This window comes from Macrotis lagotis, chromosome 4 (genome assembly GCF_037893015.1).
Source record: "Macrotis lagotis isolate mMagLag1 chromosome 4, bilby.v1.9.chrom.fasta, whole genome shotgun sequence".
Taxonomy (NCBI): Eukaryota; Metazoa; Chordata; class Mammalia; order Peramelemorphia; family Peramelidae; genus Macrotis; species Macrotis lagotis.
This window is the reverse complement of record NC_133661.1, coordinates 106278930-107374359: the sequence shown is the minus strand read 5'-3', so window position 1 is coordinate 107374359 and position 1095430 is coordinate 106278930. Positions and strand designations below refer to the sequence as shown.

The 1095430-nt window shown below is 35.3% G+C and overlaps 1 protein-coding gene and 1 long non-coding RNA gene across 5 annotated transcripts; one reads left to right on the top strand and one right to left on the bottom strand.

Annotated features, from left to right (window-relative positions):
• Positions 1-121057: 121057 nt before the first annotated feature.
• On the bottom strand, positions 121058-862691 carry SORCS1 (sortilin related VPS10 domain containing receptor 1). 4 transcript variants are annotated; one of them, XM_074233753.1, is made up of 27 exons: positions 861887-862691; positions 584332-584399; positions 460184-460283; positions 376714-376872; positions 332309-332382; positions 303055-303119; positions 280664-280782; positions 277724-277813; positions 270928-271107; positions 255831-255977; positions 249440-249542; positions 249125-249201; positions 245857-245948; positions 243757-243864; positions 242054-242171; positions 240487-240617; positions 228884-228997; positions 212154-212325; positions 174931-175117; positions 165457-165590; positions 162031-162154; positions 158558-158670; positions 155001-155132; positions 142635-142734; positions 127017-127122; positions 126721-126881; positions 121058-121500 (listed from the first exon to the last, which is right to left on the bottom strand). In XM_074233753.1, the coding sequence occupies exons 1-27, from the start codon at positions 862469-862471 to the stop codon at positions 121421-121423; spliced, it is 3639 nt and encodes a 1212-aa protein (XP_074089854.1). In that variant the 5' UTR covers positions 862472-862691; the 3' UTR covers positions 121058-121420. The 4 variants fall into 4 exon arrangements, with proteins under 4 accessions (XP_074089854.1, XP_074089852.1, XP_074089855.1 ...); XM_074233751.1 differs by lacking the exon at positions 121058-121500 and adding an exon at positions 121533-124798 and having other exon boundaries at positions 861887-862690; XM_074233752.1 differs by lacking the exon at positions 121058-121500 and adding an exon at positions 124979-125062 and having other exon boundaries at positions 861887-862690.
• Positions 776156-787180, top strand: LOC141521306 (uncharacterized). The gene is made up of 3 exons (XR_012477890.1): positions 776156-776275; positions 778625-778737; positions 787126-787180. It is a non-coding gene; the product is annotated as an uncharacterized LOC141521306 (long non-coding RNA).
• Positions 862692-1095430: the final 232739 nt, after the last annotated feature.

Below are 1095430 nucleotides of genomic sequence, written 5' to 3'. Positions count from 1 at the left end.
TGACAAACCCAAAGACATTAACTCCTGGGAGAAGAATTTACTATTTGACAAAATTTGTTGGGAAAACTGGAGTAGTAGGCAAAAAGTAGGCATAGACCCACACCTCCTACCATATAGCAAAATAATGTCAAACTGGGTACAGGATTTAGGCATAAAGGATTACACCATAGAGAAATTAATGGACCAAGAAATATTTCATCAAATCTATGGAAAGGGGATAAATATATTATCAAAGAAATAGTGTGTACTACAAACTGCAAAATGAATGATTTTGACTATATTAAATTAAAATGTTTTTGCACTAATAAAATCAATGTTGCCAAAATTAGAGGGAAAGCAGAAAACTGGGAAACAATCTTCATAACTAGGAGTTCTGATAAAGGTCTCATTTCTAAAATATGTACCATATTTATAAGGTTGAAAGTCATTCCCCAATTGATAAATGGTTAAAGAATATGAATAGACAGTTTTCAAATGAAGAAATGAAAGCTACATATAATCATATTAAAATGCTCCAAATCTTTATTGATTAGGCAGATGTAAATTAAAACACTGAGGTATCACCTCATACTTATCAGATTGACTACAATGAAAAAAAAGGGAAAATGATCAATGTTGGAGAGGTTGTGGGAGAATTGAGATATTGATGCCGTGCTGGTGGAATTGTGAATGGAAACAGACATTCTGGAGAGCAATTTGGAGAGCAACAAAACTGTTCATTCTTTGACCCAGCAATTCCAATTCAAGATCTATATCCCAAAGAAATTATAAAAAAGGGGAAAATACTACATGTTCCAACATATTCATAAAAGCTCTTTTGGTAGTAGCAAAGAATTGGAAATTGAGGGGATGCCCATGAATTGGGGAATGGCTTAACAAGTTATGGTACATGAATACTATGGGATACTATTCTTCTATAAGAAATCATAAATGGTTTCACTCTAGAGAAGCATGGAATGTCTTACAAGAACTGATGCTGAACAAAGTGAGCAGAACCAAGTACACATTAACAACAACACTGTGAGGTGATCAACCTTAATGGAAGCAGCTCCTCTCAGCAGTTCAGACAACTAGAACAATCTTATTAGATCAGCTATGGATAATGTTATCCCCATCCAGAGGAAGAAAAATAAAATAAGCCAAAAAAAGAAAGAAAAACCAACCTTTCAGAATCTGATGAACACTTTATAAAAATTATCTCTTTTGTATCTCATTCCCTTTATCCTAATTCCTCATATCAAAAAATGACTAATATGTAAACATGTTTATCAAAAATATGAACATATAATGCTAACCTGACTGTTTGTTGCTGAGGGGAGGTGGGTGGGAAGGAAGGGTGGAAGAAAATTTTGCAACTTAAAAGTATATATGTGGGGGCAGCTAGGGGGCACAATGGATAGAGCACTGACCCTGGAGTCAGGAGGACCTGAGTTCAAATCCAGCCTCAGATACTTAATAATTACTTAGCTGTGTGACCTTTGGCAAATCACTTAATCCCATTGCCTTGATATATATATATATATATATATATATATATATATATATATATATATATATATATATATATATACATATACATATACATATATATGCATATATATGAGTGCATATATATGAAAAGAAAATATATATATATACATGCATACATAAACAAAAAAACAACATTGTGACATGATCAACCCTGATGGATGCAGCTGCTCTCAGAAATTCAAAGAGTTAGGACAACCCTATTAGGCTGTGGACAATGCTCTCCCCATCCAGAGGAAGAAAAACAATAAATAAAATCCTTCAGAATCTGATGAACACTATATTTACTTAAAAAAATCTGTTATGTATTTCTTTCCCCTAATCCTAATTTCTCATACCGAAAATATCTAATTTGTAAACATGCTTAACACAAATATGTGTGAACAATATTGACCTGATTGTTTGTTGCTGAGGTGGGGGGGGGGATGGGAAGGGAGGGTGGAAGGAAATTTTGTAACTTAAAAATATACATAGGCATAAGGATGAATGTTAACAACTTTCATAACATGTATTTGGAAAAATAAAACCAATCAAATAATCAACCAAAAAGCACTTAATAAGAATCTATATTGGGGGTGTCTAGGTGGTGCAGTGGATAGAGCACTGGCCCTAGGTCAAGAGTACCTGAGTTCAAATCCGGCCTCAGACACTTAATAATTACCTAGCTGTGTGGCCTTGGGCAAGCCACTTAACCCCATTGCCTTGAAAATACTAAAAAAAAACATAAAAAAATAACAATCTATATTGTACAAAGTAAAATACTTTCCAGGTGCTTTGTTTTTCAATGACATTTCACTTATTCTTCTATCTTTTCACATTGCTTTATTTTTTCTTTGATGGTTCATGAAGTCAATACTATAAATTTACCTAATTCTAATCTTTAAGGACTGATTTTCTTCAGGGAGATTTTGTACCTCCTTTACCATTTACAAATAAAGATTTTTAAGCAGTTAAAAAAAAGAAAATGAAATGAATAAAATAAAAATAAATAAATGGAGATCATTGACTGGTTCAGTGGAAATTGTTCAGACTAAAGAATGGAGAGAACTACAACCTGCTCTATTTGCATGTATATTTATTTACTGAATGTAACAAAAAAGTAGTGACCACTGACACAAGAAATCTAAAAATAATTATACTTAATTATTGTGGAGCTCCAGAAAATCTATTATGGCCTTTTCGAAATATATGGTCCTTAGGGTCTAGATAGATTGATGTCCACGTGCATGGCAGAAAAGAATGTAAACTCTAATCAAATACTAAGAAATGGAATTAGTTTGTGTGTATTACGCTACCTTCTCCCATAATTGTATCAAAAAATGAGAATAAAATTCTTAGATTCATCTTTGATACAAGTACAGGGTATATGATGCTTTGGGCTTAGCAGTAGGGCAAGAAATTCACACCAGCTTACCCTTTGCCTTCCTTAAATTTACAGACTAAGTTTTACTTTCTTAACTCACCACTCAGGGCCATCAGGGTGAGATATACTCAATCCACCAGTCAAATGATTTTGTCATACACATACACACACACACACACACACACACACACACACACACACATATATACACATACACATACACATACACATACACATACACATACACATACAAGGGATACTTTTCTCCACTGTCATACCATCCCAAATAGCTCAGGATGTTTTAAGGAGGTTGCAGAAGGGGAAATATATGGCTGCAAATGTATTCCTGGGGTCTCTGTCATCCAAGCAAGTAAACAGTGATGAAATTCAGAACTGATCTATGGTATTATATATAGTAAGTGAATCTAAAATTATCAAAAATCCCTTCTTTATCTCAAATGCATTTACCATGCTCATAGAATACAATTGATATTATATGGTCACATAGATACAGAAGGAAAATGAAAGGATAATGTCTCCAATTATTTCTGAAGACCAAAACCATCTCATACTGGTTTGCCCAGTTTTACAGGGATATGGAAGAATTGGAAGAAAGAATTTTCTCCACAAAACCCCTCACAGTCAGGGACTTTTAGAAAATGAATAAAGGAAACATGGTAGGAGATAATTGTTCTGTCTTTGTCTCACCAGCTAATAAGCTTTTCCAAAACTGCTAGTTCCCAGTGCTACAAAACTTCACATGACTTGGCTATGCCTATACAGGTCAGTAGCTTGTATCACTACTACAAGTCTTGATTTCACATTGCAATTCATTTCTTGTGTATAACTTAGAGTATCAATGGTCACTACCTACAATGTGAGTGCTCCCTATAACCAGAATGCCAAATGTAGCTGTAGGATCCCTCCTGTTCCCGCACTCTACTGTCTTCCAAGTCCCTTTATCCATTCTTATCCCTGCCCTATGAAATTTAGAATCTCTATTATATAAAGTACTTTCCATCAAATACAAAACTAGACAGAATACAAAAGCATAATGATAGTGTTATGGTTCACTGAATCAGTCAATAAACATTAAGTATTCATTATGAATAATGTATGGTTCTAGGTGGTAGGAAAATACATAACTTTCAAAGTTTGTCCTTTGTTGTTGAAGAAGACCATGACATTAGGGAGATGATGACATGATATGGGAGCCAATCAAGTTTAAATGAGTTGCCCAAGCTAGCAAGTGTCAAGTACCTAAAGTCAAATTTGAACTCAGGTTTCTTATCTCCAAAGTAGGTCCTCTATTCACTATACCATCTTAGGGCCTAATACAAAGGTATAACTTGAACCCACTTTAAATGAGACCTTTGAATCTACAAATCTACCATTAGCTCTAGGATGATCAAACAGTTGGAAATGATATGTTAATCAGTTGTCCTATGATTCTACTTCTCAGTAGTTTCATACCAAAATAAATCACACACCACCCCTTCTCACCCAGATTTATCACTATTTCATGTTGCTTTCTCTTCTCAGAATATAAGCTTCTTAAGGGCAAAAACTATCTTTTGTTTTGATTATACACATCAAACTGGCACAAAATATTCAATAATTGCTTTCTCATATAATGCTCTAGGAAATTCTCTGACTCTTCAATATACAGATATCCCTCACACCATGACTTTGTCCCATTGCTATTTCAATGTATTGCAGTTTGGCATAATAAATTAAATGAGTATTGGGGGTGTGGCATTGCAGGAGTTGCAGACATTTAAAGGTTAGCAGATGACATAGAAAAAGATTAGAAATTCAGGAATGCATAAAATACATGTTTAGTATTGGATATCTACATATTTTCTCATTTAATACCATAATATTTCAGAATTCTTCTCTGGTATGAAGGCACTGTCAAAAAATTTTATGTGGATTTTCCATATCATAGAGGTGCCATTCCCCTAACCCCACAATGGAGAATTGATAACTGTTTGTAGGGATGTAGGGGAAGCATGCTCACATCAGTGAAATCATAGACTTAAGGGAAAATGAATAAAGGACTGTGCAAGGCACTGACGATATAAAAACAAAAATGAAGTAGTCTATTGGGTGGGGGATGGGGACAGAGAATAGAACATAAGTACAGCTTTGCACTTACAGAATTGTACAAAGTAATTTCAAGAGAGAGAAAGCAATAACAACTAGAAAGGATCTGGAAAGACTTTGAATAGGAGGTAGCACCTAATCTTTACTTTGAAGGAAGAAGGGAATTTCAAATAGTGTACGTGAGTGGAGAATGACATCTAATGATGCAGTATAGCCCAAGAAAAGGCATAGAAGCAAGAGATGGCAAGAGATGGAAAGACATATATATGTCTAGCAAGTCATTTTGACTAAAATAGAGAATACCTGAAGGATAGTAATATGAACTAAAACTGAAAAGATAAGTAGTAACCAACATATGGAGGGATTTAAAAGCCAGTCTGAGGATTTTGTTCTGTTCTTAGATGCAATAGAGAGGCAGTAAAGATTTTAGAATAGTGAAATGATGGGATCAGATCTTGGTTTAAGGAATATCCTTGGAGAGAGGATATGTTCAAGAGATGAGTCAGTGATTTAATGAATATACTTGGATGAGGGACTGGAAATAAGGAGACCAATTAGAAACTCATTGTTGTATTTCAGAAAAGAAGAGATGAGGACCAAAACCAGAAAGGTAATTGCATAAGAAGAGAAGCTAGAGGTAGAATTGATAAGAGTTGGCAGTGATTTAATAGTGGGAGTTAGCATAAAAGAAGGAAGAAGAAACAGACAAGAATGTTGCAAACTTAGATAATAGAAGCTGATGCTCTCAATATGAAAGGGGAAGTTAGGAGGAATTGACTTGGAAATTTTCAGGTAAATGGGGGTATATGAAATGTACATAAAGTATTCATTAGAACATGACAAGGGTCAAATTCAGACAAATCTTATGGGAAATTTGGAAAGAAAAGATTTCTGTCATAGGGATAAGAACAGGTTCAAGCAGAGGAAGAAGTTTATTTAAGACACAGAAAATGATCTACATTAATTCATAGAGCCAAGAGAGATAGGTCAGGAAACTTATTAGTCCATTTCTTTTTGATTGAAGAATTCATTATAGGTAAAAAAAAACTGTAATGGTATTTTGAAGTCAAGTTGCAAAAGGCTTAAAAGGTTAAGGATTTTGTATATCACCCACAACATACCCAAACCAAATCAAAATGAATTTTGGGAATATTTAATACAATAAATAAATAAAACATATTTCAAATATGTTGTTTCCTAAGTCAATATGTAGTCCAGAGATCCCTACATATGATTTGACCCTCAGTTCTATTTCAGTTTTGCACGATGGATGGCTCTTGATAGTTCTTGAGCAGAAGAAGAGATATGAACAATGGAAACATTTTAAAGGTACGTAAAGGATTAGAAAGAAAAGAACCTCAAAATAATGAGTCTTCCTAGGAAGTTATTGCAATTTTCCATTTGGAAAAAATCATTTGGAGATACCATATAAGAGTTTTGTGTTGAGGTGTCAGTTGAGATTAATGGATTCTGAGATATTCAGCTCAAAGCGATTGTAGATTCTGGAGTCAGGGATAGGGCTGATCTAAGAGATGTTTAGGTAGAACTGAGAATTCAAGAGCTGAATGGATAGAGGTAATTAGTAATAAGAAACAATCAAGAGTGAGGTTTCAATATAAGTAATTAGGAGGATGGAAGTGCTGTTAATTAAAAAAATAACAAAATTGAGAAGGTCAGATTTAATGTGGGAAGGAAAAATAGTATAGTTCTGGAAAATTAGATGAAGTACCAGGTGGAAATAAGCTGAAAGTAGATGGAGGTTCAGTGTTGAGTTTAAAGAATGGAACTGGAAATAGGTTCCCAGGTTATGTCCACTGAAATTTGTTATCAATATCATTTCTCATTAGAACCTGAAATTGCAACTATCTTTATTTAAGAATATAAACAAGAGAAGGGATATTGGGAATATAGTCACAAATGACCTTGAGCTGGCTTCCACAGCTATAGATCAACTTACACATTCTTGAAGGTGCTGAAATAATTTACATTATTGCCAGCATGATAAATGGAACCATTAAGGTGAAAGTTGCCAAAACATTTTAGATATTGGTGTTTTATGGGAGGGGCATTTTCTCCTGCTCTTGCCCCATACCAGCATTATGGTATTAACAAATCATCTAGTCTAGTTCTCAGTTTAGATACAGGCTACTGTCAACAAGAGATTTCATATGTGATCAGGTTAAGTGAATTAGGATCTGTAACATCACTTCTGGCTCAGTAGCCAAAGTAAAATGAGTTATCTATATGAACTGAAGAGACCCTTAAAAATAAATATAACACAGATGAAAGATTGAAGACTATTGAAAGGACACATTTGCTATAAACCCAAAGACATTACAAGTACTCCACGAACTATAAGAAATCCCAAATAAAGGACATCTGCACTTGTTTCTCATGTTATGAGCATAATCTCTTTATATCTGCACAAACTGCAGACTCACATAGAGTTCTCCATGCTGGATCTTTGGATTCTTTATACTTGGAAACCCTGATGAAATTTCATTCTTCAGAATATAAACTATATAAATATTCCCAAAGACTTCAATATAAATTTGGAAAAAGACATGGAATTGTGAGACCACAGAATGAGAGCTCAAATAACAGTCTTGCCAACAGAGAAACTGACAGATACAACTCAAACACAATGTTTCATTCATTCAAATGTATTTATTGTGGTCATGAAAATCATTGCAGTAGGCCCAGTGTTTTCTCAGTGGTGGGAGTAAGGAGAGTTTCATGATAAATAAAAACATGCCCCCTACCCTGATGGAGTTTATATTATAGTCTAGGAAAGACTGACTGAGGTGAGATCAAACTGAATAATTACAATGCTCACTATCAGTTGTGGAAAAAGCTAATGATGAAGTAAACCAAAATTCTTAGGAGAAAGGTGGGTGATAAAGAATGTGGGATTTTCTATATACAGTCAAATGTTTCCAATCAATCAACAAGAACATAATAAATATAGGTGATCATGGGGTGAGTCTGTTGGTTTGGTTTGGGGTGTGTGTTTGTGTGTGTGTGTGTGTGTGTGTGTGTGTGTGTAGATATATTTATTTATAGATATAGATAGATAGATAGATAGATAGATAGATAGATAGATAGATATAGATAGATAGATAGATATAAATAGGGTTCAAGGTGAGGGAGGAGGACTAAGAAGACATGCCATAAATCTCACATTCTACTATATGAATTACAATTATATAGGATTCAAAGCAGGTGAATTTAGAAACTCATGAGTTTATTTTGATCACTGAAATCACTTTCATTCTGTTATTTTCTCTTCCCTCCCCTTCCTAATCCTACTTCCCGCCCCTACCCGCATTTCCCACCCACCTTCAAAGCAGTATTTGCAGTTCTGGATTTTGACAGGGACCAAATGTGCCAGAATTCTGTTAGAGCAGCTGTTCTTGTGGTATTTCTGGCTTGACTGGAAGCATGGAAATACTGAAAATGCCATGTTCATAAGCAGCCGGGAGGGATGCTGTTTGTTGATTAAAATCCCCAGTGATGGTCTGTCAAAACGTGCCAGTTTGATACACATGGATAGTATATCTCTAGGATCTTCAAATGAGCATACACAAATTATGATTCACCCAGAGGCCACTGCAAATGTAAAAAATGACCATCACACTTCTCAAATGTCAGAAGAAAGAAAAGAGAAGAAAAACAAACTTTTCCCACCATAACCATGCATAACAGGAACTACTGAAAGTCTGCTATTTCAAATATTAACCTCGATCTTCTCCACCTAGGGATCATCTGGAATCTTTAAAGTCACAGAATTGGATAGTAATCCTGGTCATTCATTTGTTTTCAGATCTATATATGTTCCAAACATGACCCAAATATGAAAAGTTAGATCAGTTTTTTTAATACCATTCCTAGTTATTTTAAATATTAGATAAATGTTATACATTAATACTTTTTCAGTAAAGTGTGAATAAGGTAGAACTGCTCTTGAAAAAATTTCTGTTCATTCATATTGAATCTGTAAAGTTGTGTTTTCCTGATTGGAAATCTGGGAACCTCAAAGAATGCAAAGTCATAGCAATGGTTTTCAGGTATAATGAGTCATTCAACAAACCTTTATTGAATATTCACGATGTATTATAAACCATTCTAAGTCCTGGGAATAGGAATTTTTAAAAATAAGATATGATCACTAATCCTCAAGGAGCCAAATACAGAAAGGCAAAAGGAACTAACTTTAAGAAAGTCGACATTTGAACCTATTTGAATCTTCCTTCATTATTCTATCATCTATCTTCTACAGTCTCTTCTGTTCCTGTGGTTACAATTGAAATTCATTTCCTAATGACCTCATTCTTGGAATATTTCAGTAATCTCTTGTTCATGTCCTACCCGCTCTTAGTCTCTCCCTGCTCTACTCTACCCAGCATATCACCACAGGATTGTTTTTTCTAAAACTCATTTCTGATTGTATCAGTCCTCTGATCAAAAATCTTCAATGTTTGATCATTGCCTATAGGACAAACTTCAAACTCATTATGCTCAAATTAATCTGAACTCAGTCTAAACTTTGAAGCCTAATCTTCCTTTTTCATTCTGTGGGTCCTATATTCCACTCAAGATTATTTGCTTACTCTTCTCAAAATATGCCTGTGCTTCATTGCTTCATCCTTCATTTTTTTCCATTCTTCTAAATTCTATTTCTGCTTGAAAATTCAGATGAAATCTCATCTCTCATAACTTTAGCCTCAAATAATCAATCCTCTTCTTAATTCTTATAACACTTCCACTATTTAGCAATTAATTGTTTCAAGCCTATTTTTTTGTCCTTTGCTATATTTTCAAAACCCCTTGCCCCCCAATGATATATTTTTGGCATCTATAGGGATTTTCTTCCCAAATACAGTTAAACCTCCTTGATGACCAGGACAAAAATAATATTTTCTTGTATCCCTAATAGTTCCTGGAACAGGATTTGGCCCATGGCAAATGCTTCAATAATATCAGCCCTTTTGTTGACTTGAAACATCTACAGGACATCAGGACCTTTGTTTTCACCTGGCTCAAAATTGTCTGAGAGTATTGATGTATCTTGCTTTCTTGTTGCAAATTGTAACTTTGTTAAGGAATAGCTTGTTCCTTCATGCCCCAGTAGGCATGATCTGCCACAAACTTAAGGAAGTTCTGTTTCTTGGAGAATTTCAACTAGGATTAAACCCACTCTTCAAGTACCTTGCCTCAAGAATCCTCATTATTTCCCTCAGTGGGTTATAGCTTTTACAAATGGGAGAAAACTGAGCCCCATACTTTCACCATATTTTTCCCATGATTACACTGGTCAACATAATTTATTCCTGTCCTTTAGCCACATCTCTACTACCAATATATCACTATCACATAATTTACATTGCATTTATAGAGATCATCTTATAAGAAGAATTACTCATTCTATTTCTTGATCAAATGACTGAATGACCAAGGTATCTGATACTTTATAAGCTATTACAGACACTTTATAAAACATATATATGGCACTTGTCTTACCTCTGTTTACTGACCATGACTCTTTATGATTCCCATCAAATCACTCTACTCACCTACTACACTGAAAAATTCAGCTCTGCTTTCTACCGTTTTTTCCTGGATCAGATCTCTCTTCTGCTTCCTCTTGACTTGGAACTCTCTTGCCCCCTTTATCTATCGGACCCAGAACCTCCAATTATCATAAATTACTACAGCTCTCACACTTATCAGATTAGCCAAGATGAGGAAAAGGGAAAAACGATCAATGTTGGGGAGGTTGTAGGAGGATTGGGACATTGACGCATTGATGGTGGAATTGTGAACCGATCCAACCATTCTGGAGAGCAATATGTAACTATGCCCAAAGAGCGAGAAAACTGTTCATATCCTTTGGCCCAGCAATTCCAATTCTAGGTCTATATCCAGAAGAAATAACAAAAAAGGGAAAAGTCCCACATGTTCCATAATATTCATAGCAGTCCTTTTCATAGTGGCAAAGAATTGGGAATTGAAGGGATGCCTATCAAATGGGAAATGGATAAACAAGTTATGGTACATGAATACTATGGACTATTATTGTTCTATTAGAAACTATAAATGGTCGGACTCCAGAGAAGAATGGAATGACTTACAAGATCTGATGCTAAGTGAAGAGAGCAAAACCAAAAGAACAATGTACACATCAACAACAACATTGTGAGAGGATCAACCTCAATGGAAGCAACTCCTCTCAGCAGTTCAGGAAGCTAGGACAACTGTATTAGATTGGCTATGAACTATGTTATCCCTATGCAGAGAAATAAAAATAAAACACACACACACACACACACACACACACACACACACACACACACACACATACAAACAACCCTACAAAATCTGATGAACACTTTATAAAAATTATCTCTTATATATCTCTTTCCCTTAATCCTAATTCCTCATACCACAAATAACTAATCTGTAAACACTTATACCAATATATATATATATATATATATATATGTATATATATTATGTACATATATATATATATATATATATATATATATATATATACACAATGCTAACGACTGTTCACTGCTGAGGGGAATGGGGTGGGAAGAAAGGGTGGAAGGAAATTTTGTAAAATAAAAATATGTTCCTATGGATGAAAAGAAATAAAAAATAGATTAAATAAATAAGCCGATTAAAAAATAAGTTATTACAGCTGTACCTTATACACCTAGCCCTAATAGTGGTCCTAAATAGCAATCATATCAAGATATTGATATCAATAGATCTCAGATACATTGCTTTTGATAATCATTATCTAGTGTTATCTAGTATTATAGATTTAGCTTCCACTTGCTATAAAAGATAATACAAGACAATGCATCATGTTATCAGGGTAAAAGATGAATAATAATAATAATATCATCAATAATAATAATGACATTTGTATAACACTTTAAATGTTCAATCAATCAACAAATGTGGTTGTGTCTACTCCATGCTAAGTACTAGAATACAAAGAATCAAAAATCCCTACCTTCAAACAACTTTCAATCCAATGAAGGAAATTATATGCACAATATACAAAATATATACAAGATAATATGAGGGTAGGAGGAAGGTACTGGTATCTTGGGAAATCAGGAAAGGTTCCATGGGGAAGGTGGAGGTTGACCTGAGTCTTCAAAATAAATTCTCATTCTAAGAGGTAAAGATTAGAAGGAAATATATTCTGGGCATGGGAGCCAGTACAAAGGCACAGAAATGGAAGATGGAATGTGATGAAGCTCATTTAATTCTCACAATAACTCCATGAGGTAAATAACAAAGAGCTATGACTTCAGAGTTGTGGGAAGTCTCCTCCCCACAAATAAATTGAGAACTCAACTGCTCTAGAAAGTTTTTTTTTTCTTCCTTGGGTGGAAGGGTCAAATCTGTACCTTCATGGATATAGAGAACTCCCTATATGAAATTTCCTTCCTCCAAAGTGAATATTGGCTCGTAGATTCCCAGATTTGGTGCTACTATCATGCAGTCTATCCCCCCTCCATTTTATAGATGAATAAATTGAGACTTAGTTAAGTGACTTGACTAAGGACACATAGATAACAATTTTTACTTTTATTTTTCTTGGGCAACGGGAAATAATAAATGTAAACCCTGTCTATGACATGAGATGAACTATTTGTTGTGAAAGTTCTTCCATCAAAGTGACAAATGGAAGCTTTCTCAAGGAATGAAGAAAATCACTGAGATTCCTAGCTTTACCATATCTACCTGTGATGAACTAGTGCTATGGTAGATATATAAGGCAGTATCACCTCAGCTTCCCACTTAAATCATGGCAAAGATGGGACAGTAGGAAATAGTAGATGCTTGTTTCATGCTCATGTACCTTACTGATCATCAACTGATCTTCAATTTGATTTTCAAGTATCTGTAATTTACTCACTCTAGGTATTCCTTTGACCAACACCTGAAAAATCTGGAATGGCTTGGGAAATGGTCTTTAAGTATTTCAGTACCTGAAAATTCATCCTGTGGAGCCAAGTCTATTAATGAATCTCTCAGTTAGATTTAGACAGCAGACTTATAATCTATCCCTCTGTACTTCAAAGTCTTTTCCATATGATAGGACCCAAAAGAGTTTGCATAGTTTCCGGGAGACCACAGTCACTACCACTCTAAGTTCAGACACCACCATAAGACTTTAGTCTATACCAGTGTTCTATAATTTTACCATGTGGTAAAATTTCAAATATTAGCTAGAAGCAGTCAGTCTTGACCTTTTCCACTAAAATGAATTTCATGTCTCATGGACTCATAGATTTAAATCTGGAGGCACCTCAGAGGTCATAGGACCTCTTTAAAAGGACCTTGGGGGTCTAATCCAACCCCCTTTCTTTTATGGGTAAGATTCACAGAATGTAAATGATAGATCTAAGGTCACATGGGCAATAAGTAACTGAGGTTTGCTTTGAATTCAAGACTTCTGACTAAATATTCATTCTATTGTACCTTGCTAGGCTATTGAGGATTTAGTTTCTTTGGAATTCTATTTCACAACTTAACTAACATCAAATTCATCTTGTTCAACTACATATTAATGTTCTATTCTTTTATAAAAAGCAGCCATCCAGGTCTAAGCTCCCTTCAGAAAGATTAATAATGCCATGTGCACACTGGAATAGCAACATGCCTCAATTAAATAGTTGATGTCAAAATCCCTTCTTTCTGGGCACTTTGAGTGAAACCAGCCTAAGGCACCAGCAGGCAGCATCACCTTGGCATTAATGAGCTTTTCATATTTGTTAGTGAAAAAGGAAGAATCTATAGGAATCAAATTCACACATCTTTATTCATCTATCCATCTGTCCTTTCAGTCTCTTCTGTCCTTACTCCTCAGATGCCTACTCTAAATATTACTAGTTTCTGCCTCAAAAATTAACCATATGCAATACACTACCTGATTTAATTCCTATGATGAGACAAACAATAATAATTCTCTGTGCACATATCCTATTTGACAATCATCAAAAATTTGTGGGCATTAACCTATTGAATGGGTTGAATGATCAGTTTGCAAAAGTTCTGACCTTTTCCCTGTTGCCAAAACAGATAAATATTTTCCCCAAGGTCATTACTATTTTGTTCCTATCCCACTAAAAATGCAGTATTACCCACAGTCCACCAGTCATTATCACACTCTGGGGAATTACCAATGACTGAATAGCCTATAATCTAAATTTATAAATTGGTGACTGCCTTGTACATTCAAATATAAACCTAGACAAATATATCACTTTCCCAAAATATATGACCTTATCAATAGAGAAGTCAGGAGATTAAAACCTAAGTGAATTAGAAAGGTGAATAAGGAAGGATAAACACCTTCCACAGAGATATCTCAGAAATCCAATATTTGTTTAGAAACTACTGAACTACTGAACTGAAACTGTGAACATTAAGCACAGAGTTTGGTGCTGGGGGTGCCATATTGGCCATAACCCTGCTATTTTTAAGGATAAAAAAGAGCCCTAGCCCATGTTATTACTTCTACTCAACCCTGGCAGTTTCTGATAAACTGTTTCAATAGCCCCTTTAACAACACAAATCTATGGTCTGATATGTCGTATCATAAATCAATTATTTCACTTTATTCCCCACACTTTCAACATTCCAAACTAATCTATTTATTCTTCATGTACATAATCTTCCTGTCTTGATGCTTCAGCCCAAGGGTGTATTCCATATCTGTGATGTTGCCCTCCTCATCTGTGCTTCAACCATTAGTTATTAGAGGTCTCTCCTAATACAACCCCCCCTTTAGCTGTTAATGCTCATCTGTTGCTCAAATTACTTCACAGACAATTAAAATTTCCTCCTTTATAAATATTCTCCATAGTAGAAAGACAGTTCCTTAAAGACAAGAACCCTAGACCTAGAAGAAAGGAGTTCGAATCTTAACTGAAACTTAGAAGCTGTTTGACCCTGGAGACCTAATTTTATCTCTCCCCTTAGTCCTCTCATCCATGAAATGTAATGGCAACCCTATCTTACAGGGTTGTTGTGAGGATAAAAGAAATAAAATTTGTAAAGCTTTTCAACCTTAAGATCTACAGAAATGCTGCCATTCTCATCATCATCATCATCATCATCATCATTATCATTATTATTGGTCTTGTTATTATTATTATTAGTGCTACTAATTATTATGGCAAAGCCCATGTTTTGTGAGAGGGTCAGCACCCTGACATATAGCATGGGTATGTTATTGTGTGACTGAAAGAGACACAGTATAGATTTATCTCATTTCTTCTCCCCCCCATCCTTCCACAAGGAAGATGGTAATTCCTGGGGGTGGGGGAGATTTGGGTTAAGGGAAGGAAGAGAGGAGGGGTCCCATGGCACAACTTTCCCCTTCTCAGGGAGAATGGTGCCAAGAAAGTATCATGTTTATTTTCTCCCTTAAATACTAGTTTAGCAATATCTGGTTCTATGTAACTTTTGATTGCTATTCATTTTGAGAAATAGGGTCCTAAGTTCTATATTCAAGGTTTTACCCCCTTTCCCACCAGATACAAGTTCCATGATGAACCCACATAGAATTTAGCCAAAAATCCAAACCACTAGCAAAACAGAAATCAGAGAAGCTATACATATGAGGGAAGAATATACCAGTCATTACAAAATAAAGGGGTCTCTTTTTGCAGGCAATGTAACAGTTCAAGTAAAAGTCCTTATCTTACCCAAGAAAAAACTTCCCAATATCTCTAGTGTAGCAAACTGAGGATGGGGACAAGATGGAGCCTGCCATTTCCTCTCCTGTCTTCCCAGAATCTTCTTTCTCTTTTAATACCCTGATATTAGATTGGCACCTTCATCTTCTCTATGAAAGACCAAAAAAAATCTAGATTCCAAAGAGATTCAAAGTGATTTGGAAAACAACTCCAAGAAACCTGAAGATTACTCTTTCTATTCTGATGTCTGAATGCCTCAATGTTGCCTCATCTCTGCTAAGGGGGAAAGAGTCTCATGTCAATGGTCTTTGATACTGAGGCAATAATAACAATAATAATAATAATAATAATAATAATAATAATAATAATAGTTGTTGTCATTGTCTTTAGAGAGTCTAGTACCAGGTCTTACGAATAGCAAGCATTTGATAAAATCTTTGTTACATTTAATTGAAACAGGTCTTGGAGTGACACCATCTAATTGACTTTCAACTCTGGGAACCTTGGTTTCAGTGAGTCTATCACATTAACTAATTTAGAGAACAACCCTAGCTAATTGATAATAAGTTTCTGAAGGAATGAATACCAGATAGGGAAGTTTTTAATGGGATTAAGAAGGGGCTTCTCCTGCTTTGTCACTGGCCCTAGATCAGTACCCTGAAGAGGAAGGATGGTAATGATTCCTTACACTTGTATAACACTTCCCCCTTAACATCACAGGACTTAAAGTTAGACTATCTACTCCACCAAAGTCAGTTTTCAGGGGAAGGAACTAAGTGTCAAAAAGGGGAAATAAATATAAACCAATTTCACGCAGAGAGGAAAGAGCAAAATAAGATTTAACAAAATTTAACAGACTCTTTTCACCCAGAGCAATGCTGCCCTTCCACTCCACAAGCCTGTTCAATGTTGGCATTTTTACAATTCCTGTCTTTGAGCAGTTCATAATCTCCCAAATGAATAAAGAAGAACTATATTGTCATTTGCTCCAAACTGCCCATTCTACAGAGGAAGAAACTGAGGTATATAAAGTAGCAATAAATTGCTCAAGATCACACAGTTGGTCAGAAGCAGAACTAGATCTAGAACTCAAATCTTCTAATTAATTTCCTTGGATGTCCTACGTTCATTAGGTTCTGTTATGTAATTTTCTTTTAAGAATTGTAGTCTTAGGGTGGCTAGGTGGAGCAGTGTATAGAGTACTGGCCCTGGAGTTAGGAGCACCTGAGTTCAAATCTGACCTCAGCACTTAATAACTACCTAGCTGTGTGGCCTTGGGCAAGCCACTTAACCCCATCTGCCTTGCAAAAATCTAAAAAAAAAAATTGCAGTCTCATGATAAACCATGCTGCCTGAGTGCTAAGAGAGCAATAATGAGCAGTAAAGTTCAGATTGAGACATACACATTTTGAGGGGTGGCTAGGTGGTGTAGTGGATAAAGCACTGGCCCTGGAGTCAGGAGTACCTGGGTTCAAATCCAGTCTCAGACACTTGATAATTCCTTAGCTGTGTGGCCTTGGGCAAGTCACTTAACCCCATTTGCCTTGAAAAAAAAAAGCCTAAAAAAAAGAAGTAATAAAATCATATTCTTGGGCAGCTAGGTGGCGTAGTGGATAAAGCACTGGCCCTGAAGTCAGTAGTACCTGGGTTCAAATCCGGTCTCAGACACTTAATAATTACCTAGCTGTGTGGCCTTGAGCAAGCCACTTAACCCCATTTGCCTTGCAAAAACCTAAAAAAAGAAAAAAAGAGAGACATACACATTTTGGACATGGTCAGTATGGAAATGTATTTTGTTAGACTACACATATTTGCTAAGAGGCTTTTTGTTTTGTTTTGTTTTCAATGGGGAAAGATGGATAGATAGGAGAAAAATATCGATCATTAAAAAATTAAACTACAAAGAGAATTGGAAGGAAAGAGTGAAAATAATAGAAAGAACACTTTGGATATAGCTATAGAATAACTAGGAACTAACACAAATTCAAATCCTACTTTCAGCCCCAGACACAGTCACACATGGACACACACACACACACACACACACACACACACACACACATAGAATTTATATTTTATTATACTATATTTCAATTTGGGGTTTATGAGACCTCTCCTGGAAGTCAGATGGAAGCTTGCTGACCCCTAACAGGATGTATAGTAGAGAAGGGATATCTGCCCATACCCAAATCAATATAGATGGTGTCTGAGTTCTCTTCTTAGGCTAACTCTAGAATGTTCATGTTGAGTGGCTGAAGTTGTAGTGCCCTCTAGAGCTAACTCTAACTAAAGCTTATTTTATTCTATTAAAAGTCACATCCAGAGTGGAAAAGCAGGAACCAATTGAGAATTTCAAAATTGCCTCTATTCAAAAGACTTAACTGTTCTACAAATGACCAAAAAAACTCAACAAGTTAAAAACTATGATGCAATATGAAAATCCCAGAATTTGAATATAAGAGGAGACTTCAGTAGTCATCTAGTCTAATCTTATCTCTTTATAATAGAAGAAACTGAGGTACAGAGGAGGAAATTGATGAGTCCTTTGTTGTATGGGCAGACAGTAGAAGGTGAGGATTCAGATGCCATTGGGATGCCATCCCCATCCATCTAGATAAAATCATATTTATATGTCACTTTAGAGTTAACAATATGTTTCACTCACAATTTCCTGAGTTGGTTGGTAAAGTTATCATCTTCATTTAACCAATAAGAAAATGGAGGCTCATAAAAGTTTAGGAACTTGCCTATAATCAGTAAGTCTAGGAATCAGAATTCAAGCATAGATTCTCTGATTTCAAATTCAAGGTTTTTCAGGATTCCTTGCCCTCTCTAATCTCAGTTTCCTCATTTCTAAAATGGGGAAAATAAACCTTATGACTACCCCAAGGGTTGTTTTGGGGAAAGGGCTTTGCAAGCTTAAAAGAGACAAAATAATCATAGTCTTCTGGTTAAACCAGTGGTCATAGGCTCAAATAGAAACAGGTCATACTAACTTGTACATTAGGATCCTTCAAGGTCATATAATGATTTGATTTTGAAATATAATGTCATTTATGTTATATTTTTATTTATTTTTTAAATGAATTTTGTTAAATTCCTGAATACATTTTAATTTGATTTCAGGTTATAACTGAGACTGTTGCAGGCTACATGATAAACCAACTGCATGTTTTTGACTTCTCTGTGCTAAACTGCCTCTTAGTCTTCTTTTGTACAATTGAATCCCTACAGGTTTAAGAAATCATTCACTGCCAACAGTTGTGAAATTATATCTCTTCACTTTCTTGGTCTTCATTCTAAAACCTGTAAAATGGGAATTATGATACTTGCTCTTAGCAGGTATCATTGTCTATCTTGCAAGACTGTTGTGAGGATCTAGTGAGGTAAGGGATGTGAAAAGGCTTTCTGTAAACTGTACTTTACTATCTAGGAATGAGACCTGATTCATTATCTTAGTGCTTATATTTTAGTGTGAATTCTTCACCTGAGTTCCATGAATTTTTTTGTTTTCTAATACTTCAACAACTATATTTGACGTAATTGTTACCTTTGTAATTCTGTTTCTTTTAATTTTATGAATTTAAAAGCATTAATCTAAGAAGCAGTCTCCCTTAGGTTTCACCCTACCAATCTACATTATAAGCAGAATAATAACCATTGCTTTAGGATATAGAAGACACAAACCATACAGATTCTACATCTAATCAGACCTGGCCCTGTGTGATCAAGAAATTGAATCATTTGGTAGTTGGTGTCCTTGTCTCTCCTTTCTCAATCCCCTAGATCCCCCTTTTACAGACCTCTCAAAAGTATTTAGTTAACCACAAACAACATATTGGAATTTTGGCATCAATGAAATGGAGCTTTTGGGAATTTTTCAAGTTCCTTTTAAGTCAGAAACTAGGTACCTATAACATTTGTTTCTGTAGTATTTGATAATTCTGTTTAAATCAGTAAGTGTCTATCTTGTCTCTTGTACATAGAAGGCCTCAAAAATGAATGTTTGTATTTTAAGCCTTTAAGAATAAGGAGTTGGTTAACTTCCAATTTCTTTTCCCTACTCCTCCCTTCAAAAATAGGGACTTATTTTTCTATATTCAGGTTTTTAAGGATGATTTCTTTGAAGTGATAGCCACATGAATGTCCCCATTCTTTACAGAAATGCTTCTCTCAAAGAAAAAACCCTTCTAGATTGGGGACAGGGGCCTTGAGAAACAGCTGTCATTGTTAACTATCCTGGAGGAGAAGCTAAAGATGCCCAGGTCAAATCCACTCAGGACCCATTAGGATGAGACCCTGACCCAAGCAAAGAAGCAGGTAAATAACTGTCTAGCCTTCAGAGATTCACTTTGGAGAGGAATTATCACCCTGTCAGCTCCTTTGAACTCCCCTACACATTAGAAATAAGATGTGCTCAAACTGGACACAGATTACAGTCTGGCTTTTAATCTTCCTTGCTATGTCCCCCACTCTCTCAGTCTTTTCAACTGGATTCAACCTGTCAGCTGCATACCTTATTGGGAAAAAAGTCACAGCACTATATTGTTCAGGTGGGTATAGGCTATACTCTTTCATTAGGCAGAGGAAACGAAATTAAAAGTCACTTGGATATTTTTTACAGTCACAACATTTGATAAAACTCTCACCAGGGATGTTTTTAGGAAAGGCATGCCACTAAATTTTGAAAGTGCATTCATATCCATGCCAGAGAGACTGCTGCAGACCGTCTCTGAGGGCTCAGTTCATGCTTTGCAGAAAACTTACAGGAATCAAACCTGTCGCATTTAACCTGGAAAGCAGTCCTGGGTGGTGTTGCTGGAAGGGGACTTGGGTGACCTTCTGCAGGAGTCAGCCTCAAGGAAAGAGAGGAGAGAAAGGAAAGTCTGGAAGCCAATCCCCCAAAAGTAAAAAATAAAATAAAATAAAAACAGTGCATAGACACCTCACTAAAAAAAAAATACAGGGCTTAGAAACCATGTCTTTGGGGTCATAAATTCTAACAGTAGATGCACAAAGTCAGAAGAACTTTGGCTAAATTAGGATCAAGCAGAAGTAACTGTTTATCAGAATATGGAGTACAAGAATGTCAGGGGCAATTGGATTCTCCCAGAATGATGTCCTTTGCCCCGGTCCTTTGGAACTTAAGAACACAAGGCTAGCCATATATTACTAATCTCCTTAGTGGTATACAGCTTTTATAAGTGGGGATAGATCCAATCTACCAGTTCCCCATGCTTTACCCTTGTCTTTTAGATTCCATGTCATCTAATGGGTCATCTAATACTCCCAATAAAGAAGATCTATTTTTCCTGCTTCAAAGTCACTTTCCTGAATGATTAATGTATATGATAATGGTGGCGATGATGATGATGATGATGATGATGTGCTTTAAGGTTTGCAATGCACTCTATATCTATCTATATCACTAGCTATCTCTATCTTTTTTTAAATCTCATTTAATCCTCCAAACTGCCTTTTTAAGTAGGTCATATTATTATTATCCTCATTTCACAGATAACAAAGATTGAGGAAAAGTAGTGACTTTTCCAGGATCATGAAATTATTATGTGTCTTAGGTCTTCATACTTAGGTCTTCCTGATGACCCAGTTCAAGGAGCATTTTACTCATCTGACTTGTGCACTTTGGTGGGTCTTTACTCTGTATTAATAACACAGGAACTGAAATAAATACCTCCCACAAATGGCAGAAATGTTTTGGATGTCATCTCTGATGTGGGCACCAAAGTAAAATATGTAGGACAACATGGTATTTTTCCTTCATAAAACTGAGATCAAAGTTTTTCTTTTTTGGAGTGCTCTCTCTCTATTTGAGAAATGAAACTGGATTATACTCCTTCAAATGCAACATCAGAAACATATTTATACAGATCTTTGAGATTACAAAGAACTTCCAAATATTCACCCTTTATTTTATATTTGCTATCATCTTGTGAGGTAGTCAAGGCAAGGATTACTAATTCTATTTTTCAGGTGAAAAAAATGAGGTTCAGTGAAGTACAATGATTTGTCCAATGAGTAAGTGATGGAGGCTAAATATGTCATAGTCTCTGGACCCAAAATCCATTTCTCTTATTTCATAGTGTTTCTTACATGATTATATGTTCTTAGAATTTTGGTGAGTGGATACTTATTTGTTATGCATTAAAACAGGGCTAAGAGCATAGAAAGTACTCATGAAATACTTGTTGGGAGGATAGATAGATGATAATATTATTTTGATTGAAAACAATACATATTCTTTCATGGGTCCATTTAGGCTGCTTTCCCCATACAGAATCTGGAAAACATAAATGATGCTCATTTTTCTACAATCTTAATGATAATTTTGCCTGTATCTCTTTTCTAAGAAGTGAATAATATATGATACCTGAGATTTTTGGGGAAGCCTATATAAACTCAGGGTGCTGAAATCTCTTTTCAGTCCAGGCTTGTACTATCACGTTAGCTGACACGGCTCCTGAAATCCCTACTGACAGAGAGAGCGCCAGGAAGCCGACAGTGATGCCTGACTATTAAAGGAATCATTTCCTGCCAGGGCTTGTAATATGTTAGTGGTGATAATCTAATATTTCCATTGTTTTGTTATTTGTAGCCAGATTTGGATAAGCACTTCAGCAGAATGGTGGGGTAGGGGAGGGTAGCTCTTGCTGACTGAGGATGTGATGTGAAAACAAAACAAAGCAAAACCTTTGAATTTATATACAGTAGACCCAAGTGGGAGTCCAGTTCTCTTGCCTCCAAGGATTGTGACTTTGGCTAAGTCTCATCTCCTTCTTGAGTTTCTGTTTGCTCATCTGTAAAATAAGGGTAATATATCTGTTTGGCCTAACTCAGAAGTTCATGACCAGGTTCAAATGAAACAAGAGCTGTAACCAAGCTTTATAAACTGTAAAGCACCATACAAGGTCATCATCATTAGCACTTCTGCATGATTTTTATGGCACTCTGCAGGGTAATATTGAGGGGAAGGGAGAAAGAAGTAGGACAGAAACTACATTTCAGATAAAACAATTATACCTCTCTTCTCTACTTCATTACCATTTCTATTCTGTAATCATAAAGGACAACTAAAATTCAATTCACATTTTCATGCTAACAGACCTAAGATTTTGAAGACTGGAGTAGACACAATTCACAAAGCTATCAGCAATATATCTAGGATCAGCATTGTAAAGCACTTAAAACCTTCTGCTCTCCACCCCCACTTATCTTTCCAGTCTTATTACAAATTACTCCCTTTTAAGCACCATATTCCAGTCAAATTGAACTATTAAATTTTCCCGACATGCAAAATTCCATTTCCAACCACTGTATCTTTTCACACATGAGCTCTTATGTCTAGAACAAGCATATCTTCTTGGTTTCTGTCTATTAGAACCCTTAGATGCCCACTTCAGAGGTCATGACCTACACAAGGCCTACCTTATCGCTAGAAAGCTAGCTTCCTTAACTCTTGGACTTGAAGTTATCCTTAAGATAAAGTTTAAGGTTAGACCTTCTCAGGACTTTCCCTACTTAATTTAATTAGAAATCATATGTCTTCCTAAATATATATCTGAAGTTTCCCTTTTATAATTTCTTCAGAGGCATTAGAATTCCTTCATGTCCATAAAGCCCATGATTTTTTTCATCCTTTCCCTAAAGATAGTCATCTACTTTATTCCCAATTCTTTACTATTACAACAAGAACAACAAAAACTGCCTTGAATATTTGTATGCATAGAGACATTTTTCCATTTGATTTTGACACCTTTTACACATTTTAGGAACTTGTATAGAGTAGTTCTAAATTACTTTATAGAATGGTTAGATCAATTCAAAGCCTCCAGCAATGCTGCATTGCTATGCCTGTTCTCTCACAGTCCCTATATTAGTTATCATTTTCAATTTAGATAATATGATGGGTATGAGGAGGAATCAAAGTGTTTCAATTTACATTTCTTTTATTAGTAGTAAACTTTGAGGATTTTCAATATGGTTGTTGATAACCTGACATTTTCAATGAAAACTACATATTCATATCATTTGACTACTTATTTACTGGGAGAGGTCTCATTCTTTTTCTTAAATATGTATATCAATCCTTCATATATCTTACATATATCTTTTATCTATCAGTTAAAATTTTTGTGATTTATTTTTAATTTATTTAAGGCAATGGGGTTAAGTGACTTGCCCAAGGTCACACAGCTAGGCAATTATTTAAGTGTCTGAGGTCAGATTTGAACTCAGGTCCTCCTGACTCCAGGGCTGGTGCTCTATCCACTGTGCCACCTAGCTTCCCCTTATCAGTTAGAATTTTCAAAAACATTGATAACCAAGTTAATCTCCCAGCCCATGAGACATGGGTAGCCATAGAGAAAATGAAGAACCACATTGGCTAGCAGCTTGCTAAAACCAAATGTTCATGAACATACATAAATTCTAAATCTGGTATCCTTGAGGGAAAATTATTCCTGATATTTTGGGGTTCACAAAGAAGCAAGTCAGATAAAAGATGTTTTGAATTGTAGCTGAAAGCTTCCACTAAACACTGAAAAGAAGAAAGCCTTTTCACCCCATTCCTATAAAATCTCCTTCTTAATACCATGGTCCTCTTCGAAGACAAAGAATAAACAACAACTTTGACAAAATCAATTAAAGATAAAGAAATAGAAATAAAATATTTTTTCAGGAAATTAGGTAGAAATACAAGTGAGATTGAGATGAGATCAGACAAGTGCAATAGAAGACTGGAGTCGTCTGGAAAGGTAGAGAAAATTTGCAGCTAAAACAATCTTTACATTTAGTGAGAATTAAAAAAGGTCTACAGTTTCTTTCTCTTTCCTACATCCCCAGACCTCTATTCTGGGGAAAATTCCCTTTATCCTTCTGAACACTTCTCTTAATGTTCCCCATCTAACTCACAGTACCCCTCCTGGGAGGAGATTGGAAAAAAATGAAAGAATTCAGTTCAGATTTTTTTTTATTGCAGCCTAGTAGGCAAGGTTTTAAAGTCTATCTCTAATGAAGCATACAGCCATTACCATTGATTTGTATAATTCTATGAGTTTAGGAGGAAAGCAATCCATGAAGTAAAATGATAAAAAAAATACATCTTCAGTTATAAAAATTAAATTGGAGAGAGGGAGGAAGGGAGGAAAGACAAAGAAAGAGAATGAGAGAAAGGGAAAAGAGAGAAGAGAGAAGGACAGAGGGAGACAAAGAGGGAGGAAGAGTGATAATTTTTAGTATTTATAGATAGTCTTTAAACCTGGAGAGAAAACTAAGGAGGAAGTTAGTCTAAAAGATATGAGAGTGGTGGTCCCAAAGTATACTATTTTATTTATCCTATCATCAAAGGACCTCATGCTTTCATGCCTATTATCTTGTTTACCTGGACTTCTTACACAGGGAGACATGGGACATAATATTACAGTTCCCTAAAATAGACATAAGTTGTTTTCCACTGTAGAATTATAAATTTAGAATTGCAATGGACTCTAAAGATAATCTTATCAGATAGCTATCTTTTATAGATGAGAAAACTACGTCCCAGAGAAGGATGAAGTAAGTTGCCCTAAATCAGACAGGTTATTCATTCAGAAAGTATGGACAATACTAAACCTCATGTTACAAATCCATTTTCCATTTTATAGCCATAAGCAGGATACTTGCATGACTGTCCTACAACACTAGGTCCTTCCTGGAAGGAAAGCCCTCTCCTTTCCCTGGAAGCTATGCTATCTAGAGACTGGTGGACCTCATGTAGATTCCTGCTCCATGAACCAGTCTTTTCCCTAGCTACAGATTGAAATGACCACCAGTGAGAAAGCTTCTGAGGATTTCCATATGTCATGGCTTTTGGAGTGTGGAAGGAAATTCATTTCTTCCTTTCCCATCTACTTCTGCCTTTTGTTCTGCTCTTGGGGCTCCCCTCAGTTGGAGCTCAAATTTTTCTCTCAGAGTCCATTACTAGCAATTCAAATGATTTCCAGGAGAGACCAAGTGACAACCTGACACTGTTGAAACCTTTTTTTAAAAGTACTTTTCAATGAAAAATAACAAGAGAAAAAGATAATGAAATGTCTTGCATCTTGACTAAAAATATCAAACCCAAGACTGCAGAACAGAAAATCATGCACCAGCAGAACTCTATTCTAACTAATTAAAAGATTAAAATAGAACCTTCTCGCTGGGGGAGAAAGAAAAAAGAGCTCCTGCAATTAGCCCATGTGTATAAGCTTCCTAAATGGAGGAAAGAACATATATCAAGTCAGAAATTGTTCAGCAAAGCTGTGATACAATTAAAGTTGAATAATGTCATATAAACATCTAATGACAACAAATTGTTGATTATTTTCATTGGAGAACTCTAAGTTCCTTCGTGGTAGATTCCAAATTATAAGTTCCTCCATAACTGGTTTATACACTTAACCCAGTTAATTTTCCTCTATAGCTGCTATCTCTCCCAGATATTATCTAGGTTCTTGGACACAGCTAAAATTCCCCAGAATCCGGTTCCAGTTACCTAATTCTGGATTCCCTTTGATGTTCTCAAGTCAGATCTGAATAACCTTTTGAAACACAATGAAAGCAAAAATAAAACAAGTGTATCTTTTGTAATTAAAGGGTGATGATAGTGTACAAAAAATATCACATATGAAACTGGAATTTCAAAATTATTCAAGAGATGTCAAAGGCAGAATACAAATAGCTAATGGGGGGTTAGAAGAAAGAGGATAGGAATACCACATCTGACTGCCGTTGATGAGGGCAAGTCATTTGAGCAAGATAAAATATAATCTATGGTATTGGAAAATCAGAGAAATGTGTCTGAAAGGCTACCGAAGAATTAATGATTGACAAATATCCCATTTTTTAAAGGTGAGGGTTGCAACATATCTTTGGTTCCTAGTAAGATTGTAGAATACATGATTAAAAAGAAGTATAGAGAATATTTTAAAGGAAATAGTGATCAGAAAGTATCATCATACATTCATTAAGTATAATTTATGCCAGATTTTTTTGTTAAGGTTATCAGACTAATACATCAAAGGAATGATATGAATTAGGTTATGGGATAGATTTAGAAGGGTTTGAATGGTCAAACTAACAGAATTGTGATTGAGGTTTAATGACATCAAAGGAGTAATCTATGGGTATCCCAAACATGATCCTGGACTATTTAACATGCTTTTAACAATGACTTATGTAAACCTTTAATTAGTATGCTTATAAAGGTTGACAATGTCCCAATACTGAGAGGAAGGATTAACAAAATGGATGACATGCAAAAGCCAATATGCAAATAGATCTTGGCAGGTTAGACTAGTGCATTAAATCCATTAAGATGAAACCTAATAGGGATAAATGTAAAATTTTACTCTAAGATTCAAAAAATCAACTTAGCAGGGGGCAGCTAGGTGGTGCAGTGGAGAGAGCACCAGCTCCGGAGTCAGGAGTACTTGAGTTCAAATCTAGCCTCAGACACTTAATAATTACCTATCTGTATGGCCTGGGGCAAGTCACTTAACCCCATTGCCTGCCTTGCAAAAACCTAAAAAAATCAATTTAGCACTTAAAAAAATAAGGTATAGCTAGATTAAGTATCATTTTTAAAAATGCATTTTAACATTGTACAAGAACAAATCACAATGGACTATGGCAGTAAAGAATGCTAATGTGAACTTGGGCTACATTAATAAAGGAATGCAATGATAAATCTCAAACTCAATACTAGACAAATCATATCTCTATTAATGTATATAATTTTAGCATTCATGTTATTTTTAAAGTTATTGATAGGGAGCATGCAAAACATAGCAAAAAATTGAGCAAAGAGCTTCAATAGAATCTAATTCAAGGAATAATTTAGAAAAAGAATGTTTGGACTCCCCAAGTAAACACTTGAGTGATGCATAAGAGTTTTCTTTAAAGTTTTGAAGAATAAAGAATTAAAATTACTTTATTTGATTGGGGTGTATGTAATATCAAAGTAGTTGGAAAAGTTGGTGAGGCGAATTTAGGCTTTACGTGTGTGTATAACTTTTTCCTCATCTACTCCAGATGTTTTCAAGAGGAGAATCAGATGCTCTTTTCCAGCAGAATTCCTTCTTTCTTCCCTTTTCCTATCCCACAGGGAATTTTGTCCTGATTTTTAGGACTTGTGGGATAGCTGGTATGATTCAGCTCTAAATCCTTCCATCTTAAGGGATTTTGGGAAGTGAAGTCAAGAAACTTGGGTCAAATGGATCAAGTAAATCAAAGAGATGACTGAGAGAAGCTGATGTGAAAGATTTCTTACCATGTTGCCATTATGCATCTTTCATTTTTGAAGAGGACCTATGATATCTCAATGTCATGACTTGCATATGAATTGAAAGTGAGAAAGAATTGCATGAAGTCATCAGCCTCACCTACTCATCAAAGTCCAGTAGCAAGACAAAAATGAAGACAATTGGTGATGGCCCAAATCAATAAATGATCTTGGTGTTTTTGATGTCTAAGCTCGAATTGCTTCAAAGAGCCTATTTCAGTCACCTTCATGGTTATTGGAGGAAAAAATGTTCTCATCCACAGTTTCCACTGGGAGAAGACTTCCCCTGCTTGGGGTAGATATCTTTCTAACTCACTCATGGGTTTGAGACCTGTCAGTTACCCTCAATCTGGTTTAGCCTATCTGATGAAATAATTTTACTGGATTGTGGCCATTGTGCATGTTATAGCTTCTTTTCATAGAGGAACTTAGGAAAGTTTGTCAGTGTTTGCAAAGTAAATACGACAGATTTAGAATTCTGATATATGTTTCAAATATTGGTAATGGAAGCAAAAGAAGTGTGATGGTTGTTCATTTTTTTTTCCTACCACCCTTCCCCTTTCCTTTTCTTATTGAGGAAGGTAAGTCATTGCCACTGACAGGAGAAGGAATATTATCCTGACTAATATGCTTGCTCTCTTGTTTAAATGTTTGTTTTGCCTCTTAAGTTAGTAAAACATGTTATCAAAGCACCTGAATTACTCAATTCTATATTATTGTTCAAATGAACTGAAGAGGGACAGTTTCAGAGTCAGGGAGAAGAGATTTAAAATTGAGATATTTTGCCAGAACTAACTCTCTTGATGTTGGAAAAACATTTAATGATTAATTTTGTTTTAATTTGCCAGGGCAGAGAAAATATGTCACTAGGGTTCATCTAGTATATCATGACTAAAACAGCAACTGAGGCTGATACTGACCCAGATATCTGCTATATTTCCCTCCTCTTCCAACTCTTCAAATGGGTATTGAAGTATTTTTTCTTTTGCAAGGCAATGGGGTCAAGTCATTTGCCCAAGGTCACATAGATTTTTAATTATTAAGTTTTTGAGGCCGCATTTGAACTCAGGTCCTCCTGACACCAAGGCTGGTACTATATTCCCTGCACCACCTAACTGCCCCTTATATTCAAGTATAGTATTTGGAGAGAAATGAAAGCCTCCAAAAGATAGAACAATCCTTTAGATATCATCCTTTAGAAGGTGGAGTCTAATCATTGACAAGTTTAGTATTGTAACACTCTGCCATCATATAAAGGAAAAGTTGTCCTAACAATTAGAGGTGTCCAAAATCAAATTGGACTACCTTAGGTAATTTATTCTCCCTGTTTAGAAGTCTTCAAGTAAAAGTTCAGTATCTGCACTTTAAGATATAGTAGAGGTGATTCTTGCTCATCCTGAACAATTGATTATTGGGGTCCTTTGAAGTCTGAGATTCTATGATTCTATAACTCTCATGTCCTAAGAAAGCATCAAAATCAGCTTAAGCTGTGTAGCTGGTCAATTAAACTAATGGAGCCTTTTCCTCTTTGTTGGACCTCAGAACTAGCAGCAATAAAACTAGAATGTATCTGTTGCAATGTAGAGCAAAGATGTAGGGCAAATGTAAGGCATTTAGTTTTACTAATGCAGGATATATAGTATACAAAACAAATGTGAATATTTTTCGGGGGTAGAAAAATCAGGAGATCAGATTAGATGACTTCTATGGTTCCTTCACTAATAACATTACAGAAATCTACAGTTAATAAAATGATTACTTTTACCCCTCCTTGATAAAATTACAGTGGCTAAACGTTCTTAAAAAAGAATCAGGAGAGAAGTTCTGTTTTTATTGAAATAGTAGGTAATAATAATGCTTATCATCTAAAATTCAACATATTTCCTATTGATCTAATTCTGGCTTATCCTACAATGACCTTTATAATGTACAATTAACCAAGGCATACATTAGCAAACAGGAAACTTAATATAGGCTGCTCAAAGAGAGTTGATAAAGAGTAGCATCTTAAATATACATAATTAGAAAATAAGACATATAATTTCAACATTAACTTCTCAAAAGCTACTTTATGAAATCTCATTCTCCTCTCAGGACAGCCCCATTGTTTTTCAGTTGATCAATTTTGTCTTTATGACTTTTTTATGGAGTCTCTATATGAACACCAATCTGCTTCTCATATTAAAGCCTTAAATATAGATCACAGCATTTACATTTACCCCTCTTGGCCTGCAAGAAAAATCTAACTAAATCAATTTTAACAAGCCCCTTCTTCAGTTGTAAAGTGGCAATTAGTTCCCAGTGTTGTCACACACATTCCCGTAAGTAAAGCAAATTTCTTCCACCTAGCCTCATAGGTTTTTAATTCTGCCACCTTTATATTGTTACTCACTGATTCAGTTAAAATTTGTCTCTCCCTTTCCCCCACCCAAAGATTGTTGAATCATGCCCTGGTTAGTATTTGTATTATCTTTGCAAAGAAATGGCATGACATCTCTGGAAATATCTAGAACCAAGTTATCCTAATTACTGACATTTCTTTCTTCAATATAGACCCAGATTCTGCTGAGTCTTCTATCTTCCTTGATAATAAGGGCTAATTTCACAGAAAACCTAGTAAATATTTGTATGTTCAAGAAGCATTTCATCCACTCCCTCCCCCCACCATTTGATCCTGGCCTCTCTGCCTACTGTGATGTCTCCTCGGTAAGTTCTGTTTCAGTCTTCCGGTTCCCTAATTCCAGTCTCATTATATTATGCTAATCCCCATCTTACTGAATTTGTTGCCTATTAGACCACATGCTGAAATAATCAAAACCCCTCTGAGTCTGTGTCATTTTTTTCATCTCTTTACTGAATTTCTGTTCTTTATCTTCTCAGGCAACAGAATTTTAAAACAATTGGAAAGCTCTATTCTTATTCTATTTTTTCTAACTTGATTACTATAAAAATGGCAATAGCCATTGAAAACATTAGGTTCTCATTTGACAATTATGAGATATCAAAGATCCAGCCCTGCTTTGAAAGAAATCAGAGCAAAAGGAGTTGGTATCCAATGAAGTAGCTTTTAAAGTTGCCACAATTACTCAGTGAAATTATTTCCTTTTATTAAAGCAGATCTATTCCATTCATATTTTCACAAGAAAGCTTCTCTTTTTCACTAAAGACAAATGACATTAGAAACTTTGTTTATGTTTTAGGGAAAAGAAAGCAATAAATGGGAATAGCACTATTGTAAAGCAGATGGTGAAGTGGTCTTAGAGTTGGAAAGACCCAGGTAAAAATTCTACCTCTCAAACAGATAAGTTATATCATTATAATAATGATGATGTCATTTGACTTCTTAGAGTCCCCAAGGAACACTCTTTTCTGTTTGTTTTTGTACTTTTGTAAGGCAAGGAGGATAAATGACTTACCCAAGGTCACACAGTTAGTAATTATCAAGTGACTGAGTCCCAATTGCAACTCAGGTCCTACTGACTTCAGGGCTGTTATTCTATCCACTGAGTCACGTAGCTGGTCTGGAACACACTCCACTCTATAAGATATAGGTAAGTTGTTGATTAGCATATTTAAAAGAGTTTCCAAAGGGAGAGTTGTCAGTAATGAAGACATCTGGAATTTAAAATTACTATTTTTATTACTGTTATTGCTACTGCTACTGTTATTGACTAATTTAGATTCACAATACAGAAACTGCAATTTTCCACAATAATCTAAATTATTAAGGCATATACAAGAATATCAAATAGTATCCATTGATAGTTAACTATGTACAATTGATGATTCCACATCAAAGAGAATGAAAACTTTCCTTCAAAGCCTTAAATCAAAGTATTCATAGGTATTCCCAATCTAACTAACTTTTCAGCTTCTCCTTGCTTCTTAATTTTTTTAAGGTTGAATCAGACTGAATTTTTCTTTCCCACTACTTCCCTAAAGAAGAGTTAATATGCTAAACTAAAGGCCAGAAGCCAAGTGTCCATAGCATGGAGATGCCAGTGAAATGTCATTAAGCAAGGCTTGCTGGAGAAAAACATGAAGAAAAGGGTTACTCAGGTAATTGATGAAGTGCAACATAGAGCTACCTTGTACTTGAAGAAAGTCCATTTTAAGATCCTTTCTCCTTTTTAGGAGTCTATCTACTTAGAGGTGGCTGGGGGCACAGTAGATAGAGCATCAGCCCTGGAGTTAGGCGTATCTGAGTTCAAATCCTGCCTCAGACACTTAATAATTACCTAGTTGTGTGACCTTGGGCAAGCCACTTAACCCCATTTGCCTTGCCAAAAACCTAACAAAAAAAAAAAAGAAAAAAGAAATCTATCTACACCACAACAATATAGAATTGTATATTATTCATCAATCCTTGGGTCAGTCCTAGACCCCTGGGCTTCTGACTGAGTGTCACTAACCAGGCTCAGGTCTGCCATGGCCACCACTGCTGCTCCTTGGACATCTTTTTACCATATTAACATAAGCAAGGGCTCTCCCCACTCCAATAAACAACCCAAGCAGTGTTTATTAAGGACTGTGCAAACCACTAAGGACACAATTCATAAAAAGAAGATAGTCCTTTAGGGGAGCTTACCCTCTAATGGAGGGGAGAAGACAAAGCACAAAAGGAAGAAGGAAAGTGTTGGGGGTGGGAGGGGGAGTAGCCTTGTGGAAGACCAGGGGGTAAGTCTTATGTTTAGAACTGCGCTAAGATTTTGGGGACACTAACAAAATCTAGGGGAAGTTATCAGTGATGGAATGTGTGAATGAATGAAAATAAAAATATTTAGTGTTTGCTATACATGCAACAAGAACTGGGTATACAAATAAAGGATATCCTTGGGATACCCTGTATTTATATCCCCAGTTCTTAACACAGTGCCTACCAAAAATCAAGCATTTAATATTTTTATTTGTCCATTCATGCCTTCCATTAACAATAACTTTCTCCATATCTTTGTTCCATAGTTGCTTAATCTCAAAATTCCAGAAAAGTATTCTGTGAAATACAAGTGATTAACTTAATCACAAACTGGATGCTACTAAATATGTGAATTAGCACATTATGAAGAACTTAACAGTGGTTGAATTTTTTGTGATACAAATGGCTCATTTACAGAAATGTCAATGCTTTCCCCAGAACCCCTGCTATAAGAGTTATTCCTAAGGAAAAAAATACCCATGGTGAATCATTCTAGAACTCTGAGAAACTATAGACATAGCAGACTAATAAGGTAAGAAATTATGCAAACAAACTTTGGAAACTACACCATGAGTAGATTTTCAGAAAGAATAATAGAAAATTACTAGCCAATATATACTAAACAATCTTATATTTTCATTATAGTATATTATGGGCATGTTATTAAGCATGAATATACATATTCATTCAAAAATTAATCAATCAAAAATACTTCTTAAACATCTACTATCCTTTAGGCTACTACTACTGCTGCTGCTGTTTTTGTCTTAACCTAGGGTCTGGATCTCCAAATGGGCACATAAATTTCAAGGGAGTTGAAAAATGAAATAGGGAAAAAACATGTATTTTCTTTAACCTCTAATTGAAATTTAGCACTTCCACGAATTATGCATTATATATATATATATATATGTATATATATATATATATATATTCTGAAGTAGGGCTTCTCCAGACTGCCATATGGGTTCTTGATAATAAATAAATAAATAAATAAAGTTTAAGAACCCTGATTCGTTGATGTGCCAGGAACCATGCTGTTGAGAATAAAAATACTTTTGTAAAGTGAAAAAATAAGTGTTGAGAATAATTATTCAATGAATAAATCAATTCCTTCTTACAAGGATGTTCATTTTAATATTTATTGAGATCTGCCACATAGGCACAGGCATTGTGAAGAATACAAGGTTATCCAAGACACAATCACTGACCTCAAAGAGCTTCTAGCAAACTAAATGGATAAGACAAAATCACAAATAATTATGGATTGAATAATACACGATGCATGAACATAAGAGGTACAAACGAAGACCTATGGGTATTTAAAGAGAGTGGGATCCTTTCTGACTAGAAGGTGTAAAAAAAAAGAAAAATGAAAATAGTTATTTGAGTTAGATCTTGAAGGGTAGGTAAGTTTTTGATAGAGATATGGAAGCTATGGATTAGAGACATAAGATAAACTATGGACAAAGGCATTGAAAAAGAAAAGTACAGAATACATTGAAAAAAGAAAAGGTAGTCTAATTTGATTGGAACATAGGGGAGTGAAGTGAAATACTGGGGATGAGGGTTGGAAATATAGTTTGGGGCCAAGATTTGTAGAGCCTCGAACACTATCTTAAGTGGATTGAACTTTTTCTGTAAGCAATTGAGATTCATTGAGGGTTCTTAATCAGAGGAATGAAATGCTCTCTGATGTGCTATAGAAAGATTAATGCAGCAGTGGTATGTAGAATTGGAGGAGTGATACCAAGTGGAAATGGAAAGTAAAGATGTAAAGAAAGAATCAACTCAAAATAAATATGGGGGTTGAGGGAGATGATCGAATAAAAGATTACTCTGAAGCTTTATGCCCCATGTCCTTCAATAATTGTTTTAACTTCAATTTTAAAGCCTATTGAAGATGGGGGAGCATTTAATTTTGGATCTGGGAAAAGTAGATTTAAGGCACTAATAAGATATATAATTGGATATAGTAAGGAGAAAGGTGGAGCTTCATCTATATCCCTTTAAAACTTATTTATATTTATGAAAGCCATAAGTTAAAAAGACCAGAAATTTGAAGATGTCAAAGCAACCAGGCATGAAATATTAAAATGAGAATGTTCTAAAGACCCAAATCGATTATATGTTGAGCAGGCAATGGCCTCCACTTCTTCCCAAAGAAGATATAGTCTTATATATTGATCAGATACTAAACATAAGTGCTACAAGGCATGGTTTATAGGGTTCCATTAGTAATTAAAGAAAGAGAATGATGGCATGAAGCAAGGACTATTTTTCTTTGGGATTATATGTGACACATCATGTCATCATTGCATAATATGACACATGGACTCCATCTGTGGAACAGAAACAGAAATCTCATCTTTGTAGAATGAAATAAATTATGGACCATTTCTTTGTGGGATAGAATGAGGCAAGAGCCTGATCTTGGCTATATTTCAATTTCAGAAACACTCATTTATTTATTTATTCTTTTCCATTTATCTGTCATATAAGTGGGTTGAACTGGATTATGCCTAAGATTTCTTCTAGCTCTAAATTCTGTGATCTCTCATTGTGACTTTATACCCTCAGAGAAGTTGCAGAAAAATACAATTTATTGAATTGTCAGTAGCTGGTAATTGATTTGGGGCTAAATTTAATGACTTTTTTTAATAGTCTATCATTTCATTGAATTAACTTTTTTGCTTCAAATCAAGTAATTTATGTTGACAAAGATTCCCTAAAGTTATCATGAATCCTAAATAAAAACTAGGTCTACTTTGTGTAAGGATTTTGTTGAAAATATATATGTAAAGCAATGTAAGGCACTATTATAATGCCATTATCATCAGAGCACATTTCTATATAGCTTTAAGTTCTGCAAAGCACTTTTCTCACAATAATTTTGTTAAATAGATATTATTCCCCCATTTTACAGATGAGGAAAATGACTCATAAATGTTTAAATAATTTTCCATTAGTCACATAGTAGCATCAGAGCTGTACTTCAACATTAAGTATCCTTAGTCTTTGAACAGAATTCATTTCCCCACAATAATGTTAAAAAGAGTTGTGACCTGAGATATAAAAAGAGATATTCATAAATGACTTACAAAGAGAAAGAAAGTAAATAGATCTTTTAGATATTGTGTTTCTTTTTATAGGTGAACAGGGGTGGTCCAGAGTGGGAACATGATCTTTTCCTCCACAGAAAAATGTAAACTAACTTGACAAAAGGTAAACAGCCAAAGAAGCTCCAACTATCCCAACTTGCATGTGATCCCAAGTTATCCTGGTACTATGTGTTCTTTGTTCTGTTTCTATATAAGTGACTTGGCTTAGGGTTAGTGCAGATATCCATGATGTTACTCTGTCCTGCTGCCACCAGGACGAATGGCCTCTTGTGAGCAAACTTATCTAATTATCCCAATTAACCTATTAATTATTAAACCCTATTCTTAAAACCTATTAATAAACAATTTGATATGATCCTCCCTTTCTTTGGTTTCTTGCTATTTTCTCAGAGGAGTTTCCACCCTACAATTGGCATAACTAGGGCAGAACAAATCTGCCCCCTTGATCTATTTGGTGAAATAACCTACTCCCTTACAATAGGCTGTATTACTTTTGCTTGTGTGTGGTCCTTGGCTTCTCTCAAGACAAAACTACATAGATCAATGAATAGAATTCTAGTCGTTTTAGTCATCAAGACAAATTCAAATCCGGTTTCAGACACTTATGAATTTGGTTATCCTGGTACAGTCACTTGACTCAGCTTTAGTTACCTCATCTGTTAAATAATTATAGTACCTATCTCAATAACATTATTTAAGGATCAAAAGACATATCATATAAAGTGATGATATAAAGAGTCTGCTATTATTGTTATTTGTGTTAGCTATAGCAAGCTAGTGTTCTGTGCTTCAGGCTGCTAGATCAGTTAGTCTTAATCCATCTCCACTGTGTGATCTCTTAGAACAAAAGAGAGGACAGACAGCATGGTGGCAAAGGAATTAGAGAAAGCTTTATACAGATTAGCACCAAGAAGAAGCAAGGTAGGGAGATACAAATAGATGATCAGATTTATGTGGATAGATCAGTATTTATTTGCTTTTACCTGTGGGTTGAGTCATGCCAAGAATGTAACAACTCTAAGTAAAAGGCAAATGAACAAATTATGTAGTTCTATCGCTGAAAACCAACTCAAAACAAAAGCTAGTACAGGAGTTCCTATTTACTAAGCCTCCACCAAGCAAATAGCCATGGCAAATGAGCAGTTTGAAATGTGTTAGCCCAGCAAGAATCAGTCAAAAGTGCAATCAAAAAGAAGATAAATTGAGGATAGACTCATATTAAGTAAGGATGGAGAGTAAGAAGTTTGTGATGATCTGATATCAATATCAAATAACACTACATAAGCAAAAATTGCATCTCTGTCCTAAGATATCATCTTACTGGAAAAGTCACTTCAATACTCTTAAGTTAGAAGAGGGAATAAAATGTTTCTTGAAAAAAATATAAATGAGTGCATAAAAGAGGAAATGAAGAAAAAGAATGTCCACAGGCAATGGAAAATTATAACCTCTATCAGAAGGTTACATATCAGAAACAATATCATTATGTGAGAGGGAATCATCTCAGGAGGAAACACTTTCTTTTGTTGAGGGAAAGGTGATGTGAATACATAGATTCCATCAGATGAGAGCTCAACCAATCAGAGAAAGAAGACAATTAAAAGTGGTGGCTGAGGTTCACTAAGGCAGTCACATTATTGGCTTGACTTCAACAATTAAAAAGGGTGGCAGAAGGCGGTGGGGGGGTGGTAATGGGGAGGGTAAGGGAACTACTACTTTTCCTTAGCATGTATTTGGGAAGTAATGAAGAGTCTTCTGAGATGCATCAAACTGAATTACCATTACTCATTTCTGCTGATTTCACTTGGTGGGGAGGGAGGGAGGGAAGGGCAAACAATATCATCAGAGAGAATTTAGAAAGGTGTACTAAGCTTATGATGTCTTGCACTGAGAAAAGGAAGGAAGGAAGGAAGGAAGGAAGGAAGGAAGGAAGGAAGGAAGGAAGGAAGGAAGGAAGGAAGGAAGGAAGGAAGGAAGGAGGGAAGGAGCGTGGGAGGGAGGAAGGGAGGGAAGATAGGAGAGAAGAAGGGAGGGAGAGAGAGGGAAGAAGGAAGGGAGAGAAGGAAGAAGGGAGAGGGAGAGAGGGAGGAAGAAAGAAAATAACTTTGAATCCTTTCCCCTAGAAAGAAAAAATAAGTGATATAGTCAGAAATAACTGTAATGATTAATAATTAAATGAATGCATCCTCTAACAACAAAGCTTTTTGTTGATCCCTATCTGACCTCTTCCTTGTTAGTGTATTAAAAGATGCTTATATTCTAATCACCCTACTCTACTTGTTTCTAAGCATCTGTGACTCTCTTTGTGTTTGTAAGTATAAAATGTAGATGTAGATAGGTTATACTATCTCTTTTAATGAAGTCTGGGAGATCCTGAATTTTTCAAATTGCCAGATCACAATATTGATGTAATTTATGTATCCCCAAGACTCTAACCCCTATTTTGGGGAAGAGAATTTACATACCAATAGAGTGAATCCTGGCACAAACTGACCTTTGCAACCCTTTTAGGTCAACACAAATCATTCTAGAGTTCAGATACATGAACCTAAGTTACTATTATATGTTTGCCATCTTTTCCCAAGACCAAAATCCTGTGATCCAAGGGTCATGGAAAGTAAACACTATATGTCACTTGGATCTTTTTTACTGGAAGGGGTGGTTTGTAAAAAATCTCTTATAATTTTAGAAATGAATGTGACTGTGTTCTTTGAAATCTAGAATCAGATGAATAGATGCAATAGTTTCATTAAGATTGCTGATTGAAAGTAGAGGAATAAGAAAATAAGTCCAAATGGCAATTTGATTAAGAAGAACTAAAAAAGAGATTTAGATTTAGATTTCTGGATGTGGTTTAAGATATAATTATAATGGGCTCTTGGCAAAGGAAAAAATGTACCTAAATAAAGTTGATGAGATATCTATAATTTGTCTGGAGTCTTGAAAATTTGATCACAGGGATTCTAAGACAAGCAATGCAGGATGAAATTATTATGCGCTTCATAATGACAAAGGAAAAAAGTGAAATGACTGTATTTAGGATGAATGAATTCATGAATATCAACAGGGCAAATGCCTAGTCTTTTCGTCCAGTTCAGGGAAGGTATCAGAAGAATTCTGGGGCCAGGTTAATTATATAAGAGTGAGGCATGCTTGAAATACTCAACATTGACCCAGTCAGTTGCCTGCCAAGATTCATTCTACTGGTGTGTAAATTCTCTTCCCCAACATAGGGGTAAGAGTCTTAGAGACACATAAACTACAACAAAATTTTTACCTGGAAGCTTAAAAAGTTCAGGATCTCCTGGCCTGCATTAAAAGAGATAGTATAATCTATCTATATACACCCTTTTATAGTCAGACACATTTGTCCATTTCTGGGTGCTCCCCTTTAGGAAGAACATGTTAAAAACTGATATACTTCCATAACTAAATGACTCAGTTGACAAAAATACTAGAAAACATGTCATATGAAGAGAATTGACTCAGCCTGGAGAAGAAAAAATTTAAATGAATAGGAGAGCTATCTTCAAGTATAATAATAATAATAATAATAATAATAATAATAATAATAAACAAAAGCTGTTATATAAAAGCTGTTAATAACAGTTGGCATTTATATAATGTTTTAATGTTTGTGAAACACTTTCAATCTTTATCTCATTTTGTTCCTTGCAACATCCTGGAGGTAGATGCTTTTGTTCTCAATCAGTTGTTTAGTCATGACCTCATTTGGGGTTTTCCTGGTCACAATACTAGGGTAGTGTGCCATTTCCTTCTCCAACTCACTGCACAATAATTTATAATATATGCTTTTCTTGCCTCCCCAGGCATGGACTCTATTACGTGCCACTGTAGAAAGTATACTGAGGTAAACAGGATGAAGTGACTTACCCAAGGTCATACAGTTAGTGTCTGAGTTTAATTTTAACTGAGGTCTTCTTGTCTCCAGGTCCAGTGTTCTATCCACTGATAGATACCATTATCATCCTCATTATATAGCTAAGGAAACTAAGGAAGGCAAAGGTTAAGTGACTTGTCAAAGATAACAAAATTAGAAAGTATTTGAGGCCAAATTTAAAGTTAGGTCTTCTTGATTTCAGGTCTAATATTCTATCCACCATACAATATACTGACAGTTATGTAGTGAGATTAGAGTTATGCCTAGTGTCAGGAAAACAGAAATGGTGGCAATTGATAGAAGTTACAAAAACACATTTGGGACTGATTTAAAGGAAAACTTCCAAATTATTAAAACTATCAAAAAGAAGAGGGCATCTCCTGAAGTAGTGAACACCTCTTAAATGGATTCTTCTGAGAAGAAACTGGATGACCATTTATTTCTCTATGATATGGTTGAGGGGATACTGGAAATCCCCCTCAACACTTAAGTTTTTGATCCAATGAATAAAGTTTGATAAGCAGTAGGATCTATCAGATTAAAAAAAAATACAGATTTATTCATAACAAATACCTCCTATATTATCTATCTCCATTTTTTAAATTTCTCTTGCTCTCTAGAATCTTTTCAGGTCCATAGGCTCCATAGATCCTACAGTTAACCATTTAAAACATGTGATCTCATGTAGCATCATTTTACTTTTTTTATTTTTTTATTTCTATCAGTAATAATACAAATAAGTTCCTGCCTAGATACTATTATAAGACAATCTGTTGAAGAGGAAGATTAAATAAAGTCCATTTCTATATTGGTGTGACTCGCACCTCAATGAACAGGAGCTGTCACACCTCTAATTATGATGTGGCAGCTTACATTTTAGAAATAGGTGGTGGGCATGCAGAAAGAAGCAAACCAATCTAAACCTGATACCACCTGAATGTCAATGGGAAGAGGAAAAACAGCAAAGACACATGCATAGGAGCAGAGAAAAGAGAGAGGATTCTTGGGAGAATTTGAGCAACAACCACAGCAGGAAGTTAGAGGCAATAACATGAGCTTTAGTTCAGTGTGTTTTATGAAAACTTAATTCAATGTCATGAACTCAGTAGATATTAATTGAGAGTGATGATGAAAAGAATCCTGTAAGAAAGCAAAAATTAGTAGTTAAGAATACATATCCTGGGTTTCCATTATCATCTGAGTCTAGTACTCTGACCAACCTGCCCTGATAAACCAGTTGGCAAAATTAGTGATAATAATGAAATTAAAGCTCTAAGGGACATGGAACTTCATCCAAAAATAAAAGGGTGATGAATGGAAAATGATTTTTCAATACACCATCTGATCAATATGAATGCCAGTTTATAGATTTAGACTGTTCAGTGTCACCAGGAGTTTCTCAGAAGTTCATGAATTTGGTGTTTTAAGACTTGCTAAATTAAGTGAGTAATAAATTTTCCTTATTTCTTTCTTGACTCCTGTTTGGCAAACCAAATTGTTCTGAGACATGCTCAATTTTCTATGCCAAGACTTGCTATTACCTAAAGGAGAGAGAAGTTGGAGAAGGACATGACTTTCCAGGGGCTCATAGCACACTAACAGAAACTTTATATGGTGTCAGACAAGGCTGCTCATCAGCAGGTACCCATACCAAAGATCTTTAGTAGTTCTCTGGTATTTCAGGGTATTACTGCTAATTCAAATCTAAGTCCTTCCTCTTAGTGGCACCATTCACTGATCTGCTGAAATACATAAAAAGGTTTCTATTGAACACTGAATGTATGGGGGCACATTTAACATCCTGAAGGAACTATCTTGTTAAACCTTTATTACATGTAAAACTTACGATTTTTGAATGAATGAATGAACCATAGAACCTGAAAGCTGGAATCAAAGATGTCTCTATTTCCTCCCATCTTTGTTAGGACAAAAATTTACCACTAAGACCATTAGAGAAACCAGACTGTCTTCTATTTAAACCTGTCCATCTGTATCATGATGAGCCCCTAGGCATTAGAAAATCAAAAGGAAGGTCCTTCCCTTCAGTGAGGGAATAGTGTTTGCAGGGCTTGAAAAGCAGTTTCTTGTTCCCAGTTACAAGGTCTCCAAGAAAGGGATAGGAAGCTTCTACAAAAGACTAGGACAAGCCTGGGGCCTTCTGCATTTCATTAAACAAAACTGTCTTTTAGTCCAGGGAATCAGACAAAGGCAGTTAATTAGAAAATCATTTATGCCTTGATTAGGAGCCTCCCTTGCCTAAAAACATAACATTCCACTTGTATTAAACATGGCTAAAACAAGTAGAATGTAACTTTAGTACCCTTGTGTTGTCAATTATCCACCTAATCGGCTTATAATTGTAGTCATTGTACTGTAGTTTTCATAATAAGGAATGAGCCCTACACAGGCACTTCCCCCCACCATCCCCCAATGATTTTTGAAAGAGAGGGCTTTGTAAAGCATCTAATCAAATATAATTTTCTCTTTTCTCCTTATATGTGTAGACTAAATTCTATTAAAATCAAGTTTCAGTCTTTCCATAAATAGGAACTTGAGGACTCCCGATGAAACTTAGTGTTGTATGGCAAGCAGAGGGAAGGAGGTGGAGAAGCATTTTGTGGACTTATATAGACAGTCAACTGCCTGTATAGCTTTGACCTATCCAGGTTCTTTTCTATAAGTTTCCTTACGAACTGGTTACAGAATTATAGAATACAAATAAAAAGAGACTTCAGGAGCCATTCTAACCTACTTCATATATGAATGGAATTTTCACTAGTGGAAAAGTGGTCATCCAGGCTACAGACTTTCAAGGTACAGGAACTTGGTACCTACCTAAACAGCCCATTGACTTTTGGGGTATTTCTAATTGTTAGGAAGTTGTTTGTTGTCACTGTTTAATTTCCTGATGTCTAGTCTAAATTTTCCTTTTTTGAAACCTTTATCCATTGTTCATGTTGCCCTCTGGGGCCAAAAAGAACAAATATTATACTTCTTTATTCTTTGCATATTATCTATGCCTTCAACTGATTCCACTCTTAAGAGAAATGAAAAAGAAATCACACAAAAAATAATGATCCAACAAAACTAATTCCCTCAATGGTCATGTCCAAATATACATATTTCATTTTGAACATTGTCTCCACCTACCTCTCTGGTAGGAGACAGGAGATTTTGTCTTATCTTCAATTCTCTGTACTTATGTTTCATCATTATATTAATTAGTATTCTTAAGTTTTTCCAAAGTTCTTTTTTCTTTGTAATGTCTTTGAATTTGTTTAAATTATTCTTCTAGTTCTGCCCATTTCATTCTGTATCAGATCACAAAGGTTTTCCCAATTTCCTTTAAAAATGCCTCTTTAGTCACTTGCAATGACACATTAATATCTATTCCATTTACATATCACAATTTATTTAGTTCTCCAAAGGGTAGGAAGCCCTTTAGTTTCCAATTTATTGCTATTATGAAACAGTTTACTATAACTATATTTGTAAATATGGAGCCTTTTTCTCTTTCACTGATCTTTTTGTAGTATAGACCTAATAGTAGTTTAGCTGGTTCAGAGGTTATGGACAACTTAGTAACTTTTGGAACATAGTTTCAAATTGTCCTCCAGAATCACTAAGATTATTTCACAATTCCACCAACAATACATTATTGCCTAGTCCTTTTTCTACATTTCAGTCCTTCATATCTCATCATGTTCCCCTGAATCTTCTTTGGTTGAGGCTAAACATGTCCAGTTTCTTCAACCAAACTTTGAATGAAACTCAAGGTTCTTCAACATACTAGATGCCTTCCCCAACACTCTCCAACTTATTAATCCCTTTCTTACATTGTAACCAGAATCAAACAATATTTCCAACAAACTTTGAAAAGAGAAGAGTGACAGATCCCCTTGTAGATTTTTCTGAGTCTTATCTCTATTCAGGAAGAGTAAGACCAACCCCATGATGGGACTTTTCACATGTTGTCTTCCTCCATTACATTGTAAGCTCCTTGAGACCGAGGGCTATCTTTATTTCCTATTTATATCTCCATCTTTTAGGACAGTGGCTGGCACATGGTAGTCTTTTGAAAAGTGTTTAGGGAAGAAGAATCCAGGTGCTGATCAACTTTGCTCTCTGCTTCATCTTATGGGATATCAAAGGATAGTCAGCAAAAACACCCAGTGAGTCTTTCTAGGTGGCAAGACTCCATCTACCATTATGTAGATGATGGGTACAGATAGTACAAGTAGTTTGCATTTGTATAACACAATTTTCAAAAATGTTTTCTCGCAACAGTCATATGAAGTAAGAAATGGAAGCATTCTTAATTTCATTTTAGTGGCATGGGCCCTGATATATAATGAATCAAATCTAGTACATGTTTAAGTCAAGAAATAAGTCTAAATCTTTTAACTTCCTAATTCAGGGCTCTTTTCACTGTACATATATATAAATATATATATATATATATATATATATATATATTACAAAAATGTTTAATATATTTGCAATAGTCTATAAATTTCTTTATTATTTCATGACCATAAAACCTTTATAAGATAGCTAAAAGGAGCAAATACTGGATCAGAAGATCATAGATTTAAAGAGAGAAGACGTTTTAGAGAAACCTTTGAACCCACTCCATTTTACAGAATAAAAAACAACAACAACTGAGGCACAGAGAAGTTTAAGTGTCAGGAACTTTCAGCTCCTAAATTACTGAGATAAAAAGTCTTTCTGAATCCAAATCCATTATCTACATGCTGTGCAAAGTTGTTCAAAGTATGTCTACAAAATTATCTGCAATATCAAAAAGGTCTCAGCTCAATTCAATTTAATAAACATTTGTTAAGCACCTACTTTGAGTCAGACCTTTTACTAATACTGAGACAAAATTCAATTCAATGATAACTTAAATACCTACTATATGGCAAACACTGTATTTTTTTTAGTTTTGGGGTTTTTTTTACAAGGCTATGGGGTTAAGTGGCTTGCCCAAGGCCACATAACTAGGTAATTATTAAGTGTCTGAGGCCAGATTCGAACTTAGGTACTCCTGACTCCAGGGCTGGTGCTCTATCCATTGTGCCACCTAGCCACCTCTGCAAACACTGTAAGCACTAAGTTCATTCAACTATTTTATTTTTTTCTTCATGTATAGCTATTGGGTCATGTATGTAATCCCAGTGAATTAACTCCAAGGAATATCCAATGTCTATGCCTTTTGTGAGGAAAGCATACAGTACTGAAGTCAGAGAGAATTGATAACTTCAGGTGAGGGGGAAGCAGTAGGAACAGATGAACTCTTATAAATAAAAATTATGTTTCTGTTCAACTGTCTTAGGGAAGGATTTAAAAAACAGATGGAGAATATAAACAAGATTGTAAGTAATAAATAGATGAAATTGTCTCAAAATATTATGCAACATTTTTTCAGAGATGGCCCTGAAGCATCAAAGATACTTTAAGTTGCAGTAATCAAATCAATGCAATTTGCACAGTACTCCACATTATTATTATTTCAGTAATGAGGAATACTTTACAGAGATTGGCTCTGCAATTCAAAAACTGCAAGGCAGATGGTCATCATAATTCTAAGAACATCATCAGTTAATTTTTGCCTCAGCATCTTTCAGATGTAACAGATTAGACATCTTTTCATCATGTAAGTTTGAATGGAAGAGGTGTTTGCTGGAGGGATTTCATTGTTGTTATTTTAATTCATCAGAAGTTTCTTTTCTTAGAAGAATTCAGTGATCTCTTAGAAATGGAAGGAGGGAAAGGATTGTGGTTATTGTTTGCCTAGATTGTTTGGAGAAAATTATAGTGCCTCATTTGCATTTTTGCTGCCTTATTAGTGATTGTTTGGCTGGTGATTTTAGACATAAATAAGAGTTCAATGGGCATTGATTTGAAATTACCAAAATACAGAAGCCTACAGGGATTAGACAAAGAGCTTGATCCAATGTATTTCCTGGCACATGATTCATCCCTTGGCCATTCCCTCTTATCTTCCCATAGTTTCTGAGAACCAGAGTCCATTATCACTGCCAATATTTTTTTTGAGTATAATTTATCTCTATCTCTAGATACCATTATGATCTTTTCCCCTCCTTTAATATGCACATTAGACTTTGCAGAAGAAATGAACTCATTTAGGTCATATTACTTGCTAGCTGTTCCCTATATTTGACAATCCCTTCCCTCTCTGTTCTGTCTTCCTCTGCTGGCTTTCAAAGCAATTCTTTCCTCTCCTGATTCTAAAATCCAATGAATTCAATTTGACTAACACTTAGTAAGAATTTGTTACGTGCAAGGAGCCAGTATCAGTTTTGGGGATAGAAATGAAAAATTAGACAGTCTCTGTCCTTAAGCAGCTTACATTTTGGAGGGGGGGCATTAAACAAGTTAAGTTGATATTCCCAAATATTCTTCTACCACTCTCCTACTGAAAAAAATCTTTCAGTGATGTCCTTGTATAAAATACAAAATTCTTAGTCTTGCAATTAAAGCCTTAGTGAAAATAATTTCACTATATATTTCCACTCTTATGTCATGTCATTCTCCTTCAGGGCAAAGGCAGAAATACTGTAATTAGAGTCAAGAGCCCTCAGTAATATGAGGGAGCCGGACTGGATTTCTAAATTCAATTTTCAAATTTCTTAATTTCAGTTCTAGATGTTTTCATTCACTCCTGCCCTACCTAATGAGAAAGCAAGAAAAGCAAATCCCACTATAAACAGTTACAGACAAAAAAAAATCAGATTTCTTCATTAGTCATGTTCCAAGTAAAAAAATAAAAACAAGAAAAAGAATGAAATGGAACAAAATATGTTTCAATATGCATTCAGCATCAGTCAGTTCTCTTTCTGGAGATGGACAGTATTTGTTATCAAGAGGTTTTTTTTTAATTTTGGTTGATCATTGGGTTAATCAGAATTATTAAGTTGGACTACATTTCTAATGCCTTTTTTTTACCTAATGTTGTTAAATTAGAAAAACATTTCATTTGACTCAGACTTGCCCCATTTAAGTTTGGTATTTCATTTCCTATTCTGTCTTACCAATCAAGTTTTTGATACAATCCTTCCTCATCTTCACCCTATAGGATCCCTAGCTTCCTTCAAAGCATGTTTCAGCTTCCCCTTCTACACCAGAGTTTTCCAGGCTTCCTTAATTGTCAGTACAGTACTCCATCCAAGGAACTGCCAGAGTTAGCTCCTGCAGGCTCTGGAAAGTTAATTATTAAATTTTCAGTGTAAGCATTTACATTTTGGGAATTTGGCAATTGTTATAAATTAGGGCTTGATTTATTTAGTTTTTGTTGATTGTCAAGACTTATGAAAGTGTTGAGAAAATGTTAATAATGCAGATGAAATTTGAAAGTATGTCCTGATTTTCAGAGAGCTATTTGTTAAATATTTAGTAGCACACAAATTATTTTGCATTATTTTCTGTAATTTTCATATTTGCCAATATGCGTACATGATATATGTTCCCCAGGAGAATGGAAGCTCCCCAAGGGCAAGGACTGTTTCATCTTTCTTTAGAAGCTCTAGCACCTATCCCACCCAGTACCTTCTATAGGTTAACTGAATAGCATTTCATGAAATTTCACTCAGAAAGAAGAAGTGCTTTGAGAGCTTGAAGGAATGCCAGAAACCAAATTATTCATGCTTTTTCTTTTCAGTTCAGGATAGTGGCTAGAGATGTGAACTTTGACTCTCTAAGTGGAGATGGCAAATGAGTGTCGGGCATTGCTGTAGCTCTTAGAATAATATATCACTATTTGCACAATAAGAATTTTCTTTTCAATGCTTTGTACTGTAAAACAATATTACCTGAACCTCTCCAATATCATAAAATCATTCTTCAATAATATGTTCTGGGAGGGAAGATATTTCAGTGAGACATCTTTGGTATATTAATAAAGAATCCTGGGCCTGAAGATTTAGGAAAGTCAAGCAATCAATGGGTTTTATAGCTCATAATAGATGAGTTCATTCTTCATTTCAGCAACCTGAGTAGCTAAAAGCTTTTGATAATTTTCTCATTATAAACTACAGTTGTTTAAAGACAAACTGTTTTCAAAAATAAACCAAGCAAGGTCTTAAATTATAGTACTATTGGTTCCCTCTTATAACTTCATTTCAGTGCCTCTCTCTCCAATGCAGTCTTTGGCTTCATAGAATATTCATTTTATATGCCTGGACACTCAATCCAACAATAAAAAATCTGCATGATTAAACAGAATATATTATTCTGCCTTTCTCTTATTTGCATACTAAATCAAAACTACACTCTGGGTTCTTGAGTGTGAATTGAAGTATCCTAAAAGATGTTCTTTTCCTTCCCCTTTTTCTTCCTTTCTTAGAATAATTAAAAATGGGATCAAAGATAGTAGATTTTAATTCATGGAGAGCAAAGATGGCAAGCCAAATGGATCTTTAGAGAAAACATGACTGCCCTGCATAAAATAAATTTGTCACATAGACTCCCAAAGTATGTCAAACAATTGATTCAGTTATTTGGCCTATAGGGCAGATTAGGTTCTATTTGTTTGGCTGATTTACTGATTGATCACTGCATCAACTGTTATTTTTAGATTCAGGTCTATAGGGCCAACTCATACCATGTTGATCTTCTCTTGGATCAGTGCTTCTTCTAATACTGGTATAAGTGGGATTCTAATGCAATGTAGTTTAGAGTAGGACTACTTCAAGTATAATGGGTCAAAAAGCACATTTAAGTCATGAAAACACTGATCAATTATTTCTACTTGTGGGCAATTTGATCTGAATAGGTGTTCTATTTCAAGGTAGTATATGTGAAGATAGCTTTGAAATTATTTAAAATAAGGTAAAATCATAAGCAACAATGCATTGCTATTAACATCAAAAATAACTGCATTTCTTTATGGACTTCAGGGGTGTTTTTCAATAAAATCTGTACAGGGTGCAGGATAGAGTATAAAGGAATCTAGTGATTTGCAATTTGTTTTTTCTTAAATAATATTCCATTTCTAGACCCCTTCCTACCTTTCCCTTGTTACTTGGAAAATAATTCTTTGGCACCTCAGACATCTTTCAAGCAAGCAAAGATATACCTTGATGTATGATAAAATGAACCTTGATAAATAGCCAAAAAGTCTCAAGATGGGTCAGTTCTTTTCTGGGTTGAATGACAATAGCTTTTGGTTTACTTTCTCTTTTCTTTATATTCTTTTAACACTCTCACTAGCAGCTTGCACTCACCAGAAGAAATCAACACAATGATTAATGCTGACCTTTTGGAATATGATTTTCTGTCATTAACATGATGAAACCAGCAGCAGCAAAATGATAACTGTTATAAAAATTCTCTGCTCAGCTCCATTTCTGTAGTTTTTAATATACTATTACAACTGGAATTTGGTCATTTCCTCAGAAAATTGACTCTTCTGCGATACTGCTTTCTTGTATTGTTGCTCTAACTAATATTCAGTCCAACAGTGTCGCCAGGCAGGCCCCAAAGATTGTCTCACAAAAGCTCAACATGAATAAGAAAAGCTCTGCTCCAAGACATTAAAGATAATATTGATTTAAGGTATTTCAGCAATACAAACACTTTGTTCATAATTTTTGCCTCAAAAAACAAGATAAAATAATTAACCTGAACAATGTAAATAAGATGTTTTCATCCCTTTCCCTCTCTACCATTTAGTAGTATTCAGTCTGTGTAGCAAAAAGTAATCCATGAATATTCATTTCTATGGGAGTATATTCAGGAACCAATTTAAGAGAATCCATATTCAGTACTATAAGAATAGTCTTCTATAAGTTGATCTAAAATCTATCATTGGATACTCTGCCAACAGGCTAACCCTTTCCTGTATCATTTCACACTTAGATGCTTATGGTGGCTTTGTGGCTAGGTTCCTGTTTTTACCTGTTTCCCCAAAACCTACAAGTTTCCCTTAATGAATTTCCTTTCTATTGCTTTCACCCATGTATGTCCAATTGCTCCCTGTTCTCTTCTTTATCTATCTTTCTTATAAGGAAGGTTTTGCCTCTTTTGTCTCCAGTAGTCACAGGAAGACCACAGTGAATTCTTATTCAAATTGTGGTAACTTGCCTTCATGCAAGTGGCACAATGAATACAATGCCAGGTCTGGATTTAGAAAGGCTCACCTTCCTAAATTCCAATCTGACCTCAGACACTTACTAGCTATGTGACCCTGAGAAAGTCACTTAACCCAGCTTGTTTCAACTTCCTCATCTGTAAATGAACTGGAGAAAGAAATAGAAAATCAATCCTATCTTTGCCAAAGAAAACCCCAAATGGGAGCATGGAGAATCAGACACAACTGAATTGAAACAGCAACAACTCTTTCTCCAAGAAAGACTGCTCTGTTTAGTAAAGTTCCTCCAGTCTTCCACTACAAGGACAACCTTAGCCTTATCTACTTAAAAAGTACTTAGAAATAACAAAATTATGAAAATCATAAACATGTAAATAGAATGACAAAATTAATGCAACACATGAAAATGTGCGAGATATAACTAAAACACTCCTGTGAGGCAAACTTAAATTCTTGAAAATGTATTAACGAAGGGGAAATTACAGGATTAATAAGTTTCATTTATAGTTTAAATATTTGAAATTTAGTAAATTCGTATGTAAAAAACAAGTCCACAACCAGAGCTCATGAAAATTAAAGGACAAATGAACAAAATAAAAAGGTTTTTTTAAAGGGAAAGAATAAGAAAATATAAGATCTTGTTTGCTGCTGCTGCTATGGTGATTTTGTAAATACCAGTAAATGGATAAATCAATAGCAAATTTAGTCAAAAAAGAGGCAAGAAATCCAAATTTCAAGAATCAAAAAGAAATAAAAGATGAGGAAGAGAGAAGAAATAACAAGATAACAGTGATTATTACCCAGATGAATATTTTTTTAATTTATTAAGATGGGTGAATATCAGAAAATGTAAACTGCATCAAATAAAAAGGAGGAAAAAATAGCATCAAAAAACTGATAGCAGAAAGATAAGTTAAACAGGTCATTAATGTGCTTCCTCTTGTTAAACATAATGGGACCAGATGGATTTATAAGTGAATTTCATGACACATATAAGAACAAATAATTCATATGATATGTTAACTATTTTTAGAAAATGAGAAAATAGGATAGTGTCCTTGATTCTTTTCTACATGAAAAATATGGTTCTGAACCCCAAGCCATGGGAGGATAAAGTAGAAAAAGAAAGCTGTAAGCCAATATAATTAATTTCAATGTATGGCTATTAAATGAAATATTGGCAAATGGCATGGTAATATTTATTCAAGCAATTGACATAGTACAGCTATCATAAAATATAATTAAATAAATCAGAACTGAAGGCTTAGATAAAATATAATTTTAACTTACTAATGTTTGTAAACCAATAAAATTATAGCAATGAAAATTATTGAACATGATAAAAATCATAAATCCATATTAAAGTTAGCATTATGTATAATAAATATAAATAAGCATAGGCCTACTGATAGGCTCAAAGTATTTCTACCTATTCTTTTCATTAGTATTAAACAGCTATAGAAATGCTATCTAAATCCATGTGTGAAATTTTTTTAGAGAAATAAGTATTGATAGATATTTTTGATTTCAAAATGGTTTACATAGAATACCTGAGTTTTCACAAATGAATAGTAATTATGATATAATATAGTTATTATATAATTATATTCATATTATTTTATTATATAATTATTATGCTATATAATAATCATAACTAACAAATAGCTATAACAAATTATATCATTATTGAGATGAGTTAGAATTATAAACCACTTAGGCACTTGACACATATTAAGTACTATTTAAATGTTAGCTATAACTATCAATTATTATCATTATTGCTAGATAAAATATCTTATTCTTGATATTGTTTTTGGTCATGTCTGACTCAAAATAATACCATTGGGATTTTTCTTGGCAAAGATACTAGAGTGGTTTGCTATTTGCTTCTTCAGCTTATTTTACAGCTGAAGAACTGAGGCAAACAGGTTAAGTGGTTTACCCAAGGTGACACAGCTAGTAATTGTCTGAGGTCATATTTGAACTTAGGTCTTCCTGAGTCCAAGTCAAGCACTCTATCCACAGTGCCACCTAGCTGCTTATTACTTAAAACCAAAAATTCATACAAAGAGGAAAACTTATAAAAATATGAAGCACCAATGAATTAATAGTCTAAATGAAAACAGATATATATGTATATATATATATATATATATATATATATATATATACAAGTGTTTATAAATGTAAATATAGGAGTAACTAGAGAGTCAGCATTTTATAGCAAGTTGAAAACTGATTTCATTTTCAGGTAAAGTTTTTTTCAAATTATCTCTAACAAATCCAAGTTGTATACAAGTAACTTGAAGTTAGTTAAAAAAGAGAAGGCACTAGATTTAAGGTGAGTTGCAAAAGGTTTCTTTATAAAATGGGGTGGGAGGTAGGGAGACAGAGTGGAAGAAGAGGAAGAGGAAGGGGAGGGAAAAGCAAAGGGACCAGGAGAGGATAATGGGAGAAAGAGAAAGAGGAGAAGGAGAAGGAGAAGGGAGGGAAGGAGGAGGCAGCCTAGGCTGTGGCAGGAGTGCCAGCAGCAGCTGGGGTGCCCGGGGTTCTTGGCCCACAGCCTTGCAGTGGGCAGAACTACCTACTGCCCCAAAGGGAGGGGAAAGTCCGGGGAAAGATACACTTGAAATTAAGAGAGAATTGGTTGTATTTAGTACTTAAGCTTAGAATGTAAAGTCAATGAGGGTAGATAACATATATAAACTAAACTTTTAATTTTTCTCACTAGGATTCTACAGAATATTGGCACTCAGTAAATTTTTATTGAATAAATGAGTGAATATTGAATAAAAGGAAATGTCCCCACAAACCCAAATTACATTTTTAACTGTTCTTAATAAATGTGACTTTACTCTCATCCCTTAAATTCAATTCAGCAATTATTTGTTAAGTGTATTATGCTCATGACATCAAGTAAAAGGTGTGGGTGATCATTTCTCTGTCTTGTATGACTATGATAACCCATCTTACATTTCAAGTGCCTGTTTTTAAAGAAGTGAGATTAAGCAACCAAGCAAACCCCTTTTTGATTTTGAATTTAATTATTCCTTGTATACTGAAACTCCAATATTGAACTAATTAGAGCTTGCCTGAAAAAAGTTTAATAAATACAATAAATAAATCTATAAATACAATAAAAGAATTTTCCCTCTTAGATACTTTTCTATTTTATATTATTACAATAATCTTGTTATAAGAGCAAATATAAACCCCCCTTCCCCCCCCAGAAGATGAGAAACTTCAAAAATAGTGAGAGAGAAAAAAAATTGTACTTCAGTCTGTGTTCAGATTTCAATGTCTCTGTCTCTAGGGTGAGTTTCCTTCTTTATCATGAGTCCACCAGAGAAGTTGCTTCAATATTTCTCCCATTGCTATTATAAGCTATATTTACCTTCACTCTATTCCTCTCCACTCTCATTTATTCTATTCTCTCTCTCCTTTCATCCTGTCCCTATCCAAAAGTGTGTTGTATCTAAGTACCTTCTCCCACAATCTTCCCTCTCTTCTATCACCTATTACCCTGTACTTCCCCCCATTCTCCATTATCCCATCCCTTTCTTCTCATTTTTCTCTAGGGTAAGATAGGTTTCTATACCCTATTATGTGTGCATATTATTTCTTCTCTGAGCTATTTCTGATGAGAACGACGGCTGACTCATTCCCCCTCTCTTCCCCCATTCTACTCCATTGAATAATGTTTTCCTTGATTTTTTTTAGGTTTTTGCAAGGTAAATGGGGTTAAGTGGCTTGACCAAGGCTACATGGCTAGGTAATTATTAAGTGTCTGAGACTGGATTTGAACCCAGGTATTCCTGACTCCAGAGTCAGTGCTTTATCCACTGGGCCACCTAGCTGCCCCCTTTTGTCTTGATTCTTATGTGAAATATCTTAGCCCCTTTTTCCTCTCCTTTCTCTTCCTCCTAGTACTTTCCTTTATCACCCATTGGCTCCATCTTTTTTACTATATTATACCATTATACCTTCCTGTGCCCTGTCTATATATGCTTCTTCTAACAGCTCTTGTAAATGAGAAAGTTCATATGAGTTATCAATATTTTCTTTCCATGCATGAATACAAACAGTTCAATATCATTAAGTTCCTCATAGGTAGTCCTTCCCATCCACCCCCTCTATGGTTCACCAGAGTCCTGTACTTGAAAATCAAACTTTCTATTCAGCTCTGGTTGTTTCAATAGGAAAGTTTGAAAGTCCCCTGTTTCATTTAAAGTTCATCTTTTCCCCTGAAAAAGGATGTTCAGTTTTGCTGGGTGGTTGATTTTTGGTTGTAAACCAATCTCTTTTGCCTTCCAGAATATCATATTACAGTCCCTACAAGCCCTTGATGTACATGCTGCCAGATCCTGTGTAATCCTGACTATAGAGCCACAGTAGTTAATTTTTTTGTTTCTGGCAGCTTTTAGTATTTTCTCTTTGATTTGGGAGATTTGGAAATTGGCTATAATATTCCTGGAAGTTTTTCTTTTGGGATCTCTTTCAGGAGGTAATCAGTGAATTCCCTCAATTTCTATTTTACCCTCTGCTTCTAGGATCCCAGGACAATTTGCTGTATTATTTCTTGAAAAATGAAGTCTAGACTCTTTTCCTGGTTATGACTTTCAGGAAGCCCAATATTTTTTTTAATTATTTCTTCTGTTTGCAAGGTCAGTTTTTTTTTCAATGAGATATTTCATATTTTCTTCTAATTTTTGAATCTTTTGGAAGAGTTTTATTTCTTCCTGATTTCTCACAAAGTCATCCGCTTCCTTGAGTTCCATTCTGCATTTGAAGGAGGTATTTTCTTCAGAGAGCTTTTATATCTCCTTTTCCAGGTGACCAGTTCTGCCTTTTAAGGCATTCTTCTCATTTGCCTTTTATTTTGCCTTTTCCATTTGACCTAAACTGGTTTTTAACATTTTCTACAGTATTTTTTGTATTTCTTTCATCAAACTGCTGATGTGGTTTTCATGATTTATCTACATCTCTCTCATTTTTCCACCCAATTTTTCCTCCACCTCCTTTAACTGCTTTTCAAAGTCTTTTTTGAACTCATTCATAGCCTGAGCCCATTTTCTATTTCTCTTAGAGGCTTTGGATACAGAACCTTTGAGGTTTTGTCTTCTGAATCTTCCATGGGACCAAAGTAATTTTCTATGGTCATATTCATCTTTTTCTTTTGTTTGCTCCTTTCCTCAGTCTATGACTAATTTACTGCACTTCCAAGGCTTTGGGGGTTTTGGGGACACCCCACTGGGACCTTTATTCCTTCAAGGTCTTATGCTCTCTTGCCTGTGCTTTGATATGTAGATGACCACCTCTTCTGCCCTGGAGCTGTGAGGAAGATCCCTGCTTGGCTCCCTTAGTATGGAAGCCCAAACAGCAACCTGGATCTGAGTGTGGGGAAACAATGTAGTCCTGCTCCAAGGAGAGCAGAGAGATTTCTTCAATCTCCCCCTATCCCCTTATCATCTGTGGGCTGCACTCTGGAGGTGCAGGCTGGTTTCCCTGATTCTCTCTGCAGGTTCTCACCACAGGACTGTTCTGAGGCCAGGGCTCCTGCACTCTGGTGCAGTAGAGTTCTCTTACCACCCCTTCAAGCTGTTCCTGGTGATCCCTGGGCTGCCCTGAAGCTGGCATTTTTCCAGCCCCCCATTCCAGTGAAACACACCTTTCCCACAGAACTTCAAAGTTGCCTTGGACTGGGAAAATGTATCGCTCAGTCTTTCTGTGCATTCTGCCCCCTCTAAATTTTTGGATAGAATCATAATTTGTCAGCTTTTGAAGTTTTGGGGGGAATGAGTTTCAGGGAAATCCTGCCTTCACACTGCCATCTTGGCTCTGTCCCCCCTTTAGTTAATTTTTTGAAAAGTCTCACTGTGCCATCTTCAAGACTACTACAATCCTCTAATACAATTTTTTCAAGATCCTTCTAAGGATATGATGAAACTTCAAAAGAGACAAACCTTAGGGTAGGAGGCTATCCACAAGCTCAGCCAAAGGAATTTGAACTAAAATTTTCATGATCAGAGGTAAGAATTTACTTATAAAGTTGTTCCTCTGCAAAGATTTTTCCCTATTTATATTAGCAAAAATAATCAAACCTCAAATGGAATAGTATGCCTGACCTCTGCAGACATGATAGAAAACTAAAAGACTCGAAATTGGTCACTTGCATTTCATCCCATAATAAATATAAATTTATGTGTTAGACTTGACTTTCACTTTTAAAGAGCACAAGAGTTCTGCTTATTACATAAGCACCTATATAGATAGAGAAAGAAGTGGAAAAAACTAATCATTGAAATTAGCTCCTTGGACTTAGAAGGTTTAGGCATTAGAGTTTTAAAGAAATATAAAAGGAAATAGTCCCTTCCCTAAAGTAACATATATGCTAACAGTCTTTCATTTCATCAAAATAAATATGATATACACATATAAGTAAACATAAAACTGACTAAAAATAAGATAAATTAAGGAAGGGATATTAGCAACTTAGGTGATCAGGAGCAACTATATGGATGACAATTGAACTGATGGAGCATTGACAATTGAATTGATCCTTGAGCTAAGTCAGAGACTACAAGAAGAAGAGGTACAGAAAAAGTACATTTTGCATTGAGGAACTACCTGGATAAAGGTATGGAGATAGGAAATGAAATGTTGGATGTGAGGAATAACATGTTTGACTATACTGAAAACTGTATGAAAAGTATTAATGTATAACAAATAGGCTAAAGTCAGAGTGTAAAGTCTTTTAAAAGACAAAATAAAGGAGTTTATTTGATCAAAGAGGGACCAACATGGTTTTATCTCTCTTGGAAGAATAATACTTTGGCAGTTTTGAAGGGGACCGGTTTCAGAGAGGAGAGTCCTTTGAAAAGGGGTTTTACAGCAGTAAAAGAAAGCAGGATTGAGAAACTAAGAAGGAGTGGTGGCGATGAAAGTGGAACGAAAAGGACATATACAAGAGATAGTAGGGAAGAAGATTCAACAAACTTTGGCACTTGATTGGATATGGAGCTATATGGAAAAACAAGGAGTTGAATTAGATTCAGAGTGAATCATGGTGCTTGAACAGAGAGTGACATTCTCAACAGATACATGGAATCCAGGGAAAAGTTGGGAAATCAGAAATAATAGAGTTCTTAAAAAAGAATTCCCTGTTTTATAGGGCAGCTAGATGTTGTAGTGGATAGAGCACCAGCCCTAGAGTCAGGAGGTCCTGAGTTCAAATGCAGCCTCAGATACTTAATAATTACCTAGCTGTGTGGCCTTGTGCTAGTTACTTAAATCCTTTGCCTTGCAAAAAAAAATTCACTATTTTGCTTGAACTGCAAAGAAAGCTAGAAATCAGTCTGGCAGAAACCAGGCTTTGACTGTCATCTTACACTATATTCTACAATAAATTCAAAATAGATGTGAGCTGAATATTAAATATCATTCAATTAAAAATGGAAGAGAAACAAATCATGTACTTATCATTCACAGTATTAATCAAATTAATCAAGTATTAATCAAACAAGCTAAGTACAAATGATAAAATATATCATTATAATTAAATGAAATTAAAATGCTTTTATATAAACAAAATTAATGTATATAGGACAAGAAGGGAACCAGTCATCAAATTTCTGAGATAAAACTATAGTGTCCAAGTTATATAGATAACTAACAGAAAAGTATAAGATCAGAAATCACTTTTTGCCAGATCAGTGGACAAAAGATATGAGCTAATTATCTCAAAAGAAAAATTGCCAGTTATAAAAGTCAGGCGTGTGTGAATCCTGAGGTTTTACTTCATTATCAAGTTCGTGGAATATTGGAGGATAGACCACATTAATGGCACTGTTTGTGAAGCTGAGAATTAGTATAAGCATTTTAGAGTACAATTTGGAGTAAAATAAAAAAGTGACTAAAATGCCAAAATCCTTTTACTCAGGGATTCCACTGGTAGAAATATAACACAAAGAGTTCATTAAAAAAAATACCTCCATATATACATACATATATATATATATATATATATATGAAATATGTTTATAACAGTATTTTCTGTTTCTGTGGAAGTAGAGAATTGGAAATGATACACAAAGATTTTACCACAATAAGGTATATTAACATAATGGAACCATGGAGTTAGAAATAATGAATGTGATGAATTCATATAAACATGGAAAGACTTACATGAATTATTGCAATATTAAATGAGTAGAACTAGGAAAGTAATATATACAATGTTTACAATAATATAAAAACATAAATACAAAAATAAATACAAAAATGAAAAATATTAAAAAACAAATAAAAAACATTGAAAATGAATTTGAAATGTTAAAAAACAAGCTTATATGCAAAAATGAGATAAGGAAACACATTAAACACCCATCCCAACTTTTGAAGAGGTGAGGGGTCCATGAGTAAAAATCATTGCATAATGTACATTTATTCACAGAATTTATTCCAAAAACAAAAAGAAATGTTGTAAGAGAAGTCTCTCTGGAGGGAATAGTATACAGGAAGAAATCCAAGCAATACAAAAGTAAAATATATGAATAAAATTTAATTTTTTAAAAGCCCCCCAAACAAGGAAGTTTAGAAAGAAGGTGAATTTTAGAGGAAAGATGATGAGTTCTGGTTTGGCAATGTTTTATTTGAAAAGCTTATGACACATTTACTATGAAATGTCTAATTGGTGATCTGGCACTGGAACTTAATAGAGTCTAGGTTTAGATATATAGATTAGGGAGTCAAATGAATAGAGTTGATGGCTAATGCGATCACCAAAAGAGAAAATATATTGTATACCCCACTCAGGTCTCTAAAATCCTCATTCATTTCCACATCCAGCTTTTCCTCCTGATGGAATCACCAAAGGGAAATTAAAGGACTGACTTCTCAAGGGTTTTCAGCTACAATCTCTTGACTGATTTCTTCCTCAGTGGTCCATTCATTACATTTGCCATTCACCTTGGGCATTATTTACAAATAAGAAAGAGAAGTCTTTGATAGTGATATTCTTTACAGTATTATGAGTTCGAAATGCCTTTATTTAGGAGTTTTTTGCATTAGTATAGACATAATAAGTCTTTGAGAGAGAGAGAGAGAGAGAGAGAGAGAGAGAGAGAGAGAGAGAGTGAAGGGACTTTTACAAGGGTAGTTAGATGAGGGTGAGAGAAATGAAGTACTTTGCACTGGGACATATAGTTTCTAAGATTCTGATACAGGATAAAAACTCACATATTCCTGATTCTAAGTCTAGTGCTCTACCTACCACCAACTAGCTGACATATAACTGATGATATTTATTGAGCTTACAATCCACATAAACCTTCAAATATATTTTGGACAAATATCTGTCTAATCTTGACTCTCTCAAGTATATTTTTGAAGTTATTTTGAATTCAATTATAAGATTATTTTATTTATTGCTATTAATCTCTATTTATCCCTACCCATATTCATCCCTAACCCATATCAGCTTCTGGAATTCAGTCCAGCTTTTGCTACTGTCATGTTCTTTAGAATCCTAGCGCTGAGTGGATCAAGGGGGCAAGCTCTACAAAGAACTTTGCATTGTCTCCAAATCCTCCAACATCCTCTATGCTTCCATATCATTGATTTAAAAAAATGTTAAGCAGGGTCAAGGACAAATTACTGGGGAATAACACTGAAAGCATTCTTCAAAACTGACATTAAACCATCAATTATTTTTTTGAGTTTGGCGATTCAACCAGTTCCAAATTCTTCTAATCATACTTTCATCTAAACCACATCTGTCCACCTTCTCAACTAGAATAGAAGGGATTTTGTTTAATGATTTCTTGAAATCTAGCTAAACTCCATGGCATTTCTCTGATCCACATCCTTATCCAAAAACTAGATAATGTTAATCTGACATGACTGCTTTTAGCAATGCTGTGCTGGCTTTTTTATGAATATTATTTATTTGTCCCTTGCTGATCTGCAGTATATTTAATAATAGGTTCTAGAATTTTGCCAGGAATTTAGTTTACATTCTCTTTTTTATTTTGTGAAAAATTTAATTTTTACACTTCTTGTCCAAAGTTCTTTATGCTTATCCATTATCTTTAAATATTACTTATGGTATCAATAATTATATTTTTCAATTTTTGAGTATTGACAATATAATTCTTCTAGGTTAGGTTGCTTGAGTTCATCAAGGGTATATAAATACTTTTCTTCTTAGCTTCTTACTTATCCTTATGCTAAGGAGCATTTCAATGTTTTATTCTTTTCAGTTCAAGAGCCATTGTTCTTGGCAAAGAAAAGTAAGAATTATGCTTCTCTGAATTGCCTGTTTTCAGTTGTTATAGATAATTTTTCTTGTTATAGATAATTTTTGTTATAGATAATCTTTCTTTGAGCCTTCCCTATTCCAATGATAAATACATGCAAATCTATGTATATGCATAGAGATAGAGATAGAGATAGAGATAGAGATAGATATATGTATATGCCTGTCTGTATGTATATTCTTACTCTTAACTCAACCTGGCAGGTGCAGTTCATTTAACTTTAGATACAGGCTGTACTAAATAGTTTCTGTAGTCTGCTCCAAGTCTTGACAGTCTGTGATTCTGAGACTTTAATATTTACTTTAAAAATATATACATCTCATAAACAGCAGTAATAAAGTTTATTAAATAAGTCTTAGTAGAGAATTGTATAGATAATCCCTACTCTTTGGGAACTTGCAAACTAATTATAGACAGAGATAAGGAGGAAATGTTGAAGAGAAATGATAAACATAGGAATTTATATGTATATGAAAATGTATATTCAGAAAGATTCTCACTTGTTTCTTAGAACTGCAAACATGAGGTAGGTTAGTGCAAATATTATTACCACTACATACATCATTTTATACATAAATAGAAATATGTCTCCATTTATATAAATATATATATATACACATATGTGTATATATGCATAGGTATATGTGTACACACATACACATACAAACTTTGACTAAGGATGTGTTGTACCGGAAGGAAGGAACCTTGGGTACTAACTAAACTATCTATTTGAGCTAACACTAATCATTGACAAATTAGCTATGTGAACTTAGATAAGTCATTTCTTGCTTCTTACCATCAGATTCCTCATCTATAATTGTAATATTGTGCTAGATCAATTAATCAATTAATCAACAATCACCTTTTAATCATCTGTTGTGAACCAAACTCAGTGCTGGTGTGCATATGTATGGTGAATCAAAGTAAATATGAAATTATCTGATCTAAAGGAGCTTACATTCCAAGGAATTTATATATGATTTTCATAGTGTCACACAACATGTATGTTGACAAACTAAACTCAAATCCATATTTTCTTTTTCAAGTATGAGGTAACATGATAACTTTTTCCCCTCTGATAGTCCAGTAGAAGAGATATACTGATTGATAAGCAAAGATATTATCGACCTAGTAGAGATTACTTACCTCCCAGAAATTTATCTTGAATAACCTAATTGTATAAAATATGTTGCTTAATCTATCATTGTGACCCTTAAAACCAAGACATAGTTGTTATTTTCTGAAACACCTTATATTCTTTGAGAATTTTTGTAATGTTTATACTAGATTGTAAATTCTTTCAATGTAATTTCCACTTGGTCAACTTTTATACCCAGCATATTTCATAATCTTGAAATCTCCTAAATCAACAGTTCTTAATCCTTCTGTGTGTCTTGGAATCTTTTGGTGGATTGATGAAGCCTATGGGCACCTTCAGAGATAATGCTTTTAAATATATATAAAACATATTACAAAATTATCAAATAAGGTTACAATGAAAGCTAATTATATTAAAATTCAATTAGGAAAATAATTATGTCCATGGATATCAGTTAATATTAGGATACCTCTTTAAAACCCAAAGAAGATAAAATGCTGTTTGATTTCTAAAATTATTGGTATCTCTGAGGCACATTGTTTATCAGGGTAAATTTCTAGCCTGACACAAAGGTAGAAATCTACAAAAAACATGACTCTTTTATAATGAAAAAAAGAGATTTTAACAACAATGCTTGGGGGCAGAGTCAAGATGGCAGTGTGAAGGCAGCATTTCCCAGGAACTCATTCCCCCTAAACTCCAAAAACACAAACAAATAATGACTCTAGTCAAAATTTAGAGGGGCAGAACCCACAGAAAGACTGCGTGATACTTTTTCCGAGTCCAAGATAACTTAGAAGTTCTGTGGGAAAAGTGTGTTTCACCAGGACTGGGGGTTGGAGAAAAGCTGCAGCCACAGTGCAGCCCCCACAGCACAGGCCAGCCCATAGCTCACCAGCAACAGCTTGAAGGGGGCGGGGAGAGAACTCTGCCACAGCGGAATAAGTGCGAAGTGAGGAGCACCGGCTTGCAGAATTTGCAGTGAGAATCTGGAGAAAGCAGCCTGCACCCCCAGAGACAGGGAAGGGAAGTCTACAGATATTTCTCTGCTGGCCCTGGGGTAGGACTCTGCTGTTTGCCTACACTTAGCTCCAGGTTGCAGTTTGGGCTTCCATACTAAAATAACAGAATCCCTCCTTATAGCCCCAGGGCAGAGGAAGTAGGGGGGAATCTACATATCAAAAAGCACAGGCAAGAGAGCACAAGACCTTGGAGGAATAAAGGTCTTAGTGGGGTGTCCCTACCCCCCCCAAAAACCCAAAGCTTGGGCTGAGGAAATGAGTAAACAATAGAAAAAGAATCTGACCATAGAGAATTTCTTTAGTCCTATGGAAGATCAAAAGACATACTCAATTGAGACAAATCGAAGCTTCCATATCCAAACCTCCAAGAGAAATAGAAAATGGGCTCAGTCTATGGATGAGTTCAAAAAAGAGTTTGAAAAGCAATAAATGGAGGTGGAGGAAAAATTGGGAGGAGAAATGAAAGCAATGCAGAAAAATCATGAAAACCAAATCAGCAGCTTGGTGAAGGAAATACAGAAAAAAATACTGAAGAAAATAATATGTTAAAAAACAGTTTAGGCCTAATGGAAAAAGCAAAACAAAAGAAAAATGAGAAGAATGCCTTAAAAATCAGAACTGGCCAGCTGGAAAAGGAGATAAAAAAGCTCTGTGAAGAAAATAACTCCTTCAAATGCAGAATGGAACTAAAGGAAGCATATGACTGCAAGAAATCAGGAAGAAATAAAACTCTTCCAAAAAAGCCAAAAATTAGAAGAAAATGTGGAATATCTCATTGGAAAAACAACTGGCCTCGAAAACAGATCCAGAAGAAATAATTTTATATTAGGCTATCTGAAAGCCATGATCAGGAAAAGAGCCTAGACTTTATTTTTCAAGAAATAATACAGCAAAATTGCCCTGAGATCCTAGAAGCAGAGGTTAAAATAGAAATCAAGAGGATTCACCAATTCACCAGTCACCTCCTGAAAGATCCGAAAAGAAAAACTTCCAGGAATATTATAGCCAAATTCCCAAATTCCCAAACTCTCAAATCAAAGAGAAAATTCTAAAAGCTGCCAGAAACAAACAATTCAACAACCAAGGCTGCATAGTCAGAATTATACAGGATCTACATTAAGGGCTCTTAGGGATTGGAATATGATATTCTGGAAGGCAAAATATCTTGGTTTATAATTGAGAACCAATTACCCAGCAAACCTGAACATCTTCTTTCAGGGGAAAAGATGAACTTTAAATGAAACAGGGGACTTTCAAACTTTCCTATTGAAACAACCAGATCTGAACAGAAAGTTTGATCTCCAAGTACAGGACTCTGGTGAACCACAGAGGGAGTGGAAGAGAAAGACTAACTATGATATTGAATGATTTTGAAATGTTTGTATTCCTGCATGTGATGAAGATATTGATAACTCATATGAACTTTCTCATTTATAAGAGCCATTAGAAGGAGCATATATATAGACAGGGCACAGGAAGGAGCAGGATATAATGGCATAATATATAGTAAAAGGAGTCAATGGGTGATACAGGAATGTACTGGGAGGAAGGAAAAGGAGATGAAGAAGAAGCTAAGAAATTTCACATAAGAGTCAAGAAAAAGCTTTTGCAATGGAGTGGAAAGGGGGAAGGCAAGGGGAAATGAGTGAGCCTTCATTCTTATCAGAAATGGCTCAGAAAGGAAGTAACATACACACTTAATAGGGTGAGGAAATCTATCTTACCCTAGAGAAAAATCAGAAGAAAGGGATGGGATAAGGGGTACTGGGGGAAGTAAAGGGGGGAATAGGTGATAGAAGACAGGGAAGATCGAGGGAGAGAGAGCACTCAGATTCAACACACTTTTGGACAGGGCCAGATTGAAAGAAGAGAGAGAGAGAGAGAGAGAGAGAGAGAGAGAGAGAGAGAGAGAGAGAGAGAGAGAGAGAGAGAAATAGAATACGTGGGGAGAAATAGAGTGGAGATACAGCTAGTAATAGCAACTTTGGGGAGAATATTGAAGCAACTTCTCTGGTGGACTTATGATAAAGAAAGCAACTCACTCCAATATAGAGACATTGAAATCTGAACTCAGACTGAAGTACAATTTTTTTCTCTCTCTCTATTCTTGAGGTTTCTCATCTTCTTGGGGGGTGGGGGGAATGGGTTTTATGTTTACTCTTACAACACATTCAATTTACATCAATGTATGGCATGGAAATAATGTAGAGATTATCAGACAGCTTTCTGTGTGGGGGAGGGAAGGGAGGGTGGGGGGGGGAAATTGTAGAATTCAGAGCCTTGCAAAAAAATGATGGGTATATATTAGTATTGTATGTAATTGGAAAACAATAAAATGAAAAAAATAGTGCTTAAAATGTAAGACACAACTACTTTTCACTAGAGCATGGAGATGTATACTTTTCTCAAGTTTAGTTGGGTCTACTTTGACATCAAGTCATACATTCTTCCCAAATTTTCTAAAAGAAAGAGAAAGGGACAGAACCAGTGTTATTTGATTCTTTGTTCAGTAAAAGTCTGCTCTCTACAGGAGCCTATAATAGAGAAGCCTTAGTGGCTCCTACTCTTTAGTCCTTCAGAAGAGACAGGTCAGAAGGATAACAGAGTTAAGAGATTGTTTTCTTAGTCACCAGAAAAAAAATTGCAGGGAAAAGTAACTCTAGAAGGCATTTGTCTTTTCATTCTACTTATTATCAGAAGGCAAATCATATTCTAGTGAAATCTTTCAATACCCCTGACCATACCTTCTATGAATCTATAGGACAAATGCACGCAAAGCTTACATACAGGCACATATATCTATATCGATGTAGATGTAGATGCAGATAGAGATAGAGATAGAGATAGAGATAGAGATAGAGATAGAGTTAGAGAGAGAGAGAGAGAGAGAGAGAGATAGAGATAGAGATAGATAGCTAAATAGCTAGAAAGCTATATAGTTAGATAGATGAGAGAGAGAGAGAGAGAGAGAGAGAGAGAGAGAGAGAGAGAGAGATTACATAGGTAAGATTTAATTTTCCAACCCAAAGGTTTTATAGAACAAAGGAGTTAATGCCATATTCAAAGGTTTTGAAGATATGTTTCAACAAAGGAGAGGTTCTGTTTTCTTGATTAGTCAGTTTGGAAACACACAGTACCCAAGATAAATATATCCAGAAAAGAGTCAACTAACAGCAAATTGGCAAAGGAATTGAAACATTGCTTTCCATTTTTCTCTCTTGATCTAATGATTCAATTTCCATTTTTTCCTCCAATTTCCATTGCTCCAATCTGAGACCAATGCATTCAAGTCAAAACCTCAGATAAACATTTTAGACCCAGATCCAGTCACAAGTGGTCCATTTCCTTGATGTCTTTGGTACATATTCTTCCATCCATTATCCCATCTAGGTTCTTTCTATTCTTATTTCCATTGGAAAAGAAACTCTCTTTTTCAACTTCTCTGTCCTTTGAATTTTTGTTTTAGGATTTTGCAAGGCAAATGGGGTTAAGTGGCTCTCCCAAGGCCACACAGCTAGGTAATTATTAAGTGTCTGAGACAGGATTTGAACCCAGGTACTCTTGACTCCAGGGCCAGTGCTTTATCCACTGTACCACCTAGCTGCCCCTTTCTTTGAGTTTTTAAGGGTTACTAACCACTCAAAACCAATAGAATTTAAATAAATATTTAAAATCAGAAAGATGTGGTGGGGAGAGAATATTGATTTACAATGATCTCTTTAAAAAAAGAAGAAACTTTCTGGTCTTTAAAGAAATATTTAGGGAGTTAAGACAAGACTTTTTGAGCTCCTTTTCTGTTTCATTGAAACTATTCATTTTTGACCCTGAGATCAAAGGTAATGAAAGTGACTGAACCTTTGAATTCACCAAGTTACTGGCTGTGAATTGACCTTCTTTTGATAAAAAATTAAAGGAAATCAACTTCAAGAAAATCAACTCCTCCCACACATTACACATTCTGAACTATTGAGTGTTACTTTTATTTTATATATATATATATATATATATATATATATATATATATATATATATATTTCATATTCCTGAAATAAGAATTATTGTGGTCTCATGGCTAGAAACCTAGTCTTGAAGACAGAAAGAGATGGGTTTATATCCCACTTTTGACACAAGCTGACTATATAACCTTGAACAAGTCACTTAACTTCTTGTTATAGGCAATTTTATATGACTGTAAATCATTGAAAAGGAACTGACCAGTATGAGAAGAAGTTTTCTCACTTAGAAATTCCCTATGCCAATGAAATCTCAGTACAGTTTCTCTATTAATTGTCCCTGTTCTAAGAAGATTATGAGTTCCTTGTTTCCCTTCTATAAGAGAAAAATCAAGAATAACAAATAAAATACTATGACTAAAAAACTTAGCTCAAATGGCCTTTTTCTACTCTATTAGATTGTAGGCTCCTTGAGGGCAGGAACTGTATTGCTTTTCAGATTTGTTTCCCCAGAATTTAACAGTGTCTGGAACATAGTAGGTTCTTTAATAAATGTTTATTGACTATTGGCTATTGAGATATTAAGTGATACCAGAATATATCAGGTAAGGATATAAACCCCACCCCCACCCCCTGCAAATACTTAGAAACAATTCCCTAGACACACTAAAAGCAACTTAGGTGATGGCTTTACTGAAGGCAGGGGGATGACTTTTATAACCTGGCAAGATCTCTTCTGAATTTAAGAGAACAGGACAACAGAAATTATTGCCAACAATCCTGACAATAGTAGTAATAATGAATCTGATAAGCCCACAATGAATTGATGGGGCTTTGTTCATTGATTTTGAAAGTTTTGGTATCAGTTCTGTGTTCATGTACAATATAAAGGAAGGGAAGACAGGACATTTACTTGCAGAATTATTTCTGTATTTTTCATTCACTATATTTTCATATCAGGAAATTACAATTTAAATCATGACTTTTTATGGTAAATAAGATGTTGATTGTGTGTGTGTGTGTGTGTGTGTGTGTGTGTGTGTGTTTGCTTTACCTTAGCTTAGTTAAAGCTAAAATAGATAAGGCAGAAAATTTAAATTTAGATAAATGATGAGTTCCATTGATAGTTCATATTTCTATAGTGGTTTCTCAGGCTAACAAAGCTTTTTTTTCTTCTCAAGACCCCTGTATGGTAGGTTATGCAATCATTTTACAGATGAGGAAACTGATGCAAACAAGAGAAAATGACTTATCCAGGTCATATAGCTAGTGTATGAGGCTAAATTTGAACTCAGGAAGATGAGTCTTCCTGATTCCAAGTCCAATACTCCATTTACTGTTCCACTTATGGGGTAGGTAGGAGAAGTATTATTATCCCCATTTTTGTACTGATATTAGCTCTAGGTTACACAATTGATAAGTATTAGTCCTGGAATTAGAAATCAGGCATATCCTGATTTCAACTCTAGTGATCTTTCCACTCTATAACATTTTTTTTTTCATTAACAAGATAAATAAATAAAAGAAAAGCACTTTAAAAATAGGGAAACTTGCAGAGATACCAATGCTTCAGCACACCTTAGAATGATCAGAGACTGATCTTTCATACCTTTCTTGCCCAATCTTTTCAGATCTCAGTGCTAAATAATGAATCTGAAGCTTCCTGCTGCCTTCCTGCAGTGTGGTTTAAATTAGATATAGTCTCTCTGGGGGACTATTTAAACAAGTCTTAATGGCTGTGTAAAAAATATTGAAATAAGTCTAAATGAGTTTTTTTATTTAAATATACATAACTGTATATGTTCTAGTTTCGTTTCATATGAATAGAAAAGGAAGGTACCAACATCAATGCTAATGCCTCTCTCTTGCTACTTGCTGTTCTATCTGAATGCCAATATTTCTGGTATGTTGCAAGATGGATATTTATAATTACTGCAGATTTCATTAGCTAAAAGGCCTGCATTAGAAGGTAAAAATTAGATTTTAATGAACAATTCTTTGGAAGGATGTTATGAATTGGTATCTGGAGGATATCACCATGAGTTAGAAATGAGGCAGATTGGATGAGTCCAGGAAAAGATGGCAATACAGAATAAGATTAAATAACTTCAAACACAGCAAATAAAAATTAAACAAAATAAAAAATAAGAACATGAATAAAAAAACAGAAAGAACTAGGAATGTGTTTAAAAATGTAATCTGGTTTTTCATATTTCACAACAGATGAGGAAAAACTCTGATTGACAATTTTTGTACTTGTGGTGCAATACATCAAATTAAATGTTCTGGAAACAAATAAATAGATGCCCAGAGCTTGGGACTTAAATTGGCTGGTCACCCACCAAGCAATGTCCCAGAACTCTCTCCTGTCAGACTCTAGCAGTCCTAGAGGATCAGGGACCAGAGCTAATGATCAAGACAAACCTTAGCATGAATTTTCTGATGTGACCAAGCAAGGACCTCAATGAAAATACCATGGAGCCTAGAATAGGGTATGCAATTGGAAGACTCCAAAGATATGTGGGGAGGGTAACAATTCATTCCTCCTACACTCCACCCAGGTGATCTCTACTGAAGTGAACTGTTTTTCTGACTCAGTCTTTTTTTGTTTTTATAGAGACAGTAGTGTATAGCATGCAGATGATGGCTCAGGCTATTTCAACTCTTAAATGAACTTAGAAATCACACTAGCATTCAAAACACCTCTAGCTTCTTTATTCTGATCATTAACCAGGCATATTTCATTCCAGAGGCCTAAATTACTAAGGAGCCTTAAAATTACTGAGATCAATTAAGTTCATTCTACTTTGTATAAATTATAGAACTGCTTTTGTTATTCCTGTGGGGAAATATAAATAATAACAAAGCAACACTCACCAAACCCTCAGTTTTCTATTGGCTGCTTTGTTTCCAACTGTAAATGCCAGTGTCTTCCTTTACTGGCAACTGCAAATAAGATATACTTTTAGATAAGTCTATGACTATAAAATTCATCTAATATATTTAGGATCCTCTCATGCTGTCAAGTTACAGGTTCATAATATGTAAAAATGGTGAGGTTAAAAAGTAAGAATTATAGTATTGCTTACTTACTATCTGTGGAAAGCTATAGTTGACTTTTTCCTTCTCCCACTCTAGACCTCAGTTTCCCTGTTTATAAAATGAATGGATTGGACAAAGTAATCTATACAACCCCTTACAGTTTTAAATCCTGTGACCTAGACCAGTTAGTGGTGCAGCAGAGACTAATTATGAACTACCTTCAAGGTGTTTCTTTTGGAAAGAGTTTTCACTTTTGTAGATACCTGATTTTAATGAAATTTGTGACAAAAGAGGATGGGCTCATGATTGGTTATATCAGAGTCTTAATAGTACAGAAAATCTTTCAGAGCCTAGCATGCTAGATACTCTACAATCTGGCTCCTTATCAGAATATGCACTATATCTCATCATGAATCAAACTGTAACCAAAGTGGACTATTTGTCCACTATATATATGTGTGTAACTCAGGTCACTCACTGAATCCTAGGTCCCTCATTTGAAAAATAGATGGGGATAGAGCCAAGAGATAGCTCTAATTATATTTCCTATTTTATAGACTTTTGTCACGGAAAGTATTTAGATTGCCTAAAATTGCTACATCAATCCCTTTCACTACCTAATGAGTTTTACTCCTCTTATAACATACACTCTTGTCCACCATTTCTGCTTAATGAAAACCTATGCATCTTTCAAGACTCATATCAAATGTTAGCCTTCTCAATCTGCTTTGGGAGACTATTTGGTACAATGGATAGAATATTGGATATAGCGTTTGAGGATTTGAGTGCAAATCCTAATTTTAACACTCATTACCTTGGGAAATTTTTTTTTTTTACCTCCTTAAGCCTCTGATTCCTTATCTATACAATGTGGATGTTTATATACTCACTGACCTCTGAGGTCACATGTCATTCCAAATATGTCATTTTCCCAAGAGAAAAGCAACTTTTGTAGCACTTTCAATTAATCAAAAAAAAAAAAACATTAAGCACGAATTGAATGATGAGAAATATTCTCTAGGGAATACCAAAGAAGGAAGGAAGGAAGGAAGGAAGGAAGGAAGGAAGGAAGGAAGGAAGGAAGGAAGGAAAGGGAAGGGAAGGGAGGGAGGGAGGGAGGGAGGGAGGAAGGAAGGAAGGAAGGAAGAGAAAGGAAGGAAGGAAGGAAGGAAGGAAGGAAGGAAGGAAGGAAGGAAGGAAGGAAGGAAGGAAGGAAGGAAGGAAGGAAGGAAGGAAAGGGAAGGGAAGGGAGGGAGGGAGGAAGGAAGGAAGGAAGGAAGGAAGGAAGGAAGGAAGGAAGGAAGGAAGGAAGGAAAAAGAAAGGAAGGAAGGAAAAAGAAAGGAAGGAAGAAAAAAGAGAAAGAAAGAAAGAAAGAAAGAAAGAAAGAAAGAAAGAAAGAAAGAAAGAAAGAAAGAAAGAAAGAAAGAAAGAAAGAAAAAAAGAAAGAAAGAAAGAAAGAAAACAATCCCTGCACTCAAAGGGTTTACATTTTATCAGGGAAGCCATCATAAATATAAATAAGCTAATATACAACAAACAACAAGGTCATTCAGAACAGAATGTACTAGCAAACTGGGAGTATTATAAAGAAGGTGGCACTTAACTTTCCAGGAAACTACGAGATGGAAGTGAGGATGTAGTGTCTTTCACAAATCCCACTTCCACCCCTTTTCCAAGTTTTCCTATTTCTGGCAAAACACCTTTGTTCTCCATTCTAGTCACTGATCTCTGTAACTTCACATCACCCTTGATTTTCATACTCGATCACCCCATATATACAATCATTTGCCAAATTTGCTGTTTCTGTCTCCTCAATAATTTTTTATTTATCCCTCTCTCTCTCTCTGTTTAAAGGAGAGCACTTTTTAGGCCCTCATCATCTCTTACCTAAATAATTTTGATGGTCTCTTAATTGGTCTTTCTACCTCAAATCTCTCTCCACTAGAGTTTATCCTCTATGCCAGCAGCAGGAACTGTATGGCCTGCCAGCCATATAAGACCTAAAATATTATTTGTTCTGACATTGCCATGGCAATAGTAGGCAGGACTTGACATTCACTCAATCTAGGAGTTTTTTAAGGGGTGTATTAATTAAATGTTTGACCAAATATAGCAGTCTAATTTTTAAATTGATAATTTTGTATAATCCTCAAATGATGTAACCAAATGGTTCTTGACAGGAAAAGGTTCCTCACCCTTGCTCTATACTGTTTATAAAGTGAATTTTCTTAAATGATAATATGACCATATCACTTCTCTATTTAATGAAATTCAGTGATTCCATATTATTTTAGGAAAAGATACAATAAGCATTATTTAGGGTTTTTTTAACCCTTCAAAACCTGGCCCCAACATAACTTTCCAGATTGACTGTATATTACTGTCATGCCTACTTTATCCAATAATCAAGTTGATTTTTTTTCTCTTACAACATTCCATATCTTATTTTATGCCTCATATACATATCCTTCTCAATTTTGCCTTACAAAATACCTCTTTCTTAAATATGCAGTCAGCACTATTTTCTAAATTTCCAAATGTAGCTGATTCTCCAAAATGTTAGTATCCTCCTTTCAAAACTATCATGTATTCAATCTCTTTGTGCACATTTTAATGTTTGCACCAACTTTTCTGTACATATATGTATATATATATATATATATATATATATATGTACTTGTTTTTCTCCAAAAAAGAGAGTTGTTTGAGAATAAGATTTTTTATGTTTAAAAGGTGCAAACTTTTTAAATCTTGCTTCACAAAAACTTATTGATTGAGTCATATGACATCCTTATCCCTTAGAATTTCATTTTAAAATAACCTTATGTCTATGTAAAACATAGGAGATGGATTTGGAAACCTATCTTTTTCTCTGATCACAGGAGATTTGATGAACCTAGGTCAGAAAATGGGATAATGACAAGGAATGCCAAGGAGAGGCTCTTGAGCAGGTCCAGACAGCTGGAGGGAAGGAAGTGGTTACCCAAGGAGGAAGCCTGGGATCAGAAAGAAGTCTACCCTTCCATGAGATGAGACTACAGTTCTTTATGGTTTCAAAGGGAGCTTTTAAAATATATTATTATTCCCCATTATATCTAATCAAACTGAGATTTAGGAATGTTGTTACTTCTTCAATGTCATAAGTCCAGTTCTTTTGAGATTTAGGAATGCTGTTACTTCTCCAAGATCATATATCCAGTTCTTTTTCAGTGATCTGTTTACACTGTATATTATGTGCCCCTTCCCCCCACCCCCACTCCTAGTAATATATTGTAAATTCCAAGGGCAAACTCATAGCCTCTTTGTTCAATTCAGCAAAAAAGATTTCTAAGAGTCCAATGATGAGGGATGCAAATATAAATAAAATAGGGTCCTTTTTTGTATTGGTTACAGTCAAGTAACCAAATTATTCAAGATTTCCAAAGCAGAGAGCACATTGATTCTTAACTAGTAGGTTCTCCATAAGTGTAATTGAGTCTTGAAATTTTAAAAAATAAAGAATTCATCCAATTCCCATAATTTTTCTTCTATGACACTAATATATATGTGTCTTTATTAATTCACACCAATTATCCACCTATTGTGTGTGGTGGGGGGGGGTTGGGGAAGGGATATATTTTTAATCTTGAAGTTGTTGGTGATGAGCATCATAGTCAAATGATTACCAACATTTGGGATATTTATTGCCTCCTTATTTCAATTCCATTAAAAAATCTCATTTATTAAGTACCTATCATGTACCAGACAGTGAATGAGGCACTGGAAACACAATGACAAAAGGAAAACAATCCCTGATCTCAAAAGGTTTACATTCTACTGAGAGCAAACAAGTACAGAGATGAACAATTATTATATCTAACTAGCTATTATCTAGATATCTACACACACACATATATATATATATATACATATAGAAAATTTCATATGCATAGGAAAGGAAACAAGCATGAATAAAGCATCTATTATGTCCTTTCATTTTATGTGATTAACAAATATTAAATCATTTGATCATCACAACAACTCAGGGAGATATGTGCTATCATTATTCTGATTTTACAGATGAGAAAAGTGAAGCAAATAGTGGTTAGGTGACTTGTCTAGGGTCACACAAATAATAAATATCGGAGGCTGCATTCGAACTCAAGTCTGTGATCTGTCCATCTACTTGCCACTAGATAACCATATAGGTACATGTAAAATGGGCAAGGAAAGAAATTAAGTAAATGCTTACTATGTGATAGGCATTTTAATAAGAAACTTAGAATAGAAACTAAACCATAATTTCTTTTCTATGAGGGAATTCCTGAGGAGGAAATTCCTTTTATCAATAAAGATATTCACTTTCTCTGCAATTTAGAGTGTTCAAGATTTGTCTAAAGCAATTATACAATCAGTATTTGTCAAATGGGAGACCCAAGTCTAGTTTTTTCTGCCTCCACTCTTTCTCTCCACATGAAATAATTCCAGGGAAAGATGGGGTGTTTTTAGTTTGTTGGTTTTGTTTTTTTGTAAAGTCCTGTTTCAGAAAAGACTGTGAGATGTGAGTCAAATAATTCAGGCAGTTGGGTAGATTTGGATTGGGTTTAATGCTTGGACTTAGAAAGAAAGTGATCAGTCATACACTGATCTGAAGTGGAAGTAAAAGTCTCCGAGGGATGCCCTAGAATTCTAACTTAGAATTTTTGATGTTCAATGTGTCTATCAAAATTTTGTATAAAGACATAAATGTCATCCTTTTAAGAGCTCCAAGTGACACAGTGGTGAGAGGAATAGCTAGCACATTTTTGACAGAATCAGTTTCCAAAATGTTAGCAACAGGTTCTAGCAATAATTTGTTTATCTGATGCTTCTCTGGTTCAGTTTACAAGTCTTTATCCAACACCTACTATGTGCAATGACCTGTGTCAGCTAGTCTTTGAGAAGGAAAGAAGCATATAGTCTCAGTTCCATTTTAAAGACAGACATAAAAACAAATAGGTATACTTAGAAATAAATTTTAATTTTCAACCTGAATCAGACTTCAACTAGTTTCAACTATCTCCACTTGATCATTTTAAGAGTTACTAAAGTGAATATTTAGGAGAAGGGACACCATGGCACAACAATAATTCAGACTGTGTTTTTTCATTCTAAATGTTACCTAGGAACCCTCAGAGGAGAAGACATCAATGATTAATCACATAACAATCATCCAACATCCTACCTTCTTTCTCACTGAGAAGAGAAAATGAGTCTTTAAAGAAGTGATTTTCCATTTGATGGTGCTCAGCCCTTGTGTAGAAAATTGAAAAGTATAAATTTTGAAAACACAGCAATCCCTCTCTAATGAGGCAGAGAAACTATGCATTTGGATGAAATACTTATTTTGAAGAGGAAATTTTAGAGAGAGAAAAAGGAGAAAACAATGGTATGCAAAGCTAAACATTTCTACTTCTTCATTGTAATTAGTCTAATATTATATGCATGGGATGATGCCCATGTGTATAATCATGCTCACCATCACCATTTCATTATATTGGACTAGCTCCTGAAATTAGATTCTCAGAAAAAAGACAACTGGTTTAGTGGACTGTTTGAGACAAGCTGGCATGTCGGGGCATTTCTGGTCATTCAGCTCCACTATGCTAGGTTTCCTAACAGACAGAAGAAAATTCAAGGATTGTTAAAAGGACAAAAAACAAATAATTAAGAAAAATGATCCTAATTCAGTCTCCAGTCTAAGAAGAAGGACATAGTCTGTAATGCTTTGCAAAGCCATGATTTGCACAGTCTATCTCCTGTAAGGTAAGAAGGCCAACCAGAAATTAGAGCAATGTATTAACTTCCTGTTGCCATGTTAATTATCATGCTGTTCTGATACCCAGTTACCAAATTATATTTATGCAGGATTAATTAGCAACATTCTTCCAGAAAGCAAATAGTCAGTGTAAATGAGGTGGATTAATACAGAGCTATGAAGGCTTAGAAGAAGAAAAAGACCATTTGAGAAATCAGTTAGAAACTTTAATTTAGCAAGTCCTTTGTGGCCTTTTTATAAATCCTGAGGGGAGGGGATTTAGGGAGAGGAGTAAACTATTCCTAATGCATCCTATGTGTTTAGGAGTAATCATCAAGTTGACTTATGAAAAAATACAATTCTGCCTTCCTGAAAGAAAAAATGCAACCACTGCCATCACCACCAAACCAAACAAAAACCTCAAGTGTTAAACAAATAAAAGTTCAGTATTTATTCTCTGATCAATGGACTCTCAGGAAGAAGATTCTATATTCTCTGGAGAAATAGAATGGAAAGAAAAAATGAGGGAACCTTACTGGTCAATTTTAATCTCTATGGCTGAAAATCATTTTTGAAATTTACATTTTTATTTATTTACACATTACTCTAAAATAGTCCTATTGTAAGGGTAAATATAATCCCCCCCACAAAAAAAAAAACTTCATGAGAAATAAGGTGGAAGAAAGAGAAAAAAAATTGTGCTTCAATCTGTGTTCAGATACCATTCGTTCAGTCTCTGGGGATGGATTGCATTCTTTATCATAAGTTCATCAGAGAAGTTACTTCCATATTTTTCCACAATTGCTGTTGTTGATTGCAATTCCCTCCATCCATTCCTCACCACTACCATTTATTTTATTTTCTCTCTCCTTTCACTCTGTCACTCTTCAGAAGTGTTCTGTGGGGCAGCCAAGTGGCACAGCAGACAGAGTACTGGCCCTGGGGCCAGGAGGACCCAAACCTACATCTTACCCCAGAGACCCAGCAACCACCCAGCCTCATGGTCCTGGACAGGCCACCCAATTCCACCATCTTGCAAAAAGTAAAAAAAAAAATGGGTTGCATCTGACTACTCTCTCCCATGATCTACCATTTCCTCTATCACCTACATCTCCCCTCCCCTCCCCCATCCCCTTTCTCTGTTTTCCTTTAGATTAGATAGATTTATATATCCCATTGAGTCTGTATATTATTTCCTCTTTGAGCCATTTCCCATGAAAAAAATGGCTCCTCATTCCCCATCACTTTCCCCTTTCCACTCCTTTGCAAAAGATTTTTCTTGACTCTCTTATATGAAATATCTTAGCCCATTCTACCTCTCCTTTCCTTTTCTCCTAGTACATTCCCTTTTCACTCATTGACTCCATTTTTACAATATATTATACCTTCAAATTCAGCTCCCTCCTGTGCCTTGTCTATATATGCTCCTTCTAATTTCTCTAATAAATGAGAAGGTTCATATGAGTATTATCAGTATCATCTTCCCATGCAGGATTACACGCAGTTCATTATTAAATCCTTCATAATTTACCCTTCTCATCCATTCTCTCTATGCTTCACCTGAGTCCTGTACTTGAAGATCAAACTTTCTGTTCAGCTCTGGCCATTTCAACGAGAACATTTGAAATTCCCCTGTTTCATTGAATGTCCAACTTTTCCCCTGGAGGAAGATGTTCAGTTTTCTGAGTAGCTGATTCTTGGTTGCATTCCAAGTTCTTTTGCCTTCCAGAATATCATGTTCCAAGTCCTATGAGCCCTTAATGTGGATGCTGCTAAGTCCTATGTAGTCTGGACTGTAGTTCCATGATATTTGAATTGTTTCATATTGACTTGGGAGTTCTGGAATTTGGCTATAATATTCTTGAGGGTTATTTTTCTGGATCTCTTTCCGGAAGAGATTGGTGAATTCTCTCAATTTCTATTTTACCTCTGCTTCTAGGATATGGGGGTAACTTTTGAGTAGAAATTCTTTAAAAATGAAATTAAGGCTCATTTACTGATCTTTTATTTTATCTTTTTCAGGTAGCCCAACAATTTTTAAATTGCCTCTTCTGAATGTGTTTTCCAGGTCAGTTGTTTTTTTTTTTATTTATTTATTTTTTATTTATGTAAGGCAATGGGGTTAAGTGGCTTACCCAAGGCCACACAGCTGGATAATTATTAAGTGTCTGAGGCCAGAGTTGAACTCAGGTACTCCTGACTCCAGGGCCGGTGCTTTATCCATTGTGCCACCTAGCTGCCCCTCAGTTGTTTTTTAAATGAGATATTTTATATTTTCTTCCAGTTTTCCATTCTTTGGTATTGCTGTATTGTTTCTTGATTCTTCACAAAGTCATCAGTTTCCTTCCCTCCATTCTACATATCAAGGAATTGTTTTCTTCAGAGAGCTTTCTTATCTCCTTTTCCATTTCCAGGTCTGCTTTTTAAGGTATTCTTCTCTTTATTAACTTTTTGGATTGTTTTTTCCATTTGACCTAAACTGATTTTTAGCATGTTGTTTTCTTCAGCTTTTTTGAATCTCCTTGACTAAGCTGCTGACTTGGTTTTCATGTTGTTCCTACATCTCTCTCATTCCTCTTCCAAATTTTTCCTCTACATCCTTTTCTTGATTTTCAAAATCTTTTTTGAATTTTACCATAGCCTGAGCCCATTTTCTATTTTCTTGGAGTCTTTGGATACAGAAGCTGGGACTTTTTCATCTTCTGAATGTGTGTTTTGATCCTCCATGGGACCAAAGTAATTGTTTATGGTCAGGTTCCTTTTTTTCTGTTTACTCATTTCGCCAGTCTGTGACCTGGTTTGGGGGGGGGTACTTTCTGAGCTTTTGAGTGTTATTTGTACACCTCCATAAGGACTTCATTTTTTTCAAGGTCTTATGAGAGGCTCTGATTGCTTTCCTGCTTTGTACTTTGGTCTGTGGATGACCACAGGTACTCCCCTCTGCCCTGGAGCTGTATGGAGGGATCCTGCTCTGCTATGGTAGTATGGGGGCCCAGACTATGACTAGGGCCTGAATGTGGACAAAGTACCAGAGTCCTGTCCCAGGGACAGAGGAGAGACTTTGACAAGTCTCCCCACTCCTTTAACTTCCATGACTGAGGGCTCTGAGAGCAGCTGTGGGCAGCTCCCTGCTGGTGGCTCTGTGGGCCTGCTTCTGTTTCCTGGGATCTGGGCTGCATTGATGCCTGCGACTGTGTTGAAGGCCTTGGCTATGCTGAGGGCCACTCTGGCTCCCACTTACTCTGGCAGAGATTTCCTTGCTGATCTTCCAAGTTGTGCTTGGTGTTCCCTGAGTTAGCAGGTCAGGAAACTGCTTCTGCTGCCAGGAGCCACTGCTCCCAGGGACACAGGTGCCCCACAGGTTGTTCCTTGGTGACTGGAGCTCCTGGCTATGTTGCCAACCCCTCCAACCCTGTGGGACAGAGCCTTCCCATGATCTTGGGCTAGAGAATTGCCTCATTGGATTTTTCTGTGGGTTCTGTCTCTCAAAAATTTAGAGTCAAAATTTTAAGGTTTTTGAAATATTTTGGAAGAGAGCTCCTGGGAAAGTCTGTCCTTATCCTGCCATCTTGGCTCTACCCCCTCCCCAGCTGAAAATCATAAAGGGGAGTTATCAAAATATTCAGGTTGCCTGTTTCCAACCTGATCCCCCAGATTCATATATATACCCTATAGTCCACTCAAACTGACCTAATGGTTTCCTTTGTATGCTACATACTATCTCCACCTCCATGACTTTCCACCAACTCCTAGAATGCCTGGAATTCCCTACCTTCAATCTGACTTCTCCTTAAGCACTTTCTAAAATCCCCTTAAAGTGCCTAGCACCAAAATTAGTTACTATTTATTTTGTATATATTTTCTATTCACTTAACTTTTCCCTCCTCCAGTGAAAATCATGCTTGTTAAGAGCAGAACATCTTTTTTTTCCCTCATCTTCATACTCATATCTAGCATAGAGCTTGGTATTTAGCAATTATTTAATACTTACTGAAATGAATTAAAAATCATGGTTATCTATATTTTATTCAGAGTATCTCAGTTTAGTTTATAGTGATAGAAGTCAACTCTCCACATTGTAAAATTCACAATTTATTGTAAATAAGAAATAAAAGGTTCCAACTTATTTTTTTGAAAAATAAAGCTTAAACTCTGCTGTTTTGTTATTTGTATGTGCAAATTAATCTGTCATTAACATAACACCCTCCCCTTTGAACATGTCAACACATCAATCTGGCTTTCTGTCTAATGCAAGTTATCAATCATCTTTTCATGAGCAAACAGTTGCATACTGAGGGAAGGCACCATCCTAATGTATTCATGCTATTATTGTTCCTTGGAATAGATCCAGGGCCTCAATAAGCCAGTGATTGGAAATGCACAAAGTATTTTAATATCCTAATTATTTTGATTTAACTTCCTCTAATAGTTTAAATTGATACTGAATTTATTTAGAAGCCATTAAAGGATCCTCCCCCCAAAAAACTGATCATAAACACAGACTGAACTTAATCTCAAGACAGAATTAATTATTCATGCCTTAAATTGCCAGTACAGGTTTCAAAAAAAGAAAAAAAAACTGCCGCCCCCTTTTACGTTCAGACTTTTATTTTAATTCTCATTCCATTTTGGGAAAGTAATTACTATGGCAATGTATATGTCATTCTGAAGATCAGGAAGGCCTTTTACTTACTGGTCTAAACATAAAGCAAGCACTCAGAGAGAGGGGAGCTAGAAGGGATAGTGCTATCAAACAATTATTGGTGGTTCTGCCAGAGAAGCATAGAGGAAAGAAAGCTGAATTGAAGTCAGGGAAAACAGATTCAAGTCCTGGCACTGGCATTTACAACCTATGTAATATACTAAGGACCCTTAAAGTCTATAAGCTCAACTTCCTCATCTGTAAAATGAGGGGGTTGGATCAAATGATCTCAAAGATATCTTTTATCTCTAAATCTATGATCTTATACTCCCTGCCTAAGTAAAGCTTAGACTCCCACATAATTAAATTCAAGAATACTTGTTAAGTATCTACTATTTGCAAAAGTCTTGTGCTAGGCTCTAGAAGTGCAAAGACAGTCTTCATCCTCCAAGCACTTACATTCTGTTTAGGAGTCGATTTGGTTAAGATATACATACATATACATATATATTTATATATATATATATATATATATATATATATATATAAATATATGTGTATATATATATATATATGCAATTATAGGAAAGATTCAAGAAGAGAGTTCTGAAAAATTGAAGAAGAAAAGTACAATTTTAGGTCATAAAATCAGGAAAGGCTGCATGGAGAAGGTGGCATATGAAATGACACTTGAAGGAATAAGAATTCTGAAAATTCTGAGGAAATGAAGAGCAAGTGCATTCCAAGTATGGTGGATAGTCATCCAAAAAGCATGGAGTTGTGAGATGCTACACTTAACTCATGGGTAATCTTGTTATTCAATTTGACTAAAAAAGGGTAGCTAATGAGGACTAAGGAGAAATATGTAGAAAACCCAAGTAAACTTAGAAATGCTTCAGAACAAAAGACACAATCATGAATGGCTTTCAGATCGTGAGACTCCCACTTCTACTTTAGAAGCAAAGACTCACAGAAAGAAATGTAACTGTAATCAACATGTTATTTATAAGACAATTCAGTTTGACTAAATGTTACCTTTTAAACTATAAAACATTTGAAATTTAAGCAGTTCATCCTGAAGTGATCTGCCCATAGAAAATACTTCAATCACATCTTAATTAATTCATTGGATCATAGTATGATAAAATCCAAATGGCCCTTAGAGATCAAGTCTATTCTAATCTTTTAGACCTATTGTTTCCCCCATAGATGAAGAAAACTTATTTAATACCTTAAGCAAGTTCAGGGTAGACACAGTATTAGAAACCAAGTTTCTGATTTGCTACCACTTATCTTCATTCCTTCATTCATTTTTCATTCATTTATTCATTCATTCATTTAACAAACACTTTCTGATTATCCTTTATCTGTAAGACTGTCTTTGAAACATTTTAGAAGATGCAAGGATAAATAAAATATTTCTTTTGTACATCTGCTTCTAAGAGAAGAAAAAGAAATCTACAAATAACTATAAGACAGAATGGAGAGAGTGGCTTGGTTAAGAGAAGTATTTTCTTTTAATTTTTGTTGATGTTTTGTGGTTTTGTTTTGTTTTTTTTTTTAGTGTGGGGAGAATTGAAAGTATCTAATGGAAGCAAAATCATAGGTTAGGCACAGATAGCATAGTATTATAGAAATAACAATTGGCTTAAAGGAAGAAAATGGGTTTCACTCCCCCTCCTTTCTCTCTATGTGTGACCTCAGATAAGTCCTTTCCTCCTCTATATCTCGGTTCTCTCATCATAAAATGGGGATAATTATACCTGTCATAACAACATAAAGAGATAGTCACAGAAAAAGGGCATTCTACAGTTACATTTTGAATTCTTTGTAAAGCTATTTCCTACCTATAGTCTCAATTAAGCAACCTTCTCCATTTATTCATTATAAATGTTCCTTTTTGTAAAAGCTGCCAAACAATTATCTTTGAGTCGTCCTTTCTCTACTTCCATCTCTTTTGCAAAGATCCCCCTGCTTCTCCTAAGAAGGTGAACAAGGGAAGCAGCCTGAAGTTTGGGGTAAGAGAAGTTTCAAGGAGCAGTAGGTAAATATAAAGTGATGAAAACTGTCTGAAAAGTCTTCAGTTCTATGTGGCGAAAAAAGTAGAATGGAATTGGAGAGGTCATTATCACTTGACCTTTGCCAGAAGGCTGAGACATTATTTAATCCATTTCCTGTCCATAGCCAAGATGGAATCTAAGCATTCTAGACAGTTAAAAAAGAACTAGATATTCTTTCTAGCAAATCACCTTAAATAATTCTTTCAAAAACAGTAAAACTACATCAAAGGCATGTATAGGTCTACTTTCATACCTTTCTTCCTCTTCTCTGTCAAAACATACCCATCTTTTACCTCAAAGACCACTTCTTTTGTACAAACTTCCCTGGTCACCCAAATAATAGTGTCTGAACCCTTCATTTGTCATTTAGTATTCATTTCCTCATGAAACTCTTATACTGACGTCACTTATTTTTCAAAACTTTCATTCCTTGTCACCTCCCCCCTATTTAACATTTTTAAGTTAGCTAAGTGCGTGCTACTTGCCAGACATTGAGAGAGATACATAGATAAAAATAAAAATAACTAGCATTTATAAAGAACTTTAAGGTTTTCAAGGTGTTTATAACATTTTATCTAAGAAATTGTTGGTTACTTTTATTATACTTATTTTACAGATGAAGAAACTGAGGAAGACAGAGAAGAAGCAATATCTCATAGTGTCTGAAGTTATTTGACTCTTCCTTACTCCAAGTCCAGTGCTCTATTTATGAGGTCACTTCCTTGTCTCTAATAAAATAATATTTGATCCCTGACCTACAGGATTTTTTTCTGATCCATAAAGTCATTTATTAAGAACCTGATATATTTAAGGACATATTCAATGTTAACAATACAAAGACAATTATTAAAATTCTCTACCTTGAAGAACTCACATACCAAAGAGACATGAAAAAGGTAAACAACAGCACAAGTCTAAATTAAAGTGTCAAATAATAGAAACTATAAAAAGCAACCTTTTATCATTTGCAGAAAAATGAGAGATTGATGCCAGTTATAATCAAGAAGAAAATTCAATGAAAAACATCCTGAAGGATGGAAGAAGTGAAGATTGGATAGGGATACAAAGAGAAGAAAACTCCAGTTTATGTTCAACAAGGACAAAGGCTTTGAATGCAGAATGAACTTGATAATTTCAGGTTACAGTAAAACTGAGTCATTTTGCCTGGGTCTGGGAAGGGGATTAGCTGTCTTTTCTTAATTATACTCCCTCCCTCCAAATTTTATCTTTGAAACTTATGCAATTACTATTGGATTCTCTTCCTGTTTTTCTGTATTTCCCTTGCCCATTTCCTTGCTCCTCTTCCTTCTACTCCATGATAAATATTGATTCTATTTCCAAGGTACTGATTTCCACTTTCTTCTCTTTTTATGCTATATTTCTTAGAATTTCATCTATTGACCTGAAGGATTTTGAAGTCTCTTAGGATATGTCATAACCAGGGAAAAATTAAAATGCAAATCAACATATGCTAACCACAATAGAGCAAATGCAAGTGTTACAGTAGGAGATAAAAGAGTGATCACTGATGCCAGAGGGAATCAAAATAAGCTTCATGGTAAAAAAAAAAAAAAGCTTTGCTTATAAGCTCATTTTACTAAGATTCCATTCTTTGTATACTTTCTCCCACCTCATGGCATTTAACATAGGATTTAATGTTACTATTGAGGGTCTGAATGTATGAGTAGCCAGAGCATTGTCCCTCAGATAAACTTGAATACTATATGGACCTTGTTGGCAATACTTTTTCAAGACATTTTAATGATTTGCATCAATTTTAATCCTGTGTGAATTTTTTTGCTTTCCATAGTCTATGTTGGCTTGTTAGTCTAGTAATGTACTAGGAATCAGAAAACTTGAGTTTTAGACCCATTTCAGTTCAAGCTTTGTAGAATTCAAACTGTGTAACCTTGGACCAGATCCATTATCTCTCTGAGTCTAAATTTCCTCAACTGTAGGACCAGAAGATGCAACAGGACCAATATGATATGTGAAATGATTATAATAAATATTTAAATTTGTTGGATAAATTGCCATACCAAACTACCAAAAATTATTTTATTGAGCTAGAAAAAATAGTAACAAAATTCATGTGGAGGAACAAAAGATCAAGAATATCAAAGGAATTAATGAAAAAAAAATTCAAAGGATGGTGACCTAGATCTAAAATTATATTATAAAGTAGCAGTCATCAAAACTGTTTGATATTGGGGGCAGCTAGGTGGCACAGTGCATTGAGCACCAGCCCTGGAGTCAGGAGTACCTGAGTTCAAATCCGAACTCAGACACTTAATAATTACCTAGTTGTGTGGCCTTGGGTAAGCCACTTAACCCCATTGCCTTGCAAAAAAAAACTAAAAAATTTTGTTTAATATTGACTAAGAAATAGAGTGGTAGAATAGATTAGGTGCAAAAATATAGTAAATAACTATTTACTACTCTTGTTTGATAAACCCAGACACCAGTTTCTGGCTAAGTATCTGCTTTTAACAAAAACTGCTGGGAAAACTGGAAAATATTATCACAGAAACTAGGCATGGACCATCATTTCACACTCCATACAAAGATAAGGTTGAAAAGTATACTGGATTTAGACATAAAGAGTGATACCATAATTCAAAAAAGGAGAACAAGCAATATTTTATCTCTCATATCTATGAAGGCAGAAGAATTTTACGACCAAACCAGTTAGAGAACATTACAAAATACAAAATGGATGATTTTGATTACATTAAATTAAAACTTTTGCACAAATAAAGCAATGCGACCAAGAATAAAATGAATGCAGTAAATTGGGAAGCAATTTTTACAGTTAGTGTTTTTGATAAAGGACTCATTTCCAAAATTTACAGAAAACTGAGTCAAATGTATAAGAAAACTGATATTCCCCAACTGATAAATGGTCAAAGGATGTGAACAAGTAGTTCTCAAATGAAAAAATTATATCTATCTCTAGTCAAATAAAAACGTTTTAAATCATTAATGATTAAAGAAATGCAACTTAAAACAACTCTGAGCTACCACATCACAACCATCAGATTCATCATTGTTACTGAAAAAGAAAATGATCAGTGCTGGAGGAGATGTGGGAAAACTGGAACACTAATGCACTGTTGGTGGAGTTGTGAATTGAGTCAACCTTTCAGGAGAGCAATTTGGAATTATGCCCAAAGGACTATAAAACTATATTCCCTCTGATCCAATGATACCACTACTAGATATGTTTCCCAATATCATAAGAAATGGAACAAAACTCACATGTACAAAAATATTTATAGCAGCTCTTTCCATAGAGACAAAGAAATTGAGGGTATCCATATTAATAAAAGAATTGCTGAACAAATTATGTTATCTGAATGTGATGGAGTACTATTCTTCTATTAAAAATCATGAGTGCTCGAACTTCAGAAAAGTCTGGAAAGACTTGGATGTTCTACCCAATTTAAATTACTTATTCAATGCCATACAAATCAAACTACCAAATAACTATTTTATTGAGCTAGAAAAAATAGTAACAAAATTCATCTGGAGCAGTAAAAGGTCAAGAATAGCGAGGGAACTGGTGGGGGAAAAAACTGCCTGGTACTGGTTAATAAATAGAGTAATGGATCACTGGATTAGGATGGGTTCAAAAGAAATAGTAGAAAATGACTACAGCAATTTACTGTTTGACAAATGCAAAAATAACGGCTTCTGACATAAGAACTCACTATTTCACAAAAATTGTTGGGAAAAATGGAAACTAGTATGGCAAAAAGTAGACATAGGTACAGGATTTAGACTTAAAGGGTAACACCATAGATAAATTAATAGACCAAGAAATACTCTATCAGATCTATGGAAAGCAAATAAATTTATGACCAAACAAGAATTAGAGTACATTATAAAATGCAAAATGAATGATTTTGACTACAATACATTAAAAAGTTTTTGTACTAATAAAATCAAGGTTACAAGTTATAAGGTTACAAGTCATTCCCTAATTGAAAAAATGGTTAAAGGATATGAATAGACACTTTTAAAATGAAGAAATTAAAACCTATAAATAATCATATGAAAAATGCTCCAAATCATTATTGATTAGAAAAATGCAAATGAAAATAGCCATGAGGTATCACTTCACACCTATCAGATTGGTCAACATGAGAAAAAGGAAAAATTCTCACTGTTAGAGAGGATGTGGGAAGATTGGGACATTGATGCACTGCAGGCAGAGTTATGAATGGATCCAACTATTCTGGAGAACAATATGGAAATATGCCAAAAAACAATAAACATGTTCATCCCTTTGACCCAGCAATTGCAATTCTAGGCTTCTATCCAGAAGAAATCATAAAAAATGGTAAAAGTTTCACATGTTCCAAAATATTCATAGCAGATCATTTTGTAGTAGCAAAGAATTGAAAATTGAAGGGATGCCCATCAATTGGGGAATGGCTAAACTAGTTATGGTACATTAATAACATGGAATATTATTGTTCTATAAGAAACCATAAATGGTAGGACTCTAGAGGTGCATGGAATGATTTGTGGGATCCGATGCTGAGCAAAGGGAGCAGAACCAAGAGAACAATGTGCACATTAACACCAACTTTGTGAGATGATCAATTTAGATGAAAGTAGCTCCTCTCAGCATTTCAGAGAGCTAGGACAACTGTTTTAGACTGATTATGGACAATGTTATCCTAATCCAAAGGATGAAAAACAAAATAAAACAAAAAAATCTGATGAACACTTTATAAAAATGATCTTTTATGTATCTCTTTCCCTTAATCTTAATTCCTTATACCAAAAATGACTATTTTATAAACATGATTATCAAAAACATGTATGAATAATGCTAACCTAACTGCTGCTGTGGGGCAGGGGGTGGGAAGGGAGGGTGGAAAGAAATTTTGGAACCTAAATATATATATATATATATATATATATATATGTGTGTGTGTGTGTGTGTGTGTGTGTGTGTGTGTGTGTGTGTGCACGCACGCATATGATGAAAAAATAAATAAAATTTAAAAATGATCTGTCAGATCCATGAAAAAGGGAGGAATTTATGACCAAACAAGAACTAAGGCACATTATAAATTACAGGACGAAAAATAAAAGACTTGCATGAACTGATGCTGAGTGAAGTGAGCAGAACCAGAAGAACGCAGCACATATTAATGGTAACACTGTATGATGATCAACTAGGATGGACTTGTTCTTCTAAGCAGCACAGTCAGAGACAATTATTAAAGAAATTGAGATGGAAAATATCATCCATAACCAAGGAAGGAACTATGAAATCTGATTGCAGTTCACTATTTTCAGTTCTTAATATTTGTTTGTTTTATATTTCTCCTCTCTCATGGCTTTTTCTTTTTGTTCTGATTCTTTCATAACATGATTAATATGGAAATACATTTCACTTAGCTATGTATGTATAACCCATATTAGATTACTCTCTGTCAAGGGGAGGGAGCAGGGAAGGAGGGAGAAAGATATGGAATTAAATTTGCTGGATTTTCCCTACTTTCCAGGGAATTCTGACTTGAAGATGAGATTGTCACTGCCATGCTGCAGCCAAAGTGATCAATCAGCTACCCTGACATGCTAACAATCCCCAGGATTGTAACTGCCAAGAGAACCAAACCAGGTGCTTCACTTCTGCTTCTGGCCATGCTAACTCTGGTTCTGTGCCCTGCTGATCATAAAATTCAATGCCCCTAATGACTTGGAGACTGTTAACACAAGTCCCAAGAATTCCTGTGTTATGATCCAAGTGTTGGTGATTTTCATGCTTAAAATCCTGCCCCTGCCATAACCAGGTGAGCCCCACTTCTTAGAAAGGTGGACTTTGCTTGCAAGCAGTTTCCTTCACTTCAAAATTAAACTTCTGTTCAATTCCTGACACTCCTGTCTCTAGTCTGCTCTTTCGAGTGCCAGTCATTCACAGAAGCCTGTTCAGTCTGGTTGATAATATAATGATACTTGTAATATTTACACTTGCCATGATTATTTTTTAAAAAATAAAATGAGTGAGTGCTTTCATTCAGTTACATGTCATTCAGTTTAACTGCTAAAAACTGAAACAAAATATCAGGGTTCTGATCAATGATCAGTCTTTATTTTTATTCATTTTGTGATGTAAGAATATTTTTCTTCATAATTTATATTGATTTTTCCTATTTCCTTTTCAAAGAAAGAAAAGAGAAACATTTGAGAAAGTCAAAGTTCTGAGGGGATGAATATTCTTCCTCTTCTAGGAAAACAGACAGAGTTCTTCTCTTCAATGCAAAAAAACCCTATACTCAAGTTCAGGTTCAGAACTAACCAACTGGGGTGATCTGGGGTGATCTTTGTAGGGATCTGTCATTGTTGTCTAGCACCCACTCTAAACTGCCCAGTGTAAGCATTCCATTTTGATTATTAAACTACTTAAATAATCAGTCTGGAGCTCCTGACTCATTTCTTTGATATATAGATATCAAAGTGAATTCTTTATTTGATAAAGCTTTGAATATTCCACCACAGGGTATTTCTAGGCAAAATTGATGTAAAAATGTGAAATTTTAAATTTGACAATAGCATTAATAGCTAATGTTTATATAACACTTAATAATTTGCAGAGCACTTTGCTCATAATAACCCTGAGAAGGATAGGTAGTTATTATTCCTAGTTAGCCAATGAAGTATCAGAGGCTAAATGATTTGTTTGAGATCATATAGCTAAACAATTGTAAAACAGAATTTGAAGTCAGGTCCTCAGACTCCAAGGGAAGGACTTCATCAATTCCATTGCCTTACAATCTCCCATTTCAGATTAGCATGGATCATATTATACTTTCATACTTCATCAGTTCTGATTTGATTAGTATATCAGTTCATATATTCATGAAGCTCACTAACTTCTCTCCAACTTAAGGAATGATTTGTTTGGCTCACTTTAACTTAAAAAATTCATTACCAAATGGCCAAACAATTGATAATGAGTCTCTTCAAATTTAGTGTGGTTCTCCACACACCAAAAGACTTTGAATGAGTCCATCATTGGGTACACAAATGAAACCTTTCCACCTTGAAACTTTGCAGTCCACTGGCAAAGCACTCAGGAATCACATCTGAACCATAATGAGGCATCAGAGTAGGACTTTAGTGGAGGGTTAGACCATATCAACAAAAAACAATTTGAAAAAGTTTATGATATTTGGGGGTATGTAAAACCCTAAATAAATTGGTATACTTAATATATATTATATAATATGTAATAATATGCAATATAATAATATATTATCTCATTTGATTCTCAATACCTTTAATATTATCCCCCCTTTTAAAATAAAATATTTTCTTTACTCTCCTTTTTTAAAAAAAATATCATTGCAAATGGTATTCTGTATGGTTTTTCCTTCTCTCTCTCTCTTTCTTTCTCTCTCTCTCTCTCAAACAAGGTTGTGTGTGATATCAGAGTGGAAAATATTTTGAAGGTTATGACTCTTCTAGATTTTAGCAGAAAGACAACTGGGAGTTTTCCTTTGTTTTGTTTTGTTTTCTTTCTATCAAAAAAAGATAGTTTTTTAGCATGATGATACCAAGTTCTAGGAAACAGCTCATTATCTCTGATACTATGTTGAAGAACAGGTCTAGGTCGGTAACTTAAGTAGGAAAGATTGCCCAAAGAACATCCAGGAATAACCTTGGACCTTTCCCTAAATTTCATTTCTTCTCCAGTCAAAAACCAATCTTTCTCTGTAGAAGACTCAGGGTGGTGCATGGGAGGGGGAAATACTCCATGTCTTTCATAACTGTTTCTCAACTACCTGCAATCTTTCCAAGTTGCTTGGCAGCACGCTGCATATAAAATTAAATCTGAAGTGCTAATTTGGCACAATTTTTTATGCATAACATTAATTCTCAACATTAATTTTGACATGTTCATTTTTTTAAGATTTCCAACTGGCAGTGTAAAATAACTCAGAGAAAGTAATTTATGGGAAGGAACAGGATGGAGTTGGTATTTCTGGCCCTAGGAGACAAGAGTTTCCTGATACTCTTTGGGTCAAGTAATGTCATTTTCCTTCCCCTTCACACCTGATATTCCAGCTCTGCTGCCACCTCAGATAGTTCCAGGCAGCAGGGCTGATGAATGACACTGCTTTCCTCCATTCATCTCTGATAAAAGGATTCATCAGCATTAGGAAGATCATCATCACCACAAACGTCCAGAAAGTCAAACTCTAGTCTCTAAGGACCAGATGAAATCACAATGGAAAAATGTGTTGGGAGATAGAGACACATCTGGGTCGATTTATTCATTTCCTTGGACAAATTATAATTTGTTCTCTTTATCATAATTCATTAAATATTCAAATCAGGATTTTAGGACAATGCCATTTTGTCAAAGGCTAGCACTCAAGAACAACCAAACTTATTCACTTATGCTTCCTCTACTATGCTTTCAAAAGACTCATGCTCTAAAAGGAATGTTAAGCTTTCTACAAAGAACACTGGGATTTGTAAATCTCCAAATCAGGAAAAAGCCTTAAATTAAAGGTCATATAAAATAAACCTCAATAATGAGTTGAGATTGCCATTATTGACATTTATATAGCTCTATCTTCTGTAGAATTCCCTAATTGGTGATTACCTGGAATTTTTTTTAAGTATAGTGAAGACGAACTCTTCTTCATCATAAGTAATAACAAAAGTAATAATAGCATTTATAACATGCTTTATAGTTTGCTAAGTGCTTTACAAATATCTCATTTTATACACAAAATAACTGGGGACAAGTGGGAGAAGGTACTATTTTTATCTCAGTTTTTACTTTTACCTGGGACATAGGCATGAGAGGCTTTAAGTGATTTACTCCTACAACTAATAAGTATCTGAGGCTGGATTCAAATTCAGGTCTTACAAATTCCATGCTCTCTTTTCATTACACCTAGGTGCCACTTTAGAAATATGTTAATTGTTAGGACATTGTTACCTAAATTAAATCTCATTTCTTGTAATAGTCACCAAGAATATGTGTACATAAATCAAATGACAAATACTTACTGAGTCCCTACTGTGTGACTAGTACCATGATAAATATTATGAGAGATTCAAAGAAGTGGAAGACCCTCACTGGGAAGAGGGAAAATATTTAGCATATCTAGGGATATAAAATTAGCAATTGTGAAATAGTGTTCTTAGAAGAAACAAGTCAAATTTTGTGCTCTTAGGATAAAAAGTCTATAGCAGTCCTACAAGTCAAAAATAGAAGAGAATGGGAATAATATTACCTCTTTCTTGGTCTTTATCATCCATTTATACTATCTCAAACTCACTTGTCAATAATATATTTTGTTTAAGCTGTACTTAGCTGACTCACTCTAGATGAATAAATCTCAAAATCATCAGGTAAATATAATGTCCAGAAAACTCTATCCTTAGCCTGTTATATCAGTGACAAAGTCAAGTTGCCTTAGATGTTCTTCCCTAACTGGCTCCAACAAGAGTTGGGACTTGCCAACTGGGGAATTCTCACTGCTTTCTATGGAAGGTCTGCTTTGCTGAGCATATAGACAGTTCCAGAGAAGCAGAAGAGAAAAGCCTTATCACAGATCCATGGAATAAAATAGGTTCCTGACTGAATAAGGCAATAGAGATACTGATTTGGAGGCAACCAACAACCCTCTGAAAAACAAAACAAAACAACTAGAACAAAAAAAGAACCCTTTTCAGATGAAGAAATTGAGACCCAAGAAATCAAGTAACTAACCCAAAATTATACAAAAAGTAGAGTAGAGATAAGATTCAAACATATTCAATGACTCTCATTTCAGAGCTTTTTTCATTTTTTTTATTCATAAAACTGAAATTCAGATCTTGAAACTATTCCCTGCATGACTTTGTGTCTTAGTTCCTTTTTTTAGGAGCCTTGGTTTTCTCATGAACTTGGATTATCTCAAAATCTTACTATCAATCCTATTATGTTATCTGAAAGCCCAGGTTTTAAGTCTTTTAGGGTTTTTTTTAAATGAACAAGGTATTTTTATTTTCTTAGGTCAATTAATTGTGTAATAATACTGACATGAAAATAAACTACAAGATTTTCCCTGTATTTGTTAGCATGATCCAAATGTACCAGTTGATTCAATTTTTTCACTTTTACAAAACTATAGAAAAGAAGACATCCTCTAGCTCAAATTCCTCATTTTACAAAGTAGAAAATTTAGAGAGATAAAATCACTTCCTCCAAGTCACATAGTCATTGGCAGAATCTGACCTGGATGTTCAGGGACCTAAATCCCAGAAGTTTCTTTGCACTGTATCAAAGTAGATTTAGAAAAGACCTTAAAAATTATTCAGCCATCTATGTGGAAAACTGAAGAGCAAAGTAGGCAGTTTGGCTTCCACAGAACTGTCCCAGTAAAACCTTAAAAATAGCATGAGATTGAATAATACAATGAGAGATTATAATAAGTGACTTCATCTACTTGTACAAAAAGTTGACTACATGGCCACAGGCAACAGGAAAAGATATCCACCAGCACAGGAAAATAAAACCAAAACACCAATACTCTACAAAATCCCTTTATCTGGAGACAACAAGAATCATGTAAAGGACAATAGAAAAGGAGAAGAAAGATAATATCAGAAAAGTGATAGACACAAACAAAATAAATTTCAACTTTAGAGAGTGACTTTAATAAGGAGAATTGATTATTAAAAACAAAACAAAGGAGCAGGGAAAAAAACACCTGAAAATCATGAGAGAGACCGACAACTGGGGAATAACTGATTTGGGGCATAATGTTGTAATGTAATAGTGTTTACTGTCTTACAAGAAATGACAGAAACATTTTTAGAGAATTCTGGGAGGACTTGAATAAACTGATGCAACGTGAAGTAAATCCCAAACAATGATTTATATAATAAAAGTATTGCAAAGAAAAACCATTCTGAAAGATCTAATTTCATCACAACAATCACCAACCATGACTTTAGAGGATCTATGGAGAAACATTCACTTTCTGACAGATATAATCAACTCAAAATACAGAAAAAGACATATGTTTCACCCGTGAAATGAAAGCACTATGCAGTTTGTTGGCTTGACTATACTTATTTGTTTTTTTCAAACCGAGAACAGGATTTAAAAGGGTGAGAATGCTAGCAATATGGATGTGACAAAAAAGAAGAAAAAGAAGAAAAGAGAGTTATTGAAAAAAATAAAATGCACAAGAAGAGAACAGGATAATATTCATGTGGAAACAAAGTCAAGTAGGTCAACTTTGAAAGATACACATTGAATTTATTATGCATTACCTTAAATATGAGCAATATGAAATGCAGATTCATAGTTTATATACAATCTTTTTTTTATATGGTACTCTTTATATGGAAATAGTAATGTGTTTAGTGTTATACTCATGATATTAAAAATAAAATCAGACAAACAGAAAAGCTTAGCCAGTACAACCTCTTAATTTAATAGGTGAAGAGGCTGAGTCATAAAGCAGTGAACTGACATTATATATATATATATATATATATATATATATAGTAAAAGAAATAATAAGCAGCAGAATCTGATTGATACACAAGAACTCTGAATGCCAATCTAATGATAATTCAACTACATTTTTTTGTTTCCATCTTGCTATTCTGCTTCCCTGATGAAGTTTCTCAAATAAAACACTCCAAAAAGGCACATGAACTAAATAAAGAATGAGGAAGGTATGGGAGCAAAGTACCATAGCCAAAATGGTTTCCTTTCTAGAACACTAGACATACAAAGGAATATTTCCATTCAGTCTTCCATCCAAGGTGATTGTTAGTATTACAAACCAAAGGTTTTGCTGAGTTAAGCTCTGATGAAGGTCTTCATTAACAGGAAGACAGAGTTGGCATGAAGTGGGTAGTCAACCCTTGAGAAGACAAAAATCAGTTCCATTCTGCCTCCAATCTGGGGTAGCCATGACCAATTCCATTACCTCTGAAGTGAGATTCAACTTCTCCAAATGCAAATGGGGTTTCCATTTGCTCAAAATCCCACTGGGCTCAAAATTTAGAGGTTTAGATAGAAGATTATAAATAGTCCTTTATTTGAATTCAGAAACAGACTGAAAGCTAGTGTAAATTACTGAATGTAGGTAGTAGGAACGTGATTCAGCAGCAGGACTGAAAAGGAAAGAAAAATATTTTGGGACAGGGACTGTGCTAGTACCTTCAAGGAGACTTCCAGATAGGGACAATTAGTTCAGCCTAATCTGGCCAAGAAAAATCTGATTTAGATTTATATCACAAAACTAATAATCCAGGCTACCTCATAAGTCAGATGACTTAAGTCTGACTCTGACACATTTTAGCCATGACAATCAACAAGCATTTTTTTTTCAAGGCAATGGGGTTAAGTGGCTTGCCCAAGGCCACACAGCTAGGTAATTATTAAGTATCTGAGGGCGGATTTGAACTCAGGTGCTACTGACTCCAGGGCCAATGCTCTATCCACTGCACCACCTAGCCACCCCAACAAGCATTTACTATGTAACAAGAAACTGTACTAGGCCCCAGAGGGAGAAATCAAGAGTTCAAGTACTTGCTCAGACATGTATTGGTTATGTAGCTTTTGGCAGGCCATTGCATTGAAAGATCCTTAGATCTTTCAAAGTTGTTTGTCTTTACAATGTTGTTATATAAAATGCTCTCCTGGTTCTGCTCATTTCATTCTGCATTAGTTCAGGCAAATCTTTCCAGATTCCTTTGAAACTGTTTCTTTTATCATTTGTTATAGTCCCCTCCTAATTTTCCAGTTTTATATCATACTTTCTACTCCCCAACATTTCACTTATACTATTACTTGATATTCCACAAGTATCCACATGCCTGAAATTCTCTCCATCTTCACCTCCATCTCATGGTTTCTCTGGTTCCTTTCAAGTATCAGTTAAAATTACATCTTTCATAAGAAATCTTTCCTAATCTCCCTTGATGTTAGGGCTGTCCCTTAGTGATTTTTTCCAGTTTATGTTGTATACATCATATTTCTATATAGTTATTTTCAAATGGTCTCCTCCATTGGACTTTGAACTTCTTGAAAACAAGGACTTATGTGTGTGATATACTATACATGTGATATATTATATACATACATGTACACATGTGCATATATATCTATAAATATAGATGCAAATATACAATATTCACAAACATACAAACACAAACATACACACATAAATAAATATATACCTTTTCTCTTCCTTCAAAGAGGACATTGATTCACATACCAGAAGCTAAATTTTCATTTCTCAGTGCTCAGTTGACTGATAATTTTCATTCCCCCACTGAATAGAAAGTTTTCTATATGTGCCTTGGGGTTGTTTCTTCCTCCTTGGAGAAAAAGATTAAAAATTATTCATTTCTTTTGTCCAGCTAAGAAACCAAAACTTCCAAGAATGAACAACCATACCCAAGGCAAGGTTTTATCTTTAAAGAACCCCAGCTCTTAAATATATTCTTTCTCACTGATCTTTGAGGATCACTCAGGAAATTAAGGACAAATCTAATCTTATCACACTTAATCTTAACAAACCTACAGTAACTTTCCATTTTCTACCTAATATAGTTTAACTCCTTTCTAGCCTTATCTATCAAGGCATCTCTGTGTAATTCACAGAGTCTGAGATGAGAGGAATCCTGGTAAGGAACTAGCCCAATCCAAAATTCAAGGGAATAATCACCATAATATAAGATATGATCTAATAAAGTTGAACTCTTTTGCTGGACATGTATTAAGCCCCCTTACATTGGTCCATACCATTCTCTATGCTTGGAATGTCATTTTTACTTTTCTACTCTTTGAAATCTTATTTCCTCTTAAAGGCCCCAAACAAAAGTTGTGTCTCTTCCAAGAAGCTTTCTCTGATTAGCCCAGTTTGCAACACCTGTTTTGGAATTCTCCTAGCATTCTGTCCCTTTCTGTTGGCATTTATCTTATTCTATTTCATGCCATGATTATTTGTGAAGTCATGTATCCTCTGAAAGATTAGGAGCTGTTAAAGATATCTTCTATGTTTTATTTTTTTTCCTGGAACTTCCTCTGCTACCTAGCAGGGCTTAAAGCTTAGTAGTACATGCTTGGTGAATTATATTACCCCTCTCACCATTCCCATCCCTGTGTCCTTCCTGCCCTTTTGCCTCCCATAACCTCTCCTTCCTTTTTTTTTCTTCTCTCTCATTTTTCCTTAATAAGTGGAGAACAATTGATTGGATTTTGAAACAATACTGGTAAGAATATAGGATTTATCAGAGAGGCTAATCAGGACAAAGGACAGTGACTAGGTTATTACCAGTGTGTTAGGTTGCTCTCCATTAGGTTGTTTTCCCACAGAGTGAGGTACTTAGAAGACAACTTCACACAATACAATTTTCTTAGTCAATGGAATGATTAAGACAATATCTCCCTGTGGGCTTGCTGTTTGCTTGCATATATCTCAATTACTGGAATGAATGTCCTTTAATCTCCTGCTTCTGCTATGAAGAATTCATGGCTTTCTGGAGGTAATGAGTAAGTTATGTGGCTCATCTCTCCCTCTTTAAATATGTTTCAGTGCTGTCCATATAGTGGTTCATTCTACCCAGTCTGAAGAAAATCAAGACTGATCTAAAACTAAACAGATTAACCATGTTGCCTGTGGAATAGACAGGACCCATCCCTTGTATCCAGCAGACCTTCTGCCAAAAACCCCAACTCAAATGCCAAAAGAAGCATGGTCAACCTACTTAAGGATGAGATCTATTTGTTTTCTCTGTAAATGACTTGAAAGGTTTGAGGGGATTATTGGCAACACCCAGTGGGATTTTTCCTTTGACTCAGAAAAGGGACCTATCTTTGCAGGATAAAAGGTGACAGATTTTCCTCTTTTCCTCAGAATTTCATTCCACTGTGTTTAAAGATAGAGGGCAGACTATTTTGTAGTTGAAGCTTTCATGGTTAGTTCCCTGGAATCAATCAGGGTCAACTCCATGGGAATTACTAAGAAACTGGAGACAATTGTGGCTGAGTTTTATTGTTCATATCATTCAACATAGGAATTAGCCAGTATAAAAGCACAAAAATGGGAAGTGAAATATTGTGAAAGAAGGACAGAAAGCAGGTCATGGTGACTATAGAGTGTATGTAGATGGCAATAATAAATGAGAAGACTGGAAAGATAGGTAAGGAGAAAGAGTAAAGTGCTCTGAGTTGTAAATAACTAATATTGTCAAAAATTATATCTACTTCTGGAGGTAATAGAGAACTATTGGAGTTCAATAAATAGGGTAATAGTAGCATAGTCAGATCTGTGCTTTAGGGAAGTCATTTTAAAGGATGGAATGAAGTTGAGAGAGAATGAAAAGAAGAGTAAAGAGGAGGTGATGAGTTAAGGAAAGGGCACTTATATGAGACATAATACAAAAATAGGTAAACGAATCAGACATGGGAAATGAGGAAAAGGGAAGAATCAAGGATATTCCAGAGGTCGTGAATGTCAGTAACTAAAGGATGAGGGCATACTTAAAAATAATATAGAAGTTTGGCAAAGCAGTGGGTCTTAAGGAAGGAAATTGAGTTTGAGAAGCCTATGGTTTGCTGTGTCCAATAAGCAGTTTGTGATTTATCTGATAAGGGGAGACATTACGATTGTTTCTCTTGATTGTCAAAATCCTGATCATTTTTCAAGGTCAAGTTGAGCTACCAACTCATCACAAAACTCTCCTAACTAGCCAGGCATCAGTGATCTTTCCTCTCTTTTCTTGAAATATTACCACATTTATTGTCTATGAGCATGCATCCTAGCACTTCATTGCATGACATCTTATAATGTTCTGCAGTTATAAAGTCATAGCATATGGGAGATAGAAGAATCTTCAAAATCAATACCCCAACTCCTCTTTCTACTAATGACAATGAATTTCTTTGTAGTTACTATTCCAGTTCAATGCATTGCCAAAGAACTGACTCTCTCACCTAGTAGTTTCCCATTCTTGATGTTGCTGACTCATTTCAGTCCTGTCCAATTCTTTGTGTCCCCATTTGGGGTTTTCTTGGCAAAGATACTGGAGTAGTCTGTCATTTGCTTCTCATTTTACAGATGAGGAAACTGAGATCAATAGGGTTAAGTGATTGTCAGGTAGTAAGTGTCTGAAGTAAGATTTTAATTCAGGAAGATGATCCTTCCTAACTTCAAGGATAGTATTTCATCCCACTGTGCCACCTGGCTGTCCATTTCTAGTTCTAAATAAGAGCTATTATTTGTTAGACCGAGATCTTAAAGGGAAAGAGTCATTGTGATCATTAACTATGAGTGTCATGAAGAAATTCAGAGTCAGATTAGTCTGGAAAGAATGTTAATACTTCTCTGTATCTGTTAGAATGCCATTGTGGATAAATAGTGTTGGAACTTGGAACTAGGATGACCTGGGTTCTAATTTTAGCTCAGGTATTTATTATTCCTTTAAGCCTGGGCAAGTCATTTTACTTCCCTAAAATTCTGCATCCTTATCATAAAGGGTAGTCATGTGGACTTCTCAGGAAGGATCAGATGAAAAGTAGAACTTCTGTAAAATACTTGCAAATATTCAAATAATTTATCAAATATTATAACGATCATCATCATTACCAATATTAGATGGTATTTAGGACTAGGATTTAGAGCTGGAGAGGACCTTTGAGATCCAACCCCATTAATTTATAGATGAAAAATCTGTAGCCAAAAGAAATTAAATGACTTGACCAGGGTTGGACAGATGGGGTAACTGAATCTAGAACCCAGGTGTATTGAATCCTGGCCCAAGATTCTGCTCTTTATAATATGGAAATTTAATGGAGATTGCTTCTAACAGGCTATTTTTTTAGGGCTAGAGTTTTTTTCAGCAGACTGTGTTAAATCCAAAACAGTCTGACTCTTATGAATTGGTCAGCAATAGGTCACTGCCCAGGCCTTCTTTGGTCATTTTTGGACCCAAATGGTGCAGATTGAGTATAAATAGGAGTAGTTTCTGTTTTGGCCAGAAACCCTGAGGGTTTTCTCTTCCCAGATAGATTTTTTTTGAGAACTAAAAAAAAGGCCATTCTTTGCCTCATTTCTTCTCTAACCTTAAATCTTGAATGTGCATTATCTCAGTCAAACTGAGACCTGGAAAACACCTTAGCTTAAAAATTCCAAAATTTTCCTTTTCATGCCAGGTTAATCTCCAGTTGTCCTAATCCATATATGGCCACTGGGCCCAAATGGCTCAGGAGGAGAGAGTGAGGCACATGACTTTTCACAGCCTGTCCTCACTTAATTCACCTGCAAGTCATGACATCATCTTTCTAATGTCATGATCCTCTTTGAGAAGGAAGGACAAACAACAAAACAGTTCCTATGCTATTTTCAAATACCAATCTGTTCATTCTCCCAGATTCCAATCTACGTTGATCTATAAAGCAATCTGACATTTAAGATTCCCTCCCTCCCTCTTCCCCTCAGCATGGCAAGAAATATTTTTCCAATGACATTGTTACAATATTAAGCAGCAGCTCCCTGGGGAGAAAGAATAATTCAAAATCTTGAATAAGATATTCAATTTGAGATTAGTTAAGTGGTTATTTGGCTGAAAGGGATTTGACAACAAGAACTCCTTCTATGTCTTCAGGTGAAGGAAATGTTCGGCTGAATTTAATTATCAATGCGATTCTCTGGCACCCCTCCATTACTAACCTTCAAGGCATTCTGATGGTAATTAAAGTGTCTGCAGGTTCATAGGAACAATAAAGTTTTGTAAGTATTGAGGATTCTAAGCACAAGCTTCCAAAGCTGCCCTGGAATTTCTGGGCATGTTCCCTCAAAGTCTTTGGTTAATACCCCATATGTAGTGGTGCATTCCATTAATATTGGTGGTCTTGGTCCATTTGATTTAAAAGTACCAGTGTTCAAGTCTGGTGATTTTCAGCTTGGGAGAACATATATCACAAATAAATGTTGGTATTGAGTTGCTTCAAATCTCTCCAGGAAACATATTATCCTTTGGCATTGAGAAGTAATTCTAATACTTATAGGTCAGAAGGAATCCTGACCAGGGTTGTTCTCACTCTCCTGAAAATTTTGCTTGTCCCCTGAGGGTGGAACTAAGAGTCATGGATAGACATTGCAGAAAGGCAATTTTAAGCTGGGTGCAATGAAAACATTTCTATCAGAGCTATTGAAAAAGTGGAAATGGCTAAGAGATACTAGGGTCTTCCTCAGTTTGAGTCCTTGAGCAAAACTGGGTGACCACTATCATATATATTATAAGGTGTATATGTTGGAATAAGAAGCATATGGGTTTTATGAAAACCTTTTAAGAAAACCCAATTTTGGAAAATCCAAATGAGAGAGAGAGAAAGAAAAAAGATAGAGACAGAGACAAGAGACAGACACAAATAGAAGGGGAGAGAGAGAGGGAGGGGGAGAGAGAGAGAGAGAGAGAGAGAGAGAGAGAGAGAGAGAGAGAGAAAACAACAGAGACTGAGAAGAGAAACACAGAAAATGATAGAGAAGGAAAAAAAGAAACAGAGAGAAGAAACACACACAGAAAGGGAGAAGTAAAAAGGACAGAAAAGCAGAGATAGAGAGAAGAGAGATGTAAGCACACACACACACACACACACACACACACACACACACACAAACACACGCACAAACACACAGGAGGAGAAAAAGAAAGCCAGACAAAGAGATGAAGAGAAATAGCTTAATTGGTTATTATACATGCCACAAAACAGTCCATTTGGGATTTTTTCAAATATAACCTTTCCTATTAAACGGGAATGTCAATTTTATAGTTCTATAACTAGCTAAAAAGATGGGAATTAAATTTAACTAACAGCTCTCCTACTAAGTAACTTTATGATTTTGGGCAAGAAAATAAACCTTTGACTCTCAGGCTTCTCATCTGCAAAATAAAGGGGTTAGATTAGTTGATCTCTAAGGTCCCTACTATCATTTTTTCCTGTCATTTTATAGTTCTAAGTTATCTATCCTGAGTCACTTGTGGATAATCTCTCCTTTGTCATTTTCAAGAAGACAAGAAGTTCTCTTCCTGGGAAAGGTACTGATCTGATCTGATAATGCCAATCTTATTTGGGTACAAACTCTCCATCCCCTCCTGTTCTGTCTGATTTGTGAACCTATACAGACTCCAAAAAGAAGCAGTAGAATTTAGGGAACTGTTGCATGTGAAAGTGTTGTGAACCTTCATCACCTGGTGCCCTTAAGTACTAGAATGTTGTTTTACTAAGTACCACAGGAGTGGGAATGGATTAGAGACTGGGAAGGACATTTAAGCACTTGTATTCTGGTGAATGAATGAGACCTTGGAGACCTTGGTGTACAAAGGGAGAACTTGTCTTCCTGGTCTCCTGCCCCTTCAATGCTCACCTGGGGAAAGATAACAGAGTTCAGAAAGGGATTCAACATGTGCCATCCAAACAGGGACTCAGTAGTAGAAATGGTAAACAGGGGAAGTTTAGATCAAATTTGACAATGCCTGAGGGGGTACATAAATGTGAACTATTTTTTATTTCATTTGAAATGGGGAAAGAAATCGACATTTAGACTGGGATTTATGTGATCCCTGCAAAAGAAATATCCATAATGAAGAGATCCCAGAACCATTTAAGCATCTTAGTAATGATATAAAATGATATGACTTTTTTTAAAATGTATTCAACCCAGGCCTTTTAGGAACACTATTGTTATATAAAATATTTCACATTTTATGTAAAATAATTTGTTATAAGAAAGAATGTGAAATCTGGTTACTTGGTTCATATTATGACCTCCAAGATGTCTTCAAATTATTTTCATTAAATAAATATTGTTTATCAACTTGCAAGCAGTTCATGGGATACCATTATAGCCAAGTTAGTATAGCACTTAACTCATTTTGGGGCACTCAAATTCCTCATTTGAGTAGCTCCCACCTCTGAAGGCCAGGGTAATAATAGCTAGCATCAATCAATGAGTAGATCAGATTAAGTATTATAATTTATGGTTTTCTGATTGTTTTTAATCTCCAGAACCCCACTTCTCTCTGATATAAGAAAGTATTCCTTCTGTTTCCTGTTTCTCCACAAAATGTGCACTCGTGGATTGCTTCACAGAAAGAAAATGGCCATTTTTCCTGGTCCTTTATGGACTATCTATCTGTGCTGGGTATTGCCCAACAGCCATCTTCTTAAAGTGAGCAAGATGCACAGCTTTTGCCTCTCATAGAATCCTGTTATGCTTAGAGGCTTTTGCAATCCTGGTACATTGGCCCATCAAACCCTCAAAACACAATATTTTACAAATCAATCTTCAAGACAGCAGAAATCTAAAACTGGAAAAACCCTACTTAATCTCTCTATCTTGTCCCCTCCCCACCCTCAGCAAGTTTCTGAAGGTAGAGTAGCTCCTTTGTTAAGTTCATGACAATGTTATTTCATGCATCACCTGCTCAGAAAAGCTGTTCTTTTTTTCCTCTTTTTGAGTTCTCTCTCTCTCTCTCTCTCTCTCTCTCTATATATATATATATATATATATATATATATATATATATATACATATATATATGTATATATATATGTATATATATGTATATATATATATATCCATGTATCCATGTATCCATGTAAGTAAATATAATATTTATATCTATATATTTCCTATGTTCAAGTGGTACTAACCTAAGGAAATTTTATTTGTGCAAAATGAACTTAGATGTATAAAATTACAGCTCATTTCTCAATGAGAAATACAATCCTCTTGTTTATCATTTCTTAGCAGACAACATAGCAAAGAGGCCCTTGAAGAAACCTGCCTGGTAAACTGCCATTGGTATTTTGTTGTAGCTTGAATTCATAGTCAAGTTGATCATCTATGTAGATTAAACTATTCAGTTGTGCAACCTTCCAACTATGGGTCATTTGGTAATACTATACCATCAGGAAGAAATTTCTTAAAAGAGGAACTTAAATCTTATAAGGGTTAAACCATAAGGGTTTAAGTCCCATGATAAACTAGTCCCAACTTGCTCTTAGTTTGGGAGTTTGGGAAAAAGGGATCTTTTGTACTTTCAGACATGAATTTACCCAGGATTGTGAAGATGAGACTTTTACTAATACTTATTCACTATCTTCTTTATGCAAGTGAGAGACTATTGTTGCACCAAAGGACACATAATTTAGAGCTGGATTCTTAATCTGAAATTCCCCACATCCTCAAGAGGTCCATGGATATGTTTCTGGAGATTCATAAATTGCACAGTAAAGCATTACATCTTTATTTTCTCTAACGGAAATTTAGTATTTCCTTCAAATTATGAATGAATATGATGCAGAGAACCATGGGCATAGGGAATATCTAAAGTAACTGAAAACAAAATTTTGTAAATCTTCATTCTTCCTCTACTACTCTGTTAAAACTCTCTGTCGACCTCCAGTCTGACAATGGGCAAGTTCTCATTGGTAAGACAAGCTAGGTTAGCAGGCACTGAAACAACATCCAAGACCACTCAGATCTGAGACCCTTACCCCTCCCCCAAAGGCAAACTCTTCAATGCAGGCCTTAGGTAACTCCCAAGTCACCTCCTCTTCCCATGGACCATGAAGGGGGATTTAAGGACATTTGAGGGGAGACTCAGGCTCTTTCTTTTGCTTTTGGGCTTCTGCTTTTACTTCTGGATTTCAACTGGCCTGCCAAAATTAATTAGCAATCTGTGTGGGTTTTCTTTAATCTCTTCTTAACTTCTTTATCACTTTCCTTTCTGTTGTATCTTCTTTTTAATAAATCTCTTTTTTCTTTTTGCACCTATATTCCTGGGTCAAGTAATGATTCTTCACTGGAAGCACTGAACCCATCAGCTACCACCATTTTTCTGGGAAGGGCTCCATTAGCTTTTTCAGACCATCTATGATATACTCAGATAAGATTTAAGAATCTCTGGGTTAGTCTTTGTAGATGTAAAAGATACACACACACACACACCACACACACACATTTTCCCCTGGGTCCTTTTTCTTACTTATTAAATATATCAAGGTTAGGGGTACTATGTACAACCAGATGAGAAAGGGAATATGGCATTCATACCTAACCCTGTTTCATCACCTGAGTTAATGGACCACAAACTAAATGGGGACAAAGCTGGAATAAAAAGGAAAAATCCTCTTCTCCCAATCTATGAAGTATCCTTTGAAAATATGCAAGCAGTAAAAACTTGTCTGCTTGTAATACCTCTAAAAGTACTTTCATAACAATTATCTGAAACAGTTGGCTATTGAACTCATCACTATTGTACGATGAAGAGAAACTAAGATCCAGGGAATCACTTAAAACGTTGTTGGTGGAAGATCTAGTTTTCTAATGAAGCAATTGAACTATCACTTTCAACTCCCTCCCTGCCCCCCCCTTCACCATGGTGGTTCCAAAAATTCTATGGCATTAAGGAAGAATTGGTGAAAATCAAATTCAAACTAAAGGACAGAGATAAATGCAGAAATTTGTTTTCCAAATATTTGGGAATAGATATGATTTTAGGAGGTAATGGATTCAAACACTAAAAATATTTAAGATATCCAAAAGAAGATTGTGAATCTTTTTCTCAGTTCAATTCATATAAAATATTATGGAAACAGATTTAGTATTTTTTCAAATTTCTCTCCCATAGTCTTTTCCTGACTAGTCATGAGCTTAGAACCGGTAGGTCCTATTATAGTTTGCTCATGTTTTTCTTGAGTAAATTGTCTACAAGGATTGTTCCTTCTCTCCAAATCCATTGACTGTAGGGGAGGACTGTAATTGCCTCAGGTTATTTGAATAATCCCTGCCTAATTCTCTCAAAGAATTTTGTTGGATTGAAGAAAGATAATGTGGGAGAAATGGAGATGCTTTTTAATCTATTGAATATATTAGCTGCACTAACTCAAAAGGCAGGGTATTTGAGGGAGAAAGAACACTACAATTTGTAGTTATCATAGATGAACCTGGTTGTGAGGCTGAGAATTCTCTTGGACAAAGAGCTAATGAGTTGGAGAGATTGCATTCTGGAATCATTAAAGTTTAGATATGTCTTCTAATAAATAGGAAACATCCTAGTGACATTTACCTTGATGGGATCAATTGAAAATGGTTTGCATTGGAAGAGGGCTTGGTTGTAGCTGAAGGTATCAACTTGCAGTGCCACCTGGGAGCTTAAAAACCACAAGAAAAGTCATGTTGGTGAGCTAATGGACAGCTGGGAGACAGAGTGGTTAGAGGACTTGACCTGGAGTCAAGAAAGCTTAAGTTCAAATCTATCTCAAATAATTAGCAGCTAGTTGAACCTGAAAATCATTTAATTTCTGATTGCCTCAATTTCCATATCTGCAAAATGAGGGTGATTATAACATCAACTTCTCAGAGTTGCTATAAAGTAAAAAATGAGATAATGTTGTAAAGTGCTTTGCAAATATTAAAGTGCTATATAAATGAATGATAACTTTTATCATTACACCCAAACCTCACTGAGGACCTCCAGGAAGCATGCTGAATTTCTTGCCTCATTTCTATTGTAAATATAGATCTATATTCAGATTTCTAGGAAAAGGTTGCTTATTAAAAGGTACCTTTACTTTAAAAAAAGTAAATTCCAAATTGTTTGATTTGACCTTTCAATAAACTTTTCCCATTTGAATCTTGTAGATCACAAAAACTCTGTGATTAGGCAGTCTGTATACTATGGAATATCATTTATTTGTTTTCTCAGCCTTCCCAAATGATAGTTAGGAGCCACAATAATGACAGAAAAAAAGAATCTTTCAAAGTATGTGCCTTGGGGCAGCTAAGTGGTGCAGTGGATAGAGCACAGCCCTGGAGTCAGGAGTACCTGAGTTCAAATTTGACCTCAGACACTTAATAATTACCTAGCTGTGTGACCTTTGATAGGTCATTTAACCCCATTGCCTTGCAAAATCAAAAACAAAGTATACACCTTGTTTCAAGAAAACTCTCTAATATATGAGTTTCATTATTTCTCTCCTCAATCTATAGCACAAAAAAATCTAGAGTTCAATTCAAAGAGGGAACATACCATGAGGGGAGAGCCCACACTATGGAGTCAGGAAGACCCGAGTTCTAATCCTGACTCTGAAATTTGTTGTTCATGTAACCACGGGCAAGTAGTTGTTTAGTTAAATGTTGGTTGCCAAATGAAAATTGACTTTGGTATGCACTATTGTGTACCCATGGGCTTCTTCCATACTTCTTTTGAGACTCAGGAAACTCCTTAGAATTGATTTACTAAGTTATAACTGAGTGAAAATGGTATGAGCTTTGCTCAGAAGCAGAGATGCATGTGAAAGACACTGAAGAAACCATTCTGATTGAAGTAGATAGTTTATCCTGGGGAACTGCTCCTTATACTCGACTGGCTAGTTGTGAGCTCATTTTCTACTGATTAGTTCACATGAAACGCCTTCCACTTTCACTGTGCCAACTAAAGTCTGCACAATTCCCAAATCAATGCAAATCCTTCAAGAAGACTTATCCACATCGATCTCTTTCCTTGTCACTCTTACATTTATTAAACACTCTTCAGTCTAATGATTATTTGAATGTAAATTTTGTTTTCCCAATTAAACTATTACTTTCTTGAGGATAGAGATCATGTAATAATAGCAAGTATCTTTATGGTGCTTTAAGATTGCAAAGCACTTAGTAAATATATCATTTGATCCTCACAACAATCCCCACAACTTTACAGAGTTGACTCTGATATTGGTAATAATGATATGTGTGTGGATTCTCTGCTTCATAAGTACCTTTGAGGAATATGTAAAGGATTTATTATTTCATCAGTCTATGGGAACTCCCTCCACCAACACAAATTGAAGTCTATGTGAAATAGGTGGTAGGCAGAATGAGAGGGACCTGTCTTTCACCTCTGACCACCTGTTATTCCTTTTCAGCACTTTGTCCCATTCCATTCCAAAGTATTCCCATTATACCTCATCTTTGAGGCAATGGAGCTAAGGTTGGAGCCCAGAGACAAATAGTGATGTCAGCATATCCACTTGAAAGGAAAATGGAATTTTGCTCAGATCCCTGCATCTCTCTTCCATATTGCTCACTGAGCTACCTCTATCTCAGTTGAAGTCTGTGAGGCACAGGGACAGGTGATACAGAGCAAGTCACTGATGTGAGTTGCTTTGAGACACTAACTTGAAAAACATTATTTGGCTTATAGGGATTCTCAGGTTCTCTGTTCCTGGTCTTGGAAAGAAGATATGAGTTAAAAAACTATGACAATATTTTAAGAATGACTTTGAGTGAATACGTTATTTTGTCTATAATAAATACTCAAATCAAAATAATTAAATAAATGAATAATTAAATGCCCAAATTAAACTATGAAGGACATATGCAAGAATATGTTATCTGCATCAGATTAAAAAACTGATAAATAAAAGCATATATATATATATATATATATATATATATATATATATATATATGTAGCCATCTCTAGGCCAAGGGAGAAGGGGCAGAGGTAAAAAAAAAATTTTTTAAAAGAATTTGTAGGATAATTTTGTTGCTTATTTGAAAGGAATAGCAAGTTGTACACAGTAGATTTGCAGTTTTTTGTACAATCATGTTTTTATTACACTATGCTATGGAAATGTTTGTTCTATTCCACAAATTAAAAATAAAATAAAAAATAAAAGAATATAGCTAAACCACATTAAAATCTAATTGGAAAATATTTAACAAATAAAAATATAATACAACCTAAATTTAAAAAAACAGCTATACATGTATAGGAATTTGTCAAATAAGAAAGAGAATTCCTGTCACTAAATACTCTGAGGAAACTGTGGCATAGGGAAGGTTAAGTCAATTGCCTTTGATCATACAGGTTTTCCTGAGGTCAGATAGCTAAGAAGCCTCAGGGATAGTCTTTTAACCTAAATCTTCCTGATATGAAGCCCAGCACTCAATTCAATATAACAGACTTCCTCTCATGAGGGAAATAGTTTATAGATGATGAAGGGCTATACCAATGAGAACTATTATGTTTAATCACATTCATAATAAATCATAGGTATATGAGTTACAGACTACTTTAAAGTTTGCAAAGCACTTACCTCACAACCTTATGAAGTAGGGAATGCAAACATTAACCCCATTTTGCAAATTGAAACTCTGACAAATTAAATGACCCACAATCAACTAACTACTGTTTCTTGTGGGATTTGAATTTAAAAGTTCCTAATGTTAAGCTCAGGATGTTTTCACTATACCATGGTGAGTGGCCAGTGGGAAAGAATTTGGGTTTAGAGTCAAGAGAATTAGGATTGAATCCTGGTTCTGTTTCTTATATATAGGAACTCAGCCAAGTCCTTTGATTTTTCATTGACTCAATTTGTGTATTAGTAAAAGGGAGAATTTATTTGATTTCCAAAGTCTCTTCCAATTCTAAATTCTGTGGTCCTATGATCATTGATAAACCTTTTGTTCCATAATTGTCTACCAACATCCCTCCATATGAATGAATGATCCTTCAAACTTTACCAAAACAACATTACCAGTCATGTCCCTTCTGGGCCATAGCACTGACTTTTTTTCCCACTGGAAAGCACAAACAAAAGAAAGCAAAACAAACAAAAAAAACTACTCAACATTTCTATTTGTAGTTAACACAGCCAAGGGTAAAAGGGCTTCACTAGAGCAGGATTATGGGACAGAACTCCTGACATGCAGCTTTAATCATCTAGCAGCTAAAATTTGGCATTCACAGTGGCATGGTGTCTCTTTGGTATACATGTATCATGCGGATAGGGTTCTAGCAACACACATGCACTAGTTGTGTGACCCACATTTCAGGCTCTGTTCCTTCAACTATAAAAGGAAGAGGCTGGACTTGAATAGCTCTAGGAACCCATCTAGTTCGAAATCTAGAATCCTCTCATATATGTCCCAATGGCAAAAAAGGAGTGAAAGGAAATTTAGATTGGTACAATTATAATCCCCATTCCCTCCCTTCATTCCATCAGGAACATGGATTAGGCTGAAGGTCAATGGTATGGAGAGAAGTTTGTATTATTGAAGTCCACTGGTTTAGTGTCACTATATCCCCTTTAAAAATTTACACTGATTCTTTCAAGTATGGCTCATTGTTGAACACCAAATGAAACTTGACATTGACATTTGCTACTGTAGAACTCTAAGTTTCCATCTCTGAAGGATATAGACTTGTCTGAATGCAGAGGGTCCTTTGGACAGTAAGAGATGCAGGATTTAGGTTACTTAGTGCCAGTATTTGGAAAAGATTCCTTGAATAACCACTTGTTCACTGTAGTTAGTTATAAATATCTATTATCTCCACTGAGAGAGCTTAGATGATCCATCTTTCTTGTGTACTATGTCAGGTCAAGTCAAAAAGAATGAGTATTTATTTTCTATCTCTCCATCAGAATAGTTTAGGATTAGGAATAGCTAGAATAGTAGGATTTGGTTTGTGCCTCAAGAGTAGCAATGCATTTTTCCCCAATTGAGCATCATCTTCATTATTGAACTATAGAACTGACTCTTCCCTCCTCTAGCACTTTGTATGAAACTTGCCTCAAGTGATAGCTACCTCAGATGCCAACATTCCAATGATTCAGAGTCCTTCCTTATATTTTTGAATTTGAATGGTGTTTTATAGTTCCTCCAAGGACCCGATCTCATTTGATCTTCCCAGCAACCCATTTCTAATGAGGAAAACCAGGAAGGAATTATTATTCTTATTTTACTGAGGCAGAACTTAACTCTCACCAAGACCAATGACTTGACCAAAGTCTCTAAAAAGGGGAAGTGACATAGTCAGGCTAGTCTTTGTTTCTACCATCCATCAACATCTATCTAATTAACAAGAATATAAGAAACCAAGGAAGAGAATTGATATTTTACAACTTGCCCAGGAAAGCACATCAACCAGTGGAGTGTAACAGACCAGTAAGATCAAATACAAATCTGCCTCATCTGTCTTGTGTTTTTAAAAAAATGTACATCAATAATTACCTGCCCTTTCAGATTCGCTGGCACGTTACCAGCTCTTTTCTATGAGCAACTCCAAAATCAGGTTAATGATTTCCTTAGAGATTCCCAAGTTAGGCAATCATTAAAAACAGAAAACCCAGAAACATTATTCACAATTGTTTCATCAATTAATCTCCATCCTCTCCCATTCTTCATGTGCCCCCCAAAAGTTTTCTCCCATACATATAAACAGTTCCTATTCAGCTACATAGGCAGCTCTATGGTATTAGAAGGAAGAATTGTGTCTTTTCTGGGCATTCTTCCAGACAGAAATTTGGCCAAGGCAAGAAGTGTGGACAATTGTCTCTGCCTTCGTTCCATGCCTTATAAAATGCTGTGCAATGAGCTGTGTAGAGAGAGCATCATTGGCCTGACTGCTATCAGGTGGTTCTGTGTTATTAAACTCAGGTTGTAAATGCAAGCTCAGAAATGACAGCCAGAGGAGTTGTTTTGAAAATCTGGGTGATCAGACAGTTTCAACTCCCTCTCCCTATTCTCTATCCCACTGATCCAGGAAAAGTGTGCATTTCTATAGTTGCACAGAAGTACAGGCCCATCTCTTCCAACTATTGATGTCCTTTAGGGACATTGTTTAGGAAGATTGTTGGTATACAGAGATGGCAGGATGGATGAGGAAGTGGACACAAAGCTGGGAGGAGTTATTCTGGTAAGTCTAATGCTACCCAGGCTATAACGTAAGTCCTCTTTTCTAAAAAAAAGAGGGGCCATCTTTCCCAAGCTGAATACTTTACCATGCTTATCTAATTACTATCATTATTACTATTACTACTACTGCTGCTAGTGCTGCTGCTACCACTACCACTAGCATTACCATTACTACTACCATTAGCATCACCACTGTATGACTAACTACTACGACTACTATTTCTGGTGCTGCTGCTATTGCTACTACTACAAATACATCTTCTACTACTACTACTACCACCACCATTACTACTATTCTTACTGCTGTTATTGCAGCTACTGCTGGTATTGCTCCTACTACTGTTGTTACTGCTGCTATTGCCACTGCTACCCCTACCACCACTATGATTATTACCACTACTACTACAACTACTTCTATTGAGTAAGCATTATGGACACTATAGTATCACTTAACAAATTCTCAAATATAGATTCCCAGGCTCACATTGGATGAGTAGAATTTCTTAATTGGATCCATTCATCCTCACAGAATCAAGGATAGATTTCAAGGGCCCCATGAATTTGGATGGGGAAAAAATACATTTTTATTTTCACTAACTTCTCATTTCCTTTGTAATCCTATGTATTTTTCCTTATAAATTTAAACCATGATTCTGAGAAGAGGTTCATAGGTTTTACCAGACTCTCAGAGGGGTCCATGTCAAGAAAAAGGCTAAGATCCCCTGCATAAGAACTTAAATCTGTCACCTCACACAAGGGTGAGTCAGTAACTAAGGTGAAATGAAGCATTTCTCAAAGCTATTTTATTTCTGCAACAAGAAAAAAAAAAGATGTTGCATGTTTTTATGATATGGAAACTAGGAGTGCACCACTTTCAGACCTGGTAATGAGGCTCTGAAGTAATGCACACATTCAAAGTAAATAACAATGCTGGGAAACGAAAATTCATTTTTGTTATTGATTCTCATTCATGTGTAAATAATAGATCTAGATATAAAGACCTATCACATACAGGGTCATCCTAATTTTCCTACATGTTCGTGTGTGTGTGGTGTGTGTGTGTGTGTGTGTGTGTGTGTGTTTAGACTTTATTAACTTAGCAAAAGAGCCATGATAGAAACAAAATGCAGAATTTCTTTCCCTTTGCTGATATGGACTTCACTCCTGCCCTCCAGAGGACACTGTTAGTCTTGTCCTCTATGCTGGTCATTTTTAGTACATTGTAAGAGATGGGAGCCAGATATTGGGAGAGGATAGACTGTGTATGCTTGTATTAAGAAGCTCTGCTAAGCTTTAACATGATTTTTTAAATATTCTTTTTTAAAGCCATTTCCCTCTTACCTATGACCTGAATTATTCAAGTTATAGTCAACCAGGAATTATATAAAACTCTGCATGAGCCCAGAATGCAAGACCTCAGTTTAACATCATGGGGAAGGAAGTAGTCCAGATAATTTAATTTTTTTAATATAGTTAAAGTAACCCTAATAACCTTTTAATAGCTTTTATTGCTATAACCATATGGCTTTTATTGTTTTGGTTAATATGGTCTATAATAGTGATAGTTTCCCTAATATTGAAAGAATATTGAACTCCTGGTATAAATTTAACCTGGTTGTAATGTATCATTTATTTGATATGATGGTGTAATCTGCTTGATAATGTTTTATTTAAAATGTATTCTTGAAGATTAAATGAGCTATAAATGAGCTCCCAGAGGGGCAGAAAAACAACTGGGATCAGACAGATTTTCAAGTGAATTCAAATCAAATTTAAAAAGAAAAACAGTTCATTCCAATATTACACAAACTTTTAGCAGAAATACTAAAAGAAGGGATCCTGTCAAATACTTTCCATATTTCAAATATTGCTTTAATATCTAACCAGTGAGTCAAAACAAAGACAGAATGCCATTTAGACCAATATATTAATGAACATTAATGCAAAAAATAACTAGCATATATATAGTGCTGTAAAGTTTGCAAAGATCTTTATAAATATTAGATCATTTGATCTTCAGAACACCTCTGGGAATTAGTAGGTATTCTTGCTATCTTTATCTTATAGATGAGGAAACTGGAACAGATAGTGAAGTGATTTTTCCAGGGTCAAACAGCTAGTCACTTTCTGAGACTGATATGAACCCCTGATTTTCTTATAACTTCAGGTCTTTAGCCAGCTAACTACCTCAGACAAATAAATAAAATTTAATTTTTTTATTTTTCATTTACTTAAACCATCCTGGAGCAGATCTCTTCCCAAGTTTACTAAATACAATTTAAGTTAAACTTCATCTTCTCCTTCTTCTTCTTCTTCTTTTTCTTCTTCTTCTTCTTCTTCTTCTTCTTCTTCTTCTTCTTCTTCTGCTTCTGCTTCTGCTTCTGCTTCTGCTTCTGCTTCTGCTTCTGCTTCTGCTTCTTTCTTCTTTTTTGGTGAGTCTATGTCATGATTCAGGGGACTATTTACTGCTTTGTGGTGTAAAATGCTCCCCTGAGAGTCAAACATGAGATTTAAGATTATTTGTTCCAATTTTACATAACAATAACAGCAGCTGACCTTATTATTGTGCTTTAAGTTTTACTGAGCAGAGCTTTTCCCAATCTTGTTGGATAAATGGGAAAAACAATAATCTTCATTCTAAAGATGAGGAAACCTGGGGATTAGCATCAATGACTTGCCATGGATCATGAAGACTTTAAATAGCAGTCAGAATTTGAACCTAGGTCCCCCTCATTTAAAATCCAGCACATTTTCAAAATGGTCTAAGATGGTCACACTTCTTAGGTTATTTTTACCAAATATTTATGTATATTGCCAACTCGTACTACTCACAATCACCAGTTTTCTGCTTGTTTTTAATTGATTGCCTTATCGCCTATTTCTAGATGCAGACATCGCCATGCTACTCTTAATCCTGTGTATGAGATTTGTAATAGTCATTTTCTTTGAAGTTCTAACTTATTTACATGTCTGAGGCTATATTACAGGTATTTGAAGATGATGGAAGTTTAAGCACCAAGGCATCATTAACCACTTTAAAAAAGCAGTCGCCTCCAAGTATAACGTCATTGGCAACATCAGGAAAAGGTCAGTCTAAAAACTCATTCTGGAATGTAGGAATGCATGAATGCTCCATTAGCACAGGCATACAAAACAGAAACATGTAGGTCTCTGTACATGTGCACATACACAATGATTAAATGAAAAAGATTTGACCAATAATAAATAATAATAATAATAATAACTAGCCTTTATAATGGTATTCTAAAGTTCACAGATCACTTTAAAAATATCACTTCATTTGATTCCCACAAAATACTAAGACATAGATACATTTATTATTGCCATTTTAAAGATGAGAAAAATGAGGTTGACAGAGATCAAGTCTCATGCCCAAGGTCACAGAGCTAAGTAAGTGTCTGTATTTAAACTCAATTCATATTGAGTCCAGAAATCTGTCCTATAATAAAGGAAATTACATTCTACTAGGGGAAGCTAGCACAAAAAGAGGTATGAGGATGAGGGAAGTGTTTTGGTCTCTGATGTCACAGATATGGCAAGTGGAGACATAGAATAGTAATGACATTGTTCATTCATTTTTCAGCCATGTCTGACTTTTCCTGATCCCATTTGAGTTTTCTTGACAAAGATACTGAAATAGTTCACCATTTCCTTTGCTGGTTTATTTTACAGATAAGGAAAGTGAGGCAAACAGGGCTAAATGATTTATTTGCCCAGAATCAACAGCTAGTAAGTGTCTGAGATTAGATTTGAACTCAGGAAATGAGCCTTCCTGATTCCAAGTCCAATGCCCTATTCACTGCACCACTTAGCTAGCCCAATAATAACAATGATAAATAATGATAATAATAGCATTATTTAGCATTCTGAGATTCACAAAGTGCTTTACAAATATTATTTCATTGATTTTGTCAACAGTCTTGTGAGGTAAGAGGTATTATCCCCAGTTTACTATGTATTAAAGAGGATACAAGGGAGTCATATGCTAATAGATGAGAATAGATATAGAGAAGCAATGCTCATTGAGAGGTGGGATGGTGGGTAGAGTCACTTTCCAGAAATGGCAATGTGTGGCTTTGATTTCTGTATGCTGAGCCAGACATGAGATAAAGGAGCCAGAAGTTAGACACCTGATGGAATTCAGATTCCTGAGTTTGAGTCCAGATACATTTGGAGACCTCTCATCAATCAGGAGCTCAGGTCACTAGGATGGGAGCTGGCGTCAGAAGGGTAGAGGGTAGAATGAGGTAGATTACAGGAAAATGACTTCCAACTATCAGACAATTGAACATGGTACATTCTTATAGACTGTATGCTACCGGCTTTAATTTTCCTTGTAGCAAAACTTCCCTGACAAAGATTTTATCTTTTCATTTGTTTCTTTAACACTGGTGTCCCTGGTAATAACTTCCTTTTTGAAATCAACACTAACCACCCACCTCTTACGCCTGCATCTGTTTCTAAGCACTCTAGTAATGAACCATTGGTTTTCCACAAATAATTTAATGCTCCTGGCTCCTTCCTGAGTCAGAACATTCCAGCTGTGGCCCATTCTGGCTTCCTAGCTTGGGAAACATCAGTCAAAACCATGTGAGACCCTTACCAAAAGCCCCTGACATATGAAACTCCTGGCCTTGCCTAGACATAGCTCTCAGAGGCCCAATAGATGAATGGATATATTACTCTGTGTATATTTCTACACATGCATATGTATATAATGAAAATAATAAGCTACTGAAGATCTAGAAAAGAAATTTAATTCCACCAAAACCCATGGTATTGTCAAATGGTTCAGCATCAGAAACTGATATTTTATTGGTAGAAATAACAATTAAAGAGAATGCATTAGCATCTGCTTTGCTGTGGTATCCTTAAAGAACATGCAGAATTTTCCATCTTACTTGACTGAAACTTTATGTATATATATATATATATATATATATATATATATATATATATATATATATATATATATATATATATACATATGCATTGTCTTCCCCTTTAGGATATGAGCTCCTTGAGAGCAGGGACTGTCTTGGCTTCTATTTCTTTCCCCAGTGTATGCACATAGTAAGTAAACATTTGCAAAAGCATTTTTGTTCTTTCATAATTCTGGTTGAGATTTAGGAAGGGCTTTATTGTCTACAAATCATTTATAACCTCACTTCATCTTCACTATAATCCTGTATGATAAGCATTAAAGACATTATTATCCTTATTTTCACAGGTACCAACCTCTCTGAGTCTCAGATTATTTAGGTGACTGACTCATGATCATATAAGCTTCAAGCTGTAAAGCATGGGGCTTGAATTCAAATTCCTTCTGATTTTTCAGTGACACCACACAGTCCCTTGGGGAAATTGTATGGATCATTGTGTGTGTGTGTGTGTGTGTGTGTGTGTGTGTGTGTGTGTGTGTGTGTGTGTATGCAAGAAAAATAGCCCCTCTTCAACAGGCAAAATAATACTGCAGAAAAAGCAATAGGTGTGGAGTCCAAGGACTTGTATTAATAATATCCATGTTCATATCTCACCTCTGAAATGCACTATCCCTTTGACCCCTTGCAAATTGTATAACCTTCCTAGGATTCTGTTTCTCAGCCCCTTTAAAATGAGGGAGGGGCACTAGATGATTTCTGGGGTCACTTAAAACTCTAAAATTATGATCTTAGGCTTATCAAAGTCCTAGAGATATTATCACCCTAACTCAAAGAACTTTTAACTATGTGTATGCATGTATATGTGTGTATGTGTGATATAAACATATTGTACATATATATATATTCATAAAATGTATTATGTGTGTAAATGTGCATATATTATACATAATAGTAGTTATCATTTATATAATACCTGCTATAAGCCTAATTTTAAGTTTAGCTCTTCACAAATAGCATCTTACATTAAATTCAAAATCACAACACCTGGAATGTAGGTGCTATTTTGATTTCCATATAATGGCAGAAGAAACTGAGGCAAGCAGAGATGAAGTGACTTTCCCAGGCCAAGGGCCACACAGCTAGTAAACATCTGAGACCATATTTGAACTCAGGTCTTCCTGACTCTAGGTATGTATGTATGTATGTCTTGGTATGTATACATTTGTGTGTATATGAATAGAAACAAAGGTGAAATTTGTGATTTAATTGATGCAGGGGACTCTCAATTGGGAAAGCTCTCTCTCTCCCAGTGTAGGCTAGCATTTCATCTGCAAATTATAATCTTGTTGCCTCAGAGAGCTGACCAAAGCCCTGAGAGGATAAACTACTTGCCCAGGATCACACAATCAGAATGTGTCAGAGAAGGAACTTTTACCTAGGGTTTTCTGTATCTTAAGTCAATTCTCCATCCACTAGATTCTGCTACAATAGATAGGGTCATACATCTTGAGTTGGGGGGAACATAATAGGTCATCTAGTCTACTTTCCTCAGTTTACACACACATGTCCAATTGTATAAACACATGTGTGTAAACATATCTACATGTATGTATTAATGCATATATGTTTTGGTTATTTTTAGTCATGTCTGATTCTTCATAACCCCATTGGGATTTTCTTGACAAAAATACTGGAATGGTTGACCATTTATTTCTCATTTTACAGATGAGAAAAATGAGGCAAACAGGATTAAGTGACTCGCCCAGGCTGAATTTGACCTCACAAAAATGAAACTTTCTGATTTAAAGTCCTGCCACTCTATACACCATGTTGCTTCCTAACTGCTCATCTGAATATGTATTATGTATTTATACATGCACATAATTTTTTATCAGACTTGTGATTTCATTGGTATAGTGAATAGTGATATAAACTTTCTCTACCAATAGAGACTGGAATCTTCTGTTCAACTTATAGTCTAAGAAAGTTGTCTGGGGCACTAAGAAATTAAATGCTACATCTAGCATCAAAGTTTGTGGCAGAACCCAGACTTGAAATCATTATATTCAGGTCTTCCCTGCTCTGAGCCTTGCATATAAAAGCATATTATAATAATAGCAAAAAAAAAACCCTAGGATTTTTATAGCACTTTAAGGTTTGAAAAGCACTTTACATAGTTATTACAATTGATCCCCACAACATTCTGTGATGTAGTTGCCACAATTATCCCCATTTTACTGATAGGGAAAGTGAAATGGTCAAGTGATTTTCCCACTATCACACAGAAAATAATGCCTGAAGCTGAATTCAAACTCAAATATTTCTGACTTCAAGTATGCTCCAAGTATGCAGCCTCTAAAATCAATGTATTTTTGTGCATATTGTGTGTATGTGTATGTTGTTCCAGATAGTAAAAATAATCAGAGAAATGGTTGGTCTAGTCCTACTTGACTTTAGAAAGCAAACTTGAAAATATAAAAGACAAAACCTCCATTTCTGCTATCATCTTTTTAATCTATAATTATCTTGAATCAAATTAGTGCCTAAAAAGTTCTGAAAATACTGCCACTTAAATTGAAGCTTAAAAAAATGAGACAAAGCTATAGCATTCTAATGACTATATATAATAAGTATCATTAAAGGGGTAAGCAAGGTGAAAGAAGATTTAGATTAAAAAATCTTTGGCAAAATTTTAATCAACCTCTGGCCCCAAAGTCATCCTGCCCTCCACCTTTTTTTGAAATAATAATAATAATTGTGATAGTAATAATACTAGCAGTAGTCATAATAATATAATAATAATTTAGGATGAATAATAGAGTGTTAGAGTTTAAAGGGGAGCTTTGAAGTTCATTAAACCCAACCCCCTAATTTTACTGATGAAGCTATAGTTAAAAAAAAAAGAATAGAAGTGACATGCCCAAGGTCACACAGGAAATGTGGGAGAATTTAAGACAGGGCTAATCTTAGGACTCTTCCCAGTCCTAGGAAAGGGAGACAAAGATGATATCTATAAAATAAAGACTACTGGATGTATTATACTATTCTCCTCATGCAGATGTTAGAGATGGTGGAACTATTTTAAATGGCATATCGGGAGACAGAACTCCTAGGTTTCAAGTCCAGTTCTGCCTCTTAGTTGTTATCTATCCTTTGGTAAATCACCACACCCAGTGGCCTCATTTTCTACATCTATTAAATAAGTTCATTAGATGACTTCTAAAGCCTCTTCCTGCAATGGTTCCTGTCCAGGTCTTCTAACTCCAATGCTTTTTATTCCATTAAGTCAATCTGTTCCCTACATTAGAATTGTGGAGAGAAGTCTGGAAAACATGATACAGGGAAGAAATAGCAGGGTACATTCTATTCCTGTGGTGGTGAAATTATTATTTTGCTATTAATAATCAACAAGCAATTGTTATATGAGGATCAAAAGTTTTTCTCTTATTTCCTCATGTAGGAATGTAGGTCAATCACTCAGCCCCCAGAGATATGGTTTATTGATGAGATTACCCCCAGTTCTTAGGGAATATGCTCTGCAATCTTGGGCCAGACCTAATTCAGCCAGAATAGGGGGAAGTATAAACAGAATCTAGTCCAGGTTAGTTCTTATCCCAAGGAGAACAGCACCATCTTTGTAGCCTTCCATTAGAAGTTAGGGTGATCCTCATGAAGCAAAACAAAGGAAAAAACAAACCAAAAAAAACTCAACAGAGGGGTCTGGGTACATATAGATTCCCCTGTACAGATTTCTGTTTGCAGCTGAGTTTCATGATCAAATCAGATTCTTAGCAAGAGGAGATGAAGATTCCTAGTTCACCTCTTCATTAAATGTCTACCAATCAGGGTTGATTTACACTTGTCCCACATAATTCTTATTTGAAAATGTATTGAGGTTGTCAGTCTCTCCAAAATTTTGTCTTTGGTTACCATGAAAATGACTATCAATTTATTGGTTATTAGTTAGGCTAAAATTGATTATTCATTACCCAGAAACTCTCTTGAATTTTTCATTTCTCATAATGGGAAAGAATATAGCAGCCATTATCAATAGCACATATTTGAAATTTCTTTTTATTTTAGGTTTTTGCAAGGTAAATAAGGTTAAGTGGCTTGCCCAAGGCCACACAGCTAGGTAATTATTAAGTGTCTGAGACTGGATTTGAACCCAGGTACTCCTGACTCCAGGGCTGGTGCTTTATCGACTGCGCCACCTAGCCGCCTCTCCTATTTGAAATTTCAAAGAAAGATATCCTCAAAAGAATGCAGTCTGAAGCAAAAGATAGAACCCTAGATCTGGGTGAGAAAGATCCAGGTTCAAATACTATCTCAGAATCTAGCCATATGATTCTGGACAAGTCACTTTACTTCCAATTGCCTCAGTTTCCTTATCTGTAAAATGAGGATAATAATTACACCTACTTCCCTGGACTAGTGTGAAAATAAAATGAAAAGTACTTTGAAAAGCTCAAGTTATATAAATTCTATTATTGTAATTATTATTATTATTATTATTATTATTAGTTGAAGAAAAAGATAATCTGTAACCTTGTAATATTTTAGTACAGAGAGGCACTTTTCAGTTGAGACAATGTCATTTTAACTTAGGCTTACAGAGAGTAATGGGCCATATATTTAGGACCTAGCTATACATTTTCCCTGTTAAACCTCAAAACAAAATATTCTACCTCTCTCAGTCATTGATATGTTATTCTGTTACAATTATCTAAGTCCCCTGTCATATACCCTTACTTGATTATAAATTCCATGAAATCAAAGACATAATATAAGTTACTGTGCATTGACCAAGTAGGTGCTCAGAGTTTTCTGAATTATATTAATATCTGGAAGACCTGATGAGTTCAGCTGTCATTACCAAAGATGGGGATCCCAAAGCCAAAGGGATATGTGGTCAACTTACCTCATTTTCTCCCCATTTGAATCCAGCCTTTGCAAAGAAACTTCTTGACACATCATGTTATCCAAGCAAATTTCTTCAATAATAAACTGGGAAGGATTCTGGATACATTTCCTGAGGACAAACTATGATTCTGTCCTCTCTCCCCTGCCCCACTGGGAATAATTCTTAATATCTAGAGTCATAGCTGAACCTACAGCAATTTTGAGAGTAGGCTTTCCTAGCTGGAAGGAATAGAAGATGAAGAAACATCCTAGGTAACTGTTGCTATTAGAGTGAGTTTAGAAGTAGTTGCCCCTAGAATAGTGCTTTCCCCACTCTTTTAATTATTCACCCTGAGGCAAAAGCTCTATCATCCCACCATAGGTACAACTCTGTCAACATAGATGGAAATGGTATTTTCCCCAATCCCATTGATTATATCTACTTCCTAACACCAACTATAAAATCATTATTTCTCTAATACAGCATATATTTATGATTTAAATGGAATAATTTAGAAAAACAAAGGATACCTATCATACCCAATTGAAAGTAAAGGTTGAATTTTAATTTTTAAATTTTTTTTTTTTGCAAAGCAATGTGGTTAAGTGGCTTGCCCAAGGCCATACAACTAGGTAATTATTAAGTGTCTGAGGTTGGATTTGAACTCAGGTACTCCTGACTCCAGGGCAGGTGCTCTATCCACTGCGCCACCTAGCCACCCCTAGGTTGAATTTTGATATGCAGAATGTGATTTGACTTTATAGTAAAAATGCCTGTGTTATCCCCTGCAGATAGCTCCAGAATCAATCCAGTACTATCCCCACATGTAAAGGGAAAAGGAACAGCAAGGGTTTTGAATAAAGGGACAGATACACAGAGACAGCAATGTTAGAGACATATCTGTTTAATAAATATGATTGTAAAAGCAATAAACAATAGCAATTATACATTACACTACATCTTATTTAACCAAAAAATACATCAAAAAAGTCATTTTAAAATTAGAAGTAGTTCCAATACGATAAGAAAACTTTCATTTTTTAATTGGCTTCCTATAAAAATAAGTTGGCTAATGAGGGATTTCAATGCTCAGTTGGAATTCTGGAAAACACAGAACAGCTGTCAAGTGTCCCATTGCTCTGGAAGTTGCTGTTTGGAACTTCTGAAAAAAGCAAAGCCAACCTCTGCATTTTGGAGGGGTTGAGTCTAATTATCAAGAAGGCAAGGAAGCTGCTGGCCCTTTGCACAATTTTCCTCCAGGGCTCCAGAAAGGTCTGAAATCAGACCTGGCTCTAGGCTTATCTTGCATCTTGCCTGTTTCTTATAATGGCTTCTCCAGCATTTTGATCAACGAATCCTTAAACCTACTGTGATTCTGCTGCAGTTCCCTCTCTGTTACTGGCAAATAGGGGTAGGCACTTGGTTACCACTTAATCCCTGTGCTTTCTAGTTGCCTCTTCTGGAAGGTATACCTGGGCCCATAGGGGAAAAAAGAACTAATTCTCATTACTCTTTGGCCTAGTTCCTGGATCTTAGGGCTAATCTTCAAGAGATTTGGAGGTTCTTCAGGATGGTGGAGGTGGTAATGAGCAGTGGATCCTCTCTGAATAGAATATCAGAGCAATATGGGATTTTAGAGATCATTGAGTACAGTTTCCTTATTTTAAAAATGAGAAAAATGAAGGCCAGAGAGGGACAATGATTTCCCCAAGATTATATATTAGTTACTGTCAAAACCAGGACTAGGGCCCAGATCTCAATTGCAAAAATGGAATGCTATTTCCATCCCTCCCCTGTTGCCTCATTCTCAGATAACATGAGCTGCTATTTTCCAAAGTGGTCATCAGTGACCAGTCTCCATAATAACTAACACTTAATTCCCACCCCTGATTTTCATACTAGGTCAAGAAGAAATTCTTTTTCTCCATTTAATAACATTGGAACTATATATCTAAGGCTGTACTATGCTGTTACTATCTAAAATTACTCTGCTGCTTTCTAATTACTCCATCTTCCAGATTCAAACCAAAACCTTTAATGGAATAGATCAACAAGTGTGCCTCTTAGTGGGACAGGAGCACCATAGTGGTAACTACTAAAGGCATCCAACTTCTAAGTTTAAACCTAGATTCCCAAACATAAAATAAACTGTTGACAAAGCTTTGGAAAGTTCCCAAACAAGCCTTCTTCTAGAGCTGAGGCAAAAGGGGATTTACACAGTCCTTCCTCAGGTTAGCCCAATGACTATATTGAACTCACTAAGCCATGAGTATTACCCAGCAACCATTGCATCCTGTATCAAAACCCCAGGTGAGTGATGAGGTTAATTGAGCTCTAGAGTGGAAAGATGGACTGCTCTTTCCTACTATTGAGGCTGGATTCTCTCCTTACTCCCAAGTCCTTAGGGCTTTCTCCTAAGCCTCCTCTATTATACAATCTATTCGTTCCTTCTTCTGTAGATTTCCAAGTCCACACCAAGGAAGATCCTGAAAAAAATCTGAGTTCCATTGAGCTTTTTTACTGACTTGCTTTACTATGTTCTTCCTACTTTATCCTTTCCCCCCCACTTAAATTGAAAACAGAATATTCATGGATATGTATGTATATGTTTGTGTCACTACCAGGACCATCAAAATAGTCAAAAATATCATCTTCACTATCTAACAAACCTTGCTTTATTTTTCTTAGAACTTTGTAATTTCTAAAATGGGTTTCCATTAAGTAAGGTGCTAACAACCCTTTTAGAGTTTAAGTCAGCTTAAAGTCACATGCACATTGCCACTTTACAATGAAAAGAGATTGGGTAATGTTTTCTCTCTTCAAAGCAATAACCATCAAGGTAAAGTAATATGTGTTTGGGAGGGTGGCAGAGCAGGGGATGAAGAGGAGATGAATTAAACCTATTGTAACAGAAATATAACATTTCCAAATCAATTGCCACTATAAATGGTACTGGTTTGACCACAGGAGTTCTAGTTAGGTATAAACAATTCTTTTGAATCTCTTCTACAAAGTATATGCCCCAATCTCAAGCATGCTTGAATAGCACCCTGTCACATATGAAATATTTTGGGAGATTAATGATAATTTTAAAAGTGACTTGAGGTTGGGAGTTCTAGATCAGAAGGTACACTATAGAACTAGATCCCTCTTCTTGTATAGGAGCCAGGTTAATTTTAGACTGTTCAGTGAGGATTTAGAGTCCATTGAACCCAAACCTATAACTATACAAAGGAAACTAGGACCCACACATAAAGGAAATAATCATTCAAGGTCATAGTAAGTGGCAAAGACAAGGGTGGAATCAAGATCTTTTGATTCCCAACTCAATGTTCTTTCCACTAATCTAGGATACCTCCCAATTCATTGGCAACTCCAACACAGAGAGCAATGTATAAGAGGCTTTAGTGAAAATGGAAATTCAGTGGGACAAATCTAAAGGTTGAATTTATATTCAGAAATGGGGGAGGTGGGAAAAGCTAATAGCAGGGTTGGAAAAAAAACAGAAACCGAGAGGCATTTAGATGTATTGGTCCACCAGAGTGGGGGGAGGGGCTAAATAAAGACAATGGTGGGGACATAGGAAAAATGGATTGGTTCAGGCGTGAAAAAATAATGGATGAAAAGTCAAATTAATGGTAAAATGAGATACCATCCCAAGAAGGGTAAAAAGAAGAGGGAAGTGGGTCCCTTCTACATGGATCTTGGAACCACTAAAAATACATCTATGAGAAAGAAGCGCCCATTTTCAATTTATCTCCCTGCCTCACTCTTCCCAGACAGATACTTCCCAGTATCTGCACCAATTGCCCCTTTCCTCCCTGGAGCCACAGAGCAAGAAGAGCCACTGCTATCCATTGGAGGGGCAGAAGGGCAATCGAACAGGAAAACAGAAATAAGGGGATTTAACAGAGAAAGAGCCCAGGGTTTCAAAACACCTACATGGCATCTCTTTCGTGTCATATGAAATTGTCTTGGGTGGCTAACCCAACCTAGTAGTAGGCTTTAGTGCTAAAATTGCTGTTAAATCTAGAGCCAAGAATACTTCCCCCCCAAAAAAAGTACATGCAGATTTCCTTGGTCTCTATTTGTTATGAATCTCCTACAAATACGACGGATCAGAAAAAAATAAAAGAGAGAAGAAGGAAGGGAAGAGGGGAGCGTTTTCCATTAAAAGAGAGCACCTGTACACCGCCCCTCCGAACGTGTTCTCAGGATCATGTCCACATGCACAGGTTTAAAGCTAAAAACCCTTGTTGTCTGTGTCTGAAGAATTAAAAAGTCCCGATGCAGTGAGTGTTTTAATGTGTTTTTGTTTGTTTTTGTTTTTTTGTTTGTTTGTTTTTTGTTTTTTTTTTGTTTTTGCTTTTTTTTTTTTTTACTGGCGTCCTCCATTCAAACATTTACATAGGTAGGGATTTCTTTTGTGCTTTGATTCTCAGCAACTATGGAAATACTTCCTGGCAAAATAGGAAACAGAACAACAAAGGGGAAAAAAATAGAGTTAGTGGACAGGAAACGATGATGCACTCGACAAGAGCGAAATTCTTTCCCGATCAGCAGGTCTCCGCCTTTGGGGTTTTTTTCTTTAAATTGTAAAGTGTGCCCCGGAAGGTCCCCGCTTTGGCGTAGAAGGTGGAGTGGCATGTCTTGCTCTTTTCAATCGGAGAGATGATTCACCAGGTTGAGCAGAAGGGGAGGGAGGGGAGGGTAAAGCTACTCTCCTAAGAGAAAATGTGTAACACTTACTCATTTAATGACATTTGAAATGAAAAGGTGTCAAAGACTTTGCAATCTGCTGAGTGATGTTCCAGGAGGAGGGATGGCTGCTCTAATAAAGTAAACAGTAACTGGGCTTCCCACCCCTGAAAATAGGATTGAGAATCAAATGACCCAAGAAAAATTCACTTAGAAGCTTTAAAAGAGACTAGACAGGGCGAATTCTGCTCTGGACTTGAGGACAGAAAAGCTTTTTTTCCCCGTTTTAACCAAAGCAATTACACATTTATCACCCTGTCTCCCCAAATAGAAGAAAATGCATTGAGAAAATTGGACACCAGATGTGACTGCAGTTGTTATTATTACCTACAATGCCGGCAGAGTTATTATGTTGAAATTTTCCCTTAATACATCTACAGACCTCTCCCATATCCATTTAAAGACAGGGTTATGTTTTCATTTAGCTACTCATTTTTTCCAGTAACATATTGAAAGTCATATGTAAGAGGTTTCCAGGCGACTTGGAATTATCAAGTTAAAGTGAAGCATGGATAGTGATGTATAAAATGCATCAGCCAGAGTCTGCAGCGCAGGGCTCAGATGAAACCATTTACAGCTCCAACTCTCCATGCTAACAAACTGGAGGAACCACAGGGAGAAAGTTACTATCCAAAATGTGGCTCCATTTATTGTTTAGCTTCCTAAGGGGAAAGGGGGAGGAGTGGGGTTCCATATCAAGAACGTTTAGCAATTTGGACATGAGCAGCACATCTCTGTCTAGATCTCTGATTCTCAAGAACAACTTAGCTGAAATCAGCAACTCTGCAGGTAAAGGGGAAGCCCTCTTTAAATATATTTGAAGTGTACCTTAGATTCTTTCTGCAGGGTGCAAAGTAAATAAAGCAGGCACTTGGCATTCCCCTCGGCATCCCCCTCGGCATCCCCCTCCACCACCCAATTCTTTTCCTTTAAGTGAAATTGCTCCCTGGGGATATAGTATAGATATAGTTTGATTGCTCCTTTCCCATAACAAATTGCCAAGATGCTTTTCATCCCCCCCCCCCTTGCTTCTTCTACACCCTACCTAGGAATCCTTTCTAGATTACTTCTAAGTTTCTGTAGTATCTAATTGGAAAAAAAACAACAACCTGAAAGTCTACTTTATCCCCCCCCCATCCCAGTCACCCCACTTTTAGGAAGCAATGATCCCCCTTTGACATTGGTAAGAGGATACTCCTCTCTCCCCTCTTGGGTATTGATTCATACTTACCACTCCTTGAAGTATCCCACTCCAACCCTTCCCCACCATGCCACCCATCACCCCTAAGATTATGTTTTCTCAGAGCAGATGCGTTGCTTTCATTCACATAAATGTCAGAAACCACATGGGTTAGTGAGGGTCCTAGGGCAGTTTTATGAAAGACAGGAAACAACTAAGGAGAAAACTATTGGAAAGAGACAAGAAGGCCCCACGTTATTATTTTACTTTCTGTCAATGTAAAAGCAAAGTAAGGAAAAAGTAAATTGACAGTTTAGCTTAGTTCCTACCAAGGATGTTAATTAACAGAGCAGAAGAGAGGTCTTAAGCTGGGAAAGGGGACAGAAGAAATTTAGCCAATTACTATTCAGACTGACCAGCTATTGGCTGCTGGAAATTATTTACCTACGGGCTGTGGGTCCAACTTCTCATCTATAAATTGGCCAGGGCTCCTCAGATCAGCCTGAGTGATATTGGGCCTGTTTTCACTGTGACTGACTGGGCTGATCAGCTCTTGCTCTTTCTCATTCTGCATCTGAGCATAAACATTAAGGCCCGGGATCTTCCTAAAATATTAACAAAAACTGTCAATTGCTATGTACATAGGACAGGTGTCAATGCTATATCACATTTTTTTAACCTGGGACAAGGATGGAGTGGATAGCTGGGGGGATTTAAAGGGCCGAGGGGGAGCCACGTACCTTTTGAACTTGTAGATAACAAATACGGCCAGCCCTACGAACACCACAGAGAGTAGCATCAGCATTGCTGACCCACTGTGACTTGGGGTGAGGTCTACGAGGGGGGCTGGAAGAAAAAAAAAGAAGCAATAAGGAGCAATGCTGCTGGTGAAAAGTGCTAGGCAGAAACACCCATGAAGATGTCAACAATATCAAACAGGAATGAAAAGGAGTATAATGCTGCCTCTATCAAAGTCATTTCATAATGATTTTTTTAATAACTTAGATTCCTTTAATGTTCAAAGTGGAACTAATTATACTACCTTAAATGCATCCTTCTTCCAAATTATCTCAATACAAATAATTTCCAGTTCTATACATCATCTTAATCTCTCTCCTGAACTCATTTCCCTTTATAAATGCCAGTTAGACATCTCTCTGTGTCTCTTCAAAATCTTAAAATCAAACTGGGACTAAAGTAAACCTCCCTATCTTCTCCCATAAACCCAACCTCCTCCAATCTTTTCTATTTCTCTTAAGGGTACAACAAAGCTTCCAGCCACCCAAATTCAGAGCTTCATAGTCATTCGTGACTTTTCCTCCTCCCTCAACCCTATGTCCAAGCAGTTGCTAAAACCTGAGTCAGCTCCTAATACATATTTCACATTCATCCCTTTCTCCTTGGTTCACATTGGCATAACCCTAATTCAAGATATCGTTATGTTTAAATTGGATTATCACAACAGACCCTAAAATTGATTTCCCTGCTTTCTGCCTTTCTTCTTTTTAATCTCTCCTCCCTTAATCTTAAGTATACATAAATCTGACTAGGTCACCCTTCTTCTCAAACATTGAACTCATATTGACTTTAGGCTAAAATAGTAGCTTCTGAGTTGAGATTTGAAAGCCCTAGCTTCCACTTGCTGAAATTTCCAGATTCATTCATATTGCATACTCACTATTCTAGGCCCACTGATTGGTCCTTAAACTCAATATTTTAGCTCCCACCTTCATGTCTTTGTACAATTTTTCTTCCATGTCTAAGATTCATTCCTTCACTTTCACTTAGTAGAATATGAATTCCTTGAGATCAGGGAATTGTTACTTCATTTTTGTCAATTTATCTTAGTGTTTCACTCAGTTTTTTGTAAGCAGTGGGTGCTAGATAAATGCTTGCTATATTGAATTAGCATCTCTAGAATCATGCAACACTTTGCTCACATAGCACTTCCTTCACAGTTCTTCCTTATCTCCCTATCACTTCTTTTTTGTCTTCAAATTATCTAGTAAATATTTCATTATGTACATATTTTTTTTCTCCTCCTTCCCTCCCTCAACCATCCAATTAACTAAAAAAAACCAAGCAAACAAACAAACAAACCAAAACTATTGACATATTCCCCTGGTATGCCTAGAATCTATCTAAGTATCTTGGGCATTGACATCTAATAAATGCTTTCTGAATTATATAATCCAATTCATTATAATCAAACCATAATGGCAAACCTCCTCTGAAATTACATATGTTCAATCACCTATTTATAACATGTTCCTATGGCAATAACTGTTCCCTATAACATTATTTTCTTTTATGTATTGGTTTCCTGGAAATAATTAATTGCATCAATTCTACACAATGAAATTCAATAATAATGTATTATATATTATGTGTATTATATTCTAGATACTGGGGATGCACTGTTAAAAATAAAATTCAGTGCCCTCAAGAAACTTAAATTCTGTTGGGGAAAGGGGCACTGATTTAGGGAACAATATGTATGCTGATAAGTAAAGTATGTGAATGGGTTACATAAATCTCCCTTTGTCAAAACATAAAATGGTAGAATTTCATAATTGGAGGGAATCTCAGAAATCATTGAGTCCAACCAATCTCTGAAAAATAATCTTTACCTTACATGGTCATCCAGTTTTCATTTGAAGATTTACATGTGTGTGTGTCTGTGTTTTATTATTTATCACTTTTCCAAGAAAGGAATCTAAATAACTAGTATGAAAGTTAAAAAACATTTATTAGTGCATTATTTCTCTCCTTTTCCTGGAAAACACATCCACTCACATATATACATATATACATATATATATATATGTATATATGTATATATATATATGTATATATGGATGGAAATGTCAACATAATGAATAATTGTCTAAAAAAAGTCAACCCTAGGCTTATCCACCATAGTCTTCAAAAGCATTTGTATAGCTTTCTACTAAATAAACCCTTGGAATTCTGCAATTCCCTGCCATCAGATCTTCTCAAAATCAAGACTCCAGAACAAAATTTTCAAGGATACATACCTTCCCCCAGGTACTTTCCAGGTTATGGATTACTGCTCCAAAGAATTTTTCTTGTTTTTCCCCCTCTAACCATGTTCATCTCAATTGCATGTGAAGATAGTTTTCAACATTCTGAGTTCCAAATCACTCCCTCCCTTCCCTTCCTTCTTCCTTCTCCAAGTCTGAAAGCTATCTCCTTTTTTTTTAAATATTTTATTTATTTAAGGCAATGGGGTTAATTGACCTGTCCAAGGTCACACAACTAAGTAATTAAGTATCTGAGGTTAGATTTGAACTCAGGTCCTCCTGACTCCAGGGTCGGTCCTCTATCCACTGTATCATTTAGCTGCCCCAAATAACCTCCTTTTTAATCTTTCAATCATCTATCTCCCTAACTTGATATACTTTTTTATTTTTTTTTAGATTTTTGAAGGCAATGGGGTTAAGTGACTTGCCCAAGGCCACATGGCTAGGTAATTATTAAGTGTCTGAGGTCGGATTTGAACCCAGGTACTCCTGACTCCAAGGCCGGTGTTCTGTCAACTGCACCACCTAGCTGCCCCATTGATATACTTTTTTAAAGAAAGATTATTTATTATTATTATTTATTTTGAATTTTACAATTTCTCCCCAATCTTGCTCCCCGCCCCCCACAGAAGGCAGTCTGTTAGTTTTTACATTGTTTCCATGGTATACATTGATCTAAGTTGAATGTGATGACAGAGAAATCATATTCTTAAGGAAGAAAAATAAAGCATAAGAGATAGCAAAATTAAATAAGATCAGGTTTTTTTCCTAAGTTAAAGGTTATAGTCTTTGGCTTTGTTTAAATTCCACAATTCTTTCTCTGGATACAGATGGTATTCTCCATCGCAGATAGCCCAAAATTGTACCTGATTGTTGCACTGCTGGAATGAGCAAGTCCATCAAGGTTGATCATCACCCCCATGTTGCTGTTAGGGTGTACAATGTTTTTCTGGTTCTGCTCATCTCACTCAGCATCAGTTCATGCTTCCCTGAATTCCCATCCCTCCTGGTTTCTAATAGAACAACAGTGTTCCGTGACATACATATATCACAGTTTGTTAAGCAATTCGCCAATTGAAGGACATTTACTTAATTTCCAATTCTTTTTCACCACAAACAGGGCTGCTATGAATACTTTTGTACAAGTGATGTTTTTAGCCTTTTTCATCATGTCTTCAGGGTAAAGACACAGTAGTGGTATTGCTGGATCAAAGGGTATGCACATTTTTGTTGCCCTTTGGGCATAGTTCCAAATTGCTTTCCAGAAAGGTTGGATAAGTTCATAGCTCCACCAACAATGTAGTAGTGCTCCAGATTTACCATATCCCTTCCAACATTGATCATTGTCCTTTCTGGTCATATTGGTCAGTCTGAGAAGTGTGAGGTGGTACCTCAGAGATGTTTTAATTTGAATTTCTTTAATAAATAATGATTTAGAGCAATTTTTCATATGACTATGGATTGCTTTGATTTTCTCATCTGTAAATTGCCTTTGCATATCTTTTGAGCATTTGTCAATTGGGGAATGGCTTTTTTTTTGAAAATTTGACTCAGTTCTCTTTTTATTTTAGAAATGAGTCCTTTGTCAGAAATACTTCTTTTGATCTTGGTTACAGTGGTTTTGTCTCTGCAAAAACTTTTTATTTTAATGTAATCGAAATTATCTAGTTTGTTTTTAATGCTGTTCTCCATCTCTTCCTTGGTCATAATTTGCTTCCCTTTCCATAGATCTGACAGGTAAACTACTCCTTGATCTTCTAGTTTGCTTATAATATTGTTTTATATATAGATTCTATATCCATTTTGATCTTATCTTGATATAGGGTATGAGGTGTTGATCTAATCTACAACTTGGTATACTTTTAATGATTCTATTTGCTAGAAAATTTCTGAATCTTGGAACATGGTATTTTTCAAATAATACATACCTTAACCAGGAAAAAAAAAAGTCAAAAATATCCTCTCCAACTATAGGTCAATGACCTTTATGTTCTACCCATTTAGGAAAAGTCTGTTATTCAAAGGTGTGAATGACCTTTAAAGCATCATTTTCTATAGCTCATCTTTGTCTGAAGTCAAGAGGGAGATGCTCTTTTCTAGTTGCCCAAGTACAAAGTTGACAGTAGAGGTGACTACTGAACCATTGAAAGTAAATGATAATCAATCCTGAAAACAGGTTCTGACTCAAATTTGTTTTTTTTCAGGTTACAACCCAGCTAGTTTGCTGGATATTCTCTAAGACTGGTTCCCATTAAATAGCCCTTAGAGGGGATACTGAGAAACAAAAGTCATGTCTTCTTCCTAAGAGAACAGGCTTGCATACTTTAGTCTGTTCAGTTTTCCAAAGTCTTTGAAATCAAGGCACATTTTATTGCTTTGGGGATTAAGGGACAAGTTAGCTGTGAAGTAAAGAAGGGAAATGTGTGCATGTGAGAGGTCAGGCCAGTGACCATGAGACTAGAAAGGCCTTGCGGTATTAGGATGCCCAAAGCAAAAATGATCTCATATTGATGTAAAACAAGGTACTTCCTAACCTAAGCAAAGGAAGTGTCAGTACTAGAGGGGTTGAGAGATGCTTCAGGCAGATCTGAGATTAGAAACAAAGCAGACAGCCCTCAAAGACACATGAGGTACAAGCTTTCAAATAACTATTTTTCATATATGCATTCATTTCTGATTCCAGATAGCCTTGTTCTGGTATACAAGGATTTGCTTTGTGACAAATCAAATCCTAAATTATTCCAGTGAAAGTTCAAAGCTTCCTATGGCTTGTGAAACTCCAGGGAACAGAATTTACAAATCTTGCCTAGAGCAAATAAATACCTAATCTTAGTTCTGGCTTCAGGGGTCCTCATCAGAGGAAACTAAGGGCGTTTTATTCTGGGGAAGAAGGACATGATCAATTTACACTCATCAAATGAGGAATGTCTGAACAAATTATATTACAGGCTAGAGGTGAGGATCAAATGGAATAATAAGTGTAGAGCTCTTTAAACAGTTTCTGGAACATAGTAGGTACAGAATAAATGCTTATTCTCTTCTTTCGGATACCTGTCATCCTTTGATCCTAAGTAAATTGCCCAAGGTCACCTATAGCAAACCAGTGGCATACACAGAGCATGGAGTCGGGTTTTCTGTTGTGCTCTTTCAAATTCTCTATGCTTACAACCCTGTCAGTACTATGAGGAATAACCCCAGAGACAAAATAGCACAAGTATTCAATAGAGAATGGACACTTGCCTCTCTCTCTCTCAGCTTCCTTCCCCACATCGATATGCTCCCACAGGGTTAAACCTGCAATTCAGTTCCCAATCATTCGGAGTTCAATCCTATGAGCATCTGCCTTAGTCATTCTGACTCTAAGCATCCAAACTGGAAAGCAATTGGGGGAACCTAGTAGAAAAATTGTGCCAGTATCTTGCATGCTTAATTCCCATTATCTTTTGAGACCCTCTACATGAGTGGTCCCAGGCAGGCAGCTTTAGCAGAGCTTAATCCTTGAGAACCACTGCCCTCTATGTTCAGTGGCTTTTGGATGCAGATCCTGTCCTTCCTAGAAACAATCCTATTATTGCTCCAGCCAGTAGCAGCTGCATAGCTGTTTTCCTAACACTTAGGTATGTTTGTGTGGGTTTTGCTGAGGAATGGAAACTCTTATGATAAATGGGCTGCAGCTTGTTCCTTAGAATTAGCATAAATTAGTCCCTCTCCAGTTGCAACTAAACAAGGTAGAGGCTGGGGAAAAAAGTGCTGAGTGCTTGACTTGCCATTATTCACAAAGAGAAACATGACTGTGAGGTGGTAGCAATGTTTCTCCTACCTCCTTGTTCATGAACAGAGGCACAAGGGCAAGCATACATGAACACACAAATACACACACACACACACACACAAAATTTTAACATTTGGTTTAATTCAATTATAATGGGTATGATTATTTAAAGTCCCAAATAGGTTAACAGATTGAGTGGGTGTTACTTCTGGATGTGCTTTCCCTCACTTTGGTAAATGATACCCATTTCCTCATCCCCATTTCCCTCCCAGCCATAATGCAAACAGAAAAAAATTCTCCAAATGCCTACTATGAACATCACACCATGTCAGACATTGAGCAGGCAAAAGAAAATGGCACCTTTACTGTTCAAAAATATAAAAAAAAAAATAAGGGGAAGGGCAGAATGTACTGATGATTTCGTAATTATAGGGAATTTTCTAGAGTGAAAAGTGCCTCCACCAAAGGTTTCTTGTAAGCACATCTGTATGTGGAGTATTTTAAATATAGGAAATGCATCCACAAATGCAGATTGACAACTCATCTATAATCTACAGTCTCAGAGAGCAGTCTAGGGGCATTGGGAAGTTAAGTGACTCATTTATGGTCAAATAGTTAGCATGTATTACAGTCAAGACTTGAAATCAATTCTTCCTTATTTCAAGGGAGTAGAAACAATAGATATAGATTCATTGTCTTTGGTATTTGAATTAAGCCTAACGAAAATCTGTTTTAATCGATGCTTTTCGAAAATGAAGAGAGAAAGATATGTTACCCCCCAAAAAAAGTTTTCGATGTCAAAACAGGGCGATAGCTCTTAAACCATATACAACTGAAGCAGATGCCAGATATACTATATTGTCTTTTTCAAAAGGTTCCCAACAGGCAGTAATTCAATCTTGAAATGAAAAATTTTTTTCTTAATGTTGAATTGAGGGTCCATCTGAAAATGACCAGTAAATAACCCAGATACCCTTGTGACTATCTCTTTATCCCCACTGTCTCCATTCCATCATACTTGCTTCATAAACGAATAGAAAAAAGAATACTGGTAAGGGATCATTCTTCAGTAATTCTGTCATTTCATTAAAATTTCATTTTGCTGTTATTCAGTCATTTTCAATCATGTTGATTCTTTGTGACCCCCACGTAGGGTTTTCTTGACAAAGATACTGAAATGGTTTGCCATTTCCTTCCCAGTTCATTTTACAGATGAGGAAACTGAGGCAAACAGGGTTAAGTGATTTGCCCAGGGACATACAGCTAGTATCTGAAACTATATTTGAATTCAGAAAAAATAATCTTCTTGATTAGAGGCATTCTATCCACTGTACCACCTAGCTGTTCTGCTGAAGTTTCATAGCTAGCGGTTACATAAGGTTTCACAATTTGCAAAGCACTTTCTTTATGTTAACTCATGAAAACAGTGCTAGACAGAAAAAAAAAACAGCAGGGTGATATAATGGGCAGGATATTGGGAATCAGGAAGACTTTAATAACTGTGAACCTGGGCAAATAACTTCACCTCTATGTCCTTCAATCAAATCTCTATGGTACAGTGGTTAGAGCAGGAGAATGGGAGTTTGAATCTAGCCTCAGACATTTACTAGCTGTGTGACCTGGGTAAGTCTCTTAACCCAGACTGCTTCACATCAAGGACTATCTCCAGTTATCCTGATTCATATCTGGCCACTGGATCTATTTGGCTGCAAAGGAAAAGGTTGAGGCTCGTGATTTAGCTCAAATTCAATTCATTTGCTTGTCATGGCCTTCTTCAAGAATGAAGGACAAAACTTTAAGACTCAACAGTTTTAGTCAAGCTCTAGTCTGGTTGCTATGTACATTGGCAGAAGAAGCCTTATTGGAGGATTCTTATGACAAACTTCTAAGCAGTTTTTCATATTTGCTACTATACTTTTTGTGCACTCTAGAAGATATAATTTGCTTAACCTTTATAAAATTCATAGACATTCAATTACATTTGTTGCTAAGATACTGGTCCATGCTTTAATCATTTAACTGGTTCAGGCATCAACTTCTTAGCTGGTCTTGCCCATTCATCTAAATCATGGACATAATAGTCTTGACTCAGTGGCACATTCATTTTGTCCCCACTAACTCCCACAGTCATTTTTTCATTCAGACAATTAAGTTAACTCCCAGGACATGGGAGAATTAGGGTTTAATGGTTAGTGCTAATTTCCTCCCATACTTCACATCATACTTCTTCTCATTTAATTCATGTTTCTGTTCCAACTGATACCTTGGATTCTAAATCAGATTTATTGTCAGGAAAAAAAAAAGATGTATCTCTTGCCATGCCATTTGGATGGACTTGAACCTGATTAGTCTGGCATTGGAAGAAACCTTAGATTCCATGATGGAAACAAAGATCAGCCCTGGAAAGAATAAAGAATTCTAATCCCAGAAAGAAATGAATTCAAATCCTGTTCCTGAAACCTACTAGCTATAAGACTAATAGAAAGTCACTCAGCCTCTCTCAAACCATTTTCTGCTCTGCAACAAGGGAGAGAATAACTGGTGGAACATGCCTTACAAAGCTGCAGTGAGGATCAAAAGTGATCCTGTTTATAAAACACTTTGCAAAGTTGAAAAGGCCATATCAGTTTCAACTATTTTTCCTTCCATCCTTAGCTCCAAACTGCAGAGTATGTAGTTGTTATATTAGGTTATTTGTTATATTAGGTAGACAAAGAAGTCAAAACAAGAAACTTCTTCATCCAAATTTATTTCTGTATATACAAAGACCTAAGCATATGTACATACACATACACATATACATACACATATACATATACATACACATATACATATACATATATATACATATACATATATATACATATACATATATATACATATACATATAAAATATATCATCATCATCACAGTTACTATATATCTAGAGCTTTAAGGTATAAAAAGCACTTTACATACCATCTAATTAATCCTCACAACCACCCTGAGAAATAGGTACTATATTACAGATCAGAAAACTGAGCAAAGCACCAGTTCAATGACTTGCCTTAAGTCACAGAATTAAAATAAATGTTTAATTCCGGATTTGAACTCAGTTCTTTCTGACTCCTTGTCTGATGTTCTATCCTTTGCACTAATCCATCTGCCTCAACATTTGTGAAGGCCCCCCCCAATATCTGGACTAGGGACAATTTAAAGGAGTTGCCTCAAGTACAAAAAGGTTAGGTGACTTTCCCAGGGTCGAAGAGTTTATAAAACCAAGGCTAGGGTTTGAAACCAGGTCTTTCTTACTCCTAGTCCATGGCTTCAAACACTATACCATGCTATACTATACCATATACCATAAATATAAGATATGAATATGACTTGTTACTGTGCATTGAAAGCAGATATCTGCTAAATTGGCTTGGTGATTTTTATAAACAAAATCCTGTTTTAAAATACATTGCCTCTTAGAGATATTCCCATTCCCTGTTCCCAGAAATTTTACCTTTCCTTCTCTCCCCCTGTTCTATTTACTTAAAAATAGTGAAGGAGAAAAAACAGTAGCTCTAATTCCTTGTGTTAACTCAGGGTAAAGGAAGGGAAGAAGAGACCCCTTCAATCTAAAATATTCTTATGACCCTTGTCCCTAAATATCTGTGTTGTCAATTGGACTGGCTAGTCAGCCTGATATAATAACCAATTAAAATGATCACTAACTTGGTTGATGTTGATTGGCAGATCAGACAACCAGTGGTACCAGGCTGCAAAGTTGTTTGGAGCAGAGATGGGGGTCTATTAGATCAATACTCCCACATACAACACTGTCAAAAACTTGGTCTTTGCTTGTCCTTCTGCTCTTAAGTTCCCCCAGGAACTTCTCTCTTATTGTCATTTTCAGCCTTCACTTCAGCATCAATGATGTCCCCCAAATCTCATTAGAACTATCCTCTTGACTGAGCTTCGGTCTTATCTATCCAACTGCCAATGTCTAAAGTGGGCATTTCCACTTTATTGTCTTATTGTCACTTCAAACTCAACATCCTTCACATTTTCGTCTTGCCCCCTCAACTGACTCCTCTTTGGATTTCTTAGGCTTTACTCAGCAGCAAGCACCATTTTTTCAAGAATCAGGATTCAAAACTTTGGAATCATCTTTGAATTCTTCATTACTTATAAACCAACATTTGCTACATTTTTGTATAATCTTCTATGTCCTTGACCTTTTTTTCTTAGGTTTTTGCAAGGCAAATGGGGTTAAGTGGCTTGCTAGGTAATTATTAAGTGTCTGAGGTCGGATTTGAACTCAAGTACTCCTGACTCCAGGGACAGTGCTCTATCCACTGCACCACCTAGTTACCCTGACCCTTTCTTTCAATTGTCATTACCCTAGGTCAACTAGGTGTCATAGTAGAGTATTGAGTTTAGAATCAGGAAGACTCATCTAAATGAGTTCAAATCTGACCTCAGTTGTGCCTCAGGGCAAGTCACTTAATCCTCCCCCCACCCCCTCCAGTTTTTTAACTGCTTTTCCTCATTATGGCTTCTAAGAGAATAATGTGGTGTCAGATTTAGGAGTCAATACAAGTACACTCCCAGGATTAGGAAGAATCAAATTCTAAGATTCAAACAATGTTCAGTTTTCAAAAGTTTACAGGAAATTTAGTGATTCCCACAAATCAGATATGAGATGGAAAGCAACAGCAACCTAAATTCAATGTTTAATGGCATCCAAATATCTAAAAAGTTTCAAAAAAGGAACAAAATTTGAAACTAAAAAGAAGGCTAGTAAATTCCTAGAAGGAGACAGCTCCTTTTCCCTTAGAGAGAATCAAATTATGCTCTGCCTCTCTCTCCAGTCACATACTCTGGGTCTAACATTTTTAAAAGAAGGCTGTTGAACATCTGTTGTGTAATTAATGGAATGCAACAGCATGCTGTAATATTCCCTGGGAAGTTATTAACTACATTGCTTATGAGAAATGAAATGCTGCATGTAAACAACGGACCTTTTTCTTGGGGGGAGTGGGGAGGAAAACAAGGGAGATTTAGAGATTTAGAGTTGTTGCAACTTCTATTTTAACTTGACAGCCCACCTGCTTTCTTCTTATTCTTAATATCTATTTTATTATAGGTATTTGTGTCATTACTTTGTTAGGGTTAATCATCCTCACCAAAACCTGACACCAATACTTGAAAATCTCCTTTGAAATAAACCTCCCAGATGCATAAAGACAGAGATCAAATCTGGTTACAACAAATCGGATTATAGCAAATCTGAGACAATGTTTTAAGAGATATTTGATAACACAATTCTGATTCAATAACAATATAGACAGGCTCCAGGAGTTTGTTGCAAAAGACAATTGAAGTAGGGGCGGCTAGGTGGTACACTGGCCCTGGAGTCAGGAGGACCTGAGTTCAAATTTGACCTTAGACTTTTAATAATTGCCTAGCTGTGTGACCTTGGGTAAGCCACTTAACCCCATTGCCTTGCAAAAACTAAATAAAAAAATAAGACAATTGAAGTGGTCAATGAAATAACTGATGAAATGAACCAGAAACATGTGGAGGTAGTGCAAGATGAAAGAGAAAGAGAAAAAAAATCTCCAATATATCAATAAATACACATTTATTGAATTTCCTCCTACATGCACCATACTTAACTTGAACTCTAAGATCCAGAGACACTACCCAGAGAATTTCAAGTAAGCTGTCCCCTCATACTCAGAAGAAATTTATATAAAAGAGCTCTTGTAAGGATATTTGGTTTGATGCTACTCAAGAGATGAAAACAGGCCCCTGTTTCTTTCCCTGATTTTGTAACCACTGGTTCCTGACTTTGGTTCCTGGTTCATCTCTTCACCTACCTCGTCCAGGTTATTAGATGTTAGATCTCTTACTGCTAATGTTTCTCCAGATTATTCTCTAGTCCTTTCTCCTTGTCTACAGGGACTATTGATACTTCCTCTTAAATCTTTAATTTAAGCTTTCTCTGACATTAACCCTACAATGTTAGGTGTATTCATAGAATATGACAGTGTTCTCTAATTTGGGTTCATCTCCCCTAAGACAAAAAGTCACTTCTTCCTTAAATAACTTAAAGCAATCTTGTAAAACTTTTTTCTTTTTTTGTTTCAATTTTTACTTTTTTCACTAACTTGTTCAAATCAATTTGCTATCTTGACATTCTTCAAAAAAGACTGTCTTTTCTACAGGAATATTCCATTACCATTCAATCATGTCTGCATCTAAGACATAGATTATCATAGATTCAATACTGAAAGAGACTTTGAAGGCCACCGAGTCCATCCCCTTTCATTTTATACAGGAGGAAACTGAGATATGTATAGCCTCACTCAGCTAGTAAGCATTTATATAGCTGGATTTGAACCCAAACTTTCCTGACTCTAGTTCCAGTCCTCTACCCATTGCTCTGTCTAGATGCCTTCATATTCCTTCTCTTTTCAAAATGCCATAATTCTGCAAGTTGTATATAATAGATTTGCAGTTTCAAGTATAACCATCTTTTTAAAAAATTTATACTATGTTGTAAAAATGCTTGCTTTATACCATAAATTAAAGCAAAATAAAATAAAATTCCTTAAGATGATGTTAGCATTCATCAAGTCATGCAGCCCCTGTTGTTTATCATCTTTCTTCTTTTCCCTTCCTTTCTCTCTTTATCTCATTCTTCCTTTGCTCCTGCCCAGATCTTTGACCTCATTTCCTCCCATAGTAACTGATAACTTAGAACTTGTGAAGTCAGAGTTGGAACAATTTGCTGCTTAGAATCATAGAACTAGTGTTAGAAGGGAAGTCTTGGTCTTATAGTCCAAATCCCTTTACTTTCAAGAAGAAACAAAGGTCTTGGGAGGTTAAGTGCTTCCTCTAAGTTCATTGAGTCTGTAAACATCAGAGGAAGTCTTTGAATACAGTTATCACAACTCTAGAGTAACTTCTCTTCCCATTGTGTCACACTGTCCCTTTTGCCTTAGGCATACTCAGAACAATAAGGGATAATCTCCTTGGAATTTCCTGAACCTTCTGGACTCCAGGCAAGAAGGGACCTTTAGCAATATGAAGAGTATTAAAAGTGAGTCATGACAACCTTTACAAAAGAAAAGAATGTAAACATGGTATCTAATTTTTGGAGCAATACCTATCTCTCTGCAAGCCAATTGTTTGCTATTCATAATTAGAGTTTTTAAAGACACTCTTTTAACTGAATCAGAAACCCTAATTTATTAGGCCCAGTGGTCATTATATCATATATAATATGATATAATGACAGCATAAACTTCTGTTTAAACAAATATATAGTGCTGATAACAGAAATTGTTACTAATAATCAACATCCTATGACAGTCCATGGAAAAGCAGGGGGAAAAATTGGGAAGTCCTCTAAAACATTGTTGTGATTTCTAATCATTAGTGAGCAATATTGAGGAACAGGTACTCTGGATGACTTTGTATGACAAAGAATATTTACTCATCCTACGACCTGCTCAAATTTATATATGATTTATCATTTGCATAGGACTTTTTATATCTATGATATCAATTGGATCAATGGGTACTTCAAATATTACATGCACATTACAGATTCAGTTCTTAAGGCAAAGAAAAGTTAAAAGATTTTTCCTAAGTCAAAAAGATTTCTTTTATGAATCTCTTCTTCAACCTCTCCTTAGTTGAACACACATTCACACAATGGGCCATAAGAGGGTGACCTGAATGCTTCCTCAGGGTTCTAAGAGTAAGTGAGGGGTTGAGTTTCTTGGACTGAATCTCATGAGCTTCCTATTAATTATCAAACAACAATTTAAATTAGATTTTGCCAAAAGTGTTTAAGAAATGGTATAGAGAGCAGAACCAAGAGAATATACACATTAAAAATAACATTGTGAGATGATCAGCCCTGATGGATACAGCTGCTCTCAGCAGTTCAAGGAGCTAGGACACCCTATTGAACTGACTATAGACAATGCTATCCCCATCCAGAAGAATGAGGAACATTACAGAATCTGATAACATTACATTCACTTTTTTTTTAAATCTCTTATGTATTTCTTTCCCTTAATCCTAGCTCCTCATACCAAAAATGCTTAATACAAATGTGCATGTAAAATATTAACCTGATTGGTTACCACTGAGGGAAGGGGAATGGGAAAGTAGGGTGGAAGGAGATTTTGTAACATAAAAATATTTATCTACATATGAATGGATGTTGAAAAACTTTTTATAACATGTATTTGGAAAAATAAAATATCAATTAAAAAAAAGAAATAGTATAGAATCAAAATATTCTCCCCCCCCCCCAAAAAGCCTCAGGAAATATTCTTCCATAAGTACTCACAGAATTCAAGGGGAAAGGGAACTTAAATTTAGATGATATTGATGATATTGACATAGATGATATTGATGATGACCAAAACATCAACTCATAAGTCCAAATTACTGGAAGCCCAGCATTCTCCTCTGGGACAGAGGAATCTCACTACTTGAAAATACTTACTTCTTTGGGAGCAAACCATCTTTCTGTAGCCATCTGTGCCCCTGTTAATCTTCTGAATGATTTATCTGTCACTTGTTTTGTCTATTTTTTTTTAGGTTTTTGTAAGGCAAATGGGGTTAAGGGGCTTGCCCAAGGCCACACAGCTAGGTAATTATTAAGTGTCTGAGACCGGATTTGAACCCAGGTACTCCTGACTCCAAGGCCGGTGCTTTATCCTCTACGCCACCTAGCCACCCTTATTTTGTCTCTCTCTTAACATGATCAACTGGGTTGGGAAGGGAGACAGAGAAAGAGAGATTCATAGAGAGAAAGAGATGTATATACACAGATTTAGAGAGAAGGGAGAAATAGAAGGAAGAGAGAAAAAGAGAAAGGGAGAGAAGAAAAGGAAAGGGACAGAGGTAGGAAGACAGAGAGAGAAGAGAGAGAAAGAAGAGAAAGAGGGAGGAAGGGGAAGAGGGAGAGAGAGATAGACGACAGAGACAGAGACAGAGACAGAGACGGAGACGGAGACAGGAGACAGGAGACAGAGAGACAGAGAAAGACTCCTTGCAAGTTTTTCCTTTTCATGGGATTGGCTCTTCAGCTTTCAAACACGGATTCTTCCATCTCTTGACTCCTTCACTGTTAGATTGCTTGACCAACTTATTATTTTTTTTCATATGTAGTTCAATAGGTATGGCCTGATCTTCTCATTCCATCATTAAGATGTTTGTTCTGCCTTTCAATCAATTGCCAAGAGTCTGTGATCCTTTCAGAATGTTTAAGGACTTATTCACAAACCTTTAACATGATGGAGTTTATAGGAAAATTCTTTCATACCTAGTTATACTCAGTTTTCAGACTGGTCAATGGAGTTGGGGCAGACTGCTCCTACCTTTACACTCAGATATGGAGCATCCAAAGATAAAGCCCAGATTTCTTAACTCCAAATCCAGTTTTTTAATCTGCCTACATTTTTTTTTTGTCTTGTGATATAGAAATGTAATCAGGAACCAAAATTCAAACAATACAACCAGAATATGGGGACAAAGAAACTGACCTGCTGTTAAGTGGGCAGCATGGACAAGAACACGGATTCCAGGTTTTAGCTCAAAGTGGATGGAGTTTTGGTTCAGTTTGTGGATCATCAGTTCTGATATCTGGGGGAAGGCATCAAAATTAATATTATTGAAGCATGTTTTACTGTCATAGAAATGAATGTACTGAATTAATATTCTTAGAATTTATAATGGAATTACAGATAAGGTGTGTACCTATGTTTGAAAAGAAATACATCTTAGCTAATTAATTCAGTTGATCAAAGTTGAATTGAAGGAAAGTCACTTAATTAACCTTGAAATGACTTTAGACATTGGAAATATCCATCAATTGCAAATGTTTTTGGAATTTAAGTATATTTCTTTTTATTGACAAATGCCAGTGATATTAAAATACAGACTAAAAATTATTATAGATGATAACAGAGAATATAAACACAAGGCTATAAACATTAGCCCTATTAACACAGGTCTAATTAATCAATTTATAAATACTCACCTTTATTTACGAGTTTTAGCCACACTTTGTTTTTTCTCCCAACACATAAAGCTATTACATCAAATATAATATTCATGGTCACAAAACATTCACTAGCAAGACTGAGATGATACAATAAGTTTAATACAGAATTGTTTATGTCGTATTTTCAAAAGAAAGATTAAAACATGTGCATTGGGTTTTAAGTACAAAACATGATCTAATTTGATTCAGATATGTTTTTGCTTCTCAGGGACTTCTCAAAAGCTGTCAGGGAAAACACTTTCCCATCAATTTCAGACTGTCTTTCCCATGTTATTCATTTCAGTCAAGTCAGTTTAATTTGTAAATGCTAATTAAATCTGATTAGATACTTTCTGGCCATCATTCACCTTGGGATGATGTTTATGTCTTGCTGAATTCTTAATGTTTTCTTGGTTAAGCATGGGTGTCAGTCTGTCCTTAGATCTCTTGAAATGATGCCCTAAAATCAATCAAGATTCAAATGTCTAGATCCAGGACCTTGTGAAAGTACATGATCATCACAGGGTATATAATAATGATATATGGGTGAAAGAAGTAAGAATTAACATTTCTATTAATTCAACTATGTTCCAGACACAATGTTAAACACTTTAAATATATTTTCTCATTTGATCCTTACAACAATCCTGGGAAGTATGTACTACTGTTACTTCAATTTTACAGATGAGGAAACCAAGGCAGAGTTATATGGCTTATCCAGAGCTATCCCACTAAGTGTTTGAATCTAAATTTGAACTCAGGTCTTCTAGACTCCAAGTTCACAGTGTCATTTAAGTTATTTTTTTATTGTTTATCTTATTTTATTGTTATTTATTATCTTATTTATTATTATTAGGTTAAAAAGATAGTCGTGAGACTTTTTTTGCCTTCTACCCATATCTTGTGACTAGGAGACTAAGAAACACTTTGCAGGTTTCATGACAACAATAAGAGAAAGAGTAAGAGAAAAGGAGGGAAAACTCAGACTAACAAAAGCAGCTGTGGTTTACTCACTCATGCAGCTAGCACTTTTAGTACTGGTTCTGGTATTTTTTTATTTCATTCAGCAAATGCACTCTAATCTATAGTTGAGTAAGTGATCTTTGTGGGTCTTATCAAGTTGGAAAAGAAATTAAGGTAATGTGGAAATGAGGGCAAAAAAACATATAATGTATTTTGATGGAATTAAATGCTATCATAGATAATAGTCTGAGGAGGTGCTAAATGCAAAAAAAAAAAAAAAATCAGAGTGAAAATGGACCCAAGACTGAAGAGGTGCCAAGTCAGGTCTGTGCCAGTCCAGTTACTCCAGGGCAGCTCAGGGTTTGTGGCACCATCTGGTGGTTTACCCAGATACAGCACCCTTCAGCCAGCTTCCCCAGTGCCAGGCAAGGGCCCTTGTTGTTTGTCTGTCATTCTCAAATAATATCAGTGACAGGAGGAATGTGATGTCTTGCTATGCAAGAGAATTGAATTTAAGTGAGCCAGGGCTGTGCAAACTGACCAACCTAACTCTCTCCTCCAGAGATCAGGACAACTGCAGATTGCCCTGGATGAAGTGGGGGACCTTTTTAAACAAAAACCTTTCCCGGGTCTTAGTCTGTCTATTGCAACACTCATTCAGTGATTAAGGCTAAGTAAAAAATGAGGCCAAAAAAGTAGCCTGTTTAAACTACTTAAAAAAAAATCAATCTGGGAGGGAACTACCCTCAGAGTCCAGAATAGGAACAGTTGCTATTTATACTCACTCAGAGTCAACAAAACCCAAATAAGGACCCAACTGAGGCTTGGGTTGGGCTTCATTATTAGCCAATTAGTGAGAGTCAGTATGCTTTGCATTTAAATAGTTCCACATGAATCCCAATTGCTTTATCAATGCCTGGTTTTCCTGAGCCCAGTTTCAAGAAATTTATATTACTTTTTAACATCATTTCCAGTATTCAGCTAAGGCTCTGTAAAGAGGAGCACTTTCTCCTTCATAATTATAGGTCATTTTCTTAATCTTCCCCCCCCCCCCCCCCCCCCCCATTAGCATGCAGGAGCTCTAGGATAGTAAAGCTCTAATCTTCTTGTTGATTAGTCATTACAGTTTTAGTGGGCAGGGTTTCTTGGGAAGGACACTAGCATGATTTGCCACCACCTTCTCCAATTCAATTTATAGATGAGGAAACTGAGGCCAACAGGATTAAGTGACTTTCCTAGAATCACACAGCTAATAAGTGTTTGAGTCCATATTTGAACTTAATATTCCTGACTCTAGGCACTGGCACCTAACTAGAATAGACAGGATTGCTGAATTTTAAATTTGAAGAAATTGAAGTGAAGAAAGATTGAAATACTTGTCGAAGATTTTCCTGGCTTATATTATATTATATTATATTATATTATATTATATTATATATTATATTATATTATATTAACTGTCAGAGTTAGAACCTGGGTTAATATAATATTATATTATAGAGTTAATATATTATATTAACTGTCAGAGTTAGAACCTGGGTCTCTTGCATGCCTGTGAGAAGTTAGGTTTCCCACATGGTGCTGCATTTAAAAAGCATGATTAGGTTTGAGAACAACATCTCAGCTCTTCCTCACAAAGGAGCCAGAGGAGGGCCTCTAATCCCTCCCACATCACAATTTGCAAGAGTTTTGCTTATGATTTGGTTTTCTAATGGTTTCAACTTTTGTTTTTCTGAGGCCATTTTCGCAACCATTTCTTCTTTCTTTTGTGGGATTTTCTCTTTGTTTTCAGTTGACCCTTTTGGTCAAGTGAGCTCCTGTTCAGTTTCTACTTTTCCCTGATCCCTTGAGTAAAACCTCCATTAGTCAGGGCTACTGGATTTTCAACTTTGACCTCCTCCATTAGCCCTCTTCAGAGTATTTAAACTAAACCACTCCCTCGAAGTGCTTGAACTAGAGGATTATCGTCAAATAAGGGAGGGGGGTGTGTGAGCTGAATAGCAAAATACTAAGAAAAATGGCTTTTGCTCAGGTATCTGTCTTCTGCATGACCATACTGCTTGCCCCAGTCATCCCCATCTCAACTGAGATCTGTGAAGCATAGGGATGGGTGATGCATAGCAATTCCACAATTCTATTTGTGAGCTGTTTTGAGAGACTCACTTATAAGTCCATTATTTGGTTCAAAGTTATTCTCTGGGTCCCTGTAAGGAGTCATGGGGGAAAAAAGGTGAGATTAAAAACCCATGGATAGAAATATTTAGCAATGTGTCAGACAGAAAAGGAAGGAGGCATGGTCACCAGAGACTCTGGGGAAAGAAGCTAAGACTTGACTTGAATCAGCAGAAGGGGACAGAGCTCTGCTTCTTCCTCCCCCACCCCCACCCCAACCTCTCTGTCATATACTTAACAGAATTTGTTGTCTTGACAGACCTCATTAATCCTTCCTATTGATCATTGCTTCTCTGTCACACTACCTACCTTCCCTCCCCTTGTGGTTAAATAATCTTCAGGAAGAAGCATGTTAATATTGGTCCAATACCTATTTCATAAATTTTTTGCAGACATTCAGAGCTGCCTATACTTTCAGTTACTTCTTGCTTGAAAAAGGATGAATGGAAATATAGGTATTCTACATATACATATTTTAAAAGGTAGATCTCCTCTGTATGGAGAGGAAAGGAATAACATCAATAGGCATGAAACAGAAAACATGTAGAGTTAAGAGGAAGTTTGGAGTAGTGGATAGAGACTTTACTTCATAACCATGAAGACTTGGGTTCAAGTTCTGAAACTTATTGGAAGAATGACCTTGGGCAAATCATTTAACCTCAGGATTTTAGGAAAAGTCTCTAACATTAGAAATTGTAGAGAAAATGATGATCTGATAGGGCAGAAGGCATTTTCTTATATAGGAATTAAATGTATGAATGAAATCAGATATCTAGATATTAGAATGAGGGGCAGTTATTCTACCAATAAATTCCATCATGGGTTACTGAGAGAAAGTAAGATGGTCAAACTATCTCATTTAAACATTGGTTTTTAGCTTTTAAAACATATTCCTTACAACAATTCTGAAAAGCCAATATTGTGAATAATACTATCATCATTTTATATTTGAGGGAAATGAGGTTCAAACACCTTAGCTAGTAAGGACCAGTGACAGGATCATGACAACAAAGCCAGCATTCCTTGTACTTTGGCAGAATGGCATCCTCTCTCTGTTGTTCAGAATACAATCATCAACTCCTTAGAGGCAATGGTCACTAATTTAGGAATTTTGGGAGGGCTATTACAAGAGAAGAGAAATTTGACTTGTTCATTTTTGGATTGTGAGGACAGGATTAGGATGAATATATGGAAGATGTGATGATTCCAGTTGGGGCTACATGTAAGGAAAATTTTCCTAGCAACTGGTGATGTCAAAGGATCTACAATGTTCTTTTCTCATTAAAGGAAGAGGTAAAAGAAAAGAAGGAAACAAAGAAAGGGAGGAAAGGGGGGAAGAGGGAAGGAAGGAAAAAAAGTAGAGAAGGAAGAAAAAGGGAAGGAAGGAGGATGGAAAAAAAAGAAGAAAGGAAGAAAGGATGGAAAGAAGAACAGAAGGAAGGACTTATTTCATATCTACTGTATGCCAGAGACTGTACTATGTGTACTATCTCATTTGACCCTCACAACAATTATTATCTCTATTATGATATTATTATCCTCATTTTACAGATGAGGGAACTGACCCAGGCAGAGTTTAAGAGATTTGTTTAGGCCACACATCCAGTAAATGTCTGAGACTAGATTTGAACTCAAGTTTTTCACTCTGAGGCAGTTTGATTGCACAGTAGATAGAGCACTAGGCCTGGAGTCAGGGAGATCTGAAATCATATTCAGCCCCAGAAATGTATTAACTGTGTGATCCTGGACAAGTCACTTACCCCAATTTGCCTTGGTTTCCTCATCTGCAAAATAAGTTGATGAAAGAAATGGAAAACCACGTCAATATTTTTGCCACTGAAGTAACTGAACAACTTATCCCTCTAGACCCTACCCACTGTACTACCTAGTTGCCTTGGGAAGGTCTTAAAGCAAAGGTTAGATGACTATCACCTACAGTACATATAGCAAGAAAACTTGCAAATCAGGTAAGATTTAGATTAAGTGACTTCTGAGGTCCCTTTCTACTCTGAGATTCTGTGGTCCTGAATTTTTCAGTGGATAATAAAGAGAATAGCTCTTTATTGCTCCATTTGCAAAAGAATCATTACTTCAATTGAACTTGATGTGGCTGATGTGATAATTCTCATGACTCATTCAAAAGGAAGAAGTGGACCATGTTTCTGTTCCACAAAACATATTTTCCCATCTGATCCAAGGCATATAAAAGGAAACCTGGTTTCCAGTTTGTTGGCTTCTCCAACTTTAGTCATTTCTTTTAGGACAAAGGAATCAAGTTTGTTAGCATACCTCAAAAAAAGATTCCAAGATGGCATATAAATGAAGCTGAATTGATTAAGAAAAATGAATCTATCTTCCCTATCTTTAGCTGTTTAGAAAAGCTTACAGAGTTCATCTCCTTCCTAGCTACATTTCCTCTTTAACCATAGGTTGCATTCTGATGCACTCCAATGAAACACTAGGTTCTCATCCCAGTGCCCAGAAGCACCAAGAGCAACTTTTCTATGAACTTTTTATAGTCCAGTGTTTCTACTTTGCTTTTCGACTATTCCATCATCCTCCCCCACTCAGGATTTTCAGTTGTCATCAATGAAAGTGGAAGGAAGAAGGTAAGCCTGTCTATGGGGGAGAGATGGGGGGAGGGTGGGAGGGAGGGGGGGGGAGGACACCTCTATCCCTGAGCAACTGCCTTTAGAGGAATATACTCTGTATACCCTCCTGACCTGAGGAAGAGAGTCCTTTCTGGCTGGCCCAGCATCTACAAAATGAAGACTAGTGGAACCATTCAAGACAGCAGGTCGTTTGATTAACCCAGCCTGCCTCAGCTTAGTAACAGGGTCAAGTGCTTCTTGCTGTGAGGAATTTTCAATTTATTTCACAGATAAGATAGCTCTGATTCAAGTCAATTCCCCTGCTTCCATGGGAACAGTGACGGGAGCTCATATAGCCATGGTTTGCAAGTTCAGACCTCACTTTCAGAGGGGGCTGTTTGGGTGAGAGTCCATCACTTTCCTCAACTAAAGGATGGGCAGATCTAAATTCTGAACAGATTAGAACTGTTCATAAGCAAGAGACCAGATTCATGAAAGATGAATAAAGGTGAGCCTTCCCTGTCTCAAAGTCCTGTCCCCAAACTAGAGAAGGTTATTAGTGATATGGTAGTGTTTTTCTCCTATTGTTTACATCTCTATGTGTGTGTGTGTGAAAATCCACTTGACTTTTCCTTGCTGTTTGTTCTCTTCTTTATCCCTTCTTGATTCACATAAGATATTTTTTAAAAAGTTGTCAAAGAAAGTTTTTCCTTCTGTTTAAGGAATGTTATAGAAGGAAGGCATCTCTCACTTAGAGATAAGAGATCTGAACTCTGATCAGGGTTCAGCTGTTGAATCATAATAGCTACATTACATTGAACTTGATGATTTGCAAAGTGTTTGACATTGTCTCATTAAAGTTTAGATTAAACTTGAGAGATAGGCATTAAGCTATATTATTCCCATTTAATAAATGAAGAAGCTAAAGAACAGAGAAGTTAAGAATAATAATAACCAATTTTAATAATAAGCACTATAGGTTTGTAAAGAATTTTCCAATAAAAGCACAACTCAGGAAGGTAGAGGCTATTATTTTTATTCCTTTACAGTTGTGTCAGATAGAGGTTAAGTGATTTGCCCAGGGTCACATAGGTTTTCCTAATTCTAGGTCAAGTGTTCTATCTGTTGCATAGCCTACTTGCTCACCTTCACATAGGGAGAAAGGGGTAGGATCTGAAAACAGGTTTTCCTGATTCCAAGCTATCATTTTCTTTCCTAGGGCACATAACCTCTATTAAACCTTTATTTGACCTTGGACAAGTTGTTTTTTATGCATAAAATGAAATGAGTCAGTCAACAAGTTCTTATTAAGAGAGAAAGCAATCTCAAAAAAGAAGGCACTGATAGCTGGGAGGACTGGCAAAGCCTCTTGCAAAAGGAATTTCCTAGGTGATTCCCTCAGGTCCCGACAGTTGTAACCTTCCACCAGGGAGCTCTTAGAACAAGGCAGTTCAAATGTGACTCATTCTATCAGGTTGGATCCATTGGCTCGTATACACAGGAATGGGTATCCCTTTAGTATGGATAATACAAGACATTGCTGTTTCTAGTGTTCATTATCTACCATTTTAGTTTTAGTATTTGATTATGATGCTTACTCTTATTAGACCCAAGATCCAAAGAAATAATGTTAGACTTGTTTCTATCTAAATGCCATATTGTTTCTCAAATATACTCATCCTCCCCCTTCCCACACATACATACATACATACACACACATAAAATATATTTTATAGGGTATGTAAGAGATGCAATATGGAATAGTGAATAAAGAGTTAGCTAGCCTCCGTCAAGAAAACCTGGGTTCTGGTTGTGTCTCTGATAGATAAAACTAGGATCAATGGGGTAAATTATAAAGAAGCCTAATATACTATGAGCTGGCACAAAATAATGAGTTCCCCACCATTAAATGTATTCAAGCAGCAGTTAGATGTTCACCTGTCATGGACACTGCATTGGATAATGAGTGATTAGATTAGATCTAAGATGTTTCCAAGGTGGTATAATGCAAATAATGACTGATATAATGATGATGATGATGATGATAATAATAATAATAATAATCTTTTCCCTTCATTCTCAAGGAGGACCATGACATCAGGGAAGTAATGTCATGACAAGAATGTGAATTGTATTTGAGTGAGGGAGTGCTATGCTACAACACCAGCCTCACTTTCTCCTTCAGAACCACTGGATCCAGTGGTCAGATAAGGACCCGAGATGGTCCTGGATGAGGGGCAATCAGGGTTAAGTGACTTGCCTAAGGTCACACAACTAGTTGTCAAGTGTCTGAGACTGCATTTGAACTCTTGTCCCCCTGACTCTAAAGCCAATGCACTATCCCCTGCACCTCCTACCTGCCCCAGGGGCAATTATAGTTATAACTAATATAGAAATGTTAACATGATTATATATGTACAATATGTATCATTTTCTGTTATACGTAGGGGGGAAGGAAGGGAGAGAGGAAAGTGTGGAATTCAAAATCTTACAAAATGAATGTTGAAAACTATTTTTATGTGCAATTGGAAAACAATGAAATAATTTTTAAAAGAAAAAAAGATTTAGTCATAGAACTTCTGTGCAAAGTCCAGTAATGTCATTCTCTCCCATGTGACCTTGGGCAAATAATTTCTTCATCTATAAAATAAGGGGGTAAAACTGCAAGACCTGCAGTATACCTTTTAGTCCTAAATGTAGATGTCTACAATAGGGTTCTTAATCATTCTTTGTATCATGAACCCCTTTGCAAGTCTGGTGAAGCTTATGGACCCATTCTCAAATATTATTTTAGATAAATAAAATAAATTCAAAAGAATACAAAGGAAAATAATAATATTGAAATAAAAATGTAATTTTCTCATTCATGTTTATTGACTCCCCCCAACATCTATTCACAAGGGTTAAACCATTCCTTTAGAGTTTAAGAACTTTTGCTCTAAATGTCAAGAGGAGGAGAGTTTGAATCCAGCCCTCAGACATTTGTCACTTACTAGTTGTGTGACCCTGGGTAAGTCATTTAATACTGACTGCTTCACATCCAGGGCCATCTCTGGCCACTGCTCCCAGATGGCTCTGGAGGAGAAAGTGAGGTTGGTGACTTAGCAAAGTACCTCCTCACTCAAATCCAATTCATGTGCTTGTTCTGGTCTCCAAGAATGAAGGACAAACAGCAACAAATACATATTCACCTATGAGAACTGAAATCTCTTCTATTTCTTCAATCAATAACCACTTAGTAAATACTTACTAAATGGTAAATACTGTGCTGGAAAAATGTAAGACAAGGCTTGAAAAAACAAGAGAAATTTTTTTTTTGAATCACATAGAGAACAGAAGGTTATTTTGGAAACTTGAGTCAGCAGGTTGAACTAAAGTTTCCAAATAAAATGGTTGTTTTATATTGTTGCTTTTTGTTTATTGTTTCCCCTTCATTTTCAAAGAGGACTATGACATCGAGAAGGTGATTTCATAACTTGCAAGTGAATCACATTTAAGTGAGTCAGAGATGTGCAAAGTTACCAGCCTTACTGTTCCAGGTACATCTGGATCCAATGGCAAGATACAGATCAACATGACTAGATATGGTCTAGGATGTAGTGGGAGACCTTGGTCTTTTTTTCAGATGTTTTATAAGATTTAACTCAAATGATGCAAAGATGCTTTATGACACCACCACCACTAGAGGGCAAATAGCTGCCACCCATATAATTGAGAGGTGACACAGATTAAGTTGGAGCAGGATGAGGGCAGAAATAGGAGAGAGGTAGAACGCCAGAGACAGAGATACTATTGAAGACACAATAAACTATCCAATGACAAATGGATATCTGTGTTTTTTCCTTCTCTGGAAATTTTAATCAAACTTTGTCAAATCAGAAGAAGGTGAAGAGAGAAAAAAAGGAAAAGAAAGTATTCAGGTGAAGGAAATAGCTAGGTATAAACCTTGATTTTTTTCCTATATTTTAAAAGATTAAAATTTAATCTAATTAGATCTATAATAAAATGGCCAGAGGCAGAACAGTTGGAATCTTACAGGTCAAAAGGCCTATATCCCCTTCAATTATACAGCCTAAGCAGTAGCCTTCCCCATGGCCCACTAAATTATACGTATACATAATCATTTATAAAACCTAACCAAAGCTGAGGATCAGAGGTGAGCACAGACAGTTGGAAATCTGCAGGGTTACAGAATGTCTTCACCTCAAAAGAAGCAGGTTTCAACATTAATTAGGTAAAAAAATATTCAGACAAGAAATTTAAAATGAATGGCAATAAGGTATATAGTGAGTAAATCAAGTGCTGACCTTGGGGTAGGGAAGACCTGAGTACCAGTCTTTCCTTTGACATGTGATTAGTCAAGCCCTGACTTCTCAGTGCCTTCAGGAACTTCTTTAAAACTATGCTATGTAGAATAAGCTGCTCTGCTTTGACAGAGGGGATTCTCTTACCAGGAATGACCAATACCAATGCAATCACCAGCAGAATCAGAAAAAAAATGTTTATCAAGTTGACTGAGGGAGTTCAAGAAAAAAAATCATCACATAATTTTTTGGGTTTGAGGAGGAAGATATTTTTATTTTATTGTTGCTGAGAAGTCTGTTAAAAGATGGTTTCAAACCATTCTTATAACACTAAAGATCGCAGGGATAGATGCTAGGTTTAGTCAAAGATAAGCCCTGAGCATCCTCTTAAGTCTATGGGGTGCATTGGAGTGGAGGGGGAAGACAATATATATAGTTAAGTAGGAATTTTTTTTTTATTCCATTGCCTTCTTAAACTTCAACAATCTTTTTTTTAGGTTTTTGCAAGGCAAATGGGATCAAGTGGCTTGCCCAAGGCCACACAGCTAGGTAATTATTAAGTGTCTGAGGCCAAACTTGAACTCAGGTACTCCTGACTCCAAGGCTGGTGCTTTATCCACTATGCCACCTAGCCTCCCCCGACTTCAATAATCTTGATTTAAGGTTTTTTTTTGGTTGTTTTCTCCCATGGGGACATGAGATTAACTAGTCTGTCTAGTAACAAAGTACAGTCCCTTATCATGGGGATAGTAAGAGTTTTTTGATTTTGAGAGGGAATGAGGTGATAGTTAGTACCTAAAGTGATACTCCAGGAGGTAGCAGAGCCAATTTCATTTTCATGATAATAAATACACTTTTGAAATACTCTCAGAACCCTTTGCTTAGCAATCTAGGCACTAGTAGCCCTTCAACCAATATCAGCTACCAGTTTCTGCAAATAATAGGTTTTTAGTCTACTGAGCTGAATTGAAAAACACATTTCCATGCATTTTCAAAGAGTTTTCATGTCCTTTCAAAAAGTCTGTAAAGCATTTCAATCTTGTTTATTTCACAGGATTAGAACACAGGAAGGACTTACTACTGGCAATCCTGGAAGGTATTGCCACATTAATGAAGTTAAAATGATATCACAGAGAGTTGGATGGGACAATGATCTAGTCAATCCATACACAAAAGGAATGCACAGTATGGCATAAGCAAACAAAGGGTTGTTCAGCCTCTGCCTGAAGACCACTAAGGATAGGGAACCACTCACTACCCTACCCTACCACTCTAGATAAGTCATTTCACTTTGAACAGTTCTAACCAAATAATTCTAATTGTTAGGAAGTTCCCCCCATCCCTACAGTTTCATATTAAGCTTAACATTGTCTCTGCAATTTGTACTCATCTTTCCTGATTTTGTCTTTTTGGGGACAAATAGGACAAACTGAATCCTTCCCACAAAGGACAGCTCTTCAAATACAAGAAGATAGTTGTCATGCCTGTACTGGATTTTCTTTTCTCCAGGTTAAACTCTCCAGTTCTTGCAACTGGTCTTTCATCTTCCTGCCTGCGAAAGCACATGTTCTATTTTTCATTAATAAATACTTTGAGAAATTCAAGATAGATACAATCATTCCCATTTTAAATTCAGAAATTGAGGACCAAAGGACTTGAGTGCTTTTGCCTTTATCTATGCAGTATCTGAGCTGAGATCCTGGTTTCTACTTTTAGTCTTCACTTGTTCCTATATTTCTGCATCTGGTCAGATGACTGATGGGAAGATTGGATGTTGCCAGAAGTTGCACTTCAGATCAAAGGGAGAAGCTCCATTTTTTCCCCAGGGGGACTTACCTGTTCTAGGTCCTCTGATGACCTTTTATTTTCTCCTGTAGCATCCTGATAGGGCAAAATAAAGAGTTCAGCAGCTGTGGGTAAACCTGGAAGCACTGCCACCAAAATGTGTTGGCTTGAAACACCCGTGGCCTGATGGGGAAAGACACAGAAACTTCCATCAAAGTCACAGAAAATAAATGTAAGCAATGATATCTGGATAAACAAACAAATAAATGAGTCCTACTGAAAAAGGGTTTGAAGTTGTAGGAAAAGAAGAAAGGGGTACTAATGGTGGGAATGTATTTCTCCCCAAAGCTCTGAAAGCTTTACTTGAAGTCTGTTCTCAGGACTTATGTTATAAAATATTCACGGAAGTAGAAATGCCTTTTAAGAAATTTTATTTAGCATGTCCTTTGGACAAGAAAAGCTTTTGACAGTTTCTGCTTCATAATAAATCGAATTCTAATAGTAGATTCAAAGCTCCATCTGAGCAGGAATGATTTATTTTTCTTTATCTCCATATCTAGAATCATTCCCCATGTTTTCTAGTTGTTTAAAACATATTTATGGAATGTCATTGAACTATGGTCGACTCTATTCAGGATTCAAATGAAGAAAGGAATTCCAAAATTTACTTCTATTCTCCAGGAATTTAAAGTTACAGTGAAATATTGAAGACCTTGCAGTTCACAGAAGGTGGAGTTGCACCTGAGATGGATATCCCACTGAAAAGTAGCCTGCTGGATAGGAGAAATTATTTGAATGAAATAATTCAGGATGACTTTCAAAATGATTATAAGTAGTCATCCTCAATTCTTTGTTCCTGAGGAGAATAAAACCTACCTATCACTTCACTCAGCAGAATGTGGAACTTCACATCACAGGAATAGTAATTAGGAGCCTTTTCTAGTTTTACAGACATCTGGCACAAAAGCTGAGACCCAGAGCACCTGAGAGAATAAGTGTGGAAGACAATAGGCAGAAGGTGCTGGCTACTGCTGAGCTAAGGTAGGTTGGCTTGATCATTCCCTAGAGTGGCAGGAGCACTGGGCTACAGTTAAGAAGATCAAAAGAGTCTGTTGAGAGCCAAGGTCTATCATCAAAGTTGTATCAAACACAAAGCTAGATGTGAATAGGTAATGAGGTCAAGGAAAGCTAAATATCATCACCTATCCTGGGATAAGATGTGATAGACAAGGAGGGACCCTTGGTAGAGTGCTACCAATGGAGGGTGTGGGACAGCAGACATTCCAGACATCAAGGACCACATAGATTTAGGAGTGCATAATGTAGTGAAAGTCAGAGTTAGGATTGGACATTCCCAGAATTGGGATGGCCATTTCCCCAATATGCAAAGGCATTCTTGATGCTGTCTCTTATGTCACTTTTGGACCCATGATGGCAGAGCTATAGATTACACTACCTATAGGCATGAGAAATGATCCCTTTATTCTACTCTCCGCCGCACTTACACACACATACACCCATCCTGTTCCAGTGCTTTTCTTAGTTTTAGGATAGGGTCTGGTACAATACATGTTTGCTAAATGCAGTTTAATTAGATAGAGAATTAGGAGTTGACTATGAGATGGGAGGGTTTAAAGCTGGTACCAAGATCTGAATGATAACTTTTCTGCCAAATGTTATCAAGGGTCAATGTTCCTTCATCTTTCTTGGGGTATGTATGTCAAGCATACAGAATTTCTAATTGTGTGAGATGAAGATTACATCATCGGGGGCAACTAGGTGGCGCAGTGGATAGAGCATCGGCCCTGGAGTCAGGAGTACCTGAGTTCAAATCCAGCCTCAGACACTTAAAAATTACCTAGCTGTGTGGCCTTGGGAAAACCATTTAACCCCATTGCCTTGTAAAAATCTAAAATTTAAAAAAATAAAAAAATTTTTTAAAAAGATTACATCATCATAGTCTTAAAGGTGAAAGGGACCTTGTTGGTTACTTGGTCCAACCTCCTCATTTAACAGAAAAGGAAACTGAGGCCCAGAGAGGCTTTCCCAGGGTCACTATTAGGTATCTGAGGAAGAACTAGTTCTTAATACCCTCTCCTTCCAGATATCAATTTACTGAATTGAGAGATAACTAAGTTTAAATTATCCAATGGTTAACCATCCATCACAAAGAAGTAGCTGTGGTGGTAATATTATGACATAAAACAGGATTGATATAGGACCCAAGGTCCAACTCAGAGAATTTCTACAAACATCTCTTAAGGCTATTCTTCACTCATTCCCAAGAAAATAGATTGTACGAAGGAGAGCAATGATAGGGATAATAGGGAGAAATGATAGTCCCTATCCTTTCAAGCTACCTATTAGAGATACTTCAAGGTAAAGAAAAATAGGCTTACTATTAAGATAGTTGGGCTTTGTCAGGAAGATATGAATTCAAATTTAGCCTCAACCATTTACTAGCTGTGTGACACTGAGCAAGTCATTTACTTCTGTTTGCTTCAAGCTTCCTCATATATAAAATGAGCAGGAGCAGGAAATAGCAAACCGCTCTAGAATCTTTATCAAAAAGTCCCCAAATGGAGTCATGGAGAGTCAAACACAACTGAAAAAAAATGGGAGAACAATTGTTCTATACCCTGGCATTTGATTTTTTTTAATGGAAGAATTAGAAGTTATGATTAAGATCTGAAAGGGACTTTTGAAATTATATGGTCAAACCATTTTGTTTTACAGATAAGGAAATTAGGCCAAGCAAAGAGAAGAACTTGTCCTTCTACTACCTTATGTTAGAAAATTGTTGTAATAGAGCTTTAAAAGTCTCTCTACCTCTAAATATCATATCTCCCATGATCCAACCTTGGTCCTGATGTTTTCTGTGTGCTTCCAGCACAGCAGAGTTAGTTTTTCTGTAGGATTTTGATTTGGTTATTATTTTATATTCCTTTGCTAAGTATTCCAAGTCCTCTTCTTAGGGGTGTGCATGTGTGTGTCTGTGTGTCTCTGAGTCTGTATGTTTATGTCTATGTTTTGATTTGCCAAATAGAATGAATTCATTTTCCTCATCTGTATATGAAGGTTATAGACCATGTCTTATCATAGATCTCTCTCATAATGGACATCCTATGATTCTCTTAATTCTAATTCCATTTCTAACCCTAACCACAATTCCATAAGATATGGACAAGAATCCTTTATTTTGTTTCTTTAATTCCCCTGTTCACATCAGACCTAGCACAGAGCTCTATCTAGAAGTCAGTAGTATTGCTGTTGATTGGGATCCCCCAGCTTCCAGCTTCTTAGTCCTTCACCAGATATCTTTCTAAGGCTACAGACCAGGGGAAGGAATCCTTTTTTCTGCCAAGGTCCATTCAGATATTTATAACATCATTCACCTGCTTTATTGGTTGAACATTTAATTAATTCACCCCTAAAAAGCTCCTGGATTTATTGAATTTCAAGTTCCTGCCTGTGGTTTCCATGGTAGCACCAGACCAAATGACCCGAGGGTCAGAAGCTTTGTGGGAGGAACAAAAAGGGAAAACACCTGACCGTGTTATAGGCAGATCATCCCTATATCAGGAGAAGCAATCATCTTCTTCACTCACTTCAACTAGAGCTCTTTTGATGACTCGGCTGATGTCCCGTCTCCACTCTGGGATGTCTGGGTTATAGTCATCCAGGTTTGGAGAAAAGGACAGGCGGAGAGACTGGAATTCCTCTGGGAACATAATAGCAAGATAAACTCAGTGAATCACATTTTTCTATGTCCCTTATCAACCACAACACTTAGCAAGAATAGAGTGTACACTATACATTTACCCAGAGACTGAAGTGTTGGTAATTCAAGGATGTATTTTTTTTTACCCCTGTTTAACTTTGAGGTTGTAGAGCTTACTTAAATGAGCAGGGGGAGAAGTCTGATGTAAAATCCATGAGTGGAAAATAATGTATTTGAATTTCAGAAGAACTAACAGACACACAGACTCCCTATTAGTCACATAGGAAGCATAAAACATACTTAAGCATTTCTAAACAATCCTAAAGGCTTATCAGACACATGCTTTGGAGACTCACATTACCATGCTTGCCTTTGTGGTTAGTACCCTATTCCACAGATGTATTTTTCAAAGCCTATTTTATGAGCCACTGGTCACCTACATGAACATCAGTGCCTCAGCCCTGATGAAGAATAATGAGATGCATATTAATTAAGTTGCTTTTTAAATGTCAGCAGTGAGAAGCCACCCACTGTGACTCCCTGTTTTTCTTTCAGAACCTCAGTTTACTCTCTTCCCCTCATTATCCTAACCACCTTCCCAACTTTATTTTACTGAATCGAAGAGTAAAGGTGCCTCACAAAATATAAAGATGATAAGAAAACGGATTGGGGGTGGAGGTGGGGGGGAGGACTTTAGTTGAAAAAGAGACCCTCATTTCTGTATTAAACAGCAGGGTGCAAGAATGGGGAATTAAAAACATTACACTGAAGTCTGTTCTGAAAATAGGAAAGCTTTGTGGGAGGAACAAAAAGGGCAAACACCAATTACTTTTTTTTTTTTACAGCTGCTCACAGAGATGGATTCTGCACATTTGCATTTTTAATTTAAAAGAAAACCTGTGCCCTGAAGCAAATTTAGGAGAAACAAATCAACATAGCTTTTCCTTAAGAGTCCAGTGTGTGGCTTCATTTCTTCCTTCAGATAACAAGTATGACTTTAGAAAGATGTTTTCTCTTTGCTACTCTCCCTGTGTCTGACATGAGACTGTAAGGTTATTATGTGTAGGATTGTTTAACTGTTGGTATTTGTATCTTGGTATTTGACTGACATAGTAAGCAATTAATCAATGTTTATTGACTGGCCGATTACTGCACACTGAAGAGGTAGTAAATGGTAGAACCAAGATTTGAACTTTATCTGATTCAAAATCCAGCTCTTTTCACACTACCTCCCTTCATGCTATCTCCCTTAAAGTTATGAGAACATAAAGTACTGAGAAGCAGAGGTGGTGGGAAAAGTTCTGAGTTCAGAAGCATGAGATTTGGTTCTTATTTTGACTTTGTGGCTAACACATATTCTTTTCTTGTTTCTGAGACTCAGTTTCCTCTTGCAAAACAATCTCTAAGTTTCCATTTAGCTCATGTATTCAGAGATTCTAAATAAATGACCAACAAATAGTTTAGTAACATGAGTAATCAAAGAAACTAAGATATACCCTATGTGCCACTGGAATAATTATGGAAGAAAAAGATGGGGAACATAATAGGAGATAATGGGAAGAGAGAGTAAAACTGAGTTTACTGTATGGAAGACTAGAGAGAAGGTGACTGAAAAAAAGACTTCAGCTATCACTGAAAGAAAGCCTCTAGGACAAAAGTGTCAAATACAGGACCCACTGAATATAGCCCACAATACTCCCCAGAGTGACCCTAACCCAATTAACCTGTACTTGGGAAATATTTAACAAAATAAACAAAAATATAATAAAAATATATAATATGAATATGTAATTTTCTAAATCAATATGCAACACAGGCTATATATTATATACAATTATGTACAGTTTGGTGATCTCATTTCTATTTGCATTTGAGAGCACTGTCCTCAACTCTAAACTTAAGATAACTTTAGCAAACTATAGAAAAGATGAAGTCTACAGAGCCTCTCCAAGACTCTCTGTTATACTCCTTGAAATCTGTCTGGAGACCTATCTACTGAATCTTAAAAAAAATACAAAGAGAATAGATTGAGGAACTATCATAAAATAAAGAGGGAGCCAGCTTTGGAAAGAGAAAGACCTGGGTGGGTTCAAATCCCACTTTAAACAAATAGTGGCTATATGATCCTGTATAAGGCAACTCTTGAAGACTATAAAGCCTTTGGGGGAGACAATAGGGTAGAACAGTCTATAGAATTTTAGACATGGAATTTGAAGACCTGGGTTTGAAAGGAACCTCAGACTTATTAGGTGCACAATCAAAAGCATATTAAATAACCATTCTCAGACTTAGAATAAAAATTTTCATCTACCTTACAAAGGAGTTGGGAGTATTAAATGAAATAATGAAGGCAAAATGCTTTGTTCCTATGCTACACATTCAAAGGGGACCAGGAAAGAGAGAGAGAAACAAAGGAAGGAGGGAAGGAAGAAAGTGAGAAAGAGAAAAAGAAAGGAATAAAAGAAGGCAGTAAAGGAGGAAGAGAGGAAGAGAAAGAGAAAGAAAGGAAAGAAGGAAAAGAGAGAGGAAATAAAGAGACAGAAAGAAACAGGAAGGAAGGAAGGAAGGAAGGAAGGAAGGAAGGAAGGAAGGAAGGAAGGAAGGAAGGAAATTAGGAAGGAAGGAAACATAGTATTGACTAGACGAAAGTCCATTCTCTCTCAGTCAACTCCTTTGAAGAGAAATGTGTGCTAAGCATGTAGCCACTCCAGATCCCCTGTTCCTGAAGCTGCTTTGTTTGGCCTTCAGACCATATTCAATTTTATTTCTAAATGAATTTCTGAACTTTATCTTGCTGTCAAGTTGGTGAGATAAGAATAAAGAAGCAGACCACATAAAAAAATGAAGTTTCTCCAGAGCACCAAGAAATTTCTCTTTGATAAAATGATTTAATTTCTAAATACTTTTCATCATTTATACAGTAGATATATCAACATTAGTGTGCTATTGTCCTCATTGCAAATTATCAAAATATCTTAGGCCAGAGATTCTAATCTTGAAATCTATAGGCTACATGGATTAATTTCAGGGGGGTTCATGAACTTGGATAGAAAAACAAAATTACATCTTTATTTCTAGGAACTTCTAAATAAAACTTGGCATTTCCAGCTATTATAAATATATGCAACAAATATTATTATAAAAGGCATCAATTTTCTCCTCTTTAAAATGAAGTTGTTGGAAGAAATGATTTCTAAGATCTTGTCCATCTATCTTTATGTTGTGATGTCAATTTGTTTCCCAATCTTCCCTAAGCAACACCTAATAGTCACATCCCTATTCCTTTCCAGTTTCACATCAGTGCTACTCAACTTTGACCTTAAAACAACAGTCACATCTCAGAAAGAAAGAGGCACTCACCATACACTGCAATGGTTTTTGTGTCCTGAAGAATTGCACTCCCGGCTGAGACCTGTACTGTTATGGTATTCATTCCTTCTGAAGTAAATTTAAATGATTTGCTTCCCTCCAGGGTGATCAGTGGCTATAATCACATAAACAGAAGCCCAAATTGAAAAACAAGGCTGCCTCTTTCCCTCTGTCTTATCGATTTGCTTACTTGGTCAATTAATAAGTCAATTATTAAACATCTAAAATGTGCCAGGCTCTGGGTTAGGAACTAGAGTTATAATTAGCAGAAATGCCTAATATAATAAGGAGAAGTATTTTTCAATGTTTGACCAATATTTTAATTCCAGGCCTATAATTGGAGTCTCTGTAAACTTATCACTGAGCTAATATCATGCCTCATTCAATATTCTCATTTTTCAGATGATAAAACTGAGGAAAAGAAAAGTTATTTTACTTAACCAAGGTCATATACACACTAAGTGATAGATCTGAAATTCAGTATCTCTGAATCCAGTATTGAGCTAGTTCTCCTTGTGAGAACGAATTTTTAGGAAGTACAATTTGAGATCATTAAAATGGGTTATAGTTGTTGGACATGCAGGATGTCTCTATCTATCAATATCTTATTGTCAAGTAATTTTCTTGGATTGAAGAGAGATTCTGACTAGTTCAGAGGCTCTGTGATTCATACAAGATTTTCTGACCATCCAAGGGAACTAGATAGGCAGGAAACTTGACTGTCCTGGATTCCTCTTAGTAACCCTGTAGGGACTTTTTGCATAAAGTAGCTGCTAGGAAATCTGCCCTTCTTTCTGATTAAGGAAGTAAGTACTAATTGGATGGTGGATTGGGGAAACTAAATGGAAAAACAGGAGAATCAAAGTCACTTGGTATGGTGCCTTGCAAGAGAATTGGCCAGGGGAGTAGAGAAGAGAAAGATTATTAGCCTACTGACCTCCCTTGACTCACTCCAAATAAACATTGCTTTTCAGTCCTTCCTTAAGTTCTCTTAATTAATTTTAAAATCAAAATTCTTTTAAGTCTATGTAAAGGAGTATCAGGCATAGAACTAAGAACTGATAATATTAATGCTCATTAGGAGAGAGATTTTGAAGAAAGAGGGAGACAGAGAGAGAGAGAGGGAGGGAAGGTGGAAGGGAGAGAGAGAGAGAGAGAGAGAGAGAGAGAGAGAGAGAGAGAGAGAGAGAGAGAGAGAGAGAGAATGACCGACCAAGAAGGGAAAAACCTACTACCAAATTCTCTTCAATGACACAGTAGAAAGATTTCAGATTTTTCATTCCCTTTCTTCTCCTCCATCAAACTAGTTTGTCCACCAGTGAGAGGTAATGGGTCACATTTGCCCATGTAATTTGACTGGGAGAAGTAGGTCTTAGTGCTTTTCTCACTGGAGAGGTAGGAAGGAAGCCAGTATTGGACTTTCCTCCACAGTCCAGAAAAAAACAAGTCTTTCTGCTCTCTGGGGTTATGCAAAGACACCTCCAGTGAAAGCAGAAATTCAGTTCTAGTGAAGAGGCTTCCTGATTAATATAAGATGCACTCAGCCTAAGGGGTAATGTCTCCAAATTAAAAGTGACATTGTTCAAAAATCAAAATGTCTAACACAAAGTCATTTTATTCCCAGAGGTAGTGAGAGGGAACATGCTGCACTCTGGAAGTCCAGAGATGATTTTTCTAAGACCAATATAGGCTATATAGCCAAGAACCTGATTGTCTTCTAATTCCATAATATCATTTTTGGCATTGGGTAGAGTAGTACATAGAGCACTGGACTTAAAATCTGCCTTTGAATAGCATTTCAAAAACTTACAGTGTGACCTTGAGTGAGTTATTTAGACTCTTTGGACCTAAGATTCCTCATTTAGAAATAGCATATCTCCATTTATTGAACAGGAATGTGACGAGGATCAAGTTGTTCAACTGTTTCAGGTGTGTCTGACTCTTAGCGACCATATTTGGGATTTTCTTGGCAAAGATACTGAAATAATTTACCATTTTCTTCTCCAGTTCTTTTGACAGATAAGGGAATAGAGACAAATAGGGTAATGGGACTTGCCCAGGGTTATAGAGGTAGTGTTCTGACTCCAGGTACAGTGCTCTATATCCACTTTGCCACCTAGCTGCCTCATGAGGATTAAGTAAGATGATACTTGTAAAGGGCTTTGTAAACCTTAAATCACTGTACAAATATTAGGTGTTATTACTTTATTGCCCTTGCCCTCACCCTTTCTGACCCGTCACCTCCTGCCTTAGGAATCTTGCTAGTACTAGTCTGTCTCTGTACTTCTGGGCATGGTACACCTGACTGAAATAGTTATGATCACCTGTCTAGGGGATTAACTAATTGATGTGATCTAGTAGGAAAAGCATCCGGCTAGAGGGCAAAAGACCTGAGCTTTAGCCCTGATTCTATATTTAACTAGCAGCTCAGCTTCACTTCAAACCCCTGGGCTTCAGTGTCCTTGTCTGTAACAATGAGCATATTAATACTTATCTAAGCTATCTCTCAGAATTGTTGAGAGAGAATCAAAGGGCATAAGACAGAGGGAAGAACTCTGAAAAGTGAAAATGAAAGCACTATATACACAAACACTGTGAACAATATGAAAACCTGAGAAGTCAGTTGGTGTCATTGAACGACCACTGGTTTAAGAGTCAGGACACCACCAATCTCGTATTGGTTCAGTCACAGATCTATTTTGGCTGTAACTGTTTGCAAGTCACTTCCCTCTTTCTAGACTAATATTTAATTTCTTCATCTTAGAAAAGGGGAAATTGAATTAGAGATTCTGCAAAATCTATTCAGTTTTAACATTCTATAACAATATGATTCTGTTTTAGAGAAAGTGAGTAGGTCATGAGTTGAGGAAGGGAAAAGGCCTACTCCCTGGTTAGCATTTCAAAATCAGACCTTTGGGATAAAATGCTCTATATACTTCTAGTCTAGTCTCTGACTCTAACTTGTTTGGCTGAATTTGGATGAGACACTGTCCCTTTCCAGGCTACTGTTTACCATCTTTGAAAGGAGAGGGTTAGACTAGGTGGTCTTCAAAATTCTCTTAGAGCGCAGCTAGGTGGTGCAGTGGATAGAGTACCAGCTCTGGAATCAGGAGGACCCGAGTTCAAATGGCTTCAGACACTTAATAATTAGCTAGCTGTGTGGCCTTGGGCAAGCCACTTAACCCCATTGCCTTACAAAAAAAAAAAAACACACCTAAAAAAATTCTCTTAGGGCACTCACATTCTATAAGCTAGTGTTCTTGTTTTTAGACTCTACATAGATTTTTCCCCATTTATTTGATCTGAGAATGAGTAATGCATAACAGGGCTGAAGAAATGTTTTACTCTGAAGAGATAGAAAGACTTGGTTTCAGAAAAAAGTCTACTTCTTAGTGTGGGGAGCCAGAGGTGACCTACCTCTGTGTTGTTCCCATGCCACCATACATAAGTCAGTGTCCCCACTTGGCTGGGCCACAGCACAGCTGTTGCATTGACCTCTTTGTTCTTGGTGGTGACAAAGGGAAGTGACAAGTGCACATGCTCCAAGGGACCTATGGAGACAAAAGGAGAAAAGAAACCACAAACGAGGAGATCTGGTAGACAGATCTTCAAGTTTCATTACCCAGTTTAGGGGATTGCGCCACCCTCCCCCCAGCAAAATACAACTGGTCTTTGAGGTGAAACAAGACACAGCACGCCAACACTCACATCATGATCACCACTATTCACAAGAGTGAGAGGGGAAGATCATTTCTCCATGTGAAAACAGAATGTTGGGAAGGAGGCCAAGAAAGCCTGGACCTGCTTGGCTGCTGAGCCTTTGTCTGCTTCCTTGTGGTTTATTTGCCTAATTTCTTAACTACCAATCCTGACCACGGAGGTTAATTTAGCTCTAAAAGCAGAACAGAAACTTTATCGGGGGCCTTGGCACTGCCAGAGAGCTATGATCAAAGACTTGATTGGACAAGTAAAGAAACTGAGTAACAAAAATGACTAGCCATGTCCCTTAGGGAGTAACAAAGACAAGGTTAGAACTCAGTTCCTCTAATTTCAAATATATTTCACCTTCAAAATGGGGGTCATTTTAGAGATTTTTTTAAGGTTTTTTTTCGTATTTTAGAGATTTTTGTGATAGATTCTAGGTCATAGAAAAGAAAACTACTAAGGGAACAACCCTGAGGGTTAAGTAGTCAATAGTAGATCTGGAAACAAAGCATCTGAACATTGTCAAATTAATACTTGTCGGAATCCTGGGCAACCAATCAATCAACAAGCATTTATTAGATATCTATTCTGTACTGTGCATTAGTTGTAACTTAACTGCTTTGTATCCCTATTTCTTCAGTCAAAGGGTTGTCTAAAGTTTCTTCTGCCTCTAAATTTACAATAGATCTCAGTAGCAAATATCATGCTCTCCTTCTCTGGTGCTCTTTCCTTTTCATCTCCCTGTCTCATGTCATGCTATGGTGACAGGACAAGAGGAACAGAGGCAGAAGTTACAGAATGTTTATAAAGATCATTTGCTGGACCCAAGTGTCACACTGTCCTAGCTATGATGAGCCTATATATCATATCACTCCTGTTCATTGATGATCTCCCCATTAGAAGATTTTATTTACATGGTAATAGTGATATTTCTTTCAAGTATAAGTTTTCTTAAAAAATAAAACTCTTATGTTGATGCTCAGAAAGATAATAATAGTAATGTTTGTCCATTCTCAAAGAAGACCATGCCAAAATACCATGACAAACACATGACTTGAATTTGAGTGATTTGCCAGCCTCACTTTTTCCTCCAGAGCTATCTGGGTCCAGTGGCCAGATATAGATCGGTACAACTGGAGATAGCCCTGATTGCCAGGCAGTCTGACTTGTCCAAGTGACTATTTAGTGTCAATTGTCTGAGGTGGGATTTGAACTCCAAGGTCAGTGCTCTATCCAATGCACCACCTATCTGCTCTGCTTGGAAAGAAGTTATTCAAGGTCTGTTGAAAAGCAAGAGTTAACCTTGGGATCAAAGAGGAAATAAAACTACAGTAGATCACTGATTTGTACTTTTTTCAATCAAAATCTCTTAATGAGTATAATAAACAAGTCATTATTTAGAACATAGAAATGTAGACATGGTGATAGTCTGTAGATAGAAGCCAAATACTGGAGCATCTTTGCCTTCTAAATGCCCTGAGGAGTGGGTAAAGTTATTTCTCTTTGTGCAAATATCTTGACCAGTTAAGTACTCTCAGAAGTCAGCCCTTTGGTTCAATACAGCACGGAGCCCACTAGACATAGAAGGAAAAGTGGGCACTACTGGATATGTGAAATAAAGTAAACCAATTGAGCTATATATTATATATAATATATATTTATATTTTATATATATATATTTATATGCATATGCTCTGGTTTAACTTGAAAGCTACCTATCTGCAGTGCATAGATAGAACAGAAGGTGGCACTGTATCCCCCTAAATTCAGCAGGAAAACCCAATTCCAGGGAAGCAGAAAAGGGCAGAATTTAGGTGTTCCTCATCTGATGTCAGTTCGGAATCAGTGCAATATTAGAGTATGAAGGGTGTGTCTTTACAATTCTGATTTAATTTAATCTCCCCCCATTTAACATATGAGGAAACTGAGGTTTAGAGGTAGGAATCATATTCTAAGAACTCAGCTTCTAGGATTCTAGTCCAATATCCCTGCTTGCCCATGGGAAAGGAAATGCTATGTCAGTATTATGCAGCCTGCAGAATTTCATTTGAGAACACTCTGGATGCAAACTCTGATAGCAACAGAGAGAGAGAGAGAGAGAGAGAGAGAGAGAGAGAGAGAGAGAGAGAGAGAGAGAAAGAAACAGCTATAGCATGAAAATAGCATCCAAAGAGATATTCTCTTGGTGAATCTTTTTGGAGAGAAGCATCCTTTTTCTCCTAATTCACTGCATTTACATTTTTTTCTTAAATAGGAAACACATTAAAATGGGCCTCATATCCTCTTGCAAATATTTGACAATGACTGCTTTGCCATTCTCAGGGGTAGAAGCCCAAAAGCTTCTATTTCCTTTCATCAATTCAAAGTGGACTGATTTCTTCACACACATTAGTAGGGAATGGTCACATTCCTACTCCTAGGCTTCTCCACTTCTCCCCTTCCAGTTCCTGTATCTATTCATCTAGTACTATAGCAACAAGTCCTCCTATCCCCATCCTTCCCTGCTTCTCTCCTGATTTAATTTTTATATGTTTCAAATGGGTCAACAACATGAATTGCAGATCAAATACCATTAATGACCCTTTGTGATAGACAAGTTCCCATTTTTTTTTTGGCTTTTCTTAGGATCTCAAAGCACCCTTCAAGATAAAACTTGTTGCTATTAAGGGTTGAGGAAGAACTAGAGTCTTTTCTTAAATGTATTATTGAGTTATTGAATGATAGGAAGACCTTGTGGCTTTAAGTCCTCAAAATTACTATTGCTACAATTTAACATTTTTAGTCAAGCTTCCTGATGACATCCTCAAATATTTTTGTCCTGAGTGTCTCACCTGAATCTGGAGGTTGTGTGTCCAATAGAGGCTTTCATAAAAAATTAAAAAAGGAAGAAGATACCTCCCCTAGAAAATGACAGCCTAGATATCCCTTCTACTGTTGTTGTTTTTAGGAGGCTGGGTTGGAGGACACAGAGTATATGGAATTGGTTTAAAAAAACTGGCAGATCAGGAGACGATACCCTAATTCATTTGCTGACCATTCAAAATTATTTGAATACTTATAAAAGCTACTTCCTCTTTATCTGAATTATTCATAAATTAATAGTATTCCCCTAGCCCTATTGAGAAAGAAAGACATTTACAAATGGCCTATCTTTCAGAAGGTAGCTAGGGGAGGGGGAAAGCTATTTCCTATTCATCTTTTTTTCCCCCCAACTCATTCTGCAACTCTGCACAGTCCCTGATGAGCTAACTACAGGACTGGCTGAGCTAGGCAGCTTTGCTTTCCTGAAATCTGCATTCCTATCCAAGGAATGAAACAGTCACTGCATCTTGTGCTTTCATTAGTTTGCAAACTCACAGAGCACAGTGGACACTCTCCCCAAGGAATTCCCTCCTGTCAAGAAGCAGCTGATTACCCAGCCGTTCCAGTGAGGAGCTGTCAGCCCAGGACTGGAAATAGCACCCCTGAAACATTTTCTCCATTTGTTTCTGATGACCTTTGCAAACCTTTATTAATAACCTCTGATTCTGGCTCAACTCACCTTTCTGTATTGGAGAGCATAGATTGGAAGGGATTGACACAGGGTAGACTGTGTGGGAGTATCTACCTGAGGCTGAGATTCTGTAAAAGAGCCATTCTGTTAGCAGTGAGCTGCTCATCTAGAGTAATTATTGCCTAATTTCAGGACTGGGCAAATCCAAAGCCAGTTGTCATTTTGAAATGAACCAAAGCTCACATTCCATCAACTTGGCTAATAGAGTTAACCATCTGTAGCCACATACCTAGATACCAACAGAAAATGTAAAACAAGGTGAGGGAGTCAAAAGATTTGGGGAGATAATGAGACTGAGATACACCTCATGGTACTGAATAAGTTACTGACCCTCTTTGTACCACATAAGTTTCTACTGGGAAAAGTACCTCCCATGGATACTACCTATGGAATAGTGTACATGAGGGTATAAATAAGGTAATAGAAAAAGAAAGTGAATTAAGAACTTTGGGGAAAAAAGGTAATTTATATTATGGTAGCCTTGATAAACACTACTCCTTGTTTCATGAACTTTTATGTTTTGGTGACAAATAATCATTGTTTGCTTATAGTAAAACTCTCATATGATACAGTTAAATTGATAAGAATTGTGTTAGTCCTGCCCCTCAAAGTCAGTGCTTTAAAGGAAGACTTGAACTTGAGGAGGTGTGATCAATTAATCATATTACTCAACCAGAACTATGTCCTATGATGGCCACATTGAAATTTTATTATCAGAACCCACTGCACCTCTGTGTCACCTCAATCTCCTCTATTTCCATCCCCCCCACTCCCCAATTCTTACTATTCCTGTTCTTCACCCTAATTACAACTTTCAGGTTTCTTGTTTTCCTTCTATTCTAATGATTCTGGCCACAATTCCCTCTCTATTAGGTTTGAGTGATGGTTAGCCATGACAATAATTCTGTTTTCTCTAGCCTCAAATGAAAGTTATGTCTCTTAATTTTCTGCTGTATCATGATGCTATCCTCCAATAATGCTAATAATTCCTCTCATTCAAGTATTCTGCGCAAGAGGAGCTGCTGAATCTACCAAAAATAATCTCAGATGAAATCTAAGGTGTGTGAAAATCCTTTTATTCATATTTATTTGATTTTTAAAAAATCATACTTCTCATAGTCTCTTATCTCCTCAAGCTCCTTCCCACTTAGTCTAAGCAAGTGACATTATCTCCTACTCTGAAAAAAAGAGACTATCTTCCTAATTTCTCCATTCTGCCTAACATTCCCATTACTATCAATAATAGGAATCACCATCCTTCCAGTTAGTTGCTCAGTGGCAATAATATCCTAGGAGTCATTTTCGACTTCTCATTTTCTCTCACATCCATTTCTAATCAGCTGCTAAGTTCTGTAAATTCTATAGTATCAATAATATATTGTTTCTTTGAGATTTCTACTATTCTATGTGTGACTCTCATCTCTTCACATCTCTGGGTCTTTCCTTTTTTCAGTCCAACCTCCTCTTAACTGTCAAACTGATCTTCCTAAAGTACAGGTATGATTGTATCACCTGTCTCCACTCCTATCATCACCAAAATCAAATTCAAAATGCTCTGCATGGCATTCAAAGTTGTTTATAAACAAGTTCTCTCTTACCATTCCAGTTTTCCTATATTCTCCCCTTATCATTTATTCTTTGAAGCAGAGGCATTGTCCTCTTTGCTGTCCTGCAACAAAGACACTCTATCTCTTAGTTCCAAGGCAATTTGATCTGTTCTCCATTCCTACTTGCCACCCAACCTTTTCTATATCTTCCTCATGTATTTGTTCTAATTTCTGTAATAGGTATACACTTGGTTTATTAATTTTCTTTTCCCATTCAAGGCTCCATTCAGATTAGACTTTTCATGTACAATTTCCTCCATGAATTGAAAACACTGTTTCCACTTCCAAAGTGTCACAATATATCTTTTGGATATTTCCTTTGAAGTTATCATTTTCCCTCTTGCACCTCAGTCACAGGGACATGGGTTCTTCCTTCATTATATTATCTCTTTCAATAAAAAGTGCCAGCTCCATCGCTCTCTTCATTACCTTGCACTTCTCACATGGTAACCACCTATTATTATTATGATTATTGAACTTAAATGTTATTGAAACATGGAACCCATGACAGGTTTAGGATGCAAAATTAGAATATAAAGATCCCTTCCTTTAAAGTCCAAGTTCAAGTCAGTTAACAACACATGAAATGCAATTGAATATTATTACTGTTCCCAAAAGAAAGCATGAATAAGAAGAATTCATAGAAAGAAGAGACAATTTATAGGAATGAAAATGAAATTATATAAGCAGAATTAGGAAATCAATGTATACAATGGCTGTAATAATAGAAATGAAAAGAACAATAAAATGAAATTGAATGTTGGTTAATTCTAATAACCAAGATTGATTCTGGGAGAAGAGTTAGTTTAGGGAAATGGACCCCTTCCCTTCATTGCAAATGTGGGGAAAAAAACTGAAGAATATTCTCTAATTTTGCTGAACTTTAAAAAAAATCTTTAATCTTTGCTATAAGGGAAGGCTCCCTGACTTGGGCAAAGAAGAAGACAGGGATATGTGTAGAAATAAAAAAAAATATGAATGTGTGTGTAGAATGGTAGAATTACATATAAATGAGTACATTTCTATATAAATAATGAAAAACATATAATGTTAACCATGCAAATTATATTTATAGGTCAACATTGCAAGACAAGAATAATTTAAGAAAATAACTAACCAGCTCACTTCCCTTGGAGATAGTGACTTTAATATTAAGGAAACGAGGTCCTATGTTGTAGAAAATGGTTTCCTCCCATAAGATACCATAACTAGAATAAAAAAAAAGCTTAGAGTCTCTTGCAGACTTTGCAAAGAGTGTAATAGAAAGTAATAAAATATAGGTTCAAGCCCTAGCTCTCTTACTTCTTAGCTTTGTGACCTCCAGAGGGTCACTTAGTTTTTTTCCCCTTCTATAAAATAAGGAAGTTGCATTAGAAAATGTTTAAGGTCTTTTCACTTTTAACTCCACAGGTAGTTGAATCATTAGATTCTGGTAGAATTAATTCTTTGGAAATGCAGGAAATACATAAGCAATGTACATGAGAACTTTTTAAAGGAGAATATTCTTTTTTTTAAGGTTTTTTTGCAAGGCAAATTGGGTTGGCTTGCCCAAGGCCACACAGCTAGGTAATTATTAAGTGTCTGAGACCAGATTTGAACCCAGGTACTCCTGACTCCAGGGCCAGTGCTTTATCCACTATGCCACTTAGCCACCCCTAAAGGAGAATATTCTTAAGAAAGAAATTCCCTTTCCTGTACTAGGGAGAGAACAAATGATAAGGAAAAGCAACATGCTGTGCATGGATAATATAGTCAGAATTCAAGACATCTTTGGAAACCTCATAAGTCTATTAATCATTTACAAATTTTACTGATGCTAACAGTACTACTACTACTACTACTGATGATAACACCCTAGATATATCTGGAAAATTCTAGACCTGGAAATGACTCTTTTGGTAGGCATGCTGCTAGTTATTTAAGTTTTACTCAGTTTTTCAGGATAATACATAGATCTGCAATAACAAAACAAACAAAACATACAACAACAACAACAAATATCCCAATCATCTTTTCTATTCAAGAACAAACTCTCATCAAGTAAATCTTAAAATAAATTTTTGTCTACAATATATGGAAGTTCGATAAACATAAGTATGCCAAAAATTTCATAGCATTTAATAATCACTTCATGAAATCACTTTGTATGTAGGTATCAGTCTGGGCATAGCTACAGGAATAAAAGACAAATGACACCAATTCTACTTTAGCATTCTAATGCTATCATGTGAAGTTCTAGGAAAATTTAATTGACCTTGGCACTAGCTTCCAAGAGTATGATAAGACTTGAAAGAACTATACTCACTCTCAACCCAAATACCAAGCAGACTTGTAGAGGTCATTTTCAAAAAAAGGAATCAATCAGTCTTGACTGGAGGAATTCTGTTAAATAATAGAGTAGTACTCTATAGTTTCTTGACAAAAGAATAAAAATAACTCTAAGGATATGAGATGCTCATAACAGAAGTATGTTTTTCTATAAGAAGAAGTCCCCTAACAGTTGTGGTTGTTCCATCCTTTTTTTAGTAAAGGATCAAGGACATCTTGGTGTTGGGGACAGTATGTTTGATTGTGGATAAATGGATCAGTATGAGTTCTGAATGCTCTACCACAGGTGGTCACAAGTAATCAGTTGGAATATTTGGGATGGAAATGTCTCTGGATTTTCACAGTTCATTCTTCCTTTGTGCTAATCTTATTCTGGTTTGCTTATGGAGTATATCATCTTCTCTGATTTGTGCACACCTAAGAAAGTCCTTTGATTTTCCAAGAACGTCCTAAAAATTGTAACTGAGTAAAGAAGAAGCATCATTGAATGGAGGAATCTCTCAATGGAGAAGCAGTAGATGACAATTTAGTGGAAAAGGTTACCTAGTAGATGAGATTTCATACATTCCCATAGCTAAATTCAAAAAAATATTTTTACCTCCTCAGGCATGATCTTCTGCATGAAACCATTCTTGATTCTTCCAACTACTCCAATTTGGTCACTTCTAAATGACCACAACTGTATTTAGCTGCTTTGTGGGTGAATTTTAATGCATTTATTAACTTTATATTTATGTGGTATGCATTCTATATAAACTTAGACTATAAGCTTCCTATCAGTAGAGACTGAGTTATCTATTTACTTATATCCCCAGTATCTAGTACAGTGGTTAGTGCATGGTACAGACTTAATAAACACCTGTTTGATTGATTGAAAATTGGACAACTGGATGGAAAAGTATCTCAACTTCTGGAAAAATTCTTTGTCAGCTTTTGTTGCCTGACAATGGAAAGAGAATTAACAATTTCATTTCTAGTTTTTGTTTAGTATCCAACAATTATATCACCTTGGAAGGTCACTTCCCCTCTTTGTTTTCTTTTCCACTTGACTAAGGATTTATTCAAAGGATCTCTTAGTTTCCTTTCAGATACAAATTGCTATAACTAATCATCTTATGATATATAATATTTCTTCCATTACACAAGAGCCAATCATATGCCAGACCATTAAGAAAACAGGATTGTTAGATCACAAAATGTTTGAACCATATTGAATCAAGAGTCTAAAGCATCCAAGAAGCAGACGAAAGAGGGCAAGAAATCACCAAAGTAGTGAGAAATTCCATTTCTGATATTATTTCTAGCTTTAGAATTTAGATTGATAATATTATTAGAATCTGGAATGTCTACCATGTACCTTCAAAAAGTGTTCACAAATTAAGAAAGTCTAAGGGATCTACAGCAGTATGAAATAAAAATTGACCCTGATAATCCATCCAGAAAGGAAACAGAGGCAGAAATTCTCTGTAATATATCATTTCCTTTTCCTTCTCTCTCTTTCCATCTTTCTTCCCACTCTTTTCTCCCTTAAGCTTCCCACCTCTCTCTGACTCCCTTCCCATCTCATATTCTCTTTGTGTCTCTGTCTCTTTCTGAAAAGAAAAATCAAGTTCCTTCTAGGCAGGATATTTGAGGTTTACATTCTTTAAAGGTGTGTTATTCAAGGTATTTCATAAACCAACAACAGTAATAACATACAAGTTACATGTAAGTACAGGACGGCGCTGTCAGACCCCAGACTGTTGTCCACCTGCACAGTCACTCGGAAAATGCCCACATTCTGGTAGACATGTTTGATCCCATCCTCGGTAGAGCTGAGGTTGACATAAGACACTGCAATACCATCGCCAAAGTCCACCTGGATGAGTGTCCTTTGCAGGTCACCCTAAGGAAAACAAAAATAGAAAAATGAGGATACATGGGTTTTCCTTGAATGAAGAATAATAGAAACTGACCTTGTTTTCTCCTAAGCCCATTGCTAATGGGACTGCAACTGAAACGCAGAATGACTGAAAGTTTTTATGATGGCACAAAAATGATTTGATAATATTAGCAACATTTATACAACAAATTATATGTTCATAGGACTTTATATATGTGTATATACATATATATACATATATATATATATATATATATATATATATATATATATAGAGAGAGAGAGAGAGAGAGAGAGAGAGAGAGAGAGAGAGAGAGAGAGAGAGAGAGAGAGAAAGCGCTCTTCAGATTTTGATAGTGAAAGGGTAGCAATGTTGATCCTTATTTACAGATTAGGAAATTAAAGTTTACACAGAGAGAAAGTAATGTGATTGACCAGAGGTTATATTAGTAATAAATAGCACACCCAAAATACAAATTCAGATCTTCCTTTTACTTCTTTTTTTGCAAGACAATGGCTTTAAATGACTTACCCAAGGTCACTCAGTTAAGTAAGTATTAAGTATCTTAATCTGGATTTGAATTCAGGACCTCCAGGGTCAGGATCTTGTTCCACTGGGCAATTTATCTGCCCGTAAATTTCTGTCTTAATACAAATCTAGTACTTTTCCCACTACATCACCACTGATTCAATGGAATGTTTAAAAACGATTCCCATTCATTGATTTGATGAATTAAAAAAATGTACCACAAAATGGCAAAGGATTTCTTGGGGTTGAAAGAGTAACGAAAGGCTTCAGCAGTTCATGCCTATGTTAATGACCCAGGGGACATCTGTAGTTCATTTAGATGGCTATTAAAATTACATTTACCTTTCAATTTAAGTGTACTTTAATGTGTTCTGAAGAATGGTTGAAAGGATCCATGAGTATGGCAATAAATTATTTGTATTTGTATTAAAGTTTATTGTATTTAAGCATTTTCACTATTCACAACTACAGGAAAGATTGATCCAAGTAATTTTTAAGGAAAAAAAATGAAGCTGAAAACAACTTTGAGGTTTCATATCACACTCAGCATGTTGACAAAAGTACAGTCAATCTTGGAGGAATTATGGGGAAAAAGTAAGCTACAATATCATTAAAAGATTTGTAGATTCAGCATGGCTAGGTGGCACAGTGGATAAAGCACTGGCCCTGGAGTCACGAGTTACCTGGGTTCAAATCCGGTTTCAGACACTTAATAAGTACCTAGCTGTGTGGCCTTGGGCAAACCATTTAACCAACCCCATTTGCCTTGCAAAAACCTAAAAAGATTTGTAGATTCAACCAACCATTCTGTATAGCTGTTTTGAATTATGCTAAAATAGGAAATGAAATAATCTACTTTTTCCCATAGCTAGCACATCTGCCACAAAGATGCTCCCATATATATTCACAAACTATTTATAGCAACAATTTTGTGGTATATTTATAAAGTGCTAAAGTTTATGTTTGTATAAATATGTAATTCATAATACTATATAATTTATAATATATATATATATATATATATATATATAAAATGGAAAATTATTGTGCCTATAAGAAACTAAAAAAAAAATCAGGGAAGCATTAGAAGACTGATATGAAGTGATGGAAAGTGAAGTAAGCAGAAGCAAGAAAGCAATATGAATAATGACCACAACAAAATAAATGGAAAGAACAAAATTGTTCTTGAGGTACCTTCCAATTCTTGATTTCTGTGCTTCTGAATTAAGTAATGCTCCACAATGGGGGAAATGTATTTTCTTCTTTTCTTTGTAAAGGGGGGAGAGTATGGATGTAGTATACTGTGTAATGTTAGGAAGAACTGATGTGCTGGTGGATTTTTATTATCTGTCTGTCTTTATATATATATATATATATGTATATATATATATATATGTTATAGAAGGTAGTTTGATTGAGGGGAGGAGGAACTGGGGAGGTGATATATTTAGAAATGGTGATTTGAAAACATAAAATTTTACAAAAATAAAGTTTAAAAAGCTTCTTAAAAGTGTTTGACTATTTCAGGAAAAACAAACAAATAAAACTTCCCCAATAGAATGAAAAAACTTTAGAGTGCATCATTTACTAAGACATCAAATTGTAAAAATTGATCTCCATTATACAAAATCAGCTTCATAACAAGATATATGTTAGCCTTTCTTATTTGTAAGGGAGAAAAAGAAAAAAAAACACCTTTGAACTATAAGTATATTTTTCCATTAAGTAAGGTTCACATAGTATCACATTTTTGAAAAGGCCAAGCTTAAAATGCTGACATTTAAAAAGATCTAGTACAGAGGGGAAGAGAAAGCAGAGTAAGCCCTGTAAAGATATGTGACCCTGTGCTCCATTTGTACCTGGGAAACGTGGGTGGGAAATAAGAGTTTCAAAAATAGGACAGCCCCCAAACTGAACCCTCTTGTGGAAAAGGAAAATCTTGACAGGATCCAGAAATGAAAATGGTTTTGAGACCCCCCCTCCCCCAAGGAAGACACAATGTCAGTAAGAAACAGGTTACAACTACAGGAATTCCCCCCAGTATCAAAAAATAATAGCTGTTCTTGTCATTGGACCCTGTATGCTGATTCAGTGTGGCAGGTTAGGGAAACTACTCAGTTTCTCTATTTTTCTTTCTGTTAGCTTCACTATGATGATGATGATGATGATGATGATGATGTTTGTCCTTCCTTTTCACAGATCATGGCATCAGAGAGATGATGTCATGACATGCATATAAAGAGGATTTGATGCTATGCTAAGTCACCAGCCGTCTTTATCTTCTAGACCCATCTTGTGGTCTAGTGGTCAAATATGAGTTAGGACAACTGAACATACCTCTGGATGCAAGGGTTAAATGATTTTTCCAAGGTCATACAACTAGTAAGTGTCTGAGACTGAATTTGGACTTAGTTCTAAGACCTGGTTCTAGTCCTGACAATGGACAATTAATGTCTTCCCTTCCCCAATATCCCAAATAATTCTATAAATCTATAAGATATCCACAAGATGATTCTGTTTCCTAGCTTTAACTGATCTCCTTGCAATCATTTTTTCTCCTTTTGAGTCTATCCTCCACATAGTTGCCAAAATTCTTTAAAGCACAAGTCTAATAATGGCATCTCTTCACTTAAATATTTCCAATGGCCATCTATTGTTCCCAGAATAAGTTGCAATCTCCACTATTTGGTGTTTAAAACCATTCAATATATGGCTTCAGTCTAACTCTCCAGGTTGATCATATATTATTTTCTCTCAACTATTGTCCAAAGAATTCACTAAGTGAATGGTATCAAACTCAAACAGAAAATTGGGAGGTGCTATTCCATACATAAGAATTTTTATGGGTCACACATTAATAGTTTAAAATGTAATATTATCTACATTTTATTGTATTTGTTTTGTAAAATATTTCCCAATTATATTTTTAATCTAGGCTCAGGTTCATTTGGAACAGCTAGGTGGTTCACTGGATAGAGTGCCAGATCCAAAATAAAAAAGATCTGAGTTCAAATATGCCCAAAGACATTTACTAGCTATAAGACCCTGGGCATGTCATTTAAACTCTATTTGCCTCATCTTCTCATCTGTAAAATGGGAACAACAATAGTTCCTAGCTCCCAGGGTAGATGTGAAGATCAAATAAGATAGCAATCCTAGATTCATTAGTGCAGCATTTTTCGTATAAAAAGCACAACATAAATATTATGTTACTATAGATATTATTACATGGGACAATTGTGGGCCACATATGACTTTATTTAGATCTCAGATCTAAATAATCTTTCTCCATGCCTTTGCAGGAAAAACTCTTCCTTTCATTTAAGCTCATAAGGACCACGATCTCATTAATCCTTTCTGGAGTCCATTTCCACCTTGTTAAATCAGTCTACCACTGCCTAAATAACTTTTCATGTGTTTTCTATATCTCTTGATAATGCAAACATACATTTCTCTCAGCAGGACAGTAAGCTCATAGACTATACCACTGCTTTTTCTTTTTTTCAGTTTTTTGTTTATTTATTTTTATCCATATGCACATGTATATTTTTAAGTTACAAAATTTCCTTCTTTGCCCCCTTCCCACCCCCCCTCCCCTCAGTGGCAAATGGGTTAGCATTGTACATATAAATAAATATATTTATAGATTAATTATGTTTGGTATGAGAAATTAGGAATAAGGAAAAGAGATATATAAGAGATAATTTTTATAAAGTGTTCATCAGATTCTGAAGGGCTGGTTGTGTATGCGTGTGTATGTGTGTGTGTGTGTATGTGTGTGTGTATGTGTTTTATTTTGTTTTTCTTCCTCTGTATGGGGATAATATTGTCCATAGCCGGTCTAATGCAGTTGTCCTAGCTCTCTGAACTGCCAAGAGGAGCTGCTTCCATCAAGGTTGTTCATCTCACAATGATGTTGTTCATGTGTACGTGTTTCTCTTGGTTCTACTCCCTTCACTCAGCATCAGATCCTATAAGTCATCCTATGCTTCTCTAAAGTCTGATCATTTATGGTTTCTTATAGAACAATAATATTCCATAGTATTTATTTACCATAACTTGTTTAGCCATTCCCCAATTGATGGGCCCCATTGTTTTTTTTTTCTTTAGGGACTAGGACAGTATTTGGGATATATACAGTACATGTTTAGGGATGGATTACTGATTATCTGCATTGCTGGGGGTACTTTCAACAATGGAGATTCTGTATTAATGAATCACAGTTCTGGACTCCTGACTCCTCTAGTCCTGTTACACTGAACTGGAGTCTGACCTTAATGTCAAAATAAATAATATAAGTAGGTTAGCATATAGGGTGACAGCAACAGTGGCCAAGACACATGTTACAGATTACAGGAAAAGAAGTAAGGATCATAAACAGGGGCAAATTCCCTTTGTCAAAATATGCCGTTTGCTTCTGCTCATCCTCCAAGAATGTCATTTTTACTGAACATAAATATTTTAAAGATACATAGTTTCATCTCTATGGTTTGCTCTTCCTACCAATATAGCTCCCAAACTCTTAATACTTACAAGATGGTTTTTGTGAGTTATTGTATATCCCACCAAAAAGTCCATTACAAAGATATCTTGATTAACTTTTGAGTATTTCTCAGAAAATATATACATGTATGTGTATGACTATTATTTTATATGCACACATATATGTGTATATATGCAAGCATATACACACAACCATATAGACTCATGTACACATGTCTCTTATTGCATATGCATGCAGATATACATATTCAGGCATAATCATACTCTCTCTCTCTCTCTCTCTCTATATATATATATATATATATATATATATATATATATATGTCACAGTTCAGAAGTATAATCTATTAAAATTCAATTGAACCCACTATATATTCACTTCATTTTGATACTCATCAGATTTTACAAGGCAACTACTCTAATATTCAACCACAGTCATGCCTTCCATGATATTCTCTTATTAACTTACTAACTTAAGGAAAAATTCCAAATCAAATTAAATATTATTTATAAAATGCTTAGTCTGGCACATAGTTGGCACTTAATAAATCTGCATACTACTCTAGGTCATAGGATCTTTGATTAGAGTCATAGAACATGAGATGAGAGATTAGAGCTTAGATGGCATCTAATCTAACCTCTTCATATTATAGATGAGGAAACTGAGGTTAACACTGCCAAGAATTTCTGCTATGATTTAGCTCTCTATACATGATAGACACTTTTGTCTTTGCCTACCCTTATTTCCATCATCATTCATTCACTAATTCAAACAACAGTGATTTGAAATTTACTATGTATAATATACTACACAAAACACTGGAAGACTAAGATTTAGTCCCCTGTCCTTTATGAACAATCTAATGGCAATAATTAGATATATTTGGACAAGTGTAATTCAAATAAGAATATAAGAGGAACGAGCTGGAAATATAGTTCTTCCTTGTCTACACAGACTGCTTTTATTCGCATCCTGAAGTAGTACCATCTAAAGTAGGAGTTCCATATTTTGCCTCTTGAAATCTTGTTGCCAAACACTTTCTAGAAAGTAGACTAGTGTTTATATGAAGTATTCAAGAGGAAAATCTTTATATCCCTTGATCTCTTCTATTACTTGAAAAGGTATCTTGAGGTCATTCTCCTAATAATAGCAAGCAATTTAGAAATGGAGACATTACCATTATTTATTTATTATTCTGTATTACTTTTTGTTTTGTCTCCCATATCCTTTTGAGTGTATATAAGCCTTTAATCCAGATGAAAACAGTTCTGTATAAAAATTAGGATTTTACACTATCTGAGCACAAATGATCCCAAAGCACCTGAGATAACATATTCCACATCTCCATGTCAAGGACCTTGACAATCAATAAGTTCATGATTATCCACTAATTTCTGTCCTAAAAACTTGGAGAATCAAGAAGCTAAAAGAATATATTTTAATACATGATCAGAAAATGGTAATGGCTTTTTGTATAAAAGGGAATATTGCGAAGCCAGCCACTCTTCCAGCTGCTAGACTCTATCCTCATTCACATGAATTTTTTTTCTCAGATTCTCTAGGTATACCATCATAATTATCTGCAAAGAGTGCCAATTCTGATTACTTCAATTTCTTTTTCTTCTGTTATTGCTACTGTTAATATTTCTAATACTATATTTAATGGAATGGTGATAACAGGCATTCTTGTTTCACCCCTGATTTTATTGGAAATACTCCACGTTTATTTCCATTAAATGTAATATTTGTTGATGGTTTTAATAAATAATATTTATTATTTTAAGGAAAATTCTATTCATTCCTAAATTTTCTAGTGTTTTTAAAAGCAATGTATTTTATCAAAGGCTTTTTCAGCAATCCATTGAGATAATATGATTTCTGTTGGTTTTGCTATTGATATGTTTAATTATGTTGAGTGTTTTCCTAACGTAGAACCATCCCTGCCTGCCTGGTATAAATCCAGTCTGATCATGGTATAACTTGCTGTCGTCTCATTGCTAAAATTTTATTTAAGAGTTTTGCATCAATATTCATTAGGGAGATTGGTCTATAATTTTCTTTGTCTGTTTTGGTTCTTCCTGGTATAGGTATCAGCATCATGTTGGTGTCATAAAAGGAGTTTGGCAGTACTCATTCCTCTCTTATTTTTTTAATAGTTTATGTAGAGCAGGAATTAGTTGTTCCTTAAATGTTTGGTAGAATTCACTTGTAAATCCACCTAGACCTGGAGATTTTTTCTTAGGGAGTTTATTGATGGTCCTTCAATTACTTTTTCTGAAATAGGGTTATTTAAGTAATTTTTTTCCTCTTTTGTTAATCTGGGCAATTTGTATTTTTGTAAATATTCATTCTTTTCATTCAACTTATCCAATTTATTAGCATTTACTTTGGGCAAAGTAGCTCTAAATTATCTCTTTAATTTCCTCTTCATTGATGAGTACATTTCCATGAATTGATCTGACACTGATTTGAAAATTTATAGCATCCCTCATTTCCAGACTTTTGTTGTTGTCATGGCCTACTCATCATGGCCCTGTGAACCATAGCACACTGATATTTTATAGTCCTTGCTTCTTACAAATATTGAAGTTATTTAACATTTCCTTCTCTAGTATATTGAGACAAACAAAGGTTAAGTGACTTGCCCAGGGTCACAAGGCTAGTTAAGGGTCTAAGGCTGAGTTTGAATTCATTTCTTTCTGGCCCAGGACCATAGCTCTATCCACTGAGTCATCTAGCTATATCCTTCAGTCTTATTTAGTTAGACATTTTGTCCAAAGGACATTTTTCCCCCCTTACTTCAGCCATATGCTGATTTTGACTAAATCAATCTTTTATAGAGGTATTTACTTCACTGTATAAATTAAATGAATGAGAGAACCTGATGTATTATTCTTTTCTTTTTAAGGAAAATTCTAGACTCAGTAATTCAATGATGAAAGGGGTTATTTCAAAGAAATTCCAAAGGACATGGATGAATTGATATAGAGTGAAGTAGGCAAAAATAGGAAAACAATTTACTTTTTAACAAAAGCATTGTATAGAGAAAGATTTTATAAAGATTTGAGAATTCTGATTATTATGGAAATATGTTAAACATGATTATACATATATAACCTATATCAGATTTGTCACAGCCATAGGGAGGGGGAAGGAAAGGGAATTTGTTAGAAAAATGTGCAATTCAAAAGCTGGCAAAAGGATGAATGTTGAAAACTACCTTTTCATGTAAGTGGGGAAAAAAATAATAGCTTTGTTGAAAAAGAAAAAATTTTGATTATTACAATGAAAAACTATGACACCAGAGGATTATTGATGAAGTATGCTACACACCCCCTTGAAATTATGAATAATGATATGAATGCTCTAAATTTCCAAAAATAAAAATGAATATAAATCAAATATAAATCAAAATGAAATTTAACCTCACTTACCTAGCAAATTGGTAAAAATGACTATTTTTTATAGTAACTTCAGTGAATTGTTGATAGAGCTGTCAATCATTACTATTATACTATAAAGCAGTTTGGAATTATACAAATAAAATGAACTGAAGGTCCCTTTTGAACCAGAGATTCGACTACTAATCATATTTGGCAAAAAAGTTATCAACAAGAAGGAAGTTGCCTTAATATATCAAAATATTTATAGTAGTACTTTTGAAAGATAGTAAATAATTAAAAACAAAATGAATATCCATTGATTGCAGAATGACAACAATGGTGGGACATAAATCTAATGAAATAATACTGTGCAGTATCTATTAGTGAATGTAGACAAACATGGAAAGACTTAGTGGGAAGTGGAATACACTTTTATGTAACACCTACCATGAACCAGTTACTGTGTTTTTTGCATGTCTCATTTGATCCTTACAACAGCTTTATTAGGTAGGCTTATTATTATTCCCATTTTACAGCTGAGGAAAGCTGAAGTCAATTGAAGTTAAATGACTTGCTCAGGGTAACACTAGTTACTAATAAGTATGTGAGACTGGATTGAAATTCAGGGCTTTCTGACTTCAGGCTCTATCCATTGTATTACTTACCTATCACTGCTTTCATAAAATGATGCATAACAAAGACAAGAAAGCAAAATTCAAAATTACTAAAATAATGTAACTGGAAAGAATAACCATCAAAATGTAAATATTTAATCCTGTAGAATTACAAAGAATGATTCCAAGGAAGACATTGATCCATTCTTTTGCAAAAGTTAGAGGTAAAGACAAGTGTCAACTGTGTTTTTTACATATCTGCATTTTATCTTTGTATACATTTTAGACCATTTCAATTTATTGATTCATTTTAATTTTTCTCTTTTCTTTTTTTCCTCTAATATAGTCTTCAGTATATGGGTTGATTTTTTGGAAGGAGAAAAAGGGATAAAGATAAGGTTAGTGGAAGAAATTTAGGCAATATAAATATATATATAAATATATATATGTATATATCTTTACAATTTTACATGTACAGAAGGAAACAAAAGAATTTTAGAAAGAATCACAAATTAGACAACTTTGAAGATAAAATGTTGAATTTATTATTACATTTTAAAAAGCAAGCAGGGGCAGCTAAGTGGCACAGAGGATAGAGCACTGTCCCTGGGGTCAGGAAGACCTGATCTCAAATCCGGCCACAGACACTTAATAATTACTTAGCTGTGTGAAGTAGGTAAGTCACTTAACCCCATTGCCTTGCAAAACTAAAAAAAATAATAATAAAATAAAACTAAAAACTAAAAAAAAGCAAACTGTTTACAACTGTTTCACATGAAATTCTCTTTTCTGCTGAGCTCTCTCTCGCCCCTTTAAGAACAAATTTTTAAAAAGCACCAATTTCCATAAGCCAGATCAAGCATCACTCCTTCCATGAAGCCCTTATGGATATACCCTCCTCTTAGTAATGTAGAGAGATACTTTAAAAAAAAGTAGCAGAGTATTTATCTGCTCTATAATTTAAAATCTTAGAGTTGCCTGAGACTACTGAGAGTTTAAGTGATTTGGTCAGATTCCCAATAGACAGTAAATGTTTGGAGGAAAATTTGAAACAAGGCCTTCTTGATGCCCAGTTCAGTTATCTATATATTAAAACACACAGAAATGTACTTCTATTATATTATATTATATTTACTATCTTTTAATCAACAAGTATCTTACTCTAGCATCTCCTTTGGGTAGAGAAGAAATCAGGGATTCTCGAGGGTTTGACAAGGGGTTCCAAGGCTCTGTCAGAGGAACACATAATATTAAGCATAAGCCAGAAACAGATGACGTATCAGTAGCATAAGGATCAATTGACCTAAATATGGAGTTTCATCTCATCACCAGAAGGATGACTACTAAATAGTGTCTTGCTTTTTGCTATTATTATTTGCTTGTTTTGACCATGGTTAACACATGAGGAGGGATGAATGAAAAAGCATCCATTAAGCCTCAGTGCAATGCTCCATGTCAGCAAATGCAGACATACAAACAGAAAAGAAAGAACATATCTGTTTTTAAGGAACTCATATTCTATGGGGGAGACAATAAAGGTTTAAGCAGTAGCTCAGATGGAAAATTACAAATTATTCTTTATTTTTTATTTATGTTTATTTTTTTAGTTTTTTTGCAAGGCAATAGGGTTAAGTGGCATGCCCAAGGCCACACAGCTAGGTAATTATTAAGTATTTGAGGCCAGATTTGAATTCAGGTACTCCTGACTCCAGGGCCAGTGCTCTTGTCCACTGTACTACCTAGCTGCCCCAACTGTGCCACCTAGCCTCCCCTACCAATTATTCTTAAGGTAAAGTGGCAAAGAAAATGATAATATATATTCTTTGATGTCATTTTTCCAGATAATCATGTGTCTCTTATGTTGAAGCATTTGTCAATGCCATGGACTTTTATAGATAGAATTTTCTTTTCTGAATTTTCAGGAACTGAAGAGGCAGTGGTTTCAGCATCATTATTGCTTATCCATAAGGGTTACTCCTCAAGAAGATAACTGAGGGAGGCAGTGCTAGAAATGAGATTGGTTTTCTGGAGGCAGGGAGAAGGAAATTCTGCTATTCCCAGAGCTCTTGGGTTTATCTTCTCATTGATAGCAATTAGTAATTGTAGTTGATGGTGGGAAGGAAAGTGGGCACTTTTTTCATAGCAGTTTTATCTCAATATTGGCTGTCTCTAGAAAACAGGGCTTGACATCTTGGAAGTTCTGCTATTTTTAGCTATCTTGAGTTCAAAGCCTTGGGTTATATCCATCAAAATCTGAGGGTTGTTGTGATTGTGGTACAGAAAGACTCCTGTCTTTTCCTCTAGCTTTCTTTGATTTTTTAATTAGGTTGACTTGACAGATCTACAGTTCCCCCCCCCAAAAAAAATATCAAGATTTAAAAATACTAGAAACATGGTTTCAAAACTGAAGGGAGTCTTAAAAATAACTTAATGCTTTCATTTTACAGATGATGACACTCAGGACCAAAACAATAAAGTGACCTCTTTTCAGTTCAGAGGTTCTATTCTTACTCTTCCTCATCCAATAGAATCTGTTTCCGTATTTCAGTCATTTCCTTTTTTATTTCTTTTTCTTTTGTGTACATAATAGTCATGTTGTGAAAGTAAACATAGGTCACCCTCCCCCTCTCAAAATATATCAAGAAAAATAAATTTTAAAGAAGTTTCTATCTGTATTCAGATATCATCAGCTCTATCTTTGGGGATAGATAGTATTCTTTATCATAAATCCTGCAGAATTGTCTTGGATTTCATCATTACAGAGAAAAGGTAAGTCATTTACAGCTGATCATCCTACAGTATTGCTGTTACTTTGCATTTAGTACATTTTTTCATTGCATCTGTTCATCTGAGTTTTTGCAGGTTTTACTGAGAGCATCCTGCTCATCATTTCTTATAGCAGAAAAGCATTCCATCTTAATCACATATCACAATTGGCTCACTCATTTCCCAACTGATGGGCATCCCCCCTCAATTTCCAGTTCCTTGCCATCAGAAAAGAACTCCTATAAGCATCCTTATACATAAAATTCCTTTTGCTTCTTGCTTCATCTCTTCCACAATGTAGACTTGGTAGTGGCATTACTAGAACAAAGGGTAGGCATGATTTTATAGAATTTTGGGCATGGTTCCAAATTGCTCTTCAAAACTATTGAATCATTTCACAGCTCTCCCAACTGTCTTCAAGTATTTGAAGGCCCAACCCATTAAAGATTCTCCTGAATTAATGTTTCTTTTTCCCTACATGCCCTCCAATATTTGTCATTTTCTCTTTCTATCTTATTAGTCAATCCAATAGGTATAATGTATTACCTCAAAATTATTCTAATTTACATGTCTCCAGTAAGTTAGAAATTTTTTTTATATGGTCATAGATAGCATTGATAATTTCATCTGAAAACTGTTCATATCTGTTCTCTATATTTGAGAAATTAAGTCTTTATCAGAGAAACTTGTTTCAATATTTTTTTCTCGCATTTACTATTGCTGACTGTATTTCCTCCTTTCTTTTCCCTCTAACCCATCTATTCTATTCTCTTTTCACTCTGTCTCTCCTCAAAAGATTTTTGCATCTGATTACTTCCTCCCACAAGCATTCTTCTCTTCTATCACTCCCCACCCCCACACACACACTTTCTCTCATTCACTTCCCCTCCTACTTTCCTCTTGGTTAAGATAGGTTTCCATAGCAATTGATTGTTATAACTTCTCTGAGCCAATTTCAATGAGAGTAAGGCTCACTCACTCCCCCTCAATTCCACCCCCCTTTCACTCTACAGCAAAAGCTTTTTCTTACCTTTTTATATAAAATAACTTATTGTATTCTACTTCCCCCTTCCCCTTTTTCCCAGTGCATTCCTCTCTCACTGTTTAACTCCATCTTTTTTATTATATTATTCCTTCATATGCAGAGGCAATTTACAAATAAGGAAATCAAAGTTATCATAGACATATTAAAAATTGCTCTAAATCAATACTGATCAGAGAAATGCAAATTAAAGTACCTCTGAGGTACCACCTCACACCTCTCAGATTGACCAATATAACCAGAAAGGACAATGATCAATATTGGAAGGGATGGGGGAAATCTGGGACACTAATACATTGTTGGTGGAGCTGTGAACTCATCCAAACTTTCTGGGGAGCAGTTTGGAATTATGCCCAAAGGGCAATAAAAATGTGCACACCCTTTGATACAACAATACCACTACAGGGTCAATACCCTGAAGAGATTATGAAAAAGGGTACAAACATCACTCATACAAAAATATTCATAACAGCTCTATTTGTGGTGGCAAAGATTGGAAATTGAGTGAACATCCATCAATTGGGGAATGGCTGAACAAATTGTAGCATATGTACGTTATGGAAAACTATTGTTCTATTAGTAACCTGGAGTGATGGGAATTCAGAGAAGCCTGGAAAGACTTGCATGAACTGATGCTGAGCAAGATGAGAAGAACCAGAACACTGTATACCATAACAGCAGCATGGGGGTGATGATCAATCTTAATGTACTTACTCATTTCATCAGGGCAATAATGAGTCACAATTTTAGGGCATCTGTAATTGAGAATACCATCTGCATCCAAAGAAAGAATTGTGGAGTTCAAACAAACACCAAAGGCTGTCACCTTTAATTTAAAAACATGTTATTTTATGTATTATGCAAGTTTTCTATCTCTTATATTTTATTTTTTCCTTAAGGATATGATTTTTCTCTTAACACATTCAGTTTTGGTGGGGGTGGGGGTGGGGGAGGGAAGCAAGATGGGGGGGGGAATTGTAAAATTCAGAAAAATATTATCCCTTCATCTTAAGTTCCCACCTGTAACTTATCTATATGTGTTCCTTCTATCTACCCTAGTAAATGAGAAAGTTCATGAGTTATCAGTATCATCTTCTTGTGCAGGATTATAAATAGTTCAGTATCATTAAGTCCCTTATGATTTGCCTTTTCTGTTTACCTTGCTTCACTTGATTCTCTTGTTTGAAGATTAAATTTTTCTATTTAATTCTGAGCTTTCCAACAGGAAAGTCTGAAAATCCTCTATTTCATTGAAAGTCCATCCTTTCCCCTGAAAGAGTATGTTCAATTTTCCTGAGTGGTTTATTCTTGGTTGTAATTTTTGAAATATCATATTCTTAATCCTATGATTTCTTTTTTTTGCAATGCAATATTGTTAAGTGACTTGCCCAAGGTCACACAGCTGGGTAATTATTAAACGTCTGAGGCTGGATTTGAACTCAGGTCCTCCGGACTCCAGGGCCAGTGCCCTGTCCACTGTACCACTTAGCTGCCCCCAGTAGAAGCTGCTAAATTTTGTTTTATACTTACTGTGACTTCTTGTGAATGGAATTGTTTCTTTCTGACTATTTGCAAGATTTTCTCTTTGACCTAGGTGTTCTAAAGTTTGGCTATAATATTCCTGACAGGTTTCATTTTGTGACCTCTTTCAGGAATTGATCAGTGGATTCTTTCCATTTCTATTTTACCCTCTGCTTCTAGAATATCAGGGCAAATTCTCTTGATAATTTCTTTTTTTTTTAGGTTTTTTTTTTGCAAGGCAAACTGGGTTAAGTGACTTGCCCAAGGCCACACAGCTAGGTAATTATTAAGTGTCTGAGATTGGATTTGAACCCAGGTACTCCTGACTCCAAGGCCGGTGCTTTATCCACTATGCCACCTAGCCGCCCCATCCTCGATAATTTCTTGAAAAAATGATATCTAGGCTCTTTTTGATCATGGCTTTCAATTAGTCCAATAATTTTAAAAATATCTCCCTTGGATTTGTTTTCTTAGATCAGTTATTTTTACAATGAGGTATTTTGCACTTTCTCCCAGTCTTTCATTCTTTTAATTTCATTTTATTGTTTCAAATTCTCACAAAGCACCAGCTTCCCTTTGTTCAATTCTACATTTTAACATATTATTTTCTTCAGTGAACTACTGGATCTCCTTATTCATTTGGCCAATTCTACTTTTTAAGGCATTCTTCTCCACAATGGTTTTTGGACCTCTCTTTTCCATTTGATCCAGTTGGTCTTTAAAATATTATTTTCTTCAGTACTTTTGTGTCTCTCTCATTAAACTACTGACTCTGTTTTCAAATTTTTCCTACATCCCTCTCATTTTACTTCCCAATTTTCCCTCTACATCCCTTACTTTATTTTCAAAAATCTGTTTTGAGCTCTTTCATGGCCTGAGACCAATTCATATTTTCATTGGATACCTTTGACTTTGTTATTTCCTTCTGAGTATGTATTTTGATCCTTCTTATCTTTGAAATAACTATGATCAGATACTTTTTCTTTTCTTTCTTGCTCACTTCCCCAGCCTAACACCTGATTTTAACTCTTTCTTAGAATTCTGCTTCCAGGGTAAAGGATGTATTCTCCCAAGAACTTGTTTGTTTGCTTGTTTTTATACTGTTTTCAGAGATATTTCTAGGGACCTGGAAGTTTTCAATTCTTCCAAGGTAGTGTGATCTAAAGAGAGGTTTTGACTACTCTCCTGGCCTATTCTCTGATCTATGGGCGACTACAAGCACTCCTTTCTGCGTGTGAACTATAATGAAGAACCTCTGTTCTCCTGCAGCACCAGGTTCTATTGAGCCACTGCTCCTCCTCTTCATGGTACCACAACCTAGATCTGAGTATGGACAAAGCAACAGAGTTCTGTCTCAGTGATAACAAAGAGAGCACTGTAATCTGGCCCCCTTATTGTCTTCAGGCACTGAGTCTGCACTGCTGTCTCTGCGGAGAAATATGCTTCACTTTCACCCCAGTGGGGCAGACTTTCCCTGCTGACCTTCCAAGTTGTCCTTGGCAATCTCTGGGCTAAAAAGTATGGAAGCTGCCATAACAGTCCCTGACCCAGTTACCCTGCTGTCTTCTGGGAATGGTTCACTTCGGCATAGATCACGCAGCTTTGAGCTCCTCTCTCACCCTTCTAACTGGTCATCCAATGGTCTTGAGCTGGAAAATTGTTTCCTTCAGTCTTCGGTGGACTTTGGCTCTCTAGAAGTTTTAGAGTCATTATTTAAAGGCATTTGGAGTAGTTTTGGGGAGAACTTGGGAGAATCCCTGCCTTTACTGCATTATCTTGCTTCTATTCCTTCACTCCTCTAGGCATTTTCATTGGCTATCCTCTATACCTGGTATTCTCTTCTTGCTCATCTGCATCTTCTAGTTTCTCTGTCATCTGTCAAGCCCTAGCTAAAAAGTTACCTTCCACAAGAAGTCTTCCATGGCCCCCTTTAATGCTAACATTTTTTCCTCTTTTGAGTATGGGACTTGCTTTTTTCTCCTTCAATGTATCCCAATGCTCAATTCACATAGTGGGTACTCCTTACCTTGCCTAAGGTTACACAGGTAATAAAATAGGGATTCCAATGCAGTTCCCCCTCACTTAATACCAAAAATTCTTCTAATATATTGTTTTTTAAATTGAGTCAACACATACTTTAATATTTGATTACTCTAGTGAGAACCTGATAATAGGGGAAAACCAAATTTTAAAAATAGTATGAGATCCATAAATGAAAGAGACCAAAGACTTTAAAAATACTTACTAGTCTATTAAATGTATAAAATGGAATTTTTTCTTCAAGAAATAAGCTGGAAAATTATCTTGCAATAAAGATGTGAAAATATTATTAGAAAGTAAAGAAGGAAGGCAGAAAAGAAGGGAGGGGGAAGAAAGGAAGAAAAAGAAAAAAGAGGAAAAAGAAAGAGAGAGAGACAGAGAGAGAAAGCTAGAAAGGAAAGGAGGGAGGGAGGAAGAAAGAAAGGGAGGGAGGGGGAAAAGGTAGAGAGAGTGGGAAGGAAGGCAAGAAAGAAGTCAGGAAAGAAGGAGGAAAGAAGGAAGGGAAGGAGGGAGGCAGGAAGGAAAGAATGCAGGCAGGAAGGAAGGAAGGAGGAAGGCAGGCAGGAAGGGAGGCAGGAAGGAAGAAGAGGAAGGGAGGAAGGAAGGAAGACAGGAGAGGGAGGGAGGGAGGAAGGAAAGAAGAAAAGGGTCTTTATATTAACATATTTTGCAGTAAAGATCAACCATTACTAACATAGCAGTTATTTCAGAATTAGTTGTCTATATGTAGTCTGATAGCAGGGTAGTTAGGGAAAAGTTCAAAGTATTCAACAAATGAGAAGAAAAGTAAAAGTCATCATGAAATCATTCTATGAAGCTAAGTGGCTCCAAACTTAACTTCTTGGATCACTTGTTTACTATGAAAAAAATGGGAAAAAGAAAAAATAACTCATTATCGTCATTTCTTAGAGAAGTTTAACCATAGATCATCTTAAGGATGAGACTGAAAGAGCCAGAAATCAACTTGGCCTGTCAACTCTTAAGTCTTTTTTGGCAAGAAGAGAGCTATAACAGCCAAGGATCACACTTGTTTAGAAAAAGCAGGGTAATTTGCCAAATTTTGTGAAGGAGGATAAATAAAGAATATAGGGAGTACTAAATTACAAACAGCAAAATCCAGTTGAAAGTCTAAAAATTAGGCTAGAAAGAAGTTTTACATGGGATCCAGTAAATAAATTCTTCCTGAGAACATTCAATTAAACTAAAAGAAGGGGCACAGTAAATAGAGCAACAATCCTAGAGTCAGGAGGACCTGTGTTCAAATCAGATTTCAAACTTAATTCTCACTATTTATGTGAACTTGGGCAAATCACTAAACCCAAAGCCCCACAAAAACAAAAGCAACACAAAATTAAACTAGAAGAAAGAGAATAGATATGAATTCAAGTGGATCTTTTTAAGGTTTTAAGAGAGATCTATTTTCATTTACTACAATATTGAAAACACCAAATTTGAACTGTAATAGCTCAGCACCTGATGAATGTTGAGAAGAAATGACAATTGAACTTAAGAAGATGAAGTTGGGAAGAGGATCTGGATCCATTCAGGCCTGAGTCTAGGAAACAGGGCTTTTCTGGGCTCTGGCACAAAAATGGGATTAAAGCACACAAATCCCTAGAATAAAAAGAATTAAGCTTCCAGGAAGCAACTTGAATTTTTGGCTTTCTAATCATTGGCATATTCCTTCAGCATCTGAATTCTCTGATTGGCAACCAATCCACACATTCATCTTAGCCCTTTAAATATCTGTGCTCTGACCTTTGGATTTCATTTATTCTCCTCTCCTTGAGTTTTACCTACTCCATTCCCATGCAAAGTTTACTTCATTCCCAACCTCTGCTCCCAATAACATGGAGATTTCCCTTGGTGCTGCCATTGGTGGCCTATTTCAGACAGGCATGGAGTTTTATTTCCCAATCTTTACAAAGAGACAGTTTGTTATTGCAGTAGAAGAGAAGAGTGACCATTTTCCTGACAAATGACGCTAGAGACTACATAGATTAAAACAGCAACTGGTTCATATAATGAGAAAACATTTGGCACCCAGAAAATTCTTGCAGTCAATGTTTGGGATCACAAATATCATCTGGAGTCTAGACTTTGCCTCTTGGGTAGAAGACCATACAATCTTGGTTCAATAAAAATCGTTTATGAATATCTATCCACTTATAAGAATTCAATATCACCTGAGCAAACATTGCCTTCATGGCACTCTGTAGAGCAGGGTAGATTATCTTCTCTTTCCTGCCTACTACCTCACAAATAATAGTATTGTAGTGGACAAGGTAGAGATATATCTTTGCCAGAGGCTCTGAGGGATGTTTTGACAGTGGTTAGATATAGGGAAAAGTAGGCCAAAATATAAAATGATAGTTTTATCATGAAATGCCAGCACAATGATGAATTGGTTTCTGAAAGGGGCTTGGCTTGACCCATTATGGTCAGTAAGCCCTGGCTTGTACCTGTCCACATTTACTCATCACTATTTGTACAATAAGGCAACTGGGGTATAGTAGAAGGAATAAAGGATGTGGATTCATACAGGTTCAGATCCTTGTTCTGATTGTTAACATATGCTTTTGAGCAAGTTACTTTATTTCACTGGGCTTCAATTTCTTTACTTGGTAATTGAAGGTTTTGGATGATATATCAAATTCTTTCTAGTTCAATTTGAGCCTTAAGATAATGAGTTCTTCCAGTTACAAGTAGCCTTGTGATGCTATCATTCTCCTAGTTCCATTGTTGGGAATCAGTTACCCAAAACATAGGATTTAATATATATATATATATATATATATATATATATATATATATATATATATATATATATATATTTCAAGGAAAATGATAATAACCCTATCCTTTTGACTTTTTCCATGAAATTTCACCCAGGGGAGTAGGATAACCACAAAACTATCTGATTTCCTTAAGTAAGGTGGTGATAAGACTGCCCAGATTCCCTCCATTCTCCTGCAACCAAAACAGGACCTTGAATATCAACATCATCAGAGACTGACAATCTCTATTTTTGACACTAAATCTAATGGATCAGTTGGCAAAGAGTAACCTGGGTTTCTGTGGGGCTAAGGCCATAGTCTGGATCCAAATAGGGGTTTAATTGAAGATAATTTTTCCAGACCTGGTACTGATAGTGTGAAAATAAAATCATACAATTTGGGTCCAATAATAACTTTCTAGTTTTTCAGAGATTCATGGACTTAGTATTTCAGTATCGAAAGGACAAAGGGGGAATGTTTAAGTTCAATGATATTTTCATTTGCTAGTGGGTTTCTCACCAACATAATGATTTTATTTTGTCAAACATCAGTCACATCAATTCATTTAAGACAGAGATTGTTTTACAGTGGCATAATAAAAGACTTACAGTTTTGTTTCTCATCTTTGTAAGTTATTATAATTGCTGATTCCTTGATGCTTTGTTCTGAGAGGACTCATTTCCAATTTGGTTGCTACAAGAAATTTGATCACTCAAGATTGCTGAAGCACTTTATGACCTGGAGAGCTATTTCACCTTAATATTTATTCTAATTAATATACTTGCATGTACCCTCCAAACAATTGATTAGGGAAGTAAATGCCTTCACTATTTTTGTGAGGGTTGCCTCTTCATTTTACCTACTATTCTCATTCTTGTCCCTATCATGAATAGATTTCTACTGAAAGTAAGCCAATGAAGAAATAGAATTATAGAATCTACACTAAGCTTCTCTCTGTCAAAACTTTATTTCACAAATGGAGATATCATTTTATGGGGCCTTATATCATTGTCCAAACTAATGGCAAATTCTCAGAGTACCTTCAAACTACCCAGCAGCTTAATCAATACCTTTAGATATCTTTACAAGGAGTTTGTCTACATACCAAAGGAGCAAAGATCAATCTACCTTATTTTCCAGACATGCTTCTTTCTAATGCAATTCTTTACACTGCTCCTAAATTTTTCTTTAATGGTAATATGTTGCTGCTTATTCACATCCATCATCCACCATTCCATTGCCTTTTGGGAGGCTAATAACTTTAATTCTTCAGAGATTGCTTTATTCTGTGACAGCTATATAGCACCACTGGAAGAATATCAATATAAAAATATGAAAAAAAATTGTTTTGGGTTAAGGTTTTGTTTTCCAAAGGCAAACAAGCCCACGTTCTTTTTCCTGTGTAGTTATTATTTTGTTCAGTCCATTTTGTACAGTGCCTTTTCCAGTTATATACAATGATGGAGGAGGTCTATTGCTTGTTCATCCATTTGCATACCATAGTATGGGTAATAGATATTCTGTAGTAACTTTATTTTTCCTTTGTGAATAGTTAGGCCATCTGTGGAGGATGTAGACATGTAACACTATCAAACAGAGTCAATGAGTTGTCATTTGCAACATTGCAGAAAATACTCCCACAAAATAAATAATCATTATATTGCAATAAAATTGTGGACAGTTATATATGTGTGTTTGCACTATATATGTATATATATATATATATATATATATATATATATATATATATATATATATATATATAGTCTATAGATTGTAATGTGGTAGGTTCTGAATTGAATTGGAGGAGACAAATGAATTAGCCTGAATTTACAAAATTATACAGCATTTTCACCAGTTCCAAAATATTCACTGCTACAAAAAACAATTTCTTTAACACCAAATTCCTTCCAAGAATGTTGTCAATTAATTGTGAAATAAAACATTCTAAGGAGAATTCAAGTTTAAGTTTACCTCAAATGCAATGTTCAGACTTAAAGTTTATCAGTAAACAAAATGTAGCATGCAATCAGTGATAACTTTAATGAAGGATGGGGCATGAATGAAATCAAAGTCTTATAAAAGAAAGGTGGTAGGGAAAATTGAAATAAGTGGAATGTGGAAGGAATCAGATAGGATTATTGATTAGAACCATCAAAATAATAATAAGTAATGGAAGATTGCCAATGGCTTTGATGGACCTGGACCTTGATGAAATATTTTAAAAGAAGAAAAAATATCAATGGGCTGTGACATATACTACTGTAGGAAAAGCCCATATCAATAATTCTATCAAAGTATTAGAGAAAATGGTACATGAAATAATGCAAGCCAGACTTATTGACATAGTATTTAGAATCAATTTAAGTATCACCTTGTAGTGCTATAGACTGATTCATGAGTAATTAAATTACATCTAATTATAATTAGTTGTTTATAAATATAGATAAAAGCTGCATATTCATTGATTTGGTGTAAATTCAATCATCTTTTTGAAATACACTAAAGCAACTCATGCTTTAAAGGAACTCTGATATGAATCTGTTGTAAAATCTTATCACTTAACACTTAATGGTTTGCAAAACACTTTACATATATATCTCATTTGACTTTTAAAATACTAAAGAACATCTACTTTAATCCCCTTTTTTAATAAAGGAAGAACATAAAGTCCAGGAATGTTAAATATCTACCTCAAGATGACAAAGCTACTTTGGCGTAGAACAGAAACTGACTCAGTTTCTTTATTCCCAAATTAGTGAGTATTTTGGTTCTTCATGATACTGAGAAATTATACAATATGTGATAATGGTATTCTTATAAATGTTGGCTATAACATAAGGTTTCACTCAAGTTTAAGGCTGTAAGGTATAATGATTACAATAATCACAAATGGTGGGAGTGAAAGTAGGTCTATTTTAAACATATGGGAGAGAATGGTAGAGGAAATGACAGAAGATAAGCTCCTAGAAAGAGAGTAATTAGCTTAAATATTATATGTAATTATGAGATTAAAGGTAGAGATGACTTTAGAAGATATCTTTCATTTTCTTTATTGTACAGATATAGAACCTGAAGTTCAGAGAAATTAAAGAGACATACCCAACATGATATAGCTAGTAAAGTGGAAGAACCAGAACTCACAACTAGACTATCTGATTATCCCAGTGTTCTTTTCATTATATCATATAGGTTTTCAGATTGATATTAATTAATATGTTACTTCAATGAAAATTATATGATTGTAATGCTAACAACTTGTGTTTCTATCACTTGGCAAATCCTTAATAGAAAGAAAGAAAGAAAGAAAGAAAGAAAGAAAGAAAGAAAGAAAGAAAGAAAGATTGATTTTATATATATATGTATATACATACATATATATATATATATAACTTTCTTTGGATTCTGGTTACAATATCTCAGTAAGCTAGGAAAGACAGCATAATCTTTTATATCTTTATTTAACAAATAATAAACTTGAGGCAGAGAGAAATGCTCATTCCCACTAAAATCATAGCTACTTGGAGATAAGCGAGTACAATCAGCATTACACTGGTGATATTGTGCTCTATCCATGGTAGCAGAACAATATGTTACAGAATCTTTGGCAACTCTTATTGAGTTACAATGATGAAAATCACCATAAACAGAATATTGAAATTAATCAGAGTTTCATCCACTAACTTTAACCTTATCTATCAGATTTTTGCCATTACTCAAGTTTAAACCATTTTGTTTCTTTTTTTTCTAATTTGTGAATCCTTCATTAAACTACATAAGGATAAGTAAGTAGCCATATTGGCTATGTATCTCTCACATATAGCTATGTGTCTCTTTCAGTCCCTAGGTTTGCACTTTTAGCCCAACAGGTCTTTGAACAAATGGAAAAGGAAGTAGTGAGCAGTGATAACTTTTAAGGGAGGTAAAAAGACAAAAAGAAGGTAGCCAAAAAATAAGAATAATCGGTAAACAGAGCAAACTGTGCTTAAAAAACCAAGACTTGATTAAATTTAATAAGTGAATAAAAGCCCACTCTCTTCCAAGTTATTAAATTATGAATTGTTTCCAAATACTGGTTTGCCAACAACCATGACCTCGAATTTTATATCTCTAGTTCCAACATTGGTTTTTAAAGGAATTAGAGACAAGGATGAAATATGTTCCCTTTATTGGTGATTGAAAGAGGTAAAAAAAGAGAATGAGATATCAGTGTTTTTTCAGTTTCTTTTCTCCCTAGATTTCTGTCATATATTCTAATAGCATAGAACTGGGAACCCTCGTTGTGGAGAAGGCCTCAGTGATAGCAGAGAAAAGGGAAGTAAAGTCAAGAAATGAACCCCTAAGGACATCACTGACTTTTCTAAAAGAAAAAACAAATATATCAAAAACCAGCAATGAAACTAAGATTAATCTCAGAAATGAAAGGTTTGTGAACCTATCAACTCCTGAGGCAAAACTTCAGCAAGAAATGGGAAAACAGATTCTATGGCAACTCAACAATGACAACTCTGGCATAAGAAAAATAGACTCTATGACATTGCATAATGAACAGAGAATATCTCAGAGACTTCTTCATGGTTTACTCTATGGTCAAAGTACAATGGCATATTTTCCATATCTATTCTGCTACATGCAAAAGAGAATATTGGAACACATTAGAAATTATCACAACTTATCTGTCCAAAATCTAGCAGTTTACATTATATCAAGATACTTCCACATGCCATGATCAGTATTCTAAAACTTGCCTTGCATTAATGATGTTGCCTTTAGGAAGACATTTCTCATGCATACCTAATAAAAAGATAAATTTCTCAAGATGTGTGAAATCCATAGACACATGCTTTACATGTTTATATTTAAAAGTTGAAAAGAGGGCCACATCTTTTTCTCACTCTTGCACTAACATCATAAGAAGGGCATCATCTCAACAAAAAAGGTGACTAAAAGGATATTTTAAGGGCTAGATCTCCAAGTCTCACTATGTTCTCAATTTCTATTTCTCCATTAGTTTTATAGACTGGAAAGAAGAGCAAGAGTATGGCATCAAAGAACAAGTAAAGTTGTGTGATAAGCTCCCAAGATTTTCATACAAGTGAACTCTAGGGGAAGTAAATATCAGGTTAAGTGGTCATTAATATTGCCAAGTGACATTCACTTGGAAAAAATGAGCTTGGTTCTCATTTTATTGCTATAAAATATACATAAGGAGACTCATTGGGAGCAATTATGCTAGTAATATTGGCCCTAGTATAGCAAATCCAAATACTTTATCTAAAGCAATCTCTTTTTTCCTTCATGGGATCCTATATAAATCCCCTTCACAAATGGATTTATACATTGAGCATACATGAGCCTCTTAAAACTCTTTGAATAGATCAAAATATGGACATTCAGAGAAGCATCATGACCTAGGGGAGTCTGGGTTACTCTGGGAATCAGAAAGAACTGTGTTCCAACTACTATTTTTGACAAGTAACACAGGCAAGCCAACTTTTTGGTGTCATAAGAAACTTTCTAAGATAAACTCAAGATGAGTTTACAGAGGTAACTGGTGGTTGGGCAGCTTTCACACCAATGAAAATAAAGATATAGCTAAAAAATGAAAGCAAAGTGATATTTAATTTTTTAAAGGAAAATAATTTGACTTTTTTAAACAAAATCATGGCATCATATTTGTCATTTACAAAGTAATTCAATGCTCCCAAAGAGGAGGAACTATTATGTTTTTTATAATATACACTCAAGTTTTCCTCTAATGGTTCATATTGAGGAATAGTCTCTTCTCAGAGCACTGTTTGATAAGGCTCAAAATAGAGTGCACTTTATACTCAATTCCATTTATCAACAAATAATTTAATAACTGATGCCCTGTGCAATATCCATGGCTGATAGGTCTATGTCAAAATAACCCAAGAAACCAAGGATCCCCAGGAGCACACAACCTTGGCATACAACTCTTTACTCAAAAAACACACATGTCCGAATGACCTTTTTTAGACACTACTTCAGGAGTTGATAGATTGATCCACCCTGTAGGGGGTCTTTCAGTGACAAATGTTATAGATTCAACTTGACATTCTATTCAGAAAGTTTTTTTTCATCTCTCTAGCAATCCTTTCTAGAAGGACTTCCATTGTGGAAAGTTAACAAAAGTTCCTCACTTTGTCAGCTGCAACAGCTTACAGTTACCCAGATGATCAGATATTTAGTCTTAAATCATCCACCATGGCCTTGTTGAGTTTATTTTACATTCCAAAGCTGACTGTTGTGATCTTGGCAATTTTCCCAGGGGACCCAGATGACTACATAATGCTGACAGCAGAAATATAAAACTTATTCTCCTCTCTCCTATCTGCAACAAGATGGTTCTCTTAAGCACTGACTCCATCTAATAATACAGACTTTCTGGGAGAGGTGCTGATAGATGCAATCCAATGGATGTCAATAGTGGATCATACACAGCTAGTCAAAAAAGGTGGCAGAGGAAAATTATCATTATATTTTGCAACTGAAGTCAAATCTGAAAGCCCCAATAACTTAAAAAAGTCAAGGTTATGAATGCACCACAAAATGGAACACTCTTTGAGACATTATATCTACCCTCTTAGAGATGGCAAATGGTAGAGGGACTTTGTAGGTCTTATTTTTTAAACACTCCAGGACTTGATGAACTTTTTTATTATTCTGAATATCTTCTCATGATCCAAAACATTTGCAACAGTCATGGAAAGAAATGGCTTAGCCACCTACATATATGGCATGGCTGCTTCCTTTCTACTTCACTACAGCTATGACCTCACATTTTACTACAAAGGGAATATAATAAGGCTGGCTTCTTATTTTATATTGTTGATTCCTGACCATAGGAAAGCTGCTAACACCTTTTTACATGTAAATATAAGTTTGGCAATCTTTAAAAACTGTCCCTTAGGATGAAATAGCACTATGTCAGTTTTATTTCTGGATCTGAAGTAAGAGAAAACTGGATTCATATCCCACCTTTGATATTTCTTATATCCTGGATATAGGTAAATTATGTAACTATTATGGGCCCTATTTGTAAAATAAGAGGGTTAGATTAGATGGCTTCTGAGCTTCCAGCTTTAGATTGTGAGTTATGCTATAATAGACCCCGATTTTATTCCAATCAGTATTGATCAATTTGATGTGACTCCATAAGTTCTGATATGATTATAAGTTCTGATATTAGGCCCTAGAGCTATAAAATACCGATTGTAGGTTCACTTGTTTAATCATAGATAGCTAACTAGAGGACATCCAATTTTGTTTTTCTTTGTTAAGGTGACCAAACCCAGTCTAGAAGAGGTGTCTCAATTGCATGGAGAATTCTCTAGCTATTTCTATTGCTCCTCCATTCCTTGTTTTTCCTCTATTGACCATCACTTGCTCAGCAAGTGGTCCTGGATACCTGTCTATGTTCTGTCTTTGTTTCAGCCCTTGGCTATGTTCATCAGGACCTTCTGAAAGATCAAGATAAGTCTTATAAAGTATTCTCATTAGTCCATTTGTTTTGCATTTTGTGAAACTCTTCCCAGAGTGTCAAAGATAACTGATAAAATTCTGCATTTGTAATTTGTTTCATCTTTGTTATGAGGTGATCAAGCACTGTAAAACTACAACCTTGGAGAAAAGAGAAATCTCAGATTGTGAGGAAAATATGAGACCCACTTCATTAGAGGGGACCAGGAATTTGAATAAAAGGTCATTGGCTAAGAGTTCTGCCTCAGGTTCTTTCAGCTGAGGTTGGGCAATTTTGGAACTCCACAAGATCTTTGGCCTTGTGATACTATATGGAGGAGTCAGGTAATGCAGTGAGTAGATGCCAAGCTTGTATTCAGAAAGATATGAATTCAAATCCATCCCTAGATACTTACTACTATGTGACCTTGGGAAAGTCATTTAATTTCTGTTTGCCACAGTTTCCTCAGCTGTAAAATGAGATAAATTTGTAAAGTATATTTAATAGAAAGCCTCCAGATAGTAGCAATTGCATAAATGCTTATTCCCTACCTCACTTCTTCCCTACCCTTTATCTCCAGAGCACACTATATTTCAAAGTAATGCAAGTGTTATCCTCGTAGTTTTATACATCTCCATTTCTCAGCATGAAGTTAACACTCATTACATGCCAGGCATTCTGAAATATGTACTTCAGTGGAAAGAAGGCAGGATAAAAAGATGATCCATGGTCTATTTTTACCTTTATTATTGACTATTTATTCATTCTTTATCCATTCAGTATTTCCCATGAGAAATGTATGATGTTTTATATACTGGGGAAGTCGCAACAAGAATTAAGACATACTCCTGTATTTCAAGAAGATCATATTTCAGTATCTAGAATTTCTGATCTTGCCACAAGTTATATAATCTTTGGAGATTAGTTTCCCTTTTATAAAGTGGGAATATGATTGTCATTATTAAAATTCTACTTTTATGACATATTTACACCACAAGATGATGAAAGGACCAAATGGGAGTATAGATTAAATATGAAACAAATGGAGTGCTGGAAAAGTATAAAGAGCTAAATGAAAATAGGACTATTATCATGATTCAGTCCCTCATACATTTAGGAAATATCTGTTGAATTAAATTGCATTACGATTTTTACCTTATTATTGACAATTTCCTGCAAACTATTGGAAAAGCACAGTTGCATGCTACTTTGACTGATTGCCTTCTTGTAGCTGTCAAGTCCCACAGTATATTGATGCTATGCTCCACAAAACTGAGGGGTTAAAGGTTCTGAGGTGAAAAGCTGTGCATGCTTGGGAGTGTAGTAAAGTGTAAATCCAAAAGACTGGGGACTCATGCACTCATAAGAAAAGACCAAGGTGGACCTCCTGCCTCATTCAAGTCATACACTTATGTTGATAGGGTTGATCATAGATCTAGGCTCCTGGGACAATGATTCTAAGAATATACTTGAATCATATATGTGACCTAAAACCTAGGAAAATTTCCCATGATCTCTAAGGCCACATCTCCTGAGCTGAATGGCCATAGTTGGGGGCTTCCTTTTTAACACCAAGTGGAAAGAAAAGTCATCTTCTGCTAAATTTAAAAAATAGGTAAACCTGGGAAGAAATGTAAATAATTAATGTAGAAGCCTCTCCCATGTCTAACCCCTTCCAATTTGTGAAAGAATATGCAGCTGACCCCTAGGCATGGTTGCCTAACAGAGATCAGGAAGCATTGATAATGGATTGCTTACTGATTAGCATGATGAAAAACAATTCCACCAATTTCTATCCTCAAGACTAAGCACATGGATCCCTTAGAGGAATGAAAAGAAATGGAGGCCTCAGAAAGGATCAATCCAAGAGCCACCTCCTTTCTCCCTTGGCACAAGTAGCAGCCTCACACAATTTCACCAAGTATTATTGCATTGTGATTACTTTATGCTGCTGTTAGTATGTCAGTGTGCTTGAAATTAGGGTTCATTCAAATCCATCTAATGAGGACACAGCCCTGCATTTTGGATTTAAATTTCACATAGAAGTTATAATCATGAATTTTCCTTATTAAGTGCCAGTCTTTGTATGTAAATTGAAGTGTTAAAACAATGAGATACAGATCAAAGTTTTAATTTTAGTCCCTTGCCTCAGATTTAATTTAAAAGTCTTAAATTATGCATTGAATTGCATCTCTTTATTCTTACAGCTGTTTAAAGCAGATTTAATTATCTTCTGCAACATGCAGACACTACTGCCTAGTAGTCCTCTTAAATGAATGTCTTCAGAATCCGCCCTGCTGAGTCCTTAAGACTGATTAGTCTTCTCTCCATCCACAACATGCCTTAAGGCCTTTCCATTGGATTTCTCCTAGTGACTTGAGTTCCTGTAAAAGTCCATAGGCTCATTAGATGCTCGTTAGTTGGCTGAATTGCGGATATTCATCTTATGCCTTCCCTGAGATGAAGAGGGATATTGCCTCTCATTGGATACTACATTCCCTCAGCAAACATCTTCGATCCACCCCCTAGAGTACAGGCAGAGTTAAAGAAGGTCTGCCTCAGAAAATGAAGTTCCCTAATTCTTCCTCTCCTCTCTCCTGGAGCTCCTGGATCAATTTTTTTCTTTATTCTTGAGAAATAGATAGAAAGACAGATAGATAAATAGATGAAAAGACAGATAAATAAATATATAGATAGATAATAATAAATGAATGAATCTAAAGATGAGTAAATGAATAAATGAACAAGCATATAAATAATTAGCAAGCATATTTTCAAGCTGGAAATGCCCCTGTATGTATGAGATGGAAACAAAGCTGCTTTTCCTCTTGCCCCTTGCCTGTTATGGTATATACCATAGGGAACTGCAATATTCAGAGCAGTTTTTCAACAATGGCATTTTTCAGGAGTTCTGACTGTGCTTTAGTATTTTTAAGGAGCACCTCCAATTGGGTCTGGGAATATTGGAGATAGAAGAAGGAAAGGTCCAGGGTATCCATTGAGTTTTGGTTTCAATAACACATACCAGACCAGGTTTCCAATTCCTACACATGCTTCATTTGTTCTCAATTGCCTCAGGCTACAAAATATTCTATATGCTGAAGCAAAGTCTTATCTAGAGGCTATTTCTGAGGATCATGTTGCTGAGAAACCCTGCCCTTTGTTCCGTCCTATAATGGATCCCTATTTGAGATTGTTGGGATGGACTATATTAATCATAGTAGAATAAAGGGGAATATGTGGGGAAGAGATTTTTAATTTCACATAAATAAGATTTTTATTGAATATTAGATTAAAAACTATTAAGATAAAGATTTTTAAGCTACTTCCAAGCAAACTTTGTTTAACATCCTAATATAAAGCAAGCTATTTTCATCAGTTACTTCTTTTTTTTTAGGTTTTTGTAGGGCAAACGGGGTTAAGTGGCTTGCCCAAGGCCACACAGCTAGGTAATTAGTAAGTGTCTGAGAGCAGATTTGAAGCCAGGTACTCCTGACTCCAGGGCTGGTGCTTTATCCACTATGCCACCTCATCAGTTACTTCTATTAATTATCAAATAGTTCATTCAAATGACATGTATCACATGCTGTCTTGAATCAACGGTTAAATATTCTTTTGTAGAATTAATCCTCATGGAGAAGAGTTTCATCTGTCTTGGACAACTGCTTCATTGTTCTCTTCATAACCTTAGAATCTGCTATAGTATGTCTTGCACATTTGTTATTGTTCATATGTTTCAATTATATCTGACATTTTATGACTCCATTTGCCATTTTCATGGCTAAGAAAATGGAATAGTTTGCCATTTCCCTCTACAGCTTATTTTGCAGATAAGGAAACTGAGGCAGAAAGGGTGAAGTGACTTGCCCAGGGTCACCTAACTGGTAAGGGTTTGAAGCCAGATTTAAACTCAGGAAGATGAGTCTTCCTGACTTCAGACTTAGCATGCTTTCCACTGATCCATCTATTTGTCTTCCTTGCACATAGCAGGAACCTAATAAAGGCACATCATATTTTATTGCATTGTATTGTACTATATTATATAATGTATTTATGTTAACTTCACAGCAAATTATCTCTTTGAAGGCAAAGATCAGTCCTTATCCATCTTTGTTTCCCTAGAAAGATAGCAAGAATGGTGTTGGGTAAAGAATAGGTGTTGAGGAAGTATCTACCTGTCTTTTACTAGAAGAAAGGTATCCTGAGGAGGTCTGTGATGACCCTGTCTTTACAAGACAATTTCTAAAGATAGTTTTCTAGTCTTCACAATTTTATAAATCTGTGACTTTAATGGGCTGGAATGGTGGCACTTTCTGTGCTGCTTTAAAGACATGAACACAGAGGTCTTCACCCCTTCTTGGAGAGGTACATTCTATCTAAGGATAACATATCTGTTGCATATATTGGCTGCCTTTTGAAGAGCACAGTAACAGGGGTTATAGAAAGTATGAAGGGTGAGGTCCTTCTAATCCCAGGAAAATCTAGGCTCCTAAAAAACAAACAATAAAGCCAAAACCTTTCTCTGCTTATTTCTGGTTTCCTAGGACCCTCATAAACAAAAAAGGTCCTTCTTTCTATATCATTAAATCTTATACAATACTGCTCTGTCAAATTCTTCAGCATCAACGAACTGAGACAGGCAATTCCTTCTCATGGGGAAATAGAGAGTTCTTCAGTCGTTTAGACTCAATTCTACCTTTGAATGTGACTTCCATAGTTTGATCTCCCTTCCATCCTGATTTGGTGGAGTACTCTAAGCTGACAGATCTATAGCATTGAGAAGATGGGTAGGGTTGTCAGGAGAAGGCAAGACATTTCACTTCTGTGGTTTTGAGATGGGTTCCCAAACTTGAAAGAAATGACTTTTTTATTTTTTCTCCTCTTACTCCCAAGAGCACAATTTGAAACTGAACTGTCATTACTATGCCTACAATATTCAGTCTTATTTGAGATATCTGATGTGCTTTTCATTACAAGGAAAGTAGAACAGATAAGTTCTGGTTGCCATAACTGGAGTATTTTCCTTATCATTTTTATCCAGATCAAAGCAGTTCCCAAGTGAGAGTAGTGTTCCAGATCTCTACAACTTGTATTTTTCCAGAGAAGGAAAAACAACATTGCCTGACCATGAACGCCTACAACTCAAATAATTTTTACTCTTTAAGTCATAATTGAGCAAAAAAATTTGGTATCATCTTGGAAGGAAACTGTTGTTTCTAGAGATGAGAGACAACTGGATGATTTTTTGCCCTAAAGATCCCAATAGCTTTTTTTTAAAAAATTCTTTCTTATTCATTAAGTTCACTTGAATAACTGGCAGGAATCCACTCATTGGCCTATGCCTTCTTAAAACCAAAGGATGAAATACTTCTAGAATTTTCTAAGTTTTTGAAAAATATTTTATTTTATAAACATGTAAAAATTCAACATTTTAAAAAAATTTAGCTCAAATCTTTTTCTTCCCCCTTGCCTCCCCATTAAAAAAGCAATTAATTTAATATAGATTATACATGAATAGTCATCAAAACTTATTTCCTACAGGTCATGCATGTTATAAAAAAATACAGCTCCCCCCACAAAAAAACAAGAGAAAAATCATGTTAAAAAGTATTCTTCAATTTATATGCAGGCTTCATAACACTTTCTCTGGCGGTGAATAACATTTTTTATCATGAGTCCTCCAGAATTTTTTTATAAACATATTTTTTAATTTTGTATTTATTTAAGGCAATGGGGTTAAGTGACTTGCCCAAGGTCTCACAGCTAGGCAATTATTAAGTGTCTGAGGTCAGATTTAAAGTCTTTCCAAGTTATTTATGAAAGCATCCTGCTTATCATTTCTTTTAGCAAAATAATATTCCATTATAATCATATACCACAACTTTTTCAGACAATTCCCATTTGATGTTATTCTCTCAATTTCTAATTTTTTACTCCTATAAAAAGTTAGTACAAATATTTTTTTATTTAGAAAAAATTCTGTTTTTCTTGTTTATACCTTTGAGAAACAAAATTAGAAGTGTTATTGCTAGGTCAAAAAGTGTGCAATTTTATAGCCTTTGAGGCAAATTGCTTTTCAGAATGGTTTGAACTGCTCACAACCCTACTAAGAATAATTAGTAGCCCAACTTTCCCACATTCCCTCCAACATTTGGCATTTCACTTTTCTGTTATAGTAGCCGATATGATAAGTGTGAAGTATTACCTCAAAGTTGCTTTAATTTGCTTTTCTGCAATCAGTATTTATTTAGAATATTTTTCATAAGGAAAGTTTTTATTTTTTTTCATCTGAAAACTGCTTGCTTATATGTTTGGACTATTTTGCAATTGGAGAATGACTTCAATTTTTATAAGTGTGACTCAGTCCTCTATATATTTGAGAAATAAGACCTTTATCATAGAAACTTTCAGTAAAACATTTTTATCCAGTTTTTTTACTTTCCATATGATCTTTTTTTTTTTAGGTTTTTGCAAGGCAAATGGAGTTAAGTGGCTTGCTCATGGCCACACAGCTAAGTAATTATTAAGTGTCTGAGTCCAGATTTGAACCCAGGTACTCCTGACTCCAGGGCCGATGCTTTATCCACTGCGCCACCTAGCCGCCCCCTTTCCATATGATCTTGAGTAAATCAGTTTTATTTGTGCAAAATCTTTTTAATTTAATGTATCCCAAATTATCCATTTTATATCCCATAATGTTCTCTATATCTTGTTTGGTCATAAATTCTTTCCTTATCTATAGATCCAACAGGTTAATGATACAGTGCTACCCTAGAGCTTTAATGTCTAAATCACATACCCATTTTGATCTTAATTTGGTTTTTGGTATGAAATAGTCATCTATATGTAGTTAGAATTTCCTAAGTTTCAAAGAAGTATATGAAGGATAGAATATGAAAAATGTCTTTGCAGTCTTTTCCCTCATCTTTGGGAGAAAGACACCCTCCCTTCTGCCCCGTCCCCCCACACATAGCAAACTTCTACTTTTCTATACTCTAAATTATTACTCCTCCTCTTCTTCCTACTTATTCTATTAAAAGTAATAAACAACCCATAATTAACAGATATATTAAGAGTTTCAAAGGAATTTCCTCAGGTTAAAAGAGGTAGTTTCAATATTATCTCCATTTTACATATGATAAAAATTAGGTTTAGAGAAGTAAAGGTTCTTTTCACATAGCTATGTCAGAGTCAGAATTGAAGTTTAGAGATTCTATCATTAATATACACTTTATCCTATCATGCTGCCAATCTAATAACAGCATATATATTTAATGAATAGGAATATGATAGTTATAGGATAAGGAGCAGTGATGTCACTGGTATAGGATTTCCAAGAGGAGGAAACACTTAGTAATGTGAATTGATATCTTTTTTGCATCTTAAAGTCTTTGTGATCTTAACTATTTAAAATGCTGTTGTCTAAAGTATCCATATTCTTTGACCCAGAGATCTCACTGCTAGGAAAATACTACAAAGACATAAAACAATCAGAAATGGTTCCATATACAATGACATTTTCATAATGGTACTTTTTTGTAGCACTAAGGAACTGGAAAACAGCAGCTATTCATTGGATGGGAATGGCTAAACAATAGAATGGAATATCATTGTATTGTAGGAATGTGATAAACATGGAGACACATGGGAAGACATATAACCTGATTAAAAAAGTAGGCAGAAACAGGAAAGATAGATCAATAGAGATATAAACACAATGATACATATGTACATAGAATATGTATATGTGTATATATTAAAAAGCATGGGGGAAATATATATACATAAATACATATATATATATATATGAATTTGTATATATTAAAAAGCATGGGTGAAACATATATATATATATATATATACATAAATACAGAGAAAGTAGCATGGGAAATATAGAAGTAAATGTATATGTGTGTTTGTACACACATATATACATTTATACATATGTATATGTATATTTTCTACAAGGAGTAATACTCCAATGGGGGGGTCACATTGTGAAAAATATCAAATGTATGCTTTGCCTAAAAAACTATTTTATGGCAAACTCACACAGGGCACATGCTCAGCTCACATGATGGTCAAAAGCAGTGATATATGAACACTCTCAAGTTCTCTCTTAAGAACTTTGTAATTGACTGCCTGACATGGGAGACTCTGGCACAAGACTCTCCAGCATGGCATACTCTCATCAGAGAAGATACTGTGTTCTTTGAGCAAAGTAGAATTGCAAAACTCAAAAGAAACAAAAAAGTAGATAAATTTAGAAAATTTACCCCAAATATTCACATGGACTATTTGTGCCCTATGGTTGAGTAATCTAAGCTTGGATTAGTCTGATCAATCAAAGTTGAACATTCAGTAATGATTCTAATATAGTGATGTCATTTTGGTCCTCTTGGAGAATGAAGGACAACAACCAACTATATTCATCCATAACAACATATTCACAAAAATAGAAGCAATGTAGATGGAAAAACAATAAAAAAATCAAAAGTGACTATTGAGTATTTAAGCTTGACACTAAAAAGAACAAGGAAAAAGCTTATACTCCCTTCTTTTCAGAGTCAAAGAACTATTGTGGGCAAAATGGAAAAAACCTGATTTTAAGTTAGCAGAATTGGATTCAAATCCCCCTTCCACTCTAGACATTTGATACCTCTTAAGTTCTCTGGGACTCAGTTTCTATATCTTTATAATATAGGGATTGTACTAAATAACTTTTGAAGTTCCTTGTAACTACAGATCTATGGCCATAATTGATATGTTGTTTAGTCTGTCTGTTGGCCAGTCAATCATGCTCTCTCCCTCTCTGCCCCAACAATCCCAAGGAACTCTCTGAATAAAAAAAGATATATATATATATATATATATATATATATATATATATATATATATATATATATATATATGTAAAGGCAATGGGGAAACAATAATTAATAAATATTTTGAATGCTTTCCTCACAACAACTCTATGAAGCAGTAGTAAAAGTATAGTTATTCCATTTTTACAGAAGAGGAAATTGAGGTTCAAAGAAGTTAAATGTCAAACAAATTTAGCTTGTGTGTGTGTGTGTGTGTGTGTGTGTGAGAGAGAGAGAGAGAGAGAGAGAGAGAGAGAGAGAGAGAGAGAGAGAGAGAGAGAGAGAGAGAGACTGTGTAGAAGGGATCCTTATTAACAAACAGTATTATAAAAAAGTGAAATGGGATGTAGAACTCACTAGAGCTCTATAAGAACTGTCTGGATTTGTGAGATAAGATTTTCAGGAGTTCATATTAAATAAATGTTGGAATACATGGTTCATGAAGTCCTTTTGAGTTCTAAGCTATTGAAATCAGAATATGAAGTTATATCTATGTTCTTTTTATTTATTAAATCATTATTAAATCATATTGGCTTAAATTGCATGGCTCATGTAATCTGATTTTTAATGACTCGTATGTAAAAAGGCAAAATCATAATGTTGATTCTAGTCAATGCAAGATACTAACCTAAGTAGAGTGTTTGACCTGCAGTCAATAAGCATTGAGTTCAAATCTAGCAAAACATTTACAAACCATGTGACTCTAGTCAAGTCACTTGACCTTAGTATGCCTCAGTTTCCTCAACTGTAGAGTGGCAAAAATAATATCACCTGCCCCACTACGTTGTTTTGAGGATCAAATGAGATATTTGTAAAGGGTGGGGCATAGTTTCTGGCACATTAAAAGGCTTATTCCCTTCCTGTCTCCTCTGACTATTCTGTGTCACCAAAGGAAAATTCTTCTAAATAATCTTCATGCTAAAATGTTATTGCATTCTAATTGTTTGGAAAATAGAACAGATTTCATCTTTTAGTTAACTATCTTCAGCTAGCAGGAACACCTCATTTCCCATTACCTCTAAGACAAGAGGTAATAAACATTTAGTATTTGTAAAAAAGAGACTTGCTTAGAAAGGATGGAATGTAAATACATTTTTGGTTGTTACTCTGTGTGTGAGTGTATGTGTGTATGTGTGTGTGTGTGTGTGTGTACACGCTTGGGGAAAACACATTGCTGAGGTGCTAATGAAGAACTGTGAAATCAAAACAGTGCCTCTGAAAGTGAAGAATGAGTGATAATGAGGAGCACAATAATGAAGCTCCTCAAAATTGTCCTTTCTGAAGTATCCTTGGATGACTGGAGAAGAGGGAAAATGACTTTGAGGCATTCTTAAAAAAAGGGATGAGAGGAGACACTCCTTCCACATCAATGTCACTGTGAGAAGATTGCATGTCTCATGACTGGTCTTTTAATATCACTTGCCAAGGTGATTCCAGAAAGTCTAAGGTCATTGGGGCAGAACAGCCCCAATTCCAGTTAGCCCAGTGGAAAACAGGGATGAATTTCTTGTCCTACCTCTTCCAGTTGTACCATGAGGGTGACATTGTGCCCTTGCTCTGCAGTCAATTTCCCATCAGAGGTGACGATACGAAGACCCCGGGGAGCCTTGCCTGGACACTGTTGGGGCTTGGCAGTATACTGCTCCCTCACTCCATCCGTGCAGTTATTGGAAACAACTTTTCGGTACCTGAGTATAGAAAGAATTCTGTCACAAACAAATTCCAAGATAGCAGAACTAGTCTAAACCTAATTTCTTCAGTATGACCTGAATTTCTTTCCTAACTTCCTTTTTTCTTTTCTTCCCTCCTTCCTTTTCCTTCCTTCCTTCCTTCCTTCCTTCCTTCCTTCCTCCCTCCCTCCCTCCCTCCCTCCTTTTCTTCTTTCCTTCTTCCTCTCTCCATTTCTTCCTTCTTTCCTCTCTTTCTTCCTCCCTTCCTTCATTTCTTCCTCCCTTCCTTCATTTCTTCCTTCCTTCCTTCCTTCCTTCCTTCTTCCCTTCCACATTCATTATGTCCTTACTATTGTCATGCACTTTATGTTGCTCTGTGGGAAATAGAGAATATATAGCAGATGTTATCTCTAGAATCATTGATTTGGAACTGGAAGAGACCTTAAAATTAATCATATTCAACCTCCTCATTTCATTGATGAGCAGACAGGCTCTGAGAGGTGACAAGGCTTTCTTTTGCTTCAGGTTCCCTATAGCAGCAATGCACATAGTGGATAGAGAGCCAGCTTCAGAGCCAGAAAGAAGTGTATTCTACTCTTGTCTCTGGTTCTGTCACTCCAGACAATTTACTAAACCTCCCGGTTCTTGAGAAAACTTGATAAAATGGTATGCAACTTGCAAACTAGTTCTGGGAGAGGGAATTTCCTCATCTTTTTCTATACTAATGAAATCTCTCTCTCTCTCTCTCTCTCTCTCTCTCTCTCTCTCTCTCTCTCTCGGTTTTTGCAAGGCAAACAGGGTTAAGTGGCTTGCTCAAGGCCACACAACTAGGTAATTATTAAGTGTCTGAGAGTGGATTTGAACCCAGGTACTCCTGACTCCAGGGCTGGTGCTTTATCTACTACACTACCTAGCTGCCCCCCCTTTTCTAGTGAAACTGACTTGGATTTCTTCTTTATTACTGCTGCCTATTACTTAATATTATATTTATTGATTCCATAATCCTCTAGTAAAATGGAAGGTCCTTGAGGGGTGGTGGACCTTGGTTTGCATTTTTGTAATCCAAACACAATAAGCATGCAAAAAATATTTGTTAAAACATTTAACTGAAATAAAGCCATCTCATTGCATAATATTCTCTTCTTTTGAAATTATTATTTGATCTATATTCTAATCTCTGATCATGTCAAATATTTACTCTTAGGTCTTAAGCTCCTTAAAGAAAGTGACTACATCTTATTTCAGTTTTATATTCCTAGCAGCACAATGTGTTGCAAATGACTGGTGCTTAAGAAATGTGTCAAATGAATGGATGGATTGGTGAATGGATGAATGACTGGATGAATGAATAAATGAACTATAGCAAAATGTAAAGGCTAAAGATGAGTACTAGAATAAGTTTTTTAGATTATGTGTCCTATGGGCAGTCAGAGCAGTAAAGAGATGAAGTCAGTTAGGAAAAGCTTTATGGTAGAGTGGAAATGGTGGGACTTGAGGCAGACCGTATTGGTTAGAAGACATTAATTTGGGTGAAGGGAAGAGAAGGGAACTGCATAAGTAAAAAACTGAAAGTTAAAGTAATCATGGTATATCTGGCAGGTTTCAATCTACAAAACCTTTTTGATTTAAGTAATTGAAATAAGTAAGTTGACGAATATGATGCACAAAATCCTACCTTCCCTTAGATTTTCTATTTTTTCTATATGAACAATGCCCTGCGACTTTGGGCAGGTCTATGAGTAATATCAAAGCAGATAAATGCTGAGAGGGAGCAAACTCTTTGCACTTAAGTAACAGGGTAACAAGTAACAAGTAACAAAGTAGAAAGGATTAATATATTCCTATGAAGGATATTGGCAAAAAGAAATAAAAAAGAAACAAAAATAATTTACTTCCTTCTTAAATTCTACAAACAAGGCTTCTCTTTCTTTCCTTTCCATTAAAAACAAAACAATGACCTCCAAATCTTCAAATCCAACAGAACTGACTTAGTTTACTGGCATTCCTTATGGTGTCCATAGTGTCTAAAGTGTCTACAATGTATCTAGTGTCCACAGTAAGGTGTCTGTTGAAAAGGAGATAATGAGAAAGATAAAGACATTGAGAATGAAAAGTAATGAAAATGAGAAACATTGATAAGGATTTTATGACTGATTATGCATGAAGAAATGGGACATGGAAGAAGAAAGAAAGAAAATATTTAGTAGAGATACCAATGTGGGAATTATTCATTTGCAGGAAACAATCACCCTCTGAGAGAATGTATGATGTTTCAGAGGGAGGAAATACAGTAAGAGAAACTAAAGGGTTGAGTGTTCAATGTTGGGTGATGCTCACAATTAGATAGAAGGAAAGAAAAGAGTAGACGGTGAACTAAGGGAAGGAAATGATAATATAATACTGTCATTTTATAGAAATGGCAACACATTACACAGTGATGCCACAGTAATTCTTAAACAGCTCTACTTTTACTCTGACATTTCCCTCCTCACAATCAAGCAATGGTTCTCTATTACCTTTTAATAAAGTCCAATTTCCTTATTTTTGGCTCAAGGATTACTACAATAAGATCCAAACCTAGCTCTTCATCATATAATACTGTTCTCACAGATATAACTTCTCTGCTATAGTTATCATCATCATAATCATTATTAATTTTGTTTTGGTACATGTCATACATTTCTAACTTATAAATTCACAGAGTACAAGGACCTAAGACTTTTTCATGTGTGTTTTCCTGTGGTAACTAGCATAGGGTTTATAACAGGGTAAATACTAAATAAATATTTGCTCAATTGAATTGGATTATCAATATAAACATATGGTTCTTTGTCATCTACCATGAAATATATTTTGTTCTTTACAATTCCAATAAAATTTCTCCTTGATCCCTCTGGTTCATTCAGGTATTCTTCCATATCTCTTCTAATCCTGTTTCTTCTTGAAATGCCTTGACTAAATTAATCCTAAAATTTTCCTTAGCACCTGGGGATTCCTTACAGAATAGCCTACAACTCTTTCAGTCTCTTCACCCTAGAATATCCTCCACAAGGCCTGACTTTCTTCTCTCACTGTTGCATTTTGTCAAGAGTTTCATCGCCTCCTTTTATTTTGAGAAGGGAGGATACCTTGTTCTGTCCTCATTCCCTTCTTGGATCTGTTCCTTATTTTCTGAACTTCTAAACCATCTCTGATCTATTTTGCTTTCATTTTGTGTGATGTCTTCCATCATTAGAATATAAACTCTTTTAGGGAAAGAACTATCTTTCTTTTTGCTTGTGCTTATATCTATTACACTTGGCAGTTTCTAGGACATAGCACTTAACAAATATGAATTCCCTTCCTTCCTTCCTTTTTGAAAGCTACTGCTATTCAGGAGCAATGGATAGACGGCTAAAATGAGAATCAGGAAGATCAACTGTATTTTCCACAGTGTACATATAAATACTCATTGACTGTACAATAAATACTCATTGACTGATTTCCTCATAGATAATGTGAAATGGTTGGATCTCAAGGTCTATCATTCTGTGTGCAGAAGAATTCATTCTTGTTCTTCCCACATTTACTCCTTCTCCTATCATTACTACTGTTCACTATTCACCTGATCTCTCATATTCACTGTCATGTTTCCCTTTTCTTTCCCCTCTCATTTCTATTTCACTGCCAGGTTACTATCAACTCCATGTTTGTAATTTCTTTCACATTTATCACCTTCTCTGACTTGTCCATAACTACACATCTAGACATCATCTAGTGGTCTTCCCACCAACAATCTTTTCTTCATTCATTTGTCCAAATAATTTTCATTACTGATTGATCTGGAAATCTTCCTCTGTTCAAAAATTTTGAAAGTTTCTTAAGGGAGTTCCCTTTGCTTGGTACTCTACAATTTATCACCATCCTAATTTATTAGCCATATCTTATTTATTCATTTATTCATTTGGTTATCTTTAGTGTCTTCTGCAATAGGTACCTGCAAACAAGGAACTGATCAAACCAATGTAAAATGGTGAATTACCTGTAATTTCTCTTTAACTGAGACATTGATGGATTACATGATTTATCCAGAACCACAAAACCACCAATATGTCAATATTATCACAGACTCAAAGTAGTCTTTTGTCTTATAATTTTTAACTCAATATTCCAGTACATTAAGATCTCTTGGTATGACTTGTCCTATGTCTTTGAAATGTCTACTTCTTTCTTTGGCTTTACCAATTATTCAATATTCCATTTATAAATAGTCTCACAAATGAAAGTCAAAATTACTATACTATAATTTACAGACTGTTCTCTTCTGAAAATCAGTGCATTATTTGCTTATCTCTTATTTTATGGCATCTCTCCCATGTTCTATGACCTTTCAAATTTTCCCTGACAATGGTTCAGTGATGCTATCTATTGGTTCTTTCAGAATCTGAGGTTGTACTAGATCTGAGCCATATTTCAATTAATAAAGGGGACTTAGGTACTCTCTTATTTTTATTACTTATCTTGAATATCAATTCCCATTTGGTCATGCTTGTTCTATCATTGCTATCCCATTCTCTTTGGCAAAGAAAGTAGGCATAAAATAGCAGTCAAAAGCTATGCTTTCTCTCAATTGTAAATTATCTCTGCCACATCTACTCCAAATAAAGTTTCTATCTCTGTTCTGATTCTCCCTTTTTCTAAATAAAACTAAAAATATCCTTCTTCATTATATTTAATTTTACTTGCCAAACTTAGCTTATGCTGAATATTAGCCTTTCTAATATATTTTCCTAGGACTGTAACACATATGTATATGTATGTACACATACAAACTTGCTCATTTTAATCTTTCACTTTTTTTTGTCTTCAAGTTTCATTCTTAAGCATCTTCTATCCCTCTTGGGCTAACTTTCCCAATATCTTTTAATCCATGAAACCTTATCTATCTTTCTTCTGAACCCTTTGAAATCTACTGTCTCAAAACCTTGGATACAAATCAGATTATGAATAGCCCTTTCCTCTATCAGTTATCCTCTTTCAATGACTAGTGATCACTTTCTACCAGGCTTACAATGATTTTTATCCTAGGAACATCATGTTCCTCCCCATTAGTGAGCATCAGTTCCTGATGTGTCAGTTATAGGATTTGAACATAGGTCTTCCTGGGTCACAGGTCAACTTTCTCCCTTACTCATGTTGCTTCTTACCATTCACCCTGTCTTTTGGACATATCTCTGCACCAACTATATACTACATTTTCCCTGCCCCAAATGCTGTCAATCTGAAGAATTTTTTAACTATTCAGTAAAGTTCAATTCAGGCTTCATCTCTTCCTGAGAAATTTCCCCAATTCTTCAGCTAATTATATCCTTATAACTTTACATCTTTTATAGTAGCATTGTGCTACATAACCAGTAGAATATAAGCTCTCCTTAAAGGCCAGAACTTCTGTTCATGGTTATTGTATCCACTGCAGGCAGCACTATGACTTGCACAGAGCATATAATAAATGTTTGTTGAATTGAATTTAACTTTATAATGTATTGCACTTCTCATGAAATATAGTTTTCTTCTTTTCCTGTGGGACCACAAACTTCTTTAAGGCAAAGACTATGATTTATCTAAATACTACCATTTGGTACCTAGGTTAGCATTCTGTATGTAGTATGTTATTGGTAAATATTTACTTATTGATTGGTTATTTTGAACCTGCTACATCTCAGTCAATTCATGATTAGGATTCTTTACATGATATGAAAGGGGCTGGGCTTAAAAGGAAAACAATTACCATCCCTACCTCCATGTTGTTATGTATCTCTGAGAAGTATGACAATTTTATAAAGAAAAAGAAAAAAGAAACAAAAAGACCAGTTAAAAACTACTCTGAAATAGTTGTGTTTCCTGCCTGAAAACAACAACACATTGGCCTGAATAGACCTAGCCCTGAAATTTAGAAGAAAATTGTTCAAAAATAGAGAGTTCATTTACACTAGTCAGCATATACCAGTTTCTGTGTTATAGAATGATTCTATTTTTGTCTCACCAGCCACCTCCTGTTGAAGAATTACATAAATGAATAATGCATTTAATATATCATTAAATGGGGCTTCTACCTTAGTAATAACAAGGGAACTTATGATCATGTTGGACCTAAGCACTGATTATTACTGGGAGGCGTTTGGTTGGTAAAGCATTCTTCAATCTGCTGGGGGAAGGGAGAGAGGGTGGAAAATGCTTTGTAATGGCAAGAAAGTCTTTGTATTATAACGAAAAAGGAAACATTCTGCAAATGTGTCTTTGATATTAAAGTAAACAAGGCTCAACTGTAAGGAGCTTCTATTACTTCAAATGTCTGAGTTTCACTGTTATCTGAATCTCTCTCTCTCAGGATGATATTCCTCTGATACCTCCTTAGTTTTATGTTTACCTCTGATTTGCATTCTGTGACCTGCCTCCTTTTTGATTTTCCTTCCTTTCATTTTTTGGAGATTTTTTGGAGATTAAAAATAAATCTGGTATGGCATCTATAATCTATATACATAACTTTAGATTTTCATCCTTTTTCCTCTTTTGTTTCTCTGGAGAAAAATGGAGAAGTTCAGTATATCCATTGTATTAACTTGTGAATCTAAGCACCTTGAGGACAAGATTTACATACACTCTTTGCTTGAATTTGGTTTAAAATATAATATAATTTTATAAACATATCCTTAAAAGCATTTAAACATTATACAACATCTATTTTAACCACAAACTTTTACTATAATATTTACAACAAAGAAAGCTCTGTGAAAGGTACTATGAAAACTAAAAAGATGAAAAGTGGCACAAGAAGAACCACACATGACCACAAAGATTTGTAATACCCAGTACACAAGAGAGATCATTAACTTGAGGTATGGAAACATTTTTAAAAATATTTTTTTAGGGGTGGCTAGGTGGCATAGTAGATAAAGCACTGGTCTTGGAGTCAGGAGTACCTGGGTTCAAATCCAGCCTCAAGACACTTAATAATTACCTAGCTGTGTGGCCTTGGGCAAGCCACTTAATCCAATTTGCCTTGCAAAAAAAACATATATATATACACAACTGTACTTCAATTAAATGGGTTTCCTTTGTAATCATATTTTTTCTTTCATGTAATTAAAAACAATTCTGAGAAAAGGTTTTTAGGTTTCAGCAGACTACCAAAGGCATCACACACACACACACACACACACACACAAAATTAAGAGTCTTTTATACTAGTGAAGATACACAAGAGAAATAAGATATGCCAAGAGAGTTCAAAAGAAAGGAAAATCTCATTTTCATTTAGGGGTGGTATAGGGAAATTACAAACATGTTTATGGTTAGATGGCTTTGGTCCTGAATGTTGAAGACTGGTTGGGATTTCATATGCAGAAATGATTTCCAGATACAGGGAAAGGCAGTGGAGGATGCACTTTAACCATTTTTTCCATGTCTTTTTGTGAGTTGTTTGATTAAATGCTGTAAGGCTGACTGTCCTCCGTGGGATTTCTCTTGAGATGTCTGGTCGTGATGGAAACCAGGGGAAATTGCTACCTGCAAACAGATTAGCCTTTAGGAGATTACCCTGTCTTGATATCACAAATAGGAATAATATCCTGCATCTGTGATTGCTAATTATCTTGACTGTGCCTTGGCAACTTGTAGTGTTGATTAGTTGGGCCACTCTGATATAGGTATTATATAGATGACCTGAATAGAGATCAACACATCTGAGAAGTTGGGGACAGACTGGTCACTAATGATAATTGGTCAGCTGCAGAAATATTATAAAGAGAGCAGCCTATGGAGCCAGGATATTGCAGAAACATTTAAGGGAGTTTTATCTTGTTCTATTTTACAATTTAAAGAGAGACATTAACCATATAGACTAGTTTCAGTTTAATATTATTTTTTAAGTAAGAAAGAACTTTTTTAAGTATAGAAGATCCTTTTTTTTCAATGAAGAATATAAGGCTTTACTGTGTTTTGTCCATGGTGCTTCTAAATTCAGAAATGGATGCAAATTAACTTAGTCTTTATGTGATATTAAAAGATGGTGAAAGAATCATATATTTAGACCTGAAAGGACAATTAACAACTCTACTTTTCAGATGAAGAAACTGAGAGCCAAGAAAGTTCAATGATTTCCCAGACTCACAAATGTACAATGCAATAGAACTAGAATTTAAACTCAGGTTCTCACCCTCCAAATTCAGTATTCTCCACATTATTGTGCAGCTGGTTATGTCTGTCATATTAACATTAAGATAAATAAGAGACAACATAGTAGAGCAAACAGAAGACTGGTCTCAGAACCAGGATAACTTAGGTTGAAGTCTTGTGATTGACACATACTGAATAGTACTTTGTCACCCTGAGGAAAATCCCTGTGTCCTGGACCATTCTTTTTGTTTTGGGTTTTTTTTTTTTTTGCAAAGCAATGGGGTTAAGTGACTTGCCCAAGGTCACAGAGCTAAGGTGAGTGTTATTGTCTGAGGCTGGATTTTAATTCAGGTCTTCCTGACTCCAGGGCCATTGCTCTACACACTGTGCCAACTAGCTGTCCCCTTGGGCCATTCTTAAAAATAATAAATTACAAAGTAGATGCCAACTTGTCTTGGTAGATGTTTTACTTATCTGTGAGTTCTCTATCACTATGAAATCTCAGGTCTTACTTCTCTCCCTTGTCCTTTGAATAAGCAGGAAGCTAGTTCTGTACCCATAAAACTTTGAATAAGATCCTCCAAACTCTAGATCTAATAGCCATAGATACTGTTCCTGTCCTCTTAGATTTAATAATAGATTATAAGAATGCCAGAAACACAAAACTGAGTCATTTCTCAGGCTATGCATTCCAGGATTCTGTTACTGACTTTGACATCCAGGTGCCTTCCTTGATACAAATCTTGAAGTTAAGCCATTTTCTCTCATTCTTATAGCAGCTTCCTTAATGAATCATTATGAATATATTACCCAGTTATTTATGTAAGATTTTAAATTATATTTATAGATTTAGATAGATGACATCCAACAGGTATCATAAATTATAAAAGTAAATTTTTTATAAGTTCCGTGGGTTCCTCCAGTACCCCTTAGTACAGAGACATAAGAATATTTACAAGGCAAAGTTTGAGAATCATCTGTCATGGAAAGTTCCCCGGATAAGTTCTAAGGAAGTTGCAGGCTAGTCCTGACTTAGCAACTGTTGGCCCTTGAACAATCATTTCTGCTTCCTAGGTCTTTAATTCCCTCCCCACCCCCATGCATGGAATCTCTCTTTTCACCTTTACCTTTAATATACTTAGATGCCTGAAAGATTCAGTTCAAATGCTACCTTCTACAGGAGCTCTTGATTCCTCTATTCACCCTAAGAATGCCTTTTTTGCCCCTTCTGTATGTCATATGTGCACATTTATTTAATATGTTGTCTACCCTCTTAGGATATAGGTTCCCTGAAAGAAGTGATTATTTTTATTTTTGACATTCTTTGTATCCTAGAATTTAGCACCATGTACCACAAAGTATATGTTTGATGATAGAAATAAATTCATTATTCCTATTATCTATATTCATTCTATTAAATTACTAAATAAAGGAAGATGATGAATTCATGGGATCTAAATTATATTGTGGTTCAGATTAAGATAAGTGAGTATGAATGGCCTAGACACTATATGGGAGAGTGATGCTTAGAAGGAACTTACTAATTAGAAGAGAGTCTGTAGGAGCAGAAACATCTGCATGGTGAGAAGGCTATTGGCATAGTGGTAGAACTATCTACTAAATTGTAGATTGTCCATATGATTTAATGCCTCTCTTTAAGTTGTAGAGACTCAGGAGACTAGAAGAAATTTCCCCTCTAGCCTTCCATCCTTGTCTATTGTTTCATGAAACCATATTACTATGAGATCCATGACAGATAAAAGGTATTCTCTCCCAAGTTGATCCTATTTTAGCACTCTTTAGGCCTATTGGTTCTCAGTCTGATCTTTACTAAACTTAATTAATCAGTGTACAAATGACTGTGAACTATAGGTCATGTAATTAATGAAACTTACATGGCGCAGCTTATTCTGTAATCTTTATTGGGGAGACTCAGAGTATTTCTCTTTCTGAAAAAAAATTTATTTGCAGGATATTAACTCAGAGAAGTTACAATTTCCCTTAAATATTGCTCTCTTACCTTTTTTTTTCCTATAGTTGGTTCAACTTGCCTAGAGCCTACTGGTAGTCACAGTGAAAGATGTTTTGCTCACAATCCTCAATTATCTTAATCTGAACCACAATATAATTTAGATCCCATGAATTCATAGAATCATATTCTTCTACTTTCTCTCCATGGCTATATAACAGCCTCCTTTGTTTGTATCTCTAACAACTTCCCCCTTTTCTCTCAATCTCTTTATCCCTTCTATTAGAATATAAACTTGAGGATGGGTATTATCATAATTCAGGGTTAATTGGACCACAGTAAATACTTAATAAAAAGCTATCTGTCAATCTATCTTTCTACCTATCTAATCTTACAAAGTGAGTATAGTGAAGAAAAAAATTTTAAATATTGTACTTGAAGATAGACATATACATGTATATGTATGTGTGTTTGTGTCCAAGCCCTCCTTAGGCAATTCACATGCAAAAATTCTTATTCTGAAATGTCAGCATAGCATAATTATGAGTTCTTAAAGACTATGTTAAAAAATACAAACTCTGACATTCTATTAAGATGAAAAGGTTCAGAATACAATCACAGAGATGACCTGGATTTTCTTTTCAAGAGCCAGTTAAATAAATCCAAAGAGATTCATTACCAATATGATGTCCACTAGGTGATGAGTTGACTGACTATAGGAATCCTTCATATAAAAAAAAAAAATTAATGTCTCTAGGTACTGTATGTTTCCCTTCTGCTTCTACAGTGATCATGGCAATTCCAACTTGATATTTTTGAGCAATCTATTAATATAGAAAATATAGAAAGAGAAAAAGGGACAAATTCTACATAGACTCATTATTTTCCAAAAAATATCCCATCTTAAAATAGCCACCAAACTCAGGAGACCAAATGAGTCTACTAACCATGTCAACTAGGATGAGTTTGACCTTCTTGCCAAGCAGAGAGATGGCAAATGAGAGAAACATTACTTTGTAATATAAAATCATGTGAAAAGTTGCAATTAGAAACCATGAACAATAATGCTTTAAACAACAAAAAGCAGTAAGGGGTAAAAAGGTTGTATAAAGTTTGGTATAAGACCTTATTAAGTCAGATTTTCTTTACAGAAATGGAAAAACAAAAAAAGATGTTGAAATTTCTATAAAATTATTTTTCTCCATTGAAACTGACAGCAAAACAACCAAATGTGGGCTTCAATATTATGGTTCCAATGTATTGTATAAGAAAATAGAAATGACATTTTAAAAAAGACAAAAAGTTGTTGGATATGATCATATATCTCCTGAGAAGGTACATAGTGGTGGTGCCACTATTTTAAGCATATTAAAGGATCAGTTCTCTGATATCTGAAAGCTGTTAAAATGCCGAACAACTAGGAAAAAACACAAATGCTAATACTACTCAAACAAGGAGATCTAGAGGATATCAATAAATAGTGATCTATATGACTACATTTCCATTGCTACAAAATCTTTATAAAAATAATTTACACAGACATCAGGAATATCCTTGGAACTGAAAGGCTTCTGTAAATGATATTTTATAGAAGACCATATCTTTATAGTAATATTATGAGCTAAAAGATGCAAAGAATACAAAATTCTACTGTTTATTTCTTGATTTTTTAAAAAATCATTTGATTTAGTAAAACAAAAATGAGACCTGAAAGACCCACTTCCAACAAAGTGCCTCCTATGCATATGGCAAACTTATGTAAGATTCTCTGATAACTGCTATTACTGTTTTCCTTGATAGTCCTTTAGATTTGAATGCATAATTTTATATAAGAATATTATATATAAGATTGAGTTGTTATATTATTATGTAATATGTTATTATATATTATATCATTATATAGTGATTTCATAATTGTATTAATATCAAGACAGGATATAAAATTCCTAAACATGTTTATCACTTTAGGAAGATCATCTTTTGTGCTGTTTAAAAGGAAGTAGTATGTTGATAGCTGGAGGAGATCTAAAGATGCTCCTGTTTGTGAATAAAGTTGTCAGAACTGTATCAAATTTCAAAATATTATAGCCCAGTGAAATGGGATCTGTACTGACTTGAAAGAATTTAGCCAAACTATTATGTATTAAGTCATAAAGGAGAGAATTCTAGATTTGGATTTAGGAAGATCTAATTTTAGCCATAGGTTTTTTTAGAACTGTATGACCTTATACAATTGCTTAACCTTTCTCAATCTGTTTCCTCTTTTGTATGTATTAAGGGACTTCAGTACCTTTTAGTATATTTGTCACTCTCAAATAGGATATACATTCAAAATGCTTTGTTGGTTTTAAGCACTATAATCATCTCAGCTATCATCATCATCATCATCATCATAATTGCTAATATAATCATCTATATAGGAAAACCCAAATAGATAAAGAATTCCTATTTCCAAACTCTGAAATAAAAGTCAATGAGCATTGATATAATTCATTAGAACATATACAATGTCTCCAAAATCATAGTGTAGTTTTAAGCTTTCATAACTTCAGTAGAGTATTTACAACAAACTTACATTAGAATTCAAGCATTTTAAAGGTTAGGGTTTGTTTCAATTTTTTTATTAAAATTGAACATATGCATCTTGTGCTCTGGAACATTTTGAAACTTTGTAAAACTTTGATCATCTGCTGTTCAGTGACTAAAAAAAACTAAGTTATAATTCCAGCCTTCACATCATCCAAATAATAGGTTTTGATGCATACACAAAAGTTTTGAAGCCCTGCCCAAGAAAAAAATAGTATAATGAAGATAGATCAGATGATCAAGATGACCAAGCAAGAATGCCTCCTCTTCCAACTGGTCAAAATGAGAACATAATCAAAAAACTAACACATATGCAAGGCATCTTATCTTGTTAAAATCGAAAACTATTCAAAATTCACAAAAATAAATTAAAGAAATTTAAATAATTAAACTTTGAAATTCTGAAAGTTTACATAGTATTTATACTTCTGAAGTCTTTAAAGAATTAAAACTACACTAAGACTTTGCAGACATGCTATATCTTGGATTGACGTTATAGGAAATAAATGGATTAAGCTCAGAAAAGATGAAACTGACTTTGAGAAATTATGGGATTTTCAACATCTCTAAGAATCTCCATTCAAATAACACCAACATATCTTTTTATATTCATGATTCCCATAGTGTCACTTAACCTGTGATTGCTCTAGGCAATTTTCCAAGAGTGAAATACTGTTGCAAAAAAAAGGTATCAACCTACATTTATAAATTTTTTCTGCACTGGAACTGTCCAAATCCAAGAAAATCCAAAATTTTCTCCATTTTCCCATTTTTTAGAATCATAGATTATCACTATTCTAAAGAATGAAAATTAAGAATCAATGAAAGAAAATATGCTAGGTAATAGGCTAAATATATGAAGAGCTTTGTATATCCAGTGCCATAAACTATATTATCAAAAAATATGCATGAATAGCAAAAGGGAATGAGACATAAGATACTGTCTATGCATGTCACTGGTGAAAGAAACATCAAATAACATCTTTAATAAAAATAAATTTTAAAAAAAGAAACATCAAGAAATCTGCATCAAAATTCCTAATATATTTAGTGGAAACAGTGGAGAATGTATGGATCACTACAGATAAGCATTGCTTAAGATGAGAAAGTATGAATAGGTTTCTATCTTCATCAATTTATAGAGATTTATTGACCTACTGAAGTTCATTTTGCACCATTTCCCTCCAGATCTGTATGTGGATATGGATGATATTCTGAATTTCAACAATTTATATCCATTTCTCAGAAGCCCTCAATAAATATTTCCACTATTTATGAAACCAGAGTATTGAAGAGCAGTCAGTGTGTTTTCTGTAGAGAGATGCATGTTACCTCCATGGAAATATCTATCTTAGGAAAAGTATATATGTATATATGTATTTACATGTATATATGTATAGGTATATATTTATAGGAATATATATATATATATACCATATGTGTTTTATATATATATATATATATATATATATGTATGTATATGTTCTATATAGCATCCTTAGTTCATTTTCAGATGGCTCCTAGGAAGACTACAAAGTTAATATTAGGAAAAGAATTGTTCCCTGGAGACAGACAGCTCTATTGAGTTTCTTGAAACAAAGAAACTCTACATTATTCAGCACTTAAATTGTACTTTAGTTCTTAATTTAAACTTTTCTAAATGTGAAATGTTTTTTTCTCTGGTTCAGAAACAGTAGGAAAGAAATATTTTACTGGATACAAGTATGTATAAATGTGTCTGTGGGTTTATATGTATAGACTGACATAATTTTAGTCATTGAGAAGATTCAGCAGGGTACAAAGGAAAGTTTGTTGGATATGGAGTCAGATGACCTTGGTTTCAATCTTGTTTGTTGTATAAGCTTAGGCAAGTCACCTAACCTACTTGGGCCTCAGTTTCCTTATTAATAAAATGAGGACTTAGGGCTAGATGTCTTCATTCTAAAGTCATGATCCTACAATCAATGGAGATAAAGAGCAGAATATCCCACAAGTCCATAATATCCTTGGCACAGCATGGTCACAACTGACACAACTGGAGTCCAGGAATGTATTGGCATTAGAAAAGGCAGAGTCTTCTTCTGCTACTCCTTTTTTAAACAGATTTTGAAGGAGTGTATTAGTACATAGAAATGGAGCAATGAGGTCCTTGCTAGAAGAAAATAATTTTAGTCTCTGTCCTAATTAATGTTCATTTGATTTGAAGTGTCTAGTACTTAGTGAGGAAGAAATCAATCACTGATCAATAGGGCATTTTAGCTCTTGCTTCAATCTGCCAGCCCTTGTGTGTTAAAATGATGACTCTGGGGTCGATGGCAGGTGTTTTATCAAGGGCTGAGCTCAATCATAAATCCTCACTCCCTAGTGTACTCTATACTGTCAACTCTATCAGTGAAAATCTTGGAAAAGGTGCATTTAAAAAAAATAGCTTCCCGTAAACAATTGGGCTAATTCCTCCTGGGTCAGCCCTTGCCATGGGCTATCCTATGTTACTGAGCATAAGGGCAAGTATTACAGTCTGATGAGAGATTAGGTTTAAATTTAGGACCCCATGGCATACTAGCTTATGGGTGTGCCTTGCTTTCAGCAATAGAATGCTGTTGAAAAGTCATGTTTATTTGCGATAAATTGAATCTACAAGTATTTTTGTAGAAAAAAAAATTTAAACATTTTGGTATATTTATTTTTTAAGTATTTGTAGAACATTTGGTATTTAAAGAATCTATTGACTGATATTTTAAGTAAAATAAAGAATCATTTTATGAAGATTAACCACCTTCTAATTTTTCTTTAGGGTAATGTATATCTGAACTAGTTTCTTTAACATGGGTCACTTCTGAGCAGTTAATGTGGGAACCAACAATCTAGGCTTTCACTGAACATCACATCTCAGATTTGGAAAGGAATACAAGAGTCTAATTTGTTCAGCCTGAACTTGAACAAGATTTTTTTCTCTTTAACATCTCCAACAATTAATCTTTACTCTTATCTTTCCAGCATATGTTTGAAGATCAATAGTAAGGAGAAACCCATTGTCTTTGGAATCAGTCTTTCTCCCAGTGAATTCTTTTTTCTGAAGACCAAACTGGTATCAAACTTTGAAACTTAAATAGACATGAAAACATGTCTATAATATGCAGTATTGTGGTTTAGATCATGCACATTGTAAAACTCAAATGCTATTTCACCCACCATTTATTCATTTATTTTTGACTGGCCCAAATCATGTTATTTGCATGTCCATTGAAAGCTGTGATTATCTAATACATCAGGCTTTCGCTTGACACATTAGTCCTACACTCATAATTCAGGTAACTGATCTCTAGTTCTATATGATGAGCTTAAAACATCTAGCTTGCTCCTGACTAAGTGCATTCTTTTCCTCTTCACTGAAGAAGCCTTAGCCTATGCCATAGGAAACCTCCAGGCTGACTCATGGAAATACATTTATCTAATTAACTATGTGACCCTGAGGAAATCGCCAATGCTTTCTGTTACTTCTTTGTTAATGGGACAAATAGGGATAAACTCACCTCTTCTATCTACTTCATAGGACTGAGAGAAGGATAAAATGTGATAGAAGAGATAAAGAGATAGTCTCACATCTATGCAAAGAATTATTTATTACTGTGATTGCCCAAAGTTCACATCACACTTCTTTATATGCAGCTGGGATCTGACAATTGTCAGATGAAAGTTGCACTATAAATGCAAAGCATTGCTGCATTATTAAAAGGGACAAAGTCAGAGAAATTAGGTTACGCTGAAACGTCTTCAAACACCCTTTGATCAGAAGCCAAGGCTTCCAGGCGCCAGCTGAATGAAGCAAAGGTCAGCTGTTCAAGGGCATTCTATTAGCCCACTTACCCAGTACTGTTGAGGTAACTCTGTCCCAGGCTGCAATCCTTTGAAAGGGAGGATGGATTGAACCAAAATGCTGGCAGGCACTGGCCATTGCTGTGCCTCTCATAGCCGTAGTCACTGTGAAGGAAAGAGTACGTGGAAATCCTTTCAGAAACACAGTCAAAGATCTTATATATAAATATATATATATATATATGTATATATATATATATATACAGATAGATAGATAGATAGATGGATAGCTAGATAGATATAGATATAGATATATTGAAATATATTGATATATATTGATAAATATAATTGATAAAATTAATTATTCACTGATAACCTTCCAGCTGCTCATTCAACAGTTCATTCAACAAACAAGTAACAATCATGTGAAAAGTGGTTCTACATGCAAAAATAGCTTTTATATCAATTTATCTCTAATTCTATCTCAAAGGAAATGTGAGATGTGTAAGTTTAGTTTACCAAATGTAGGTGTCCAAATGAACTATTTCTGCTAGGCCTGTGGTAGAACATTCCGAGTTTATAATGGTCTAATCAGTCACAGTTAGACATACTGTAACTTGTCTCAACATAGTGATGTCATTTTGTACTTTTTCAACAGTGAAGGACAAGAACCAACCAACCAATCTGTCTTTCTATCTGTCAATCATTTGGTCCTTGCTTTTAAGAACTAGGAGACCACAGTTAATCCAATTTAAGACATAATAGAAATATGAACCACTTCAACAGCACTTCCACTTAAAAAAGGATCATTCAGTTTGTTTCAAAAACCTTCTATAATAGAGAGGCTCAAGTGTCTTACAATTCCACTTTGTAAAAGCTCTAATTGTAAGAACAAAAACAAAAAAAACCAAAAAAATTAAATAAATAAAAAACAAAACCATAAAAACCCACCAAACTTTCCCCCCTTTATACTGAAATAAAATGTTTCTCCATAATTTTTACCTATTAGAACTAATTTTTGATTCTCTTGGTCTCAAGAAAATAAATCTAATCCCTTTTCTACAAAATAGAAATGCTTAAAGGTAAAACTATTTCTGGATTTAATATCCCACATGCTTTTTTCTAATTCTTTTACAGCATGGCTTTGACCTATCTCTAGCATTCCTATCACTGTCTTTAAAACACTTTCTAGTTTGTCTTTCAGAGCATATGAGATGTATATACCAACATAATATTAAGTGTAGGATGGATTAAACTCCAGAAGAGAGATGCACACTGCTCTGGGAGTTCAGGTAAGGAAGGGAATGTTCCTGATGTGGGTCATAGTAGAGTAGAAAAGAAGATTTTGTGGTTTAAATGGCGACTTTTGGGCCCATCAGAGTCAGCATTGAGATATGGGTAAAATATAAACATATTTATTCTGAATTTATTTTTTATAATTTTTATTCACATTTTGTCTTTTATAATGGAATCTAAGTTCTTTATGGACGAATATTACATTTCTCTTGTTGCATGTCTTTCGCCTTTCACAATTAGAATGCTTAGTAAATGCTTATTGATTTAGAAATTTATTGATTAGATAAGAAAAGTGGGAATGAAAACTAAGGGTACTTTTTAATCATGGAGTATATTTTGATAAAAGGCAAGGAACTCTGTGGCTTATTTTTTAGAGCACTTAAAAGATGATCTTAAAGAATCATATTTGATTATTATTAATTGAATCATTATTGGATTCAATTACCCAGTGGTTTAATTGAAGAAATAAAAATCATTGTTTCTAAGCTCCAGGAGTTTATAACCCAATGCAATGACTAGTAATATATATATATATAACACTTATTTATCTAGCTTCTACCATTCTTCCGTGGGTAGCACAGATGATAATGGAATAATTAGAAGAGAATTTAGAAGTCATGTACTTCAATCCATACTTGAGGCATAATCATCTCATTTGAAAAAAAAAAGATAATCATGTCATTGTTTGGAGATATGCAGCATAAGGAAACTCATTTTCTCCCAAGGTACTTTATTCCATTTTAGGATAGTTCTAATTGTTAGAAAACATTTTCTTAAAGTGAAATCAGTGGTACACTCTCCATTCTAAACTTTAGAATTGCAGAATATTCCAGACTTGGAAGGAAGACTCAGAAGTCACCTAATTCAACCCAAAAACTGAACAAAGAATCATCCAAGAAAGTATTATTCATCCTTAACTTTAATATGTGTAATGATCCAGTGCTTAGCATAGTGACTGTCACATATTAAATCCATAATAAATGTTTATTGATTAATTATTGAGGGAAAATATAGTACCTTTGGGGGACAAACCATTCCTCTTTTAGATAGCTCTAATTGGTAAGAAATTTTCCCTTATACTCCCTTGTACTTCATCTTGCCTTCTAGTAACATGAAAAACAAATCCAATTCTTCTTGTACAAGACAAAACTAAAAATATCTGGAGATCATAATGATCACTTCTCTAGGCTAACTAATCCCAGTTCATTCAACCGATTCTCATATGCCATTGGTGTTCATGACACTCTTATTCTTGGATATCTTCATGTTGGAATAATATTAAGCTTGTAAGTCATCTTCCTATAATATGGCCACCATTAATTAAAATGTCTCTCCAGATGTATTCAATATAGTTGTACTTAAGGCCAATTTTTAAAAATAGCCGTATTGTACTATTGCTTCTTATTGATCTTTAATAGAATTCTTTATATATTATGTATTACTGTGGTCTATGGTTTACTCAGTGTTATTTGTTCTTTTGGTGTCTCCTAAAAGGAAATGTGAATGATCAGATGTCCAAATGGAAATGAGCAAAACTAGGACATAGACATTAAATTTCCAAGTAGGTGATATTAAGGACAAGGAAAATAAACTCCTACTTTAGGAAACTTGATGAGTATAACAATATAAATCATTGAACCTACAATGAACTAAAAATTCAAATAGGCTGAAGGACTTTAATATATCAAAGACAATGACAATAATTCATTGTGTTAACACAGCAAGAAAGGTAACAAGGCTGAATGAGATAGGAATGGAACATTTCCAGTCCTGGGCTATTCATTCATTAATTCACTTATTCAACAATCATTTCTTAAGCACTTTATTTTTGCCAGGCTTTATGTTAGGTATGCCAAAAAAAATCAATAGTTCTAACCCTCAGGAAATTTACAGTTTATTGTATAGTGGAGGTAGGTGGGAATTTATACAGGTAGAACAGTTATAGATAGAGATAGACATATTATTTACATATATATTTTTATTAATTTCAGTGTTTACCAGTAATCTGAGGATCTGATGGTTTTTGTGCAGATTCAAAGTATGCTTTGGATTCTAAGAGACCAAATGGAGGAAAAGTAGTTCATCCTATTCATGGGAGGGAAGGTCAGATTATGCAAAGGCATATATTTGGGAAATGGAATGCTTAAAAGAGGTAAGAGCAAATATGCCATGGTCAAAGGACATGATAAGACAGTTTTCAAATGAAGAAATTAAAGCTGTATACATTCATATGAAAAAATGCTCCAAATCATTATTGGAGAAATTCAAATTAAAACATCTCTGAGGTTTCACCTCATATCTATCAGATTGACTAAGATGACTAGAAGGGAAAATGATCAATGTTGGAGAGGTTATAGGAGGCCTGAGACATTAATGCATTGCTGGAAGAGTTGAAAACTGATCCACCCATTCTGGAGAGGAATATGGAACCATTTCCAAAAAGCAATACAACCTCTGACCCAGCAATTCCAATTTAGGCCTATATCCAGAAGAAATCATAAAAAAATTGGAAAAGTCCCCCCATGTTCCTAAATATTCATAGCAGGTTTTTTGGTAGTGGCAAAGAATTGGAAATTGAGGGAATGTCCATCAATTGGGGAATGGTTAAACAAGTTATGGTGTATGAATAATATGGAATACTATTGTTCTATAAGAAACCATAAACGATCAGACTCTAGAGAAGCATGGAATGAGTTACAGGATCTGATGTTGAGTGAAGGGAGTAGAACCAAGAAAACAATGTACATATCAACAACAACACTGTGAGATGATCAGCTTTGATGGAAGAAGCTCTTCTCAGAAGTTCAGAGAGCTAGGACAACCCTATTAGAGTGGCTATGGACAATGTTATCCCCATCCCGAGGAAGAAAAACAAAACAAAACAAAACACAATCCTTCAAAATCTGATGAACACTACATTCACTTTAATTTCTTTCTCTTCATCGTAATTCCTCATAGTGAAAATGATTAATCTGTAAACATGCTTAACACAAATGTGTTTGTATAATGTTAACCTGACTATTAACCTCTGAGGGGAAGGGGGTGGGAAGGGAAAGTGGAAGGAAATTTTGTAACTTAAAAAATATATGTAGGCATATAGATGAATATTGAAAAACTAACATAACATGCATTTGAAAAAAATAAAATATCAATAAAAAGAACAAATATGCTGGTTTAGAATATAGAGCATGAAGGGCAATCATGTGGAATGATCTTTGAAAAGCAGGATGTAGCCAAACTTTGAAGGGTTATTAATGCCAAACAGTGAAGGCTGAATTTTTTCCCCTAGAAGCCATAGTCAGCTAAGAAACATTTATTAACCATCTACTAAGTGCCAGACCATGGGAATTAAAAAAGAGTTAAAAGACAGTCTCTGTCTTCAATGATCTAACAAGTCAAATGGGGGGAGACAACAAGCAAACACACTTGTACAAATAAGTCACTGGCAGACTACCAGAATATTACTGCAATAATGTGGGAATAAAGTGATGAAAGCCTGAACTAGAGTGGTGGCAGTCTCAGAAAAGAGAAGGGGATATTTTTTGAGAGATGTTATAATAGTGAAATAAATAGGCCTTGGCCACACATTGGATATGAGCTGGAGAGACAGTAAAGAGTTGAGGATAACATCTTGAATGCGAACTCAGGGGACTGGAGGGTGGAATTGCCCTTGACAGTAATAGAAAAATGTGTTTGTGTGTGTGTGTGTGTGTGTGTGTGTGTGTGTGTGTGTGTGTGTGTGTGTGTTGCTGGGGGGGAGGAATTAGGACATAGTATTTCCAGATATGTTGAGTTTAAGCTGTCTGCTGGACATCCAATTTGAGGTGTCTGAAAGAATTGGAGATATGAGATTAGAAGTTAGAAGAGAGGTTAAGAGCAAGATCAGTAATTTTGTCATTAATTATCATAAATGATTAGATTAGTAAATGAAGTAGTATAGCTGGAGAAGAGAAGGCAGCCAAGGTCAGAATCCTGTGGGACAACTATGACTAGAGGGTGGGATCTACCTGAGGATCTGGCAAAAGAAACAGGAAAAGAGTGATTTAATGGATAAGAGGAGAACCAGAAAAAATTAGTGTCCTGAAATCCCACAGAGAAGAGAGGACCAGAAAGAACCAGGTGATCAACAGTGTCAGTAAAGAGATATAAGAAAATGAGAACTGAAAAAAGATCAATGGATTTGGAAATTGAGAAATCACTAGTAACTGGAGAGAGTTCCATAGGAAGCCACTGTAGGTCTGAGGAGAGTGATAGGGTTAGACGTATGCTCTAGAAACATAATTGTGGCAGATGTAAGGAGAACACATTTGAGAAATGAAACATGGAAAAATATGTGGTTTTCTGTACTGGACGCAAAAACTCTGTATAATTATCAAGGAAAAATTGCGTGTAGTCAGTGTTTTTCTTAAAACAAGTCATCACAATTTTGTTGAAGGAATGCAGAATAGACAATGTTATCCCAATCCAGAGGAAGCAAAACAAAGCAAAACAAAACAAAACAAAAATCTTTCAGAATCTGATGAACACTTACTTCATAAAAATCATCTATGTATCTTCCTTAATCTTAATTCCTTATACTGAAAATGAATAATCAAAATATGTATGTACAATGCCAACCTGACTGTTTGCCACTGAGGAGGGGGTGGGAAGGTATGGTAGAAGGAAATTTTGTAACTGAAAAATATACAAGTGCATATGAATGAAAAAAATAAAAAATAAATTAAAAGAAAGAATGTGGAAATATTAGGAAGGAGAGAAGAATAAAAGGGGGACTATATTTCAGTTAAGTAGGCTTCAATGAATTTCATTTTCTTCACTTCCATATGTAAGTGTGTGTATATTTAGTTTCTGATGCTCTATTGTTATGCCTCTAATACTGGGAAAATAAATTGGAAGATATTTATCATACTCGTCCCAACTAACTATGCGATTTCCATCCCTGCTTTGAAAAAATTCTAGAGGTCTCACAACAAAATTTAATGGATATAGGCTTTCTGGAAAAATTTCCTCGTTTTCTTGATGTTCAGAGAAGCTAAGTAATTTGCTTATCACTGTAAGGTAGTAAATAAAAGAGCTGGGATCACCCAGAAGGCAACTGAATCTCTGCCATGGAAAGTGTGGTTCAGTCCAATAACCTCAGTGTGGGGTTGGCAACAGAAACATTATTATTAACACCTTCTGGTTGCTCTTCCAAGACATCTGGATCAATATAGTTAAGTTGATTCAGTACTATCCATATTCATATCATTTGCTTCAAAGTCCTAGCCAAAAACTGGAAGGACTTCAAGAGGGTCCAGAGTCCTTCCCTGAGGAAAAATCCTAAATCAGAAACCAATCTCTACCCATCCAAGTTTCCTGATATTAGCCCTCCATTGATGGAGATGATTATACTTTTCTCTTTGAGAATCCTCTGCAAGGAGCTTCCAGAATCCATTTTGTCTCTAAAAACCTGAGAAGAGATGACCAGAAATCAAATATGCTTCTTGGCTATGGAAGGATGACCCCAGGGCACAAATGATGATAACAAATTGCTGCCTGCAATTTGGCCTTGCAGCAGAGGCACAATCATTATGCATTAACATAATTTGGCTCATTGATGTGGCAGAGAATCTGGTCAACTGGAATACTATGAAGAATGGTACATGGGGGTTGGGAGAGAGGGAGCTACAAATTCAACTAAGAAGAAAATGCCAGGTCCTCACATTTGGAATTCTGCAGGAACTAGCTGAATCAAGTACCAGATTCCAAACAGCATGGGCAAGAAGACTTAAAAATAGACTCACTGGTTCCAAGAACTCTAGAATTGGTGTGACCACCTTTCAAAGGTTTATTTTACAAATGTTAGCAAATGGGAGGAAAGGTCATGCCAAGTAAAATCAAGGAGAGATGATCTTTCATTTAGAGATGGTAGAACACAAAACCACAAAAATTCAGAAGACTGGAAGGTGCCCAAGGAAGACATTCAGTCCAGTCTTCCAAAATGTGCTTTTCAATCATCCAGTTAGAAAAACCCTCTCAGTCAAGAAAATTACTATACATTTTCTTTACCTATTTATACATTTATTCTTATGTCACTAAACAAGAACACAAAAGGAAGAGTGACTGAAGATGAATTCAGAAGTTGATATACAAATCATCATTCTAAAGAGAGACTAATGGAGTGAGGGAGAAAAGAAAAGGATAGAAAGATGGGAGGGAGGACAAGAAAAAAAAGGAGAAAGCAACATGAAGAGAAAAAGTTGAAGATGACTATTATAAATTTTTAGAGCCTGCTGAAAACTTTGACTTTGTCTCTGAAAGGAAAAAAAAATCCCCTCAGAAGTTGAAAAGGATAAAAGGTAACCAGAATTAAATGATCATCAGTTTAATCATGCAGAGTAAAAATGTTCTTAATGAAGAATCAGAAGTTTTTCTGGTTTGGTTGGGGATGGCGCTAATGGATAAATTAAACTTTTTATTCCCTTGAATCCTTCTTGCATGAGCATAAGATGGGTAGGTTTACACATAAATATGAAGAAATGTTGGGTATTAACCTTGATGGACATGCTTATTTCATCAGTGCAACAATCAGGGACAATTTGGGAGTCTGTGATGGAGAATACCATCTGTATCCAGAGAAAGAACCATGGAGTTTGAACAAAGTTCAACGACTAGTCCCTTTAATTTAGAAAAAAATCTGATATCTTATTGTCTGATCTTGTTATCTCTTATACACTATGTTTCTTCTTTAAGGATATGATTTCTCTCTTATCAACACTCAATTTGGATAAATGTACAACATGGAAACAATGTAAAGACTGACAAATTGCTTTCTATGGGGGGTGGGGGAGGGAAGTAAGATTGAGGGAAAATTGTAAAACTCAAAATAAATAAAATCTTTAATGTCAAAAAAAAAGAAATGTTAGGTATAAACATGAGTAGACTAATTTAAAGAAGTGATCTAAGCCATTGTTCCTATGGATGCATGAACCTTTCCCTCATGATATTTACATGAATATACTTGACTGGAAAAAACAAACAAAAATATAAGCTGGTCATGTCAAAAACCTCAGATGACCCAATGGAAACCTTCCTATGTGTTATACTCTTTGAGAATTTCCTGAGATTCAAAAAGGGGAAAAATGAGTTCACTGTGATCTCATATTTTTAGGAAGAACTTTGACTAACCATGCTGGACTCTGTGAACTCTTCCCCCATTCTGAAGCTGCTTTCTCCCTCTGTTCCTTCTCAAATTGGTGAGTTTTCCCCTTATTTAAAGAAAGGACCCAGATTACTCATGATTTATTCTCCAGACATCACCACTATGCCTTTAAGCCCACATGGTGGAATTATAGGCTCTAAGAAAGTACAATCAAGTGTAGAGAAGCATACTTTGTTGTTCCTGCAGGGGTAGAAAAAGTTTCTCCATCAATTTGATGGATTTTTAGGGATGCTAACCATTTTCTGGTTAATGGATCAACAGCATTAATCATGCACTTTAAAAAGCCTACCCGATACCTCAAACATGATAAAAATCATCTCCATAATTTCATAGAGAATCATCTCTGCATTTCAAAGGAGAATTACCCTTAGCAGGTAAAAGATGAGTTGCAGAGAAAAGAATGTTTACAGAGAAAAGTCAAGTTATTTTTTTAAGTAGTGGTTGAGCATCCAGGAGTCTGATGATACATCTAGAAGAGAAAGTACTTCAGGGTTATGCAGCACTAGAGATGTGAAAGGTTTTCACCACATGTTCCCCTAGTGTGTGCCTTTCCATCACTGTATGCTTGGTATGTTCTGTCTACTTTTCTCACTGAAATTTCATTTATATTTAGGAGAATAGGTAAAAAGTTTATGGGAATTATTTTGTTTCTATTGGTCATGCTATTGGTTACTATTCCAGGAAATTTCTTTGCTTTGGGCTAATTACATCAAGTGACTGTTTAGTAAATTTAAACTCATTGTTAGGAAGAGCACAGTTCTTGAGGAAGGGGACCCTTAGAATATTATTATTCTTCTGGTCATGGACCCCAATCCCAACCTGGGAGTGTTAATAGAGGATGTAACTCAGAGGAGGTACTACACACACACACACACACACACACACACACACACACACACACAAATTATATACAAAAGTCATAAACATGTACACATACATTATAAAAATACTACACACATATGTACCCACAATGAACATATACACATAAATTATATATCCTCATATTCATTAATTCAACAAGTATCTGAATATCTTCCATCTCTTAAGCACTTAGTTCATCCATGTGAAAGCTCTAAAAATAAGGCAAGGACCTTAAAGAACTTACTTTCTGGTACTAGAGAAAAGACATAGACCCAAAAGTATATCAAAGATATCAATATGTGAAAGTTTAAAATGCTAACAGAGTAAAATGAGAAAAACACACTTTCAGTCAAGGAGACCAATTAAGCTATGACTTAAAGGATGAGAAAGAATTAGACAGGTATATTTGGAAGGATTAGTATGAAAAAAGGTATGGAGGCAGGAAAATATTGTAGGTGGTGATATGAAGAAACTGAGCAGTCCATTTTCCTTGAAATGGACAGATAACACATAGAGAAGCACTGGAAGTCAAAGCTAGAAAATTCTTCAGAGCATTAAAAGAGGATGGAGACTTAGAAGACATTTAATTGGGTAATTAAGAGGTAAATGAATGATTGCATGATATCATGTAGAATTGGAAGTAATCTTGGAGAGGACCTATCTTGTAATTTTTACAGATTAGAAAAATAAGGCAAGGAAAGAGAGAATGATTTATCCCAAATCATGAAGATAAATGGCAGAACTAGATCTAAGTTATCTAATCCCAAACCACATGTTAAGTATGGTCTACCACTGTTGCTAAATAGTTGTGCTTTGAATATATTGAGTTTGAGATGTCTCCAAGGAAGCTAGTCTATATTGACCAATAGGCATTTAATGATATGAGACTGGAACTCAAGAGAAAATAGGGGAATAAAAGAGTATAAAACTCTGAATCATTTGAAAAGAAATGATAAATGAACTCATGGGAGCTGATGCACAGAGACAAAGGTAGAAAGAATTACAGCCACAAACACAGAGACAAAGACAGACAGATACAAAAAGAGAAAGAGACAAAGACAGAGAGAGAGAGAGAGACAGTGAAAGAGAGAGAATGTTAAAGAATATAATGGATGGTAAAACAGTAAAAAAGCAGTCATAAATGTAGGAGGACAACCAGGAGGGAGAAGAATTACAAAAGTCTATAGAGGAGAGAGTATCCAAGGGACAAGAGAGTAATGGCCAACAATATCAGGTATTAAAGAGGAAAAAGAAAGATGAAGACAAGATCATCATATCTGTCAATTAAGAGATCATTAGGAGAATAGTGTCTATTGAATTATGAGGAGAGTAGTCAGGCTTCAAGGGGATGAGAAATGAGAGGAAAGGAAGCAGAGATGTTATGTTTTATCAGCATTATCTAGGTGTCTGTCTAAGAAAGAGAGGTGATGGGAAGGGAGGGTGGAAGGATATTTTGTAACTTAAATATACATGTGCATATGGCTGAAAAAATAATAAATAAATAAATAAATAAATAAATATATAAATAAATGAAAATGCTAAAAAAAGAGAGAGGAGAGGGCAGCTAGGTTGAGTAGTAGATAGAACACTGGTCTGGGAATCAGGAGGATCTGAGTTCAAATACAGCCTCTGACACTTAAAAATTATCCATCTCTGTGACCTTGGGCAAGTCACTTAACTCCATTGCCTTACAGAGAGAGAGAGAGAGAGAGAGAGAAGAGTGATATGACCTTTTAGGTGATGAAATTACCAGCTTCTCCTTCAAGAGCAATAAAACCAGGAAAATTCTTTCTTAAGGAGAAAGGGATAAAGAGAACCTAGCTCCTTTGAATATGAACATTAAACCCCTTCTCTCTTCTTTCCTGTTAGTGATTCCAAGAGTGAAATTAATCCTTATATCAAGTGTCCTTATACACAGGGCACTGCCTTATTCTATACTACAAGATTTATCTCAACAAGCTTTATTCTGAGGAATCAAGTTCATTCCTTGGGCCCTCAAGCATTTTGATAATGCTAGTGAAGGAGCAGCTAGGTACCTCAATGGATAGAGTGCTGGCTCTGGAGTCAGGAGGACCTGAGCTCAAATTTAACCTCAGACACTTAAAATTATCTACTTTTGTGACCTTAGGCAAGTCACTTAACCCTATTACATTGCAAAAAAATAAAAAATAATGTTAGTGAAACTAACAGAAATACAAATATGTCATATTGACAATATTACTTTGTGTCTATACTTCACTCATGCAAAAGGTAAAATGAACACTCAAAGAAGCTGAAAAGGAGAGGAAAAACTCACCAATCAAAATCAGCCTCTGTACAGACACATGGCTCAGAAGCCATGGCTCCTGCATATTTTCCCTGCATGCATTTCTTCTCTGATTTACGCTTTTTGTATATCCTCTTGGCTCCCATAATGCAGGCTTCTCCCTAAAAAGGCAAACAGAGATCCTAAATAAGCATGCTACTCACTTCTGATAACAGTACAGTTGAGCTCAGTAAAAAGATTTACAGACTTTGCAGTACTAATTTTTAATTAAGAATTTTTAATTGGAATAGATAGGTTCTAATTATTACAAGTAATAATAATAACTCTGAAGTGAATCCACATTGTATATTTCCAGTGGCTGGAGCCAATTATCATATTGTATATAAGCAGAACTTTGAACAATGGAATTTAAATACATGCAGTCACTTCAGGGGATTCATTATTTATACTGATAATGATCTTCCTATATTTCCAAAAGGAATCCAATATCTAAGGAAATTTCCAATAATCTGACATCATAGAACAAGAAAAATATTCCAAAGTATCCCTTAAAAGTAATAAGAGCAAAAATATTAACTATATCATGATGTAAAAACTAAATGAACTGGGATTATACAGATATGTTATACAGATACATCATCCCAATCACAGTAAAAATAGTCACATAAAAAGTTAAAACAACTCAATGACAATAAAGAGAGATATACCACCAAATTGAATCTAACATGATTTCATCTTTTAGCCTCTGAATACAACTGTGAGTCAATTATCACTGAAACTCAATATAGCCATGCTATCAGACCCTGCTTCTTAGTGTCTGGAAAGTAAACACAAAGTTTGACTTTCTCTCTGCCTTCACTGGGTTAAGTCACTTTATCAGAATCTATAATACATTTATATATTACATCATTTATATTGTACCTTGTATGTATTACATATTGATTCCTAAAGACAATAATGATTTTATAATAAGATTCTTTTTAGTCTGCTATGGAACCCATAGAATCTTGTTCTTCCTATAGAGATCAGAGGAGTAAGGAATCATGTATAAGATAATTAAAGCTTGGACAAGGGCCAGTTCCTGATTAATAAATCTGTACTACTTGCCCCTAAATGATCTTGGAGGGAACAGAAAGATATTGCATAATACAAGGATAATAAAAAAATACTTCTTTGACTGCATTTATCTAGCTTAATTTTATTGTTTATGACTGTTTTTGCATTGTTGAATAAAACTGAAGCTCCCTTCTCCAGTCTCCCTCCCAAGTCAGATGTCATGCCCAGATGAATTATGCTCAGTTTTTGGTGCTGAGTTGGTATTTCATTTTGAATTGTAAGTCTAAGCCAAGCATATTTGAATTTTATCTCATTATATCTCAGCATAATAAAAACATAAATGACTTCACAACAAGCTATAAAGGCTTAGTTTGTTCACTCCTGTGGAACATGAAACACATATGGAATCACCAGACAGGAAATATGGCCTAGATAACCCCAACTGCGCCCCACCATGAGCTGTCAAGAAAAATATACAACTCTGATAACATCTTCCCTCAATTTTAGGAAAAACTTCAACTTGAACCCTCTTTCTACTTACCTGGCTGTGAAGTTGCCATGGTCTGTAATCTTCCTCAGCACACCGCCTATCAAATATAGACTTGTAGTCCACTTTGACCAGCTGCCATTCAGAACGATGACTGAAGTGTCCAAACACTCTACAGAGCACAGTAATGGGGAGTGTAGGGGTGTTAGAAAACCATTAAGTATAGTTTCCCAATGGGTCATTAACTTCAACTTGAACATCCTTGTTTCTTCTATAATGTAATCTCTGTACTAACCTCTCTTGGGTCAACCCTTTGTTCTGCCTGTCACTATCTAAAACTAGCTCCTTTCCCCCCAGAGCCATAATACACTTCCATACTTGGAGGGCCTCAGAGAAAAAGCTACAATTTAGGTTGAGCATTGCTAATTATATGTCAGCAAAAAAAGTGAATAATTTGATTTTTCAGTTGGAATGTTCTGTAGATTTTATAAAAACAAAAAAAATGGAAAAAAATTTAAAACAAAGAAAAAACTCTATCTAAACTTACCCATGGTCAAAACAAAGTTATTTGTATAATAAGTAATTCTGATTTGGGTTAAAAAAATGAAAATGTGCATTTCAAATTCAAACTAATAGAACTTCACTATTAAAACTTTTTGACATATAAAGGCCAACATATTTGTAATTATTTAATGTTTATTTTGCCAGTTTTCTGTTAATATGTACAATTTGTATTTTTATATTTTGAAAGGTTGAATATGGGCTTTTAAAGTTCAGATTCACCCAAACCATTAATGATATATTTCTCAAAACAGTAATTATGGGTTATTGGGTAAAGAAAAACCAGAGCAATGCTTCAAATGTGCCTCCTTGTTTGTATTAGGTATATGTGTGGTTTGTGACCAGGATCACAAAAAGATAAGGAAAATATTGCACCATTTTAATAAAAGAACTTATTTTCTCATACTCAAAATGGGGCAAATTCACATATGTGACTACAGGCTTCTTATGATTCAAACCTGCAAACTACTAAAATGGTTTGAATTAAAAAACATAAGTATCTATATTGAAAGAATTGAAAAGATTTTTGATGATATGCTTCTTCAGTTTGTGGTATGAGATATGATGGAGCTGAATGTGGGATTTCCTAAATGTAAGGACTCATACTATATAATAATAGTTAGCATTTATATAGCTCTTTAAGGTTTACAAAATGCTTTAAAATATTATTTCGTTTTATCCTTTCATTCTTAAGTAGGTATTATTATTATCCTATTCTACACAAGTAAATTGAGGTAGACTGAGGTTAAGTGACTCAGGCCTTCTGTCCACTGTAAATTACCTGTAAATCAAATTTTTAGTTGCCTGGAACCTAGAGAAGTTAAGAGATTTATCGGAACCTAGAGAAGTTAAGAGATTTATCTGTGATAACACTTCTCACTTATATATCAAGAGGCAAAGCTTGTTCCTAGGACTTTCTGGCTCAAGATTGGTCCTCTCTCATTCTTAATATTAAACTTTTAAATTATGGGAATGGGAAATGATTATGTTCTATCTGGACACATTTGTTTTCTTCACTACATAGTGTATAATAAATTCCACTGACTGCAAAAAATACCAAATTTCTTTTCAGTGATGGAGGAGTCTTAGCAAGCATTATTAAAAGCTTTACCCCTAACTACTTAGCAAAAACTATCTTAGCAACGATCTTGGGTGAGATTGAAAAATATAGTAACTCCTCATGGAATCATTCTTACGTCATGATCAAGGTCTCCTCCCCAGGTTCACCCAGGACTCCATCCACAAAAAGAGGGATGGAAGTGAAACTGTATTTGCTCCATGATCTTCCTTCATCAAAACTTAACCTAGTGGCAAAAAAATACAGAAATTGATAATTAAGCTATTTAAAGACTTCACCCTCCCCCTCTCCCTTTAAAAAAAAGAGGAATAAATTAGGTAATTTTGGAAGTCAAAGGAACATGGACGAATTGATATTTTGAGATTACAAATTGTGCTTAACTTCATCTATAGATACAGATATAATAGGGCTGTCTATGAAGACCCACACATGTTAGACAGTCTTTATCAGAAAAATTATTCTGAAAATGAATGACAAATTAAAGAAGAAATAATCTGGAAGATATAGTCTCATCAAATTTTAGACTTTAGCGAGATGTTCTCCACAATCCGATTACAACTCAAAGGCATGGTAGGTAATTGTGAAAATTTAGAGCAAAGTTTTCCAAAGAGGAAGTGATATGTAGCTACTTATAATGATGACTTTTGAGCAAAAGCAAATCTCTTAAATATTATGACTACATTTATTCTTCCATTTCATACTTATTGAGTGCATATGATATACAAGGTTCGGATTTCCAAATGATCTTCCCCAATCCATCCCTAAGTCAGATGGATACTCTCCTTCTTTTGAATCATCACAATATGTTGTATTTTTCATTCTATTATTATTTTGTATTTTATATCCCATACCATATGTGTTTATGCCTTGAAACCTCTGCTAAACTCTGGGAGGGTAACTCTTTAGTCTTAATTACCTTTGAATCTGCATCAATACATAAAATTATGTCTTTTACATGTAGGTGCTTAATACATATTCTTGAATGACTGCCCTACCCTTACCAGCTTCATGTTAATGGTATTGAAGGTCTTATCTTATCTGTTGAGTTTTGTATTTGTTATATGACTATATCCAAAGGCTAGAATCTCAGGGATATCCTGGGAGAAGGGAGAGAGAATAATGGCTTGTTAACATCCTTTACCCATAACCTATGGTTCACCAACCACCAGACTATATTTCCTGTAGTCTTCCTTCCTCTTGTTGTATGTGCCTGAGACATATAAGCCTTTGCTTAGCAGAGTGGGTCTCCTATTTCTGTATTCTGTTCCCCAACTGAAATCATGATGCTCCATTTGCCGCATTTAAATAATTCATTGCCACAGCAACTCATAGTAGTATTGCAAACAGGATTATGGCTTGAACAGAGGCAGAGCAGCTGAGATTCTCTTTTGTGAAAGCAGGTAGAAAACTATGGGGAAACCCGGGGGTTTTAAACCTGTTATACATATGCACAATTCAAAGGCATTGCATTAGTCCTTGGGTATAATCCAGAGCCTAGGGGGTTCAGAAACACTGACCAGGCAAGAGGGATAGAGACATTGAGAATTTAGGATTGGGTATTACATGTACAGAAGAGATAATACAACTTGTATAGACAAGTGACTAAGAATTGTTGCAATTCTAGCAAGTTCCATTTGGGAAAACTGACTCTTAGAAGTTAAATAAAAGGAGTTAAAACTGTTCAAAAATATCTTGGATATGATTTTTCTCTCAACACATTCAATTTTGATTAATGTATAGCATGGAAACAATGTGAAGATTATCAGTCTGCCTTTTGGGGGAAAGGGGAGGGAGGAGGGAAATATAAAGCTCAAAACCTTATGGAAAAAATGATAGGTAGAAATTACTATTGTATATAATTGGAAAACAAAAAAAATATTTATTAAAAATATCTTGGGATCTTCACTGATATATTCTTTCATCCATAATTCTGTGGGGGTTGGGAAAGTAATTGTCATATATGAAAACCATAATTCATTTTTTTCTTTTACCCCAAGGGAAGACTTTTTTCCCTTTTCTTTCTTTCTTTTTTTTTTTTTTGGTAAAACTGCATTCAACAGACTCACTTTAACAGAGAGAGGGTGCAAATTATGATCTGATGGATTCTGGCATTTTACTACAAACACTTGCACAATCTATCTGCTGATAGCAAGACTCTAAGATGGGTTTTTGCATCTCAGAAGGATCAGTACTGTGTCACAGCAGGCAGCACCATTACCAGAGATGTCGGATCGGCAGAGATGTGTGTTTCATAGCAACTAAGACCCCACCTTGATCCAGGTATAGAACACTATGCTCTTCTTCAAAGATCTAGAAAAAAAGAATACAGAAAAACTGATAAAATATTCATTTTTTATCCAGCTATCAAAGATTAAATGTAGAAAAATATTTCTATCAAAGAATCAACAAGATTCTATAGAGATAATTCTCAATTAACTCACCACTTCCTAAATCTCAAGAAGTACATAAAGTAAGAGAATGAACTTTTTTTTTCAGTTGGAAAGGATTAGAAGGATTATGTGTTATCTAAGTTCTCCAATTTCCAGGATACCAATTGGATCACAGTATAGGGAGAAGAAATTAAACTAGGAGTTAGACAAAAAAATTAAAATCCTGTCTCTGCCACTTACGACCTCTGTGATCTTGGAAAATAAATAAAAAAGAAGAACCTTTATTCAGTTCTTGCTATGTTCTAGGTATTGTGTTAATAACACAATTATTAACACAATATAGCTAACAGGGTTCAAAATATGAGCAAATAAGAGAATCCCTGTTCTCATGGAGTTTACATTCTAAAGGGGGAAGACAACACATATCAGAAAATTAAAGTTGGAAAGTAGAAAAGGATTGGATGATGGTACATGCATAGAGTTTAGAGGGAAGCTGGCTGGAAAAGGGAGTAATAACTTGATTCTGGGCAAGGTAAAGTAAAAGTCACCAAGATCACTTCATATCTCTGGACCACCATTCCTCATCTATAAAATGAAGAGATTAGCTTCTCTGGTCTCTAAGATCCCTTCCATCTCTAAACCTACAATTCTGAGAAGTTTAATTATCACATAGTTACATGACTTGCTTATGGCCACACAACTTAGTGGTGAAGCTAGAATTAGAACTATAGTCTCCTGATCTGGAATCTAGTGCTTTCCCCTTCATCCCCATTTTTGCTATGGAAAAGAGTTATTAAGAGAAAGAATCCTTGAGAAGTATGCTATTTTTCTGTGAAATCACAGGTTGTTCAATGTGAAATGGGAGAGCTGGGTCCATTACTCCATTCCTAACATGAGGAATAACTACTTCTATGCCTTAAATGATATTTAAGGAATGAGGAACACCTAGCAATCCTCACTTCAGTTGATGGCCATTCTAGTCTCACAAAAATATTGCTCATTTATCCCCAAATCAAGGACACTCCTCAGACAGGAGTGCATGTAGATTCAGTAGATCTTCCTGGTGAGGCCTGGTAAACAATCTGGATTTTACTTGGATAGCATTTTTCTTTGAGAGAAAGCAACTCAGGGAGAGGGTGGGGTAAGGAACCACCATGTTCTCAATCTCTTCTCAAATTTCACTTCCAGAGACCACTTCATTAATCTCACTCTCATTTTCCTAAACACATCTATATATCAGTCTCTAAATTAAACCATTTTCTTAGTTTTTTTAAGTGCTTTCCTTTCCTCTGAGTCCCAAATTGTAGAGTTTGTACCTATAAATGGTCTGGATCCAAGAACTGGCAGAAGTCTAAAACAGGTCACCCTCAGCAGGAAATGCAATGCAGAGTATTCTCACTGTTGAGTGCACTCACCTGCATGTTAGATTTCAATTTATGATGCTAGTTATTGTATGATAATTAAACGTCAGTGGGTTATTAAAACATATTTATTGAAGTGTAACAACCACACATTAGACACATATCTTGTTATGATTGCTAAACCTCATTAAGTGCCTGTTTTATAAGCAATGGATACCTAATTTACATGCAGAAGACAAGACAGGAGGCATTTGAGCTAAACACATTGGTTTAAAGCGATTCCATTTCTACTTTCCCTGACATATGCACTCTGATGGTTATTACTCTGTCTTGTGCACATGAGATTTAAACATCTCAGAACACCACCTGTGTAATGGCTATTTCTTTATGCTGCAATTCTTACAATGTTCTGTCTTCAAGGCAAAAGGAATTTATGGAGGCAACTCAGAATGAGGCTTATAATCAGACCCTTCAGGCTTCAGGTTCCATGAACAACAAAGCCATTGGGTTTCTGACTTTGTTTTATGAGAAATTTTCATTCTGATTTAATTTGGTTTCATTGTCACTTACAGATTTTCCTCTTAATAAGAGCAAACCTAAGTTAACAAATGAATACTAAATAAAACTGACTGGGATTATTAAAGTTATTATTGGTTTTTTAAGCCTCTACTCAAATCCCATGCTTCATTTCAGATTGGAAGCAAGTCTAGACTCTCAAAGATTATTATTCTAAAAGTAGACCAAACTGGAAAGTTTCAGATACAGGCTGGATAATGAACTGCATGTATGCCTGTTGTTCATGGATGAAGTTCAGACATATACATCATTATGAATCCATCAACAAGCATTTATTTTACCTACTATATGACAGGCACTATGCTATGCTTAGGGAATACAAATACAAAACTAAGACATTCCCTGGTCTCAAGAACTTCAAATATCATCCTTGAATATCACTTGACAGATTTTTATGTATTTATTTTAATTTTGGGTGAAAATTTTTTAAATGATTTTTTTAACTGGTTCTCCTAGATCTTACTCAGGCTAGAAGGGCAATAGCTATTCATGGTCCTGATCTCAAGAGGTACAGAATCTATAAACTGACCTGGGCCAGTTCAGTCATCTTTAGGTAGTCTTTTTACCCTCTACTCCTAGTGGTTTTCCATATTGATACCATATTTATTTAAGATACCTGATTAACTTTATCCTTACTGTAGCTCTGAATTTACAAATGCAAATGATCTATGTGCAACAGCAGGCACAACAGTAGGCCTGTACCACCATGCCTGGTTGGTGAAAGTTATTGTTTTTTTAGTTTTTGCAAGGCAAAGGGGGTTAAGTGGCTTGCCCAAGGCCACACAGCTAGGTAATTATTAAGTGTCTGAGACCGGATTTGAACCCAGGTACTCCTGACTCCAGGGCTGGTGTTCTATCCACTGTGCCACCTAGCCACCCTGTGAAAGTTATTTATGAAAAAAAATCACATACTAAGAGGTTGAGTGGTGAATACAATCAAAATAGGTGTAACTCATACTTCCAATGATGAATTCACATCATCTTTAAAGCCCTGATGTAATATTTTGAGATCCTAGGTCCTCTTTCACAAAAGAAATGCAAAAATGAAAACATTCAACAGGCCTATGTGGGTGCTGCAGAATAATTTTTGTAAAAGTGGGATTGTTAGTGGAAGATACATGGCTCTTTGAATCACAAGACCATGACATGAGTCATTTACCTGCCTCCAGGTGTTCCCAGCATCTGAAGACACAAACATACTGATATCATTATCAGATAGTTCAGATCCAATGTTACCTGAAAAGAGAATGCTACCTTTAGAGAATGGGACTTTTTCTAAAAGTGTTGTATGAACTTCATTTATTAGCATATTAGAACCTCTCACACTATTTCAAAGTGAAAATTCAGCCTTATATGTTCAGTTGTAATGAAGCAATCCGATTTTCCCCCTTTCTTGTTTGCTAATCAAAAGCTAAACAGATACATTCTTTCTGGAACAGTCTTTTTCACAAAATTAGAGGAAAAACCCTCTTACCAGAAGCCACTATGATGCTGGGAGCTGTGTCACGGCTGGCAATGTTTCCAGAGGTGTATGGGTTGTCAGAGACCTTTAAGTGAAGATGCAAGGAACAATATGGCTGTAGAGAAAAGAACAAAGGTCCCACAGATGCAAGAGGATTTAAAGAGTCCACTGGAAGTCTGGATTTATAGCAGTGGTCAGGTCCTGTATTAAGTTCCAACTTAAAGACAATATTCTTATCAATGTCATTAGGCTGATAATTCAGCTTTTCTGATGGGCATAAAAATGACTCTGAAAAGGATAAAATTTAATTCAAACAAGTTTTTAAAAATTCAGTCAATATATTTCAGGAATAGTATTATAGCTAGAATTATTCAAGATAGAATCTATCCTAACAAGCAGTTGGCAGTTGCAGTAGCAATTTCAATGAAATTTTAAGCAACTTCTATCAATGTCTCTCTAAGAGGTTTAATCATGTCCCTTGATTAAAATATCAGCAGTTTTCAAAAAGGCACAATAAATCTTATAAGGATTTCCTTAAGAAGTATTTTGCCTCTAAGTTGTCAAAAATAAAAGTTTGTATTTGAAACCCCCACTCCTTTTATTCCATCAGGATGATTACTTTCTAATCTTATCATCCTGGGTTTTTGGAATCACTGCTGTAGCTCCATTATTACTTTTATTCTGCTCTGTTGGAGTTACAGCCAGGAAAAATTCAGAGTGCAGCAGAGATACAATGATTAAATTTATATGGCATAGGATAAATGACAAACTAAAAATGAATGTGAGAAAGCGAAAAACAAAAAAGCCAGGGGAGGTGGAATGAAGCACTGAATCAGAGTAATGGTCTTTGCCCACCACCAGCATAGAGCCCCAGATGTCAGCTCTCTTCTGTCTAAAAGTTTCATATTCCACTTAAAAAAGAATTTTCATGTCATAATGTTCTACCAAAATTATAAAAGCCAGAATGTTAAGTAAGATGGAAAAATGAAGCTTTCCACAGGTCCCCAACATATCAGGGAGGAAGTAGAACATTTTTAGGTAGAGGTGCTTTCTCTACAGAAGGTAATGTTTTTCCCCACAGTGATTATTTTCTTAAGCCTTGCCTCAAATTTTATTTTCCTGATCAAAGATGCCACATGACATCCCACTCAAGATTCTGATGCCTCCCCAATACACACAAATGTGGAAATTGGGCACTCTGAGGGACAGATGTCCCACCTCCCAATATGGATGAACCTGTGGTCAAATTTTCCTTTCTGTCACTCTCATGGTATTCTTGCAAATGTGTCATCCCATATTTAACTACTTTTGTTGTTTTGTTTTCATTTAATTTTTAATTTTAATTATTATGAAATTTGAAATAGAAACAGACATGAATGTTTATATGTACAAAAATGAGAAAACCAGGATTTTGTGTGTGTGTGTATATATATATATATATATATATATATATATATATATATATATGTATATGATTTATAAATGGAAAATTCATCCCTTTAATTTTCTTTTCTTTTTTTTTCCAGGCAGTGGGGTTAAGTGACTTACCCAAGGTCACAAACTTGCCCTAGGTAAATATTAAGTGTCTGAGGCTGGATTTTAACTCAAATCCTCCTGACTCTATCCACTGCACAACCTAGCTTCCCCCCTCCTTTAACTTTCAACTATAGGAAATTTTGAATTTAAATGCTAATCAGAGTTGAGGATTTTGAACTCTTCCTAAAAAGTATGAGGCATAGCATAATAGGATGATGTTGCATGAGGGTTAGGACATATATATATAATGTCCTATATAGGAATGCAACTGTATGTAATGACTAGCACCCCCCCACCTTTACTGTAATTTTCTGACCACTCCTGCTCTGTGAAACCAATATGAAGCCCAATCTCAAAAGATCCCCATAGGTCTGCAGACATCTGATACAGGACATTGTATTGATATGCCAACTAGGAATGCCATTAAAGGGAAGCTGACTTTTCTCATTCCTGACTGCTGTGTAGTGTGGTTGCCATGGCTTTTGGCGTCTGGATCTGCTATTACAAGAGGCATTGATGCCAGCTCGAGTAGAAACATTATATATAATCTTTGCAGTGCTCTTTCCACTGTACTCTCATTTGTGGTCCTGGATTGCCCCCAACTGGTACAAAGAGAATGTTCTGTGACTTTTCTTTTCTTCTCCTTGGAATCAAAGGACAGTCTGTATAAATACTTGGGAAATCATCTTCCAGCCTCTGAATGATGATCTGAAAAGTAAGGCGGACTAAAACCCAAATAATTCATCTATTCTTTTAAGATGAGTATGTGTATTTGCCAAGGGTAGGACCTCAATGCAATAGACATTCCCAGTGACAACTGCCTCCAACAATATGTATTACAATACAACAATTAAAAATCTAAGTTATCTCAGACTCAGACTACTAAAGTAATAAGAACCAAAGGAAGGATTTGAACCCAGTTCTTCCAGAATCCAAGTTCAATATTCTACTGTATCACACATCATGGAATCCTTGTCCAGGGTAACAGCTTTTATTTTTGTCTTTTGAGAAACACTCCCAGAAGAAGTGCTATTCTCTCTCCTCCCCATCAAGAAAAACTAGAGAGATGACATTGAAAATATTAATCATATAATAGTTCCAGAAACTGATTTAGTATATAAGACACATTAGCATCTTTTGGGATGCTGTAGAAAAAAGACAGAGTAGCTCTACCTAGAGTGGTTCTCCTTCACTACCCCCACTGTAATCAGTGAAGGCTATCTAAGCAGTATTTCTACATTACCAAGCAGCTAATAAATCAAATACTAAACATCTATTGCATGTCTAGTCCTTTGTTAGTTGGAGATATAAAGTCTGTTGGATCTGGAAGGGGTCTTAAACATGATGTATTCTTACTTTTCAGATCAGGAAATAGGGACTTACACAGATTCATCTGATTATATAAGTTGCCAATGTTGATACAGGATGAAATTCAAGTCTTTGAACTTCCTTCCACCTCAAACATCTTTCTTTAAATTGGCTTTATTTTTCTTAATGCAGAGATCCAAAGAGATTGAAGAACTGCATCCTGTCCACTAAAGAGACAGAAGCCTCCAACCTACAACTACAATCTTGGTGCATTCCCATCTGAGTGCCAATTTGCCCATTATAGTCAGGAGGAACTAGGGCCAGTGTTCCATTTGTTAACAATATGTTTGAGGTAAGGAATGTATTTATCATTACCATACTTGTGAAGCATTTCATCTCAGGACAGCAGGTATTGAATGAAACAGAATGTGCTCCTAAAATGGAGCAAATAAGACTCTATTCAAGATTTAAAAATCAGTAACATAGCAGAGAGGGTGGTCTATATTTAATGGGGAATAAACAATAATTTGTACTTCATGGGGGGAAAGGAAGAGAGAATGAGACACATAACTGAAGTTTGTTCCAGGGCATTCAACTTCCTAGGACCAGCCCTTTCAGAGAACTAGTGACTATTTATTGAACAAAAGGGGAGGATTTCCTTTTATTAAGTACCATATTTTCCCTAGGGACCAAGAATTTGGAATAAGTTCAGCTGGTCTCACATGTTGCATGAGCCCATTTGCAAGACTTTGGAAAGTAGTGAACCTTGTCCTGGTAATACCTCTGTCTAATTGCACAAAGTAGTCTGTAGAAGAAAGAATCCTGCAGAGCCCTGCAGGTAATCAGTCTAAAAGGCCTTAAAATACGGTCCCAAATTATCCTGGATGTCTTATTTCTATAGAATGCATTTTACAAGGAACTTTCCATTTGGGGCTGTAATACTGAACTTGTTCCACATTTGAGGCAGCCCTGCTGGAAAATCTCTTTTCTAATCACTCGGCTGGGCTGGCAGTGACACTGTCACTCTCCAAGTACTCACAATCTCAAATCGCTTTTTATCTGCTCTCTGCCAGCCACCAGCTCCTGGGCCCAAAGTAGGTTGTTAACACTCTGAATCTCCTGGAGCTCAAAGATTTTCAATCCTATTTCTGTCTTTGGCAGATTTTTGCAAAGTGATTTTTTAGTCTCTGGCCCAGCTCATTGCCCCCTCCTTCCTTGGATATTCCAACGCCTGTGGAGGAACAAAGCTAAGGTAGGCAAGGGGCTGGGCTAATGGGAGGAAGGAGGAATAAGTCTCCTGGGAGCTATTTATCTTAGTTTAATTAATCTTTTCTCCAGATTTAATGACCCTAACAATTATTTTTGAACTTCAAGGTCAGTTTAAGATCAAGAGCTTAGATTCAGCACACCCTGGAAAGATTCTGAGTTCTCTCCAATAACAATCAGTCATCAAATAAGTATTGATCTGGCAGCTAGGTGGCACAGGAGAACCTGAGTTCAAATCTGCCAACAGACACTGAATAATTAACTAGCTGTGTGATCTCGGGCAGATACTTAACCCCATTGCCTTGCAAAAAAAAAATAACTAAGTATTGATCCCCCATTATGTTTAACTGTACTATGTGCTAATATAAAATACAATCATGATTTCCAAGACTTCACCTCTGGTCTTATGTCTTATGCCAGAATGGCTAATCTGATAATTACCCCACTGTGGTCAATTATCTCTTTGGCAATTGATTTCTATAATATCTCTTGGAAATGAAGGACCATTATTGATGATCAAGAATTTAGTACCAGTGCAACATTTGTTGCCTTTAATATAGGCTGGTACAGATTAGCTATAAGGGAAGTAGTTAGGTGATTGTATTGCCAAAAAATTATATGCTTTCCCTAGGACAACATACTCACAGAAATGTGTGAGTAGGGTTCACCACCACCATCACTGTCTCAGTAATTTTGGCATAGGCTGAGTGAGAAATCTTCCTATGAGATACAATGACATTAAAAATATTCACTGCAAAAATTAAAGTCAATTCATTGTTTTTAGCGTCTCATGACAAGCAAACATGACTCAATGAGAGTAGCATAGGATTGTTTTTCAAAAAGAATCCTTTCTTTGGAAACAATTGAAGTTGAGAGTGATATAATCAGTCTAGATCATATCCTCAATCTTTCTCTGTGTCATGGATGCCACTGTCATGAATCCTATGAACTAATCAAAATGATACTTTTAAATTTATAAAATAAAATGCATAAAATTATAAAGGAAACATAATACTAATATCTAGGCACCAAAATATCTAGTTATCAAAATATTTTTAAAACACTTAAATTATCTTTTTTAAAGAAGATCATGAATAAAAAGTGAGTTTATAAATCAAATCTCAGAATACTAAGAGTCAGATCTATTTTTTAGACATTGAATGATATCACTCTTCTGAAATTCTACATTGATTTTAGTATGTCCCACATAATTTAGTTCTTAATGGTGCATTGGCTTATATTGTTCTCTGGTTAGGATATCTTGGTCTCATTTCCTCAACCAGATTAGAAGCTCCTAAAGGAGTTTAAAATTGTTATTCTATCTTAAAGTTGTTTTGCTGCAGTTATGTATATGTTCTCTTTTCTTTTCTTCTCTTTCTTTTCTTCTCTCCCCTCTCCTCTTTGTCTTTGTCTGTCTGTCTGTCTGTCTGTCTGTCTGTCTGTCTCTCTCTCTCTCTCTCTCTCTCTCTCTCTCTCTTTTCTCTACACACCACTCCCCACAGCATAGCATATAATAATTGATCACTCAACTTTTATTAATTGTTGGAGTTCAACTTTATACATTCAGGACCTAAAATTTCCTCAGTGTAGAATTTTCCTCTACCTCTGCACACTCAGAAACATCTATAAACTTAAATAGATTTAAGAGATCTGTCTGAATCTCAGAAATGCTGAATGGCTTATCTGTTGTCACCAGAAAAATAATTATCAGAGGGAAAAAACTAAACTCAGGACTTCTTGAATGTAAATCCAACCCTCTTTTCACTAACATGAGGAATAAACCCATGTTATTCACTTAAATTTTATTAGGAAAGATAAAAAAACATAAATGTTGCTTTTTTCCCCTCAGAGGCAGTATAGACTAGATGGAGAAGTAAGTTCAAGAATGTTTAGGCAAAATTAATGGATGATCAGTCATAAAAGGGCACCAATGGTAAAGTAGGGATATTGACAGAATATCTCCATCATGTTGGATAACTACTAAATTCTTCCATAAACCTTAATTCAATGGCTCAGGAAAAGAGAGAATCTCGAATCAGACAATTCAAGAGACTGGATCAATGTGATACTGTTAATATTTTCCTATCATTTTGGTCATATATCCCTCTGAAAGGTTCTTCCACAAGTGGGGATACTTATATCTATTGTGCCATTGTTCCCTTCTACCCTCTTGTTCTGAACAAGTTAGCTAGCTCTTCCTCAAAAGATGAAGTAGGTTGGCCTATTTTTCTATGATACCCAGTATATTAACCCTGTTACCTGGGGAAAAGTTTGTTTAAATGTGGCAACTTACCAGTAGGCAGTGTACAGGGTCCCCTCTCAGATCGGTGTCAGGTGCCTGAAGCAACCGCCAGTCTCTGCCTTTGTTGTATGTGATGAAAGTCTTCACTTGGTTGTCAATCTTCTTGTTAGCCAAGAACATTCCCTTTATCCCTGCTACCTGGGAGAAATTGACATGGCTGAAAAATTCATCAATTTGAAAAAGAGATTTTTCTCCAAGAAACAAAACAAAACAACACACTCTCAGATCTAGTCTAAAGAGCAGGACTACATAAGGAGTTTGCAAAATTTGAGGGGGACTAGGCAGTGGATTCCATTGGGCAGGAAGCCTGAGATTCATACCAACATGTACATCAGGTTGGTTTTTGCCCTGCAAGCCCTGTGGAGTCTTTTGGGTTTTCTAGGAAGTGTACACTATGATTTCAAGAATAGGTGAACTTGATTTTCATATTGTTTATGGTTTTGTCAACTAAGATTTTTTTATAGATATGACTAAAAGAGATGAGATAAAAACTCACCATTGCTTCAATATGTTGTTTCTATTTAAAGTACAACTCTAGATTGATATTATAAAATATAAAATATAAAAAAACACTTAACATAGTCAACTAAAAATGTTTAAAAAAGTGGTTTTGCCACAAGCATCTGTCTTGTTCTTCTCATCCCTCCAATTATCTCTTATCCTCAAGCCCTTGGAAATAATAAACATCTGGCTGTCAAAGAATGAATGAATATTTATTATAATACAAATACTGTCCCTGCAAATGGCACAGTCCTGGCCTTCAAGGTGCATACATTCTAATAAGAAAGGACAACACATAAAAAGGAGTGATAGTGATAGTAATAGTGAAGAATGGATATTTTGGTCTGGAGAATAATTAATTCAACAATAGGGTACTTAATTTACAGATCAGTTACAAAGTAATCACATCCCTTCCCATAAGCTGCATCAGGTCACTGCTGAAGCAAATGAAGAAATATGAATTCAATAATGCTTTTTTCCCAAAAACCTTCAGAATTAGGATATAACAACTAAAGAAAGAAACATCTCAGAGATGCAATAGGCTCATAATTTGGCCATAAAGACCCTTTGAGGAGAAAGACAAACATCATTTTGTATCCACCCTTCTTCTTCTAGGTCATTGAGTTGTTAGAGAAGCCACACTGGTAAATGCTTACTCTTATTCCTTCCATTTAAGTAGTTCTTGTTTCCAGGGTTGCTAGGCCTACTTTCTCTGGTAGTCAAGCCTCTCTTCTTTATTTTTTTATCTTGTTCTTTATATAAGTCCTGTTTTGTGTGTCTTTTGGGAAAATAAACTTCTCTGGTAGATGAGTTTATCTGTAGGTCACAGTAGAGACTTGGAGGGGGTGGGAATAGGAAGGATAACAGACTATAGCAGAAGTCAATTCTGAAAAGTCAATTTTCCAAAGACAAAACTGTAACTAGAGTGGGATTATCTAGCATTTTCTCTGGGTGCCAAAATGAGCTAACATATGCAAAACTCTTTGCAAAACTTGAAGTGCCATATAAATGTTAGATATTTTTATTGTTTCTATTATTGTTAAAATTAGGGAAGAGGCACATCTCAGCAGTCAATGTGTCACCAATATTGAGGTCCTATCAACATGGCACCTCTCTTCTAAGGAGCATGAATCCTAACATCCCATTATCTGCTGTATCAATCCCCCACTGTACTTCTTCTTGGGCTTTGGGGAGTAACACTTTTGCATTGGGAACACACAAATCACTATCTTTGAGTGAACTTTAGGACATACTACAAATAGACTTTTCATAAATATTTATTAAAAGAAGGAATAAACAAAGTAAATTAATATATATAATATACCTATAGTCACTGTATTTACTTAAAAGTTATAATTCCACAAGTTATAATTCCAGCTAGTAAGTATCTGAGGCCACACACTAGTTCCTACAACTGATCCTTCTGTGGCATACATTTCACCATCCTGGTTTCTCTCTTTTCAGGAAGTTCTCCAGCCTATCAAGGTCTCAAGTTACTGGAACACAAAAATGAATAGAAAGTTGTATGATCAAGGCAGTATACAATGAGAGACTATACTGCACAATGCTCCCTCTCCATCATCATCTTATTTTTTGATGCTTGATCTCTATGAATTCAATTTTATGGTCCCTCAGCAGAAGCAGATAGGCTTGCTTAGAGGACTATTATGTTAAATACAGGATTAAAAGCTTTAAGCCACACATGTGGCCCCTTCCTCTCCTGGGAAAGGTGTCAGGTCAGGGCCATGTGATTTAGAAGCTGCTCATTCCGTTTGCAGTCATTTCTCTTTTATTGGATCTCAAATGCTGCTTGAGAATAAAGTCTCACTTTGTAATTCAGCTCTGGAAGTTTAGCCTTCAAATTTATCTCACATCATTAAGAGAGAAAAAACCATCCCGGTGAAACTGAGGGCATATGGGACAAACAATACAGGGCAGAACTAGAAGGGAGCTGTTCATTTTCTTTAGAATTATCAAAACAGTGTCTCTCCAACATGAACTATTCCTACAAGATGGGAGCTTGTTTAATAGAAGATTAAAATACCTAAGCTGGAAGTAATATTAGAGTTCTTCAAGTACAGATTCCTTACATTAAATATTGGAAAACTGATAAAAAGGGAGAAAAGTTTGCAATCCTGCAACACATACTCCTTTTCTTTTTCTATTTAATTTTTTTATTTTTTCATCCATATGCACATGTATATTTTTAAGTTATAAAATTTCCATATACTCTCCCTTCCCACCCCACTCCTGTCAGTGGCAAACAGTTTAGCATTGTACATACATATTTGTGATAAACATATTTACAGATTAGTCATTTTTGGTATGAGGAATTAGGATTTGAGGGAAAGAAATACACAAGAGATAATTTTTATAGTGTTCAACAGATTCTGATGGGTTGTTTTTGTTTTGTTTTGTTTTGTTTTTCTTCCTCTGGATGGGGATAACATTGTCCATAGCAGATCTAAAACAGTTGTCCTAGCTTTCTGAACTGCTGAGAAGAGTTGTTTCTATCAAGGTTGATCTTCTCACAATGTTGTTAATGTGTACATTGTTCTCTTGGTTTTGGTCCCTTCACTCAGCATCAGATCCTGTAAGCCATTCCATGCTTTTCTAGACTCCAACCATTTATGTTTCTTATGGAACAATAATATGCCATAGTATTCATGTACCATAATTTGTTCAGCCATTCCCCAATTGATGAGTATCCCCTCAATTTCCAGTTCTTTATCACTACAAAAAAAAACTGCTATGAATATTTAGGAAAATGTGAGACTTTTCTCATTTTTTATGATTTCTTCTGGATATAGGCCTAGAATTAGAATTGCTAGATATAAGGAATTTACATTTTTATTGATTTGGGGGCATAGTTCCATATTGGTTGAATCCATTCACAACTCCACCAGTGATGCATCAATGTCTCAATACTCTCACAACCTTTCCAACATTGTTTTCCCTTTTTCTCATCTTGACCAATCTAATAGGTGTGAGGTGATGCCTCATTGTTGTTTTTATTTGCATTTCTCTAATCAATGATTATTTGGAGCACTTTTTCATATGCTTATAAAACTTTAATTTCTTCTTATATTCCTTTTCTTTCACCTGCTCTGAAAATCCTTTCATTAGGGAATTTATTCTGTTAGAAGTTCTTTGTTTTTTCCTGTTTATTTGTTTGCTTGTTTTTTTTGGCGGGGGGGAAGATAATCTTTCCCTATGTAGTCACTGGAAATAATCAAACTAAATAATTTTAGAATCCAACCTACTTAGCAAATCCTTCTTCATGTTTCTCCTTTTCTTCAGATTGTCTTTCTCATGTAGACTACTATCCTTGGAGGCTTATTTGAAATTCTAGAGGCAGCTGAAGCATAGTGGATAAGGCATTAAACATGGTTTCAGGAAGATCTGAGTTCAAAATCTATCTCTATCACTTACTAGTTGTGTGACACTGAGTAAGTCAAGTAGCCTATTTGCCTCTGGTTCCTCATAAATAAAATGGTGATAATAACAGTAATTAATTTCAAGAGTTGTTGTGAAGATAAAAGAATTGTAAAGTGCTTTGTAAAATATAAACCTTTATATAAATGCTTCTTTCTTTCCTCCTTCTTTCCTTCCTTTTTCCTTCCTTCTTTCTTTCCTTCATTTCTATCTTCTTTCTTTCCTTTACTTTTTCATCCTCCTTTCTTCTTCTTCCTCCTTCCCCTTTGCTTTTCTTCTTCTTCTTCTTCATCTTTATTTTTGTCTTTGTCTTCTTCTTCCTTTCTTTCTCTTCTTCCTTCTCCTCCTCATTCTTTCTTCTCCTCCTTTGCTATATAATCTGTTGTTGATGTGATTGCTTTAATGTAAGAACAACTTTTCTTCCTCACTGGATTCCTCCATACTTCCTCACTACAAGCACCCTAAGGGGAAAGACTGAAATCTATACTTACTTTGGAGAAGTATTATAAAAGACATGATTGTTGCCCTCAAATATTTTATGCTTAGGAATATAGAAATGTCATGAAACTTATTCTGTGGGATTTCCATGAACAGAACCAGGAATGACAGAATTTTTCAATGAGGGGCTTGAAGTAAGAACTCCTTAAAAAGCAGAGTTGCCCATAAATGGAATGGGTTTCTTTGAGGGATAACTAAAGTATCAGTCTCCCTCACTGAAAATCTTCATATTCTAGATAATATCTGGGAATACCATAGAAAACATTTTTTTAATGGAATGGATTATACTAGATGGCCTTGGAGAACTTTTTCAACTTTGCTTGTCACCCATTTAAAATATGAGCTCCCTGAGGGTTTTCCAGTCTTCTCTAACTGCCTTACTTTTCTACTTACTTGCATCCCTAGTGCTTAGTACAGTGTTTTGAATATAATAAATACTTAAATAACTTATTGATTCATATGTAAGTTCTGGGATTCTCTCATACTGAAAATATAGCTTTTTGGCTATTCATTGTTTATACTGCTCATTGACATTTTATCTTGTCCTGTCTTTTTCTATTTCCTCTATTTTTTCTTCTGGTGTTATTTAATTCTTATTGTTGTTTAAATTTTTATACATTTACTTCTTTCCAACGAAATTGTAATATCTCTAAAGATAGAGAGTGGACCTCCCATTGGGAGCACTCACATAATGAGCACATTACTTGTTGAACTGAATATTGCTATTGTTCAGTTGTTTTCAGTAATATCTAGCTTTTGTGATCCTCTTTGGGATTTTTTTAATGGCAAAAATACTGGAATGGTTTGCCATTTCCTTCTTTAGCTCATTTGAGAGATAAGGAAATATTTGACAACCAAGGTGAAGTGAGATGTCCATGGCCACCCAGCTAGCAATTGTCTGAAGTCAGAGTTGAACTCAGGAGATTGAGTCCCCCTGTTTCCTAGTCAAGCTCTATCCACTGCATCACCTAGCTACCCTGAATTCTGTATTGTTTAATTAGGAAATGTTCCTTTTCCAATAGCAATAGCAATCTGTTTGGAGTTTTTGAAAAAAATGAGCAGCACAATATTTCTTTTACCATGCTACCCTTGAAGGTAGTTTCCAAGATACTAAGCCTCTTAACCTCATAGAAAATGGGGTCAGCTTTTCATGGGGAAATACTTCCCAGGTTTCTCTAACCTGACTTTCTGATTCCAGTAAGTTTTTGGACTTGCATAGTCAGAGAATTTTGCCAATTTCTGCCTCTACTAAGTGAAAGAAACCACTATTTTCAATGAATTTTGCTAGGAACTCTATTAAAAGAATACAGGAGTCAACATTTGAAATGACCCAGGAAATAGCAGAAAGAGAGTATCCCATTATTAATGTCAAATAAGACACTACTTCAATTGGTGTGATTTATTTGAGGATTTGGACACGGACTATTTTCATTGAGAAAGTAAAAGAATAACTAGGGAGAGGCTTAGTATCAGACTATAAATAGACAAACTTAAGACAATGGATCTCCAATGCTGCTCTTGCATTCAAAGAATCCCTGAGCTTATAATTTCACCTAAATCTCCTCTGCTACATCTTAAAATGATATTGACAGTGCAACCAGAAGGCAGTCTTAAATGATGAGGTCAAACATAGCTATCTGAGGATAAATGTCTTTTAGCTTTTTTTATTCTGCATCTTGAACAATGACACACAGCTTTCCTTTAAAACAATCTACACTTAAACAAATTTGACCTCTTTGGTTTCCTCCTAGTTCACTCCAATAAATTCAATAAAAGTTTATATAGTATTTACTATTATAACACACTGCGCTGGGCACTGGGGATAAGAAGAAAAAAACAAAAATAAAACATTTCCTTCCCTTTAGGATATTGCAGTCTCTGCATTCTAACTATCTTATAAAAACTACTTACACAGATAATTAATAATTATAACTCAAGGAGGAAGAGAGTACTAATAGATGGGGATACGCAAAAGACTTCCTAGGACATAATTGTTCTCTCTGTTTGTAAATCTTCTGAATACTTCCTCATGCTTTAATTTGTTATAGTTAATGTTGCTGAATATATATATATATATATATATATACATATATAAACATACATATATCTACAAACATACATATATGTCTGGGTTGTGGGCGTAAGTATATGTATATGAATATATATATATATATGCATACATAGAAAATGCTATATTTCCTCCCACCAGACTTAAAGAACCTAGATGACAGTTACTATGATATGTTCTCTTGGAATTCTCTAGTTCTTACCTAGGAGATTTCATGGGGGGGGAGTAATTATTCATAAATGACTGTTTAACTAAATTAAATTAATAGAAATTACCATATCACATATGTATGATTTCATTTTGCAAAATATAGTTTGCATTTTCTTTGACAATGCATAAAGCTTGCTTCATGAACATATATGCAGATGTACCATTCACTGGTTACATATGTTTATTCTTCCCCTAGCCTTGTCTTGTATGTCCTGAATTCAACAAACAGGTGGCTTCAGCATGAACACAACCATTTTATTCTTTGCTAGGCCAACTGTCACTGTCTATTAAGCCATAGTGTACTTCATCATCATTAATTAATCTTCTTTTCCCAAAGGAGGGTGGATCGTCTCCAGTCCTGTCACATCACCACTCATCATCCTCAACAATACAAACATACCAGGCAGCATGCGTCATGGGCAGACACATCACAGTCCTATCTATACTGGCTCCACTGGAAAGGCTCCTCTGTTATCTCTTTTTTTTCAGTGGTTGCAGAAACTTATCACTTAGCATTTCTGCTCTAGGGGACAGAAGACAAGGGGCATCTATTCTCAAAGATATCTTAGTCCAGTGGATAAAAATCACAAATCTATGTGCTGTCTCTTCCCTATATCCTTCACAGTTTAGAATATTAAAATGATATAACCAAATGAAAGCACACAGAGATTGATAGTTTCTAACTGCATATGCATTCGCATTTATATGCATTCATGAAACACTCTATAGATTCTGAAGAATCTCTCCATCGGCTCATCTCTAAACACTTAATACTCTTCTTATGCACCTAGTATATTCTGATTTGTAGACTTATCTGCTATTTCACAAACTCCATAAGAGAAGTAGCTATGTCTGATTTAATCTTTGCATGTTGCCCAATGTTGAGGATAAGTGCTACATACAGAATCAGCAATTAATAAAGACTTACTGCATGAATGATTCCCAAGATTATTTCCTTCATTCTATATGATACATTTTCAGATAATTTCCTTTTCTTTCATATAAAATCTAAGCTATACTGTATATCTCCTTAATTCATCACTAACCTGGCTGAATCAATTCAACAAACAATTCTCAAGCATTTAGTATTAAATATTTATTAGGCATCAACTATGTATTACAAACTATACTAGGTGATAGAGATATAAAAAGTGTCTACTATGTGTAATGTAAATAAATATAGACCATATTCTAATGAAGCTCTAAGTCAAGTCTGGGTGCTATTCATTAATAGTCTTGGATTGTTTGTATTTAAAACCATCTATACTAATGGTAGCATGAATAGTGGATTATAGACCAAAAAATGATAAAAATGACTTTAACCAAATTACTACGTCCCAGTGTTTTCTCACTCTAATTTTGACTTTTGAAGTTGCCTGATTGCTGTCTCCTAATTAATTCTGTTTGTAATCCCAGTAACTAATACTAAAAGGATAGTATCTCATATTAGCTGGAACCCATATGAAATTCTAGTATATCACTGTAAGTAAAATTGGAAATATCTGAGGATGCTGGTTGAGAAGGAAAAAAAATACAGTAATGGGTAACAAGATACTCTTCACAAATCACAAAAAAACAGTTCCAAGTATAATATTGTCCTTTGCCAAATATCATAAAAATTGGTTTGGACTTGTAATATCATTGCTATAGGAAACACCCAATGAAGAAATTCATTCTACTTTTATAGATTAGCATCTGTTAGTTAAATTAATTATTCAGGGTCATTTTAGCCATTATGTCTCAACATCATGACATAGGCCCAGGTCTTTGAGAATCTGAGTCTTTTGTTCTTTTTATTTCACAATGCTGACTCTGTATTTCTGTCTCTGTTCTCTCTGAATCTGTCTGTTTCTTTGCATATCTCTGTCTCTCTATTATTCTCTTTCTCTGTATGTCTGTGTTTGTTTGTCTCTACACAGACTGCTGAATAAATGATTCCCAACACACACACACACACACACACACACACACACACACACACACACACACACGCCCCTCTCACAAAAATTCCCTTCTAAAGAAATAGTTCAGTAACTCAGTAAAATATAACCAAACCAATATTCTGCAATCTCCCAAACCCAGATTGCCTCTTTTATTTATGTCTCCTAGGTTTGACTAGTATATCCTATATGCTCTTACTCCTTAACCCACACAACGGATGCTTCATTCTCCCTGCCCCTTATTAATTCATCTATGGATTGCCTTACTTTCCATTTATCACTAAGCACTCATCATTCATTGCAATTCAGCTGGGAGATTCTCTCTGAATGGCTTTCAGCTCCCTTCTAGCCAGAACAATCAGATTTAAGGGAACATTTGTGCCAGTTTCAGTGTCAGCCAATATTCTTTCCATCTAGGTAATCAGCAGATACGGCACCACTAGTCTGATCACATCAATTTCAATCCAGGTTTCTGTGAACAGTCAGTAAAATAAAACAAAGTCTTTTTTCTCCACCCCCAAACCCCCATGTCCTAGGATATGTAATAACTTTGCATAATGCAGTCAAACTGCTGGTCAGGCTACTGATAATAGGAAGCAGTGGTCTATCTATAGCCAGTCAATGGCCAGACAGAGGCATGTGAGAATCCTGAGAGGAACAGGAAAAGTTTCAACTGTGTTTGAAATGTTCCCTGCATTTCCTCATTTTGTATCCAGGACAAACATTTGGATTTTACATTGATCATCTTGAATAGCTTTCTAACAACAGGACAATTCAAAGTCAATCTTGGCTAAACCTGTCAAACTTCACATCAGCTTGGGACCAATTAAAATGGGTTCTGGGTCTTTCAGAAAATAAGCAAAACCCCAGAAAAATGTTTCCATGCTGACCTAAGGAACTAGAGTAAGGGGGAAGAGAGGAAGAAAAAAGTAACCTAGAAATCATGGAGAAAAGGATGATGGGTGACTGAATATATGAAAATATAGCCTAGGATTTCTGTATGCCAGAAATTCTAGGGGCAAGATATTAACATCTCAAATATTTTATCAATGGTTGAAAAAATAGAAGGTAATTATTATCAATATGAAAGACAATACATATATATATAGGTATTTATACACATATATATGGATGCATGTATATGTATGTGTATATGTGTGTGTGTGTGTGTGTGTGTGTGTGTGTGATAGCATATATAAATTAGAAATTCAGAATAAGGCCATCTTTACTCAGAGTCAAACCATATAAATGGATTATAGGTGTTATTAACAATTAGAAAATGTTCTTGAGACAAGACACTGAAAACATGAGTTTATAGCTATAGTCTTCCAGAATTCTTGATATGGTCTTTTAGATACTAGATTACCTGGAAAATGAGAAGGGAAAAAAATGGTAGGTCTAGAATTATGTCTAGTGTGTTAATGTTCTTAAAGCAGTATATAAAAGTTGATGGTGGACAATATACTTTCTTCTATTATGTGATTCTAATATAATTTTCAGCAAAATTGATCATGTTGGTTATTGAAATATCTTTATTTACCAAAATGCATAGCAAAGGATCCCCAGAGAGGTAACTACTACCCTTAGAGTTCATGGAGAAAAGTGCTTAGTCTATGAGCCCCAGTAGTATGCTCTCCATCATCAGCCAGCCAGTAGACTCAATTGACTTTTTAGTAATAGTATTCACTGAGATGACTTGATATAAACAGAAGCTCTAAAACACAGATCTGGGGCAAATTTTCCCATATAGAGAGAGAGAGAGCAACCATGAGAACAGTTGGTATTACATTAATGAAATTTATGCATATGAAATATAATTGACAACTCACAACTCCTTGGACCTGGAAGATTCCTACCCTTTTTGTAGAATCTCACACAGCTTCTCTTGGGCACATTATATCTGCTTCTTAAATTGAGCTAAGTTAGTGAATCTACTTTTTCCATAACTAATTCTCTTCTCTTCTCTGTGGTCAGGGAATTTCATTCCTCAAAACTGTTTTTTCCCCTTGCATGATTCTGGGGGTCATTCTAATTCAGTGATTACATGAAATATGACTCTGCTCCCTCATTTGTGCATTGAATTAGAAAATACCTGAACTTTTGAATAGTGTGTCTCTCTTTTGGGCAAGTTGTATCTAGATGTCTATTCAAAAGGGAAGAGAAAAAAAATTTCCTTCTGCTTCCCCCCCCAACAATAGTTCCTTCATAAAGTCCTCCTAAACCTGTACTTCCTCAAGTTCTCCAGGACTGCTAGAAGAAAATTCTCATGAACTTCTAATAGAGGTGAGAGAGATGGGAAAATGTATAGGGCATTTTAAGGATTTGAAATAACAGGTCAAATTGCAACAATAAAATTTGCAACTTTATGGGACCTCTTCCTTTATGTTAGTCCTGGTACTATTTTCCAACATGATCCTTGTACATATCAAGGCAAACAAAACACAAATCTTATGCCTTTTACTTTGCTGATCACATATGTTCCTCTCTGATCAATGAGTTACTTTTATGAGATGAATTAGATTGAGGGATGTAGGAACTAGATGGAAGATAAAGCTTCACCAAATGATGAGTGAAGTTTTAAATTCTTCATTACAGAATACTGCAATCCCTTCCTCACAAAGGACAGATCAAAAAATTGCCTAAATCTTAAGCCATAATGAATAATTTTCCTTCCAATGATTGTGCCTAAAATTAATAAAAGCAATAGTAAAAGGTAAGATCTTTGATGGACTTTCATTGGTCCTGATAGCACATACATCTTTTCATTTTGAATCTTGACCAATTTGGTCCTCTGTTTTAGAGAGTGATAAATTGGAGGCAAAGTTATCGACTAAGTCATCTAAATTCCTATCCACCAGAGAGAGTTACAGTTATTCAGGGAAGTTATTTAATCAAGAAGTTCTTTTTTTCCTTTTCTTTCTTTAGTTTTTGCAAGGCAATGGGGTTAAGTGGCTTACCCAAGGCCACACAGCTAGGTAATTATTAAGTGTTTGAGGCCGGATTTGAACTCAGGTACTCCTGACTCCAGGGCCCATGCTCTATCACTGCACCACCTAGCTGCCCCAGTTCTTTTATTTTCTAACTTTAGTCTCTTTTACTGCAATTTAAATATTTTCTTCTTTATATTATTGTCTGGGAAAATAGAGTCCAACTGTCAACTCTATCAACTTTCATACATCATTGCAAATATTTAGAATAATAGAAACAGAGTTTGGAAAGAAAATTTAGGGCTAGATAATCCAGCCTCCTACTTAATGCAGGAATTGATAAACCAAGGAATATTTATCAGGTCTCTATATGTCAGGGATTATACAAGACAATATTAACACAATGAAAAAAATTGAATAGTCTCTGCCCTCCAGGAGTTTAAATTATATTAGAAGAAACAATATGGACACATATAAGTGTATTTCCATGTATATATTTTTATACATGTGCATATATATGTATATATATGACATTTATACAAAACAAATTCAAGATATTTTACAGAGGGAGGGGATTAACAGTTGGGGATAGGTCATCTGAGATGACCTCATGTAGAGAGTGACAACTAGGTGATACATTAGCTAAAAGTGTTGGGCCCGGAATCGGGAATACTCATCTTCCTGAGATAAAATCTGTTTTCAGTCTAGCTGGGTGAACTATACAAGTTACTTTACCTGTTAATCTCAGTTTCCTCATGTGTAAAATAAGCTAGAGAAGGAAATGACACCAGAAACTTTGCCAAAAAATATTACCAAAAACACAAATAGGGTCATAAAGAGTTGAATATGACTGAAAAAATACCTGAAAAAAACAGAACATGTTATATGACTTAAGTTTTAAAGAAAACAAGAGATTTCAAGAGGCAGTGGAAGGAGTACATTCATGTCTATGAGAAAGAATTATAAAAGTATAGAGTGATGGAAGGCATAACTTTACAAAGGAAAAGTAAGACCTATTTGGTTAGATCACAGAATGTGGGAAAGGGAGCAACATACAGGGATGGAAAGGTAGGCTAGGACCAGGTTTAAAGAACCAAACAGAGGTATTAGTATTTTATCCTGGAGGAAATATAGCACTACTGGAGTTTATTGAGGGGTGTGATGTGATTAGGTTTTTGGCTTTAGAAACATCACTTTGGTTGCTATACAGAAGAGGGAATAGAAAGGAGAAAGAATTGAGACAAGGCAATTAGTATTGAATTAGTCCAGATGAGAAGTGACAGAGGCTTGAATGATGGTGGTAGTATAGGAATAATGACACAGATGTGAGAGATATAGAAAAGGTAGCAACTATATTAACAGCCATTTGGATATGTGAAATGAAGAAGAAAAAGCCAAGGAAAATGGAAAGCTGGATGACTGGAAGGATGATAGTGCCTGTGACAGTAATAAGGAAGTTCAGGGGCAGCTAGGTGGCATAGTGGACAAAGCCCCGGCCTTGGAGTCAGGAGTATCTGGGTTCAAATCCAGTCTCAGACACTTAATAATTACCTAGCTGTGTAGCCTTGGGCAAGTCACTTAACCCCATTTGCCTTGCAAAAGAAAACAACAAACAAACAAAAAAATAAGGAAGTTCAGAGGAGGGGGTAAATTAGGAGAAGAAATAGTGGGTTCTATTTCTGATGTATTGAGTTTTGGTACATTGAAATGCCCAGTTGGCATTTGGAAAAGCATGACTAGAGGCCAGGAGAGTAATTAGAGTGCATGAATAAATAGATTTTAGAGTAATATGCATCAAAATAATCTACCATATAAAGACTATTATACTTTCAATAGACAGAAATTCTGCTTTAATATTTAATAGTGATGGGATATGATGACAAGCTATATACAAGGAAGGAAGTAGGCACCAGAGAGAAGACAGAGTTCCAAACAGTAAATCCCTGTACTATAGGAAAAATAATAGTATAGACCAATTAGAATATTGGATAGTAGTTTTGAAACATAATGTTTCTAGAGCTTAAAACTTTCTTTATTTCATGTATAACAGATATAATTTACATAATAGGTGATCTTTTAACATCTTGCTTGGCTAATTAGACTATAAGCACTGAAGATCTGGGTCTCTGATGTATCCCACCAATCTCATAAAAATGTCCCCATTCAAGGCAACTTCCCATTTTGACAGACTTAATGGATTCTCCACTCTATGAAGGCTACATAGGCTACTACTTGAGTATGGAATTTATGGTAGAAAGAAGAGAAAAGGGAAGTTCTTGGTGCTCAACTCATGAACTTAACTGATCCAAATCCAAAATCAAAACTAAAAATGGTGCCATAACTATGAACATGTATTTTTTCCTTGTGTTTGACAGCTGCATTTTTACAGGATAAGTAAACTTTCTTTCATAGTCCTTGCCTATGCTGGGTGGTTTATGATAGTACAGGTATCCCACCTCACTGAGATCATTACTGCTTTACAGTTGTAATTTTTAAAAGTTCTTTCTTAATAGGAATCAGTCTGCCTCCCTTCAATTTCCACTCAATTAATCTTAGCCCTTCATTGTTATAGAGAACCATTGCACTTCTTCTGCCAAATAAGTTGTCTTCAAGTAACTAAAAATAAAAATAGGACTAGACAATAAATTTAATTTTTAAGGAATTCTTGAGTATGAAAAAAATCTCTTTACTAAATGACTGAATCTAAAATTTCTTGTCTTAGAAGCTGCATTGGGCACTGGTAGATAAAATTACTTGCCTACAGTCACATGGTAGATGTGGGTGAATCCATGTCTTCCTGGCTTCAATGTTAATATTCTGTTTTCCATGCTACATTACTTCTCCAAAAACGTGCCCTATAAACATCTTCTTTTATAAGATAAATATCTCCAGTTCTTTCAATTGCCTTTATATGTGGTTTTAAGATCATTTTCTCACGTCTTTTTTTTTCTTTCCAAGCTAAGTAATCCTAATTCTCCTTTCTTTTGAGAGTCTCATTATTGTGAATGTCAGATAAACTCATTTTTTAATTTTCTCCCTTGAACCCTCTTAAAATCCTCTGCATAATCCTTATGTTTTTAATGAATAATTAATGTATATGCACAAATATTTTTGGTAGCTAGTGGCTCAGTGGAGAGGGCATGGGGCCTGGAGACAGAAAGATCTGAGTTTAAATCTGACCTCAGACACTAGTTATATGAATCCAGGCAAGTCACTTAACTTCTATTTGCCTTAACTCACTAGTGAAGAAAATGACAAACCACTCCAATATCTTTGCAAAATAAAACAAAACCAAACAAATCATGGACAGTATTGGTATTATGTAGTACACAGGTTCATGAAGGGATAGGCACACCTAACCAACTGGACAACAATGTAATTTTCCAGTACTGCTTTCAAGTAAAAGGGCTATGTTATTAACTGGTATTAGGGAAAAGGTTAAAAATTGATATTTCCAATAGGCATATAAAGCCTTACCTTAAGAGATCAGCCTACCAGACGTGACATACCTCATAGAGGTCAATCATGATGTTACCCTCAGGCCCTCGGCTACTCTGGACATTTTCCAGAGCTAGTGTAAAGTAGACACCACGTGTGTCTGAGATGTAGAGGTTGTATGTGTCATTTTGGTTCCACTCTTGGACTGCTGCAAACACTTGATTCTCATCTGTGCTGATGACATGCATATCCTAGAAAGAAGACAAAGAGAGATGAGAGTACAGGAGCTCCACTGCCTCTGTCAATCCTCCTTCAAGTTATTCTGTAGGTCTGGAAAATGAAATGAATCTTCAGGCTAATAAGAAATCCTTTAATAGGCATCATGATTGCAAATAGTCTCTCTTTTGCATATATGCAAGATATTAATTAATTGAAGGAGTGTTAATCAAACATTTTTTTGATGTGGTTGTGAGGATGAGCATTAAAGTATTGGGGGAAGGGAGCTTAGGTATAATTTGGATATCTTATTAAACAACTTGAAAAATGCTTTCTCAAATGAGTAGGACTTGGGAGAATCAATCACCATGATTTATTTGCAAAGCACAAATATGGAGCTTGCTCAAAAGGCTTATGCAGAGTAAACTTGAGAGGAAAAGGGCTGAGAGGAAGGGAAAAGGAAAAGATAAAATGAAAGAGAGTTGACCTATCCTAAGCCCAGTCAGATCACAACTTTTCCCCTGAGGTGGTTCATTGTAGTATCTCATGAAGATGTTCAATATGAGAGGAAAAGATAGACCAAGTTATCTGGTCACTTTTAATATTCATAGTTAACCCATATCTTTGTTCTCTAAGGTACAAGAAAACTTAAATGTAACAAATCTATTTAACACTTTACTTAGCTACTTGCATATATTATGTATAGACATAATTTGCATAATAGGCAACCTTTTCAAATCTTTCTAGGTCAATTAGACTGTGAGGACCTTGTACCCTGAATACTTGCTTTTTTAAATTCTTACTACTTAACCCAAGGCCAAGAACATAGTAGGAAAATAAATCTCTTTCTGAACTTCATATCACTTTCATATCATATGCATTCATTCAAAAAAGTTATTAAGTACCTTCTAGGTACTGTGAGGCTCTATTATGAAAGTTTTATGATGTTGCTTATATTATTTCTTCTCGTCTTATCCTCTTCATTTTCCTCTCTCTTTCCCTTAGAATGTAAACTACTGGAGGGCAGGCACTGGTTTTCACTTAACATGTGTCCTTGACTAAAGTGGGGACCTAACCAATATATGCTGAATTCAGTTATGATGAATTCAGACAGAGACTGAGTTTGAATCTTGTTTTTGATTATGTGCCCATGTGACAATCACCTCATTTCTCAGTATCAGTTTCTTCATTTGTAAAATAAATAAAATTACACATGAATTAACTACATCAGAGGGTTACTTTGAGGAAAGCACTTTGTAAAATTCAAAACATTAATAGAAATTTAAATTTGAATAATAGGTATTACTGGGTATAAACTCCAAAAAGGCAGAGCTTCTATTTTTTTTTTTATTTCTGTCTCACTCAGGATATTTGACATAGTATCATCCATTAGGATAATGAATATTGCGATAAGACTTCCCAAACAAGAGTGACTGTTCAAACTCTTTTTCATCTAGAATAGTGTTCTGGAAAGTGTGAGCCAGGAGAAGAGATCTCACATACCTGAGGAAAATCTCAAGTTTTACTGATTTCCTGGGGTATATTTTCTTATTACTTCTATAGTTCTTAGCCTATAAAAGCAAATGTTTTCTAATAATCCATTGGATCAGGAGAGATTAGACAAGAAGACTTTATTCACATTATCCCCTTCTTTCTCTTTGGGATTATTATCATCAAATAAAACCATAAAGATAATTTGCCAGACTTGCCTTAAAAACTAAAAAAGAAATAAATAAAACTTCAGGAAATGAAATGCTACAATGTGTCTCAATCACAAATTTCAATGTGTACTTCATGATCTTGGGAATGTTTGGAAGTCCTCTCTTACTTCTAACTTAAATATATCTTTATACCAAAATATCTTTCCTCTCAATCAGACAACTAGCAAGTATTTGTTACTCCTTCTTTGGACAAAGTACCATTCTATGCACTCTGGAGATCACAAAGATACATAGTACATGATTTTTATCTGTAATGTAAACATATAGTTTCAATAAAAAAATTCTCCAACTTTTTTTTCAACTCCCTTGCATCCCTCATTTGCAAAGTTGACGGAAAGCAGTTTAAATTTTCTCAAGTTAAATTTAGGGAGGGAATGCTCTCAAAAAAAAAGCCAAATAATGAGAAATCCATATATTTTATGCTGAAAGCAAAGGTTTAGTTGGGGCATAGAGTGGGGGGAATGTTGTTCTTCAATGTATGGGACTTCAATGGGGCTCAGACAATAGGCGAAGCTCAAAAAAGCTCAAAACCTCCATTGATTCTTGATTCATTGACCATAAAGTCTAAACTCCTCAAATTGTCATTTTAATATCATCTAACTCCAACCAGTTTTTTAGTCTTTTTTGCACATTACTCCCAGTCCTACATATTATATCCCAGTCAAACTGGCCAACTTGCTTTTCCTCCAATTTGGCATTAATCTCTCTATATCTTCTTGTCTCTGCATATATGTATATATATATATATATACATATATATATATATGCATATATATATATATATGTATAGACATTCTCCAAACCCAAAATTCATTCCTCCATTTAGTTTTTTTTTTTTAAAACTCAAATCAGGTGCATCTCTTCCTAGAAGCTTCCTTAACTCCTCTGCTTATTAGTGTTCTTCATTTCTTCACTTTATCTGCTTTCTACATCTCTGTTTACCTGTTATTCAGTCCAGGGAGAATGGAAGCCTCTCCAGGCTAGAGACTTAGCCTTCTTTTTATCTATTTTCCTCTATTATTTCACTCAATTCTTTGAAGAGCCTCAAGCTAACATTAAAGTTCTCTTTCCCCTCTGTCCTCATTCCTCTTCATCTAAATCTCTTTGCTACCCATCAGGTTAGCCTTGGTCTTTCATGGATTCTTCTAATGGCTTGATAAGATTAAACCAAAACAAAGCAAGCAAAGTTAAGCATAAAAGTTGGGTTTTATTCTGTTCCAAACAGACCAGTTCCTGGCTTTGATAGAAACCTCTAAATATCTGCACAAATGGTCCTTCCAACCCAAGCTTGGGTTGCTTCCACTTTGAAAGTGTAATGAGGTTGTAATGAAATAGCTCATCTCCTTAAATAATATACTCTCGGTCAAAATAATACATTTGCTAGCTTTCCTGACTTCTATTTCTCTGAGAATGACTTAAATTAATCATAATGTCCTCTTTCCAAACCTCAGAAGAGGAACTGCCAGAATGCTTCCAGAGCAGGAAATGAGGAAAGGAGAGAAACAAGTTCCAGGGGTTCAAAGGCAGTTCTTTCAGTCTAGATTATCCAATTGCCACCCACTGGGAGCCACAGGACTTTGGTGTTCAGGGTGATAACTGAACCTAGGCAACTGATAAGTACCCATTCTAAAGTCACCTAGCAACAGGGTGAGAGGTTTCTTTAGATTTCAAAAATGCATTTCAAATCACACTTCTTAGGCTACTCAGATCGGATGAGATATTTCCTATGACACCATTGCAATATATGCCTGACTTTGTCTGTTTGTGCATTTCTTACAAAAGAATTCCTAAATGTTCACAAGGTCAGGTTAGCATATTGGAAATGGCTCTGGAATGGCTGTTAGGACATATCTGATATTTTGCAGTGCTTTTTACATTCCTCAAAGCTTCTACACATTCTTACCTCACTCTTTAATCACAGGAATTGGGTAAGATAAATGCTATTGTGGTTTTATGATTTAGAATTACAAAGGGACTTCAAAGATCATTTAGAGTAATCCCATCATTTTACAGATAAGGAAACTGAAATAATAAATGTCAGAACTGAGATTGGAATCTAGTTCTTCTAACTCTAAACAAGTACTCTTTTCCATTGTATCAAAGGTGAGGTATTAAAAAGGTGATAAGAAAGATGAAATTGCATCCTTAGTTAATAAAGATTCAAGTCTCTTAACTTCTGTTTGGTTCTCTTCCTATTAGATATTCCTGTTTCCATAAGTGGATGAGATGAATGTATTGATGGGTAACATGGAGGAGCAAGATAAGGAAAGGGAGGATTTCAAATGAGTCAGAAGTCCTTGGTTGGCACAGTCATTCTTCAAATCTTCCACCTAGCAAAGTTTGGGGCTATAGTTTGCAGTTTTCTATCTTTTGCTTCACTGACTAGAAGGAAAAAAGAAGAATTTTATTCAAGAATTTCTTGTTTTCCTAGATCATATTGCTCTTTTTAAGGATCCCCTACATGCTAAATTCTTAGCATGACTGTTGGAATGTGACCATTGAAAGGACAGGGATAATAAATACCATCACAACCTCAACTGACATATATTTATATAGCACTTTAAGGTTTACAAAGTTATCTTTTATGCACAAACTCATCTAATCTTCTCAATAAACTCAGGATATATTGTTATTATCCTTGTTTTACATGTAAGGAAATTGAGGATTGGATAATTTAAGTTACTTTTCCAAAGTCATACATTGAATAACTGAGGGAGAATTAAATCCTATTTACTGACTCCAAATCTTGCTTTCAATCCAATAGTTCATATTGCCTCAAAAAGACTAATCCAGTAATGAGAGATAAGATCTTGAACTTTTCCTCCAAAGATTTCAAATATGTCATTTGCCCTTAAGAATTTATGTTCTTTCCCTATGGTCCATGTTCATCCCAATCCAGATTAGGCCATCTCCAAGGGAATAATCAAATCAAAAGAGAGGCAACATGTTATTATTGTTACAATAGTCAGATTATTAGATTTTGAATCATAGCATATAGGTTCATGCCATGACTCTGTGTTATATTTTAGAAATTTCCTAATCTCTCTCTGGGCTTAAATTTTCTCCTCTGTAAAAATAAGAGATTGGAAAATATTACATCAAAAGTTTCTTTTAACTTAAAACTCTATTCTCTCATGAAAAGGAAAATTTATTTCAGATCTCTAATGTCCTACAATAGAATTGGGATTTTTAAATCCAGGGCTTTGATCTCTTAGGTTAGTATACCCTCCACTAGGTGGTGCTAATACCTTAACAGAGTTAAGCTGATTTTTGAAGCATTAGTAATGGATGGCTAGTATTTGACCACTATTGTAATAAGGCTTATTGGATGGATTCAGGAAACATTATCTAGCCAAAGTATCATGAAGGCTAGTGTAGGAGTCAGAAAACCTGATTTCTGATCTTGACTCTGCTATTTTCTTACTGTATAACTTTGAACAAGTCATTTCCACTCTCTTGGCTTCTGTTCTCTCAAGTAGAGGGACAATGGTATATTACTCTGATCAAAAATGAATTGACAAAACTAGGGGATTTTTGCTGCTGACAAGTGTACAAAATAAAGGCAGAAGTGTAAACCAGGTGAATTCACTTACATTTTATTCTTGGACTTTGGATATTTCTTGTTCTTAATCAAATTATTGTCTGAGAAAATGGTAGTTTAATATTCAATCCTAGTCACATTCTAGAAGAAAGACCTTCATTCTAACCTGAATACTCTTCACTTTTGTTAGATTAAATGATAAAGTATAATCTCTTAGAAAAATTCAAGATCTGTCAGACTACTCTTAATAAAGAGAGGCTTTCTAGTCACTACACACTAACAGAATGGAAAGTGGTTCTTAGATAGCTAGCAGGTAGTCCTGAAGAGAATTTGCATCAAAATTGGAAAATAGGAGTAATACCCAAGAGATCAACTGAGCAGCATTTTCTGGAAGAAAAGATGAGAAAGACAGGGAGAAAGGAAAATGAAGGGAGACAGAAAAAAGAAAACAATAGAAGAAAAGAAAAAAGAGAGGGGGGAACAAATAGGAGAGAAGGGCAGAAATCAAGAGTGAAGGGGAGATATAGAAAGAGAGAAGGAGAACATGTACATGGAAAATTGGTAATTTCTGTATGAAGTAAAGTATTTATGTTATACTCGGGTACAGTTCCAGGAGTAATGAATAGTAGTATGGAGTCTACAATGGCATCCTCAGTAAACAATGATGATGATTGCAATTGCTGTAGCATGGGGTCACATAGGCTTCCTATGTATGTGCCTTTATATATGATCTCCACATCTATTTGTCTTCTCAATGATAGTGTGCACATTTGTGGGAAAATATTATCTATGTTCTGGGGGATAATATCTCATTGCTATTTTTACTATGCTATTTCATTTAATAACTGCTTTGAACTTCTTTCTGGATGACTATTAAATCTAATTATATTAATGAAGGCTCATGAACTGAAATTTTTGTGAAAATATATAATCACAAATTACTTTGCACCTGAGGTAGCTTTTCTGAGGACCCAAAATGTGAGGTAGACAAGGTATACTAGGAGCTACATATGTGACTTGAAGGAATTAACAAAATAATTTCTAAAGCTTAGCAATGCAATGTGGTTTAGTGGAAACAAAAGTTTCTGGAAAAAAGAGCCCCTGATTCTAGTTCCACTTCTGCCACTAGTTTATTATATGGACCTAGATAAGTTACTTAACTTTCTATGGCTCAATTTATTCACATGCAAAATTTTAAAATGTTGTACTAGTCAACATATGAGTTACATCCCTGTATTATTTATTTTGCTAAACTACGATTCTTCTGTCCCTTCCAGTTTGAATACTTAGTCAATTTTATAAGATTAAAAGACAATAAGACAGAGACAAGGGGGATTTAAGAAGCTGAAAGCAAACAGAGAAAAAAAGGTAAAGATGATCCAACTGTACCTTAGGCAGGGCATACTTAGGTAGTTTCATCTGTGCAAATGCATTCCTACGATAAGATACATAGTAATGTGGACGTCCTCCTGAGGTCAACTGAGGCAAAATAGAAAAATTATAACAATAGATTTTACTAATATTTCTTGTGATCAGTGAGCAAGTAGAGGCAAGAAAGCAATCACCAATACAGTAATGTGAAGATCTATTATTTATAATGTGAAGGGGAGCTAGGGCATAGTAATTGTGAGTCTATTAGAGTCAAGAATGTATCTCTGGCTAAAAGTCAGATTCTTCAACTTTCAATGTGTCTTTCATGTGCGAAACCTCAATAAATTTTCTCATTTGGTAGAAGATATGGGTTTATGATATAGACTGACTCAAAATCAACCAGATTCAAATGTGTCTGACTCCAAGAAGTACAAACATAAGGCCAAATTTTCATTGCTACTTAAGAAGACAATGGCTCAAACCTAGCATTGATCTAACATGGACCCAAAGCATTCAGGTCCTCTTGCTTCTTTTCTGGTCATCATAAGTTTATAAAGGAAGTTATCCAGAAGAAAAAAAGGAAAACCAAGAAATGGCCTTCCTTCAAGGGTCAGAACAGGTGCCACCTCCTACAGGAAGTCTTCCCTGATTCTGCATGTAGTTAATACTTTCACTCTCCTTAAATTATCTTGCATAAGCATATCAATTTGCAAATTTTGTTTCGCCAATAGAATACAAAATCTCTGAAGAGATGGGATATTTTTTTTTTAATTTGTATCCCCTGTCTATCAATTGGGGAATGGCTGAACAAATTGTGGCATAAGTATGTAATGGAACACTATTGTTCTATTAGAAATGATGAGGGATGGGATTTCTGGAAAGACTTGCATGAACTGATGCTAAGTGAGATGAGCAGAACCAGAAGAACATTACACATTAACAATATGCGATGATGATCAATCTTGATGGACTTGTTTATTCCATCAGTGCAATAATCAGGGACAATTTTAGGGGATTCATGAAGGAGAATACCATCTGTATATAGAGAAGGCAATGTGGAGTTTAAACGAAGATCAAAGATTGTTATCTTCAATTTTTAAAAGCTTTCTTATGTAATATATACTATTGCTATCTCTGATGCTCTCTTTCTTCCTTTTGGATCTGATTCTTCCTCACAACACATTCTATTTTGATCTAAGTTTGATCTAAGATGCAAATTTAAAGCCTACAGATTGTCTTCTGTTGGGGGGGGGGTAGGGAAGGGAAGGAAGAGGGGGAGTAAAATTGTAAAACTCAAAGGCTTGCAAAAATGATTGGTGGAAACTATCATTGCATATAATTGGAAAACAAATAAAATATTTATATAACACAAAAGGGAAAAATAAAATTTGTATTCCTAATATAACCCTTAATAAATATTGGCCTAGTACCTTACATTTAGTGATTAAGTATTTTTGCTAATCTATTGGATTATAGGCCATGTTAGTTAAAGATCTCTCCAAAATAGAAATATTGAAAGTAACCCTAGAAGATAAGAGATCATGCTATTAATTTAAAGAATGCAAGGGAGAGGAATATATATCTATTTTATGTGAGCACCTACTGACTCACAGCAAACTGCACAGTCATCAATGTCATACCTTTCCAAACACTTTTTTTCTTTCCTCTCTTTCCATTAAATATCAGTGGTTCTAAAGCACTATATTTTTACAGCATGTTGGTGATAAGACAGAGGGTAATTTACAATTATAATGACATGACAAGTTGGTGGTACCTATTACACTGATTCCAAGTTGAGTGAAAAGTTAGAAATTCAAAATGGCAGAATGGATTTTAAAGAGCAAATAATGTAAAGAGATTTGAAGGAGTTACTAGAAAATTCAAAAATGTCAAGGTTTTGGGGAAATTAACTTTGAAACTTATAATAAACTATAATATATTTCAAAGACACTAATGAACATTCCTTATGTCTTCTTTCTTAACTCATACATTTTGAAATGTGAACTTCATAAATTTTGGTACAAAGATGACATTACCACTAGAATGTAAACATTAGGAAAAGTTTTTTTTTTTAATAAAAAAATCAGGTTTGCTTTTCCTCATATTTAGCATAGTGCCTTACTCATGTTACTCACTTAAATGCATGTTGGATATGTAAGTAAGATTGAAATTCCTTTATTATTTTTTCAGTTAAAGGTTCTCTTTGTCATTAAAGCACAGGAAACATTGCTGGCTTATTTTTAATCTACACTCCAAACATATCTAATAATTACCCTTACAATAAATGCTTCACATGGCAATAAGTAAAAATATGCTAAGTGGTCTTCCATGCCCTTTGATTCAGGTGGCCTTTCAAATGAAACCCTAATTTCAAAAACTGTCCTCCAATGTGACAATACATCTCATCTAAATTCTTCTTATCCTCATAATAGTCAGTGCATAACAATAATGGTTGATTACATTCTCTCTCTGTGTGAGTCTATCTCTCCTTCTACCACATCTAGCTGTTTCACGGCCTCTCCTTTAGTCTGTTTTTTTTTTTAGAAAATACTTTTTTTGAAAGAAAAAAGCCTGATTGGTCTGCTGCTGTCCTGATAGCAAGAGATTGACATATCTGCCCAGCTCAATGATAATAGGGAGCTGGAAATGGAATACAGGATGAGGAGGTTGATTGGAGATTCAGATCATTCTGATGTCTATTCCTGATTCTGTGAACAGCACCCCTATGACCTCATAGTGATAAGGTCCTCCAGGCAGAGTCAGAAGAAGCTAATTAGTATTCTGATGATTTGGAAATTGACATACTAAACTCTGTCTCTTTTATTGAAAATCACACATCCTTTTTTTCTAGAAAGGATCCTTTAGTTTGTTGAAAGTAGAAAGGGGCACATGAGAAAGGGGATATGTGGGGAAATTTTTTTTCTTGGAAACCAATCAATAGAAGTGGATGCCACACACCTGAACAAAAACGTAATCATCCTGAACAATCAGAGAGTCAGGGTCGATGTAGCCAGGAAAAGGTTTATTTCTATTGCCTTCTGTGCAGTTCTGCATCCGGCAGGTTAAGTATTGTGAATCTGGAAGGGAAAAAAAAGAACAAAAAGAAAAAAATATTATACCAAGGACCAATAGTTACTCATTTCTTGAGTTCTTTTCTTATCATATAGCTTTTCCTTCTTTTCCTTCAACAATTCTACTCACAGCTCATTACTTCTATTCTTTTTGCCCTAGCATATTGTCATAGTTCTTGGGTCAGAGTAGTTATTCCTTTGGTGAGGAAAGGTTAGGGTGGGGAGAAGTAGAGAGATCGAGATTAAAAAGAAGTTAAAGAAAAAGAAATATAATGGTACACAGAAATGGCAAATTTTGGTGATTTGGGGTTTTCTTCCATTGGTTGAACATGGAAGAAAATGGGGGGGGGGGCGGAAATCTCTATATGATTGTTAGATTACTATCACACTTTCTATAGTGACAGTTTGTTGACATCATTTTTATTCTCCAATACAAAAAAAGGAAGAAGGGAGGAAAGGGGACCTCCAAGAATACTGCTCACATTTTGAAAATGAGCATCCTGAGTCTGAGAGTCAGAATTCTGTCTTCAGTGTTAAGTACAACTAAAATGAGGATATTTAGACTTTGACAGTTCCATTAAATAAGACATCAGGAAACTCACCACTGGCAGTACTACAACCCCTCCCCTCACTCAATCCCTCCCCTTGCTTTATGAAGTACTTTTAACCAAGATTATCCAGTAATGATGTACTCTACTTCCAACTAAATGAAATTCCATACTTTTCAAAACAGAAGGCTTGGGTAGAAATTCATATTACCATGGGAGTCTTTAATTTTACAAAAGAATTTACTGTAGACTGTCTTTCCAAATTCTACTTATTTAAAACTTTCCAAAAAACATTTACAGTGAAAGGATCCCTTGCACTCTAGAAGGCAGCCACTAGGGGGAAATATGCCCATATATTCTACCCAACCAATTAGAAGCTTCTGAAAGACATTTCTGTAGTTTCTTCTCCACAAAATGCTTATGTGCTCATCCATTCTTTTTCTCCTCACTCACTCACAAGCCCAAGGTTGGGGTAGGGGTGTTAAATTATATTCTAATTTAACCAGTTAGTCCTAGTGTACCATTTCTTTTGTACTTCTGTTTCTAAATGAGGGTCCAGAATTTCTCCTTTATTTACCAAAAGCTTCATTTTTTTATCAGATCTAATTTAAGACTCAACACCCAGTGATCTTCCTTTGCCCAAATTCCTACAATACTTATGAAATGTATCACACTTTTATCCAATTTTCTAAGTACCCCCTGGTCTGGGGAGACTCTTCCTATTCTCTCAAGGCCCCCAATTTCAGATTTCAAGGCTCTGTGAAGTAGATCTTATCTCCATGACTTCTTTCCTAATCTCCCCAGTGGCAAATGATTTCTCCCTGTTCTCCATTTTTATAGCACTGACTGTCCTTGTATCTCTCCTTTATACTTATCAGAATCTAATGTGTAATACAGGCTAGAAATTCTCTTCCAAACTACAAACCCCCATAAGGTTGCACAAGTTCTTTCTCATTTGTCTTTTATTTACAATTACCAAGAGAAGACTATAGACACATAGGATAACTAAAAAATTAGTTGAATTTATACAAGATTAATTTAATTAAATCATAATAATCAACTTTTCATTTGAGAAATGTATGGGTCCTTTGAAAAAGCTGCCCAAAATTTGGTTTAATGGTTACCTGTGCTAACTGATTTTTGCCCAGTTATCTTTATCATTTTTTCTTTTGCAACTCTTAGTTCCACCTTCTCAAAGACATGTAAATAATCTATAATGTATATAGCAACATCTCACCTATAAGGATCTCAGCTGAAAATCAAGAACAAGGCAAAAAATTAGACATTTCAGCAGCAGAAATAGGTATTCACAAAGCTCATGTACCTTTATCACAAGTGAGCATTTCAAGTGCCAGTTCAGACCATAATCCCTCTTAAATTAGATTAGTTCTTGCTAAATTGCTTATCTGTTGGTAACTAAATCCACTACAGATTAAAGAAGCAAATCTGAAGGGAGTAAGGGGCAAACTAAATGAGACAAAATGAAAACAGAAGTGATCATTGACAGACTTATTTGAGAAAAAGATTAAGAACAACTATAGGGGCTGCTAGGTGGTACAATGGATAGAGCACCGGCCCGGAGTCAGGAGTACCTGAGTTCAAATCTGACCTCAGATGCTTAGTAATTACCTAGCTATGTGACCGTAGGCAAGCCACTTAACCCCACTGCCTTGCAAAAACTAAAAAAGAAAAAACTACTATACAAGTTCAATCTAGCAACTCAAAAAGTACCACATTTCATATTTTAAAAAGGGGAAATAGGCTTATATATCTCAGCAGACCTAGAGGACACTACAGTAAGCAACAGCTCTTCCATGATAATGGTTAGATAACAGTAATTATCCCTCATTTACAGATGAAGAAGCTGAGGCACAAGGAAGTTAAGTGATTTGTCTGGGATCACACACGTACTAAGTTTGAAACTGAGCCAACATTCTATTTACTTCAATTCTCTTCCCACTGTAACATGTTGCTTTCTTATTATATTATAATACAACAATTAACTATAAATTCACAAATGCAAAGCTAAAAGGGACCTCAGAGTTCTTCCATATAATTCAATCCTTTCATTTTAGAAATGAGAAAACTGAGACCCAGAGAAGTTAAGTGACTTGCTCAGCCAGTATCTGAGTTAGGTTTTTGAATACTCAAGGTGATCCTGAAAAGTCAAGAAATATATACTAAACTCTCCACTGAAGGTAAGAAAAAGTAGAACATATTTGATAGATTTTCACTCTAAATGGTTAACTTTACTTGTCCTGGGATGTACCCCCTCTTTATCTATGCTTTAGAACATAGAATAGTATTTTACCAGGTCAGGAAGGGAGGATGGCAAGGAGGGAGAAAAGAATAAAATTGGAAACTGAAAATCTTAAAAAAATACAAATGTTTAAAAGTTGAGCAGATAATTGGAGAAAAATAAAATATACTTTTTAAAAAAAGAAAGATTTATTGGAATCCTTAACTTACTTTTTCGAGGCTCAAGCCTGGGGCCATCAGATTTATAAAACTTCTATATATCCCTAGTTGTTAACACCCTCTCCTTCCTCAAAATTCTTGTCTATTTTTCTATTCCTTCTTATGCCTATGTTCTCCATTGCTCTTCCCCCAAGAACCTAAGCTACTTGTTTCTATATTCTTAATAAGCACAATACTCTGTACTTAGCCAATGCTTAATAATTAATTGTGGGACTAAGCTAAAAGGGTAAAATCATTTACCTGTCCCCAAAATTTCATTCCCTGAAATGATATTTGCTCCTTATTTTGGGGTATAGGATTTCCTCAAGTAACTCTTGTGAGAAAGGCCTAAGGCTTGGAGCCTGTATCTAGTTCTTACTCAATGTGAAGTTAGAGGGGAAATGATCGATTCTAAGGGAATAGCTCAACAGCCGCCCCTGTGGTAAAGTGTTCCCAATTTGGTTTCCTTCTCCTCCTAATGGAAATACAAAGTAATTGGACGTACTTCATAATGAGAGACCAATCACTCTTATTTCCCTGGGGGCTCATCATAATAGCATTAAGTATGATGAACTCTTTCCATATTCAATTCCTGTGGATATATGCTGTGATTCCATAGGAAGTGTCTTGTAATTTGGCATTAATTAACGTCAATTAATATATGCAACTGCTAAGCTTCAGAATTAATTTCATTACTTTTCCTGCACAGATGTTTTCCTTGCCATAGGTAATTAGGACATTATGCTTCTCTTTTCAAGCATTCTCACCCTCTACAACAGCTGCTGCTTTGAATAATGTAATAGCCAGTTCCCCTTAAAGAAACTTTGCTGCACATCTAGGAAGGGGGCAAAAGAAAGTCAAGGCAATTCCTGCCCCCCAGTAACCCACTGACCCAACTTAGTCCCATTATGAATTTCAAAATATTCCTCCAACATATTTTCTCTTCTTCATTTTTTTGAAGGAAGGATTTATACATATACTAGGGAAAATGCTTTTGTGTAATGTTTCTAGTTTTTCAGAAGTATCTGCAAAGATGCCAAAAATGCCTAGAAAATTAGGGAGAGAAATGAGTTTGGTGCAGTCAAAAAGAAACATTGAACAAGAGAGTCAGAAATTTGAATGTTGGTCCTAAGCAGAGCAGTAATGAAAATAGGGGAAATCTGGGCTTTGTCCAAAGACACTGAGAGTAGATGATTTGAGGATCAATTTCTTCTCTGATTTATCATTCTAAATAGAATGCTAACTTTGATCATCCTGGCCCCCTCACCTAGTTCCAGACTCCTCCCACTGAGCCAGGATGCCATTTTGATGGCATATTTCTCAATCTACATAGTTACTGCACCATTGTAGTAAGTTCAGGTATGTGCAGGAATTAATTTAAAACAGTTCTCCACAGGTCCAACTATTAAATATTCAGGGTGAATACACCCCTGAGAAATGGGCAAACACTACATCCCAAAGCAAGATTTAGTAGCTTGTTGATTGTCTAAACTCAATAAAACAATGACAAAAATTTAATTGTACAGATTTAATTGAAAAGTGTGCCACAGTTATATTTCAGAGACCCAATTCTTAAGCATTTATTAGTATATCTTTGTGTGGGACTGCATCTAATATGCTAGTGATTGTCTATTCTCCTTGGATTCTGGTTCAAGTCTCAAATAAATGAGCTCAGGTGTTAGAATTCCAGGTTAAGACTCTAGTCTCTAATTTTACCACAAATAAGCTCTGTGACCCTGAACCTGGACTTTCTCCTTACGGTGCCAGTTTCTTCACCTATAAAATGACAAAATATGATTTAAATAATTTTCTAGATCTCTCCCAGATATATAGTTCCATGATTGACAGGAACTCCCATTTTTATTGTTATTGTTGTAGGAAGTTTTTAACATTACTATTTCCAGTCATTCCAATTTTGAAAGCAGAGAGGCGGAGAAAGCTTAAGAAGAGGTTCATTTTCCAAATTTCTCTGTTTTAAAAAAATAAAAATATCAATATTGCATCAATATGATACAAAACAACACAAAAGACCCATAATTTATTTAATTTTACACTTGATGTGTGTTTATATGTGTGTGTGTGTGTACATGTGAATACACACACATTCCCATATATACATGCATTGGTCTAGTTCTATTCAGAACCTAATAAGTGATTTCAGGGGAACTGAATAAACATGGGTTGACCACAAAGAGAAATGAATCTTACCCACTTGTTCATTCATATAATAGGATCATTCATTCCTTCATAAAATAGAATCAATGTTAGAGGTAGACTGAATCAGCATAGTATCCGGTACACAGCAAATTCTATATAAACGCTAGTTATTATTAATCAACAAGCATTTATTAATTGATTAACATGTGCTAACTACTGCACTAATTGCTAAGGCAAACAGAAAAAGAAAGGGAAACAATTCCTGCTTTCAAGGAAGAAAAGCCTTTCATGCTGGCTGAGAAAGGGAAAAGAAATATTTGATAGTAGCAAGCAGAGACGTTCTGAAAGAAGAGAAAGAAATGGAAAGTGAAAAGAGCAAGGAAGGATCAAAAAGGGAGGGAAAACAGAGGGAAGGAAAAAGAGAGGCAAAGAGAGGCATAGACACATAGAGGCAGAGAGGAAGGAGAGGTAGAAAGGAGAATAAAAAGAGAGAGGGAGGGAAAGAGCAAGAGACAGACAGAGAATGAGAGATGGAGAAAGAGGGGGAAGAAAGCAGAGGGTAAGTTTTAAGGAAGCAATCTCATAGAAAAGATGGAGATGGTATCAAAATATGGAGAACATCATTGCATGTTTCAGTTAATCTATGTGATATTTTATGTTTGAAATAATCATTCTTTGGGGAGTTTTTTTTTGTATTTTTTTTTTTAGGTTTTTGCAAGGAAATGGGGTTAAGTGGCTTGCCCAAGGCCACACAGCTACATAATTATTAAGTGTCTGAGGCCGGATTTGAACTCAGGTACTCCTGACTCCAGGGCTGGTGCTCCATCCACTGTGTCACCTAGCTGCCCCTATGTTTGAAATAATTAAATGTACTGTATGAAAATAAAAAATAAAAAGTTTTTAAATGTTTCCAGTCCTGTCTTGTGTTAGTATCTGCTTATTAAACTTATTTCCTAATTTACAACATTTCTAATATTTTATTTTTTCTTGAAATGATTCAATTTTTAAAATTTATTCTTATTTTTGTAGAAATCATGGTATTTATATATTACAAAAATATTCTGCTTCTAATATTTTCAATTAAAAATACAAATAAGAGAGAGATAGGGAGAAAGGAAGAAATAGAAAGGGAAAGAAAGAAACGGTCAGAATTATTATTTTATTTATCATTCAGAATTAAGAAGGTGATGGAAAACATGTTAATAATGCAAATTAAATTATAAGTGTGCTATATATGTTAAAAATTTATGTATGCACACACACATGTGCTGGTCATTAAATATTTACCAGACTGCTACTGAATGCATACACTTATATATCTCTACATGTATTTATATGTACATACTATACATTCACATGTGGTTATATGTATGCTTATTATATGCGTGTGTGTGTGTGTGTGTGTGTGTGTGTGTGTGTGTGTGTAAAAATTGGCTGGTAAACAGCATGGCTCTCTATTATTCATTGGGTAGAAGGTACTCTATTAATAGAGCATTGCAGTAATCGAAGTAGGAAGGAATGAAGACCTAAGCTACAGCAATAGTTATAAGTAAAGAGAAAGGCGGCATATGCAAGAGCTACTGTGGAGGTAAAATCAACAAGACATGGTGAATGATTAGATATGTGGCAGAAAGGAATAGTTTCGTGACTGTTTTTTTTTTTTCCATTGGTACATATCAGGAGCAAGATGGCTTTTTTTTTCTTCTTCAGTGTGTTTGCACACATTTGAGCTGTATAAATTGATATCCAATGCCTGACAAGGGAGAAGTAAAGCAAAACACAGATATCATACTTAGCCCTAATGGTAAAAATGATCTTTAAGTTTCATACAAATCAAGTGATCATTAAAGTTGAAAAGGACCATAATGATTCTATATCCTGTCCCATTTTAAGATGAGAAAATTGAGTCCTCTTCACTGTAAGATAAAGTCACAAATGTCTTTAAATAAAGCCAGAATAACATTGGATAATTGTAAAGGCATCCAAGGATGATTATTTGAACTTAATAAATCTTAACAGATCACAAAATTTTTAATTCCAGTTAGAAATTAGACTAGAAATGAAAATAACTCTGGGATATGTAGAGCCTATGATACTAAGGTGTTAATAGGTGTTATTAGATACCAGACTGTGAGTAGAAAACAAGGTAAAACAAGAAAATGAGGGCAGGAAATTTGTAAGTGTGTAGGGAAAGTACATAGGAGATCATGAAAGGGAGTTAAAAATTAAAAAAATTGGGTATACCATGGCAAAAACATGACAAATATGCGATTTTTCCAAGGACCAGCCATGTTAGGTACAATCTATACTAATAACCAATAAGTGCTTGTAAATACTTTGTTATTTATTTGTACTGGGTTGGGTTGAGATGGCACATGGAAACCCAGAAAGCTGAGAATAGTAGTTGAAATGGAAAATTTACTCATGTAAACTTCTATTCCATGCTTCCCAGTAAAATCAGCAGAAGTTGGAGACTGTATGTCAAAAATCTGAACTATGTCATCTCATTCCTTCAAAAATCAGATATAAAATGTAGTTTTTGAGAATGGGGAAGGGACAGTTGGTGTTACAAATTAGAAAGTATAGTTTGCAGCTAAGTCTTACCCAAGTTCTAATCTACTCATGATATTGGTGAAGTGAATTAATTTCTCTGACCCTTAGTTTCTCCCTCAGTAAAATTAGAATTTGGTCAAAATTATCTTTGTGATATCTTCTAGCATTAAATCTTCCCCCTTGAACTCAATAATACTTTATTTTTACCAATTGCATATAAAAACAATTTTCAATATTCATTTTTTGGAAAATTTTGTGTTCCAAATTTTTCTCCTTCCCTTCCCCCTTCCTGTTCTTCCTCTCTCCAAGATGATAAGCAATCTGATATAGGCTTACATGTACAATATAAAACATATTTCCATGTTAGACATGTTGCAGCATTAAAATCTCAAAATCCTTCCAGATCTGAAATTCTATTATCATCTACTGTCCCTTCCAGATTTAGGAGCCTATCATCAACATTAGAATTGGTTAAAGAACTTAATGATGGTCAGACTGGAAAAGAGAAACTAGAAGAGCTGGGAAGGGCAGCAAGCACTGAATGGGGCAGGATGAATCTTTTCATGTATTTGAAAAAGTCTATCACATAGAAAGAAGGGAGATTAGACCTTTTCTGTTTTGCCCTGGAGGGTGGAACTAGGTGATAAAAGATGTGAAATAACAAATTTTGGCTTCAAGTCAAAATAGAAATTCCTAACAATTAAGTTAATTGGGTTCAATAGTCATTTCAGAATGACTGAAAGAATAAATAAAAGCATTTTAAGCAGTTATTATTTGCCATACATGGAACTCCACGAATTTTCAATGGTTATATTCTATGTTTGCAAATTTTCCTCCTCATTTCTGCCCTTTGAGTTTCCTGGCTTCCTTTAAGTTCCACTTAAAATCCCACCTTCTATCAGAAGGCTATCTAATGAAAGATAGATTAAGTGGAGCTATTGATTTGTACTTTTCCCCATTGTAGAGATAGACATGTGTAGACCCAGGAAGTAGTTGAATTGATTAAAGTGAGTATTTTCTATTTGTTGATTATCTTTACTTCATCTTATATTTATTGGTTTTTTTGCAATTAACAGTCTGTATGTTCTTTCAAACCTCCATTAGATTGCAATCTGAAGAGCAGGAACTCTTTTTAACCTTTCTTGTATCTACAGTGTTAAGCATAGTGCTGGCATATAGTAAAAACTTAATGCTTACTGATTAACTGATTAAACAGTAAGAATAGGAGTTTTCATTCTAACTATGGAAGAAACAAGTATGGAAGAGTAGTGGCCAGGATGGTATATTTTGGAGAATGAAGTCACCAGGACAGTTAGTGGAACAAGAAGGTAGTAAACTAAACAAATGCAATCCTCTGCAGAAAAGCTAATAGCATTCATCTGATTTCTGTATCCAGAACAAGAGAAGAGGACTAGGAATTAGGCTCCCTGAAGGAACAGGATAACAAAGTTTGATAGAATATCTTTAGATATTAAAGGAGAGGATAAACTACCTCCCATTGGGTATATTAGAGTATGGAATATTTGTTAGGTATGGTCTAGACTAAATACTTATTTAGGTCACTTATAACTTGAAAAATTCTGTGATTCTAATCAACTCAAACATGTAAACAATGGGAAAGGAATAGAAAATATTATCTTTTTTGACACCTCTACTAGTACTCAGTACTAGTTGAGTACAACTGCTCAACCACAACCTAGCTCAAGATTGTTAACTATCATTAACAAATATTGTTCATGAAGAGAATAAGCAGGGATAAACTGAGGAAAAAGGAGAAAGATGAAAGCAAAAATTTTGGGGGACAGAGTTGGAAGGAGAAGATAATAATAATACCATATGGTAGATATGGCTATAAACTATTCATATATCAATAACAAAAAGCAATAAATCTGTCTAGGTGATATCTATTATGGATAATGTTTGAAGGCTGAAGGGACAAAAGGCTTCAGTTAATAAATAAAAAAAAATTTAAGGAATACCTATTATGTGTGTCTCACTTTATGCAAGATGGTGTGGAGATAATAAAAATCATAAATCTTAGGCTTGTGATATCAACTACCTAATAATCTATTTGTTGCAAGTACTTTCTGCCTCAGTTTTCTCATTTGTAAAATGGGGATAATAAACACATCTGTTTTATTGTGAAGATGAAATACAATAATATTCATATAGATTTTGTAAGTCTTAAATTATAGCAATATAAATTTTAGCTATTATGATTATACTATTATTAGAGGTATGGGATAGTGCCAAGTATGAAACTGGACTATGAAAAACATGTATTCAACAGGAAGGAAAGTCTCCTGAGACTAGGTCTCTCACTTCAAGGAGTTCAGAGTCTAGCTAAGAAAGGAGATTCATATATATATATATGTATATATATATGTACATATATATATACATATATATACACACACACACACACACACAAAGTAGCTGAAGAAAAAGAAAAACAATTATAACAAAAAAAGTCATTTCTTTCCAGCTCTTTCAGTTTCTAATGTGTTAAATCTTCAACTTCCATTATATTTGCCCTTATTAATTCCTTTCCCCTCACCTCAATCAATATTGAAAGGAATACAGGCAGTTAGATGGCATAGTGGATAGAACAGTGGCCTTGGAGTTAGGAGGACCTGAGTTCAAATTCAAGCTCAGACACTTGATACTTACTGGCTTTGCGACCTTTGGCATGTCACTTAACCTATTGCCTTGCAAAAACAAAATCATAATATTGACTGGAATAATCATAATCCATATAGAGAACCCCCCCAGGACATCTAAATGGTATTTAATTTTTGAGAAGAGTGCCTTGGGGCAGGAGTAGGAGGTGGGAGAAGTTAAGGTGAGAGAATATGTTGTTTTCATTGTGAAATGGAACATGTCTATAAAGAAATAGCATTCTTTACTAAGATATTCTGAAGATATTCTCACCCTGAAACATCTCTCTGTCCCTGTGCCCCCTTTATTTACTGCTGAGTTATTCCTAGTACATCCTTTTGAAGGACACAAAATCAGGCATTTCTCTCCCAGATCTGCTTCTGATTCCCTCTCTTTACTTCCCCCATTCAGGTACTTTATTCCTTTTAACTCTCCTCCTCCTTTTTCAGGTCCCTTTTATGTTTTGTCCACCATCCTCCCCTCCCCCACTCCCCATCCCCATTAAAATGCAAGCTAAGGACTTGACTATCTCTTTGCTTGTATTTTATCCTAGGGCTTAATACAGTGCATAATAAATCACTGTTGGTTGACAGACTACAAGATATAAAATGATTTGGGGGCTCATGAAGGCTGACAAGTTAAAGAAATGTTTTTGAAAACTCCAAACTAAATGAATGAAAAAATTATAAGAACTGAGATAAATTTTATATTTTCTCAGTATTTTGGTGATTCTGTTCCCGTAGAAATGAAGGGACACATGCATATCATGGAAGATGGGAAACAGGTTGAATAGGTGAAGGAAGTGAATGACAGTTTCTAAATCTCCCCCTTGTACACTTGTAGATATGAGGAAGAGTGGGGAGCAGCCTCTTTTATTAGGACTGGTTTGTGAAATTCCATCTTGGGCATTATTTCAGGCAATGTTTTTTGTATAAGGACTTCCAATGTAAGAGGCAATAAAACCACAGGGTATAAGTTTCCCCTTTGAGGGGTTGGGCCAATGAATCTCAGCAAGTGAAAGGGATTATCAGCAGAAGGTTAGGGAAGATTATTCAACTCAAGCAAAAGTACATAGAAATGAGTAATTGTCTCCTATAACTCTCCAACAATAATTGGCAGTCCCTACTCAAACACTTATAGATCCATTGGGCTCCTCAATGAAGAGACAGAATTTTTAAAAAATATCAAAGGAAGAAAATGATAAAGACTAAACTAGGTAGCTAGAATTCTTGTTATCTACTTATATGTTTACATATTTTATACAGACCTCTCTACAATTAAAAGCAATGCATTCACCTATATGCATACACCTCTGTCTCATATATTTTTAAATCAGATTTATATCTTATTTCTTCCCCATTCTGACCCAGGAAACAGAGCCTTTTCACAGTTCTTATATGTCAGTTTGCCTTTGGATAAACACTGGGTCCAATAGTGAATGTCACTTCCAATAAATATGATCAAAATCTTCTAATAATACTGCCCTTGATGGATTATATCTGAGATTGTTCTTTTTAGCACACCTCCCTAGGCAGACAGAGAGTACAAGTAATAGCAGCTTCTCTGTCACAACATCAACCTTCAAGGCACCCTGGTTTCAAAGGACATTGAGCTCAGCAATAATTTTGCCTGGCCACATTATACCAGATGTGGTGTGTGGAATTCCCTAAAATTGAGAGGCTATGATATTTACTGTAATTAATCATAGCATTTAAATCAATGTATGGAGGAATTAATAATTGGACCAGGCTGAATTCTGAAGAACAAACCCTAAAAATCAGAGATCTTTAAAAAGATAAAAGAATTAGTCAGATTTAGTAGCTGTTATAATGGAAGATATTTTCACCTTAGTTTCTAATTTCTGTTTTCTGGTAGCACCATCTCTGTAAAGTTTGGACTTTCATTAAGCAGAGATGCTAAAAACCAATGTACTATCTTTGTATCTTGTCATATAACCCATATCATATATGATTTCATATTGAAATAATATGTTACATGCATCAAGATTTCCTATTCCCACTCTAAATATTTAAAACTCTTCTTGGGTAGAGAAATAAAGAACAAATATTTATTTTAAAAAACTGGAAGGAAGGGAGAGACAATATAAAGCTATTGGTATTCCAGTAGCAACTGGTCAGCCCTGAGTTTGATTTTGATAAATGTTCTCACAAATCCTGCCAACTACATCTCTAACACCTTCCTCTTCTGACATCTCTACTCTCTCCTTCCCTGCTTCTTTTCTTTTCTCTCTCTCTCTCTCTCTCTCTCTCTCTCTCTCTCTCTCTCTCTCTCTCTCTCTCTCTCTCTCTCTCCCCCCCCCCCTTCATCTGGAGTCAGTTACTGAACTGAAAATGTATTTCCTAGAAGGAGTAGGGGGTAGATACATTGTGAAGATGAAATTATCTTCATTCTTTTTTTTTACATCTTAGGCAGATATTATGCTCAGATTCAATTCAATAAGTGTCTATTAAATATCTCCTAGATTCAGTATTTCAATGGGTAGGTTTTTTGAGAGGAGGGTTCTAGGTTTGTGTTTAATAGGACTAAATATTCAAATTAAGTCCTTTTTCTGGTTTTCTACCCATGGTTAATTTCTAAAGACGTCACTTTGGCAATAAAATTAGAATAAATACAATTTGAAGAAGTATGCTTCATTCCTGATGCATTGTATACCAGCAGAGACAGTCCTGTACTAGGAAGCTCTACATCAGATGAGAGAAGAATATAATTGTGGTGAGAAAGCACTAGAGATCATTAGGAGGGTAGGACTTGTGTTTTTGAAATTTTCAGAATTGTACATTACATATCAAAAGATGCAGAATTAAAGCTCTTGACATTAGAAATTCTAGAAGTAAATTCTCAAACAAATGGTAGAGAACAGGGAGCCTGGGATGGGGGCAGCAATTCACTCCTGGACCTCTGAATTTTAAATAAATCAAAGAAACAGAAATTGAAAACAGAAAGCATTCATATAACTTTTGGGTTTTAGGCCTTACAGAAACAAAGACATGATTTTTAAAAAAAAAATAACATTAACATAATATTGTAGGGGAAAAAATAAGAACACTACCCACAATTTTAAAATAAAGAAAACTAAGTTCTGACTGATTGAAACTACTGCTCATCACCAGAAGCAATAAGCCCATGTTTGAAACTTAAAAGTTTCTAGTACTGGAGTTTCAGAATTTCAATTGTAAAAAAAATAAATTTTTCAAGCAACCAAAAGAAAATTAAATTGCATATTAGGGAATCTCATTTTGAATGATCCATTACTCCACAGCTATAACAAAGGAGACAAAATACTATAACAAGTAATGGAGTTCAGATTTCAGCCAAAAATACCATATACAGCAAGTCTGGGACTAATAAACAATGAAAGTGACGGAGATTCCTTGAAAAGACAGGCATTTATGGAAAACAATCAGAAAGAAGTGATGAGAAAATTTAACTTGCAACAATTCAACAAAATACTCCAAAGAAAGTTAAGAACAATTATTAAGAAAAATAATAAAAAATGAAATAATTTTACATGTTCCTTTGGTAATATTTGGGGGGGGAAGTGATTTGAAGTATAAAGGAACAAAAAAGAAATAATCAAGGGAACAAAAGGCCTTAAAAGGATAAATATGTAAAGTGATCTTTAAAAAATTAAGAAAAGGGGGCATCTAGGTGGCACAGTAGATAGAGCATTGGCCCTGTCATCAGGAGGATCTGAGTTGAAATCCAACTTCAGACATTTAATAATTACCAAGCCCTGTAATCTTGGGCAAGTCACTTAAGCCCATTGCCTTAAAAAAAATAAAAAAAGTCAAGAAAAGCCATGGAGGAAGATTGAAATTAGTATCAATTGACTAAGTTTCATACTCCCAACAAGTAAATTGCTATCTTTTCTGATAAGACACAATGAAAAACAATGAAACAATAGAAAGTAATTTGAACATGGAAAGGGACAACAAGAATAGCATAAGTAAGGAAAGGATGATAAGTTAAAGAAGTAAAAGCAATCAGGGAAATAAGAATAGAATTGGAGCAATATGAGTAAGAGTTTTTAATGCAAGGACTAGAGATGAATGCTATTCCTTGTCTTTAAAGAAGAAATTAAAAGATGTCATTAAAGAACAATCTCATTGAGAAAACAAAATAAAATCTTTGTTGAGGGGTGGCTAGGTGGTATAGAGGTGGCTAGGTGGCATAATGGATAAAGCACTGGCCCTGGAGTCAGGAGTACCTGGGTTCAAATCCGGTCTCAGACACTTAATAATTACCTAGCTGTGTGGCCTTGGGCAAGCCACTTAACCCAATTTGCCTTGCAAAAACCTAAAAAAAAATCTTTGTTGATAGAATTCTTACATGAAGTGAAAATGATAAAATAGAAGATAAACTTCTCTGAGCAAAAGTTAGGCTTCCAAAGATCGCATCGCATCTGAAGAAAAGGTATAAATTTCATCCTGGGTCAAGCAGCACATAAGATACAGAGGGAACCACAGATAGAATAAATTGGCTTTAGGAACAAGGAGTGACCATGCTAAGAGCAAAAGCTAGAACCAAGTCTCATAATTCAAAATATAGAACAATCCTCACTACAAAACAATATTTCTTTCATTAATGGTTATTTCTATGAGAGAGACCCAGTAGCAGGCTCATCCAAAATAAAATAAAATATAAAGGAAGACAAGAAGTATATAATCTATAAGTACATTAGCATAGAAATAGGATGGAGGATGGAAAATAAGAGAGGTACTCCAAAAGAAATATATCTTATTAAGGAAAGAGACAGAGAGATAAACATAGAGAGAAAGAGACAGAGAGAGAACTTACATAATATAAGAGTAAACTATAAAAAGAGAAAAAATATGTGAATAAAGAGAAAGACAAAGTGAAAGTGCATTAGAAAACATGTCACATAAAACTATTATTTCAAGGGTGGAGTGAATTTTAACCCACACACTTTCCTGGTTGGAGAAGGGAAAGAAGCAAAAGATGGTGAGCAAATTGAGGAAGGAAGGAAGGAAGGAAGGAAGGAAGGAAGGAAGGAAGGAAGGAAGGAAGGAAGGAAGGAAGGAAGGAAGGAAGGAAGGAAGGAAATACATGCATATACACATAAGTAAATGGAAGAAAATGCAAACTATATGAAACAGGAAGATAAACATACTAGCACATTGTTGGTGGAGGTGTCAATAAGTACAAACATTTTGGAAATAATTTGGAATTGTGAAAATAAAGAAATTAAAATATTCATAACCTTTGATCATGTGATTCCACTGTGAGGATTATATCCCAAAAGAGTTTATTAATTAAAAAAGGTCCCCATATAGAGGAAACTATTTACAGTGGCAGCTTTCATTTTCATAAAGAACTGAAACAAAGTAAACTTCCACTAAGGAGGGAATGGCCACATAAAATATGATATATTAAAATTATTGCAGGTTACTGTACCCTAAGAAATGATACATGAAAAATGTTATGTTCTCTATTGGAGACTGAAGTAAACAGAGCCAAGAAAACAATATACCATATTTCTCCATGTATAAGATGTAACTTAATTTGGGAGCCTAAAATTTGAAAAAAATGTATTACATAAAGTTATTGAACTCAAGTTTCATTTATCATAAAATTCATATAATTCCTCATCACTGTCAAAACTCCCATCCATGAGTTTGTCCTAGTCTGTCTTTGATGACGAATCACTGTCTTAGGAGAGGCTCTGACTGCTCTCCTGCCTGTGCTCTGGTCTGTGGTTGACCACACACACTCCCTGGGCAAGTCTGGTATATTTACGCATGCTTAGTCCACTCCATTTCATGAATCTGAAGCACCCATTGTGTTGTCCTTTGATATCAGTCACTTCTTTTTCATCTGCAATTCTTCTTGCCTCCTGCTGAACCATCTTTGTGGACACAGGAATTCCAAATGTCCTTTGCTCTTCAATCCATCTCTTCAATTCCCTCTCTAAATAAGGCTGTTTGGCTGACTTGCCTCTCATGGCCTTCTGCTGTGGCATTTTCGGTAAGGTTTCTTCTTCCCGTAGCCAGTCTTAGATTGTTTTTTCAGTTGGAGGAGGAATAAATTCACGTTCAGCAGCACAATTTCCATTCACTTTTGCAAACTGTATCACTTTGAACTTGAATTCAGCACTGGATGAAAATCTTTTCTGAGCTATTTCTGGGCAGAATGTGGCAAAATGTAACCTAATATATAAAAAGTAACTTAATATACTATTAACATATGCGAAATGATGAGTACAAAAGACAAGCATGAAAAAACGGGAAATGCAAGTAAAAAAATCTACAACCACTGTATAAGATGCTTCCAGTTTTTAGACCTCAAATTTTCCAAAGAACGGTGCATCATAGGGAAATGAAGTACACAAAATATACATCAATGTAAATGGGAAAGACAACCACAATACAATCAAAAGCTTATGCTGAAAAATTACATAGGACATGAATGACTCCAAAAAAATAGATTAGTAGACAGTCCATCACACCTCTTGGTAGTGAAGAGAGATGCATCAGTCTGATATACTATACATAATGTCAGATCAGTTTTTCCTCTTTTTTTATCTCTTTGATATTTTGAAAAAACACTATTTGTCATATATCAGATAGCTCCTTTGAAGGGGAGAAAAATATGCATACTGGGAGAAATGTTGCTGTGTTAAAAACAAATTATGTCAATAACAATTTATTTTAAGAGAACTAGATGCAAGAGAATGGTGATAATGAGAAAATATACCAAAATGCTGGAGATATAGCAAAAGAATCTCTCAGAGGAAGAAAACTTATTTCTGAAACATACATTAACAAAATTGAAAAAGAATGAATTAATGACCTGAAAATGCAATTTAAAACCAAAGAATCAACATATTAAAAAAAACAGAAAAGGAGAACTATTGAAAGTTAGAGAAATAAAACATTGGTAATAAAAAATACTGTAGAACTGAATAAAAAAACAAAATGAGACTCACTAAAAAACTAAAATAATCCATAAACTTTTAACTAATTTGATAAAAAAAGGAAAATGAGATTACCAAAATAAAACATGAAAAAAATTAATTCATAAAAAACACAGAAAAGAAATAAAAGTTATCCCCATTAAATACAATTATATGCTAAAAATAAGAAAACTTCAAGGAAAAAATGATTATCTATAAAAATATAAATTACCCAACATAACAAAACATGAAATCCTAATCTTTATCTATCTCATCTCAGAAATTAAAATCAAAGGGTCATAAAGCAACTACCAGGGGGGGGGGGAACCCTTTATACAGATGGATTTAGAGATAAATTATATCAAAAGTTTAAAGAGAAATTTGTAGCTCTGCTATACAATTCTTTTCTCAGAAACTGAGAAAGCACTCTAAAAATTCCTTTGATTAGATTAAAAATACCTTTAATATTTAAAATAAAAATAATAAATCAGAGAAAGAGAACTAGAAATATTTTTGATGCCAAAAGATTAACAAAGTATTAGTAAAATGACTACAAAAACATAGCCAAAGTGTATTAATTATAATGAAATTGGAATAACAGTGGTTTTTTTCCCAACTATAGGAAAATTTTGGATGCAACTTATTAAAACAAAACCAAAATCAAATTATTATATTTTAGATAGAAAAACGTCTTTGAAAATTTACCATTAATCTATCCTAAAACCCCTGAAATATATACTTAAAGAAAGGCTTTTTTTTACATAATAACATTTTCTATCTAAAACCAAATCTTAGCATTAACTGAAACAATAGAAACATTCTTCAAAATGCAAGAATAATTCAGTGATTCCCCTCTCTTTGCATTATTCAGCACTTCTGGTAATTCTATTAATAAGAACAAGAAAGGAGAAAGAAAGAAATTGACAGATGTGATGGATGAAACCTGAAATAACTGAGGAAACAAAGATCTGAGCTTCTGAACATATCTATTTATTAAACAATACACGCAAATTGTACAAAAAATCCTAAACTTGTCACTGGACCCTGAATACAGGGAGAGAAAGATTTTTATGCATTAAAATTAAAAAAATTAACAGAATAAAAATCAGGACACAAGATTAGGTAATTCAAATTTTTATTTAGAAAAAAATATTGGGGGAGTTGGAAAGAGAAGCACAACAGGCTTGATTTCCCTGAAATTAGAAAAAAAAGAAGTGTTATTTTCCCCTAAGTATCTGTTTTCTATTAAAGCAACAAAGGAACAGTAACTGATTGACTGGTAGACAGCCAGTTCTCAGATAAGATGTTGTGTTGGTATAACTGTGAGGAAGCACTTTGCATCAGTCTTCTTTGGGATTTAACTAGGATACTGAGCAGCATAATCTAGGTCCACAGCTCAGTATCTCTAAGCAACAAGAGGTAGTCCAGAAGTGATGCAGGCCTCAGTTCAAACAATGAAATAAAATTTATTCATAATTCTTGTTATCTATTAAAGCTTTCTCACAGAACAGAAATCAGACTAGATTCATAATGTAATAGAAAGGGAACCGAGCTTAATTCAGAACTGAGTCACAGCATAGAGTCTGAATGGTTCATACAATTCTCACATTGTCTTGCAAGGGTGAGAGAAAGAATTATCCCTCCTTGCAAAAGAAATGTTGACTTACTTGGAAAACCACTGAGAATCAGCAACAGATGAAAATAATAAAATGAATAATTTTGATAAGAAAACTGTAATTCAAAATAACTTCAAAACATCTAAACTATATGATGATGATATTTGTCCTTTCTTGAAGAAGAAAATAATAAAGACAATGATAAAAATATACTAATGGGGATAACAAAATTATCAAACATGGTTGATTTCTATCAATATAAGAAAAATGATAATTCTACTTAAGTTGATTTACAGATCTACACTGACATTGATTAAAGTATCTAAAGTCATTTTAGAGAACTAGAAAAATAACAAAATCAATTTGTAGGGGGGACAAGTTCAAAAATTGAAGAGAAATAACCAAAAATGTAATGAATACAATTTTCAGACCTCAAACCCTATTATAAATCTGTAATTATCTATCTCTTTGGTACTGGTTTACAAACAGAAAAGTAGAGAATCAGAACCAACAATAATGCAGTATTTTTCAAACTCAAAAACACACAACTACTTAAGAAATGATTCTTTAAGATCTGCTCAGAGGAGAGGAAAAGAGTTTGGCAAAAAAAATGGATTTATAAGAGCATCTTACAGCATATAGAGCAAAAAGTTCCTAATGGATATCTGACATTAAAATAAAAGGTCATATCATTAAAAACATTGTAGAGGAAAATAAGAGGAAGTGTTCCTCATCTCTATGATTGGAGGAAAATATTTAACCAAACAAGGTATAAAGTGAATCCAACAACAACAATAAAAATCACCACTTTTAATTGTGTAAAGTTAACTTTCTTTAATTCAAACCAAAACATTGCCATCATAGGAAAGAGGAATCCACATATTAAATATAACTGCAATACACTTTTCATACATAGTATATACAAATATGTACACATATGAGTATATATATATATTCCATTTGCATAAAGATGTAGAACCAAAAGCCATTACCCGATATATATTAAGATAGATAGATAGACAGATATCCATAAACATTTTACAGAAATATAAATATCATTCATTAACACGAATATAAAATATTATTCCTGGTTAAATGACTAACTCAAGTTGACCCAAGTATCAAGGTAGAATTGATATTTATACCCACATATCCTCTGGCTTCAAACCTGACATTCATTTCTCTGTCTTTTTGCTCTAAATCACATGATCTTTTCAACTCAGAAATATTTTAAAACTTCCTTCTATAATGTGAAGAGAACATTTATACCAGTAAAAGTTATGGAGTTTTCATAAACCATACAAAGCAAGGTTGCATGCTGTGCTATAATATTTGCTATGTGATGACATGTGAGAATCAGGTTAAATGTATCCACTGTAGGAGAACAAAAACCTATATAAAATACTAGATGGGGACAATACAGATATATAACACAGGAGAAGGAGGTCTACCCATATCTACCCATCTACCCATTCCACAAAGAATACAAGTTACCCCAATGTGAATTTGCCAGAGATTAAGCCTATTCCCCAAGGCGGGGGGGGGGGGGGGGAAGGAACCTTCAGCTGTAAAAATACCATGTAAATAAGTACAATATTGAAAGGCACAGAAAGTTGAAAGTGTACAAGAAAAGATACTTACCCCTACCAGAATCACATATTTAGAGCTACAAGGCTCTTGAGAACCCATCAAGTCCAACACCCTCAACCATTTCACAAATTCAGTCATTTTTCTGAGTAGCTCATCTATCATGATAGTAAATAAACTGGCAGATCCTTTTCATTGATTATGAGAATCTTGAAGTTGATCTTATGATCAAAGAATTCACAACTTGCAAAAAGAGCTTCTATACAAAATTTGAGTATCTTAGAACATTGTACTTCAAAGCATCAGTTGTAGTTTTCCCTTTATTTTTCTCTTTTTATCATATCTTCCTCTCCTTCCTTCTGCTGATATGGAAAACATTACTGGAGTTATAAAAATAGTTCATGTTTACATTGTACTTTATATATTATATATTTGTTTATTCAGAAGTCTATGAATTAATGAATCAAGGTATTATTATAATCCCCATTTCATAGATTAGAAAGCTGAAGACCAGAGGTTAAATAACTTTTCTCATGTCACAGAAGATTAATGGTAGGGGTTAGACTCAAATCTAAATCTTCTGTCTCCAAGCCCAGTGTTCTTTCCATTACCCCGTTCCCTTCTTCTTCCTTCCTTCCTTCCTTCCTTCCTTCCTTCCTTCCTTCCTTCCTTCCTTCCCTTCCTTTCCTTCCATCCCTTTCTCCTTCCTTCCTTCCTTCCTTCCTTCCCTTCCTTTCCTTCCATCCCTTTCTCCTTCCTTCCTTCCTTCCTTTCTTGTTTTTTCCTTCTGTCCTTCCCTCCCTTGCTACTTCCCTTCTTCCTTCTTTCCTTCTTTCCTTCCTTTCCTCCTTTCTTTCTTTTAACCTTTCTTTCTCTTCACCTTTCTTTCTCTTCTTCTCTCCCTAGAACTTCACCTCCTGCTGTCACTTTCCTAGTTCACCACAGAAGGAGAAATTAGAGGTAATGAATCAGATGAAAAGCAAGAGGCAAGGAAGAAGAGAAGAAAAATATTCTTGGGAATACTTACAAAAGAAAACTGGGCACTGAATGGGTCCACTGTTTACTGCATTAAGAAGGATGGGTAGAAAAATTTAATTTGTATAATACAAAATTTGTGTTTCAAAGTGAACCCCTCAGGGTGAGTTGTCTACTGCCAAAGAAAATCATTCATGAAGTGGTAAAGGTGTCTTAAGAAAAAAACCCCAACAACATTGTGAGATGATCAACCTTGATGGAAGCCACTCCTCTCAGCAGTTCAAGGAGGACAACCCTATTAGACAGGCTATGGAGAATGTTATCCCAACCCAGAGGAAGAAAAACAAAGCAAAACAAAAAACCTTTCACTTTATAAAAGTTATCTCTTATGTATCTCTTTCCCTTCTTCATTCTTCATACCAAAAATGACTAATTTGTAAAATTTATCAAAAATATGTATGTACAATGCTAACCTGACCATTTGCCACTGAGGAGAGGAGGGTGGGAAGAGAGGGTGGAAGGATATTTTGTACCTTAATATGTATATATATATATATATATATATATATATATATATATATATATCATATGGATGAAAAATAAATAAATGAACCAATAAATTTTAAAAAATAGATAAATAAAAAAAAGAGACCCCACTATTATTGCAAGAAAAATCAGGATTTGGAAAAATGAGGGAAAAAATTCATTCCCAAGCGAGTCAAAATTTTACCACAATAACTTCCCCCAAACAAATTGGTTAAAATAATATAATTCTGTATTTTGAGTTACTTACGACCATCCACAGTCCTGGCCTCCAGATGAACAAGGTCTGGCTCCCTGTTTGATCTCATCACTGACCTGAAAGGGAGAAAAACAGAACTTAAAACATTAAAAATTGTCCCATGCTTGAACTATAGATCTATAATAGCTCCAACTACCTCTTAGAATCTTTAGCTTAGGTTTCCTTCAATGGAAAACTTATTTTTTCTTATACCCCAAACTTTTTCTAACACCCTAAACTCCACCAATTATCTCATATTTACTTATCTATATTCATGTTGCACTCCACTAGGATATAAAATGCTTGAGGGCCTAGATTTTTTTTTCCATCTTTGACTATCTTATTTTTGTTAACACATTTGTTTCAACCATTTTTGAATCTTTGTGACTGCATTTGTGGTTTTCTTAGCAAAAATCTTGGACTTGTCATTTTTTCCCCCTCCAGTTCATTTTACAGATGGGGAAACTGAGGCAAACAGTCTTAATGACTTGCCTGGGGTCACACAACTAATAAATGTCAGAGGACAAATTTGCACTCAGGTCTTCCTGACATTCAGCATTTAATCTATTTGCTACATCAATGCTGAATTGATTTGAAATTGAAAATTAATACAATGATCACCATACTTATCATTTCAAGTAAGAGCCAATTCTCAGTCATGATATACATGCTTATTTTTATAATGATACCCCATATTACCTCTAAACTGATTTGCTTTCCTATCACTTTCTCTATGGTAAGCCCTTTGCGCATGTATACACACACACACATACACACACACACACACACACACACACACACACACACACACACACACTTTCTGTCGATGTCACCTGACAGCTAAACCAAATGTTTGGTGGAACCATGTCCTTTGTGAAAAATCATCTTCAGGCTTTTCCTTCTCACATTCATTTATTTTTCCTCATTTCTTGAAGAGATATTAAATATTCTATTGTGAAAATTTCATCAGAAATGGGGAAAAATAAAAGTTGTGATTTCCTCAAATAGATAAGAGAAAAGGTTTGACCCTTTAATATTAATAGAATCTGTTCTGGTTGCAGGCTGGACAGTAAAGTGGTTTTTTTTAAAGTGCTCTCACTTTCTCTCAATTCTCTGGCTATTGTTTGTTGGTCAAAGGTATTGAATATTTCCTAAGTCTCCACTCACAGAAAAAGCTGATCGATTGGATCCATTGTTGATCTCTCTAGACAAGACCTTAGCTATCCATCAGCATCAGAGAAGAAAAGAAGTCTGGCTGACATCCCTCATGCTGACAAGCACAGTAGTTAACTCCTGTTATAAGAGAGCTAGGAGAGGGAGGCAGTAGGTTTCTGGCTCACTGTTCAAATCTATAGCTTCTGGACTCCTAATTAGTGTATTGCCTCCCACATGCAGAGTCTACTATCTATCTCAAAATAGGCTCTTCACTCTCAGGGGAAAAAAAATTGGATTTCTACTATAGGATGGTCAGCACAATCCTGGAAGGGGGATAGAACCACAACGGATTCTTAACCACAGGTCTGCAGGCTCATTTCTCCTCAAAACTTCAAGACTATAAGCCATAGGTATGATTTTTTTTTTGTTCCCTCTATCTCCAGGATTATTGCAATACCTTTGCAATAATAAGCTTTTAATTAATGTAGCTTACTGACTAGAGGGGTATTAGGGCATCACTCAAGTTCTGGATTCAAGTTCCAGCTTCAAGGTTTAGGTGGTATGTGACTGCAAAACCTCTTGAGCCTCCATTTCCTCATCTATATGATGTAATAAGATTTGCCCTACTCATCTAACACCTAAGACTATTGTGGTTAATTCCTTTGTAAATTTACATAATAAAATGAGTTATTATCATAGGATTAAATATTTGAGGCTGACAGGGGTTGGAGGTCATTAAGTTCAATTTCTTCATTTTATAATTGAAGAAACTAAGATTATCAAGGATTGGTTTAGTTAGGAAGACAGATATAATTTGAATCCAGGTAAAACTCTGACCATTTTCCATGCTGATAAGAACAATTTTGTATGATTTAGAATAATGCCTCCTGTTTAGAATAATGGTCACTACAGTCACATCCTTCCAACTTTTTTTAGGGCTTTCAGCTCTCCAGACTAGTTTCCTGAGAATTTTCTTATTTAACACACAAATACATTTAATGTTTTGGAATAAAAACAACATGACAGTGGATAGAATTCTGTGCTTAGTTTTGAATCTTACTAGTTGAATAACAAAGCAACTAGATGATGGAATGGATAGAGTCCTGAACATGGAGTCAAAAATACTAATTTTCTTGAGTTCAAATTTAATCTCAGAGATTTATGAGCTGTGTGACTCTGGGCAAGTTACTTAACCTTGTTTGCCTCAGTTTCCTCATCTGTACAATGAGCTGGAGAAGGAAATAGCAAACCACTCCAGTGTCTTTATCAAGAAAACTTCAAATGGGATCATGGAGAGTCATGAAAAATAATTAAACAACAAAGTTGTCTCAGCAAGTTAAGCTACCATTTATCTCTATGCTTCAAACAATTTTCTAAAATACTGGAAAATCATAGCTTGGAATCTGAACAGCTATGAGGATATCAATTCTCCATAGTCATGAAATCAAAGGTATATGCATATATATGTTTGTATATATGGATATGTACTTATATACTTAAAATTCTCAGTACATATATGTAACAAACCTATGATCTTATCACAGTTGTTAATATGTATTATGTATGTATGTATACATGTAGGTTTGTATTATTGAGAGTTGGAAGGATCATTAGAGGTCATCAGGTCCAAAGTCCTGATTTTATAGAAGAGGAAACTGGGACCTAGAGAAATTAAGTGCCTTATTCAAGGTCATGTAGTAAATGATGATGCTCACCATCAAACTCAGGTTCTCTGATTCTAAATTCAGTGCCCTTCTAATATACTTTGTTGCCTCTCTTTTGTTTTATATGATGGTTCCTATAATATAAAATATAACATGAAGTATTATATAAACAAAAAGCACAACTCTATCGATATTGCTGAGGATTTCAATGTAGAGTGCTTGGGGATTTTTTTTCAAGTTCACAGAATAATTTATTAAAAAATTTTAAAAAGCAAACATCTACATAGTCCACTTTAAGGTTTGCAAAGTGCTTTACAAATAACATCTCATTTTTTTTTCCTGACAATAATCCTAAAAGGTAGATGTTATTATTATTCCTATTTTTCAGTTGAGGAAATTAATGTTGTCAGAAATTAAATAACTTACTCAAAGTCACTCAGTAGTTTCTGACTGAAGCAGAATTTGAAGTCAGTTGTTCCTCACTGTAGGGTTCTCTATCCAATATGCCACTCAATGTTTTGTCCTTCATTTTTTTTTTTTAGTTTTTGCAAGGCAATGGTGAAGTGGTTTGCCCAAGGCCCACATAGGTAATTTATTAAGTGTCTGAGGCCAGATTTGAACTCAGGTACTCCTGACTCCAGGCCAGTGCTCTATCCACTGTGCCACCTAGCTGCCTCTTGTCCTTCATTTTCAAAGACCATGACACCAAGGAAGTTGCTGCCATAACAAGCACATGAATTGGATTGGAGTAAGAGGGTGCTATGCTAAGTCATCAGTTTCACTTTCTCCTCCAGAGCCATCTGAGTCCAGTGACCAGATATGAATCAGGATGATTGGAGATGGCCTTTATGTGAGGCAGTTAGGGTTAAGTGACTTGCTCAAGGTCACACACCTAAGGTTGAATGTCTGAGGCCAGATTCAAACTCCTGTCTATTGACTCCAAGGCCAGTGCTCTATCCACTGTACCACCTAGCTGCCCCAATGTATCACCTATTTGCAAATTATCTACAAAAGATCATTATTATTTATTAGTAGTGATTAAATTTTTCAAGTGTCCACTATATGCCAGTATCTATATTAGGTGCTAGGGGGTAGAAAAATAAAAAACTGGTGTTTTACTTGTGGAAACTTGTATTCTATTAAATGGGGAAAAGGTACAACATATACATAGACAAAAAGAACACAAAGTATGGCTAGCAAGAGCAATGCAGTCCCTTTCCCCACAGATAAAATAGGACTTTGAATTGTTCATTTCAGTGGTAAAGGCAGAAATCCTTTGTAATAGAGTTTCAGAAAAGATTATCTAATGAGAACAGTGAAAGAAGGTGTTACTGGTTGGGTTTAATTCAATCTGGCTCCCTGGCAGTTTAGATCTGATTATGAATGGTCAATCAGCAATTAACAAATGGAAGTTTGTTTAGCCATGCCTTAGAAGTTCTGAGAAAGAATGTGAAATTCTTCTCCAATTGCTTTTCATTCATAGCCTATATGTCTAGATTGTATGGGGAGGAGTTCACAGTTAGAGGTTATTTTGGAATAATTGATGTGGATAGGATGTGGTGACTCCTTTGGTCTCCCTACATAGAACAAGACTGAAGAAACCCTAAGCAAGCAGGTTGGACTTTTCTTGCCCTTAAGTGAATGGAAATCCAAATCAGTATGATCCATGTCCACCAGTAAGCAATCTCAACAAAGTAACTTGAACCTTATCTTTCTGACCCTATCAAATGCTGAGGAAAATTTCTTTGCCTTTTAGGGAAAGAACCAGGAGGTTAGTTCCATTATAAATAATTTTCTTTCTCATCTTCCTTAATCACCAAGATACCCTCAGGATCTGACTCTCCCAATGATTTTTTTCCCCTTCTTTTTTGAAAATGGTCTTTCTTGGCTACTTTACCTCATCCCTCTCTTATATAACCTTATGACTGAATTGGCATTGTCTCAGTCCAACTGTGACCTGGGAAAGACCTTGCTTTAAAAACCCCACTAAATTCAGGGCCATCTCCAATTATCCTGATCCGTATCTGATCACTGGACTCAAAAGTCTTTGGAGGAGAAAAGGAAGCTGGTGACTTAGTACTTAAAACCCCAGGGGGCTTGGTCTTCTTTAAGAACAAAAATAAACAACAACAACCACTTTCTAGCGTCCAGCACTAGCTCGTCCACATTCTGGACAGAGCCTGGTAATAAAAGGCAGATAATAGGACCTGCCTAATCATGGTTTGTCACTAGGGGTAGGTCACTTTTCTGATTAATCACTAAAGTTATATTTTTTTTCTTAAGTGCCCCTGTGTCCAGAATCCTTTATTTGGTACTGAAGAAGACACAATAAAGGGTTAAATATCCTCACAGAAACCTCACAGATGTTAGAGGAAATTTAAAAAGCATACTTAGGAAACTACAAAACAGAATCATAGGATTATAGATTTATTGCTGAAAGGAGCCTCAGAGTTCATCTATTCTAATGGTCTTATGACACAAAATAGGAAACCCAGTTCAAATACAGTGCTTGATTCCCCATCCTTTGATTTAAGAACCAGAGCTCTTTCCACTGTACCATGTTGTCATGTAATCACCATTTCTTCTTTATGCTTCCTCCATAAAGGAAAAGGAAAAAAAAATGGTTTCAGAAGTTCTGAGAAAGAATATGAAATTCTCCTCCAATTGCTTTTCATTCATAGTCTATATGTCTAGATTGTATGGGGAGGAGTTCACAGTTACAGGTTATTTTGAAATAATTGATGACTGCGACAGAGAAGTCTACAAAAAAAGTTATCAAGATTTAAAAAAAATAATAAGACACACTCAGAAATACTATACTGGTAATGTCAGCCATGCAACTTGGGGATTTTAAAAATATAATCAGCCAAATGCAGTCTTTGTAGATGCTTCCTAAAGAGAGGCTCAGAAATGTCACCAGTTTATCATTCTTGTGGCATGTTGTCTCAGTTTATACTGGTTTAATATAGTACTTAATAAATGCTGTGAAGTCACAAAATGTCCTGATGCTGATAACTGCAGAGCGAGTATTAAAAAATAAACACTCTGACAGAACAGAAGCTGGTTATTCAAATTTAGATTTCCTAGTTAATGACATTCAAAGGAAGCAGGAAGGATTGCAGGGTGAGAGCACCTTGAATCTCAGTTTTCTCACTTAGTGTTGATGAAAGGGATATTCTCTTTGGACCTGTCCATATATGGAGCAAATTAAGTAATCTTTGGCATTCTGTTGCTTCTGCCTCACTGCTCCTTCAGGAGATGTAAGCTAGACAATGTAGAAGAAAAACTAATTTTTCTAGCCTACAGCAAATTCCATGAATCTAGCTGTCTCCTTTCTTCTTTTTCTTTTTTTGGAGGCAATCATTGTTAAGTGACTTGTCCAAGGACACACAGCTAGTACATAAGTGACTGAGGCCATATTTGAACTCAGCTCCTCCCAGTACCCCGTGCTCCATCTAATGTGCTATCCAAATTCCCCTGGAGATTTGTTAGGCAGTTCTCTTGCCCAAGACACCCTGATCAATATAGCAAAATAGACTTTATACTAAAGTCTCAACTCAAATCACACTTCCCTCTATCTTCCTCTGGACCACAGATCATAAGAAAGCCCCAAGACTCTCTGAAAAATAGATAATACCTCTAAGCCCAAAGACAGCCATAGCATCTATAAGTACTCACAGTAAAATGAAAGTATTTGAGTAGCTAGGAGAGGTGTCTAATTACCACAGTTCAACACCAAACAATGACTATGGTCAGAACTGACAGAAAAGAATCTTAGTAAATAAGTGGAAAGGCTTGAGTGGAGGTCACTTCCATAGAATTCTAATTGTATGTGCTTGTTCTATTTAGATTACAAATAAATATGCCCAAATCTTTTCAACTAACTTGGTTCTGGAAACAATTTACTTAATCTCAAGGCTCTACATCATCACTTCAAGCTGATTCTCCAACATCCAAGTCTACCTTGGGCCTTTTAATGAACAAACTGAACAGTACTTCTCAAGGAGACAACTGCCTATATTATTCTTCAAAACACTGAAGGCCTATAGCAGCATGAAGAACCCACATTGATGCTGACAAAATAGCTCTGCCAAGAGCCTTTTGGAAGTGATTAAAATAAGTCATAGCCTTACTACCAAGACTACTCTGCTTTTTGGAAGACATCATTCTGGTTACTTCTGGCTGTTCACAGGCCCTCTTCTGTTTATCTTTTATCTTATTCTGGCTTATCATTTTCATAAGTGAGCTATTCTAGAGGGCTCTCATTCAGTCATTGGACAATTTCTTCTCACAAATACAGGGGAATCCTCCATATAAACATACATATATGTATGTGTGCATACACATAAACATATATGCACAATGTAAATGCATAAATATATTATATATAGTCCTCTCTCCATCCCATTCTTTCTTTCCTCCCTCTTTTCTCTACAACCCTGCCCACAAGTAAAAATGGCTGTTTTTAAAGATCATTAAGACAAAAAGAGAGAAGTAAGGAAAGATTCTCAATCATTCAGAAACAAAATCACAGACCACTGAAATAGTAAATAAAGGGCCTTAGATATCACCTAATTCTTCTGTTTCAATTATAAGAAAAGTGAATGCAAGGCACAAAAATTGTGAAATAAGTTTACCAATATCATACAGCTAGCTAATAGCAGCATCTAGACTAGAACTTGGGACTCCTACATCCTAATCCACTATATTATGTAATGGGATCTACCTTTGCCTTTGCCATACCTCAGTCATGAAACAAATTTCACTTTTATATTCTTATTCTAGCAGTTACTTTCTAAAACCAATTTCTTCCAGGTTCTCTAAGTCATTAAGTAGTCATTTAACATAAAAGTTTTAGAAAGAGACAAGAAATACGTAGAATTATGAGAATGGTCATGTAAATTAAATGAGACTGGTTATACTATATTTGTCACTCTAGGTCAGAGTCAGAAGATCTAAATTTTCATGCCACCTCTACAGCTTAATATATGACCTTGAACAGACTACTTCCTCTTTCCAAACCCCAGGTTCTCCCTCTGTAAAATGAGGGGATGGAACTCAGTTGTGTTTAGTCATTTTTCATTTGAGTCTGACTCTTTGTGACCCTGTTCTAAGCTTCTTAGAGTGATGTGCCATTTCCTTCTCTAGTTTGTTTTACAGATGATGAAACTGAAGCAAACTCAGTTAAGTGACTTGCCTAGGGTCACCCCGCTAGTAAATGTCTGTGACCACATTTGAACTCAGGGAGACTCTAGAAGACCAATGAGTCCCTCTCAACCCTAAAAGTTTATGATTGCAGTAAAAACTGATAGAGGGGAAGAAGGAAAAGAGAACCTCTTCTTCCAGACTTTTGAAAATCTTTTCTTGCACATCAGTTGAGAAATGGCTAAACAAGTTATGGTACATGAATACTATGGAATATTATTGTTCTCTAAGAAACCATAAATGGTTGGACTTTAGAGAAACATAGACTGAGTTACAGGATCTGATGCTGAGCAAAGGGAGCAGAATCAAGAGAACAATATTCACATTAATAAAACATTGTGGGATGAACAACCTTGATGGAAGCAACTCCTCTCAACAATTTAGAGACCTAGGATAACCCTATTAAATCAGCTAAGGATTATATTATCACCATCCAGAGGAAGCAAAACAAAACTAAATAAACCCTTCAGAACCTGCTGAAAACTTTATAAAAATTATCTCTTTCCCTTAATCCTTATTTCTCATACTAAAAATGACCAACCTGCAAACATGTTTATCAAAAATATGTATCTACAATGCTAACCTGACTTTGCCACTAAGGGAGAGAGGTGGTAAGGGAGGGTGGAAGGAAATTTTGTAACTTAATATACAACCTGCATGTGGATGAAAAAAAAAAGAAAAAAGAAAACTTTTCTAAAATGCTACTAAGGAGAAGGTAAGGGTGCTGCATCCACATGCCATGGGTATCCCTTCATACTCCTTTCTCTTAACCCATAAACATTTTAGTTGACTGTGTTTGCTCAAATCTTGATTCCCTCTGAATTCTGGTCCTCTGATTCACATGGAAAATACTATCCATGAATTCTGCCCTTCTGGGTTCTTGCTGCTTAACTTCCACAGGTGATACTAATTCAGCATGAAAGCTAAGATAATGGGTGAAAAGCTGTATAAACACCCAAGATCCTTGAGTAAAGAAAAAAGGGACAAAGAACATTGTTGGGAAACAACTATTTTGAAGGGGAAGGAGTAGAAGTAACATTGTTATCTGAATGTTCAGTTTGACTGAATCACCCCCATTCTGCTGGAGATTAAATATGGTAAATTTGACTTAATTGTCCTCATTATACTATAGATTAAAGAACATTACCTTACTTAACTACTTCCACCTTGCTTAAGCTGAATGCTCAAATTCTTCCTTCAATGAGCACTTCTTTAGCTATCCACAGATTCCACAAATGTTACACCCATGCAACCAGGGACAATTTTCATAAAAAGTCAGATATGATTGGTTCATTCAAATGACACAAAATACTACTAATTGACTGTCTGCTCAAAGCTGCCCTAAAGAAACTACATAACCCAATCTGTACCCTAGGAAACTAAAATAGCTACCAGTAAGGGCAGTCATCCTTAGTGTATTCATAAAGTCATTTTTCCTTTAGTTTGGTTTTTGCAGTTGTTTAGTCAGTTCAGTTCTGTCCCCATTTGGGGGTTTTCTTGGCAAAGATGCTGGAGTTGTTTGCCATTTCCTTCTGCAGTTCATTTTACAGATGAAGAGATGGAGGCAAACAGGGTTAAGTGATTTTTCCTAGGATCATACAGCTAGTGAGTGTCTAAGGTTAATTTAAAATTAGCCTTCCTGACTCCAGGTCCAGCACTCTATTGTGCTACCTAGCTGCCTGTAGTTTGGTTACTTACTTTATTTAAGATCTGTTCATAAAAAAAATTAAAAACTTTTTAAAAATCTGATCATGCATACCTTCTGATAGATAACATTCTCTGTGGGCTCCCAAAAAATCCAAGCTTCCCCAAAACCATTATACATTTTAACATTCTGTCTTTAAATACAACCAGGGGGAACTGAGTCCAGGAACTTGGGCAGACTAAAATGTAAGGCAAAGGAACCTTGAAAAACACATAATATAGGCCCTGAAAATGACCCCCTTACTCCTTGATTCCCATTGTGACTACTTCTAAACTACATCCATCTATACACATAGAATACCACAGTGATACAGAAAGATGATCTTTAAATCCTTTGCTCAAGGGAGATGCTAGTACCTCACTCAAAGAGTATAATTGATAAACTACTGGAATTGGGAATTAGGAGAGATCTAGATTCAAAAGACATTACATGTATTTATTATCTCTGTCACCAAAGTCAAGTAATGTTTCTAGATCTCCAGTTCCTGAACTATAAAAATAGCAATAATGATACTTAAATTCATGAGATAATACCATTTATATAAAGTATTTTGAAAACCTTAACATGCTCCATAAATAAATTAAGGAAATCAGTAGATATCTTACTGGTTTGCCTGAGGCTCAGGAAGATTAAATTGGCTAGCCCACAGCCTTGGAGCTAATGTCAGAGATAAGATTTGATCAGTGGTTTTCTTTACTCCAAAGCCAGCAAGCTATCCACTAATAACCTGCTGCTTTATAAACATCAGATAGAGAAGTATAGTAGAGAGAATTCTGAACTCAAAGCAAAAAAACCCCTGGTTTCTAATCTCTTCTTTTATACTTTGGTAAAATCCCCCCCCCCCAAACACTTTGCCTTGATTTTCTCAACTCTAAAATGGAATTAAATAGAACACCTAACTTACAGGGCTATGTATCAAATAATATGATATATGTATGAAGACATAGATAGGTAAATTGATTGACAGATTGATAGATCAGAAAAAAGAAAGAGGAAGGAAGGAAGGAAGGAAGGAAGGAAGGAAGGAAGGAAGGAAGGAAGGAAGGAAGGAAGGAAGGAAGGAAGGAAGGAAGGAAGGAAGGAAGGAAGGAAGGAAGGAAGGAAGGAAAGGAACTATTTATTTGTGGGGCAATAGGGGTTGTGACTTGCCCAGATCACAGAGATAGATAATCAAGTCTGAGGCTGGATTTGACTCCAGGGCTGGTGCTCTAGTCACTGTTTTGTAAACTTAAAAATGCTATAAGGGGGTTATTATTATTTTTTAAGTCACTTTCTCCTTAGAAAGAAGTCCCTATAGACTATAAAATATCCATTAGAACTGAAAAGAAACGTAGAGATCAATTATTCCCATCTGAAAAATGAGTTGGGCAGTTTTTGGAAGCTACATCCTCTTTCTTGATAAAAGTCTCAAGGGAAGTGGCAGCTAAGGGGGGTCAGTGGATCCCTGGAGTCAGGAGGATCTGAGTTCAAATCCTCCTTCAGACTTCTTAATTACCTAGCAACTATATAAACCTGGGCAAGTCACTGAACCCCATTGCCTTGAAAAAGCCAAAAAAAAAAAAATCTGAAGAAAAGAAGTTAATCACCTCCAAGTTAACCCCCCAAAAATTGACCTGAGGATACTGTGTGATCATCTTGAAAGACAAGATTCAAAATAACTGGGGAAGCTTCAAAAGACAAGATTCAAAACAACCTCTAGCAGACTGAGGTAAATCAATGGACTGAATGAAGTAGAGTGGAAAATAGACCTTAAAATACCCCCCCTTTAAAATGCAAATACCCACTCCAGAGCCACACCTTAAAATGTTAGCAGCAAAACCTTAATTACCTGTTAATACCTTCATTAAGAGTTAAACTCTCCAGTGGGGATTATTTGAATTCTCTAAGAACCAAAGCAAGCTTAAGATAACAGAAAAAGGATGGGGGAAAGTGTCAACAAGTTTTGAGAAAATTAACCTGCAGGAAAAAGTCACTTTTGGCTAGGTGTGAGCAAAAGACATCAGTGACAAACTTGACTGATTAACTGTATTGCCAATAGTTCCACCCAGTTATTCATTTCAAAATAATCTTTGCCAAACCCCAGGATTTGATATCAAAAGCGCCTAAACTCCTGCAACAACTGTTCAATTTGTTAATACCAGCAATTATCATTTTGTATTTTTTGGCCAACTACAAAAGGCCAGAACTTGTTACCACTTTCAGTGGTTTTACAACTGATTTTTCTCTGAAGGGAAAATAAGTGGGTTGTATTTATTCAAAAAATGATAAAGTAGTTACTAATTTTTTTTAAAAAGTCAGGTGTTCTTGCTCTGACTTTTTTTTTGTTTTAGGTTTTTGCAAGGCAAATGGCGCTAAGTGGCTTGCCCAAGGCCACACAGCTAGGTAATTACTAAGTGCCAAGATCGGATTTGAACCCAGGTACTCCTGACTCCAAGGCTGGTGCTTTATCCACTACGCCACCTAGCCACGCTCTTTGACTTTTTAGAAGAAATAACAATGTGGGTTAGATTTGGTTTGTCTTTTCCTGGGTGTTGTTAAGGAAGCAGCCCTGCCAATGCCAAAGAAAGTAGATTTCAGATCTTAATATGGATATCCTTTGGGCCTAAGGTATATGTGTACATACATACACATATATACACACATACATGCACATACATATGTACATGCATACATGCATACATATGTATTCCTATTTACCCAAAGAAAGCTATCAGTTTGATGGGAGTCAATGAAGTCTTTGTTTTTAGAAGGTCTTTTCATAAAATGGCCTTTGGCCCCCTTGCCATTGAATTACCCAGGAAGACCAACTTCTCACAAGAGAAAGATGGAATAGCAAATTTGTGCTCCCTGATCCTAATGCTCAAGCTTTCTACGATGCATAAATATTCTAACAAGTTTCATCTTGTCACAATAGAGTCATAATGTTGCTCTGTTCAGCACATGATAATGGCTTTGTAATTCAATTATTGGTAGTATTTGTCTTCCGGGATTTATCTGCTCTAAACCTCAGCACTCATGTAAAAACCCCTTACCATAAATCTCATAAATGCTCCAGCAGGTTCTGTCCCCTACCTCAGGGCACAGCTTGCCATTCCTGTTCAAACCTTGACAGCATTTTCTAAATTATGGAATGGCTGTGTTTGGAGTTGTTGGTTTTTTAAAATGCCAACAGCCCAGATAAGGATAAAAGATGTTGGTACGGTTAATTTTCCCTGGCTGTGCCCATCTTAGAGATTGACAATCCAGAACAGACAAAAAGGCAGACAATACCAACTTTAGTTCCAAGGCTTTGGGAAGAATTAGTACTACCTGAGTCACCTTTGTTGTCCCACTCTCACCCTTCCCCCCCCACCCTCTACCCCCACCACCCCACCATTAAAATGTGTTTTTCCAGACAAGTGGTTTGTCCTTGTTTGGTCACAAGTAGAAGCACATTTCTACCATTTGGTTCCAATGTTTGTCTCTGAAGTTAAATCTCTGAGTCTTACATTGTCCCTCTTTTGCTCCCAGGCAAGGTAGTTTTCTCTCAGCTGCCATTTTTCTTTCACAACTCTGATGAATTCTGAACCATATCACTTAATTTAGAACAAACTTCCCTTTGCATTCCCTTCTTTCATCCTCCTAAATTACAAAACTAGCCATCTCTCCTAAACTTTTTAATTAGGCATGATTTCAGAGAGCATAATTAGGAGCAATGGGTAAAAGTTCCTGTGAAGTCCATTTTGGTTCAATATAAATTTGAACTTTCTAAGACAGACAAGCCCAGCAATGGAATTATCTATCTTCTGTTATTAGAGTTATTTAAACAGAGTCTAGGTCTTTGTTAAGGATTTTTTATAAGAATCCATACTTTAGGTAGGGGTTAGGCACTCTATAGATGATGTGTGAGGCCCCTTCCAAATTAGAAATAACTCTTCTCAATACCTTCTCAAAATGTATTAATGGAAGTAGAATCACCAAACTCTTACCTTCTTTATCTGGAGTATATTCCATTGAAATTGGGCTGGCTCCCCTGGGTTACTTCCAATAACCCACCCCTGGTGTACCACCTATATTATTAGCTAGCACTGAAGCACTTGACACTTTGAGATGACATAGAAAACTCTAGGTCCATATAATAGCAATAGAGGGTGGGAGGCCTCTTTTTTAATGAATCTATGCTTGTTGCATTTCTTTTTTTTTTAATTTTCATCCATCTGCACATGCATATTTCCAAGTTGCAAAATTTCCCTCCCCCCTTCCTTCCCACTCCCCTCCCCTAAGTAGGGAACAGACAGGTTAGCATTTTACATACACATTTTGTTAAATTTATTTACAAATTAGCAATTTTTGGCATGAGGAATTAGGATTAAGGGAAAGAGAAATATAAGAGATAATTTTTATAAAGTGTTCATCAGACTCGGTAGGGGTGTTTTTTTTTTTTTCTGTGTGTTTTGTTTCATTTGTTTTTCTTCCTCTGGTTGGAGATAATATAGACCTTTACCAGTCTAATACAGTTGTCTAACTCTCTGAACTGTCGAGAGGAGTTGCTTCCATCAAGGTTGTTCATCTCATAAAGTTGTTAATGAGTACGTTGCTCTCTTGGCTCTACTCCCTTCAATCATCATCAGATCCTGTAAGTCATTCCATGCTTCTCTTTGTCCAACCATTTGTGGTTTCTTAGAGAAGAATAACATTCCATAGTATTCATGTACCATAACTTGTCTAGCCATTCCCCAATTGATGGGCATTCCCTCAATTTCCAATTCTTTGCCATTACAAAAAAGAGTTGTTATGAATATTTTGGAACATGTAGGACTTTTCCCATTTTTTCTAAATATAGTCCTAGAATTGGAATGGGAGGCCTTTTAAAAGAGGAAAGACCACTGAGTGAGGAATAACTTGCCTAATTAGAGACTAAAGAAAAAAGCAACTCTCATTCTTACTGTTTTGAAATCTCTTTCTGGGACTTCCTAGGAAAGGGAAGAGAACTGACTACTCATACACCAGGCAGCACATGTGCTGCCTAGAGGTACTTGAGTCTAGTCATAAAACCATGGATGCCACTTCTTCTTGAGTAGAAGTAACAAAACAAAATACTTGGATATTTCTAGCCTTAGAAGCATTGTCATGAATTAAGAGAATTTGGGAACTCCTGTTTTCTTCTGCTATAATTGACTGACAACAGGAGGAATTTTCTACCACTATACCCTATATTTTAAAGAAGATGACTACTATTAGGAAATTTTCCTTGGGGATGAGACCAGGGTGAGGGTATAAATAACCATAAACAATGAGAAATCATCTGATTCTCTTCTTATAGGGCTAGTTTCTCCAGAACTTATTCAGTGAACCATGGTGAAACAAGAGTTGAGGTTCCTCAATGACAAAAAGCATTCTCAACCAGTGTTAGTCTTTTGCTACAAAAGAGTCCAGGGAAGAGAAAGCTATCATCCAACTGCACTTTTTTTTTTAAAGAAACAGATTGATGACATTGATGTTCAATGTCATATTTTAAAATTCTTAACAAAATGAAGCCAGTCCAACAAAGGATGTCTTTGAAATTTTAAAAACTCAAAACTATGGCATGTTACAATGGATAATGAAACCAAGGATGTTTAACTTAGAGAATATAGAGGATATGTTTACCATATAGTTAGTGTAACATTATAGAAAGGAGAATGTTCTATCTCTTCATTGTTCCACAGAGAAAGACTTGAAAATGAATTTAAATTATAATTGCAAAAATTTAAATAGTAGACAAAATATATTCTAAAAACTTAAGATGTCCAATGTTGAACAATGGTGAAATGTACTATGGAGAGAGAGAGAGAGAGAGAGAGAGAGAGAGAGAGAGAGAGAGAGAGAGAGAGAGAGCGCACTATGCCACTAGAGCAGCTGAAACTAAGGAAAGAAAGATAGATAGCCATTTGGTAGAGATTCTTGTTTTGAGAGGGTTGTTACAAGATATGACCTCTATAGTCTCTTCCGATACTAAGATTCAGTGTTCCCCAAAGATAACTCAAAATGATGTCCCTTTATCCATCTAAATATTCCCTCTAGTCCTCTATTTCTCTATTTCCAGATTACTTCACCACTACTTCTTGCAGAAAATATGGCTTTTAGCACCCTTCTAGCTAAACAATTAAGATGACCTTTGCAAAAAAGAACTGCTCCCCAGGCTGTACTCTGGCAAGACTCTATGCCTTTCACTTGACAAGAAACATTTCATTACCCTTGAGAGATGGGTGTATAAACTAGGTCTTTATTTTTCCTAAATAAGAGTTTTGTGCTTACCTCCTGACTGCTCCTTGCACTATTTGAACTACTACTATTACTAGCAAATTATCCATCAAATTGACCTAAAATTTCTCTGTGGCAACCTGAGCCCCTTGGTTTCTAGTTTTGCCCTCATCAACTAATGGGAATAATTGAACCTTGCCCTCTTCATCTTTTACTTACAAAGCCCACATTCCCTCTTGCTCTCTTACTAACTGCATTTCTTCTAACCCAAAGAAAATGAAACTTAGTTGTGTCTCTCTGTTTACACTAAGATCTATCTGAATAACAAACAGAAAATAGGAAGGAAAAATGTAGGTATATGACTTTTTAATTTAGAATAATAAAAAATTGACTCATCTATCAAAATCAAGCCTCTTTTGGGTTCTTAAATCCAAATGTTCCCTAAAGTAAATTTAAAGGACAGAATGTGACCTCTACCCTTAGAGACCTATATAACATTCTTTGCTTCAATGCCCTGACTTTTCAGATGTCCAAAATGAAGAGTAACCAACACATAGTCTATCACATCTTTTCTTTGGCAACTACCAAAGTCAATCTTTTCTATTTTCTAATGCTACCCTTAACCTACAATTTTTTTTTTGCAAGGCAATGGGGTTAAGTGGCTTGCCCAGGGTCACACAGCTAGGTAATTATTAAGTGTCTGAGGCTAGCCTCCTGACTCCAGGGCTGGTGCTCTATCCACTGCACCACTTAGCTGCCCTTAACCTACAATTTTTAATCTTTGTTTGAAGTGGGTCCTGAGTTGTGCCCCTCTTAGTTTTTTTTCCTAAGAAAAATAATTTAATAAAAACTTTCTTTGTTCAATTTGGAACATATTGTTGAAAGGTTATTTGTATATACATCTAATAGAAGATGATTTCTAAGTGTGATACTTTTAGTAGTTTGGAAGGGTTTGACAAGCTTAGTTAAGCTACTCAATCTCATTTTTGTGTGGAAAAGAAGAGATCAAAGCATGAAGGAGTGGAAATAGTTATTTATATTTTCCTTCAAATCGAATGGATGATCTCTGGAGCAACTGTCTTACACCTTGGAAAGAATGGAGTTAGAGAGGTAAAGAATAAAGGGTAATAATCTGAGTTGACTTGAATCAGTAACCTAAACTCTCACTGAGGACAAAACTCCAGGATCATTGCCCCTAATCATGTTGCCAGTCAGCTAGAGGATGGTGACCCAAACCAGGGCAATGACTGATGAGCCTCTAGAAATGAATTATGCCTATACTCTAAAAGTGAGTGACTCAAATGGGGCCTCAGGTACTAGCTGCATGACCTTGGGCAAATCACTCAACCTCTTTTTGCCTCAGTTTCCTCAACTTTAAACTGACATCATAACAGCACTTGCCTGGCAGATTGTTGTGAGAATCAAATGAGATTGGAATACTATTGTTCTATTAAATGGAGTACTATTGTTCTCTAAGAAACCACAAATGGTCGAACTCTAGAGAGTTCCAATTATATGGAATGAGTTACAGAAACTGATGCTGAGTGAAGGGAGCAGAACCAAGAGAATAATGTATTCATCAGCAACAACATCAATGTGATCTGAACAACCTTGATGGAAGCAGCTCCTTTCAACAGTCCAGAGAGCTAGGCCTATATTTTCCCCATCCAGAAGAAGAAAAACAAAACAAAACAAAACACACAAGAAAAAAACATCATTCTGAATCTAATGAACACTTTATGAAAATTATCTCTTATGTATCTCTTTCCCTCAATCTTAATTCCTCAAGGTGAAAATTACTAATTTGTAAACATGTTTATCAGAATATGTATGTAAAATGCTAACCTGACTGTTCCCTGATGAGGGGAGAGGGATGGGAAGGGAGGATGGAGGAAAATTTTATAACCTGGAAATATGCATGTGCATATGGGTGAAAATAAATAAATAATTTTTTAAAAAATAACAAAAAAAGATAATCAAATGAGATGACATTTGGAAATCATTTAGCATAGTAACAGTCTCTATATAAATACTTATTCCCCCTTCCTCCACCCACCCCATTCTCCATGAGGAATGTCTGACTAACATTTTAGACTGACATTTTAGACAAATAAGAGTTATTGTCCAAGAATACAGGAGAAGTGGGAATTGCGGTAGGTGGAAAATAAGTAGACTTCTTTCAAAGAGAAATAGGTGGAGATAAGTATCCAGAAAACATTGCTCCTGCAACTGAAGCACTCATATCATCAGGCACTGTCACTGTTATCTCTATTAGTATTGCTAAATTGTATTCTAAATTGTGCATTTCTAAATGCAACTAGATCAAATCCAGTTTGAGACTTTAACTAGCTGTGTGATCACTGGCAAGTCACATGACCTCTGTTTACCTCAGTTTCCTCCTCTGTAATATGAAGACAATAAAAACTCCTGTCTCTGAGGCATGATGTGAGGATCATTTGAGATAATATTTGTAAATCAATTTGTGAAGTACAATATTCAGACACAATAAGTTCTATATAAATATTGCCTCTTACTATTAGTAGAAATAGTATTGGATGGTAGGGAGATAGTCTTTTGCCTTTTACTGTCATTACTACACTTTAATAAGTCTGTTATTTGCTGGTGATGTTAGCATCATGTTGTTATGATGTTAGCATCCATACTAAAGACATCAAGATCCTAGAAAGGCAAACAAAATCAGCCATTCCTAGGATGAACTTTGGGTGGAAGCTAAACCATAAAAATTATTATTAAAGAGACTCTAAAGACTAGAAAAGATCTTGACTGCTTAGATCTGAAATTTTGAATCACAGGTTATCTACAGAGATTCCAAAGACTAAAAGGAAGTTCATGACTTTTCAGATATGATATTATGAGTTACAGGTCATATACAGAAATCATCTATCTATCTATACTCACACTTCTCACTTTTTAGGATGATCCCAATTTGAAAAAATTGTAAATATACTTTTAGTAAGAATTTTCCAAAGAAATGTCTTTGGTTAAATTATTTGTTCCAAATTCTGATTCAGAAAATATCTGTACCACATATCTGTAGAACAGCTTAGATAATTTGAAGAGCTACATCATTTAAAAGTTGGCAACCGAAGGATTTTCTTTCAGTCAGAACTATGAGGGTTGACTAAAGTATGAAGGACCTATGATTCAAAACAACTTATTCCATGTTTATTAAACATCTGTGACATGTGAAACACTATGCTTGATGATGAAAATTCAAAAGTTCAAAAATTTAATGACCTCTGCTCATATAAAAACCACACTCTCCTCAGGGGATGGAACATGTATACAGATCAGTAAGGGCACAAATATCAATAAACTAGGGCTGTCAGGAAAGTTTCATGGAGCAAACTGGATCATTAGCTGAGCCTGGAAAAAGCATGAGGGTTTTAAGGTAGAAATGAGACAAAAGGATATTACAGGCTTACTGACTGCTTTCTGGTGCTGAGAGGAGAAGGTGGGAAGGGAGAGTGGAAGAAAATTCTGTGACTTAAAAATATGCATGTGCAAATGGGATTAAAATAAATAAATATTGTTTTTTTTTAAAAAAAAAAGGATATTACAAGCTTTCAGGATGACTTGAAAACTAAATGAAAAGAAAAGATAGACTTTAGAGCCAGAACTCTAGAGAATGGAATTAGCTTCATGTATTGAAGAAACAAGAGACAATAGGATGGGATGGGGGGGAGGGGAACACTGGCCCTGGGTGCACAGAAGACCTGTGTTCAAATCTTCCTTCTTCTACACATTATTTATATGACCTTAGGAAAGTCATGTAACTTCTTTAAGTCTCAATTTCCTTACCTAAAAAATGAGGCAGCTGATGGAGATGGCTTCCAGCTATAAATCTTTGATCCTAAGGGAATATAGCTGAACTGAGGAAAGGACCAATCAAAGTGGGTGGTTGGGTAATATATACATTTGTCTTACAAAATGTTAATGTGTCAGAACTGAAGACTTGGGTGAGATGCATCCTCAACTAAAGGAGCGCAGAATTAGGGACACCCACATGGCCTTGAGCAAGCCACTTAACCCCATTGCCTTGCAAAAAAACAAACAAAAAAAAAACCTGAGACACAAAGTATACCTAAGAGGCAATGCAACTGAGAGAAATGATGATTCCCATCAGGAAGAGCCATGGAATACATCAATGATAGTGGAAATATCAATGACACTTAATGAGAATAAAGGAGCTATGGATGGTATTGACCAATTAGGAGCAATAATCAGAGGGGAAATTGTAAAAAACAAAATTTTCTATGAAAGGATATATAAAGAGCAGGGGGCAGCTAGATGGTACAATGGATAGGGTACTGGGTGCAGAGTCAGCAAGAACTGAGTTCAAATTTGGCCTTGGAAACTTATTTGCTGGTGACCCTGAACAAGTCACTTAACCCTTTGTCTCAGTTTCCTCATCTGTAAATTGAGCTGGAGAAGGAAATAGCAAACCATTACAATAATTCTGCCAAAAAAACCTCAAATGGGGTCAGTGGATAGTGGGACACTACTGAAATGATTAAAGAACAAAAAATATAAAGAGGAGCTCTTATGTATGAAACCTTTATCCTAACCAATTGAACTAAGGACCTTGTCTAACAATATGATAAGTGATATGGATTCTATGAGTCTCTGAAGGAAGATTGTCCTTTGGAGAGTATATTTACTCACCAGGGGTTCAGATTTAAGTCTTCTATAATTCTATTAACTTCTAAATAAACTTATTCATATTTTAAATCCTATATAAGGGGAAGAGGTAAACCACCTTTGAAAAATTACATATATTACTGTTCCCAGATTAGCCCAAAGGTTGCAATGAGCAGAAAAGTTAATCTTTCTCGAAAGTATATCTTAGGCCTTTAAATCAGGAGGAGGCCATTAACACAAAGGGCTTTCATCATGTCATTAAACATTAAACAGTACAGAACAAAGGATAAATCTGTAGGGTATTCCTGTGGAAACCTCTCTTCAATATGAAGATACAAGAAAAGGGCTCTGACAAAGTGAAGTATATCCAGATGATGATCATCAGGATTGTGAGGATTCCTAAAATAATACAATATGAGGAATATTTGAAGGGAAAAGCAATATTTAACTTGGAGAAGAAAAAGTGTCAGAGAAAACAACCTTTCTTATTATTGTTCAGTCATAATTCTTGCTGACATCTTGCTGGATCATATTGTTCATGAAATTTTCTTGGAACAGATCAAGATCTAATACATCAAGGCACAAGTTGAACGACTTGCTAGGGTCATATAGCTAGTGAGTGGTTGAGGCTGAATTTGAACTTAGATCTTCCTGAATCCAGGGCTATATCCACTGAGCAATCCAGCTTCTTCCTAGGTAAACACAGATTCAGAAAATTGCTCAAGATTTGTAAATCTCTGAGGCCAGATTTGAACTCATGTTTTTCTAACTTCATTCTCAGTATTTTATCCACTGAAACATCTAGCTGAGCCTGTAGCTTTTCTTACATTAGCAATTAAAGTGAATACTATATAATTTGGACAACAATTACATTTGAAAATGCAACTTTTTTAGAAAGGTCATTATTCTTCGAAGACCTTTGAGAAGTATTGATAGTGCTCACATGTTCATTTTTCATTGCCTACTTCTCCCAGGAAAGGTGTCACTCATTGCAGGAAAGGGTAGAAGGTGAGTGTCCCCCCTTATTGAGTTCATTTTCATGGCTCCTGCTGACATTATTACTGTTTCTAGTCACTGACTTCCTACCTATTTACAGCAGAAATCACCAGTTACTGCAAAACCACCCCTGTTTTTTCTCCCTTCTACTATCATTACCAACTTTCATAGCTGCCCTACAACTTTTTTCAGTTTCTAATAAACAGGGGTCATGTTAACTATTTCTAAATCTCCATTCTTTTGCAAACAACCTGCATGGGAAAACCTTGGAAGTGGGTTTAGACTTCTGTGTTTCTTAAGTTTTCTCTACATATAACCTAAGAATTCACATGAAAAGTTTCCTGGGAGAAGACTATTGAAATAAAATCTCTCCAATCTCATTTGGTACATGATAATTATTTGCCTCTTCTCTATTATCTAAGTAATGCCCCTCATGATGACATCGGCTCTTACTCTAAAGATTCAGGGAAAGTATTCTATTGAACTATTTCACAAATCCCCATTTTCCTTCCAAAAAACTGGGGAAGCTGTTCAACTAAACTAATAATAATAATAATAATAATAATAACAATAATAATCCCCAAAATAGCAAGGAAAGGGTAGGCATGAGGATGGATGGGATTATACCTGTTCCTTTGAACTCCAGTGCCTTTGCACTGGGAATAGAAAGAGATGCACCATTTTTATTCTATCTCCTGCATACTGCATACTGCATACTGGCTGAGGACCAACTGACAATTGTTTTTACCAAATCAATAGCTTATATTAGTCCCTTTAAAGCACTTGTAGCTGGATTTTTATAAAGGTCATCAAAGCAACCTGTAACAAAAGTAAACTCACCAAATAATTATACTTAAAACTCTTGTGCAATTTGAAACAACTCATTTGGAAGATACTAATAAATTGGCTTTGTCTCTACATATCACATCAGTGCCTAAGAATTTCTGAGCATGAGAAAATTTTTAAAAAAGATTATTGGGATTATCTCAATAGATGGTGAAAAAGCCTTTGACAAAAATACAACTTCCATTCCTATTAAAAACACTAGAGAGTATACAAATAAATAGAGTTTTCCTTAAGATAGTAAGTTGTATCTATGTAAAATCATCGACAAATATTATATGTAAAGGGAACAAACTAGGAGCATTTCCAATAAGATCAAGGTGAAACTAGGATGCCCATTATCACCATTACTTTTCAATATAGAAATACAAATGTGAGCTTTAGCAATAAGAGAAGAAAAACAAATTGAAGGCATCAGAATTGGCTATGAGGAAACAAAACTTTCATTCTTTGCAGATTATATGATGATATATTTAGAGAATCTGAGAAAATTATCTTAAGAAACTACTTAAGGGGCTGCTATGTGGCAAAATGAATAGCGTACCCATTCTGGAGTCAGAAAGACCCGGGTTCAGAAACTTAATACTTACTTCACTGCGGGACCATGGGCGAGTCACTTAACCTCATTGCAAAAAGCAAAAAAAAAAAAAAAAAAAACTATTTGAAACAACTAAAAACTTCAGTAAAGTAGCAGGATATAAAATAAACCCACATAAATCATCAGTATTTCTATATATGAACAACAAAGTCAGAGAGCATGTGAGCTAGAAAGTCCATTTAAAGAAATACACAACATTAAATATGTAGGAATCTATCTCCCAAGACAAACCCAGGAACTGTATGAGCACTATTATAAAGCATTTTTTCACACAAATAAATTCAGATCTAAATAATTGGAAAAATGTTAATTGTTCATTGTTAGGTCAAGCTAATATGATAAAAATGACAATTCTGTCCAAATTAAATTAATTACTTATTCAATGTCATTACAATCAAACTACTAAATAGCTATTTTACCAAAATAGAAAAAATAGTAACAAAATTCATTGGGAGCAAAAAAGGTCAAGAATATCAAGGGAACTGATTAAAAAAAATGTAAAGGAAGGTAACCTTGCTCTGCCAGATCTAAAACTAAATTATAAAGTGGCATTTATCAAAACTGCTGGGTACTGGTTAAGAAATAGAGTAATGAATTAGAGAATTAGGATAGGTTTAAAAGAAACAGTTTTAAATGACTACAGTAATCTATTGTTTAACAAAACCAAAGACATTAGTTTCAGGCATAAGAACTCACTATTTGACAAAAATTGATGGGGAAACTGGAAAACAGATGGAAAAAACTAGGCATAGACTCACATCTCATACTCTACCAAAATAAGTTCAAAATGGGTACAGGATTTAGCCATAAAGGACGATACCGTAGACCAATTAATTAATAGATCAAGAAATACTCTGTCAGATCTATGAAAAGGGGAGAAATTTATGAACAAAGAAGAAATAGAGTATATTATATATTGAAAAATGGATAACTATTAAATTAAAAAGTATTTCTACTAATAAAAACCAATGCTACCAAGATGAGAAGGAAAACAAATCTGGGAAACAATTTTTTCAGCTAGGGCCTCTGATAAAGGTCTCATTTCTAAAATATCTAGAGAATTGAAATCAAATTTATAAAGTCAAAACTGATAAATGGTCAAAGGATATAAACAGGCAGTTTTCAAATGATTAAATTAAAGCTGCTTATAATCATATGAAAAAATGCTCCAATTCATTACTGATTGAGAAATGCAAATTAAAACAACTCTGAGGTATCACCTCACACCTAGCAGATTGACTAAGATGACAAAAAGGGAAAAAGATCAATGTGTGGGAGGTTGTGGGAAGACTGGGACATAAATGCATTATTGGTGGAGTTGTGAACTGATCCAAATATTCTGGAGAGCAATATGGAACTCTACTCAAAGAGTAATAAAACTGTTCATATCCTTTGAACCAATAATACTAATACTAGGCCTATATTCAGGAGAAATCATAAAAAATGGGAAAAGTCCCACATGTTCCAAAATATCCATAGCAGTTATTTTTGTAGTGGCAAAGAATTAGAAATTGAGGGACTGCCTACCAATTGGGGAATGACTAAAAAAGTTATGATTTGTGAATGTTATGGAATACTATTGCTCTATAGGAAACCATAAATTACCAGAGTCTAAAGAAGCATAGAATGAATTATAGGGAGTGAGGCTGAGCAAAGGGGACAAAACCAAGAGAAAATTGTACACTTTAACAGCAATGTTATAAGTTGCTCAACCTTGATGGATTCAGTTCCCCTCAGTAGTTCAGAGAGCTAGGACAACCCTGGGAGACCTGTTATGGATAATACCACCCTCATCCAGAGAAAGAAAAAGCAAAATAAAACAAAAGCCTACAGAATCTGAATGAACACTACTTTCACTTTTAAAAAATTTCTCTTATGCTTTCCCCCCTATCTCATGGTTTTCTTTCTTCTTCCTTTATCTTAATTCCTCATGCAGAAAATGACTAATCTGTAAAAACAAATGTATATGTACAATGTTCACCAAACTGTCATTGAGGGGAGGGGAGTGGGAAGGAAAGGTGGAAGGACATTAGGTAACTTTATGAATATACAAAAGCATGTGAATGAATGTTGAAAAAGCTTTCATAACATATAACTAGAAAAATAAAATAAAATATAGATGGGGGGGAAAGAACCTTGGACTCTAAATCATTATTGATTATCAGAATTAAATCAAAACAAATCTAAGGTTATCAACTCACATTTATCAGAACTGACTAATGCTGGAAGGGAAGGAGAAAAATATGTACACTAATGTACTATGTATGGAGTAGTGAACTGATACAACCATTCTGAAGAACAATTTGGAACTATGTCTAAAGAGCTATATAACTGGACATCCTCTTTGTCCCATCAATACTTCTACTTGGTATGTAACCCACAGATATCAATGAAATAGAAAAAAGGACCTGTATGTACAAAAATATTTATATCAGATTTTTTGGGATAGCAAAGATTTGAAATTCGAGGGTATGAACATCAAGTGGGAATACCTGAACAAGTTGTGACCTATGATTGTGATGAAACACTGTTGTAGTATAAGAAGTGATTACAGGGCTTATTTTAGAAAAAGATGGCAAGATCTATTTAAGCTGTTGTAGAATGAAGTGAGAAGGAGCAGTGATCATTGTCCACAACAACAGAAATATTGTAATGATGATCAATTGTGAGAGACTTGGCTATTATTATCAATACAACGATTCAAGACAATTTCAAAGGACTCATGATGTAAAAATGTTATCCACCTCCTGAGCGAGAACTAATGAACTCTGAGGCAAATAAAATTGTAATTTTCTTGCCTTTTGTTTTTTACAATATGGCTAATAAGAAAATGTTTTCATGATTTCACATGAAATTGATGTCATATTGTTACCTTCTTAGTGAATGAAGGAGGATTGAAAGGGAATAGGAGAATTTTGAACTCAATATTTTAAATTAAAAAATTTAAATAAATAAATGAAGATAAGGGGAAGACCTTGGAAATTTTATCAACAACAATAATAACAAAATGCTGTTCTATTTATAAAATCTTAGGCCAACTTGAAAGCTAGGCAAACTTAAAACAGGAGCTTCTGGAACTAGCAAAGTCAGACTAGATAGCTTTCACCAAGAGATGCTATGATGAAAGCTTGCTCTCTTCTCTTTCACATAGCCCTTGCTGTGAATGGACTCACCTCAATGTAGAAATCAGCAATTTACGTACCCTTTCTCTCAGATAAATCAGAGAAACTTCACTAATTTTGAATAACTGGGAAACAATGCATTTGGAGAGAATCAATAGTATGACCTCTAGAATAATCTCACAAAAAGAAGAATTGGGCTATTTCCAGGTATACGTATTAATGAGAATGAGGCAAATCTAGTGTTACTGGTTCCATAACTAGACAACAATTAGATTTTAAATTAACACCATTCTTGGCAATATGATTCCTGCTTATTTTTCAAGTACATGGTTTATAAAAATGAGAATGATAACAACAATAGGACTATAATTTTTACAGTACTTTAAATTTTACAAAATATAAGAGGCAAGGGCTTGAAAATAATTTTGTACACTGTGTGTAGTAAAACACCTCCTTCAAATCTTGTTTCAAGGTCCATATGCATGAAAAATTTCCTTTCTTATTAAAATGGCCGAAATAAGTTCTAGCCAAAGCCCAGCCTACATTTTCACAAATTCCAACTTGAGACATTTTCTAAACTAAGTGAACACATTTCAGTCATCATGTTGTAGAATTTGAATGAAGACTAGATAAGTTATGGATATTATAATATTTAGATTTTAATTTATCCTTCAGAAACTGTATAAACCTATTTCATGGCTTCACATAGAGGCTAAATGCATCCACAATATACAAACATATGAATACATGCATGAGTCTATGCATGACATGGTGGATAGAGTGTTATTTTAAGTCACCTATTAGCCCAGACACTTAGCTATTTGTCCTTTGGCAAGACACAACTCTGACTTTCAGTTTTCTCATCTTTTCAATGGGTATTAAAATAATGTCAGCTTTCATATTATAGATCTAACACATCTCAGATATCATCTAGTCCAATGTCTTCATTTTTATAGATGAAAACCTAAAGCTAAGGAAGGTTAAGACACTTCCCCAAGGTCATTCAGGTAAATTATCAAAGGCAGGATTTGAACCTAAGTCCTCTGACAGAGAAATCATTGTTCTTTGGACAGCAAGGTAGTACAATGGATAGAATACTGGCCCTAGAATAAGGAGGACCTGAGTTCAAATTCAGTCTCAGATACTTATTAACTGTGTGACTCTGGGCAAGTCACTTACATCTGTCTGAATTTAAAAAAAAAAGCATTGTTCTTTTGACCAGGCTTCAAGGATAAAAAATACTTTACAAAACTTAAATTGGTAATAAAAAATATGAGCTATTATTTCAGTAATTCACTCAATCATAGAACTAAAATCTAGGCACTAAAAAGATGTAAAAATAGAACAACTTGGAGAGAAAAAGCCACATCCAGAGACTACAATATGTTACTTCAAGGCAGTATCATACATTAACACAGACATTACATGCTATAGGTTTGAGAGCAAAGGATGTCAATATAGACTGAATATACCTACTCTGATAGAAGAAGCTTTATTTGATCTGATCTTTAAAAATGGTACCAGATAGATCTGGGCAGTAGCAAAGGAAAGATGGATAAACTTTCAAGCTACAGAAACCCCCTTCTTTAGTGTTCATGTTCCCTAGTGATGAAAACAAAGGGCCAGCTTTATAGGAATACAAGTGTGTTATCTCTCACCAGGCTTGTCTCCAAATGGGCTGCTTTTTCAGGAGGCAGCAGTACTTTTAACGGTTTCTCTAATGCAGTTCTCTAGCTTTTAGTTCCCGAAGGGGTTTTAGTGTAACATTTGAAAATGAGAGAGATAAAAAATGTATTTCTCTTAGATGTGTCTAAGAGTATGCAGGAGGGGAATGGCAGGCCTTTAGTGATAGATGCTGTATTATATATACATTCTGAGACAGATGTGTAGACAAATGAATGGCAAATTTGTTTTGCTGTGGTGCATTCATTTATATGAGAATGGAGTGGGACCTTTCTATGGCTCACGCACAATCTGCTCATGAGAATAGCTCCTCCAAAACATTCCACCTCTGACAATAAACATAGATTAGTGAGGAAAGTGATAGTTAAAAAAAACTGTTCTGAACTTACAGGTTTTCCAACTTAGAGGTCCCTTTTAAAATGTCTTTCTGGAATCAAGTTCATAAGCCTGACAAAAATTGATAAAAGAAAAGGATGAAGGAATCAGAAGAAAGGGGAAAGGAAAAAAAGGTGGAAAGATCCATTTGTATGAACCTTACTTTCCTGTATGATAGGTTGGATACAAAGGTGTACTGGCTTTCCTTTTTTGTCCAATCACTCAGCTTCAAAATTTCAACCCATATTCTATTTGATACTATAGTTATATAGTATTACATATATGTATATATCTTGTAAATCCCCTTCTAGATCATGAGCTCCAGAAGAGAAGAGATAAGAACTTAATTATTTCTACTTCTCTCTATCTGAAGATTTCATTCCATTTTATTCAAATCAACAATATTTATTAAACATTCCTTGTGTTCTGGACACCAGAAAGAAAAAGACAAAAATTAAACAGTCCCTGACCTCAACAAGCTTCCCTCATTGTTGCCTTTTACATAAATACCACAATAATGTCCCCTTAACAATCCTCACACAAATAAAAAAAACTAAAACTTAATATATTAATAATACTGATAATCAAAATAGTAAATAATTAAATAGGTTTCAAAGAGATTAATGTATATTATCTCATTTCTGGTGGAAGATATATCATATATTCATATAAGTAAAGTTTTAAAAATATATAAAATAAATAAAAAGGAATGTGGGGCTGGCATTATCAATTTAGGGATGTACACTTAAGGAGCTAACACACGAGTTCTAGCACAGTTCCTGGAACACAGTACTTGTTTAAAAAAGGGTAGTTGAATAAATTGTGCAAGTACATAAAAAGCATCATTTGGGCTTGTTTAGAGACTCATAGAAAATACCTTTGTGACTGAATACCTTCCTGGATACAAAACCAGGCCATTCCCAATCCAACTGCTCCCTTTAGAGCAATTAATGTGTACCAACAATCTGGAGGTCCAATCCAGGGCCATTTGGACTGTTTTCTCAGTACATAATGTGAAATACTATCACATTCTTACCAGTAAAATCTGTTTGGGACGACTCCTTCCTGAAGAAGTTGCCATCTCCTTCCAAATTCTGCAGAGCTGTATAACTATAGAGAAGAAAAAGAATTCTCAGTTGTGTAAACCTACAAATTATCGTAAATTGAAACACCAGTTCAATTCATCAACATGCATGATATTTAAGTGAGACCCCTTTGACTGAAGCTTAGGGTTTGCAAATGGAAGCAAAGGGAAATAAGAATGGGGAAGTTGGAAGCAATTAATTGAGAATACTAGGCTACTACTAGGACATACATCTTCATCTCCTCCCCTCTCAAATGATAGAGTTTTTCATCAAAAATTATTTGGCACAACTCTTATATTTAGCTTTCCATACACATGTGACCCCTCTTATAGCTATGTCAGTATATGTAAACATATATTTTCACATGTGTAAGCACACATATACCTACATACATGTGTGCACACACATATTATACAGTTCTTAAGCAAAAACAATTATTTTATTGTTTCTTTGCACAGTATCTGGCAAATAGTAGGTACTTAAGAGATGCTTCTTGAATGGTTATTGAATGAATACATTAATTCTGGCAAATGAAGACAACTGAGTATTCATCATTCTTAAAGAAAGATCCTGACTTCAGTACCCTGATTCCCCCCTTTACATACATACACACACACACACACACACACACACACACACAGCTTGATATGATTTTCAAATTCTATTGTATACTAGATATTCATCAGTCATCCTCTTCTCTGACAAGAACACATCCTGGCTCCTATATAATCTTATTTATCTTGAAGAGAGAGGTTATTTACTCCTATAAGAAACCTTCCCCATTTAGTTTTATTTACTTGCAATTGCTCCCTATCTTCAGTGTCCTCTGGAATATGCTACACATGCATACTGTTAACACTGTTATGTTAACACTTTATTAATTTCTATTTTTAAAGCTTTAATATGTTCAAAGAAAAAATAAAATATCCAATTTAAATCCATCTTTTATAAATTCAAACTATTTCTCTTTCCTTAATTTTTTTTTAATTTATGGAAAGGAAAAGAAGCTATATGTTCTAAAATGTTTACAGCAACTTTCTGCAAACTGCAAAATGCAGGGATGCTCATCAATTGGGAAATGGCTGAACAAATTGTGGTAATTATGAAAAAATACTACTGGGCTATGAAAAAAAGATGAACTCAGTGATTTTAGAAAAAAGTATGAGAAAAAATTACATATCTTTCACATTGGTCTGAATCTTTTTGGCAGTCTCCTCCTAAGGCAGCATTTTAAGGGAGTGGGTTTGGAGGACCATCAAGGACATTTGTTAGAAATTGAGGGACACCAGAGAAATGCTACTAGGGGTCACTAAAACAAGAAAAGGAAACCAGCAGTTTCCTTTCCTCCTCCTTGAACATTTGTGTGTTATCCAAGGGGAAGAGGCACTGTGGATGGGATGATAAAAAACTACCTCTTCAAGAAGTTAGAAGATAAATTATTGTTAAAATGGGATATACGGGATAAATGATTGTTAAAATGAATTGAGGTCAAACCTAGTACACACCTGAAAACCCTGCTACTTAAGAGGCTAAAGCCATTCAAATATCTGTGCTCTGCCTAATACTAGGGGTAAGGGATGACCAGAGTGCCTAAATAAGGACAAAGAAGTCCAAGTTTGGACCCCTATTGATGAAATTCTTAAAATTGATCCCTTAAAACAGGAATAATGTAGATTTCCTAGCAAAAGTCTCTAGCAGAGTCATCATCATCACCATCATCATCATATGGAGAAACCAACATTAATATAAGTCAAAAGAAAGCAAACTGACCATAGCATGACCAGGGGTACTGCCCAGGATACCAGCCAAAATAGCACTGCTGTGGCATTTAGGTATGTAGGATCCAAGGCCAATGCTGAGCTGAGGAAACCCCCAAATATTTTCCAATCTGCACTTAACGCAATCTGATTTCTATAACTATCACAGGGGTGTGGGGGGGGGGCTTTGTGGGAATTCCAAAATGTAACCTAGCCCCACTCTAGATTGTTCCAATGTGAGTATACTACTTTGATTATTAAACTAGCTATATAATCAATCTGGAGTTCCCCAGCCTCTTTCTTCAGAATTGGACCAGATCCCTTGTTTATGGGAGCTTCAAATATACCACTAAGGGGGAGGGGGATTTTCAGAGGAGACATCAGTTCAGAAACAGGGTAGACAAAAGCTTCTGGCACAGTGCTAATCAGCAGTTGGAGTTCACCAAGAATTGGAGATTCAGTCTCTCTTTCATCTCTATGGATGAATGAATGATTGGATGCATATATGAATGGAAACTATACAATATACGGAGAGGTAATCACACTGAGGTAAATTAGGGATAGGCAAGGACACAGTATGCGAAGGACAAGGTTCTTCTTCAGGGCTCCAGCCAACCCCACCCCCCCACCCCCAAACAAACACAATATGGATATAGACATTACAAAAATAAGGACTATTGCCGTTTGATAGAAGGGAAAGCACTATGAAATTAGATAAGCTAAATGATTCTAGCAAAGGTAGAATTCATCTGGAGCAGAAGAGGTAAAATTCCTAAACTTCTTATGAAGTTCCTAAACTCCTTATTGAAAGGAAAAGAAGCTATATGTTATAAAAGTTTATCAGCTGTCTGAGGTAAGAAAGAATTGGAATTTGCAGGGATACTTATCAACTGGGGAATGACTGAACAAGTTGTGCTACTTAATTATGAAAAAATACTACTGTACTATGAGAAAAGATGAATTCAATTTTAGGAAGAAAACATGAAAAAACATTTCTTTCACATTGGTCTGAATTATTTTCAGCAGTCTCCTAAGGCAGAATTTTAAGGGATTGGTTTTGGAGAACCATCAAAGACACCTACTAGGAATTGAGGGAAACCAGGAAAATGCTCCTAGGGGCCACAAAAGAAAGAGTTTTGGGCAAGGACTGAAGCTTTTAGCAGACCTCTGGTCAGACAACACCTCTTGGACAAAGAAAAAAGGTGACTTGGAGTAAGGGGGACATTTGGTTTGGGAGGCATGTAAATCTTATGCTGGACAGTGTTTGTTGTCTGGGAAATATTTTTAATCCTAAATAGGTGGAGAATTTAGAATTTAGACCAAGAGGAAAGGAAGAAAAGATGAAACTTTTTGTTTTGCAGGTAACTAAGGTGAAATGACTTAGCAGGTTCACACAACTAGTGTTTGAGGCTGAATTTGAACTTAGATACAAACTTTTGGACTGGTGCTCTATTTATTGCACTACTTGGTTGCCATCAATATATAACTTCTTAAAATTAGCTTTACTCTAGGCCTAAGGAAGAGATTTAAATGGAGTTTTCTTGAGAGAGGTCCAGGAGAGATTGTGCTTCATAGTAAAGCTTTGATTAGACTTCTCTTTTGTGCTGATTGAGAAAGAGGGAAACAGGTTTCCCAACACTTCTCTCTTTTTTTATCTTTTAATTTTAAAATTATTTATTTATTTTCATCCATTTGTACATACATATTACCAACTTACATTTCCCTCCTCCCTCCCTTCCCACCCCTTCCCCTCAGCGGAGAATAATCAGGTTAGCATTTTACATGCATATTTTGTCAAACATATTTGCAAATTAGTAATTTTTGGTAAGAGGAATTAGGATTAAGGGAAAGAGATACATAAGAGATAATTTTATAAAGTGTTCACCAAATTTGAAAGGGTTGTTTTTTTCCCTATGTGCTTTGTTTAGTTTTTCTTTCTCTGGTTGGAGATAATATAATCCATAACCAGTCAAATACAGTTGTCCTAGCTCTCTGGATTGTTGAAAGGAGTTGCTTCCATCAAGTTTGCTCATCTCATAATGTTGCTGATGACTACATTTTTCTCTTGGCTCTACACCCTTCTCTCAGCATCATATCCCACAAGCCATTCCATGCTTCTCTAGAGTCTGACTATTTGTGGTTTCTTATAGAACAATAATATTCCATAGTATTCATGGCTCATAACTTGTTTAACAATTCCCCAATTTATAGGCATCCCCTCAATTTCCAAAAAGAGGTGCTGTGAATATTTTGGAACATGTAGGACTTTTCCCATGTTTTACAATTTCTTCTGGATATAGTCTTAGAATTGGAATTGCTGGGTCAAAGGGTATGAACAGTTTTATTGCTCTTTGGGCAAGTTCCATATTGCTCTCTGGAAAGGTTGGAGCCATACACAACTTCACCAGCAATATGCAGCAATGTCTCAGTCCTCCCATAACCTCTCCAACAGTGATCATCCTCCGTTTTTCTCATCTGGGCTAATCTAACAAGTGTGAGATGATACCTTATTGTCATTTTAATTTGCATTTCTCTAATCAATAATGATTTGGAGTACTTTTTCATATGATTATAATTATATATATATATATATATATATATATATATATCTTTAATTTCTTCATTTGAAAACTGTGTGTTCATATCCTTTGACCATTTATTAATTGGGGAATGACTTGTGGTCTTATAAATTTGATGCAATTCTCTATATATTTCAGAAATGAGATCTTTAACAGATGTCAAATGCTTATGGATAGGTTGAGTAATAAAATAAAAATGACAATTCTACCCAAATTAAATTACTTATTCAAGGCCATAACAATCAAACTACCAAATAACTACTTTGCTGAGCTAGAAAAAATAGTAACAAAATTCATCTGGAGCAACAAAAGGGCAAGGGAACTGATGAAAAAAATGAAAAGGAAGGTGACCTAGCTCTACCAGATCTAAAATATACTATAAAGCAGTAGTCATCAAAACTGCCTGGCACTGGTTAAGGAATAGAGTAATGGATCAGTGGATTAGGAGAGGTTTAAAAGAAACTGCAGTAAAATAACCACAGCAATCTGCTATTTGACAAACCCAAAAACATCAGTCTCTGGCATAAGAACTCACTATTGACAAAAAATTGTTGGGAAAAGTAGAAAATAGTATGGCAAAACTAGGCTTCGACCCATATCTCACACTCTATACTAAAATAAGGTCAAAATGGCTACAGGATTTAGATATAAAGAGTGATACCATAGATAAATCTATAGACCAAAAAATACTCTATCTGATCTATGGAAAAGGGATAAATTTATGACCAAGCAAGAATTAGAGCCCCTTATAAACTGCAAGGTACATAATTTTGACAATATTAAGTTTAAAAAGTTCTTGCACTAATAAAATCAATGCTGTCAAAATTAGAAGAAAAGCAGAAAGCCTGGAAACAATCGTCATAATGAGGAGTTCTCTCTTTGTGTGAGCTTCCACAGAGTTCAGAGAATGTCCTCAATTGTATCTATATTCCTTCCATAGTGTTTCTTACTAGTCAGCCTGTATAGAATTGTTGTCCCATCAGTGCAATTGGTTTCCTCAGTGGCTAATCTCATATCGAATCTGCAGGTGAGCAGGGCAACTTCAAGTATCCTGAGCCAGCCTATATTTTATGCTCAGTGAACCTTGAAGGATCTTTTTTTTTTTTTGAGAAAATGTCTCTTGGAACAAAATAAGCATTTAAACCAAGAGAGGCTCAAATCACTAGCTACCAAAGCAAACAACTTGATTGATCCAAAGTACAAAACATTTGGGAATCAGCCAAGGGGACCTATTCCTATTTCAATTTAAAGCTTTACTTCAGCTCCAAATATTCCTGAGAATGTTTTCCTGGTTGCTTGAAAAAGCATAAGAGAAATAAAGGATAAATATTCTCATATTGTTATACTAAGATTATATGCATTGTGTATTTGTACCCAAGAGGTTCAAAGTTCAAATAACCCCACTCTCATAGACCCAATTCAGGCCATGCCTCTGAGTTATAATATGCATTTCTGCACTTATACTATTCAAGCTAGCCTCAAAGGACTAGAACAGGTGGTGATGCAGTAGAATGGAAATAACTAGTGGGAGAGGCATGAGTAGAAAGCATTTTGTCTGAAACAACAAAAGGGATTTTAGTGAAATGCAAATTCAATATATGTCAGTATAACTTGGCAATTTCTGGACCATTTCTCTGGCAGATCAGATTGCTCATTCTTCTATTAAATAACATTGCAAATTTGAAAAGAAGTAGACAATGGTATGAGCATGATTTAAGGGTACCCTAAATTAAGATGTAGCTCCTAAATTTGGATAACACTTTCTTGAGGACTGCAAATAACTTTATGTTTACCTAAAGGAAGACAATTTTCTAAATGTAATGCTTCTCCATATATGAAAAAGTACTATGAGGAAGAGTGACCTCATTTTTTCCTATTTAAACAAATAGTCAAAACTAGAAGCAGGTAGTACAAAGAAGTCAACATAGACTGGACATAAATTTAAAAAAACCTCCTAATAATTCAAGCTACTTAAAAAATGAACTGGTTTACCTTGGTGGCAAGGGAAAAGGACAACATATTGAATTCCCACTCATTGGAGGTAATCAAGATATGGCTGAATAACCACTTAATAGGTATCTCTCAGAAAGGATTCACTTGGGGATATAGATTAAATAAGATGGCTTCTGTTCAGGGCATTTTCCAGTTAAATTCAACTTTTCTTGCCCCCATTTGGGATTTTCTTGGCAAAGATACTGCTCTAGATCATTTTGTAGATGAGAAAATTGAGGCACACAGATTGAAAAGACTTGCCCAAGGTCACACAGTTAGTGTCTGAAGTCACATTTGAACTCATGATGATGAATTTTCTCAACTCCAGGTAATACTCTATCCACTTTATCACCCAACTGCTTCCAACAAGATGGTTACTGAGATTTATTCAAACTCTGCAATTACATGATTATATTTCTAAAACTTTCCTTTCTATATTCCACCTCAGTGCATTGAAAAGGTCATTGTTCATGGCAGGAACACACACCCACTGCCCTCATTTTTTCTCTCTTAGAATACTCTCTTCTTTCAGTGTTCAGTTCTAGTAATTCTTTTCCTAAGAAATCCTTCCTAATTCCTCTACCCTTATAGCAATAAGTATTCTCTCTCCTCAGATTTTGTTCTGTTTGTTATATTTCTTTGTATTATCCATGTATATATAGACCCCCTACTAGGAAGAACTCATTAAGAACTGGGGCTATATGCATTTTTATCACTAGCACCTAATACTTGATGTGGATTGAACTGAAATAAAAGGGGAGGGGATTTAAATACAGGGATTTCCACTCCAAATTTGATATTATTTCTACCGTCTCATGTGCTATCCTGTCTGAAAAAAAAATTTACGAGACTGAATTTAATCCCCTCTACTAGAATATAAGTCTGTCAAGGGTAAGTACTGTGCCTTATAGTCTTGTGAATCCTCATAGTGCCTAACAGTGATGAGAATAAGGGAGGTACTTAATACTTTCTGACTGACCATAGAATTTCTAAGTAACTACAAATAGGGTCATGGGCCAAATAGCATCACTTTCTCAGATGAACAATTTACACCTGTGTCAGTGGGGCTGAACTAGAATCACCTGGACAAAATAGCAGTACTTCCCCATGGGACGACGGTTTGTGCCTGTGTCCTAGGGGACAATGTGGTTTTCTGTGATGTGTTAAGAGAGTCTTGCTCCTAAAGATTAAATATATTAGGGCATTTGAAGTTCTCAGGAGATTTGTAGCTGTAGGCAAGAGGTGAATACAAATTAACCCTCACTGGAGGGAGTTTTTTCAAGATCACCCACTACTTCAAACATTTTCTCCCCAGGAAGTGAATTGTTAAGCTTTGTTACTGGAGGAAAGGGAAAAAATCTCGCCACAACTCAAGTTAATGTGTTAATTAAACCTATCCAGCCTGACAGCAAGACTTTCTTCTATACAGGAGGGAGGGGTATCAAAGCATCCTGGTGAATAACAGTTCTAGTCAGTAATGGAAGGTTTTTTCATGGAAAACCAATCAGACTTTTACTAAAAGTCACTATTCTGGCAGCCCCTAAATAAGATCTATTTCCAGCCCTGACTGTCTCAGGTTCTATGGTTTCTTCAGAATATCAGTGAGACAACAATCGTTATCATTACAATCTGTTGCATCAGAGAGAACATTAGCGATTTTCTAGAATGGAAAGAGAGAGACAGACAGACAGAGTGAAACAGAGAGAGACAGAGATGACAGAGATAGAGACAGAGACAGAGAAAGAGAGATAAAGAGAAAGGAGGAAGAGGAGAGAAGAGGGAGAAGGGAAAAGATCAAGAAAATAGAGGAGGAAGAGAAGGAAAGGGAAGAGAAAGAAGAGCTGAGGAGAGGAGGAAGAGAGGAGAACAAAACAAGAACAATAACAAAACAAAAACAAGAAAAACAGGAACAAGAACAGTAACAAGAAAATAGACTGAGAAATTATGGGAGAGGGAGATTTGCTAGGGGGAAAAAAAGCTTATACTCAAACTTATAGGAACCATCTAACTATGATCCTTTTATCCTAAGCCTACCTCCCCTCCTGTCTTTGAGGCATTCCTACTAAGTATAGTAAAACTTTGAAAGACTGGAATGTTCAGGTTTTCTAATTAAAATGTCTTGTGAACATATAAACAAGACACCACTTGTGGAAAGCGATATCACTTGCCGGCCTTAGTAAGTATACTCTGAGGTCTACAATGGAATCATTCTTTAGTAATTAAGATATTGCAGAGCCACAGGGAGAGAATTCTGAACTTTACACAGCACGAGAAAAGGGAAAGATATGGGCCTGTGTGCTGATTGCTGAACATATCTTAAAAGTCATATTAAAAATAAAAAATAAAAAACTCTAATCTTATTTTCTCAGTATTTTGCTTGTCTTAACAATGAAATGAAAAAACACATGTAATTTTCCTCATTCAAATAAGTCTGAAATTTTGGCATAGCCTATCCTCTTTACCTCTACCTTAGAGAATCATTAGCTCCATTCAAACTGCTCCCTTCCCACCTCCTCCATGTGACCTTTTTTTAATTCCCCCTAGTGGCTAGTGCCCTACTCCAAATAATCATAGATTTACTCTATGTCTGTATACATATACATATAATATTCACTTATAGATGTTGAGAATGTTTGCCTTGATAAGTTCTTTGAGGATGAAGACTCTCTTTTGTGTCCTTGTGTCCTCCAGATCCAAAACCCAATATATAATAAAGAATTACTAAATCCCTGAAGATCAATTAAATCAATTGCTTTTGAGAGATAAGGTGAAATGAATGTATATTTTGATCAGAATAACAATCTCTTAGTATGGCAATTGCCTCCACAGAACCATATCAGTACTTCATCTGTAACTTTGAATTAATAAAATATATGTAAATATAAAATGCTAGCCATTATCACTATTATCAGGAGAATCATAAGAGGGATATTAAATCACTTGCCTGAGATACAGCTAATATGAGTTAGAAACAGAATTGACCTGAAGGCCCACTGAGACTGTATATTTTGGAAATAATATACCCAAGGTTTATAAAGGGAATTTTTGATGGCAAGTATTCTTACCATGTCATTTTGTAAATTGCTTTACTTTGAAATAAACATAATAGTTTGAGATCTTTGGCATTTTTATTATATTTATATTATATGGTAATATATAAAAACATATAATATAGTTTAATATCATATATTATAATATTATATGTTATATATAAAACACAGTTTTGACTAGTGTGAAACAATCTATTTTTCCTTTGTGACCTTACAGGGATATAAAATTTAGTTTATAAATAAAATAACAATATAATACAATAATCAATGTAAAACATAATATACTATATTACATATATTTATGTATATTTAAGATTTGTAAAGTTCTTTAACTTATCATCTGATTTAATTCTCAGGACAGCCCTGTGGGAGAAATGCAATTTCTATTTTGTAGATGAGGGAACTGAGGCTGAAAGGCTGATTTGTTAAAAATGATTTGAACTTGTCTTTCTGACTGCAAATTCAAACTATTGATTATACATCTAGCTACCTCAGTGATGTCAACTGTCTCACTGTCAAAAAGGGATGGACTAATGGGGGCTTCTGATTGATGATCTTCAGAATATGGACCCACAGATTTTGAATTTGAGTAGCTGTTTCTCCATCTATCCCAAGAGTATGACAATTTGAGGAATAACTCCAAAGGAAGTGATGAAATAAAATAAGAAAAATGAAAATAATGACAGTTTAGTACAGCTTACCATCAGGTCATTTGCTCTTCAATAGGACAGAAGTAACCTTAAATCATAAATATTAGAAGATAGGGAAACTTATGATTTTGGCTAATGTGAAAAACTTTATGTTCCCTAAATGGTCTTAAAGGGATATGATGAAGTTTAGTGTATAAATTGGATTAATATTACCTATATATTCCTTGCCTCTTCCCACACTTTTGTTCCCATTTTGAACCTCTGATTTCCTAGGTGTGAGTGAGTGTGCAAATTCACAAAGCATATTCCAATGAATCTGTAATTTAACCTTGAGAGTTATCAGGAAACATGGCACAATTAAATAATTTGCCCATGATACCACAACTAATATTTTTCTGAGACAGAATTTGAATCCAGTTCTTTATTTACTACAGCACACTTCCTTTTATGTGTCTATATCACAATCTTAACTGTTAATTGCACTTGACTAACAGAGAATGTTTCAAACAGTAAAGTATTGTGATGATGATGATGTTTTAATTAAACTTAAATTCAAATTCTACAAATAAGAAATAAAGAAAAAAATGACAACCCTCCAATACTTTATAGTCTCCTTAGAATGAGATGATGTCTATCTTAGCTAAGCCCTAATAAGGTACATTTTAAAATGATAAGGACAAAGTGCTTAGGGAAATTTTTGAAGGTATGGATCACTTGCAAGAGGGTGAGGGAGGAATGGGAGTCTTTGTTGGGATAAAGATTAGCAGCATGAGTAAAGCATTAAAGTAGAAGACAAGGAGGATTTCACTGAGTAGAAAGAGAAAAAACTGGCTTGCAGGTGGGATGCAAGAATGCATGTAGTCAAGAGGCAAGGCAAAGTCAGGAACAAGCAGTAAACAGTACAGTTCAGCTAAGGTTACTCCCTACTGTGTGAATGGGTTCCATGTATAAAATGAGTTTTAAGAAATACTGTAGTGAGACTATGGGGAGCCATAAAGGGAGGTGACAGAATTTCTATTTTTATTCAAAAAGGAAGAGGGAGCTATCTAAGGTCTTTGAGTAGAACAATATTAATTAGTGAATTATACTAATTAGTGAATAGCACATATGTTGTTCAGTTATGACCAACTGTTCATGATCCTGTAAGCCATAGATGCTATCCATGGGGTTTTCTTGACAGATACTAGACTGGTATGCTATCTCCTTTACCAGAAGATTGGGAAAAACAGAGATTTAAGTGCTTTATTCAGAAAGAACTTAGTTCTTCCTAACAAGTCCACATGCTCTATCCACTGAACCATATGACTATCTTTTCCACATAGTAGGCACTTAATAAAAATGCCTGTTGAATGACTGATGAGAAAAGCAATTTTTAATTTCAATGTTTCCCTTGGACCCTTCCCTAATCAGGGAGAGAAAATCTCCCACATGATTGAACAATAGCTTTCAGTGTGACTCCTACATTGGTTAAATTATCTTTTTTTCAAGGTTGATTTCCCCCCCTCCTTTTTTTTCCTTATTTTTTTTTCTCAAGCTTGAAGAGGAAGTTTCCCTGTGAACAGTGTTTGTCAAGATCATGCAGTTCTAAGCAGTTAAATGGTACAATTGAAAGAATATAAGTTTTGGAGTCAAGAAGACCTGACTTTAAATCGTGCTTCAGTCATTAGCTGAGCTACCCTGGTCAAATTGTGATCCTGGTCAAGTTATCATTCAGTCTCAGTTTTCTTATTTGTATGGATAAAGGAAGATAAAATTTAGAGGAAATTGAGGGAAGTAAAATAGATAATTTTGATTATCTTAAATTAAAAGATTTTTCACAAACAAATCCAATGCAGCTAAGATTAGAAGGAACAAATGCTGGGGAAAACTTTTAAAGCAAGTTTCTCTGATACAGTCCTTATTTTGAGAAATTAGTCTCCTATATAAGAAAAGTCATTTTTCAATTGATCCATGGTCAAAGGAAATGAATAGGTAGTTTTCAGAAGAAGAAATCAAATTTATCTATAGAAATATAAAAATAATCTAAATAACTATTGATTAAAGAAATATAAATTAACAACTTTGAGGTATCACCTCACACTTATCAGATTGAATAATATGACAGAAAAGGGAAATTACAAATCTTGGAGATGTGGAAAAATTGAGACATTAATGCATTGTTGGTAGAGTTGTGAATTGATTCAATCATTTGCTTGAAAAATCGGAACTGTGTCCAATGAGTTATAATACTGTGCATAACCTTTGACCTAGCAATACCACTATTAAGTCTGTATCCCAAAATGATTTTAAAAATTAAGAAAGTAATGGAAAAGGATCTATATGTAGAAAAATATTTAAAACTGCTCTTTTGCTTTTAAGAAATAATTAGAAACTGAGAGGATGTCGATCAGTTGAGGAATGGCTGAACAACTTGTACTATATGATTGGCATGGAATGCTATTATGTAACCAAAATGACAAGCAGGATAGTTATACAAAAATCTGAGATGACTCAAATGAAGGCATTCAAAGTGATATGAATAGAACCAGGATAACATTGTACACAGCACCAACATGTGAATGATTTAGCTATTCTGGCCAATACAATGATCCAAGAAAATTTTGAAGGACTTATGAAAAAAAAATTTTATCACCCTCCCGAGAGAGAACTTATGAAGTCTAAATGCAGATTGAAGCATGCATTTTTTTAACTTTATCTTTAATTTCTTGCAGTTTTTTTATGTTTTCTTTCACAACATGACTATTATGGAAATATGTTTTGCATGATTGCACATGTATAATATATATCAGATTGTAAGCCTCCTCAAGGAGGGGAAGGTTAGGAGGGAGAAAGAGAATTTGGAACTTAAATTTTTTTTAAATTCTAAAAATTATTTTTATTTGGAAAACAATTTATATACCTTTATATGATGGCATATATATGTTTATGTATATATATATATATATATTTAAAAATAAGCATTGTCCTGGGGATTTTTCCAGTTAGCTAATTGGAAAAGCCCCTGAAAACTTTAAAAAAAAACAAATCAACAAGCAAATCTAATTCACTTTGTTAGAAATAGACTAGCAAGAATTACTCAAAGTCCCTTTTCCTGACACTGGTGAATTTGAATATCAACTACCAATATCCCCTTAGCATGTCAGTTCCAGTATTGAACCTTGATGCATACCCCAAATCTGAACTCCCTACACCCTGTCCCAATGGTCCTAATTGACTTGGAACAGACCCCACTTTCTCTCATTTAACTACTAACTTCCTCCTGGACCCCAGCTAATTGATCCATGTATGTTCATTGTCCTTTTTTCACCTCTTCATCATCATACTGTATTTAGGGTTTTGTTAGGGGCATTAACCTTGTCAACCATTCAGTTTTCTAACATAGAGTCATAAAACATGCTCCAAATCAATAATAATAATAATAGTAATAATGAGAGAAATACAAATTAAAATAACTCTTAAAAACCACTTAACAATAAGATTGGCTAGTATGACAGAAAAAGATAATGACAACTACTGAAGAGAATGTAATAAAATAGGAACATTAATGCACTGTTGGTGGAATTATGAACTAGTCTAATTCTTGAGAACTTGTAACTATATCCAAAAGATCCAACAACACTTCTACTTAGTCTATACTCCAAGGAGATCAAAGGAAAAGAAAAAAAATAGTCATATGTGAAAAAAATATTTATAGGAAATTATGTTGTGGTTCAGTTGTTCCCAACTCTTTGTGATTCTGTGGACCAACTGTCCCTTGTGTTTTCTTTTTTGTTTATTTTGTTAAATTAATATTTTATTTGTCTTCCAATTATATAGAATAGTAGTTTTTGAAAGGTTTTTTTTTTTGGTAAGGCTTTGAATTTTACAATTTTTCTCCCACAACTCTCCACAGAAGATAGTTTGATAATCTTTTCCATGTTATATATTGATTGAAATTGAATGTGTTGAGAGAGAAATCATATCCTTGAAGAGAAAATAAAATATTAGAGATGGTGAAATTATGTAATACATAAGACACTTTTAAAAAAATTTGAAGGTAATAGACCTTGGTCTTTGTTTAAACTCCACAATTTGTTCTCTGGATACAGATGGTATTCTCTGAGTCAGGTACTCTAAAATTGTCCCTGATTATTGAATTGATGGAATGAGCTACATCTATTAAGGTTGATCAGCACCCCAATGTTGCTATTAGGGTATACAATGTTCTTCTGGTTCTTCTCATCTTGCTCAGCATCAGTTCATGTAAATCCTTCCAGGCTTTTCTGAAATCCCATCCCTCTTGGTTTCAAATAGAACAATAGTATTATTCCATAGCATACATATACCACACTTTGTTCAGCCATCCCCCAATTGATGGACATTCACTCGATTTCCAATTCTTTGCCACCACAAACAGAACTGCTATGAATCTTTTTGTACTGTTGTACCACAAAAAGTGAGATGAAGACCAAGGTACAATTTGGGATTAAAGATTTATTACCGAGGGGTGGAGCTAAGATGGCGGCATGAAGGCAGCATTTCCCAAAAACTCTGACCCCCCAGACCCCCAAAAAACAAAGGAGGCAGAACCTACAGAAAGACTGAGTGATACATTTTCCCAGCCCACGACAACTTAGAACTTCCGTGGGAAAGGTGTATTTCATCAGGACCTGAGGTTGGAAGAAAGCTGTGGCCACAGCACAGAAATCACCCACAACAGCTTGAAGGGGAGAGGAGAGAACTCTGTTGCACCTGGATGAGTGTGTAGTGAGGAGCACAGCCAGAGAACCTGCAGCCAGAATTGGGAGAAAGCAGCCTGCACTCCCAGAGATTGTTAAGGGAAGTCTGCAGAGATTTCTCTGCTCTCCCAGGAGTACAACTCTGCTGTTTACCTACACTCACTTATTGCAGATTGGGTTTCCATATTAAGATAGCTGGATCCCTCCTTATAACCCCTGGGCAGAGGGCAGTTCTGTGTTCATCTACATATCAAAGCACTGGCTAGAGAGCATAAGACCTTGGAGGAATAAAGATCCCAGTGGGACTTCCCCCCCCAAAAAACAACCCCAAAGCCTTAAAAGTGCTGTAAATTAGTCTTGGGCTGAGGAAATGAGTAAACAACAGAAAAAGAAGGATCTGATCATAGAGAATCACTTTAGTCCCATGGAAGATCAAAACGCATAGATAAAATCGAAGCTTCCATATCCAAAACTTCCAAGAGAAATAGAAAATGGGCTCAGGCTATGGATGAGCTCAAAAGACTTTGAAAAGCAATTAAGGGAGGTGGAGGAAAAATTAGGAGGAGAAATGAGAGCAATGCAGAAAAATCATGAACACTAAATCAAAAGCTTGGTGAAAGATATATAAAAAATACTGAAGAAAAAAATATGTTAAAAACCAGTTTAGGCCTAATGGAAAAAGCAAAACAAATGAGGAGAAGAATGCCTCAAAAAGCAGAACTGGCCAGCTGGAAAAGGAGATCAAAAAGCTCTCAGAAGAAAATAACTCCTTCAAATGCAAAATGGGAAATAAAGGAAGCTGATGACTTTGCAAGAAATAAGGAAGAAATAAAACTCTTCCAAAGAAGTCTAAAAATTAGCAGAAAATATAAAATATCTCATTGAAAAAACAACTGATCTTGAAAACAGATCCAGAAGAAATAATTTCAAAATTATTGGACTATTTGAAAGCCACAACCAGGAGAAGAGCCTAGACTTCATTTTTCAAGAAATAATACAGCAAAATTGCCCTGAGATCCTAGAAGCTGTGGGTAAGATAGAAATCAAGAGAATTCACTGGTCACCCCCTAAAAGGGATCTCCAAAGAAAAACTTCCAGGAATATTATAGTCAAATTCCAAAACTCCCAAATCATAGAGAAAAATTCTAAGAGCTGCCAGAAACAGACAATTCAACTACCAAGGCTCCATAGTCAGGATTATACACGATCTGGCAGCATCTACATTAAGGGCTCTAAGGGATTGGAATATGATATTCCAAAAGGCAAAATATCTTGGTTTACAACCAAGACTCAACTACCCAGCAAAACTGAACATCATCTTTCAGGGGAAAAGATGAAAAGCAAACATTTTGCTCAGCTCTGGTCATCTCAATAGGAAAGTTTGAAGGTGCCCTGTTTCATTGAAAGTCTAAGTACAGGACTCTAGTGAACCACAGAGGGAGTAGAAGGGAGCGACTAACTATAAGGAACTTGATGATGTTGAACTGTTTGTATTCCTGCATGGGAAGAAGATATTGATAACTCATATGAACTTTCTCATTTATAAGAGCTGTTAGAAGGAGCATATATAGACAGGATATAGGAAGGAGCAGAATATAATGGTATGGAATGGTAAAGGGATGCAGTCAATGGGTGATGGGAGAAAGTTCTGGGAGGAAGGAAAAGGAGATGAAGAAGAAGCTGAGAGATTTCACATAAGAGTCAAGAAAAAGCTTTTTCAATGGAATGGGGTGGGGGGAGGCAAAGGGGGAACTGGAGAGCCTTCATTCTCATTAAAGGCTTAGGGAGGAAATGACATACACACTTAATAGGGTAAGGAAATCAGTCTTGCCCTGGAGAAGGATGGGAGGAAAGGGATGGGATGAGGGGGAATGGGGGGATGGAAGGGGGGAATAGGTGACAGAAGAGAGAGAAGGTCGAGGGAGAGGGTAGTCAGATTCAACACACTTTTGGACAGGGCTAGGATGAAAGGAGAGAGAGAATAGAATAAATTAGAGTGGGGAGAAATAGAGTGGAAGTACAGATAGTAATAGCAACTGAGGGAAAAATATTGAAGCAATTTCTCTGGTGGACTTATGACAACAAAGCAACTCACCCCAGAGACAGAGCCATTGAACACAGATTGAAATACATTTCTCTCTCTCTCTCTCTCTCTCTCTCTCTCTCTCTCTCTCTTCTTGAGGTTTCCCATCTTCTTGAGGGGGGCGTTATGTTTACTCTTATAACATTCAATTTACATCAATGTATGGCATGGAAACAATATAGAGATATGGTATGGAATCAATATAGAGACTGTCAGACTGCCTTCTGTGTGGGGGAAGGGAGGGGGGGAAATTGTAGAATTCAGAGCCTTGCAAAAAATGATGGGTACATATTACTATTGTATATAATTGGAAAACAAATAAAATGTTAAAATGTTAAAAAAAAAGATTTATTACCAATGGCTATGAGAGGTTACACTCCTCAAAGCACATAGCACTGAGTGTTCAGAGGATAAGGTTTTTATAGCATTTTGTTGGGGGAGGGGGCATTGTGATACAGAAGCTGAGATAGCAGTTAGATACATTTCCTTGTAATATGTTTCCTGTGATATAGGGGGTCAAGTGAAGTTTATTATCTCATGATTCCAGTTGCATCTGGGGAAGGGGGAGACAGTTTTGAGAAGGAGCAGGAATTTTGCAGATACAGCAACAAGAGCATTTTGTGAGTCTCAGAAAAATTTATGGTATATCTCATGACCCCCAGGTTCAACTATTTGAGTCCTGTCAATATGTTCCCAGACCTAAAGGGGCCTAGCCAAATTTATATTTCCAAGGAGTTTCTTGGGGCCAAGAAAAGTGTCAGGGGTGCCTTTTTACACAGGGATTACACAAATATTAGTATTGTACTTCAGTACAAGTGATGTTTTTACCCTTTTGCATGATCTCTTCAGGGTATAGACCCAGTAGTAGAATTGCTGGATCAAAGGGTATGCACATTTTCATTGACTTTTGGGCATAACTTTAGATTGCTCTCCAGAAAGGTTGGATGAGTTCATAGGTCCACCAGCAATGTATTAGTGTCCCAGATTTACCACATTCCTTCCAACATTGAACATTGTACTCTCTGGTCATATTGGCCAATCTGATAGATATGAGATAGTACCTCAGAGCTGCTTTAATTTGCATTTATCTAATCAGTAATGATTTGAAGCGATTTTTCATATAATTGGGATAGTTTTGATTTCATCTATAAATTTCCTTTGCATATCCTTTGATAATGTGTCAACTGGGAAATGTTTTTTTTATAAATTTGATTTTGTTCTCTATTTATTTTAGAAATGTGTTCTTTGTCAGAAATACTAGCTGTAAAAGTTGTTTTTGAATTTACTATATTTCTTTTGATCTTAGTTACAGTGGTTTTGTCTCTGCAAAATCTTTTTAATTTAATGTAATCAAAATTATCTAATTTGTTTTTAATGAAGTTTTCCATCTCTACCTTGGTCATAAGCTGCTTCCCTTTCCATAGATCTGTTAGGCAAATTATTCATTGATCTCCTAGTTTGTTTATAATATTGCCTTTATGTCTAAATCCTATACCCATTTTGATCTTATCTTGGTATAGGGTGTGAGCTGTTGGACTAATCCAATTTTCTGCCAAACTAATTTCTAATTTTCCCAACAGTTTTTATTGAAGAGAGAGTTCTTATCCCAGAAACTGGACTCTTTGGATTTATCAAACAGCAGATTACTATAATTGCTTCCTGCTATCTCTTTTGCACCTAATCTATTCCACATATCTAACACTCTATTTCTTAGCCAATACCAGACAGTTTTGATGACTGATGGTTTATAATATAATTTTAGATCTGGTAAGGCTAAGCCACCTTCTTTTGTACTTTTTTTCATTAGATCCCTGAATTTGCTTGACGTTTTGTTTCTTCACCTGAATTTAGTTACATTTTTTTCTAGCTCATTAATGAAATTGGGGGAAGGGGCATCTGGGTGGTACAATGAATAGAGAACAGGCCCTGGAGTCAGGAGGACCTAACTTCAAATCTAGTCTCAGATACTTAATAATTACCTAATTGTGTGACCTACAGCACACATTAGCTTGCAAATGCCTAAAAAACACCCATAATGTTTTGGAAGTTTGATTGATAAGGCACTAAATAAGTAGTTTAATTTAGGTAGAATTGTCATTTTTATTATATTAGCTTGGCCTAGCCATGAGCAATTGTTATTTGTCCAGTTATTTAAATTTGATTTTATTTGTGTGAAAAGTATTTTATAGTTGTTTTCATAGAGTTTCTGAGTCTGCCTTGACTGGTAGACTCCCAAGTATTTTATATTGTCTGAAATTACATTAAATGGAATTTCTCTTTCTAGCTCTTGCTGCTGTATCTTGCTAATAATATATAGAAATGTTGAAAATTTGCGTGTGTTTTTTTATATCCTGTAACTTCGTTAAAGTTGATAATTGTTTCTAGTAATTATTTAAATGATTTTTTTTAGGATTCTCCAGGTATACCATCATGTCATCTGCAAAGAGTGAGAGCTTTGTTTCTTCCTTCCCAATTCTAATTTCTCAATTTCTTTTACTTCTCTTATTGCTAAAGCTAACATTTCTAATACATTATTGAATAGTAGTGCTGATAATGGGCTTCCTTGTTTCACCCCTGATCTTCTTAGGAATGCTTCTAGCTTATCCCCATGGTATATTCAGATAGATACAGCTTATTATTCTATTTTTTTTTTTTAGTTTTTGGAAGGCAATGGGATTAAGTGACTTTGCCAAGGTCACACAGCTAGGTAATTATTAAGTGTCTGAGGCTGGATTTGAACTCAGGTCCTCCTGACTCCAGGGCTGGTGCTCTATCCACTGCTCCACCACTGCTTATCATTCTAAGGAACAATCCATTTATTCCTATACTCTCTAGTGATTTTAGTAGAAATGGGTCCTATATTTTGTCAAAGCCTTTTTCAGAATTTATTGAGAAAATCATATGATTTATGTTAGGTTTGTTATTGATATAGTTAATTATACTAACAATTTTCCTAATATTGAACCAACACTGGGATAAATCCTGCTTGATCATAGTGTATTGTCCTAGTGATAACATGCTGTAATCGCTTTGCTAAGATTTTATTTAAGATTTTTGAATACATATTAGAGAAATTGATCTATAATTTTCTTTCGTTGTTTTGACTCTTCCTAGTTTAGGGTTTCAGCACCATAATGGTGTCATAGAAGGAGTCAGAGTTCCATCTTCATCTATTTTTTCCAAAGAGTATAGCATTGGAACAAATTGTTCATTAAATGCTTGTTCCTGGCTCCAGGGAGGGTGCTCTATTCACAGTGCCACCTAGTTGTCCCTCTCTAATTTTTTTAGTTGCATGCTTAGTTCATTGATTTCCTCTTTGTCTATTTTATTCATGTAAGCAGTTAAAGATATAATATATCTCCTAATAACTGCCTTGGCTGTATCCCATAAGTTTTGGTATATTGTCTCATTATTGTCATTATCTAGGATGAAATCATTAATTCTATCTATAATTTGTTGTTTGATCCACTAATGCTTTAAAATGAGATTATTTAGTTTCCAATTAGTTTTAGGTCTGTCTCTCCATGGCCCAATATTGCATATTATTTTTCTTACATTATGATATGAGAAGGAAGTATTCACATTCTGCCTTTCTGCATTTGATTATAAGGTTTTTATGCCCTAGTACATGGCCAATTTTTGTGTGTGTCATGTACTGAAGAAAAAAAAGTATATTCCTTTCCTATCCCCATTCAGTTTTTTCCAAAGGTCTATCATGTCTAGGTTTTCTAACATTCTATTTACCTCCTTAACTTCCTGCTTGCTTATTTTATAGTTAGATTTATCTAAATACGAGAGAGAGAGGTTAAAATCTCCCACCAATAGAGTTTTGCTGTTGATATATTCTTGTAACTCAGCTTCTTTTCTAAGAATTTGGATGCACTTGGTGCATACATATTTAGTATTGAAATTGTTTCATTGTCTATGGTACCTTTTTAGAGGATATAGTTTTCTTCCTTATCTCTTTTAATGAGATCTATTTTTGCAGCTGCTTTGTCTGAGATAAGGATTGCTACCCCTTCCTTTTTCACTTTGGCTGAAGCAAAATATATTCTGCTCTAACCTTTACTCTATATGATTGATATATACACATACATATGGGTTTCTTATAAGCAGCATATTGTAGGATTCTCGTGTTTAGTCCACTCTGCTATGGGCTTACGTTTTATGGGAGAGCTTATCCCATTCACAATCAAAGTTATAATTACTCTTTATTGCCCTCCATGCTGTCTTCCCTCTGTTTGTATTTTTCCATTTCTACTTTATCCATATTCCCCAGTATTTTACTTCACCTCCTTCAACTTGTTTACCCCCCTTATATCCACCCCCTCCCCTAGCCTTCCCCTTTCCCTTTGTCCCTTCTTCCTTCCCTTCCTTCTATTAGTTCCTCTTTTCCTCCCCCCTCCCCCCTTTCCATATTTTAAAGGTAGGATAAGTTTCTTAACTGAGTGTGTGTATGTTAATCCTTCTTTGAGCTAAATCTGATTAGAGTAAGATTCAAGCAGTTCTCACCCCCTCTATTGCAATAAGTCCTTTGTATCTCTTCAACAATTACCCTATTTGATCTCTTCCATCTTACCATCTCTTTACTGTTCCTCCTTTTTAAGGAGATACTGTTTTTACATCATTCTATCAGAGTCACAGACAAATCAAGAGTTTCCATTACTTCTGGCTATGTATATTCTTTTTCATAGAGTTACATTTCTCAAGAATTATGAGAATCTTTCTTCCAGGTGGTGATATAGCCAGTTTCTTATTGGAAGGAAATTTTTTTTCTTTTTCCTTTTTTACCTTTTCTTAATTAAATGTCCATCTTTTCCCCTGGAAGAGAAGGCTCAGTTTGGTAGGATAGTGAATTCTCAGCTGCATTCCAAGCTCCCTTGCTCTTCCAGGACCTTCAAGTCCTTAATGTTGATGTAGCTTGGTCCTGTGCAATCCATACTATGGGTCCTTGGCATCTATATTATTTCTTTCTGGCTGCTTGCAGGATTTTTTATTTTATCTGATAGTTTTAGAATTTTGCCATGATATTCTTTAATGTTTTCATTTGGGGATCCCTTTCAGGAGGGGATTAATGTATTCTTTCAAGAACTATTTTGCCATCTGGTTCCATGATATTGGAGCAATTTTCCTTCAAAAGAACCTGAAATATTGCCCAGGCTTTTTTTATCCTCATTGTGTTCAAGAAGCCCAATGATTTGTCAATTTTTTTCTCCTGGATCTATTCTCTAGGTTAATAGTTTTGCCAATGAGGTATTTTATTTTTCTTCAATTTTTTGAATTTTTTAGTTTTGTGTAACAGATTCTTGTTGTCTAATGAAGTCATTATTTTCCACAGATTCCATTCTTTTTTAAGAGAAGAATTATCTTCATTTACCTTTTTCAAGTCCTTTTCCAATTGCTCATTTCTATTTTTGAAGGAGTTTTCCATTTGCCCAATTATGGTTTTGAGAAAATGATTTGCATTTTGCATTTGTCCAATTGAATTTTCCAAGGATTTGTTTTCTTCTTGCAAAGTGTTCATTTTCTCTTGGGTTTCTTTTCCCAATTTTTCCATTTGATTTTTAAACTCCTTCCTAATCTCTTCTAAGAAGTCTTTCTGGCTGGAAGTCAATTAATATTCTCCTCAGAAGTTCTAGTTCTCTCTGAGTTAGTTTATCTTTGAGGTAGCTTTCAATATAACTCACTTTGCACTGGCCTTTCTTCATTTTCCTGGGATCTTGTGTTTGGGGAGGGTCTGGTTCACAGACCTTTGGTTTTGAAAACTCTAGAGGCTTTGCTTACCTGGCTTAGTAACTCCAAGTGAGCCAGCCAGTAGAGGATGCTAGATGCTTTCTCTGGAGTATCTATGACCTTGTTTTGAGGCCCACTCCCTAGATCTGGGGGAGTGGGGGGAGCAGAAGGGTCAATTATCCTTGAACAGTGCTGGTCCCTTGGGCTATATAGTTAATCTCTTTATTATTCACTCAGTACTGAGAGAGATCTGCTGCCCACACCAGGGGGTGGGAGAATAGAGGGGTTGTTACTGTGTTTGTTCTGGGAAGAGTCCCTTTCTCCCACAGGGTTGAGCGGGGGAAACTAAACTGGGAAATAAGGGGCTGGGGCCCTAGTCTTCAAGGTCAGTGGAGCTGACCAGATTAATGTCTAGCTGCTGCACTAAAGCTCTCCTGCCCACCACTAACACAGCCAAAGCCTATGCAGCTGTTCTCAGGCTAATCCCCAAGCTTCACCCCAACACCTCTGCACTGGTTCTTGGCTCTCTGTGCCCCAGCTCATCCACACTCCCCTGAGATAGACCTTGTTGTTGATGTTCTTCTCCTAGGTTCTTTTTTGTGTGTATCATGAATCTAAATTCTGTTATTCATATTAGTTCTGAGGGAAAGCCAGGAGGCCTTAGGACAGTGTATGACCTCTCTGCCATCTTAGCTGGAAGTCCCCATTGGGTTTTCTTGGCAAAGATACTGGAGTGGTTTGCTATTTCCTTCACCAGTTTTATTCAGGAAGGGATTAAGTGGCTTTATCCTGTGATAGTTAGTGTCTGAAGTCACAATTGAACTCTGGTCCTTCTGATTCCAACTCCAGCACTCTCTCCATTACACTTAGCTGCCCCCCATTGGCATATAAGGGATGGAATCTCATAGAGCTATTGTGCTGTTAGAAATGATGAAAGAGGAACAGCTAAATGGTACAGTAGATAGAGCACCAGCCCTGAAGTCAGGAGGACCTGAGTTCAAATCCAGCCTTAGACATTTAATACTTGCTTAGCTGTGTGACCTTGGGCAAGTCACTTAACCACATTGCCTATTTAAATAAATAAAAATTTTTTACAAAAGAAATGATGAAGTAAAGTGTGAACTGATCCAATGATTCTAAAGAGCAATATGGATCTAGGTCCAAAGAGCAATAAACTGTTCATACGCTTTGACCCTGCAATTCTAATACAAAGTCTATATCCAGAAGAAGTCATAGAAAAGCAGGAAAAGTCCCACATGTTCCAAAATATTCATAGCAACTCTTTTTTTTTTGTAGTGGCAAAAAATTAGAAATTGAAGGGATACCTATCAATTGAGGAAAGGTTGACCAAGTTTTGGTACACTAATATTATGGAATACTATTGTTCTATAAGAAACCATAAATGGTCAGACTAGAAAAGAAGGGAATGAATTATAGGATCTGATTCTGAGTGAAGGGAGCAGAACCAAGACAACACTGTACAAATTAATAACAACATTGTGAGATGATCAACCTGGATGGATACAGCTCTTCTCAGAAGTTTAGAAAACTGGCTATGGACAATATTATCCACACCCAAGGAAAGAAAAATAATACAATACAAAGAAAAAAAAAAAGCCTTCAGAATCTGATGACCATTATATTCACTTTGTAAAAAATATATCTTTTATGTATTTCTTTCCTTTAATCCTAATTCATCTTACCAAAAATGACTAATTTGGAAACATGTTTAATAAAAATGTGTATGTACAATATTAACCTGACTGTCACTGAGGGGAGGGGGGTTGAAGGGAGGGTTGTAGGAAATTTTATAACTTAAAATATACATATTCATATGGATAAATGTAGAAAAACTTTCATAACATGTATTTGTAAAAATAAAATATCAATTTAAAAAAAGGATTGATGAAGGGAGTGATTGTATAAAAACCTGGGAAGACCTGTGTGAACCAGTGCAAAGTGAGCAGAACAAGAAGAACAATTTATATAACAAGAATATTGTTAAGATGGTCAACTGTGAAAGACATAGTAATCTGATCACTACAATGATCCATAAGGTGAAAAGAAGTCATGATAAAAGTGCTATCCACTTCCAGATAGAAATTCTATGGACTTAGAATTCAGATTGAAGCATATTCTGTCCCCCCTTCCTTCCCTCTCAGAATATGTTTAATGTGGAAACATTATTTGAACATCTTCATATTTATAATGAATATTATATTTCTTGCTGTTCTTTGGGTAGAGCAGAAACTGGAAGAAGAAGGAAAATGTGGAATTGAGAAACTTAATTTTTTAAAAAAATGTATTGCCATTGTCCAAAACTGTGGCTAGAGATTTGGTAGCAATGGTTGACTTACAAGTCTTGTGAGTAAGGGAATATGAAAAACAAGCAACTGATGTGAGGGCCCTCTTCTTCAATGACAACAGTACAATGACTAAATTCTTCTTATATTTCCCCTTAGCAAAATAAGTGGCAGATAATGGAGATTGCTACCTTTCCCAATTCAGATTTTTGACTTTCAGAACCTCCTACAGTCTGTGTTAAGACAGGTAACATAGTATAAAGTATCCAGTACCCCATGAATTCTCCATTCTAAGCACTTTTACTGGCTTCCACCCTGAAAGGGTGGGGATTTATTTATTTATTTCCCAACTACATGCAAAAAAACTTTTCAACAATCATCATTTTGTAAGGTTTTAGTAAGTTTTTCTCTCTCCTTCCCTTCATCCTTCCTCTGACAGAGAGCAATCTAATATAGGTTAACATATTTCCATATGAATCATGTTTCAAGGAAGAATTAAAACAAAAAAAAAACATGAGAGCGAAATAACCATAAAATATAAAACAAAATTGAAAAATTGAAAATAGTAATCTTTAGTCTGTATCCAGACTCCATAGTTCCTTCTCTGGATGTGGACAATATTTTCTATCATAAGTCCTTTAGAATTTAGAAGAATTTAGAATTCTTTGATTACTGTACTGCTGAGTACAATTGAGATGATCAAGTTCATCAAAGTTGATCATCACACAGTATTGCTGTTAGTGTATAGTGTTCTGGTTCTGCTCACTTCACACAGGATCAGTTTAAGCAAGTTTTTCCAGGCTTTTCTGAAGTCCCATTCCTCATGATTTCTAATTGAACAATATTGTTCCATTACATTCACATACCACAATTTGTTCACCTGTTTTTCCAACTGATGGGCATCCCTTCAATCTCCAATTCTTTGCCACTATGAAAAGAACCGCTATAAATATTTTTGTGCATGTGATTTTTTTACCTTTGTGATCTCTTTGGGATATAGACCTAATAAGTGATATTTGCTGGATCAAAGGGTATGCACAGAGTTATTTCCTTTTGGGCATAATTCCAAATTGCTCTCCAGAAAGGTTGGATCAGTTCACAACTCCACCAACAATACATTAGTGCCCCAGGTGGGGATTTTTTAAAAATTTATTTATTTATTTTTGAATTTTACAATTTTTCCCCAAATCTCACTTCCCTCTTCCCCCCCACCCCCTACAGAAGGCAGTCTGTTAGTCTTTACTTTGTTTCCATGGTATAAACTGATATTAATTGAATGTGTTGAGAGAGAAATCATAACCTTAAGGAAAAAATATAAGACATAAAAAATTATAGAAGATAATGGTTTTTTTGTTTTTGTTTTTTTTAAATTAGAGGCAAAAGTCTTTGGTCTTTGCTGAAACTCCACAATTCTTTTTCTGGATACAGATGGTATTCTCCATCTCAGATACCCCAAAATTGTCCCGGATTGTTGCACTTATGAAATGAGCAAGTCCATTAAGGTTGATCATCAACCCCGTGTTGTTATTATGATGTACAATGTTCTGGTTCTGCTCATCTCGCTCAGCATCAGTTCATGCAAATCCCTCCAGGCTTCTCTGAATTCCCATTCCTCCTGGTTTCCAATGGAACAGTAGTGTTCCACAACATACATGTTCCACATTTTGTTCAGCCATTCCCCAATTGATGGACATTCACTCAATTTCCAATTCTTTGCCACCACAAACAGGGATGCTATGAATATTTTTGTACAAGTTATGTTTTTACCTTTTTTCGTGATCTCTTCAGGTTATGGAACCAGTAGTGGTATTGCTGGATCAAAGGGTATGCACATTTTTATTGTCCTTTGGGCATAACTCCAAATTGCTCTCCAGAAAGGTTGGATGAGTTCACAGCTCCACCAACAATGTATTAGTGTCCCAGATTTCCAACATCCCTTCCAACATTGATCATTGTCCTTTCAGGTCATATAGGCCAGTCTGAGAGGTGTGAGGTGGTACTTCAGAACTGCTTTAATTTGCATTTCTCTAATCAGTAATGATTTAGAGCAATTTTTCATATGATTATGGATAGCTTTGATTTCCTCATCTGTAAATTGCCTCCTCATATCCTTTGACCATTTGTCAATTGGGGAATGGCTTTCATTTTTAATAAATTTTACTTGGTTCTCTATATATATTTTGGAAATGAGTCATTTGTCAGAAATGCTAGCTGTAAAAATTATTTCCCAATTTACTACATTTCTTTTGATCTTGGTTACAGTGGTTTTGTCTGTGCAATTTTTTTTGGTTTTGTTTTGGTTTTTTGCAAGGAAATGGGGTTGTTATTTGTCCAAGGTTACATAGCCAGGTAATTATTAATTTTCTGATGTCGCATTTGAGCTTAGGTCCTCCTGACTCCAGGGCTGGTGCTCTATCCACTGTACCACCTACCTGCCCCAACCACATAGCTGCCCTGCAAAAGCTTTTTAATTAAATGTAATCAAAATTATCTAGTTTGTTTTTAATGATATTCTCCATCTCTTCCTTGGTCATAAACTTTCCATAGATCTGATAGGTAAACTATTCCTTGATCTCCTAGTTTGCTTATAACATTGTCTTTTATATATCTAAATCCTGTATCCAATTTGTTCTTATTTTTGTATAAGGTGTGAGGTGGCAAGTTTATGCCATACTAACTTCCAATTTCCCAGCAGGTTTTATTGAAGAGAGAGTTTTTATCACAAAAGCTGGACTCTTTGGGTTTTTCAAACAGCAGATTACTGTAATTATTTCCTGCTATTGCACCTAGTCTATTCCATGATCCACAACTCTATTTCTTATCCAATACCAGACAGTTTTGATGACTGATGCTTTATAATATAATTTTAGATCTGGTAGGGATAGGCCAACCAGGTGGAGATTTTTTAATGCTAGCTAGAAGAATGTTTCCAAGTTTCTCTAGCTATCTTTTGCCTTTTCTCATCCTTTAAAGGAGCACAGGTCTAATAACAGGAATCCAATAATGGTCACTTCTAGGATAATGGATGACAATAGTTAAGGCTGAGGTGGAGTTCCTGGAAATTTATCTAGCAAAAAAGATGTGCTCATTAACAATAACATTTTGAGTTGATCAACTATCATGGATGCAGCTCCTCTCAGCAGTTCAGAGATCAAGGACAACTCTGAGAAATCTGTTTATGGGCAATGCCATCCACATTCAAAAGCAAACACCCCTCAAGAATCTGAATGCTCACTTAAAAAAACTTATGTTTTTCCTTCCCATCTCATGACTTTCTTTCTCCTTAGTCCTAATCCATCTTACACAACATGATTAATATGTTAATATGTTAAACACATTTGTACGTGTACAAATTTTACCAGACTGTTTGATGTCAAGGGGAGTAGGGAGGGAAGGGAAGGTGATAGAAAAATGTGTAATTTATAAATTTGCCCTGCCTCTTCAGAAGGTAGGGAGAATGTTATTAGATTTCTTAATACTTCAATTTTCTCATTCTAGACAAAGAAGGAAAATTTTATGGGCAGCACCAGACTTAGATATTGCACTTCAAGAAAACACAAATTTAACAGTCCTAGAATTCAGTCTTAAAGTTATAGAAGGGACCATGCCATAAGCATCAAATCCCTTGGAAATAGATTGTGCAAATGGTACCTGGTGTTGGGAAGAGATACAGTGAGAGAGCAAAAACTAAATTGAAAAGGAACAAAGGTCTCCAAATTTTTACTCTTTTATTAATCAATAAATAGACATTTATTAGGCATCTACCAATTATCAGACACAGTTCTAGGCAAGGATGATAAAACTTACAAAGAAAAAAACAATTACAGTAAACAGTTTGGATGGTGAAGATATAATGAGAAAGAGGCTGCCTATCTAGCCACGCCAATTATATTTCCTTTCTGGGGGGGGACCCTCAAGGGCCTCTGGAAAGACCATTTAGATGTCACTTGTATATTAGCTCCAAGGCATATTTTATCTCTAGGGAGAGTACAAAACACACAAATATACATATATATATATATATATATATATATATATATATATGGGAGTTGGGGTTCAGAGGTGGGTGCCAAGGAGGGGGACAGACTATGTAGGACTATGGAAAAGTGGACCAACCAGAGAAACAGTGAATTTTGTGAGTTTAATAAGTGTTTTATGTACCTTAGGTAGTGATGGGGTCAAAAGGTAGAAAGAAGTGTTCTTTTATGTCCTTTAAACTTCATGGATATTTTATGTAGCAACATATAAGATGACTCTTAACTGAATAAAATAACAGACTAAAGAGAATGAATGACCATTTTAGGACCACTTCTAGGATTGTACATATTTAACGTGAGACCAAAGCTGGAAATACTGGACCATGAGTTACATATTTTGTTCCTTTTGCTATTAAGAACATTAGCTAGTAGTCAATAAGTCAATGCCCAAAAACTCCTTTTAAAATAAGAACTTTCAGTCTCCTCTACTTTGACTCAGAACAAGAATTTTCCTTAGAGTCATATTATTCTCTTGTTTCTTTGCGACAAACATTGAAAATGGTGTCAAAACCAAGTATTTTAGCTAATTTATTTATATATATTGATTCCCTAAGTCATCATAGTCTTATGAAAATGGCAGAAGCACAAAATATTTGGGGTGACAGGTTTAAGATCAGTTAGTGAGAACATTTACCTACCTCATTCATTTTCTCTGCTACAGTTCTAGTCATTAAAACTGTCACCTGCCACTCCCCAGGTACCACTGAAATCGGTAACATTTTCCAGACAGTGTGGTTCAGTACTCTGTGAAGTATTACATGCCTAAAACTATCTCCATGAAATAGATCAAAATATGATCTTGAACCAAAGGAACTCACTTTGACAAGTGTTTACGATACCGTTTCTAAGTGCTCAGCATCATGGGAAAATAAGATAGAGAGTCCTTGAACTTAGCATTTGCCATTTGTTGAAGAATTAAGATCAAAAGACTTGAGAGGGTCAGATCCCTTTTTTGGGTGGAAAATTGTAAAAAACACTCGAGAAACTCTAAAGTGCTAGGCTTTTTAAAGGGATTTTTATGAAGGCATAATTATCTGAATGAAGTTTCAAAAGCTGCAATGGAAATCCTTGTAAGCTTGAAAGGAGAAGCTACCTAAAGTAGCCTAACTATTCATTCAACTTCAGTGATTTTCTCTTTCTTCTAGGAAAAAAGACAAAATCTTCAAACTAGTGTTGAATGTTCTTATAAAATGTGTCCATTTTTTTTCTTTCCAGACTAATTTCACCTTCTCTGATTTCAGACAACCTATGTTCCACAAAAAAAAAAAAAAACTAAAACTATGATTAATTCCTGGATTGCACATAATATCAGTTCTCAGAATTACAATGTGTTTGCTTAGTTGTGTGCAAATGCTGTATCTCAATCCACTAAATTCAATAAACACTAATTAAACAACTAATGTGAAGCACAGTGCTAAGTATTGGGGATACAATCAATCAGTAAATAAATGACTAAATAAGCAAATAAATAAAGCAAACAAATAATTTAATAATAAACTATCCCTGCCCTCAGTGAACTTACAGTCTAAGACAATGTATAAAAAGAGGCATGAAAACAGGATGGGGGAAGGTCACACAGTAGGATTCCAGTAGTCAAAGGACTTTGAAGTTTTCAAGAAAAAGAAGGATATCCACTTGCTAGTCACTGTAGAAGAGTCTACATCTGTTATAGATATACAAATAAATAAATAAAAATTTAACATAAATATAAATATATATATATATAAATACAAATATAAATAATTTATATATATATAGCTTTTGAGGATTCTTACTGTGTTTCTGCATACAGGTCTTCCGATACCACACAGTCTCTCAGCTATGAGAAAAATGGTAGTAGAGACTAATTCAACCCCCAATCACCTCCCCTAGGTTTTCTCCTGAAGACAAGGGTCCTACCCTACTTGTCTAACCAATATCAAATTAGTATTATATTAAATAGAGTTCTATGCTAAGAAAAAGGGAAGAAACCCTTCCCTTGATTTTATTTGTGTTTGTGATTTTTGTTGTTGTTCTTGTTCTTGTTAAACAGACAGCTACCATTAAGCAAAATACACTTTAGACACTCTAGGGGAAAAATTACTATTAATTAATGGAACAGGGTTAGTGGAATAAGGCAGTGAGGTCAGAAAATTCGTGGGGAGTATTTGTGACCATGTGATGAGACTGGAGGATAAGGAGGAGGTTGTATATAATTTACTTAGATTTTTACAGAATATTTGACCAAGTGGGCCAACTTTGTGGAGCAGTAGATAGAGTACTAGTCCTGGGGTCAGGAGGACCCAAGTTCAAATTTGGTCTCAGATGCTTAATAATAATTACCTAGCTGTGTGATTTTGGGCAAGTCACTTAACCCCACTGCCTTGCCAAAAAACAAAAAACAAAACAAAACAAAAGTTTCTCATTCTACTCTTTTTGGGTGAGATATAGAGAGATGTTCTGTTACAGAAATGTGTATTTGGAACCGGTTAAAAGGTCTTACCTTTACCTAAAGAATACTCATTAATGATTCAGTGTTACTTGGAAGGAGAACTCCCTTAGAATGGTCTGGAAAACAATGCTTGGCACTAGGATATTTAATGTTTTCATCATAGAACTAAGATGAAGGTATAGAAGATATCATGAAATTTACACATGCCTTAAAATTTGGGAGAATTTAACAAATAGCAGTCAGGATCTAAAAGAAATTTTTAATAGTGTTGCCTGGAAGATAGTGGAGACATTAAAAAACATTTAACTTAGTTCATCCTCACCAAAATACAGTGAATATCTTCTCATGGCTTTGAAATAATTCCACGGTGATTTTTTTTTTAATAGAAGAGGTCAATTGGAAACTCTAAGAGAGATTTGACAGAATAGTCTCAGAGCTAAAAATTCAAACTTCTGTTGTCAAATCAAGATCAAAATCACAACCTATAACTTTTAAACGCAAAATAGTTTTTGAGGTCTAATTCTCCTCCTTCACAATGCCCTATTAAAAAACCCTTTGAGGCAGACAGAACCATTTTATGTAGCAAGTGAAAAATAATGATACAACCTGAGTAAACATGATATCTGAGGGTGAATACAGGGCTCCCTTGTTTGCATATGATGGCATTTAGGCCTTAGAATTTGTTTTATAAACAACCATCAGGGTTGACATTTAGCAAGCTCCCCAGTTTCCACTCTTAATTGCTAGTTTTGTACTTGGATACTTAAATCATTTAAATATTCATGAGATTAGAAATCAGCTATGACATTGGGAAATTTCAAGCACTTGGAAATCATGCAAAAGCCGCATAGAATGGTATATAAATGCTCAACATATTTCTTATAAATAACTGAGTATCTTTTTACTTAACACAGTTCTATGGGGATGTGTGACAGCATTAGGTAGATAGAAATTGCCTGAGTGGATATGTTGGAATAGTAATTATTTGAAAATTCCCAAAGGACTTCCCTTCAAGGACTAATTCTTACTCTATTTCAATCTTGCCCTTTCAACATTAAGGACTTGATAGGCCAATTAAAGAAATCTATCTCTCTCTTTATCTATCTATCTATCTATCTATCTATGTATCTATCTATAGATAGATATCTATCTATACATTCATCCTTTTATCCATCCTTTTATCTATGAAATCCATATTCTATTAATGTAAAAAGAAAAGAATACCTGTTTTTTCACTGTTATTATCATCCATATGATTTTCTAAGGAAAAGAATCTAAGTTGTAATGGCCTAATTCATTCCTATTTACACAATATTTTAGTGATGGACCAAGTAGGTATAGTCAACCAAACTGTACTAGGAACCAATAGGACACTGCAAGACACTGAGAATTATAGAGATAGACAAGATTATTTCATAATTAACAGGAACACTGACTTGGGAGACATTCAATTTCTGGTGTGCTCAGTAGACTCCCAAGTTCTTTGCTCCAAGTAAATCATTTCTCCTTACTGGGACTGGGTTTCCTCACAGACAAAAAATGAGAAGGTTGGAGTAGAGGATTCCAAAGCTCTCTTTTAGCTATATGATTTTATGGCTCTTTAAAGTCATGCTGTCTAGCACTTCATTTTAGAAATAAATTGAGGACCAAAGAGATGAAATAATTTATTTAGAGACATTTAGGAAAACAGGATCATGACTATGAAATGGTAATGAACTTGAAGCTTCTTTTCACAAAATGTCTGGCAAAAAAGTACCATTTATTGAGAAAAAAATCATTAATGCTCTCACAATGTTTTGTTGGTTATAGTGTGGTGACAACAACATCAATATTGGGATGGTTTAATTGAAAATTAAAGATGCTGGGGGCATTAGGTGATACTAGTGGATAGAGCACTGGCCCTGGAGTCAGGAGGACCTGAGTTCAAATGTGATCTTGGATAAGTCATTTAACCCCATTGCCTTGCAAAAAAAATGAGGAATGCTAATGCCAGAACAGGATGTGTAAGTGGACATGAATGAAGCAAGCAGAGGGTTATGATCAAAAGAAAAGGTTTATGTTAGAGAAGAATGACTAACTCCCCCAAATCAAGAATCTAAAGTCAGCCACTTGAAGAGATTTTTAGGAAAGAAACTCTAAGAGGTATTCCATCATAAAGTTTTACCACTGATATTATGTGTTATAAATAAGTCAACAAACATTTATCAGACATTTATTAACTGTCAGGGGCTATGTTGGTTAGTAGACAAAAAAATAAAGGTGAAAATGAAATTATACATATCCTCAAGGAACTTATGTTCTAAAGTGGGAGATAACATGCACCCTTAAATAAGTATGTATTCAATAGATAACAAGCAAATTAGGGGAAGAGGGTAATAAGAGGAAATAACTAGTAGCTAAAGGGATCAAAAAAAAAGCTTCATGTAGGAAATGATTTTTAAAATAAGTATTAAAGAAAACTAGGGATTCTAAGAGGTGGGAAAGAAGAGGGAATACATTCTAGGCACTGTAGAAAGGGAATTAAGATGACAGGTGGAATATCACATGAGGGAACAGTAAATCAACCAGTTTGGCAGGACCAAAGGATGCATGGAAGAAAGTAAATTATAATGTCTGGAGGTAGTTTGTAGCCAAGTTAGAAAAAGCTTTAAAAGTTCAAAAAAGGATTTATCAAGTATGACATGATCAGATCCATGATTTAAGAATATCACTTTTGGTAGATGTGTGAAGGATGGATGGGAGAGGGGCCAAGCTTGAGGCAAAGAGACCAATTGGGAAATTATTGCAATAATCCAGGCTAAAGGAGATAAAGATCTAAACAAGAAAAGTGATTATATCAGGGGAAAGAAGGAACAGATTTGAGAGATGTAGCAAAGGTAGGTTGAATAACACCTAGCAATTCATTATTTACATAGGGTGAGGAATTAATAATAACTTTGAAGTTATAAATCTGAATGACTAGCATGATAGTGGTACACTCAAGAGCAATAATTGGAATAGATAAGTAGTTTGGGGAGAAAAAATATTCTAAAGCATCTGGTTCTAAGTGTTTAATGGACAGTTGATCATTTAGCCCTAGTTCTCATCAAAGAGACTAGATATACAGATGTGAGCATCATCTTTGTAGAGTGGATTCATGAAGCAGAAAGAAGAGGACAGGATCTACTAGAATCTTGGGATACATCCAAAGTGAAGATATAAGGTATAGATGATAATATAGTTTTAATTCCACTCCCATGGACAAAGTCGTAAAGATACTGGAGAGCCAAAGGACTAGAATACAAGCTGGTATATCGGAGGAAAAATCGTCTTTCCAAGTTCTAGTCTTTCAAGTATGGCAGGGGTCTGGGAAGAAGCCTCAAAGCCAAGCAATAGAGGAGAAAAAGAACAGGTCTAAAATTTCATGTGGGCTGATTCCTTATTGGTTGGGAGCTCATGCCTGCCAGGATTCAGGAACAGGGAGCAGAGGGATGCCAGTGGCCACAGTCCCATGGTGATTACGAGAATCAAGTAAGAAAGGTGTTATGAAACAGAAAGGAAGGAATACTCAGTAGAGTGTTGACAATACTGTCAAAAGCTGTAAAGAGGTCAATAATGCATAAGGAATGAGAAAAGACTTACCAAAAATAACTGTATCCTTCTTCAACTATAATATGAGATCAGATAGATGAAAGAATACTTAGATTATAAATTCCCTGAATGAATTAGATATATAAAATAATTTTTGAATCAGTGCTGAGAATAATATTGCTATTAGATTTCTTTAAAATTAACTTTGTTTTAATGTTCTCACATCCATCTATATATCTATTGGATTTCTTTATCTCTTTTTATGGTCTGTCAATAGAGCCAAGATTTGATCAGGGATAGGATCAGGAGTTGTGTAACCCCAAATGGCCACACTGAACCTGGAGCAAGAAGCAGTACGTCTCTAACCAGATCATCTTACTCACAATCCAATGCTTATTCCAACATATAAAATTCTTAATATATCATTTCTTCCCTTTCCTAAGGGATCTAATATAACCCAGCAACCTCTCAGAGTCATCAAGTGAGCTGAGAAATGTCAAAGGATGGTCCTAAAAAGAGTACATGAGGAGACAAGGGAGGAAAGGAAAGAGGAAAAAAAATAGGAAAATAGGCAAATAGGAAAAGAAAGAGGTAATTTCTTCATCAGTGGCAAAGATTATTTCATTTGTATCTTTGTAATCCACATTTGAGAGAGAATGTGGCATACCGGCTAAAGAGTTATTGGAATCAGTCAGGAAGACTTAGGTGCAAGTCTCAGTTCTAGTAAACATTGCTGTGGAAATTTGGACAAGGTGTTTTATGATGCTTTACCCTCAGTGTCTCAAGTGACTTTCTAAGACTACATTGCAGAGGTGGTAGGTTTCACTCAGGTTAAATGACTTTTATGTCTTAGCACAATGCCAATCATCCTTTGATCCAGGTGTCTTAAGAAAATGTAGGATACTGAACTGTATAGGATTGTATTAGGCATAGAAGTTTCTCACTTGAAGATATAACAATGGAAGGATGGATGGATGGATGGATGGATGGAAGGAAGGAAGGAAGGAAGGAAGGAAGGAAGGATCCATATAACCCTGAGTGGTAGGTACTATTATCTCTGTTTTACACATGAAAAAATTGAAGTTGAAAAAGGTTAAATGGGGGGGCGGCTAGGTGGTGCAGTGGATAGAGCACTAGCCTTGGAGTCAGGAGTACCTGAGTTCAAATACAGCCTCAGACACTTAATAATTACCTAGCCCTATGGCCTTGTGCAAGTTACTTAACCCCATTGCCTTGAAAAATCTAAAAAAAAAAAAAAAAAAACTAAAAAAAAAGCTTAAATGACTTGGCCAGAAAGGATTTGAAATTAGATCTTCTGCATTTCAACATTCTATTTACTGCATCATCTAGGGAATAAATTAAAATAATAAAAGTGGGGGTGAAGGAGGAGCATAAGGGAAGGAAAGAATGTAAAAGAAAGAAATAAAATGAAAAGTGAATTTAAGGAGTAGACAATTATTTTTCTCACTTTTTTCTGAGTAATTATTTATATACAACTTTAAACCCTAAAGTAGAAACCATAATACTGCATGATACTGGAGTGGAAGAGTAATTTTTGTCCCCAAATCAATGGCATTTTTCCTTACCAAGTCCTTTTGTGGACAGATCTTTTGAAGCTTTTCCACCATCCTGCAAAACAGGACAAGGCTTATTTCAGTGATCCAAGTAGAACAAGATCTCCATTTGCCTACATAAAGGCTGCAGTTGGCTTTCAAGCCCCTTCTGACACTTGGCATAAACTAACTGTCCTCAGTGGGAATCAAAATCAGGTGATGTCCTTCTGGGAATGGTGTTCTACCAAGTTGGGATATCAGGATCCTTTTCTCTTTGTTGCTCATTCTTTCATTCACAGCTGCTTTTCTGTTTTCTCTCTTTTAAAATGTTTCCCAACACATCCTGTTTAGTGAGGTGTTTAAGATAGAGTGAGAGATGCTTTTGGATGCAATGTTTTATAGCACAGTTTGTGCACTACTTTATTGCCAAATTAAAATAAAGATGTAATCTGGCAGACGCAACCCACCACTAAACCTTCCTTGGGTGGTTTCCTGTGTAGTATCAAGAAACAAGCTGAAAAAGAAAAGAATGAAGGTGAAGGAGTTTGTCTCCTACCTCCCTCTCAGCATCCAAATGCAAAGAAACGAAACAGCTTTTTTATCTGAATTATGGATTTGCCTACAGCTTAAGTGCACAAGATGAAAGTGAGAGGAAAAACAAAGCTTTCATTGTATCCTTTACAAATATTCAGAACTATTCCATAACTTTCAGTCCTGGGTGGCCCATTGTTCCTTTGTGAAGGGTCTAGCAAGGTGAGTTTACTTTTGTTCCAAGCATTCTTCATTCTATCCCCTTCTCAGATTTTGCTGCTGTTTACATAATGTCTTTTTTTCCCTGGCAATGCAAAGAGATTTTGAAAATAATTTACACAGTGGATTAGGAGGCCAAGGACTCCAAGTATAAGCATCCCTCAGTCATCCTACAAAGAAAGATCATCAAGAGCATCTTTGAGCTCCTTGGAGAGTAATTATGGTGATTCAAGTTTCATGTCCAATTCATTGAGATACTAAATCTCCTTATCAAACAGGAAATTATCTGATTACAGAAGCCATGAATAGATCTGGTCTTAGACCTTTATCCCTCCTTAATAATAAGAGCAGACATTCTTATAATGCAAAGCAGTGAATATATATGATCTAATATGATTCTCAAAAACAAAACAAAATAGCAACATAGGTTCTTTAGGCATTATTATCTCCATTTAATAGATTAGAAAATTAAGACTCAGATAATTTAAATGGCTTGCCCATATATGATCACATAGCTAGCAAGGAGATAAGGTAGAATTTAAACCTATGCCTCTCCATGAGAATTCACTACAGTTAGTTTTACAGCACTAAGGAACCAATGGCTAAGTCATAATGCAAGAATCCTTTGTCTGGGGACAAGGTTCATGAGTAGATTTCAAGGGATCTCTGAAGTTCATTGAAGAAAAATATATCTTTAATTTCACTAATAAGTAAAATTTCTCATTTCCTTCTATTATGAATTTAAAACAATAAGATTATTCTGAGAAAGGTTTTGCAGGTCTTCAACAGTTTGCTCAAGGGCTCCATGGTACAAAAAGGCCACTTAATCTTTCACATGAGGCATGCTCTGTTTCATAGGGTATGACTTTACCAGACAGGTTTAGATCTGGAAAAGGCATTCAAAACCATCTAGATGGATGCTTCATTTTACAGATGATGAAACTGAGGCTAAAGAAAGGGAAGTGACTTGAGCAAGGGCACAATGAAAGGGTTCACTTTGCAAACCTCCTCTTCTGGATGTTCAAGAGAAATCAGGAACATGCACCTTTTCACCACCCATCATACAGCTTTCAATTTCAGGAACTTGAAACCACAGTCCAATTTGAGGAGAAGGAAAAAGAAAAAAGGTGGAAAGCCATATCAGGGTGTTGGGGAAAAAGAAAAAAGAAAACAAAAGATTCTTACAGAAAAAGGAATATTACAAATTATTCAGTTAGATCCCAGTATTTTCTGGCTAAGGAAACTGAAGCTCAATTAATATATAATTCTTTTAAGATTACCCAAGTCCAGTATTCTTTTCACTGTGCCACATTAAGGATGGGTGTTTGGGGGGTATTTTTGGTGTGTGTGTGTGTGTGTGTGTGTGTGTGTGTGTGTGTGTGAGAGAGAGAGAGAGAGAGAGAGAGAGAGAGAGAGAGAGAGAGAGATGCATGCTAGAATTCACATATATAGAAATGAAGACCTACAAGACAAAGAGAAAGAAAAGGGGAATAAGGGGAAAAGATGAAGAGGGAGAGGGAAGGAGGGATGCATGCAAAGAAAGATTTTATTTAAGTCTAAACCTCAAGGAAGTTTAAAAGGTGCCTAAAGACAACACCTCTTATCTGCAGACTTGAATCTTCCTAGTTGCACTGATCCAGCAGCAAACCCCAAAAGCTAAAATCAGATTCTGGACTGTGGGTTCTGCAGTACAAACAACAGTATTGATGCCTATCATGAAGAGCAGAAGACATTTATTCATACAACTTAAGTTTGGTTTTTTTTCCCCTCTTCATTGGGCAATTAGCTGCCAACCTTCCCATCAAGGACATCACTGACATTTCCCTAGCACAGGGCAGTAGCATCTCATCAGTGCTAATAGGTCTGTTGTTCATGGGTGATTAACAACTATTGTTTCTGTGTCACTGACCCACCTGTGTGGGCACAGCACAGCCCCACTGTGGGCTTGGCATCCATTGGATGCAGCAGAATGGGTTTAAAGACTAAACATCCTAGAAAAGAAGAACAGTTCCCCAGAGGCACGTCCTCCCCAAGAAAATGTCCCAATTAACAATCTTATGTTCCATGGCCTCACATTACCTATATTTAGACTATCTGATTGATTCAGACCCAGGCTGGCTTATTTTGAAATTTCTTTAGAACACTTTCAATATACACATTCCTCAGGAGAATTCAGTAGTAGCAAGGTTGGTTTCAGATAGAATCAGTTCATCTCAGGACTCATTTCTAATCATTTATTGGTATCATAATTCTTACCACTCTTGGACTGTTCCAATTATCTCCAAAACTATATTCATGTCTTCAGCTTCTCATCCAATTCTCAGAATTTCTCTAAAACCTTTAAGGGTTCTCCAATATAATTCAGTAAGCCTATATTAAGTACCTAACATGTGCAAAATGTGAATTGAGGTGATGTGGAACGGATGGAAAGCAGGCATCAGATTCAGAAAGTCCTAGGTTCAAGTCTTACTTCTGACACATCTTGAGTTTGTGACAATTGACCAATGAGTTAATCTACCAGTACATCATTCAACTCAATGAGATGATAAATTGCAAAACAACTTTATATTTGTATTGGTAAAAGATATTTCTTCCTCAGGAGTCCATTTTACCAAGGAAATAAAAGATATAAACAGATATCTTTAAAATAGCCTGGACAATGGGTGATATAAAAGTAAAGACCACAAACATCTTCTGTCCTTAGGTTGTTCATATTCTATTGAGGAATAAAATGAAACAGCATAAGAGGAACATAAACAAAGTACATAGATATTTATTCAAGGAGAAAGAAGCAAGCACTAAGGGATCCAGATAGACTTTTAAGAAGTGATATATCAATTTTGCATTGAAGGAAGCTAGAGATTTTCTTTTTTTGGTTGTTTATTTGTTTTGTTGTTTGTTTGTTTGGGTTTTTTAGGTTTTTGCAAGGCAATGGGGTTAAGTGGCTTGCCCAAGGCCACACAGCTAGGTAATTAAGTATCTGAGGCTGGATTTGAACTCAGGTACTCCTGACTCCAGGGCTGGTTCTCTATCCACTGTGCCACCTAGCCGCCCCCTAGAGATTTTCTTAAAGAAGTAGAGGTGACAAGGGAGAGCATTCCAAGTGTGAAGATAGAAGGAATAATGTGTCACTGAGGGTGAATTAAGTGAGATCAATCATAACAATATGTTGGAGCTCTTCCTGAAGTATTTTAAATGCCAAATGGGAGGAATAGAGAGGGGAAGGGAGAAAGAGAGGGAGAGAGACAGAGAGACAGAGAAACTGAGAGACAGAGGATAGCAACCAATCAAGGGAGAATGAGAGCGAGGGGGGAGGGGGAGGGAGGGGGGAGGGAGGGGGAGAGAGAGAGAGAGAGAGAGACAGAATGGAGAAACAACTATTCAGTAATTCCAAAATGTCTAAAAGAATCCCTTTGTAGGGATCATGGTAACTGAAGCAGATCTAAACAATGAAATGCAATATGACTAGCTGTGGTCTTAGAGTTCAAAATCCTAGGTTAGAATTCTAACTCTGCCACTCACTATCCAAGTGACCCTAGGGAAATGGGTTAATCTCAGTTTCTTCTACTATAAAATGGCAACATTTGTGCTGCCACATGATTGTTATGACATCCAAATAAAATGATATATGAAAAGCACTTTATATCTATATACACGTGAAGGAAGTATTTTTTGGTACCCTGGTACCACCCCGGTTTAAAATATAATTTGATCTTATTTGACCTACACAAAACTTTATAAAAAAAAAAAACAATAGGCTGTCACAGATAAAATGCTGGACCTGTATTAGAAACACGTGATTCTGCACATGTCATTTAAATGCTCAGTTTTCTCATCCATAAAGTGAGAGGGATAGACTTGGTAACTTCTAAAGCTTCTTCTACTTCCAAGTCTTCAAGCATATAATGCTGTCAAAATAAGAATATTGAGCTCTAAAGTCCCTTCTAGCCCTAAATCATATGACTTTAACTCTGAAACAATAATAATTACCCCCATTTTTGTGGGGAAGAAGCTAGAACCTAAATAGCTAAAATAATGACTGCTTGACTAGAATCTCCATATCCTCAGACCTCTACCTGAGATATGTGAACACAATATTAGACCCTTGGAGAATGGGACTGCAGAAACAGAGGACAACAGACTTAGAAATGGAAAGGAAGTTAAGCCAAATAGTCTAGCCCCCTTATTTTACACAGGAGGAACTCTGTCCCAGAGAAAAATAACTGATTGTCCAAGGTCACGGAGTTAAATGGCAGAGCTCAGATTGGAATTAAGGTCAATTGGATTCTAAAATCCAGGACTCTTGTCATTCCACCATTCATGATGGTTTATACTTTTATGTATCTCTTCCATCAGAGGTATACAGAATTATAACTGGAACTTGTAAATCTTCTTTCTTACTGCTTCACAGTTTAGATGGAAGAAAATTTCAAGGACTGATTAATATAATGAAAACAGGTTGAAGAAGAAATTTTCAATCTTCTTCTGCTTTTCACTATACAACATTGAACCAGATGGACTACAGTTTTACTCTAGGAATGAAAATTAGACATTATCCTCATTGGCCTGCTAGAATATAAAATGCTAATTACAAATCTTCTCTATTTTTAGATTTGACGAGCATTTTATTTGACACTAAGGGCAGCATAAATCCTAAGAATGTCAATTTTCTTTTCCCAGAATTCTAGCACCAAAATAAATCTTATGAGATCATCTTCTAAACCATTTTTCTGACTTCAGGTGATATGAAACAAATCCAGCATCCTAGAAAAATGAAATCTACTCTTTTTTTGGAATTATCTGTTCATATTCTCCCTAGCAATCCTTATTCAACATTTTCTCCAAGGTGAAAATTCATAATTTCAGCTTCTACTACAGATCTTCCCTTCTCATCCTTCCTTAACTTCACATCCTTTACCCTGGCTCTTACTTCCATATAGGATCGCTTCTTCTGTATGTTATATTGGCCAAATCAAATAAGCAAGCAGTTATTGTGCCTGTCACCATACAATGCATTATAAATACAGAGAAAAGGAAAATGAAAGTCCCTGCTCTCAGAGAGTTCGTCGTCCAATAGGATAGACAACATACCAACAATGGTATGCACAATTAGGCTATAGACAACAAAAACTAAAGATCACCTTGGAGACCAATCTATTCGTTACTAGGTTATACCCTGCTTAGTTTGGAATTATTGTCAATCTTCTTAGGGTATATTTTTAATCTGTTTCCTAAATTACCTTTTGAGCAACCTCAAAGCAGGAACCCAGTCTTCAACTTCAGGGATTCCACAAAGATACTTCCTATCTAACAAAGGACTCAATAGTAGCTTAATCAATGCTTGCTGCATTGATCGCTGAATGTAAGAGTTAGAAAAGATCTTAGAAATGGTCCAGTCCTGCTCATTTCATCAGTTCAACAATCAGACACAATTTTAGGGTATCTGTGATGGAGAATACCATCTGTATCCAAATAAAGACTTGTGGAGTTTAAACAGAGATCAAAGACTATTACCTTTAACTTTTTTTAAAAGTTGTCTTATTATGCAATTTTGCTATATCTTATATTTTATGTTTTCTTTAAGAATCTGATTTCTCTCTCAAAACATTCAATTTTCATCAGTATATATATATATGATGGAAATAATGTAAAGACTATCAGACCACCTTCTGTGGGGGGGGGGGGGAGCAAGACTGGGGGGAAAATTGTAAAATTCAAAAAACAATAAAAAATATATGATCTAGTTCCCTTCATTTTACAGAAAAACTCAAGTAAAGGAAACATTCTGTTGGCAATAATACACACTCTGATCCCCATATATGACATTCCATGTTTTAATACTATTCTCTTTGTCTAGAATGCTCTTCTTCCTTATCTCCACCTCTTGGCCTGATTATCTCACATCCAGGACCATGTCCAGTTGTCCTGATTCATATCTGGCCAACAGACCCATATGGTTCTGGAGGAGGAAGTGAGACTGGTGCCTTATCACAAGCACCCCTTTACTCAAATATGATTCATGTGCTTTTCATGGCATCACATCTCTGATATCATGGTCTTCTTTGAAAAAAAGGACAAATATTTTCTTGGCATCCCTACTTTCCTTTAAAAGTTCAGCTCAAGTGCCACAAGCTAGACAAGACGTTTTCATGATCCATTTAATGCTCTTTCTGCTCCACCTTTAAAGTCACTTGTCATTAATCATAAGATGACAGATTTAGGAGCTAGAAAGGACCTCAGAGGCCATTTATTCCAATTTTTAATTTTACAGATGAAGAAACTGAGGCTTAGAGAAATGACTTGACTTGCTAAAAGTCACTGATTTTGTAAGTAGCAAAGTTTTTGAACCTGGAGTTCTTCTGACTCCAATCTGACTCCAATCCCAGTACTTTCTCCACATCTACTGCATTTTTCATTGTCAACTCATGGTAATGGACCCAGATTCAAATTACTCCTCTGAACCTGACCTTAGGCAAATCACTTATCCTCTCTGGCCTCAGTTTCTTCACTTATATAATGAAGACTAGATAGACTAGATGGACTCCAGAATTCATTTCAGCTGAAAACTGTAATCCCAAAGGACAGAAATGATTTTGGATTTTGCCTTTATATACTGAGTTCCTAGCACATAATTGACAATTAACAAATACTAAGGGAATGAGGACTAGGATAGAACTGAACCATGATTCCTTTGATAAAGGAAAATCTCATTGGGTAACTTCCTTCACCAAAGCAAGTCAGTGTTCCTCCACAAGTTAGTGTTTTAGAATGTTGCCTGGAAAACTGAAGGTTAAATGATTTTACTAGGGTCACAGGGCCAACATGCATCAGAAGTGGGGCTTGAATGCACATATTCCTGGCTCTAAGGCCATCTCTCTGTCTACTATGTCACAATACCTCTCAACAATTTACCAAAATAAATTAATTCTAGAGTCTTGTGAAGGGTCATTTAACCGAATCTCTCTCTGAAGCTAAACCCTATCAACAAAACCTTTCCTCAACTCCCCATCTTTCCCTGCCAGGGCACTTGGCACAAAACTCAGGCCAGTGTGAAGAACAAAAGAAATCATTAGACAGGAATCTGGGGGAAATTAAATATTGGTCTTTTACTCCAGAGCTCTGCCAAGCTGTCTCAAAAGAATGCACTCACCTTTTGGTCTTGACTATATGCCAGAATCCAGTCCTCTTGCTTGGGATGGAAAAGTAGACTTTGGATGTAAAAGTTTAGTCGATACTTTTGATAGGTTGCGCCTTCATCAGAGCTGATCAATAAACTGCTCTCAATCTCTGGATCTGTGAGTAACATGATCTGTATGGGTGGGGAGAGAAGACAAAAATCAGAAAATCAAACTACCTTAGGAAAGGAAAAGGCTTATAGAGAAAGAAGAAAGGCAAAAGGTCCTTGACCTAAAGTAAACTCAAGACCCCTTCTGTACCTTCTTCTTTCAGACACAACTAGTGACCAACACATTCAAGCTTGAGGCAGAGGAGAACAATTGCAATGGCATTTCCAATTCTTCTTTGAAGTACTTAAGAGAAAATCAGAACTGAAAAGTCTTGGACTTTTCAACTCCTAAGTATTTCATTTGACAGAAGAGGAAATTGAGGCTAGAAAGCAATTAACCTAAGTCAAAAGAAAAGTTAATGGTAGAGTCAAGATTAAAACCCAGATCTCCTCTCTCCCAGGACTCTCACCATTACAGTATCACATTTCCATTTGGTGTTTTTTTTTTCCCCAATGAGATTTCTTTATATTACCAATTAAGGTCTTTCCATTTCTTGTTCTTTTCATAATCATGTGTTTTCTCTTTCTTTGAATAATAAGCATATTTGCTGAAATAGGTAGAAATATAAAGTTAAAATAAATTTTGGTTCTTTCCCTCAGTCTAAAATGAGAATAAATAACATGCAGAGTAAGTGCATTACAACCTCCCACCTAAAGAGGTCACAATGCACTGTCTTATTCGTCCAAGTTGGGGAATTGTTCTTCATATTATAGTTGTAGTAGAAAGATATCATAAACTGGATTCATAAAGGAAAAGTATCCTAAATGAGGGAAATTATGGACACATTGCACTCCATTATCATCAGAAAAAAAAAGAAAATTCAATGCTGATGGGTTTGGGGTGCTAACAGTTTAAGAAAGTGACTGACAGACTCAGAAGTATGAGAGTGACCAGTGTGGTAAAGAGCCACAAGAACACACTTTATGAAGATCATTGATAACAGGGCATGTTTAATATAAAGAACAGAATAATTAAAGAGACTTTTGATTGGAAAAAGTCATCCACATCCAGAGAAAGAACTTTATACAGACCAAAGCATGCTATTTTCACTTTTTAAAAAAATTTTTTATTTTTTTTCTTTCTCATGGTTTTCTTTTACCTTTTATTCTGATGCTTCTTTCACAACATGACTAATATGATAATATGTTTAACATGATTTACATGTATAACCTATATTAGATTACTTACTATCTTGGAAAGGAGGGAGTGAAAGAAGGAGAAAAATATGGAACTTAAGATCTTACAAAACTGAACACTGAAAACTATCTTTACATGAAATAGGAAAAAAATTAAAATAAAAAATGAACAGAACAATTAGAAAAAAAATCAAAAAAGTTTTAGAGTTAGAAAGCACTTCAGTATTCATCTAATCTAATCTAATCCATATCCCAAAAGAAAGATCACAGGGTCAATTCAGGATTACGATGGAACCAGTTCAAACCAGCTCATGAGAGTCAATTTTTCAATTTTCTGAGTAGGCATTTACACTTTGCAAATTGGTTAACACTATAAATCATGGCTTGATTTATTGTTTTAGTTATTGCTTAGGCTTAATAAGATGTGATAGAGAAAATGTGAATAATTCAGTAAATTTAAGAGTGTTTTGCTTACATCCCTCTTCCTCATCCCCATATACACAAAGACCCAGGAAAGTCAGCTGTTACACATTTAACAGCACAAGTCTGAATCCCTCCCACTGTAAGATATCCATCAAGTGGTCATCTAGTTCCCTGTTAAAGATATAATAACTGTCTTAAAAAATATGTGAAAAGCTGTCAAATTGAAAAGGAATTGAATTGGTTTTCCTTGGTCCCAGAGGGCAGATCTAGTAGCAATAGAGGAAGCTACAAACTGATTCATGTTAAAGACAAGAGCTGTTCACTAAGAATTTGAGTTATCCTATCCTAAAATGGGGTTCTCAGAAGAAGTAGGTTCCCCATTATTGGAGGTCTTCAAGTAGATGCTTTAAGATTACTTATTAAGGATGCTATAGGGTGAACTAGATGACACTGAGGTCTGAATTGCCTCTTAGATGCTGTATTTCTGTGGTTTTGCCCCTTTTCTGTGTCCAGAAGCTATGTAAACAAAAGAATTACTCCAGGCTCCATAGACAACCCTTTTGTGAATTGTGATTATCAGTGCACCAAAATTTAGTAGGGAATTGCATGTTTTGTTTTGTATACTAGTTGCTTCTGTTAGTTCTTCAATCTTATCTAACTAAATTGTCAATTTCTCAGGAGCAAAATACATTTCTTCTCCTTATTTAATATCTTCCACTGTACCTTTCATAGTGCTGGGAAATTGCCATCCTTATGCACAGGAAAAAAAAATAATTGCTTCTGAGGTGTGATTTTGTTGGGGGTCACAAGAAGGTCCTAATTTCTACTTATCTCTCCACATAATGCCTAAAATTCCAAATTCAAGATATATTCCTTTGATTGAGAATTTATTCCCCCTTGGATGTGGGAAGGAAGTAGTCATCAATCATTTTTTGCCTAGTGCAAATGAGCTGAACTCCTCCCCTTTGAAGGGTAAAGAAAAGAAGGGAAAGGAGCAAACATTTATTAAGAATTTACTGTGCTAGACTGTTTTAAAGACTTTAAAATTTGATCCTCACAACCATGCTGGAAGGTGGGGGTTATTATTATCTCTATTTTACAGTTGAGGAAACTGAGGCAGACAGCAGATAAATGACTTTCTTAGAGTCAAATAGAAGTAGCTAAGGCTAATTTTGAGTTCAGGTTTTCTTGACTTCGGGTCTGTTCAAGCTGCTCCCTGAACCCAGTCAGTGATGTGGGCCAAGCAATGTAGGGAGGTGATGCTAACTAGGAGTTTAATGTTGACCTTTGGCTAAATCCTAATTTTTCCTAAGACTAGCCCTGGCTGGCAGCAAAAGTCATTAACTGCTTGACAGTGTGAATAGAGACTAACTATATCCAGGGTGGTGCATTCCACCACTAAACTCAGCAGCTGGTTTAAGGATTTAAGTAGCCTTTGGATTAAGAACTGCCTCCTAATGGCTAAACCCAATTCTCTAAGGGGCTATTTCATGGCATTTCTTCTTGGCCTGTTTATTCCATATACTGTCTGTCTGTCATGGTGAATCTGTTTCAATCTGTTGGCTTAAAAGCAGTGTTAAAGGCTCTAGGCTCACTGGACTGTGTTTAACACTCTCATTAAAACAATAACCAAAAAATGCAACCACTTGTGTACATAATGAATGATAAAAATCTAGATGCAGAGTAAGAATAGTCAGAAGTGATAAAGCAGATGATTAATAGATTGGAAAGCATGCTAAGCAGAATGCAGGAAAGCTAGGCATGCCTGGCTGCCTACAGAACATAGACTCATAAAACATTAGGAGAGTCCTTGCAAACATTTTTGAAGAAACATTCTCATTTTTAAAAATATTTTTCCCAATTACATATAAAGGTACTTTGCAATTTTCATTTTGGTACTCACTCTTTTTCTTTTGTAAGGCAGTGGGGTCAGGTGACTTGCCCAAGGCCACACATCTAGGTAATTAGTAAGTGTCTGAGGAAAGATTTGAACTCAAGACCTCCTGACTCCAGGGCCGGTGCTCTATTCACTGTGCCACCTAGCTGCCCCTCAATTTTCATTTTGTAAAATTTTGAGTCCCAAATTTTTCTCTCTCTGCCTTCCTTCCCAAGAAAGCAAGCAATCTGCTATAGAATATACATATACAATCATGTTAAATATCTTTTCATATTAGAATATTGTAAAAGAATCAGAACAAAAGGAAAACTCCCAAAAAGAAAACAAAAAAACAAATTTTTAAAAGTAAAAATTGTGTACTTTGCTCTGTATTGAGACTCCAAAATACTTTCTCTGGATGTGGATGGCATTTTCCATCACAAGTCTTTTAGTATTGTCTTTGATTATTGTATTGCTAAAATAAGCTAAGTCTATCATAGTTGATTATTATACAATGTTGCTGTTACTGAGTACAATGTTCTTCTGGTTCTGCTCACTTCCCTCAGCATCAGTTCATATAAGTCTTTCCAGGTTTCTTAAATCTGCCTGTCCATCATTTCTCATAGAACAATAGTACTCCATTACATTCATATACCATAACTTGATCAGGCATTCCCTAATTGATGGGTATCCCTCAATTTCCAATTCTTTGCCACAACAAAAAAGTCACTATAAATACTTTTTATGTATATGTGAGTCCTTTCCCCTTTTTTTATGATCTCTTTGGGATATAGACCTCTTTAATGGTATTGCTAGATCAAAGGGGAAGCACAATTTTTTTAACCCTTGGAATAACTCAAAATTGATCTTCAAAATGGATGGATCAATTAATAACTCTATCAATGGTGCATTTGTGTCCCAGTGTTCTCACATCCCCTCCAAAATTTATTTTTCCTTTTCTGTGATATTAGTTGATAGGTGTGAGGTGGTGCCTCAGAGTTGTTTTAATTTACATTTCTCTAATCAATAGTGATTTAGAACATTTTTTCCAAATGACTATAGAAAACTTTAATTTCATCTGAAAACTGCCTGGTCGTATTCTTTAAGCATTTATCAATTGGTGAATGACTTGAATTCCTATAAATTTGACTATGTTCTTTATAATTTTAAAAATGAGGTCTTTACCAGAAAGACTAGCTATAAAAATTGTTTCCCAGTTTTCTGCTGTCCTTCTAATTTTGGTTATACTGGTTTTTTTAATGTAAAATCTTTTTGATTTAATGTAATTCCATAATATTCTCTATCTCTTATTTAGTCATAAATTCTTCCCCTCTCCATAGATCTGACAGGTAAACTATTCCTAGCTCTCCTAATTGACTTATGGTATCATGTACCCATTTCAAATCTATCTTGGTTTAGGGTGTGAGATGATATTTTCTTATTTTCAGGATGAAGAAATAAATGCCAGCAAGATTAACATCCACTAAGAAATTTGCTATTGTCTTAAACTCAAGGTGAACAAAGTGAAATTCATTATCTTCTTTCCAATATACCACCTGCCATTCCCAAAAGTGATATATATGAAAATAGAGCAACATTTTCCAAAGAACTCATAATTAAAACCTTGCTCAATTAGATAGCAAAAAATGCTCAATGTTTCTTGGATCAAAATATTTCATACTGGGCTAGATCAATTTCTCTATAGGCCATGCAGAGCATGTTGCTAGTTCTACAACAGGTAAGGGATTGGAGAGGAGAGGATGGCGCTACCACTAAGTCCTTATTTTCTCTAATTTCTTGCCACCAGAAATTGTTGATAAAGTGCTGATGCATCTTCCAGTCTCCATGAGAGTCGGCTTTTACTCAGTAGAATTGAAACCCTCGATGAAGTCTCTAGATATATGGCTTGTTTTGGTACTTGTGACTTCTACCCCATCTACTTATGAATTAGTATGCAGGGTGTTTGTTTCAAAAAAGGATGGGCAATATGCCTAATGTGTGGCTGTATGAAGAGAAATCATTGCAGTCACAGGGTTAAAGATTACCAGCCAAGGACACAGACCGTTCCAGGAAGAGGAAGAAGAAAAGGGTGGGGGAAGGGAGGCGATGTCATAAAAAAGAGTATCACACACAGAGCTTTCAAAAGCATTTGGAGGCAATCGTATTAAAAACTCAGGATAGTTAGTGTCACAGTGTAAAATGTTGTGCTGTCACTGCAAATGGCACATGAGGCTCATATATAAGACAAGCTCAGCCAGAGCTGTGTTTATGTTTTCTCCAGGATGAATTTAAAGCCCTGTCCATGTCTTCCCACCCCCTCTTTCCCCAACAGCAGGAAAGCAAGAAGTAGAGTGGTGTGGGTGTCAACCCTGTGAAAGTCAGGATGGAAAACACACTAAGGAGCTGGGGACTTTAATTACCTTTCCTTCCATAGTCCAATGACAATATTGCTCTACAATGATAAATTCTCACCAACTTACACGCCTCTCTCTTGTACTCACTAGGCAACCATTGTCCTCTCACTGGCTGACTGTCACAAAGACAGACATCAGGTGATCTGCTAAGTATAAACTTCATACGGCTTCATTAAAATCTATCGCACACATTAAGCAAGGCCATTTAGATGTCTGCTAAACTAGCAGGCATACATCCAGGAGATTTCATATTTGCTAGGATATAAAAGCTGTCATATTTTGAATAACGAATATGCCATCAAATGATCATATTGTTTTGTTTCTCAAACCACAATTAACAATAATGTATAACAACCTTTCCCCACTACCACCAAAAAGTAATTTCCATAATAATATGGAAAGGCTGGATTTTATAGAGCACCTATTGACTGAGATGAGGTGAATTTTTCTTTTCTCTCTTTCTATAATTCTCTGTAAGCATGCCTTGTTTCTATCTCTTCTAGTGTGTGTGTGTGTGTGTGTGTGTGTGTGTGTGTGTGTGTGTGTGTGAATCTCATAGTAAAATATTAATCATCCCAGGCCTAGTCAAGCAGTCCATGCAAATTAAAACCCTAAGACTTTCAAAATAACTCTCAAATTATTTTGCTTTCCATCCCAGGAATCTCATGCTATTGGTATCCTGATAAAAGCAGCTGTGTCTATATGATGTCAAACACCCAGGCAAATTTGGAATAGATTCATTGACCAAATTTTTCCAAATGTTAAGTTGATACTTCCAACCAAAATATCTCAGAAAATTCAACTCGGATTAGTTCTTTGGCTTTTTCTGGATGATAGTCTGTATAGGTTCAAAAGTTCCATTAAAGTCTTCATCATCAGTTTCAAATATTGATGAGTCTGACATTATTGAGAAATCAGTGACATCTTCCCTGTGTCTTTTCCTTTCTTCTTCCTATAATGACTGCCTAGGTGGGTGGGGATGTGGAATATCTGTACAGAGCAAATTGGAGTCATTCAGTGGTTCATTTTTACAGCCACCCCCAATCAATCGGCCTGTGTTCAGTAACACTGAATAGGCCAAGAGGAAGAATCTAAACAAAGCATTCTGAGCCTTTCATTCTCTAGAGCTAACACAGCTACTCTTTAGATAGCTCAAAGCAACACCCCACAAATTCACAATCACTGACAATTTGATCTGAGTTGAATGGAAGATAACCTTTTTATTCTTCATGAAGAAAGTCTGTTAAGAAAATTAAATACAGGTCTAGTGCCCTATCTGTTCTTTTTTGAAAAATAAATCCTTTATTAATTATTCCCTACATACAAATATTAATTGCAAATTAGCCTTCCATATTGAACAAAATAAGTCTGGCAGGACCTCTACTGGCAAAAACTTTAGGAAGAATAATTTGAATTTTTGATCCTTCAAAAAAATTTTAAAAGTTATATTTTACAATTCACATTTTTTAACCATTCAAACTAGTTCTCTTCTAGCATGATTTGGTTTCTGTTATACTTTATTATTATTATTATTATTATTAATTATTATTGTAACTAATAAGAATAATATTACATTTGGAGCTTTCTAATTCTTAAATATTATTTTAGTAATTTCACAAATCTAGAAAAACTTGTCCAAGAAGACTTCACTAAAGACTTACAAAATCTCTGCAACTTTAGCATCCTTTCTAATTCCTGACCTTTTCTGAATTCAGAATCTCACTTCCTTATAGACCTGTTTCATCCTTTCAGTGGCACACAGCTTGATGAAAGACCTGGACTCCAGTTCCAGATCTGCCACTCTATAGAGATTGCAATTTTTTTGGCCCTCCATTTCTTCATGTGTAAAATGAGAACAATAATGGCTAACTGTGTTTTCATCAGACTGCTGTGAGGATAAAAAAGAGTAATGGTTAGAGAGGATTTTGAAAACTACAAAATGTTATATCAATATAAACTTTTAAAAACTATTTCTCAAGTCCTAATGGGAATGGGGTTTTTTCTATGAGATAGGATAGGTGTAAACAGGCACTCTTTGCTTGGATCAGTACACAAGTCATTAGAACCAGTTTACTTATTCCTTGCCCAGTGTGCAAATGCTGCCTCACTGAAGTTTCAGATGAATTGTTTTTCATGGAAAGTCAATAATGGCGACAGAGGCTCCACACCCAACTCCAAGCATTCATTCATCACTGGCAATGGGAAAAAGAAGAAACTGTTTGCTTTCCCTGAAGTTGATAAATGAATATTAAATACAATTTATAGATCTCAAATACATTTTTTCTTCTTTTTTTTTCATTTTTTGTATGTGTTGTTCTACCAGATCAATTGACAGCAAGATTAAAATCAAGCACAACTTATCTCTGTCTGATGTGTTCCAAACATAACAGCATGTGACTACAGCATCTGAGTTTATGAATGGTGAAGAATACTATTCTGATGACTCCAAGGACAAACATTAGGCCATCTATTTTGACTTGTTTCTGAATTGGGATGGATTTCACCAAATGTGCATTTAGGCATCTGCCCTAAAAAGATCACTTCCAACTCTTCTGGGTCTGTCTTTAATCTGTTTTAGACCATCTCTGTATGAAATCTCCCTTCCTTTCAGGTCTCAGCATTTACCCCTCCATGTATTACAACTCAGAAAGTCCCATCTTCCTTTCTTTGTACACAAAGGTTCTCTTTGATCAGATGCATCATCTCAGCTCTTGTGAATGCAGCTGTGTGGCCTTTCCATCTATATCTAGGTTAAAACTGTCATCTTTGGGTATTAATCAATAGACTATAGCTGTCTGATTTGTTTTGTGCAATCTTAACCCCATTTCAGGTGCAGACACATAATAAGGGCTTTGGATGATGATGAGAGTGCAATGGGGAAAAACAAAACAAAACAAGAAAACAAAACAAACCAGCAATAGTTGTAATCTGGATCCCCATCTATCAGTTCATATAAACAATATAGAAAACATTTCCCATCTATAAACAGCCTAAGTGGTTATTTGCAAACCTTTGGCCTCAAAATTAAAAATGAATTAAACAAAATGTATAGTCAGAATGAGCAGGTAATTTCCTGACCAATGAAAGCAAAGGCTAGAAGTTAACTAATCCTGAAATATATTGAGCATTAATGTTTTCCATCTCAGGCAAGGGGTTGGAGGAGCATTCTAAGGGTCTATCAATTATGAAAGCAGTACAGAAAGTTGGAGACTACTCCACAATGATCCTGAAAAGGAAATCAGTGAATACAGACAATTGGAGAAATATGGCATATTGATTTTGTTCAGTCATTTCAGTTATGTCCAAATCTTTGTGACCCCATTTAGTTATAATTTTTTTATCTTGACAAAGATATACCATTTCCTTCTCCAGGAAACAGGGTTCAGTGACTTGCCCAGGGTCACATAGCTAGTTAGTGTCTGAAACTGGATTTGAATGCAGCAAGAGAAGTCTCCTTGACTCCAGGTCCAGCACATGATGCAGGGTGCCACCTAGCTGCCCCATATATTGTATTAGGATAGTCCAATACTGGAGAAGAGTCAACTCAGGGCAACAATGTGGGACAATAAAAAGAACACTGCCTATGTAATCAGAGGATCTAATTTTAAATATCTCTATGACACAAGTTATCTTGGGCAAGTCAACTATGAAAAAGACCAGTGAAACCAAATAGACTTTACACTGTATCTATTGTTTAATATTAAAGAATCAACCAGAGGAAACTGGTTATATACAATAAAATTTGCTAAAAATTACATACCCTTTGATGCAAGAATACCTTGAAAATGTTATCAAAAAACAGATGAGCAAAAAAAAAAGTCCTCCTGTCAAGGGATTTCAAGTTGATCCATCCATTACTAATTTAAGAAAAGAGCACTGAAGGGCACTCAGATTATATAGTGTAGGCACTAGCATTTCAGCCTGACTTGAAGAATCATAATCAGTGATTCCTAGTCCCTGAAATTACTACATTTCATGAGCCCTGAAACTTTCTTATTATATAAGTCAGAATACTGGCTAAAGCATGGTGACTGCTGAAGCCTTGGAATTGCCTATTCTTATGACCACACATTATATACTCCAACTCATACCAGCTGTCTTGTGAATATGTGTAGTCTTTGTCACAAGCTGTAACTGGATAAATGCACATTTGGTGAAATCCATCCCAATTCAGAAACAAGTCAAAATAGATGGCCTAATGTTTGATGGCAAAGACTGGTATTTAAAGAAGAATGAGGGGGAATATTTTCTGGGATGTCTTTATTTTACTGCACTCTATGTCCAAAGATACCCTCTGTGTTTAAAAAATCATTTAAAGCCTAAATGTTCCATGACAGTCATTATTTACAAAAAAGAAAGAAAATTATTATTTTAACTTGGCTTTTTATAAGCAATTTTTATAATAGAACAAATATTCCAATTTATTGTTCAGAAAATATGACCATGATATCTAATACTCTACCAATTTTTCCTCCAGCTTATCACTTTTTAAGCCTTGAGGAATGGTAGGTCAGGGATATAATATGATTTGTCTTATGACAAGATTATACAGATAAGAGTAAAATGGTGCAATGATGCTGATTGCTGTTTAATATTAAGCTATTCAGCCTGAAACAATCTTAAATATATTTTTCAAAAATCAGAGACAAGAAGGCTTCATCAGTTCAACTTTTTTATGTTCTCTGGAATCATTAGGTATTTTGAAGAATATCCACATTCTTCAAAAGATCATGTTTTTCTTCTGTTCTACAAGGAGCTAAGATAGAAATTTAATATTTGCCCCATGTTATTCCAGAAAGATGAGGTTCAGGTGGTTTGGAGTTTCCACAAGGAAACTGAACAAAGTGTTAACAGAACGAAAAGTCATCTATATTGAGAATGGCCAGTGTGACAAAGTTTATATTCCAACTGTCCAAGGGTATATTCACCCTTGCAAAGGGATCACAAAAAGATTCTTAAGTGTGATGTCCACTCTTGACAGGTAGGAAAGGAGAAAAACAAATAAAAAAATGGAAACTATTCATGAAGATGAAACCATTCAAAAATGAAAGTTGGAGATGTGTGAGGGGAAAAATAATAATCCATTTCATAACTGCAATTAAAATTCAAATAATATAAATAATATAATATAAAAGCAAAATACAAAAATGATGCCCATAGCTATGAAAAATACTCATAATCACAGCCAAGATAGATACCAATTGGTTCCTTCAGGAATATTCAAGCATCTTTAAAATCCCAGAATTATTGTACTTTTTACTTCAGCCTTAATCAGAACTTACTTCAGTCATGACAACCCCTAATGCCACACATCTCCTGAATCCCAAAAGAACTCTAAATACTAAGATGTTATTATTGTTTTAAAACATTAGCTATCATCAGGAAGGAGCCATGATACTGAAAGAAGTTGATGTCCACTATCTCTACTCATGGGAGAGTTTACAGAAAATGTTCATTTAATGAAGACATCTTTTTAGAACAATGACAATGATAAAGTTACATAGTTTACAGAGGGAAAAGGAGATAGGAAAGAGGAGACATTGGAGAGAAGAAGGGAGAATCTTGGGATTTAGAAATCGGAAAAAGATTCATTTGGCCAAGAAACAAAGTTGAAAAGCTGGTTTCAAGTGTTTAGAAAAATATCAACTTGAAAGAAAGCATGAAGTCATTGATTTGCACTAAAGATGAGGAAAATCAGTCGCAACAAAACCATTTAGAAAATTTGGAAACAGAAGATGTCCATACATAGGATGTGAGACTCAACTTTCTTCATCATCTTAACAAATGTATTTTAGTTTTACTTACTTATGCTAATACTTGGTGGTAAACTGGCAAATATACCAAAGAGTATCAGGGAAGATTAATGAAGCCTCAGCAACATGAGACCTCACTAATGTACTTGGCTATTAAAGCTTTCCTGAGAAGTATGTGGAGACCACCAGGGGTTTCACCAGAAACAGGATTTGCAGATTAGTGGAGTGTGAATCACTGAATTACCTCAGCTCCACTGCAAAGCTTTCAGACAGAGAAGGTGGAGAGAAAGGAGGCAAATCTAAGAAAAATTTCCCCTCCTATAAGTAAAGAAATAGTTACAATACTTTCTCTTTCCCCTCTATTATTTAATGATAGATGATGATCAAGAATTTTTTTTAAATGACAGAAAATGGTAAATAAATTTAATTTAGTTGTTCCCTAATGAGAAGGCTGGCTCTCTTTTAGACTTCTTTTCCCCTTTATCAGGAATATTCTGTACAAGTAACCATCTTTTATTCAATAATATTTACTTTAGGATGTTGCTATTTTAAGTAAAGAAGATTCTTTACTGTCCTCAGATTTGATCTTAGTAGCTACACATTTTAGAAACAAAAAATCTAGGAAGTTAATTATAATAAGTTCAAAGGAAAAATATTCTTTTTGTAGTCAGTATGCTCAAATTCAAATCAAGGGAATGACAATTACAACAAACTGTGTAAAAAACAATCTCCTCTAAACCTCACCTAGTGCTCATTTAGCCTCCTGCTATGAGAAGTCAGTCACCTCCCCTAAAAAAGATCAAGTCTACTTTTGAACAACTGTTAACTTTTTACTTCAAGCCTAAATTTGACCATCTGAAACTTCTACCCATTTGTAGAACTTCTGCCCATGTAGCTAATCTGTATTCCATATGACAATCCTTCATATACTTGAAAAAAAGCTAATTTGGACATTAAGCTTTCGCTTTCTTTCAGACAGCAATGCTTACCTTCAAAAAAATATCATGTAAGTTTTGTGTGTGAGAGAGAGACAGAGACACAGACACAGAAAGATAGAGACAGATAGAGAGACAGAGGAGGGAAATAGAGAGAGGAGAGTGAGAGAGCGAGAGCGAGAGAGCGAAAGCAAGCGAGAGAGAGAGAGAGAGAGAGAGAGAGAGAGAGAGAGAGAGAGAGAGAGAAGAGCAAGACAGACAGACAGAAAGAGAGAGAGAGAAAGTTTCATATAGATATATATCAAGAGGCAGTATGGTACAATGAAAAGAACTGGCCTTTGAGTTTCTGTGATGACAATGTGTAAAGCATCATCACAGTGGGTATTATGATGTGATGAGAATGATGATAAGTGAATTGCCAAGTCACAATATATTTATCGCCCCCTCAGATGGCTGGATCCTTCCAAACTTCTCTAAACCATGGCAGGTCTAGGATATGAGAGATGAACCATCACTATCTGGCTACATTCTAACTCTCTCAATGTGCTTGGAGTATCCCTGTTGGTGTAAAATGCACTTCTCCTCTCACCACTATAGATCTTGAGCCTCTATCAAATGCATTTTTAGCTACCCAACCATTTATAAGTAACATATCTACTCAGTGCCCTTATAAATTGATTACTCATAATAAATCCAGATATTTTAAATACAAGTATTTATTTTTTAAAAGACAAAAGTCAAATGTCCAATTATATTTTACTTTTTCATATACTAATATTTCAGATAATATATAAATAGTAAGATTAATCACTATATAAATAAAAATTTGAGTTACACTCTTGCATCTATGTACTCAATATCTAGCTTTCTGAATCATGATTCATTTATAACTTAAAAGTGACAACTCTCCAAATTCTCCTGTCAAATAGATTGCTCACTTTTAAAATCAAATCTCAGTCACCAAAGGCTTATATTATCATTGTTTATTTTGTTTACATATCTAGTCATAAGACATGAATATGATTTAAGGTACTAATCCCTCCATCTCTTATGAACAGAACTTTTTATATTATCTCTACAATTTTAAATAAACAATTTTTCCTATTTCTTTATAAAATCAAATTGTTACATATAAGCAAGGAACTTCTGTATTAGATATAAGAGAATTTGAGTCTTCTTATTTATACCATAATTTTTATGTCCCACAAAAATAAAATCTCTTTTACACTCAATTTTTTCATATACATATTAGCAATTTTTATTAAAACAAATTTATTTTCTCATTCCTTTTACATATCAAAATATTCATCTTTAATATTAAGAACAACTTATGTCCCTTGACAATCAATATCAATCTTCCCTTATATAAAAATAACTTTTTTGTCCCTTTCATCATTAATTTGCTCAATGTAAAAAGGAACTTAATAGGAAAACATATCTTGGACCTGGAAAATATAGATTCATTTCCTGTCTCTGATATATGCTAGTTGCAAGAAACTAAGCAAGGCACTTGACCAATCAGTAATCTATACATCTTTTTAAGACTAAACTGCAAAGAATATACTGAAAGGGAGAGGTCCTTCTATCAGTAAAATCATAGGTCAACTCCCAATTCCAATGTATGTATCAAAAAAATTCCCTATCTTGACCCTGCCCCAAAATATGTTTCTCTTAATGCATTTTAATCCATTTTTCTATTTGCTAAAGGATAGGACATGTCACTAGATTATTCTTCCTAATTTCAACATCATGCTTCTATTGATTAGTAAGTTTCAGGTTAGTAAGCAAAACAAAAGTAAATTATACTGAAGCCACCCAAGAGTATGTGACTGTCAAATTTATAATAAAACAAGTCATTTCCCCAATTGATAAATGGTCAAAGGATGGAAAAGCAATTTTCAGATGAAAAAGTTAAAGCTATCAATAATCATAAGAAAAATGGTTTAACATCATTATTTACTAGAGAACTGAAAATGAAAAAAAACTCTGAGATACCACCTCACACCTATTAAATTGGCCAATTTAACTAAAAAGGAAAATGATTACTATCAAATGGGAAAATTGGGATACTATAACTTATCCAAACTTTTGAGAGTAATTTGAAATTGTGCCAAAAGAGTAACAAAATTGTTCAGACCCTTTGATCCCTCAAAGCATTACTGGGTCTGAATCCCAAAGAAATCACAAAAAAGGGGAAAAATCCACATGTACAAAAATATCCATAGCAGCTGTTTATGCAGTGGTAAAGAATTGAAATTTGAGGAGATGACCACCAACTGGGGAATGACTATATCTGATGGAACACTATTGTTCCAAAAGAAATCATGAGGGATGGAATTTCAGAAAGATCTAGAAAGACTTGCATGAACTGATGCTGAGTGAGATGAGCAGAACCAGAAGAATATTATTCACAGTAATAATAACATGGGGTGATGATTAACTATGATGACTTGTTCATTTCAGTAGTTTAATAATCAAAGACAATTCTAAAAGACTTGTGATGGAAAATACCATACAGATCCAGAGAGGGAACTCTGAAGTTTAAAGCAGACCAAAGTTTATTATCTTCAAATTTAATCATTGTATTATATATTATATTGTTTTTTCTCTCTGATATTTTTTCTTTTCATTTGGATTTGATTCTTCTTTCATAACATAATTAATATGGATCTATGTTTAGCATAATTACACATAGAGAGCCTACATTAGATTGCTTTCTGTCAGGGGGAGTGGGTAGGAAGTGAGGAAGGGAGAAAAATATAAAAAGATTGCCAAAAAGATTATTGGTAAAAATAAAAAAATGGTAAAAAAAAATTACTGTAACATGTTGTTGGAAAAACAATCCAAAATTTTTATGAATGGATCCAACCATTCTGGAGAACAATTTGGAACTATATCCAAAGGACTATAAAACAGTACATATGTTTTGATCTAATAATATAATTGCTAGTTTCCAAAGATATACAAAAAGAGGGAAAAAACCTATTTGTATGAAAATATATATAAAACAGTTCTTTTTGTTATGGTTAAGAATTGGAAATAGAAGGGATGGCCATCAATTATGGTATGGATAAAGCTTTGGTAAATGATTGTGATAGAATATTATTTTGCCAAAAGAATGATTTCAGAAAATTACCCAGAAAGATTTATATGAACTGATGCAAAGTGAAGTGAACAGAACCAGGTAATGTTGTACAGAAAAGCAGCAATACCATATAATGATTTGTTAATGACTTAGATATTTTCACCAATTCAATGATCCAAGACAATTCCAAAGGACTGATGATGAAACATACTGATTCCAGAGAAAACAGACTGAAACATCCTATTTTCACTTTCTTTCTTTCTTTTTTCTCTTATTCAAGTCTTCTTGTACAAAATGATTATATGGACACATTTTATATAATGGCATATATACATATATATGTATATATACATACATATATATATATGTATATATATATACATATATATATATATATATATATATATATCCTGTATCTGACTGCTTGCTGTTTCAGGAAGAGGAGGAGAAGGAAGGAGGGCCAGATTAGAATGCTAAACTTTAAATTAAAATGTTTAAAATGTTAAAAAGTATATGTGATTTGAAAATAATATTAAAATGAAATGCTATAGAATATATGGATATATATCTATATTATGTATATGTATACATATATATTATAGTATATGCAAATCACAGTTTAAATTGTAGAGCAATTGATATGTTAGGTGTTCAAGGTGTGCACAGGTAAGTATCATGTAAGAAGACTAGCACATAGAAATGTCAAAATTCTGCAATAGAAATCATAGAAAAGCCTTTCACTGTCCCTATTCATTTTGATGTTGTTTTGTTTTTTTACACAAGAGCATAGAATGCTGTACTCATACCACAGCACCTACAATAGTGTTGGAAATTATCTAGAAATGACATTCTTGATATATTGCCTCATATATAGGATTATAAAAGTAGAGATAAAATAGATCTCAGAAGTCATCTAGCCCAACTTTCCCATTTTATAAAATAGGTAACTGATGCTTATTAAAATTAAGTAACTTATTCAACCAAGGTAATGAAATTAATAGTATTTGAATTCAAGTCTTCTGTCTCCAGAGTCAGGTCTCTACTGTACCTTTTTTGCTCCATCTAGTAAGTATTTAAATATCAGTGTTTGTCAAATTCAGTTGGATGTTGTATGAGCTCCTCAGTTACTTTATACCTCTTAACCATGGCTTCTTTCTCTGTAAAATATGGATAACAATATTTGTAGTCCCTATCCCACAGAGATTGGAGAGAAATGCACTTTGTAGATATTAAAATTATACTTAAGTAGAAAATTCTATTGGTAATGTTACTTCAGGTGAGAAAGAGGCTCTTAAAAGAAATTTCCCTATCTCTAGTGTCTTTGAGTTCCAAAAAGAAAGTTGTATATACCATACAGAGACCTGTATAACCCATGATTTTAACCATTCACAGACTTATCTGAAAGGATCCAGAATTTTATTTTGCTCAGTTGATTTTATTGATAGTGTCCTGCTGTTAATAATGATAGTGGCATGCAAGGAAACTCAAGGGTTCACATTCTGAAAGAGGATTATCAGAGGGACTATTCTTTCTGAACTTCACAAATAAACTTCCTTGTCAAGAGGGGCTGTCTGATTGGCTGTCTGCATATCCAAAGATATTATAATTTACAAAGTTGATAGATTGGATGATCTTGATTTAGAAGTTCTGACCAGATGAGACCTTTCTTTAACCTAGATTTGGATTTCTCTGAATGCATTGAAAAGTTTATTACAGTCACCCAGCACTACTGGGTACCATTTAATACAGGTGAATTTTATAGAAAAAAAAATTTACTCACTTGGATTTAAGCACCAGAACTTTTTTGAAGTGCTAAATAATTTTGAAAGGAAAACTTTTTATACTATTTTGTGCTCTCTCCTATAGTCTCCTACTTTCTTAAAGAAATTATAGGAGGAATGATGGGCTACATGACCAGTAAGATAAAAAACTATCTTTTTTTACAGTCACCATTAATTCTCAAAAACTCCTCAAAAGAGAAATTATTCACCAGAGGCAAGTACAGTTATCTCCAGAGGGCAAAACACCAAAAAGTCAGCTAAGGTAGCAGTCTTATAAATTAATAGCAAAAGACACTAATCTTTAACACACTCACATCCTCCCCTACCAGTCTTTTCATTCTGACAGAGAACACAAGTAGATCAATTAACTCATGCTGTGGGACCCACTCATTAATTCCCCAGTTACTGCTGCATTTTCTGTCTACCTATCCTACCTCTTCCCTCACCCCACCACCATTTGACATCAGTCCATAATTTTGTCGATCCATCCACTTGGAAAGGAGAAAGGAACAGAATAGAAGGATTTTGCAGTGTCTGTGGTGGCCAGGCTCAACCAGAGATCTAAAAAAATAACTGAGGGATTTGAGGAAGGGGAAAAAGGAATGGTGAATGACCAACAACTGAGGCTAATCCTGTCCCCTCCAAAATCACTTTGGGGCAGGAACCAAGGTGGGTAAAAAGGGAATTTCCTAAATTGGGAGGATTCTAAGAGAGCTTTGAGATCCAGAATTATAGGATACTAATTGTTATATAATAGTGAAGAGTCAAAAAGTAATTGATAGGTAAATAAAAGGGAGAAGGAAGAATGCCATTCTGGAGGAAGCATATTTAATGTATCTTATCAGCATTTGTGCACTTTACTCAGAATTCTCCAGTAATCATCTACATTTATTCTAAGGTTGATTAGGAAGGCAAATAACCAAGGGATTGGCAAAAATGCATTTAAATTAAGATTAGATAGACTCTGCTGAGAACCAAGAATCTTTCCTCTTTGAGAAGCACATGAGCCAGCACCATACTTTTCCTTATCAATATATGGGCAAGCATTTATCGAGCACTGACTATATGCCAAACACCATTACCAGTGCTGGGAAAAAAATTGAAATAGCCCCTGCTTCCACAAAGCTTACATTATATACCTATTTAACTACATAGAAATTCCTACAAAAATTAAGACAAAATAATTTGAGGGGGAATTAGTTACTTGCAACTAGGGAATATCATGAGAGCATTCATGTGGAAACTGACACAAACTAAAAATTTAAAGGAAACAAGGCATCTAAGATGATGATTTGAGGGCAGCATATATTCAAGGAAAGAAGAATAGAGAGTATGTAAAAGCAGGGAAATGCATAATGAAATGCCATTTGGGAAAAAATAGCAAGAATTTCAATTTGGTTGAACTGTAGTATATAATATTTCAGGATTATAATAATTCTGGAAAGGTAGTTTGGGGTCAGGTTGCATTTAAAAAGTCAAATGGAAGAGTTTTCATTTTATTCTACAGATGCTAGGGAACAATGGAGTGTATTGAACAGGGGAGTAAGGTGATCAGCTCTGCACTTGCATAAAGGGGAGAAGGTAGAAAATTGCAATTGGGAACCCAATTAGGAAGTATTACAATGATCAAGATAAGATTTAATAAAGATGTGAGCAAATTAGGACGGTAACGTTCCCTCTCTAGAAAGTTTGTTTATACTTTATTTATTTGCTTACATGTATGTCTTCATGTGGTATTTCACCCACCCTCTCAGGAGAAGGCAAACTCCCTAAAGGAAAAGATGATTTTGCTTTTATCTTTATGTATTTAGCAGCAAGTACAGTACCTTAGGCATGGTATCTAACAAGTATTTAAACAGAATTCAACCATTTAAGCCAATAATATTTAACTATACATTGAATTCCAAGACTTAATTGGGATCCATCTCTAAACTCTAGCCACAAGGTCAATAAAACTAGCATGCATTAGCAAGAATTCTTGAATTGGATGAGATTATCTCAAGAAAAACTGCTAAGGAAGTAATTCATACTAAGAGATGATTTGTAAATGTGGCTGAGGAGACAAGAGATACTCCTAAATCTCATCAAAGAGCAAAGGGTGTCTCCCTAAAATCTCATCAGGAAGACACCAATCTAAAATGTAACTAATATAAGATACCCTGAAATCTAATTAATTGAAACTTGCCTGCCCTGAGATAATGTTGTAATGACAGAATCTCTGAGTGACTGGTAAGGAATACTGAAAGAGAAAGATTGGATGACAAAGAATTGGTTGGTGAATATTTTGCATAGTGCAAGGAAGAGGACATTCTAGGTTTGATGACAGGTACCAGTTATCTAGACCGAAAGCAGTCTAATGTGATTAATAGCACAACAAACCATCTTAATTTAAAGCTGATATTGGTACTGTTGTTCAGTCATTTTAGTCAGGTCAGACTCTTTGTGACTCCATTTGATGTTTTCTTTTTTTTTCTTTTTTAAAATTTTTATTTATTTATTTTGAATTTTACAATTTTCCCTCTAATCTTAGTTCCCTACCCCTACCCCCCCCCCCAGAAGGCAGTCTGTTAGTCTTTACATTGTTTTAGTGGAATACATTGATCTAAGTTGAATGTGATGAGAGAGAAATCAAATCCTTAAGGGAAAAAATATATATAAAAGGTAGGAAAATTACATAATAAGATAACTTTTTTTTTTAATTAAAGGTAATAGTCTTTGGTCTTTGTTCAAACTCCACAATTCTTTCTCTGGATACAGATGTTATTCTCCATCACAGATATCCCAAAATTGTGCTTGATTGTTGCACTGATGAAATGAGCCAAATGCATTAAGGTTGATCATCACCATTTGGGGTTTTCTTGACAAAGATTTTAGAGTGGTTTGCCATTTCCTACTCCACCTCATTTTACAGTTGAGGAAATTGAGGCAAACAGAAGTAAGTTGATTTGCCCAGCGTCTCACAGCACAAGTGTTTGAGACCATATTTGAACTCCTCTTCTTGTTTCCAGGCCTGGTACTTTATCTAATGTACCATCCTGCAGTCAATACTTGACTTATACTCAATAATCTTCAGTTTCTTCTACCCAAATCTATGTTCAACAAGAAGTCTTCTGACCTATAATTGCTAGTTGTAGCTATCTTTATAGCTATGTTTTTCATGATAAACTAATAAATTTATTCTGGCATTTATTTGTGCTATTCAAGTTTATAAATATATGTCCTAAGAGATTGTTCCAAAATTCAGAGCCTGAATTACCAGGATGAAATGATGAATTGGTACTTCTGTAACTATAAAGCTAATGATGATACCAGATCCTGGACATTTGGGTTCTAATACAATGAGAAATCCCAAAGAGTTTATCCTCAAAAATCAGTCAATTAGCCTTAATTTCTTAGGATATTTCTTAGAGAATTACATTCCCAGGAAATTCCTTTGAATACATATATATGTTTCTTTATAAATTAACATGCTTATTTATAAAAACTTTATAAAACTTTAAAAATACTTTATAAAAACTTAATTTGTTTCCTCCCTTTTTCTTGATCCATTAAAAAATAAAGTAAACTTGTTTCTTTTATGTTATATACACATACTTCCTCTTAGACCAATGTTATGTTATATATACATACACATACACATACTTCCTCTTAGACCAATATTTCATATCTTAAGACAGTTCAGGGATTAGAAATTCTGAAATACTTCCCATTTTAATAATTACTATATTCTCTGACATTAGCAACTGAAGTAAAATATTACTTCTTCACCCCTTACTTTCAGCAATTAGTGGAATCTTTGTATCCCCCGCTAAACTTTCCTTACAAACTGTGAGATGGAAAGAAAAAAAATAAGTTTCCTGAAAAAGAGAAATTCAGTTTGTTTTAAGCAATTATTCAGGACTATTTTGCATGTACATTCAATTTATATTTAAATATTATAAAGCATTTTAATTAACAAATGTTAATTAAGAGATTCTAACAGGCAATCACACAGATGTGCCAATGTCTGCAGGAGCTTGGGGCATACATCCAACTTCTAAGTGAACATGAGACAGGACTCAACATTCTGCACTGCTGAGTAGGGGGCCAAGACAACCCCAATACAGATGTAGTTGATAATGAAGATAGGTTGGCAAAAGAAAAGAAACATACCCAATCAACTTTATGACTGGAAATGTAAAAGATAGATCCTACTTAGGGGATAATGTCCAAGATGAAAATTCATTAACAAGTTAGTAAAGCAAACATTAGGTCAGTGATTTGAGATGAGATCTAAAAGGGAGAATAATCTGAATCCACATCTTGACTTGAGAATCCATTTAACAATCAAGAAACATTTGTTAAGCAGTTTTGACATGTAAGCACTAGGCTAAAGATCTGAGAATGCAAAAGAAAAGCAAAAATAGTCCCATTCCTCAAAAAGTTTACATAAGGAAGCTAGATGGCACAGTGATCAAAGCAAGGTCTAGGAGTCAGAATGATCAGAAACTTGGTATGTACTAGCTTTGTGACCTTAGGGAAATCACTTAACTCCATTGTCTCAGAAGAAGAAGAAGAAGAGGAGGAGGAGGAGGAGGAAGAAGCAGCTGCAGCTTACATGATTTAAATAAATGAAAGTAAAGGTCTATCTGTAAAGTTAGTAATGTGCAGCTTTGGGAATGTTAGTTAAATTCTCAGGGCTTCAGCTGTTTTATCTATACAATAAAGGAATTAGGTGGAGTCAAGATGGTAAAGAGAAGTTAGGAAACTCCCTAAGCTTTTCCTAGTTTCCATCAGAAACAACTTAAAGCCTCTAAACAAATTCCAAACAACAAAAGCCACAAAAACACTGAGTAAAACAACTGCTCAGTTCAAGATATCATGGAGGGCCTTCAGGAAAGGTCTATCTCTCTTAGGTAAAAGGGGAGCATACAGGGAAGTGAGCAGGAAGCTCCTAGCCACAGTATAAGGTCCCAGTTCCGTGGGATCAGCTGTACAACAGGCCAGTTATACAGCCCTAATATGGAAGGCATAATGCAAGCTCCAGAACATAGGTCCAACAGTTGGGACTGGGTCAGGCTACCCCAATGCCGGGAACAAGTCACTTACACATGAGACCCCCCCAGAGCAGAAAGCCAATGACCAGACCCCCATCCCCCAGCACAAAAATGCTTGAAACTGTGTCCCCGGAACCTCAAGAACAGAGCTCAACTTTCAAAATGAGCAAAAAAACAAAAAGACTCCCTTAACCATAGAAAGCTATTATGGTAACAGGGAAGTTCAAAACACCATCTCATAAGGGCAAAGCAGTGCCAAGGTACAAATGAAGTACATATGAAATCTCAAAGGGGATTATGAATTTGCTCAAATCCAAAAAAGTCTTTTTCATAGAAATCAAAAAGAATTTTAAAAACTGAATAAGAATGGTAGAAGAAAAAATTGGAAAAGAATTGAGAGTCATGAAGAAGCATAAAAAATTAGAAAAAGAAAACAATATATTTAAGAGTAGATTGGTCAAGGGAGTGGCTAGTTTGCATAGTGGATAAAGCACTGGCCCTGGAGTCAGGAGCATGTGGGTTCAAATCAGGTCTCAGACACTTAATAATTCCCTAGCTGTGTGGCCTTGGGCAAGCCACTTAACCTCTGTTTGACTCGCAAAAACCTAAAAAAAAAAAAAAAAAAAAAAAAGAGGGAGAGTAGATTGGTCAAATGGTCAAATAGAAAAGGAGATACAATTGAAGTAAAATTAGCCAAACTGGAAGATAGATCCAGGAGAAATAATTTAAGAATAATTGGACTATGGGAAAGCTATGATCAATAAAAGAACTTGGATAATATCTTTAAGGAAATTATCAAGGAAAACTACCCTAGTATCCTAGAACAAGAGGGTAAAATAGTCCTCTGATCACTGATCACCTCTGAAAGAGATCTCAAAATAAAAACTGCAAGGAATATTGCAGCCAAATATCAGAATTATCATCTAAAAGAGAACATAATTCAAGCAGTCAAAAAAAAAAGCAATTCAAATACCACAAAATCAGACACGATTATGCAGGACTTATCAGCTTCAACATTAAGGGATCAAAGGACCTGTAATATGATATTCTGGAGAGTAAAGGAGCTTGAAATACATTCAAGAATCAGTTCCCCTACAGAGTTCAGCATATTCTTTCAGGGATGAAAGATGGATGTACAACAATATAGGGAACTTTCAAATTTACCTGATAAAAAAGACCAGAACTGAACAGTAACTTTGATCTTCAATACAAGATTCAAGAGATGTGTAAAAAAAATAAAATAAAAAATAAAAACTGTTAGTCAATGCTAGTCAATAAGACTAAACTGTTTACATTCACCTGGAAAGAAAATAATTGTAACTCTTGAGAACTGTATTTCTACTAAGATGGTCAAAAGGAGTATACTTAGAGAGAGGGTATAGGTAGGAATTGATTATGATGTGATGAAACTTGTAACTTGAGAATACATCTAATAGAACAGTTGAAAGGAGTATATTTAGAGAATGTGGATATAAGTTCATTATCCTGTGATAATATTTTTAAAAAAATCAAGACATAAAAAAGATTATATTGGGAAAAGATAGGAAAGCAGAAGAGCATGAATCATATCACATGAAGAGGCATAAAGGATCTTTTGTGGAAAGGGGAAAAAAGAGAAGGTGGTATGAGCATAAATTGAATCTTTCAACAGACCTGACTCAGAGAGGGAATAACATAAATTCCCAATTGGGTTTAGAAATTTATCTTACTCAACAAAGGAGAAAGAAATGGGAAGGAGGGGCTGATAGAAGAGAGGGCAAAGTTAGAAGGAGAAAGGGGAAAGAAAAAAGGGGGAAACTGATAGACTGGAGGGAAGATTGAGGGAGGTGGTAGTCAAAGGCAAAATAATTCTAAGGAAGGACAGGATGAAAAGAGAGAAAAACATTAAAGGGGGAAAATCAGATAGAAGGAATTAGAATGTAATCAATGATTAATATGAATGGGATGATCTCTTCATAAAACAGAGGGAGGTAGCTAAGTGGATTAAAAATCAGAATAGTACAGTACATGGTTTACAAGAAACACATTTGAAGCACAGAGATACACATAAGTAAAGGTAAAAAGCTGTATCAAATATATGTTTCAGCTGAAGTAAAAAAAATCAGCAGGGGTAGCAATCTTGATCTCAGACAAAGCAAAAGCAAACAAAAGACATAATTAAAAGACATAATGAAGGAAAGAACACCTTAAAAGTCATCATAAACAATGAAGTAAAATAAATACTAAATATATATGTGCTAAGTGTTATACCATCCAATTCTTAGAGAAGTGAGTTACAGCGAGAAATAGACAGCAAAACTAGACGAGTAGGGGCCTCAATCGCCTTCTCACAGAGTTAGATCAAGCAAACCACAAAATAAGCATGAAAGCTGTTAAGGAGTTGAACAAAATCTTAGGAAAGTTAAATATGATAGATCTCTGGAGTAAACTGAATAGAGATACAAAGGAACATACCTTTTTACAGAGCATACATAGCACCTACCCCAAAACTGACCATGTATTAGGGCATAAAAACACTCACAATCAAAGGTACATCTTCAGATCAAAGTGAAATAAATTTACATGTAACAAAGGACCATGGAAAGAGACCAAAAATGAACTGGATTTTAAATAACCTAATCCTGAAGGAATGAGTGGGTCAAACAACAAATCACAGAAACAATAATCAATAATTTCATTTAAGAGAATGACAATAATATCAAAACTTTTGGGATACAGTTAGAGCAGTCCCTAGGGGAAATTTTATAACTCTAAATGCATACACGAGTCAATTGGAGAAAGAAGAGATCAATGAATTGGGCATGCAATTATAAAAGCTAGAAAAATAACAAACTAAAATTTCCCAATTAAATGACAAATTAAAAATCCTGAAAATCAAAGGAGAGATTAATAAAATAAAAGAAAATTGAAAACTATTGAATTAGTAAATAAAACTAAGAGTTGACTTTATGAAAAACCCAACAAAATAGACAAATTTTTTATTAATTTGACTTTAAAAAAAGGAGAAAACCAAATTACCAGTGCGAACGCACCACAAAAGACGAGGAAATTAAAGCAATAATTCTGAGCTATTTTTGTCTAACTATATGACAATAAATCTGACAATCTGACTTCAATGGAATATTTTTTAAAAATATAGAAATTGCCCAGATTAGCAGAAGAGAAAAATAAAAAACAACCCCATTTTAGAAAAAAAATTGAAAAATCCATCAATGATTCCCTAAGAAAAAATTCTCAGGATCAGATGAATTCACAAGGAAATTCTATACAACATTTAAAGAACAATTAATTCTATTATTATATAAGCTATTTTGAAAAAAATAAATGAAGGGGTTCTACTCATGGAGGTAATTGTTTGCACTAATGTTAATCAAACCTTCAAACTTGCAAGAACAGTGTTGAAAAAGTAGATTTATCAGGGAAATGTGCTGATCTCATTGTTGTATGCCTGTGAAACCTGGACAATATCCCAGTGCCATGACAGGATACTGGATCACTTCCTTTGAATTGTTTTAGGAAGATTCTGAAAATCGCTTGCAGGATAAGATATTAGACACTAGGTTTTTTCCTCAAATTAAACTACCAAGCAATTAAATTCTTCTACAAAAAGCATCGCCCCAATGAGCTGGCCATGTTACAAACTTTGGAATCGATTTATGACATGGGAAACACTAGCACAGGACTTCCCCATATGGCATGCCCTCGTGAGAGAAGATGCTGTGCTCCATGAGCAAAACAGAATTGAAGTAGATTTAAAAAAATTTATAATGCACAAATTTAGAGAATCTATCCCAAATGTTCACATTTCTTATTTGTGCCCAGTCTGTGATAAAGCACTACAAGTTCACATTGGTCTGATCAGTCACAGTCAGACACACTGTAACTGGACTTTAATATAGTGAGGTCATTTTGGTCCTATTTGAGAACAAATGATAACAACCAACCAACAACCAATGAGAACAAATGATAAAAACCAACCAACAACCAACCAATGGGTATAAAAGCAATACAAAAAGTCATCTGAACTTGAATGAAAAAATCAATCCTGGTTACAAAGACCATATAATAAAATATACTTCTTTGTTATAAGGGGATTAATGTTGCATATTTTGTCAGATATGGTTGCTGTAATTATTTGCTATTAAGAACTTTAATTTGTTATGAGGGAGGACTCTAAGGAGCTGAAAGTATTCTAGAAAGTGTCAGTGATTTTTTTTATCCTTTTTTTCTTGAAGAAGACCATAACATCAGGGAGGTGAAGCCATGATATGCACATGAATTGAATTTTAGTTAGGAGGCACTGTGCCAACTCACCTGCCTTACTTTCTCCTCTAGAGCTATTTGGGTCCAGTGGCCAAATATGGAACAAGACAACTGGAGAAGGCCATAGATGTGAAGCAAAAAAGTGATTTGCCCAAGGTCACACAGTAAGTGTCAAGTGTCTGAGGTCACATTAGGTTCTCCTGACTCCAGGGTAAGTGCTCTGTCCACTGTACTAGTTGCCCCTAGTGCTTGCAACCTAACAAATAAGAGGCATCAGCAAAACCTCAAAAGTAAAATTTACATATTTTGTGATATAAAGTACAAGCATATAAGATTGGAATCATTCTCAGTATATTGAGGAGTACCCTTCATCTGTTATCTCAGGTATCTTAAGTGGTGTCTAAGAGGTCAAGATAGTGAAGAAATGCCCTAAACTGTACCTTCCTTTTTCTTGAAAGCATATCTTTGACAGAAAGGTTATACATTAGATTACAAAAAATAATAGCTATATCTATTTCTTCTCTGACATTATTTAAATTAAATTAATCAGTGAGGTACTGAATGGAAAAATAAAATTGGTATGCTCTCCAAGGTAATTCACTAGAATATAAAAATCCAGAATCTTAAAAAAAAAGTTCAGCTTTCTGTTTTGAGCATTGAAAAAATAAATCTAAATATGTGTTTTCTAAAAGACATTTTTTTCTGTATATCCAACACTCCTATTTCAGTGACCCAGTGAAATATCTAGGAATGTAGTTCACATCTTGCCCAGGGCAACCCCAGATGTTCAGAAACTCATTTGTGTAAATCATAAAGCCATTTTTAGGCATCAGATTACAAATAATCTCCAAGACTCTTTAGGCTATGGTTAAAACTTATACCCTCAGGTTTCCAGTCCCCTTTTGTAGTTATTTCAAATCAGATCCAAACTACTGATGTTGGGAATGACCAATATTCACTTCTCAAACAGCTGGCTCTGAAATTAGAACAGGCTGATAACCAGTGTCATCAGAGAATAACAGGTGATGACAAAAGAGGAAAACATCTGCTTCTCCATACTGAACAGGCATTATTATCATTAGGCGTTTATGTGCCTTTTGGAAAGTTTGGAAAAGTTCTACCAGTTTTCCTAGAAAATGAAGTTGAGTATGTGGACCACCAACCAATGAAACTGTCAGAATAATGCTGCTACAACACTCTTTAGCTTTTTTCTCATTAAGACTAGATTAGGTATTTTCTACCTACAAATAATTTTTAAATGAGAATTCAATTTAATAAATATATATTTAAACACGTGATGTGTCCAAGGCACTGTAGATATCAAGAAAAAAATAAAATACAGGTCTTCTCAGGGAGTTGAAAATTAAGAGAGTGGGATTTAAGTGAGATCCAGGAAAAGTACTATGAAACAATTGGAAACAAAATGTCTTTTCAAATATGGTATTGAAGAGGACATCAGGAAAGACATCATAAAAGAGGAAGCACCTGAACCTATTAAAGTGAACTTTAATAAATGAGAAATAGAGGAGTCAATTACAATGTAATGGATAACAAAAGACAAAGACCAATCCACAAGAGAGGAATAGGTAGAAAGCTTAGTCTCTTTGCTTTCTGCTTAAGCAATTCATAATCTATGAATACTTGTGTGAAATATGAGTTCCTTACTTAAAAAGAATTTTATTGTGACTTTTTTTTTGGTAAAGTGAAGGATTAGTTTGTAAATGGAAAATCGCCTCTTATTTACCAGTTATTTATTCTCAGATTTGCTAAAAATAAGGTACCCCTGGGGTAATAAGGTCTTGGAATTACAGAATAACTGTGCTCAAATGAAGTGAAAGACATGGTATTGAGAAAGTAGGCCTAGTTATATACACTTCCAGCTGTTTTGTAGATTTAGCTGAAGTAGAAATGGCATTACATTTAAAAGGTATCAGAATAGACTCTGGCATCAATTCAGATCAACACAATTTTACCGTTGAGATTGGGTTTAGGGAGCCAGAATTGTTAAGATGAAAAGGCTTTAACTGTCCCCTTCTTAAATACCTTGTCTATATTATGACCTTAAAAGAGGAGTGAATGAGCATAAAGGGCTTTTCAAAAAATCTGAACCACAAAATCTTTCTAATTCTCTTAAGAAGATGGAATTAGAGTTCATAAGGCAGGTGCTTTTAGAAATATGTTACTTAGAAAAGTTTTGTTTTTTCTTTGTTTCTGTGTTTCTTATTGTGGGCTTACATTATTTCATTTCTTTTTTCTTTGGCAGGGCATACAGATGAAATCAAGAAGAAAAAAAGAAAGTTTACTATTTTTTCTCTTGCTAAATTTGAAACTTCAAAACCTGTTTTCTCACTAATTCTTGACTCCATCCCTCTTCCTTGTAAGTTCAGCTTTTGGGCTGCAAACTCTTCCCCCCCCCCCCAAAAAAAAATTATCAGTGGAAAATGAAATTAGTTGATCATTTGTCTGGACTGCATTGAAACTAAATTGAAATCAGATTAGATCTCTGAAAGTCAATCTGCTTTCTATAACATGAAGTACATTTTGCAAAGCAAAAGTGCATTATGCCTTCTAGACTTGCCCAGAAACATCAATAGTAAAAGCTCCTACTATCCCAAGACATCCCATCCCAAATGTTATAAATGAAGAGAGACAGAATAAACAGTACCTCCCTTTTTCCCTTTTCTAACTGTAGCTATTGCTTCAGACTCCTCAGTCAGAATTCATGGAAATTTGAAAACAGCCCAAATTTCCTTTCCTAAATATCTAACACAGTCCACAAGTGCTTTGCCCAAAGGCTGATAGAAGTCTATGCATCCTGTGTAATGCTAACCCTTGGGAAGCTCCACTCACACAACCTTACCCTCTTCTTATGTTGCTGATTCTTCAGTGATAGAAGTACAATCTCCCCAGTCTTCTTTCTGAACTTTCAATGCACAGCTCTTCTGACATTTTGCTAAGGAGAATTCTGACTGAGCCAAATATGTGAAGAATGGAAGATAGAAAAATAACCAGGTGCAGTCATGAATTTTTTAAAAGACGTCTGCTAGAAAACAAAACAAAACAAAACTCCAACAAACCTTGAATTACATTAATCCATACCTCATTCTGTTATATATGTCTGTAACAGCACCAGACAGATGGCCAATTTGTTTACCCCATCTCAAATTCCATGCAAAGCCTGGATGGATATGGAACCTGAAATTTTTACAGTTCATGACAATATATCACTCTTGGGATATATAGAATTCAATGGATACTCTACTAGAGATGGCCATTTCAGACAACTTTCCAATTAATAATGAAATAATCCAATATCTGATACAATTAGATTTCCTTTGGACTTCCCCCTAAAACATGAGTCAAAACATCCCTTTTGACTTTTAAAACAAGGAATGTTCTATATATTATTACTTTTCCCTGGGATTCTAGCTCTAGAGAATACAAAAGTACATTAACCTTAATTTAAGGTCAGTTCAATCTGATAGCACTTTAAAGAATCACAGACATGTGTTTCATCTTATGATTCCATGAAATCAGACTGCTGCTAATCATAAGCTACTAGGTTCTCTAATTTGGAGTGAGAAGAGAGGTGTTATGATGGGGAAATGACTAGTTTTCTTATCTTTTTGATCTTCAATAGAGAATGACTTGAGTATTTACTGAAGTCTAATTTTCTCATTTCAATTTTCTAGGTTTTTTAAAAAATATGGTTAATATGGAATTTTAAAATAGAATTTCACATGCATAATTAATACCATATTGTTTGCCTCCTTGGTGTGTGTGGGAGAGTGGGAGGGAGGGAAAGAATGTGGAACTCAAAATTTAAAAAGAAAGGAATGTTCAAAAGAAATAAATAATGAATTGAAGCAACAACAAATAAAACTTATATTATTTCAAAATGGCTATTAAACTGTATATCCTCTTTGACCTAGCAATACTACTACCAAGTCTGTATCCTAAAGAGATGAAAGAAAAAGGACTTCTATTAGAAAAAAATATTTATAACTTTTTGTGTGTGATGGCAAAGAGCTGGAAATCAAGATGAAGCCCATCAATTGGGGAATGACTGAACAAATTGTGGTATATGATTGGGGTGGAATACTATTGTGATAGAAGAAATGATGAGCAGGATGGTTTCAGAAAAACCTGGGAAAAGTTATATGAACTCATGCAAAAATGAAATGAGGGGATGCAGAAGAGCATGAATGATTTAACTATTCTGATTAATACCAGATCTAAGACAATTCTGAAGGACTAATGATGAAATGTGTTATCAACTTTCAGAAAAGTTGATATATATATACTTATACTATATATATACTTGTCTTTATTTATCCTGTTTTTTTCCTTAGGCAGCTTGAGTAATATAGAAATATGTTTTTCATGGCTTTATGTATGTAATCTATATGAAAATACTTGTCTTTTTTAAAAGGAGGGAGAAGAGAAAGGGAGGAAGAGAATTTGGAACCCAAACTTCTGAAGTTACGTTATTTTTACATGTGATTGAGAAATATATAATGAAAGAAAGAAAAATATTTTGAAAGAAAAATAAGGATGTCTCCTAATACCTTAACTTTAAATTCTGCTTCCAATTTCCCTATCAACTCATCAATGGTTGGTGAAGAAAACACAGAATTTTAATGAAAAAAGATCTAGAGAGTGAGTAAGTCAATACACATTTATTAAAAAGAAAGGTAAAATGCAGCTATTACCCAATCTAAAGGGGAAGAGAACATTTATTTTAGAGGATGAATAGGAAATAACAAAGGAAAGGTCCTAGAATGAATGGGGGATTGGGAAAATTTCTATATGTAGAAGGTAAGATTCTAGCTGGGACATAGTCCTTTTGCAAAATGAAAATTCATCCTTTCCATCATCTTTTTGCTATTATCTGGATTTTATATGCCTGGTTTGCATAAAACAAGATGGATTTTCTTTGTAGAACATTTCTAGTATCATATGTTAAAAATCCAGTCCAATCCTGGAAAGAGAAATAACAAAAACATGTCTGCTACAGCAGTTCACTACATTATATCTACCATTTGCATAAGTAGATGACTGTTATTAAAACAGTAGTCTATGTAGTCTAAACATAGACTAACATTTCAATAACTCAGAGCCAACCTACTAAGTTGAAATCTGGACAATTTTAATGACACAGTACTTACCAAATAGACAAGATACAAGCAAGGTCTTAAGAGAAATTCTTAACCTATTTTAAGTACATTTAACATTTCTGAAGCAGTCACATTAACATTCAAATAACAAGTTAATTACCCAATACACTTAGCTATTTACTGAGGCAAGTCTATGCATTTCAATTCCACAAATGTATTAGGTTCTGAGGGCAGACAAAGCCCCCAAAATAGTTCCTTGCCAACAAATTTATACACTATTGGATCTGTTAAGGACCTTTCTTTGGCAATACAATAGTGAGCTAGTTTCATTACTGTATGCATTTAGAAATAATAATAAAAGTTGTCTTTTAAAATATTCTACAAAAAATGGATAAAAAATAAAATAAAATATTCCACAATTCACTAAATTTTCAGGAAGATATCAATACAGTTGTCAACAATTATTTACTGAGCATCCAATGCATGCCAGAGACTATAGTTGATATCAAGATAGGAGATAGTTTCTATTCTCAAGGAATTTACAATAAAATTAAGAAGACAAAACTAATAAAATATAGCCAGAACTACAAGGATGAAAAATTAGAAGAGATGATATATTTGGAGTCAGATGACTTAGTTTAAAAACAGAAATCTGTGATATAGCATGGGTTTTTTCCTTGGGCAAAAAAACTCTTTACATCTCTGAACCTCAGTTTTCTCATCTGTAAAATGAAAGTGTGGCTTTCTAGACCTAATTCTATAATCCTCAGGTAATACATGCCATGAGAACGGCACAAATTAAATGCTGTGAGGTTTTAAATAGATGGAAAGATCCTTCAGCTATGGTAATCAAAGAAAATTTCCTTCCTTGAAGAAAGGTAAGATGGGATCTTGAAGAATTCAGAAAGTGTGATCGGGCTGCATACCAGACATGAGGGTTCCATGTAAGCAAAGGCACAGCTATGGTTTGGGTTATTTTAGAACACTTAAAAAAAGTATCAGTTAAGTGATGCTGTGGATGAAGTGCTAGACTTGGATCCAGAAGACTTGATACTTCTACTTGTGTGACTAAACAAATCACTTAATTTCTGATGTTCAGTTCCTTCATCTGTGAAATGGGAATTAAAAGTATCACCTAAATTACAGAGTTGTTGTGGGGACTAAACAAAATAAAATATATAAAGACCTTTGCTAATCAACCTTAAGATGCTATTATTATTAATTAATAATTAATTATTATTATTAATTATTTTTATTATTATTTCTTCAGTCTGTTATTGATTTGAATATAGGTTTTAGAGTGAAATAGGAGGTAAATTTGGCAATTTATTACATTTTCTTTGTAGCCCTTTCTATTCATTTTTTTTGCGTGGAATTTTCCTGTCATTTGGTATATATTTATGATTATTGCCTTTAGCAAATTTCATTGTCAATCAATGGTTGAAAAACAATAAGTGCGACTTGTAAGACTCAAAATAACATTCAGCCTCTCCTAATGAATGAATTTATCTTCCATGGAAAGTGAAATTTGGGGAAAGAATATACATGAATAGTTTCAGAGCTGAAAGGAGCTTTAGCAATCATCTAGTCAAACTCCTTTACTTTATAAATGAGAAAAGTGAGGCACAGGTTCAAGTAGAGATCCCAGGAGCACACCACTAAAAACCTTCTTCCATAGAGGCAGCATAGATCACAGCATTAGAGTTGGAAGGTACCAAAGAAAATCTAAGTTAAGCTGTTTGAATAAGGGAAGGCAAACTGAGGTTAAAGTACTTGACCAAAAAATATTAAAAAAAGAGAGAGAAAAGGATCTATTTGTACAGAAATATTTATAGCACCTCTTTTTGTGGTTGCTGATTGGAAATGGAGGGGATGCCATCAAAAGAGGAATGACTAACCAAACTGTGGTATATAATTGTAATGGAATATTATCATGCTACAAGAAATGACAAATAGGATGATTTCAGAAAAACCTGGAAAGATTTACATGAACTAATGCAATGTGATATGAATAGAACCAGAACATTGTATCGGGTAACAGTGATATTATTTAATGAAAAATTGTGAATGACTTAGCTATTCTCAGCAATACAATGATCAAGACAATCTCAAAGGACTAATTTATCTGGCTCCAGATATGGAAATGATATTGTCTGAATAAAGACTAAAGCATGCTATTTTTTCTTTTCTTTCATTTTCTTTTCTTTTATTACAGTCTAATGCAAAATGAATAATAAAGAAATGTTTTACATAATTTTTGTATATATACACATAGATATGTGTATATATACATATAAATACACACACATACACACACATATATTCTACATTCAATTGCTTACTGTCTCCGAGAGGATAGGGAAGTAGAGAGAAATAGAAATTGGAACTCAAAACTTTAAAAAAATTAATAATTGCTCTAACATGTAATTGGGGGAAATAAAATATAACAATTTTAAAAATAAAAATTAAATTAAATTAAATTAAAAATTAAATTAAAAATTAAAAATTAAAATTAAAAAAAAACAGCCAAGTTGAGGCACATAGTAAGAAGCAAATCTATGATTTAGATCCAGGTAGACCAGTACTAAAGAACAGTATGGAACATACTATATTGAAGATACATTTTAGATAGCCCTTTAGGTTTTACAAGACTCACAGCTCTGTAAAATGGGTGGTACAAGTTTATTATTATTATTATTTTACAGCTGAGGAAGCTGAGGTTAAGAGAGGAAGTGACATGCTCATGCTTCCCCAGTGTCAGAACTAGGTCCAATTTACAAGTTTCTGCTCTTATACAATTCTACCTTCAAAAAGCTGGATGGTTTTTATTATTACACTTTCATGAATATATCCTAAATTCCTTTATCTGCATTTGTACATACATACATACACAGAAAAGCATCCTTTCTCTTGAAATTGGTATCTACTTGATTCTCACAATCCCTTATAACTCTGAGCTATTAGATTCCTTCCTCCTGATTCTGTAGGTTCAAGGCAGTTAGTCTGAAATCAGACTCTTCCAGAGACTGTAATGTTCCCTATCTCCTTATACACATCTATCAGCTCTTTAGTCCTCATTATCTCATTGACATATCTTGGCCCCTCTCCAGCTTGTATATTGTTTATTGATTGATGAGAATAAGGTAGGGAGAGTAGAACATTTCTTGAAAGTTATGAGCAGCTGATAAAATGAGGTTCAGAATAGAAAATCTGTCTGACTCTTAACAGCCATGAGATGCAATGAGGGAGATAATTGTGGTCTTCTTTGTTCTCTGCCTGGTCTTGCTTAGAAGAATTAATGTAAAGTTTAATATTACTTTTTTTTCTGAAAGACCATTTTTTTAAACATCATAATATCCAAACATAAGTTGCCATTTATATGGTTAATTCACACAGAAAGCACAAGGGGGAAACCCTAGGGATCTTATAGAGCAAAATTCAAACACATGAGTCACAGGTGAAACAAGAGAGCTAGAGGTGCAGATAAGAGAGAAAATATCAGTCATGAACTCTTTAGAAAGAGCACTTGAAAGAACCTTTCCTTCTATACAAGATAGAAGGGGCAGTTTACCAGGAGACTCCCCGGGGGGGGCTGCCACAATCATGGTAGTCTGGAAACAAAAATAAACAATGGTATTTTCATTCTATCAAAAGAATACTCTTACATGCTTAGGTTATGTTTATTCTCCAAATAATTTTCTATAGGCAGGTACAAAGGATAACATTCTCTAGGCTTTAGAATAAAAAAAATACACATTTAGTCCTGAATAATGAAATTTCTGGGTCATTTTGCTGCCACAAATGACATTCAAATGCCCCCTGAAATCAGTAGGTGAATTAATGGAATCAATATCAGAGCCGCAACAGACCCTTAAGGAAGGACAAATCTGAAATCTAAAGTTCCTCTACATACTTAAGAAAATGATTTTTCTCTAATTTTTGAGGATAACTCTCTACCTCTTTTCCTTCTTCTTACCACCAACTACCCACACAATCTTCAAAACTGCTGGTTTCCTAAGTCTTGGAATTTTCAGCAACTAAAAGATATCATAAGGCAATGTCAAGCAACATCAAGGTAAAACCCAGTAAACTTACATGACTACTACAAATCCTGTTTTAATACAGGATCTATGACTTCTGACCTTGCTCAAAGTCTTAACTCCTTGGATTTGTGACTTTGATGTACCTCACCATTCTTCAGTCACAAGGAAACTGACCTTTCACATTCTCATTAACTCTATGTATCTGGACCCCTTATAACTTTTGTTTGGCTCTACTATAAATATTTCTAATTTTCTCTACCAGTTCTACCAACAGAATACCTTCCTCGCTTTTCTAGAATACAGTTGTAGATTTCTGCTCCAAAATTGACATTTGTTTGATTGGTGCTAAAATTGATGATCCATTTCTTATCTCTTAAAAATTTAGCATAATCAAAGGAGCTTTCAGGTGATTTGGAATCATTGTATTTCAGTTCCTACATATTATCTGTGTAACCTTGGCCAAGTCACTGAGTCACTCAGATCCTCAATTTCCTTCTCTTTCAAATGAGAGGATTCAAAGAGAGAATCCCAAAGGACCCTTTTAGCTTTATATGCCAGATCACTTGTGGTAAAATTGTACTCTACTACTTCAACTTGGGAATTCCTTCTATAAAACCCCAGAAAGTGATCTCCTCATCTTTGCTTTAAAATATTTAGTGTTAGGAAACTCAATGTTTTTGAAGTCAAGTTTTTCAATTTCAGATAACTCTGTTAAGATTTTTCCCCTAGATTAAATGAAATCTGTCTCTCAGTAAATATTACCTTCTGGAAATTTCTGGGGTCCTTCTTTATTGAAAGGTGAAAGTTATAACTACTGTAATTTGAGTTTGCCAGAACCCTCTCTTTTGAAACTGATGGCAAAATGAAATGAAGATATTCTTTAACTCAGGGAGTTAGGGATACTTAAAAAAAACTCCATCCTAGTTCTCAGATTTATCATTGATTTTTCAGTGATTTAAATACCTTCTCATCAAGCAATCAAAAAAGTATTTGTAATATATTTAACATAATTGTAACATATATAAAATATATAGAAATGACTTGTGTCATTTCTATGTGGAAATGGAAGAAGAAAGGAAAGGAAGGAGAAGAATATGGAACTCAAAATCTTACAAAAAATAAATGTTGAAAACAATCAAACAATCTTTTTAGTTGAAAAAATAAAAAATTGTAAAGTAATTAGCACCATGCCTAACACATAGTTAATGCTATATAAGTGTTAATTATTAATTCCATTCATCATCATCATCACTATTATATACTTAAATCAAAAACAGTTCTACAAGAAATAGATATGGGTGAAATTGAAAATTTTGGAAAGTTAAATATGTCAATAAAGTTGCATTGCATTAACAAAAAAAAAATATTTGCAAAGAGTTTCACCCAGGTCTCAGATTCTGTTAAGAAGGGAAGGGAATGTGCACCAGGAGGTTAAAAAGTTTACCCATCATCACATAGCCAGTATGTGCCAGCAACAGAACCACAATCCACCTGCTCCTAATTTCAAACCTTAAATTAATGTTTTCACTTGACTACCTTATCATCTTACCATTTTCTTTCAAAACCATTTGCAAACTGAGTCTCCTTTCTCTTCTAAGTATCCTCTAATCATTTTTCAAGTCTCTCAGGTACTTTCTAGCTCTAGATATGGACTTCTGTGATCATTGTAAATGATTTTACCTCTCTTTTTCCTGTCCCCCAGTTCAATTCTCCTGAAATTCTCCTTGGTCCATGATCCAAAGAAACTGTATGTGAATCAGATCTTTTAGAGTAGCTCTTATCCAGTATTTCCTATGCCCCAAAACAGGTCCCCCCATTCTCCTCCCCGATCCCCACCAAAAAAGGCAGAAGTTTTTGAAACACTCTGCTCTTAGTTAACATGACCCTTCACATAGCAAGATGGGCAACGATCAAATGGTACTGAGAAGGAAGAATGTCAATAGGAGTAAAAAATAAAGAGATATAATATTATTCAGTTTCTTCAGGGTTCCCTAACCATAGCAAATGACAACCCAGTAGTAAAATCACAAAGTAAATGATCTCTTCTCTCCCTGTACCCATTGGAAATCTAACTTAGACACCACTATATCTGACTTTGCATTGGGAAACTGAAGCGGAACACTACTGCTTGGGCCAAAGAGGAAGCATCTAAGCTTTAGGCACCATATGTCTTCCTTGGCAGTGAAGCTACATCTGACATTGATGGTTGTTGAATGAATCTATTTTCCATTAGACAACTTAGAGCATGACAATGCCTCATTAGCTCAGGGGATTAGGACACGGTGTTAATGAGAGACCTGTGCCAATGAGTTCACCCCTAAGTTTAAGAGCCATACTGTAAATATGCACTAGTGGTCACAAGGGAAATAGGGAAGAGAGCATAGACAGATTAGTGAAACTCCAGCTGAAATATTAATATAAATTTGATAGTCCATAACACCCAACTCATGACTTTATCCAATAAGAAGACAAACTGCTCTATGCATGGTTTATGTATGTAAGGTCCACCCTTATTGGTTCTGTTTAAAAGATCCAGGGAATCAAAGGATGTGAGAAAGATCCACAGTATCAAATAGAGAAAGGAGTCCTTCCCCTTGGACCATAGGTCTCCCACTCTTAGCTCTTGCTCTTTTTATAACTCAAGAAGGATCCTGAGAGGTCAATGTGACTGCTAGAAGTTTCTGATCCCTATTGTCCAGGGTAATAATATAGTGTTCAAAGGTTAAGAATATCAAAAAAGAATTACAACAAGAATTGTAGAGGTATAAAAAGGGTTTTAAAAAAGCAGGCTTATTTAGCACATACTCAGACAAGAAATAATTTGGGTTATTCTCTGAAAGAGAGTGGTGCCAGGGATTTGACTACATAGGGAGATTTATGTAAGGGTTAAAATTAGGCCAGGGCAGTCCCATTTTTCCTCAGTCCTTAGTCAATGGGGTTAGTCATGGCAGAGTATAATCTCAAATCAGTCCCATTGAGACACAGGTAGAGGGATATCATTGATAAATGATGATAAGGAGTCCCAGGTACTGATATGCTAATCAAATAATTCTACAATTACAGTGAAGAATACTGACAACAAAGGGAATGAGTCATTATGTTTAATGCAGGGCTTCCCCAGAGTAGGTGAACCAAAGATTCTATATAAGCCAAATCTTTCTTTAATAGTAGAAGTTCCTTGAGGACATGTTCCAAAATATTCACAGCAGCTTTTTTTTGTAGTGGCAAAGAATTGCACATTGAGGGGATGACCATCAATTGGGGAATGGCTAAAGAAGTTATGGTCTATGAATACTATGGAATATTATTGTTCTATAAGAAACTGCAAATGGTCAGATTCTAGAAAAGCAAATAATGATTTACAGGATCTGATACTGAACAAAGGGGAGCAGAACCAAGAGAACAACGTACACATTAACAACAACAGTGGGAGATGTTCAACTTCGATGGAAGCAGTTCCTCTCAGCAATTCAGAGATCTAGGACAACCATTTTAGACCAGCTATGGACAATGTTATCCTAATCCAGAGGAAAATAAAAAATTAAATAAAATAAAAAACAACACTCCCGAATCTTTAGAAAAATTATCTCATTCATATATATATATATATATACATATATATATATATATATATATATATATATATATTTCCCTTAGTCCTAATTCCTCATATTGAAAATGAATAATCTGCAAACATGTTTACCAAAAATATGTGTATACAATGCTAACCTGACTGTTTGCCACTGAGGGGAGGGAGGAGAAAAGGGAGGATGAAAGGAAATTTTGTAACTTAAAAATATACATGTGCACATGATGAAAAAATAAAATCATAAATTTTAAAAAATAAGTTCCTTTAGGACTTGGACTGTCTTATTTCCTCAGTTCCTTTTGTCTAGTATAAGGATGGATACATAATTAAATGCTCAAAGTATTTAGCATATCATAGATCTTAATAATTGGAAGAAAACTTAGAAGTTATGAAATTCAATATCCTTTAAAATTTTTTTAGAATAAAAAGGAAACTAAGCCACAGAGAGATTAAATGACTTGACTAGGCTCATATAGCAAGTAAATGTTTAAGTTGAAATTTGGACTTCATGGCTACAAGTTCAGTGTCTTATACTATGCTGTCCCCTGTGATGTGCTAATTGGAATCTTTTTTGCTCAAAGCTGAAAAAGAGTAAGATTAAATAATCTTACTCAGTTTTTTAATTTAACTTTTACCCCACCCCATTCCCATTTCTATCACTCAGCACTAGATTCTTATTTACGCAATTTCCTAAGGGTAACTTATATCTTGTACATTCAGAAAAGTAAAAGGATTTCAAATGTGAAGATTTCATGCCCAGTTTCCACAGAAGCAATTTCCTTTGTTCATGAATACAAAACACTCATGGAAGAACTGAACCATTCAGGAAGGTCATGCTATGATTCCACATTCTCTGGGGAATTCATGGGGTCCTGTGCATCAGACATTGATTAACTTTCCTTGATCTTACAATACTTTTTCATAGAAAAAGTTTGTCCTCATCTAGAAGTCATATTTCCTTCCTTAATTATTATCTTTCCTTTGTTTATCTGCTTATGCTCAAAGTTTCTATCTTGACTTTTCTTCCTCCTAAGATATTTACTCATTTAACTTTTTAATCCTTATTGTTTTACTTTCTAACTCCCTATCCTTAGTAGATGATTTCCTTGAGAGCTAGATCTCAAAGGGCCTCCCCATGTTGAACAATTCAGAAGCACCAACTTCAGTCTATGCTCCAAGGGACTTTGTGGGAGACACACCTTGTCCTAATTGGATGCAGACTCTATTCTTCCTTTCTCTGGCCAAGCTCTCTGGTGGTACCTAACATTGCTTTCTTATTGGAACCTGAATAAATTATTTCTGCCCTTAGACTTTCTAAGGCACAGAAGGTGGGGGGTGGAGGAAGAAGGGGTATAGAATTAAGTTCTCTGACACCTTGTACTTGTCATGTGACCAGAGAATGATTAGTGGGAGGATAGGAGTGCTGAATGATTAGGGGTTAAGGGTTAGCCATCTCCATTATAATTTCATCAAGATATTCCTTTGGTTTCAAGTTCATGGAACTGTTGAACTACCAAAAAGACTTTATCTTTTGTGGCTAATTCTTATTTTAAAGAGGTATGAAAGGTCATGAAGATAGTGGAAAATGTTTATTCCTCAACGTTGTTGCTCATGTGACCGAAAAGTCCTTAAATAGGGTTGAAAATGGAAATTTCTACCATTTAAATCATAATCTTATTCAACTAAATTGTAGACTGACCAGGTCAACCTCTGCCATTTTCTCACCTTGAGAAATAAGGACTCATCTCAGCAATAAGTCACATATGTACAGGAAAACTGAGTAAGGCATTGAATTGTTTCCTCTTAGTATTTTATATTCTAGGGCTGTGGAAAAGATTGCCAATAAAGCTATAGATACAACATATAGACCCTAGGAGATACCCATCCTGCTAGCTGTCTTTATACAATGAGAAATGCCCTAAGGGAAAAAAGATAAAAATGAAACTTGAGGCAAGCCCCTATGCCTGATAAATGGAATTCTAGTTGAATTTGTCTCAACCTATAGCAATGTCCATTCTTCTTCAGTATTAAAATATTCTGATAACTTGAAACCACCAGTATGACAATAATATCAATTTACCTTCTATTATAGGCTACACCCCCTTCCCATCCTCTTGAGTCAGCTACACACTATGTTCTCTGCTGTGTTAATATGTCCTGCCACTGGACTATGAGGACTCTGGAGAAGTGAGTAAGACTGATAACTTTGCAAATCCCAATGACTTGTAAGTTAAGACATTACCCTCCTGAAGTCATTGGTCCTCCTTGAGTACGAAGGACCATCACCACCAAAAACAACATGACTGAGAAATAAACTGAACCAATTTCTAAATTATCATCCTATTTCTAACAATACTTATAATATCAGATACTAACAAAAGATTATAAGGAAGGATGCAGCATGATTTCTGAAAACTTCTCACTTTTATACATACAACATTTTGCAGTTTCAAATAGCTATTATCACTTGACTCTTAAGACCTCCCTCTAGGATTATATAAGGTTGATATGATCATATCTCCAATTTATTTGTGGTTCAGAAAGGTTAAATGATTTTCCCTAGGTCACAGAGAAAATGAAATGACAGATCATTGACAATTCATTTTGTAAACTTCCAGCCTATGATAAGAAATCTAAATGTACAGTCAATTTCTTAAAATGGCAACTCTTTTTTATAATTGGTTTCCTTTGTAATCCTATGTATTTTAATTTGTATATTTATTTTTTTTTCTTTGTCTAAGAAGGGCTCCATTAGCTTCATTAGAAGCTAACAAAAACAGGTTAAGAAAGCCTTGCTCCAAGAAGTGTGTCCAGGGAAGGAATGATGTCATGGTATGACATGTTTCTTTTATCTCTTGGATTGCTTTGCATTCCTCAAAACACCAAAAATCTTGGGGAAGTCACAAGGAGAATGTCTGACTTTATAATAAGCCTGGTCAGGGTTGGTTCCTTGAGGTAGATATTGTTAGAAAAATGATTCCCAACATTATGTCTCCTATCTGTCAACAAGTAAAACAACAGCCTATTTATCTAGAGATTCATCTTTCAGAATTCTCAACCACTCAGAATCCAGCAGAAATATCAAAATGGAAAAAAATGCTTCCCAGCACTAAATAACACACTTTACTTCAAAGGAAAGGAATGATGCTGTACTCAATCCTTTAAGTCAAAGTCTAGCTTTATGTATGAAGGTAAGGGTTTTAAAAAGCCAGACAATTTGACTTCTAGCAAGCTTCAGCATAGGCAAGGGTTTAAGTGGAGTCAACTTGTGAGTCTGTTCTTCAATTTTGGGGATCATAAGCTGCACAACAGGACTTGTACTTAAACTAGAGGTTAGCAAACTGCTGTCTGTTGGTTGGCCCTTGAGGTAAGAATTTTTTTTACCTTTATATATAAAATTTTATTATATTGAAAAATTTGGAAAAAAGTAATAGGAGGTTTAGGTAACAGAAGTACAGAAATTAGGTAATAAATGTACAAAAACAGTCTATAATTCAGATTTAGCCCTCAGGCTGGTTTGCTGACCACTGACCTAAGAAAGTGATGGAGAAAGTATCAATAATTTAGGTTAAACTCAAAGTATAGCATATAAATATATATAATGTATGCTTATGTATGCATGTATGTACACACAAAAATAGTTAAACATTTACTAGATTTCACCTGAGATCAGATTATGAACTAGATTGAGTAGTCAGGAGGTCTACAAGATGTTTAGATATTAAGAAGTTATAGCTGATGAGGTATGAGACTGACCAAACACTAACTAGAAAAGATCTGAAGTCTATTCTAAATATATAAGGACAAATAGGTCAGTATTACAGTACACAATACCATCATAGACATGCATAGATGAAATATGAGTCAACAAGAAATATTAGTTGCAGACATTGAATAAAATCAGTCAAAAAGCAAGTTGATAATCACATAATGAATGTAACCCAGCATTCAAAAAGAGGTAACAAAGAGGTTTATAGAACTGGGGTTGGCAGAGATCTCAAAGGCCATCTAGTCCCTACCATCTTAATTTTTAAATCAGGAAACCTAGACTGAGAGATTTTAATTAATTTGTCCAAAGTTTACACACATTACTACTTGTATCAGAGGGAGGATTTGAATTGAGATCTTTTGACTCAGACCTGGTGCTCTTACTGATGTAGAACTGAAATTTTGGGAAAAAAATATTTCCTCTAAAAAATTACAATTTTTAAGTATTGACATTTAATGGCTACATCAAGAATTATTTGGATAGTCAACTATTGTTGTTCAGAACCTCTATCATAATTACCAAAAACTTACAGGTTATCCTGAAATGTTTTATATACCAAAGGGACAGATAAAGAACTGACATTCTTCTTTCTATAAGGAGTTTACAGGGTCATAGTTGGTTAGGTGACCCAGTTAATAATATCTTGGATTTTGGATGCGAAAGACTAGGGCTTAAGAGTAGGGCTGTCTTAGAAACTTTGTGGCTGTGTGATACTGGGGAAATCAATTAACCTCTCTCAGACTAAGTTGCCTCATCCATAAAATGGGGATAACAATAAACATCCACCTTATATGAATAAATGATATAACATTTATACAGTTTTACAAACCTTAAAGTGCTTTATAAATGTTAGCTACGATTATTATGAGGAAGTCAATACAAACTAATATAGATTCAACTAGGATATGTGCAGACAGTTCCCCATCATTACCTTTTCAAGATTAAAAATGGTGCTTTAATACAGGGGTGTCAGTCTTGAAGCCTAAGCTGGAGATGTCCCAGAAAGCTCCAAGTGCAGCCTGGACTAGATTAAAATATAATTGGGGATTATTTTACAAATTTAATAAAAGTGCAATATGACATATAAATGTTAATTTTGAGCTTTCTAGGTGAAAATGCTGCCTGCAGATTTTCAGTTGTTTGATACCACTTTTTAAAAACTGAAAATGACTATTTTAATCAGTAAGTCAGAATCACTCCCAAAAGCCAATCCAAATTTCATTGAGTTAACAAACCCTCCTAAACTTAGAGAAAACCTATTATCAATCTCCTGCCCTTTCCTTAACATCTTGACACCTATCAGAAACAGATGGAAGAAAAGTTAAGTAATCTCAGAATAGTCTGGTATATGGGTTCCAGAGAAAAGAGAAACTAAACTCTGTTTCCTACTAGGAAAGCAAAGGAATCAACTAAAAATCATCCCTTGGATGAAGCTGACAAGTACAACTGATTGTCTTCAATAGTATAGTGTCACTCTTGGCTAGATGCTAGGGTGGGTAGCTTGTCCTGTTGTTCCTCAGAAGATTGAGGATTCCCTTTGGTCTCTGGAGGCTTCTCCTTTAGTTTTTTTTTTCCTTCAATGGCCAAAGGAGTTACAGAAGTTTCCTTTGGTTCCAATTCCTGAATTTCAAGTTCATCCAGTTTTATCTGGTCAGTATACTTGTCTTCCTCAATCTGCTCCTCCTTGACTGAGACAATACTACCTCTTTGAGGCAAGGAGTTGTCAATAATGAAAATGCAAGGTAACTCCAAAGCTCCTTGCTCTTCTTTATTTCTTCTTGGGCTCCATCTCTGCAGCTTGTAGTATCACACTCTTTGGGCAGCTAGGTGGCAAGGTGAATGGAAAATGTTTTGGAATGAGAAAACTGAATTCAATTCTAGTCTCAGATTCATACTATATTTGTAACTCTGGAAAAGTCACTTAACCATTTTTGCCTTAGTTTCTCATCTGTAAAATGAGCCAGAGAAGGAAATGGTAAATCATTATAGTATCTCTGCCAAGAAAACACCATATGGGGTCATGAAAAATCAGACATGACTGAAACAACTGAACAACTACCACTGGTTTAGAAAATCAAAATGAAGATAAAACCCATTAAAACTAGAATAGTTGTACTTGCTTTGCTTTAATTTAACCCAGGACCCAGGAACAATGCGTAGACATACAAAGAGAGATTTAGGCTACATGGAAGAAAAAAACTTCATTATAATTATAATTATAGTAAATCTTCAAGATTTGGCTTACTGTGAACTTACTGAGGACAGATTAGAGGAAAGTTCTTGTTCAGTGAAGGCTAAACCATATATTATCCCTGGGATGCCCATCCTAAATGTGAGATTCTGTAGTTCTAACATATTAGAACTTTCATCCCCTCTAAGATACTGTGTTTCCCCTGAGATATTGTAATTGATATGGCAAATCGAGGTGAATTTGCTTAAAAAGTCATTTGAATTGAATTTAGAATCAGCAATCACCATAGCCCCTTCATTGACTTCCTGGCTCCATAAATCTTAAGGATGCCTTGAAGAGAACAAACATTTACAGAGAAAAATGGGTCCAGGGATTAAATAAATTAACTTACTTGTATACATTGTGTTTAGGTCCCTAATGATCTAAATGTAAGAACCTGAGGCACCTAGGTTATGTAGGGGACAGAGCCCTGGGTCAAGAGTTCAAATATAGCTTCACTTACTAATTGTATGACCCAGGACAAGTTACTTACCTTCAGTTTGCCTCATTTTCCTTAAATGGAAAATGGAGATAATAAGAGCATTTATCTCACAGGGTTGTTGTGAGGATCTAAAGGTTTGGAGCATAGTAGGCATTTATAAATTCTTGTTTCCTTCCTTCCTTTTCTACTAAAATACTTATTAATAAAATACTTAAAAACTGACAGATACTGAGCATTAAGAGGCCTAAACAACATCCCAAAGATTAAAAATGAAACATCCTATCATACTAGGATTGCATGTTAGAGCTAGCAAGTCAATTCCAGGAGATAATATCAGATTCCTTTGATAATCAACCCTGAAGATGATAAGAAGGAACTAGGGAGATGGAAAAGATTAACTTATTCCTATAAGGAGTTTATAGGATGAGTGCCTTCAGAGGATTATGTGGGAGGTATCAACTAGAAATAGTCTCTTATTTTTTAGAAGATAAAGGTCAAATAAAGGATTTAGGATTGTTGATAATAGTAAGATCCCTGCTGATAAGAAAGGACTTGGAACCACACCAAAGACAGATGTGCCAAGGAAATAGTCACTTTTGATCTTTTTAGCGGCATCAAATATGACTTACACTACTCAGCAGATAACTAATCAGGAGCAGCTAGGCGTCTCAGTGGATAGAACATTGGTCTTGAATTCAGGAGGATGGTAGTTCAAATCCAGCCTTAGACACTTGATTCTTACTAGTTGTGTGACCCTGGGCAAGTATCTTAACTCTGCCTCACACCCAAGGTCAGTTGTCTTGATTCATATCTGGCCACTGGACCCAGATGGCTCTGGAGGAAAAAGTGAGTCTGGTGACTGAGCACAACACTCCCTCACTTAAATCCAATTCAAGTGCTTGTCATGGCATTATCTCCCTGATGTTGTGGTCTTCAAAAATGAAGGGCAAACATTATTAATTACCTAATCTGCCCAAAGTGCAGCAAGAAATACATGCCTTTGTGTCTAGGTGAGGAAATAGAACTGATGATTAGCCTTAGGACAATCAGCCAGCAGAGAGTTGGAGTTCAGAATTCCCAACTCTCACCATGCCATGGGGAACTAACTGATGTGCCATCTGGGCATGACAGCTCTTTGGTTTCTTGAAGCTTATAAATATATATTTCAGGGATCTGAGGGAAAGAGAGAAAGGGCTATTTCATAGGCATATGCCAAGTCTAATAACATCTTTGTACTCTAAATTTCCAAAACTGTGCAAGGACTAAAAGAACTTGGTACCAGTGTTCAGAAATGGCAGAAGCAGAAGGGAAACACAATCCCTGAGGATGGAAAAGCCTTTGAAAGTAGAGGAGGCTTTTCAAGGGAGGAGGATCACTCCACCTTCCACATTACCCATCACAAATACATAATTGCTTAGCCCCTTTCAACTGGCTGCCCTCTTCATTTACCATCATCCTGTAAGCAGAGCGGAGTTTCTGTACTTTAATTTATCTGATCCTGAACAGAATCTCAATACTATCATAAGAGGAGACATTTGCTATTCTATTTCTCTCTGGGCAACTTGATGCAATGAGGTTAAATCAGGGTAACCACTTATTTCCTCTTACTTTGTTCCTTCCCCTCTCTTCAGAGTCCCATTGGGGCTCCTTAGTGTTCTGGTACTGGTCATTAGTGCTGTCAATAGGCTCCCCAAATCAGGGGCAACTAGGTGTCTCAGTGGATAGAGCTAAAAAGAGAATTATGAAGACTGTAGAGAGAGAGAGAAGGGCAAGAGTCTGTTTTCCTCCTTTCTCTTGCCCCTCAGACTGGGCATGCATATTCTGAGAAGTGAGGTTTTCATGTGATCTTGCCTCCCTAGAATATGGAAGTTCCTTTGAAATGATACTTAAGGCATGTTATAATAAAGAATTGCTTTAACAAAGCCCCAGGGTTTTGGCCTGGATCTCCTTAGAATGAGATTCTAGGCTTATCATCCCTTGCCCCCTTGGAGCTTAGTGTGGAAGTTTGCAGACGCAGGCAAGAAAAGTAATTTCTCTTGGCTCATGCTTTGTGACTGTGGTTTTGCAAGCTTTCCAACGAGATGTAAAACAAAGGTCCTGACCACTTGGAGTCATTAACGCTCCCTGGGATCTTTCTGCAAGGGTAGTGATATTAGCATCACTGCCCTGGCCAGATTCCATTCCCAGTAATTGTATTGCTCCTCCTTATATTCCCTTGATACTTTAAACCAGAGAAATGTTGCCTTCTTCCCTCCCCTCTGGCTTCACCACTAGCAATAAACCAGCTGCCCCAGCTCCAGTTGAGCACTGGTGAGACTGGGATCACTGGGGTGGATCATGTATACCAACTGTCTCCTTGAGCAGCTCCAACTAGCTGCCTTTATTTCTAGATGTTCCCACTGCAAAGCTTTTAAGTAAAAGGAATCTCCTTTCTTTTTTTCTTTCCCTTCCCTCATTCCTCTCCAGTGAGTTTTCTGTAAGTAGGTTATTATTATCATTTTACAGATGAGAAAAATGAGGTAGACTAACAGACAAGATGTTATTTGTGATACTAGAAGAACAAATACAGGAGCAAGTATTTAATGGAGGATTTTTGCTGCTCAGAGAAGTGGATGAAGTCATGGGACTCTTCTGAACATATCTGGATTATTCATGACAGTGGAGTAGAAACCCACTGCTTCAGTTCTTCCTGACAAATATTCTTCTCTAGGGTTTCTAAGGTCCACCTATATCTTTTTGTTTTGTTTTGTTTTTTAGGTTTTTGCAAGGCAGATGAGGTTAAGTGGCTTGCCCAAGGCCACACAGCTAGGTAATTATTAAGTGTCTGAGGCCGGATTTGAACCCAGGTACTCCTGACTCCAAGGCCTGTGCTTTATCCACTATGCCACCTAGCCGCCCCTGGTCTACCCATATCTTAGCCTCAGGTTTTGCTTGCTTTTTCCCCACTTAGGGAAGAGAATAACCATTTTCATAGCATCTTCTATGGGTAAGGCAATACTAAGTATTTTACAAATAGCATTACATTTAATTCTCCAGTGACCCTGAGAGATGGGTGCTATTATCATGCCCATTTTACAGTTAAGGAAATTGAAGCAAATAAGGATAAATGACTTGTTCAGGGTTTCAGAGCTAGTTAGAGTCTGAGGATGAATTTGAACTCAGGTTTTTCTATTTTCAGGTTCAGCACTCCTTACACTTGTTCATCTCTTTTCTCCCAGTTTGTTTTTAATATATGCTCAGATAAAATTGGGGTTAGAAGGGTTATTGTCGTAGTAACACTGCTTTCATACATATTTCTATCCACCTTAAACTCAGAAGAGCCCTTTGGAGTAGGTAGCCTAAGCATTTCTAACCTCCATTTTGCAGATGGAGACACTAAGACTAGAGAATTTAAATAACATAAAATGTTATGATGCTAGTTTTTCATAGAGCATCAATTGGAATTCAGTTTTGTTGAAGTTTATTTTCTTTTTACATTTATTAAAGAAACTGGCCATAATTTTTGTATCCTACCAAGGAGGACAAGTCTTGGCAGGTTCTGAATAATAGGGGGTTGGCCAGTGAGGTAAATTCAGAAAATACTTAAGAGTTATACTGGCTAGTGGGTCATGCAGGACACCCTGTAAGGACCAGGACCTCATTGTTCAATTCCATTGCATACATATACTGAGAGCTAGGTGGTGCAATGAACAGAGAAAGGGTCAGGACCTAGAGTCAGGAAGACTTAACTTTCTGAGTACAAATTTGACTTCAGTCAGCTGTGTATCTCTGGGAAAGTAATTTACCCTGATGGCCCTCAGTTTCTTCATCTAGAAAGTGATTTGGAGAAGAAAATGGCAAATCACTCCAGTATCATTGCCAAGAAAACTCTCTAAAAGATCAAAATGAATTGGATATATTTTATTTAAAGTTCTGCAACTTTACATATATGTGTATATATCAACATATACATCAATGTGCAAATATATATTAACATATACATCAGGGCAGAGAGATATATGTGTGTTTTTAGATGTGTGTGTGTGTGTGTGTATGTGTGTGTTTGTGGGTGTGGTTATGGGTGTTCTGGACCTGCAATTTCTTAAAAGAGGAGACCTCTTCCAAGGAATGGAAGAATTGCATTGTTGATAAGGAACTTAGTGGCCATTAATGCAATTATACACAGAAATAATACCTTAAAAAAACAAACTACCAACTCCACATCCAGTCTGCAGTTAAAATTATCAGGAACTTGAAGGGTCTAATACCTCAAAAAGAATCCCTTCAATGATATCCTAGATATGGCCTTTGTTTGAAGATATCTTTGATGAGGATGATATTTGTCCTTTGTTCTTGAAGAAAACCACAGCTTAGGGAGGTGATACCCTGACAAGTATGTGAATTGATTTGGTGGGGGGGGGGTGCTGTGCTAAGTCACCAGCTTCATTCTCTCCTTCAGAGTCTCCTGTGGCCAGTGGCCAGATATGAATCAGGACAACTGGAGATGGCCCTGGATGCAGGGTAGGGACTTGTCCAAGGTCACATAGGAAAGGGACAAGTGTCTGAAGCTGTATTTGAACTCCTGTTCTTCTGACTCCAAGGCCAGTAATCTATCCACTGTGCCATCTAGCTGCCCAGATATCTTTGAGAACTACCAATAAATGCAAAGATACTTTTTTGGTTTTTTAAAGGCATGGCGTTAAGTGACTTGCCCAAGGTCACACCGCTAAGTAAGTATTAGTGTCTAAGGCTGGATTAAAGGCACTGTTTTTAAGGCAGCCCATTCCACTTTTAATTTTTTTAAAAGGTTTAATTGCTAGAAGTTTTGCTTTGCTTTACCCCCCAACATCCAGTCCAGATTTTCCTCTTTGTAATTCTTCCTTAACTTAGAATTTTAGAGAGTTTTTGTCAGGGGACAGAGAAGTTAAGTTACTTGACCAGATACACAGCTATCATGTAAGGTAAGATTTGAATCTGGGTATTCCTGACTTCAAGCCTTTTTTTTTTTACTAAGGCTCTTTTTCCATATACATCTATATCTATACAGTAAACTATGCATTAAAATTATTGTGGTCTGCCATCTTTAGATATCCCCTTCTATCTTTTTTCTCCTCAAAAACATGCTGTGACTAGTCACATGCCCTTGGTCTCACAATTTGAATAGGCAGTGCTATGTAAAAATCTGTGTTAACACCTTTATCTCTTACAATCTCTTACATGCATAGTAAGGGGATGATGGGATGGTAGCTAACAACCAGGTCCTCCCTTCCCATCTATCATCAGTCTTTGACACACCAGGTTCCAATGAACAAATGAAACCTTCCTAATTTCCTGACTCATCCTTCATTAAACTGATTCATTCTCTCCCCATTCTATTATATACATCCAACTCAGGCAGTGAGCTGCCTAGGAGATAGAAAACTGGGCCTGGAGACAGGAAGACCTCAGATTTGCCCCCTTTCCTCATCCTGTACAAAGGGATTGAGAATAGCACCTACTTTTCAAGGTTGTTGTGAGGAGATAAAATTAGGTAACCTTAAAATTCTATATAAATGATAGCTAGCATTTACTCCTAGTCTAGGCTGTCCTCAGTTTCACTTTAACAAGCAGAACAAGCAGAGCAATCAGTTGACCTTCCAATTTTCTTTGATTAAAGTCCCAGGCCCTTCTCTCGATTTTTAAATCCAGCAATGCTACCACTCTCAGTCTACTCCCTGATGGTTTTACAGTCACCTCTATACCCCCTTTTTTCTATTAGGTTCCATATCATGCCCTACTCTGGACACAGGTTGACTAGAAACTTTTTTCACAAGGTATTGTAGTAAAGGAGCTGCCAAGAAAGGAAAAATTAAAATTCAGGGAAAAATAACTACACTGTACCCTTGGAAGAGAACCCCCCCCAGAGTATTATTTTCCAAACTTATTTGTTCTTATTAATAAAAATGATTAAATCACTCAGAACCTTTTTAATTATTACACAGTGAAGATGAGTTCTGTATGTACTGAAAGAAACCATAAACTCAATGATCATAGGTAAACCTGGGAGCATGTAATTTCTACTTCTTCCTGTTATAGAGATGAGGCATATTTAGGTCCAGAATAGATTGTAAGTCTATCTGCACATACAGTTGCACATATATTTAATTTTTAATATTTTAACATTAATAATTAGAATAAAATTTCAAATTAATATTTAGAGTAGGGAAATACCTTGGGCATTCACATTTTCTCATAGAACCTCTAGGGATTCCCAATGGATAGAACAGTAGGTTTCTGAAAAACAACTTGGGCAATTCAGCTACAGAAAATCAAGAAAGAAAAGCAGATCTAAATTTGATCCAGTTGTTGTTATTTAGTCATTTCAGTTAGGTCCGAGTGAACGACCCCATCTGGGGATTTCTCGGTGGGGATTTCTTGGAACAGATGCTGAAGTGGTTAAGCATTTCCTTCTTCTGGTCATTTTAAACATTTTATTTATTTTTTCCAGTTATATGCAAGGGTAGTTTTCTACATTTATCCTTTTGCAAGATTTTGAGTTCCATATTTTTCTAACATCCTCCTTTCTCACCCCCCTCCAGGTTGTATGTGTCCAGTTGTATTTAACATATTACTATATTAGTCATGTTGTGGAAAAAGAATTAGAACTAAGTGGGGAATTGAGGGAAACATAAGAAAGAAAGGACAAAAAGAACATTTTAAAAGTGAATATAATATGCTTTGCTCTACATTCAGACTCCATAGGTTTTTTTCCCTCTGGATATGGATGACATTTTCCATAACAGGTTTCTCTTGATTACTGAACTGTTGAGAGAAGCTGCATCCATCATAGTTGATCATCTCATGATGTTGCTTTAATGTGTGTAATGATCTCCTGGTTCTGATCACTTCACTCAGTATCAGTTCATGAAAGTCTTTCCAGACTTTTCTAAAGTCTGGCTGCTCATTCATGCTTTCTCACAGAATAATAGTATTCCATCCCATTCATATATCATAACTTGTTCAGTCATTACCTAATTGATGGGCATCCCCTTAATTTCTAATTCTTTGACATTCAACTCATTTTTTTTTACAGAGCAGAAAAATGGGGCAAACAAGGTTAAGTGACTTGCCCAAGGCTACACAGTGAGTAATGTCTGAGGATGGATTTGAATTCAGGAAGATGAGTCTTCTTTACTTCAAGTCTGGTACTCTACTGCATCACCTACCTGCCCCTGAAATCAGTACCTACTTAAAACAGAAATCTAGACTATCTGAATCCAGTGAATCCCTCTGCTTCACTACTCTATTTTCTAAGATCCTTGTTCTTACATAAACATCAGTATTGCAGTTTCTTTTCTCCCTACAAAACTTTAGGGCTAAACCAGGGTAATGAAAAGAATAAAAAGAACATTGACCTTATTGAGGAAAAAGCCAGGAAGGTCTTGAAATAGTTGTCCATTTGACTGCCAGCTGTAAACAAACAAGATGGCCAGAGGAAAGTCAAGTTATAGAGACTTGTCTGCAGTTTTTGTATGATGGTCCCCTCATTCCCATTCCCTCAGTCAATCTGCTTTTCTTTCTTTTACCCACCTTTTTTCTGTACATTTAAATCTTATTTTCTTTTTTTAGTGGAATGCAGGTTCCTTGAGGGTAGAGATTGTTTAATTTGGTTTTATATATCCAATACCTAATCCAATACGCTACTTATAACAGAGACTTAAGCAATGGAATTTAATTGAATCATTTTAATCTCTAGGAGGAGTCTGAATGTGATGGCTCACTGTGTAGTGGAGCTAAATTGGGGTTCTCAAAACAGTCATGTTACAATGAAAAGTAGCAGCTTTGGAGTCAGAGAACGGGGTTTAAATCCTGTCTCTGCCACTTACTGACTGATACCTTTATCAGGTTATTTAACCCATATGAACCTCAGTTTCCTCATCTATAAAATTGGGGATTCAGACCAGATGACCTTTATGGATCATCAATTCAAAAACTGTTGATCCTCTGACAATCATCCTAAATCCTGAAAAATACATTATAAGAAAGTTTGCATCCCACATGAAGCATTTTATTGGCCACAATGCTTAAATTCATCTACTAAAAAGAAGAGGAAAAGGAGTCAGTGGATGAAGTCATGGATCAGAATTAGAAACATAATAAGTTACTTGTTATCTCTCCATGTGAATCAGGGATGATTGTTGTTTATCTCAACAGTCAGTTACAGAAACTCCTAGGGACTAGCAGCTCATTCCTTTCCATTTCTAGTTAACATATGGTCCAGATGGTCTGCAGTAGCCACATAAGAAACTGTGCAATAACTAGTCATGCCAGAGTCCTTGTGCCAAACTCCATTTGATTGTTGTCTTCTGGGGAATGTGATGACACCCCCAAAATAACATTTTGATAAAATAGTGAAGAATAGTGACAGTTGAGAGAAATGTTTATTAATAATAATGATTTGGGGAGAGCCAGAGTTCCTCCCTTTCCCCTAAAGTCCTGATGTAAAAAAATTCAATCTCTTGAAGGATATTGCAGATAATCAGATCGAACTTTCTTGTTCAAGTACTCACCTTGGTGGAGTAGCTACTGCTCAGCCTTAGGTAGGACATGAATCATTTGAATAGACTCACCAAGACTGAAGGTAGTTTGGGTATATAGAGAGAAGTCTTTTCTGTCCAAGGGTGACATTTTGTCACTCTCAACCACTCATTTTAATAAAGCACCCCTTTTATTGTGTTAAGCAATCAAAGTTGATTGCCACTGCTTTTCCGAAAAACAAATATAAGCCCTGAGCCCACCATCATCATGGTCTTTGGTCTAAAAGTGAGATGGTCAAATGACTATTCTTTTATTAAAAAACATGCTGGACTTATTTATAAAATGATTTAATTACCCAGAAATTATGTCTCTTGAATGTTTTTGATAATCACACAGTGAAGTAATTTGTACTCAGGTTTGGCAATACAAGGTCACTGAAAGAACTGACCAGGGAATACATACAAAGAAGAAAGGGGTGGGGTGGAGGAGGCAAAGGAGGAAAGGGAAAGAGGAGAGGGCAAGAAGGAGAGAGACAGAGAGAAAGAAGAAGTGGGAAGAAGGCAGAGAGGGAGAGGAGTAGAGAAGAAGAAAGGAGAGGGGAAAGGAGAGAGGGGATAAAGAAAGAGATCTAGTATAGAAGTATATGGACTAGCAGAAAGACATCTCATTATATTCACAGTAATTAGGCTACTTTTAGTTACCCATCTACTTAGACTACTACTTATTTGTAAAAAGAAAACCCTGCATTTTAAACCTATGTATCTCACTATTGATGCTAGGGAAAGCTTTCTCTGCAGCCTTTACCCTAATTAATTTGCTTTTACTTACTTTTCCAGTCTCAACTACTATCCATATCTTGGTCCTTTTCCTTTTTTTTTTCCATACCTTAATTCTTTTGTTTCAGGACAGAGTATGGAGCCTGTTTTGAAGTCAGGGATAAGTAGACCCCAGGGGTTTTTTCTCCTTTTTCAATATGTTATCTTTATTTTAGGAAGCCTGCTAAATTAGGATCCAAGACCACAGATTTGGAGTTGGAAGGGGCCCAAGAGGCCAACTAATCCAAAGTTCTCATTTTACAGATGGAAAAAAATGAGACCCAGGGGGTTTAAGTGACTTGCCCAAAGTCACACAGAAGTAAGCATTGGAGGGGAGATTTAAATCCAAATCTCCTGACTACAGACTTAGTATTGCAGCTATGATTACCACTCCATCTCATTTTATACAGTGCCTATGTTCAGTGTTTTGATTCTCACCTTTCAGGCTTCCTTTACAAAGCCCCTTTTCATGATAGAACTCAAAACAGCATTATGGCCACCACCACCCCCTCTGCCCAACACTGATGGTGATTCATATACCTAGGATTTTTGCCCATTTTTTATAAGTTCAAAACACTTCCTTTTCCCCCCTCTCAATGGCCCTCTGAATAGCAGCTTGTGTTGAATAAGACTGCGTAGGCCCTCTGTGTTTTATATCAAGTCAAGAGCCACGTGCTGTGCAAAAGGAAAGGAGTTAAAACCCTGTGGTGATGGAGTAGAACTCCTAAAATGAAATCCCAGATGAAAGCCCCCTCTCTGATTTTAACAAAGAAATGGCTTTGAAAACATTGTAAGACTCTTCCTTCCCAAGGCCAAATCTAAATTTCTGGAAAGCCATTTAACTCCGGACAAAAAAACAACTTGAGTGTTTGTTACTGCTTTTGTTGTTGCTGCTGCTGTTGTTTATATTGGTGGTGATGCTGTTGGTGGGATGATGGTGGTGATGATGCTGATGCTAGAGGTGGTCCTAGTGGGGTGATGTGGTGGTGGTGCTGGTGGCATGGTGGTGATGGTGGTGGTGGTGGGGTGTGTGTGTGTGTGTGTTCTCAATAGATGGGGAAGATTTCAAGTATTTTCTACTGTTTTCCAACTTGCTGGTCCAACATGCCTCACTGACCATTTCCTTATGCCCCCCGCCAAATCCTACAGTATTCTGTCCTCTTTGACCCTACCTCCACATATCAGTTAACTATGGTATTGCAGGAATAACTGAGAGATGAATGATGATCTGTGTTCCAAAGATACAAGAGATAAAATGGGAGAACACCAGTTCTTTGCCAGGCAAGTAAGATCTCCCTCAGACCATAGAGGGCAGTGGAGACCAAACACAAAGAACATCTCACAGTGGAAATAATTACATAATCTTCATGGGGGGGGCAAGGGGCTGGGAAGGGGGCAGTAGGGATGGAGGGAACTCAGAGGTCCATCATAAGAACTCAGGCGAGCTGTGCTGACACAGGTGTCTATTGCCAATAACAATTCCGCCTTGTTTCACTGATTCCTGACAGATGGAAACTGGACCTATCTTCTATAACTTTCAGGACTTCTGGGATTTTCAACATATTCAGCTAGGAAAATCCCATGATATCAAAACATCCAAGCAACAAATTACTCCTATCTGAATTTACTCTAAAAGCAGTTCATTTCTCATCAGTAGTGCCAGCACAATTAAAGACTTAATATTATTTTTACTCACATAACATTGTAGAATTACTGCTTATTTTTATTAAGTCTGTAGAAACTGTTAGCCCCCAGGTGTCCATAAGGAAGCCTGATGAGATTAAATGGGATGTGTTCATTGGTATGTATTCAGTGAATTGCAGCCTTCAGTCAAACATTCTATACAAATTCTGTGATGATAGGCCACCAACCACTTCTTATTCAATCCATCAGTCAACAGGTTAGCCATCAGGCATGTCTAGGTTTCACCTTTTCTACCTGTAAAATGGAAATTAGATAACTGCCCTTCCTCCTCTCTCCCATTGCTTTAAATCAGAGAATATTCATGACATGACACTGGAATCTACAAAGCATTTTATAAATGTTTGTCATTTTCTTTTTTTTTCTTTCTTTTTTTAGGTTTTTGCAAGGCAAATGGGGTTAAGTGGCTGCCCAAGGCCACACAGCTAGGTAATTATTAAGTGTCTGAGGCCGGATTTGAACCCAGGTACTCCTGACTCCAGGGCTAGTGCTTTATCCACTGTGCCACCTAGCTGCCCCCAATGTTTGTCATTTTAAAGACTTCATTATCAGGCTCTAGTAGATCTCTGCAAGATTATTTCATGTTAAGACCCTTCCCACATTTCACTTTCAAGACAAACTGATCAATTTGTTTATCTCAAAATTTGGCAAGCCACTAGACACTTCTGTGATTTTCTGCAAGTTGGCCCCAGTGCTCTCAAATCCTCTGCCCCCTTATAATTGCTGGTTTCTTTCAAAATTCATCTCATGTGCCATGAGGAAACCTTTTCCCATGCCCCTTAATAGTTAGACTTCTTATTCCTTAAATGATACTGACTATACTTATCTGTTTATTTGGAATCCCTTTAGTAGAATAAAAACTCCTCAAGGACAGGGACTTTTCTGTTCTTGTCTTTGTAGGATGTCTTGCTCATGCCAATACTTAACAAAATATTTGAAATGATAAAAAATATATGAGAGATTCAAGGGACCCAGGCCAATACTGCTAAGTTCTCATCCTAAAGTCCTAAGCAAGTAGATAAACCTATATTCCACTAGCAAATGACTAGTTTCCCTCTAGAATACTTTCAACTTGGATTTATTCCTAAACAATTTTCCTTTTCTTTCCTTCTCTCCCTTGTTATTTGCACTAGCTGCTTCTTCCACTTCCTACCAGGAAGATGATCACTAATCAGTGCTCTCACATTCAATCATCAGCAGAGTAAATGAAATCCCCCCCCCCCCCCAAGTCTTGCTATAGACTATAAAGGAAATTACTTGGAAGAATGAGGACCTCATTTTCAGAGAGCTCTGAGCTGGATTTCTAAATGTGTGAGGTCAGTAGCTGCCTGTACACTTACAATAGGTGTCAACTTAATTGGCTAGGTCTTGAGGTCTAATGATGGCATTTGAGATTTGTTACTGCATCACTACCTGTTTAATCCCCAGAAATGAATCTGCAAGATGATAGTCTGGAATTTTCAAGGAACAGAGAAAAATCTAAGGAAAAATTAGTTATGTTCTGATAAGAGGCATAAAGTTAGTGCTAGTATGCGATGTACATTTAGCCCCCAAAGCAGTAAATACATATGAAAAAATTGCTTGGCAAGACCAACATCACTAAAGAGCATGATATCAAATAATCTAAGGTCATAGAAGCCAACAAATCAGGATATTAAAGATCATCTACTCTAAACCTGTCTCTCACAGGTTGACACCTCTACTCTGAAAATATCCACTGATTTGGAACCCACCAACTCCTAGGGCATCCCTTTCCATTGCTGGACATTCTTTCCACTTGGGCCATCTTAGCATCTATCCTTCTTGTCATGTGCTGAATTAACCCTAAGAAACTCTACTGCAATTCCTGTGATATTTACTTCCTTGACCCTGATTCTGAAATGTTTTAAATGGTCAATATAAGTGCAAATTGAACCTATCTACCATGTCTGGTTGGCACCAGACAAGACTAGACCAGTTCATATTTCAGATACTATCTGTTCATTCACTTGTGTCTTCTTGAGATCAAGACATCTCTGTTGCTTCCTCCGTGCTCCTTCTTTTTGATTTCCCATTCTAATCAATGCTACCATTGCTCCTTGAAAAGGTGGGTCAATCAATTGTCCTATGGATCAATACTTCATCCTTGGTTCTTTATTCCCCAAAGCAAAGCTCCCTTCCTTGGTCATCTCTTCCCTATTAATAATGCATTCTCCCATGGAGACTCATGAGGAGAAGGAGAGTTTCATATCTGTTTCTTAGCACACACCGTAAGTGGTTAATAAATTATTTATTCCTGATATTCCTTTTGTATACCATTCTATTAACATCACTTCTTGATCCTAGTTCTCATGGCTTAAACAAAGATAATTAAGTCAAACCATTCTATATGAGAAGCCTTTGAATCATTAGAAAGAAGTGAAGATGACATTTTTTCTATAAGTCTTCTCTTATCTGGGCTAAATATCCTCAGTTCTTTCTATTTATCTTCATATGACCTGATTTTGCATCCCTTTACCCTCCTAGACACTCTCTTCTAGATAGCATGTAGCTTTTCAATATCCAGAGCTAAATGAGATATTCCAGATGTGCATTCATCAAGGCAGAATATAATAGAATGTCCATCTTCTTTGCTTTGAACACTCCATATAAAGCAATTACTCAAGACACTCACACAATGAATTTCTAATTTTCTCTGCTTATTCCAAAAACATATTCTATCAGAAATAAATGTTTCAGGAATGAGAGACACTGGGTTGTTCAGTTCAACCTATTCCTACTCTCAGGAAAATAGCTCAAAATTTATGTCATCCTTATAATAATTCTATAGGAGCAACACATTGATTCATTAGTAGTATTCAAATTCCTAGACCAGCAATGTCAGTAGAGGATACCTGATAAAAATGACAGAACAATCGGGTTATAAAAGACTTCCAAGAAATAGGTAAAGGATCTCTATGCATCAAAAATATAAAAGTTTTTTAGTGATAGTCAAAGATTAGAAACTAAAGAAGTGTTCTGCTAATGGGCAGTGACTAACCAAATCATGACAAATGAATGCAATGGAATATTATTGTACCATAAGAAATGATGAACTGAACAAGGTCAGAGGAAAATGGAAAGACATTTATAAACTTATACAGTTAAGTAAGCATGACTAGCAGAACAATTTATTTAATTAAATATTTATTTTATTAATTTATCAATTATTATAGTTATAATAATTATTATGGCAGTTAGGTGGCACAGTGAATAGAATACCAACCTGAAGTAAGACCTGAGTTCAAATTTATTCTCAGACACTTACTTGCTGTATGATTCTGGACAAGTCACTTAACACTATTTGCCTCAGTTTTTGCATCTGTGAAATGAAGTGGAGAAGGAAAGGGAAAACTACTTGTCTATCTTTGCCAAGAAAAGCCCAGATGGAATCACATTATTGAAAATTACTAAACAAGTAGATTATAAAGAGAAACCACTTAAAAAGACCTTAGGAATACGATCAATGAAATGGCAAAAATAAACAAAAACAATGATCCAAACTCCAAAAGAATGAAGAGGCAATATGCTATTCATATTCTTACACAAATGTCATGAAGTTAAAAGAAGAAAAGGATATACTTTTAGTCAGGTCTAAATGTGGAAATTTGTTTTGTTGAACTATGCATTTATATATATTGAGGGATTTTTTTCTTACTTTCCAATTTACTTAATGGGGGAGAGAGATAGAGGGAGGAACAGATTAAAATCTGCTGTTTGAAAATTACAGTGATATCTACCCTCAGATTTAAAGAAATACAAAAGAGATATTAAAAGTTCATTTGATCTACATTGTTTCCTCCATCAAAAGCATTCCAAAAAGGAGAAAATATCTGCCTACCCCATCCTCAAATATATTGCAATGTGTCCTCTGCAGAGGATACAGAGAGTTTATCCTGCAAAACTGTCAAAATGCTTTAATCAGGAAATGATAAACAGGAGCCAGAATAGCTTTATAACAACCAGACTTAAAATGAGACGTAGTTTGTTTTTTTATTTTCTATGTGTCCTGCATTTTATCTTATATAATATAAATCATACTTGAAGAGGTGAGGTTTATTAGGGTAGTATGCATCTGAAGAGAAATAAAGCACTTAACCCCAAGAAAAGCAGTAAAATAGAAATAGCTTGGACATCTCCCCCAAACCTATGAAAACATAAATGATGATTGGAAATCATTACATTATTGTGGAAAAAGCATGGGCTTGAGCAAGAGGCCTAGATTACTGTTCAGGTGCCATCATTCTTCACAGCTGTGTGTCTTTGGTGAATTACTTGATTTCTCTGACCCTTATTCTCCTCATTTATACAAGGATTATAGAGTAATCCCTTCTCTGCTTCCCTCAAAAGGATTCTGAAGATCAGATAATATGTGCAATGATCTTTGAAAAGTAAAACTGTGCCATATAAAATGGTATTATTTTCTCCTGCTGTTTCAGTGATTTTTTCAGAATAAGTAAAGAAATGTGTAAGAATGTATCGGTTCAATTGCCTCAGCTCTCCCAGGTAAGCTTATGTTATTTCTCTTACCTTTGTGATTCTTCATAGTTGGGTCTCTCAGAAAGTGTTCCAATGATGCATGAGTTTACCATATATTTGAAATAACAGTGGCCCAAATAGTTGATGTTTGAGAACTTTACTATTTCCTTTTTAATAGAAGCTCAGTCCTTTTACCATCAGCAGACTGGTATTGATAGCAAGAAAGACAACTTCCAACTCAAGAGCCTTCCCCAAAGAAGGAAAAATAGAAGAGAATAGTGTCCCTCTTGGGAAACTGAAAAACTTCAGATAAATGAGATTCTCATAAATCAGGGATGATGAATATATTTTCGGCCAAGGATCATTTGGATGTTTATATAATTTGTGGCTAATACAAAATTATCAGCTTAAAAATTAGTCTGCTATATTTGGTCAAACATTTAATTCATTCACCTCTAAAAATCTAAGTTTATTGAATTTTGAGGCCCACCTGCATCTTGGCAGCACCAGGCCAAATGATTTCAACAGCCTTATTTGCCCCATGAACCAGATGGTCCCTGTCTCTGTTCTTAAATCTATGGAAGTTCAATAGGTTCCATGTGTGTATGTGTGTGTTGTATCTACATACTATGTAAGAAGAAAAGGAGGAAAGTCATGACGGTTGGAGTTATTTTCTTCAGAAGATCAAAGAATTAATTGTTCTCTGTAGAACAAACAATGCAGACTTGATACAGTAGATAGATGTTTCTTTAAACACCTATGACTACACTTTCTAGCAAACTTTAAGTCACTTGGATCCAGAATTCCAATTCAGCAAGGAGTTAGGGGTGGGAAAGGCAAAGTGTAGAGAAAGGGAAACTAAGAAGAGATAATGTTCATTTTTTTTCTTCTCTCAAATCAACATTTCTTTTTCACATATTACTTTGTTAACTCAAAGACTATTTCTGCTTAGGAAATTACTGACAAAATTCAGTTCTAATCAGCAAGTGCCTGCATTCTGGGATTTCTACTTCACTTTCAAAAACTTGGTGCCTTATTTTTAAAATAATGCTACTGACCAGAAAGATACACAACTTTCCCTAAAGATATATTGCTTTAATCTCAGGGGAAAAAACCCCAAACTTTCAGTTCAAAAACGTCCCAATGTCAACTTCTATATAAAATTCTGCTTTTAGGTTAAAAAATAATAAACAGGACAAGTGCAGAATGGGGGGATGTGGTGCTGCAACTATTATTCCAACTTCAAGGCCAACATGGGTTAACCTGCAATGGCAACCAGGCAGTAAATCTAATTTGGGATTAGGATGAAAAAGAATAGAATGAGACAAGTGAGATTCCATTGTATTTTATTTATATTATTATTATTATTATTATTATTATTATTATTATTATTATTAACAATAGCAGCTAGCATTTATATCACTAGCACTTCAATGTCTGCAAAGAGCTTTTTATAATTATCTCATTTTTTGTTACAATGACCTTTGGCAGTAGGTGCTACTGTTATATTCATTTACAAATGAAGAAACTGAGGCTCAGAAAGATTAAACAATTTACCTAGATTGATAAAGCCAGTAAGTATCTGGGATGATATTTGAATCTAGATCATTCTAATGCCAGATCTAATATTCTATCCACTAAGCTGTCTCTATGCTTGCAAGATTACATGTGGAGTATGGTGTTCAGTTCTGCATGCATCATTTCAGGAATGACATTATCAAGATAGAAAATGTCCAGATGCCAATGCAGACTCAGAACTTCTATGAAAACAACTACAAAACACATCTCTCATAAATAAATTCAGATCTAAAAAACTGGGCAAATATCAACTGTTCATGGATAGGATGAGCTAATATAATAAAAATGACAATTCTACCTAAATTAAACTTCTTATTTAGTGCCATACCAATCAAAATTCCAAAAATTACTTTAATGAGTTAGAAAAAATTGTAAGTAAATTCATGTGGAGAAATAAATAGTCAAGAATTTCCACGAATTTAATAGGAAAAGTGCCTAGGAAGGTGACTTAGCCATACCAGATCTAAAATTATATCATAAAGCATCAGTCATCAACACTGCCTGGTACTGGCTAAGAAATATAGTGGTGGATCAGTGGAATAGATTAGGTGCAATAACAGGAAGTGATTATAGTAATCTGCTATTTGATAAATCCAAAGAATCTAGCTTATGGGCTAAAAACTCTCTCTTCAATAAAACCTGTTGGTAAAATTGGAAGTCGGTATGGCTTAGTTGAATTAGACCAACACCTCACACCAAGATAAGATCAAAAAAGATACAGCATTTAGACATAAAAGACAACATTATAAGCAAACTAGGAGATCAAGGAATAGTTTACCAGTTTACCTGTCAGATCTATGGAAAAGGAAGCAGTTTATGAGCAAGGAAGAGATGGAGAACATCATTCAAAATAAACTAGATAATTTTGATTACATTAAATTAAAAAGATTTTGCACAGACAAAACTGTGGTAATCAAGATCAAAAGAAATGCAGCAAATTGGGAAACAATTTTTACAACTTGTATTGCTGACAAAGGATTCATTTCGAAAATATACAGAGAACTGAGTCAAATTTAAAAAAAACAAGCCATTCCCCAATTGACTAATGGTAAAAGGATGTGCAGAGGCAATTTACAGATGAAGAAATCAAAATGATCCCATAGTCTTATGAAAAATTGCTCTAAATCATTACTTATTAGAGCAATACAAATTAAAGCATGTCTGAGGCCACCTCACACCTCTTAGGCTGATCAATATGACTAGAAAGGACAATGGTCAATGCTGGAAGGGATATGGGGAAACTGGGACACTTAAACATTATTGGTGGAGCTGTGAACTCATCTAGTCTTTCTGGAGAGCAATTTGGAATTATGTCCAAAGGGCAATAAAAATGTGCATATGCTTTGATCCAGCAATACCACTACTGGGTCTTTACCTTGAAGAAATCATGAAAAGGGGTAAAAAGATCATTTGTACAAAAATATTCATAGCAGCTCTGTTTGTTGTGGCAAAGAATTAGAAATTGAGGGAATGTCTATCAATTGGGGAATAGCTGAACAAATTGTGGTATATATGTATGTTAGGGAATACTATTGTTCTATTAGAAACCAGGAGGGATGGGAATTCAGGGAAGCCTGGAGGGATTTGAATGAACTGATGCTGAGTGAGATGAACAGAACCAGAAGAACACTGTACACCAAAGCAGCAACATGGGGTTGATGATCTAACCTTAATGGACTAGCTCATTTAAAAAAAACAAAAACAAAAAAAGTTGTCTTATTATATAATTTTGTTATCTCTTATATTTTTTCCTTAAGGATATGATTTCTCTCTCAACACATTCAATTAAGATCAATAAATAGCATGGAAACAATTTAAAGACTAATAGACTGCCTTCAATAGGGGGTGGGAAGCAAGATTAGGGGAAAATAGTAAAATTCAAAAATTAATTAATTAAACTTATTTTTAAAAATGTCCAGAGAAGAGTAGCCAGGATTATGAGGAGGTGAGAACCATGTCATTCAAGGAAAACAGTTAAAAGGATAGAGGATGTTTTGCCTAGAGAGAAAATTTGAGGACAATCACCACTGCCTTTAAATACTTCAAAATTATTTTGTATAATAGGGAATAAGATTGGGTTGAAACTCCTTGAAAGAAAAGGAAAGGAACTATGACAAATATATATATAGAAGCTATAAGGAGACAGATATTAATTCTTAGTACTTCATGTTCAGGAACTCTTTTACAAGAAGAATAAGTGTGCATTTAGGGCAGTTGGATGGAATGGTGGATAGAGTTCAGGTATATAGTCAGAAAGAGCTTCCTGAGTTCAAATCTAGCCTCAGAAATTTACTAGTATGTGACCCTGGGCAAATCCCTTAATCCTATTTGCCTCAGTTGCCTCATTTTTAAATTGAGCTGGAGAAGGAAATGGCAAACCATTTCAGTATCTTTGCCAAGAAAATTCTAAAAGGAATCATGAAGAATCAAACAGACATGGCTAGAAACAACTCAACAAAGGTGCACTTTTACACAAAGGTACAGAATCCTAGATGACCTTACATTTGGTTTTGTTGGCCCCTGTATTTGATTTTGAGGATACTGGGATTTAAATTCCTCTGTCAGTTTTCCATAGAACAAGCCAAAGGCAAATCTCCATCTCCAGCAGAAATGCCCTCATATTTGCCCACACCAAATAACTGAAAGACTTCCCAAATGGAAAATTTAATGACTTTGCTGAAATTCTTTTTTATTTATTTTTTTACAATGCCTTAAAGATAAGGATCGAAATTGAAAATCATCATTAACTATTCCCTTCCAAAAAGTTTACACCTCTATGTACTTCTTTCTTCTAATTTAAGGAAGAAAATAATAAGACAACATTTGCACCTGGCCCTGAGCCAGGGTTCCAATTAATAAATACTAAAAGAAGAAAAAGCATTAGATTTTAATTGGTGCCAGAAAGCAAAGGTCAATTACTAGGAACAATGGGTGCCTTTGCTGGTGGGAGACCCCAGTAGGAGTTTGTGAATGTCAGTAATGTACTTTAAATAGGAGAATAAAAGTTCTGGCCTCAGGAAACAATGAAAGAATTAGCCATGACAGAATTAAAAAAATAATAATGAATGCAATAATAAAAATAATTCTTAAATAAGAAAATCAGAGTGGCTATAACAGATGAAAAGAAAAACCAAGGAAAAGTAGATTCTCTCCAACTTCTAGAGGTTGCTTCCCAAAGACATAATCTCTGTTTTCGAGTCACAAGCTCTGTTTTGTTCCTGGACAGCCTCTGTGAGTCAAAACAACTTCATTATTCAAGTCAACTTGGATGGTTTTTGCCTCTTGGAAAAGGTACAGAGATCCCAATGGAGCTCACGTTTGCTGAATCACAACACAGCAGTGTGTGGTATGAACAGTCAGCTGCTCTTTATGGAGAAAGCCTGGGCCCAATTTCAGAACTAAATGGGGAACAAATATTAGACATCCTAAGGCTGGCTATACTTTTGGAGGGCACTTCTTCCTGAAAATCCTTCAGGATTTCCTCTCACAAAGATTTTTTTTTTTTCTTCATGGGTGGTGGTGGGTGAACTAGAGGAGAAAGCTGCCTGGAGCCATAGCACCTGCCCCAGAGGCATTCAGTGAACTCTCCCATCTCTTAAATTTCATTCCCTTTCATAATTCACTATTATCAGAGTCCATGTCCATGGGGAAAGTAATAGGCCCTTTCACTATGGGTATCTCAGAGAAGGCCCCTAATAGAAGGTCAGGGAGTTTAATTGGAAAAATCCAAAGGAGCGAGAAGAAAGGCCATTTGCACTAATGATAGGGCTGATAATGTAAACTCAGGTATCAACCCTCTCCCCCCACAATGGAATCACACTTCTAATTCCTTTAGATCCCTAGTATCAAGACTAATTTCTTCAAATTGGGACTGGGAAGGAAAAGGAAGGAGATTTAAATAGGAATATCTCCCAAAAGGCAGACCATGGTAGGGAAGTCCATGATGTTTAAAAAAATAGATGAAACTTTTCTTAAGTGATTATTATATGACATCCTAGGCTAAGCTCAGAGGACAAAAATAAAAATAATTCTTAACCCTCATGGAGCTTGCATTCTTATGGTGGAAGACAATATGTAAAGGGCTAGAGGTGGTGGCATAGTGTAGAGATATCCTAGAAGTTGTGTAGTGGCCTGGTTTCTTTTGCACGGGCAAGATAAGATGAACACCCACCTATCAGAGCCTGATAGTTCAGGAAAAGAATACTTTCATTAAAGGAAGGGGTAGGAGTCAGGTAGAAATGGAGATTATAGTCAAGAACATTTAGGCCCTGCTTTATTTTTCTGGGCAATTTAGTCAGCTAGGAGGCGACGGTAGCTCAGGGATCAGAACTTAGATGAATCTGCTTGGTACCATCATATGCAGAGATATATGAATCAAATAGCAACTTGGTAGTTTCTAGACAAAGAACATTCAAGAGATTTCAGAAGTACCAGTGTAAGATGATGCCAGGCTGGATGAGGGGATGGGACTAGAGAATAGTTTATTGGTTAGTAAAAGAATAGATCACAAAAATCTGAAGATTTTCCAGATTGTACTCAATTTGTCTTGCTCTTCTTCCATACCTGCAACCACCTTATACCCAAAATTCTAGTGCATCAAGACTATTGGTCAGCCATGATTTTGTTTGTCTCTCTGGTAAGATATATTCCTGTTATTTACTTTTAACATACCTTCTTTTTGAGCCAACAAACCTCATATTAATTTACATTCTTTCTAGTAACCTTCCTTTTTTGTCACTGTGATCTCAGTTTTCTTTGAGAAGAAATCTACTCACAAGCACATACACATAAGAATTTTCTGCTGCTTCTATTCCTTAACTTAACTAGCCTTATTATTTTTATTATGCTTCTTTTCTCGTATTTTTTGCCCTAGTTACTTCTTGACATTGCTTGTTTTATTCATTTATTTATTTTTTGGATCAGGCAAGGCAATGGAGTTAAGTGACAGCTAGGTAATTTTTAAGTATCTGAGGTTGGATTTGAACTTAGGTCCTCCTGAATCCAGGGCCAGTGCTCTATCCACTGCGCCATCTAGCTGACCTTTGACATTACTTATGACGTTTTAAATTTCACTTGGTAGTCTCCAAAATCTTTTTGTCTTTGATTGGGCCTCTCATAGGTATGTCCCTTCAGTCATACCTGTTTCCTGGGAAACCCCCTCATCTCTGAAAAAGATCTTTTGATTTCTTTTTCTACTATCTCTACTTGAATAAATTTATCCACATTCTTCCCTCATTCATATACTTCCTCCCATACACTGTGGAGTTCTTTGATGATTTTGTACAAAGATGTGGGGAAATTGTCACTCACAAGCAGATTAAGTATTCTGACCTTCAAACACAAAATATATCTCCAAGGAACAAGAAGAAACAAATTTCTCTTTTCCCCACTTAATACCAGATCACATATCTCAAAACTCAGACTCTTTCAACCACCAGGACTTCAGTCCACTGAATCCTCACAACTCTGGCATTCGATTTCCTTCCACAGCCAAATCTATTAAGGAACAGTTGACTCAGAGGTCTGTGAATGGGGAGAAGTGAATAAAAGGTTAGGCAATCTAGGGAAAATATGGAGGCAAATAACTAGAGGATAGAAGGAACAAAAAATAAATGAAAGATGTAAGGAACAACAAACAAAAATCAGAAAGCTATTTTCATGAGAAAGGTCATAAGTCTAAAAGGATACCATTTGCAGTTTCTGAGGCTAGCATTGTTTTCTTAAATTCTCCAAGGAAGAAAAGTAGTTCTATTAAGTGATTTATTGACATTTGCTTTGTTGTACCGATAGCATTGAGAGAAGGCTTGAGGCAGAACTGAAATATTAGAGTGAAACATCTCCAATGTAGTAAATATAGCAAATTTACTATACTGGCCAACATCTTTCTCTATCCATCATGGGTACGGTATGGTCTTCTTGTTGGAGATAAATGCTCTAGATGCTATGAGTATATCAAGCACTAGGAGTGATGAAAAACCTTCAAGCATCCATGGTGAGTATGCAGGCATAAAAATCAACCATAGCTTGAAAAGAATAGGATTCCCAGCCACTCTGGAAAACAAAACCAAAAAATCATCTGATCTCAATGAAAGGATAATGGATAGTCATCTACCATTAAGCTGGTCAGAATAAATGGAATACTCAATCAATGATCCAAATTAGGAAGAGGAACTTAATCAATTCTCCCCTAGTTTTAAGAAGACAAGCAGCTAACAAAGCTGTTGTTAGAAGTTGTATACATGAAATAATAATAGGAAATATTTATAAACACTTCAAGTTACAGTAAAGTCTTAAAAGCAGGACAACTTTGGCAGTAAATGAAATTTAAATTTTCTTGAAACATAGTGGCATAAGATAAAATATGGGACTTAGAATCAGGAAAACCTGTTTAAATCCTGCCTTAGGTATTTATTAGCCGAGTAACCCAGGGAAAATCATTTACCTTTTTCATCTTTTGAATGAGAACAATAAATAATAGCAATCAACTCATATGGTTGATGTAGGAGTAAACAAGACACTATTTTTGAAGCACTTGGAAAATCTTTAAAGCACTATACAAATGTTAACTTTCATTTCTGTTCTAATATGCTGTATGCCTTCAAGGTAAATAATTCTTTTTTTTGACTTGGTCTTATCCCCAAGTATTGAATGGGTCAAACAACAATAGCAATAGTATAGTCATACTCTTTTAATGTGTAGGATTATTTAAGATACTTTTGATGAACTTGAGTTTAAATTAAGAAGCTGAATATGTATTTTAAAATAACCAATCTAAAATATAGTAATTTTATTCTATATAAATTATACATGGCAACCACATATACATTCTACATTATGGTATGTGGTTGTTATATGTATGTTACCTACTATAGATAAACATATTAATAATGGAGTAATTATCTAGGACATTTTAATTTTAATTATTCATTGTATATATCACTTAAAATATAGCATAAAATACTATCCAATGAGTTACCTAATTAAAAATGTACTAAATAATTTGTTCACATTGGGTTTTATTAAAATTGAATTTACAAATCAACATAGCTTTATTAAGATTGGATTTACAAGCCAACAGAATATTTATTATTTAGTTAATATTAACATAATTTCATTAAGAGACTTAGTTTGCATAACAAAAATAACTTATATTTTCAATATTTTGTAGTCATAAAGAACACAGATTATTGAATAGATGTTCTTTTAGTTCTATAAACTCCAGTTCAAAATAAAATTTTGAAAAACATGATATAAATTATGATATAAAGAAATACTTAAAATAAATATGTACTTCATAGGTAAGTAACTTGCTCAGAGTTAAAATCCTAGTAATTTCAATTCCATCTGAAATAAGCTCAGAGAAAATATTGCTGTTCCCCCCTCAAAAAAAAACTTTTCAAAGTAATTCCTTCTTTTCAAAATAATTCCTCCAAACACACACACAAGCATACTTATACATTACTCACTCACACACCCACACTCACCATCACCACCAGAACCACCCACCTGAACCTCAGTAAGATTTTGGTTTTCAGCTTGCAATCTGATACTCTTCAAATCAGCATGAGCACAGTTAAGATTTAATATCTGATAGATATAATGCTTACTGAGGAATAAAACTGACGTGTGAAAATTCCTTCTTTATTAATAATGCAAAAGACCTAGTTTCTTTAAAGAATATTTTGTAGGTCAATGTCTGTGCAGCACTAAAAGAAGTGAGTTATTCAGTCATCCTGATCAGTATAGGCTGTGAAATAGAATTTGATTGTGTTTAAATTATTTTGGGCAAGCTGCTTGGCTATGTTTGCCTCGGTTTCCCCCTCTGTAAAATTATCTGAAGAAAAAAATGACAAATCACTCCAATTTGTATGCCAATTCCATTCCCAAATGGGGGTCACAGAGAGTTGGACATGACTGAACAACAAATCAATATTTATCCAATTAAGTAGAGAATTCCTAAATATTTGCTTTATAATTTGCTATGTAGATCAGACTAAATATTAGGCACTCACAAATAGAAAACTTAATTCAAATGATCATTTATTATGCACCTACAGTAAACATGCAAGAACTATGGCAGGTACCAATAAATGTTGGGAATTCAAGGGAGTGTTAGGTATAAAGTTTAGCTAGTCAATGCTGTGATTGCATCCCATTCTCCCTGTCTCCCTGGGCTTTTATCCTTCAAATACAGAAATGAGCAATTGTCTGAGATGAATAGAAAGAGTATAGATAATTTCATAATGAAGGGGAAAATGTGCCTTTTGACTAGGTTTTCCACATAGCTAGGCAGATCTATTTGCAAGTGCAATGGACATTTACCCCTTTGAAAAGATTGCATTTTGTGCAAGACTGGCAAATTTCTAAGTTAACAGCTAGGGTAAGATAACAGTTTGTTGTCCACATTCCTGGACCTTCACTTTGATCCAACTTACACCCCCTCCCCCAATGCAGCTTGATTGGTACCAGCTTCCCTAAAATAGTTTCCTGGTATGGAGTCATAAAAGGTTCTGGCAACATGTTATTGCTACTTCTCAGACTTAGTGGATGACCAAATAACAACCAGGGAGACCAGCTGTGGCCAGAGAAAGTATCATTGTATTTCTGTTATTCTTGCTGTGAAATTAAACATCTGTTCTCTCAGGGACCTTCAACCTCACCCAACCTGAGGTTAACCTCCAAAGTCCCAGTCCTACTTGGTCCAATTAGGGCTGTCCATGGAGGGAAGGGGAGCTATGGGCTCTATCTGTGGGCATGTATAGATAGATATAGATATCTATAGATAGACTATTGAAAGTAGGGGCCAAATGGAAATCCTTAGAGTTACCTGAATCATCCCTTGTATTTAATATCTATATCAGGTCCTAAGGGAAGAGTGGGGTATAAAATAATAGTTCTCTAGTGACTCCGAGGAGAACAGATGGTACCTGGCAGTTTACAATGGACTATAGGATGCTGAATAAAAACATCTGTTCTTTCTCTGCCTACAAGTATTTTTGGTCTCATCAATGTTAGACTGCAGTCTGGAACTAAGGTGAGTGGTATGGGACTAACAACCTTGCCATTGCTTTTCCTTCTATTTCCATGGCTGAAACTAGTTAGGATCAGTTTGATTTCATCTGGGAAGGAGTCCAATCTACTTTTGTTGTCCTCTCCCACATTGCAGTGGGTAAAGACCCAAAATAGGCATCTCTTTAGAAGTCTCATTGGTGTACATCATTATATTGATAACACTACAATGGTCAGTGGAGGCCACAGTAGCTGAGGCCCTAGCCCCTAAATTGATATTGGAGAAGTAGTTCAGGTCCTTAATTTGTAGACTTCCTTTCCTTTGAGATGGTCCAAGGAACTCAACAAAAAAAGTGGGAGATAAAGGAATGTTATTGTTGGGAGATATTTGGCTTTTGTTGTTATGTAACTACAGTGACTACGAAAGGAGATACTGGATGAGGGTGAAGGAGAGTCCTTATTTAGGCACAGTGGAAGAATAGGGAATCCCATTTACAGTGGACTCTTAAGTGAGCAAAGATTTTGTATCATTTCCCCAATCTAGTTCAAGGAATTCTGAGTAGGTAGTAGGTACAGAGAGAGCCTTGGTATCAACTTAAATGGTGATGTTTATGATCTCTTAATATTTTTTACTGCAGATCACCCTAAGAGAAGGTGCAGAATTGTTGACCGTGTCAAAACTATTCATGCAGTAGCCCTGGTATTCCTAGAGGTTCTTCTGTTCATCATTATCACTTTACATCAGGATAAGAAATCTGTGTCATCATCTGTTCTGTGGCCTTTGTATTCTTGGTGTAGTCCTTGTTCAGCATTTGGACAGCCCTAATTGACCCACTTACTTTGCATTAGGAAACCCATTGTGAACATCAAAATGTGACATCATTCATATCACAAAGACCAGACTGTGACACTTTGAGACATAGCTTTCTGAGTGAAGAATGAAAGTCTTAGGACTTCTAGTTATTGTATAACTACACAATTTTGTTTTGTTTTTGTTCTGTTTTTGTTTTTCTCCCTTTTCCCTCCATTGGTATGACTCATGACAGGAGGACTATCTAGCTTTTTAAATGATGGAAGGTCCTCTAGAAAATCATTTGAACTTCTCACAAGAATTGTTATGTGGTATCCTGAAACACTTTGTCTAATCTTGATGCAGCTAATTCAGTATGTTTATTTTATAGATGAGGAAATTGAGTTCCACAGAGTTTAAATGACTTTCCTCACACAATGTGATTGGTACCAGTTTGCCTGAGGGCAGTCTGAGACCACACAGGTTGCTATACCCAGGTAGCTACTATCTGACCAGATGCATTTCTAGATGGAACAGCGGGGGAGAGTGCCAAGAGCAACTAAGTACCATTGCATCCTTGTGGTGTACCCTTGCTATGTTAAAGCAAAATAAACATCATTTTCTTCAGTTCTTGCAAATACCTCATTTCATCTCAACATCAGTAAGAGGGCATCGGGTTTAGGGTACATGCCTATACCAATAACCAAACAAAATCCTGGCGACATAGAATCTCACACTTAGCGGGGAGCTTAAGACCAGCTCATCAACACAGAACTTAGACAAGAATTTCCCTTACAGTTTATCCAACAAGGGGTATTAGGGTGATCAAGGCTTCATTCTAGTTTGTGATGGACTTCTTAGTAAGGTATTTCCTATCATTAAAGCTTTCTCTAGTGTCTTGGTAACATTTACCTACATTTTCTAGATCTTCCCTCGAGGGCCATGCAAACCAAATCAAATGCTTATTCCTCATGGCAGCCTTTTAATTACAGGGAGGTTCCTGCCTAAGTATTCAGTTATCCAAGCTAACTATTCCATGAAATGGATTTTATTCTGGCCTGATCTCATAACTTTTCTCCAACCTGGTTACCTTCCTCTAGGCATTCTCCAGTTTTTTGGTGCCTTTTCTGAAATGTGACATCATAAATGAACACAATAATCCAGGTGGAGTATGACCAGTGCAGAGTCCAGCGAAATTATCAGCTCCCTGAAACTTGCAGTTACTTCTCTCGAAGGCAACCTAAAATCACATTGGAAATTTGGAGCTGCTCTTGAATTTATGGTTTACAATAATCCTCAGGTCTTTTTCAGATTCACCAACTAGGATCTAGTAATATCTCCTTATTTTGAGAAGCATTCTTTGTTCATCTTGTTGCTGTTGTTCTTTAAGCTAAAAAGACAACTTTGCATTTATTCCTATCAAATTGCATCCTGTCACATTCACACTGATAGTCTGACCTGTCAAGATCTTTATGGATACTGAATTTATAAGACAACCTGTTATTTATCATATGAAAATTTAACAACTTTCCCCTCTGTGCCTTTAACTTAGTCGTTAGTGATAATGTTAAATAAACCAAGAATAAGATTATATGCCTAAGGTACCCCATTAGAGATATCCTGAGAGTTGAACTGAGTATTCTGATTCCAGAAGCAGCATTCTTTATACCATGCTAAAGACATACTAAGGTATCATCATAGATCACAAAATCAAGAGTTTTAGGGAAGAATGGAAACTGTAAAGCCAGCTAATTCAGGATGTTTATTTTATAGATGAGGAAATTGAGTTCCACAGAGTTTAAATGACTTTCCAAGGTCAAACAATAACTACCAGTGTTGGAAAACAAGCCCAAGTCTTCTGAGCAGTGTTTTGCTGGTAATTGTTTACTAAGAGACTAACCAGAAAAAGGTTACCAAACATGCCCCACACATTTTTCAGCTTAATATGAATGAATAACATTTCCCCTATCACTTGCTTAAATCTAAACAATCCACAAAACTATAAAACAAAACCTGAATTGTTGTTTTTTCTCATTTTTAAGGAGGAAATTCTCACACTGAATTTTAAAGATTAGTTCTCCCAAGCTGGTTTCAATCCTCTGACCTCTGTCTCAAAGTCCACTGCATTATCTAGCAAATCCCCTGCCTCAAATTGTTACTGACTCATTTTTGAGTCTAGCCATCTAGCCACTATGTTCAGCTCTGGAAATTTACCCTAAGAAGAGCATAAAAGACTTTGTAAATGTTATGAATAAAATCTGGCAAACTGTATCTACGGCATAGCCCTGATTTGCCAACCTAGTAACTTGAATCCAAAAGTAAATGAAGTTAGTGGAAATGGTCTGTTCTTGATGAACTCATTTTTAAGTTTTTGTGATCTACCCTTGCTTTCCTGGATGTTCACTTATTATCTCTTTAATAATATATTCTAGGAGTTAGCCAGAAACAAAAAGTTCATAGATCTCATTTTCTTTCCCAATTTTTTTTTGAAAATCAGTACAATATTTGCCCTTTTCCAACTCTGCGGTCTCCATAACCTTTCAAAGATCACTGAAGTGGCTCGGCAATCACACCTGCCAGTTCTTTCAGTACCCAAGGATGAAGCTCATCTGGTCCCCAAAGGCTGTCTTATATCTCCCTTCCTATCTTGTGTTGATAGGCCCTTTAGCATTTATTGCTCTGCTCTTTGTAATCTATACATCATTTTCCCTTGGCACAGTGTGGGAGGGGGACAGAAAGGGGAGTTGCTGAAAGCACAAGGAACAGTTGGAAGGAAGAAAGGGAGGGAGGGAGGGGAAGGAAGGAAGGAAAGGAAGAAATGAAAGAAGGGAGGGAGGGAGGGGAAGAAGGAAAGGAAAGAATGAAAAAAGTAAGGAAGAGATAAAGGGAGAATGAAAGAAAGAGAGAAAGAAAGATTGAAAATGAACGAAAGAAAGAGAGAGAGAAAGAAAGAGAAAAAGAGAGAGAGAAAAAGAAAGAAAAAAGAAAGAGAAAGAGAAAAAGAGGAAAAAGAGAGAGAGAGAAAGAGAGGACAAAAGAGAAAAAGAGAGAGAAAAGAGAGAAAGAGAGAGAGAGAGAGGAAAGAGACAGAAAAAGTGAGAGAGAGAGAAAAGAGAGAGAGAAAGAAGGAAGGAAAGAAAAAGAAAGAGAAAGAAAGAAAGGGAAAGAAAGAAAGAAGAAAATTAAATAGTGACTTCCTTGGTTTAGCATGAATCATTTCCCTATGAATGAAACATGCATAGCTTTTAAAAGATTAGAAGCAAATGGCTGGTTTGGGGTACAAAAGGGAGAGATGAAAGAGTTAGGACAGAATAAGCAAGCCTTGAATGTCAGCTCAGGGAAATGTCAAACACCCTCTTTGATCTATTATACAATACAACAGCTCCCTTTGGCCTCTCCAAATAATTTTCAGCAAGGACTATGCAAAAATCCTGGCATGTTAAATATTAATCAGATTCTTATTGAATTGAAAGATAGAAAATTTCAACTTTTATGCCAGAGGGAATTGAATCAGCAAGGAATATTTGCTTCTTTGTGTACTTCATGTTTTTCTTTAGTTGGCTTTTTATTTTGTACATTACTTAGAAAGATTTGGGGGTGTTTTTGTTTTGTTTTTTTTTAGTTTGTGCAAGGCAATGGGGTTAAGTGGCTTGCCTAAGGCCACACAGCTAGGCAATTATTAAGTGTCTGAGGCCATATTTGAACTCAGGTACTCCTGACTCCTTGGCTGGTGTTCTATCCACTGCACCACCTAGCCGCCCCAAGATTTGGAAAGATAAATAATTCTGAGTCTATTTCTGGTGACTCCATATGTTATAGTGAGTGAGAGTAAGAAGAATGACTCTACCATCAATTGACCTCAACTAACTTCAATTATCCTTTCCAGGTATTTATTGTCCTTATGTGTGAAATGAGATGGTTTGTTCCTTTTAATTCTTGAAATCTATGGTTTGATAATCCTACCAAATATAACAAAACAATGAACTCCATTAAGGTCATTTTGTTGTTCATTTTCATCATGTTTTTCTTGATCTTAGAAAGCAATGACTAAGACATGGTCCTGATAGCCAAAGGATAATAAGTATTAAATGTACATACTAGCTATGTGACCCTGAACATTTTACTTAATTCTGTTTGCCTCAGTTTACTCATCTGTAAAATGAGTTGGAGAAGGAAATGACAAACCACTTCATATCTTTGCCAAGAATGCCCCAAATAGGATTACCAGAGTCAGATCTGACTGAAAAATAACTGAAAAACAACTAAGTACACTCAGGAAATGAAGAAAAACAAAAGAGATTAACTAATTGAACTCATCTTTGAAAGCTGAACCCCATACAGAAGAGTGATTACAGTTTTAGCATCTGGAGAAAAGACAAATCATGCCTAATATTGACTGCACCAAAGGCCCCTCAGGAAATAGCCAAAGGTTGCTGATAGGCTAGGCTTCTATTTTTAGGCTGAAGGTTGTGGAAAATAGTATCAAATGTAATTTTATTAATTAACCAGAGAAAACACAGTTTGGGGGGGGACAGAAAAGGGGGCTTCTGAAAGCATGAGGAACAGTCTGAAGGGTCTGTCTTTATTGAGAGCAATCTGTGCTGAACATTTCTGACAGCAAATAATGGAGGCAGTAATTCTTTGAGCCTTTTTTAAAACCTTTTCTCCAACTAAATGCAAGTTGTGGGGTTTTTTTTGTTTGTTTGTTTGGTTTTTTTGCTCCATCAAGATGCAAGGGTACCACAGAGAGAAGGGAGAATTGCTAAGTCTGGTTGAGAAGCTGAGGGGAAATCATCGATAGACAAACAGTGGGCATATAAAGAACTTTTCCTCTTAGGTAGAATACATATAAACTCAAGGGGGATTTAAGAGTGAAACTGCAACATCAGCATTGATTTTTTTTAAAGCTAGATTTGTATTATACCTTCAAATTCTCCTCCTCTTCAACTTCCATTTTATCAAGTCCCTCTTTATGTGTACCTGTTAAATCAACTTTTTTTTTCCATAACAGACTATTCCTACATAATCAATAAACTATTCCTGACACCAAAATGTCTAAGGATTTATTATACACTAGAGATTTGTGTCTTCAAAGACACAATGACGAATAACTACACTGCCTCAATCTTGGTAGTGGGATCCACTCAGTGCTGATTCTCCTGGTCCACCTCATCTATCACAGACACATATACTAGGTTACTTCACGAAAAGGAAAGAGAGATCTTAGTGAAGAGGGATTTTTGGAGATTTTAATATTTGAGATTTTATATGTTATAAAATTATTAAATTACCAGTTTTGATTGTTATATTTTGTTCTTGTCTTTAATTCGAGGGATGTCTTCATTGTATTCCTTAAGTCATCTCACTAAATAGCAAACATGATAATGGAAAAACAAAATCTAGTTATGAAAACAAATAACCAAAAAATGGGGGGGGGGGAGTGGTAGGTAAGATTCTACAATACAAATATATAATAAGAAAGAAGAAATATATTTCTGGGAGAAAAATTATAAAACATTTTTGTATATTTGTGTGTATGTGTGTTTGTGATTACAATGAGTGGAATTCAGAAAGCATTTACAGTCATCTTTAAAATGTGGGGGATTTTGGTTCAGATTTCTATCTTTTTTTTTGGAGTGGGTAACATACTATGTGAGAAAACTAAGTACCAAGATTGCATGCACCTTAAAGTACTAGAGAGTTACCAGATAAAAGTAAAGGTTGAATGATTTGTTTATTGTCATACAACTAGTATATATCAGAGATAGCACTTGACTTTGAATGTAGGTATTCTTGACTCCAAGGTTAGCCTTTTACTCACTATATTTCTAGAATAAAATGATAAAAAAAATTGTATAATCTTAATTTTGAATGCTTTTGTGCTTTTTTCCCTGGCTACAGTCTAAAACCAGTGTTTCCCTTCCTGACCCATCCATCAGGGCTTCCTTAATGACTTAGTTCAAATCTAACATTCTACAATACGCTTTTTTCTTATCCTTCCTCTTCCTCCTTTCCCTCCTCCTCCTCCTCTCACTAGAGTATCTTCATTCTGAGATTAACTCCTATTTACACTGTCTCTAATATAGTCCTTTGTATATTGTCTTTCCCATTAGAATGTTAACTCCCTAATGACAAGGACTTAGCTTTTCTTGTCCATTTTTCTTTTCTTTTTTATCCTCAGTGCTTAAACCACTTAAAAATGATTATTGACCGATAAGAACCTTGGAAGCCAGAATCCAACTCATATCACAAATACAAATTTCTCTCTATAACATCTCTGAAAGATTATTCAGCTTCTGTTATTCAAGCAATAAAAAGTCCATTATCTCAAAGCAGACTATTACATTTTGGAACAATTCTGATAACTAGTAAGTTGGAGTTGTTCCTTTTAGCTGGTTGATATAGATAATGTCCAGGTGTAGCTAGGTGTCATAGTGGATGAAGCACTGGCCCTGGAGTCAGCAGGACCTGAGTTCATATCTGTCCTCAGACAATAAATAATTACCTAGATGTGTGACCTTGAGCAAGTCATTTAATCCCATTGCCTTGCAAAAAAAAGAAACTTATTGACATGTAATGTCTACTCACTAGTCCTTTGTCTGCCCTCTGAGGCCAATAGGAATAGGTACAATTCCTCTTCCACATTAACAGACACTTAGATATCTAAAGACATCAAACACATTCTCTTGTTTTCTTTTCTCCTGGCTAGATGTTTTTGGTTTCATCAATAGTTCTTCAAATAATCAGTTTTTTAAAAGTTTTCTCTCTTTTCTTATCCCTCCTCTTCTGGACATATTCAGTCTAAAAAGTATTCCTTTTAAAATATAGTTCTGTATTGTACACACTAACAACACTATTGTAGGAAGATCACTGATGACAAACTTGCTCATTTCAAGTGGTACAATGATCAAAGACAATTTTAAAAGACTTGGAATGGAAAATACCGTTCATATTCAGAGTTTAAATGCAGACCAAAATTTACTATCTTCAATTTTTTAAAAGTTGTCTTATGTATTATGGTATTTCCCCCCTAATGTTTGTTTTGCCCTTTTGTTTTTATTCTTCTTTCACAACATGGTTAATATGGTTATATGTTAGATTGTTTTCTGAGGAGTGGGAGACAGGAAGTCAGGGAAGAAGGGAGAAAAATATGAAACTCAAAACCTTACAAAAATGGTTGTTGAAAACTATCATTGCATGTAGTTGGAAACAAATAAAATATTTAAAAATAAAATAAAATATAGTTCTTACAGGTGAATACAACATACCACATTGGGCAGACTGGGGCTGATTACAGGGAAACTATCATCTCCCTTTGTGGACATTCTATTTCTATTTTAATGTAATCTAAGATTTTATTAATTTTAAGGGCATAGAAGAATGTAATTAATGGCTACAGATATTTAAGGACAAATAACTATTTTCGGCTCATTCTGAACTAAAAGTCCATCCAAAAGTTCCCTCCTCCCCACTACCTCAGGAACAACATATGGTCTGGTCACATCTATTTTATTATATCCTTAAGAAATTAAATTTTTTGAAATTAATTTCAGAAATTTACATTGTCTTGCTAAATTACACCTTGATAGGTTAAGGCCCTTTTTTGGACATTGATTCTGTTATACAGTGTGTTGTGGGAATTATCCTACTACACCAAATGAGGACTAATTGATTAATTATATTCATGATATTGATTCACTTGAGAGTAGCCTTACTGGTATTGAAGAGTTAACATGACCAACAATGTGATCTTGCTTATAATCAGGCAGTGGCCAAAATCCTGAAAGAATCTGAGAGAACCCTAATAAATCTTTATGCTACATAATTAATAGTACTTTAACTTTCCATTTCCTCCCCCCCCTTAATTCCATTGAATGGGAAAAATTATTCCCAAATTTAGAATGCCTACTAGTTTCTTCACTTTGTTTTGAGGATGTCCCTCTGAACACAAAATACATATTTCAAAGTGATAAATTCATACAATAAGTAGAGAAATTGTGGATAAATATACGACTATGTCAACTTTATTGATTACCTCAAGATTGCAAAGACCTTCATTGTCCTATAATGTTTCTTCTATCTATCAAGCATCTCAGAAATGACCCAGAAATCTCATTCATCAGTTGAAGAAGAAATTCTTCCTCTTAGGCTTATTATAAATATTGTGACTTAAATGCCTTTAGAGCCAACTCAACTTCTGGGAAGGGAGTGGCTCACCAACAATATGTCCTCTCTCAATCAGAGGTACTAATTCTCTGAAAGCTGGAATCTGACAAGTCTTAAGAATAGCTAAAAGTTAATGATACATGTCTCTTTTCTCCCTTCCCATTTAATCATGGAAAACTCCACAACCAGATCAATTCTGTTATGTAGCAGAAACCAAGTAAAATCCAAACTAGCCAGCTTTGCTATTCCCTAAGTAACACAATAAATCCTGATCAGGTCATAGGAAGGGAAGGTGGGGCTGCATTTACTAGCTTTATCTCATTTATCTTCTGTTCAAGTAAGTGATAAACTCAATGGCTATATTGAAAACCACAAAAAATTTCCATGATAGTCAATGAAACTATCATGGTAGCTTTATAAATATGATACAAGAGACCACATAGTTTTAAATTTCACTTACCTTTCCATCTTGCATAAACATTCAAAAAAGAAGTTCCTAGCTTCCCTAGAACCCAGAAGTTAAATTATCTAAAGGAAGTTCCTAGCTTCCCTAGAACCCAGAAATTAAATTATCTAACTACAAAAAATTGTCTTTGCTAACCTAAAGGAGTTCTTCAAATTATAGATAAATTTGAATGGATGATTATCATGGAATGATGATCAATTCATAAGGGACAGATTTCTAACCAGCTGTCAAGAGAAAGTTAGATGTGTCTAAAGCCCTAAATTTAGTAAGTCATCATCAAGGAATGCAACTCCCATGCAACTTACAAAAAATGATCTTTCTGTGAAAATAAAACAATATGATCAATGACTCTCACTGATGTGACTCAGTGACCCAGAATTGGAAAGCTATACCCCATTTCTTTAACCATCAATCCCTACTCTTAGTCAAGTAGACTTCTGTGATATGAGAAGTAATATTTCTCATGCTCAGAAGTATATATGATCACCCTCTGATACACATATAGGCTATAAAATGAACTCACTCTTTCAAGAGAGCTCCAATACTCTGATGTAAGTGACCAAGCTGAACAAAGTTTAGATAAGAAAGCTCAAATAGAAATAGAATGTCCACAAAGGGAGATGATAGTCTCCCTGTAATCAGCCCCAGTCTGCCCAATGTGGTATGTTGTATTCACCTGTAAGAACTATATTTTATTTTATTTTTAAATATTTTATTTGTTTCCAACTACATGCAATGATAGTTTTCAACAACCATTTTTGTAAGGTTTTGAGTTTCATATTTTTCTCCCTTCTTCCCTGACTTCCTGTCTCCCACTCCTCAGAAAGCAATCTAACATATAACCATATTAACCATGTTGTGAAAGAAGAATAAAAACAAAATAGAAGAAATATTTCACTTGTTCCACTTAACCAAGAGAGCAAAATAAAGAGGAATAAGGTAGAAGTTGTAAAGAGAAAAATTTAGATTTAACACATAAGGAAGAGTAGAAAATTTAGATTTCTTAAAAAGGTAAAATGGAATGACTCAAGAGTTTGTGTTTCCCTTTCAATGGAGTCTTTAGGACAAAATCTGGATGTGCCTGAATTCAGCCTGATAGACTCTGATTTCCCTTCTAATGCAAATTTAGAATGCCAGCTAGTTTCTTCACTTTGTTTTGAGGATGTCCCTCTGGATACAAAATACATATTTCAAAGTGATAAATTCATACAATAAGTAGAGAAATTGGACATATATATACTGCTATGCCAACTTTATTGATTGCCTCAAGATTGCAAAGACCTTCATTGTCCCATAATGTTTCTTCTATCTATCAAGCATCTCCATGCAGATTCTGTGATTTAAAGACCTAGATCTTCCTGAGAAAAGAACTGCTCAGAAGTATATATGATCACCCTCTGATACACATATAGGCTATAAAATGAACTCACTCTTTCAAGAGAGCTCCAATACTCTGATGTAAGTGACCAAGCTGAACAAAGTTTAGATAAGAAAGCTCAAACCCGCCTTGGAATAATGCATCCACTTAAATTCTTATTAAACTATTTATTCCATGTTAGAGGAGATGCAGGGGCATCTGATGAAAAACACTCACATCTTCTTTGCTGAGCCTTGTCAGGTCTCATTATGATCGTTGTGACTAACTATCCTAAGTTCAGAGAAGAAAAACATAAGCACCACACTCCCGGAGATTCGCTCCCTATGGCTGCCTTTCTGAAATGGTAATGATTCACCCATTCCCTTGTCCTCCAACAGTCTCAGCTGCTGATAGAAAAATGATTCTGCGTCAGATATTTTTACATTGTCTTTACATCTCTAATTCCCAGGTTCACCATAATGGATTTTTAGGAAGCTAGGAAAGTTAGCCAGCCAAGACAGGCGTCACATCATAAATAAGGAACATTCCGAAAATATAGTCTCTTACCTTGCGTTTATTGGTAGGGCAGACATAGAGATAGCTCAAAATTGTCTTCAGACCAACTTTATCATTCAGCTTCTCATAGGTTGTCCCATAATCTGTTGACCTATAATTCAAAGGGAGCATTAATGAGTGCAGAAGCTCACATCATTTGGCTACTTGTCAATGTAATGCATGTTTTACATAGCAGGATGGCTCTCAAGAGGTTTCTGAATGATTCATGTGGTATATAATGATGCTTAATTATGTACACAGTAGCATCATGTGAGTGGTTAACATTTGCATTTAAATTGGATTGGTAAAAATTAAAACTCAATCTTTCTATTGCTCTTTAATGTATCCATCTAGCATAAAGAGTGTGATTAATTCAAAAGAAAAAAGAGCTTAGCTTGTCCGTTGTATTTGCTAAAAATCAAATGTGATCTTTGATTACTCAGCTGGAGAGAGATGGTATACTTCTGTATCTTTGGAAGTCTTTGAAAGATAGTTCTTTGGGCTAATAGACAAGTTACTTAGGTTGTTTATTCACTATTGAATCACAGCGAATACAGAAGATCAGGATTTTTAAAAGGTCAAACAGTCCATTTCAACCACATTGAGAGAAAGAATAGCAATATTAGAGCTAAAAGAACTCCTACAGTATTCTAGTTTGGCTCTGTCATTTTACAGATAATGAAACTGAGGCACAGAATAAAATCATTTGCATAAGGTCTGATAGGAAGTAACTGACATCCATCCCAATCCCAGATGCATGTCAATCTGGACAATAGGTGAGATTTCAAAAAAAATTTCTCAGTAACTTGTTCTAGTTTGTTTACCTTGTTTTAAAATCCTTGATTAGCAGTTAATTATTTTTTTATCTCTGATATAATAGAATTTTGAGCTAGAAAAGCCTTTAGTCACCATCTCATTCTACTGTCAGTTTGCAGATGAGAAAACTTAGGTCATTAAACAATTTGGATTTGTTTAAGATCACATAGCTTTAAGGTGGGGAAGGATTTGAACCTATATCATCTAACTCCATATCTAATTTTCTTTGTTCTATACCTAAAAGAACATTTCTGAGTTGTTCTAAGTGGGGATAGAAAATTATTGGGCAGCATTTGCTTTATTCTTAAAGACTCATACTTATCTCATTCTTGGGCCATACAGTCTCCATTCCTTAAAGAAATATACTTGGTTAAATTAGAAAGAACTAAACAAACAGTGCTATCCATCTCTGATAGTGTTGAGAGACATGATCTATCCCTGATTTACAATAGAAGCAGTCTGCTGTACTGGAAAGAAATTCAAAGTGAGAAGATCTCCATGCAAATATAAGCTTACTTTCCCCTTGAATAAATGCAATAATCTTCAAACTGTTCTGGCCTCAAGTTCCTTCCCTCTCTATACAGACATCATTCAACTGTCAAAGAAAGTTTTCTAAAGTATGGGGCTGACCTTGTCACCCCTCTCTACTCAATAAGTCCAAGGGCTCATTATTATTTCATGAAGCAACTGTTCTTTTGTTTGTCATGTCTCATTCTTCATGACCCCATTTGGGGTTTCCTTGGCAAAGATAATGCAAATGCAGTAGTTTGCCATTTCCTTCTTTAGGTCATTTTACAGATGGGGAAACTGAGGCAAAGAGGGTTAAGTGTCCTGCTCAGAGTCACACAGTTAATAAATGTCTGAGGCTGGATGTAATTTGATGAAGAGGAGTCTTCCTGACTCCAAACTCTGTGGCTCTATCCATGGAGTTATCTAGAACTCTTCATGGTTTGACCACCTTTTACATTTTGCAGTCTTTTTAGACATGATTCCCCTCTACAAACTCTACAATCATATCTTTCTGCTCTTTGCACAAGATCCTTTATTTCCCAAAGGCATAGGCCTCTTTGCCCTGACTGTACACACACACACACACACACACACACACACACAGACACAAGTCACATTGGTTCCCATCCCCTCCCCTACCAAATACAGAGCCCTACCTCCAAAATTATCTTCCACTTTTGGATCTTATATATACCTACTTCTTCACAAATCATCTCCCCAGGAGACCCAAGAACAAACATTTTTTTTGTCTTTCTTTGTATCCTGATTTCTCCTTCCTTCTTCCCTCCCTCCCTTCCTTCCTTCCTCCTTCCCTTCCTCCCTCCTTCTTTCCTTCCTTCCTTCCATTCCACCTATACCTTCATGTACTCTACCCAAAGGAATGTAAACTTTGGGATCAATGAAACCTGGTAAAATATCTTGAAGTTTACAGTTTCCAAAACGCTCTGGCTCTCTTTGATTGACCAACAATAAGTTCCAGACCAAGCCCTGGTTGGTCATTTTTAGGGCACTGACTGACTCAGAGTATATGTATATAGCAATTGTTTCCCTTTGGATCAGAAAGCCCAAGGTCTTCCCTCCCAGATCATCATCATCATCATCATCATCATCATCATCATTATTAGACTAGGCAAGAGGAGTCCTTCTTTGCTTTTCTTTTTTACTTAGCTTTAATAACTGACTATGCATTGTCTCAATTAAACAGAGACCTGTTAAAGACTTTAGCTTAAAAGGACCCAGGTCTCCCACTGCATCCATGACCATCTCCAGTCATCCTCAAGGAGGAAATTCTCTAATAGCATTAAAAAGCAATAAATGTAAAGTTTACACTTGGACTCCAGAAATCACTTTCATAAGAACAGGATGAATGAGGTATCAATCACATTTTCTTTAAAAAAAGGCTCAGTGTTTGATTTAATTTTTTTCACTTAATGTGAAACTTAACAATGTTTCACTTAATGTGAATCAATAATATATGGCAGTCCAAAAAAGTTAATGAGATCTCCAGTTACATTAACAGAGGCAGGGTGTGAAGGTTTGTGTATTAGGGCATCCTAGATTTAGAGCTGGCAGAGACCTAGGTGATCACCTGTTTCAAAGCTCTTATTTTTAAAAATGATGAAATAATGAACCAAGGAGTTTAGATGACTCTTTGGTGTCTTTTGGTAGTGAGAGAGAAAATTAAATTTGAACCCAGATTTTTCCAATGACAAATATGCTTTTTTTTTCACTAGGCCATATTGCTAACTAATCAGACTAAAATATTTGTGTTCTGTTCTTCAAGACACTTTTTAGGGAAAATGCTGTTAGAGTTCAGAGAAAAGCAACTAGGAGGGGGAAGGGCCTCACATTCATGTCACATGTTGAGCAATTGAGAAAAATGAGATTTTTTTTTGTCCTAAAGAATGAAAGACTTAAATGTGTGACATCTTAGCAGTATTCATTTATCTGAAAGATTGTCCTGTACAAGAGGATTAGACCTTAAGCTGCTTTCCTCAAGAGGTAGTAGGAAAAAAGACATAATGGAAGAGAGACAAATTTAGGCTTGATACAAGGAAAAATAAACTCCTAACAATCAGAGCTAAAAGACATAGAATGGGTTGTTTAAATGGGTAGTGAGTTCCACTACATCAGATTTCCTCACACAGTGACTGGATAGCCATTTCTCATCCCTAATTTAAAAAAAATCAGTCTGAGCTAGTTTAGTTTAGAAATTCTTGCAATTTTGAGATATTGTGATTCTATCCTGCTAGATTGAAGCAGTTCTAGAAGACTTTGACAGAAGTCATAATACTAGATCTAAAATTCTACAGACCCTTCTGCACAGTTCATCAGAAGGTGTTATCAGGAAATTTGGGCAATTAGAGCTTAGTCAAGTCACTTAATCCTGTTTGCCTCAGTTTCCTCATCTGAAAAATGAACTGGAGGAGGAAATGACAAACCACTCCAGTATCTTTGTCAAGAAAACCCCAAATAGGAACACCAAGAGTTGGAAACCACTGAAAAATAAGTGAACAACAACAAATCAGGAAATTTATCTTGGGTATTTTTTTAAAAGAAACATTTTTTGAATAATCATAAAGAACATACTTATTATAAAAGTAAAGAAATGAAAATGTGGCTACTGTTAAAGCTACCAGGGTCATACAGCTAGTAAATGTTTGGGACTGGATTTGAATTCAGGAAAATGAGATTTCCTGATTCCAAGCCCAGTGCTTTATCCACTGAGTTATCTAATTGCCAAAATTTTATACATTCTCTCTAACCCTACCAATCCCATCTACTATCAAATTTTGATATCTCTATCTTCACAATATCTCCTCTCCACTCACACCAGTCACCACCCTCTTCACCCTAATCATCTCTCACCTGGATCATTGAAATTGTTTTCCAATTGGTCTCCTAATTCTCCTCAATACTCATTTCAGTTGGTTAACTTTTATTTGTTTTCTCCTAAAGTGTGAATCAATCATTTCATCTCCTTTCTTAATAAAAATCTGTTACTCTGGATGTCCTCTGACATTTGAAGCTCTTTATAACTTGATTCTTTCCTAACTTTTCAGTTTTCTAATATTTCATGGACTCCAGGATCTAGATACATAGATTTTCTTGTTACTCCTCACACACAAAACCCCATTTCCTATCTCTGAGCTTTTGCATTGACCATTTCCCATTATTCCTCAAAAGCACTCCCTTCTCACCTCTGCTTCCTATAAGACTTAGCTCAAATGCCGCCTTCTAGCTTTCCATTCAGAGGTTTTGGTTCATCTGCTTAATCTTAAATTTACAATCTTCCACATTATAATGAAAACTCATTGAGGGAAGAGATTGGATTTTTGCCTTGCTTTGAATCTCCAGCACTTAGCATGGTGTTTCATATATAATAGGTAATATCAATAGAAGCTTATTTTACTAACTTTACCTATTTACTAACTTGTACCAATAAAACTGAAAGTGTTTTTAAATTTTTTTGTTTTACTTGGGTTTTTTTTTTTTTTTTGCTATTTTAGGGGGATAAGGGAGGAGATAGAATGATATGGGTAGAAACACAAAACCCACCCACTCTGTATTTACATGAATAAGAAACAGATTAGCAGAGGAAGAATGGCATAAATATGAACATAGGAATAAAAATGACATTCAGGCAGAGTGCAGAAAAAAGTCTGGCCTGGCACAAGGACCAAAAGTAATGGGAGATGAGTTTTGAACAGGCTGGGGTATTATGGTTGGGGTATTTGTCTTAAAGGTCATATTTTCTATAGACTTCATCTTTTCTTTTTTATTATTATTATTTTGAACTTTATTGTTATTTTTCATCTTTACCTATTCCTGGAACAACTAAATAACTGGTCTAATTTACATTATGACTTTTGTGCTAACATCATATGATGATATTACTCTTCCTTTATGACACTATGCATCTCTGAATCCTGTCCCCAGAACGTTGCTTTCATTAGCCCTTATGTGATCATTGAAGTCTAGATATCTCTACATCCTAAGAATGACAATACAGGACATAAATTGTGGGGAATCATTGTGCCTGTTGAAGGTGCCATTTGGCTCTACTTCAGCAATAAACAAACATCAAAGAACGGAGGCAGAAAAATGAAATTAAAAAGCACTAACACAATTGGAATTGAGTGAGGTAGATAAACGTATCAAGTATTTCAAGTTTCCTGCTGTCAAGGACTAAATCTTTGTCACCTCTGAAAGGTCGTATGTAAATAGCACTGGAAATTGAATCAGACTCAACTCCAGAGCTTTAGTCTTCCCATTTTGAAGGAAAAAGCAATGGGGGGGATAAAATGGGGAATAAACACATATCAGGAGTGGGGAACCTTTTTTCTGTCAAGGATCATTTGGGTGTTTATAACATCATTCATGGTCAAACATTTAATCAACTCACCCCTAAAACCTCCTAGATTTATTGAATTTTGAGCCCTGCCCCAATTTATATAATACCTACTATATGCTTGATACGTTGCTAAGAACTTCACACATTATCTCATTGAATCCTCATAACAACCCTATGAGGTGGATTCTATTAACTGAATTTTATAGCTGAAGAACCTGAAATCAAACAGAGTTTATCTTTTACTTAGGATCACCCAGATAATTAGTTCTAAGACCAGATTTCAACTCAGGTTTTCCTAACTCCAATCCTTGTGTTCTATCCATTATTATATCTGTAAAGTTCAAATAATACTTGTACTCAGATGCTTAACCATCATGGGGAAAAATGCTGCTTGCCCTAAGGTGCCAAGACACTTTCACATGGAGACTGTCATTCCTGGGTCTCACTTCCTGGTCTTTCTATTGAAAGATGTATCCATGCATCAAAACCACCCTATGGAATTTTTCCTCCCATCCTGTTCCCATTGTGGTCCTCTTAGGGAATCATCTTCCTCCTCATTTCTGGGGGTGGGGGGGGGGGGGGAGAAAGCAAGGAATAAATCACTCCTTGAATGATCCCTTGCCATTATAGTAACCTGTTGTCAGACCACTCTTTGCAAGTCATCCCTTTGACCAACCTCTCACTCTTTAGAAGAAAGCATGCTTTCTTATGACTTGGTTTGTTCTCTCTTCTCTCAAAATGTAGTTACTAGGAAAATGGTTATAGATGCCATAGATGTGACACGGCAACAATCATCATTGACTTGGTGGTACCTGGTGGTATTTTTTGGTCAGCTTCTACCCTTACTGGTGCTTAGTTGAGTGCCTCCATTGCTGAACTGAATCAAATAAGCATTTATAATTCACAAATAAAGGCACTTAGGAATTGGTCCCTAAGCTGCCAGCTGTCATAAATAAGCAAAGAAGGAACAAAGTATTGAAAACATATATAATAATACATATAGATATATATAGATATATTTCCACTGTAACACAAACATTCTTGAATTCTAAATTTGTACCATTTTTCAACAGTCTGAATCAATTTTTTTTGTTGTTTCAGGCTTTATTTACAGGTCGAATTATGTACAGAAGGGAAAATGGTGCTTCTGTCAACACCTATAAAGGTGCCAGTAAGAGCCAACAGCTTTAAAAATAAGCATTTCAGGCAAATAAATATTCAAGTGATCAAAGCAAAGCTCACCTGCTTTTGCTTTTATCCTCAAGTCATTCCTTTCTCTTTTTAAAAGATTGCTCTAAAAGAGTGGTTTCAAAATCTAATAAAGGAAATGTTGCTAAGCATTGATTCAACAAGAATTCACCAGTTACCTACTATGGGCACTTTAGAGGGCTAAGTACTATAGGGGATGTATCAGGGTTATAACACATGGTCCTCTGAAAATTCTGGTCTCTTTGGGAAAAGGAAGCTACTCTCATTTAAAGCTATTACAAGTCAGTATGTATAGAAGGTCCCCAAAGCAATGTTCAGATGGCAAATGAAGTAAGATTTCTCTCATTCATCTAGTTCTGCCTCTCATCTTAAAAACTACATTAATATCTTGTAGCATTACTGGGAAATTGCTGAGAACCAATTTATTGTAACTTAGCTTTCTCTGCAGAGCCATATATTTTGAGGATAATCTGATGATGCAAAGTCATCAGCCTGAAGTTACAGGTCACTGAGATATGGGACAATTTCAGGAAGGTATGAAATTTGGGTTCTATTTACTATTCCCTTTTCCTTTCCTGGTAGACAGTATCCTATAGTGTTATTAGGAACTCTTTAGGCTAGGTTCACTTTTCTCTTACTCTCTTCTTATGAATGCTTTTGATATTCTTGGCCTAGGGCCTAATATAGCATAAGTTCTCAAACTATAGTTCTTTCACCAAAAGGAGGTGTCTGTCAAACACAGAAGACAGCACCTTCTCTCTTATGATGACTATTCAAATGCTGTCAAGTTTGCCTCTGTCACATTTTGAAGGGTGCTTTTCATCAGTCTTCCAAAATTTTTTATGATTCTTGGTAAAGATTTCAGACAGCTTAGTCTCTGTTAATAGTGTGTAATCTTAGTCGTTTTAGCTGAACATGGAGGCTAAATCTATGTTGGTGAACTGCTTCCAGTTTTCTGTGTCTTCCCTCTCAATATTTTTATCTGTCCTACACAAACATGATGACATCATGTTAACAATCCCCATACTCTAAGGGAAAATGGTGCTACCATTTTTAAGACAATCTCAGCAAAGGTTTTCTATCTATGAGCTAAATCAATTTCATGGTATAACCTGAGGATAGAATGAAGAATTTTAGAGATGCATAGAGATGATTCATATTATAAGGACACCAAGTAACTTTGTCAAGGTTGCAGAACCCAGAGGGTCATTTTGGGGAGTGGTAAAGCTGTTCCCAAAGGAGACCACATTAGAATATTACCCAAATAAAAACCAAAGACATATTCCGACAAGAGAATACTAGTCACCTCCAACTCAAGCAGCTGTGACTTCTATGTTTTGTTTCATTTCTAAAATCATTAAGAACGGCATTTTCATTGCTGCTACTTCATTTGGCAGAATAAAAACAACTGCTGATGCCAAGGATGCATTGGCTGAATCCCTGGCTCTGTTGCTTAATAACTTAGGACACACGAGGTTAAAGCAGCTAGAATAATTTTAGGTTTGTAAAATGTTTGCAAGTGAGTCGACATTTAAATAACTTCATTATCATTCACTGACAGCTTTTTTAACCTGTCTGAGCCATTGATATTTCTATTACCATGTTATAACAAACCTCAAATGTTCCAAATACAGTCACCAGATTCCATTAGTCTACCTACTGTCAAGGAAAGATCTCCAAATCCATTTCTCGTAATATCTTGGGAATATAACAGGCAATCTACATCAAACAGTGATATGGAGCTGAAGGAAATTGTCTCCTGCTTTCTAAGGATTCTGTGCTGGAATGCTTTGGCCTGTCAGCTTAAATGTATAATTTAAATGTGTGGCTAAGACACTATGCTACTTTCTGAGCCATCCAATGTTTCTTGAATTCCTACACTATTCAGTTTAATGTATAAAAATGAGCTTAAGAATCTTGAAAGGGGTCCTTTAGGATAGAGTTTGGCACCTGTGGAAAGAACACAGTGGGATGCCAAAGGTCATGGATTTGATTATCATCGACTTACAGAATTTTAGAATTGGAAGGGACCCCAGTGATCATCTGGTGCCACCATTAAATGAAAAACAATTACTCTATAACATACCTGACAAATAGTCAACCAGTTTTTATGTGAAGATATATGAAAAGGGAAAAACATCTGTCGCATTCCTGAGAAGCCTCTTCTAATTTCAGGTAGTTCTAATTATTTTTTACAAAAGGTATAAAGACCATATTTGTCTCTTTATATCTTAGGCATAATGATTCTAGAGTAGAAAGAATTTTCAGAAACCCTTTAATCCAACCTGCTTATTTTACAGATGAGAAAACTGAGGTCCCAGGTGGTTAAAGGATTTGTCCAAAGTCTTATAGGCATTAGAAGTGAGATTTGAATCTAATCCTTGTAACTTCAGAGAAAGTTCTCTTCCAATTGCATTGAGGTACATCATCACCTAATGTCAACCTCTGTTCTTACCTTTACCCTCATGGGATAAGCAAAATAAGTCTAATCCATCTTTTAGGTGATGGACTTTTAAATACTTGAAGAAACCTGTCCTTCATCCTTTCCCAAGTATTTTCTCTTCCATGCTGAATACCTCCATTTCCTTCAACTAACATATGGCATAAAAGGAAGGCACATTGGACATCACTCACAACTTTCACTGAATGTCCTTCTTAAAATGTGGTGTCCAGAGTTGAAGACAGAAGTCCGGATATGTTCTAACTATAGTAGAGTACATTGGGACTCTCATTTCTTGTTAATAATTTCTAAGATTTCATTCTTTCCTTATTATCCTTAGGTAGAGTTTGGACCAGGGCCACATGCCATTTGCAAGGCAATTTTATGCAGCCCCCTGTGGGTTTACTAAATGCTTTAGTAAACAAAACCAAGCTCTCACTAAAATGGCAAATCAAAATATATTGTCTATTTTTCAATGAAAACTTTTAAAAGTAAGATTGGACAACCCTGGTTTAGACTATAAGTCATACCTTATTCTAACAGAAAAAAACATAAGACATAGCTTCTACCATTGTCCTTTGACATTATTACTAGTTAATTTAGGGTAAATATGGCAGATATTGGCAGAATTGCACTTCATGACCCCCAACGGGGATTTTCTTATCAAAGATATTGGAATGGTTTGTTATTTTCTTTTCCATCTCATTTTGCATTTGAGGAAACTGAGGCAAAGAGGCTAAGTGACTTGTCCAAGTTCACACAGCTAATGTCTGAGGTTGGATTTGAACTCGAGTCTTCCTGGCTGTATGTCTGGTAGTCAATTCATGTGTCACCTAGTTGCCTTCTTACTAACTAAAGATAGGTATTTAGACAAGGATTTTACTACAATGAATTCCATTTCAAAAATCTATTTTTGTCATCCTTCAATCCTCAATAACATCTGGCATCTAGATAGTACTTAAAGTTTAACAATCTGCTTTAAATATATTATCTAACTTGGTTTTTAAAATAAAACCCTGTTAAGGTAGTATTATTCTTACTAAGCAAGTACTTTTCAAAGGTGTTTGTCAGTATTTTGAATGTGCAGTGAAAAGTCATGTTGTTTATTTCTGCCATTACTGAATGACTTTAACCCATCTTCTAAGTGCAGACTGATCTCTTTCCTAGAGGAGAAAGTGGACCTTGAGGATAGAGTTAGGGAAAATGAAGGGTTCTTAAAGCAAACAAAAGTAAGGTTTCAGTTGAGGAGGGGACAGGGAGGAGAAGAGATCTGAGTTGAAGGAGGAGAGTAACTCTAACAGTGATGGAAGATACAATATTATTACACAATGGAGAAAGGAAAAGAATTTCTCTCCAACTGTAGCTTAAAAACAAGTCTGAGGCTCTTAAAAATAAAATAAAATAGAGTTGAATTCTCAAAAAAAAAAAAAAAAAAAGGAAGAAGCTACTTGTCCTTTCAAGAAAGAGGAAATAACTCCAAAGAAGCTATTAGGTGAGGCTAGGTGAGGCTTTCCTATGCAAGAAATGCCAGAACTAAAAGACTATGGTTGTAATTGCTGATTATGGATGCTAATAGCAATTTCTTTGTTTACTAAAATAACAAAGGTCTGTTTGACTGTTAAGATATATAATAAAAATATAATAGATAACTTCTCAAGAACTATTTAAATGTAGCACAACTATTCACTTTATGTAATTTGTGTGGACATAGAAGACACTTTCATGAGGAACCCAAAGGGTATTGTCAATGGGCAAGAAATTGGAGACTGTAGAGGCACAGTTGTATTTTCTTCACTACTGCTCATTATTGGCAAGGAATAAAGAAGAGAAACATTGATTTGGGAAATTACATCTGGACAAGAATGAGATTTGAATTTTTAGAGCAAACCAAGTGATATGAAGTTAACAGTTCCTGGTCAAAGATAGAGTATAACTAACAAGGTATAATTAGAATTTGGGGTATGTTGCAAATATAATCAAAAGAATATTAAACTTAAGAAGACAGGAAATAGAAAAGACTACCTATGCATAGTCCTATAATTAGATACTGAGAGTAGCCACAAAGAAGAAAGAACTGAGACACCCTGAAATGCACAGGAAAAAAAATTAAGGAAATGAATAAATATTAAAGCCCATTTCTTCAAATGCCTACACACAAACATTCAATATTTAATCAGAAACAAAACAAAACAAGCAAACAAAAGACTATAAACAAGAGGATCTAGAGGCTGATCTATGACTTTAAAAGTATCACCGAATCTTAGAGGGATAAAACCAATGACTAGACTATGACTCTAAATAGAAATACCTTATTCAAAATAAGCAAGATAGACATAAGGGAGAGAAGGACAAGCAAACACATTATATTAAAAAGGTAGAAATATGAAACTTGATTGGGGAAAATATAATAGAGACCATTTGGCAGGGAACAACAAGTAGCAAAAAAAGTGGGGGGGAGGTAATTTTTTACTAGAGTATACTACAGACTACCTGAAAAGAGGAAAGATATGAAGAATTTCAGAAACAGATTATAAGTCTTGCACAGGGACAAACTATAGTAGTGTTGGGGGACAACAATTATTTAGACATCTTGAGGAGCTTCATCTCTGCCAAAAGTATAATAGCCAGAAATTTCTTAACATAGTCTTAGTGATAACTCCATCATCCCAAAGGCAGAGAAACCATGAAGGGATATTATATTAAAAATCTTCTCTACACTGACAGGGAGGAACTGACTGTTCAGATGCATACTATGGGAGATTTTGACACTCGCCCCTAAAATGTGAGATGGAAACAAAATCTGGGAATAGACAGACATTCATCATTAGCAATTTGGGAAAAGAAACTTCAAAGTGTTCAGAGAAAAGAAAGGTAGGATACCATAAACAAACATGCTTTAAGGGAAGCCAGTTAAAGAGAAATGGGAGATATTGAAGAATTGCATTTTGAAGACATCAAATTCCAGAATTGGAATTTTGGAGAATGGAAATTTGAATTTTTCTGAAAAGATCAATTTGGATGCATAGGACACCTAAGAATAACATTTTTAAAAAGTTATAATACAAGAATAAGGTTAAAAGAAGAGATAGGACCACTGCTTGTGGTCAATGGGACATTGGTAACTGACAACAGAGGGAAGACAGAATTGCTCAATTATTATTTTGTTTTCTTTGCAAAGGAGAATGGTTTTAAACAGTAAAAATGACAGAAACAAAATGACTAACAAGGAATTCAAGTCACCTCACCAAAAAACAAAAACAAACTACATCCTTTTGTCTTAAGACAAACTGCAGATGTGAATGCTGAGCCACTGTTGGCAATATTTGAAAGGTCATGGGGGGAAAAAGAGAGATGCCAATAATGGAAAGGAGCAAAAAGCTGATTTTTAAAAGAAGGGAAAAAGAATAGAATCTGTAAACTCTGAGTCAGTAAGTTTGACTTTGATGCCTGGGAAAGTTTCAGAATGAATTTGGTTGATGAAGATCTTGAAAGGGAAGTGGTGTTTACATTCATCAACACATGGTCATGCCAGATTAACCTCATTTCCTTTTTTTTAATCAAGATTACTCAACTAATCGATAAGGGGAATGCTATAGATATAGTTTACCTAGATTTTTGCAAAAGTTTTGATAAAGTCTATTAGACTCTTATAGATAAGATGGAGATATAGGAGTCTTATAATAATACAAACCTATGGATTCAGAATTGGCCAGATTGCTGGACTCAAAGAAGAACTGTTAATAGTTTGAAATTATCATGGTATGGGGAATCTATCAGAGTGTAATAGAGATGTGTGTTTAATTTGTGTTATTTATGTTCTTATCAATGACTTGGATAAAGACACAAATAATAGGTCCAGTAAATATGCAGATGGACACAAATCTGGATAACAGAGTTGAGATTCAAAAATATCTTAAAAGGATGAAATATAAGATTGATTTAATAAGTTGAATTTATAAACTAAATAAATTATTTCACTTGGGTATAGAAAACTAACATCAGGAATATAAAATTGAGAAAGGCACAATTAGGAAGTAGTTGTTTTGAAAAAAGAATCTTAGAGGTTTAGTATACTATAAACTCAGCATGTAGTTGTAGTAGGAAGCAACAACCAAAAATGCTAATGTAATTGTGGTGTACATTATGATAGCAACAATTTATATAGTTTTATAAGTAGTATTTCCTTTGACCTTCACAATAACCCCATGAGATAGGTGTTATTTTTATCTTCATTTTATAGATAGGCAACTTAGGAGATTGAGGGTAAAGTGAATTACTCAAGAAGACTTAGCTAGCAAAAGTATGAGATAGAATTTTAACTCGTCCTCCTGACATTGAAGAATAGGAAGATCATATTTCAAATATATTCTGCCTTCATTAGACTTCTTCTGAAGTTTCGTGTTGTTTAGCACAATTTAACAAAGTTATTAGATTAGTGTCCTAAAGAGAGCAACCAAGATGGTGAAAGGAATTGAGATTATGTAATATGGGAATTGGTTAAAAGAATTCAACATATTTAGCCTGGAAATGAGAAGACATGATAGTTCTCTTGAATTATCTGGAGGCTCTCATTTGGAGTAGGGTATATATGTGTCCTGCTTGATTCTAGAGAGTAGAACCAGAAGTAGTGATTCAAAGTTGGAAAGAAGCCAATTTAGATTTAATTAAAAATAAAACATTCCTAACAAGTCAAAATGTGTCAAAGTGGAATGAGTTTCAAAGGTAGTAGCTCCCTTCCTTTTCAGAGGTTTTCAAGAAGAGATTGAATAATGAATTTTGAGGTATGTTATAGTGACAATTATTTTTATTTATGGGATTTATAAGTTGAGCTAAATGGCCACTGAGATCCCTTTGAACTCTCAACTTTTTAGTATTAAACAAAACATCTAGCAAAAAAAAGTAAAATAAAAAAACAAAAAATAAATGCTTATTGATAGATTCTCAAATTCTATTATTCTATATGTCTCAAAATGGAAGAATTCCCTAAAGTTGATGAAGGTCTCAAGATGTTCCTATCAGCAGATGGCATTGTACTAAATATATCAAGTCCCAGAATATTGCAGATGTCTTCTATTATGAGATAGATTATCATCCATAACAGTTCTCTCAAGAAATAAAAACAAGTAAATGAGGAATGACCACTTTATCTTATCATTGCAAAAATGAAGAATTTTTAAACATTTAAGAAATATAATCAACATAAAGATTAATGAAGATAACAGACAACTGATGAGGAAGCAGGCTATCCACTTTCTGATGAGGCAGGTGACAAAACAATGTAAAGAATGAGCATATTTTTTTAGATATGGATCATTTGGTTATTTGCTTTAATTCTGCTTATTTGTTACCATGGTTGTCTTTTTTTGTTCTTTTGTTTCCTTTCAGTCTTTTATTCATCATAAATAAGAAACATGAAAGTTTAGACTTGAGAAGTGACTTGCCCAAAGTCACAGAGTTGGCAGAAGAGGCAGGGCTTTAATCTATATTTTCTTATTCCTGCTTATCTTACCTCCTTTCTTTGAAATTCTTCCCAAATATCCTCAGCATTAGAGGTTACAGTACTTGTCTACCCTGCTTAAAGATATAAATGTAAGCTGAATGAGGCTACCAAACTCCTGAGTAAACCAAGAAAGATTCATTTTGTGAGAGATGGGAAGCATGGGCCTGAAATAACTGTATCATATACATATCCCTTATCTTAAGGAGCCTTGTCAGAAATAAATTGAAATGGTGACTGCCTATTGTCATGTGCTCTTTCAGGTTGAGTGCTTTGCAGAGTACTCATATGACACTCAAGACTACCAGGGGAGCAGTGTGTGATTACCCACTCCTGGAGATCTGCAAAAATGAAATATTTATCTCTTGAAGGCAATGTTACCAAGTTCTGTCTCTCACTAGCACCCACATATACAAATTAAATAAAAATAACTTTAGCCAGCATCAACCACAAAACATCTTTCGTGGGAATATCAGATCTGGTTGGCTTTCCACAATCTCAAGGCTGAACTAAATGTCCCTGTGGAATATATGATTCTCTGTTCACAACATGCTTGGTTTTTTCCCACACACTGTCTATCACATTAAGCTGGTCCTTGAAAAAATAGTTTTCCACTGATTCTATTTCCTCTACCAAATTTTATGTTTAAAGAGTAGAACTGCCTCCAGAGATGCTTTGAAATTAACTTTTTACTTGTCAATCCCATTTGTTTCAATTTAAGATCATTTCCAGTTCTAAAATTATCTTATTTTAATGGCAAAGGGATTTTGAAAATGGTGAACTGATGGAATCATCATGATAGCTGACCTGACTTTCTTCTTCATATCCCAAGCACAGAAAAAAGCCTTCCCAAAATCAAAGTACATTTATATCACTCTCAAAAAAGTAAACTGAAGGGGTGGCTAGGTGGTGCAGTGGGGAGAGTACCTGCCCTCGAGTCAGGAGGACCTGAGTTCAAATCCAGCCTCAGACACTTAGTAATTACCTAGCTGTGTGGCCTTGGACAAACCACTTAACCCCATTTCTCTTTGCCCCCCAAAAATAAAAAACTAAAAAAGTAAACTGGAGAAGCTTGTCATAATGAAGAACCCCATAATATATAGTGGGAATAAGAACACTGATTACATTATTTACCCTTTGCCTTCAAGTTGCTGGTTGTACCAAGAAACATTTGTTTTCAGACTCTTTGGGAGCCTTAGGAATGAACTTGCTTCTTTCTTTACCCAGGAGGACTTTTGATATGGAGTCTAATGTGGGATTATCTATCACCAGTTAAGAAGATTAGAATCTTAAGAATGTTAAAGTTTAAGGCAATTCCTCATTTACAAATGAGATTACTATGGTCCATCTGGCAGAAATGACCTGCCCCAGCTTTCAAAATGAATTAGTGGCATGGCTAGTGTTATAATCCTGATCTTGATTGTTCCAATAGTATTGTTTCCATTAAATCATTCCCTCTTCTATCTCTTCCTTTATCCTGATGCATGTGTGGGGTGCAATAGTTATGGCTAGTAGCCCATTAATTCACATTCTGTTCCAATTAGAATTTTCATCTCTTGTTCCTCAGTCTCCCCCATCCTGTCTTACATTGAAGCCCTCTGTTGGAAATAACTACAGGAAGGACCTTAAAAGTATTCTAATCTAGCCTCACAGATGAAGAAACTGTTGTTCAAAGAATCTAATTGACTTGTTTGTATGGGATGATGTCATTGTGTCAAAGGCCAGCTATGAATGTAGATTTTTTCAGATTCTCAGTAAGACCTACTACTGAATACCTCTATTAGTCTGTAGAATTCCCTTCTTCAGTAAAACTCAATATACAAAAATTCAGATAGTAACTTTGCAAAAGACTTGTCATTTTACAAAAGAGTGCTTTAAAAGACAAAGGTGCCTTTTTTTTCATTTAAGCATTTGTTTATCCACTTTAGCTACTTAAGCTTCAAAAAAACAAAAATGTTAAGATAACAGCAAATAAATCAGAAATAAAGGATTGAGTATCTCATATATGAGAATATACAAACAAGTCCATTTATAAATTTTGATTTATATATAGCATCCTATCTATCATGCTTCTACCTGCATTGCAGCAGTTTGGATGAGGTCAGTAAAATTTCTGAATGTTTTCATTTAAAAGGTAGTCATTACTATTTAATTCAGTGATGAGTGATCAATTAAATTCATTTTAATTCAACTCAATTTAAAAAATCTATTAATCTTATTTTGGGTAAAGCACTGTACTAGGCACAATCAACTAGGAAAACAAAATTTAAAGTTTACTTTCTGTTCTAGGCAGCTGGTGGTACAATGGATCGAATGGTTAGCTTAGAGTTAAGAAGACTTGAATTCAAATCTTACCTTACTTCATACTTACTAGTTGTGTGAAATGGGCAAGTCATTTATCCTCTTTTTGTCTCAATTTTTTCAACTGTAAAATAGGAATAATAATATAACCTACCTCACAGGGTGGTTTTGAGGATAAAATGAAAGGGTATTTATTAAACACACACACACACACACACACACACACACACACACATACTGACTAGCATATTTTTTGTTAAACAAGGTTAAGTGACTTACCCAGGATCACACAGCTAGTAAATACATGAAACTAAATTTGAACTCAGGTTTTTCTGATTCTAGTTTCAATACCCTTATTTGCTGAATACCCAGCTGCCCAAATGGCACATAGTAGTTCTATATATATATATATATATATATATATATATATATATATATATATATATATATATACATATACATATATATATATACATATATATATGTATATGTATATATATATATATGTTTATTCCCTCCTCCCTTTTTCTTCCCCTACTGATCAAGCAATTTTTATTAAATTCCAAATACAATCTAATATTCAGACAAATCCTATGCAATAATATCCTACCAACTGGCTAAGGTCTCAAAATGCCATCAAAATATTTCTCAAATCTGAAAAATCGTATTCCAAAATTCTGAAATTACATAGCTATATAGTCCAAAATCTAGTATATTCAGTCAAACTGGATAGCATTCTTGAGACCAATCAGAATTATTTTTTTCTGTAGTAGTTGTTGGGCAACCTTGCACAATTTTATAATAGCTAAAATGTAAGGCAACTCAACAAGATAAGAGGTTCCAAAATAAAAACAACTTCTAGTGATATTTGCAACTGATATTTTCTTTTCTTTTTCAAAGAACTAGCTTTCCAATGATGCAAAGGCTGGAAGTGCAAGGGCTAATCACAGGTTTTGTCCCATCCTGACATGGAAACTTGGAACTTTTTGATCTCTGATCTGGGCCAGTCCATCACTCTTGGGTCAATTGGTGATGTCCTCTCCTCTAAGAAATTCATGATATTAATGCCAAGATATTCCCTTAGCGTAGCCCACTGAAACTTGATGTCCAACAGCGTTAGTTTTCCTGGTTGCTGGGATTACAGGCATGAGTCACTATATTCATTGCAATTGATTCTAAGAAAGAATCAAAAAGATGATCACAATTTTATAATTTCCTTTTCCCTAGGTCATCACCTATAAAAGTTTTAAAATGATTGAGACTATGTGAAGGTCATAAGATAGAAGGTTTTGGTTCTGTCACAACTTTCCCACCATAAGTACAAGCAAGTTATTTAATTTTTTAATGACTCAATTTCTCAATCCATGTTTTCTCATAAAAATTTCTAGGAAGGGTAAAATGATTAGATATGAACATATAAGAGATTTTGAGAAAGAGAGAGTGAGGGGAACAGAGAAGTTTAGACAAAGAGAACTATTACTTAAGTGACTAAACAAAAGTCATGCAGTTGGCTTTAAAAAATCAATTAGAAGAAGGGAGAATTGGGATAAATTTGATTGGAGAATAGCATATACAAAAAGAACCAGGGACCTTCTGATCATTGTATTTTATGTCTTGCAACAAAGTGAATAACAGAAGTAGTTTACTAGCTATAAAAGGAATAAGTAATTCATTATGAAACAGGTAATCTTGGTTTGGAGAAATAATAACTAAATATGATGAAGAGACCATTGATTGAAAGAACCCTCACAAACATGAATTTAAAAAAAACCCCAACATATTTTAAACAAGTAGGCCAACTAATTATTACTGAGATGTGGTGGGATAGGATTCAGGGCTAGAATTTGCTGATGCAAATATGAGTAAATGAAAAGTATGCATGCATGCACATATAAACAGACCAATAATTTCATTTGTGAAGGGAATTTCTAGTGTGAAAACCCCATCTGATAGCTGGTGACTCATTACTATCTTATACTCTTAAAGGGTTGCTTTAGAAAGTGAGAAGTTGTGTAGGTTACTCAACTACTATGTGTCACAGTCAGGGCTTTGGCCATAGTTGTTCTAATTCCAAGCTTGCCTGTCACTCTGCCAAGCCAAGCAACTTCTCTTTTGAAAAGTACTATTATCTAAAAAATAGTATTCCAAAGAGCAGAAGGAGAAGCATGGTACAAAAGAATTATATGGAGCTTCAACAGAGATAGGAGAAGAAGAGATATAATTAAAGATGTATATTATACATCAAAAAGAAGGAAGGAAGAATTAGATGAAGAATTTTGGGAAAAATATGAATCTGGTGATCTAAGTACAGTATTGTAGTGATAAGGAAGTTGAACTAACCAGACATCTTTTTCCCCTCTTTTCCTTTTTTTTGTTTTCTCTCTTCTTTCCTCCTTTCCTATCTCCCTTCTTCATTTCCTCCTTCTTTCTGTCCTTTCTTCTATTACTTCTTTCAAAAATTAGGACAGAAGACAAAGCTGCAGCTGATAATTATGATAATTTTATCTTCAAAATAAAAAAGAAGAAATGAGAGAAATTGTTATTTGGCATCAATTTCTGAACTGTAAGAAGTACAGTTGGTAAAGTAAAAATGACAGGAAACTTGGGAGCATATGACCACTCCATTATACAGTTTGTGATGAAGGAGATGAAAGTCTGGCACAATCTGCCATGCATCTTTAATTTTAAGAGAACAGATTTCAAAGAGTTCAGAAAAAAATAATATTAGTGATCTAAGAGTCTTAGCAATAGGGATGAGAATCACTCAATGAATTTTCAAGACAAGACTCTTGAGGAGAAAAAAATTCCCAAACAGAATGTTGTGGATATTAACAGAATTCAGTATCAGATTTTTAAAATAATATCTATGATTTTTGGTTGAACCTCATATTAGCACTATCATATTGGAGAGTAATCTTGTTCAAACCTCTAAATCCAATCATTTCATTGCTTGAACATTATCCCAAACACATAAGAAAAGGGGTAAAAAAGATTATCTCTACAAAATAGTCATAGTTTCTAAGAGGAAAATGAGAAAGGAAAAAAGAAAGAAGGAAGAAAAGAAGGAAAGAAGGAAGAAAGGAAGGAAAGAAGGAAGGAAAGAAAAGTCTGTTTAGAAATTAGAGATAGTTTAATAAATGATGGTGCATTAATATAATGGAATATTATGGCATTATAAGATATGAAGCATTCATAAGAAATTCTATAAGGAATTTGGAAAGACATTCATGAAATTATGTAGAGTGAAATCACAGCTGTCTAAAAATTGACAGTTGTAGAAAAGAAAAACTGGAAATGCAAGGGAAAATAAAAGAAAATAAAAAAGAAAAACAGGGTCAAAGATTATCTAACTTTGGACAAGCCTAGAATGGGACAAAGAAAAGAATAGTTTTGATTATTTGCTTATCGTTTACTGATTTGTCTTTGTTCTATGGTTATTATACAAGATATCCCTCACCCTTTTATATGTTTATTTGAATAATTTATTTTTATACACACACACACACACACACACCTCTCCACACATGTACAGAGGTCAAGTAACTGAAAATTAATATTAAAAAAAGTAGTGTCAGTGACTAAAGCCTACAATGATCTTGGTCTGACCATGAATTTTAGCGATATAAAAAATGTCCTGGGAAATTAGAATGTTTATGGATTAGCTAATCTTGAATAAATGAATTAAGATGGATTAGTACATCATACGACATTTAAAGGCTTGCCAGCCATCATTGCTTCTTGGTATTAGATCTTTCCAGTGGATGCTATCAGACTCCAGCGGCACTGAAAGAAAAACTTATTGTCTTTATTTGGACAGGAAGTTTCACTTAGTAGAGTGTGTGGCCAAGAAGATTTCTGGGACACTCATTATTTTTCTAATACACATGGGGAAAATAAATTGTTGGCAGTAAAACTACTTAGAAATGTTCATCTATGGTAGAGACTACCATACCAAAGCTGTTAAACAGGCTGGAAGCCAGTGGCCTAAAGCCATCCATTGATAAGTGTCTTTTTTTGCCCAGTATGTAGTCAACTTGTTGGACCTCTAATATCTCAGTAGGATTTTAATAACAACTTGAGAAAACCAAAATACTTATTTTAGTTTGGTCCAAGGAATTATCTGGAGCTGAAAATATAGTTTAGTTTTATTAATCAGATATTTGTGGGAAAGTATATCATCACAACAAATTAATCAGTTTTGTTCATGGATATTTTATTGGAAGAAATCATAGGAAGATGAGTTTGGAATGGTTCAGTAATGTTGTCCTTTTGAAATCTCTAGATTGAAAGAGCTAGATTATTGGACTATCCCTTATGGAAAAAGAGAGGTATTTATTTAGTGCACTGATGTGCTTCAAATTATATTGCATTTACTTAATTGTGAATTGTAAGTATGAAAGCTCTTTGCGAGGAGGGACTAATTGTTTTGCTTTCTTTTGATTTTTATCTCTACTGTCTAGCAAAATGTCTCATACAGTTTAGGTACTGAATAAATATTAAGTAGAATATAGAGAACTTTTAGGGGCCTGACTCACCTTCATACTGGTATTATTACCTTTTGTAGATAAAAAAGTCCTTTCTATTATACATATATAGGGGGCCACTAGGTGGCCTAGTGGATAGAGCACTGGCCCTGGAGTCAGGAGTATCTGAGTTCAAATGCGGCCTCAGACACTTAATAATTACTTGGCTGTGTGGCTTTGGGCAAGCCACTTAACTCCATTGCCTTGCAAAAAAGAATTTAAATATTATATATATATATATATATATATGTATATATATATATATACATACATACATACATACATCTGGGAATGATTTGGTAGAAGGAACTTGATGGCAGTTAGAATTTAAAGCACTTGCTAGCCAGAGACTTGCTGATAGCAAGTCTCATTAGCCTATTCAAAAGTTGGAATATGGGATCCTGTAGTAGACTGTCACCACAAAGTTTCAAGAAAGCAGAGAACAAATCTATACCAGGAAGCACAATTCCTTGAACTCTATTCTATTAATTCCAAATTGAATGCCACCAAGCAAGAAGGGCAACTGGTCAACTATGACTCTACTGAACAATATAGATTAGGAAGTAGATAAATTATCCTTTTAAAATAGTCTTAATTATCATTTTGCCATGAAAATGAACAATCTTCTTCATTTGTCCTTCAATAAAGACAAATGACTCTTGTGTTTTGTATACATACCATTCATTTGCCTTTGTACAAACCATCTCCTCTACTAAGAATGCACTCACAGTCCTTAAACCTGTCTCTTGGAATTCCTGGTTTCCTTTAAAGTTCAGTTCAAATACTACCTTCCTCCTACATGAGATCTTTCTTTCACATGCTTATGTCTTCAACTTATATATCTTCTGTATATAGACAGATTAATAAATATGAATTTTACATATAATATGTTTTGTTTATTTTTCATGTGGACACTTTTATATATAGTATATACTTGTAGAATAAAACCTCCTTGAGGGCAAGGAATATTTTATTTTACTATTTCAAAGAAAGTAAACAATACAATCCTAAATCAATGTTCCAGGCCCAGATTAGATAGAAATAACAGATCAAAACTCATTTGTGGAACCTCAACTGTATTTCTGACAAACAGAAATAAAAGGAATATTTAACAATACACGCACGCAAATATGGAGGTTTTTTAAACCTCAAACTATGATAAGAGCGAAAACTGGACACTTAGAAATCAAATTAACTCATGAATTTATGAATCACATTAAAGTTATCAACTAGGAAGAAACCTTACCTAATTCTAAGAAGGGTATTAGTGTACTTATTAAAGCCTTTAATTTTCAAGAACTTAGTCAAGAGAAAACTATTTTTTGGAATTTTTAAAGCATATTCCACTAATTTTGATTGATGCCTAAAGATATATATCTATATATAAGACATGTTAAATATATTCAAAGATAGGTAATACCAACTTGAGTATATTTCCAGGACAATACAAAACAAATGGCAAGACTATAGGGGAGGAGGGTAGACATAGAAAGGAGAGAAAGAGACAAAAGGAGGGAGAGGGACTGAGAGAAAGAGATAAAAGAGAGACAGAAATAGAGAAAGTGATAGAAACACAGAAAGAGACAGAGAAGAGAAATAGAAAAAAGAACACAAAGTCATTTTGAAAAATGATCACAAGTCTGATCAACCTTCTAGCAAGAATTAACAATTTTAAACAATATTCATAACCCTTGCCTAATGTAGAATTCAAGGGTACCTATGGTGGCCAAAGTATTATAAAAGAAATATTTCCTGATTCCACATCATTTTCCATTTTTTAGTGTTTGCCATATACATTAAAAAATGGAAAATGATATGGACTCAGGATTGTTTAGAAAGAAGATAGTGGGATGAATTGCATTTGAGAAATTACACAATGCTCTGAATGACCCCAAGCTTTTCTCTGAAACAAAAACCCATCTCTTGATCATCAATATTATTCTAGAGATGCTATATGGCTGTGAGAAATAGAACAACACAATCTCTAAGATTAAAATTGCAGATGACCCAAAGGGCAATAGAGAAATGTGGAAATAGTAAGAAATATATTTACAACAATGCTTTGCACATAAGAAGTGGCAGAAAAATATCATCTAGGACATACTAACATATACATAAACATATATCAATATATACATATACATATATATATATATATGTGTGTGTGTGTGTGTGTGTGTATGCCTAGAAAGGCTACCTCCAGGAGCAATTAAAACATGTTCTGTTTGACATTCAAAGTCATTCAATCATTGAATCATCTCCTAGCTTTCCAATCTTCTTGCACATTGTTCTTTAATACTTTTTATTCAGTTATACTGGTCTCCAGGTATTATCTGTGACTGTCATCTATGGCCACGTCCAAACTCTCCTTCTGTTCTGGCTTCTGACCTCCAGTACTTCCTTTAAATTCTAACAAAATTCTCATCTACAAGAAGAATTTTCCCAACCCCTCCAAATTCCAGTGTTTTCCCTCTTTTGATTAATTCCTTTTTATCCTGTACATAGCATGCTTTGTATAAATTTGTTTCCTGTTGCCATTCCCCATTATATTGTAAGCTTCTTTAGGTCAAGGACTATCTTTTGTCTCTTTTTGTATCTACCAGTACTTTACCACATTGTTAGTTTGATAGCTTGATTTTCTTTGCTAGGAAAATTGGAAAGTACTCCCTTCTTGGAGGTAGGGGATTCTGAATAGAGAACATGGCATATACTGATTGGAATCAGTAAATGTGGTGATTAATTTTTTTCCTACTTTTTATTCTTTGTTACAAGAGATGACTTTGTGGAGGGAAGTGAGCAAGAGGTATGTTTGGAAATGAATATGACATAAAAACAAAAGATAACAATTATTGTTTTTTCAATTGACAAGTTGTTCAGCAAAGTATTTGCTGAGACATGAAGAAATCTTAAAGCATTTCTAGGAAGAGTCCCTGTTAGACTGCTTTACTTGTCCCCTGTTAAATATACTCTCCCACTCAGACCAAAGTAGAAGGCTTGGTGCGAGGAGTCAGCTTGTGACAATTCTAATATTTTATTATGATGGTACCAAAAAATGATACCACAGGATTTATTCTATATTTGATGTCTGGGTAAGAACAAGACTGCCTTAACCTATGCTTTATGGCTTCAGATGACAGAAAAGAGCTAGAGCCTCATGATCTATATGTCACAAAACCAAAAAAGAAAAAAATTGAGAAGCAAAGCACTTAAATATTATCTTGGCATAGAATAAGAAAGAGAGGAACAAACATTAGGAGGATGCTCAGCTATATAGTTAGGAACTACAGAGGAATCACAGATTCTAGCTATTCATAGAATTATACCCATTCTAAGTAATAAAAATAAGACAAAGAAGCCATCTAGTCCAAGCTATAACAAAAAGAAAATCTCCCAGAACAACATTTCACTTTTCAATAGTTTTAATAGTTAGGAATAGTTTTAATAGCTTTCCCTGTGTTCAAGCTTAAATTTTCTCCTTTCTAGTTCTCATTGCTACTAGTTCTGCTTTCCAAGAACTAAATAAATAAACAAACAAAGCAATCAATCAACCCCTCCACATGGGAAAGATAGCATAGACTCCACTATGTTTTCTCTTTATCCTCAGTTCCTTCAACTACATCTTTATATCATATGAACTTAAGGTAGGAGTTGTTCTCCGAGTCCTCCTTCTAGCTCTCCCCAAATTACCAATATCATCTTGAACTGGTAACCAAAATGAAAACATGGTACAGTCTGACTAGCATTGAGTATAGGAGGACTATAATTTTTTTTATTGCTAAAACTATGCCTTTCTTAATGCTGCCCAACATTGCATTAGCCTTTTTGTATGACATATCATATGGTCAACTCATATATAGCTCAGAGTCCACTAAAATCACCAGGTATTTTTTCAGGAAAACTGCATAAAACCTTGCCTCCTCCATCTTGTACTCTGTGAAATAGATTTTTTTTTTACCTAAAGCATAAAGTTTTATATTTATTAGATTCACCCCAATGTTCATATATTCAATTTTACTGTTGCTGCAAGGCCAAACTATATAGAATAGTACTCAAAAGTGACTGGGGCCTTACCAAGACAATTCATTCCAATTACTTGTCCACAGGTGAACTGTCTGGGACAGAGATATGAGCTGGATCTGTAATTTCATTGACATAGGACATTTCCAGGTGAAGAAAACTCAGCAAATCACAATAATGGAATTTTTAGATCTATAGCATAACCAGTTACATAACAAAATGAAAAAAGAAATATTGCATATTGTAATGTATTAAAATCAATGCAATATATATTATGACACACATATAAACCCTGATCAAACTCTCCAACAATGCATTCTCTATCTATGGTGAAGAATGGTCACCAAAAAAACCTTACAAGGAAGTAAATGAGGGAGAAATCTCATATTCTTATGGTAACTTACTACTTTGAATGTCACACTTCAATGTTCTTCATCTATTCAAGAACATCTGAACCACAGAAAACTGAATTTTTGCTCACTGCTTAACACTTGATCCTAGCCATTCTTCATCTGGGAAAATCCTCTTCTCTACTCAAAGACAGCATTTATAAGCTCTTTCCATTTAATATCACTCTTTTAAATTTTCTTTTAGTTTTTCAACATCCAATCATTTTCAGATTCATAAGTTACACATTTTTCTATTACTCTTCCTTCCCTGCCCCCTCCCCTTGATGATGAAGAGTCTGGTAAAAGTTGTATATATATATATATATATATACATTTGTGTTTAATAGAGTTACATATGCATTAGTCATTTTGTATATGATATATGAGGAGTTAGGACTAAAGAAAAAGTACTAAGAAAGAAAGAAAAACATGAGATAGGAAGGAAAAACATAAAGAAGTTTCAAAAAAAGTGACCTTAGCGTACATTCAGATTCCATGGTGGTTTGTTGTTTTGGTTTTTTTTTTATTTGGATGTGAATGGCATTGTCCATAACAGGTTGTCCTTGATCTCTGAACTGTTGAGAGGAGCTGTATCTATCAGAGTTGGACAACTCATAATGCTGTTGTTAATGTGTACAATGTTCTCTTGGTTCTATTACCTTCACTCAGTATCAATCATTTGATTCTTACCATGCTTATCTAAAGTCCTACCTCTTACCAACCACTTCTCTAAAGTCCAACAATAGGATTCCATAATATTCATATACCATAACATGTTCAGCCATTCCCTAATTGATGGGCATTCTGTCAGCTTCCAATTCTTTGCCACTATAAGAAGAGTTGCTATAAATATCCTTGAATATGTGAGATTTTTTCCATTTTTCAAGATTTCTCCAGATACATACCTAGTATTATTATTGCTGGGTCAAAGGGTATGATCGGTTTTATTGTTCTTTGGACATAGTTCCATATTGCTCTCCAGAATGTTTGAATCAGTTCACAACTCCATCAACAATGCATTAATGGGGGCGGCCAGGTTGCGCAGTGGATAGAGCACTGGCCTTGGAGTCAGGAGTACCTGAGTTCAAATCCGGCCTCAGACACTTAATAATTACCTAGTTGTGTGGCCTTGGGCAAGCCACTTAACCCCATTTGTCTTGCAAAAACAAAAAAACAAAAACAAAAACAAACAAAAAACAAAAAACCCCAATGCATTAATGTCTCAAATTTCTCACATCCTCTCCAACAGTTATCATTTTCCTTTTTTGTTGTCTTAGCCAATCTGATATTTGTGAGATGATGCCTCATAGTTAGCATCACTGTTAATGGGAATAGAAGTTCCTTTAAAAAAAAATCAATGCATTGCAAGGTGATCAGACTAGTTATCTATATGACATACAGAACAGTTCAGCCAGTTATTAACTCAACTAGACGTGATGTCTAATTAAAACCAAACAATTTTGTTCAGATTTCTCTTTAAGCCAGTTCACTAGATATCAAAATAGCATGTTTTTCTTTCTCAAGTCAGAGAAGGAAGGAAGCAGAAATACGATGTTATGAGAAGTTTTACCTCCAGATAACTATAGGTGACATTGAAGAACAATAACTGTTATCAACACTCGTGTAGATTTTTCTTTCTGACACAGTTGAAGCCTTCCATAGACTGACTGCTTCTAATTGCCAAAACTCCAACAGAAGCGTTTTTCAGTCTTTCTCCTTCTATATCTTCAATTCTCTTTAGATTTCTCTTTCAGGCAACTATACCCAGTTCCTCTGAACTTCAAATGCTTGAATTTGATCCTTCTAACTTGCAGTGACTCAACTTATTTAAAAAAATCACCATTTCCAAATTTTTTCCCATCAAATTAATAGTCTCTTTTTTAACCATACCTCATTCTCCAAATGTTTGAGTTAGATATGAACTGTAAATGAGCTGAAATGGCACCATGCACTTCAGCTCTTAAATTTTTAACACAGTCCAGTATCTCTTTAGAACTAATTATTTCTATATATTTGAACTTTTATTTCTATAATATTTTAATTTTAAAAAAGATCACACTACCTCTCTAAAATATAAAATCATCATTCTACATTGTTCAAGAATATTTAGATCTTTTAACAATTCATTTCATATCCAAAATTATTCAAATTATATCCAAAAACTATTTCTTCAAACCCATATAAAGTAAAATAAAATTATTTTCACATTTCACTTAAGTATCAAAGTGTTGATCTTTAGCAATATTAATATATATCCTTTTACAAAAATAAACCACTTCCTTTACACAAAACATTCTTTCTGCCTCTAATAAGCTTCTTATGAAAAGGTCCTTAAAAGTATCTTATACTGGCTCTGAGCCAAACTCTCCTTACATGAAACACTGCCTCTTGAATTGGTCAAGTCACTCAGAAACAATGGTAAGGAATTTGAACCAAGAAAAAGACTTAATTTATGTGTTCCAGTTGTTCAGTTATTTCACCAAGGAGTTCAATGTGGGAAAGGTTGAGAATGGGCTGATTTTCTGATGAAGATTAAAGTTATTTGAGGAATATGTAACACTGAGTTAAAGAAAATCACTTGAGTCAATAAAGTAAGCAATTCTCCAGAGCAGAGGATAAAATTCAAATCCAGATGTTTCTATATTAATGCTTATTAAAAATTTACTGAATGGCTTAGGAAAAGAGGTCATTGATGCTCTCTACTTACCTGGGAAAGGTAAAATTACATTTAAGGACAATGACTATGAGGGACTCTGCAACACACAAAGCCAAAGTTCTCTGGTACTCAGGGATTCAAAAGCTAAGCTGTTGATCAACAAGTATAGAAATAGGTCATTCCAATTGATAAATGAGGGTCAGAGAATCTGAAAGAGTTAAGTAGATCATGGGAAAATAGTTTAGAATATATGACAAGTGTTGAAACTTTAGGGATGTTACATCATGGATAATGAATAAAATTTCATACATAAATCATGCATGGATCTGCTAGCAGAGTTTGGATGACAATATCCTAGGGATAATGGTTCAGTGAATAAAATATATGTATGTAGAATTGCATAATTTACTGTACATAAATACTATATACATCATATTGTCTATTACATGTATAAAGGCAGTATGTATAGACTTGTAAGAGGTTGGAATCAACAATGGTGAGAGGAGTTGAACAAATGAGAAAAAGGTAGAAAGGAGTTAATAGTAACAATAGAAAAAAGAACTTTGAAGGGATGATCCTCAATTTTCAAGGAAGAACTGGCAGGGAAAGATGCAAAAATATAGAAATGTATCCTAGTCCTGTCTGAGAAACTGTGTGAAATTATGCTGTTGAAACTGGGAAGAGTCATGAGGAAAGGTGGAAAACTGGAGGGTGGGGGAGGATGGGAGAGCAAAATAAATTTCTCCTACTTCCCTTTGAATGTTACTCATAGTTTGTAGAGAAAGGATTTATTTTCTTTTTTGAAGGGGACAAAAAGGAGCAGAACAGAGGATGGATTTATAAGAGAAGCTATCATATTTGTGACTAACTGGAGATTGTAAGACTAATGATTCCTCACTTTGTGGTTTTATGCTTTTTTTCCCTATTTTATTTTTTTAAATTATATATAAATATTTTATTTGTTTTCCAATTATATACAATGGTAGTTGCTATCAATCATTTTTTAAAAGTTTTGAATTTTCTAATTTCTCTCTCATCCTTTCCTTCCCTCCCTCTCCCCTTAACAGAAGGCAAGATATAATATTATTGTTTCCATAATATGCATAGATCAAAATTGAATGCATTAAGAGAAAAAACATACCCATAAGGAGGAAAGAAAATCATAGACATAGTAAAATTATGTAATAATAAGACATAGGACAAATTTTTTAAATTGAAGATAATATTTTTTGATCTTCATAGTTCCTTCTCTGGATACAGATGTTATTTTCAATCACGGATCCCCTAAAATTGTCCTGGATCTTTGCACTGATGGAGTGAGCATGTCCATCAAGGATGATCGTCACCACATGTTGTTAAGGTGTACAATGTTTTTCTGGTTCTGCTCATCTCACTCAGCATCAATTCTTGCAAGTGTTTCCAGGCTTTTCTGAAATCCCATCCCTTCTGATTTTTAATAGAACAATAGTATAATCATAATTTGTTCAGCCATTCCCAATTAATGAATATCCCCTCAATTTCCTTGCCACTGCTATGAATATTTTTGCACATGCAGGGTTTTTAACCCTTTTTTCATGCTCTCTTCAGGATATAGACCCAGTAGGGGTATTGCTAGATCAAAGGTTATAAACATTTTTAATTGCATCTTTGGGAATAATTCCAAACTGCTCTCCAGAAAGATTAGATCATTCACAATTCTACCAACAAAGCATTGGTGTCCCAGATTTTCATATCACATTGATCATTATCCTTTCTGGCCATATTGGCCAATCCAAGAGGTATGAGGTAATACTTCAGAGATGCTTTAATTTGCCTTTCTCTAATCAGTAATGATGTAGAACAATTTTTTATATTACTATATATAGTCCTTTTTGCCTTTTCATGTATCTGTTGAATCTCCCGTTTGAAGACTAAATTTTCTTTTTTGCTCTGGTCTTTTTCATCAGGAAAAGTTGAAAGTCTTCTATTTTGTTAAATGACCATCTTTTCTCCTGGAAGAGAATGCTCAATTTTGCTGTATAGTGAATTCTTAGCTGTATTCCAAGCTCCCTTGCTCTCTGGAATACCATATTTCAGGCCCTTCAATCCCTTAATGTTGTTGCAGCCTAGTTCTGTGTAATCCTGACTGTGGTTCCTTGCTATTTGAATTGTTTCTTTCTGGCTGCTTATAGCATTTTCTCCTTGTTCTGATAGTTTTGGATTTTGGCTACAGTATTCCTTGGCATTTTCATTTGGGGATCCCTTTCAGGAGGGGATTAATATAGTCTTTCAATGACTATTTTTCCCCCTGGTTCCAGGATATCAGGGCAGTTATTCTTCACTATAACCTGAAATATGGAGTCCAGGCTTTTTTCTCTTCAAGATTTTCAGGAAATTCTATTATTCTTAAATTGCCTCTACTAGATCTATTTTCCAGATCTGTTGTTTTGCTGATGGGGTATTTTTCAACTATTTTTTCATTTTTTTATTTTGTTTAACAGATTAATGGTATATTATGAAGTCATTGGTTTCTACAGATTCCAGTCTTTTTTAGAGAAGAGTTTACTTCATTTTCCTTTTGTACCTCCTTTTCCAATTGATCAATTCTATTTTTGCCTTTTTCCATTTGCCCAAATGTATTTTTGAGAGAACTATTTTCTTTTTGCACTTGTCCAATTATATTTTCAAAGGATTTGTTTTCTTCTTTTAAGATGTTAGTTTTCTCTTGCATTTCTTTTCCCAATTTTCCATTTTATTTTTAAACTCCTTTCTGATTTCTTCTAAGAAGTCTTTCTGGGCTAGAGACCAATTCATATTCTTCTCTGAAGCTCCAATCCTGAGTTAGGATCCTTGTCTTCAAGGTAACTTTCAATGTACCCCAATTTGTGCTGGTCTTTTTTCATTTTGGGCCCTTCCCCTAAGATCTTGTGTGGGGGAGGGGCTAGGTCCCAGACCTTCAAGGGTTGAGATCCCTAGAAGCCTTGCACACTCCAGGGGATTACTCAGTGGGCCAGCCTGTAAGGGATTCCAGAAGCTTTCTCTGGATTTTCTGTGATGTGGGGGTGGGGAGAGGACAGCAGAATCTGGGCTGTCCTCCCACAATGTGGACCCTTTCTAGCTAGACAGTTAATCAACTTAATCTGCAATCAGGACTGGGGGGGGGGAGATCTGTCACCCACATCTGAGCCTTGAGGCAAGGTGCAAACATTTGGAGGCTGTTGCTGTGTTTATTTTGGAGAAAGTCACATTCTCCCTGGGTTCTGGGGATCCAAATTCTGTTAAGAGGCTTGATTCACCTTAGTTCTGACAGTGAATTCCAAGCCCACCTTGAAAAAAAGGAAGTAGATTTAAGGCCTATCTCAGATACAAACTGTCTGTGTGACCTTAGGCAAATCACTGAAACTGTTAATGGTGTGAGCATCCTGCTAAGACTTTGCTAATACATTACAGAAATGAATGAGAGAACATAGGCTCCTTAACAGTAGGGAATGTTTCATATTTGTATGCATGTGCTTAGCTCATAGTAGACTCTTAATTGCCTGCTGATTGATCAGTGGAGTGAGTTTTCTCACCCAGAATTTCTTACATCATTGAAAGCATAGATCAACAGGGGAACAAGTGTCCTATAAAATTTCTTTTATGAAACAAATTTGGGTTTGCTAAACCAGGAAGAGAAAAAACAGAAAAAGACAAACTATAGAATGAGTTCTTTAATTAATATCAATGCAAATACTTTACACAAATTACTATCAAGGAGAGTACAATAATATCACAAATATCATACACTATCATCAGATGGGATTACCACCAGAAATGTAGGGCTGATTCAATATTAAGTAAACTATCAGCATAATTGGTCAATAACAAAATAAATAGAACAGGTCAATAACAACAACAACAACAATCATCAGATTATATCAAAGATACAGCAAGAGGTTTTGGGAAGATATGATATCTATTTCTATTAAAAAGACTAGAAAAGGGGCGGCTAGGTGGCATAGTGGATAAAGCACAGGCCCTGGAGCCAGGAGTACCTGGGTTCAAATCCTGTCTCAGACATTTAATAATTACCTAGCTGTGTGGTCTTGGGCAAGCCACTTAACCCCATTGCCTTGCAAAAAAACCTAAAAAAAAGACTTAGAAAGCATAGGAATAAATGATATCTTTATGATAAGTAGTATCTCTCTAAAATAAAACCCAAGCATTCTATATAATGGGAATAAACTTGAAACCTCAATAAAATTAGTAATGAAGCAAAGATTTATATCTTAACCACTATTATTCTATATTATACTAGAAAAGTTAGCTGGAGCAGTAAAACAAGAAAAAAGTAAATACAGGAATAGAACCAGGCTATGGGGAAACAAAACTATTACTCTTTGCAAATGACATGAGGATATACTTGGAGAACCCCAGAGAATCATGTAAGAAACTAGTAGAAACAATTCATAACTTCAACAAAGCTACAAGATACAAAAGAAACCCACATAACCACCAGGATTTCTATATACTACGAAAAAAACCCAGTAGCAAGAGATAAAAAGAGAAATTTCATTTAAATAATGGCAGATAATATAAAATATTTGGGAATCTACCTGCCAAGACAAACCCAGTGATTACATAAACACAATCACAAAACACTTTTCACACAAATAAAATCAGATCTAAATAACTGGAGAAACATTAATTGCTCATGGGTAGGTCAAACCAATATAATACCTAAACTAATTTACTTATTCTGTACCAACCCAATCAATACAACAAAGAATTATTTCATAGAGGTGGAAAAATATGGAACAAAATTCTTCTTAAAGAACAAAGGTCAAGTATATCAAGGGAATCAATGAAAAAGTATGGGAAGAAAGGCATCCTTGCAGTTTCAAATCTCAAACTATATTACAAAGTATTAACAATCAAAACAATCTGGTACTGACTAGGGAATATAGTGGTGGATTAATGGAATAGACTGGGTATACAATTTACAGTAGTAAATTACCATAGTAATCGAGTATTTGATAATCCCGAAGAAGTCATCCTTTGACAAAAAATTGCTGGGAAAATTGAAATACGTTTGAAAGAAAATAGACATAGACCAGCGTCTGATATCATATACTAAGAGAAAGTCAAAATGAATAAAAAATTTAGATATAAAGGATATTATCAACAAATTAGAGTAGCATAGAGTAGTACAATAGAGTACCTGCAGATCCATGAATAGGGCAAGACTTTCTAACCAAAGAAGAGATGGAGAGGATTATGGCAAGTAAAATGAATGATTTTAATCATATGAAATTAAAAAGCTTTTGTACAAACAATACTAATAGAGTCCAAATTAAAAGGAAAATAAGAATTGGAAGAAATTCATAGCAAATTTCATGATAAATATCTCATTTATTATATATGGATCTAAGTCAAATTTAGAAAAATTAGAGCTATTCCCCAGGTGATATATCATCAAAAGATATGAATAAGCAGTTTTCAGAAGAAGAAATCAAAGTTATCAGTAGTCAAATGAAAAAATGCTCTAAATCTGTACTCAGAGATATGCAAATTAAACCAAATCACACATACTATATTGACTAACATGGCAGAAAAGAAATTGAAAAATGCTGGAAGAAATATAGAAAAATCGGGAAACTAGTAATACATTGTTGAAGGAGTGGTGAACTAGTTCAACACTTTTGTAGATTAATCTGAAATTATAGCCAAAGCACTATACTATAATATACCACTACTAGGTCTGTACCCCAAAGAAATGAGGAAAGGACCTTTTTGTAAAAAAAATTATAGTATTTTGTACTAACAAAGAATTGGAAATTTAGCAGTTGCTCGTCAATTGGTGAATGGCTGAATAAGTTGTGACATATGTTTGTGATGGAATATTATTGTTCTATAAGAAATGACTATTTGGATAGTTTCAGAAAAACTGAGAAAACATACGAACTCACACAAAGTTAATTAAGCATAAATAGGAGAACATTGTACACAATAATAGAAATATTTTAAGGATTATCAGTTGGGAAAATTTCAACAACTCTGATTGAAACAATGATCCATGCCAATTCCATAGGATCTGTTGGGGGTGAATTAAACTTTGAATTTGAACTAAGCCTGAGAGGTCTTTGGACATAGAAATGTAATCATGAGAGAATTCCTCCCTAGTCCTTTGATCTTGCTTGGCTGGAAACAGTCATGAGAAGAAATGACCCTATCTCCAGGATCCCATCAATATCCCTTTTTCTTTGGGAATATTTTCCTCGCTCTAGTCTAAAGAGACCCCTATATGTCATACTTGGACAGTTAGATCATTCCCTCATCCCTTTCCCTTGGGAATTTAGCAGATCAAATATCCCAATACTTAGACATCTGGGACTTGGGGGGGGGGGTGTGGAGGGGAATGTCTGAATGCTTATTTAAACTCACCCCTATTCTCCTTAAGACAGGCAATTAAAAACTTATAATAATTGTCTCCTACTGTTCCTGAGAAAATTCATAAAAACCTTGACTTAAAGGGGTTTCTTTGTTCTTGTGTGTGTGCTCTTTCACCAATCCAACAAAGGAGCAGGGTATAAGAAAGCCCTGAATGAGAGGCTTTAGCCTTTTGGGGGATTTGCTCTGGTAATAGGTACACCCAGGGTACCTGAGACCACTGATGGAGAGACTTTTGTTCTTCTAGGGGTCCCTCTGCTAAACCACAACAGACCTATGATAAAAAACTGCTATCCATTTCTAGATAAAGAATTGATGGACTCTGAATGATTAAAGCACACTTTAAAAAACTATTTTTATTGTTTTATTTTGTTTGTGTTTTGTTTTTTAGCATGACTACTGTAGAAATACATTTTGCATAACTTTACATCTATATTCAATATCAAATTCCTTGTCTTCTTATGGAAAGGGGAGGGGTGGGGGAGAGAGGGAGAAAACTTGGAACTCTAAAAATTATAAAATATTTATAAAATTTTACATAAAATTGAGAAATATTTAATGAAATAAAAATTATTTAAATTAAAAGAAATTGCTAAGCATGAGAAGGAAATGGAATTTTTACCCACCTCGGGAAATACCTAGCAGTTCAATTTGCTTTGATTGTATGAATATGAGAAAATATTTGGAAGTAAGCCTGAAGAGATAGGTTGGAACAGATAGGGGAAGTTATAAATATGCATAAAATACAATTTATCTTCATTTGATTAAAAAGTCCTCCAAAGAAAGCAGTTTATACTCTTAAATTTTTCTATATACACAAGACAGTGCAAATACTCAGCAAAGTCTTAGTGATTGATTTCCCATTAGCCATTGTTCTCTAATACTTGACACCCAGATAAGAAGCCTTCCCATTAACCCCACCCCCGTAACTATCATTAGTGCTTTAAATTTTAATCCCTTTCAGCTACCACTTCTACATTGACATAAGCATTTGGAGAAAGGGTTGGGTAGGAACAAATATTTATTAAGTACCTACTATGTAAAAGGCACTATGCTAAGTATTTATGAAGTAGCTACTACATTCCAGGAAATATAAGCCCTTTACATATAAACTCATTTGATACTCACAGCAACCCTGTAAAATAGGGTTATTATCTCCAGTGTATAGATGAGGAAACTGAAGCACAGAAAGGTTAAGTGACTTACCTAAGGTCACAGAGCTAGTCAGTGATTTAGACTCAGGTTTTCCTGATTTCAGTGCTTCACCTAACTTGGAAACCTTTTTTTGCATCTAAACATATCTTCTCCTTAACTGCAAGTGTTTGTATGTTGACACTACCTACTAAGTAAGCATCGACTCCAAATAGTCTCCTTAGTTATCCTGAAATATTTTTATTTATTATTTTCATTCTCTTGACCAGTCTCTTTGTCAGTGAACTAGAATTCATTAAGTGTCAACTATGAGTCAGGCACTCTCCAATCTCTGCTAGGTACTATATACTTTGTAGGGGTACAAAGAAAGACAAAATAAAACAAAATATCTCCTTTTGAAGAACTTCAAAGAGTTTCACAGTTTAATGAAAAGACAGTATGAAAATATCTACTTATAAATAAAATATCTGAAGGATAAATTGGGAGTAGCCTCGGAGGAGACGTACTAAAATTAAGAAAGACTTGGAAAAGACTTTTTTTCAGAAGGTGAGAATTTAACTGAAACTTGAAAGAAGTCAGAGAAATACAGAGGCAGAAATTAGGATGAGGAACACTTGAGGCATTGGTGAGGGTAAGGTGGAAAAGATATCAGTGAAAATGCTCCATAAAAAATGTCTTGTGGGGGCGGCTAGGTGCCTCAGTGGATAGAGCACTGGCCCTGGAGTCAGGAGTACCTGAGTTCAAATGCAGCCTCAGAAACTTAATGATTACCTAGCTGTGTGGCCTTGGGCAAGCCACTTAACCCTATTGCCTTGCAAAAACTAAAAAAAAATGTCTTGTGCAAGTAACAAGGAAGCCAGTCACCATAATCATATAGTACCTGAAGGTGAGTAAGGTATAAAAGTATAGGAAGTAGGTATGTTATGAATTTATTTTATAATTTTATTTTATATTTGATCCTGTACATAATGAGAAGTCACTGGATTTTATTCAAAAGAAAGTGATATGATCAGTTCTGAACTTTAGGAAAATTAATTTCATGATTAAATAGAAGGTGATTGAAATAGGAAAAGATGGGGGCAATGAGATTGGCTAATACACTACTGCAACAGTCCAGACATGAATGATGAGGATGTATTCTAGGGTGATGGTAGTGTCAGCGAAGAGAAGAGAGCCTACACCTGAGATTTCACAAAGAAAGAAATGACAGGACTTGAGCAAAGATTGGATATAAGGAGGGAAAGAGATTGAGTATTGAGAATAACATCTACATTGGTAGTCTGGAAGACTAGAAGGATGGTGTGCACCATTAACAGTGAAATAAGAAAGAGGTAATGATGGGGGCTGGGAGGAACAAAGGTAATGAACTCAGTTTTGCACATGTAAAATGTTTCTGAGACATCCACTTTGATGTAAAAGGCATTGATGTAAGACTAAAGATCAGGAGAGGATAGGATTAGACAAGAAGATTTGAAAATTTTTTTACATAGATATAATCAAATGCAAGAGATTCAATTAGATCAAGAAAAACAGAATAAAGGGAGAATAGATGGCAGTCTTGAGTGAACCTCACTGTAAATAGGTGACATAGATGAAGATTCAACAAAGGAGTCAGAAAAGAAATTATCTGAAAGACAGAAGGAGAATCAGTAGGGAGCAGTGTCTTGAAACCCCAAAGAAAAGAATATCAAGGACAAGAATGTGACTGAACATGTCATAGGCTTCAGAGACATCAAGAAAGATGAAGACCAAGAAAAAAACCATTGGATTTGGCAATTAAGAGATCATTTTTTAACTATGAAGAGAGCAGATATGTTTTAATAAGGCTGGAAGCCAAACTGCAAAGAGTTAAGAAGAGTGAAGAAAGGAAATGGAGGCACAATCTCAAGCAATGTTTGTTAATGAAAAGGGAAATTGTTAAGTGGGGGGGAGCAACTTTGTAATTAGTTTCTTTTATAGAGATTTCATATTCAAGATTTTCATATTCTTTTACAGAGACTTCATTTTCAAGCAATTCAAATTTATAGGAACAAAAATAACAGTGCTTCACCAATACCTGAGACATAGTAGATACTTTTAAAAGGTTTAACGTATGGATTGAATTGGATTATATTGCTTAGAGTGGTTGGCCAACTCTTTTTTTTAAAAATATATGTTTCTGGGGGGAATCACATCAAAGTGTGAGTCAACCTAGATCACAATTCAGGGAGAACAGTAAAGTCTAGAGATGAGCAAAGTTTGATGAAATTATAAAACCCTCCAAGGAGCTATGGAAAATGTCCAGATACTGTTGCAAGAGAAATAAGCTGACTGAAAGTAATAATGAATAAAGAAATAGAGTAGATTCTGTCAAATGGTAACTTCCAGCCAGGGGGTCTTGGCAGGAAAGATTCATCACCTTTTGCCCTCTCTAATGTATTGATTGGTTTGGATCCTAATGCTAGAAGGAAGCAAGTGTGACTGAGGAAATATGAACACAGCCTCCTCTCACAGTCATTTTTCTATAAAGATTGCCCAGTTAATTTCAAGTAGAAATGAAACTAGAATTGATCTCTTGGCTTAAATAGTGCTTTTTGTTGTTGTTTGGAAGGTAGTAGAGTCAGGTAATGAATTAGAAGCCTGAGTTTAAATTTTTTCAGCCTCAGTTTCCTCATTTGTAATGAGAACTATTATAGCACTTATTTCAGAGTGTTGCTATATCAATCAAGAGAATTATATAAAGAATATTTATACCTTAAAGTGATAAATATTAGCTATTTTTATTATCCTTATTATCCTTAGTTAGTTGTCCCAAAAGTATTAGTGTACTTTTCAGCATTAATAGCTTAATACCTGTATCTTTTTTCTTGCTTCAAACTTATTATTCAGTACCATTCCCTTCACTATCTCTCTTTCTTTCTCTTTTCCAAAATATATGTGTCCTTTTATTTTAAATCTATAATCCAAATGTACCTCCCTTTATATAGTCTTGCCAGATTGGCACTCCTTGGCTTTAGTAACTTTAATCACATCAATAACTCTTTCAAGCCAAGGCATCTAAATGTCTCTCACTCCTACACATTTAGCGTTTGTGTCTATCTTAAAAGAAAAGTGTTTAAGTCCACCCTTGTAAATGTATTTGGTGCCAGAAAATTTCAAAGTAATGGGCTCTGAAATCTCTAATCCTCAGTCTGCCAATGACCTGCTGTGTGACCTTGGGCAAATTGCCCAATATGTCAGGTCTTTGTTGTAATAATGTTGTTGCAAGGAATCACTAATCATCATGATTGCAAAATACATTCAATGCAAATATTTAATAAATATTTACTAATAAACAATGATCTTGCTGCATTTTAGAGCAAGGAGAGCTTCACAACTATTAAGTGACAACCACATACCATACTGAAATAAACAGGGATGCTATACTTACCCCTATGATTTGTCATTGTTTTACTATGTAGGGAGGAAGTATATATGTAGTTGTAACCCTGCATGGAGATAGGAAAATGGCCAAGGGGTGCTCTGGAAACCTTTCTTCCAAATATTAGAATCAATGATTCTCTTCCATGAAGATATATTTTTTGTAACAAGACAGAATGAGATAGGCTTTTGGTCTCTTTCAATAACAATTAAGAGAACATTTATTGCAGATACCTTCTCCAGGCAAAGTCCTGCCCTAAACACTTGTAGGGAGAATTTAAAGGTGAATATGATCTAGTCCCTTCCCTCTATTTTCTTACTGTAAAGTAAGGAAGATAAGGAATATGCTCAAAATAACAACAAAAAATACAAATTAGATTATACCTTTTAAAAAGAGACACAGAGGAAGGGGGTACAGAGCCATTATAAATTTCCAGTGGAATTGTGACCCAAGAAGATTTCATGAAGCACGTGACCCAAGCTGGGAGCAATTCCAATACTTTGCTTTTGGAACATATAACATGTGAGCATATGATATGAAATAGGAGGACCTAGAACAATTTAGATCTCTGTCATATATAAGCACCTTTTAAAACTAATTCCATATATACACATATATATGAATGTCATGGAACACTACTGTTCTATAAGAAATCATATGGAATGGGACTTCAGAAAAGCCTGAAAACTTGCATGAATTGATGCTGTACCAGAAGAACATTATATACAGCCACTTTGTATGATGATCAACTATGGTGGACTTGTTCATTTCAGCAGCACAATAATCAAAAACAGTTCTAGAAGACTTGTGATAGAAAATATCATCCATGTGAAGTTAATTATTATTATTGGTTTTTTTTTCAAGGCAAGGCTTCAGAGACTTGCTCAAGGTCTCACAACTAAGCAAGTATTAAGTGTCTGAGGTTGGATTTGAACTTACATCCTCCTGACTCCAGGGACAGTGCTCTTTCCACTGCACCACCTAGTTGCCCTAGAACTGTAGAGTTTAAATGCAGATCAAAGCTTACAATCTTCAATTTTTAAAAGTTGCCTGATTTATTATATTTTTTATGTTTTCCCCAGTTTCAATTTGATTCTTCTTTCACAATATTATTACTATGGATATATGTTTAACATAGCTTTTTGCAAAAAATCTATATTATAATTCTTTTTGTCTGGGGGAGGGAAGAGGAAAGGGAGAGATGGAGAAAATATGAAATTCAAAACCTTACCCAAAATTATTGTTGAAAACTATCTTTGTATGTAGTTGGAAAAATAAGTTAAAAATTAAAAATCTAGTCTCATATAAAGTCCTATATAAGTATGAGCTTTTATCATTATCATTTTTATTATTGTCTGGTATTTAAGATTTCCTCTTACTTGAATTGCTTTATCTTATGAATTTGCCTATTCCTAAAACACTAAGGATAGGCATATGCTATATATACACATGTGTATTAAGTGCATTTTAATCAGCAAAACTAATTGGATTTTGATTATTTTTGTACCTGAAACTGAGATGGAAAGTGAAAATTATGGGCTTATTTTTATAAGCAGAAACACATTTGTCTTAACGTGTTTGGAGGATCTTCCAAGTTATAAAACTCACTATTTGTGGAGACCACAAGTGGAAGAAATGAGAATCAGTAATTTCTTCCCCTGACATCTAACCTTAGGTCAAGTGAAGTGCCTGCAGATGGATTTTTAGACATATTGAAGTAAAAGTATATAGGAGGGGCACTTAGGTGGTGCAGTGGATAGAGCATTGGACCTAGAGTCAAGAGTACCTGAATTGAAATCCAGCTTCAGACACTTAATAATTACCTAGCTGTGTGGCCTTGGTCAAGCCACTTAACCCCATTGCCTTGCAAAAAATCCTAAAAAAATTATATAAGAAAAGATTAATACTCATTTTAAGGGATACAGGGAAGAAGACTGTGCCAATTACTTCTAGCTGAAAAAAAATAGTGATTCTCATTGTCAAAAGCTGCACTGGATGTGCACATTGGACAATGAAATGGCAGAGATTGTCAAAGACACCAAAACACAGGTGTTCCTCAGTCCCTTGGTTGGGATATAATGGTCTCACAATAAACTGGAATTACTTTTCATACAATACACAGAAACCCCTTACAAAGGGTACTTTCTGCCTATCATAAGAGACAGCAATTGATCCCTTCTGCATTCTTGCTATTAGAAAACAAGGTCTTTGGTCTGGAAGGAGGGGATCTCTTAAATGTCAAAATGAATTTAATGAATTTCCTAGGTTATAAACATTGAATCCTTGGGCTTGGAATTCAAAAGTCATCTGATTCTTTCCTTGCCTCACCCAGATAAGAGTATAATATTTTGTACATGTCACAAGTCTTAAATCATGGAAATTGTTCATCTGATACGCTGGTTTGTTTTTCTAGTACCCTTATTCATGTAATATTAAAAAAAATCTATAAATCTATGATCTTAAATTAAGAATTTGAAGGAAACTTTGAGGTCATCTAAGCCAAGCTAATCATAGTAAAATTGGGGATATGGAAGCCCAGAGAATTCAGTGACATGCCTAAGGTCACACAAGTAAATGAATGGTAGAGACAAAATTTGATCCTGCCTTGACTCCCTAACCTGCACAATGAATTTGATGGCAGAATGCATAGACCCAACATTTGCTACCTGTATGAATAACCTTAGACATTTCGCTTAATTCATCTTACCCGATTTTCTCAAAAGCAAAATAAGAGTAAAGGCATCTGCCCCATAGACTTCATGGATTTATTGCAAGGAAAGATCTTTATAAATAGTTAAAGCACTATATAAGCAATTGTCCTTATGAATTCAGAGCCAATTCTAATCTTTAATTGATTTTCTAAAGATTTTGTTTATGAAATCTGCTTTTTAGAACACCTATCACAATGTAGATATAATTAGATACTTCATAAATGCTATTGATAGTAATGATCAAGAGAAACAATTATGATTTTCAAACCTCTCAAGACATTTCAATGCTTGTTTGCTATAGAAAACACATAAGCATCCTAAGGGGAAAGAGTCAGTGAATTCACACTTCATGGAGTCCCTCTCAAAACTTTAAGAAATGAAACACAAACTGCCCTATCCCAATAGACTTTTTTTAAAACAATATTTAACTATTTTCATCCATATGCACAGGTATACTTTTAACTTACACAATTTCCTACCCCCTCCCCTTAGTGGTGAACAGTCAGGTTAGCATTGTACATATATATATATATATATATATATATATATATATATGATAAATATGCTTACATATTAGTTATTTTCAGTATCCAATAGCCTTTTTTGAGACTTACCTTTTTCCAGCTTAATTGGAAATTGGATCAAATTCGGAGAGGATGAGCAAAGGGGGCTCAGCCCCATGTGGAGGCTACAGGTAAAAAACAGCCTAGCTCACCATTATTAATTATTTGCTAGACAATCTCAGAAGCCTAAAGAAGAGTTCCTGATGCAAGTGTTAGAGGCTGGGGATCTGGAAACTAGCCTAGGGATATATGAGCAGGTAAGTTCAGAGAGTAAAGAAAGAGGAATGATTTCTAGAGGATTAAAAGAACAGGGAATGGTATTGTGAATGACAGAAAGAAAACAGTGGCCTGCATAAGAGATGAAAAGGGCGTGTATGAAGTATTATACCATTCAGAGTACTAGTGGGTGGCATGTGTGGGAAGTATCACTCAGGAAAAGGGACTATGAGTATGGGAAAGAATGTGTCCAAGTATTGAGCGGAGATCTAACCATGAATCCTGAGTATGACAGTATAGAGGGTGATTTAGACATTCTGAGTACTAAATTCTCTAACCCCCACCACCACACTCACATGATAACAGTATGGAGGCTGTAATGAGAAAAGCCAAATCCAATTCAGCATCTCTGAATGGCAATTTCTAAGTTCTTTGTATCTTATCTCTGAACTGAGAAAAGAAAGCATCTATTCTTCCAGGCAGGTGGGACTGGATAGGAGAAAGAGTACTTGCTTTGGGGTCAGTAGTTTTGATTTAATTCCTATCTCTCACACTTTCCTGGATGACTTTGGGAAAAATCATTTAACTACCATAAGCCTCAGTTTCTCCATTTGTAAAATGATGGAGATGGTTTGACAGGACTCTGAGGTTTTTTTCATTTTTGCTTAATATCTATGATACTATGAGGATATATAATTGGATCCAGAGTGCTTTGGCAAGAGCAAAAGCAGTATATAATCCTGGAAATGATGATAATGATGCTGTTCTTCATTCTCGTAAGACTGACTCAGGGAGGTGATGCCATGACAAATACAAGAATTTGATTTGAGTGAGGGAGAGCTGTGCTAAGCCACTAGCCTCACTTATTCCTCTAGAGCCATCTGGGTCCAGTGGTCAGATGTGAATCAAGACAGTTGGAGATGACCCTGGATATGAGGCAGTCAGAGTTAAGTGATTTGCCCAAAGTCAAACAGCTGGTAAGCTTCAAGTATATGAGGTTAAATTTGAACTCACATCATCTTGATGCCAAGGACAGTACTCTATCTACTGCTTCACCTAGCTGTATATAATGTGTGTATGAATCTATCTATTTATATGTATGTATATGTTCATGTGTAAATTTTTCTATCTACATAAATATGTATATATGTATATTTATATGTTCTTAGAATAATTAGTGGTGAGAGGTTGTGTTCTACCACTACCACAACCTATGATCTGAATAAAGGAAATAGTGTCTTATCCAAGATCCAGTAGGGTCATCTTTCTTATGGATCTATTTGCATTATAAAGGACTTCCCACTTGTAGCTAATTCCATCATATGCTCCACTATAAAAATACTCCTTTTCTTCCTCATTCATTCAGTAATTGATACAGCAGGCTTCTTCACTAGCATCTACCCCCATCCAATCAAACTCCTTCACCCCTTCTTAAAATCTGGGAAAAATAAGGATTTTAGACAGCTGCCAGATCTTTCATTTTGCCTGCTTAGCTGTCTACCTTCCCTTAGGACTCTCCCCCTTAATAGGAAGAGAATGGTGATCTTTACCTTGTAGGCATTTAATAATTTTGAAGATGAATAAATTATAAAGTTACATCCTAAGGCATGCTATCACTGGATGATATTATATACAATATGAGACTGGAGGATATAGAAGAAGGAAGAGCTAATAAAAATACTCTGGCAGAGAGCAATAATTCAAAACGACCCATCAAGCTGAGTCAGATTTGCAAGCTCATTCTCCTCACTCACTTCTCAGATGAACCTGTGGACTCTGCCCCCTGGGATTTTCAGCTTTGATAGGTGATTTTTCTTTTCTTTCCTTTTTTTCCCTCTCTCTTTTTTTTTTTTTTTTTTTTTTGGCCTTATGCTGTCCCTCACTGCTCTTCTGCTCTACTTCTAGGCCATTTCCAGACATATTCTGTATTACATTCTCCATCCTTTTGTCCTTTCCTTCTTAAGTATTGTCTCCCACCATTTAACTATAAGCACCTTGAAGGCATAAACTTCTCTCTGGATTCTATTTGTATGTTCGAGTCTACTTAATAAATACTAAATAAACATTACTGAGAAGCATGAAGTGGTCCTTCCAAAACATGAGATGAAATTTTGTTTACCTAAAATTCAAGTTTTACAATTTTCAGTTTCACAATCTTCTCATTCTAAAATGTATAAGAAATGTTCCTTTTATTTGCTATATCTTAATTTCAGTTTTTAAATTAAAAAAATCTGCTCCAAAGAATTTTAGATCTGAAATAGGCCTTGGAGATCACCTAGATGTGTTTTAGTTTTTCATTAAGTGACTTGTCTGGTATAACAACTTGCACAATTGGGACTAAAACTCAGTCTCACTAATCCCCAATTATTTTATATGGAATATCTATAATTCTTAACCAAAAAAATTCCAGGAAGTCTTGCAAAAACATTAATAAGTTAAGAGAAATAAAATTCTCTATCTTTTTTGAGCCAACTTCAGTTGGTAAAAACTGACTCTTATTAAAAAGGTCACTTTATGTTCTCTATCATGCCCTCAGGACAATACTGTTTGGACAAAGAGCAACACCCTACACTTCATACCCTAAACCATTCCAATAATTTTTTGAGGAAGGTTCCACATTGGCACAGTGGGGCTCCTGGCATAGCTACTTCCTGGCAGACACACACTGCCAACTTGTCTCTTCCCCACCGGTCACAGTTTGATATCATGCTGCCAACTTGAGCCTGCAATGACTGTGAACCAGGGATAGAGTAAGGATTTTATTCACATCTGTGCTTTCTTTCATTTTTAGTGCAAAATTGGATTGCCTGCATTTCAGATCCTATTAGTTTTGTTTAACTGAAATTCTTTTATTCTGTTTTTAGTAACATTTTCAACGGTCTGAACTTATGTTTATGTAGAGTTCAAGATCATTAAGGAATGTTTGATCTAGTCCATTACAGGATGGAATCCATTCTGTTTTCCAAGTCACAAAAATGAAGGATCAAAGTATTATAAAAAAAACTATTATAAAAAATAAGGGAATCTCAGAATAGGAAAAAATCTTAGATGTCATCTCTTCCAATTTTTCATCCAAAGCAGGAGTCCTCTACAGGAAATAATTATTTAGTCTTTGATTGAACACTTCCAAAGTTCAATATAGATCGGGATCCTCCATTCTATCATTGGGCACTTCTGATCCTTAGAAAGGCTCTAGGTTTTAGTATGCTAAAAATCTACTTCTGGTACTGATCATCAATTGATCCTTCTATCTCTTGAAAAAGAGAGAACAAAACAAATAATTCTTTTCTTCAGGCAAGACCTTCAGATAATTGAAGTCTTTTCTATATGCATTTGTTTACTATATGCTAAAATCTCCAGTTTTCTTAATATATTCTTGCATGATATGGTTTCAGACTCCCTCACCTAGCTGACCACTCTCTTCTACTCTGCTCCATTTTTTCAGTCATATTCAGAATAAGAGTATTCCAGATGTGATCTGATCAGTTGAGGGGTAAGGTTGGGAGGGGAAAGTACTTTTAATTCCATCGTAATTATTGATATTAATATAGACTGGAATTACATCAGCTCTTATAGCAGTCACATTTCCAGACTTGAATTTGACAGACTCCACACTAAAAGATTTCCATCTCCCAGTGAACCCCCCATCTCCAAGTAAGGTCAATACCTCAATTCTAAAGGAAGTATTGTGCAACTAGTGTTTTGCAAAAATAGAGATATGAAATCATGACAAAGTGACTCCCTAATGGTGCTATACATCTTCAGACCTCAGAACAAGTTGTTAATATAGACTCAGACACATGAGATTCCTCTAAGGAAACAAGCATACAGAGAATGTGATTCCTGGATACATTCCCAGGATGGATAAGAAGCATGACACATAAAGCAAGTAACCCTTGGGAATCCCATAGTCCTGGCAGCCACACTGTTTAACTGAATTGAAGATCCTAGTTCGCTCTCTCTTTCTCTCCTTTTGACCAATAAATACAGGTTGCATTAAGGAGAAAAATTAGTTTCAACCTCTGGCTGCTCATTAAATATATTGTCAAATACAACCACTACCAGATGGTAAATATTTCTGCATTTATTAGGTTGGGACAGATCCATGTCATTCTTGACATACTGGGCCAACTATGAAGGTTTTCTTGTGTTTCACACAGGTCTCTTCTTATCATTTTGAAATAATCAGTACATTTATCATCTTCAATTCATGGAACTGTCATTAAGTTCCAAAAATCCATAAAGATCTTCAGCAATGACATTTGCAAATTATCTCAGTATTATGGACATTTGAAAGTTACTTCCATACACTAGCATCTAATTGATTGAGAGCCTTGATCTCAGTGAAAGGAGTTTGGTGCTCTCTTATGAACTACTCAAAATGAGAGGCATCATGTTGTGGTTGAAGATTCATTGTATTATACCTGGAATCAGTGGACCTGGTTACTAGTCTCTGCTGTGAGTTGTGCACTTGTATGAATCATAATTTTTCTCAGTTCTAGCTTCTTTATCTGTACAGTGAGGATAATTATATTTGCCTTGTCTCTCTCATAGAATTGTTTGGAAGGAAATACTTTGCAAACTACAATCTATATGTAAGTCTGAGCTATTATTATTAATCCTGTTGAGCTTACATTTTCCCAACCATTTTTGTTCTGACTTTTCTAGTTAGAAAGTCATTCTCCTTAATAGAAAAGTCAGAGAATATCATTTATTCTGTTTCCAATTAAAATTTCACCATCATCTCCAAGCAATAGGACTATTCTTCATTTATTCTAAAGGTCACTTTTATTGTCTCTTATTTTTTCCAAGTTTCAACTCATCTTGAAGTTTAGTTTTCTTGACATTTTTTCCTACAGGTTCATACTAGTCTTCTGGATTCTTTCATGGTCATGTATTCCTGTTTCTATCTTTCACATATATATCTTTAAAATTTTTCTCTCAATGGAGAGCTCCTGATTAAACCACATTTCATTCTTTAGATGCCATCAACTTTTTCTGACTCAGCATTGAGGTGCATTCATGAGTGTACCTATTTCATCACTGAGAGAGGCCTAAAGCCCATGTTTCACAAAATTGCCAAAAATAAAATTTCTAAAGTACATGGATGATCATTCCAACCTCCTCATCACCTCTCAGAACAGTTTGCCTTTAAAGTCCTTCATGAAGTAGATATAGCATGTGACCATTTGAATTATGTATTTATAACATTATACTTAATAAAAATTTATATTTGCATAATATGCACATGCACAAAATACACATACGCATGCTCATATAGCTTTCTTCCTCACATACAATATTCCATCTCTCATCTTCTTGTTTGTTCCCTATGCCTTCAACATTCTTCCTTCTCATCTACACTTCTTAGAACCCCATAATTTCCTTCAAAGCTTATCTTGAGGGGCAGCTAGGTTGCACAGTGGATAGAGCACTGGCCCTGGAGTCAGGAGGACCTGAGTTCAAATTCAACCTCAGACACTTACTACTTAGTGGTGTGACCTTGGGCAAGTCTTAACTCCATTGTCTTACAAAAAAACAAAACAAAAAAGCTTATCTTATACACTACCTCCTATGTGAACTCTTCCTTGATTTCCTTGCACTCCAGCACCTAGAACTTCCCTTACAAAATTATTTTGCATTTGTTAGGTATATATTTTGCATATATCAATATAGCTACATATATAATGTAATACTCCTTGAAAGTAAAGGTCATTTCACTATTTTTTTATTTTGTGTTCCCAGAGTCTGGCACACAGTAGGCCTTTAGTAAATGCTTGATAGACCAATTGATATTTCTTGGATTTCAGTTCAATGGACCTACCCAAATAATGTATTTTCATTTTTAATTTTTTTCTATCACTTAATATTTTAATGTTGCATTGGTAAATGACTTGGCTATATGGTCACTTTATTCCAAGGATTCTTAATTACTACCAACCTGTTTATGAGATTTAAATCCAAAGTAGCATTTTCCCATCTTTTTTCATTACTTTGTGAGAAATGAAGTTTTTTTTCTTTCAAAAATTTTTCTTTTAAGTAAAATATGAATTCAAACAGATGGCAGAGAATTGGAATCTCCCATCACTATTATCTTTGCCTCTTTATCAGTTTATGAAATACAACAGGAAAGCATAGTCTTAATAGTCTTAACCTTAGTCTTAACCTTAATCTGGACCAGTGATTTGTTGTTATTCCCATGGTGATATAACGTCTATCTCTAGCCCCTTCTGTCCTTACTCATGTATCCTCCCCTACGCTTCCACTCTTAGATTTGTGAAATCCCTGGAAAAAACAAACTCCACTTCCTCATCTGCTACATCTGTCTCCTTCAAACAAAGCCATACAATTCATTGCTTTATTCCAGTCATGAATGCTACACAATCTCATCAAGGCACAATGCTTCTTAAGAGGGGTTTTAGTTTATGGGAGAAAATTTCAAGTTTATGTATATCTTAGTCATATGTTTAGTGGGACACTGATATCTGAATGAATATGCATTAATCTCAACTTTTTATAAAGCTTTCATTATCTTCTTCTGAGAATCACCAAGTGTTTCCATCATAGTTATTTCTTTCTTTGGAACATCTCCACATTATCTAATTTTACATTTTTATCAGGAAATCTCATTTCTCTTCTCCCCCAATTTCAACCTACACTCTTCTTTAGATAGGTGTCACCTGAAAAAATACACTCTTTCAAGTCTTTATAAGATGCACTACTGTCTCTTGCCAAGAAGTATATCAAAGTATGAGAATCCATGGTCCAAAACAACAGACCTTGTTCTTCGGTATCATCTATTCAAGCAGCTGTTCACTTTCCATTACCTATTTTGCCTTCCAAATTTATGACCTTCAAATGGAAGGAGATATGAAAACAGATTCAACCAAGTCCTTCAGATTCCTACCAAGGACTGCAAAGAAACTACAGATATGATTTAGAATTCTTCTGTTTGTATGTTGCTTCATGAATTGGAAATATTGATAATTATCACATCATGCTGCCCTCAACAAGGAACATGTCCAGATAATGTAGGAATGAGTAAACACATGAGTACAATGAGATATGCAGGTTTAGACTGAACCTGGGTCAAGACTCCTCATTGTTCGGCAACCTTTGGGTACTTACTCCTGAAATTCACAGCAAGGTTATTGTGGACTGAGAGGAAAGGGGAAAGAGAGGTTTATGAAAAAAAACCTCTCTCTTATTCTTAATTATCATTCCCCATATATTCCACAATTGATGATAATCCTTTATCATAGATCAAAGATTTGGAGTGGGAAGGGATCTTAGGGATTATTTATTCCAACTCCCTTATTTATCATATGAGGAAACTGAGCTTTAGAGATGTTAATTAATCTGCCAAAGTTCATATAAGGACTTAGAAAAGTCAAGATTTAAATTCAGATACTTTGACTCTAAACCACAGCTATTTCCACTATGCTACATTTCCTTTCATTAGAAACCTTCATGGTAAAGGGGGAAAAGACCAATATGTAGTAAACTATTTATAGCATCTCTTTTTGTGGTGGCTAGAAAATGGAAACCAAGGGATGTACAACATTAGAGAAGAGTTGAACAAGTTGTAGCATGTGACAATAATGGAATATCATTGTATTATAAGAAATGACAAACAGTTCTACTTGGAATACTCATATGAACTGATATATGAGCAGCACTGGAAGAACATTATAGATGGTAATAGTAATAACTATAATGATGATCAATTTTGGAAGGCTTAGCTACTCTAATGAAGACAATAATCCAAGATAATTTCAAAGGGCCTATGATGAAAAATGCTATGTCCAAAAAAACCCAGCACTGAACTGAGTACAGATTGAAGCAAATATTTTTCACTCCCTTTCTGTTTCTTGATTTTTAATTGATCTATTTATTGTAACATGTCAAATATAGAAATAAAATTTGCCTGACAGTACATGTATAACTGATATCATATTATTTGCCTCCCCAATAGGTGGGAGAGGGAGGGAGGCATAGAAGGGAGGAAGAGAATTTGGAACTCAAAATTTTTAAATGAATGCTAAAATCAAATAAATCCAAATAAAAAAGTTATTATAACAATTAATAATAGTCTGGCTATAACCTGAAAAAGTCAAATCTCTGACTTGTACCTATTGTGCCACAGGTTACAAAACCTCATTTTAATTATCTCACATACCAATAGTCCTCAAATGCTAAAATGTATTAAGGTAAGTAATGTCTCATTCGGCCACCTATCAACACATCCTATAAGAATAGTTCCAATTTACTAAGACCTCTGTATTTAAACTTTCATAGTCTTCTAGGACCAAAAAAATAAAAAAATAAATAAACAGCCTTCCTATCAGTGGCACTGCCTGATCACAGGCTCATAGAGATAGAGCTAGAAGGCACCTTAGAGGTTATCTAGTCCAATCCTTTATTTTCTAAAGAAAATGAAACCCAGAGAAGTCAAATGACTTGCCCACACAAATGGGTATTACTACTTCCTTTCCCACAGATAACAAATTTCTATGTGATCTTAAGAATACTGGGTTTTGACCATGAATCTTCTTCACTTTAAATCTAATAATTTTTTTTTTTCTGCATTGGATTCTGCTGCTTCTCTGAAGTACCATCTTCCTCATCCTTTATACTCTCCCACCTCTATCCTTTAGGTACTCTGCTCTTTTTAGCCCAGGAAAAGTCAATTCAATGGCAAAGACTCACGTTCATCAGATGTCTCAAATGATACATTATTCTCTGTCTCCAACCCCAATCTCATTTTTCTGCTCATCAGTTTTTTAATACTGAATTTGATTTCTCCCTATCCCACTGGAATCTTTTTTCCTCTTTATTCACAACATTTTTTTATTATTTTAGATTTTTTAATCTGCATGAAGAGGGAAGCATAGCACTATCAGAAGAAATAGTTACTAACCACGTCAGACAAGAAAGCATAGAGAACATACATCTTATACTTGGTCCTTTTTAACTTCTCCAAGAAAATTTCTTTCAGAAACCGCAATGGAAACTACCTGATTTCATTTATTGGGATAATCTGCTTTCAGGAAAAGCTGCATTTTTTTAATTGCTCAGTCTTATGTAAATTAGAATGGAGTATTTATCAAGATGTAAATCACTCCTGAAGAACACACAGATACACTCTCTCACACACATACACACAAACACAGTACCCAAAGGAAGCTCCTATCAAAATTTCCTATCTCTTGCAGGTCACCAAAACATACAATTGTGAAAAAGGGAACCTTTTTAAACCAGCTTCAGTTCTCTAAGCCAAACATTATACTTCTAAATTCTATAAGAAAATAACAAGGTTGTTTATGGTTGTACTACCTAGTCCTACCAATTTTAGTTTGAAATTTTCTTTACATCAGAAATCTCAGCACCTGACCCAATTTGGATATCACAGAAAATGTTTAATACAAAAAAGGTAATCCTGTTCTGGGAAAACCTACTAACTATAGTCTTGGAATCTTATCCTCTAGAAATGAATAACAAGAGAGAGAGAGAGAGAGAGAGAGAGAGAGAGAGAGAGAGAGTAACTATTGATCTTAACTAGCTGATTCTCAGAGATCACAAAGAATTTTTGAAGAATTTTTTGACATTTTAACATTTTATTTGTTTTATAGTTACATACAATAGTAATATGTACCCATCATTTTTTTTTTGCAAGGCTCTGAATTCTACAATTCCCCACCTTCCCTATCCACAGAAGGCTGTCTGACAATATCTACATTGTTTCCATTTCAAACATTGATATAAACTGAATGTGTTATAAGAGTAAACATAAGAACAAACATAAACCCCATTCCCCTTGCCCAAGAAGATGAGAAATCTCAAGAAGAGAGAGAGAGAGAGAAAATTGTAGTTCAGTCTGTATTCAGATTTCAATGACTCTGTCTCTGGGGTGAATCGCTTTCTTTATCATAATTCCACCAGAGAAGTTGCTTCAATATATTTCCCACAGTTGCTATTACTAGCTGTACCTCCACTCTATTCCTCCCCACTCTCATTTATTCTATTCTCTCTCCTTTCATCCTGGCCCTGTCCAAAAGTGTGTTGAATCTGAGTACGCTCTCCCTCAATCTTCCCTCCTTTCTATCACCTATTCACCCCTTCCCTCCCCCCATTCCCCTTCATCCCATCCCTTTCCTTCCATCCTCCTCCAGGGAAAGACAGATTTCCTCACCCTATTAAGTGTGTATGTCATTTCCTCCCTGAGCCATTTCTGATGAGAATGAAGGCTCACTCATTCCCCCTTGCCTTCCTCCCCACTCCACTCCACTGAAAAAGCTTTTTCTTGAGTCTTATGTGAAATCTTTCAGCTTATTCTTCATCTCCTTTTCCTTCCTCCCAGTACTTTCCCCCCATCACCTATTGACTCCATCCCTTTACCACATCAAACCATTATAATCTGCTCCTTCCTATGTCCTGTCTATATATGCTGCTTCTAGAAGCTCTTATAAATGAGAAAGTTTGCATTAGTTATCAGTATCTTCTTCCCATGCAGGAATACAAGCAGTTTAACATCACCAAGTTCCTCATAGTTAGTCCCTCTCTTCCACTCCCTCTATGGTTCACCAGAGTCCTATACTCGGAGTTCAAGCTTTCTGTTCAGCTCTGGTCATCTCAGTAGGAAAATTTGAAAGTCCCCTGTTTCATTGAAAATCCATCTTTTCCCCTGAAAGAGGATGTTCTGTTTTGCTGGGCAGTTGATTCTTAGTTGTAAACCCAGATCTTTTGCCTTCCAGAATATCATATTTCAATCCCTATAAGCCCTTAATGTAGCTGCTGCCAGATACTGTGTAATCCTGACCATGGAGTCTCAGTAGTTGCATTGCTTGTTTCTGGCAGCTTTTAGAATTTTCAATTTGATTATGGAGTTTTAGAATTTGGCTATAATATTCCTGGAAATTTTTCTTTTCAGATCTCTTTCAGGGGGCAACCAGTGAATTCTCTTGATTTCTATTTTACCCTCAGCTTCTAGGATCTCAGGGCAATTTTGCTGTATTTATTGAAAAATGAAGTCTAGACTCTTCTGGTCCTTGCTTTCAGATAGCCCAGTAATTTTAAAATTATTTCTTCTGGATCTGTTTTCGAGGTCAGTTGTTTTTCCAATGAGATATTTCACATTTTCTTCTAATTTTTGGTTTTTTGGAAGAGTTTTATTTCTTCCTGATTTCTTGCAAAGTCATCAGCTTCCTTTAGTTCTATTCTGCTTTTGAAGGAGTTATTTTCTTCAGAGAGCTTTTTTGTGTCCTTTTCTATCTGGCCAGTTCTTAAGGAATTCTTCTCCTTATTTGCCTTTTGTTTTGCTTTTTCCATTAGGCCTAAACTGGTTTTTAACATATTATTTTCTTCAGTATTTTTTGTATATCTTCCACCAAGCTTTTGATTTGGTTTTTATGATTTTTCTGCATTCCTCTCATTTCTCTTCCCAATCTTTCCTCCACCTTCCTTAATTGCTTTTCAAAGTGTTTTTTGAGTTCATCCATTGCCTGAGCCCATTTTTATTTCTCTTGGAGGTTTTGGATATGGAAGCTTTGATTTTGTCATCATCTGAGTATGTGTTTTGATCTTCCATGGGACTAAAGTAATTCTCTATGGTAAGATTCTTCTTTTTCTGTTGTTTACTTATTTCCTCAGCCCAAGACTAATTTGCAGCACTTCTAAGGCTTTGGGGTTAGTTTTTTGGGAGATACCACACTGGGACCTTTCTTCCTCCAAGGTCTTATGCTCTCTAACCTGTGCTTTGATATATAGATGGTTCTGTACTTCCCTCTGCCCTGGGGCTATAAGGAGGTATCCAGCTTGTTTATTTAGAATGGAAGCCCAAACTGCAATACCTGAGTGGGGGGAAAGAGAAAAGTCCTACCCCAGGGAGAGCAAAGAAACCTCTGCAGGCTTCCCTTACAATCTCTGGGGGTGCAGGCTGCTTTCTCCAGATTCTGGTGCAGAGGGTGCTCCTCACTCCACACTCATTCTGGTACAGCAGAATTCTCTCCCCACCCCTTCAAACTGTTGCAGATGGTCTCTGGGCTTAGCTGGGCTGGACTGGGCTCTGGCCAGCTTTTTTTTTCCAACCCCTGGTCCTGGTGAAACACACCTTTCCTGCAGAACTTTTAAATTATCTTGGACTGGTAAAATGTATCACTCAGTCTTTCTGTGGGTTCTTCCCCTCTAAATTTTGGCTATAGCCATCTCTGTTTGCCTTTTTTGGAGTTTGGGGGAAGGAGTTCCTGGGAAATGTTGCCTTCATGCTGCCATCTTGGCTCCACCCCTTTTTTAAGATTTTAAGGGGTAAGATCACACCATAGAACAGGAATTAATGAACAAGAAAGAATCTTTTATTAGATTCAGACTGAACCTGCATATCTTATAGGTATAATCTATGGTTCTACAACTAGAAAACCATCTGTCATTCTTTGTATAAATGTAAAAAAAACAATGACTCCAAAAATACATCAACAAAGTATGTATTGAAAAAACTTTTAGTGAAGCAAACTCCAGTCTGATAAAAATTAATCTGCATCTATAGATCAGAGGGTTATTCCCCTGGGATAGAAGCAGTCAAATGACAAGCATAAGTGAGTTAAAAGACCATTGGAGGAACCTTCCAGGTTGGCTCAAGTAGCATCTGCCCACTGAGACTGCTGTTTGGTAGAGTGTCATTGATATTTCAAGTAAAGCAGATGTCTTTCAAATTGATTTGATTTCAGAAGAACCACTTGCAGCCAAGCTTGTGTAGCTTGTAGCCAAGATGTGTAGCTCATCTACATAAGTATGCCTTTTGAAAGTTTTGGAATTATTGCTACTATCTTATAAATGTATAGCTCATTTGTTTGATTGTTTTAAAATCTTTACACATTTTTAAAAACATTCTATAGCTTTATCCAGTACTTTAAGATAGGTAGTATCATTTGCTCTATTCTTTAACAAAAATGTCATACTGAGAGACTGAACAAGAGCGAGAAGCTAATGCCTCCAGGAAGGAATGAAGAATAAATCTGTCAGTTAGAGTTCTGTTCACATTTCCATTATTAACTCTAGGCACTAATTGAAAATAAACATCACTAGCACTATAATTATATAAAAATATACTTGATTTTTCACAAGCATATTTGAATTTTATAAACTAAATTTTGCATGGGTGAACCCGTTTTAGTCAGTATTGTCATACATTTCTTGTCTAGCTAACAGCTGACTGTCATTCACAATATGTTTATAAACATAACTGGGATTCATTAATATGTTAATTCACTAATATGGGCTACTATCCACTGGTTCAGACCATAACACACATGATATATTTACAATATAGCTTTTGCTCCTTATTCTGTAAAAGTCTTACATGAATACTACTACTGGCATCACAGAGGCTGTTAATAACTACAGGTAAAGTATCCTAGATCAGTACTTATAAGGGCCTGTGGCAAGTTAAGAGAAGACTCGGCAGACATAGCCAAGATTTCTAGTCTCAGTCAAGTGAGGAATGAGTCAGATGCCTTCCTTTTACAGAGTTCTAGGATATTAAGATAATACATAAGACCTGCACTGCAATAAACTCTGAAATGATTCGATCAGCAGTGGTTTCTTGTCCTGGTTGCCAGTTCTGGAAACATTTTCCTGATTAATATATAAAGCATATTAACCTTCACTCACCTGCCTCCACACACTTTTTTGGGTCCATTTTAAATTTATGGAGACCATTTAGACTGATTTCAATTCCTATTAATAATATGCACAATTGATGTTCATTTGAGAGTTTAATCATGTGTTGGTGACAAGTTTAGCTCAAAGCAGAGCTCCGCTTAAGACCTATCAAGTAAATTTCTATTGAAAAGGTCAGCTTCTAACATTTCCCAGTAAGGTCCATTCCAGACAAATTAGATTTTGCTCTACTTGTCTGGTGTACAAACACTGTTCAGGGCCACCAATGGCTGTCAGTCAGGGAACCATCAAACTGCTTGATGTCATATCACAGATTTTTCTAGCACATTAATGGTTCCTTCAAGCTAAGAAATTATCTCCTGCTGAAGATTACCTTTGGAGAAATAGGAAGAAAAGAAACTTTCCTATTTTAAGTAAATTTAATTCACTAAATATTTGAACACTTGTCAAGTATCAAACAAATTATAAGACCTTATAGAGGATACAATGAGTAGAAATAGTGGTCATCTTCAAGGATGTTATGGTAATATTGAGGAAGTAAGACATACATGAAACAATAAAAATGGCAAAGTACATTATTATGTGAGGAATGCTAGAGTCAGGAAACCTTGGATTCAAATCCAGCCTCCAAAAGTGACAATTGAATGATTCTGAGAATCTGACCTTTATGTATTGCAGGCAAGTACCTAGGACATATCTGGTTTTTTTTTTTAGGTTTTTACAAGGCAAACGAGGTTAAGTGGTTTGCCCAAGGCCACACAGCTAGGTAATTATTAAGTGTCTGAGACTGGATTTGAACCCAGGTACTCCTGACTCCAGGGCCAGTGCTTTATCTACTACACCACCTAGCCACCCCTTGACATATCTGTCTTAGACAAGTTATGCTCCACTGGTCTATGACTAATGAAATTATAACTATTCTCATAAAATCAAATCAAATGCTAAACTGATTTTTTAACTGAGGACTAAAATGAATAATGCAGACATTTAAGTCTTATGGACAGTCTGGAAAGGATTATTAGTGTTTGTTGGGTTGATCAGGAAAGATTTCATGAAAAATGGGACTTGACTCTGAAAGACTGGATAAATTAATTAGCTACAGGGGTCAGATAAACCTTTTTTTCTTCTTTTTTTCTAATTGTATTCTCAGATCTCATAGCACCCCATTTCCTGTTTTTTTCTAGATAATTATTTAATGCCTATAATTTATACTAAATCAAAGGGCATATAGCCTAGAATTTGAAAAAATCTGGCACAAAAAGCCAATAATACTATAATAAAAATTAGAAGCTCAGGAAGATGGAAAGGCTGGCAATCAAGGAAGTAAGTTTGGGAGGGCATCCTGAGGGTTCTCTGCCTATAGGTCCTTAGGGGTAGCTGAGTGAATGATGATTCTACTCTGAGAAGGATGAGGAGACAAGAAACAATTATAGAGTAGGAGATGTTAATTAAGAAGAGGAAGAGGAAAAGAAGAAGCAGAAAAATCCATTTGCAAAACTTCCTAGATCCTATTTTGTATAATAAAATTAATAAAAATAATAAAAATTATTAATTGGATAATAAAAATGAAAAGAAGTCAAAATCATGCAAAAACAACAGACATATAATCAAGTCTTGGTTTGAGTGACAACATTAAATGAGCTGTCCCTAGATTACAGAGGAGGTTGTCTTTTTCCAAGCATCCTATGATTACTATCGATCTGCTTGGTTCTGCTTATTGCCACTCAGCCTTGCTAGCCTGTTCATGTGAAGGGAATGGAAGTTATATGAGGATCTCTGCATTTATTGTAAGAACATCATTAACTATAAGCAAACTCAAAATGGAGAATCTCAGATTATGGAGGAAAAATATGTAGGTAATTTCCCCCCCCCTTGTTTTCTTTTGAATCCTAGACCCTAAGATAAGGTTTTTTCAGAGTGGAATATATGTTGTGTGTTAGGCAGCACTTCTACCTGATGAAGCAGTTAATTATAGACAAGCATTAGTAAAACCACTGAAAAAAGTACTGAATTTGGAGTCAGAGGTTCTGATTTCTAATTTGAGTTGTTCTACTTCCTATCTTTCTGATTTAGGAGAGTGATGTCAAACTCAAATAGAAAAAAGATCTCTGATGATTTCCTAATGACTTAGAAAATGAAAATTTAGCCTTATCTGTGTTTTCTTATATTTTATTTAATTTTATTAACATCTCCCAATACCATTCTTACTTTAATGTAACTTAGACAAGGACCCAGGACAAATGTGTCTTAGACAAGATATGCTCCACCAAGCTTAGCCTGGTTCAGTCATACTTGGCAGGGAATATTGGGCACCTCATGAAGCTCCTAGGTCCAAGTTTGACACCTCTATTACAATAAGGCACAATCTCTTTGGTGCTTCCTTTTTCCTTATCTGTCAAATAAGGAAGCAGATTAGGGGATCAATACCTTATGTATTAGGTCCTCTAAATCTATGATTCTATAATTTGTAATTTTGTGAATGTGCCTTCTCCTTCTTACTGATATAGATCACAACACTTTTAGAACTGAGGAGATGCTTCAAGATTTAATAAAGCTAGAAATTAACACCCTGAAGTCAATGTATCAATAAATTTCACAGAACTTTGAAAGACTGATCAGTTCTCAGTTACTTGATGTGCAATCTATCACTGGAACATTACTCAAAGCCTTTTCAAATAAATGTAATCTACCATAGATTGGGCTCCACAAGCATAGCCTTTGAAGATTCAAGTTACCTCTATGCCTCCAACAATTGGAGGAAGTTTTTAGTGTAACATTAAAAATATTCAAGTCAAATAAAAAAAAAAAGTAAGGAAATGCATAGAGTAGTAATCTGTAAATCAACAAGTATTATCCAATAGGAAATCTAGTATGAGCCTTGCACTCTATATTTGCTAAGCTGAACAAGTGTTGAATTGGGAATATGACAGATAGTGTATTTGGGGGAGGAACTTAGAGATTACAGAAGTCTATGGTCATAAATTTAATTTAGAGAAGATCATGAATTGAACTAGTAGAATCATTAAAAATGGCAGTCTAGTCAATTTTCCGGCAACATATAGTTTGTGTGACTAAGATGGTTAAGCATACTCTGATCTCTCCAGTCACATTCATGCTAAATATTATGAAGGCCATCAATACATTAAGAACCATAAGGAACAGCAGCAAACACAGGCCCGTAATATTTAGGAAACTGTAAGGAATTTTGTAAGAACATATTGAAGTTAAAAATCATTAATTCTCGAACTGGATAGGGAAACTTGAGAAATTGATTCAAAATCATTCTTAATAGACTGAGATGAGGTGAATATTCTGTTACTATCCCTCCTCCTATGGCTCTTAAAAGTGTGCAAATAATAGTGGTGACTGGGCAAGAATAATTCATACTGTTTGGCAATAGAACAATGGATTAAAAAGTTGAAATACAAAATAGTGAAATTGTGTTTGAGAAGTAATGAAAGTATATCAGAGTGGTAGTAGAAATATATATATATATATGTATATATATACATATATATATATATATATAGGTAGTTATTAAGTGTCTGAGGTCAGATTTGAACTCAGGTACTCCTGATGCCAGGGCCAGTGCTCTATCCACTATACCACCTAGCTGCCCTGTGGTAGTAGAAATAAACCAATACTGTTGAGGCAGGTTATATAGAATACCTGAATTTGAAAGGGATTCACTGACATAACTTTTTTATTATAACCAAGTTAAAATATATTTTATATATTACCATCATATGCATTTGTCTTCTTGAAATATACTGTATTTTTTTCATATATGCTCTACTGTTATCTCTCCTTTCCCTTTTGTCTCTCCCCCTTTTTGTACATGAAGCTATTCTAATTGACTAGATAAAGCTGACTAAAAAAATACTAGAACAGAGAAGGCACCCAATAAATGCTTGCTGATTGAATGAAAGATAACTAAGGAAAGTCAACTTCTCAATGTCTCATTTTTCTTATTTATAAAAGTAGTAAACTAAATTAGATGATATAATTATAAATGAGGAGTATATATGAATATTAAATATGAATTTCACAAATAATAATTTCAAGATTTTATTATTCATACACAATGATGCATGAGTATCCCCACTTTATAGACTGGAAAGTAGAGAAAGTTAAACATGAAACAACTAAACAGATTGTACTAGACTTCCAACTTCCCACGTTTGAATTCTGTTTGTTAAAATCACCCAGGACCATCTTTTGATCAACAGCTCTTGGTTAAGCAAAAAGAAATTCAAAGTCACCCTGAGTGAATTCAAATCAAGATTGAAAGTCAGAAAATCAGGATCTAATTCTAGCTCACTAGTAACTGAGTTGGCAGTTATTTTACTTCTCTGATCTTCAGTTTCCTAATACGTAAAAGGGGGAAGAGTAATAATCTTGTCTTACCATGCTAACAAGGTTGTTAAAAAAATGAAATGAGATCATGATCATAATTTGCTTTATAAATCAGAAGGTACTACTTGAATATGAGTAAAAACATTTGCCCTAGCACTGTTTGAATATACCACTTTTTAAGGCACTCAATTAAAAATAAAGCTAGGTTTTGATCAGTATGAACAATGAATCCCCAGAAGTGATCGCATTATCCAAATTCACATTTCATGTTTCCACTGAGATGATACCAGATATCACAATTTACATAATTATAACTGTGCAGGGTTGATTCAAATACAAGCTACCAATTCTGGGGGATTCATTATTCACTTTAACTGGAACCTAGATATACAAGTCAACACATAATGGGAAATAAAATCAATAATGACCATGATCACAATTTAAAGATGGGAATGCTATACTCTCTTCTGGTCAGAAAATATTTGGGCTTTTTTTTAGGTTCTTTTTTTTTTGCAAGGCAAATGGGGTTAAGTGGCTTGCCCAAGGCCACAATTATGAAGTATCTGAGATAGGATTTGAACCCAGGTACATCCTGACTCCAAGGCTGGTGCTTTATCCACTATGCCACCTAGCCGCCCCCAATTTGGGCTTTTTTGCTGAAAGCAATGTATCCTATCTTAGGAAAAACATTGATAGTCTAGTGAGAATCATAGGAGAGTACTCAGAATAGTGATAGGTCTAAGAGTATTATCATAATCAATTGAAACAACAGCAGAAACAGAGACATAGGAGAGTATCTGAAGGGTATCATACCACGGAATATCCTTCATTTGTTTGGTCACAGAGAGCAGAACTAAATGTAATTGGTAGAAGGTGCAGAAAAGCAGACTTAGGTTCCATGTAAGGAAAACTTCCTATCAAATAAAAGTATCTAAAAATAGAGAATTGTATGATTTCTGGGAAAGTAATAGAGTGGCAGAATGGCAGAGCAAAAAGAGCTTGGACCTGGAGAAAGGAGGAACTGGGTTGAGATCCCACCTATGTCTCTTACCAGCTATATGAACATAGGTAAATAATTTAATATTGCTGAGCCACAGTTTCAGCCTTTCTCTATAAAACTGGATAACTACCCCCACAAGACTGTTGAATTGCTTAAAAGAGATAAAATTTTAAAAAATACTTAAGGACCTTAAGGACCATATTATCTGTGATGTTGATGATGATGATGATCCAGATAAGTTATTTTATCCATAGGGAACTCTTAGGGTGGAAAATCCCTCCACCAATATAAATCAGAAACTAGACTAAATTCGTCTTGGGGTGCTGAGTGGTTAAGAGACTTGTCCATGGTTAGTCAGTCAAGAAATATTTATTAAGTGCCTATTCTGCTAAACACTGAAGATACAAAGAGAAAAAAATATAATCCCTAGCCTGGAGGTGCTCATGGACTAATGGCAGAAATAGCAAGCAAATATATATATAAACAAACTAAATATAGGCTAAAAATGAAATAATTCAGGGAGGCAAGGCACTAGATTTCAGAAGGGCTGGGAAAAGCCTCAAGTGTAAAATATAGCATTTTAACCATTTAACTAATATGATTCAGGGGCAGGATATAGTCCAGGTCTTCCTGAGTCCAAGACTAGCCTCATTCCATTCTACCATGATACCTATTATTATCACCACAATTATTATTCCTGTGATTATTATGATCACCATTGTTATTCTTCAGAGGAAACTTGGTGGCTTAGTGGATAGAGCCTTGGATGTGGAGACAGGAAGACCTGAATTCATTCTCAGACACTCACTAGCTGTGTGAGTCTGGTTAAGTCACTTAACCTCTATTTGCCTTAATTCATTGAAGAAAATGGCAAACCACTCCACTAACTTTGCCAAGAAAATTCCATATGGGGTCAGAAAAGTTGAACACAAGTGAGCAACAACAATCATTATCATTAACTCAAGTGAGTAAAGGAACCAATCGATGATTAGTGAATAAACACTAATTAAGCAGTTACTATGTTCCCAGGCTGTGTAAGTACTAAGGATACAAAAGTAAAAACATCCCCTGCCCTCTGGGAGTTTATGATCTAATGATGATCTGATGGTGATGATTAATCTAACATATATAGAAAATATTTTTAATACTGTGAAGTCAGGCATATTTAATCCTCATTTTGCAAATGAGCAAATTAAGGCTAAGAAGAGACTGGGAGTTAATTGACCATAATTATGCAAGTTACAAACATCAAAACTTTACTGCAAGCTCAGTCTCTTCTGATCCCAGATTGAACAAAGACACTATGCTGCCTGCCTTGATGACTGACTGCCAACAAAGATATGCTTCAGGATCGAGAAAAGAGTTCAATGAGGGCACCAATATGCCAGAAAACCAGGGCATAGATGGCAGGTGTATGTCAGCTTTGCCACAATCTACTTTGTCCCATTGATTGGGGGCATAGGTCACAATCTTGGATACTGCCCTTCTCATTACATATTAGGCAAATACCCTGAAATCTTGATCCACAAATGCAAGATGTTGAGTTGTACTTTGTGGCAAGAATGAAAATTTTACCTTCTCATTCCATTGAGTCTATTCCCTGGATAGAGTCAGTACTCTAGACAGAATAGATGTATTCTCCTCACCCTCCATCTTTTTCAGAAAAGTCAGATATTTTAAATTGCTTCCTACCTCCCCTTAATTTTAAAAAAGCAGTCCTTTTCTTCCACTTTCAAATCATTTGGGGGTTGTTTTCTTCTAATAAAATGGCTACAATCCTGATTAAGGAATGCGATAAACCTGCTGTCAATTACCTTAATTGATCTGACAACCTGATTGGACCCAGAGAGGGGAAGATTTCCTCAGCAGAGACTTATTAAAAAACAGAAAAGAAAACAGACTATGCAATTAAAAAGTGATAGCTGGCAACAAGTATGCAAAAACAGCCCTGAGAGGCATTTGTAATGGGGAAAAAAACAATCCTTCTCTAAAAGAAATCATAAGAAAACAGAATCCAAAAAATGGTGCTAATTAGGTAAGAAATTGACACTAATTCTGCTCCATTGCTAAGGAGAATGAGAAAAGAAGACAGCTCTGTGTGTTGTCCTTTTGGACAGGGGCAAATAGGTTTTTTTCTCAAATTTAGTTTTTGAATAAATTTTCATTATTTGGTCACTGAGAGAGATGGTTATATGAGATTGCCAAGCAATGGCAGGTACCTAAACTGAATGACCATCAAATGATCAGATGAATCCATTTTCTGGATAAATGAGCAATGCATAAAAGGACTGGGTTTGGGGCCTTACAAGACAAAGAATAGTTTGTCTCTTTTGTAATAAATTACATTGAGATATTTTGTGATTTAATGTCCAGTCTGACAATATTCTGGAACAACAAATTTTGTAATCAATGAGTTTATAGTCTTGGAAGATGCTATAGTAGCAAAAAAGAACCATATCAGTTAATCTATGACTGCTCTGAGAGCTCATAGCAACCTTACCCTGTCCCATATTGAAGCAGACTGCAGACATTCAAGAATAGTGGGGCAGGTTGACATCTCCCATGATTTAAAAGATGAAAATATCAATCTCCCAGGTTGGGGGAGGGTGAGGAATAGAATTTTATCATCTAATTAGGGTGAACTGTCATATTGGAGTGTTTGATTAGATTAATTAATCAAGACTATGATTGGCCTGGAGGAGTAGAAAGCTGTTTTTGTAATGCACCTGGGAGAGTATGGTGAAGGACAGCATTAAATGGGGAAAATAAAAATTGTCTTTTTAGCTGAAAGGTAAACAAGTTAGCAGAAGTGTTAAAGGGTACATGGAATTAAAGAATGAAATTCTGGTTCAGCCTCAGACCACAAGATATCTAAGTTACAGAAAATAAACATATTAACAAATTATTACATAGATTATGACAGAATCTACAGATTGAAGAAAAACCATCATTTTATGTTGCTTCTTTCTCATGGTCCCCCCCCATGAAACCATGAGAAAGAAAAAATATAAAATGATGGAGCTTTTTTCAATATGTTGATGCTGTCAACAAAGAAGTCCCTCCCTAAGAATGCTGCTGCATCAAAACCCCCTCAGATTAATTTTATAAACATCTCAGAGCTATTTCTTAATTCCCTGTGGAAATCCACTTTTATTAATTCTTAAAAATTTATTTAAGGCAATGTGGTTAAGTGACTTGCTCAAGGTCACACAGCTAGGCAATTATTAAGTGTCTGAGGTCAAATTTGAACTCAGGTCCTCCTGACTCCAGGTCCGGTGCTCTATCCACTAGGCCACCTAGCTACCCCCTAGAAGTATATATTTCTTTATTGAGACTGGTTTATCCATTGTTTTGTCTAAGAATATCTTGGAGACTAATTACCTCCTTAATTCTAGGAGACAGAGTGGACACATATTATTCTTATTTTGTTCATGGCTATCTAAATCTATTATTTGAGACCAGATTATATCTGAATTTTGATTCTGTACACCCAAAACTATGTTCCTGTCCACTGAAGTAGGTCATCAACCTTTCTTTCAGTGAACTCTATGACAGGCTGAGAAAAAAAGTATTGTTTGGTTTAAATTAAGAATGCCTCAGACAAAACCTGAGAATATTTAAATGAATTGATGCAAAAAGAAATGAGCAGGATCAGGAGAACATTGTACACAGTAACAGTAATATTGTATGGTGATCAACTGTGAGTGACTTAGCTATTCTCAGCAATATAATCATCCAGGACAATCTGAAGGACCTATGATGAAAAAAATGCAATCCATCTCCAGAGAAAGAATTAATGGAATCCGAATGCATTTTGAAGTATACTTTAATTAAAAAAAAAAACTATTTTGTGGTATGTTTTCTTTCACAATATGACTAATCTGGAAATGTGTTTTGCATGATTGTGTATGTATAACCTATATCAAATTACTCCTCAATGTGGGGCAGGGAAGAATTTGGAACTCATTTTTTAAATTTATTTTTATTAAAGATATTATTTGAGTTTTACAATTTTCCCCCCAATATTGCTTGGAACATATTGTTTAAAAAAATGTTAAAATTGTTTTGAAATGTAATTGGGGAAAATAAAATATTACATAAAAACCTTCCCTGTCATGAAAATAAATCAAAGTACATTGGGAAAGTATGTCATTGACTTGTCAACTGTCCTCAGTAACACTGGAGTTACCTAACAAGGAGAATAGAATTTCAGTTTTGTGGTACCACTCTGCTGTCCTCTACTCCTAGAACAAATTTCAACTCCAAGTCAATTACTGATAACCCAGATTTTAGTGAAATGTTCTTTTCCAACCACTGCAAACAGAATCAGGCTAACTTTATCCACAAACATACTCACATGCCCACACATACTTTCTCTCATCTCATTTCTATATCTCTTATTTTTGTGAAAGGCAGAAGAGTGGGAAAGATAAAAAGTAACTCAATGATCCCACTTCCAAAGAGCAAGAAGAGTCATGTACATTCTTTGTATAAAGCCTGGGAGAATATGAATGCTCTTCAATAGTTTCAAAATTTTCAAGTTTTAAAAATCTAAGGTGACAATCTGCTTAGCTTTATTTTTATTTTTTATTTTTAAAGATTGTATTTGAGTTTTGAGTTTTACAATTTTTCTCCCAATCTTACTTCCCTCCCCCCCACCCCCACCCCCATGGAAAGCAATCTGTCAGTCTTTATTTTGTTTCCATGTTGTACATTGATCCAAATTGAATGTAATGAGAGAGAAATCATGTCCTTAAGGAAGAAAGAAAAATATAAGATATAACAAGATCAGACAATAATATATCTGTTTTTATCCCCTAAATTAAAGGGAACAGTCCTTGAAATTTGTTCAAACTTCACAGTTCTTTATCTGGATACAGATGGCATTCTCCATTGCAGACAGCCGCAAATTGTCCCTGGTTGTTGCACTGATGGAATGAGCAAGTCCATCAAGGTTGAACATCACCCCCATGTTGCTGATAGGGTGTACAGTGTTTTTCTGGTTCTGCTCATCTCGCTCAGCATCAGTTCATGCAAATCCCTCCAGACTTCCCTGAATTCCCATCCCTCCTGGTTTCTAATAGAAATGTCATAGTGTTCCATGACATACATATACCACAGTTTGCTAAGCCATTCCCCAATTGAAGGACATTTACTTGATTTCCAATTCTTTGCCACCACAAACAGGGCTGATATGAATATTTTTGTACAAGTGATGTTTTTACCCTTTTTCATCATCTCTACCCAGTAGTGGTATTGCTGGATCATAGGGTATGCTCATTTTTGTTGCTCTTTGGCTGTAGTTTCAAATTTCTCTCCAGAAAGGTTGGATGAGTTCACAGCTCCACCAACAGTATAATAGTGTCCCAGATTTCCCACAACCCTTCCAACAATGATCATTTTCCATTCTGGTCATATTGGCCAATCTGAGAGGTGTAAGGTGGTACCTCAGAGAAGTTGATTTGCATTTCTCCAATAATTAATGATTTAGCTTCTTAGCTTTTATTAAGAAATGGATTTTAATGTTTCAGATGCTATATGCTTCAACCTTATTGACCACAGAATGCAGTATACCTTTCTCCTCTGCAGTAACCATTTTGAAGGGTCACATAACTAGGAATAAATAATGCACTGAGCATAACTCACAGAGCTTCCCTAAAGGTAGAAATGTTAAAATGCCTATTTAGAATACTTCACTATTCCTATTGTTTCCATAGGCTTAGTTACTTAAAGTTAAATGTACATAAGAATTTTATTTAAAAATTTTTTTCCAATTATATGCAGTCTTAGTTTTCAACATCCATCCATTTGCAAGTTTATGAGTTTCACATTTTTCTATCACCCTCCTTTCCCTCCTCCCTCCCCATGGCACTGAACAATTTGGTAAAAGTATAACATGTACAATTATGTTTAACATATTTCCATATCATTCATGTTGAGAAAGAGAAATTAGAACTTGGGGGTGGGGGAACCATGAGAAAGGAACAAAATAAAAGAAAATTTTAAAGTTGCTTTGCTCTTGCATTCAAAATCCATAATGTTTTTTGTTTCATTTTGTCTTCTTATTTTTCTAGATGTGGATGTCATTTTCCATAACAGATCTCTCAGGATTGTCTTTGATCACTGAATTGTTGGGAGAAGCTGTATCCATCATAATTGATCCATCTCACAATGTTGCCATTAATGTGTACAATGTTCTCTTGATTTTGCTCACTTCATTCAGCATCAGTTCATGCAAGTCTTTCCACACTTTTCTAAAGTTGAACCATTCATTATTTCTTACAGAACAATAGTACTCCACAACATCCATATACCATAACTTATTTAGCCATTCCCCAATTGATGGGCATTCCCTCAATTTCTAATTCTTTGTAAATTCAAAAAGAGCTTCTACAAATATTTTTTACACATGAAACTTTCCCCCCCTTTAAGGAGCTTTTTTGGGATACATACCTAGTAGTGGTATTGCTGGATATAGGGTATGCATAGTTTTATTGCCCTTTGAGCAAAGTTCCAAATGATGCTCCAGAATGGTTGGATCAGTTCACAACTCCAGCAACAGTGCCCCAGTTTTCCTACATCTTCTCCAATATTGATCATTTTCCTTTTCTGTCATCTTAGCCAATCTGATGAGCTGTTATTTTAATTTGTATTTCTCTAATCAGTAATGATTTGGAGTGTTTTTTCATATGACTATAGATAGCTAATTTCTTTATCATAAAATTGCCTGTTCATATCCTTTGACCATTTAACTATTGAAGAATGACTTGTATTCTATACAAGAATTTTTAAAAGCCCCTATATTAATTGAAAAAGATGGCAATTGAATCATATTATGGCATATACATCCTCAAAATACTATATCCCCAAAGTTAAAAATCTTCAAACTGTATCTGTGAACTCTAGATGCTACTGGTGTAGTCCCAAAAGATTTGACCAACATTTATCAATGTTTTCCCCATCAAACATTTTATTTCAAGATGGCTACTCCCAAATTTAAAGACTGTCGTATTCTCCAGACATTATTGGCATTCAAGAATCCAAATAGCAATCTAACTAGGATAGAAAATTGAGATGTAAGATCTGGGCATGTTTAGTCTAGATAAGATAAGTCTTAGGAAAGAAAGTGATAGTTTCATTTGAGGCTTACCAAACTTATTTGGCATTTCACTTCCCACCAGGCTTTGTACAAGCTATCTATTTCCCATCCCTGGAATGTACTCCTTTACTTACCTCTGCCTCTTAGGATCTTTAGCTTCACTCAACTCTCAACATATGTACCACTTACTATAAGGTACCTTTCCTATTGCCCTTAGATATTATTATTCTCTCCCTCTTCAAGGTGTCTTGGAGATGATTATCAAGTTAATGTTGCCTATCCCCCAATGTCACTCCCCCAGAAAAGAAACTATTTCATGGTATTTCATTTTGCCTCTGTATCCCCAGCCTAGTACCTGATAAAGATTATATACTTAATAAATACTTGAATGTAGTTGAATCTTCAGGTGAGTACCAAATTTGACTAAGCCCAATTAACCCTTCCAAATCATAAAGGCATCTGCCAGTCAACTTGAAATAAACATTCTACATTTACCCAAAATATGGATCACAATCTACCCTCTCCCCCACCCCATGCCCAATGTTGGACTTGCATTAACTGTTGGTGAGTTAGGTTACCACTAATAATAGTCATCCAGTCACAGATGTACTGAGGGATGGCATGAGAAGCAGTAGAGATTTACTTTTTACCGGAGAATTCACTGAAAAGTGGCACCCAACAGAGAAAAAGGGAGACAGAGAGGTGAAGGCAAGGACAGCCCAAGGGGCTAATTCAACATTGTGATTCCATGCTGTACAGCCTCCAAAAGCCAGTAATTATCTTCCTGCTCTCAGGCCAGCAGCATGGGGCTGAATGGGAGAACATTAGCTCTGATGCAGCGCATGAGTTTGCAAGTAAACAGGAAGTTTGTCTTATAAAATTGAGCTTCTGATTTGCATATAAGTTCTCTATTAATAAAAAAGATGGACTTACAACTAATCATTACAGCTGTAGCTCTTGTCCTGACATATGGAGCCTCTTACAGGAAAACATACAATTCAGGGAAATTGTTCACAAATCCAATTCTTTCTAGCTTCCAGAGGGCAAGGGAAAGAATGAAGCAGCAGGTGGGAAATTCATTTTTCTCTAATAACTCATGACCATGTGACACCCTTTATTTCTTCATTTGATGTAACTTAATGAACAAGAAACTAGAAAAATCCAATATCATGGTGGCAGTTGGCCTGTGGGGTTGTAGGGCAGGGGAACAGGGTGACTTATGGAGGGGGGAAGTCCTTTGAGGTCCAATCTGTTTTGGTGGCCATCTTTCAGCTACCATTATCTGGAGTCAGTTCTTTCAAGGTAAGAATACATTAAAATAAACCCCAAGACTGACAGCAAAGAGGCCACAAACCTACAAGGGCAGGATTACAAAGTCTCTTGGGGACAAACTTGGAACCCTTCTACCTGAAGTTCAGGAATTATCCATCTGGCAGATTTCAACCAGAAAAGCAGCTGCCCATGGGCTTCAAATGCCAGTATGCTCCATGCACACACACACACATATATACATAAAACCTGTGAATGTGTGTGTGTATTTATATCTATATCTACCTATATGGGGGTATGTATATAGGTATATATATGTATGGTATGTTCACTATATGTACATGTATATATGTAATTGAGTATGTGTGTATATATATATATATATATATATGAATACATAAAATTCCTTAATATTAGGACAATCTAATTTATAAAGCAGCCAAATTAGGGAATCACTTATCTATGAAAGGGATTCAACACTCTTCAGGATTAACAAATTTTAACTTAGAGTATACTCTGTATACATACATACCACCTGTGCATATAATATGTCCAGATATATATATATATATATATATATATATATGTGTGTGTGTGTGTGTGTGTGTGTGTGTGTATACCAAATATACATAAGTATATGTGTAAATCTATTGTTTATATACATAAATATATAAATGTCCCCATGGAGGATAATCCAATTTACAAAGCAGACAAATTAGAGAGTCACTAATTGATTGTGAAGGGTTTCAACACTTCAACAATTTACTTAGAGCTTATTATGTAAATGTACATATGCATACATATGTGTATCTGTAAATATATCTGTATATATGTAAACAGGGTTTTAAAAACCCAGATACAGGATAATCCTATTCTGATTTTATAAAGCAGACAAGTTAGGGAGTTACTAATTCACTATGAGAAGGGTTCAAAACTTCACCAAATCAACAGGTAATATGAGCATATTATGTGCTTGCTAGGCACCTTGCTAAATAATGGGGATGCAAGGAATAAATAAAAACATCCCCTGCCTTCAAAGAACTTACAGTCTAATGGGGCATAAATAATTACACCAAAGATATACTCAGAGTAGAAGACAACCTTAGAAAGGAATAAGCATCTGGGGGAACAAGAAAGACCTCCTGCAGGAGGTGGGCCCTGAAACTAAGGCTTGAAGGAAGACATGAAATCTGAGAGGTCACAGTGAGTAGGGAGAGCATTTCAGACTAGGGGTTAAACAAGGCAAAGGCAGAGACTGGAAGTACATCGACTTTGTAAACTGAAATAACCTCTAATCCCTTCAATTGTTTGCATGCTTTCTGATGTGTATGGCTCCAGTCAAAGTCAATTTTCTGTAGCTAACCATTCCCTGTGGAATTGTGGATCACGCATTCAAACCCTTCAGAGATATCCTTCCAAAGATCATTAAAACATCAGCACAATTAAAGTGTCACCTCTTTCAGAAAGTCTTCCCCAGTTACTTGAGCCTTGATTTACTTCTCATTTTGTAATGACTTCTCATTTTATAACAGGACCAGCACAGATACATTTGTACCCTGAAACACTTAATCCCAGACTGTCTTAAAATTGTTCTCTAATTCCTTCCTACGTATTCATCCAATCTCTCAGCTACCCTATGAGCACCTCCATGGCAAGAACTATCCCTAATACTTTTGACATCAATGTCTAAGGCACCATCCTATACTTGGTGCCAAAAGACATAAATCCAAGTCCTGGCTAATTTGTCATTCTCTGGAAGTGACATTTATTCTCCCACCTCAATTCCTCACATATATTGTCTTCCATGTTTATATTGCTTTTCCCTCTCACTGTGCCCTCTTAGAATCCCTAACTTCCTTCAGTGTACAGCTCAAGTACCACCTTCATAAATCCTTTTCTGATCCCCTCTTCTCAAATACTTCAAATTAACTTGCATAAATGCTACATACATTTTGGATGTATTTGTCCATGTACCTGCTGCTATTTCCCTCAGTAAAAGGGGAAGTTTCCTGAAGGCAGGTATTGTTCTGTTCTGGTTATTTATCTCCCATGCAATCAGAAACTAATAAATGTTCAACTTAATCAAATTCAATAGATTCAAATATACTTGCATTCAGGTAGTCAGAGCACTTGGAGACCTTGTAAAGAGAAGTCATCTATCCACAAAGCTACAACTGTGGCCATGAAAGAAGATTCTGCCTAGCAGAGACACTATAAAAACATGATTTTATTCATGGTTGTTCATTATCTCTAAATACTTATTCTCCTCAGATCATTGAGTTTGGAGTTTTCCATTTTATTTGTTCTTCACATGGACTGTGTTCATAGTACAACAATCTCATAGAATTGATAGGAATATACCTCTTATCCCTCACTGTGAGAATATTAAGAGCTCTACCCAGAGTTAGAAACATTGGTCATTGGTCCAAGCCAGGGTTAGAGCTTCTGTATGACCTAAAGAATCAGTACCTACAGTAGGATCATTACAGATAAGCTATATTTGAAAACAATTCTCACTTGGTATTGGGGACATGGTTACCTTATAGACACTTATCTTTGATAGAACTTTTTGGGGAAGAGGTAAGAAAATTGGGAAACTGATCATGGTAGCTGACTCTACCAAAGCACAGCATAAAATTTTACTGAATATACTTGAATATATTTAAGTGGACATTTTCTTTTGCTATAATTTCTTCTATAATTTTTAATTAGTAATTTATTATTTTAAGACAGAAAGTAAAGAGATGAGACTGGCTTTCCCATCCCCATTTTTGGTTGTGCATGTGAACAGGACTAAGCTCTGCTAACTCTTCTCAACAGTCCACAAAGCTGAATGGGGTCAGAGATCCTTAATTCAAAAACTCAACATCTCAGTTTTAGCTAGAATTGGATAGGTCTTTTGATGCCCTCCTTTTTTGTATATCTATAACTACCCACTAACCTATCTTCCCACCCTCATAGAAGTCTTCCCTTTGAAAAAATATGAATATTTCACCTAAACAAATTCATACATTGGCTATGCATAAGAATGTGTATTTCATCCTGAATCTCTAGTATATCATATTTTATATAATCTGCTTTCTCATTTTTTGTTTGCATCTTCAAATGTTTGCATTTATTGATAAGTGATAACTTCAAAAAAATAAATTAAAAAAGAAAGAAAATGGACAGACCCCATGTACACAATACAAAAAAGGCCTGCTTTAGATGAAGGCCTCTGACTGCTCTGCCATCTGGTCCTTTTCCATAGCTCTTATAACTGGCCACAACAGAAGTAGCTACTGACTAGGGCAATGACAATGTTCTCTCTCAACCTCATAGTACCTTGCATAGCCAAATTGGTTCATCATATTGTAGTTTTGTAATTGTCCTCACATTTCCTCTATTTCTGCCCTATTTGTTCTTTTGCTTTTTAACTCTGGATTTCCTTCAAATTCATATTTAATTGGCTGCTTCTCTGTGAAATGTTTACCTATTCCAGCCCAACAATTTCCCAAAGTCTATTAAAAGAAGTCAAGCTCTATCCACCTACAGCAGGAACATGGTAAGAATCCTCCAAACCTAATTAGATGTTTGGCAGCCAATTCCTTAGGCAGTATTTCTGTCCTTCCCATGGGCTCAGAGATAAGCTGATTTTTTTTTCCTGCAAGAGGTCTAAGGAGAGGGAAGACTATGAATAGATCTAGAACTAGGTAACTGTTTCCATGACTAATTCATTTTTTTAATTTCACTTTTTCTCTTTGTTTCCCCTGGAAGGAATCAATATTGCCAACTACAATGGTCATTCACAGGCAATTTTATCCAGTCTTGAATTATAATGAATCAGGAATGGCTGTATAATTGACTCAGATGTGTTTATTTGTTCTCCTTGACTAGCCTGTGGACCCCCCTGGAAGATAAGAACACCACCTAACAATGTTCCTGTATTCCCCATAGTATCCAGTTGTTGGGTTGTTTAAAAGGATGTAGAGTTAGTATATCTCCAGGCTATCTGGTTTCATCTGAATTCCATATCTAAATCCCATTTCTCCTGCTGCAGCTCCATCCTAAATCTACCAGTATTCAATGATAACTTTCAAGGATCATTTTAGGGAAATTGGGGGGAGAAAAGATAGTTTTCAGTGATATGAGAAGTTAAGTAAAGTCCTTCTAATAAAGCAAACTTACATCTGCTCTCTAACTTAACAAGTTGTCTGGGACACTAAAAATTTTCCAGACTTAGCCATAATGACTTAGACAATGTGTCCAAATCTGAGCTTGAACCTAGATTGACAAGATTGGCCTCTCTCTCTTCACCATTCCATGTTGATTCTCCTTATATTGGTTGCTAATCCTGTTGGCACCCTAATTTGAGAAGATAAATTGTAGTTTGGGGGCAGGAAAGATGGATGTGACTGACTCTATCCAGTATTGCCTTGATTTCTGTATCACATAATAGCTAGGACTTAACTACTCAGGACCCAAGAATGACACTATGAAACTAAAATGTGAAGAAAAAATGGCAATCAGAATTGTTGCTTGCCTAGAATTCTTTATACCAATGAAATTATACATCCTCCTCCCTCAAAAAAGAAAAAAACTGCCTAAATTAAAAGAAACAGTAAAATATAGGCTTTGTTCTTCCTTCCAACCTCTTTTTCACCTTACAAAAATTAAAATGAAATGAAAATAGTGTTTTGAATCAGCACTATTTTACTGAGTATCTTTTTCAAAGTATGGAAATTTTAACTAGGCACTGTGGGGCAAGCAGCAAGTAGCAAAGAGATAAAAGGCTTGTTGCCTATGTTAATTGTGTATATTTTTCTATGAAGCTTCAGAAATCAAAATGACAAATTTAAGAGAAGTAGATTTCAGTTCTAAAGAATTTTCCAGAGTTGTACAGCAACAAGGATAAGAAACTCAGAAGGTAGTGAAAAATCTTTCCTCTGGAAGTATCTAAACAGCTTAGTTACAACCTGTCCTGAATCAGGTAGATGATTGAACTAAATAATCTTCAGAAAAACCTGGGAAGACATATAAACTGATGCAAAGTGAAGTGAGCAGAGTCAGAACTTTGTACACAGTTAACAGTCATTTTAAGGATGATCAACTGTGAAAAACTTAGCTACACTAAACAAAACAATAATCCAAGGTATCTCCCAAGGATTCATGATGAAAATACTATTCACCTCCAGAGAGAAAACAAGTAAGGATTGAATTTATTTTATTTTATTTTTCTTGCATTTAGGGGAAATAGGAAATATAGAAATGTTATACATGATTTCACATATTTAATGGGTAACATCATATTATGATTTTTCCGAATAGTTGGAGTGAGTGGGGGATTACTGGGGGAAGGAAAGAATTCAGAACTCAGTTTTTTTAAAAAAATAAATGTCAAAAATTAAGATTCGAAGAGTCTGTGTTTTGAGCCTTAATGTCTCCAAGATAATTCAGTAAAGCTCTCAATAAAGTGTTGGTCTAGGTATTGGGATACAGACTAATTAGGCATTATAGCCTTACCTCAAAGAATTTTTAGCTTAGTCAAGAAGATAAAATCTATGCAAACTGGAAGCAATGAAAGGACATAATGATGATTAAATGAAAAATGAAAGATTGCCATTATATTGACTAGAAAAAGTACTGGATTTGGAGCAAGATGGACTGCATTAGTATCCTTATATTCCTACTTACATTCTATATGATTATGAGAAATATACTTAACTTGTGTGATTCATAAAATCATAGATCTAGGACTTTACAACACATGAGAAGCCATTAACTCCCACTCTTCCATTTTGCAAAAGGGGAAAAAAAAGATCCAGGGAAGTTAAATATCTTACAAAAGGTTACATGCAGAATAATCATCTGAAGTGGAATTTGAACCCAGACACTATGCTTCTAGAGCCAGGGTTCCTTCCCTTATAATTCAGCATCTCAGTTTTCTCATTTGTAACAATAGCAGCAGGCATATTAGACTTTACATATTTTATTTGATTCTTGAAACAACCCTCTGAGGCAAAAGTATTATCCCTATTTTTATACTTGAGAAAACTGCAGCTGGGAGTATTTGATTCACTTGCCTCAATCTACCTCACATATTTAATAATTATCTGTGGTGGATTTTGAATACATATCTTCTTGACTCAAAGTCCAGTACTTTATATAGAGATACTAAGTGTCTGAGGAAGGTTTTGAGATTCAGGTTTCCTAATTCTTAAGTCTGGCACTCTCTCCACTAAGCCTGCTGGCTGCCTTCCAATGTATCTCAAATTTATAGAGCACTTTAAGATTTGCAAATTGCTTTACATATACTATATCTCATTAGTTCCCCTCAATTATCCTCAGAGATAGGTAATATCTCAATTTTACAAATAAGAAAACTCAATCTCAGGGAGATTAAGGGACTGGCCCAGGATCATACAGCTAGTAACTGTCTGGTAAAGAGTGCAGACCCTGCTTCTCCTGATTCTGGCAATTTTTTAACTACATTGCATTGGGTTAAAATGAGTTTGTTGACCGAGACAATCTCTAAGGTCATTTCTCATTCCAAAACTAATATTATAGAATCCCAAGTAGCTCAGACAATAGTTACCCAGAGGAACTCCAAAAAGACAGAAATACATCGAGGGTTGGAAAAGTCAGTAGTCATTCTAGAAGAAATGGGACTATATCTTTTTTTTTTAAGTTTTTGCAAGGCAAACAGGGTTAAGTGGCTTGCCTAAGGCCACACAGGTAGGTAATCATTAAGTGTCTGAGGTCAGATTTGAACTCAGGTACTCCTGATTCCAGGGCTCTATCCACTGCACCACCTAGCTGCCCCAAAATGGGACTATATCTGGAGGAATTGTAAAGAAGAGAGGAAAAGAAGAGATTATAGAAAATCATGGATGGGGAAAAAACAAAACACAATAGATGAATATCAGAAAAATGTTGATCAAAAATATTTTGTAAATTCTCCTCTGATTGATTCTTCCCCTGGCTATGGGAAGCTTGTGCCTAAAGCTGGTGTGCTCTCATAACAGTCTGGTGACTTCCTCAAAATGCTCCTACTGAATTATTCCCAGGGAAATAAAAAACCTTAACAGACATCAAATAAAATGATAAATGCAAACATTTCTTTCTTTTTTTCCAAGTGAGAACCTGGGAATAAAAATAAATAATTATTGGTGACAATTCAGATTTTCTTCCCTTAGGTGGTAAATTTATTGAATGGAGAACTGCTGAATAAAAGTTGACCTTTTGACTGGTTTCATTTTCTTAAGGTTAAAAAAAAAGGTCCTTTAGATGGTCAAAGTCTCTCTTAGAGCATATCTTTCATCCTTTTCCATTCCAGTGCCAGCATTAAGGAAGTCCTGGGGCATAGGTTATATTCTACTCATTTAACATCTGGTTGCTTTTCAATTCAGCATATAATTCCACAAAGGAACTGATTCAGAAATCAAAGAAAGCCAAGACCCTAAATCTCTGATCTGGAAATGATTTCCAAAGATGAAAAATATGAAGGATATTATGATAACCAATTGCTTGCTATCACCCCAAGACAGGGATAGGGACTAGTCTTTTGGGGGTGGTATAGTATAGGGAAATACCAGGTAAAAATATCTCCATCACCAATACAAGTCTGTACCTTCCCTGCAATAATCTTAGGGAGTTGCTTTGTGCACTGATATTAGGAATTCCTCAAATTCATAGTCAATATATATGTTATAAAAGGGACTTGAACCCAGGTCTCTCTGTCTCTCTCTGTCTTGTCTGTCTGTCTTGTCTGTCTGTCTGTCTGTCTGTCTGTCTCTCTCTCTCTCTCTCTCACGCACACACACACACACACACACACAGACACACACACACACACACAGAGAGAGAGAGAGAGAGACAGACAGAGAGAGACAGAGAGAGAGAATCAGAGTTAAATGGCATGCCCAGGGTCACACAGCTCATGTCTTCCTGACTGCAGAGCTAGTGCAGGTCTTCCTCTCTTAAAGGCAGGTTTTCTTTCCTCTATAAAAGACTGCCTCTCTGTTATCCTAAGTATTACAATAAAATAATTTCTTGTAGGCATAAAATATTATTTAAAAATACGGGCCAAGTTAGGCAGAACGTTCATATCCATCTACATTATCTCTTTGCAACTTTGCTTGAAATCCTGCAAATTAATGATGGTTGTTTGCTTTGGAAGAGCAAACTGACTCAGCGGGACTTTCTCATATAGAAAAGAAAGTGTGAACTTGATGCAAAAGCAACAGCCAAATCCAATGTATTTTTAATTACCTTTAAATTACATTAATAACAACATTCTCAGTGGGGCTAGGGGAGGAAATTATAGTTACTACAAGATTGCCCATTAGTTTGCAAAAGGGAAGTGAGCTCAATCTTGCCAGTTCATTCCTTCTTGGTCTCAGCTTTTAGTAGCAGGCTGGGCATGCTTTGCACAGCTAACAAAGGGTAGGGAGCTGGGCAAAATCAGAAGGCTGTGTCCACTTGTCTACAGAGAGGAATTCTAATATGGTACTCTGGATGTTTAGAATGAGTGATTCCATCTTCACTGCCTCATCTTTAGTGACATTTCACCTTCTCCATAAGACCACTTCTGCAGAGAACAAAGCAAAATCAAAACAATGGGTATCCCATATTTCCTTTAAACAAAAGCATAGAAAATTAACTATAATTAATACATTCATCTATAATGTTTAATATATAATCTATGAATTGTCATTTATAGATCCACTGTTGCATTGCTACTTATATGTACTTCTCCTTCAATAAAATTTTAAAACACTTCCTACCCCCTTCAGAGTCTTGTATAACAGAAGCATTCAGTTAATGCCAATTGTTGAAAATAACAACAATAATTGTTATTTAGTTTTAACTATTCTCTAGGCCCTTGGCTAAGCCAAAGTTCAGCTCAAAGGGAAAGCCAATTATATTATTTAGAAACAACCCTAAATATGGCTCTGACCACACAGAAGGCTATAAAAATACTATCAATTCTCCTCTCTAACCAAGCTGGAGAATATAGTAGACCTCAAACAAAAGGAGAGAACCCTGTAATATTTAACTTCCATTCTTTTTTTTTTTTAGGTTTTTTTTTCTAAGGCAAATGAAGTTAAGTGGCTTGCCCAAGGCCACACAGCTAGGTAATTATTAAGTGTTTGAGACCAGATTTGAACCCAGGTACTCCTGACTCCAAGGGCCGGTGCTTTATCCACTGCGCCACCTAGCTGCCCCTCTTCCATTCTTTTTAAAAAATAAGACACAATGTGATGAAATGAATAGATTGCTGGTCCACAATTAGAAGCACCTACATTCAAATCCTTTTTCCCTGACACATATTAGCTATAAATGTTATATAAACATATAGGACATAATTGTTAATTGTTAATATTCTTACTAGTAGCAGCATAACCTTGAGAAAACCACATAATTAAAACCAGTTTTTTTTCCCAAGCTGTAAGTCTGATTCTCTAGACTTTTTCTATCATGTATAACTTCACCCTTGAAATCCAAACCACTCCTAGATTTCTCATACTAGAAGTAACCTCTAATCCTTTCGCTCCAATGACTGATCCCTCCCAGAACCTCCTTAAAAAGGATTCCCAGGCCAGCAGTGTCTTCATTACTCTCTAGCGCCCTCTCCAAGTCCTTCTACCATACAACAAAGTAAATACTCCCCTTTCCCTTTGTCTTCTCCTTCTCCTCTTCCACTTTCCAGTTTCTCTCAACAGATTTACTAATTATGAATAGGCTGAAGTCTGCAGTTTGTGGAATGAATTTCCACCTATGATAAAATTGCTTATCTTTGCTAATAATCATAATTTTAAGGATTTAAGGATTTCCTTTAAGGATTATACCATACATTAGATACATTTTCTCATTTGGACCTCATCACAGCTCTATAAGTATTACCATTACAAATAATGTACCTATTTTACCGATGAGTTAATTGAGATTCAGTGAAAATAAGGGGTTTACTTGTGATGACATGTTGGGAACCATTATGTATGGGAATATTGTAAATTATGTTCACCTGGTGTTCTTGAACATCAGAGTCTTATCTTACTAAGTGCCACGGGAATGGTAGTGGATTAGAGACTGGAAAGATATTTAGGCACTGGTGTTTTGGTGAATAAATGGTACAGATGGAGCTCTTGATGGAGTACTTGTCTCTTTTGTAATCCTTGTCTCCCGCCCCTCCAACACTGGCCTGGGGAGGATTGAAGGAGTCCAGAAATGGAACTCAACAATTATACAACTAGTATCAGAGGTGAAAATTGAATTCATCTCTTCTAGTTTCCAAGTCCAGACTTTATCCATGATTTATATGTCCAGTTAGATAAAACACATTTTACAGCATCAGTATGTAGAATTTGAAAGCTCTTGAGTTCAAACTCTTCCTTACTTCCTAGGTATGTGACCCTAGACAAGTCTCTTAACCTTTCTTAGTCTGTTTCCTCATCTATATAATTAAGATAATGACAATTTCTGAAATTGTTGTTTTGAAGATCAAAGGAGATATTATAAAACACTTCAAAAACATTAAATCACTATATAAGTGTTAGCTATTATTATTGTCATGATTACAGTTCATTTTTAGAATTCTCTAAGAGAATATACCTTTAAGGGTCTCTCTCTCTCTCTCTCTCTCTCTCTCTCTCTCTCTCTCTCTCTCTCTCTCTCTCATTATGGCATATCTTCATAATTTTCAGGGGCAGGGTAGCTGGAAAATGAAACTCAATATTCTAAATGTGGTTTTCACAGGGAGAAGTTTTCTCATTCTAAGTACTGCAAGAAAGTTTCTGCAATCATAACTTAACATTTCCCATTTCTGTGACTGTGATAACAACCCAAGACATCCCACAAGGTTCTGCCTGCTCAGGGACACCCCCATAGATTCTTGTTTTTTTCTTTAGGTTTACCCAGCAGGGTAATCTTAAACTACATCTCTCTCTAGTGAGCACACTTATTCAATGCAAATAACCGAGGCTAATATACATTCCACCACCACCCTCGATATTTACTTTTCATAGAATTTAAAGTTGGAAAGAACTACAAAGGTCATTCAACCCACTAATTTTTTTCAGCAGATGAGAAAATCCAAGGCATAAACAGATAAAATCACTTGCCTGAGGTCCCAAAGGTAGAAATTATAAAGTACTTCCATCTAAGTATGACTTCATTTGGATTCTCACAGAAACCCTATCAGGAAGGGATATTGTTATTCCCTTTTCATGAATAAGAAAATTGATGTTTAGGGATGAGAAAATAATACAACTAGTAAGTGACATAGTTAAGGCTCAGACTTTGGCTCTATGGCCAAATCTCTTCCAATTACATGACAATGCAATCCCAAGAATTCTCAGATGAACCAGAAATACCCACACCACCACCACTTTCCTAGAAAAGAAGGCCAGAAAGAAGTAAAGAAAGTAGGGAGGAAGGGAGGGAGGAAGGAAGAACAGAAGAAGAAAAGGAAGGGAGGGAGGGAGGGGGGAAAAAGAGGGAAGGCAGCTCATTCATTTTAGAGACAACAGGTCTGACTAGTGACACTTAACCAATAAATCAGAGAAATGTCAAATCATCTTTCTTCACTGTATTCTAGTTGCTACCAGTTTAAACAGCCTTAAGGTATCAGTCTTGAACCTGGGTGTATATATTATGATTCCCAGTAGAAGTTTCTTGAGGATAAGGACTTTTTCCTCATTCTTGCCCTTGTATCCCCAACCACTAGCACAGCATCTGATATAGAAATGACACTTTATAAAAGCTTGAATTGAATGGAATCACTGCAGGGCTGGAATAGCCCTGAGAATGCTCATCAAATGCCTTGTGAAAGACCTTTGTCTTCTCTTTTAACCAGATGCTGCAAGCACAAACATACATTCCTTTCTTTTTGTTATTCTAGAAAGAATTTACACAGAAATCTTCAATAATATGTTTGCCTTTTTTTAACCATAGAAAAGATAAATGAACTTAAACCAATTCAAAGCCAAAGAGACTGTGAACACCTATGTGTTCTTTTTTTTTTAGATTTTTTCAAGGCAATGGGGTTAAGTGGCTTGCCCAAGGCCACACAGTTAAGTAATTATTAAGTGTCTGAGGTCGGATTTGAATCCAGGTACTCCTGACTCCAAGGCCAGTGCTCTATTCACTGCGCCACCTAGCTGCCCCTATGTGCTCTTAATAAGCACTGGAACTGAAAGCTCCCTCCACATCTTCAGAAAGCAAAATGCACAGTAACCCTACATACAGAGCAAAGGAAAAATTCTAAGATGAGTTCTCCTAACCTTAAACTTCAACTCAAAGCACTATAGAGAATAGTAACAGACTTCACTGATTTTCTTGTACTATGGTATTTACATCTCAAAAGCCATCCCTTCCTACTGGCTTTTCATTTATGCCAGTCAACTGGGATTTAGGGTATGAACAGAGGATGAAAGGCAACTTAATTCTTGCTATTAAAGGAGAGTGGGATTTTATAGCTCAAGCTGCTAGGGATGGGGGTAAATATCATGGCTTGTGGAAACAGAAACTCAAGCCAATTACTGCTTCAACCTCCAGTTCAGTCTTCAAATAGACTTTAAAGTATGGAGGCAGAGTTGACATATATCTGAAATAAGGATCTCTGCAACTTCACCTATAAGGTGAATTCATCATAACTGAGAAGGAAGGGTTAGGGTTGGTCAATCTTCCCAGAGTTACACAATTATATTCATCCTGAATGGATTTTTTTGGAAAAGGGTATTAGAAGGAGGCAAATACAAGTTTCTCTATGTATTGCAATGTGGTTTAAAAAAATAAAGGTTTATATTTGCTTTTTACATCACAACCAATATATTGCATCACCCCTCCAATTTTATCTTCCCTTGTATTTCACTAGTAAAATGTATGCTCCTTCAAGATAAGGACCTTTCATTTCCATACATTCCACAGTCTACAACCACAGTCAACTACATATATACAGTGAATGAACCAAATGTGAAACTGAGCCTTTGTGATCAAATGTGAACAAACGGCTTATAAAAGAAGAAATGTGAGCAGCTGACAACATTACAAAAGCCTCAAAATAATAAGAGGAAAATAAATTTTGAAAAATAAACCAGAGATTTTTGCCTTAATCCCTGCAAACAGACAATGATAACAAAAGATTATATGGATCAATTAGTGTTGACAAAGTTAGGAAATAGGCACATGAATACTTTTGCTGGTGGAGTTATGAATTGGTCCAACTATTTTGAAATTATACAAGAAAAGTCACCAAATTGTACTTACCCTTTGACCTGATAATTTTTTTTGGACAACTTTCTTTCAGGTGATCATGTGGAATGAGCCAGGGCTCAGAATTAAGAAGCACTGGCTGGCTCTCTGCACTGCATTTAAGGCTTCTCCAAACAAACAAATTATTCTGTTAGGAAAGTGGTGGGAGGATAATGACGAGTCCAAGTGTCTCCCAAGTCTGCTATTGGTTTCAAAGCACCATCATTGATCATCCTAATAAGTCCTTACAAAGTAAATCAAAGACTATTAAAATGCTTTTGACATCAAGCTCGCTTCCTCTAGCAACATATAAATGTTTGGAATTTACAGTGTGTGCTGGGGGGCAGACAAGAAGATGCTCGGATTTAAACAAATTTATTGGCTCATTTCTTATTGGTTATTTTTCTGGAAGAAATATAAAACATGATACTGTATACTGTAATCGGCTGCTAAATTCTTAGTTAAGGTTCTTACCATTATCTGAGTCTTTTTGGAGCCACAGCAATGATTTATATCCTTGTCCTGACAAGGAGGGCTGGGGGGGGGGACCCAAAACCAAAACAAATTAAAAAAAAACCCTTCCCTTTCTACCAATCTCTGATAGAAGCTGGAATTGTGAGAGAATCACTCAAGGTAACCTATCTCCTATTCTGCTACTATTTTGCCTACCCTAACTTGATGCTAAAACAGATATGGGACTGTCATCCACAACAGCCTCAAGGATTGGTTAATGAATCTGTGATATTGGCAGTAGTAAATACATTGTACCCATTTTAAAACCTAGAGATAAACAGAGGAATCACTGATAAAGAGAGAGCTGGCAGGTGCTGCTGAGGGAAGTCAGACCCTTTTAAGACAGAGTGACTTACTGATGACAGTCTTTTCTAGCATGCTCCATTCTACTCTAAAGTACAATAGTCCAAATGATAGAAGACCTTCTAAATCTGTTCTCTGCTTCTATTTTGACCTCTTTAGAGAGGTTCATTTCCAACCTGGACTTCAATATCCATACAAAGGAACAATTCCATGTTATTCATAAAATTAGATTTTCCTTTCTAACAAATAAAATATCATCAATTAAAAATCCCCAGCTTTTCAATTTACAAAAATGTTTTACTGGTACCTTTTGTCTTTATAGCACTTCCTTTAACTCTTTACTCAAAATTAAACCATCCCTCTAGATTTTAAAAAAAGGCATAAAACATCCAACACATCTGACAATGCGTCTAACATTATATGCCTTAGGTGTCTCCAATTTTTCTGTTATGAGAAGTTATTTTTTCATCGGCTCTTCTCTGTGACCTAAAATGGCTTGTTTTAAAATCAGTGAAAGTCAATCCTTTTTGTTCCTGTCATCTCTTTTCCCCTATTGGAGCAATTTCTTTATTAACCCCCAATATACACACACTATGCATGTGTGTGTATGTGTGTGTGTATATATGTATGTATTTTTGTGTATATATATATATATATATATGTATGTATATATATATATGAAATAAAACCAGTTGACAAAGCAACTGTATCTAGCAGCATATGCATCATTACATACCTTTAAGTTTCCTATGAGATATACAAAGAATAGATCAAAATAAAAAAAAAGTCAGTCCCCAATAGAGATAGGTGGTTCCTTTTACCATCTGCTCATTCTCTCTTCCAGTCTATGGTTTAGACTTTCCCATGTATCCAAATAGTTTTCAATGTCCACCTTAAATCCCTCATACTAAAATATCCTAATAAACGAACAAATGAATAAATAACTAAATAAAACTAAGAGGCAATCCCCAAAGGATATAGTCCCCTACATCATCTGTCCTTTCCTTCTTCTAGTTCATGGTTTTTCCTTTTGAAGTATTCAAATAGTTTTACAATCCAGTGTATATACACTTTGAATTAAAAAAAAATTCCAAAATATCTTTCTAGAAGTAAATTCAAATAATTCTAGCTCCCACAACTGTTTTCCTTCTCCCAACTTCAAATGCATTTGCTATCCATATTGTACAACTTGCCCATTTGAAACATATTTCCTAGTTACTTCATGCATATGCCAGTCTTGAGTCCCCAGTAAGACCTTGAATTCTTTGATGTCAGATATATTTTTTTTTAAAAATATAGTCTGGTTTTATAGTCACTGGCACTTTTGTGCTTAATAAATACAGTTAATCAACTGATCAGAAAGAAGTAGCATGGTGTAATGAAAGTTTCATTCCATTTAAAATACTGACATCATTGATTTAATTAAAGCTGGAAGGCATCTCAGAAGTCATCTAACCCAAATCACTCATTTTAAAGCTGAGGTAACTGAAGTTCAGGATGATTATATGACTTTATTTATGTGATCACACCTGTAGCAAGTAACATGTTTCAAAGGCAGGATTAGAATCCAAATTGTCTTTGACACTAAGTCCTCCACTTAGAAACAAAACCTCCCTCAGATCAGAGAGTTTGCTGCTTGCTGTGTGATCTGGAGTCTCAGGTTCTCTTATATGTAAAATGGAAGTGATCTCTGCCCTTTTCCCTTACAGATATGCTATAAAGATCCTATGATATTACATATATGGAAGTATTTTATAGAATGTAAAGTGTTACACATTTTCTTTGCTCAATCATAGGATTTCATCATTGTAGGGAATTCAAAGTAAGGAAACTATTTTGTTCATAAAAGATCAGCAATTTATCTGTATCCTTAAAGAGGTGTCCAGGGTAAGGAGAAATGATTCGTACAGAGTCATTGCAGTTGTTCAATTGTGGATGACTCTTTGTGACCTATTTGGAGTTTTTCTGGCAGAGATAATGGAGTAGTTTTCCATTTCATTCTCCAGCTCATTTTACAGATAAGGAAATGGAGCTAAACAGGGTTAAGTGACTTGTGCAGGGTTACAAGAGTTGAAAGTGTTTGAAAGAAGATTTGAACTCAGGTTTTCCTAACTCCTGACCTGGTGTTCTAGCCACTGGGCAACCAAACTATACATCATAGAGTTAGTATTTGTACTGAAACCGTGGTCTTCCTGACTCACAACCAGCTTTTTGTCCACTATCTGATACTATACAAATGTAGGGAGGATGAATTAGTAGGTCTATTTTTCACAAAATCCCCCTTGCCTGCTATAGTCCTTGAGGCTCCTATGGAATATGATTTGGCATTAGACTGTCCCTACAATCAAGCCAATTGAATTGATATCTAAAAATCTCCTCCATCTTTCTGTAGCAGTGCTCTTTTCCAGTACTGATGCCAAGTTGGCACCCATCCTCTGCAAACTTCTTACTTAGTAATTGTTTTCTCAATTGCTACTGCTCATTTCAAATAGCCTGGGAATACCAGGTGAATTTATAGCTTGCTAACTATTCATGAGGCCTTGTCAATTAAATTCAAATCATGGTAATTATTCTTTTGTCCTTCTATTGGCTATGTCCTGAGAGTTTCAAAACAGTTATCTGCACCTGTATCTCCATCACACTTTCTATCAGATTATGGGAGTACTTTGCCAAATGAGCCAAAGAGTTATGGAAGAAGGGATGAAATGGTCTGCTGTATCACCAATAGGCCAGTGAGATTTTCTCCCAGTAGAGTAAATAACTAACTTCAGCAGTACAGAAAAGCAAGGGATTCATATTCACATTTTAAGACTATATTAAAAGCAAGGGGCTGAACTTTTTTATTTTCTTTTATGTTATGAAGTTAAGACAACTGTCAAAACACCTGATGATCAGCCTCAACACTGAAGGATCAGAAGAACTGGAATAGCATATTTCAGGGAGTAAAGGACCTGGGATTACAACCCAGAATGTACTACCCTGAAAAATATAGCATATACTGTCAGGAAAAAGAAGGATGTTCAAAAAAATAGAGGACTTCCAGAATTTCCTGTCACAAAGACCAGAAATGAACAGAGAATTCAATCACCAAATAAACAACTCAAGAATTGCTTTAAAAAAAGGTAAATGAAAAGAGGAATGAAAAAAACTCAAAACAAACATTGGTCAAGTTCATCAAACTGTATACAACCCTAAAAGGGAAGGTAAAGTACTTCTAATCCTAGATCTTTATTTCTCTTAGGATAATTATAGGGTAGAATATAATTGAAGAGAATGAACCTTGGGGATTGAAGAGGTCCAAGATGGCATCATTACTTTTGAGACAAAAAGTCAAGAAAAGCAGGGGTGTTAACTATAAATTTAAGTGTCTCATTATTCTTTGGCTCACTTTAATCCCACTATGTTTAGCACCTTGTCTATTGAGGGCATCAAAAACAGCAAGGTCCTGAATCAGGGTCTCTGTAACTTACAATCATGTGTAAAGTTCTCAGGTGAGATCTCCAGAGCCTTCCAGGATTTAGAGATATTTAATATTTTTGCAGTTAATTAGATTAGCTTCTGATTTAACTAGGGCTTCACTTAACAAGGTGTTAAGTACCCTGGGTGGGGAGAGGGAGGTAAAGTGTGAAACAAGATACATATTGCTTCACTTAAAAAGGAGTTAAGTAGGGGGCTGTTAGGTGGGCAGTGGATAAAGCACCGGCCCTGGAGTCAGGAGTACCTGGGTTCAAGAGTACCTGGGTTCAAATCTGGTCTCAGACACTTAATAATTACCCAGCTGTGTGGCCTTGGACAAGCCACTTAACCCCATTTGCCTTGCAAAAACCTTAAAAAAAGGAGTTAAGTATCTAATTTTTTTGGAGGGGAGAGTAAAGTGTAAGAGAAAATAGGCTTGGGGAAGGGGCACAAATAGTTCAAGAAATGTTATGGCTTTGGATGATACTTTGGCTTGTGAGGAGGTTTGTGTGTACTTGAAAGATACTTGAAAAGGGGGTAAGGTAAAAAATAATTATAATAATATTTTGGTGCAAAAAAACCCACCTGATGATCTCCTGCTCTTCCAGATGCAAGTCCATTAATAACCTAAGAGATTTTATACTAAAAAGATATAGTATATTAGAATGTGTCCAAGGAAAGTCTTTTCCTCAGAATCCAGCTCCTTATCATAAAGACTGCTAGTGCTCTGACCTAACTAACCTGTGCATCTAGATTCTCACCTCTTCCTGCTCCCTCAGACCTTGCCACTTATTTCCCAATAACTACCTCATACCACAGATCTTTACTGCTCTCATCTCCATAAAGAGCAGGTAAAATGTGTCAAAGCTGAGGATTTCCACAGAACTATTTAGAGATGACAGAAGGAAGGATGGTAGCTACTGGGGGTGGGAGCAGTTTGATGACATGTGGAGACCAGTCTTGATTATTAGAAAGCATGGTAGTCATAGATTATGTATGGTGAGTCAGTGGAATGATTTTGAGGTGTGGGGGGGGAATCCATATGGTGAAATAATCACCATATTTTGTCTCTTGTGTGAGAAGTGGAGATGTTCATTGCTGTTTGTCCTAGACCAGTTAAACATATACTTCTCCAGTGTCCCATCACAGCACCCATCAGAATATGACTTGGTTAAAAAACAATGAAAACTATGGAATCTAACACAGGGTGGGGAAGATCCTCAAGGCAACTTAAAACTCTTATCTACCCCACATCTTGTGGGAATGATGTACTATAACTCTTAACTAGTTTTCCTGGGTACTTGTTTTATTATCTCTCCTGCATCCTAACAAAGAGAGGGCTTGCAGCATTGTAATACTGCTAACTTTTGTGGCCTTGACATTCCTGTGGCCTCTCCTTTACTACTTCTCTGTTCTCAATGTGACACTAAGGAAAATAAGTATTTGGGGAGAAAACCAAAAAGATTGGAAATCTGTTTCAACCCTATACACAAAAATCCTTTAATTTAAGGTTTCAATTCAATTAAAATAAATACTAAATACCTAATATGACCATGGTTAAAGGTCCCTGAATCTCTTCAGAGTCTCTAAAGAGGCAATTGGAAGCTAGGTAACCTAGTGGGTAGATAGAATATTGTACCTGAAGGCAGAAATGAGTTCAAATCTGATTTCAAATACTTCCATGATCCTGGGCAAGTTACTTAACCTCTATATGCCTCAGTTTCCCCATCTATATGGTGAGAATAAAAATGACATCTACTCATTTTTTGTGAGAATAAAATGATATGATATTTGTAAAGGGCTTTTCAAAACTTAAAGTACTACATTTAAGCTAGATATTTTCATTATCTTTATTATTATTGATAACAATGAACTCGTATCAACCATCTTATCTTTTTTTAAGTTTTTTTTGGCAAGGCAATGGGGTTAAATGACTTGCCCAAGGTCACACAGCTAGGTAATTATTAGGTGTCTGGGGTCAGATTTGAACTCAGGTCCTCCTAAGCCTGTGCTCTATTTGCTGTGTGACCTAGCTGCCCCTCAACCACCTTATCTTTTGATCTCCTTTTAGGTTAGCACAAATTTCATCAGAATGGGGTCATAACAATTTAGCAAACCTGGAGAGTGCTAACTCTATTACCCTAAAATAACATCTACTTTGTTAAGTAATCTGAATATTGGAAAGAGTTTCCAAAATAATTTTCCTTGGCTGGGGTAGTGGTGGTATTATGTCTTCTCTATAGTCCTGAATCTATACTCAGAATAAACTCAATTTCCTGATGGTTAGTGTTCCCTAAGTTGAGTCAATTCAACCAAAACCACAGTCTTTTTAAAGCAAGGTGACCACACAATTTCTTGAAGGGAATCTCATATCCTTCCAAGAATTTATTTCATTCTAAGTAATTAGTTTCTCCTTTAATGTTATAGACTATGCTAAATTTGTGTTGTAAATTTTATATTTAATAATGTCACATCTATTACTATTTTTTTAACCTTTGAATTGCTGATCACTCAGAAACAGCAAGAAATGCAGGAAGTTAAGACTGAAAATATCCATTTGCAAAAGGACTAGCTTAGCCCAATTATAACTAGATGGACTTGCTAAGGTGGATCAATTCTGATGAAGATGATTCAAAAAGAAGGGATGAAGGGAAAGGGCTAAGCCTACTCCACAGCCCACTTCCTCAAATATATATCTGTTTTTAAGCTCCTGAATCGTACTATTCTGTTTTGGGACAGGTCTTAGCTGTCATTTTGCAAATGAGCTGCCTTCTGCCTAGGAGAATGAAAATACAGTCACCACTGAGTTTTAGTCTCCCACAGTAAGCACCATAAGCAGCAATGCTAGCAGAGAATTTTAGAGCTAGAAGAGAAAGACCTTAGACCTGCAGGGGGATATAGGGAGCACGACCATCTGGCCTCTATTTAGCATGCTGCCTTTGGATAACTGTCACATTGCCGATTTCATAATTCACCTCTGAGCTGCTTACTATTCATCTGGAAATCACAGGGGACACACTGCTGCTCCCTATTTCCTGCTATCACCTCAGAAATAAGTCTAGAATTTATACCACTTGCTTACTATGGGCAAACATTCACATATCCCTCCTGCCTCAGGATTCTTTGGCACAGTTATTTTTCTGCATCTCAGACCCTCTGATGCTATGGTTTCATTGCCAAAACTATCATGAACCTAACCTGGTTATGGCAACAAAGTGTTAACACTCAAATTGAAGCAGCTCCATACAAAGCATGAAATTGGCTTGAAGTACCATTCTAATAAATAGATTCTTTTAATTGTCTCAAACTGTGTTGTTTATCTAGTGGGCCCTTCTCAGTGTAGTGACCCCAGTCTTTCTAACTCTAGGTGGCCCTGCAAATTCTCTGTAAGCTTCTGCCATGATCACTTCTTTTTTGTTTTTGTTTTTGTTTTGCAAGGCAATTCGGTTAAGTGGCTTGCCCAAGGCCACACAGTTAGGTAATTAAGTTCTGAGTTCGGGTTTGAACTCACTTACTCCTGACTCCAGGGCCAGTGCTCTAGCCACTGCACCACCTAGCCACCCCTTGATAATCACTTCTTGAAAGAAATTTTGCCTTCTTCCAAAATTATGACAGTTCAAGTAATGGCTTCTTTTTAAATGTTTAGATTTTACTACATTTATTCATGCTGTAAATTTCATATCTAATTCTGTTGAGTCTGATGTCTCTTGGGGAAAAAATAGAGATCTGGAAGGAATATACTATTTCCTGTTCAAATTCTATTCCCAAAGATAATGGTTTGTCCCAAGGCTTTCTTTTTTAAGAAAAATTTATTTAAGGCAATGGGGTGAAGTGACTTGCTAGGCAATTATTAAGTGTCTGAGGCCAGATTTGAACTCAGGTATTCCTGACTCTGGGGCCGGTGCTCTAACCACTGTGCTGCCTAGCTGCCCCAACTTAACGCTTTCTTGATGGAAAGGGGATAGAATATTAGGTGTGCTTTGCTTGAATGATAGAAGCATTAATAGACAATTACATGAAAATTATATTTTTATTCATCAAATACATTATAAATATACTAGGAGAGTATACAGTGTAAAGGAGCCAATGTTGAATTTCTCCATAAAGTGAAAACTCCCTAATAGAAGTATGACAGAAGGGTTATAGAGCCAGTCTTGAAACCAAGTCTTGAAACTTAAATACACCTAAAAGTGCTGTCTCAGTCATATACTGGATGAATGACAGTGGGCAAATCAAGTAAACTTTCTGTGTGCTAGTCAACCATTTGAGATTATGAATTTCAGAAAAGGTTCTGAATTGGGAAATAGTTTTCTTATCTGGAAATTCTATAAATTACTGAAATCACAACTCTAGTCTCTATCCTCAGTCTTTTCAGAGAATGAGCTATCGTTACACTTCCTATATATTCTGAAAACAAAATAGGGAGAGTTCTAGAATCAGCAATGCTGTTTTTTCCCAGCATCAAAGGGGTAGTTAGACCAAGTTAGCTATAAAAGAATAGCAATGAAATAGGGCATTTGAAACATCACCTCTGAATGTGCAAACTCTCACAAGTGAGAGATCAACGACTTGCTCTGCCACGGATCTGGGTTTCTTTAAACTCTTTTCACCATTAGTTGCATGATTCAAGCTCAAAGAAAAAGTGGTATTGGAGGAAGGACTTAAAAGAGGATTGTACTGAGGGAACAGAAAAAGGTGAATGCCTGTTTCAGGGAAGATCAACTTGAAAATCCTCATCTGAGGTTCTTTCTCTGTGCCTTTCACCATCCTTTCCCACATGGATCACCTATATCTCTCTGTTTGCAATTAAAGAAAGACTCAAAGAGGGAAGAGAGGAAAAGAATGTAGGGGATTAGACTAGAAGGCCAGAAGAGGATAAGAAATGGTCTATTAGTGGAAATGAAAGCCCACAGAGATATATGCCTTGCATACACATTCATTTTAGCTTATTTGCAAAAGAAAACAAACAGTATCTCTTTCCCACTCCTCCATCTTTCAACTCTTTTCTCCTTAAATAATGAAATTCCACTGGGGCAGATTAGAGCCCTAATCAGTTTCTTGAAAGAGAGATCCTACTGAGAAAGGTAATATTTCATGTTTGGCAAATCATTTTCCTTCTATTGTTTTAAGATAGAGGCTATATAGAAAAATCAAACTTTGTTACCTAGGTTTCTATATAGGGTGGAATTTTGGAGCACTCAGCAAGTTTCCCCCAATGAACAAATATCAGAAACCATGTGAGCGAAGTAAGAATGTTGGGCTGCTGAGATGTCAGCAAGCAAGATGAGAATAAATTGTGTCTGGTCATTAAAATTCCTTAACTAATAATTCTGAGAGCTGTGCAGAATAAATGATGGCTGAGAGGGGAAAGGGTGGGAAGGCTCCTGGTGTTTAAGAAAATTAATTAATTAAAGGGTTAAGACTGATTGGTTAGAAAATCACCAGGAAAGGTCACTCCTAACACAGTCATTATGCTTTAGAGTAAACAGTCATCAGCTTAGCCTCAAAGTAAGTGTCAGGGCTGCTATAAATCTGAATACAAATTATCTGCAGTACCCTCTTTCATACTCTGGTTCTGAGAATGCAGGAAGATGATGAGTGTGTGCATGCACATGTTTGTGATTGTACCCCTGATTTTGGTAAATCACAAAGTTTGTGAAAATTTAGAAGACAGGCTCCTCATGGGGCACCTGAAACCTTTGTGTATATTGAAAATGCTTGGCTTGACTTTTGGAGCAGCAAGATTTTCATTCCAGAAAACATAGGTCACCCTATTTTCATACTAATTGCACTATGCTTGGTTAATTAGAGGTATATGGGTCTTGCTCAATCAGGTTTCAGAGTGAAATTTCAATCATTGGGAATGCACTTTTTCTCACTTCTTTCATAGTATGGCTCAAGTGCCATTTTCCTGCAGGGGAAGGAGGGAGGCAATGAACAATCATTCATTAAGAATCTAACGATGTGTGTGTGTGTGTGTGTGTGTGTGTGTACACATATTTACTTATCAATGAACTAATTACATTATCCCAGGAGATTGTACGACTTCAGAGGGTACTTCTCTCCTTTTCTTTCTTTTCCTCTTCTTTCCTTTTATCTCTTCTCCTCTTTTCTCTCTTTTCTTTTTTCTTTCTTCTCCTTTTTTACCTTTTCCTCTCCTTTTTTCTTTTCTGTATTTTTTTAAAAAAATATCTTGCACATAGTAGACCCTTAATAATTGTTTGCTAAATTTAATAGATTCAAAGCCAAAGTAAAGCCTAGGATGTAAACATCTGTTTCTTCCTAATCTATTGTTAAAAACTAACCTCAATTTTAAAGGTTTCTTTATCAGTCATAGACAGGATTTAAGAAAATGGGCTCCCCAGTGCTGATCTCAATGAGATTTAAGAGACCAGGATTTGTAAAGGTAGATGTGATAGGAGTGGTTATTAGAATGATTGATGCAGGTTCCGTGGCCTTTACATTGAGCAAAATAAGGGCTCCTAGGGACTTAGGATTCTAGAGCTTTGTGATTTACCCAAAAGTCTGTATTGAAAGACAGACTGAGTGGAATCCTAGGTCCAAGTTCACTAAATGATAGGAGGGATAAAAAGCAAAAATCTCTATTTTGTACTTCCATCCTTGATAGTTCTAACAATGGATCAATACTATGGTGCCTAGATCTGACTACCTGGCTAACAATACAGCATTCTAAGCCTTTTAAAGGCCTCCATATATTTAGGGAAGGAGAAATCTAGAATCTTTCCCACAAGACATCTCTATGAACCAGGGCTTTGGTCTTCATAGCTAGTGACTAATGGGGCTCCTGATACCTCCATTCAAACAGGAAACCACTCAATGATAAGATCAAAGGTCCCTTTCAGCTGGTTCTGGACTCTCTCCCAAATTCATTACCCCAGAGTTGTCAAATGACACAACTACATGAATCTAGTTTGTTTCTTTTTAAATGCCAGGCAGTAAAAGTCACTGGTCCAGAGGACTCCTCATAGGACAACCTCCTGCGGGTTTCATGGAGAGCGCCTTATGAATAATGGAAACTTTCAAAAATGATTTTGGTTTAAGAGCTGGGATAAGTTCTTCTTGTGTCGCTGTGGATGTCAGCACTATGCCCTGGTAAATTATCAGCAGACAGTGTAGTCTATCAAAATGAGTACACTGCTGTTCATTTTTTGCAGCCATCCATGCTATTTATTAACTCCCATCCTTTACTTTTAAAACATTTCTGGAGTCAAAAGTGGGAGTGGAAAGAAAAACAGAAAGATGAGCTGTGCCAAATATTCTGTGATTCCAGGCCTTGCACACTGATAACAACTGGAAAATACCTGGAAATCAACATAGATTCATCAGGAGTCACTGGCATATTCACAGAATTACATGTTTCTTAAGAGCTCAGTCAGCTACAATGGAGACAAGAATGGAGACAAGACTGTCTTGAGGAGTTTCTCCTGGTTTTTCTTTGTAAGGTATATTCTCATCTTTCTGAAGATACTTGATAATAATAATAATTGATAATAATTATTATTACAACTAACATTTATATAAAATCTTCTTGTGTGGCAGGTAATAAGCTAAGTACTGTATGATTATTATCTCATTTGAGCTTCATAACAATCCTGGAAGGTAGGTGCATTATTGTTATTATCCCCATTCGAACAATAAGAAAACTGAGGCAAACACTCTTGCCTAGTGTCATAAGGTAAATTATCAGTGTAGTATATCAGAATGAGTACACTTTTGTTAATTTTTTACAACCTGCTATATTGTTTATTAACTCCCATTCATTGTTTTTTAAAACATTGCTGGAATAAAAGCTTCCAAAGTTTACATTTGAACTCTTGACTCTATTCAATGTACCACCAAACTGTCTTGATACCCATTATCTCTAGTAGAGAGTTCTAGGCTTAGAGTTAGGAATGCTTAGGGCTCAATCTTGGTTCTAACTCTTGATTAGCATGTGGATCACAGGGCAAGTTATTTACCATCTCTTTTCCCCAGTTAATTCATTTGTAAAATGGGACTAATAAGACTAAAATGCTTACTTACTTGGGTTGTCATGAGGTTTAAAGGAGAATATATGTACAGTAGGACTTTTATTTTTGTCGATGTATTCCAGCACTTATTGCAATGTCTAGCATATAGTGTGCTCTTGAAAAATACTTATTGAGGGTGTGGCTAGGTGGCATAGTGGATAAAGCACCGGCCCTGGAGTCAGGAGTACCTGGGTTCAAATCTGGTCTCAGACACTTAGCAATTGCCTGGCTGTGTGTGGCCTTGGGCAAGCCACTTAACCCCATTTGCCTTGCAAAAACCTAAAAAAAATACTTATTGAATTTATTTGAAATATAATATATATGTGATATATTAACAATAAAAATTTCTATTATAAACAATAATATTTTTTAAAAGGAAGTCTTCTGGTTTGAAGTTACTTTCCAGTAACTCTATCTCTCCTTCTCTTAAGAAAATCAGACAACAATCACCAACATCACGTCCTTTTAAACTAGTGCAAGGTTCATGTCATGGTTATTTAAGGCATATTGATGATCTATGTCAACATTAATATTCATAACCCTGATTTACATGTTTTCCTTCACATTAAAAAAAAAGATCTAAGCTTATGATTTACATGAGCGGCACGACTACATTTCATGACTAGATGCGAGGGAGAGCACACTTTTAATGTGGATGATAAATCTATGTCCTCGTTAATGCAGAATATTTTAGCCATGACAAATGGAGAGATGGAGAACATGTTACCCTAAATTCTAATGCCCCAGAGATGAACAAGAATCAACATTTAGGAAGTGTCTTGAAACCATAAGTTGGAATCTAGAAAAAAGTCCTGAATCAAAAGATGGGTATCCAGAATATGGTTCACTGTTATGGTTAACCAATATTTAATAAATATCACCTTGGAGTATAGGCAGGCTAACTAACATAATAGTTTTGGAGATCCAATTGTTCCCAACTTCAGTTTCCCAAGCACTACAAAAAAAATTTCCCTGATCCTTTCTTCCAAGAAGAAGCTGATAGATAATTAATGATTATATATTGAACAAAGTTGAACCACTTGAAAGACAATTTTTAGAAAAGATGAAGGTATTATATCTCTTTCTCTTTAACATCTTATCATATACAAAAAAGTTTGCTTTAAGAAAATCTATACTCACAAAACAGACAAATTACAATGGTATTATTTACACAAATCTTTGCTTTAGGATTCCTTTATAGAAAGCTTCCATATGCAGTTAAAATCGGATTTGATTTGCCTGCAATTTTTCAGAAACATAGCTACTGTGTAAAATATTTCTGTGCTCAATTTCTTTTTCCCCCCTAAATTTAATCATTAGGAATGTCTGAGATGTCTCAGAATACATAAAACTTTTACATGATAATGGTACAATGGGTAGAAAATTGTGTCTTACCTTTGAAACTAGTTGAACGATCCTGGGAAAATTGATTAATTTTTCAAGTCTTCTGAGAAATTCCCTAATTCTCTAAGTTGTTAAAAAGTGTCATTTTGCATTGATGGAAGGACTTTCTTCACTATGGAGTTCCCTTTACCACTGAAATCAATACGTCCAATGTTAGGGTATCAAAAGACCTCCGGTGGAATACCACAGAGATTCATTCACAGCTCTGTACAAATTAACATTTTTTTTAAATTAAAGATTTTATTTTGAGTTTTACAAATTTTCCCCCCTAATCTTACTTCCCTCCCCCCACCTTCCCACAGAAAAGCAATTTGTCAGTCTTTACATTGTTTCGATGTTATACATTGATCCCAACTAAGTGTGAGGAGAGAGAAATCATGTCTTTAAGGAAGAAACATAAAGTATAAGAGATAAGAAAGATCAGACAATAAGATATCAGTTTTTTTCCCCAAAATTTAAGGTAATAGTCTTTGTTCAAACTCCACAAATCTTTCTCTGTATACAGATGGTATGCTCCATTGCGGACAGCCTCAAAATTTTCCCTGATTGTTGCAATGATGGAATGAGAAAGTCCATCAAGGTTGATCTTTGCCCCCCATGTTGCTGTTAGAGTGTACAGTGTATTACTGGTTCTGCCCATCTCACTCAGCATCAGTTCATGCAAATCCCTCCAGGCTTCCCTGAATTCCCATCCCTCCTGGTTTCTAATAGAACAATAGTGTTCCATGACATACATATACTACAGTTTCTTAAGCCATTCCCCAATTGAAGGACATTTACTTGATTTCTAATTCTTTGCCACCACAAACAGGGCTGCTATAAATATTTTTGTACAAGTGATGTTTTTAGCCTTTTTCATCATCTCTTCAGGGTATAGACCCAGTAGTGGTATTGCTGGATCAAAGGGTATACACATTTTTGCTGCACTTTGGGCATAGTTCCAAATTCTCTCCAGAAAGGTTGGATGAGTTTACAGCTCCACCAACAATGTAATAGTGTCCCAGATTTCCCACAACCCTTCCAACAATGATCTTTATCCTTTCTGGTCATATTGGCCAGTCTGAGAGGTGTGAGGTGATACCTCAGAGAAGCTTTAATTTGCATTCCTCTAATAAGTAATGATTTAGAGCAATTTTTCATATGACTATGGATTGCTTTGATCTCCTTATCTGTAAATTGCCTTTGCATATCATTTGACCATTTGTCAATTGGGGAATGGCTTTTTTAAAAATATGACTCAGTTCTCTATATTTTAGAAATGAGCCCTTTGTCAGAAACATTAGTTTTAAAGATTGTTTCCCAGTTTACTGCATTTCTTTTGATCTTGGATATAGTGTTTTTGTCTGTGAAAAAGTTTTTTAATTTAATGTAATCAAAATCATCTAGTTTGTTTTTAGTGATGTTCTCCATCTCTTCCTTAGTCATAAACTGCTTCCCTTTCCATAGATCTGACTAGTCCTTGATCTTCTAGTTTGCTTATAGTATTGTTTTTATGTCTAAATCCTGTATCCATTTGGATCTTATCCTGGTATAGGGTGTGAAGTGTTGGTCTAATCTAAGTTTCTTCCATACTAACTTCCAATTTTCCCAGCAGTTTTTATCAAAGAGAGAGTTTTTATCCTAATAGCTGGATTCTTTGGGTCTATCAAACAGCAGATTACTATAATCATTTCCTACTATTTCACCTAATCTATTCCACTGGTCCACCACTCTATTTCTTAGCCAATAGCAGACAGTTTGATGACTGATGCTTTATAATATAATATTAGATCAGGTAAGGTAAACCCCCTTCTTTTGTACGATTTTTCATTGAATCCCTAGAAATTCTTGATTTTTTGTTTCTTCATATGAATTTACTTACAACTTTTTCTAACTCATTAAAGTAATTTTTTGGAATTTTGATTGATATGGCACTAAACAGGTAGTTTAGTTTTGGTAGAATTGTCATTTTTATTATATTAGCTCTACCTATCCATAAGCAGTTGATGTTTGCCAATCTGAATTAATTTGTGTGAGAAGTGTTTTGTAATTCTTTTCAAAAAGTTTCTGAGTCTGCCTTGGCAAATAGACTCCCAGGTATTTTATAATGTCTGAGGTTACTTTGAATGGGATTTCTCTTACTAGCTCTTCCTGCTGTAACTTGCTAGTCATATACAGAAAAGCTGAGGATTTATTTTATATCCTGCAACTTTGCTAAAATTGCTAATTGTTTCTAGTAGTTTTTTTGGATGATTTCTTGAGATTCTCTTGGTATACTATTGTGTTTTATTTCTTCTTTCCCAATTCTAATTCCTTCATTTTTTTCTTCTCTAATTGCTGAAGCTAACATTTCTAATAATATATTGAATAGTAGTGGTGAAAAATGGGCATCTTTGTTTCACCCCTGATCTTATTGCAAATGCCTCTAGCCTCTCCCCATTGAATATAATGTTTGTTGATGGTTTCAGATAGATAATGCTTATTATTCTAAGAAACAGTCCATTTATTCCTACACTCTCTAGTGTTTTTATCAGGAATGGGTGCTGTATTTTGTCAAAAGCTTTTTAAGCATCTGTTGATATGATCATATAATTTCTGATAGGTTTGTTGTTGATATAATTGAGTATACTAACAGTTTTCCTAATACTGAACCAACCCTGCATTCCTGGGATGAATCCTATTTGGTCAAAACGTATTATCCTAGTGATAACTTGTTGTAATTGTTTTGCTAAGATTTTATTTAAGATTTTTGCATATATATTCATCAGGGAGATAGGGTTATACTTTTCTTTCTCTGTTTTAACTCTTCCTGGTTTAGATATCAGCACCATATTGGTTTCATAGAAAGAGTTAGGCAGAGTTCCATCTTCACCTAATTTTCCAAAGAGTGTATATAGAATTGAAACCAATTGTTCCTTAAATGTTTGGTAGAATTCACTTGTGAATCTATCAGGCCCTGGAGATTTTTTCTTAGAGAGTTCAATGATGGCTTGTTGAATTTACTTTTCTGAGATAGGGCTGTTTAGGTATTTAATCTCTTCTTCATTTAACCTGGGCAACTTATATTGTTGTAAATATTCATCCATTTCACTTAGATTGTCAAATTTATTGGCATAGAGTTGGGCAAAATAATTCTGAATTATTACTTTAATTTCCTCCTCCTTGGTGGTGAGTTCACCTTTTTCATTTATGATACTAGCAATTTGGTTTTCTTCTTTCTTTTTTTAAAAATCAAATTGACCAGAAGTTTATCAGTTTTATTGTTTTTTTCATAAAACCAACTTTTGGTTTTATTTATTAATTCAATAGTTTTTTTGCTTTCTTTTTTTAATATATCCTTTTTTAGAATTTCTAATTTGGTATGTAATTGGGGATTTTAATTTGTTCTTTCTCTAATTTTTTTAGTTGCATATTTAGTTCATTGATTTCCTCTTTCTCTAATTTGCTCATCTAACCAGTTAAAGATATAATATATCCCCTGACAGCCACTAAGAGTGAATTCCATAGGTTTTGGTATGTTGCTTCATTATTGTCGTTATCTAGGATGAAGTAATTAATTTGTTCTATAATTCGTTGCTTGATCCACTCAATTTTTAAAATGAGGTTATTCAGTTTCCAATTAGTTCTGGGTCTATACCTCTCTGGCCCAGTATTACATATGAGTTTTATTGCTTTGTGATCTGAGAAAGATGTATTCACTATTTCTGCCTTTCTGCAGTTGATCACTAGGTTTTTATGTCCTAGTACATGGTCAATTTTTGTATAAGTGTCACATACTGCAGAGAAAAAGCTATATTCCTTTCTATCCCCATTCAATTTCCTCCATAAGTCTACCATATCTAGTTTTTGTAACAATCTATTTACCTCCTTAACTTTTTTCTTGTTTATTTTATGATTCAATTTATCTAGATCTGAGAAGGGGAAGTTGAGGTCTCCCACTAGTAGAGTTTTACTTTCTATGTCTTCCTGTAGTTCTTTCAGCTTCTCCTCTAAGAATTTGGATGCTATGCCATTGGGTGCATATATAGTCAGTATTGAAATAACTTTATTGTCTATGATACCTTTTAGGAGGATAAAGTTTCCTTCTTTATCTCTTTTAATGCTATATATTTTTGTAGCTGCTTTGTCTGAGATAAGGATTACTACCCCTGCTTTTTTCACTTCACCTGAAGCAAAATCACAGAAAATTCTGAGTATCCATCACTTCTAGCCAAATACCATCCTATCTTGTAGAGTTACAATTCTTGAGGGTTATTACAGTCTTTCTCCCAGGTAGGGTTATAGCTAGTTTCATCCCATTGGATAGCAGTCTTGCTCCAATCTTTTACCTTTACTCTATATGTATCTTGCTGCTTCAAATGAATTTCTTGTAAGCATCACATTGTAGCATTCTGTTTTTTAATCCACTCTGCTATTCACTTAGATTTTAAGGGAGGGTTCATCCCATTCACAGTCAAAGTTATAATTATTAACTCTTAATTGCCCTCCATGCTATCTTCCCTCTCTTTGTAATTTTTCCCCTTCCCCCCTTATCCAATATTCCCCACTATTTTGTTTCTGAATACCACATACTTCAGTGTGTTTGCCCTCCTATATCCACCCCCTCCCCTTTTTCCCCCTTTCCCTTTTTCCTTCCCTTCCTTCTGTTAGTTCCCCTTTTTTCTCTCCCCATTCCTTTCTCTGCCTCTCTCCCCTTTTCCCCTTTTAATACTTCACAAGTTAGCTGATTTTTAAGTTAACTGAGTATGTTTGTAAGTTAACTTTAAGACAAGTCTGATGAAAAGAAGATTCAGGTGTTTCTCATTTCCTCCTTTCTTCCTCTCTATTACCATAGGTATTTTGTACCTCTTAATGTAATGAGATTTACCCCATTCAGTCCCCTCCCTCCTCTCATCTTCTTCCTGTCCCCTTTTTTAAGGAGGAGGTATTTAAAAATCATTCTATCTAAATCACAGAAAATTCTGAGTATCCATAACTTCTAGCCAAATACCATCCTATCTTGTAGAGTTACAGTTCTTGAGGGTTATTACAGTCTTTCTCCCAGGTAGAGTTATAGCCAGTTTCATCCCATTGGATAGCAGTCTTGTGGATAAATCATGAGTGTCCATCACTTCTGGCTAGGTATATTCTTTCTGTTCAAATTAACATTCTTAATGATGATTTAAATATAAAGGCAGTGATTAGCAAATTTACAAATGATGCAAAACCTGGAGGGATAGCTAACAGTAAAAGACTGAATCAAAATCCAAAGAAATTTTGACAAGTTAAAATATTTGGCTAGATATAAGATGAAATTCAATAGAAATAAATGCACAGCCTTGTACCTGATATAAAAAACAAGTTTCCAAATATAAGATGGGGGATACATTATTGAACAGTAAACTATTTCTATAAGAGTTATCATGGTACTGGTGGCCTGTAAACTCAACATGAGTCAGTGTGATGTGGAAGGCTAAAGAACTAATGTAACTTTGAGCTGTACTGAGGAGTACAGATTCTAAGAACAGGGAGTTAATAGAGAGTCCTACTATATGAAACCTTCATTGGACCTCCTCTACAATAGTCTATATCTAAAAACTGCCCTTTAAGAAGGATAATAATTAGCTGGAGAATATCCAGGGATTCAGAATAATGAAGAGTCTTGATCCCATGTCATATGAGAATCAGCTGAAGAGACTAAACATCTTTAGCCTGAGGAAAAGAATGCTGAGATGAAATGTGATAGTTGTCTTCAAGTATTCAAAGGGTTGGACTGTGGAGATTATATTTGTTCTGTTTACCCTAGAGGGAAGAATTAACAACAATGGATAGAAATTGCAAAGAGGCAACTTTAGGTCCAATGTCCTAAAAAAATCCAAACAATTGGAGGTGTCCCACACTGGAATGTGTTTCCTAAGAGGGTGAAATTTTATCCTTCCTTAAAGCTTTTCAGGTAGAAACTAGACATTGCTCATAGGCCTTTATTATTGTAGGAACTCTTCTGTTGTATGGGGTGGTCTAGGCAGCTGTAGAGATACATGCCAATTCTCAAATTCTGTCCTTTGTTGAACTCAATATTCTTTATTTTCAATTGTCTGGGAATTTAGTCTCAAAAATCAAGTTATATTAGAATGCCCTATGGACTCTACCAAAGAACAAAATTGTTTGCATCACTCAGTCATATTGAGGTATCCTCAGGAGAACACAATACTTCATAATAAATTTCTGCCTGTCTTTCAAGGACATTTGCCTAAGGATATGAAATTCTTGGGTATAACAGTAATAATTCTTTCTAAGCCCAAAGAACAGCAAAACTACTTAATCTAGGGAAACAAATATGTTAATAGAGCACTAGGATATATGATATGCAGGGATGTATATGGATTTGAGGTAGGGTGAATCCAATGGAATCAGTCAACAAATAATTATTTAGCATCTACTACATGCAAGACTTTTAGTTACTGCTGAAACTATTCAATCTGTTCTTTCTTTTGGTCCCTAATCTCTATTGAATTGGACCAAACGGGATTGTACATCATAATTAAACCAGGAAAAAGCTATTAAGATGGTAAGGTAATGTTAGAGGAAAAAAAGAGCAAAATTGAGTGACAAATCTTAGGAATTTAAAAGAAGAGGACCAGAAATAAAAATTTTCAAACTGTTAAGTCAGTTAGTGTTAATTTATTAAGCACTTATTTTGTGCCAGACACCATGTTCTAGGGTTATGAAGAAAGGCAAAAACCCAATAAAAGATTGAAGGAGGTGAAAATGAGAGTATGATAGGAAGTAGTATTATCAAAGCAAAGTGAAAGAGATAATGCTATAATAAATTAATACTATGAGACAAAATCAAATTGGATGGCTCAGTTATACCATTAATTTGCTCTAAGACTTGGTGTAACTTCCCCACTTTGCATTATTTTTTTTCCTGCTAGATAAAATGAGGGCATTAGATTAGAAAACTTTCTAATTGCCTTTTCCCCAAGATTCTGTCTTCTCTTTCTATACTTTTAATACCTCATCTACTCCCATAAATTCCATTATCATCACTATACAGATCACTTCTAAATCTATATATTGAGCCCCAATACCACCTAGGTTTTTCAATTTCATATCATTGATTGCCTGTGTGTTGGAAATTTCAAACTGAATATTCTGGATTCATCATAAACTCAACATATCTAAAACTGAATTTACCTTTTTTAATCTCTCTCTCCTTTATTCAACTTTGGTTGAAGGAACTATGACCCTTCTAGCTTTTCAGGTTACTAATAGCATTATCTTGTATTCTGCTCTCTCCCACCCAATATATATATACACTATTAGTTGTCAAAACTTGCCACATTTGTACCATGCTAGTTGATTCCCTCATCCCCTCTCACTTAGATTATTGCAAGTCTTTATTATGATCTCCTTGACTCAAATTTATCAGGCCATATTACTCATTGCTACTCAAAGTAATTTTGTCAAGTGATCATAAACAACTCCAATAGTTTCTTATTGTCTCTAAGATGAAATATAACTTCTTTATATTTAACTTGAAATTTCTATACAACTCAATCTCTTTCTGTCTTTCTGGCCTCCTATATTCCAACACCCTGAAAGCCTCCAAACTGAACTTCTCTCTATTTTTTATACACACAAATGCTCAATCTTCTGCCTCTGCACCTTTGGATTAGGTACCCCTTATTTCTAAGTTGAATTTTTTCCTTATCTTCAAACATCATTGCAGAAGTTCATAATAGAGTACTAAATTTTTCAAAATGAATCTCAGGCACATTTTCTTTGTGAAGAAATCCCATATCTCCTCCTGCAACTTCTAGTACCTCACTATTGTCTTATGTTGTTGTTCAGCTATTTTTAGTCATGTGTGGATCATTGTGAACTCATTTGGGTTGTTCTTGGCAGAGATACTAGAATGGTTTGCCATTTCCTCCTCCAGTTCATTTTTTTGGATGAGGAAACTGAGGCAAATAGGGTAAAGTAACTTGCCCAGAGTCACGTTTGAACTTGGAAAAATGAGTCTTCCTGATTCCAAACCTAGGATTCTATCAACTATGCCACCCAACTACATCTATATATTTGTAATCATTAATAAATTTACATGAATATGTAATATATACTTGTGTCCTCCACTAGAACAAAAGCTACATGGAAGAGATTATTTCCTTCTTTGAACTTGTGTCTGTGGTGACTAGAATTGCTCCTGCACTACAGCAGATACTTAATAAAAACTTGTTGGTTTATTTCTTAACAACCCCAGCACACTATTTTCTGTAGGTTCCCAAAACACAATTTTACTTCTAGTAAAATATAATTTATAGAATCTTGTCACAAATCAGTATGCCATTTTGCTTTGTGTTATGAAGAAAAAATCAAAGGATACTCAATATGTTGTTTAGAAGACTAATTTGTCTGTTTCCTAAGGTAGTTTGTTGTTTGGGGCTGGGGGTGGGATTTTTGCAAAATTCTATTTGTTTCAAGCATAGGGAGTTTGACATAAGTTCACTTTTGTCAAGCTCAAATACTCTTTGTTGAAAGAGGTGATGAAACAGGACATTAACAGATAAATTCTTTTCAAACAGCTCTTTCAAGTCCTGCCTCCAAATTGCAAGCAGAAATAAATACACATTTTTTTGAAACAAAAAAATGCATTTGTGTTTCATGAATTGATTGCATCTTCTGTTTCTGCAAGCTAAAAAGTCATAATCCTCTGCAATCACAGAATGTTTGAAGCCAATAAAGCATAGGTGATGACCTTGCTAATACATCCCAGCAGGAGGAAGAAATAATGCCATGATGAGGAATAACTCTCCAGTCACCATTTCCCTTTGGAAATGGGAGGTGGCAGGAAAAGTGCATTAGTTTGAGCTATGGAGACATAATATTTCAGAAACTTCACCCCCAAAAAGGAAAAAAATCTTGCAAAGATTCTCCAGTAGGCTTGTTTTCATATCCCTTGTCCTTAGATGCTAAGGATTAAGAAAACTCCAATCTATGAATCCCAGACACAGCACTGCTCAAAGCTCTCTTCCATTTAACTTCCTTTGATTCAAAGGATGGATTTAGGATTAGAAGGAAATTTAAAGGTCATTTAATCCAATCCTCTCACTTTACAAATGAAGAAACTGAGACCCAAGGAGGCTAAATATGTTGTCCCATAGAATTGATTTCAGAGATGTTTGTTGTGTCCTTCTATGCAAAATTAAAACTATGCTTTTCTGCTGTTACAGTGTGAGGAACAAGGCTGAAGGATTGGGAATTCAGACAAGTCACTCATCACATTAGCAATTTGCCATTGCCCATGAGCAGCCAGTGGGGAGATAAGATAGGGGAACAAGATATGGATTCATTTATAGTCTTCTTGACATGTCTCCTAGCACTGACAAAAGCTTAAAGTCAAAAAAGGCAAGTTAACAATGCTTACTCCTAATATAAAATGTATATTATACATATATATAATATATATTGTAAAAGGTAAAATATAGATAAAATATATTATACTATACATTATATATATATTGTGTATATATATATGCTTATATCCAAAAAAGCAAAATATAAAATATAATTTATAAATAATTCCAGCTCTAGTAGTCTATGTTTTTTATGAGAATCTACATGAAGTGATTTGGATCAATATTTATTATTTCTTTGTGTAAAATAACAGTATGTTAGACCATCTCCTGCCATCTCTATACATTACCTTCTGTTAGCCGTCATTTACCTTTAATGAAATTAGTGGGGAACATCAGAGAAAAATGTAGTCCACAAAGAGTCCTGACCCTCATTAGAGCCAACAGTTGTCAGCTTTCTTGCTCAGCAAGAGCAAGTTTTCATCAGAGCAGTTTTCTTCAGTAACAAAATAACACAGTTAACTTTCTCATTTATCTCATCCCTGCCTTCCTTTTGAATAACATTCTATTAAAGGTCCAAAAGTTAGAAAAAAGGGGTTGAGGGTCACTATAAAAAAAGAATAGAGAAAGTTAAGAGTCCAGATGACACTGTGAATGAAATAAGAAAGTAATGAATATTCACACATCCAAGAGAATATTTCTGAAGCATAGTGACTCTTAAAGGGTTTATCCAATTCAATTCATTAAAAAAAAATTAAGTAGTTATTCTGTGTCAGACACTGTCCCTGGAATTGGGGAAAGAAAGATGCATGGGGTGGGGTGAGTGGGTGGGGAGGAGAGGACTAACACTTGAAGAGATCTGCAAAGCTCTCATGTAGAACATGGGGCTTGAGCTGAGCTTTGGATTTCAGGAGATATAAGTGTACACTTTGTAAAATTTGAAATTAAAGGAAGATGTAATCACTTGCCTCTCTAGTCCCTACCCTTAGATTGTAGAAACTATTAACAGGGTCCAAACATATTCCCTGGGAAGTTATTATTTCCTAGTTAACCATGTCTGCCTCATATCTGCAGAGAATCAGCTAGTTAATGAACCTTTATTAAATGCCTACTATGTGTCAGACCATGCTAGATGATAAGTGAGATACAAAGAAAGTCAAAAGACAGTCTCTGTTCCCTGAATGGGAGTCAGCCAATAAAAAGCCAGAAAAAGATGGGGTAATATATGAGACTAATGGCAAGAAGGCAAAAGTTGTTAAATCATAGAGTAGGTGGAGGGAAAGAAAACTATAAGAAGACTGGAAAGACAGAGAGGGGCTATATTGTGGAAAAAAATTAAAAGTCAAACAAATTTCATATTTTATCATGAAGGTAATAGTGAGCCATGGAAGTTCATTGAGTTGGGGGTGGGGGTTGGGGAAATCACTTTGCTGAATGAAGGATAGACTGAAAGGGAGAAAGACTTGATGCAGGCAGATTAACCAGAAAGCAATTATAATAGTTTAGGTATGAGGTACTGAGGAGGGAAGCTGCTAAGAGAGACCTCTATGAGAGGGACAAAAGGTTCGGAATAACCACTGTGGTGAATGAGAGTAAATTGATTGGGATATGTATAAAAGAATTTCTATGCTGCAGTAAAAGCTCAGTTGAGATTATTGTGGAACAAAGTAGTTTAATTTTGTGGTTATTTTCTTCAGTTTTATTTAAGGTGCTTATTTTATTTTAGCTAAGTTGGCTTGCTTCCCTTGTCTGTGTATGGCATTTAGTGAGGATGGCTCTCCATTGCACCAAAGGAGTTGCTTCATGGGCAATGTTTATGGAAGTTAGATCAGAAGAAAGGGTAGTATTCTGGGAGGTGTGTTCCATTGGCTCTTGGACTAACCTAACCAGAGATGAATCAGCAGTTGGTATTGGAGATGGAAAGGATGGCAGGTTTTTTTTTTTCCCCAAAGGCATTTCTTTTCTCAAAGATGGCTGAGGGGGGAGTTAAAAGCTAGCCTATGGGGGAGGTATTTGTTATTTTTCAGCTTTCCTGGACTCAGGATTTTGTACTATGATCTGAGAGAAGGTGTTAATTAAAATGCTGGTGGAGGTTTGAATTATTTAAAACATAATGTTTTTTTCTTTCCTTCAGAATTCCATGTTGTCTCTCTAAGATGACTTGACTGTTTATGGGCGCTTTGATAGAAAGAGTGGATGGTCCCTTCTTTATAGAGGTTGCTACACTAGATGGAAAATTGGAAGCAGGTTTGGGTGTCTGGAGATACTGCTATTTCCGGTGATATTGGGCTTAGGGTCCTATTTGGTTTCCATTGCGGTCTAAGAAGAGGTGGTATTAGAGGTAATGTTGATGGTTTATTGTTGGTTTGATAGAATTCATCCATTTTAAATAAAATTCAGTTGTCAAATTCAAAATACTAATGACTGTTCATCACTCTTTCTTGTAGTTCCTGTTCTCAAATAATTAAAATAATTAAATAAAAGCAATTCTGATTATTCATTATTTCACAATTGGGTAAACTAGCTTTGAAATATTAATTAAAATAGTAAGTAAGCAAAAATAGAGAAGGAAAAAGTCTTTTGGATCAGAAATCCTTCCTATTGGTATCAGAGTTTCTAGAAAAGACATATCATCATTTTTCTGAATTGTTGGTCAAAGACACCAGATGCCATTTTTGTCAATACCAATGCTAACTGAATGCCCCCTTCACTCCATTTCTCCTCCCTCTCTCTTACACCACACAAACAGCATCTCATTCCAAAATTGTGTTTCTTTTTACATTGCCTACAAGAGCCTCTCAGAATCTCTAAATTTGGGAAGAAAGAATTCTATTTAACATACATTTCCCAGAAAGTCTTGTAACTAGATGGAGAACTTCATTTCTGACTGGAGAGAAATCAGACTATCCCAAAACTATGCTGGAAAAATAAATAAGATACCACCTTTACTTATTTATTCATCACATGGGGAGGGGATGGGGTAGAAAAATATGGAACTCATAAACTTGTGAAAGGATGAATGTTGAAAACTACCTTTGTATGTAATTGGAAAAAATAAATAAAATTTCAATAAAGGTTAAAAAAGAGAGCAAGAATGGAAAATGAAAAAAGAAACACAAGTAAGGAGGAAGATAATGAACAAAATTTTGAGTGGAAGGTTGATAGGGAAGGCAGAAATGGTTAAACAAAGTTGTTCAGAAAATTGCAGAATCATTGAAGGCATCTCAGGAGATCCTGAAATCATCTAATTCTCTGCCTTTATGCTGAAGAACATGTCTTCAGTCTTGTATAAATTAGTTTCCAGGTTAAGGGATTCACATATAACCAAAATAAATAAGGCAATTTAGTATTCCCCAAAATCAAGGAGATGGCTCAGACTCTTAACAACATCCTCCTGATGTTGAGGATGAGTGGGTGAGGTAGCCCTGATTGCAGATTCATTAATTCCACATTTAAAGAAAAGAGCAGCTTCTTTTGCATTCAGTATCAGGGTTCAACATGTACTTTTGAATTAAAAGTCTCCAAATATAGACACTATAGACACTTTTTATGAAACATCACAGGATCAGAAATGGCATATTCTTCTAGAGGTCTTGGGTTCCCCTCCTAGACCTCAATTTGAGTCATGAAAGGTCTGCAGAAGGATCTATACAAAAGATGTTATGTAAAAGCTCCCAATAAGATGTAATGTATCTTTACTTACCAGAGTCAGGGATGCAATAAGATACTTAGTAGATGCTTGCTTGCTGAATGACAAAAGAGCTTCCTGGGTCACCTACCTGGAAAGCATAAGGTTTAATAGCTAGTTCCCAGTTACCACCACCATTTTATAACCATCTCCTTTTCTTTCTTCCAGTTTTCAAGGAATACACATCAAGACAAATGAAGCTGATAAGCTCAGAGAGAGAGAGAGAGAGAGAGAGAGAGAGAGAGAGAGGTAGGAAAGTTACTTCTGCTCCCCACAAAAGAATGATGCTGTCCAGTGCTCAAGATTTCTTAAAGAACTTATGCTTAGAGGTGGCTAGGTGGCATAGTGGATAAAGCACGGGCCCTGGAGTCAAGAGTACCTGGGTTCAAATCTGGTCTCAGACACTTAAGAATTACCTAGCTGTGTGGCCTTGGGCAAGTAACTTAACCCCATTTGCCTTGCCCCCCCAAAAAAGAACTTATGCTAGTGCAACAGGCAGTTGTATGATTAGGACAAAGAAAACACATCTTTATAATTTTAGGTAAAACAAAATCCCTAGGTGCCATGGCAGTCTGGTACCCAGGATTTATCTAGCCCTGCCCTAAGAAAAGCTTCTCTGATTAACTCCACCAGAGTCTGCCAACTAAGTTCTTCACACTGCACATGAGCATTAGCCACAGTCCCAGTGTTTTACGTTGCCGTATTCCTTTAATTTGTGTCAAATGAACCACCATACCTAGTAAATGTGTCTTTCCATAGGAAATGCTCAAATTGTGGTAATAGGTCCAATTCTCTGAAATTTAGATTCCAGGTAGAAGTGTTACATGGTGACATAGGGACTTTCTGAGGCTTTAACATCTATAGAATGTTGTCTTCTTTAGGGTAAGGATTCAATAGTTTTGTTTGTGTATTCCAGAGTTTAGCATGTTACCTCATAGTAGGCAGTTAATAGATGCTTGCTGATGAATTGACTATGCAGATGTGGGGAAATATAATTGTCCTTAAAAGAGTTGCTTGTGGAAAGACTTCTTTTTTTGTGGTGAAGTGGAAAGAATACTGAATTTGAAGTTAAAGAGTCTGGATTCATAGCCAGACTTTGTCATTTACTACCTATATAATTTTAGCAAGTCCCTTAATCTCACTGTTCCTCAGTTTCCTCAAATGGAAACCAAAAGGGTGGGACTATTTTACTTCAAAGATCCCTTTCTGCTCTATTTTCTTCTACCTGATATATACCCTCTATGGGAACATCAATGAATTAATAAAAAATCATTTTAACATCTACCATGGTTAAATTATAAGCGTTTTTAAGTGCTTAGTATATGCCACTCTCCTAGACACTGCAGGTTATATTTTATATATTTTAAGTTATATAATCTTATATTTTTATAGGGAAAACAAAATATAGATATTTTTATAGATATAAACATGTATGTGTTTATACATACATATATGTTTTTATGTGTAGATATCAATGTAGATATTAGTGGCAGCTAAATAAAGCAATAGTGTAATGACTTGTGCTTCAGGAATAGGAGTTCAAATTCAGTCTCAAACAATCCCTAACTGTATAACCATGAGCAAAGTCATTTAATCTCATCAGCCTAAATTGACTCAACTATGAAAAAGGGATAATAGCACCTAACTCCCAAGGTTGTTGTGAAGATCAAATGAAATACTCTTTGTAAAGTGCTTATCACAGTACCCAGCACATTGTTTGTTGTTGAGTCATGATAGTTTGCATCCCATTTGGAATTTTGTTGGCAAAGTTATTGAAGTGGTTTACCATTTCCTTCTCCAGCTCAGTTTTCCTCAGGCAAACAGGGTTAAGTGCCTTGTCCAGGAGCACAAAGCTAGCAAGTATCTGAGGTGGTATTTGAACTTGGGTCCTCCTGACTCCAGGGCCAGTGCTCTATCCACTGCATCACCTGGATGTCCCTGGCACATTGTAGACACTTAACAGACGGTTTTTCCCTTCTTATCTTTATAGTAGATAAGAAGGGTATCAGAGGAATTATGAACTAACCCATAGAGTAGGTGATTGTGGTCCTCTTTCTAGTACCAATTATAGAAATGATTAGATTAATCTAAGAGAAAAAAAAGGTCAGAATTGGCCTCACAATCAGGGGAGACTAAAATTTGAATAGTTTTTGATACAAGAATCAGGTTTATATTAGTTATGTTATTAGGGATAGGCACCTTACAGTATCAACTATTTCTCTGTCCAGGACATATTTGATTCAAGAACACCAGATACTAAATTCTTTTTTATTACCCTATTCATGATTTCGTTTTCATTTGTTGTGGTGCTATCTTGCTATTCTTTTTCAGGAGTACAATGCTGATTAAAAAGGAAGCTGTGTAGATGGGGTAGAGATCCAGTCCAGATCCCCTGGGTAATTAAAGGAATACAACCTCTGTGGAGAAGTGGAGCAAGTTCTTAATAAGTAGTATCCTGTTGGCTATGTACAAAATAATTTGTCAAAATAGAAGTTTCTTTCCCAAGGGTCTGGAAAATATTGCCCTCAGTCTCTATGGACAAGCCTGAAGCCTTCGACTTGATATGCTAGGCTTCTCAGGCCTGGGAAATCATCTACCTTTGAGTGGCATGCTGGAAAATGCCACATTTCGATGTCAGAGATCAATGCTTGAGGAAATCCTGACTTCCCAGAAGAATTTCAAGGCAAAGGACTCGATTCAAATCTTTTCTCTACCACTTACAACCTGTATGACATTCAGTTAGATAGTCGCATGAGTCTATGAGCACCCTTAGTTCCATCTTTGACAAAATAAGGGATTTTGGTCATGATTTCAGAGGACTGACAAAGCTAGTCATGCACCTCTTGAAATATGATTTGTTTAAGATATAGAATAAGTACTAGATTTTTTCACACAGTAAATATCAGGGTTTATTTTGTGGAACTGTACATTTGCTAAGATAGTTTTGTATTTCACATCTATTTTTTCCCTAAGATTGGGGGAGGGGCAAAAAAGGTATAGGAAGAGAAAAAGTAGGAAGAAAAGGAAAAAGAAGAGAAGGAATAATTACGATTTTTTTTACTTATCATGATTAAAAAGAAAAATAAACTATTTTTAGAGTAACCTGCACAATCCTCTATTTTGCTTTATTATGTGTAAGTAGATGCCTGTTCTATTCAATGTTTAAGTTAAGAATACATATAGAACCTACTTTTTTTTTAAACAAAAAATGTTGAAAAAGATTACTTCTAAGATCACTTCCTTTAAGTCATGATGATCCTAAGTTGCTGAACTTCAAAACTTCATCTCAAAAATAAGAATAATAATGTCAAACTCTCTTCCTTAGAGGTTTATTTTTTTGGGGGAAGCTCTATCACATAATTGTGAGCTTTCATATTCATTATTCTTTCCAAGAATGCCAGTGCAAAGAATGAGCTATATATTAGCAGTAACTATAAGGTACAGTAGACAAGAGTACTGTTACTGGACTCAGGATGACCCAAGTCCAAATCTAGCTCCAGGAATTTACTTTGTGACCACAACCAAGTTATATAACCTCCTTTGTCTAACTTTCCTCAACTTTTAAAAAGAGTAGCAAATCAACTCAACAAGGATTGATTGCTGAGTAGAAGGAACTCTCCTACATCCTGTGAAGAATAAGTGATGAAGATGAAGACATGGTCCCTGCATTAAGGGAGCAAATGACTTATAGGCATAATGGTATATTCCTTGTGGAATGGTGTGAAATAAAGAAAATTATTTATTTCACACCATTCCACAAGGAATATCTAGTATATCTAAAAACCCACTCTATGTTTTGGGATATGTTTTTTCAGGGCAAACATTCCTTTCTAAAACATATCTATTTTTAGAGTTTACTGAGCACTGGTTTTTTATTGCACTGTGCTTGGAAGCATGTACAAACTTCTTTTCCTCTTCTGCATCTCCTCCCCCTTCTTCACCTCTGCAGCAGGAAAGAAAAGATTGGAGAGAATGAAGGTAGAACCATATGTGGAACTGTCAAGATAAGGTGTGAGTCCTGCTATATACATATAAATCAGATTCCCTCTGTCAGAGACGGCATGAAGAACTGGTTGCTGTCTAGAGAGCAAAGAGAATGTTAGCTGACCATCACAGATTGTTCTACCTCCCACAGGATCTCAAAGCATTTTATGGTAATGAAACCCTTAAGAGAAAATCTGGATCATTATTCTACTTCAGAAATACACAATGATAAGTAAATGACCTTTCCAAGATTGTTAAACAAGATACAAAGTAGACCAAAAAAATGTAAACATCTTCTCCCTTTTCTAATTTTATGCCCATATTTTCTCAAAAAGGGTCCTTTTGGTGATTTAGGGAAAGGAATGGAAAGAACATAGGGGAAGTCCTAATCAGCATCTTATTTACATGGTGATAAGAAGAACATTAAAGTTTAAGAGAGCAACATCCAGTAAGGCTGGAAGACTATGGAGTGTATGTCCCTTTAAGACAGTACAATTCCAATCCAGAATTGCCCAGGGCTTTCTCACCAGCTATGCCTGTCTCAGTAGAGTTCTGATTACTCTGGTATAACCCAGAAAGAGGGAAGAAAAGGAAGATGAATATATTTCTTCTTGGAGATAGTGCATTTGGATTTTGACATTTTATTTATCTCAAGCTTTAAGCTTATCTTGCTTCAAAATAGTCAAACTACCATTTTCTATCAAGTCTCAAAGCTTAATCCACTTTGTGATGAGAAAGTTATCTCTGAGTGCAGAGGGTAAAAAAGCCCAGCTAATTGGTCTATGTCAGATTATCTTTATTTTCTTCCTCCCTTTTTTCTTGGTCTGAATCCCAAATGACAATATAAACAAAACAATGTCAACAACAGGCACTCAGACCAAAGCATAATCAATGTCAGACTCCATGCTGGAAGGAAGCTCATTAACTGAGATGGGGACATTTTGATGTGTCATCCAGAACTCGATGATCCATGGAGCCTAAAACCTGATGGGACCACTACATTGTCAATTGACTCTAATCTTCCCTCAAATCTCTGCCTGTCCAAGGATCCCACATCCCTAGGTCAATAATTAATTGTTCTTTAAATGATTCTAGTAGGTTAATGGAAAATTCCTGTGTGCTGTCTAGCTATTTAAGAGCAGAAAAAAAATTATTAATTAAATTAATTAAATAAAAATAATTAAGTGCTTACTGTATGCATAACAATATATATGTATATCTATATAATGTAATATAATATATATATATGTATATATAACGCACCAAGGGAGATAAAGCATTTAGATAACATGTTTAAATGTCAAAGAAAGGTTAAAACAAAATGGTCTCTGAATATGAAGAGGAAAAAGATCATTATGAATTGTGATGATTTAGGGTTCTGCCTATAAGAAATGAAATTTGAGTTTAACAACAAATCAGTATAAATCAAAATACCCCAAAATTTATTTGTCACCTATTATGTATAAGGTTTTATATTGGGTACTTAGAATAGAAAACTCAATGCAGTGCTTGGTCTCAGGATGCTTATATTCTATGGAGGATAATATCACATATGTACAATGTAAGCAAATGCAAATTATACAAAAGTAACCAAAAGTAATTTGAAGTGAAAGATATTGCTAATAAATGAGAATCAGGAAAATTTTAGAAGATAGCAGTTGGCCTGCACTTTGAAGAAACTTATGGTTTCTAGGAGTTGGCAGGCAAAGAAAAGAGTATATTCTAGGTATGATGAGCAGGTTATGTGAAGGCATGGAAATAGGAGGTGGTTGTCAAGCACAGAAAAATACTAGCAGGCCAGTTTAATTAGAATAGAAAAATGAGTAAAGGGGATTTGTGGGAAATAAACTTGGAAAAGAGGTGGTATCCAGGTATATGGATTATAGTAAGTGGAAGAATGGCTAGAAGTAATAGGGAATCATTGAAGATCTTTCAATGGCAACTTGCATTTTAAAGAATAGGTAAAAATTCAAAAGATAAAGATATTTTTAAAAGCTAAAGTATTACAATTCATTATGCCTTATCATCTTCTAGCTCATGAAGTATAGGTAGGGTGGCAAAACAATTCACTCTCCTTTCCAAGGTTTAATTGAAACTACAGGTGTAGGAAATGGAGAAAAAATGTGACTGAATTGAAAGGGCAGATTTTTGATGTATACAGGCACAGGTTTCTTGAGTGGATACTAGTCTGTCCTTTAAAAGAAGATAGTTTTCTAAAATGGAACCAATAGCCAAATAATCTCACGAAGAACTCAGAGAGCAGAGTTACAATTGTATCAGAATTTTGGAAAGGAAAGAGAGTGATCCCAATGAGCAGCTAAGAATAGATATGCTAGTAATGCCAGACAATTGACTATGAACTATAAGTATATTAGGAGTGATAAGGATGCTAAGAAGAAACACAGAAGATATTAACTCTTCTTGAAGATAGCCAAAGTATTTTCTTCTTAAATCTGCCCTCTAGTCAGGCCAATTTGCAACTCAATATCTTTCCTCTTGCAATGAATGTAACTCTTTCTGAGCTTGACTTGATTAAGGTCAAGTCTTTCAAGGAGGGAAGCATAAAGGAAAGGATTAAGAAATTAGGAAGACTTTGGTCTTAATTCTGTTCAGACTTTAGCAAACTATGGAAGTCTTGGAAAGAGATTAAACCACTACTCAACCTCCTCAAAAGAGATCTACCTCACAGCATTAGTAAATTAATCACCTAGCCTTTGGTATGCATGGACAATGTGTCAGTATCTGTGTTAAGTGTTGGGGATACAAAGAAAGGCAAAACCAAACAAAATTATTCAGTTCCTGTTCTCAAGCAGTTTACAATCTAATGGAGAACACCTGCAAAAACTATAAGCAAAGAGTATAAATGTATGTATGTGCTTTTGGATATATGTGTATACACATACATATACACAAACATATATATATATATATATATATATATATATATATATATTTACACCTGTATTTGGCAATAGTCCCACAGGAAAGGCACTACAACTGAGGATTGATGTAACGAGATAATATAGAGTATATTTTGTAAAACTTCATAGTGTTATAGCAGGGTTCTGAGATAATATTAATTTCTCAAATATATAGGGAACTGAACAAAATTTATTAAAATAATTGCTATTAAAAGAAGGTGGCTTAGCCCTACCTGATCTAAAATTATATTATAAAGCATCAGTCATCAAAACTGTCTGGTATTGGCTAAGAAATAGAGTAGTGGACCAGTGGAAAAGACTAGGTGCAATAGCAGGAAATGATTATAGCAATCTGCTGTTTGATAAGCCCAAAGAGTCCAGCTGTTGGGATAAAAACTCTCTCTTTGATAAAAACTGCTGGGAAAATTGGAAGTTAGTATGGAAGAAACTTAGATTAGACCAACACCTCACACTCTATACCAAGATAAGATCCAAATGGACACAGGATTTAGACATAAAAAAACAATACTATAAACAAAGTAGAAGATCAAGGACTAGTTTACCTGTCAGATCTATGGAAAGGGAAGCAGTTTATGGCTAAGGAAGAAATGGAGAACATCACTAAAAACAAACTAGATGATTTCAATTACATTAAATTAAAAAGCTTTTGCACATACAAAACCACTGAAACCAAGATCAAAAGAAATGCAATAAACTGAGAAACAATCTTTACCAACTAATGTTTCTGACAAAGGACTCATTTCTAAAATATACAGAGAACTGAGTCAGATTTTAAAAAAAAGCCATTCCCCAATTGCCAAAGGTCAAAGGATATGCAAAAACAATTTACAGATGAGGAGATCAAAGCAATCCATAGTCATATTAAAAATTGCTCTTAAATCATTAATTATTAGAGAAATGAAAATTAAAACTTCTCTGAGGTATCATCTCACACCTCTCAGACTGGCCAATATGACCAGAAAGGATAACGATCATTGTTGGAAAGGTTGTGGGAAATCTGGGACACTATTACATTGTTGGTGGAGTTGTAAACTCACCCATCCTTTCTGGAGAGAAATTTGGAACTGTGCCCAAAGGGAAACAAAAATGTGCATACCCTTTGATCCAGCAATACCACTACTGGGTCTATACCCTGAAGAGATGATGAAAAAGGCTAAAAACATTACTTGTAGAAAAATATACATAGCAGCTCTGTTTGTGGTGGCCAAGAATTGGAAATCAAGTAAATGTCCTTCAGTTGGGGAATGGCTTAACAAAATATGGTATATGCATGTCATGGAACACTATTGTTCTATTAGAAACCAGGAGGGATGGGAATTCAGGGAAGCCTGGAGGGATTTGCATGAACTGATGCTGAGTCAGATGGGCAGAACCAGAAAAACACTATACACCCTAATAGCAACATGGGGGTAATGATCGACCTTGATGGACTTGCTCATTCCATCAGTGCAACAATCAGGGACATTTAGGGTTCTCTGCAATGGAGAATACCATCTGTATCTAGAGAAAGAATTGTGGAGTTTGAACAAAGACCAAGGACTATTACCTTAAATTTAGGGAAAAAAAACCCTGATATCTTATTGTCTGATCTTGCTATCTCTTATTCTTTGTGTTTCTTGCTTAAGTATATGATTTCTTTCTCATCACATTCAATTTGGATCAATGTATACCATGGAAACAATGTAAAGACTAACAAATTGCCTTCTGTAGGGGGTGGGGGAAGGAAGTAAGATCAGGGGAAAAATTGTAAAACTTGACGTAAATAAAATCTTTATAAAAATAAAAAATAAAATAATTGCTATTGCCCAATTGATAAATGGTTAAAAGATATGAGCAAGTTGTTTTCAGAAGAAGTAATAAAAGATAACAATATTATGGAAAAGCTTCTAAATCACTAATAATTAAGAGAAATTCAAATTAAAACAACTCTGAGGTATGACTTGCCAAACCCTCAGACTGAGTAAGGTGATATAAATGGAAAATGATATATGCTTAAGGGATGTGGCAAAAAGGCACATCAATATACTATTGGTGGTCTATCTGGTCTATCTGTTCTAGACAACAATATGGAACTGTGCCCAAAAGGCTATAAAATTCTTTATTATCATTTTGATCCAACAATACCACTACTAATTCTTTATCCCAACAATTTCAAAGAAAAAGGAAAGTGACTCATATGTACAATATTTGTAAGCATCTCTTTTTTGTGCTGTTGTCAGAGAATTGGAATCTAAAGGATATCCATTAGTTTTGGAATAATTGAACATGTTATGGGTACATGTTGTGATGGAATGATGAGGGGTAAGACTTCAGAAAAATATGAAAATACCGCTATAACATGAAGTGAACAGAACTAGTGAACACAATAAAGTGATATTGTAATAATGAGAGACTGAAAGATTTACCTACTTTGATCAATAAAATGATCTAAGGGATTCATGATAGAAAATGCAATCCACTTTCAGGGATTAATCTGATAAACTCTGAGTACAGATTGAAGGTTTTTAAAATTATTTTTCTTGCATTTTTTTCTCCAACATGACTAATGTGGAAATATATTTTACAAGACCTCATATGTATAATGGATAGAGGGAGATAATGTGGAAGTGAAAATGAAAAAATAAAGATACTGTGGGGAGGGAACTTTAATAATGTTATGTAAATGTGAATTATCATCATTGAACTCTCTGTTTTTCTTTTCTTTTTATTCTTGATTTTAGTGCAAGAACAGTCAGTATGTACAAGGATGATTTCATGTCAAGAAAATTAAACAAGCCTTTAGGAAAAATAATGATTTATAATCTGCTCCAATTCTTTTTGTAGAGAAGTTTATGATTGTTACTTTTAGAGTAATTGATAAAATATTGTTATTAGCTTATGCAAGTCATTTCTGATAGACTGAGTTGTTTATAATGGGCTAGAAATTTCATTAAAAGTACAGAATAGTTTTTTGTCTGTATATACATATATATATATATATATATATATATATATATATATATTTATATAGTTGTTTTGTCCACAACAACTTTTTGTTTCCTTCCATGGAAAGTGAAATAGTTTCAAAGAATTCTTCTTTTAGAATACAATTTTTAACAACTTATTTTAAAAAAAACCCAAACTTTGTTTTTTGAGATGACTTATGTTAATTTACATTGTTTAGCATACTAAGGTATTTTAAGAACACTATTTAAAAGCAAAATCTGGTTTGCATATTTTCTTTAGCATGTTAAGCACTCCCCACCTAACAAGAAAAGTTATATTTGTTTTTTTGAGTAAGTTTCAATCAACTATAGACAACCTTGCTAGACGAAAGTTTCAATAGTTACTATGAAAATGTGGCAAATTGAAGCCCAGATCATCTACAAATGTGGCATTTGCAGTGATAGGAAACAACATGAGCAAAGAAAAAAACAAGTGCTGAGTCACTGTAGTTGGAAATGTAAAGTATGAAGGAAAATTATGGGACAAGGTCAGAAAGGTCAAATTGTGAATGGTCTTGAATGTTGAAAACTTTAGTAAGCAATAGAGAACCTATGGAGCATTGGAGTGACATGAATCTTATTTATGTACAAAAAAGTTAATTGTAACAGCAAAGTTAGATTCTCCTTTAGAGAAAGGAAAAAGTGAAGTCAGGAAGCCCTCTTAGAAAGGCTTTGGAAAAACCAAGGTAGCTTGTAATGAGGTCCTGTCTGTTGAAGAGCTATGACGGTGGGATCAGAAGTATCAGAAATGATCCTTCTTACAAATGCCAGTACATCTTTTCTCTTCACCCTTCTTTCCTACCTCTTTCAAGAATTTGACTCTTTTTGGGCAGCTAGGTAGTACAGTGGATGAAGCACTGGCCATAGAGGCAGAAGGAGCTGAGTTCAAATTCTGCCTCAGACATTTAACAATTATCTAGTTGTGTGACCTAGGGCAAGTCGATTTACCCCATTGCCTTAAATAAATAAAAAAATTTTAAAAATACATTGCTTACAAATCAATATCTATCCATTCCTGAAGAAAAAAATTAAAATTCCATTCCATCCTATATGTCTTCCCTCTTTCACAGCTTCCTAGAAAAAATTATCTACACTTACTATCTTCACTTTCTCATATCTCCATTCATTGAACCTCTTTGCATTATGTCTTCTAACCTCATTCATTGGTAAGCATAGTCTTCTTTCTCCAAGGTCATCAACAACCTAATTTCCATATCCAGGGATCTTTCTTTCTGTCCTATTTGATCTTTCATCAACATCTGATACAATTAACTCCTCTTTTCTCCTAGATACTCTTTCTTCCCTGGATTTTAGTCACATTCTTTATTCCTATATTTCTTCCTGCTTCTCTGACCAAAGTATTTTATGAAATAGTCAAAGTAATAGTTCATTCCTGAACAACTGTTCCACAGGCATGAGGAGGCAATGTGTTGAGATAAAAGAGAACTAGATTTGGAGTCAGAAAGTTTGGGTTCAAATTCTACTTCTGCCATTTATTTTGTATATGACATTAGGCATACTCAATTTTCCCATATGTATAGTAAGGGTTTTCAGTGAATAACTTCAAAGACCCCATTCAAAATTTATAATTCTATGATGTTTTGTCCCCACTCACATCATGCATAATGATGAACAGAAACTGTTTGGGGGCAGATGGCTGCACAGAGCCTCTCCAGGTTTAAAGATCCTAAACTTAGGGAACCACTCTTCAAAGGAAACTCTTTCAAAGGATCCCACACTTGTAATATCATATTTGAATCCTACTGCAGCAAATAGGCAAGTTTGAGGTTGGCATTTTGGATATTTTTTCTTTTACTGCCTTTTACATATCTTAAATGAGCACTCTTCCCCATGTGGGGAAAACTGCTGTAGTGTGCCTTCAGAGAAGAAGGGGCTTAATTTGAAGTTTGAGACTGTCAGGAAGTCCTAACTCCTTTTTTTATTCCTTCAGGAGGAAAGAGAATGACTGCTGTAAGAGACTGACACATTGAAACAGAGCAGCTTATCTTTTCATTTTCTAACATGCTGGCTTCTCTTTATGTGGCCAGGAACATTGATGAAAAAAAGTTGGCTTTTCTTTTCATTTTTATAGGGATTTGTTTGATGTTTGGTATCCATCAAGGAAGCATAGCTCAAGTTATGAAAAAATGATGTGATTTTATGTATTTAAATAATAGTGCTGCTATCCCATTATTCACCCTACTCACAAAAAGAATGGATGACACATTAAAATAAGGGGCTAAAAAAGATTTCTGGATTGCTTCTGTCAGTGCTTTGAAAAACCCCAATGAGTTGTTACACATACAGAATTAATATGCACAATTTCCTTGTGCTGGAGATGCAAGCTTGCCAACTTCCTTTACAGAGAAGTTGGCCCTATGAATTCAACAACACCAATATCTTCTAGCAAGAATAGATGAGAATAATAAAAGTCCCATATCTGCTCTGCCTACTAATTCCTGTATTATATAGAGAATCACAGGATTTCTAATTGAAAGAAATCTGGTGCAATCTCTTGATTTGATAAGTGAAGGAGTATCCCTAAACAGAAATGGTGGCTTATTAAAGATGACATAGGTTTTAAGGAGCAGAACCAGAAATCAAACCCAAATTCTCTGAGTCAAGCTACATTGCTCATTTTACTCCACTGAAGCTACATTTCTTAGCAGAAATCTAGCCAGACATAAAACTGAATTATAATGTGTTTTGCTTGCTGTCCCTGAAGTTTTTCAGGCAAAGTTTGGATGGTGATTTGTTAACTTTTGCATCAAAGGAATTCAGGATTCAGTTATAGATAGAACCTCTAGAGATTTTTTTTTGCATTTTTTTTCTCTTTCCAATTAACAGAATCTTTGATTATACAGGAAACTGGGTAGTCACTTAAAAAGAAATTTTATCAATCTCTATAAAGAAATTCAGCAATATAATTTGTTTTCATCTGAATTTGTGCTTGTAATAATTCATTTCAACCAACATGTTAAATGAGTATTGTGTGTACTATGTAAAGGAACTCTGAAAATTTCCATTGAGACTGTGATATCAGAATAGGGCATAGGAGCAAGGAATGGCATTGACAATATGGCTGAGTCCAATGCAAAGTATAAGTTGAGGATGGGATATAAGAATAGAAACTGGACCCTTGATTTCATTGGTATTGAGAACTGGGTGAGGAAAACGTCTACCAAAGATGATAAGCATGTTCAATGTCAGAATCACTGAAAAGTTAAATGACTTGTTGAAGATTATATATCCAGTACATGTTTTAAAAAGCACACACAACTCATCTTCTTGGTTACGAGGGTTTCTAGGCATCATAACATGCAGTTTCTCTCCAAGTTAATGAAATTACTTTTTAAAAAATTGTTTTGTTTTATTTTGTTTGGCAGATCCAGAAAGGTGGGTGAACCTTTAATGGTGATTGTTTCATCAATATCAGGACCTAGAGGCAGCATGGAATTATGGGAAATAAATAGAAATAAATTATTTTGAAATATGAGTCAGACTAAAATCAAGAAAATAATAGCATGGTAATTATCCAGTCCTCAAACACATGTAGATTACAACACTTCCCCTATACAAGATATATGACAACTTAAAATATCTTAAGGAAAGTAAAGGAGTTCATGAAGAAACTTCTCCACTGTAACAGGGAAGTGGGGAAGAATCCAATTAAATTCAATAAAGGAGACATAACCAGAATGTTCATGTTTAAGTAACTCAGTAATTATTAGCTCAATTTATCTACTTACCTCCAAAGTGAGCTCTCAGTGATGCTCCCTAGGTTATAGTCGTAGAGCTTCGTCAAAATTAGAATCACCTGAAGGCAAAAGAAGAAATCATGGTTAGTCTCAAACAATTACAATCTCATAGAACTGAAATGGCCCATGGGAAGGCTTAGGATTCCTTTAATGGGCGCTTAACATAATTGAATGAATTGTTAAGGCTTTCTGCCTAAACTGACATAGCAAGAGTTGGCTGGGCCATGAGCTGAGCTACTCAGACCTTTCCCCCCTACTACACTAAATTGTGACCTAATACCAAGAAATATCTTTGATGATAAATGTTAATCCTGAGAGCTCTCAGCTGGTAGCCTTCCTGGCCCTAATTTGAGTTATCTCATTTAAGGTAAGAAAAAAAGTGGTGGTCATTGCTCTAATGAACAGAGAATTCTTCTATCACTTCTACTTCAAACAAGAATGAAGAAAGTGCAACTCTTTCCTGGGAAAGCATGCATAGAACTCACCCTAAAGATGCTAGTAAATTCAGTTTAGTTCACTTCATTTCCTTTTTTAGTCTCAGTGTGCCTACACCGATATCATTTTAGCCATCAATCTGTTGATTTATTCATTTTATAAACAACTATAGCAGGTTTAGTAGTCTACTGTAGGGATAGAAAGAAACAAAAGGTTTAAAGTCTGATTGGAAGAAACCAGTTTTTGCCTGTTCACTATGAAATAGAAATATCATTTGTTATAGAGAAAAGACTACCAACTCAAAAATCAGAGGACTTGAGTCCAATTCCACTTTTGATGCTTACTGACTATTCTACCTTGAGAAAATCACCTAAACCTCCTTGAGTCTAATTTTTGTCACCTGTAAAATGTTGTACTCAATGACCTCTAAATTCCTCTATAGCTCTATTTCTACAATTCCATAGCTATACTTCCCCTCCTTCCCCACAGCCACACACACTCATTTCAAACACACAAAATGTAATTTTAGCTTGCACTAGGCCTATTGCTTTCTGTGTCAATACTCTACTCAAATTCACTGGACATTCCATTTATTCTGAGCATTTAAGGGAAATGAGCCCTGCTCCAAAGCCTGGAAAATTCAAAGATCCAGCACCAAAGTGACTTCTCTATGCTGTTCACTGTGGACAATGGAAACATAGTGGGCTTTGTCATTACCTTTAGATGAGTTTTGTGGTCCTCACAGTTTAAAATATTTGTTTTGTATTTGTAATGGGGGCAATATCCAAAAATGTTTGCCCAAGGCAGGCTACATGTGGAAAGGGAATGTGATTGGAACCCATTCACATAGGTTCCTGGTTATCTGAGTTAAGAACAAAAAGGAAAAAAGGAAGAAAACAAAATAAAAACAAAATAAAACCATTCAGGACAAGAGTGACTCTTTCCAAAGTTAATGTACCGAAGACCAATAGAAAGATAGGTCAGCTATGCTCAGCTAAATCAATGTATCCTCAAAGAACATCCCTTTCCTGCTCTGAATGTCTTTCCTTGACCAAGGATATTAAAAAAAACCTTTAGAAAATTCATAGTAGACTGAGTTTCTCATTTAATTCAAATTCCAAACATAAGGTACGTGGCTAGCCTTGTCAGCCCTAGCCTATGACAGTCTTGGGGTTGGTGTTCCCAAGTAAATAAGAGAGTTTCTAGAGCAATTTTCTAAAGGCCTTTCTCTCCAACCCATAGAATCAGCTCAGTTTATTATGAGTTCTAAAGGGAAATGCTCTATACTCATTTCCAAATTGAAAAAGTCACTAAAGAGCTCTGATTTCTTCCATGTTCCAAACAGCTGTGTTGTTTTTGTTGTTGTTGTTCAGTCATTTAATCATGTTTGATTCTTTGTGACCCAGTGGACTGTAATACACCAATAATGTCTGCAGGATTTTCTTGACTAAGATATTGGAGTGGTTTGCCATTTCCTTCTCCAGTAGATTAAAGTTAAGTGACCTAGCTTGGTTAATACAGATAGTAAGAGTCTGAGGCTGAATTGAACTCAGGTCTTCCCAACTTCAGTTCCAGGGCTTTATCCACTGAACTATCTAGCTGTCTCCACAAACCAAACAACTCTACACTGAAGGAAGTTTTTGGAATGAACTGTGCAATCTCCAGTGATTCTCTCATAGCACTACACCAAACTATCCAATCTATAGAGATTCCTTCAATTAAACATACACACACACACACACACACACACACACACACACACACACAAAAATTGTGGAAACATTAAAGACAGCTCTAGGATTCCCTATCATCCATGAATATTCCAGTGGCCAAACTAGACAGTTGACTTTTTGGCTTGTTTTAAAGTTGCTCCTTTAGCAAAATGCCAACATGTATTAGGTGCTGGGCACCCTATTGGGATATCAGATGGTAGGACTGCCATGGGGACATATGCTTAACAGACAGGTTTGCCAATTAAGGCATTCTAAGTGATAAATTTCAATCACTACCATCCCAGGAATGCTTATCAGCGGCAGCAGGGTGGCTGTTTGTTTGAAGATACAGAATTATGTTGCCTTTCTACCTCAGTATATTTTGCCGAATAGACCTATAAATCCCCCACTAAGAAAATGGGGGTGTGAACATAAAGCATTTCTGCATAGTTGCACTCCTGATACAATATAGCAGTAAACTTAATAATGAAGTTCAGCTTTTCACTCACCATGACTATCCTTCCTCTGAAGTGGGAATTAAGAGAAGCACCAGAGATGAAACCCTTTAACCCAGCATGCAACTGTATGAAACCACACATAAGCACCCTGAGAAATTGTGTAAGTAATTCCCAGAGCAAAGGAGGTGGAGTTGGAGAGGAGGGAAGAGGCCATTTCTTTCCTTTCCTTCCTGGGCTAGTAAAACTAAAATGCCAGTGCTATAGTCAGGCAGTTTATCAATACAGCACGAATCAAAGTATCATCCTTTATGGCATTTCAAAGCATATCTCTTCGAATCAGTCTATTTAATCTTTCTGTTTTCAAATTGAGAGCAAGAGAGAGAGGAGAATCACTAACCTTTCGTTGTGCTCCTAATCGATTTGTGAAAAGTCTCTTTTTTTCTTGCTTCTGTGAATTCCTTACTGCTTTGCTCTTTAGTTTTGTTTCTGCAATTTTTGCCTTTAGTTTTAGTTGTTTAATAATCCTGTTAACTACTCAGCAGAGTTAGAACATGTTAAAGAAATCAAGGGCCATAACACAACCTGGATTGAACCAGCAACAGAATAGTCCCATGGCATTATTGGGGTGTTAATGAAGAAGAAAAGCAAAATCAATACAGAGCCTTTTGTGGATTCTGTTATCAAGACAGTGAAGCATCTGAGGACTAGCATAGCCAAGTACAGAGAGCTATATCACCAAAAGGCCACCAGCTGATGAATAATTTTGTCCACAAACTTGAAAAAATCTAATTAGATGATGCAAAGCTTCTTAAGATTCAAATAAGCAGAGGGAATTTTCACTCCAACAAAATCACAGATCCTTAAGGTAATTAAATGAATAATTCTTTATATGATCAGTCTGTGCTGAGTAAAAGATATATGGAATGTCCTCTGCCCTTAAGGAGCTTACAATCTATTTAGGAGCAAAAGACATATATACCCCCCAAAAAACCCCCAACAAAAATAACCTCCAAAAGAGATCATAGTATGAGGCATTTTGTAAAAAAAAGTGATACAAATAATAACTATAGCAGAATTTTAAAGAAAATATAGAATTAATGTGAACTAGTGTCATTGAAGAAGGTTTCCTAAAGGAAATAGGGTCTGACAATGCCTCAAAGGAGTCATATTTAACCTGGCAGAGGGAGTGGAAAGAGGGCATTAAAATTGAAAGGAACCACATGAATAAGGGTAAGGTGACAGGAATGAGTATTGATTACTCTGGGGACAGTGAGACCTTCCTGACTGATCATAAAGTTTTAGGGAATCCAGAAGATATAGTGGACTAGACAAGGTGTGGTCATATTATAAAAGTAACTTTAAACTCCCAGGCTCCAGGACCTGGCAAATTTGGTCAGAAAGATTTTTCTTTGTGCTATTTTTCCTTCTCCCCCAGGGAAGATCTGCTATTGACAAAAGAACAACCTTGACCAGGTGTTTCTATGGTGGAAATACATGAAAGATATCACAGAGACATCTGTGTCAAGCAGATAGAATATTGGAGTTATGATCAGGAAGCTCAAACTTCAAATGCAGCCTTAAACACTAGCTGTGTGACTCTTGCTAAGTCACTTAAATTCTTCCTGACTCAGTTTACTCAAATATAAAATGTGGAGATTGATTGTATGTATCTCAAAGTGTTTTTGTCAAGATTAAATGAGATGATATTTGGAAAGTACTTAGCATGGCACAGTTAATAGGTGCTATATATATATATATATATATATATATATATATATATATATATATATATATGTATATTCTCTTTCCTTTCCCTTCATAGACTTCATTGATTCTCAGATTCATAATTCTTTCTGCCCAATATAGCTAATAGTCCAAGACTATATTATGGATGGGAGAGATATATTAGGAGGATTGAGGGCTGAGAATCTGAATTCATTTTATTGATAAACCAGTTTCTGTATTGTATTCTGTATTGTAGTGAAGTGGTACATGCAAATGGAGACCAATTGTGAGGAAGCACCAACAGGTGGACTTCTTTTTTTTAACAGTTAAGGATGGAACAAACATTGAATCACAGAAGGAGTTCATTGTGAAGGATTTCAAAGGATTCTTCATTGGCTCTAAAGGGGAGAACAAACTCAGTTATTTATAGGGATAGATCTATTGAGTCATAATAAGGAATTACTCAAAAATCCAGCTTTTATATTATATCTTGGGCTCAGTCCACTTTCAATCCAGTCTCTCATAAAATTTATCCCTACTACATGACTGATGGACAAAGAGGCTCCAATGATATCTCTGTGCTTGTGGAAAGATTCAGTTCTACTCACTAACCAAGACCTAAGAAGTCAGGAAAGAGAACTGAGGTAACTTAAAGAGTTTCAACAAGAAATACTAAAACAGAAAAGGGGTTTCCATTAACTATTAATCAATAGTCAACAAACATTAAGCACCTATTGTGGACCAGGTCCTTTGCCAAGGGTTGGGACTACAAATTAGAAAATAGAAAGACAGCCACTAACCTCAAGGAGTTTACAATCTAATGAAGGAAAACAACACACAAAAGGAAACTGAAAACAGAAGAGTATGAGGAAACCCAGTGGGGGGTGAGGATTAGCATGATCTTTATGTAATCAAAATCAAGGAGAGTAGTTAACGGAAAACGAAGCATTTCTGAAAATGCTTTTCAATGAATTCTGAGAACTTTCTAACTACTTCAGAATAGTATAATAAAATGAAGGAATATATTATATGATTATAGATTTCTAAAGAAACAACAAAAATGCAATTAGAATAGAACAGTTCAATAATGGAACAGGTTGTCTGATAAGCTTGTAGGACAGTGGAAGCCTGGTGCAATAATGAGACTGCTGTCCTTGCAGTCAGAAAGACAAGTTTGAATCCTTTCTGAGATACTTGCAGTTGTATGACCTCTGTTTGCCTCAGTTTTTCTCATCTATACAATGAGAATAAAAAATGTCCCTAACACACAGAATTGTTGTGAGGATCAATGGAGATCACATATATAAAAGAGATGGCAAACTTTGAAGTGCAATATGAGGACTTAGCTGATGGGAGATATTCAAGCAAAGGGTGGATGAGCACCACTCATGGATACAGGGAAAGGGATTTCTGTATTTGTGGGGGATATTGAACTAAAGCAAGTTTAATATCTTTTCTAGTCAAAAAATCAATTAATTGTAACTACCATCACAATCCCATATCCTGAACAACTCAGTTAATTTACAATGAATAAAAGAATGAATTAAAATTTATTTAGAACTTACTATATGCTAAGTACTGGTTTAAATGCTACCAATAGAAATACAAAAGTCAGGATAGTCCTTGCCCTTATTTGCCAGTGCCTCTACTAGGGGAAAAATCACTAAATGATACAAAATTTGGGAAAGAGACCAGCTTGATTTATAGTAAGATGCAGAAACCCAAAACCTTGATCATCCCACAAAGGCCCTTCATCTTCAGAAGCTGCAGGGCTTATTACTGAAGAACCCATTAGATCTTAAATGAAAAAGAATTTAAAAAGTTAATCACCCTCCTAAGAATTTTTAAGGCAAGAGCAGCAACATCAGAGTGTGCTCACATAACAATAAAAGATTTGTAAACAACTGAATCAAATTCCTCCAATGTATAAAAGTACTTCAATTAATTATATGCTTGCTAAAGTTGGGTTCTGTTCTATACATCTTCATCCTATGGTCTAATCATAAAGATAATTGTTTCATCTCTTACCTTAGGCCAAGGTCAGCATTCTGTCTCATCTAAAATCTAACATGTAATCCTTCACACAGAGATTCACAAATATAGAGCAAGAAGGGATGACAAAAGTCATCAGATCCTACTTTTGCTTTTTTATAGATAAGTAAACTAAGGCATATAGAAATTAAAGTGACTTGTCCATGGTTATACAGATAGTAGATGTCACAAGAAGGATCTGAATCCAAGCCCACTGACATTAGTGCTAGTATTTTTCCCCCACAGCATCAGGCTTTGACTATTTGAGCTTTGAGTATTGGCCTAACTTCTACTTAGGTAGCAATAGTCTAGAATGAAGATTTCCACTTATGATAACTTCATACTCAACTTATGGTCTCCAGTGATCCTTTGGTTAATGCAGGTAGAATATAATTTCCTTCAGGTTAAGGGCTGTTTTAGTATTCTATCTATAATCCAAAGCCTAGCATATGGTTATTAAACACTTGGCAATTGATTGATTACCACACCACTCTAAGCATGCTTAGAATCTCAGAGATAAAATAGTGGAATAGAAAGAAGTCTGGAAATCTGGGGTCAAGAGTTGGTTCTATCACTGACCAGCTGTGGATATTGAAGCAAGTCACTCCTTTTTTCATGGTGACAGGTTCTTATCCATAATATAAAGTTGATAATATTTAAGTAAAAGTTTCACACTCATCACTTCACTTAATGTAATTACAGAAGGCACAGACACCTAATTTAAATCAATCAATCCCTGAAAGTAATCACAAAGTAGTAGGTGTTAAAGAATGTTCCAACAACCTTATAAGGTGTGAATAAATCATAAATCAATTTGAAAGGGTTATAGAGCTTTGTCCATTGGATGAAAGGGAGCTGACACAAAGTAGGAAACAGTTCCACTTACTACAGATAAACTCTAGGAAAAAGGTCTTTCTAGGAAGAAACAGGGAGCCTAAAATTCACTGAAATATCTTTGGAAATAATTTCCAAAATATTTTGGAAAAAAAAGAGAAAGAAATATCCTCTGTTGGAGTTCTTATGAGATAAGGGAGTAACTTTTACTAACAACAACTTTCCTTGCAACCTCAAAGCTCATGCTAATAGAGCTGAGTTTCTGCAGTCCTGACTTGGAGGTGGAAAAATGGACCAAATGAGCTCTAGGGACCTCTTTAATGCACTGATGTGTGTTCTCTAGGAGGATGGTAGTTAAATGAGAACTCAGATCTATCTGAATTACAGACACTATCTAAATATTAAGGTATTTTTAAACTAGGACACGCACACAGAGTGAACATGCCATTGAGCACCAAACCATGTGTTAATGATGAGGGACTCCTTATGTTCAAAAGCTTTCTTCTCCTCTGATCAATTTTTTTCCCTGCCTCCAATATGATGAGGTGAAACAGGCCTGTCTCTTCCCACTTCTCCATCTTGGTTCACATGTGGGTGTTCTTTGAGCCGTATTTAATGCTGTTTTTTAAGGTAGTCGCTAGTTTTTTTTTTTTTTGCAAGTGCCTAATGAATAAAGACATGCCTTTTATGTTGTCCTTCCTGTGAGGATGTAGCCTGCCACAGAAGACAAGAAAAAAGTGAAAAATAACAAGACAGTCTGGTTATTGTTTATTCTCTCCTTCTTTTACCAAAGGATTCAATAAAAACAAGACAATGTCAAAAAAGAATGGGTATGGATGCATGGTAACACAAGACTTAAGCCCAAACCAGATTCTTTCCTGATTGTATATCCCAGAAAAAGGAAAAGGGAAAAAGTCTATTTAATTTCCCTCAACACTTCTCTTCTAGAAGTTGTATTACTCTGTGAAACTGCAAGGCATTTTAAATAGAGTACTACACCAAGATGCAGGATGGGTTTAAGCCCCATCTAGACACCTACTAGCTACCTGACTGACTTGGGGCAAATTTCTTCATCTTTTTCAGCCTTAGTTTTCTCATCTGTAAAATAAGTTAGAAATATCTGTAGGGGCAGCTAGGTGGTGTAGTGGATAAAGCACCAGCCTTGGAGTCAGGAATACCTGGGTTCAAATCCGGTCTCAGACACTTAATAATTACCTAGCTGTGTGGCCTTGGGCAAGCAACTTAACCCCATTTGCCTTGCAAAAACAAAAAAAACAAAAAAATAAATATCTGTAGCACTTACCTACCAGGGCATCAAATGAGATAAAATCAGTAAAACACGTGGTAAACTTTAAGCTTTAGCTTAAGCAATAGATTTTACATGTGTGTATGTATGTATGTGTATAACTATTTATAATATACATATATACATATACTATATATACCCATGCATGTACATATATAATTATAAATAGTTGATATTATTATTGTGGTTATGAAGATATTTTAGGAGCAAATTTGTTGAAAAGTAACTTCACATGGGCAGGTAGGTGGTACAGTGGATCAAGTACCTGCCCTGGCATCCAGAGGACCTGAGTTCAAATGTGACCTCAGCCATTTAATAACCTATGTGACTCTGGATTAGTCACTTAACCCCATTGCCATGCAAAAAAAGAAAAAAAAAGTAAATTCACAATATGAAAAGTCTGATTGAGACACATGACTGAAAGTATTCAGGGAAGAAAGGATGAAATTACTTAGATGAAGTGGAACATGGATGTCTGTGTACATGTATGCATACATTCATACACACATATATACAGATAAGATTTGCAAGATTTTTTCAGAGTTTTAGCTTGTAAATAAAATCAGCTATTGGCTAGTTCTTTGCCAGCAGTATTTAAATTTCCTTGGTACAATCTGAGTATACCATTTTAGAGAGGGTAAGAGTAGACTGAATTCTGCCAATTATTTTCTGAGTGACCATGAACAACTCATTATCTTCTGTAAGCCTCTACTTTGTCATCTTTAAATTGAAAGATTGAGATTAAGGGAAATTTGAGGTCCCTCTCAGATACAAAATCCTTTGGCTATTGGAATCCTTCAAAATCTGGCTTCTTTCCCATTTTTTTTTTATATCTTACTGCTCTCTGCAGGCAACTAGATATTTGTGGTGGAAAGATTTGAATTCGGGAAGAGCTGAGATCAAATTCCTTATCAAAAACCTTAATTGTGTGATTCTAGGTAAGTCAATTGACCTCTCTCCATCTAAGTTTTCTCAATTATAAAACAGAAACAACAATATTACATATCTCACAGCGTTCTTGTGAAGTTTAAGTGACATAATGAGATCCATATAAGTGACTTGTGAACCTTAAAGTTTGTGACTGTTTTTACTTTTCCTCCCAGGTGATACTCCACCTCACAATTTTTTTGCTGAGGTATTGTTTCCAATGCTCACAATGTTCACCTTCCTTATCTCTGTGTCCTAGCTTCCCTAGATTCCTTTAAGTCACTGCTCACTTCCATTGTCTTAAAGAGGACTTACAGACAATGGTCTTCCAGGTCTCTCCACTAAGAATAACCTAATGCCTTCCCTCTGAGATTGTCTTCCATTTAAAAGGTAAAATTCTGGCCTCTAAAGAGGTAAACTCTTTATCTCTATCTTTGTCTCTATCTCTTTCTCTATCTCTATCTCCATCTCCATCTCTATCTCTATCTCTATCTATCTCTATCTCTTTCTCTTTATCTCTTTCTCTTTCTCTATCTCTCTATCTCTATCTTTGTCTCTATCTCTGTCTCCATCTCTATATCTCTATCTCTATCTCATCTCTATCTCTATCTCTATCTCTATCTCCATCTCTATCTCTATCTCTATCTCTATCTCTATCTCTATCTCCATCTCCCTATCTTCATCTCTATCTCTTTCTCTATCTCCTTTTCTATCTTTCCCTTATTCTTTGCTTGTTACACCCTTTAGAATGTTAGCTCCTTAAGGATAGTGACCATTTTTACCTTTCTTTATACCCCCAAGATTTAGCACTTTCTGACACAATAAAGATGTCTAATAAATGCTTATTAACTGAGTGAATGAATGCTTATTAACTGAGTGAATGACTGATCCTATGATCCCATGACTAAGTGACCTTTCAGTAGGGGAAAAAAAAACCAAATCAACCCTGAGTTTGGAAAGCTAGGACCTTAGTTTTAATTCTACCTCTGTTTCTTATAATTGTGTCATCTAGGACAAATCAGTCTCTTTAGTTCTCAGTTTCCTCTTCTGTCAAGTGGAGGAGTGGGGATTAAACTAAATGATATTTAAGCTCCCTTTGAGTACTAAGTGTATGATAAGGTTCCTTCTAGATCTTATTCCTCTGATTTTATATCATATAAGTTCTCTATGCTTTCAGAAAAGGCACATTTTTATAAGTTACTTTAGTCTTTGTATAGGAGATTTTTGAAAAAAAAAACATTTCATCATAAACTTGCCAGGAAAGGGGATGATAGAACAGTAATGGACTTCAATTATCCAGACATATACTAAAGGTCTTTCTCTATCAAAAGAAGAATAGCTAGTCATTTGTTAATATGGTCATATAATTTCATTTTCCAAAAGGTAGAGGAACTAAAAATGTAAATGCCTGGATTCAATTATGGACAACAAGGAAGAAAACTGTTTCTAGAATGAAAATTAAAAGAACAATCATTTATTAAATTGTTGCCATGTAGGTATTTTACAAATATTATTTCATTTGATCTTCACAGTAATCCAATGAAAAAAATGTTATTATTATCTTCATTTTATAGTTGAGAAAATTGATGCAGAAGTTAACTGACTTGCCCTAGGTCAAATAGTTAGCAAGTATCTGAGGTCAAGCCTGAAGTTAGGTCTTCTGGTCCTTAGGACCAGTACTCTGTCCACTACATCTCCTAAGTGTCTCTAAATGAGGGGGTATTCTTACAGTATTATAGATTTTTGTGAAAGAGAAAGAATAAAACCAAACATACTCTCACTCACTAGGTTTGGGGAAAGTAGCTTTCATAAGATTCAGAGGAGAAAAGCCAATAAGTTCCCCACAGCCTAAAATTCTATAAGACAGTTAGACCAAGAAGGATTAGAAGCTTTCAAGTATAAACTTCGAAAGACAAAGAGAAACACTTTCTATGATGAAGAAAGGATCAATGAGGACATATAGGTAATTTACCAAACAACTTAATCTAGCAAAAAATGCACAAAGAATTGAAGAAAAGGCAAGTAATGGAAGATGAATACAAAAAGCATAGTATGAATTCAAGATTAGGATCAGGAGTATTAAAGTTCAGACAGTGGAGATTCAGGAGAAAAGCTAAGGACAAAAAAAGGGTGTATTTAAAAAAATTTTTTTTAGGTTTTTGCAAGGCAAATGGGCTTAAGTGGCTTGCCCAAGGTCACACAGGTAATAATTAAGTGTCTGAGACCAGATTTGAACCCAGGTACTCCTGACCCCAGGGCCAGTACTCTATCCACTGCACCACCTAACTGCCCTAAAAGGGTGTATTTTAAAAGCCACTTTGAGGGAAAAGACAAGAATCAAAGGAGGGACAGGGTGTCATTGTTCAAGATGGATGGGATAATGGTAACAGATGATAGGACAAAGGAAAAATGGTCAACTGTACTTCTGCTTCCACTTTATTTTTTCTCCCAAGGAGAATTTTTACACAGGATGAAGCAAAAAATGGCTAATATAGACTTGATTCTCAAGATAAATAGTGAAAGTAAGAGGGCACCTATCTACACTTGAAGAATTGATGTCATCAGTCCAAAAATGTTACTTGCAATTGCTGAAAGACCTAGGAGATGTGACTTCAGAGCCATGGTTATTATGAGGAAAGACAAATGTTTTCCTTTACAGAAGAAATTAAAATAATAGATTCTAAATCCTTTAGGTCAAATGACATAGGCTTTGAATGTGGGCAATATTCCAGAACATAGCTGTGTTAAAGTCTACCATCCTCTTTCCCTAATATGGATTTGAGAAACACAGCGGAAATTGGAAAAAAGGAGGAGATTCCATACTTATTCCATTTTAACTACCCCCTCAATTTTTTACATGCTTGTAGAGAAAAAAGCTAAATGAAATCCTGTGCTATTCCTTTCCCACAAAGAACTGGAGAAGAAAATTCCACAGTATCTCCCCCAAGCTCTCCCAGAAGAAAATGATAAAGGAGTCGCTAGGTAAGAGGAGAACCAGGAAAAAATGGTTTCCCAAAGACCTGGAAGTTACAAGGAGAACTGAGTGATAAATGATGATATCAAGTTATCATATGATAATCATATCAAAGGCTGTTGAGATGTCATGGAGAATGAGACTTGAGCAAATATCATTGAATTTGAGAGAGAGAGAGAGAGAGAGAGAGAGAGAGAGAGAGGAAAAGGAAAAAGAAACAATGTTCTCAAAGAGTTTATATTCTATCAGAAGAGAGAGCATATACAAACACAAGTATATACAGAACCTAAATGTATAGAGAATAATTATGATATAGTTTAGTTAGGGGTGAGTACCTAAAACAGATGGAAATAGGTAAAGTGGAGTCAGGACCTGCCTGGATCAAAGTGAGGTCAACTATCCCAGGTATATAATGAATCCCTCAAATATGTACTCTTTATAGATAATGGTACCAACTCCCACCTCTTTTCCCTCTCTTCTTTTCTCAGAGTAGTTGTCAAGGCAACCTTGCCAAGGTCCAAATTCTGTAGACCCTTCCTCTATTCTTTCTCCCTTTCTAACTAATGGTAGCAGGTAAAGGTTAATGAAATTCAATTCCTAACAGTAGTTTCATGCTATCTTGCATTTATTTCACTATGCTATCATCTTGTCAATTATCTTACAGCATTTTAAGAAATCATGCTTCCATTAAAAAGTAGGTGATTTCATATCCCATAAATGAAGTCAATCAACAAAGAAGACAAGACCCAACTCTAAAAACAGGGGATGACTTTTCAGATCAGAGGAAAAGAATTTCTTACTGATAATCTGGAGGGTATTTCAGTATCTTCTTCTAAAGATACGTTAAACCTGAGCAAGGGAGATAGGATAATATGTAGCCTGCAAAGCATCTAATGAGCTATGAAGGGTATTATATTCATTAGAAAAGCATTAATATAAATACTGAGGACCCCTGATAAAGTTGTTGAATGGTTGACTGAAAGTAATGCCTTGTGATGATTCAAAGGCTAACTACATTCTGTAACTGCATAATTAGCAACTTAATTATGTGACAGCCTGCTATGCTCCTCTGGATGAAGAAATCAGAGGAATGACCTAGGAATAAATCTAATGGGTAGCATCACCATTCATTCACCTAACGCCACCCTACATCAACTGTTCAATTTTATTAATGGGATGCTTAGTCAATATGTAGAAAAAGAAGCAATGATTATAAAGAGTCAGAAATTCATTCACCAATAGCCAATCATGACATTATCTCAAATTTTTTGATGGTCATTAAACTGATAAATCAAGGGAATGTATGTATAGTTTACCAGGACTTTAGCAAAGTATTTGACAAAATTTCTTGTTATTTTTGTAATTTAATGTTCATGTCCAATAATAATCATGTCCAATTCTTTGTGATCCTATTTTGGGTTTTCTTGACAGAGACACTACATTGGTTTTCTTCCATCTCTAGTTCATTTTACAGATGAGAAAACTGAGGCAAACGGGGTTAAAAAGAGTCACACAGCTAGTAAGCCCAGATTTGAAATCAAGAAAATGAGTCTTCCTGACTCTAGGCCCAGCACTTTTTACTGCTTATACTATATAGCTGCTCTCTATTATTCTTGTCAAGTCAAATTAATGTATTAATAATAATTAATATATTAACTCATCAAATTAATAAACAATTGTATGATAAGGACCTACTAAACTTTAAGTAGTGTGTTTACACTTATACTGGTGGCACAAAGAAACTTTCAGAAAAATTAAACAAGCCCTTCTCTCAAACAGTTTACATTCTAAGGCAAAAAGAGGTTCAGTTAAGTCCACAATCGTTTATAAAAACCACTTAATATTGTTAAGCACTGGGGACAAAGAGAAAGGCAAAAGCAGTCCCTAATATCAAGGCTATCACAGTCTAATGAGAGGGACAATTATGATACAAACAAGATTTTTACAAGAAAAGTTTTTAAACTCAAAGAGAGGATCTCATCCTAAAGGAAACCAGGAAAGACCTCTCACAATGTTCATTGAAACCTAAAGGAAACAAGGAAAGTCAAGTGATAGATTAAGGAGAAATTTCCAGGAATTGGGGACAAGTGATAAAGGCTACATAATAGTGCATTTACGTGTTACTGGAACCATGTGCATTACTGGGGCCTCATAAAATAGTGTTTAATTGGGGCCTTCCTATTTTACACATTAGACATCCCATCTCCAAAATCCAAGAAAGGAGTTAAGTTATCCCTGGTTAAAAGTTTGTTGTCCCTCTTGCCTGGAACTCTTTCTTTTTATCTCAAACTCCTGACTTTCCTGACCTTCTACAAGTCTCAGTCTAAGCTCAACCTTCTCCCAGTGCCTTTCCCAATCTACATTAATATCAATGCTTTTCCTCTGAATTTACCTCCAAATTATCTAGTATATATATATATATATATAATATATATATATAATATATATATATATAATCAAAATATTTCAATACATAGATGTTTATATTTTTGATACCACATTAGATTGGGAGCTCCATGAAAGCAGGGTCTATTTTATTTTTTTACTTTCTTTGAACTGACTTAACAGAATGTTTGGCACAGAATAGGTGATATTAGTGGATTGAACAACTGAATAATGGTTTGAGTAATTTTGGAAGGTCATCAGTGATGTTCCCTAGGAATCTGTTTTACATTTTTAGCAATGCCTTAAGTAAAAGCATAGATATCTTGCTTATATATTTTCAAGGTAACATATAGCTGGAAAGACTAACACCTTAGATAGCAATCAGTATTTTTTAAAAGCCTTTGTGCTGGTGAGAACATGTTTAGATTTAATAAAAATTGATATTTAAGAGAGTTAAATGTTTAAGTGTAATGATCAATAGTAACAGTTACACAGCAATTCACAAAATCAACTTCTCAAGTAGAAGGTGGGTATGTGTGGCCAAATAACCGTCCATATGAAGACTTGAGTGTCTTAGTTGACCATACATTCAATATGATTCAACAGAGTAACATGGGACCCAAAAAGCTGGTATGATCAACAGACAGACACATAATGAAAAACATTGTCCATGACTATATTGGGGATAAAAATGCTGTATTCTGCCATCAGATCACATCTATTGTTAATTTCAAGGGGCCACATTTTTTGAGAGTTTAAAGGAAAGCAACTAGAATATTAAACATGCTTTCAAGACAAGAGAGGAGAAAGAGGAAAAGGAAAGGGAAAGGAATAGAATGAATAGGAGAAGGGAAAGAAATAGCTTAGAACCAAGAATGGAATAAAATTCACCCCCAAACAACTAGCCAAATCATTGGAATTTATTTAAAGAAACTGAGGAAATGATCAGGGCAATTCAAGAACAAGTCAGGGACACCAAAACTTATAGATAAATTATCCTTAAGGATTACAATCTTTTTAATCAATGCATTTGATCTAAGAAAATCTAAGAAATTCTGTATTTGGTGACACAAAGAATGGAGTACTGGCCTTAGAGTCAGGAATTCAGATCTAACCTCGAACTTCCTGTTATTTTGTCAATTTAGTCATGTTCAACTTTTTGTGACCCCATTTGGAGTTTTGTTGGCAAAGATGTTAACTTGCCATGTCCTTCTCCAGCTACCAGATGTGATAACTGAGGCAAAAGAGCTAAGTGACTTGTCCTTGGTCACAATGCGAATAAGTATCTAAGGTCATATTTGAACTCAAGTCCTCCAGACTTCAGGGCAGGTACTATCTGCTGTGCTACCTAACTGCCTCAGACACTTGTTAGCCAGGAGACCTGCAAATAATTTAACCTCTCAATCTCAGGTTCCTCCTTTGCAAAATGGAGATAATAATAGCACCTACTTCATAGAATTGTTTTGAGAAGCAAATAAGATCATATGTAAAGTGCTTTAAAATAAAGAATTTCTTTTTTTTTTAAAGTATAACCTGAGGGTGGAGCCAAGATAGGGAGTGAAAGCAGGAATTACCAGTTCTCCCCTAGATTACTCCAAATGCCTTAAAATCATTACTCTAACCAAATTCTAGAGTGGTGAACACACAGAAAGACTGAGTAAAGCAATTTTCTGGTTTGTTTGTTTCTTTTTTGCAAGGCCAATGGGGTTAAGTGACTTGCCCAAGTCAAAAACGTAGGTAATTATTAAGTGTCTGAGGCTGGATTTGAACTCAGGTCCCTTCTGAATCCTGGTTCAGTGCTCTATCCACTATGACACCTAGCTGCCTCCATGAAACAATGTTCTGGCAGAAGACAATTTGGAAGAGCCACAGGAAGGGTCTGTTCCACATTGCACAGCAGAGCACAGAATAAGCCCCAACTTTCCAGGAACAGCTGGCTGGGTACCTGGGTTCCTGGGGTTGCCTGAGACAGTAGGGGAAGTATTCATATTTCTCAGCCCAGGGATCTCAAACTTGAAAGGTCAGTGGGAAAGCTCTGCTGCACCAGAGGGAGTGGGGAGCCCAGGTCACCCAGGACTCAGTGGAGCCCTGCTCCAGGAACCAGAAGCAGGCCTGTGGAGCCACCCAGTGACTGCTTCCAAAGTGCTCAGCCCATAAATATTAAGGGAGTTGGGAGAGACTGCAGAGGTCTCTTTTCTGTCCCTGGGGCAGGACTCTGCTGCTTTCCACATACTCAGATCCAGGTTGCAGTCTGGGGCCCCATATTGCCATAGTAGAGCAGGGATCCTCCTCACAGCTCCAGTACAAAGAGGAGGGCTTATAGTCATCCACAGACCAGAGCACAGGCCAGAAAAGCAGTCAGAGACTCTTATAAGACCTTAAAGGAATTGAGGTACTTGGGGGGAGGGTATCCAAATCCTTCAAAAGCTTGGGAAAGTGGATTAAAAATAATGTCACAGGCTGGAAAAATGAGCAAACAGAAGAAAAAGAATCTTGCCATAGTTAATTACTTTGGTCCCATGGAGGATAAAAATATACACTCAGCATATAACAAAGTCAAAGTTTCTATATCCAAAGCTGTATCCAAAGCTTTCTGTATCCAAAGTCTCCAAGAAAAGAAATATGAATTGGTTTCAGGCTATGGAAGAACTCAAAAAAAGATTCTGAAAATCAAATAAGGGAGACAGTGGAAAAATTGGGAAAAGAAATGGAAGTGATGCAGGCAAATTATGAAAACCAAGTCAGCACCTTGGTGAAGGAGACACAAAAAAAAGCCTCAAGAAAATAACATGATAAAAACCAGTTTAGGTCAAATAGGAAAAAAGCATTCTTAAAGTTCATTGAGGAGAAAAAGCAGAATTGGTTAGATGAAAAAGGAGCTAAAAAAGCTCTCTGAAGAAAATGACTCCTTCAAATGTAGAATGGAGCTAAGTAAGTGAAGCTGATGACTTTGTGAGAAATCAAGAAACAAAAAAATGAAACCAAAAGAATGAAAAATTAGAAGAAAACATGAAATATCTCATTGGAGAAACAACTGACCAGGAAAACAGATTTGCAAGAGATAATTTTAAAATTATTGGATGACCCAAAAACCATGACCAGGAAAAGAGTCTAGATTTTATTTAAAAGAAATTTTCTATCAAAATTACCCTAATATCCCTGATGTGGATGGTAAAATAGAAAATGAGGGAATCTATAAATCATTTCCTGAAAGAGATCCTAAAATATAACACTCAGGAATAATATAGTCAAATTCCTGAACTCCCAAGTCAAAAAGAAAATATTACAAGCAGGCAGGAAGAAACAATTCAAATGTGGTTGAGCTACAATCAGGATTACACAGATTTTAGCAGTGTCTTCATTAAGGGCTCATAGGACTTGGAACATGATATTCTGGAAGGCAAAAGAATTTGAATTACAACTGAGAATCAACTACCCAGCAAAACTGAACATCCTCTTTCAGGGGAAAAGATAGATATTCAATGGAATAGGGGACGTTCAGACTTTCCTGTTGAAATGACCAGAGTTGGACAGAAAGTTTCATGTTCAAATACAGAACTCAGGTAAAACAAACAGAGGGTGGATAGGAAGGGCAAATGATGAAGGATTTAAAAATGTTGAATTGCTTCTGTTCATTCTTGGGAAGATGATAATGATAACTCATATGACGATTTTCTCATTTATTAGAGCTGTTAGAAGGAGCATAGGAGGGAGCTGCATATGAAGGTACAATATCTTATAAAGAAGGGGTCAATGGGCAAGAAAGGAATGTACTGGGAGAAAGGGAAATGCAAGGTAGAATGGGCTGAGATATTTCATGTAAAAGAGGCAGGAAAAAGCTTTTGCAATGGAATGGAAGGGGGGAAAGGTGAGGGAGAATGAGTGAGCCTTCATTTTCATAAAAAGTGGCTCAGAGAGAAAATAACATACACACCCAATAAGGTATAGAGATCTATCTTACCAGAGAGGAAAGGGATGAGAGAAAAGGGACAGGGGGAGAGGGGGTGTAGGTGATAGAATAGAGGGAAGAGGGAAGATCATTGGAGATGGTAATCATTATAGCACACTTTTGAGGAGGAACAGGGTGAAAGAATAGAGAGAATAGAATAAATTGGAATGTGGTGTAATAGGATGGAGGGAAATACAGCTAGCAATAATAGCTGTGGGAAAAAAATATTGGGACAACTTCTCTAATGGACTTATCACAAAGAATGCAATCTATCCCAGAGTCAGAACTGATAGTCACTGAACACATAATAAAGTACACTTTTATTCTCTCACTTTATTTTTCTTGAAGTTTTAAGGGTATTTACTTTTTTTTTAAGGTTTTTTTGCAAGGCAAGGGGGTTAAGTGGCTTTCCCAAGGCCACACAACTAGGTAATTATTAAGTGTCTGAGGCAGATTTGAACTCAGGTACTCCTGACTCCAGGGCCTGTGCTCTATCCATTGTGCCACTTAGCCACCCTCCAGGGTATTTACTTTTACAAGACTATTGTAGTAATGTAAAAATAAATATTTTTTTAGAAGTACAACTCATTACTGCAGGCTGAAAAAAAGACTTCTAATAAATAATTTTAAAGATATTTAATCTATTGACTAGAATTATCATCAAAACCTCACTATTTTCCATAAACCATAAGCTAGACTTCAAATTCATATCCTTGAAAATTCAATCAATACACTTGAACCACAATATTATTAATGTCAGATCTATTGCCACCTTCCTCCCTACATTATACTGTCTCATAAAAGTTCAAGGACAACATTTTAAAAAGATGCTACCATGTCAAACACTCATAACTTCCAAAATACCTGGAATGCAAAGCTTTTAAGATATAGACACCTTTTAGAACAAATTAAAATAATGAATTTTGATTAGCTAAATTTGAAGTGCTTTATAAAACATAATTAATGCATCTTAGAAGGAAACAGTCAGATGGAGGAAAAAATCTTAGATTAGTGTTTGGCATTCAAGATATGTTGACAAGCAATAGAAATAGCTGTGCAAAAATATTCTCCATAAGAAAAGGAATAAAAAGATATTAACAGATATTTCTCAAAAGAACTGTAAACTACTGACAACCATATAAAAGAATATTCCAAATTACTAGTAATGAGAGAAATATCTATTGAAATAAACCTGCAAGTTTACCTTATACCTAGCAAATCAACAAAGTTGACATAAAATGGGAGTAATCAATTTTCAAGAAATTATGTAAAATGATGTATCTTAATGTATGACTGATGGTGTTATGGTTTAATACAAAAGTTCTAGAAAACAAATATGGAATTATTTTAAAAATATAAAATATTTATATTTTAAAAAAGACTAAGATGTCTATACCCATTGACCCATAAGACATGTACTCCAATAAGGTTACTGATAAAAAGACTTTCATAAATCAAAATATTTAGAACAGTACCATAATTGTAAAGCTTGGAAACAAAGTAGATAGTCATCAACTGGGGGATGGTTAAGTAAATTTTGGTACATGATATTTCTGTGATGGTAGAAAAGAATATGAGTAGAGAAGATGAAGTAGATAAGTATTTTAGTAAATAGAGTGTTGGGCCTGGAGTCAGGAAAACCTGAATTCAAGCTTGATTTCATACTCTTACAAGGTGTTTAACCCTGAGCAAATGACTTAATCCTGTTTGCCACCATTCCTCATTTGTAATATAAGTTGGGGAAGGAAATGACAAACATCCCAGTATTCTTGCCAAGAATATCCCTAAAAATCATGAGGAATTAGACATGACTAAAAATAACTAAACAACAATAACTAAGAAGCAAGACTTACATGAACTGAAGAAAAAGAAAAAACAAACTAAAAGCAATTTAAACATGAATGCTGCAAAATTACAAAGAAGATGTTCTGAAGAGATGGTGGAATCTCAGGTAAAGAACTGTGCATGTATTTTGAGATTTGTTTTTTGTACCAATTGGTTAAATTGAAATTTTTTCATTTTTCCTTTTAAAAATATCGTTATGAAGATAGCTCTCTGGGAGGGTTAGAGAAGAATTTAGGAAACAAAAACAAAAGATATTAATAAAATATCTTTAAGAAAGAATTAAAATCATATTAAAATAGGAATGTCTATTCATTTATATTATCCTTTCTGCTACTGGACTTGCACCTGAAAAAAATGCTTTTGTTTAGTTTACAGGTCATTATATCCAACATTTTTATTCCATTATGAAAGTCAATTATTTTATCCAAATGAATTTACCCATAAGTGAATTGTCCATAAGTGAATATTAGAGGAATGACTTGACCTGGAACTGCTTCTGTCTAAGTTCCATCAAACAAGAAGATAGGAAGGATGGAATAATAATAGTCAATATGTACATGACACTCTAACAATTTGGAAAGCCCTTTACATACATTGCATTTTTAGCTTATTTGATCTCATCTTAATTGATCTTCATATGAGGATTCCTTGAAGTAACATGAGATGTATATCTTGGAAAATACAGAACATATCTGTCAGTAAAGAATTCTAGACTTGACATTTAAAAAGGTGAAATTTCATTTTGCAGAAAGCAAAACTAGTAGCAAGAAATGGAAGATAAAAAGAGATTAATGTAGGCTAGATATAAGAAATATATTTGCTAATGACTAGAGTCTTCTAGGAATAGAATTCTAGATAGTAGTAAATTAACAGAGTTGTTCCCTTTTCTACCTTGATGGGTCTACACCTGAGTTCTGAAACCAACTCAAATCCAACCACAGATTCAAGAAAAGATACTTCATCACTACCTATCACCCTTCAGATAGATAGAAAAAGCAGTACCCACTTTCCCATGGTTGTTGTTAGATAAAATGAGATAACATTTGTAAAGCATATTGAAAATTTTAAGGTATTATATGATTTCTAGCTATCATCATCATCATCAACAGCTATGATTTGAATTCAAGTCCTGTGATTTCATATCCAACCTTCTTTTCCTTGGTATTTCATCAACTCCACTTTATAGATGAAGAAACTGGAGTTCAGAATGTCTCAGTGACTTTATGAGACATGTAAAAACAACTGTTACATGTCAAAGGGAAGATTCAAATCCAGCCTTTCATAATTGAAACCTAGTCATCTTTTCAATACCCCACATTATTTCTCTGAGAAATTATATAGAGTCCTTATTTCAAATTATTCCCCAAAGATATCATTTAACCTTTCTAGGCCTCAATTTTCTCCTCTTTCTAATTAGGAAATTATCCTAGATCAGAAGGTTTTTAACCTTTTATGTGACATGGACTCCTTTGACAGTCTGGCAAAACCTATGAACCCTTCTAAGAATGATGGTTTTTTTTAATTTTAATTCCTAATTAGAGAAGACATTAAATTTCATCTGGGGGTTAGTGAAAATAAGATGAGATATATTTTTTCCCATCTAAATTCATAGATACCCTGAAACTAATCCACAGGCTGCCAAGGGTTCCATGAACCTATGAATATGCTGCTAAATGTTTAATAACCAGCTCACTGGAAAATTTTTTAAGATTTTTAATCTGAATTATTAACATTTTCTCCATAATTCCCTGAAGTCTCAACAACCAACAAAATCATATCTTGATTTTGCTAATTTCCATGGTGTAAATATTCACAACTGAAAATTTAATTGTACACTCTCGTTAGTTCATTTAAGCTGGATTCAACACACCTCTGTGTATACCTGAGGTTAAGAACTTCGAATCTGAATCAATGCAGTGTGTTAAATATGATGGTACATGTACAAACTATATCAAATTGTTGCTACCATGGGGAGGGGGGGAGGGAAAGAAGAGTGGTAGAAAAATGTGGAACCCAAAATCCTGGAAAAGGATGAATATTGAAAACTACCTTTGCATGTAAATGGAAAATAAATCAGTTAATTAATCATAGGCCTCCTTTCTGGTTCTACCATTAAATGAGTCTAAGAGTGAGATTTAAATGCCACCCGAGTTCCTTGAGAAAAGAACTGTTTCATTTTCTATATTACCAGGCTTGCACATAGCAAACATTTAATAAATGCTTATTGATTCAAGTTCTTCATTTGATGAATTTAGTCTTCTACTTCCTGGACAACAGAGGTAAAAGTAAACATAACCTTCATTGCCCATCAGTTGGCAAAACACTAGGAGGTTACAACTGAATATCAAAACTAAAACCAAGAGAATGTGCCCAGAATATTATCTATTACTTTGTCCATCACAGGTTTCACTACACACCAAAAAAAAAAACAAAAAACAAAAACATAGGAGAAAAAAAGCACAGAGGAGGCTATTAGGATTTCATATTAAGAAGCTGGAAGGATCTTTTTGTGAATCTAAGTAAAGTCATTAATGATTTTGCTCTATCTAGTAGAAAGTTTATTTATAAAGGGATAAATAATTATTTTTAAAGGTTCAAACCATTGGTGCCCTAACTTTCTAACTTACTCCTAACTTTCTAACCTATTAATTTAAAATCACACAATCAGTGGAACTTAAAAAAATAACAACAAAACAACAATGACAAAAACTCCACTACATCATGCTGGGAAATCTCCAAGGAAAGCAGCAGTTCTTTCAAGGGAAGAGTCAGAAATCTATCCCTTTGAAACTTTGAACCCTTGCAAGAAGGCTCTGGGCAAGCCAATGATTAACCACAGGCAGAGAAAAGAGAGGTGTGTTGACTAAACTTGTAGGATCTCCCATTTGGGACCACAGAGAGATTTCCCTAGAAAGTCTCAGCTTCAATCCTGATTGATCACTCATACAGTATAAGAATGATTTCTCAAACATTATCCTATTGCCAGCCTATGGTAGAAAAAAGAAGAAAAAAGTTTTTTAAAAAAGCCCTTTTCTGGGAAATAAAACTTCTTGCCTTCTGTCCTGGATTAATGTGGTAAATATAAAATGCCCCACAGGCTGCTTATTTTGAAGCTTACTACAGCACATAAAAGGAAAGAATTAGCATGCAATGAATAATTTATTTTGGGCTTTACTGTTGTTTTAAACAAATCACTTTCATGAAAGCAATGTGTATTCAAGCAATAAATCACTGTTTAGCACTCTGTCATCATGAAAAGATACCATTTGACAGAATTATTGAATGGCATTGCCGGGCCTGTAGAGTGGGTACAGTGAAGATTAAGGTATTCTTCCACCAAATGGGATTCCATTTACCACTCATAAGGAAAAAAATGTCAGATTGTCCCTTTTTTTAGGAAAAGATCATAGTGATTGCCTCTTATGATTGGTTGGAAATGGACTAAGTGTATATGTTCCAAGGGGTAGGAATACTTCCTACATGTTGTAAGAATTTTGTATTAGATGGACTATGAGTCTTTTATTTTTGTTTTGCTTTGCTTTTTGTTTTTCTAAATCTGAGATTTTATCATCCTAATGTATTCAAAGTAGGAGGTGATGCCCAATTTTTCAATCATAATTTTTTTTATCTCTTCTCTCTAAACCAAAGGGCAGAGTTTCATAACCTGAGTGTATCCCAGTCCCTGTAGTATAACAGTTTAGCTGCTACTTTTACTCACTGAAGATTCCAGGACTAACCCTTTAGGTTGCAGTGGTTGCTCATATTGCCACTTATGAACCCCAATAGAATATTTCCCATGAATTATTTGCCATAAGTTTTAGAGGTATTTACTAAGTAGATAATATCTTGGAGGCATAGTCTCATAAACACTCAAGATTTCTTGAAAGAATGGGCTCAGGGGCAGCTAGTTGGCACAGTAGATAAAGCACGGGCTGTGGAGTCAGGAGTACCTGGGTTCAAATCTGGTCTCAGACACATAATAATTACCTAGCCGTGTGGCCTTGGGCAAGTCACTTAACCCCATTTGCCTTGCAAAAAAAACCTAAAAAAAAAAGAATGGGCTCAGGCTTTTAGAAAAATGATAGTAAGGAACTCAGGGAACTCATAGCTCTTCATTTTTGTAAATCCTTTACTTTGTGAAGTCCTTATGAGTTTTCTTTTAGGTACAGTTTTCTGCTAGGTTCTGAAGATCAGTGCTCTGTAGAGTTTTGAAGACTCCTTACTTTGGTGTTCCTAGTTTTAACTTGGCATTTCTCTCCTTATGGAGTCACTGTGGCTCTAGGGACCATCTCTGCTTACTGCTATTACAAAAATAAGAACTTCATGTCTAATAATCTTCTGAAGGTCAGCAGACTGTCAATTTCTTCCCTGGATGCTTGGTTGTATTTTATTAGGAAATATTCTATTTTCCCTTGACATGTCTTCCTCTATTCCTAGCTAGATGCATTGTCATTTGCTAATACAGTTTTTCTCACCAATACTACCAGTGAGGAAGGGAGAAGGAGAGAGAGGCACTCTTTCCTCCCCCAAAGAATATTCCCTGCCATTGACCAGGAATATTCTTTCCTAAATTTGGAGTTCACCCTCATTCAACTGATTGAACTAGCTTGTGCTTTTAATATGATGGCTAAGAGGCATGATTTGATATACTTAACCAATTCAAAATAATTTATGGTACCTTTTGTCTTTATCCAATGACCCCAAATTTCCTTAAAAATCACACCTAGTTTGTTTTTGATCAATTGATAGATTAAATTGAGATGTATTGCTATATTGTGATTATTTGGCATCAATTCCACACTTCCCTTCCCTTCCAAACAATTAAAAATTGATGCTGTGAGAAAATTGATTCAAGTGCTTTTGGCAAAGCCCACAGTTCCAGATTCTGGAACTCTCTAAGGTAGCTCTCTAAGGAATCTGAAAAGTTTAGCATTATACTTTCAGAATGATTTTCTCAATGCTTTCTAAGAGTTTCAGAAAAGGTCTATATGATAACAGATAATAAGCATATTTGAAAATTTACATTTTTCCAAATATTAAATATAGCATGCCCCAACTTATTGAATTTTATAAAATTTTATAAAATTTTCATTACGTACCACCTCTCTTGGAGCTTTAAAAGGCCTTTCCTAATCCAAAGTAGTAAATAAAAAAGGTGAAAAAAGCTCTTTCATGTTCTAGTATATAAGAATGTCAGAATTGCCGCTCATTTGTCTATTTTTTTCCAGAGAATTTTTGCTACCTATTTAGAATAACCATTTTGTCATTCATTTTTATTAATGGTAGACAAACTTTCTCTTTTACATTTGATTTAACTTGAACTTCTGTTATATTGAAATACTTTTTATTATACCAAAAATTTTCACATCTTCCAACTTTATGCATTCTCTCACTGCTCTAATTTCTTTGCTTTTCAGGTCACTAAGATCCAGATTTTGATTAATATTCAATTCTTTATTTTGTTTTGAAATTACTCTCACTCACTTAAATATGACCTAAATTTATCTCCTTATGAGTTTCAATTATTATATTTAGTTGAGCTTCTATAGGGAAAAAAAAATCTAATTCTTCTTCCAAAAAAAACCCTTTATAAATTTTAAGATAAGAAACACACATGTGCTCCCAACTAATCTCTTCTCCAGGTTAAGTAAATATGCCCATTTCTTTCTTTCTTTCTTTTTTTTTTTTTTTAGGTTTTTGCAAGGCAATGGAGTTAAGTGGCTTGCCCAAGGCTCCACGACTAGGTAATTATTCAGTGTCTGAGGCCAGATTTGAACTCAGGTACTCCTGACTTCAGGGTTGGTGCTCTATCCACTGCACCACCTAGCTGCCCCTTGCCCATTTATTTCAAGGAATTCTCATATACAAGTCTAATAGAGAATAAAATAACATAATTTAGTATAAATATATATCTATAAATAATGCTCTCTCTATATATATAATATATGTGGCATGTAAAGGATTTTGTGAAATGTAAAAGCATCATATAGATTAACTATAATTTCATCCTTCTTTCCTTCAAATTTGATGGAGTTCAGTCAGAAATTGTTTGGGGATAAGTTACTTAAAATTGTTCCTTTATCTTGAATGTTTTTTATATATAGTACTGAAATCATCTTTAGGGGCAACTCCAGTAGTAGAAAAGACAAGGCAAATGATATATTTCTTTCTATTCATTCATGGTTTTAATTCCTTTATTCCATTCCAAGCATTTTGAAGGTTAAAAGTATTTGGCATGGAGACATTTTGAAAATATTTTAAAACTTTTACAGGATCATTGTTACATTGAAAAGATGGTAAGCAACAATTCTGATTTTAATAATGCTCTGGTTCAAATTAATTTGTTGAATTCTTAAGCATATTTTGAGATCTATATTTGTGGGACAAATATTTTGTTATCTATTAGGTTTTTAAAAATATTTTATTTGTTTGTTTTCCTATAGAATAATAAGCTTCTGAATATAATCCTTATCATTAGATTTCATCTTTCCAGGTATTTTGATAGTGATATATATGATGGTAGTTGTAGTTTCTACCATTTTCTTGCATGAACTGAATTAATTAAAAAAAAACTGTGCTTCTTAAGGACAAACTGTTTACAATTTTCCACAAAGAAATTCACCTCATTCAGATTATTTGTTTGACAAATTTGTTTGGCATTTTCTTGAAGACATATTCTTGATTCCACTCATGTGGCTATCACCCATTAAAGACTTTTGATTTTACCCCTGAATTTTAGCAAGCAATTCACAGGGATAGAAGTTACTAGAATAGTGCTTTCAGATGCCATATGATATAAGACTGATTCAATCTTTCTTAAAAAATAACATTACATTTTTATTACAAAATATAATAGTGGATTCATCCTATATAATCCAATTATGAGTTTATGTACTTTATAGAAAGTTTTCAGAATTTGAATCACTCAGAAAAAAATCTATGAATTCCTATAATAACTGACTATATTCTCTGAGGAGTACAAAAGGGTATGTCAAAAAATTCCAGGGATATAAAAAGTAAATCATTATTGATTCAAGGATTATTGAACAAGTTATCTGAAAGCCCTATAATATGTATATCACCTTGATTGATTACAGCAAAGCCTTTGACAGTCCTCTATTCACATTTTAATTATATTCTGTGAAATATATGATAGATCCAAGAATAGTAGAGTATTTAATGTCCAGATTTAAAAAATGTTCTCTATTTAAAAAAAATCACTTCTGACACAATAATGTTAAGGATACTTGGCATAAATCATTACATCTTTCAGGAAGACAGTTTTAGCCCATTATAGTTATGTCTACCAGGAAATTCATTACAAATCACTCTAAATGGAGTTCCATATGGTTTTCAAATCAGAGGGAATGATATTAAAATATTGTATTAATCACTAGATATACATCAATGATATCAAATTTTATGGTTGCACAAAAAAAATAAATAGTTACCTCATCTTATATAAATGTCATTGTACTCTATAAATATAAGGTTTTTAATTGTGTACAATAAGAAAGGCTAGACAAAAAGCTTTGAGTTTGTATTCAGAGTTTTTATTGAGGTATTGGAAGCTGGTACTTAGAAATATCTTGATCCTCTCCAGATAAAACACATCAAGGAGAAAATTAAAAGTGTCTTTGTTAAAGGACTGAATGGCATCCTGAAGTCAAAGCATAATGGGAAGTACATATTTAGAGCAATACAATAATAGTCTTTTCCCATACCTTCTGATGGTATAATGAATAATAGATTAAAAAGGTATCCAAATAAAAATCATGAAAAAATTAAAGAAACAAAGGGTTCATTAATTCAAAATGGCAAAGTTAACAATTCCTCATTGAAAAAGATAGATAATCTTAGAGCACATTATAAAAAGGTTAAAAAATGTTCAAAACATTTTGAAGCAAAATAACTTCATTTCACAAAGCAAATAAGGGACAACAATAGATATATACACAATATTTGTTTAATATGATCAAGAGCAGTTTATCTCTAGGCGAAGCCTGTGGAACACCCAAGATTCATGAGTGTAATCAAATGTTTCCTATATGTGATATCCACATTAACTCAACCAACAAAATTCCAATAAAGAACTAAGGGCTGAACATATGCAGTTTTGCATATGAAAACAATAGAAGTTTATTATGGTCACTCAAGTTGAGATCACTACCTCTGGAAGTTACAGAGAAGATATCCTTAATGACTCCTGATTTACTGATTAATGAATGTGTGTGATGAAATGGTGGAAACTGTATGATGAATGACTGCAGTTTACAAAAATTTAGTTTTGCTAGATTCCTAGAAAAATACAGTTAGGTGGCAAGATTTATTATATATTACAAGTTCATCATCCTCTACAAACCAACAGATGACAAATCTCCATACAAACTGCAATATATCCCTGAGAATTCCACAGAGAGAATGTACTAGAAATAGAGTATCATTTCAGACAGAACTGTCACCCACAACTACCCAGACATAAATCCATAAATATTAAATAACAACATTTTTAATAGATATCACCATATAAAATAATCTTGCCCTTAAACCACAAGAGATGAAAAGATTTCAAAATATTGAGGCCTAGAGGAAGAAAGCAAAGCATTGTAGAAACAGGACAAGATACATGTCAGCCTTGTCAACTTGATTATTATTGGAGTTGTCATAAAGAAGTTTTCTATTAGTCTACTGAAGATGAGCCTACAACCCATTACTCATTAAATTATAAAAAGCAGTCATTTTCTCTACTCATGCAACAATCTACTAAACGTTAAATATAAAAGAATAATAGTAGGAAAAGGACTTTCCTCAGAACTTTTCTATCTGAATTTCATTAAAAAAAATGAGATGAGAAGAATAAGATTAACAATAACACAGTGGTAATATTATTAAATGTAAAAAAATAATTTCAGAGGCATGATTCATTCCAGGACTATTTCTATCTGAACTTCATGGAAAATTATAATAATTAAATCAATAATAATAATTAGAGTTCCTCTTCGGAATATTTTTAAAAATATGATTACAGTAGGTGGCTAGGTGGTGCAGTGGATAGAGCATTGGCCCTGAAGTCAGGAGTACCTGAGTTCAAATCCAGCCTCAGACACTTAATAATTACCTAGCTGTGTGGCCTTGGGCAAGCCACTTAAGTCCATTGCCTTGCAAAAACCTAAAAAAAAATATGATTACAGTCTGCTTCAGTAGATATAATCCATAAGAGAAGTAAAATCTTCCTGGTCTAGAGGCTCTGAGACAAGTGAAGTGACTTCTGAATTGACTCAAACTTGTAACTCCTCATGAGTCTCAAAAAGAGAGTCACCTTTTTTTCCTTGTCACCATTTTAGATGTTTCTAGGGAAAGTGAACCCTCTGCTAGTCTTTGGATAGTTTTCTTTCAATTAGGCACGACATGAAAAGAGCAACTTCATCAAAGAGCTAGTGGAAAGAGGTCTCAAGATTAAATCATTTAACTTGAATATTATTATTGAAGCAGTAGAAATCAACATAAAGCTATGATTGTTGGACTTCTGATACAGCTATTTATGTACTCTGATTCCTAACTGGGTGACATACACTTTACGTATTGCTGCTGGACATATGTGTTGCTGTCTTAACAGTTTCCTTACTGTAGTTCCCCCTTGTCTATGATGACTAGTAGTTTATTTATCCAAGATGGATAGGGGCAGTTAGGTGGCACAGTAGATAGAGCACTGGTCCTGGAGTCAGCAGGACCTCAGTTCAAATCCAGCCTCAGACACTTAATTCAAATCCAGCCTCAGACACTTAATAAATACCTAGCTGTGTAATCTTGGTCACTTAACCCATTGCCTTGCAAAAAAGCAAAAAAAAAAAAAATGGATAGCCAGCATAAGCACAAACATGCTTCTGCTTTAGGAAAAAGATAGATAGATAGACAGATAGAGAGAGAGAGCTTAGAATAAAAAGTACATGCCTATGCCTATTACAACTAGTATGACTGATAATAGGATGTAAGATGATATTGACAAGTGAGATAGATAAATCGATTTAAACACATGAATACATACTATTTTTTATATATAAATTATATTAAATATTCAAAATATTACTACATTTATCAAACCATTATCAACATATCATTCCTTCATATATGTATGTATATGTGTCATATATTACATATATCTTTTCAGCACTGTACAATGTTATAGAATGTCAAAAAAACTGTCAGCTCTTAAATTTTGGAAACTTTAATTTTAATTTGCCAAATAATCTATAAACCCGGAGTTCAAATTTTATTTTGTACCATTTTATAAAAAAAGGTGAAAAGGTTATTAATTAATCCAATCCATAGAGCAGTGAAAAATGTAGTATTGAGGCTTTCCCATTGTAGTTCACATTGGGGAACAAAAGTAATAGGAAAGGAACAGTAAAGACCACCCAGGGGTTTCCTGGCCTTGTTTATTAAAGCCTAGTCAAAAATAATTTTAAAGGCTGGGGAAAAAATGTGCAAAGTCAACTAACTTTGGTTAATTAGTTTTTTCTATCTTGTGACTGTAAATCAATGACAAGCAAAATTCTAATACTTTCATTCTGGCAGAGTAGTTGTCCTGTCACTCACAGTCCATCTCTTTTCTCAGAGAAATGGCCTTGCTGAGCTTTCTCTGGGTAGGCAAAAGATCTCCAGTTGTGGGCATCCCTCATTTCCCTCAGCCTCCAGGAAAATGTGCTGGTGGCAGCTGTTTGTAATAAGCTGAAGGCATCGTGAGACCAATTGTAATGCAAAGGTCATATTTTCTAAGCTGTTTATAGATTGTAATTTGTAAAGTTGTAATGTCACACGTTGTCAATAATTCAGGGAGGAAAATTACCACTGCTAATAGGCCATCAATTCCCTATTCTTCTGCTTTAACTCTTTATTCCCTCTAAAACCCTTTCACTTCAGCTCCATTTGAGCTACTTTCTCAAACCAGATACTAAAGGTTTCATTTGTTTATGCAGACTGCTGTGGTAAATCTAAAGGAATCCTTTAACAAGCTTAAGGAGATTCAAACCAATCAAAAGGCCACAATTTAGAAAGGAGATAAAAATGCCTGTTAAAGGTCTATTCTCTATGGAGCCCAGTGTTCCAGAAAATGAGTTTATGTTGTCAGTCAGGAAGAAGAGACCTTTAAAAAAAAATGGAAGACAGAGCAAATTGTGTTAAAAAGCAATGAATGTTGGATGTTAGAGCTGGTTGCTAATGATATGTTGCTTTTTTTTTAACTGTAAATGTTAATTGGTCTATCTCATGCTCAACAACAGGATTTGGGGGGGGGACAGAACTTTGAACAAAGAGAATATTACACTTATGATTCCCATTGTTCAGATTGGAGAAAAGGTAGCCCATTACCCATTATTGAAACTGTTAGGGACTGTTGTGTATGGGAGCACTGCAAATGATCTTCACCTGGTGTCCTTGAGCATCCAAGCCTTATCTTACTGTCTGCCTTACTATCTTACTTATCTGGGAGTGGATTATAGACTGTGGAGGTATTAAAGCACTGGTATTTGGATCAAATAGAGACCTTGGAGACCTTATTGTATAGGGAGAAACTTGTCTTCCTTGTCTTGCTTGTCTCCTGCCCCTCCGACGCTTGTCTGGGGAAAGATTGAGGGAGTCCAGAAAGGGACTCAGCATGAGTTCAGAAAAGTGACTCAACATAATGGCATTCAAACTGGGACTCAACATATGACACCTGTACAGGGATAAGAAGGTGGAGTATTCTGAGTAAAGTCTTGGATAAGGGCACAGTAGATACAAACAAGACACTCTAGAGAAAGTAATAGGTTGATTTGTTACTAGGGGGCTGATTTTAAACAAAGAGGTGTAAAGTGAAAATGAAAAGACAAATTAATATTCAACTTTGAAGAGTCAGGGGGAAGTAGAGTCTCCAAGGTAGTGCCCCGGGGGACTGAGCTTCTTTCTCAAGCAACAGTCTGCTGCCGAGTGCCAGTGCCATGAATGGGATGCAGAGAACCTACTTGCTGTTCTTATTTGGCCACTGTTGCCTGCCTGACCGTGCTGTGTGCTCTGGGCATGACCCGGGCCCCTGGACCTGCGACTAGCTGTAGAGACCTTTCCTTGCTGACACAGATCCTGATGCAGACTTTGATGCAGACGAGGCCAGTGACAAATTGCACTTCAGAAGCCACAATGAGTTACACTTTCCAGCCATGTCTCAGAAAACTTATTTTAGAAATCAAGCTATCCCCATGTCTTCTTCCTGGTTTGGGGAGGAGAGGCGGGGTTGTTGGGCAATGACTATGTTTTTCTTAGGCTATTGATTGGGAAGTTTCATGATTCAATTATTTAAGAGAAAAGGGGAAGAAGATATTTTTTCTGGCATTGGGAAATTTAGATTCTATCTTTTGAAGCAAGCCTGTGCTTATGGATAATATTTTGGTGTGTTTATGTGTGTGTGTGTGTGTGTGTGTGTGTGTGTGTGTGTGTGTTTATGTGCACTTAATCATCAATAGGACATTTTGACATCTCTCCACTGGCTGGAGAGGTGGGGAAGACGTTTCTATATTCTGAGATCTGGTACTGGCCTGGGTTTCAATCTCAGCTTGGTGAATATGATACAAGAGAATTGTTTTCTGTGTTTATGTAAGTGTCTAAACTCTGAATTAGTTAGGTAAAGTTAAATGTTACTCCTTTTAGTTTGAGTTTTGAATTTAATTGCTTTGAAAGTTATTTTTGTTGGCAAAATAAAAAACTTTGTAATCTTTGTAAGTTGAAGATAAAATGTATTTCAAGGAATTTAGGGATATTGGTTTTTACCACCGACATTTGTTTACTTTTGAACTTTTGATTTCAATTTATATGGCATTCATTATATAATAATTTTGCTTCAAAAAGAGAAAAGAAGGGGGATATGTTAGGCACTGTTGTGTATAGGAGCATTGTAAATTATCTTTACCTAGTGTCCTTGAGCACTAGAGCCTTAGTCAGAGTGGATTAGAGACTGGGGAGGTAGTTAAGAACTGGTATTTGGATCAATAAATGGAGTACTTGAGGATCTCATCTTCCTTGTCTCCTGCCCCTTCAATGCTCACCTGGGGAAGAGTGAGGGAGTCCAGAGAGGGAATCAACATATTGGCCCCTGAACAGGGACTCAGCAAAAACATTATGAAGAGTTCTTAAATCTCATAATTTTTCCTTAGTACAACTTTAGACCATTAAAACTAAGATGGTAAACTGCATAAGGTAGGAACTATGAATTTTTTTCTTCTTATTCCCATAATGTTTAGGAGAGAACAAGAGCAAGGCTAGGTTGTGTAGTGGATAAAGTGCCAGGCCTAGAATGAAGAAGATCTGAGTTCAAATCTAGACTCAGATACTTACTAGCTTTGAGACTCTAGGCAAGTCACTTAACTATTGTTTGTCTGATAATAATAGCACTTCTTTTCCATGTTTGTTACGAGGATCAAATGAGATTGAAAATTATAAAAGAATTAGCACAATGAGTGGCATGTAGTTCATATAGTAAGTACTACATAAATATAATTTGTTATTATTAATCAAGCCTAATTGATTGTCTATTGATCCCAATCTTTATGGGCATGCTCACCATGTTTAGGTGATATAATTCCTACTCAGAGGTTGGAACATGAAGAGAAATCATAGAATTGGTTCCCGTTCCTTAATCATTTAGTGAGGATGGGACCAGAACTGGGGTACATCAGAAGGTACTATGTAACCCGAGTTTCGTCAATATTTCATGGCTAAATGCTATTTGGGAAAATGACAATGATATAAGGTGGGAGTTCTTGACTTATTTTGTGGAATGGATCTTTTCCAAAGAAAAATGACTCCATTGATATAATTTTAAAAACATGCTGGCCCCATGTAAAGAATTTCAGAACAGGAGAGATCTTTTGTCATCCCCATTTGAGGCTAATGTATGGCCATGAATATGGGACTCTGTTCTTTGAGGGTTTGTGTTTACTACTTCTCATTTTAGATAAGGGACATAGGAGATGACTGTAAACTTGTGAGATTTGAAAAAATCAGGAGAGCAAGCCATTCAGATATTCACAAGCAGAATCCAGAGCTGTGACAGAGTAGAGTATTGAATTCCCACAGGTTCACTATGAAGATCCAACTCAGCAGTAGCAGAGACAGAGGCTCATTATTCATTTTTCAGTCATACCATATTTAAAGCACAACTTGGTAGGCAAGTGTCATGGAGAAACTGTTAATGCAAATGTGCTTAACATGGAACCTTGGTAGTGTTGGGGTCAGAGCCTTACCTCTGCATTTTTTGAGGAGATTGAAAAGGTTTATATTTCTATTCTTTTAAATAGAACTTGTATAAATTACTGGAGGCTAGCAGCATGAGAAACACATTGGAATGAAGACTCTAATCTATAGCATTAAAGAACTATACATCTATTTCACTGGGTACTTCCAGAACCCTAATAAAAGAGGGTATAATTGGGTTCATTTTGGAAGAATGAGTCTAGAGTAATTTTTCCATCTTTTTAGAATAGTAAATTATATTCAACTTCACTAAATTACAGATTTCAACATGATTTTCTGCTTCCCAATAAACTAGTGACACTCTCTTTTACCTCTAGGGTAAAATACGGTCTCTTCTCTTTTTTAATTTTAAGTCTTTCACAGTCCAACTTCAAACTACCTTATTATACATTATTTACTCTCATATATTTTATGATTCAGAAAAACAAAGCAAAACAAAAATAATTAGCCTTCTTGATGTATTTCATAGAAGATACTCTGCTTCCTGTCTTCAAGCTTTTATAAAACTAGTTATTCATTACCATTTTATATTCCCTCCTCACCTCTCCCTTAGAATTCACACACACACACACACATATTTGCATGTGTTGAAGAAGGTAAGTTTCTTGAGGGAAGGATTTTTTTTTGTATTCTCCTAGGTAGTTAAATAATACAGTGAATAAAATTCTGGTCTTCAAGTCTGGAAGTTTAAATCTTCCCTTAGATGCTTATTAGCTATGTAGCCCATGGCAAATCACTTAATTTTTTTAGTCACAGTTTCCATATTTATAAAATGAAAATCATAATAGCACCTATCTCACAGGATTGTTGTGAGGAAAAAATGAATTAATATCTGTAAAGTTCCAACATCTCCTATGGAATTTATTGACTCCAGTTCCTAGAGAGGTCACATGGCCAGACTTTTGCTTTAGCAGAACATTTCATCAGTCAAAAGAAGGATGAGCTTGAGTGGGAAAAGAATTAAGGCAGATGGTCCAACCACCAGATTGTTGCAATAGTCCAGTCATAAGTTGATAGCTGATTATGCCATAGGAATGGCAATAAAAAAGGAGAGAATTTGAGATATATAAGAGATACAGTGAAGCAAGAAGGCACAATAATTGAAAACAGAGGGATATATATGAGTACAGTTGAGGAGAGAATCATACAGAAGTTGGGAACCATTGCTACTAAAGGAATGGTGGTATCCTTGAGTACAACTGACAAACTGAGAGGGAAAATACTTGGAAATTCTATTTTGGACTTGCAGAGTTTTAGATATTTACAAGACATTCAGTTGGAGATGTCCAAAAGACAGTGGAGATCCAGAGAAGTTAGATTATATCAGATTACTTGTTATCCTAGGATGGTGGGGGGGGGTTGGAAGTGTGGAAGGGAGAAAAATTTACAAAATGAATGTCAAAAATTTTCTGTACATCTAATTGGAAAATAAATATAAAAAAGAGAGAGGTTAAGGTTGGATAAAAGCATATGAATTGTGTGTAAAAAGATGTTAATGAAATCAATGGAAATTGATGAGATCATGTAAGTGATAGAGCATTGAGAGAAAATAAAGAATACAGTTAGAAAGCCTTGAGATATAATCACAGCTGGTATGTCTAATTTATCAAAAAAAAAAAAACTAGCAAAAGACACTGAGGCATGGTCATAGAGGCAGAAGGAAAATCAGAAGAGGAAAATGTTGCAAAAATCTTAAGACAAGAGACACTATCCAGTAGAAGAGAGTGAATGACAATGTCAAAGACTGCAAATTCTTTGATACAGTGGCATTGATCTACTATTTGTTCTATGAACAAGGCTTTCCATCTCTTGGCTTCAGGCACTTGCTCTGTCTGTGCTCCATGCCTGGACCACTCTGCCTGTTCTGCTCCAACTACTTACCTCCTAGAATTCCTTTTAAATCCCAATTACAATCCCACCTACTACAGGAAGCTTTCTCCAACTCTAAATTTCATTTCCTTCCTTCTTCTACTTATTTCATATATAGCTTTTTTTTTTTTTTAGTTTTTTGCAAGGCAAATGGGCTTAAGTGGTTTGCCCAAGGCCACACAGCTAGGTAATTATTAAGTGTCTGAGGCTGGATTTGAACTCAGGTACTCCTGACTCCAGGGCCGGTGCTCTATCCACTGCGCCACCTAGCCACCCCTCTATATATCTTTAGTACAGTATCTGTCACATAGTAAGTAATTAACAAATGTTTATTGATTGATTGATTACTGAGGAAGGATGAATATTGTGGAAAGGTTATTTGATTTGGCAATTAAGATATCACTGTATGAATGTTAAAAGTAAATCATTTTTTAAAAGAGATCATTGTTAACTTTGTAGACAGCAGTTTCAATTGAATAGTGAATCATGCTTAAGAGTTTAGAAGAGAATAAGCAGAGCCAAAGTGGAAATACTGACTTTAAATAGCATTTTCAAAAGTTTAGATGTAAAATAAGGTGAAATATAGGAAGATAGAAGCAACAGCTTTTAAATGAGGAAGACATATAATCAAATGATCATGGTCCTTGTTTAATGGTGATTGCAAATAAATTGTGAAGAGTCAAGTAATTGTAAGAGCCACTGAACTAAGAAGTAATAGTATAATCTCAGAGAACAAAACCTAATATTATTTTATGAGAGAAAAAAGCGCTGATAAAATAACTACCTGTTATAATTAGTAAATTGCTTATTTCAGGATATTCTTTACTTGTCTCTCTCAATTCTAATTTTAGACCAACAGAGAGCATTAACATCTGCTTGTTCTTATAGATTCAATAATATTATCTCACAGAAAAGGAGTTCTATTGATTTGTAGGAACAAGTCATTATAGAATATCTCCTATGATCTCAAATCTGTGCTAGACACTGGACAAAGAAAAATAATGATTCTTGTTCTCAAAGAGCTTATAATTGCATTCCGTTTTAGAAAACAATGTTAGTTACATCTTGGAGAACCCTTTTCACTTTGCTGATTATCAGAGGCAATAACAACAATTCAAGCAACCACAAGCCAGTGTTCAGAAAAGTTTTTTAAAAAAGGCCAAAAGATGAAGAAACTAGAGGATCTGTTTAAGCTTTGTAATATAGTAGAAAGTGTATCAGTCCTGGGAATAAAAAGGTTTGGATTAGAGTCCTAACTTTGACACTTAATAGGTATAAAACTTTAGACAAGGTCCCTGACTTCTTGGGTTCTAAGTTTTCCTCATGAATTAAATGGGAAACATTTTCATTATCTATGAAATGTACTTATTGAGAGGAAAGTACTTGATATAGTTTAAAGAGCTAAAAAACTTGTTAAATTTTTTTATTTTTAAGTTACAAAATTTCCTTCCACCCTCCCTTCCCACTCCCCTGACAGGTTAGCATTGTACATTCATATTTTGATAAACATGTTTACAGAGTAGTTATTTTTGGTATGAGTAATTAGGATTAAGGGAAAGAGATGCATAAGAGATAATTTTTATAAATGTTCATCAGATTGTGAAGGGTTATTTTTTGTGTTTTGTTTTGTTTTGTTTTACTTCTTCTGGATGGGGATAACATAGTCCATAGCCATTCTAATACACTTGTCCTATCTCACTGAATGGCTAAGAGGAACTGCTACTATAAAGGTTGTTCATCTCACAATGTTGTTGTTGATGCTCAGTATCAGATACCATAAGTCATTCCAAATTTCTCTAGAGTCCAACCATTTATGGTTTCATATAGAACAATAGTATTCCAAAATATTCATATACCATAACTTGTTTAGTCATTCCCCAGTTGATGGGCATCTCCTCAGTCTCCAATTCTTTGCCACTACAAAAAGAGCTTCTATGATTATTTTGGAATATGTAGGATTTTTCCCTTTTTATAATTTCTTGTGGATATAGGTTTATAATTTGAATTACAGGGTCAAAAGGTATGAACAGTTTTATTGTTCTTTGGGCATAGTTCCATATTGCTCTCCTGAAAGACTGGATCTGTGCACAACTCCACCAGCAATGTACCAATGTCCCAGTCCTCCCACAAGTCTCCAACGTTCATCATGTTCCTTTTTTCCTCATCTTGGCCAATCTGATAGATGTGAGATGATACCTCATTGTTGTTTGTTTTAATTTGCATACAATTATATATAGCTGTAATTTCTTCCTTTGAAAACTATTCATATCCTTCAAACCATTTATCAACTGCAGAAAGACTTGTGACCTTATAAATTTTAGACATATATTTTTAGAAAAGGGACTTTTATCAGAACTAGTTGTGAAGATTGTTTCCCAGTTTTCTGCTTTCCTTCTAATTCTGGCAGCATTGATTTTATCTGCAATTTTTTTTTAACTTAATATAGTCAAAATCAATCATTTTGCAGTTTATAATGTGCTCTAATTCTTGTTTGGTCATAAATTTATCCCCTTTCAATAGATTTGATAAAGTATTTCTTGGTCTATTAATTTTTCTATGGATTCACTCTTTACAACTAAATCCTGTACCCATTTTGACCTTATTTTGGTATAGGGTGTGAGATGTGGATCTATGCCTTGTTTTTCCATACTATTTTCCAGTTTTCCCCAACAATTTTTGTCAAATAGTGAGTTCTTATCCTAGAAGCTGATGTCTTTGGGTTTGTCAAATAGTAGATTGCTGTAATCATTTACTGTGAGTTCTTTTGAATCTATCCTAATCCACTGATCCATTACTTTATTTCTTAACCAGTACCAGGCAGTTTTGATGACTGTCACATTATAGTATAGTTTTGTATCTGGTAATGCTAGGCTACCTTCCTTTATATATATATATGTATATATATATATACATATATATATATATATATTTTATCAGTTCCCTTGCTATTTTTGCCCTTTAGTTGCTCCAGATGAATTTTGTTATAAATTTTTTTCTAGCTTGATAAAATAGTTCTTTGGTAGTTTGGTATGGCAATGAATAAGTAATTTAATTTGGGTAGAATTGTCATTTTTATTCTATTAGCTCAACCTAACATCAGCATTTGACATTTTTTCAATTATTTAGACCTGACATTATTTGGGTGAGAAGTGCTTTATAATTGTGTTCATACAGTTTCTGGGTTTGTCTTGGGAGGTAGATTCCCAAGTATTTAACATTAAAAATTGTCTATACTTATTTTAAATAGAATTTCTCTTTCTATGTCTTTCTCTTGGGCTTTGTTATTCATATATAGAAGTACTGATGATTTAATGTGGGTTCATTTTATATCCTGCTACTTTACTGAATTAGTTAATTGTTTCAAGGAGTTTTTCAGATGATTTTCTTGAGTTCTCTAAGTGTACCATCATATCACCTGCAAAGACTGAAAGGTTTGCTTCCTCATTGCCAAAATTCCTTCAATTTCTTTTTTTCTTCTCTTATTGCTACTGTTATCATTTCTAATACTATATTGAATAGTAATGGTGATAATGGACATTATTTTTTCACCCCAGATTTTATTGGAATTGCTCCCAGTTTATTCCCATTATATATAATATTTGCTGATGGTTTGATAGATACTATTTATTATTTTTAAGGAAAACTCCATTTATTCCTAAACTTTCTAGTGTTTTTTTTTAATACAAATGAATGTTGTATTTTATGAAGGGCTTTTTCAGCAATATATAATTTCTGTTGGTTTTGGCAATGATATGTTGAATTATCTTGAATGTTTTTCTAATGTTGAACCATCCCTGTCTAGCTGGTATAAATCGTGTATTATCCTAGTAATAACTTGCTGTAGTCTCATTTCCAAAATTTTATTTAAGATTTTTGCATTAGGGAGACTGATCTATAATTCCCTTTGTCTGTTTTGGTTCTTCCTGGTTTAGGTATCAGCACCATGTTGGTGTCATAAAAGGAGTTTGACAGAACTCTTCCTTCTATTTTTTTGAGTAATTTAAGTAGAATAGGAATTACTTGTTCCTTGTTTGGTAGAATTCACTTATAAATCCATCTAGACCGGGAGACTTTTTCTTAGGCAGTTTATTGATGGTTTCTTCAATTTCTTTTTTTCTGAAATGGGGTTACTTAAGTAATTTATTTCCTCTTCTGTTAATCTGGGCAGTGTGTATTTTTTTGTAAATATTCCTATATTTCACTTAGGTTATCCAATTTGTTGGCATACAGTATGGCAAAGAAGTTAATTTCCTACTCATTGCTGGTTAGTTCACCCTTTTCATATTTCATACTGGTAATTTTTGGCTATCTTCTTTTTTCAAATCAGATTAAACAAAGGTTTGTCTATTTTGTTGACTTTTTCAGAAAACAAACTCTTGTTTTTATTTATGAGATCAATGTTTCTTGCTTTCAATTTTATTAATCTCTCCCTTGATTTTCAGAATTTCTAATTTGGTATTTAATAGGGGATTTTTCATTTGTTCTTTTTTTTGCAAGGCAATGGGGTTAAGTGGCTTGCCTAAGGCCACACAGCTAGGTAAGTATTAAGTGTCTGAGACCAGATTTAAACCCAGGTACTCCTGACTCCAGGGCCGGTGCTTTATCCACTGTGCCACCTAGCTGCCCCCATTTGTTCTTTTTCTAGTTTTGTTAATTGCATAACAAATTTATTGATTTCCTCCTCTATTTTATTCATATAGGCATTTTGAAATATGAAGTTTCCTCTCAAAACTGCCATGGCTGCATCCCATATATTTTGGTATGATGTCTCATTATTATCATTTTTTGGATGTAATTATTGATTTTTTCTATTACTGTTTGATCCAATATTTAAGATTGTTATGTAATTTCTAATTAATTCTTGGTTTAGCTTTCCATGAGTCTTTATTACATGTATTACATTATTACATGTAATTTTATTGCATTATGGTCTGAGAAGTAGTTATTGTTTCCACCTTTATGCATTTGATTATAAGGATTTTGTGCCCCAGTGCATGGTCAGTTTTAGTATTGGTGTCATGTACTGCTGAGGACAAAGGTATATTCTTTTCTATCCTCATTAAAGTTTTCTCCAGACATTTATCATATCTAAGTTTTTTTATGATTTCATTCACCTTCTTAACTTCCTTATTGTTTATTATGTTGTTAGATATATCTAGTTCTGAGAGAAGAGAGAATGAGGCCCCCTATTATTAAAGTTTTGCTGTCTATGTCTCCTTGTAATTCACTCAGCATTTTCCTCCAGAAATTTGGAAGCTTATCAGTAGGTACATACATATTTAGCAATGATATAGCTTCAATACCAATGGTGCCTTTTAAAAAGAATGTAGTTTCCCTCCTTATACCTTTTAATGAGATTGATTTTTCTTTTTACTTTATCTGAGATTAGGATTGCTACCCCAGATTTTTCTTTTTTACTTCAGATGAGGCATAATTTATTGTGCTCCAACCTTTTACCTTTACCTTGTATGTATCTCTCAACTGCAAATGTGTTTCTTAAAAAAAATTGTAGGATTTTGTTTTTAATCTATTCTGCTATCAATTCATTCCATTCATATTTACAGTTGAGATTACTAATTCTGTGTTTCTCTCCATACTATCTTTCTCCATTTATATTTTTCTCTTTCCTTTTTTCTTATTCTTCACCAAAATTTTACTCCCTTTCCCCTTTGACTTTTCTTTTAGAAATGTAACTTTCAGTTTATGTTGACTTTTGCCTTTGCCTTCCCTTTTATCAGTCCCTTCTTCTCTTATCTTTCCCTTTCCCAGTCCCCCTTCCCTTTAGATTAGGGCAGATTGTTTTAAACCCAAGTGGAAATGTATTTTATTCCCTCTGGTTAAATCTATTGAATAGAATTTACTCATCATTTATATTCTCTGTTCTTTCCCTCTAAAATTATAAATCTTTGTGCCTCTTGCTTTGGAGTTGTTTATCTTTCTAATACTATTAACTAGGTATCATCAATCACATTTTGATTATTTGATTGCTTGATAAACTCATAGTTATCTAGGAATTGATTGATTGATTGATAAGTAGCATTGACTCAAATTGCACCAAATTTAATTATATTCATGTTTTATCTTACCCCCTTTTTCATGTATCTTTCAAGTACACATAATCCTCCTGTGATCTAAAGTATCATCCAAAGCCATATACTTTCTTGAACTATTTGTGCCCCTCCCTCCAGTCCTATTTTCATTCATACTTTCCTCTCCCTCCCCCACCCAGGGTCAGGGCACTTAAACCCATGTTAAGTGTAGGAAGGAAGAAGGCCTATTTTTTCTTTCATACTTTACTTCTTCCTCCACCCTCACCCAGGGTACTTAAGCCCTTATTAAGTGAAGTAAAGCCTATTCCCTCTCCTGTTCTACCCCCTCCTCCTCAGTCCGGGTACTTAGCCTCCTGTTAAGTGAATCACAGGTTAAATAAACTCTGATCTAATTAACTGCAAGAATTTTAAAGATCTCTAAGTACTAGAAGGCTCTAGAGGTCTCACCTGAGAACTTTACAAATGACTCTAGGTTAAGGGAGACACTGACTCACTCAGGACTGGCCAATTTAAGATGCCCTCATTAGAGAAGGTGCTAAGTACAATATAATTAAAGTGTGTCAAATAACAATGAAACACTTAAGGTTAAGGTTTTTATTCAGGGATTTTTGTCTCAAACATAGTGAAGTCATCTTGGACCTCTTCAATAGAGAGACAAGACCCAACTATACACATATCCTTTAGGTCCATTCTCTTCGATTATATTTGACCCTTTATCCTAAGAGAAGTAAAGTTCTAAGGAATTAGAAGTATTTTGTCTTCCCTTTTAGGGTTGTATGTAATTTGATGGTCTGGACCAACATTTATTTTGTTTTGCTTTGTTTTTTTTCTTCCCCTTTTCATTTATCTTTTTTATGCAACTCTTGAGTCATGTATTTAGTGATTGAATTCTCTGCTCAGTTCTGTTTTTTTTGTCAAAAAATTCTGGAAGTCCTCTATTTCATTGGACATCCATCTTTTCCCCTGACATATGTTGAATTTTACAGGGTAGAACTTTCTGGGATATATTACCAGACCCTTTGCTCTCTGATATATTTTGTTCAGTCTTCTGATCCTTCAATGGTGAGGCTGATAGGTCCTGTGTGAGTCTAATTGTGTTTCCTTCTAATTTGAATTGTTTTCTTTTTGCTGTTTCCAATATTCTCTCCTTTATTTGAGAGTTGTTGGATTTAGCTATTATAGTCTTTAGGATTTTGGTATCCTGAAGTCTTTTCTGGAGAGATTCTGTGGATTCTTTCAATGGTTATATTGTTATCTTGTTCTAGTAGATTTGGACAGTTTTCCCTCATAATTTACTCCATGATGTTTCCAGATTTTTTTTTTTGATCTAGACTTTCTGGTAGTCCGATGATTCCTAGATTGTTTCTCCTGGATATATTTTCCAGGTCATTCATTTTTCCCTAAAAGGTACTTTACATTTTCTTCCATTTTTTTATCTTTTTATTTTGTTTGATGGAATCTTTTAGATTAATTTGTTTCTATTTGTTCAATTTCAATTTTTAGGGTTTTATTTTCTTCAATTAGCTTTTGTGTTTCCTTTTCCAGTTGGTTATTTTTACTTTAAACAGAGTTGATTTCTTGTGTCAACTTTTCATAGTTTTCCTACATGACTTTCATTTCTTTCTTCCATTTTTCTTCTTCCTCTCTTTGGTTTTTAAATTCTTTTTTAAGCTCTTTGAGCTTTTATATTTCAGTGCAATTTATAGACTGTTTTGGTATTTTTCTTGTGAGTGATTTTTCACTGCTTTCTTCTTCAGACATGGCATTGTTAAAACTTAAGTTACTATCAATCTGTTGACTAGATTCTAGCATATGTTAGATAAGTGCCTTTTCCTGCCTCATCTGAGTCTCCTGATTTTCCTAAATCTATTACATATAAAGATTTTAAAACATTATAGAAAGTAACTTGTGGCTTTAAAATGACATAAAGTAACAGCAACAGTCATTAAAATATATGTACTCCTTTCAAGAGGATTACTGTCTATTAAATATTACTTTTCTGTAAATTTCTCATTCTTGATGCTATAAATCTCAGGCATTATCCAGGTATAGCAATAGCATTTTTCTCCTTTTGTAAGGACAGAGTATTTAATTCAGGTCATATACAACAAAAAGTATTATTGCATGTCCTTGGACTTCAGAAAATTTTTTAGATGGCTCAATACATACCTTTTCCCCCTCTTTTTGTTTTGTTTTAGTTTTTTCCAAGGCAATGGGGTTAAGTGACTTGTCCAAGGTCATGCAGCTAGATCATTATTAAGTGTCTGAGGCTGGATTTGAACTCAGTTCTTCCTGACTCCAAGGCCAATGTGCTATCCACTGCGTCACCTAGCTGCCCTCTCAATGCATAATTTTTAAAAGTTTTTTTATTTCTTTTTCCAATTGCATGCAAAGGTAACTTTCAACATTCATGCATTTGCAAATTTAGGGACTCCACATTTTTCTACCACTCTCTCTTCCTTTTGCTCTCCCCATGGCAGCTAAAAATCTGTCAAAATTGTATATGTATAAACATGCTTAACATAATTCCACATTAGTTATGTTGTGAAACATATTGTTAAAGAGAAATTAGAATTAAAGGGGGAAACTGAGAAAAAGAAAAAACACAAAAAACTTTAAAAAGTACATATAATATGCTTTGCTCTGCATTCAGACTCCATAGTTTTTGTTTGTTTTTAGTTTAGTTTGGTTTTGCTTTTTGGATGTGAATGTCGTTTTCCATAACAGGTCCCTCAGGGTTTTCTTTGATCACTAAATTGTTGAGAGGAGTTGTATCCATCATAGTGATCCATCTCACAATGTTGCTGTTAATGTACAATAGTTTCCTTTTTCTGCTCATTTCACTACCTACCAGTTCATTGCAAGTCTTTCCATGCAAGACTGTTCTAAAATCTGATCACTCATAACTTCATACAGAACAATAGTACTAAATAATTTTCATAATTTGTTCAGTCATTCCCCCATTGATGGGCATTACCTTAATTTCCATTTCTTTGCCACAATAATAAGAAGCTTATATAAATATAGGGTCTTCTCCCCTTTTTTATGATTTCTTTGGAATATAGACCTAGTATTAATATTGCAAACCATACTTTAATAGCAAGAAATTCCTTTATTGTGAATATAGTTTCAAAATGATTCATATAATTCACATTTTGTTTACTTTTGATAAATTTTTAATGTATAAAAATGTATATATGCACATAATCTTTCTGTATATATAATTAATTGTATATGCATGTATATGTTGCATATATAATGTAGTTATATTTCTGTTTTCATATAAAAATCATTTTTTGAGATACCCTACATTAAATCATGATAGCTAAGCTTGACATTTTACAGGATGTTATTCTATGAAATGTAGAAATGTAAGGGGGAAAAAAACAATGCATAGCTTCATGAATCAGCAAGCAAGATTATACTTTAAAGAAGAAAAAAGCAGGGTGTGGGAACTTTATTTCCCTCCCAATTTTTATGTTTCCTGATATCTAGGTGATCTAAACCTCTTTAAGGTCTTGACCTTATTTACAAAAGTTCTCTGTCTTCTGTTTCTTAAGAGTTTTTCCTCTATTTCTGGTTTCTTAAGGTGATCAGACTCAGAAGTCTCAATATTTAGCTATGGTTCATTTACTATTCCAGTCTCATGTTTATCTAGGACCAGAGAATACAATTCTTCCTCTTATTTTTGTTCCCTTACCTAAAACCATAAGACTGTCAACTTCCAGTCTGTTGAATGCAATGGAGAGAAGTACATTGCAATAGATTCTAAGAGCTTAAATCCTAAGCTAGGGTTTAATTTCTGCACTGACACACAGATCCAAGGACCCTTGTAGTAGTATTTTTCTAACTTCAGAGGAGAAATGTGAGTACTGAAGCTTGTCCAAATGGACTATCCTTGGAACAGTTCTATCTTAGAGCTTTGTTCTTCCAGACAAAATAAGATAATTAATGTGGGAATTCTTTATGCAAAGCAAATCTAGATATGCAATGCTTTAGTTGCTGAGGAGCACTGATATAGTATGTGCTAAGGAGTGAGAACACATACTCCATGGAAAAACATTTATCTTTTTACTGAGTTATAATTGACCATAAGGAAAGATCCAAATAGATGATTTAGGGGAGATTTGATCACCTCCTAACTGTTTTTCTCTGAACAACTAAATTTTAATGAATAAGTTCTATTAATGAAGATCAATGACCATTCTTTTGACTAATATATATATATATGTATATATACACACATAGATTATATGTATGAAGGTATGTATATTTGTGCATGAAAAAGTAAAAAAAAATTTAAAAATCAGAATTAGAAGAACCCTTAGAGCAGGAGTTCATATTCGATTTTTTGTATTTATATTTGGTTTTCTCCCCAAATAATGGAGTAGGAACACAAACAATAGACTCAGTAGCAGAAGAAATGAAAGTGAGACTTTAGTATCAATGACTCATCCAAATGAGCCAGAAGATGCCAGACATCCTGCCAGTTGGATACCAAATGGAAAATTCTCTGCAATCAAAATGGTAGCCAACAATGGCTCCTGCTTAGCTTGTATATCCTAAGTAGGGTAATAATTAACAGTTATGTGAAAGGAATGTAATGGGACTAGTCATTAAGGAATTATAAATGCCTGAACTAATGGCTTATACCCAGTCCTTGGGCTGATGGCTAACTAGCAAAGCTCTTTAAATGACAAGAGAACTGGAACACAATGAAGGACTGAATATTTAAGTGTACTGAAGCATTTTAATAAATTATAAAAAGGAGCACCATAAAGAGCAGGGAGTCTCACTAAAACATCATAATAATAATCCCAAAGGGAGGTCACAGGAGCCTGAAACAACAATTTTAGCTTTAGCATGATTAGGTAGTGCTCCCACCCTCCCCTTCCCACATATAAACACGCTCCAGATATATTAAATTACTACCAATGGCATGGGCTCGCTAGCTAACCAAAATGAAGGACTCATGAAGGCTGGAAGTATTGCTCCAATTCCCAAATGATGGTGCTGGGCAATACTAAACAAATTTAATTTTCCTGAAATGGCTACCATGTACCAGTTTGAGGCAAGAAAATACACCTCTATTTTCCTGTTAAATGTCAGAGTTTTATAAAGCAAAGAAGGAGGAACACACTGTAGCTATGTATTCTGATATTTGATTTATACATATGGGCTATACTGAAATCTCAAGGACATATCTACATGATAACAACATTAGTAAACATGAATCATACTCCTCCTGGATTGGATAAAAATATTGCTGTGCAAATGATAAATTTTCAGCATACCATGTTCCCCAACTTAGATTCTATATTGTCAGTATTAGGGAAAACTTTTTTTTTTCAAACCAATTACTTGCTAGCCAGGGCCTATGACTAAGAAACTGATTTCATGCCTTATCAAAGCATGTCCTCTCTCTTATATCTTTTATTATTATAAGCAGTCTCTATATTGGTCATGGTGATAGGTATAGGGGTATTAAACAAAATGTCAGTGGCACCTGACAGTTCTGAAGTTCCAAAGAAGTATGCCTTGCTTTATAGAAAAAAACAAAGTTCTAGGAAAGTTATTTGCACACTGAATCTTGGCAAACTGAATTATTTCAAATGCACTAGGGAAATCTTGCTATAATTAAGGGAATGCTTCCTTTTATTTGGCAAAACTAAATCATCTTCTAATTTACTCATTTTTGCAAAAACAGATTTTTTTCATGTTTGTGATTTGTTTCACACAAGGAATTACATATACATGATATAATTGAGCCAACTACATAGAGGTAAAAGGTATTTCTCCCCCTCCCTCAAATCTATTTTACTTTCTTTTTTATTTTGTTAGAAAAGAATAAAAGGAATTATCAACTGTCAATTACTTTTGCATACTTTGAACTTCCAATATTTATATGTCCACTTAAACATCTGGGGAAGGGTTGGAAAGGGGAAACACACCTCCATCTTCCATGACTCCCTTTAATAATAAAGACCCAAATTTTTTGATAATGGGAACTGGGCCCTACCTCCATTAAGCAGTTCTAAGAAGACTCTCTTTTAAAGAAACAAAAGCATTTTATTCACAAGATCCACTGTTTTATCAGTAAATGCAGGTGGTATACAGTTCCAAAAACAAAACAGGAATGAAGAATATTTCTCCTTGACCAATTATGAAGTCGAATGGTATGAATCATGGTGCATATTTGTGGCCTAGAAGGCAGGGAGCAGTGTAAGTGCCTATAATGTGTTCTTTTCCATGTTCCATGAAACCAGCCTACCTCCCTTGAGAAACTCCAGTCTATTGATGCACCAGATTGAAAAATGAGATTTTTTTTCTTTGTTTAGAATTTTCCAAAAAGGTTACAACATGGGAAAGCACTAAGAAATCATTGACAAGTTTTCCCAAATTATATATAAATACATTAATATTTAATTCTTAGAGTACCGCAGATGTTCATGGTGATAGATGAGAAATAAAATTGTGCCCCAAAATGAGTATTAAAAAAATCTTCACACAGAAACATCTTTGAAACTTTGTAATAACCTCTCAGGAGAAACAGTCATCAGTAAAACTATGGTATCCTGAGCAAGAAGTAGAGAATATTCTAGGAGGCACGGGTCTGTGAGGATAAGACAAGGATTAAACACCCCCACGAGGTGCTTTTCTTCTCTAATTTATATGATGTTACTATAATGTAAGTGCAGTCCATGAAGCTTGCCTCCAGGCTGCCTGTCTCCCTTGGCAATACCCCCATTCTGTCAAGTTCACTGACAGTAAGCAGTGACCTTGATGTATAGAAAATTACCTCCTTCTCTCACCAGTTATCTAAGCATTGGTAATTCCCCTCCTCCCTTCTCATATAAATACCCCAGGCTCTCTAAACTTCACTCGTAATAGAATTTCCCATTTTTTTTCAACATATCCAACTAGCTTACTTTTCTATATAAAGAATATTTTTTTATCAACTTCTTTCTTTCTTAGTTTGATTCTAGTCTCTTACAACTACCCCCTTACCTTATAAGAACAAAAAAAATTACAGGCTGGTACTCTCAGTTTGATGATTTGCATAATCTCATTCCAATGAGGCACTTTCCATATTTTTTATTTCCTCTTTCATACCAGTTTACTCAGTGGTGATATTACCAAACTGTCAAAATGCATCAAAACAACTGATATCTAGCACAAACTGTTCTCTGTATAATATCACTGTGGTTGATACATTCAAATCTTCATCACCTCATGCTTGCAATATGTTTCACTAGAAAGGGGCTGTCATGGATGACCTTTAGAGATATCATTCAGATTTGGGAATGATAAAAACAGATCCTATAGGTCAAAAATATATAAACCAGCATTCTTACTGACAAAGTAAGAAAATCAAAATCTACTTACTTGGCATATTCCCTAAAGAGGTCAAAGATAGAAGGAAAGGACCTAAATATACCAAAGTATTGAAAGCAATACTTTCAGCAGTTGAAAAAACTGGAAGCAAAGTTAGTGCCCATTAATTTCGTAATAGTTGAACAAACTGTAGTACATCAATATAAGAGTATTTTTGTATCATAAGAAACAATGAAGATAAGGAATTCAGAGAAGAACAGTAAGGTCCTTATGAATTTATGCAGAGCAAAGCAAGTAAAACCAGGAAAATAAAACACAATAAATTCAATAATATAATTGGAAATAACACTAGATGATAAATTGAATACTAAATACTAAATACTAAATAAATTAAATACTAAGGGAATGCTTCCTTTTATGTGGCAAAACTAAATCATCTTCTAATTTACCCATTTTGCAAAAACAGATTCTTTTCATGTTTGTGAGTAGTAACCATCAAACTTGATCTTCTTAAGAGCAAGTTATGTTCCTTCCTTCCTTCCTTCCTTCCTTCCTTCCTTCCTTCCTTCCTTCCTTCCTTCTTTCCTTCCTTCCTTCAAATATACTTATTGCCATCTATATTTAAATCTTATCTATTTCTTACAGATATTGCATCTGCCCTTTTTGAGGGGCAAAGAAAAGACAAAGTAAAACAATTAAATAAAAACATTCAATAGAATGAATACATCTAACAATGTATATTATATTTTGTCCTAATAGTTCCCAATTTCTCTAACAAAAGAAAAAGAGGAATGTTTCCTGCCATTCGTAGACTTGGCTCTGTTGAGTGCCTAAATGGCAAAAGCCTATAGAATTATAAACCTTGTATCTTCATTAGTTTTTCCATTACTCTGAGCTTATTAATCAGGTCATCTGTATTGTTATAGCCACTGTATATATTTTCCTGTGGTTTGTTTATTTTGCAGTATGTCAGTTCATACAATTTGTTCCATGTTTCTCTGAATTTCTCATCTTCATAGTTTCTTATAATACTATTTAACTATGTATTCTATATCAATCAAAGTTTTGTCAATTATTTTTTATTCATTCTCCACTCACTTTCCACTTTGCTTGTTTCCAGTTCTTTTCTACCACCATAGTGATACTTTGAACAAATCTTTCTGTCTTTCACTTCCTTGGAGTATATGACCCATAGAGGGCTTACTGGGTCAAAGGACATGGACAGTTAAGTCACTTTTACTGTACAACTCCAAACCAAAATTCAGAAATATTTAAATTATTGCATAACACTACTAGAAAGGCAGCAGTATTCCTGTCTTTCTAAAGGATTCCAAGATGAACTGCTCCTATAGTTTATTATCTCAGATAATTTGGAAGTTCAAAGATCATTTGGCTTTCAATTATGAATGGAAATAGTTGAGGGTGTAGAACTTGAACCAGGGGCCTAATCTGTCATACTTCTATTCTAGCATAATAATGTCAAGTTCTAATTGAAATAGGGAGGTCAGTAATCCCTAAATAAGGATCCCTATGGTCTATATATTGGCCTAATTTTAAAATTTGTTATTATCTATCTTGTTACATTTTTATTTTTACCAAATATTTCCTAATTATATTTTAATCTTGGATTATTGCAGGCTGCCATATATTTGACACCTCACTAAAGCCTATCCAAGTATAAATAAATCCTAAAACTTTAAACTAGATGTGAACTTTATGATATTTTTTGTCAGTTTAAATCAATTGTATCCCCCCCATTCCCAACATTGATTTAGGTTACTTGTCCAAGTAGGATATCCCGTGGGAGAAGTTCAGCTAGTCCAACTGCCTCATTTTACACATGAGTAAACTGAGGCTCAGAAAAATTAAGGAACCTAAAGTCACTTGAATAGTAATTAGGAAAGCTAGGATTTGAATCTGACTCCAAATCCAGCATTATAAGAGTGGACTAACATCTAGTAAGATAATTACATAGTGTATATATGATCAAAGATAATTGAATTTCAATTCTGTTAATAAAATCTAGGACTGCTGATTCTAAATTCACTACAATATTTTTAGTATTGCTTCAAGTTTCTATAGAGGTAAAATCGATTTTATAAATAGTAAATGTCTACCTGGAAAGGCTCAGGCCAATTAAAATGCTAAAAAATAATAAGAAAGAGAGAGAGAGACATAGAACACAGACACAGACACAGACAGAGACAGACACAGAGACAGACACAGAGAGAAACAGAGGTTGGGGAGAGAGAGCCTCCTGAGGGGGGTGGGGAGAGAGAGACAGAGAACTTGCACTGTGAGGGGCTCCTATGGAAAATCCTTTTAAACAGACTGACTTTGCAACCATCTCCCCACCATGCTACTTTCTTTCACTCATTTTCAACTTTCTCCTAAATGAATATTGGACTTAACCCTTGTGACCCTTAGTTTTGAGGGGTAAGTTTTTATCCTATCATACCTAGAACCAATCCTTCATGTTACTATAACTCTAATTCTTAGTCATCTCCATGGCCCTCTTTATCCCCACCTTTCTGCTCCCTTTTATGTGTTATCTTAGCCAATGAAAGCTCCTTAAGGGTAGGGACTTTAATGTTTTCTTACTTGCTTCTCCACACCCAAAATAGTGCCTGGTCCAAGTTGTTCACTCCATTTGGGGTTTCTTGGCAAAAATATTAGAATAGTTTGCCATGTGCTTCTCCAGTTCATTTTGTAGATGAGGAAACTGAGACAAACAGGGTTAAGTGACTATCTAGTGTCACACATCTAGAATCTGAAGTTGGATCTGAACTCAGGAAGATAAGTTTTCCTGTCTCCAGACCTGCCACTGCACCACTTTGTTACCCTGCCTGGGCCAGAGTAAGTGCTATAATAAATGTATCTTATCTATTAAATAATTCTCTTATAAAAGGAAAAATGACCCTTCCATTTTATGCTTTTTACATATCTGGATTTTTTTTTCTTAATGCAAGGCTTATCCATTATCATTTATAGACAATCCTAATGTTCCTAAGCATTACCTAAATGAAGCACGAGGTAAACATGCCGAGAAACAGACTAATTTGACTTATAGCTACCTATGTTCAACCATTTGTCAAACAGAAGATATAGAATTGAGTTTTATGTTTCTTTCCAGGTGACTTATGTTTTTTATTTGACATGCAAGCCCCTTAGGGATACTTGGAGTTTTTCTCCCCCACCCAACTTAGATGCTTATTCAGCACCTGTTCCTAGTGAGATACTGTTATTTTAGTTGCTAAGTTTACAGGTTGCAGGAGGTAAATGAGTAAGTAATTCTTCTGAGAATCCTGAGTTTGACAAGCTGAATAGTGAGAAGCCATCACCACCCCCCAATCTGGTCATTTCGTTCTTCAAAGGAATTAAACTTAAAAAAACAAACAAGTAAACAAACAAACAAACAAACAAACAAACAAAAACCAAAGCTGACTGCTAGCACCACACACTTCCCAAATGTTATCTTCAAACTAGACTTGATGAAAGTTTATAGGCTTTAATTGTTGGAGACAATTCCAACCTGAAAATGCATTTTCTCCCAAGAGATCTTCTCTGTATGAATCTTCCAGTTATTTCTGCCAGCTTTCCTGACAAAAGCAGTTATACCTCATGAAAAAGAGACAATAAAACTAAGGAAGAATGAATTGGGGTTCTGCTTACTAGTACATCATTGATAATTATACATGTTGATTAAAAATCATTAACTACAGAAATATAGCAGATGAGCAAATCTGCTCACAGGTAACACTGAGAACCAAGGTGGTGTGGGGGAGGTTTTTTCTTCTTTTTTCTGACTTTAAAAAGAAGCACATTTAATACAAGGAGAAAGAAAAACAGAAGGAGGGGCGTTTCAGAAATAAGGTAGCTGTTTAAAATCAGTTCTGCAAATTCTTTTTTTGTAGCTTCATTTAAAAAAAATATATATATGCATATATGAAATTCTCATTAATTCCTGCATCTGAAATTTAGTTCTATTGGACTCATTTACTCTCTGGGGTCTTTTTATCTCCACTTCTTCCAATTACAGATTCAACAGAGATAAAATCTTTTATGCAAATAAAAGTATTGTATATTATATGACTGAATATGAATATTGTATCTCAATAAAGAAAAAGAAAAGCAAGATATTGGAAATAAAAAGGCAAGAAGGGAACTGCCAATTCTGAGGTAAAAATAGAGATAAATTAAGGTTTTCTGTGCAACTCATTTATAGTTTCACCCCTAAATTGTATTATTTACCTAAAATCCTTAGTCTGGCTTTTAAGACTTTCTCAGATTTGACCCCAGACAATTATTTTAGCATATGACTGTGAAGAACAGATAAATTGACCTATTGCTATGATTAATTTAATTGTCAACATCATTATTATCCCTTTATTATGAATGTAATATAATAAGGAGGACAGAAGGTTGCCCTGAGAGTTAGAACTCCTAGGTTCAAGTTTTTCCTCTGATACTCCTTCAGCCTCTACCTCTTGTCTTACCTTCTAGAACTCAAAACTTAAAAAAAAATGTTTGGGGTGGGTGGCTAGGTGGCGCAGTGCATAGAGCACCGGCCCTGAAGTCAGGAGTACTGGGTGCAAATCTGCTCTCAGACACTTAATAATTGCCTAGCAATTGCCTAGCTGCATGGCCTTGGGCAAGTCACTTAACCCCATTTGCCTTGCAAAAAAAAAAACCCTAGAAAAAATGTTTAAAAAATATTTAATTTATAATTCAGGAAAATATAAAATATTGTTTTTTAAAAAGTTAATGTCAATATATCCTGTATATGTTTTATGTGCAAAGTTATTGTATATTGCCTTTCCCATTGAAATGTAAGCTCCTTGAAGGCAAGAACTGTGCTTGTCTTTATTTCCTCAGCATATAGCACAGTGTTGGGAATAGATGCAATGCTTTTAAAAATGAATTATTGATTTGTTACTTATTTGAAGATACTACTTATGTGATCATTGGAAAATCATTGAACTTATAAATGCCTCAGGCAAATTTTGAAGAATATAAATTTATAAAAGAATTGACAATCTGAATGGGTACAGGAACTCTAAAACCAGGAATTCCCTCAACCAATAAAATCAGTAGTTGAGATCATCATCATCATCATCAAACTATTGTTATCAGTATTTTGTAAGATGCTGATCTGCACTGGTAAAAGGGGATTTCTTTCCCCAAATTCCTACTTCTAATGGAATCCTAGTAACTGAATCTGCTGAGGCTATCATCGACCAGAGTTGAACAGAACATTTGATCATCAAATATCAGGCTTAAGTGTAACATAAAAAAGTAAACAGGAAACGCAAATCATAAGGAACTTAACAATGCTGAACTGCTTATATTCCTGCTTACATTCCAGCATATCAGATGATACTGATAACTCATATGAACATTCTTATTTATTGGGGCAATTAGAAGGTTTATATATGGACATGGCACAGGTGGAATTTGAATATGAAGGAATAATATATTAAAAAGATGGAGTTAAGGGGTGGGAAAGGAATGTACTGGGAGAAAGGGGGAGGTAGAATGAGATAAATTATTTTACATAAAAGAGGTTTGGAAAAGCTTTTGTATTGGAGTGGGAGAGGGAGAAGTTAAGGGGAACAAGTGAGCCTTACTCTCATTGACATTGGCTCTGAGAGGGAATAACATATACACTTAATTGGGTAGAGAAATATATCTTACCTTAGAGAAAAGTAGGAGGGGAAGGGGGTGGGAGAAAGGTGGGGTAGATTGATAAAAGGGAGGGAAGATTGTGGGAGGGGACGGTCACATGTAAAACACTTTTGAGGAGAGATGGGATGAAAGAGGAGATTAGAATAAATGGGGGTGGGATAATAGAATGGAAGGAAATACAATAGTAACTGAGGGGGGAAATATTGAAACAAAGTTAATCTGTTAAATACCTCTTTTCTCAAACATAGAGAACTGAGTCAAATTTATGAAAAATAAGAATCACTCCCTAACTGATAATGAGCAAAACATAGGAACAGTTTTTAGATGAGATTATCAATGTTCTCTACAGCCATATTTTTTTAAATGTCCTAACTCACTATTAGAGAAAAAAATTGGACAACAATTTCAAGGTATTACCTTATACCTAGTGTATTGGCTAATATGTAGGGATTAGTGCACTGATGTAGGAGTTGTGAAATGATTTAACGGTTCTGAAGAGGATCTTGAAACTATTTCCAAAGGCTATAAAGCCATGCCTACCCTTTCTCCTAACAATGCCCTTAATAGGTCAATATTACAGAAAAGATGAAAAACTAAAAGGAAAAGGAACTATATATGTATAAGGATATTTATAGCAACTCTTTTTTGGTTGCAAGGAACTGGAAACTGAGAGGATGATCATCAATTGAGGAATGGCTGAATAAATTGTGGTATATGATTAGGATGGAATACTTTTTTCTATAAGAAATAATGAATGGGATGATCTCAGTAAAACCTGAAAAGACCTACATGAGCAGATGCAATAAGCATTATAGGACATGCAAAGTAATAGCAATATTGCAGGATGATCAACTGTGAATGACTTCTTTTCTCAGCAATGTTGTGACTCAAAATAACTCTGAAGGACTTATGACACCATCCGTTTCCAAAGACATAGCTGATGGTGTCTGAATATAAATTGAATCAAACTTTTTATAAATTTATTTTTCTTTAGGTTTCTCTTTTCTCTGGGGGGTATATTTACTTTCACAACATGACTATTGTGGTAATGTTTGCATGACTACACATTTTTAACCTATATCAAATAAGTTACTTTTTCAATGAGGGGGCATGGGGTGGGAGGAAAGGAGAGAATTTGGAGCTCAAAATTTAAAAACTGAATGACAAAACTTGTTTTACATGTAACTGGGGAAAAATAAAATAAAGTGCAAAATAAAAAATTCATTGCAAATTAATATTAACATCACTTATCATCAGTATCTTCTTCCTCTTCTTTTTTATTCATCATCATCATCATCATCTTGTATTTTACAAAGAGTTTTAGTTCTGGAATCTATGTCTACACATCTCTCTGAATCTAGGTCTGCCCTTCTCTAGATCTTGGTATTTTCCTTTTTAAAAAGAATGAGCATAAGTATGATGAGCTTAAGTATCCTTTTTGATGTATCCCATCAGACACATATAATAGTAGCTTAACAAATGTACATATGAATGGATTTAAATCCAAAATCTCAATTGTGAGAATTGTGATTCAATTGATATAACTCGGGGTTATATCACTACTAAAAGAGCTTTGAATTTAGAGTCAAAAGATGGAGATTGAATTCCAGCCCTATCTCTTGCAGGCTGTGCCAGCATGATCAAGTCAAGTAACAATTTCCTAGAACCACAGAACTATAAAATGGGGTTGCTGCTATGGCCTTAAAAAGTACTAAATATTGAGATGGAAGGGATCTAGACATCTCCTGACATATTAATTACATGATTTGGACTAGTCAATTAAACACCTAAGTGTCACCTATGATACCTATGAGTATCATCTTTAAAATGGGGAAAATAACATATAATAGCAGTGGGTTGTTTTTTATTGTTTTTTTTTTTTTTGGTGGGGAAATAGGTGTGGGTTAATAGTCTTCTTAAAATGTGATCTGGAAACTTGAAACAAATTGAGATTTTTTTCTGACAAGATTTTATTCATCTAGAACCTACATAATTGAATTTATTTTTATTTTTTAGGTTTTTGCAAGGCAAATGGGGTTAAGTAGCTCGCCCAAGGCCACACAGCTAGGTAATTATTAAGTGTCTGAGACTGGATTTGAACCCAGGTACATCCTGACTCCAGGGCTGGTGCTTTATCCACTGTGCCACCTAGCCACCCCATTGCATAATTGAATTTTGAACTTAAGTGCAAGACTTTACATTCATTCATTTCAATTCAGGAAGCATACACTAATAGCCTACTATGTACTATGTGTAAGGCTCCACATCAGGGATGATGGAAATAGCTACAAAATGAAACCATCCCTGACTTCATGAAGCTTATATATCTTCTTATCAGAATTATCCCATTGTTGTAGCTCATTGAGATCTTGAGAAATCTTGATTCTTCCTTCCACCATTTTAGCTATTGTTCTAGTATTTGATATACAGCATCTCTTTCTAAACTATTGCAAACACTTCCTTGCTTAAAAATTTTAGTGATTGACTATTGCTGCCAGGGTAAAAATAATAAACTTTTTACTCCCGCACTTTAAACTTTCATTCTTTATGTGCTAGTCAAAGTGACTTCCTTTCATCTCTAACCATTTGCACAGATGTAGAATGCATTTCCTACTCTTCTCTGCTCCCTAAACTTCCTTCAAGGGTCACTTCAAATATTACTTTCTCCATGAGGTGATCTTTGATTCATTTAATTGGCAGGGCCTGTCTCCATCATTACTTCATATTCATTTTGCTCATTTTTTTTACTTGTTTGTAAAAGTGAATGTGAAGTCCTTGAGAGCCAAACAATTTTCTGTACAAAATAATTATTCCAACAAATGCCCTATTGAATAAATAAATAAATGGATGGATGGATGATATTTAAAAGGTTGAATACATAGTCCTTTGACTACCTCCTGAGGCTTCCTTCTTAGTTAAAATAGATTAATACTCTATATCTGGTCTTCCATAGAGGTACTAATCTGTAGGACCATTGATGTGAAAGGCAAAACTTACAATAAATGTCAAGCATATTTTGAACTTTAAAATTCCATGAAGGTATCATTTACTAGATTTCTCTAACCTACAAAACTATACAAAGTAAATTACCAAAATCCTTAGCAAATGTGATTAGAGTAATGGAAAGAGCTGAATTTGTAGTCTGAGGATTTGAGAGCAAATTTCAATTTTGTTGCTTACCTACATTGGTGACTATGTATAAATCACAGTCTCTCTGATCTTTATTTTTCTCAAGAGTAAAATGAGAATCATGAAACAATTATTAATTAATACTAGAAGAATAAACACATTTTGCATCATTTGATGTAATTTATAAAAAAATACATTTTCTCTATATAGTACAGGTGTGCTATGGTACATGTAATCACAAGATTTGGGCACAATGACTAAATGTTTAGTAACAAAAATTATTTTACATTTACTATAATTTCTCATATATGCAAATTCACTTGAGCTACAAATAATTACAAGTAATTATAATTATACTTTGAAAATGAAATGTTCAACCTATTTTCTTTGCCATATGGATTTTTAAAAAGTGTACTGTGTCAATTGATACAACTTGATCTTTTCAAGATATTCTTAAATTCTGGTCCTTCTATTAAGCATTTATGCATGAGGAACAATGTTAGGTACCATAGAAAGAAGAAAATAAAAAAAAACTCCCTAGTCTCAAGGAGCTTCCATTTCTATTAGATAGTAATTCCTACTTTCCTTTAAAATTAAGAGAATGTAGAGATAAAATGAGGTAATAGTAACAATAATAATAATAATAATAAATTCCAACAAATAACATTTTAAGGTTTGAAATGCATTTTCCTCACAATTCCATGAATTAGTACAAATATTTTATCATTATTATATCATTACACTGTCATTATATTACTAAAATGCTCTCTGTAAATTATAATCTACAAAACCTAACTAGGTACCATGAGAGGTTAAGTGACTTGTCCACTGTCACACAACTAGTAGGTCCTGGTCTAGGAGATAGAGAAAATTTCAGATCTTTGTACTGAAAGTAAAAATTATGAAACTTCATCTATGTTGCTGACTATGCTCCCAGTCCATTACTTCAGGAATGTTCCAGCCATACTTGGATTCATTTTGTTCTCTATTCTTCAGACATCTTAAGAACCTGACAACCATTTTGCCAGGCTGCCCTATTTCCATTCCCCGCCCCCCTTCCTCTGGTTCTGTTGTTGTTGTTATTGTTCAGTTGGTTCTGACTCTTAATGATCACATTTCGGGGTTTCCATAGTACTACTGGAGTGGTTTGCCATTTCTTTCTGTAGCTAATTTTACAGATGAGAAAACAGGTATAAGTGACTTGTCCAGGGGCAGACAGCTAATAAATATCTGAGGTCCAATTTGAAATGAAAATCAGTCTTCCTAATTGCAAGCCCAATATCTCCTAGCAGCAAATTCTCCTCTTCTAGAAATAGGATCAAATAATTTCTACCATTGTTTCTGGGATGAGTATACCATTTTTACTCCCTTATTAGCTGATTCACTACTCCAATAATATTCAGTATCATAATGCCTCTGACTGATCCTTTCCTTATTAAAAAGTCTGCTTCTTGTAGGCAGGTATAGTATTTGCTTTCATATTTGAATTACCAGCACTAAACACAACCCTTAGCACATTTAATGAATGCCCATTCATTCATTCATTCTCCTAATTTTTCCAGATATGAAACCAAAGTTTTGATAGGTTAAGTAATCACAGTGTAAGTAAAGTATCTAAGTGGGGCTTTAAATTCACATATGCAAAGCACTTTTGTAAGCTATAAAGTGTTACATGTCAGCTGTTATTATTTTAAAACTGGTCCCCTAATATGATTTTGTAAAGCAATTGACAACAAGAAAATGTCTCCAGTAGACAAGGTGTCTTTAAAAAGTTGGTAAAATAAAAATAAAAATAAAAAATAATGAATCGGGGGAAAAGTAATATGCCAATGCCTGAATCCATCTAAAATGAGACTCTTCCTGGGTAATCATCAAAAAAAGAGATTATCCTATATTCATATCAGATAAAGATTAAGTGACCATTTGACTCATGGGTAGCTATTGACCCATATTAAAATAAGGGGATGGCTTTTTGGAAAAGATTCTGAAACCACTTTCCTTGAAAATGGTGCCCATTTCAATAGTGATTTTGAACTTAGCAGCTGATTAAAACTATTTCAGACACAAGGATGCCTTGGTGAGTGGTTTCTGCCCTGAAGTAAAAGTAATGATTCAGATTCAATTTAAATTTTGCCAGCACACAAAGTATTCAATATTACTTCAATATGAAAATTGGGGAAGGAGGTGGTAGAGGGAAATGGCAAATAACACTATAAAATTAAGCCAAGTCTTTTGGAGGAAGAGGAGGCAGAGGAGATGTGGAGGCAATAATTCAGTGATAGCAATCTTGCTAAGAGGGAGAGACACATATCTTGCAGGCAGACACCAAAGTGTGTAGATTTTTCTTCTATTGATGGGAAAAGCAAAAACATTTCTTGTGTTAAACTGGCAAAATTAATTATAGTTTTCTCAATAAAACAATAGCCAGAAAATATTTGATTGTTATGTTTAATCTAGATCTATGATTTCATGAAAATAGGGAACTTACCAGTATGAAAAATTCTTTTACTGATGAATATAGGCAACTCTGTAAATTATAGTATCAGAGACCTGATTAGGTGCAATGGGAGGTTAAGTGACTTGTCCATTGTCACACAAATAGTAGGTCCTGGTCTACTAGACAAAGAAAACTTCAGATCTTAGATCTAAAGTATAAACTCTGAAACTTCAAATGTGATGGAAATGATCACTTTGCAATACATTGACAGTTTATCCCAAATGAAATGAATTTGCCACCCACATTTTTTTCATACCAGGAAATCAGCTGCATATTGTTTTGAGAATTGTAGATTTTCTCTTTGTAAATGAAACATTCAGGAGATACAATGGCATAAAGAAAAATGTCATGATCATACTGGGTGGTCTGGTCAGAATATACAATCCACTCATAATGTGATTAGCATCAAGGCAATTTGGGGAATATTGAAAACCCAATCAACATGAGATTTGAGCTAAGCATCTCTAAAATGCAGAGTAGCTTCTTCCAAAAGGTAAAATTTTCAAGAGTTGAATTTTATTTCATAGATAAGAAATGAGAGAGAGAGAGAGAGAGAGAGAGAGAGAGAGAGAGAGAGAGAGAGAGAGAGAAACAGATAGGCATAGAGTCAGAGACAGAGATGCAAGAAAGGAGAGACAGAGAGGAGAGAGAGAGAGGCACAACCAGAAAGACAGACAGAAAAAAAGAGACAGAGATATAGGACATCTAAGGGGCCTGCATGATTTAGGGAAATAGAGCTGAATTAGAATTCAAATCCCCCATCTATCACATAATAGCTATGTAGCCTTGGTTAAGTTACTGCTCACCTATAAAATGAAGATGCTTCATTAGGCAGTCTTCAAAGTCTTTGTCAGATCTAGCATCAAGTGATGCTAAATACAATATCAGTTTGCAAAATTAGAAGTAGACACACTGAGGGACAAGTGCTATACAAGGCTATGGTGAACAGTAACTGGAGGAACAAAGAATGACCATAATTTCACATAAGAATTCCTGAAAAGAACCTCCGACCAATCAAAAGACAGGTTTTCACAAGATATCAGAAGATCATAGAGTTAGAGCTATAAGAGTCCTCTGGACCAGACCCTTTCATTTAACATGGGAGGAAATTGAGGTCCAGATGTGTTTAGACATATTAGCTAACATTAAATAATAATGAGAGAAAATAGAGGTTCAGATGTATTGATAGATTTATTACCTTATGTCAAATGATGTCGAAGTAGAAATGGTGGGATATGAACACATGTCCGATAACTGAAAACCTTTCAGTTGTTTGGAAACTAACCTTGTAAATGTATTTTTCTGTTTATGTCAACATACATATTGCTTGTTTGATGTGATGACTGAAGTCATAGCTATTCTCTCCTGCAGAGAATAACATTTAGTAAATTGTTAACTCTAAATTATATCTTTTTATATTTCTTTCTAGTGGCAAAGAAGACTTGAGAGATTGTCAGTTTGTAATGTACAAATGACTGTCACAGAAGTATAGCAGTTTCAGCATGCATTTATTGGGCTAATATCTTTACTTAGTGAAATAACATTAATTATGTGTCTCATATGTGCTGAACACTCTGCTAGTAGAGATAGACAAAAGGTGGTTCCTGACTTTTGGAGCTTGGAATTTAAAAGAAATAATCAGTTCCTAAAGTTAAGAAAGACCAAATTAAAAGACTATTTAAACAAAACAATGTCTTGAAATAAAGCAAAAACATAAGTGTGATTTGATATTTTTCCCTTGTTTTTCCCTTCACATTATGTATATGTGTGAGGGTGTCATATACAAATACAAATATATCCACATTGTGAGAGACAGGATGACATAATGGATAGAAACATAACCTTAGACTTAAGAAAACCTGGGTTCAAGTCCTAACTCTCTAACACATTTGACATTTGACCCTAGACAAAGACTTAAGCTCTCCAAGAAGCTCCAGTGAACTCTAAGCCTATAAAACTTGCAAGTTATTATTCCATCTAAACTGGTAGAGGTCATTTCCTTATTATATCAATGAAATCAAAAGTTCAGATCAGTTGTTTTCAGTAATGTCTGATGCTTCATGACCCCATTTGGGGATTTCTTTGCATAAATACTGGAGCGATTTGGCATTTTTTTTCTCTAGCTCACTTTACAGATAAGTAAACTAAGGCAAATAAGGTGAAGTGACTTAGCCAGGTCACACAGCTAATAAGTGTTCAAAATCAGAGTTGAACTCAGAGCTGTTTTTCTGACGCCAGACCTGATACTATATTACCTCCATCACCTAACGAACCACAAATCCAGACCAAAGATTTTTTAAAAATGTATATTATAGAGCCTTACTATTTTTAATACTTCAATGATCATTGATTTCACTGTTATTGTTACACAAACCCATCACAATTTTTAGTCAGCCTGGTGGTGGGACTTCAAATTTAAACAGGTAGGCTGGTCCTAAGACAAAAGTTAGTGAGTTGGAACTTTTCATCATGGTAGGACAGGCCAAAATTTGCACTAATTGTATCATCTTAGAGAATTCAATAACATCCTCACACTAAATTGAAGCATCAAAATAAACAATGGATAGATAAATAGGTTCAGGGTCAGCAAGATCTGAGTTCTAATGCAGACTCAGACACTTACAAGCTGAAGAATTCTGGGCAAGTCATTTAATCACTATCTTCCTCAGTTTCCTTAACTAGAAAAGGGATAATAACATGATTTACCTTGAAGGGCTGTTGGAAGGATCAAATGAGATTAGAATTTTAAAGTACTTAAGATAGTGTCTGGTACACTATATAAATGTGTATTCTCTTCCCTTTCCTCTTCCAGATTGGGAAATTGGTGTATGTTTACCTAGTTTACCTCTAGTCTTATTAGAGGCAGTTTGGTGCAAGCAGGAATAATGGTTAGGATGAATGAATGAAAAACTGAAGTATTTATTAAATACAAGGAACTGTGTTAAAATCTGAGGATTCAACCATTAGCAAGTAAGGGGTGACAGAAGCATATAAACAGACTGCAGAAAAGGGATAGAGGAAAAGCTCACAACAGATCCATTTTATACCAGAGATAAGTCAGAAGCTCACCAGTCAGAGCTCAGAATTCCACTATACATTGTATGACCTGGAAAGAAGATCTAGATTCCAACCCTACTTCATGATTTTAGGAAGTATTATTATTATTTTCAGTTTGAGTTTCCTTATCTATAAAAAAAAAGATTATAGTTATAGTAGTCAACTTACATTAATTTTGAATATCAAATAAATATATGAGAAGTGCTTTTTGATTGTTTGGGGAGCAAATTTCAAGTGCCACATGAATATCAAATAATTACTGCTTTACATGCCTTCACTTTGAAGTGGTTTTGGAGACCACCAAAACAAAAGGTCTTGAAGGTCAGTTCTTGATACAGTATGTGATACTGTAGAAAGCCTTGGTATAAGAGGGTCTGAGTTCAGAACTTGATACTTATATCACTTTCCTTCTCTATCTCAGTTTTACCATCTGTAAACAAAATTTTCTTAGACTCTAAGACCTGAAAAGACTCACCTTGTTTTTTTTTTAATAGGTTTTTTTGCAAGGCAAATGGGGTTAAGTGGCTTGCCCAAGGCCACACAGCTAGGTAATTATTAAATGTCTGAGACCAGGTTTGAACCCAGATACTCCTGACTCCAAGGCCTGTGCTTTATCCACTATGCCACCTAGCTGCCCCTGACTCACCTTGTTTTTAAAAATTCACAGTAAAACTCATATCTACAGTCACCCCTAAGGGCATTATACAATCTTGCTTGGCTTCTCAAGTCAAATGTATAACACTAGTCCTTAATGGAACCTCCTTTCATCAATCTCTATTAACCTTAAAGCTTTAACCCATCCTTGTTTTTCAACTAAGAAATGAATTTTGTTTGGATATAAGGACTATGGGTAATTAATGATTATGATTTCTTTCTAAATTCTTATTTTAAAAGTGCACTTTAATATGACAGAAGGTCTTCAATTACTTTTAAATGCTGATGACTTGACCTAGAATTTTTTTAAAGCAGTATTAGATACTTTCAGATATACTTTTAAAGCTAAACGGCCATTATCTTTTTTACATTAAGGAAAGGGCATGGTGCCATCCCCTTTCATTTCTCCAGTAAATCAAATTGAATTATTCATGAGTACTAAATGTTTCCAAATCTTCTTCCCCCTGCCCCCTTCCCTATTACCTCATTTTAAAGCAATGCAGTCATAGTTCTCCTATAAATACTCTCTCTGAGAGCTGAGCTTCTAGCATTTTGGTGCCTTACAATGAAAATTTTAAAAATTAATTTCTGTGGTTAGTAGATCTAACATTCTTGAGAATACAATCAGACAGCAGAGATAATAAACTTGCAATTAAAAAACATTTCTTTGAAGAGTTTTTACATTCTTTGCTCGTGGATGACTGCAGAACTTTGAGGCCTGAAGTCGCTAAGAGACCACTTTCGTAGAAATCTGAACTCATAAAAAAAAGAAAGATAGAAGCTAAAAGAAACAGTGTAATGGAGAGGGAAGGGAGATCTTAGCTACATGGAGATGTCCTGGAAATATTTTTCTGAGAACTTGAGTCAAAAGAGAAATGAGGTTTGTATGTTTTTTTTCCCCCCTCTCTGCTTCCTTTGGCTGTTTCTGATATTTATACTTCCCAGATATGATGAAAAGAAACAAATTAGGAGGGCAAATTATTATTCCAAGATCACTGATCAGGACATCAACCTGTGTTCCAAGCAGGATGTTATCTCCCTATGACCCATTCCTCTTGTCACGTCCCATTTCATTAATACAACCTCATCTGAATGATATCAGAAAGAAAAGATACTTTCTATTAACATTTATAGCCCCATTCATCTCATTTAAGAAACTATGCTTAGTCGTCAGCCTTAAATTACCTAGTAGAAATGGGTTTTTAGAGTTCAGGGGGCATATTTATTCTATTGTCTTTGTGCTCTGTCAGGAGAGAAATCACTTTGGGTTGGCTTAAAACACAAACCATTTCCATTTGTGCCAATAACAGAAGAGTGCCAATTTGCAACAGTGGGTTACTATGCAAGCAAGCACCTTTAGAAGCCTGATGTTTCCAAAACAGATTGTACCTTCTCATAGAGGGGTGAGGATTGGGGTGGGGGAAGCTAAAATCCTGCTTGTTCAGGAATGGACCAGATTGGCATTTAAAACTATAATATGAAAAGAAGATTTACAGAGAAAAGGAATAATTTTTAACTATTAATATAATTATTAATATAATCCAAGGAGAGAAAGAAAATGTCCAGTCTTTCATCAAAAACCTTCACTTCTACATAATTTGTTAATTAGAAATTAAAAATTCAAATGATTCTCATCATTCTGGATGTTTGATCTCCTAACATATATCTCAACCCATCCATGGTCTGCCCATCCTACATAATCCTTTCTTATCTCTTCACATAAGTTTACAGTTATTGGTCAATTTAACCTCATCCATTATCATTTCCACATAGCAGAATTTTTCACATGTACCTATTTATATGTATATACATATCTATGTATGCATACACATATACACACTCAAAAGTAACAAATTGGGAAAATATTTCAAATACTCTATATTTTAGTTTCCCTTCTAATTCAGACTTTTCTTCCTCATCAATAAGTTTAAATCAATAAAACCTGTCTATTCTTGAAATTGAAAAGTAATAGAATAAAAACATTTCCTGCCAGGATTTATTATTTCACTGTTATTTAGATAGTCTTGAATAATATACTGATTTATTCACGCTATGAGATTCCTCGATATCTTTATAACTAGAATCCCTTCCTCCTTACCTAGAAAATCCCATCTTACACTGAGCTGCCTTTGCCTATGGAAAGCCTAATTCTTTTTTTTAAGGTTTTTTTGCAAGGCAAACGGGGTTAAGTGGCTTGCCCAAGGTCACACAGCTAGGTAATTATTAAGTGTCTGAGACTGGATTTGAACCCAGGTACTCCTGACTCTAGGGCTGGTGCTTTATCCACTATGCCACCTAGCCACCCCTAGAAAACCTAATTCTTTAGCAACATGAATTATGAAAAATTTTATGATATATCTCAGTTATATTTTCAATAAAATGACAGGAATATTATTGACACAAATAGAAATGGTTTGTCTTTTAATCCTACCTAATAACAGGAACTTGAAAAGAAATCTGGACCTGCCCTTCTACTAAAAGATATATACATGGCATGCTTAAGTGTTAATTCAATCAATAAGTTTTGAGTATTGATTGAGGTACAGCATTCATGGGACTCAAGCAGCAACTTGTCCAGGTTAACTAAATGGCACAATGGATAGAACTCCTGGTCTGAAGTCAGGAAGACCAGAGTTTCAAATCCAGCCTTGGATACCTGTTTCCTGTGTGATGCTGGACAAATTACGAATTTGTAAAATGAACTAGAAAAGAAAATGGAAAATGATTCCTGTATCTTTGCCAAGAAAACCCCAAACAGGCTCATAAAGATTCAGATAGGACAGAAAAAAACTGAACAATAGTAACAATTTGCCTGGCACACGGGAGTTCCCACTACCATGATTGGCAGGAATAGATGAATGCTATCACTAGCTGTTAACACTGGCTATACCAATCAAATTACCAAATGATTATTTTACCAAGCTAGAAACAAAGTTCATCTGGAGTAAGAAAAGGTCAAGAATAGCAAAGGGAACTGATGGGGGGGAAAATGTAAAGGAAGGTAGCCTAGTTCTACCAGATCTAAAAACTATATTTCAAAATGGCAGTCATCAAAACTGCCAGGTACTGATTAAGAAATAGAGTAATGGATCAGTGGATTAGGATAGGTTCAAAAGAAACCGCAGTAAATGACTACAACTTCTATAAGAAAGCATAAATGGTTGGACTCTAGAGAAGCATGGAATGACTTATAAGATCTGATGTTGAACTAAGGGAGTAGAACCAAGAGAACAATGTGCACATCAACAACAACAACAATGTGAGATAAACAACTTGATGAAAGCAGCTCCTCTCAGCAGTCCAGAGAGCTAGGACAACTGTTTTAGACTGGCTATGGACTACATTATTCCAATCAGAGGAAGAAAAAGAAAACAAAACAAAACACATACAGACATAAAACAGTCCTTCAGAATCTGTTGAATACTTTATAAAAATTATATCTTATATATTTCTTTCCCTTAATCCTAATTCCTCATATCAAAAATTACTCATATGTAAACATGTTTATCAAAATATGCATGTACAATTCTGATCTGACTGTCACTGAGGGGAGGAGAGGTGGGAAGGGAGGGTGGAAGGAAATTTTATAATTTAAAAATATATATGTGCATATGGATGAAAATAAATAACTTTTTTAAAAAGTAAATGACTACAGGGGCAGCTAAGTGGCACAGTGGATAGAGCATCGGCCCTGGAGTCAGGAGGACTTGAGTTCAAATCCAACCTCAGACACTTAATAATTACCTAGCTGTGTGCCTTGGGCAAGCCACTTAACCCCATTGCCTTGCAAAAACCAAAAAAAAAAAGTAAATGACTACATCATTCTTCTATTTGACCAACTCAAAGACATCAGCTTCTTGGAAAAGAACTCACTATTTGACAAAAACTGTTGGGGAAAACTGGAAAATAGTATGGCAAAAACTAGGCATAGACCTACATCTCACACCCTATTCCAAAATAAGGTCAAAATGGGTACAGGATTTAGACATAAAGGGTGACACCAGAAAATAAATTGATAGACCAAGAAATACTCTATCAGATATATGGAAAGGGGACAAATTTATGACCAAACAAGAATTAGAATATATTATAAACTGCAAAATGAATGATTTTATCTATTATTAAATTAAAAAGTTTTTGCACTAATAAAATCAATGTTGCCAAAATTAGAAGGAAAGCAGAAAGCTGGGAAACAATCTTCACAACTAGGAGTTCTGATAAAGGTCTCATTTCTAATATATACATATATATATATATATATATATATATATACATATATACAGAGAGAGAGAGAGAGAGAGAGAATTGTATCAAATTTATAAGGTTACAAGTCATTTCCCAACTGATAAATTGTCAAAAGATATGAATAGACAGCTTTCAAATGAAGAAATTAGTTATATATAATCATATGAAAAATGCTCCAAATCATTATTGATTTGAGAAATGCAAATTAAAACAACTATGAGATATTGCCTCACACCTATCAGATTGGCTAAGTTGAGAAAAAGGAAAATGATCAATGTTGGAGAGGTTGTGGGAGGATTGGGACATTGATGCATTGCTGGTGAAGTTGTGAATGGATGCAACCATTCTGGAGAGCATTCTGAAACTATGCCCAAAGAACAATAAAAATGTTCATTCCCTTTGACCCCAGCAGTTCCAACTCTAGGCCTATATGCAGAAGAAATCACAAAAATGAGAAAAAACCTACATGTTCCAAAATATTCATAGCAGCTCTTTTTGTAGTGGCAAAGAATTGGAAATTGAGGGGAGGTCCATCAATTGGGGAATGGTTGAATAAGTTATAGTACATGAATTCTATGGAATATTATTATTCTAAAAGAAACCATACATGGTTGGACTCTAGAGAAGCATGGGATGACTTACAGGATCTGATGCTGAACGTAGGGAGCAAAACCAAGAGAACAATGTATACATTAACAAAAACATTGTGGGATGATCAACCCTAAGGGAGGCAGCTCTTCTCAGCAGCTTATAGAGTTAAAAAACCTTTATTAGACAAGCTATTGGCAACGTTATTCCCATACAGGGGAAGAAAAACAAAACAAAACAAAAAAAGCCCTTCAAAATCTGATGAACACTTTATAAAAATGATCTCTTATGGATCTCTTTCCCTTAATCCTAATTCCTCATATAAAAAGGACTAATCTGTAAACATGTTTATCAAAAATATGTATGTACAGTGTTAAACTGACTGTTCATCACTGAAGGGAGGTGGGAAGGAAATTTTGTAACTTAAAAATATGCATTTTTTTTTAGTTTTTTTGCAAGGCAATGGGGATAAGTGGCTTGCCCAAAGCCACGCAGCTAGATAATTATTAAGTGTCTGAGGTCAGATTTGAACTAAGGTACTCCTGACTCCAGGGCTGGTGCTCTATCTACCGCACCACCTTAGCTGCCCCTAAAATATGCATATTTTTTATGGATGAATATTGAATATGGAAGAATGCTGACAAAAGTTTCATAACATGATTTGGAAAAATAAAATATCAATAAAAAACATTGGCATTGTGAACAGCCTATCAGATGGGATCATGAAGAGTCATAAAAGGCTGAAAATAACTGAGCAACAACAATAACAGCGAGAGTAAAAAAAGATGATGTATGTATATGGAGTTGAACTATCCTCTGAGTAGGAGGTCAGAAGGCAGTTATTTGAGTGTTGAAGGGGAAGGAGACCAGGAAAAATGTTGTAACTACATTACCCATATTGTTTTTTTGCTTTCAGCTCTTCTGACCTTGTAAGCAAATAATAATGAAAACTATGATCAGATACAGCTTAATCCTAATTGAATTGTACCAAGTAATAGTATTTAATTTCCTAGTATGTGGAGAGACACAAAGTATCAGTATTGGGAAAAACAATATTTATATAAAGCTTTAATATTTGCAAAGGACTTTACAAATATCTGATTTGATCTTCATAACAACCTTGGGAGGTACAATGTTCTAATTATCCCCATTTACAAAAGAGTAAACTGAGGAAGGCAGCAGATAAGTGATTTGTCCAAGGTCACAGAGTTAATAAATATCTGAGGCTGGATTTCAACTCAAATCTTCCTGATAACCAAACCTTTCTCCACTGTACTATCTCACTGCCTCTTGCAGTACAATATTAAGGACTGTGCAGTAGGCTTAGAAAAGAGATGTGAATTAGTCTCAGGAGGTTAGTCTAATTAAAGTCTATGTGTATTCATTCATCAACCAATAAGCATTTAATGAGCAACTATTATGTGTCAAAGTTAAACAGTATTTGTCCTCAGGGATCTTACTTTCTATCTGGAAAACCAACATGTATAAGGAAAAATACGTACAAAATAATGCTGTACTATTTTTTTTTCATTTGTGCCTGACTCTTGGTGACTCCATTTGTAATTTTCTTGGTGGAAATCCCAGAATGGTTTGCCATTTCCTTTTCCAGATTATTTTAAAGATGATAAAACTATGGTAATCAGCATTAGGTGATTTGCCCAGGGTCACACAGCTTGTAAGTCTCTTAGGTTGGATTTCAACTCAGGTACTCTATACCACCTGCTGCCTTTCCAAGATATATAAACAATTAATAAAAGGGTAGAGACCATTTGTTGAATGGGAGACTAGCAGTTGGAAGACAAGAAAAGGCATCACCTAGAAGATGGTATTGGGCTGAGTTTTGAAGGAAACTAAGAATTTTTAGAGATGAAGATGAGGAGACAGGAAATTCCAGGTAGAAGACAGAAGCTGCACAAGGCAGGAAAGAAATGAAGTGGAACATCCTGAAAGAGTAAGAAGGCTGGTTAGTCTGGACCAAGGAGGAACAGCAAGATCAATTAGGATACAAAGAGAACATGAGAGCAATATATAATAAGCTTGGAAAGTTAGATTGCAGCTAGGTTATAAAAGATAAATAGAAGAGGTTTTTATTTGATCCTAGACTTTAGAAATAGGAAAAGAGAGCCACTGGAGTTTACTGTGTCTCAGACTGACATGATCAGAACAGTACTCTAGGACTATATATCTTCCTGAAATGTCATATAAATCCTTTTGTCTTTTTGTAAGTGAGAATATATTTTATTTAGAATGAGATATATTGGTTAATTTCAATAGCTTTTTAAGATCTTGAAAACTATATGGAAAGCCAGCCCTAACATGAAAGCAACATTGAACCTCTTAAATCAGTGAATAAGGCAAATTTATCTTCTAGGGACTTTTGACTCAGTTGATCCTCAAGAAATCAGCTTTTGTCCCTTGCCTCAGCCCTTCCACATCTGAAACTTCCCTAGATTTTTGGACCTTGGTTTTGGGTTAGAAACTAAAATGTTTAATCTTAGCCTCACCTTCCTCCCCTAGCACTGTTTACAACATTTTAGCAGTACACTGCTCTCATTTAGATTTGTAGGCCCTATCTAGTTAGGGCATTTAAAGGGCATTCATTAATTAATGAAACTCCCTCAGTGAATCTTTTAGTTAACTTGAAGATTCTAACATTTCAATCTTTAGGGGCAGCTAGGTGTTGCAGGGGATAGAACACCAGTCCTGGAGTCAGGAGGACCTGAGTTCAAGTGTGGCCTCAACATACTTAATAATTTCCTAGCTGTATGACCTTGGTCAAGTCACTTAGCTCCATTGCCTTAAATAAATAAAACTACAATCTTTTTAAAAGAAACATAGAATTTTAGAGCAGGAAGAAGCCCAAACAGTCATATAATCCAGATATATATTATTGTTTGTTCTTCATTTCAAAGAGGTCCAGAGTTATCATGAGTGATAGCTTAACTTGTGACTGAATTGGATTTAAGTGAGACAGGGTTAGACAAAGTCATTGGCTTCGCTCTCACTTTCAGGATCATAAAAGTCCAGTGGCAGGACAAAAAATCATGACCCAGAATATAGTAGATGTCCTTGACATCTTTGATGTCTGATGAAGCTCGAAGTACCTTCTTTGAGTAGTGCCTGATTTAGCCATCTTTGATTCTGTTGTAACAAATTATTCCCATCTATTCATTCCACCAGGGGAAGTCTTCAGATGGTTGATGAAGCCTTCCCTTTAACTCACCAAAGAGTTTGAAGTTTGTGGGCCCCCTCAATCTGATTTAACCCATCTGTCAAGATAGTTTTACTAGGTGTATGGGGTGTTTAAGAAGGACTAGAACCTCTGGTGTGAGGGCTTTCCAAGCTCTTTCCAAGGTTGCTCTACCTTTTGCCTAAATAAAACTCACATAGCTGTCACAGCCTGGTAAAAACCATCTGGGCAGATGTTTAATACATATTGTTGAAAGAGAAGTTCCATGGATAACTGAGGACATCCACAAAAACACATGATTTAAAAATGTCAAATAAAGCCATGTACCAAACACCTTTCCTAGACTTCTTAAGGCACAAAGTCAATCTTTGATGATGAGATAAAATTTTAAGTGTTATGGAATCCTCTAAATGAATACAGATCACGAGAGACCATTTCTTAACCATCTCCCACTTATATAGTACAGATTTGAGGGCCGTCAAATTCCTAGCCTACAGAAGTTTGAAGATTTATTCCATTTCCTTTGAACGATTTTTGGAAAGGAATTGTCATTGAGCTAAATACCCATCACAAGTAAATGTTCAGTGTCCTGATAATCTCTTCTGCAGATGTTTATCCATATGACATGCACTGAGGGTTCAACCTCTTTCTTCAGCTGATGAGACACAAAATTTAGAAAATCAACACCCCTTAAGAAAGTTGAGTCAGAGCTGATGGAGCATTAGGCTTAATATAAGAGTTGATCCTTTTTAGGAGGAAATCGTCTCTGAGCAAATCAACTATCTATTCAGCTTTATAAAACAGTTCAGGGTGATAATGAAAACTGTATGAGAGAGTCTACTGGCAGAGCTGTCCCAAATGTTTTTATTATTTTTTTTCCACTAGATTGAACACATCCTGCAGATAATTTGAGCTTCCTCATGTCTAATCTTTCAAAGCAGGGCTCCCCAGCAGAGACAGCAATACAATAACACTTCACACACCTCCATCAGAAAATACATAAATGAACTGCACCATAGGATGCTAACCCTTGTTATTTTAAGATATATCACATGCTTAATCTCGCCAAATAAGAGTCATCAGGGTGGACCAAACTAGAAATTGCTAATCCCCAGTAGACTAGAAAGTCCAAGAGGGGAAAAAATAATCTGTTATCATCTATGAAAGACACTAGTGAATATCATTAACACCATCTTCTATTCCTTCCCCTTGGATATCACCTAAATTGGCCCCACTTTATTCTTCTATCCTTATCTTCCATAATTAAATGGGCATTCAATACTTTAGCCAACCTAAACTACTCGGCCCAAACATTTCCTATCTGTGTCTCTGAGCAATTTATTTAACCTCTGCAGATCTCTGCCTTTTCATCTGTAAAACGAAGGGTGAAGGCTAGAAGCAATGATGCAATGGAAGACCAATGGTTCTGACTCATGGCCTTGGACATATATCTTAGCCTCTCTAGTGATTGTTTTCCTCATCTATATAAAGATGGACTGGGACTAGATGGACTTTCAGTTTTAAATCGATGATTTTAAGATCATGTCCTTTTGGGTTCTAGGGTACCTCCCAGATCTTAATTACTATGTCTTCTGTCCTAAAGTCCTATGATCTTAATTCCCTACATTCTATTGCTATTACCTTCTACTTAGATCATCCTATTTCCTCCACTCAACATGTTCTTCCATTTAAATCTTACCTAGTCTTCAATTCTCAACTCAAATCTTTCCTTATCTCCTGAGGAAGTCTTCTCTGATGACTCCAGTGGGAAATTATTAATTTCTTTTAAACTCAAAAGATAGTTGGTTCACACCTTTTTTACACACTTTTGCTTTGGATTAACGTTTTTTTTTTTACAAGTATCTTATCTCCATCAGCTATTAAAGTGTATATACTTTGAGGATAGGGACATTGTCTTCATCTTGACATTAGTTTTCTCTATCTATTCCCCAGGGTTTAGGACAATCATTGGAGTTAGTAGGACTGAAATATTTGCAGAATTTGTCTCCTCTCAGACTCATTGCCTCCCTTCCATACAAAAACAAGCCTGCTTTATTCCATTTTTACCTACACATAGCAAAAACTAATTCCTAGTTGATGTACTTTTGAACACTCTGGCAATGACTTCTATTGACCAAAGGGACAGCAGACAACAGAATTCTGAAGTCTCTGTTTGGCTGAAGTTATCATCATCTAAAATTCTCTTCTTTTCTCTCTGGACTGTTGTTGGCCTACACTCCACTCTTCTGCCTGTCACACAAATCTCCCTTAATAAATCCAATTTTCTAGTCATCCAGGCGTGGATTAGGGGTTTTGGTCTCAGGTCATGGCATGACTGGCAAAACACCAAGAACTTTTCAAAAGTGGTAAAAACACTTTCTCCTCTTTCCTTGGAGTAGGGATTTTGAACTAGTATGGTGAACTCTTCTTTGATACAGATGAACAGCTTCTATGATTTACAGATCTTGAGAGTTAAATGATTTGCTCATTATTTTTAAAAAAAAAATTTAATTTTTAAAATTTTTTTAGTTTTTCTTTTTTAATATATATTTCTTTTTTATTTTTGTACAAATGATGTTTTTTTATACATTACTAACATATTCCCCCTCCTCCCCCCAAAAAAATCTATGAGCAATCTCATGAGCAATAAAGTAAAGAGAAAAATATAAAAAATAAAAAAAAATGTGTTTCATTCTGTGTTCCAACACTACCAGCTCTGCTGTGGGTGTATCACATTCTTTATGATAAGTCCATCACAAAATCTACTTCCATACCGTTGCCATTGCTGACCACAACTCCCTCTATTCATTCATCCCCACTACCATATACTATATTTTCTCTTTCTTTTCACTCTGTCCCTCTTCTTAAATGTGCTGTAGGGTAACTGAGTGGTACAGCAGACTGATCAATGGCCCTGGGGCCAAGAGGCCCCCTAGCCCACATACCACCCCTTAGACCCAGCAACCACCTGGCCCTGTGGTCCTGGACAGGTCATCCACTCCCAGCCCTTTGCAAGAAGCAAAAAAAGAAAATGTGTTATATCTGACCACTTTCCCCCATGGTCCACCTTCTCCATCACTCACCCCCCACTCCCCTGTCCCCCTTCTCTCCTTTTAACTCTAGATGTCTATACCCCATTGAGCATATATGCTGTTTCCTCTCTGAGCCACCTCTGATGAGAGCGAAGTTTCCTTCATTTCCCCTCACCTTCCCCCTTCCAATAGCTCATCACAATAATAAAAAAAAAAACTTATATGAAATATCTTAGCCTATTCCACCTCTCATTTCTCTTACTCCCATTACATTTCCCTTTTAGCCATTGACTCCGTTTTTATAATATATTATATCTTCAAATTCAGCTCTCCTCTGTGCTTCATCTATAAAAGCTCCTTCTACCTGCTCTATTAAATGAGAAGTTTCATATGAGTATTATCAGTATCATTTTTCTATGAAGCAATACATGGAGTTCATCATCATTAAGTCTCTCATATTTTACCCTTCTCCTCTACTCTGTATGCTTCACCTGATTCCTATATTTGAAGATCAAGCTTTCTGTTCAGCTCTGGTTGTTTCAACAGGAACAATTGAAATTCCCCTGGTTCATTGAAAGTCCATCTTTTCCCCTGGAAGAGGATGTTCAGTTTTGCTGGGTAGTTGATTCTTGGTTGCATTCAGAGCTCTTTTGCCTTCTGGAATATTATATTCCAAGCCTCATGAGCCGTTAATGTAGATGCTGCTAAGTCCTGTGTGATCCTGACTGCAGCTCCATGATATTTGAATTGTGTCATTCTGGCTGCTTGTAATATTTTCTCTTTGACTTGGGAGTTCTGGAACTTGGCTATAATATTCCTGTGGGGTTGTTTTTTTTGGATTTCTTTCCAGGGGAGATCAGTGGTTTCTCTCAATTTCTATTTTGCCCTCTGCTTCTTAGGTATCTGGGCAATTTTCCTGTAGGTATTCTTTAAAAATGGGGTCAAGGCTCTTTTCCTGATCATGACTTTCAAGTATCCCAATAATTTTTAAATTATCTTTCCTGAATCTGTTTTCCAGATCAGTTGTTTTATCAATGAGATGTTTCACATTTTCTTCTAATTTTTCATTCTGTTGGTTTTGAAGTATTGTGTCTTGGCTTCTCGTAAAGTCAACAGCTTCCTTTAGCTCCATTGCAGATCTGAAGGATTTGTTTTCCTCAGAGAGCTTTCTTATCTCTTTTTCCATCTGGCCAATTATGCTTTTTAAAGCATTCTTCTCCTCAATAACTTTTTGAACTGTTTTATCCATTTGACCTATGCTGGTTTTTAACATGTTATTTTCTTCAGTATTTTTTTTTTTTGCATCTCCTTGACTAAGCTGCTGACTTCTTTTTCATGTTTTTCCTGCATCTCTCTCATTTCTTTTCCCAATTTTTCTTCTATTTCCCTTACTTGATTTTCAAAATCTTTTTTGAGCTCTGTCATAGCCTGAATCCATTTTCTGTTTTTCTTGAAGTCTTTAGATGCAGAAGCTTGTACTTCTTCATTTTCAGATTGAGCATTTTGATCCTTCTTGGGATCATAGACAATGTATCTCTCAATGGTGTTCCTCTTTTTTCTCTGCTTACTCATTTCCCCTGCCTATGCCTGGTTTTGTGCTTCTTCCTGAGCTTTTGAGTACATTGGGACATCCCCCCACAAGGATCTTAGTGTGTGAAGCTCTGTCTTCCTTCCTGGTCCGTGAATGACCACAAATACACTCCTCTGCCATGGGGCTGAGATGGGGGGTGTCCTGCTGTTGTATGGGGGTCCTAGACTGTGATCAGGATCTTATCCTGTGATCAGGATGAATGTGGTCAGAGCCCCAGAGTCCTGTTCCAGGTACAGAGGACAGACCTCAGAAGTCTCGCTCCACTCCCTTACCTTTGGTAGGCTGAGCATTCAAGGCTCAGTTGCCTGGGGGCTCCTGCTTATGGGCTTCACCTGCTTCTTTTTCCTGGAAGTGGGCTGCCTCAGCCACTTCTGCTCACTGCATGCCCTGAGGGCTGGGCTTCATGTGCTAATTCTGGCAGAGGTCCCCCTGCTGATCTTAAGTTGTGCCCAGTGATCCCCCAGATGTAGGTCAAGAAACTGCCCCAGCTCATGGCTCCCAGGCACCCTGGGGCTGCCTCCAGAAGGCTGATGTTCATTCACTCTGATGGCCACCCCTCTAACCCCATGGAGTGGAGCCTTTTCACTATTTCCAAGGTTACCTTGGTCTGGAGAATTGCCTCACTGGGTCCCTCTGTGAGTTCTGACTCTCGCAAATTTATTTAGAGACATAATTTTATGATTTTTGAAATATTATGGTGAAAGCACCTAAGAGAGGCTCTTTTCCTGTTGCCATCTTCAGATTTGCTCATTATTACACAGAAATCAAATTTCACTGATAAAAGCAACTTCTTGGAGAGGAAATTCCCTCTACTTATGTATATAAGCAGCATTCTGGCTACAGCATATATTTGCAGAAAGTTATCTAGGCAATGGTGCCAAATTTGCTGTCCACTGACCAAAATTAACCCCTAAAAAATTCCCAAGTAAAGCATGAACCAGATTAAAAATCTAATTTGGAAATGTTTAACACAGTAAGCAAAAATACAATACAAATCATATAATAGTTTTCCAATGTGGTTTTCTAAGTCAAAATGTAGCAGGCAGATGTTTCATACCACTGGTCAAGTCTAGAGGACTGAAGTCACATAGTATGTGATAAAGGGAGGATTTGAACCCAGGTCTTCCTGACTCTAAGATCAGCTCTCTATCTATTATTTTATACTGTCTCTTTAAGATAACTTAAATTCAGAGAGATTCTCCACTGCCTGGATTTCTATACGGGTTGCCTTCTGACCCAAGATTAAGAGCTAAATTTTCCCTTATGCTCATCCTTAAGATTTGCTATTTTTTCCTCCATATATTTTCCAAAAGTTTGATTCCTACAGATTAGCTTAGGGTTTGACCACAAAGAGACCTAGAGAGAGACTGAATCAGACAAACCTCTGGTGTCATAATTATCAAGGTCTGATAACATACAAATGTCAGAGTAAGGATTCAAATCCAGATACCCTGACTCCAAATCCAAAGTTCTTTTCAATATAAAAAATTTATTTCAAAGTTTCAGAGTCTCTGAACATGTCTCAAATTATTTTTATTTTTTCTCCTGAAGGAAGCATCAGCAGAAAATTCTGTCATATTTTTTTAAACTCTGCGAAAAGCTTTCCTCACAACAACCCTTATAAGTTGGGTACTGGGGAAATTCAAATAAATATTTTTTTCCTTCTTTTTTCCAGTCCAAACCAATGATTTCATTGTTGGAAACTCTTACTATGGTGAACTTCCTTGAAGAAAATCAATAAGTCAACTATAACTTATAGTCTAAGTTAGCCATCTGGGGGAACAGAAGGATCAATTCACTTGCTCAAGGCCATACATATAGTATATGTGGGTCAGTATATGAACCTGAACCCAAGTCTTCCTGACTTTTAAGGTCAGTAGAGCTTTATCCACTATGTGTTAAAACCTCTGAGAATAAGTACAATTAGACTTTATTGATTGTGAGGGTTAGAGACCCTGCAATCTGGAAAATCTGCAGAATATATTTTTGACCCTCCTTACTTATTAGAGAAAATATTATACAATACTGTACATATATTTTATGCATTTATGAGATTTAAATTTTTTCATTGCCATCTTCTAGCCTTTGTGTGCTATCTGCAGTTTCTGCAAAAATCTTCAAAAATTCCCATTTAATTTCTTATTCTGACCTGTAATATATTGAAACCAAGATGGGGAAAATCATGTTGTGGAAGTGATAACTGTACTAGGATTCCTATTTCTTTTTTTGGTTTGTTTTCTTGATTTTCAAGACAATGGGATTATGTGACTTGCCCAGGGTCACATAGCTAGGTAAATAGTAGTTGTCTGAGGTTGGATTTGAACTCAGGTTCTCCTGACTCCAGGGCCAATGCTCTGCCATTTAGGGACCCTCGTATCCCTATTTCACAGTTGAGGAAACAGAATCTCAGTATGTGGAAGTGACTAGTCCTTGAATCAGAAAAATAATGTGAGAGACAGAATTTGAACTCAGATTTCTTTTGATCAGCAATTTTTGAGTCTAATATCTTTCCATTTTTCATTGCAGACAGCTGCAACGTGGGGACAGCCAGTAAGTTTTGAATCTACTTCTGGGCCTTAAGCAAGTTTGACTTTTGCAGTTTATTTGGAGGAATACAAGAAGTCAAGTCAACAGGGAGGATGTGTGTGGGGGGTCTGCATAGCATTTAATCCATATCCAGGACTGGCTGAAATTCAGCAAGGAAGTTCCTGTATACTAAGGTAAATGACATGCAAAGCTTTCTGACAGACATGGGAATACCACAAAGTAATTGCTGGCAATGAGAGGGCCATCAAGTTAAAGGTAATTAGTGCTCTTTGTACCTAGACTTTACCTGTCAATGGAAGTCTGGAGAATAGTGATTACCTTGAATAGACTAACTGGACAGGAGACCAGCTATTTCCCCATATGCCCATTCATTTCTATTCTCTCCCTACCAGTAGTTATCAGGCTGGGATTAACATCAATAATAGGGCTGTCTGCATATTTACACATGGTAATTAGGCTGGGGTAAAGAATAAAAAGCTCTTTAAGGATATTTATTAGAATGCAGAAACACCCCTATTTGGAAACTAATTTGGACAGTGGTTGTAAAATAAAATAAATATTCCCACCCACCCTATGACACTATAAATTCCCTCTAGGCCCCTTAACATTAATGAGCTAGATGCATTAGCAGTCATCAGAATCATAGATTTAGGCTGCTGAATAAACTGGTCTATAGCAAGTTGATTAGATATAAAAGGCTTTCAATAGATGAATGAATGAATGAATGAATGAATGGTTGAAAGAATGAATTGAAAGATAAATAAATGAGAAACTTTAGTTTGGTTATGTAAGTAGAGTAACTGACTGCATTTACTAGACAGGTTTTTAAATCACTGTAAGCCTCATTAATACACCCACTACAAAATACCACACCCACTTCCACTCATTTCAACTTAAGAGAATGGGGAGTGAGCAGGACTATAACTAAGTCAAGCCTCCCTCATGGTTTCAATGAGTCTTCCTTTTTCCCAAAGACAAGTCAGCAAGAGTTGCAAAATTTCCAATTCCCCAAGGTCAGGTGGTAACTAAGATTATACAGCATTGTGCTGATTGACCCTCATATATGGAAAGATACAGAATGATCTCTTTGAAAGGGCAAAAATGAATCTGAACAATTATGCAAAAAGGACTTGAAAATAATTTGTACTGTTGGCTAGATACTAGAGGAAAGATTGTGAGCCCAGCTATCTAGCCAAGAGGTGGTGGACCAGGGAATTTCGGGCTGCATTAGGGACTAGGATAAAAGGGTCTTGCACACCTTGGTACTTTGTACTCCTCATAGAGCTGTAACTCATGTTCGGAGGTTGTGCTCTCTTCTTGAGAAGAGCAATAAATTTTTTGCTCTTTGGTCAGGGTCTTCTGATTATTCTGTTTAAGGAGAATCAACACATGGTCCTGATCCCACACAGGAGTAAATGGTAGGCCCAGAAACAAATGTTGAGGGAGGGATAATGAATACAATTTTGGCAAGCAAAGTCAAAGTTTTAAAAAAAATAAAGCAAAGAACTCCAGATTTGCAAAAGAAGGTCCAGAATTAAAAAGATCAGGTTCCCTACTAACTACCTTGCTTGTTTTAAGTGCTACCAAGTAAAGCAAGGGCATGACTCTTTAATAATAATAATGAAAAAATTGCTAATATTAAATCTTCCAAGAATGAGCTTAGAATCTATGCGTATTCTTTGTGTATGTATTCATGCATATACACACGAATATTCATATGGTTATTTGGAATGGCTGGGTAGAATAGTTGGTAGAGTTCTCAGTTTGAAGTCCAGAAGATGTCAATTCAAATCTTGCCTCAGACAATTATTAACCATAGGACCCTGGGCAAGCCTTTTAACTGTGTGGTCCTTTGTTCCTCATCTATAAAATGAGAGAGAGAAGGAAATGGGAAACCACTGAAAAAATTTTTTCAGGAAAACCACAAATGGGATGAGGAAGTGTAGGACATAACTGAAGCAATTGAATAACAGTATATAGTTATTTACATAATTATGCATCCCTAGGTGCATAGTTGTAAGCACATACAAACATACATACACATAGCTGCCAACTGTTTTGCAGGTAATATGTTTTAGAAGACTGACTTGGACCCAATCTTACAAGTTACAAGGACCAAACTATCCTCTATATCATGCAACTTCTCAAAGCAATATGATTATCATTTTACAACTGGGGAAACTGAGGCTCAAAATGTGGAAGTGATTTGTCCATGATCACAGACATACATATGTGTTTACGGGAAATATCTGTAAAAATATGTATATATATATATATATATATATATATATATATATATATATAGAGAGAGAGAGAGAGAGAGAGAGAGAGGGTAGCTAGGTGGCACAATGGTTAGAGCACGGCCTTAGAGTCAGAAAGACATGAGTTCGAATCCCAGTTTCAGCAAGTCACATAACCCTGATTGCCTTACATCAGAGCCATCTCCAGTCATCCTGATTCATATCTGAGCACTGGACCCAGATGGTTCTGGAGGAGAAAGTGGGGCTGGGGACCTAGCACAGCACCTCCCTCACTCAAATCCAATTCATGTGCTTGTCATGGCATCACCACCTTGATGTAGTCTTCTTCAAAGAAGGACAACAGCAACAATGTATGTATGTGTAAATATCTAACACCATCTCTAGGACAAATCAATCAGTCAATTAATAAATATATTGAACACCTAGCATGCTCCATGCATTATACTAAGCTTAGATGATACAAAAAAACTATGCCTACCCTTAAGCTTACAATCTACAAGGAAGATAACATATAAACAAATATATATAAAGCAAGATGTAAACAGAATCAACAGGAGATAACCAGCACAGGGAAGGTACTAAAAATAAGGAGATGGAGAAAGCTTCTAGTAAAAGAGAGGATTTTAATTGGGTATTAAAGGGAGTCAGGGAGTTCAGTTGTCAGAGTGAGAAGGAATAGAATGTCTTGTTCATGGAACAGCCAGGAGGCCAATGTCACAGGTTGGAAGAGTACTTGTATAAGAGAAGAATGAGTAAGACAAGAAAGGTGGAAGGAGATTAGGTTATAAAGGGCTTCAAATGCCAAAAAATGCCATTTTGTGCTTGCTCCTGGAGACAAAAGGGAGCCATTGGGTGTGTGTTTATGTATGTGCTGGGGTGGGGGGAATTGAGGGAGGCAGGAAGATGTGATAGGACCTGCACTTTAGGAAAATTATTTTAGTGGATGGTTGAAAGATGGTTTTGAGTGGGGAAAGAAGAGGTAAACAGATTCACCACTAGACAGCTGCAATAGTTCAGACATCATATAAGATTAGTAATAATGTTAGGACAGAGAATGTTTGCATATACATATATATATATATATATATATATATATGTGTGTGTGTGTATGTGTGTGTATGCATGTAAATGTGTGTATTGGAATTTGTACAGTATGCATGCATATATGTATACACAATTGTTAATATTAGTTGAGAGAAGAAGCACACACATACATACACATGGATGGTGCAAAGGTAAAATTCACAGACACTGGGAAGAGGCTGGATGTGAGGGGTAAGAGACTGGAGCAGGGTGGGTAGATTTGAAAATTATAACCATAGAAATGGCAATGAAATATGTAGAAGCTGAAGAGATCATTAGGTAAATTAAAAGCCAGGGAGAAGTTTAATAAAAATAACTTCATAAGTAATGATTCCAATAGCTGTATGGCATAATAAATATAATGCCAAATTCGGAGTTAAGAAGTCCTGAATTCAAATTTGACCTCAGACAGTAGCTGTGTGATGCTGGTAAAACTAGATTAGTAATAATCTGTCCCTAAAACATACTGACTATGTTTTCCTGGGCAAGTCATTTAATTGTTTAGTAATCTAGGCAACAAATTTTGGGTTCTGACCTGAATTAGGAGAAAAAACTCAGACCACTGTTTTATATCATTAAAATTCCAGTTTTATATCATATCCCTATTTGGTAGAAAAATTAATAGAATAAAAGAATATTCTGGAGTGTAAAGATCCATTGACTTTATGTACAAGTTTACCTTTCTCTGATGCAGACATGACCAAAAGTGGAAAGAATGGGCTTATGAAGGTCAGAGCCTTGACAGTATCCATGACAAAGACTTCAGAAGATTCAGCCACATCATTCAATTCAAAGAATATACAGAGAACAACTATGCTGCCCTTTTATGGCACAATCACCGATTTGGAAAAGAACTTAAGATATCATATCTTACAGCATCCATCTGAGATATTGAGAGGTCAGTTCCAGACCCCTTCAATAAAGCAAATATTACAATAAAAAAGTCATACAAATTTTTTTTGCTTCCCAGTCCATTTAGAAATTATGTTTACACTGTACTATGATCCATTAAATGGTATTATGCTTTGAAATATTGATACCTTTATTTAAAAATACTCATTGCTAAAAATGCTAACCATCATTTGAGCCTTCACCAAGTTATAATCTTTTTGCCGATGGAGGGCCTTGTCTCAATGTTGAAAGTAGCTGACAGATTTAAGTGGTGGCTGCTAAAGGTTAGGGTGTCTGTGGCAATTTCTTAAAATAAGATTACAGTGAAGTTAGCTACACTGATTGACTTTTACTTTTACCTTAATGCTTAAAGGTCATTTTGGGGTTATTAATTGTTCTAATTTCAATATCATTATGTCTTAGGGAATGGGGGTGGCATTAGAAGAGGGAGAAAGACAGGGAACTTCTGGTTGTTATAGCAGTCAGAGCACATACATTTATCGATTAAGTTTGCCATCTTATTTAGTCACAGTTCATGACTCCCCCAAAACAATTCCAATAGTAACAACAAATAGCTCTGATCATAGATCACCATAATACATAATAATGAGAAACTCTGAAATATTACAAGAATTATCAAAATGTGACACAGAAACATGATGTGAGCACATGCTTTTGAAAAACTTGATACTACTAGCTTTCTCAACACAGGGTTACCACAAACCTTCAATTTGTAAAAAATAAATAAATGCAATATCTCTGAAACACAATAAAGTAAAGTACAATAACATAAGGTATACACGTATTTGAATCTATGCCTGATCAAGATTTCCCCTCTCCATTATCCTCCAGTGAGGCTGGGCTCAGGTTAGAGAGACAGTCTACTCCACAGTCTTCTGTCCTATTTCCTTCCTACCTTCTTAAACTACTATGGTGATTATTAATATTCACCACACCAGCATTATAAACCCTGATTCTTCTGGATTAAATGACAGTTCCAGAATGAGAGGTGAATCTACTCTTCAATGACATTAAGTACCACTGCCCTTATAGCTGACAATAACTTAATTGCACTGCCTTCCTTCCTAACATGAATTGAGCAGTCATAGAAGGCTTCATGGAGGATGCAGAATGCTATACCTTATTACTACTCAAGACATTACTTCTTAAAAACTGGGGAAGAAAGAACTAATCAGTTTTTGTAGAGGGAAAAAAATGACTTAATTTTGTGCCTACTAAGCTAAAAGGCATTTGAGCTGAGTGTTTTTTGGTTTAAATTAACCAAATCATTCTGCTTAAAGGAGACTAATTGAACTGAGACACAAAACTGAGACTCATGTTTCTATCTTTTATGATAAATGGACATAGGTTCACATCAGCTTCTAATTTTTCAGATTTCGCTAAATGGTGATTTCCTAAAATAATGAATTTTGCTAGATTACATACAGTAAATAGACTGGTATGTAATCAAAGCAAACATGAAATGATTTGGCCTTTTAGCATTTGTAGGGATTTTTTAACTTAGAAACCTAATTATGATGGAGATAGCTCTGTGTAAAGTGGGCTTTTTGTTAGAGGGGTATGTCTGTATATGTGTGTGTGTTTCTCCCATGATAAATATATATATATATATATACATATATATGTGTATATATATATATACATACATACATACATACATACACACAGATATATTTGCATATATATGTATATGGGTTTATATAGATTTAGATATGTTGTATGTGTGTGTATGTGTGTGTTTGTGTGTATGTGTGTGTGTGTGTGTGTGTGTGTGTGTGTGTCTTCAAAGGCAAGGCAAAAACACACATATTTAATTGGGAAGCTGACTTGAAGAAAGCTATTATAAAATTCTGAAGCCTATGTACATGAGGAGGGAAACTCTGGTCAGGGTAAGGGTTCTCAGACTTTTCTAGTTAGAAATGCCTTTTTTAAGCTATATAAATTTATAACTTTTTTATGCTATATAAATTATTCTTTGGTAGTTTGATTGATATGGCATCAAATAAGTAATTTACATAGTATTGTCATTTTATTATATTGACTTGGTCTACCCATGAGTAAATTAGCATTTCTCCCACTGGGGGAACATTGTTACTTATAGAGGACCTCATAGTAATCTTCCTGTAAGAGGGGGCATTTGATATGGAATAGTTAGAAAATGAGTAAGAATTCATTAGATAAAAAGAGAGGAGGGGGAAGTATTCAAGGCATAGGGAAAAGAGAGTATATAAGAGTATATAAGGCATATTCAGGTCACAGAATTAAGTTTGATTGGAACCTAGACTCTGAAAGAAGTAATGAGATAAATCTCAGAAAGCAGAGTGGCATCAAGTTGAGGAGTATTTTAAATGTCAGGTCAATGAGTTAGACTTTAATTAGTTGATTCAAGAAGTGTATTTGAGGGGTGGAGCCAAGATGGCTAAGTAAAGGCAGGTATTCCCATGAGCTCTCCCCCAAACCACTCCAAATACCTTTAAATAATGACTAATGAAATTCTAGAGTGGCAGAATCCACTAAAAGACTAAGTGAAGCAATTTTCTAGCCCAAGATAATTTGGAGTATCCATCGGAAGGGTCTATTGCAGTGGGCTTAGAAAGGGCCCACAGCACAGCCTTGGTCACCCCTCAGTAAACCAGCTCTAGCTATCCAGGAACAGACTAGGGGATGCCTGGATCCCCAGGATCACCCAGGTCCATGGCAGCAATGTCAGCTTCCAGACCTCACAGTCCAAGTATTGTCAAGGACAATTAAGGAGGTCAGCAGGAATACTCTGCAGCAACAGAAAACAGACCCCAGTCCAGCAAAGGCCTCAGAACAGATCCAGTCCCAGGGAACCAGGAGTTGGCCTAGGGAACCACCCACCCACTCTGGGGAGCCACCCAGCAGCTGATTCCAGAGTGCTCAGACCACAGATGGTAAATGAGTCAAGGGATACTGCAGAGGTTTCTTTGCTATTCCTGTGGCAAAACTTTGTGACTTTGTTCCTGCTCAGTTCCAGGTCACAGCCTAGGGCCCCAGTCTTAGGAAAAGCAAAATAAGCTCAACAGAACTTATTGTCTGTAGCAGAGCAGGGATCCAACTTACAGTTCAAGGACAGAGGGGAGTGCTTGTGTGGTCATCTACAGACCAGACCACAGGCCAGGAGAACAATCATAGACTCTCATGAAACTCTGCAGGAATTTAGAACTTGCAGGTCCTTGGAGGTTTTACTGAAAACAGCTGCATAAACCCTCAAAAGTTTGGGACAGTGGGTTCTCTGTCCTAGAAGCAGAATCCCACTTTAACAAAGAATTAAAATCAAGTCAATTCTGAAATGAGCAAACAACAGAAGGAAAAAAAATCCAACCATAGACAACTACCTTGGTCCTATGGAGAATCAAATACATACTCAGAAGATAACAAAGTCAAAGCTTCTATATCCAAAGCCTCCAAAAATGTGAATTGGTCTCAGGATATGGAAGGATTTTGAAAATCAAATAAGGAAGTAGAGGAAAAATTGGGAAAAGAAATGAGAATGATGTAGGAAAATCATGAAAACCAAGTCAGCAGCTTGGAGAATGAGAAAAAAAAAATAATGAAGAAGGTAACATCTTAAAAACCAGTTTGGGTCAAATGGAAAAAGAAAAACAAAAGGACAATGAGGAGAATGCCTTAAAAAGTAGAATTGGCCAGAAGGAAAAGGAAATACAAAAGTTCTCTGAAGAAAATAATTCCTTCAAATATAGAACAGAGCTAAAGGAAGCTGATGACTTTGTGAGAAATCAAGAAACAATAAAACAAAAACAAAAAATGAAGAACTGGAAGAAAATTTGAAATATCTCATTGGGAAAACAACTGATCTGGAAAACAAATCTAGAAGAGATAATTTTAAAGTTATTGGGCTACCTGAAAGCCATGATTAAAAAAAAAGAGAGCCTAGACTTCATTTTTCAATTAATTCTCCAGGAAAACTGCCCCTATATCCTAGAAGCAAGAGGCTAAAATAGAGATTGAAAGAAGCCACCAGTCATCTCCTGAAAGAGATTCCCCAAAATGAAAACTGTTAGGAATATTATAGTAAAATTTCAGAACTCCCAAGTCAAGGAGAAAATATTATAAGCAGTCAGAAAGAAACAATTCAAATGTCATGGAGCCACAGCCAGGATAACACAAGATTTAGCAGCTTCTTCATTAAGGGCTCATAGGGATTGGAATATAATATTCCAGAAGGCAACAGAGCTTGGATTGCAGCCAAGAATCAACTATTCAGAAAAACTGAACATCCTCTTTCAGAAGGAAAAATGGATATTCAATGAAATAGGGGACTTTCAAACTTTCCTGTTGAAATGACCAGAGTTGAACAGAAAGTTTGATCTTTAAGTACAGTCTCAGGTAAAGCATAGAAAGGGTAGATGGAGAGGGCAAATCATGAAGGACCTAATGATGCTTGTATTCCTGCATGAGATGATATGGATAACTTATATGTACCATCTCATTTATTAGGGCAGTTAGAAGGAGTATATAGACAAAACACAGGAAGGAGTTGAATTTGAAAGTATAATATATTAAAAAAGATGGAGTTAATTGTAGAGAAAGGAATGTACTAGGAGAAAGGTAAAGGATAGGTAGAATGGGATAAGTAATTTCACATAAAGGAGGCAAGAAAAAAACTTTTGCTGTGGAGTGGAAGGGGGGAAGGTGAAGGGGAGTGAGTATGTTTATTCTCATCAGAAGTGACTCAGAGAAAGAATGACATACACACTCAAGTGAATATAGAAATCTATCTTATTCTAAAAGAAAATAAGAGAGGAAAGGGATGGGAGCAAAGGCACAGTGGGAAGGGGGGGTGTAGGTTATAGAAGAATCATGGAAATGGGTAATCAGATGCAACACACTTTTGAGGAGGGACAGGGTGAAAGGAGAAACAGAATAGAATAAATGGGGTGAGGAAAAATAGAATAGAGAGCAATACAACTAGCATTAGCAACTGTGGGGGAAAATATTGATGAAATTTCTCTGACAGACTTATGATAAATAATGCTATCCATCCCAAAGACAGAACGGATAGTGTCTGAATACAAATTGAAGCATATTTTTTTCTTTCTTCATTTTTACTGAGGCTTCTCTTTCTTTTGGGGGTGTTATGTTTATGATTATATTTACAACATGACTATTGTAATAATGTTTTCATGGCTAAACATTTTTAATCTATATCAAGTAATTTGATTTCTCAATGAGGGGAATGGGGTAGAAGGAATGGTGAGAATTTAGAACTTGAGTTTTTAGAAGTGAATATCGAAACTTATTTTTTGTAGCTGGGAAAATATAAAATTAAGAATGTTTTTTAAAAATTGACTTTGACAAGTCATCAAAGGATTAGTATTTTTAAACTATATGCTTCACCAATTTGATGTGTGATTTTGGAGAAGTCATAGTTAACAACAACAACAATAATTCTCTTACTTAGCATGTAAGGAAACAAAAAATATCCTACTATTTTTAAAGCTTTGCAAGAAGCAAATTTCACAAAAATTAGGGTCAAATAAGCTTTAATCCTCTGGATTTCATTAATAGATTTTCTTTTCCTTTGGGATAAGGAAAATTATAAAGATGTTAACATCAGTTACTTGCTTTGATAAAGTTTCTAATTTACCAAGTTAAAGATAGAAAAAAATATCCAATTATAATTCAATAACTATACAATAACCATAAAGTTCTCTCTTATATGGATACGCTCTTCATTTTCAAATTTGTCTTGTGCTATTCTGTTCCAATTACATTAAGCTTCAGGCAAGCTAGACTACTTCTAATCCCTTTGTCCATTTTTAGTGTTTCCCCACCTCTGTTCCTTTCCTTATACCTAGAATTATCTCCTATCATCTGTAAACATTCAAAATTCTACCCATTCTTCAAGGGCCAGGAAAAATTTGATTTCCTTTATGAAGCTTTCCCTGTTACTCCCAATCAAAAAGGACTTTTCCTTTGTACTTTGAATATCATTCTGCTCCTTTCTTAAATTAATCATAGAGTGATAAGATAAAAGAAATTTAGAAAAAGAAGTGATCTCAGGTTATCTGGTGCAACATTGCTGACAGTTGGTCATCCATCTTCCAGGCAAAGACTTCCTTAAATGCCAATTCCAACTTACTAGCTACCTTGTCATCCAGTCTCCCCTCTTTGTGGTTGTAGATCCCAGTTATGAGTTGTCTTCTTCCATTATAAGGTAAACTTCTTGATATTAGATACTGTTCTGTTTGCTTTTTTTATCCCCAGTACTTAGTAAATAATAATGATAAATAATAAAAATATGATAAATTTTCTACCTACATATATATATATATATATATTTTATATCTATGTATCTCTCTCTCTCTCTCTCTCTCTCTCTCTCTCTCTCTCTCTATCTATCTATCTCTATCTCTCTCATCTATTTCCATTACAGCTTTCTACAACTCTAGTAGGAAATTTGTCCTTATACTGAATTGAAATTTGCCTTGTGTACTGAGTGTTCATTAATTTTAGCTTTACTTCCAAGGTACTTAGAAGTACAAATCTAATTTTTTTCTTTGTCACTGTTCTTCAGATATAAAAAGATAGCACTCCTGTCTCTATATAGCTTCTTTTTCTAAAAAAGCTAAATTTCTCACTTTCTTCCACTGGGATTCATATGGCAAGACTGCAACCCCACCCCCATCATCCTAGTCTCTCTCCATGGCACATGATCTGACTGCAGATACTATTTATAAAATGAAAATCATAGATTTAGTTAGTCAACAAGCATTTACTAAGTACTTACAATATACCAGGTATTGTACTGAGACATTGAGATGAAATATGAGGCAAAAGACAATTCTTGCCTTCATGGAACTCACAATCTAATGAGGAAAACAACAAACAAATATGTAGAAAAATGCTTTATACAGGGATAAATTTGGCAATAATTAAGAGGAAGAAGACACTAGAATTAAAAGAAGTTAGAAAATGATTCCAAAAGAAGATGGGATTTTCTTTGCACTTGAAGGAAACCATAGAAGTCAAAAGATACAGATGAGGATTCATGGGGGACAGTCAGGGAAAATGCCCAAAGGTAAGATATGGAACAACTTGTTCATGGAAGAGCAAGTGGCGAAGAGAATAGAGAAGATTATAAAGGGGTAAGAACATGTATATGTGTGATTATGTGTATGTGTATGCATGTGTGTGAATATTTGTGTGTGTGTGTATGTATGTGTATGGTAGGGGATGGGGGAATAGTTAGATTGTGAAGGATTTTGAAGAGCAAACTATTTTGTACTAGGAGTCATTGGAGTTTATTGAATAGGATGGAATGGTGACATGGTGAGACTTACACATTAGGACCTGGAACTTGAAAGGAACACAGCTATCATCTAACTCTAATTCTTTCATTTTATAGATACAAAAAACTAAGGCTCTCATAGATTTGAGTAACTTGTCCAAAGAAGGAAGGAAATAAAGATTTATTAAATATGTACTATGTGTTAGACATTGTGCTAAACATTTGACAGATTTTATCTTGTAATAATTTTTATATCAATCCTAGGAGATAAGTGCTAGAATTATTTCCATTTTATAATTGCAGAAACTTTATTAAACAGAGATTAAGGGTCATGCAGCTAGAAACTTTCTAAGTTTATATTTGAACTCAGATCTTCCTGAATTCAAGTTCAATCCTCTAATCACTGTGCTACCATAGATAGATGCCTAAGGTTATAAGGTAGTTAAATAGTAGATACAATACATTCCTCCTGGTACATCATTATGAAATCCAAGATAGCATGCAATGACCAAGGCAGAATAAAGTAGGACTTCATCTTCCCTCTGTAATATCATAATTCATTCTATTCTGTTTTATAGTTACCTAAAATTTAAATTACCTCAAAATTCTGTGATTAAATCACTCTAACTTCTCCCATAGTGAAAAAAAGAAATATCTTTTGAATAAGAGGACCTGAGTTGAAATTTCACCTCTGATGATCATGTGATCTTGGACAGCTTGTTTAGCCTCTCTGGGGTATCAGTTTCTTCTTCTATAAAGTGGAGCTATTGGTTTGGATGTCTTCTGCGGTCCCTGTCGGCTTTAGATCTATGCTTCCTCTGTGCTTTAGTAAATAGTCTTTATTAGTGGCTATGACTAAAAAATAAATATCACTTTGGTGATCTAACATCAAACATTTCCAAACTCTGCCAGTTTGGTGCTGTGATGAGAGATGTTCAATCTTTTTCAAGGTCTACAAAAAAGTTTTTCAATATCATTGGACTTGCAAAGGTTTGAGCTTCAGTGCCGAGAAGAGTCTTAGAGAGACCAGGGGCATCCCATAAGACCCCATTATCTCATTAGAGTAGTGTTTCAGTGAGGATGTACATTGTCACTGCATATTTATCTATGTCATATCTGCCTACTCGACTCTGAGCTCTCAGAGGGAATACCCAGGAAACTTGTATGTCTTTTGCATAGCAGTTATTTAATAAACAATTATTAAACAGATGCAATTCCACTAATTATCTATTACCCAATAAGAATTTTCTTTCTTCTTCACATTTAACTCTTCTTGCCTTCTTTTATGTTGATATAATTTCTTCTTTTCTACATAGATATTGTTTCAATCCTCCACATAATTTCCTGTAATTTACCTGAAGATCTTAGATTAGATCCAGTGAAATTTTTTAAAGAGGAATTTTTAAAAAAATCTTTAAATTTTCTCTATTAAAACACTGACAATTTCATTAAAGCTAAGAAAGTAAGAGGCTGCCAATTCCCTATATATCTATGAAAACCATGTGGATTTCCACTACTTTTCCATCATTCTCATAAATTATATTTTGTTGCCATTTTCAGTCTTTTCCTCCATTCTCATTTATTTACCAAAGAACATTATTTAGAGTAGTGAGTCATAGGATCAAGATTTAATGCTGGAAAAGACTTTAGAGATAAGTTATAGTCCATTAAGACCAACTCCCTCATTTTTTTAGATGTGAAACTGTGGTCTAGAGAAGTGACTTGCCCAAAGTCAGAGCTGGAGAATGACTTGGGTCTTCCTGATTCCAAATTCATTGCTTTATTTACTATATTACCTAGAAGATAGCTTATAGAACTTAGAATCAGAAGTCAGGTAGTGACTTGTTCATTTATTGGGTGATGGAGGCTGCCCAGGTATTCCTGTCTTCTTTTCTATGCTGCTACTACCTTCTTTTCGCAGAGCTTTTATGAACAACAGCTGAAGATATTCTAGATGATAAAATACTCTAATAGAATTCAGCCTGTAAAGGTTGAGAGTGTACTGTCCTTTGTACTCAATAAACAACATGGATTTGATTTGACTTTCCATCTAGCCAGAGGCAAAAAGCTAAGCTTTATTATTAGGACACAAACAATGTCTCTCTGAACCAGATCATTAGTTCCTCCAGTCCAGGACTCTAGACTTAATACTAGACTGATGGATAGGTTTTGGAATATAAAATGCAATAAGCATTTTTAAATACTTTCTATATTTCAGGCACTGTACTAATTGCTAAGGATACAACTTTCAAAAACGACAGTCCTTGCCTTCAAGAAACCTACAATCTAATAGGGTAAGACAATACTATAAGACAGCTGAAAAATGGTGGGGGTGGTGCAGAGGGAACCTGGCATAGGAGCAAAATGATAGAATTAAAGTCAGGTAGAGCAGCTGATAGGATATTGAACAGGATTGTAGGCCCTCTGTAAAAGGAGGATTTAGGAGAAATCTTTTGCTCTGCCCTCTAGCCCTCTAAGCAGAGGGTCAAAGGTACTTTAGGGTTCTGCAAATGTTTAAATATAAAAGCTGAAGTAAACTACATTTCCTGGTAATAAGTTTATGGGGCAGAGGGACCTCAAGGGAAGGAATGGTGGAGACTAAACTAAGTAGAACAGCTAGTGGGAGACAGGAATACCAGAGTTTTCATTATTCCTTAAATGATCAAGGATGTTCCATTTCTCAAGACTCAAATTAAGTACTAAATAATATCTGATGTTTATATAAAGTTTTTAAGCATTTCACAATGCTTTGCAAAGTTTTTGTTATTTGAGTCTCATAACAACGTTTCAAACACACAGCACTCCTATAGTGATCAGGTCTATAAAAAGTCATAAAATTTCAAAGTGCTTTACCAAATTTTAAGTTCTAGAAGGACAAGAAACTTTTCTTATCCTTCATGTCTATCCAAGGACCTTGCAAAAAGTTGGCACTAAATAGTTCTTGAACAAACTTGTTGAATAAAGGAGGAAAAATTCAGTTTGAGCTCTGAGTCATTTTCTCTATTACAAATGAGGGTAGTACTTTTTAAAATAATGCTCCCCAAATTTTATTGTTATTGGGACACTCAAAGAGCAAGATAAGAAGAAGGGAACTAAATGGTGCCAAAAGTTACAGATAATTTCACTATTATAGACAGACTACAGAAGTCAGAAGAATGTTAAAGAAATCCGAAGAATATCAACAGTGTCCTAGAGAATGGGTAGCATTTGGATTAGAAAAAAGAAGTGGGAAGGGAATGAGAAATCCTTTCCTGAGACTTGAAGGGAAATTGAGCATGGCATTTTGGTAGGGCCAATGAAGAGATTAAATTAGCAGAGGAAAAGGGTAGATATAGCAGCAACTGCTTAATGAAGTTTTTTGATCTGGCAGGCAGAGCAGTTTAGGCTTAATTCTATAGACATTGAGAGAACATTGAAATATTTGAAATTTAAGGTGATTCAATGACCTGATGCCAGCAGAATTTTAGCAAAATTAGTTCATCAAAGGAATACAGGAAAGGTAGGATATAAAAGAGAATAGAGGCAAGGGGAGAGAGAGGAGATTGCTGCAATAGTGCAAGCATGAAATAATTAGCTTGACAAGTGTAATGCCAATGATAGTGGAAAGAGTTGAATAGAAAAGATATTTCAAGAAAAGAGTAAATATTACTTCAAATGTATGGAATGGAGGAATAAGAAGAATGAAAAATTATGGAGGATTCTTGTCTGAAGCCTAAAAGAACAGTTATTACCAGTATAATTGGGGAAAACAGTAGAAGTAGGACTTGCTTGATTGTGACAGAGGTGAAGGAAATATGATATATTAAATTCCAGACAAGTTCAACTAACAGTGGTGAAAGGCTATCTAAGCAGAGGCATGTGGCAGTCATCTGGGTATTTTACAGACTGGTGTTATCTTCTCAGTTTTCCTTTTTCTAGGGCAAAGAGTCCTCTGTTTTCAGGTAGGATAGAGGCACCATCAAAATATTTGGCAGTTTCAAGCTATCTCTCCTCCCCACCCCCAGCTCCCTAAGAGTATAGAAAAAACACACCCATATGTGAAATGATATTATTATCCAGTTGAGATTCTTACTAAACTTAGAATTGAGAAAAATATCTCAAAGAGAACTGGCTAAAATTTGGATGATCATCTTTCCTTTTCTATTAACCTCTTTCTACTTATTCACAAAAGAAGGTGGGAGAAGCTCTTCTTTACTGAATTAGAAGAACAAACACATCTTTACTTAGTTTATTGATTTTCCCCTGCCATCTCTTTACCTTCCTGCTGTCTTCACTTTCTGGTCTTTTGACTCCTTGTTAGCAAATTCTTACAAGGATCAGCAAAACCATGAGAGGTGGAGGTGACACTCAGAATTAGTCAATACATTTCATCTTAATAAAGATGAAATTGAAAGGTAATTGGAATTAGAAATTAAAATCAGACTTCTAGACAATCTAGGTCTTGAATGTCTTCATACTTGGTGTTCAAATGATCAGTTTATTAAATAGCTTAACTAAATTCAACTTACTTTCAAAATACTTTAGAACCTTTAAAAAGATATTTTCCTCTGAACTCCATGTGTTTTGGAGAAAATTCTCTCATCACAGAGGGTCATGGAATGTATTGGTTTAAAATGGCAGAAAGAAGTTAGTTAAGAAGACTCCAGAATTGTGGAAGAGTAAATATTATTCCAAAAATAAAGGACACAGCTGATTATCTTCTGGTTGCTTGGGAAACAATTAAGAAATAAATGAGCAGAATTTAAGACATTGGGGGATTTAATAATTTAGTAAGCACTGATATTCTATCACCCTGCCAGTTGCTTAAAATAGATAAAAAGCAGGCAAATAGAAAGGTAAAATAAAAGTTCTCACAATCTAGGAAATAAGAGACCCGTGCTGCACTTTTTGATACTGACTTTGTTTCTCTTTCCCCCACCCCAGTTTTGTTTGATGTATCTATTTATGCTTATCCATGAATTAACTAATTTGTTTTTAGTTGGAATTTAGTTGCTTTTATATGAACACCATTGTGTATTTTCCTGTGGTGATGTCTTAATTTCTTTTTTCTTTGGATCTAAAATTGTCCAGTCCTTTACTGTTCTGTTAGCTGTGCTGTCTAAACAAGTGATGTCACATATCAATTCATGAAATACACTAGAAGCAAAATTTCACAGAACAGAATTATTCAGGAAATAATTTTATTTTCAGCTTTTATTTCCATGGAAGACTCCATTACTAACTAGCTCTCTTTTACTTGATTACACAATAAAAACAAACATATTGGACTAGAGGACATTAGCTATATGGAAAAGATAAAAAGTCATATTTGATATATGTAAATAGACATGCTGCCATTCAATTAACTTCTATATTTCTACAACTTAAGAAGTCTCAATGAATTGTATTGAATATCTTCTGCTTAGTGGATGATATAGCTAAACTTGGGGGAAAAATTCAGAACTTTGGACAGTGCTAGATGCCCTCAAATCATATTAGCTGCTATTTCAATCCAGGTTTATTTCAAAAACAATGATAAAAATAACAGTGCTTTAAAGTGTGCAAAAACAATATGCAAATATTATAACTTTTTCCCCTTATGATGACTACATTAGCTTTAATGCTATAGTTAGCCTGAATTTACAGATGGGAAAACTGAGGCAGGTGATTATTAAATAATTTGCCCAGGGGCATATAGATATTATTTAAGGTCATATATGAACTTACCACTTTCTAACTCTTGGTCCAGAGATCTATCCATTGTGTCAGCTAGCTACTTCAGTTGACACTTTGTATAACTGTTCCTGAAAAGCTGAAGAGTAATCATACTCCTGTCAACTTCATATTTTAATTGCTTTCAGGGAGCTTGTTATCTCAAGGAACTGTGCTGTGAGTTCCATTTTGAAATGCAAATGTTCACTGTCCTAATTTACTATTTCTTAGGTTCCTTTTATTTTTCTCCCATAGAGAGACACAGGGTGTATAGAAAAAATATTGAACTTAGAATCAGAAGATCTGAGTTCCAGTCCTGATTGCTAAACTCTAAATTTAGAAAAATCACTTAGCCCATTTGACCTAAATTTTCTCATCTGATACCTGTTAGGGGCAGAGTGAGAAACTTATAGCATATTATATGATAAAGGAATTTCAGTATAAATAAATATTTAATAGGCAAAGGAATTTGTAATTTATTATGCCTTAGAGAAACTCCATCTATAAAGCTAGACAACCCATCAGTCAGTTAGTAAGCCAACAAAACAATGGATAAGTATTTATGAAACCTAATGTATTTTAAATACTTTTCTTGGCCCCAAAGATACAAAAAAAAGCCCCAACCCTCGAAGAGTTTATATTCTATCAGGTAAGTCCTAGAATGATGCCTAAATCACAGAGATTTATATCATCAGGAAACATTTCTTAAATATCCACTGTGCTTATTTAGAGTTATAAAGGCAAAAATGATCCTCATTCTCAAGGGTCCAAATTTAGTGGTCCAAGCATGCAGACAATTTTATACAAACAAGATATATATATATATGGAAATGGAAGACTGACTGGAAAGACTCCTTGAAGAAAATGGAACTTTTGCTGAGACTTGAAGTAAACCAGGAAGTCCAAGAAGCATAGATGAGGAGGGAAAGAATTTGAGGCAGTGAAAATGCATGGAATAAAGAGATGGAATGTCAACAAAAATTCAATATCATTAGATCCTAATTTTGTAGAACAGGGTAAAATATAAGAAAAAATGGAAAGATAGGAAAGGTTCAGGTTTCAGAGTTGTAAAGGGTTAAATGTCTTGCCCACATTGTGAAAGAGATCAGATCTCAAGTTTTCCTGACTTCAAGTCCAGCACTGCATTTTATTGTAATTTAGCTATCTCTAATAAGTAACTGTTATTATTATTAAAGTGGTAGTTCTAGGGAAAGTTTTAGGAGACAGTGTGCCTGCCACAATGATGAAACTTATTTTAGGTGCCATTTCCCTCACCACACAGTGTTCAATATTAAATGTGGCAGATGGACAAGGGGTTGAGGAAGCGGTAGGGGAAGGACTTGAAAAAAACTTCTCATAAGCAATAGGTCTTGTCTCCCATACCCATAATGATGCTGTCAGCTGCTAAGAGAGGAATGAGCTGAGATGGTTGTGGTCCTTCATTCCACACTAATGTCCCTATGAGTCCATCCATTTTCTTATTTACCATATTCTTGGCACCAACTACATTTACAATGAGCTGGGATTAATCAGTGAGGAGTTTTTCAGCCTCTGGAATCAGGCAATCCATGTAACTCAGCATGGCAGCATGACATTATCACCAGCTAAGCAATATTAGTTTTGTATGATCATCATCTCCAGGGAACTTGCTGTACGATGGGGCTTCAGGTGCTGAAGTCATAAACCATTATCCTCATTCCTAAGTATCTGCGTGACACCCGTCTTCAAGGACAGCATCGGAAACTTGCACAGTGGAGCTAACCTGATTTATTGGCAGGAACCACAAGGGCACAGGAGTGTGTAAATTGCCCACCACTGCAAGAAAAGGTACATATGCTTAACTTCTGTGACAAACAGTTTAGTGCTCACCTAGAGGATTATTTCAGACTCCAGATACAGGCTTTCCTGTCTCTTCATCAACTTGATGTCTATGATAATAATCATTTTCCTCCCTGCTCCTCCTTTATATTTCATACTGCTCTTACACCTATTATCTCATTTGATCCTCAGAACATTTCAGAGAAGTTGGTATAATAATGTATACTTTCATTTCACAAGTAAGGAAACTGAGACTCAGAGAGTTTAAGTAACTGAAGGGAATGCAGTGCTGAGATTTCACCTATGTACAAAATTCCTGGTGTGAAAACACTTAATTGATACTGGATACTATTCTTCTGCAGAGATGCCTGAGTCACTGTGGGGTTAACTGATTTTGCCCTAGGTAACATATTGTATATCAAAGACAAGATGGGAAACTAAATTATCATCATTCCAAAACTGGTCCTACATCCATTGTGCCATGATGCATCTCTAAGTGCCTTTCTCTAACAAACAGCTTGGGTAAAATTATATATACCTATGCATATGCACACACAAAAATAGACATGTTTGTACATGCATACATGCATACACACACGGACACAAGTAACACAAATATATTTGAATATTCATACAAACATATGCATATGTACACATATTTCTACAGCTACATATATGTATATAAACTTTTTTATATTTCAGTTATGAGTTTAGATGGTTGAAGAAATGGTTTCTTAACCAAACAAGCCAGGTAGTTAAAGTTGAATTGTCAAACTGTTTCCCTCCTAACTCCAAGTTTTGCCCTTCATGGACAAAACTAAATAAATGACTGGTATACCTTTGAACTGATGCAGAGGAAAAAGTTATGAATGAAAATGATACGTACTTAGCACTAGTCCAATGGGCCTTGCAACAGTACTTAGCACTGTTCATGGTACAAAATAGTCAAGCAATAAATAATTATTGATTGATTCATTATTGATGGATCTGTCCCACTCATGACCCTTATGAGGAAATGCAGAGGAGAGTAAATAATAAAGTATAATAAATTATGATCAACAATAAAAACCAATTATTAACAACAATCATAATTATGTATTGATGATAATATCAATTAAGTATAATATTATATATAATAGTAGTAGCCTAAGGATGCTTGGTATGCTCTCCCTATGAGTTGTTGACTTAGGTGCGTCTATGTGTCTAGTAATAAGCACCTCATTTCAAGTTGCCATTTCATCTCATTAAAATCTATTCAATGTCATTTATCAAGTATGAGTGTCACTCTCATTAGTTATGTTAGCTAAAATTGGGAAAATAAAATCAGAGACATATGCATAAGGAAAAGACCAAAGGTTGAATGAGACCCCTACAAAGCTGGATGACCACTTGTCAATTAACTTGTAGAAAGGATTCTTGCCCTGGACTATCACCACTAGGTTCCTCCACTGAGACAGTTTCCCAGTCTGAAATGCTAAGATTCTGTGATCTGTTCATTTTTGGACCTGGCTATTCCTGAAAATAAAATTTTCCCACCCTCCCTTCTACTGCTTGACAGTCTAATTACATTAGACATAAAAAAGAATCAGTCATCAGCCCAAACCATGGCTCTAAGAGAGTGAGGAGCTGATTGTTGATGAATGCTTAGTGTTCTTGAAAGGTCTTGGTGTGCTGGTTAGCTCTTCCTTGTCCCTGGGAGGGAGTATTCAGCACTAGCTGAGTGAACATCACCCTCAGAAACAGGAATGTTCATCCAGGCATACATTTCCAAGTAATTAGAGGTGACCTTACACTGATCACATGTCAGATATGCTAGTAAGCCTCTGTGCCTTCTTTCTTGCAAGCTTTACACAGTCACCTCTAAATGGCCTTCCATTCCCTAAGGCAAAAAAAAGATCACAAATTGTACTGCAAACAAAGACTAATAGACAGAACAATATTCAAGGAAGTGTTTGTGTGAACTTAGGTAATTCACTGTCCCTGCCAGCCTCATAGTCCTTTATAGATAGGAGTGATAACACTAGTACTATCTACCTCATGTCCTTATTATGATGAGATTCAGATAAGTATTGAACAAATTTTAAGCTAGTTAATGTTAGGCTTCTGGTTTCCTTCCTTTCTAATGTCTATTAATGACAACATATTGGGTCAAGCATGCATTGCAGGGAACCCCTAAGATCAATCAGGGTGGACCACAATAGGCAGTTCTGTCTTTTTCCCCTCCTTGGTATCTCTGGATCTTTTTTTCTTCCATGAACCTCAGGAATAGGCTGAGGCTGGATATCAGCATCATGGACTCATCTAAGCAGCCACTCTGCTTTTCCTTTCTTTCCCCATGATTTCAGTGTCTTCCACATGGAGATACATATCCCCTGTATACAGGAGATTTTGGCATTGCAAGTGTTTCCCAGTTAGTTATTGCTCTCCAGGCTCAAATAGAAAATGTACTCCAATGGGCCTTGCAATACATTTTCTCTAACTTGCCAATATTATATGTGAAAGGGGTGGGCTGGATGACCTCTAGGGTGTCTCCCAGTTCTAAATTTTTTTTTTAAGTTTTATTGATTCCTTTTGTTTGTCATACCACTGTCATTTCCTGAAATACCCTTTCCCGAAGAACTCTTCCTTGGAACAAAGAAAAACAGTTAAGCAAAATCAACCAACAGTGACTAGGTCTGACAGCATATGAAACTTTCTATTTCTGGAATCCCCCAACTCTCTGCCAAGAGCAGAAAAGAGTTTTATCACCTGTCCTCAGAAACCCTGATTGGTCATTGCATTTAATCTGAGTTCACTTGGCTTTAAATCTATGATCCATAGTGACTTCGATTAGTTTTGTGTCTATGTTCAATGTCTTTGAGCTCATAAGACATTTCATCAGCAAGCAGAATCAGATTTGATATTATCAACAGTTACAAAATCTTTCGCTTTCTCTCACTATAACAAAATATTTCTCTTAAAAATAAGGAAGTGGGATGTGGGTTGAGGACTCAGCTATGGCTTCCTAGGAACATACAAACATACAAAGTTTACCGATCAGCACCTTCACCATTATATATCCATGACCTAATTTGCTTTATGGATTTACTATTTCCTAATTTTTATGGTTACCAGCTTATTTTGTATAATCTGAAAATGACTGTCATTTTATTGAATCCTTTTAAATTCATTGTGTTAATAGAGTAATGATTTGCTCCACAGTGCTTTGGAAAGATATGATGACCCATTTTTACCAAGATAGTTCTTAGATTCAGTTATTAAAGAAGTGGTTCTGTGATATTAGTTTAATTATTTTAATCTCTATGAGACTCTATTTCTTATCTGTATAAACCTAGTGTCTACTCTCTTAGGATGAAATGAAATACACATGCACACACAAACACACAGAAAAAGAAATGCATTTCTGGCTATCACATCAGATTATTGTTTGGAGAAATGGAATAATAAGGAAATCAAAAGGAATTCATAAGTCTACATTTTCTGCTTTACTCATCACTTCCTAATCAATCAACATGTCTTGTTAAGCACCTACTATATGTCAGGCAATGTGCTCAAAGCCGGCAATACACAGGAAAGCAACAGTAGTCCCAACTCTGAAAGGTCTCAAAGTCTAATAGGCAAGACAGCATGAAAAGAATTTTGTATATATAAGATATATATAAAGGATTGGTTGAACAAAATCAACATAGGGAAGGCACAAGCATTATAGGGGACGGAAAAGGTTTTTTTTATTTTTTAAAATAAGGTAGGATTTTAACTTGCTCTTGAAAGAAGCTGGGGAAGCCAAGAGGAGAGATGATGAGTGAGAAAATTCCAGTCTTGAGGGACAGTCAGTGAAAATGCCCTGAGTCAGAATATGGAGTGAAATGTACAAATAAGAACATCAAAAAAGTCAGTATCACTGGATCAAAGAGCATGTTGGTAGAGTCACAACATGGAAGAATGGTTAAGAATACTGAAAATGTAAGATGATGTTATTTTATAGGAATTTTGAAATCCAGAGGACTTTATATATATGGAAGAACTACTATGCAATTATGAACTATCCTCTTCCTCCTTTTTCTTTACCTCTTCCCTCCCCCTTATCATCATCACAATCATTATCAGGAATATTTCAAAACTGAATAACAGGTATTTAATTTGATGGTATAAAACCCATGAATTAGAGAAAAAGTCAATCATGGGCTTAAAATAAAATGATGAGACAAAAGGAATTTAAAATGATTTAAAAAATTTTAAAGAGCAATTATAAATTCATATAATATATGTAATAAATAATGAGTGCCTTCAATTCCAAATAATAACAAGACACAGGGTAGAGAAAGGAAGACAAAAGTAAAATGAAAAGATTAAAAGATAAAAAAATTAGAGAAGATTCTGATGTGTAATCATCTATTTTAATCATATCCTATTGCTCCTTTTGGGTTGTAGGTTTAAGGTGGTTATCATCTCTTAACATTCACCTTTTGAATGCTAATTATTATTTGACATCTACTGTTCAGAGCTCTTTCTTTGTTCTTTATCTAAACTTTTCAAAGAAACTTCTTTGACTGGGATAATGACAAGAAGTTCAGGTGAGTGGGGATCAAAATTATTTTCTGGGCTACAGCAATAATGACAGAGGCAAAAAGGCAATGAATAATATAACCCAAGAGTCAGATGTTACTGACCTTGCATCTAAGGTATTAATGGCTCTTAAGAAACCATTTCTTTTTCTTACTTATGAAGTGGTTAGAGGAAATTAGAACAATTTGAGCAGGTTTTTCTTGCTCCCATTGATGTTCAAACTACTCCAATTGATTTCGTTGATGACTAATTTATTTCCAGGGCTCTTATCCAGCCCTTGCCAGATTTCGCTTCCCCCCATTTTTAATATGTTCTTTCCAACTGTGATCCATAATACTCCTCAGATTAGCAATCCTTAAGCTCTTGATTAGAACCATTGCCTTCTTAGTAGTTAAGTCGATATCTAAGGTACATACGTTTATAATAACATCATTTGGCAAACTATCTGAGTGATCTTATTTCCTTTCTTATAAGTCAGAATGGGCTCGTCCTAAATTATTTTGTATCAAGAATATTGGCAGTGATGGTTTCTGCATCATTACTTGTTGAATATAGACAATTCTCAAAAGTCATTGCAAATTTCCAGTCCTGAGCTCTGATCTAACCTTTAGTCCAACAAAATATTTACAAAGAATATCCTGCTAACACTGAAAAGCATGAGATACCCAACCTTATCACTTCAAAATAATTCTTTCCAAGTATCTCATATCCAATAGCTACCTCAATGTTCCTTAGTTTTCCAGACCTCAAATATTGGGGTCATTTATGAAAAATCTATAGTTTTTCTTTTTCTTTTCTTCTTCCTTTCTTTCCCAGTTACTCTATGTCTAATCTATGTTTTTTTTTTCCTTTGAATTATATTTTATCTTTTTCTTTCCTTTTCTTTTACCTTGCTAACATCCTAGTATGGACTCATCACCCCCAAGCCTGGTTTCCTACAACAGTTTAACTAATCCCCAATGAAAATAAACTTTTTTTTAGCTCATTTTATGTACCATGTCTGGTTCATCTTATCCCACTGTGGTTGTGTGTCCATTTTTTTTTTTTTTTTGTAGTGGATTGCCATTTACTTTGCTGGCTTATTTTTACAGATAAGGCAAACAGGGTTAAAATGACTTCCCAAGGGTCACAGAGCTAGTAAGTATCTGATGAAATTACCTTCCTGATGTCATGGTCCTCTTCAAGAACAAAGGACAAACAACAATCTGTGAATAGCAGTACTAGTCAACTCACTGGAAACCCAGATGAACTGGTCAGTTGGAGGACACAGTTCCTTTCTTTGTTCTTTCCCATCTTCCTTCCTCTTCCCAAATCACTCTGGCTTTCATGTATTGCTCCAAAATAGGTCCCAGTCCAACCTCATGGGCTCATTGTCTGGACACTGATTATTCAGGGTCCTCAAACTCCCTGATTGATATTTTTTAATTTGGTAAAGTAAATCATTCTGTCCCTCATTTCTTACCTAGGCTTAATCACTGAATGGCTATTGCCTCAGTCAAACAGAGATTTGAGAAAGACCTTATCTTAAAAAGACCAAGGTCTTACTTCCAAATCTGCTACAACAAGATCACAATATAACCATTGAAACAATTCACAGAAGCCCTTCAGAAAGAGACCCCCAGGATAAAAACTCCAAGGCCTGTAATAGCCAAATTCCAGAGTCCTCAAATAAAGGAGAGAATATTGCAAGCAACAAAAAGAAAACAATTCAAATATAAAAGAAATAATCAGACTCACACAGGACCTATCAGCCTCAACACTGAAGGATCAGAAGACCTGGAATAGCATATTTTGGAGAGTAAAGGATATGGGATAACAAACCAGAATGTACTACCCTGCAAAATTCAGCATATAATGTCAGGAAAAAAGATGGATGTTCAACGAAATAGAGGACTTTTAGAATTTCCTGACACAAAGACCAGAACTGAAGAGAGAATTCAATCCCCAAATACACCACTCAAGAGTTGCATAAAAAAAATGAAAAGGGAAGGATAAACAAAACAAAATAAAACAAATCAAATGTTGGTCAAGACCATCAAACTGTATACAAACCTAAAAGGGAAGCTATAATATTTCTAATTCTTTAGAACTTTACTTCTCTTAGCATAATTAAAGATTAGAATATAATTGAAGAGAATGAACCTAAAGGATATGGGTATAATTGGGTTTTTTCTCCATCAAAGGCATCCAAGATGACATCACTCTATTTGAGACAAAAAGTCCTGAAGAAAAGCAGTGGTTTTAATTTTATTTATTTATTTTTTTAAGGTTTTTTTTTTTTTTTTTTGGCAAGGCAAATGGGGTTAAGTGGCTTGCCCAAGGCCACACAGCTAGGTAATTATTAAGTGTCTGAGACTGGATTTGAACCCAGGTACTCCTGACTCCAGGGCCGGTGCTTTATCCATTGCACCACCTAGCTGCCCCTGGGGTTTTAATTTTAAACTTAAGTGTTTCATTATCCTTTGACCCACTTTAATTCTACTATGCTTAGTACCTTGTCTAATTGAGGGCATCATAAACTGGAGGGTCCTGAGTCAGAGTCTCTGTAACTTACAGCCATTTACAGAGTTCTCAGGTGAGACCTCCAGTCTCATGGACTTAGAGACCTTTAAGATTCTTTCAGTTAATTAGATCATGGTTTGATTTAACCCCTGCTTCTCTTAACAAGGGGTTAAGTACCCTAGATGAGTAGGGGGGTAAAGTGGGAGAGAGAATAGTCCTTGCTTCACTTAGGGGTTAAGTACCCTGACCCTGGGTGGGAGGGAATGTGTGAGAGAAAATAGGCCTGGGGGCAGGGGCACAAATAGTTCAAGAAATGATATGACTTTCAATGATAATTTGGTTCATGAGGAGGATTAGGCATACTTGAAAGATAATTGAAAAGGGGGTAAGGTAAAAAATGATTATAATTATAATTTGATGTAATTTGAGTCAATGCTGCTTATTAAGCAATAAAGCAAACAATCTGAGATGATACTTTGATAATAACATGAACTTATCAAGTAATCAAATAGTCAGACTGTGATTGATGATATTAGTATTAGAGAGATAAAGAACACCAAGGGAAAAGGCACAAAGATTTATAATTTTAGAGGGAAAGAAGGGAAAAGTAAATGCTGAGTAAATTCTATTCAATAAATTTAGTCCAAAGAGGGAATAAGATACATTCCCACTTGGGTTTAAAAATCTACCCTAATCTACAGGGAAGGGGGGGATTGAGAAAAGGAAAGATAAGGGAAGAAGGGACTGATAAAATGGAAGGAGAAGGTACAAGTGAAAATAAAGTGAAAGTTAAATTTTAAAAGAAAAGTCAAAGGGGTAAGGTAGGAGAAATAAGAAAAAAGGAAAGAGAAAAATATAAATAGAGAAAGATAGCACGGAAGGAAATGCAGAATTAGTGATCTTAACTGTAAATGTGAATGGGATGCACTGTCCCAGAAAACAGAAGCAGTTAGCAGAATGGATTGAAAACCAGAATTGTACAATGTCTTGTTTACAAGAAATACATTTGAAGCAGAGAGACTTAAATAGGGTAAAGGTAAAAGATTGGATTAAAATATATTATGCCTCAGATGAAGTAAAATAATCTGGAGTAGTGAGATTAGCTCAGATAATTTAAAGCAAAAACAAACCAATCTCATTAAAATGGATAAGGAAGGAAACTACAACTTTTTAAAAGGCACAATTGGTAATGAAGCTATATCATTACTAAACGTGTATGCAGCCAGTGGTGTAGCATCTAAATTCCTAGAGGAAAAGCTGAGTGAATTACAAGGAGACATAACAAAATTTTAATAATGGGAGACCTCAATCTCCTTCTCTCAGAACTAGAAGAATTTAACAATTTAATAAACAAGAATGAAGTTAAGAAGGTGAATGAAATCTTAGAAAACTTAGATATGATAGATGTCTGGAGAAAACTTAATGGAGATAGAAAAGAATATACCTTTTTCTTGGCAGTACATGGTACCTATACCAAAATTGACCATTTATTAAGTGTAAAAACCTTATAATCAAATGCAGAAAGGCAGAATTATAAATATACACTTCTGAGACCATGATACAAAAAAGATTACATGTAATAAAGGGTCATGGAAAGATAAACCAAGAACTAATTGGAAAATAAATAACTTAATCTTAAATAATGGGTGGACCAAACAGCAAATAATAGAAATAATCACTAATTATATCCAAGAAAATGATAATAATGAGACATCATACCAAAATTTATGGGATGCAGTCAAAACAGTTTATAATCTCTAAATGCCTATATGAATAAAATAGAGAAAGAAGAGATTAATGAATTGGGTATGAAACTAAAAAAGCTAGAGAAATGACAAATTAAAGAATTCCAATTAAATATCAAATTAGAAATTCTGAAAACCAAGAGAGAGATTAATAAAATAGAAAGCAAGAAAACCATCAATCTCATAAATAAAACAACAGAGTTTGGTTTTATGAAAAAGACAATTATAAAGCACTTCTCACCCAAATAAAGTCAGGTCTAAATAATTAGAAAGATGTCAAAGGCTCATGGTTAGGTCGAGCTAATATGATAAAAATGACAATTCTACCCAAATTAAATTACTTATTAAATGCTATACCAATCAAACTACCAAATAACTACTATACTGAGCTAGAAAATATAGTAACAAAATTCATCTGGAACAACTAAAGGCCAAGAATAACAAGGAACTGATGAAGAAAAATATAAAGGAAGGTGGCCTAGTTCTACTAGATCTAAAACTATACTATAAAGTGGTAATCATCAAAACTGCCTGGGACAGGTTAAGAAATAGAGTAATGGATCAATGGATTAGGAAAGGTTCAAAATAAGTTACAGTAAATGAATACAACAACCTACTATGTGACAAACCCAAAAGCATCAGCTTCTGGGATAAGAACTCATTATTTGACAAAAATTGTTGGGAAAATTGGAAAATAATATCACAAAAAACCTGGCATAGATTCACACCTCACATTGTCTACCGAAATAAGGTCAAAATGGGTACAGGATTTAGATATAAGAGGTGACACCATGGTTAAATTAATAGATCAAGAAATTATCTATTAGATCTATGGAAAGGGAATAAATTTCTGATCAACCAAGAATTAGAGCATATTATAAACTACAGAATGAATGTTTTTGAATATATTAAATTAGAAAAAGGTTTTGCACTAATAATATCAATGCTGCCAAAATTAGAAGGAAAACAGAAAGCTGGGAAACAATCTGCATAACTAGGAATTCTGATAAAGGACTCATTTCTAAAATATATAGGGAATTGCATCAAATTTATAAGGTCACAAGTCATTCCCCAATTGATATTTATTCAAAGGATATGGAACAGATAGTTTTTAAATGAAGAAATTAAAGCTATATACAATTATATGAAGAAATGCTCCAAATCATTATTTAATGGAGAAATGCAAACTAAAACAACAGTGAAGTATGGTTTCACACTATTAGACTGGCCAAGATGAGAAAAAGGGAAAATAATCATTGTCAGAGAGGTTGTGGGAGGATTGGTATATTGATGCATTGCTTGGTGGAGTTGTGAATGCATCCAACCTTTCTGGAGAGCAATATAGAACTGTTCATACCCTTATAACGAGAAATTCCAGTTCTAGATCTATATCAAGAAGGAATTATGAAAAAAGGGAAAAGTCCTATATGTTCCAAAATATTCATAGCTGCTCTTTTTGTGGTGTCAAAGAATTGGAAATTGAGGGGATGCCCATCAATGGGGGAATGGCTAGACAAGTTATGGTACATGAATACTATGGGATACTATTGCTATATAAGAAAGTCTAGAGAAGCGTGGGAGCTGGTGCTGAGGAGCTAAGGGAAAACAATGTACACATCAACAACATTGTGAGATGAACAACCTTGATGGACACAGCTCCTCTCAGCAGTCCAGAGAGCTAGGACAACTGTATTAGACTGGCTATGGATTCCATTATACCCACCCAGAAGAAGAAAAAGAAAACAAACAAAAGACACACACACACACACACACACACACAGACCCCTTCAGAATCTGATGAACATGTTATAAAAATTATTTCGTATGTATCTTTTCCCTTTAATCCTAATTCCTCATGCTGAAAATTACTAATCTCTAAACATGTTTATCAAATATGTATGTACAATGCTAACCTGACTGTTTGCTGATGAAGAGTGGGGGGTGGAAGTAAATTTTGTAACTTAAAAATCTACTTGTTCATAGTGATGAAAATAAATAAATAAATTTTTAAAAAGACCAAAGTCCTTCACTGCATTCAGGACTATCTCCTGTCATCCTGATCTATATCTTGCCACTGTTTACAATTGACTTCAGAGGAGAAAGTAAGGTTGGTGACTTGGCATAGTCCTCCCTCACTTAAATTCAATTCATTTGCAAGTCATAACATCACCTTCCTGATATCACAGTCTTCTTCAAGAAGGATAAACAATAACAACCATTTTAAAGAGAACAAAAGACATCATAGGGTGATGCCCTGACTTACACATGAGTTGGTTTTGTGAGGCAGAGTTTTATAAATTCATAAGCCTTACTCTCTCTTCCAGAGTCATTGAAGCCCACTGGCAAAACAAAAGTCAGGAAGAATGATGACAGCCAAGGATGCAGTGGGGATGACTTTAGTGTCTAATGTCTGACCAAGCTCTAAGCACTTCAGAGAGCCTGCTTCAGTCACCTTAATGGTCATTGGAACAAATTGTTCTTATCTGCCCATTTCACCAGGGGAAACTTTATATGCTTGGATAGATAACCTCTTGTCTCACCAATGAATTTGAGGCCTCTTGTTTACTGACAACCTGGTTTAGTCTATCTGCTAATATGGCTTGCCAAGGCGAGACTACTGCACATGCTTTAACTTCTTGGAGCAACAGGTGAGACTTGAGTTCCTGGTAGATAGCAAAAGTGGATAAGCAGCATCGAAAGGGACTCTGAAAACTTTCACATCAATGATGCTAGTCTTCCTTGGACTCTCCACACATCTTATTATTCATCTGATCAAAATCTTAAATACAATAGCTCTCTCCTGCAAAAGTATGCTCCTCTAGGGGCAGCTAGGTGGCACAGTGGATAAAGCACTGGCCCTGGAGTCAGGAGGACCTGAGTTCAAATCTGGTCTCAGACACTTAATAATTACCTAGTTGTGTGGCCTTGGCAAGCCACTTAACCCCATTTGCCTTGCAAAAAAACTAAAAAAAAAATAAAGTATACTCCTGTGCCTAACTTTGAAGATAGCTATCATCATGTCCCATCCTACTAATTCAACCTCACTTTCAAGAGCAAAAATCTCCAAAACATACTCTCTTCACCAACCAAGAGCATTGAATCATATGATTGTGATGGAATACTATTGTGCTATAAAAATGATGAGCAGAATGGTTTCAGAAAAAAAAAAAAATCTTGAAATACTTTATTTTATTTTTCCCAGTTTCATGAACAAACAAATTTTAACATGTTTTTAAAATGTTGAGTTCTGAATTCTCTTCCTTCTTCCCAACCCACTCTCCCTCATTGAGAAGGCAAGTTATTTGATATGGGTTATAAATGTGTAGTCATGTACCAGAATAGTCATGTTGAAAAGGTAAACTTAGCCCTTCCCCCCAAAAAAGATGAGAAACCTCAACAAAAATAAAGTAAAAAGATACAAAAGTATGCTTTGTTCTGTATTCAGACGCAATCAACTCTGTCTTTGGGGATGGATTAGTATTTTTTAAATTTAAATTTAAATTTATTTATTTATTTTCATCCATATGTCCATATATTTTTTTAATTAAAAAATTCCTTCCACCCTCCATCCCTACCCCCCCTCCCCTCAGCAGAGGTCAGGTTAGCATTGTACACACATATTTTGGATAAATATGGGAAAGAGATACACGAGACATAATTTTTATAAAGTGTTCATCAGATTCTGGAGGGTTGGATTTTCTTTTTTCTTTTTTTTGTTTGTTTTTTTTTTTCCTCTGGATGGGTATAACATTGTCCATAGCCAGTCTAAAACTGTTGTCCAAGCTCTCTGAACTGCTGAGAGACCTGGATAGTATTTTCATAAGTCCTTCAAAGTTACAGCATTGCTGAGAAAAGGAAAGTCATTCATAACTGATCATTGTACAATAGTGCTGGTACTTTGTATATGGTATATTTCCCATTGCATCTGCTCATGTAAGTCTTTCCAGGTTTTACTGAGAGTATCTTGATTATCATTTCTTAGAGCAGAATAACATTCCATCATAATCACATGCCAAAATTTGTTCAGCTATTCCCTGACTGATGGGCATCCTCTCCCCATTTTTATTTTCTTGCCACCAGAAAATTGCTATTATAAATATCCTTATACATATAGTTCCTTTTACTTCCTGTTTTTCATGTCTTCTGGGACATGGACCTGGTCATGGCATTGCTAGATCATTACTCTACTGGATTACTCTACAGAATTGTTGAATCATTTCCAAACTCCTACAACAGTGTACTAATGTCTCATTTCCCCTACATCTTCTCTAATATTTGTCATTTCTGTACTATTATACAATCCCATAGGTATGAGTTATGACCCTAGAATTTTTCACATTCCATTTCTCCAATTAATAATAAGTTAGGACATTTAAAAAATTATGACATATATATATATATATATATATATATATTGATAAGCTCATCTGAAAACTGCTCATTTTTTGGTCATTTATTAATTAGAGAATGGTTCATATTGGTTTATAAATTTGACTCAGCACTCTATGTTTGAGGAATGAGACCTTTATCAGAGAAACTTGTTTCAATATTTTTCTCACAGTTACTATTGCTAATGATATTTTTCTTTATCATATTCCTGCACCCATTTATTCCATTTTCTCTCTCCTTTCCCTCCTCAAAAGTGTTTGGCATCTTAATACTACTCCATATCTTCCCTCTTTTCTATCTCCTCACCTCCTTTGTTCCTCTCCCCTTTCCTTCCTTCCTTCTTTCCTCTACGACAAAATAGATTTCTATACCCAGTTGAGTGTGTGTATTATTCTCTCTCTGAGTCAATTCCAATGAAAGCAAGGCTCACTCATCCTCCCTTATATCCCCCCTTTTTTTCACTCCACTTCAATGCATCTTTTATGTGAAATAACTTGCCCCATTCTACTTCATCCTTTCCCTTCCTCCAAGTACATTCCTCTCCTTAACATCATCTTTCTTTAAATATATTATACTTTCATATTCATGTCTTGTCTGTATATACTCCTTCTAACTGCCTTCATAAATGAAAAAATTCATAGTTATCAGTTTCCTCTTCCCATATAGGAATACAATCAGTTCAACATCATTAATTCCTTTTTGATTTGCCTTTCCTGTTTACCTTTTAAGTCTTCACTTGAGTCTCATATTTGAAGATTGAATTTTCTATTCAGCCCACAAAGACATCAGCTTCCCTTTGCTTAATTCTTAATTTTAAAGAATTACTTTTTTCAGTGAACTTTTGTGTCACCTTTTCCATTTGGACAATTTTGCTTTTTAAGTCATTCTCCTTATTGGCTCTGCTTACATGTTGAAATCACACAGTTCTAAAGCATTGGGGATTTTTGAAACTGGACCTGCAAGTTTTCAATTCTTTCAAGGTCTTATGATTTAAGGAAAGGTTTTTGACTACTTTCCTGGTCTGTGCTTTGATCTAGATGACCACAAACACTCATTTCTGCTCAGGAACTGTGAAGAGAGTCCTTGCTGTACTGCAGCAGAAAGCTCTGTTGTGCTTCTGCTTTTCTTCCTGAGACTGGGATCCAAGACTGTGACCCAGATCTGAGTATGGACAAAGCAACAGAGTCCTGCTCTAATGAGATCAGTGATAGCACTGTAAACTTCTTCCTACCCCCCTTACCTTCAATGTATTATAAGCTCTGGAAACACCTGACTCTGTTGATTCAGTGGCTCCCTAGGACTGCTCCTGATCAGCTGTGGCCAGATTTGCACTGTTGAAGTCTATGTTGGACTGTGCTCTATTCTCACCCTAGTGTGACAGATTTTTCCTACTGACCTTCCAAATTGTCCTTAGCACTCTCTGGGCTAAGAAATCTAGAAATTGTCACCAGCACCCATTGACCCAGTTGTACTGTCTGTTCCTGGATTTCTGGGTCTGGTTCACTCCAGCCCAGACTATACTACACTGTGCCCCGGTACAACAGACTCTTTCCATTGAACTTCCAAGTTGTGTTGGACTGAAAAACTGAGTCCCTCAGTCTTTTTGTGGGTTCTGACACTGCAGAATTTGATTATAGCCATTATTTAAAGGTATTTGGAGTGGTTTGGGAGGAGAGCTTGGGGAGCCCCTGCCTTTACTCCATTTTAGCTCCAACCTGGGAAGACTTAAATGGACCAATAAAAAATTTAAATGACCAGAACCATGAGAACATTGCTCATGATAATAACAATACTGTATGTATTATCATCTCTGAAAGCTACACTGATCAACACAGCTATCCAAAATAACTCCAATGTGCCCATGAGGAAAATTTCTCCATCTCCAGAGAGGACTGATGAACTCTATATATAAAGAGGAATATTTTTAAGAATTTTAATTATTTCATTGTTTTATTTTATTGCCTTTTCTTTTGCAGCATGTAAAATAAGAAATATTTTTTCATGATTCCACCTGTATAATCAATATCAAATTGCTTGCCTTCTCAAATTGGAGAGAGGGGAAGGAAGGAGGTAGATAATTTGAAACTCAAAAATTTTTAAAGCTTATTGGCAAAATATTTTATAGATAATTGGGTTATATTTAAATAAATAAGAATGTATTTCTAAAAATAGAAATGTGAATTATCATTATTCAGAGGCAGTGCAGTATAGCAGAAAGTCTGATGGAATTAAATGTTCAAGTTATCCCATTCCTTATCATCTTCTCCAAAATACTGACACCTCCCCAATAGATCACTGATTTTTCAGGCTTTTCTTGTCTACTAGCCCATTCTCTACTGCCCACAAACATGCCCAATCTTCTCCATTATGAAAAATCCCTCCCTTAATCTTTTAGTTCCCACTATCATTCTTTATCAATTTTTTTCTTCATGACTAAACTCCTTGAAAAAAAATGGTATAGAATAGGTGCCTTTACTTTTTCTCTTTTCCCTCTCTTCTTCATCCTCCCAACCTTTTCATTCCATTGAAACAGCTCTCTTCAAAGTTACCAGTGATTTTTTCGATTGCCTAATGAAATGTACTTTTCAGAGTCCTCATTCTCTTTGACCTCTCTGCAACCCTGGATGCTGTTAATCACCCTCTCCTCCTTGCTATTCTCTTCTCTAGGTGTTTGGAACATTACTTATCAGATGTTCATTCTCAGTGTCCTGTGCTGGTTCCCATCAAAATCATACAATCTAATGATAGGTTTCCCTGAGTGTTCTTTCCTGGGCACTGTACTCCATCTATATAACTTTACCTGATTAAATAATTCATCTTTATATTGACAATTCTCAAATCTACCTATTTCTACTCAAGCTCTATAAGGATCTCTAATCTCACATCTCTAGTTGTGTTCCAGACATCTAGAACTGTATGTTCAGGAGCCATCTTGAACTCAAAATTTCTAAAACTGAACTCAGTATCTTTTTCTTTTACTCCTCTCTACTCCTCCTATTTTTTTCTGTTACTATAGAGGGCATCACCATTCTCTCAGTTTCTCAGACTTAAAACCATCCTTGATTTTTGACTACTTTTCACCTTTCATATCAAATCTGTTGCCAAGGTCTGTCAACTTTGCCTTTCCAGCATCTCACAAATATGCCCCCTTTACTCTGACACTGACACAATTCTGTTGCAGACTGTTCACCTCACACTCTAAGATTATTGTCTAATAGTCTTCTGGTGGGCATACCTTTTTCAAGATTCACCCCATTCCAATCTATCCTCCAACCAGACACTATATTGATTTTTCTAACGTGCAAGTCTGATTAAGTCAATTTCTCTATTAAAGTCCAGTGACTCCATGATCAAATATAAAAATGCTTTGTTCGACCTTCAAAATCTAACCCCTTCCATTCTTCATCTTATACTTGGCTACCTGTCATGGACTCTTCAATCCAATGATTCTGGTATCCTTGTTATTTTAGGAATAAGACACAAGTTTTCAAGTATCCTCTCTGGTTGATTCCCATGTCTAGTGTCTTCCCTCTGTTAACTATTTCCTATTTACCACGTATATAAATTGTTTGTACAATTTTTTTATTTGTTGCCTCACCAAACAGATTTTGAACTCCTTGAGGGTTGTGACCATCTTTGCCTCTTTTTTTTCAATTCATATGATTTAGCAGAGTGCATGGAAGATACTAGATGTTTAATAATTTTTTTATTAATTGATTGAAAGTTTGTCCTGCAGTGATTTTTAGAGAAGCAATTACATGTATACAAACATACACATCATTGAATCAGGAAACATACCATCAATTTTCAGGTGTTATTATATTGGAAAGAGCAATGGACTGACTGGAAGTACAGAGTTTTCATCTGTAAAAATGAGAAAGATGAATCACATGATTTCAATTATCCCTTTGAGTTTGACTGTTCTACAATCCCTATTATTAAGCAGTTAAAGCCAAAAAAGGCTGAACTAATCATAAATATTTATTTTCATTCAAGATTTTTTTTAAATTTTCTGAGCTGACTCTATATAAATTAAAATCATGCAATAAAAAAAATCTCATTTTCTACCTCCAAACACTATCTATGACCATAACAGAGCCACACACAAACAGGGTCATAATCTGTACTGCTGGATTTAAGAGCTCAAAGATCTAAAATCCCACTTTAAGTCCTGCCTCATTAAATCTTAGTTTCTCTAACTGTAGCATGTTAACAATACTATTTTTACTCTCCAGTGATATTATTGTCTCATAAACAATTTAGGAGCTTTCAACCATTATTTTTTCCCAGATTAAGATTAAAGTTTCTAATTTTAGGGCCTTCCTCCTTCTCTCCCCACTGGCCCAAGATTGATGCTTTTTAAATTCATGATTTTCCCTTTTCCCATCTTATTTTTAGGATAATCATTCTTAAGATATTATATTACTTTCTCCTACCAGGAGAACTTCATGATATTAGAACTGGTGAGCATATTCGAGTCATGATTTAAAGACTAGAGCCAGCCAGCTGAATATAATACATTAATCACCACTGATGCCTTTGGAGATTACACAATACAATTATAAGTGAGTTAACTTCCTCTTTCATTGGTAGAATGGGTAGGGAGCACATAATCAACATATTTTATACTTTCTGGGAGAGATTTCTTTTTTCCCACGTAATAATATTTTATTTTTTCTAATTATTTGTAACGAAAGTTTACAACATTTATTTTTATAGGATTTTGAGTTCCAAATTTTTTCCCTCCCTCTCCCTTATTCACTCCCCAAGACACTAAAAAATCTGGTTTCCACATTAATCATGTTGTGGAAGAAGAATTAAAATAAAATGGAAAATTCACAAGAAAAAAACAAGTGAAAATACTATATACCTTGATCTACATTCAGATTCCATAGTTCTTTCTCTGAATGTGGATAGCATTTTCCTCAAGAGTCTTTTATAACTGTCTTGAATAATTGTACAATGTTGCTGGTGCTATGTACAATGTTCTCTTGGTTCTGCTCACTTCATTCATTATCATTACAAAATTTTGGAAGGAATTTCTGAAGGACAACTTGAGAATGGGGATCACTTGAATGACTAATTGTAACGTCTCTTTTGTCACATCTGGAAGCATGAGTTTTAGTCTTAATTAGATTGTGTCATTAAAAAGTTCTCATGAAAAGAAAAGACAGTAGGGAGGTTGAAGATTTTAAGGTAAAAAGTTCTTTCTTTAGTACTAGAGATGCTCTATTTATTAGGTAACAGACTGAGAGACAAAAATGCAAAGGGTATTAGAGGAATCCTATGAAACTATAATAAAGTGACAGAGCAATTAACCTGGAACATTTTTCTCTAATAAATTTCACTTTGAAAACACATTTATATTTTTGGGACTTTTAATAATGCTAATCAATCAATCATTAGCTCTATTAGAAAATTTAAGGAAAAGATGTGTATTCCTCTAAAATAATTGATCTTGGGATTCATTAATTTGTTTTGTATGAGATATGCTCATATGTGGGTTTGTATGTGTGTATAAATGTAAGTATGTGTTTGTAAAATTGTATTTAAATATAATTGGTTTTCTTTGTATTATTTTATTTCTTTTTAAAAATATTATTTTAAGAAGAGACTTTAGGATACTGTCAAACATATCCATGACTCTCAAAAGATTCAGGACTTGTATTATGATATTTGTGCTGCACTATAGATAGGTAGATAGCATAAAAGACTTATCCTCCCAGCTCTTTGCTTCATTGAAAGCATTTAAACAGTTCTTCATTCTTCTAGGCAATGCTGACCAATCTCAGTGGGAAGATTATCAGATTAGGTTTTTGGAAATTTGACTTCACAGATTTCATCATTTCCCTTCTTCTAGATCTCATTTGTTAAATAAGAAAGTTAAACTAGATGATTACTAACATTACATTCAGCTTCAAATTTCTATGATTCAAGGATCCAAGAGAGGCAAAATAAGTTTCTGGATGCCAAAAAGTCTGAAAGTGTCAATGCTGGTTCACATACCTAGATCTTTAGAGTTAAGTAGTATCATATTCATGCCTTTTCCCCTTCTTGAAATTTGTAGGAAAATCAGGGAAATATTTGTAAGGGTAAAAATATTATTTCTCACTAGTTTTCACCCCTGATGAATTTTGCAACAGATTCATCACCCATCTGGTCACCTGGGTTAACTGAGCTAACAAGGAGTTTTGTGGAGGTGCATTGAACACTTGAATTTTTTCATTAACACCAGAAAGAGTTAATCAGTATACAGTATAGTGGTCCTCCAGGAAACTGTTTAATCATCAAGGGCTCCACTTCCATGTTTCTTTTTTTTTAATTTTTAAAAAATTTATTTAAGGCGATGGGGTTAAGTGACTTGCCCTAGGTCATACAGCCAGGTAATTATTAAGTGTCTGTGGCTGGATTTGAAATCAGGTCCTCCTGACTCCAGGGCCAGTTCTCTATCCATTGTGTCATCTAGTGCCCTCCACTTCCATGTTTCAATGAGATTTTGTATAGCTGAGATAGAGGTGATAGTCATTGATTGCAAACATCATCTATAATTTGGGAACTTTTGTGTGTGTTGTGTGCACGTATGTGCATGCATGTATTTGTTTATGTGTGTGCATGTGTGCATGCAAAATAAGGTTCAATGCTCGTGAAATAGCTATTGCATCATTTGACTTTATCAAAACTCTAATATGCTATAAAGCAAACTAATTGCAGGGTGACATTAATATTCCAGCCTCAATGGATTTCTGTTGAATTGATCCAGTTCACAGGGGGAAGATTTCAATGCAGGTGCTTTATAGTTCAATAACCAGAGTTGCAGAGGGACCAACTCCTTCATTTGCAATGGCAATTAGATGGTGATTTCCATGGGGAGAAAATGAGACACGAACTGTTGTATTTTTTTTTTTTTGCTCGGAAATTGGAAGAGTGGCGGTGGAGGGATCCATAATGCCTGCTGCAGATGAATTTAAACCCCTCAAATCAGATGCACTTTCAGAGCCTTTGGTTTGCTTTAGCATAGAGAAATTGACTTTCTACTGGTTGGCTACTGAAATTGCACAACCTCCTCAGTTCTCTCTTTGGTAGAAGAGAAGTGAGAATGGATGGAATCTATCATAATCATTAGTAATAAAGCATGGACTAAAATTTGAGTGAAGATCCGCATCTAAGCATGTCTCCCCTTCCCTAAGGGTGTACTAAAAATTGCCTATGAAGTGCTTGAGATAATATAGATATGAAATAACATCTTCTACTCTGAATAAGACAAAAAGATTCACTGGATATAATTTGGTTTTTTTAAGTGTATATCCTCATGGAATTCACTTCACAGAGTAGAACTTTCTCTGAAGATGGTAAATGCTCAGTAACCACTGTCTTTTTGATTTAAAAAAAATCAAATAAAAGCAATGCAAAACTAACTTTAAGTGGGAAAGATTATCCATATGAGTAGTGCTGCATTTTTGTATTTACATAATTTATTTAACTGCAATGGTTCAAGATTATAAGGAGTGGGCAAGGATAGTATCATTTGTGTACTTTATTCTGAGCTAATGATTTGTATGTATTCCTATCTAGCTTCAGGACTCAAGAAGTCTTGAATAAATATTGACATATTTTATAAATGAGTTATAGGAGAGAAGAATTTAGTGCCCTTTAGAGATGAATTCAGATAAGGCAAAACTCAAGGAAATGATAACCTTCTCAGAGCATATAGTGCTCAAATTTCCTTTTTCCTGCTAATGCCCTGAGGGTAAGTATCAGTTTAAAGCTCATGGGTTCCATTAAAAAAAGAGGGAAGTAAACTAAAAAAAAAAGTTGTATGACAAGACTAGAGCTCCATTTTGAAAATGACTGCTACCAATGACTGATATTCTTATAAGTAAAACTGGGATGGCACTGGGACAGAGACAAGTGTATTTATTTGTATGCTTGTTTGTTTTCCAGAGAGGACAATATTGGAATCTCTTAGGACACTAGGTTTGAAAAAGAAAAGAAATAACTTTTTCCTGACACTGTCATGGACAGAAACTCATCAAAGTTCTAGTCCTATGTTAATGTATCCATCTTTGGTCTACTAGTGTTTCTTTTTGGGGGGTATAATATCAGATATCTGTGGTTTGCATAGGTTGCTTTAGCTCTATAAATCCACAGCCTCAAAGAAATAAAGCTGAAGACACTTGAGTGTGTATGTAAAAAGATGAATATTTTACAATGACAAGAAATTAACTGAGTTACTGATCAACTAAAAAAGAAACCAAGAAATGCCTAGGAGGATAGAGAACAATTTTATTTTAAGTATCTAAGTTTGAAAGGGTACACCTCTGGAACTAAATTCTTTTCACTCTGTCTCTCTTTTATGCAAAATCTCACTATTAGAGAAAATAATATTGCTACTTGTCCACTCTCTAGAAAAATAACTTTGTCTGGATCTTATCAAGTGTCTTCCTTCGTTCTCAGAAAATTTTGTCTCGTGAAATATATCTTTTCTTTCCTTCTTCGAGCAATCTAATTCTACAATTCTCTGACTCTTGTGTAATTTCTATAGGATAATAAGACCATAGATTTAAAGTAGAAAAGGACCTTAAAGATCTCTTCTCCTCATGGAGATGTTTATCACTTTGTCACAACTGTTTCCAAATAACTAACCTCTTGGTGATCTATGATGCTGAAAATACAACAATATAGGTTAAACCATTATATAAAGTATTTACAAATTATAATACACAGAGTTCTTTAGAAGGTCAGAGAGAAGATTCTATTCTTCAAAACTGAACTTAGAAACCTAAACATGATCCACTTAATGATATATTTGAAATCCGTAAGCAACTTTGAAAGGCCATAAAGTTACAGTTTCTACTATATTAAACAATGATTACTGACTTTGAGAAATATTTCTTGACTTAAGAAATCCATATATTTTAAATAAATTATCATCTTTTTGTTTTGCTTTGTTTTGAGGATTGCCCTTGCCACATTAATTTTCTCTGGAAGCTTATGTTTAGATCAGTAAAGTCCTCAGCAGCAATTTTCTTTTATTGACTTCCTGTTATATTCCACATTTAATTATCCTAGATAATAAGTAGAGAAGTACCTCATAGAATCCCAATCTTCTATGGCAAGCACACAAGGCAAAAAATTTCTTTTGTTAGCAGACCCTGGCCCCAAACCTTGAGGTTTCAGAGGGGCTGTATTTTATCCCTTGGAAGCTGGCATGAAATACATTCATTCTCACCCTCAGTTTAGAGAAAAGGTCAAAGGTTTTCTATTTCTGTGCAAGAGACCACTTTTTGTTCTCTTGGGCTTATATCAAGGTATATAATACAGTTTGAGTGGGAATAATAATAAAATAGTGAGACATTTGGGGTGGCTAGGTGGTGTAGTGGATAGAGCACAGGCCCTGGAGTCAGGAGTACCTGAGTTCAAATCCACCTCAGACACTTAATAATTACCTAGCTGTGTGGCCTTGGGCAAGCCACTTAACCCCATTGCCTTCCAAAAGCTAAATAGTGAGACATCCTATTAACATCACAGGAACACAAAGACTGAGGACTTAAAAAAGAATCTAAAATAATGAATAGTGTTTAGAGTATCAACTAGAAACTGGGAAGACAGAGATTTTGAAGTCAATGCTTCTTGTTTCTCTGTGTCAAACAAAGTGAGCAAAAATAGAAAAAATTAGTCCCTCTCATCAATGACTTTATAAATGACTACAGGAAAAAAAGACTCACACATATGCAAAATTAAATAATAACAACATTGCAATAAGTTATATAAATAGCATATATATAGCAGAGTAAATAACATTTATTGCTTAGAAAGTTTTTTCCCATCACAATTTGTTCATCTATAAAATGAGATAAAGAAAAAAAAAATGACAAACCACTCCATTAACTTTGCCAAAATAAAACCTCAAATGAGGTCATGAAGAGTTAGATATTATGGAAATGACCAAACACAAACATTTCTCACAGTAGCTTAATGAGGGTAGGTAGTAAATATATTATTATTCCCATTTTTCATATGAGGCAATTGAGGCATAAAAAGTTTACATAACTCACAATCACATGGCTAGAAATTAACAGAGCTAGGCACTGACATATTCCTTCTTACATAATCTAGAGATCCAATCACTACTCTATGTTGGAACATCAAGTTATTTTTTATTCTTTATAAATCTAATGTTTGCTAAACAATTAGTATTTAATCATACTGTAATGTCTTTTTGTCTATTATTTGATGGGTAAATCTAGCACCAACTAGGTGATATAGGGAATCGAGTGTTGAGCATGAAGTCAGAAAAAGCTGAGTTTACGTCTAGTCTCAGGTACTTACTAGCTATGTGACCCTAGGCAAGTCACTTATCTTCCATCTATCTCAGTTACCTCAACTATAAAATGAGGATAATAATTGCACCCACTTCTGTGAGAATCAAATGGTATAATATTTGCAGAAAGTTTAGCACAGGGTCTGCTACACAATAAGTATTAAATAAATGCATGTTTCCTTCCTTCATTTCCCCTTCTTTCCTTCCTTCCTTTGTTCCTTTGTTCTTTCCTTCTTTTGTCCTTTCTTTATTTCTTCCTTCTTCCTTCCTTTCTTTTTCCTTTCTTTCTTTGTTTCTTTTTCCTTTCTTCTACCCTTCTCTCTGTTCGTCCTTCTTTCATTCCTTTTTTTCCTTCACCGTCTTTCCTAACCAAGTTAGAACATCTGGCACTTCCTTAAATGTTCTCGAGCAGCAGGTCAATAACATGTTGTTTGACAATTAATTAAAAGCATCAGAGATAATGTTATTAGGGGAATTAAGAGGAATGAGAAGTCAAATCAATGTTCTCCTTTCTCCATTGAATTCAATACCTATTTTGACAATCAAATTTGATTACGTGGGAAGGAAAAGAGTTAAGTTTTAGAAGACATGATCTCTTATTCAATCAATTAATAAATACTTATTAAAAAGCTACTTTTGTCCATAAACTGCTAATCACTGATAATGTTAATAAAAAATTTCCTGTGTCTATGTTATAAATGTACATTAAAACATGCATGCATATGAACATATATATGAGTAAACATAAGAAGTAAACATAAGAAAGTAAACACAATGGAATTTGGGGATGTCAGGGAGATGTTGATGGCTAGAGAAATCAGGAAGGGCCTCATGGAAGAAGCAGCACTTAAAATGGTTTCATATGGAGCTAGGGATTCCAAGGGTCAGAGGCAAGAAGGGAGTGCAATTCAATCATGGGGAACTGACTGGGACAAGGCAGACAAAAGAGAGAAACTGTAAGTAGGTCAATAAGTACATTGTATCACAGAGTATTTGTTGTTGTTTAATCATTTTCAGCCCTGTCCAACTCTCATGATCCCATTTCTTGGCAGATATTTGCCATTTACTTCTCCAGCTCATTTTATACATGAGGAACTGAGACAAAATTGTGACTTTTCCAGGCTTCCACAGGGAGTATCTTTAGCTGAATTTGAACTCAGGAAGAGAAGTATTCCTGACTCCAGGCCTAGTAGTCTATCCATTGGGCCACCTAGATAGTCACACAAAATTTATACAGAATATGTAAAAGATAGTGACTATTTAGGAGATGGAGGACTAGCAACTGAAGAGATAAGGAAAGACATGATCTGTAAGGTGACATTGGAATAAACTTTGTCAGCCACTAGGGAAGATGAGTTCCTGACATAGGTCCTACACTCTATCCACTGTACTACCTATATGCCCATAAAGTATAGAAAGTGGAATAAAATGTAATAAAGTTGGAAATATAGAATGGAGACAGATGTTGAAAGGGTTTAAATGCTAGAGAAGGAAGAGGGAATTCAGTTGCACTTTGTGAGCAGGGAAATGACCTAGTAAGATTCATTTGACAGTTGTGTAAAGAGTGGATTAGAAAGGGGAGAGATGAGGAAAGGAGATCAATTAAGAGACCACAGTGCAGTAAAAGTCCAGGCAATAAGGAATAAGGGTTTAAACCAGGGCAATGAACATGTGAGTGGAAAGGAAAGAGATGTTAGACATGTTGTGGAGGCAGATTCTTATTTATCTGTGTAACAACTGATTGGATATGGAGTATGAGAAATAGCAAATTCTTGAGATGTCTCTGATGTCATAGATTTATGAAAATGTAAGGATGATAGTAGCTATGACAAAAATGGAGAAGTCAGAGAGTAGAGTGGACTTAGGAAAAGTTATGCTTATAAATATGTTTTTTTAGGGGTTTTTTTTGTAAGGCAAATGGAGTTAAGTGGCTTGCCCAAGGCCACACAGCTAGGTAATTATTAAGTGTGTGAGACCGGATTTGAACCCAGGTATTCCTGACTCCAGGGCCGGTGCTTTATCCACTGCGCCACCTAGCCACCCCATAAATAGTTGAATGAGAGATGCCTAAAGAACATTAGATCAAAATGTACAATAGAAAATCGATGATGTAAGAGTTCAAGAGAGTAAGGCTGGATACTGAAATAGAGGAGACATTAGAGAAGACAATTGAAATGAAATTTTGGGAACTAATGAAATAAATCATTAAGATCTTAGAGAGATAGATGAAGATAACATTGGCTGTCCTCTGTAGTCAGATGTCCTGCATTCTAATTTCACCTTTAATACTTAATAACTATATGACCTTAGGTTAACTTCTCCATTAACCCTGGATCTCAGGTTCCTCATATATAAAATGAGGTAAGATCCTCTTGCCTTTGAAACCTCTTCTATCTCTATTTCTATGATTTAAGGCTACAGTCTTATGTCCAGGTTTCCCCTCTCACATGTGAAGATTCTTACCTGAGTGACATTGGGTAAGACATTTATTCTCTTTGGGCCTCAAATTTCTCATTTGTAAAAATGAAAGGATTGGATCAGATTATTCTGAGAATTCTTCCCACTCTAATCTATGATGCTATAATCTTTCAAAAATATGTCCAAATATGAAATTTAGAGACAAAGTAATGACAACTTATTTCTATGTAGGAATACATTTTAAATAATTCTAGACTACTATTAAAATTTCCTTGAAAATATGTCATTCTTATGGATTAGTCTGTGGAATTTTCAGTGACTATTTCCCCAAAATAGACAATTCATATCTAGCTCATGGGTTGAAAATCAATAATCCCTTTTATCAGGTTGTCCTCCATCTTTGTGCTACTATATGGAAATGACTTATAATCATTTGTCAGGATCCTTGAATCTATCCCTGCCACTCGCTGCCTTTTTAACTTTAAGTCCCACAATTAACAGCTCTGTTCCTCAGTCATATAGTTATGCTATTATTTGCTGCCTCTTTCTTCATAGAAAGAGGTAAGATTAAACATGAGTGACCAATCATGCAAAATAAGAAGTACTATACAGATCTGAGTATAAATCAATACTCCAGCAGAATAGAACTTTGATGAGCCAAAGTCTATTTCATTTGTGTTGTTTTATTCTCAGAATTCAGCACAGTGCCTACCTAATATTTAATGAATATGTATTGAATCGAATGCATCTTCACTTGTGATTTCAATGATATGAAAAACTTACTGCTTAGGGAAATCTGTTCATCAATGGAGGTCATCACCATCTATGCTACTTGTAGACTAGAACATTGAGAGCTTATGTAACTTGAACAAAGTGTCAGCCAGTATGTCAGTCAAAACTTGTAACCAGCTTTTTTGTCTCCAAAGCCAACTCTCTATCCACTATGGCACAATGCCTTTCTAAGAAAGATTAAATTAAGAATAAAAGGTTGCAGTTAACCTCCCATTCCCTGATATAATTCATAAAAACACTCAATGCAAAAAAGTAAAATTATCTTACCTAGATCCAATCATAGAATCCAACAAAAATCACTGTAAGTAATAAGGCACAGCAAATAAGAGCCTGGTAAATTTCCATTGTGGCTTAGAGACAAGGGTGTGCTGAATACGATTCCCATTGATTTAGTAGAGCTGATTTTTAAACTTTCAGTATGAACATTTTTATTTGAGAAATCACAAAATGCTATGAATCATTCTTTTGTTGATTCCCTAGGCTTAGAAAAGTAAAGGTGAACATGTCAATGATGCAGAATTTCTTTTAAAGGTCATTATGTATACCTTTTTTTTTGAGGTCCTGAGAATTCAACTGTTAAACATTTACCAGCATGCCTATGCTTAAGTGCTGTAATACCCATTCTCTCCTTGAATTTCCCTTATAAACAAATCTGAGCATCCAACACATTAATGGATCACTCTGATAATAGAAGATAAAGAAGAGTTCTAGTTCTTAAGAGACATTGTCCTTTCTCAAAGAGACACCCCTCACTTGCCAGGACCATGATATGATGACTCTTAGTGCCAAACTGTAGCGCTATCAAATCAGAAAACTATACTTACTAATGAAGCAGCTTTTCTGAGTCAAAAACTATTTGTTAAAATGACTGGATTGAATTTTGCAGCTCACTGTCCACACCTATTGGTATCTTTGACTTTTTAAATATAGTCTTCTTCAGCTCTTCTCACCCTGCAAATGTAAAATTAAATTAAGCAAAAAAACCTTTGGCTGATGGGGGAAAATGTCTGTGAGTCAAGCCTATTAGATAGTGAAAACATATCCCCAGGGAAGCATTGGGGCTTGGAGTACTTCAGTCATTAAAAATAGGCCAGACAAAGTACTATAAAGCAGCCACGAAGAAGGAGAATCCTGCTTTATATCCCAAGGGAGCGGGATTGCATGGCCTAATCGGTCGTTCCTGTCACAGATTTCTCATGTGTGACTGCATTTTAAAATGTTGAACTTGACTTTCTAATACTTCTCTGCTTCAGTTCGTGAGACTACCTCACATCCTCTTGGTGGAGAAGAGAAGGAAACAACCCCCCCAAATGCTACTTTGAGCTTTTAAGATGAAAGGTACTTCACTCATAAAAAAACACTAGAAAACCTCAGAATTACTTTTAGCATTCTGAAGAGTGGGTGATCCATTTGTGATATTGGATGTGTTCTGTTTTGCCTTCTTTCTCAACTCTAAAAACATGTCTTTCTTGCCTCAAATACACAACGTTCTCTGCTTCTTACTGAATGGTACTTCATTCCTCTCTTGTTCATTTTTCCTATATCTGTGAAAGATTTTCACTTTCTTTTATACATTACCCTCAACATGCATTCTACATCAATTTGTAACCCTACTTGTGATGTGTTCAGTGTTCTTAAAGTACTGGTTCCTCATTTTATTTTCATTTTTATTTAAGGCATCTTGACTTATTGAAAAAGGTCTTGTGGACCTCTAAAATTCATTTTAACATTTTAATTCAATTCAGTTAGGGAATCTGAAAGAAACATGGAATAGTGTGGGGGGAATAACCAAGATTTGGCATGAGGAGGTCTTTGTTTCAATCCATCATTCCCATCTATGGGGTTTAGCTTTTCTATCTCTAAAATGAAGGGGGTTAGACTCGATGATTTCTAGTGTTATTTCCAATTCTAAATTCCTATGATTCTAATCATTATTATCATAACAGTCTTTTTTAGGATAGAAAAAATTAGAGAAAAACCAAATAATGGATGTTTCTGAATTCAGGTGAAGTACATTTAAATAGAATACAGGAAAAGGAAAAATATCACATATATCAAAATATTCAGTCAACAAGAATTTATTAAATGTCTACCACTTAACACAGGAACTGTTCTAAGAGATGAGAATACAAAGAAAGTCAAAAGATCACACAATTTATCTGAGGGAGACAACTATAGGAAAATGTTATAAAAAGATAACTTGTGATGAAAACTATATGGTTTCTCAAAGATTGAGGAATGACTGAACAAATTAGAGGATATTTGTGTCATGGAACATTACTGTATCAAAAAATTGCATATATGAAAAATTTGTAGCAAAATGTATTTACCTGTATGAACAGATGAAAAATGAAGTAGAACCTGGAGAACAATTAATTATTATAAGTCAATTTTGTAAAAAAGCTATCTAAATTCAGATGACTAATCTTGATCTTGGAGAAGAGCAAGTAAAAACACTTCCTTCCTCTCAGGAGAGACATAGAGAATTATGAGAGCAGAATGTTACATAGGCTTTAAGATGGTTTTTGTTAATGGTCTGTATCAAGGGAGGGTTTGGTTTTAGCGGAGAATATTGGGTGATGGCTATAATAAAAGAAGAAAAAAACATTAATAAAACATTTAAGTGATATGAAGAATGTGTGATGTTGATTTCATATTTTCTTTTTCCAGTGGAAAACTTTCTCAATTTGGCAAGATAGCATGATCTGACTCAGGTCATTCTGAAATCCTCAAATTTCCAGGGATTGCTTACAGATAACATTATGGTAAGAGATTAGGACTTTTCACAAAACTGTTTGTCCTCCCTACAATAACCTTGATCCCATCTGCATGAGTACACTTCCTTCATATAATTGACATAGGATTACAATTACCACTTTCTATCAGATTGGAAAAGGTCAGAGAAATGGATCTGACCTTTTCCCAGGATTCTGTTGTTCAAACAGGAGGTGTTTTAAAGTTTGAAAATAAATAGAAATCTCAAAATTATCTAAAGAAACTCAAGGGACCATCCACATGACAAATATTGGGAACCTTGGTAGTTTTCAGTCCAGTTTTCTATTCTATGAAAAACAGGCATTTAAATGACATGTCAAGGTTAATAAAGTATTTTACATATATTATCCCAGTTGATCCTCACAGAATAGGTATTCTTATTCCCATTTTGTGGTTGAGCAAGCTGAAGTGTGGCAAAATTAAGTACTTTGTCCATGGTGACAGGGTTAATAAATATCAGGGATTGAAAACCAAGTCTCTTTTGATTCCAAGTCCAATGGTCTTTATACAAATTTCATCCATCCTAAGAGAGGAAACAATGATATAGCTCTAACTAAATTCAATTCAATAAGTATTTATTAAAAGCCCACTGGGTCCCAGGCATCATGCTAAGTACTCATAATTCCCAACTTTTATACTGAAATATTTTTGTACTTGCATGTATATGCAGATATTTCTAATATTCTGGAAGTTCATTTTAAAACAAAATGAAGCTACATATTCAAGAGGATATGAAGAGGCTGTCCATTCAATAATTAGTAGAAGCCTGGTACAAAAGTCCAGGAATTCAAGATGTATGATGAGAACTATGAATACCTGATTCTGAATGTAACCTCTGCTTCTTTAATAGTGAATGAGAAAGTATCAGGATGCTTAAAGTAGAGGCAGAGAGAAATCTAAGTCTTCTGAAAAGTTTTTTTATTTGGGCTTTTTTTGGCAAGCAATGGGTTAAGTGAGTTGCCCAAGGCCACACAGCTAGGTAATTATTAAGTGTCTGAGGCCGGATTTGAACTCAGGTACTCCTAACTCCAGGGCTAGTGCTCTATCCACTGTGCAACCTAGCTGCCCCCTTCTGAAAAATTTTAATACTCACTTGTGCTCATATACTGGGAAAAAAATTAACCCAAAACATACATATCTTTGCTCACATTTTTTCCTGGAAAAAATCATGGTAACACAAGAAGAACTGGGATCATCGATTATAGGAGAAACTAGAAATCTCACAGTGTGATGAGATCAAAATTGGTAAATGATTTAGATATAAAGGGTGACACCAAAAGCAATTTAAGGGAACTAGAATAATTTGCCTGTCAAATCTACAGATAAGGAAGAATTAATGACCAAGCAATAGATAGAGAGTATTACAGGATGTAAAATGGATAATCCTCATTACTGTAAATCAAAAAGTGTTTGCACAAACAAAACCAATGCAGCCAAGGTTAGTGGGAATGAAGTAAACTGGAGGGAAAAAAATTTATAGCAAGGCTCTGTACTAAAGGTCTCATTGTTCATATATAAAGAGAATAAAGCTAAATTTGTAAGAATACAAGTCATCTCCCAATTTATATGCAAAGAATATAAACAGACAGTTTTCAGTTGAAGAAGTTAAACCTATCTATACTTACATGAAAAATGTTTTAAATTACTATACATTAGAGAAATGCAAATTAAAACAACGCTAAAGTACTATCTCATATGTATTAAGTTGGCTAACATGACAGAAAAGCAAAATGACAAATATATAAAGAGATATAGGAAAATTGGGACACCAATGCTCTCTTAGTTGAGTTGTGAACTGATCCAACCATTCTGAAGAGCAATTTAGAATTGTGCCCAAAGTCCACAAAACTGTGTATAGCCTTAGCTCAGCAATAACACTACAAGGTCTATATCCCAAAAAGATCAAAGAAAAAAGGAAAACAACCTCTATGTAAATAAATAAATAGATAAATATATATGTATATTTGTGTGAATAGTATATACTAGTATGTATGTATGTACATAGCATCACAGCTCTTTTTGGCAAAGAATTGGAAATTGATGAGATACTTCAGTTAAAGCATATGATTATGGTGTAAAATTATTGAGGTATAAGAAATGATGACTTGAGAAGGCACATATGAAGTGAGTACAAATAGTATGATTATCAACTGTGAATAACTTAGTTATCCTAAACAATACAATAATCTAAGATAATTCCAAAGTACTCATGAAGAAAAATATCCACTTCAGAATGTTTCACATTGGTGCACATGTCTAGCATTTTCAATGAGAATGAAGGGGAGGGAAAGGTAGAGAATTTGGAACTCCAAATTTCCTTTTCCATGAATTGGCATTTATTATTTAAGTTCAAGAACATTTTATGAAAGGGGATAGATGGCACATTCAGAACAGAAAGTCAAAGATGGGGTCCTAAGAGAGTAGCCTCTCATCTATGCCTGCTTTAAATAGGGTTGATCTGGATTTCTGAAATTTGGTCCAGGAACACACAATGAAACATAGTTTAGATGAAAATCCAGGTGGTACTTTTAGGAAAACATCAAGGGGTAACCAAAGTTATACATTCAACCAAAGGTGGGGACTGGGACTCTTATTGGAATAGCAGCACTGCTTCTTTTTATGGAACTGAATCATTGAAGTTTGAGAAGTTCCATTCTATGCATTTGAACTCTTAAGAAACATTCTTATAGTTAGTCTTTTTCTTAAAGAATTCTTTCATAGCCTCTCTAACTTCTTGTACTTTACTACTAATTTCTTTGAATATGTATCCAACTTGCAGGTCAAGAGCTATTACTTGCCCCTCAGTTAAAGTGATCTAATCCAGATAAGACTAAAATACAGCATATTTTTGGTTAAATAAAACATATTTTTGGATAAATTATTTAAATTTACAATTATGTCTACTGTGACATATTTCATTTGTAGATACTTCAAGGTAGTCAGTTTGTTCATATTTTCCAGAAGTTTATAGTCTTCATTGGTGACTATCAGCTCATTTGACAGGTACATGGCTATTTTGGAGAATATATCTTGGCACAACCCATTATTACCTGCTTCAGCTGGCTCTATGTCCTCCTTAGGATTTCCACAATTCCTTGTCTAGGCTGGGGAAGGGAGGAAAGAGAAAGGACAGAGGGAAAGATGGAATTAGGAGAAAAGAGGGAGAGGAGAAGGAAGGGAAGGCAAAAGAGGAAAGGAGAGGTGAGGGAAGGATAGAGGAGGGGGAAAGGAGAGTATAGAAAAAGGGAAGGATCAAAAGTCTGGGAAGAAGATAAGAAAGGTCTAAAATTCCATATTTAAAAAATATATTTTTACATGTATTTGGAAAATATGAAATAGTATTAAAGTAAACAAAAAATAATTATGACCCATAAAATACCTTAGAATCAAGGCATATTTATGATTCTAATTTCAAAGCACTCTTCACAGATGTTATGGTATGATTAAATAAGTTAGGGAGTATTAATTGTCAATGTTAAGGTTGTACCAATATAATAACAATGAAAAAAATTACAAATCAATTATTTAGATTTAGTCTTACATCAATCAAACTGGCAAGGGAATTACATCACAGAATTATGCAAAATAATCATGGAATTCATTTGGAATAACAAATCATTTTTAATCACAGACTAATATTTTGTAACTGAGACTGATGGAGGAATACTTCTCCTATATTTTTAAACTATATTATAAAGCAAATACCATTAAAAATACTTGTTAATATTCTTTAAAAATAGAAAAGTAGATCATTAAGCAGACTAGATCTACCTTTCTATATTAATCTGAATACTTCCCTATCTCCTTGAGATTAAAGTTCTATTAAAAAACTGTTTCTCCCTCTGACCTCTCAGTTCCTTTGAATTCAATTATCATTTCAATATGTATAGATATAATTTATTACCATTTCTAGATTACTTCTAGATTTACATATGCAGTCATACGTCTTTCTCTGAGCTCTGTTCCAGCATCATCAAATGCCTATAGTAAATTTCCAACTGAATATCCTACAGACATTTGAAACTCTACATAATCCACACCAGAATGCATTATTCTTTCTCACAACCTACTATTCCATTCCTATCAACTTTATTTATGCTACACACATCCCCTTTCTTCGAGTTTATCTGAGGTTTCTCAGTATCATACTATAATTCAGGCAAATTGACCTTCTTGATAACCTTTTTAAAAAATGTTTATATAGTATTTTATTTTTCCAATTACATGAAAAGACAATGCTTAACATTTATTTTTAAAAACATGGGTCCCAAAATTTTTTCCCTTCCTTTCACACTTCCTTAAGAAAGTAAACAATTTAATGCAGGTCACTTGATATAGGTGCAATCATATAAAACATATTTTCATAGTGGTCATGTTGTGAAAGAAGAAATAGACCAAAAGAAACAAAATCATCAATAATAATATGAAAAATATTATGCTTCAATCTGCATTCAGACTTTATCTGTTCTTTTTTCTGGATGTGGATAGTATTTTTCATCATTTGATGAAACTGTCTTAGATCATTGTATTGGTGAGAATAGCTAAGTCATTTACAGTTGATTATTGTACAATATCACTGTTACTAAATGCAATGCTCTCCTGGTTCTGTTCTCTTCATTTTGCATCAGTTCTGATTCCAGGAAATCCACCTGTTCATCATTTCTTATAGTAAAATAGTATTTCATTCTATTCCATTCCCTTGATAATTCTCTAGTAGATCAGCATCCTCTCAATTTCCAATTCTTTACCACCACCAAAAGAGCTTCTATAAATATTATAGTAAATGTAAGTTCTTCCCTCCACCTTTTTTTTTAAATCTCTTTGAGATACATAGCACCGGTATTGCTGGATCCAAGGTTATGCCAGGTTTTTAATAGCCTTTTGTGCATAATTCTAAATAGTTCTCCAAAATAGTTGTATCATTTTACAACTCCACCAAGAATGCCTTAGTGTCCCAATTTTCCCACATCCACTCCACAAATTATCATTTCCCTGTAGATAATTATGATATGTATGAGGTGGTACCTCAGAATTGTTTTAATTTGCATTTATTTAGTCAATAGTTATTTATAGCTTTTTTGCATGACTGTGTATAGCTTTAATTTCTTCATCTGAAAACTGTTCATAGCTTTTGACCATTTAACAATTGAGGAATAACTTACATTCTTATAAATTTAACTCAGTTCTCTATATATTTAAGAAATGAGACCTTTGTCAGAGATACTTGCTCTAAAATTTGTTTCCCAACTTTCTGCTTTTCTTCTAAGCTTGGTTGTATTGGTTTTGCTTGTGCAAAACTTGGTCTTTCTTCATATAGATTATTCCATTTTCCCATACTGAAAGAAGTAATCAGAACTAGAAAAAACAGTGAACACAATGACTTTCAGGATGTAAAAGAAAAGTGTATTAATATGTAGCTGAATGTTGTGTAGCTCTAATGACTAATCTTAGTCCCCTAAAGAAATGAGGAACTTATCTTTCCTTTTGTCATAGCAGTTGCAGATGATGGGTACATGATGTTTCATATTTTGACAGCCTTGGTGATCATATAAATTGGTTTGATAAAGTCTTTTTTCTTTGTTACAGTCCATGAAAGAAAGCAGGGAAATATTCAGGAATAATTGTGATATAAAATCAAAAGATATACATATTTTTTAAAAGAGTAAATCAAGAAAACCCAAATGTAAATTAAGTAAGTTGTCAAAAAAAGAGGGGGTTGTGCAAGCTACACCAAGTATACCATTATTTGCCAATAAGCCTTTTCCTATGGTGGGGCTTCCGTGTCTGAGTTATGGGCTTTCCCAGTTTCTGGGGGACTCTTGACTAAATGACTGCCTCCATTATTTTTGTTTTCTCCCTTTACTTCTTGTTTGCTTCCTTTCCCCTCCTTTTGGTAGGCTTTGAAGGAAAGAGATGCATCCAGTGACTCAATGTAGTAGTACAGGGTTCCTCTATAACCCTCTTCTGATTCTCTTCATAATACTCTTCATTGTTTCAGTAGCACATCTGCTTCACAAAACCCAATTCCTTTTGGAATCTGCCTTCCTCCTTTCTGCCTTCAGAGTCACCTGTGCCTAACCTGGAGACTCTAGTAAACTCTAGTCCTGGTTAGGGATAAACCAATCAAAAATTTATTTTATCCTTCATTTGATTCTTTTTGACACCTTTCCAATGTCAGAGATTAGAAAGGCCAAAAAAAATCAAATTTTACATTTTAAAAGGATTTGCCTTTGTTTAACCATCCTTAACTTCTACTATTAAGTCCTCTTGTCAGTACTAGAGGATTAGGATACAGTTGGAAAGATGATATTTTTTTAGCCCAGAAGAAAAAGACTAAAAAGATCTTGCTGAATTTAGGGGGTAAAAAAGAATGTTTTGACATAAAATACTCCTTCACAAAGTTAGGATTTTAAATAAATTTTAACTGTTAATTTAAAAAGTTTGATTAATTTTTTTGAATAAAAAATGATATCCTTCAACACTGAATAATTGCTAAAATTATGTTCCTTAAAATTTGCAGAACTCTTTACATATATTATTTCATTTGACCTCATTTAAAGATATTATCTTTATTGATTAATAAATGTTTCTCTTAAAAAATAAAATTCCCACATTTCCTAATGAAATATGTGATTAAGAAAAACAGTAACTTTCCTTATAACTAACTTTTGAGGATGACCCACAATCTCTGCAGTTAGGAACTGAGTGTAAATATTGCATTTATTCTTTTATGGTCTATATTATTTGTCTGTGTGTATGCATATTTTAAAGTACACACACTTAAGATTTATTTTGCTTTCTCCAAATAATCCCAGCTGGTGACTAATCCCTCTCTTATCCATTAAGCATGAATAGTATTACTCACTCAACAGCACTTATTATTTTCAAGGCATTGTGCTCCCCTGTTAGAAGATGGGGAGATGACAAAAATTAAACAATCCCTGTCTTCAAGGGTCTTATATTCTATAGGAATGTGAATACTTTGATTGGAAGGCCTCAAAAAAGTTAAGAAGGCCTCAAAAAAGTTAAGCCCTAAGGACCTGTTATGGAGTTAATCAGGTTTCACAGGTAAAAAAAGTCATATATAATGGCAAAAGTCTTTTATATTTTAATGCTAATGATAGATGATTCATGGTATATGTTGCTTTAAAAACAAGCATCATATACATTTTGGCCCCCTTGTTTTTGTCATTGTTGTTCAGTCATTTTTATTTATTTATTTATTTATATTAAAGATATTATTTGAGTTTTACAATTTTCCCCCAATCTTGCTTCTCTCCCCCACCCCCACCCCACAGATAGCACTCTGTCAGTCTTTACTTTGTTTCCATGTTGTACCTTGATCCAAATTGGGTGTGATGAGAGAGAAATCATATCCTTAAAGAGAACAGAATTCTCAGAGGTAACCAGATCAGACAATAAGATATCTGTTTTTTTCCCCCAAATTAAAGGGAATAGTACTTGTACTTTGTTCAAACTCCACAGCTCCTTATCTGGGTACGGATGGTACTCTCCTTTGCAGACAGCCCTAACTTGTTCCCAATTGTTGCACTGATGGAATGAGCAAGTCCTTCAAGGTTGAACATCACTCCCATGTTGCTGTTAGGGTCTACAGTGTTTTTCTGGTTCTGCTCATCTTACTCAGCATCAGTTCATGCAAATCCCTCCAGGTTTCCCTGAAATCCCGTCCCTCCTGGTTTCTAATAGAACAATAGTGTTCCATGACATAGATATACCAGTTTGCTAAGCCATTCCCCAATTGAAGGACATTTACTGGATTTCCAATTCTTTGCCACTACAAACAGGGCTGCTATAAATATTTTTGTACAAGTAATGTTTTTACCCTTCTCCCTCATCTCTTCAGGGTATAGACCCAGTAGTGGTATTGCTGGGTCAAGGGTATGCACATTTTTGTTGCCCTTTGGGCATAGTTCCAAATAGCTCTCCAGAAGGGTTGGATGAGTTCACAGCTCCACCAACAGTGTAATAGTGTCCCAGATTTCCCACATCCCTTCCAACAATGATCATTATCCTTCCTGGTCATACTGGCCAATCTGAGAGGTGTGAGATGGTACCTCAGAGAAGCTTTAATTTGCATTTCTCTAATAATTAATGATTTAGTGCATTTTTTCATATGGCTATGGATTGCTTTGATCTCCTCATCTGTAAATTGCCTTTGCATATCCTTTGACCATTTGTCAATTGGGGAATGGCTTTTTGTTTCAAAAATATGACTCAGTTCTCTGTATATTTTAAAAATTAGTCCTTTGTCAGAATCATTAATTGTAAAGATTGTTTCCCAATTTACTACTTTTCTTTTGATCTTGATTACATTGATTTTATCTGTGCAAAAGCTTTTTAATTTAATGTAATTGAAATCATCTAATTGGTTTTTAGTGATGTTCTCCAACTCTTCCTTAGTCATAAACTGTTCCCCTTTCCATAGATCTGACAGGTAGACTAGTGCTTGATCTTCTAATTTGCTTATAGTATTGTTTTTTATGTCTATGTCCTGTAACCATTTGGATCTTATCTTGGTAAAGGGTGTGCGGTGTTCGTCTAATCTAAGTTTCTTCCATACTGACTTCCAATTATCCCAGCAGTTTTTATCAAAGAGGGAGTTTTTATCCCAGTGGCTGGACTCTTTGGGTTTATCAAACAGCAGATTACTATAATCCTCTCCTGCTTTTACACCTAGTCTATTCCACTGGTCCACCTCTCTGTTTCTTAGCCAACACCAAACAGTTTTGATGACTGATGCTTTATAATATAATTTTAGATCGGGTAGTGCTAAGCCACCTTCGTTTGCATTTTTTCATTAAGCTCCTGGCAATTCTTGACTTTTTATTTCTCCATATGAATTTACTTACAATTTTTCTAACTCATTAAAGTAATTTTTTGGAATTTTGATTGGTAGGGCACTAAACAGATAGTTTAGTTTTGGTAGAATTGTCATTTTTATTATATTAGCTCTCCCTATCCATGAGCAGTTGATATTTGCCCAGTTATTTAAATCTGATTTAATTTGTGTGAGAAGTGTCTTATAATTGTTTTCAAAAAGATTCTGAGTCTGTCTTGGCAAATAGACTCCCAAATATTTTACACTGTCTGAGGTTACTTTGAATGGGATTTCTCTTTCTAGCTCTTCCTGCTGTTTCTTGCTAGATATATATAGAAAAGTTGAGGATTTATGGGGGTTTATTTTATAACCTGCAACTTTGCTAAAATTACTAATTGTTTCCAGTAGTTTTTTTAGATGATTTCTTGGGATTCTCTAGGTAGACCATCATGTCATCTGTGAAGAGTGAGAGTTTTGTCTCTTCCTTCCCAATTCTAATTCCTTCAATTTCTTTTTCTTCTCTAATTGCTGATGCTAACATTTCTAATACAATATTGAATAGTAGTGGTGATAATGGGCACCCTTGTTTGACCTCTGATCTTATTGGGAATGCCTCTAGCCTCTCCCCATTGAATATAATGCTTGTTGATGGTTTCAGATAGATACTGCTGATTATTTTAAGGAACAGTCCATTTATTCCTACACTCTCTAGTGTTTTTAATAGGAATTGATGCTGTATTTTGTCAAAAGCTTTTTCAGCATCTATTGATATGATCATATGATTTCTGATAGGTTTGTTGTTGATATAATTGAGTATACTAACAGTTTTCCTAATATTGAACCAACCCTGCATTCCTGGAATAAATCCTACTTGATCATAATGTATTATCCTAGTGATGACTTGTTGTAGTCATTTTGCTAAGATTTTATTTAGGATTTTTGCATCTATATTCATCAGGGAAATAGGTCTATAATTTTCTTTCTCTGTTTTAACTCTTCCTGGTTTAGGTAACAGTACCATATTGGTTTCATAGAAAGAGTTAGGCAGAGTTCCATCTTTCCCTATTTTTCCAAAGAGTTTATATAGGATTGGAACTAATTGTTCCTTAAATGTTTGGTAGAATTCACTTGTGAATCCATCAGGCCCTGGAGGTTTTTTTTTAGGGAGTTCAAAAATGGCTTGTTGAATTTCTTTTTCTGAGATAGGGTTGTTTAGGTATTTAATCTCTTCTTCATTTAACCTGGGCAACTTATATTTTTGTAAATATTCATCCATTTCACTTAGATTATCAAATTTATTGGCATAAAGTTGGGCAAAACAATTTTGAATTATTACTTTAATTTCCTCCTCATTGGTGGTGAGTTCACCTTTTTCATTTATAATACTAGCAATTTGGTTTTCTTCTTTTTTTAAATCAAATTTGTTCAGTCATTTTTGCAGTTGTCTAACTCTCTGTGACCTCATTTGGGGTTTTCTTGGCAGAGATAATAAAGTGCTTTGCCATTTTTTTCTCCAGCTCATTTTACAGATGAGGAAACTAAGGCAAACAATGTTAAATGACTTGCCCAGGATCACACAACTAATAAGTGTCTGAGGTCATCTTTGAACTCTGGAAGATGTTCCTGACTCTAGGCCTATTACTCTATTGTGTCATCAAGATGCCCTTGTTTACTCTTGATAGCATTTACAAACCTTAACTGGATGTAAGAATTATTCTGCCCATCTATAGATCATGAAGACTCTCTCAAAGAATGTAAGCATACACAAAAGCATATCTATGGATTAAATGCTAGATAATATTATCTTTATTATGTCATGGACATCTTTGACATTCTGATGAAACTCATGGATCCCTTCTTAGAATGATTTGTGTAAAAACAAAACATTACCCAGAAAACTAATATAAATATATATATATATATAATATTACTATATATAATATATATATATATAAACAATTTTATATAATATATTAAATGTTGTGATATAATTATTACAACATTAAAAAACAACCTTATTTCAAGCAAGGTAAAGAGAACTCCTAGCTTGTAGCTGGTTGGTTGTTGTCCTTCATTCTTGAAGGAGACCAAAATGACATCTCTATGTAAGTCAAGTTACAGTGTATCCAGCTAAGGCTGATCAGACCTCTACCACAGGTAAGGCACAAATAGATCATGCTATGTGAACATTTGGGGTGGATTCTCTAAATCTGTGCAATTTGCATTTCTTTTGAATTAACACAGTTCCACTCTGCTCATGGAGCACAACACATTCTCTGATAATTATATGGAAGAACGAATGGTCCTGTGTCAATGTCTCCCATGTCGCACAATCAATTCCAGAGTTCTTTGAGAGTAGTTTTGTATTGCTTTTTCTTCCAACATGTGAGCACTTGCCCTGTGTGAGTTCTCCATAAAATAGTATTTTTGGCAAGTGTGTGTTTGACTTTAGAACACCATGGCCAGTCCAACAAAGCCACACTTTCTGTAATAGAGTTTGATGCTTCTCAGTTAAGCTTGACAAAGGACCTCAGTGTCTGCCAGGGATCTTCAGAATCTTCCTAAAACAACTCAAAAGGGAGAAATTCATTTTCTTAGTATGGCACTGGTAGACTGTCACAGGTAAACAACAATGAAGTCAGCACAACAGTTCTGCAAATTTTCAGGTTGTTAAGCAGTCTAATACTGCTTCTCTCCCACACTTTCTTTTGGAGTCTCTCTGAGCTAGTTCTGATAATGTGTGTGTCAACCTCATTATCAATGTATACATCCCTAGAAAATATATTGCCAAGATATATGAAATCATCCACAGTATTCACAAACTTCTCCATTTGCTGTAACTTAAGACTTCTTGTGTGGATGATGTGATGCTCATTGATGGAGCACCTGTGTTTTCTTGGTGTTAATTGTTAAGTCAAAATTAGTACAAGAAGCAAAGAATCAATCCATACTTTATTGCAGCTCAGTTTCAGAGGCTGCATAGAGTGCAAAATCATCCACAAATTAAAAAAAAATCAGGCACCAACACTCCCTCTACTTTGGTCTTGGCCTATGGCCTTTTCAAGTTGAAGAATTCACCATCAGTGCAGTAGTTGACAAGAGCTTTATGGAATTAGAGAACATCATTTTCATGATGAAAGAAAAAGATATGATGTGAAATTTTTAGACAGGTTTGTAAGAACTAAATGAAAGTTAAGAGGTTTGACCTGGACTATCTTTTACTGTCTGATATAATTTTAGAGGACACTAGGAAACAATATTTGGAATATCCCAACAATCCAGCACCTATCCAAGTGAAATTAGTACCTGGGTCTCTGGTGAGTTCTGGCAACTCAATATAGGAGAGGGAGTATGTAGAAATTGGTAATTTTTACTATTTAGTCATTTGAAAATCTCACTTTCGTGACTAAAAATACAGTTTTTTCTTTTGGTTTATTTTTAATGCATAAAGTTTATCTTTAATGAATTATTCAGACAGAAGCAATGTTTAATTAATCAAAATGTTCTTTTACTGAGAGAAAAGAACTGGACTTTGCTAAGCAAATCCAGATGCTCTAAATTAGAGATACTCAACAGGGAAATTGAGTCAGTCACTATTGCTAATTATATAGTAAAAATGATATAATTTCAGAGAGGTCTGGAATTTTAAGGGTGCATTTTCCCATTACTTTCCTGCTCTGATATTACTACATAAAACCTAAAGATGGAACTCTGGTAATGTCTGATGAGGAGTGAGCAATTATTAAATTAATGCATTGCACTTCAACTTTAGTTTTCTATGTTCAAAGCTGCTTATGCAAGGCACTTACCTTGATTGGGACTATTAGCACATGAAAATAAATTCACATTTTCAAAAAGTGTGTGTGCATTTCCTAAGTCTTACATTTCATATCAGGTATCTTGGCTCAGGAAAGGCAATTTTTTTATATGACTAAATCAGTTACAAAAGCCCTTACTACTTAGGGTAGAATATTATATCCAGAGGAAATGGTTCCTTTTAAACTCTTAACAATGAAAGTCAAAGATAGGAAATAAATCAATTAAATGAGAGTACAAGTCCAGGCTCGAGATATCAGGATCATTCTTAAACTACACTCAGATGGATTTGTGTTTTCTAAGGAGAGGTACTGAGGTTGAAGTACATATATTTTTCTAATTATCAAGAGTTCTTTTTAGTGACTCAGGGACTTGATAGAAATAAAAATATCCCCTCCAGTCCTAGGATTTATACCTGAAAGATGCTGAAAATTTTCAAAGCCTTCAGGAGGAACCATCTTTATGCTATTGTTTTATATAAAGGAAAATTCACTAAATGCACATCCATCTTAATCAAATTTATGAAATTTCAGTGTACATCCCTGAGACTTACTCATTCATAACTAATTGTATGTTTTCATAGTATAGAGCAATTTTAAAGGCAATTTTTCTCTTTTTAGTACAAAGGAACTATTAAGAAGAGAACATTTAAAGCACTTTAAAACTTTAAAAATGATACAAAAAAGCTATCTATTTTTATTACTGGAAGCAAAAGGGAAAATGCTTCCAGTTTGGGGCAGAAAAAGGGCATCTTCTGTCTATCATTGCTACAGATCAATTACCTTCCTCCCCAAGTTTGCAACAGAGTATCTCATAGTTTTCTCATTTATAAAATGAGACGGTTGGACTGGATTACCTCTGAGGTCATTTTCCAGCTCTAAATTCATGCTCCTAGGCTCTACCCTTGAGAAAAATGAATAGCTAGCCAGAGTTTGTTTTATCTTCAATGCTATTGTTGTTCTTCAGATTTCCTTTTCTACTTGAACATTTTACTTCATAGACTGAATCAAGAAAAAAAAAACTAGTTCATTCTATCAGTGTCAGAGTTTATAATTTCTATGGATCCTTCTTTTATTAAAACTTCAATTCTTGCTTTGAATGCTAACCAATGGTATCTCATCCTCAGGTTCCATTCATAATTTCTTTACCCTAGTATTTTAGTTCATTAATCAAAATGTTAAGTAAACCTATGGTCCAGACCCACATCTGGAGTATCTAACTGGTTATCCTTCCCAATCTTGAATAAACTTCATTTATCATGTCTCTGCATATGTGGGTCTAAGAATAAATCTTAGACTGAGATGAGGATTTGATTCAAACCAAAATCCTCTCCTAAGATTTTAGGAGTAGCTTGGCATGAAGACCCAAGTGAAAACTCATGGAAGCCCAAATCCTTCTGACTGAGCCAACTTGACTAGGAAATGGGGACTTGGGTTTCATTCCAGCCTCAGAAACTGTGGAAAATGCTTTAGAATGAAAGCCAGTTTTAGCAAACACAGTTGGACATGCTCCTAAACTCTAGCTGATTTGTTCTCCTTTTCTCACTTATCCTGATGATTTCTCATTCAATGGCCTGTCAAATTCTATCCAGAAAAGGGATTTTTTTTTCCATCATCAAAGCGAGAGCATAACATTCTACTTCAGAATCATCCTGTTAGCACATTAGTGATAGGGAAAGGCATTGAAATCAATAGGCACAGAAAATGAAACGCTCTGTTTCTCAGCCATACCAACAGAGACGGTGCTTGTAGCAGCCAGTGGACTTGTCCTTGCTTGACAAGTTGTACGCAAGGCTATCATGTTAGAGACATATTCCATTTAGAAGAATACTCACATCCCCTTAAGCGTTTAGAAAAAGAAAAGAAAAATAAATGGATGGTTATATATTTGGTTTAGCAGCACATATTCCCAGATACAATCTAAAAAACAAATCCTTCTTCCTTCACCTCTCAATATTGTTCTCTTTCTTGATCATTCATTAACTCCAATCAACCTCTTAAGGATCTCTACAATCTGGGGTTCATTTCTCCTAGTTTTTAAATCCTGAATTGTTTTCTGCTGGCAGAGTTGAAATGCATTATTCTTTCCAATGCTTGCTCCCCCTTGAATTTTAAAATGCAAACTGCCAGGGAAATTCACTTTATACTTTTATGATTTATTACAGTGAAATAACCGCAGCTTTTAGTGGGCTACTTACCATTACCAGAAGCATTTTAAACTTTTATTTCTTCAAAAATCACAGGTCATATTTTGCCATGAGTAAATGAATTTGCACAGCCAAAGGTTAAGTGTTTTAGTACTACAACCTGATTCAAGGTGAGTTGCAAAGAGCACAACCACAGCATCCATAAACCATTTTGGCATATTTTTTTTTCATTCAAAAAAGAAGATTTTTTTTCAAAAAAGGACAGTTTTAGAAAATTCCAACATGGAAAGATGTATAGTTAATTTAGAATTTTTAAAAGTCATGATGTTTAGATATGTTGACTAAAATGTGTAGAATAATTATAATAGTGATAATAATAAAAATACTAATAATACAAGGAACTAGGTGGTATAGTTGGATCTAATCTTAAGAAGATATATGTTCAAATTCAGCTCATACATTTACTGTCTCTATAACCTTGGGCAAGTCATTTCATATCTGTTGGCCTCAGCTTCCCATTTATAAGATAAATATAATAATAGCATCTACCTTCATCAATGGTTGTAAGGAAAAATAATGAGATAAAATTTGTACAGAATTTTGCAAACCCTAAAGTCCTTTATATACTAATTTTTATTATGATGATTAGGTTAATAATAAAAAACTAAAAAAAATTAACTAAGCAACCTAAATACTAACACTATTATTTATTATCAATAACAGCAAGAATTTAAATTTTGCTTTAAGGTTGCAAAACACTTTATATGAGTTGTCTCCTTTGATCTTAGAGATAAAAAGAAGCCATAAGAGTCAGATATTTTTTGTTAAAGGAAATTAGATTTTTTTTGGCAAGGCAATGGGGTTAAGTGGCTTGACCAAGGGCACACAATTAGGTAATTATTAAGTGTCTGAGGCCAGATTTGTACTCAGGTATTCCTGACTCCAGGGTCAGTGATCTATCCACTGCGATACCTAGCCACCCTGGAAATTAGATTTTTTTTTAAGTCAGTTTATTGCTGACATCTCTTAGGATTTGCAAAATTCTACCTACCATCTTATCCAGATTCTGACATTAGATTTACTCCCTCTAGAGTGACACATTGGACATTTCTTGTTTGTAGAGATGTACCATGATTGTTTGGCATTAAGTTTCCTTTTGCTGAACTGAGAAGTGCAAACTAATATAATTAATTTAAATAGTAAGTATTATGAACTGTACAAATAGGAAGGAATAATAAATACCAGGGAAGTGGCAGAAAAAGGAAAAAAAATTAAGAACAGGCAGGTTATACTTCCTAAGGAAGATGTAGACATCAGTAACAGGCAAGGCCTTCAATATGACTGAACTTCATTACTGCAGAGCTATTCTGGAAATCACTGTAGCATGAGCTACAGAAACTCAAACAGAAGAAAATGTTAAGAAACCCAAAGGGAATAATATCCCATTACACCACAGAAAACCCTTGCATACCTATCTAAAAAGATGCAATTGGGAAAGTGAGTAATGGCAACTTCAAATAGTCAGAGAACATAATATAATAAGTTTTATCTTGAGAAACTTTTTAAGATATATGATAAGAGACTTGGCTTGCTATTTTAGGTCTGGATGATAGAAATTCTTTCTCTCAGGCCAGGGCAATGGTCCACAGTTCCAAGACAGATTCTGGCTTCTAAAATGTTGATTTACATGATTTTCATTGCTAACTGAACTCATTATCTTTCTCTCTAGATCCTCCCTTCTTGCTAACTTCCATATTACTGTTGAAGTCACCACCATCCTCCCAATCATCTAGGCTCAAAACCTAGATGTCATTCTCAACTCCTCATTCTCATCCTCCTTATCCGATTAGTTTCCATAGCATGTGGATTTTAATTTCCTAAAATCTCTCATATACTCCCCTATCTCTCTCTGATACTACTATCACTGGTGCAGGACCCCATAATCTCACACCTGGACATTGCAATAGCTTGCTAGTTGATCTGCCCATCTTTCCCACTTATCTCTCCTCAGCTGCCAAACTGATATTCCTAAAAATTCAGGTCTGACAATGTCACTATTTGATTCAATAAATTTCAGTTGCTCCTCTCAGTTCAAATATAAAATCATGTTTGCTGTTCAAAGCCCTTCATGATCTGTCCCCCTTCCCATCTCACCTAGAGACATTTAGATTCCTCTTACACTTTGGCTCCTTATTTCTCTCCCACATATTCTACAATTCAGTGACAAGAGTTTCCTTTCTTTTCCTTGCAGAAAACAGTTCATCTCCCAACTCAGGACATTTTCCCATGCCCTGGAGTTCAATTCTTTCCTTGGCTGCCTTCAGGTTCTAGCTAAAATTTCACCTGAGAAAACCTTTCCTGATTTTCCCTTAATTCTAGTATCTTCTCTTTGCTGATTATCTCTATTATCTTGAATACAGTTACTGTATACACAGTTGGGGTTTTTGCATTTATTTTCCCTGTTAAATTGTGAATTCCTAAAGAACAGGGACCATCTTTTGCCTTTCTCTGAATCCTCAGCACTTAGCATAGAGATACATTTAATAAATGTTTAACAACTGGCTTTAATCACCCTCTTGTCCTGTACAATTCCTGATCTCCAAATTCCCTGAACCAAGGTCAGAGGCTTAAAAGAAACATAGAATCATAGACTTTTTAACCTATTAGTAATTGATACAGCATTAACTAGTTTTCAAAGTGTTTTACATATTTGATCTGCCTCACAGAAACCCTTTTTTTTTCCCTTCAAGATGCAGCTTGACCATAAACTCCTACATGAATTTTTTCCCTAATTTCCTTAATGGCTCATGAGACCCTTTTCAAACTAGTTGCATTTAACTACTTATATATTTGCTTTTATTCTCTTCATATTTATTCTGCACACACACACACACACACACAGATATATATGTATACACACATAAACACTTGCTATCTTCTTCATTAATATATATTATAAAATATAATCTCCTTAAACTTTGGGGTTGTTTCATTCTTTGCATTTCTATTTCCAGTACCTGTAACAGTTGACACTTTATACATGCTTACTGATTGGTTAGGTCACATAGCACCTGTGTGAAAAAGGTACCACACATAACACTTTCCCTGATTCTAAGTCCAAAACTCTTCCACATTATTTCTTAGAACAAGCTTTAAAGATCACTTATTTCAAGTAACTAGGTGATAGCTGGGTAGAGTTAGCCATGTTAATTAGCTTGCTCATGGCCACAAAGGGAATTTAAAACAAAATTGAGATTAAAATCTAGTAGTTCTCCTGGTTCATGATGTCCACTTGCCTCCTTGTTGTATTTACCACAGTACTAAAGCCATTCCCACAGTATAGGTGAATTCTAGGAATGGATCATTGAATGAAAAAAGAGAATGTAGTAAATATGATCATCACCTAGTAGGTTTAAGAAAGGAATTTAATGAATACAACATTACTATCCAATATTTATAGAAAGCCTAGGAAGGGGGCCGCTAGGTGGTGCAGTGCTCTGCACTGATCCTAGATTCAGGAGGACCTGAGTTCAAATACAGCCTCAGACACTTAATAATTACCTAGCTGTGTGACCTTGGGCAAGTCACTTAATCCTATTGCCTTGTAAAACAAAACAAACAAAAAGACATTTAAAAAAAAAGAAAGCCTAGGAAGGTGTTATTATTCCTGCCATTTTTATAAGTAAGGAACATAGGGTTCCCAGTATTAGGTGGCAAGCCCAGAGAGGCAGGATTCAAACCCAAATATTCCTCATTCCATGTCTAGCATGTTTCCCATGGCACTAAGATAAGGTATAGCATAAAATCTCTTGAAAAACTCTAAAAGTAGTTCAGTGTCACAGTGAATAGAGCATCAATCCTGGAGTACAGAGGACCTGAATTCAAATATGACTCCAAACATTGCTAGCTATGTGAACCTGGGCTAGTCAAATAACTCAAAGTTCTAAACAATAACAAGCCAAATAAAAAAACAACAAAACAAAACAAAACCCTATAGAAGTTTTGATTCCATTACTTCCCAAATAATCATTCTCTCCTTAGCCCAATGCAACCTCACTTTTATCCCAACCATTCTATTGAAATTACTTTTTCATGATCATCAATAACTTACTTATCATCAAAAACAATGATTTTTTGGTTGCTGTTGTTCATAACCTCTTTTAATGTTGTTTCAGTATTTGACTATATTGACCACTCTTCCCCCCCCCCCCCCCGCTTTTTAAAAACTTATTTAAGGCAATGGGGTTAATAACTTGCCCAAGGTAATACAGCTAGGCAATTATTAAGTGTCTGAGATCAGATTTGAACTCAGGTACCCCTGACTTCAGGGCCAGTGCTCTATCTACTGCTCCACCCAGCTGCCCAGACCACTCTTTCTTAACAAATACTTCTTCCTCCTTTACTTCAGAGACACTTTAAAAATTTCTGCTCTAAGAACCAGAAGAACATTATACACCCTAACAGCATGGGGTTGATGAGCAACCTTAATGGACCTTGCTCATTCCATCAGTGCAATAATCAGGGACACTTTTAGGGGATTTGAGATGGAGAATACTATCTGTATCTAGAGAAAGAACTGTGGAGTTTAAACAAAGACCAAAGTCTATTACCTTCAATTTTTTAAGAAAAAGGTTGTCTTATGTACTACATAATTTTGCTATCTCTAATATTTTATTTTTTCCTCAAGGATATGTTTTTTTCTCTCAACACATTCAATTTTGATCAATGCAAAGCATGGAAATAATGTAAAGACTATCAGATTGCCTTCTTTGGGGGGAAGGGGGGAAGGAAGGGAGGATGGGGGAGTATAAAATTCAAGGTAGAAACTCATATTTTATATAATCAGAAAACAAATAAAATATATAATTATAAACAAGAATTTTTGCTCTGGAGTCTGTTACTACTACTACTGTTACTACTACTACTCTGGAGTCTGTTACTACTATTTCCTTCATTACTCTAATACAACTGGAATTTTTTTTGATATATAAATAAGTTGTTTTCCTATTTTTTCTTCATGTTTTGGTTCATCCACTTCTATATGAACTCTCCTCCCTTTCCATTTTTAGCTTTTAAAATTCAATGCATATTTGAAATCCTAATTGAAGTGTTATTTTTTCTAGGAAGTCTTTCATGATCTGTGATGTTGGCACTGAAGTTCCTCATGCAACCTCACAGACCATTATGGTTTGTATCTTGCTGATATACCTATCACATAATATTGTATATTATAGTTACCTGTGTTTTTGCCTTACTGTATCTCCCTATTGGACTAAGGTTAGGGTAGAGACCATCTATTATTTAAACTCTGTATCTTGCACATCTGGCAGTGTTCAACACATAGAATAGGTCCTATAAATTTTTGTTGAACAAAGAAAGAATGAATGAAATTTTAATAGAGTGTGCATTTTCCATATAAAAAGTATACTCTAAGTTAAATCAGGTATATTTATATATATAAATTACATAAATATAATTTTAAAATATCCTATTTAAGTTGTGTGCATATATTCTTTAATAAAGGACCTGGCAATATAGAATTATCCTAGATTTTAGCTAAAGATAGCACATATTGCTGAGTCTATCAGTAATTTTTGAGTATGTTTCTTCATGTCTGAATAGGTAGCAGAGATCTCTCTAATTAATGCCCACCATAATATACCTCCAATTCTTTCAACAAACAGTTCTGCCAGTTCCACTTAGAATGGAACCCCACTAAGGTATTATAACACTGGGAAAATATTACAGCTGGACACTTCTAATTAGCCACTGGAACTGTCTTGTGGCTATACTAGAAATAGAACAGAGATTGAGAATGTTGGCATCCAAGCTGATGGGAGCACAGTGTGGATCATGTCAGAACAGAGTGGAATGGAGAAAATCCCATCTGCAGGAGCCATCAGGGGCTAATCTGTTTCTGCTTTTTTTTCACCTAAAAGCAAAAAGTCACATTTTTGGGGAAACTGAGAGATTATTCTCTTATACACCTCCCCAAATTCCTTTCCCTATTTGAGATCCACTAATGGAGAAACAAAGCTATTTAATTTGAGAATCTAGTAATTTCTTTATAACATTTGGCAGAGAAGAATATTAGAAGTCATGGAATGTGCTTTGCATATTGACTCTGTAGCAATGAGCACAGCTGTCTGGGGGCTTTAATCAAGATATATATCAAGTCAACCAGTGTGAAAATTGTCCTCAGGAATGAGGAAGTATCTCATAAAGGGACCTGGATGATATGATTTCCTTGTGAGGTTCAGTGGGCAAAGCAATTGACTGAGGCTCCAGTGATGAGCATTCAAAACCCACTACCACAAATTGGAAGGTTGAGTCTCCTCATCTCCCTGTGGCTCACTTGTTCCTTATCTAAAATGTGTAGGCTGTGAAAACCATCACGTCTCACAGGGTCATGAAAAGAAAGGGCTAATTAAATCAGCTGCAAGCAACTGTAGGAAAAAGTTTCATGGCACAAAGTAGACTCCCTTCTGGCTCTTTCTCATGTGCTTTTCTTTTTTTTATTTTAATTTCAGGAACCCACTGTTCAAAAAGAGTATAAATCTTCACCCCATGCTCCCCTCACCCTTTCCATTACATGCTGTGGAGGTGGCAAGAAACCTTCCTCATTGAGAGTCAGAACTCAGAGGAGAAAGTAACCTTGAAAAAGTCTATAATTAGGGAATAATGTACTGAAAGACACAAGTTGCTTTTTTGTCAAAAAACTGTCATAGAAACAAAACCAAGATTTCTTATTTTTTCTATTCACAATTCAGTTATTGCTTCCTTTTAAAAAAACTGAGAATAGGGTGTATTGTGTGTGTATGCACATGTGAGTGGGTGTAGGTGTGTGTTTTGTGTATATGTGTATACTTGTCCACCAAAATATTATATGTGATAAATCTGACAAGTGAAAGAAGATGTAACAAACAACAATGTAAAGAGTCCTTCAGGGAAAAAGTGATCAGAAAATACTTTTTGCTCTAATCAAAGTGATGACTGGTACCCACCAAAGGACTTCTGCTGCTATCTTTGTATTCCCCTCAGCAGAAAATGTGATGAGTTACTAACTGAAATGACTCACAGCATGAAGTCACTACTGTGACATCACATCACCATGAAAGAGAGTTTTCAGATGGCATTCATTTTCAAATTTGTTTTTTTTCTCTTACATTCATTGTCATGATGACCAGTTAGTTTTTCTTATCTACTTAAGTATACTTGCTTCTTATGCCCAAAGCCACTGTTGCTTGACCATTACCCTTCTCTGCTACAATTAATCATTTAAAACTCAAAGAATATTGCTCAAGAACAGAGGAATGAAACAAAAAAGCAAACAACCTTACAACATCAGCACAGATGTCAAGCTACCAATCTCCATTTGATTTTATGGATTTGAAGAAATAGAAACACTTCTAATAGAAAGTGTTAGAATTACAGTCAAGAAACCTGGGTTTGAATACTGGCAATCTTTTACTGACTTTATGAATGTGGACCAATCATATCATGTCTTGAGGACAAATTTTCTTCATTTGTAAAGTGGGAATAAAAATGTTTGGAACTCTTCAATTCAAATGTCTTTATCTTTCAACTGTTCTCTATCCTGGTGCTGCTGCTGCTGCAACTCCTCAAACCAGACCTCCAGAGACCATTCCCATCAGTACCTAAAGCATTTAGCTCTGAATATTTTGAGGTCATGCACCATTTTCTTTTTTGTTTATTTTATTTTATTTTTTCAATTGCATACAAAGATAGTTTTCAACATTTATCTCTTTGTAAACTTTTGAGTTCCACATTTTTACCTACTTCCTTTCCCTTGTGACAGCAAATAATTAATATAGTTATACATGTACAATCATTTTTAACATATCTCCATATTAGTCACATTGTAAAAAGAAGAATCAGAATAAAGGGAGAAACCATGAGAAATAGAACAAAACATAAAATAATTTTAAAGATTGAAAATATACATTGGTCTGAATTAAGACTCCATAGATTTTTCTTCTGGATGTGGATGATATTTTCCATCACAAGCCTTTTAGAATTGTTCTTGGACAATGGATTGCTCAAAGGAACTAATCCATCAGAACTGATCATCATACAATGTTGCTGTTATTGTGTACATTGTTCTCCTTGTTTTGCTCACTTCGCTCAGTATCAATTCATGCAAGACTTTCATGGCTTTTCTGAATTCTGCCTGCTCATGATTTCTTACAGAACGATAGTATTCCATCACATTCATATACCATAATTTATTCAGAAATTCCCCAATTGATGAGCATACCTTCATTTCCAACTCTTTGCCATTATAAAAATATTTGCTATAAATATTTTTGTGCATGTGAAACTTTTTCCCTTTATTATGATCTTTTTGGGATTTAGACTTAGTAGTGCTATTGCTTGTTTAAAGGGTCATGCATCCTTATCTTAATCCCAGTCATTTTCCATTGTACCTTATACATGCTACTTTATTCTTCTATTCCCACAATTTCCACATCTTGCTTTAAGAACTGTAGCTAAATAAATATTACCATTACTTTATTTTATCTTTTTTTTTAGATTTTTGCAAGGCAGTGGGATTAAGTGGCTTTCCCAAGGCCACACAGCTAGGTAATTATTAAGTGTCTGAGGTCAGATTTGAACTCAGGTCCTCCTGACTCCAGGGCCCGTGCTCTATCCACTGTGCCACCTGGCTGCTGCTCCATTACTTTTTGAAATAGCAAATTATGGGGCTACCATCCACCATCCCTGGAACATTCCAAATCAAACACTCTTCCCCTGGGGCTCCACTTCTCTAAATATGATGTTGTCCTCTATTAGAATATATTCTCCTTTAGGATTAGGATCTTGCTGCTCTTGTATTAATATTTCCAATGTTTACCAGAGTTTGCCACATAGTAATCACTTAATAAATGCTTTTTTAAAATTTATTCATTCATTCATCTTCCTTGGATTTATATATATTCTGTATATATTTTTATACGTACTTGTTGTGTACCATATGTGTATTGTTTCATTCTTCATCTCTTTCACCTGAATGTCTATCACATAATCAGGTTTTAATAAATGCATATTGATTGAGTTATATGAGAAAAAATTAAATAAGGTATTTGGTTACCATAAAAGTTTATAAAGAAGTAAATAATGATGCTAACAATGTTTGCTATAAAAACAATTTCTTTAAGTAAAATGTTTTCCAGTTTATTTCCATCATGTAATCAGATAATATGATCTCAAACAAAATAATATATCAGAATCTAAGTCGAAGAATAGTAATGAAGTTAAAATAGTGGTCAAAATTTCTATGTGGCAGGCATCAATATGAATTATTATTGTGACAGTGAACAAGCAAACTCTAGATTTTATGATCCAAGAATTATTCATCAACCATTATCCAAATCCAACCAATGGAACCAAAGAAACATACTGTAAAACTCTTTGAATTTTGAAGTTTTAATTTTGTAGAATATAAATGTATATTTAATAAAAGGTTAACTCAACCACATAGAGTCATGGTGTGATGTAATAAAACAGAATATAGAATTAGAGAAGTATGTTTTTTTTTCAAGAGGAACACAGATAAAAAAGGGTAGGGGAGGAAATATATCAAGAAAATAAAGTAGTGTAGAAATTCATGAATCATAGGAGTAGAAGTATAGTCAAAAGCACTTTGTGGGACTCAATAGAATAAATTGAAAGGATAGTAGAAAATCATGTTTAGTCACAAAATGGAGAGTTTTTGAAAGAAAACCACAAAATAGCATGAAGTCATGGCATAGCAGTCATCATGAACTTTATCTCACTTGATGTCAGCTTAACTTTACTCTTTTATACAGAATAGCTAAAAAAATTTGACTTGCCTTACTGTTGACTTTTCAAAATATAGAAGAAGTAATAGCCTAAATCTGAAAAAAAGGAAAGGTGAAAAAGGAAATGAATTGCAGGACTAGAAATGATGGAAAGTTAGGAATAAATGACCATTCCATCTTCAAGCGTGACATGTATAAGGAATACATAGTATTCTGAGTATCCTCAGGTTTGAAAGAAAAAATTCTTCAGGGAAAACAGAGACAGAATCTTATGAATTATGATTCTACAGGGAAAGTTGGTCCAAGAACTGGTAGCATCCTTTTAACATTACAATTTTGATAATATAACTGCAAATTCTTCTACTAAGGAAGAAAAGGAGTAATCTAAAGAGATCAGTATGACTATACTGTGAATTCACTGATTAACTGGATTTTAAAATAGTTATAAAAGAGTGAAGCAAAAGAGAGGTAACCAATGATGAATCCCAAAGAACAGTATTGTCCCATAATAATTTTATCAAATGCAGAAAAGCCCCAAAGGAGCAGGCAATGAATGTTAAAAACAATTCACAGGACTTGCTTTTTTTTAAAAAAAAAAAAACCTACTATATTGGAATAACAAAGAACCATAAACTACTTGGGGCACATTAGTTAAAAGTCACATATATATGATAGAGGAAAAAAAAGGCATAATTACTCAAATTCGATTTTTTTTCCTCTCTTTTCTCTTCAAAGAAACAAGGCACTTTGTTGAGCAGGAAAGATAGAAGAAAAAATGGGGATAAGAAAATTGAAATCTTGGATATATGAAATTTAAAAATGAGAATCTAATTGTCTTCATTGAATTTAAATCATCATGCTCAAATTTTTCCCTACACCAGTGAAAGAATAGCAAAAATAAATTATAATAGGTGTAACATTGAAATTATCATGAGAATGTCCATTTTTGCCTTTTATCCATCATTATGTGATGTTAAGTTCCAACTTCACAAAAGTTACCAGGTTTTGATGTTATTGCAAGAGTTCTGCCCCAGACCTATAGTCACCTAATTTAAGTAATGTCATGCAATTATTTCTCATTCTTTTCATCGCAATATCCCTTGACCTGCCCCCCCAAATACCACAGAGAAACCAGATGTCTCAGTTCCCATAATCCTGCTTTTTTTCTTTTTCACTCCCTCCAAATTGTATATTAGATGTTATTTTTTGCAACTACATGCATAAATTGTTGTCTAAATGTAATTATTGATTTCTTTTTCCCACTACACAACAAGGCACTATGAAATAGGGGATCTGTCCTTCAAGTATACACAACCTACTCTGTCTTATGCCAACCCACATGGAGCCTTCTGAAAATGTGTAATGGAGGGATTTTGTCCCCAGTTCAAAGATTGAAGAGATATTGTTTCCTTTTCAGTTATTATGTGTTTGAGAAAATCCCTTTAATTAGTGACTAAACTAAAGTGAGTAGGGATACCAAAAAAGTGGAAGAATCTACTCTTTCCCTTATCCAGAGGTAAAGAATAATTGCTATAAGCCTCTGGGTGGTGTCAGGTGAGGAATGGACATTTTGGTAGACATATCTTTTCACCCTAGCTATATTGATTTATTCTATCCAGATATGTTTATTCTTTTCTAATGTTTGATGAAAGAATATTGCAAATAGAACAACTTCTTGAGTTGTAAATAGTCAGAAGAGTTACCAGACCTATAGACCAAAGGTCATATCAGATTTCCATAGCTTCTTTAAAGGATCCAAAGAAGAACAGCATAGCCCTAAAAAGAATTATGTAGGACCCAGGCTAGGAGTAAATTAGCACAGCAGAAGGACACACCATGTCCTACAAGTATTGGTGTCACAATAGAGAGTCAGGAAGAATTGAGTTCAAATCCATCCTCATTTTCATCTGTACAAACCTGAGAAATCACTTAACTTCTCTTCCTCAGTTTCTTCAATTGTAAAATAGGGCCAAGAGAAGCATCTTCATCCCTTATTGTATAGATGGAATGAAATATTTGGAAAGCACATAGCACAGAGAATTGGTACACAATAGGTGTGAAATTAATTTTTTATCTGCCACCTCCTCCACTCCCTCTTCTCTTTAATTCAACAGCTATGTTTACTTCAGGAATAACTTTGTTGTGAAGGAATGCTTGTAGCAGTCACTTTAAGTCCACTTTCCCTAGTTACCAAGGGAATGGAGGAATCTGAACTCAGAGTTCTGGAGGTCTTTGTATTTTAGTTTTTGCTATACTTCTCAGTAAACATCCCTTCAAAATATTCATATTGAAGGAAGATCAGATGAAATAAAAATAAAGAAAAACTAAGTAGCATTGTAAACTGTTATAGTGTTAATAATTATTAATGATTGTTACTGAAGGGAAGACACTGGAGGGTGTCAAGCCAATAGTATTTAAAACAACTCCAGAGAAACAGTGGAGAGAGAGAGAGAGAGAGAGAGAGAGAGAGAGAGAGAGAGAGAGAGAGAGAATGAATTTGTAAAGTAAGAAAAGGAGTATCAATATCAGAAATTGGCAAATGTTTCCATTTTCAAAATGCTTTGGCTAACATAGTATCTGACAGATCCAAAATTCAAAAATATTTCAGTAGGCTAGAATGTTGAGTGAAATCTAATAAACTGACATAGATTAGGGAAAATGGAAAGTTTTACATTTGGGTTTAAAAAATTAACCTCACAAGTAAAAATAAAGGGAGGAATGAATATAGAGAATTTTGTCTGAAAAAGATTTTAGGGGTCTCAGTGAAATGTAGACTCAATATGTATATATAATTTGGCAGTCAAAAACACTCATTGGATCATTAGCTAAATGAAAAAGTCTTACTCCACTCTTCTCTTGTCAGATCACATCTGGAGTATTTTCTTCAATTCAAGAACCCAGGTTTTAGGAAAGAAACTGATAAACTTTAAATTGAGCAAGTAGATGAAGGACTTTAAGATCACATCATATAAGGATTAGTTGGGGGAACTGTACATATTTAGTCTGAAAAAAAGAGTTAAAAAGTGTAAAATGGGGCAGCCAGGTGGTGCAGTGGAGAGAACACTGGCCCTGGTGTCAGGAGGATCGGAGTTCAAATCTAGCCTCAGACACTTAATAAGTACCTAGCTGTGTGATCTTGGACAAATCACTTAACCCCACTGTCTTGCCAAAAAAAAAAGTTGCACTTTAAAATGTATATAATGCCTGTTTCTGTGCATTTGAAGGGCTATCACAAAGAAGAATTATCTTCTTCTACTCGATCCAAGAAAGAAATTAGGAGTTAATGGTGGAAGTTATAGAAATTAGTACTTGCTCAAAACTTGAAGGCTGCTTTGTGAAGAAGTGAGGTTGTTGACTTGAGATATTTCCATCTTCAAGTTCATTTTTCTGGTATGTTGGAAGAATCATTTTTAATAAAGGTCCAGGTTATACTAAATGATATCTATTGGTCCTTCTACCTCTTAGATTATGTGATCCTTCAAACTGTGGACCTATGAATTTGAAAACAAATCCTTTCAAAATTATAGAATCTTGCAGTGTTTTTGGCTTTTATTCATCCCTTTCCCTCCCTGGGAAATTATTTCTTGTTAACAAAAGACAAAAAAAGAGAGAGGTGCTAATGAAGTCTGAAATATATGTAATGTTCCACATTCCTGATCCTTTGCACCTCCACAAAAAGAGAGGAAGGGGGTCCTTTTCCCTTTGGGGACAAGCTATAACACGTAGTGTTTTAAAATTGTTTTTTTTTCTTACAAGAAGGTATACTTAAAGGGATAATTTGGAAGTACTTAATGGAGCATGAACCATATGAGCCAGCATGGGTTCCTCAATAATAATGATTTAAAAAAATTCAAACATGAGTTCATTAGCATTGATAACCCATAGCAAGGATACTCCTTCTACCTGTGCAGACTGACAACTATTCTGCATAGTCTGAAAGTTTTGTCTGGAGCACTGAGAGTTTCAGCGACTTGCAAATGGACACATAAGTAAATTTCCCTTTCTCTTCCATTTCATCATTATTATCATCCTCATCCTCATCTTATCATCAATGTGTGCTTTATATTTTGCCAAAAACAATCCTCCCAACAACCCTATGAAATAAGTAGCACAATTATTATTCATTTCCCTTTGCTGATAAGGAAATTCAAGCACTAAGAGATTAAATTACTTGCACATGACCCAATAGTATCTGAGATAGGATCTGAACCTAGCTATTCTGATTCTTCTCATGATACTTTTGAAAAAGGAGTCTTGCCATAGTAATTTTATTTATTCCTTGTTAGGTTTGCTAGACAAGTAAATTTAAAGGAAAGCCACAGATTTGATAACACTTAGATTAGACTACATATCTCATGATGCCCTATTGGATAGGATAGAGAGATGTGGGCAGCTGGGGTACATTTGGAACTGGTTGCATGGCTGGAACCAAACAGTTATGATAAATATAATAGTTTGATATTAAGTTAGATGAATAGCAAATGAATATCATGCTCATCCTCTGCTCCATTCTGTTCAGATTTTGTTGTTATTTGTCATATTCTTGGAAAGGGATAAATTGAATTATTAAATTTGTGATTGACACAAATCTAAAAGTGATGGATTGCTGAATATGAACATTAATAAGGTCTTCCATAACCAGATAGTGATAGGGAATCTATCACAGGATAGAAGTCTACCCATCTGGAGAGTGAAGAAAAGTTGTCAACAAACATTTATAAAATGCTTCCTATTTTCCAGACATTGCAATAAGCGCTAGAAATACAAATATGGACAAAAAGAAAGACAGTCCCTGGTCTCAAAGGGCTTATATTCTAATTTCAGAAGGCAAAAACCAAAAAATAAACTGAAAAGGGAAGGAGGGAAGAGTCATGCATGCAATATGATGAAGAAAGAAATCTGAGGAGTCAGCAGTAGAATCCTAAGAGTAGTGAAAAAGTAAACTTGTATGACTTGGACACTGTCCTTAAAATGGAGGTTCTGGGAAGAACTTCCAAACAGTGGAAAAGACTGAAGTATTGAATAATTTTCCAAGGAAAGTTGCTGAGTCATGGTGGAAAAAGAAGTTTGAATAGTTGGGAACAGATCTTTGAAAGGAGTCAGTTCTATAATGTTTTCACTCTGGAAAAGGTTCTAAGCATGATGTTGATCATAAAACAAAGAGTTCTCCATTCTTTTCTCAGTTTCCTGCAGGAATGGTCATATTATTTAAGGCCGTGACACATGAAGCCAGTCCAATATTCCATCTTCCTTTAACTTAACTACAGCTGGATAGCTCTTGATACAGATGACCACATTACATTGCAAGGAAAAGATTTTTTTAACAGTCAGTGGGTGATTAACGAATGCCTTGGATGCCAGAGTCAGGATCCAAAAAGACCTTGACAAGCTAAATTGGGCGAATCTAATAAGCTGAAGTATAACAGGGATAAATGTTGACTCTAACCCCAGGCTCTAAAAACAACAACAACAACAAATATATTTAGTCCCAGATGGTAAAACTAAAGAACCATGGGTATAAATTGCAGAGAGAAAGAATTCATTTTAATTAGGACATGAAGTCCTAATTTGGGAGAAACTTTCTAACAAGGGTCATGCAAAGTGGACTGAGTTGTATTTGGAGAGAGTGAGTTTTCCATCACCGGAGTTTTCCCAATGGAGGCTGGATAATCTGCCAAGATTTAGGATGTACTACATTACCTTCCAGGTCTCCTCTGACACAGAGTTCCTATGCTTGCCTTTTAAATTCAGTAAATCCAAAATGCTAAAAATCAAAATTATTTAGAGTTAAAAAAAATTAAGGCAAAACGTAACTACAACCTCAATATAAACTCCTCTCTATACCACCAACAAAACATAAAATATTTAATTCACCTTGAGAAAATGACATGGATTGCCAACAAATGAAGAATCATAGACCCCAAATTTGTACAGGTAGACCCTAGTTCCTTAGAAGAATATTTTATAAGATGAATCCATGATTTCCTAAAAGCCTTCAATGGCCAATGATGAATCACCTCTTTTAAGTTTAAAAAAATGTATTTTATTTTGTTTTGGTTTTTAACCTTCTAAATAAGGCATGATATAAAATAAAACAATTCCTTCTGACCTACTGAACATTTTCCTATTAGATATCTATTGCAGTGAAATCTCTATATAGTGTTTTCCTATACGGTAGGATTAGTGCCTACTTTGTGACATAACCAGGCTTTTATTATTAAAATTAAGCTGTTATTTAATATTAATGAAAAATAGTTATCTCTGGTTAATCACTGTTCCTAGCTGATAAAAAGTTCTCTTCTAAATATCAAAAAGATATGGGAAAGCAACATATTTAGCTTTATAATTAAGTTATATCAGATCAGCAAATATTTCTTTTTTAAAGCAAATATTTCTATTGATTTAGAAGACTTAATTTTTTCTTGTTCACCATTACTAATATCAATTGTTTTCATATTTTAAATTTGTAAAAACACTAATGGAGAATTTTGCAAACTTACTAGGTTCTTAGGTTTACAATGATTTTTTTTAGGTTTTTGCAAGGCAAATGGGGTTAAGTGGCTTGCCCAAGGCCACACAGCTAGGTAATTATTAAATGTCTGAGACTGGATTTGAACCCAAGTACTCCTGACTCTGGGGCTGGTGCTTTATCCATGGTGCCACCTAGCTGCCCCATGCAATGATTTTTAAAGAACACAATTTACCCCCCAAACATATTCATATGTGTTTAATAAGCATAGCTGTTATAAGGTTATACTAAACTTGCAAAAGAAATTGATTCAGTAGTAATTTTTCTCAAAAGAATATCTCTAAGAGGATTGCTGCTATTTCTCATGACAATAATAATGATGCTCTATTAGACAAATAGATACCACATTATTTTCCTCAAATTAAACTTTATAAGACCTAGGGTAGTCTATGAATCAGGACTCTTTTCCAGAGTATATCTACATAATTTTGTTTTTTTAAAGGAAACTCACTTTGGGGGTATGAGCTGAATTATATGGAAGCCTATTTTTTTCATTATATTGACAAAAACAACAAATAGGATGCTAGCTGAAACAGTAGATAGAGTATCAGGCATGCAGACAGGAAGAATTGAACTTAAATGTGGATTCAGATACTTACTAGCTCTGTGTCCCTGGTCGAGTCACTTAACCCCCATTTGCCTTAGTTTTCTCACCTATAAAATCAGATGGATAAAGAAATGACAAACTACTACACTATGCTTGCCAAGAAAATCTCAAATGGGGTTAGCAAGAATCAGGAATAATGAAAATCACTGACTAATAACAAATATTTGTGCAGCACTTCATGTTTTACAAAGTACCTTACCTTCATTATATCATTTGGGTCTTATCCCATGATGTATTAATGAAATTGTACCAGTTCCATAGATAAGCAAACTGAGGCAAAAAGGAAATTATTCTTATGAGGTGGTAAACCATTTTTCTATTATATCTGATGACTTGTAAAAGAGTAAACCATTTCAGTTTTTCTATAACCTAGGTTTATAACCTATAACCAATGTCTAGATTAAAAAAATAACAACCTAAGCTAAATTATCTCTAACCTTGAAGATAGAAAATTCTATTTTGTTTTCTCCACATAGACTTGATTATGATCAGATGAAACAACTAGTTCAAAGGAAGAATCAGTTTTTTATTAAATAGCCAAACACCAATTTCACATACAAACTAACCCTTCTTTTGTCAAAAGTGACAAATGGAAGCCATATAGTTTCACTGTTACCATGAAATAAGCCAGCTCCAGTTGCCCACATAACACAGTTTTCCATTGTTTTGTATTCCCAAATAAACACCTTAAGACAAAACAAATTATATTAGTGGGGTTTATACTGGTTAAAAAATATTTTTGCTGATGCAGCCCAGGAGATAATCTGATGGAAGAAGGGTATTACAGGTATAACAAAAGTGGGAGCAACTTGTGCTTTACCCCAGAGTGCCAAATTTAGAGAATACTGGCTGTCCTTCAGCAATATAGAAATAATATATCCTACAACCTAGCAAGCAAGAAAAAAATTAGCTTACATAAGAAGATAACACATAGATGACTGGGGTGAGCCCACATAGTTCATAGGATTATAGCTAAGATATAGATTTAGAGGTGAAAGTCACCTTAGGAAGTCATCTCCCTCATCAAAAAAAAAAAACAACCCCAAAACAACTAATCACTATAAAGGCAAAGAAAATCAGAAGTCGGTAATATCCGAAGCATAATTTGAACCCACTCTTCCCTATTCCACAACTAGGATTCTATCATGAAACCACTCTATTTCATGCCAGAGTTCTTCTCTCCCCAAATCTACAAAATTTTACCACACACAAATTTCTCAGAAGTAGCCTCACCCTAGAAGCTTAGGATTCCTGTTTTCTTTCCCCAAGGCATAGCCTCCAATCTCAGTTAAAGTATTTTGTATTACTTGGCATGGGAACACATTTTTTTTTGTTACAGCTAAAAATTCTGAAATCTCAGAAAATACACCAAATTTCTTATGAGTTTTGAATTGATAACTAAAAAACAGAAACAACTCACAGATCACCAGGGTAGTCAGAATCAATAGTGTGCCTTCCAGGCATTGTAAAGATTTGAAAGGATTGTGTGTGAATGATGTATACTTTTTTATTTTGAATATGAATCTTGCAAAGAAAGGTTCCTGAGAGAAATGGGAGATCATACGTTTGTGAACTATAAAGACTGAAGGGGCCTCTGACAGTTTGTTCACCTAGTTCATTTCCTGAGAGTAAGCATTCCTAATTTTAAAACTTTTTTCAGACAACCAGATGTATCCTATATCTCCTTCTTGAAGAGGACCAGGTAAAAAAGATGCCAGGATCCGTCTCACACAAATTTTGACACAAATCTCTGTCGGTGAGTTCTTGCCAATATCGTAAAACTTTATTATAAAGTGACTCAGCAGTCAGATTTGGTTATGCCAAAAGTAAAATCTTATCTGTCCTGGACATAATGGTTTTAGTGTCTTTCTCTTAAACAAAGAAAATCTATTCAAACTATCAACTATGTCTCTTAACCCCAGTGGTATAAAGGAGATCCATTGTATTTAACTTATTTTTTCTCCATCCTGTCCTCTTTACCTGCTTGGCTATAATTTAAATCCTCTTCCCTTAAGTTTTTTGTTTCCCTAAGTAGATGTAAAGGTTGTCTAGTATTATGATTTTTCTTAGACTCAAGTATTGCTTATTTTATGGTATACATTCAAATATATATATATATAAATATACATACATACATATATATATATATATATGTGAATGACTGGACTTCCTATTTCTTCCTCTGACAACAGTCATTTTTAACTACATCCCTTCTAGAATTTGTCTAAGAGCAATCAAGGTATCCTGGGTCAGTCCTGTTGCCTGATGGCTAAGGCAGGTAACTGGTTTTTTATTTGTTTCTTTGTTCTTTTCCTGAAATCTCTTAACATTTGCTCAGAAGGATCATAAATACACTATTGTTCTCTCTCTCTCTCTCTCTCTCTCTATGTATATATATATATATACATATATATATATATATGTATATATATATACATATTGACTTCCTGACAGCTCAGCTTATTTCACCTCAAAAAATTTTATTCTTTTTAATTTAAGCGTTTTTCTCCTTCTCCCCCAACTCCTATCCATTAATCATCATCATCATCCTAGCCTATATATATTTCAAGAAAATGACTCTCCATTTCTCTTTATTCCTTTTTGAGAAAAACTACTTCTGTCTTATGTGCATGAGAATAGTGTCTATAATTCAATTCCACTCCAAGAATTCATTAAGCCTACCCTGTTCTAGGCACAGAAAGTCCAAAACAAAATCGATCTTTCCTACAAGAAATTTAAATTTTCCTTGGGGAAATAACAGGCATGCAAATAAGGAAGCACAAAAGATATACAAATCAATCAAACAGCATTTCTTGAATATTTCTGCTTCTAGCACTTGGCTAGATGCTGGAGATACAAAAACAAAACTGAAACAACTCTTGTCCTTAAGAAGCTTATATTCTATCAAAGACACCATAGATATGTAAAAAGTGTGCAAAAAATCAGCACAAATTGATTGTGGATAAAGGAGTGGTACTAGTACCTGAAGGATCAGAAAAAAAGTCATAAATAGGAAATTGATCTTGTGTTGAAACTTGAAGTGTAGTAGGAATTCTAAGAGGAGGTCTCTAAAGACTCATCAAAGTATGGGGAACAGCTTACATAATAGCAAGGAGATAAAATATCAAGAATGAATAAACTAAAACATTCCTTAAGCATTATTTTGTAGAACCCTATGGTGAGACAAATACAAAAACAAGTTAGCCCATCCACTCGAGGAATATGTATTCTAAATAGGGGAAGAGGACATCTGAAGAGATGTCTGCAATGGCTAAGGGAGCCTGTTTCAGGCTGTCAATAAATATTTATTAAGCCCATACTAGGTTCCAGGTACTAGGCTTAGAAACAGGGGTATAAAGAAAGACAAAAGACATTCCCTGCCCTCAAGGAGCTCACTCTCTAAGAAGTCAAGAGGAGGGGAACAGAGGTCTTAGATTAACATTCTTTCCAAAATCAATTGCTGAATTTGTTTGTTTAATGTACAATGTTTCCAACCCAATGAAACTATACAATGTAAATTCAAATAATGTGATCATATTGGTTGTAGAGGAGGGAAGGAGATGCTTCATTCACACTAAGTGGGACCTGGTTATATAATTTTTATATCAGGAGGCCAGGATAGATAGGGAAAATTTCATGTTTGAAGATAAGCAAACTTATAAATTGGACTGGAACGTGAAGTAAGTGCTTGTAATGTGAATTCAGTTTATAAAGAGAGGCTAGAGCTAGAGTGTAAAGGACTTTACATGTCAAACAGAGAATTTAATATTTTATTTTAGTAGTAATAAACCATTCAAGGGTCTTGAGCAAAAGAGTAGCATAATCAGGAAAAAACATTTGGAAAAGTTGGAAAACCATATTGGAAAGTTGCTGGTATACTTCAAAGAGATATCATTAATGCAAACAGATTAGCAATTTTCAAAAGCCTAAGATAAAATTAATCAACTGGATAAAATGCTAAACATTCTATAAACTTTCTTTGATGATTGAAAAAAAATAGGTTGGAAATCTTGCGGTATCTCAAGGTCATCATTATGAAACAAATTTTCACTGCACTAACTGCTGAGGAAAAATTCTCATCCCCCCCCTTTCTGCTTAAATTCTACATAATGGAATTTTGAGAGATTTGAACAAATGGTTGGACATTAATTACTATTTTGTTTTTATTCTATCTACTCTATCTATATCAACGTTTCTTAGAGCCCTCCCTCACTTAAATCCAATTCATTTACATGTCATGGCATCTCCTCCTCCTCCCTGATATAAATTATTTGAGAATGAAGGACAAACAAATCACATCAAAACCACTGCACTGTCTTACTTAGACCTCTCCTGCTGCCACTTTTTGAGAGTAGATAACTTGGAGTCACCAAAAGGCAATGGCATTGGTGACACATTCTAGTTGTTACCTTCAAAAAACCATTTAGTTTCCCAGTCTCTTCACCTATAAAATAGGCATAATAATAGCACTTCCCTTTATCTCACAAGATTATTAACAAAGGACTATTAATATATTGTATATAAATCATAGCAATTTATAAATGCGTTTTGCTGTTATTATCATTCATTCATTCCTGTGACAGACTTGGAGAGCACCCAATAGACATAAGACACAGCTGCACTACTAAGACATATATAGAGGTTCTTATTATGGCAATTCTCTATCTTTTCTAATAAAAGATAAGTATCAAATTTCTCTTTTCCTTCCTATCTATACCTTGCATTTCAAATAGAAATCTGCTGGTTTCTTGTACAAGCCTAATACAAACACACTTGGCTGGTAATGGAATTTGGGATTATTTAGAAACATTCACAATGAATTAAACAGGGGTAGGAAAGACCAAAAACATCACTGCTTAGAAACCTTCAGTTGAAGATCAACACTTGTGAACCCCATTGTGTCCAAACACATTAAACGAATGGCTCCTGGTGTGCTTTTCCTCCCCCATCAGCACGTTCATAGAGTGCTTAAAACCTTTTAGTCAGACTGCCTGCTGTTATTAATTCTTCTTCCCCAGGAGCCCAAGTCACTTACATTTGCAAATTTTAAATTTTCTGTTGGTTAGAAACAGAAAGTGACCTGCGTGACATGCTGGGGGCAGTTTTAAGAATCTTTGAGGATCATTCCAATCTTAGGTGCTAGGCTACAAAAGCATCACTAGTTAGACCTAATGGCCTGAACATTAAAGGGAGGTGATGCTACATTGCAACAACCTGTTTCTGAATAAAGAGAATTTCTTACAGGAGATAATGTCTAAATTTGAAGCTTTTGTAAGTGACTCTCTTCCTTTATGTTCTGGCTTTTGCTTCAGTGACTACAGCAGAGAATCAAAGTGGCAAAGATGGAAGGTGTTCTAGAAATCTTCAATTCTCACATTTTATAGATGGAAAAACTGAGACACCCCCCCCCCAAGGGAGGAGAAGTAAGTTGCTAATCGATAAGCAATGGCAGACCTGGAATTAGAAAGCATACTATCCAGACCATACTGTTTTCATCACATTGCTATTCCCTTACAGTATACTCTAGATAATTATCTATCATATGTATCTGTCTTGTTTATACAATTATATTGTGAATACCTCAAGATAACAAACCAATTTTTAAAACCTGTTATTCTACTGATCAAGTCCAAACTTCTTCATGAAACCTTTCCTGATCAACTTAGCCCATATTGGTTTCTCTACTCTTTGACTTTCCATAGGGCTTTATTTCATCCCTTGAATTCATGCTACATGGTCCAATACTTCACAAGTCTTCTCCACATTCAACCACACTGAAAGAGCAAAGAGTATATTACTGATCCTTTCTCCTCCAGCATTTACCGGAGTAGCACAGTGCAAGGCTCATAATAGATACTTTATATCTGTCAAATCAAGTTATTTCCTTTATTTTTCTGGGAATTAGGAATTTTAGAAGACAGTTTGAAAAAATTTGGGAGTTTTAGTGGAATGGAAGCAAATATGAGGTATCAGTGTGATGAAGCAGCTAAAAATAGTTCATATGATCTCAGGCTACATAAACAAAGGCAAAATAACTTCTAGAATTTAAGAGATGATAGCCCATTATGCCTTGCCTTCATCACTTGGATTATTATGTTCATTCCAGGCACCCGACCTTAAGAAGAACCCCAAAATCCCAGAAGAAAGGATCAGTTGAAGGAAGGTGATGTTAAACCTGAAGAAGATTCATGTCCCATGATAGTTATACTTAAGCATTTGAAGGGCTATTAAAAGAGGAATTAGACTTTGGTTTGGTCTTGAAAGGACAGCACCAGTAGCAATGGGTTGAAGAATCAAAATGGCAAATGAAGACGAAGTCAGAAATAAATTTTTAATTATTAGGGCAATCCAAAAGCAGGATGGGCTTCTCAGAGAATTGGTGGGTTCTTCCTTCTTAAAAATCTTTAAGCAGAATCTTAGAGATTTGTTTGCCAGGTAGATGATAGTAAATATTTTTTCAGGTATAAGCTTGTATAGATGGCCAGTAAGGTCCCAAAAAATTCAAATTTTATTACTCTGTATTAGTGAAATAGGTGCTAATTGGAGAGTTGGGAGAAATCTAAATTGAAATCAGCAAAGCCCTCTCAGGGAAAGACAGGAGGTAGGATAAGTCACCACCTTGAGTACCATCTGAATCCAAGAGACAGTGATTCCAGTTCACTGACATCAGATATCATACTGAGAAGAAGCCTCTGTGGAAATGCAGCCTGGTCACTGCTCCTGCAGGTGCTATAGTCTCAGCCATTGAAGATCCAGAAAAGAAAGCTCTTGCCAACAGAGCTTTTGCAATTATCAAATGCTATATGATTTCTATCAGCAGAAATGGCATTAAGAAAGAAACTAACATGTGCTTTATCACTATACCATAAAGACCATTTTTCATTCAATTTTAACTAAAGCCTTCTTTAAATATTGTGCCTCCCAAAAATGGGAGTTTATTGAGTAAAGGGACTAACTTTTCTATTTTTATCCCCAATTTTAACACAATGTTTTCCACAAAATAAACTCTTAATAAGTGCTTCATTCATTCATTCAAATCCCAGCTCCAATGATTATTAACTGTTTGGTCCTTAGCATGTAACAACCAAAACCATAGTTTTCTCATCTGAAAAAAAGGCAGATAGCATTTGTAATACCTATCTCAATTTGAGTCCTTGAGACAACTGAGTTGTGATATGATAAGGATTCCCTTCCATCTCCGAACTTTCAGTGCAGAGTCCCTAGTCAGGTTTCTGCCAGCATCATTGTTGAAGATTCCCTGTGACAGTGGATCACTGTGATAGTACTTTCAATTCCCTCTTCCTACAAAGTGCTCTCCCTTTACTTCAACAATGTCTTAGCCAGAATGCAAAATGTTATTCCTTTGAAGGAGATCTCTGATGACATACAAATATGCATTCATAGTCATTACATGATCATAACTTTTTCAAAAGAAATTGGGTGGGGGGGTTATTTATCTTTTAGTCTGCTCTGCTGGTCTTAATTCAGTATGGATGGATTGTTTGCCCATACTGTCTGAAACAAAGAAGCATCCTTAATTCATAAGTTCCCAATTTCTTGGGTACCTCATGTTGTCATTTTTCTGTTCAACAGATTGTCTGTTTCATTCCAGACCAGCTGAGGGGTATTAGGCTGACTGCATACATACACTGAATTTCAAGAACTACAAAACCCTTCAGGCAGAAACATTCTCCTTGAACCAGGACTATTTTCATTAGCCTACAATGGCCAGATTCAATAGAAATGTTTTCACACCAAATGAAAAACATGTTATGTAAAACATAAGGAAATTGGGAAATATAACTTGGTTGCTTTATTCTTCCTTTTCTGATATAATCGCTTTCCAAAGTGAAAAGTCTGCTGTAGCACCTAGCAAATTGGGTATCATTAAGACTGCCATCAGGTTAAGAAGAAATTAAGGACAATGCCCAAGAGTTATTTGCTTAATATCTATTTAGTCTTTATTGTTACACTGTTTTAGTCACTCTCAATCCTGTTTTCTAGTCATTTAATCATTTATTGTTTTCCTCTTGAGCCTTTTTAAGCTCTTTTGCTAAGGAACTCAGAGTAGGATAGGACCCTGGGCTAAGGGCTATGGGTAAAGGTATGCTGGTAAATGTTTAACAAATGACTCTCCATCCAAAAATGTATGCAGAATTTTATTTTCATTTTACTTCACATTATTAACATTTTCACCATGATATCATGGGGAATGAGGCAAAAAATCAAGCTCTGATTTTTTAGCATTTGTCAATTTCTGAGGTGTAAATGCTCACACTGAAAACTGAACAATTGATTCTCCAGAGTCCCTTCTATCAATACAAGTCAAGGCCTTCGCTACAAGTTATATTGTTAAAGTCTTCAACCACTCAGACTCATAAGAGTGAAATGACTTTCCCAAAGCCTCAGACCAGCAGGCATGAAAGGTGGAATTTGAACCCAAGTCTGATTTTTGAGGTCCACTCTTTAGCTACTGTTCCAAACTGCTACTACCTTAGGGTGGTAAAGGGAAAGTTGGAAATTGCTAGGCACAAATATGAATGGGGTTGTTATAATCAGGTTACCAAACAGAATACCTATTTTGCATATTTTCTATAAAATGATATGAAAAAATTGATTTGTACCCAGGACAAGAAGGTTCTACTTTCACATGTGACAACTTAAATTTCCTCATCTTAAAAATAAGGAGTAGAAAGTATTGTTTGACACCCCTCCTAGTTGTAATGGAGTCCTCCTTTGATTTGGAATTTGAACATTAGCTATGCCTATTACTTTAGCTCTTCCATTGTTCTTACATCTCTGAAACAGAGCTGTTAACCCATGTTCTTTACAAGTAAAATAAATATTAATATTTAGAAAGATCACTGTGACCTGTTGGAAAAAAACGACATCCAAGGCAATTATATGATTGATGATTCTATAAGACAAGGCCTCAAGAGATACAGTACTGAAAGATTTCTAAAAGCCTCAGAACCAGATAATTATCTTACTTATTTCTCCAGTTTCTTTTCTAGTTATGAACATAATTTTAGGTTAAAAAATGACTCTTAGTCCTACAAAAAATATCCCCTAAAGGACTTGTGACTTCTTCAAGAAGTCATTCTCTTTCCATTCCTCCTCCCCCTCCAAATCACCAATTATATCTAGAAGTATTTCATTGTAGAATGGGAGTGGACAGGAGAAAGAGCTTACTATAAAATGTTGATTGAATTTCTGAAATTCACACTCATAGTACCATTCTGGAATTCATACTCATATATAGAACTTCATGCCCTCATATACTGTATCTGAAATAGCTTTATGTTTTATAAAGTCATCATGAATAGTGCTTAATCTGTTCCTTATGCTAAGGTGGGCAGCTAATGGATAGAACTCTAGGCCTATAATCAAGAGGACCTGGGCAAGTAATCCTGTTTGCCTCAATTTCCTCATCTGTACAATGAGCTGGAGAACAGAATGGAAAATCCCATACCTTTGCTGAGAAAACCCCAAAATAGAATCATGGAGGATGTGACATAATTGAAATGACTGAATAACAAGGTTAAAAAAAACTTGTAGCTACAAACGTCTCTTTTTGTCCTTGTTCCCAAAGGTCCTACTTTTTTGGCCAAGGCTTTGACTACTGCCTCAGAGATAGATTGTGAGTGTGCTCTGACACTTTCCAGGTTCTTTCTGAACATGAAAAAAGACCCTATCCCTAAACCAGAAAGAACTCACAATAATCTAGATTTGTGATCCCCAAATCCTCATTTGGTATTCCCTTAGGTGGTTATCATGTTAAGTCAACATTTAAGTTTAGATATTTAATAAGTGCCCACTATGTTCCAGTGCTAAGCATTCAGAATTTAAAGACCCCTCAAAAATAATTGTGCCATATCACTCAAACTACCAAAAAATTATTTTATTGAACTAGAAAGAATAGTAGCAAAACTCATTTGGAAGAAATAAAGTTCAAGAATATCAACAGAACTAATGAAAAAAATTACAAAAGAAGGTGACCATGTAAATTATATTAGAAAGCTGGGGTGATCAAAACTGTCTGGTACTGCCTAAGAAATAGAGTAATGGATCAGTAGAATAGATATGCAAAAGAAACAGTAATAAATGACCAGAGTAATCTATTGTTTTATAAACCCAAAGAGTCCAGTTTCTGGGATAAGAACTTATTCTTTAACACAAACTTGTGGGAAAACTGAAAAATAATATGGCAGAGACAGATCAACATCTCACACCCTATAACAAAATAGGTTCAAATTGATACAGGATTTAGACATAAAAGATGATACCAAAGTCAGTTAGGGGAACAAAGAATAGTTTAACTGTCATATTTATGGAAAGAGGAGTTTATGACCAAAGAAGAGATAGAGAACATTATAAAATCCAAAATGGACACTTTTGATTACATTTAATTTAAAACTTTTTACACAAATAAAACCAATGCAACCAAGATTAAAAGGAATGCAGTAAGTTGGGAAACAAGTTTTACAATCAATAAAAGACTTATTTCTAAAATGTATAAAAAATTGAGTCAAATTTATAAGAATGTAAGTTATTCCCCAGCTGATAAATGGCCAAAAGGATATAAACAGGCAATTCTCAGATAAAGAAAATGAAACTATAAAAAAAATACTCTAAATCATTATTGACTAGAGAAATAAAAATTAAAATAACTCTGAGGTATCATATCATACCTATTAGATTGGCCAATATGACAAAAAAGAAAAATGATCAATGTTGGAGGAGATGTGGGAAAATAGGGATTCTAATGCATTGTTGGTGGAGTTGTGAACTCTTTGATCCAGCAATATACCTAGGTCTATATCCCAAAGATATCGTAAGAAAGGGTAAAAAATTCACATGAACCAAAACATTTATAGCAGCTCTTTTTGTAGTGGCAAAGAATTGGAAATTGAGGAGTGCCCATCAATTGGGGAATGGCTAATGAAATTTTATATATGAATGCGATGGAGTACTATTGTTCTCTAAAAGTATCATGAGTGACTGAGATTCAGAAAAGCCTGTAAAGCCTTGCATGAACTGGTGTTGAGTGAAGTGAGCAGAACCAGAAGAACACTGTACACATTAATAGAAACATTGTGTGATGATGAACTATGATGAACATGCTCATCTTTGCAGTACAATAATCCAGGACAATTCTAAATGATTTGTGATTAAAAAATACCATTTATATCCATGGGGTCTGAATTCAGACCAAAGGTTACTCTCTCAGGGCTTTTCCCCCTTTTTGTTCTGATTCTTCTTTCACAACATGATAAATATGAACTTGTTCATCATAGTTATCCATTTATAACATATATTAGATTGCTCTCTTTCAGGGGGAGGAAGGAGGGAAGGCAGGGAGGGAGAAACCTTACAGAAGTGATTTCTGAAAAATTATCTTTGCATGTAATTGGAAAAATAAATCAATTTTTTAAAAAAATAATTGCTGGTCTCAGGGAACTCTCAGTTTAGTTAGAAAGACCAATGTAAACAACTATGTACAAACAAAATATATACAGAGTGAGATTAAAGAAGAGTCATAAAGATTTACTGTTGAAGCATTAGGAGACACTTGAAGCAGGTCTGGGAAGCCAAGAGATAGAGTTGAGAAAAGAGACTATTAGGCATGAGAGATAGCCAGTGAAAAGACCTTGAATCAGGAGTGGAATATCCATTGCAAGAAACATCAAGATCAGTGTCACTCGATGGAGAAATAATGGGGGAGGGAGTAGAATATGAAAGACTTTAAAATTCATATAGAAGATTTTATATTTGATCCAGAAGACACTAGGGAGCCAATAGGTTTGACTGAATAGGGGGATGATATAGTCAGACCTGTGCCTTAGGAAGATCAATTTGAATGGAGGATAGATTGGACTTGGGAAAGACTTTAGGTAGAATACCAACAAGCGACTATAAAATTCTCCAAATCAAAATTAATCTTAATTCACTTTAATTTTTAAAGATACATATGAGCATAGGAATACACATGTACATAAACCTACTTTGTGGGGTGAATGCTGGATTTAAAACCTTGTACCTGAGTTACAAAACTAAATGATCATGTGATCAAATCACTTTAATCTTTCAATTTTCTCAGCTGAAAAATAAAGCTGTACATAGGAAAGAGAGTTGAAATTGGAGCTGGAGGACCTACACTCACTTTTTGCTTGGGTGACTCTGGGCAGCTGACTTCTCTAGACAAGCTTCCTCATCTATAAAATGAAGTTGCTGGACTCCATTGACCTCTGAGATATTTCCCAATTTTAATTTGATGATCCTCTGAACCAGGACAACCTTATCACTTAATAAAAAAAAGAAAAAAGAAAAAAAGCAAGAAAAATGAGAGCAATAACACACTATCATTGAGTGTTGTGAATTTGAGCTATTGTCACGTCTGCATATATAAACACACACATATATGTGTGTCTCTGTGTGAATATCTATCTCAAATATGAGAATTTTAAGAGATAAAAATAATAAAGTTGAGGAATCACTGCATTAATATTTGACTGAAAGAACTAACTAACATGTATTTGTTGAGTCTCTACTATACATCTAACACTGAATAATTCAAACAGATGAAGCTGGGGGATTGGGAGAAATGATTTCTAATATCCCTTTGAAGATCTCATTAAACTAAACTTTTTAATGTCACTATTTCCATTATGAACCCTAGGTTTCTAGAAATATAGAGTTGGCACCCATGGTACCCATCTAGTTCTGAGGCTAAGAGACATGAGTCTGTCTCAACTTCTTAGATATTCACGGCTCTTTCATTTAAATTTACCAACTGGTTTGAACTATTTTAAATTTATTTATATTTATATTTCTTGCAAGATCTCTTCAAAAATTCCAGATTAATGGGGGCTCCTGCTAGCCCACTTTATAAGATACTCAGGTGGAGTGTGTATAAGTCATCTTGGCTTCCAGGCAAACTCAGAAGAATTCTGAGGGCCACATATGATTCATCATCAGAATACTTTCATAAGCTATTTAGATAGAGGGGTTGACTCCAGTGATCTGAGAAGGAGTTTTCTGCTGGCCTCTTCTTGCCTGTGACTCCTGGTAGCAAAATGTGATATGAATGAGGGGTGTCAATAGGAAAAGGACAGGGTTCAATCTCTCTACCAGTGTCATGGAGATCCCACTTATGTGACAGCTATCATTGCAGGGCCCTTAAACAGGCAAGCCAATATATAGGGTTCTCCTGTATGCCCTGCCTTCTTGCGGTAAGCTTTAAAAGTCTGGACATCTTTACAGAAGTCTTCTCTATCAGGGCAGTTGCAATTGGGGCAGCCACAGTTCCATGGGAAGTATTTGAATGAAAAATAAGAGGCCACCAGACAGAAGCTCAAATTTGGCTATTTGATCAATCTCCATGCAGAGGTGAAAAGAGAACTACCCAATTAGTAATGCTACAAAAACTGCTTTTTTGTTCTGAGGAAGCTTATGAGTCTCCCAGTCACCTGAACCTGTGGCTTTAAGTTGTTATTGGATTCTCTTTAAATTATTCTATTAAGAGTCCTAGAGTTGGATTTAGAAGTTCAAATCCTGTATGAGACACCAATTAGCTCTGTGAACCTGAAGAAATTATTTAGAGTATAATAATAATCAGCACTGTCTTAAATGGTTGTCATGATGATCAAATGATAAAATATATAATAAATGCATCAAGTACTATATAAATGGTAGTTATTAGTATTAATGTTATTAATATAGTATGCTATATGTATAACCTATATTAGATTACTTACTTTCAGGGAAAGGGGATAGAAGAAAGGAAGGGATAGAATTTGAAACTCAAAATTAAAAAATCAAAGATGTTAAAAATTGCTTTAACAGGTAATTGAGGAAAAATAAAAATTATTAAAGTATATTTAAAATTAATACCAAATTGTATATAATCCATCTGTAGTTTCATGCACAATTATCATTTTATTCTGTTATATTATGAAAATGTCTTATTCCACAGATTAAAATAAAATAGTTTAAATATATATATATATATATATGTAGGATGTTGTGATTTTTCTAGGTTAGTATTATTTTCTGTGTTATAAAGTGAACTATTCCATGCTTAATTCATATTATTTATCTCTCTTTTTTACTTATCCTCTCTTTCTAGGAACTCCTTAGACAAGAACCATGACTAATATTTTAATAAGCAACTTTCCCAGGAAGTGTGATTATAGATGATGAGCCCATAAATATGAGAATGGGAAGTCCAAACTCTAAATGATAGGTTAGGTTTCCCATGGCATTGAACCTCATACAGAAGTGACAAGATCCCAGCTAACAAAACTTCCAAGTGTAGCCCCAACCAGATTAAAATAAAATTGGGAAATGTTTAATAAAATAATTAAAAATACAGCACAGATTATATTGATTTGTGCCTTTCTAACTTAATATGCAGCTCAGAAAGAACCTGCTTTTGAGTTTGCCATTACTGAAGTACAGGACTGCATAGATGGCTACCAGGCAAAGATGCACAGGTACCTCAGTCCTGGGAGTCCCAGTAACAAATATGCACACAGATGTATAGATTTAGAGCTTAAAGGGACTTTAGATATATCTTCTCAAATCCCCCCACTTTCCAGATGAGAAAACTAAGGCTCAAGGTCACTGTGACTTCCTCAAGGTTACTCAATTAAGTAAAGATATTGATTATGAAAAAATCAATTTCTTCTTATACTAAATGTGGTCTTTTCACAACACATTGGATACTCAGTGAAGGATTTCTCAAAATGTTAGGATTTTCTTTTGTACCAGTTAGTCAAGTAATATAATTTCAGGAAATTAGGTCTTTGCTATCAGTCTACTTCCAAGAAATATCTTTAATCTTGAATCCAAGAAATATCTTGAAATCTGTGAACTATTAAATAAAGAAACAGAGTTAGCAGCATTTTCTCAGCTGACACTGTTTGGTTTCTTCTCAAGCATCACAACTAAGATAAACACAAAATAAAAGCTTCTCTTTTAACTTTTTTTATGTTGGTTTTAAGAAACCAGTGGGTGAAAGTACTTCCATACCTGAAAGCTATCTCTACAATTCCCAGTCACTGGTAAGGTAAGCAAGCTACCAAATGATTCTATAGTTGAAAACAAAAGTATTTTACTACATTGGGGGCAGCTGAAGTCCTTCCACATTCTTGGAAACAGTAAGATAGAAGGTAGAGAAAGCACTGGATTAGCCAACAGAAGGCATCAGAAGTTGAAATCTTGCCTGTGACACTTGTTGTATATGCCCTAAAGCTGCTTAGGTGATTCAGTGGATAGAGTTCTGGGCCTGGAGGAAGGAAAACCTGCCTTAAAATACGACCTTGGACATTTCCTAGCTTTGGGACTGAGTAAATCACTTGACTGCTATATGCCTCAGGTTCATCATCTGTCAAATTAAGATACTAGACATCTATTCTCTCAGAGTACTCATGAGGATAAAAGGAGACATTTGTAAAGGTAGCAAACCTTAAAAGATTATTATTATTGTAATTCATTTAAATTTCTCTGATGTTGTTTCATTATCTAAAAAATAGGAATAATATTTCTCACTGAATTTTGAGTACCAATGGAGATAGGATAACCTAAAGGACTTTAATCATAAAAAAACAACATATTAATGTTTTACTGATAGTGATATTAGTTATGATGATTATCTTTAAAACACTTAATATAAATCAAGGGGGAATAACAAAAGCCAGCAAATCTGGAAACAAGGTACTGGAAGCACACACATAAAAATTAAGGTGAAAAAATAATTTTGACAAGCTTGTGAAAGTGATAAATCAGCAATATGGGAGTATAAGGGCAATGCAAGTGTTCCAGAGGTTCATTTATATAAAGAGAATGAGTGAGTCAGGTAGAGGAGATTATTCAAATCAATATTGCATACACACACACACACACACACACACACACATATATATGTGTATATATACATATATACATATATATATATGTATATGTATAAATGCACCTGGAAGGAAACTCAGAGGTTCAGCCTCCTCATTTTATAGAAGAGGAAACTGAGGCCTATGGAGTAATTTGTCCAAGGTCACTTAGCTGGCAAAGGCAGGATTGAATATATTCAGGGGGTAGAATTATCAAGATAGTTGTGCTCGAGGTTTTTTTTTTTTAAAGAGGTAGTCGGTCTCCAGGTGTATATTTGCTAGGTGCCAACTATCTCTATGCAAAACCTGACTGAAATAAGCTTGCAGAATGGAGCTTGGAACTATCTGAAGGGAACACTAAAAACCCTTTATAGAGCAAGGCCCCAGGGTTAGCCACAGGTCAATGGGCTAAGACTCCACCAGGGTGCCCTCCTTACCTGACCCCTGTTGGGCTCCTATTAAAATTCTTTCCACTGTAAATTCTCAATTACCTTTAATTACAATGAAAGCTGCTGTTTTAATTAAATGAAGCCCTCTTCTTAAATAATGATTCCCCAAGGATATTTTTTCAGACAGTGTAAAATATTTGGTAAGATAGATCAGGATGAACAGGGACCAAATACATTAATGGAGATAAAGAAATAAAGCTAATTTTCTAAGGAATACTCACCTAAATTTTATGACTCTCCCAAACATATATAAAACAGTAAAGCAAATCTTTGTGAATTTAGTGAAAATCTATGTGCATGTAGGGCAACTATAACTCCTGAATTAAGCTAATCTTGAAATTTGTTTCATTGTCATACCACCCCATGGAACTTTAGAGAATTTCAATATTTTCACCTGGAATTCAGTAAGCCCAACAGTTCAGTTTGACAAATATACAAATATGGGGCAGCTAGGTGGTTCAGTGGCCCTGCAGTCAGGAGCACCTGAGTTCAAATCCAACCTCAGATGCTTAATAATTACCTAGCTGGGTGATCTTGGGCAAGTAACTTATCCCCATTGCCTTGCAAAAATAAAAAAAGAAATATACAAATAATAAATAGAATTATAACTAGGCTGAAGCAATCCCTAGTTTCCAAAATTAAGAGGGCACTACTAGCAGAATAGAAACAATTTAGTTTAGAAACTAGATAGCAGGATTTTTTTTTCTCCTTCATACTGGGACCTGTTAAGAAGACTAACTACTTAAAATAGGAAGCTACCAGATTACAAACACATGTTTTCTCCTTTACTGGCAGTGACTTAAGTGAGTTCCTCCTTGGTTTGATTTGCCTACCTTGACAAGTGGCTTTGTGGTGTCCCAGGGTCTCCAGTCATAACTTTGCTTTCCCTCTTAGTAGACCCTACACACATGCTTATTCCCTTCTCTTTACTGTCCCCTCCCAAATCATCATTACTACATGAAGATGTGTTTTGTGCTACTTAATGGGGAGGAAAAAAGATTCTGGTTATTGCTCAGATAATACAGATAGATTATGATTAATGCAAACAATAAATCTCTTAAAGTGGAAGCATGTATTTGAATTTGTATTATTCACAATCAAAATTGTGTAAAATATGGTAAACTAGTCTATACCAATGAAAATATTCAGTATAAATTTTAATATTTGCCATAAATCAGGACCTAGCTATAAAAACATATCATATACTATTCATATTAAAACTACATATATAGATTCTAAAGCAGGAATGGTAAAAGGATGGGGTGGTGGATTAAGTCATAGTCCAGAAATGAAGACTAAAGCTACAAGTCACTCCTATTTGCATTTTCTGATCATCCTTTCAAACAGTAAAGCACCTACAATTTACAACAAAGATGAATGGGCAAACCTGTCTAGCTTACAGAATTCTCTGGGCTTACTTGATGAATCTAACCTCACTTCTCCTACTATTATTCCTAATATGTTCTTTATGTTATTCAGATTAGTTACATAGAGCTCTGAGGTCTGCAAAGTGCTTTATATCTGTTATCTCATTAGATCCTTACAATAGCTTGGGAAATTAAAGATAAAGAAAATAAAGCTTTGAAAGTTAGAGTAACTTGCCCAGAGTTGGAGAAAAATCTTAATTTGGGTCTTCCTTACTCCAAATTCAGTATTCTATCTGCTACATCACCTAGCTGCCTACATTATGCTCATATGCTGCTTCTTCATACCTAAAGTCTTGACTTCCTAAAAGTTCTTTGTCAATAAGAACAGCAAATCTTATTACTTCTTTAGAATCTATGCTTATCATCAGGCTGATCTCATAGGTTTGTTTCTATTTCCTCATTTCAATCATTCTGACTGTGGCCTAATTTGGGCGTTCTTTGAAAAAATACTGGAGGGGTTTGCCATTTCTTTCTGCAGTTCATATTAAGATGAGACAAACAGGATTACTATACTTGTTCAGAGTCACACCCATAATAAGTGTCTGAGGCCAGATTTGAACTGAGGAAGAGGAGTCTCCATGACTTCAGGTCCTGAATTCTATCCACTGGGATGCCTAGCTTAGAATACCAGAGTAGTGGAACTGAAAAACAAACATTAATCCAATTATTTTAATTCCACTTCCTCTGGTACAAATGAGACAGTTGATACCCAAAGAGGATAAATTGTTCAACTCCCATTTTAGTTAACTTGGTTATGCCACCACACTGATAAACTAATCAATAATGTTTGATTGGAAAAAAAAAAACTTTCACAGGAACTAGCAGAATGTATCACCAAGAATTGTTCTTTTACCCTTTTAAGGAAAGTACACACACATACACACACACACACACACACACACAATACACAAACACTCAAAATCTGAAATATCAGTTGTTTATTAAACCCAGTCTTTGCCTTCATGGAGTTTGCCATATACTGGAGAGGTAGAAGGAAAGAACAGTACATAAACAGACATGTACAGGGTAAATATAATCTATTTACAAAGCAAATGTAAAACTGGATGTTTTTTGGAGGTTTGGGAATGGATAACAATGAGGGGAAGGTTTGGAAAGTCAAAAATAGGAGATGGCACTTGATCTATTCTAAAACTTACATGGAAACATGGACTGGAAAGAAGTAAAAAAGGATTGAGAACATCCCAGGTATAGTGGTGAAGCTATACAAAAGGTACCAAGAGAGGGATAGACTATAATACATGGCAGATAGCAAGTGGTCCAATTTAGATGGGACTAAGGATGTGTAAGAGAAAATAACATGAAGTAAAGCTGGAAAGACATATTGGAGTCTGACTGCAAAGACTATTAAGTGGTGAAGTATTCTGTATTTTATCTTAGAAGTAATAGTGAGCAATCAAAGCTTCTTTTGTAGGTGAGCAACCTGTACTTTAGGAATCCTAATTTGTCAGCTTTGTATAAGGTGATATGAAGAATGGACACAGGAAGGTTAATTAGAAGACCATTACAAGTGAAAGCCAGGCCTACAAGTAGTGGAAATAAAAAAAAAAAGTGGGGTAGGAAAGGTGACCAAATGAAAAGTGACCATAGAGGTATTATGTGCAGAGGGTCAGTCTATCCTCTTTAATTCAGGATGGCCTGGAAGGTGACAAAACAGAAGTTGAAAGTGGGGCCACAAAGCCCTAACCAAAGGGAAGACTCTAAGCTGACTACATAGCCTTGGATTTACTAGTCAATAATGGAAGCATCTTGGATTGATCCCAGCTCATGTCTTTTGCTGGCTCACAATCTTCTTCATGAGCTGCTACCATCCATGGGATTAATAAAAAAATATATAAAAACAAAGGGAGATTTAACTCCCAAATTGTAACATAATTATATTCACACAATCCAAATAATTCTTGCTAGTCTGTAATTCCTTGGAGATGCAAGTGAATATATTACAAACACTCGGGTATTAAAGTCCATGTTTCCCAGCAATAAAATTGCTGCAATAAACATTTTGGTTCTTTTCCATTTTTAGAACCGTTTTGAACAACCTGCCGCAATATATTATATTAGTTCTCTCAAAGTCTTCCAATGAATGACAAAACCCCCAGTGCTTCGTCCGACTGGCTCACATTAAAATGTAATGTTGTTATGCTGCATGTGGCCTTCACACCACCAAGAGAGAACTTATTGCTCTACCCTCCTCCACTAAATTTCTCCCTGAGACATCTCCTGCAATATATGGGCAACTAGTAAAATGAGATCATCTTCTCTGAACCCAAGTCATCCCAGTATCAGCCAGGCGACAGTGATTTTAAACACTCATAATTCCACATACTAAAAACCAATTTGCACTCTTAGATAACAGGTTGTCCATGTGCTCCCTAGGCCAACACTAACTCATACCCCCCCACCCCATCCGTAACCCAAACTCTGTGTGATTGGTATACATTTATTGACAAAATTGCCTGCTTGCTAATCATCTGGTGCATCCTTTCACAGAGTTTTCCCAGTATAAGGGCTTCCAGTGACTCTGTAATCAAAACATTAAGATTTTATTGTGCTTTCATCAAATGTTTTGCATGCAGAGACCATCTCCCATATTTCTAGAGAAAAGTTCCCCACTGCTGTGGCTTTTAAGAGGGCAATTTTTAATGAATGCTGCTTTGCTCTCTTCCCTTAAATGCATTCATTTATTTAAACAATAAAACAAGTCACAATCTCCCCCAAATTACTCCTAAGCCAGACAATCCAGATTGGCTTCACTAATAAAGCAAATGTGATATTCCTAACAAAGCTCCAGGTTCTATTGGTCCCCAGAGGATCTCTGTTTCCCCTTGCTGCCTGCTCCAATGACATGCCTTTTTCCCAATTTGAAAATGTATGGTTTTCTATTTGCTCTCCTTATCAGTTGAGCATGCTAAGTAAAGAAACACCTCCCACCAGTGTTGTCAGTGGCCCCCTGAATCTGACCTAAGCATTTTATCTTCAAGAATTCATCATGTTCCTTCATGACTACTTATTCTGTAATAGACTGATACTGAGTCTAAGTATAATAGAAATGCTGCCTATGGAGTATGCATTCTGTAATGTCTCTGCTCTTGTACTAAGCAGTAAATAAAAGACCCTTGCCTTTCAGAACTGGCTTCAATTTCCTGAGCACCTAACCTGCCTATTCTGGCTGAAAGACTTGGACTTGGAAGTCTTCATCAACTCCTTCTTCCTTTACATTGTATAACCTTTGAAGCTAGTTTCATTCACATCAAGTCACATCAACTATCACAAGGCTTCCATGGATTGTTTTCATTCTAGTAACTTGTTCCCAGGAGCCCATAAAGTATACTCAGACACAGAAAGAAGAAGAAAACAAGAAAAGCAAGGGTGGTGGGATGATTTTGACCCTGAAGCCTTCCAGGTCAAAGTTATTAACACCAGCCAGTGAATTGTGAGAGAGACCAGTCAACAAAACCTAGGTAGATTCCACCTGGCTCAGACGTAATTAAGAATCTCTTGTTGGCTTTCAACATTCACCAAGGAAATGTGCCAAAAGCTACATTTCTTCTTTCCACCTCCCAGTCACCAGGAAAAAAAAAACAAAAAACATTTTCAAATGAACAGGAAATCCCACCAAGAGAAGGCAGCTTTTTCCCATTTGGCAGCTCTGAAGTCACAGTGCATTTTCTAAATGTTCCAATTTGTTGTGGAATTGCCCCGTTTTTCTTCATTTCCATTTCAGGGTTTGTTTGTTTTTTAATCACACCTGTACTTCCCAAAGCTCTCTGAGCAGAAATTCGTCTGTAGTTGAAGCATCATATCCCAGCTGTTGGAAAAGGGCATATCCTGCCCTTGGGGCACTAAGAAGAAAAATTAAAATGTCCCCTAAAATGTTTACAACTTTAGATTTCAGGATTCAGTAAGAGCAGCTAAGAATTCATTACAAACATAGCCTGTATACAATTGGAAAATCTAAAAAGGAATCAGCTTTTTGGGGATGGACATGAGTGTAACAGGAATTTGCTAGCAATGCCAATGCCTTTTTGTGAGAAGAGCAATAGAGAAATATGACAGTTTAACACATCTCAATCTAACCCCCTCCAAATGTTTTTCTATGCCTTTAAGGAGACAGCCTTCAGAACTATGATGGCCCTCTGTGCCCCAGGCAAGTAAGTAAAGACTCCCTCTTCTACTAGAAGTCCTATTCTGGGCTTCACTGTGTTGAGGATATCATGCAAGGGCTTTGTCAGATCTTGCCAAGCTAGAAAGGATTTCTAGAGATGGGATGGAGCCTTGTTATTTGAAGATGAATCTTAAGGGCTCATCATTTCTTTTTTATAACAGTACCAGAAAACACATCTACCAAGTTGTAGACAGATTGGAAACTTCATGGGTGAGAAAAGTCCCCCAAGTGAGGCACAAGTGACTACAAGTCAGAGTAGATGCTATTAAGGATGAAAAGGTCACGACATGTTAAGAGTTTTTATGTCTTCTTATATCAAAGGGGACTTAGGAACTTTAGGAAAGAAGTTGAAAAGAGGCAAATAAAAACTCAAAGCAATGTCCCAAGAGGCTTTTATCTGTTGGGGCTAAAATTTGCTGGGGAAAATGTTGTAAATACCATAACTACAGTCTTTTCAACTAACCTTTCAGGTAATTTCATTTTTAAAAATGCTTTCTTACCACCTCTATTTTATTATCTCTATTTTCCTTAATTAATTTTTTCTTTCTCTTACATAGAACCAAGGCATACCATGTTTGACAGAGAAAAAAATGTGCCTTTAGGTCACCATCAGTGATCGTCTTGTCTTCAGGGTATTTTCTTGTCCTTAGTTGAGGCATAATTAATTTTATGAACATAAGAATGACTAAGAATACATATTATAATACTCTGATCTAATACTAGACACATTTTCAAAAATTCCTAACACTAAATTCCCATCCAGTGTAGTTAGAATAGTTGTGAAGTGAGGCATTCTCTCCTTCAAAAGAGAGAAGAAAATGAGGTAGAAGATAGTGGAGGGTAGAAGGAGTGGATTAGGGAGAAAATTCACATACCTATTAAGTAAAGAGCATAGATAGGCTAGAAAGGAACTACTTTTTCCAATAAATACAGTGTGCAAACTTTTCCTAATGAGGCAGTCTCATTTAAAAAAAGGAATGGACTTTACTGTCAGAGGATCAGAAGATAGTCTCTATGCTGTCCATCTATAAAAGTACAATGTAAGAAGGCATATTTCCAGATGGAAATAAGAGTTCGAATGCCACTCTGTGCACTGGTAGCCAAGTGAATAGAGCACTGGACCTGTAATCATGACATGCAGAGTTCAAATTTGTCCTCAGTAAAACATATAGGGCTGTGTATCTCTGGGCAAACCACCTCAGCTTCCTCAACTGCAAAGTGGGAAAACTATTTGCATCAAACTTGTAGGGTTGTTGTGAGGCTCAAATGAGATATGTGTAAAATTTTAAAAAGCATTAAACACAGTGCTTGACTAATAGTAAGAGCTATATAAATGCAAATCCCTTTTTCTCCCTGTACTTTTTCCCTCTATCTAGACAAGAGAATGATTTTTCAAGTCTAATACATAAAAGCTAAATAGTAATACTAAAAGCTCCATTCCAGATTTCATTGTAGTGATGTCATGCTTGGATAGAAAATAATTTTCTACCTAGGCACAGGGATAGGAAGGGGATCTGCCATTTGAAGACAAGCCTACTGAGGTTTGGGTGTGTTCATCAACAGTTTATACAAAAGATGATAAATTTCTTTTTGATCACAAAGCCTGAAAGTAATCTATCAAGCAGTAGCAGGATTTGGATCTTCATGGGTAAGAAGAGCCTCAGCAAGTATGAAATAGCCTATCCTTTAAGAAATTGTGTTATAAACAGTAATTTATAATAATTATATATAAATATAAATATTATGTATATAAAATTTATACAGCTCATTCTTGTGCCATTCCTATGAATTACCTGGTGAAGATGTCTCAGATAAATAAACTGAGATTCAGAGGATGTCTCTCAGCTTAATATGTGTCAGCATCAGTCCAGACCTCCCAAAAACCAATTCAGAAAACTTTCAACTATACCACACTGCCTACAATTATGCTTTAGTTGCTATATCTCATTTCCCAAAACTATACTTTGTTTATCATGCTTTATGCCTTGATCACAGGTGTTAGCAGATTAAAATGTTGACTGAATTTGATCCCCCTAGTGTGAAATACAGAACTTTGGAAATTTAAACACAAGTTCCATTTATTAATGATATATAATAGTCTATAATAAAAGCACAAGCTGCTAGCTAAACAGACTCAGTAATTAGCTTGTTTATTTAAAATGTAAACAGAAGGGAAATTCATAAATGTAGTAACTGTTTTTACTTGCCAGAGAAGGCCTGGCACTCAATTTTCACTATGGGTTTTGGAGACCTCTGTGCTCATCAGGAACACTCAAGTAAATAATATCCAACCCCTCACTAGTTACTAAAAGACAATGTACATTTAGCTTAAAAGCTGATTTCTTCCAAAATTATTATTTGGATTGCTGATCCATTCAGTTCCCTATGAAAATGTTAAAATAAGGATTCTATTTTAGCCACATGAGCAGCGGGATACTAATGGTTCAAGCATTCTGAAATCAAGTAACTAGGTTTACACATTCTATAGATTTTAAAACAAGTTTTCTACAAAAAAATACCTTTTGAATTTTACCTTTTCTTTCAAGTTCAGTGATTGTATTTTACATGATGCTGCCTAAACAAAACAGCCTCAGATGTTTCTTGAAGATTCCAGACACCTGGGAAACAGTTAATTTTAAAGAGTCCTGAATTTATTCCTTTGTCAAATTCAGGGGAAGCCCTAAATTGTCCTTTGAAGATCTCATAAAATTCTGGTTTGTCTAACAACCAGTATAAATTTCATCCAGAATGTCTCAGGACAACACCTTCAAAGTTGGGATGCAAGCCGAGTATTACAAGTATGTGCAAAATTAACATCCAAAACATTAACGACTTGATTAAAATTCTTTTTTAACATGTGCCCCTTTTGGACAACTCAGTACATGCAACTTGCCTTTTTATTTTATTAAAGTTTTGAATAATTTATTTACTAACAAATAAAATCCTCATTAGAACCAAATAATAAAGAAGCTACAAGGGCACCACAGGGAAATGTGGAAGACAAAATGCCAGGGGCTATTTTATCAAGTAAAACTCATTTCCTATAGTATTCTTGGCATTTCGCATCTCTGGAAAATAGGCAAGTTGAGTTACATGTTATCAGTCCTAAGAAATGAAGCGAGATGCTTAAAGTCCTTCCCTGTTTCTACAGAAATGTCAGCAAATTACTTTAAAAGTTCCTTGTACGTCTTCTGCAAAAGAATCAACAACTGTCTCTTATTTTGCTGGGGCTGTTACCTTACAAACAAACAATAGCTCAAGGTCTTATATTTATTCACAAAATGATCTGAATTTTACAATAAAACAAACCAAGGAATTCCCACCATTACTGAGCAAATGTACCAGCCATATTATTCAAAAGAAGAATATAATTGAATAAAGAAGTCCAAAGATAGGAAATGACTTGGGATTAAGAGCATGTCCACAGATGCTGTCAAAATATACATTTTTGAAACTTTCACAATGAGGAGAATTAGAGTTGGGGAAGTGATTGACTAATCTCACATAGGCACAATACCTAAAGGGCTCATTGCTTCCCAGAGCTATATAATAACTTAAATGGTTTAACAATTCAGAAAGAATTTCTAATCCCTTTCATATATTAACACCAACAAAGTAGCCCAAGACATGTAAGCATGAAGAAAATTAATCATATTATAAAAACTCCAACACAGGTAAATAATAGGTGGTGTACTACATAGTCTGAAGGCTTCTTCCACCTCTCCCTTGCCACCTAAATAATTCTAGTAGACTGGAATTTTACCTAAAAGCACAAGAGACAACAAAATAGAGACTTATCAGAACAAAGTAGCCTACTATGCTGTTTCTACTCCATGTCTATTCCCATGGCAATGTCAAGGAACCCAGTATTTTCAGAGGTACAGGAACAAGGAAATTAGCTCAAAACAGAGGTAACAGGGGGAGAGTGGAGTTTCTAAAGATCTATTTTTCATAAACTGCCATTCTGTCATCTTGAGAAACTAAGATTCCAAGCTGAAGGGCACTTCAGAGAGACACTAATCGCTCATATTGTACATTAATGTATAATATGTAAGTAGTTAGTGATGGAACTGATACCAAAAGTCAGGTCTTCACATTTCAAATCAATTGTCTTCTATTGGACCATACTTTTTGAAAATAGTCTCCTAATTCTCTCCAATTTGAAATTTCAGTATCCTGCTTGATTTCCTTCTCAATCCCTTCCCTTAAGTCAGACATCTACCTGTGCAAATTTTGTGGTTTTAAGAAAGTCTGGCTTATTACCAGGTTTAGCTTCTGGTTTATTTTCTAGTTTGAAATGATTTGGCCTCTACCTATTTTTCCCCAGGAGGAATGAATATTTAATGGAACAGGTGGCACAGTCATTGGGGTTCTAGACCTGGAATCAGGTTTGTTTTCTTGAATTCAAATCTGGCTATAGACACACATATTAGCTATGTGACCCTGGGCGAGTTACTTAAACTGTTTGCCTCAATTTTCTCATCTGTAAAATGAGCTAGAGAAGAAAATGGCAAATAGGGCTCAGACTTCATATTTAAGACTGTCTTGCCTATTTCAATCTTATTTCTGAAAGCCAGTAGTTCAAGTGTTTCCCTACTGAACCTTCCAGGGTAAATAAAGTTATCTTTCAAGGGAGTTGTCATCCTCCTGGATTTTTCATAGTATCCCTTTCCCAATGATCCCTAGATCATCCACTTTGCAAAACTACCCAAACTGCACAGGCCCATCTTTTCCAACCTTTAGATATTTCAGGTACCAAATAGCTTGCCTGATAGCCTTTCTGATCAACCTTGTTTTTGCCTTAAGAAAGTAAAGGCTCTGAAAGTTCTCTACTACTATAATTACAGTTAGAAAGATCAATGGTTACCCATTTGGAAGCACTCAAAATAAATAAGCCCCTAAATATAAAAGTGGAAAAGCATAAAAATTTAATTCAATTTAAAAAAATTCTCTCTGTGTGTGTGGTGTGTGTGTGTGTGTGTGTGTGTGTGTGTGTGTTTCCCAGTGGTATAAAATAACCATTAACTGTCCCTATGGAATTGAAGAATGTTCATATTCTAGTACTCCTAGAAGAAATTTATATGCAATATACAGACCCTGACCAGATCCCCTTTAAAAGGCATAACATGTGTGTGTAGACTGTATAATCTGGAAATCCCCTTTAAATTCCTCACTTTTCCCTATTTGACTCGTTTAGTATGTTCCAGAAAAGTCCAATTTGATTAATATGAGCATTTATCACAACTAGCCTTAGGTTAGGTACTTAGGACAGAGTAGACTCACATAGTCATCACATTAAGCTCTGGTTATGGCAGAGGCATGGTTACCCACTTTTTAAAAAAAAATAAGGCTCTATTGCTTCAGCAGAAGAACTGAAAGGATATTTTTTGATTCTTTTCTAAAAACTCTCTTAGATCTACCATTTCCAATCTCTGTCTCTGACAACTAAACCCAGTTACTCAAGATTATATAGGTCAAAATCATTATGCTTATACAATTAACTGATGTGAGATCATCTTCTCCATTTCAAATGCACTAAACATATCCTGATAATCCTGGGAATGGGGAGGGGATCTGGTCAGCTTCTTGGAACTTTTTGCCAAAAGGAAAAAAAAAATCTAGCTATTCGCCTCTAACCTCTTCACTAGACAGATCAATAAGCCCTTTCTCCAACACTGAAAATATGTGCTATAGAAGAAGTAAGTTTTAGAATAAGAATTCACCACATTCCTACAGTCTTTGGGCAGCTTTTTCACTTGTACTCCAAACTACAGCTACTGAATGTTTGCTTACCACCACTGTAGGTAAATGGCCAAGAAAAATATATTACCCAGCATCATGAATGTGAAAGGGTTGTCTCCAGTACCCAGTGACCTTGCAGGGGAAAATAGAAACATGAGAGGCAGCATACAATATGCATGGTTCAGAGTAACTAGAGTCCTTCTATCAATGCCACCTTAACAAGAAGGCCAGGGAGGAATTCTATGGGGTAGGTTGGTAAATGACCCCAGAGTATTACTGACTGACATAGCAAAATAAGGAAGGGGCTCAGTGGAAATGCAGGCACAGCCTTAGGCGAGCATGATAAGGTATGCAGGGGTAAAATATGTTCTGCTGTGATAAAGAAGAAAAAACTTCAAATAAAATGTCATTTTCTCAGCATCTCTGGTAAGGTGAACATCCTGGCTTCACATAGACTCCCCTGTCTAGAAATTTCTGCACACTCTCTGGCTCCAACTATTTTTTTTCACCTACCCTAGATTTAAGCATCCACTTTACCTTCCCCCCTCCCCATCATCCTCTTCTAAAGCCCTCAAAGTCCCAAGGGTAAAGGGGGGGGGTCAATGCTTAATCAAGCACATTCACACCAAAGGTATCAAATTTTTGAAGCCAAAACATAGGCTTCATTTATGTTACTTGTCCCTTGCTTAACAACAACATATGAATTATCTGATACTTGACTCCAGTGGAGGGGTAGTAGCCTCTTAGCAATAATAGTGCCTGGTTTGAGCTCTGCTACCAGTCCACTACTCTGTCATACAGAATCAAGACTCAAGGTACTTGGACTCTCCCTGAGGGCTGTGAAAACTGTCTGCCACTAGGTTAAGGTATGGGCTAAATTATCCCTGGACCTCTTGCTTCCTATATCCTGAGATCATGGGGGGTGTTATACTTTTTTTATGCTTAAAATAAATGTATTTATTTTTGAATTTTGCTATTTTCCCCCAAATCTCACTTCCCTACTCCCCCACCTCCCACAGAAGGCAGTCTGTTAGTCTTTACATTGTTTCCATGCTATACATTGAGCTATTGAATGAAGAATAAAAGAATAAAATATAAGAGATAGCAAGATTACATAATAAGATAACATTTTTAAAAAAATTAAAGGTGATAGTCTTTGGTCTCTGTTCAAACTACACAATTCTTTCTCTGGATAAAGATACCCCAAAATTGTCCCTGATTGTTGCACTCATGAAATGAGCAAGTCCATTAAGGTTGATTATGAACCCCATGTTGCTGCTTTGGTGGACAATGTTCTTCTGGTTCTGCTCATCTCACTCAACATCAGTTCATGCAAATCCCTCCAGGCTTCTCTGAGTTCCCATCTCTCCTGGTTTCTAATGGAAAAATAGTGTTTCAAAAGGTACATATACCACAATTTGTTCAGCCATTCGCCAATTGATGAACATTCACTCAATTTCCAATTCTTTGCTGCCACAAACAAGGTTGCTATGAATATTTTTGTACAAGTGATGCTTTTAACCTTTTTTTATAATCTCTCCAGGGTATAAACCCAGTAGTGGTATTTCTGGATCAAAGGGTATGCACATTTTTATTGCCCTTTGGGCATAATTCCAAATTGCTCTCCAGAAAGATTGGATGAGTCCATGCTCCACCAACAATGTATTAGTGTCCCAGATTTCCTACATCCCTTCCAACATTGATCACTCTCTGTCCTTTCTGGTCATATTATCCAGTCTGAGAGGTGTGAGGTGGTACCTCAGAGATGCTTTAATTTTCATTTCTCTAATAAGTAATGAATTAGTGCAATTTTTCATGACTATGGATAACTTTGATTTCCTCTTCTGTAAATTGCCTCTGCGTATACTTTGCCCATTTGTCAATTGGGGAATGGCTTTTTATTTTATAAATTTGATTCAGTTCTCTATAGATTTTAGAAATGAGTCCTTTGTTAGAAATGCTAGTTGTAAAACTTGTTTCCCAATTTACTACATTTCTTTTGATCTTGGTTATAGTGGCTTTGTCTGTACAAAAGCTTTTTAATTTAATGTAATCAAAATTATCTAGTTTGTTTTTAATGATGTCCTCCATCTCTTCCTTGGTCTTAAACTGCTTCCCTTTCCATAGATCTGATAGGTAAACCATTCCCTGTTCTCCTAGTTTGCATATAATATTGTCTTTTATGTCTAAATCCTGTATCCATTTTGATCTTATCTTGGCATAAGGTATAAGGTCTAATCTAAGTTTCTGCCATATAATTTCCAATTTTCCCAACAGTTTTTATTGAAGAGGTATCATACTTTTCTCTGGAAATAAATCTGGCGATTTAGTGGTATTAAATCACTGGTGATAGGTAACTCCATCCCCATGAATGGAGAATCTTCCCATGAATGGTGATCAACTTTATCTTTTGATAAAGTTAAAAAAATACTGGAACTTTGGCATTCCTGTTCCCATGCTGCTCCAGGTATGCTCCTGGCATTGACCTGGACACCAACCCACCCCTGGTTATCACCCCAGACTCCTTAATGTTGCTTCAAAGACTCTTCCTCTATTCTTTTGAGTGGTGGCATTGCCTTCTCAGACTGAGTCATCTAACTTGATGGAAACTCAAATTCCACCAAATGAATTCATTTCTCCAACAAAGACCAAACATAGGTGCTGACCTTTATACTACTTTTTGCCAGTACTAAAAGCTGACATTTAATTAATAGCTGATATTGTAACATTTAACATGAGCATTTTGCAAAGTGATATACATGCATTTTCTCTTTTAATTTTCACAACGCTAGCAGTGGTAAGGATAGTATTCTCTCCTTCTTACAGGCAAGGAAACTAAGGCTCAGAGAGATTATTTCCCTGTGGTCAACTATTGTCAGAGGAGAAATTTAAATATTCTTTCTATAACCAAAGCCAGCTTGACTTCTACTATTACTGTCTACTAGGTCTCACTGCAACTCTGTCAATAAGACCAACTTTCCTTATTAAAGATTGAAGTAACCTCAAATAGCATTTTAATAATGATATTTTTGTGAGAATAAAATGACTGAATATTCTCATTAATTCTAAAAAAATCTGTTACATGCCATGACCAAGTGATTTGAAGGTCTGCTTCTAACTTGTTTATTTTGATACTAGGTTTAGTGACTGTCACAGCTAAAAAAGGTACCTTAAAATGATGCACAGATGCAAATGGAAGAAGTGTGCTATTGACTTTGTTTACTAAATCATGATCCATATTTTTCTATTCCATTCATGAGTGTTTTTGTTGTTTGCTTCCATTGTTGAAATTTGGTTAATAAATTTCCATCTTTCTGACATCAATCAATTGCCCTTTCAAACTAATTGGAAATTATGGTATTTTTTTGTGTTAACATTGGTTCAAAATCCAATAAACCTCTTCATTTGGAAGATTTTAAACCAGACTATAAAATTATTTTCAAGTTATCCATGTGGGTATGAGAATTATGTGATGTTTGCATCATTTTCAGCAATCCAGGGAAAAGACAGTAAAAATTCAGAAAATGACAGATGGTTAGCAGAGTCAAGTGAAGGGCACAGGTCAAGGTCAAGAAAGAAGAGGAGTGAAAAAAACATGCTGAATATGGCAATAAAGAATTCAAAGGTAAGTTTGAAGGAAATATTTAACCAAATGAGACTTTAAATTTAGGAGGTTAGGAACACAGGAAATTCTAGAAAATAAAAGAATAATGGTGTTCTCAAGGGAACAAAGGAAGTAGAGGATAAAGTTTGCGGGTGAAAGATAATGATTAAATAAGATTTGTCAAACACATGATAAACATTCATGTCTGCTTATTCTGGGTTAGTTACTCTTTCTCATCAAAAATTAGTGTTTCTTACTCACTAGTCACTATCCCAGAGGGCAGAGTCTGCCCAACTGAAGTAATGGGGAAAGAGGGAAGAAGAAGGTGGAGACGTTATGCAGTGGCAAAGGGATTTTGCCTGTACAGCTTAGGCACCAACTAAAAGATAGCAGTAGAAGGCAGCAAAGTGGAAGACTGTTGAAGTATAATGGGTGATGGAGTTGGTGTAGTTATGTTGGAGACAAACCCACAATTAATTATTTCAGGGAGAATGGGATACAATCCATTTCCCCATTAGATGAGTGGTAGATCACATACCCAGTGAAGTGGTGTGGTTATGCTGGAGACAAGCCCACAATTAGCTATTGCAGGGAGAATTTTCCCTTTAGATAAATGGTAGATCACATACCCCTTGGTCAAGTCAATTTTGAAACCATTGTTCTAAATGACTAAAACCTTATGGGAAAAATACTTTTTCCTCTGTTCCTCCCCCTGTCAAAGGAGAAGCATCTGAAAATGTCAGGCCAGAAAGCTTAGGAGGAATTAGGATAATATAAGGAATGGCATAAACACTTCAAAGATTCCAAATGAGAAAGGAATATTATTTTGAAAGACAGAGATGGAAATACTTGCACTGAACTTAAGTTGACAGTGAGGATACCATATATAGCAGCTGCTTAGATGTTATAGAATTTCTCCCATATGGATGCATAAAGGTAAACCCTACAGATTCAGGAAGTCTGCCATCTGGTGGACAATCCTGGTGGTGGTCAAAATACAAGATGCTCCTTCATCTACATCTTATGTTATTTCAAACTACTTAAAAATTAGTCTTTCCCTAATTATGATCTTTTCTATGTAGACTCTGAGTCTTCCCTTACAGATCAATCCTATAATCCCCTCTACCTATTTATGTGATAGTGGGGATGAATGATGAATGATGCCTAGGGAACCAAAGTGAACACTGAAATAAACATCTGCTGTCACTTATTTTTTTTCATTCTTTTCTTTTTTATGGCATCAGTCTCTGGAATGTGACAATCCCTTGTTTCATCTTTAATGGGATCATATAAACTGTTAGGGTAATAGGGGAGGTTAAGATAGGATATTAATCTTCACTTTCTGAAAGATAACTCTTCCTAATGCATCTCATAGATGCACATCTTGAGCCCTCTGAATCTTCTCTAAACTTTCAATGATTAATGAATCAATCTATGGTTTATCTTAAAAAACCATATAATATATGTATGCAAGTATGTTCTATATTCCAGTGATGAAGAAGTTCATCTGCTATAACATTATAGAACCAGGTGGAGAATAATATGTAGAGATTCAATCACCCTCTGCAACAATGCTTACTTTATAGCTGCCTGCCTAAAAGCTTTTGAATGCTGAGTACACAGCAACCACCAGAGACCCACACTTGCCTCTAACAGCTGGGCTCCTACCCCTTAAAACCTAAGCTGCCCATATGGTTATGTTTTATGTTCTAACCTCCCTTTTCTGTTTCTGGGAAGTGGTACAAGAATGTTTTTTTAAAGTTCTAGTATCTCTAAATATCCCAAACTTCACTAACTCATGGTTTCCTAACTAATAACTCACTTTTGGATCACTGCATAACTATGCATGAGCTAATCCCCAGCAGTATCATCTCAAAATGCAGTTTGCATATTCTTACATTTTGGAGCTCCTCAGTAACCACAAGATGTCAATAAATTGGAGGAGATTCTGAGAACAGCAACAAAAATGATTTAAGAATCCAAGAAGGTTGATTTATGAGGAAAGGTGAAGAAAGTTATCATTTAAGCCAGCTAAGTAAAATGGGGTAAGGGAGTCCAAGCATTTGAAGGTTATGGATGCCACAAACCTAGAGGAATTGGGATGCTATGCTTGGTCTAACAGAATAAAATAAGTACCAACTCAGAAGTAAGAGGTATGTCATCAATCACCTGTTGAGATTTGCTGGAGAGAAAGAAACCTTGAATATTCCTTCTTTTTTTTTTTGAAAAAAGTAAAAGATCTTTGCAGCAGAATGACCACTGAATCTCTAAGAAAAGATACTAAAAGCTAATTCAGTGATATTTTTAAACACAGGATTCAATCAATGATAACTTAGGCTACCCTCAACCATGTGTTTATCTCTCAACCAGGAGAGAAACTTTTAGGTCAACAAGATGAGCCCAAATGTCATATGGAAACCCTTAAAGAATAAAAATAATAGAACTAATGGATGGATGGATGGAAAAGTCTGTGACAAAATAATGTAAGATAATTTAAAGTTGGTCCTCCATAATATTGGGTAGATACTTTTAAGGACTATTCATGAGAGAATATGGACAAGCATGACCAACAGGCCAAGAAAGCAAAAATGGAATGTTCTATACTAATATCACCTTGAAGTACTGAATCTAATATGGTGGGTCAACAGTTCTAGATGTTTTTGCCTCCTCCTCCTCATCATCATCATCAATATCTTAATATCATTTTCAAAAAATGCAAACAATTAATTAGCATACATAACTACAGAATTAAAATTTCTACTTATCCCTCAACCCAGCCTCAACCTAGGAATGCAATATGTTTTGCATCTGTAAGAAAAGACTCAGAGAACTGAGAATTTTCACCTATTCATTCTAGACAATTAATAGGTCAAGGAATCATACCTTTACTCAGTAACATATTTTTTCATTGATATGAATTTAGGACCCCATCATCTTCCCTTACAAATACAATCCCCTGTATATACTAAGAACCTGTATCAGAGAAGTCTCAATGGAATTTTTAAGTGATGTGAAAAATTTCCTAAAATCAAGGACTAACAAGAACAATAAAGATTTTGCTTTGGTTTTTTTCCACATTACACATCTGCTTTTCTCACATTCCATAGTCCCATAATAATGTATTTATGATATATGACTGATTTTCATACCCAAGTCTTCACATCTGATGGCATAACTGCCTTTCTTATTCAGATCCTGGCAGATATTGTGTTGGGTACTCTGCCTAGTTAATGATTTATATCATTGCATTTGTAAGGAGTGATGGCTAACTAGGGTTAATTTTTACAAAGGAAACATGAATAACCAAAATCACTAAAAGCTAAGCATAGAACAAAAATGAAAGTGGGCAGATAATACTCACCAGGGGGAGAAGAAATAAATAGTCTAGATGAAGGGTTCTTAACTTGGGATTCATGAACTTGGATGGAAAATAATTACCACTTTTTTTCATTAATCTGCAACCAAAATTTAGAGCTTCCTTCAATAAAGACATTATTCTGAGAAGGGGGTCTAAAGGTTGAACAGTCTGCAAAAGGATTTCATTCTACAAAAAAAAAAGTTTAAAAAAATCCTGGTTTGAAATATGCCTATGGAATTATAAAGTGAAACTATTAAGCTTGTTCATTTATATTTAAAAGAGTCAATAGAACCTTTATATGTATAAATGGTGTAGGAACAAGTTTGCATAAGGATATATGGAGTAAAGTTGTACTAAAAAAATGACCTTTTCATATACTTACTCCAGAGAGTTAGTTACAAGATACAGTCTACTTCCCTTCCCTATTATCTTTTATTCAAACATAATGAGATATACCTGTTATTTAATACACACCATTCATACAATTTTACATGATTTACCAACAGAAGAACTATATCCTTAGCAAGATGAATGTAGGACTTTCTCTAAGAGAAGGATTAGTAAGAGGCAGAGTTATGTGGTAAAGATTTTACACTGGGAAAAGAAATATCAGCTAATCTTAGAATTTGTCAATGGTCTCTGAGTAGTTCATTTTTCTCCATTCATAAATATATTTTATGTTAACATTTTTTTTTACCAACTAGTATAGGATATCAGTCCTTCTCATAAAGATAATACTCTTTCCCATCATCAGTAAGGCATACTTTGAGGTTTTTTGTCCAATTTGGGGAAATAGATTGCCACTGATTTATGTTCTCTTGAACAGTCATCCTAATACCTGGCTTTGCATTATGATGGGACAAGACTGTGGCCATGTGACCACAAAACCAAAGAAGGCCCTGGACTAGAGTCCTTGACTGAATTAGTCTCTTTTTCTAAGCAAATGAACTAATGAGTCACAAAGTCAATGTATATTGTCTTATATTACCTGAAACTCAACATACCTAGATAAAGATGTTTAGTTGCCTTGATATTTCACTTTGAACACTGTCTTCACTCAAGACAGTCATAGTCCTAGTCAAAGATTTTGTTCCTATTTACCTTTAACCTGCAGTCTCCTAAACTATCCATGTTAACTCTCCCAATAGTATGTTAAATTAGTACTCTTCCATTCCTGATGACACCTATCAGCTATTGGCAGGATGTTATATTGCTCATCAGTCTTCTCTTTGCCAACTTGTATGGATTTGGTTCTTTTCATCTTTCCTCCAAAGTCAATCTATCCTGGACCTTAATCATTTCTGTCACTCTTCTCTGACCTCATTGAGTCTCATTCCTTAATGAGATGCCCAGAAATGACTGCAATATCCAGGAACTGAACACTGGGTGAGGGAAGTAGTCTGTCTTCTTGCCACTGCCTAATTCACTTATTCCTACAGATAGCAACATTACTTGATTGACAATCACTTTGTTATCTATCTCTATCTATCAGGACATATAAAGTGCCTACCGCGTATCTCATTTGACATATAGAACAGTGACAAAATGTCTAGGTTATTGAAGTAAGCTGATAAGCAGCCAGATACATTAGTATATCTTATGGTTAATGAAGAGACTATTCTAAAAGTGATGGAAAGGGCTGAGAAAACTTGAACCATTTGTGTTTAACTCCCAAGTACTTTGGGGGTTATTTATCTCCTAGAATTGAGAACAGTTCAATAAAGGAATTTATTTCCTCTCCCATCTTTGAATAAACTTCTTAGTCTTTCACTTCCTATGAGAAATTCTAGGGAGCAGGAAATGTAAGCATTAAAGTCTTTTTTTTTAATTCCTAGAATCTACTCCTGTCTGTCTTCCATGTTTTTTAGAATAATAATATTTTTGTTCAATGTTGTCACATTTTATAAATCATAAATTGCACTTTCAGGGGAAGGGATTGTAACAATATTTTAGATCAATAGAAACAGTTATTAAAACAGCATAAGTTCATAAAATAATAGCATTATTTCCTATCTATAGAAGAAGAAAATGAAGTTGAGAGAAGTTATACAAGATCACATTAATTACCTGGAACTCAACTCAAGACTTCTTACTCCAAAGTCCAGTGGTCTTTCCCCTATAAAATACAATAGGTCCTTGTTTTCTTAAGAGGGGTATTTATTTGTATAAGGGTTTTATTTTGTTTTTTTAACATGCCTTTGGAATTCATGAAACTTTTGAGAATATAAGAGCTACCATTTCATTGTGGTGATATCATAAGATTTCTAACAATGAATATTCTGTGTATGTGTGTATTTGTGTGTGTATGTGTACATATGTAGATGTGGGTGTGCAAATTGTAATCACAGATATTCTCTTGAATATTCACTGATAGTCTAAAGAAGTATCTTTGTGAAGGAGTCAGAGCAACTCCAAGCCCACAACTTTCTGTTTTTGACAACAAAGGGCAAAATTTTTTGTAAAGGAAACAGATACTAGAAAAACAGCTCTAGGTTTTGTTAGGTTATGGTTATTCCATTTAATGCATGACTATTTCTCATGATTCATTACTGGAAAAGGGAATCAGTTTTCAACCTCTATTCTAAGATTCTAGACATTGGTTGTGTGGCCACTGCTCTCTGTGTCAAAGAATTTCTTTGAGCAGTACCTCAAAGGCAGGACAGAAAAATGGAGTCTAACAGTACTTCAGAGGAGAAAAGAAGGTTACGTCATGGGGACACTTTCTTTAAGAAAGGCAGATCATTTCCATCATCAGTACATGAGGCTCGCTTCAATTGTCTTGTCTTTGAAGTATTAGGAGTAGGAATAAGAGAAACTCATAGGGTACAGCTATTCCTCTTGGAGTGAAGTGGTACCCTTCTATTCTGAAAGCTTATGCTCCCCAAATTCACTAGTCCCTTAGGAAAACATCCAAAGATGCATAATTGTAATATGTTAGTTTCATTCTCCTAGAGATCTCATCTACCATAGTTACACTTGGACTGGAAGTTTAAGTCTGTGATAAAGTTGTAATTTTTAAACTACATAGGGACAGCTCGATGACCCAGTGGATAAAGTGCTGAACCTGGAGTCATGAAGATTTGAGTTCAAATCAGAACTGTGTGATCTTGGGCAAATGATTTAACGCCATTGGCCTCAGTTTTCTCATTTGTAAAATATGCTGGAAAAGGAAATGACAAACTACTCCAGTATCTTTGCCAGGAAAACCCTAAATGGCATCACAAAGAGTAGGACGTTATTGAAATGATTAAACAATAATAGGCCACATATCTGAATAAATCTTCTGAGACTGCTCCGTACCCTCCCAAAGGTATACCTGAGAAAGCCCCACATATTATAATAGCAGTGGATCAGCTATATAAAATGAAACATAATTATGGAGGTTTTCTTATTATAATCTCAAAATTTTCTCTCTGAAAGAAGACATTCATCCCCTCTATTACAACTACTGTGGATACTGCACTCCAAGAGGAAAAAAGCCAAAACAAAGTAATGAGTTGTAACTACTCTCAACAAAGAATATGATTCTCAGATTCATCTCCCACTTCTAAACCCATTTAATAGTCACAATATGCAAGCTGTTAGACAATACACACTTGGTACAGACCTTGCCTTCTGGCAAGGAGCTTATGCATCCAGTATGTGCCAAACACTTTGCCTATTAACTGCTTTACAAATAACTAATTTGATACCCATAACCACCCTTTGAAATCTAGGTTATTTTTATCCCCATTTTGTAGTGGAAGAGACTGGAAAATAGAGATCAAGTGATATGCTCAAGGACAAAAATTAGTAAGAATCTGAGGCCAAATTTGAACTCAAACCTTCCTGATCCCATACCCATGGTGTTATCTAGGGTTCTACATAGCTACCTTTATGTTCTAAGGAGTTTTCATCAGGCATTACCTGTTAATACCTTTTATTTGTTGTTAGTCCTTTATTTTATTTGACTTTTTTGATTGTCTTAGAGTAGATATGATGATAAAGATAGTGCAAGAATGTGAAAGAGATGTGTGAGGCTAACCACCTCTGGACTAATCAGATTAAGCTGGCTTTTGAGATCCGAGAAATATTGTAAATTCAGAAGGAAAAATAGTGAGATATCCTCCCAGCAAAATAGGGATGGAAATCTAGAATAGAGGAAGAGGGCAAAGGGAAGGGGAAAAACACTCAAGGGGCAGAATTTCATAGTTAAAAAATACTGGAACAGGTATCAGGAGGGACTTGAATTTGAATCCTATCTCAGATGCTAACTAGCAATTTCCAATTCTTTGCCACTACAAAAAAAGAGCTGCTATGAATATCCTGGAACATGTGGGACTTTTCCCAGTTTTTATGATTTCTTCTGGAGACAGATCTAGAATTGGATTGCTGGATCAAAGGGAATGAACAGTTTTATTGCTTTTTTTGGGTATAGTTCTATATTGCTCCCAGAATGGTTGGGTTAGTTCATAACTCCACCAGCAAAGCATCAATGTCCCAATGCTCCCACAACCTCTCCAACATCGATCATTTTCCCTTTTTTGTCATCTTAGCCAATCTGATAGGTATGAAGAGATACCTCAGAGCTGTTTTAATTTGCATTTCTCTAATCAATAATGATTTGGAATATTTTTTCATATGATTTTATATAGCTCTAATTTCTTCATTTGAAGCTGTCTATTCATATCATTTGATCATTTATCAATTGGGGAATTGAATTTGATGCAATTTTCTATTAGAAATGAGACCTTTATCAGAACTCCTAGTTGTGAAGATTGTTTCTCAGTTTTCTACTTTCCTTGTGACTCTGGCAGCATAGATTTTATTAGTGCAAAACCTTTTTTAATTTAATATAATCAAAATCATTCATTTTGCAGTGTATATATTTCTTGGTTGTCCATAAATTTGGCCATATATAGATAGATAAAGATAATTTCTTGGTCTATTAATTTATCTGTGGTGGCATACTTTATGTCTAAATCCTGTACCCATTTTGACCTTATTTTGTTATAGGGTGTGAGATAGGGATCAATGTCTAGTTTTTGCCATACTATTTTCCAATATTCACCAACAATTTGTTTTCAAATAGTGAGTTCTTATCCCAGAAGTTAATGTCTTTGGGTTTGTCAAATAGTAGATTACTGTAGTCATTTACTACTGTTTCTTTGGAACCTATCCTAATCCACTGATCCATTACTCCATTTCTTAACCAGTATCAGGTAGCCTTGATGACTGTCCCTTTATAGTTTATTTTTAAAACTGGTAGAGCTAGGCCACCTTACTTTACATTTTTCCCCCATCAGTTCCCTTGCTATTCTTGACCTTTCCTTGCTCCAGATGACTTTTGTTACTATTTTTTCCAGCATGATAAAATAATTATTTGGTAGTTTGATTGGTATGACACTGAATAAGTAATTTAATTTGGGTAGAATTGTCATTTTATCATATTAACTCAATCTAACTATGAGCATTTGGCATTTTTTTCCAGTTATTTAGATCTGACTTTATTTGGGTGAGATACACTTTATAATTGTGTTCCTATAGTTTCTGGATTTGTCTTGGGAGGTAGATTCCCAAGTATTTAATGTCTATAGTTACTTTAAATGGAATTTCCCATTCTATCTCTTGCTCTTGTTCTTTGTTGTTCATATATAGAAATGTTGATAATTGGTGCAGATTTATTTTATATCCTGCTACTTTGCAGAATCTGTTAATTCTTTCAATGAGTTTTTTTAGATAATTTTCTCAAATTCTCTAAGTAAACCATTATATCATCTGCAAACAGTGAAAGCTTTACTTCTTCATTGTCAGTTCTGATTTCTTCAATTTCTTTGTCTTCTCTTATTGCTAAAACTAGCATTTCTAATACTATATTTAAGAGTAATAGTGATAATGGGCATCCTTGTTTTACCCCTGAGTTTATTGAAAATGCTTTGAATTTATCCCATTACATATAAAATTTGTTGATGTTTTAGGTGGATACTTTTTATTATTTTAAGGAAAACTCCATTTATCCTAAACTTTCTAGTGTTTTTAATAGGAATGGATTTTGTATTTTATGAAAGGTTTTTTTCAGCATCTATTAAGATAATTATATGATTTCTGTTGGTTTATTGTTATGTTCAATTATGTTAAGTGTTTTTCTAATATTGAACCATCCCTGCTTACCTGGTATATATCCTACCTGATCCTGGTGTGTGATCCTAGTAATAACTTGCTGTAGTCTCATTGCTAAAATTTATTTAAGATTTTTGCATCAATATTCACTAGGGAGATTGGGCTATAATTTTCTTTGTTTTGGTTCTTCCTGGTTTAAGTATCAGCACCATGTTGGTGTCATAAAAGGAATCTGGAAGAACTTCTTTTTCAATTTTTAAAAATAGTTTATATAGAAGAGGAATTATTCCTTAGATGTTTGGTAGAATTAATTTGTAAATTCATCTGGACTTGGATATTTTTTCTTAGTGAATTTTTTTAGGTTTTTTTTGCAAGGCAGATAGGGTTAAGTGGCTTGCCCAAGGCCACACAGCTAGGTAATTATTAAGTGTCTGAGACTGGATTTGAACCCAGGTACTCCTGACTCCAGGGCTGGTGCTTCATCCACTATGTCACCTAGCCACCCCATCTTAGGGAATTTATTGATGATTTCTTTAATTTCTTTTTCTAAAACAGGGTTAAGTATTTTTCCTCTTCTGTTAATCTGGACAGTTTGTATTTTTGTAAATAATCTTCCATTTCACTCAGATTATCCAATTTATTGCCATTCAGTTAGGCAAAGTAGCTCTGCATTATCTCTTTAATTTACTCCTCATTGTGGTTAGTTCACCCTTTTCCTTTTTGATACTGGTAATTTGGTTATCTTCTTTCTTTTTTAAAATCATATTAATCAAAGGTTTATATACTTTACTGATATTTTTCAAAAATTTTAGTTTTATTTATTACATCAATGGTTTTCTTGCTTTCAATTTCATTACTCTCTCCCTTGATTCAACTGGGAATTTTTTTATTTGTTCTTTTTCTAGCTTTTTCAATTGCATACCCAATTCATTGCTCTCCTCTGAGAAGTGTACATTTATTATTTCTGACTTTCTGCATTTGATTATAAGATTTTTATGCCATAGTACATGGTTAATTTTAGTATAGTTCAAGTTTTTTTCCTTCTATGAGTAGGGCATAAGAAGTTTTGTGGTATCAACTTCATATTTTAGTTGTGAGAAATATATTTTGCAAACTGCAAGGAATTGTACAAATGTGAATTATAATTATTATTTACAGTTCATAGGTATAGATAATAGCTCATACTCAAGGGAAGATTTGAAGACTTCAGAACACTTTCACAATAGCCCTATGAGGAACTATAAAATGTTACCATGTCAATTTGATGGATAAAGAAACTGAATCTAGGCAATATATTAATAGTTACTTATATAAATGGTCAACCTACAACTCAGATCTAGGTTTCCTGCCTCCTAATTCATCATTCTTTCCTCTCACACTATATAGCATCTCTATGTTGATTCCTATGTCACAGGATCCTGTATGTCATCTACTCCTTCAAAATGGATATTACTTCCTGGACAAAAGTCTTGTCAAAGGGTATGGGGGCCCCTTAACAGCTAGTAAGTTTTTCATCCCTGGAAGTCTTCAAGAAGGGACTGTATATATGAGCACCTAATGGGGATAGGAGAAGGAGGATTTCTGCAAAGATGTTGATTCAGTTCCAAGTAAGTCCCATTCTAAGAAATACTTATTAAAGCAATGTGGACAGTAGGAATAAATTAAGTCAAAGGACTTGAGTTCAGAACCTTTCTCTGTCACTATCTATAGCACCTTGGGCACCTCACATAACTTCAGGGCATTTGAGTTCTCTCTTGTATAAAATGACAGGGCTACCAAAAGGGAAAAGAACCCACAAGTAAAAAATATTTGTAACAACTCTTTATGGTGGCAAGGAATTGGAAATTGAGAGGATTTCATCAGTTGAGGAACGTCTGAAGAACCTGTGGTATATGGATATAATGAAATGCTATTGTGCTATAAGAAATAATGAGCAGTAAGGCTTTAGAAAAACCTGGAAAGAAGTACATGAACAGATACTGAGAGAAATAAGCAGAACCAGGAGAGCATTGAACATGTTAACAGAAACATTGTGTAATGATCAACTATGATGATCTATACTCTTCTCAACAATATAGTGATCCAAGACAAATCCAAATGACTTGTGATGGAAAAATGCCATCTACATACAGAGAAAGAACTAAGGAATGTGAATAGAGATCAAAGCATCCTCTTTTCACTTTTTAATTTTGTTTTTTTGATTTTTCTGTCTCATGATTTTTCTATCTTGTTATGATTCTTCTTTCACAATATGGCTAATGTGGAAATATTTACATAATTACACACACACACACACACACACACACACACACATATATATATATAACTTCTCACAGATTACTTGCCATTTTAGAGAAGGAGGGAGAAAAATCTGGAAATCAAAATCATACAAAAATTAATGTTGAAAACTTTATTTATATGTAATTGGAAATTATAAAACAAAATTATAAAACACAAAATAATATAATTTTGGATCTGGTCTAGGAGATTTCAACGTCTGCCTTGTAGAGGCTCTTCCAAGTGCTGAATGGGGAATCGGCAGGTAAGACAGCTGTGACTAGGCAACCATATCTTTGTTTTCTTATCTCCAAGAAGAGTATTAAGCCAGACATTGATCATGCATTGCATATTTATAGTTTTAAAGAATTACAAGGCTAGACTAGATGGCCTTTTAAGGTCTTTCTGATCTCTAAATCTGTGATTATCAGAAATGTGGCAATGTTTCAAAATAGTGTAATACCTCTATAAAGAAAGACACATGCTAAAACTACCTACATGTACATATAGTAGCTTTAGATTTTATGAGAAGAACAGAAATCCTGAACTCTAGGTCTATAATATTTTATTAGCATTAAGCCTACCCTGCTGGGGAGCTATATAAATTGCAGTAATTTTGCCTCCTTAATGTTTCCTATCAATCTTTGTTCCTCAATGAAATAGTACCCACACACTGCCAAATCTCTTCCCTCTTTACTCTTTTTTCCTCCTCTTTTGCCCCTGCCTCCTTTCTTTTCCCCTTCCTCTGCCTGAGTTCCTGTCCAAAGTTACAATATACTGAGAAAAGTATATACAGAAAGTATTTTTTTAATTCTTTAATCACTGCAACATGACACAATTTAGTAATTTAGGCTGGGGCATTTTGATTTAAACAGATCATAAGCAGAGACAGAATCGGGTCTGCAATGCAATTAATCATCTCTGTATTACATTATCCACAAAACAATACAGGAAACAAAGGAGCAGGAGCTATCCTAACCCAGCCTTGATGTGCAAATAATTGGCTTGGCTTGGCTTTTGCAGTCACTGAGGGTTGTAGCACCAGCTAAAGTTTATTAATATACATCTGTGATGTGGGTCTTGGGAAAGATGTAGAGAGAAGAATTTGCAGTCATCCACCACCAAAAAAAAAATCAAAGCATTAAGAAATATTTCTTGCTGGTTTCTTTCCTCTGCATAAGCATCCTTTGTCCAAAAATACTGAATTTGATCCTCCTACTTTTAAATACCATGTAGTGCCTAAGGCTTAAGAACTACACGTTTTCTGCTGTTGGTTCAATATGCTCGGTGGGAGAAATTTGTCATCGGAGTGGTTGCTGTTGGAGCAATAGAGAGATCTCCTTTTTTTCCCCTTCCCTGAAGCATCTGTTGCCTGGACTTTTGTTTGTATTAATGAAATATGCCATCTGCATTGTGCTGGGCTCTTCTTACATCTCTGTAGGAAGCTGAGAAGGGAAATCCCAAAGAGGAATCTGTTATCCAGAACAGTGCTACCATGGGCTCCCCTTGGCACTGCTGAAGGATGAAAGCTGCCCAACCACCAAAGACAAATGTCACCACCCCTATTTTAAATCTGGCTGAATTCACGTTCTCAAGTAGATGAGTGAGTTCATACTACATGACAATCTAGGTCTTCAACACAGAGGCTGGAGTGAAATGCTCCTTTCTCAGTCTTAATGGACAGAGAAATTAGACTCTGGAGGGTGTTTCCTTTTTTTAACAAAAAATACAGAATGATCCCCTTTCTCTCCAGTTCTTTTCTCCATAATTCTTCTGAAGATTAAGAAGATTTGCTCTTAAAACTACAAGTTCCTGTGACAGGGCATGGTCAGAGGCAGGAGAGATTTAATCAGGAGGAGCCAGAATTAGGGATTTGACAGATTTTGTGAGATGAGAAGGAACTGGCTGTCATCAGAACTTAGGTAGCCAGAAATCAGGCTCCACAGGAGTTGGGACTGGATGGGTCAGGCTGATACTACAATGGAGGAGTTCTTAGCTTCTACAATCTTTAGGGATAGATTTTTGAACTTGGATGGGGAAAAATTACATCTACATTTCAATATAATCAATTTCATTTATGATTTTATGTATTTTATTATATATATTTTAGAACTTATTCTGAGAATGGGTTCCTAGGTTTCATTAGATTAATCAAAGGGGATCATGACACAAAAAAAGATGAAGTTGCCCTGCTGAAGTTCAAGGCAACCTAAAGGCAAAGTCAAGAGAGATCAGCTAAGCAGAAAGTATTAGACACATATCAGAAGTTTAAACAGGACAGAATGGGGAGTCCATGAAGGAAACTGGAGCAAATGGGTTGTATGATTTGCCCAGAGTCACATAGCTATTAATTATCTGAGATCAGTTTTGAATTCATGAAGATGAGTCTTCTTGACCTCAGTCCCAACACTCTAAACACTGTATCACCTGGCTACATTGAAGGGAGGGAGAGAGAGAGAGAGAGAGAGAGAGAGAGAGAGAGAGAGAGAGAGAGAGAGAGTCATTTTGCCTGTCATTCTTGGATAATACATCAAGAAATCAATTTTCTTTTATAATTTGTCAGATATCCAAAGCTAATGACTTGAGCAACTAAAATCATAGAATCTTGGAGGTAGAAGGGACATATAGCTCAGATGATATCCATTCTATACTATACTCGGAGCAGAAATTCCCTCCAGACCATACCCAACAAGTGGTCATTCATCCTTTTCTAAGTAACTCCTAGTACTGGAGAATTGAATTTATTTTCCACAAGTCAGTCAATTTTATTTTTGATCGCTCTAATTTTCAAGACCTTTTTTTCAGTATATCAAACAAAAATATGTTTCCTTAAGATTTCTATATCTTTTGTACTTGCCCTTTAGAACTAAGTTAAAACAAATATAATTCTTTTGCACAAAAGTCCTTCCATTATTTCTCTTCTCCAGACAAATGACCCCCATTCCGTCAAAACAAACTTATATGGCTTAAGTTTAAGTTCTATCACTGTCCCAGTCAATCTCTTCCATTTACTGACCAGGAAAAAAATGTGAAATGACAATCACTAATGGATTCATTCCTTGAATGCTCCCTCAAATGATGTCATCCACTATGTATCCAAGCTTTTTTTTTCTGATCCTCCCCAAAGTTTGTCTTAGATAAGCATCTCAACACAGTTTGGGGGTAAGGTTTCCTCATTTTTCCTGAAAATGGCAAGGATGCAATAGAACTATTTTGACAAACAGTCCTCACTTTTGCTCTGTGACCAACACAGGTTCTTTTTTCATTCATATATTTCAGTGATGAGGTCCTTTCCCTTCCTTCTGTTTCATTGCTTTTATTTTATATATATATATATATATATATATATATATATATATATATATATATATATTATAGTCTCTTCATACTCACTAGATCCCTCTCCATTACTCTCTGAATTTTTCTCAATTATAGAACTTAGGAGTCTTTAACTCCAAACTAATTCATAGTCATACAAAAGTCATTTAGGATGCTACATTTTTTATTAATTTAGCCTATGATGGCATTACTTTTTTTTGGAGACTATGCCATGTTAACTTTTATTGAGTGATTAAAACCTGCCTTTAGTCACACCAATCCAGAATATAAATATATTATATTATATGAGGGGTGAGGTCCTGTGCTATGAGCCCCAAAGAAATTTGAAGTTTCTGGAGGGATGATGGAGAGCTAGTCCAAACTTAATATTAGTTGCTAATACTACAATTTAAGGAGGTAGAGAAATTTTAAAAGATTCAAAGTAAGATATACATGGCATGGGGGCAAGATTAATGGGCATAATATCAGAAGTCCTTGGTTCTAGCCCTGGCTCTGCCACTAATGAGCTACTTGATCTCAGGCATATCATATGATATCCCTGAACCTCACTTTTCTTCTCTATAAAAATTACAATTTGCAGTGCATGGTCTATAAGGTTCCTCCCAATTCTATATTATCCTATATGATTTTATTATTCTAAAAGCATCAAATATGATTCAAAGATCAGAAAGAAGATTCTAACATTAAAGATTTGAAATAAGTCAAATAAAAATGTATTAAGTGCCAGCTATGGGCAAGGGACTTTTCTGGGCATGAGGGAAGCAGGATAAATAGAAGACAGTAACCTACATTTAAGGAGTTTAATGAATGGAAAAACATGGGCACTAATTACTAAAATTAAAAGAAGAATGAATTAATAGCAAAGGAGGAAAAAATGTAGTGTAATGTAAGACATGTAAATAAGGGGAAATTACTGCCATCTTGGAAAGTGGGGAGGGGGATCAAAGAGGCCTTCAAAAAGAAAAATAAAAGGATTCAAATTATTTGGACCCCCCTAAAAGGACTAATTGGGAACTTAATTACCAATGTAGTGTCTGCATGTACTTTAGCCATGTTCAATAATTATTTATTTAATGAATAGATAAGTGAAGAAGATCTTGGTTTTTATAAGGCTAAGTCTAGCCATAGAATATCAAAATAGGAAGAAAATTACCATTAAGTTCCAATCTCTTTAAATTAGTGTAACTATATGGTACATATAAAGGTAGGTTGCATTTAAAGTTGAGGATTGGGGGTGGCTAGGTGGCATAGTGGATAAAGCTCTGGCCCTGGAGTTAGGAGTACCTGGGTTCAAATCCAACCTCAGACACTTAATAATTATCTAGCCGTGTGGCCTTGGGCAAGCCACTTAACCCCATTGCCTTGCAAAATCTAAAAAAATAAAATAAAGTTGAGGATCTGAGTTTGAATCCCAATTCTGTGATTTATTACTTGTGTGAACTTGAAAAAATCACTTTATTTCATGGCACTTCAGTTGCCATCTGTAAAATATGATTGCATGAGAGGGACTTTAAGGATCTTTCCATCTTAATATCTGTTATCTCATGAATCTCTAAGCATTTATTTGGAACAAAGTTCTATAATCCAAAGAAGAAAACAAAATGGTTCCTACAGTTATGGAACTTTCATTGTACTGAGAGAATACAATATGTAAATACATAAAGCAATTTCAGGAGGTAGAAGACACTAAGAACTGGGGGTGGGTGGGGTGATAGCATAGTGCTAGGTGCTTAATGATTATTTACTAATTGATTGACTAAAAATTAATTTCAAAGGCTTTATGTAATAGGTGGCACCTAAATTAGACTCTGAAAGAAGCTAAGGATTCTAAGAATCTCATTCTTTGATCAAGAATTTGAGGCCAATCCAGGTGAAGAGAGCTGTATAAGTTTATTTATCTAGTCAATAGAAGCCCAACTCCTAATCCATTTCAGTACTTTTTCTGGACTATAACAGTACCAATTGGGGCAGTTTGTTGGCATAGTGGATAGAGTGCTGGACCTAGAGTCAGAAAGACTTATCTTCCTGAATTCCTATCTGGTTTCAGGCATGTATTAGCTATGTTACCCTGGCAAGTCACTTAATTCTACTTGCTTCAATTTCTTCATCTTTAAAAGGAGTTGAGGGGCAGCTAGGTGGCACAGTGGATAAAGCACCAGCCCTGAAGTCAGGAGTACCTGGGTTCAAATCCGGTCTCAGACACTTAATAATTGCTTAGCTGTGTGGCCTTGGGCAAGCCGCTTAACCCCATTTGCCTTGCAAAAACCTAAAAAAAATGAGTTGATTGTGGGGCAGCTAGGTGGTACAGTGTATAGAGCACTGGCCTTGGAGTCTGGAGGACCTGAGTTCAAATCTGATCTCAGATACTTAATAATAACCTAGCTGTGTGACCTTGGGCAAACCACTTAATCCTACTGCCTTGCGAAAAAATAAAAAAAAAAATAAGTTGGAGAAAGAAATGGTAGCCACTCTGGTATCTTTGCCAAAAAAAGTCTAAAAGGGGCCACAAAGAGTTGAATATAATTGAAAATAGGAATAACAAAAAAACTGCCAGTTAACTTTCATATCCACAAAGGACTACAAGATCCAATCAAATTATATCAACAAATTCAGGTAGATATAACTAAGAAATTACTTAATTGTCAAGGATTAAAAGGAAGGAATAGATCACTATCTACAGGTAATTCCTATAGATTTATATTTATATAAGGGATAGTACTACAAATTCTGTAAGTACACATATTTCACCTATTCAAATCATGCATAACAACTCAAATCCTATGTCTTCCAGGAAGTTTTCTCCAATTACTGCAGACCTGTTTAATCTTTCCCTCTTTTGAACTTAAGATACTTGTTTTCTATATTTTTCTTTTAGCTTTTAAGCATATATTATATATATATATATATATATGTGTGTGTGTGTGTGTGTGTGTATGCAATGTATCTATTATATTTGTATATGTATATGATTTAAGGAGGAAGCAGAGTAAAAAGAAGTACTCAAAGAAATCAAGACGGGTTCTAGTTCTGACATTTCTATATCACCTTGAAAAAAAATTTCATTTCTTTGGGTTTCAATTTTCTCATTTTCAATTAGTTCTTTAGGCTCTGTTCAATGACCTCCAGCAATGTGGTGAGTTATGAAGAAAAGGGAAATTTTAAAACAAAAATAAGTGTTTGGATTAAACAAACCCTTTCAAGTTCAAAATTACAAGGTATCTGCATCCATATCTTATGAGGTAAAACTAAGTTTAAAATCATTGAAGATAGGAGATATTTATACACATACACACACAAATATACTATGTATCCCATACCATGCCTGGTACACTTTATATACATTGAGAAGTCCTTCAATAGTAAGTAAGCATGTTACTTGAATGAGTAAAAGGACTTAAGTATTCATTTGACCTTAAAAAAAGGTAGTTGGACCAGATGGTTTCACAGGATTCTATCATTCTATATTCTATGATTCTGACAGTCTACCCTGGAAGGACCCGTATCACTAAGGGCACATTTAGGCTAAACTATTTTCAACACTGATCTTTATTATTTTATAAGAAGAGACCAATGGGTCTCTGGGAATTTGGATAAAGTAGGGACCCAGCAAATTCACAGCAGTAAACAATCATATAAAGCAGTGAAAACCTAAAAGATTGCTTTCACCTGTTATTTCTCTAAGTGAGAAAAGCTTTCCCTAAAAGTAAAGATGACCAACTTGAGAAGGTAAACCATGATTGCTTAAACTAGGTTTGGATTGGAGCAGCTGGGTGGTGCAGTGGATAGAGCACTGGCCCTGGAATTGACCTCATACATTTAATAATTACCTTGGACAAGTTACTTAACCCAATTATCTTGCAAAAAAACAAACAAGCAAAAAAACATAGATATGGATCACTGGAACCAAATTTCTACATGTGAAGATATGAAGAGAAGAATAACAATAGTCAATAGTTTAATATCCAGAGATCAACTCTTCAAACAAAATTCCTGTGGGAGAAGTCACAGGATGGGAATCTTTAGATTACAATATATATTTCTAGTCTCCAATTCAATAAAAATAGTGATAGATAGGTGAAGATTAATAGGGAGTGGCAGAGATCTGATATAGAGGCTATGAGGAATAGCAACATAGATGTGACTGAGAAAAATTATCCGATCTCTCTGGCAAACAATCTTTTATTAGAATGCAATTTCCATGAAAGTTTTATTTGAGAGGTAGCCAAAGGATGACTCTAATTGCTATCTAGCCCTAAAAGATTTCTGATTAATACTCTGATTTTCTTTCAAAGATTGCCTAGCAAAGCTCCTACTGAAGTGTGCAGTAATGTAGGAGCAGCCACCATTTAAGGACAATATTAACACATTAAGTCAATCTATAGAAAGATATGTGGAATCTGGAAGGTGTGGAAGACTATTTTCTAAGAAGAGCATTAGTCTTATCAAAAAGTAAGAGTAATATTGTGTTTATTTCTGGGTGCTACACAAAATAATTGCTAAAAGAGAACAAAAAAAAAGTAAAATGTGGGGAAACTGTAATAAATCCAAAAGAGGGTAACTAGGATGATTTAGAACCATGTTCAATGAGAAATAAAGGAATTGAAACAACCTAGAAAATAAAAGACACAATAGGACATGATTGAGATATTCTAAGAGTTGGTGGACAGTTATATGGAAGAGGAAGACTTTCTCAGTTATCAAAAAGCAAAATTGAAACTATTATGAGAGGAAGTAACAAGAAGGTATATTTGTGTCCCATCATAAAAAAAGTAATCTTTTAAGAACTACAGTTGTCTAGCAATGAGATGAACTACCTCAAGGGTCAGTACTTCATCCACCTCCAAATTCCAATGGAAAGAAAATTTGATCTATAGCTAGAGAATCTAGGCTCAAATATTGCCTCTGCCATTTTCTATTCTGCACAAGACAATATCTGAATAATATTCTTTTAAATCAATCAATCTACAAACATTTCTTAAGCACTTAGGAAAGCACTCTGCTAAGCACTGAGAATACAAAGAAAAACACAGAAAAAAACCCTGCCCTGAAAAAAGTCATATTTTAATTACAAAACAACATGTACATAAATAGATATTTTCAAAGCACATATTCCTTCCAGATGAAGTAAGAGGCATTTGAACCTAATCTGGATAATATCTATGGTTCCACCTATTTCTAAATTTCTGATCAGGCTATTTGTGACTGAAAATGTTCAGTCCTAGAGTGTAAGAATGACTGCCAGTGGTGCTGTGGGAAAGATTCCTGCTAGGGGTGAGAGTTTGCACTTTATGAAGTTCAAAGTCTAAAGCTAGAGTGATGCCCTTCCCTGCTGCCCTCACACACCAACTTCTAGACTCAGTGTTTCACCTAAGGGATGTAATGCTGGCACATTGAACATTCACAAACTGTGCCCTTAGAGATTCCATAATTAAAAGCTATTTACACTTAGTTTCAGATTTCTATTAAAAAATACATATGGAAAACATATCAGGTTTAAGGCACTGAGAGGAACCATGATCTAGGGTTCAGAAAGATCTCTACTGAAAAGTAGTGGGGAGAGAACCATCATCAAATTCACCCCTATTTCCCTGTACACAGTCCATAGATTAGAAATCAATTAAGTATCTCTCTTCATTGACTTTGGCCATGACTGATATATGTGAGTTATATTTTCTCTTTGTTCAAGTTAGAAAGGCTTTTTTCCCCCTCTTTATTTTTATTCCTCCAGACAGTAAAACATAATGTTCCTGTGTCAGCATCTTATTTCTTGGAGCGTGGAATTAGGTAAGATGTTTAGGAAACCATATTAAATACCTCTAAACAATATTGGAATGACCTATATTTCTAACAAAATTTAGAGAGAAATCGGGGGAAATAAATGAGGGGAGGACAATACATTAGTTCTGTGTTTAAGTGGAAGGTTCATAGGAATGAAGATGACTTTGCATTTAAGGAGAATTTTTTTTAATCCACTTTGTCTGCAGTAATATCAGCAACCTAATGATCTGATGACTACTTCACACACACCACAATGCCATTGTGAAAGATCTATCATCTTATTATGAACTGAAAAGATGAATGAAAAAGCCCACATGCCTAGTTCATGGTCCAAAGTGAGGCACCAATTTAACACTAGTCTTGAAATGTGAATTTGAAACTGGAGATAAATGGGAAATTCGGTATGAAGAGAAATAAAAGAAAAAAAACTCATTATAAGTAAATAAATTTTCTGAGCTGTTGAAGTCATTTTAGACATTGTTAGAGACACTCCAACAACATCACTCATTCTGATAAGGCTCTTCTGGTCAGTGTTTCTCCCTTAAATGCCAAGTGTTTCAACCATATCTAAAGCAAAAAAAACAAAAACAAAAAAAAAAAACAGCCTCTTCCTTCTTCTAAAATCACAAGATAAACATTTCTTCTGTTTTCACCTCTCTCTCTTTCACATTTTTCTAGCTTCTAAAAACCATGGAACTCAATCAAGAGTACTTGCTAATTCCAGAAAGGCTCAACAAGACATAGAAGAAAATTAACCAAGAAAGACATTAATATAATAGACAGTATTTGTAATGCAAAATAGATGAAAGTAGAATCAGGAGAAATCTAGGTTTCTCACAATGCCTTCAATTTTCACTAGCAAGGCGACCACAGAAAAGGTCCTATCCATCTTTATAAACTTCATTTTTTCATCTGTAAAGTAACAAACCTCTGAGTGTTATTGTAAGCATCAAATAAGACAATTTATATATAATGGTATTTAAAACTTAGAATGATGTACAATTATCAGCAAATATTACTATCATCATCATTATCATTACTTCAAAAGAATACCGGACATCCTCAATTTACATACTATATTCCCAGAAGATCCTGATTATCCAGTTGCTTGGAATACTGACTGTCATTTTCTCAGAGAAATTTTGTAATAAATAGAACTCCAATTCTCAAACAAGTACAAAAGTCTATTTAACTTTTACTTTTGATTTAGAGTATGATGAATGAAAATTCTAAAAGACAGTTTCCAACTAATTAATAATCAACTTATTAATTAGCCTGCCTAACTACCAATAAATTGATGGTCAGTAGTATCTCTTGATAACCAAAGATGCCAGAGAAGACTCTCAGATTTCTTTATTCAGATATATACCTTCTGGCAATAAAAACTAATCTGACAAGTGAAACTCAACCCTGATTGGTGGATGTTTAATGAGGAGATGGGTGAATAGTCTTCAGCTCCTCCTGTGTGGCTTAATTATGAGAACCAACAGCCAAGCAATATGAGCAGGGGAAGTCATTTCCATATGGTCTCTCTGGCTACTTTTTTCCTTCATGAGCTCAGTCACCTGACTCTAAAGGAAGAGATGAAGGACAAGGAGACATACCAGGGAGAAACATCTAGCTGAGGTTGACTTTTTTTTTTACAGAGAAGAAAAAAAGTAAGGATCCCTACTCAGGTAGATATGCCTTGGAGTTCAGAGATGAACTTACTGTTATACACTTTTAAAGTTGGTTTTTTTCAGGGGTTAAGTTTCAACATATATAGGAGAAAAAGGATAGATCACAAATTAAAATTAATTATTAATATAGCATAATATTTTTATCAGGGGGTAAGAGGTAGGGTGGGGTGTCAGCACTGGTGATTTCATTAGTTTTGCTGTTGTTCAGTCATTTAAGTTGTATCTTCATGATCCTATTTGGGGTAAAGGTACTCAAATAATTAGCCACATCTTTCTCCAGTTAAGTTGAAAGATGAGGAACTGAGGCAAACAGGATAAAATGACTTGCCCAAAGTCACAGCTAATAAATGTCTGAGACCAAATTTGAACTCTGATCCTTCTGACTTCAGGGCAGGAGCTCTATCCTATCCACTGTGCAACTAACTCCTATTATGGAAACTTCACCTACTGATGAAGATCCAACAATTCTTCTTTATTACAGATTCCTAGATTTAGAGCTTAAAGAGAACTTTCAGATAATCTTCTCTTAGCCCTTCACTGTTCAGAAGATAAAAATAGTGCCTAGAGAATGACTTGCCTAAGGTCATACAGGTAGGAGAGATAAATGACAAAAAATCAAAGGCAATGTACAATGTAAGAGAACTGAGATTCAAATGAGATTGAGTGACTTGCATAAGGTCACACAGCCAACTCTTATGCCAATAACACTTCCAGTAATTAAACAAAATCAAATATTGAAAATAATTCTGATCTCTCTTAAATTATAACTGGAGTATCCCAATTGATAAATGGTTGAAGTATATGAACAGTTTTCAAAGGAAAAAATTAAAGCTATATATAATTATATGAAAAACTGCTCAAAATCATCATTGATTACCTCACATCTACCAGATTGGCCAAAAGGAGGAAAAGGGAAAATAATCAATGTTGGAGAGGTTGTGGGAAGATTGGGACATTGATGCATTGCTGGTGGAGTTGTGAATGGATCCAACCTTTCTGGAGAGCAATATGGAACTATATACAAAGAACAATAAAACTGTTCATTCCCAATGACCCAGAAATTACAATTCTAGTTCTATATCTGAAGAAATTATAAAAAGGGGAAAAGTCCTACATGTTCTAAAAATATTAATAGTAGCTCTTTTTGTAGTGGCAAATAATGGGAAATTGAGGGGATGTCCATCAATTGAGGAATGATTAAACAAGTTATGGTACATGAATACTATGGAATACTATTGTTCTATAAGAAAACATAAATGGCCAGACTCTAGAGAAGCATGGAATGACTTACGGGATCTGATGCTGAGCAAAGGGAATAGAACCAAGAGAACAATATACACATTAACAACATTGTGAGATTAACAAACTTGATAGAAGCAGCTCCTCTTACCAATTCAGAGAGCTAGGACAACTGTACTAGACCAGCTACGGACAATCCCCATCCAGAGGAAGAAAAACAAAACAAAACAAAATTAAAAAAAAATTCCCTTCAGAATCTGATGAACACTTTATAAAAATTATCTCTTATGTATCTCTTTCTCTTAATCCTAATTCCTCATACTAAAAATAACTAATCTGTAAACATGTTTATCAACAATATGTATGTACAATGTTAACCTGACTGTTTGCCACTGAGGGGAGGGGAGGTGGGAAGTCGGGTTGGAAGGAAACTTTGTAACTTCAGAATATACATATATGCATATGGATGAAAATAAATAAATAAAAGTATACATATTACAATTATAAACTAGAGGAGGTTTAATTAGATTAAATTAAAGAAATAGCAATATTTGTGGAAAAGCTTTTGGCATAGTGGCTAGTGTATAGTCAGCACTTAATAAGTATTCATACTTTTTCCTCTTCCCTGCTTCAACTTTGGGCATGGTTAGGAGCTGTAGATATTGACCTCACTGACCTTTTAAATATTTTAGTTCTCTTTTAAAAGTTAAAACTTTTCTTTTATTGCAGAGTGGGGCAACCTTAGGAAGAGGAGGGCTTCATATTACAACATGTCTACAAACCATATATCCAGTACTCATAGCAGGTTAAACCATTCTGAAATGCAGTTACTTAGATCACCTGTTTTCTCTTGCTTCTCTGTCTAATGTTAAGAGAAATATGTAATGGAAAACTGCCTGTTGTATAGCAGGTGTGAAACACCTTCTATCTGTTCAGGAGATCATTGTTCACTGGGGTGTGGGGGGGGGGCGGTTTGAGTATAGCCAGATAACTGGCCATCAGGAGTGATACTGGAACCAAGGTACAGGAGATTTCTTCAACAGTTCCAGGACTTGTCAATTTAAGATAACATTTTTAAGAGCAAAATATACAAACAAAACTGGTAAACATTCAAAGAGCTATTACAATTTTCACTGCACAACTTTCATTGAGGAATTATTATTTCTGCAAACTGATTCAAGGAAACATTAGTCTTTTGGCCAGATAAACATATTTCTTCCCCCTCCCCTCATCATTCTCTCCCTCTTTCCACCAATCAAAAACAAAATGCCCATTTTCTATTTTTTTATGGACACATCTAGAAGCTTTGTCAATTTGCTCAGGCAGAAATGAACAATGATTACAATGACATTTGGCCTGCACAACAACATCAAAATTACTTCATCTTTAACACCTGAAGAAATAAGGAGCAACTTAAAAGAAGGATTTCTTGAGTGTCTCTGTATTATACTGGAAAGGGACCATTTTGGGGGCTGTTACACCCATGTAGGTTTTTGACTATTGGATTCCCTATGAAGAAGAACCCATGAAATGTATTTGTTTTTTTCATTATTGCCATGGATTGTTTATTGATTTGCATTTGCTAAATCAGACTGGTTTGATTTTAGTCAACATAACATTAATAGAATTACAAGTTGGTTATCAAATAATGGTGTCCAAAGTTCCTGCAAACAAACAAGCAAACAAGCTGCATCTGGCATTAATTTTCCTAAATTAGACTCAAAACATTGGTGAACACACACACACACACACACACACACACACATACACACAAAAACTTCATATAACTTAAATATCACATTGCATTAACTATCCTGTATGTGCAGGTACAATGAATGAGCTAGTAGTGATCTTTCTTCTCTCCAAAAAGTCAAAACACATTTTCACAGAATCTCAGAATGTTTATTTTAAAGGGATTAAATATCTTGTTGTGAAACATCTCACTTTACTGAGGAGAAAAGTGCAAGTGAGGGATGAGTAATTTACCTAAGATCATAAGGTTATAGGTCAGTCAGTGTCATAATTAAAACTATAATCCTAGGCTTCTTATGTGCTGTTTTAAGAGCTCATCTAAAGTCCCCCTCTTTTGATAAGTGATTAATCACTATCTTGCCAGGCACATTCTGTTTTTCATATGGTAGTCACCTTATCACTTTCTTCCCTCTCCCTTTATGTTCCATATTCAGGAAGCTGTAAAGTCTTGCTGGACTTACCTCCATAATAACTCTTACACCCATACTCTATTCTGCACTCACACAATCTCTATTCAATTCTGACCCTCATTACACCCCATCTAGACTATTTCAACAGCTTTTTAATTATTTTAAATCTCTCCTCTTGCCAACCTGGCCTCCTTCCATAAAGCTTCCAAATTCATAGTACTAAAGTAATGATCTAATCATGTCATGGTCCTTAAAAAATCTTCGTGGTCTTTCTATAGCCTCCAAAAAATATAAAACCATTGGTCTTGTATTAAAAGTTCTTTCTAATATGACTTCCATCTTCTTTCTCAGCCTTATTTCATTTTGCTCTCCTTCACACACCCTCAGTTCTAGTAAAATCAGGCTGCTCATTCATTCCTGTGCCAGCTAATCCATCTCCTATTTCTATGTGCAAGCAATCTCTGGGGTCCACTGGTATGCTGAAACCAACTCAAACAGGCTCACGAGAACTGACTGTTAAATTTCTAATATAGAAATATTGTAGAGCATTTACACCTCAGAAACAGCATACTACTTATTGCCAGGTTCCCTCCTTACCCTGGTGTTTAGAATTCCCAGCTTTCTTTCAAGATATGTTCAGGTGTCACCTCCTAAATAACTTTTTCTGATTCTCTTAGTGGCTTGTGCTTTCTCCCTCTTGAAGTTTCCTTAAATTGTTTTATATAAACTTTGAATTAACTTATCTCTGCATGCAAATGTAGCTTTTTGGGTGCAAAGACTATTTTTTGTTTTCCTATCTCCAATATCTAGCACATTGCCTGGAAGAAGAGGGATGCTTAGCAAAAACTTTGCTGAACAGACCATCAGTCACTCCTATCTCTGGGTCTCAGCATCTCATCTCCAAAATTAAGACATTGGGCTACATGAGTGATCTCCAAGATTCTTTACCTAATCTAATTGTAGAATTAGTGACATAGAGATGGAAGGGACCCTTAGGCTATCAAGTCTGAATTCCTCATTTTGTGATTGAGGAAACTGAGGTTCAAGGAAGTTAAATGACCTATCCCAGATCACACACATGTAATAAGTGCAAGTTGTGAGATTTAGAGCCCTATACTTCTTGTTCCACAGACAGGGCTCTTTTAATTGTATTAATCTAGAGAATGCATTATATGCACATAGCCCTAGCAAAATGTGCCTCCCTGCCCAAAGGAAGTTGGCAGAAGAGAATCTGAATGATACAAAATCACTTGGTCCCTATACTTATCACACAAGAAAATAATCTCAGTGAGTTTGGATATAAGCTATATCTCTCTATGTCACAATGCAAGCTCTCAAATACTGGACACAGGGAATGAGGTGCTACCCAAGGGGTTTGAATGATCTCAGGCTTTGCTATTCAAAGACAATAAGGAAGGGAAGAAAACTGGAATTCTGTCAATGTGAAATGAGTGTTTACTGGTCATAACAGGAGGAAAAATAATTCACTGCCACAGACATCTGGTCTTCTTGTATCATAATTTAATCACCTATGTATATTCTTTTTTTCTCTGCTACTAATAATTGAAGTTTAATGAAATTTTCAATTTTCTAATAGGGTTGCCTTCAATGTGGCACACATCCCTAGTTCTCACAGAAGAGGTAATTGCCCAAGATTTTATTAAACCATCATTATGGGAAATGCTTCAGGTCCCAGAAGAGAAACATCATCCTTCCAAAGCTTTCAAATTGGAATGGCCTCCTATCCCACAATCCTAAGGTGGTCTGCCAACAGACTGGCACTGTGGGCTAATGTCTATAGTACATAATTAAACTTGACTCAATTGCTTTACATACCTATAAGGTCACATTTCACTCTATTTGAATTCATTATCTCTTTTTTGACCTACTAGTTACATTAGCTTTTCTTGTTGACATCTTTGTCCCAGAATAGCCTGCCAAGGAGTTGTTTCTTTTTATTTCTACACATTTTTTTAGGAATCCCCATGAATACATTGGTGATACTCATGTTACCCTGCTAAAGTCACAATCATATTTTTAAAAATATTTTTTATTTATTTAAGGCAATGGGGTTAAGTGACTTGCCCAAGGTCACACAGCTAGGTATTATTAACTGTTTGATATCATATTGAGCTCAGGTCCTCCTGACTCCAGGGCTAGTGCTCTACCCACTGAGCACTTAGCTGTCCCTATCAATCATATTTTGAAATCAACTTTCTATATTTCAATTCACTAGAAATTCAAAATTTCATCTGGATGAGCACTTCACTAACTCTACTGAAACAAACTAAATCTTTACATACTTAGTGCGGGGTTTAATAATGAGTTGTTTTACTTAAAAGAAGAAATTGTCAAGAGCAGGGATATCTAATCTTTTAGCTCTTCTGGATCACACTGTCCAACAAAAACCCATCAAAGGGCCACATGCAGAATTCAATAACCATTCATGAATACAATGCAACCCACACTATCAATGGACATATCTGCTTGAAAGGGCCCAGAGGACCCCCCACTAGACTCACCTCTGGTCTTGAGGGTCAATTTTCTGATGCTGAGCCTCTCTAATCTTGTCCTCAAATGATAGTTAAATTGTCTAACTCTGGTTCCTTTTCTTCCTTGTGGGGCTTGTGCCAGCAGCATTTACTAAACAGTGCCATGTTTGCCATGTCTGGAGTCACATGAATAACCTTGCAATAAAGATCTGAAGGGGCTAGGTATCACAGCCTTGTTAGTGTACTTGGAGTCAGATGAGACTGTGATAAAATTTTAATGAAAAACAACCAAAAAAATACTCTGACCTGCTGTTGACCTTTAAAAAGCAGGTTCACTGTGATCTTTAGAATTCCAGTAATTTGGTCTAAGCTACTTTCAGTCTGTAGGTTTGAAGGCAGAATTCTTCCTTTTGAAAATTCTCCTGAAAGTCCATGGAGAGTTGATCTCCATGTCTTTGCACTCATTATCGGGAGCTGAAGAGAGAGAGGACAGAACAATTCTGTTCATGGCTGGGACACGTTTTTGATGGATGTGAATTTTATCTCCTCTAATTGTAGGCATTTCCCTGCATCCCAGTTATGAGGGAAGATCGGTGACCTCAGCATAATTGTATTAATGAATCAATTCCAAGCAGAAGTAGCACAGTCTGTCCATGACAGAAAAAAGGAACTAAAAGATTTGTTAGAAGCTAATGAGCAAATTGAGAGAATATTTGTAAACCTTCCACTCGTCATAAAATAGTAAGAGCTTAGGAACACTAAATGACCTTCTGCAATGGCTAAAAAGACTTTTCTCCCATAGGTCATGGATTCAGGTTCAGCAGTAGTTAACATTATTAAAACTTCATTGATGGTTTCACTGACAAATCAGCTCTTGAGCTTGCTTCAGTTTCTTGTTAGTTTCTGACCATATGGAATCTGGATAGATAATTATAAAAACACAATGAAGTTTTAAAAACATTTATGACCTCAAATGCCAGGTAAGAACTTTATAGAAATGCATCACTTTTTTTGGTCATTAACACAGATACCCAAGTATTTGTAAGACTGAATATATGAATGCCCTCATATAGCCTCTAGGCTACCCCCCCCGCAAGATTTTTACTGCTTTACCTGCCACTCACCCTCCTCTCCATCAGTATAAGCCTTTGTTCTCTTTGGAAATCTTATTCTGAACTCAGTTCCTCTGGAAAACTTTCCTTAATTCTAGCTACATTTCATCACACTATGATCTCACAATTTCTACACTTAGTTGCCACAATATAATCAATATTTGCTAGTGTCTTCATATGCTGATGAGGTTTTTTATTTGTCTGATCTTCATCTTCCTTGAGATGACTGGGGACTAGAGAACAAAAAGTGTCTTCTTATGTTCTTTGTATCTTCCATATTTCCTTGAAATGTGTTCAGGCCTTCCACAGACAATATAAACCATCTCAGAACAATACATACCAGATGATTCTTACAGACAATAACTATCTTATTGACTGACCTCTGTATCTTGTTTAGTGCCTATTAATAATATATACTACCTTTAGTAGGAACTCTGTCTTTAATTAATGAGCAAAACAAGGAAGTCAATGATATGTTTCATTTTTTTAATAATCAATATGTTCAAGAGAGAGTATCAACCTCATACCTCTCAGACTGGCTAATATGACCAGAAAGGATAATGATCATTGTTGGAAGGGTTGTGGGAGGTCTGGGACACTATTACACTATTGCTGGAGCTGTGAACTCATCTAACCTTTCTGGAGAGAAATTTGGAACTATGGCTAAAGGGCAGCAAAAATGTGCATACCCTTTGATCCAACAATACCACTACTGGGTCTATACCCTGAAGAGATGATAAAAAAGGGTAAAATCATCACTTATACAAAAATGGTCATAGTAGCCCTGTTTGTGGTGGCAAAGAATTGGAAATCAAGTAAATGTTCTTCATTTGGGGAATGGCTTAGCAAACTGTGGTATATGTGTGTCATGGAGCACTATTGTTCTATTAGAAAACAAGAGGGATGGGAATTCAGGGAAGCCTGGAGGGATTTGCATGAACTGATGCTGAGTAAGATGAGCAGAACCAGAAAAACACTGTACACCCTAACAGCAACATGAGGGTGATGATCAACCTTGATGGACTTGCTCATTCCATCACAGTGACAATTTGGGCTGTCTGCAATGGAGAATACCATCTGTATCCAGATAAAGAGCCATGGAGTTTGAACAAAGTTCAAGGACTATTTCCTTTAATTTAGGGAAAAAACCTGATATCTTATTGTCTGATCTTGTTATCTCTTATACTTTTTGTTTCTTCCTTTAAGGACATGATTTCTCTCTCATCACACTCAATTTGGATCAATGTACAACAATGCAAAGACTGACAAATTTCTTTCTGTGGGGGTGGGGTGGGGGAGGGAAGTAAGATGGGGGAAAATTGTAAAACTCAAAATAAATAAAATCTTTAATTTAAAAAAGAGAGTGTCAAATACAATACAAATACAAATATAAAAATGAATATTAGTTTCAGATAGCTGGTCTTAGAAGATAGACTTATCAAGGAAGTTGGAATAACAACTTAAGCAACAGATAAATTGTCCTCTCTACTCTCTCCTCCACCAGTAATATTGGAATAGTTCTTGGGTCTTGGAAACACAGACTTTTGGAATTACAGGATACCTCAGAGATCATCTCTTCAAACTCCTTCCTCAAGCTAGAAGTCTCCCTTATTCCAAGACTTCCTGTAACAGGGAACTCATTTGATGAGGCAGCCTTAACCATTGTCTTAGAGATTTGATTGTGAGGAGGTTTTTCCCAATATTGAACAAAAATCTCTCTGTAAGGTGCACCAGTTTGCCTTCATTCTTGCATGTTCTCTCTCTCTCTCTCTCTCTCTCTCTCTCTCTCTCTCTCTCTCTCTCTCTCTCTGTGTGTGTGTGTGTGTGTGTGTGTGTGTGTGTGTCTTGCTTAACAAACACATCTTGGGTAGGTCCTGGAGAACTTTTATTGCCTTCCAAGACCTAAACCTAAGCTCTTAGCGGTAACAAGAAGTAATGCTCCTTTTAAATCCTGGGAGACTGGCATATAACAGTATTAAAAACTTACTGTTATGGAAGCATGAGAACAATTAACACTAAGAGTGTGGGTGGGAGGCAATGAACAGAGTTCTTTTCTGAATTTCAGAAAGAATGAAACATGCTGGTTGAAAACACATAGTTGCTAAATAAAGGAATGAATCATTTCTCATACCACCATCCCCTTCTCTCACCACCATCTTGGACCTTTTTAAAGTATTAGGAGACTCATCCAAAAAGTCTAGGTGCTCAAGTCCAGTTGATACAGACTGGGTCCATCTGTTGCTGCTGCCAACCAACTTGAAAAGATTATTCTGCAATACCAGAGGCATGATAATAGCTGTCTAGATACAGCAAATATATATAAGCAAATGAATGGGCTCAGAACTGTCTGGTGTCATTCATTTAAAAGAGAATCTCCCTGAGACTGACTACCTTTGTTCAAAAATAAATTTAACTAGAATTTAGTTGCTCTGGGATGAAAAAAAACATGGAATAAATCAGTCAGGCTCTGGTAAAAGCTGCCAGTTCCTTCAAAGTTAAGAGGAATACAATGATTGGTCTCGATTGCTCACCAGCAGAAAGAGGAGGAGGAAAAAGTATGTACAAATAGCTTAGTTGTTATCAAAGGCTCCAAGGAAGCTGGAACAATAACTCAATTGCCTTTGTTCATTAGGGAACAACTCAGCTGAGATGGTTTAGCACTTTTTAATTAGGAAAATGTTTCATTGTGAACATGATTTATGTTTTCACACTCTCTCCCAGCTCCCCCAACTTACACTTGACTTTGAAAATGAGAATGTAGGTCTGTCACCTTTCATTCAAGTCTCTTCTCTGAGCAAACTACTTCAAAGAGGGATCTGTTAGGGGCTTTTCACTGTATAGGTTATACTCTCCTTCTTTACCAATCCAAATAACCTCTTTGATGCTTGATTTTTTCCCATTTATTGATTTTAATTTTCCCATCACACACTCCCTTGTTCCAACAGAGGCTATGGTTCATATTCTCTAGGTCTTAAGTTCTGTGTCTGATACAAATGGCAAGCTCTCACATATATGTGGATTATCATTATGTGGGAGTTATCATATGTGGGAGATTTATCATCTTGAGAAGGAACTCTTATGGACTGTTTGGCAGAAAAAATTATTTTCTATAACTGAAAAGGACTTAATGGAAACATCTTCAGACAGACCTCGATTTTGCCCATCTTCAAGAAGGATGAAAGGACACAAAAATAATGAAGTGATACAGAAGGATATTGGATTAGGATGTTAGACATAATGGCCAATAGTAGAAATTACTTGAAAAGGAAAAAAAAATCAGGAAAGTTAGTTATGGAATTTCCTCTGAAGAATCCTGAGACTAGGGAATAATTCTAAATTTGACAAAGCATCTGGGACTCAGAGGAATGAACTTTATGGTCTCTTGAGAGGTCTTCCAGGCAAAGAAAATAGAGCCTATCCAAATGAAGGGTTTTGATGTTGTAGCTGATAACTCTAAAGAGTGCGCCATCTAGCTTCCTAAGGGAGAGATTATGAACATATGAAAAAGGAAGTGGTGACCACCAATAGCCTGCATAGCTTCATTAAAACAGCAATGTCAGGCTATATTCATTCAGTTTCTATCAGGGATTGACGACTAGGAAAGCAAGAGGCATGTTTTCAACATAGTTTGACCAAATTTTGGCAAATCGTTAGAGAAGGTTTCCTGTGCTATTCTTGTGGACAATTTAAAAAGTTTCATGAAGCATAGATTATAGTTATGTGTGTGCACATATACATACATATAAATCTATGTAGACTAGGAAAAGATTGAAAAGTTGAACTCATACTAGTCATTAATGACTTGATTCCAGTCTAAATAAAAGTTTCTAGGTGAATATTGCTCAAGGAGTCTTCCTTCACCTCCTTCCAAATATATATCTTTATATATATATATATATATATATATATATATATATATATATACCTATATTTCTCTCTATATATATATAGATATGTGTATATGTGAATATATACATAAGTGTATATGGATATAAACACATATATGTGTGTGTTGACACACATATATACATATGCATGTATGTGTTATATAAGCGACTTGGATGAAAGCAAGAATGAAGTCATTTTTGTTAATTTTATAACTGCAAAAAAGCTAATACATGATAGAAAAGAACCTGAAAGCTTATAACAGATATTGGCAAGCTATGACCTTCTACCTGTTTTGGTATCATTGGAGAGCAAAATTTAGTACATATTAAAATACAATAAAACTTTATTTAGAAGTATAAAATTCATTATGAGCTTTCAGCATACAAAAAATAGGCAATGGGTTGCAATAAATTATTGGTATAATTTACTGACCCCAGATCTGTCACAATAAGTCAAAAAGCTAACAAAATAAATTTGTGAAACTAAATTATATTGATATTCATTTTTATGTCACCAACATTTCTCAATGTGTCTCCCCTACCCCACCCTCACACTCAAATTGCATTTAATAGAAATAAATGTCAAGTCCTGCTCTATCAGGTTCAAAAAGTGAATTTCAGAAGTAGAAGAGGGAGAAGACATTTATCTTTAGAAAGAAGTTTATCTTTAAAGGTTTTGGGCGTTTTGGTGGGACATGAGCTCAATATGAGCTAACAGAAAACCATATATGTACCTGAAAATGTTAACTCAATCTAAGTTTATATTAAGAGAGCTATAGCATTAAGAACACAGGTGTTATTCTGTTTTCTAGACCCATTAGCCTCAATCCAAATCCTACCACATCAAGAATGTTTATTGAGTTCAAGGCAATACATTTTTCATAAAATTTTGCTGATAACTTTTATCACCACCATTTCCAAATATTCATTGCACCCATAATAAATAAGCCTTTTGTTGTAGCAAAGAGAAGAAAACTAATTAATAACTTTAAAATGTCTGAAAGCATATGCAACCTTCTATACTCAGAATCTATTATATTTCTCCAACAAAAGAAAGAAGGTATATTCCTTTATGTCTTTTAGAGGTCCAAAGTTCATCATTAAAATTAAACAGCATTTGGAGGGAAGCTAGGCATACTGGTGGTCCTGGAATCAAAAAGACTTGAATTCAAATCTAGCCTCAGATAAAATATTTATGTAACTGAATAAATAAACTTAACTTCTATCAGTCTCAGTTTTCTCAACTGTAAAATAAGACTCCTCTACCTTCCCAAGAATGTTATAAGAATAAAGTGAGGTAATATTAGCAAAACACTTAGCATATGATGGACATTATATAAAGTTAGTCATTATTTAATATATGTAGTGGAATCCACTATGTATATTGTTTTCCTAATTCTTTCTGATAATTCCACTCTGCATCAGTTCATTCAAGTTTCATACTTCTCTCACTCACATTTGTCATTCATTATAACATATTATTCACTTACATCCATATGCTGCCAATTTGTTTAGCCATTCCCCAATCAAGGAGTGCTTGGTTTGTTCTTGGTTACTTATTACATATACACAGACACACACAGACACAGACACAGACACAGACACACACACACACACACACACACACACACAATAACAAATGCACACTCTTTCCTATGTTTGGTGTCCAAAATCCTAAAATAAGATATCTGTAAAGCATTGAGCAAAATGTCTGTCACAGACTAGGCACTATACAAACGTTATGTTACCATCATTATTATTAAAATTGGATTTTATGAATTAATAAGTTAATAAATAAACTATTTAGATGATGATCTGCCCTGTGTGTATTTCTAGTCTTTTTATACCTTATTACTACCTCCCACATATGTTGAAATCTGGTAACATACTTATACCTCCTCACTTCCCTAATTTTCCTCAAGTCCCACTTTCTACAGGAAGATTTATCAACCCCCCCTTAATACTAGTGCCTTCCTTCTATTGTTGATCTCTCACTTATCCTGTATAGATCATGTTAGTACATAGTTGTTTTCATGTTTGCCTTTCTCATAAGGTTGCCTTTCTGTGAGGTCCTCAAGAACAGGGACTTTCTTTTGCTTCAGTTCATCTCTCCAGTGTTAGCAGTTTCTTTTAAGAAATAGGCATTTAAACCAAGAGAAAAATGTACACATTAACAACATTGTGAGGTGATCAACCTGGATGGAAGCAGCTGCTCTCAGCAGTTCAGAGAACTAGGACAACCTTATTAGACTGCTATGGACAATGCTCTCCCTATCTAGAGTAAATACAAAACAAAAGAAAACTAAAAAGCCCCTTCAGAATCTGATGGACACTCAGTAAAAATTATCCCTTACATGTTTCTTTCCCTTAATCCTAATTCCTTACACCAAAAATGGCTAATCTATAAACATGCTTCTCAAAAATATGTAAGTACAGTGTTAACCTGAAGGGAGGGTGATAGGAAATTTTGTGACTTAAAAATATACATATGCATGCAGATGAATGTTGAAAAACCTTTCATAACATGTATTTGAAAAGTTAAAAATTAAAAAAGAGGCACCTAAGAAATGCTTGTTGACTCAACTCAGTACAGACATTGTAGATTATGGATGCAGACTAATGTATAATTTTTTTAAATAAATATGACACTAGGAAAATTATGGTAAAATGATTGTAGAATAAAATCTATAAATATGATACAATTTAAATATATCTTAGAATACATATAGATGTATATAAATTCAAAAGTAGAATAGGCTCTCTTAGGAAGTAGTGATTTCCCCTGTACTTGAAGGTCTTCCCATGGAGAATGGTTGATCATTTGCAAGGGGTACTGTGGGAGTTTTTTGGAATAGATATAGGCTATATCAAATAATGGCTGAGGACCTTTCTACCTGTGAGAATCTATGATCTACTATTTTATGTGTGAAACATTTCTAAATGATTTTAGTAGATGGATCAACAAAGAACAATTAGCAACTCATAAAATTTGAAATTTTTGTTGTTTTTAACAATTAAGGAAATTTTCCTTTAACAATTAAGGAAAAAATCACCACAAATATTCTGAAGTGGAAATAGGGAGAAGAATCATATGTTGAATGATGAATTAACCTTTTGTCATCTTCAAAATTCTGTCTGCACCATCCACTGGAGCCAAAGTTGTCAGCAAGTACTTGAATTTAGGGACAGCCAGAGCGGCTGGATATAAATTTAGTAAAAATGGTCAAGAATACTTGACAACTACACATGTAGAACAATAGAGGCAGTTTCCAGAAACACATATATATAGTGACTCCTATAGTATCTCATAGAAGGAAGGACTAAGAGAGAGAAATGAGGGGAAAAGAGAGGAACAAAGGCAGGTCTTGAAACTTCCTGCTAGGATTTCGTTTTCTCTCTTGTATTATATACATCACTCTAAAGCATCTATTCCCAGATGACTCCAGAGGAGAGAATGAGGCTGGTGACTTTGCAAAGGTCTCCCTAACTTAAATCCAATTCATTTGCAACTCATGACATCACCTTCCTGATGTAATGTTCCTCTTCAAGAATGAAAGACAAACAAGTCTATACTCTAGAAAGGTCTCATTCTGGATCTTTGTATGTGGAATTATATTCTTTTCTCTTCCAGGTTGATGAATATCCTTCCTACCATTTCACAGAAGAGCCAGCTGAGTCACAGAAATCCTTCCTTTCTTCTTCTCTTCCATCCTTTTCTTCTCGTTCTATTTCTTTCCCTTCTATTCACACTGTCCTCCTCCTAAATATACTGAAAGACTATGAGCCAAGAATCAGTTCTCCTAAACTGCCATTTACCATCAAATGTGGTTGATGATGATATTATCATTGTTAATCTCTCTCAATTGGATAAGATTTTTGAAATTACAAAGTGCTTTCAGATATATTACATCTTTTTGATCTCTCTATTCTCTTCTCAAGAGGTATTGAGATCAGAAAATCAAGTAAGAGCTCATCCTTTAGAATTTCTGATCACTCTATATTGCCTGACTTTTTAAGGCACCCTTAAATTCAGTCAAATCAACAAGCACTTATTAGGTGTCTTCTATGACCTAGGCATTGTTTAAGGACTAAGGATACAAAGGCAAGAACTAGTTTTTGTCTTCAAGGAGCTCACAGTCTAATAGAGGAAGATAATATGCAAACAACTCAGCAAAGACATCCGTGATATATATTTATGTATGTATATATATATATGTATATAATAAAAAATAAATTAATATAACTTGTGATATAGCCACAGATATAGATGACTATATAGACAGAGAAGATAATAAAGATATAGATATGGTATATACATAGAGTACATATAGATATGGACATAGAAAGAGATAGAAAAGATATAAATTGGAAGATTATCTTGCAAACTAATATTAAGGAGGCCTGGGTAAGATTCCTGTAGAAGATGACATTTTGGTTGAGATTTCAAGGAAGGCAGGAGAAAGCTATGAAGAAGGAGAACATTTGAGACCCAAGGGACAGCCAGTGAAAATGTTCAGAGTTATCAGATGTGGTCATATGTGAAGAACATGAAGGAAGCCAATGTCACTAGATCATGGAGTACACAGGAAATGGGAGTATAAGGTATAAGGAATAAAAAGTATGAAAGGGTAGGTAGGGGTCAAGTTATTTAAAAGACAAATAGGTTTTTATTTAATCCTAGAGTCATCTGAGGGATGTGAGATGAGGATGAAAGAAGAAGGAGTTCTTGGTCAATGATCTCAATAATTTTCTGTGAAGTAGAAGACAAGATTTTTCACCTGAAATGGTTGGAGGAGAGGAAGCTTGGGAATTTGAAGAAGGCTAAAAAAAGTTTATAAAAACCTTAGTTGTTAATGGAATAGTGAATTAATCAGAGAAATATAAACTTATTACCTTGCTACAGTGAAGATCCACCTAAAATTACATAAAATAAATGTGTAGTTGAAGTTGACCCTATCAGTAGTTTCATGATTTTTTTCAGCTTTGTTTAGCAGCACATACATAGGAATAAAGACAGTATAAAATGGAAATAATCCAAGACTGTGACTAGGGAGGTTAAGATCACTGAGAAAATAAGGAGTTATCCTCCTTGTCATTTGAATGGAGGGAAAGGAAAAGCCAGTCTTCATTCATCTTTTCTCATCTTCAGAATTGAATGGCATAAAGTTCACATCTTTAATGCTGGTTCATCAAAGATCAAGATGGGAAACCAAAAAAAGTGGTGCTCATTTCGGGGTTGATGACCTAGAAAAGAATTGAGGGATGGAGGGAGTGAAGATCCTGTTGACAAAATTATTAAACCTTTCTGTGTACAAAGGTGCTCTACTCAGAGATGGAGGAGGCAAAGTTTAGGAATGTTATGATCCTTTACCCTTATGGAACTTATAAGCTAGTAAAGAGGATAATGTTAGCTCCCACAATTCCCTCAAACACAGCACCAGACAAGCTCCAATTATTCCCAAACTCTCATTTTTTTCCTCTGAGGGACCTTCACTTCTCTTCAACACCAACTTGAATCCTATGCATATTTCAAGGCCTAATTCAAGTCTCCTCCATGAAGCTTTCTTCAGCTATTCAATGTAGGTCCACCTCACCCTTCTCTGGGCTACCACTGGACTTAGTCCCTGGACCTCATGGTTTGCACTTAACATTAATATCAGAAGTGAGATACGAATCTACATCTGTCCTGATTTAAATTGCAGAGCATTCCCCAACCCCTTTCCTTCTTCTCCCACTCTCTAGATTGTTTATTCAGAAATTATTTGTGAAATCCTTGAGGAATTTAAAGTATTTTACAGTAAAAACTATTTTCAAGAACACTTTAACAATCATTCCATTTAAACAGTCAACCAAAGTGTTGATCACAAATGATTATTTTAAAAACATTTATAAGTTCCCATTTTTTTTATTATAGGCAATGTTATTTATATTTCCCATTCAATTCACATACATTTTAAAGAAAATCATGTTGAATATATTTTATATACATTATTCCACCTTTAACCCCTATATACTATTTAGCATTTTTCTACTCTAAAAAAGCAATATGAGAGCCCTTTTAAAACAAGTAAATTTGGTCTTTGCCAAGGCTGATGAAAAGTTAAATAAAAGACAAGGTCTATTTCCTTGCAATTCATTTGAATGCGGGAAAGGAACAGCATCTTTCTTCACATAGGTTGGTCAACAACTCCTCTCTACTAGATTGTTTCCTTCCTACCTCCACTGGGAAGGAGGTGCAGGTTGATGCCCCAAAGCAACCAAAACCCTATAAGAAGATATAAGCATCAAGTTGAGGTCTATTCCTTTCCTTGAATTTAAAGTAGTAAGCTTGAAACTTGAAGCTTGAAGAAGGAAATCCTAAATGGAAATTATCTTTCAGTCCCTCACAAATCATTTCCCTTTCCTTCCTCCCTCATAAAGAGACAGCCTTATATAATGCCAGTCTTTTACAGCAGAGGAATTCTTGAAAAAAGAGAGGAATTAGCAGATCTGGACTCCAATTAACTTTTCTACCACTTACTTTATAATACAGACTGAGTCACTACTTACAAAGACAGATGAAGGTTTCCAGGAGTATAGGGGTCCCAGGCACAGAGGCTAGATAATTTCCCCATTTGGATTTGCCAGGGGGAGAAAGAAGAAATTTTATGTGTAAATAGAGTGTTTTAGGTGTAATGTGCCCCCCAAAAGGCCAAATATGAAGAATATAGTGAGACTTGTTTGAAGAAATAAAGAGGAAATAAAGTTGAACTGAGATACTCAATGACTTCTATTAATTTTAAGAATAACACTAATAAAAGTAAAATAATGAATATAGTATATGGTAATGAGTAGGCATTTAATAAATGCTTGACTTCCCTTTCTAAAAGTTAGTAACATTCTGGTAAATTTTATTTAACCATCTTTGTTCTGGAGAACTGATGCCAAAATATACCTCTTCTCCATAAAGAAGTAGGAAATTACAGATATAAAATGAAAACTACTCTCTCAGACAATGATACTATATCTATTGGTTTTGCTCAGATAGTTTTCTTTGTTACAAGGAAGAAGTCTAATTGGGAAATGGAAAAATAATTGGTAAAAAATAAAATGAATAAAAATTTAAAAATCAATCAAATTGAGTAATTTCACTAAAATATTGTTCTTTAACTTTACTTATTTGCACTGACAAAAATCCCTCTTCTTCTTCTTGAATGACTAAGGATTTACATTAAGTCAGTACTTCCAACTCCATAGATAGAATGAATCCATTCTCTAGGATGAGGTGACCAGGTATTTGCCAAAAGAATAGTACTGTGTTTATAGAAAGTATAGTACTGTTTATACTGTCTACTGGGAGATATGAGTTCAAATTCCAGACATGCCACTATCTTTGTGACCTTGAACAAGTCATGTTTCCTCCATAAATAAAACTCTTTACCTCATGTGTAAAATAGAATAATTGTCTTAAATAATCTGTGTGACTCTCTCTAGATCTGAGATTCAATGTTCAAAGCATGAATAGGGTCACTGTGAGCAGTAACTATTTAGACACAAAGGGAGACAACTTTTGGAAATGTAATATTTATGAAACTGGTTTTCTTAGCATTCACAGCAGAAAAAAGGGATTTTCTACAAAAGTTAAATATCACTCTTCATTAAAAAATGTATTATAAAAGTTATCAACACTTGGATTTGGATCACCAAAGGAGAGAGAGGGAGAGGGAGTGAGGGGGAGGGGAGGAGGAGGGACAGGGAGAAGGAGAGAAATCCAAACAATTGTATGACAAAATAGACCATTAATATATAAAATGAACAGAAATCTGAAAGCAAATATTAAAAAGACAGGGATTAGATTTATTTGTCAATCCCATGTTTACCAATCCCGACTGGAGCTTATTATGGAAAGCATGTGGCAGAGAAGGCTCCATTAGGAGCTACCTAATAGTTCTGTTTATAAGAATATAAGATTTATCACTGCAATTAGCCACAAAAAAACCTGATTAGTAACCTTCATCAACAAATTTCAGAAAAGATCTATAATGAGTTCATTTTCTAAACCTACATAAATATGTGTATATATATATATATGTATAAATATATATGTGTGTATGAATACACAAATTATATATATATAATATACATATATATACATATATGAAATATTTATGGTTTTGTTGTCATCTTTAAGCCTTATTAAAAATACCTCTGCTTACAGTGCAACAAGATGAACATAGGTGATTTTTAAAATCAAAAGCAATCTGATATACTGGATAAGAGAATAAGAGCAAACAGAAAAGAAATACAGATATTGTCTATGGTTGTTATAGCAACAGAGATGGGTATCCTGGTCTCCTCCTTCTCCCTGATCCTATTTTCAGATTAAATAACCTCCAGTTTATGTTTAAGTTGTTTGTTGTTGTTGCTGCTGTTGTTTTGTTTTGTTATTAAAGATGAAAGAAAATTTTGGTACCTTTTAGCAGCAACGACTACATGGACTTGGAGGAATGCAAATTTTAAAAAAGACAAAAGTAGAAAGAAATGCAAGCCATTTGGGAAGGGAACTAGTTGCTAAAGTACAGGCCAATCCCTACTTCCCAGAAACCTCTTTTTGGAAAAGCTTAGGGGAACATTTTTCCTTGGAGAGTTTTCATAGAGGTATTTTAAACAACATGTACAGCAAAGTAGGGGGAAGAAATTAACATTGTTATGTAAGTGCTTTCCCTAAAATTCTGAAAATTGAGTGGAGAATGAGAATGAAACATGAACAATTAATCTTTATTTTTCCATGTCAAACTAAGGTTACACACAGTATGCAGCTAAAAAGCAAAATGCAGCAGGTAGGCTAAGGCTGGAGTCAGACCTTCAAAGTGATAGATTTTGCCAGACAAATTTGGGGCCATAATTGACTACATTGGTAGAATACAAAATATACTTCAGTGTCAGACAGCAAATCTTAAAGCACCATATAAATGTCAAATGTATTATTATTATTATTATTATTATTATTATTATTAATATTATTAATTATCTCCAGGTCTTAGAGACACATCATTTTAACCTCAGAAAAATATAATCAAATTCTGAGAGTTATAAGAGATCTTGAAACTTCCTTAGCTCAACCCTCTCATTTGACACAAAGGGAAATTGTGGATCAGATAGATGGCATAACTGGCTCAAGGTAATACAGACAGCTAATTAATAAGAAATTTTGGACGAGAACTCAAGCCTCTTAGCTCCCAGGCCAGGGCAGTAGCAAGTCCTCCTCTTTCTCTTTTTCTTCTTCCTATCACAATGAGTTATCTCTTTAGAACAGGAAAACTGCCTGAGATCTCTACTAAAGTATTAGTATGCACTTTAATATACACTTCACTACCACTGTACCCCAAACCCTTCTTAGTTCCCCTTTGATTGCTGAGCCAGAAAGATTAATAACTTTCATCTGTGTTATTTGGGGATGGTATAGTTTTACATTATTGTGGTGTTCTCTGTGTGTGGATTTGTAACCATGGCATGATCACTCAACCAAAATCCATCCTAAATGTTCTGTTTTAGAAGGGATCAATGATTATTTCCTAATCCAGAACATTAGTGGTTTTGTTATCTTTTTGGACCATCTAAAGCTATCTCAGTCACATGAACTGCCATATTCCCTAGCATAATTTTTTTTTTTTAGCTTTCACCTCCAACCTCAATCTAACTTGTGAGTTGTTAAGGACAAGATAAGGTTTTTCAGGTGTTTTAAAAGATAGCCTGTGCTAAAAAGAATGAGATTTGCTTCATTTTTTTTTTACCACAATGCCCCACTTCCCTTCTGTGGGCAAGAGAACAAGTTGCAATAAAGTGGTAGAATTTGGTTCAAAATTAGGAAACACTTTCTAACAATCAGAGAAGACCAAAATTTGAATGCCTCATTGGATAGAGACTTTTCCATCAATGAAAAATCTTCACACAAATACCAGATGACCCCTTTCAGCATTTTTACAAAAGAAGTTTCCCTGTTCAAGTGCAGGTAGGACAGAGATGACTTCCAACTCTGTGAGTCACTGATTGTATGCGACTAATTTTCCCAGGAGAATCAAAAGGTATTAGAATATGGCTGATTTGTATTTCTAAGATGACAAATTAGAAAAAAGGCTAAAGGATCATAGTAGTTTTTGCTTCTCTGGACTTCTCATAGTAATATGACATCTGGTATTCAAAACAAAAACATTTAATTTTGCCTGTATGTATTTATCAAGAGGAAGTATCTCTGAAACACTGGTTTTCCCAGTCCTTAGAATGTAGAATTCAGCAAAGAGTAAAACCTGGAGGAGATAATATTACTAGTATTACTAAGGAGAACTTCCAATAATTCTTCCATTCTTCCTGGTCAGAGATAATCTGAGTGTTCGCCTTAGACATTTTCTTCTTACATATCTGTCAATGAAAAGACAACAGATATCCTTCCACATATACAAAGTTCATTTAAGAATAAAACAAAAACCCTGAGATTTTGGAAGTATCTCCTTGAGATCTTACTCTTTCCTATTGTTTCATATTGGTTTATACTAGCACTGTTTAAGAAGGGAAAATTCACTGACCTCACTGTTTAATGATCAGTTTAGTAAAGTATGTTTTTTTAAGGGTGGAAATAAAACAAAAATTATTTAAAAGGTTACAAGACATAGCAAGGGATATGGAGAGGGAGAGGGGTGGGGGGTGGGGGAGAGAGAGAGAGAGAGAGAGAGAGAGAGAGAGAGAGAGAGAGAGAGAGAGAGAGAGAGAGAAAAGAACAGCCAAGCAGAGTATTGGTGGCTGGGCCATGGTCAGACTGGGCTAAAGTATGTTTTAATAGAAAGAAGCACTAGATTGGCGAGCAGGAGACTTGGGTTTGAATTCTTATCCATCTTATCTAAGAGTCTTCAGGCAAGTCATTTTCCCATCTTGGCCTCAGTTTCTTCACTTGTAAACTAAAGGGGTTCACTAGGTGATCTCCAAGGTCTCATCCAGCTCTAAATTCCGTATTTGAGTAGGGTAGCTCTCTTTCTAATCTCACTGCTCTGGGTCCATTCTCTTTCATGGCTCTGCTGGAGACAGAAACCCCTCCCCTGCCAAACACAAGAGGATAAACAAAATCCATCTCCCCTGGCAAAGTTTCTCCAATCTAATTTGTGTAATTACCTATCTCCCTAATGATGTGCTTGTTTACAGATTAAAGCTATGAATCTAAGCATGGAAATAAGATTAAATCTGATGAATCAAATCCCCATTAGCTTGAATCATCTGGATTTTTTTCCTTTCATTTATTTTTAAGAGATTCCTTTGGTGCCAGTTAGAAAGGAAGGCTTTCAAAATGTTGATTCTGGGAAGGAAATATGAATATATTGAAAAATTAATGGAATCAGAAACAGAAATACAACTAGTCCCATTCCCTACTCAACACACCTCTTTTTTTCCCCTCAGCTGCAAACTTCCCAGATTAGAAGGCTCTACACCAGTATTGTCTGAAAACATTCCTATTACTGTTTGATGCATCGAAGTCCATTCCAAACCTAATAAGGATACCGCCACCTAGACCTCATGGTCTGGCCTGGCAATCGATCTGTGACTCAGCAGTCTGATCCTAGCAGAGCCTCAGGGAAACTAATAAGCAAAAAGAGAAGCGACCTTCAAAGCCCAACAAGACCAGCATACAGAGGCTGCAGGGGGAAAAAAACAAACAAACCCAGAAGCACTCTGCAGAGATAGAACAGGGAGATTGGCTCATTCAATGATAAGAAGAAGACATTGTCTACCTCCCTGATCCTTTCTCCACTTTCCCCATCTCTCCCTCTCCCCAACCCCAGTCTCTACCACCCAAGCCTTGGAGAATTCCACCTACCAGATCCATTTATAAGTAGCATTTGAACTTTCTCTATATCAAATCATTTCAACTGATTAGCTAGACCTTTTATATAAATCCACATAATTGCAAAGACACTATATGCCTTGTAGTCCAACTTTGAAAATATGATGGAAAGCTACTATAATGGAATCTTCTAACTAAATACAATAAAGCCACATTACAATAATGCCAGCTGTAGAATTGCTCATATATTTCAACCTGTTTAATATGTTCCTTGAAGGCAGGGACCAAATAGGATTCCATTCTTGTAGCCCTCTCAATTGCAAGCACAGAGATGGGTTTAAGGAAAGCAATCCCTGAATGTCTGCTGAACAAAATCCAAATATCATTGTACATGTTTCCATGTCCAGGCATACATTATGTATTTTTGTATGAAATAATTCAGTATGTCATTTATTAAGGTGAAAAGCATCATTAACCCATCTCACTAAAAATCCAGTGAAACCACAATCTTTCCCTATGTGATGCTGCCTAGAAATTGACTGATGAATTCACTCATTCAACCACCATGTGTTAAGGGCTTATAATATACCAAGTGCTTTATAAGACACTAGAAGAGATCCCAAGATAATGAGGCTAAGTGAATGAATGCCCTCTTAACTGTTTAGACAATGTATATGCAAAGGAACATCAATGAGAAATCACTAACAGAACAGGAGAGGTACGAAGTATCCTATGAACTGAAGAAAGATAGTTTCTAGGTGAAAGGATCAGGACAGGCTTCTTGCAGAAGAGAGCATGAATGCTGTGCCTCAGAGAATGAGAGAATTCCCCAGGCTGGAGATGAGAAGTGGGGAGAAGAAGAAAAAGAGGGTCGGGATTATGTTTATTTCCTTAAGTATATATGCACAATAACAAAAGTTGGTAAAAATCTCAACTTTTCACTTCCTAACTAAGGGAGGGAATGGGTAATTAAATAGTACCTACTATGTTTTAGGGACTCTGATGATATTTTCAACAATATTATCTCATCTAATCCTCACAATAACCCTACAAAAGAGGTATTATTTTATCTCCATTTTACAGTTGAGGAAACTGAGGGAAACAGACTTTTTTTTAAGTGATTTGCCTAGGATTCCATAACTAGCGAGTATATGAGTCCCCATTTAAACTCAGGTCTTCTAGACCTAGTAATCTATTAACTGCATTACCAGTTGCCTCTGATACAAGCTTATTTAGTGTCAGCAATCATTCCGTGTTTTTATTTTTTTGCGATTGTACTCCCTTTAAGTCTTACAATTCTTTGCATCTTCAAACAAACATCTCCTATAAGACTGAACTAAAAGTTCTGAATACATTCTCTTGATAGCTTGTACCAGTGTTTATTAAGGAACATATCCTACATACAAGGTCTATTTTTTTGTACATTAATATATGTGAAACTTTTTAAAGTTCTAACAAGGACAGAAAAAAATATTTAGTCTATCTCCTTCAGATTGGAAATACTTATCCCCAATTCCATGCCAAATTATTTGGAAGAAATTTGACACATATAATCTGTCTAAACTAAATGTATAGCATTATACTGCTTTCAAATAAATTTCCTCATTGTTCAGAAAATCCATAGAAAGTTTTATCTGAAAAAATAATGAGAACCTGCCCCCTCCAAAAATGTCCTTTAAATTATGGTGAGTTAAATGTACCTAAAATAATTGAAAAAATAAATGTGAGAAGGATGTAAAGGGAAGGGAAGAACATAATGCCCAACCCCTTCCAGTTTCAAAGTTAGGTACCTAAAGAGTTAATACCTAGAAAGCTAGAATAGTCAAGTTTGGAAGGGTGTTGGAGATCATTTGATCCAAAGCCCTCACTGAAGCTACCTATTGTACTGATCAAGGAAGGATAGACATAACTCACAAGTAACTAAAAAGTATCATATCTAAGCATTGTATATTGCAATTTTCTTAACCAAGTGCAAAAATGGGTGGTGGTGAGGGAAACTTAGACAAACTCGTCTATATTTCCTCTTAGGGCCCATTGCCAATTTGCTTCTCTTCCCTGGGCCAGAGCAAGCTGCAAATGTATGCAGCATGCTTAATGATTATTATTAGACTATTTTTTCTGAAAGAAATAATTTTGTAACATGGGTTTACTCTGGGATTATGCTTGGACCATTTATTCAACATGGCTCTAGACTCTTTATTATGTAATAAATAGAGATATTTTTTATGTTCTGTGTATGATATGGAAATGCTAAACCCAGAAGATAGAAATCCCTAGTGTCCTCTATATAACTGGGGACACCCTTTGATTATGATTCTTGCTGCCTTGAGCTCTATGCAAGAATTGAATTTAATTCAATAAACATCTATTAATTTAGTAAATACCTACTCAGTGCTAAGTATAAACACATGCTTTGCACTGAAGAGGAAAGATAGAAACAGAGAGAGGTAAACACAGAGACAGACTCAGAGAGACACAAAGAGATCAGGAAAGAGATAATGAGAGAGAGAGAGAGAGAGAGAGAGAGAGAGAGAGAGAGCTAAAGAGAGACAGAGTAGAAACAGAAAAAATATTAATTTTGTGATAACCTTTCTTTATTTTCTCTTTCGTATGTCTAAACCTTTTTCACTTCCTTGGACATGCTTCTAAAGTTGGGTCTTTCTTCTACAGATACCAGAGAGACCTCATTTTCCCAATGTAAACATGAGGAAAAGGCATGAACCTGAAAAAGAAATGTTTAATTTGTGATAGGTAAGAGACTAGGGCTTTAGATGGCAGAGGGATAGCCACAGGTTCTCCCCAAACCATTCCAAATATCTTTAAATAATGACTCTAAACAAATTCTAGAGTGGCAGATCCTACAAAAAGACTGAGTGAAACAATTTTCCAACCCAAGAAAACTTGGAAGATCTTCAGGAAAGATGTGTAGCACAGGGTTAGAAAAGGCAGAAACAAACTGACTACAGCTATCCAGGCACAGACCATGGGGCATTGGTAGTAGCTTTCAGATCTCTCGGTCCAGGGATTGCCAAAGACAATTTGGAAAATCAGCGGGAAAACTCTTCCACAACAGAGTGAGAGTGGAGCCCAGTCCAGGAAAGGCCTCAATGCAGACCTCAGTGCAGACCTAGCCCCAGAAGACCAGGAGCAGGCCTGGGGAGCCCTCTAGCAACTGCTTTCGGGGAACACTCAGCCCACAGTTAATAAGGGGATCAGAGGAGAATTCAGAGGTCTCTTAACTATCCCTGAGGCAGGATTCTGTTTCTTTGCCCAAACTTGGATTCAGGTTGTAGTCTGGCTCAGGAAAAGGAGCAGAAACACAAGGGCTTCCTACCTGAAGCAGAGCAGAGACCCTACTCACAATTCCAGGGTAGAAAGGAGTGCTTGTGGTCATCCACAGACCAGAGCATAGATAAGAAGAGCAGTTGTAACCTCTCATAAGACTTTGGAGGAATTAAGAATTTTCGGGTCCCTGGGAAATATCCTTGAAAACAGCTGCAAAAACCCTTAAAATAGTGTGTCCTCCACCTGAGAAGCAGAGACCCACCTTAAAAAAGAATTAGGGGGAAGCTATGTGGGGCAGGAGATAGAACACTGGCCCTGGAGTCAGGAGTACCTGAGTTCAAATTCGGCCTCAGACACTTATTAATTACCTAGCTTTGTGGCCTTGGGCAAGCCACTTAACCCCATTTGCCTTGCAAAGACCTAAAAAAAAGAGTTAAAGTCAAGTCTTAGACTGGGGGGAATGAATAAACAACAGAAGGAAAAAAATCTGACAATAGACAATTACACACTAAGAAGATAAAGTTCTGCATCCAAAGTCTTGAAGAAAAATATGAATTGTTCTCAGGGGAAGAGTGTAAAAAATATTTTGAAAGTCAAGTAAAGGGATGTAGAAGAAAAGTTGGGAAGAGAAATGAGAGCAAAGCAGTAAAATCAAGAAAACCAAATCAGTAGCTTGGTGAAGGAGATACCAAAAAATACTGAAATACAGAAATCAGTTTGGGTCAAATGGAAAAAGCAGACTACAAGGTCAATGAGGAGAAGAATGCCTTAAAACAGAAATGGCCAGATAGAAAAGAAGATAGAAAAGAATTCTGAAGAAAATAATTCCTTCAAGTGAAGAGTGGAGCATAGGAAATTTAATGACTTTTTAATTGATATTTTATTTTTATAAATACATGCTATGAACATTTTCAACATTCATCTATATACATATGTATATTATTGTTACAAAATTTCCTTCCACCCTCCCTTCCCACCCCCTTCCTCTCAGCAGCAAACAGTCAGATTAGCATTGTACATGCATATTTTTGATAAACATATTTATAGATTACTTATTTTAGTATGAGGAATTAGGATTAAGGGAAAGAGATACATAAGAGATTTTATTTTATAAAATGTTCATCAGATTCTGAATTGATTAGCCATCTTTTCCTCTGACAGAGGATGTTCAGTTTTCCTGGGTAGTTAATTCTTGGTTGTAATCCAAGCTCTTTACCCTTATTCCATGCCCTACTATTCCTTGGAATATATATATATGTATATATATATATACATATATATGTGTGTGTGTGTGTGTGTGTGTGTGTGTATAAACAAGGCAAAGGAGGGAGTTGAATTTGAAGATATAATCTATTAAAAAGATGGAGTTAATAGGTGGTGAAAGAGAAAGGAGAGGTAGAATGGGGTAAACTATTTCACATAAAAGTGATAAGAACAAAACTTTTGCAGTGGAGTGGAAGAGAGGAAATATGAGGAGGAGTGAGTAAGCCTTACTCTCATTGGAACTGGCTCAGAGAGGGAAAAAAACATTCATACTCATTTGGCTATAGAAATCTATCTTATCTTAGAGGAAAATAGGAGACAAAAGGGATGGGAGAAAGGCAATAGGGGAGAAATGGGGTGTTGGTGATAGAAGAGAGGGAAGACTGAGGAGGACCAGGGTGAAAGGAGAGAGAGAAAAGAATAAATGTTGGTAGAAGGAATAGGATGGAAGAAAATACAGCTAGAAATAGCAACATTTTGGGGGAAAAACATTGAAAAAATTTTTCTGATAAAGATCTTATTTCTCAAACATAGAGAAGTGAGTCAAATTTATAAAAAATAACAGCTATTCCCCAATTAATAAATGATTAAGAGATATGAACAGCTTTCAGATGAGTTTATCGATGTAATCTATTTAAATATTTTTTAAATGTCCTACCTTACTACGGATAGGAAAAATGTGGGTTGGAACAATTTTGAGGTGTTTCCTTATACCTACTAGATGGACCAATAGGACAGAAGGAGAATATCATAAATGTTGAAAGGGATGTAGGGAATTGAGACATTGATACACTGTTGGAAGAGTTGTGAAATGCTCCCACAATTCTGTAAAGCAATTTGGAACTATGTCCCAAGGGCAATAAAACCATGCCTACCCTTTAGCCTAGCAGTGCCACTGCTAGGTCTATATTTCAGAAGAGATAAAATATGGGAAGAAAAGAATCTATTTACAGAATAGATTTATTCTATATTTGTTTATATTTATAGAAATATATTTAGGGGGGCGGAGACAAGATGGTGACAAGAAGGGATCAAGTCTTAGGAGCTCTCTGATAAAATTCATCAGCTAAGGACTCTAACTAAACTTTTGAGAGACAGAACCCACAAAGGGACCCAGTGAGGTAGTTCTCCTACTCAAGGTAACCGGGAAAAGAGCAGAAAGGCTCTGCTCCCCAGGATTGGAGAGGTGGCCCGCCAGAGGGGTGGCCTGCCAGAGCCAAAGAACTTCAGCCTCCCGGAGGCAGACCCAGGGTGCTGGGGGTCTCAGCTCACAGCAGTGGGGGAGTCTCCTGAGCTGCACCCCGAGGAGCACCGGGCACAAAGTGGGAGAACAGCGGGGGACCTCTGCCAGAGTGAGCACATGGAGCTCGGCCCTCAGGGCACACAGCAAGCAGCATCCTCTTTCCCCAGCCCTGATCCAGGAAACAGAAGCAGGCAGAGCTGGTAAGCAGGAGCCCCCAGGGCATGAACCCATGGAGCTGAGGGAGGGGAGTAAAGAGAGACTGCCTAGCTCTGTCCTCTGCTCCTGGAACAGGACTCTGGGGCTCTGACCACATTCAAATCCTGATCACAGTCTAGGCCCCCCCCATAGAACAGCAGCCCCGCCCCCACATCAGCCCCTTGGCAGAGGGGGACGGTTATGTTCATTCACAGACCAGGAGGGAGGACAGAGCAGCACACACTGACACCCTTGTGGGAGAGTCCCAAAAGCTCAGGAAGCACCCCAAACCAGGCCCAGGCTGGGAAAATGAGCAAGCAGAGAAACAAAAGGAAGACTATTGAGAAATATTTTGCAAATGAGCCCAAGAAGGATCAAAATACTCAGTCTGAAGATGAGGAAGCACAAGCTCCTGCATCTAAAGACTCCAAGAAAAACAGAAATTGGGCTCAGGCTATGACAGAGCTCAAAAAAGACTTTGAAAATCAAATGAGGGAGTTGGAAGAAAAACTGGGAAAAGAAAGGAGAGAGATGCAGGAAAAACATGAAAATGAAGTCAGCAGCTTAGTCAAGGAAATAAAAAAAAATGCTGAAGAAAATAGCATGCTAAAAACCAGCTTAGGTCAAATGTATACAACAGTTCAAAAAGTTATTGAGGAGAAGAATGCTTTAAAACGCAAAATTGGCCAGATGGAAAAAGAGATAAGAAAACTCTCTGAGGAGAACAAATCCTTCAGACAAAGAATAGAATTCAAGGAGATTGATGAATTTACCAGAAATCAGGAATCAATGCTTCAAAAACAAAAAAATGAAAAATTAGAAGAAAATGTGAAATATCTCATTGAAAAAACAACTGATATGGAAAACAGACTTAGGAAAGATAATTTAAAAATTATTGGAATACCTGAAAGTCATGATCAGGAAAAGAGCCTTGACATCATTTTCAAAGAATTACTACAGGAAAATTGCCCTGATATTCTAGAAGCAGAGGGCAAAATAGAAATAGAGAGAATCCACCAATCCCCCAGAGAAAGAGATCGCAAAAAACCAACCCCCAGGAATATTATAGCCAAGTTCCAGAACTTCCAAGTCAAAGAGAAAATATCACAAGCAGCCAGAAAGACACAGTTCAAATATCGTGGAGCTGCAGTTAGGATCACACAGGACTTAGCAGCAACTACATTGAAAGCTCATAGGGCTTGGAATACAATATACCGGAAGGCAAAAGAGCTTAGAATGCAGCCAAGAATGAACTACCCAGCAAGGCTGAATGTCCTCTTCCAGGGAAAAAGATGGACTTTCAATGAACCAGGGGAATTTCAAAGGTTCCTTTTGGAATGGCCAGAGCTGAACAGAAGGTTTGATCTTCAGATACAGGACTCAGGTGAAGCATGGAGATTGGAGGAGAGGGGGGAAATATGAGGGACATAATGAGGATGAACTGCATGTCTTCCTGCATAGAAAAATGACACCGATAATACTCATATGAACCTTCTCAGTTAATAGAGCAGGTAGAGAGAGCTTTTATAGTTGAAGCACAGGAGAAAGCTGAATTCGAAGATAAAATATGGTGTAAAAATGGAGTCAATAGTAAAAAAGGGAAATGGAAGGGGAGAAAGAAAAAGGAGAGGGGGAATAGTCCAAGATATTTCACATAAGATTTTTTTTTATTACAATGAGCTATTGCAATGATATGGAAGTGGGGAGGCAAGGGGGAATGAGGGAACCTTTGCTCTCATCAGAGATGGCTAGGAGAGGAAACAGCAAATATACTCAATGCGGTATAGACATCTGGAGTAAGAAGGAGGGGGGGAGCAGGGGGAAGGGGTGGGGATGTGAATAAAGGAGGAGAGGATGGACCATGGGGGGAGAGTGGCCAGATATAACACATTTTCTTTGTTACTTCTTGCAAGGGTCTGGGAATGGAAGGCCTGCCCAGGACCATAGGGCCAGGTCGATTCTGGGCCTAAGGGATGGTATGGGGGCTCAGGGCTTCTTGGCCCCAGGACCAGGGATCTGTCTGCTGTGCCACTCAGCGACCCTACAGCAGAGTCATAGTGAAAGGAGAGAGAAAATAGAGTACATGGTAGTGGAGAAATAAGAAGGGAGGGAGTTGCGATCAGCAATGGCAACATTGGAAAAATATGGAAATAACTTTTGTGATGGACTTATCATAAAGAATGAGATCCACCCATGACAGAGTTGTTGGTGTTGCAACAAAGACTCAAGCACATTTTTTGTTATGATTATTTGGGGGAGGGTGCAGGGCAAGTAGGGCTGGATGGCCTGCCTGGGGCCACATAGTGGGGTGATCTTTGGGTGTCTGGAGCCGTATTTGGACCCAGGTGCTCCTGGCTCAAGGGCCAATGCTGTCTGCCACCCAACCACCCCTACTGCTATTACTATTTTATTTCATTTTGGGTCTTTTTTTTTTTTTTTTTTTGGTTTTTGCAGGGCAGTGGGGATCATCAGGTGGCTTGCATGTCACATGGCTGGGTGATTGTTGGGTTTACGAGGCTGGATGTGGACTCGGGTGCTCGTGGCTACAGGGCTGTTGCTTCATCCATTGCGCCACCTGGCCATACCTACAATTATTACTATTATTATTTTTTTATTTTAACTTTTTTCCTCTCCCCTTTACTTTTTTCGCCCAAACAAGTTTATCTATATTCATGGGGGAAGAGGGGTATTTTGTTTACTTGTAAACAAGAATATTTTATTAATGTAAAAAAAAACATTTGTACAAAATGAGAATAAAAAAATAAATTTAAAAGAAAAGAAATATATTTATTTGGAGATTGAGGAGATACCCAGCAGTTGGGAAATACTTGAACAAATTGTTTCATGAGATGTTTCATGAGATGAAATATTATTCTATTATGGGAAATGAGGAACATGATTCTCTCAGTAAAAAAAAAAAAAACTTGCATGAGTAGGAGCAATGAGAAATGTACCTTATACAAAGTAATAGTAATACTGCAGGAAGACCAGTTGTAAATGATCTACCTTTTCTCAGCAATGCTGGGAACCAAGAGAACTCTGAAGGACTTATGATAAAGAATGCTATCAACTCCACAGGCAGAGCTGATAGTGTCTGAATATAGACTGAAGCATACTTTTTTTTCACTTAATTTTTTGAAATTTCTTTCTTTGTGTGTGTTTGGGGGAGGGGGATATATGTTTACTTTTTTTTCCATGGGTGGATCTCATTCTTTATGATAAGTCCATCACAAAAGTTACTTCCATATTTTTCCAATGTTGCCATTGCTGATCACAACTCCCTCCTTTTTTATTTCCCCACCACCATGTACTATATTTTCTCTCTCCTTTCACTCTGACTCTGCTGTAGGGTCGTTGACTGGCTCAGCAGACAGATCCCTGGTCCTGGGGCCAAGAAGCCCTGAGCCCCATACCACCCTTTAGAACCAGAATCCACCTGGCCCTATGGTCCTGGGCAGACCTTCCAATCCCAGCCCCTTGCAAGAAGTAAGAAAGAAAATGTATTATATCTGACCACCATCCCCACCCCTTCCTCCTGCTCCCCGCTCCTTCTTACTCCAGATGTCTATACCCCATTGAGTATATATGCTATTTCCTCTCCTAGCCATCTCTGATAAGAGCAAAGATTCCCTCATTCCCCCTTGCCTCCCCCCTTCCATATCATTGCAATAGCTCATTGTAATAAAAAAAAATCTTATGTGAAATATCTTGGACTATTCCCCCTCTCCTTTTTCTTCCTCCCATTCCATTTCTCTTTTTTTCTATTGACTCCATTTTTGCACCATATTTTATCTTCGAATTCAGCTTTCTCCTGTGCTTCAACTATAAAAGCTCTCTCTACCTGCTCTATTAACTGAGAAGGTTCATATGAGTATTATTGGTGTCATTTTTCTATGCAGGAAGACATGCAGTTCATCCTCATTATGTCCCTCATATTTCCCCCCTCTCCTCCAATCTCCATGCTTCACCTGAGTCCTGTATCTGAAGATCAAACCTTCTGTTCAGCTCTGGCCATTCCAAAAGGAACCTTTGAAATTCCCCTGGTTCATTGAAAGTCCATCTTTTTCCCTGGAAGAGGACATTCAGCCTTGCTGGGTAGTTCATTCTTGGCTACATTCTAAGCTCTTTTGCCTTCCGGTATATTGTATTCCAAGCCCTATGAGCTTCCAATGTAGTTGCTGCTAAGTCCTGTGTGATCCTGACTGCAGCTCCACGATATTTGAACTGTGTCCTTCTGGCTGCTTGTGATATTTTCTCTTTGACTTGGGAGTTCTGGAACTTGGCTATAATATTCCTAGGGGTTGGTTTTTTGGGATCTCTTTCTCTGGGGGATCGGTGGATTCCCTCTATTTCTATTTTGTCCTTTGCTTCTAGAATATCAGGGCAATTTTCCTGTAGTAATTCTTTGAAAATGATGTCAAGGCTCTTTTCCTGATCATGACTTTCAGGTATTCCAATAATTTTTAAATTATCTTTCCTGTCTGTTTTCCATATCAGTTGTTTTTTCAATGAGATATTTCATATTTTCTTCTAATTTTTAATTTTTTTGGTTTTGAAGTATTGATTCCTGATTTCTGGTAAATTCATCAATCTCCTTGAATTCTATTCTTTGTCTGAAGGATTTGTTCTCCTCAGAGTTTTCTTATCTCTTTTTCCATCTGGCCAATTTTGCTTTCTAAAGCATTCTTCTCCTCAATAACTTTTTGAACTGTTATATCCATTTGACCTAAGCTGGTTTTTAGCATGCTATTTTCTTCAGCATTTTTTTTTGATTTCCTTGACTAAGCTGCTGACTTCATTTTCATGTTTTTCCTGCATCTCTCTCCTTTCTTTTCCCAGTTTTTCTTCCAACTCCCTCATTTGATTTTCAAAGTCTTTTTTGAGCTCTGTCATAGCCTGAGCCCAATTTCTGTTTTTCTTGGAGTCTTTAGATGCAGGAGCTTGTGCTTCCTCATCTTCAGACTGAGTATTTTGATCCTTCTTGGGCTCATTTGCAAAATATTTCTCAATAGTCTTCCTTTTGTTTCTCTGCTTGCTTATTTTCCCAGCCTGGGCCTGGTTTGGGGTGCTTCCTGAGCTTTTGGGACTCTCCCACAAGGGTGTCAGTGCGTGCTGCTCTGTCCTCCCTCCTGGTCTGTGAATGACCATAAGCGCCCCCCCTCTGCCACGGGGCTGAGTTGGGGGGCCCTGCTGTTCTATGGGGGGTGGGGCCTAGACCGTGATCAGGATCTGAATGTGGTCAGCGCCCCAGAGTCCTGTTCCAGAGGCAGAGGACAGAGCTCTGCAGTCTCTCTCTCTTCACTACCCTCCCTCAGCTCAATGGGCTCATGCCCTGGGAGCTCCTGCTTACCAGCTCTGCCTACTTCTGTTTCTGGCTCTGGGCTGCAGAAAGACCAAGCTCCTCCCTGTGTGCCTGAGGGCTGGGCTCCAGGTTCTAGCTCTGGCAGAGGTCCCCACTGTTTCCCCACTTTGTGCCCGGTGCTCCTCGGGGTGCAGCTCAGGAGACTCCCCCACTGCTGTGAGCTGAGACTCCCAACACCCTGGGGCTGCCTCCAGGAGGCTGAAGTTCTTTGGCTCTGGCAGGCCACCCCTCTGGTGGGCCGCCTCTCCGATCCCGGGGAGCAGAGCCTTTCTGCTCTTTTCCAGGTTTCCTTGTGTAGGAGAACTGCCTCACTGGATCCCTTTGTGGGTTCTGTCTCTCAAAAGTTTAGTTAGAGTCCTTAGCAGATGAGTTTTATCAGAGAGCTCCTAAGACTGGATCCCTTCTTGTCGCCATCTTGGCCCCACCCCCAATATGTTTACTTTTACAACAAGTATATTATAGTAATATTTTTCATGGCTACATATTTTTAAACCTACTCCAAGTAACTTGCTTACTCAATGAGGGGGAGTAGGGTGGGAGGAAGGGAGAGAATTTGGAACTCAATGTTTTGGAAGTAAATGTTGAAACTTGTTTTTGCAAGTAGCTGAGGAAAAATTTAAAAATAAACCATCTGAGAGACACTGACTGGGGTTCTGGAGTGGGAGATAGGGGTCATGGAGGAAGTCTGAGGAGTTGATAATAGGATTATACAAATCTGAAATGGGACAGTAGAGGCCTGATCACTTTGATGCAGAGCTCTGCTCAAAAACCTGAAATCATCAACAATAAAGATATTGAGATGTGTGCTTACCATCAGGGTAGGAATTGTATCCTAATCTCTGTATATCCCAGAGCACCAGATACATAATGGTGTAGTAGAAAAAGTGTTGGACTTGGAGGACAACTCAACATTTTTATTTTTAATGAAATGCCTTTTATCTGAGGATCCTTTGCTAGGTACTGAAGACATAAAAATCAAACTGAAAAATAGTCCCTGCCAACACAGATATAGTCTACTAGGGAAATATAATATATAAACAGATAAGTGTACATATGTATATGTATTTCTTTGTGTGTGTGTGTATGTGTATGTATATGTATGTAACATATAAATGTATACATATACATATATATGCTATTCGTGTTTAAAACAGACCTTGTGGGCACTCTATGTATACCTGCATATGTGTCTTTATTTATGTATATACACACCCTAATTTGATGAGGGGGAATCGGACAAGATTTTCTGTGTGAGGAAGTAAGTAGCACATAAGCCTTGAAAGAAGCTAAAGATTCTAAAAAGAATCTCTAAAAGAAAGGGATGAGAAAGGATTCCAGACATTGGGGACAGACTGTGAAAAAAAGAAAAAAAGTAGGAGACTGAATGCTGAGTAGCAAATCAAGAGGGATATAATGTGAGTCCTGATTCTATGATTTCAAAAAATAAATCCCTATTAGACACAAAAGGGACACAGGATTCTGAGCAAACCTATTTTGCCTAATCTCAAAGCTAAACTGGGTTGGGTCAGGTTAGTACTTTGCCAGGAATACACCTGGCAATCCTGGGTGCTATAAGTTAGAGAGAGAGAGAGAGAGAGAGAGAGAGAGAGAGAGAGAGAGAGAGAGAGAGAGAGAGAGAGAGAGAGCTTGAAGCTGTAGATTCAGAGATTCAGGACCTGCCTTGGAGTTCAGGAAGTCTTGGATTCAAGTCCAGCCTTAGAAACACCAGTTATATAATTCTAAGCAACTCATTGATTTCTCAGCACTCCAAGATTATAAATTGCTAAGGTGATGATGATCCAGATCATTGAAGGGAATTGTTTTTTGTTTGTTTGTTTGTTTTTGATGCCATGAATCCCTTCTCAGAATAATATTTTTAAAATACATAAAATAAAATATATTGAATTACAAAGGAAATTCATTAGATTTAAAAGCAAGTTTATGAACCCTAAGTTAAGAACCCCTGCCTGATAAGGCTTATGATTCAACTCAACAAGCATTTTCAGTTATTATGTATTCAACAGCTTATGATGCAGCTTTTCCTGCCTCCTACTTCCATAGTTGCTTTGAGTAAATGAAAACTGATGCTTATGATGCTTCTAGTTTTTCTTCAGTGAGGCACAAGTTTTGTGTTATTCTTTATCCAAAAATGTGGGTGACAATTCTGCACAGCTCCATACTGTGATTTTGTGTTTCACAGCATCTTTGGTCACCCTGGGTAGACAACAAGTCAGTTGCCTGGGATCAAAGACACAATTTATACTTATAGAACAAACTAAAGCCTAACTGTCCCATGCAGAGACATGCCTAGGTTCTTGGTCTCATTTAGTATTATGTCTGACAAGCTAAGTCCCAGACTACTGCAACATAGTCCTGATTCATCACTAATCCATAGGAATAGTGCCCTCTGCTGAAATCCTCTCTCCTACAGAGAATACTGCCTTTCTCTTTGAAGAGGGCTTCCATATATAAAGAACAAATACAGTCTGGTAAGGTATGGACAAAGCTGGCACCCTTTTTTAATCTTTATGGTGAGTTATCTATAAGATTTGTTTTAGGTTGGTTGTAAATATCCCTAACACCTCTCATGAAGAGAAGAGTAAACCACGTCATTTAAAAGAGTTTTCAGTTGTGACTTTTTTTAAATGATTCAAGGCATGATGATGCATTGTGCTGTTTAAGCTGTCATCCTCTGTCAAAGGGTGGTAATGATCTCTCCTTTCCAATGGAAAGAGAGAGTCATTAAAATCTTCAGGTTTCACTGCACATGTCTATCAGAAACAAGGTTGCCAGGCAACACTGGTGGTTATAGTGGGTGGGAGGCAGCCCCGAAACTGGGGAGAATGGTGAATAAATCCAGATTGTTTAGTAGGGAAGAGGTGGGATAAGTATTGGTTGCATCCCAGTGGTAAAAGTTAAGAGAGATTTCAGGTAGAATTGAACATGTTCAGTTTGCTGAACAGAAATTCAGCAGGAAAAAAAGAGAGAGATCCAAAAATAGATGACTTTAGGCAATAATCAATTCCATCAGGCTTGTTCCCTATAGATTGGTAATATTTTTTAAGTGTCTCTGACCAATAACTCAAGACCAATTTCCTGTAGCCGCAATTGGTTTTTCTATTTTCTCCTAAGGTAGAAAAAGTGTTGCCTGGCTTGGATGTAGATGTTTTCTAGAAAGAAGTATCCTCCAAAAAGATAGGTTTCAAAATGACTGATACCAAAATCCCATTGATTCTAACTTTTCCATACTATCCAACTCTCAATTAATTAAGATTGATGATGGATTAATTAAATTATCCAGATCTGTGCTTTATTTCATATTGTTCATTCTCATTTAAAAAATCTTACTACTCAATAACTATTACTGGAAGATGGACAAAGGCAGCAAGATAATGAGAATCTCTAATTAGTCCTTGATTTAAAGCACTTAAATTCTTTGACCTTAGTTTCCTCACCTTCAAATTGGGTGTAAAATTGCATTTCCTACTTGAAGTGCTGGAAAGGGAACTGGACCAAAGCATCTCTGTGACTGATCTCTCTGAAATTCACAAACTGGTATATTTGGATATTTGTTCCAGTAAAAAACCTACTAAGGAAGAAGGATCTAATTGTTGACTGAAACAAGTATTTCTTGCTATTGGCTATGAATTTCTAGGCTACTGTTGTTTCCATAGTGCTAGGATAAGTGAAAGTTCAAATTGATTACACATTTGGAGAACTTTAGGAGGAAGTTGAACTTGTATTCCTCCAACTTGGCATTTACAAACTTAGACAAAGCCAAGTTATATCAGTCTTTTGCCCTAAGTCCTCCAGTGACTCTGAAGAATAGCAAGGAAAGATCAAATTCCTCAGCTTGGCAGAATCAAAGAATTCAAGAGTAGGAAGAGATATAAGAGGTTCTCTAATTCCAGTCCCCCTCCCAAATTTTCTCCAACATTCCCCTGCCAAAATTGGTTATTTGACTTTAACTCAAAGAGAGCCCTGTCTAATGAGGGAGTGATGGAGAAATGTGGGGTAGGGGACTCACACAAGCTCAAGGAAATTCATTCCATTTCTAGGTGAGATTTCTTCCTTACAAGATGTCTGAATCTCTACTCATTGTTCATACTTCTACCATCCAGGAGGAAGCAGAATATAGTTAAATCCTTCTCTATATAATAGCTATTCAAATACTTGAAGGCATCTATCTTTTCCTCACCTGCTTACAAATCTTATTTTCTCCCAGTTAATCATCAGTTCTTTCATTTGATAATCTTCACATGGCACAGTCTTGATTTCACTCATCAACTTGATCACTTTCTTTAGTTTAGATGATTTCTCTCACTTATCAATGTCCTTCCTAAAATGTAATGTCCAAAACTAAATACAATCCTCTAAATTAAATTCAACTAGGCCTAATAAAGTAAGACTATCCTTTCCCTCTCCCAGGTGACTCTATTCCTCTTAATGAGAAATAAGATCACATTAGCTTTTAAGACTGTCACTTTTTACAATCTTTCCTGAAATCTTTACAGATTTCTCTGCATTCACCTTATTCATTCTTTCTTACTGAACACCAATATTGCATTCGTGAGTAGCAATTTATTTACCTATTCCCTAATCAATGAAGATCTACTTTATTTTTAATGCTTTGCAACCATACCAAAAAAAATTCTGTATAAATATTTTATACATAGAAAACTGTTGAACTATTCTTTTTTTTTTGGTTAACAACTTCCTTAAGTTTATATAACTAACAGTGAAATCTATGGATGAAAGGAAATGGATTTTAGATACTTTATTTGCATAATTCCAAATTGTTTTCCACAATGTTTTTTTCTAATTCAGAGTTTTATTATTAACATATTACTGTGCCTCTGTTTTCACAACCCCTTCAACAATGATTCATTATAATTTTTTGAAATCTTTAATAATTTGATGTTTGTGAGGAGAAACCTCATGATTGTTTGTATATTATTTCATCTTATTTCAAGAGTTTACAATTCTTCATTTGATGTCTGCTCCCATCATTTCACCACTTTACCTACTGAAAAAATGACTTTTGGTCTTATATATTTCTATAAGTTGTCAGTATATGTCAAATATTGTGTCCTTAGAGATATCTGGTATATATATATATATATATATATATATATATATATATATATTTCTTAATGCATTTAATATTATTTGTGCATAAGCTTTTCAATTTCAGGCCATCAAATTTATCTATTTTTTTTCTTTTGTAATTAACTCTATCCCTAGTTTGGTAAGACTTCATCACAAGCCCATATTGGTGAAAGATATATGATCTTCTCTTATATTTTTTGTTTTTATGGCATAATCTTCAATGTTCAGTTTAGATGCCCTTTTTGAATTGGCATGATCTGTTTTAATGAAGCTATTTTGGCTGTTAGGAAGCACCATTTTCAATTCTATATGTTCACAAACAATTGCTTTAATGACACAGTCCAGAATTTTGCCAGGAATTTAAATCAAGTTCACTGGTGTATTGTGTATCTCCTTTTATAAAAACAAAAATCAGGACATTTGTCCTTTTTGATTCCTATGGCATCTCTCCCATCCTCCATGATCTTGAAAAGGACCCTGATGGTGATTCAGCAATCACATCTGCCAGTTCTTTCAGTATCAGAGGATGTAGTGCATCTGGGTTTGATGACCAAAAAACCAAGGGCAGATAAATATACTCTTACAAAATCTTCATCTTAAGGTTCAATGGTGTAAGGGAAGACACAATATGGTACCATCCTTTTTTTCCCAGACTAATCACATATTCTTCCCCATATATTCTATCTACCATTCAAATTGCCCTATTAGTAATCACTGCCCCTGATCAGCACTTCTGTTTCACCCAGAATACAAGAGCAATGTAACAGGTGTCTGCTAGAACTTGCCAGATGATCATGTTGAAGGAAGCAAAGGAAGGTAGGAAAGATATGCTCAACTTCTACTAGGGAAGAAAGATGCTCACTTACTAAGATAAAGATCTTTAAGTGCTCAAGTAATATTTCATAAACAGTTATATATTAATGAGACTATATCAGGAACCATAAGCAGATTCAGAAGGGGGTCAACTGCACCATACCAGATAAAACAAATCACTTGAGGTGGAACCATCACTTGAAATGTTTCTCAAATTGTATATATTCAACTTACTTCTGGGAGATGGGAAGATACAAATGGAGCAATGAACACTGGTAGAGCAATTGTATCTACTTTGTCTCAAATGACCTGATGGTAAATGTCCAAACAGATTCAAACAGAATAGGATTCTTGAAATGCACCCCCCCCCATTTCCCTGCTCCTGTTTTGCACTTCTACTAATCCTTTTTAAAGGTTAACTCAAATTTTATTTCCACCATTAAATTTTCCTAACCATTCTAATTATTATTAACCTTATACTCTCTGACCTCATGTAGAATTTTGCTTGTCCTTCTGATTTGTTGAAGCAGCTAGATGGTACAGTAGCTAGAGAGCTGGGCCTAGAGATTCAAAAAGACATGGTATCAAATCTGACTTCAGGCAGTTGCTAGTTTTATGACCTGGGCAAGATACTCACTTAACCTCCATTTACCTCAGTTTCCTAGACTTCAAAATGGAAATAATAGCAGTATCTATCTCTAAGAGTTGTTGTGAAGATCAAATATCATAATATTTACAAAGTTCTCAGCCTGGAACAGATAGTCAATATATAAATATCTTTTTCCTCCTTTCCCTTCTCTCCATGAGTCACCTCCACCTACTGAATTTTAAACTCTATATCCTGTGCAAACTCTCTTCCCCAGCTCCTTCAATTGTGCTTTTATACAGTAGTCACTTAATATAGGTTGCTATTGAATATCAGAGTGGTTAATTAACTCAAGGAACTGGAGGATATTTAGCCCAAAGAATAAAAAAATAGGGTTACATTTATTATAGCAATCTTTAAATCTCTGAAGGACAATTAGGTAAGAAGGATTAAACATATGCTTGGTTACAGAGGACAAAACTAAAATCAATGAGTAGAAGTTACAGAGTTAGATTTGGTTCAGTATGAGAAAAAAATATTGAAAATTAGAATTATTCAAAAAGGGGTAAGAGTTAACTCTGGTTATTCACTGTTGTCACAGAAGATCTTCAAGTAGAGACTGGATAACCACATCTCAGGGATGTTGTAGATAGGAGTCAGGTATCAATGGCTATAGATGACCTTCTTGTTCAAGGGCAGATTCTACAATTGTCATTTTAATGTCTAGTTCTTTTGTACTCACACTGGTGCTCCTTTGTAGAGATGTATAATTTGGCTAAGGAATTGCCTATTATGACATATTTTCATAGGGAGAGGCAAAAATAATGTTGAAACAAAAAGCATGTTTATGTGTCTCAAGTTTTTGGAAACAACTTGCTATAAGCAGAATCTAAACAGCAGGTCTAAAAGATGAGCGAGGCTCTTTAAAAATACAAGTGTCTACATGGTAGCTTGAATAATAAATCAAGGTCAAAAGAATTGGATTTTCTCAGTTGATTGAATTAAAACTCACTACTCTAATCCAATCTATCTCACACCAAATTTGGATGAAGGAAAAAAATTAAATGCCAAGCTTTTTTTTTTCTTTTAAAGGACAGACCATATTTCCTCATATGTGAGATATTGTGAAATAGATGGAAAATCTTAAGGTTAGAGGCTTATGGTTCCAGTCTGACTTTGCCCCTAACTAGGTATTGTGACCTTGAATATGTCCTGACCATATGTCAAATTCAGTATGTACAAAATGGAACTCAAAGTCTCTTTCTTTCCCCTCCACTCTCAAACTTGTTCTTTATTCTAATTTCCCTTTCTCTGTTGATGATATTGAATTGCTAATTAACCAGACTCAAAATTTGGAGGAGGGTTTAACTCTTTCCATTACTTTAACTCCCCTATCTACTAAGTAGACAAGTTTTCATCCTCTATTTGTTACAAGAGGGAGGGTCTGGTATCTAGTCTCATTTTCCAACTCACACCATCACTTCTATAATACAGGTCCTCTCTTGAATATGTAATTGCCTCCCTACTAGTTGTTTCCTTGCCTTTTGTAGTTCTCCTCCCTCATCCATCATTTGAATTATTGACAAAATAATCTGCCTAAAGGAATGGACTTATCATTTTACTCCCCCCAGCTCTAAAATCTCCAATAGTTCCTCCCTTACCTATAGAACTAAGTAGTGTGGTACCATGTAGAAAAAAAAAAACAGCAATGGATTTTAAGTCAGAGAACATGACTTCAAATTCTAGCTATAGTCTTTGCTATTTACGTAATTTTGGCCAATTTAACTGACTGAGCCTCATTTTCCTTATCTGTAAGACACTGGGGATTGGGCAAGATGGCCTCTAGGGTCCCTTCAAGCCTGAAACATATGATCCTATGAATGACATATTAACTAATTATCCTGGTATTCAAATCCCTACCTAACTTCACACCACTCCCTTTTATATACTCTCTGGTTCAATGAAATTAGACTATTTACTATTCCTTGATCTGTGCTTGCATAGGTGACTTACAGCGCCTGGAATGTCCTCCAGCTGTGATTCTTCCAGGTGGAATTGTTCTCTTCCTATAAGATCCAGAGTAGGCTACTTCTTACATGAAGCTTTCTCTGATCCCCAGCCACCAGTCCTCTCTCCATCCCTAAACATACATCCTTTCTATGTGACCTTTCTCATGTACTTGCTTCATTCTGATTTGCATAACAACAATACTGCTAATCATGTCTCTCTTTCATAAAGCACTTTCTGGTTCATAGAATTCATTTCTCTGAACAACTTTCAGATATACTAAGGACTGGTACAATCATTATCCCCATTTTACAGAGGGGAAAACTGAAGCTCAAATGATTTAACCAAATTCACCATTCTCATACAATATGTATGTATAGCAGTTATTGTTATTCACACACAGAAGTTCTGACTTCACATCCACTATAACACTAACAATTCTCAATGCAGCTTACATCAGGCTTGGATTAAGAGTAACTTCCAAACCATATATATTTCTTAGTCTCCTATGAGACTATAAATTCCTTCAAGGCAAGGAATATTCTTTTTCATATTTTTATCCCCAGTACCCACTTCTGTGCACTACATAACAGATATTTAATAAATGTTCCTCATATCAAATTAAATTTGATATCTCTGGGCCTCAGATTCCTCATCTGGAAAATGAGTGGTCTGAATGAGATGCACTCCAAGGTTCTTTCCAGTTTTAAGAGCTCTATGGACCCTTGGTTGGATATAGTATTATGATTCTTGCTGCAGTTTTTTAAAATAACTTCACTCTTTCTTCCATATGGAATAATTCCTATTTAATCATTCAACTACAGTTTTACCCTATTTCTTCTGTATTCACTGGGTCAAGATTGAGATAGGATCAAGAAGAGATAAGCCTCTTCAGTGGCACAAACCAGAGATCTCAATGCTATTATAGGTGCTAAACTAGAAAATATCATCAGAAGTAAACTGTGGTAGAATTCATCAAGGGCCAGCACTGAAGAGTACTTCCCTAAGAAAGGCAATAGGACTCTAGGGCAAAGACAGAACTAATGATGCTCCTAGGCTGCAATAAGTGAACCTGATAAAGGAATTGGTCAAAAAAAAAAAAGGAGCCATGCTTCTGCTAGGAGGTAATAGTAATCTAACATACTCCATGAGCTGTTATCTGTATCTGTATCTGGCTATTCATCTGGGGTATGGGAGACCAGTTCTGCCTACCAAATGCTACCTTTGAATTATTGCCAAGGAGAAGGGATGGGGGTGGGGGGGTTGCTTCCCTTTGCTTTCTCCTGAATGTTAAGCAGCTATAGAAGGCACAGTGGGGGTTGAGCATGGATTTATTTTCTAATAATAATAATACTAATGAGTAACATTTGCATAATATTTTAAAATTTAAAATGTACTTTGCATATGTCAACTCATTTAAACCCTTTAAGATTAGTGCTTCAGGTATCAATATCTTTTTATAGGTGAAGAAACTGAAAGAGAAGTTGAGTTGCATCACTATTATGCGGCTTTATTGTGATCTAAGCCCAAGTCTTCTAGACTCTTGAAACCAGAATTCTATCTGCTATGCCAAATTTGTTTCTTACCAATATGATAACTCAAATACTTGCTATTTAAAGTAAAAGATGACAGGATGATTGAATATATTATTTTAACACATATTTACATAAATATGCATATATGGTATTGTCAAGGTAAAATAGATATGTTCTTTATCATGTGTAAAGGGTCTGCATGTTAAAAATGTACTTAAAGAGCTTGGTTTCTAAATAATCAAAAAAATTAGGTTTTCTTTTATTGTAGACATTGTCAGCTTATCCTTTTATTTTTTCCAGTTTTATTCCATATTAACCCCCTCACATACTTCAATCCCAATTAAATTAACCTGTGAGTTAGTCTCTTTATAGAACCTCTCATTCTCTTCCTCTCTGCTTTTTATACAAACAATCCCTCCAACTCTGGAATGCACTCCTTTCTCTTCTTTATCTCATAGGATCACTATTTTTCTTTACTTCGTAGTTCAGGTGACACTTCTACCAAAATCTTTCCTGAGCTCTCTGTAGTTCACATCATCTCTATCTTGAAAACACTTCCTCTTTACTTGCTTAAATTCTATTATATCAAGGCCTCCCTCCACCCCAGACAGTTAACTCCCTAAGGGCAAAGATTTTTCTTTTGGACTATTCCAAATGCCTTTTATAAGTTATAAGTTTAATAAATGATTGTTGACTGCATTTGTATTTTTAAAACTCCATAAACTCTCTAGCTGTCTGCTGAAATTTTCTCTCATTAAAAACAGAATGGTTCTCTTACAATCTTTACAAAATATTTAGGCTCTAAAAAGATGGTTCTTCCAAACAAACTCCCAAGAGTTTATGAAAATAGCTTGTTAGAAGGAACATAAATCCACAACCATTCAAATACCTGTTTAAAAAATGGAGCTTTCCTAAAAGGAAATGTATCTCATTTTAACAAGGTTGTTAAATCCTTCCTTAATTATGGTGAAAGCAACATAGTAATTAAAAAAACACATTTTTATTGAAGGGCAGAAGAACTTGGGCATGACATTTTTCAAATATCCCATATCAGTAAATTGAAAAGTTAGGTTAGAAGTTATGTAGGGATTCCTTTTACACCTGACACTCCAGGATCTGATCCTTTATGATTTGTAGGTGAAGTCTTTTAGTTACTATAGTCCAACTGGAAAATTCTAGCAGCAGTCAACTCAAAATATACTACCAGAGAAGCAAATAAAAATATATATTTTTAATTGACAAGGTGACCTCTGTTTAGTCTATTATGAAAACTAAAATGCAGTAGAGTATCATCTTAATAGATATGATGTATATTGAGACTGATGCGACTCTGGAATCAGAGGCCACTTTTCAATGCATTTCCTTGATTGATCAGCAAGAGATGTTTCCTCCATCTTGCTGTAGGCAATCTTCACTCCCACCAACTATCCCATTCCCCAAGTGGAGGAATATCTAAGTTGTAGTAAGGCACATTTCTGCAAGTTCCTGTCACAAAATAACAGGCTCTAAAACAGTTCAATTTATTTGGACCAATTTTATGGCTTCCTTCCTTTTTTCTCTCTCTGCAAGTTTAGTTTGGGATAATTCTCCAAAACCTCTGATTTAGGCAGCATAAATCATAATAATAAATGTTCTTGTGCCTCACATGTTTAATACACATCACAAACATTGACCTCCCTTCAGAAATGAATCAGAAAATGCTTCCATATTCTTTTCTGTAGAAGTAAGGGAACTAAGGTCAAGGGGTTGCTAAACCTAACCTTCATTATTGAAGAAGGACCATGTCATCAGGGAGATGATGCCTGTGAATTGGATTTCAGTTTGTGTGTGTGTGTGTGTGTGTGTGTGTGTGTGTGTGTGTGTATGTATGTGTGTGTATGGTGGCTGTGCAAAGTCATCAGTCTCATTTTCTCCCCTCAGAGCCATCTGGGTCCAGTGACCAGATATGAATTGAATCAGGACAACTGGAGATGATCCTGGATGTGAGGATTAAGTGACTTGCCCAAGGTCACACTTAGTAAGTATCAAGTGTCTGAGGCTGGATTCGAACTCCTGTCCTCCTGAATTCAAGACCAGTGTTCTATTCACTGCACCATCTAGCTGTCCTTACCAGTAGTGGAATAAAATAAAACTTGCAGAAGGAAGCTTCATCAAGTACTACCTTTGTCATTCCCAGACTTTCATCAACAATTTGTACCTACAGATTCCATTTGTACAACTAACCAAAAAGTTATCATTTTGAAGATATTGTTGGGATCATCCCCAAAGTTCCCCAAAGGCCATGACCAAAATAAAGGGCCCCTAATATTCTCTTTTGTTTTGCTTCCTTTTCTCCCTCATAATGACCAAAACTTACCCTTGAATGGGGAAAGAAGTAAGAAAAAATCAGGATAAGAAATGAATAAAATGTCTCCCCAGTAGCTCTAGTCACTTATTTCTTACTGGCTGCCTTGATACTTCCAACCTAATCTCAACATATCCAAAATAGAATTGATTATCCTTGACCATTAAGCTTTTCTGTTCCCAATTTCTCTATTTTTGTTAATGGCACAACTATCCTCCAGGTCACACAGGCTTCTAATCTCAGAGTTATCTTTGGTTCCTCATTCCCTTCACCACTAAATACAACCCATTGATAAATCTTATGAATTTTTATCATCATTTAGTTCTTAGATCTGAGTCCTCCTTTCAGTTACCCCTGAAAGTAATCCAGTTCAACATATCATCTCACTTAGACTTTGTCATTTGACTGGTTTTCCTGCTTTTAGTTTACCCCTTGTCTAATCCATATTTCGTATTTCTATCCAAATAATCTTTCTTTTCTTTCAAAACAAAATTATCTTATTTTACTGTCACATCGTTTTTAATTTATCTCTTTTACCTGCTACTATTCAGTGAGCTATTCGTTATATAATAAAGATTTTAAAAGAAAGGGGAAAAATGGAATCAATTTAGCAATATTAGCACAACAACCATATCTAAAAGTATATGTGATATATGTAGGTTCTGATTAATGTGAATAATGAATCTATTTAACTGTTTATATGTATTTAAATTCTCACTGTTTTGAGTTATAATTATGTAAATTATGGTAATTGGTTCCAGCCCATAGAAATATGCAGGGTGAATTTTTAAAAAATGCAACCACTTCAGAAGAATTCATTATTCATTCTGATCTAGATTTAGCTATATTCTAAACCCATATACTCCACCTCTGGAAAGAAAAAGGGTATAACATCTCAACTTTCTCTTGGTATCAAGCTTAATTATAACTACACAGTTTAAATTTCATATTTTTGTTCTTTTCATTTACATTGTTTTCCTCATTGTAAACATTGTCTTTCCAGTTGTGCTTTTTTTCACTTTGCACTGGAAATATCTTTTCATATTTCTCTGAATTCTTCATATTTATCATTTATTTACAGTGCAATAATATCTCATTACATACAATTGCCAGAATTTATTTAGCCATTTCCCAATCATTGGGGTTTTACTTTGTTTCCAACTCCTTGCTACCTCCCTATTGCCGAAAAAATGAAACTGTGAATGTTTTAATAAAATGGGACCATGCTTTGATCTGCTATATAAGACTTATGCCTAAAGGTGAGATCTCTGAATCATACCCTAATTTCCCAAGTAGTTTATATTGTATGATATATTTTCAAAAACAAACTAAGATCAATTATATTTGATTAATAGAATCAGATCTAGATCGAGAGAGGGCAAAATGCAATCATTCAAAACCTTTGAATTTTCAACAAGGAAATTAAGCCCAGGTTTTGCTCAATTTTATACTAGAACCACTCATCATAGGCAGAATTTAAGCTGTCTTCTGGCTCTAAAATTAATATTTTTTCAAAACCTACACCATAGTATCTTCCAAATATTGCTTCTCTAACGTACTTCACCAATTTTCCTCTTTTTAAAACATTAACAAATCATTAACTTAATTATTATTTCATCATATAGTTTGATATCTACAATTGTCACTGCGTCTTCATTTCAACATTATTTAATTTGATATTCTAGGTAGTTTTTCTGCTAAGAAAATTCTATCATATTGTCTATTTCCACAAAGTATATTTTTATCATTTGAATAAAAAATCATTTTATTAAAATTAGAGTGTCACCCAAATTTGGGTGGCACTGTAATTTTTATTATATTGGTACAACCCAATCATAAACAACAAACATTCATTCAACTATTTACTTAAAGAGTTTTGTGATTTTACTCTTATGTTTGAATATGACTTAGTGAATTGACTATGGGATACTTTGTGCATTTTATAATTATTAGGAATGGTATTTTATTTTTTACTATTTCTCCTGAAATTGTCCCAGGAACTATCATTGTTGATATAAAATCAAATTGAAAACATATTTCCTGTGTCTCAGTTTTTTAAATATTTTTATTGGCTTAGCTAAAGGTATAAACAGCATTATTATCAAATTTGCATATATCAGAAATTTAGTACAGATAGCAAAAAAGCAAGTGAAAGAGGTGGGATTATAGGATCATGGATCTAAAGGTAAAATGAACTTTAGAAACCATAACTCCTACTTCCTCATGTTAAAGTGAGAAACTGAGTCTGGAAAGGTTATGCAACTTGTCTAGGGTCACACAGTTAATAAATTTCTAAGGTGAGATTTGAATTCACCTTCCTGATTCTCAATCTGCACTATATATTCTCAATCTGCCCTATATATTCTCAATCTTCCATTATCCACTATACCATGTTGCCTCTAAAAAAGATCTGAAAGGCTAGTTCATTAGGTTGAATCAAATGACATTTAATAAGGGTAAATGCAAAGTTTTATACTTGGGGTAGAAAAAAATCAATTTTAAAAGTATAATGGGGAGAACACATGACTGTACTGCTGTTTGAAAAAAGATAAGAGGATTTTTAAAGTGGATGGCAGACTTATTTTAAGTTTTAAAAAAGGAAGCAAAAAATTTAATATAATTTTGAGAGTGTCTAGATACTGAAGGTATTCCTATGACAGTCAAATCATATCAGTGGTCCTGTATTCAGTTCTTAAAGCCACATCATGAAGGACTTAGACAAGCTAAAGTATTCCCAGAAGATAATAAGCAAATTGGTGAGGGCCCTTGAGATAATGGCATGTGAGGATCAGTTGAAATACCTAGGGATGGTTTTAAATTTTTTTTTGTTTATTTAAGGAAATTAAGTTGTGTGACTTGCCCAAGGTCACACAGATGGGTAATTATTCAGTGTCTGAGGTTGGATTTGAACTCAGGTCATCCTGACCCCAAGGCTCTATCTACGGCACCACCTATCTGCCCCCCCCCTCCAGGGGATGTTTTTGCTAAAGAAGAGAGGATTTAGTTATGACATGATAATGATACTTGCTTTCAAGTATCCAGAGGTTATGATGTGTAGAAAGGATTCAGAGATGTTCTGTCTGCCCCCAAAGCCAAAACTAGGAGAAATAGGTAAAAAAGACAAATTCAGGCTTAGTCAGTCAAAGAAGAATCTTCCCAACAAATGAACTATCTAAAAGATGTGATGATATTGGGAGGTAAAGTGTTCTCCCTTACCAGAAGTCTTAAAGCAGATTGATGACCTGCTTGCATGATATGTCATAGAGAGGACTTTTAATTAATGGATGGGCGAAGGTGCCTTCCAACTTGAGAATTCTGTGGTTCTGGAATGCTTCCTCATGGACTCTTCCACTGTGCAAAATGTAAGGAAATATTTAGCCTGAGCCTAATTAATTTGAGGAAAGAAAGGAAAACAAATACACTATTATTGTAACTGTTAATAGTCTACTTATTTTGGAAACCAATGTGGAAGTGATCAAAATGTTCATGCCCTTTAAGTCAGATCCCACCATTAGGCATATGTCTTATATAGGAGGTCAAATCATGGTCCCATATTAGTAAAATATTCACAGTTTCATTTTTTGGTGTTAGCAAAGTAACAAATAGCTGGAAACAATAGAAGTTTGCATTTCTGCAAGGGCTTTGAGATCTAGTAAGCACTTTCCTGACATCCACCCTGTGAAGTAAGTCATAGTTCCAACTTAATAGATGATGAATCTCAAGCTTAGGGGAAGTCCACCAGCCTGTCTCATAGTCACACAGCTAGAAAGCACTGGAGTCAAGGCTCAAACCCAGGTCTTTTGACCTGTTGACCAGTATTCTTTTGACTATATTCTTACCAGGCAAGTTTCTCCTAATCCCTGGAAAGGAGAAAGTTCCATGTCAAACATGTCTGTCCCTTTGGCTGAACAAAGAGTTCTTTCTTACCCCTCTGAAGTTATCCCCCAGCTCATCTTCAACTGGGCTACCTCAAACAGATCCTTGCCCACACTGCATAGGGCCAGCTGACATTCTCACCTTCAGGGATGGAGAGCTTCATTTTGTGAGTCAATGTTTGATCAGCTATTATGAGTACAAGTGCCCTTTAGTGAGACCAACAGGTTAGGAAAATCTCTGGAAGCTTTGAATGACATTACCTGAAAACCTAGTTTTTCTCCAGTCATCAGAGGGACAGGGAAAGAAACCAGCTTTACAGGAAATGAGCAGGCAAGAATGTTTTCTACAAATAGAGGGTTTAGGGGTAGGGTTAGGAGTAAGAACATTGCTGACATGGCTAATAGATGAGGATATCAGTCTTAATGAAGCCAAGTTTGTAAAATCAGCTTCTGTATCAATTTGACTTGCTCTGAGAAATATTCTATTCAAACACAAATCATTACTGAGTACCTATCATATATAATGTTCTGTTAGAATCAGAGGGATGTGTATGTGCATATATGCCTTCATTTTATATATAAAATATGTGTGTTGTAAATATATATTTATGAAATGTTTTTCAACATCTGTATATCAATATTTATCCTACATTTATAAAATTATATGAAAAATGTGATATTTAAATATCATCAGTATGTTTTGATAATGGACCTTATCCAAAGGACCTTAGAAATCATCTTATCCACACATACAATTAATGCACACAGCGCACACACACACACACACACACACACACACACACACACACACACATATATATATATATCTTCTTGGTATAGTAGGATATGCATTATACATATTTATGTTTATATAACTATATTGTATACAAGTCCCTATGAGACCTAACAGGTATGTTTAAACATATAGACACAAATATGTGCATGTATATGTGTTCATTGAAGGCAAACAAAAAGGCACAAAGATATATCTGGGTTTGTAGTAAGAATCCCTGAGTTTGAATTCTCATCAGAACTAAAGCTGTTGGTGTCATCTTCCTGGGCCTCAGTTTCCTCCTTTGTAAATAGAGGCAAAGATGATCTCTAAGGTCTTTTGGAGAGCTCTGATAGCTAGCAAAACATGCTACATAACATATCATATATGTATATTCATATATGCATAGGATAAATATTGTTGATGGACAGAGGCATCTGGATCTGTGGTTTCATTGGTTTAATGAACTACCAATGTGATTATTCCAACTGTGTTGGCAGATTACCGACTCATCTGTATCTAATAGTCTTTGAAGATTGAGACACTAAAGGGTTAATCAATTTTTCCATTATGACATAGCTAATATAGGATAGATTCCTAAATCACGAGCAAAGGGACCTAAGAGGTCATCTAGTTCAACCCCTTCACTTTACCAGAGGCAGGAATTCAACCAGATTTCTTGACTCCAAAGTTGACCCTCTATTAACTGGGCCACATTTCATGACAATATGGGACAGGTGTCAAATATGTGATTGATACTATAATAAGTGCTATTGAATAACTGCTATTGGAGTTTGAAAGCTCAGTCTGCATCCAGAACCACAGAGCACCTCTTGCAATTTTTATGTCTTTGGTTAAAGGAAAGGATCGATGCAGAAAATGTGGATGATTCTGTTTCATATTTTTGCCAGGACTGGAAGAATCAAAGCTCATATCTTGATGGTAAAGAATACTACCCTTCACAATGCAAAACATATGGAAAATCAACCTTCATTTTCACCATTTGATTTTGTAAGAGATGCTCATTGAAGAGATTTTGCCAATCTTAAAGGCAGAAGGAAGTGTACTTGTGAAGAAAACCATGGCAGGAAGTGAGGTGGAGATAGAGGTTGTTGGGTAAGATCTTTTACTTCAGTGCTTGCCAGAGGCAAAGGGATTGATGGTCTGCTTTTGTGTTCCAGAGTATATACTACTCTAGCTAGGTGAAAATGACTAAAGCTATCAATTCTTTTTGCTCCAGGGCAGGAGATGATTAGCTGATTTTCTGATAACAAGATTATTAGCGCCTTCTTTAAAAAAGGTGTTCAAGTTGTTCTGGTTGATGGTTCCAGGGTCATTAGGCATCAGAGAAGAAACAAAATGCCAAGACTCACATACCTTCTGCCAGTAACAGGATGACTTGGAGAGATTGATAGAGGTCACAGCTTTTTTTTTTTTTAGATTTTTGCAAGGCAAATGGGGTTAAGCGGCTTGCCCAAGGCCACACAGCTAGGTAATTATTAAGTGTCTGAGACCGGATTTGAACCCAGGTACTCCTGACTCCAGGGCCTGTGCTTTATCCACTGCGCCCTAGCTTCCCCGAGGTCACAGCTTTGAAAGAGCCTCTCATCCTGCCAACCTAACAGGTAAGTGACCTGAGACTAGGGAAGTAGCCTAGAAACAACTCTGTTTGTGGCAGAAAGCCTTCTTATCACCCTCAGCATCCACTGGGGGAGAACTATTATCTACCAAATACCATGTCCAGTAAACCTCATCTATAAGTCTGGGGTCTATTCTGAAAAGAATGGATTTCTCTAATTACTAGAATATCTTGGGTAAGTTACTTCTTCCCTCGACTTCAGTTTCTTCATTAATAAAATGAGAGGTATGGCCTGGCACCTGTATACATTAAATAAATGCTTATAAATTGAACTTATTATTTCTAACTGTACACCTGCCATTTAATTCCAAAAGAAGTTGTGGGGGGGGGGGGGTTGAATCAGATAGAGAGGAGGAAAGAAGGGAGCCAATGCTAAAATACCACTAGCATCAATGTATAAATTAAGCCCTCTCCCATCCAACTACTTTTAAATCCTAAAGATTGACTTTGGCCTTTTTTGTGACCCTTCTTAGCTAAGTCAGTGCAGGAGTGCTCTTTCTCCCCTATATTCTATTCATTAAGGTTGTCCTTGGCATTTCATATAAACAGAATATACCTGCATACAAATACCAGGTTGGGTGGGGAATACGGGTACAATTCTCCACCAATAAGGCAAGGTGTATTGAGGAGTTGTCTGCACATTTTGTCTGCATGAAAATCCCACAATCTTTCTGTGGGTAGGTGATGTCCTTTCCATTTTTTTGTGTGTCCTTGTTCAGTCATTTCAGTCTTGTCCAAGTCTTGTATGACCCCAATTTGGAATTTTCTTGGCAAAGATACAGGAGTGGCTTGCAGTTTCCTTCCCCACCTCATTTTATAGATGAGGACATTGAGACAATCATTGTTGAATGACATGCCCAGATTCACCACAGGTAATAAGTTTATGAGTAATCAAGTCTTTCTGACTCCAAGCCTGGCCCACCTACCTTCCCTTGTTTTCATTTTACAAGGGACTAATCTATCTATCCATTTGACAAGTATTTTTTAAGTGCCCGGTATGTGGAGGATCTTATGCTGAGCTCTGTAGGGGATTTGAAGGGTTAAGTTATGGTCCTTGCCCTTATGGAGACTACAATCTACTAAATTTCATGCTCTGTGACTTATCTAAGGCTAAACTGCTTGTTCAAAATCCCAGAACAAGTCATTAGAGCAGCTGTGGAAAGCCTCAGGAGGCCCAGGTCTGAGCCTTTCCCCAAAATGACTGGCACAGCAATACAAATCTAGGTCGAATTATGAGAGCTGAATGTCTGTCACACATGTATCTCTATCCCACCAGAGAATATGAATTCCTTAAAGGTATGAACTCTTTTCACTGTTGTCTTTATGGGTTCTTTTTCCTTTTTGCCTTGATAACTGCAGGACCTAGCAAACTTATGGAATTCATTTCTCATAGTAGGGGCTCAATATATGTTTTCTGATTTGAAATGAATCATGGATTTAAAGAAATTTAGAGCAAGAAGGGATCAACTAATCTAATATTTTTAATATGACACTGAGAAAACTGAGGGTCAGAAATGTTAGCAGACTTATTCAAAGTCACCCAATGATTCAGTAGCAAAGTGTGAATCACATCCCCAGGTATGACTGGTTAAGTCCACACTCTTTTCATTGTTTCTTACTGAAACAACAGGATGGCAATGGGCCCTTACAAGAATCCATAATTAACAGTCCTCAGAGATAGAAGTCAAAGTCTTGGGATCTCATTGAAACATTTCTACTGTACTAGGAAATTGCTGAAGGTCCCAAAACCAACTTGTTCTACCTTAGATAAAGGAGTTAACCACAAAATGACATAATACAGTATGATTGATAGAGAGCAAACCTTGGAGTCAAGATGTGGGTTCAGAAGCTGTGCCTGGTACATGCCATGCATGACCCTGGACAAGTCATTCATCTGCTCAATGCCACAGGTGCCTCAGGGGGGGGGGGTTGTAGAGTGGAATCAGTGAAGAGAGTTTCACCAACTTAAAAATTCACAAGTATACATAAGAATCAATCAGTCCAGGGGTGGCTAGGTGGCTCAGTGGATAGAGCACCAGTCCTGGAGTCAGGAGGATCTGAATTCAAATCTGGCCTCAGACACATAATAATTACCTAGCTGTGTGGCCTTAGGCAAGACACTTAACCCCATTTGCCTTGCAAAACAAAAACAAACCAAAAAAATCAATCAGTCCATTGGCCATCCTATGAGGTAGGCTGGAGGTAAGGGCAAGAATCAAATGGCATAGTAAGGTAAAAGTGCCTGCAAAATTAAAAGTCTAAAAACTATAAGGAATATAACTTCCAAGAACTCTGCAAACCCAAAAATATTCCATCATTTTTATATACTTTAAGATTTATGTGGGGTTATTTGTTTTCCCATGGAGTATTTCTTTGCCTACCCTTTAGAGAGGGTTCTATTCCTTCTTTATAAATCAAGCACAGTGAGAATCCCCCTTCATTTTTATTCAGATCATTTGTATATAATATCCACCCAATTTGAACAGAGAAGCACATGGCTCCTTGGGGTGACCATTACATTTCCCCTGGGATTGGCTCATTCACATGCCAACAGAATCACTTTTCTTTCTTCTTTCTCAGTCTCTGCAGGAAAGCTGTTCAGCAATCTCTTCCTGTCAGCAAATACAGGTATATTTTCTGTACTTCCCAGGCAGAAAAATATAGCAGTAATTGAAATACACACAAAGCCAGAACAAATATTTTGTATATGATGTTTGAGGACATAAAACAAGCAAACAGAGAGGGAGAAGTTAATTCACAGTCTGAACAGAATTTCTGATGTTCTCACTGGCCAGATGCTTATTAAACAGAAGAAAATCCACTTGTGAAGACAGATCACTTTTGTGGACAGAAGAAGTCAAGATAAAACAAGGCAATAACTTCACCTGCTGAAATTTAAAAGTACAAACAGAATTCACAAATTTTGAATTATGATGCAGATTTTCTTTATTCTGTCTTTAAATCATACTCATTTTTATTACTATTCAATTGTAAAAGAAAATAGTTTTTTCCTCCAGTATTTGAGACATTTTGTTGATTCATTTTAATTTTTTAAAATCCTATGTAAATGTAGTCTTCATTTGACATGAGAAAATCCAGATATCATACATTATGGTTTAGCCTTTCTAACTCCCACATCTTTTCCGAGGCTGTTTCTTATCCCTGAAATTATCTATATACCCCTATTTCTACCTATCAAAGTCCTATCCATCTTTCACTGTTTTAAGAGAAGCATAGTCATATAGAAAAAAGACTTCTAGACTTGAGGTTAATAGAGATAGGGGTTCAAAACCAAGTTCAAACACAAATTGTATGATCATTCATAAATCTTTTTATTTTTAGGGTAGGTGGTGCAGTGGATAGAGCACTGGCCCTGGAATCAGGAGGACTTGAGTTCATATCTGGTCTCAGATACTTATCAATTACCTAGCTGTGTGACCGTGGACAAGTCACTTAATTCCCTTACCTTGCAAAAACAAAAAAAAAAATAAAATAAATCATTTTATCTATTGGGAATTGAGGTTCCTCATCTGTAAAATAGGATAATACGTTTTACACTACCTACCAAAAGGGGTTTTATCAGAAAATATGGTCAAAGAACTCTTGACACATGATAGAATTAGTATTATTACTTAATATTATTAAGGTTCACTCTAAATAAATGCTACCTCCTTCATGAAGCCTTCCCTGATTATCCCATGGAGAAATTATTATCCCCATCCTCTGAACAAGTAATATTTGATTTCCATAACAAAGAAATGTTTGGTAGAATTGTTTGATATATATATATATATAAATATGTACGTATGTATATATAGATATATGTATATATATATATATATACATATATATATATATATATATATATATATATATATATATATCTTGTTTCCCAATGAGATTCTAAGTCTCTTACAGTCAGGGACTAAACCACATATTTAGTTCATTTCCTCAACTCTTGAGTAATATTTTGGTACATAGGCACTCAGTAGAAATGTAAGGAAAATAAAAATTAATTTGGTTTTCATGATCAAAAAAAAGATAGCTCGGGAGCTTTTGCGACTCTTAGAGAATCTTCATATGTTCCTCTACAGATTTAGAAAAATGTAAAAAATTATCTCTCAATGTGTTAATTCAAAAAAATAATAAGTCTAAAGCTGAAAACCACCTCAGATGGCATGTATTACAGCTCCTTTTGCTTTAAAGAATTTGAGGCCTACAGAAGTTAAGGAAGTTAGCTAAAGACACATGGGTAGTAAGTATCAATGGTGGGTTTTAAACAAAGGTGGGCCCTTTAACTCCAGTTACTGATGTTTCCCTTATAGCATGTTTCTTCACCCTAAAATAGCATTTTCCAAATGCTAGACTAAGATTAAAGGTTCTTACTAACTAAAAACCTCCTTGGAGGCTCTTGTTCTCTCATATGCATTTTCTCCTATTCCTGCTCCTTGTCTCTAAGAGCCTCTAGATTAAAACTATAGAGAATCAAGGAATCTGAGGCAGTCAAGGTTTATTTTTAACTAGTATTAAGTTTTGATGTGGGTAATATTGAGATTTTTTTTTACATTTTGATGATATAGCTTTCAAAGTATTTTCACATACATCATCTCATTTATTATTCTGTACAATATTAAGAATTGTTTGTCTTTTATTCTCAAAGAGGAGCGTAAAATCAGGGAGATGATGTCATGATAAGCACATGAATTGGATTTGGGGGGGGGTAGCTATACTAAGTCACCAAATCTCACTTTCTCCTCTGGAGCCGTATGGATCCAATGGTCAGATATGAACAAGGACAACTGGAGAGACCCTGGAGGAGAGGCAATCCCCTTTAGGAGACGTGCCCAAATTCACTCAGCTAGTAAGTGCTAGTTGCCCAAGGAGACATTCAAACTCCCATCGTCCTGACACTAAGGCTAGTGCTCTGTCCACTGCACCACCTAACTACTTTTACCTTAAGAATTAGTCAGAAGAGGGATGTAATGATTAAAGGGATCAAGTGACTTGCCTAATGTCATACAGTTGTGAAGTAGTCATTTCTTACCCTAATCTTCTGACTATAAATCCAAGGCTCTATTTTAGCAAGCTGTTTCTATTTAATGATATTAAACATCTAGGAGACACTTTTGTTCCATTCTCAAGATAAAAATTTTTGTTTCCAGAGAGAACCATATATGGGTGGCAACAAGTCAGATAATTCTACTCCTTTTTTGCCTGTAAAATCACAAAAAAACCAGATTTAAACCATGTGCACCCTAATACTTTATTATTATCTTGACTCTCTGCCAACAGATATTCAATCAAATAGAAAAAAACAAAGTATAATGCAGAGATACACATATCAATTATAAGAAGAGTTGCCCACTACCAAGCTAGGATTAGCCTTAAGAATTGGATGTGTTTGCTTAAGGCATTATCAAAGAGTATTTCAGAACTAGAATGGGGTATGAAAAATTATAAGTAGACCACTAAGGCCATAGGATCACTAAGGCCATATATGAAACTATAAGTAAGATGCAATCTCTACCCTCAGTCTAGGGCACCCAAATAACTGTATCACATGTTGTGTTGTGAAAAATGCAAGAAGGGAACTGCTTGCACTACTTATCTAAAGGAATTCTGTGAGAAAAAGTGCTTTGTAAACTCTGACACAACATAGAATTTGGTAAGGCTCAGTTTAAAAATGCCACCTTCATCATGAAATTTTCTCTAATCCTTCCATGTTGGACTTACTCTTCCCATCCTCTGAAGCTAAGACTATTTGTTTTCCATAGTATGGAAATGCCCTGATTAGTAGTTATATGTGAATATATATATATATATATATATATATATATATATATATATACATATATTTATATATCTACCTTGTTTCCCCAATTAGATTTTAAAGACTCTTCCTACAGAAATGTCTACCCATTGTAATTCATTCAAACAGAAAAATACAAAATATAATGCTTAGACAAAGATGCCAATTATAAAAGACTTATCCTCTAGAAGTGATCTCTCCTTTTAAAAAAAAGCTGAAATTCACACAACCCTTTAGGGTTTCAAAAGAATTTTTTATTCATTGTCTTATTTGAGGCTCTTAACAAGGCAAGAGAAAGTCACTATAAGTGATTCTATCTCTATTTTACAGATGAGGAAATTGAAGCTCCAAGAAGTTAAAATATGCCTTGCCAGTCTAGTCAGATAACTATGAGGGTCATAAGAGGAGATCCAAATACAGGATTCCCTGACTCATGTCCAACATTCTACCATTATTCTTTGCTATCTCTTTATTTTTATAGCATTTCATCCTTCTCTTTTCCCCTTATTATATTGCAATATTCACTTTATTTGTCAAAGTTACTGCAAACAGACTACAATGAACTGTGTGCTATACAAGTGTGTATCTTTGTATCTTTACCAGCATTTAGCATAGGAATGGATCAGTTGATCCATTTGATCCATAGGAATGGATCTATTGAATGAATGAGAGGCAGGAGGTATAAATTGTTATGGAAAAGGAGAAAGAAGAGTACTTCAGGTATAGGCAGAGGAGAAGGTCAAGAAAGTCTTCATAAAGAAAATAGACACTGAGCTTAAGCAACGCCTAGAAATTAGAAAGATGGAAATAAAAGGGAAGGGCTTTGGAGTAAGAGAGAATGATATGAGCAAAGGCAAGGAGGTAGGAAAATCCTGCCCATGATAGCATAACAGTAATTGAATTCATTCTGGTCTGAATAAATAAATAAATAAATGTCTGTGTTTGTGTGTGTCTGTGTGTGTGTGTGTGTGTTCACACACATAAACATAAATGGGTATGTAGTGGAAAATATTATCAATTTGTTAAGCATATAATGGACAAGATTTGCTAAAGTTACAATACTTTGCAAAATAAAAAATGTATTGCCAATGTGAGAAAATAAATCAAATGAAACATTTAAGTGAACTCTAGCATAAAAATGTGAAATGAAGATAATAATGCTCACCACCTACCTAACTGGATTGCTGTAACAATTAATGAGGGAGCACAGTTATAGTATCCTGGAACTCCTTGGAAGTAAGGAGATCATATGTTTATACATATGTATATTGGAGACATACATTATATATTAACATATTGAGTATTGTTATATAAAATTAGATCAGGGCCCAGCATGTCTAAGATGAGTGGGGCAGAAGCAATGTGTTCTTGCTTACAGTATCATGCTCATGACAGTGATTCATACAGTTTCTTTCATGCCAAAGAATCCCAAGGTGTTCCACGAACTTTAGCAACAGCTTTTATAAACCACAGCTGCAGTGTAGAGGGGAGAACATCACCCCCACAGACAAGCTGAAACTGTTACCTGCTCCAAACTACGCCCAGAGCCCATCTTTGGAAGGAGTAGGAGGGAAAGGGGAAGCATGAGAACCACAGAAGGCTCCTGAGGAGTTTGACAGGCAGCCTATAATTACCATAAATTTGCACCTCTAATACCCACATTACAGTAATCAGCCCCCCTTCTTGGCAAAGGCTTCTAGCTAAAGGTTAAGCAGTTTCAAAAGGTATGTATTATATGTAGCAATGAAGAATGGGGAAACAGGTTTATAAGCTAGACCATTAGAATAGGTATGGGGTAAAGGAAGGCATTCTGGGCTTAGGGTCAGGAAGATCTGTATTTGAATCTTGCTTCAGACACTTACTAGCTCCATTATGACCTTGAGCAAGTATTTTAATCTCACAGCCTCAGTTTCCACATCCATAAATAGCACAATCTCAAAGGGCTGCAATAAGAATTGAATGACCTAATGTTTATAAAGTAGTTCATCATCCTTAAAGTTATAATCGAAATATTAGTTATTATTGGATATATACAAATATTAGAGATCACTAGTATTGATGCATACACACAGAGACATATTTCACTCAGTAACATGTACATGCATCTATGTACACAAATGTGTATGCAGATACATAAATGTATATCTTCCCATTCTAGGTTCATCACTTACAAGTAAATGATCTTTTTAACTGGGATACAGATAAGATCTTAGAGCCAGAAGAGAGTTTGGAGGTCATCTAGTCCAATCCATTCATTTTTACAGATGAGGGAAATAAACCCCCCCAAAATCAAATAACTTGTCTAGGGCCTGGAGGTAATAAAATGGTAAGGATTGGACTTGAACCCAAATTTTCCAGCTGCAAAATCAGTGCTCTTTGTATTCCACACCAATTATTCTCTTCTAAGCAGTAATGACTAGTGATTCTTCTTTTTTTCTTTCTTACCAACTTCTTTCTCAAGTTGGTTGTTTCTCCAGAGACAAAACATTTAAAGGGCAAAAAAGGCAATGACTAGGTAGCAATAGATAGTCAAACATCCCATAGTTCCGATTACAACATTTCTAAGCCTCTAGCTGAGTAAAGCTTTGCTATATTTGCATCTATGGACAAGGAAAGAAAAAACAGCCCTTTAGTCTCAACTGTATAGACATAAATGATCACAGGGTGCTTCTTAAATAGGGAGTATCTTATTTGCCAAGGAAATACCCATCTCTCTCCAAGACCTTTTGAGAGATGAACTAAAGCAAGGGTTTAATTGGTAAGTGATATTTTACGGCTTGGATAACAGTAAAAGCCAGAAATATTTCAAGTCAAAAGTCTTTTTCTTCCCAGTGCGACAAGACCTACATGTTTGATGTATTTAAAACCTGCCTTTAAAGCCAGAAGCTTTTTCTTAATCACTTAAAGCACTGGGAAAGTTATTCCATCAGTTTAAGAAGATTCAAATTCAAATGGTGGGGGTAGGGGGATATTTTAAGTGGTTGGGACATGAAAAATCTAAGAGTTTAGGTGTAAGGAATATAGCAAAAGTGTACAAAAACTGGAGGGAAGTCATTTCTTTGATTGTATAATTGAAGAAGTTTCTGAAGCCTTGATAAAATTAGCCCCCTTCATAAAGGCTGAATTTCAAGGAAAACCCATTGGATATTCAAATAACAGCTGTGATCAAAACTATTTTTTTCATAGTAATTTACCTTAACATATACTAAAGGAGTTAATATGTTAAAATAAAGGGGTTTCTAGATAAGAGCGACTCCCTCTTATTTGCACCTAACAACGAACACAGCTACCTTTGTGACAAATCTCTGGAACAATTATAATAATGGAAAATATCATGAGGGGTACTAGGTTGAATAATCTGTATGTAGCATGAACAATTAGATCTCATGGTTTTTATTGAATATTCATCCCCCCTTCCCCAGCTTTAATACTTTTTTTGTCTGCTTTATGACAGCCTATAGAACTTTCCTTACTTTTTAGATTTCTTTAGCTATTCACAGTTCCTTTTTTTTGTTACAATTTTCAAGTTCCATTTAAATTTGAGCAGTACATGGCACAGAAAATCGAATTAGTTTATTTTTTAAATCAATGTTCACCTCTTTAGCTAGAAGAGATGTTGCAAGGAGGAGCCCACCTGCCCCGGATTCTCCCCACCTTCAACCATTTGTATTCCAGCTCATCCTCTGCACCCACAAAATCGGTTTCTAAATTTGCTGTTATTCACCAGAGGTAAAGCAAAGGAAGGAAGAACAGGGGGTTGTTGTAACTGCTGTGTCTGATCTTCCTGGGACCAGGAAGTACTAGACTAGAACAGCCATTCATTCACAGGCTGGAAAACCCCGAACTCTGACAACACACACACTCACATACACACACACACAGACACAGATGTTGTTAGGGGATGCTGGAGTGTTCTCCCTGAAACATGCATCCGTTTGTTCCCAAGAAGCAGGAATACATTAAGGGCACCAGCTTGCCACTGCAGTCCTTCAGAGGATGGGGGGAAATGAGGAGGGCACAGGGTTTCACACTATAGAGATTCTGTACCTAAAGACTTTTCTGTTTTATAGTCTAAGCCCTTAACTAAGTCTTGCAAATAAAGGACAAGGCGCTTCAAACTGCCTGAAAATTTAACCCTTCACTTTCCAGCTCCCTAATACTTTTGGAAAAAAAATGCTTTTATATGCATGGTCACAGATGTCATCATCATGAATTGGGGGCAGGGGAAGCCCGAACATAGTTTATCAGAAGTGCTTTAGAAAATTTCGGCATTCAGCGACGCTCGTTGGATTGCTTTTGGGGGGAACGGTGATAGGGTTAGCAGGAGGTACTATTACTCCTGGGTCAAAAAAATGAGAGGGATGATGGTCAGTAGCATCCCTAAATTCAGAACCTCCCCATCCAGTTTCGAGCCTACCCTCTGCCTGTTTTGACCATTTTTTTCCCAGTCCTGAGCTTTAGGGACGCCCCTCATTTCCCCATGAAGGGACCTTCAGACACCCCCCCCCACATACACCCCACCCCCATACACATTCTCCAGAGAGGCTCGGCCTCTGCTACTCACACTGCTGTTGTGACCTGACCAGTGGACCATGGCTTGGTTGTGTGCTGAGTCCCCGGTCAGCGCAAAGGTGGTGCTTGTCAGCCTCAGCTCCTCCAGCCGGAACCGGGTGGCTCTGCCCGGCTCCCGTTGGCCCCCGTCCCCCGGTGGCCCCCGTGGGCGCCTGCCCTCGCCGTGGTCCCGATCTTCCTTTTCTTGTTCCACCCCACTCCTTCTTCTCCGGATGGAGCGAAGTCCTCCGGCCCCGCTGTCGCCTCCGCCCGAGCCCCTCTCCAGGGAAAGAGCCCTGTCCCCGGGGGCCACGGTAAAGACGGGGCGGCGGGGAGAAGGCAGGGGAGCGGCGGGCGCTCTGCTCGGCTTAGCAGGAGCCCCGGAACGCCGCTGCTCCCCGGGAGCACTCGCCGGCCCCGGCTTCTCTTGGGGTCCCAGAGGGGGTGTCCAGCGCTGGGCCGACCCGGGGACCGATGGGGGGCAACAGGGACCGCCCCCGCCACAGGCGCCCCGGGCGCAGAGAAGCAAGATCCCGGTGCGGGCGAGGAGCGCGCCCAGCCGGGCTGGGGAGCCGCCGCCGCCCCCAACTTTTCCCATCGCTGGAGCTGAGCAGACAAGAGAAGAGGGTCCCGGGCGGAGAGTGGAAGCGCAGGAGTCGCCTCCGACTTGGTATGGAGGGGCTCAGGACCCCAACTCCATCCAAGTTGGTCCGGGGGCGGGGGGCGCCGGGCAGGTGGAGCTGCTCCCCGGGCTGGGCTAGTGCCACCGAGCGCAGTTTTTGACAGAGGGAGCCGCCGCCACGCGGGGGTGGAGCTGAACTGAAGTCAGAGGCGGAGGGGCGGCTGGCTGGCTGGCTGGTCGGAGAAGTGGGGGGAGCTGCCAGGGGCAACCTCCCTGGCAGCGCGCTGCCCGGCGCCGAGCCGCGCCGCCCCTCCGAGCCGCGCTCTGGCGATCCCGAGCGCCCGGGCAGGCTGAGCCGCCGCCAGAACCTCCCACTCGCGAGCGCTGCCTGCCCACTCCCAGCACTCTCCTCTCCCCAGCCGGCCCCCCAGCGGCTTGCCCACGCTGGCCTCTCCGCGGGGGTGGCTGGCCTCGAGCTCCCCACACTTCCCCAGCGTCGTGAATGTTCTCCCCACGCCCCCACTGGTTTCCTCCTGGTCTTTTCCAGGCGCAGGGGTTTCCCTAGGCCACGAGACTGGCCCTAGCACCTTGACCTGACCCAGCCCACGGCTTATATCAGGGGAGAGATAGACAAGGAGGGATGGTAAGGAGAGACCGATTGCTATCTCCTTTTATTTAAGGGAGTCTCAATACAACTAGGGCTGGTACCGAGGGTCATTTACTCCGGTTTGAAGAATTAGAGAATCTTAGGGATCAGTCAATCATCAGTTATTAAGTACCTTATATTTGCCAGTCACCATGCCACCACTCTGCCCTGCCAATCTGCTTTCTCCATTGTAATATCAGTGACTAGGAAAACTGAGGCCTAGAGTAGAAGTAAATTGTCCAGGATTTACAGTAGTTTAGGACTAGAATTAAAGTCCCCCAATTCAGATGCTTTTGTCCTCCCTGCGTTTGGAGTCCAAATTCCTGGATTACAAGAGTCAAGAAGAATCGATTCTTGTGCTAGTCATGGTGGAAGAGAAAGAAAGAAAGAGAGGAACTGAGGAAGAGAGGGAGAGAAAAAAAGAAAGGAGGGAGGGAGAGACAGAGAAGGAAAGACAAAAAAGGAGAGGGAGAAAGAAAGGAGGAAGGAAAAGAGGAGAAAGCAGAAGAGAGAGAGAAAGAAAAAAAAGAAAAAGAAGGAAAAGAAAAATAAAAAACATCTTTTAACTTCAAAGAGTTTGCATTCTAATGAAGAAGACAACTTGCAAAAGGACATATACAAAGTAAATAAACGTGGGATAAAGTGGAGGCACTCTCCGAAGGATTAGGGAGCACTGGGAAAGGGTTCTTGAAGACTGGATTTTAGCTGAGTTTTGAAGGAAAACCAGGATGCAGAGGTTAAAAAAAAGGACATTCCAAGCTTAGGGGATGGGATGAGTAGTGAAAATGAACTGAGACAGGAAATGGAATACTATGTACAAAGAACAGCAAGACTGAATCATAGAGTTAAGAAGATTAGAAAGCTAGGAAGGGGTCGGGTGTTGAAACCAAAGGAAGAATTTTATGTTTGCTCCTGAAAGTAATAGGGAACCACCAGAGTTCATTGAATAGGGCAAGGGGACCTGGTGAGACTTCAGCTTGAAACTCTGAACTCTGTCACTGATTAGTTTTATGACTTTGAGGAGGTCATTTCATTTCTCTAAACTTCAGTTTCCTCTTTAATAAAATAAGACAGTTGGATCAGGTGTTAGCTAAAGTCCTTTCAAAATGGCCCAATATTTTTCTAATTTTATGTAATTAAAATTACACACACACACACACACACACACACACATATTGAGTTTGTGCTATATGTAAGGCTCTACAGAGAGGAAAAATGCATAATCTTTACTCTCAAGGAAAATATAGGTTAGTAGGGAAGATATTCTCTGAATCCTTCAGACACTTAAATATAACCCTCAGTGGAATGACTGTCATAAGAAAAGTACAACAAAATGTTCAGGGGCTTCAGAGAGCAGATGGGAAAGTTTTATGAAAAATGATTCCCCATTGCCATAGTTTATATTTTAGATATTGATTATCTTCAACACAGCCAATTTGCTGTGATCTATGGCTAAGCCATCAAAATAGAACATTTTGATAAGAAAGGAACCTTAGAGGCCATCTAGTACTAGCCAGATTTAGATTTCTTCTGACTTTCTGTTCAGACATGTTTTGAAATGTTTCTTCAGTATAGGTTGCCTTCCCAACATTATTTTAAATTAATTGAAAGCCACATAACCATCTTGTTGGCCATAAATCTCTTATATTCCTAGGCAGTAGAGCTAGAGACTTGGGATTCTAATATCAAATATTCTTACTAACCTACTGTGTAAACAGTAACAGGACCTGTAAATGCATCCCTTTACCTCATGTACAAAAGTATGAAATTGGACAGACCTGATAGGTCCCTTGGATCTCTCTTGATGTAGTGAAGAGAGAGCAGTGGCCTTGCAGTAAGAAGGGGCAGGAGTTCGAATGCAGCCTTGGGAAAATCACTTATTCCTGATTGCCTTGCATCCAGGGCCATTTCCAGTCATCCTTATTCACATCTGGCCATTGGGCTTAGATGTTTCTAGAGGAGAAAATGAGACTAGTGACTTAACACAGTAACCCTCACTCAAATCAAATTCATATGCTTATCATGGTATCACCTTCAAGAATGAAAGACAAGATCAATGTAAAGACTAACAGACTACCTTCTGGGGGGGGGAAGCAAGATGAGGGGGGAAATTGTAAAATTAAAAATAAATAAATTTAAAAATGGCAAAATAAGAATGAAGGACAAACATCATCTTTGCCATCACCAAACTCTATGATGTTCTTAGGCAGTGTCATAGAAGAGAAAGGAAAGGAAATTAAGAGACAATTCCTGCCCTCAGCAGTTTATAATTTAATAGTGTCTGATACCATGACTCCATGAATCTTTGGAGACATTATACAAATTTAAAACCCTGGAGAAGAGAATATCTTTTAATTAGACTTGAAGCATCAGGAGGGCTGAACATCTAATATCTCTTTATAGGCCTACCCAATGCAAGGCTAGAGTGAGAGAAGGAATTCAATATATACTTGTGGAGTAAAGAAATGAATGAGCAAATGTCATTTCTCACTATGCCAGGATAATAGCAATGATTACAATGGTGACAATTCTAGAAACTTACTCTAAAGATGGCCTTCCCATTTATCAAATATCATGTTCATTATTTTGTAACTGAACTGTTTCTGTTGGTGTCAGATCAGACTGCTGCTACTCTTCTTTGGCAAATAGTTTCATTGGTATTATTTGTGCTGACCAATGAGAGAGAAGTTGGACACAGGACCAGAAATCTCAGCCCCTGAATTGAGAAATTGCAAAAAAGAAGTAAAATACACAAGTTTAATTTAAAGTATTCTTTTTAAAATTCTTTTCTTTTAGGGTAAATACCTTTTGAGGACCAGGGCTTACACTAAGATCATGTGGAAATACCTTAATAAAGAACAGAAGTCTTCTAACCATCAGTGATTTATCGACAAGATGGGAGGATCCATCGTCCTCCTTGCTAAACCTCAAAGGTTCTATGCTGAGACTCAGAGATTAACTGGGTAATTCAGCAGTCCTGAGTTGCTTCTTCTTTATCCTCTCGAAAAGTTCTTCAGTGGTTTACAGGATCATTTCCTTAATGCATCCCCATACTCTGCTAACCATTTTTTTTTTCCCTCAGCCTAGATTAAGTGAGAATGTTTCTGGGAAAGGGAAAACAAATTTTAAATTGACCCAATGAATGTCCGTTAGAAAAAGACTTCCCACTACTCAAAGTATTAATTCTAATTGTTGCAATAGTATTTTTCTTTAGGTTTTTCAAGGCAAACAGGGTTAAGTGGCTTGCCCAAGGACACATAGCTAGGGAATTAAGTTTCTGAGACCGGATTTGAACCCAGGTACTCCTGACTCACGGCCTGGTGCTTTATCCACTACGCCACCTAGCCGCCCCTTGCAATAGTATTTTTTCCTTGCAGTAGTATTTTTTATAGTTCTTTAAGATTTACAAAGAACTTTACATTTTCTCTTCACAATAATTCAGGAAATAGATACTATTATACCCATTTTATCAAGGGAAAAGCTGAGGCACAGAAAGGTTAAGTGACTTGCCTATAGTCAAATACCTAGTAACTTTCTGGGTTTGCATTTGAATTCAAGCCCAGTAATCTAGCTACTGTGCTATCTGAGTTATTAAAGGACAACTTGAATGCAAATCAAAGAATCTGGCAGCAGGAAGGGATCTGTTAGAAGGTCGTGTAACAACATAAAGGACATTGGATTTGGAGTCAGGAGATCAAGTCACTTCTCTGTTTTAGGTCTTATTTTATCTATCTTTAAAATAATTTGAACTAAATGACTGCTAAAGTTCCTTCTGGCTCTAAATCTGTGATTTTTATGATCATAAAAAGCAGGGAAGTTCAAGAGGTCATGTGGTCTAACTTGTGCCAAAGAAGACATCTTCTCCATCACATTCATGATTTTGAAATCCAGAAGGTTGAAAACCTTCAATGAGAGGAAACTACTTCTCTCTAGGCAGTTCCTTCTATTTTGGGCTGTGTTTGTTGTTTGTTTATGTTCAGTACAAATTTGGTTTTCTTCAGCTTTACCAGTTGCTCCAAGGTCTTTCTTCTGTGGCAAAGCAAGACAAGTCTTATCCCAGAATGCTCTCTCTTCACTTTCTAGCTCATCTTTTTGCATTATCTTCTTTGTTAAAAATGCATGTTCCTTGATAAGAAAATGTCTTGTTTAATGTATCCTATGCTTATAGTCACAGTGCTTAGGAGAATATTTTTAAACGCAGTTAATTCTAATTTTTCTATTGATTCATTCATCTGCTCCTTTTTCTATATGACAGCCTTTCACATTACTTGATAATGACTATCAGTGAAGTTGTATCATGTAGTGGAAAGAACACTGTATATATAAAGTCAGAAATTCTGTCTTCAGCCATTTACTACTCATATGACCTTGGGAAAATTACCTAATTTCTACAGGCCTTAGTCTCCTCATTTGTAAGGAGTGCTTAAATTAGATGACAACTGCACTCCTTCCCATTTCTAAATCCCCTAACCAAATCTAGAGAATTTAAACTCATTTATGAGCACTGCTTTATGAGCATTTGTGAGCACTGCTTAAATGGGAGGCTAGGTTACTATCAGAAAAATGGAAATCTCCTTTAGCAACCCCCAACTTCTACAATGACCCATCTTTTATTTTTATATTTTACCAGTGTTACTGTATGGCTATGTGAATGAATATTCTCTGGCTCATTCTCCCAGAGCTAATCCAGGTCCATTGCTCATCAGAGTTCTTGTGTACTCTGAAAGGCTTATGGGATGTCTCTAACCATCTAATGCCATCAGCTCAAATCTATAGAAGGGATTTCCTCTCAGAATTAGATGCCAGTGACTAGCACTCCAGTTCTATGGCAGTCAACATCAATTAGCTTGTACAAAAAGATATTTACTTCAAAACTATAGCAAGAACTATTAATTTCCCATCAATACCTAGGCAGTCATACTTTCTACTATACCATCTTGGTCTCTGGGAAGAGTAGAGTCAGTCTTACTTCAGTTTTTTACATAGCATTGATCTCACTAAGTTCATGTTCAGGTACTGATGGAGCATGACTAAGAATGGAACCTGATCTCAGCTGCTGCTATCCTGGGTGTAGAAGGTCACTCTTTGTTCCTTTGAACATGAATGCTCCCTAGATATCAAACTCAGACTACACCTTGGCTCCCAGATTTCTATAACTTGCTCTCCTGACTCTTTAAACTCATCAGGTTGGAGACTACTTCATCTTCTAGAACAGAAAAGAACAGGTTCAGAGGCTAGGAGTGAGGGTCATTTGTTGGGGTCATGTGACCTCAGAAGACAAAAAGGTCCCTGGGGCAGCGGGGTCAGATATAGGACAGCTAGGTCTAACTCAGATTAATAATTGGTAAATATTTAACATGATAATACAAATATGATAAAAAACATAATTAAATTTCAAAATCAAGGCAATATACAATGTACAGTGATTATTTATTTATTTATTTATGGAGATGTAGCTTCCATTTCTGTTTTAATTTGACATGACTGCCCTAGGCCTCTTTCCTTACAACACACAGCTCTCACCAATGAGTGAAAGAATCATACCACCAGGGAGAGCGAAGCCAAATGGACAGAGATAAACTAGAAGCCTACTAAGGCCTTTTGAGTGCCTCAACAGTCAATCAATGGACCAGCCTATGGTCACCTGGTCACCTGACCAGAGCATCTGATAGAATGGCAAAAGAAGCTCTATAGTTTCACTAAAGAGCTTTGAGTCTAATAGGGTGATGTGTCAGTCAACAAATAACTGTCTTACAAAGAGGACCATGATGAGTTCATTAATTGATCTCCAAATTTTATTATAGTTCATGAAATAGAAATCCTTATTTGAATAAAATGTTATTGATGTATTTTGTTTTCCATTATTCAAATTTCGACCTGTATTCTTCCCTCCCCTCTATCACAGATAGTTAATGAAAAATATTTTTAAAAGAGGAAGTTTAACCCCGCCCCCCAACAAAACATCGACATATAGGGAGGAGCAGAGAATCTGACAACATGTACAAAATTCCACACTTGTGGATCTTTCCCCTGTAAAGAAGTGGTTTGAGATGACGTCTTCTATTCTTTCTTCTTTGGGCTCCAGCTTGCTCTTTGCAGCTTTGCAATATTCATTTTTCATTTATTGTTGTTGTTGTTGTTTTTCTATTGACACTGCTGTAGTCTTTGGACGTGTTATTTTCTTAGCCCTAGAGACTACACCTAGGATTATTTCATTAAATTCTTTCTATATTTCTCTGTATTCATCATATTCATCCAGATGCATAATTTTATAGGAAGCTTAACCTGGAAGAATTTGTTAGAAAAAGAACTGATTCCATCCTCCCTTCTTCAACAAAAATTATGTTTTCATTTCCCAAAACTCTCTATGCTTTCTAGTAAAATCTTGTCCTTTTAGGCGAGACACCTATAATCTATTTCAGTGGTGACTTACTGAGGAAGGGTCATTTTCTTTCTTTTTCTTTATTATTAATATCTAGCTTCACTTGTCCTTTGGGCAGGTCATCCAAGAAACTCTGCCTGAGTTCAACTTTGGAAGAAGGGGTTAATCTAGCAGACATGGATTAAATTGGTTTCAACACTGCTTTATTAAGTGCTTACATTTTAATTTATATTGTTCTGCTCCCGGCTGACCTCTGTCAACAAGCCCAAGGAAAAATACCAGCAATTCCCCAAACCAAGTGTCTTTGCCAAAATTGTGAAACCCCCAGAGGGAATAAGGCAGAGTCTGAATTGGGGGAACAGACTGGGCTAATGAAAGGCCTCAGCTGTGGAGTTAGGGCCTCATTCACTGTAGTCCTACAGCAAGTCTCATTGAGAGAGGTCAAGATGAATGATTCACCCAGTCAATTGGAAGCTGATGCTGAGAGGCAGGAGGAGGACAAGATCGTGCAGTTCCTTTAATAAGTCTGAAGACCAGTCTGGGTTTGGTTTTAGTCTATGATGGAAGGATAAGAGTCATAAGAGCCAAAACCTAATGGAACATCTTAATAACTGATGCACATCTGGGTCCTAAAGTTACAAAATAGAGAGTAGATTTAATGATCAGTAGATTTAGTCTGCAATACCAAGTAAATCCTGTTTCCCTATGTCAAATGCTTATTTATTTGTAAGGGGGCAATATTAAAGGTCTTACCCACCTCTCCCATTTTTCTCTTGGGCTAGCTTTAGGCAATATTATTCTGCCTTTTCCTCTTTCTTTCTTTCCCCATGACATTCCTACCCCCTCCTTGTCTCTCTCTTTTCCTGATAGATACCTTGGCTTTAGCTGGCATTAAATCACATTATATGTCTCATCATTATAACAATTTCTTTTAATAGCTCTCCAAATACTTGGCTCCCCTTGGATAGCATTGAGAAAAGGTGCCTTGCATTTTGGAACAATTTTATAAAGAGCCATAGATGGAAAACTAGGAAGAATAAAGAGGCTGGCTCTTCTTGTCCCCTGCTGGGAGAAAAAGGATTTTTTTTTCTGAGATTATCCTGTAAAATGTCACAGGCTTTGACCTCATGGCTTCAACCTAGTAATTGTATCCCGGCTCATGCACCAAATCTGAATGGTTTTGGAAGAGAGACTTAAGCCCTCTTATCTTTAAAATGGGCCTTAGATTATCTACCTAACTCATAAGGATGTTGTAGAAGTTAAGTCAACTTGGTAAACTTCTTTGAGATAACAGTGCTATCTCCCTGTATTTGTATAACACCAATCTCAGACTTCCAAATCGTTTCTGGACTTAGAAAAACTTTAATAAATATTTGCAGAAGTTCTAATAGATAGGTAGGGGACAGGTATCACCTGCATCTCACAGAAGAGAAGACAGACTTATCTGAGGTCATAGAGTCATGAAAAGAATTAAGAGAAGAACTAGTTCAAAAAATCCCTATTTTCAATCCTGTCCAGTTCCCTCCCCACTAAATAGATTAAAAATAAAAAGATCTACAAGTCTACTTTTTTTCCCTAGTTTTTCATCTCTTCTATTCTCCATTTGCAAATTTTTTTCTTAGTTACTAAGGAATAGATTGTATAATCAAATTGCAAAAGAGAAGCATGAAATAATATCATTGTCAATGTGTGAACCAATTAAGAATTTTCCCCCATTTAACTAGTCGTGCTGATTGGAATGTGAAATAGAACTACGTGTCATGACTAAGTAGGTTTATTTAGGGATGATATTATTAGACTTTTAAAATTATACCCTTTATAGAAAAATCTTAGGATGTATTAACATAACTTCAAAATATAGGTTTAACATGATCTAAAATTATTTAGAAAAGTAAACTAAATCACAAAATCATGAAATTACAGAGTATCAGAGGTTAATGAAATCTTGAGTGGTATCTAGTCTAACTCCCTCACTTTACAGATGAAGAAATTGAAGTGATTTGCCTTGAAGTTGTGCCTTTTTCCCCCTCAACTTGCCAGAGAACCTGGAAAGATTCAGGGAAAACTTAGATCATGAAAATAACTCTCAAATAATTCTTCCCATTTCAACCCCATCCTTACTCCTTCCTTTCCAAATGAGATAATGAAATAAAAAGAATGTTCTATAGCTTGAATCCGGAAACTTAATTGATGTTACTTGATATTTTCTGAGGGTTTTTTTGAGGAATACAAAAAGGAAGGGAGAAGTAGGGATATTAGAGATCTCTACAGCAGTGGTATTAAACTCAGAAATGTGGACCACTAAATTTTACATAAAAATCCTTTGTACATGTTGACTTAGAAAATCACATTTGGATATTTGTTTTTTAAATTAATGTATCAGATAGGAACCTCATTTTTATCTGCTTCTCATAGCATTCAAAAGTGGTATGGGCCATATGCTACCCAGAAATTGCTTATTTGACACCTCTGCTCAAAGGCTGTTAATCCCCAAGTCAAGTAGAAAAGGATCAGGAACCAAAAGAACTAGTTTTCATATCTCCTAAACCAAAATATTTCAGTTTGATTTTCCTAAAAAATGCTTGAAAGATGGACTAAGTCAATATCAGAAGCCAGACTCAACTGACTTCAGAGTTTAGAGCACTGTCCCTTATCCAGCTCTATGGACTTGACTCTAGTGATAGGAAACCCATAATTTCCAGAGGCAGCCTATTCCTCCCACAGAAAGTCTAAATATTAGAGTTGTTCTGTTTGACCCCAGAGAACAGCAGAAATAAAGAAAGAAATCTTAGTGTAAGGAATGTGACTCTTCCCAAAAACTAAATCTATCTGAATATGAAGTGAGCTATCCTATGAAATGGTGATTTCCCCACTATTAGAGGTTTTTAAATTGAGGCTGGTGACCATTTCCTAGGTATATTAGGACAGAAGGAGATTCCTGTCTAAATAGGGATTGGACTAAATTAGGAAACTTAAACGAAATCATTTAAACAATTTTTGATGCTTATATTTCAATATAATTTGTTTCTTTTGCAAAGGATGTCTATTATATGTAAAAGTATATACATATATGTATTTATGTAGGTATATATATATATATTTTATAACCGTCACCAAAATATTCAGTGGATCGATGACATTAAAAAAAGATTAACCATTTTTTGGTGAACCATTCCAATCCAGAATTTCTGTAATTCTATGAAGATCTCTGAGCATTAATACTGACAAAAAACTTGAGTGACTTATAAATAAAGGGAGAAAGCCAATCCAGGAATAAATATCATAGGGCAATAAGGCTTAACCAGTTTCTTCCTGCCTGACTTCTAGCACAAAGTGATCTTGGGTAAGTCATAGTTCCTTTTCTGTGCCTAAGAACTCTCTGTAAACTGAGAGATTTCACTTCACCTCAATGTAATCCAAAATTATTCAGAGTTACTCTGTACAAGGTATTATATTGGTTACTGGGAATGAAAAAGTAAAATGAAAAATAATAAATTGGAGTATATCTCTAAATTCTTTCCAGATCTAAGTTCTGTAATCATCTGGACCCTATGGAGTGGAGCTAGCTGAGGTTTCCCCCACCAGGCCTTCTCAAATCAGCACAACCTTAATATTTTAATATTAAAAAACAGCAACAGCTCAATGTAGGGCCAGGAGGTAAGAGATAAGGATTTCTATTATTTCAGTTAACCTGTAACTCCATCTTCCAGCTCCCCAAGTGCCAGTTCCAATTAGTTTGCATTCCTCAATGTGCTTCTGCTGAAAGGTAAAAATTCTGAAACCAATCATTAATTAATATGTGTGTTTCCACTTCTTTTAGATTTGGAGGACCATTATGTTCAATAAATCTGAAACAATTTTACTCTAAGATAATCAAAACTGTAAAGTTTCAGTATTAGAAGGAACTTTATGGATCATCTAATCCAGGTGTCCTGAAAATTTTTGGTTTCAGGATCTCTCTTCAGTCTTAAATATTGTTGAAGTTCTCTCACAGAGTTTTTTATGTTGGTTATATCCATTGAGATTTACCATTATTTATTAATATTTAGAAATTAAAATAAATTGGTATTATTATAAAAGTAATTTTGACTTCAGTGACTTCCTGAAAGGTTCTCCAAAACTTTCCTTCCCTCAGAATTCCATCTATACATTGAGAACTTGGTCTAGTCACATCTCTGTATTATATGTAGTCACATCTAGTCACATGACCTCTATAAGGAAGATAAAACTGAGTCCCAGAAAGGCTAAGTAAATTATTCAAAGTGACACAGCAGCTTCATTGTAGAATTGGGACTAAACATTTTTGGGTTATTACTTCCAGTTCAGGTATTCTCTAAAATCAGGTCTCTGAAGAGACCTCTATCAAGCATCCATAAAGTTCAGAACCTTGGAGATCATCTAATCTAAGACTTTATTTTATTCAAAGGTATCAGGGAATGTCCATGCAGCTCTCTGCTGGCTAACCTTATATGGTTGGAACCAATCCATTAATCTGCTTTCCATACCCTGCGAGATTTGTGGTAGAGTGCAGCTAGAATCCCTGAAGTTTCACCTTTAACTTTAAGGAGGCAGTTGTTATAATAAATAAAAAGAAAGGTTTCCTACCTACAACAGAGTATGAATACATCTAATTTATTACTTGCAGAAGCTACAGTACCTGAAGTCTAGGTTCAGGAAAATGTTTAGATAAGCCAAGGCTGATAGCTTCATTATGAATCATTAAGAAAGGTATCAAAAGTCCCTGCTTCCTCACCCCATTATTTTATTCAGGTATCTCTGTTTAGTTTCACCATCAAATTTAGGCTCTACCACACTTTAAAATCAGTTTTGGTCTTAGACTCAATGAGTCTAAGAACTTTTTATTTATTTTTTATTTGAGGGGAGTTTTTGGTTCTCTTTTTTGTTTTTTGTTTTTTTGCTTGTTTTTAGAACTGGATACAATATGTAACAAAATTTGAATAAATTACCCAACTTGAAATCAGGAAGCGTTGGATTCGAATCCCATCTCAAATGCTCACTAGCTATGTGACCTTAGACTTACCACTTGGTCTCAGTTTACTCTTCTGTAAAATACTAATTATGATAGAGTTAACCTCACAAAATTGCTTTTAGAATCAAGTGAGATTATATATATTATATATTATATATTTAAAATATTATTAGATATTATGAATAGACATGCTCAGAACAAAGGTCCTTAAATGTAACAGGGCCTTTTGATAGGCTGCTAAGTCTATGGACCCCTTTATACAACAATGGTTTTTGAATAACTGAAAGAAATACTAAACTTAAGTTAGAGGTAAGGGAAAATAAATGTATTTCCTCTCATCCAAGTTCACATGCCTCTGAAATCATAGTTGCATTGGGGTTTAAGATTAAGAACATATAATCTAAAGACTGATGCATTCTTAAGGTTTATTGCCAGGAGCAATTACTTTCTGAGTCAAAACTCAGTTGCCCTGACTTCTTTGATGTGCTAACATCAGTATGTAGGTCTTCTTATTCTCTCTTTTTTGATTACTGTCCCTGAAAACCTGTATCTACTGACTTAGTAAAGGGAAAACTTTTTCATGACACTAGGGAAAAATTCAAGGTAAATCTATTTGCTATATGTGACCAATATCTTTCCACACAGTGTTGATTATATCATAAACATAAAAACTATGGTCACTGGTTGCAACCTACTAGATAAATACCCTTCTTTCTAACAATATTCTTTCTAACACTATTCGTTAGTATAAAATTCAATTGTGGCACATTTTTGCCCATATTTTTGAGATGACTAGAATTTAGTCATTGCTGGCAAATTAGTTTGACATTTTACCAGCCAGGGGGTTATTTGTATTGACAAGACAATAAAAATTCTTGTCTATCACTGTCACCTTTAGCTCTTCACTTGACTCTGGAGGAGCTTAATGGAGGAAAGAGAATAATGATGAAGGGAAGAAGATTACAAATGTAATGGTCTGTGAATGATATTTGCAGTTTTTCATCATTACTTGTATCAGTTCTGCCTTAAAAAACATCCTCTTTGTCCAACTGAAAAGGAAGTCAAACATATTTAGATGCAAGATTTTAAAATGAAACAAAAACACATTTTCTTCTTAATTTTGATCATAATAATAAAAGGAAAAAGCTAGATGGCACAGTGACTAGAGTGCCAGAACTGGAGTCAGTAAGACATATATATTCATAAATTCAAATTTTACCTCAGGCTTTTAACATTGGGCAAGTCACTTAACATTGTCTGCCTCATTTTCGTCATTTGTAAAATTCCCCAATATAGAAGGAAATGGCAAACCACTCCAGAATCTTTACCTAAAAAAATCTCAAATTGGGCCATGAAAAGTTGGAAAGGACTGACAATGATTGAACAATAACAAAGATAACAAAAGAAATAGGGGAGGAAAAAGAGACAGAGAGAGGTTGAGATTAATAGAAAAAAGAGGGAAGAAGAGAAAGGAAAGATTGTTAATAATGATTGGTTTCAGAAAGACTATATTTCAGAAAATTCACATTGGGAAATTCTTTCTAATTGAAACTGGCATTTGGGGATCAGGAAGATGTTGTTGAAATGCTAAGTATCAATCTAAAAAGATAAACTAATCAGAATGGAATGGAACCAAAGTAGAAAATGTTTATGATTTGTAACACCACAGATTAGTATATATTTAATACCCTACTCTCTGGTGATGAAAGACTTAGAAAATCTATGCAGGATACATTTTAAGCTTAATCTGCATTATTAATTTTTCATTACTTTTTTAGATCTAAGCAATCAACAAATCAATAAATTGAATTGTGATTTGTGGAATTTTTAGATTTACAAAGTAGAAAAGTTTCCACTGAAATTGTAATCATTGACTGCCATGATTCAGTAAGAGATAGTTTTAGCACACTTAAAATTTATAAGCAGCTCCCCATTATTTCAGAGTAAAATGGATATTTAGAAATTAGGGATGTTTAAATAGTAGTACTGCAGTTTGACATAATCTCTGATTCTCAATCATCTTTCAAAACTCTCCAAAACAGAAATTATGCACCCAAGATAAAAAAAAAAACTGTAGCTGTTTTCATAGTATAGAATGCCAAAAAATGCAAAAGAAATAAAAACAAATACAAAAAATCCAAGAACTGATGCTCACTGATGTTCAGCTCACTCAGTGCCCCTCATCTCATGCCACTGGCAGTGAGATTGCATTAGCAGATCCAAGCACCCTACATAGGCTACATCAAACCCCTTCTCTTCACTTTGGTCCCCAATCCCTCATCCCATCACCATAGATACTCTGACTTTAGGCTGTTGAAGTTTCCTCAGTACTCTCAGCCAGTTTGGCCAAAGTCCCTCAGTAGCAAAAATCTTCTGTGGATTATATCCCAGAAGCACCAATATTGCAAAGCTCTGAATTACTGATAGCTCTGTACTGCCATTGCTAGGTAAAAGAAGTAAGGAAGAGAAAAAGTGAGACAAGTCACTAGAGCAAAACACTGTGGATATGAGGGGCTGTGTAGCACTAAAACAAGCCAGAGGGAAAAGCATGATAGCTGGAGCCAGTTCTAATTACCCAAAGTCAGTTGGAGCAGGGTTCTAGACTCAAGAATGATGAATGCCCAGAGAGAAAACTGAGACACTTTGAAATCTGACCACCATGGAAACATTAATCAGAGGAAAATGAGTCAGAATTATGCAATAATAAAACTAAAAGTGAGTTGTTTGGAAGAAAAGATTCCAAAAAGAAGAAAAATCTCAAAGATCTTAACTATAAACAGATTAATCAACTGGAAAAGTATAGTAACAAATAAGAAAATATAGCATCCAGATCTAGTGAATAAGGGATAAAAACTTGAAAGCAAACAGAAGTGATCAACACTTGATGAAACAGAGAACCCTGTAGATATTGAGGAAAACATGGGACTACAGTACATTATAGATGAGTGGTTTAAAAGAGAAATGACAATTCTGAGAACAAAATTTATATCCTGTAAAGCCAAAAAAAAATGTGCAGAATAGAAAAACTTGAGTCCCCAATTGTAAGGCTCACCATAGAAATAAAAGAGTGAGCAACAAATTGTAGATTCAAATATATAGAAGTGAAAGACAATTCAGAAGATGAGAAGCAAAAAAATTACCACAAGAATATTAAAAGAAAATATGCTCACTATATAAGTGAAACATGGAGCTCAAAGACAACAAAGACAAAGGATATAGAGAGACAACCTAAAAATTATAGATCTCCCAGAAGAACAGGACAGGTCACCATAATGAAGGAAATAATAGAAAAAAATTTCCTGAAACTTCTGAATATAGGAAATCATGAAAAGAATGATGAAAATCCAATGAAAAGAATATATAAATCACCTCCAGAAAAAAAGCAACAAGCTAAGCTACAAAATACAAGATATATAGTGGTTAAATTTAACAATTCAAAAAAAAAAGTTCTGCAAACCATCAGGAGAAAGAATTTCAAATAAAAAGAAAAGACACTTGAATAAAGTAAGACCATTCTTTATATACTGGGAAAAAATAAGAGGAAGGAATGGTACAATCTGTTCCAAAGAATCCTGGATCCCGTAAATCTAACTGTAACTATACAGGGCAAAAGATGGGAATTCAATAATAAAGAAGAGATTGAAATATTTTTAGGGGGGAAAATGAAAAGATTATTTGCATCTCAAATAACCCAAATAACAGAAATACAGAGGAATGAATATATGCAGACAGCAACAGAAAGAATAGTAAGAAACTTCTTACTAACTGTACAAAAGGTGACAGGAATGAATCTGGAAACATGAGAGATGCAACAGTAAAAGGTGAAAAGAAACACTATGGGCAGGATCTAGTGACACCACACCTACAGGTGAATGCTTCTTTTATGGAACTGCATTACAACATGGTGGGGGGGGGATTCATGAAAGGTGGGAAAGGAGCAAAGGAATAAAGAAAAGTGAGTGAGATGTTAGGTTCAAATCAAGGGCTAGTGGTGAGAGAAAGATGTCTCTGTGTTCTCAGAAATCGAAGAGACGACAGGGGAATGTGAGAGGAGGTAATAAGATTGAAAAGCAGAGGAAAAGAAGTATGCCTTACATAAGAGGTATGTATTTGGGGTAAAGGGGAAGTGTTGCATGTATGGGGCTTCTATGGGTGAGAACCAGAGGCTTTAGTTCCTGAAAATTCTACTTTCCCTAGAAGTAGAGTTGAAAAGTCTGTAAGTAAACTGATACCTAGAGATATCATGGACAAAAGGAGATTTCCAAGCAAATCTAGGGGGGGAAGTTAACAACAGAAGGTATATAGTGGTGTAAGGGAAGGTGCCTTATCATGTGGCAGTATCTTCTCTAACAGTTGTAATAAATGATACTGTTCTGAGAGTAAGGTATAATGTAAAAAGGGGACTCCATGGTGTATCCTAAAAGGCAATGGCAGACCCTAGGTTGTACCACTTGGATGCTTTCATTGTATAAGGAATATAGAAAAAAGAAACATATCATATGATTATTGGTGTCATAAATCGAATAATGAGAGTCAAAAGTAAACAAAAAGTGGAGATTGAAAATGAAGAGAATAAAGGAAATTCTTTTTTTAAAGGAGGGCAAAAGTGAAATTATAAAGAAAATAATGAACAGGATTGAAGAGGAGGAAAAGAAGAAAGACTGCCTCACCAATTGAAAGGGAAAAAAAGAAAAGGGTAGAAATAGGAATTAATAAACAAAAATTCTAAATAGAGAAGGGAAACAAATGGGAAGATGGGATTAGAAATGAGAAGAAAAGAACCAGTAAGAACAGAGTCACCTAAAAAAAGTAACTGAAGAAATGGAAAATCATATCTGGAATAAAATCCAATTTTAGAAATAGGCAGAGGAAAATATAGACTTAATTCTTTTTTTGTTTGTTTTTTTGTAAGGCAGTGGGCTTGAGTGAAGTGATTTGCCCACAGTTACATATCTAAGTAAATATTAAGTGTCTGAGACTGGATTTAAACTCAGGTCCTCCTGATTTCTATCTACTGCACCACCTAACTGCTCCTAGACTTAATTCTTTTAACTTTAAATGTGAATGGATTAATCAATTTAGTAAAATGAATGAGTTAAACAGTGGATAAGAAAATAAACTACAATTTGTTAATTATAAGAAACAAATTAAAAAAAGACATACACAAAATAAAATTTAAGGGATGAAAAACTTTACTGTCTCAGTGAATCCAAAAAAAGCAGTTGTCATCATGCCATCAAAAAAATCAAGTGTTCAAAAAACAAAAAGTGATAAGCAAGAAAACTATATTAAACTGAAAATAACCAAAGACAACAATCTAATACCACTAATAAACATTTGTTATAAACGACTTAGCATATAAATTCATAAAGGAAACATTATCAGACTGTCAAGTAAACATAAACAATAGCACAAGGTTACTTTAACAACACTTCCAGTTTTGAATAAGTCTTGTGGGTTCTTGAACTACTTTATTGAAAAAGACTATACTGATATCCCTATTTTAGAGACAAGGTATAATGTATCCAACTGTGGCTGAACAGACCAATGAGTTCAGAATGCTGTACCACAGGTCCAGCACAAATAGTCCATGTGGAAGACTTTTGAGTTAGAGCCAATATGGAAGCTTGAAGCTAGGAAACTCCCAGAGCTTTTCGCAAAACAACTTTAAATGAAGTCTCTAATCAGAACTTCAGGTGACAGATCCCACCGAAAAAAAAAGCGAAACAAGATATCATGGAGGATTTTCAGTAAAGGACTGTCTCTTTTCAGTAAAGGGAAATATAGCCCTGCATAGGCAGGAGAGCAAGAAAGCCAGAAAGAGGCTCTTAGCCATAGGATAATTCAGGTCCCAACTCAGCAAGCCAGCATAGGCTAGCAGTTAAGGTCGTAACTCCAGATCAGAAGACAGTCTTGGTCTCAGGAAGACTGGTGCAATAGTGGGACTGGATTAGGTAGAAACCACTACATAGGCACTGCATTGGTATAAAAGAGGAAACAAATCAATGCTTAGACAACACCTTAGCAAGCAATAAACCAGGAACAAAATTCCAACTCCAGAACAAAAAACTTGGGACTATTCTGATAAAGATAATAAAAATGCCATTTCAGAAGAGGAAAACAGTGAAAAATTGCCTACATATAAATTCTCAAAAAGAGTTTATGGCCCTTTCCAGGCTGCCCAGAAGAGGGGTCCATACGGCATTGTTCACAGTTTCCGTTGTAACTTTCAAGGGAAACTTTCACAGTGTCCAGAGCCCTGGATGTCTTGAAGATGAAGGAGGAGGATGTCCTCAAATTCCTCGCTGCAGGCTCCCATTTGGACTTCCAGATGGAACAGTATATATACAAAAGGAAGAGTGATGACATCTATATCATTAATTTGAAGAGAACTTGGGAAAAGCTTCTGCTGGCAGCTCATGCCATTGTTGCCATTGAAAATCCAGCTGATGTTAGTGTCATCTCATCCAGGAACACTGGCCAGAGAGCTGTTTTGAAATTTTCTGCTGCCACTGGCGCCACACCTATTGCTGGACGCTTCACCCCGGGCACCTTCACTAACCAGATCCAGGCAGCTTTCAGGGAGCCTCACCTCTTGGTGGTCACTGATCCTCGTGCAGATCATCAGCCTTTGACTGAAGCATCATATGTTAACCTTCTAACCATTGCACTGTGCAACACAGACTCCCCACTTCGCTATGTGGACATTGCCATTCCATGTAACAACAAGGGAGCTCACTCAGTGGGTCTGATGTGGTGGATGCTGGCCCGAGAAGTCCTGTGGATGCGTGGTACCATCTCCCATGAGCACCCATGGGAGGTCATGCCTGATCTTTACTTCTACAGAGATCCAGAGGAGATTGAAAAGGAAGAGCAGGCCGCAGCTGAGAAGGCAGTGACAAAGGAGGAATTTTAGGGTGAATGGACTGCACATGCCCCAGAATTCACTGCTGCTCAGGCAGAGGTGGCTGATTGGTCTGAGGGCATCCAGGTGCCATCTGTGCCCATTCAGCAGTTCCCTACTGAAGATTGGAGTGCTCATCCTGCTGCTGAGGACTGGTCTGCAGCGTCTACTGCTCAGGCCACTGAATGAGTAGGAACTACCACAGAATGGTCCTAAGTTTTACCCAGATGCTCTAATAGTGTTGGAAAAATGCGGATGGAAAATAAACATTGGTTTCTTAACAAAAAAAGAAGAGTTTATGCATTGACCTCAGATCCAAAATATCTTATAAGAGTTCCAAAAGAATCCTAAAAAGCAAAGAAGAGAGAAAGAAGAAAAATGGAGAAAAGATATGAGAGCCATGCAGGAGAATTATGAAAAACTGACTGAAGAAATTAACTCTTTTAAAAGTAAAAATGCTCAATTGGGAAAAGAATGCAATTCATAAAACAACAAAATTCACGAACTAGAAAAGGAAAATAAGTCATTTAAAAATTAAATTAACCAAATGGAAAAGGAAACTCAAAAGCTAAGAAAATAAGAATTAGAATTGGACAAATGGAAACTAATGACAGAGATACCAAGATTCCATCAAACAAAACTAAAAGGCTGAAGAAATTGGGGAAAATTTTTCTTTTGGGAAAAACAACCAACCTGGAAAGTAGATCCAGGAGAGATAATTGATAAGCTATTTGTCTACCCCTGGACTGTCAAAAAATATGGCCTTCAGGTTGTATGCAGCCTGCAGTACAATTTTATGTGACCCACCTGTGGATTTTAATTGTCATGACTGAAAAAGTAAAATAATAATTTGCATGGAATGCCTATTAGATTTTTTAATTCCATCAGTAATAAATAATTTTGTTGATGTTAATTTTCTTTGGTATTTATAAGTAATATTACAGATGGAACATATTGTACAGAATTTTCAATCTGTGAGATGCATTCTGTCTGTATGATGAAACTAGTCAGTATGTATCTACCTTTATACTGTTGTAGTGTCACTTTGTTTTGTGTTTGCTTTTCCTGTTTTGCTCTTTCACCTGTCATATTGATTATCCATGTTCCCCCACTTTTTTAAGAAGTTCAAAGTACCATGACTTTTCGAAGTACTTGCTAAACCTAACTAAGGTAAGACTACAAATGAACTATTATTTTAGTGTACTGTATTTTTTATTCTGGGTGCTGCCCTCGAATAATTATTTTATCTTAATACAGCCTTAAGATAACATAAGGTTGGACAGCCCTGGTCTACGTGAACATTTCAATCAAAAATAGAACCTTGAAAATTTCTTTCAGAAAAATGATTATGGAAAACTGTCCTAATATCCTAGAACAAGAAATCAAAATAATCCTTTAAATAATCTATCAATCTCCTCCAGAAAGATATCCCAAAATAAAAATTCCATGGAACATTGTAGGAAAATTTCAGAATTCTCAGTTAAAGGAGAAAATACTGCAAGCAGTCGCAAAGAATCAATTTAAATATCAGGGAGCCACAATCAGAATTACACTTATCAGCTTCAACACTGAAGGATCAGGGGGTCTGAAATATGATATTCCATAGGACAAAAAACCTTGGATTGCAATCAAGAATCAACTACTCTGCAAAATTCAACATATTCTTTCAGGGAAAAAGATGGATTTTTAATCAAACAAAGAAATTTCAATTTTTTTTGACAAAAAGAACAGAACTAAACAGAACATTTGATCTTCAAATACAAGAGATGCATAAAAAGATAAACAGAAAGGGGTAAAAACACTACTCAACAGCATTGAAGTGTCTACATCCCTATTTGCAAAGACAATACTTGTAATTCTGTAGAATTGTATTTCTCTTCAGAGTTAAAAGAATCTTATGTAGAGAGAAGTATGGATATAGATTGACATAAAAAGTGACAATGCTTTAGCTGATAATTAAACTCTGGAGGGTTGATTACAGTTGGAGGAATCGTATTTAGAACGTGTGGGTATAAATAGATTTTGAAGTGATCTTGCTTTTCTCCTTCCTTTAGGGCAAGTACCATAGGGCCAGAGGGAGAGAGTGTACTAAGATGGATTGGAACATGAAGAGATTCTGATTAACATGATAGATTGACTCATGAAGAATGTATTTCTCTAAACAGTGCTTGAAAAGAGAGTTGGCATAAACATTATAATCTGATGTTACTTATGACTTGAGAAGATATTTCTAATGGAACAGAAAAAGGGAATGTACTTGGACACAGACTATGGGTATGAAATGACTGTGAGGCAATGTTGCTTATAAATCAATCAATCACTGATACTTTAAGAATTGTACTTCTACCAGGAGAGATAAAAGTAGTCTATTTTGACAGAGGTGTTGTGGGTATATGACAGGATTAAAACACTTAAGACATGAAAAGAAGGATCCTATTAGAAGAAGGATAGGCATTAGAAGATAAATAATCTCACATGAAGAAGCACAAAAACCTGTTATAGTAGAGGGAAAGAAAATCCTACTCTCAACAGATTTGACCCAAAAAAAAGAGTAGTTTAAATTCTCAATTGGATTTAAAATTTTATTATACCCTACAGGGAAATGGTGGGGAGAGGGAAAAGAAAAGGAAGAAAGGGAAGGCAAAAATAAAAGTAAAAGTAAAGTTAAAGTTAAAGTTAAAAAAAAGTTAAAGAGCATGGAGGAAAATAGAGTTAGTAACTCATATGGAATTGTGAATAGAATGAAATCTCCCATAAAACAGAAGCCAATAGCAGAATGGATTAAAAACCAGAATCCTACAATATGTTGTTTACAAGAAGCACATTTGAAGCAGAAATCTACACACTAGGTAAAGGTAAAAGGCTCGAGGAAAACATATTATGCTTCAGCATAGGGAAAAAATCAGGGTTAGTAATCTTGATTTCAGATAAAGTAAAAAATGAAAATAGATCTCATTAAAAAGGATAAGGAAGGAAACTACATGCTCTTAAAAGGCACCATAGACAATGAAGTAATATCACTTTTAAAAATATTTATACCAAGTGGTGTAGCATCCAAATTCATAGAGGAGAAACTAAATAAATTATAGGGAGATACCAAGAGAACAATGTACGTATTAACAAAAAACATCGTGAGATGAACAACCTTGATAGAAGCAGCTCCTCTCAGCAATTCAGAGAGCTAGGACAACTGTATTAGCTTGGCTAAAGACAATGTTATCCCCATCCAGAGGAAGAAAAACAAAACACACACATAAAACAACCCTTCAGAATCTGATGAATACCTTATAAAAATTATCTCTTATGTATCTCTTTCCTTAATCCTAATTCCTCATACTGCAAAAAAAACCCTAATCTGTAAACATATTTATCCAAAATGTTAATCTGACTGCCACTGAGGGGAGGGGGAGTGGGAAGGGAGGGTAGAAGGAAATTTTGTAACTTAAAAAATATATGCATACAGATGAAAACAAACAAACAAACAAACAAACAAACAAATAAATACATTTAAAAAAATCAAATTATACTGGAACTATGCCCAAAGGGCAATAAAAATGTGCATTCCCTTTGATCCAGCAATACCACTACTGGGTCTATACCCTGAAGAGATGATGAAAAAGGGTAAAAACATTACTTGTACATAAATATTTATAGCAGCCCTGTTTGTGGTGGCAAAGAATTGGAAATCAAGTAAATGTCCTTCAATTGGGGGATGGCTTAGCAAACTTTGGTAAATGTATGCCATGGAACACTATTGTTCTATCAGAAAACAGGAAGGATGGCAATTCAGGGAAGCCTGGAGGGATTTGCATGAACTGATGCTGAGTGAAATGAGAAGAAACAGAAAAACACTGTACACCCTAACAGCAACATAGGGGTGATGATCAACCTTGATGGACTTGCTCATTCCATCAGTGCAACAATCAGGGACAATTTGGGCTGTCTGCAATGGAGAATACCATCTGTATACAGATAAAGAACCGTGGAGTTTGAACAAAGTTCAAGGACTATTTCCTTTAATTCAGAAAAACAAATGGTATCTTATTGTCTGATCTTGTTATCTCTTATAATTTTTGTTTCTTCCTTAAGGATATGATTTCTCTCTCATCACACTCAATTTGGATCAATGTACAACATAGAAACTATGTAAAGACTGACAAATTTCTTTTGGTGGGGGTGGGGGAGGGGAGTAAGATTAGGGGAAAAATTGTAAAATTGAAAATAAATAAAATCTTTAATAAAAAAATTTAAAAAAACAAATTATAGCAAGACATAGACAGCAAAACTCTAAAGTCAAACCTTCCTCTCTCAGAATTAGGTAAATCAAATCACAAAATAAACAAGAAGGACATTAAGAAAGTAAACAGAATTTTAGAAAATTTAGATATGATGGACCTATGAATGGGGATAAAAAGGATTATTCCTTTATCTCAGCATCACATGATACTTATACCTAAATTGACCATGAAGTTAGGAATAAAAACCTCACAATCAAATGCAGAAAAGCAAAAATATTAAATGAGCCCATTTCAGAGTATGATGCAATTAAAAATTACATGTAATAAAGAACTATGGAAAGATAAGCCAAAAATGAATTGGCAATAAATTACCTAATTGTAGAGAATGAGTGGATCAAATAGAATAAATCCTAGAAATAATCAACAATTTAATCCAAGAATATTACAAAAATAAGAACCATACTAAAATTTAGGGGCTGCAGACGAAGGAGTTTTTAGGGGAAATTTTATATCTCTAAATGCTTATATAAATTAATTAGAGAAAGAGGAAATTGATGAATTGGGCATGCAACTAAAAAAATAACTAGAAAAAAAATTAGAATACCCCAATTAAATGCCAAGTTAGAAATTCTGAAAATCAAAGGGGAGAAATTTAAAAAATTGAAAGTCAGAAAACTATTGAATCAATTAAAACTAAAAGTTTGTTTCATGAAAAAAACAATAAAATAGAAACACTTTTGATTAATTTGATTTTTAAAAAGATAAGAATTAAGAATTTAAAAAGATAAAAGATATCAAAAATGAAAATGTGAACTTACCACCAATGAGGAGGAATTTAATGTAAAAATTCAGAGCTATTTTGCCCAAATATATGCCAACAAATTTTCAAATCTAAATGAAATAGATGAATATTTGCAAATATATAAGCTCCCTAGATTTACAGAGGAAGAAATTTATATACTTAAATAATCCCATTTTAGAAAAACAAATTGAAAAAAATTGTCAATAAACTAATTAAGAAAAAATCTCCAGGTCCAGATAGATTTACAAGTGAATTCTATCAAACATTTAAGGAGTAATTAATTCCAATTCTATATAAACTATTTTTAAAAATAGGAGAAGGAATTCTGTCAAATTCATTTTTTGACACCAATATGCTGCTAATACCTAAATCAGGAAAAGACAAAACAGACAAACCAAATTATAGACCAATCTCTTTAATGGAATATTGATACAAAATTTTATGTAAAATTTTAGCAAAGAACTTACAGCAAATTATCACTAGGATAGTACACAATGATCAGATAGGATTTATATCAGGTAGGTATGGATGGATCAATAGGAAAACAACCAGAATAACTGACCACATCAATAAGAAAACCAATAAAAATCATATTTCTATTATTTCAATAGATGCAGAAAAAGCATGCAACAAAATACAGCACCCATTCCTATTTAAAAAAATAGAGAGGGGTGGCTAATTGGCTCAGTGGATAGAGCACTGGCCCTGGAGTCAGGAGTACCTGAGTTCAAATCTGACCTCAGACACTTGATAATTACCTAGCTGTGTGGCCTTGGGCAAGTAACTTAACTCCATTGCCTTGGAAAAAGCTAAAAAAAAATTAGAGAATGTATGAATACATGGAGATTTTCTTTAAATGATAAATAATATCAATCTAAAATCATCAGCAAGCATTATATGTAATGGGGACAAACTAGCGACATTTCCAGTAAGATCAAGTACAAAACAAGGATGTCCATTATCACCAGAATTATTCCATATTATATTAGAAATGTTAACTTTAGCAATAAGAAAGAGAAATTGAAGGAATTAGAATAGGTAATGAGGAAACAAAACTTTCACTCTTTGCACAATGATATGATAGTATACTTAGAGAACCATAGAAAATCAACCAAAAAACTACATGAAGCAATTAACAACTTCAACACAACAGAAGTATATAAAATAAGCCCACATAAATCATCATCTTTATATATATAAACAATGAAGTCCAAGAACAAGAGATAAAAAAGATATTCCAGTTAAAGTAACTATAGACAACATAAAATACATGGGAATCTAGCTCCCAAGATAGATGCAGAAACTATATGAACCAATAACAAAATATTTTTCATACAAATAAAGTCAGATCCAAATAATTGGGAAATTGTCAACTGTTCATGGTTAGGTTGAGCTAATATAACAAATAAGTGACCAAATGTGAACACCTGGGATTGTTACTCTAAACTTAAACTTCTCACATTTTCTTTGAGCTGCTTTAATTATACCTTGCTCATAGAGCACAGCACTCTCTCTGATGAGAACATGTCATGCTGACTGGCCCTATGCCAGTGTCTCTCATGCTGCACAATCAATTCCAAAGCTTTTAAGAATGTCCCTGTATTGCTTCTTCTGACCCCACTGTGAGCACTTACCTTATGTGAGTTCTCTATAAAATTGTCTTTTGGGCAAATTTGACATTTGAACAACATGACCCATCCATCATAGCTGTACTCTCTGCAATAACACTTGTATGCTTTGGAGTTTAGTTCAAGAGAAGACTTCAGTGACTGAAATCTTAACCTGCAGGGTGATCTTCAGCTAAGACAATTCAAATAGAAGCCATTCAGTTTCTTGGCATGGTGCTCCTAGACTATCCACAGACATGCAATAATGAGGTCAGCATAAATGATTTCAGTTTGGTAATCTGTCTACCACCTCTTCTCTCCCACAATTTGTTTCAAAGCCTCCCCAGCTAGCTAGCTCTGGCAATGTATACGCCAACTGCATTATCACTGTGTTCCTTCCTGGAAAGTATACTGCTAAGGTAAGTGAATTCATCCACAGTATTCAAAACTTCTCCACATAGGAATGATGTGGTACTGGCTGAAGGTGCACCTATGTTTACTTTTCTTTTTTTTAGGTTAATGGGGTTAAGTGGCTTGGCCAAGGCCACACGACTAGGTAATTATCAAGTGTCTGAGGCGGGATTTGAACTCAGGTACTCTTGCCTCCAGGGCTGGTGCTCTATCCACTGTGCTACATAATTGCTCCAGAACCTATGTTTTCTTGATGTTAGTTATTAGCTCAAAATTAGACTGAGCAGTAGAGAATCAATTCATGTTTTTATATTTCACCTTCAGAGACTGCATTAAGTGCACAATCATCTGCAAAGAGAAAACCATGTACCAACACTCCCTCCAATTTGGTGATGGCTTGTAGCATTTTCAAACTGAAGAATTTACTATCAGTTCCATGTTCATCTGTTGCGGCTTGCTTCATTTCAGTGCCCTTTCAGCAATGACCTCCCTCCCGGAGGGGAGCTGAGAATAAGGAGTCAAGCCACACTGCCTTATGCCTCAAGCTCAAATTTATTACTGCTTAGCTTCTAACATATATACTGTTAGGTCTTCCAGAGTAGAACAAAGAAAAATGAGGAAATGGGTGATGTGGCAAGCCGTCTACATGCAGCACTTGTGTTACAGGATAAGGGGGTATGTTAGGGGGGAGGTGGTTAAACACAGCTGTGTCCTGTGCCCTTGGGCTGTGGCGTGGAAAGACCAGTTCCCAAGGACTCTGGCACACCTTATCTCTCAGGGCAGCATGCCAGCACCTAAGATTGTGTCCAGGTGGTGGTCTGTTAGAATAGCCTGTGCTCCCACATTCATCCTCAGTGAAGAAGTTTGATAACTTGACTGAAAGCATCATGCTAAAAAAGCATGGGAGCAAGTATACAACCTTGTTTCACTCCATTGATGACTGGGAAATCAGGAGAGTATCATCTGCTATCCAGAACCCAGGCAAGTACACTATTATGAGACTGATATACAATATTGGTTTGTCATAAGTCCTCATGATTGACAGTATTAACGGCCCTGGTCAGATCTACCATGATGTTGGATACAGAACTTTGTTCTGCTCCTGGTATTTTTCCTGGAGTAGTAAGGCAGCAAACACCACATTGTCTGTTCTTTGATCCTTTCTGAAGTCACACTGACTCTCTGGTTGGTGACCATCTTACAGGTGAAGGATAAGTCTAGTAAGGACTCTGGCAAGAATCTTATCAATTATGACTAAGTGGGAAAAACCCCAGTGATTGTCATAGGATACTTTATTTCCTTTACCTTTGTAGAGATGACAGTGAAGGTATTCTTGTATTCCTGGGGAATAACCTCTTCATGCTAAGGAAGGTGAAAAATTTCAATTCAACTTTTATGTGAACAATTGACTGGATCTTGTAAATCTAATAGAATAGAATCAGCTGGAATAGAACCAGCACCATGTGCTTTTGCCATATGAAAGAAGTCTAATGGCATTCAAAACTTCTTCTTCAGTTAGAGCTTCAGCTGGGAATGGATTGACTTCAACTTGAGGTAAATGTCAATGGTTTCTGCATTGATTGATAATGGTCTGTTAAGAACACTATGTAAGTGTTTGACCCATCTCTCTAGGATCATCTCCTTATCACTTATCATTGCGGCTCCAACACTAATGAGTGGTTGAGATGCACCATATGTCTGTAGATAGTATTCAGGGCATGATAAAAACACATTGGATTGTTACTATTCACATACAGTTGAATTTCATCTGCTTTCTTACTGAGCCAAGAATCCTGCATCTCTCAGAGCTTCACTTATACTTTGCTTTTAATGTAATTAAGTGCTGCCTTAAAAACTGATGAACTTTCCTGCTGGGAAACACTGTGGAATTCTCATTTTTTTATTCAGCAGAATTTGTATTTGCCTATCATTTTCATCAAAACAGTCTTGATGTTTGTGAGTGTTCTGACCTAGATGAGCAAATGCAATGCTGTATATCAAATTTCTAAAAAATGCCCTACTTTTCTGCTCCATTGTTGCTAATTGTATGCTGACTCAACTTTCCCTCCAAGTTAGCAACAAACTATTCCTGCTCAGAGTAGCACTCTAATATCTAATATCTAATATCTTCATTGGATAATCTTTTTTTGCCTTGAGGACTCAGCTTTGATTGAATGTGAATATGTGACTTGGAGAGAATGTGTCTATGATTTGCCCAGCACTTTGTGTAACACATTGTCTTCATCACTCAAACATTCTATCTTTCTCTTCTTCTTATAAAGTAACAAGGTGATATCAGAGCAAAAAGGGGATAAATGAAAATAATAATCAGAACATATGCAATTAAGTGCTAACAACACTCAGAATACAAAGCATTTAGGGGAATACCTTCAAAAATATGAAATACACAAATGACTTAACAGATAGAGCCCTTAAATAAAATAAAAGGGAAAAAGAGCTAGCTGTAAATGAACTTCAGTGAGAGGAAAAAATCTAGACATGAAAAATTTATAATAGAATTTCAACCAACTTTTAAAGAATGGTTAATATCCATACTTAACAAATATTTTCAAAAATTGACAAAGAACCCTTTTATAAGACAAATATAGCCTTAATACCTAAACCAGGTAAAGATGAAACACAGAAAGAAAATTATAGGCCAATATGATTAATATATTTTCACAAGCATTTTAAATAAAATAAAAAACCCAATAAATTACAAAGATTTCCCAAAGAAACCATTTTTTCAATCCAATAGTATTTATACCATGCATGCAAGTGTGGTTCAATAGTAGAAAAACATAGCATGATTAGTCATATTAAAAACCAAACATCCAAAATTACATGGGGATTTCAATGGATACAGAAAAATTTGTTATAAAAATACAATACTCTCTTAGGCTAAGCATATAGTAGTAAGGGACACTCTTAAAATATCATAAAAAGCATCTCTCTAAAATCAAAAGCAAGCACTATATGTAAAAAGGATTTTATATAACCTTTTCCAATAAACACAGGAATAAAGTTATATGTCCATTCTTTCTATTGTTATTTGATACCATCCTGGAGATGCTAGCAATATAATAAAACAAATAAATTAATTAAAGGAATAAATATAGGTAAAGAAGTAATAAAACAATCCCTGCTGACTGATGATACAATGGTTTACTTAGTAAACCCCAGTAAATTAGTAAATAATACTAAATTGAGTCAATAGCTTCAACAAAGTTCTGGGCTACAAAATAAATCCTCAAAAATCATAGTAATACATAATAATAAATTTAAAAAACTGATAATAAAAAGTAAAATCCCATTCAAATTCCTACAAAATGCTCAAAATATCTGGGGATTAACTTCCCAATGCTCCCGAAAGACTTGTATAGATTCAATTATAAAGTACTCCTTAAAGAATAAAAGAACCTGGAGGAGTATTCTGTGCTTATGGCTAGTTTAAGTCATATTCAATATAACAAAAATAACTACTCCTCCAGATAATTTACTTTTTTAATGCTATACTAATCAAATTATCAAGAGAATACCTCACACTCATTTGGCAAAACAAAAAAATCTAGAATACCAAAGGAAATGATGAAAAAAGAATGAAATTGGTATAGCACTTATAGAGGGCAAATTATTATAAAGCAGCAGTCATTAAAACTATCTACTAATGGTTTAAGAAAAAAAGGAAAAGATACATCAATGGAATAGAGTAGGAGAAACTTAGAAACAATAGATCTCAATTACCCAATATTATGAAAAAGTGGAAAACATAGATTACCTGGGGAAAAAAACTCTGTATCTGATAATAACTGCTGGGAAAAATTAAAAAGAGTCTGAGAGAAATTAAACTTAGATCAGTACTTCATATCACACTTCACAACACATTCTAGATGGAAACATAAACTTAATATTAAAGATTATCCTTTAAAATATTAGAAGAGAAAGAGATCATGTACATCTCACAACTATGCATGAGATGTTTCCTTAACTGAACAAGACACAGAGGCAAAGGATAATATAGATAAAGTTAATGATTTGAAACAGAAAAGCTTCTGCACAGACAACCTTAAATAGAAGAAGAGGGTAAGTTGTGTAATGGGGGAAAAAACATCAAAATTTCTGATTAAGGTTTTCTACTTAAGATATATAAATCATATATACATATATTCATATATAAAAATATATATGTGTATTCACCATTAACTAATAGATAAATGGTCAACAGATATGAACAAATGATTCTTAAAAGAAGAATATTCATAATCACATGAAAAAATGCTCTAAATTTCTAAAAATAAGAGAGGTGCCTCATACTCTGAAAATTGGAAAAAATGGCCAAAAAAATGTCAACAAAGTGATAAAGTTTATGGGAAAATAGGTGCACATTGTTGATGTTTCTGTGAAATAGCACAATTTTATAAAGCAGTCTGGAAATATGCAAATAAAGTGACTAAAATACATCCATCCTTTGAACCAGAGACTCCCTTATGGAGTTTTATACCCCAAGAAAGTCATTGATAAGAAAAAAAGTTCTCATACTCCAAAATATTTATAGTAACACTTTTTATTATAAATAAAAATTTGAAATAGAATAGATGTCCATTGATAAGGGGATGAATAAACAAATTGAATTTCATGAATGTAATAGAATACTGCTATCACTGTGTGATAAATATAGGAAAACATGGAAAATGCTATATGATGTGATGTAGAATGAAGTAAGTAGAGCCAAACAACTACAACAATGTGAATGGAACAATGACACCAAAAAATGTAAAAATAATTATAAAGGTCACATGGAATGCAAATGAAATATATGAATTAACCACTAATCCAATCCTTCTTCTAGATAGGAGGTCTACAGGTATTAAACATTGCATAAATTTTCAGACTTCACAATATGTCAATCAGCTATGATGGCCTTTTTTGTCTCTAAAAGTAGTATTTGTCATGAGGGATGGTTCTTATGGTTAGGAACTGGAGGAATGTCTGAGATACTACAGTGAAATAAGAAACAGAAAATATCAATTTGAAAAAAAAATTAAGAAATCAGTACTGCATAACTAGTCCAGTCTCTGCCACTTACACATCAAAAAACTTTGAGTAACTAACTCATCTTTTCTTTATTCCATCTTTCTTCTCAGCAAAATATAAACAAGAATACCTGTTCTACTAACATAAGATGAAAGATAAAAAGGTAAATTGAAAGAGAGGCATGTATGTGAAAACTCATTATTTGCAAAGATTAAAAAAAGAAGCAATACTACCCTTAGAATTGTTTTTTCTCAGCTCTTAGAAAACTTTAAAATGATGCATCTATGTAATATATGTTGTACTGTTGATGATGACAATGCCAAAATTATGTAAATAGGATTAAGGTTTGAAGAACAGTTCAAACATTTTCCTGAAGACTGGCAAGAAATAATAGTCATCAATAATCCATATCCCTCTGCCATCAGGTAGGCTGAATATTATTGTCATTCCAAGATGTGATATTTATCTTTAAACATCTCCAAGAAAGAATGGTTAATAAATTCTTTCAGTTTACTTTTTCAGGTATTTCACAATCTAATGGTGATGTTTACTAGCTTGAGCAGAAGTGAAAGCCATATATCAGTTTGTATTATTTATTTATGATATATAAAAGAAAAATTTGTTAAAACCATCAATGTAGCACTATCAACCTTTAGTCTGTAGTTTTGCTGCACAAATGCTCAAAAAAATTCTTCCATGTTGGATGGCACATGTCTGGTGGAAATATCTTATTAATCCTGGCAAAAGCATATTCTTTGGCTTTAATTTTCTACTTCACTTTGCTTATAGAGCCTGGATATTAAATGCATAAAATTTAGAATGAGATTTTGTCCAGAAAGGACAATAGAGGATGATTCATTATTAAGACTATAAGGAAAAAAAATCCCAATCAAAATTTCTGTCTTTTTTGATCACTTAAGAGATGAGACACTAGTAACAACATACAGCAAGACCTTTTTCCTTGGCCATTGCCTTCTTCAGCTTAGCCAGGAACCCTCCCCAAGTGAAAACACTCTCCAGCCATTCAATTAAATCATTTACATTTGCATTTGACTCCTTGTCTGGATGAACAATAAAGTTCTCTTATCAAATCCAGACTTTTGACACATGTGAGCCTCCCATCCCCATTACATATGTGTATCTAAATTCTTTGTGTCAATGAACTGTGATATGTTCCTCTTCTAATTTGTCCCCTTTGTAGTTTCTAAGCAAAAAAAAATAATTAAATGAGACAAGATACATTGCTTTTTTATGAGTTAGGCCATCTCCCTTATTTCTTCATTTTTTTTTCCATGTCCAGTATTTTGTAGATCTATTGCTCTAATTATTTTGATGGGTTGTTGGTCCAAAAAACCTTTTAATTAGTTCCAGGGAGGATTTTGCCACATCTACAGGTATTCTCTTCCTAGAGTTATTGTTTGTTTAGTTTACAGCATTGTAATCTATAAAATATTATGTATTTCTGCATTCTACTTTTCTTCTCCCTTCTGGAGACTCCCTTGCTCATGTACTTCTTACTGAAGAACTATCATATTTCCCACTGACAGAAAAGGAGTTGGCAGCACATTTCTTGCTATGAATCCCCTATCCCCTTGGACCTGTCTCCACAGGGCTGGACCCTCAATGCTAAGAGGGACAATTCTGTTCTTTCTCTCTACCTCTTTCCCTCAGGCAAACAAAGTTCAGGAAGCAGTCCCTGGAATTGAACCCAGAGAAAATGGAGAGAGTAATTACCACAATGGGGACTGGCCTGCCTAACTAAACCTTCTCATTTTAAGAGTAAGGCGCCTGAAGTTGATATCCACATTTGTTTAAAAGCTCAGAAATGCCCCCAGTATTGGATTTGCCTGTAAGGGGAAAAAGGTATTGATTTAAGAAAAAAGAGAAAAGAATACAAAAAGTTATTTTCAAATTAGTGCTAGGCATTAGGGACTAATCTAGCTGGAGACAAACAGCTAAGTAGTCTGCAACTTTTACACATAATGTCCTTCTTTTAGCTTGGAAATTTTTAAGTGGCTGAAGTATCCTAGTCCAAAAGAAAGGAAAAAAGAGTTTAGACATAATTTAAATGGAGGTCACTTCCATACTGAAATATAAACGCTCTTAGGATAATGAAATTTTTACTTTGAAGGAATACAGATATCTAGTTCAATGCTCTTATTTTGACAGATGAGGAAACTAAGACTTAGAGGGGAGAAGTGACTTATCCAAGTTCACAAAGTCAGCAAACCACAGAGTCCATAGCTTAGTGATCTTCCACATTAGCATGTTCTCTTTCTTAAGATAGAAAGAAAATGGAAATACTCTTGAAATTGCATAGAATATAAGAAGCATTTCTGGGCGGGGGGAGCTGATCTTAACTTTCTCACCTAAAGAGTATTTCATTAAAACTTTTTGCCTTTTTCAGTGTTCCTAAGAACTAAAAAGCACACTAATTTAACAAAACCAGCAAACTTAAAACTTAATTTATTTTGAATCTATGACCTGAATTTTAAAGGTCATACCATTAAAATATTAGAATAGAACTAAATCATTGAATATGCTCAAGCAGAAAGAGACATCAGAGTTGAGGCCCAGAGAACTTAAAAGATATACTGGTGTCAGAAGCACTTTCAACACTATGGCTGGGGTAGGATGTGTGGGTAGGAAGGGGAAGAGTGGGGAGAGAATAGTGAGGGATTCTTAACCAAACATGGGATAAAGTAATCCCCAAAGGTAAAACAGATAATTTTGAAATTGAAAAATAAATTTGGATTTGAGAAGTCATAATATTAATGAAATAAATTCATTTAAGAAAAAATGTTGATTACCAATAAAAATGTCTTCCTATGTCTCTGATACAAGTCTGATATATCACATCTATATATGCATGTATATAACCATATATAACAAATTTATATCTTTGAAATAATGTGTGGGGGTAAAATTGTGTCTATATAAACAATATTTCATATATATGACCTATTTATATAAAATTGTTATTAAGTATATATATATATATATATATATATATATACTTAATTGATATAGATTTACAATACATAGATACATGAAACCGAAAGCCCTTCCATGAAGGAAAAGTCAGAAGATATGAACTAATAAACTTAGAAGAATTACAAAGAAATTACAGACATGAGACAAATATTTCCAAATAATTAATAGTAAAAGAAATGCAAATCCAAGCAATGCTCACGCTCAGTAATGAGGAAAAGATGACAGAATATGGACATAGGAAATATTGGAGTGGTCATGGAAGGTAGTGAATTACAGTGGAAACAGCTCAGGATTTGGAGTAAGAGGTCTTTGCTTTATCTCAGACTTGACCATTTGCTGCCTCTTTGACCTAGGAAACTGGCCACTTATACAATTAGGAGGTTGGAATAATGACTTCTAAGGTCCTTTTATTCTAATCAAAGTTGAATCTAATTTTATGATTTTTTCTACTTATTCTAAATCTAAGTTTAATCTAAATCTACAATATTACAATACACTGTTGATGGAGCTGTCAATTTGTCCATTCATTCTAGAAAGCAATTTGGAATTATGTTTTTAAAAAGGGCCAAAAATATTCTCATTATTTGACCCAGAAATTTTCACAGCTAGAGATAGATGCCTGAGGTAGCAATAAACTAGAACTAAAGAGGATGCCCATCTGTTGGAGAATGACTAAACAAATTATTGTACATGAATGTGATGGAATATTATTTTAAGTGAGAAATCATTCATATGAAGATTTTGAAAAAAATTTGAAAGATGAGAGACAGTGTGACATACTAGAAAGAGAGCCAGACCAAGTTAGGAAGATCTGGGTTCATGCTTATTTTTGACTCATAGAGGCTGTGTGACCACAAGCAAGTATCTTAACCTCTCAGAGCTCCATTGCTTTTAAGACAATCAGTTGCAGAGAGTTTATTATTCTGATATGGATGGTTCTCTATACCAATCAATCCTAAATCCATTCTCTTTGCTCTATGGGAAGATTTACATGGATGGTTACTGAATGAAGTCTGAAGAACCAGGAAAACAATATATTCAAAGACTAAAATAATGGAAATAGAAAGAAAAACAAAAAGAAAATAAACATTGAAGTATTAAAATTTCCAATGTAGCTCAGAAAAAAAGTTGATAAAATGCCTTCCGTAAATGTTTTATAATATATTTAAGTACAAAGATTATAATACAATTCTTGCCCCCAAGGAGCAACAAGCACAATCATCTTCTTATGATGTTAAAAAAGCTAGTTTATGCCTCCCCACACACACAGAGAGAGAGAGAGAGAGAGAGAGAGAGAGAGAGAGAGAGAGAGAGAGAGAGAGAGAGAGAGAGAGAGAGAGAGAGAGAGAGAGAGAGAGAGAGAGAGAGAGAGAGAGAGAGAGAGCTGCTAGGTGATACAGTGGAGAGATGAATGGACCTGGAATCAGAAAGATTAATATTCCCGACTTCAAAACTGGTCTCACATACTACTATATGATTCTGGGAAAGTCACTTAACCCTATTTTCTTCAGTTCCTCATCTGTAAAATTAGCTGGATTAGAAAATGACAAATTATTCCAGTGTCTCTTGAAAAAACTCCAAATGAGGTCACAAAGATTTAGACACAAATATACACACAAAAGTAACCAACTAGATCATTAGAAAGAGAAAAAACTTATATGTGCAAAAATTTTTAGCAACTCATTTTGTAGTGGCAAACAATTGGAAATTGAGGGAACACCCATAAATTGGGGAATTACTGATCAAACTATGGAATATAAGTGTGATGGAGTTCTCTTGTTCTGTAAGAAAGTATGAGTAGTCTTACTTCAGAAAAGCCTAGAAAGACTTGTTTGGACTGATGCTGAGTGAAGTGAGTGGAGCTAAAAGAACACTGAACACGCCAATAGCAATGTTATGTGATGATCAACTATGATGGACTTCCTCTTTTCAGAAGTACAGTAATCAAAGACAATTCTAAAGGATTCATGATGGAAAATACATTCACATTCAGGGAATGAACGATGGAGTCTGAATGCAGACTAAGGCTTACTATTTTCAATTGTTAAAATATTTTGTTTTATAGTTTTTTTTCTTTTGTTCTGATTCTTCTTTCATAACATGATTAACATATTTATGAGACAATTATAGGCCTATAGGCCTATAATTATAATTATAATCTATATTGGATTACTTACAGAGGGAGGGGAGAGGAAGGGAGGAAGGGAGAAAAACTTTGCAAAACAATGAATGTTAAAATTATCTTTTCATTTAAATGAAAAAATAAATAATTTTTTAAAAAGAAAGTTAACTGTTGCTTTTCTTTTGAAACAGTCTATTAATATTCTTTAGTGATTATCTTTAGTAATTTCTGCACATTTGGACACTTGGGATAAAAGCCATGTCAGTTAAAGAGCTCCTCTTTGGTGATAAGTTCAGGTCCATGCTTCTTATTGACTATGCAACAAAGAACTTCTTTGCATAGCTAATGGTAAAAGAGAAACATTTTCTCCCATTTTTGAGAAAGACATGAAAACAATTCTGTCATTTAAGTAATTCGGCTAACACTCTGAGATCAGATGCTTTCCTGAACAAAGTAACTATCAACATTCAAGGGTTTAACCAAAGAGCAAGCCACTCTGGAAAGGAACTTGGAAGACTTTTGGGCCAGTTCCTACATTTTCCAGGAGTGGAAAGTTAGATACAAAGAGTAGAAATGACAAAGATGATAAAAGAGTTGACAAAGATGATTAAAAAAAAAAAGTAAAACCAGGTCAAACCAAACATTTGCTTATTGACCCCACATCCAAAGCAATTTCTAGTGTATCACAAGACACATCCCTAACTAGGAGAACTGAAGCTAAGAGTGAATTGTCTAGGATTAAAGTGCAATTGTTGTTTTAAAAACTCAGACCATTCTACTTTTGTCTCATTTCATACCTCACTCGGTTACCTTGATCTGGTTATCAGTTAGTCCACATTGTGAGTCCTGTTCTCACAAGTAATGGAGTCATTATTCTCGGTTTTCCACGCAGCTAACCACATTGCAATTGTGTACAATGGATATAAGTGGAAACTTTTAGAAAGTGAGTTGACTCAGTAAAAACTCATCCCTAATATTGAACAGACATCGTGGTATAGTGGAAAGTTTGCCAGGACTGCATTGGAGCCAGATGAGTTAGCTCTTTTGAGAATCTATTGTTAATTTCCAAGTATGAGACTACATCTCAGAAATTGGTAAATGCTATAAATTGAGACTTGATTTATTATTTTGTTGATTGTCCACACATAAAAATGTAATGGAGAAAATATTAATAATGCAAATTAAATTTAAAAGTGTATCATGCTATAGTTTTGCTTTGTTTTTTTTAACCTGGAAAGCTGGTTGTTAAACATTTGCCAGCATACCACTGGCATTGAATCAGAAGACCTAGATTTGAATTCTGGCTCATTTATTTCCTATTTCTATGCTTTAAGCCAGTTGCTTGAATTTCCTCACCATAAAATGAGGAGAAGCTTGTAGGTATTACTGGGATATGGTTAATGAAGCACAAACTTAATCTTAAAAGTCAGCCTCATCTGTGAGACTGTCTGATAGCATGGATTCTATGCTTAATGCTCTAGTAAAGTACCAGCATATTCAAAACCCCTTAGGTAGTAACTAACTGTCTTGTCATTCTTCTATAAGGATAATGTTATTAAAGCATCATAAAATATAATAATTTTACAGTTATGAAGCACTTTACAAGTGCTGTTTCATTTGGTGCTCTTTAATGTGAATGAATGACTCTGCTTCACTTCCCAGTCAACAGATCTACCACCAAGGCATCTTGTTCTTATTTGGTTTCCATTCTATTTGTCACATCCATCTCCTCACTTAGAAAATAACCTTCCCAATCAGAATGCCAATGACCATGCTTTCCTTTCTCTTTCTAGAGAAACTCAATTATGGAGATCCAGTCTTGTTTATAAAAATGGTGATTGTTGAAGCCATGTAAATTAATCTAATACAATATTTCCAGCCAGTCCTATGCCAAGTTTCACCTCTCAAACACATGACCATCCTCCCTAGGTATATTGTTAACTGCCCTACTATTGCATACATATCTTGTTTTCCACCTCTTATTCTGAGAACAATATTTAAATCAATACTGTCATTGCTTTCTGGAAAGTGTCTAGCAATTGACTTTCCTATGGCTCCACTCACCATTCCTGTAACTCCTCAGATGAAAACTCCCTTGCCTAGAAACCATTCTGCTACATATCAATCAATAAATATTTTAAAGCACATGCCAGATGTTGGACTAAGCTCTGAGGCTACAAAAAAGACAAAAACAGTCCTTGTCCTCAGAGAGCTTCCAATCTATATTTTATCTCCCCAGTTAGGTTAAAAGGTCCTTGGATTTTTACATGTGTGTCCCCAGCACCTAGTTCAGGATCTGACACAAGGCAGCTACTATAAACATTTTATTTATTTATTTATCCTGAAACTTTCTGAGCATGAGGCAGGATGAGTAGCTGATCTACAAAGATAGAAGTCAGTAGACAGAGTGCTGTATGTAGCATCAAAGAACCTTGTCACCGACTTGGCTGTGTGATCTTAGACAAGCAACTTAACCCTTTTGGGCTCAATTTCCTCATATGTACATAGAGGAGGTTGTGCTTAATGATCTCTAAAGTATTTTTCAAGCTCTAAATGAATGATTCCATATGATTCTCACCATGAAAAAAAAATTATAGACACTACAATCACCAAATGTGTATTTTCTTTATTTGAACAAGAACATATCTGGAAGCTGTCTATCCTTCTCTTCACACTTTTAAAATTTTTGAACATTTTCTTTTTTTATTTGAAATCTCTTTTCTTTATTGAAGGTATTTGCAGAAGCAGCATGGGAAGATGGTGGTGATAGTGGGTGCAGTGGTGGGGAAGAGCTAGGGCAAGTCAAGCTAACAGGAATTTATTGAGCACTATTATAACTTAGAGACTTTGTAAGCACTGAAAGGACAAATAAAGGAAAACAAACAAATAAACAAAATATAGTCCTTTTCTCAAGGAGCTCAGAGTCTAGTAGAAGAGAATAGGAAAATGACTGTATAAATAATACATATAGGTTTAAATTGGAAATAATCAAGAGAGAAAGAACTAATAGTGAGGGGATTGGGGAAAAATTTCTTATAGTAGATGAGAATTTTAGTTGGGTTTCAAAGGAAGCCAGGAGGCAGAGATAAAAAGGGAAAGAGTTCTAGACTTGGGGGACAGCCAATGAAAATTCCCAGAGAGAAAATGAGATGCAAAAATTGTAAGAGAGTTTGAAGTGAAAGAGCAATACAATATGGAGCAATGAACTTTGGCTCTCCTTTCTAGACCCTAGCCAGGGCAATATTACTAGTCTGGTCCCTGGGGTAGCCCACTGGAAGGGAAGTGGGTTTTGATGACTTATAGACAAATATAAATCATAACTTTGACCCTTCAGCATAAGTCAAACTGTTCTGTTTTGAAGCCTTAGAAGCTGAAGGTTTTTTTTAATAAAGACATTGGTTGTTAACTCTGGAGTAGTGCCAGATAATGAAGTAACCAGGTTCCACCTATGTGGAGGTAATGAGCCAGATAAATGAGATGTCCCTAAAGTATACCTAGATCCTTTTTATCAGAAGGCAGCTTTGGACACAAAGATTACATTTGTACCACTTATATTACATGATTATTATGGCTCAACTGTAATGAATTCCATAAACCCCAAACCACTTTATTCATTTAAATTATCATAATTACTATTATTACAAGTACTTACATATTTCCTATGAGCAATATGGATTAAAGATGTGGATTTAAAAATTAACAGAAGTAACCAAAAAGAATTTAAAGATTAGATTTAGCTTGTGCTGGAAACATGAGGTTCATGATCTGACCCACTACAGCCTGACCTATTAATATTAACAGTGGTTGCTCAGTAAATGAAAAGTGATTGACTTGGGTTCTCTTGATGAAACCCTAAAATAATAATAGTTAGTTACTCTGGAACCATGTGAAATTCAACTTGAGAACATTTCATCACTCAGCAAATAACTATGGAGTAGTTTTCCTTTTAAGGGATAGGCATATCCCAAAGGAATAGTAGGAAAAGTTAAATCAGGAGAAGAATGGCATGGCTAGGAGACATTGATGTTAAGACCTAGATTTATGTCATCTAATATGTGCCTTGAAAATGACATCTTTTGAAATGAAATGCAAAATCTCCAGATAAAGAACTATTTTTTAAAAGACAGTTTGTTTGCATTAACACGATCATTTGAAAGCATCAATTTGATTCTTTATATTCATAATTTACTGAGCTGCAGAACAAATATACTATGTGGCGTCTGCCTTAGGCATCACATTGTAAATATTTCATGGCTTTAAAAATGTGCTGCTATTAGGTATGTATTTTAGTATTCAGTTGAATAATGCTTTAAAGGAGCAAAATGAAAGTCTTACTTTTCAGTCCAGCATGGGAAGGGAAGAAAGACTTAGAAAAATGCATCACAAAGGTAATTGGGCTCCCATTCATTAGTATAAATTCACAATCCTCCTGGTCACACTAGAAATTAGAGTTAAGTCTGTGAGGCTTGCTTCCTATTTTCCCATTCTGGATATATTTCCTAAGAGAAGTTATATTCAATTCTTACTAAAAATATGCTTAGTTGTACCATGGATTTGATTACAAGACAGAATCAAATTATATTGCCCTAGGTCTTGGGGATGTAAAATCATACCTCTCTTGTTGGGAACACTCAGAAATACATATTTTTCTCTATCTACTGTCATCTATGTTAAAATAGGGTTGGGGGGACTTTCTTTTGGAAACTGTAATACCATATAGCAGTAAGATGATGCCCACTTTCCCTCCTGTACCATCTCATCTCCTGAAAAGAATGCAATTGCTTTACCATATGAAAAGTAATGCAACTGACCATTTCAGAAGCAGGAAGCAAAAGTAAGACTATTGGCAGGCTAACTGAAGAGGAAACCTATTTAATTGTAAAAACTGAGGACCTCTTGAAGGGTGAGTAGCAGCTGTTTTAATTCCCTTGGCAGTTGGGGATGTGTCCAGATTCCTGAAAATCAGGCCATTGCATCTTAACACCTTTGTGGGGGCTATAATTTTAATTGTTCATCTGAGCACCATAGCCAGCAGTGAGCTCCAGTGAAAAAGGAGGTAGATGTGGAGTACGGCTGGCTTGTATAAAGCTCACAGTGGGTGATAGACGACTCAGGAAGAGCTCTCAATAGATCTGGGCTGGCAGCTGTCTTAATTCACCAAGATTGCATATTGTCCCTTATCCTAAGGATAATCAGAGAGCTGGGATGATGCCAAGGGTCAGACACTGTCAGATAAATAGCATGTTTTCCCAACTCGCTGCACATGTTGTAGCCCACACCTAAAAGAGTTTGAATCCTATGTGTTGGTCAGTCTACAAGCATTTATTAAATTATTATAATATGCCAGAGACTGCACTAAGCGCTAAGAAAATATAAAGATCAAAATACTTGTGTTTGTGTGTGTGTGTGTGTGTGTGTGTGTGTGTGTGTGTGTTTTCAGACTGTATTTAGAGCTGAGGTAATTATGCAAGAGTCAAAGACAAATAAAGGGAACCTTTGAAAAAAAATGTGTTGCCCAGGCAGGAGCCATAGGTCATACTACTGTGCTTCCTTGCCTTCCTCTCTGAAGTCAATGGACACTCTCTCCTTGAAATAAATCCAAAGTTTGCCTAAGGTACAAGCACAGGCTCTTTCCTTCAGCTGCTACTACTCCGGCTGGGGATGGTGTTTGGCAAGGGGCCCTCTCCAGCCCAGTGACAAGGCTCTCTGCAGCCTGCAGCTGCACTGAATTGTCACAAAGCCACAGACCTGAGTCACTTCATCAGTTGGCACCCAACAAGCCCCTGAAGGTAGGGCCAGGAGGGCACAGTGGGAGAGACAATGCAACCAGACAAACAAGATATTGAGATCCAAGGTCAAAAAATAGTCTCTTTTTTAAAAAGGGGGAGGCAGGAAAGGAATTGCATGAGTTATCCCTTGGCAGTTGGAGATTCAGCTGAACTGAAATTTAGGCCACTTCATTTTAACACCATTGTAGAAACCATAAAATTGATTGTTCATCTGAGCACCATAGCTAGTGTTTTTACACAGTGTCTGGCACATGGTAGGCATTTAATAAATGTTTATTGACTGTTCACCCTCTCAAGTTAGGGCTACCTTCACACATGACAAATAGTTGCATGAATTAAAGATCATGTAAAATTCTTTTCTAAATCTTAAAATCAATGTTATATTTATCAATAGTCCATCTATTCAAATAATCTTAGAATTGTAGAATCAAAATCTTGTCTTTTTAGAATAATGAAATTATAATCTATCTGTATAATCTTAGAATGTAGAATCAAAATCTTGTCCTTTTAGAATCATGAAATTATAGTCTAGCCACATAATTTTAGAATTGTAAAATCAAAATCTTATCCTTTTAGAATATGGATGTATAGTCTGTCCAAATATAATCTCAGAATTGTAGAATTACAATCTTGTCCTTTTTGAATCATGAAATTATAGAACCTTAGGATTCTATATTTGAATATTTGGATATCCCTCCAATATTTGGATAAAGTCATACAATGAGATTCATAAACTCTTAGTATCATAGAATTGATATCTTAGACTTTTGGAAAAATCATAAAAATATTGTATCTCTTACATTTTATCTTCTCCATGTCCTGGCACTGTATTCTGCATACTAGGAAAGTGCTAAATTGATATACGATGGAATGAATAAAATCTTCTCATTAAAAGAGATCTTAAAAGTCACCTAGTACAACCACCTATCTGAAGCAGGAATCCTCTACATTTTAACAGATGGTTATACCTTTGTCAACCAGGAAGACAGGATATCTTGACATTTTTCAAAATCTTTTCAATAAGCATTTGGAATTGAGCCTCACCACATGACTATTTGTAAGATTGGGTTATTTTATATTTTTTAAAGCAAAAAATAACTAACTTTGCCTTCAGGTAAAAAGGCCTTTCCAGACTTCTCTGATTATTCTAATTCTTTTTATTTATGAAGACAGTTCAAATCCTGTCCTCTCCCTAATGACTCCAAACTATACTGATCACTTACCTTTCTTACCATCCATAACAATTATGGTTATGACATTTATTTTGGTACTTGATTCTATTTAATTTAGTACTTTATTTATATGCTGTCTTATTCTGCTCTCTAATTGTTTATGTCTTTTGTATACTTCTTTAAGAGAGCCTTCACAATGACAAGCATATTTTAAGTGGTCAATCAATTTATTTTACATGCAATGAATGATGCTTGGTACACTAGCACAGCCTGATAGGATGGCGTTATCTTTGAATAAGAAGTTGATAAATCAGTTAGAAATTTATGTTAATTAATAAGGACCAATAGCATTCTTCTTTCTATGCCATTAATTATAAACCATAGATTATCAAGGTGTAGGGTACTTCAAAGGTCATCTAATACAACCTTCATTTTATTAAGAATCCCCTCACTATATTATCAACAGGCAATCATCCAACCTTCATTTGAAAACCCTCAAATAAAGAATCACAACTTTGCAAAGTAGCCCATTCATGAAAATAGATCCCAGAGTTACTGTGAAGATCAAATAAAATAATCCGAGTAAAGTACTATGTAACATTAACAATATTATTATATGGGGATCTAGGTGTTTCAGTGGATAGAGCACTGGCCCAGGAGTCAGGAGTACCTGAGTTCAAATCTGGCCTCAGACACTTAATAATTACCCAGCTGTGTGACCTGGGGCAAGCCACTTAACCCCATTGCCTTGCAAAAACCTAAAAACCCTCCATTATTATTATTATTATTATTATTATTATTATTATTATTTATTTCCTTATGTCTTCTTACCATCTTTAAAGCATTTTAAAGTTAGATAAAAATGATGCTACAGGCCTTCTACAGTCATAACCTCTGACATGTTTCTATTGTAGCAAGAGGGTTTTGGTTTATCCCACCTTTCATACAATTGGTCTTTAAACCAATTACAAATTAGCAAAACAGGTCAGGATTAGAGGAGCATTGTGAAGGCAAAACCCACATGGAAATAATGAAATACATTTTTCAAGTTCTTTATTTTAATGGAAGGTTACCTAATAAGTTGGGAATAAGGCAATAATGATGCATTGGTGCAAATTATTATTGCTATAAAATCAATCTACAAATGGGGGCTGGGGAACAACTCCTTGTATATGTAACAAGCACCAGCTAATACATTTACATTCTGGCCTAATTTCATCACCCAGTTTCTATAATGAAATTAATTGAGTTTGAAAATTCAGAAAGACAGAAAGGCAATAATATTGGTGGGTGGGAAAGAAAAGAACACAGTAAAAAGGATTGAACTAAATATAAGGAAAAGAGGAAAATAAATTATGCTTTAAAAAGCATGGATCTACCTGTCCATCATTTCTGTGGGAAGTGTTACAATATAATGATGATAATAATGATAACAATAATAGTTACATTGACCTTACTATGTATCATGTATCATGCTAAGTGCTTCACAATTGTATTGTATTTGATTCTCACAACAATCTAGGAAAGTAGGCACTGTTAAAAATCCTCATTTTCCAGATGAATATACTGAGGAAAACAGAAGTAAGGTGACTTAGCAAGGGATACACATTAAGTAAGATGGATTTGAATTCAGATCTTCCTGATTCCAGATCCAATATTATATCTATACAATTGATTTTTCTACTATAGTGTGAAATGGGTGGTTTCCTACCAAAATAAGATGAAATGGTCAAAAATATATGGAGTATGACTGAGAAAACAAAGCCACAACTACTCAAAATCAAAGTTGTGGCTATTTGTTAATGAAACCCAACAGCAAATATGTTCTGCATATTCAGACTGTAGTATTCTCCAGGACAGATTTTCAGGTCATTCTAACTTTTTTAAGTCAACCAAACAGAATGGACAATAACCCATTTCAGAATTTTTTCTACATTTGGAAAAACTGTTGGCAATCATTTGTGCCAAGTCCTTACTGGGAGCAGCTTGGGAGCACTGAACTTTTGGTCAGCTTGTTTCTGGGAGCTGATGCATGCTCCAAGTGGGAAAAAAAATGATTGGGCTAGGTATATGGATATCGCTTTCTCCTATTTCTAACATTTTGATCAAAGTTTTATAAAATATGCCTTTGTAAATTACATCAAAAGAAGTTCAGTAAGAATAATAAGAATATGATGATGTTAGTTTTCCTAGAGAAGCACTGGAGTTGTGCCATAATTTGATTGGTTAATCTCAACATCAATCCTAGACAAATAAGAAACAGGTGGGTATACCACTCACAAAGAATTGGAACAAGGAGTGATTCACATAAACAGCCAGAGAGGTATGAGAGATCCCCAGAAAGTTTGACTAATAACTCAAAGCATCCTCTGGTATTAGTTATTATGGATTAGAGGAGGTAAAGGTATCATAAGGAGATTGAAAGATATTCTCATCTTTGCAACCCTTACCTGTAACATATAAAAAGTAGAGTAAATATATTTAAAATAATAATACCCAGTGAAAATTATACATAATTGCATACTGTCATAAAGTTGTATAGTCTATATGCTGATCAGACCAGAACATCAATATGTCTTCCATGTTGATTTATAGTATCTAAAAATGACACTTGGCTTTCTAAAACAAGCTTAAAAAAGTTAAGTGACTTGCCCAAAGTCAAACAGTTGTTAATGTCTGAGGCCAAATTTGAGCTCAGAATGATGAATGCTCCTCGCTTCAGATTTATCATTTTATCCGCTGCATCACTTAGTTGCCCATCAAGATAGTCACAGGATAAAAATTCAAGAAAGAAAACAACAGTATTATTCATGATGTAATCTACAAAAATAATTATAGGCATATATATATTATATTATGTCATATTATATCCTATTATATTGTTATATATTATATTATGGTAGAATATATTATAGAGGTAATAAGGAATAGGACATTAAAATTAATTAAACTGAGAAACTGGGAAGATAGTATTTGTGAAAGCATTAATATATATCTTGAAGTTTTCAAATATGATATTAAGAGCACATAAAGATTCTAAACCACCTGCTGAATCATGGAGGAAAGAAAGAGAATGTTCTGGGGATGGATAAAGTCCTACAGAATAATTTCAAATAGTGTGAACCTCAGATTCCTTTACTGAATGATGGTAGTTATCAGGAATCATGAAGTGTCAATGTATTCTAATTCATCATCTCAATCAATGAGTGGTTGATAGGAGTTGTGAAAGAATCAGTGTGATCATGAGGGAGTCAGGTCTTAATAATTTTAGCTGATATTTACATAGAGCTTGAAAGTTGTAAAGCACTCTGTAAATTTTAGCTCATTTAATCCTTACAACAAAATTATGGATCTATTATCATTCCTTTTTTTACATATAAGAAAACCAAGACTGGGTGAGCTTGTCACTTGCTCAGGGTCACCAACTATGTGTCGAATCAGGATTTGAACTCAGACAGTCCTGATTCCAAATCCAGTAATCTAACTCTTTTTCAGTACCAGGTTCCTTAAATTGTCATTCAATAACAACCCTAAATCCATTTAGATGGTAGGAGGTCCTTCAGAAGACCTAAATGTGGGAGAATTTGACTAGTAGTACCTACAATCAGGTGGCATGGGCTAGTTAATTTTCCTAAAATGTATTCAAATTGATCTCAAGGCTTAGTTGGCTAAGGAGATTAGAATCTGCACCATTGTTGTACTTCCTGATTGCCCTTGGAGTAAAAAACAAAAACTAGAAAACTTTGGATGGCATGACATAACAATTCTGCTCAGTTGTGTTTCTCATGCTATGGCTAAGTTATCTCCTTTTGCTAACTGCCAAATATTCCAAGGTTATTTTTTCTCCAAATATTGAACCCAAATTATCAAGGGACATGCCCAAGTCAAATATTTTCTTAGACTTTCTAGGATAACATACAAACTTAAAAAACATAACAAAGTTCTCTTTATTCTGGTTATCTATTGTCTTTTCAATTAAACTTCAAATTACTGCCCCTCAACATAATTTCATATTTTAGTGAAACAGATCTACTAGTGTTTCCCATATATAACATCCATCTTTCACACTTTTGCCTTTGCAAAGTGATCTCTCACATCCAAAATAAATGCCTTCCTCACCAATATCTTACAGAATCTCCAACTTCCTACAAATTATAACTCAGGTAAAACCTCTTTCAGAAGGTTTTTGCTTATCTCTATCCCCTCTTAGCTGTTAACACTCTCTCCATCCTAAAATTAATTTGTGTGTGCATAGATTAGTTACATGTTGCATTCTCCTAGTAAAAAAGAACCTGGTAGGGGCAGGTAGTCTTTTATTTGGTCCTTCGTACACCTAATACCTAGAATGATTCCTTACAAATAGATGGCTATTAATTTATGTTTGTTGAAATTAATTGAATTAAATAGGTGAACATAAAATAAGATTATTAATGGCCTAATGTCATCTTGAAATACTCTTTAGGGGAGTGCTTCAGTGATCTATGACTACTAGCCCTGCATGCTTTGGCATTTTTATCCATGTCAGATAAAGGCATAGATGCAATATTTAGCAAATTTTCAGATCACATGAAGCTGGAAGAGAATGATAAAAAAAAGTGGATGACATCAGGATTGAATAAGATCTCGACAGGCTATAACACTGAATTAAATCTCTAATAAGACAAAATTTAATACAGGAAAATGTAGTCTCACACTTGATCTAAAAATTTCTTCAAAAATAGGAGCCAAAGGAAGTATGGTTAGATAGCAGTTTTTCTGAAAATTGTCTGGGGATATAGTCAGAGGGCAAATTCAATATTAATAATCAATTTATGACAGTATGATAGTAAAGAAAACTAATACAATCTTAGATTATAACAAGAGGTATGGTGTCCAGGACTAGGACAGTAATAATCTTACTGTACAATGTCCTGATTAGACTGTGGATTTTTGATAAATTAGAGATGTCCTCTAGAAGAAGATGACCAGGATTATGAAGAACTTCAAGATCATATCTTATAGTTATTGGTTGAAGGAACTGGGGATGTTTATCTTGGAGAAGAGAAGACTTAAAGGGGACATGACATCTATCTTCAGGTATTTGAAGGACCATTGGATAAAATAGCTTAGATTTATTCTACCTAACCCAAAAAAACAGAAAAAACCAATGAGAAGAAGGTGCTAAAACTGAATATAAGGGGAATGTGATTAATAATGGGAAATATACAACAGTGAAATGTGATGCCTTGGTAAGTAATGGCTTTTCTTTCTCAAAAAGTTTTTGGTTCAAGACAGCTATATTGTAGAGGGAATTCTTGTTCAGGTTTGGGTTCTAATAGATGTCCTTTAAATTTCCCCCCAATCTTAACACTGTGTTAAGCAATCAGGGACTCCTTACTATCCTTCTTTGAATCTTCCACCAAGGCTGTTTCTTTTCCATATCTTGCGATTATGGCGCTTTAAAAGTGACCAAAGCATCTAAAACCCATATTGACCTTATTCTTCGTTTCAAAGATAAGATTTTGCAAAAAGGACTTTAAACATTTACCTATTCTTAAGCAACATTGGAAAAGAGATTCTGTACTGTACTTTGGTAATGACTCATCTCAATGTCTCACTTTCAAGCATTTTGAACTATGGAAAAGTCATCATATTTTCATTACAAATCTAAAAACTAAAAAATTAACCTGTTTAATTTCTACTGCTTATTTTGCTAGAATCAAACCCTGGGTTCTTTAGCTATATTCCACCAAACTTTGCCCTATCTTACTGATGCCTAGTCCTCTATACCACTTCTCTTATCACTCCACTCAATGCAGCCTGAACTTGGATTATGATTTCTACTTCCTTTCCACTGATAATAATGCTTCTTTCCTTTAGTCTTTAAGTTCTGATAGGTCAACTTATATGTTCTGTTGCTGAGCCTAGGCCTCCAAGCTATTTCCCAGGCAATTTCTCCCCTATCTACTTCCTTCTTATATTTCATCTTCTCTCCAGTGGTCATTAAAATGTAAGAGAGCAGGGACAATTTTGCATGCTTATAGTGCCTGGCATATATAAATATATATATATATATATATATATATATATATATATATATATATTCAGCATTTTAAAGTAAATGTTTGCTTCATTTATCTACTAAGCCATCTATCTATCATCCATCTACTACTCCAAAAGAATTCACTAAAATTCTATTGTGTCTTCTTCATGATTTACATAATTCACAACTCTGAATGATCTCTTCCTCCTCCCTCCAAATAACAATCATCACCATCACAAAGCCCTCTAAATAAACAAATATAGCTTTTGGCTAGGGTTAGCCTGAGAGTTATATAAGAAAACTATAAATGGGTCATACCATATATTCTAATGCCCTTCTTCCTATAAACTCAACAGTGGTGATCCAGGCATTTATGATGGGTCTATTGTACTTTTAAAATGTCCTACAGTAGGGTCATCTAGGTGGCTCATTGAATGGTGCATTGCACTCTGCTGTCAGAAAGACTCAAGTTCAAATTCAACCTCAGACACTTATTAATTACCTAACTTTGTGACCTTGGGCAAATCACTTAATCCCATTGCCTTGCAAAAACAACAAACTCTCTTTTATAGAAATCAAATCTATGACTTTCCAGAGATCTTACTTGAATGATTCTTTTTTTGTTGTTGTTAGGTTTTTGCAAGGCAAAGGAGGTTAAGTGGCTTGCCCAAGACCACACAGCTAGGTAATTATTAAATGTCTCAGATGGGATTTGAACCCAGGTACTCCTGACTCCAGGGCCAGTGCTTTATCCACTGTGCCACCTAGCCACCCCTTGAATGATTCTTAAAAACAGACTTGGTTCTTTTCTTGGTCCCATCTTCTTGAATTTCAGAATGCTGGAAGTCAAAGACACCTTACTGCTTATCCCTGATTTCTTATACCACATAAAAATCTGTATATAACCAGATTATTTTGCTTATTTTCCAACAATATTCAGTGCACAGCATCTCAGTCAACAGGCTTAGAGAATCTTAAGATGGGTTGGCAACTTGGAGACCATCTAGTCCAAATCCCCACCGGAAAGAGGACTCTGCTGTATTTTACAAATGAAGAACAATTATATATGATTGGTTTGAGGTGTCCAAGCAACCTAATGGTAGATATGGAAGGAAGAACCTGGGTTTTTCTAATCCAGGATCTTTTCCATTATACAATACCAGTACCTTATTTAGAGTCTTTTATTTTTTTTTATTTCATAGGAAATTATTAAATAATTCTTACTTAACTTATTCACAATCACTAATCTGTTGTTCTTTGATCTTTTTTGAACCCAATTCTCTGACTTGGGGTGGGGGGGGCTAGTTTTGTCCATGTCCTACTTTGTAATCTGATTTTTTCTTATTTGTATTCTTGTCAGTGTCACATTTTATGCTCCAAAGAGTGTGTTTAGGATAATAACAGGCTTGAAGTTTATGAAATAAAAGATTGATATCAGCTTCATAAAACTCAGGCAAAAGCAATATCTTTTCTACATCTTGCTATCCCTTTAACTGCAAGAACCTTCATCTATGATGGCTACTGAAAGACATAATAATAGCAATAATAATAATAGTGATGATCATAACAATAGGAGCTCACTTCTAACAACCATGATTTTCAGAATTGACATCTTTAATTTCTTTATTGATTTAATGTCAAAAAACTATACTTACTTTTTTCTCCATTTTACCAGTGCATTTTTTTTTTCTCCTGGAGAATGCCTCAACGTGTTGCTTAAATGTCAGTGTGTTGCTTAAATGTCACCAGTCTTGTTTATGCATTGGGATGAAGGTAGGGTGGGGGGTATAGAGGGCAAGAAAGACCTAAAAATGCATGGCCATTGATATCTCATTCCACCTAAAAGAAATACAAGTCTCCTTTCCTCATATCACAGAAGAGAAATTCATATCATGTGAAGTGAAATTAGCTCACCTTCTTGCCAGTATCACCTTCAAACCTATTTTCCCATAAGGAGCTACCATTTCCCATGTTTGTAAAAGAAAAGACAGACCATTATTTCACTATCCAAGAGCAAAAGAGATAGTGTTACCCAATATGGGCTGATACTGCAAACATCTAGCCAAAATTCCAGTAGGAAAATAGAGTTCATTTTTAACTCTAATTTCTTTCTTCATATTTTCATACTCAAATTCATGCTGAGGATATATATAAAATTCTTGCCTTCAAGTAACTTACTACTGTGAGGAAACAGCCATTTAGTTTACTCATGATTATAGTATTTCAAAGGTTCTTGGGTCTATTAGTTTGTTTAGGAAAAGATCTAACTCCTTTTGTCCTTCTGAATAAAAATCAATGTTCTTTCTGGCCTCCGCTGCCAGTTAGACCTATCCTATAATTTTGAACAGAACTAATAACTGCAAGAATTGCCATGTTATGGAACTTTGTCTTTCAGACAGAAGGATTGATAACAAATAGAAAACAAAAAATGGATGACTTGTGAAGCTGATTGACATATATAATTCCATTCTATTTGTGTATACTAATGATGATTTGTACATAATTAATAAATCATATAACAATAGAATGACCTCACAACTAATTTCTCCTCCTTAAGACCTAGAATTGGTCAAATTGAAACATTCATTCAACTTTCTATTTTATAAAAAAGCATTTTTATTGAAATCTTTTGTTTTTCTTTGTCTAATCAATTGCCTTTATTTCCTAATATCTACTCCCCCCTTCAGAGTCATCTTTTATAACAAAGAATTTTATTAAAAAGTAGATCAGTCGAACTTAACCAATATGTCAACCAACCCCATTAGTCTGTGCAGTGCTCCATAATGATAATCACCTATTTCTGCAAAGAAAAGTCTCATTTGGAAGTAAACAAATTAATGTTGTAAGATTCAATTTTCTTGATTTCAAGATATATGAAGAATCAAGTCTGTGAAGCCAAAAATATTGAGAAAAATCCAAGAATATGGAGAGACCCAGATTGAATCAGGGAGCTGATACTGCATTAAGAAACAGCTACAGAAGATACCTTGCTCAAGGAAGACTTTACCTCACTGGGGTTCCTATACAACATGCTTTCCTGATGATTTTTCCCAAGTTTTCTGAATGACCCAATATGGTACTGATTCACAACTCATGGTACAAAAACTAGCAGTCATATACAACTCTATTATGAAATAGGCACCATCTATTTTGAGAAGAGTTTCTCCTTTCTGTAACCTCCCATCCTTATATGATATCCTATCCCTACCCCCAGTTCAGATATTTTGTGTATTTGTACTCTCGCCCTTCCCTTATATAATTGGACTTGAGAAAGTTTCCAGAGAAGTCTTTTATTATTGAGGCACAATATGCCTCATGAATTAACTGTAGTCATTGTTTCCTCTCATCTTTGTGGTTGGTTTAGAAAACTATCATTTAAGCCTGGTCTCTAGGGGAAGAATCAATCTTATTCATTGCTAGAGCCCTCAAGTTCCCTATCCCAGTGGTGGGCGCATACAGCCAGTAAAAAATCACTTAATGGAATAGATGAATGAATGAACAGTCTTGTTCTTGTCCAACCAAAGTTAGTAGAGAAAGATTGTGATATAGTGAGAAAAAAATTTGAATGTAGGGTTTCCAAACTTGTCTGAATTGTGACTCTACAAGTTATTATCTATGTCATGCTAAGCAAGTCACTTAACCTCTCTATGCCTTGGTTTCCTTGTCTGTTAAAATGATGAATTTATACTACACCAAGGATTATCTTATATTTGTCTGTGCCTTGAATCCCTTTGGCAGTCTGATAAAGTCTATGGACCCCTTTTCAGAATTTTTTTTTAAATAATCAAAGGAAATCTTATATTCTAGTTAGAGATAAGTAGAAATGGAGATTTGATTTCTTTTTTCTATCAATGTCACATAATGCTTGAAATCTCTTCTCAGATCTCTTAAGAACCATTGGAATAGATGAATTCCATGGTTCCTTCAAGCTTTAACTGTATGATCCTATGAAGCAAAATCAGTTGGAAGAAAACCAGTGGTTGTAGTCCTTTTGGGGTCCCATCCAAGTGAACTGAAATCATGTCAGGTCAGCGGATATCTGCCCACCCATATGGAAAGATGATCTTGCATCTGACATTATGGTCTTCAGTAGGAAGATTTTCACTGGCAAGGAAAAAAAAGCTGACTTTTTTAGGAAGGAAAGGAATAAAACCAAACAAAAAAATAGGCATTTTGAACCTGGGAGTTGTTTATCCCATATAAAGTCCTTGGGTTGCATATCTGACCCCTTAGAAGAACAGGAGCAAAACAGCTTATAGGAAATGACCTCAATGGAATAGGCCAAGAATTTGATTACTTAAAGCTTTAAATTTTTTATTATTCTCTCAAAGGTCTAGAAGATTGTTATCTGCTGTTTGTTAAGGATAAATGAACCAATTCAGATAAAATAAGAGCCAATTTGAATCTTCTGGTCAGATATGAAGCAAAGTATAAAGTTTATCAAAGGATAGAAAATAGATTCCTAGTCTCCTTTCTCTTTTCCTTTCTACCTTGGACCCCTTGACCTTTCTTCCCCAGCCTGAGTAGGAAACAAAAGCTATAGGAAACAATAGTCATAGGAAAGGACTTTGAGGAGAAGAGATGACTCAGGCTCCAAGAAAATGTGAGATTTGTAAAATCAACTTTTGCTTCTTTAGGGAATCTTGACCTAACTAGCAGCAGATGTAGATCAGTGGGGGCTATGCAAACAATTTGTAGTCACCTAGTTTCCAGATGCACATTGCTTAGTAGGAACAAAGAATGATGAACTTCCCCAGAGCAAGCAAGGAAACCTTTATCATTTTTCCTACTATGGTTCGTTCAGATAACCTTCACTTTTCCTGCTCCTGTAACACATCTTATTTTCATTGCTTTACCCTACTGAAATTCTAGGTGGCAGAGTCACCAGTGTAAGGTTGGTATTGGAAGTTTTAAAAACTCAATTTAAGTTGAATAACCTTAAAGGAAATGTCTTCTTTCAGGGAAAGATTTTTTTTCCCTTTTTTCTCACCTAATTCATTTCAGCAACCCATTTGGGTAGGTCACAACTGGGGAAAAGATAGGAGAGGAATTTCTCCTTCTGAAATAGAAGGGAGAGAGAGAGGGAGAAAAGGACAGAAATGTTGAAAACTAGCCACATTTTCATGGATTTAAAGCAAGTTTTAAAAAATAGTAAGTGTAGGAAAGAGGCAGCTGGGTTTAGAGCTATGAAGACCTGGGTTTGAGTACAGTTTCTTGCACATTCTGACTGTGTGAACCTGGGCAAGTAAATTAACTTCTAAGTACCTAAGGATGTATGTGTGGGTTGCAGGAATTGATTGACCACAACACTCCCATGAGCCAGAACCAGATTAAAATCTAATTTGGAAATATTTAATTAAATGAAAAATAAATATAATATAAATTACATTACATTTTAAAAACTAAATAAAAATTTAGCCATGGGGATCCTCATGTACTGATTAGTGACTCATTTTCTATTTGAGTTTGACAACGTTATGTTAACTCTTTAAGACTATAAAGATACAGGAAAAACTGCCAACTTGCATTGGTAGAAGACATTTCCTATCTAGAAGTTCCTAGAACCAAAGAAAAAAAAATAGCATTATTCTTTATCCCAAAATCTATTATAAAACTGTAGATATATCATGATCATTATCATTGTCAAAGAGCATTCCTTATCTGCTTATTTGAGCTTATTTTAGCTTTTAAGTAATAATTTTGCTTAATAATACAATGAGATTATCACCTCATATCCATAAGACTGGTTAATATGAAAAAAGGACATTAATTATTATTTCTGGAATTGTGAACTGATTCAACTGTTCTGGAGAGCAATTTGGAATTATGCCAAAAGAGTTGTGAAACTGTGCTTAGCCTTTGATCTAACAATACCACTGCCAGGTCTGCATTCCAAAGAGTTCACAAAAAGGTAAAAGGACTCACATGTACAAAAAATAATTATAGCAGTTCTTTCTTTGTGGTGGCTAGGAATTGGAAATTATGGGGATGTCCATCATTTGGGTAGTGTCCAAACAAGCACCTGATTGTAATGGAATATTATTGTTCTGTTAAAAAAAAAAAGACAGACTATGATTTCATGAAAGCCTGGAAAGACTTACATGTACTGATACAAAGTGAAGTGAGTGGAACCAGAACACTGTACACAAGTAACAGAAATATTGTATGATTAACTGTGAATGACAACTATTCTCAGCAACAGAATGACCCAAGTCAATTCTAAAAGACTAATGATAAAAAATGCTCTCTGCCTCCAGAGAAAGAACTGATAATTGCCTGGATATAGCCAAAAGCAAGCTATTTTCACTTTCTTTTCTGTCCTTTCTTCCTTCCTTCCTTCCTTTCTTTTGTTCTTTTTTTCTTTGTTTATTTTTTCTTTCTTTGTTTTTTCTCTCTTTCATCAAGTTTTCTTGAAAAATTAACTAATATAAAAATGTTTTACATGATTGCAGATGCATAACCTCTATCAGATTGCTTGACTTCTCAATGGGGAAAGGGAAGGGAGGAATAGAATTTGGAACTTAAAGTTAAAAAATCAGTGAATATTAAAATTTGTTTTTATGTACAATTGGAGAAAATAAGATATTATTGATTATTAATTATTAATAATAATTAAAATAAGATATTATTAAAATAATTAATATTCAGGATAGATTGCATTTGTGCCAGGCATAGCTATAATATAATGAGATTGATTTATTAATGAATATGTAAAGTCCAAAATACCCCCCCAATGGCAGAATAACACAAAGAAAAAACAGCTTAGCTCCACAACAAAACTCCTCACAAAGTTCTAGAATCAAATCCTAATCAGGAAATTCAAGAACAACATCACATTGAGTAATTTTCTAACTCAGATCAGTATAGGTATGTGGACAATAGGAAGAGCATCTGACTAGGTTTGAGTGAGCAGAGTAAGAAATGGACCCATATGTGTACAGAAGTACTTACTTTTTATAGGTGGTGAGAAAGGGTGCCAACTGGCAGTTTTTTGGTTCATTAATCCGGGTGATGAATGGAAATGGACCCTAGATTGTGTATTAAATAAGAAAAATGCTTAGAATAAAAAAAGGAACTCTATGACTCTGATCACAATCCAATCTGGTTTACAGTAGGATAAATAGGGAAGTAACATCATGTTTTTATGAACCAACACAGCTTTCCAGTTGGTTGAGAGGGGCTGGATTCAGTATCAATATACTGGAACTTCCTCTCAGAGAACAAAAAAAGTTTATAAGAATGTTAGGCAGATTCAGACTTAGATCAAGAACCTACAGAAGTCAGACCAAATAGGCAGTGATCAGACTTTGCCTGGAACGGTCAACAACTTTGGAAGCACTGAAAGCTTGCTGGTCCATAGTCTAAGCTATCCTAGGGATTGTAGAATAATGCAACATTCGATTTACCAAAAAAAGTAAAAAAAACAGAGGAAACCAAGGGAACAAAAACCTAATCCAGACATGCTCCAAATAAAAGTATAGTGCTTAACCCAAAGCATATAGTTGGAAGTCAGGAAGTAGATTGGGAAAATGAGCAAACGAACAAAATTTTACTGTAAAAGTTATTAGGGTGACAGTTTCACTCAGAACAAAGAACTAGAAAAATCATCTATGAGCAAAATCTCAAAGAAAAGGGAAACATGGGGACAAGTCTAACTGGTATTCTTGGAAGATTTTTTTTTTAAGCAGCTAAAATTTATTTAAAAAACAGAATGGGCTGCTGAACTAGGGATCTTCCAAGCTACTTCCCTTGCACTTATTTCCTCCTCTGCCACTCCCTACCATGTTGCCCATGAAAATGCTCAACCCCCAAGACAATGCTGTTTGGGTCCAAGTAGTGCTGGTCTTGAACATCCGCATGCCTGGTTCTGTTGGCCATGCTGAGGACCAATTTAGGGTGCAAGGGCATTATAAAGTTGATTGTTTCTGGTTCTGGAGACATCAAGCTTACCAGAGATGGCAATGTTCTGGTAGGTGATATATAAATGCTATACCCAATAGCCTCCTTGATAGCAAAAGTTGTTATAGCTCAAAATGACATTATGGATGATGGCATTATTTCAGATGTTCTCATCATTGGAGAGCTATGGAAACAGGTAGATTTCCACATCTTTGAAGTTTTGTACCTTGGAATTAAAATAGAAAGATTTGAAACTCACTATTCACAAAGTTCTTGCTCAAGTCTCGAGTTTTGACTTTCAGGAAATTCTAGTTAAAGTTTCAGATGTACAATCAAAATCAGAACAATTTGTTGGTATTGATTTTAAGATAGCTGAGTTGGTTATTGCAAATGAAGTCAGTTACCAAGATATCTATTGTATCAAGAAACAGCTTCCTCAATATTGTCCTGCATTTACCACCAATAATTTCCTGGTTAATGAGGCCATGTGACTTGGTACATCTTCTCTGAAAGGTTGAATTTAATCATAGTTTCATTGTAATCAACTATATAAAGAATTCCATGAAGGCCCCACAAAAAAGAATTTCAAATGTCAGATGGTAGAGTTTTTATTTTCAAAAGAATTTCAAAAGAGTAATTGTTTTTCTTGCTGTTGTGGTAAACATCCTCTAAAACTGAAATTATTGGCACCTATTCAGATGTAAGATATTAAAACTAATTATAGATTAATTTTTTAAATTGTACTGTAGCTTATTATTAAAGCTTCAGGTACTGTTTTGTTTTTTAACTCATCATCTCAAAAATAAAAAAATTAAATAAGTTGGCTAGAAGAAAAACTTGGTAATGAGTTGAGAGCTATGAAAGTAGAATTTTGAAAAAGACAGCAGCTTGGAATAAAAGGTACAAAATGCTACCCAAGGAAAAAAGCAATCTGAAAATTGTAATTGCCCAAATAGAAGCTAATTATTTCATGAAACAAAAAGAAATATTGAAACAAAGTCAAAATATTGAACAAAAAAAGAAAATGTATGTTGTCTCATTAAAATATAAGTGATCTAAAAAATTGAAAGAAAGATAATTTAAGACATTAGATTATGTAAAAGTCATGTTGAGAAAGAGAGGAAAAAGGGGAGAGAGAGAGAGAGAGAGAGAGAGAGAGAGAGAGAGAGAGAGAGAGACATAAAAGAAAAACATCTAGATCTCTTAAAAAACAGAAGACAAAGTAGAAATGGAGTCCACTGGTCTTTTCCTGAGAAAATGCCTAAAATAAAAACTCTTAGGAATATTATAGTTAAAAGTCTAGAACTTCCAAATCAAAGAAAAAATGCTGCAATTAATCAGAAATTAAGAATTCAAGTATCAAAGAACTACATTCAGAATCAGAGTAAGTTTAGCCTTTCTGTGAAAAAGTAGAGAATTTAGAATAAATTATTCCCAAAGGCAAACAGGCTTCCAGCAACAACACTAGAATAATTTACCTAGAAAAACTTAGTATAATCCTAATTTGGAAAAATGAAATTTAATTAAAGAGGAAGTCCAATCACTCTTTACAAAAAGACCCAGAGTTGAACAGAAACTTTGAATTGCAAATCAGAAGTCAAGAAGTTTAAAAAAGTAAACATAAGAGAACAATGATAAGGAATTAAATAAATTGCTTACATTCTAATATTTGGGCATCAATAATGCTTCTCAAAACTCTATCATCTTTAGACCTTATAGTAAGAATCAATGTTAGAGGGCTTGAAAGTAGATGAGTTTTAATTATATTTTTAAAAAAATGGAAAGGTAGTAGAGGCACATAATAGAAAGGAGGATGAGAAAGGAAGAAAACCATTTCATATGACTGGGAAACACAAGTAGATATCTATCCAAACAAGAAAAAAAGAATGTGATAGATTTTCTAACAACTGAATCCCAGGCTCATTTGAATTTTTCAAAAGAGAAAGAAAATGCAGACTTACAGTTCAGTACAGAAATGTACTTCACTCAACCAGGAAAAAAAAAGAAGAAAAGGAAATAAGAGGTGTGGGAACAAGAGGGAAGGTAAATTCAGGGAGTCTTAAGTATTAAACAAAAAAAAAAAACTTAAAAAAATGGGTAAGGTCTCAGACACTTAATAATTACCTAGCTGTGTGGCCTTAAGCCACTTAACCCCATTTTGCCTTGCAAAACCGTCAAAAAAATGGGTAAGAAAAATAGAAGCAAAATCTTAAGAGAATAGGATGGAGGGAAATATATAATTAACAGTCATAACAGGGAATGTGAATAGGATGAACTCACCCAAAAAAAAGGAAGAACATAACAGAATGCATTAGAAATCAGAAATCAACAATAAGTTTACAAGAAACACACTTAAAGCAAAAGCATACCCATTGATTTAAAATAATATAATGGGAAAAATATATAATGTTTCAGCTCAAGTGAAAAAAAAATCCAGAGGTTGGAGTATTGATCTCAGACAAAATAACAGATATATATATATATATATATATATATATATTATAATATATATATGTATATAAATTTTAAAAGCTATCTATGGAAGATCCATTTTGCTGAAAGTACTATAGGGAATGAATTAATATCAATACTAAATATGTATATATATATAAAAGCCCCAGTTAGTAAGAAAAATGATTTCCCTGACGTGACTGGATTATTTGAATTTGTACTACATATTTCCAATTGAATGGAACCAACTACTACTATATTATACATAAATATAACTTTGAATAATGCTAATTTGAATACATGTGGCTTCAGGGGATTCACTTTTTATACTAATCTAGACTTAGCTGTATATTTAACAAATGGAATAGTATCTAAATATCTAAAGCAAAAGTTAAATAAATAGTAGGGAGTAATAAACATTAAAACTATAATATTGAAAATCTAAATTTCTTCCTCTTAGAAATAGTTAAATATAACTAAAATAGTAAAAATGAAGTAAAAGATCTGAGTAGAATTTTAGAAAAATTAGATATGATAATCCTCCAGAAATTATTGAAATGAAATAGAAATATATGACAAGACATGAAATAGAGGTCCATGTACAAAAACATGGTTTCTAACAAACATTGTCCAAATGTTGGGGCATAAAAATATTGCAAATACAGAGAAACAAATAGTGAATCAATTTTAACAGGCAATGCAATAATATTTATTTCCAATAACAGACCACTGATGAAATGATTAAAATTAATTGAAAACTATCATTCCTAATGTGTGAGTGGGTCATAAAACAAATCAAAGGGATGATCAATAATTTCATTAGCGATAATGAAACAATCCAACAACACGCCAAGATTGTTGGATGCAGTCAAAGAAACCCATAGAAAAACATATTTCTAAATACTTTCACTAAAAAAAGAGAGAAAGAAAATTTGGCACACAAAAAATTAAAAACCTAGAAAACCAGCAAATCTCTCTAATTACATGCCAAAATAGAAATCCTTAAAACAAAAGAAGGGATGAATAATTCAGAAACCAAAAAAATAACAAATAAAACTAGGAATTACTCAATAGAAAAGCCATTCTCTTTAAAAACTGGAAGTCAGTACTGCTAGACATTACTGTGTGACAAAGTACTAGAAAAACTAGCAATTGATATAAAATATAAAAGAGAAATTGAGGGGGCACAAATATTAGAAAGGAATAGATACATCACATGTATATTTTAAATATCCCTAGAAAAGTTAAGGGATTTTATTAATAACCAAATAATAGAGAAAATGAAGAGATTATAGGACAAAATGTTCAAAAGTTCATGTCACATAGCAACAATAACTGAAAAATCAGTGATCCATCCTATTTAGAATACTGACAACTAAGGGCAGCTAGGTGGTACAGTGGATAGAGCACTGGCCCTGGAGTCAGGAGGATCTGAATTCAAATTTGACCTCAGAAACGTAAATAATTATCTGGCTGTGTGACTTTGGGCAAGTCACTTAACTCCATTGCCTTGCAAAACCAATAAAAATTAGAATACTGACAATTATTAAATGTTTGGATTTTCACAATGATGAGCACATGAAAATTTTATATAGGAAATTATAAAACAATGACAAAGGAAGACTTGAAAAAATAACATGAATCTTTTTGGTCATGGGCTAGGACAAGTGAGGCTACTAATCTAGTTGATTTGAAGATTTAATATAATACTGATAATGATCCTGTCAATTTGTAGAACTAGTTAGTGTGTTTTATTTTGAAAACTACAGGGCAAGTAAATACTTGAGGCAATTTAAGGAGGAATTCACTGAGTGCTTTTAGACAGTAAAAAAAAGTCTAAAATTATTAAAGTTCATACTGTGCAAGCAAGAAAATGGTACAGAATACACATAAAAAGTTAATATAGAATAAACATTGCCTTTTATAGGGAAAGGAATAATTCAACAATTGCTTTTGAGTAAAGTAATAAATATGGAAGAAAATAATCACAGATCTTTATTTCACATGACATATAGTGACAAGTTTCAGCTGGGTGGATAAGTTCCATTTTAATAATCTCACTTTTAAGAAGTTAAGAAGCATATAAGTATACTTGTCCTAAATGTGGAAATCAAATTCTTGGTAATGGAATAGATTATTTGAAATAAAGTTATCAGACTTAACTACTTACAAATAAAGCATGTATATCATAAAAAATGAGAAGGGCAACAGTGAAAAATATTTTTACCTTGGATGTGTCATGAATTTATAAGGGCAACTTCAAATTCCTAAAGTCTAAATGCCCAAAAGATATATACATACAACTTACAAGAGAGGAATCCAACATCATGAATCATCTGAAAAAAAAAATAAAGTCACTAGCAATTACAAGTTAAAGATACATATGATCATTATTCAAATATTTGAAGGACAATGGGTTAGGAAGATTATTGATAAAAGAAAAAAATCAACAAATAGAAATGTCCTGTAGTAGAAGTCTTATGCCTTGCCTGCTTCTACTAGCATCATTCCTTTTTTCCATGTCCTAATTGTTTTATAGCTATCTTATACCCACTCTTTCTTTCAAAGTATACTCCTTTCAACTGTCTTGATAGATAAGTCCTGAGAAGTAGGGAGTTTCCAACACTGAGGTCTTTAGGCTGAATGCTCCTAATTGGGCATGATCACTTTAAGTAAAATTACACGGAATTCTTCCCAAATTTCCTTCTAACTCTATAATATTGCAACATTTCCACCAGTTTGGGGAATAAATATTACAAATTGTAAAAATTCAATGATGGAATGGTGAGGGAAAATTTTACTGGTCTTACAAATGGGTTATTCTTTCTGAAGTGTAAATTGGCAGTGCCCAGCAAGAATTAAAAACAAGGCCACAATCTGTGATCCAGGGATCTTAATGTTGGTAAAACTTCTCCTAGGAAATAACTAAAAGAAAAAGAAATACTTTGGTTAAAGTTGTATTATTTCTGATAGTGGAAAAACTGGAAAAAAGGCTAAATGTTCAAGTATGGAGGAATGGAGGAATTTTATTAGGGTCAGGGAGAACATGGCATACTAACATGAAGATGATTCTGCATGCAATGTAACAAATATTAAGAATTTGTGAGAGTCACTGGAGTCTATCATGGCATGAATCTAGAAAGCCCCTGGAACTTTTCCTAAAACAATTTTGAAGTCTCTAAACAGATGCTGAGGCCACCTCTGCCCCTCAAAAAAAACACAGTGAAACAAATTTTCAGTGAGATATCTTGGAGAAACTTCAGGAAAAAAATCTGTTTCACATGGGTAAAATGGTTGTATAGTCATTGTTATTATTTCTCCTTCATTCTTGAAGAGGTCCATGACATTAGAGAATTGATGTCATGACAAGTACATGAGGTGGATTTGAATGATGAGTGCTGTTCTAAGTCACCAGTCTCATTTTCTTCTTTGGAGTGGTCTGGTTTCAATGACCAGATATGAAATAGGACAATTGGAGATGTCCTGGAGGAGAGGAAATCAGGGTTAAGTGACTTACCCAAGATCACACAACTAATTAAGTGTGTCTGAAGCTGGTTTTGAACTGCTGATCTCCTGATTGAGAAGCCAGCAAGAGGCTCTTAGACACAGCACAATTCAGATTTAAGCAGGTTCCAGCATGACTCAGCTCCCAGTCAACTCAGCTCTCTGTACAACTCAGCTCCTGGTCAGGTTCAGCTCCCAGCATGGTTCAGGTCCCAGATTAGCTCAAGTACCAGCTTAGCAGGTCAGCAGTGAAAGGAAAACAACTCATTGAAAAGTAAAATTAACAGCCAGTTAGAAAAGAAAATACAAAAGCTAACTGAAGAAAATAACATTCTAAAACTTAGAATTGATCAAATGGAAATGAATGATTCCATGAAACATCAAGATTCCATCAAACAGAACCAAAAAAATGAAAAAATAGGAGAAAATGTAAACTATCTCTTAGGAAAAATGACTGACCTAGAAAATAGATCTAGGAGAGATAATTTATGAGTTATTGAACTAACTGAAAGCCACTATCAGGAATATCTTTCAGAAAATTATCATGAAAAACTGCCTTAACATTCTAGAACAAGAAGATAAAATAGTCCTTGGAAGAATTCATTGATCACTCCCAGAAAGAGAACCCAAAGTAAAAATTCTAAGGCATATTGTAGTCATATTTCATAATTTCCAACAAAAGTAGAAAATATTGTAAGCAGCCAAAAAGAAGTAATTTAAATACCAAGGAATCACAGTCAGGATTAAATAGGACTTAACTCTTGAAGGTTGTATTTATAATGGGACAGTTGAAAAGATTATACTTGAAAAGAAGGTGTGAATATAAATTGATTTTAATGTAAGGATGTTTATGCTTCTTGAAGATTTTACTTCTATCAAGACAGTTGAAAGGAGTATACTTGGAAAGAAAGAGTAGGTATAAGATAGCTATAAAACAATTAGGACATGGAAAAAAGGGATGATGCTAGTAGAAGCAGGCAAGGCATAAGAGCATAATGACACCACATGAAGCATCACAAAGAACCCAATATAGTAAAAGGAAAAAGTGTGGGAGAGTGAGCATTGAGTAAATCTTACTCTCAATAGATTTTCCTCAAGGAGGGAATAATAACATTCATTATCAATTAGGTATAGAAATTTATCCAACCTTATAAGAAGCAGGTGATAAAGGGGAAATAAAAGGGAAGAAGGTGTGATAAAAGGGAGGGGGGAAGTAAAAGTTAAAAAATAAATTGAAAGGGGAAAGGGAGAAGAAAAGGGAAATGGATTGATAAAAGGCAGAGTAGATTGAGGGAGGCAGAGAGTAGGAATAAGGGGAAAGGAGAAAGAAAAGTACAAACAAGGAAAAGAAGTTGGAAGGACATATAGAGTTAGTTATTAAAACTGTAAATATAAATGAATGAACTCTCCCATAAAATGGAAGCAGAGAGCAGAATGATAAAAAAAATACCAGAATCCTACAACATGTTGTTTGCAACAAAGATATTTAAAACAGAAAGATTCACACGTGGTAAAGGTAAATGACTGGATTAGAATATATTATGAAGTATAAAAAAGCAGGGGTAGCAATCCTTATCTCAGATAGAGTAAAACCAGAAAGATATGAAATTAAAAGGGATAAGGAAGGAAACTACATCTTCCTAAAAGGTACCATAGGCAATGAAGTAATAGCAATATTAAATATAAATGCACCAAGTGGTATAGTATTAAAATTCTTAGAGGAGAAGCTAAAGGAGTAAAAGGAATATAGATGGCAAAAACTATATTAGTATTAGCAAATATAGCTAATATAGCAAAACTATATTGATCTTCAGACTTCTCTCTCTCAGATTTAGACAAATCTAACTAAAAATAAAAAGGAAAGAAGTTAAGAAGGTGAATATAATTTTAGAAAAGTTAGATATAATAGACATCTGAAGAAAATTTAATAGGGATAGAAAGAAATATAGCTTCTTCTCTGCTTTTCATGACAACTACACAAAAATTGGCCATGTATTAAGGCATTAAAAAAACACAATCAAATGCAGAAAAATAGAATATTAAGTGCATTTTTTCAGATCATATTACAATAAAAATACATATGATAAAAGACCATGGAAAGGTAAACTAAAACTTAATTGGAAACTAAATAACCTAATATTAAAAAAATGAGTGGATCAAAGAACAAATCATAGAAATAACAATTTCATCTAAGATAATGAATGTTGAGACATTGTACCCAAACTGGTGAGATGCAGTCAAAGTATTTCTTAGAAAAAAATTTATATCTTTACATGCTTACATGAACAAATTAGAGAAAGAAGCGATCAAGGAATTGGGCATGCAACTAAAAGAACTAGAAAAAAAAGGTTTAAAATCTCCAATTAAATGGCAAATTAGAAATTTTGAAAATCAAAGGAGAAATTAATAAAATTCAAACTAAGAAGACAGTTGACTAAAAAATAAAGCCAATTTATGAAAAAAAATCAAACACGTAAACATTTTGTTAATCTGATTTAAAAAAGAAAGAAGATAGCCAACTTACCAGTATCAAAAATGAAAAATGTTAAATCACTACCAATGAAGAGGAAAATAAAGTAATAATTAGACCAACTTTGTTCAACTGTATATCACTAAATTTGATAATCCAAGTGAAATAGAGAAATATTTACAAAAATATAATTTTTTGTCCAGATTAACAGAGAAGGAAATAAAATAGTTTTGTGACCCTATTTCAGATAAAGAAATTGAATAAACCATAAATTAAATCCTAACTAAAAGTCTCTAGGTTCAGATGGATTTACAGATGAATTCTACCAAATAGTTAAAGAATGATAACTCCAATTCTATATGAACTATTTCAAAAAATAGATGAAGGAGCCCTATCAAATTCCTGTTACATTATCAGCATGATGAAAAGTCAAAGTAGACAAAGAAAAATATAGACCAATCTCCTTAATAAATATTGTTGCAAAAATTTTAAATGTAATTTTAGCAAAAAAGATTACAGCAAGTTATCAGTAGGATAATACACAATGATCAGGTAGTATTTATACCAGGTATGGAGGAAAGGTTCAATATCAGGGAAACCAAACAAAATAATTGCCCATATCAATAAGAAAATAAAAAGAAATCATATGATTATCTCAAGAAATGCTGAAAAAGCCTTTGACAAAATATAGTACCCATTCCTATTAAAAACACTAGAGAGGATAAGAATAAATGAAGTTTTCCTTAAAATGTGAAGCAGAAAGCTTTATAATGTAATATGGACAAACTAGAGGTATTCCAAATAAGATCAGGGGTGAACAAGAATGCCCATTATCAAAGAAAAAGAAATGAAAGGAATTAAAATAGGTAATGCGGAAACAAAACTCTATTCTCAGTTGATATTATGATATATTTAGAGAACCTCAGAAAGTCAACTAAAAAACTACTTGAAACAATTAATAACTTTAATAAAGTTGCAAGATATAAAATAAATCTGCATAAATCATCAGTATTTCTATATATTACAAAGTCTTACAAAAAATAGAAAGAAAATCCATTTAAAGTAACTTTAGACAATATAAAATACTTGGGAATCTGCCTCCTAAGACAAACCCATAAACTACATGAACACATTTACAAAACACTTTTCACATAAAATCAGAACTAAAAAAATTGGGAAAAAATGTCAATTGCTCATTGTTAGACTGAGTAAAACAAGAAAAATGACAATTCAACCTAAATTAAATTACTTATTCAATGACATATCAAAGTACAAAAAATTATTTTAAAGAGCTAGGAAAAATAGTAACAATATTCATCTGGAGGACAAAAGATGGATATATCAAGGGAATTAATGAAAAAAATAAAAGTGAAGGAAGATCACCTTGCTGTACGAGACCAAAAACTATATTATAAAATGGAAGTCATCAAAACTGGCTGGAACTATGAAATACAGAAGTGGATCAGTGGAGTAGTTTAGATATAAAATAGTAGTAAATGACTACAGTAATCTACTCTTTGATAAGCCCAAAGTCTCTAACTTCTGGGATAAGAACTCACTATTTGACAAAAACTTCCTGGAAATCTTGAAAATAGGATGACAAAAACTAGACATATATCCTATACAAAGGTAGTGTTGAAATGGGTACAGATTTTAGACATCAAGGTTGATACCATTATCCAATTATGAGAACAAGGGATAGTCTATCTGCCAGATCTATGAAATAGTGAGAAGTTTATGATTAAAGATGAGAAAGAGAATATAACAAAATGTAAAATGGATAATTTCAACTATATTAAACCAAAATTTTTTGTGCAAATAAAACCAATGCATCCAAGATTAGAAGGAATGAAGAGAGATGGGAAACAATTTTCACAATTTTTCCAATATAAGACTCATTTCTGAAATATATAGAGAATTGAGTCAAATTAATAATAATAATAATATTAATACAAACAATTCTCCAACTGATTAATGGTTAAAGGATATGAATAGGCAGTTTTCAGATGAAGAAATTTAACCATATATAGTCCTATAAAAATGCTCTAAATCATTATTCATTAGAGAAATGCAACTTTATACAACTCTGAGATACCTCTTTTTTAATTTATTTTTATTCTCATTTTGTACAAACGTTTTTTACATTAATAAAATATTCTTGTTTACAAGTAAACAAAATACCCCCCCATGAATATAGATAGACTTGCTTGGGCGAAAAAAGTAAAGGGGAGAGAAAAAAATTAAAATTAAAAAAATAATAATAATAATTCTAGGTATGGCCAGGTGGCGCAATGGACTAAGCACCAGCCCTGGAGCCACAAGCACCTGAGTCCATATCCAGCCTCGTAAACCCAACAATCACCCAGCCATGTGACATGCAAGCCACCCAATCCCCACTGCCCAAAAGACCCAAAATAAAAATAAAATAGTAATAACAGTAGGGGTGGCTGGGTAGCAGACAGAGCATTGGCCCTTGAGCCAGGAGCACCTGGGTCCAAATCTGGCCCCAGAAACCCAAAGATCACCCTGATATGCGGCCCCAGGCAGGCCACCCAGCCCCATTTGCCCTGCACCCTCCCCCCAAATAATAATAACAAAATATGTGCGGGTGGATCACATTCTTTATGATAAGTCCATCACAAAAGTTACTTCCATATTTTTCCAACGTTGCCATTGCTGATCACAACTCCCTCCTTTCTTATTTCTCCATTACCATGTACTATATTTTCTCTCTCCTTTCACTCTGACTCTGCTTTAGGGTTGCTGAGTGGTGCAGCAGACAGATCCCTGGTCCTGGGGCCAAGAAGCCCTGAGCCCCCATACCACCCCTTAGGCCCAGAATCCATCTGGCCCTATGGTCCTGGGCAGGCCTTCCAATCCCAGCCCCTTGCAAGAAGTAACAAAGAAAATGTGTTATATCTAACCACTCTCCCCCCAGGGTCCATCCTCTCCTCCTTTATTCACATCCCCACCCCCTTCCCCCTGCTCCCCACTCCTTCTTACTGCAGATATCTATACCCCATTGAGTATATATGCTGTTTCCGCTCCTAGCCATCTCTGATGAGAGCAAAGGTTCACTCATTCCCCCTTGCCTCCCCCTTTCCATATCATTGCAATAGCTCATTGTAATAAAAAAAAAATCTTATTATGTGAAATATGTTGGACTATTCCCCCTCTCCTTTTTCTTTCTCCCATTCCATTTCCCTTTTTTCTATTGACTCCATTTTTACACCATATTTTATTTCGAATTCATCTTTCTCCTGTGCTTCAACTATAAAAGCTCTCTCTACCTGCTCTATTAACTGAGAAGGTTCATATGAATATTATTAGTATCATTTTTCTATACATGCAGTTCATCCTCATTAAGTCCCTCATATTTCCCCCCTCTCCTCCAATCTCCATGCTTCACCTGAGTCCTGTATCTGAAGATCAAACCTTCTGTTCAGCTCTGGCCATTCCAAAAGGAACATTTGAAATTCCCTTGGTTCATTGAAAATCCATCTTTTTTCTCTGGAAGAGGACATTCAGCCTTGCTGGGTAGTTCATTCTTGGCTGCATTCTAAGCTCTTTTGCCTTCCGGTATATTGTATTCCAAGCCCTATGAGCTTCCAATGTAGTTGCTGCTAAGTCCTGTGTGATCCTGACTGCAGCTCCATGATATTTGAACTGTGTCCTTCTGGCTGCTTGTAATATTTTCTCTTTGACTTGGGAGTTCTGGAACTTGACTATAATATTCCTAGGGGTTGGTTTTTTGGGATCTCTTTCTCTGGGGGATTGGTGGATTCTCTCCATTTCTATTTTGCCCTCTGCTTCTAGAATATCAGGGCAATTTTCCTGTAGTAATTCTTTGAAAATGATGTCAAGGCTCTTTTCTTGATCCAATAATTTTTAAATTATCTTTCCTAAGTCTGTTTTCCATATCAGTTGTTTTTTCAATGAGATATTTCACATTTTCTTCTAATTTTTCATTTTTTTGGTTTTGAAGTATTGATTCCTGATTTCTGGTAAATTCATCAATCTCCCTGAATTCTATTCTTTGTCTGAAGGATTTGTTCTCCTCAGAGAGTTTTCTTATCTCTTTTTTCCATCTGGCCAATTTTGCTTTTTAAAGCATTCTTCTCCTCCATAACTTTTTGAACTGTTTTATCCATTTGACCTAAGCTGGGTTTTAGCATGCTATTTTCTTTAACATTTTTTGGGATTTCCTTGACTAAGCTGCTGACTTCATTTTCATGTTTTTCCTGCATCTCTCTCCTTTCTTTTCCCAGTTTTTCTTCCAACTCCCTCATTTGATTTTCAAAGTCTTTTTTGAGCTCTATCATAGCCTGAGCCCAATTTGTGTTTTTCTTGGAGTCTTTAGATGCAGGAGCTTGTGCTTCCTCATCTTCAGACTGAGTATTTTGATCCTTCTTGGGCTCATTTGCAAAATATTTCTCAATAGTCTTCCTCTTATTTTTTTGATTGCTCATTTTCCCAACCTGGGCCTGGTTTTGGGGTGCTTCCTGAACTTTTGGGACACTCCCACAAGGGTCTCAGTGTGTGAGGCTCTGTCCTCCCTCCTGGTCTGTGAATGACCATATATGCTCCCGCTATGCTACAGGGCTGAGGTGGGGGGGCCCTGTTGTTCTATGGGGGCGCCTACACTGCGATCAGGATCTGAATGTGGTCAGAGCCCCAGAGTCCTGTTCCAGGGGCAGAGGACAGAGCTGGGCAGTCTCTCCCTCTTCATTCCTGTTCCTCAGCTCAATGGGCTCATGCTCTGGGGGCTCCTGCTTACAGGCTCCGCCTGCTTCTGCTTCCAGCTCTGGGCTGCAGAAAGACCAAGCTGCTTGCTGTGTGCCCTGAGGGCTGGGCTACTCGTGCTCGCTCTCGCAGAGGTCCCATCACTTTTCCCCCACTTTGTGCCCGGTGCTCCCTGGGGTTCAGCTCAGGAGACTCCCCCGCTGCTGTTAGCTGTGGCTCCCAGCTCCCTGGGGCTGCCTCCAGGAGGTTGAAGTTCTTTTGCTCTGGCAGGCCACCCTTCTTGCCGGCCGCCCCTCCGACCCCGGGTTGCAGAGCCTTTCTGCTCTTTTCCAGGTTACCTTGAGTAGGAGAACTGTCTCTCTGGGTCCCTTTGTGGCTCCTGTCTCTCAAAAGTTTGGTTAGAGTCCTTAGCTTATGACTTTTATCAGAGAGCTCCTAAGACTGGATCCCTTCTTGTCACCATCTTGGCTCTGCCCCCTGAGATACCTCTTCTTACCTATCAGATTATCTAAGATGACAAGAAAGGAAAATGATCAATGATGGCGAGAATATGGGAAAAACGCAACACTAATGCACTGTTGGTAGAGTTGTGAACTGATCCATTCATTCTGGAGAACAATTTGGAACTATGTCTGAAAGACAACAAAACTTCATATCCTTTGATCCATCACTGCCATTACTAGGTTTACATATCCTAAAGTGATAGTAAAAAAAAGGGAAAGTATCCACATGTACAAAATTATTAATAGCAGCACTTCAGTGGCCTAGAATTGAAAATCAAGAAGATGCCTATCAATTTGGATTGACTGAATTAAGGTAAGGTATATGAGTGCATGGAGTGCATGAAATCATGAGTTGTCTGACTCCAGAAAAGCATGGAAAAACTTACATAAACCGATGCTGAGAGAAGTGAACAGAACCAGGAGAACATTAAATACACTAAAAGCAATATTGTGAGATGGTCAACTATGATCAATGCAACTTCTCTCAGAAGTTCAGTCATCAAGGACAATCCTGAGAGATTTTTTAAGGAAAATGTTATCCATATCCAGAGGGGGGGAAAAACTGTAGATTCTGAAAACAGAGCAAAACATACTATGTTCACTTTTTAAAATTTATTTTATATTTTTTCTTTCTTTCTCAGGTTTTTCCTTTTAGTTCTAGTTCTTCTAATGTAGAAATATGTTAAATACAATTTTACATGTACAATATATATCAGATAGCTTGCTGTCATGGGGAGAGGAGTGGAAGGAAGGATGGTAGCAAAATGTGGAACTCAAAAACTTGCCAAAGATGAATATTGAAAACTATCTTTGCATGTAATTGGAAAATAAATGAATAAGGGAAAAAAGAATGTGTGGAAGTAAGAAAAGTACACAATGGAGTAATGTCATATGTAAAAATAAGAACTAAAGTGCCTTATTTAAAAACATTCAAGTCAAATATCATATACATAAAAGAAATATAGTATATGAGCAAATATATATATATAGACACATTAATATAGAAAATCCTAAGGATCAGAAGGAAAGATAAAGTTGATAAGTTATCATATATTTAAATATACTTTTTTGTTGAAATAAATACACTTTTTGTTGTAAAAAATTGAGTGGACACCAAATAAAATATTTTGGGGAAGAAAAACTAGGAAAAAAATTTGCAATAAATATCTCTGGTTAAGGTCTAATTTCTCAATGACACCTGAGTTAAATTTATAAAAAAAATACAAGTTACTCCCCATTTGATAGCTGGTTAAAGGATATAAATAAGGCATTTTTCATACAGAAATCAAAGTTATCTATTGTCATATGAAAAAAATGCATCAAATCACTATTAGAGAAATGCAAATTAAAACAACTCTGTGGTATCACCTCATACCCATCAGATACACTAATAGGACCAAAAAAAAATATTGGATGTTGCTGGGGATGTGGGAAAACTGGGACATTAATACACTCTTGGAAGAGATGTGAACTGATCCAATCAGTCTGGTGAGTAATTTGGAATTAAACCCAAAGGGTATAACACTATTCATATCCTTTGATTCAGCAATACTACTACTAGACCTATATCTCAAAGACAACCAAAAAAGTGGAGAAAATCTATGTGTAAAAATAAAAGCTATAGCATGTTAATTAAAATTTTTATTTACATGTAATTATGAAATACTTAATAAAATAAAATTTGTTCAAAAATTACATAAATTCAGAATACATAAAATACCTAGGAATTAGTCTCTTAGAGATAAAGATTTTTGGAAATATTTGTTTTGAGAAATAAAGGGAGAAAATTATTGGAAGTCCTAAATATAAATTTAGTACTGTATCAATAAAATTGGGTAGGGGCTATGCATATATATATATATATATATATATATATAATATAATTAATATAAATTTTAGATTTATATACTTATAGATTTATTTATGTAAAATAACATTAATTTAACTATTATAGTAATTTAAAATAAAATATTTTAAAATCTTAATGGGTATAATGACAGATAAGTATGAATATAGAGGTCACAGATACTTCAAACTTCACTAAAATAGTAATAGTTAAAAAAGAGAGAGAGATTGATCAGTATATTGGATTAGATAAACAAGAAAAGGAAGCATTTAAAAAGAATTGATTAATGTTTAATATATTTCCCAAAAAGGATTTCTGATGGAAAGATGCCCTCTTTTGCAAAAATTTTTGAGAAAACTGGAAAGGGAGTTGACAAAAAAAATGCAGTTGGTTTACACCAGCATCTATCTCACTTCTTAAGTCACAGTAACCTTTGAAGGATTTACTTACTTAACTATAAAAGACTACATTAATAAGAAAAAAACTCTGGAGAGACCATGTTCAAGGACTGTTCATGACTATGATCAAATTGGTAATTCTTCATTAAACCAAAGATAAAGGTGATCATAAAAATATGAAAACCTACAATTTTCAACATCTAAAAATTCAAAATGTTTCTGGTCAAATAAAATAAATGAAAATTAAATTATAAGAGAAATAGTAGAAAGGAGAAACATTTTTGTGAAAGATAATCAACAAATCTGATGTCTAAATACATAGGCAGATGAATGACATTAAATTACATTCTTCTGGGTATGTCATCAAATGATATGAACAAATAATTTTCAAAAGAACAATTAGAAACTAACATTTAGAGCAAATATGCTCTAAATCTCTAATATTAAGAGCAGTCCAAATTTAAAGAACCCTAAAAACCTCCCTTACATCCTGAAAATTGTCAACAATTACAAAAGGTAGGAATGGTCAAAAAATTAGAAGGGTTATTGCAAGCAGTATGCAGTAAGAAATGATGAATGAGTGTAATGAATCAAAGTATGTAAAAGAAGGAAAATAAGCTCTCAATATCCCTGACCCCTACCATTTAGAGTCCAGCCTTCTGAAGAACTAAAGTCAAGCTTACACATGCATGGGTGAGTCCAGAGCAAAAGATTTCCTTAGGGACAAGGAGGGAAATGGGTACAGTGCTTCAGACTCAGACCCAGCAGCAGTTCCTCAATATTGATTAGTTGGGTGGTTGGTTGTTATCCTTTATTTTAAGAGCACCAAAATATCAGTGTTAGAGTCTAGTTACAGTATATTAAATTGTGACTGATGCCTCCTATATGAGCTCAAAATGTTCTACGAAAGTCAGGCAAAAAATAGGCCATGAGAACATTTGAGATGGATTCTTTAAATTTGTTCATTTTGTGATTCTTTTGAGTCTCTAAATTTGTGAATCTTATGTTTCTCATTTCTAGTTGAAGAATGAATAGATACATGAGAAAGTTTGCATAAATTGGCACAGAATTGTACAAATCCATGATAACAATACATATGAGAATTATACCAAGGTAAATAAAAAAACCTATAAAAGGAAGTTGAATTTTAAGTGTAGAAAAAATAGTGATGACTTCAGAAAACAGATAATATAATATGCTTTCCTTTTCAGGATATGAAAAAACTACTGGGACAAAATACTATATACACTGAGATTTGATCATTGAATTAAATTTTTGCTTAATAGTTTTGTTTGTCAAATGGGAAGATTCAAACCAGAGAAGGGAGGACTGGTTCTTCTAAACTATAAAAATAAAGTCATAGATTATTTAAAAAATAAAGTAAGTGCATTGTCTCAATCTTCTACTTTCAAGGATATCACTCAATACTTAAAGTTCTGATATATTAACTAAAAATCAGTGACAGATTGCCAGCTACCTGTAGGTATGAATTTTATCTTTCATATCTTTGAAAGCAACCCCTCCCTCAATGCCTAAAAATATAATTCAATAAATATATCTGAACAGACTAATTGTCTCTAGAATTGTCTAAGATTGACCTAACCTTTCATAAACAAATACATTCCCAGGAAAAATTCCATTCTCTTATATGAAATTTAAAATACTATTTTTAACTACTGTGTCTATTTAGTTGAACCTCATCTTAATTGAATGCATTTGGTAGATTTTCAAATAATAAAGTTCTGGATGGAATCGATCCAAGCATATGAAATGTATGTGCCATGACATAGGAGTCAGTTTGGGTAATCATTCAATACAAGGATTTGCAGTAGAAGTGACTTGAAGTTAAAGGTAATATCAGGTAATTCACTTCAGAAAACAGTATAAGAACCAATGAACTATATAACTATATAAGAAAGCCCTTATCAAAGGAAAAAGACCTTTAAATCACAGGGTCTTCTGTGTAAATTTTTTTTTTTGTTCAAGAAAAAAGCATTAGATTTCTCTAATAATAAGTAATTCATAGATTGTTTCCCTCAACCTGAGCATGTCCAAAAGCCCTTGTGACAAATTAGTTTTCTGTTAGTATTTAGAGGAATTAAGCTGTCAATCTTCATTGTTTGCATCTAAGAGGGTTTTGTTTTTTTAAATTTAAAGTCATCCTGATGGTTTCAATGTTCCTCATTTTAGATTGGAATCTTCTGATGAGGCCTAGGATATTGGAGGTAAAGTCATCAGAACAAATGAGGGCTGGCAGTAAAAAACAGAAGAAAGGACTCCCTCCTCTTTCCTGCTCTGAATTGTTTCCATTAGGGAACTTGGAAGGATTCCAGCCCCCAAACTGGCCTCATTGTAATCAAGAATGGAGGAGATAGCCCTGTGAAATATGCTCTAAATCACATCAGCCCACTTTAAAAAGAGAGGGAATCTTCCTTTAAAAGTTCTCAGATAGGGGATAATAGTCTGCCCAGGTGATCACCTCCTACAAACTGGATCTCATTCAAGACTTCATTATCTCTTCTAATCTCAAATATTTTTCATTATTCCAGAGACAGAAGAAATGCAATTGAAAAAGAGTGAAAGTGGAACTCCATACTTTATTATGAAACACTGAAGTCTTCTATCCAACAGTTAGTGATAACAGCAGTAATCTTCAACCTAATCAAAACTCCTTTTTCCTAAACTAGTATAGGATAGTAATTCACATTAATGTGTGTAAACTCCTGAGGGCTTTACCCATGCTAGGTAGATTTATATTTTAAAACAAATTTTTTTCAGAAATGAACTTCAGTTGACAAAATTTTCATCAGGTCATCTATTGCCACCATCTTTCCACATGCCTTGCCAACATTTGTTGATTTGTTCCACTTGGACCAGCTTCTCTAAGGATGTGACCCCCAGAAAAAATTTGCCTAATCCCTGGGGAAGGTAATATATTTGGGGTCGAAGCTACCATTTTGGGGCCAGAATGTCATGATTGATGAACATAGATTTTAAAAAACAACTTTACTATACTATATTTAGCTAGCTCTGAATCACCAAGACAGATAATGCCTCACATTGGTCAAAATAGACATAATAATCATCCAATCAACCCTACCAAAAAAAGGGACATTTTAAACTTACTCTTTTATGGATATTCTTAACAACATTGGGACTCCCCAAATTTCCTTCCCTGGATATTAGTTCCATACCCAAATGTGTATGACAATATGAATATGAATGAAAGCCCCTTGAGATTAGGAGCTATATAATTTTTTTAAATTTATATCTCATTTTATTTAGCACTGGCTAACACATAGTAAATAATTAGTCAATTTTTTATTCATTAACTTTGAGGGAGAAGGTAGCAATTTCCAGATCTTAAAAATCAGATAACATTGGTAAAGACTTTCAGTCTATATCAGAACATAACTAAGAATTCTAGGACCTAAGACAAATTCAGTTGTATAAAGATGTGGGGCAAAAAGCTTTGACTTTTTAACTGCACAGTTGAGCTCACGGTCATTTAGTAGCTTCAAGTATTGAAAAACTGTATTGCCAGTATTTTTCCTCAGAAACTATATTTTATTTATATTTTATATTTATACTAATACATTTATGTACTTCCCATTTTTCCTGATAGAATATAAATTCCTTGAGGGTAATGACTATTTCTTTTTTGTCTTTATATCATCAGTATCTAGCACAATGCCCATAACATAGTGGAGGTTTAATAAATGCTTGTTGATTGATTAATATATCACCTTCAGTAAAATATTAGCTACTAAAAGTCAGGAACTCTTTTCTTTTGGTAATTTTTTCATATGCATAACATAGTACCTTATGTATAATAAGTACTTAATAATTTTTGTTAAATTTAATTACATTTAGGAAGATTATTAATATGGAAAGGGTAGTCATAGTGATGAAATCATAGATTCAAGGTATTGAGTTATCAGTAAAAACAGCAGTTGGCATTTTTAAAGTACAGTAAACTTTACAAATTAGATTATTTCATTTGATCCTTGTTAGTCCTTTAAGGTATACAATAGAAGCAATGTTTTCTTTGTTTTAAAGAACAGGAAATTGAGGCTCTGAATATAAAGAGACTTGTCCAGGTTCACAAAATTATCATTTTAAGGAAAGGTCGATTTGTTTCTCTTTTCTAGTGTTTTTCAATAGGAATGATTATTGCATCTTGAAAAAATAAATTAATACTAATAATTATATGTTTGTCTTGTTATATATGTTTATTACTAATATTTCTTTTCTGGAATAAATCCAATCTGTTCATAGTTCATAAATCTTTGTTTCAAAATCCACTAGAAATATTGATCTAGACTTTTATTTCCCTTTTAACCCTCCCTGGTTTGGTAGAAGAACATTGCTAAGATTTCTTTTCACATTTTTTCACTTTATATAATATTTCAATGTTTTTCTTTGTATGCTTGATAGGTTTCATTCACAAACTCTCCTAATCCCAAGTCTCCTTTGGTAGCTCATATATGAATTAATTTCTTTTTCTGAGGAAAAATTATTTAAATTATCTACTCCTTGTTCTATTCTTCTTGCCATTTTATATTTTGTATATATTCATCTTTTTATTTTAATAATTGACTTTTTAGGTAGATAATTTGACAAAATAGTTTTTAATATCTTATTTCTTTTTTCATTTGTTCTGAATTTTATATTTATTTTGATTTTAATGATTCTGTTTTCTTTCTTTTTAAAAATAAAATTAGCCAATGATCTATTTTTCAAAGATCCATCTCTTGAAATGTTTTCCTTTTCTTTAATATTCAGGAATAATATTTGGTTTCAAGTTAAGGTTTAAGAACATTTTTGACTGTCTAGGTTTTTAGATAACTTTCTAATTCTTTTCCTCTCTTTATAAACACATCTTGTGCAATAACTGTTTTTGGTTGCATTCTCCCAAATTTTGCTGTTCTGTCTCATTATTGTCATCAAATTACATATTGTTTCTATTATTTTGTCTTGAATATCTAATTCTTATAAATGATGTTATACTAGTAGTCAGAAGATATCAACAAACACTTCTGAAAAGATGAATTGCAAACTATTAACAATTACAGAAAAAGAATGCTTCAAATTTCTACTAAAAGAAATATGATTTAAAACAATTCTGAAATTTCACTTTACTCCCTGCAAATTGGCAAAGATGATAAATGATATGAATAGTCATTGTGGGAGGGAGCATGAGAAGTTAAACAAACCAGTTCATTGTTACTTGAACTTTGAATTGCTTTTTGACTTAGAATTATGCAAAAAAACATGATTAAACTGTCCATATCTCATAACCTAGAGATTCCAAGTCTAGGCTTGTTTATACCCTTAGGCTCATAGGTTTGTTCTATGAAAGGGTCTTTGATAAGATTCATTGTTCAGTCTTTTACTATTTGTGGCTCTATGATCCAATTTGGGGTTTTCTTGGCAAAGATACTGGAGAGGTTTATCATTTCCTTCCCCAGCTCATTTTACAGTTGAGGAACTTCATGCAAATCTTGGTTAAGTGACTTGCCCAAGGACACAAATCAATGAAGTATCTGAGGCCAGATTTCAACTCAATAAAGATGAATCTTTCTGATTCCAGGTCCATTCCCCCTATCCAATATGTCACCTAGATGCTTCCTTGATAAGAACAAAGTCCCCATATATAACAAAAAATTTTGTAGTGGAACAAGTAGTGTTTCTTTTTTTTTGAAAGAGCTTATTTATTTTGAATTTTACAATTTTCCCTCAGTCCTGATTCCCATCTCCCACCCCCCACAAGAAGGCAGTTTGTAGTCTTTACATTGTTTCCAGGGAAACAAAGTAGTGCTTCTTATGATAGAAAAGAATTGGAAAGAAAGTGGATTTCAGCAACTGGAAAATAGCTAAACAAATTATGAAACATGAATATAATAGAAAATCATTGCACTTCAAAAAAGGACAAATAATATAAATACAAAAAAAATGGAAAAATTTTCCATGAACTAATTTAGATTGAAGTAAGCAGAGCCATGAAAGCAATTTAACAATAACTACAACAATTTAAATGGGAAGAACATACATAAAAATTTAAAAGTGAATATTGCAAAACTCAAAAATAACAGGTATGACTCTAAATTAGAATTATGAGAAGATACCTTTACTCCATTTTTTAGCAGGGGAGAGGTATTACAGATGTGGTGCATTGACTATATTTTCAGACTTTTGTCTAAAATATTGACCAGTTTTACTGATTTTTTTTCCTGCTTTAAAAATATAATTTATTTTATAAGATTAACTAGGTCTCTGGGAGAGAGAGGAGGAAGAATGCAAGAAGAAATTTTGATGCTAAAAAGAAAAACAAAAAAATCAACAAAATTTATTTTAAATTACTAAATTATTTAGTCCCAAATTAAGTTTTAAACCTTTTCAGCAATCTTTTATTGAATGCTATTGTATTATGATTCAAAAAGATGTGTTAGTCTTCTTTTCCTCCTTTGTTTGTCACATTTATAAAGCTGTCTTTCAAACTAAAAATTTTGTGTGCCATTTTCAATTCTTATTCAAAGCAATGACACTACTCAATTAGCTTCATCCAAGGCCAAATCACAGGCATGTGGCTTAAACCCCAAAATTTACTTTTTTGAATCTTTGCAGGGGACTGAGGACAGATTCTACAGCCACTGGTTGAACTTCGAGGGCTAATCTGGTCACTCTAATTTTTCTTTGGCCAAATGTAGAAAAACATTTTATTCTATTAGTTTAGTTTACAGTAAGTTAGGCTCCCATCTCTCCTCCCTTAAATAATTTTTTAAGAATCTAAGGGGAATCCTTTAACCCCATTGCCTCGCAAAAATATTCAGAACAAAATAACTGATGATAAAATAGAAATAGAGGAGATTACAGAGTAGAGATTCTCTTATCCTTAGGTTACTATTGTCTAATAATAAATTGCCTTGGATGGCAGAGTTTGTGGAGCACTGTTTCCAATCTTATTTCTTGAACATATGTAGATTATAACAAAGACCAAGTTTCTTATGCTCTTATCAAAGCGTACACTAAGGTAGCACCATTGCATGATCTGATGAGATTCTAATATTCTTTTAGATTATCCCTTACTATTCATTTGTCTAAATTAAGTGCCCAGCCTATGTCTTTGACCAGAAAAGGCTATATATACTTCTACTCAATAGCAGACTCAGATCCCTGTGGGTCTTAACCTGAACTTCCAGCCCATGATGAACAAGGCAATATCTTCGAATATTTTAAAATTCTAAAACTTATCTGTTGTCATTTTCTTTATCCCTCCTAAAGGTATCTATGACTCCCAACCAAGATGATCCTTTCCTTCCCAGCTGTGACTTATTCATCTGTTAATATTTATTAGATACTTACTATATTATATGCCAGACATTGTACTACTCTCTGTCCAATTCAGATGGTCGAAGAATATCTATAAGTGTGTTTAAGCTGAATCTATACTTAAAATTCAATTTTTTTTTAGATTTTTTTTGCAGGGCAAATGGGGTTAAGTGGCTTGCCCAAGGCCACATGGCTAGGTAATTATTAAGTGTCTGAGGCTGGATTTGAACTCAGGTACTCTTGACTCCAGGGCTGGTGCTCTATCCACTGCGCCACCTAGCCATCCCTTAAAATTCAATTTTTTTAACAGTGCTTTTGTAGGGGGCAGCTAGGTGGCACAGTGGATAAAGCACCAGCCTTGGAGTCAGAAGTACCTGAGTTCAAATCCGGCCTCAGACACTTAATAATTACCTAGCCTGGTGGCCTTGGGCAAGCCACTTAACCCCATTTGCCCTGCAAAATCCTAAAAAAAAAACAAAACTCAAAACCCCCCAATGCTTTTGTATTGTATATAAACTTGATAGCCATTGTCATTATTATTGTTGTATATGGCTCATGTCAGCTTCTTCAAGTTGCTCCAAATAGAACTTCTGTCTTTTCTTGTTTTAAAATGTGTTTCATCCTCTGGAGTATACCCAAGATCCTATTTTCTAAATGAGGAATGCCACTAATTCTTAAACATTTATAGAATAGAGACAAATGATCCATCTGAAAGTCAGTAATGGTCATGCCTTTTCAAACTTAGGTAACCTGGTTCTACCTACTTCCCCATGTTCTACTTTGATCAGCTAGGTTTTCTGAGAAGAATAGTTTTTCCAGAATCTTGTGACTACATGTTTGCAATAAAATCTACATATCTTCATGAGTAATTTCTTTTTTTCCCCTTTTTTTCTTTCTTCCTTTTTTTTGGACCAGACCTGTGATTCCATTGGCACAAGGAAGTTCCAGTGAGGAGATTCTATTATTTTTAAATTGGTGCCTACTCTGCAACCTAGAATCTTAGAGAGTTCACTGGGGCATTGAAAGGTTAATAATAGGTTAGAGGCAGAATTGGAACTTGAACCTAAAGTTTATTGGTGGACTCTCTATTGACAATGATCATGCAGTGCTTCATGATAATAACAAAAGCACTTTTCACCACCTAAGAGGACTTCCCCCTCACCATCCCATGGAGCATCTTTTCTTGTGAAAAGTGCAAACCTGAGGTTAATTAGCTCATATCTCAGCTCTTGTTATTTCTTGGATCTTAGGAGACAAAGATCTCATTACATTAGATAGACTGTAGACCTTTTCTAAAATGGCCACCCAATCTAAAGGATTTTGAAAAAACAAAATAAGTATGTCCCATTGGTTCTATTCTCTTTGAGTCAAGACTCTATGCTGCAGGGGTTCTGGAGACATAGTGGACATAGTGAGTTATTTTAGAGCCTGAGTACTGGTAGAGAGGGGCATGGGATCTTAATTGCTGTAGCCAGGACCATCCTCAGCACAAGTAGCTATTTGGTGCATAAACAGACTAAATAGACAACTTCACTTTGCAATGTTGTCAATCTGATGTCCTCACACTGGCACTAGATATGTTTTGATAACTAGAAAAATAGTCAGTTAGAAAATAGGTTACTACAGTAAACTCCCAGTTTTGGAACTATCTAATGGACTTTAAGTGGAAAGGAGAGCATGGACAGATTTTGCTGTTTGCCCAGCATAAACAAATGAAGACAGAGGAGGGAGGGAAGGGAGATTTTTTAACTCCCCAGTCTGTTGGCAGGAATTGTCATGGGGACTGAGTGTCAACTCTCATTTAAACCATTTACAGTATGTGCTTGCAGCCATCTCGTTTACAATAAGCATTCAGCCATTTGTACTGCCTTGCTCCACTTATTGTGGAAGAGGAAAAAAAATATGGTCTTATACCAAGACTATGGGAATTATTCCGGCTATAGGAGTGGTACCATTGGAACTGGGCAAGTAACCCTGAGCCATTTTATCATCCTCAGGAAAGTAATAAAGAACTGAGACATGCCCTAATTGCCCCAGAAAGGGTATTTACACATTTATTCATACTAACCCAATCTGCAATAGCCAGTGAGAATGGCATGAAGATAATTATACATTTCTCTTTCTTCATTACCTTAGTCTGGGAGTGGTTTTCATATGATCAAATTAAAGTGAGTTGGTTGCCTTCCCTCTCTCTTCAATACGGGGAATAAATTGCAAAAACAAAACCAGATTGCAGAGGGCAGGCTGTCAAAGCTTCCAGGGACTCATAAAGGGCATTAAACTTAAACGCACACATTACAATAGCTCAAGTCCAATCTGAATCGGTGCCTTTTAGTTTCAATTGCATTTGATTATTTTTGAGATATTATTACAATTTCAACTGTTGCAATTTGCCAGTGCAGAGAAAGATTATTCCCCCATAGAAATATGGCTTGAAACCAGGAATAATAATGATTATCTTTCCTGAGGTGGACTTTTTATAGGAACAATCAGGGCAGGCATCATTCCTTTTGGAGATCTCAAAGCAAAAGAGAACTCTCATATGTGCAATTGATTGGAATAAGCATCCCTCATCCACTTTTTCCTAAAAGGGCATATTGAAGAATCATACAATTGATCATTAATGCAAGTGTAAACTGAAATTTCTTCCTCTATACCAAGGGACATTAACCTTTTATGTGTGTGTCATAAATGGACAGTTTGGTGAAGCCTATGGACTCTATTTCAGAAGAATATTTTTAAATGCATAAGAAATACAAAAGAAGCAAGTTATATTGGAATCTTTCATCTATCTATTTATCATTTATCTATCTATCTTTTTAAATATGTTCATAGATTCTAGATTGAAAAGATCACCCTAGACCCTTGGCAAAAATAGAAAAATGCTACAGCTGACCAGAGTTAAAAAAACACAGTAGCTATGGAAGACAGATTTTGATCTTCTTATACAGATACTGTATAAATCATAGAAAGGAAATAATATGTAAGGCAGGGCATACAGTGTAAAGAACTGTAACTTTGAAATCAGAACACTTGAGTCCAAATCTTGCTTCTAAAACTTATAAGCTGTTTGACTTTGGGCTTATCATTTATTCTACATGAGCCTCAATTTACTCATCTGTAAAATGAGAGTGGTTGAACTAGATGGTTTTTGAGGTTTCTTCCAGTTATAAATCTATGATCTTTTGAGGAGATGTTTCTTAGGTATGTTTGAAGCAGCCTTGGAGATTTGAATTTTCTCTGTCTCCTAGAATTCAAATCTCCAAGGCTGCTTCAAACATATGATTACCAGAAGAGGTAATAACTTGGATGTATTCACTCTGATAGCAGAATGAGGAGAGTATGACCAATGCAGAAAAGAGCAGACAGAAGAGAGGCAACGGTTGGTGAAGTCCTAGGACTAAGGCTTCTTTGGCCTATTATCACCAGGTAAGTACATAAAACAAGGGTGGTCCTAGGAAGAGCATTAAAGCAGTGATCTTGGAATGTAGAGTGATGGATAGAGAAGACCTTGGAGCCAAGAAGAACTGAGTTCCTTCTACTTTTGCATATCCTATGTGACTTTGGGCACATAACTACACCCCACCACCACCCCATACCTCCAGGCAACTGTCAAAGACTATTATTTATGAGTTGTCTCTCCACATCAATGGAGGAAGTTTCCAAAGTTTCTACACTGGGACTTTCTCAAAGGGATGAAACTAACAAACAAAAATCCACTTCAGAACTACCTAAGTACTTAAGGTACTAGAAATGGACTGAATTAATAGGCAAAGGGATGTCAAAGAGAAGAGATATTTGAAAGGCTTCCTTATCTCTAAGTTCTGATTACTGAAGTGAAAGGTCACAAGCACCAACTCTGTTAAGAACAGAAGAAATCACATAGTAACAGCAACATAAGCTATGAATAACTTAGCTCTTCTTAGCAATATAATGATCCAAGAAAATTCCAAAGGACTCATGATAGAAAATGTTATCCATATCCAGAAAAGAACTGACAGAGTTTGAAGGCATACTATTTTCTTTATTTATTTTTGTTTTTCTCTTTCTTCCTTCATAAGATGACTAAATATGGCCCTCTCTCACTTATATCCAATTATCTTGCAAGTCATTCCATTACCTTCCTGATATCATGGGCCTGTTTGAGAAAGAAGACCAAACAACAACATTATGGAAATACATTTTACATGTAGAATTATCAACATGCTTACTGTTTTACGGAGGGACAAGCAAGGGAGGGAGAAATTTGGAACTGATTTTTTTTTTAAAGATGAATGTTAAAAATTGTCTTTACAGGGGGCAGTTAGGTGGTTAGTGGCTAGAGCAATGCCCTACAGTCTAGAGAACCTGAGTTCAAATTTTGCCTCAGACACTTGACTTATTAGCAGCCTAATCCTGGGCAAATCAGTTAACTTTGACTGCCTCACAAAAAGCAAAAACAAAAAATTGCCTTTACATGTAATTAGAACAAATATTCAAGAAAAAGTATCTAGAACTTCTTTTCGATGTAGCCAGGAAAGAAGAAGAATATTTGTTTTCCTACAAAAGTACATTTTTGGAAATAAAAGCAGAACTGCATGCAGGCAGATCTTTCTTTGGTAAGCGAAGTCAATGAAGAATTCAGGAACAGTTTTACTTTTCCATTAAAATTTTGACTCTGGAGTAGATGCAAAAGTATGAAGGATTTTAATGGAGTATAAAGTGAATGACAAAATTCAGTGTTATACATTGAGCTTTTCCTACTGGTGATCAATTCAGAGAGAAAAGTTTTTACCAGTGGCACCCTCATTCTCAGCATCACTTAAAGATAGTTGTGGGCACAATAGATAGAATTTAAGTCTTAGTCAGAAAGATTGGAGTTTAAATCCTGTCTCAAATATATATTAGCTGTGTGTTCCTGGGGAAGTCATTTGACCTCTCTCAACTTCAATTTCCTTACCTATGGGGTAGTTAGATTAATTAGAGGGAGTTAGATTAATATCTTCTAAGTTCCTTCTTACTTTAAACCTATGGTCCTATGATATCCTACCACAATAATAGTTGAGTTCAAGAATTAGAATAGAAGTAAAAGAGAAGAGTGGTTTAAGCATGTGAAATTTAATTGAGGGAAGAAAATAGAAAAGCATTTACTCAGTGGTCAAATTACCTTTTTTTGTTTTTGTTTTTTGTTTTTTTTGAAAGAAGTGAGGCTAAGTGACTTACCCAAGGTCACACAACTAGGTAATTCTTAAGTGCCTAAGACCACATTTGAACTCAGTTCCTCTTGACTCTAGGACTGGTACTCTATCCACTGTATCACCTAACTGCCCCTCAAATTACCTTTAGAGAAGTAGTCAAGGGTGATTGTTTTTTGCCTTCAATCCCCATCATAGCAAATAGGTATAAGCAGTGGAATGCACCCATTCTTTTTTTTTTTTTTTTTGCAAGGCAAATGGGGTTAAGTGGCTTGCTCAAGGCCACACAAGTACATAATTATTAAGTGTCTGGGGCAGGATTTGAACTCAGGTCCTCCTGAATCCAGGGCTACTGCTCTATTCACTGCACCACCTGGCCGTCCCGAATTCACCCATTCTTAATACTTCTCTTTCCTATTTGTCTATTAACAGCAGCACTTTAATCAAGTAAGATACAGAAAACAATAATGCATTGTAGTAGTAAGAAGAGTCTTTAGAGAGGTTAGAAACCTGGGTTTCAGTTCCACCTAGGCAACTAACTCTCTGTGTGAACTTGAGCAAATTACTCCCCCTCTCTGTTCCTATATCTACAAAATGAGGGGATTGAACAAGATGCTGTCCCAGGTCCTTCTCCACTGGTATTCTATGGATCCATGAATAAGCATTAAGCAATGTCACTCCCAATTTTCCCAGACCAGACTTGCTCTTCCTTCCTCTTAAGCTGTGTCTTTTTGATCTGTAAATTGTTCTCTGATCAGTAGGTTTAGGTAACAGCCAACTTAAATGGGTCTTCACTGTGAATATATAAATTGACGGAGTATGGAGGCAACATATTCTTTCCATCCCAATAACCTTCATTAATTAAATCTATTCCTCCTGGGATATTCTAACCCTCACCAAACATGGTCAGGGAAATCTAAAAATTTTGTGGAGAAGTATTTTCCTGCTACACACACACACACACACACACACACACACACACACACACACACACGCAAAATTACAAACGCACAGAGCAACAAAAAATTTTCAGTGTTCACACTGTCTACATAGCGTTTCTACAGTAAGCCATTGAAAGAACTGCAGATAGAATATTTTTCCATTACTGTTTTTTGTTTGTTTTTAGTAATTGGTTTTACAATTAGTAAGATTTGTCAGAAAAGAATTATACTCTCTGCTCTTGGAAATATTTGGGCTACTTAATGGTATCATTGGGCCTTTGACAGCCTATTTCTGCTTTTGGAGAATTTGCCAGTAGAGCTCTCTTCATCCCTAACTTCATTGAAAGGGAACAGAAAGGGCAGCCAGGTGGCACAATGGCACTGGTCCTAGAATCAGGAGGACCTGAGTTCAAATCCATCCTCAGACACTAAATACTTACTTAGCTGTGTGAGTTTAGGCAAGTCACTTAACCCCATTGCCTTGTAAAAAATCAACAATAACAACAACAAAACAGAAACAGAAAAGGGAACAGAAAAAGACCATATGAATTGTGGTGTTTCGGTATGGCTGTCTCTAAAAATAGTAAAAGACATTACCCATATTGGTAATTCTGAGCACAAAGGTATGCCAGAAAGGGGTAGCCCTCCAAACATTATTTGTAACCAAGACAAGCAGGAATTTGAATGGATCACTCAGACACTGCTTTTGACAACACATTCCAGAATAGAAATGACAGTCTTTCAAAGACTACCAAGAATATTTATCCAATTCCTTATCAAAGTATTGCTCTTTTACCTTTTAGGGAGAAGGATATCTCAAAGTAAAGGAATCCAGTCAGTCAAGCTAAAGCATATATTAAATGTTTGCTTTGTGCCAAAGACATAAAGACAAAAATCAAAAACAACACTCTCTTCCCTCAAAAAGCTTATATCCTATTGGGCAAGAAAACAGTTACATATTTAAGTATATAAGATTATTTAAATATATAAAAAATTAAATATATAAAACATTTAAAATAAATGCAAAAAGAGGTGGCCTAAGTACTGGACCTAGAGTCAGGAAGACCTGAGTTCAAATTTGACTTTAAACACTTTCTAGCTGTATGATCCTGGGAAAGTCACTTAACCCTGTTTGACTCAGTTTCCTCATCTGTCAAATTAAGGTGGAGAAGGAAACACAAACCACTCTGGTATCTTTGCCAAGAAAATCCTCACAAAGAGTCAGACACAACTGAAATTATAATAATCTTAAGAATGAAGATATGACCCCAGTGATAGTTCTGGATATTTGCTCATTTGTTTGACTACACATGCAATAAACAAAGCTAACATTGATCAATTTGAAGATTAATCCATGTTTATAGATCATTGCTTTCAACTTCAAGGATCACATTTTCTGTGTCATACACAAGAATTATTTGGAATTACTGTGGCTTGTTTATTTGTTTGTTGGATCATATCATCAACTCAACATGGTCTTACACAGTGTCAAAAAAAGAAATCCTTTCAGCAAATGTTGCAGAAACATTTTCAGATGGTCTTTAAGGGCAATTAAAAATAGCCAGCCAGATCATTTATTGAGAACACACTATTCACAAGGTGCTATGTTTGATTCTGGAGATATAGACAAAAATAAAACAGACCTTGCCCTCAAAGAGCTTATGTTATCTGCTCCCAAGAAACTTAAATATATCTATGCCTAACTCCTGCCTACAGGATACTTAGAACACATCAGGCAGGCAAGTTATCACCTCTATCCTTAAATATTACTCCACATTTAAACATTTCCAAAGAAGGAAATTTTATATTCTCCCTTAGAAATATATACCAATGTTTCATGGCCCTTAGAGTTAAGAACTTATAAATGTCTGGCCCTCATATAAGATAGGTATTTTAATTTTATGCATGGGTCTGATTCAAAAGCTAATTCTTTTATGATGGAAATTTGAAAGTAATGATCAAGATGAGAGTTGCTTGCCTTCATCATTAGACCGGGATCCCTTTAAAAATATGGTTTATGGTATATTTTAAAGACATACTAATTAAATTTCATCTGTAACCAGTGGACCATGGTAACAGGAATAGTCTTTTCCTTTATCTGGTGGCAATAAGGGCAAGGCAGAAGAGAGAAAAATGGAGCATTTAGAATAAGAATAAAGAAATAAAGAATTTTTAAAAAAGAAAATAGGCAAAGAATTCTAGATTTAGCTAGATAAAATCTATTTCTAGATATGTCTAGCTGACTCTTTGTTGTAAACATGCATTGAAAAAAAATCTGATTTTCAGAAATATGTTTCTATCCCATCCCAAGTCTCAAACCAACAAGCTCACTCTCATTTCCTTTTTCTCTGTCACAGATCACTCCACAGACTGAAAAAAGAACAGAACAAACTGCCTCTTGTCACCAGGAGGGGATTGGCCTTAAAAATCTGAGCAAGAATTCATCAGGCCTCAGCAAATCAGTCCTCCTGTAACTCATGGTTACCATTTAATATTTGAACACTTACCAAGTGACCAGCTCCAAAAAAAAAACCAAAAAACAAAACCCCTTTCTTAGGTGACATCCCCAAGGGTGGGAAGAAAGCAGTAACTTCCTTTGTGACCCACTCCAGTGCATGAGTATGATTAGGCTAAAAAAAAATCTGGTGGGCTTCCAGAGTGACTAGGATTATTCCAGGAAGAAAATCTACTTGAAAGAAGACTGTTCAATTCCCAAACTTCAAATCTACCAATGCATATGATTTGCCTACACTCCTATTTATTAGAAAACATTAAGAAACTATGCTGTGTTTAGCAAAACATTTCCACAAACTGACACCCTCTGTGTCAACTGTGCAATCATCATAATGTAACATATGGGAAAAATGAGTTGAAAATTATGATGGCAACAGATCAAAGGAAAGGCAAGTTTCTTAGGTAGCAGGAAGGCTGCATGCCTCCTCCAGCAAACACCTCAGTTGATGGAAACAGAGGTAACCTTTCTCCTCCCAGTATCCTACCAGACATACCACAAATCTGGCTCCCACTTATCCATGCTGCCAAACTATACCCCTCAAGATTTTCCAAGAAAATTATACACTGGGTTCCTTATTCAATATTGCACCTTAGGCTTGGAATACCTACCCCTGTCTCCATCAATTGATCCATTCTTTGAGGTCCAGTTTCCTCAATGAATTCTCTTAATAAACTCAATTGGTATTGATGTCTTCTGCATCTAATCCCCTAATACTTATAATAATTAAAAGTCTTCCATAGTCTAATTTATATTATTTCAGCACTATATATGTAGAGAGAGCTCTCATCTCTCTATCTCAGGAATTCTTAACTTGGAAATCTATGAAGTACTGGGTCAGATTTCACTAAATAATAAGTACCTAGACTAAGTTTTATTTATCTCTATATGTTCTCCAGTACAGTGCTCTGCATATGGGATATATACTTTCTAAACAAAGAATAAGTGAAAGAATGAATTGCTTTGCCATGTTTCTGAATCTAAGACTTTTCATGAAGGAAATTGTCTTTTACCCGCAGTCTGATATATACTGTATTTCTGGATCATTTCCATCTTCATGAAAACATTCTCCCATTTTTCTTCACTCCCTGTTTATCAGATTGATCCTCTGTCTAATATTTTATCTGTAGATGAAAATAATTGATTAGGGCATAGACAATCCACAGAGATGACTAAACAGCTGTATAATACTGGGCAAATCTCTTCTATGAAAGGAAGGAATTAGGAAGGAAATTGACTCCTAAAAAAGTGAAATGACTTACTTAAAGACACTTACCTATTTGGTGGAGGAATTTGAGTTCAGATGATCTTTATAGAGCAAAATTATGAGTAGGCAAATTTGTCTTTGAATGTTCTTCTTTCTCCTTCTCTTCTTTCTTCTTTTCCCTTACTCTCTCATCCTTCCTATCTCAGGAATTCTTAACTTGGAAGTCTATGAAATAGTAAGACAGATTTCAGGGGGGGCCTGAACTTGGATTGAAAAAAAGTCATATCTTTATTGCAATATAATTGGTTTCCTTTGTAGTTCTATGGATTTTGTTTTGTGTATTTAAAAACACTTATCAAAAAAAAGGGATCCATAGATTTCACCATATTACCAAAAGGGAAGCCATGATATAAAAAAAATGTAAGAACTCCCATAAATCTATAATCTAAAAATTAAATTGGGATGCCTGGTGTTGTGAGGAATATTGGCCAGCTAAATAACCTTGAACAATTCCCTTTTTCATTTTTCTCAATTTCCTCTCTTGAATATCTATTATAAAACAAGAGAAAAGAAACTTAATTTCCTCTGAGTTCTTTTGAATAGTCCTCAGAGCATAGGTACTCAATAAAAGACTACTGAATAAATGAATTGAATGAATGACTGAAAATATCTTAGAACCTGAGCACCCTTAACCCCAGGAGCCTGAAGACAAGAAAAGATGTGTGGCTATTTCCCCTGTTCTTTTGAAATGACAAGACTCCACAAGGATTGTTAGGTTTCAAAATTGGGACAATCTATTCTTCTAGGGTCTCCTTTCAGAGGTGACTATTCATGGGCTCTCTGTTCTTTACATTTCCCTGGACCCCCCAGTTTTTCCAACTGTGAATTTTAGCCCCAGATTTCACATTATTCTTATGTTATCTTGAAATATAATCCTTTTTACAGTCAACTGACATGTTCTTCAGAAGAAAAATGTATTCCCCTGCTCTATGAAAATATAAATTAGGACATTAACTCTCGGCCTCACAGACCAGCCTCATTCTCTGGCAGTAAAGCATGTCATAACATAAAATATCCCAAAAAACCCACCCCACACCTTAAAATAACACCCAGAATTTGGTGGCAACCAGAAATTCTGAAGCTTAGGCTTTCCTCAGTATCTAAGAAACTTTAGAATTGGCTTCAGTCAAAAACAACAGATATTGCTTCTTTCAAAATGGGCAATACTGTGAAACAAAAATCAGTGTGGTACCATGAGGGAGAGTGGAAAGTGTCTTGCATTTAAATGTTCTGAATTGTATTCTTCCCTGTCATGAATTAATTGTATGACCCTGAGCAAGTCATTTCACTTCTGGAACCTAGATTTTTTTTTTTAAATCTATAAAATAGGAATCTGACCTATGTCATTGTGTTATGACAATCTAGAGAGAAAACTTTAAAACAATATACAAATGTGAGATGGGATATTTATGAATAAATTCTCTTGAGGTATTTATACCTTCCTAATAGCCTTTTAATGTCAGGTTCTAATTTCCCTAATGTTTTATCCTTAATGCTCTGGATAACCAGTTGTATCTCCCTCACTCATCCTACCATCCTAGGTAGCATACCATAGCTTATATATAATTTATCATTCTAGGGTCTTCATTATTCTGTGTCTTGACCTCTTATTTCTGTGCTAAGCTAAAAAAGTTATTTGTACTGAAGTATTTACGGAAGATAATAGTTTATTGTATTACCTGTGCCAGGTGTTCTTACAAAAATCTAAAATGACTTAAGTGAAAGGAATTCTGGAAGCACTTTTGTCTTTGTATCCCACCAGTAAACATCAAGAATCATACAGATAGAAACTAGATTTATAATGTCACTGGAATGAGAAACTTCTGGGCAAATAAACTGCCTCTATCTATTCAGGTAGGCAACTTCTTTGCAACATATAGTCCTAGAAAGAATATTAAGAAGTTAAATGATCTTTCTAGGATCACAGCACTAATATGTAACAGAGGCAAGATTTGAATCCAGGTCTTCCTGGCTTTATGACCAGCTTTCCAAGTTTCCTCTATTAACTAGTTAAATTCTTGCTGAATAGATTCATTAGTCTGGCACAGTGGCAAGAATATATAATGTTTTACGGAGAATATTTGAAGGAATTTGAAGTTTGGAAAATATGTGATGGGAAGTTGGATAAATAAATGGTTCAGGAAAGGGACAAGACGACAGTTTAAAAATGTTTGATAGACTCACCTAAGGAGAAGGAGGAGATGGACTCTGGAGAATAAAATATTTCAATTACAGAATCAAAGATTCTCGGAGATTGAAAACACCTCATAAATCATCTAGTTCAATGTGCACCTAATGTAGAACCCTCAATCTAATATCTCCAACAAGTGGTTCTTCATTCTTCTTTTGAAGTCCACCAGCTAGGTGGCACAGTGGATAAGAGCACTGGCCCTGCAGTCAGGAGTACCTGAGTTTAGTCACTTAATAATTACCTAGCTGTGTGGCCTTGGGCAAGCCACTTAACCACATTGCCTTAAAATAAATTAAAAAAATGGAAATAAAATGAAGTCCACCAGTGAGAAGAAATCATTTCCCTAGGCAGTACATTTTACTTTTAGACAGATATAACTGAAAGGAAGAGAGGCATTATGGCACGGTGGAAAAAAATTCTGGAACTAAAGATCATGAGTTCAAATCCCACTTCAAATATTTACAGATTGAGTGATCTTCAGTAAACCATTTATCCTTTCTCATCCTTAGTTTTCTTTTATGCAAAATAAGGAAATTGGATTACATGACTTCTAAAGACAATTTCAGCTCTAAATCTATTATCTTAGTTGTTTTTTTCTTGCATTCACCTGAAAACTGCCTATAATGCCCTTCCTGCCATCACTGGTCAAATTTTTTTCTTCCACATGATAAACAACCCTTTCAAACAATCTTCCCATAGTTCACTGTCCACATAGTCCATCTTTAGTCCACTGTCTCAACTTCTAGATCACCTTCTTGTGCCTTAAGTTTTAACGTCTTCTCTTAAAATGTAGCCTCCAGAAATTATCACAATAATCCAGATGTGATATAACTTAAATACAGTGAAATTACTATCCTCATTTTGAAAAATATTCTAGGTAATTTTGACTCCAAACTTAGAATTTCTTCTACTGTATCATGCTGCCTCATCAACAATCTGTAAGAGTATAGTGTTACATATGCATGAAGAATACTACTAAGTTTACTTTTCTTGGGATGAGAGAACCAATCCATCCCAAAACATTCTAGAATGTTAAAGGATCTAACACACTGCCTTGAACATGGTTGATGAATTAGCATCCTGTTAACTGATATATCATTTGGAAATCTATATAAAATTATGCTATGTACTAATATTACAAAGGCAAAAAAGAGAAAATTACACCTTCAAGGAGTTTATATTACACTAGAGGATAAAATATCTATGCCAACATAATAATTTGATAATGGTAAGTTTTTTAAAGAACTGGTAAACTTACTGCTTTACATGTAGGTAGGCTTAAAAACTTTTTGAATAACTTTTATGTGATTTTAGATACATTGTTTTAGGTATCAGGAAGGCAAATGGGGTTAAGTAGCTTGCCCAAGGCCACACATCTAGGTAATTATTAAGTGTCTGAGGCTGGATTTGAACTCAGGTACTTCTGACTCCAGAGCTGGTGCTCTAGACTGTGCCACCTAGCCACCCCAGATACATTTTAACAGCAAAAAAAAAAAAATTGTCAGCGTAGAAGGAACAAAAAGAAAAACACTGAGAACTTATACACAGAATTCTACAGTTTTTTAAATTTTATTTTGGTGTTGCTTTCAGAGTCCAAGAAATAGGTTTGGGGGTGAAGGTCCCCTATAAAGGAAATTAGGTCAGAGTGACTATAAACCTAAGCTAGTTTAGTTCAAATCTAAAGTAGATATAGCCTTGGGACAAGAATATAGCCTCTCATAGAAGAAAAAAGAAAGTTAAAAAGTAAACTAAATCACAGGCCAAGGGTATTCTATCTCACTTTTGTATCTTAACTGGCTCACAACCACAGAGGAGTCCTCTCCCTCCACCCCAGGCCCCCTAGAAACAAACATGATGAAATCCTGTGTCTCTGAAAAATTAAAGATATCTATTGCCACATTCTATGTGTAACTTATTTGTGTGCATTCCCTATGTAATTGTGAGGGTTCATCATATATATATATATATATATATATATATACACATATATGTTTTGAATTTTGTTTTTGGATATGAGCCTACAATGTATTACAAGACTGTAGTAGATTTTATGTTTCTAGGTGTTACATTTAGGATATAATATTAGAAACTAGATTATTAGATAAGGTTTCAGATGAAAATTGGCACTTTTGTTGACTCTTGATGGATGATCAGAATTTGAAGAAGTGTAGATAGGAAGAAAGTACATTCCAGGCACAATGGGAAGACATGCCAAGACAGGGCAATGGGGCCAGAGAGGGGAATTCAAACCTTGCACAACTGAGGTAAAACTAGCAAAATTCCACTTCTTTCCCTTTTGTTCTTGTAATGTGGTGTCAGTTTGCTAAGAAAAAAATCTTTTTCTTACCTTATTTTCTTTACACTTTCATTCCTATCTAGTTCCACAGATCAAATTTTTCTGTTTTTTTATTTCATGTAACTCCATCTTATAATGGACAGATTTTCCTTCATTCTAGAGCTCTTCCTATCACACATTCCATAACTTTTCATTAGAATATATATACTGAAATAAAAAAATTTTACAGAGACTCTCAGGAAACTTGTATAAAGATGATGCTCAAATTCATGAAGTCTTTCTTCTGTGCCAGCTTAGATGCAACTTCTTATAAAAAGTTTTTATTGATTCCCTTATGTCAGTCCTTTCTCCATCACATTATCTTGTCTCTTCTTACCTGTTTATTTGGTGAATCCTCTAGTGGAATATAAGGACCTTGAAGGCACAGGCATTATTTTTATCTTTGTATTCCCATGCCTTGCATCTAATAGGCATATACTAAGGGTTTATTGAATTGATTAGACTTCTACTTTGCTCCAGAGTAAAGAATTAGAACTAATAGGGAGAAACTAGAAGAAAAGAAATTTCACTTTCTATTAATTGCCAATCAGAATAGTTGGAAGGGAAAATGGACTATTCCCTGAGTTTACTGGCAATAGAAAGTTAACTGCACAGCCTCAGTGACTACCTGGTAGGAAAGGTAAGAATGGAATGTGTGTGCATGGTGGGAAGGGGAGAAGAAATTTCCTGCACGTGAAGGGAGTTTGGATTAGATGCCCTAAGAGAACTAGAGAAAAGATAGAAGATTGTGTCTTGAAGGGATGGCTATTTTTTAAAATAAATATGTTTCAAAGAAGTAGACTAGAGTCATAATTAGGGACAGAGAAAGAAAGATAGTGAACAAATAAAGATTTGATCTGTTGGAGAATATGGACAAGAATGGAATCAAAGTTGACACTTTATTATTAGAGATTGGGGGAAAGAAGGTATAAGGTCAATGGGTTTTGAGATTAAGAGAAGAGAAGCAGATGGAGCTCATGGAAAATGGTCATAATTTTTTCAGTAGCATAAGAGGCAAAGACTTCAACTGAGAGTGAAAAAGGAAAGGTATGGGAGATTTGAAAAGAGAAGGGAAGTTTGAAATAAAATCTGTCAGGAGAGAAAGAGAAGGAGAAACAATTGAGGGAGAATAAAAAGCTCCACCATCTCCCTTCTCAACAAGAGCCTCTTTGAAGCTGCATAACAAATTTATAGTCTACCTAGTCAGCATGGTGGTGTGACCTTCTTCAGTTCTGTCCATCAATGTGAAAAGTAAAAAGTTTGGATGGTGATAATAATCCAGGACTAGGCTGGATTGTGAAGAGACAAGATCTGTGATGTGACATGAAGAAGAAAGGTACAAGAATATATTATATTGTGATGCCAAGGTGGTTAACTAAAGAATGATGATTAAGAATGGTGAAAAATGAAATCAGAATAGAGGTAGCAGCTGGAGAAAATGCTGAGGAATTGAGGGATTGTAGGTCATTGGGGAATAGTTTTAAGAGGTATAACATATAGGTAGTGATGATCAGATGGAAAAATGTCATATTTTTTTTAAAGTGAGTCAAAAACTTCCAGATAATGTGTAATGGAACACTATTGTTCTATTAGAAACCAGGAGGGTTGGGAATTCAGGGAAGCCTGGAGGGATTTGCATGAACTGATGCTGAGTGAGATGAACAGAATCAGAAAAACACTGTACACACTAACAGCAACATGGGGGCAGTGATCAACCTTGATGTACTCGCTTATTCCATCAGTGCAACAATCAGGGACAATTTGGGATTGTCGTTAATGGAGAATACCATCTGTATCCAGAGAAAGAACTGTGGAGTTTGAACAAAGACCAAGGACTATTAACTTTAATTTAGAAAAAAACTGATATCTTATTGCCTCTTATCTATTATACTTTATGTTTCTTCCTTAAGGATATGATTTCTCTCTCATCACATTCAATTTGGATCCATGTATACCATGGAAACAATGTAAAGACTGGCAAATTGCCTTCTGTGGGGGATGGGGGGAGGGAAGTAAGATTAGAGGAAAAATTGTAAAACTCTGAATAAATAAAATCTTTAAGTACAAAAAACCACCCCAAACTTCCAGATAATGGTGAGATATCTGATGTGACCATGCCTGTGTTTGTCTGAGAAAAAGTTTAAGCATAAGTGATAGGATCTAAGAAGACTGAGAAATTTGGAGCTTAATACATTTTAAGTAGCACGAATAGGAAAACTTAAGTTTCCTAAAATAAGACGGTAGTTGGGGAGAAGAGGAAGACAGTGAGTTAATTGCTGAACTCCTTGAGAAAGGAGGGAGGTAATTGGTATACAACAATCAGTATTATCTATATAGGGCAAAGAAAAACTTCAAAGAAAGGAAGAATTCTCTTATGGATGACTTTAAAGTTTAAAGAGTATGGAAGTGGCACTAGGGAACAAGCAATATTCCAATTTTCTTTCTAAGAAAAGTATATTGGGGTAATTGTGAGTGAGAGTATAGTTAATGTAGAAAGGATGGTGAAGAATGCAGCATAAATATTTCTAAAATATTGGAGAACTGCATCAAATTTGTAAGGTTACAAGTCATTCCCCAGTTGATGAATGGACAAAGGATATGAATAGACAGTTTTCAAATGAAGAAATTAAAGATATATGTATATACATATATATATATATGCAATCACATGAAAAAATGCTCCAAATAATTATTGATTAGAGAAATGCAAATTAAAACAACTGTGAAGTATCGCCTTACACCTATCAGATTGTCCATGATGAGAACAAAGGAAAATCATCAGTGCTGGAGAGGTTGTAGGAGGATTGGGACATTGATACATTGTTGGTGGAGTTATGAACAGATCCAACCTTTCTGGAGAGCAGTATGGAACTGTGCCCAAAGAGCAATAAAACTTTCATTCCTTTTGATGTGGCAATTCCAATACTAGGCCTATATCCAGGAGAAATCATAAAAAATGGGAAAAGTTCAACATATTCCAAAATATTCATTGCGGTTCTTTTTGAAATGGCAAAGAATTGGAAATTGATGGGATGCCCATCAATTGAGGAATGACTAAACAAGTTATGGTGCATGAATATTATGCAATATTATTGTTCTATAAGAAATAACCATAAATGGTCAGACTCTAGAGAAGCATGGAATGAGTTACAAGATCTGATTCTGAGTGAAGGAAGCAGAACCAAGAGAACAATGTACACATTAACAACATTGGGAGATGATCAACCTTTCAACAGCTCCTCTCGGCAGTTCAGAGAGCTGGGACAACTGTACTAGACAGGCTATGGACAATGTTATCCTTATCCAGAGGAAGAAAAACAAAACAAAACAAAACAAAACAAAAACCAACCCTTAAGAATCTGATGAATAATTTATAAAAATTATCTCTTATGTATCTCTTTCCCTTAATCCTAATTTCTCATACGGAAAATAACTAATCTGTAAACATGTTTATCAAAAATATGTATATACAATGGTAACCTGATTGTTTGCTGTTGAGAGGAGGAGGGGTGGGAAGGGAGGGTGGAAAGAATTTTTGTAACTTAAAAATATACATGTGCATATGGATGAAAAAAATAAAGATGCTACTCAAAAAGAAAAAAGAATGCAGCATTGACTTAGAGAAGCCAAGTCTCAGTAAAAACAAATCAAAAGGAGTAGAAGAGGATGATATCCACAATGAAGGAAAATTTATTCATTATGAAATGGGAATTCCAGTGGCAGGATATAATCTTATATCTTTCCTCTATTTCTTATCAAATGTCTTAGAAAAAAGTTGTCTGCCTCCCCCTGTACTGTCTGGTCATTTCATGGGCATCTCATACTCAGTAAGTTGAAAACACCAAAGCAGAACTCATTCTTTCTCCTCTACTTCCTCTCTATTCCAAACTTCCTTATTTCTGTTAAAAGTACAACCATTCTTCTACTTTTCTAGGTTTGTAACCAAGGCATTAACCTTGACTCCATATGCTCTCTTACACAATTTCAATGAGTTGTCAAACAATCATTTTTCTACTTATACAACATGTTGTATCCTACCTATTCTCTCTATTCACATGGCATACTCATGGATGGGTAGTCATAGAATGGGAAAATGATTGGGACAGCATTGAAGAGTTTAGCAATGAGAGAAATAGAGGTGAATTTAGAAGATTTACTTCTGGGTAGTTAATTATTAAATAATATAGAGTTTCTCTCCCTAATTAGCCTATCCAGCCTACTCTAGTCAGTTGGAGTTGGAATTCTTATTATAGTTGGTGTTGTGTTGGGGTGAGCTGAGAGAGTGGAGAAGGAAAGGTAGGAAGATAGAGGAAAGAAGGGAGGTTTTGAAATAATTTCTTTGGAAAGAGAACGAAATGGGGAAACGATTAAGAAAGAATAAAAACTGCTCCCTGCTGCTGCTGCAAGGACCTCTTTGAAGTTGGATAACCTAAACTTGTAGTCTACTTAGTCAGTCTGATTGTGTGACCTCCTTCAATTCAGTTCAAAGAGGACTAGTATCTCTGGTGTGAGGACTTGACAAACTTTTTCAGGGCTGCTCATATACTTTGGTGTCTACTTGGCTCAATTCTCGCCTGTGGTTCCAATAACTTGTAAATAAGCATAGTGACCACACCGAAAACCATCTAAGAAGATAAGCTACATCAGGTTGAGTTCAAACAATGGGCATCAAACCCATTAGTAAGTTATGGGGATGTCTACACCAAGCATGTGAAGACTTTGTTTTGGCAGAATGAGTAGATACGAATGTGAAGGTGGTTAAAGCAGAAGCTGTAGAGTGCTTAGAGCTTGGTTAGTATTCAAAGATGTCAAGATCTTCCATTGAATACTGGGTCTTTGCCCATTGTCCTGACTTTTGTCTTGCTGGATTTTGATGACACTGGAAGAGAAAATGAAACTGATGGAAGACTTTGAGCAACTCTGCCTCACTTAAATCCAATTCATGCAAGAGTTAACATATCACCCCATGATGTTATTGGTCCTCTTCAAAAGCAAAGAACAAACAACAATAATTTAGCAGTATTGAGAATAACAGATATTTCAAGTTTGCTAGCTATAGCAGTAGTGGTGGTGAGTGACAGATGAATTATAATGGCAGAGTTTCTAAAGGGTTTTATTATCAGATTGAAGGCCAGAAATTCAAGGCATTAGTCATCCTGCTTAATTATAAGCCTGTGTGACTAGGGTCTACAATTTTCTGAGGTCAGGGAGTCTTGGGTAAGATCTTGGTTATACTATCCCAATGATCCTTTGAGTTAAGAGTGGTATGATGGATGTTTGATGCCTTCTGCCTGATCACAAAGATTAAACAATAGAAACTCCATGACAGTAAGTAATTTGTTTCCCTTGGTGTTTAGCATAAGGTCTCATGTAGAAATCAGCCAATATTTGTTGAATGAAAGAAAACCACCTATCTAACCCTGTAACTAGGAAGATATCTCCTAAGTACTTGGGAATCTAGAGGGGGACAATTAGCAGTAACCCATGTTTTCCTGATTCTCTCCTAGAAAGGACAACAGTGATGTAATAGGACTGGGCAGCAAGGCTGCTGAAACCCCAAATTGGGATGAAGCAGAGGAGCCATATAGCAAATATCATTAGCATTGGATGGACAATTTATTGATTTCTCTTTCACTTTTGTCACGAAGCACATTGGTAAATAGCAGAGCATGTCATGAGAGTCAGGCTGGGGGCTAACAATGTGGGAGCTAATACCAAGAGGAGGGCTGTTGTAGAAAAATGTCCTCAATCTACTCAGGCCTAATTAATGATGCATAATGTGATGCTCTTTAGGGTAAAAATCAAAAGGCACCAGTACAATTAGGGTTTGTTGAGTGTTTTCCCCTGTATATTCATCTATTCATTCAATAAACATTTAATGGGTACCAACTATTTGACAAATCTGGGGGAAACAAAAACAAAAATAGATCAGAGTCTCCCCACATGGAAGTTTTATTCTATTTGGGAGAAAATACCATGGTGGTGATGATAATGAGGATGATGATGATGTTGACAACAGTATATGAAATATAAAGGGCATAGTTATTTATATTTTTCAGTGTACTTTCTTATCAATGATTTTTTGAGTCCCACATCTTTCAGAAAGCTAGGTAGATCAGATTTTATTATTTCTAATTGACAGATGAGGAAATTGAAGTCCAGATAAATTAAATGTATCACCTAAGGCCACATGAAAAGTTCTTAAACTTGGAATTAGAATCCAGTTCTCATTCAGTTCATAGAAAGATACTAATACTAATTAATCTATTGAGGCTTTAAAAACTACCTAATATCTAAAATATGATAGTTTCAAAAACTTTGCTAAAAATTTGTTTAAAATTTTGTTCATTATATACCCACATTGATCACTATTCTTATATTTATTTTGAAAGTCAAGAATGGTGAGGAATTTGTCAGTCATTTTTTGAGATGATGCTATGATTCTGTTTTAAAAAACAAATCAGATGTTTATATCAAAGTTATAGAATTTTGAAAGTAATTCATCAAGTAATTTTCCTGTAATAGATAAATAAAGGGACACAAGCAGTAGAAATCTTCAGTGGAAAGGGCATATGTTTTTGTTATAGTTATCTGATGTCTGTGTCAACAGATCTACCACATTTAGGTCCTAACACTTCAATGCCCCTTATTCTATATAGAGAAATAGAAATGGCCCTTATGAAATCAAAGTCAGGGGTGGCTAGGTGGTGCAGTAGATAAAGCACCAAGCACCGGCCCTGGAGTCAGGAGTACCTGGGTTCAAATCTGATCTCAGACACTTAATAATTACCTAGCTGTGTGGCCTTGGGCAAGCCACTTAACCCCATTTGCCTTGCAAAAAAAAACAAAAAACAAAACCTAAGAAATCAAAGCCAGCAATTAGTGTCTAGACTTGACTGAGTGCACACTAAAAAAATCCATTCAAGAGATGACATATAAAAATATGAAAATATTCTTAAATCAGAGAAAACATAAAAAGTTGATATAAAGATATTAAAGCTGTAGATGCATTTCTTTACTTTCTTATCTTTATAAAACTTTTATGAGTATGATCTACACAGATACTGTGGGATCCTTGATGAAAACATGAAGAGAAGAGAGCTTTATTTTAATAATAAACCATATATTTTCAGTTATACAGTGTGAAAAAGTTAAAAGTGTGGAAAAGAAATGATTATTAAGAAAATAAAACACCTTGAATAATTTAGTGAGTAAAGCAGTCTTAAAACTCTCTCATCCAACAAGAAGTTTCTCATACATAAGTAAACATAAGTTTCCTTAATAAGTACAATTACAGAGATAAATGAGTTCAGTGATTCTCATGATCAATATCAAATGAGACTTAAAACAAAAAGACAAACTCAAGCTATTTTCCTTTGCCGTGGAAGCTATCTTGCACAAGATCCAGTTGGAAAATGGTGTCCCTTTTGAATCTAGATGATGAAGTCCCACAAATGTTCCAGTTTGCAAATATTTTTCCCAGTGATACTCATGATTACTCAGAAGATATCTGTATAAAATTCCAAGTTGGAAAAAATGGATGAAAATGGTGATTTCGTAGATAATAATATGCAATTAAATGATCAGTTTGTTGAGTTAGTGTGTCTAGATTATGTATACCTAGGACAGACAGTGAATTGGGACCAGGGTTGATTAGGAGGAAAATAGACTGGAAATTGAAGTATTCTTCTAAATGGCAGGAAACTCCCCCTTTTTAACACAAATGTTCTCTCATTGATATAAATATTGGAATGTTAGGAAATCTCCCCATCTAGATTGTGGAAGGATAAAATCCTGCTTCTTCTGAACCCAATGGTCCAGTTAGATGGGAAGTGCTCAATAAAACCTGAGTTTATAGATACTATTCTTCTGTCAGGTTTGGGGGGATACCAGAAGTATATGTATCATGATAGGCCAATCCCAAACAATAGTAGGGTGTTCTCACCCTGCACACATTCTCATTGAGGATAGCTTAACTGGATTAGCATCAAACACTGCTATCATATTCACATTCACATACAAACACAAATGCAAACAAACATGGCCATATACCTCTCTAACCTTTCTCAGAAGATTCACAGGAAAGCCTGGCACTCTTTCTTAAAGAGATAGCACCTGCCACCCTCATCATCATTTATTTATATTGTGTTAATTCAGATGGGCTCTGAATATCATTTCAGAACCCAGTTGGCAATCCCTGCCCATCAGTGCAACACATTTTCTAATAAATAAAAAGAAATTTAAAAAAAAACCATGAAGAAAACAATCTCTCTCTCTTTCTCTCCCACCTCCCTCTTTCTCTCCATGACTCGGTCTCATCTTTTTTCTTAGTGAAAACCTTTGTCAACTGAGATCTAAGATCTAAAAGACAAATCAAGCCATGTGCAAGGGCAGACTTTGCTGCAGAAGATGAGGGATACAGATGCTCCCAGCACATAATGACTTTGGCAGGTTACAAAGACAGAAACCTGCCTGCTGTGGAGCCTTGGGGAGTGGATGTAGAGTAGCTCAGCCTTGAAGGGCAATTGACTGAATGTCTTATTGAGATCTTTATTGAGACAGTAAAGAAAAAAAAATGATTGGACTTTATTTTTGCTTTTAGAGTGCACTTTCCCCCACATTTGCTAGGTGGTTGTTATATATTTTTTTGGTTGAGTAAGGATTTTTTTGAGGGGGCAAGAGAGACTGGTCATATTTAAAATCAGGTTTTTGAGGTATTTAGCATCAGTAACGAATGTGAGGTAGTTAGCTGTAGGAGTATTCTGAGCACACCTGTGCTTAGAACTCTGTTGTTACTGCACGTTTGCTCTGCTTTTTCAATTAAATCTCATTAACAACAAGTTACAACTAGAACAAAATCCCATTGATCAGCAGTAATTTCACCTAGGCAGTGTATGAATTGGAAAGAGCAGTAAGTTTAGAGCCAGAAGACAGAAATTTGATTCTGAACTTTGTTACTTATCACCTGTGTGACTTTGGGCAGGTCATTTCATCACTTTACTGATTTGCAAACTATGGATTTTGGAAAAGCTGATCTTAAAAGGTCTGTCCTTGATCTGTCAAGTATATAATGATTTACTGTTTTAATGGCAGTCAGAGACTAAAACTGAAAAAGATCAGAAGAGAGAGAAAGAAAGAGTTTGGCAAAGTGAGGAAGGTAAAATAAGTATGGTGATAAGACTATCAGATAAGAGGGCTACCTTCCTCTGCATTCAGAAACTTAAAGCTCAAGAAAATTAACATGCTTCATTTGCAACTAAAGAATAATTCCTTAATCTTATGTTGACTCTCTACTATACCATACTGCCTTCCATCTCTGACATAGTGCCTTTGTGATCATAGGCAACTTGGTGGTGCAGTAGATAGAGCACCAACCCTGAAGTCAGGAGAACTTGAGTTTAAATTTGTCCTCAAATACTTGACACTTACTGTATGTGTGACCTTGGGCAAGTCACTTAACTCTGATTGCCTTGCATCCATCTCCAGTCATCCTGATTCATATAATGTCCCCTAGACCCAGATGGCTCCAGAGGATAAAGGGAGGCTGCTACCTTAACACAGTACCCCCTCACTTAAATCCAATCCATTTGCTTGTCATGACATCACCTCCCTGATGTTATGTCTTCTTCAAGAAAGGACAAACATCAATCAATGTGATCATAGACAAAAGACATTTAACCTCTTAGTGTCTTAGTTTGCTCTCTGAGATTGAGAGATTATGAACTGCAGCATAGGTGATGACTGACCTTCATTAATAAATGGTAAACCACAGTACCTAGATGGTAATAAAGATTTCCAAAGCTCTGTTAGTTCTCAGGAAATTGAGAATGATAGAAATAGGATCAATCAATAAATATTTGTCAAGCACCTACTATAATAGGAACAGTTCCCAGCACTGATTTTGGGTGTAACATGGATACACCTCTCACCATCTTTTCCCTACCTGAATAAAAGACAGTGTTGAATAAGCAACTAAATGCCAGAGCTAGGTTGAAGGATTGAGAAGAACAATGAAGAATCTGGAAAGATAAAAAACAAAGTGAAACAAAAAAGATAAAAAGAAGTAGACATTAGGGACTTGGAGAACAAATTAAGTGTGTCTAAAACTTTAGAAGACCCCAGGAAAGTAAGACAGGCTGCTGTGTAATGAAGCGTGTTTCATGGTGGTTTTCTTTTAATGGCACATTGGTTTGTGCTGGTTATGTTCCTTCTTGCCTCCTGTAGAGACTAGCTTGCTCAGATTCAGGAGCCAGATTTTAAAAAAATGCTTTCATAAGCAGAGATGTAACTAGGATAAGACTACAAGGGCTTTTACCTAGGCTACTGAAATTTAGAGAGGGTCTATTTCCTTTGCAAAATGATCTGCATTTAAGGGGAACTTCCCTCCTTATTCCAGGTATAGAAACCCATGGATATTTCTTCATTCTAATTATTTGATCACTTATAAACTATGTTTATTAAGATAGAGTGCAGATGGAGAAAGCCAACATGCAATTCATAACCCTAAAGTCTACTTAGACTGAAGACAAAGACATTTAAGGAGGTTTAGGTGAATTACTAGAGTACAGTTCCACTACAAATTATTAAGAAAGCCAGAGGTGTTTAAGGGACATATTTGATGTATTGAGGTTAAGATAGAAGCCATATCTTCTCATAAACTATCCCATAACATCCTCAACAGAGATAGAATCCTTCACTAAAAGGACATTTGTTTGGGAGAGCATGTTGTAGAAAAACCACTGTATTTTAGAGGCAATATGTTGTAGCAGGAAGAGTATCAGACTAGGAATCCAAAGAACCCAAATTCATTTCCTCCACATGCTACTCATTCACTGTGGAACTTTGAACAAGATAATTTTTCTCTCTCTGAGCCTCAGACTCCTCATTTGTAAAATGAGTTTGACAGTAATAGTGACTACCTTATGTTTTTGAATATGTAAAGATCATTGAGATACTATATGCAAAGTACTTTCCAAAATGTAAGCATAAGGTGATATATGTCTATGCATATATATTTATAAATATATACATATACATATGTGCATATATGTATACATACATATATATCTACATATATCTTTTACTTACTAGAATAGTCCTCTGGACTCCAATAATTTTTCCACTATAACAGATTGCTTCTCAAATACAGTGATTTTCTCAAAACATGCTGCACTAAACAAATGTCCTTTTAGTGAAGGATTCTGTCTCTGTTGGGGGCTTGATAGGATAGTTTGTGAAAAGATATGGTAACCTCTATCTTAACCTCAATAGATGAAATGTGTCCCTTCAATAGCTCTAGTTTTCTTAATAATTTGTAGCGGAACTATAGTACAGTTTTAGATAGATAGATAGATAGATAGATAGATAGATAGATAGATAGATAGATAGATAGTTTTTATTTGAATACAAGAAGTTTAGGTGTAAATTCTACAGATTCACAATCAGCAACAGATCTCTAATTCTCTCCTGTTCCCCACTCCAAATATTTATCTATCTGGCTCTTCTCTTCATGTCTGATCTTCATTGGTGTCTCCTTCTCTTCTTTTGTTTTAACTCCTGGTAAATTTGGACAAAGTGGTGAATCCTGCTGTCCAGAGAGCTGGCTGACTTCAGCAGGATTCATTCAGCCTAGAGAAAAAAATAGAGAATGAATATAAATCATTTTTTCTCATTCACTCTTGGCTGATGCTTGGGTGTTCAGACAACATATTCTCCATGACTTTGTCCAGTTGAGTTTTAAATAACTCAGATGATTGGTCATTTACCACTACCCTCTGGGAACCAATTTTACCATATAATGAATCTGACTGTTAGGAAGTTCTTCCTGATACAATATTCCTGTGTTCAATTTTTTGATAAATCTTCCTTGATTCAATTTCATCACATAAAGAAATCAATATGAGTGAGAAAAGAGAAAAGAAACAGGCTAGTGAGGAGGGGGGAGGAGGCAAGTCTATAAAAAAGAAGGGAGATAGGTGAAACCAGACATTACTTAGGCAAAAAAAAAAACATAGGGGGAAAAAAAGGGGAGCCCTTGACTGAATGATAATATAACTGATGCAGCAGAATCAATAGCAAATTCCCTACCCAGTGCCTGGAACTCTTTGTGTTGAAATATATCTAGACATTGACTTCAGTAATCTCTATAGATTTGGTCAATTCTGAGGCTGTTAACTTCAAATTGGTAATTAATCCATTGTAAAATCCATATCTACCCATGTTAACAAGCATTTGAACATTAATGACAATGGAAAAGATAGGGTCCTTCCTACCACATTGCATTATAGCTATTGTTTTTAGTCTTTTTTATATTCCTGTGGTCACTGATGTTGGAACACTGGAGGTTTGGTGATCTGAATGTTTAAGAGAATTCAGATCAAGGCAGCCACTCCCATGGAAGGATTCTCAGATTTCATAGTCATAGACAGACCTGATTTCTCCATTCACTACCTAGTTGTGGAGTCAAGGATACTATTCCCAAGCTCCATCTACTTTGGATGGATGTTATGAGGATAGATACAACAATATGAAAAACAAACTTTTGGGAAATGCTCTGAAAAGTATAAGATGACTATGTCTTTTTATTCCCATGATAAACCAAAATAGATAACAAGAGTCAGACATGACTTCCTTAATTAAAACTCCCCTCCTATTGAGAGAAAGAAAGTGATGGTGTTCTAGATGTCAGATATAATTGATAAAGGACATTCCTGAGGGAGAAATTCAATCTACTAATTCATATCAGTACCTCTCTACAATTTATACCTTTAGATCAGGGTCTCTTAAACTTTTGTGTGTCATGGAGACCTTTAGCAGCCTGGATAGCTTTTCAAAATAATACTTTTTTTTGGATGCATAAAATGAAATATGTAGGATCACAAAGGAAACCAATTTAATTTAAATTTAAATAAATTTCTAAACATTTTTAAACAAAGTTTCAAAACAAGTTCACCAAATATAGATTTAGAACTCTTGACTCAGAGAGAAGACTGAGAGATCAAGAATTGTATTATAGTCAGTCTGGGACTGAAGCAGCTTCCTAATTCCAAAGCCAAGTGATATATTTTGCCAAATCATTTATCTTATGTTTATAATGGTAATATGTATTCATATAAAGCATTAAAGTTTGTAAAGTATTTTACAAATATTATCTTATTTGATCCTCACAACCACCCTGGAAGATAGGTGCTCTTATTATTCCCATTTTTACAGTTGAGAAAACTAAGGCAAATAGACTTGCCCAGGGTCACACAGCTAAAAAGTGTTAAAACAGAATTTGAACTCTGGTCTCCCTGATTCCAGATCTAGTGTTCTATCCACTGCCTCATCTCAATTACTGACTTATTCATTTTAAAACATCTAATATAAGATATGCTTGCAGTCCTTCAGAATCCCAACTATTGACCAAAAAGAGTGGCCAAAGGTATGATTTTCTGACTCTCAAATATCTCTAAAAATAAAAATTTACTCCCTCTTTAGGATATTTAAGTCAAACTAGGTGATCACTCGACAAGGAAGTTGTGGAAGAGATGCCTTCAATAGGTAGGAAGGTGAATAGAAGAACCATGGCTTAATGTAAAGAATATTGATTGGTATATCAGGAGGTTTGGGAATAATGATAATAACAATAACAACAATATATTTTTTATATTTTAGTTCAGTTAAGACTTCAGCCAGTCCTGTGATATTGTTATTATAACTATCATGAAGTCCATTTCAAGAATGAGGAAATTGAAGCTCTAAGAGGGTAAAAGTCTTGCCCATGATCACATAGCTATGAAGTGTCCAGAAAGGAATTTGAATTCATATTTTGCCAGATCTAAGAGTTCAAACAACACTATAACTCTGCCCCTTCCAAATTACATAACCTTAAAAAAGACACATCTCAGTCTATTTTCTTCTCTATGAAACAAGAAGAGTGGACTAGATTACTAGAGTCAAAGATTATTTCTGAGAATGTCCAGATGGACATTACCTGAGTTGAAATAACTATTTGTTAGATTATAAGCTTCATGGATACTAAATAAACTTAGGGCCATTAGTATCCCATCCAGCTTAACAGAATAAGCAAAGTTTGATATAAATGAATATTAATTCAGATATTTTAATCTGTATTTCAATGTTACGAAAGTAAGATTTTTCAAAGTCTGAATTTGTCACAAGTTCTTTGTTTACTTCTTTGTTTTGCCATCCATCCAAGAAGGCCCATATCACCTTCTTTACATCAAAAAGAGAAATTTGTAAAATTTGTAAAAATCATTGTTTTCTTGGACTTTATTCTGTCCATTTTCTTCTTGACACTTTGATGATTTTTTTGGAATATATTTACTAACTTAATTTGGAACCCCATTGAGAGGAGCTCATATGTTTAGCCAGTTTTCAGTTAGGAAATGCTTCACATAATACTTAAGGACAACAACCACAATACTTCTATGAGAGAACTAAAGGGTCCTTAGTGAGTGTTTCACCATACAGTCACACTGAGCTCATTGTGATATTTAAATCAAACTTTATGAGACGATTATAAGAGTGAAGAGATTTCCCTGTGTTATATAGATGAGCATAAATCATCCATCATTGCAAGGCAAGATGATTCACAGCCTGAAGGAAAGAGAGCTGGTACATGGAAAGGCCAATGATTGCAGTTATCATTGCAGCAAATGAACAATGTGGGAAGCATAAGGGTTACTGATTTCAGAAGAAAAGGAGCACATTTTAGAGACATTGTGAAGAAAGAATGCATGCCTAAAGATGGAAGTTAATAGCATTACAGTGCTGAAAGAGGCCAATATGTTGCCATGGACAGTATGTAAAAGGAATAACAAATATTTTAATTTCAATAGAAATGATTTGATGATGAGGTTTAGGGTTAATGAATTGAAAGTATAAAAAAGAAGGAAACTTATGTATGTATATATATGAACATATGTGTGCATAGACTATATATGTACATATAGTATGTATGTGTATAGATGAATAGATTGATTGACACATATATAGATAGGCAGACACACAAAAAAGCACACAGATAGACAGATCAATGAATCTAGAAGAAAATTATCCTAATCATTATTATAATCCCTTACATGTAAATAGAAATTTGCAATTTATAGTACTATCACACATTTGTTAGAGAAGGGATATATGGAAGGAAGAGATTGGGCTAAATGATCTCTGAAATCCATACAAAATCTATGATTTTATCTTATGGACTGAGAAGAAAGGTGTCAGAAATGGAGCAAGAATAGGTGAAATTTAACTATTCAAAATCAGAATGAAAACTTTAAGGGGGAAGTGTATATGAAAAATATGAAGGACGTGATCAGACTGTTTCAAGGACCACTGATAAATCTATTCTAACTTGTTTATTATTATTGCCACCCCAATCCACTGCGATCGTTCTCTCATCTCCTAAAGCCTTCATGTTTTATATTGTCTTGTATTGTGAATTTACATTGTGTGTGTGTGTATGTGTCCTGGAGCATGAGAGTGGCACTCTGGCATGTTTCATCACCCCAAACTCACTATGAACTCCAGGACAAAAAGGTGATACTATAGATCATCACTTTCCTGCCATTTTGTCAGTGGCCTTAACAACTCAAACATCCCTGAAGGATGCCCTCTTTTCTCCCCACCCAGGCTCCCCAACCCATAAGAGTAAAAGTACCCTTTTTCAAATGCACCTATCCCTGGTATCCTGCAGCTGTAGAAATCACAAAGACACTCTTAGCATGTCCTCATATCGTTGGCTCTGCATCCTCTCATCTCCTGAAGCTGTTAATTTGCCAGCATTGTTCCTGGAAGCCGGCACCCTCTGGTGGAACATCACAGCAACCACAAGGCATCTCATAGAATTCATAACAGTTTTGGCCATTTTGCTCTCCCCTGACTTTAAAAGAAACCTACAAATAAACAAAAACATGTATTAGTTATGAAAACTCAGTGGGTCAGAGTCACATCATTGATGAATTTTAAATGAGGTTCTTTGGATGATCTATAGTGTAGCACAAATGAAAGAATTCTAGATTTGGAGTTCTGACCTTGGTTCAAATTCAGCCTCTGCTAACTAACTCTCTTTGTGATCTTAAGTCAATCATTTATCTTCCTTGAGTCGCAGTTTCCACATCTATAAAATGACGAGTTGGATTGGATGGCTTCTAGGGTCCATTCCAGTCTAAATCCTATGATGACTAAAATATCAGTGTTGCAGATACTGTCCTGGGTTTCCTTTTGTCATAATCTAGTTCCATGGATTTCTTTGGCATCTCCTGGTCTCTTTTTCTCCCTTTTATTTCCAGTCTCATCATAGAAATATGAGTATAAGACTAGAACCTCCAGAGAATGACTAGAAATGTTTTGTATGTAGAATTTAGAGACAGTCAAATCAGAGATAACTGACAGTCTCTCCATTGCAGACACCAAGTTAAGAAGCACTGGAGTATATCATAAGGAGTATTAGACATGACATCCTGAGCCATCTCCAGTCATCCTGACCTTCTTGCCACTGGACTGAGTGAGGCTGATGATTTTGTCTAACTCCACCTCATTTAAATCCAAATTTATGGGCAAATTAAAACATCAACAGTGGTGTCATTGGTCCTCTTAAAAAAATGAAGGGTGAACAACAATAACTAGAGATTGACCCAACTTAGAGGGTCTTTATAACTTAAATATAATAATCATATCACTCTAATCCCATGTAACAGTAACTCACTAAGATACTAAGTGTGTCATTTGAGATCCTTGGTTCTCAGTTTCTTTTTCTGCAAAATGAGATTAGATAAGATGATAATTAATAGTGCCCTCCAACTCTATAGTAAAACTATAAATAGTCTTCTTAGAAACACAACCCTTCAAGCAGTGAATAAGTCAGTCAAGGGACCAGGATCCAGTGAAACATCACCACGGAACCCCTTATAATGTACATTAGTGATTTTAAGAGGTGCCATTATTTATCTGCAAAGTTATTGGACAAAGCAAGATTAACAGAAATAGAATCAACAACAAGGGCCTACAAATTCAGAGACAATATAGGAAAATTAAATGAACTGATTAGATTATGATCAGATTAGATCATAAACAAAGGCTATGAAGGTTGACCTATTTCTAGAGAATGCGTGGTAAATTTCCCAGGGTTTTATCGAGAACTCTTTTGCATGATATGTGATATAAACCCTTTGATGAGACCTCATTATTAGTCTCAATTTCAATAATTTGTTGAGACCTTCCTGTGTTCCCTTAAGACCCCATGGTTTTCAATATAGTAGGAGATAGAGATAAGAATAAGATATAGCCTATGCCTTTAAGAGCCTTTGAGTCAAGTGAGACAGACATAGTCACAAAATGTTAACAGCGCCATGATTCCTATGTTAAATAACAAAGAAAGGGTACATGTAATAAATGCTCTAGCATTTCCTTAGAAAATAGTAGTGACTTGCTCACACAGTGACATGTTCACACAGCAAGTTAGTGAGGCAAGACTGGTTTCTGTCTAATCCAAAGTTCTTTGCATGTCTCTGGAACTCTCTATGGGTTACAGCAACAAAGAAAATTTCCCAGAAGAGATGGACCTTAAGTTGACTTTAGAAAGGTGGGGAGAATAAATATTGATGGAAAGGCATAAAGAGAGGAATCCAGGTAGGAATCCTTACTTCTGACAGTCACTATCCACAACCCTCCCCCATGTGCTCCTTCCAGTACTCTTACAATTAGTTGACATTGCCTATTCCTCTGCTGTTCTGGCTAAATTGTGATCATATAGCTACTAAAGCTCTAAACACTTCTCATTGTCTTATCATTTCCCATTAGATCCAGGCTTATTATCTGTGCTAATTTGTTCCTGAGGTCAAAATCACAAATACAATTTTTCTGTATATCCATTAGCTTCTTTTTCTTCCTTGTTTCTACCTCCCTCAAATTTTTCAGTAAGCAGGTAAGCTGCAACTTCATTCCCCATATGGGGAAAAAATATATATCTCAAACTTGTGTTCTGCTGATGGCCTATGGTGAATGTTAATTTGCTTTGTGGAAGGGACATGACGTGTGTGCTGACCAAACCTACTGTGTCACATCCTTTGATTGGCTAGAAGAGAAAGAAGTTGTAGGAGGAGAGGAGAAATTAGAATGGAACATAGGAGAAGTGGTTTGCTTTGGAGAAAAAGAGAAAAGCAAAAATCAAGGAAGAGAGGACTTGCCATTTGGAGGAACTAGAAAAACATCTGTGTGATCAGCTCAATATGAAAATAAGGATGGGAGAAAAGGTGGAGGAGGCCTGAAGAAAGTAAAAATATAGAATTAATATGAAATTGATAGATGGTATATGTGTGAGAAAGACAGAGACAAAAGAGCAATAGTGATGTAACAAGTATAATGTGATATGAAAATATTTGCGATTTCTATTTCTGACAGTCATAGGCATTGCTTATACTATAGTTGCCCACATTCTTAGTTGAAGAGGATGCTAAATTTCATTTAGAGGTTGGTGGAAATGCAGATTTTTTTTTAAAATCGAAGTTTACAGAATGCTTGAATTCTATCTCTGCATCTCTTTAGGGTTCTGTGGAAACCAGGTTTAAAAATACTAGTATAGAAGGACAGCATAGTGAGATGTAAAGAGCTCAACAATTGGAGTAAAAGATGAACCTTGATGAAAATCCTGGTTCCAAAATTTTTTGCTGTTATAACTTTGGGTCACAGTTTCTGAAGTCCCTTCTAGTAAGAAGCTCTATGATTCTTGTCTGATGCTTTTAGAGGAAGAAGTGTACCCAACTGGCAATTTCTGTATGAAAGGCCTTTCCTAAGTGTGGGCCATGACTGGCAGTTTACTTGGAAGTGCCCTCCAGCCTTCCTTGATTTCATTATATTCATACAGAGAAAAGCTGCAAAGGCAGAAAGCACACAACATAATCTAAGCAAAGCAAATAGTAAATAATAGAGCCAGCCCTGGAGGGAAGCTGACTTCAGGACTGACTTCATATTTTATACTAAATGGGTGAATTTAATAACACAAAAGCAGTGAGGGAAATCACTGCTACACCTGGCAAGAATAACCAACAGGGGGCTGCTTATCGGTGGAGGGGTCGTGCCGACAATGGAAATAGGTATCTGTTCCCACCTATGGAACAGAATGATCTCGGAGGCATGTGAGTAAGAAATAGCACATTCCCTTAATGCAGGTATTAGGTGAGATTGCCATTGATGCTGATCAGAGATTAGATATTCCCTGGAGCCAAAAAACTGAAAGGTTAAGGAGCTTCCCACAAGGCTCAAAGGCTCGTCTATCCTTTCATGTTTGGGTATTTAGTTATATGTGAAGCAAAGATCATAATATTTAAGTTATAAAGACCTCTAAGTTAGGTCAATCTCTATTGTTGTTCATCCTTCATTTTATAAGGAGACCAATGACACCACTGGTGATGTTTTGATTTGCTCATAAATTTGGATTTCAGTGAGAAAGAGTTATACAAAATCATCAGCCTCATTCAGTCAGTCCAGTGACAAGAAGAAGGTCAGGATGACTGGAGATGGCTCAGGATATAGTAGATGACCTTGGTACCTTCATTCTCTTACCAAGATCTAAGCACTCCATAGCATTTGCTTTAACTGCCTTCATGGCGCTTGAATCAAATTGTTCCTTTTTGCCCATTATATTGGGAGGAGGCTTCATATGCTCAGGATAAGAATCCTCTAGCATCCCAAGTTTTCAGGCTTTCAACCTGTTTTAGCCTATTTGCCTTACCAGGGAATGGCTACTGAGCAGGCTACAGCTTCTTGGAGTCACAGGTGAGAGTTGAATGATAGGTGGACACCAAAGGTAGATGAGCAGCCCTGAAAAGGACTAGGTAAGCCCTCACTCCAGAGGTCCTCCCTGAACATTCCATACACCACAGAAATCTCTAGTTAAGGACTACTGTGATGATCAGTCATAAGATGGACATGTGAAAGTTATACCAGGATTCCTAGTGACTATACCAATGAATACCATACTTTGAGCAGGTCAAACATTTTGAAAAGTTTCAAGCACTGGTCTATTGCCCTATGAAAAGGCCTATCTGAGTTTGAGAAATTTATTTTAGAAAGTAAGTCACTTCAAAGAAATCACAGAAACTTGACACCCTGACCATTGCTAGAAAAGAATACATACGTACATACACACATATATGTATATGTGTATATATATATATACACATACATACAATTTAGACATGGCTAGTATAAAAAATTTTTTCACTGGACAACATATATTTGTTATGAGGGTCCCAGAAATTGTTCAGTGGTGGAGGGAGCAGAGAATGGAAGAGATAAGAAATGGTTAGGAACAATATAAACAATATAAAATATATCAAATCCAATTATAATAAAAAATAACTGAAAAATTTAGCATGAAAACTGAAAAAAAAGAAATCATAGATTCTTGAAGAAGCTAAAAGAGACCTGGAAACATAATGCTTACCCATCATACCATCATACTCACTTGAGTAATATCTTTGCATAGACAAATATGAAAAAGACTAGTCTGTGAATCACAGTCTTGATTTTAAGTTTTCTAGATTTCATGAAAAATCCATGTAAATTCATATAAGAAATTCCCCTCAATAGTAATTCATTTTCTGATTTTCTTTCCTTTAAAAAAAGGTGTTTCTAAATCTATATTAGTGACTTCTCAATAGGCATTCAAAAAATTCATATTTAATTAATGAGTCACTGTAAGAATAATCTAGGATTTGATGTTTTTGGAAGAATAGGTTCATTTTCCCAGGAGTAGAGATGGGTTTTGCTAGACTAGGTCTCTTCTCACCCATGTTAATTCATTGTCTTCTTGTTAGCTAGAGTTTGAGAAACTCCAGGCATTGGAAAGTTAATTAATTTGAATAGGGATTCAATCTATGGACTTTATTTCATTAGCACCACATTCACTTCCATAACCTCTGAACTCTGGAACACCTGTCTTTAACATCATTTAGCATAATTTTTATGTATGTACATCTTGGTTCCTGAAATAGACTGTGAACTCCTGGAGGGTAGGTTATTTAAGCATATTTCTTTTAGTATCTAACATGGGACTAGATATATAATAAGAACTTAATAAATGTCTAAAAAGACTTGGATGCTGTGAAAAGAAAAGTATGGGATAATAGACAGCCTGGTACCTATAAATATTTTTAAGAGTCCCCCAGAAGGCCTCTAACATATTGAGTAGATCCTTTATGAAAATGTTTACAGAAACACTTGAATTAAAATATACAAGATAAGAAAGGGTGGAGAGATTGTAATCTATAAAGATGAATAGGGATGAAATTTTGTTGAGGTAAAAATACTACCAAAGCATATTATCTAAAATATTCAACTCAGAATTTTGGAGGTCATCTAGCCTTATCTGCTTATGTGCAAAAGAAGGACAATTAGGTCTTGAAAGAACAAATAACTTGCCCAAAGTCACAATTTGAATGAGAATGTTGGCAACAGAATGCACAGTGATTTCAAAATTATTTATTTGTGATGAAAAATGTTATCCACTTCCAGAGAAAGACTTGATTGCTCTAAAATCATCAACAAATACCTAAAACCATCAACAAATATTGTATGTGATGGGGATAAAGATAGAGCATTTCCAATAAGATTAGGGTGAAACAAGGATGTCCATTATCACCATTACTATTCAATATAGTATTAGAAATGCTAGCTTTAGCAATAAGAGAAGAAAAAGAAACTGAAAAAAGTCAGAATTGACAATGAGGAAGCAAAGTTCCCCTTTGCAGATGATATGATTATAAACTTAGAGAACCAGAGAAAATCATCTTAAAAAACTCCTTGAAACAATTAATAAATTCAGCAAAGTAGCAGGATATAAAATAAACCCACTCACATCATCAGTATTTCTATATATGAACAAGAAAGCCCAAGAGCAAAAGATAGAAAGAGAAATTCCATTTAAAGTAACTGTAGACAATATTAAATATGAACACAATTATAAAGCATTTCTCAGTCAAATAAAGTCATATCTAAATAATTGGAAAATGTCAATTGTTAATGGTTAGGCTGAGCTAATATAGTAAAAATGACAATTCTATCCAAATTAAATTACTTATTCAGTGCCATACCAATCATACTACCAAATAATTATTTTACCAAGCTAGAAAAATTAATCTGAAGCAACAAAAGGTCAAGAATAGAAAGGGAACTGATGAAAAAAAATGTAAAGAAAGGTAGCCTAGTTCTACCAGATCTAAAACTATACTATAAAGTGGCAGTCATCAAAACTGCCTGGTACTGGTTAAGAAATAGAATAATGGACCTGAGGATTAGGATAGTTCAAAAGAAACTGTAGTAAATGATGACAGTAATCTACTGTTTGATAAACCCAAAGACATTAGCTTCTGGAATAAGAATTCACTATCTGACAAAAATTGTTAGGAAAACTGGAAAATAGTGTGGCAAAAACTAGGCATAGACCCATATCTCACACCCTATACCAAAATAAGGTCAAAAGGGGTACAAGATTTAGATATAAAGGGAGACAACCATAGATAAATTAATAAACCAAGAAGTAATCTAACTATCTGATCCATGGAAAGGGAACAAATTTCTGATCAAACAAGTAATGGAATACATTAGAAACTGTAAAATGAATGATTTTGACTATATTAAATTAAAAAGGTTTTGCATTAATAAAATCAATGCTGCCAAAATTAGAAGGAAAGCAGAAAGCTGGGAAATAATATTCACAACTAGGAGTTCTGATAAAGGTCCCGTTTCTAAAATATATAGAGTACTGCATCAAAATTAGAAGGTTCATTCCTCAGTTAATAAATGGATAAATGGTGAAAGGATATGAATAGACAGTTTTCAAATAAAGAAATTAAAGCTATATGTAATCATATGAAAAATGCTCCAAATCATTATTGATTAGAGAAATCCAAATTAGAACAATTCTGAAGTATCACCTCATACCTATCAGATTGGCTAAGATAAGAAAAAGGGAAAATGATCAATATTGGAGAGGCTGTGGGAGGATTGAGACATTGATGCATTGCTGGTAGAGCTGTGAATGAATCCAACCTTTCTGGAGAGCAGTATGCAACTATGCCCAAAGAGCTATAAAACTGGTCATACCCTTTGACCCAGCAATACCAATACCTAAGCCTATATCCAGAAGAAATCATAAAAATGGGAAAAGTTCCACATTCCAAAATATTCATAGCAGCTCTTTTTGTAGTGACAAAGAATTGGAGATTGAGGCGATGCCCATCAATTGGGGAATGGCTAAACAAGTGAATATTATGGAATATTATTGTTCTGTAAGAAATATAAAAGGTCAGACTCTAGAGAAGCATGGAATGAATTACAGTATCTGATGCTGAGTGAAGGGAGCAGAGCCAAGAGAACAATGTACACAATAGCAACAACATGGTGAGATGATCAACCTTGTTAGAAGTAGCTTCTCTCAGCAGTTCAGAGAGTTAGGACACCCTATTAGACAATGCTGTCCCCATCCAGAGAAAGAAAAACAAAACAAAAATCCTTCAGAATCTGATGAATACTGCATTCACTTTAAAAAAACAATCTCATGTATTTCTTTCCCTTAATCATAATTCCTCATACCAAAACTGACTAATCTGTAAACATGCTTAACACAAAATGGGTATGTACAGTATTAACCTAACTGTTCACCACTGAGGGAAGAGGCATGGGAAGGGAAGGTAGAAGGAAATTTTGTAACGTAAAACTATATATATATATATATATATATATATATATATATATATATATATATATATGCTTATGGATGAATTTCAAAAAACTTTAATAATATATATTTGGAATAATAGAACCTCAATAAAAAGAGGTGTTAAAGAAAGGCAATTGAGTCTGAAAGCAGATTGAAGTATAGTTTTTGCTTTCATTATTTTGCTTGGGGTGGTTTCCAGGACTTTTTAAAAAAAATGTTAATATGGTAATATGTTTTGCATTACCACACACATATGTAATCTATTTCAAATTTTTTGCCTTCTCAAGAACAAGATAAGGGAGGGAAGGAGGGAGAGAATTTAGAAGAATTTTTAAAATAAATTTCAACAATTCTTTTAAAATCTAATTGGAAAAAATAAACTATGAAAATCAAAGGAAACAAAAAACATGTACTTCATCAAATATGCTATACTGCCTCTGTATTATGAATCAAATTAAGAATGGGGTCTTTTGTGTAGTAAGTGCTCCTACAGCATTCCCCATGGGCAAATCATTTCATTTATTTGAAACTTATTTTCACCATCGATCCAATCAGTTAAACTATGCAAAGCATAATATAAATGCTAGTTATTATTATTACCTATAAAATGGGGACAATTATACTAGCAGTACTCGCTGGCGTTTTTGTGAGGAATGCACTTTATAAAAAATAAAGTGCTATATAAATATGAGTCATCATTGTGTTCTGATATTGTATAATACTCTGTAGTATATGATAAAATAATAATTTTATATTTAGCTATTTTGGATGCCATTGTATATTCATTAAACTAGCAGTCTACTGAAACACCCACATCATTTTCAGATGAACTAATGACTCATTATGACTCCCTATTCCTATACTTATGGAGTTCATAGTTTAGTACAAAAATAGACCCTTAGCTTGATCTGTATTACATTTTATCTTTATTTCATGAGTTGTCACATATTACAAATGGCTATTTATGATCAAATTGTAGTGTATAAGCTATCATCCCAGATAAAAGGATCAAAAAAGATGATGGGCTAGAAATGTAGTGAAGAAGAAGAAGAAATGAATTAAATAAATGAATGAATAAAATAAATGAAATAAAAGAATAAATAAATTATACTTGTACTCTTACATCCAAAAGCCCAGAGTTCTAGGGCTTGAACAACATCCCCAATGCAGGCTTTTAGGAGGCACATAAACAAGAGTTCCACAGGATATGAGGTTATGAGTGAGTAGGTTGTGACTTCTACAACTGCAGGGAATACTCATATTGATGAGCTCATGGAGCAAATGTTATTTAAAATAAATTTTCTCTCATTAGATTTAGCTAATCATTAGAGTCTCTTGAGATCTTCTTTTTGTTGGTCAAGCCAACTTTGTTGTCTCATTGAGGAAAATATTGAACAGAACAGCTCCCTTGAGCACTTCACTAAAGTCTTGTTCCAAAGTAAAAACAAGCCATTAATGATCATTCTTTGCATTGGGTCATTTAAACAATTTGGAATGTACTACTTAGTTATTCCATTTTTAGACTGAATCTGTCTACAATATCTGCAAAGCTAGAGTGAGAAACTTTCAAATGGAGAATGTTAGGTAAACATTTTATTATTCCCAGATTTGTTGGGTTAATTGTAATCTACCAAAAAAATAAAATAAAATTAGTATGGCAGGACCTGTCCTGTATGTGTCATGCTAGTTCTGAGTGATTGCTTAGCACAGTGCCTAACACATAATAGGTGCTTAATAAATGATTATTGATTGATTGATCACCACTTCCATTTCTAGATGTTCATAAATCATTCCTTTAACAATCCTTTTAAGAATTTTTATATAGTACTATTTAAAATCTTTACTTTTATGGAGCTCCTCTTTCCCATATTAACTCCTTTTTCAGGTTCTCTTAAAAAAACTTTCCTGAACACCTAGAATATCTGTTCTAACCTATTTAGAGTTCTATCTAAATACATTCCTGTATGTCCTGGACTATAAACATTTAGCTGAAAATATGAATAAGGTCACTAAAAATACTTTGGATTTTTTTGGAGGAGGAGATCAGAGTATTCACTGCAATGACTTATACTATCCTTTAATTCTTTACCCTCAAAGACTAAGTATTCTTCCTTTCCAGATCCTTGAAATCTGAACATCTCTTCTTACCATTATATGCTTCAAGAATTCAGTCTCTTGTGTGCCTCTTCTGAGGTTTTTCTATATTTCTTCTTTCATTATTAATCTCATAGGACTTGGCTTCCTGCCTGCTTGATTTGTAAAGCCAAAGTGATAAACTGGACTCTAGTCCTGGATTTTCCTAGTCTGGATGATGCTGAACTCTATTGACCTAACAAGTCCTACTCTGCTGTTGCCCAAATACTATCATGTCACCCCTTCTTCCAAGCCAGAACAGATGGTGATAAAACAAGACAGAGAACAGCTGGAATGAGTCACCTATGAACTCTCAAGGAGGAGACAAATTTAAGATACAGGAGACAAGATGTCTCTTGTTTTATTGTAATCATGAAAATTGTTGGATCATCTAGAGAGGTCTTTAAATAATAATGAGATCTGGTCACCAAAGTGCACAACAAAGGAAATGGGACTATTTCTATTTAAATCATTAAGCTTGAAAAGTATAGCATTAAAAGTGTAGCATTAAAAAGAGTCTCATTAATGTTTAATGATTCTAAATCAGTTGTGTGATCATGAAAGACATACTGCAACCCTGGAGACCAAAGAAGCAGAGCATAGAGAATAATCTAGTAGTATGCTGGAACATCTCTTCATCAATGCTCTGCCATCTTGAAATTCAACCTCTAGGAGTAAACTAGCCTGTATCTCTATCTCTCTATCTCTATCTCTATCTCTATCTCTATCTCTATCTCTATCTCTATCTATCTCTATCTCTATCTCTATCTCTATCTAATCTATGTCTATGTCTGTCTATATCTATGTCTATATCTATCTCTAGCTCTGCTCTATATCTATGTATCTATCTATTTATATATCGATATATATACATATATATATATATATATATAGAGAGAGAGAGAGAGAGAGAGAGAGAATGCTAGGGCGATCTATCTATATATATAGAGAGATATAGATATATAGAGAAATATAGAGATACAGAGATAGATATAGATATATATATAGAGAGAAAGAGTGCAATTTAGAACATACTAAAAAATTTCTTTAAAGTTTCATTAAAGGGACGATTTGTGAATGAGGATGTGCATATGCCAATTATGTGCATATGCCATTTAAAAGGTGAGTTTCTTGAGAGTAAGCAGCACCAGTTTTACTTTATTTTATATCCCTAGCACAAGCAAACTGCTTGGCAAATAGTAAACATTTGGTAATTATTTAGATGATCTATTGATTGAAAGGTTGTATTTCATAGTCACTCCCTTCTCTAAATCATTAGGTCATTAAAATCTGAATGACCATTCCCTAACATCAGGAGAAAGTTCCAGGGGATCACTGGAAGAGGGAACAAGACTAAGACATTTCTTGTCTCATTTGATCTTTATGAGAATTTAGTGAAGAAAGTATTTACCTGCTACCCTCTTTTTACAGATGATTTATTTATCTGAGGCTCAGTTAAGTTAAAACAAATTGTTGACAATGAATGTCCAGAATTGTTCAAAGGCATTGACATCTTCCTATCCATCCAAGTCTGGCATTCTGTCCATTTCACCAGTGCTGAAGATGATTTGATAGAGGTCATTTGTGAACTTCGTGAATCCCATAGGTCGCATTTATAGAAGTTTACAAAGTTCTTTTCACACATTATCTAATTTGATCTATATGAGGGAAATATTTTTATTCCTCTTTTTTATAGAGGAAGAAATAAAAAACTAAATGAGGATAAGTGACTTGCCCAGGGTCATACAATTAATATAGTCAGGAGTTCAGATCTTCTACCATCAACTCTGTTACCTAGCTATTTGAGGCCTATTGTCCTCTGCATTTTTTTTATTTTTGTTTCTTGTGCCATAAAAGAAATGTATAAATCAGAAAAGGAGTAACCATCTCCTTGCCACCTTCTTTCTGCTGTCACCTGAAAATAATGCTTCAAAACTTGAAAAATTGTTGGTATAGGTTATGTTGGCTCTTCTTCTATTGACCCAAATCTTAGTGCTGCTGTCTCAATTGACAGTTTTTGCAAATTTTGTGGCTAAAAGATTCACCAATCTGCAGCCACCTTGTTAATGAAGCTCAGCTGGGTCAGTTCTTCAGAAAACAAATAGACAATATATTACTGTGCGAATATTGGAAACTCATACAATCTGCCAAAGGTGGAAGCCTTTAAGAGTTTCTTCTGGGGGCAGCTAGGTGGCGCAGTGGATAAAGCACTGGTCCTGGAGTCAGGAGGATCTGAGTTCAAATCCTGTCTCAGACACATAATTGCCTAGCCATGTGACCTTGGGCAAGTAACTTAACACCACTGCCTTGTTAAAAACAACATGCATATGCAATGGAAGTTATCATGGGGCTAGCAAAATCAATCCATTAAGTCAGTACAGAGACACTTCAAGTAAAGCTGGGGGGTGGGGGGTAGGGAGGAGGAGAGTGTTGGGTAAGGATAAAGATATACTAAAAGTCAGAAGGGAAAGAAAATTATTTGCTAACTGGGGAGTTAGAAATAGAAAGCAGAGTGCAACAAAAGACACCAACTAATTTACAGTGTTGGGTCCCCAGTTTCTCAGTCTAATGAATGATTTGGAGTAAATATCTCCAAGGATTATTTTTTCATCTTCATATTCACCCAGAATCTCAGAAAGGGAGAGACCTCAAAGGCCATCTAATTTGAATAAGAAATCCCTACACCACAGTTCTGGTATGAAGTCCAGAAGATCTTTTTTTTTTAATAAAAATAATAATTACAATTTTAATAAACTAATTTTTTTTCTTTTCTTTTTTTAAATTTATTTTTTATTCTCATTTTGTATAAATGTTTTTTTACATTAATATTCTTGTTTACAAGTAAACAAAATACCCCTCTTCCCCCATGAATATAGATAGACTTGCTTGGGTGAAAAAAGTAAAGGGGAGAGAAAAAAATTAAAATAAAAAAAAATAGTAATAATAGTAATAATTGTAGGTATGGCCAGGTGGTGCAATGGATGAAGCACTAGCCCTGGAGCCCATATCCAGCCTCATAAACCCAACAATCACCCAGCCATGTGACATGCAAGCTCCCCGTTCCCCACTGCCCTGCAAAAACCAAAAAAAAAAGAAAAAAAAAGACCCAAAATAAAATAAAATAGTAATAATAGTAGGGGTGTCTGGGTGGCAGACAGAGCATTGGCCCTTGAGCCAGGAGCACCTGGGTCCAAATCCGGCCCCAGACACCCAAAGATCACCCTGCTATGTGGCCCCAGGCAGGCCATCCAGCCCCACTTGCCCTGCACCCTCCCCCAAATAATAATAACAAAAAATGTGCTTCAGTCTTTATTCCAACACCAACAACTCTGTCATGGGTGGATCACATTCTTTATGATAAGTCCATCACAAAAGTTACTTCCATATTTTTCCACCGTTGCCATTGCTGATAGCAACTCTCTCCTTTCTTATTTCTCCACTATCATGTACTCTATTTTCTCTCTCCTTTCACTCTGACTCTGCGGTAGGGTCTTTGACTGGCTCAGCAGACAGATCCCTGGTCCTGGGGCCAAGAGGCCCTGAGCCCCCATACCACCCCTTAGGCCCAGAATCCACCTGGCCCTATGGTCCTGGGCAGGCCTTCCAATCCCAGCCCCTTGCAAGAAGTAAGAAAGAAAATGTGTTATATCTGACCACTCTCCCCCCATGGTACCTCCTCTCCTCCTTTATTCACATCCCCACCCCTTCCCCCTGCTCCCCCCTCCTTCTTACTCCAGATGTCTATACCCCATTGAGTATATTTGCTGTTTCCTCTCCTAGCCATCTCTGATGAGAGCAAACCCCTTGCCTCCCCCCTTCCATAGCATTGCAATAGCTCATTGTAATAAAAAAAAAAATATCTTATTACGTGAAATATCTTGGACTATTCCCCCTCTCCTTTTTCTTTCTCCCATTCCATTTCCCTTTTTTTCTATTGACTCCATTTTTATACCATATTTTATCTTCGAATTCATCTTTCTCCTGTGCTTCAACTATAAAAGCTCTCTCTACCTGCTCTATTAACTGAGAAGGTTCATATGAGTATTATCAGTGTCATTTTTCTATGAAGAAATACATGCAGTTCATCCTCATTAAGTCCCTCATATTTCCCCCCTCTCCTCCATTCTTCATGCTTCACCTGAGTCCTGTATCTGAAGATCAAACCTTCTGTTCAGCTCTGACCATTCCAAAAGGAACATTTGAAATTCCCCTGGTTCATTGAAAGTCCATCTTTTTCCCTGGAAGAGGACATTCAGCCTTGCTGGGTAGTTCATTCTTGGCTGCATTCTAAGCTCTTTTGCCTTCTGGTATATTGTATTCCAAGCCCTATGAGCTTCCAATGTAGTTGCTGCTAAGTCCTGTGTGATCCTGACTGCAGCTCCATGATATTTGAACTGTGTCCTTCTGGCTGCTTGTAATATTTTCTCTTTGACTTGGGAGTTTTTGGAACTTGGCTATAATATTCCTAGGGGTTGGTTTTTTGGGATCTCTTTCTCTGGGGGATCAGTGGATTCTCTCCATTTCTATTTTGCCCTCTGCTTCTAGATTATCAGGGCAATTTTCTTGTAGTAATTCTTTGAAAATGATGTCAAGGCTCTTTTCCTGATCATGACTTTCAGGTATTCCAATAATTTTTAAATTATCTTTCCTAAGTCTGTTTTCCATATCAGTTGTTTTTTCAATGAGATATTTCACATTTTCTTCTAATTTTTCATTTTTTTGGTTTTGAAGTATTGATTCCTGATTTCTGGTAAATTCATCAATCTCCCTGAATTCTATTCTTTGTCTGAAGGATTTGTTCTCCTCAGAGAGTTTTCTTATCTCTTTTTCCATCTGGCCAATTTTGCTTTTAAAGTATTCTTCTCCTCAATAACTTTTTGAACTGTTCTATCCATTTGACCTAAGCTGGTTTTTAGCATGCTATTTTCTTCAGCATTTTTTTGGATTTCCTTGACTAAGCTGCTGACTTCATTTTCATGTTTTCCTGCATCTCTCTCCTTTCTTTTCCCAGTTTTTCTTCCAACTCCCTCATTTGATTTTCAAAGTCTTTTTTGAGCTCTATCATAGCCTGAGCCCAATTTCTGTTTTTCTTGGAGTCTTTAGATGCAGGAGCTTGTGCTTCCTCATCTTCAGACTGAGTATTTTGATCCTTCTTGGGCTCATTTGCAAAATATTTCTCAATAGTCTTCCTTTTGTTTCTCTGCTTGCTCATTTTCCCAGCCTGGGCCTGGTTTTTGGGTGCTTCCTGAGCTTTTGGGACACTCCCATGAAGGTCTCAGTGTGTGAGGCTCTGTCCTCCCTCCTGGTCTGTGAATGACCATAAGCGCCCCCCTCTGCCAAGGGGCTGAGGTGGGGGGTCTGCTGTTCTATGGGGGGGGGGGGGGGCTAAGACTGCAATCAGGATATGGATGTGGTCAGAGCCCCAGAGTCCTGTTCCAGAGGCAGAGGACAGAAGAGCTCTGCAGTCTCTCTCTTCACTCCCCTCCCTCAGCTCAATGGGCTCATGCCCTGAGGGTTCCTGCTTACCAGCTTTGCCTGCTTCTGTTTCCTGGTCTGTGGAAAGACCAAGCTGCTCCCTGTGTGCCCTGAGGGCTGGGCTCCAAGTGCTTGCTCTGGCAGAGGTCCCCCGCTGTTCCCCCACTTTGTGCCCGGTGCTCCTTGGGGTACAGCTCAGGAGACTCCCGCTGCTGTGAGCTGTGGCTCCCAGCTCCCTGGGGCTGCCTCCAGGAGGCTGATGTTCTTTGGCTCTGGCGGGCCACCTCTCTGGCAGGCCAGCCCTCTGATGGGCCGCCTCTCTGACCCCGGGTTGCAGAGCCTTTCTGCTCTTTTTCCAGGTTACCTTGAGTAGGAGAACTGCCTCACTGGGTCCCTTTGTGGGTTCTGTCTCTTGAAAGTTTAGTTAGAGTCCTTAGCTGATGAGTTTTATCAGAGAGCTCCTAAGACTCGATCCTTTCTTGTCGCCATCTTGGCTACGCCTAAGTCCAGAAGATCTTAACAGAAGACCTGTAGCTAGAAGACCTCCATCCCTTTTGGGACAGTCCCTGTGAGACAGCTCTATTGGGTAAACAGTGGTTCCTGATATCAAATCTGCCCTTTATCCCTTTCTAGCTTCTTTTGCTCCTAGTTCTGTTCACTGGGGTGATAAAAAAAAGGAGTCAAATCCCTCTTCCATATGATATTCCTTCAAATACACACACACACAGACACACACACACACACACACACACACACACACACACACACACACACACAAACACACAGACCCCTATGAAATCCTAAGTCTTTGGAGCAGTGAAGAACAGTCTCATGATGTGATCTTGTCTTGTGGCATTGACCCATCCTTCAGTGGCACAATAGGAAGAGCCCTGAACTCAAAAGTCAGAAGCCTTGGGGTCTTATCCTATTCTGTTATTAACTAACTTTGTGGTCCCAAACAAATCTGATAACCTCTCTGAGCTCTCAGTTCATCTGGAAAATTGGAATAACATTATCATTAACTGTGGCACAAACAAACAGATGGTATATCAGGGACTTAGAAGAAAGAATATGGAACTTGGAGCCATCAGATCTAGATATGAGTCACAGTTTTGCCACTTATTAGGCAGGGTGAATTTGAATAACATATGTCCTGTCTTAGCAGATTGAATTTTCATGCTTGTGAAATACTATATACATATATACATGTATATGTATGTATATATTTGTATACATGTATATATGTATGTGTGTATGTATATGTGTATGTACATATGTAGTCAAATACTATAATTTTCACTTTGCAAATCTTGAAGCAGTATAAAAATGTTAGTTATTATTGTTGGTGTTGTTAATAAGGCAAGGATAGGGCCTGAGTCTGTGTTACCTGCAGAAACTTTCCACTACAATTGGAGGATAGTAACTTCATCTGACTTTCAGAGTTGCCTAGAATACTGAGAAAGTTAGTCAGGAAAACCTGGTTTTCAGGCCAGTTCTCTAATCATTATATCTCATGACCTCTCTATTGTCATAGGGACATTATTATGGAGGGCAGCTAGGTGGTATCTATGCCTGTAATTAAGATGATATTGGTTCAAATCAACCTTGAATATTTACTATATGAACCTGGGTAGGTCACTTACCCTCTCTCTGCCTAAATTTTCTTACTGTAAAGTTGGAATAGCAAGAACATCTATCTCACAGGGTCATTGTGAGAATTAAATGAGTTAACCATATATAAAGCATTTTCCAAATATAAATTATTGTATAAATGTTAGCCACCATTATTAGTAATAACTGTTGATTTCAGTCTTATGCTCTGTCTTATTCTAAGTGCTTTAGGATATGCAAAAATATATAAAGCACTATTCCTGTCCTTGGAGTACAGTCATAAGGTAAATTCTATATAATCAAAGGTCCTTCTGCCAATGGATTTTTAATAAACGTTGTCAGCTGCCTGACTTGAAGTGAGGTGGTTTCTTTTCCAGTGTCCCTTCATTTGGAGTCCTTTAAACATATGTTTCCCCAATTGTTCTACCTTAGGGACTGAAGCTAAAGCTAAAAATGGAAACTTTAGAAGAAGTATGGTCCTAAAAACAGAAATGCTCACTGAATATGAAGCAGTTGATTTGATATGTATGTGTGTGTGCATTTAAAAGGTCTTATATTTATACATTAAGTATTTCACAAACAGTGCCATATGCATTGAAGTACCCTTACTCCACATGATACAGATAAAAATAATACCTGACTCAGAAGCATCTTCCTATTCCTTCCCATTCTCCCCAAGATATTTGCTAGAGTTAGATTATGAATAGCTGAACCTTTCATTGTATAGAAGAAACATCACAGGAAACCAGCTCATAAAACCTTGGTGCCTGTAAAAAAAAAAGAAAACAGATATGAATAGCAAGAAAGTGGAATCTCCACTGCCCAGAATATCCTGACATGTGCATGTGACTGACCTTCTGATTTGGGGCTCTAGAAGGCTGAGAAAGAGAATGCTGAATCCTAAACAATATCCTTTATTCAATGAAAACAATAGCACTCTCTCCCTCTCCCTTGTTTTTTTTAATTTTACCCCTTCACTCAGGGCTACCTCCAAGACCCACATTATTCCTGCAACAACTAGTTTTCGATGATTCAGCTCTAGGTTGGGCTGTTCATCACTCCCAGTCAGATATCTAGGCAGGGAATATCCTAAAAGTAGGAAGAAGGAGCTCTTGCTAATCATATTATCCCCTGGTCTTAAGGGCAGGTAAAATAGGAAATCGACTGTTTGGGGTGGTTGGGAGGTAACTGGGAAGACTCTGATATACCTCCTCCAAAAAAAAAGATAATGGATCAGAGAATGTTTAATTAAAAGAACTTAGGAACTGCTGAGCCATGCTCTTCCATTTTATATGATAGGAAATTTGAGTCCTGGGGAGAGGTGGAGTGATACTTAGACAATTAGTGGTACAGACACAAAAGTCAGATAGATTATGGCAGAGCCTACATTAGAATCTAGGTCTCCTCACTCCTGGTTCATATCTATCAATTTCACTATTAAGGATCTCAATACTCTTTTTTTATCCCTTAATTTCTTATTAGTATTTGTTAGTACCTAGGACTCAATGTTGGAGATTTCCAGATTCTTGTAATTTAATGGGAATAATTATTTATCTCAATATGAAATTAAAGATTTCCCATTTCTGCTGAATCCCCTCAACAACCCCAAATAGAACATTGACCTCATAGTAATAATAAAAAATTATTAGGCATAATTAGTAGCATTTATGTAGTATGAGGGTTTGCAAAGCCCTTACAAATATTTCATTTGCTCCACACAACCTTGGGAGGTAAATGCTTCTCATTTTATAGATGAGGAAACTAAAGCAAGATATTAAGTGACTTTCCCAAAGTCACATAGTCTTTGTTACTGGATTTGAATTCATTTCTTTCTAACACCCTAACACCTAATCAAGTGCTGGGCCACCTATTTACCTTATACAAAGAACATTTATACCACCACTACTGGGTCTGTATCCAAAATGATCAAAGAAAAGGGGGAAAAAATGTATATTTGTACAGGGATAATTATGGCAGCTCTTTTTGTGGTGGCAAATAATGGCAAATCAAGAGGGAGCCCATTAGTTGGGGAATGACTGAGCAAATTGTAGTATGTGTTTTTGATGGAATGCTATTGAGTTATAAGAAAAAATAAAAAATAATTGTTAAAAATTTTTACATGTAATTGGGAAATTTTTAACAAAATTTAAAAAATAACAAAGAGCATTTATTTAAAACAAAATACAAGGAAACTAACAAGAAATTATATCAAACACATTCACTGCCTACTTCTGCAAGATCCTTGAGGTACTCTTCCTATGCTTCTACAGATTGGAGTATATGAGTCTGGTCAATGGGAGATGACCATGAGCAGTTTTACTCATACAAAGGATTATAGGGTCAGTGCTCATAAATGTTTCTTTTAGATCATTTGCTCTCTCACATCTTTCCTCTTTTTCCTGCCTTATTGTTATGGTACTTCAGGCTATGGAATATGAAGGAATATGACAGAGACCTCAAAACCAGATAATAATGCTGCCATGTCTGCATAAGAATTTTGTGGTATTGTTGAGAAGCATTGCTTCCTTTCAGGAACAAGGGAGATAACATAGATGATGAAAAAAAACTCCTGCAGCCATCTTTTCCAGGGAGTTCTAGCACTGGCATGGACCTAGATGAAGCTTCCATTTTTATATTCTCTATCCTTTTTCATTTCTGTATCCCTGGTCTCCAACTTATGCTTTTCCACTATAGGACTTCTATCATAGCTCCCAAAGTAGGCATATCAGATGAGCATGTATTCAACCAGCATCCAGAATGAAGCAAACCCATCAAAGTAAAACTCAAATGAATTTCACTACTAAGGAGCACAATAATTTTTTAAACCCTTATCCCTTACTGGTGCTTATGTAAGTGTACATAGTCTAATGCTAATTCCAGATTCTTGGAATTTAAGGGCAGGTAATTATTAATCTCAGCAAAGAATTTAAGACCTCCCATTTCTGTTGAATCTTCTCAACCACTCCCAAATAAAACACTGACTCTAGTGGATGCAGATCTCAAAGTCCTGTTTTATCACTGCCCTACATCCTATTTACTTAGAATTCTACTACTACCACTTTGCTAGTTGAGTAAAACTCTTTGATACTTATTAAATATCAATTTCTCTGAGAATGACTCATTTTAAGTAATTATTTGTCACATGTAATGTTTGAAAGAAGTTAGCATGGAAAGATGAGAATAGGGGGTACAATGGTCATAGGTACCTTGGGGTGGAAGAAGGGAGGAGGAAACTATTAAACAAAGGAGGTTTAGAGTTCCAAAGACAAACATCCAATTTAACAGAACTGGCTGTTATAGCGGCCATCAAATAATCTACTCAATGACTTGAGTAATTCAAACTCATCTCCAGTTATAGGCCAATATTTCCTATCTCCATCTTGAAAAGTAAAATATAATAACTCTTCTCCATGGCCCAAGGCCTAAAAGAGAAAACCAATAGTTCTGATATAGGATCTTAAATAGAAGTGAGTGTTCAATAAATAGTGGTTGGATTGAAGGGAATCTAATATGCTTTAATGAAAAGAGAACTGGATTTGGAGTCAGAAGAACTGGGCTGAGGTCTTGCTCAGCTCCTTACTCCTTTTGGGACCTTAATCCATTTATTTCACTTCTCTGAACATTAGATTAGGATTAGAAAATAAGGCGTTATGCAAACACTTAGAAGGACTCTAGAGAGTAATTAATCCAAATTCCTTTGTTTTACAAAAATGAGAACTGAGACCCTGAGAAGGAAACGTCTTATTGAAGATCACACAACTAGTTATTTGCAGAGTGAAAACTAGGGCCCAGATCTTTTAATTCCTATTCAGGCTTCTCTGATTCTACTATATTAATTGATTTGCAATTATTCTCATTATATTCCTATGAGAAAATTTTATGCAATAATAATATTATAGAAAGAGACAACTTTAAAAGACTTTAGCACACTGATCAATATCATGATAAAACAGGAGTCCAAAAGAATAAAAATGAAACACTCCTACACACACACGCACACACACACACACACACACACACACATATATACAAACACACACAAAGACACTGTGTAATACAGTGACTGTGGCCTTCTCAAGCAAGACATCCCCCCAACTTTGTATTCTGGGCATTTTTAATGCCTTTAATGTTCTTTATTCTCATCTCTGCCGTCTGGTTTCTTTAGAGTCACAGTTAAAATTCCCACTTCTGCAGAAAGATTTCGTTGATCACTCAATATTCACTTCCAAAACTTTGAGTTTCAAATTCTCTCCCTTTCTCATATCCCACTCCCCTTCAATGAGAAAGGCTACTTGGTATAGGTTAAAAATGTGCAGTCATGAAAAACATCACCACAAAAGTTATGTTGCAAAAGTAAATGACCTCCACCCCCCACACACACACACAAAAGAGAAACCTCAAGAAAAATAAAAGTATCCTACCTGCAGGCATATGAAGAAGTTCTCTAAATTACTTTTGATTAGAGAACTGTAACTTCACAGCTAACAGATTCGTTAATATGACAAAAAAAGGAAAATGATAAATATTGGAGAGGATGTAGGGAAATTGAAACATTGTTGGTGAAGTTGCGAATAGATCTAATCATTTTGGAGAGCAAATTGGAACCATGCCCAAAGTACAACAAAATTGTGCATATCCTTTGATCCAGCAATACCACTGTTTGGAGATCATAAAAAAAGGAAAAAGGACCTATGTATGCAAAAACATGTATAGTATTGCTTTTTGTAATGTAAAATATTGGAAATTGAGGGAGTGACCATCAATTGGGGAATGGCTAAATAATCTGTGGCATATGAATATAATGAAATATTATTGTGTAATAAGAAATACTGAGCAGGCAGATTTCAGAAAAATCTGGTAGAGGAATGAACTGATACAAAGTGAAATAAGTAAAACCAGGAAAGCGCTGAATGCAATATTAGCAACTGTTTGATACCCAATTATGAATGATTCAGAAATATAACAATCCAAATACAAAAGGCTCTCAAAGGAGAATGTTATCCTTCTCCAGATGAAGAACTGATGGAATGAAAAAAAAAGCTTACTCAGTCCATTTTGATAGACAGAAGGAAAATTTTTCTTCTTTCCTTCCTTCCTTCCTTCCTTCCTTCCTTCCTTCCTTCCTTCCTTCCTTCCTTCCTTCCTTCCTATGTTCCTTTCCATCTTTTCTTCACTTTTCCTTTCCTTATCTTTCTTTTCTCTTCATTCATTTCCTTCCTTCCTTTCTTCCCTTTCCTTTCCTTCTTCTTTCCTTCATTCCTGACTTCCTCCCTCCCTTCCTTCTCTTCTTTGCAACCATCTTTTTCTACCTGCCTCTCTCCCTTTCCTTCCTTCCATTCCTTCCATTCCTTTTGTTCCTTCCCTTTTTCCCCCTTCCCTCCTTTTGTATTTTTTTTTTGAAATTTCTTTTGCCCCTTCTTCTTCTGTTTAATGCCTAATTTGCTCCCTTTGCTTCTTCATTAAACATTTATTGAGAACCAAGTTTACAAAGATAATTTATTTTTTATTTGTTTTTTAAAGATTTTATTTATTTTGAGTTTTACAATTTTCTCCCTAATCTTGCTTCTCCCCCCCCACAGAAGGCAGTCTGTTATTCTTTACATTGTTTCCATGCTATACACTAATCTAAATTGAATGTGATGAAAGAGAAATCAACCTTAAGAAAGAAAAATAAAGTATAAGAGATAGCAAAATTACATAATAAGATAATGGGTTTTTTTTTCCTAAATTAAGTCTTTTGTCTTTGTTCCAAGTCCATAATTCTTTCTCTGGATACAGATGGTATTCTCCATTGCAAGCAGCCCAAAGTTGTCCCTGATTGTTGCACTGATGGAATGAGCGAATCCATCAAGATTGATCATCACCCCCATGTTGCTGTTAGGGTGTACAGTGTTTCTCTGGCTCTGCTCATCTTGTTCAGCATCAGTTCATGTAAATCCTTCCAGGCTTCCCTGAATTCTCATCCCTCCTGGTTTCTAATAGAACAATAGTGTTCCATGACATAGATATACAAAAGTATGTTAAGCCATTCCCCAATTGAAGGACATTCACTTAACTTCCAGTTCTTTGCCACTACAAGCCGGGCTGCTATTAATATTTTTGTACAACTGATGTTTTTCCCTTTTTCATCATCTCTTCAGGGTATAGGCCCAGCAGTGGTATTGCTGGATCAAAGAGTATGCACATTTTTGTTGCCTTTTGGGTGTAATTCCAAATTGCTCTCCAGAAAGGTTGGATGAGTTCACAGCTCCACCAATAATGTATTAATATCCCGAATTTCCCACATCCCTTCCAACATTGAACATTTTCCTTTCTAGTCATATTGTCCAGTCTGAGAGGTGCGAGGTGGTACCTCAAAGATGCTTTAATTTGTATTTATCTAATAAGTAATGATTCAGAGCAATTTTTCATAGACTATGGATCACTTTGATTTCCTCAACTGTAAATTGCCTTTGCATATCCTTACAAAGATAATTTAGATAAGATCATGGTCCTTATGGAGAATCCAACTTAGAAGTAGAAATAAGACAAGAGAGCAGCTCAAAATATCACACACATTAGAATATGATAAATGCATGAGTAAATGTTTTTGTTATTGAAGGGTAAAATGTATCTTATCCTAGTTAATGAATCATTTTAAAGACTCCTAGAGAAAAATTATTTACTAAAACTTTTTTCTTTGTTTATTAATTAATTTATTTATTTTCATCCATATGCACATGCATATTTCCAAGTTACAAAATTTCCCTTCACCCTCCCTTCCCACCGCTCTCCCCTCAACAGGGAACAGTCAGATTAGCATTTTACATACATATTTTGATAGACATGTTTACAACTTAGTCATTTTCAGCATGAGGAATTAGGATTAAGTGAAAGAGATACATAAGAGAAAAATTTTATAAAGTGTTCATCAGATTCAGAAGGGTTGGTTTTTTTTCCTGGATGTCTTTTTTAATTTCTTTTTCTCCCTCTGGATGGGGATAATATAGTCTATAGTCAGTCAAATATTGTTGTCCTAGTTCTCTGGACTGCCAAGAGGAACTGCTTCCCTCAAGGTTGTTCATCTCATAATGTTGTTATTGATGTGTACATTGTTCTCTTGGTTCTACTTTCTTTGCTCAACATGAGATCTCTTAAATAATTCTATGCTTCTCAAGAACCTGACCATTTATGGTTTCTTATAGTACAATAGTATTCCATAGTATTCATGTACATGCTTTTTTAACCATTCTCCAATTGATGGGCATTCTCTCAATTTCCAATTCTTTGCCACTACAAAAAGAGCTGCTATGAATATTTTGGGATGTGGAACTTTTCCCATTTTTTATGATTTCTTCTGGATATAGGTTTAGGTACTGGTATTGCTGGGTCAAAGGGTATGAACAGTTTTATTGCGCTTCTGACATAGTTCCAAATTGCTCTCCAGAATGGTTAGATCTGTTCACAACTCCACCAGTAATGCTCAATATCCCAATCCTCCTACAACCTCTCCAACATTGATGAGCTTCTCTTTTTCTCAACTTGGCTAATCTAATAGCTATGAGATGATATCCCATTGTTGTTTTAATTTGCATTTATCTAATTAATAGTTATTTGGAGCATTTTTTTTTATTTTTAAGGCAAAGGGGTTAAATGACTGGCCCAAGGTCACATAGCTAGGCAATTATTAAGTGTCTGAGGTCTAATTTGAACTCAAGTCCTCTTGACTCCAGGGCTAGTGCTCTATTCACTATGCCATCTAGTACCCCTGGAGCATTTTTCATATGATTATATATACCTTTTAATTTCTTCATTTAAAAACTGTCTGTTCATATCATTTGACCATTTATCAATTAGGGAATAACTTGTGATCTTATAAATTTGATATTCACAAAAACTTAACAAAAAGTCTTTTAAACTGATTATTTCCAAATGCAAAATTCTAGGGCGTCTTTTAAACTGATTATTTCCAAATGCAAAATTCTAGGGCAGAGACCATCAAAAGGAAGAACCAATAAAGCCTCAGGAAAGACTCCTCCAAATTTTTCACCTGAGGCCTCAACCCTATGAAGGGAGGTTTGAAACTGCTTTCCATTCGGCAAACAACTTAAGTCAATGGTACATGTAATAAAATCAATGTTTCCCTCTAACAAGGGAGTCACAAAGATTTCATTTGATTCCTAGGGGGGGAATATCCAGCTAAGCAATCTATGGACATCAGTGTACTTTGTGAGTTGAGCCCTTGAGCTCTCGGACTGATTTGGGGAAACAAGAAAAGGCATACCCAAGAAGGCAATTATCAGAGACATAATTTATGTGAATGCTAGTTATTTGCTTAAGTGAGGAGAGAAACTCAAGCAGTGGACTGATTTATATGAAAATCTAATTAGTTAAAGATAGCTTTTTGGAGGAAGTGTCATAGAAGAATCTGAGAGACATAAAATGGGGAGAAGATGGGAAAAGAAATTCCAAAAGTGAATGGAATGGTTAAATTAACATGAGTAAAGTTGCTCTCAGTAGTCAAAAAGTTGAATTGATATTTATAAGGAAAATAGAAAACCATAGCAAGAAAGGTCCCAGTGCCCAAACTCATCTGAAGTACCACCACTTGAGATTCATTCATTTAGCTTAATTTTTTCTCCCTTCCCATATTGGAGAGGTACATAATTTGAGTTGCTACCAGTTCATACCTGAGATGACAAAGGTTTTAAGAGCAGATTCTGGCAAATATGAAAGGAGGATACATGGAAGAAAAAGATAAAAGAACTATGGACTAATTCAACATTTGGTTTACCCTTCAGGAGGACTTTAGAGAAAGGCTTGAAGAGGATAATTTAAGACAGTTCAGTAGTATGGTAGATATTAGAAGCAGTTAGTTAGGTTAGAAGAATGGCTGACCCTGGAATCAAAATATGACCCAGAAATTTACTAGCTGTTTGACCCTGGGCAAGTCATTTCACTCTATTTGCCTCAGTTTTTCATCTGTAAAATAAAACTGGGGAAGGAAATATTTGCCAAGAAAATCACAAATGGGTAACAGAGAATTGGACATGACTGAATACAATTAAATCCCAAGGTTATTGGACTTGGAGTAAGGAAGACATGAGTTCAAATTCTGTATCAGATATTTTTAATATTTTATGACATTGAACAAATCACTTGACTTCTCTGGGCCTCAGTTTTCTCATCTATAAATTAGGGATTATAGTAATAGCTGTCATCCTAGGGTTATTGGAAGGATCAAATGAGGTAGCATATTCAAAGTCCTTTGCAAACCTTAAAGTGTAATATAATGTTATTATAATTGTGAAGAGTCTCCTCTTTGAGAGAGACTCAATAATATGACCTCTGAATTCCAAGAAGCTGTGTTTGGCAAAGTCAGGGGGATGAGAGAGAACCAGAGCTATCATGGTAACTGGAGACTTTCTCAGTTAGGAAAGAGGAGAAACTGGTCTCTTTGAGAATTTAGAGCATCTTGTAAATGAAAAATGACATGGGCATGGATCAAGGGAGCAGAAAACTGGGCAGCCAAAGAAAGGCATTGGAGCAGGCTGGGAGGGGGCTCTTCGAAACTTGAGTTGGGGTGGTGTAGGTGAGGAGGTGATAAAGTGAAGAGTTGCTGAGGCTAGCACATTATGAGGTGATCTTAAGTAGGTATACCTAACCACAGGAACCAAGTCTAGAAACTGCACTCCAGTAACTAAATCACAGTGAGCAGATTGACAGAAAACTCTAGGATTTCTTCTTTCCTCAAGGATCCATTCTTTATAACTTAGTATTCTTGGCATCAACCCCCACCCCCCCATTTCAGGACCCTTCTTCAATCATAAAATTTATAGGATGTAGATTTCATTTAATCTATTCTATTCTTGTTTCACAAATGAGAAACCCAAGGGCTAAAGAGAGTAAGTGAATTGTCTTAAGTCACAGATATAAGTGGCACAGCCTTAAATCAAAACCATACCAAATGACTCCAAATTCAGTGCTCTTCCACTACAATGAACTTCCTCCTTCTTGACTTCTGGAGTTTTCTTTCCATCTTTCTAAGAATAATAATATTGCTTACTCTATAATAGGCTCTGTACTAAGCACTTTTAATCTCATTTAATCCTTTCAACAACCCTGGGAGGAGGGGGGTACTATCATTATTCCCACTTTTACAAAAGAGGAAAATGAGGCAAACACCTTTAGTGACTTGCCTAAGATCTCACAGCTTGTAAGTCTTGGATTCAGGATTTGAATTCAGGAGTTTTTGATTCTGGATTCAGTACTCTGTAAACTACACCATCTAGCAGTCTTTGCCTTTTATAGTTTTCCTTTGTTCAGTAATATTAAAAGCTATGAGTTCACCTAGTTCACTGCTCTTGCACTGCTTCTAATTCTACTTTCTAGGGAGGATTTCTTAGCTGGTCCTACTCCCCCTCACAATTGGTTCTTCCTTAAATGGCAATGATTAATGTCCATCTGATTGCACTTGCCTTTTCTTACACAACCCAACTTCTTCCTACTCTTTCCTTGAAACAAAGCTCTAATTCCTCAATCTTTCTGAAGATTTTAAGGCAAGAATGAGATTCTCAAGTTTCACTTTGCAGATTTCTGCTCCCTCATTTGATTGGTGAGTTAGTTCATTCTTAGATCATTGCTTGGAGGAAGTAGCCATCCCATGCTAAATATCCTCATTCCAAAACTAGTTCTGTTCATGATTTCTAGATAACCTCTCAACTCCCTCCCCTTCAGTGCTCTCTTTCTTCCCCAATTAGAATATAAATTTTTTTAGGGCAATGACTTACTTAGAAAAATATTCCTTTTTTGCTTATATTTTGATATATGCTCTATCTATGTATTTCTTTATATTTATCATCTTTCTGTGGGCTGTTGGCCATGTGAGGAAGAGCAGAGTTCCAGATCTGGCTCCATCATTAAGCCTGTCACTTTGGGGCAAGTCAATTATTTGCTCCTTATTTTCCTGATCTGTAGTAGAATGGTGGGATTAGAGAACTCTACAGTCAGCAGTAGTCTTTGATAATATAACTCCCTCAATTTCACTGCAGAGTCATATTTCTCTGAGACCTCAGGCTGAAAAACAGTGGCAAAAGAGCTGTCCTGGGTTACCTTCACACAGACCCTCCAGGTCAATGGGATGAGTTGGGCATGAGTCCAATGACTCACTTTAATGTGTGGGATGTATTTTCTAATGATTGATCGCTTCCTCGATAAATTAGGGGAACACTTCTCCACTGAAACCAATGACTTATTGAGAGCCCTTTAAAACAGTAAATCCTCTCTCTTGTCATTTTCTGGACAGTAATGGTCCTGCTGGAGTCCCTGAGAAATATGGGGTTGCCCTTTGCCTGGGAGACACTCTCCTCAAGCCATAGTTACTAAAGCAGGAACAGGACAGTCTACGGGGAGGGCCCATCACCTTGGCGGTTGTGATTGGGGTCTCCCCTAGTTTTGGACAGCTGTCAGAATGTACATTTGGATAATAGTACTCTATTTTTGGCACAGGCTTCAGCACTTATTGTACTTATTAAGGGCAAGTCCTATGGCAAGGATCTGAGTATCTGGGTTTTGTAGATAAAGAATCTGGATCATTCAGGTCAAACCGACCTTCTCTCTTCTCAGGAGTCATGGTGTTTTTCAACCTGTACAAGACAAATAATTATCACTACTCTATGCTTTCACTGTGTTAATGCAAATTGAAGATACAAAACTTTGGGGTACTTTTGAGACACTGTTAACAAATATTCTACCTCCCACTTCACCATATATTACTCATCCCATATCTTTTAACTCTCTTTCTATGGCTTTTACCTTACCTAACATAGGTTTGTACAGTTGAACTAATGCTGAAATCATAGTCAGAATTAACAAGTCTTTGAAATGTGTTCTTTGGTGATAAAACAAGTGAATTTCCCTTTAGGAGGAAGCACGGTATAAGGGGGAGAACCCTAGACTTGGAATCAGGAGACAGGATTTCTAAAAGACATATCTGGTTCTCTCTCTAACTTATTCTATGTCCTTGAGCAAATTCTTTACTTCTCTGTACCCAATTTCCTCCTCTGACTGTTGGATTAGATAATGTAAAATTCTTTCTCACACTCTGATTCTTGTGTAAATAATTCAAAGATAATTGATTAAAGATACAACACATTTATCAGCATCAACAGAATTGGCAAAGCTAGGGCAGTGTGACCTGAGCTTTGCCCCATGGGGAGGGGGGAGTTTAGAGGGTGCTAATTGTATTTGTTACCCTTCATCAGTAACTGATCATAGCACCTCATGATGGAATATATCTATTTAAAATAGGATCTGCCAGATAGTGGTTCCTCCACCTTGGGATCACAACCTAGGTGAGCTCCTTATGGCTCTATCCTGCTCCCATCTCCCTTTAGAAGTCTTGAAGATGTGAACTCGATGGTCTTTCAGTTGCCTGCATATTTTTTGTGTCATTTACCCATGGTATACAATTTGCTTTAAGAAAAATTTATTTTAAATTTTATTTTTTTCTTCTGCTTTAAATAGATTATAAGAATGGAAGTGGCCAGCACTTTGTTCAATAACTGCTATACTTCTTTCTTTTAGTTGTCTGGTAGGAAAGATTGCCTTCTCCTCCCTACCCCCACTTCAATAAAATTTACCTGTGTTCTGAATACCATATGAGAGTAGCAATGGATCCATTTCAGGCAAAGTATCAGAGGGGATGTCACTCCTTGCATAAGAAGACAGTGCCTCTACCTCTCTCAGTTCAAACAGTCCTTTCCCTAAGACAACCAGTGTGAACAATTGTTGCTTTCATCTTAATGATGGTGGGAGTGGCTGTCATTCAGAGGAGACAAAAAACCAAGGGCCTAACCACTTATAGTCAATAAAGTTTTCAAGATCCATTTTCCACAATGTCCTGGACCAATTTCAAATTGAATAATTAACTCTAACCTTTCTCAATGTTCCCACCACTTTCAACTGGATAGAGTGATACAAGTGGTGAGTTAAATCATTGACTGTCAGATCTATAGCTAGCAGAGGATGAACACTGTACTGGAATGTGGGAGAATGGGGGAGGAGATATGCCTCCTTCCTTAGAGACCTTCCCAGACACTATTGTCAGCTTCATATCTGGTCTTGTGTTGCTGTGCTGGCCTTGACCACCATTCTACACAGCCACATTCAGGTCCACCTTGGGTACACAAACACCTACACTTGGAGCAGGAATGGGTACCCTCTTGGGAAGTGAAGGAAGGACAAACCACTTTAGCATCTTGAATTTGAAATGCCCCCTCTGCCAGTATCTCTTTGTGACCTTGACATTGCAATCAAAATCTTTACTAATCTTGGACAGCTGTCAGAAGGTACATTTGGATAATAATACATTTATGTCACTCTTACCTCCTCTGTGCCTCTCCCCACCTCCTGAGGATACAGCAATCTCAACTGTTTTTGACCCAACTGAAAATATTCCATGTGATAGGTCTGACATTGTACCAAGAAAAGGAAAAGTATTGGAAGGGTTGTCACTCTTTTTCATAAGAAGACAGTGCTTTGCCTCTCAGTTCAAATGGTCCAACTGTGGGAAACACTATGTGAGCAGGGAGAAAAATAGTGAGTGCAGCAGTGTTGGCTTTGGGAGAATGAGCTGAGTTCCAATCCTGCCTAATACTACTCATTGGTAGAGAGACTTTGAACAAGGCAAATTGATCTCAGGTTCCTAACTTGAAAAGACATGTAAACTTCTTTTTCAGTTCTACATCCTAGAAGAAAATGGAGAGTACTTCATATTTCATAATGGGCAGGATAAAGGAAAGAAAAAGGGAATAGAGAAGGTCCGTTCACAAATATTTTTCCCACAGGCTAATCTATCATGGGATGGCTGAAATTTTGCCATTATAGATGTATTCCTTTGGATTCATCTATTAAAATGTAAATACTGCACCTCTGTGATGGGTAACAAGTTAAGCTATCAGTCACCTCAACCTTACTGTAAAATAATCAATTATTTCTCTAGAAGATGTGTTATAGGAACTGAAATGCAGCATAATTCAAAAGGCAGTTCTTGGGCAACATAAATTCATAGAATAGAATGGAAAGGTAGCTTAGACATCATTTCCTCCAATATCTTAATTTTCCAAATGAAAAAAGGTCCAGATAGGGCCAGTGACTTTTCCAAGGACCCGTAGTTAGCTAAGGGCAGATAAAGAGCTAGAACTTGGGGAGGGGGGAGCCAGAGCATGGGGGGGGGTGACAGATATGCTACTTCTCAGGTCATTGTAGCACTTAGGCTCCCTTAATGGGAATTCACTTAGTAGATCGCATCAATGTAAGACCAATGAGAATAAAGCACAGAACTGGAAAACTTGAGCAAAAGGAAAATGGAAAGATAGTAAGCCAACAACAGATAACCTGAAGAAGACAAGTAAAGGTTTTAAAAATCCCCCCCCCTAAAAAAAACAAATAAACCAAAAACTTTGAAGTCATTGGGTCAGCATGAAAACCCAAAGAACCTATAGAAATAGGAAACTGCCATCCCTTGACAGTTAAAATTAAAGAATAATGAGGATTGGAAATGGGAGAATGCCAAGGTTTGGGAATTTTTGCAATTTAACTGCTTGTCTACCTTAACTCTCTCCCAAATCTTAACCTTTTATAGTCTCATTGTGACCTATCATCCTTCTTCTAACCCAGTGGTACCAAGAGGGTCATAGATTTAGGCAGCAATGAGGGTGATGCTTTAGAGAGGCAGATGACACCAAAAGGTCCGGCAAGGGGATGCTGAGAACTAATCTTGTCTCATTCCTGGGACAGAGTCAGGCATCTGAAAAGTGCAATGGAAACTGTGTTTCATTATAATCAGCAACGCCTCTGTGTGTCACAACTCTGTTTGTTATTTCTGGAAGCAGTGATCAACATGTTGCTACTGCTGTGTATGGAGATGGAATACATCTGTCATCCCATGGCAATGAGCAGTTAATCTCACAATTTATAATTCTTCTGCTGTTCATCATAATATGATTAACATTCTAGTTCTGTTGGATGGCAGGGTACCCAGGATGTAATATGTCATTTGGCAGAATTATATGGCAACTTTGAGTTACTTAAGAAAAACTTAGTAGGAAGGTTTAAAAGAATATTACTGAAATTGTTTAAATATAATGTCATTATTTATATGTTTAAATGAAAATATAAAAAATTATGCTATATTATAGACAGAAGATAGATCTTTAAATCATAAAACCTTAGGTTCAAATCCTGCATATGATGCACAGTAATTATGGGACTATGGGAAAGTCACAACCCCACAGGCAGCTTTCTAATATTGTAAGGTATGATGGACATGTCAATCTGCATTAGTGTAGTTTCTTCATTGGAAGTCCCCTAACCTGATGAAACCATGTCCTGAACAAAATGGAAACAATATGAAAATTGCTCCTTTACACAAAGTCATGCTACAACATGTCTTAACTGGAAGGAGAATCAGGGGAAAGTCTAATTCCCTTATTCTACAGGTGAGGAAACAATCACAGAAACGGGAAATGATCTGCACAAGGTAAAACATTAGTGGCAGAACCAGAACCAAAGTTTCCTGATGCCTAATTCAATAGTCCTTCCAAAGGAACAAAGCCATAGACCAACCACATACATATCCTACCATATGATGGATAATTGTCTTCTCATTCTAATTTATGTTACAGAATTTGATAGGTCTTGTCTCAACTTTTTCCTTCCTTCCTACCCTTATGGTTCCTTTGGGAATGTTGATTCAATCTTCTCTAATATCATGTACTGAAACTGTAAAGACTATTGCTTAGAAAGCTTTACAATATAATCCATTTAAACACTACTTTGGCATGGAAATTAGTCCCCTTTCCAAACATTTCAGATGTCCTACGAACTAAGATGATGGATAGTGTTAGAGAACCATGGAAGCACAGAATGTCAAATGGGGGGGGGGGGTGCCTAAGAAGAATCTAGTCCAACTCTGAACTGGGAAGCAAGTAGGTAACACTGTGGGGGTAGCTAGGTGGAGCCATAAAGCATAGAGTGACAGCCCTGAAGTCAGGAAGATCTGAGTTCAAAATTGACCTCAGATACTGTATGACACTGGTCAAGTCACTTAATCCTGGTTGCCTCAGTTTCCTCATCTGTAAAAATGAGCTGCATAAGGAAATGTCAAATCACTCTATTTTTTTTCCAAGAAAACCCTAAGTGGGGTCACAGAGAATAGACTGGAATGACTGAAAAACAATAACAATAACCTGAACTGACTCCTCTCTACATCATCCTTGGCAAATGTTCACCCATAGCTTTCTTTGAAAATCTCAAGTGAAGGAGAAGTTTCTGAGATAGCCTGTTCCATTTTGGAATATCTCTAGAGATGCTATCTTGAACTAGTGTTGAGAGCTAAACTTGTGATTCCCAAAATTGTAGGAACTTTAAAAACATAGAATTAAAACAAAATAACAGAAAAATATGGATTAGACATGAACTTTTATTCTCTGGGATTTACAAACAAAATCTATAGGCAAAGTGGACCATCCTGTGATGGTCACCAAAAACAAAAAACCAAAAACCTGGGAAAGCAAGTGAATTCTTAATACCATTTGGGAAATTGGAAAAATCCCTAACATCCTTAGTGGCCAGCATAGGAATTTGGACAAAGTCTCTAACTGAAACTGATCAAAGATTATCATTTTTTTTTATCTCTTCCTGAACTTTTGTCTCTTCCTGAATTCCTTTCTTATCTCTTACTGGGAGGATGGTCTCCTTACATTCTGAGAATTGTTCTCTTAGATTTTATGATTAACACATGGGGCTGGGGGTGGGGATTAATTTCTAACTAGTAAGGTAAGGTGACCTGATCCAAAGTCTAGTTTTCTCAAAAGGGAATTAATCTTCTATCACAATATAGTTATGAGAAATTATTGCTGCTTTCACAACCTAAAATCAGGAAGACCTGGTTATGATTTCCACCTCAGCAACTTACTAGCTATTCATGTATCCCTGAGCAACTCACTGGAACTATCTGAGTCTCCAATTTTTCATTCATAAAATGAGATCATAGTAACACTTATCTACCTTACAGGGTTGGGAGAAACAAAGTGCTTTGCTAGACTTAAAATGTTACATAAATATTGACCATTAATAATAATTGCTTTAAATCTGAACTATTATTATTATTACTATTATTATTCAATTCATAGCTTAAAATGAATTATTCCTCTTTCTTCCTACTCCTTGAAATCTTTGTTTGCTGGGAAAATTTTGAACAAAGTATAATAAACCAGTTTGGAGAGATTAAATTTTTTAGTTTGATGTTAGAGAGAGAGAAAGAACTTTTAAAAGAAAACAATGATTTTATTAAAGTAGGTAATTCTGCCCATAGTCCATGGAGGCAGTTTCTTCTCATTGTTTCAGGGAAAATAATTTATTTCATAGCATTTACTCCCCACAAAAAAAAAATCTAGATTTCCTCAACTTATGCCACAGGTTTCCCAGTTGAAAAACATAAAAATATAATAAAAGAAATATCTGAGAAAGAAAAAGAATGAAGAATTCCTTTTTATCAACTCTAGGAATCTTGAATAAATTGAATAAATTGTAGTTATAGAGCCTTTCCCATTCCATTTTCCCAATCTCCTTCTATTCTCAAGGCTTAATTGTTTTGTCATTTAGAAGACTTTTTTTTTTTAAATTAGCATTTTATCTCAAGTTGTGTGAATCTAGTTAGATAAGAAGTAGTTACTCTCTCCCTTTCTGAACAATCCATTAAGGGCTCCCTATTGTTCACAAAAATGGTTTAAATTACTCTGGCTGACTTTTAAGGTCTTTTTCACTTTGACTCCGTTCTATCTATCCACTCTTATTTCCAGTTCTCACCCTGTACTCCAGTCAGACCAGTCTGACTGCTCTAAGCATACACACAGCAGTATCAATTAACGTAGGCTATGCCTCTTTTTCAAGCATATTTTGTTTCATGATCAAGCTCCACAGTGCCTTTTTCTGACCACTCAGATTCTCAATGCCCCTTGCCTTCTCTTAACTCTTACTATGGTTATTCAAATAATCCCTTTATCATATTAGTTTGTTTCTTCAAATAATTGTAAACTTTTCAAAGGCAAGAAGCATGTCTAATGCTTTCATTATAATCCTCTACAGCTATCACACTTACTAGTTGTATGATCATGAATATACATCACTTAACCTTTCTCAGTTTGCTCATCTATAGAAAGGGGATAAAATATTCACAATATTTACCTTACAGAATTGTTTCAAGGGGATCATTTTGAATTTCTGATGAGATGTCATGAGTTAAACTGAATTCATTTAATCTCAATAAATATTAACTGATGAATTATTTGGTATAAAGGGGGCAAGTGGTGATTAGATGGTCATAGGGAAGGTCTTGGTGTCCAATCTTGAGTTCAAAGACTCATAAGATTAAGGATTACATAGAACACTAGGAAACAATTAATCCAAATCCTAAATTTTACTAAGTGACAGAGGGGTCCATGGTTACATAGTAATTAATGAAGTTGTGATCCAAGCTTAGGTTCTCCAATTAGAATGCTAAGGCTCTTAAACACTCCACCATGCAGTTCCTTACATTAAAGTACCCTATTCTCATAGTTACTCCAGTGCCTCCATTTCCTCCATTTGAACAACAAGAATAGTGATCCCAATCATTCAGACTGATTCTAAAATAAGATCAGACATCAGGTTGAAAGCTCCTTGCACTCAAGATGCTGCAGAAATGGCAAGTATTATTAACACTGAGGACAAAAGGCAATACTCCTGTCTATGGAATCTGATTGCACAGATCACCATAGTAACTCAGCACAAATATAATTTCCACTGCACTCCTGAAAAAAGGGCTCAGTGCAGAAGTCATATCTATAAGAGCACAGGGAAAAAGAAAAGGAGTCAGAAGAATATAAGAAAATTTGGACATTGATAGATCTATGTCTCAAGTGGGGAGATGTCACAGAGACTAAAACCATGGACATGTAAAACTAGAATGGACATGACTATTGATCTTATACAGTCTCCTGTTTCACAGAGAAGGAAACTAAAGTCCAGAGAAGACAGGGACTTGTTAAAAGTCACAGAGTTGGTGACAGAATTGAGACAAGTGTACAAGGGTCTTGACTCAGACCAAATGACCTTCTTTATCACAATACTTCCTATTAGGGGCAGATTGCTGACTAGGAAAACATCTTAGAGCTCTTTTCCTCTCCCTCTTAACTGTTAATTATATAAAGCATGCAAATAAATAGAAAATAAAAAGAAGTTTATTCCCCTTGACCTTAGGAAGATCACAAGTACAATAAAAATCCTATCTAGGACAAATGGCCAGAAATCCATTTTTATTTTCAAGAATAACCTTGGAATCCTCATAATGTACTCTGTTCATTTGAAGCAGAAATCTATGATCATTCTGTATTATGTACTTTGAGTCATATATAATCTTATCTATTCTCTTAAACATGACATTACTAGTCAATACATCCTGCCTCTACTGAAAGGCATAGTACTGGAGTGACGAAACCCAAGTTCTAACTCTGGCTCCCTCACTTACTACTCATGCAGTAGTTTTTAATCTTGCTAGCAGTCAATTTCCTTAGCCCTTTCAAAAACAATATAGATTGGATTAGATATTCTCCAAGATCCTTTCTAGGTCTAATGTTCTGATTCTATTAAGTTTCCCAATCCATCAGGTTTTTTTTAGGTTTTTTTTTTTTTGTAAGGCAATGTGATTAAGTGGCTTGCCCAAGGCCACACAGCTAGGTAATTATTAAGTGTCTGAGGCCTGATTTGAACTCAGGTACTCCTGACTCCAGGGCCAGTGCTCTAGCCACCTAGCCACCCCCATCCATCAGTTTTATAATGTCACTCTTATCTACCTCAGTTCTCCAGCGTTTCTTCCTGTCTAATCAATCCAACTTCATTTTACTAATTTCTTCTACATATCATAATCACTAAGAATCACAATGAATTTTCCTTATAACTCTATTTACTGAATCATAGAAATATAAGACATAGCATATGTCCTCAAGGCACTCATAGTCTCTACTCATGTTTGTCAACATATTGAAAATACTACTCTTCTCTTGTTTTTCTTTACCTAATCAATTCTTTCCCATCTTACAAGGTCTAGCTTAATTTCCACTGTCTATATCTACTTATCTCTATAAGTCTACTTTGATGAAAGCAAGCTTTTCCTCTTTCAACTCTCTGCACTTATCATAAAGCAGAACCCAAAATCTAGTCCTTTGTTCTGACAGTGACCTCAGTTGATCTTACAGACTTCTTCCCTCTATCTTTCCCTTTCCCTGCTGCTACTTGTCTTTCATCAGTTTCTTCTAAGCTGATTCCCACCATTAACCTTCCATTAGTGTCAGCTTCATTTCTAATATTTGCCTGCTGTAACAATATTCAAATCCCTTTCCCAGCTGAATCACTCTCTAGGACTTTGCAGATCTCCTTGAAAGCAGATATGTCTCCCTCAGTCTCCTATTCTTTATTTCTTCCTTTTCTACCTCCCCCACCACTCCTCTACATCCTATTTAATGGTACATTCTTCAAATAATGTCTCAGGAATGAGTTTCTGTAGCTAACACCACAAATGTAACCAAGCTGTATATGAGACAACCACAAAACCAATGACTCTCCTGAGACTGGAGTTTCTATTATAACCTGCTAATCTTAATGATGACTCCCAGGAGAGGAGGATGCTCTGAATGCATCAGATTGGGGGTGGGGACCAGCTTACCTATTTCTCAATAGGCAACATTGCTGTCTTTTTAATAATCAAGAAATAGAGGCATAGAGAATTAAAATGATTAGCCCAAAGTCACATTGCTAATAAGTAACCAAACTGGGACCCATTTGAGTCCATATTTCCTTTGTCTGCCAATCTTGTCCCAAGATCTTGCCATTATTTGGAGCCTAATTTTCCTATATTCCAGTGAGTGCAGTGGAGAAAAGTGACAGACACCAGGAAGAATCTGCTCATTCATTCCCCAGCACCATGGCCTTTCTGAAATCTCTGAATTCCTTCATCACTCCACACCCACAGCACTTCCTGGGGGTGAATCCATCAACAGATGCTCTGCAACCTACATTTTTTCACATGCGTTCACTTTTTCACACTGCATGAAAGATACATCTAAGTGGTCCTGCCTTTGCCAATGCGATTCATTGAAGCCAAACGATTTATTAATAATGCACTGTGTAATCCCCAAATGCCCTGGACGACACTGCAGTGAATGAGCGTTATTTAAAACCAGGCTGCAGAAAACTTTGTCATCAATTATGCCGCCCTAGCTTTTTTAATTTTCTTTTATTGCGTCTTGGCAGGGCACAATAAGTATACTTTGAATAAAATGAGGCATTACACATCATATATTAATTACAGCAATATTAAGAGATCCTGTGGCGTTGCCTTCAGAAAGGAGCAATGCCAAACAGGGAAAGAATGGGATTTTAGAAATTGCTCTGTAATTTTTCCCCATTTCAAATCAAGGGTTATGAACTGTTTCACAGGTGGTTTTTCTTTTTCTTCCTGAGACTTTAGGGCAACTGTTGCCTAGACAAGGGAGGAAATTGGCCCTAGTGTCCTTCTGTAGTTTGCTCAGAATTCTAGAACAGAGGAACTGCTTCAACAATTCCCAGACCTAGTGACACTTCCCAATCTGATTTATGTCTTGGCAGCTCCTCTCTTCCTTTCTGGCAGAGAAGGAGAGTGGTCCAAGGGCTACTTTGGGTCATCGTCTACCACTTCCCTCTCTGTTTCTGGCCTTGTCTTCTGCTTGAATAGGTTGGGGCTATGACTTGAGCCAAATGGGACTGCATTGCAGGGCTAGGTTGAGGAAGAGACTGACATTCTTCTTTCTATTCTAACATACTTCTCTCCAATGTAGATGGTCCAGACAGCAGATTCTCATTCTCTTTCTCTCTCTCTCTCTCTCTCTCTCTCTCTCTCTCTCTCTCTCTCTCTTTCTCTCGCCAACTGGAAAGTGTCTGGTTGGAAAGGATAAGGAAATTTAAAGATCTCTTACTTTGAGCATATTTATACAAACACATTCTATAATCATACACATATGCACACATATATGTGTATATATAAATATATGTATGCATGTATATGTCATCATTATGATAATTACTATCATCTCCATTAACAACAATAGCAAATTTCTACTGAATACCCCCTAAATATGGGAGTAGGGATTGGCATGTCAATATAAGCTAAGACTGCACCTACCTGAGAAGAAAATAAAAAATTCATTCAAAAGCTTCCCTGATTAAAGTCTAATTCTAATTCATGAGAGAGGACATAGAAATAATAATGGCAAGAGTAATAATAATAATAATAATAATAATAATAATAATAATGACAATGTCAATAATGATCCATCAAAGATAACTAATTTTCATTCCATGAGAGTGGTAGTTGAAAGGAAGTAGGAAAAGTAGAAGACCTGCCAGTGATATATAAAAAAGACACTGTGTTTCCTTTCAGTTTGTCATTATTAAGTCATATTCAGTTCTTCATGACCCCATGAACCATTGCACGTCCATGAGTTTTTCTTAGCAAAGATTCTGGAGTAGTTTGAAATTTCCTTCTCTAGGGGATTAGGGCAAACAGAGGTTCAATGACTTGCCCAGGGTCACATAGCTAGTAAGTATCTGAGGTCAGACTTGAATTCTTCCTGCCTCCAAATTCTATCCACTCAGCCATCTAACAGTCTCTGTAATAACTGGTAGGATCTGACAAATTAGTTTCTGTTGATAATAGTGATTGATATAGCATACCAGTTGGAATGAGATTTATTCTGAATCAAAGGAATAAATAGAACAGAATTTGGGGACTGGCTTGACTAAAAGCTATCATCCTATTTGACTTGAAATAGAGGAAAGGGGAGCAAGTAAGACTCTCTAATATTTTTATAGCACAAGACGGTAAGATAGATAGGAACAAATTAGAAATACTAATATCTGACCCACTAGAAATGCTTCAAAGACTAGCCACTAATGTTAGCAAACAATGAATATGCATAATATGGTCTGGAGATAATGAAATACTTTTTATTGTCTACTAACATTATGTCATAGGAAAATTGGAAACATATCTCACTAGCTATAGGCAAGGTCTTTATACTGTTTTTTTAGTCAAAGCTACTCTCAAAAGCATATCTCTGACTAGTATAGGGCAATCACAAAAGTTAATTTTCATCCCTAAGTCTATAGCATAAGCAATAAGAGATGAAATTGAAGGGTAACTAAAATCTGAAGTAGAAAAGTTGAAGAACCTGAGGTTATAGTAGAAATTCACTTAACATAAACTCCAGAAATACTTCTAGAAAATACAACTGTTGATGCCTTAAATGATTTTGAAAAGGAGATGGACATACTTAAACTGAAATTTTGAACCATTCTTATATGAATTTAGTTGCATAACTCCAGTTTGAATAATTTAAAAAGTTCAATATTTGCTATATCCCTCATGAATTAACATATTCTTCCACAATATCTGACAGAAAGTATAAATACCTTCCTGGATTGTTATAACTCCAAATTGTTTACAAGACAGTTGTTACCACAATAAGAATCACAGGAAGGAAGGTAGAGTATCATTGAATATTTTTAAAGACAGCCATCTAATACTATCATAACAAATTACTTGAGAGAGGTGTTAAAGATTGATAGAAAAGCAGGGGAAGATTATCTCAATATCTAGACAGTAAATATCAAAGAAACATGGTTGATAATGAATGATGAAGATCAATTGGAAAGGAAGAGAGAGAGAGAGATAAACTGAGGGATAGGAGAGAGGGAGAAGCTGAGGGATAGGAGAGAGGGAGAAAGAGTTAGAAACAGAGAGAAAATAGATACAGAGAGGTACAGAGTCAGATACAGAGCAAGACAAGGAAAGGGGAGGAGGAGAGATTGTCACTGCTGTTAGTTGGAATACTGTATAAGGAAAGGTTTCATGAAGGAGAAGACTTAAACTGAGTACTAAATGATAAATGGGACTCCGAGAAATAAAGAGAAAGAGAAAGGTAAACATCCCACTTATGCAAGATTTTCTAATGCTATTTTTCTGCTTTGGATACATATATGAATATGGAAGGATATATTTATATATGCATATATACTCATATGTATGTATACCTATATGTGCATATCAGTATGTATTCATCTATATATAAATATATACATCCATGTGTGCATGTGACTGGAATTTTTTAAAAAGAGGATTCAAAACATCTTAAATAATAATGATAGCTCAAGCTTCTTTTCAGCAATCAATACATCTGCTTTTTCATTTTGTTTGTTTGTTTTTTAGGTTTTTGCAAGGCAAATGGGGTTAAGTGGCTTGCCCAAGGCCACACAGCTAGGTAATTATCAAGTGTCTGAGACCAGATTTGAACCCAGGTACTCCTGACTCCAGAGCTGGTGCTTTATCCACTGCACCACCTAGCCGCCCCCTTTTTCATTTTTGAATAGAGTTTTCTGGAGAGAAAGAGTGTGTGTGTGTGTGTGTGTGTGTGTGTGTGTGTGTGTGTGTGTACGTGTGTGTGCTCAAATTTGACCATTTTAGAATTTTAGACCTTTTTGCTTGATAATTCTTTGACATAATAACCAACATGTACTTAATACATTGGAGGGAAAGTGATCAATAGATAGGAAAATCTTCATATACTGTAGGGGAAAATAAATAGTTTGCTTCAATGAAGTATGCATACACATATATGCATGTATAGGAATATATTTATGTGTGCAAATATAACTATATATATTTTACATATGTCTTTGTTTGTATAACCACACATACACACACCCACACACATACAGATATTCATACCTATAGGTATTCATATAGGGTGTGTGTGTATGTATGTGGATGTGTGGGTTGATGAACTCCATAAATAAATAAATGGGTATAAATGATGTAGAAAATATCAACTAATCACCAATTGACTTTTTTTAAAAGTTTCAGAGACAATGATGTTTGAATTTACTATTTTCCCCAAAGTCTATCCCACTTGACATATTGAAATAAACTTAAAAGGAAGTTTTCTTCTAGATGTATGATAGGAACTTCAGCTTTTCTAAATGGTAAAGCAAGCATAGATGATTGTCAAAACTTGAGTCTCTGTTGACTATATTTGTTTCTTAAAAGGTTTGTAAATCTGTATATGAAATTTGATTTTTTTAACTTTTTTTTAAAATGGATATTTCCTTTTTGGCCAATTCCCTTTTCCCAGTAATTCCAAAATACTTTCTGACTCCCTGTCAAAGGCAAATGGCAGATAACACAGAAATTTTAGATGGAGAAGAGCAACTGAAAAAATATCCACAAATATCCAAAATGCAGATTAACTGTAAAGTTGGAAGGTAAAAAAAGGGAGAGAATTTTGACTTGGTCATTTTTTTTTCGAACTTTAGAAACTCTTGAAAAAATCTCTAGAAAGCAGCACATATCATGCAAGGCTGGGACTGGGTTCAAATTCTGATCCTGATACTTTTTTACGTATATGATGCTGAACAAAGGCATTTAAAGGCAACTTTAAAAAAAAACTTAAAAAGAAAACAAAAATTAAAAATCTCCAATTAAATAACAAATTAGAAATTCTGAAAATCAAAGGAAAGATGAGTAAAATTGAAAGTAAAGAAACTATTGAACTCTAAACAAAACTAAGAGTTGGTTTAATGGAAAAAACCCCAATAAAATAAATAAACCTTTGGTTAATTGAACTTTAAAAAAAAGGAAATTAAATTATCAGTATCTGAGGGGGGAAGGGTGAAATCACCACCAATGAGGAGGAAATTAATTTAATAATCTGGAGCTATTTTGCCCACTATAAGCTAATAAATTTGACAATCTCTTAAAATAAATGAATATTTACAAAAATATTATTATGAAAATTTCAAATGGATATTTATTACAAAAAATAAATTAATTAATTGATAGATTGACAGAAGAAGAAACAAAATACTTAATCATATTTCAGAAATAGAAATTGAAAAAGCTATCAATGAACTTTTTAAGAAAAATCTAAGGACCAGATCAATTTCCAAGTGAATTCTATCAAACACTTAAAGAATAAGTAACTCTATATAAACTATGTGGAAAAATTTGTGAAATCCAGTCAAATTCTTTTAGAAGACTAACATGGTATTGATACTTGAACCAGGAAGAGTCAAAACAAAGAAAAGTATAGTCCAATCTCCTTAATGAATATTGATGCAAAAGTTTTAAATAAAATTTTAGCAAAGAGATTGCAGCAAGTTATCACTTGGATAATACACTATGATCATTAGAAAAATAATCAGTGTAATTGACCATATTAAGAACAAAATGAACAAAAATCAGATGATTATCTCAATGGATGCTGAAAAAGCCTCTGACAAAATATAGTATCCATTTGTATTAACAACACTTGCTACATGGTACAGAGCACTGGCCCTGAAGTCAAGAAGACTGAGTTCAAATTTGACCTCAAACACTTGATACTTATTAGTCACTTAATCTTGTTTCTTCAACAACAACCACAAAAAAACAAGAAGAAAAACAGCAGAAAATAAAGTAATAAATGGTGTTTGTTTTAAAATGATAAGCAGTACTACTTAGAAATCTGTCTGCCAAGACAGACTCAGGAACTTTATGAAAACAACTATAAAGCAATTTTCACACAGATCTAAGTAACTGGGCAAATATTAATTGCTCATGGGTAGAGTCAAAATAATAAAAACAACAATTCTACTTAAATTACTCATTTAGTGCCATACCAATCAAACATCCAAACAATTACTTTAGTAAATTAGAAAAAAATAGTAACTAATTTCATACAGAGGAACAAAAGGTGAAGATATCAAAGGTATTGAATTAAATAAATGCAGAAGAAGATGCCTAGCCATACCAGGTCTAAACTAGTATTGGTTAAGAAATAGAAAATGGATCAGTGGAATAGATTAGTTGCAAAAGAGACAGCAGAAAATGATGATAGTAATCTAGTGTTTGATAAACCCAGAGTCTAGCTTCTAGGATTAGGACTCACTCTTTGATAAAAATTACTGGGAAAATTGGAATAAACTAGGCATAGACCAACATCTCACACTCTATACCAAAATAAGATCAAGATGGGTCCAGGATTTAGAATTAAAAAAATATTGTAAACAGTATTATAAGCAAATTAGGAGAACAAGGAATAAATTACCTGTCAGATATATGGAAAAGGGAGCAGTATATGACCAAAGAAAAAATAGAGAACATTATAAAAAACTGTATAATTTTGATTAAATTAAAAAAAGTATACAAACAAAACCACTGTGACTAAGCTCAAAAGGAATATTATGGGATGGCTAGGGGATACAGTGGATAGAACACTAGTCCTAGAGTCAGGAGTACCTGAGTTCAAATCCTACCTTTAATAATTACCTAGCTGTGTGGCCTTGGGCAAGCCACTTAACCCCATTTGCCTTGCAAAAATCTAAAAAAAAAAAAAGGAATATTACAACTAGTGTTCCTGATAAAGGACTCATTTCTAAAATATTTAGAGAACTGAGTCAAATTAAAAAAAATCATTTTCCAATTAAAAGTCAAAGGATATACAAAGGCAAATCTTGGGTAAAGAAATCAGAGCTAACTATGTTAGTCACAGCTAGATAGAAAGACATAGGGAGGGTCCTAATCCTTAAAATCTGAATCATGGGAACAGTGGGGAAAAAGATAGGTTTGGGTTGCAAACAAATCAAAGCTAAATCAGAACCTAGACCTAAAGGAGGAAATAAACTTCTGCAAAGGCAAGGTCTGGACTGCATAGGCAACATCTTGGCCAATGACAAATCAGGGATCAGACCCCAGACCCAGCATAAAAAGCTTGGATCTATATTCCATATATACTAGGAAAAGAGTTAAAGCAACAAAGATGAGCAAAAAAATTAAAGAGTGCTCACCATAGGAAACAACTTTGCAGATAATGATGATAACGATGCCATGTCAGAAGAAGAGATCAGTGAAAATTCACTCACAGGGGATGTCTCAAAAGAGTCTATAAATTGGACTAAAATCCAAAAGTTCATAGAAGAGCTTAAAAAAAATAATTTAAAAACCAAAGAAGAGAGGAAGATGAAAAATGAAAAGAGAATCATGAAGAAAAATTATGAAAAATTGACCTGAGAATTCAACACTTTTAAAAAAGGAAACATAAAAGTTAATTGAAGAAAATAAAATCTTAAAAATTATAATTGAACAAAATGAAACCAATGAATCTACAAGATTACAAGATTCCACCAATCAACCTTTTAGGAAAAACAAACAACATGGAAAACATATTCAGTACAGATAATCTACAAATCATCAGCAAGCCTAGGCCAAAAAAAGAACATAGAAAACAAAATGCAGAAAATTACCAGTGAAAAATGTTCACATCTGCTAGTACAAGAAAACCACTGAAAGAATGCACAGAGACCCTCCAGAAAGAGACCCTAGGATAAAAACTCTAAGGGCCATTATAGCCAAATTTAAGAACTCTCAAATAAAGGAGAAAAGACTGCAAGCAGCAGAAAGTAAACAGTTTAAATACAAAGGAAACAATCAGACTCAACCTCAACACTGTAGGACTAGAGGACCTGGAATGCCATATATCAGAGGGCAAAGGACCTGGTATTACAACCAAGAATTTACTACCCTGCCAAATTCAGCATATACTATCAGGGGAAAAGATGTATGTTCAATGAAATAGAGGACTTTTAGAACTTCCTCTACCAGAACTGAACAGAGAATTCAATCCTCAAATACATGACTCAAAAGTTGCATAAAAATGTAAATGAAAAGTGGAAGGATAAAACAAAACAAAACAAAACAAATGTTAGTCAATACCTTCAAATTGTATATAATTCCTAAAAGGGAAGATATAACACTTCTAACTCTTGAGATTTTTACTTCCCTTAGGATAATTAAAGGGTCAAATATATATGAAACAATTGGACTTAGAGGATATGGGTATAATTTGGTCTTGCTACTGAAGAGTCCCAAGAAGATATCACTATGTTTGAGACAACAAGCCCTGAAGAAAAGCAGGAGTGCTAACTCTAAACTTAAGTGTCTCATAATGAGACTCACTTTGACCCACTTTAATTCGGCTATCCTGACAAAGCTTAGTACTTTCTGGAATGAGAGAATCATGAGCTGGGCAGTCCTGACTCAGTGTCTCCCATAACTTAAAATCATTTATGAAGTTCTCAAGTGAGACCTTCAGCACCTCCCAGTATTTAGAGCCCTTTGAGATTCTTATAGTTAATTAAAGCAGGGTTGGATTTAATCTTTACTTTACTTAAAAAGGGATTAAGTATCCTGGCTGGGAGAAGGGGGTTAAAGTGTGGAAGAAAATAGGCTTGGGGGGAGGGCTACAAATAGTTCAAGAAATGATTTGGTTTTGGATGATACTTTGGCTCATGAGGATACTTTGGCTCCTTGGAGAGTACTTTAAAAGGGAGGAGGAGTAAGGTAAAAAATGATTATAATTTGATGTAATTCAAGGCTCATGAAAAGTGTATTTCTAATCACAAAGAAGAGGGGAGGGTACTTAGTGACTTTGAGACAATGCTGCTTATCAAACAATCAAGTAAACAATCAATCTGTGAAGGTATTTTTATAACACTTAGAGCTTATCAAGCAATCAATTAATCAAGTTGAGATTGATGATACTGACTAATAGGAGAAGAGGTACAAAGATTTATAATTTTAGAGGGAAAAAAGGGAGGGTGTGAATACTTAATAAATCCTATTCAATGGATTTGGCCCAAAGAAGTATTAAGATACATTCCCACTTGGGTTTAAAAATGTATCTTACTCTACAGGAAAAGGTGGGGGGTGGGGAGAAGGGAAAGATAAGGGAAGAATGTACTAATTAAAGGGAAGGAAAAGGCCTAAGTCAAAATAAACTGAAAGTAAAATTTTAAAAGAAAAGTTAAAGGGGAAAGAGAAAAGGGAAAAGATAACATGGAGGGAAATACAAAAATAGTAATCTGAATCATAAATGTGAATGGGATGAACTATCCCATAAAATGCAAGAGGATAGCAGAATGGATTAAAAACAAATTTTTTATATGAAATACATGGGGGGGTGGCTAGGTGGCGCAGTGGATAAAGCACTGGCCCTGGAGTCAGGAGTACCAGGGTTCAAATCCAGTCTCAGACACTTAATAATTACCTAGCTGTGTGGCTTTGGGCAAGCCACTTAGCCCCATTTGCCCTGCAAAAACCTGAAAAAAAATACGAAGCAGAGTGATACACACAGGGTAAAGTAAAAGGATGGAACAAAAGGTCAGGTCTAAATGGAAAAATGTCAGTTACTCATGGTTAGGTCAAGCTAATATAATAAAAATGACAATTCTACCCAAATTAAGTTACTTATTCAGTTATCTATCGATCAAACTATCAAATAATTATTTAGCGAGCTAGAAAAGATAATGACAAAATGCATATGGAGCAACAAAAGGTCAAGAATAGGAAGGAACTTTTAGAAAAAAATGTAAAGGAAGATGGCCTAGCTCTACCAGATTTAAAACTATACTATGAAGCAACAATCATCAAAGCTTCCTGGTACTGGTTAAGAAATAAAGTAATGGACCTGTGGGTTAGGGTAGGTTCAAAAGAAACAGCAGTAAAAATTAATCTACTGTTTGATAAACACAAAGACATTAGCTTCTGGGATAAGTACTTACTATTTGACAAAAATTGTTAGGAAAACTGGAAATTAGAATGGCAAAAACTAGACATCAACCCACATCTCACACCCTATACTAAAATAAGGTAAAAATGGGTACAGGATTTAGACATAAATGGCGAATTGATAGATAAACTAATAGATCAAGCAGTACTCGTATCTAGCAGATCTCTGGAAAGGGAACAAATTTATGACCAAACAAGAAATAGAGAACATTATAAATCGCAAAATAAATGATTTTGACTATATAAAATTTAAAAGTTTGTGCACTAATAAAATCAATGCTACTAAAATCAGAAGGAAAGTGGAAAGCCTGGGAAACAATCTTCACAATTAGGAACTCTGATAAGGGTCTTATTTCTGAATTTATATGGAGAGAATTGCATCCAATTTATAAGGTTACAAGTCATTCCCCAATTGATGAATGACCAGCATATGAATAGATAGTTTTCAAATGAAGAAATTAATGCTATATAAAATCATATGAAAAAATCCTTCAAAATATTATTGATTAGAGAAATGCAAATCAAAACAACAATGAAGTATCACCTCACATTTATCAGATTGGCTAAGAGGAGGAAAAAGGGAAAATGATCAATGTTGGAGAGGTTGTAAGACTGGGACATTAATACATTGCTGGTGGACTTGTGAGGTGATCCAGCTATTCTGAAGAGCAATATGGAACTCAATGAGCAACAAAAATGTTCACTCCCTTTGACTCAGCAATTCAATTCTAGTTATATAACCAGAAGAAATCATAAAAAATGGGAAAATTTCCATGTTCTAAAATATTCATAGCAGCTCTTTTTTTGTACTGGTAAAGAGTTGGAATTTGAGGGGATGTCTATCACTTGGGGAATGACTAAATAAGTTGTGATACATGAATGCTATGGAATATTATTGTTTTACAAGAAATCATAAATGGTTGGATTCTAGAGAAGCATGGAATGAGCTACAGGATCTGATGCTGAGTGAAGGGAGCAGAACCAATAGAACAATGTACACATTAACAACATTGTGAGATGATCAACCTTAATGGAAGCAGCTTCTCCTAGCAGTTCAGACAGTTGGGACAATCCTATTAGATCAGCTATGTACAATGCTATCCCCATACAGAGGAAGAGAAAGCAAACCAAACCAAACCAAACAAAAAAAAAAAAACCCTCAAGAATCTGATGATTTATAAAAAAAAATCTCTTATATATCTCTTTCCCTTAATCCTAATTCCTCATACTGAAATTGACTAATCTGTAAACATGTTTATCACAAATATGTATGTACAATGTTAACTAATGTTCACTATTGAGGGGAGGGGGGAAGGAAGAGTAGGCAGAAGGAAATTTTGTTAACAAAATTATACATATGTATATGTATGTTGAATGTTGAAAACTTTCAAAACATGTTTTTGTAAAAATAAAATATCAATAAAAAATAAGAATCAGAAGAACTCTGTATGCACTAACAATAGCAAGATGGGATGATTATCAACCATGACAGACTTGTTCATTCCATTAGTGCAATAATCAGGGTCAATGTTAAGGAATTTGTGATGGAGAATACCATCTGCATTCAGAGAAGGGACTGTGGATTTTAAATGAACACCAAAGATCATTATCTTTAATTTTTAAAAGTTATCTCATATATAATGTCATTTTCCTGTCTCTAATGTTTTCTTTCTTCCTTTTGGATCAGATCCTTCTCTCACAACATGTTCAGTTTTAATCTATGCTTATCATGGATGCAAATGTAAAGCCTTTATCAGATTGCCTTCTGTTGGGAGGAGGGGGGAGGGAAGGGAGGGAGGGAGAAAAATTGGAAAACTCAAAACTTTGCAAAAGAATATTGGTAGAAATTACCATTGCAAGTAATTGGAAAAGAGGTAAGATATTTGTAAAATATTAAAAATGATAAACAGTATATATCTAAAATCATGAACAAGCATAATATGTGATTGGGACCAACTACTAGAGGCATTTCCAGTAAGATCAAGGGTGAAATAGATTCCTACTATCATCACTATTATTCAATATTATATTTAAAATGTTAGCTTTAGCAAAAAAGGAAAAGAAACTGAAGGAATTAGAAAAAGAAAGAAAACATTATTTGTAGATGATATATATGATGGCATACCTAGGGAACTCTAGAAAATCAACTAAAAATTAATTGAAACAATTAGCAACTTTAGTAAATTTGTAGGATATAAAATAAACCCTTGTAAATCGTCAGCAATTCTATATATCACCAAAAAGCCCAGAAGCAATTTCTATAGAAAGAGAAATTCTATTTAAAGTAACTATAAACAACATAAAATACTTAGTAATCTATTTCCCAAGACAAACCCAGAAACTACTTTTCACACAAATAATGTCTGATCTACACAATTGGAAAAATGTCAATTGCTCAAATTACTTATTCCGTGCCATACCAGTCAGACTACCAGAAATTATTTTACAGGACTAGAAAAACTAATAACAAAATCCATCTGGAAGAACAAAAAGTCAAGAATATTAAGGGACTTTGGGGAAAAAAAGTGAGGTTACCTAGCCTAAATTAATATTATAAAGCAGCAGTCATCAAAACTGTCTGGTCCTGGCTAAGAAATAGAGAAGTGGATCAGCAGAATAGTTAAGGCATAAAAGAAACAGTGGTAAATAGCTATAGTATTCTACTGTTCAATAAATTCAGATCAGTTTCTGATAAGAACTCACTATTTGACAAAAACTGCTGGGGAAAACTGGAAAATAGGATGGCAGAAACTAGGCATAGACCAACATTTCATACCCTATACCAAGATAAGGGCAAAATGGGTATAGGATTTAGACATGAAGGGTGATATCATAAGCCAATTAAGAGAACAAGGAATTGTCTATCTCTCAAATCTGTAGAATGGAGAGAAGTTTATGACCTAACTATAGATAGAGAATAATAAATGCAAAATGAATGATTTTGATTACATTAAAAGTCTTTACACAAATAAAACCAATGGAAACAAGATTACAAGGAAAACAGAAAAATGGGAAACAATTTTCACAGCTGGTTTTTCTGATAAAAGACTCATTTCTGAAATATATAGATAACTGAATGAAATTTATAAGACTATTCACTTGATGAATGGTCAAAGTATACGAACAGCAAGTTTTCAGATGAAGAAATTAAAACTACCTATAGTCATATGAAAATTGTTCCAAATCATTAATGATTAGAGGAATGTAAATTAAACCATCTCTGATGTACCACCTCACACCTATCAGATTGGCTAAAATGACAAAAAAAGAACATGGGTAATATTGGAGAGCATATAGGCAAACTGGGCCACTAATGAATTATTGATGGAGTTGTGAACTGATCCAACCATTCTGGAAAGCAATTTGGAACTATGCACAAACTGCATACCCTTTGATCCAGCAATACCACTATCAGGTCTATAACCCCAAAAGATCATAAAAAAGGGGAAAGATGCACATGTCCAAAAATATTTATAGCAGCTATTCATTTGGTAACCTAAAATTGGAAATTGAGGGAATGGCCATCAATTGGGGAATGGCTAAACAAGTTTTGGTATTTGAATATTGCAGAGTACTATTGTTCTGTAAGAAATAATGAGTGATGTGATTCCAGAAAAGCTTGGAAAGATTTGCATGAACAAATGCTGAGAGAAGTGAGCAGAACCAATAAAATTTTATATACTTTAAAAAACAATACCATGAGATGATTACATATGATGGGCGTAGTTCCTCTCAGCAGCTCAGAGATCATGGACAATCCTGAAAGACGTTAAGGAAAATGCCATGCACATTCAGAGGGAAAAAAAATGGTATCAAAATGCAAAGCAAAGCATACTATGTTCACTGTTTAAAACTTCTTTTGTGTTTTTACCTTTGTTGTATGTTCCCCCCGCCTCTGCATTTAGTTCTAATTCTTCTTTCACAATGTGACTAATATGGAAATATGTTAAACACAATTATAAATGTACAAACTATATCAGATTGTTTGCTGCCATAGGGAGAAGGAATGGAAGGGAGGGAGATAGAAAATGTGAAATTCCAAAGTTTATAAAAGAATAAATGTTGACAACTATCTTTGCATTTAAATAGGGAAAAATGTTTGGAGACATTAAAAAATTTTGAAAAAGAAAAGAAAAGAGATGAAGATAAATTTTAGAAATTTGAAAAAACTCTCTAGAAAGTAGCATTTATAGTGCATATAATTCTGGGCTTGGATTCAAGTTCTGATCCTGTATACTTTTTTATCTATATGATCCTGGAAAAGGCATTTAAACAAGTTCCTTAGGCATTACCCTAGGACTTAGCTGCTAAAATATCCTGTAATTCGTATTGGTGAATGAATTATCCTCCAATGACCAAAATCACAGACTTTTCTATAAATCTTATAGAACTATAGACTATAGAATTATAGAACTATAAACCTTATAGAACTCATAGGTTTGTTAGCTAAAAGAGAGTGTTAGAGTTCTCTTAGTTTAAGCCCTCTCAATTTATATCAGAAGAGTAGAAGTCCCATAAAATTGTGACTTGTTTAACTGCACTGCTATTGGTTCTGTCTCTGTTTCTCTGTCTCTATTTCTGTCTCTGTCTCTGTTGGTCTGTCAAACTGTCTCTCTGTCTGTCTCTGTCTTTTTTAACTTGTATACTGGAGGAGAGGGAGATATTATTGCTGCTCTAAGGTCTTCCCAAACCATGGAACCTTTACAAGGTAATGTCCTGAGCATATCCATCTCAAAGTTACTGCTCAGATACCTCCCAACTCCTATACATTTGACTTGTTAGCATCATCAGTCATGAGACCTCATGTCTACCTGGAAGGGAGAAAAGAAAAAGAAACCATCTTCCCCTCCCAAGCAATTATATATATATATATATATATATATATATATATATATATATATATATATATATATGTATATATATACATATATATACACACATATATACATATCATATAAAATGTACAATGTATAAATACATATTTATTTATTATATATTTATATATTCACATATGTGATAATATATGAACTTATATTTCCAGGGAACTATTTAATTCTTTCTGCCAATCACAAGATATATTATAAGATAGCTATATATACATATATATCTATATATATATGCCCTATTCATCTTCTTTGCAGAAGCAAAATAAGCAAACCTTGTTATAGATATTATTTCATTAAATATAAAAGCTACTTAATTTTTTCATTAAAGTCATTAAGATCACAGTGAAAGAATTCTTAATTATCTGCCTATGAGTATGAAAAAGTTATTAATTTCAGAAGGAAATAGTCATTCATGACAATAAAAATGTAGTGAGAAATAAATTATTTCTATCATAGATGACTCATACATGTAGGCTTGGAGAGGATATTAGAGGTCAAAAGATCAGATTCTGACCTGGAAGAAATATCAGAGGTCAACCAGTCCAATCCTGCCATTTTATAGATGAGGTAATTGAAGTCAAGAGAAGTGGTACTTACTCAAGTTCACACAGGAGTTATTTCCAAAGCTTGGATTTAATTTCAGATCTTCTGATTTGATGTTTCAAGCATAGTATAGAAATGATGTTATCAGATGCATTTTTTTAAATATGACAGGCTGTGTCATTTTTTCTGTGATGGGAACTCCCAATTTGGAAACTGGAAGCTCTTTCTACCCATGCAAATCTATAACTCTCCGTATATTATAATCCTAGAGAATTGTCTTGACATTAAAAAGTAACCAAATGTGGCAACACATACCTGTAAATGCTGCTACCAGAGGTTACTATGGTTGGTGAATTTCTTGACATCAGGAGCAGGGTGGCCAAGCTAATTCCAGTACTAATATGGTGAGTCCCTGTAAAAAATGGAGCCATCAACTTTTAAAGGTAGGGAAAGCCATTCCAGGTTAAAAATGAAATTCATTAGATTCTGAACTGATCAGGTGGAGAATCAGATTTATGAGTGAGACAGAGAGATGGATAGGAATAGGAAGAAGAAGAAGAAGAAGAAGAAGAAGAAAAAGAAGAAAAGGAGGAGGAAGAAATAAGAAGAGGAGGAGGACAGAGGAGGAAGAAGAAACAGGAAGGAAGAAGGAAAGAAAAAGAAAAGAGATAGATAATAGATAGATAGATAGATAGATAGATAGATAGATAGATAGATAGATAGATAGATAGATACTAAGAGCTTATGATTTGTCTATGGTCACAAAGTAGGACTTGAAATTCAGATGTCCAAGAGAAGCCCTCTATGAACTATAACTCATTGTCCCTCCTTTGTGAGAAGAGTGAGTCTACAATTTCAGAGTACAGTCATAACTTTGAAAGATAGGTAATCCTATAGATATTTACCTCTAGAACTTTCTTTTTTGATCTATGAAGAAAGGAACTCTCTAAGCTCTGCCTCTGCTTTCTTAACAAACACATTAACATTTGCTAGCTGAAAGAACATTGTATTAAGAATCAGGAGACCTGGATTCTAGTCCTAGTTCTGCCACTTCCTGAATGTGTGATGTTGCAAGTCATTTTCCTACTATGAGCTTACTGAAATGATGAGTTTGATGTCAATCATTTGCAAATCTTTCTCAGTTCTAACCTTTCATGATGTTATGTAACTTCATTAATCTTCTAGATGTAACCGGGTAAATTAATACCTTCATAGATTAATGAGCTTTCTTTTTTTCTTATCCATCAGAGGGAGAAATTATTAGGTTGTATATTCTAGGCTGGCCCCTGCACATTTAAGATCTTAGAATCTTAAGCTTATTGACTTTCAAGGAATAATGGAGCTTTAGGGGTGTCACAGAGAGAGAGAGACTCAGTAAGATTGAGAACTTCATGAATTCAAGGCTTGTTGAGTTTTCAAAATATACTTATCGCTTATGCTAATATTTATGATTTAAGATAAATCAAATAGTTTATAAGCAAATGTAAAAACAACTGTATTGATAGGTTTATTTGAATATGTTAATAATATAAATCATTGCATATTAAGATTATTTTGGTAATGAAAACTCATAAGAATACTGCAGGCCATTATTTTCTTCATTTACAGATGAAAAACTGAGATTCAGAGATTCTGAGCACCTTTATCTATGGTCACATTGATATATAATTGATATAATCTCTTCTATCTCCACACTAATCACTTGGTCCTTCTTAAGATGACTACTCCCTAAGGCCTACTCAATAATTAATGAGAACTTACTTAAAATTACCTTATCATCAGAAGCCCCAATTGGGGCCCTAGCTGCTCATTTCTCCTTCAGTTCAGAAATGGGACTCAAATCTAGGAGTTCTAACTTCAATACTGTGAGTACTCTTTCACTTATAACACAGTAGACACATGCTGTAGTTACTTGGAACCCTGAAGTACAAATCATTACAACCTTCAGAAAATGCAATTTTATCATGCAATTGCTCTTCTAAAAACATAAGAAGCAATATGGTGTAACAGGAAGAACAGTAGACTTGGGCATATGAGATTTGCATTTAAAGCTTTGATTTGCCTTTTATAAGTTAAATGACTCTAGGCAAGAGGAAAGATACTTCACTTTTCTTCTTCTTCTTCTTCTTCTTCTTCTTCTTCTTCTTCTTCTTCTTTTTTGCAAGACAATGGGATTAAGTGACTTGCCCATGGTCACATAGTCAAGTAAGTATTAAGTGTCTGAGGCCATATTTGGATTCAGGTCCTCTTGACTACAGGGCTGGTGCTCTATTCACAGCACCACCTAGTTGCTTCCTTCACTTTAAAAATGGACAAAATTATGTTTTTAGTACCTAGCTTACAATATTCAAGTGAGCATTTATGAAATGTAAATTATTTGCAGATAATTGTGCTACATATTGGGGAAAATCCATAATATTTATAAGACTATCTCCTTATCATATTAAGGTTTAGAGTTTAGCATTAGAATAAATCAATTAATCAATCCTGCTTTATTTCAGTGATTTATACAGGTAAAAATTTTATTGAGCTCTCCTTCTGTGAGATTCCCTTGAGATACTTAAGTCCTTATCAACATTAACAATGTCTTTGATCATTTTTTTCTTTGATAAAGGAAAAACTCTTCTTTACTGAATATTTATTCCTCTTTTAACACCACTCAAGTGATGCTTAGCAGTCAAACTGAACCCACGGATTTAACTATTAAAAGGAAGAGAGAGCAAGAGATAAGGGGACAACCAAAGCTGAGATGGCTACAAAGAAGCTAGATGGTACATTGCCTTTTCTAATAATATAGAATGTTAACTTTAGAGTTAGGTAGGTAGATAGACAGACAGATAGATAGACAGACAGACAGACAGACAGACAGACAGACAGACAGACAGACAGATAGATAGATAGATAGATAGATAGATAGATGATAGATAGATGGATAGAAGATAGTCAATAGATTGGTAGATAGATAGATAGATAGAATATTTATTAAGTGTTTTATATGTTCCAGGCTCTGTACTAAGCTCTGAGGATGTAAATACCAGAAAGATGGTTCCTAATTTTAAGAAGTTGATATTCCAATGGAGTCAAACAATAAACAAATGGGAAATCTAGAGAGGGGAGAAGGAAGCACATTGAAGCAGAGGTAAGACAGTTGATATGGAGGTAGAACAGACCTGAGAGTGAATTGAAGGGGAAGTGATCAGCAAGGACCCCAAGCTGGGGTTTCTTATGATTAGGTAATTCTAGGTAAGTACTCATTAATTATTGAGCAGGCTTTAGGGAATAGTCATCTTTAGAAGGACAAGATAATTAGTATGGAGATGCATCAGAGTATAAGTCTGCAATCACCTATAAGGCCCATTGACTTTTCATGTCACTTGGTGTGGTGAATATCCACTGAAGAGGGAAAGCAAATTGCTTTGTCTTTTTTGCACACTTGAGATTCCTTTTGCTTTTCATTTTTCTTATTGTATTGCTAGTGGAATTGCTTATACAGTAATTGAAGTTCCCTTTCCTTTCATTATGGAATCTGGATAAGGCAAAACCTGATGTTCCTAGGGGAAATTTATTTGTTTGTTTGTTTGTTGAAAGTTTTAATGATTTATTATTTATTTTCACATTACTACAATAATCTTGTTGTGAAAGTAAACACAAACCCCCTCTCCCCGCCCCCAAAAGATAGAGAAACCTTAAGAGAAATGAAGAGAGAAAGAAAAAAAAATGTGTATTTCAATCTGTATTCAGATACCCCTGACTGTCTCTGGGATGGGTTGCATTCTCTATCATAAGTCCACCAGAGAAGTTCTTTGTTTCAATTTTTTTCCCACAGTTGCTATCGTTAACTGTATTTCCCTCCATTCTATTCCTCCCCACTCTCATTTATTCTACTCTCTCTCTCATTTCACTCTGTCCCTCCTCTCCAGAATCTTTGCTCTCTTCTATTACCTACAATTTCCGTTCCCTCCCCCTGTACCCCTTCGCCCATCCCTTTCTTCTCCTTTTTCCTCTAGAGTAAGATAGATTTCTATACTCTATTGAGTGTGTATGTTATTTCCTTTCTAAGCCATTTCTGATGAGAATGAAGGCTCATTCATCCCCCCCATTGTCCCCCTCCATCCCATTGCACAACCTTTTTCTTGTTTTATTATATAAAATATTCTTAGCCCATACTACCTCTCCTTTCCCTTTCTCCCAGTACATTCCCTTCTCAACCATTGACTCCATCTTTATACTATATTATACCATTATATTCAGCTCCCTCTTGTGCCTTGTCTATATATGTTCCTTCTAACTGCTCTTATAAATGAGAAGGTGAATTATTAGTTTCTTCTTCCCTTGGAGGAATTAATGCAAATCAACATCACTTAATCCTAGGGGAAATTTAAAGTAGTGACATGAGCCACTCCATAGGTTCCCAAGTAAGCAGCTGTAATCCATTCAATTGTTCTCCCAAATTCTCTATTATCCTTGTCAATATGTCTATAAGGACAGAGAAAAGAGGAATTAGTCCCATCTTAGAGATGGTATTTCTAACATCATTCCACTGATTGTGTGCGTGTGTGTGTGTGTGTGTGTGTGTGTGTGTGTATGTGTGTATGTGTAGCATAGATTCAGTCCTTACTATCTGCCACACCCTGCCTCAGACCCTATGCTAGACCCTTTCTTTTCTTCACTATTGTGATACTGGAGACTCAGAACCATAGAAGCCAAATGTAGTCAGCTGTCATGATTTAATAAAATCCTGCATTTTTCTATGGGGATTCACCTTAGGACCCAAGAAGTTCTTGGTCTCATTTGCTCAAAGCAGGCATTTGCTTCCATGAATAACTTGAATCACCCCAATACTTTTTCTGTAACTTATAGCCTTTGAATATGGACCCCTTTGGCAACCTGACAAAACTTATAAACTTCTCAAAATATTTTTTACAAAAAAATAGGATTATTAAAAAAATCATATTGAAATACTATTATCAAACTATATAAAAAAGTTAATTAATCCCAGGTTAATATTCCTTCCCTTAAATGATAGAGGGAAAGTCTAAACCAGTTCTTCTGAAATCTCCAGAAATCTATGCATAAGGAACCAAAACTCACCCTTAAATTGGAGTGAGTCTGAAAAGATAGATCCCCTTGAAGACTGATTCATAATCATTGAGATATACACTAATTCACACCTCAAGCACAGATAATTGAATCCTAGCTCCACTCATTCCTCACACAGACTTGAGTTAAACAACAAATCTTTCTCTGCTTATATATACTCTGTGTTATCTTCTTACTTCAATTGTGGGGCCTGCTTCCAACCAAATTATGTGCTCCAGTTGTAAGGTTCAGTTAAATGACTTGGCTCTCTTATAGTTGGGGATGTGGAGTAGGGGGTTAGGCTAGTTTGTAGCTTTTAGCTTTGACTCAGGACATAGTGGTCACCTTTTCAAAGACTATCACTACATCCAGTAGCAGGACAGGGACCATTACCTTCCTGCTTCTTACTGACTAGTTCCTAGTCTAAATCTGGAAGAAGATTCATTCTTCCCCAAGCCAACAGACATTAATAAGCACCTATTATTTGCCAGACAATATGTTATGTTCTGCAAATGCAAAGAAAGTGAAAAAATGGTCCATAGTCTAATGAGAAATGCAACATGCAAACAGCTATAAGAAACAAGTTAGGTATAGAATAAACTGGAGATAATCAATAGAGGGAAGATAGTGGTGTTAAAGGAAATTGTCTAAGGCTTCCTGTAGAAGGTAAAATTTCACAAAACTTTAAGGAAACTGAGAAGCCAGGAGGTAGAGATGAGTGAGATGAACCAGTGAAAATAAACAGGTTCAGAAGAAATTGTCTTATGCAAGTAATAGTTCGGAGGTTAGTATGACAGGATCCCAAAGTACACTGGGATTATTAAAGATCAAGAATACTAGAATCCATATTCCTGTTTTTAGTGATGAAGTAAGAAGTGAGTGATGTAGAAGTAGGGTTTGAATCTCTTATCCTGAGGCCATCTGCAAGAGCCCATTCATTCTTTTAAACTGCCTCCTAATTCCTAGCCAAGGAAGTCATCAAGATGCAGACATTGACAGATGCTAAGAATGTCACCAAATGTAGAAAACTCAGATTACCCACTCTCAGGTTAATGAGGTCTTTTGATGTCTTCTCAGTTTTTTGCAAAGGGAACTGAATGTGTTATACCTTATAATACCATTTACTTCGATGCTATAATGGAAATATTTTCAACTTGGTTGGACAGCAAGAATCATTTTTAAACTTCATGGATATCTTTCAGTACATGAATTACCATACTGGGCTGCAAAGAGGTATTTCCCAAGAGAGGAGTGGCTGGAGTCATGGCTCTGAGTCTAATTTCCTGTGCTATGTTTATTTGGCATAATTCATGCTATTCTAATGATAGACTGAACAAATTAAAGATCTGCCCATCCATACTTCAATTGGCTCAGTCCCCATCCTAAGGATATATATATATATATATGAAGATTCTTATAGACTTTCAAGGTCAATTCATATGCATTCCAACTTTGCCTTTACAAATTCTGTGAAGTTTTCAAAGCTTGACATGAGTACCACCTCCTCTATGCAGACTTCCATGACCATTTTAGTCCATGTAGACCTCTCCTTTTTCTGAATCCTACTTAACTAGTTGTCAGCATTGCATGAATAAGCACATATTATTTTGCTGTTATTTCATAAGGTCATGGGATTAATACCAACATAATTAACTAATCTAATATCATTTTACAGAGGAGGAAGAAACTGAGGCCTGGGTAGGTGAAAGGATTTAAACAAAACTATCAAAGTAGTTAGCAGAATTCAAGTTCTGACTGCAAATGTTTGTCCCACTGTTTGAATGGCTTTTCAGTCACTTTTTGACTTTTTGGGTTTTTGTTTTTTATTTGGTGTTTTTTTAATTAAGATAATGAAGTGGTTTTTCCACTTCCTTCTTTAGCTTATAGGCAAACAGGTTAAGTGACTTGTCCAGGGTCATCCCGCCAATAAGTATCTGAAATCATATTTGAACTCAGGAGGATAAATCTTCCTGACTCCTGGCCCTGCACTCTATTCACTGTGTCATTATTCACTGTGTCTATTTTTCCACTATACCACATTGAATTTCTAGCTCTGTCACAGGCAGTCCAATAGAGTGCAAATAGTGTTGAACATAGAATAAAGAGACCTGGATTTAAAGTGCCAGCTCTAACACTCAATAAATATGTAACTATGGGCAAATCATTTCAGTACCATAGTCTTGTTACTTTGTCTGTTAAATGGGGATAATCATAACTACATTGCTTACCTTGTGGGGTATAAGGTGTGTTCAAGAAGACCAGTACCTTGGTGTGAGGGCTGCCAAAACTTTAATGTTCACCCGAGCCACCTAACTCTCACCTGTGACTCCAAGAAGCTATAGTATACACAGCGGCCAGGCCCCAGTAAACCATTTCAGCAGGTGAGCTAAACCAGGTTGAGGGTAACTGAGGGAGTCTCAAACTCATCAATAAGTAGTTGGGGATGTCTACCCTAAGTATGTGAAGTCTTCCAATGGTGGCATGGGCAGAAGAGAACAATTCATTCCAATAGCCATGAAGTCAGTTGAAGCATGAAGGCCATGAAGCTAAACTGTGGAGCACTTAGAGCATGGTTAGACATTGAAGAAGTTGTCAAGTCACCACTGCATCTAAAGCCATTACCAGTTGTCTTGATTCTGTCTTGCTATGCTGGATTATGATGACTTTGGAAGTGAGAATGAGGTGGATGACTTCATGCAGCTCTACCTTACTTAAATCCAATTTAGTCACACAACAAAAGATACCACTCATAACCATCCCTTGAAGTCCTGTGGGGAAAGGCAAGTGACAAAGCAGCAGGTGTGGATACATTGGAAGCTGTAGTCATAATCTTGCACACAGACAACCCAAGCGGTAAAGTCTTTTCCCCACTGAAAGCAGCAGTGAGATTTGGCAACCCCTGTGTGTCTGAGCAGCCCTTTTAAGGATCATACTGCTCACCTCCTGATGTGGGGAAGGAGCTAGAAAAGGTGCTCTAAAAATTGCCCGATTACCCAACTCTGGCCTGATTACTGCAGCATGTAGAGATTACACGATGCTGTTGAGACACAAAAAATAATCTACAAAACCTTCAAAGAAGATTCCACTGACCAATGATGTATTCCATGTACTATATGCACACTCATAGACAATACAAAATCCAATAAGTAAAGGGAATGGATTGCCCTGTGACAATCACAGGGGTATTTCTCTTTTAGTCATTGCTGGTAAGATTTTTGCCAGAGTCCTTCTCAATATGCTGATCTCTCACCTGGAGGATGGTCACCTCATTGAGAACCAATGTAGTTTCAGAAAGGGTCGAGGAACAATTGATATGTTGTTTACTGCCCAACAATTCCCAGAAAAAATGCCAGTGACAGAACAGAGGTCTTTGTAGATATGACCAAAGTATTTGATACCATCAGGTGAGAGTTTAATGAAAAATCATGTCAACCTTTGGTTGCCAAGAGAAATTCATCAGTATTGTACATCAGTTCCATGATAGCATGCTTGCCCAGGTTCTGGATAGTAGACGATTCTCTCAAGATTTTCCAGTCACCATTGGAGTAAAACAAGGCCATGTCCTTGTTCCCATACATTACAGCATGATGTTTTTAGCCATGTCATCAAATTTCTTCACTAAGGATGACAATAGCCTCAAGATCAGCTACTGCACTGATGGTGAATTCTTCAACTTCAAAAAGGCTACAAGCCAAGACCAAAGTAGAGGGAGTATTGGTGCATGATCTCCCTTTTGCAGATGATTGTTCTCTCAGTACAACCTCTGAAGATGAGATGCAACAAAGTATGGATCTGTTACTTGTGCTAATTTTGGTCTGACAGTTAACACCAAGACAACACAGGTGCTCCCTCATTCAGTACCACACCATTCATATGTGGAACCATCAGTTATAACAAATGGAGTTTTATAACAAATGGAGTTTTATAACAAATGGACAAGTTCCCTTACCTTGACAGTGTCCTTTCCAAGGATGTAGACATTGACAATGAGGTTGACACATGCATTGTTAGAAATGGCTCAGTATTTGGGAGGCTCTGAAAGAAAGGATGGGGAGAGAAGAGGTATTTGCCTACCATATTGAAGGTCTACAGAGCTGTGGTGCTGACCTCATTGCTATATGCCTATGAAACCTGAATCACTTCCATTTAAATTGTCTTAGAATGATTTTGAAGATCACCTGGCAGGAGAAGATACTAGACACTGAGGTCCTTTCTCAGGTAGACTGCCTAGCATCCCAACATGACTATAGAGAGTGCAACTACAATGGTCTGGATATGTTGTTAGAATGCCAGATGTACTCTTAAAAAAACAAAACAGAAATATTTAATGGAGAACTCATATAGAGCAAGCACTCATAAGGGGGTCAGAAGAAGCAATAATCAGATACCCTGAAGGTCTCATTGAAGGACTTTAGAACCGATTGTTCAGCATAGGAGACATTGGCACAGGACTACCCAGCTTGGGGTGTCCTCTTCAGTGAGGGTGCTGTGCTCTATGAGGAAGGCAAAATTGAAACAGCTCAAAGGCACAATGACATACATGGGTTTAGAGTACCCATCCTAGGTAGACTCTTTGTGTCCAACCTGTTGTAGAACATTCCAAGTTTGTACTGGTCTGATCAGCTACAGTTGGACACACTCAAACACAGTGATGTCATTTTGGTCTTCCTCGAGAACAAAGGACAAGAACCAACCAATCTAACTTGTAGGGACATGGCAAAGAAAATGCTCTGAAGGCAGCGATATACTGAAGTCAGTTTGAACTGACTGAGCCCATTGTGAAATTTTTGGTGTCATCATTTAAACTATAAATCAGGGTTTGGTTTACCGTTTTCTTAATTGTCTAAACATTACAAAGGGACGAAAATGTTAATACAGATTAAACTTTAAAGTGTTTTGTGCATATTTTCCCCCAGAGAATCAATTGTTGAACATTTACCAACATATTCCTCTTTGCAAGCCTTAAAATACTAGAGGCATGTGAATTATTATTATCTATTGGACCTCAGGCGGTGGCAGTAGAAACAGCAGTCAGTACAAAACTGAGAACATGGGAAATGCTCAGTAAGTATTTGTTGTTTGATTAATCAACCAGCTTAGTAGCAAATATTGGCAAGGGCAGTATGGCACAGAATCCCTTTTTACCTTGGAGATGCTTAGGGAGCTATAAACCCATCCCCCTAACTGGACCATCTTATTTCATTCATTGACTTAATTCACTGAAATATTCATTCCACAAATATTCATTGATCACCTCATACTTTATAGGAGGCCCTACATGGTAGGGATTGGATAGAACTTGAGAGGAGATTAGAAATTTGCCTATTTAGAAAAGCAACAAAACTGTAATTTTCTCTTCTTTTCAGAGGCACCTAAGTGTCTCAGTGGATAAAGTGCTGGGCCTGGAGTCAGGAAGATTAGAATTCTAATCTGTACTCAGTCATTATCTACATGAGCAATGGAAAGTCACTAAACCTCTGTTTGTCTCACTTACCCTATCTATAAAACAGGAATAACAATAGTATCTATGTCACAGGGTTGTCCTGAGGTCCAAAATAGAAAACTTTTATAAATGCACTTACTGCAATACCTAACATATAATAGGTGTTTAATTTTCTTCCTCTCTCCTTCCCTTCCTTCCTTCCTTCCTTCCTTCCTTCCTTCCTCTCTCTTTTTGCAATGGACATTTTGAAAATGACACACATTCTTTTAATGTTCAGAGAACCATTCAATTTCTGAGATGGACGGGACAGACTCTTAGCAACTGTCTAGTCAACCAATCAGTAAATATTAATTAAGAACCTGCTATGCCATAGGCATTGTGTTAGGTACTGAATACACTAGTACAAACAATGAAACATTCCCTGCCCTTGAGGAGCTTAGAAATCTCTAGTTTTACAGGGAGTGGAAACTGAGACCCAGAGACTTTACCAGAGACAGAGCCAGGATTCAGACCCTTGCCTCTGAATCTAGAGGTTTTTCACCATATATACCCTGGCACCTCATAATCAACTTCTCCAAAAATTCAGTATTTTAAATTTATTTTTTCCAAATGAGAATTATTGTTTAATTAGTAATTATTTAATAATAATTTATTTAAATTAATAATTAAATCATTATTAATGATAAATTATTAAATAATAATTATTTAATAATGATACTAATTATTACATTTTAGTGACAGATCTTTTAAAAAAAGCAAAGTCATGATCTTTGGTCTTTATGATGACCTTTTCTTTCCTTGAATAACTATTAGTAATATTAAGAGATTAGGTTCTTCAACAAAATACACTTAATTTAGCAAACATTAATTAAGAATTTATTATGTGAATAGTAAAGTTCAAAGTTTCTCCTCCTATAATTGTTCTGTAAACATTAATATGCTAAAGCTATTAGTTCTTTTTGTTTATAGGTTCACTAAGTAGGATCCCTCTTTGTGACTAAACAGTCAAGAAAGAATTAATGACAGAGTTCTGACCTGGGCCTTCCCTTTCCCCCTCTACAATTTATCTTTGCGAGCTCATTACCTTGAATGCCTTCAACTATTTATAGTTGACTCAAAAATCTAAATGTTGAGCTTTCATCTCTTGGACTTGACTCCCTTGGATATCTCTACTTGAGGTTTGATGGGCATCTCAAACTCAATATAACCAAAACAGAGCTCATCTTCTCTCAAACACACTACTCAAGGAAAAGACTGTTGAAAACCGTTGTGTATGGGAACATTGTAAATTATCTTCACCTGGTGTCTTTGAACATCAGAGCCTTGTTCTACTAAGTGCCATGGGAGTGGGAGTGGACTAGAGACTGGAAAGGTATTTAGGCACTGGTGTTTTGGTGAATAAACAGCACTTGGAGATCTTGAGGGAGAAACTTATCTCCTTTGTCTTCCTAGTTTCTCATCCCTCCCATGCTCACCTGGGAAAGATAAGGGAGTCCAGAAGTGGGAATCTACAAAAGGCCAGCATTTTTCTAGTGACTCAGATGTGAGTATGTGGGAGGGATAGATATGATTCAAATAGAAAATGACCAAACACTTCAAAATTGGAGTTGAATTTTAAACTCATCATTTCACCACCAGTCATCTTGGTTTTTGTCTTATCACTAGATTTTAATGACTCTGGAGGAGAGAGTAAGGCTGATGACTTCACAGTTCTTCCCCATTTAAATCCAAATCACAAGCAAGGCAACACGTTGTCTTTATAGTGCCATTGGTCCTCTTCAAGAAGCAACAAGGAATAACAACACTCAGATTCAAAATTTGGAAGTCATCCTTGTCTCTTCACTCTCATCTTCTAAATCTGATCATTTGCCAATTTTTGTTGATTCCATCTCATTCATCCCCTTCTTAAAAAAAAACTTTGATGAATGTTTTGTATAATTCATGTCTATCAATTTCTTACCTTCTCAATTAAATGAAGAAGGGGAGGAAAGGAAACAGAATTCAAAACTCAAAATAAAAATAAAAAGTCTTATTGAAGTGTTTGGTCTTAATATTACAAATATATATATACACAATTACAAAGTAAAACATCTGAATTAAGCTAGCAACACAGTGACTTCATCTGAAAACATATGTAACATTTCACATATCTCCCACACCTTCTCTATTTTTTTAAGAAAAATGAACAGAAAGCTATATTCTATCCCCTCCACTCTATTCATTGAAAGTAAAATAAAATAAATGCTCATACCAAAAGTACTTAATCACTGAAATTCCATCAGAGAGGTATATGTATGTACATGCAAGCAAACACACACACACATGTTTCCTTCTGCCTTTAAACATGTCACAGTTTTGTAGTGGACATCATGTTTCATCAGTCACAGTGACATGTATAGTCCCACTCTCCCCTTTTCTCACAACTAACCTAATCCAACCTTTATTACCTCTTGTGTGTATAACTGAAATAGCCTCCTACTCTCTCTATTCTCTACCCTCTCCAATCCACTTTCCAGACAGTTTCCAAATTGTTATTTCTAAAATTCAAGTCTGACCATTTCTCTCTACAGCTCAAGAGACATCAGGGGCTCCTCTTTACTTTTGGAATAAAACAAACTCTTCTGTTTGGCATTTAAAGGTGTTCCCATTGGGTTACAACAAATTTCCTGGATGGATTACATATTACTCCCCATTACATGTTCTTTTCTTCCATCCAAACCGGCCTATGTTCTTCTCCTCACATATTATATCCCATTATTTTTCACTGTCTTTAAATAGGCTATTCTCCTACCTTGAAAGGCTTTCTCACCTCACCTTTATCTCTTGAAAAACCCCTACCTCTCTTGAGATCCAACTCCTGTTATTTCTTTTAGGAGACTTTTCCCAATTTCCTCAGTTATTATTGTCTAAGACCTTCCCCTCCCCCTTTAATATTGTGTATTTTGGAATGTAGATCCTATATTTTATTCATGTGTACTTTATATTCCCCTAATAAAATATAAACTCCATGAAGCAAAGGCTCCCTTGCTTTTGTATTTGCATTCCCTACATGTAGAAGCAAATAGGTGACTACATAGAGTACTGGATCTTGAGTCAAGAAACCTTGATGCTTACTAGCTGTGTGACCCTGAGCAAGTAACCTTACTTTTGTTTGCCTCAGTTTCTCCAAGTATAAAATGAAGATAATAATAGCATCTCCCAGGATTGTTTCAAAGATCAAATGAGATAACATTTGTTAAGGGCTTAGGTTCAAGGAGGAACTCAATAAATGCTTGTTTCCTTCCATCCAAGTACAATGGTACCTTGCAAAAAGTATGAACTTAATAAATATTTGATTGGAATATTTAGCAAATACTTAGAAGAAATCCTTAATTCTTCTAGCCAATAACCATATAGTAAGGCAGGACAGGAACTGAGACTTAGCCTTCTACCAGGTCACTCTTAGCCCACCAGACTTCCCAGACTGTCTTCAAGCATGCCACGCTTAGCCTGTGAATGCTGACTGCTCCAGATGTCCCTCTCCTCCTGGGGTTATCCAGAAGTCATTTTCCCCCTTGCAGCTGCAATATTTGGCTCCAATCACAAGTGCTTTATAATGAATCTGTGATGTTTTCATTAAACAAACAGAAAAGAGAGAGAAATATTCTTGCTCATTTTGGCTAATGTAAAGGGACACTGGACTGGACAGTCCTTTTATTTGCATAACTGATTTTGAAATAAGAAAAGTTCTATTCAGCCAATTTTACTCAGCTTGAGTTTAGAGCAAAAAAAAGGAATCAGAAGAGGGTTTCCTAAATACATTCCTGAAAAGTATCATTATTCTATGTCAGTTGTTCCTTTATAGTATACAAAACATCAGTATACCCCTGTGTGATGAGTAGTACAAGTACCATTATTCCCATTTTACAGATGGAGAGACTGAGACTGAGAAAAGCTCACTGTTTTAGGAGTTCTCATGTTAACGCACCTGTCTAGAAGAGGGTGGTTATGAAATGAGAAGAAGGCATATCCTGACAATGGAGGCATTTCATTATTGGCAATATTATCCAGATGACACAGATCATCCTTTGCCTTTGTCAGTTCTGAACACCACATTTTTAAAAGTGATACTGATCAACTGGAGCCAGCCCTTGTCTTGTCCAAATAAACTTACTAAAACATACTAAAAACTTACTTAAACATAATCCTGATTATAACACTTTTCTGATCAAATACCTTCGATTGTTCCCAATGCCTACTCGATGAGACCCAAATTCCTTAGCCTGGTAATCAAAATCTTCCACAATTTATTGGCAAACTATTTCCAGCCTCCAGGCCTTTTATGTAATGTTCCCTCATATATTCATACTCTCCTTGATACATATTTCCTGAAATGTTCTATTGTTTTTTTCTAATTTCTAAGTTTCAGTGGTACCTTTCATATATGCTGAAGTTCTAACCAGTCTTCAAAGTTCAATTCAAATATCATTCCATCTTCGAATACCATCTTGAGTTACTCAATCCCTTTCCCATTTTATTCCTTGCCTTTCTCCAGGAAGGACCATTCTGTTGACTGATCTCCCACCATAGTTCACTTCTTTTGCCATGCTTAACTTTTAATTTTATTTATCCTCAACTTTGTCTTATTTTCTCTATTAGGCTCTCAGCATCTTGAGGCCAGGTATTGTGTCTAATTCATTCAACTGGCAGTTGGATGGCACAGTGGATTGAACACTGACTTTGGGGTTAGAAAATCCTGAGTTTAACTCTGACCTCAGAATCTCATTGTATGACTGTAACATTTTACTGGTCCACCTCAGTTTCCTTATTAGTAAAGTGGAATGATAAAAAGGACCTAACTTGCAAGGTTGTTATGAGGACAAAATGAAATTATATTTGTAAAACATTTAGTAAACTTTGAATTATAAATATTAGCTACCTAGTAGTAGCAGTAGTAGCAATGGTGGTGCCCATGGTGAGGCTGTAATAAGAGTAGTAAGTAGCAGTAGCAGTTGTACTAGTAAGGAGTAGGAGTAGACATAGTAGTAAAAGTAGTAATGGTAGTAGTAATAGCTGTAGTAGTAGTTACAGTAGTACTAGTAGTAGTAGTAGTAGTAGTAAAAGCAGCAGTAGCAGCAGCAACAGCAGCAGCAGCAGCAGTAGTAGTAGAAGTAAAAGAAGTATTAATAATTTTTAGTTCCCACAGCACATTTTATTCTTAATCATGCTTAGTAATTTTCTTTTGGTGGGATCTGCAGTCAGGCACACTGATTTTCCTGAATGTTTGCCTTAGTTTTCTCATCAGCAAAATCACTTGGAGAAGGATGGCAAACTACTGCACTATCTTTACCAAGAAAATTCCAAATGGGATCACAAGGAGTTGAACAGCAAATGAACAGCAATAATTTTTTACCGAGTGATCACTGATATTGTACATTGCTGCCAATAATGTCTTTGGAATTCAATCCATCAGCAAACATTTTTAAGTACCTACTATATTAAAGGAATTACTCTAAGCCTGAGGAGTACAAAGACAAAGTAAATTGTCCCTGTCCTCCAGGAGTTTATTCTAAAGGGGGCGATAACAACAACAAAGGTAATATTTATATAGTAAATACTATACTCCAGGCATTGTGCTAAACACAAAGAAAAGCAAATATTAACTACTTTGATACTCACAATAGTAGATGTAATAATTACCCTCATTTTTCAGTTGAGGAAACTGAGGCAAATAGAGGTGAAATGATTTGTTCAGGGTTACATATCTGTTATGTGTTAAAAGTCATCCTGACTCCAGGTCTAGGGCTCTATTCACCACACCAAGAAGCTATAGAAGTATGTATTTAGTGAATAGGCCATAAGACTGGCAGTATTTTCTAAGTCACCCTGGATGTCCTTAACTTTCTCTGAACCACAATTTCCTCATTTATCAAATAAGGAGATACTTTTGAGACCTTTGAAGTACCTTTAACCTCTAAATCTATAATTTTAAGTAAATACATGAGTAAACAGATTATTGTGGGAAGTAACTGAGGGGACCAGGAGGGGTCTCCTAAAAAATCTGGAAGTCATTAAATTGAGTTAAGAGGTAGGCTAGGAATTATGAGAGAGATAGCTGTTTCACATATTAAAGATAGCCAATGTAAAATTAAAAACATGGAGATGGAAGAAGGAAGCAGTATTTGAGGAGCAGCAAGCAGGCCAGTTTGGGTAGACTATAATATTAGTGGAGGGAATAATATGTAACTATTATATGTAAAATATAATTAAATGTAATATATAAAAATCCCAAAAGCCAGTTTTGTAGAGTTTTTGGTTGTTGTTGTTTTTTTAGATTTTTGCAAGACAGTAGAGCTAAGTGACTTGCCCAAGTTCACACAGCTGCTTAATTTTTAAGTGTCTGAGTTCACATTTGAACTCCAGCCTTCTTGACTCCAGGGTTGGTGCTTTATCCACTGCACCATCAAGCTGCCCTTGGTTGTGTAGAGGAGTTTTTTAATGTGATCCTAGAAGTAAGAGTGAACCACTAGAGTTTATTAAGTAAGAGAATGACTGGGTCAGACCTGTGTTCTAGGAAAAAATCCTTTGACTGCTGTGTAGAGGAAAGATTGGAGATGGAAGAGATTGTGGTCAGGACATCAGTTATGAAGCTCTCATAATGGTCTGGGGGAAAGTGATAAAGGTCTTCACCAGGATGCTGGCCTGTGTAAGCGGAGAGGAGAAACATGTTGAAAGATGTGATAAAAGTAAAAATGATAAGATTAAGCAACTCATTGGATATGCAGAGTGAATGAGAGTGAAGAATGGAAGATGACACTGAGGTTGCACATCTGGGTGACTGAATGATGGGGATGTCTTTGAGAGTAATAGAGAAATTTAGAAGAGGATTGGATTTTAAGACAAAGATAATGAGTTCTGTTTTGGACATGTTGGATTTAAGATGCATACAAGATATCCAGTGTAAGGTCTCCAAAAGGTAATTAGAGATGTGTCACTGGAGCTCAGGTGAGAAATATAGATGAGGCCTGGATATATAGATCTAAGAGCTGATAGGGTCACCAAGTGAGAGAGGATAAAAAAAGAAAAGCTGTCCCAGGATATAGATGCTGCTTTTTATTACTTATTTTAATAATACTGTCCTACTCACATAGAATATTACATAATCATATTGATAAAGAAGTTTTCTGATGTCAATGGCAGTTCATTTCACTGTACCTTGCCATTTCTTTATCTCCCTCATTTTTCAAAACTAATTTTAAGAAATTCAGAATTTCTTAAAGAAATTAAGATTATCTGAAAAAAGATAGTGAAGAATAAAATATTAGTTTTATTTTTTCAGCTTTATTTTAATTTTTTTTATTCTATAGAAAGGCAGGGTATCTAAGGAGAGATGAGAAAACAGAAAGGGAAAAACAAAAAACTCTACCAAAGAACCTCCAATGTAATGAAACAAATTTGATTTTTCAATAGCTGATTACTAAGCTCTTGAGTTATAAAGTCAAGGGAATTACTCATATGATCCATTAGAGTGGCCTGCGTTAATACTAATGCCACCCAAGTCTTTTGGCTAAGGTCAAGTAAAACCTGGTAATGTTATGGACACTTCCATATGGATTGTATCCAACCTGAACCCAAGGGGATTCACCATGTCCAAGCTCTGTTTAATATGTTAGACTCATCTTGCCTATCTCAATTCTTCATCCTTCTGTTCTTTTTAATTTTTTTTAAATTTAAGGCAATGAAATTAAGTGACTTGCCCAAGGTCACACAGCTAAGCAATTATTAAGTGTCAGAGGTCAGGCTTGAACTCAGGTCCTCTTGACTTCAGGGCCAGTGCTCTCTGAAAGTATGGGAAATGGGGTGATTAGATGGATGGTGCAGTGGATAGAGCACCCATTGGCCCTGGAGTCAGGAGTACTTGAGTTCAAATCCTGCCTCAGACACTTAATAATTACCTAGCTGTGCGGCCTTGGGCAAGCCACTTAAGCCCATTTGCCTTGCAAAAAACTAAAAAAAAAAAAAAAAAAGTATGGGAAAGAAGAGGTATTAGACTGACTACCAAACTGAGGGTCTACAGAGCTGTTGTGTTGACCTCATTTCTATATGCCTGTGAAACCTGGACAGTCTACCAGTGCTTTGTCAGGAAATTGCATTGCTTCTGTTTAATTTGTTTTAGAAAGATTCTGAAGATCACCTGGCAGGAGAAGACACTGGGGTCCTTTCTTGAGCTAAACTGCCTAGCATTACAACATTACTTCAGAGAGTGCAACTATGATGGGTTGGCCATGTTGTTAGAATGCCAGATGTACACTTGCCAAAAAAGCTATTTTATGGAGAACTCACACAGGGCAAGTGCTCAGAAGAGCATCAGAAGAAGCACTAACAGGACATCCTGAAGGTCTCATTGAAAAACTTTAGCATTGACTGTACTTGGGAGACACTGGCAAAGGACTGCCCAGCATGGCATGTCCTTATCATTGAGGGTGCTGTGCTCTATGAGGAAGGCAGAATTGAAAGCAGCTCAAAGAAAACGTGACATACATAAGTTTAGAATACCCACCCCAGTTGTTCACATGGACTATTTGTGCCCAATTTGTCATAGAGCATTCTGAGCCCGTATTGGTCTGATCAGCCACAGTCAGACACATTATAATTTGTCTCAAGCATAGTGATGTCATTTTGATCTTTTTTGATGATGAAGGACAAGAACAACCATTTCAATTCCAAAATCACAGAAGGTTACTCAGCTTCCATTATCTCAGAGAAACTTTGGGTATAATTTGTAGTGACCTCTAGAGAATCCCACTTCTGAAACTACATTGTTGTTTGTAAGAATAAATCCCAAATCTGAAAAGTTTTAGAAAGAAATATTTTAGGTTATTTGGTAGAGGAGAACATGCCTGAAAAGAGGTATGGATTCCTTTCATCCAGACTTTGGAAGATTTACATTATATATGTGGCATTTTTTAAAGAAGGAAAACCTTCTCTTATACAATCATAGATTTATTGTTAAACAGGATCTTAGAGTTTACCTCCTTCCATCTCATTTTATAGACGAAAGGAATTGAGGCCCAAATAGGTTGACTTGCCCAAGATCACATAGAGAGTAAGTAACAGTCACAGGATGGGAACTCAGGTCTTTTGACTCCATATATAGAGTTCTTTCCACTGTTTCAAGTTATCTAGGCCTCAGAATACCTTTCCTCTTTCTTCTCTCACTGTCATTTTTCTCTGCATATTAGACAGAGTTCACATTGTGGAGCAAGGGATTCCAGTGAATTGCTAAGCCAATGACCTTTTGTAGGCACTGTCAGCATAGTGGCAGGAGCTTAATCAACTCTGCCTGCAATTGGAATGAGCCCATCATCTGTCAGTGGAAATTTTCTGCACAACCAGAAAAATATTCAATTTCCCCTAAACTGCTTAAATTGGCCAGAGGTACAAAAATGCATGAAGAGGACTCCATTTGGATGGGAGGGAAAGGAGACTTCCTGGCTATACTGACCTATGGACAAAGCTCTAACTAGATTCCTTCCAACTTACACTTTTCTCTCTCTTTTTTTAACTTTTTCTCTTCTTCCTTGAACAAGTCTTTTTAAAGTATCTTCAGTTCCCCTAGAAGGAAAAGATGGTATGCACAAGTAGATTTCTCCAAGTTTTAACTTGCCCGGGGCTTTAAAAAGTTATTTTATTAGTTCAATCTTTGATTTTCTTCCTTTTTTGTATTCTTTTTCCTTCCTCAGAAACTTATTTTTGCCTTATTCAGCATTTCTCTGAATCATTAAGAAATGCCCCTTTTGAATGCAACACTCTCTATATACCTTCTCTTGAACAAAATAACATAAGGCTCAGAGGAATAACTTGAGTCCCATAGGGAACTCAGAGGCATTATTTTGACTCCATATGGAATGCAAAGTTGTAACTGCATTGCCACATTGACCAATCACAGACCCACTTTTTGATGGAGAGACTGGAGATCATTTTTCTCTTCATGTAACCCACTATGGAAAGCTCTATGAATAGCAGTGCCCCTTCTGCTTGTTAGGTGCATCTGGAGGAGGACTCGTGAATCAGACTTGTGGCTTTTGACAAGTCTAAGAGAGGTCTGGCGACACTCTCCACCTTATTTACGTTACTAGCATCCAACAAAGAGGCAAATCCTCTTTGAAATTCCAATTTTGACAATATGGAAAGAGTTAGACACCTTTTCAAATATGTTTTTCCAACTAATGCTCTTATGTGGCTTAAAATTATCCTGACAGAAAAACAATTGCAGCAGCTTTTAAACTAATGATACAATCCCATGGATAATTTCCTCTAAATAGCTCAGAGACGTGAATGAATGAATCATATATCATCACAGGAAGCAATTTCCCTCAATGAGTTCTACCTGCTGGATAGCACAATGCATTACAGATTTGAGTAAAAGCTTTCATTTGAAACGAGACTCTGAAACAAGCTCTGGAGCAAAACCCACACCCTCAGGGTGAGATGACTGAATATATTTAGAACTTTTCCTGGAGCATTTGTGCTCCAAATGCCTCTCCCTGTACTCAGCAACTTACTTTGTGAAGTAATCCAGTGACATAAATGACTTTCAACAATTCCTCACAGGCTTGGCTGCCTGTAAGGTGGGTTTGCTCTCCCTCATGGCCTGTCATTGTTGCAATGTCTTAACAGCCCTCCCAGGAGGTTCCTCTCCATCCGCTGTTCAATGTGCCATAGACTTATTGAGGTTCTTGGGAAAAACCCAGGCACCTTAACAAACCAAATGTCAGCTCTTGGGATGTTGTAATAGAAGAGGAAACACACAGCCTAGCTTTAGACAGCCTTCCCTGTCATGCTGGTATTTCAGAGCTACTCTTAAGAAAATGGGATGTCTCTGTCTTACAAAAATGTAGAGTTGAAAATGCTAGAGACTAGAATAGTGTCTTAGAAATGAAGTGAGACTTAAGAAATCTTCCTAATATAATCCCATGTTGTCCATTCTCTTCCTTTCCCTCAGGTCAGAAGGTTCACCAAAGGATCAATGAAATGAATATTTTGGTCACTTGAATGCTGCATCTCTATGGAAAGTGTCTGGGGTTGCATGACTAGAAGGTTGAAAAATGACCATTTGCCCACCACTCTCAAAACTCTCCAAAATAGGAATCATGTGCAAGAGATAAAGCAATTTTCATTATCTCTATAATTTAGGACATTAAAAACTCAAAGAAGATAAAAACCTGATCATAAAAAAGAGGTCAATATTTTTTAACTCATAATGCACTCATTCATCATCCCCTCCTTCACTGACCACCACTCTAGGACCTAGAGTCTAGATGAAGGGCTACATGAACTGATTGCAATGGAACTGAAACCCTGTGCCTCCTCCTACCACCAGTATAAGCATAGAGATACCTTTTAAAATATATAATATGTATCTATCTAAAACCAAAAGCAATATCATTGTGCAACAAATATATATACCAGACCTTTCCCAATAAATATGGGAGTAAAGCAAGGGTTCCCAATCAACTCATTATTCTTTGATGTAGTTCTGGAAATGCTAGCAATAGCAATAAAACAAGAAGATAATTAAAGGCATAAAGATAGGTAGAGAAGAGATAAAACTATTGCTATTTATGGATGATATAATGATTTACTTGGAAAATACTAAGGAAGCAGAAAGCAGGAGAGTGGGTTGGAAGGAATGAATAATGTATATCTCTGTGTTTAAGTTATGCAATTTCAGTAAAAACATAGGAACAGAGAATGAGAAAGAGTACTAAGTTGGGGCGGAGATGGGATCAGTTCAGGTAGTTCCCTAAAGTAGTTTTCCAACCTTTGAGGTCCAGAATTTTTTTTAATGAGGTTCAGATATTAAGGGGTTTCCAATGGGACCTGAGGGCAGGCTTATAGAAACTACTCTTCAAGGACTTCAAACTCATCAAGTGTATATCCTCTGGGTACTAGAACCCATTTCTAAATAGGGATCTCAGCATTTTATGAACTGTAATGATGAGAAGTCTTGGATAGAAATCATGTTGAGAACATGAATTCTGAATGACTTAGAATCCTATGTGATAAGGAGAACAGTGGAAATATTTTTCTGTATGATTATGGGAATGTCTGGGAATAGGGAATAGCTTCTATGGTTTATAAGATCTTTTCTAGATTTAATATTCTGGAATTCTGGGTATCTGGCATTTCATTAAGAATCACCAATGAAATGGAACCTACTCTATCCCAAGGCAGCTCATTATACCACAAGACAGCTCTAGTTATTAAGAGGTTGTTGTTTTTTTTTTAACATGGAGCCTACATCTATCTCTGCAGATCCCAGACATTGTTACAACTTCTGCCCTCTTGGGAAAAATAGGACAAGCATACATTTTTCTCATATGAGAGTACTGCGGTGCTTGAAGGCAGCTGTCAAGTTCTTCAAGTTTTTTAAGTTCATTATTCCTAGTTTCTTGAAATGATTCTTCAATCTTCTTCAATAATTATCAATAAGCATTTATTAAGGACCTACTATTTACTAAGTTACAAACCCTTTTCTATACTATTGTTTTTGTTGGGTAGTTTCAGTAATATCTGACTCTTTGTGACCCTATTTGGGTATTTATTGGCAGAGATAAATTTCAGAAGAGGACACTGAATCAAACAGGATTAAGTGACTTACCCAGTCATACAGATAATTAAGTGACTGAGGCCAGATTTGAACTCAGGAAGATGCACCTTCTTATTTCTTCTGCGCCACCTAGCTTCCCTTTACCATATTAGTTTTCCTTAGATGTTCTTGAGTTTGTCAATGTCCTTCCTAAAATGTGAATCCAAAATGCAGTCATCTGGATGCATACAGTCTAACCAAGGTAGGGTATAGAGCATATAGAGAATATATGCAACAGGACTCATTTATTCTGCATTCTTTGCCTTTCTTTATATGTCAATGGTTGTATTAGCTTTCTTTGACTTCCATATTGTATTTTTGATTTATATAGAATTTGTTGACTATTAAAACCTGCAGACCTCACTTGTCCCACATTGTGTACTTATAAAATTGATGTTTTAAATTCAACTTTAAGATTTTACTTTTATACTTATGTGGTTTAATTTCATTGTGCTTGATCCATTGCTTTAGTCTATCAAGATGTTTTAGGATCCTGATGGCCATCCAGCATGCTGGCTATCCTTCCCAGATTTGTGTCATTTGCAGAGCTGGAAAGCCTGCTTTTTATGCTTCATCCAAGTCATTGATATAAATGCTGAAAAGCCCCAAACCCTGGGCAGAGCTCTAGATTACCATCCCTAGAGAATTCCTTACAAATTGACATCCCCTATTGATGACCAGACTTTAAGGCCAGTCATTCAGTCACCTACCAAAAATCTTCATTTTACTAGGATTTACTTCAAATCTGTCCATCTTTTTGACAAGCATGAGAAACTGACAAATTATTTGTTGAAGTATAGGTATCCCCTGGCCTATAGTATTGTCTGATCTAGCACATTTTGCTGCTGTTCAGTCATTTTTATGCTATGTCTAACTATTTGTGATCCTCTTTAGGGTTTTCTTGGCAAAGATACTGGAATGACTTGTCTGTTCATTTTCTAGCTCATTTTACAGATGAGGAAAGTAAGGTAAAAAGGGTTAAGTAATTTGCCCAGGTTCACACAGCTATTAAGTGTCTGAGGCCAAGGTAGAACTCAAGAAGATGAGTCTTCCTGACCTCATGTTCATCAATCTATCCACCTAGCTGCCCTAACCAGTACCTTTACTCTGTAAAAAAGAAAGAAATGAGCCTAGAATGACATTCTCTCTGAAATTATTTAAAGCTTTTCAAACTTTATAAATCATTCCCCAAATAATATAATCTAGAATTTTGCAAAAATTCAGTCAAATCCATGGGCCTATCATCTGAATATTCTACTTGCTTTTCTTTAAAAAAAACCCAACAATAAAAAAACAGACCTATACTTGTCTTTTTCTAATCCTTCTATACTTCTCCATTTTCCAGGTTTTTCAAAGAACTTAAAATCTCAATCCACCTGCTTTCTTTCACTACCCAGCACCCTGGTTCATTGAAACCTAATGATTTGGAGTACTTGAGGACAGCTAGGTGCTCTAACACTATTTCTTGCCACCTTGTAAGCTGTTTCATGTATAATGTATAATAACGTTATATGTATAATAATGTTATATATATAACACATTAGTATATACATCCACACACACACATATATATATATCCACATGTATACAGATGTATATATACATACACATATGTTTAAATGTATGTATAAACAATCTTCTAAACTATCTCACATGCCCTCCGAAATGAAGTCATATTCATTTTGCACACATAAGCATATGCACGTATAAATATGTATCTGCATATTAACTTGGATGTAATAACTGTCATCTTCTTGGGGACAAAGATTTTTACTTTCATCTTTCTAAGCTTTGCTCTGTGCACAGTACCTAGCATATAGTTTTTTAATAAATTCTCCTTGGGGGCAGCTAGGTGGCATAGTGGACAGAGCACTGGCCCTGGAGTCAGGAGAACCTGACTCCAAATCTGGCCTCAGACATTTAATGATTACTTAGTTGTGTGACCTTGGGCAAGTCACTCAACCCCATTGCCTTACAAAAACAAAAGAAAATAGCATTTTAATAAATTTTCCTCGATTGCGTTCTGCTTTTCTTGGATAGTTCAAGCATCCCTTCTTACAAATAAAAAAACTAAAGTCCAGAAAGGTGGCATGGCTTCTCAGGGGAATACAGCTCATCAGCAATGGAGTCTAGAACCAAGTTCTCTTGTTTTCTAGTCCAGAATTCTTTCCACTAGACTAAATATGTTCACAGCTGTCCTAGGCTGTATTTTTAAGGCCAACTGAAGTTCCTGAGTACTTCCTCAAAGTAGTGACATTGACTGGGCCACATCACTTCTCTATCTGATATTCATTTTCTTCATTTGTTAAGTGAGAATAAGATTGGCCTAAGTATCTAAGGATCCAATGAATGTAAAAATGAAATGAAATGTACATTAAAATATTTTATAAATTGCAAAATTTTACATCAACCTGATTTATTAACATCATAATTATAAGGCTATTTTCTCCCATTTCTCAGATCCTTGACATCATCATGGGGGCAAATACAGAAGAGAGAAAGATTAAGTAAGGTAGGTAGAGGAAGTAACTGAAATACTGGCAAAATCTATTGGATATTTATCAGAACTTGTTCAATGAGGCAGATGAAGATATGAAAACACAGATGCTGCTCTGACTTGGACCTGGATTCCTGACTCTCTATCATAAGTCCATTGTCATTGTAGTCTCCTAAAATAACCTAGCCATAGAAACAAGGCCAAAATGGACTGCCACCAAGACTTTGGGAGGGAAAAATCATCTCAGGGAATATTTTGCCTGGGATATGGGGACCCAGGGGAACATCTCTACAGGCTGATACTTTCATCAACCTGAATAAATTGTAACATTCAAAAGCTTGAATGGCCTCCAACATTCCTGAACTTGTCTCAATGTGACCATAAGCCCCAAACAAGATATCATGCCAAAGTGTAATCTGTAAGGGGCCTGACTGGTCAGATAAGGCCACAACAGGACAGCTGACTGACTGCCCAGAAGAAGTCTGACAGATACTATAGTTCATTCAGGCAGGAAATTTAAGAGGCAGATGGGACTGGGAGGATAAGGCAGATGCTAATAAATATTAGGTGTGTAGAGGGATGTCTACTAAGGCAAGAGCGAAAAGGCACGTACTTTAGGTATAGGCTCCTGGAGGACACAGCATGCTTCATTTTTATCTTTTTTCTCCATCTTTTCTCTATCTTTATCTGATTCTCACAATAATTCTTGGAGGAAAGTGCTATTATAAAAAGTGCTTTTTATAAAAGAGGAGACCCAGGTATATAGAGGTTAAATGATTTGCCCAGAGTCACATGGCTATTAGGTGGCTGTAGATTTCAAAGTCAGGTCTTCCTAACTCCAAGTTGAACCCTATTCCCTCTACCACTTAGCTACTGTAGAGAAATAGATAATGTTCATAACACTTAGGATGCTTCAGGCACTATACTCTCTGCTGAGGCTACAAATACAAGTAAACAAGACAGTTCCACCCTATACCTTATTCTAGTGGGAGAAGACCATACATATAGAGAAGCTAAATTGGAAGAGAAGGTACTAGTATAGAAGGCAATGTAGCTAATAAAAAGATGGCAGAATAATCCCAAAAGACAAGAAGAGTAACATGGTGCATAGTTTGGGTCCTTCATACAACAGTGATCCCAGAGAGAAAGTCACCAATGAGGAGAGGGCAGTTACAAAGTGGAGGTTTCCAAAGGTAGTTATTGAATAGGAGAGGATTAGGTAGAGTCTAGAGAGAGCTGGGGTGATAATGTGCTTTATATTGATTGATTGATATAGGCCCATACAGTATATATCATAGGTAAATAGGGAGGGCATGCTTTGAACTCCAATGCAGGAAGATAGTCCATTATTTCTTTAAAATAGGTTTCCATGAAGTATTCATGGATCCTCAGGGGATACAGGCTGCCACAGCATAAATACTGAATAACAGGTAGAAATTAAGGCCCCCCTGACATATGAGAGCCATTTGGGATTAGAATGAGAAAATTAATTCTGAGCAATGAGCTCCTAGACTGAATAGTAGGGCAATTTGTCTCTAAAACTCTGATCATTTTGTTGGCTAAAATCAACTGGTTGGATAGTAGACATCAAGGAAGAGTACAAAAATGTGATCCAAAAAGCTAGAGAAGAAGGAATGCCAAGACAATAAAATTCTGGACCCATGCATCTTAGGATGACTTGTCATGTGGTTGAAGTTGATGACTCATTTCAGTCATGTCCAACTCTTTATGACTTTGTTTTTTTCTTGGCAAAGATATTGGAATGCTTGTCTCCTTCTTCACCTCATTTTATAGGCAAGGAACTATGACCAACAAGATTGAGAGATTTATCAAAGTTCACGCAGTTAGGAAGTGTCTGAGGCTAGCTTTGAACTCAGGAAGATGAGTCTTCCTGACTCCCAGGCCAGTATTCTATCAACTGTGCCACTTATCTGCCCCATTAGCATAAGATCCTAGATTCAGAGTTAGGAGGGGTCTTAGAGGCCAGCTAGTCCAGTAGATTAATTTTCTAGAGGTCACATGGGTAAAAAGTAGCAGTGGAAAGATATTAAAGCAGTTCTTTTATTTCAATTCCAATACCCATTCCATTGTGTTGTGTTGAAATGCAGCACCCCTAAAGTTCATGGTACCAGAGAACTGGTATGGAGCTATGGTAATTCTAATTCACTGTTATTTTTAAAGATGGACTCAGAACTGGAAAGGGGAGCCTGTAGGAATTGAGAAGAGAAACTACACACTAGGGATCAAATCATGGATTGAAATTCCCAGGTTGTAATATATTAAGTCACATTACACTCATACATTTTGTTGCAGATTTCAGAGACACTGAATCCATGATACAGGCACTATTAAGCTTGAATCATGAAATAATCTGTAAAATGCACCTTCTCCAGATCAGGCATAGCAAAGTAGCTGGTCAATGCTCCCTATAATGTCTCTTACTACAGAAGCCTGAGTCCAAATTCATTAGAAAGAAGAAGCCATAGATTCCCCTAAGGGGTCTATGGTAAAGATGGGTCATTCAATAAGCTTTTTATTAGACAGTGTTAAATATGGAGAATTTAAAGTACAAAAATTCAGTTCCTTCCCTTAAAGAGATTCCAATCTAACAAAGGAAATAACATCCAGGCAACCATCTTTATACAGAGTACATGCAAGGCAAATGAGACATCATTTCATGGGGAAATCACTAAGGAAAGTTGGAGGAAGTGAGAGGAAAAGGTAAAAATCTGAGTTGTATCTTGAAGGAAGCTAGGAGACTGGAATGAGAAAGGAGAAAGAACAGTATAGAAATGAGGGACAGACAGTGAAAAGGCATGAAATGAGGAGGTGAAGTATCATGTGAGAAAAAAATATGTAAAGAATAGTTTTACATGAATATTTTATATATATATATATAATATATATAATATATATGTATATATACACACACATTTGTGTTCAATGGTACCCATCTCTAGAGTGAGTTTGGGAGGGAGGGAAGTGAAAAACAAAAATTGCACACAAAAGATTTACAATTTTATGTGAAATCATCTTTTTTTTATTCTTCTACATTATGGAAATACTTGTTTTATTTCTAAAGTTCAGAATAAACTAAATTAAAATTTAAATTGCAAAAAAATAAAGTACATTGAATGGAATAAAGACTAAGAAGGCTAGAAGAAACCAAGCTGTGAAAGGATTTATCAGTCAAAAAGACGGTATTATATTTTGATCTATTAGTAAGCCACTGGTATTTATTGATGAGGAAGAGAATGTGATCAAAGCTACACTATAAAAAAACCACTTTGGCAGCTTAGTAGAGGATGAATGAGAGAGGAGAGGAGGAAAAGTAGATCAGCATCCTTTCACTTTTGAGGAGTGACATATGAAAATGAAGAGACTTGTTACATTTCCTCAAAAGAGGTTGACAGAAGGAAAAGTCTTCGTTGAGAAGAGTGACAAATAAGAGCACCAGAAAATAGCTGGGAAAGGTATAATAACCGAAAGCTCTTAAATGATTGCCAGCATCTGGGCTACACAACCCGGCAGCAGATCTGTGGGTTTCTCTCCAGAGAGAAGGAACATATTGGTTCTCCATCCCTCCCTGAACAACAAACAGAAAGATGGGCCTTAGAGAGAAGATAATATCAGAAGCTGAGGAAGATGTCTGGCAGAACAAAATTAGGTCCATCATTAGTCTATTTGTGGTCAGAAAGCATATCTGAATTACTTTTGGGTGTATCACCAGAAACTCAAAGTCATCTAGCTCAACTTGATCCAGACTAGGAATTCCTTGTGCAACAACCATGACAGATATTTTTAGACCATCTCTAGTGAGGAATGTGTGCAAAAAAATCTCAGTAATGTAGCTATCAAGGACCTGCAGTCAGAGTGATTTGATCTTAACTCTTAACTCTGGCACATCCTGAATCTATAGATCTCAGGCAAAGTCCTTTAACTTTTCAGTGCTTCAGGGAATGATCAAGACTGTAAGTTGCAGGACAGGTCCAGATGTGCATTGGTAGAGGGAGTCCTCTATAACAATAAATTATAGATCATATCATTTTCACAAAAATAGTTGGGAATTCAATACCTTCGAAGACAGTCCATTCTACTGGGACATTTTTGTTGTTCAGTTATTATTCATAGCTGACTTTTTGTGACTCCATTTTTTTTGTTTGTCTGTGTTTTGCAAAAATATTAGAGTGATTTGCCTTTTCCTTTTCTAGCTCACTTTACAGATGAGTAAACTGAGGCAAACAAGGTTAAGTGATTTGGCCAGGGTAACATAGCTAGTAAGTATCTGAGGTTAGATTTGAATTCTGTAAGATGAGTCTTACTGACTCCAGGCCCAGCACTCTATGGGATGTACTATCTAGGACACCTATTACTTAATAGAAGTTTTTCATTCTATCCTCCCAGAATTAGACTCTCTGTGATGGAGAGTAGGAAAAGGCAAGAAGTGGGCATTGAGATGGAGCTGTAAGACAGAAGAAAAGACTCAAAGTGACTTGATCCTGAGATTACAATCTTAGCAATGAGTCCATGGGTACAGAAGGGGTTTCATCTGTGTTCTCAGTCCTAGACACTTCCCTATCCCCAAGCAAAACCAGTACTGAGAAAGTCTTATCAGAAAATTTATTGGAAGACCTTATCAGATTTTGTATATTTGAATGGAAATATTTTCTGATCTCTTTGTATGGGGGGGCGGGAGAACATCTCAAAGTAGTGGTTTAGGGAGGGGAGGGGAGAGAGTCAACTTAGAGTTGACGTCATAAATGAGTTTATATGAAACTGTGACAGTATCTTGGAAGCTTTTCTGTTTCTGTAAAAGGTTTTCTAGGATTCCAGAAGCTCTGAATTCATCAGGAGGGAAATCACTTCATTGGACCTACCATAACATTTCACATATAGCCTCTAGTGTCCTTGCTGAAAGAACAAGAAGAGGATAAATGGTCCATTTCTCTGTTCAGCTACAACATGATAAAAAAAAAAAAGCATTCCTGATGACAAGCCAAAGGCTTGATACAAATGGCCCTGATTGGAGCAAAATCTACCTTAGCTCATCTTTCCTCAGTAGTCTCAAAGCAGAAAAATGGACTGGGCCAGAGTGTTTCCCCATACAGTACATTACTTAGAGAAGTGACAGTTGTTGCTCTTTGTTTTGGAGTAGATAACCTTCATATTTCTGGCATTTGCAGCTGTTATTTATACTTTGCAACCTAGATGGCATTTATAGGAGGGAGAAGAGGGTTGCTTTTCCCTCCAAAAGAGAAATAGGCATGATCTATATGAAGATGTTGCTCAATGGCTGGCCCTTTGCCCAGTGATTCTTAGATGGTATCAGAGAGTACCTCTGTCCCAGTCCCAAAGGTAAAGCATCAGCTGTCATTTGCGTGTAATGCAACATAGTGGTTTAGAGAAAAATAGGAAAGCATTCCCCATTTCAATTCAACTAGAATTGATTTAGCACCTACTGTGTTCAGCATTATCAAGAGAAAAAGAAAAGTCTCCATCATATTGCTGTTGTTCAGCAATGTCTGACTCTTGGTGACCCTATTTGTTTTTTTGGTTTTTTTGCAAAGGTACTAGAGTGATTTGCCAGTTTCTTCTTCAGAAGATGAAGGCAAACAGAGATTGTTAAGTGACTTGCCTAGAGTCTAACAGCTAGTAAAAGTCTACCTTTAAATTTTAACTCAGGTCTTCCTGACTCCAAGTCCAGCACTCTACCTACTGAGCCAACAAGCTACCATTATGTTGATGATTTGAATGCAGGATTCTCCTGACTTTAAGACCAATACTCTCTATAGAGGAGTAGCTAGGTGGCATAGTAGATAGAGCAAACAGACTGGAATCAGAAGGAATCAGAATCAGGTTTAAATCCAGCCCTCAGACAGTAACACTGTGACCCTGGCAAGACACTTAACCGTGTTTGTCTCAGATTCCTCATCTATAAAATAAGCTAGAGGGAAAAAAATAGAAAACTATGCCTATATCTTTGAAAAAAAAACCCCAAAGAAACAAAAATAAAAAAATGCCAAATGGAGTCATGAATGGACATGACTCAATAATAACAAGAAACTCTTTACATGTGCATAATGCTGTTCCTTTAGCTACTGATAAACAATACAGATAGTGAATGCATACTTAATTTGGGACTAATTACCAAAATCATTATCCAATGCTGGACTTTTTGTATATATTCTAATGATGATGGACATCTCTGGAAGTTAAAAATATGTTTATGTAAGCTACATTACTCCCTCTTTTGTTTCCCTGGCAAATAGATTTCTGTCATTAGCATTATGGTGAATGAAAAATGGTTAGACATTATTCACATTTTTTTGGCAGAATTATAGAATTTTAGTTGGAAGGGATCTCCACAATTATTTAGTTTAAACAATGCCTAAAAAGGCATCCTCAATTCATTATACCTAACAATTGATAATCTGGTCTCTTTTTTTTGAAAACATCCAGTAAAAGGGAATTTATTATTTCTTTGAGTAGTTCATTCAACTTTTAGATAGCTATAATTATTAAATAAGGGCAATAAGGTGATACAGTGGAGAGTTAGGTCTGGAATGATTGGAAGGGACTTCAGGAGTCCAGAATTCAAATTATTACTCAGACATCTACTAATTGTATAACCCTGGGCAAGTCACTTATCCCTGTTTGCCTTAATTCACTGAAGAAGAAAATGGAAAAACCACTCTAGTATCTTTGCTAAGAAAATCCCAAATAGGGTCATGAAGAGATGGACATGGCTGAAATGACTTGACAGCAGCAACATTAAATTGATGACTTGCTTGAATAGTAGTCAACTATAACTTCCAAATTTGTTTTCAGATAAACTGCTGTCTACCCATGCCTTTTCCTATTATATGCTTGTAAAACATTTTTGAGCCTAATAGGTTTTATTTACATTTATCAAATAAATTTTAATTTCTTAGATTTGATTGTTGTCCTTTGTTCTTGATTAGAAGCAAATTGACATCATCATGGGGGTAATGCACAGAGTATCTGATTATGTCTGATCAAACTAATATAAACTTGGAAAGTTCTGCCATAGGACAGGAACAAATTGTCCAGTCAAACATTTGGAGTGGAGATGTCTTTAAATTTGCCTATCCCATACTTCTTATTTTTAGGTTTAGATCAATAATAAAGCCTATCAATATCTCTTTGGTTCCTGTTTGTCCCACAGATATCTTAAACCTATCATGTCCAAAAGATAAATCTATTCTCTTCCCCTCTTAGGCTTCCTCTCTTCCTAACTTGTCAACTACCACTGAGATCACCTTTCAATCAACCAGGCTTGAGACCTAAGTGTCATCCTCAACACCTAACTCTTTCTCAGCCCCTGGGATCAATTCTATCTTCATAATCTGACAATTCTATCTTTATAACATGTCTCATATACATTTACTTCTCTTCTCTGATATAGCAACCAATCACCCTGGTGCAGCTACTACTTTCACTATTGTGATACCCTTTTAGTTGATCTTCCTTTATGTTTCTCCCCACTCAGCTCTCAAAGGGATAATTCTAACCACATGTCTGACCATTCCACCTTTAAAAAAAAAATCTAAATCCTTATTACTTCAATGATCAAACCTTAAAATCCTCTATTGACCTGCCAAAGTCATTTATAACATGGCCCAATCCTGCCTTTCCAAAATTCTTCTACCTTACTCCCTTTAATGTACTTTGTAAAAAGACAATGGCCTTTCTAGTGGTCCTACCAATTCCAACTGACTCTTTAAATTCTCACTGACTGTCCTCAGTGCATGCCTGGAATTTTTTTTTCCTCCTCATCCCTGCTTCAAGACTTTCTTAGCTTTCTTCAAGATACACACATGTGTGTGCATATGTGTTTGTATGCATGTTTATGCATATGTGTATGTATACATATATCCATACATAGTGTTTGTACATAGTCACTTGCATGTGGTCTCCCCCAATTAGATCGCGAATTGCTAAGAGTAGGAACTGTTTTTGCCTTTTTTAGTATCCACCATGCTTAGAATAATGCCTATCCCCTAAGAGTAGGCGCTTACTGAATGCTCCTTGTCTGATTGACAATAATTGACCATCTAGTGTGTTCATTATCACTTCCAGTTTTATGTCTTCTAAAAATTATATCAAATGCCATCTATGTTTTTTACTAGATAATTGATTTTAAAATGTTAAATAACAATTGATTTTATATAGATCCCTGGGACAATCCACTAGAGACCTAATGCCAAGTTGATATTGAATCATAAGCAATTATTCTTTGAAACTGGCCATTGAGCCAATTCTAATACCACCAAACTGAACTACTATTGAATTCATGTCTCTCCATCTTTTCCATTAGATTATCATCTGGAAATACTTTGCCAAATAATCCCTGATTTATCAGTTTATAATCTAGGAAAGTCACTTACCTTTCTATCTAAAATGAAAACTTTATTGAATTTTTGAAGACAACACTGTTGAATCTTTATTCTATATAAAGTATTGACTTCTATCTCTGATAAAGGGAAAATTCTTTTAGGGTAGAGAAAATCAAAAAAAGTTATTTTATTTGTGTCATTAAATATTTCCCAATTACATGTAAAACAATTTTAACACTTTTTGAAATATTTATTTCCAAATTCTTTCTTCCTCCTACCTCTCTCCCTTCTTGAGAAGGCAAAAAATTAGATATTGATTATAAATGTGTTCATGCAAAACATATTTCTATATTAGTCATACTGTATAAGAAAACAGACAAAATAAAATTTAAAAAAATAAAGTTTTAAAAGTATGCTTTACCCTGCATTCAGAGTTTATCAGTTCTCTATTTAGAGGCAGATAACATTTTTCATTATTGTCCTTTGACAGACTTAATAGTAGTATTGTTGGTTCAAAAGATATGCAGAGTTTAATAACCTTTTGGTAGTTGTTCTATATTTTTTTCAAAAATGGTTGGATCAGTTCACAACTGCATGAATAACAGTTGTTCAGTAGTTCCAACCAGGCCAACACTTGCCCTTTTCTAATCCTTTTCTACCTCTCCATTCTCTAATTTTTCAAAAAACCCTGAAAACTTAACATGAACCCTAACATCTATCATGATGCTTTGCTGCTTTGCATTATAACTTTTGTAATGGCCATGTAAAAGTATGATAATAAAACTATGAAATGTATACCACAATAGAAAATTTAGAGATTATCTGATTCAATCTCCTCAATTGGTAGGTTAGAAAACTGAGATATAGTTAGTAATAAATTATTTGACCAAGGTTACATATTGGACTGGTTCTACAAACGAGGGTATACTTTTCTTCACTTCCAGGAAAATTTGGCATTTTTTTATCTTGCTTTAGAAATTAGGTAAATTAGCAGGGAGGGAAGCCTCTGAGCAAGATTTCACACACACACACACACACACACACACACACACACAGAGAGAGAAAAGTCAAATCAAAATAATATTATTTCATTTTTTGGTGAGGGTTAATAATCCTATATATGAGACATTTATTCTACCCTACTTAATTTCCAAGGTGAGACAGAAAGAAAACTGGGAGTCAAGAATTGACTTTAAATCTCAAAGTCAATCAACAATTATTAAACATCTTTATGCAAAGTGCAGTTAGGTGCTAGAGAGATATTAGGTTTAGTGAAGAAATTTTCTGTGATCTGATACTTTTTAATCTATTAGAGATAGAGGATAATATTTTATGTAGATTAAATATCTTGTGGGGTTGACACGGAAGATTCAAGAACATACTAATTCTTACTAGAAAGACATCTCCTGTTTATAAAGGGAAGTTGCTCCCATCAAAAAAGATATGGTCAAAACTGCTGGATATTGTTTTTATTTTATAATATCACTGCCCCTACTTCCACAAGCTAGCTCTTATCTAAGAATCAGGTGAACTGATTCTAGACTTTAATCTGTCAAGAACTAGTTGTTCTTCCTCTGCAAAACAAGGACAACAATATTTGCTCTGCTTATCAGATAGGTTGGTGGCAAAAAGAAATGAGATACAATTATTAGAACGCTTCTGTTGAAAACAGAAAGGATAAGACAAATCTGAATCAGTTGTGGCTCATGAGGACTTTGTCTTAGTATACAAAAAGTTAGAGTCAGAAAGAATTAAACACATATGCTCCTTTACTAGAGTAGAAGTGGAAGAAATTGGACATTAGCCAAAAAGCAGGATCAGAGATGGCTAATTGGTATGGAAGGTAGAATACTGGTCTGGAGTCAGGAAGTTCTACGTTCAAATTTGGCCTCAAACATTTACTAACTGCATGACTCTGGACAAGTCACTTTACCTCGATCTGTAAATTCTCTTCATCAATAAAATGTGGATATAGCACCTTCCTACCACAGTGGACATGAAGGTCAAGATTACCTTTGTCTTCATTTTTTTAATGTTATATTCACATGACCAATTCACATCATTTCGTGTGAATTCCCATCAGTGCTGCCTGGCCTATACATTGGCTGCCCTAAATGTCAAAACTACTAGTCACCTTCTGAGATAGGATTAATGTGTATAAAACCATGAAGAGTTTGGACAGAGTTTCATGAGCCCAGTCACTAAATCCTGAAATATTGAGCACTAAAACCTGAAAAAGATGCTTTTTTAATACAAACCTCAAATTCTTACATTATACCATATATGCTAAAGTTATGAAACATTATCTACAAGAAGGTCTAAGATCAATTAAGCCAAAAACAGAACTTAGATGAATCTATAAATTACAGGACTATTTGATGGGAGCATATAAAAAAGGGAGTATATGGAAGGGTCCAGCCCTGTGATTACAATAGAGTGGAGGGACCCTCTGAATGGCAATTTCCTCTATTAAAATAGTCTGGTTAATCAATTATTGGTAACATATAGTCTTAGAGAGATGCTTGGAACTCTGAGCTAAATTACTGATCATGTTCACTTGTTCATTATGTGTCAATAGCAGTGAATATATACATATATATATATTTATGTATATATATATATATATATATATATATATATATATATATATATATATGTATCTGAATCAGAGCTATGGAAATTTAAAGAAACTTGACTTAAGTCACACAAATAGTAACAACAACAATAAAAAAGAATTTGATCCTGGATCCTGACTCCAAATCAAGCTCTTCCATGATGCTATGGTGGGAAACCATACTTGTACTGGACAATGAAACTTTTGGTCCTTTGGAAGTTCATCAATGAATCAATGAGAACTTATTAAGTATTCACTAATATATTAGAGGCTGTGCTAGTCTCTGGGCATTAAAAAATAAAAATGGAGTATTCCTTGCTCATGACAACCATGCCCTCACACTATAGCATTATGGAAGGAGGTGAATTTAGAATCAAGATCCAGATTCAGATCCTTGTTATATAATTTACAGTCTGTGTGACTTAAGGCACAAACTGTTCAGAGACATAGTGTGGCTTCAGAAAGGAAAGAGGAACAGTTGATATGGTGTTTGCTGCCCGAAAACTCTAGGAAAAATGTCAGGAACGGAACAGAGGTCTGTATACAACATTTGTAGATCTGACCAAGGCCTTTGATAACATCAGTCATGAGCGTTATAGAAAATTATGTCAAAATTTGGTTGCCCAGAGAAGTTCATCAGTATTATATGGCAATTCCTGCCTGGGTTCTAGATAGTGGATGATGCTCTTGAGATTTCCCATTCACCTTTTTTTGGTGAAGGTGTGTCAGACCTATGACCTTGTGAATTTGCAAAGGTCAAGAGATCAAACTATTCAATTGTCTTAGAGTTGGAGTCCATGCAGATTTTGCAGAAAGATTAGCTCAGTAAGAAACAAAATCCTAAGAAACCCATTTGTCTCAGTAAAGAGGAAGATCAAAAGTTACTAAGAGGAAGTTATAATAATTCACCCAGGGGCAAAGTGAACTTGGAATTGGGGGGGGGGGGGGGGAGAAGGTTACCAATCCTTTGTAGCAACTATTCTGATAACATTTGTCCTTCATTCTAAAAGAAGACAGGACATCAGGGAGGTGATGCCATGACATGCACATGAATTGTATTTTTCCTCCTGAGTCCAGTGGCTAGATATGAATCAGGATGACTGGATGTGAGACAGTCATAGTTAAGTGACCTGCTAAGGCCACACAGTTAGTGTCTGAGGCAACTCAGGTCCTCCTGACTCCAGAGCTGGCACTCTACCTTCCCTAGGGACTGAGAAGGTAAAAGTGTGTTTGTATAAATAAAGGGAGAATATGTTCCCTGGGTTAGGGGAAAATATTTGTATTCTTCTTGTTAGATCTTCTCAAGTTGATATTCTTTTCTCAAAGTTAAAAAGTAATTAAACTCATACATGTTCAAATACAAATGTGAAATAATAGATCCATTCTGGTGCTCAACTCTAGGTCAATTCAAGGAATATTTGAAATAACTCATGCTTAAGTAAAAATACATGTCTAATTAATGGACTTCTTTTAACACCTTATAAAGAAAAGTGAAGACCCATAACAGGGGCCTGATACTTCAGATTCTACAAAGTAATCCAAGATCCACATATTCAACTTAACTCTTTAGCATAGGGACTGTTTCCTTTTATTGGCATCTGATTCTTATATGGTGAGTTAATTTGTCCAGGTTTCGGTTATAATAGCAGAATGTGAGAGCTAGAAGGAATCTTCAAGATCATTCCAAGAATTTAATACTTTATACATAAATAATAATATAAGGTTTACAATACATAGAAATTGATTAAATCTGGTAAAAAAGGTACTTAAGAACAAAAAAGAGGGGATTGATTGTTAAGGCATATTGGGATAGTCTATCTGACTAGGTCAGTATCTTTTTATCTCTTAATACACCAGGTGTCACATGGTCAGAAAAGGTGATCTTACCTTGTAGGATCATAGATCAAGAAGGGAAAGAATTTCAGATATCAAGTCCATCTTTCACATTTTATTTTTTATTTATTTAGTTTTTAGTTTTTAGTTTTTGCAAGGCAATGGGGTTAAGTGGCTTGCCCAAGGCCACATAGTTGGGTAATTATTAAGTGTCTGAGGCAGGATTTGAACTCAGGTACTCCTGACTCCAGGGCTGGTGGGTGCTCTATCCACTGCACCATCTAGTCACCCCCTTCATCTTTCATATTTTATAGAGGAACTAACTGAGATCTAGAGAGGTAAGGTTACTTAGCCTAAGATCACACAACAAATTCATGGCCGTGCTGAAGTTATAAACCAGCTGTTCAAGTCTTGTCTCCCCAAAGAATCTAGAACATAAATTTCTATATTGTTTATACTACATAACAACACTGGGCATATTTGTTGAATACTTTATCATATGAATGAGTAAATCTTCACTTTTAGATAATTTGTGAAAGAGGGAGTCCAGAGTCATATGGCTAAGAATATATATTAAGTTTCTTGAAACTGATTCTTGCACTTTCCAATACATTAATATCTAGAGACATATAGATGGCTAAGTAGGTAAAAACATATTTCCTTGGAGTCAAGAAGACTGAGTTCAAAACTTGTCAAACAATTACTAGCTGTATGATCCTGAGCAAGTCACGTAGCAACTCTTTACCTTAATGCACTGAAGAAGAAAGTGGCAAACCACTTCAGTATCTTTGCCAAGAAAACTCTAAGTGTCAAAAAGAGTTGGAGATGACTGAACAATGTCACATCTCACTTCATGGGAAGATGACCCTCCCCTTTTGTTTTTTAATCTAATCCTATTAATTCTGAGCTTTTGACCCTAGTCAAAGGGCTATACAAATGGGTTGAGTCTTCACTTGTTTCTGAAACCACCTAAGTGAATAACCCAACTTAGTCTGACTCAATTCATTCATAGTTGCTATTGCTTTGAAGAAGCTAAATGAACTACCTTGATCCTGATGCTGAACTGTGTTTACAACCTACTCCTTTTAAACATAGGTTGCTCTATAATTGAAGATTGGCTCTAATGGCAAAGAAGGGGCTGCATTTATCTAAATGTTATCTGTGTTAACAGGACTGATTGCTATCTAATTCATAGGCTTCTATTCTTCCTGAGTCCTGACATCTTTAATATCCTGTTACATTGTGCTGAGGGATAATAGCACCACAGGGCAATAACATTGCTGCTGAGAATTCTGAGGTCTTGGGTACTGTGGGCTTCAACTTATTGCTTCCTAACTGCCATTCATTAAAGACCATAATGCCTTTGAACACAGTTTATTAAAATAAATCGGACCATGTAGTATTCAGGACGCATTTCAGTGGAAAGCTTTTGTCAATCTTTTAAATGAGGACTTGCCACCCAGAATCCCAACTTGAATTGGGTCTGATGTTAATCTTAGTACTTCCCCCTCTGATGTACTTTCCACTCAAAATCTTTTCTTGAATAGAGAACATCTACAGGTGCTAGTTAGGATCAATTTCATTATCCTTTATGAAAGTGAATACTTTGTATAAGGGAATATTCAAAAGACTGGGGAATCGCGAGACAGAAAAAAAGCACTCCTTACTCTCAGCGAGTTTATATGCTACTGTGGAGTAAACAATAAATAAACAGATTAAAAAAGAATAAACTATGTATTAAGTAATTTGAGAGACAAGGAAAGCATCAGTAACCAAGTAGATTCTGAAGATCTATATAAGAAGTGGCATCTGAGCTAAGATTGCAAGAAATAGAATTTGTAGGTAAATGCTAAGGATCTGTGCTCAGTCCCTTTCTAGTCTCCTAATGTTTTTTTCTTTTTGAGTGAGCTCAGCTAATAAACCTTAACTTCTATGCAAATGAATATCACTATATTCAGTTATATTTTTATCTCATGAGATCAGTTTCTACAATTACTAAACACCTGATATTTGCTTTTGCCTAGATTTCTACCTGTAACACTAATTCAAGATGTCTGAAATCAAACTCAATATTTCATCCTTCCATCCTTTCTTCATACATATTTCAATATTCCCTTTTTTCTGCTAATCATTTTGGTCACTACAATGCTAAATTTCAGATCATCCCTTACTCCTTTCTCTTTTTCATATCTGACATTCAATCAATTCCTAAATATCCATTGATTTTAATTCTTTCATGTCCCACATGTCTATCATCTTCCATTCAGTCTCACTATCCCCAACTATTTCAGAACTATTGCAACAACCTCCTTCCCAGTTTTTCCAGTCTTTTCAACATGAGTTTAATCCATTCTATACATTTTGCCCAAAGAGTTCTAATTCTCTTTTTAATTGTCCTTAACTTCTTACTCTCACTCTTCCCATGTATACAATGAGTTATCAAAACTTTCTTTTTTTCTCTCTCTACAATATCTTTTGTATCCAACTTTGTTTCTACTCACATGGCCACCATTCTAGTTTAGTTCCTCTTTAGTCCCTTTAGTTATTCAATTCTTTCTCTTATTTTTTTCCCCTCCCAGTTAAGTAGCTCCAAATCACTTCACTCTTCTTCTTACTTCTATATTTTATGAATTTTTTCTCTCTTTTTTTTTCTAAAGAGGATTTATTTGCTTCATTCTCTTACCTTCTGATATTTTAGTTGATGATTCATGGTCTATATCCTCATTTGTTCTTTCTTTAATTTCTTTGTGTTCTTCTTAGAATTAAAGCTTCTAAAGTGCTGGGTTTGAGATTCTTCTAATCAATTTTTATATTAACATCTTTGTAGATTTTATTCCATTTCCCCTTGTTTCTGTTGTATCAATCTTAAAAGTATTAATTTTTTAGAAGTTTCATTTTTGAAGGGAAATAATGTAGGTGGATTCATTTCTCCATGATAGAAAATATGTCCAAAATAATGTGGTCCAGGTCTTGCCATCCTCCTGACCACTCTCCTTCCAATTGGTTATACTATCTCAGCTACAATCTACAGTCTCCTACCCTTCTAGCTGTCAATTGTTTCCTAGAATCTCTCATTTCTTTTCTTTTAGAGCAGGAGATGAGACATAACAGTCTTAAAAAAGGCAATCTCTTTGTGCATCACTTCCCCTCATTATACTCATCCTAAGGTCCCCATTCCCCTTTGCAATTACATTACTTGTTCTGAACGGGACTGTTTTTTAGTGAGACTTCCTTCCACTGTCTGATTGAGATCTCATGTGTTCATACCCTTTTTTCAATCCCTCAGTTTTGTTTTCTCTCCTTTCTTATTGCTTGAAGATAATAGAAGTTATCGTTCCTTTATTATTCATCCACAGATGTGATAAGGGTACATATCTATTTCCCTCTGTCTTTCCTTCTATTAACTACTCCCCTTCTACTTCCCTCAGCCTTTCATTTCTGCATATAGTCAATCAGCAATGTTGCCTCAGAAAATACTTTGATTTACCTCATCTCCCTCCCTCCTTTATACCCTGTGATATAGGTCTGAGGTTACACTATGTAACTGTCCCAAACCCTTATTTTCTTGAGTTCTTCTGTACCCGATTACTTCCAGGGCTGGAAGACTTAGCTATTGAATGCCTCCAGTCCTGGCAAATTTTTGCCTTTCCAATGACCATCAGAGAATGATATTCACATTTTGTAAAGAATTCACTGGGTGTTGATACTTTATTAACATATTAACACCTGGGGCAGCTAGGTAGTGCAGTGGATAGAGCACTGGCCTCGGAGTCAGGAGTAGCTGAGTTCAAATCTGACCTCAGACACTTAATTACCTAGCTGTGTGGCCTTGGGCAAGCTACTTAACCCCATTGCCTTGAAAAATCTAAAAAAAAACATATTAACACCTTTTTCTGTTGTAATCTTATCTTGGAACTACAAATGAGCTAGGTTGGGGGGCAGAGAGGGAATTTAATTCCTGTTCCTTCTACTTTTTCTTGAGTTGATATTTGTGGTCTCTAGAAAATCAACTAGAGTATTTGGGGGCCATATTTGTCCATAATCTGAAATTTTGATAGCTCTCTAGTAATTGGAGAGAGTTCAATTTTGTCTTCTTGAGTACCTTCTTGTCCTGCACCTTGTACTAAAGAGCCTTGGCAAAGTCCTTGAGATATAGTTCTTAAACAAATCAAAAATAAACAGTCCTTTATGAGAATTTGGATGTTTCATAGCTAATCCCAATACCTTCAAATAAGGGATGAAACTTCCCTAGGTGAAATTTATTGTGGGTTCCTACACTACATTGGGTACCTGTAGTTTTTTCCAGGCATCCCTGAAACACATGGGAAAATCTAATTCAAAGATTAAATAAGTTTTTTTCTTCTTGGATCCTGGAACATAAAGTAATCTAAATGTAAGTCTGAACCCCTACTTTACCAGGATAAGCATGCTAATTTAAAGGGAAAAATAAACATAGAAAGAACTCCACAAAATATAAAGTTCCTAAGAAAGAATTTCATGTTTGGAATTGATTACTAAGGACTTCTAGGCCAATGGTGTTAATCTCAAAGAGAAACCACTCATTAAACTGTATCTAACAATTCCTGTGGACAGCATATCAACTATCTATGTTTTATTGTTTTTTCTTTATTTTGTTAATATTTCCCAATTACACTTTAAGTTGGTTCTGACAGCACTGAAGAATGTGGCAGGGAAAAAGAGATATCTCTCTTCTAGGTTATAAAGCATAAAACAAGTTCAAGAAGGAACACCACATAATATCATAAAGGAAATCAATTATAATAAAATAGAGTGATCAAATTACATATTTTTGAAGTCCACAGACTTCAGACTCTGTACAAAACCAAGCTTTTTATTTTACAGATAATGAAACTGAGATCCAGAGAAGAGAAATAACTTACCTAAGATCACCTAGATAGTAAGTAGCAGAGCTGAGGGGAAGAATTAAAGGAGAAAAATGAAGGAGGTGAAAATGTTTCAACTCACAAAAAGAAATAACTAACTACCTAAAAACATGGATAGGAAGAACATTCTCATGGTTTTGACAAGAGAAGCAGAGCAGAGCTAGAAGAATATAGGGCATACTGCTGAAAGTTTCTTTTTTCCTCCACATCAAAGTGGTAACCTGACCTCATAACTCCTGTAATCTTCTTTTCCTAATCATGTTTATATACAAGCTCTCACTGAGACAAACAGAAGTACTGGGCTTCAGAACAAGGAATTCTATTGTTTCTCAATATGAAGGCTTGGATCACATCACTGGCCCCATATGGGGAACTTCGTGAGTTGTGTTCTCATTTTCATCTCTTTTTGCTCTCCTGCTTTGCCTGCCCCCGCATATACTTTCTGTATCATATTCTTGGGGCCAGAAGCTAGTAATTAAGAAACTCAAGATTGTCTAGAAAATCCATTCATGACAACTGGAGTTGACATTTTCAACAAGTTCTAGGAGGAAAAATCAGTTTCTACTTCTGCGTCTCTTGGAAGTTGGCAGACAATGAGGAAAATAGAAAAACAGTGGAAGTATTGCAGACATCCATGGATTTTTCAGTGTTATAACTCCTTGGCAGTCCCAGGGAGAGAAATTAATTCTCAGTGGATTGAAAAAGAAGGGCTGGTCACAAAGGGAGAATGAATGATAAGCAAAGATTAAAGGGATATTTGCAGAATGCATCCTTTACAGAGGGTAATAGTATAGAGTCAAAAGTCTAGATCAAATCCAGACTCTGCCCCATGTGACTTTTAGACCTCTCTGAACTTTAGATTCCTATTTTATAAATGGATTTAATGATATTTACAACTGTCTGATTCTCAGGGTTGTTATGATGAAAGCACTTTAGAGACCTAATGGGAGTTATTACTGAAAACACAGTTTTGTGGAAAAAGCACAACACTTAAAGGTAGAATGACCTCATTCAAAGCCACAGGCCTGTCAATAGAGCTTCTTGGGTAAATCACTTTCCTTTTCTGGACTTCGAATTTTCTTTTCTGTAAATCAAAATAAGTGTTCTATTGTAGAGGGTACTGTTATCACTATTTGTGGCATGGAAAATAGAGGACCAGCCTTTGTGACTGGGTTATTTCACCTTTGAGTGTTCCAGGAAAATTTGTAGTAACCTAAATTGCTGATCTAGGTCAATGAAGGGAGTTTTGACCCAGGGAATTCCTTGTTCCAATTGTTTTTTAGTCTGGACTAAAAAAAAAAAAAGTTTATCACTAAGAAACAGTAATGGGAAAAATGAAATTTAAAAATTAGGAAATTTGGATGGTATCTACTTTAATTTTAACTTACTTGACTTCCTAGACAGAAAATCTATCCTTTCTATCATCTCCATTTGTTATTTATAAAGAAGATAGTTTAACTATGTGATCTCTAAATTTCTAATAACTGATTTTTGTTCTTTCTCAGGAATAGCCTAATGACCACAATATCTGTAGTATGATCCTCCTGGAGACTATGTTATCCTCCTGTACTCAGAAAGTTTACAGAAATTTTCTAAGCTGGCCCTGGCATGAGAATTTTGTAGAAACTATTTTATAGATAGGGAAATTGAGGCCTGGAAATGAGTAATGACTTACCTTAGGTCACATTTCTAATTGGTATCAGAACTAGATTAAAACTCTGAACCTCTCTGACTCCTACTATAATGCTTTTAACATTATGCCAAGAATTAATCTGTCACCCTTCTGGGAGTATTTGCATTTTAAAAGAAAAACCCTATTGACCAATGCTATCCTCAGAGGAATTTAACTCAAATGTTAGAATTTGGGATAATATGACAAATCCACTGGGGAAAGAGATTTTTTAGTGAATTTCACTCCCTCTTCTACATAGGTGAGACAGGTTTTGTTGTCAGAGGTAATTCTAAGAAGTTATTGGATAAAAAGTCCATTTCCTAGTGATGGAAAATTTCCTTTTTTATTCTCCCCTTATCTTCCCCTCTCCCTATCCCCAACAAATAGGCCACATAAAACAGACAAGCCTGATCAATCTTGCCTGATATATGTCCTGGAGATCAGACCTAAAAATAAATTCATGTCCTGTAACCAGAATTCTCCCTTCCCCACCCCACTAAAGAAATAATTATTTGAGGAGAAATTACAATACATATTAAATAAAGTAATTTCTTTCTTAGACAGATTTCATACTCCAAGCATTTTTAAGCTGGTGATATTTAATAAAGTAATTGTGGAATTAGGAATACATTTGTCACTAGTAAGTAATTATTTTACTTAGGACTTGTAAAAAATGGCTTTTTAAAAGAGGAAATAAAAAGGGGTTATTAAGAGTTTTACTGGATCAAATGAAAGTTTCAGATTTTATTGGAGAGGAATAAAGGGTTTTAACTAGGATTGGTTTTATGTGCCTATAAGTCTATTTTAAATAGGGGCAGAATAGAAAGGGAAATGGGGAAAAGTCAGGTCAGAATAGAATCTCACCTCAGGACCCTTGATGAATTCCAGTTGGGCATTAAGTGGAACTTGGTTAGATGAAAATTTAATGTTCCCTAAGCTCAAGCTTCACCATCCTCATCCCCATTACTATCATCATCACCATCAATTGCCATCACTATTCACTATCATCACTTAGCTAGAATAGGATAGTCTCAGGTCCTTTCTAGACTGACTTTTCATTGGAAGATGGGAGTTGCCACACTTAATCACAGCCAGAAATGTCCTAGAAAAGATTTAACAACTGGATCTTTGGAAAAATGTATTGATGACAAATTTTTACGTTTAGTCTGCAAGATCACCTTTTTTTCTCCATCATGTTCTTAAGTTTAGACAATCAACAAAACAATCAAGTTCTGATTTAAAGCATCTCCCAATTCCTGAGATATAAGTACTTAAACCAAAAATTAAGTTTTAGGAGTATATTTCCCATATCCCTGGATGTGATTTGTACATAGTTTCTGTTATCAGCGTACAACTCTCTCTTTATACCTATTTAAAGTTTATTGAAATTTCTACAGCCTCTGATTTGTTCATTGGATTTGATTTGATGGATATGAATCCATCTGTATTTCTGCCAGGTCTCTTAGGATTGTGAATCCCAATATTCACTTTTATACTATATTATATTTACTATTTCCTAAATGTAATATATATATATATATATATATATATATATATATATATATATGTATATATACCATCCATTCATTCAGTAAGCAGGTATTTATGTGAAGTTTCTTTCCTCATAACTTTTTGCTTGAAACCTAACTTACTCAGGTCCTGAACAGGGACATTCAAATCTTTACTTCTGGAATTAGCAAATCATCAACAAACATTGATTAAGTTCTTACTATATGACAGGCACTGTGCTGGACTTTGAGGATACAAGAACAAAAATGATATACTTCCTCACTACTTCTACTAAACAATTCTATTTGCTTATTTATACTGTGTACAATTTTATAGGTTTCTATCATGTGTTTTCAGTCTTTACCCTTTCAGATGAAAGGTTCCATCTTTTTTTAATATCATGAGATCATAGATTTCAAGCCAATTCAGTCAATTAAGAAGTCAATGAAGTGAATTCCTTCATTGACAGATGAGGAAACTGAGGTCCCAGGAATGTTGAGCAAGTTTCACACACTAAATCATTTAGAAATTGTCAAAAATCAGTATTTAAACTTAGTTCTCCTAACTCAAAATATACCACTCCTTCCACGGTACTATTTTGTCTTCAGTTTGTTCTCATGTGATCAGTCTTAATTTATTCCCACATAACAGCTCTGTGGATTCTTCTCTGGTTCTATAATTCCTTCACTGAACAAATATTGGTCTATTAGTGTTAGGCACTGAATGATCATATCTGTATTTTCCAGTTTGTTAAGGACTTTAGCATCCATTATGTCATATTAGCCTCACAACCGAGGAATATAGGCAACACAGGTATTATTGACAGATGAAGAAATTGAGTCCCAGAGGGCTGAAATAATTTATCCTAGGTCATGTGAGTGGCCATTAACATGTTGTTGTTGTGGTTCAGTAATTTCCATCATGAATGACTCTTCATGATCCCAATGGAGTTGTCTTGAAAAGATACTGAAGTGGTCTGCCATTTCCTTCTTTAGGTCATTTTATAAATGAGGGAGTTGAGGCAAACAGAATTAAGTGACTTGCCCAGACTCATGCTCCTAGTAAGTATCTGAGGCCAGATTTAAAATCAGAAGATTTAAAATCTTTGACTTTGGACCTGGCTGTTTATGAACTAGGCTACCTACCTTCCCTCCCTCCCCAACCCCAGGAGTCATCATTATTGGGATTTATCACTTGTTCTCTCCCTATGCAAAACATAATGACCTTAGTAGCCTTTCTACCTTAGTAAAGGAAGAAATTCCCTTGAGAAACTTGAAACCCTTGGGCTACCCTGTCAGCATAAGATCAGCAATATGACCCAAAGACCCTTTCCCATTGCCAGTGGGGAATATTATCTAGCTGCTTAAGAGTCTTCCTTCCCTTCATTTACATAAATTCAGCAGCAGTCCCCAAATCTTAGCTCTTCGCTACACACCTAATGTCTTGTTCTGAAACGCCCAGATAAGAAAACCCTTAAAAACTTCCCACATTTTACTCAAAGATTTTACTTATTCCCTTCAGGGCCCCAACATACAATTTCACACAAATCCTTAGGGAACCTCACTTATTTCTACCATCCTCTTAGACTGTCCTTCCTATAATAAGTATGTTCCTCCAAAAAAACTAGATTTGCTTTTTGTTTTGTATTTATCTTTTCAAAATCAGAATTGACATCATGTGACAACATCAGTGTCTTCTGGCTTCTTGTCCAGTGCTTTTCCCACTACATAATAGACACATCCTTCTATCTTATTTCACCTTCCCCCTCAACACTTGGGTTTATATTTCAAATATAGTGTTCAAATCTAGTCTTTTTTTTAAAAAAATCAGAAACATTTGAAAGGTCTCTTCCATTGAAGGTCAAGGCTTTATGTGATCTTCATATTTCCTTGATATTTGAACTGTTTCTTTCTGGATAGCATGGAAACTATGGATTTTGGCTTACAGTCCTTTGACACTTTACTTTTAGGAGTCAATCAACAGATTCTTTCTGTCCTTACTTATTTCTCTAGTTCTAGCTGATTTGGGATCAGGATCTGTTTTTGGATGATGGTTTCCAGAGTTCAGTGATTTTTAAATGATCTTTCCTTGACCTGTTGTGTAGGTCAGTTTTTCTCTGTTAAATATTTTGTATGTTTTTCTAATATTTTGTTCTTGTTCTAATATTTGTTTTTGCTTCTGTAGTCACTGGTCTATTCTATTTCCCAAGAGTCATTTCCTTATGTCTTTCTTGAGGAACAGGAATAAAATCTCCCAAATGTAGACATGCTCATGTTTAGCATAGCTGTAGGCAAATAGTTTACACTTTGTTTCTAATATCCTGCTTTCTACTCCTCCAAAGAAGATTCAACAACAAAAAAAAAAAACAAAAAAAAAACCAGAACAATTCTCTCTTCTTACTTGCCTCACTGAGCAACAAAGCTCCTACTCACCATTCTTTGCCCTCCTCAGGTCAGGTTCTGCGTAAACATATTCGATCAGGTTGAAGGCTTATAAATATGAATGAAAAAAATGAAAAAGTATTTATTAAGCTCTTATTATGTGCAAAGCACTGGGCTTAGCACTAGGGATACAAATGCAAGATTAAAACTGTCTTAGCTCTTGAGGAGTTCCTGTTCTAAGGGTGGGCAAATTTATGGAAGGGCATGGACAAAAAGTACATTTGATAGGCAGGAATGGTGAGGTGGTGATCTGTATCACTGACTGGAGGGAACATCCATATTGATGAGATCACAGCTGCATTTATGTATTCCAATGTAGGTTTGTATAGAGCTTTGTGTAGGCCAGATCTATTTTTTGATTATTTGTTTCCTAGGTAAAGAAGATGAGCAACCTCTCAAAGTAAAACACAAGAAAGGAAAAGATGGCTCCCTGGAAGATAACTGGATTCTGCCTGAGGAATAAACTTCATAGAATAGTAGAATATTAGAGCTGAATTTTAGTTTATAAGTTGTTTTAGGGAGGGATATTACCCCAAATCTCATAAACAGTAAATAGCAAAATACAAAACAAAAATTAACAAACAAACAAAAAAAAGACCAGGATCAGAATTCAAGTGTCTTGATTTCCCAGTCCAGTATTTTTCATTGACAATATAATGTTTAGGTCCTATTATTTTATTTATTTTCCCCTTTAAAGTAATGACTCATTCAAGTCCAAAATGGCCTTGACCTTGGAAAAAGAAGGGAAGCCTAAAAGAACATCATGAAAAGTGAAAAGAATAGGAGTAAAAAGATCTGGGCTCCAATCCCATTTATTTTACTTATTCATTGGGTAAACTTGGGCAGACAGTTTGTAAACATTTATTTAGCACATTCTATGGACCAGGAGCTGTGTGCTAAATGCCAGTGGTACAAATAGGAAATAAAGAAATTCAAGACAGCAAGTTACTTTTACTCTCTGGGTCTCAATTTCCTCATTTGTAAAATTATTGAGATTTAACCAAATTATCAAGGTCCCTTCCAGCTCTATTATATTCCTATGATCAGGTCTGACTCTTTTGATTGTGTTTGTGGTTTTCTTGTCACAGATACTGAAATAGTTTTCCATTTCCTTCTCTGACTCATTTTACAGATGAAGAAACTGAGGAAAAGTGATTTATCCAGAGTCATACAGATACTATCTGAGATCAGATTTGACTCAGGAAAATGAATCTTTCTGATTTCAGGTCTGGCACTCTATCCACTGCCACTAATACTAGACAAATACAAGTCAGTTCTGTAAAATAAGTTTAAAATTTCCAGTTTTGTGATGATGAGGGATTGCTGAGTAAAGAGCTAAGTGAATCTCAGCATCTCCAAAGTAGATTAGCACTTTTGTGGGGGGGAATAATTCAAAATGGGCTTTCCATTACTTCATCTCCTACCTCATCCCTGGGTTTTATCACTCCATGTGTTTTCAACCCTTTTAGTTGAAGTCACAATACTTAACACAAAGATGACACTCATTATTTGTTGAATGATGAAATGGACCTTCCACTCTTGGAGTCTACTCCAAAGGTCTTTGGCTATTGGGTATGTTGGGGAATGCTGACTTTGAAAATGTTTGGTGCATCACTATGCAAGCAGTAAAATATAGTGTGTTCAACTGTGGTGTATCAGACCAATGTGAGCCCAGAAGACTCTACCACAGGTTGTACATAAATAGTCTATAGGAAAATTTGTAGTAGAGATATCTTTATATTTGCATATCTCGTGTTTCTTCTGAGTTATTGCAATTCTGCTTTACTCATAATTGATTTGTCATCCTTATCATTTATCCTAGGTGGTGTAGTGGATAGAGCACTGGCTTAGGAGTCAGGAAGTTCCATCCAGCCTCAGACACACATTTACCACTTACTAGCTGTGTGACCTCTGGCAAGTCATTTAACCCTGATTGCCTTGCATCCAATGCCATCTCCAGTCTTCCTGTTTCATATCAGGCCACTTTTCCCAGACAACTCTGGAGGAGAAAGTGAAGCTGGTGACTTAACCCAACTCCCCCTCACTCAAATCAAATTCATGTATTTGTCATGGTATCACCTCCCTGATTTCATGGTCCTATTCAAGAATGAAGGACAAATATCATGTCACCAAGGTAAGTAAACTTATCTACAGCATTCATTTTGAAAGCAAATAGTAAATGATAGTGAGTTTTAGGTGCATTGTGGTAACCCATATATAACTTGTCTTGTTCCTTTAGCAAGTGAGAATATGCCAGACTGCTCTTGTATGTGTATGTGGTGGGGTGATGATCCATTTGAACATCTATCTGCCCTTTCAGCATTTTAATGGTCCTTACTGTGAGACCATGTGATGGGGAATAAGGGTTTGATTCTGGAGAGGGAGCCTAATAAATGGCTAGCACATCCAAGGAAGGCAGCAGGGGCTCAAGTTACCCACTCCTGGAATTGAACCCATTTAACGTCAGGAGATTTCAGCAGTAGCCAGACCATTTCCAATAGTTTTGTTTCCTATAAATCAAACCATGGAATCAAACAATTCTGGTATAGGCAAGTGAGAAGGATGCCTTACCTAGCAGACCCCTCACTATAATAAACATAATTGTGCCATTCACACCTCCAATCATGGTTGGTTTGTGTGTTACACTTTGATACCAAAGGACTAGTAGTGGTACCTGGGAGAAGGGGTTATGGGAGTGAGAGTTGCTGAGCTATTTGTGGGGAGTTGTCTTTGGTCACAGTGGAGGCAGCTAGATAGTTCAGTGGATAGACCAGTGGGTCTAGAGTTAGGAAGACTTGAATTCAAATTGATCTCAGACAATTATCAACTGTGTGATCCCAGGCAAGTCACTTAAACTCTGTTTATCTTAAACCACTGGGGAAGGAAATGGCAAATCCCTTTAGTATTTTTGCCAAGAACATCCCATGGATAAAATGGTACATGAGGTCATGAAGAATTGGACATGGCCAAACAACAATAACAACAACTCTGTTCACAAAACTCACTGGCAAGTTCAAACTAATTCTAAGTAAAAGAAATCATTAGCCAAGGAAGCTAGTCAAGTACAAACATGAAATAAAAATATAAACAAAACATAGTCAAACCTGATTTTCCCTTCAATTTGACAAACATTCAATTCAGCAAACATTTATTAAAGGCCTACTCTGCTATTTTTGCCTATTATTTTCTCAGAGTTCCCTTTCAAATGGACTCTTGGCTTAAGAACAAAGCAGCTATAAGAGATTACAGAAAATAAATAAATATATGAATAAGTAAAAAACACTATTTTCATTAGTCATCTGCAGGGAGTTTAGATGAGAGTAATGAATGCTTTTCTCTGTCAGAGATTATATAGGAGATGGGAAGAAGGATGTAATTTTTGTTCAATCAATCATAGGTAAGGGACTAGAGAGAGTGATTATACATATCTAACTAACATAAGAAATAATTTCATTTATCAATTAATATTAGGCACTTTTAATGGACTGGTTATTGTTCTGAGGGCTGGGGATACATAGAAAGGCAAAAGAGACCCTTCCCTCAAGGAGCACATAATCTATTTAGAGAAGGCATCACATAAAAAAGAAGTTGAGAAGGTGGGGAGATGAGTACTGAGGCCCAGGTTATAATGAAATCTATAGGAGTGCAGCCTAATAGGAAATGATGAGGTAGATGCCCTGGGTGTCTTCCAATGGAAGAACTGGAAATGGTTCTTCCATGACTGTCTTCCACTTCCTCCAATCATAAGGAGGGAGGAATTCCAGGTCAAGGGATACTGTAGAGGTGTAAATTCCAAAGATGATGTAATCTTGTAGATGATGAGTTTCTAAAAATCATGATGAATGGAAATACCTCTTTCATTGTGAGGGACAGAATATGAAAAAGTCAAATTAAGCTAAAGTTGAATATTGTGATACACACAGTAGTGAGGAGGGGTTAGAAGAGTCTGAACTGATGAGAAATTTGAAATGGAGATATTAGGAGAAATGTAGTTCTCAAACAATCCTCCAAATAGCATACAAAGCAGAGGTTATACTCAGTCTAATTTGATTGGACATCATGGACAGTGGAAAAAGCTCTAGCTATGGAGTGAGAGGATTAGGGTTCAAATCTCACAATGCTACTTAATACTTGTATGTTGTTGAATAAATCATTTAATCTTTTTAAGCTTCATTTTCCCTTTCTGCAAAATAAGAAAGTTAGACTAGATGATCTCTAAGAACCACCCTTCCACTCTAAAGTTCATGATCCCATATGGGTTATTTGTAGTCAGTATACTATTATTGTCCAATCTTATTTAAATGAAAGTCAAATGAGAGTGGTATATTGGAAAGAGTGCTGAACTTAAAACCTGGAAGATCTATGTTTAATATAAGTTATTGGCATTTACTAGCTTTTAAATAATCTTTTTTTTGTGCCTCACTTTTTTCATTTTTAAATGAAGAAAATAATATACTTAACTACATATCTCAAAGGACTGTGAGACTTAAATGCTGATCAACCTTTAAAACAATATATAATAGGTATTTTTATTTTCTTTGAAAGTATCTAGAGCGTTCCTTCTGTTGGAGTCAAGCCAATCTCTTTCTTTTGTTTCACAAAGAAAATATCTTTATTTCTGCTTCCATACCTTTCATCACATGTTTGCCTCTCCCTTTTTTCAGAATTTGCCTGAAATGACCTATTTTGCTCTCTCTATCTAAATATTAAACACTCTTCAGAATACAACACATCTTATCTTCTCATTAAAACTGTTTTTGATCATTAGCAGTTCTGTTCTTTCTCTGCAGAGTTCTGGACTCTACTAGCTTATATCCTATAAAATAATACTGAATTAGAATCTTTCTTGTATTGTTTGTTTGGGTGAAAGAATGAATGAGAAAAAAATGATTACTAAGGAGCTAATATATATAATGTATTGTGCTAAGTGATGGAGATACAAATAAAAAAGTAAAACAATACTAATGTTGAAGGAGTTCACGTCTTAATAGGGTTCAATGACAAAGTAGAAAGTAATACACCTTTTATAGTGTCATATTCATTGAATAAAACTGTATCCCTTTCTAATGTGAAACCTTTTGATATTATCTAGTACTTTGGAGGTAGGAACTTTGTTTTCTGAGTCATCAATAGATGTGGCTGCTGAAGAGCTAAGGCCTAATATCTGCCTAGGCATTTATGGATTGTGGACAGTTTCATGGATCTGACTTTTCAAATAGATCACAAGATCTTTGTGGATAAAGACTTCTGTATTTGAAGTATTAAGCACATAACAGTAAACCTTTATTGCCTGAATAATGATAGTTTGTTTATGAATAAGCACAAAAAAGACTTGTTATTCTGATCAATTAAATCAAAGGAAAAGTCAATTTATAGACTCATAGAGATGGAAAGCATCACTGGAATTATATAAATCCACTCTTTCTACATCAGACTTTCATTTATAAATGAGAAAACTGAGGCTTAGAGCTAGAGCTAGAATTGTCTTGAGTAAATTAAATATTCCTCCTCCCTAATTCACTCTCAGAAACTAAAAATCACTGAAAGTTTGAGTTAAACTGGGATGAATGAGTGGGAACTTTAGAATTGTAGTCTAATCTCATGTAACCAGTGAGATAGCTAAAACCTGGAGAGAGGAAATTTACCTGTCCCAGGTTGCAAAGCTGTTATGTGGCAGAGTAGGGTCTAAAACTCTCCATTCACTACTCTTTCTATCACAATACTATGCCTTTCATGGTTGTACTCACAATTTGTTCAAGAAACAACTTTTCCTTGTTAGATAGTGGAAAGGTAATCTTCAGTCCCACCACAGTACACTTCAGAGAGGTCTGAGGAAGAAAATTTTATTATAACACAACTTTTGGGTCAAGGGTTTCTTTCAAAATTTGTGGCTCCCTCCTCCAACTGAGGTACTGTTCCATTTTAACCTTCTATATCCCTAGCACATTGTTTTAAACTTAGAAGGTGCTTGATAAGTGCTTATTGAACTGAAATAATATGTTTTGATGAATACAATTTCCAAGGACTAAGTTATTTTCCTTCATTTTTCTTGGTATCTCTAGGTTGCTGCCCTCTTAATCCCTCTGGGTTCTATACTTCATTTCTTCCACTTACCTGTGTGACCTTTTTGTTGAGCATGTCACATAAACAAAACACATGTGTGTATATATATATATATATATATATATATATATATATATATATATATATATATATATATGCATATCATGTCACACATACCCACGTCCACCAAAGAACTCATTTATGTTATATGTTTAATAAAGAGACCCAAGTATAAAGTCAGGATACCAAGAAGTAAATTCGGTCAAGATAATAGTAGCTCATCTATACAATGCTTTGGTAATTGGGCTTCTGGGTAAGCAGGATACCTTTCTGTCTAGTGAGTGTTGACTTTGCAGAGGAATTAACATTCATGGGAGAACACAAGCCTTGGCCCAAGATGACTTTCAGTGTTTGGATCTATTGCTGAAATACATTAGCTTCACCATTAGCATTTACAAGGGGAGCCTCCATTCTGGCCCATACTCTAGATACTTTACAGGAAAAAGAGAAAACAGAAAATTGTACATGACCTGCTCTTCATGCCATTTAAATTATTTTAGGAATAAGGTGGTATCTGAAGGCATAATGATACTGAGAGAGTATTGATTTCAGCAGTAGATCTCCTCTATCTACCCTAATCTCAGCTCTGTCCCTGCCTGGCTTCATGACCTTGAGCAATTTTGACCTTAATCTCTCTGAAGCTCAACTAAGTTTCTTATGAGGAGCAAAACTAACAACGCACTTAATATGAAGCATTATGTGTATATATAGATATAGATATAGATATAGATATAGATATAGATAGATATAGATATATATGAAATGAAAAAATTAGTGTTGAATGGGACCTTGGGAGTCATGTAATTTATTCTTTTCATTTTATAAATTAGTAGACTGAGGTTAAGTGATTTGTCCAAGGTCATAATGCCTTTAAGTGGCAGATCTGGGATTCAAAGCCAGGTACTATAAATCCCAAACCAATATATTTTTCATGACACCATCTTGATGCATACTTTACAATATAATGAAATTAGAGAAAGTTTTATTGTAATAAGATGCAGCAGGACATGGAGGAAAAAATATTGAATCTGAAATCAAGAAGACTTGGGATGAAATCACACTTCTGAACCATAAAGGTTATGTGACCCTGGGAAAATCAAATCCTTTCTCTGAGGCTTTCTCCTTTGTTCAATGTGTAACTCTCATAAGTTGGTGAGAAATTCAAGTAAAATAATGTATTAAAAATTCTATCCTAAATTGCTCCATAAAAGTCAGTTATGAGATAATATTCTTGATCATAGATTTAGAACTAAAAAGGATCTCAGAGGTCATTGAGTTCATTCCTTTTATTTTATAAATGAAGAAACTGAGACCCAGAGAAATTAAATTATTTGTCTAACATTACATAGTTCATACATAGCTGAATTGGGATTCAAAACCAGATTTTTCTACTTCAAATCCTCACTATGTTCCAGGATAATAAAGCACACATTTCTATTCTTCTTCAAGGCTTGCAAAATTTTTTTTTGGGGGGGTGGCAAGGCAAATGGGGTTAAGTGGCTTGCCCAAGGCCCCACAGCTAGATAATTATTAAGTGTCTGAGACCAGATTTGACCCCAGGTACTCCTGACTTCAGGGCCAGTGCTTTACCCACTGTGCCACCTAGCCACTCCAAAAATGTGGTTTTTTGTCCAACAATCTATCAACTATCAACCATGAGGTAAGTAGTACAAATACCATTATGCCCAGATTTGGAAACTGAAACTTGGTGAGATTAAATGAATTGTCCAGAGTTACATGATTACTAAGCGTCAGAGACAGAATAAAACCTAGCTCCCTGATTTTCATTACACTATGTCACAAACATTATCTTGTGATAATAGGAGTACCTAGATAGCTAGTCAGTTACTTAAAAAAAGAAAAAAAAGTTAGGTTATGCCTTATTTTTTCCATTCCCTCCCATATTCTGGGCACTAGTGAAAGAGATAAAAATTATTTCCATTGTGCTAAAGGGGAATTGAACTACTGAGATTTCAAGGTCAAGCTCTCTGTCCTTATTAGGCATTGGTTTAGTGGTCCCTGCCCTTTATAATAACTCTGAGATCCTTTGGGTCTTGGAGTCTCAGTTCCGTGAATGGAGAGATGTTTTTTTGCCAAGTGGAGTGCATGGAAATATCATTCCCAGGTATTGCCCACTGTAACAGAAACACACAGGAGGTGGATAGAATCACTAATCCTGCCTGTAGAAAGATGGCTTGAAATTCACATCTCATTCAATTTGCACTTGTTTAAAAGAACATTGGCTATTTTAGGTGATAGGAAGCAAATGATAATATTGTACCGATTTAAAAGAACAGGGAAGGTGTAGGAAAACATTCAATTACTTGGAGCCTAGTATTGTCGGATCAAAAGCTTTTATCTCTCCAGAGTGAGAACTCACATGAGTACTTTAATGTCCATCTCTTTCTCAAGAGAGAAAAATCTTCTTAGCACCTGTGGTTGAGTCAACCTAGGGATATCAAAAGAAAAAAAAAAAAAGAAGTGAGTTTTAAGTTCTCTCCCCAGATTGTCACTTGAGATAGCTTTTGCTCACACTTTTTCCAGGTGATGGAATTGGGGACAATTCAACAGACTTAAGTCATAGAGGGATTTTGTACATGCATCTAACCATAGTCTTCACTATTTACTTCTTTAATTCTGAATTGACTACAGTATTCCCAGACTAAGAGACACACAGGGGTGCCCTTATATATCACAATGATGTCAAAAAAGTCATAAAGACATTGGTCTTCCTAGCCTCCTGCCATACATCATCACTAAGTAAAGATTAGTTGTAACCAAGATATAAAAATCTTTTGTCCGTCATCTGATTCTGTTAAATACATTAAAAAATTGATAGGGCCCTCAGTAATCACTTGACTTGATTATTTTTCAGTTGCTGTTTGCTGGTAATATCCTAGGGGAATTTCCCTTTCTCAAAACCAAGTGCTCCCTTCTCCCTTTTCTGCCTCATTACAATTAAATACCTTATTTGCCATACTATATAGATACTACGTTGTATGTGTATATAGAGAGTGTGTAGGAAGGTAAACTTGGCATGGGTGTTTACTAAGAGGAAACCCAAGGGAAAAAAAAAATCAAGCATAAAATCCCCTTAGTCTTTGGTCTAGCAGAGAATAGGATCTTGAAGACCCAGGTTAGTCACCTTGGATAGTTGACTATCCCCATAAAGTTTGTCTTTTGTTTTAGCAAAGGTTTCCTTAGGATCCAGGAAGTGGAAAGTGTTGTCTTAGTATATATGAGATGTATTACTCTACCGGAGAGTATCTCAAAGCCTGAGAGGCTTGTTGATAAGCAAATGTACATAATAAAGGCAGGAATGTGACCTAGAAGATAATGACCTTGACCTCCTAATTTAGTTTTTTTTGCTTGTTCTGATTTATTTACATGATAAGATATAAAGGGTTGGGGAATAGGGAGATGAGGAAAACCAGGTACCCAAACCCAAAATATCTTGGAAAGAAATTATTCAAATCAATGCAGATTATCAGTCAGAAACAGAGGAGTTAGGAGGTACCTTCTAACTAACTGAGATAGAGGTTTGGAATAAAGGTGCAGATCCTGCTAACAGGAAGAAATGTGTTCAAAAATAGAAAAAATAACTATAGGCTAAAATTGGCTATCTGCTCTGGGTCCCAAAAGCATTAGACTAGAGCAAAAGACTGGAAAATGTCAGATCCCCCCACCCCTTTCTTTTAAAGCAAAAGGAACTGTTTTTTTTCTTAATTGAATTACTAGTTGTTTTGAAATTTCTGCCTTTCTAATATTGTTTAGCCTCTGATTTCTAAGCTAAAGAAGAATAGCAGAGATCACTCTTTCTCTAATAGCTGAGGATTCTAACTCAAATCCTAAGAAAGAGAGGAAGTTGGAGAAGTACAGGCTTTGTAGCCAAAAAAGAATACAGATAGGATTTGATGCCCAGGTCCAGATATAGTAGCACCATGAAGTGACCAGAAGACCATGGTAACCACATTATCTATGTTCTTTTTTCTGGGTCCTGGCCACTAATGGACTCTAAATGAAACTATAAGCATATCATCATGGAACATATACTCTTCCTAATGATGTTTTGTGTATTGGTGGGAGAAGATTATTATTCTTTGGCACTTAATGCTGGCATTACTCATTCAAGTATTTAACTTTATGATTACCTTTATGGCCTTTTAATGTTTCAACTTATGTTCCCAACTAGGTTATGAACTCCTAGTACAAGGATGAGGTCATATGTACAAATTGCATCCCTCACAAAGTCTTTTGTAGTGACACCATATTCACCCAGATAATAATTATTCATGGCATGCTAGACCCTGGAAAAAAAAATATTAGTTCTTAGATATTTGCTAAACTGAACTGGATGGAAACAAATGATGCCTTGGATAAAGTAAGGGTTAAATATGCATTTTTAAAAAAAGATGAAGAACTTTCAACCAAAACATAATCTGAAAAATAGCCTAAAAGCTTCTTTCTCCCTCTGTGAGGCTCCATCACTGTTTAATAATTCCCTTCAAGTTCTGTGTTGAGTTAATATTTAACATTTGGAGAGGAAGAAAGCAAAGAAATATGATCATTTCTGAGCAAATTGATGTCCCTGGAGACATTGTCTAAGGACATGAGAATCATAATATTAGAAAGCATGCTCTGAAGGCTTAAAGCTTGTTTCTGCTCAGTTACCTAGACCATAGAAAATGTCCCATGTTTGAATAAGGGCCGATGGTCACCTTCTCAAATATCTTTCCATTTATAGGTGAGATCTATAGCAGAGTAACTGTGTACTCCTAATAGCAGTGAACAAACAGCCATTAGATCCTCCAGTGGGAAATATGTTCTTCACTCCCATGTCAAAAAGGGAAGTTCCTTGAGGTATACTTGAGGCTCATTCTGAACAGCTACCTCTTCATCCATCTGTATACTTTTGAAATTTGAATAATTAAGTTATGAACTTATTAATTCATTTGTTGTCACCTAATTAATGGAAAGGGAATTCCTTCTGGAATGGGACATGAGGTTCATCTACCACCCTTATCTTGCCATGCCTGTTCCCAATAGGGACAACTTTAATCAGAGGAAAGTTTCAATCTTATATAAACTAAAGGAAAGAGGAACTATACTGGGGTTCCTTTTGGTCAAGGTGGCAGGCATGCCTAGTTCCTTGGTTACTCTCCAGGAAAGACCATGATAGTAACAAGTAGGGAGTAATGCTTTAATCACTCTAATAAAGGACAGAGAATACAGAGACAAACAATGCAGGTTTAAGGAACTGGATGGTTGAAGGAGCTAGGCAGTAGTGGGAAGGGAATGGGAAGGAGAGAGGCATATATGTGCAATGGTGGATCAGATTTGGGAGTACTCAGGCAATAAGGTGAAGGAATGCTAAGGGTGCAGGAGTTTGGGACCCAATTTTTATAATGTTTGAGAGGTAAGGAATGGACTAACTTATTCATGCTTCCTTTAGGTTTCCTTTATTTCATTAACATCAACATCTCAAAATTATCAGCAGCATCTTAGGGTCTGGAACTTATCTGAGAATTACAGACCAAGGGAAATGGCAGGGCTGTGAGGGTATTACATTAAGACGTAGTTGACTTCCTCTGATTTAGTACATAATTTCAGGATGTGACCTCAGTTAATTTATGAGGCAGTTGCCAGTGGCTCCTATGCCCCCTAATTGATGAGACAGGTTGTAAATGACTTTTAGATTCCCCTTTGTGATCTTACTTTCAACTATTGTTGCTTTATATTAACCACTTATAAACTTACTATTCTACAAAGTGGAGGATGGGGCTGGTCAGGGGGACCAGAAAAAGATATAATTTTAGTACATCAAGCTTATCCTGATTCTACCAGATGTTAGCACTCTCCCCTTGAAAATTATCATCTCTTTGTCTCTGTCTCTCTAACTCTCTGTCTCTCTCTCTCACTCCATGTAGATATATACACATACAAACACACATATATGAGGGTATATTTCTCCCAAAAGTCTTCATGTATTTTCAAACTTTAGTGAGCTTCAAAGTATGTTTGTATATGTGAATATATATAAATATATATGAATATATGATGATGATGATGATGATGTTTTGTCTGTCATTCTTGAAAAGGACCATGACTTTAGAGAAGTGAGGTAAACATGAAGCAGAATCGTTGGAAATGGCCCCAGATAGAAGGCAATCAGGGTTAAGTGACTTGCCCCAAGTCACACAGCTAGAAAGTGTAACTACAAATGGATATTCAAAAACAATCTCAACTGATACTATTCATGGTGGACAAGTGACTTCATTTTTCTAAATATAGCCTGTTGAGTCTACATTTTGTTAACCTGCCATGGATACAAAATAGTTTGGGGGAAGATTTTTTAATTTTCTATGTCCATATTGTTTCCATTCAACAGAACATAAGTTCCTTGAGTACAGGAAACATTCCTTTCTTTTGGTCTTTGTATGACCATCTTCTAGTGCAGTAACCTGATACATCATAGATATTATTGTATGATAAATAAAAGTGTACCAATGGAATATCTAGTGCTATTTATATCATATTTTAAGATTTGCAAAGAGCTATACACACATTAATTCATTTAAGCTTGTCAATAACTTTGTCAGTTAGGAGCTATAGAAAGCCCAGAAGAGGCCAGAGGCCAATGTGATCCAAATTTATCTGGAATGGATAGAATAGAATTTTTAAGGGGGAGGAGAGTTTGGAAGGGTCAATTTTAGACAAGAACAAAAACATATGAAAGAATACAAGTTTGTTTTTATATACTATTTCCAGTTCTCTTCCAAGAGCTGGAAGAATTCAGGAAATAGGTCCTCTCCAGGCAGAGGAATTTCACTCCAGGTTGAATAGTAATTTTTGTGTTAAATAGCTTTGTTATCCCTACAGAACTAGAAAGAATTCAAAGCAAGTTCTTTCCCATAGCCTTTCACCCAGCTTCTACATTTTAAAGGGGAGCTATCTTCTTAACCTTTATGGAAAAGTGGGAGATGCCTTGGAATCAGAAAGAGTTACTCTCTCTCTTAATGCCTTAATCACATCTCTAAGAATAAAAATTACAGAGAAGATACCTACCTGCATAAGAAGTGTCCTCATCTAAGTTAATATAATCACGTGTTCAAGTTGTTAAGTTTTGTTCTCTTTCCAACTTTTTTCTCTTTTTTTTCTTGATTCATAGTCCTTCTAATTCTCTTCCTACTGTTCAAGTCCTTTTCTTGGAGCTCCTCCTTCAAGGGCCTTCTATTCTTCTCTCCCCCCCACCTCCCCTTAAATCCTTTTCATTCAATTTGAGTTTTCTTCCTTCAGCTCAAATACTTCTTTTTTATCTTCAATTTTTTTCTCAGATCCTCCAGAATTTTCTCCTCCCAAATTCAGTTTCTGGATTTCTTCACAATTTCCAAAGTCCTTCAAAACATTTTTATATTTTTTTTTCTCATGCTTCTCCATGTTCTCTTTCCTATCTTAGATTCTATTCCTGTTCCTTCCATGAAAAAGCATAGGTAAAATAAGCTCACACTAATCAGAGGTCTTTAAATGAAGGCTTAATGACAATTTGGGGGAATATTATAAAGCAGGAGTTCTTAACCTGGCACCTATGAATTTGTCTTTAAATATTTTGATATTGTTGCACAGTAACAGAAATACTGTCTTATAATGTTTTTCTTTTATTCTTGAAGAAGACAGGGAAGTGATACCTTGACATGCACATGAAATGGATTTGAGTAAGGGGGTGATAAGTAATTAGCCTCACTTTCTCCTCCATAGTGGCCCAGATGTGAATCAGGACAACTGGAGATGACCCTGGTTGCCAGGCAATCAGGGTTAAGTGACATGACCAAGTTCACACAGCTGGTAAGAGCCAAGTGACTAAGGCTGTATTTGAACTCAGGTACCGCTGATTTCAGGGCCATTGTTCTATTCACTTCACCAAGTGTGCTGTGATCAACTATGAATGACTTAGTTCTTCTCAGTAATATCATGATTCAAGACATTCCAAAAGGATAATGATGAAAAATGTTATCCACCTCCAGAGAAAGAACTGATGGAGTCTAAATACAGATTGAAGCATATTATTTCACTTTATGTTTTCCTTTTTTTTATTTTCATCTGTTTCTTCTTTCACAACATGACTAATATAGATGTTTTACATGATTGTACATATATAGTACATATCAAATTACTTGCCTTCTCAATGAGAAGGGATAGAGGAAAGGGAGAAAGAAAAAAGGAGGAAGGGAAGGAAGGCAGGGGAATAATTTGGAACACAAAATTTCAAAAAATTTTATTTTAAAATTGTCTTTGAAAATTGGAAAACTTTAAAATATTTAGATAATTATATTTCAATAGGATAGATTTCCTTTGTCTACCAATGAAACTTCAATATTAAAACTGTAATATGACTTTTGAGATACCATAGTTTGTTTTAAGATTTAAAAAGTCAGTATGAAGGAGGATCTATAGGCTTTACCATACAGCAAAGAAATCCATGGCATACAAAAAGTTTGAAACCTCTTCTGAATAGGAAATTCCTCTACAAGAATAAATTACATTGAATGATCTCTGAAATCTTTTCAACTCTTAGATTCTATAAATCTGTATTTATGAAGTATGGAAATTGAATGCCCATTAAATTTCTGAGTGATTTCCTTAGGACCTTTAGATAGCACTAGCAAATGCTTACATTGGGGGTAAAAATCTATCTGATTCTAGCTTGAAAATCATTGACTGCTTTATTTATTTTTACCTACTTTGTGGGAAAAAAAGACAGCAGACATCAAAAATTTTTAATTATTTCTCAATTTATTAATAACAATGTTTTTGATCCTTTTCCCCCCAGGTTTTTTTAGACAGAACTGTGAGCAACGAATAAGTTAATGAATGATTTCTGAAATTTGGGGTGAAAATCATATGGAACAATAGCTCTTCTGGTCTCTCACCTTTTGGGAATAGTGGCTTATTCTAAATTCTTTGTGTGAAAAGAAGTCATCCTGCATTTGCACCATCTGATGGTTATGACTCCAAGTTATGACAACTATGACAAGGGTGAACAGGGACAGAGGGAAGAGGATGATTTCTAGGTTTGTCTAATAGTGATGATGATGATGATAACTAACATTTACATAGTTCTTTAAGATTTGCAAAGGATTTTACAGTTTATTCTGATAAACAACCCTGGAAGATAGGTGATAATATTATCCTCATTTTATAGATGTAGGAACTGTAGACAGAAGTTAAATGATTTGTCCATGAGCAGATAGCTAATAAGTTCTTTTACTGCATTTGAGTTCTTTATCTTCTTTGTCTCATTGCCTTCTTATATAGTTATTAGTGATGAATACACAGGTTCAGTCACACATTTGAGTTGTTTTTCCTGTTGTTTTAAAAATACTTCATTCTTGGGTCTATGACACACAGAGGTTGCTGTATCTGTGCCCCCTTGCATGGTAACATTGGCAGATAGGTATCCTGGGAGATTGTCACTTTCTTTTTATAATGCTTTTGCTTCCCAAAAGACCTTGGATCAGATTTGCAGCTTTTGTTTTTCAGTAGTTTAAATAATCTATCACAGCTGAAGTTTCCCCAAATCTCTGGAGATGCTATTGGTTCAATGCAAGTTCCTCAAGAAATCTATTTCTCATCTTTCCCAATATGAATCACTAAACATTTATCCTGCTCTTTTCCTGACTTAGCCTCTCCAAGCTCTTCTGAATTTGATTCTAGTACAAGCCCTGACACTATTTACATTTAAGTTTCATGATGCTCTTATTACATTTATCTTTCATTTTAGTATATTTTTAATTTTTAATGTATTTTTACCTCATTTCATATATATGTGTGTGTGTGTGTGTGTGTGTGTGTGTGTGTGTGTGTGTGTGTATGTATCCTATTCACCTATAAGAAATGTCACTAGGCTAAAAGTTAGAAAAATCTGAGATGCAATCTTGGTTCTGTCATTAACTTGCATAATCTCAAGCAAATCACTGTCCCTCATTTACCAGTAATTTTCTTATCTGTAAATAATAATAATGTTTTTCCTTCATTTTCAAAGAAAACATGACATCAGGGAAGTGGTGCCATGACAAGTATGTGGATTGAATTTGAGTGAGGGGGTTCTGTACTAAGTCACCAGTCTCATTTTTTGCTCTAGTCATCTTGGTCCAGGGATCTTACATGAAGCAGGACAACTGGAGATGGCCCTGGATACAAGGCAATCAGGGTTATATGTCTTGCCCAAGGTCACACAGCTAGTAAGCAGCAAGTGTCTGAGGTAGGATTCAAACTCCCATCCTCCTGACTCCAAAGCCAGTGCTCTATCCACTATATCACCTATCTGATTAGAGTGGATGGTCTATATAGAATCTTTTGTTTCTGATGATAAGCATTTTGAGGCCAGGAATTGTGACTTCTATTCTTCTATGAGAGAAAAGAATCCTATCTTATTCTCAGGCTCCAGGATGGCACAAAACATCATTTCCAAAGGAATACACCCCTTTACCAAGGAATCCTCTTGAGGACACTCTTCACAGGGCACTGTCCCTCTTTTCGAAAACATGAATTCTCAAATTGTTTCTGACAATCTCAGTGAACTTTTAGTTCTTGAAACTTAAAGACAAAAACCCAGGGACTCCTATTACTTATCTCATCTTTTCCCCCCCAGAAATATCTCATCATCTATAAAGTCTTCAAAGAACCAGGAGCTTTGACTTACTTTAGTGTTAGTATTTTCTACCTGTCTCTCTGTGACTCTAGAGCTCCTTGAAGGCAGGGACCCTTTCAACTTTATATTTATGTGCTCAGTCCCTAATAAAATGATACATTGTAAGAATTTAATAAAGGCTTGCTTCTCTCTCTCTCTCTCTCTCTCTCTCTCTCTCTCTCTCTCTCTCTCTCTCATCTCTCTCTCCCATTTCAGATTTTCAAATCTTTCTCTCTCTCTCTGCGACTAATTCTAAAATATCACTCAGTTTAGATGTTTTCTCTTTTCTTTCTTCTATTTTTTTCCAGAAGAATATCTAATAAATGGCCTCAATTCACCTGAGTTGAACTTTTGTAAGACTGTTGCTGATTATAGATTCAACGAGAATCTATTTTACATATAGGAAACTGAGACTCAGAGAAGTGATGTAATCTGGCTGAGGATAGATAGCTATTTCATAGAGGGTCAGGCTGACTCTTTCCAAAATACCACACTCTTTCATTATCTTTTTGCTATTTGAGGTCACATTTGTCAAGTTTTTTTTTTTCTTTCCTGAATAAAGCACAAGATACTTTTAAAAGGGATTGGGAGAAATGGTACTTTTGGTCTTCCCTTCAACAGCATTCTGTGGTCAGATTCATCTCACCCACACAAAAGGAATGGCTGGGGCAATTATCAGAGGAATCCAGGCGAAAGACAATTTTTGCCTGAATTACTTGGTTAATTGTCTAAAGCAGATAGAAACTGACATCCTGTCATCCTGTTTTTTTCAATTATTCAGGCTAATGTGACTGGGAAATTCTTGTAATCAAGGTCTGTGGTGGCACAAAACAATGAAAACATACAAAAGAGCAACATTCCTTTGAAATAGTGTTCTTGCCTAATTGTACTTTCTGTGAATTGATCCAACTGTTCTGGAAAACAATTTGGAATTAGGAAAGAAAAGTGGTTAAATTATTTATTCCCCTTGCCCCAGCAATCTTTCTGTGAGAATATAACCAAGGAGGTCAAAGATAGAAAGTAAGGTCGAATTAATACCAAAATAATCCAAGCAGCTCTCCATATAATAACAGAGAATGGTAAACAAAGTAGATGTCTACCCATTGTAGGATAGCTAAATAAATGGTGGTCTGATTCTCATGGAATATAATTGAGTTAGAGGACTGACTTTTGTTGTTATTGTTTAGTCATTTTTCAATCATTTCATATGTATATGCATATGTGTACAGTTGTGTCTAACTCCTTGTGATTCCATTTGGATTTTTCTTGGCAAAGATACTAGAGTGATTTGACATTTCCATCTCCAGCTCAATTTACAGATGAGAAAACTAAAGCAACAAGCATTAAGTGACTTGCCAAGGGTTACATAGCTGGTGTGTCTGAGGCTGGAATTGAACTCAGGAACATGAGCCTTCCTAACTTTAGATCCAGTGCTCTATCCATTGAGCCACTTAGCTGCCTTACAAGACAGATGATATGAAGAATTCAGAGGAACAGGAGAGGATTTTTAGGAAGTGATTCAGAGTAAGACAAGTTGAGCCAGATGAACAGTATTACAACTACAGCAATAATGCAAATGAAAATAACATTGAAAAGAAAACTGTACTTTCTCTGAATAATTACCTTAGCCACTGATGGTTCTGTAGAATAAATAGTGAAGGGAAGGGAAGAAGAGAATAAATATTTATTACTGCTAATGCTATGTGTCAGGCTCTATATAAACTCTTTACAAACATGATCTCATTAGATACTCACAACAACTCCAGGAGGAAGATTCTATTTTAACCCCCATTTTACAGTTGAGGAAACTGAGGGTAAGTGACTTGCCCAGAATCACATAGTTAGTATCTAAGACCAAATTTGAACCCATGTTCCTGATTCCAGATCTGATGCTCTATTCACTGCACCCCCTCCTTCCTAGTTGGTAGAAAGGTGAAGGACTGCAGGGACATATTGTATCAGTCATATTTAGTCACAGAATTGGTTATTTTTGCTCAACTATTTTCTTTTATCTTAAAGGATAGTTTCAATTCTGGTTTGAGTGGAGTATAGCTATAATTCTTTTTTTTTTCTTTTTTGGAGCAAAAGATGAAATTAATAGGGAAATTTTTATAGCATGATTCAAATATTACACAAAAATGGAATAGTGCCTTCTCTCAAGGTGTTAACATTTTATCAGAAGTGGAGGAACATGAATTACAAGATTAAAAAAATACAAAGTACAAAATTGGTTCCAAAAGAAAAATACAAACAACTCAGGGGATCAGGGTAGGTGTCTATGAATTCTTTCACTATTTTGGTAATGTAAATCATCTGGATCTAGAAATTGATCTCATTGAAGACAGCTAAGTGACCTCTTCCTTGTATATTTACTTATTAGATGAGGGTTTCAACACCCTTAACACCATCTGGGTTTTAAGATTATTTTCCTTGTCAAGTAAAATAGAAACATAAGAGATGAGTATTTCTGCCCTTCTTTGTCATTATGCTATCCATTCTGAGTTATAGATCTTATTATCTCTTTGGTAATCTTCCTTTTGCTCCTTAGTCAAGAAAGGACTTTTTGTCATCCTTACCATTCATCACCAGTTTCAATTCATTTGGGGCTTTATTGTTCCTGACACTGTTCTCCTAGACCCAATCTTTTGTGTACCTTATCAGTTATCTACCATTGTCTCCACCTTCTGTACTTGTCTTCCTCACCCCCATCTCCAATCTAATTTAGTCAATGAGTTCTTTATATATCTTCATCAATCTCTTCAGACAACTCCATCTTTTCATCTTCTTTGGAATTGTTTGTCTTTGTCATTGAAAGTACCCCATCCTCTTTGTCCCAACTTGATCTATAGAATTATGAACTCTGGGGAAGCAGGGGATCCTTACCCTGAACTCTGAAATTCAATTTCATCAAATATAAGGTTCACTTCAGACTCAAATTCAATTACTTGTCCTTATTAACAAATTTTAACAACCTCACTTTGCTTTTCTCATTAACAAATTCCAACATGGAGTGGTCACATTTTGCCCAAACTTACCATCATATTTATTTCAGCAATCAGTCTCTCTATAGGTTCAAATTATATTCAGGCTATCATTTCCTCTCCTTGCTTCCTCTACATTTTGAGTAGTGGAATTGCCTTCATAGCAATTCCTCACCTAGCAATCTTCCCAATTTACCACAAAAATAAAAATTGAGTATTTTCTATCATTAACATGATCACATCTGCCCAGAGCAGCTGTCCCATCCAATTTACTGAATTTTTCATTGGAGAGAGTATCTTCATTATTGAGAATGCACTATTAAGCAAACACCATGTTTACTCACAGTGGGTTGACAAGTGTGTAGGCAGACTTAGTTACATCAACAACTAACAA

Excerpts from the sequence above, each read along its gene's own strand:
- SORCS1 (XM_074233753.1), bottom strand. The coding sequence starts at position 862,471 with ATGGGAAAAGTTGGGGGCGGCGGCGGCTCCCCAGCCCGGCTGGGCGCG. Across the intron at positions 303,120-332,308 it reads GTCCCAAACAGATTTTACTG|GTCAGTGATGAGATCAAACA; the intron begins GTAAGAATGTGA and ends TCTCCCTTTCAG. Across the intron at positions 158,671-162,030 it reads AAAAACCATTGCAGTGTATG|AGGAATTCCAGTCTCTCCGC; the intron begins GTGAGTGCCTCT and ends TTATGTTCCCAG.